Consider the following 815271-nt stretch of genomic DNA (forward strand, 5'->3'; position numbering starts at 1 on the left):
TTTCTAGTTTGGTCGAAGTAAATCCCATTATTGGCTAGAAATGCCGTTGCTTCAATAAATTCAATTGGATCCATCGGGCATAACCTACCCATTACAAATCCATTATGGCTTTCTGATCAGCTGAAAATTTTCAATGTGATCAGTCACCCTAAATTACAGTCTCCAGCAATTTTCTGACAACAGATGTACAGTTAACTGGTTTATAATTCCCTGGCTTCCTATTGCCATCTTAAGTAGCAGTTGACATGTGCAACTTTCCAATCTAAAGGAATGGTTTCCAAATCAAGAAAGCTTTGGAAGATTGTAGTCAGGGCGTCTGCAATGTTCTCAGCTACTTTCTTTAAAACATAGGCAGAACCTTGCCATATGACAGGGCTGCACGGTGCATTGGGGTTAGCACTGCTGCCTCATAGTGCCAGGGACCCTGGTTCAATTCTGGCCTTGGGTGACTCTCATAGAATCCCAACAGCACAGAAGGAGGCCTTACGGCCCATCGAGTCTGCACCGACCCTCCAAAGGTGCACTCCATCTTAGCCCAAGCCCCCACCCCAACCCCATAACCCAAGGAACCCCATCCAACCTTTTGGACACTAAGGGACAATTTAGTATGGCCAATCCACCCAACCTGCGCATCTTTGGACTGTGGATGGAAACCAGAGTACCAGGTGGAAACCCATGCAGACACGTGGAGAATATGCAAACACCACACAGTCACCCAAGGCGTGTGGTGTTTGCACTTCTCCTGTCTGCATGGGTTCCATCCGGGTGCTCTGGTTTCCACCCACAGACCAAAGATGTGCAGGTTAGGTGGATTGACCATGCTAAGAAAATGTCCCTTGGTGTCCAAAGATATGTAAGTTAGGTGGGGATAGGGGGGAGTGGGATTAGGATGAGGTAGAACGATCTTTCAGAGGGTCGGTGCAGACTTAATGGGCTGAATGACCCTCTTCTGCATTGTAGGGTTTCTATGATATCTTTTCAAGTGTCAGACTCAGACTGAAAATCAGCATGTAACTTTACAGCTGCACAGACCAGTTTTCTCTCCAGATCTTGAGCTTCTCTGGAGAGGATGGGGTTTACTTACTTCAACATACTCCACAGAGATCCGGGTGCCATCTTTAATGGGCACCCCAATCAGCACTTAAGTGGAACTCCCGGCATCTACTGGCCACGCCGTACTGCCTTTTGGGTGCAGCGAAAGAATGGTGTAAGACTCAGCCTTCCAAACTAAGAATGTCCCAAGCTCTGGTCCTCAGCCTGAATTTAGGTAGCTCCTCTCAAGCAAGGGAGAGCTTGGGGATCCTCCAATCAGTCTTTGTGCCCCAGGCTAGTAACAGGAATTTAGGTTCAGTGTTCCCACTCCTTTATTTTTCCAAAATTATACTTCCTTGATAAAATTTGTAAATGTACATTATATAATTCAAATTCAACATTACACAAAGTTCAATTTCTTTAATTTCAGTATATTGCACTCTGTGTAGTGAGGCATCTCAATTACATATTTGTATTTCATACCAAACATACAGCCCAAGGAGTATTGCACAAGTTCCAGTCTCTCCATGTACTAAAGCAGCTTCCCCAATCTTTGGTGTGTGCCTAAGCACGTACGTCTTGTGCCTTGGTGTGTGTGCCAATCTGCAATACTCGGTCATGGGCAATTCTTTGCATTGGAAGATCAATAAGTTTCAGGCGGATCAAAGAGTGTCTTTCGCTGAATTGATTGTCCTCCAGCAGCAGCTGATGTTGTCTCGGTGTGGATCCCTGGGAACAACCCATAAAGCGCAAAGTCCTGCATGACAGAGCTGCTTGGGATGAATCTTGACAAATCTGCTGCATATTTTTCCTGATTTTTTTTTTTGCAAACTAAGGCACCCACTCCTGATCCCTTCTGAGTGACCCGAGGGTAAGATGGGCTGCAATGGCTCACAATCAGATCATCTGCTCATGCCTACCGACTAAACACATGAAGAATTGCCTGGAAATTACATTTAGTTTGTGGAGTAATAATCTAATAATCTTTATTATTGTCACAAGTAGCCTTACATTAACACTGCAATGAAGTTACTATGAAAAGCCCCCCGTTGACACACTCCTGCGCCTGTTCGGGTGCACTGGGGGAGAATTCAGAATGTCCAATTCACCTAAAAAGCACGTCTTTCGGAACTTGTGGGAAGAAACTGGAGCACCGGGAGGAAACCCACGCAGACACAGGGAGAATGTGCAGACCCAAACCATAATCGAACCTAGGGACCTGGCACTGCGAAACAACAATGCTAACCACTGCGCTACTGTGCCGCCCAACACTTAGTGCCTTCAAATGAGAACTAGAGAGGACTTCCAGTGGCGCTTCCGAGCTGAGTGGCTGCGTCAGGTAGAGGCTCCTGCCGGTCCGCGATTTTTCTGACTTATTCGGGGGTTTCCCCGTGGTTCTCTCTTCCCGGTTTTCTTCGGCCTTTGGGGCTTGAGGGACATGCGTCGGGTCGGTCCGGTTTGGAGCCGGTGAGGAGCCCCATGGGAGTGTCCAGCGGCCGGAGCGGGAGGCATCGACCCAGAGGTCGGATGCGTGGGCGGAGCTTGACACGAGGTGGCAGGCCTGAGTACAGAACGTGATGTAGAGGGGGACGAGAGCACACTTGGTGGCTCCAACTGAAAAGGAGTTTGAGAAGTTTGAAGTTCGGTCCCCAGAGGAAGAGATTTCATGACTGGAAGAAAACCCGGGTTCGCCATTGAATGGGAAGACCAGCAGAAGCACTGACAAGATGGCAGATGCTGGACCGCATTGTGGGGCCACACTACTTACGGTGAAAAGATGACCGAGATGATGGCGGTGGAGCTGGAAAAGCAGTTTGCGAGGCTTATGGCGGCATTGGGGAAGGAGACGGCGGTCGTATTGAAATCGTTGGTGGAGGAGGCAATCGCCCGGTGAGGGTAGCTGTGGCAAAGACATCGGCCGAGGTGAGAGAGCTGGGTGAGAAGATGAAGGAAGTGGAGGAAGCCACGGCACAGCGACCAGCTCACCTCGATGGGGGACGAACTGTGGAGAGTGGGGGAGGCCAACAAAGGATTCCGAACAAAGCTCAAGGACTTGGAGAACCGCTCGAGGCAGCACAATCTGAGAATTATGGGCTTGCCCGAAGGGACAGAGCGCCCAAGGCCAACAGAGTACTTTGCTAAGACGGTGGCGGAGCTGATGGGGGAGGGTGAGAACTCCTCCCAGTACGATCTGGACCGAGCTCATCGGTCATTAAGGCCGAAGCCCAAGGTGAATGAGCCGCCAAGAACAGTAATTATCTGCTTCCAGAAGTACTGCATGAAGGAGAAGGTGTTAAGCTGGGTGAAGCAGAAGAGCGAGGTGCAGTGGGACGGTGCTGCAGTTTGGATTTATCAGGACTTGACTGTTGAGTTGGCAAAGAGATGAGCGGCGTTCGGGCATGTGAAGGCAGCACTGTACAAGCAGGGGGTGCGATTTGATATGGTGTACCCGGCGAAGCTGAGGGTAACGTATAACGCCAAAGACTTTTATTTCGAGACAGCGGAGGCAGCTGAGGCATTCATGAGGGCACAAGGCTTGGGACAGATGTGAGGAGCTGACCTGGAAGAGAGACTGTGGACCGTGTTTGGGGAGCTGGAAAATGTATAAATGCTACAACTTTTTTTTTACTGATGTGTATTGTAATTTTCTTCTCTTTGCATTGTAACAGAGTTCAAGTTAATGGTTGGGTTGATTGGCGTTCTGTGTTGCGACGGTTAAATCTTAGGTGAGTGAATTGTATGGGTTGGATTGTTGGTTTTGTTCTTTTTCATTCTCTGGGACTGGGTGGAAAGGGATGATGTATCTTGGCGGGGGAGCCACCCGCGCTAGCTAACTAAAGTCAGCTAGGTGAGGTGAGAGGAGGGCTGCGGACATTGGAGCCTGGATAGCAGGCTTCAATGGGCCTAGGAGGCGAGCGAGGTGGTGGTGGGGGGGGGGGGGGGGAGGATTGATGCTGGGAGATGTTTTTTCAAGGGGAAATATAGTGGGGGGTTCTTGCGAGGTGGGGTAAGGGGTTCGATGTTAACAATGGACAGGGGCGGGTCAGGCTTATGGGGCAGGGCCCGGTGGTATGATGATGGTGGATAAGAAGGGGGGGGGGGGTGTGAGAGACTGCCAGGATAGTCACGTGGAACGTGAGAGGGCAAGGAGGTCCGGTCAAGGGTGCTTGCGCATCTTAAGAATTTGAAAGCCGATGTGGCAATGCTGCAGGAGACTCACTTGAGGGTGAAGGACCAGGTGAGACTTAAAGGTCTGGGTTAGTCAAGTGTTTCACTCTGGATTTGACGGGAGGGCTCGAGGGGTAGCGGTGCTGGTCAGCAAAAGGGTATGCTTCCAGATGGAGATGGTGGTGGCAGATCAGGGGGGTAGATATGTGATTGTGACAGGGGCGCTGGAGGGGGGATTAGTGGTACTGTTAAGTGTATACGGTCCCAATTGGGAAAATGTGGGATTCGCAAAGAAGGTGTTTGGAGCCATCCCCGACTTGGACACACACAAACCGATTGTGTGGGGGGGGGGGGGGGGGGGGGGGGGGGGACTGGAACTTGGTGCAGGAGCCAAGGTTGGACAGATCATGGCCGCGCTCGTTGGTCCCATCAGGGGGTGGCGAAGGCGCTGGCTGGGCTAATGGTGGAAATGGGAGGGGTGGACCCTTGGAGGTTCCTGCACCCAAGGGAACGGGAGTACTTGTTTTTCTCAGCAGTCCATAAGGTATACTCGCGGATCGACCGCTTTGTGGTGGGGAAGGCTTTGCTGGCTGGAGTCAAGGGGTCGGAATACTCGGAAATTGCAGTGTCAGATCATGCTCCGCATTGGGTGGATATGGTACTGGAGAAGGGGTAGTGCAGAGGCCGGGGTGGAAACTGGATGTGGGGCTTTTGGGGAACCAAGTGTTCTGTGAGAAAATTGCAACGGTAATTAAGTAATATGTTGGTTTCAACTGTACGGGTGAGGTGTCGAAGGCAGTGGTCTGGGAGGCTCTAAAGGCGGTGGTGAGGAGTGAGGTAATTTTGTTTAAGGCCAGGGTGGACAAAGAGGAGAGGTTGGAGCGGCAGAGGGTAATAGATGAGATGTTGGAGGCAGATAGGAGTTATGCAGAAGATGGGGACCCAGCGAAGCTGGAAAAAAGGAAGGAACTACAGGCAAGCTTCGACCGATTGTCTACCAGGAAGGCGGTGCGCCAACTGAAACGAGCAAGGGGTGCAGTTTATGAACAAGGAGATAAGGCAGGTCAGTATGTTAGCAGGTCAGCTCCGGAGGGAAGTAGCAGAAAGGGAAATTCTTCAGGCGAGGGATAGGGCAGGGAAGTTGGTGGTGGCTCCGGAGCTGATTAACAAGGTTTTTGAGGCGTTTTATGAGAGGTTGCACAGTTCAGAGCCACCCGGGGGAGACCATGTGATGCAGGAATTTCTAGATGGGTTGGAGTACCCGAGGCTAGGGGAGGGGGACAGGGCTACATTAGAAGGAGCAATAGTGGAGCAGGAGATAAAGGATGCGATTGGGAGGATGCAATCGGGGAAGGTGGCAGGGCCGAATGGGTTTCGGGTGGAACATTGTAAAAAGTTCAAGGATAAGCTGGCACCCCTGATGGTGGGGATGTTTGGAGAGGCGATAGGGAAGGGGGTGTTGCCACAAACCTTGGGGCAGGCATCGATTTCACTGTTGCTAAAAGAAAAAGGATCCGACGGAGCATGGGTCGTATAGGCCCATATCACTTCTGAATGTGGTCGCAAAAGTATTGGCGAAGCTACTGGCAGGTAGGCTGGAGGAGTGCCTCCCGAAAGTGATAGGTGAGGATCAGACGGGGTTCGTGAGAGGGAGGCAGCTTTTTTCGAACATAAGGAGGGTTTTGAACGTGGTTATGGTACCGGCGGAAAGGAAGGAAACAGAGGTGGTTGTGGCATTGGACGCCGAGAAGGCGTTTGACCGGGTAGAATGGGGGTACTTGATGGCGGTTCGGGATTGGACCAAGATTTGTGAGCTGGGTAAAGCTATTATTTAAGGAGCCGAAGGCGAGTGTCCACACAAACAACATCAGCTCGAGATACTTTTCTCTCCACCGTGGGACGAGGCAGGGATGTCCTATGTCCGCCCTGCTGTTTGCACTTGCGATTGAACCGTTGGCATTGCATTAAGAAGTTTGAGAGCATGGAAAGGAATAGTGCGGGGGGAGGGGATAGAGCATAGGGTGTCCTTCTATGCCGACGACATGCTGTTGGAACCGAGTGTGTCGATAGGGGGAATATTGGAGCTACTGCGAGTATTTGTGTCGTTCTCGGGGTACAAGCTGAACCTGGACAAGAGTGAGTATTTTGTTGTGTCTTTGCCGTGGGTGGGGGCAGGGGTGGGGGTGGGGGAGGGGGGGGGGCTGCCATTCCGTAGGGCAGGGACTTACTTTAGGTATCTGGGGGTGCCGGTTGCCCGGGAGTGGGGAAGGCTTCGCAGGTACAACATCATAGTTTGGTGGGGAGAGTGAAAGCCGAACTGCCAAGGTGGGATGGTCTCCCTCTGTCACTGGCGGGTCGGGTGCAGGCGGTTAAAATTAATGTGTTGCCGCGATTTCTGTTTGTCTTTCAATGCCTACCGATTTTCCTGCCAAAGGCTTTTTTCAGGGAGTTTGAGGGAAGGATTACTTTGTTCATATGGGTAGGGAAGGTGGCCAGAGTGAGAAAGGTGCTGCTACAGAGGGGAAGGCAGGCAGGGGGTTTGGGTCTCCTGAACCTGATGTACTGCTACTGGGCGGCGAATGTGGAGAAAGTGCGGATCTGGGTCAGAGGGATTGATTACCAGTGGGTCAGAATTGAGGAGAGTTTGTGCAGGGGGTTGGGGCTGAAGGCACTAGCAATGGCCCCGCTCCCGATCGCTCCGGGGAAATACTCAGGAAGTCCGGTAATAATAGTTTCATTGAAAATCTGGAGGCAGTTTCGCCAACACTTCGGGTTGGGGGCAGGGTCAAGGGAAATGTCGATTCGGGGGAACCACAGATTTGAGCCGGGGCGGTGGGATGGAAGTTTTCAGAAATGGGAAGAGAAGGGGATTAAGACGCTAAAAGATTTGTTTCTTTGGGGTCGGTTTGCAGGATTGAGGGAGCTGGAAGCGAAGTACGGGCTGGAGCAGGGAGAAATGTTTAGATACATGCAGGTTCGAGATTTTGCCAGGAAGGCGATACAGAGCTTCCCGGAGGGACCGGCCTCCACGTTGCTGGAGGAGGTGCTGCCGACGAGGGGACTGGAGAAGGGGGTAGTGTCAGCGGTGTACGGAGCTATTTTGGACGAGGATAAGGCACCACTGGAAGGGATCAAAGCAAAGTGGGAGGAAGAGTTGGGAGAGGTTATAGAGGAGGGGGTCTGGTGTGAGGTACTCCGGAGAGAAAATGCCTCCACCTCATGTGCGAGGTTGGGGCTGATACAGCTGAAGGTGGTGTACAGAGCACACCTCACGAGGGCGAGGATGAGCCGATTCTTCGAAGGAGTAGAAGATGTGTGTGGGCATTGCGGCGGTGGTGGGGAGGGGGGGGGGGGGGGTTGGGGCACTAATCACTTTCATATGTTTTGGTCCTGTCCAAAGTTAGAGGATTACTGGAAGGAGGTTTTTAGGGTAATTTCCAAGGTGGTGCATGTGAAGCTGGACCCAGGTCCCCGGGAGGTGATATTCGGAGTGTCGGATCAGCCAGGGTTGGAAACGGGTGCGGAGGCAGATATCGTAGCCTTCGCCTCGTTGATCGCCCGAAGGCGGATGCTGCTGTGATGGAGAGCAGCCTCTCTACCCTGTGCCCTGGCGTGATGGGGGGACCTGTTGGAATACTTGACCCTTGAGAAGGTTAAGTTTGAACTGAGGGGAAGGACAGAGGGGTTCCACAAGTCATGGGCATTATTCATTATGCACTTTCAAGAACTGGATAACATCGAACAATAGTTTGGGGGGGGATAGGTGGGAGGGTTATGGGGGAGGGGGGCTGTATGTGTTAATAGTGGCTATGGATGATTCCTTATTCCTTTTGGTCATTTGTTTATGTAAACATGCAGGCCAATGTTTGGGGGTTGGTGGGAGGATGGGATCATTGTTATTGGGATTGGCATATTTGTTGCTCATTATTGTTTATTGTTGGTGGGTGTAAATTTGGGAGAAAATGTGAAAAAGGAGAATAAAAATATTTTTTTTTTAATGAGAACTAGAGAAAATATCGAGCACTGCAAATTACAAAAAAAGAAACTTAATTTACAAAACTTTTATTCCTCTCCACCACGTTGATTTGGAATAATTAATTATTCATGAATAAAACAGATGGTGTTACCACCGAACGCTGTCCCTCTTACACTTAAACTGAAATCCAACTCTGATAGCCTCCAGGAGCAACAATGCAGGAAATTGTGAATATCACAATTCAGCATATTTGACCTGTGAATAATCCAATGGGATTGAGTTTGCACCATTTCCTACGTACCGTTCCCAAAGGACATGAAATAACCTCTGCTCACGCTGAGATGGTGGTTGAAGTTTGACAGATTGCTTCAGAATTCTGGGAAAAAGAGGGTAAACCAACCAGAATTTTTTTCCCCCTGGTCATTATCCAGGTGAACTTACCGAGAAAATACACAGGTTGAAGTCCGGTAAGGACATGATCACTGTGAAAGCTGAGGAGCCTGCGTCACTTGCAGTCTTAAGTTTACACATGCTGAATAGTTAGCAGGCAAAGTACCAACAAATGGAGCCAACATATGACACCTGCCAAATTGAAAGCAGCTGAATTTTGGGTAAACAGCCCTGCTGCAATTTATCTTTCTTTTTCAACACTTCGAACTTGTGTTCATAACAGAAAGACTAAGTCTCTAATGAGCTGGAGCATTCCCATCACGACCTTCCATGCAAAAGGTGGGAAATATCACACCATCAAACCTTTGAATTTGAGCTAAAAATAATAGTCACTTTTATTTACAAATTAGGGAGACTGAGGCAGAAGAATGCAACAAATGTATTAGAACATAGAACAGTACAGCACAGAACAGGCCCTTCGGCCCTCAATGTTGTGCCGAGCCATGATCACCCTACTCAGACCCACGTATCCACCCTATACCCGTAACCCAACAACCCCCCCCATAACCTTACTTTTATTTGGACACTACGGGCAATTTAGCATGGCCAATCCACCTAACCCGCACATCTTTGGACTGTGGGAGGAAACCGGAGCACCCGGAGGAAACCCACGCACACAGGGGGAGGACGTGCAGACTCCACACAGACAGTGACCCAGCTGGGAATCGAACCTGGGACCCTGGAGCTGTGAAGCATTTATGCTAACCACCATGCTACCCTGCTGCCCCAAATTATTTGTTTGAAAATAATGAAACAGAACCACAGAATTGTTATGGTGCAGAAGGAGGCCATTCGGCCCATTGTGTCTGCATTGCTCTTTGAATTAGTATTGTGACTTGGTGCCATTCTCTTGCATTTCCTGCGTACCCCTGTACCGCTCCCTAAGGTCATGAGATAATTGCTGCTCATGCTGAGATGATTTTTCATAGAATTTACAGTGCAGAAGGAGGCCATTTGGCTCATCGGGTCTGCTCTGGCCCTTGGAAAGAGCACTATCCCCATAACCCCACCCAACCTTTTAGGACACTAAGGGCAATTAATCATGGCCAATCCACATAATCTGTACATCTTTGGACTGTGGGAGGAAACCGGAGCAACCTGAGGGAACCCACGCATACACGGGGAGAACGTGTGAACTCCACACAGACAGTGACCCAAGCTGGGAATCGAACCTGGGACCCTGGAGCTGTGAAGCAACTGTGCTACCCACTGTGGTACTGTGCTGCCCCTCATGATGATGGTGCTGCTGATGGTTGAAGTTTGACAGATTGCTTCAGAACTCTGGGAGAATGAGGGTAAAATCAAGCAGAATTCTTCTTTCTAGTCAAGTAAATATCTAATGCCCTCTTGAATGCCTCGATTGAACCTGCCTCCACCACACTTCCAGGAAGTGCATTCCAGGCCAGAACCACTCACTGTGTGAAAATTCTTTCTTCACATCACATTTGCTTCTTTTGCAAATCAACTTAAATCTATGCCCTCTCGTTCTCAATCCTCATATGAGTGGGAACAGTTCCTCCCAATCTAATTTGTCCAGCCCCCCCATGATTTTGAGCACCTTTATCAAATCTCTTCCTAACCTTCTTCTCTCCAAGGAGAACAGTCCCATTTTCTCCAATCTATCCCATAACTGAAGTTTCTCATCCATGGGACCATTCTTGTAAACCTCTTCTGTACTCTCTCCAAAGTGTTCAGATCCTTCCTAAAGTGTGGCACCCAGAACTGTACATAATATTGCAGCTGAGCTCTAACTAGTGTCCGATACAAGTTCAACAAAACCTTGCTCTTGTACTCTAAGGCTGATTATACCTAAGATATTGTATGCTTTATTAACTGCCCTCATTAACTGTCCTGTCTCCTTCAATGACTTATGCACATATTCGCATGGGTCCCTCTGCTCCTGCACGCACTTCAGAGGTGTAGCTTTTGTTTTATATTGTCTCTCCATGTTCTTCCTCCCAAAATTAATCACCTCACACTTTTCTGCATTGAATGTCATCTGCCCACTCCACCAATTTCTCTATGCCCTTCTAAAGTTCTGCACTGTCCTCCTCACAGTGTACAATGCTGTCTGACAAAGTCTGCTCCCTTAGGTCTTTGAGGGGGTAGAGAATGCGGGTATTGAGGTAGCTCCAGATAGAGGCTGGTAGAGGTGAGTACACATTCAGACCAGTTGTTGTACTGTTGGTCTGGTAGGTGCCTCATTACTGCATAACCCACTGAAACATGAGGTTGTCTCCTTTTTTTAAAAATTGAGAGTACCCAATTAATTTTTTCCAATTAAGGGGCAATTTAGCATGGCCAATCCACCTAACCTGCATATCTTTGGGTTGTGGAGGCAAAACCCACGCAAGCACGGGGAGAATGTGCAAACTCCACACGGACAGTGACCCGGGGCCAGGATTGAACCTGGGACCTCAGCGCCGTGAGGCAGCAGGGCTAACTACTGCGCCACCATGCTGCCCCCCCCCCCCCCCCCCCCCCCCCCCATCATAGCTGATGTCTAATTGTCTGTGTGTGTCCAAGAGAGGCAGCTGTACCACATATGGCAGGTCAACAATCTGCCTTGACAGCCTCCCCTCTGCTCGTGCCAGCTGATGGCCTTGTGGCCCATGTTATTGTTTGGCAATGGCACTCTTCTGGTGAATCTCTTCTCCACCATCCAGGCAGCAAAATAAATTGGGTTTATGATATCCATCGTGAATTTGAAAAGTGAACTGTGTGAACAGGGTACATGGCCTGCATTCATTGACCAGCTGCAACTGACCACAGGAGCCTGACGTCTTGCGGCTCATCCTGTGTCAGCAGATCAGTGGAAAAGCCCAGTGTGTCTTTGCAGCTGCAAGCCATCCACATCTAACCTCCCTCTGTCATCCTTGAGCTTCCTTCCATTGCCTTTCCTCCCAACGTCACCCTGCACCTTCCTGCAAACATACTCAAACCATTACTCTTTACCTTCCATCTCTCTCCCTAGACCCACCCTCCCTCAGCCTTGACCTGCGTGCCATCTTCCTTCAGCTTCCCTCAGACACCCTTGACCTACCATCTCCTGAAGCTGCACCAGTCCTCAATCAAGATTAATCTCCCCTCTCTGATTGTTGACCTGCCATGTGTGACACAATGGTGTCCCTTGGACAAACACAATCAGAGCTCAGCTATGATGGACCCTGGCCTGTAGGTCAGAACCTGCATGCATTAGGTCACCTCCTGGGTTTCCACCACCATCACCCTCTTACCAGCTAGGTTGTTGGACCATCCTCTTAGCCCCTCACTCCACCTGCTGCAACAGAACTATCCCACTTCTCCTGTTCCCCTCCCCTGTGCCAGTGGTTAGACTTCCACAAGAGCTCACGTCAGATCCAAAGATTGAATAACCTCACCTGATGCATTCCATCTTTAGGCTTCTCAAAAACAGGAGGTACGAGTTTCCTGTGCACTACTCACTTAATCTTAAAGTTAGGACTTAATTTTTAAAAACATTTATTTTAATGAATATTTATAGAATGCAAATACATGGAGAATAGGTTTTCACTACAGGGTTTGTGAGGCCCATTTGCAGCTGAAACTGCATTTACTTTGTTTTAACAAATCAAAAGAATGTCGTGAAACCAATAATTTGGCTCCTTATTAAGTAATTCCACCAAAAACCCTTTTTCCCATTCCCAGAAGCCCCAATAAATTCCACCCTAAGCTTCTGGATAGGTGGGATGTCATTGGAATTCTTGGCTGTGAGGCCATTTTTGAGAAGTGACCTGGCAATTTGGGTTTTTTACTATTTGCTTACAGGATGTAGGTTTCGTAGCTTAGGCCAACATTTATTTTCGATCCCAAATTGCCCTTGAGAAGGTGTTTGTGTGCTACCCTCTTGAACTGCTGCAGCATATTTCCAAGTCAGGATGGTGGGTGGCTTGGAGGGGAACTTGTAGGTGGTGATGTTCTCATGCATCTGCTACACTTGTCCTACTAGGTGATTGAGGTTGTTGGAAGATGCTGTTTAAGTAACTGGGCAATTTCTATGAAAATGAAAGCTCGATAACTCCACAAAAGGCAAATAGAAACTACTTGGGAGTATTGGGTTTCAGCCTCTTTTTTTTAATAAACATTTTATTGAGGTATTTATGGTTTTACAACAACAACAAAAATAAGAAATGTACATGAATTTATAAACATAGTGCAAAAGCCGTCTTCCTCCCTTACAGGTCCCACTTTTATTAACCCCCTACTCTAAGCTAAGCTAAGCCCCCCCCCCCCCCCCCCCCCCCCCCCCCCCCCCCCCTTCTGCTGACGATTAATTTTCCGCAAATAAGTCAACAAATGGCTGCCACCTCCGGGCAAACCCTAACATTTTTTTTTTTATAAATGTTTTTATTCAGTTTTCGTATTTTATATTGAACAAATTACAAATTGTTAGGAGAGAGAAACAACAAAAAAAAACAAACAAAAACAAACACGCAAAAATTAACATACATATTTACAGGTAAGCATCTTCGTAGTAGTAACTGCGCCCCCCCCCCCCCCCCCCCCCTCAACATGTTTATTTAGCTTGGTTTTGGGCCTTAGCTAGCCATCGAACCCCCGTAACGAACCTGTAGCCCCCCCCCCCCCCCCTCCCGCTACCTTCCCCGACTATTCTTCCTCTTGTACATTGGCCACAAATAGGTCCCGGAACAGTTGCATGAATGGCTCCCACGTTCTGTGGAAGCCGTCGTCCGACCCTCGGATGGCAAATTTGATTTTCTCCATTTGGAGAGATTCCGAGAGGTCGGACAGCCAGTCCGCAGCTCTGGGCGGTGCTGCTGACCGCCAGCCAAACAGGATTCTACGGCGGGCGATCAGGGAGGCAAAGGCAAGGGCATCCGCCCTCCTCCCCAGGAATAGATCTGGCTGTTCTGAAACCCCGAAGACCGCCACTATCGGGCATGGCTCCACCCTCACTCCCACCACTTTGGACATTACCTCGAAGAAGGCTGTCCAGTACTCCACGAGTCTGGGGCAAGACCAGAACATGTGGGCGTGGTTGGCCGGGCCTCTTTGGCACCGTTCACATCTGTCTTCCACCTCCGGGAAGAACCTACTCATACGGGTTCTTGTTAAGTGGGCTCTATGTACCACTTTTAGTTGCGTCAGGCTGAGCCTTGCGCACGTGGAGGTGGAGTTGACCCTATGCAGTGCTTCGCTCCAGAGTCCCCACCCGATCTCCATCCCCAGGTCGTCCTCCCATTTCCTCCTTGTTGCGTCCAGTACGGTGTCGTCCCTATCTACCAGTCGGTCATACATGTCACTACAGTTCCCTTTCTCTAGGATACTTGCGTCCAGTAGGTCTTCCAGTAGTGTCTGTCGTGGCGGTTGTGGGTACGTCCTTGTCTCCTTTCGTAGGAAGTTTTTGAGCTGCAGGTACCGTAGCTCGTTCCCCCCAGCTAGCTGAAATTTCTCTGTCAGTTCGTCCAGTGTTGCGATCCTGTCGTCCGTGTATAGGTCCCTGACTGTCAGTGTCCCCCCGTCCTGCCTCCACCTTTTGAAGGTGGCGTCGGTCAGTGCTGGTTTGAACCTATGGTTGTTGCAGATGGGAGCCCTGTTCGACATTTTGGTCAGGCCAAGTTGCTGCCGCAGTTGGTTCCAGGATTGGAGGGTGGCTGTCACCACTGGGCTGCTGGAGTGTTTTTTGGGTGGGGATGGGAGTGCTGCCGTGGCGAGGGCCCGGAGGGAGGTTCCCATGCAGGAGGCCTCCTCCGCACGCACCCACTCAGCTTCTGGCTCCTGGATCCATCCCCTTACTCGCTCGGCTGTTGCTGCCCAGTGGTAGAATTGTAGATTCGGGAGGGCTAACCCTCCCCTGGTTTTTGTTTTTTGTAAGACCTTCTTTGGGATCCTAGCAATTTTACCCCCCCATACGAACGCCATGATGAGTTTGTCCAGCGCTTTGAAAAAGGCCTTGGGGATGTAGATCGGAATGGATCTAAACAGGAAGAGGAACCTGGGCAGTACGTTCATTTTGATCGTCTGAACTCTCCCCGCGAGGGAGAGCGGGAGTGTGTTCCATCTTTGCAGGTCCTTTTTAACTTCCTCCGTCAGGCTGGTGAGGTTCCATTTGTGGATCCCTTTCCAGTCATGGGCTATTTGGATCCCCAGGTAGCGGAATTTATGTCGGGCTTGTTTGAACGGCAGCCCCTTTAGTGCTGCCCCCCCCCCCCCCCCCCCCCCCCCCCCCCCCCCTTGCGGGTGTAATGGGAAGATCTCACTTTTGCTCATGTTGAGTTTGTAGCCCGAGAAGGCTCCAAACTCTTTCAGGAGCGCGATGATTCCGTCCATGCTGCTTTGTGGGTCCGAGATATAGAGGAGCAGATCATCCGCATAGAGTGAGACTCTGTGCTCTCTACCTCCCCTTCGGATCCCCCTCCAATTTTTTGCTGCCCTGAGCGCGATTGCTAGCGGTTCGATTGCTAGTGCGAACAGCAGCGGGGACAGTGGGCATCCTTGTCTGGTGCCCCTGTGCAGCTGGAAGTATTGGGAGTTGGTATTGTTGGTCTGTACACTCGCCATGGGAGCGTTGTACAGGAGCTTTACCCAAGCGGTGAACCCTGTTCCAAGCCCGAACCGCTCCAGTACCTCTATGAGGTATATCCATTCGACTCTGTCGAAGGCCTTTTCTGCGTCCAGGGAGACGATCACCTCTTGTGTTCTCTCCCCGGAGGGGGTCATTATCACGTTCAGCAGGCGCCTGATGTTCGCGGTCAGCTGTCTACCTTTGACAAAGCCCGTCTGGTCCTCTGTGACCACCTCAGGTACACAGTCTTCTAGCCTTTTGGCTAGGATTTTGGCCAGTATTTTGGCGTCTGCATTCAGCAGAGATATGGGTCTGTATGACCCACATTCCGTTGGGTCTTTGTCTTTCTTAGGTATCAGCGAGATTGAGGCCTGTGCTAACGTGGGTGGCAACGTGCCCCTAGCTAGCGAGTCTGTGAACATCTCCCGCATGTGCGGGGCCAGCGCTGTCGCAAATTTTTTGTAGAAGTCCGCCGGGAATCCGTCCAGTCCCGGCGCCTTCCCCGCCTGCATGGAGCTAATGCTCTCCATGATCTCTCCCAGTGCTAGTGGTGCTTCCAGATCCCGTTTTCTGCCCTCTCCCACAACTGGTATGTTCAGTCCGTCAAGAAACCGGTTCATCCCAGCCTTCCCCGTTGGGGGCTCTGAGGTGTACAGCTCTTGGTAGAAGGCCTTGAAGGTTTTGTTAATCTTCTCTGGTTCTGTTTCCAACGTGCCTCTGGTATCTCTGATTTGCGCAATTTCTCTGCTGGCTGCCTGCTTTCTCAGCTGGTGGGCCAACAGGCGGCTGGCTTTGTCTCCGTGTTCGTATAGGGCCCCGCGTGCCTGGCGGAGTTGGTGTACTGCTTTCCTGGTGGAGAGCAGGTCAAAGTTCCTTTGTAATTCTTTTCTCTCCGCCAGGAGTTCTACAGTCGGGGCCTCGGAGTATTTATGGTCTACCTCCAGTATGGAGTCGACCAGCTTCTGCCTAGCCACCCTTTCCTCCCTATCTCTTTGCGCTTTGTAGGCTATGATTTCCCCTCTTAGTACGGCCTTAAGCGCTTCCCAGAACGTGGAGGGTGAGACCTCCCCGTTTTGGTTGATCTCAGTGTACTCCGCTATGGCCTGCGCTATCCTTTCGCTGAAGGCCTTGTCAGCTAGTAAAGCACCGTCCAACCTCCATTTGGGGCGCTGGGCCCTTCCCGTCTCTAGCCGCACATCCATGTAGTGTGGAGCGTGGTCTGATATCACAATTGCGGAGTATTCCACCTTGTCTATCTCTGGAAGCACCGTTTTCCCCACCACAAAGAAGTCAATTCTGGTGTACACGTTGTGTACTGGGGAGAAGAAAGAGAATTCTTTCTCCCCCGGGTGGGCGAATCTCCAGGGGTCTACTGCTCCCATCTGCTCCATATAGTGGCTGAGTTCCCTTGCCATGTTTGAGGTTTTCCCCGTTCTGGGGTTTGATCTGTCCGTCGTTGGGTCCTGTACACAGTTGAAGTCCCCCCCCATGATTAGTCGGTGCGTCGCTATGTCCGGGATTTCTGCCATGGTCTTTTGGATGAAGCTCGTGTCGTCCCAGTTGGGCGCGTACACGTTAACTAGAACTACCGGCGCCCCATCCAGGGCCCCGCTGACCATGACATACCGTCCCCCTGGGTCCGTAACCGTCTTTGTGCAAACCCTAACATTGACCCTCTCAGGGCGAACCTGATTTTCTCCAAACAGAGAAAGCTAGCCAGGTCTCTGACTTCGGGGGCTTTGAGTCCCTCCAAACTAATAATATCCGTCTCCGGGCTACCAGGGAAGCAAAGGCCAGAACGTCTGCCTCTTTCTCCTCCTGGATTCCCGGATCTTCTGACACCCTGAAAATCACCATGGACGTGACATCTGCAAACCCCTGCCAAAATCCCCTGAGCTTTGGGCATGTGGACATGGTTCACTGGCCCTCCCGCCGCCTTGCACACCTATTTTCTACACCAAAGAACCTGCTCATCCAGGCCACTGTCATATGAGCCCGGTGAACAACTTTAAACTGTATCAGGCTGAGCCTGGCACATGTTGTGGACGCGTTGACTCTACTCAACGCGTCTGCCCAGTGACTATCCTCTATTTCTCCGCCCAGCTCCTCTTCCCACTTGCGCTTCAGCTCCACCGTTTGCGCCCCTCTGACCCCATAAGTTCCTTGCAGATGTCAGAGACCCTCCCTTCTCCCACCTACACTCTGGAAACTACCCTGTCCTGTATCCTCCTTGGTGGTAGGAGCGGATGTAGAAATTACCGCCTGCAGGTACCTAAATGTGTTTCCCCTCGCCAATCCAAATTTCTCCTCCAGCTCCCTCAGGTTAGGAAAGCTCCCCTCTATAAACATATCCCCCATCCTCTCAATCCCTGCTCTCTGCCATCACTGAAACTCCCCATCCAACCTTCCCGGGGCAAACCGGTGAATATTACAGATTGGAGACCACACTGATGCTCCCTCCGCTCCCACATGTGTCCTCCATTGCCCTCAGGGCCGCCACCACCACGGGGCTGGTGGAGTACCGTGCCGGCGGGAACGGAAGAGGCGCCGTTATCAACGCCCCAAGCTGGTGCCCTTGCATGATGCCGCCTCCATACGCTCCCATGCCGCCCTCCCCCCACCAGCCACTTCCTGATCATGGCTATATTCGCCGCCCAATAGTAATTACTGAAGTTTGGCAGCGCCAGCCCGCCCTCTCCCCGGCTCCGCTCAAGCATCTCTTTTTTTACTCACTGGGTCTTGCCCACCCATACAAAGCCAGTGATTACTTTGTTGACCCGTTTAAAAAAGGACCGCGGAATAAAGATGGAGAGGCACTGAAACACAAACAGAAATCTCGGGAGGACCGTCACCTTCACCGTCTGCACCCTCCCAGCCAGTGACAACGGGAGCGCATCCCACCTCCTTCGTCCTTCATTTGGTCTATTAGTCGGGCCAGATTTAGTTTGTGCAGTCATTCCGATTCCCGTGCCACTTGGATGCCTAGGTACCGGAAGCTTCCCCCTACTACTCTAAACGGCAGCTCCCCCAGTGGCCTCTTCTGTTCCCTTGCCTGGACAACAAACATCTCACTTTTCTCCATATTTAGTTTATACCTCGAAAACCGGCGAAATTCCCCCAGAATCCTCATGATTTTTTTCATCCCCTCTGCTGGGTCCGATACATACAGGAGCAGGTCGTCTGCGTAAAGCGAGACTCTGTACCACTCCCCTTCGGACCAGCCTCTTGCAACTCTCAGTGCGATTGCCAGCAGCTCTATGGCTAACGTGAACAACAGTGGGGAGAGGGGGCATCCCTGTCTCGTCACCCGATGCAGCCTAAAATAGTCCGATGTTGTCCTATTTGTCCGTACGCTCGCCATGGGAGCCTGATACAGCAACCTGACCCAGTCAATAAAACCCCGCCCAAATCCGAACAGTCCCAGTGCCTCCCACAGATAGTCCCACTCTACTCGATCAAAAGCCTTCTCTGCGTCCATTAAGACCACTACCTCCACCTCCCTACCTTCTGGGGTATTTAACAACCTTCTTACATTGGCCACCAACTTCCCTTAACAAACCCCATCTGGTCCTCCCCAATAACTTCCGGCACACAATCCTCAATCCTAGAGGACAAAATTTTGGGCAGCAGTTTGGCATCCACATTCAATAGGGATATCGACTTGTAGGACCCACACAGCTCCGGGTCCTTGTCCCACTTCAGGAACAGTGAAATCGCGGCCTGTGACATTGTTGGGGGAAGCACCCCACACTCCCTTGCCTCATCGAATATCCTCAAAAATTGGCCCCAATAGCCCAGAGAACGTTTTATAGAACTCCACTGGGTACCCATCCGGCTCCGGGGCTTAACCCATCCGCATAGCCTTCAGACCCTCCACTATCTCTTCTATCTCTTCGGGGCCCCCAGCCCTTCTACCAGCCCCCCCGTCCACCTTCGGGAAATTCAGCCCTCCTAAGAAGTGCCTCATCTCCTCCGGCCCAGCTGGGGGTTCCGACTCCTTGAACGCCTTATTCACCCCTGCTGAGTCTCCAACCAGGCTCCAGTCCCCATCCTTTACTTTCCCTATCTTCCTAGCTGCCTCCCTCTTTCTAAGCTGCTTTGCAAGCATTCTGCTGGCCTTCTCTCCATGCCCATAGATCGCCCCCCTCTCCTTTCTCAGCTGCTCCACCGCCCTCCCTGTGGTTAATAAGTCGAACTCCGCCTGTAGCCTCCGCCGTTCCCTTAAAAGCCCTGCCTCTGGGGTCTCCGCATACCCCATGTCAACCTGTAATACCTCCTTTACCAGTCGGTCCGTCTCTGCCCTGTCTACCTTTTCCCTATGGGCCCGTATCGAGATCAGCTCCCCTCTAACCATAGCCTTCAATGCTTCCCAGACCACCGCAGCCGGAACTTCCCCCGTGTCATTGACATCCAGGTAGTTCTAAATACATTTCTTCAGCCGCCCGCACGCCTCTTTGTCAGCTAAAAGTCCCACGTCTAAACTCCAGTGCGGATGCTGGTTACTGTCTTTACTAACCTGCAGGTCAACCCAGTGTGGGGCATGGTCTGAGATTGTGATCGCCAAGTACCCCATGTCCATCATCCCCGTCAGTAAAGCCCTGCTCAAAATAAATAAATAAATCCGGGAGTATACTTTATGCACGTGTAAGTAGAAGGAGAACTCCTTCACTCTCGGCTGCCCAAATATCCATGAGTCCCCCCCCCCCCCCCCCCCACCCAATCTGCTCCATGAACCCTTTTAGCTCCTTTGCCATTGCGGCACCCTGCCTGTCCTTGAGCTCGACCGGTCTAAACCAGGGTCAATAACTGTTGAAGTCCCCTCCCATGACCAACTTATGCGAATCTAGGTCCGGTATCTTCCCCAGCATCCTCTTTATAAACTCCACATCATCCCAATTTGGCGCATACACATTTACTAGTACCACCTGCACCCCCTCCAATTTCCCACTGACCATGATGTACCCACCTCCCACATCCGAAACTATCCTTCACGCCTCAAACACCACTCGCTTATTAATCAGGATCACGACCCATCTAGTCTTCGAGTCCAGCCCCGAGTGAAAAATCTGTCCGACCCATCCCTTCCTTACTCTAATTTGATTAGCTACTCTCAGGTGCGTCTCCTGTAGCATTACCACGCCTGCCTTCAGTCCTCTCAAATGCGCGAATGCGCGTGCTCTCTTAACCGGCCCATTTAGCCCTCATACATTCCAGGTGATCAGCCTGGTTGGGGGGAATCATTGCCCCCCCCACCTTTGCCAATCAGCCATCATCATTCTTGGGCCAGTCTCCAGCCCCCACTGCCCCCAGGCAGCCTCCGCCCCATACCTCCTCTCTGTTCCTCAGCATAAGTCCCTCCGTCAGCAGAACATTTCCCCCTCCCCCCCGCTAGTAACAGCACAATGTAACTCGACCCCTTCGATAAGCCTAACATCTGCTCACCCCCCACTGCGCTTCAGTGAGCTAACCTGCCCAGCTGGCTTGGTGGCCCCACCCCTGGTGCCAGACATTCTCCCACCTATTGTTCCCCCCCCCCCGCTCATACACACATATTCGAATGAAAAACAATCCCAACACAATTGCCCGACCAAAAACAGAAAAACAAAGAAAAGATCAAGCAGAAGTTCCAGTATCTAACAAACACACCTCCATCCCCCATCAGTGCAAATGTAAACTTTAACTCACTCAGCTCTGCAACTGGCCCCAAATCAATATAGCAGGCATTACAAATAGCGTCCACAAAACAAAAAAACAAGGAACTTTTTTTAACGTGAACGTTGCAGCAAAGTTCAAAGTCCTCAATCCGCCACCAGTCCTTTCCTTTCGCGAAGTCCAGCGCTTCCTCGGGCGACTCGAAATAAAAATGTTGCTCCTCATATGTGGCCCAGAGACGGGCTGGATACAGCAGTCTGCACTTCACCTTTTTCTTAAAAAAGGTCGACCTTATCTGAACCCCGCTCTTCTCCTGGCCACCTCTGCACGCAGGTCCTGATAGAGCCACAGGATACTGTTCTCCCATTTACAGCTCTGTGTCTGCCTGACCCACTGTAGAATACGCTCCTTGTCCAAATACCTGTGGAATCACACCACCATTGCCCTCGGGAGGTGGGGGGGGGGGGGTCTCCCATTCGCGGCTTCCTCACGAGCGCTCTGTGAGCCCTGTCCACCTCCAAGCAAGGGTCGGTAGAATGTCCCATCCCCCAGCAGCTTCTCGAACATGCCTGCTATGTATGCCCCAGTGTCTGCTCATTCGGACCCCTCCGGGAGTACGATGATTCTCAAGTTCTGCCGGTGGGACCGATTCTCAAGGTCCTCCACCTTCTCCAGGAGCCTTTTCTGCTGGTCCCTCAGCATACCCACTTCCAACTCCACCGCAGTTTGATGTTCCACCTGCTCAGCCAGCGCCTTCTCTAATTTCTGGATCGCCCGATCTTGGGCATCCAGTCGAAGTTCCAGCCGCACGATTGATTCTTCAATCGGCTCCAAGCATTCCTGCTTCTGTTTGGCAAAGCTCTCCTGGATGAATTGCATCAGCTACTCCGTTGACCGCTGGGTCGGGTTTCAGCCTCTTGTGAAGAACACACTCAGAACTCCTGGTGTTAAGAAGAAGTAAGCACAGCTCTGTAAGGATAAGGTCAGTTTTCTGTTGAGCATAAAAGAGAACAGACAGGCTAGAGCAGGGGTGGGCAAACTTTTCCGTGCAAGGGCCACATTCAGAAATTCACAATTCACAAAGGGCCGCATAGTATATTAAGTAAAATAATTACTTCACCTGGTTATGATTCTGGGCGCCTCATATAGAACATAGAACAGTACAGCACAGAACAGGCCCTTCGGCCCTCGACGTTGTGCCGAGCAATGATCACCCTACTCAAGTCAACGTATCCACCCTATACCAGTAAGTAACACAACAGCCCCCCCCCCCCATTAACCTTAAAAAAAAAATTTTTTTTTTTAAATTAAAAAAAAAAAAATTTTTTTTTTAATGACTTGGTGGGACAAGGGAAATACCTTTGGCGGGCCGCATGCGGCCCGCGGGCCGTAGTTTGCCCACCCCTGGGCTAGAGGTATCCAGACCGTAAACCGGAGTGTTATTAGTTGATCAGTTGAAAAGCAATTCTGGGAAGCTACGTCATTGAACAGTTGTGACCCAAGGAAGAAAGGATTCTTAGAAGTGCAACATATTGATAATCAAATGCAAGCGACTAGGATGGAATAGAGCTGCTGGTGAAAATGATTCAAAAATTAAATTAAATTAGGAGGTGGAGCTCATAGTACCTTGAGATGCCATGTCATGCCCCATATGTGGCGGGAGTGATGCTCAGAATTGCATGAGAATTATCCTTGTTGTATTGGTTATTAAAAGTGAAATTGATCATTTTTATTGAAACACTGTTTGTCTGTTAACACATGATGAATTTATGTTGCTTTTTGGTTTAACTATTGCATTAAAAGTTTTTAAAAGTGAAATAATTGTTTGGTAGTGTGGAACTTGAGTATTGATACCAATATAAGGGGAAAACAACTATTTATATTGTACGAGAAGAGTGCTGATTAGTTGGCAAGTGGATTCTGGTCCGGGCATTGCTGTGGAGAATGCACCAGTTGATGGTGACTGGCAGTTAACTGCCAAGCATTGATGAATGACATTTGGTACAAGTTAGTACTGGTGCAAAATAAATGGAGTTCAATGAATCGCAACTGGGTAGGAATGTAAACCGCACAGTTTGTGAGGTGAGAGCTTGTCTTGCCGGCAGCTCGTACTATGCAGTAATAGTCATCATTATTTTACTGCTAGCGACACTTTTCTCAGAGATAGGGAAGATGTTCCCATCCATCTGAGGGTTCTGCAGTGACTTATTTTATTTCGTCTAAAATGCTGACAGCTTCCTTAGACAGTATTGTGATGCTGTGTAAACTCAGTCACTGCGATTATCCGTGTAATGTTTTTACATGTATGTACTTGTCTGGTTGCATTATAAATAAGTGTGCGTGCGCACACATACATACATGAAATACATGTCTGGGATTGTAGTGTATGTCTGATCTAAAATCTGGCCTCTTTCCAGACCATATCCTGTGGACTGAATTTGCAACAATGTCTCACAATGTTATAAGAGTGCAGCGCGTTGTGCTTTTAATATCCTGTGTATCCTCAGTTGGTGTCTGCCCTGGCAGCCCAGAGGTTAAAATGCATGTCAATTGATTTGTGCTGCTTTGTGAACTTCTTTTCATGCCTCCTGTTCTCAGCTGCCGTCTAAGAGCACTGAATTGCAGGGATGCTCCATTGATGTCTAACACCGTTCCCCACTCAGCTCTGAGCTGTGGTACTTCCCGCATTCTGCTAAGTGCTTCCCCATTATTTCTCTCGTCCGATGCAGAACCATTGTCTGCGCGATTGCTGATTAATGAAGGGGGAAGGGGTGCTGCAGGTTAGTATCTGTTTAAAAATTAATTCTCGGTTTCCAAGGAGTGGTTTATGCTTTATCCTTATCAGCTTGTTTCGTGTAACTGGATCTGTTGTTTTATCTTTGCAGCTTTCTCTCTCCCACTGTTTTTCCTCCTTCCCTCCATTGACTAAGGATGGCTGCAGCAGAGCCTCTGAGTGCCCTCTCTCGCTGGTATCTCTATGCCATCCATGGCTACTTCTGCGAAGTGATGTTTACAGCGGCATGGGATTTTGTGGTGCATTTCAACTGGAAGTTCCCCGGGGTCACCAGTGTCTGGGCCCTCTTCATTTACGGGACATCCATGCTGATTGTGGAGAGGATGTACCTCTATCTTAAGGACAAGTGCTGCACCGCCGCCCGCTGCCTCATCTACACCATCTGGACGTACATTTGGGAGTTCTCCACGGGCTACATCCTGCGCCAGTTCAATGCCTGCCCCTGGGACTACTCTCAGTTCGAATTTGACTTCATGGGTTTGATCACCCTCGAGTACGCCATCCCCTGGCTCTGCGCCTCCTTCATCATGGAGAAGCTGGTCATCAGGAACACACTGCGCCTACGTTTCGACCGCCGGCAGGACGCAGTCCCGGGGACAGCCCGGTCTCCCAGCGCCCTGTCGAACGGGCACATCAAAACCAACTGAAATCTTGGCCGTGTGTGTGTGGGGGGAGGGTGGGGAAGAGGAAGAAAGCAGACTACTACTACAAACAAACGAAAAAACTTTATCACTGCAACAGACCAAATATAGGTTGAAGCCAACGCTAAAGCAAACACAACTAAAACCCAAGCCGCCCAGCAAGCGACTGAGGGCCGCTCGCTCGCGCGCGCGCACCCGACCCAACAGGCCGCCCCACAAGTGACGTCATGCAGGGAGTACCGGATTCTGATTGGCTGAGACCGCTGTCACTCAGGGCATTTGAAGGCGTTGATTTCAGCGGCACGAGCCCGGACCGTTACTTCCCTCCGCTCGAGCCGGCGAGATTTCACGGCAAAGAGAAGTCAACACACACAGCGGCATTGCAGAGGCCAATGCCAGCCGCTGAATAACAACAAGCCACGACTCTGCAGCTTGCCCTTTAATTATTGTCAACATCTTTGTTGTTCGAATGATGCCCACATTCTCAGGTCCCCGAGTTGAAAGGATATTGCTATAAGAAAGGTCTGTCGGGTCATGTTAACGGCATTCTTCGTATGTCCATGTTACCTTTTTTTTAGTGCAAACTTTAACCATTTTAAACCCGCGTTCAGAATTACGTTGAAATCGAGGACAAATGAGTGGGACCCAAACACATTGAGCATTCATCTGACATCTGAAGCCGGATTTATTTTAAAATGTCTGGCAAAAGGGGACATGACGAACAACGTTTTGCCTCTAGTTGGTGGAGGCAGATTCAATCGTGGTTTTCAAAAGGTAATGGAATAAACATCTGAAGAGAAACACATTTCAGAGCTACTAGAAAAGACGGGGTAAGGACTAGGTGAGTTCTGCTGGCAGACAGCTGGCACAGATGCGATGGGCCGAATGGCTTTCTGTGTAGAAAACATCCCACCACTCATCAGACAGTACATCGGTTTAAACATAGTAACTTCCATTCACCTGAGTTTTTTCACAACAGTCAGGTGATATAGCAATGAAGCCTTTGAAATGGATGCTTTTTTAATGTGCCATGTCAGGTTATCAGTACTGCAGTGTTTTCATCACTTTGCCAATCTCTTCTGCACACCAAACCAAAAAAAGCTTCATCAGTGTTTACTTCTGGTCAGGCTGAGACTCTGCTGTCCAACTGAACCAAAATCCCAAAGACAGCAACCCTGGCATATCTACTTTGCGAAAATGTGCCAGTGTGACGGCCCTGCAACTGGGAATCATGAACAATTGCCTCCTGCTTGCATTACTTCCTGATTTTTAATCCAAGAGAATATATAATGTCACTTGTATATCATCCAACTGTGTCCCCATGTGGGAATGGATTTGAAGTCTAGCTTGATTTGCCTTCTTCCAAAATCAGAACACGTTCATTCCTGGGTTGGGCGGGGGGGGGGGGGGGGGGGGGGGGGGGGGGGGGAGACATGTGCTGCTTTGTCAGCTCCCTGGACTAGAGGTACTGAGACCAACCAGAGCACATCTACTACTGCCTTTCAGCTGAGATAATTCAGCACAAATCTGAATCAGAGCTGTGATCTGGTCTGTATAGTTTGATCTGATATCGGACTTTTTTTTTTACAACCAGGCTACTGTTAATCCCTTTGAAAGATGAATGTTACATGTTCATCCATGTGGTCAGTAACTTTCAGAATCAAGAGGAATTTTCAAGTCAAATGGATAGAAAAGACTTGTTCTCATTTTCGTCGCCTTCTCCATTTTGGTCAGTTTTTATTCAATCTGTGGTGGGACTCGGTCAAAGGCTTAAGTGGCCCATGAGCTAACGAGGGAAAATACTCCTAACTTGCTATCCAGTGACTTGCTGGTAAATGCACATCAAGAGTGAGGCTAACCTCAGGAAATGAGGAGTGACAAGTGGATTGTTCAAAGATGGGAATTTTCCGTGCCCTCTGTGGTGTGTTTCCTAGCGGCAGGAGGAGGCTCGCTGTTGGCTGATGGGAGACCTTCTGGTCCCGCAGCTGTCAATGGGATTTCCCATTGAATCCAACCCTGGATTCAATCCAACCCTGCCGCCGGGAAACTCGTGACATGGGTTCGCTGTCAGTGGGACTGGAAGATCCCCAAGAGTAAAAATGTTGTGAAGGGAGCATATTCAGGGAAGGGAGGAATCGTGTTTCAAAGGGTCTGAAATAAACAGACTCTTTTGAAGGAACAGTGTCTTTAAAAGAAACTGCTCATAATCTGTAATATCATGGATCGTCTTCAATTGGGCAAAAATATTTCCAAGGGAGCTGAAATAGACAGATGAAAGCCAATGGTGTTAATTAATTATTTTTTAATTATTTCAGTCAGGTGTAATTTTCAGTACATAAAGGACCACACTCACCTTGTCGTGGGAGTCCATTAGCAATGTGAGAGCCAGACTCCGACATGTATAACCCTTCCTCATACTTTACAATGCTTTCCAACTTTAATGGTTAATAACTTTACAAGTTATCAACCGTTTTCTGCAGCCTGACATAGTGCACCTTCAAGGAGTTGAGAACAATTACAAGAATGCTGGACATCAGAAATAAATGCTGGAAACATGTAGCAGGTCTGCGTGTAGTGTCTGAGAACAAGAGACTTACTTACGCTCCAGGTGGGGCTTTTCACTCCTTTTTATTGTGACAAAAATGGTAATTGCCTGCAGGACGAGTGGCGGCAATAGGAAGCAATGAGCAACAAAGTCAGAACTTTGAGGTAAATAACACCAGTCCAAATCTCTTTCTGGAGTGAGCCTATTCTAGATTGAACATTGTAGCAAAGAAACAAATGAGCTGTCTCCATCTCCATGGTTTCTCCTTTCCTCAGCTGACAGCACTGATTCTTTTCTTTATTTTTTTGATTTTTATAAATTTAGAATATCCATTTTCTTCTAATTAAGTGGTAATTTAGCATGGCCAATCCACCTACTCTGCACATCTTTTGGGTTGTGGGGGCGAAACCCATGCAAACACGGGGAGAATGTGCAAACTCCACACGGACAGTGACCCAGAGCCGGGATCGAACCTGGGACCTCGGCTCCATGAGGCCACAGTGCCAACCCACTGCTCCACCATGCTGCCCCAGACACCACTGTTCCTGCTGGGGAACTTGGGTGTTAGGTTGCCCTCAGTACATAACCCTCAGGTGCCTCATTCGTCATGTGTTGGGCAACTATTTGAATGTGTTGGGATGGTAGGGGACAAACCTGTCCATTAAATCCTTACTCTTGCACATTATTCAAAGCCAAATTTCAAAGCAGGTTCCATTAGCTAGTGAGCAGAAGCTGCCCTGGGCTGTCAAGGCCAATTGTGGTGTCACCTAAATTGAGACCAGAGGAACAGACCAACCAGCTGACTAACTGAAATCTTTTTGGACCGTGCTACTTCCAGGCAGAGAGTATCTGCCCCCCAATAGAAACGTAAAATACGGTGAATTCTGGCAATCTAGATTAAAAGCATGAATAAAAACAACTTGAGAATGGACAGAATTCTCCCAAAAATGACTACGTGACATTTTGGGCAGGAAATTCGGTGTGAATCCCACCGGCTATTCCGCCGTGATTCCGTTGTAATTCTTCCAGACTTAGTCATTTTCTTGGAGCCTGGGGTAAAACCCACTGCAAAAGTGATGTGTGGGTCCTGAAGACGCCGGCAAGCTCGGCCTTTAAACAAAATAGAACCCAACCTCAAAGTGACAGTGCAGGCCCCTCTCCCACCAAGCATCGCTGGCATTGGGGCCTTCCCAAAGTGTCTCCCTTCAGGCCTCGCCCCTTTCTAGCCAGCATCAGGTCCCTCCCTCCCCAATGAGCAGCACAACGCCTCTCCCTCCCAGGTGAGAGACACCCCACTGTTGGGTCTGCAAATTCCACCACCCTTTCAATCCCCCCCTTTCAAGACCCCACCTCCTTAATCATCCTCTTTTGTTGCCATGCCACCTTGGCCTGCTCTGTTTCTGACCTCCAGTGGCCTCCGAGCCCCCGATATGTTCATCATGGGACACCAGTAGTGGTTCCTGCTGGCCTCATGCTGTGCTGTCAAGAGCAGTGAATCCCACAAGACTTTGGCTTGAACCAGATTGCGTCCAGTGCCGCAGGCTGGGTAAATCATGTTCCATTCTGCGCCCGGCCCGAACACCGTTTAGGGGAATAACGGGATGTGTGCCAGGCGCAATGTGTAAGGAGAACACCCTAGTGTTTCTAATATTTTGGTAGGATGAAGCTTAAAGCCGATGAGAGATATCAGTGTGACTCCCCTTTAATTCACCCTTTGAGAATTCCAATATTGGAGCCTGAGAAACTGGGCTGTGGAATATTAATAATAATAATCTTTATTAGTGTCACAAGTAGGCTTACATTAACACTGCAATGAAGTTACTGTGAAAATCCCCTAGTTGCCAAACTACGCACCTGTTCAGGTACACTGAGGGAGAATTCAGAATGTCCAATTCACCTAACAAGGACGTCTTTCTGGACGTGTGGAAGTGAAGCTACCAAATCTGTTCTAATGGGTCATAGAATTTACAGTGCAGAAGGAGGTCATTCGGCCCATCAAGTCTGCACCAGCTCTTGGAAAGAGCACCCTACCCAAACCCATACCTCCACCCTATCCCCATAACCCAGCAACCCTAGCCAACACTAAGGGCAATTTTAGATACTAAGGGCAATGTAGCATGGCCAATCCACCTAACCTGCACATCGTTGGCCTTGTGGGAGGAAACTGGAGCACCCGGAGGAAACCCACGCACACACGGGGAGAACGTGCAGACTCTGCACAGACAGTGACCCAAGCCAGGAATTGAACCTGGGACCCTGGAGCTGTGAAGCAATTATGCTAACCACTGTGCTGCTCCAGACCTCAGAACTTTCCGCACAAGAGCTCTTTCCTCCAATGGCTCTGCCCCATGCTTCTGTCATGGTCTCCTGACAAACCCATCCTCATGGTAATCATTTCATAATGGTGGCTACAACACCCATATGCTCAATGCTCCAGAAATACTATTTAATGGCTAGAATGTACATGTGCCAAGGTTCCTGCTGTTAAATCTTTTGTTAAGGTCTGGTTAGATAGATGCATCCAGCTTTTTAACTGAAGTTTCCACCTTCTACACTTCTGTATTGAGTTCAGTCAGTGCTCCAGTTGATTACATTAAGCTTGGGTTAGGGAAAGTGGAAAATATGACTGACATTCTGTTCTTAAATAATGTCCAGTGATTGCGTGTGACTATGAGATGAGGACAAACTTGGGTTTAGCTGTGATGCCGCCAATAGTCGAGGAGCCTGGTGCAGCAAACAAATTAAGAATTTGTGGGTTGTTTTGATGTACTGAATCACCAACTCTGGCTACTTTAAGTAGCTTGTTGTGTAAAGAGATGCGACAATGCACCAGCTCCTCCTGGGGTGTGATTTGTTTTGCGAAGGTCCAAGAAAAGTATACCTGCAAAATGGTGTGAAAAGAATTTTGCTTAATTTTTAAAAAAACATTCTGTGACTATGGACATCACTAATGAAACCAGCATTTATTGCCCATTCCTAATTGCCCTTGAGAAGTTGGTGTGCACTGCCTTCTTGAATTGAAGTCATGTGCTACTGTATTAGGTAAGGTATTCCAGGATCTTGCTGCAATGATGATGAAGGAATGTTGATCTATGTAGGAGGTTTGTGTGGTGGGGTGGGTGGTGCACAAGTCTTTCTTCAATTCAACATTGTGCAGATACTTGTCTTGAGCAAATGAAAATGAAATGAAATGAAAATCGCTTATTGTCACGAGTAGGCTTCAATGAAGTTACTGTGAAAAGCCCCTAGTCGCCACATTCCGGCACCTGTCCGGGGAGGCTGGTACGGGAATGGACTAAGTTGCATCGGACATATGCCTGAATAAGAATGTTTAATAAGTATGAGTTCAGGCCAAAGGCTGTGAGATGTTTCCTGATGAATTTAAATAGATTTGACTGAATGCATTTTACATTCATCAGCGCTGGGCATTGACTTTCCTTCTGGATACGTATCACAAAGTATAAAGTATACTCGAAACGTTAGCTCTTTTCTCTCCCTACTGTTGCTGCCAGACCTGCTGAGATTTTCCAGCATTTTCTCTTTGGTTTCAGATACCAGCATCTGCACAAATTTGCTTTTATCACAAAGTACGTTGTTTATTTTTGCCTGAAGTATGAGTTACATTGTGACAGTTTGTTAAACTCAATAAACAAATTGCAGTGATTACAACTTAGTCAGCAGATTTTGGTTCCACTCTGAGGTAGACAAGGCAGTTTCCAATTGACTTAAATCTATGCCCTCTAGCTCTTGATCCATCCACCAATTCGAACAGTTTCTCATTATCCACTCTCCCCAATTCCATCGTGATTTTGAATATCTCTATCAAATCTCTCACAGAATTGTTACGGCGCAGAAGGAGGCTATTTGGCCTATTGTGTCTGCATTGACTCTCTGAATTAGCAACTCGCCTCGGTCCATTCTCCCGCCTTCTCCCCGTAACCCTGCACCTTCTGTCTTTTCAGATAAGTCTATTTCCCTTTTGAATGCTTCAGTTGAACTGTCTCCACTCACACTCTCAGGCAGAGCATTCCAGACCCTCACCACTTGCTGCATGACAAAGCTTGTTCTCAGACCACTTTTGCTTCTTTTCCTAATTACTTTAATTCAGTGCCCTCACATTCTTGATCTTGTCACAAGTGGGAACAGTTTCTCTCCTATCTTCTCTGTCCAGAACCCCCATGATTTTGACTACCTCAATCAAATTTCCGTTCATAATTGCAGTTCCTCATCCCATTCTCTCCTCTCAACTTTCTCTTCTCCAAGTCTCAGCTTCTCCAAGCTACCTATGTAACTGAAGTTCCTCATCCTTGGAACCATGCTCCTGAATTTTTTCTGCATCCTCTCTAATGCCTCCATACCCTTTCTAAAGTGTGGCACCCAGAACTGGACTCCAATTGAGGCCAAACCAGTGTTTCATACAGGTTTAATATCACCTCCTTGCTGGTGTACTTTGTGCCCTTATTCATAAAGCGCTGAACCTGTTTCTTTTATTAATTGTTCCCTCAACCTATACTGGCACCTTCAATGATTTGTGCGCATGTACACCTAGGTCCCTCTGTTCCTCCATTCCCTTTAGAATTGTGCCCTCCTTGCATGCAGCATTTTCATATTGTAAGCATTATCATTTAAATGGGGGTCTCTGATTAATAGTCCATTTAAAATGAGACCTTCAGACTGAAAACAAGGAGAATCACGGGGCTAGAGGCACTGAAGCCAAGGTTTGGATTCAACCATAGGAACATTACCCATGTAATTGTGCTACACTGGACACTAAAAACAAATTCATGGAGTTTAAGTGTTTTGGAAAAGCCAGCATTTATTGCACATCCATTGTTATTCCTGAAAAGGTAATGGTGAGTTATCTTCTTGATGAGCTGCAGTCTGTGTTGTGGTGGTAGTTCCACAATGTTGTTAGATAGGGAGTTCCAAGATTCTGACTCAGTGACAACTGAGGAATGACAATTATATGTTCAAATCAGGATGGTATGTAATTTGGAATTGTTGATGTTCCCTTCGAGGTGACAATGGTTAAGGGTAAGGTGCTGTTCAAGAAGCTTTGATGAATTGGTACGGTGGGTCTTGTAGATTATGCAAACTGGATTGGATTTGTTTATTGTCATGTGTACCGAGGTACAGTGAAAAGTATTTTTCTGTGAGCAGCTCAACAGATCATTAAGTACATGGGAAGAAAAGGGAATAAAAGAAAACACATAATAGGGCAGAAAATACATAATAGGGCAACACAAGGTATACAATGTAACTACATAAGCACCGGCATCGGATGAAGCATACAGGGGTGTAGTGTTAATGAGGTCAGCCCATAAGAGGGTCATTTAGGAGTCTGGTAACAGCGGCGAAGAAGCTATTTTTGAGTCTGTTTGTGCGTGTACTCAGACTTCTGTATCTCCTGCCCGATGGAAGAAGTTGGAAAAGTGAGTAAGCCGGGTGGGAGGGGTCTTTGATTATGCTGCCCACTTTCCCCAGGCAGCGTGAGGTGTAGATGGAGTCAATGGATGGGAGGCAGGTTTGTGTGATGGACTGGGCTGTGTTCACGACTCCCTGAAGTTTCTTGCGGTCCTGGGCTGAGCAGTTGCCATACCAGGCTGTGATGCAGCCAGATAGGATGCTTTCTATGGTGCATCTGTAAAAGTTGGTAAGAGTTAACGTGGACATGCCGAATTTCCTTAGTTTCCTGCGGACGTAGAGGCGCTGTTGTGTTTTCTTGGTGATAGTGTCGACGTGGGAGGACCAGGACAGATTTTTGGAGATGTGCACCCCTAGGAATTTGAAACTGCTAACCATCTCCACCTCGGCCCCGTTGATGCTGACAGAGGTGTGTACAGTACTTTGCTTCCTGATGTTAATGACCAGCTCTTTAGTTTTGCTGGCATTGAGGGAGAGATTGTTGTCGCTGCACCACTCCACTAGGTTCTCTATCTCCCTTCTGTATTCTGACTCGTCGTTATTCGAGATCTGGCCCACTATGGTGGTATCGTCAGAAAACTTGTAGATGGAGTTGGAACCAAAAATTTGCCAAGCAGTTGTGTGTACAGGGAGTAGAGTAGGGGGCTAAGTACGCAGCCTTGCGGGGGCTAGGTATTGAGGACTATTGTGGAGGAGGTGTTGTTGTTTATTTTTACTAATTGTGGTCTGTGGGTCAGAAAGTTGAGGATCCAGTTGCAGAGTGAAAGCCAAGTCCTAAGCTTTGGAGCTTTGATGTGAGCTTGGCTGGGATTATGGTGTTGAAGGCGGAGCTGTAGTCAATAAATAGTAGTCTGATGTAGGACTCCTTGTTGTCGAGATGCTCTAGGGATGAGTGTAAGGCCAAGGAAATGGCGTCTGCTGTGGACCGGTTGTGGCGGTATGCAAATTGCAGTGGATCAAGACATTCTGGGAGTGTGGAGGTGATGCGCTTCATGACTGAGGTCAGGGCCACCGGAAGGTAGTCATTGAGGCACGTTGCCTGGTTCTTCTTTGGCACCGGTATAATGGTGGTCTTCTTGAAGCAGTTGGGGACCTCGGAATGGAGTAGGGACATGTTAAAGATGTCCGCGAACACCTCTGCCAGCTGGTCCGCGCAGGCTCTGAATGTACGACCAGGGATCCTGTCCGGGCCCGTTGCCTTCCGAGGGTTCACTTTCAGGAAGGCCGATCTGACTTCGGAAGCTGTGATGGTGGGTATGGGTGAGTTATGGGCTGCTGGGGCACTCGACAGCGGATTGTTGGTTTCCTGCTCGAACCGAGCATAGAATGCATCGAGTTCATTGGGGAGGGGTGCGCTACTGCCGGAGATACTGCTCGGCTTTGCTTTGTAGCCCGTAACGTTGTTTAGTCCTTGCCACAACCGCTGAGAGTCTGTGACTCTAGCTTGGTTTGATATTCTCTCTTGGCATTTGGGATGGCTTTGCAGAGGTCGTACCTGGATTTCTTGTATAGGTCAGGGTCTTCTGACTTGAACGCCTCAGACCTGTCCTTCAGTAGGGAGTCAATCTCGTGATTGAGCCATGCTTTCCGGTTGGGGAACGTACGTACTGCTTTCTTTGGCACGCAGTCGTCCACACATTTGCTGATGAAGTCTGTGACGGTGGTGGCATACTCATTTAAGTTGGTCGCTGAGTTCTTACATATGGACAGGCAATGATGGTGGAAAGCGTGACTATTTAAGCTGTAGATGGAGTGACAATTGAGCAAAGTGCTTTGTCCTGGAATTTCGTGAGTGTTGTTTGAGCTTCACTTATCAAACCAATTGGAGAGTATTCCATCTTTCTGAAATTCCTGTCCTGTGCCTTGTAGATGGTGTCAGGAGGTGAGTCTCTGGCTGCAGAATATTTGGACTCTGACCTGCTCTTGTAGCCACAGAGTTTATGTGGCTTATCCAGTTAAGTTTCTGGGACGTCTAACACCCTGTTCTGCCTAAACAACTCCCCCAGGATGTTGATGGTGGGGGATTTGATGATGGTGAAACCATTGAATGTCACAGAGAAGTAGTAACATTCTCTCTTGCTTGGTGTGAATGTTGCTTACCACTTATCAGCCCAAGCCTCAGGATGTCAACCAATACAAAAGCAAAATACTGCAGATGTTGGAAATTTGAAATAAAAATAGAAAATACTGGAAACATTCAACAGAATATCTATATTTTATGAATTCTATTATATGAAAAAGATCAGGCAGCAGCTGTGAAGAGAAAAATAATTAATGTTTCAAGTTGATGACATTTCATCTGATGAAATGTTAATGCTGTTTCCTCTCCATAGACGCTGCCTGACCTGATTACTATTTCCAGCATTTTCTATTTTTATTACTGAAGGTTTTCTGGTCTTGCTGCAAGGACTGCTTCATTATCCGGGGATTTGCAAATAAAACAGATAACTGTGCAATTATCAGTGAAAATCCTTAATACTGATCTGAGGGAGAGAAGACTGTTGATCAAGCAGCAAACATGTTTGGGTTTAGGACGCTGTCCTGAGGAACTTTGCAGCAATGTCCTGTGGATGAGAAGATCGGTCACCAACAACCTCAACCATCTTACAGAGATGTGGCTACAGGATAATATAGATTGGGACTTGAATATTGAGGGATATGTGAGACTTAGGAAGGTCAGGAAGTTTTTAAAATTAAATTTAGAGTATCCAATTTTTTTTTCCAATTAAGGGGCAATTTAGCGTCACCAATCCACCTATCTTGCACATCTTTGGGTTGTGGGGGTTGGACCCATGCAGACACGGGGAGAATATACAAACTCCCCATGGACAGTGACCCAGGGCCGGGATAGAACCTAGGAAGGATAAGAAGTTAGGAAAAGTTGGAGGGGTGGCTCTGTTAATAAATAATGGTATTCGCACATTAGAGAGGGATGACCTAAATTCAGTAAATCAAGATGTAGAAGCAATTTGGGTTGAGTTGAAACATGATAAAGGCAAGAAATCACTATGAGTGATGTACAGGCCCCCTAATTGTAACTATATGGTGAAACAGAATGTAAAAGAAGAGATAATGGGAGCTTGTCAGAAAAGTATGGTGATAATGATGGGGAATTTAATCTACATATAGATTGGAAATTCAGATTTGGCCAAGGGAGCATAGATGAGGAGTTCATCGAATATTTTCGGGATAATTTCTTATAACAGCATGTTCTGGAGCCAACTGGAGGGCAGGTTATACTAGACCTGGTATTGTGCAATGAGATAGGATTTATTGATAACCTCATACTGAAGGCACCCGTAGGTAGCAGCGATCATAATATGATTGAATTTTACATTCAGTTTGAGGGAGAGGCAAATGTGTCCAAGACTAGTATTTTAAACTTAAATAAAGCAATTACAAGGGCATGAAAGACGAGCTAGCTGTAGTGAACTGGCAAGTGTGCTTTAGGGATAGATCAATAGAGGTTCAGTGGCAGACATTTAAAGGAGTTGATAGTCAGAGGCTTTTTCCCAGGGTAGAGGGGTCAATTACTAGGGGCATAGGTTTAAGGTGTGAGGGGCAAAGTTTAGAGGAGATGTATGAGGCAAGTTTTTTTACACAGAGGGTAGTGGGTGCCTGGAACTCTCTGCCGGAGGAGGTGGTGGAAGCAGGGATGAGTGTGACGTTTAAGGGGCATCTTGACAAATACATGAATAGGATGGGAATAGAGGGATACAGACCCAGGAAGTGTAGAAGATTTTAGTTTAGACGGGCAGCATGGTCAGCACAGGCTTGGAGGGCCGAAGGGCCTTTTCCTACGTGGTACTTTTCTTTGTTCTTTGGAATTTTTCAGAATACACAGAATAGACACATTCCAATGAGAAAGAACATTTCCATGGGGAGGACCTATCACTGGTAGTTAACTATAAACTTTAAAGGCAGTATTAAAGCTAAAGAAAAAACATATAATGCAGACAAGTGGCAGATTAGAAGATTGGACAGAATATAAAGAACATTCAAACAATGACAAAAAGATTGATAAGGAGGGGAAAACGAGAGTACAAGAGAACGTTGATGACTGGGGATCTCCTTACTGCAGCCATAATCCAACATCATAGCCATTGATACCATACGAGTATCTTCCGCCTGAACCGCCGTTGAGGACTTGTTTTGTATTGCGCTTTGTCTGATTTCTCCTTTCCGACCTTACCATCATGGGTGACCCTGCCAGGAGTTTAAAACTCCTGATGGCACTGCTCTCAGCGCCAATGGAATGTTCAAGCCTCTCCACCACGGCCAGTTGGCAATTCAAGGAAAAGGCTAGCTAGTAATATAAAAGATGGATAGTAAGATTTTGTATAGATATTTAAATAAGAAAAAAGTTAACAAAGTGAGAGTTGGTCCTATAGAAAGTGGGGAATTGATAATAGAACAAAGAACCAAGAAAATTACAACACAGGAACAGGCCGTTCGGCCCTCCCAGCCTGCGCCGATCCAGATCCTTTATCTAAACCTGTCACCTATTTTCCAAGGATCTACTTCCCTCTGTTCCCCGCCCGTTCATATATCTGTCTAGATGCATCTTAAATGATGCTATTGTGCCTGCCTTTACCACCTCCTCTGGCAAAGCGTTCCAGGCACCCACCACCCGCTGCGTAAAAAACTTTCCAAACACATCTCTAAAAGAACAAAGAAAAGTACAACACAGGAACAGGCCCTTCGGCTCTCAAAAAATAATTTTTTTAAAAAGCGGGGCAATGGCAGATGAATTGGACAGTATTTTGTATCGGTCTTCTTACAAGGGGACACAAGTAACATCTCAGAAATAGCTGTAAATCAGGGAAAGGAAGGGAGGGAGGAACTCAGGAAAATTACAATCACCAGTAAAGTAAGTAGTATTGGGAAAATCGTTGGGTCTATGGACAGACAAATCCCCTGAACTTCACCCTGACTTCTTGAAAGTGACAAATGAGGTAGTTGATGAATTGATTTTAATTTTCCCAAATTCCCTAGATTTGGGGAATGTCCCATTACATTGGAAGATAGCATGTGTTATTCCTTTATTCAAAAAGGAAGGAAGACAGAAAGCAGGAAACTACAGGCCAGTTGGCCAAACATCAGAAATAAGGAAAGTAGGCATGTGGCGCAGTAGTTAGCACTGGGACTGCGGTGCTGAGGACCCGGGTTCGAATTCCGGCCCTGGGTCACTGTCCATGTGGAGTTTACACATTCTCCCCATGTCTGCATGGATTTCACCCCCACAACCCAAAGATGTGCTGGTTAGGTGGATTAGCCACGCTAAATTGTCCCTTAATTGGAAAAAAATAAATAATTGGCTACTCCAAATTTAAAAAGAAAATTAAAGATGTTATAGCAGGGCATTTGGAAAATTCAAGGCAATCAGGCAAAATCAACATGATTTTGTGACAGGGAAACCATGGGCTGGATTCTCCATCCCCGCCGCGAAATCGCGTTCAGTGATGGAGCGGAGAATCTTTTTGGTGCTGAAACGGGAGCATCGGCAGTTTTTAAATTCTACGCCCCCCCCCCCCCCCCCCCCCGGAAATCGCCCTACTCATGGAGTACACCGCGCCTCGTATCCACTGCCTCAGGCCATTGCCTGAGGCCCGCCCCGCGTGTTCCGTCCCCGACTGGTCGAATTCCCGACGGCATGGGACTCTCATAGTTCCAGCCAACTGGGAACCTCGCAAGACGGATGCCGACTCAGTCAGCTGCCACAGTTGGAGGAGGACCGATCGGCGTGCAAGGGGGGCTTCATTCGGGGCTGGGGCAATGTGGGCGGGCGGTCCGTGACACGCGAGTGGCCGATGCGGGACACTACTTTGCCAGTCCAGGTCCGTGGGCTGAGTGCGCCATGGAGCACGGTGCAGCCGCTACAAGCTGCCGCCATGTACATGCACGGCATCTGATCTGGAAGTGCTTGGGCTGTATCGGCACCTAGAACTGCGAGCTCTACCACAGCTCCCTGCTTGCCCCCAGCAAAATGGGGAATCTGTGGCCTTTTGACGCCAGTTTTGCCTGCCGTAAAAGACCACAGTTTTCACGGTGGCGTGGGACTTAGTCTCCAAAATGACGAATCCAGCCCTAAGTTTAACCAATTTATTGGAGTTCTTTGAAGGAGTCACATATTCTGTGAGTTGTGGGGAACCGGTGGAAGTACTATACTTAGATTTCCAGAAGGCATTTGATAAGGTGCCGCATCAAAGGTTATTGCGGAAAATAAAAGCTCATGGTGTAGAGCAGTGTTTTTCAAACTTTCTTTTGGGGACACATTTTTACCAACCTTTGGGACCCATGTCACCTGAACTTCATGACCCACCATTTTTGCTTACCTTTAATGCAACAGGTGAGCCTGCTTGATCCTCAAGATCTCATTTGCTTTGTCATTCAATGTTATATTTCTGCATGGGTTGTACATTACAGGTCCTGGAGCTCACACCTGCCCTGTTTTGTCCCACGTGGACTCTCCTGCCAAGCTCCCTCCAGGAAATTCAATTGTGAGATCCTGGCGTGTTTGTGTCTCTGGCCTTCTCTTCCTTAGTCCAAAAGGTCCATCTTCAGTTCTTCACACAGTCCTGTAGCTTGCTTGCTGGCAGCTACAAAATGGAGTACAGTCTCCTTAGTAATTTCACGCTCAGAGTATGTGACATTAGTGTACCGGGCACGTGACATGCTCTCTGCTGCAGCCTCTGGCGGAAAGACTCCATCGATTTTTTAAAAAATCTGCTCCTGGGACAGAGTGCTGATGTACGGAGGAGGTGATCTGCCCCACTGGGCTTCGGGCCTGTGGATTGCTACATCAACCTGAGGGGGCAATTATGCCAGCCCGAATGGCTGGCCTTCTTGAAAGCCAGTTGCAGCCATCATTTTTAAAAGCAGTCGCAGCCTTTGGGCACTGCTTCCTGCGATGGAGAACGCTGCCACCAATCGCTCCGCGACCCTCCCGACACCTGCCCGACCCACCCCGCAGGTAATGATCCTGAGTTTGAAAATGACTGGTGTAGGGGGTAGCACATTGACATGGATTGAAGGTTGGCTATCTTAACAGGATCCAGAGAACTGGCATAATGTGACCTTTTTCTGGTTGGCAAGATGTGAGTTTTGTGAAGCAGGGATCAGTGCTGGGGTCTCAACTTTTTAAAATTCTTTCAATGACTTGGATCAAGGGACTGAAAGGATGGTTGCTAAATTTGCTGATGACACAGATAGATGGGAAAGTAAATTTGAAGAGGGTTTAAGGAGATTACAAAGGGACATAGGTTAAGTGAGTGGGCATAAATCTGGCAAATGGAGTATTGGATTGGATTTGTTTTATTGTCACGTGTATCGAGGTACAGTGAAAAGTATTGTTCTGCATACAGTCCCGACAGATCATGAGAAAGAAACATAGGGAATACATAAATATACAATGTAAATACATAGGCACAGGCAACATGTGAGCATACAGAGTTCAGTACTAAATAGAGAAGATGTGTGAAGAGATCAGATCATTGTGTTCAGGAGTATGGTAATGGGGAGAAGAAGCTGTTTTTGAACCTATCAGTGCGTGTTCTCAGGCTTTTGTATCTCCTGCCCAATGGAAAAAGTTGGAAGAGTGAATAACCCGGGTGGGAGGGGTCTTTCATTATGCTGCCCACTTTCCCAAGGCAGTGGGAGGTGCAGACAGAGTCAATAGATGGGAGGCAGGTTCGCGTGATGTACTGGGCTGTGTTCATGACTCACTGTAGTTTCTTACGGTCTTGGGCCGAGCAGTTACCATACCAGGCTGTGTTGCAGCCAGAAAGGATGCATTCTATGGTGTAAAAATTGGTATGAGTCAAGATGGACATGCCAAATTCCCTTTGTTTCTTGAGGAAGTCTAGACGTTGTAGTGCTTTCTTGGTCGTAGCGTCGATGTGGATGGACCAGGACAGATTGTTGGGGATGTGCATACCTAGGAATTTGAAGCTGTCAACCTTGGTATCATTGATACAGACAGAGGTGTGTGTGATACTTCGCTTCCTGAAGTCAATGACCAGCTCTTTAGTTTTGCTGATATTGAGGGAGAGATTGTTGTCGTTACACCCCGCTTAGGGTCTCTCTCTCCCTCCTGTACTTTGACTCATCATTGTTTGAGATCCGTCCCATTACGGACATGTCATCAACAAACGTAGATGGAGTTGGAGTCAAATTGTGCCACACAGTCATGTGTGTACAGGGAGTATAGTATGGGGCTATGTACTCAGCCTTGTGGGGCCCCGGTATTGAGGACTATCGTGGAGGCGGTGTTGTTGTTTATCCTTACTGATTGTGGTCAATGCGTCAGGAAGTCAAGGATCCAGTTGCAGTGCGAGGAGCAAAGTCCTAGGTTTTGGAGCTTTAATATGGGTTTGGCTGGGATTATGGTGTTGAAGGCGGAGCTGTAGTCAATGAATAGGAGTCTGATGTAAGAGTCCTTGTTGTCGAGATGCTCCAGGGATATGAGTGCAGAGGCAGGGAGATGGCATCTGCTGTGGACAGGTTGTGGCGGTATGCAAATGGCAGTCGATCAAGGCATTCTGGGAGTATTGAGTTGATGTGTTTCATGGTAAGAAGTCTTACAACACCAGGTTAAAGTCCAACAGGTTTATTTTGAATCACTAGCTTTTAGAGCACTGCTCTTTCCTCAGGTGAATGAAGAGGTGGGTTCCAGAAACATATATATAGAAAAATCAAAGATGCAATACAATACTTTGAATGCAAGTCTTTGCAGGTAATGAAGTCTACAGGTCCAGACGGAACAACTGGAGAGAGATAATCCTAGGTTAAAGAGGTGTGAATTGTCTCAAACCAGGACAGTTGGTAGGATTTTGCAAGCCCAGGCCATATTTGATGTGTTTCATGGTAAGAAATCTTACAACACCAGGTTAAAGTCCAACAGGTTTATTTTGAATCACTAGCTTTCGGAGCACTGCTCCTTCCTCAGGTGAATGAAGAGTTGGGTTCCAGAAACATATATATAGAAAAATCAAAGATGCAATACAATACTTTGAATGCAAGTCTTTGCAGGTAATGAAGTCTGCAGGTCCAGACGGAACAACTGGAGAGATAGATAATCCCAGGTTAAAGAGGTGTGAATTGTCTCAAACCAGGACAGTTGGTAGGATTTCGCAAGCCCAGGCCATATGGTGGGGGGTAAATGTAATGCGACATGAATCCAAGGTTCCGGTTGAGGCCGTTCTCATGTGTGCGGATCTTGGCCATAAGTTTCTGCTCGGCTAATCTGCATTGTCACGTGTCCTGAAAGCCGCCTTGGATAACGCTTACCTGAATCAGATCAGAGGTTGAATGCCCTTGACTGCTGAAGTGTTCCCCGACTGGAAGGGAAAATTCCTGCCTGGCGATTGTCGCACGATGTCCGTTCATCCGTTGCCGCAGCGTCTGCATGGTCTCCCCAATGTACCACGCTTCAGGACATCCTTTCTTGCAGCGTATGAGAAAGACAATGTTGGCTGACTTGCACGAGTATATACCATGGTACATGGTGGGTGGTGTTCTCACGTGTAATGGTGGTACTGATATCGATGATCTGGCACATCTTGCAGAGATTGCCATGGCAAGGTTGTGTCGTGTCGTGGTCGCTGTTCTGAAGGCTGGGTAGTTTGCTGCAAACAATGGTTTGTTTGAGGTTGCGCGGTTGTTTGAAGGCAAGTAGTGGGGGTGTTGGGATGATCTTGGCAAGATGTTCATCTTCATAGATGACGTGTTGAAGGCTGCAAAGAAGATGTAGTTTCTCCGCTCCGGGGAAGTACTGGACGACGAAGGGTACTCAGCTGTGTCCCATGTTTGTCTTCTGAGGAGGTCGGTGTGGTTTTTTGCAATGGCGCATTGGAACTGTCGATCGATGAGTTGAGCACCATATCCCGTTCGTTCGAGGGCATTTTTCAGTATCTGTAGATGTCTGTTACACTCCTCGGCTGAGCAGATCCTGTGTATACGGAGGGCTTGTCCATAGGGAATGACTTATTTAATGGTTAAGGTGGAAGCTGGAGAAGTGGAGCATCATGAGGTTATCCGTAGGCTTGCGGTAAAGCGAAGTGCTGAGCTGACCATTCTTGATGGAGATGAGTGTGTCCAAGAATGCAACCGATTCTGGAGAGTAGTCCATAGTGTGTCTGATGGTGGGATGGAACTTATTGATGTCATTGTGTAATCGTTTGTGATTCTTCACCGTGGGTCCAAAGGAAAAAAATGTAATTGATGTATCTGGTGTATAAAGTCGGTTGAAGGTCCTGTGCAGTGAGGAGGTCTTGTTCAAACTTGTGCATGAAGATGTTGGCATATTAAGGTGCGAATTTGGTCCCCATGGCTGTTCCGTGTGTCTGAATGAAGAACTTATTGTCGAAGGTAAAGACGCTGAAGTGGATGAGTTGCAGAATTGCGTCTGGAGATTGGCATTGGAGTTGTCGATGTTGAGTACTGAGGCAGTTGCAGCAATGCTGTTGTCATGGGGGATGCTTGTGTAGAGTGCTGAGACATCCATTGTGACGAGGAATGTTCCTGGTTCAACTGGTTCGTGGGTGCTGAGTTTCTGTAAGGAGTCTGTCGTATCGCGACAGAAGCTGGGCGTTCCTTGTACGATGGCCTCGATGTAGCAAAAGAGGTTCTCACACAGGGTCCCATTGCCTGATACAATAGGACGGCCCGGTGTATATTCAGGAGACAGTAGAGATCTCCAATGCGGAGGGTACGTGGGATGAGAGCACGTAAGGTGCTCTGAAGGTCTGGATCCAAGATCTTGATCAGTCTGCTGAGTTGGCGGGTGTGTTCCTTGGTTGGATCTGCAGGTAACTGCAGTGTTCTGGTTGTTAACTTGTCGGTACACTTCTTTGCAGTAGTCTGTTCTGTTCAGTATAACGGTGGCCCCTCCTTTGTCTGCCGGTTGGTTGTGCTTGTTGCAGTGACAATGTTGCGGTTGGTCTTGAGAGCGCAGATGGCGTTGTGTTGTGCTTGGGTGATGTTCGGGGCTGTCTTGTGATTGCGACTGATGAATCTGGCATTGATGCAACTCCTGACGGCTTGAGCATACATGTCGAGCCTAGGGAAGCAGCCTTCCGGAGGGGTCCAATTCGACTCTTTCCTCTTCAGTTGCCGCACTGCAGATCTCTTGGTCTGCTGTTCCAGTTCATTGGTTGTCTCATTGGGTTTGCTGTCGGCCTCTTGGGGTCTGTGGAAGAACTCCCGAGCCTCATTCGCCTGAATGTGTTTCATGACCAACCTCTCGAAGCACTTCATAATGATGCATGTCAAGGCCACTGAACAGCAATTGTTGAGGCACATTGCCTGGTTCTTCTTTGGCACCGGTATGATGGTGGTGTTCTTGAAGCAGATGGGAACCTCAGAACGGAGCAGGGAGAGGTTGAAGATGTCCGCGAACACATCTGCCAGTTGCTCTGTGCAGGTTCCTAGTGCACGACCAGGAACTCCGTCAGGACCCGTGGCTTTCCGAGGGTTCACTTTCAAGAAGACTGATCTGACTTCAAAAGTTGTGACGGTAGGTATGGGTGTGTCCGAGGTTGCTGGGCAGTTGACAACAGTTTGATGGTTTCCTGCTCAAACTGAGCATAGCATTGAGGTATCACCAATAATGTGGAAAAATGTGAAATTGTCCATTTTGGCAGGAAGAATAAAAAATAAACATCATCTCAATGTGAGAGATTACAGAGCTCTGAAGTGTAGAGGGATCGGGATGTCACAGTGCATGAATCACAAAAGGCTAGTATACAGGCATAGCAAGTTATTGGGAAAGCTAATAGAATGTTATTGTTCATTGTGAAGGGTATTGATTACAAACTTAGGGAGGTTATGCTCCAGTTATAGACCATGGGCATAATTTTCTCATCTTGTTGCACCCGGTGTTGATCTGGGCCCACTGGGTGAATTGCAGGAGAGGCCTATATCGAGATTTGTGCCTGGCGCGAACCATTTTGCTGGAGTGGCCCAGGTCAAGAGTCATCTCTGGGTTGTATGTGGTGGGGGCTGCTCTGCTTCCATGAGACCTTCAAACCATTTTGAAATATTGTGCAGACACAATACAGGAGTAACCACAGCTACAGCCTGAGCGTCATACTAAACTCTCCAGGACAAGCCATAATGCAGCTTTTCGCATGACAGTCAATTTCACTGCCTTTGATTGTGAGCAGCCTTTAGGTTCACAGCTGAAGGCTATTTCAAAGGAGGGATTAGCCTTGTTAGTGGGAGAGCACTTAACACTCATGAACTCTCAGGTGCTTCCTTGAAGGAACAGATGCCCTGTCTGAGAGGATGATTAGTGGACTTGATGTCCTGCAACTTTTGATGCCTCAACAGCATGCCAATACTCGAGGAGCATCAGAACCATAGAGGCAGCTGCCAACAATCAAACACTAAAGAGCAGGGCTTCACCACTGAGGACCCTCTCACGGCCAAGGAGTAAGTATCTGGATGAGCAGAGGAAATTGAGCACGAGCTCCCTAATGTTGCTGGCAGAGGACTGGGGTCTGGGGGTTCCTGGTCTGGCTGGGAGTGAGTGCAGAGTGAGGTTTGTCAGGGTAACTGGCTTGCTGGATGGCGCTCTGGGAGAAGGTGAGGCAGTCATGGTAAGAGTGGAGGAGGCCTGAGGGATTTGAGGGTCCCGGGATGGAAGCCCTCACTGATTGTTGATCTCTCTCCTCCAATTCCTTTCAGATACAGAAATGTTTGCTGGTGTAGATCCCATGGAGGCTGCCCTCACTGTGCCTGTAGCAGCCGAGATGGGCAGACGCTGAAGATGGCAACAGGTCCATTGTCGGCTGGCAGCGGCACCACATGTGTGGGGGGCCACCACAGACCCTCAAGATGTGGCCACTCATCAGGCTGATGAGGGCGTCGAAACGGGAGGTCAGCGACGTGTCAGGGTGTACAGAAGTCGTTGATCCTTCCACGAGCTGACAGACAGCATGTGACACAGAAGACTGCATCTCAACAGAGAGACACAACAGTATCACCCATGCCACCTCCTTGCAAACATGGCATCCCGTGGAGGAGGAGAGCACCCGCTCCCGGCGGCTGTAAAGGTTACTGTAATCCTAACTTTTTACACCACTGGGTCGTTCCAGGGCTCGAGCGGGAACCTGTGTGGCATTTCACAGTCAAACGGCCACCGATGCGTCCAGGAGGTGGCGGGTGCTGTGTTTCCTCAGGCATCCGACTATTATCACTTTCGACATGGGCCAGGCCCACAAGAATGCCCAGGCTGCAGGATTCTCCTCCATCGTAGGGATGCCCCAGGTTCAGAGGACCATCGATGGTACGCATGTTGTCCTGTGAGCACTGGGGCATTAGTGATCCCTATATTAATAAGAAGGGGTTCCAATTCTTGAATGTTCAGATAGTGTGAGACGAGCACCTGAGGATCATGCACGCATGTGCACGCTATCCTGGGAGCGGGCATGACATCGACATCCTGGAGCACTCGGAGATTCCCAGTATATTTGAGGACCGCCCCTGGGATGATAGGTTGGCTTGTGGGGTACAAGGTATACAAGTTGTGGTCATGGCTGCTCATGCCAGTGGGGAAACCTGAGACCATGGCGAAGACCTGATATAATGAGGCCCACATTGCCACCCATACTGTCATTGAGCAGTTCAACAGGGTGTTAGAAATGCGGTTTCGCTGCCTGGACGCCCTGGTGGTAGAGCCCCAGAGGGTGTCCCACTTTGTGGTGGTCGACTGTGCACTCCATAATCTGGGACAGCAGCGGGGCAATATGCTGGGTGAGGAGGAGGAAGAACACGCTGTCACGTCTGAGGAGGAGGACCAGGAGAGTCTGGAGGACGAGACCTAAGAGGAGCCAGAGGCGGCGGCATGGGTCCGACATGCCAGGAGGACCAGAGACGCCCTCATCATCTCCAGATTCACATGCGACGAAGCTGTGTCTGTCAGCTCAACACCTCCCCTTCCTGCCACCTCCCATCACACCATCCCCTCCCCAACCCCCAAGAAACAGGAGGTGGGGGTGCAAGCAGGCCCGCTGTGAAGATTAAAGTGACAGAGGCTTCACATGCATCAGGTGGGAAATATTTTAATGGTGAACATTTTAATATGACAGATTTCCATTCCCTCAAGCTTCGGATATTGACCTTACCAGTGCCCACTCAGTGTTCCTCACTCTTCTTGATCCTTCGCGGTCTAGTTCTGCGGCTGGGTGTGACCCAGGATGCACTATGCTACTTCCCATCCCCTGTGGCCTTTGTTGCCTTTGGCAGAAGTCCTCTGGAGAGCCTGGACCTGGAGAGCTCATGCTGACTTACTGGTGTCACAGGCATCGCCCTGCCACCGTATTCTGCCTGCTGCCCTTGAGATGCGCTGGTGTCAGGAGGGGGGAATTCAGAGAAATGGGAGACCGCCTTAGTCTCCATGGTGGAAGGCCGTGGGATGGGCTCCAGCCTTCCTCGTCCCTGGGGGTGCCCGTAGAGTCATTGGTGACTTCATGGGATGGTGGGGCAGCTGGAGTGAGCTCCAGGAGCCTCTATCATCTGGTGCTGCCAGTCCTGGAGGCTCCCCATTGTCTGCACCATGGTGGTCAAGCCCTCAATGATGGTCCTCAGTGACTGGGCCACTCTCTGGAGTGCCTCGGCAATGTCCAACTGCGTCTGGGACATGTCCCTCATTGACTGGGACATAATGTCGAGGCCCTCAGCCATGGTCGTCACAGACTGAGCAACGTCTTGGATACGACCACTCAAGGCGCGATTGTCATGCTCCAGGTTTTCCATTGCAGTCGCCACCCTAGCAGCATTGGCCTATATACCACGCAAGCTGGCACCATCTCCTGTTGCTGAAGGCTTTGAGACTCCTCCAATCGGTCCTACAGTCACTGGAATGTCGCTGACACCTCCTCCTGAATGTCACGGCTGTGTTCTATCATCTGCATCAGCTCTGGGAGAACCTTGTCCAGAGGCTCCACATCTGGCTGGGACCCAGATGAGTCCTTTGATTCAGCAGTTGTCTCCCTTGGATGTTCCTGCCTCCACCACATGTGCATCAGCAGCTGTGTGATGCTCACCAGATATTGCCCCGAAGCCTGTCCTCTAATGTCATCCACCAAGATGTGTGTCTCTGCACTGGTGGAAGGTGCGAGTGATAGCTGTGATGCATCGCCGGTGTTCTCCTTCGAGCTCTCCTCTGAGATGTTCTCTTAGGTGGCAGTGGGGTACAACTCCGGATGGCCTGGCCTCATCAGATGGTAATCGTGCAAGACAATGGACATGTGGTAAGTGAAAGGGAAGGATATTTTGTGGGACATCAACAACTCTGAGACAGATCATCTGGATGAAGGGACAGTGGATCCTCACTTATCTGGCACATGACAACCTTGCTGTCGGTCACTGCTATCTCCTTGGGTAAGCCAGCAATCTCCAACGCCCATTCCTCATCGGGGGTAAGGACTGGGATCTCTGGCATCCAGCCCCCCATTTTCGCCCGTTCACTCTTATTATGGGCTATCTTCTGCTGGGACAAAGATTAATATTGTGAGCTGCAAGCTTGATGGGTCGGAGATCTATAGCAGGTGGCATCTGTGGGCATTGCCCCACCACGTTAAGGGGTTGTGTCAGGGGGGTTCTGAGGAGCAAGCTTGAAGATCAGCTGTTGGGAGAGTGCAAGTTGTCAGCCAGTGGATTGGTGGATGGAAGGAGGGTTTGGGAAATTGAAGGGTGGCAGGGGGGACTGATGCCATGAGAGAGGTGGCAACTTACCCTTGCAGCTCCTTGGAGATCGTTCATCCTGGTCACGGTGCCTCCACTCACTGCAGCTGCCACCGCCTCCCAGGCAGGATTGCTGACCCTGCTGTCGGGGAAACAGGGTGCCCGCCAATCCCTTCCACTGCGTCGAAAAGCCTGACGAGGTCGGCACCCCCAAAGTGAGGAGCAGGTCTCTGCACTGCCATCCTCATGTCTTGACTGGTCGTGATTGCTGAGGGAGTGTTTAAAAGCAGCTCCCCCTTGTTTTTTAAAAATCTATTTTATTACAAACATGTGTCAAAACAGATTACAATACATAAAGACCCTGGGAAAAATACTTCCCAGCAATCAACTATACAGTCTGTACAAACAGCTCCTCAAACACGGTCACAAACATCCCCACCCTTTCCTCAAACCCCTCTGCAGAGGCCCTTAACTCATATTTTATCTTCTCCAACTGCAGGAAGTTGTACAGGTCACCCAACCAAGCCACTACCCCCGGTGGTGATACCGACCATCCCTCCAGTAAAATTTGCCACCGTGCAATCAGAGAGGCAAAAGGCCACGGCATCAGCCTTCCTACTGTCCATGAGCTCCGGCTTCTCTGAAACCTCAAATAACACCACCAAAGGGACAGCTCCCCCTTGTTAGCAGCGAGCAGCTAGGGCGCGAGTCGGGCAAATCAGACGGCAAGGCAGCCAAACATGTTGAGATTAACGTGAGCTCATTTTTTTGAACTAAGGATGAATACAGATCATGATCTCACCATTACACCGACATTAAACATCATGCCAAACTTGCCCAAAATGACTCTTTGTCATTTTTTGGGTGAATCGCGTCCCATATCTCAAGTATTGTGTGTAGTGTTGGTCTCCTTATTAATTAATTTATTTCTTGAAATGTTTTTATTGATGGTTTTAACACAATACAATCAGTAAGGATAAATGTGCCAATTACAATGTACATCGTTTCCCTTTGTGCCGATTCTCTCCTGCCCACTTTCCTGGGCCCTTCACGGTATAATGGGTGGTTTTTAAGAAAAATATTTTTATTCAACTCCTTTTTCACATTTTTCCCAAATTGACACCCACCAACAATAAAAAATAAGCAGTAACGATGATAATGTCAATCCCCATATCAACAACAACAATCCCATCCTCACCAACCCCCAACCCCGCATGTTAACGTAAACAAATAACAAAAAGGAATCAGAAATCATCCATAGTCACCATTAACACATACAGTTCTCCTCCCCCCAAACCCCTCCCCCCACCACAATGTCCGATGTTATCCAATTCTTGAAAGTGCATAATGAATAACGCCCATGAATTGTAGAACCCCTCCAGCCTTCCCCTCAGTTCAAACTTAACCTTCTCAAGAGTCAAGAATTCCAACAGGGGACCTCCGCACTTGTTCCCAACCCCGGCTGGCCCAACACCCCGAATATGGCCTCCCGAGGGCCTGGGTCCAGTTTCACGTGCACCACTTTAGAGATTACCCTAAGAACCGCTTTCCAGTAATCCTCCAACTTTGGACAGGACCAAAACATATGAACGTGATTCGCAGGGCCCCCCACATCTTCTACTCCCTCAAAGAGCAGGCTCATCCTCGCCCTTGTGAGGTGTGCTCTATATTCCACCTTCTGCTGTAACAGCCCAAACATTGCACACGAGGTAGAGGCGTTCACTCGGAGCACCTCACACCAGAACCCCTCCTCCATACCCTCTTCCAACTCTTCCTCCCACTTTGCTTTGATCCCTTCCTGTGGTGCCTTTTCCTTTTCCAAAATAGCCTCGTAAACCGGCAGCACTACCCCTTCTCCAGTCCCCCTGTCGTCAGTGCCTCCTCCAGCAATGTGGCCAGCTCCACTAGTAAGCTCTGTATTTCCTCCCTGGCAAAATCTCAAACCTGCATGTATCTAAACATTTCCCCTGCTCCAGCCCATACTTGAGTCCCAGCTCCTTCAATCTTGCAAACCGTCCCCCAAGAAACAAATCTTTTAATGTCTTAACCCCCTTCTCCTCCCATTTCCAAAAATTTCCATCCCACTTCCCTGGCTCAAATCTGTGGTTCCCCCGAATCGGCATTTCCCTTGGCCCTGCCCCCAACCTGAAATGTTGGCGAAACTGCCTCCAAATTCCGAATTAAGCTATTATTACCAGACTCCCTTAGTATTTCTCCGGGGCCATCGGGAGCAGTGCTGCTGCTAGCGCCTTCAATCCCGACCCATATATAAACTCTCCCCATTCTAACCCCTCTGGCCCAGATCCGCACCTTCTCCACATTCGCTGCCCAGTAATAATACATCGGGTTCGGAAGACCCAAACCCCCTGCCTGCCTTACCCTGGAGAAGCACCTTTCTAATTCTGGCCACCTTCCCTCCCCATATGAAGGAGGTAATCATTCCTTCAATCTCTATTAAAAAAGTATTTGGCAGGAAAATCGACAGGCATTGGAAAATAAACAGAAATCGTGGCAACGCGTTCATTTAACCCGCCTGTACCCGACCTGCCAGTGACAGAGGGAGACCATCCCACCTTGCCAGATCAGCTTTCACTTTCCCCACCAAACTAGAAATGTTGTACCTCGGAGTACCCCCCCTCCCCCCCCTCAATCCCGAGCAATCTGCACTCCCAGATATCTAAAGTGAGTCCCTGCCCTATGGAATGACATACAATGGGTAGTTATCCACTATTTACATATTGGCGGTACCTTCGTGTTCCCTCCCCTCCGCCTTCTGTTGTTGGGCCTCCCCCTTTTTTCCCCCCTCTCCCTGTCCTATTTCCGACATTCCCTTGGGATTCCTTTTCTTGTTGTCTTGTTCTAGGCTCCCTGGCCTCAGGGCTGGTTGTTTTCCGGTATCCCACTCCTTTTTTCCATAGCCCCCCCTTCCCTTTTCTGTCTGCTCCCTTTGGTCCCATTGGCCTCCGTGCGTCCCCCCACCTCCCCCCAGTCTGTTGGTTGTTAGCTTCAAACAGGTCCTGGAACAAGTTGTTGACTGGCCTCCATGCTTTGTTGAAGCCATCCTCTGACCCTCTGAACCTCATCTTCTCCAGGTGGAGAAATTTTGATAAGTCTGCCATCCAGTCTGCAGCTGTGGGTGGTGCTGCTGATCACAGGCCAAGCAGGATTCTCTGGCTTGCGATTAGAAAAGCATGAATAGTTCTGCCTGGTCCGATACCCCGAAAACTGCCACTCTTATGCACGGCTCCACCCTCGCCCTCACAACTTTGGACATTGCCTCGAAGAAGGCTGTCCAGTCCCCGACAAATTTGGGGCATGCGCAGAACATGTAGGTGTGGTAGGTCGGGCCTCCCTGGCACCATTCACGTTCACATTTGTTCTCCATCTCCGAGCCCAAGAAGGCTCCGAACTCTCCCAGGAGCTTCATGATTTCTTTCATGCCGCTTTGTGGGTCCGAGATGTAGAGGAGCAGGTCACCTGCCTAGAGTGAGACTCTGTGTTCTCTGACCCCTCTTCGGATTCCATTCCAACCTCTTGCTATTCTCAGGGTGCCCGCCAGTAGCTTGATTGCCAGGGCGAACAAGAGCGGGGACAGCGGGCATATCTGCCTTGTATCTCTGTAGAGCTGGAAGTATTCAGAATGGGTGGCATTGGCCGGTACGCTCGTTTTGGGGCTGTTGTATCGAAGTTTCACCCATGAGGTGAAACCTGTCCCTGGTCCAAACCGCTCTAGTACCTCAATGCGGTATTTCCACTTGACTCTGTCAAAGATCTTTTCTGCATCCAGGGAGACGATCACTGCTAATGTTCTTCCCTGGATGGAGTCATTATCACATTCAGCAGGCGCCTGATGTTCACAGTTAGCTGTCTACCCTTAACAAAGTCCATCTGATCTTCTGCGACCAACTCTGGTACGTAGTTCTCCAGCCGTTTAGTCAGGACTTTCACTAGTATTTTCACTTCCACATTGAGCTGTGAAATGGGTCTGTATGATCTGCAGTCCAATGGGTCTTTGTCCTTTTTGGATATCGACGATATGGTGGCCTGCGTTAGCATAGGCGGCAGGGTACTCCTTACTAGCGAGTCTGCAAACATTTTCCTGCCAGCGCGGTTGTAAATTCTTTGCAGCCGTCCCCCAGGAACCCGCCGGTCCCAGCGCCTTGCCCGCCTGCATGGCATTGATGCTCTTCATAACCTCTCCCAGTCCTAGTGGTACTTCCAGCCCCATCCATCTATAGTCCACCACGACTGGCATGTCCAGCCCATCGAGGAACCATTTCAGCCTGAATCCCCATTTGGAGGGTTCAGAGGTGTACGGCCCCCGGTAGAAGACCTCAAATGCTTTGTTGACTGTTTTTGGTTTGGCTACCAGTTTGCCTCTGCTATCCTTTACCTGGGTTGTTTCCCTTGTGACTGCCTGCTTTCTCAGCTGGTGAGCCAGCAGGTGGCTGGCCTTGTCTCCATTGCTCAAACTGTTCATAGCGAGGCAATGCAGTCCCGCCCAAAATTGTCCATTTCTTCCTTTCGCTTCATCTGTGTCGTCCTCACCGCTGCCTCTCTTCCTGCCTGTGCAGACCATTCTTACGGACCAACGCATCTGCCTCTGCTGGGGCAGTAAAATAATGTTCTTTGCCCTGGTATGTTACCCAGAGCCTGGCTGGGAATAACATTCTGAATCTGACCTTGCTCTTGTACAGGCCGACATTGCATGCTTAAATTCAGCCCTGTGATTTCCCAGATCTGCCCCAATGTCCTGATACACTATTATCTTATGCCACTCCCAGCTACACGTCTTCATTTGTCGAGCCCAGCAAAGGATCCTTTCTCGGTCCTGATATTTGTGCAGCTTGGCTATTATTGCTCTTGGCTGCTCCTCGGCCCTGGACTTTGGTTGTAGCGACCTGTGAGCCATATTGATCTCCGGTGGTTTGGGGAAGCTGTCCCTTCCAACCAGGTTGCGCAGCATTTGGGCCACGTAGTTGGCTGGGTCGTTACCTTTGATATCCTTTGGCAGGCTGACTATTCAAATGTTGTGCCTCCTCAACCGATTCTCCTGGTCCTCGACCTTCCCTTTCAGGCTCCTCTTGATCTCAGCCTCCATGGGAACGATTCAATTGCCTTTTCCAGCTCCCGTCTCTTCCCCATGCCGTCGAGTGCCGTCTGTATGGTGGCTAGTGCCTCCACCACTGCCATCTTGACTGTCGCCTTTATCTTAGCCTTGATGTTGTCTTTTATTGCATTTAGTTCCTTGGTTAGGAACATCTTCCATCCATTGCCTGGCAGTTGGGGCATCTTGTTTTCCGGGTGGCTGGTTTCCCTCTCTCGGGGGAGATCCAGGACCCCTCGCCTTGTGGGTCTGCCAACTCGCTTGCTTGCCACTCGTCTCCCTTGCTGCAATTCCTGCCATCCCTGTGGCCTCTTAAGCTGTGTTTCCTGGCATTTTTGTCATCCGTGCTAATGTTGAGGGTGAGGGGATGTTTAGGTCCGATTTTGTGGGCTAAATTCAGCCAGAAGAGCCTATTTTTCTGTCACACGGAGGAGAGCCACCTGATGTGCGACTACTCAACACATCCCCATCACCGGATGTCTTCCTGGTCTCCTTTTTTAAGGAAAGATGTAAATGCGTTCGAAGAAGTTCAGAGAAGGCTTTCTACACTTATACCAGGGATGAAAATGTTGTCTTATGAGGAGAAGGTTGGAGAGATTAGGTTTGTGTCTACAAGAGTTCAGAAGAGTGAAAGGCGACTTGATCGAAACCTTTGAGATCCTGAGTGGTATTGACAGGGTGGAAAAGGAGTTGATGTTTTCTCTTGTTGGAGAATATAGAACTAGGGGTCACTGTTTAAAAATAGTGTTGTGAGTCTCTCAAATCCTTTTCTTCAAAACGCAGTTGAAGTAGAATCTTTGAATATTTTTAAGGCAGAGCTAGGTATATTCTTGATTAACAAGGGATTGAAAGATTATCAAGGGTAGGCAGGAATGTGGGGTTGAGGTAAAAATCAGATCAGTCATGATCTAATTGAAAGATTGAGGGGCCAAGTGGCTTACTTCTGTTCCTAATTCGTATGTTCCTTTGTACTAAGTACGAGTATGAATGGAGATCTTTTCCCTGATCCTCATTGACTTCAGTATTACTATGGCTCCTTGTGCCACATTTAGTCAAATGCTGCTTTGACATCAAGGGCATTCACACTCACTTATGTTGTCTATAAATTATTGGACACTTTGACCAGTTTATTAGTAAAATGTTTGCCCAGATGCCCATATTTGCACGATGAACAAAGGACAATTGAACTAAATTTATTCACGACCACAATACAACAGTTATCCTCCCAAATTATACCAAATATTGTTTGCCCAAGATTCTAATATTACCTGTGCTGATGAACTTGATCAAGCTGCGGGTCCAATACTCTGAGCCTCAATCTTTTCAGGGCCCTTGTCTGCGAAGGTGGGTCTCGCACGTTTCCTCTGACTGTTCTCTGGTCAACTGTCGAGGCTTCTCCGTTGCCTCTGTGTCGAGTCTTTGCTGGGGAGGGTCTCTGGGTGTCCTGTTCTTATTCCCATCTACGCGCCCTTCCAAAAGTTTCTCTACCCCTCAGCCAATGAAGTCGCTGGGCAGGGGTTGTAACTACCAATGGAGTTGCCGATTTCAACTCTGCAGGACAACATGAACTCCCTCCAGAAGTCCATTATCAAGTACATTGTCTGCACGTAATCTTATCCCATATAAGGCGATCTAGGTGCCAGAAAGCCAGCACAGGCCCAAACTTGCTATGGCTGTCTGTCTCTGTCCAGTGTATTTGAGTTTGCCTGTTTGACTTTCCATCAGACCCGTCTGTGGTTCTGACTGTGACTTCAATTTAAAGTGCCCAATTCTTAATTTAATGTGTCCAATTCTGTATCGGGTCTAAGATTCAACCATTGGCCAACCTGGGGCTGGTTTAGCACAGCGGGCTAAACAGCTGGCTTGTAATGCAGAACAAGGCCAGCAGCGCGGGTTCAATTCCCGTACCAGCCTCCCCGAACAGGTGCCGGAATGTGGCGACTAGGGCTTTAAACAGTAACTTCATTGAAGCTTACTCGTGACAATAAGCGATTATTATTATAATAATTATTATTATACCATACCTAAATCAGAAATTTGTTTTTTTATGTGGATGTTTGGATAAAGTCTGAAACGAAGTCTGAAGTTGAATGGTCTTGACAGAAGGCAAACTGAGCATCTGTGAGCTGTTACGATTGGGCAAGGAGGGACAAACTGGCTCTCCTTCATCCTCTTCAGTCGCAACAGATGTTTGTGAAAAAAATATTTTCCCTATAGATTTCTTTTCCAATCCAAATACATTTATTTTATAACAGGGAGCCAACCAAGCCAGGTTTTCTTGAGTCAAAGAGTAAGTTTACTCGATAATACACCCAAGGGAAAAAGTACATATTCACAGAGATATCCAAAGTAAGAAAAGTTAGTGTCCAAATAAAGTTTAAAATAATATATGATTAAGTCTTTTTCTTGTCCTTGAGGTGTAGATTGTTAAACTTTGTAGCTGTTTGAAGTTAGCTGGTTTCCTTTAAAATCCTGGGGTGCATTGAAGTCCAGTTAACTACACTTTGCTGGAGACAATTTCCTTCCCTTTAATTCCGTGATGTCTCCCAGAAATTGTGATGGAAATACTGGATTCTCTGATTTTGGGGCTGTATCCGGAGGATCCGTGGTGTTTTGCATGGGAAAAATCGGCATGGCACCAGCACCGATCCTCCGACCAGTGAGGGGCTAGCAGCTGTGCCACGTAAAACACATGGCCTTCCCGATACAAACGCCTGGAGAATTACCAGGTCTGTGACCGCGCTACACGATGACGACCTGCAGCGGTCGCGCTGTACAACATGGCGCCGGCGGTGCGCGGGCCCGACTGCGCTTCGACCCGACCTGCCATACAGTGCCCCCGGACAACCCCTCGCCGCCCATGGGCCACGCCCCACCAGACCCCCAGCCCTCGCCAAAGTCAGGGCCAGCAGCACGGTCCCCCCCCCAGCTGTGGCAGCGCTGGACACAGTCCGCAGCTGCCACGCTGGGTTTCCAACTGCTGAGACCACACACCCTCCGCACGGTCGGGAACTCGGCCCATTGTGGGTGGAGGATCGGGGGAGGGCCCTCAGGTAACGTCCTGAGGCTGTGCCAACGGCGTGCGGCACGCTCCTCGATGATGCCGTTTTGGAGGGGAGGGGACATCCGAAAACAGGCACTGCCCCACAATCGGTCGCAAAAAGGGTTTCTCCACCCGATCACTGATTCCGAAATCGGCGTCAGAGAACAGAGAATCCCGCCGATTATCTTTGTGAATGATTTTTATTTTTAATTTTTAATTTAGAGTACCCAATTTGTTTTCCCCAATTTGTTTTCCCCAATTATGGGGCAATTTAGTGTGGCCAATCGACCTACCCTGCACATCTATGGGTTGTGGGGGTGAGACCCATGCAAACGCAGGGAGAATGTGCATACTCCACACAGACAGTGACCCGGAGCCAGGTCGAGACTGGGTCCTCAGTGCCATGAGGCAGCAGTGCAAACCACTGTGCCACCATGCTGCCTCTGTGAATGATTTTAAACTTTAAAAAAAAAAATTTATTCAAGGAATTTTCATATAACAAACAAAAGCAGAAGAAAAATCATGCAACATTATAAATAACCAACACCCCCCCCCCCCCCCCCCCCGCTCTTCCCTTCTCCCATCTGCCTTCCCCATTTTAACCCCCTTACTCCCCCTTCCCCCCTCTTTGATGACCCTTCAATCCTCCGGAAAGAAGTCAATAAATGGCTTCCACCTCCGAGTGAACCCATTAATCGACCCGCTCAGAACGAACTTGACCTTCTCCAGCCTCAGGAATTCCACATCCCCGATTTTGGTGGCTCTGAGTCCCACCGTCCGAGCAAGATCTGTCTCTGGGCTATCAGGGAGGCAAAGGCCAAGACATTGGCCTCTCTTGCCCACTGGACTCCCGGGTCTTCCAACACCTCAAATATTGTAACCTCTGGACTCAGGGCCACCTTCACTCCCAGCACCTCGGACATTACGTCCACAAATCCCTGCCGGAACCCCTTCAGCTTTGCACATGCCCAAAACACGTGGACGTGATTCGCGGGCCTCCCCACCCATCGCCCACACCTATCCTTCACCCCCCCCCTCAAAAACCTTCTCACCCGTGTTACTGTCATATGTGCTCTATGAGTTACTTTGAACTGAATGAGGCTTAATATCTCACACGACAAGGACGCATTCACCCTCAACAGGGCCCACGTCCCAGCCTCCATTTCTCCTCCAAACTCCTCCCACTTACAATTTATATCTCCCAACAGGGCCCTCTCCCAATTCATCAACTCCTTGTAGACCTCGGACACCTCCCCCCGCCCCATCTCCTCCTTCGACAGTACCTTATCGTGCAACTCCAAGGGTGGCAGTCCAGGAAAGGAAGACACCTCTCTCCTCACAAAATCCCGGACCTGCAGGTACCTAAAACTGTTCCCCCAAGGCCACTCGTATTCTTTCTCCAGCTTCGCGGATCTGTTCTCTATAAACAGATCGCCGAATCGCCCAATCCCTGCCTGCAGCCACCCTTGAAACCTCGCATCCAGCCATCTGGCGCAAACCTATGGTTCTCACAGATCAGTGCCCACACTGAGGCACTCTCCAGTCCCAAATGCTGCCTCCACTGCCACCACACCCTTAAGGCTGACACAACCACTGGGCTCACAGAGTGTCTGGCTAGCAAGAATGGCAGATGTGCTGTCAACAACGCCCTTAAGCCCGTTCCTCTATGTGAAACTGCCTCCATCTGTCCCACGCTGACCCCTCCCCTACCCCACTACCCATTTCCTGACCATGGCAATGTTCACCGCCCAGTAATAGTTCATCATGTTCTACAATGCCAGCACTCACCCCGCCCACCTCGCCCCCACTCCAGAAAATCTCTCCTGACCCACGGGGTCTATCCCTGCCCACACAAACTGAGAGATCAGCGCATTGACCATTTTAAAAAACGTCTTCGGGTCAAAGATTGAAAGGTTCTGAAACATGAACAGAAATTGTGGCAGCACCATCATTTTTACTGTCTGCATCCGTCCCGTCAATGACAATGGCAACACATCCCATCTTTTAAAGACCCCCTTCATCTGCTCCACCGACCGAGTCAAGTTCTGCTTGTGCAGCTGCGCCCAGCCCCCCATCACCTGGATGCCCAAGTATCTAAAGCTCGCCCCCACTACCTTGAACGGCAACTCTCCTAATTTCCTCTTCTGCCCTCTTGTCTCAATCGGGAACAGCTCGCTCTTTCCCACATTCAACTTGTACCCAGAGAAATGGCCAAGTTCCTCCAAAATCCCCATAATACCTCCAATACCGCCCAATGGGTCCAAAATGTATAACAGCAGGTTGTCCGTCTACAGCGAGACCCTATGCTTGGTGTCCCCCCCGCACAATCCCTCTCCAATCTCCCGACGCCCTGAGTGCCAATACCAACGGCTCTATCGACAAAGCAAAGAGCAACAAGGAGAGCAGGCACCCCGCCTCTTCTCCCAATGCAACCCAAAATATCCCAAACGCACTCATTTCGTCTGCACGCTTGCGACCGGTGCCTTGTATAGCAACCAGACCCAGTCAACAAACCCCTGCCCAAACCCAAACCGCCACAGCACCTCCCACAGGTATTCCCGCTCCACCCAGTCGAACGCCTTCTCCATGTCCATTGCTACTACCACCAACGTCAGGTCTCGGGGCCTTCCCTTCCCGCATCGCCCCCATGCTCTCCATCACCACCCTGCCTCAACTCCTCCTCTACCTTGGGAAACTCCAACCCATCCAGGAGCTGCCACATTCCCTCCCCCCAGCAGGCCGGGGTCTCCAACTCATATAACCTCCTGTAAAACGCCTCCAACACGTCGTTAACCCCCTCTGGGCCCAACACCACCTCACCCATTTCATCCTTTACTCTGTCAATCTCCCTCATTGCCTTTTGCTTCCTCAACTGGTGGGGCAGCATCCTACTCACCTTCAGACTGTATTCATATACTGCCACTCTGGCCCTCCGTAACAGCCCCACCGCCTCCCCCATGGACACTAACCCAAACTCCATCTCGAGCCTCTGCCTCTCCTTCAACAGCCCTGCCACCGGGGTCTCTGAATAACTTCTGTCCACCCTCAGGATCTCAACCAGCCTTGCCATCTCCGCCCGCTCCACTTTCTCCCTATGCATCCGAATTGAAATAACCTCCCCCCCCCCCCCCCCCCCCCGCAACCACTGCCTTGAGCGCCTCCCAAGGAGTGGCGGCTGGGACCTCCCCCTTAAATTTAGCTCCACGTACCCCGGGATGGCAGCCCTCACCCACTCGCACACCTCCTCGTCTGCCAACAGGCCCACATCCAACCTCCACTGCAGGCCACCACTCCATAAACCCCTTCAGCTCCTTCGCCACCGCCGACACCTTCACTGACCTCGGGCTCGACCAGTCCAAGCTTGGCTCAATAACCATATTAAAATCCCTTCCCATGATCAACCGGTGTGAGTCCAAGTGAGGAATCTTCCACAGCACCTGCCTCATAAAGTCTCCACCATCCCAGTTTGGGGCATAAACATTTACCAGGACCACCGGCACCCCCTCCAGCTTCCCACTCACCATCACGAACCTCCCCAATGAGTCTGCCAAAATATTCCCCACCTAAAACACCACCCGCTTATTCACCAGCGCTGCACCCCCCTTGTCTTCGTATCCAGTCCCGAGTGGAACACCTGCCCACTCAACCTTTCCTCAACCTTGTCTGGTCCCCTATCTTTAAATGCGTCTCCTGCAAAAGGGCCACATCTGTCTTCAGACTCCTCGGGTGCGTAAACACACATGACCATTTGACTGGCCCATTTAGCCCCTTCACGGTCCACGTAACCAGCCTGGTTGGGGGGCTCCCCGCCCCCCTCTCCTGCCGATCAGCCATACCCCTTTTTGGGCCTGTCCCTAGCCCATGTCACGCGACTCTCCAGGCCATCCTCGGATGTTCACCGTCATTGATTAATTTCCATTGTGCCACATCAACCACACCCTTGGCAGCAACCCTCCCACTTAAACGGGACATCAACTGCATCCCCTCCCCCACGCCTACCTCCTGACAACTCCCATTGCACTCCTGTTAACTAGCCCACTCAGCTACCATGGTGGCTCCCGCTCAAGGCCTCCAGCTTCTCTACCCCTCTAATTCCCCCTCCCCTGTCCATATTCCCCTAAAGAGCAGCAAAAGGTACAATCACCGTCGATGTTGCCCCATGAACAGCCTGCCCTCCAAAAACTCCGCCATCAAAACAAAGGAAACACTTCAAAGGAAACAGTTTTTCAGAAAACAAACACACACACGCACAAACTCCTCCAAAGTTCAATGTCCTCACTCTTCCAGTTCATTGTCCCTCATGAACTCCATTGCCTCTTCTGGCGTGCCAAATTAGCACTCATGCTTCTGGAAAGTCACCCAGAGGTGGGACGGGTACAGTACTCTGAACTTCACCCCCTTAAAGAGGGCAGCCTTGACCTGGTCAAACCTGGTACTCCTCTTCGTCAGTCTGCTTCCAAGTCCTGGTACACCCGCCGCTCATTCCCTTCCCAGGTGCACTTCCTCGTCTGCGTTGCCCATCAGAGGATTTTCTCCCTATTGGGAAAGCGGTGCAACCACACCACCATCGCCCTTGACGGCTCGTCCGCTTGCAGCCTCCTCATCAGTGCCCTGTGCGCTTTGTCGACCTCCAGGGGCTGGTCAAAGGCCCCCTCCCCCATCAGCTTCTGCAGCATTTTGGTCACATATGTGCCAGCCTCCACACCTTTAATACCTTCAGGCATCCCCGCAATCCTCACGTTTTGTCCTTCAGTGGAGCAGACTCGATGAGCTGAATGGCCTAATTCTGCTCCGATATCTTATGAACTTATGAGCCTCGTTTGGGTCTTCCCGCATCACTCCGGGCACCAACGAGACCAAATGCTCCTCATGCTCTCCCATATCCTCCTCCACTTTCCGGATCACCCGGCCCTGGGACTTCAGCCTCTATTCCACTTTCTCGATCCCCAATTTAATCTGTTCCACCACTTTGGCAGGTCTTCCAGGGCCTCCTTCCTCTGCTGACTGAACTTTACATTGAGGAACTCCACTAGCTGCTCCATTGGCTACTGGGCAGGCTGAACAGCCCCCTTGCCCTCCACCATCTTATCCTGTGGCGCACTACGAATACTCTCCTGTTTCAGCAGCTCTTTTCTTCTTGACCCACTCCTAGTTTGTGGATCCATCCACAGCCACACCAGAGGAGTAACATTTTCTACAGGCACTCCTGCACCTCTTTCCATCAAAGACTTTGCCTTTTGGGCAGGGAAAAGACCAAAAAATACAGCCTTGAGCAGGAGCCACCAAATGTGTGACCGCTCACTCCATGGCCAAGACCGCAAGTGGCTGATTTTTAGACTGTTAAGAGACAGCTTCAGAGAGCAGTTTCTTTCAGCAGTTTTTCCAAATGACTTCTCTCTGTTTGGTTTGGCAAATCCAGTTCTTAAAAGCCTCCTGTCTGTATACTCAAAGAAAGAAGTTTGGTTCACATGTCTTGCAATCATTGCTGTTGATCGTTTTTGATCTTTCATCTCAGAAAATGTTGACACATTTCAAGAAAGTACAGACAACAAGAGTTTGGGTTTTTCAACCTACACAGAGGCTTTTGAGTGTCTGTTGGGTGTAGCCTGGCTAGCTAACAGTTCTCCATTGCTTTCACAGAGTTACATAAGAACTAGGAGCAGGAGTAGGCCATCTGGCCCCTCGAGCCTGCTCCGCCATTCAATGAGATCATGGCTGATCTTTTGTGGACTCAGCTCCACTTTCCGGCCCGAACACCATAACCCTTAATCCCTTTATTCTTCAAAAAACTATCTATCTTTACCTTAAAAACATGTAATGAAGGAGCCTCCTACAGTTGATTAAAGTTCAGCATTTTTCACTTTTAATGCCATGCTTTCAAAAATCACATTTTTGAAGTTGACCATGACAATCACAGGTGAGAAATTTCATACAACATACCCGAGCAGGTCTGCAGTACAAAATAATCCTCACAACTTACTTTTCCACCTATATTTGTGTTGTCAACAAACATGGATGCATTATAATTGGTCCCAAGTTTTAAGTTATTGATATAAATAAATAGGCGAGGCCTGATGCTGAACCTTGTGCTATTCTGGCATCTACTTGACAAAGTGGAAAAATTCCCAGTTATATCCTGTCCACAAAAAGCAGGAGAAATTCAATCTACCAATTACGGCTCCATCAGCCCACACTGAATCATCTGTAGGCATTCCAGGAGGAAAATGAGTGACAGGCCTATTATATACACACCTGAGGGGCCTTTGGTTCTGCTGCAAAAAGGTGACTCTAGAAGTCAAGGGACTCCAGAAGTAACAGTGCGGGAGCAGGAAGAGAACTTAATGCGAGTGATTTTCTGGCTATGACTGGATGAATAAGAATAGAAGCAGGTGAGGGCAATTCCACTAAGCTGGCCACGAAAGGAGGCTGGTGTGGTCAACTACGTCAAAGGGTGCAGACAGAATGCCGGTTGGGAAGGATGATGAGGATCACTGTCACAGTCACTTAGGATATAATTTGTGATACTCCGGACGTTAATGCTCCCAAATACACTATTGATTGCTTTTCTCATATCAATTCAGCTCATCAGCTCAGCAATGGCATAACCAAAACATTCTTTCCTGACAGCACTTTTGTTACTTGCTTTGACTCTCTGGTAGCCAGATCAGGATGAACCCAATGGTCTGATGACTCCAATGTCCTTTTCACCAAGCAGCACTTCAGTCCCATGACCAGTCTGTGTTCTGCATTCTTTTATCTCCAGAATGTTACCTACTTATGTCCCTATTTCTTCCTTAACTAACGCTAAAACCCTAATTCATACTTCATCAAGTTGGTCGTTTCTAAAGTAGCCTCTTTACTGGCCTCTCTTCCTTAACAAGGTAATTCCAGATCAAGGTTTCTCCTTATTAAAGATCTTTATAAATTCTCCATTTTATTTGAAAAACCTTCTTCAAAAGCATGTCCCTGACTGAAACCTTTCCTCCTTTCCATCTGGATTAGTGCCTTTTACAAAGCTCTTCAATTCCACCATTAGTGATTGTCTTTCAGCCACCACACACCTGAATTTTGCAAATGTTTATTTTTTCCCAGGATAAAAAGCTATTCTGAAAACCTTTCTCATTGACCATGGCTTTGATCTCTTCAAATTCCTCTTCTACCATTTCTCTTATAAAGTTCTCCCAGGCAGCCTTTCACATTGGGCGCACAATATATGTGAGTGTTGTGAGAGATGGATGAGTGGGTTGCATGAGTTTCCCTCCTTGTCTCAGTGGGCTGCAAGATTTAAATCAGGCTTGTTCACTAATCATGACCCTATGAATAAGATTGAATACATTTAATACATCTGCATATTTCATTAAGAGTTATAGAAAATGCTTAATCATTCATAGATTAATAGAATGGTCATCAACTTGTGGTAAAAACAAAATAAATATTTAACTTGGATTGGACGCAGAGGGAGCGCACAGTTCTCACAGTCAATGTGTGCAATCAGCATGCACCTCACTTCACTTGCCCTTGCTTTATGTATATAAACTTCAGTCATACCGGTGGGGAAAAACCTACGCGGATGGAAATCAGTGGAATGTGGCAACCTTGCATGTGGGCAGCTGTCAACAAAATGTTTATGGGTCCCACTCAGAACCCAGATGGGCTGCATGTGGCCCTGGGCTGCAGGTTGCCCACAACTGTAACTGAGAGATATTCTGGGAAGGTGAGAGATGAGATTGATATCTGGATCAAGCAGTGTTACATTTCAGAATTTTTTGACCATTTTTCCACAGAAAATTGAAGAAAAACATTAAAATATTTTGTTTCAAATGCATTGTGTTTTATTGCAAGTTTAAAGAAAATGCCAGGTGGTCACAGGTGGTAGTTGTTTATAATGTTAATGATACTATGCACTATAAGAAAATAATAAGCAATTTGGTGTCTTGACTCCTACAGCTAATGGGTTGGAAGACTTTTAATTTCTTTCAATTGTGAACAATAAAGGAGAATGTTGGTAACCTTAAAAATAGTTTTTCTTTTGCACCAGAAGTTGTCAGTGAGGGAGAAGTGACCAAGGAACTGCCAGGCTCTTCCAACCTTGCAAAATGTCCCCCTAGGAATAGGTCTTTTAATACCCTGATCTCCATCTCCGAAACCTCCCGTCCAGCTTTCCTGGCTCAAGCTTATGGTTTCCCCGAATCGGCATCTCCCCTGACCCCGCCCACAGCTTAAATTGCTGCTTCAACTGCCTCCAAATCTTCAGCGTTACGATCACCACCGGACTCCCAGAGTATTTATTCAGGGCTATCGGGAGCAGCGCTGTTGCCAATGCCCTCAACCCTGACCCCCTGCACAGACCCGCTTCCATTGTAACCCACTAGGACTCCCCTCCACACCCCCTCCAACCCAACTCCTCACCTTTTTGGTATTCGCTGACCAATTGTACTATAATAAATTTGGGAGGCGCAGCCTCCCTGTCTGCCACCCTCTCTGTAGAACCACTTTCCTAACCCTGGCTACCTCCCCCGCCCACAGCCCCCAAATAAACAAAGTGATCAGCTTATCCACTTCCTTAAAAAAGCCATCGGCAAAAAGACTGGCAGGCACTGAAATAAAAACAAAAATCGCGGCCACACATTTTAATCGCCTGCACCTGACCTGCCAGTGACAGAGGGAGGCTATCCTTCTTTGCCAAAGCCACTTTCACCCTCCCCACCAAGCTAGTAAAATTGTACCTATGGAGCCCCCCCCCCAGTCCCAAATACCAATAGCGGGTTGCCGTCCTGTGGAATGGCAGCCCTCCCACCCTTGCCCCCACTCCGACCAGGACACCACAAAGTACTCACTCCTATCCAGGTTAAATTTATACCCTGCAAAGGACCCAAAAGTTCGGAGAAGCTCCATTATATTCTCCATCAACACACTTGGCTCTGATATGTATAATTTTTTTTAAAAAAAATAATTTTTATTAAAGTTTTCACAAAATATCAACAACAAAATATAAAAGGAACCCAATAGAATTAAATACAAAACAGAACAAAACAACTCAATGCCCCCCTCCCTCCTATACACAAATAATAAATTAACACCCATCGAAACATAGCAATATACACCCCCTCAGATCCCCCAATATAGAAAATCAAAAAATAAAATAGAACACCCCCCCCCTCCCCTGGGGTTGCTGCTGCTGCTGACCATTGTCTACCGTTCTGCCAGGAAGTCTAGGAATGGTTGCCACCGCCTGAAAAACCCTTGCAACGATCCCCTCAAAGCAAATTTCACCCGTTCCAATTTAATAAACCCCACGATGTCATTGATCCAGGCCTCCACGCTTGGGGGCCTCGCGTCCTTCCACTGAAGAAGAATCCTCCGCCGGGCTACCAGGGACACAAAGGCCAAAACACCGGCCTCTTTCGCCTCCTGGACTCCCGGCTCCTCTGCAACCCCAAATATTGCGAGCCCCCAGCCCGGTTTGACCCTGGATTCTACCACCCTCGACACCGTCCTCGCTACGCCCTTCCAAAATTCCTACAGCGCTGGGCATGCCCAGAACATATGGGTGTGGTTTGCTGGGCTCCCTGAGCACCTATCACACCTGTCCTCACCCCCAAAAACCGGCTCATCCTTGTCCCGGTCATATGTGCCCTGTGCAGCACCTTAAACTGTATGAGGCTGAGCCTCGCGCACGAGGAGGAAGAGTTTACTCTCCCCAGGGCATCTGCCCACGTCCCCTCCTCGATCTCATCCCCCAACTCCTCCTCCCACTTACCTTTCAGCTCCTCCACAGAGGCGACATCCTCATCCTGCATCCCTGGTATGTTGCCGAAATCTTCCCCTCTCCAACCCACACCCCCGAGAGCACCCTATCCTGTACCATGCTTGGCGGCAGCAGTGGGAATCCCACCACTTGCCGCCTAGCAAACGCCCTTACCTGTAGATACCTAAAGGTGTTTCCCGGGGGGGAGCCCGTACTTCTCCTCCCGCTCACCCAGGCTCGCGAACTTCCCATCCACAAACAGGTCCCCCAACCTTCTTATCCCTGCCCTGTGCCACCCCGAAAACCCTCCATCTATTCTCCCCGGGATAAACCGGTGGTTCCCCCGTATTGGGGTCCACACCGAGGCCCCCACCTCCCCCCTGCGCCGCTTCCATTGCCCCCAAATTTTGAGGGTAGCTGCAACCACCGGGCTCGTGGTATACCTCGTTGGAGGGAGCGGCAGCGGTGCCATTGCCAGCGCCTCCAGACTCGTACCCTCACAAGACGCCGTCTCCAGCCTCTTCCATGCCGCCCCCTCCCCCTCCATCACCCACTTGCGCACCATCGCCGCATTAGCGGCCCAGTAGTACCCACAGAGTTGGGCAGCGCCAGCCCCCCCCATCCCTACTCCACTCCAGGAACACCCTTCTCACGCTCGGAGTCCCTCGCGCCCACACAAACCCCGTTATGCTCCTGTTGACCCGCCTAAAGAAGGCCTTCGGGATAAGAATGGGGAGGCACTGAAACAGGAACAAAAACCTTGGGATCACCATCATCTTGACTGACTGCACCCTACCCGCCAGGGACAGAGGCAATGCGTCCCACCTCTTAAACTCCTCCTCCATTTGCTCCACCAGCCTCGTGAAATTAAGTCTATGCAGGGCACCCCAGCTCCTGGCCACCTGGACCCCCAAATACCTGAAGCTCCTCTACACCCTTTTTAGTGGGAGCTCACCAATCCCCCTCTCCTGGTCCCCTGGATGAACCACGAACAACTCGCTCTTCCCCATGTTGAGCTTGTACCCTGAGAAATCCTCGAACTCCCTGAGGATCCTCATTACCTCCGGCATCCCCCCACCGGGCCCGCCACATATAACAGCAATTCGTCCGCATAGAACAACACCCTGTGCTCCTCCACACCCCGCACCAGCCCCCTCCAGTTCCTCGACTCCCTCAGTGCCATAGCCAGGGGTTCAATCGCCAGTGCAAAGAGCAGGGGGGACAAGAGACACCCCTGCCTCGTCCCTTGATGCAACTGAAAATACTCAGACCTCCTCTTGTTCGTGGCCACACTCGCCATCGGGACCTTGTATAACAGCCTAACCCACCTGACGAACCCCTCCCCAAACCCGAACCTGTTCAGCACCTCCCACAAGTACCCCCTCTCTACCCTATCAAAGGCCTTCTCCCCCTCCCCCTCCCTCACCGGCATCATAATAACATTCAGGAACCTCCGCACATTCGCGTTCAACTGCCTCCCCTTCACGAACCCCGTCTGGTCTTCGTGGATGACCTGCGGCACACAATCCTCAATTCTCGTGGCTAAGACTTTCGCCAGCACCTTAGCATCTACATTTAACAACGGAATCGGCCTGTAAGACCCACACTGCAGGGGATCCTTGTCCCGCTTCTGGATCAAGGAGATCAGTGCCCGGGACATCATCGGGGGCAAAGCACCCCCCTCCCTTGCCTCATTAAAGGTCCTAACCAGCAGCGGGCCCAACAGGTCCACATATTTTTTATAAAATTCGACCGGGAAACCATCCAGCCCTGGTGCCTTCCCCTCCTGCATGCTACCTATCCCTTTGGCCAGCTCCTCCAGCCCAATTGGGGCCCCTAATCCCACCACCAGTCCCTCCTCCACCTTCAGGAACCTCAGTTGATCCAGAAAGCGGCCCATCCCTCCTTCCTTCAGTGGGGGCTTGGACCGATCCAGTTCCTCATAAAAGTCCCTGAAGACCCCAGTGATGCCAAAGCCACTCCGCACCACACTACCTTTCCTATCCTTAACTCCCCCAATCTCCCTAGCTGCGTCCCGCTTCCGAAGCTGATGCGCCAGCATCCGGCTTCCCCATATTCGTAAATTGCCCGCTGGGCCTTCCTCCACTGCGCCTCCGCCTTCCTGGTGGTCAACAGGTTGAATTTGGCCTGGAGGCTACGCCTCTCCCTCAACAGTCCCTCCTTGGCACCTCCGCGTACCTCTTGTCTACCCTCACCATCTCCCCCACCAGCCTCTTCCCTCTCCCTCTGTTCTCTCCTCTCCTTGTGGGCCCTAATGGAGATCAGCTCTCCCCTAACCACTGCCTTCATCGCCTCCCAGACCATCCCCACTCGGACCTCCCCGTTATCGGTGCTCCAAGGGTGCACCGTCGCGACCCTAACGATTCAGGGTGCCAGCTACCCGAACTTCCAGCTGTACGTACTCCCCGAACTCTGCGCCCCACTCTTACTGGGACTCGACTTCCAGTGTAACCTCAAAAGCGTCACACAGCTTTGGCGGACCCCTACCTCCACTCACTATCTGCAGTCTAGCGACGCTAAAAATCGACCCCCCTCCACTCTTTGCTAACCTCATTCCGGACTGCAAACCTGTAGCCACTCGCAGCAGGCGATACAGCCTGCAGGACAGGGTGTTTATCAGAACCGAGGTCCAGAGGCTCCTACGTGAGGGGGTCATAGAGGCCAGTAACAGCCCCTGGAGAGCTCAGGTGTCAAGACCGGGGAAAAATTCCGAATGGTAGTGGACTATAGCCAAACCATTAATCGGTTCATGCTACTCGATGCGTACCCACTTCCCAGGATTGCAGACATGGTGAATCAGATCACCCAGTACCGCATCTTCTCCACGGTGGATCTGAAGTCTGCATACCACCAGCTCCCAATCCACCCGGAGGACCGCCACTACACGGCATTCGAGGCAGATGGTCGCCTCTCCCATTTCCTCCGGGTTCCCTTTGGTATCACGAATGGGGTCTCGGTGTTCCAATGAGCAATGGACCGAACGGTGGACCAGTACGGGCGGCGGGCCACGTTTCTGTACTTGGATAACGTCACCATCTGCGGCCATGATCAGCAGGACCACGATGCCAACCTCCATCGATTTGTCCAAACTGCCCAGAAACTTTACCTCACGTATAACATGGAGAAATGCATTTTCCGCACGACCAGGCTAGCCATCCTCGACTATGTCGTGGAAAATGGAGTCCTGGGCCCCGACCCGGACCGAATTACAACTCCTTCTCCCTCATTGTCCCAGGGCCCTCAAGAGGTGCCTGGGATTCTTCTCGTATTATGCCCAGTGGGTCCCTCAGTATGCGGACAAAGCCAGCCCACTGTTTAAGGTCACACTCTTTCCTCTGTCAGCTGAGGCCCGCCAGGCCTTCAACTGCATTAAGGAGGACATCGCCAAAGCCGTCCCCTTCCAGGTGGAGAGCGACGCCTCAGCGGTCGCTCTCATAGCCACTCTGAATCAGGCAGGGAGACCAGTCGCCTTTTTCTCCCGAACCCTCTCCGCTTCGGAACTTCGACACTCCTCAGTCGAAAAGGAAGCACAAGCCATCGTGGAAGCTATACGACACTGGAGGCACTACCTCGCAGGTAGGAGGTTCACCCTCATCACCGACCAAAGATCGGTTGCCTTCATGTTTGACAACTCGCAAAGGGGCAAAATTAAAAATGATAAAATCCTGCGGTGGAGGATCGAACTCTCCACCTACAAGTACGATATTATGTATCGACCGGGGAAGCTCAATGAGCCCCCAGGTGCCCTGTCCCGCGGCACGTGCGCCAGCGCACAAGACGGCCGCCTGAAAGCTATCCACAATGACCTCTGCCACCCGGGGGTCACCCGGCTCGCCCACTACATCAAAGCCCGAAATCTGCCTTTCTCCACCGAGGAGGTAAAAGCCATCACCAGGGATTGCCCAATCTGCATGGAGTGCAAACCACTTCTATAGACCAGACAAGGCCCACCTTGTAAAGGCTTCTCGGCCCTTTGAACACCTGAGCATCGATTTCAAAGGGCCACTCCCCTCGACCAATCGAAATGTGTACTTTTTGAACGTCATCGATGAGTTCTCCCGCTTCCCGTTTGCCATTCCGTGCCCCGCTATGACCTCATCAGAGCCCTGCACAGTATCTTCACCCTGTTCGGTTTCCCCAGTTACGTACACAGCGACAGGGGTTCATCCTTTATGAGCGACGAGCTGCGTCAGTACCTGCTCGACAAGGGCATCGCCTCGAGCAGGACTACCAGCTACAACCCCAGTGGGAATGGGCAGGTGGAGAGGGAGAACGCGACGGTCTGGAAGACCGTCCTACTGACCCTCCGGTCCAGGAATCTCCCGACCTCCCATTGGCAGGAGGTCCTCCCCGACGCGCTCCATGCTATTAGGTCCCTCCTATGCACAGCCACCAACCAAACCCCTCACGAACGGCTATTTGTTTCTTCTAGGGGCACTACCACGGGGGTTTCGCTCCCAGCTTGGTTGAAGACACCGGGCCCGGTTCTCCTCCGGAAGCACGTCCGGGCACACAAAACTGATCTACGCATAAAAAGAGTGCTCCTACTCCACTCGAACCCCCAATACGCTTTCAACAAATACCCTGACGGCTGTCAGGACACTGTTTCCCTCCGGGACCTGGCACCTGCAGGATCCAACTCCACCACCACTACCGCTGAGGTACCCCCCACGCTACACCCCACCCAACCATCCGCGCCCTGCGCCCCCGCACCTATTGGGTAACTGCCCATGCTCCACACCCCCGCGCCTATAGGTTTCCTGCGCTCCCCATCGCCCGTCGCACCAGTCGGGTATGAAGCTCGGACCGAATCACACCCGGAGACCACCATCGTATCCTCGCCGACTGCCCCCACCCAGCCACCCGAAGAGGCTGCGACCCTGGTGCTCTGCCGATCCCAAAGGACGACTCGGTCACTGGACCGGCTCAATTTGTAGACCCATCATCCCCGCTGGACTTGATTTTCTTACGGGGGTGAATGTGGTGAATTATATACCTCGTTAATTCATACTGTATTGCCTTACGTGTATTGTGTCCTCGGCGGCTCGTTTGCCTTGGGCCTCCTCCCCAGCACTCTATGGGCCCCTTCCAGCTCCAGGGGCCCCTGGAAGGATCCCGCTCCCTGTGGTGAATTATATACCTCGTTAATTCACACTGTTGCCTTACGTGTATTGTGTCCTTGTGGGCTCTGTATACGAGCCGTTGCGCGGCTCTGCCAGTAGGGGGAGATGAGGAGTTTGTACTGGGCTCCACCCGTGGCTCCACCCATGGCTCCGCCCATGGCTCCTCCCACTAACCAGAAGTATAATGCACTGCAGTCGTAAGCTTGCTCTCAGTTCATCTCATCGCAGGCAGGCTCAGTTGTAAGACTATTAAAACCACGGTTTACTTTCAATCACGTGTCTTGTGAATTGATGGGCTCATCACTCCCATCAGCGAGTTTAACATGGTGACCACATCGGCCCCCACGTCCGACCCTTCCAGCCACTCCGGGAGGCCCAGGATCCGCAAATTCTTACGCCTCGACCGATTCTCCATCTCCTCGAACCGTTCCTGCCATTTCTTGTGGAGCGCCTCGTGCGCCTCCACCTTTACCGGTAGGCCCAAGATCTCGTCCTCGTTATCTGAGATCTTTTGCCGGACCTCACGGATCGCCACCCCCTGGGATGCCTGGGTCTCCAGCAGCTTATCAATAGAAGCCTTCATTGGCTCCAGCAGATTCGCTTTGAGCTCCCTGAAGCAGCGCCGAATAACCTCCTGCTGCACCTGCGCCTACTGCATCCACGCTGCCTGGTCTCCGCCCGCCGCCCTCTTGCTTTTCTTCCCTCGCACTTTCTTTGGCTTCACCACCACTTTTTTAGTTGCCCCGCTCCTGGTCCAAGCCATACACTGTCGGGGGAATGCTGCAGTCCCCTTCCCACACCGGGAAATGTCGAAAAAATGCCGTTGGGGGCCCTGAAAAGAGCCCAAAAGTCCGTTCCAAGCGGGAGCTGCCGAACGTGCGACTTAGCTCTGCATAGCCGCAACCAGAAGTCCCTCTGATATATAATAAATCATCCGAGGTTCGGAGAATCTCCGCCGTGTGGCGCCGGTCGCGGGCCGCCGATTCTCTGGCCCGCGTGGGCTGAGCGGAAACGGCAGAGTCTCATCGGTGCCGTTCACACCTGGTCGCTGCCGGCGGGAAGTCTCCGCGAAGGGTCGGGGGGTGGCCTGTGGGGCGGGGAAAAGCGCTCCTTCACTGGGGCGGCCCTCCGATTCAGGCCGGCGCGCTGAAGAAGTCCCCCGCGCATGCGTGGGTTGGCGCGGTGACAAGAAGGGAGGCTGGAGCGGCATGAACCGCTCCAGCGCTGTGCTGGCCCCCTGTGGGGGCAAGAGTTGGTAGTCCCCGCACCCGTTTCGCGCCGTCGTGAAACGTGACGGCGGGAACACTCTGTCTCCATTTCGGAGAATCGTGTCCCGATGTTCCACCCATCCCTGTTCTACTCCCTTCCACAATCCCGAGCTCCTTAGAGCGATGACCAAAGGCTCAGTCGCTAATGCAAATAACAGAGGGGACATAGGACACCCCTGCCTGGTCCCCCGATGCAGAACAAAGTATCCCAAACTCATATTGTTTGTGCGGACACTTACCCTTGTTTCCTTATATAATAGCCGTACCCTCTCCTTGAATCTTGGCCTGACCCCAAACCTCTCAAGAAGCGCAAATACCCCCATTCTACTCAAATGCCTTTTCCACGTCCAGCGTAACCACCACCTCTTTCACCTTTCCCTCAGCCGGTGTCATGATTACATTTAATAACCTCCTAATAATTGAGAATAGCTGCCTTCCTTTCACGAACCCTGTTTGGTCCTCCCCTATCACCTTCAGGGGGCACCCCTCCAACCTAGCTGTCAGTACCTTTGCCAATATCTTTCAGCATCCACATTCAGTAGCGATATAATCCTGTACGACCCACACTCTGTTGGGTCCTTATCATTGTTTAACAACTAGGAGATTGAGGCCTGCCCCAATGTTTGTGCTAGCACCCCCTTCCCTATTGCCTCCTTAAACATTCCCACCATCACCGGCACCAATTTATCCTTAAATTTCTTATAATACTCCACTGGGAACCCATCTGGCCGTGCCATCTTCCCCGATTGCATCCTCCCAATTACCTCCTTTACTTCCTGTTCACCTACCAACCTCTCCAGTGTGGTCCTATCTTCCTCCACTAACCTCGGCTACTCCAATCCGTCCAGGAACTCCCGCATTAACTGATCCTCCCCCGGAGGCTCCGACCTACACAAATTTTCATAGAACTTAAAAACACCTTATTATCTGGTCTGGGGCCACCACCAATTTGCCCGTCCTAACCCGCACCTGGACAATTTCCACCGCCTCCCTCTGAGGTTGCCTTCTCTCCATACTCATAAATCACTCACCTCAGTTGGCGCACCAATTTCCCCATGGACAACCGATCAAAGCTAGCCTGTAGCTAGTCTGTCCAAAGGTGCTGTATCTGCATCCCCGTGTACCTCCTGTCCACCTCCATCATCTCATCAATCAACCTTTGACGCTCTTCCCTCTCCTCTTTATCTAACTTGGTCTTAAACTATATCACCTCCCCCCCCTCACCACTGCCTTCAGGGCCTCCCATACCACCGCCTGCGATACGTCCCGCGTGCAATTAAAACCCTCGTACTCCTCAATCACCCTCCCAATCTCCTCACAAAACTTTGGTCCCCCAGCAACCCCACGTTCATTCTCTGTCCTGGTCTCTGCACTGTCCCCTTCTCCAAGACCATATCCACCCAAGGTGGTGTGATCCGAAATTGCGATTGCCAAATACGCTGATTCCTTAACCCCAGCCAAGAGCGCCTTCCCTGCTACAAAAAAGTCTATCCTCGAATAAACCTTGTGAACTAAAGAGAAAAACAAATACTCTCGCTTCCTCGGGTGCAGGAACCTCCATAGGTTCACCCCTCCCATATCCCTCATAAACTCAGTCAGCGTCTTCCCCCTCCGACTGGGCAAGCGAGCACAGCTGTGACCTATCCAGCCTTGGCTCTTGCACCAAATTCCAGTCCCCTTCCACTATTAGCTGTGCGAATCCAAGTCCAGAATGGCCCCAAACACCTTCCTCACAAGCCCTGCATCATCCTAGTTGGGGCCGTACACACTTGCCAATGCCACCAATCTCCTCTCCAACACCCCTGTTACTATCACATGTCTACCCCGATCCACCACCAGCTTCTCCACCTGGAACCTCACCCTCTTACTGACCAAAGTCGCTACCCCCCGCTACCTCAAGTGAAATTCTTGGCTTACCCAGCCCTTCTTGAGCCTCACCTGACCCTCAGATGTGTCTTCTGTAGCATAACCACATCGATCTTTAAACTTTTTTAGATGCCCAAACACCCTCAACCTCCTCACCGCCCCCCTCCCCAAACCCCTCGCGTTCTACGTGACTAACCTGACAGGGGGACTCTCCCCCTCCCCCCCAACCCTCCTATCAACGGACATCGAAACATTTTCTTTTTAAATTTAGAGTACCCAATTGATTTCTTTTTCCAATTAAGGAGCAATGTAGTGTGGCCAATCCACCTACCCTGCTCATCTTTTTGGTTGTGGGGGCAAAACCCACGCAAACACGGGGAGAATGTGCAAACTCCACACGGACAGTGACCCAGGGCTGTGATCGAACCTGGGACCTCAGCGCGGTGAGGCAGCAGTGCTAACCACTGCGTCACCATGCTGCCCTCAGACATCAAAACATAACCGGCCTGTAAATTTCAACATTCATGATAGTATCTATGGGATTGTTACACACAGTTTTTGGACCCAATGGTCTGTTGAGGTGTTACATTTATGTCACCTTGCTGCACTGCTAGCTGCAGTAGTGCTTGTAATGCTCATACAATTCAAAAAAAGGTCCTCTTTTTAGTCTCCATTTGTTGAAACAAGGGGCAGCCATTCACCTCATTGAGCCTGCTCTATCATTAAAATAGATATGTACCTCACTTATGTTTACCTGCTGGGCGGCACAGTGGTGCAGTGGTTAGCAATACTGCCTCATGGTGCTGAGGCCCCGGGTTCGATCCTGGCCCTGGGTCACTGTGTGAGTTTTCACATTCTCCCCATGTCTGTGTGGATCTCACCCCACAACCCAAAGATGTGCAGGGTAGGTGAATTGGCCATGTTAAATTGCATCTTAATTGGAAATTAAAAAAATATATAATTTTTAAAAACTTATGTTCACCTGCTTTTGCTCCATAACTCTTGATGCCTTTACCTAAGGAAAATCTCAGTTTTGAAAGTGCCAATTGTCCACGAATACACAGCCTTTTAGGAGATTGCATTCCAAAATGGTTTCTAACTTTGCTCCTGAATGATCGAGCTCTCTTATAAAGATTATTATCTTGTTCTTGATTGTTCCAGCAGACAAAATAGATTCACTGTATCTACACTGAAGCATTTTAAGTACCTTGATTCGTTCACTCCTCAATCTTCTATACTCAAGGGAATACAGGCCAGGTTTATACAATGTTCCCTCATAATTTATCCTGTAACGCTTTGCTGCACCTTCTCCAAGACCATTCTGTCTTCTAATGTGCAGTGCCTAAAACTGAACATACTACTCCAGAGGTGATCTGGTCTAGACTGAATGCAGTCCTCCAGAAAAGATCTGATCTAGACTGAATTTAGTACTCCAGAAAAAATGAAATGAAATGAAAATGAAAAAATGAAATGAAATGAAAATTGCTTATTGTCACGAGTAGGCTTCAATTAAGTTACTGTGAAAAGTCCCTAGTCGCCACATTCCGGCGCCTGTCCGGGGAGGCTGGAAGGGGTCTGATCTACACTTCCTCATAGTTTTGGGTATCAGTTATTTGAGGTATGGTTAAGGGTGCTGGGCTTGGTTTCCCCTGGATAATGCAGACAATTGTTTCCTTTGATGAGTAATGAGCTTGTGGATAGTCACCAAAATTAATATATAAGGTAATTCAATAGGCATTTGGACCTATTTCTGCAGAAAGTGAGTATCGAGAGATATGAAGAGATGTTGGGAAAATAGGCTCATCTATCAAAAGGGGAGATGCTGAAAAATCTGATGTAAAAATGCATCCATAAAAGTTGGGAACATTTGACAAAATTAACTGGGATTCAAATTAAGAAAGGAAATTAAAAATGCAGTTAGCAAATACTCATTCACCAGGCAGTAATAATGGATCTAAAAACATTTGGTATTGCAATATCTGCAGAAATAGTGAAGAAAGAATTACACTTCATGTTTTTAATAATTTTAGGCCATCTCAAAGCACTTTTTAGTCAATTATGTATTTTAGCATTCACCCTACAGTAAAAGATCAGTAATCTACTAGTTTACCATTCAGTAATAGAACAGTAACACTGTTTTATATTAATGGTAAAATAATAAATGCACAGCTACCCTGCAACACTGGAATGTCAGCAAACATTCATTTGCCACAGAGTATGTGGACAGCAAAACTCAGTTGCCTTAAAATATTGCTAGATGAGTAAATATTGCACTAATAGGACACTAAATAATCCCTTGTAATATAGTCCCAATAATAATATTAATCTAGTATATACACAGCCCCCCTCGAGTACAAAAATATCGCAGCAATAGTATGTGTGTCCAATAGATCGACATGATGCATCTAGTATGTGGGTGAAGGGAATTAGTATATTTCTCAAATTCAGCTGACATTGCACGCTAGCAGTGATGTGGAAAGGAAGGTCAAATGCGTAAGTTTCTTCCTGTCATTATACAACCCCTTCATAAGCAAATACTCTGCTGTGGTTCCTGATAGCAACACACAGAAACTAGGGGCTGGATGCTCCCATTGCTTGTCAATAGGATTTCCCATTGAAGCCACTCTACACCACCAAGAAACCTGCAGACGGGGTGCGCTGCCAGCGGGAACAGGGAATCACAACTGCTGGAGAATTCTGGCCTGGATCCCAGGTTCCAGAGCTTGGCCCCCAAACATCAAGCATGCAGGCCCATTGGCATTTGGACACACCTTGGCAGACATGAATCAAGTTCCCAGTTCTGGGAAAATGGCCCCACTGCCTTGTGGAAACCTCAGGGGGGATGAGGGCTAGGGTAGAGTCTAACTCACATCTTTCCAGCAACTCCTACAAACAAGCCAGTGCCAAACGTGGGCTTTGCATTCTTTTGTTGGACTCAACCAGGGAGGTTGTGAGGTGGGAGATGATGTTTGGGCAACCCTGGGTCCCATAAATTTTGCTCAGGCTTGGATCCTGGAAGAGGCATTCCAGTCTTGCTGAACAGCAGTTGACTACCAAAGTGCAAACCATTGTTTCAAAAGCTGAATGGCTGCCAGTGAGTTAGCCTCCAATAAAATTGTCAGTTAATACTCATCCACCATTGCACTTTTCACAGGGCAACGGTCTCCAAAGCTAAGTTCAGCATAAACATTTCTTAACCACTTTGGGTGAAGTAACATTTGAGTTTTCATAAAATGTAGCACAGGAGGAGGCTGCTGCTCTGTGCTACACCTCATTCACTCCAGATCATTTTATATTTCTATCCTATCCCATTTTAATTGATACAGACAACGCTGGGAAAACTTGGCAGGTCTGCCAAATCTATTAGGTGAGAAACAGAGTTAACATTTCTGGTCCTTAAGATACTTCCTCAGAGCTGAAGGGAGGGAAATCTGTTATAACTATAGAAATTGCAATAAAAAATAGAACTTTTAAGAATAAAAGACTGATATAAGCAGGGCGGGGGGTGTTGTTTGCATTCAGGCAATGCATGTATGGGATATTTTAAAAATGGGGGTTTAAGATGGAGGAGAAAGGTCAAAATCTAAAGTTGCCGAACTCCACGTTGAGTCCTGAGGGCTGCAACGTGCCCAACTGGAAGATGAGATGCTGCTCCTCCAGCTTGCGTTGGGCTTCACTGGAGTATTGCAGCAGGCCAAGGGCGGACCCCATTACCCTCCGCCTTCAGAGGATCATTCTCTGCTAGTTCTGCCACCTCCGGAATGATGCGACCATGAAACACATCTTCCCCTTACCCCCCACCCCCCGCACTCCCTGTCAGCATTCTGTAGAAACTGTTCCATCCGTGACACACTGATCCACTCACCCATCACACCCAACTTCCCATCCCCTTTCCATGGGACCTTCCCTTGCAATCGCATCAGGTGCAACACCTGTCGGTTTACCTCCTCCCTCCTCACCGTTCAAGGCCCCAAATATTCCTTCATGTTAAGCAGCGTTTCATTTACACTTTGTCAATTTGGTCTGTCGCATTCACAGCTCCCAAAGCCGTCTTCTCTACACTGAGAGACTGACTGCAGACTGGATAGTTACAAGCATGACCTCAATCTTCCTGTTGCATGCCATTTTAACGCAACACCTTGTTCTCATAGCCATAGGCCAATCCTCCCATCCATGTATTGCCTCAATCCAACCCCCGGGGTGGCATGGTAGCACAGTGCTGTCTCACAATGCCAGGGCCCCAGGTTCAATTCTGGCCTTGGGTGACTGTGTGGAGTTTGCACATTTTCCACATGTCTGCGTGGATTTCCTTGGGTACTCCAGTTTCCTCCCATAATCCAAAGATGTGTAAATTAGGTGGATTAACCATAATAAAATTGCCTCTTAGTGTCCAGGGATGTACATGTTAGGTGGGGTTATGGGGATAGGGCATGGAGTGGGCCTGGATGATGTTTTCTTTCAGAGGGTCTGTGCAGACTGGATGGGCTAAATAGCCTCCTTCTGCACTGCAGGAATTCTATGATTCTTCACCAGGCCATCTGTCTTTTGTTCAAGTTATTACTTTTTGAGGGCAGCACGGTGGCCTAGTGGTTAGAGGTCCCAGGTTCGATCGCGGCTCTGGGTCACTGTCCGTGTGGAGTTTGCACATTCTCCCTGTGTCTGCGTGGGTTTCGCCCCCACAACCCAAAAATGTGCAGAGTAGGTGGATTGGCCACGCTAAATTGCCCCTTAATTGGAAAAAATGATTGGGTAATTTAAATTTATAAAAAAAAAGTTATTACTTTTTGTTGCAGTTTCTGCAGTTCTAATATATTCTTTTGCACCCCCCCTCCCCGCTGCCTTCAGTTCTGCCGAAGAGTCCTAGGACTCGAAATGTTAACGCTGTTTCTCTCCTTTTTAAAAAAAAAAAATGGTTTTATTCTCCATTTTCACATTTTCCTTCAAAATTTACACCCCACCCACAGACAGTAAACGGTAACAAATACAAAATCAATCCCCTTGACAATAACAACGATCCCATCCTCCCACCACCCCAAACAATGGCCCACCTGTCAAGATATGCATCCAATAAAACAAACCCTCCCACGGTGGAAACAAAAAACAAAGGAGAAAAAGAGAAAAGGAGTCCGAGACCGCCCATGGTCACCATAGAGCCCCCCCCCCCCCCCCCCCCCCCAACGTCGTCCAACCTCTGAAAGAGTGCCATACATGATACCCAAGAGTTGTAAACCCCCCTCCCCAACTCCTCCCGTCCACTGCCTCTTGTAAAACTCCTCCCCCCCAACCTCGGTTCCTTCCCCCCAACTTTCCACCCCGGCTAGACCACCTTGCTAATGTACAGTGCCCTCTTCGCCCAGTTGAAGGCAGCTCGCCTCCTCGCCAGCTCCACCGTAAAGTCCTGGCACACGCGTATCCCAGCTCCAGCCCACTGCACCACCCGCTTCTGCTTGGCCCAGCACAGGACCTTCTCCTTCACACTGTACCTACGGAAGCACAGAGTCACTACCGTTGGTGGCTCACTCGCCTTTGGTACAGGCCTCCACGACCGATGAGTCCGATCCAGTTCATACCGGGAGGGATCCTCCCCCTCCCCCAATAGTTTCGCTAGCATCGCAGCAAAATACTCAGTCGGCCTTGGCCCTTCAACTCCTTCGGGCAGCCCCACAATCCTCAAATTCTGTCATCTGGATCTGTTTTCCAGGTCTTCCATTTTTCCTCGCAGATCCTTATTAATTTCCATCACCTTGCGCATCTCCTTCCCCATCGACATACGTTGATCACCATGCTGCAATAATGTCTCCTCCACTTCCTTCAGCGCCTCCCCTTGCTCCCGCACCTCCGCCACTGCGCTCGCCAACGCCATCATCACCGGGGAAATCGCCTCCTCCACCAGCACACTCAAAACCTCCCTCATCTCCTTCCTCATTGTCTCCATGTATTTTGTAAACTGCCTTTCGAATTCCGCAGCCATTACCGTAGTTATTTCTTCAGCCGTAAGCAATGCGGCCTCCTCTGGTGCTCCAGCCTCCATTTTCCTTGGTGACCCCGCGGTGACCTTTCTACTCCCCGACGAACTTTCAGCTGTTTTCACAGCCGTTTTCTTACTGCACCTTGACATATCCCTTCCCTGTGCTTTCTTCTGGCCTTCACCGCCTTCGCTGCCCCTAGGACCGGGCGTCAATCCCCGACAATGCCGTTCCCGAACTGGAGCCCTCCAACCCGCGGTTGCCTCCCGCCCGTCGTCACCGGAGATCCAACACTGTTTCTCTCCTAATAAATGTTGGTAGACCTGTTGAGTTTTCCAGCTCCTCTGTTCTTTTTTTCAGATTCTGGCACCAACAGTATTTTGCTTATTTTCCATTTTAACTGATGTCTAATTTCTGTGAATATCCACTTCTGGTGAAATATTCTAGAAACCTCAATGGAAGAACCTCGGTCCTCAGGGCAGCCAGGTGACAGTGGTTAGCACTGTTGTCTCCCAGCACTGAGGATCCGGGTTCGATCACGGTCCTGGGTTACTGTCTGTGTGGAGTTTGCACACTCTCCTCCTGCCTGCGTGGGTCTCATCCCCACAACCCAAAGATGTGCAGGGTAGGTGGATTGGCCATATCTTTTTATTAAAACAGTAAAAAATATATAGAAGGCCAAAGGGTACAAACACTAATTTTGTGTTGGAGAAACAGGGTACTCTTCCCTCAGTACAATGTACGGGGAGGGGGGGGGGGGGGGGGGGGATAGGATATTGCCCCTTAATTGGAAATTTAAAAAAAAACCTTTGTTTCCCATTCCCTCCAAATCCTCATTTTACCCAGCAGCAGAAACACACCATGACTATTTACCTACAGTATTAGGAATCAGGGAGTACAATCACAGAATTGGGGACAGCTGGGAGGATTTGTTCCTCTAGTAGGAAATGTAAAGCGTGAAGATCTGAGTGGAGGATGCTTGTGGGAACTGGAACTGCCAATTGTAATATTAGCCAAAATTAGGTCAAAGTGATAGGTTTTAAAGAGGGTCTTTAAAGAGAAAGGTGGGGATGCAGAGAGATGAAAAGCTAGGCTCTGTTACCGTAAAGAGAGTTGGAGGAACCAAATAAAGACGCCGCTGTTTCCTTGGTAACTGCACTGTCTGGGCAGTGCGCGTGCGTAGTAATGCTTACTTTTGGCGCAGCCGTTGAAGTTCTTCCCTCCGGAGCCAGCCTCTTGACATCCTATACCGTGATTGGCTGCGGCTGCGAGACCAGTCACCGGCCGCATTGCGCTTTCTGCTCGGCGATTGGCGAAGAAGCTGAGCCTGGGAACCAATGGAAGAGCGACCTTGTAGACATTTCCGCGCGCCCGCGTGATATCCTACACAGCGATTGGTGATACCTACTGAGGGCGGGGACCAATAGCAGGGCAGATTAGCAGGCACAGGAGCCGGATAATTCCCACGTGAGTAAATCAAGGAGGGAAAAAGTGGGGAACCGGGGACGTGGATAGCAGGCCCGCCGAGGGAGATCAGCTCAGTGACTGGGTCCGGGGCATAGATGGGAAGCTAAACGATATAGGGTTCATTTCTTTCTCCCATCCTTCCTAGGTGGCCATTGCTGCTGAGTTTTCCCAGCATTTTCTGTTTTTATTTATTTCAGATTTCCAGCATCCGCAGTATTTTGCTTTTATTTTAATCGCAATTTCGCTTTCTGCCCACCTTTGCCCTCGGTGTTTCGAGTGCAATAAATGGTGCATTACCCCAGATGAATAGTTCTGATGTTGTCCGCATGTTCAATGTATGTTATCTCAGAGGTATTCAGGGTTTGGCATAATTTATTAGTGATGCACTGAAATCAGGAGTTTAACCTGAGTTGAGTGGTGTTTCTGCAAACTCGGAGAGACTGGGACATTAGACCTGGATTTGTTCCCTGCTCCTTACCTGTGTTGAGGCAGCAGATCTGAGCTGCAGATTACTTTCAGCAACAGTGTTTTGGTATATGCAACAACTTGTACAACATCTTTAAAATGGTGAAAATATCTCAAGGCATTTGGTTTGCTGACTTTTATGCACAAACGAGTTAGGAGCAGGAGTAAGCCACTCGGCTTCTCAAACCACCACTGCCATTCAGTAAGATTATGGCTGATCTGATTGTAGCTTCACTGCCTTGTTTATCAAGACTCCATTTATCCAAGGGTGGCATGGTGGTGCAGTGGTTGGCACTGCTGCCTCATGGTGCCTAGGACCCAGGTTTGATCCTGGCACTGGGTAACTGTCCGTGGACAGTTCACACATTCTCCTTGTGTCTGTGTGGGTCTCACCCCCACAACCCAAAAAGATGTGCAGTGTATGTGGATTGGCCATGCTAAAATTGTCCCTTAATTGGAAAAAAAGAATTGGGTACTCTAAATTTTATAAAATGAAATGGGTGACACCTTATTTAGAAATAGTGACCCCTAGTTATAACTCCTGCAGGAATGTATGTGTAAGATTTGTAGGCGATCAGTACAATTTGTACAGTATTATTCACTGATGTAATAGCAGTCATTTGCATCTGGTTCAATATAATTCCATTTTCCTAAACTAGATTGCAAAACATGGCGAACAAAAAACTGAAGAGGACTGGCTTACCGTCAGAGCTGTGTGAGAGGCTTAGCAAATACCAGATTGTAAACTGTCAGGTAAGACAGTGGCTGAACTGGGGTGGTACTGTAAACAACAAAGTGCTTATAGCAAACTGTTGTATGCTGCAGAAAACTTAATTTGTGGCTCATACACTGATGCCCTTTTGGGTGTAGCATCATAGAGACAACTCCCACAAAAATATCCTAAGGGCAACAATTCCTTGAACAAAATGGCTGGAACTGGAAAAAAGAATGTTGAATGAGTGAACAATGTTAAAGTTTACATCCAAAAGGACATTCTTGACTCCAATCCTTGACAATTGGCTCCCTGAACTGCAAGTCAATTTTAAAATCCTTGTCCTAGTTTATAAATTCCCTCTCTGGTCTCTGTTGTTCAGCCCCACATTCCATCTTTTCTCTTGAGTTTGAATTATAGCTATCTATGCTTCCTCAGACTTCTATCAGGATGGGCCTGCGCTCAAACTTTCAGTTTTGGCTCAGTTGGTAGCACACTTCCCTCTGAATCAGACAGTCATGGGATCAAGTCTTCAGGGACTTGAGCACATAACCTGGATTGACCCTCCAAGGAGTGCGGCTGCTGCACTGTCAGAGATGCCATTTCTGGATGATACATTAAACCAAGGCTGCATCTGCCCTCGCGGATGGACAGAAACGATCCTATAGAGTTATTTGGAGATGAGCAGGAACATTTTTCCCAGTATTGTGGTGGATATTTATTCCCTCAACCAACATGTTTAGTCATTATCACTTTCCTAGTGTGGAACCTCCACTGTGCATGTATGTACGGCCATGTTTCCTACATTATAACAGTGGCAATGTTCTCTGTAATTTAGTTTTGACTGCAAGCCAATGTCTTCGAGTGTGCTACCCCTTTAAATCTTTTTGTGCTGCCACACACATGGAGTAATTTAAAGAGATAAGGGATAAAATTGTGCACAGCTGGCTTTTGGGTTGCTGTGCGGCCAGCTTAGTGGGTGCATTGGTAGTCTACTCTTCAAAAAGTACCTATGTGGCTATAAAATGCTTTGTGTTCTGAGGTTGTGAAAGGATGATAAAAATGTGAATATTTCCTCATTTCAAACCAATCAGGCGAGCACCATCTGTCCAGATTCTAGGCCTTCCTCTTTGACCATCTCCTTTAGCTTTCTCTGAGCTTCTTGTTCAGTGTTTAGTGGATTTATTTTGGAAATGTGGCTTTATTAAAGGCACAATTTGGTATTTACAATTTATTGTTTCCCCTGTCCCAATTTTCTTACCCACCCTGTCATTTACAATTTTTTAATCACTTGGTTTTGATTCTGTCTTTGATTTTTAACAGGACTTTCTATCCCTTTCTCCTCTGGAGCTGATGAGGTTCACGGGTCAGAGTATCCAGAAGGTTTCCGAACTAGCAAAAACTGTCAGCAGGGCTTGTGCTCCTAAAATGGTCACCGTAAGTGAAGTCTATTAATTCATTGTTGTTTGGTATTGGCTTCTAATTTTGAAATTTGTTCTTTGATTCTGCTCACTTCTGCCCTCCTTTTCTCTGCTGACCACATTTTTCCTCAGTTTTTGAGAATGGAAATCTTCACATGAGACAGATTGCTCTCTGATCCGATACATAAAGGCACTGTTGGACAATATGTGCTGTGCGACAGAACCATACAGCCCATTTGATCCATTGTACTGTCCCACATCTCTGCGATCACTGCTGTTTTAAAAAAATATATAGTTTTGTCCCTCTATAGTCCCCTACTTTCCTTTCACCGTCTCTTTTCAGTATGATTGAGATAAGAATTGTGGGCATAAACTTGCTCATTATTGCAACTTCTGCCTGAACACTCAGTTTGCTATATAAGTGACTCACTTGCTGTGTTGGTCCCTGGACACAACCACTAATTCTAACAGGAACTGAAAAGTGTAACATCAACCTAAAGATGAGTAATGATCTTGATTTGGGGGCCTCACGGTAGCATGGCGGTTAGCATCAATGCTTCACAGCTCCAGGGTCCCAGGTTCGATTCCCGGCTGGGTCACTGTCTGTGTGGAGTCTGCACGTCCTCCCCGTGTGTGCGTGGGTTTCCTCCGGGTGCTCCGGTTTCCTCCCACAGTCCAAAGATGTGCGGGTTAGGTGGATTGGCCATGCTAAATTGCCCGTAGTGTCAGGTTAATGGGGGGATTGTTGGGTTACGGGTATACGGGTTACGTGGGTTTAAGTGGGGTGATCATTGTTCGGCACAACATCGAGGGCCGAAGGGCCTGTTCTATGATCTTTGTGTCGAAAAAGCCTTTCAAGTTATAGGTATTCTTTTAAGACATTGGGTGCAATTTAATGGAAAAGTTTCGTAAGTGCCATTTCAGGCGGGTTTGGCTGGGAATTTCTCCCTGGCTCTGTCTGTGAGGCCCCCACTGCTATCTAACCACACTTCGGATGTGATTCTCCCGCCTTGTTATGCTCTCGCTCAAGCGAGAGGGCTCCAGGGTGGGAGCCACTGCTGTTTGTCAGTCTAACACCCTCTCCCAATACCTTCCAGAAATTGAATGCTCTGGCAGGGATGTTGGAGGCAGAAGTTGCTCTCGTGGTGCTGGTGCTACGAGATGTGGACAGATGCCGGAGATGATGATAGCAACAGCAGCGTCTGCAGATGCCCGAGGCAGCGGCCCATGTGCTGGGCCCCGCTCACACCCTGAGCACCCGGCCGCCCATCAAGCCCATCACCCAGAGGTGGAGTTCTGTGACGGCCCAGGGTGTACAGGCGTCGATGGTCATTTGAATAGATGACGGCAGCGCGGGCCGCAGGAGGCTCCGTCTCAATAAGGAGACGGTGCGACACCTGTGCCATGTCCTTGGGGACTTGGCAGCACGTGGAGGGGGAAGGCACCCACTCCCGGTGGCCGTCAAGTAAACTGCAGTCCTAAACGTTTACGCCTCGTGGTCATTCCTGGGCTCGAGTGGGAATCTATGTAGCATCTCACAGGCCACAGCCCACAGGTTCATCCGACAGGTCACGAATGCCCTGTGTGCCCGGGTGGAAGGCTACATCATCTTTAACATGGACCAAGCCCAACAAGATGCCTGGGCAGCAGGATTCTCCACCATTGCTGGGATGCCACAGGTCCAGGCAATCATAGATACCATGCGTGCGCCCTGTGCTCACTGGGCCATCCGATAAGGGGTATCCTCTGAGGACCTGGCTAATGACGTCATTACGGAGGCTGGAGACCAAAGTGGAGACCTGGTACAACGAGGCTCAAGTGGCCACCCGGGCTGTGATTGAGCGGTGCAACGGACTGCTCATGATGCTCTTCCGATGCCTCGATCGCTCCACTGGTGACTCCAGTACACCATTCGGAGGTCGCCCACTCTGTTGTGGTCTGCTGTATCCTCCACAACTTCGCACAGCAGCAGGGAGACGTGCTGGAGGTTGGTGATGAGGAACATGTAGCCACCTCCGAGGAGGACGAGGATGATGAGGGGCTGGGGGGCCGAGGCCAAAGAGGAACCTGAGGCCTAGCTGGAGGCTGCAGGACAGGCAGCAGCGATGAGGGTCTGGCAAGCCTGGAGGGCCAAGGAGACCCTCATACTCGCACAATTCACTTAGGATATGGCCTGGTCTGTCATCGCTACCTTGGGCTACTAGTGTCTGTATCACGTAGCTCCAGGGTGCTGGGACTGTGTCGGCCCAGTCACCAGGTCACTGTCAAGGGAAGGGGAGGGGGATGATGATAACCCGTAGAGCTGAGTGCCAGTGCTCCTCGATTTATACCATCGTCTGACCCCTGCCTGTCTGCTGAGTGCTTGCTCACACCCATCACCCGCACACGTTGAGGCATTGTTGAAGAAAGTGACAGGCATCCTACTGGTTGTGCATAAGGGTGTTTAATGTTCCATACAAGTCCCCACTATTCCGATGGTTCCACACCCCCTCACCCCCTACATCAAGGTCGAGACCCTCAGCCATGGCCATCACTGACTGTACGATGCCTTGGACACCTTCACTAATGGTGCCGACCTGGCAGTGCCAAGTACCCGGGTGCCAGGGGGAGAGCCAGGGTGTCATCCTGCCCTGTTCCTGAGCTCCCAGGAGCCTCCAATGGCCTGGCAGACTCACCCCAGCTGGGGAGGCCAGGAGCTGGTGAAATCTGGCGTCAGCACGGTTAAATGGGTTCTTACACCCACTTAGCCGAGTGAGACTGGGTTAGATCTCGCGAGGCGTCGGCCATTGGGAAGCCCGGTGGGAGGCCTCTGCCATCTACCAGTTGCGTACTGTCCGATTCCAGCAGGACGCAGATGGTAGATCGTGCCCATTAGCTCTCTTCTGTTCAAGATAACCCTTGATGGGGTAGCACTACTGATAATTTTGTCATTGGTTCTTGGAATGTGGCTTAGTGGTATTGTCACCACAGCAGCTGGTTGAATTTAAATTCAATAAACATCTGGAATTATAGGTCTAATGATAATGAGACCATTGTCGATTGTTATAAAAACCCATCTGGTTCATTAATGTCCTTTTGGAAAGGAAATTTGCCTCCTTGCCTGGTTGGCTTACATGCGATTCTTAGCTGTTTTCTGAAATGGCCAAGCAAATCACTCCGTTCAAGGGCAATTAGGAATGGGCAGCGTGGTGGCACGGTGATTAGCACTGCTGCCTCACAGCGCCGAGGTCCCAGGTTCACTCCTGCCTCTGGGTCACTGTCCGTGTGGAGTTTCCACATTCTCCTCGTGTCTGAATGGGTTTCGCCCCCACAACCCAAAGATGTGCAGGTTAGATGGATTGAATACACTAAATTGCCCCAAAAATTAGAAAAAATGAATTGGGTACTCTACATTTATAAACCAAAAAAAGGAATGGGCAACAAATGCTGGCCCAGCCAGCGATGCCTACATCCCATTTAAAAAAAAAACATGAGTATCATGGAACAAAGTATGACCCTAAGCCACCTGGTCAAAGTGTTAAGTTTAAGGAGTGTCTTAAAGATGCAAAGAGGAGGGCAGCACGGTGGCGCAATGGGTTAGTCCTGCTGCCTCACGGCGCCGAGGACCCGGGTTTGATCCTGGCTCTGGGTCACTGTCCATGTGGAGTTTGCACATTCTCCCCATGTTTGCGTGAGCTTCACCCCCACAACCCAAAGATGTAGATGGACTGGCCACGCTAAATTGCCCCTTAATTGGACAAAAAATGAATTGGGTACTCTAAACTTATATTTAAAAAAAAAAGGATGGAAAGAAAGGTGCAGGGTTTGCATTCCAGAACTAGTGGCCTTAACAACAGAAGGGGCAATTAAATGATGGAGCAAATAAAATTGGGGATGCACAAGAGGCCAGAATTAGAGTAGAGTGGATATCTTGGAGAATCGTGGATCTGGAGGAGATCACACAGATAGGGAGGGGTGAGCCTCGGAGGACCGTAAAACAAGGATTGGAATATTAAAATTTCTTTAAAAAAACAAACATTTTGAGTACTCAATTTTTTTTAAACTAAGGGGCAATTTAGCATGGCCAATCCACCTCCCCTGCACATCTTTGGGTTGTGTGGGTGAGACCCATGCAGACATGGGGAGAATATGCAAACTCCACATGGACAGTGACCCAGAGCCGGGATCGAACCTGGGACCTCGGCGCTGTGAGGCAGCGGTGCTAACTACTGCACCACCGTGCCGCCCTGGGGAATTTTAAAATTTCACAGTAAGTCAACTTAGATCAATAAAGGACACTAGGTCAGGAGTGCCAGCATACCTTAGTTTTGATAGAGGCTCCATTGTCTGGATTTCTGTATGGACAGCGCATAGCGTGAGGACAATCGGGACCTAGAGAACCATATCTCAGCAGGTGTTGACGTTTTCAGGAGATAGGAGAAAATTGAGACCACAAAATAAATAACTGAATTAAATTATCAATTTGCTGCCCAGATCCTAAAATCGATTGCATATCTGTTATAGAATCTACCTGGTTATCTGAAAATTGCCACTTGTTTTCCCAGGCGGCCTGTTTTAAACCTGATCCTGTTTTCTTGTTTTAACTCGTCGACCGATAACATTTGAAGTTATTGTGTGCTGCTCTTTTATTCAAATATTTGTTTTTGTTATTATTAGGGACTTGAAATGAAAGCCCAAAGAGGTTCCCAACCCTCCACTGCTTTCTTCCCCACATCTCTGACTGAACTCGATGAGGTCCTTCATGGTGGACTAGCCTGTGGAAATCTGACTGAGGTATGGTTCAAGAAATCTCCTAATCCACTCTTGATCGGCAACACTAAAAGCGTTCAAATGGTCATTGGATAGGCATATGGATAATAAGGGGATAATGTAAATGGGCTTTAGAGGGGTTTCACAGGTCGGCGCAACATCGAGGGCCGAAGGACCTGTACTGCGCTGTAATGTTCTATGTTCTATGATCCTGTCAGCTCCAGACATCCTTTTTATACCTAATGATTTCGCAGCACAACATGTGTTGAATTTGAATAATTCAGAGATATGTTTGATTGCTCTCGATGTTTACCCTGCCTATGCGTTAGACAAATGCAATGCTGTGCAGGACTACTGATTGACTGAGCAGCAAAACGTTTCTCTCAATGTAGATGAAGTCAAAACAGAATTAGGTTGACCCCTGGTTTCAACTCCACACATTCACTTGTTCACCCACTGGCCTTACAGACACTAATCATCATCTCCCAGTGTTGGAGCTTTGTTCAGGAACTGCAATACAGTTTAGATGAACTCACTAGGTTATCTGGCCATCTTTTCGTGACCTGTTCTTGCCCACCTGTCTTGCTGCCGGGAACAACTGTGTTGTGTTGATCTGATCAGTAAGGTGGACAAGAACCTTTGTTGCTCCAAATAATAATGATAATCTTTATTATTGTCACAAGTAGGCTTACGTTAACACTGCAATGAAGTAACTGTGAAAATCCCCGAGTCGCCACGTGCCTGCTCAGATACACAGAGAGAGATTTCAGAAAGTCCAGATTACCTAACAGCACGTCTTTTGGGACTTGTGGGAGGAAACTGGAGCATTCGGAGGAAACCCACGCAGACACGGGGAGAACTGACAGTGACCCAAGTGGGAATCAAACCCATTGGGCATTCTGTACTTTGGGAGATTGGGGCAGGTCTCAATCCTTCCCTTGCTATGTCAAATGCCTTGTCCATATTCATGAAGCTGGAGTTGAGTATGATAGGCGTGAACCGCATTGAACGGTTGATTCAAAGTGGGTCCACAAATGTGCTGTCTTCAAGGAAGCTTGTATTTCAGAAGACTATTTAATATTGATTTCCCTGTGCAGCAAATCTCTGCAGTGTCTTTGGGTAGTTATGGAGAAGAGACTGGGGACAATTAGAGAAACTTTAACATGATGGAGGATGACAAGAATATTTAATGCTGAGCTCAACATTCCCAACAAACCTCAGTTGTGGCTGGAAGCAGCATTCCTGCTTTGTCTCTTGATTTGCTGACAAATTGAAAATTCTAGATTGGGAGAATAAAGTTATTTAAGTCAGCACTGAAATCAGAATTGCGTGATTCAGTGTGCCAGATTTTCCACATAAGCTGCATTATTTTTGAACTGTGGTTAGCAGAAGGGAAATATGGCCATGGTGATTCTGATGACTATTTGTAGCAGTGTGCCTCAACATGTTGGCTCGCAATCTACCTGAAAATAACAAGCAATATAAAAGATGAGGGGCGGGATTCTCCGTTGGCCAACGGCAAAATCGTGGCAGGTGGCGATTTGCTGCCAAATCGCAATTCTCCAATGCCTTGAAAATGGCGTCAATGCGTTTCACTCCGCATGAGACACCGTTTGCATATCATTAATGGGCCCGACTCTGGATTCTCTGGGGCCTCCGCGATTCTCCGCCTATGATGGGCCGAGTTCCTGTCGGCGCAGTTCACTTGTGCTTTTAAAAATTGAGCAACTGCCGTGGTTCCCGCAGAGGGAGAGATAGAGGAGGTAGGACACAAAGAGGAGCGACTGTTGGCTGCTGGCCCTGACACTGGCCGTGTTGGTTGGGGTGGGGGGCCCACCCAGGGCCAGGGGAGGGAAGGGGGGACGGAGGGAAATGGAGCGAGTGGCCAGGGTTAAACCCCCCCCCCCCCCCCCCCCCGTGGTACTGGGTTGGTGCCCAGGCATGGACCACCGTTGCGGCAGCCATCTTGCTGTGCACCCATTGATCACCCACCTTGGCCCCTAGTTCTGCACAATGACACTGGTCGTATGGGTGCCCCCATCTACCCACTGGCTGCCACCCACTGGCGGCCCACCCAAAGCAACATCCGCAGTAGCCACTGGTGAGGGCAGTGTCAGCCAACGTACCCCTGGCATCGGGAACGGATGCCAGGGCCAGAGGCCCCCACGGTGCTGGGCACCGACGGGGCCAGGGATGAGGGGGGGGGTAAAGGGGGGGGGAAAGAAAGAGTGAGATGCGGGGGCGGATCCCGCAGTGCCAGTCGGGGCCACCGTGTAGCCCGCTGGGTAGGCACCACACTAACAACATGTAGACCTTTCACCCCCTGCAGACAATGGATATTGGAATACACCCAGCAATGGGGCCTTCCTGCTAGTCGCTGCAGCCCTGAGTGATACCCTGCGGCTGTACGAGCGGGAGTTGCCCGAGGAGGAGGAAGCTGCAGCAGAGGGGCAGTCGGCAGCCTCCCAGGTTGGAGAGCTGGCTGGCCAACAGGCCGAAGAGGAGCAGATACTAAGGAGGTGCCGCATGAGGTCTCCGACTGGCCAGGGGCACGGACACCACGTCCCAACCACCCACCCCTCACCTGCAATCACTCCATGATACATACCTGCCGCACTGCGGGGTGGGGGTCCTGGGTTGGCAGTAGCATCGGGCCTGGTCCATGGGATGGAGGATGATGACAACTACCTAAAGACTTCTGCACATAGTAGCACCATCACCTGGGTGATCCCTGCATGCAAGCTGGACATTCCATCACACGGTGCCATTGAATCCCTGGTGGGGGTCGGGATGGTCAGGGAGGAGGATGAGCAGCATAGGCCACCCACAGGGTCCGCATCTCACCCCCACCCCCCCCAAAACAATGGTAATAGGTGTTTATTGTGAACGAATATATACAGGTTTGTGCCCTAGCCTCTATAACTAAACTGACCTGCACCTGTGCCAACTTAACTGGTATCTACTTTTCTGGCCTTACGGGCCCTAATGCTATGCCTAGGTGCTTCCCCAGACAGTACAGCAGAAGTGGAGGCGGCCTGTTGTGATTCCTGCCCTGCGACCTGGGTCCCTGTTTACGGGCGTCTTCTGGGCGGCAGGGCCTGGATGGGCCCAGCTGCTGCTCTGGTGTCACAGGTAGCACTGTGCTACCCACAAGATGCGCAAGGGACAGGGGTTGAGGGTGGGTTGGGGAGGGGGGGGGGAAGAGGGAGAGTCCGAGGTTCTGCGGTGTTCTGGCACCTCCCCTACGGGCATTACCAGCAACGGCCCCATCACCTCCTCCTCCCTCGGGGTGCCCGATGACCCCCGGGCTATTCTGTGGGACGGGGGTGTGAGGGGAACTATCCCCTGAGGCTCCCCGACACCTCGTACTGCCAGCCCTGGAGGTCAGCTGTGGTCTCGACCAGGGTCTGCACGCTTGCAGTTATGGAGCACAGGGAGTGGACCATCTCCCCCTGGGACTGCCCCATATCACCCATTGACTGTGCCACGACCTTCTGGGTCTGTGTCACATCAGCCAGTGACTGCGCCATCTCCCTCTGGGACTGAGCCACGTTGGCCAGCACCTGGGCAATGCCGCCGACATTCCCAGCCAGGGCCTACTGACTGGGCCACGCTCAGGAGCGCTGCTGCGATTTCCAGGTGGCTCTGGGATGTGGCTGCCTGTGAGGCAGCAACCCTGTCCTGGGCCTCAGCCTGCACCTATACAGAATGCCCCAGCACTTGGACATGCTGATTTATAGGTGAATCCCTCGCCTCCCCAATGCCTCCACCACGGGTGTACCTACTTCCATCTGCTGTAGTGGATCAGCTGTGTGGTGTGCACCAGTGAATATTCCAGGAGCCTCTTCACTAAAGTGCCCAACCTAGGTGAGTGTCTCTGGGATGGTGGAGGGTGTTGGAGACAGCTGTGACGGCATCCTGTGACCCGAGCTCTGGGATGTCCTGAGTCTCGGATGAGGGCTGGTGTCCAAACTGCTCCCATCACTGCTCGGCTGACCGGGTGGGGGGGCTTTGTTGACATGCGTGTCATGGGGAGCTGCAACTCATCAGGGTCTCACTTTCTCGCCCGTGGTCACGACGTACGACATGGCGCTGACCGCGCGTGGACCCGACATGCCAGATAGTGCCCCCCCCCCCCCAGCTCTCGCCGAAGCCCCCACAGCTAGCAGCATGGCTTCCCCCGAACGTGGCGGTGTTGGACACAGTCCGCAGCCTCCATGCCGGGTTTCCGACCGCTGAGATGATGAGTCAATCGCGCGGTCAGGAACTCGGCCCTTCAGGGATGGAGCATTTGGGGAAGGGCCTTCAGGTAACGTCCTGAGGCCGTCTCAACGGCGTGCGGCGTACTTCTCGGTGATGATGTTTTGGACGGGGCAGAGCCTCCAAAATCAGGCGCCGCCCCTGATTTGGTCGTAAAGAGGGATTCTCCGCCCGATCACTGATTACGAAATCGCCATCGGCAAGTGGATAATCCCGTCCTTAATGTCAGAAACGGCAAATCCTGCCCGAGGCATTTATTCCCCAGAGTTTAGAAGAATGAGGGTCGATCTCATTAAAGCGTATAAAATTCTTCAGGGTCTTGACAGGGTGGATGCGGTGAGGATATTTCCCTTGGCGGAGGTGTCTAGAATTTATGGGTCATAGACTCAGAGTAAAAAAATCAGCCATTTAGTACTAAGATGAGGAGAAATACATTCGCTCACAATGTTGTTAGTTTTGGAATTTTCAATCCCAGAGAGGCACGGCCTCACTGTTAAGTATATTCAAGGCAGAGATTGATGGATTTTTGAATGATCAAGGAATTGAGGTATGTGGCCATAGTGCTGGAAGATAGATTTAAAGTAAAAGATGTGACATGATTTTTAAAAATGGCGGCAGACCATGGCTGACCATCTCTGGTTGTCCCGGCATGTTGTGTTTCTAAACTAGAGCTGCTTTTTCTCCTCTTCCTGAAGCATGCAGCTCCTGATGTGGTATCGTGTATGTGCTTCCCAGTGATATCCCTGCACACCCATCATAGGTGAGCCTCTGTGGCAACCATAACCAATTGGTTTTCTTCTCCTTCACCGACACAGGATATTTAGCGCTAATTGTAGTATAGACGAGGCAATTGAGCCCAGACCTGGAAATCAAACCTAGGACTATTCTGATCTGTTTCACTGTTCCAATCAGTATTGAAATTACATTAGTTTTTATTTAATTCTGGCCTGGTGGAGAGAAGAGTGTTGCAGAGCACCCAGTTGTGCAAGGCCTTGGTGAACTCTGCCTTTTGTATTCCAACTATATGAATCAATTTGTGGAACAAATTTTGTTTTAAGAGTGTGGCATGTGTTATTCTTTTCAAAAAAATAAATTTGGAGTACCCAATTAATTTTTTCCAATTAAGGGGCAATTTAGCGTGTCCAATCCACCGACCCTGCACATATTTGGGTTGTGGGGGCGAAACCCATGCAAACACGGGGAGAATGTGCAAACTCCACACGGACAGTGACCCAGAGCCCGGATCGAACCTGGGACCTCAGCTAACCACTGTGCCGCCGTGCTGCCCTGTGGCATGTATTACGTGACAAAGTTGTTGGTCTGGTGGTGGCTCTTGTTCACAGAACAATTCCCAATAACATTCTTTGTTTATAGGTAACTGGACCTTCGGGCTGTGGGAAGACGCAGTTCTGTATGATGCTGAGTGTGTTGGCCACCTTGCCTGTCAGTATGGGTGGCCTGGATGGAGCTGTCATTTACATAGACACTGAGTCTGCCTTTAGTGCTGAAAGGTGAGATAAATAGTTACAGTATTTAATACTAGTGTCAGTATGGTAGTCCATGGTTATAGCACTGGACTAACAATCCCAAAGAATGAGTGTTCAAATCCTGCCATGATACGTTGGAAAGTTAAATTTAAGAAATCTAGTGTTTTAGAACATAACATAAGAACTAGGAGTAGGCCATCTGGCCCCTTGAGCCTGCTCCACCATTCAATGAGAGCATGGCTGATCTTTTGTGGACTCCGCTCCACTTTCCGGCCCGAACACCATAACCCTTAATCCCTTTATTCTTCAAAAAACTATCTATCTTTACCTTAAAAACATTTAATGAAGGAGCCTCAACTGCTTCACTGGGCAAGGAATTCCATAGATTCACAACCATTTGGGTGAAGAAGTTCCTCCTAAACTCAGTCCTAAATCTACTTCCCCCTATTTTGAGGCTACGCCCCCCTAGTTCTGCTAGTTCCTATTTCATAGGATCATAGAATTTGCAGCACAGGAGGAGACCATTCGGCCCATCGATTCTGCACCACCCGTTGGAAAGAGCACCCTACCTAACCCCACACCTCCACCCGATCTCCATATCCCAGTAATCCAACTTAACCTGTTGGACATTAAGGGGTAATTTAGGAAGGTCAATCCACCTAACCTGCACATCTTTGGACTGTGGGAGGAAACCGGAGCACCAGGAGGAAACCCGTGCATTCACGGGGAGAACGTGCAGACTCCACACACAGTCACCCTAGGCTGGAATTGAACCCGTGACCCTGGAGCTGTGAAGCAGCAGTGCTAACCACCATGTCACCTTGATTTTTTGGCAAGCACTAGAAAGTGACAACTTGTTAGTGAAATCACAACTGCTTCATTCAATTCCTTTTGAGGGAAGAAAGCTGTTGACCCTTGCCTGGTCTCAGCTAAATGTGACTCCAGTCCACACCAGGTGGTTGACTCTTGGACCTGCCTGAGGAATCAGATAGGTCTATACCATCTTATTGGAATGAAGAAAGGCAATTTCAGGCTAAATAACCTCTGCAAGGCTCTCCTCACCAACATTTCTAGCTGTTATCAAAGCTGGGAGAACTGGCCCAGTGTCAAGTCAAGCCTGACTAGTTGCAGCTGAATCTTTATCAGCCTCCGTCACTGCCCTTGGGTATGCCCAGTCATATCACCATCATAAACCAATGAAAGGTACAGGGTCAATGTTATACAGTCAGTTTTAACATTGATCTCAATAAAACCTCCTGTTGATCATTATGTAGTAATTTTTTCAACTTGCTAATCAGTACTTCTCCATCACTTGAGGGAATAAGGGCAGGGAATGTACTCTGCATGAGGAATTTCAATGCCGACCACTAAGTCACTAACCAGCACCGTTCCTGGCTAATTCATGAAGGTCACAACTGCTGGAGTGAGTCTGATTCAAATGGTAAGGGAACCGACATTCTGAAGTAACTAGCTTGACCCTTCCCTCACCCTGTCGCCAATGCCCCTGAAGACAGCAGCATTAGTAGAAGGGATCCTTCCCCAGTATTGTAAAGAAAATGTAGCATTTCCACCAGTGTTATTGTCTTCATGTATTGAGGGGAAACGAAGGATACATTAACCCTTCCATGAAACTATCAATAGAATTTATCACAAAATACAACCTTGCGGCTTGACACACCCCTCATTCCTTGATCACCATCGAGCAAGGAATGAGATGCATCCTTTTTTATCCTTGTATTCTCCTTGTGTCCCCCCCCCCCCCCCCCCCCCCCCCCCCCCCCCCCCCCCCCCGCCTGATACTCCCTGGTGCACCGCAGCCCCCCCTTGCATCCATTCTTCCTAGCGCTGGCTCCCCCCCCCCCCCCCCCCCCCCCTTCTCTGCTTCGCCCTCAGTGCTGCCTTGTCTACCCCTTGTCCAGGCCGCTTGTCTGAACAAACTTGTCTGCCTCTACCAAGGTGTTGAAATAATGTTCCTTGTTTTGGAATGTGACCCAGAGCCTGGCTGGGAACAGCATTCCAAATTTCACTCCACTCCTGTACAGGCCCAATTTCTCCTAGTTGAACTCGGCCCTGCTCTTTGCCAGGCCTGCCCCGATGTCCTGGTGGACCCGGATTCCATGTCCTTCCCAGCTTGCCCATTAGTTCCTTTGTCAGGAACACCTTCCATCCATCTCCAGGTTGGGAGGGGGGGGGGGGGGGGGGTGTTCGTGACCTTTCCCTCTGCTCCTGCTGTCTCTGCGGCCTCTCAAGCTCCTGTTTGTTGGCATGGTGATTCTATCCTTTCCCTTTCTTAATTGTGGGTGAGAAAGCACTGAATTCTCAGGCTCATTTCGACTAAAAGTGCCCATTTGGCTGTGTTCTGGAGGAGAGCCACCTGATGTGCGACTGCTCAGCACATCACCGTCACCGGAATTCTCCTGATGGCATCGCAAATTTCTGTATTTTCTAAAGTTTCTTATTGTTGTGTTTTAGGTTAATCGAGATCGCGAGGTGCCGATTTCCTAATTACTTCTGTGCAGACCAGAAATTGATTACAATGACCAACAGAATTCACCTGTATCGTGAACTCACTTGCTTGGATGTACTGAAGAGGTATCTATTGTTTTGTTTTGTTTGACTTTAATTTATTCTCAGACCATCCCCCAATTCTCTGGAGAATGTGAAAGAGAAGGAAAGGCATTTGGGGGGGGGGGGGGGGGAGGCATTCTCCGTAGCCTGACACTGAAATCAGGAATGACGATCGGGCGGAGAGTAGCTACCGATGGTGAAATCGGGGCAGGCGGTGGTTTGATGCTGTCGCGATGCTCCGCTCCTCCAAATTGGCATCATCGGGCTGCGCGCAGTCGCAACCCTGTTGGAATGTCCTTGGCCGGCCCACCTGCGATGCTCTGCCTCCAATGGGCCTCCGAGTACCCGTGGTCCAGCACGGCCGGCGCCACCTTGTCCGGTGCGATCTGAGGGTGTGTGTGGTTTGTAGGCTTGCGTGCATTGCATCTTGCCAAACATGTGCATGTGCAGCATGGGACCCGGTGATTTTCCAACCGTTTTCCACGCGTTTTGCGGGTGTTTCACATGGCGCCGGTGCTAGCCTCTCACCAGTAGCAGTATTGGTGAAGGTTTCACAATGATTTTTCCATTGTGAAACTTCATGGGGCCTCCGTTGGCGTTGGCACTTAGCCTCAGGAACGGAGAATCCAGCCCATTGAGTTTGTACTTCACAATATCTGGTTGTCCCAAAATTAATTCCATTGATTAAATACTTTTTGAAGTTGGTCCTTTTTCTCTTTCTTTCTGTTCTTCTTTCTTTTCCGCAATAACTTGTAATTATATAGCATCTTTAACATAGTAAAGTGTTACAGGGCACTTCACAGGACCATTACCAAACAATGTTTGATATTGAACCATAGAACAAAAAAAGTACAGCTGACCAAAGACTTGGTGGAAGAGTTAGATTTTAAGGAACATGGTGGAAGGAGAGAGAGAAGTAGACCGAGGTGGAGATGCACTGCTATACTTGTAATCTGAATCAACTGAGTAACACTACTGTAGAGGCAGCAGTGACATAACATAAAGAAGTCAAACAACCCCTTGAGCATGCTCCACCGTTCAATAAGATCATGAATGAGCCTTGGCTCTAACTCCTCCCTACCTCTGATATCCCTGATTTCTTAAGAGCCCAAAAATCTATTCACTGTAACCTTGAGCATCCACAGCCCTTTGGTGTAGAGAATTCCAACCTAATGTCATGTGAGAGTACTTTTAAGAAACGGGTGTTTATAAATGGGTGTGTATATAAGTATCTGTAGTGAGAGTACCTTTAAGAAATGGGTGTTTATTACTGCAGTGATGTCAGAGATTGGGTGGAGCTGGGCTGACTCAGCTTTTCATTTTCGTTTTAGACTGTTTGCTGCAGGAGTGTTTTAGTTTAGTTTTCAGAGCTGGATAGCTGCAGTCACAGCCAGAAGGTGTATTAGAGCCTCTCTCTGTAATCTAGAGTGTAAATTGATCCTGGTGATTTAAAATTAATAACAGTAGTGACTTTAACCTGATGTACTTCTGGTAAAAGGTGTTTTAAGTCTCATGGATGTTTAAGGATTACTTAGTGTTGTATTCTTTGGGGGTTGTATTTGAATTAATGGTTGCTAAGATGTTCACTATGTTTTAAAAAGATTAACTTGAGTTCATAGAATAAACATTGTTTTGCTTTAAAAATTACTTTTCCATTTCTGCGGTACCACACTTGTCGAGTGGGCCGTGTGCTCCCCATACCGCAATCTATTAAAAGTTATGGGTCAGGTGAACTCTATGATACACTTTGGGGTTCTCTAAACCCTGGTCCATAACGCTACTTAGTGAAGAAATTTCTTCTCATCTCAGTCCTCAAAGGGCTGACTCCTTACCCTGGCACTGTGCTCACTAGTTCTACACTTTCCAGCCAAGGGTAAACAGTCTCTCCAAATCTAACTTGACAAGCCCTCTTAGAATTTTGTACATTTTATGAGATCACCTCTCGTTTTTCAAAACTCCACCATTCTGCTCAACCTCTCATCATAGAAAACCCCTCTCATATCCGAAACCAATCAATCATGTGAGCCTTCGTTACACCCCTTCGTTACACCCCTTCTAAGCCAAGTATATCCTTCCAGCACGGTAGCATTGTGGATAGCACAATTGCTTCACAGCTCCAGGGTCCCAGGTTCGATTCCGGCTTGGGTCACTGTCTGTGCGGAGTCTGCACATCCTCCCCGTGTGTGCGTAGGTTTCCTCCGGGTGCTCCGGTTTCCTCCTACAGTCCAAAGATGTGCAGGTTAGGTGGATTGGCCGTGATAAATTGTCCTTCGTGTCCAAAATTGCCCTTAGTGTTGGGTGGGGTTACTGGGTTATGGGGGTACGGTAGAGGTGTTGACCTTGGGTAGGGTGCTCTTTCCAGGAGCCGGTGCAGACTCGATGGGCTGAATGGCCTCCTGCACTGTAAATTCTATGATAATTCTATGATTAACTATGGAGATTAAAACTCTACACAGTACTACTCCGGGTGCAGTCTCACCAAAGTCCTGTACAACTGAAGCACATAAATAACTCTGAACATCAACATTTAATAGTTTCTCACTATTTAAAAAATATTCAATTTTCCGATTCTTCTTAATAAATTGAATGTCACAAACCTCCATTTACTCTGTCTGCCACCTTCTTGTCCACTCAAACTGTGTTCTTTTGCTTATATTCCAAATTAACTTTGCATCTGCAGTGTAGGAGTGTTTTCAAGGCCTGAGTATTGAGCCAGCCTTAACATGGGGTTCATCCCTCATTGTTAGACCTTGGCTTAGTAAACAGAGCAGACACACAAAAATCTTGGATAAGGCGGCTATTTATTATCTCAAGCTTGATTTTGTGTACACGGAGATGGATGTGGATAATGCCAAGATTGATCTACTAAAGACTGATAAAAACACATCAATTATACAATTTCCAAAAACCAATAGCCCACCCCTGTTGGACTCGATCCAATCCCTGAAGCTGTCTTGTTCAAACTTTATCCAATAAAATTGTGATCAACCCATGATTGAGCCTCATCCTGTCATCTGTTGTTTACCAAAAACTTTAAGTCAATCTTAAATTGTTTCCCCCATCCTAACACACTGTGCACCCATTGTTCATGGGACAGGATGGCAGAATGGCATCCTCTACTCCATGGATTGTTTCAGAGGGACAGGATATCATAAGTGGCTTCCTTTTCACTTCATAGATTGTTCCAGAGGATATTGGGGGCCACTGATAAAACTTGCTTACCTCCGCTATATAATCTGCTGATCACACATCTCCTGTGTCTCAAAAACATGGACAAGTTAGCTGGCCTATATCCCATCATGCATTGGGATTGTCTCTGATATCCCTGATTTCCTAAGAGCCCAAAAATCTATTCACTGTAACCTTGAGCATCCACAGCCCTTTGGTGTTGAGAATTCCAACCTACTTAGTTTAAGGATTACTTAGTGTTGTATTCTTTGGGGGTTGTATTTGAATTAATGGTTGCTAAGATGTTCACTGTATGTTTTAAAAAGGTTAACTTGAGTTCATAGAATAAACATTGTTTCGCTTTAAAAATTACTTTTCCATTTCTGCTGTACCACACCTGTAGAGTGGGCCGTGTGCTCCCCATACCGCAATCTATTAAAAGTTATGGGTCAGGTGAACTCCATGGTACACTTTAGGGTTCTCTAAACCCTGGTCCATAACACTACTTAGTGAAGAAATTTCTTCTCATCTCAGTCCTCAAAGGGCTGACTCCTTACCCTGGCATTGTGCTCACTAGTTCTACACTTTCCAGCCAAGGATAAACAGTCTAGCTACTTGTAGCTAGAGTTTACATGATTATCACTGCTATGTCCTAAAATACAGGTTTAATGGTTAATAATGATTACCCAGTACAAATTCTATAATTAATCTCAATCCTTAATAAACTAATTTATATTAAACTACTCTAGTGGCATCCTAGCTATTCAGTTTTAAGAGGTCTCATTGCTGGACATCCCCTTCACGCAGCAAACTGTTTTAAATTCATTCATGGGATGTGGGCTTCGGTGGTTAGGCCAGCATTTATTGCCCATCTCTAAATGCCTACGAGAAGCTGCCTTCTTGAACCACTGCAGTCCACGTTGTTTAGGTACACCCACAATGCTGTTGGGGAGGGAGTTCCAGGATTTTGACCCATTGACAGTGAAGCAATAACTATATGCTTCAAAGACAGGATGGTGATTGGCTTGGAGGGGAACGTCCACATGATGGTGTCCCCATGTATCTGCTGTCCTTATCCCTCTGGATAGGAGTGATCATTAGTTTGAAGTTTCTGTCGAAGGAGCCTGGGTGAGGTCTTGCAATGCATCTTGTAGATGGTGTACACTGTTCATCAGTTGTAGAGGTTGTGAATGGGGTGCCAATCAACTAGGCTGCTTTGTTTCTTAAAATTTGTTCAGGATGTGGGAGTCACTGGTTGGGCCAATATTTATTGCCCATCCCTAATTACACCTGAACTGAGTGGCTTGCTAGGCCAAGAGTCAACCACATTGCCATGGATCTGAAGTCACCTGTAGGTCAGACCAGGTATGAGTGGCAGATTTCCTAAAGGACATTGGTGAACCAGATGGATATTTATGACTATGTACAATGGTTTCATGGTCAGCATTAGACTTAATTCCAAATTTTTTCACCATCTGCTGTGGTGGGATTCGAACCTGGATCCCCAGAGCATTACCCAATGACAGTGAAGGAACGACGATATATCCAAGTCAGGATGGTGATTGGCTTGAAGAGTTTACTAGTCCAATACTGCTGTGCGACTGTCTCCTACAGTCACTGTCTTAAGAAATGTGGCAGCTAATTTGTGTGCAGCAAAGTCCCACAAAGAACAGTTAAGATAATTATCTGAGAATCTGTTGGTGATTGAGGGACAAATATTGGCTGGGACACCAGAGGGCTCTCCCTCTTTTTCCAAATTGTGCAAAAGATCTTTTCCTTCCATCTGAGAGGACATATGGGGCTTTGAATGAATGTCTCATCTGAAAGGTGGTTCCTCTGAGTGTGGCATCCTTAAGTATTGCACTGTAAGTGTCAGCCTTGATTTTGTGAGCATGTCTCGGGACATGGACAAAGAACAAAGAAAAGTACAGCACAGGAACAGTTCCTTCGGCCCTCCAAGCCCATGCCGACCAAGCTGCCCTTCTAAACTAAAATCTTCGACACTTCTGGGGTCCGTATCCCTCTATTCCCACCTTATTCATGTATTTGTCAAGATGCCCCTTAAACGTCGCTATCGTCCCTGCTTCCACCTCCTCCTCCGGCAGCGAGTTCCAGGCACCCACTACCCTCTGTGTAAGAAAACTTACCTCACACAGCTCCTCTAAACCTTGCCCCTCGCACCTTAAATCTATGCCCCCTAGTAATTGACCCCTCTACCCTGGGAAAAAGTCTCTGACTATCCACTCTGTCTATGCCCCTCATAATTTTGTAGACCTCTATCAGGTCGCCACTCAACCTCCGTCGTTCCAGTGAGAACAAACCAAGTTTATTCAACCTCTTCTCATAGCTAATGCCCTCCATATCAGGCAACATCCTGGTAAATCTCTTCTGCATCCTCTCTAAAGCCTCCACATCCTTCTGGTAGTGTGGCAACCAGGATTGAACACTATACTCCAAGTGTGGCCTAACTCTATACAGCTGCAACATGACTTGCCAATTTTTATACTCAATACCCCGGCCATTGAAGGCAAACATGCCGTATGCCTTCTTGACTACCTTCTCCTGTGTTGCCCCTTTCAGTGACCTGTGGACCTGTACACCAAGATCTCTCTGAATGTCAATACTCTTGAGGGTTCTACCAGTCACTGTATATTCCCGACATGTATTAGACCTTCCAAAATGCATTACCTCACATTTGTCAGATTAAACTCCATCTGCCATCTCGCCGCCCAAGTCTCCAAACAATCTAAATCCTGCTGTATCCTCTGACAGGCCTCATCGCTATCTGCAATTCCACCAACCTTTGTGTCGTCCGCAAACTTACTAATCAGGCCAGTTGTATTTTCCTCCAAATCATTTATATATACTACGAACAGCAAAGGTCCCAGCACTGATCCCTGCTGAACACCACTAGTCACAGCCCTCCAATCAGAAAAGCACCCTTCCATTGCTACTCTCTGCCTTCTATGACCTAGCCAGTTCTGTATCCACCTTGCAAGCTCACCTCTGATCCCGTGTGACTTCACCTTTTGTACCAGTCTGTCATGAGGGACCTTGTCAAAGGCCTTACTGAAGTCCACATAGACAACATCCACTGCCCTACCTGCATCAATCATCTTTGTGACCTCTTTGAAACACTCGAAATGAACCTGAAAGATTGATTGGAGTATGGTGCGTGGGGGACCCAAGGGGTCAAGAGATGGATAGTTGCTACTACTGGAAGGAGGCAGTAATTGCAGAGTGACACATATACAACAATAAGTTCTTGCGTTAAATGGTTCTATATAGATGCAATAAAATGTCCCAAGGCGCTCCACAGGAACGCTCCCAAACAAAGTTTGATACCGAGCCACATAATGTCACAGATAATCAAAAACTTTGTCAAAGTAGGTTTTAAGGAACATCTTAAAGGATTTTCATGTCTCTATGAGCAGAAAGAGAGCTGGGGGGGGGGGGGGGGGGGGGGGAGATTCCAGAGCTTCATATTCATGGCTGCCAGTGATTAAAATCAGAGCCCAGATGCCTCAAAGGATCGGAGGGTCAGAGGAAGTTACAGAGATGGGGAGAGTAAAGCTATAGAGTGGTTTGGAAACAAATATAAAATTTTAAATAAAAAAAGTACCTGGAAGTACCAGTTTATGGTAGTGGAGGGACAACTTGTGTTAATTTTTCATGTCTGTGACCTTTCATCAGAACTGGGAAAGATGTAAGAGATATAATAGGTTATGAGCTAAGTGTTGGGTGGGACAAGGACAACCAGAAGCCCTGTGACTCTGTGATAACCTGCCATATGCTGCTGAATATTTCCAGCAGTGTTCAACTTTTCAAGAGGAGGTATTGTTGGATTGGGAGCTGATGTCGGTCAGCAAGTTCGGGGGTGATGGTGTGAGCTAGGATGCATGCAGCAAAGCTTTGGATGATCTCAAATTTATGGAGATTGGGAGACCAGCCAAGAGAGCATTAAGACCATAAGACCAGAGACATAGGAGCAAAAGTAGGCCACTTGGCCCATCAAGCATTGGAGTAGTTGAATCTGGAATTCATAGAGGCACTAATGAGGATTTCAGCAGCAAATAGGCTTAGGCAGGAGAAGAGATGGAAGATATTATGGAGTTGGAAGTAGGTGAATTTGGAGCTCAGCTTGAGTTCAAATGTGATGCTAAGGTTGAAACAGTCTGGTTTTGCCTCTGGCAGTGGCCATGGAGAAGGGCCAGATAATGGAGTTTATTGTGGGGGCTAGAAAACAATAGCTTTGGTCTTCCTAATTTTTAACTGGAGGAAACTATTGATCCAGCATTGGCTGTGATGTAAGCAATGAAGGAGTTCAGAGAGATGATGGTGTTCAAGAGCTGGGTGTTTGTGAATGTGCTTGTGGAACCTAATGTTTTCATGTTACATTGCTGAGGTGCAGGATGTAGATGAGAGTTAGGGGGGCTGGAGCAACCCACTGATAGATCCTATGGGGCTCCAGGCACAATGGAGTGAAATACAAGCCATTGCAAGTTTATGTGGGTAATATGTATTTTAAATGTGAATGTAGGATTTTATAATGGATAAACAGGCGAACAGAAATTTTATGCAGTTGTAACATTAATAAAGAAACATGAGATAACAAAGCCTATTCTGTGCATATTTTGTACAATTAGATTCACCAGTCACACCTACATGGATTTTAAAAAGAAAGTTATATTTTGGCTTTTTCCGTGGCTTAGTTTGCCCAGTATGAGTTAGCTGATCTCTGCTGGAATGCTGATAGTGACAATGCTTTTAGATCCAGTTTCCCAGCTAGCTGGGGAGCACAGGACCCAAGGTTCCAGTTCCTGCCAGCTGCGCTGTGACCTTGAGTGTAGATTCTGCTTTGGTGGTCTAGCCTGTTGACCTCCTGACACTTTGGCATCAGGGATGGGCTTTTCCATTCCTCCAGCAATTGTGACCGACGAGAGGACAAATTTTCAGACTTCAGATTCGTGTGTCGGCTGTGGTGCACTGGGTAGCCCACTCCCTGTCCAGAAACGTGAGCATAAAGATTCAAGGTGACAATCCAGTACAGTACTGAAGGGCACTGTCAGAGGTTCTGTCTGTCAGTTAATTGAGCCTCAGCAATGCACACATTCTCCCTACTGTCCTGGCCAATAGTGATTGCTCAACCAATGTCTCTACAACAGATGATCTGGTCATGATCAAATTGCAGTTGTGGGAGTTTTTTGTGCGCAAACATTGTTACGTTTCCTCATTTCAACAACGACTAGATTTTGTGTCGGGTGGGGTAGTGTTAGTAAAGTACTTTGCTCCTCCCCCTGTATTCCACACTTCATGGTCTTTCAAGAGCAATTTTGTCCCCCTAATGCCAGGATTGAATCTTTGGAAGAGGACATTATCTTGAAGGGAGTTAAACTGATTGTGGTGGACTCGGTTGCATCAGTAGTTCGAAAGGAATTTGACCCGAGACTCCAGGGTAACCTGTCGGAGCGCAGTAACTTGCTGTCAAGTGAAGCTGCCACACTGAAGTTTTTGGCAGAAGAATTCTTCATTCCGGTAAGACCCCAGGGCTTTTTCTTCTTGTTGAACAAAATGATTGTCTTTGGTTTGTTGAAGCTTGTTGCACCTTTCGATGAAATTAGTCTGTTGTGTGTTATTAATGGTAACAGTAATATTACTGATAAAAAAATGTTACATGCTCTGTATGTTGGTGTAGCACCTTAGTGATGCATTGTGAGTGATATTACTAATTGAAGTCTTTAGCCATTCTCTCCTCAAAGTCTGGACCTCGCCCCCTACCGACTTGCTTTCCAGATCCTTGGTTATTCATAAGAGCACTTGACATGTTGAAGTTAGAGCTGTTTTATTGAGGCAGCAACTAGCACCAGATATAATGCACTTGGAATGTTAGAAATAACCCTTTACATTGAGCCATGTTTATTTACCATAATTGGCTTAATGCTGAGCTCCCTTTCCTGAAAGATGAGGCACACCGTTCTGTAAAGCCAGATGATTGGGGCAATTTTAGAAATCTGCATCGAATGCCTTAAAAAAAAAAGGTGATGGGAGTCGATAGTTATGAGGGACAGGCAGGAAAGTGGAATTAAGTGGACTTATTAATTGGTGGAGCGGGGCCGAATGGCTGACCCCGTTCCTGTTTCTTATGATCTTATTAGTACACAAAGGTTAAAAATCAGCTCCCCTTTGAGAAATTGTGTTCCAGCTTAACTTGGTACTGCTGTTGAGATTGACACACAGCACAAACTGGAAACCATGGGGCCAGGACATTCATTTAACTACAAACATCTTGTGTGATTTGTTGAAATGTGCTTGACTGGCAGTTTTTCTTAGAACATAGAACATAGAAAAATACAGCACAGAACAGGCCCTTTGGCCCATGATGTTGTGCCGAACTTTTGTCCTAGATTAAGAACAAATTAATCTACACCCCATCATTCTACCGTAATCCATGTATCTATCCAATAGCCGCTTGAAGGTCCCTAATGTTTCCGACTCTTCCACAGGCAGTGCATTCCATGCCCCCACTACTCTCTGGGTGAAGAACCTACCTCTGTCATTCCCCCCTATATCTTTCACCATTCACCTTAAATTTATGTCCCCTTGTAATGGTTTGTTCCACCCGGGGAAAAAGGTCTCTGACTGTCTATCTATTCCCCTGATCATCTTATAAACCTCTATCAAGTCGCCCCTCATCCTTCTCCGTTCTAATGAGAAAAGGCCTAGCACCCTCAACCTAGGGCTAATAAATCTTATTTGTTGATTTGGACAGTTATTGAAAGTTGCTTGATCTTGAGCACGTCTTGTCATTGTTGAAATGGGAATATTTGTCTTCAAGACTTCCCTGGAGTTCAAGAGCAGGGAGGTCATGTTGAATTTATGCAAGGCACTGGTTGGACCTCAGCTGGGATATCATGTACAGTCCTGGATGCCACGCCATAGGAAGGATGTGAACGCATTGGAGAGAGTGCAGAAGAGGTTTACGAGAATGGTTCCAGCGATGAGAAACTTCAGTTATGAGGATAGATTTGAGAGGATGGGACTGTTCGCCTTGGAGACTAGAAGGCCAAAAGGAGATTTGATAGAATGTCCAAAATCATGAGGGGGCTGGACAGAATCGCTAGGGAGGAACTGTTCCACTTGTAAAAAAAAACAAGAAGGAGAAGACACGGATTAAAATGATTTGCAAATGTGAGGTGAAAAAATACTATTTTACACAGCGAGTGGTTTGAGTCTGGAAAGCACTGCCTGGAAGTGTGGTGGAGGCCAGTTCAATCAAGGCATTCCAAGAGGGCATTTGATGATTACTGTAATGTACAGGAGAAAAGCCAGGGGAATGGCACAAAGTCATAATGCTCATTCGGAGAGCTGGTGCATACACAATGGGCCAAATGCTTTGTAACAATTCTGTGGTGCCTTCAGGCCAAAGAATGACACTATTTTTAAAAAAAATATTTTTATTCTCCTTTTTAACAATTTTTCTCCCGAATTTACACGCAACAACAATCAATAACCAACAACAAATATCTCAAACCCCACAACAGTAACAACGATCCCATCCTCCCACCATGCTCAGACATCAGCCCGCATGTTAACATAAACAAATGACAAAGAAAAAAAAAGGAATCCGGGATTACCCATAGCCATCTTCAACATACATAACCCCCACCCCCCCCACAACTAATGTTCGATGTTATCCAGTTCTTGAAAGTGCATAATAAATAGTGCCCATGACTTGTAGAACCCCTCCGAGCTTCCCCTGAGTTCAAACTTAACCTTCTCAAGGGTCAAGTATTCCAACAGGTCCCCTCAGCACGCCAGGGCATAGGGAGGAGAGGCCGCTCTCCATCCCACCAGGATCCACCTTTGGGCGATCAACGAGGCGAAGGCTATGATATCTGCCTCCGCACCCGTTTCCAACCCTGGCTGATCCGACATCCCGAATATGGCCTCCCGGGGACCCGGGTCCAGCTTCACATGCACCACCTTGGAAATTACCCTAAACACCTCCTTCCAGTACTCCAAGCTTTGGACAGGACCAAAACATGTGAACGTGATTAGCGCCCCCGGCAACGTTCACACACATCTTCTACCCCTTCAAAGAATCGGCTCATCCTCGCCCTCGTGAGGTGTGCCCTGTACACCACCTTCAGCTGTATCAGCCCCAACCTCGCACACGAGGTGGAGGCATTCACTCTCCGGAGCACCTCACACCAGACCCCCTCCTCTATAACCCCTCCCAATTCTTCCTCCCACTTCGCTTTGATCCCTTATCCTTTTCCAACATAGCTCCGTATACCGCTGACACAGTCCCCTTCTCCAGTCCACTTGCCGCCAGCACCTCCTCCAACAACGTGGAGGCCGGTTCCTCCGGGAAACTCTATCTCCTTCCTGGCAAAGTCCCGAACCTGCATGTATCTAAACACTTCTCCCTGCTCCAGCCCATACTTCGCTTCCAGTTCCCTCAATCTTGCAAATCGACCCCGAGGAAACAAATCTTTTAGAGTCTTAATCCCCTTCTCTTCCCATTTCCGAAAGCTTCCGTCCCACCTCCTTGGCTCAAATCTGTGGTTCTCCTGGATCGGCATTTCCCTCGACCCTGCCCCTAACCCGAAGTGTTGGCGAAACTGCCTCCAGATTTTCAATGAGGCTATTACTACCGGACTCCCTGAGTATTACCCCGGAGCTATCCGGAGCGGGGCGACCTGCTAGTGCCTTCAGCCCCGACCCCCTTCACGAACTCAGGCCAAAGAATGACTTTAGGTAGTGAGGGAAAAAGATGGGCCTGCTAAGTCATAATAATATTCATAATTTAAAGTAGCGATCTTCCACTGCTTATTATATTTTATACCTTGCATATGTTTTTGCTTCTGTTAGTGTGCAACGAATGTGTTGGGCAGATAAACAAATGTAATGTGGTTCTTCTGCCTACCAGACCCAACAGGATTGTTACTGATATCTGGGCAAGTGAAAAACATTTTCTGAGGCATGAGGCTCAACTCTTGATTGGTCGCGGAAACAGATGTTAAGAACTATCCACAATAAAAATAAACAAGAAACTATTAACGGAAAAATAATGCTGTGGATATTGGAAATCTAAACTAAGGGGAAATGGGAGGAGGAGCTGGGGGGGAAATGGGAGGAGGGGCTGGGGGGAAATGGGAGGAGGAGCTGGGGGGGGGCGGGGGAGATAGGATTGGCAGTGTGGAGTGAGGCAATGCGTAGGGTGAATTCGACTTCCTCGTGTGCGAGGATGATTTTGATTAAGCTTAAGGTGGTGCAGAGGGTGCATATGACTCAGGCGCGGATGAGTGGGTTCTTCCAAGGTGTGGCTGACAAGTGTGGGCGAGGACCAGCAAATCACGTGCATATGTTTTTTTGGGGGGGGGGGGGGGGGGGGGGGGGTGAGAAGTTGGAAAAATACTGGGAAGAAGTGTTTAGGACATTATCAAAGATTGTGGGGGTAGAGACTGGACCAGACCCTATGGTGGCGATTTTTGGGGTATAGGAAATTTCGGAGCGGATGGAGGTGAGGAAAGCTGACATTATGGCCTCTCTAGTTGCAAAGAAATGGCGGCTGACAACACCACCAGGGGTGGCGGCCTGGCTGGGCGACCTGCACGACTTTCTCTGGCAGAGAAGATCAAGTTTGAATTGAGGGGATCAGTGGAGGGCTTTGAGACACGGTGGGGACTATCATGACCATGTTTGAGGAATTATTGGTCGTGGGGAGGAGGCGGTAAAAAGGGGTGAAATTTGCTCAAACTGAACTGAGATGTGGAGAATGTTCTTCGATTTATTTATGCTTTTGTACTTTTGAATATGTTTGGAATAAAATACATTTTAATAAAATGTAGAATAATGGATACCCGGGAGTGAGTTACAGACTTGAATGTAATTGAGGGGGTCAGGTGGTTTCTACATAGAAACTGGATACCCGCGAAGGAGTTACAGACTTTTCTTTTGAATCCTTAAAATGTTTTTATTGAGATTTTTGTGATATACAGAACGCGGGTAAGCATGTACATACATTTGAAGACAAGAAAAAGAAAGAAAACAGGATAAAGAGAAATATTTACACAGCGGTCTGCTTCTGTTATTTACATCAGTCGTCTTGCATTATTTACAGTAGTGGTTATGGTTTCCTGTTTTTTATTTTCCAGTAGGATTTTGATTCTCGCTGGGTCCCGTAATCCCCCTCCCTCTTTTCATCCTGGCATATCTCCCCACCCCCTTCTCACTGTATCGTGACTATCCTCTCCTTTTCTTTGGCTGTTGGCTCAAAAACAGGTCTGGACAGAACCGAGTGAAAGGCTCCCACGTTTTGTGAAAGCCCTTTCCAACCCATGGATGGCAAATTTAATTTTTTTCCATTTGTAGAAATTCCGATAAGTCGGACAGCCAGTCTGCAGCTTTGGGTGGTGCTGCTGACTGCCAGCCGAGCAGGGTTGTCCTGCGGGCGATCAGGGAGGCAAGGGCATCGGCCCTCCTCCGCATGAAGTAATCTGGCTGTTCTGATACCCTGAAGACTGCTACTCTCGGGCATGGCTCCTCCCTCATCCCCACTGACGGTCATTTCCTTGAAGAAGGGCATCCAGAACCTGTCAAGTCTGGGGAAAGACCAGAACATGTGGCATGGTTGGCTGGGCCTCCTTGGCACTGTTTGCAGCTCCGGGAAGAACCTGCTCATTCAGGTCTGGTTAAGTGTGCTGTGTACCACTTTTAGCTGCATTAGACTTAGCCTTGCACATGTGGAGGTGGAATTGAGTTACAGACTGGAATCTAATCGAGGGGTTCAGAGTGTTTATATATAGAATAATGGATACCCGGGAGTGAGTTACAGACTGGAATCTAATCGAGGGGTTCAGAGCGTTTATATATAGAATAATGGATACCCGGGAGTGAGTTACAGACTGGAATCTAATCGAGGGGTTCAGAGCGTTTATATATAGAATAATGGATACCCGGGAGTGAGTTACAGACTGGAATCTAATCGAGGGGTTCAGATGGTTTATATATAGAATAATGGATACCCGGGAGTGAGTTACAGGCTGGAATTAAACCAAAGGGGTTGAGATGGCACTACAATTCTTACTGATTTAAAGCTACAGTGCTGAATTCTGGTGTGTTGGTCAGGTTATAGGAGAAGCTGGGGGGGGGGGGGGGGGGATATCTACTTTGATCACCACAGCTCTTTTGCTGTCTGTGCACTTTGTACCGTTGATGGGTGGCTAGGGAACTGAGTTTGTCGTGAGATCTGGCTTATGTGGTTTATGTTTTCTCGATTCTTGGAGGAAATTTCTATTCATCTGGTGCTGAATGTTATACAATTTGGAGAATGTGGAAGTGTTGAGAGTGTTTATGGTGTGATAGAGCTGTGCGCTGTCAGCACACATGCAGTAAGGAGTGGTAATAATCTTTTGAGCAGGAAGAGGAGCAATACAGATGATTCTCTGGTTTCAATTCAATAGATAAGAATGGAATGAGGTGAGAGTAGTCCCATGCAGCTGATAAATAGTGGAGAGCCATTGGAGGAGATGGTAAGGACGAAAGGTTGACCTTTGTTATCATCATGTGAGATGTAATTTATGGCTTTGGTAATAGTGGTGGGCATGAGGGGAGGTGAGCGAGAAGCCAAAGTTTGGGTCTATAGTTGGGTGGAGGTTAGAGTAAGGTTGGTCCCATGGGCTACGGGAGGTGGGGTAGCAACAAAGGCAGTTGAATGGATGGTCTCCATCTCGATGACATAGTAATCAGTTCTGCAGCCTGTGGAGAGTAGATTGTAGTGGATAAAATCTCAGCTGAAATGTGTTGATTTATTATCCATTTTCTTTCTGAAGAAAGGTGAGGGGGGGTAACTCTGCGATGTGGTGGAGCGCAGGACAAGCTGGAATGAGACTGCAACATAGCTTACAGTGGGCCGCGTGATTCACTGTGATAACGGATCTGGTGAATTTCAGATGTTGGTGCCGGAAAGTGGCAAAACGGGGAGTTTTGGCAGAAAGATTGTGAAGGCTGAGAATAGAACAGAGAACATAGAACTGGACAGCACAGTACAGACCCTTCGGCCCACAATGTTGTGCTCAACTAGTCTGAAGCCAAGATCAAATCAACCTACTCCCAATCATTCTAGTGCACTCCATATGCCTATCCAATAACCGCTTGAAAGTTCCTAAAGTGTCCGACTCAATTACCATAGCTGGGAGTGCGTTCCATGCCCCAACCACTCTGAGTAAAGAACCTACCTTGACATCCCTCCTATATCTTCCACCATGAATCTATAGTTATGCCGTCCATCTGTGTAGCATTGTCACGTCATTCCATGCTACTGGCTGTGTGCAAGGTCCTCTTGACCCATTATGTTAAGTCTTTTCATTCTCATTAAAGTCCTGCACCTATCAAGTAGCTAAGGACAGGATAGGCATGTGAACCAGGGATATGGCAGCACCAGTTGTGCCTCTATTTTGAAGAAGGAGGGTGTACTGCTGGGAAATCGATCTAAATCCCAGCTCTGGACATTAAAAGGGCTACCTGGAGGGAGTAGTTATATTAAATTGGGTCGTCCTGTAGTCATTGTGACTCGAGCTGCTTGGTCACCGAGGTTGTGGTGTAGTGGTATTGTCACGGATAGTAGCCAGAAGACCCAGCGTAATGCTCTACATACTTGGGTTCGAATCTCACCACGGCAGATGTAGAATTGGAATTGAATAAAAGTCCAATGATGACTACGTATATAAACATTATTGATTGTTGTAAAAAACATTTTGTTCATTCATGTCCTTTAGGGAAGGCAATCTGGTGTCTTTACCTGATCCAGACCCACAGCAATGTGGTTGACTCTTAATACCCTCTGAATAAGGGCAGTTAGGGATGGGCACTAAATACTGGCCGAGCCAGCGGTACCCACGTCCCATAAATGAATTATTGGGAAGCCTCTCATTAACGGCCTTAATGAGGCTTCAACATGTTGTCCACTGGACAGTCACATTGGATACCGGGTACTTGGGGTGACTTCAAGCCATGTAACGTCATGTGCCTGAGAATGTCATATTAGTGTTCTGTCAAGTCTGATATAAGTGGTCAGTTGTCAACTGCTGAAGAACGGCTATGGAATTATTTATGGTAATAACTCAATGCCTTCATGAGGGGAAGAAAGACGAGCTGGTCAATACAAAAGTAGACACCGCAATTTATCAATATTGTATGGATCAAATCTGATGATGGCCATGGGAAAGGGCAAGATTTAAGGGCGGAATTCTCCGCTCCCCACGTGGCGTGGGAGAATCGTGGGAGGGCCTCCCGACATTTTTTATCCCCCCCTGGCGATTCCGAGCGATTCTCCCCCCCCATAGCTCAGAAATATTACCGCTCGCCGTTTTTCATGGTGAACGCTGATTCTCCGAGCCCGACGGGCCGAGCGGCCGGCCCTTCATGCCCGTTTCACCATGGCAACAACCACACCTGGTCGCTGCCGTCGTGAAACGGGCGCCCGATGCCCGTTTGGGGCATCTAGGGGCCCGATTTGGACGGGAGCACCGCGACTGTGCTCGGGAGGGGACAGGCCCGCGATCGGTGCCCACCGATCGTCGGGCCAGCGTCCAAACGGATGCACTCTTTCCCCTCCGCCGCCCGGCAAGATCAAGCTGCCACGTCTTGCTGGGCAGCGGAGGAGAAAGACGGCACCGCGCATGCGCGGGTTCGTGCCGTCTGCGCGCTGATGTCATCTGCGCATGCGCGGGTTGGAACCGGCAACCCGTGCATGCGCGGATGACATCAGAAAAGCGCCGTTTCAAGGTCATTTCCAGCGCGACGAGGTCACGGCCGGGAACGACGGGGGCCCGCTCCTAGCCCCCCGGGTGAGGGTGAATTAGGTGCGGGGAGCGGGCCCGAGGCCGTCATGAAGCTCGGCAGATTTCACGACTGCCATCCCGATTTTTATCGGGAGCGGAGAATACCGCCCTAAGTCTCCTTCCGGAAGCCCATGTGTACTACTGGAGCAGGTGCTCTATATGTCTGCAGTTTCCTCTTGGTAGTGCGGCAAACTGATGGAGCTGCCAGTGTCATGACATAGCACACTCCCCACCTGTACCCCCAAACAACAACTTGCATTTATATAGCACCACCATTAGCCTAGTACTAAGACCCAAGGCCCTTTAGAAGAGATGTTATTAAGCATTTTGTCACTGAACCATGACCTATATTAGGGTACACGTTTCATATGCTTTCTCGAACCGGTGACCAAAGGTTTGGTCAAAGAGATGTGTTTTTTTTAATCAATATTTTTATTCACCTCCGTTTTCACATTTTCTCCTAATTTTACACCCAATAACAATAAACAATAATGGGTATCGAATACAATGTCAATCCCCATATCAATAGCAACAATCCCATCCTCCCACCAACCCTCAAACAGCAGCCCGCATGTTAACAGAAACAAATGACAAAAAGGAATCAGGAATCACCCATTGTCACAATTAACACATACAGTCTCTCTCACTCACTCGCTCGCTCCCCCTCTCCTTCTCCGTCTCCCTCTCCCTCTCTCTCTCTGACCCAGCTCAGCATCTTCTCCACATTCGCCGCCCAGTAACAGTACACCAGGTTTGGACGACCCGAACCCCGTGCCTGCCTTCCTCTCTGTAGTAGCATCATTCTAATTCTGGCCACCTTCCCTCCCCATATGAACCAAAGAGAGATGTTTGAAAGGAAAAAGAGAGGCGGCAAGGTTAAGATTGTCGAGTTCAGTTCAGGTTTCCATGCTACTGCCAAGACAACAGTAAATTGTGAGATTTCTATTTCTTGGCTCCAATGCAGGCATAATCCTTCCTTCAAAGTCCAGTTCCGTCTCTTTTACATGATCGATTTTGCAAAGAACAGTAGGTCACGTCACTTCATGAAACTTAATATGGAACAAATGTTGGCTCTGAAACCTTAATGAGCCTCTTATGTTTATGGTTGAGTGCAATAAACCCAAATGATACACATCTGTAAAAGGCCAGTCCCTCTGCAGCCCTCTCCAACTTTTTCCCTTCTTTGTACTTTGAAGCTTTATAAGCACTGAGGATGCGGAGATGTGTGACTGGACATAGATCTTGACTTTGTGCAACAGTCTCAGAAGGTCAGAATGAGCCAGCAGCCCGTTGTGTATCCCTTGTAAGATATATGGCACCGAAACAGGCCTTTACACCCAACCTGTCCATGCTGTCCTTTAAGCCCTACCTGGGGTTTCTCCCATCTTTCCTCATCTAAATCTATGACCAAAACCATCTAGTCCCATCTGCCGTACGTGCTTTTTTAGCATTCCCCTTGAATGCATCTATGTTATATGCTTCAACCACTCCCCTGTGGTAGCGAGCTCCACGTTCTCCCCATTCTTTTTTGCTAAAGCCGTTTCTTCTGAATTCCCTATTGAATTCCTTGGTGACTATCTTAAATTTATGGCCTCTTGTTAAGCTCTTCCCCACAAAAGGGGGCATTCTTACAGACTCTACTCCTATCAAAACCATTCATGATTTAAAAGACCTCTAGGACGTCACCCCTCAGCGTTTTTATTCCGGAGGGAAGAGACTCAGCCTGCCAATCGTTTCCTGATAAAAAATACCCAGACATTTCTGGTTTAATCCTTGCAAACCTTCCCTGTACCCTCTCCAGTGCCTCTATATCCTTTCTGTGATGTGGCGACCAGAACTGTACGCACCACTCCATCTGGCCAAACCAGGTACAATACAGGTTTAGCATAACCTCCCTACTTTTCACTTCTGCTCCAGAAATAAAACCTTCAGTTTGCTTTTGATAATGATTCCATTATCTCAGCCTGCTTGAATCTGCAGAAGTGATGACAGTGGTCGGAAGGAAGTGACCTGGCAAATCAAGAGGTCTCGTATAGATTAGCAGCCAACTGTGGTTGGTTGTATTTTTCCTTTAGTTTCTGTTTTAGGCTTCCTTTTCTTGTTCCAGCAAAGTGAGCAGCTTGTCCCTTGTAAGGCAGTGCACATCGGGATGTTGAGTAGGCCGATTAATTTAGGACTGAGAGGGGAAGAAATTACTTAGCTTAAAGGGTTGTGAATATTTGGAATTTTCTACCCCAGGAGGTTGTGGATACTCCATAGTTGAATACAATTAAGGCCAGGATAGACAGAACTTTGGTGTCTCGGAATTAAGAGGCATGGGGAGCAGGCGGGGGAGTTGAAGCCCAATGTTTGCTCTGATCGTATGAAGTGGCGTAGTAGGCTCTAAGGGCCATAGGGTCTACTTCTATTACGTCTTGTGACTTGACAATGATTAACCACCTTTGAGTGCAAAGGTACAGGGTTTCAAACCAGCTCGATACAGTCTCCGTGAGTGGAGACCAGCACTGCGGTTCTGAGTTAACACTCAACTAGTGGTTGCTGCTGCTGCTGGTAGCTATTCCTACCAGGAGATCTGTCATGACTTGTCACGCTTGTCTGTCTAACACCATCCTCACACATCTATTGTCATTCGCCTGCAATTGCTTTGTAATGTCCACCGTCCAGTTATGCCTAGGTAGACCCCTTTTCTGCCATCCTCTACTTTTCCCTCTTGAAGGGAATCTCGGGAGCTTTTCAGCTTTGACATAATGGTTCAAATGCTGACATTTTCTTTCCTGGATTGTGTCACGCAGGAACAAATGGATATATTTATCTATTTGGGACGAATAATAACAGCAGATGGTCATTTGCTGCCAAACTTAGAAGCATGGAGGATTCAGGTGGATTGGCCATACTAAATTACCCCTTAGTAATCAAAGATGTGTCGGTTCTGTGGGGTTATGGCGATAGGGTATGGGAGTAAGCCGAGGTAGAATGCTCTTTCAGAGGGTTGGTGCAGACTCGATGGGCCAAAAGGCCTTTCTGTGCGCTGTGGGGATTCTATGGGAATAGTCAGAAGTAATTTTGTGAAACTGAAGGATGTTAAGAAAACTCAAGCTTGTAACCAGGAAAAAAACATGCAACATTCTATCTACTTTCCTGTCTGCCTCAGAAATCTGGACAATAAACAAATGAAGGAAGAATATAGAGGGCTTGTGGTTATGGGAGCCTATGAAATCCTCGCACCGCACTGGGCTGACCATCTTACCGGCTGTTTGAAAGATAGTTATATCCATGAAAGGAGTGTTCACATTGCAGGCTGTACATTAGCCTGCGAGTCCTTCCATGTCTTCTCACTGCTCTCCGAGGAAACAGCGTGACGATACGAAAACAAACAAAGCTAACTTTGGAAAGGGATCAAAAGCAGCAATTCTGGCTGAATTTATTTTTAATGTTCCCGGAGGTACTCGGGTACACTGCAGCATCCTAAACATTGTACCAATACGAGCTAACACAGCACAAGCCAGGCATTACATTTGGGACACAGAGCAGCACCTTTACTCACTGTCATGTTCTCCATTTATATATATAATAACTACGGGCTCAGCAAATCCATTGCTTTACTTTCCATTTATACAAAATTCCTCAGACCTTGTGTTCAGTACTTTACCTCTTATCCAGTTCTCAGGTACATTAATCCCCATTGTATTGTGAGAAAACCAGAAGTTTTCTGGAGCATCAGCAAACATCCCTTGTTTACTGCCACCCCTTTTATGCTTGGATCTAAACTCTTAATCTGATGCATTTTTTATTTATTTTAGAGTACCCAATTCATTGTTTCCAATTAAGGGGAAATTTAGCATGGCCAATCCCCTACCCTGCACATCCTTTGGGTTGTGGGGGCGAAACCCACGCAAACACGGGGAGAATGTGCAAACTCCACACAGACAGTGACCCAGAGCTAGGATGGAACCTGGGACCTTGGCGCCATGAGGCAGCAATGCTAACCACTGCGGCACCGTGCTGCCCGCTGATGCATTAATTTAATCTCAGACTTCTCTCACCAGCTGGTCTTGGATTCTCTCGCTCTTTTGTTAATCTTTATCTTTCTTCTCCCAGCTCTTTAGTTGCCTATGTCTTTCTCCCAGGTTTCTCCAAGGGCGTACCCCGATGTGTCTGTGTTTAGCTCATATCCACTGTGTTTCCCTTTCCCTCAAAGCCCCAATTTGCGCCTGTCTCACTTTTGAGAAAAGGGAACTTTACAAGTGAAAAATGCAGAAGAAAATTGACAGTGTGGGCGACGTACCCACTATGTTTTCAAATCGCTTTATTTGTCCAGTGCTGGATCTCAGCTATTGGGTTACTCCTTCAAATTATTGGCTGATTTCATTTGCCGAACCAGCCAGCAGGTGGTAATGTTGAGCTGCAGTTGTATGCTCTCAGCGCTGTTTGCTCTGAGGAACTTGCGGGAATTTGAGCATTGGACTATGTTGGTTCAGAAGGTACTGTATCACCTTGGCCAGGGTGCATATTTTGCGCCATTACTTCAACTAGATTCAGTAATTACAGAGAGTTGGTCATGACATCAGATCTCATCAAAAAGCAGATTCTCATGAACTTTTAACATCTACATTTGTTCTGTATCTATTGTCATTGCGGGTTTGGGGTTTCAATTCAAACACTCATGATCTCTTTGGAAATGCTGGCTAGGAGATGTCGCACAGAGATATGAGCAGGAGAAGATCCAGAGGTCTAGCTCGGATGCTTATCCAAATTTTCTGAGTGATCTTTATACCACTAATAAAATTTAATCATGATGCATCCTCTTGAGATGCAAACAATTTGTCTCCTGTGATTAAAAGTTACTTTTTAAGTATAATTTGGGTTGATGCACCAGTGCGGTACTTCTCTGTTTAATGAGATATTGAACTGATTCTGTCTAGCTGGATGATAAAGACCCCTTGGCACTACAGTAATTGAAGATGAGCTTGGGTACTTGGTGTGCTGGCTAACATTCCTTCTCAACTAATTATATCAGATTCTCTGCTAATTTATCTCATTGCTGTGTGTGAATCTTGCTATGTATGGAATGGCTGATATTATGGGAGTACATGTCATGGGATGGTGGCATAGTGGCAATGAAACTGGACTGGTAATCCAGGGAGGGGCTGAGGCTACTGCTCTGGGTACATGGGTTCAATTTAAATCTCTGCAGCATGTGGAAATTATTTTGAACCAGTGAATCTGGATTAAAAGCTAGTTTCAGTAAATGGTCTGTGTGAAATGATCAGATTGTACTTAAAAGAAATCTGGTTCGTCAATGTCTTTCAGAGTAGGAAATCGGCCCTCCTTCTTGGTTTGGCCTAGATGTGACTCCTGATCCATAGCAGTGCAGTTGGCCCTGAACAGCCCTCTGAAATGGCCAAGTAGGCCACCCAATTATACCAAACCACAACAGAAAAATTGAAAAGGAATAAAATCAGTTAGACCACCTGACATTGACCTATAAAGGCATGCCCTGCCTGTTTGCCCCTGTAAAGTCCTCCTTACTAACATCTTGGGGCTTGTGTCACAAACTGGTCAAAAAGCAGCCTAACATAGTCATACTCACCGAGTTCTGCCAGGCCCTCACCATAATAACACATCCAGGTATACTGGTGTGGCATTATCTAATGACCACCACTTGATTTACAGAAACATCACCTATTCTTTTCAAACATTCCAAAACGTCTTACATACAGCTGCCTATGGGCGGCAGGTAGCACAGTGGTTAGCACCGGGTACTCAGGTTTCCTCCCACAAGTCCTGAAGGACGTGCTTGTTAGTTGAATTGGGCATTCTGAATTCTCCCTCTGTGTACCCGAACAGGCGCTGGAATGTGGCGACTCGGGGATTTTCACAGTAACTTCATTGCAGTGTTAATGTAAGCCTACTTGTGACACTAATAAAAGATTACTTTTTTTTCTGTCATGGTGAGTGACTGTCGCTGGAAAGGTCAGCATTTTTTGCCCATCTATAATTGCCCTCGAGAAGGTGGCAGTGAGCACCTTCCTAAACTGCTCGCTGCAGTCCATCTGTGAGGGAGAGATTCCCTGCAATTTAAATTCTATGATCTTTAGTCTCGCAAGCAGTCGGCTGTTCAACATCCAACTGGTGAACCGCTAAGAAGCTGTTTGTGTACGTGTGTGTGCACGTTTGTGGCTCTGTGTGCGTGTGCATGCTTATGTGTATGTGTGTACAAAAACATGAGTTTGGGAATATGTACTTCTTTGTTAACTCAATACGTTCAGGCTCCAGTTTAAAGCTACCCGCATGAACAATTGTCCATTCCCCAACCCATGAAACGGCTCTCTGTACGTCTAGGGAAGAATTGCTCCTATTACTTGCAGTTTTCCACAGCCTCGAGCTTGCTGCAGTGACCTTGGAGAGGGATCACAGTGCCAGGGAGGCACCATACGCCAACCACGCCATATTGATGAAAGGAACCAGATCACAATTTAATTACAAGCATATTAGTTTGGTTAGATCAATGCTATTGGGAGTGCCATCCTTTTACCCCCTACTGAAGTCTCCTTGTCTGGCTATACCTTCCACTACCTTCTCTTCCCAAGCAATCATGGGGAATTTAGATTCTCGTTAGCAATGTGCACCTTGTTTTTTCCTCTTGTTCTCCTTTTAAGTACTTTTCTTCCTCCAACTCCACTTTTAGAATGCATTGTCTGCCATTCCATCCCCAGTCTGTCAACACCTTATCCTCCCGCCTTTCCTCTCTTGACTTGTATATTGAATGATTTCTCATCCTTGCTGATTTCAATCTCCATCTCCTTTCTCCTTCTCCTCTCTTCTCTGATTTCATTGCCATCCTCCCCTCCCTGAACCCTCTCCTAACCATATAAACTCTCCCAGCTCTACTAATAGCCAAACCCTTGACCTTGTCATAACCTATAGCTCCCTTACTTCCATGGGCTTAATTACCAATAAGATTGATGATATCGCTTTTAAGGGAATATGCAAATGAGCAAATAGCCAGAGTGTGGAGCTGCAGCCAGTAATGTGAGAGCCGTGTGTGTAGTAGAATTGCAGTCCTTGTAGGTGATGGTTGCTGAATCCATAAAGTGGATCTGCCTGCTGAACCATACTGTAATGTATCTTTTCTGAGATGTGGGACATTACAACCTCTGAAATTTCTGATAGCGTTGAATCTGTCTGGTAAATCTGCTGTAAGTCATGGATGACTCCATGCAATTTATTCTTGTTGATATTATGCAATGACCATATCCGACCACTTCCTTGCAAAATTCTCTGAGTGCTACCAATCCCACTTCCTCTTTAGTCCACTGGGGGAAAAATAACTTATTCCAAGTCATTTATAAGTGAATCTCAAGTCCCAATGCCTAGCTGGTGGCCTTCCATTCACTATGTTACACCTATGCCTATGTCTGTTCAGCCCTTTTCTTCTCCCTTTTGCCATTGTCGCCCACTTATTCCATCTCTTATCCCGCTCGTTCACCGAATATGGCTGCCATGTTCCGTCAATGTCCGCGATGGCTCAGCTGGTGGCCTCTCCCCTCCAAGTCAGAAGGTTCTGGGCACAAAATCAAAGCTAACACTCCAGTGCAATACTGAGAATGTGTTGCATTGTTGGAGGTGCATCCTTCAGGTGAGACTTAGTATCGTGACCCCAACTATTGTCTCAGGTGGATGTAAAAGGACCCGTGGCACCTTTTAAAAAAATAAATGTAGAGCACACAATTCATTTTTTCCAATTAAGGGGAAATTTAGCGTGGCCAATCCACCTACCCTGCACATCTTTGGGTTGTGGGGGCGAAACCCACGCAAACACGGGGAGAATGTTCAAACTCCACACGGACAGTGACTCGGAGCCAGGATCAAACCTGGGACCTCGGCGCCATGAGACTGCAGTGCTACCACTGCGCCACCGTGCTGCCCTATCGTGGCACCATTTTTAAACAACCGGGAGAAAACCTTAACAGCAACACCTTGTTTTCCTTCCTCAAAGCCATTTTTGTGATACAGGGCATGAAACCTTTTGTGCAAGAATGATCGTTGAAAGCCTCAACTATTAGAACATAGAACATACAGTGCAGAAGGAGGCCATTCGGCCCATCGAGTCTGCACCGACCCACTTAAGCCCTCACTTCCACCCTATCCCTGTAACCCAATAACCCCTCCTAACCTTTTTGATCACGAAGGGCAATTTATCATGGCCAGTCCACCTAACCTGCACGTCTTTGGACTGTGGGAGGAAACCGGAGAACCCAGAGGAAACCCACGCAGACATGGGGAGGACGTGCAGACTCCGCACAGACAGTGACCCAGCAGGGAATCGAACCTGGGATCCTGGCGCTGTGAAGCCACAGTGCTAAGCACCTGTGCTATCGTGTTGCCCTTTTGCTGAAACTCTGGCCCTGTTGTCCCAGTATAGCAAAGGCAGCCAGCAATTGACTCGGGGTCAATGCAGCAAGTTTGAACTTGAAGCATTCTTTGCTTTTTTGGGGGGCGTTGATTGATAATACAGTGATGGTCTGGACAGATAGTGTGATTGTGGTAAGGTACAGAAACAATAAGGGTGCAAACTGTCCTTACCATTGACAGCTCGGTACCATGCTGGTATAATAGCCACAAAACTTCAGCCTGGTTCCTGTGTTCCCACCAGAGGAAAATAAACCATTCACAAAACCAAGTAGCATGAAGGGCAAGAAGCAAAGTTGGATGGTTGCCAATTTGGGAATGGAGTTGAGGTGCAGGAGGTGCATCTTGGACCAGATGAACTCAAGGGAGGGCTTGATGGGACATGGAAAAGAGTTAAAAAGTCTGGGATAGGAGGAAGCCTGAGGGATACGTTTGGCTTGGTGGGCAAAGAAATCAGAAGTGACTGTCGATGGGATGTTCTCAATCCGAGTGACAAACCAGTCCATTTAATATGATTGTAAGTAAGGGTGGCAGGGCACAAGAGATGTGTTTAAGGAGACGGCGGCAGTGGAGAAAGGAATTTGGGCTGTGATCTTTATTTGCTAGCCTGCTCCAGGTGGAGGGCGTAGCAGTGGACTGTTTTAGCAGCTGAGATTAGAGCTTCATATTGCTCCGCACGGTCCAGCCAGATCTGATGGTGAATGGCGAATGTGGCTGAGTTTAATTATACTTTGTGAAATGTGAGTATATTCAGGCAGCTGCTTTGTTTGGTAAGGAATCTCGAGGACTTGAAGACTTGTGTAAACTTGAAACGTTCTTTTCACCAGACTGTTAATGTCAGCCAACTCCACTCCATTCATAAGGGGAGTGACATGCTGTGGAAATTTTTTTATTTTAAAAAGAAAATATTGTTTACAGTATGGATTGGTGGTAAAACCAGTCCTGACAAGATTTCCTTCCTGTGTGATGCTTTGAAATATAACCACAGGCACGAATACAGCACACATAATAAACTTAATGGGCTGCACTGATTTATATTTTAGTCAAGTGAAGATGCTCATTATGTTTGAACTAAAAACCCTTGTGCCTCAAACATGTTGCAGTAAAACTCATGGGTGTCAGCCAGTTTGAGAGTTGGAATATGTTTAGTGCATATATCACTATGGAACTGTGTAGACAGACGCGTTGAAGATTTATGCACAAGGGTTGAAGGATCCTGTTACCCGGAGATGGTACAGATTTTTTTCTGGTGAGAAGCTGGCCATTTTAGGTTCACACAGCTTGCCGACCATTCCATCCCCTTGGTGCTCCTTCTCCTGGCATACAAGCAGAAACTTAAGGGGGAGAATCCGGCTAAGAAGGTCGAGCAGTGCTGGTCCAAGGAAACAGAAAAGCTCCTACATGACTGCTCAGCAACAGTGGACTGGTCCATATTTAAGAACTCAGCGACCAACCTAAATGAGTATACTACCACCGTCACAGACTTCATCAGCAAATGTGTGGACGACTGTGAGCCAAAGAAAGCAGTACGTACATTCCCCAACTGGAAACCATGGATCAATCCCGAGATTGACTCCCTACCGAAGGACAGGTCTGAGGTGTTTAAGCCAGGCGACACTGACCAAGACAAGAAATCCAGGTACGACCTCCGCTGAGCCATCCGGGATGCCAAGAGAGAATACCAGACCAAGCTACAGTCGTATACCAACGTTACAGACTCTGGCGGTTCTGACCAGGCTTAAACAACATAATGGGCTACAAAGCAAAGCCGAGCAGTATCTTCGGCAGCAGCGCACTCCTCCCCAATGAACTCCATGCATTCTATGCTTGGTTCAAGCAGGAAACCATCGATCCGCTGTCGAGTGCCCCAGCAGCCCGTAGCACACCTATACCCACCGTCACAGCTTCCGAAGTCAGATCGGCCATCCTGAAAGTGAACCCTCAGAAAGTGATGGGTCCAGATGGGATCCCGGTCATGCAGTCGGAGCCTGCGCGGATCAGCTGGCAGATGTGTTCGTGGACATCTTTAACATGTCCCTACTCTGCTCCGAGGTCCCCACCTGCTTCAAGAAGACCACCATCATACTGGTGCCAAAGAAGAACCAGGCAACATACCTCAGTGACTACCGTCCGGTGGCCCTGACATCAATTGTAATGAAGTGCTTTGGGAGGTTGGTCATGAAGCGCACCAACTCCATTCTCCCAGTACGCCTATATCCACTGCAATTCACATAGCACCGCAACTGGTCCACAGCAGACGCCATCTCCCTGGCCCTATACTCATTCCTGGAGCATCTCGACCACAAGGACTCCTACTTCAGACTCCTATTTATTGACTACAGCTCCGCCTTCAACACCATAATCCCAGCCAAGCTCGTATCAAAGCTCCAAATCCTAGGACTTGGCTCCTCACTCTGCAACTGGATCCTCGACTTTCTGACCCACAGACCACAATCAGTCAGAATAAACAACACCACCTCCATGATAGTCCTCAATACCGATGTTCCACAAGGCTGCGTACCTAGCCCCCTACTCTATTCCCTGTACACACACGATTGCATGGCAAAATTTGGCTCCAGTTCCATCTACAAGTTTGCTGACGATACCACCATAGTGGGTCGGAACTCGAACAGCGACGAGTCAGAATACTGGAGGGAGATAGAGAACCTAGTAGAGTGGTTCAACGACAACAATCTATCCTTCAATGCCAGCAAAACTAAAGAGCTGGTCATTGACTTCAGAAAGCAAAGTACTGTACACACCCCTGTCTGCATCAACGGAGTGGAGGTGGAGATGGTTGACTGCTTCAAATTCCTAGGGATGCACATCACCAAAAATTTGTCCTGGTCCACCCACATCGCCGCCACCACCAAGAAAGCACAACAGCGCTTATACTTCCTCAGGAAACTAAGGAAATTCGGCATGTCCACACTAGCTCTTACCAACTTTTACAGATGCACCAAACAAAGCATCCTATCTGGCTGTCTCACAGACTTGTATGGAGACTGCGTGGTCCAAGACCGCAAGAATTTTCAGAAAGTCGTGAATACAACCCAGTCCATCATACGAACCCGCCTCCCATCCATTGACTCCATCTATACCTCCCGCTGCCTTGGGAAAGCGGGCAGCATAATCAAAGATCCCTCCCACCCGGCTTACTCACTCTTCCAACTTCTTCCATCGGGCAGGAGATGCAAAAGTCTGAGAACACGCACAAACAGCTTCCTCCCCACTGTTACCAGGCTCTTAAATGACCCTCTTGTAGACTGACCTGATTAATACTATATTCCTGTATGCTTCACCCGATGCCAGTGTCTATGTATTTACATTGTGTACCTTGTTTTGCCCTATTGTGTATTTTCCTTTTCTTTTGGTCTGTTTGAGCTGCTCGCAGAACAATACTTTTCACTGTACCTCAGTACACGTGACATAAGAACATAAGAACTAGGAGCAGGAGTAGGCCATCTGGCCCCTCGAGCCTGCTCCGCCATTCAATGAGATCATGGCTGATCTTTTGTGGACTCAGCTCCACTTTCCGGCCCGAACACCATAACCCTGAATCCCTTTATTCTTGAAAAATCTATCTATCTTTATCTTAAAAACATTTAATGAAGGAGCCTCAACTGCTTCACTGGGCAAGGAATTCCATAGATTCACACCCCTTTGGGCGATTAGGCAATTTTCCACATTGCCAAGTTGATACCAGTGTTCTATGTATGCTCAGATAGCTTAGGGGTATGGCTGGTTCAGCACTACAATCAGGATGTTGTCAGGACCCAAAGCTCTCAGCTATTTCTGGATACCATGTGGAGTGAATCAGATTGTCTTCAGTGATGGTGAGAACCTCAAGAGGAGGCAGTGATGGATCATCCGCTCGGCAGGTTTGACTGCGTGACCGTGATTAACTACTTTCAACCTTTTGCACTCCTGTAGTATTCCAGCATAATTGAGGTTGAGGATGTTCATGGAGCTACTGTCTTGTGTTAATTGTTGACCACCATTCATGCCTGGATGTGCCAAGACTGGAGATCTTTCCTTTTTTTGTGGAATCACTTAACTCTGCAGCATGTTACCTGCACTGTTTAGCATGCATGTAGTCATGTGCTGTAGCTTCACCAGAATGACGCCTCGTTTTAGATATGCTTGTTGCTGCTCTCTTCATTTAAACAGGCTAATCCTCTATCTTGACAGTGATGATACTGAGGGATATGCTGGGCCATGAGGTTAAAGATTGTGGTGTAATACAATTCTGCTGCTGCTGATGTTCCACATTGTGTCAATGATGTCTAGTCTTGAGCTGCAAGATCCTTCTGAATCTCTCCCATTTAGAATGGTGGTATTATTGCCAGACAATGCGGTGGAGGGCATCCTCAGTGTGAAGACAGCACTTCACCTCCGTAAGAACTGCGAGATGGATCCTTCTCCCAGCCTTCCTTATCTAACTTATCAGCTGTATCATCTATTCTGTTCTCCCTCGTGCTTGTCGAACTTCCCCTTAAATGCAACGATACTATTCAAATCAATCCTCCCTGTGCAAGCATATGTTACATTATAATCCACATGCTGTGACACAGAGCATCATCTATTGGTGCTCTTTGAGAACTTGGGCAAAAGTTACAACAAGCAGACCTTTGTTTGAACTGCAGTCTGGATTGTATTTTTAATTAACCTGAACTTGTTTAGCAACTTTGGCTAGGTATTATCAAGTTGATTGTGCTACTTATACACAATGCAGACCACGGGTATGGCTGTAAGACCTGTATAGATGTTTTGCCAGTTTGCACCGATACCTAAAATCAGTCCTATGGGTATATAGGAATGTTTTTTGTTTGAATTGATACATCTGGAAAATGTATCATTAACCATTGCCAAAAGTGGTGGTTAGACATAGATACAGGAGAATAGAGTCTTTTATTATGCTCCTGTATTATCTTTGATTACACTTCTCTGTGTGTTTTGATATACTATAGAGTGTAATATGCATTACTCAAACCGTGGTTACTGATGAGTTCTTCTGAATCTCGATGAAGAAGACTCAAACTTGTCCAGTAGTAACAAAAGGTTTATTGAGCAACTATAACAATAATTGCATGAGTTCTTTACTTTGACTTTGATACTACTGATAAGGTTAACAAGATCTAACTACAGTAACTATGCTGACTACACTAACCATCTGAGCTAATCTGATACTGCTGTCCTGGTCACAGTACATCCAAAAGAGAGAGAGAGACTCAATGTGGTTTCTTTTATACCCCTGTTGGTACGGCCCTCTAGTGATCATCTGGTGCTACTGATTACACGTTAACCCCTATGTACATGTACATACAGAGATCACTACATAGAGCAGATGAATAAATGGCTGGAGAGTTATTGAACAAAGAATTAGGAAGGATAGACAGCACAAGGGTAAGAAAATAGTAAGATATTAGGTGAGTAACGTAATGCAAAAAGGCCTAAATTAGGTTAACTGGCATGTAAGTGAAAACATGGAGCATGATAAATAGGGTTTTTGAGCTGCAGGTGCAGATAGCTATCTGGGAATAAGATGTTGTGACAATAACCGAAACCTGGCTCAAAAATGCACAGGACTGCGTCCTAAATGTTCCTGGAATCAAGGTGTTCAGGAAAGATAGGGGAGGAAATAAAGGAGGAGGTTTGACAGTTTTGATTATGGACAATATTACAACGCTGGATAAAGAGGATATTCTAGAGAGATCAAGGACACTATTTAGACCACCCTCTAGTGAGCAAGATGTAGAGGAACAAATTTGCAGGGATATTTTAGACGGGTGCTTAGTTATATATCAAGGGCTATAATTATTCTAATATAAATTGGGGTAGTGAAAGGGTAGAAAGCAGGAAGGAGTTTCTGAAGTCTATTCAGGAGAATTTTCTAGATTTTGATTTTGATTTATTGTCACGTGTGACCAGGAACAGTGAAAAGTATTGTTCTGTGTACAGTCCAGATATTTCGTTCCATACATGAAAAAACAGGACATACGATACATAAACAATGTAAATACATAGACACAGATATCGAGTGAAGCAGACGGAGTGTAGTACTACTCAATAGAGAAGATATATGGAGACATCAGCTCAGTCCATAAGAGGAGTCGGGGAAGAAGCTGTTTTCGAATCTCGGTCAATATGTTTATGATAAAACGGAAAAAAAGGCATTGGATCTGGGGAATCTGGTGGGTTTTGAGTGGATAAAGTGTAAGGGCGCATTTAGGGGACAGCAATCACAGGATCATACGGTTTAGTTTAGCTGTGGAAAAGTAAAGGAAAAGGACAAGGAACAGAGTCTTAATAATTAATTGGCGGAGAACCAATTTCAATGAATTGAGAACAGATGTGGTCCAAATTGTCCAGCTGGCTGAGACCTTAAGGACGTAGCTGCTAGACTGGGCCTGTGGCAAGTGGTGCGGGAACCAATAAGAGGGAAAAGCATACCTGACCTTATCCTCAGCAACCTGCCTGCTGCAGATGCATCTATCCATGACTGTATCGGATTTTGAATAGGTCTAGCAACTCAAAACTGGGAAACCATGAGGCGCTGTGTGGCATCAACAGCAGCAGAATTGTACCTGACCACAATGTGTCACATCATGGCCCAGCATATTCCTCCATTACCGCTAAGCCTGTGGATCAATCCTCGTTCAATGAAGATTGCAGGAGGGCATGCGAGGAGCACCAGGCATAAAAATGAGGTGTCAATCTGGCAAAGCTACAACACAGGTGAAGTTGCGTGCCAAACAGCATAGATAGCGAGCGATAGACAACCAAGTTCCACAACCAATTGATCAGATCTCAGCTTTGCAGTCATGCCACAGCCAGTCGTGAATGTTGGTGGACAATTAAACAACTCACTGGAGAAGGAGACTCCATAAATATCGCCATCCTCAATAATGTCCAGTACATTAGTGCAAAAGGTAAGACTGAAGCATTTGCAACAATCTTCAACCAGAAGTACCGAGTGGATGATCCATCTCTGCCTCCTCCAGAGGGTCCTAGCATCTCAGGGCCAGCTTTCATCCAATTCGATTCACTCCACGCGATATTGTGAGATGGCTGAAGGAATTGGAGACTGCAAAGGGTCCTGACAATATTTCGGCAATAGGAATGAAGACTTGTAATGTGCTCCAGAGCTTGCGGTGCCCCGAGCCAAGCATCCACCCAGCATTGTGGAAAATTGCCCGGGCATGTCCTGTACATTAAAAGCAGGACAAATACAACCTGGCCAATTGCCACCACTCAGTTTTCTCTCAATCATCAGTAAAGTGATGAAAGAGATCATCAACAATGCTAAAAGCAGCACTTGCTGAGCACTAAACCTTTTTTTAAACATGTTTTTATTCCAGATTTTTCAATCATTTTTACAAAACACTGCAAAAGAGAAAATAATGCAAAGAAAAGAAAGCAATATGCCAACAAAAACAACTTAACCCTCTAACCAACTGAAAATTTAACAAATAAAACAAGGCAAAGTGGGGCATCCGCCCCTTACAAATGACATGAAATCACCCCCCCCCCCCCCCCCCCCCCTCGTGGTTTCTGCTGCTGCTGACCTCCACCTAGCGTTCTGCGAGACAGTCAAAGAACGGTTGCCACCGCCTGGAGAACCCCTGCACAGTCCTTCGCAAGGCAAACTTTATCTTCTTCAACCTGAGAAATCCCGCCATGTCACTGACCCAAGCCTCTACACTTGGGGGATTCGCGCCCCTCCACATTAACAAGAGCCTTCTCCAGGCTACCAAGGAGGCAAAGGCCAGAACTCCGGCCTCTTTCGACTCCTGCACTCCCGGATCTTCCGATACCCCAAATATCGCTATCCCCCAGCTCGGTTTTACCCGAGTATCCAAGACCTTGGACATAGCCTTTGTAAAGCCTCTCCAAAATCCTGTAAGTGCTGGGCATGCCCAGAACATATGGACATGGTTTGCCGGGCTCCCTGAGCACCTCACACACCTGTCCTCTACCGCCCCAAAACGTACTCATTCTCGCCCCTGTCATATGCGCCCGGTGCACCACCTTAAACTGAACCAGGCGAAGCCTGGCACAAGATGAGGAGGAATTGACCCTGCCCAGGCCGTCAGCCCACAGACTCTCATCCAGCTCCTCACCCAGCTCCTCCTCCCACTTGCCCTTCAGCTCCTCCACTGAGGCTTCCTCCGCCTCCTGCAGCTCCTGATATATTTCCGATATCTTGCCATGCCCTACCCACATGCCCGAGACCACCCTGTCCTGTGTCCTCCGGGCAGGCAGCAGCGGGAATTCCCCCACCTGCTTTTTCACGAACGCCCGAACCTGCATGTACCTAAAGGTATTCCCCGGGGATAGCCCAAATTTCTCCTCCAGTGCCCTCAGACTAGCAAAAGTCCCATCGATAAACAAGTCCCCAATCCTTTTGATTCCCGCCCTATGCCACCTTAGGAACCCACCATTTATCCTACCTGGAACGAGCCTGTGGTTGTTCTGTATTGGGATCCAGACTGAGGCCCCTGCCTCCCTCCATGCTGTCTCCACTGCCCCCAAATCCTCTGTCGTCGTCACCCTGGGCCTGTGGTATACCGTGTCAGCGGAAGCGGCAACGGTGCGTCACCAGTGTCCCCAAGCTAGTATCTATACAGGACGCTGCTTCCAGCCGTTTCCACGCCAGCCCCTCTCCCTCCATTACCCATTTCCGAATCACAGACACATTCGCTGCCCAGTAATAGCTGCACAAGTTCGGCAGTGATCACATTCAGGAGCCTCTGCACATTCGTATTCAGCTGCCTGCCCTTCACAAACCCCGTCTGATCCTCATGAATCACTCCTGGGACACAATCCTCAATCCCAGTGGCCAATATCTTGGCAACAGCTTGGCATCCACAGTGAGAAGCGAAATCGGCCTATAGGAATGTGGCGCTAACAATTATAGTCAAAGACGAGAGACAAGTTCAATCGAGGCTTTATTGCTGTGTGATGCTATTCCTCCGGCTGCAACTGAAGACTAGAGTCTGAGTGGCTCACACGCATATTTATACACCAGCTCCCTGTGGGCGGAGCTAGCCGGCAGGGGCTTACCGGAGGAACCTGTATTACAGGTACAGCCATACATCCCCCTACTGCAAGTATGCATATCTACAGTGGTTATCACCACAAGGAGCCGCATTGCAGCGGGTCCTTATCACGCTATCAAGCGAGATCAAAGCCTGCTTCACCGTCGGGGAAAGGATTCCTTTTTCCTTAGCCTCGTTAAAGGTTCTCAGCAACAGCGGGCCCAACAGCTCCGAGAACTTCCGATAGAACTCAACGGGGAACCCATCCAGCCCCGGGGCCTTGCCCGCCTGCATACTTCCCAATCCCTTAACTAGCATCTCCATCTCAATTGGGGCCCCCAATCCCTCTAACCGCCCTTCCTCCACCTTTGGAAACCTCAGTTGGTCCAGGAACTGTTGCATCCCCCCCCCCCCCCCCCCCCCCCCCCCCCCCCCGTGTTCCCCTCCGTATCCCTAATTCCCCCAATCTCCCTAGCCGCCTTCTTCTTCCGCAGCTGATGTGCCAACATCCGACTTGCCTTCTTCCCATACTCATACAGTGCTCACTGTACCTTCCTCAACTGGGCCTCAGCCTTCCCCGTGGTTAGCAAGTCAAACTCCGTTTGGAGGCACCTTCAGCAACCCCTCCAAAGCAACCCGCTTGATTGGCACCCCTTCCACAAACATTCAATCCCTCCACCAAGGACGCACAGTGACAGCAGTGTACCATCTACAAAGTTCACTGCAGAAACTCACCAAGGCTTCTTAGACAACACCTTCCAAACCAACGACCACGACCATTGGAAGGGAAAAGGCAGCAGACACATGGGACCACCACCACCTGGAATTTCTCCTCGAAGTTGCAAATTATCCTGGCTTGGAAATTTCTCTCCTTTCCTTCACTGTCGCTGGGTCAAAATCCTGGAACTCTTGCCTTAACAGCACTGTAGGTGTATCTACACCACGTGGGCTGTAGCGGTCCAAAAAGGCAGCTCACCACTGCCACTTTAAAGGGCAATTTGGAATGGACAAGAAGGGCTGACCACAACCCATTAATGTATTTTTCAAAAATTGGAATCAAGATTGGCAGGCAGAGCTGAACTTAACAGTGGGTTGTCTTTAAAGAGGAGTTGTTTGGGAACAGTGCATGAGTGGAGAAAGCTTGGACAGTCGAAGCCAAGAGCTCTCTGATGAATGTAAACGGGTCAGAGGGAATAGAAAAAGCAAATAAGAGAAGCATAGAGAGGACTTGCGGTGACGGCGGGCGGGAGGCAGCCGCGCGTTGGGAGGACTCCCATTAAGGAACGGCATTGTTGGGGGGTAACGCCCGGTCCTAAGGGCAGCGGAGGCCGCAAAAATTGGGAGACAGCACAGGGAGGGGAAATGTCAAAGATCAGCAAAAAAACAGCTGTGAAAAAAGCGGCTGGAAGTCCGTTGGGGAGTGGAAAGGTCACCACGGGGTCAGTAAAGAAAATGGAGGCTGGAGCACCAGGGGAGGCCGCATTGCTTACGGCTGAAGAAATAACTAAGGTGATGGCCGTGGAAGTCAAAAGGCAGTTTGCAAAACACTTGGAGGCAATGAGGAAGGAGATGGGGGCGGTTTTGAAAGTGCTGGTAGAGGAGGCGATTACCCCGGTGAGGACGGCGGTGGCGTGTGCAGTGGCGGAGGTGCGGGAGTGAGGCGCTGAAGGAAGTGCAAGAGGCATTACTGCAGCACAGTGATCAACTTACCTCGATGGGGAAGGAGATGCGGAAGGTGATAGAGATCAACAAGGATCTGCGAGGCAAAATGGTAGACCTGGAAAACAGATCCAGCCGACAGAATTTGAGGATCGTGGGGCTGCCCGAAGTAGTGAAAGGACCGAGGCCGACGAGTATTTTGCCACGATGTTGGCGAAACTATTGGGGGAGGGGGAGGTTCCCTCCCGATATGAGCTGGATCGGGCTCATCGGTCGTGGAGGCCTGTACCCAAGGTGAGTGAGCCGCCAAGAGTAGTGACTCTGTGCTTCCGTAGGTACAGTGTAAAGGAGATGGTCCTATACTGGGCTAAGCAGAAGCGGGTGGTGCAGTGGGCTGGAGCTGGGATACGCGTGTGCCAGGACTTTACGGTGGAGCTGGCGAGGAGGCGGGCTGCCTTCAACTGGGCGAAGAGGGCACTGTACATTAGCACGGTGCAGTGCGGCATTGTATATCCAGCGAAGCTGAGGGTGACCTACAAGTTCAAGGACTTTTGTTTTGGGATGGCGGAAGCAGCGGAGGAGTTTGCGAAGGCAGAAGGACTGTGGCAGAATTGAGAAATGTTCGTGTACCGATGTAGCCTCATGACTATATTTTTTATTTTTTTTTTATTTCACTGCGTGTATGTGCTATAGGAGACAATGTTGTATGTGTTTGGACAAGGGAAGAAATGGGACTTTCAGTCGTAATGAGGGTTCTTTGGGGTGTGGGTGTGTATGTGGGGTTTCTGTGCTAAAGGGCACTTCTGAATTTTTCCTTCGGCCGGGCAAAGGAAAGAGACCTGGGCGGGGGCCTCCACACTGGCCGATTTAAGCCAGCCAGTAAATGGGAGTGAGGTGGGGGGAGGGGCTGCGGCCATTGGGACCTGGCAGAACAGGGTCCGAGGGGTCTAGCCGGGGTGGAAAGTTGGAAGTTGGGGGGGAAGGAACCGAGGTTGGGGGGGGGGGGGGGGGGAGGATTTTTGCAAATTGAAGTGGAAGGGAGGAGTTGGGGAGGAGGGGGTTTACAACTCTTTGGTGTCATTTACGGTACTCTTTTGGAGGTTGGATGGCATTGAGTGTTGTCGGGGGGGGGGGGAACTCTCTTGGTTAATGGTGACCATGGGCGATTCCAGACTCCTTTCTCTTTTTCACCTCTTTTTTTTTTCCACCGTGGGAGGGTTTGTTTTATTTGATGCATACATTGACAGGTTGGCCGTTGGTTGGGCTGGTAGGTGGATGGGATCATTGTTGATGTTAAGGGGATTGACTTTGTATCTGTTACCGTTTACTGCTTGTTGGTGGGGTGTAAATTTTGAAGGAAAATATTAAAATGGAGAACAAAAACATTAAAAAAAAGAGAAGCATAGAGAGAGTGTGGAAAGAGACTGGCAGCTAACGTAGAAGAGAATCCAAAAGTTGCATGTGTTGGGAGGGTGCCGGAGTGGTGGTGGAGAATGTGGGGAGCCAGGAACTATTCCGTCCCAAGGAATCCACTCTGATGATTCTGTTACTTTGGCAGATCCCGCTTGTTTCATGATGCCAAAGTAATAATGTGAAGTTGAGCATTCTTTGCATAGAGTTGACTGTTAATAATCTTGTGGATCTGAGTGGAATTCAAACTGCTCATCAGAGGTTAGTGAAAGCGGAGAGGAGTTATGCGAGGTTCAGACCTAAGGTCCTGGGAAGAGAGGAGGACGTAATTTACATTCACTCACTCTGCTTGATTCGCACTCCAGGAGCTCTGTGACTGAATAGTTTATTCTCTTGACAAAATATACCTGTGTCTGATACAAACTGATGCAGGAGAAACCGATCCAATAAAAATGCTGATATGACATAATGAAAATATGGTATTTTATGGACGTGGAAATAGACTCTAACATTTACAGGAGCATATTTCTCATGGCAAGAGTTTAAAAGCTGGACGCCTCCAAGTTGTATTTGCTCCAAATTTAATTTTCCTTGACAGCTTTGGCAAGCAATTGAAAAAGTTGCCGTGTGTGCCTGAAAGGAGAGAAGCTTGATAGAAGCCATCATTTGTAGTTGATGTTTGTTCAGTCAGTGTTCTAATACAAAGTATCGTGTTGAACACATGGTGAATTGTCAAAGTTTGGGACAGTTTCAGACTTTCCCCTGTTTCTGAGGTGGTTGCTCCAGAAGCTCTTTTAAGTAAAAGAGAGGGAATGTTTATGCTACCATGAGAATTCCCTGTGCTGCCTTGATTCGGGTAGTCTGCCAAAACACCTAATGCGGTCAAACTCTTTGTAAAAGCCAAAGGTGGAAAAAGGGAAATGCAAGTCCCTCCTTTGGAGAGGTACATGTTGACTTGGTATTCCTCCTCCATTGGTCAACAAGGCTGATTCATAGCACACTCAAAAGAAGCCCTGGGTCAGACCCCTAATTTTATGGATTTATAAAAAGGTCTGATCTCTCTTCCGTTTAATCCCTGAAATTGCGCTCAAACTCTTAAAAATTCGCAAACGGTTAACTGTACTGTCTCCAAACCTAGGGGGATTGGCAATAAGCCTGAATTATGGATATGTTCCAATGACTAAAGCCATACTGGGCTTAGTCACGTGGGTCTTGTTATACTTTGTTTACCCAGAGCACTAGCTGCAGGTTCCTTTTGACTTGATAGCTGCTGCGTTTGCCTTAAACTTGACCGTTGCCTTTGGAAAGCATTATGGTAACCTCAGTATTCCAAAGTATGGGCAAGTACGCTTACTGATGATCTTGTAAGAATAATCACTGCCATTACCTGTTAGGCTGGGGTTGGTTTGCTTTGGCTGTTGGGAATGTGGTGCTGATTTGGGCACATAAACCTCTGTTGATTGGCACCAACACCAGCAATCTGACTGAAGTATGAGATTCTGCATGTTGCCTTCACTTCTCTGTTTCCTCTCTTTGTCTGTTCACTGGTGGTTTCCTGGGTTTTGGACCTCCTGGTGCAATAGTGCTGGTTGACAATGTAGCAGATCCCAGAATCAGGACATGTCTCCTTCAGTGGAAAAGGACCCCAGGATATCAAAGAACTGAGAAACCCAACAACTGGAAGTTACATCCCACTGACAGGGCTGCAGAATTAGAATCAATCCCAGGTGAGAGCGAAACAAAAAACAAGGTTAGCAATCTCTGTGGATGGAGGGTGGGGGGCAATTTAGCGTGGCCAATTCACCTATCCTGCACATCTTTGGGTTGTGGGGGCGAAACCCACGCAAACACGGGAAGAATGTGAAACTCCACACGGACAGTGATCCAGAGCCGGGATAGAACTGGGACCTCGGCGCCGTGAGGCAGCAGTGCTATCCACTGCGCCACCGTGCTGCCCTCCCTTTGATGAATATTGAGTTTAATCCTGTCTGAGTCCTGGTTGACTGTTTGTGACCGTCTGAATTTACCAGTTCTCCTCCTCCCAAAACTTTACTCTCTTACAGGCTCTGTTTTGAGATTGTTATATCCCCTGCTGAGATGGAGATTGGGCACAGTGTAAAACTCTTAGCCTTTGAAAGAGTGCAAGGTACACACAATAGGTAGAGCCTGTGCAAATTGGATCCTCTTCATTAGACTTCAGGTTGAAGTACCCCTATTGGTGCCATCTGCAGTTTCCTTCAATTTCTTGCTCCACGTTTGAGACCAAGGTGCTCAACTTGTCTCCCATTGAACAGTTGAAGCTAACAGTGCCACAAGAGGCATGTTGGCACATTTGGCCGATGCTGGATCTGTGCTTGAACAATCCCTAACTAATCTTGCGAATGGGTAGCGCCATGTCCGAATAGGTAGCGCAAACAGCAGCTCCCGCCGGGATCGGAGTTTTGGGCCTTTAAACGGAGCGGCAACGGCACTTTGGCGGTGATTCCCGGCATGGCAAAGGACGCTGGAGAGGTTCCCCCCACTGCTGCATGGAGGGAACCAGGAGCAGGGCCGTTAAAAGAGCGATTCCGGGGAAGCGAGCGGAGCGGGTTCGGGAGGACAAAATGGCGGCTGGCGCGGACCAAGCAGCGTGGACCCATTGGTCGAGAGAGCAGCAAAAGTTTTTGAGAAGCTGCTTCGCAGAGCTGAAGACGGAGATGCTGGCCCCTATGAAGGCCTCCATGGAAAAGTTGGTGCAGTCTCAGAAGGTACAAGAGAAGGCGATTAAAGAGGTGGAGAGGAAGGTATCTGACAATGAGGCTGAGATCCTGGGCCTGGCGGTCAGAGTGGAGGCGAACGAGGCCCTACACAAGAGATGGCAGGAGAGACTGGATGACCTCGAGTATAGTTCTAGGAGTCACAACCTGCGGATTCTGGGCCTCCCTGAAGGTGCGGAGGGAGCGGACGTGAGCACGTATGTGACTACAATGCTTGGGATGCTGATGGGCACAGGGGAACTGGACGGGGTGCATAGAGTCCTCGCGAGAGCTGAGGTGCGAAGGAACCACCGAGGGCGATGGTGATAAGGTTCCACCGTTTCACAGACAGGGAGCGTATCTTGCGTTGGGCAAAGAAGGAGCGGAGAAGTAAGTGGGAGAACTGCGAGATTCGCATATAGCAGGACTTGGGAGCTGAACTGGCCAAGAGGCGTGCGGGTTTCAACCAGGCTAAGGCGGTCCTCCACAACAAAGGGGTGAAATCCAGGCTCCTGCATCCGGCGAGGCTTTGGGTAACGTGCCAGGAAAAGCACCATTACTTCGATATGCCGGACGAGGCGTGAACATTTAAAAAAAAAATAAATAAAATTTAGATTACCCAATTATATTTACCAATTAAGGGGCAAATTAGTGTGGCTACTGGGGGGATTCAATCTATCTCGGCTTGTAGAACAGGCTGATCACGTGGAACATGAGGGGTCTGAATGGGCAGGTCAAGATGGTTCGCGTGTTCTCGCATTTAAAGGGATTAAAGGCGGACGTGGCCATGCTACAGGAAACTCACTTAAAACTCGCTGACCAAACGAGGTTAAGGAGGGGTGGGTGGGCCAGGTGTTCCATTCGGGGCTAGACTCCAAGACCAGAGGGGTGGCAATTCTGGTCAGTGGTGTTTGAGGCAGGGAGCATCGTGGCGGACAAGGGGGGGCAGGTACATCATGGTGAGTGGCAAGCTACAGGGGGCCCGGGTGATGTTAGTGAACGTTTATGCCCTGAACTGGGATGACGTGGAATTCATGAGATGCATGTTGGGTAAAATCCCAGACTTGGAGTCAAGTAACTTGATCATGGGGGTGGGGGGGGGATATGGGTTTTAACACTGTCCTGGATCCGGCGCTAGACTAGTCTAAGACCAGGTCGGGAAAGAGACCGGCGGCAGCCTGGGCCCTCTGGGAGTTCATGGATCAGATGGGGGGCGTGGACCCATGGAGATTCACGCGGCCAAGGGCGAAGGAGTTCTCCTTTTTCTCCCACATCCACAAAGTCTACTCACGGATTGACTTTTTTGTGCTGAGCAGGGCTTTAATCCCAAGGGTGGAAGGGTTTGAGTATTCGGCCATTGCGGTCTCGGACCATGCCCCGCACTGGGTGGACTTGCGCCTGGGGGCGGAGCGAGGGCAGCGCCCTCTCTGTAGACTGGATGTGGGACTGCTAGCGGATGAAGAGGTGTGTGGGCGGATAAGGAGGAGCATCCAAAACTATGTGACAACAAATGACACAGGGGAGGTAACAGCAACAACGGTTTGGGAGGCAATGAAGGTGGTTATTAGAGGGGAGTTAATTTCTATTAGGTCCCACAGAGAGAAGAGGGAGAGGGCAGAGAGGGAGAGGCTGGTGAGAGAGATACTTGGAGTAGACAGGAAGTATGTGGAGACCCCCGAGGAAGGGCTGCTAAAGGAGTGCTGGAGACTGCAGGCGGAGTTCGATTTGCTGACCACTTGGAAGGCGGAGGCACAGCTGAGGAAGGTGAAAGGGGCAGTCTACGAGAATGGGGAGAAAGCAGGTAGGATGCTGGTGCACCAACTTCGCAGGAGAGAGGCATAAGGCAGGTAACACTGTCTTGGGCCCAGAGAAGATCAGTGAAGTCTTCAAGAAGTTTTATTGTAAACTGTACGAGTCAGAACCCCTGAGGGGAGGGGAAGGGATGAAGCAATTTATGGATCAATTGAGGTTCCAAGGGTGGACCAAGATCTGGTGGAGGGACTGGGGGCCCCGATTGAGTTGGAGGAGATAGTTAAGGGCCTAGCAAGTATGCAGTCGGGCAAGGCCCCGGGTCCGGATGGCTTCCCTGTAGAATTTTATAAGAAATTCTCGGAGCTACTTAGTCCACTCCTGCTAAGAACCTTTAACGAGGCAAAGGAGAGAGGGATCCTTCCCCCCTCGAAGATGTCGCAGGCATTGATCTTGCTCATTTTGAAGAGGGAGAAGGATCCGCTTCACTGTGGGTCCTACAGGCCGATATTGCTCTTGAAGATGGATGCCAAACAGCTGGCAAAAATTTTGGCTACCAGAATAGAGGACTGCGTCCTGGGAGTGATTGAGGAGGACCAGACGGGTTTCGTCAAGGGCAGGCAATTGAACACAAATGTGAGGAGGCTCCTGAATATTATTATGATGCCCTCGGAGGGAGGGGATGCAGAAGTGGTGGCTGCAATGGATGCAGAGAAAGCCTTTGACAGGGTGGAATGGGAGTACCTGTGGGAGGTGTTAGGTTTGGATTTGGTGAGGGATTCATAGGGTGGATCAAGCTACTGTATCAGGCCCCCGTAGCAAATGTATCCACGAACTGGCTGAGGTCGGAGTATTTTAGGCTGCACCGAGGGACGGGGCAGTGGTGCCCCCTGTCCCCGTTGCTATTTGCCCTGGCAATTGAGCCGTTGGCCATAGCGCTGAGGACTTCAAGGAACTGGAGGGGGCTGATCGGGGGGGTGGGGGACGAGGAGGAATGCTAGGGTCAGGAGGAGAGACTGGGGGAGCTCCCGCTCAAGATGGTGGAGAGAAGCTTTCGTTATCTAGGTATACAGGTGGCTAGGAACTGGGATGCCCTCACAGGCTCAATCTATCGTGGCTTGTAGAGCAGATGGAGGGAAACTTTAAAAGGAGGGACATGCTCCCGCTTTCCCTGGCGGGTAGAGTGCAGACTGAAGATGACGGTCCTCCCCAGCTTCCTGTTCATTTTTCAGTGCCTTCCCATCTTCATCCCCAAATCCTCCTTCAAGCGGGTGAAATGGGTAATGGAGGAGGGGTCGGCGTGGGGGCGGCCAGAGGCGGCGTCATGCAAAGGCACCAGCCTTAAGGCACTAGTAACGGCACCGCTGCCGTTCTCGCCAGCACGATACACCACAAGCCCGGTGGTGACGGCGGCACTGAGGGTCTGGGGTCAGTGGAGAAGGCACAGGATGGAGGGAGGGGGCCTCAGTTTGGACGCCGATACGGAACAATCATAGATTTACTCCGGGCAGGATAGACAGGATGTTTCAAGGCTGGCATAGGGCAGGCAGTATAAGGATGGGGGACCTGTTTATAGATGGGACTTTCCCTAGCTGGAAGGCGCTGGAGGAGAAGTTCAGCCTACCCCCGGGAAATGCCTTCAGATACCTCCAAGTCAGCGACTTTCTCAAAAAACAGGTGGGGACATTTCTGTTGCTACCCCCTCGAAGGATACAGGACAGGGTGGTGTCTGACATCTGGGTAGGAGAGGGAAAAGTGTCGGACATATACCAGGAGCTGCAGGAAGCGGAGGAAGCCTCAGTGGAGGAGCTGAAGGGCAAGTGGGAGGAGGAGCTGGGTGAGGAGCTAGATGAGGGCCAGTGGGCTGATGCTCTGGGCAGGGTGAATTCTTCCTCATCATGTGCGAGGCTCAGCTGAATTCAGTTTAAGGTTGTACACCAAGCTCACATGACGAGGGCGAGAATGAGCAAGTTCTTTGGGGTGGAGGACAGGTGTGCGAGGTGTTCAGGGAGTCCGACGGACCATGTCCATATGACTGGGCATGCCCGGCGCTTAAAGAATTCTGGCAGGGCTTTGCGAGGGCTATGTCCAAGATTCTGGACGCGCGGGTGAAGCCGAGTCCAACAATAGCGATATTTGGGGTGTCGGAGGATCTGGAAGTGCAGGAAGCGAAAGAGGCAGAGGTGTTGGCCTTTGCCACCCTGGTAGCCCAGAGACGGATCTTGTTAATGTGGAGGGACTTGAAACCCCCGAGTGTGAAGACCTGGGTTAGTGACATGGCTGGGTTCCTCAGCATGGAGAAAATAAAGTGTACCTTGAGAGGATCCTTGCTGGGGTTCTCCCGGCGGTGGTTCTAGGGGAACAGTAAGTGGCAGCAGCAGCAGCAATTGGAGGGGAGGGGGGGGGGGGGGGGCCTCAGGTGGGGGAACTATCTAATTAATGTATATTTTCTTTTTGTATATTGATAACAGCCACCTAGTTTTGCTAAATATTTATTTTTTATTTTTCTGTTATTAGTTATGTGAAAATTCTGTTTGAAAAAGCTTTAATAAAAACAATTTAAAAAAAAAACTAATCTTGCGAACCTGTCATCTCCCATAGATGTCAACATCAATTGTTGACCTGATTAATCTTGTCTGTTTCAACTGCACACCCTGTTGTACACATTTCACACTGTAACAACTTACTCAGTTAAAACATCTTTTATAATCTTTAATTAAAAACAGAATGTGTTGGAAATATTCAGCAGGTCTGGCAGCATCTGTGGAGAGAGAAACAAGTTAATGTTTCCCATCAACCATGACTCTTTGGAACTGAAGGGACGTAGAATTGTGATGGGTTTTATACTGTTAAAGCCTTCCCCTTACATAGCCACAACGTTGAATTTGAATTGCACATTACTAAACCCCTGAATCAGGGGAAATAATCTTTCCTTAGCCATCCTCTCAAAAAGACTCAATACTTCTAAAAGCATTTCTACTAAATCTCCTCTTAGCCATCTCTTCTCCTTCTCTGTGGAAATAGACCCAGTATCTCAAGTCTCCTCAGAACTGGAGCTTTCTATTCCTGATGTCAGCCTGGCAAACCTACACTTTACACTCTGCTTTGTACAACATTGCCGTGTGTAGATTTTTTTTGTCGAAAATATTTCATTGAGACATTTATAACTTTAACATTTTAACATTCTAAACACCAGAGCAGTCCAACACACACAAAAAACCCACAATAACATACCCAACTTCTCCCCACCTTAACTCCTAGCTACCCATATATTAGATTTCCTGCCCTTATTCTTCACTTCCATGCCCCCCCCGCTGACGGTCAGTTTTCCTTAAAGAGATCGATGAACGGCTGCCACTTAAGGCGAACTTAATCTTCTCTAGCCAAAGAAACCCTGCCATGTCACTGACCCACACCCCAGACTTTGGAGGTTCCAAGGCCCTCCATCCCAGCAAAATCTGTCTCAGGGCTGCAGTGTAGATTTATCATAGCCTTTGCAATTGTGTCCGACGCATCTGTTTATAAAAGCCAAATTGCAGCAGACTTTATGACTTTGTCCACTCACTTTCCCATTGGCAAAGAATTCTATATTTGCTTCCTTGGGTCACTCTCTTCCTTCACACCTTTCATCATCTATTCTGTTCAGTGTAGACTTTCCTTCTGGGCCCGATCTTCTGGAAAACGTTCCAAATGTGCTAGCGAGCGAGATTTGGCGCGAGTTTCCCGGTGCTTGGCCCAGCGAGGCTGGCAGCACTATTCAACATTCATTGGTCCGCTTAACAAGGCCTCACGGGCTTAATGCCCGAATGCTGTCTCACCAGCTGATTGGCCGGGAACCATGCTTGCCAGCCCCCCCCCCACCCCCCCCCCCCCCCATCCCGCTAACAACATCGAGCAGCGCATAAAGTGCCCTTGCTCAGCCGACCCCAGCCAGCTCGCAATAATAGCGTTGAAGAGACCAGCCCCAAGATTCAGGGATGCTGACCTGGGGAGGCTCCTGGACACAGTGGAGACCAAGAGGGATGCCTTGTTGCCCCGGGGGTCCCGGAGAGTGAGCCACAAGGCAACCAGTGCTGCCTGGGACGAGGTGGCGGCAACAGTCAGCTCGGGCAGTGTGACCAGGAGGACTGGCCTCCAGTGTTGGAAGAAGGATAACGACCTACACCGGGCAGCACGAGTGAGTAGCACCAACTCCCCCCCCCCCCCCCCCCCCCCCCCCCGGGAGCATCCCCCAGGCAACCCCCAACCCTCCATCCATCCCCCTCCCCCTTCAGCACCCTCGACCCACCCTTTCAACCCTCCCTTCACAGCCTCCCCGCAAACTGTGAACCACGCGTGTGGATAACGATGCCCTCTCTGAGTCTCCTCAGGAAAAGCTCTCCCATAACTGGCGGGAGAGGGCCCAGACTGGCGGAGGGGTTCTGGACTTGAGAATCTTCACCTCCTTCGAGGGGCAAGCCCTGGAGGTGACTGGGGTGGCCGAGGACAGGGCGGTCACCCATGCTGAAGCTGGCGGACGTCGCAGAGGTGAGGAACCACCAGGCTCCACTTGGAGGACCTGTCAAACATGAGTAGTAATTCCCTTACTGACTGACCCATCCCTCCCACTGACCACCTGTCCATAGGGGCTGGTTTAGCACACTGGGATAAATCTCTGGCTTTTAGAGCAGACCAAGGCAGGCCAGCAGCACGGTTCAATTCCTGTACCAGTCTCCCCAAACAGGCGCTGGAATGTGGCGACTAGGGGCTTTTCACAGTAACTTCATTGAAGCCTACTCGTGACAATAAGCAATTTTCATTTTTTTTTTTCACTTTCATTCTCCAGCTGACGGTGCCTGCCCATCCCAGGTGCCCCCCCCCCCGACTCCGAGGATACAACCGTTATAGTCGTGGCACAGTTGCCACCCCCACCCTGCACCAGTGCAGATACACGCACCTCGGTGGGAAATGTTAATGGACAGGCTTCTCATTTTTGCAAGGATGTGGAAGCTTTGGAAAAGGTGCAAAGGAGATTTACCAGGATGTTGCCTGGAATGGAGAGTAGGTCTTATGAGGAAAGGTTGAGGGTGCTAAGCCTTTTCTCATTAGAACGGAGAAGGATGAGGGGCGATTTGATGGAGGTTTAAGATGATCAGGGGAATAGATAGAGTAGACAGTCAGAGACTTTCTGGTGAAACACACCATTACAAGGGGACATAAATTTAAGGTGAATGGTGGAAGATATAGCAGGGATGTTAGAGGTAGGTTCTGTACCCAGAGAGTAGTGGTGGCATGGAATGCACTGCCTGTGGAAGTAGTTGAGTTGGAAACATTAGGGACCTTCAAGCGGCTATTGGATAGGTAGATGGATTACGGTAAAATGATGGGGTGTAGATCAATTTGTTCTTAATCTAGGACAAATGTTCGGCACAACATCGTGGGCCGAAGGGCCTGTTGTGTGCTGTATTTTTCTATGTTCTGTGTTCTGGGGCACAATCTGGTGAGCACCACACTGCTAACGATGTATGTCTAATGGAGGCGATACAGCAGTTGGAGGTATGCTGGTTCTCAGGACCCAGCTGGGTCCCAGCCTGATGCTGAGCCTGAGGTACAGAGTTACCCGGGGCTGATGGGGATGATAGGGACCAACCTGGACATTCAGAGGCAGATGTCAGCGTCACTTCAGCAGATCCATAGCCGATTGGAGGGGTCCCAGAGGCTATGAGTGCAGGAGATGGTGCCGGCATTGAGTGCCACTGAGGCCAACACTGCCAGGGTGATGACCGTAGTGGAGAGCCTGGTGCACAACGTCAGCGCCGTGAGTGAAGGTGTCCAAGGCGTTGCGCAGTTGGTGATGGTCATGGCTGAGGGTCTCGGCATAATGTCTATCACAGTGGGAGGTGTCACCCAGTACCAGACTGACCTCGATGAAGTTCTGCGGGACATGTCCCGCTCCCAGATGGGAATGGTTGAGGCGCTGAGGAGCTTATCCCAATCGCAGGTGGTCATGGCTGAGGCACTGAAGAGTATGGCCTGGACACTGGGGGATGTGTCCCAGTCACTGAGGAGCATCACCAAGGGCGTCGACACAATGGTGTGGACTATGGAGAACCACCAGGGCTGGCAGAGCCAGATGATGCTGGGGCAGTTGGGGCTCGAGCCAACTGCCGTCTGTCCCAAGGTGAACCCCAGTGCCCACTGCGGTCTCATGGGGCTCCCGAGTTCAACCATCCTGATGAGGCTGCGCTTAGGGGTAAGCACACGGGACAGGGCGTCATGGCGGTGCATGTGCTGTCGCCAAGTGAGCCAGGGCCCTCAGGCCCCAGAGCCTCCCAGAGGATGCCCGCCCGGGGCATCGAAGGCCACGAGACAAGGTAAGCAGCTGACTGTCTCCACCTCAGATATGCATCCTCGGGAGCCAACTATACATAGTGGTATAGTGGTAGAGCTCAGAGGCCCTGCACGTTGAGCATCACTGAGGGTACCGAGGTAGGGGTTAGGTTGGGGGGGGGGGAGCACTATCAGGAATGGGGTATTCTAGAGCACATTCAAACAACTTTTTGCACAAACATTATGACGGCTCTGTCACTTTCTTCAGCAATATAGGCTGATCCCTGGACCCTGCGCCCCTGGTCTCTCTGTCAGCAAAGATGGCTACTCCCCATCTCGGCTCCCCACAGAAGGCCTTCCACTAGGTTCATGTTTTTCAAAAGGAGTACTGATCGGCACCAGCGTGAGCACTTTCTCGGGAGGATGGTGAATGACAGGAGGCCATTGAATGACGGGTGGCTCTCGTTAATAGAATGGAAATGGTGCTTAAGTGGTGATAATTGGTTTCTCGCCACGCTACATTGAAATTCCGATTTCGCCTACGGGAACATGGCCGGTTGCATCGTGAACTGGTTGGTGCCCAACGCGCCTCCCTCTATTCACCAGGGGCACGAGTGTAATGAGGCCGGAAGATCGCTCCCGTTGTCTTTTCTTTCAAAAAGCATCACTTATATATTGGGCTGCTGAACCTGCTAACCTTTCCGTATTCTGAGTCTTTTCAGTACCCTCTTGCTGTTTGCTAAACCGCTTCTTTTTGTTGTCAGCAAATTCAATTTTGTACTGTCAGTACTCAAATCCTAATCATTATGTGACTTGCAATCAATTCCAGTTTTTTCTCAATCCAAACAACATTGATTCTCTTTAACCTTTAGTTTCCTGGCCATCAACCAACTTTTTACCTGTATATTTCTTCTTGTGTGACACACACATATTTGATAAAAAGCCTCGTTTGAGACATCCTACCAAATTATTTCTGAAAATCCATTTACGCTATCTCTACTGCACCATTTCTGTCTTTAAAACAAAAAGGAAGCTCATATTTGTGATTGAAGCAGGTACTTACACTGGGTAAGGTTTGTCTCGTGGATATTCTCACAGGGGTAAAGTTGCACACATTCTTGGCTTCAGAATTCAGTTCCATCGCCAGACATCCGTTGGAGGTTTCTGGATCCTGATATGGGAAACCAGTGTTTGAAGAGCAATGACAAGACCTCATAGGTTGCAGATGGTGCAGAGGGATATTTAATCCTGAAAATGGTCCCCTGTTGATCTTGTAGACCAGGTTCTTTGTAGGGTTCTAAAAGACTGTTAAATGACATGCCAAATATCCAGATATGGGAACTGGGAGTGGTGAGGGTTGGAGTGGAAGAACAGAAACAGTAATAATCTGGTCCTGATGCTGCAGTAAGATCGCAATGACATCCACTCAGCAGACTCTACAGGGCAGCTAATGGGAGCAAAGTTCTTTCATGCGTTGAATACACTTCTGAGTAATCATCTTCAATCTGTGGGCACAAGAGAGATGGTATTGTAATGTTATTCCCTTTAAATTTGAACCCGCTTCGACACCATTTTTTCAGCAATACTCGAATAATAATTTATTTAAATGAATGGGACAGATGTTCCAAGAATGGTCAGGATTGGGGTGGCGATCACTCTCAGAACACCATGCTGATGGACAGTAACCGTGACTGTTCGTTCACTTTTCCTGACACCAAGCCACAGGTATGCCATCGCTCTCTGGAATTAACTTTAATTTCTCCTCCGTGTTCCAGCTATTCTCTGAGGACTGAATTTCATGGGGATCCTTCCATTAGCTTTTGATTAAGCACAACACAGAATTGTTATGGCACATTTGGCCTACCATGTCTGCACTGGCTCTCCAAACGAATATTATGGCTTTGCTTAAGGGCTGCTCAATGTTGTTAGTGGGGGGCTGACGAGTGCGGTCCTGGCGAATCAGCTGGCATTCCTCTGCACCAAGTATATTGCTTCCATTCAGGTGATCATATAATGCCCTCTTGAACGCCTCATTTAAAAAATTTATTGAATTTAATTTCCACAAGCTGCCGTGGTGGGATTTGAATCCTTATCCCTGGAACATTAGCCTGGGCTACTGTGTTACAACTTCAGTGACAATACCACTACACCACCGTCTTCCCCAAGCAATCCTCCAATTTCTCTTTAAAGTCTTCACGATTGTGAACTTTTCAGTTCCTTGTCCTGGCTACGATTTTCCAAAATTCCTTAGATTCAGGACTTGTCCCATTAGATTTGAAGTTGGCAAGCAATGCACCACTTTTTAAGACATGAGGCAGAGAGAAAAATGGTGAACCACAAGTCAGTTAGCCAAAGATCAGTTGTTGAGAAAATGCTGGAATCTATTATTAAGAAAGTCTTAATAATGCACTTAAAGCAGAGTATGATTACAACAAGTCAACATGGTTTTACTAAAGGGAAATCCTGTTTGATAAATTAATTATAAATTTTTGAGGATGTAAATAGTAGGGTAAATAATGGGGAACTAGTATATGTTGTACACTAGATTTCCAAAAGGCATTCGAAAAGGTTCCGCACAAATGAGCAAGATGACGGCTCATTGAGTTGGGGTTATTATTTTAGCATGGGTAGAAGATTGCTTAACAGACAGAGAGCAGAGAGTGGGCATAAACGTGCCGTTTTCAAGTTGACAGGTCGTGAATAATGCCGCAAGGATCAATGCTGGAGCCAATGACTTAGTTGAAGAAACAAAGTAATGAGAATGTCTAAGTTTGCTGATGATACCAAGCTAGGTTGGAAAGTAAGCTGTGGGGAGAATACAGACAGGCTACAAAGAGAAATAGATTGGTTAAGTGAGTGGGCAACACGGTGGCAGATTGAGTATAATGTAGGGAAATGTAAAGTTATTCACTTTGGTCGTTAGAAAAGATAAGCAGATTTTTAAAAACGGTATGAAACTTGCAAGTGTTGATATTCAAAGAGATATGGCTGTGCTTGTACAAGGAAGGCAGAAAGTTAGCATGCAGGTGCAGAAAGCAATTAGGAAGATAAAAGGCATGTTGGCCTTTTTTGCAAGAGAATTGGAGTAAAACAATAAAGATTTCTTGCATAGGATTTGGTGAGACCGCATCTGGAGTACTGTGTGAAGGTTTGGTCTCCGTATTTAAGAAAGGATATACTTACATTGGAGGCAGTAGAGTGAAGGTTCAGTAGATTGGTCCCAGGGATGAGGGGATTGTCCTAAGATTGGTGGCTAAGTAAATTGGACTCAAATTTTCTGGCGTTTAGAAGAATGAGAGGCAACTTTATTGATACCTGCAACATTTGGAGGGGGCTTGATAGGGTAGACACTGAGAGGTTGTTTCCATTGGTTGGGGAATCGAAAACAGGGGACACAGTCTGGGACTGGGGCTTGTTTCGCACAGGGCTAAATAGCTGGCTTTTAAAGCAGACCAAGGCAGGCCAGCAGCGCGGGTTCAATTCCCGTACCAGCCTCCCCGAATAGGTGCCGGAATGTGGCGACTAGGGGCGTTTCACATTAACTCCATTTGAAGCCTACTTGTGACAATAAGCGATTTTCATTTTGTTCAGTCTCAGGATAAGGGGCTGGTCATTTAGGACTGAGATGAGGAAAAATTACTTAACTTAAAAAGGGTTGCGAATCTTTGGAATTCTGTGCCCCAGAGGGTAGTGGATGCTCTGTCACTGAATATGTTTAAGGCTGGAATAGACAGGTTTTTGGTCTCACGGGGAATTAAGGGATATGGGAAACAAGCAGAAAAATGGAGTTCAAGCCCAAAGTTAGACAAGATCATATTGAATGGCGGGGTAGGCTCGACTGGCTGTGTTGCTTCACAGCACCAGGGTCCCAGGTTTGATCCCCGGCTTGGGTCACTGTCTGTGCGGAGTCTGCACATTCTGTGTCTGTGGGGGTTTTAACCGGGTGCTCCGGTTTCCTCCCCCAAGTCCCGAAAGACGTGCTGTTAAGTGATTTGGACATTCTGAATTCTCCCTCGGTGTACCCGAGTAGTCGCCGGAATGTGGCGACAGGGGGCTTTTCACAGTAACTTCATTGCAGTGTTAATGTAAACCTACTTGTGACAATAAAGATTATTATGATCTACTCCTATTTCTTGTGTTGCTGTCTCATTGTAATTAACCAAGACTTGTTCGATTTGTATTCGGTTTAGGTTGTTCATTGGGTTCTTGATCAGCTTTTCTATTTATCTTACATTTAACACTTTAATCTCCAACCTAAAAGTTATTTCTGAACACTAAAGGTGTTAATACCTCAAAGACACATGAATGATGGAATCAGATATCTACAAGACCATGCACAACAACAACAAATTCAGAGCACGTGGGTTTATTATACATTGCCCATTTTTCATGTTTCCTTTTAATCCATCTTTCACGCATGCTGTTTGGTAGATGTCTTTGAGTATCCTCTGGAACACTTCTGTGGTCTCATGCTTGTATCACTTGGTGTCTGTGCTCCACACAAGCATCCCTCCACCTTTTTTCATCAAACCCATTCCCTTATCACCACCAGACTCAGCTTTTTCTTGATGGTGTTCCTACCTTCATCTTCCACAAACTTCAACACATTCAAAGCTACCCTGCCACATCCTACCGTTTTAAAAAGTCTGGCCAACCCTTCACCCCTCTCTGCTTGCTGATCTACATAACTTGCGGTTCCCTAGAATTTAAATCTCTTCCTGTTCAGCTCCTACTCCCCACTAACCATTCCCCAAGTTATCTCAATTTCTCCAAATCTGGCCTCTTGATCATCGCCTTGCTTTCTCCCATAATGTACAGCCTTAATTATCTAAGGGGAAGTTTAATAAATGAGGGAGAAAGGAATAGAAAGGTGATAATATGAGATGCAGTAGGGAGGGAGCCTGAGAATAGATACGTTGGGCCAAAATGCCTGTTGTGCTATTAAATACGTTGTCATTCTGTGTGACCTATTAGCATAACCTTGCATTCCTTTCTCCAACATGTACGTATCTCACTTCCCCTTTGATGAATCTCCAATTCACCTCAGCTGTCCCTAGTGGTTCCACTTCCTTGGTAAAGATGTTTCTGTAGAATTCCCTTTTGATGTATTCGTGGCTATTTTATTTTCATGGCACCTAGTTTTGGAATCCTCACAAATGGAAATACATTCTCGGCAACAACCCGATCAAACCCTTTTATTACGTTGAAGATCTTCCCCATTTAACCATCTCCTGTTTTCCACTCGTGCTCTTTGGAAGTAATTTGATTTAGTTTCTGACATTTTATTTTCATCCCCTTGTCCTGTTCATTTGTAAAAGCTGTTCATTTGTCATATTTTCCAGTTGTGATGAAGGATTTTCATACTTCAGCCGTAACCTTGTTTGTTCATCCCATAGGTTAAGGTGCTTATTTGTTGAGTACGTTGAGAATTTTCTGACGTAGTTTAAAATGTTGTAGTATCAGTGAGATTCTGTAGACCTGTTAATACTGAGGAATGGATAATAACTCTGCCAGGTATTCGGATTGGGTACATCTGTAAGCTCTGCTTGTATTAAAATAATGAGTGTAGTTACTATATCCCATCTTCATCCCTGTGGATGATAACTTACTAAGCACATTGATCCTTCCAGGTGAAGAGTAGATGGGAGGTTGATTTGGGGAGGTTTTTGGTTTCTGTCACAGCTATGTTGAAACCAGCTTGAAAAAGTGTTTAATGAATAGCCTGCAGATTTCCAATATTGGATTTTATTATTCAACTTAACCTGCCATTTGGTTTTCCAACATGTGTCTGCTCCTGCAGGGATCTGTGAAGTGTGGGTGGCGCTCTGGAAAATATACCATTCTGCTATTTCTGAAGTGTTAAAAGGAATGGGTAAGAAGTGTAGGTCAGATAGGCTTCAGATGGTTTCACAGGTCGGTGCAACATCGAGGGCCGAAGGGCCTGTACTGCGCTGTAATGTTCTATGTAAAGAAATACCTCCTTCTGAATGGGTAGGGATTGCACTACATACCCAACAACTGGAGATGTTAAACTTTTCGGCATAAACGTTAGCCGTTTGAAGAAAGGTATTGTCATGTAACTATTTAGCAAGGCCTGCTAGGCAGACCATGCAACTGAAAATCTATATTGTGGCAAGCATTTTTAGGGATTATAATTTTGCTGCGACATGCGACGCGTGAATCCAGGTTTTCTTTCCTTTAAGTGTCGCGGCCGACTGTAGGCAGAGGAATCAGGTAGGGACCCTCCCACTTGGCCCCTAGGGGATCTTTTTGCACTTTTAAAAAATAGACTGCTTCGCCAGGTATCAAGTCGTGACCTCCTTCAGGTGGGTTGCCCCAGGCCGCTGAAACCTGTTGAGAAGAAGAACTCACAGCATTTGTTAGATTTTGACAATAACTAAGTAAAGCATCACTCATTAAATGGCAGTCTGCCTTTCATAAGTCAATAGTTCCTCGCAGCGACATGGATCTGCCAGTGATGACCTCAAATGGACTTAGGCCGATGGTTCTGTTTGCGGTTGCTCTGATGCTGCACAACACTAATGGCAAGGCCTGAATCCAATTCATGCCTTCTCGGTTGTATTTGGACAATTGTTCTTTTAAAGTCCGGTTCATACGTTGCCCTAGTCCTGATGATTCTGGATAATAAGGGCAGTGTAGTTTCCAATCAATGTCTGTAACCTGCACACCTCCTGGCAGACAGCACCTGGGAGGTGGGTTCCATTGTCTGAGTCAATGCTAGCTGGTACACCCCATCTGGGAATATAGTCTTTGCATAGGACTGTGGCTGTATGGGTGGCTGTAGCCTTTCTGGCTGGAGCAGCTTCTACCCATCTAGAAAATTTATCTACCATTAGAAGGACTTCAGTGTATCTTTGGCATGGAGGAAGGGTGATGTAATCGACCTGTATGTTCTGAAATGGTCCTGCAGGGACAGGAGCTTTTAGCTGAGGCATTTTTGTTAAAGGTCCTAAGTTGTTATTTTGACATGTTACACAGCGGTCCAATACCAATTGTGCATGTTTTTTGAATCCTTTACCATACCAACTTCTCTGGAATCTATCCATCATCTGTTGAGGGGCCAAATGTCCCCATGAATGGATTTGTTGCGCCAGAAATGGCATCAGTGCCTGTGGTGCCACTGGTTTATCCATCTGAACTTGTCTCCAAATGTCGTCATCATACACCTCACTACCTGAATATAGCCATGACTATTTTTCTTTTGTAGAGTTATGTTGCCTTTCACATAGATCTTGTAATAACTTGGTCACTCCCAATTTGTAGATGTGTCTTGGTTCTGCTGGAAAATGCCACTGGGAGGCAGCTTTCTTTGCTGCTTGGTCTGCAAGGGCATTTCCTTTTGATTCTATAGTGCTTTCTTGAGTATGGGCCTTACACTGTAGAATAGATACTTCTTTTGGCAAGGCTGTGGCTTCTAGGAGGTCTTGTACTTCCTTCCCATTTTGTATAGATGTCCCTGCTGTGGTGAGGAATCCTCTTTTCTTCCACAAGTGTCCAAAATCATGGGCTACTCCAAAACTGTATCTGGGATCTGTATAGATGTCAGCTGTTTGATCTTTTGCCACACAACATGCTTCTGCTAGTGCCCTCAATTTGGCTTCTGGAGCTGATGTTCCTGGGGACAAACTTCCTTTTGCCATAACTTCGTACAGGCTGGTGACTGCCCATCCAGCCTTTCTGATACCTTTGGCAATAAAGGAGGAAACATCTGTAAATAGAATCAAATCTGGGTTCTGTAGTTCTTCTACCAGGTGTGCCTCTTCCACTTCCTCTGTTACTCCCACACATTCATGTTCTTCTTCTTCTCCCTGCTTTTGCTCCTTGGGAAGCGGGAGCAAAGTTTTTAAAAAATAAATATTTTATTGAGGTATTTTTGGAATAGAAAGAACAACAAAATAGACAAGATACATGAAACCCTAAACATAGTGCAAAAACCGTTTACCTTTTGTACAGGTCCCACCCTTATTACCCCCCTACTCGAACCTAAACTACCCCCCCCCCCTACTCGAACCTAAACTACCCCCCCCCCCCCCCCCCCCGCTGACAATTAATTTTCTGCGAAGAAGTCGACGAACGGTTGCCACCTCCGGGTGACCCCTAACAATGACCCTCTCATGGCAAACTTAATTTTCTCCAAACAGAGAAAGCCGGCCATGTTCGGTAGCCAGGTCTCCGACTTCGGGGGCTTTGAGTTCCTCCAAGCTAATAGTATCCGCCTCCGGGATACCAGGGAAGCAAAGGCCAAAACATCTGGCTCTTTCTCCTCCTGGATTCCCGGATCTTCTGACACCCCAAAAATTGCCACCTCTGGACCCAGCGCCACCCTTGTTTTTAAAACCTTGGACATGACGTCCGCAAACCCCTACCAAAATCCCCAAAGCTTTGGACATGTCCAAAACATGTGGACATGGTTCGCTGGTCCACTTGCGAATTTTGTGCACCTGTCCTCCACCCCAAAGAATCTGCTCATCCGGGCCACTGTCATGTGAGCCCGGTGAACAACCTTAAATTGTATCAGGCTGAGCCTGGCACATGTTGCGGACGGGTTGACTCTAAGCTGGAGCAAAGTTGATGGGTTTACTGGACTTGCTTGGTGGAAGTAAAGATTAGGTGCTTCAAAAACTGCTGTCCATCTGGTCCACCTGACTGATGTGACTTCTTATACTCCGTTCATGGAGAGTAGAGAGTGGACTGCCATCACGGCTCGACATGTGGCCTCCATGGCTGTGAAGCAGCTGCCATATGCCAGGGCCACGTTGTCTAGTCTTACGGAGTAGTATGCTACTGGTCTAAGCTGGTTACCATGTTCTTGGGCTACTGCTGCTGTCCTGTACCCTTCTTTCTTATGAACGAACATGGTAAAAGGCCGTCCCAGATTTCTATCAGTACTGTATACAGCTCACACCAGCACTGCTTTGTGTAGCCGTGGACTCTCCTGAGCAGCTCTCTCCAGCAGATTCATTTGTGAGATCCTGGCCTCTTTGTCTCTCTAGACCTATCTTGCGTCCGTCAGCCTCTGTCCCACCCCGCCCTTCCAGGTGAGTTGACCAGCACACCGCCCAGCCTCATGCCACCCGACGACTGAAACGCCACAACCAATTGGGGAATACCCGCGACCGGCAATCTTTACAACCGGTTGCGGCCGTTGGAGACTTCTTCCCCCGATCTTGAATGGCACAACCGATCGCTCCACGGCCCTCCTGACACCCGCCTGCGACCCACCCGCGGGTCGCGACCCTGAGTTTGAAAAACCCTGATCTAAATGGTGTGAGATTGTAGAGGTCTGAAATTCAGGGGGAATCTGGAGATCCTGCTGCATGAATCACAAATGGCTAGCATTCAGATACAACAAGTAATTAGGAAAGGAAATAGAATGTTATCATTTATTGGGAGGGGAATTGATTACAAAAGTAGGGAGGTTATGCTTCATTGTAAAGGGCATTGGTGAGACCATATCTGGAGTACTGTGTAGAGTCACCTTATTTAAGGAAAGAAGCAGTTCAGAGAAGGTTAACTAACTAATGCCAGTGGGTGGTCTACCTTTGCTCCTAATTTGTATGTTCATCCAGTCTCCCAGCTGTCCAAGATCCTCCAATTCTGGTGTATCCCTGATTTTAATTAGTCTAACATTGGCAGATGTCCCAATCCCTGCTCAGGCTCTAAAGCTTTGGAATTTTCCCCAAAAGCTCTCCAATTCTTTCGCCTCCTTTGAGATGCTCCTTAAAGCCCACCTTTTTGACAAATCTTTGGTCGCTTGTCCTAATATTTCCTTATGTGACTGTGTCAAATTTTTTCTGAAGATGCTCCTTTGGATGTTTAAAAGGTGCGATATAAATGCAAGTTGTTTCCAAAAACTTAGAGCAGTTCAAACAACAGATGTCCTGAATGGGTGTGAAGTTTCTGAACTTTATTAAGCAAAGGTGCAAAGCAGCAGCCAGGATTCTGACATTCGGCCTGAGGCAAAAACAAGATTGGCGGCTTAACATTGTGAGCCTGCAAAGTCTTCAGTGAGGAGGAGGTTCCAGCCAACGGCCATCGAGGGGAGCAGCGGGGCGCACCTCGACCTCCAGGTCAAGGCTGAGGAGGGCGGGCAGGCAACCAGCCAAAAAGAACAGAGGCCACCAGGCCTGATGGTCAGCAGCAGCAGTCAGATGGCCAGCCAGGAGCACACATGGTTGTTGAGGCCCCAGGCGTGGCCATCTGAGCGAGAGTCAAAAGGTGAGCAGAGCACATGTTGGGAGGTGCGAAGAAGGCCAGGCCGGCATTGTGTCTCGGGCAATCAGGGAGCAGTGGTCAGCAATATATTTGAGAGTGTGCATCATAAACTATTAGAAATAGCTGAATTTTATATATCATAGATGTTCCACTCCTGTCACCCATGGGCTATGTTAAAAAATCATGTTTAAAAAGGTTTGTCGACGTGGTGGTCTGCAACAGCTTTTGATGACCTTCAGTGGTCCTGTAAAGGAGAATGTTGGAAACCACTAATCTAGCTGCTTGTCAGCTCGCCAAGATTTGTTGTTAGAAGTAGACAGACAGACTGGCCGGGAAGATGTCTTTGAACTCAAATGGAAGTGGCATTTGCAGTATTTGTTTGCCTGCGGTATAATGTATCTGTTGCAGTATTGTTATTAAAATAATTTAGGTTAGGGTATCCAGATTATGGGTGCGATTTAACAGAAGAAATTCGACGTGTCATTTGTGCGATGTTCCGAAAAGGGAACAAAATTCCTGAGCGCGCACATTTAGCCGCATGTTTCCCGGCACTCGCTTTGAATAAGGGGCCTAAACGGGGAATGCGCGGCCAAGACTGCACATAGCCCCGTTTTTTACAATGGGAAGCTCCACTCTCCGGAACTCTCCATTGTCCCGATCTCCGAGGCCCACAAAACAAATCCCAGAACTCACAGCCCTAACGCAACATGAGAGGGTCCCCTGGCCCCCAGGCACCCCCCAACTCCTACAATGGGCAACACTGGTCCGATCGCGCGCATGCAAAAAATGCCAACTTAGCACCTTGGTGGTGCCAACCTGGTACCATGCTCCCTGTTTGGAGCAGGCTGACCATGAAAGTGCCCCTGCCAGCTGCCGGTGCCACATAGGCACCTTGGCAGTGACAAAATGGCAGTGCTAGGGTGCCAAGCAGGCACTGCCAGGGTGCCCAGGTGGCATCATCAGTGCCAGTGCACCACTATGCACAAAGGGCATGCAGCTGGAGGCCTCCGATCCCTTTGCAGACCCCCACGAGTGCCATTCTGTCTGGCCCCCTTTTGCGGCAGGATGGCAGGGCCAAGGTGCCATTCGGCCAGTGTCAAGGTTCCTGCATTCCAGGGGGGCGGCCAGGTGACCATCTTGCACTGTCCCTGACCACCCAGGGGCCTCCGATGGGCTGGTGGCCTGAGGTACGTGTGTGTGAGCCAGTACTGAATGGGGCCCGGCTGCAGCCTCCCTGGGTAGGCCTCAAGTAGGTTTAAGGCCTACTTGCGCGAGTACGGCTTGGTCCCGCCATTGTGGGTGGGTTCCTGACCCCGGCGCCTTGTAGGACTTGGGTAAAATGGGTAAAATGACTTGAGACATTGTGGCTGTCGGGAAGCCTGCGGGAGGCTTCACCTGGGATCGACCGTCCACGCCTCCATCCGATTGGGGCGCGATGTGGCTGGTAGATCGCGCCATATCTGTCTGGAGAGATGGGCCAAGGATACGGAGGCCAGCCTGCATTGCGGAAGAAAGTGACAACGGCATCATACCAGTTGTGCACTACTTCCCCACTCGCCTGATGGTGCTGATCCCTCCCCCGGTGCCCTCGGTGATTCTCAATGTGCTTTGCCCTCCTAGCTCTACCACTACGTCCAGCTGGTTCAAGCCCCAGATGCCCCTGCATTATCTGTGTCTGCCAGCCCTGGCGGTTCCCCATGGTCCGCACCATCGTGTCGATGTCTTTGGCAATGCTCTTAAGTGAATTGGGGAAGCTGCACCGCCTCGGCAATGCCCACCTGCGACTGGGCCAAGCGCCACAGCGCCTCGGCCAAGCTCATCTGAGAGGACCCTAATGATGCCCCTCTGTGTCTCTCCCACAATCACAGGGAGAGGGCCCAGACTGGCGGTGGGGTGTACATGTCCTGTACAGCCCCATCAAGCTCAGCCTGGTACTGGGTGACATCTCCCAGCGAGGCACACATTCTGCCGAGACCCTCTGCCGTGACCACCGACGACTGCGCGACGCCTTGGACACCTTTGTTAATGGTGCTGACGTCGTGCACCAGGCTCTCCAGTGCGGTTGCCATCCTAGCAGTGTTGGCCTTGATGCCACGCATTGCCGGCAACATCTCCTGCACCTGTAGCTTCTGAGACTCCTCCAATCGACTGTGGATTTGCTGGAGTGATGCTGACATCTCCCTCTGAATGTCTCGGCCGGACCCTAATGTCTCCATCAGCTCCGGGATGACCTCTTCCACAGGCTCAGCATCAGGCTGGGACCCAGCTGGGTCCTGGGATCCAGCAGACCTCCGACTGCTGTCTCGCCTGGCGGTTCCTGCCTCCACCAGATGTACATCAGCAGCTGTGTGGTGCTCACCAGATTGTGCCCCAGAAGCCTGACCACTAACATTTCCCACCGAGGTGCGTGAATCTGCGCTGGTAGAGGGTAAGGATGCGACTATTATGGTGGCATCCTGGGAGCTCTTCTCCGAGGTGGTCTCATGGGAGACTGGAGAAGGGGCCGTCGGCTGGAGGATCGGTGGGTGAATGGACATGTGGTCAATGGGAGGGATGGGTCAGTCAGTAAGGCAATAACAACTCGCGTTTGACAAGTCCTCTGGGTGGGGCCCTGTGGTTCCTCACCTCTGCGCCGTCTGCCAGCCTCCACGTAGGTGACCGATCTGTCCTCGGCCACACCGGTCACCTCCAGGGCCCGCTCCTTGAAGGTGGTGGGGATCCTGATGTCTGGCACCCCACCGCCAGTCTGGGCCCTCTCCCTGTGATTGTGGGAGAGACACAGAGGGGCATCATTAGCCACACGCATGGTTCACAGTGGTCTGAGAGGGGGTGTGAAGGAAGCGTTGGGAGAGGGGGGGGGGGGTTGCTGGTAGGGGTGTGGAGAGGTTTGGTGTCTACTCACTTGTGCTGCCTAGCACTTGTGTCCTCCTGGTCACACTCCCCGAGTTCACTGCTGTCCACCACCAGGCGGCACTGGCTGCCCTATGACTGACCCACCTGTACCCTCGGGGGAGACCAGAGCAGGACATTGTGCTGAGAACGAAATGTCGATGTATCCTTATGGTCAGGGACCTTGCTTCCCGTCCAATTCGTTCAGAGGTTTTAGTGGAGACAGCACTTCTGTTTTGCCACAAAGATAGCTGCATATTACAGTAAACTTGATGGTTGCATTTGCTATTGTTTAATCAATTTGCTGCTATTAAATGAATAGGAACATATGAATTCGGAGCAGGAGTAGATCATTCGGCCCCTCGGGTTTTTGTTCAACCCTTGGACAAGCAATGCTTACTCATACTGAACCAGTTTTTGGTGCTGGCCCTAAGGAAAGTATCCTGGGTAAATGCCCAAAGTTTAATCCATTTATACATGGACACTGTTCAGCATGGGGTCACTGGGCAGGTGGGAAACCTGGGTATTTTCTTTACTCTTCCTAACTGTTCATTTCTGGAACCAATCTTTGGTTCCCAATGTTGTTTAAACACATTGTTGGTTTGTTAGTGCTGTTGACTGCTCTTTGCTTTTGCCTTTGCTGAAGCAGGGCCGTTAATTTATTTTGACCAAATAAATCCAATTCAATGAAAAGAAAGAACCTGCATTTATAGAGCAAAGTTCATGACTTCAGGACATCTCAAGACGCTTGACAGCCAACGAGATGCTTTTGAAATGTAACGGCTGCTGTAATGTAGTAAACACGCCAGTCAATTTGCACATGGAAACATCCCACAAACAGCAATGTGATAAGGATCAGATAATCTGGACATTAGTCGAGGGATAAATATTGGCTAGAATATTGGGGAATCCTGCCCTGCCCCTCTTTGATTTGTGCCAGGGTATTTTGTTTGCCCTCTTGAAAGGGCAAATAAGTCCTCCAGTTTCACATCCCTTTATAAGAAGAGCACCTCCAATGATGCAGCTTCCTCAGTTTTGCACGAGAGTGTTCGCCTGAATTCTGCGTCCGGCCTGTTGCGTACAACTTGAATCCCTCACTTCCTGACTGAGGCAAAGAGTGTGACCACTGAGCCACCGCTGACTAATTCATTTTTATTTAAAAGATTCTCGGAATGTTATCTGTGTTTTGGGTGTTGCATTTTGCCTTTCCATTAGGTTGCCAGCTTTTTAACGAAAATCGGGGATCGGCAATGATTGCTAGATTTGCTCGAGACACTCTCATCCCGTGAAAGAATTAAACAAAAAGGTCCCTTAGTTTACATGGTGATGCAGTGGCGTTGTAGTATTGTCACTGGACTAGTAATCCAGAGACCATGGCTAATCCTCTGGGCACCCGGGTTTGAATCCCACCATGGCAAATGGTGAAATTTGAATTTAATTTAAATCTGGAATTAAAAGTCGAATGATAACTATAATGTTCTTGTCGGATGGCCTGATTTATATTACAAGAACACTTGTAGCTGAAGCTATATACAATAGATTAGATCGAAAGTGTAAATATCCAAAGAGTAACATTTTCAATATGGATAAAATGGCAAAGTGGCATTCCAAAAGGGTAAAGGGTGCTTTAGCCTGACCTGACAATGTTGGTGTTAACCTTTTGTGGGAGCCTTTAGTCCTGATCATGTTTACCTGCCCTATCACACTGAGTGCCTGTAGTGTGAACTGTAGGCTTTGTTAAAAGTACCCCCTCCAATACAGAGCTGACAAGAAGGCAGCCAGAACGCAAATTTTGTGCCACCACTGGATCTTTTATTGCCCCCAAGAGTCCATACATCTTGTGAAATGTTTGAGAGGGGAGAACCAACATTAATAAGATTAAGCCCCTTCCTGCCCTTTGTAAATTCAAACCCATTGTGCAAATGTCAGTTTCAGGTTTCACTTCCACACAGGCATATTAACAGCCCTCTTTGTGCACATCCCTCTTCCTCACTTTGGGTCCTGGCAGAGGAATACTGAAGCCACAGCTCATCAATAACAACATTCAGTGGTATATAGACCATCGTTCCTTTTTTGTGCTTTAACTGAAAGAATTCTAAGAAAGCAAGCTGGATACAATGATATAGGTCACCTTTTACAAAGTCAGTTCCCAGTAACGTATGTTAGGACATTTGTGTAACTAAACAAGATGTTTATACTTTATGTTTGTGGGTGAAATGTTTTTGTGATGGGGCTCTGTCACATCTTATCCTTTTAACTTCTTGGGTGACACGGTGGTGCAGTGGTTAGCACTGCTGCTTCACGACGCCGAGGACCCGGGTTCGATCTTGGCCCCGGGTCACTGTCCATGTGGAGTTTGCACATTCTCCCCGTGTCTGCATGGGTCTCACCCCCATAGCCCAAAGATGTGCAGCGTAGGTGGATCGGCCATGCTAAATTGCCCCTAAGTTGGAAGAAAAATATTGTGTACTCCAAATTAATTTAAAAAAAAACCCTTTTAACTTCTTTTCCTTTATCTATCAATTCAATTTTATCTTGAGTGCTGACACAGTTGCTGTCTCAGTTGTTAACCTTGAAAATGAATTCCGCAGCCTCACAGCTGAACTAAGAAATTTCTCTTGCTCTCTGTTCTAAAGCTCTTAACGTTTCATCTTGTATCGGTATGGCCCCTTGTTTTAGATCCCTCACTTACTTCAAAAAGTCAACTTCGACCTATCCTGTCCAGTCCTTTCATCCTTTTCAACACTTCTTGAAAATTGCCTTGTTCTAATGAAAAGACCCCATTATTTCATGTCTTTCTTCAGATTTCTGTTTCCTTATACCAGACAACTTATTTAGTGAACCTGCAATGTATCTCTCTAAATCTTCAATTTCTTCCTTGCAGTGTGGAGCCTAATACTGCACACAGTACTGTAAATAAGATTTTATTAAGGTCTTATATCGGCTCACCATTATCTATTATATTCTGTACCTCTTGTGATAAAACTGCAAATTCTATTAATTTATTTTTGTGACTTTTATCAATCTGAGGTGCTGTGTTTTGATGTTCTGCAAACTATATCCCCAAACCGCTCTGCTCTCTCATACCACTTGGCTCTCTTCTATTCCGAGTAATTTAAGTTTTGCTTATTGTATCATCCCACAATGATGAACATTCAATTTCATTTGCCACTTTTTGGTCCATTCCATCATCTTATCAATCTCCCTTTGCAGCTTTCTTTATTCATTTAAAGAATTAACAATTCTCATTTTGGTAACATATGCAATTTTATTTCACCACTCTTTCTTGGCCAATGTCCAAGCCATTCATCTATCCAGTTAACAGAAGTTGCCCCGGAACTGAACCCTGTGGATCACCATGAACCCCTCCCAACCACACTGGGAAATCTGCCTAACTCCTCTTTGCTCCCCTCTAATGGGCTTTTAATCCAGTTCGCTGCTCCATACCTCTTATTCTTCTTTAATATTCTCCCATGTGGTACTTTTTCAAATGTTTTTATGTACGCTGCATTTCCGACTCCTCCCCCAAATCTGTCATCTGAATTGCCTCCTCAATGAATTCTGAGGCTTATCAATCTTCGATTGTCTCTTTTAAAATTATCTATATGTAGTTGCATGATAATTTGAAAATGAAATGAAAATCGCTTATTGTCACAAGTAGGCTTCAAATGAAGTTACTGTGAAAAGCCCCTAGTTGCCACATTCCGGCACCTGTTCGGGGAGGCCGGTACGGGAATTGAACCATGCTGCTTGCCTGCCTGGGTCTGCTTTCAAAGCCAGCGATTTAGCCCTGTGCTAAACAGTCCCTTGTGTTTGCCCCTTGAATTTCATCTATAGTTAAAGATTTTTACATAAAATATGAAATAATGTTCCATACTAAGGTAATAATCGAACTGGCCCGTAATTACAAGTTACAGATAGATGCACAAGTCACAGAACAATTTGCCTTGTGTGTTGAGAATACTTTGACTTTGATAATTCAAGTTGTTAAGTGATGAGTGAACCTTCAGTTGAGATAAGGTGCCTAGTTATTGAGCGTATCTCTACTAGTGGGTTAGTACTCTAATCGGTCAACGAAAAAATTACATACCATGTCTCGCACACGTATCTTGTCTCGCACAATGTGTTTTTGTATTTTTGAGTTCATGTTAAAATATTGCAGTGGAGATAGAACTGCAGTTCCTTCTCAAGGCCATTTGGATTGAGTCAAAATTTAATGGGGCAATAAAAATTCCTTGTGATGATATGTGATTTATAGTAAATTAAATAGTGGCTTGAGGGTTGAACTTTGTTTAATTAAATACATGGTTATGTTGATGAAATAATTTTCCACTGGAATGAAACCAAGATCCAAGTTATAGATCTTTTTCTGCATCAGTGATCATAAAACTCTTTATTAATATCCCATGAAAGGAAGTAGAAAGTTTATTTTCATGGAGTTGTAAATCTGTAGGTTTCCCCCACTGAATCAGGCGATTATTATCTCCAGTCAGGTGCTTTGTTTTTTTTTCTCTCATTAGATGTCCAATAAGATGAGAAATGTTTCCTACGGTTTGTTTGCCCGCTCCTTTTCCTCCCCTATTGAATAAACAGGGATTATGCACAGTTATTCAGTGAATAACCCTTATTCTGCTGAAGAAACAGAATACCTGTAAAATTACAGTGAGTAACCCTTGCTCTACTGAATAAACAGGAACACAGTTAAACAGTGAGTAGTAACCTTTACCTTCTGAACAGGATTCAGTGGTTAGCACTGTTGCTTCTCAGCTCCAGGGTCCCAGGTTCGATGCCCGGCCTCAGTCACTGTCTATACAGATTCTGCACATTCTCCCCATGTCTGCGTGGGTTTCCTCCGGGTGCTCCGGTTTCCTCCCACAAGCTGTTAGGTGAATTGGGCATTCTGAATTCTCCCTTTGTGTACCCGAACAGCCGCCGGAGTGTGGCGACTAGGGGGTTCACAGTAACTTCATTGCAGTGTTAATGTAAGCCTACTTGTGACAATAAAGATTATATTTTTATAAAAGTTGACAAGATCCAAAGATTTTCCGAGCTTGCCTGTTGGACAGCTGGGGTTCCACCATTCTGAGCCAAAAAGCAAGGATATGTTACCTGGTACTTTCCCAGCTGAGACTTATGCATTGAAATTAGCTTGCAAGATCATCTGATGTTTTTCTCAGTGACCGGTCTATTCATTTTAGTGCCAAAATGACTGGCTCAGGAGTGTGATGTACAGGTTTTCCATGGAGGATTGCTGTCATTCTGGTTACCCACTAGATGTGCTATTTTGGAGCCAACTGGAACCAAAAAACTCTTGTCCTAAACAGCACCACGTATCCCTGCTTCCACACCCCTCAGCAGAAGATGGTCTCCAGTTGATCATTGCAGATACCGGTTTGGTGCCGAACCGCGAATCTCCGCCTCCTCGAAAACGGTGTCATTGTGACGCATGGCGCGTGTCATTGCAACCGTGTTCGAATCTCATTAGCGGGCCCACCAAATGGGCCAAGTTCTCGACGGTACGGTCCATGTGTGCTCCCAACATTCCTGAACCTGGTGTGGTGGCTGCAGAGAGAGAGGGTGTACGGACAGTGTTCAGCAACGCCATATTTTGCCAACATTTGACCCGCTGACTGGGAGGCTTCTGCCAGGGCTTGGGGGGGGAGTAGTGGGGGGGGGGAGTAGTGGGGGGTAGCCAGGAGATGGACAGGGACGCGGTCCAGCACAACCAGTGCCATCTTTTCAGCCGTGATCGGTGTGTGGGGGGTGTATAGTCTATGCGCGGCTCCAGCTTGTCAGCCTTGTGGGTGTCCATCAAGGACCCAGAGATTCCTGCATCGTTTTTTGTGTGTTCTGCTGGAACGGCACCACAGCTAACTCCTCACCATTCGCGGAATCGGTGAAGGACTGGTGCAATTTCTTTTCTTTTTTCTTTTCTTTTTTAAATTCAGAGTACCCAATTCATTTTTTCCAATTAAGGGACAATTTAGTGTGGCCAATCCCTCTAGCTTGCACATTTTTGCGTTGTGGGGGCGAAACCCACGCAAACACAGGGAGATTGTGCAAACTTCACACGGACAGTGACCCAGATCCCGGATCGAACTGTTGGCGTCAGTACTTAGACGCAGGCACGGAGAATCCAGCCCAGTGCCCTTACTTTCATGTTGCTAAATTTATTGTTGACCACATGAGTGCCCTTGATCTATGGCCCTACTGCATCAGTTCTGATTCCATTTTGCATTTGGTCGTTTTGTTTCATGACATATCTATCTTCAGATTCTGCAGATCCTGTTCCACGCTGTATTCCAGGATAATCATTGCCTATAACATCAGAATTATTTGAGCAGAAGTGGTAACATGGACTTGAAAGGCTGGTCTGAATATTTTTAAAGTTCTCCTGGCAAGACTTAAAATCCCATGGAAGATTTGATTTAAATTTTGCCAATTATGGAATTGATGGGTGAAATTTCATAGAATTTACAGTGCAGAAGGAGGCCATTCGGCCCATCGAGTCTACACCGGTTCTTTGAAAAAGCACCCGACCCAAGCCCACACCTCCACCATATCCCCATAACCCAGTAACCCCACCCAACCCTAAGGGCAATTTTGAACACTAGGGGCAATTTAGCATGGCCAATCCACCTAACCTGCACATCTTTGGACTCTGGGAGGAAACCGGAGCACCCGGAGAAAACCCACGCACACACGGGGAGAACATGCAGACTCCGCACAGACAGTGACCCAAGCCAGGAATCGAACCTGGGACCATGGCGCTGTGAAGAATCTGCCGATATGTTATCAGAATGTCAGTTGCAGGGAGAAAACCAACGTGTAGATCTCCATCTGCACTGCCTCAGGTTCTCCACTCCACAGGTTCTCTGACATTCTGTATCTTCTGCCGTCATTCCAGTTGGGCCGACTCCACAGATCTCAGGCTCCATATTTAAAGCCCGATCTGCGTCTGAACCCCCCCCTCCCACCCCCACTGACATTGGGAACCCCCAACCAGCATTGGAATGTGGCCGTGACACAGAGGCATCGGACCTCCCACCCACCACCCACCCAATGACATCACATGGTTTGAATATTTGGTGAGGGCCAACATATTGCAGGGATGCCCTTTAATTATATTTAAATGTATTTAAATTGATTGAAATGGGAAGGGCGGGAAACTCATTACGTCTCTGGCGAGGGGTGTGTAAAACCAGAAAATGAGATCTCGCCGGCGAGATTCTCATTTCCGACTTGAAATTTTGGGGCCACGTCGCTCTTTGCTCTGACATCTAACAAGCCCTCAAAATTACCCCCAATGTGTCTGTTTCACAAGAGACTCTGGAGGTTCGGTGTTGTATCCCACGTAGCTCAGAGATAAAGCAGAGATTGGGAAAAGGCTCAGCAAAGTCACGTTCGGACACTCCGATTGGAGAACAATCCATGAAACAGCTTACGGCCTGGGTCTGGTTCATTACTTTAAGCAGGAGCCTATCCTTCATGTTTGAGGCAAGATGATGAATGCTAGCAGGCACATTGACATGAGATGATGCAACCGATTGTCCCTTACCAAATAAGTGCTCAAACGCAATATTTACAGAGTTATTAGTTTTAATTTGCTGCTAAATTGCTGATGTACCAAAGTTGACAATGAATGGGCTGGACTGGACTTTGGCTCAGCAACTCTAGTTGGACCACTTTCTGAGATGATTCATCACATGACCTCCAACACTTCTCCCCCACATCCTGCCACTGGCCAACTGTCCGATGATGGTGGCGACAATGTCCGCAATCATCTGCACTCCAGAAACTGGCCTATCCATCGCGTGGTTTTGCCATAGTGCACATGTGCAAGGGATGCATTGCATCCTTAGAATGCTATGGCCTTACTGTTGTGAGTCTGGCCAGAGTGAAATAGTAGAATGAAAATTTCCCTGTGACTCTTTTTATTTCCCTAGACACAAACATGTGTGGGAGATTGTCCTTCTGTTTCCTGGGGTGCAAGACTAATTAGGAAGAATTGCTAACTCTAGCTATACATGGGCATCACGTGGTGAAATGATAGTACTGGGACTGCGGCGCTGAGGACCCGGGTCACTGTCCGTATGGAGTTTGCACATTCTGCGTGGGTTTCACACCACAACCCAAAGATGTGCAGGCTAGGTGGATTGGCCACACTAAATTGCCCCTTAATTGGGGAAAAAAATAATTGGGTACTCTTAAATGTATATTAAAAAACTCTAGTTAGACACCAAGAGAAAGTGCAAGCTGTTGCAAATATCTGATAATTAATGTGTTAGAATGTAACTTTTAGTTTTCGTAAGTGACGCTTTAGCTGTAGGTTAATGGGGGAATCTGATTGAGAAACTGATTGGCAACTTGTATTTAGGACCTGAGGATGTCCCAAAGTGTTTACAACCAAGTAATACTACTGAAGTGCAATGTTGTGATGTAGGCAACACGACAGTCAGTTTGCACATAGAAAACTCCCACATACAGCTCTGACCAAACACACTGATTTATTTGTTTGGGTTGCGGGATAAATATTGACCAGCTCACTTGGAAGACTACCATGGACTTTTGAAATGCTTATCAACATCAGAAATAGGAGCAGGGGTAGACTGTGTGGCATGTCGAGCCTGTTCTGCCATTCAAAACAACCATGGCTGATTGGCATTAGCTCCACTTTCAGTCCACTCACCATATTGCTTGATACCCTGAGAAACCAAAATTATGGGAAATGTCTTTGCATCTTTGAAGCCCAACGGAGAGTCTCAGGAGTGGGATTTAAATCCATGACCTCCTGACTCGGTGGCAAAAATACTACCACAGATCCATTGCTGACAGTCTGTGGGTGTGTGACAAAGAGACAGTTGAGTTCAACTGTGATTCCCTCCACTGTCTAATGGTCATCCAAGTCTTACTGTCTTTGCACAAATAAAAGTGAGGAGGCTGGAACAAACCTGTACCCAGGGGCATTTTGTTCACGCCCCCTGTGGTTGTATTTCTGTCACACAGTGTGCATGATAAATAGTGTTGGGTGGGGATACATGTGGGTACGGGGAGTAAAATACTGTGACCACACGCTGATTAAGGTTCTTAATCGTTATCGACATTGTCTGTTAGATACAGAGTAAACCTCTCTGGGCACTCTTGAAAGGTGCACTTCTGAAATTGTATTTTCTGTTCATATAAATATTGAAACATATTTTGGCTCAGATATTACTTTTGGTACAGATTGGAACTTGAGATTTCTATTTGCTGACTCTGAGGCACTGCACCTGCACTCAGCTAATCTTTACTTTGAATCCAAATTTCCCCAGGGAATGGTTCAAGGGCAGAGAATACATGTGCACATTACTAATGACTTTAACCGTTTTGGCATCATTTTTGCCCTCGGGTCATTCTCTGACTTCTCTTATGTGGAATTAATTTTACCTTGAAACAGGTTGGATCTCATTATCTTCAGCAATTTCATGTTATCATAGGATGATTACAGCACAGAAGGGGACTATTCAGCCCATTGTATTAGTGCTGGCTCTCTGCAAGTGCAACTTAACAAGTCTATCTTCCCACCCTCTCACTGCAGCCCTACAAATTTTCTCTCTTCAAATGCTTATTCAATACCCGTTTGAAAACCATGATTGCATTTCTCTCTCCATTCCCCTCATCATTTTGAATATCTCTATTAATTCTCCTCTCAACCTTTTCTTTTCTCAGCGAAACAACCCCAGCTTCTCCAACCAGTGCTTTATTTTAATTTATATGTTCCTGGGATGTAAGCATCACTAGATTGGCTCGCTTTTATTGCTTATCCCCAGTTGCCTTTAAGAATGTGGTGGTGAGCTGCCGTCTTGAACCGCTGCGGTGCTTATGGTGTCAGTGCACCCACAGTGCTGTTTGGGATGCAGTTCCAAGTTTTTGACCCAGTGACAGTGAGGGATATAGTTCCAAGTCAGGATGGGGTGTAGCTTGTAGGTGGTGGTGCTCCAATGTGTCTGCTGCTTGCCCTTCCAGGTGACAGAGTTTGAGAGTTGGAAAGTACTGTCAAAGGAGTCTTGATGAATTGCTGCAGTGCATTGGTGAATGGAGCGAGTGAATTTTTAAGATGGTGAATGGGGGATGCTAATCATGTGGGCTGTTTAATCCTGGAAAGCGCAAAACACCTTGTGTGTTGTTGGAGCTGCAGTCATACAGGCAACAGGAATGTAATGGAATACACTCCTGACTCCATATGTGCCTTGGAGATGGTGGACAGGCTTCAGGTGAATTACTGTCTGGCCTGTTGTCGCCACAGTATTTATATTGTCCACTTATGTTTTTAGTCAATGGTAACCCCGAAGAGACTCAACAAGAGATTCTTGCATGGGATGTGGGTTTCACTGGTAGGATCAGCAATTGATGCCGATCCCTAATTGCCCTTGAACTGAGTGGCTTACTTGGCCACAGTCGCATCAGGACAGCAGATTTCCTTTTATAAAGGATATAAGTGAGCCATATGGGTTTGTATGATAACTGGCAGTGGTTTTATGGTCATCCTTTCAAATTCCACCATCTGCGGTGAGATTCGAACCTGGGTCCCCAGAGCATTACCCTGGATCTCTGGATTATTAGTCACTATGCCACCATCACTGCCTCCCTGCCAAATGTCATTGAATGTCAAGGACAGATTGTTGAATTATTTTATGTTGGAGATGGTCATTGCCTGGCACATGTGTGGCATTAATGTTACTAGCTTGAAGTATCACATGCTTGGAACCATATTCTGTGCCCTCTGTAAAGCCTTCACATCTTTGCAATAGCATGGTGCCTGGAATTGAACACATTACTCATGTTGAGGCTCAAATAGAGTTCTGTAACTTCCTTGTTTGCCTTTTTAACCACTTTCTTAACCTGCCATGCCAGCCTCAAGGATTTGCATGCAGGGTTCACTGCACAGTCTTTAGAATTGTTTCCTTTAATTTATATTTCTTCTCATTATTTGTCCAAAAATCTTTCAGTTAGCAAAGTGGCACAGTGGTTAGCAGTGTGTAGGTTTCCTCCCACAATCCAAGATGTGCAGGTTAGGTGAATTGGCCATTCTAAATTGCCGCTTTGTGTCTAAAGGTTGGGTGGGGTTACGGGGTTAGGGTTAGGTATTGGGCCTAGGTGAGGTGCTCTTTCAGAGGGTTGGTGCAGACTCGATGGGCCAAATGACCTCCTTCTGCACTGCAGGGATCCTCGGGATTCTATTCATTTGCCACTTGTCTGCCCTGTCCTCTTGAGGTCCATCACTATACTTCTCGCAGATCACAACATTTCCAAGTTTAGTGTCATCTGCAGCTTTTTAAATTGTGCCTGCAGACCCAACAGTAAGTTGCTGAAAGCAGGGCAAGAATTTATCTGGCTATTTTCTTGGGTCTACAAGGCCTGAAGAGTATAAATTAACGTCGTCTTCTTGTTTAATGAATATATTTGGGTGATTTGCACTATGCCTTGTGAATGAGCACTTGTCATCTTTCTGAGTTGATTTACAAGTATCTTTGCCATGGGAATGACACTGTCACATATCTTTAAATTGAGTGAGGATCTTCCCTCATCAACTTCACCTGAGTGTCTATCATCCTTCTGAATATTTTAACTGGATAGTCCAGAAAATTACAGACAGCATTGCGCGCAGTCAGTTGATGAATATAAGTTTTTGTGAAGTGCAAGATAATCTTGGAGTTGGGGAAGAGACGACCGAAACTTACTCCACCGACCACATAGCCAGAATCTGTAACTAGTGTGGCAGTTAATATCGCAGAATTCAGCAGGAAATGTTGACATCACAGTTTAAAATGTGACATATTGACATAGCATTTTAAAATGGCAAGTGTTGATGTGGAAATGTGACGAAAAATGGTGTCAACAGGAAATACATTTTGTGGACAGACAATGTCCATCAATGCGGAAGGAATGACAAAGTAGGGATAATTAGTGTTCTCCTCATGGCTGAGTTAGTAAGTACATCACCCAGCCTGAAGCTGACCTACACAGTCTACATTGTGATCTCTGGTCTACATTGTCAACGGCCAGTAGATGAGTTAGAGTTGTTATGATCGCTTCAGTATTCTTAGGGGCAGCACGGTGGCACAGTGGTTAACATTGCTGCCTCACAGCACCGAGGTTCAATCCCGGCTCTGGGACACTGTCCGTGTGGAGTTTGCACATTCGCCCCGTGTCTGCGTGGGTTTCACCCCCACAATCTAAAGATGTGCAGGGTAGGTGGATTGGTCACACTAAATTGTTCCTTAATTGGAAAAAATGAATTGGGTACTCTAAATTTATTTAAAAAAAGATTGCTTCAGTATTCTTGACTGAGGAAGGGAAAAAGATGAGTGTATATTCCAGTTATTGATGACAGTCAGATCAACCAGAAAGTGCAGGTGGAAGCAATTGTTTTGTCTTGCAGGCCTGTCCTGCTATTCAGTTAGGTCATGGCTGATCTGTATCTTAGCTCCATAGTTAAATCCATTGCACTTTCTGTAATGACCATTTTGAAATGTCTGTCATGTTCCTTTAATTCTATTGGAGCTCCTCTGAATGCAATGTGGGGCGGGATTCTCTGTTTTGCCGGCGCCCCGGGGGTTTCCCGACAGCGTGGGGCTGCCCCACAATGGGAAACCCCATTGAACGGCCGATGTAAAGGAGAATCCCGCCGACGGGTCGAGGCTGAAAAGTGGCGGGGGGGGGGGGGGGGGGGGGAGAATCCAGCCCATGATCTCTGTACAAAATGACTGCACTGTCTGTGAAGGCCATTTTGAAGTGTTTGTAATGTTCTTTCAGATACTTTATGAATAATTTGCCTTGGTATCTACTGATACCTTTGCCCAGCAAAAATCGATCAGTCTTAATTTTGAAATATTTCAATTGATTCCCAGCCTTGATAGCTTTTTGGGGTAAAAAGGTTCCAGATTTCCAGTCGACTTCTGAGTGAAGAGGTGCTTCTTGAGGGGCCGAGGTTTGGTTTAAGGTTCTGCCTCCTTGTTCTAGACTTTCCCCATGTGTGCTAACTCCCAGCTGAGACTCCTGGGCAGTTGGTCAAGGAACTGGAGAATAGTCGACATTGACAAAACTATTTCATAACACAAGCCAGTGGCGGAGGATGAAGGTGGTGTCAGAAACCTGGGAGGAGAAGAGGGATGGGAATTTTGGGAACATTCTCGATCCGTTTGTTGTCAGCTTTGAAATGTCTGATGAATCACAGAATCGTTACAGTGAAGAGGTTAGCCTTTTGGCCTATTGTTTCTGCACCAGCTCTCCAAATGAACATTGCTCTGCACATTGTCCCTATCCAAGTAATCAACTAATGCTACCTACACCAAACTTCCAGACAACTGCTTGTGTGAAAAAACTTTTTCTTTGCTTCTTTTGCAAATCACTTTAAATTTCTGCCCTCTCGTTCTTGATCGTTTTATGAACAGGAACAGTTTCTCCCTATCTACTCTGTCCAGCCCCCTCATGATTTTGAACAGTTCGATCAAATCTTCTCTTAGCCTTCTCTCCAAGCAGTACAGTCCCAATCTCTCCAATCTGTCTTCATAACTAAAGTTTCTCATCCCTGAAACCATTCCTGTAAACCTCTTCTGTGTTCTCACTAACGCATTCACATCCTTTCTTTTTTGTTATAATCTTTATTGTCACAGTAGGTTAACATTAACACTGCAATTAAGTTACTGTGAAAAGCCCCTAGTCGCCACATCCGGCGCCTGTTCGGGTACACAGAGGGAGAATTCAGAATGTCAAAATTACCTAACAGCAAGTCTTTCAGGACTTGTGGGAGGAAACCGGAGCATCCAGAGGAAACCCACGCAGACACAGAGAGAACGTGTCAACGCCGCCCAGACCCAAGCCGGAATCGAACCTGGGACCCTGGAGCTGTGAAGCAAGAGTGTTAACCTCTGTGCTACCGTGCTGCCCTGTAGAGTAACGCCCAGAACTGTATGTTGTATTCCAGCTGTGGTCTAACTAGTATAAATTCAGCATAACCTCCATGTTTTTGTACAGTTATCTCCCGATTAATGAAGCCCAGAACACTCTACGGTTTATTAACTGCTCTCTCCACCTGTCCTGCCACCTTCACTAATCTACGCGCACATACATCCAGGTCCCTCTGCTCCTGCACCTACTTAAGAATTTTACCCCTCGTATCTCTTCATGTTCTTCCTGCCAAAATACATCACCTCACTTCTCCGAATTGTCATCTGCAAACTTTGAAGTTCTCCCCTGCACACTAAGATGTAGATCATTGATGTATATATTAGGAAATGCAAGGATCCAAATACCAACCAACCCCTGGGGAACACCACTACAAACCGTCCTCCAGTTCAAAAAATATCTATTGACCATTGTGTGTTTCCTATTACTTAGCCAATTTTGTATCCACGTTGCTACTGTCCCTTCCATTCCATGAGCTATAACTTTTCTCACAAGTCTGCTGTGTATTGAATGCCTTTCAAATGTCCATGTACACCGTATAAGCAGCTTTACTTTCATTGACCCTTTCTGTTATGACCTCAAATAACTCCCGCAAGTTCGTTAAACGTGATTTCCCCATTAGAAATCCAGGCTCTTCCTAATCAGCCCACATTTTTTCCATTCAACTACTAATTCTCTCCCAAATGATTGCTTCTGGAAGCTTGCCCAACACTGAGTTAAACTGACTGGCCTGTAATTGCTCGGGCTACCTGTACAAACCATTTTTTGAACAAGGGCATAATATTTGCAATTATCCAGTCTTCTGGCACCTCCCCTGAGGTCTAGAGAAGACTGGAAGCCAAATCGATTCTGTCCTTGAACCCTCGGGGACATCCTCATCCTCCAGCACTGCAAAGCTCTCCTTAACCAATGCCGCCATGTCTCGCCCTTTCCTATCTTTTCTGGACCCTTTTGTACCCAGGAATATTTAACACCCTAGCCCTTCCCTTTGTTGAGTCAAGCCTCTGTTATTGCCACAACATCATATACCGCAACATAATCTGTGCCTGTGACTCCCCAATCTTATTTACTATATTTTGTGCATTCATATATGTGTACAGTAACCCTGATTTATAAGTTATTACTTTCTCCCTTACTCTGACTTCACCTATTATACTTACTATTCTTTATACCAGTGCTTTCTGTTCCTCTCAGTATTTTGTGCATCTTAGTGTTCCTCTCCAACATTTCCTCTTGGTTTCTCACACCTCTGCTAAGTTAGTTTAAAGCCCTCCCGACAGCACTAACAAAATGCCCCACAAGGAACTCTGTCCCAGCTCTTTTCCGGTGCAATCCATCCGGCTTGTGCAGGAACCACTGCCCCCAAAGACAGTCTCAGTGCCCCATGAATCTAAAGTCCTTCCTCCATTTTTTCAGCCGCACATTCTTTTTTTTTTTTAAATTTCGAGTACCCAATTCATTTTTTCCAATTAAGGGGCAGTTTAGCCAGGCCAAATCCACCTACCCTGCACATCTTTGGGTTGTGGAGAATATGCAAACTCCACATGGACAGTGACCCAGAGCCGGGATCGAACCTGGGACCGTGGCGCCGTGAAGCTGCAGGGCTAACCCACTGCGCCACCGTGCCGACTTCAGCCACACATTCATCTGCCTTATCCTCCTTTTTCCATACTCAGTTTCACGTGGCAGTGGAAATAATCCAGGGATGAGGTCCTGGTTGCAAGTTTTAGCTCCCTAAATTCTGATTATGGGACCTTATCCTCCTGAGAGATGATGCGATGCTGCTATAATGTTGTCCTCTCACTATTAGAATGGTCTGCAGTGATTTCTTCTTGCTTCCTTTGATCCAAGTTTCTGAGAGAAAGAACAGTTTGATTTATACATTGAATCTGGGCCTGCTTTTTGAAATGCTATTTCCTGCTTGGTCTGGCAAACGTGTCCGAGTGAGATTGCCAAATTAGTTGGTGAGTGCAGACATAAAATATAATTTGGTCTTAAAGTTTTTCTACCCTGATTTGAAAGGGATTTTTTATTTTTTGAAAGGTGTTCAAAATGTTGTTCAAAGAACCAAATCTGGGGAGACTCTAAGCTCTCCTCAGAGCATTAGCTGTGTCATGAGTTCATTTTCCTGCAGTTGAACGATCCAGAAACACAGATTATCATATTGCAATAAACTACTTGGAAGAAGCTTGATTTTCGTTATGGCTCTGTCGGACACGTGTGAGCCTGGACAGTGGGTGTTGTTATGCTATTTGACTGTGAGAAGGATTACATACAACACTGTTTAATGAGACACATAAGCACTTTAAAAAAAAAAAAACATGTTTATAGGATGTGGGCATAGATGACTGGGCCAGCATTCATTACCCATCCCTAATAGCCCTTGAACTGATTGGCTTGTTAGGTTGTTTCAGAGAGCATTTCATTGAAGAGTTAATCTCATTACTGTGGATCTGGAGTCATATGTAGGCCAAGCCAGATAAGGGTGGCAGATTTAATTCTCTAAACGACATTAGTGAACTGGATGGGTTTTCACGTCAATAGATAATGGTCTCATGGTCATTGCTTAGACTGAATATGCCATGGTGGGATTTGAACCCGGGTCCCCAGAGTATTACTGTGGGTATCTGGATTACTAGTCCAGTGACACTATCACTATGTCATTGCCTCCCTTATGGACACTTTCTAACATTTTATTCTCATTCACTTTCTGCCTTTTAATTTCTTGCATGAGACCTTCGCATGTTCATTCTCCCTCGCACACACACATTCCCTGACACTGGGAAACATACACACATACATTCCCTGACACTGGGAAAGACACACACTCATTCCCTGACACTGGGAAACACGCCACATACATTCCCTAACACTGGGAAACGCGCCACACACATTCCCTGACACTGGGAAATGCACGCACACATTCCCCGACACTGGGAAATGGACACACACACACATTCCCTGACACTGGGAAATGCGCGCACACACATTCCCAGACACTGCGAAACGGACACACAGACACATTCCCTGACACTGGGAAACACGTGTGCACACATTCCCTGACACTGGGAAATGCGCGCGCGCACACATTCCGTGACACTGGGAAACCGAAACACAGACATTCCCTGACACGTGGAAATGCACACACACATTCCCTGACATTGGGAAATGCGCGCACACACATTCCCTGACACTGGGAAATGTGCAAACACACACATTCCCTGACACTGGGAAGTGCGCATACACATCTCTTGACACTGGGAAATGCACATGCACACCCCTCCCATCACTGGGAAACGGACACACAAACATTTCCTGACACTGGGAAATGCGCGCTCACACATTCCCTGACTCTAGGAAACGCACACACACACCAATTCCCTGACACTGGGAAACACACGCACACACATTTCCTGACACTGGGAAACGCACCACACACACCCATTCCCTGATACTGGGAAACGGACACACACATTCCCTGACACTGGGAAATGCGTGCGCGCACACACATTCCCTGACACTGGGAAACACGCGCACACACATTCCCTGACACTGGGAAATGCGCGCACACACACATTCTGTGACACTGGGAAACGCACACACACACATTCCCTGACACTGGGAAATGCGCATACACATCTCCTGACACTGGGAAACGCACATGCACACCCCTCCCATCACTGGGAAACGGACACACACACATTCCCTGACACTGGGAAATGCGCGCTCACACATTCCCTGACACTGGGAAACGCGTGCGCGCACACACACATTCCCTGACACTGGGAAACACACGCACACACATTTCCTGACACTGGGAAACGCGCCACACACACATTCCCTGATACTGGGAAACGGACACTCACACATTCCCTGACACTGGGAAATGCACGCACACACACACACACATTCCCTGACACTGGGAAATGCACGCACACACATTCCCTGACACTGGCAAACGGACACACACACACATTCCCTGACACTGGGAAACACGCGCACACACATTCCCTGACACGGGGAAACACGCGCACACACATTCCCTGACACTGGGAAACACTTGCGCACACATTCCCTGACACTGGGAAATGCGCGCACACACACATTCTGTGACACTGGGAAATGGAAACACACACATTCCCTGACACTGGGAAACGCACACACACACATTCCCTGACATTGGGAAATGCGCATACACATCTCCTGACACTGGTAAACTCACACACACACACACATTCCCTAACACTGGGAAACGCACATGCACACCCCTCCCATCACTGGGAAACGGACACACACACATTCCCTGACACTGGGAAATGCACGCTCACACATTCCCTGACACTGGGAAATGCGCGCGAACACATTCCCTGACACTGGGAAACGCGCGCACACACACACACATTCCCTGACACTGGGAAACACGCGCACACACATTTCCTGACACTGGGAAACGCGCCACACACACGCCCATTCCCTGATACTGGGAAACGGACACACACACATTTCCTGACACTGGGAAACGCGCCACACATACACCCATTCCCTGATACTGGGAAACGGACACACACACATTCCCTGACACTGGGAAATGTGCATACACATCTCCTGACACTGGGAAACGCACATGCACACCCCTCCCATCACTGGGAAACGGACACACACACACATTCCCTGACACTGGGAAATGTGCACACACACACATTGCCTGACACTGGGAAACGCACGCACACACACACACACACACACACACACACACACACACACACACACACACACACACACACATTCCCTGACACTGGGAAACGCGCGCACACGCATTCCTTGACACTGGGAAACACGCACACACACATTCCCCGATACTGGGAAACGGAGACACACACATTCCCTGACACTGGGAAATGCGCGCGCACACACACATTCCCTGACACTGGGAAATGCGCGCGCACACACACATTCCCTGACACTGGGAAATGCGCGCACACACACATTCCCTGACACTGGGAAACGGGCACAGACACCATTTCCGACTGTCTGGGAACAAGCGCACACGGCCCATTTTTTCCCCCCTGGGAACAGCTGGGAAATGCACGCTCACACATTTCCCTGACACTGGGAAATGCGCGCGACACACTTCCCTGACATGCGGAACGCGCGCACACACACACCACATCCCTGACATGGGAACACGCGCACCACACATTTCTGACACTGGGAAACGCGCCACACACACGCCATTCCTGATACTGGGAAACGGACACACACACATTCCTGACCAACTGGGAAACGCGCCACACATACACCCATTCCTGATACTGGGAACGGACACACACACATTCCCTGACATTGGGAAATGTGATACACATCTCCTGACACTGGTAAACGCACATGCACCACCCTCCCATCACTGGAAACGGACACACACACACATTCCCTGACACTGCGGAAATGGTGCACACACACACATGCCTGACACTGGGAAACGGCACGCAACCACACCACACACACACACCCACAACACACACACAACACACACACACACACACATTCCCTGACACTGGGAAACGCGCGCACACGCATTCCTTGACACTGGGAAACACGCACACACACATTCCCCGATACTGGGAAACGGACACAGACACATTCCCTGACACTGGGAAACAAGCGCACACGCATTCCCTGACACTGGGAAACGCGTGCGCACACATTCTCTGACACTGGGAAACGGACACAGACACATTCCCTGACACTGGGAAACGCGTGCGCACACATTCTCTGACACTGGGAAAAGCGCACGCACACACATTCCGTGACACTGGGAAATGGAAACACACACATTCCCTGACACTTGGTGTAGTAATCCACGGGAGGCAGGAGTTCCGTCACCACACCAATATTTATTTACAATAACGATATTACAGGAGCAGCTACAAACAGTGCCGCTAGCAGTCCAGTCAACTTAAGACTGGCTCACAAAGCCTACACAGGTGATTATATGGGCCCCCTCAATGAGCTATAATTGAGGGAGCTCATACTCCAATTGGCCAACCAATAAAGCCAATTGGAGTTCATTACACTTGGAAATGTACGCACACATTCCCTGACACTGGGAAATGCGCGCGCACACATTCCCTGACACTGGGAAATGCACACATGCACACATTCCATGACACTGGGAAATGCGCATACACATCTCCTGACACTGGGAAACGCACATGTACATCCCCCCATCACTGTGAAACGGACACACTCACATCTCCTGACACTGGGAAATGCGCACACACATCTCCTGACACTGGGAAATGCACATACACAACCTTAGCTAATTTTTTACCCCGCTCCATCAGCCCTGGGATGCTGAGGCCCGTTGGCCCAGACCACCACGGCGCCATGGATGAGCTGAGTTAAGCTAGAGTACACTGGGGACTGTAACTGGGACCTCCTGACTGTAAAGCACAGGTATTAGCAACCTGACTTTAAACTGAGTCACCCACAGTACAACTTGATAAATACCTTCTAAGGAGAGAACACCAGGTAACGGCAAAATCTGACTGGCTTTAATTTTATTGCTGAACACTTTTGCTTGTGCTTCATTCATCTTTGGGTGACTTTCCAACAAAGGGGAAAAGGTGAAATCAAAAAGCTGTGGCAGAGCTGTGCTCTCCTGCACCACACTGTGTTTAGTTAGAATGGAAAGCACCTGGAACATTCATGCACTCTAGGCGTTAAAGGAACTCCTTGGTATTTGGCGGAGGTTTCTATCACAATTGACAAAGAGACTTTGACATAGAATCATCCAGACTTTGTAACATTAGCTCCGTTCTCTCTCCCCAGATGCTGTCAGGCCTGCTGAGATTGTCCAGCATTTTCTGTTTTTGTTTCAAATGTAAATGTGGACAGGAAGTTCTGAAAACACCTTGCATTTATCTAGCACCTTCAACATGGCAAATCATCCGAGTGTTTTTTACAAGAGTGTCATCAAATAAAATTTGACACCGAGTACCGAAGGAGATATTAGGACCGATGTTATTACGGCCTGTTATTAGGACCGATGTCCAAAAACAGGGACAAAGAGGATTGTCCTAAAGAGTGAGTGAGAGGTAGATAGATGGAGAAATTTAAGGAGGGAATTCCCCATCTTAGTGCAGAGTTGGGCAAGCTTTTTGACTGGAGGGCTTCATATGGGAATGGGAATTTTATTGGTGGGGGTGAGGTGGCGGAAGGGTGCTGGCCAAAAGTGCTCAAGAAATGAACAATTATAACAAAGATAAATTTTGGTATGAATAATCATAAAACTTATTTTTATGACAGTTAAACCATAATAACGATGCACTATGTACAACACTGAAACCAAAACCTGTTTCATTTAGCCAGTGGTCAGGGATGGGGGGGGGGGGAAAGAATGACAGCGAATGAGGTAGGTCAGGGCAGCATGTTGGCACAGTGGTTAGCACTGTTGCCTCACATTGGTTGATTCCGACTTTATGTGGTTGTCTGTGTGGAGTTTGCGTGTTCTTACCGTGTCTGCGTGAGTTTGTCCGGGTGCTCCGTTTCCCATGGTCCAAATATATGCAGTTGGGTGGATTGGCCAAGCTAAATTGTCCCTTAGTGTCCAAAGGCTAGGTGGGGTTACGGGTTTCCTCGGGAGTAGGCCTAAGTAGGGTGCTCTTTCAGTGACTTGGTGCAGACTTGATGGACCAAATGGCCTCCTTCTGCATTGTAGGGATTCTATGGAAAAATTCTAGGCCGGGGGATTGAGATAATACAGTGGAGGAGCCCATCCTGCAGGTTCACGTTTCTTGCAGGCTGTATGGTTGAGAGCAGGGGCTGTTGGGTGGATGAGCAAACTGACTATGGTGCAGGAAGCCATTCAAATGGTGGGGAGTAAATTGGGATGTAGTAGTAGAAATAGGAATGTAGGGGGCAATATAGTCAGGGGGCAGTATACATAGAACATACAATGCAGAAGGAGGCCATTCTGCCCATCGAGTCTGCACCGACCCACTTAAGCTCTCACTTGCACCCAATCCCCGTAACCCGAAAAACCCTCCTAACCTTTTGGACACTCAGGGCAATTTACCATGGCCAATCCACCTAACCTGCACGTCTTTTATAGTAAGGGGGATCGATACACTACTCTGCAGTTGAGAGCAAGGCTGTGTTATCTGCTTGACACCAGGGTTTGGGACATCTGCTTTGGACTGGAGAGGAACTTGGAGAGGGAAGGGGGAGGATCCAGTAGTCCTGATCCATGTGGGCACCAATGACAGATCAGGATTCCGGGGCTCAGTGGCCTGCTCTTGACCCTCGCATGTTCCTACAACATCGATAGGACGAGGAGAAAAGTTATGTTTTGGGATTATGAACAGTTTGGGGCTAAAATAAAATACAGAAACACAAAGCCACGAGAAAATTGGTGTAGGATTAATAAGATCAGAGAGTTAGATGTGTGGCTTGAAGACTGGTGTGGGGAAATGGGTTTGGATTCTGTACTGGGGAAAGTGGGGACAACACCACTGGGACGGTCTTTACCTGAACCCTGCTGGGCACAGATGTTCTCGAGTCTTATAATAAGGGCAGTTGAGAGTGCTTTAAACTAAATACTGGCAGATGGGGGTGAAAGGAAAGGACAAGGCAATAGTACAGGTAGTGGCATTTGGAATGATAACTCGAGTGTAATAGGAAGGGAAAGAGCATATAAATATGTGTGTCTGCAGCTGAGGTCAAAATTAGTAAAAATAGAAAAAAGACTGTGTCTAAACGAACATATCATCTGTACTAAAACAGCTGAATTGTCAGCTCAAATAGGAATGAATATGCATGACCTGATGGCCATTACAGAGTCATAGGTGCAAGGCGTCCAAGGCTGGGACCTGAATATTCAAGGTACTTGATATTTCAGAATACAAGAATCTAGGAAAAGATGATGGGGTAGCTCTGTTAATTAAGGTTGACATTGGTACAATAGTGAGAGATGACCTTTGTTCTAAAGTTCAAGATGTTGAATCAGTTTGGGTAGAAATTCTAAACAGAAAGGTTGGGAGTCACTTGTGTCTGTCGTATGCGGGCCCCTTACCAGTAACTACTCTGCAGGATGGGGTACACAGAAAGAAACACTGGGGTCTTGTAAAAAAAATAGATAGATTTATAGATTGGAAGAATCAGATTGCTCATCTTTATACTTCTTTCTTTCCAATTTCAGTTTCTTCTAAATGGGCTGTTCACCAGAGGCTATGTAGCCCAGTGTATAGCTCACACCAGCACTGCTTTGTCCTGCCATGGACTTTCCTGGACAGCTCTCTCCAGCAGATTCAGTTGTGAGATCCAGGCCTGTTTATGTCTCTGGCCCTCTCTTTATTACAAAATGACCATCTTCAATTCTTCACAGCCCTGTTGCCTTGCTTGCTGGGATTTACAACAGGAGGAATCTCTCCTCCATGATTTAGTACCCAAAGCATATACGTGCAGGGCACGTAATGTCAGTGTACGTGCCGGTGCTCTCTGCCACCGCTCCTGGCGGGAAGAATCCATTATTTGTACACAAATGCAGGTCTCGGCCAGCATTCTCACGTTAAAAGCTGGTTGTGGCTGGCTTTCTTTCTTTTGCTCTATGTAACAAATAATTTGCTGCTGGGACAGTTCGCTGACGTCAAGAGGAGGCTGTGCTGGGACAGCACGCTGACGTCATGAGGAGGCAGTACTGGGACAGCGCGCTGAGGTCAGGAGGAGGTGGTACTGGGACAGCACGCTGATGTCAGGAGGAGGTGGTACTGGGACAGAGCGCTGATCTCAGGAGTAGGCAGTACTGGGACAGCGTGCTGAGGTCAGGAGGAGGTGGTACTGGGACAGAGCGCTGATGTCAGGAGGAGGTGGTACTGGGTCAGCGCGCTGAGGTCAGGAGGAGGTGGTACTGGGACAGAGCGCTGATGTCAGAAGGAGGCAGTACTGGGACAGCGCGCTGATGTCAGGAGGAGGCAGTACTGGGACAGCGCGCTGATGTCAGGAGGAGGCAGTACTGGGACAGCGCGCTGATGTCAGCAGGAGGCAGTACTGGGACAGCGTGCTGATGTCAAGAGGAGGTGGAACTGGGACAGCGTGCTGATGTCAAGAGGAGGCAGTACTGGGACAGCACGCTGATGTCAGGAGGAGGTGGAACTGGGACAGCGTGCTGATGTCAAGAGGAGGTGGAACTGGGACAGCGCGCTGATGTCAGGAGGAGGCAGTACTGGGACAGCGTGCTGATGTCAAGAGGAGGTGGTACTGGGAAAGCGCGCTGATGTCAGGAGGAGGCAGTACTGGGACAGCGCGCTGATGTCAGGAGGAGGCAGTACTGGGACAGCGTGCTGATGTCAAGAGGAGGTGGTACTGGGACAGTGTGCTGATGTCAGGAGGAGGTGGTACTGGGACAGCGTGCTGATGTCAGGAGGAGGCAGTACTGGGACAGCGCGCTGATGTCAGGAGGAGGTGGTACTGGGACAGCGCGCTGATGTCAGGAGGAGGCAGTACTGGGTCAGCACACTGATGTCAGGAGGAGGTGGTACTGGGACAGCGTGCTGATGTCAGAAGGAGGCAGTACTGGGACAGCGCGCTGATGTCAGGAGGAGGTAGTACTGGGACAGCGCGCTGATGTCAGGAGGAGGCAGTACTGGGACAGCACGCTGATGTCAAGAGGACGTGGTACTGGGACAGCGTGCTGATGTCAAGAGGAGGCAGTACTGGGACAGCGTGCTGATGTCAGGAGGAGGCAGTACTGGGACAGCACGTTTATGTTAGGAGGAGGCAGTACTGGGACAGCGTGCTGATGTCAAGAGGAGGCATTACTGGGACAGCGCGCTGATGTCAGGAGGAGGCAGTACTGGACAGAGCGCTGCTGTCAGGAGGAGGTGGTACTGGGACAGCGTGCTGATGTCAGGAGGAGGTGGTACTGGGACAGCGTGCTGATGTCAAGAGGAGGTGGTACTGGGACAGCGTGCTGATGTCAGGAGGAGGCAGTACTGGGACAGAGCGCTGATGTCAGGAGGAGGCAGTACTGGGACAGCACGCTGATGTCAAGAGGAGGTGGTACTGGGACAGCGTGCTGATGTCAGGAGGAGGCAGTACTGGGACAGCGTTCTGATGTCAAGAGGAGGCAGTACTCGGAAAGAGCGCTGATGTCAGGAGGAGGCAGTACTGGGACAGAGCGCTGATGTCAGGAGGAGGCAGTACTGGGACTGAGCGCTGATGTCAGGAGGAGGTGGTACTGGGACAGAGCGCTGATGTCAGGAGGAGGCGGTACTGGGACAGCACGCTGATGTCAAGAGGACGTGGTACTGGGACAGCACGCGGATGTTAGGAGGAGGCAGTACTGGGACAGCGTGCTGATGTCAAGAGGAGGCAGTACTGGGACAGCGCGCTGATGTCAGGAGGAGGCAGTACTGGGACAGCGTGCTGATGTCAAGAGGAGGCAGTACTGGGACAGCGCGCTGATGTCAGGAGGAGGCAGTACTGGACAGAGCGCTGCTGTCAGGAGGAGGTGGTACTGGGACAGCGTGCTGATGTCAAGAGGAGGTGGTACTGGGACAGAGCGCTGATGTCAGGAGGAGACAGTACTGGGACAGCGCGCTGATGTCAGGAGGAGGCAGTACTGGGACAGCGCGCTGATGTCAGCAGGAGGCAGTACTGGACAGAGCGCTGCTGTCAGGAGGAGGTGGTACTGGGACAGCGTGCTGATGTCAAGAGGAGGTGGTATTGGGACAGTGTGCTGATGTCAAGAGGAGGTGGTACTGGGACAGCGTGCTGATGTCAGGAGGAGGCAGTACTGGGACAGCACACTGATGTCAGGAGGAGGTGGTACTGGGACAGCGTGCTGATGTCAAGAGGACGTGGTACTGGGACAGCGTGCTGATGTCAAGAGGAGGTGGTACTGGGACAGCGTGCTGATGTCAAGAGGAGGTAGTACTGGGACAGAGCGCTGCTGTCAGGAGGAGGTGGTACTGGGACAGAGCGCTGATGTCAGGAGGAGGCAGTACTGGGTCAGCGCGCTGATGTCAGGAGGAGGCAGTACTGGGACAGCGCGCTGATGTCAGGAGGAGGTGGCACTGGGACAGAGCGCTGATGTCAAGAGGAGGCAGTACCGGGACAGAGCGCTGATGTCTGGAGGAGGTGGTACTGGGACAGCACGCTGATGTCAGGAGGAGGTGGCACTGGGACAGCGCGCTGATGTCAGGAGGAGGTGGTACTGGGACAGAGCGCTGATGTCAAGAGGAGGCAGTACTGGGACAGCACGCTGATGTCAGGAGGAGGTGGCACTGGGACAGCGTGCTGATGTCAGGAAGAAGTGATCTGCCCCAGTGGGCTCTTGTCCGCTCTCCGGATTATGGAGGAATACGCTACGGCTCTGAGAGTGGAGCGGTACTGGGACAGGCTGCTGAGGAAGGCCAGCGCAATGGCCAAGTAGGTGAACAGAGACAGGAGAGGGATGTCCTCAGATCTCGGGCTTGTGAACTGCTGGAACCACATGCATAGGGCGGCCAACATTGTTAAAAGCCGATCGTTGCCATTGGGCGCTTCTTGCAATTGAGAAAGCCATGACCAATCGCTCCATGACCCTCCCAACCATTCTTCGTGACCCGGACTGCTGTAGGTAACAGTAATCATAGCATGATTGAATTTCACATTCCGTTTGAGAGTGAGAAGTGTAGATTTAAGATAAGTGTTTTAAACTTGAATATAAACAACTCTAGTACGGCTGCATTTGGAGTATTGCGTACAGTTCTGGTCGCCTCATTATAGGAAGGACGTGGACGCTTTGGAACGGGTGCAGAGGAGATTTACCAGGATGTTGCCTGGTATGGAGGGAAAATCTTATGAGGAAAGGCTGATGGACTTGAGGTTGTTTTCGTTGGAGAGAAGAAGGTTAAGGGGTGACTTAATAGAGACATATAAAATGATCAGAGGGTTAGATAGGGTGGACAGCGAGAGCCTTCTCCCGCGGATGGAGGTGGCTAGCACGAGGGGACATAGCCTTAAATTGAGGGGTAATAGATATAGGACAGAAGTCAGAGGTGGGTTTTTTACGCAAAGAGTGGTGAGGCCGTGGAATGCCCTACCTGCAACAGTAGTGAACTCGCCAACATTGAGGGCATTTAAAAGTTTATTGGATAAGCATATGGATGATAAGGGCATAGTGTAGGTTAGATGGCCTTTAGTTTTTTTCCATGTCGGTGCAACATCGAGGGCCGAAGGGCCTGTACTGCGCTGTATCGTTCTATGTTCTAGGGTATGAAGACAGACCTCACTGAAGTAACTGGGAAATTAGCTAAAGGGTTTGACAGTAGAGATGCACTGGCAGACATTTAAGGAGATATTTCATAACATTCAGCAAGGATTCATCCCAGTGAAAAAGAAGGATTCTTGGAGTTGGGTGTACCATACAAGGCTAACTATTGGAAGTTAAAGATAGTATCAAATTGAAAAAAAAAAAGAGTACAATTCTGCACAGATTAGTGGCAGGTTAGAAGATTGAACAGAATTTAAAAACTGGTTAAAATTAATAAGTAGAGGAGTATGAGAGAAAGCTAGCTAAAATGTAAATATATATAAAGGAGTTTCAACAAGTATTTAAAAAAGAAAGAGTAACTAAAGTAAGCATTGATCCTCGAGATAGAGTCTGGGGAATTAATAATGGGAAATAATGAAATGGTGGAAGCATTGAAAGACTTATATTGTGCTTCACTGTAGAAGACACAAGTAACACCCAAGAAATACTTGTAAATCAAAAGTTGAAAGAGAGGGAAGAATTTATTACAATCACCAGGAAAAGGGCACGAAAAAATCTTTCAGAACCAATGGCTCACTAGTCCCCAGGGCCATTTGGGTCTTAAAAGAAGTGGCTGTTGAAATCATAGGTGCGCTGGTTATAATAAAAGTCCCATCAGATTGGAAAATAGCAAATAAATCTTCTGATCAGAAAGGAGGGAGACAGAAAGCAGGAAGCTATAGATGAGTTAACCTAACCTCTGATATCAGAACAATGCTAGAATCTATTATTAAGGAAGTTATGCTGGGGCACTTGGAAAATCTTAATGCAATCAGGCAGAGTCAACATGGTTTTGTAAAAGGGAAATTGTATGAAGGGTTTGAAAGCATGGTTGAAAATTTTTGAATCAAGAAAAATGCGCATCCACCCACGGCTGCACACTGGCTGTCCAACTTTGCAGAATTCCTTGAATTGTAAAAAATAAAATTCACCATATGAGTATCGGAGGAAGGCTTCCACAACATGTGGATTCAATTTACCAGCCTGCTCCAAGACCTGTCTGTATCCAGCAGCCAATACGGGGGGTGGGGGGTGGTTGGGGGGGGGGGGGGGGGGGGGTAGGGGGGAGGAAACTGGAGCTGGTACCATCAATGGAATGAAAAGGGACGCAACCAGGTCACAATGCAAACAATGCAGGGGAACTGGAGGGAACAAACGGCAGCGAAGTATGCAGCTACGACCTCGCCAGAAGTACGTCCAGATGGCACAAAAGGCGTCCCTGGTATGCTCTAACACCAGGAGGTGACGCGCACAGCACAGGAATGGCACAGAGGGAGTGCCCGAAGTTGGGGGACAACAAAACCAGGACCCCAACAATAATTTCACCAGCTGTTTTGTTCCCCTCCTGGGCTTTTACATTGGTAACACATTCTCTTCCTGTACATACATAAATATATACACAGTTTGTAAAAACTTCTATGTTAATCCTTAATGTCCTGTGCAATGTAACTATAAAATGCAAACCAATAAAAATAATTACAAAAAAGAAAAATGCACATTGATGTGTTGGGTATGCTGGGTCTGTGATGACTGCGTTTACCAGAGCAGTAGAAGAGACAGGCTACCAACACATGTAGTAGTACAACTCTATTTTATTTAACTATGAGCTGTTATTAAACATACTTGCACTGTGGGTCGACACGATGTTTGGTTGACTGAAGACCTATGGCTAACCTGACCAGACTATACTGCTAGCACATGGTAGATGTTTGTGCAACTGACTGCGGGCTCTGTCTGTCTCAGAGGCTGCATCCCGAATGAGCGGGAAAACTAGTGCCCTCTGGCTTTATAGTGACCGTGCCCTAATTGGTGATTGGCTGCTGTGTTCTGTGTGTTGATTGGTCTTTCAGTGTGTCAGTCAGTGTGTGTCTATGCACCATCATATACTTGTGTGCATATTATGACATACATCAGAATTTCAAGGCACATAGGGGCTTCCATACTCCCTCATTCCTTGTACTGATGAGGCATTCAGGGGTTGAGAGAGCATCACTGTCTCTTGTAACTGACCCATGGTTCAACTGCCCTGTGAATGTTTGATTGGACATTGTGTAGGGAGGCATGACTCTGTATGTAACCCATGCTATACCTGGCCTCTGAGTGTTTGATGTTGACACCGGTTGCCTGAAATGGGAGAGTTTCTTTTCCAGCAGTAGGATTTTCTACTTGAGGATTCAAAAGTTTGCTTTCTTTCAAACAGGAGCACTGTTTTCGATTGTCGCAAACTTAGGTAACTAACTCGAAACTTCTTCTGATTGCAGAACATTGCTGAGTTTGTTTTTTCCCTGGTGATTTGTGTGATGGAGGTCAGGTCTCCTCTCTTGTCTTCGTTGTTTTGCCGGATGTACTTGAAGCAATCTGCCATCTCTGTCTGATTTATGCTGAAATGCCATCTGCTTCACTGTACGCTCTAACCTAGTGTTAATAATTCAAGTGAAGATAGGATCTGAGTGGAGCGATGGAATAATGCTCTCCCAATATCTGTTCAGCGCACTCAAGCCATATGTCAGCCATTTTGTCAGTTGTTTCAGTTTGGGAGGTGCTGAGTTCTGTCTGATGTTTGCAATCTTTTAAGCCACTTGTATCTTTTCAGCCCTTGTGGTATTCTCTGAGCCTCTTTGTTTATGGTTTTTAAACCTACATCTTTGTCCAAACTGTTTCCTTATGTGGCTCAGTGTCAAATTTTGACCCATGCCGTGGGACGTTGTATTGCATTAAAGGCATTATATAAATACATGTTAAAATCATAGAATGTTACAGAACAGGAGGCCATTCGACCCTTTGTGCTCTTTGAAAGTGCTATCCAATTAGTCTCTCATGTCAGCTTCTTCCTCATAACCAGCCACGGTGAGAGAATTTTTAGTTGTGTGAGGAGCGTTCTCGAATGGTCATAAAATGAATAATGCCTAAAGATCTCCACCACTGGGGTTTTGTCCCGTGTCATGTCTTGGTCTGTTGCAGACTAATTGCTAGGTATTTAAAGAACAAAGAAAAATTACAGCACTGGAACAGGCCCTTCGGCCCTCCAAGTCTGCGTCGATCCAGATACTCTATCTAAAACTGTCGCCTATTGATTCGTTAATAACTCCAGAATCATTGTATCTGACATGGACACAGAAAAGGTCAATGGAAACTAGACAGACCTGGGTCTTCAATGTCTTCGTTTTTTTCGAGTACCCAATTAATTTTTTCCAATTAAGGGGCAATTTAGAGTGGCCAATTCACCTATCCTGCACATCTTTGGGTTGTGGGGGCGAAACCCACGCAAACACGGGGAGAATATGCAAACTCTGCACGGACAGTGACCCTGAGCCGGGATTGAACCTGGGACCTCGGCGCCATGAGGCCACAGTGCTAACCCACTGCGCCACCGTGCTGCCCATGTCTTTGTTTTTAATTGCGATCAAATTATTATTTTCAAAAGAATTAATGTTGAAGATGAAATGGTAAGGATTCTTGAAGTGGGTGGTCACCAGAATAAGCTGTACGAAAGGGATGGGTCACCAGAATAAGCTGAAACTGAATGGACTAGTCTTTGTTGCGAACAAGGAATTTTATCTATTGCTAATTCTTGGGTGTGCATTTTGCTTGTGCAGCCTGGAAGATATCTTGCCACAGGACCTTGGGGTTGAATTTCAAATTCATAATTCCTATCAGTTGGGAATATTCTCTCCTCTGTCCGTTTCCTCGTTCTAATTGTATAGGATGATGGTCACTGTTACAACCCACATGGCACTCACCTAGCTGGGGATGATTGCTCCCTAGTGCCGATTGGGCTGTGAATTAACCAGCACTAGTATACCTTTAGAAGCTGATAGAAAGCAGTGAGGACCCTGAGATGTGTAGCCAGGTCCTGTGTAAATACTGCTGTTATGTTGAATAAATACCTTTCTTTTTTTTTCCTTTTTATAAAAAAAATTAGAGTATCCTATTAATTTCTTTCCAATTAAGGGGCAATTTAGCGTGGCTAATCCACCTACCTGCACATCGTTGGGTTGTGGGGCGAAACCCATGCAAAAATGGGGAGAATGTGTAAACTCCACATGGACAGTGACGCAGGGCCGGGATTGAATCTGGGACCGTGGCGCTGTGAGCCATCGTGCTGCCCCGAATAAATGTCTTATGAACTCTTTAGACTTCCCAGTTGCTGTTTACTTCATTGGTGACGAGGATGAATTGGAATTGTCAGCCGCCTTCCCCAAAATTGTTTTTTAAGGGTGTGGACTGAGGTACGGACTATTTGCTGCTTCGAGACCCTTTTTTGGGATCTTATTGAAACGGTAGGTGAGCGCCGGGCCGAGGATTGATGCTGGCTTGTAAAATGCGTGTGCTAGGAGAGTTCCAGGGTCTGATTTATCCGGCAGTACCGGAAGAAACATCATCAGGGCGACTTCTGGTGATGGTCGTGCAACATTTTCCGACCTTTCCATTTGCGATCATTCCGCTTGCTGTGTCAGAATGATTTACCGGGAAGTCATTACTGGAGTTGCCTGCCGCTCTTTTGGAATGCCCTTTGGATTTGTGAATGTGGCGTTCATTTTGAAAGATTGTTCCATCATAATTGGTATTGTGAAATGACCAATGCGGCATTTTACATGGGCGCTGATGTTTGCTGCGCGGCTGCAAGTTTTGTGCCTACAGACATTGGGGTGTGCGGACCCTGTATTTATTTTATGTGATTCACTTGAATGGATTGGTACAGGGGCGCTAGCTCCCTGCGCATTTGGTGAGGGTGGTAAATTCCCTCCTTTTGTATGCTGACGCTGTGATGAGCATTTTTGGGGTATCGTGTTTGGTGTTTTCTGGTGACCCCCGTGCCCTTGTGGCTGAAAGTTATGTGGTGCCAGTAAGGCCGTGGGTCGATGGGTCAGATGCTATGGTGTGTACCAGGTTCGGCTATTGGCATGTTTGCCCTCTGTGTGCTTAGTGGGGTGTACGCCGGTCCTTCCTGTTCCCCTGTTTTTGTGCCGCCTTATTGGGCCCAAAACGCTTTTTTTTGTTATTGTTGTCTGTCCATTGTGGTTTGTTGTACCGGTTTTGTGTCCTCTTTCTTCTCTTCAATTTTTATTTTCTTTGTTCTCTCCTTCATGGTTGTTTTGTTGCAGCTGACAGAAAGGAGTGAGGACCCTGACATGTGTAACTAGGTCCTGTATAAATGCTGCTGTTATGTTAAATAAATGTCTTTCTTATGAACTCTTTGGACTCCCCCTTTGCCATTTACTTCATTCACCCTCTTCCCTGTTCCCATTCTTCACGTGGGAACCTTTAGTGCAAGGCTATTTGCCATTACGGAACTGGCATCTTGGTTGTATTCCCCCAAACCTGGCCTCTTGTGCACCCCCGCTCCCTTTGCCCCACCATTGAGTCTGTGCCTCCAACTACTTCGGCCCTAAGTGCTGGAATTCCTTTATTAAACTTCTCTGACTCTCACTTCTTTAAGACGCTCCTTAAAACCTACCTCTTTGACCAAACTTTGTCACCTGTCTGAATATCGCCTTGTGTGGAGAGGTGCCCGATTTTGTTTCTTAACATTCCTTTGAAATACCGTGGGATGTTTTATTCTACAAATGTTATTGTGATGCAGTGGGAGTTGCTACAATTATTTTTCAGTATTGAAATTTAGTATCTTGCTGTTGAGAGAGAACCTCACGTGTCTGGCTGATGTTTGAAGGTAATCTCGGGTGTTTCTGTCACCTAACTGTCTAAGCATAATTTATGAGTGCAAACTACTGTGCAGGGTAGGTGTGTAATATGCTGTGTATATCAGACTCCATTCGGTCATAATGTTGGCCATTGATTTGGAGACTCTTTACACCGATAGAGTTAATTACTAAGCGTTAAGTGTACTAAAAACAGGTGTCGTACACAGCCAGATACCACTGTATTGTCTGACTTTTGTTAGACAATGCTGGATTTCCCTGAACTTCAACAACCTGTTTCTTACTCCAGGACATTCCGACACGCTCCCGGTTGACTTCCCATCTCCCATCCTATGTAAGCTTAAACTCGCCCAAAACTACAACTGATCTACATTGACTCGCAGTTCCTGAGCATTTAAGATTTCATCCTCCCGTTTAAATCCCTCCATGTCCCACCTGAGGGCAGATGGGGCCTCAGTTTAATGTCTCATTTAAAGTATATATATTTTTATTGAAGAAATTTTTCATCGTAACAAAATAAACAACAAACTAAACAACAAATTCATAAAGGTACAATGCATGAATAGTGCAATCAATGACTAATAACCTCACTAAACCCAACCCGTCAACATATAATTAAAAACAAACCCCGCCCACATAGCTGACCGTGACTAACTCTCTGAAAAAGGAACTGAATGGCTGCTATCTTGAGTAGAATCCTTCTACTGGCCCTCTAATGGTGTACTTGACCGTCTCTAGATATAGGAACTCCATCAGGTCACCCAACCAGGCCGAGACACTGGGCGGCGTCGTAGATATCCACCCCAGCAGAACTCGCCTCTGGGCTATTAACGAGGCTTAGGCGAGGATATCCGCCGTCACGCCCGTTTACAGCACTGGTGAGTCCGAAACCCTGAAAATGGCCTCCAGTGGACAAGGCTCCAAGTCTATATGAAGAATTCCTGATATGGTGTTAAAGAAGGAAACCCAGAAGCTCACAAGTTGAGGACTCGATTAGACATATGGGTATGATTTGCAGGCCCCCGAGAATAATGTTTACACTTATCCTCTACCCTAGAGAAAAAAACCACTCATCTTCGTCTGGGTCAGCTGCGCCCTGTGCCCCAATTAAGGGGCTAAATTTAGCCTGGCCAATCCACTCAATCTGCTTATCTTTGGGTTGTGGGGGTGAAACCCAGGCAGAAACAGGGAGAATGTGCAAACCCAACATGGGGCCGGGATCGAACCCTGGTCCTCAGTGCGGTAGGCAGCAGTGCTAACCACTGCACCACCATTCCGCAGGATTCTCCCCCTCCACTCTTAATGGAAGATCTTAGTGCTGTGGCCAGTGGTTCGATTGCCAAAGCAAACCAAAGCAGAGACAATGGACAACCCTGCCTCATAACCCTATTCAACTGAAAGCAACCCTAGGCGAAGGCACTTGTGCTAACACTTGAAGTGGAAGTACTATACAGAAGATGAATCCAAGATATCAGCTTTAGCCTGAAACCAAACCTCCTAAAAATCTCAAATAGATATCCCCACTCGAACCCTGGTTTCGGGGCAAATGCTTTTTGGCGTGCATTGAAACAATCACCTGTGTTTCAGGCGCTGGAGTGGGGAAAAGAACAATATTTAATAATCAGTGTACATTGGCCGACAGCTGCTGACTTTTGAAGAAACCTGTCCGTCCTTCCGAGATCGCCCCAGGAGACACGGCTCCAATCACACTGCCAGCAATTTAGCCAGCAATTTAGCATTCAACAATGAGATAGGCCGATAAGACCTACATTTAATAGGGTCCTCATCCTTCTTAAAAATCAGGCATATAGAGGCCTGTGCCAATATAACCGGCAATACCCCCTGGGACAAGGAACTATTAAACGTGTCTAATATCAGTGGGATCAACTGCCCCACAAATTTCTTATCGAACTTGATGGGAAATCCATCCAGGCCTAGAGCATTACCAGACTGCATTAAACCAATACATTCCATAATCTCCTCAGGGCCCAACGGGGATTCCAATTCCTCCCGATTCTCTCTCAAGGAAAACCCCTCTGAAAACTGTATCATGGGTGACCCCTCCTTTGGGGACTCCAATCTATACAGGCCGGGCCCGATTAGCGGCTTCAAATGCAGCATTAACTTTCAAAAACCAAACTGCTCCCCAAGTCACTTACCTGCACAATCTCCCGGGAGGCAGCCTGCTGCCTCAGCTGGTGCGCTGAAAGGCAACTGGCTTTCTTCCTGTCTTCATAGACTGTCCCTCTCGAATATCGCAGCTGGCTCACTGCCTTACCTGTTGAGAGTAGCATAAATACCGTCTGCAACTTTTTCCTACTCGCCAGCAACTCCAGTGGAGGGGCAAGCTATTACTGACGGTCCACCTCAAGGATGGAATCCACCAGTCTCTGCCGCTCCACTCTCCAAATCATTACGTTGTGTGACTTGTAGGAAATGATCTCCCCCCTAATGAGCTCCTTAAGGGTCTCCCACAATGTAGAAGGTGGGATAGACTCATTCTTACTGAACGTAATGTACTCCCCAATGGCGGAGGATATGCGCTCGCAAAAGCCTTTGTCTGCCAACAACGCCATGTCCAATCTCCATGGAGGGTGTTGAAAGTGACACCAGATCCACAAAATGTGGGGCATAATCTGAAATAACAATTGCCGAATATCCAGCCCTCATTCACCCCAAGTCAAAATAAACCTGGTGGACATCGGAGAAAAAAGAAAAGTCCTTATTGGATGCAAAAACTGGTACTGAATCATCTCAATTTGGAGCATACACATTAACTGGGAACCCGAAATGGCTGCTAAAGACCCACTGATAATCACATGTCTCCTGTTTGGTTCTGCCAAGATTTTTTTAGCAGCCGAAAAAGGAACTCTTTTATTAATCAAAACTTCATTTGATCCCCGCCCACTGCCACTCCTGGAACCTGATGTCCATCTCTCGCTCTCTTCCTCCCCCCCCCCCCCCCCCCCCCGATGAAAATCTATGATTCCCACATTAATTTTCCTGAAAAAGGCCATTGTAATAAAAATCGGAATGTTCTGAAAAACATATAAAAACCTCGGAAGCACCGTCATTTTCACTGTTTGCACCCGTCCCGCCAGCGACAGCTCGAGCACGTCCCACCTCTTAAAATCACCCTTTATCTGCGCTACCAACGGCACCAGATTCAATTTGTGTCGTTGTTCCCATCCCCGTGCCACCTGGATGCCCAAGTACCTAAAGTTCATCCCTACTATTTTAAATGGTAGCTCGCCCAACTTTCCCTCCTGTCCCCTTGCTTGGATTGCGAAGACCTCACTCTTCCCCATGTTTAATCTGTACCCGGAAAACGGGCCAAATTCCTCTAAGATGCTCATGATCGCACCGATGCCTCCCAGCTGGTCTGAAATGTGAAGCATGAGATCGTCCCTATGCTCCAACCCTCACCCGCACTATCCCGTTCCAACTCATTGACACTCTGAGCCCCATTGCAAATGGCTCTATCATCAAGGCAAAAAGCAACAGGGAAAGTGGGCATCCCTGCTTTGTCCCACGGTGCAATCCAAAGTACCCCAAACTCACCCGATGCCAGGGGCTAGCTTGGCTCACTGAGCTAAATCGCTGGCTTTTAAAGCAGACCAAGCAGGCCAGCAGCACGGTTCGATTCCCGTACCAGCCTCCCCGGACAGGCGCCGGAATGTGGCGACTAGGGGCTTTTCACAGTAACTTCATTGAAGCCTACTCGTGACAATAAGCGATTTTCATTTCATTTCATTTCATTTCATTTCTAACACCGGCGCCCTATGTAACAACGAGGCCCAATCCACAAATCCTTGCCCGAACACGAAACGTCCCAGTACATCCCACAGGTATTCCCATTCTACCCGATCAAAGGCCCTTTCTACCTCCAAAGCGACCTCCACCTCCTGTCTTTCCAGGGGCGTCATTATCACATTCAATAAGGGCAGAATGTTCGCTGACAGATGCCTCCCCTTTACAAACGCCGTCTGGTCCACCCTATCACCCCTGGCACACAGTCCTCAATCCGCGAGGCCAAGATCTTTGCCAACAGCTTGGCACCCACATTTAGCAGCGATACCGGGCGGCAAGGGCCAGGGTCCTTGTCCTTCTTCAAAATTAAGGATAGCGAAGTCTGCGATAACTGAGGGAGAAGCTCCCCCCTTCTCCCTTGCCTCATTATATGCCCTTACCAGCAGGGGCCCCAGATCCCCTCAAAATGTTTTATAAAATTCTGCCGGGAAGCCATTCTGGCGCGGGTCCTTCCCAGCCTGCATCACCCCCATACCCTCCATCATCTCCAACAGACCAATAGAACATAGAACAGTACAGCACAGAACAGGCCCTTCGGCCCTCGATGTTGTGCCGAGCAATGATCACCCGACTTAAACCCACATAACCCGTATACCCGTAACCCAACAATCCCCCCATTAACCTTACACTACGGGCAATTTAGCATGGCCAATCCACCTAACCCGCACATCTTTGGACTGTGGGAGGAAACCGGAGCACCCGGAGGAAACCCACGCACACACAGGGAGGACGTGCAGACTCCACACAGACAGTGACCCAGCCGGGAATCGAACCTGGGACCCTGGAGCTGTGAAGCATTGATGCTAACCACCATGCTACCGTGAGGCCCCCAATGGTTGCCCTTAGCTCCTCTACCAGATCCTCCTCTACTTTGGGGAACTCCTACCTGTCCAGAAATTTCCGCATTCCCTCTCGCCTGTCCGGGGGCTCCGATTCATATAGCCTCTTATAGAATTCCTCAAACGCCCCATTCATCCCCACCGGGTCCACCTCCCATCCTTCATCTTACCGATCTCCCTCGCCACCTCCTGCTTCGTAAGTTTGAGGGCCAGCATCCTGCTCGCCTTTTCCCCATATTCATACACTGCCCCCCTGTCCTCCATAACTGCTCCACTGCCTTCCCCGTGGACGCCAACCTGAACTCCATCTGGAGCTTCTGCCGCTCCTTCAAAAGCCCTGCCTCTGAGTATCTCTTATCTACCCACGGGCTTTCCTCTACCAGCGAACCATCTCTGCCCGCTTTGTCCTATGCGCCCGGATGGATATAAACTCCTGCCTGACCACTGCCTTAAGCGCCTCCCATAACAAGGCGGCCGAAATCTCATCCATGTCAGTTAGCTCCACATACCCCCGATAGGCAGCCCTCACCCGCTCACACACCACCTCGTCTGCTAGTAGCCCCACATCTAATCTCCAATGCGGGCACTGCCCCCGTCCACTTGCAAGACCTCCCAGTGCAGCGCGCGGTCAGAGACCACGATCACCAAATACCCCGAGTCAATCACCCCGTCTGCAGAGCCTTATCACCACAAAGTAATCGATCTGTGAGTACAACCTGTGCAAATGAGAAAAGAACGAAAATTATTTCGCCCTCGGCCTCCCACACCTCCAAGGCCCCCCCTCCCCAATGCGCTTCATGAACCCCTTTAGCTCCTTTGCCACCGCCGGTACCCTCCCTGATCGCGGACTCGACCGATCCAATCTCGGCTTGATAACCGTGTTAAAATCCCCTTCCCTCATCATCGCGAACGTATCAACAGCAAACTTGCAGATGGAGTTGGAACCAGATTTTGCCACCCAGTCGTGTATGTACAGGGAGTATAGTAGGGGGCTAAGTATGCAGCTTTGCAGAGCCACGCTAGTGAGGACTATCGTGGAGGAGGTGTTGTTGTATATTCTTACCGATTCTGGTCTATAGGTCAGGAAGCCGAGGATCCAGTTGCAGAGTGAGGAGCCAAGTCCTAGGTTTTGGAGCTTTGATATGAGCATATGAGCTTGACTGGGATTATGGTGTTGAAGCCGGAGATGTTGTCAATAAATAGGAGTCTGAAGTAGGAGTCCTTGTAGTCGAGACGCTCTAGGGATGAGTGTAGGGCCAAGGCGATGGCGTCGGCTGTGGACCGGTTGTGGTGGTAAGCTAATTGCAGTGGATCAAGACGTTTTGGGAGCATGGAGTTGATGTGCCTCTTAAATGAGGATGTCAGCACAGATGAGCTGAAGCAGGGACAGAGCCAGGCCATGTTATTGAGGTGGCGATAGACAGTCTAAGTGCAGATATGTGGTTGGTAGCTCATCTCCGTTTCCTTGGTCTAACAGAATGACTATTATTCTTTTGCCATCTGAGCACTAAGCGGGTGAGGGTTTCCATCTGTTCTAGTGAGCAAATGTCAGTGTTCTATTGACCCTCGGTCATACTTGACGGGAATGATTTTTTGAAAAAGTGTGTTTATTAAGGTTTCACAAACAATGCCTTAAAACCACAAGAATTATGCAGCATAGCAACAAGATACAGGCTCAGCAAACGTGAATATAGAGGGGGACAGGAGAACAGCAGTATAACTAGCTCGATACAATCATTCGGCATAGATTGATGCCTCTATAATGTTATGGGTTTGGATCAGAACCCCAATCTTTTGTTAAGATCCTGGACTAGAACCCATAATTTGCATTTGGAAAACTGTGAGGAAATGATACTTCACCACAGGAGTAGTAGCACTGACCAGCAGACAGCTTTTATGGAAAACAAACTTTAATTTAAGCACAGGATTAAACACAACAGCAACAAAGCAATAGTTTACATTTAACAGTTACATCATTTTACTTGTTTTTCAATCCTTTCTCTATGAATATATCTATATTTTCCAATTTAAGCAAACTCCTATATGTAGTAAAATACCACTAGTGAATAATGTTAACAGTCTTCCCTTGTTTATCTTGAGATAGTCTTTGGGAGGGAAGCGATTTCTTTCGAACCAAATTGAACCATTACTATCCAGGTTGGTGTTCCAGAAGCAACTCTCAAACCTTGCCCCTCTGGCAATCCAAGAGCGCCCTACATTCTTGTGTCTTGTTACAAAATGGTACATTGCCCCTGCAAAAATCAATGATTCGCTCCCTTTGTAAGCACAGCAAAACATACCAAATGCAAAATGTAAAATATGGAAATTTTCCACATTTATCACAATAAGCCCAACCAAAGAACAAGGGAGAAAAAGGTTAAGGCCTTGAAAACATGGTAAAATGGTGCACACCTTCCCACGCAGCGATTGCTTACAATTGCCATGAGAGTTCTGGACAAATTATTCATACCATGTTCGGGTGTACACCAATATACATCTCCCTCAGCTCCAGCAGTGCCAGAGACACCAATGACATACCCTAGCGTCCCCTCCTCAGATATCAGACCCATCTGAACCCATGCAGGAACCAATCATGGATTCTTTATACCCACTCCTTTTTAAAAAAAAAAGGAAACCCACAACGAAAATAAGTGAGAGCCCCAGTTTTAAAAGGGTGTTACACATATAACATAGGACGTAACTGATGGAACCAGCAATTCACTAGACACGTGCTTTAAGATATGAACAGTGGTTTTAATCTACTTACAACAGAGCCAGCCTGTTCCGCGTTGAACGCTCGATGAACTGAACGACTGGCTCTGAGCATTGGTATTTATACAGCAGTCCAGGGGGAGGAGTCGTGGGCGGAGCCAAGGGTGGAGCCCTGTACAAACTCCTAAGCATTCCCAGCGCTGCTCCTCCTAGTGGTCGGGCAACGCAACTGCGCTTACAAATGCATGGTCTCGTGTATATGCAATACAGTGTGAATGACGGAGTTACATTCACCCCCTACAAAAAAAATCAAGTCCGGCGGGGGGTGGTGGTTCATAAATTGAGTCTGTCCGGTGGTCGGATTGTCCGCTGCGAACTGCGGAGCACTGGGGTTGCAGCCTCTTGCGGTGGCTGGACGGGTGTTGTGGGTTGGGGTACGATGGCGGACTCCAGGGACGATCTCGTCCGAGCTCCATACCCGTCTGGTTCGACTGGGGACTGAGGGCGCTGGGGGTTAGCCGGTGCAGGCACGCGGAACAGGTGGAGCGAGCTAGTGGGCTCGGGAGCGCAAGGCGGCGGCTGGGTTGCGCGGAACCGATGCAGCGAGCTAGTGGGTTCGGGAGCCCGAGGGGGCGGCAGGATGGGGTGTAGGGTGAGGGGTGCATCTGTAGTGATAGAGGGGATGCTGGACCCGGCGGGTGCAAGGTCCCGGAGGGATACGGTGTCCTGACGGCCGTCGGGGAACTCGACGAAGGCGTACTGGGGGTTGGAGTGAAGCAGGCGCACCTTCTCAACAAGGGGGTCGGTTTTGTGCGCCCTGACGTGCTTCCTCAGGAGTACAGGGCCCGGTGTCTTTAGCCATGCCGGGAGAGAGACTCCCGTGGTAGTGCCCCTGGAAAAAATGAAGATCCTCTCGTGAGGAGTCTGATTGGTCGCTGTGCATAAGAGGGACCTAATAGCGTGGAGCGCGTCTGGGAGGACTTCCTGCCAATGGGAGACATGGAGGTTCCTGGACCGGAGGGTCAGTAGGACGGTCTTCCAGACCGACGCTTTCTCCCCCTCCACCTGCCCGTTCCCCCTGGGGTTGTAGCTGGTAGTCCTGCTCGAGGCGATGCCCTTGTCGAGCAGGTACTGACGCAGCTCGTCACTCATGAAGGATGCACCCCGGTCGCTGTGCACGTAGCTGGGAAAACCAAACAGGGTGAAGATACTATGCAGGACCCTAATGACTGTGTGGTTGGTCATGTTGGGACACGGAATAGGAAATGGGAAGTGGGAGAACTCATCTATGACGTTTAAGAAGTAAACGTTCCTGTTAGTTGAGGGGAGTGGCCCTTTGAAATCGATCGCGAGGCGTTCGAAGAGCCTAGAAGCCTTGACCAGGTGGGCCCTGTCTGGTCTAAAAAATTGCGGTTTGCACTCCGCACAGATCGGGCAATCCCTGGTGATGGCTTTTATCTCCTCAGTGGAGAAAGGCAGATTTCGGGCTTTGATGTAGTGGGCGAGCCGGGTGACCCCCGGGTGGCAGAGGTCGTTGTGGATGATTTTCAGGCGGTCGATCTGCGCGCTGGCGCACGTCCCGCGGGATAGGGCATCTGGGGGCTCGTTGAGCTTCCCCGGTCGATACTTAATATCGTAGCTATAGGTGGAGAGTTCGATCCTCCACCGCAGGATTTTATCGTTTTTAATCTTGCCCCTTTGCGAGTTGTCAAACATGAAGGCAACCGATCTTTGGTCGGTGATGAGGGTGAACCTCCTACCTGCGAGGTAGTGCCTCCAGTGACGAATAGCCTCCACAATGGCTTGTGCTTCTTTTTCGACTGCCGAGTGTCGGAGTTCCGAAGCGGAGAGGGTACGGGAGAAGAATGCGACTGGTCTCCCTGCCTGATTTAGTGTGGCTGCAAGAGCTACCTCTGAGGCGTCGCTCTCAACCTGGATAGGGACGGATTCATCCACCGCCCGCATGGCAGCCTTGGCAATGTCCTCCTTGATGCAGTTGAAGGCCTGGCGTGCCTCAGCTGACAGGGGAAATCGTGTGGCCTTAAAGAGTGGGCGGGCTTTGTCCGTATATTGAGGGACCCACTGGGCGTAATACGAAAAGAATCCCAAGCACCGTTTGAGGGCCTTGGGACAATGAGGGAGAGGGAGTTCTAAGAGGGGGCGCATACCATCCGGGTCGGGACCCAGGACTCCGTTTTCCACGACATAGCCGAGGATGGCTAGTCTGGTCGTGCGGAAAACGCATTTCTCCTTGTTATAGGTGAGGTTTAGTTTCTGAGTCTGGAGAAAACGGTAGAGGTTGGCGTCGTGGTCCTGCTGGTCATAGCCGCAGATGGTAACGTTATCCAAGTACGGGAACGTGGCCCGCAGCCCGTACTGGTCCACCATTCGGTCCGTTGCTCGTTGGAACACCGAAACCCCATTAGTGACGCCGAAGGGAACCCGGAGGAAATGGAAGAGGCGGCCATCGGCCTCGAAGGCCGTGTAGTGGCGGTCCTCCGGGCGGATTGGGAGCTGGTGGTATGCAGACTTCAGATCCACTGTGGAAAAAATCCGATACTGGCCGATCTGGTTAACCATGTCTGCAATTCTGGGGAGGGGGTATGCGTCGAGGAGCGTAAACCTATTAATGGTCTGACTATAGTCTACGACCATGCGGAATTTTTCCCCGGTCTTGACGACCACCACCTGAGCTCTCCAGGGGCTGTTGCTGGCCTCTATGATCCCCTCACTGAGGAGCCTTCGGACCTCCGACCGGATGAACACCCTATCCTGCAGCCTGTACCGCCTGCTGCGAGTGGCTACGGGTTTACAGTCCGGGGTGTGGTTGGCAAAGAGAGGAGGGGGGGGGGGGGGGGGGGGAGATTCGCAACGTGGCTAGGGTGCAGATAGTGAGTGGGGGTAGGGGTCCGCCGAAACTGAGGGTGAGACTCTTGAGATTACAGTGGAAATCAAGGCCTAATAAGAGTGGGGCGCAGAGTTCGGGCAGGACGTAGAGCTGGAATTTGGCATAGCTAGCGCCTTGAATTGTGAGCGTCGCGGCGGTGCGCCCTTGGATCTGGACAGAGTGGGAGCCCGATGCGAGGTAGATAGTTTGCCGCGCGGGGAAAATGGGGAGGGAACAGCGTCTTACCAGATCTGGGTGTATGAAACTCTCAGTGCTCCCGGAGTCATAAAGGCACGGCGTGCTGTACCCGTTAATTTGAACCTTCGCCATCGAGTTTCGCAGATGCTTCAGGTGCGATTGGTCCAGAGTGACTGCGCTGTGTTGCGGGTCGTCGGCAGCTCGATCTACTGTGCTGGAGTGGCCCCGTGATGACTGCCCTCTGAGTTCGTAGTCGTCGAGGTGAGTTTCAGAGTTTGAAGGGGATGGATCCCAAGATGGCCGCCCCCATGAGTCGCACATGGCCGGCCCATGGAGGAGGATTGCTAAGATGGCTGCCCCCATGAGTCGCACATGGCCGGCCGCATGGAGGAGGATTGCCAAGATGGCTGCCCCCATGAGTCGCACATGTTGGGTGGGGGCGGAGTCGGCATACAGGCTGCAGCATTTTGGGGCCTGCGGGCCTGTGAATTCAGGGAACGAGTACTTTGAGCCGTGGGAGGGTTAGAGGCTTCGCCAGACACACTCTGGCATAGTGTCCTTTTTGCCCGCAGCTGCTGCAGGTCGCGTTGCGGGCCGGGCAGTGCTGCCGCGAGTGCTGATTCTGGCTGGGGCAGCATTGTGGCTGGGCGACCGCGTGGCGCAGGCCAGGGGGAGTCGCTGGTCGGGGGCCCATGACGGCGTCGCGGGGTCCGCGGGGAACGAGGTGAGGCTGCGGAAGGAGACCTCCATAGTGGTAGCAAGTTCAACAGTTGCTTCAAGATTTAGGGCCCCCTTTTCCAGCAGTCGTTGGCGCACGTAATTTGACCTAAGGCCCGCAACAAAGGCATCGTGTACAGCAAATTCTCTATGTTCTGCCGTGGTAACCGCCTGGTAATTACAGTCACTAGATAAAGTTTTAAGCTCTCTCAGGAATTCTGCGAGCGATTCCGTAGGCCGCTGGCGGCGAGTAGTAAACACGTGTCGCGCGTAGACCTCATTTACAGGCCTTGCATACATAGCGCTAGGGCTTCAGTATACGAACCGGCGCAGTTTAGTTGAGTAGAGATTCTGTGGCTCACCCTCGCGTGTAGTAGGCTCAGTTTCTGCTCCTCTGTTGTTTCGGCTGTGCTTGCTTCCGCCAGGTAGGTTTTAAAACACCGCAGCCAATGAAAAAAAATTTATTTTGCCTCTGCATCCTGCGGGTGGAGTTCCAGTCGCTCAGGCTTGAGGGCTGATTCCATGATTGATCCTGACTGTTTCTTAAGTAGATTAAATTGATGGAACCATCAATTCACTAGACACGTGCTTTAAGATATGAACAGTGGTTTTAATCTACTTACAACAGAGCTAGCCTGTTCCGCGTTGAACTCTCGATGAACTGAACGACTGGCTCTGAGCATTGGTATTTATACAGCAGTCCAGGGGGAGGAGTCGTGGGAGGAGCCAAGGGTGGAGCCCTGTCCAAACTCCTAAGCATTCCCAGCGCTACTCCCCCTAGTGGTCGGGCAACGCAACTGCGCTTACAAATGCATGGTCTCATGTATATGCAATACAGTGTGAATTACGGAGTTACATTCACCACAGTAACAAAAGCCCAGCCTCAGGCCCAGTACATAACCAACATCGTTACACACAGAGAGGACCAGCAGCAACATGTTCGGATTATAATCAGTGCCGTCAACACCTTCCAAGAAAAACAAAAGGGAAGGAGAACTGGAATTACCAGGAGTGGATCACAGGATAACAAAGGATTAGGATCCCACCATGCGTCTGTATGCCCCCGGCGCATGCCCATCACCCAGTAATGAAGAGAACAAGCTGCTCATTCAAACAAGAAAGCGTCCAGACCATTAGGGGGGGCAACAGGGTATCAACCAAATCAACAGGACTCAGCTCAACCCCAGTCCCCCGTGCACAGAAGAAGCAAAACCCAGCCTTTCGGGATGTCCCTTATATGTGCCTTTTGAGACGGGGCATCCCGAGCTTCAGGGGGCAACAGGATACAGCACCCCAACTGGCCTAGCTCAGCACATTCTGACACACAGGAATCAGTACCCAAAATACCTCCAGCACACCCCAAAACCAACACCCCAGTCAATCCTGCACCTCATGAATCACACACAGGGCAGTGCACCACTCCCATTTACAGTGAAAAAAAAACTTACAAGCTCCAGTCAGGGAGACCCCATTACCAAAGAGAAGAAGAATCGTCATGACATCCAATAATTGGGGGCCCTGGTGCACGCAGCAGGATTCATACCACCACACTACTCACTCATATGCTGAGGACAAGAAAAAGATCCCCTAAGGGGACAACGCTCAAGCTGATCTAGAAATATTAGCCACTGTCCCACACTGCACACCATCCCATGAAGGGTATTAAGGGAATCAACAGTGCGACTTCAAGAGAGGCACAAACTCTGCTTCCACATGGAAAGCCCAACCACAATGAGGATACTCGGGAAGCGTCCATAAAAGACAACTTGGAGGAGAGAGTCTAACTCCCCATCAAACCTACCTCTACAAGAGGGAAGGGCTCCAACAATGTAGAAGTATAGCAAACAGTCTCTCTATTGAACAAATCGATCAACGATTAACCAAGCCCACTCCACTGTGTGTTGCCACTCAATTTATCCTCATCTAATAGCTTTAAAGAAAAAAGACCCAACAGAAAACACTCCAACTCCAAGCCTCAAAGATCAGATACACTGCTCCACCGAACCTGATATGCCCAGCCTCCAGATCAAGATTACTAAAGCAAGGCAGACAATGTTCAAACACAATCAGGAACTCGCCTCCCACCAGGCTTGCGGATGCTCTTTGTCTGGTTCCTACCTCAGGATAGAGGACACAGGATGCAGCAGGATCTCAATGAATCAAAGGCAGACCCTTACCAGGGAAAGTGCTCGATCGAATCCAAGGATTCTCTCCTGTTCGCCTAAGGATACCTCACAATTGAGTGAGCTGCGAAGATCTGCCCCATGGAGCAGAGATCCTTATCTACAACAACATTCTCAATGGCGGCCATCATCCCGATGCACATGGCGGTGCCGAGGTGAAGGCCCGCTCACCAACACCAACCCCATTGCAAGCTGGGCCCCACCCCAGCCAACTCTGACCGCCATGGTCAAATGCTTTTTTTGCGCTGGGCATCAAAGCAATATCTGGCGGAGTCAAACTTCCCAAATTGTTTTAGAAAAAGTCTTCCATTTATATATTGCTTTTCGCGACCTAATGAACTCTTTCGGAAGGGAAGAATCTGTTGTAATGTTGGAATTGCAGTAGTCACTTTACACTTTAATGTCACCTTGGAAACCTGAAATAAAAGCAACAAATGCTGCAAAACACTCAACAAGGCACCGAGGTAGAGAGAGAAACAGAGTCAATCTTTCAGGTCATTTACTTTATTTTGATCTGACTTTGCTTGGCAATGACGTTTAGTCGTGTCTTGGTAAATGTGCAAGCTATTCAATGCAGAAATATATGGAGAGAAATATATGGACCTTTGTTCCAATTTTTCAGGCTCCAGTCATGGATTGCAGCATTTAGATGTCATATCACAAACTGGCCCCTAGATGGTACTGGACTCACATCAAATGGCATTGCAGTGGGCTGGAAGTACTGAATATAGGACATTTAAGTATCTGCTTGAGTTCTGGGGGTCATCTAGCTCAGTTGGCTGGATGGCCGGTTCGTCATGTGGAGCGATGCCAACAGCGCAGGTTCAATTTCCTTACCGGCTGAGGTTATTCATGAAGGACCCTGCCTTCTCAACCTTGCCCCTCGCCTGAGGTGTGGTGACCCTCAGGTTGAATTGCTACCAGTCCACTCTAAAAGGGGGAGAGGAGCCTTTGGTCCCCTGGGACCTTGGCAACATTTATAACTGAATTCTACATACAGATTGGATACTCTGCCATACACTCCAAAATCATTAGGCTCTGTATTCTAAGTGCTGCACAACAAAGTACTGTAATTGTTATACTCAGCTATGGAGAACATTATTAAAACTGAGACTCACATACTGAGGGTTGTACATAGCATTATTATAACTGAGACCCATATATTGTAGGTAATATGTTTTTAAAATTCATTTACGGGATGTGGGTATCGCTGGTTAGGCCAGCATTCATTTCCCATCCCTAGTTGCCCTTCACAAAGTGGTGGTGAGCTGCCTTCTTGAACCATTGCAGTCCCTGAGGTATAGGTACATCCACTGTGCTGCTACGGAGGGAGTTCCAGGATTTTGACTCAGCGACAGTGAAGGAACAGCAATATATTTCCAAGTATGTTCTAAGTGGGATGGTGAGTGACTTGGGGGGGAATCTTCAGGCGATGTGGATCCCAGGTATCTGCTGCTCCTGTCCTAGATGGTAGTGAGTCATGGAAGGTGCTGCCTAAGGAACCGTGGCGAGTTTCTGCAGTGCATCTTGTAGATGGTACACACGGCTGCCACTGTTTGTCGGTGGTGGCGGAATTGAATGTTTGTGGAAGGAGAAGTAATCAAATGGGCTGCTTTGTCTTGGATGGCGCAAAGCTTCTTGAAGGCTGTTGGAGCTACACTCATCCAGGCAAGTGGAAGGTATTCCATTACACTCCTGACTTGTGCCTTGTATAATGTACACAGGCTTTGGGGATCAAAATAATGTAACATTATTAGAACTATGCTGAGCAATATGTTAATATTGCACCTTTTATGACTTCAGCATGAAGTCCCAAAGTGTCTTGCAACCAATGAAGTCCCACATTTTAGGAAGTATATTGAAACCCTTAGCAGAGGCGATCCTAGAATCAGAATTTACAGTGCAGAAGGAGGCCATTCGGTCCATCGAGTCTGCACCGCTCCTTCGAAAGAGCTCCCTACCCAAGCCCACACCTTCATCCTATCCCCGTAACCCCAACTAACTTTTTTGGACACGAAGGGCAATTTATCATGGCCAATCTACCTAACCTGCACATCTTTGGACTGTGGGAGGAAACCGGAGCATCCGGAGGAAACCCACGCAGACACTGGGAGAACGTGCAGACTCCGCACAGTGACCCAAGCGGAAATCGAACCTGCGACCCTGGAGCTGTGAAGCAACAGGGCTAACCACTGTGCTACCGTGCTGCCCCGGAGTTCAGTTATTTGGAGAGATTGGAGAAGCTGGGATTGTTTTCCTGGGAAGATTAACAGGAGACCTCATAGAGTTGTTCAAAATAATCAGGGATTTTGATGTAGGATGTTGGGAGAAACTGTTTTCTCTGGAAAATGGATTTTGGTTAGGATTTAAAGTAACTGGTAAAAAGAACCTGAAGAGAAATGAGAAATCTGTTCGTACAGAGTGTTGTTAATTTGGAACGCACTACCAGAAAGGGTGATCGATTCAGATCCTATGGGAACTTTCAAAAGGCAATTGAACTTATATACTTGAAAAGGAGAAAAGGCTGGGAGGTGAGACTAAATTGGATAGCTCATTCAAAGAGTCAGCAGAGGAACAGTTGGTTGAATGACCTCCTTTTGTGCTGTAAGATTTCATGATTCAAAGTATTTTTGAAATATAGAACATATAGTGCAGAAGGAAGCTATTCGGCCCATTGAGCCTGCACCGACCCACTTAAGCCGACCCGCTTTCACCCTATCCCCGTAACCCAATTACCCCTCCGAACCTTTTTGGTCACTGGCAATTTACCATGGCCAGTCCACCTAACCTGCACATCTTTGGACTGTGGGATGAAACCGGAGCACCCGGAGGAAACCCACTATGGGGAGAACATGCAGACTCCGCACAGACAGTGACCCAGTGGGGAATTGAACCTGGGACCCTGGCGCTGTGAAGCCACAGTGCTATCCACTTGTGCTGCCTGTATAGTTACTTTTGTAGGAAATGCAGCAGCCATTTAGCACACAGCAGGCTCCCACAAACAGCACTGAGGTAAGTGATTCTTGGATGAAGGATAAAGGGAGAGAGGTAAGGGAGAATATTGCAGTGGGAAAATGGTGGTGTGAGAATCTTGCAATCAGTGAATAAACTATGAATGTGTGAAATGGATGAGCAAGAAAAGACCAGCCGGTTATCAAGTTTGCTGTGCACTCACGATGGCTGGATTACCTTGCCCCCAATCATGTCATCTTGTAACAGGAGAGGCATAAAAAAGAAAATCCCAAGTTCAGTGAGGAAAATACAATGCTCTGGGAAATTCTTCTCTGTTCCCTCAAGAGATTGAAACCTGCCCATGAGATTGCAAGGGCCAAGCGTTGCCTGAAGTTCCAGCCACGAGACGCGCCACTAGCTTTTAGACTTGCCGTACCTGCTAAATTCAATATCTTCCTACTGTTCAGGTGGTGTGTTGCTGGGTGGAGGGGGAATGGGGCAGGGGAGCGAGCTCGCTTCAGGCCCTGATGATTACATAATTAACTCAGGCAGACAGATACATGCTGCGTATTTATCTCTTTCAGGGTGGGATTTGAGAGAAGTACCAGCTGCTTTCTAGAAGTTTAAGTAGGTTTCCTTATGTTTGACTTGAGGGCGTTCCGGTTTCCAGGGAGCTAAGAGAACTGGTTCAGAAACAATGCAAGGTTGGGAGTGATATAAATATAGCACACAGATCGGTAAAGATAAGTTGAGAAAATGTTTGCCTGCCCTGTGTGCTGCAGCATTTCAAACATTGGCTTTGACATATTGTGAGCAGTGGTGGACCTATTTAGCTCTCTCCTCTTGGCCCAGGACCCATTGTAAAACAAACATTCAGGTCAGGTTTTCTGACCTTCACAAGGTTGCATACTTTAATGCTGCAGTTTCTGTACTCTGCCACTTCGGGTCCTCAGTGAGGCATAGAAAGTGTTTCAGTCGTGGCAAAAAAAACTGGCACAGTATATTTTGGTTTTCTCTGCTGCTCCTATTTCTTTGTCTTGATGGTCTGAGGTCAATCTTCCACACTGCTTCTTCCACCTTTCCGACCATAACATTTCCACACTCTTGTTCCCTCTAGCACAACTTGTGTTGTAGAGTTGGTTAAAGCATTGCCTTCAGCTGCTTAGATCCAAAACGCTTGAATTCCCTCCCGAAACCAGCCCATCCCTCTCTCCTCCTTTACTTCTTTTTGAAATCTACCGTATACACTAATCTCACTTTACATTTTGTTTGATAATTGCTCCTCTGCACTCTCTTGGGATGTTTTACTATGTTGATTAATCTCCTTGATATTGCTGCAAGCAGTCATGGAAAAAAAAAAGCTTGGAGGCCTTAAAGGTCCAATAAATGCAAGTTGTTGAAAAGGAAATGGAGGATCTTAATCATGATTGTTTGATTCCAGTGGAGAATTCACAATGCTCCGCACAATGTATGGTGTGACTTGTTCCACTATTTGAAAACATGACACAGTTTGCCACCTCAGAATGTTGCTCACAGCCAATCCCTGAGGTGGTCTATCAGGAGAAGCCCAGGGAAGTTTTTTTTAATGTCTCAATAACTCGCCTCTCAACAGAGAGCTGTGTTGCAACCACAGCAAATGTTATTGCTGAGAGATTCAGACCCCAGATTGAAGTCTGTCTCACTGATAGACATAGAACATAGAACGATACAGCGCAGTACAGGCCCTTCGGCCCTCGATGTTGCACCGACATGGAAAAAATCTAAAGGCCATCTAACCTACACTATGCCCTTATCATTCATATGCTTATCCAATAAATTTTTAAATGCCCTCAATGTTGGCGAGTCCACTACTGTTGCAGGTAGGGCATTCCACGGCCTCACCACTCTTTGCGTAAAAAACCCACCTCTGACTTCTGTCCTATATCTATTACCCCTCAATTTAAGGCTATGTCCCCTCGTGCTAGCCACCTCCATCCGCGGGAGAAGGCTCTCGCTGTCCACCCTATCTAACCCTCTGATCATTTTGTATGCCTCTATTAAGTCACCTCTTAACCTTCTTCTCTCTAACGAAAACAACCTCAAGTCCATCAGCCTTTCCTCATAAGATTTTCCCTCCATACCAGGCAACATCCTGGTAAATCTCCTCTGCACCCGTTCCAAAGCTTCCACGTCCTTCCTATAATGAGGCGACCAGAACTGTACGCAATACTCCAAATGCGGCCGTACTAGAGTTTTGTACAACTGCAACATGACCTCATGGCTCCGGAACTCAATCCCTCTACCAATAAAGGCCAACACACCATAGGCCTTCTTCACAACCCTATCAACCTGGGTGGCAACTTTCAGGGATCTATGTACATGGACACCGAGATCCCTCTGCTCATCCACACTACCAAGAATTTTACCATTAGCCAAATATTCCGCATTCCTGTTATTCTTTCCAAAGTGAATCACCTCACACTTCTCCACATTAAACTCCATTTGCCACCTCTCAGCCCAGCTCTGCAGCTTATCTATGTCCCTCTGTAACCTGCAACATCCTTCCGCACTGTCTACAACTCCACCGACTTTAGTGTCGTCTGCAAATTTACTCACCCATCCTTCTGCGCCCTCCTCTAGGTCATTTATAAAAATGACAAACAGCAACGGCCCCAGAACAGATCCTTGTGGTACGCCACTCGTAACTGAACTCCATTCTGAACATTTCCCATCAACTACCACTCTCTGTCTTCTTTCAACTAGCCAATTTCTGATCCACATCTCTAAATCACCCTCAATCCCCAGCCTCCGTATTTTCTGCAATAGCCGACTGTGGGGAACCTTATCAAACGCTTTACTGAAATCCATATACACCACATCAACTGCTCTACCCTCGTCTACCTGTTCAGTCACCTTCTCAAAGAACTCGATAAGGTTTGTGAGGCATGACCTACCCTTCACAAAACCATGCTGACTATCCCTAATCATATTATTCCTATCTAGATGATTATAAATCGTATCCTTTATAATCCTCTCCAAGACCTTACCCACCACAGACGTTAGGCTCACCGGCCTATAGTTACCGGGGTTATCTCTACTCCCCTTCTTGAACAAAGGGACCACATTTGCTATCCTCCAGTCCTCTGGCACTATTCCTGTAGCCAATGATGACCTAAAAATCAAAGCCAAAGGCTCAGCAATCTCTTCCCTGGCTTCCCAGAGAATCCTAGGATAAATCCCATCCGGCCCCGGGGACTTATCTATTTTCACCTTGTCCAGAATTGCCAACACTTCCCTACGCACCTCAATGCCATCTATTCTAATAGCCTGGGTCTCAGCATTCTCCTCCACAATATTATCTTTTTCTTGAGTGAATACTGACGAAAAGTATTCATTTAGTATCTCGCTTATCTCCTCAGCCTCCACACACAACTTCCCACCACTGTCCTTGACTGGCCCTACTCTTACCCTAGTCATTCTTTTATTCCTGACATACCTATAGAAAGCTTTTGGGTTTTCCTTGATCCTACCTGCCAAAGACTTCTCATGTCCCCTCCTTGCTCGTCTCAGCTCTCTCTTTAGATCCTTCCTCGCTTCCTTGTAACTATCAAGCGCCCCAACTGAAACTTCGCGCCTCATCTTCACATAGGCCTCCTTCTTCCTCTTAACAAGAGATTCCACTTCTTTGGTAAACCACGGTTCCCTCGCTCGACCCCTTCCTCCCTGCCTGACTGGTACGTACTTATCAAGAACATGCAATAGCTGTTCCTTGAACAAGCTCCACATATCCAGTGTGCCCAACCCTTGCAGCCTACTTCTCCAACCAACACATCCTAAGTCATGTCTAATGGCATCATAATTGCCCTTCCCCCAGCTATAACTCTTGCCCTGCGGGGTATACTTATCCCTTTCCATCACTAACGTAAAGGTCACCGAATTGTGGTCACTGTTTCCAAAGTGCTCACCTACCTCCAGATCTAACACCTGGCCTGGTTCATTACCCAAAACCAAATCCAATGTGGCCTCTCCTCTTGTTGGCCTGTCAACATATTGTGTCAGGAAACCCTCCTGCACACATTGTACAAAGAATGACCCATCTAATGTACTCGAACTATATCTTTTCCAGTCAATATTTGGAAAGTTAAAGTCTCCCATAACAACTACCCTGTTACTTTCGCTCTTTTCCAGAATCATCTTCGCCATCCTTTCCTCTACATCCCTAGAACTATTAGGTGGCCTATAGAAAACTCCCAACAGGGTGACCTCTCCTTTCCTGTTTCTAACCTCAGCCCATACTACCTCAGAAGAAGAGTCCCCATCTAGCATCCTTTCCGCCACCGTAATACTATCCTTGACTAGCAGCGCCACACCTCCCCCTCTTTTGCCCCCTTCTCTGAGCTTACTAAAACACCTAAACCCCGGAACCTGCAACAACCATTCCTGTCCCTGCTCTATCCATGTCTCTGAAATGGCCACAACATCGAAGTCCCAGGTACCAACCCATGCTGCCAGTTCCCCTACCTTATTTCGTATACTCCTGGCATTGAAGTAGACACACTTCAAACCATCTACCTGAACACTGGCACCCTCCTGCGAAGTCAAATCTGTGCTCCTGACCTCTATACTCTCAATCTCCCGTACCCCAAATCTACAATCCAGGTTCCCATGCCCCTGCTGAATTAGTTTAAACCCCCCCAAAGAGCACTAACAAATCTCCCCCCCAGGGATCATAAACCTTCTTTAAAATTGTGAAAATAAGGAGAAGAGCTACTGACCCCAAAAGCACAGAACTCCAGTACTACATATAGAATTTTAAAAATTGAAAGAGTTATTAAAAATAAATAAATCTTAAGCACAGAAGATTAAAGTTACACAGTTGAAACAATCTTACAGAACATTCCCAAAAAACCCTGTTTGGTCAAAGGTACACCAGTACCCTACCTTCTTTTAAAAAAATAATCTTTATTGTCACAAGTAGGCTTACATTAACACTGCAATGAAGTTACTGTGAAAATCCCCATGTCTCCACATTCCGGCGCCTGTCCGGGTACACAGAGGGTGTATTCAGAATATCCAAATTGCCTAACAGCACGTCTTTCGGGACTTGTGGGAGGAAACTGGAGCACCCGGAGGAAACTCACGCAGACACAGGGAAAAAACGTGCAGACTCCACACAGACAGTGACCCAAGCCGCGAACTGAACCTGGGACTCTGGCAACAACTCAGTTATAGATTGTTTTTTTTAAAAAGTATTTTTATTAAGGTTTTGCAGAATTTTTCACAATAAAACAGTACGAACAATAATAACAAAACAAACTAGAGTGAATATTAACATAGCGTAAAAAGAGAATATACAATAACAATTAAATAGACATTACCCCACGCGACCCAGTCTTCCCACACCATCCCAATGAAGCACTCGCCCCCCCCGACGGATTGCTGCTGCTGCTGACATTTAAATTTTCCCCGAGAAAGTCGACGAACGGCTGCCACCTCTGAGAGAACCCTAGCGTAGACCCTCTTAAGGCAAACTTTATTTTCTAGAGGCTGAGAAACCCAGCCATGTTGTTAACCCAAGTCTCTACACTCGGGGGGGGCTTTGAGTCCCTCCACATTAATAAAATCCGTCTCTGGGCTACTCGGGAAGCAAAGGCCAAAACATAGGCCTCTTTCGCCCCCTGAACTCCCGGGTCTTCTGACACTCCAAAGATCCTTATCTCTGGACTCGGCACCACCCGTGTGTTAAGCACCTTGGACATTGCCCTCGCGAACCCTTGCCAGAACTCTCTAAGCTCCGGGCAGTTATAGATTTTAACCATTAAAATAGTACCAAACTCAAGGAATTGTTATCACTTTAATAAAGGTATATGCACGATTTCTCAAACACTTCCACTCTGATATGGAATTGCAAAAAGGAGGTTCAGAAAGAAACTTATTCAAAACGAAAGTCTCTTCTAGCTTAATACTGAGTGGCGTGCCTCCAAGTCAAAACATTCACATCTTCCCAGCACAAAGGAGCTAGTCTTCATGGCTTTTCCCCACAGCCACGACAACTGAATTAAAACATTCTTCCTCAAATATCTTTTTCCTTTTCATCTCGGGTTCTGTGTCCTGAAACACCTCTTTGAACTTAACTTCTCCAAATGTAAAAATCTTTCATGTTTATGTTCTACTTTGCTTCTACTTGCGGGTTAATAAAATTTTATATACCTTCCAGTTTACCCATGAAACCTTCGTTAGATTCCTTATTAACTGAACTCACATTTTAAATTAAACAGCTGAAGAATCAATTTCTCACTTAACTCACAATGCAAATCTCAGATCCAACTTATTTATTTGTAGCCCAAACTCACCATAATCTCTAATTAAAAATGCACAAACCTAATGCCTTTAAGCCTTTCATCTCTTAGCCCTCACAAACAACCTGTCTCCAATAACCGTCCCGTTTAATTAACCGTGCACACATACAAACACACGCACAAAATATTTAAAAAACTCGCCATAGTTGGCGGATCACTTCTGCCAGATTCAATGGGCCATTCAGTGGGACAGGAACTGAGACTAGATTCTGCTGCTGCATGACACTGCGGAACGGTGTGTTGTACAGCCACTCCTAACCACCAATCCCCGCAGTACAACAATACCACTTTTATGAGATGTCCAACTATCTCTCCAGACCTTCATGGTTCAATGTTTGGTTTGATGATCCTTCAGGAGCACAAGCATTCCTCGCTCAACATACTAGTTGTTCAAACCAAGCCTCGGTGTTGTGTCAGTGGACTATCGAACCATGGAGGGCATTCCAGCTTTGGTCTTAGCCATACGTTCCTCATTATAGGCCATTGAGTCCATGCAAGAGCCCAGGAGTTTATTTTCCGCCAAGTGTGTTGAGATAATGTGAAGGGTGCTCAATAAATACATGTTTTATTTTGCTGAGACTTAATTGTAGAATTGTACTTGTTCACTCAGCTGAAATGTGTTGATTAAGCTCTGACCGAGTGGATGAAGCTAGATTGTTTCGATGAGGATGGCTTTGTACAACCATAAGGGGATCAGGGGCTATGGGGAGAAGGCAGGAGAATGGGGATGAGAAAAATATCAGCCATGATTGAATGGCGGAGCAGACTCGATGGGCCGATTGGCCTAATTCTGCTCCTATGTTTTATGGTCTAACCGGTTGGGGAGCTTATGTCTCTTGACTGGTCTCCCAGTCCAGCCGTCACATCACAACCATAAATGATACTGTATCATGTTCTTCTGCATCGAAGAATCCTGAATTTGGTGGGTTTATTTTCTGTTTACATCTCTCTGAATGTTTGTTTGCATTAAAAACGCAGCACATTTTGATCGAGTAAATGGAAAGAAACTGTTTCCACTGAGCAGAAGGGTCAGTAACCAGAGGGCACAGATTTAAGATCAGTGAAAAAGGAACCAGGAGCAGAGGAAGGGGCTTTTTTTTTTAAACACAGTGACTAATTGTCAAGTGCAATGGGAAATTGGATATATGCTTGGAAGAGGAAAGAAATTGCAGGGCGATTGAAAAAGAGCAGGGCAGTGAGACTAATTGCAGAACCAATTAGTTCTGTTCTCAAACCAAACTGTATTCAGTCACCTTGTTGCAGTACCGAATGCCTGCCCAAAGACATCGTTGGTTCCCAAATCAAGACTGTGGGTTTATTCATGTTTACATTTGCTTTATTTTTTTGTTAATGATTTTGCAATTAATTTTTGCACATGGATAAAATCAAAAAAATCACCATTGAGCACACCCAGCATGCATAAGCATCCTTTCACACTGCCCCATTAAACTATTACAGTTCAGGTACAATACTGGTTACAGATAAAACTCCCTGTACACTGCTATATCCAACACTTGCTATTAGTACAGAATGAATTTGATAGAGAGTAAAGCTCCTCCACACTGTTCCATCATCAAACACTGCTAGGGCAGCGTCCTTTTATTTTCCAATAATCCTTACCTCTGAATAACATTCCAGTTGTAGCATTGCAGTTTAGAATAGATTAATGGAGAGTTATTGAAAATAATAAACTGAATGATAACAGATAGAAATGTTGAGTTTAACTCCTATCATTTCTTAACAAGTAGCGTGTGAGGCTAACTTTGAACTGCTGACACCTCCAGATCTTTATTGCCTGCCCCTGTAACACTCCAATTTGTAGGCACTCAGCCACCTGAATCCTCCTGTATTGGCATGCATTTACCCAGCACTCCCTGTCCTCGTTGACCTCCGTTGGCTGCCTGCTGTCAGTGCACTGAGTTCAAAATCCTCATTCACATTGACAAATCACTAAATGACCTCATCTAACTTTACCTCTGCCATCCGGTTCCAGCTTGTATATTAGCCTATGTCAATTTAACCCTTTGTAATTCTATGTAACCATCATCCACGCAATTAACACAGTAGTGAGGGAGGATATCTGCTCCGACAATGCGGAATCTGTATGGATAGAGCTGAGAAACAGCAAGGGGCAGAAAACATTCGTGGACATCACATGATATATTTGGGAATGGCATTAAACAGGAAATTAGAGACGCATGTGATCAAGGAACAACTGGGGCAGCACGGTAGCATTGTGGATAGCACAATCGCTTCACAGCTCCAGGGTCCCAGGTTCGATTCCGGCTTGGGTCACTGTCTGTGCGGAGTCTGCACATCCTCCCCGTGTGTGCGTGGGTTTCCTCCGGGTACTCCGGTTTCCTCTCTCAGTCCAAAGATGTGCCGGTTAGGTGGATTGGCCATGATAAATTGCCCTTAGTGTCCAAAATTGCCCTTAGTGTTGGGTGGGGTTACTGGGTTATGGGGATAGGGTGGAGGTGTTGACCTTGGGTAGGATGCTCTTTCCAAGAGCCGGTGCAGACTCAATGGGCCGAATGGCCTCCTTCTGCACTGTAAATTCTATGTAAACTGTAATTAGCCGTGATTTTAATCTGCATATAGATTGGGAAAATTAAATTAGCCACAATACCATGGAGGACGAATTCCTGGAGGAATTCCTAGAATGTATGTGGGATGGTTTTCTGGATCAACATGTTGAGGAGCCAACTAGAGAACAGGCCATCCTATATTGGGTACTGTGTAATGAGAATGGAATCATTGGCAATCTAGTTGTGCGCGACCCCTTGGAGATGAGTGACCATAATATGATTAATTTTTCATCAAAATGGAGAGTGTCGCTGATTCTGAGACTAGGATCCTGAATCTTAACAAAGGAAACTATGATAAAATGAGACGTGAGTTGGCTATGATCGATTGCGAAATGTTACTTAAAGCAATGGCAGTGGAGAGGCAATGGCAAACATTCAAAGAGCGCAGGGAGGAACTGCAACAATTGTTTATTCCTGTCTGGCACAAAAGTAAAATGGGATAGGTGGTCAATCCATGGCTTACAAGGGAAATTAGGAATAGTATTTGCTCCAAGGAAGTAGCATATAAATTGGCCAAGAATAACATCAGGTAGGTCTGAGGATTCGGGTCTATTAGAATTCAGCAAAGAAGGACCAAGGGAATGATTAAGAAGTGGAAAATAGAGTACTAAAGTAAGCTTATAGGAAACATAAAAACTGACTACAAAAGTTTCTATAGGTACATGATGAGAAAAACGATTGGTGAAGACAAATGTAGGTCCCTTACAGTCAGAAACAGGGGAATGCCTTATGGGGGACACAGAAATGGCTGAGCAACTAAATACATAATTTGTTTCTGTCTTCACAAATGAGGACACAAATAATATACCAGAAATGTTGGGGAACGCAGGGTTTAGTGAGAAGGAGGAACTGAAGGTGATCAATATCAGTAGGAAAATGGCGTTGGGGAAATTGATGGGATTGAAGACTGATAAATCCCCAGGGCCTGATAATCTCCATGTCAGGATACTGAAGGAGACGGCTCTAGAAATAATGGATTCATTTGTGGTCATCTTCCAGGATTCTATAGAGACTGGAACAGTCCTGCAGATTGGAGGGTGGCTAATGCAACTCCACTATTTAAAAAGAGAGGTTGACAGAAAGTAGGGAATTATAGACCAGCCTGACATCAGCAGTGGGGAAAACTCTAGAATCCATTATCCAAGATTTTGTAACAGCACTGAGAAAACAGTGGCAGGATCGGACAGAGTCAACATGGATTTATGAAGGGAAATCATGCTTGACAAATCTACTGGAATTCTTCGAGGATGTAACGAGTACAATTGATGAAGGGGAGCCAGTGGATGTGGCGTATTTGGACTTTCAGAAGGCTTTTCACATATTCCCGCATTAAAAATTGGTGCATAAAATTAAAGTGCATGAGATGAGAGATAGTGTATTGAGATGGATAGAAAACTGGTTGGCAGATAGGAAAAAAAGAGTAGGAATCAATGGGTCTTTTTCAAATTGGCAGGCAGTGTTTCGTGGAGTACTGCAGGGATCGGTGCTAGGACCCCAGCTACTTGCAATATATATTAATGATTCAAATGAAGGAACACAATGTAATATCTCCAAATTTGCAGATGACATCCAAGTTGGGTGGGAGGGTGAGCTGTGAGGAGGATGCAGAGATCCTTCAATGTGATTTGGACAAGGTGAGTGGGCAAATTAATGCAGTATAATTTGGAGAAATGCAAGGTCATCCACTTGGTAGCAAAATCAAGAAGGTAGACTATTATCTGAATGGCCATAAATTAGGAGAGGGGAACATGCAACGAGTCCTTGGTGTTCTCGTATACCAGTCACTGAAGGTAAACATGCAGGTGCAGCAGGCAGTAAAGAAGGCAAATGGTATGCTGGCCTTCATTGCAAAAAGGATTCGAGTACAGGAACACAAATTTCTTGCTGCAATTATACAGGGCCTTGGTGAGGCCACACCTAGAATACTGTGTGCAGTTGTGGTGTCCTTATCTGAGGAAGAGTGTTCTAGCTCTTGAGGGAGTGCAGCAAAGGTTTACCAGACTGATTCCTGGGATGGCCGGACTGACGTACGAGGGGAGGTTGAATTGGTTAGGGTTGTATTCACTGGAGTTCAGAAGAATGAGGGGAATCTCATAGGAACCTATAAAATTCACACGGGTCCGGGCAGGGTAAATGCTGGAAGGATGTTCCTGATGGTGGGTGTGACCAGAATCAGGGTCACAGTCTGAGGATACGGGAGCCTGTGGAATTGGTTACCACAGGAAGTAGTTGAGTCCAAAACGTTGTATGGTTTCAAGAAGCAGTTAGATATAGCACTTAGGGTGAAGGGGATCAAAGAATATGGGGGAAAGCGGGATTAGGCTATTTAGTTGGATGATCAGCCATGATCATAATGAATGGCGAGCGGGCTTGAAGGGCCGAATGGCCTCCTCCTTTTGTTTCTATGTTTCTATGCTATGCTTTGGTCCTACTCTCTGGAAACCCTCCTTAAATTGTTTTGCTCTGCTCCTTCTTACACTGCCGTTAAAATCCGCCTTAAGTCCAGGCATTTGGCCATCTCTATCCAACCACTGCTTGGCTGTCCTTCGTGTGTAGACAGATAGAGTTAACTCTGCGTATTTTGGGAAGAGTTTCTTCCTGCCATCTCATCTCTCAAAGTGCTCAAAACCTCCCTGGGTGTGGTTGCACATTGCCAGATGGCCACTATGGGTGCAATCTAACTGAATTGCAACAGTGGCCCGTGTAGAGCTCGTTTAGCTGGGTGTTTCCCAGCAGCGAGAAAGACCACGCTATCGAATGGGACTTTGTCGCAATCTGGGCCATCAGTGGGGAATGCCCTGCCGAGATCGCACTTAATCCCCTTTCCTTTTCTTCCATTTTAAATGGCTCCCCAATCTCTTGACCTCCCCCCTCTGTACATCCCAAATCTCAAACTCATCTATAAGGGGGTCCTCAGGGCCTCTCTGCAAGCGGGCAGGGAACCCCCCAGGCCTGATCCTTGGCAGTGCACCTGCCAGTCTGGAAGTGCCACTTGGGCATCTTGGCAGTGCCAGACTGGCAACAGCTGTGCCAGGGTTCCACCCTGCTGGGAGGCCAACCACTTCTGATCCCTAAGAGAACACAGATATGCTGGATTTTTACTCTCTCTCCAAAACTGCATTTTCCAGCAAGGGGTCCCAAGTTAAAGATCAGGCTTGGGGATCTTAGCTAAGAGCCTCTTCTCCACCTTGGGGGCTGACAACAGCTAGCTTAGCCCAGATAAAAATTAGAATATTGCACTTTCCTTCACAGAATCGAAGAGAAAAACTGAAATGACAAAAATATGATGCCTTGGAGAGGGGAAACCATAAATTCGACAATATGGGAGGTGAGTTCAGAAAAGGAATGATACAGCTTGATATCATCAATCTTATTAGTCTGCTCCATCATCCATCAACCCATCAGTAGTGCAGTTACAGAATAGCTCCCTGCCAGCAGCCTTGCAGGCATGTGTGGACACAACACATGCACACGTACTCACCCACTCACAACATATACATGCTCACTCAAGCACATAGACGCACACACTCATTAGCTGACTCACACTCACTTAATTGCATGCTCACTCGTGTTCGCACTCGCTTGCACGCAGACCTAATAGTGAGCTCTGAACAAAGTAAAATGGAGAGTTAATCCACCAGGAGTGATTAAAGTGGGAGTGGGTTAGCCCCAGGCTGCACTGACAATGTACGGTTAGATCTGATATGCTAAAGGCCAAGAGAAACAGATGTTCAGTACTTCAGACAAATCTGTGAGCTGGAGTTGTTGGTGTGGGTTTAAGCGGGAAGCAATGCAAGGGGGAAACTAAATTTAGGGTCAGGGATATGTGAGGAATAGAAAAGATATTACTAAAATTACAGAGGGTAGGTAAGAAGCTTAGAATCAACCTGATGAGAAAGAAAATTAAAATACTCTCCAAGGAATCGGGGAACTGGACGATAGAAGTAATTTAAGGATAATGAAAATGAACCAAGGATAGCGACCCTAAAGACTGGAAACTAGCCATGGAAATACCATCTAATTTATATCAAGTTGTCAATTAAACACTGGTTTGACCTTTTAAGGGAGACTTGAGACATTAAGCCGAGTTCCCGTCTGCTCTCTTGGGTGAACGTAGAAGATCCCATAACACTATTCAAAAAAGAAAGCAGTGCTTTCACTAAACAGATTAACTGATTGTTACTGCATTGCTGGTTGTGGGAGCTTTCTGTGCATAATTTGGCTGCTGCATGTCCTACATTACAATAGTGCAAATATTACTTCATTGGCTGTGAAGCATTTGGGACCCTTTAAGGTGTGAAAGGTCCTGCGTCAGAAGCTTGGGCTGACTCAGGGCCCCAGGTCACTGTCCATGTAGAGCAGGGGTGGGCAAACTTTTCCGTGCAAGGGCCACATTCAGAAATTCACAATTTTAAAGGGCCGCATAGTATATTAAGTAAAATAATTACTTCACCCGGTTATGATTCTGGGCGCCTCATATAGAACATAGAACACAGTACAGCACAGAACAGGCCCTTCAGCCCTCGATGTTGTGCCGAGCAATGATCACCCTACTCAAGTCAACGTATCCACCCTATACCAGTAAGTAACCCAACAGCCCCCCCCCATTAACCTTAAAAAAAAATTTTTTTTTTTAATGACTTGGTGGGCCGCATAAAGAGACCTTTGGCGGGCCGTAGTTTGCCCACCCCTGATGTAGAGTTTGCACATTCTCCCCATGTCTCTGGGTTTCACCCCCACAGCCCAAAGATGTGCTGGTTAGGTGGATTGGCCACACTAAATTGCCCCTTAATTGGAAAAAAATAATTTGGTACTCTAAATTTATTTTAATAAGACTCTTCCCCCACACCCCCCTAAGCCTGAAACTGGGAATACAGTCCATAGGTGCATCCTTGTGCCATGGTGTAAAGGTAGCTCCCTCCTATCGCTTTAGAAATAGTGACACTTCTGTGGGATTGAAGGTGTTAAAGGAGAATCTCTTTCCCCCTCCTCCACCCTCCTAAGTGAATGGGAGATTGAACAGATGTTTTCTGTGAGTCGCTGCATTATAGCCAGAAAGAGCCAGGAAGTTTCCCAAAGCCTTCATGCAGCGACACTGTCCCTTTTGTAGGCCCCAAACAATCGGATTCACACAACATCCTCTCACTCCACTTCACCTCGTTCCTCACTGTAAAACCAGCTCAGAAATATACTGGAACACACAGGAGGGGCTCTGTAAACATTTATGTCTTCACAATCTGTGAGCATTGGTGGGGAAGGATGAAAATCTGAAGCGTACTTTGAGTTTAATGATACTATCACTGACTGCACCATTCTTAACCCTTTGTGTGCTTGAACAAAATGGTCAATTGTTTGTGACACATGAGGGCATTTTGTTGCATCTATGCAGGTCCTCCGAGTTATCTACTTAATTATTTTCCCTGATTTTTCACTTTTCCTTTTTAAATCTTTCTCCATTTATTTATCCAGATCACTTTATTCAGCACTGTACATCAATTTTATCTTCCTCATCCTGACAACCCTATGCTGAACAAAACAAAAAAATCACCTAACCCCTCCTTATTTAACACCAGCATTGTCACCTTTTAAAAATTGAAGTTGCATGATCAGCTTTTTAGTAAAATATTCTTGTGTGTCCAAATTAATATAAATTTCCTTGGTCATCATGAGGCATGTCCTGGCCAACACTTAACCCTCAACCAACAGCACTAAGACGGATTTTCTGGTCATTACCTTATTGTTGCTTGTGGGAGCTTGCTGTGCGCGATTTGGCTGCATGGTTTCCTCCATTACAGCAGTGACCTTTAAAGTAAATCATGGGTTATAAAATGTTTTAGAATGTCCCGAGACTGTGAAGGGCACTATAGAAATGCAAGTCTGTCCTATTTGTAATGTATTACTGAGCCATGCATTGGCAAGATGATCTTGAATCTGATACCCAGAGAGCTAGGAGTGAAATGAGGAGAAACTTCTTTACTCAGAGAGTTGTTGGGGTTTGGACTGTGTTGGCTGGGAGATTGCTGGAGGCGGATTCCATAGTGGGTTTCAAAAGAGAGCTGGATACATACTGAAAGTGATTAATTTAGAAGGCTACGGAGATAGGGCTGGGGAATGGGACTAGCTAGGTAGCTCTTTCAGGAGCCAGTGCAGACACGATGGGCCAAATAGTCTCGTTCTGTGCTGTAACATTCTATGATTCTTTGCTACTGAGTCAATTAGTTTTAGCTGGTTGGGCAGTAGTACTAGTGGGCCTCAGTGTCTCCCAAGTCAGGGATGGTAGAGAAAGAAACTAGATGAAATACAGAAACATGGAGAGATCCACAGATAGAAATGTAGTGAGGCCTGTTGCAGACTGAGGAGTGACCCAAACCAGCAACATTGTGTGTTGACCCTATGCAGAGCAAGTCATTAAAAAACTTTTGCAACAATCAAACTAAAGTGAAAAATAACATTGGTGCATTTAAAGGGCATTTAGATAAGGATGCGAGGGTGAATAGAAGGGGCTGATGGGGATCACAAACTCCAGCATAGATCTGTTGGAGTGAATGGCCTGTTTCTGTTCAATAAATGCTGTGTAAAAACAAACAAACCAAAACAATAATATTAAGGCATATGAACACCCTAGAGGTGGTGATTTTTTTTGTTCCTCATACATAGGAGTGTGGTGTTAATTGATTGGTCTCTGGGCTGGTTGCAGAATGGTTGTATTATTGGACTAGTAAATCTGAGGACTAATGCTCTGGAGACATGTGTTCAAATCCCAACACAATGAACTAAGTAGATAATCTCAGAAATGATGACCATGAAACTACCAGATTATCTTAAAAGCCTAGCTAGTTCATTAATGTCATTTAATGAAGAAATCTGCTATTGTTACCCAGTATAGCCTCCAGGAGACTCTGGATCCTCAGCAATGTGGTTGACACTTAATAGCCTCTGAAAGGCTGAGCAAGCCACTCGCTGGTGTAAAAAATGTTGAATGCAGAAATGTTGAATAAGAATCAACCTGAGCATGAGACACAACAAAAGCACAACCTGCTCAGTCGACCATTCAAAATCCACCTCGTAAACATCAAGGGACTTGTGCCAGAATTGGAAGAGCTGTCCCATGGACTAGTCAGGCACACAGCGTGATGTAGTCATACTTATTGTGAAAAGTCCTTTGTCGTGATCGTTGGGTATGCCCTGTCCCACCAGCAGAACTAACCCAGTACAGCTGGTGGTGCAGTTGTATCAGGAAGGGGTGGTCCAGAGTTCAAATGCTGACTCCGGACCTCATGAATTCTCAAGGCATCAAGTCAAACCTGGACAATGAAAGCTCCTGCTGATTGCTGCATACTCCCCTTCCTCAGCTGATGATTCAGTGTTCCTTTATGTCGAACACCACTTGGAGGAAGCACTGAGAGTGCCAACGGCACAGAATGTGCTGCAGCTGGGGAATTTCAATGTTGAGCATGGTTTAGTAGCACTATTACTGAGTGAACTGGTCAGTTCTGAGGGACATATCTGCCACGCAGGACCTGTGGTAGGTGATGAGGGACCAACAAGAGTGTAAAACCCACTTAACCTCACTCTCACCAATCTACCTGTCTCGGGTGCAGCTATCATAAAGTAATGGTGTGGGGGACTATTGCAATGTCCTTGTGGAAATGATCTTCATACTGAGGACATTTCCTGTTGTATTGTGTCACACTTATCATTGTTCTAAATGAGATATAATTCAGAACAGATCAAAACTGCATATGCATGAGGTGCTGTGGATCATCAAAAACAACTGAAATCTATGACCACATAGTCCGGTGTACTCCTCAATCTACCATCACCGGAGGTCAGAGATCAATTCTGGTTGAATGAGGATTGCCGGAGAACGTGCCAGGAACAGCGAGCACCAGACATACCCAAGAATGAGGTCCAACCTGGTGAAGTGCAACGAAAAACAATATGATGTCGAATAGTCAGAGTAACATGCTCTCAAAAAATAAGCAATCCTGCTTCCAACTGATCAAGTCTAAGCTCTGCTGCCCACCACATCCAATTGTGAGTGGTGGTGAAAATTAAACAGTTAACTGGAGGAGGGGCTTGATGAGCACCCCCTTTGTCAATGATGGCAGAGTTCAACACATCGGGCGTCATCTTCCGGCCATGCTGTGCCGGAAAAGCATCTCGCCGAGGCGCAGCATGGCAGGTGAAAGTCGGGAGACCCCGTTCCCGGGATCCACCCGGCTCGCTACGCCTCGCGAGATTCAACGCAATCTCGCGGGATGTGGCAAGGAGAATCCCACTCACAAAATGGGCGGGGTCACGTTTTGGCAAATCTGCATATTAAAGCGAGGCAGTAAGCCTTACTCTAGTGTGCAGATTCCTGAGGTGCTGGTCCCCACAAACGGGGGCCAGACGGAACGGCATTCATGGGAGTCTCCAAGGGAATCAGAGGTCCCTAGCTGCATGCCCTTTGGACAGGGTGGTGCCCTGGCACTGCTGGTTTTCTTGTGGGCCTCGGAGATCTCTTGCTACAACGGGGAGTTCGGTGAGTGGAGCTCCCAATTGTCAAAAATGGGGCTATGTGCGACCTCGGCTGTGTGTTCCCCGTTTCGGCCCCTTATTCAACACTGGGAGCGTTGAATAGCCATGTGTTTATCGGCACTGCGAGTGCCGGGAAACATGCAGTTAAACGCGCCCACAAGGGGAGTTTGTTCCCTTTTGGGAAGATCGCGCCCATCAGTGGAAAAGGCAGACCTGAAGAATTTCAACCATTTTCGGCCAGAAATACAGGCTGGATGATCCAACTCAGTCTCCTCCTGAGATCCCCAGCATCCAGGTAACAATCTTCAGTCAATTTGATTTGTTCCACGTTAGTATTGAGAATCAGCTGAGCACATTAGATACAACAAAGGCTCTGGACCCTGACAACATCCTGACTGTAGTACCTGAGAGTTGTACCTCAGAACCAGTCGTGCCCCTTGCCAAACTGTTCCAAGACAGCTACAAAATTGGCATCTGACCAACAATGGAAAATGCCACAGGTATTTCCTGTCCACAAAAATCAGGACAAAGCTGAAGCAGGCAATTATCCGTTCAATCCCTGCCCCGGGTCACTCTGTGTGGAATTTGCTCTCTGTGTCTGCGTGGGTCTCACCCCCACAACCCAAAAAGATTTGCAGTGTTGGTGAATTGGCCACTCTAAATAATTACCCCTTAATTGGAAAAAATAATTGGGTACTCTAAAATTTATTCAGAAAAAAAGTTTGGTTCAAACATGGACAAAAGAGCTGAATTCCAGATATGAGATTAAAGTGTCTGCCTTTGACATCAAGACAGCATTTAATCGAAAGTGGCATTAAGGAGCCCTAGTAAAATTGAAGTCGATGGGAAACCAACTCACCTCCAGGACATTGCTGCAGGAGTTCCTCAGGGCAATGTCCTCTGCCTAACCATCTGCAGCTGCTTCATCAGTGACCATTATTAGGCCAGAAGTGGGGATATTTGCTGATATTCATAGAATAGAATCATAGAACCCCTATAATGCAGAAGGAGGCCATTTGGCCCATCTAGTCTGCACTGATCCTCCAAAAGAGCACCTTACCTACGCCCACTCCAGCCGTATCCCTGTAACCCCGCATAACCTGCACATCTTTGGACACTAAAGGGCAACTTAGCATGGCCAATTCACCTAACCTGCATATCTTTGAACTGTGGGAGGAAACAGGAGCTCAGGGAGGAGACACATGCAGATCGGGAGAATGGTCAAATTCCACACAGACCGTGACCTTAGGTCGGAATTGAACCCGGGTTTCTGGTGCTGTGAGGCAGCAGTGCAAACCACTGTGCCAACGTGCCACCCATGTGATCACACAATGTTCAGCACCATTTGCAATTTCTCAGATAATGAAGCAACAAAGTAATGGGGCAACATGCAGGCTTGGGCTGATAAGTGATAAGTAACATTTGCTCCAGGCAATGACCATCTCCAACAAGAGAGAATCTAACCAGCTCCCCATGACATTCAATGGCATTACCATTTCTGAATCCCCACCATTTATATCCTGGGGGTTACCATTGACCAGAAACTGAACTGGACCAGCCATATAAAAACCGTGGCTATAAAAGCTGGAGGATTCTGCAGTATCTCACTTCCTGACTCTCTCACTCCAAGTCAGGAGCTTAATGAAATACTCTCCAATTGCCAGAATGAGTCCAACAATACTCGAAAAGGTCAACACCACCAAGGACAAAGAAGCCTGCTTGATTGACATCTCATTAATTCCTTCCGCCAAAGTGCACAGTGGTAGCAGTGAACATCAGTTACAAGATGCACTGCAGCGACCCGTGGCTCCTTTGATAGCATTTTCCAAACTCTTGACCACGACCACCTCGAAGGATAAGGACAGCAGATGCAAGGGAACACCACCACATACAAGTGCCCCTCAAAGTCACACACCATCCTGACTTGGAAATATACCGCCGTTCCTTCACTGTTGCTGTGCCAAAAGCCTGGAACCCCATCTCAAACAAAATTTTGGGTGTACCTTAACTACATGTACTGCAGTGGTTCAAGACGCTCAGCACCATATTCTCGAGGGTAATTAGGGTTGATCACTGGCCTTGCCAGTGATGGCCACATCCCAGTAATGAATTTCTTAAAAGTGCTTATGACATTACAGGTAGGCTGACCTGAAAATGTCCTCTTACCCCTGCACTGTGCAGAACTCCAGGACTGGTACATCACCCCTGTAAAGTTGTTTTCATCTGACACTTCCTCATTTCTCAGACTGACCCGCTTGAAGCACAAATGTGGGTGTAAACACCCAGCCTCTCCACAGCAGCAGACGAGATTAAAGCGGCATTAGGATATCAAGTGTTCAGTGCATGCTTGGATTTCTGTCTGGCATTTTCAATTTTCCCCACCAGTCTTCGGACATTCCTATCATCTGTGTTTCAAGGACCTTCAGTTACGTTGAGAGATTGGATCAGCTGAGATTGTTCCCATTATGGAAGGGAAAGCTAACGGAAGTCTTAATGGAGGTGTATAAAATCAGGAAGGGTTTTAACAGAATAAGGCAGAGAGAAAAGGTTCCACTGGGCAGGAGGGTCAGTAACCATAGAACACATATATAAGATAATTGGCAGAAGGTGTTGAAAGATGAGTTATGAATGCATGAGTTTTGTGATCTAGATTACAGAAAGGGTGGTGGAGGCAGATTCAGTGCTAACTTTCATAAAGAAATTGGTTACATACTTGAAAATATTTGCATGGGTATGGGGGAAGAATGAGTGAGCAGGACAAATGACTAGCTCTTTTGAGAAGCTGACGCGGGTACAATGACTGAATAGTCTCCTTCTGTGCTGCATTACCCTATGGTCTTCTGATAACATGTATGAGAGAGAGAGAAAAGGTAAGCTCTTAGATCCTATAATAATACAAAGGCTCCTAGGAAGACTATTTAAAAAGTAAATAGGGCAGGCAGTCATAAATCGGAGGATTGACACCCGAGGGTATTGAGGTACAAACTGGAATTCACACACTTGCCTGGCTGTGATCATGTGGAAGTCTTTATAGCAAAATCTTGTGCAGTGCTTCAGTCTCAGCAGAAACAAAGTGGCTCCGTAGTTGCATCAGTGTGTCATCATCTAAACCTGCTGAAGACCATAAGATATAGGAGCAGAATCAGACCATGGGGCGGATTCTCCGTTGCCCGATGTCGATATTGTAATCGGCAATCGGGTGGAGAATCCCTTCCCGACAGCCAAATTGGGGGGAGGGGGTGCCGGTTTTCTATTCTCCACCCCCTCTGAAATGGCATTATCACGTCGCGCGCCACACGCCGTTGAAATGGCTTTGGCGCGTCATCGGAACGCCCTCCCCGATGCTCCACCCCTGATGGGCCGAGTTCCCGACTGCGTGGGGGATGTGTGGTCTCAGCAGTCGGGAACCCGGCGTGGCGGCAGCCATGGACTGTGTCCAGCGCCACCACAGTCGGCCGGGAGCCGTGCTGCTGACCGGGGGGGGCTTCCACGAAGGTTGTGGGGACTGATGGGGGGGTGGCCAGGGGGACAGTATTTGGCAAATCGGGTCTGTGCACGGTCGGCGCGGTCGCTGCAGGTTGTCGCCGTGCGCATGCACGGACCTGACCATACTCCGGCTGTTTTTGGCTCAGGAGCCGCGGGTTTTACCCGCCGCCGCTGCGAGCCTCGTACGATCCCTGGATCGGAAGGGTTCAGCGCCGATTTTGCCGTTGTAAACACCACAGTTCCCACGCCAACGCCAGCACTTAGCCGCAAAATCAGAGAATCCAGCCCATGGAGTCTGCTCCGTCATTTGATATGTTTCTCATCCTCATTCTCCTGCCGTCTCCCTGAAACCCCATATCCCCTTATTAATCAAGAACCTATCTATCTCCATGTCAGTATTTGAAGACTTCAAATACTGTGAGAAATGCAACTGTTTGTTCACAATCGATCACGATTGTTACCTAGATAAACATTACAAAGCCTGCCTATCAGGAGAGTTTGAACAGTGTTATATATATATATATATATATCACTCAGAAATAGGTTAGACTGGATCTCTGCTTGGAAGGAAAGATGTGCAGGGCTATGTGGAATGAGCAGGAAACACAGGGCTTATAGAACAGCTCTTGCAAAGAGCTGTCACAGGCATGATGGGCTGAACAACCTCCTTCTATGTTGTATGGTTCTGTCGATCTTGCATTCTTCCTCATCACTCGGGTTCTCCAATAACAATAACTTGTATGTACATGTTGCCTTGAATCCAGTAAAATAATCCAAGTAACTTTGCAGCTATTATCAAACAAAATTTGGCACTGCATCATGTAAGGATATATAGGGCAGAGAGGATCGGTTTTAAGGAAAGGAAGTCCATTATTGGGCCTTTGCAACTGAAACCACTGAAGACCAGTGGTGGAGCAATTTAAACCAGGGGTGCTCAAGAGTCCAGAATTGGAGGAGTGCAGACACCTCAGAGGGTTGTGGGGCTGGAGAGATGGGGGAGGAATGAGATTCTGGAGGGATTTGAATATGAGGATGAGAATTTTAAAACCATGAAGTTGCTTAACCAGAGAGACTTGTTAGCAGTTGGAGATTCTCCACCTATATCTACTCTTGAACAGTTGGCTCATATAAAATGCTCCCGTATATATTTCCTTGCTGTGCTGCTCCTGATCATTGTCCAGTGAATCTGAGCGAGCTGAGAACAGGGACAGCTGTGATGCCCTCTGTTGCCACCCATCTGCCTGGATGTTTTGATCATGTGACTTTTAAGACTGACTTGAAGACCAGTCAATTTTAAAACAATACTCCGTATGGTATATGTATATAATTCTGCTCAACATTCATTTCAAATAATTGGGTCAATAGACATGCTTAATTAACATGGGTTGAGAATTTATGGATTGTGAAACTGTACCTGGGCACCTAATCTGAGTCCTTTGGCTTTACAATCCTCAAATTGGAGAGGGGGAAATTCATAACATTTATTGTTCTTGTTCCTTGATTCCCAGCTTGGGTCACTGTCTGTGTGGAGTCTGCACTTTCACCCCGCGTCTGCGTGGGTTTCCTCCGGGTGCTCTAGTTTCCTCCTACAAGTCCCGAAAGATGTGCTTGTTAGGTGAATTGGACATTCTGAATTCTCCCTCAGTGTATCCGAATGTGGCGACTCGGGGATTTTCACAGTAACTTCATTTCAGTGTTGTAAGCCTACTTATGACAATAAAGATTATTATTCTAGCATCTTTCATGACCACAGGATGCCCTAAACACTTTCAACCAATTAAGTATCTTTTGAAGTGGAGGGTGATGAATATAAGAAATAGATATATATATTGTATTTTATATCTGTTACAATGAAGTTTTTAAAAATAAAGTTAGAGTACCCAATAATTTTTTATCCAATTAAGGGGCAATTTAATGTAACTAATCCACCGCTCCTGCACATCTTTTGGGGTTGTGTGGGTGAGACCCACGCAGACACTGGAGAATGTATAAACTCCAAACCTGGGGCGGGGATCGAACCCAGGTCCTTGGCGCTGTGAGACAGCAGTGCTAACCACTGCGCACCATGCTAAGGGTGACACAGCAACAGAGCCAGACTTATTGGTGATGCCCTGCTCATTAAAATAATTTCTGCTCATTCAACAGCCAGATTTACTCAGAAAGAATGGGCCCTTGAGTGGGACACTAAGGGCCTGTCTGCCCACCCAGGCACCTGTGGAAAGCAGCCACTGTTAAGGAGTGGAAGCCAACAGGAGAAAAGGTGCTTCACGCAGGCTTTACTGAGATCTGATCATGTCTTTTTAACTAACTGGGAACCGTGGAGGGTGGGGAATATTACGTAAGTGTGCAATCCTTACGGATTGATGGAGTTGGAAAAGCAATGAGGGCCTGTCTGTCCCTTCACGTAAATACTTCAGTCTGGTTAAGGGAGTTAGAAATAAATGAGACAATTATGTTGCAGTTTTGAAATGCTTTCAAACAAAACGAGAAAGGGCTCGTCTCTGAATTTATTAAAACCAATGTTTAGAAGCATAGCCATTTTATCAATAAAACCTTACAGATTGAGATCTGGAGTCTGAGATTTTTTAAAAAGGCTGTGTTTGGGACCTCAGTTTACCTGACACCCCGCCAGGATTTTTAAAACTCTCTTGGTATATGTTACCTCTTGCATAAAATAGATCGATCCCAATAAATAAGAAGTGTGAGGGTGGTGGAAGCAGCGACTTTACAGTGAATGACTGCAGTGAGACGGCAGCAGCTTTATAGAGAGTGACTGCAGTGAGACGGCAGCAGCTCTGTAGAGAGTGACTGCAGTGAGAAGGCAGCAGCTCTGTAGAGAGTGACTGCAGTGTGGCAGCAGCTTTGTAGAGAGTGACTGCAGTGAGACGGCAGCAGCTCTGTAGAGAGTGACTGCAGTGAGAAGGCAGCAGCTTTGTAGAGAGTGACTGCAGTGTGGCAGCAGCTTTGTAGAGAGTGACTGCAGTGTGGGGCCAGCAGCTTTGTAGAGAGTGACTGCAGTGTGGGGCCAGCAGCTTTGTAGAGAGTGACTGCAGTGAGACGGCAGCAGCTTTGTAGAGAGTGACTGCAGTGTGGGGGCAGCAGCTTTGTAGAGAGTGACTGCAGTGAGACGGCAGCAGCTTTGTAGAGAGTGACTGCAGTGTGGGGGCAGCAGCTTTGTAGAGAGTGACTGCAGTGAGACGGCAGCAGCTTTGCGAAGAGTGACTGCAGTGAGACGGCAGCAGCTTTGTAGAGAGTGACTGCAGTGTGGGGGCAGCAGCTTTGTAGAGAGTGACTGCAGTGAGACGGCAGCAGCTTTGCGAAGAGTGACTGTAGTGAGAAGGCAGCAGCTTTGTAGAGAGTGACTGCACAGAGAAGGCAGCAGCTTTGTAGAGAGTGACTGCAGTGAGAAGGCAACAGCTTTGTAGAGAGTGACTGCAGTGTGGCAGCAGCTTTGTAGAGAGTGACTGCAGTGAGAAGGCAGCAGCTTTGTAGAGAGTGACTGCACAGAGAAGGCAGCAGCTTTGTAGAGAGTGACTGCAGCGTGGCAGCAGCTTTGTAGAGAGTGACTGCAGTGAGAAGGCAGCAGCTTTGTAGAGAGTGACTGCAGTGTGGCAGCAGCTTTGTAGAGAGTGACTGCAGTGTGGCAGCAGCTTTGTAGAGAGTGACTGCAGTGAGAAGGCAGCAGCTTTGTAGAGAGTGACTGCAGTGAGAAGGCAGCAGCTTTGTAGAGAGTGACTGCAGTGAGACGGCAGCAGCTTTGTAGAGAGTGACTGCAGTGTGGCAGCAGCTTTGTAGAGAGTGACTGCAGTGTGGCGGCAGCAGCTTTGTAGAGAGTGACTGCAGTGAGAAGGCAGCAGCTTTGTAGAGAGTGACTGCAGTGTGGCAGCAGCTTTGTAGAGAGTGACTGCAGTGAGACGGCAGCAGCTTTGCGAAGAGTGACTGCAGTGAGACGGCAGCAGCTTTGTAGAGAGTGACTGTAGTGTGGCAGCATCTTTGTAGAGAGTGACTGCAGTGAGACGGCAGCAGCTTTGTAGAGAGTGACTGCAGTGAGACAGCAGCAGCTTTTTATGGAGTGCGGTTGGGGAGCAGCAAGGTCTTTGCATGGTCCAAGTATAGAAGGGAGTGCTGGTTTGTTTGACAGATGCCGTATTTGTATTGTGTTGATGTCTGTATTTATATACTAACCAATAACAGGTATCTAGTAACTGTTGCTATGCTGAACCTTAACACAGCTCTGCAACAACACGGTGTTGATTAAAAGTGCTTTGTACAAGAGGCATGAAAAGTAGTGGTGGGAGTAAATCTCTGGTCCACCGTTCTCATCAACAGGATATGATGGGATGAAATAGCTTTTCCAGAGGGTAGTATGGTCCTTGGGATGCCAAAGGTTTAACTGAACAGTGTTTCTGGATATTTGTCAACTCAAGAACAGTTTCTTCCCTGCTGCCATCAGACTTTCGAATGGACCTACCTCGTATTAAGTTGATATTTTCTTTACACCTTGCTATAACTGTAACATTATATTCTGCAGTCTCTCCTTCCTTCCCTATGTACGGTATGCATTGTTTTACTGCATGCAAGAAACAATACTTTTCACTGTCTACTAATACATGTGACAATAATAATCAAATCAAATTAATATAGAAGATCAGTTCTTCATCGTTCCTTGTAGCACAGATACACTTTTAGATTTGTGGGTCTTATCCATGTCTTTGAGTAAGGTTCTTGTTGGAGGAGTGTGAGGAATTGAACAAAGCAGTCACATGCTTGAGTGCAGCCATGGCAACAACCAGTGGAGGATCACGGAGCAAACCCTACCTATGTTCCCTTCCACAGTCTCAGGATTGCTGAGAACTCGTGCTTTTCTATTTGCAGCCAATTTAAATAGTATCTTTATTTTGTTTGCTTTTGATGGTGTGCTTTTAATCCTGTGGCCTGACCTCATTGCTTGTTCTGAACATGGCTTTTCAGCCACTACCCTCCCTCTCCCTCTCCCCCTGGACTTTTTAATAAATTCAGACTGTTGATGTAGAAACTCAATGGCAGGATCATAAAGCCTCAAAGCCCACAGTTCTTGTCAAACGACTATTTGTCTTGGAGCAGACGGAAAGCCAGTCTGTGTGGTTAGAGACATGGTGGAAGGCTGCCCAGTCTGAGCTGGTCGTGTGCTGCCTGAGGCTGTCCTTGGTGAAATGATTCATTTTCTGGTTCCCCTCATTTCCTCCCCGCTCATTTCTGGAGTGCTCAGAGAGGATGTGTGGTGAGATAACTCTACCCATGTTATGTGCAGTCTGTTCTCTGTCATAATATGCACTCATGTTCATAATGAGATACAGGCAGGCAGTGATGGACAACACTCTCACTGCAGGAACCAATCACCATACAGAACAACCAATCACCAGGCAGGACACTACAGGGTACATTACCAGTATAAAACACACGAGGCAGGAAGGCTCGGCATCTTCGTGCTGGTGATAGCTGTAGCAACAGTCAGGGTGCAATTTACAGTCGGCACCTACTACACATGGCACAGGGCAAGTTTGGGCAAGCCAGACCAGGGTTAGCAGGAATAAAAAGATTCATCCTGAGTGTCGACACACAGCGAACTGTGTACATTACTCGGCAAGTTCAAAAAAGCAGTGTTGAACCATCTACAGCGTTGGAAGCCTGTTTTCAAGTGATACTGCATCGACTTGCAGTCTGTGTTAATCCAACATATATAACACATCATTCTCCACCCCCAAAACCCTGGTAATGTTGACACAACAAATACCCAACAGGCACCAAGTACTGCAGCGGCGGCAACATTGGCACTCCTTGGAATTGGTTTGCAATCACCAAATCCCAACCTCACGGTAAAGCTCATGAGAAAAAGATATAGGGTCAGCCATGGCTCAGTGGGAGTACTCTCTCCCATCTGTGGGAAGAATGTGGGTTTAAGCCCCATTCCAGAGTTGAGCAAACAATCTCAGCTAATACTCCAGTGCATACTGAGGGAATACCACATTGCTGGAAGTGGTGTCTTTTGGTTCAGATGTTAAACTGAGACCCCTTCTGTCCTCTCGGGTGAATGTAAAGGTAGGACCCTATCTTGAAGACGAACAAGGGAAATTGGCCTGGCCTGGCCAATATTTATTGATCCACTAACATCAGAAAAACAGGTTGTGTCTTTAAAGTGATTGTGATGGGGAAGAGACATGTTGCCCAACCCTTTCTGGAATGTGCTTTTGCAAAGCTGAGGAGCACCTTAGCACAGGACTCTGCCCTCTACAGGCTGTTCCCAGGAACGCGCCGAGATAATCAACTGCTGCTGGAAGACCCATCAACTGGATGAAAGACACTCTTTGACCTCCAGGGAACCTGTTGATCTTCCAGTGCAAAGACCTGTTGATGACTGTGTTTTGCAGACTGGCACATTTCAAGGCTACGGGCAGAGTTTTCAGTTATTTTTCTAGAATTGCTGGCTCGGGTCAGAAAAGCAGTGTCTAGAATTCTAGCTGCCACCCCCACCGCCCACCCCACCCCGAGCACCCCACCCCGAGCGTGGCCTCTTTGTCTGGTACATGTTGCCCCAGACTTATAGTGAAGGGGGGGGGGGCTACAACGGGGAAGCCCATAAATGACATGGGAATGTATTTAAATGAGGTTCCCAACTGTAGTAATCCACGGGAGGCAGGAGTTCCGTCACCACACCAATATTTATTTACAATAACGATATTACAGGAGCAGCTACAAACAGTGCTGCTAGCAGTCCAGTCAACTTAAGACTGGCTCACAAAGCCTACACAGATGATTATATGGGCCCCCTCAATGAGCTATCATTGAGGGAGCTCATACTCCAATTGGCCAACCAATAAAGCCAATTGGAGTTCATTACACCAACCTTCCTGGGCGTGAACCTCATTACATAATTGGCGGGGTCGCAGACGATTGAGTCATGTGATCTAGCCCCCAATATTCTCGTTTAAAAAAAAAATCTCCTGGGGGATTGCGGCCAGTTTGCCATTGCCGCAGGCTCAAAATCCAGGCCTACATGCTGAGGAAAGCACTAAAACTTGGGGCAGCCACAGAAAAGGCTCCATGTGGAAAGAACAGTGTCTGAAGCTCTCACCGTAAAATGGCGAGGTGCTGGGAACGGTGTAAAACTGGTCGGGCTGTCTGTACCAGCCAATGTTTGGCATGAAATGTAAATGTACATTGCAAATATGACCAGCAATTGAAAGCACAGTGAGACAACTCAGCATACCGAATGTGAAAGAAACTGATCTATATTGTACTTTACATAACAGTTCAAACTTGACATTACATCGGGTGGAAGCTTACCAGAATTTGGCAAAGTTTCAGGCTCAGACAGAAAACTGGTGTGTGACTCTCCAGTTACACAGATCAGTTTTCTTATGGGATGTTGAGTGGGGGAGGGGGATTTTCTCTCCGCCGAAAATTGTGTTTCCCAATTCTCGTGAGAATTTTCTGCCCTTGCAGACGATCCCGCAGTCAGTGAGTGCGGGCTCAAGATCGCGATCACTGATGCAACTTTACAAATCTTATGAATAAAGAATACTGTGGAAAAAAATTAGTCATCTGGTTAATATCACTTTGTTGTATTTGAGAGATATTTGCACAAATTGGCTTGTGTGTTCTCTACAATACCACAGGGGCAACACCTTAAAAAGTACACTATTGCACATAAAGCACTTTGTGAGATCTCGAGGTCATGAAAGTATTTACTTTCTCACTCATCACTGCAATTCCATATAAACTGAGAGCATAGTTCAGCTTCTGTAGGAGGTAGACCCCAAGATATTGGCCGGAATTCTCTGACCCCGCCAGGTCAGAGAATCGGCGGGAGGGACGCGAGAATCGCGCCAAGCCGGCTCGCTGGTTCTCCGACGGCGATTCTCGGACGCTCACGGGATTGCCGCCGCGCCGATCGGGGGCTGTTGGAAGCCGCCCCCCCCCACACGGCGATTCTCCAGGCCACGACGGACAGAGTGCCCCCTGGCGTGGGTTACGTATGGTCCCACCCAGCTGGACCTCGCAGTTTTGTCTGTGGGAGGGGGAGGGGGGAGGGGGGGCTCCACTCCACTCCACTCCACTCCACTCCACTCCACAGCGGCTTGGCCTGTGATCGGGGCCTACCAATTGTCGGGCAGGCTAGTTCCGTGTGGGGACTATGTTCCTCCGAGCCGGCCCTTGTAGGGCTCCGCCATATTGCCCTGGGGCGGCACGGAGATGGGAACCCACACGCATGTGGAAACCCACATAGACCGTGTTGCGCATGCGCGGACTCACGGCAGCTGCTGGTTTTCGGGCGCCGGAGTTGCAGACACCACCCCAATGCTGTATAGGCCCCGAGGAAGGGGTGGATACCTGCCAGTTGAGGCCCGTTGATGCCGGAGTAGCTCGTGCCACTTTGCACGCTGGCGTCAGAACTTGGCCGCAGGATTGGAGAATCCTGGCCATTATGTGTGGCACTGGGAGATTGAAACCAAGCTAACCCAACCGGTACACAGGATTGAAAGAGCTCCATCCACGCTATAATCTTTAAGTCTATAAGCAACATGAAGCTTCCCATTGATGCTCCTGTCTTGTACCCTCTATAAACTTGAGCCCCGCCAAAACTCTAATGAAATGAAAATTGCTTATTGTCATGAGTAGGCTTCAATGAAGTTACTGTGAAAAGCCCCTAGTCGCCACATTCCGGGGAGGCTGGTACGGGAATCGAACCGTGCTGCTGGCCTGCTTAGTCTGCTTTAAAAGCCAGCGATTTAGCCGAGTGAGCTAAACCAGCCCCTGTACTACCTGTATCCTAACTCGCACCGAATCCCGCTCACCCATGAACTCTCTGCTTGCTGACCTATGTTGGTTACTGTGTTGGTATAGCAAAACCTTGATCTTAAATTTGCATCCTTGTCTTCGCAACCCTCCTCAACGACACCCCTCCCTTTCTCTATAACCTCCTACAGCACTGCGACCTTTGAAGAACTTCTGTTCCTCCAATCCTGACCTCCTTCGCACCTTCAATTTCTGTTACTCCACTATTAGTAATCGTACTGTCTACTACTTGAGTGAGAAGCTCTGGAATTCCCTCCCTAAACAAACCTGTTCGCCCCTCTATCTTTCTCTCTTTTTAAGACACTCCTTAAAACTAATCTCTTCAACCAACCTTTTGCCCACCAATCCTAACATCTCCTTCTGTGACTTGTGGCAAATTTTGTTTCATGCTGTTCCTTTGAGGCACCGTGTACATTTTACTGAAGGTGCTATATAAATACAAGTCGTTGTTTAACTGATTAAACTTCATGGACTTTTCAGAGGTCCTTAAGCCTCACTATTTGCCAATATATGCCTAAATACTGTGGCTGAGAATTGCCAGGGCGAAGAGCTAACAATACTGTGACTTGAAATTTAAATATTTGAATGTTCAGTTAGCAGCAGGTACTTGTTTAATGCAAATCTGATTTATTATTTTCGCACAACCACTTGCTGCTATCCACATATGCAAATATTTTCCATTTTTGCTGGGTTGCAATTTGAAAGTCTTGTATTAACTTGACATCTGGGGTTTGTTTCAGTGCACCAACGCAATGTGAGCCAGTGCTGCGTTCTTCATGTTGCACGTGTGAGTCACTAAGGCAGTGGCTCTGAACCTTTTCAGTGACATGGCACATTTCAATGAGACAAACGATTCCACGGTGCACCCACTTTTTTTTTTCAGCTGAACTGGTTGCTCATAAACGGCCACACTGTAGTAGCGAACCAACAGTGGCCAATCAAGGGACAGGGCATAAGGTGTACCACAATTGAGCAATGCGCTACAAACCAAGTGTTTCTTCAGTGCGTGGCCATTCATCCTGTGTGCTCAGTTTAAATCAGTGCTTGGACTGGACTGAGTGTCAGTTTAATTCAAAGCCGGTATGTTCAGTTCATCAATAATTCCAGTTAAAATGCTAATAGGAATTAGAAATGAAGATATATGAATGAAATGAAATGAAAATCGCTTATTGTCACGAGTAGGCTTCAGTGAAGTTACTGTGATAAGCCCCTAGTCGCCACATTCCAGCTCCTGTTCGGGGAGATATAGGCACGATTCAACCAAAGAAGTTCTTAGGGCGTGACTCAACTAATTGGGAACGGGCAGCACGGTGGCACAGTGGTTAGCATTGCTGCCTACGGCGCTGAGGACCCGGGTTCGAATCCCGGCCCTGGGTCACTGTCCGTGTGGAGTTTGCACATTCTCCCCGTGTCTGCGTGGGTTTCGCCCCCACAACCCAAAGATGTGCAGGTTAGGTGAATTGGCCACGTTGAACTGCCCCTTAATTGGAAAAAATAATTGGGTATTCTAAATTTATAAAAAAAAACTAATTGGGAACAAAGTCCCATAGCGAGCGGGTTTAGCCGTGTGTTTCCCGGCGCTCACTGTGCCGTGAAATACATGTCTGTATAAGGGGCCTCAGTGGGGAACACGTGGCTGAGGCTGCACAGTGATCTGTTGGGGAGAAATGGTATGTATGTCTCTCACTACGCTGGGGAGATCCACTCTCCGCAACTCCCCAGTGTAGTGAGAGACCTGCACACCATTTTAAAATTGTTTTCCAATCTCTGAGGCCCCTGGGCAGCACGGTAGCATAGTGGTTAGCACTGTTGCTTCACAGCTCCAAGATCCCAGGTTCGATTCCCGGCTTGGGTCCCTGTCTGTACGGAGTCTGCACGTTCTCCCCGTGTCTGTGTGGGTTTCCTCCCATAAGTCCCGAAAGACTTGCTGTTAGGTGCATTGGACATTCTGAATTCTCACTCTGTGTACTCGAACAGGTGCTGGAATGTGGTGACTAGGGGCTTTTCACAGTAACTTCATTGCAGTGTTACTGTGACAATAAAGATTATAATTAGCAGCGCCCTCAGCCTGAATGCACTATGGGAAGTGTGGGGTACGGTCCCACAACACCCCTCCCAACCTCCCACGCAGGACAACCCAGCCCCATCGCCCGTGCGCACAAAATGGCAGCTTGCCAGTATGGCACCTTGGAAGTGTCCATGTCATTTGGGCAGTGCCAGGCTGGCATTAACAGCACCTGGGCAATACCCTGCCTAAAGAGAATGCAGCTGGGGATTCTCTGGGAAACCCTTATGTGCCATTCCATCTGGTCTCCGTTTCTCCCAGGCAAAGGGGATGAATTCCAACACCTCAGGTGCCCGGGAAACTGCACATTCGAGTGAGACGAGCTGCCTCGCTCTAATATGCAGATTTGCCAAAAAGTGATCCCGCCCAATAACATTGCAATGTCTTGTAGATCCCGGCATTTATTGGCCACCCTGAACCGCGGCGCACTGATGTTCGGGTGCAGCGTGGCCATTGGGTTGCACCCGTAGTGTCATTTAGGGCAAGTTCGACCGGGTGTTTCTTGCCAGATTTTTGGATTAGATCCTGACTGTTATTCAACCACACTAAATATTTCTTTGAAACCTTGGGGAGTTTATCCCTGGTCAGGCCCACACTGTGACCAGGAGGACTGGCCTCAGGTGCAGGAAGAAGGTTAATGACCTACACCGGACAGCACAAGTGAGTAGACACCAACATCGCCCGGGCATCTTGTTGGTCTTGGTCCATGTCAAAGATTATGTCGTTTTCCGCCCAGGCATTTAAGGCATCCATGACCTGTCAGATGTACCTGTGGGCTGTGGCCTGAGGGATGCATGGAATGATCCCGAGGTATAAATGTTCAGGGCTGCGGTGAACTTGACGCGCAACCGGGAGCGGATATCCTCTTCCTCCATGTGGTGCCAGGTCTGCGAAGACGTGGCACAGGTGCCGCATCCTCTCCTTGTTGAGGCGGAGCCTCCTGTGGCACCGCTGTCCGCCATCAGTTCGAATGACCAGCGGTGCCTGTACACCCTGGGCCGCTGTGGGTCTTCCCCTCTGGGTCCCTCCCTGGCCTGATGGGCGGCCGGTCCTCAGGGTGTGGGGCGGGGTCTGGCACATGGGCCGCTGCCTCGAACATCTGCTGACACTGCTGCTGCGTCTTCGGCGTCTGGCCGTCAGGCCTAGCAGCAGCACCACTAGGGCAAATTCTGCGTCCAATTTCCCTGCCATAGCATTCAATATCTGTAAAGAATTGGAAGAGGGTGTTAGACTGCAAACAGCGGTGGCTCCCACCCCGGGACCCTCCATTTCCCCCCCCCCCCCCCCCCCCCCCCGGTTGTTAACATGTAGTAGATGCTGTGGTATGAAGAGGCAAGAGTTCAAGTCCTTTTTCACCAACACACCTTTAATGGTTCAAACTCACTCTGCACAGAACTCTATAGATCATCACAAGCTCCAGAGTCCACCTGAAGCCCCTTTACATATCAGTGTCAATCATTGAACACTTAACATAAATGAGACAACTAATTGCAATGTCTCTTAACCCATTATTTAACACCGGTAACCCGTAAACCCGCGCGTAATATCACCTAGAGCGGGCGCTGATCCCCTCCCCGTTGCACTCACCCACCCTCCGGCCGTGAACATGTCTCCGGAGCTATGTCCCATTCCCTGGGTGTTCGGGTGTTGGCTGCTGCGTGTGTGGTGTTGCCTCTCGCAGTGTTCAAGCATAATGTCCAGGCATCGCGGTCTGATAGGGATGCCAGGCAATGACTCCCATGTGCTACATGGTCCGCCCACCCACGAGAATCCACTTGGGTTGTGTGAAGTGCTCACTTACACACGATTGCCAATTTCCCCAATAGCCTTCAGCTGCACGGCCAGAGGCCTCGGCACTCAGTGGGGGTTCTGGGTGATCGGTGGGGCAGACAGCTAAATACGAACCAAGGGTTGGCATGGTGACGCCATAAGCGGTTCCCCCCCTGGTTTCCCCCCCCCAACTTCATGGCGGTCCACCCCAGCCGAGGGTCCCCCACCCCCACCAAGAGCATAACAAGGGCGTAGAATCATGCCTCAAGTCAATTTTTTGGGGCCCTGATGAGTTTCTCTCCGATTTAGCCCACAGAATTTTTTTTAGCACTGGGGAGCTGAACTCTGAGATGGGCCGCCATTTTGAAAGGGTGCCCCGATCTCTAGGTGAGCTTGTGGGTCCCCCACATCCCCTACCCATGGGCAATGTCACCCCCCCACACACATGGACACTACCCCACACACCCCAGATGAGGACATCGCACTAAGGAGTTCCTGGGGCCCCCCTCTTCAACCCCCCCGAAGCTCCCTTATCGTGCCCCTCTCTTACAGCCCCCCCCCCCCCCCCCCATGTCCCGGAGGCCCCTGCTTACCTGCCCTGCACTCACCCACCCTTCAAACTGCCCTCCACCTTCCTTTCATGGGCATGGCCCCCCTCAGGCCCTGACCTTGGCAGTGCCACCTTGGCACCCAGGCATTCTTCCTCTAGCACCCAAGTAGTGCTCCAGCCAGCTTTGGTGCCTGGGTGGCAGCGCCAAGGTGCCTGCTGGGTCGTGCCAAGGTGCCCAGGCTCCGGGGGTAGGGTCAGGGAGTCACCCTGCAACTAACCCTGACCACGCAGGGGTCTCCGATGGCCTGGGAGACCCCCCCTGGGTGTCATTTTGCCTGGCCCACATTTGTGTGGACCCGTGCTGATCGACGCCTGGCTGCAGCCTTCCGGGGAGGCTGGATAATTGAGGGAGGCCGGGGGATATTGAGCAGGTAGGTCTTAAGTAGATTTAAGACCTACTTCCGGGAGCGCCGTTTGTTCCTGCTTTTGGGCAGAGTTGCAACTCCGACGTCTTGCTGGACTTGGGTCTGCGAGGCGCGGAGGCTGCCGGGAGATCTGGGAGACGACTATCCCAGGATTCTCAGGGTGCATTGTGCTCTCGTTCGAGGGTAACGTGGCAAGAGAATTGCCTCCAAAACACCAAATTTAGTTTATCGAAAGGCATTGTACATGACATGAATTTAATTTCACAGTTCTTAAGACACATATCACTTATTTGGTCTCCTTTATTGACACATGGTTTGTATTGGCATCATTCTGTGTTACTCTGTAACTCTGTTACATATCCCTGCTGTGATCCAAATGATAGCAATATATTTAATACGAGATAATGACTGCGTACTTTGCAAGGATTGTTTTGGGCACTTGAGTGGGTGATAATATCAGTATAAAGTTTTACTGTCTATTAGATTGAAACATTTATTTTCTTCCATTTACGATGCCTAAATACAACATGGTCAACATGATACCACACACGATCATAATCGTGAACTGGTTAGACTGAGACTGCAATGTTAGCAGATATTTGAAATGAACAACTAAAATTAACCTTATCCGTGAGATAACTTACATCACGCAGTACAGGACATTAAAAACAAATTGATGCGTATTACATCAGATATCATGCAGAGGAGAAATGAGGCTACAAGATTGCACAAACTTGTCTTATTGTGTAGTTTTCACTGGTCGTATCCTGTAGTAAAAATAACAGACGCCTAAGAAGCAGAGGAACAGTTGCAGCTTATCGCTTAGTATTTTCTCCATTGAGGGTTTCGCCATCTCGCTCAACATCACTTTCTGATGGCAGCAAGTGGCCAACACATAAGGCCCTGTTCTTGGGCCTCTCCTAACCCCCCTTTCCCCACCTCGGGGCCGGCTCCACAGCAACAACTTCAGCTGGTCCCATTAATTCCCTGCCAGTTATCCCCGCCGCCCTCGTCCCCCTTGGTAGGGCCAAACCTAGCACCTGAGCAAAACCCCACAGCCTCACAACAACACAAACTGCAACAGTCACTCCCTTCCGACTTTCAGATACTCCTTTGGAGAGAAATTTGGTCCTGTGGCTAGAGATAACCGGCGTGACTGTGTCCCGGTTGAAGGGGTCTTGTGGTGACGGTTGGGGCTTGTTAAGTGGCTTGATGCAAGGGCACATGTGCGGGAGTTCCGGTGGCGGTGGCACACTTTCTGGTATAGGGAGAACACTTATCGCTTAGTATTTTCTCCATTGAGGGTTGAGGATGAGCAATTAGTTCATCCATTACCGCTTCACGGTACACCAGCGTGCCATGGCACAGCAGTTGAGAACCACTGCACTAAGATGTCGACCTAGGGGTTTCCAATCTGTGGCTTTCACTGGTATGCATCGGTTCAGAGCTCAGAAGTCCATTTGATGTCTGCGTTCTTATCAATTTGCGAGGTCTAGTTGCTGTTATGAACTGATCTTTGCAACAGAGGGACAGAAGTGGACCATTCAGCCTCTCAAACCTGTTCCTCCATTCACTTGCATCATGGCTGATACATTTCGTAACCATCTACCCTTTTAGTTCCATATCCCTTAATATCGCTACGCAACAAAAAATCTCTCAATTTCAGTTTGAAATTTTCAATCCATCCCCCACCTGGCATCAAAGCCTTACGGCAATGATTTCTGCTGTCGTGTGAGGAAGTACTTCCTGTCGTCACACCTGAATAAGCTGGCTCTAATTTTAAGGTTATGCCCACTTGTTCTGAACTCCTCACCAGAGGCAGTAACAATATACCGTATCAAATCTATTAATCATCTTTGATATCTCAATTAGTTCATCCATTAATCTTGGAGAATACTGAATAATGCCTCATTGTTTGTGGTGAAGTTCTGATTTATCCTCCAATAAGTTAGTTAACCCTGTCCCGCACTTTCCAAATCTCCAAGCAGCTGATAATGGAAGAGCAAAGCGGTTTCTGTTGTCTGGGTTTTGAGAATTAGACTGCGGAGGTTTCTAAAGCAATCAACCATGATCGTATCGAATGATGGTGCAGGCTCAAGGGGCCGAGTTGCCTACTCCTCCCAATTTGTATGTACATCTGTAATTAAAGACTGATTCATAGGATGCTACTGTGAGAAATTGGAGAGAAAATTCATTGGAATATTTAAAAAGTCTGAAAAAAATTTATAATGAAGACTTCTGTTTATTAAAAGTAAAAAGTTCAGACATTGAAAAGAAGGTTGTTTGACTGAGTCGAGAGTCATCCAGTTTGAGTAACAAAATATATATATATATATATATATATATTTTAAAATTTGGAGTACCCAATTATTTTTTCCAATTAAGGGGCAATTTAGCGTGGCCAATCCACCTATGCTGTACATCTTTGGGTTGTGGGGGTGAAACCCACGCAGGCACGGGGAGAATGTGCAAACTCCACATAGATAGTGACCCCGGGTCCTCAGCGCCGTGGGTAGCAGTACGTGCGCCACCATGCCGGCCCCAAGTAACAAAGTATATATTAACTTTCCAAATGGTTTGGGAATCCTCAAGATTGGTGCTCTCCCTGTACCTCAATCAACTAGTTGATAAATTGTCGGACATTTAAAGGAGCCCCAGGCGAAGACAGTGGCATAAAGGTCACTGCAGTAGTAATCCCGAGGCCCAGGCTAATGCTTGGGTCCAACTCCCATCATGGCAGTTGGTGGAATTTAAATTCAAATAATTAACTCAATTACTTATTTAAAAAATCTGGAATTGAAAGCTCATCTCATTAATGGCGACGATGAAATACTGATATAATAACTAAATACTAATGTCGTTTCTGGAAAGACATTTACCAATCTGGCCCGGTCTGGCCCACATGTGATTCCAGACCCACAGTAATTCTTAATTGCTCTCAAGAGCAGTTAGGGATCGGCAACAAATGCTGGCCTTGCCAGTGACACTCGCATCCCAGAAAAGATTGTTTTTAAATCAACCCCTCTCGCCAGGTGGAAACTGGACTGGGGATTGGGTGAGAAAGGGGGCAGGAAAAATAGATATTTCATCTGAATTAAAGTCCAGTTCATCTGAAGTTCTGCAGTGGAAACTTCCTGCCACAGGTGAGAGGCCCGGAGCGGTGAAATCATGGAAAGCTTATGGCACAGAAAGAGCCCACCGTGTCTTAGCCGCCTGAAAAACAAGGCACCCAGCCTAATCCCACTTTCCAGCATTTGATCTGTAGCCCTGCACTTGAGATGCATATCCAGGCACCTTTTAAATGATTTGAGGGTTTCTATCTCTGCTACCCTTTCAGGCATTGAGTTCCAGACCCCCACAGCCCTCTGGGCGAAAACATTTTTCCTCCTCTCCCTCTAATCTTTTTACTGATCACATTAAATCTATGCCCCCTAGCCCTTGACTTCTGCTAAACTAAATAGGCCCTTTTCATCCACTCTATCCTGACAATTTTGTACATCTCAATCAAATCTCCCTCAGCCTCCTCTGTTCCAAGGAGAACAACGCCAGCCTCTCCAATCTTTCCTCATTGCTGCAATTTTCCAGTCCCACATCCTCGTAAATCTTCTCTATATCGTCTCCAATGCAATTACATCTTTTCTGTAATGAGGTGACGAGAACTGCACACTATACTCAAGTTGCGGCCGAAGTAATGTTTTATATAGTTCCAGCATATCTTTCATCCAAAATAACATGTAGGCCACACCAGGTAAGGACAGCAGATTTACTTCCTAAAAGGACATTAGTGAGCCAGATGGGTTTTTATAACAATCGATGATGGTCGTCATTACTGAGACTGGTTTTCAATTCCAGATTTTTATTAATCGAATTGAAATTCCGCCATGGGATTTGAACCCATGTTCCCAGAGCATGAGCTTAGGCATATGGATTACTAGTTCAGTCACATTACCACTATGTCACCATCTCCCCCTAAATCCAGACTGGCGTCTCAGTGTGGCACTGAAGATCTCATCATTGTTTGTAGAACCTTGTGTTCAAAATTGGTGCTGTTTTTGCTACTTTATAACAGTAACTACAGTTCAAACGTTCTTTATTAGCTGTAAAAGGTTTTGGGATGTCCAGAGTTTGTGGAAGGTGCTACATAAATTCAAGTCTTGCTTTCCAATGAAATATTTGCAAGGTGAGTATGTGGCAAGACTGCCACACTTGGCAATGATTGCAGCTCTTGGTGCTGTACAAGCTATGCCTGATGCTGGTTTTCAACGAAAATCTTTGAAGTACAAGTCTGTTTTCTGCTGGCACAGTTCACATTTTCCACTGACCATGTCAGCCCTCCTTTGCAGTTGATTACCTTCCTGGCAAATTTGCTTTATGTTCCAAAATGCAAAGTGTAGCAAGTATTTATATTTCATTGCACTCCCACCTTTCCACCAGAACCCAGACAATCACAGACCTGAAATGTTAGGCCAGAACTTTGGGGTTCATGATGTGTGCTGGGACAGGAGACTTGACCAACCGACCTCCTTGGGAATTGCCCAGGAGGTTTCAACTTCCCTGGGACGCACCTCGAACGTCTCCGACTTTGAGCCAGTTCCGCAGTACTTGCCCTTTGAAGATTAGGGTTGTTAACTGTTTTTCTCCCCATAGATGCTGCATGACCTGAGTATTTCTAGCATTTTCTATTCTTATTTCAGATTTCCTGCATCTGCAGTACTTTGTTGTTGTAACTACATTGGAGCTCATTTAAATCTGCTTGTATTTTTATTTTTTTTTAAATAAATTTAGAGTACCCAATTATTTTTTTCCAATTAAGGGACAATTTAGCATGGCCAATCCACCTACCCTGCACATCTTTGGGTTGTGGGGGTGAAACCCACGCAGACACGGGGAGAATGTGCAAACTCCACACGGACAGTGACCCAGGGCCGGGATTCGATCCCAGGTCCTCGGTCCCTTAGGCAGCAATGCTAACCACTGTGCCACCGTGCTGCCCCCAAATCTGCATGTATTGTCAACTTCAATATGTCTTTACGATCAGATACAATTACCTTTATGGTCTTATGACTGACGTGATGCAGTGGTCATAGAATTCTAACCAGCAAGGATTTGGTATATTTGTTTAGTAGATAGCCTAGCATCTCCAGAGGGGCATTGGAAGAGATGAAGAGAAATGGAAAGCTCAGCTGGTTGAGAGGCCATTGAATCCTACACCCTCTCAGCCCTCTGTCTTCTTCTACCATGCCAGAGTGGGGCTGCTGAGTCACAACAGTGTTCGCACAGAATTGACCAACGAGGTGCAAACCGTTGTCTCATGACAGAAGGCTGCCTGCGCAGTGTTAGATATCCCAGTAGGATGAAATATTCATGCTGTAGCCAATTCCCCAGTCAAGAGAATAGGAGTAGGAGGAAGCCATTCAGCACCTCAAGCGTGTTCTGCAAATGAGTTAGAGTACAGTGATCTGTATCTTTTCTATTTATTTATTTAACATTTTATTTTAAAGAGTACCCAATTCATTTTTTCTAATTAAGGGGCAATTTAGCGTGGCCAATCCCCCTACCCTGCACATCTTTGGCTTGTGGGGGCAAAACCCATCCAAATACAGGGAGAATGTGCAAACTCCACACGGACAGTGACCCAGAGCTGGGATCGAACCTGGGACATCGGCGCCGTGAGGTGGCAGGCTACTCCACTGCGCCACCGTACTGCCCTGATCTGTATTTTAATTCCATCTCCGCCGCCTTAGTTTGCAACATTACTTAACAAAAGTCTATCAATCTCAATTTTGAAATTTTCAATTGACGTGGCCGCAGCAGCTTTTTTATTGGGAGAGTTTCAGATTTCCACTTCATTTTGGAGTGCGATGACGTGAAAAGAAATTGACACCATATCCAATAATGGTTGTATAATTTTAAGGTCGAATTGAACTGAAGTAAAATGGAGGGCGTTATATTTTCTAAAGCATCCAAAATGGTCGCCAGGTGTCCAGCTCCGTGTGAATTACTTAGGGAATCGAGATAAGTGGCTTGAAATGCTGCTGATCTTTAATAGACATTGGCAGCTGTGTTTGTTCAATGACTTCATTGTGATAATATAAAGTTCAGCTCCTCACTGCCATATCTATGGACTCAAGTCAAGGTTGCAGCTTAACAACATGCCAAATATTGCTGTTGTTTTGAAGTTACGTTCTGAGTGATTTTCAGAGCAGATATTTATTTGGGGTTCATATTCGGAGCAAGGTATCTATTATAAGGTCTGGAAAGGAGCCCACACCAAGTCAAACTGGTTGAATCAAAAGGAAAAAGGTTTAGTGCAACAACAAGAGTACGGAGCAGTTACTCTACTAAAGGAGCCACTCGCAGTTAATGGCCCTCCGGTTTTATACAAGATGTAGAAAGGGGCACCCTTCAGGGTCTGCATGGCTCGCTTGGCCAACCCGTTGGAAGCCAGATGGTAGGGGGCCGACCTGACATGGCAGATCCCATTGGAGCGCAAGAAGGCCGAGAAATCTTGGTCATGAATGAGGTCCCATTATCGGACACAAGGACCTCCAGTATCCCATGGCTGGGAGAAGGAGAGGTGGAGTTTCTCGATCATCATAGCATTCGGTGGACCTCCATCCACTTGGAGTGCGTGTCGAATAGCAGATAAAAATTGAGTCCAGAAAGGGACCGGCAAAATTGACATGGACGCGGGCCCAAGGATGGCAATGCTATTCCCACGGGTGCAGGGGCATAGCGGGGAAAGCCACTGGTGTTCCTGACAGATGTCACACTGGTGGGCCACATTCTCAATGTTTCTGTCCATACCAGAGGTAGCTCTAAGCTAAGATCTTCATCTATGGATCCCCGGGATGACCACTATGTAGGTCACTTGAAACTAGCATTCGACCCTTCTCTGGGATCCCCACCCTGTCTCCCCAGAGTAAGACCCTATCTTCCACACTTAAGTCGGTCAGCCTGGTGGCGAAGGCCTTCAGCTCACCAGATAACTGATCCCAATGAGGACAACACTTTGCAGCTTCATCAAGACGGGATCCTTTTGCGTCCATTCTCGGATGCGCGAGGCCGTGACAGGAAGAGTATCCAAATGGCATATAATCCATCGAACCGTGGGGAGGTACTGACTCCAAGGGCACGGCAGGCGACTCAGTGCGTCGGTGTGGGAAATCTGGGTTCCAGGGTGGTGGCCAAATGTATTCATAAGCCGTTAGTAGCAGCGTCCAGTATTGGATTCTAGCTGAGGCTATGGGTGGAATGGTCATATCTTCTATAAAAAGACCCAGCAGAGGTTTGTGGTAGGTGATCAATATCATCATGTGTATATCGTCCATGCAGATATTGATGACATTTCTTGACGGCTTAGATCATTGGCAAGCCTTCTTTCTCACTGTGGGCACAACAGCGCTCGGCTGCTGACAGGGCCCTGGAAGCAAAGTCAATAGGCTGCTCTGAGCCATCTGGCATTTGATGCGCCAACATCGCTCTGATCCTGTATGTGGAGGCGTCACAGGTGACAATCAAAGGTTTTTGAGGGTCATAGTGCGTCAGCAAGCCCGAGGTTGTCGGGCGTCTCTTTATTCGCTGGAAGGCTGCTTCCTGGTCGGGAAGTCTTCCCTCACAAGAGGCCCAGAATAACAGCCAGGTGTGGAATAAAGTTTCCATAATAATTTATGAGGCATAAGAATGACCTCAGAGTCGTGGCGTCAGTGGGAGCCAGAGCCATTTGGATGGCCTTCACCTTGTCCACCACGGGATGGAGGCCAGCGCTATCTACTCGGTACCCCAGGTGGACCACTTTGCACGCATAAAATACGTATTTCTCTTGACACAGTCGAAATCCAATCCAATCCAATCCAATGCCAAAGTCCGAGAAAGTGCGTAGCAATGTCTCCAGATTTTTCAGGTGTTCCTCTTCCGAGAAGCCGGTGACGAAAACATCATCCGGATAAACTACCACTTGCCGCAATCCACGTGACACGCTTTCTATGCTGAAAAATGGCACATGCGGAAGACATCCCAAAAGGCGTATATTCAAATAGGCCCTGTTGGGTGTTGATGGTGACATAAGCCACGAGGCTTCATCCAACAGCAGTTGCAGATACGCATTGCTCATGTCTAATTTTGTAAATGTACCATCGGCCAGTTTGGTGTAAAGGTCTTCTATTCATAGACGTGGATATTTGTCCAGGAAGGAAGTGGTACTCACGATTAATTTATAATCCCCACAAATGCAGACGGAGCCATCTGGCTTGAGGACGGGAACAACGGGAATGGCCCAATCGACAAAACAAACAGGCCGGATTTCATGCAATGCTTCCAGACGATCCAAATCTGCATTACTTTTGTCAACTAAGACGTACGGAACAGGCCGTCCCCATTAACCACTATTAAAGGCAATTGGGCATCCCGGGGGCCTTTGTCGTTTCGGCAATGCGTAGTTGTTCTCCAGTATAGGTGGCGAGACGTGTTGTAGTTTTAGATAGGTACAGCACCCGGGTCCCGCTTTAAATTATTTCAAAGGTTTTAAAACCTACCATCAACATCGCCGCTCTGGTGTCAAGTTCCATTTGCAACAGGTGGCCATTTACCTGGGTGGGAACAGTGATGGCGGCTACTTGAGGCACTGAGACAGTGCAAAACAAGCTCTTCCTCCTCCTCCAGATCTTCTAAACAGCTGGTCTGGGCCCCGGCTCTGGGGGAACGCGTACCATGGCCTGATCGTGGGGGCAATCTGTGCCAGTCTGTCATGGGCAACCACAAATAGGGCACCGAGATCCAACACGTGACGAGGGCAGACAGTGGCCCCGGGAGATGTGGGCGTACGCAGCCATATCTCATGGACCTGGTGTTGATCCAATGAAAAGAAGGGGTCCACACTTCCTGGTGCATGCCCCAAGGCGTTCACCTCCATAGGTTGTAGTCCCGAACTCCCTGGTCCGTGCCGAGGTGTACAGGTCCACGGGTCACTGAAAGTGGCAACACAGGAGAAGATAGTCAAGAAGGCATACGGCATGCTTGCCTTCATTGGCCGGGGCGTTGAGTATGAAAATTGGCAAGTCATGTTGCAGCTGTGTAGAACCTCAGTTAGGCCATACTTGGAGTATAGTGTTCAATTCTGGTCGTCACACTGCCAGAAGAATGTGGAGGCTTTAGAGAGGGGGCAGAAGAGATTTACCAGGATGTTGCCTGGTATGGAGGGCATTAGGTATGAAGAGAGGTTGAATAAACTTGATTTGTTCTGACTGGAACGAAGGAGGTTGAGAGGCGACCTGATAAAGGTCTACAAAATTATGAGGGGCATAGACAGAGTGGATAGTCAGAGGCTTTTCTCCAGGGTAGAGGGGTCAATTACTAGGGGCATAGGTTTAAGGTGCGAGGTTTAGAGGAGATGTACGAGGCAAGTTTTTTTGCACAGAGGGTAGTGGGTACCTGGAACTCACTGCCGGAGGAGGTGATGGAAGCAGGGACGATTTAAGGGGCATCTTGACAAATACATGAATAGGATGGGAATAGAGCGATATGGACCCCGGAAGTGTAGAAGATTTTAGTTTAGACGGGCAGCATGGTCGGCACAGGCTTGGAGGGCTGAAGGGCCTGTTCCTGTGCTGTACTTTTCTTTTTTCTTTGTTAGTTCTTCACTCGCTTGGGATATTTGGATTCCTTGTGACAATGTCAGCCCGCAAGCAGCACCTGCTGTGTCTCCGCGTCACTGATACCCCAGACGTTTCTTTTCTAAAAAATAATTTAGAATACCCAACCATTTTTTTTCCAATTAAGGGGCAATTTAGCATGGCCAATTCACCTAACCTGCACATCTTTGGGTTGTGGGGGTGAAACCCACGCAGACATGGGGAGAATGTGCAAACTCCACACGGACGGTGACCCAGGGCTGGGATTCGAACCCGGGTCCTCAGTGTCGCAGTCCCAATGCTAGCCACTGCGCCACGTGCTGCCCTGATAATCCCAGACCTAACGGTTATTAAGAGCCCCCGATAAGGACCATCCAAATGAACTGAATTTGGCCATTCGCTGCCAACGGGCCACAAAGGTGGCCACCGACACCCTTGGATAATGAACGGCATAATTAAGTCTATAGTGCTGCATTATTACCGAAGGTGGCGGGCTAAAATGGCTGCTGACCACCTTTACCAGCTGTTTGAAAGTACAGGAGTCGCGGGAGGCGGGAAAAACCAAGTCTCCGATCAAACCACAAGTCTCTGCCCCATCGCGATGAGGAACACCACCACTTGCTGCTCATTCTCAGCAATGGCATTGGCCCAAAAGAAGAAATGAATGTGCTCAGCGTAGCAGTCCCATCTCTCCCAAGCCGCATCAAATGGATCCAACCGCCCAAACAAAGGCATTCCAGGGCGCGGAAGAACCTAACCAGAACTCAGGGCTTCGGAGGCTGCGAGGCCAAAGGTTGTAGTGTCATCCAGACACCGCAGTTTACTCCTCTGGAAAGGATTCCGCACCAAGCCAAACGGGTTGAATCAAAAGGGAAAAGGTTTAATGCAACAGAACAAGAGTACAGAACAGTTAATCTACTACAGGAGCCACTCACAGTTCATGGCCCTCCGGTTTGATACTGGATGCAAAAGTGGGGAGTGCATATTCCCAATAGTCCTTTGGGAATATCAATTCCCTAGCCTCAGAAGTGTCCCATGACTTGCTTAAGGTTTCATTAGTGTCCCATTACCTGCTTAACCCCAGGTTATGACAGTATCGTTATTTAAATCTGAGATAGGTAGATTTTTGTTCAGCAAAGATATTACCGTAAGTGATATGGGTCAAAGGCAGGTATATGGAGTTAGGCCACAGATCAGCCATGATTTCATTGAATGACTTGAGTGGCTGAATGGCCTACTCCTGTTCCTATGTTCCTCGGACCTCCTAGATTCTTAAGTATCTGTAAATTTAAATATCAATTTGTGCTCAAGACTGTGCATTTAGCTGCTGATGCAGATAGGCTATCTGAGCACACCGGCTTTCAAAGGAAAAGTTCTGTTACCACGGTTTGCTGGTATTGAGCCGTGCAGAGGTCAATATTTAACACTCATCATCCAATAATGGCAGTAATTTCATAGGTAAGGATGAGGAGTTGGTGGAAGGAATATGGTGATGAGACTATTTTTTATTTTCAATAACCTTCCTCCTTTCTCTTTTATGGCTTGTCGTAACCGTGACATCTCATTCCTGGAATAAGAGTGATTGTCCTTTGATGAGAAATTTAGTCGAATGGGCATGTCTTCTCTGGGCATGTCAATGAGAAATGACATTGAGACGCACAACATTCTCAGAGGTCTTGGCAGGATAGATGCAGCGAGGGTGTTTTCCTCGGCCGGTGAGCCTGGGAGAAGGATCTGCAGTCTCGGGAAAAGGAATCGGCCACTTAGCTCTGAAATTAGCAGAAATTGCTTCACTCGGAGGGTTGTGTGTCTTTGGAATTCTTCACCCCAGAGAACTGTGGACACTCAGTTGAGTATTTTCAAGATCGAGATTGGTCAATTTTTGGAAAGTAAGGGCATCAAAAGATCTGGGGATAAGGTGGCAAAGTGGAGTTTAGGTAGAGGTTCAGCCAAATGACCACCTTCAGGTCCGACTACTAGCACCTCCCCCAGGTAGCCCTTGTTCACGTGTGAGTCCAAACTTGTGATGATCGTCAAGCTATTCAATTATAGGGGTGTGCTGCAAAACCGGATACTCTTCCCACCGGAACTTTCAATTGGCCAGGCTCTTACTGGTAGGAGTCACTAGGTGGTGATCGGGAGTGGGAACCCTGGTGATTTTATTTAACCTCTAGCCCTGTGATAATGGTATGGTGTAATCATACCCAGTAAAACTCCTTTTTATGTTGCACTCAGGCACAAGCTAATGCTTCTTGCTGCTAATCTTAGCAAATTGCAGCATGTTTACTTGCGTGTTGCACCTGCGTGTGAACTTCTCGCCAGGAGCCTGCTAGTCCTGCCATGGGTTACATGTCATATGATTGTAACCTAAAAGCTATCGCTGTCAGCGTTTTTGTACTGGGAGGGGGTGGTTGTGGGTGTTGATTCAGATGTTGGCATATCTAGCTGGAAAGTGGAGAAGGAGCAGGTGTGCGCAGGTTAAAAATAGATGGATTGTTGAATGCAATTCAAAACCTGCTAGAAAAGCAGGCTATTCCATTTTTAAACATGTTCAGCAACAGGAGTTCCTTTGTGTTCAACAAACGGCTAGTTGATGTAATGGCTGATGACTATCAGCATGCCCTCCTCGCAGACATGCCTATGCACCATTTGTTGTTCTGAACTTGCTAAGGTGGAAGGTGTGGCAGTATCCAGTAGCAGGTGAGGAGAGATATTTGGCTGATGCCGAGGGTAGCTGAGAGAGCCCAGGTTACCCCGTCAGTTGGAAACTCTGCCTGCCTTTTGACAGCCTTCTTCATTGGAGCTGTAGATGGGACTGTGGGTGTGTTGACGGTTGAAAAGGGAACTTTAGATTTTCTGATTAGATTCAATCATGGTCTCTGTGCGTTCCACTATCTTGGTGGTGTCGATGGATTTTGTTTTTTTAAATTGCTACCAATATTTCTTCTCTCTTAATTTGTCTCTTTCAGTCTGTCCAGTGGAGCAGAATGACATTCTCACACTGCTGAGCTCTTGAAGTATTGCCTTTGGTTTTTCTAAGCGATTGATTTCACACAAACCCCTCCCTCCTCACTCAAAGGTACCAGCGTTAAGTCAAACACACAAGAGTGCTCAAAATTCACAGCAGGTCAATCGAGTTGCAAGAATTAAATGTTTGGGACGCCCACTTCTGGTTTTACTTTAATTTCCAGCTGATTTCTGAGCCATTGGTATCAAAACCATTCCAGGTGAGGTGAGCATGGACAACAGTCAAGGCCTTCATAACTGAGCTTAGCAATCCTGAGCAAAGAAGAGGGGGAATCAGCCAGGCTTCTTGCTCGTGATTGGGTGTCTTTTGTTGAGACATTAAGCTGAGGCCTGCGTGTCCACACAGGTGGATGTAAACAATCTCACAAACTATTTTGAAGTGCAGGTGAGTTCCCAATGTGGTGGGCACCATTTATCCCTCAACAACATTACAGAAAATAGGATTATTTGGGTCATTATTATGTTGGGGTCTGCGGGAACTTACTGTGAGCAAATTGACTGTCATGCCTTCTATATCAGAGTCATGACAATACATGAAAACAAGCATCTAATAAGCTGGAAACACTTTGGGATGCCCTGAGGTTTTGCAGGGTCATAATAATAATCCTTCTTAGTGTCACAAGTACGTGATGTTCCTTGTATAGTTCTCCAAGATGGCTAAAAGTCGTAGTGTTAACAAAGAACATCAAGCTATGTATTTAAAACAAAGCTAGTTTATTTTACACTACTTCATATGGTTTGCATACCTCACTAAGTCATAGATAATAAAACAATAGTATGAAATCTATGTTACAGAAATCAATAATATCTTTTTAGTGCAGCTAACAATCTATCTCAACAGGACAGCACAATGGTGCACTGGCGCGCATTGCTTCCTCACGGCGCTGAGGTCCCAGGTTCAATCCTGGCTCTGGGTCACTGTCTGTGTGGAGTTTGCACATTCTCCCCGTGTTCGTGTGGGTTTCACCCCCACAACCCAAAGATGTGCAGGGTAGGTGGATTAGTCACACTAAATTGCCCCTTAATTGGAAAAAAAATGAATTGCGTACTCTAAATTTATTTTTTGAAATCTATCTCCGTATCCTTTTTCATAACCTCCTCCCAGAATACCTAGGGACGCAGCCTTTTATAAGACTACTCTGTGGTGCCATCTAGTGTTGAGATACATGAACATCATCGTGTTAACCCTTTACACTCCTTACATTATACATATCATTACAAAGTAGGCTTACATTAACACTGCAATGAAGGTACTGTGAAAATCCCCTCGTCGCCACACAACAGCGCCTGTTCAGATACACTCTGGGTGCAAGAATAGCTCTTCTGATTTCCTCGCGACTGAATGTGTCAAAAGCATTTGTACAGCTAATTGTGAGCCCAATTTCCTGGGCACCTTGTTCTGATGAGATGGCCTGAGACAGATGCAGCAAAGCTATAGTTCTACAGGGACTGTGTAAGCGTTATAAATATTTAGATATACAATAAATAACGAATCTGAAACAGATTGTATGGCGGGGCAGGGTGGACAGAAAGGTATTTGATACTTTATAACTCATTGGTTGCTGGATGAAGTGCAGTTCCATCAGAGCAACTTCTGCATAGGAGAACCCACAAGTTAAAACAAAACTCCTTCATTGCTCAGACAACTTGCAGAATGATCAGTCAGCACAGAGATACCTGTCGGCATGCTGGTTAGGCTTTCCTCAACCTGTCAAGTCACATTTGGCTGCTTTCTCCACATATGGCTGTTAAACTCTGGGGGCCTTGTCTGGCTTCTGGGCTCACTGCTCATAATGAGGGCTGGGTTTGTCTATGCTCGTTGATCACATGCCTGCATTGTCAGTGCTAAGCTGATCAGGTTGGGCATAGGTCAGCAAATTTGGGGTCATTAATAGACAGCGCTTCTCAACAGTCATTACCGAATTGGGTCAGCTGTGCTCTGCAAATTCTTTGATTGCCACTATTCAGCAATGAGTCCTATAAATACTGACACACTCCCAGGACCCCCTACAAACACTGGCCCAAACGCTGGGAGCCCCGTAAATACTCTCTCACTCCCAGGACCCCCTACAAATACTGGCTCAATCCTGGAACCCCTGTAAATGCTGACAAACTCCCAGGGACCATCTCTAAATAATGACACACTCCCAGGGACCATCTCTAAATAATGATACACTCCCAGGAACCATCTCTAAATAATGACACACTCCCAGGGACCATCTGTAAATACTGACACGCTCTTGGGAACCACCTGTAAATACTGACACACTCTTGGGTACCATCTGTAAATACTGACACAATCTGAGAGTCTATCTGTAAATACTGACACACTCCCAGGGTTCACCTGTAAATACTGACACACTCCTGGGGACCATCTGCAAATTTTAACACACTCCCAGGATCCATCTGTAAATAATGGAGGGGGATTCAGCACACTGTTGACCATTGAGAGAGTTCCTTGAACAATAATTTGTATTTATTTGAGCCTTTAATGTAATAAAAGGTCCCAAGGCAGTTAAGTGGAAAGTTATTGTTGTATTTCTATGTGGACCTGATACAATCTTGGCAATCTCACACAGGACTGGTAAACTAAATGAAGGTTTGGTTTATTTGAAGATGTTGAACAGGATTACTCAGGAGACAGATTTACTGTAAAGATTCATTAACTACTGTTAACAGTGCTGCTGTAACTCCTCCACACCACATGCTGCTAGCTAAATTGAAAGCTACTCTGAACAATGTCTGTTGATCACATGGTTTACATCTGAACATCCTGCTCTTTGGCATAATCTCTCTTAAAGCAATGTTACAACAATTATCAATCAAAGAATTGACGCTGAGCCACATAAGCACTTATTAAGACAAGTGACCACAAGCTTGGTCAAAGAGTTAGGTTTTAAAGTGCATTCACACAGGGGAGGGGGTTTAGAGAAGGAATTTCAGAGTTGAAGGCGTTATTGCTAATGTTGAGTGATGAAAATCAGGGATGTAACATTCATCCACATGAATCATAGAACTGAGAGATTGCCGTTACACCCCCTCGTCCTCGTATCTGAACATAATGGCAAGTGGCAAAGCTGACATCAGTTATTGGAGATTGGGACATTTTCCCCACAACCCTGCTTTGCCGATCAATAAGATCATGGCTCATTTGGTGTGGCCCCAATTCCACTTACCTGCCTGCCCCCCATAACGCTTGCCCCCCCCCCCCCCCCCCCCCCCCCATGTCAATTAAAAATCTCCCCAACTCTGCATTGAAGATGTGATCCAGCCTAGCTGCTCGCTGGGGGAGAGTATTCAAAACGTAACACCCCCTGAGAGAAAAACCCCTCTTCATCTCCATCTTAATTGTAAGACCCCTTAGTTTGAAACTGTGCCCCTTAGTTCTAGGTTCCCCCCATGAGATGAAACATACTCTCAGCCATTACCCTGTCAAGCCCCCTCAGAATCTTAATCTTCAAATAGCATCAATGAAAATACATTTCTGTGCTGCTTCTTTGTCAATTTTCAGTGTTCTAATGTCAGTGTTTTTTTAAATGCAGTTCCATAGTAAGCAGGACATGACTTGCTGTGAACATGTGATGGAATATTATCTCCACCTACATCCTGGCAGCGATCATACTGATGATCAAACTAGAGCATCAAAAGTGTTCATGAAACTTAGAAATACTCAGCATATCTAACTGGAATGTTAATGTTTTTTTTAATAAACATTTTATTGAGATATTTTTTGGTATTCTAACAACAACACAATAAACAATGTACATGAAACTATAAACATAGCGCAAAAACCGTCCCCCTTCCTTACAGGTCCCACCTTTACTAACCCCCTACTCTAAGCTAAACTAACCACCACCCCCTTCTGCTGACGATTAATTTTCCGCGAAGAAGTCGACGAACGGTTGCCACCCCCAGGTGAACCCTAACGGTGACCCTCTCAAGGCGAACTTGATTTTCTCCAAACAGAGGAAGCTAGTCATTTCCGGTAGCCAGGTCTCCGACTTCGGGGGCTTTGAGTCCCTCCAAGATAATAGTATCCGTCTCCGGGCTACCAGGGAAGCAAAGGCCAGAACGTCTGCCTCTTTCTCCTCCTGGATTCCTGGGTTTTCCGACACCCCGAAAATCCTTGTTTTAACACCGTGGACATGACATCTGCAAACCCCTACCAGAATCCCCTAAGCTTCGGCATGCCCAGAACATGTGGACATGGTTTGCTGGTCCTTCCGCACATTTTGCACATCTGTCTTCCACCCCAAAGAATCTGCTCATCCGGGCCACTGTCATGTGAGCCCGGTGAACAACCTTAAATTGTATCAGGCTGAGCCTGGCACATGTTGTGGACGCGTTGACTCTACACGTCCGCCCATAGACCATACTCTATCTCTCCTCCCAGCTCCTCCTCCCACTTGTGCTTCAGCTCCTCGGTCTGCGTCTCCTCTGACCCCATAAGTTCCTTGTAAATGTCAGAGACTCTCCCTTCTCCTACCCACCCTCTGGAAACTACCCTCTCCTGAATCCCCCTTAGTGGTAGGAGCTGGAAGGTTTACACCTGTTTACGTAGGAAGTCCCGCACCTGCAGATACCTGAATTTGTTTCCCCTCGCCAACCCAAACTTCTCCTCCAGCGCCCTCATACTCGGAAAGCTCCCCTCTATAAACATAACCACCATCCTCTCAATCCCTGCTCTTTGCCATATCCGGAACCGCCCATCCATACTTCTCGGGGCAAACCGGTGATTATTACAGATTGGGGATCAGACCGATGCTCCCTCTGCTCCCTCATGTCTCCTCCATTGCCCCCAGACTCTCAGGGCCGCCACCACCACAGGGCTGGTGGAGTACCGTGCTGGCAGGAATGCAGGAGACTCAGTTACCAACACCCCCCAAACTGGTGCCCTTGCATGAAGCCGCCTCCATATGCTCCCATGCCGACCCCTCCCGCACCATATTCGCCACTATGTAACTAAAATTCGGCAGTGCCAGCCCGCCCTCTCCCCGACTCCACTCAAGCATTACCTTCCTTACTCGCGGGGTCATGCCCGCCCAAACAAAGCCAGAGATCACTTTGTTGACCTGTTTAAAAAAGGACCGCGGAATAAAGATGGGGAGACATTGAAACACGAACAGGAATCTCGGGAGGACCGTCATCGTCACCGTCTGCACCCTCCCAGCTAATGACAACGGGAGCACGTCCCATCTCCGAAAATCATCCTTCATTTGGTCTACTAGCCGGGCCAGATTTAATTTATGCAGCCGGTCCCATTCCCGCGCCACTTGAGTGCCTAGGTACCGAAAGCTTCCCCCTACTTTGGGCAGCATGGATAGCATTGTGGCTTCACAGCACCAGGGTCCCAGGTTGGATTCCCCGCTGGGTCACTGTCAGTGCGGAGTCTGCACATTCTCCCCGTGTGTGCGTGGGTTTCCTCCGGGTGCTCCGGTTTCCTCCCACAGTCCAAAGATGTGCAGGTTAGGTGGTATGGCCATGCTAAATTGCACTTAGTGTCCAAAACGTTTAGGAGGGGTTATTGGATTATGAGTATGGGGTGGAAGTGAGGGCTTAAGTGGGTCGGTGCAGACTCGATGGGCCGAATGGCTTCCTTCTGCACTGTATGTTCCATGTAATGACTATGTACTAATCTAAACTGCAGCTCCCCCAATCGCCCCTCCTGTCCCCTCGCTTGGACCGCAAACATCTCACTTTTCCCCATATTTAGCTTATATCACGACAACCGGCCAAATTCCCCTAGAATCCGCATGCTTTCTTCTATCCCCTCTATTGAGTCCGATACATACAGAAGCATGTCGTCTTCAGGCGACTCAAAATAAAAGTGCCGTTCCTCGTACGTGACCCAGAGACGGGCCGGATACAACAGTCCGAACGTCACCTTTTTCTCAAAAAGGATCAACCTAATCTGGTTGAAGCCTGCTCTTCTCCTGGCCACCTCCACACTCAGGTCTTGGTAGACCCGCAGGATGCTATTGTCCCACTTACAGCTCTGTGTCTGCTTAGCCCACTGTAGAATGCGCTCTTTATGCAAGTGGAATTTCACCACCATTGCCCTCGGGGGTCTCCCGTTCACGGCTTCCTCGCGAGTGCTCTGAGAGCCCTGGCCACTTCCTAGGGTCGGGAGAATGCTCCATCCCCCAGCAGCTTCTGAAACATATCTGCGATGTATGCCCCAGCGTCCGCTCCTTTGGACCCCTCCGGGAGCCCAACGATTCTCAAGTTCTGCCGGCGGGACCTATTCTCTAGGTCCTCCACCTTCTCCAGGAGCTTCTTCTGCTGGTCTCTCAGCATCCCCATCTCCAACTCCACCACAGTTTGATGTTCCTCCTGCTCAGCCAGCGCCCAATCTTGGGCGTCCAATCAAAGCTCCAGCTGCTCAATCTTTTATTGGGTCCAAGCAGTTCCGTTTCTGCTTCGCAAAGCCTTCCTGGATAACTTGCATCAGCTGTTCCGTTGACCGCTGGGTAGACAAACCAGAGGTTCGGTCCTCCGCCATGCTGTCTCCCGCTGCAGCTTCAGCCCAAGCCTTCTGTGTCTTTCTGTTTCTGCCTTTACGAGCACGTCTCGTCCTTCTCTCCATGCATCGATGTGGGAATTCAGTACACAATTGCCTCTGTCATCAGTTTTACAGTTCAAGTCCGGTAGAAAATTGGAGGAAAAGGTCCAAAAGTCCGACCCGAGCGGGAGCCACCAAATGTGCGACTTACTCCTTCATAGTTGCTACCGGACGTCCGGAATGTTAATGTTTTAAGTTGAATTCTTCATCAGCATTGGGCCAGCAACTAAAATGTGAACCTATTCTCACTGTGCACAGATGCTGATTGACCTGTTGTGACTTCCAAATGCCTCTGCGCTTTTTGTGTTCTCATATTTGTGTGTTAATCTCCACATAAAATCCTGAATTTATTACATATTATACCAATTTCTGTATGCTGTGCATTCAATGGAATGTCACCCCACACAAGGATTTGAACACAAGGATGAAAATTTTAAATGTGAGGTAATGTTTGACCAGAACATGTGTGATGGGATTTGGTGCAAGTCTGGATATGAACAGCAGTGTTTTGGGTGTGCTTAGGTTTGTGGCAGGTGGTGGTGGTGGTGGGGGGGGGGGGGGGGGGGGGGGGGGGGGGGGGGGGGGGCGGCGGCAAGTGGCACAGTGGTTAGCACTGCTGCTTATGGCACTGAGGACCTGGGTTCGAATCCAAGCCCTGGGTCACTGTCCGTGTGGAGTTTGCACATTCTCCTGTGGGTTTCACCCCCACAACCCAAAGATGTGCAGGTTAGGTGGACTGGCCACGCTAAATTGCCCCTTAATTGGAAAAAAAATAATTGGGTACTCTAAATTTCTAAAAAAAAGGTTTGTGGCCAATGTGAGGTAGGAGGACCGTCACGAGAGCATTGGAATGAATGGAAGATGATCTCCAACTTGCTCAATGGATTTGCTTAATGATGGGTGAAAGGATATGCTACCAAGAGCAGAGGGTCTAGGTTTGATAGTTTATCAGTGCGACTGGTATTTGGGATACTCTTATTGACTTTGGCACTTCTGTGATCCTGATCCAGTGATTATGGTGGGTGAGAGAAACAAAGTGGAGCACATGACCTCCCACATCCTGAGCCATCCACCTTTGATCTCCAATCGTTGGGCACTTGCCATGAGGAATTGAACAAACAAATGTGATAGACAGTAGGATTATTAGTTAGAATAATGTAGATGATAGTGCAGGTCTGAGGGTAGTGAGCTCACAGACAGAAAACAAAGGGATTGAGCACAGCATGGCCAGGAAGGGGGGAGGGGAGCCTCGCCTCGTGCAGAGAATGGTGAAAAGGATGCTGGGTAACAAGAGGCCCAGGGTTGGGGAATGCGAAGTGAGCCAATCAGGATATATGGCCAGGTCAGGAGGTGTATAGAATGACCTATGGGAAGCTTGTATGCGAATCTTGATGCTAATTGAATTATATGTGCAGTGATCTCTTTGTTCTTGCCCTCACTCGCTTCGGGAGCCTTAGGAGACGCCTGTGTGTTCTGAGCTCCTATGGAGTGAGTCAGCCTTGCAAGTTGGTTATCAATAAATAATACTATACCTATGAATCCATCTCGCATTTTATTGAGGCCAGACTGACGGGTAAAGAATTTAATATTAACAGCCACATCTATCCATGTAATGCCCCACCTTCCCAAACTAATCATGAAGCAAACAGACTTTTTTCAATCAATTAGCTGTCATATTTTATAATTAACAAAAGTGTTCAAAGGAAACGGATGAAACATGCATTTAATTTTTTTGTGTCCCAGTGATATTCCATTCATAGCAGATGATGAATCTTTAATTCCTGAAGACTTCCGGATAACCCTGGCAGGTTGATATTGGGTTCAGCTGTAATCCACATTCTAAGCTGGATCACCATGGGGAAGGTGTTGCAGGACAGGATTCACCTGTGGAACTGAACTGCATTCACACCTATAGTGAGGAAGGCGGATATGTTGGGGAGAGGATGGGAACAGAAATGGTCTTCAGATATTATTGCTCCAAGGACAGAGCAACATCTCAGGCATCGTGCTATCGTGAACATATCAGTCGGAGCATCAGCCTTAACATTTTTTTTTTAAAACGTGTTTTATTCAAACTTGTATCAGAGTAGGTTACAGCAAATAAATACCTCGGGGATTGTGGGAATTCTTCCCAAAAATCAACTATACAGTTTGTAGCGATTTTTCTCCTTTTTCACCCCCCCCCCCTCCCCACACACACACACACACACACACACACACACACACACAGCACGCGACGAACAGCTCCTCAAACACGATCACAAACATCCCCCACCTTTTCTCAAACCCCCCTGCTGAGCCCCTAAACTCATACTTCATCTTCTCTAACCACAGGAAGTCGTACAGGTCACCCAACCATGCTGCACCAACCAGGTGGCGATGCCGACCGCCACTCCAGCAATATTTGTCGCCGTGCAATCAGAGAGGCCAAGGCCAAGACATCGGCCTTCCTCCTCTCCATGAGCTCCGGCTTCTCTTAAACCCCAAATATCACCACCAAAGGGTCTGGGTTCACTCCCTCCTCCACTATCCTGGCTAAGACCGTGAACACTCGCACCCAGAATCTTCCCAATTTTTCACAACCCTAAAACATATGCGTGTGATTCGCTGGCCCCCGCCCACACCTCTCACACTCATCTGCTACCCCCTGAAAGAACCCACTCATTCTCGCCCGAGTCATATGCACCCTGAACACCACCTTAAACTGTATCAGACTCATCCTTCCACAAGAGGAGGTCCTGTTTATCCTTCACAGTGCCTCACACCATACTCCTCAATTGATCTCCATTCCCAACTCCGCTTCCCATTTCTCCTTGATCTTCACCACCCGCTCACCTCCTTGCTACCCCAGCCACTTGTATATATCCCCAATTCTTCCCTCCCCTTCCATATCCGGAAGCAGCAGTCGCTCCAGTATCCCGGCAATCTAGGGAACCCCTTCCAGACCTTTCGTGCAAAATCCCTAACCTGTAGATACCTGAACTCACTACCCCTCGGCAGTTCTACCCTCTCCCTTAGCTCCTCCAGACTGGCGAACCCTTCCTCGAAATACAAATTCCACACCTTGACCAGCCCCACTTCCCTCCACCCCCTGTATACACTATCCATCGCCCCCGGCTCAAACCCATGATTCTTGCACAGCAGCGTTAGCACCGACATCCCTTCCACCCTAAAATGCCTCCTCAGCTGATACCATATCTTCACCGTGGACTGCACCACTGGGCTCCCTGAATACCTACTCCGAGCCATTGGCAATGCTGCCGTCACCATAGCTCTCAAACTAGACCCCTTATAAGATTCCTCCTCCATCCTAACCCACTCTACCCCTTCTCCTTCCCACCACCGCCGTGCCTTGTCCACATTCGCCGCCCAATAATAATGAAACAAGTTTGGCAAGCCAACCCCCCCCCCCCCGGCTGTCTCTGCCTCTGTAGCAGGGTCCTCCCCACCCTCGGCACCTTCCCCGCCCATACAAAGTCAGAGATGATTGTGTCCACTCTGCAAAAAAAGGCCTTTGGTATAAAGATCGGGAGAGCCTGAAAGATAAACAAGAACCTCGGCAGAATATTCATTTTCACCAGTTGGACTCTCCCTGCCAGCGTTAAGTGCAGTGTATCCCACCTCTCCAGATCCTCCCTGGCCTACTGCACCAGCTTCGTTAAGTTCCACTTATGGAGCCCCGTCCATTCCCTCACTACCTGAATACCCAGGTACCTAACCTATCCCACACTACAGCTCATTCAGCGGGAATACCTCACTTTTCCCTACATTCGGCTTGTATCACGAGAACCCCCCAAACCTCACCAACTGGCCCATAATCCTTCCCATACTCTCTAACCGAGCTGAATAATGCAGCTAGAGGTCATCGGCATAGAGCGACACCCGACACTCCCTGTCCCCATATCATCCCCTGCGACTCTGCCGACCCCCTGAGAGCCATCGCCAATGGCTCTACGGCCAGCAGCGGCGACAGCGGGCACCCCTGCCCCGCACCCCTGTGTAAGTCAAAGCTTCGTGAGCTCATATCATTCGTCCTCACCCTTGCTCTTGGCGCCACATACAGCAACCGCACCCATGCCACAAATCGCAGCCCAAACCCAAACCTTCGAACAAGTCCTGCCACTCCACCCGATCAAATGCTTTCTCCGCGTCCATGGACACCACCACCTCTGGTACCAGAGCTCTCGACGGTTTTATCACCACATTCAACAGCCGTCTTAAATTACTTGCGAGCTGCCTGCCCTTCACAAAGCCTGTTTGACCTTCTGCAACCAGCCCCGGGACATAATCCTCCATCCTCCCCGCCAACATCTTAGCCAATACTTTCACATCCGTGTTCAACAGTGATATGGGTCTATATGACCCACATGCCACTGGATCCTTTTCTTTTTTGGGATTAGCATCATCGTCTCCGGCAACTCCCCCTTCTCCAGTGCTTCATTAAACGCCCCCAACAGATGTGGTGGCAGGTCCGCCGCAAGTTCCTTATAAAATTCTGCCGTGTACCCATCCGGCCCAGGGGCCTTCCCCGACTTCATACCCCTGATACTATCCAGCACCTCCCTCAGCCCCAGGGGCTGCTCCAACACCTGCCTCTTTGCTTCCTCCACCTGGGGAAATTCCAGCTCATCCAGAAACCACCCCATGTCCCCCTCCTCTCCTCCTGGGTCTGCCTCATAAAGTCCCTGGAAATACTCTCTAAATGCCTCATTTATCTTCCCTGGCTCTGACACCACATCCCCAGCCCCAGTCCAGATCTTCAATATTTCCCTGGACGCAGCCTGCCTCCGCAGCTGGTGCGCCAGCATGCGGCTCGCCTTCTCCCCATCCTCGTATTGCACCCCTCGTGCCCTCCGATGTTGCCCTACCGCCTTCCCCGTTGTCAGCCTGTCAAATTGCCCCTGCAACCTTTTCCTCCTTGCCAATCCCTTCATGGTGGGCACCCTTGAATATTCCCTGTCCACCTCCACTATCTTTCTCACTGGACGGTCATGTTCCTCCCTCCTTTCCTTATTCGCACGAACCGTAAATTAGATAATTTCTCCCCGGACCACTGCCTTCAGTGCTTCCCAAAAATTGCCCACCGACACCTCCCCATTCTGATTGAACTCCACATAACCCCTAATTGCCAACCGCACCTTATCACAAAAACCTCCATCCGCCAACAACCTCAAGTCAAACCTCCACACCAGCCTCTGCTCTCGTCCCGTACTGAACCGAATATCCAGCCAATGGAGTGAATGGTCTGAGATAACTATCCCCGCATACTCTGCCCCCTGCACCCCAACCAAAATCTCCCGACTCACTGCAAAGTAATCAGTCCTCGAATACACCTTATAGATATGTGAAAAGAAGGAATACTCCCTTCCCCCAGGTTCTGAAAGCGCCATGGATCAACCATACCCATCCTCTCCATAAACCCCCCAGCTCCCTTGCCATTCGTACCCTACCCATCGACCTGGGGCTCGATCTATCCACCGTCGGCTCCAGGATACAGGTAAAATCTCCTCCCATGATCAACTGGTACGTGGCAAAATCCGGGATTGCTGCCAGCAACCCCCTCATAAAACCTACATCATCCCAATTTGGGGCATACACATTTATCAACATCACTGGTGCCCCTTCCAATACCCCACTCACAATCACATACCTCCCACTGGATCCACCCCCGCTTTCAAGCTCCTGAGGTGTGCGAACACCTGCGACCGTTTAACCGGCCCATTCAGTTCCCGGACGTTCCACATTACCAACCTTACCGGAAGCTTGCGCCTCCAATCCCCTCTACCGTCCATCATCTTCCCCACTTAACTCCTGTCCCTTTAATTCCACTCTGTACCTAGCCCATCCCAGATGGCCCCTTTCTTCGCCCTTGACCATGTCATCTCTCAACCCCTCCCACAGCATTTCCCCTTCCCCCTCTCTCTCTTCCCCCCCCCCCACTTCCCCTTTCCCCCCGGCCACCCCTCTTGGCCTTCTCCCCCACCACCTCACTTCCGTTCACCAGCATAACCTGCTCGCGTGGCTGCCCCTGCCCAAAGGCACATCCTAATGACCTCCCCCTTCCTAGCCCCCCCCCACTCAGCTCAAAGAAAAAGGCCTCCTGCTGGCCTTACTGTCCCCCACCCAAACAAGGACCTTCTGAACTCCAGGTAGCTTTCTCCAAAACAAACAATCAGATGTTAAACACAAACAGTTCCATAAAACAGGAGGGGGGATGGGAACATCCATCCCCACATAAACTTTTCACCCCTACAACTCCTTACAATCTCAACATTGAACAGAAACTCTTTCCCCCCCCAACAAAAAAAAAAGGCAAAAATCCCCCAATCCCTACACCCACTTCAAACATGCTCCCAACCATTACGTAGTGCCAGCACCCTGGTTCCCAAGCATTGTCCACTCAGTTCACCCCCAGTTTATGCTCCTTAATTAAGTCTTCGGTTGCTTCTGGGGTCTCGAAATAATACTCCCGCCGTCTGAACGTCACCCATAATTTCGCCGGGTACAGTACCCCAAACCTGATCTGCCGCCGGTGCAGCACCACCGTGGCCTTGTTGAAACCTGCCCGCTGTTTTGCCAACTCGGCTCCAATGTCCTGATAAATCCGGAAGTTATTTCCCTCCCAGTCGCAGCTACGCTTTTCCCTGGCCCACCGTAGAATTTTCTCTTTCTCCACAAATTTATGGAGTCTCACGATCACCGCTCTCGGCGGCTTCCCAGCTCTCGGCTTCTGCCTCAGAGACTCAGAGACCTATGTGCTCGGTCCACTTCAGGTGCCTTATCTAGCACCCCTTCTGCCACCAGTCCCGCCAGCATCCTCGCAACGTACCTCCTGGCACTTACACCTTCCACTCCTTCAGGCTGGCCCACTATTCGCAGGTTCTGTCTTCTCGAGGTATTATTCTACTCCTCAACCTTTGACCTCAGCGTTTTACAAAGGTCTCCTAGGAGCTCCGCCTCCAGAGTCACCACACGATCGCTGTGGTCCGAGATCACTCCTTCAATCTCCCGAATCTGTGACCCCTGCACCTCCAAACACCTCTCCATCAGCTCCAAAGTACTATTCAGGGGTGCCACAGCTTCTGCAATGGCCTTTGCATGATCCTCATGCATTTCTTTCCTCTGTTTTGGAATTCCTCCTTGATAAAAGTCATCAGTTCCTGTATCTGGGGCCTTACAGCTTGCCCCTCCCCTGCCTGCATGCTAGAAGAGACTGTCTGTGAAGCACAAGATTTTCCAGCCAAACCTCTCACTGTTTTCTGCCGGGTCCGGTGATCAGAAGATGTACCATTCCAGGGGTAAACTACTCCTCTCACATTCACATATGCTTTTTCATCAAAATTCCACCCGGATCTGTGTAAAAGGAGCCCTTTTCTGTGACTTTGAACGTGAACAGCCCTCTATGTGACCAATCACTCCATGATCACTAGCAGTGGCGGACTGGGTCTAAAAATATTGGTTGCCAGGAGACAAAGGGGGCCCACCCACAACTACAATGCTATCATTTAATTTTCATAACGAATAAATAAAATTTTCAAAAAATACATATGGAAAAAAGGGTACAATTAAAATTTTTGTGGAAAAAATGTGTATTTCTTAGTAATTACAGTGTACATGTACTGTACATATTACTGGCAGTAGATACCAAATGTAAATACAGAATGTTATAATTGAATTTTTTATTTATTTTTTTAAATTTTAAGTAATTGGTTGATATTTTAAAATAGTTTATTGCACAATTTACACATTAACAGATAGTTCAAAAGCACAATAGAGCATTGCATGCAGTCCACTATATTAAGAGCAATCGTTTGTGTTCGCTAGATGATTGTGCGAATCTGCCAATAATTGCTTCTGCATCCAATTCATCTAACAATTCCTTTTCAATGGATAGCAACATGTATGATTCCAAATTCTCCTCAGACAGCGAATTTCTTAACCTTGTCTTTATGATCTTTAGCTTTGAAAATGTCCTCTCACATTGGACTTGAGTAACTGATAGTGTGCAGATGACTTTATAAAGTTCATAAAGGTTATCATATGCCTTGTCATGAAGTCTGTTGGATGCCAGAATTTTTAGTACACGCGATGGGCAAGTGCTGCAAATTCTACAACTGTTGCAACTGGAATCCATATTCTCACCATCATTAAGCAATAGCTTTAATACATCAAAGTTTGAAGCAAAAGAAAACAATTCCAATATTACTTGATCTTTGCTGATTTGTGGAAACCGCTTAATAATACCTTCCAATGCTTCATCTTCAAGGCCCTTCTCTGCAATAGTTTTAAACTTTGCTGGGTCCAAGCAGGACAAATCTTTATACAACTGTTTGTGTTGTACAAAGCGTGATTCTAGTGACTGGACAATGCGATCCATTATTAGGTTAAACACATTTACTCGAAAATCAGCTAGAGAATCTGAGGAATTTCTTTCATCATCAATAAGCTCATCTGCCATTCTTTTCTTCTTCCTCTGCCTCTTAACTTGCAATGCTGTTTCCAATGCATCAATTTCCAATGTTTGATTTTCATCCATATTCATCTGTGAAATCCTGTCATTACATTTATTTACAAATTCCAACGCCTTGCTGTGAACGTTATCAAATGTTCTTGTCTGTTCCTTCAACTTTGTTGTAGCTGAATCTACCAAACTCCATGCAGTAAACATATCTAAACCACTTGTCTGTAGGTAACTTGATAACGGGGTTGTAGTTTCAAATATATACAAGTTAGTAAATGCTGTCAATATGGTTTCAAACTTTAGAAGACTTTGAAGTAAAACATTTGCTTCATGTTTTGTTTTTGCATCAAACTTTTCTGAATCTTGTATCATTGATAAGCATGTCAATAGATTTACAAAAGTACTGGCAGCGGCATCATCAAAACGTCCAAATATAGTTGTTGCTGCATTGTATTTTCCTGACCATCTGGTCTCACCAATTAGCTTTAATCGTTTCATTTTTTCTTGTCCTAGATGTTTTCCAACAACTTCTATCCATACAGCCATTCTCTTGTATGATGCTTTCACAAAAGTTGCTATATTCTGGAGCAAATTGAAAAAAGAAACTGCAGGCACACAACATTTTGTTGTTTCAGTTATCACCAAATTCAAGACATGGGCATAGCACCATATATGAACATGTTGATCAGCCACATCAGCAATTTTACTTTGTAAACCATTATACTGGCCATGGTAGCTTGCAGCGCCATCTGTGCTATCAGATAAACATTTTTGGGGGTCAATTTTAAGATGCTGTAATGTTTCAATCAATAGATCAAAAGGTTCATGTCCTGTACCATCATTACTTGGCACAACTGAAAGTAGTCGCTCACAGATAATACCTTTAAGTACATACCGAATAATAATGCTAAACTGATCGATGGATGAATTATCTTGTGTTGAATCAATCTGAATAGAATAATATTTTGCTTGAGAAACTTAATGACTAATTCTTTCTTGTATCATATTCTTCATAATTTTGATTAACATGTTTATAGTTGTTTTACTCAGGTATGTAACAAGTCCATCACGGCCTTTACTTTGAGCCTTTCCTTGTTGCTCTAATCGTTTGATTCTTTGTTTAGACTTGTTTTGCACTGCAGAAACGTGAGCTGCCATAATGGGGTCATATTTTGCCATCAACTGCACTGTAGATAAAAAATTGCCATGATTCAGAACCTCATTATCTAGAGTGTAGACTGATTCATTTCTGTGACCTCGAAAAGTAAGGGCTTGCTTGCCTAACATCTTTATGATGTCTATAATCCTCATGACAATACTTCTCTGCTTCAATACTTCTTCTTTCCTTTTAATTAGTGATGCTGCAAAAAATGTATCTAAGGTGCCATCATTAACCACAATGATAAATTGATGAGCATTTCTGACATGTGTTGTTGTCGATTCATGTAAAGTCAAGCTCTGGCTAATACGCCTGTCGTCACTAAAGCCACGTACAAAGGGTGATGGATTACAAGTGTTGGGAAACTCAAAGGCTAAGCAGTATGAACAATATAAGCATCTATTTTCTTTGTTATATGTTAGCCATTTTCTTGGGATTGAGTCATTCATAATTTTCCTCTCATACAAACGAGCATCAAATGGCAGATCATCAAGTGGCTGAAGTGGATGTTCAGCAAAAAACTGTTTTAGCTTTGCTCGTGATGGATATTGGAAGATTCCAGTAATTGATCTTTCATTTTCTTGCGTAGGTTCATTTACAGGATGTGCTTCAGAAACCAAGTCATTTATGCTTGAAGGAATATCTGATTCCCTGTCACTAGTTGAAGCTATGTGTTCAGATGTTGCAACTACAGCCAGTACAGATACCGGAACAAGGAAGCCAGAAGAAATATTGGGCCTGGGTCGATTAGTAATGGATGCACTTGTATTTGTCTCTAAATTCAAAGTAGCTCTTCTCTGTTCTTGTAACTTGCATGTCATTGCATCATCACCATGAGCATTGTTTCTTGCTTCTTGATTATTTGTTGCAGAACTGGATATTGATATGGATTGTGCTTGTGGTATTATAAACTCTGTAATAGGCCTGCATCGCTTGGCTGATTCCTTCCTTTCTGCTTCTTTTTGTTCTTTGCGTTTTAGTGACCCAGATTTATGCTTTTTCTTTTCCATGCTGGTAGGGGTAATATTCCTGAAATAAAAACTTAATTAAAATAGCCCACATTGGGAAAAGTGAATATTGATGATTGCAAGAATAACTTGAAGGAATGCCAGATAAACCCCTACTTGATAAAAAGTATAAAATAACTTACTTACACTTCAATAGGCTATGTTCATTAGTCAGTACTACTGTGGCCAATGCAGCTTCAGAAGAGGAGACAATCCACTGTCCAGTGTTCACACCAGCAAGCAACTGAGACAACTGTTGAAACTTAGAAGTTTGGTCCGACTATAGTAAGACATTAAGAATGGTCCCACGACCAAAGTTAACATGTCCAGTTTGATACCAGTGTAGTGTTACAAGTCGCAACCCTTTGAGTTTACCGATCATTTCTTATCAGTTCAATATCTTTGACCTCATGATTCACGGTCAAAGGTACCGCTTCTCCTTTTCGGTGACCTCACGACCCTATGTACTGCTTGATATCCTTTCAAGTTGCCGACCATCTCAAATCACGAACTGTAACTTTATCTTTAAATTCTCACACTCTTGCTGAAAACGTGGATTTCCAACTATGTCCGACCCGGGTGAACCAGCCCCCCCCCCCCACTCCTTTTCACATCCGTTTAACACTGCTTCGTTCCTTCATACACTGAGTGATTATTTGTTTGTTTCTTTATTGCATCTTTATTTGGTATTGCTCTTTTTAAAAACAATTATATTTTATTAAGTTAGAATACAAATCTCAGGAAAGAAGTTGGAGATTTATTTATCTAATTAATTATAATTTTTAAGGGCCCTTCAGAGATTCACGGGCCCCTTCTTGGCTCTCCGGGCCCCGGACCGATGTACCGGCTGAACCAAGACTACTGCTTGATATCCTTTGAAGTTGCCGACCATCTCAAATCACGAATTGTAACTTTATCTTTAAATTCACACACTCTTGCTGAACAGTAAGAAGTCTATTAGACTGTGCGTGGTTATTATAGTGTATTATAGTGTGCGTGGGTTTCCTCCGGGTGCTCCGGTTTCCTCCCACAGTCCAAAGATGTGCGGGTTAGGTGGATTGGCCATGCTAAATTGCCCGTAGTGTCCTAATAAAAAAAAAGTAAGGTTAAGGGGGGGGGTTGTTGGGTTACGGGTATAGGGTGGATACGTGGGTTTGAGTAGGGTGATCATGGCTCGGCACAACATTGAGGGCCGAAGGGCCTGTTCTGTGCTGTACTGTTCTATGTTCTTACAACACCAGGTTAAAGTCCAACAGGTTTGATTCAAACACGAGCTTTCGGAGCGCAGCTCCTTCCTCAGGTGAATCACCTGAGGAAGGAGCTGCGCTCCGAAAGCTCGTGCTTGAATCAAACCTGTTGGACTTTAACCTGGTGTTGTAAGACTTCTTTATGTGCTCACCCCAGTCCAACACCGGCATCTCCACATCAGTCTTGCTGAAAACATGGAATTTCCTTAATTATGCCCGACCCGGGCCCCCCTATTCCACATCCTTCCACTACCTCCCCTGCTTCGTTCCTTTTCATGCACTGCTTATTTGTGTCCTGTTCTCTTTTTTTCCTTATTCCTTTTTATTACTAAAACAGTTGTCTGTGTTTGTTTCTTTATTGCATTTTTATTTGATATAGGGGGCCCACTTCATCAGGGGCCCACTGGCCAAAGCTGACACCCTGGCCAGTCCGCCACTGAACAAGCGGAAGTGAGCTTTAACATATTTAATAGCATCGCTTCTCGGCCTTTTGGCTAAGATTGTGCGTGAGGTCAGGTGTAATGCCTGGATCATATGTCTCTTGTGGGGACCATGAATTGGATTCAATTTGAATTGTTTTTTGGAGCAGGCAAGGAGATGGATTAGTGGTTTGCCCCTGTCCACTCTGCACTTTGGCTTTATATCTCTGAGAAAGGAATTATAAAAAAAACATACTTAATAGCCTCTAAGTCACAAGGTTGTGGATTTACGTCCTGCTCCAGAGACTTGAGCACAAAAACTCTGTTGCCTCTCCATTTCAATGCTGAGAGTTTGCTGGGCTGTTGGAAGTGCTGTTTTTTTGGATGAGACATTTAAACTGAGGCCCATTTGTCCTCTCAGGTGGATGTTTCACACGGTTTCAAAGAGCAGGGGAGTTCTCTAATAGTTATTCCTCAGCAAACACTCATGAAGAGATTGCTGTTTTGGGGATTTTGTGTGCAAATTGGCTGTCATGTTTCCTACATTACAACTGTGACTACGCTTCACAAGTACTTCATTGAGTCCAACGTGTTCCCTGAGGTCATGAAAAGTGCTGTATAAATGCCAATCTTTCTTTCTGCAATCTATAGGTACTAAAGAGAGTGCTCCGTTGGGAGAGTCAGCAAAAGTTTCTTCTTAGCCCTACTCCCTCATCAGAGATGTTTCTCTCCTCTGTGACCTGATCTGAAGCCAGCTTTGGGGCTGAAAGATCAAACCCATTTCTCCATCTAAGTCACAAGTTATTTTCAGTAAATGTTTCATTTGTGCCCCACCATGTCAAACCACATTGCCGTGATTATAATAATAATAATCTTTATTGTCACAAGTCGGCTTACATTAACACTGCAATGAAGTTACTGTGAAAAAGCCTCTGATGGGAGCATCCAGTGATTCCGAGCGTCAGCCACAAAGGACTGGGTTGTGTATTGGGGCAAAGGACAGATGATGACTTTACACTTTTGGTTATTCCATAATCCAACAAATTTTAGTGTTGTTCAGCTCATCCATAAACCCATTCCGAGTGTGAACCCTGGCTTGTTTCATTTTCCCGTTCCTAACTTTGGGTATACTGAGGGTCATTGTCTGGATGAGAGCACAGACAAAAATAACAGGCGTGGGACTTTTCCTGGTGCAGTACCGGTGCAGTTACTGAATCATGAAAAGGGGACACATGTCGAACTGCTTTGAAAATTCAGTGGCTCCGATCCAAAAGCAATGTACTCATTCAAGCTTAGCAGCAATTGTAACTTGAAGTATTTAGTGATGGGGTAATGAGTTTATGAATTAGCCCACAACTCCAAAGCAGGACTAGCCATGCCAATGAAACATCAGTGGGTTCAGTAAATTTCTGTGGCTGTTGCCTACTGGGTAAGTGAATGGACAGGATGAGCCAGCACATGTCTGCAGGATCCCATGGCGAATACCACTGTGTGTCCAAGATATTGAAGCCACTCTACTGCCACTTTCCCAATCCTAGACTCAGAAAAAGCATTTGCTGAACAGTGCAGTAAACAGTCGGCAGTAAGGGTTAATGAAGGCTGACCTCTTTAGGTGGCTGCAGTTCCTGAAGCCTTAGGGTTGCTTGTTAATGATGTGTCCTTGAATGGAAGTCATGGTCAGGCCTGGGCCAGTCCCTCAGCACTGCCTTTATTGGGTATGTTTGAGTCTCAGTTAATTTTCCTTGAGGCTTTGATGGTGTCAGTAATTTTCAGCACTCCGGTGAAAGGCTCCCTATTCACAAACCTGCACTCCATCAAACTGTCTGGTTATTATTTGTTTTTGTGTGTGAGAACTTGTGCATGCTCAGTGGTGAATGATTAACACAAAAGATTGGACCCGAAAGAGGGATCACTTTGAGCATAGTTTTATTCCCTCGGTCCAAGGTACTTTGTAGATCTCCTTCCAACCCTCTTCACATCTGCATTAGAAAAGGCTGCCTGGAGTTGTCTGAAATTGCTCTGGGTGAAAGAATGGCTGTTCTGATTTCCTTTTTATTACTTTGGGACTTTGTTCTGACTTGTAAACGGTTTTCCTTTAATTTGCTGTAAAATTGATTAGAAATTTAGATTTAACTTAAAAGGAATTAACCTGTGGAAAGTTTTAAAATTGTTTGACTCAGTGGACATTTACTGATTAGGGGAGGGTTTGATGCTTTGAATTTCTAATGAAGTACACAATGAGCGATGGGACGTCCATGCAACTTCATTTGCGCATCTTAGTGTTGCTTTTAAACAATGGGAAGATCACAGGAGACTGTTAGCCCAAATGTTCATATGGTTGAGGAGCATCGCTGGCTGGCAGAGACAAATTTCTTTGATTTCAATCTATGCCAGTGGAAGATTTATATTGAGTGAATTAAATCAGAATTCACACAGCTTTGGGCAGGAATGTTTGTCCTTCCTCCACCTGAGACAGACATAGCAGACTGAGTGTGCAAATACATCCTGCTTTCGAACAGCAAAACCCATGAGCTAGTTGGCTTAAGAACAGCTGGCTTAAAATTGAGCGTTTGCCGAGAATAGTGGCAGAGGTGGAATATTATAATTTTACAAGAAGCCTGGAGAGCTAGGAATTTATTACATTTCATTGTGTATTTGGTGCATTCATGTGTTATGTGCAAAGTGATCCAGTTTATTATTACATGAAGGATGGAAAATACATGTAGTACCAACTCTAAGATGACAGTAGCTGGTATAGGCAATATCTTTCCATTTCTGGGTCATGCTATTGCTTATCTATATATTAGGCTGTAAAGATGCACTCTGGAAAATAAGGAATGTGAAGTGCGCTTCTGGGAGTGACAGTGAACATAGAGTATCTGGTGTAAAATCCACAAGGTTTTAGCTCTTCCGAAAAGACAAGCAGTCTTTGGAAAGATAAACAGTTTCATAAGACCATAAAATATGGAGCAGAATTAGGCCATTCGGCCCATCGAGTCTGCTCTGCCAATCGTGGCTGATATTTTTCTCATCCCCATTCTCCGGCCTGCTCCCCATAACCCCTGATTCCCTTATTAATCTATCTCTGTCTTAAAGACACTCAGTGATTTGACCTCCACAGCCTTCTGCAGCAAAGAGTTGCACAGATTCACCACCCTCTGGCTGAAGAAATTCCTCCTCATCTCTGTTTTAAAGGATTGTCCCTTCAGTCTGAGGCTGTGCCCCCAGGCTCCAGTTTTTCCTACTAGTGGAAATATCCTCTCCACGTCCACTCTATCCAGGCCTCGCAGTACCCTACATATTTCAATAAGATTCCCCTCACCCTTCTGAACTCCAATGAGTACAGACCCAGAGTCCTCAACTGCTCCTCATATGAAACGCTCTTCATTCCAGGGATCATTCTTGTGAACCTTCTCTGGACCCTTTCTAAGGCCAGCATATTCTTCCTTGGATATGGGCCCAGAACTCCTCACAGTACTCCAAATGGGGTCTGACTAGAGCCTTATACAGCCTCAGAAGTATATCCCTGCTCTTGTATCCTAGCTCTCTCCACATGAATGCGAGCATTGCATTTGCCTTCCTAACTGCCCACTGAACCTGCACATTAACCTTAAGAGAATCTTGAACTAGGATTACCAAGTCCCTTTGTGCTTCTGATTTCCTAAGCATCTTCCCATTTAGAAAATAGTCTATGCCTCCATTCTCCTTCCAAAGTGCATAACCTCACACTTTTCCACGTTGTATTCCATCTGCCACTTCTTTGCCCACTTTCCTCGCCTGTCCAAGTCCTTCTGCAGCCCCCTTGCTTCCTCAATATTACCTGACCCTGTGCATATCTTTGTATCATTTGCAAAGGTAGCAACAGTGCCTTCAGTTCCTTTCTCCAGATCATTAATGTATATTGTGAAAATTCCCAACACTGACCCCTGAAGCACACCACTAGTCACTGGCCATCATCCTGAAAAAGACCCCTTTCTCCCCACTCTCTGCCTTCTGCCAATCAGTCAATCCTCTGTCCGTGCCAGGATCTTGCCTGTAACACCATGGACTCTTAACTTATTTAACAGCCTCCTATTCAGCACCTTGTCAAAGACCTTCTGGAAATCTAAATAGATCATGTCCACAAGTTCTCCGTTGTCTAACGTCCTTGTTACCTCCTCAGAATTTGTTAGACATGACCTTCCCTTGATGAAGCTGTGCTGACTCAGTCCTATTTTATCACGCACTTCCAAGTTCATGGTCTGGTGCATGAGCTGTATAGAACTAGAAGACCCTTGGTCTGTCCTGAATTAGATGACCTCAGTTGAGGTGCTGATTGGAATAGTACGGTTGACCCGAGTGCCCGTTGACGAGCGGTGCATGTACATGCAGATTTCAGGTATCAACAATGTGGGATCCCCTATGTGTGTGGCAGTTAGACCACACTGCTGTTAATGTTCATATTTGAGGAATGACCACTTGAGCAAGGTATAGGAAAGTGTGGATGCCCATGCACATGTGCCCCACACAGTAGCCACGCATTCAGACAGGAAGGACGGGGGAACACGATAAGTCAACTATAAAGTGTCAGTATTTTGATGCAGTAAGAGCCAACTTTCTGTCTTTGTTCTGTTCTTTTATTTCACTTTCCCTTGAACCGTCTGTCACTGAGTGACCGGTTAATTCTCAGACCATCAGCACTTAGGTCGCCTTTTGTCAAACCTCTGTCGGTGTCCCTCTATAGCTGACGACCCAGAATTCTGGAGATCCTGCTCCACAGGGGCTAGTTTGAGGCAGGTGCTCACCCACAAGCAAGCAACTCAGCTCAAAGTAGCTCTGGTAACCGCCTTTTTTTCATAGCTCACTTTTACTGTTAGATTTTTGTCCATTTTTCCCTTTTGTCTCAGTCTGTGCAGTATACCCCTTCAAAGTGCCCCACTTCATCCTGCCCTACCTGACCCTACTGGGTCAGCCATACTCATTTGAAGGTCAGGTCTGTTGCTGGTGAATGTCATGAATCATTTCATGTAGGCTTCAAAGTTACAGTTGTGTTAAAATTTCCTTTGAAAGCTCTTGGTCTCTGTGGGCTTTTGTGACCTACCTCACTGTATAGCTTATATCCAAGCAATTTTTCAAAGTCCCAGTGCTTGGAGCTCTGTGATAACAAAATGCTTTTTTTTAACAGAGCAGGCCCCATACCAAGTGGATAGAATCCAGAGATGGGGAGAGAGTCACAGGGGATTGTTGGAAATACATTGCTGTTCCTTCACTGTCGCTGGTCCAAAAACTCCCTCCATAACAGCACTGTGGGTGTACCTACACCATAGGGACTTCAGCAGTTCAAGAAGGCAGCTCAGCATCAGCATCACTTCTCAAGGGAAATTAAGGATGGGTGTTAAATATTGGCCCAGTCGGTTTCCGATGGCGGCCATGAGTTGAGTGGTCGCACAAACGATGGCTCTTATTTAAGAACTTTGGTTGAGGCCCTTTAACCCAAACAAATGGGCACCAAAAGGACAGAAAATACCCAAATCCAATCTCCCATCAACCGCTGTGCCAGTCACAATGCCGAGGAACCTCCGAGCTCCAGAAACTCGGAGGCAATGAAGGAGGACCTCATGGCGACCGTGGTGGCGATAGTCGAAGCCGCAATAGCCCCCATGAAGGAGGTAATGGGCAAAATGGAGTGGAGGCTTGAGGCAACAACGCGTGACCTCGAAAAAGCCACCACGGACCAGGATGACCGGATGACGAGGCTGGTCCGCAGCTGAAGAAAAGATCGACGACCAAAAGAACAGATTGCAACGGAAAAACCTGTCGATCGTGGGGCTGCCAGAGGACACGGAGAGAAGGATCCCACCGATTAGAGAGCAGCAATGCTCGTCGGGGGGGGGGGGGGGGGGGGGGGCAGACAGACAGAATTCTCCCCACACCTGCACAAGCCTACTCGCACACAGACTTTTTCATTGAAGGGAAAATGGTGCTTCCAGGGGTAGTAAGGGCAAAATACTCTGCAATTGTAATCTTCGACCACATGCTACATTCCATGGATGCGAGGTTGGACAAGGGCCGGGCCTAGTGCCCCCACATTGGAGGCTGGACACAGCCTTCCCTGCCAATGAGGAACTCTGTGTAAATAAAAATCCTAAGCCATCGATTATTAGGATGGCATGATAGCACAGTGGTTAGCACTGTTACTTCACAGCACCAGAGACCCGGATTCTATTCCTGGCTTGGGTCCCTGTCTGTGTGGTGTCTGCACGTTTTTCCCATGTCTGCTTGGGTTTCCTCCGGGTGCTCCGGTTTCCTTGACCAAGTCCCAAAAGACGTATTTGTTAGGTGAATTGGACATTTCCCTGTGGACCCGAACAGGTGCCGATTGTGGCGACTAGGGGCTTTTCACAGTAACTTAATTGGAGGGTTAATGTCAGCCTACTTGTGACACTAATAAAGATTATTATAAAACCTGCAACCAGAATGGTGAGGTCTCACCCTCCACTTTCTGGCAGGCACTGAAGGGGATGATCAGAGGGGAAATAATAGCTTTCAAGGACCTTAGGGACAGGAAGGAAAGGGAAACCAGGCAGCGGCTGATCGACTCCATGCTAGAGGTGGATCGGCGGTACTCACGGCCCCAACCGTGGATCTGCTGGCGGAGAGCAAACAGCTGCAGATGGAATTTGATCTGCTGTCCATCGGGAAAGCAGTCCACCAGCTATGCCAGCCATGGGAGGGCTTTTACGAGCATGGAGACAAGACCAGCCGCTGGTGCACCAACTAAGGAAGCATGCTGCTTTGAAAGAAATAGTACAAGTCAGGGACAGGAATAATAGGATTGTTGCGGTCCCGAATGAGGTTAACAAGGCCTTCGCAAACGTTTAGCGAGGCCTGGACACCTCTGAGCCCCCCCGAGGGGCACATGGGGATGAAACAGTTCCTCCAGTGGTGGGGGAAGACGGGAAACAGTGGCTGGAAGCAGCACAAGGGCTCGATGAAATCGTGGAATGCATAAGTTCCATGCAGTTAGGGAAGGCGCTGGGACCAGATGGTTCCCGGTAGATTTTTACAATAAATTGCAACAGCACTGGCCCTGCACTTGTGTAAGGTGTTCAACGATTCACTGTCAAAGGGGATCCTGTCACCCACGCTGGCACAGGCCTCAATCTCACTGATCCCCAAAAGAGACAAAGACCCGACGGAGTGTGGAGCATATAGACCCAGCTCTCTTTTAAATACAGACGTGAAAGCACTGGCAAGGTGCCTGGAGAGTTGCTCGCCAGATGTGATTGTGGAAGATCAGACCGGGTTTGTCAAAGGAGGACAGTGAACAGCAAATATCAGATGCCTGCTGAATGTAATAATGACCCCATTTAGGGAGGAGATACCAGAAGTGATCGTCTCCCTGGATGTGATCGAGTAGATTGGAGATACTTGGAGATACTTAGAGGTGCTTGAATGGTTGGTTTGGGATCAGGGTTCACCATTGTTGCTCTCTTTTAGTGGCTATAAATATGGCGGTTAATAAAGTCGCCTTTCTTAATCTTAATTCAGAATATTTCAGTCGCCAGGTATCTCTCGATAACGCCACAAGGTTCAAAGAGCCAATACACCAGTTAGTTAGTTCAAAGTCAATGGTACTTTATTTACACACAGTATGGTTTACTCATGCACAATAACACTACAGGCTAAACTATATCTATCACTAACACCTATACTTAACTTAGGGTGCCCACTTAGGTCAGAGGAACAATGGCCGTTGTTCGGATCTGAGGCTGTTGGGTTCAAAGAGGTAACAGGAGTACAGCTAAGGCCGTCTGTCTGGTAGCGAGCGTTGAACTTGAACTTACTTGCTTCTGGTGGTGCAGGTGGAAGGGTCTCCCCGCTTGAGAGCCAAATCCAAGAGAGTGAACCTTTTGCGGGGGGTTCCTTCTTATACTTGGGGGGGGGGGCTTCGCGCGCTTTTAGGCCTTAAACTTGGTCCCAATTAATTAGGCAGCTTCTCAATCACTGCCATCAATCTGAGCCAATAAAGGGGCGGGTGCCTTGATGGCTGGGCGTGTCCTAAGTGGCCGTTGGCCGTGCTTTGTTTGTGTCTTCTTGCTGGGGTAGTGGCGCCGGAATGTTTGGGACGGTATCGGCTACCTGAGCACCAGTCTTTGTTCATCGGAGATGGTCCATCAATATGCAAATCGGCCAAGAGTTTCAGTTCCGCCTGCAGACTGTCTTCTAAATATACATTCAGGCTCTGTGCCTGCTTGTTTACTTTGCATTGTCCATTTTTCCCTGTATGCTCTGCGAGTGTCCATTTTATATACTGAAAGTGGCCATCCAAGATGGCTACACCATGTGGGTGAAACCTCTGTACAGCGCTCCCATGGCGAGAGTGCGGATGAATGCGACCAGCTCTGAGCACTTTTGACTACAATGGGGAACGAGACAGGGGTGTCTGTTATCCCCGCTCACACTGACAATTGAGCCACTGGCCATCGCTCTTAGATCGACGGGATGATGGACGGGCATTCAGAAAGGTGGCAGGGAACACAGAGTTTAACTATGTGGATGACTTGCTCCTCTTAAGTGTCAAACCCTCTGGCCACTTTGGGAAAGATAACAGGACTCCTCAGGGAGCTCAGTGCCTTCTCAGATTACAAACCCAACCTGGAGAAGAACAAAATCGTCCCGGTAAATCTCTGAGGGGGAGCAGCAAAGCTGGAAGAACTGCCGTTTAAAATGACCCAAACCAAGTTCAGGTACCTGGGATGGACTCATTCCCCCTCTCGCTGACAGGAAGATGCAAATGATTAAAATGAACATGCTGTCCAGGCTCCTCTTCATATTCAGATTGATCCCCAAATCCTCCTCCTTCGCCAGGGTTGATAAGCTAACCATGGCCTTTGTCTTGGGGATGGGGAGGGGGGGGAGGGGGGGAGGGGGGGGGGGGGGGGGGGGGGTTTTCCTCTGCAAAGAGACCAAGACATTCCCCCAACTCCCGGACAAGACGTTCCCCAAACTCCCGGACAAGACATTCCCCCAACTCCCGGACACTTTTAGACACGGTGGTAGCATTTGATTGGCTAGGGGGAGACAAATGCAGCGACATATATGGACGACTTGCAGAAAAGATTAGGACCCCGCTGGACTAAACGTAACAGATTCTGAATCGAGGCATTGCACAGGATCCTCCTCTTGTGTAGGGCTAAGCCTAATGCAACTCAAGGTGCTGCACAGAGCCCACCTAACCAAGACACGGATTCCTCCCGCAGGTGGAGAACAAGTGCGAGCAGTGTCGGGGGGCCTGGCCAGCCACACCCATATGGTCTGGTTCTGCCCCAGACTCGGTGGGTTCTTGACAGCCTTCTTTGAGGCCATGTCAAGGGTTGTGGGGTTTAAGATGAAGCCATGCCCATTTGTGGTGGTCTTCTGGGTGTCAGGGCCCCCAGCTGCCCTGGCCTTCGCCTCCATGATCGCCTCCGGAATAGATCTCAGACCTGGCTGAATTCCTGAAGCTAGAGAAAATGTAATTCTCAATCAGAGGATCTGGGGAGAGATCCTATGATATGTGGAAAAAATTTACCAACCTCTTTGAAGACCTGTTCATAACCAGCAAAGGGGGAGGGGGGAGGCAGCAGTCAGGAAAGAGGAGGGTAGGGCACGGTGGGGGAAGGAGACCAGCCGATGGGAATGCACACAACACCAAGGAGAAATGGGGAGGTATATCTTATACCTGGAGGGACCGAGGCCCCTGCCACACGTATAGGAACAAGGAGACAGAGCACCCTTCTCATCCTCTGTAATCGATGGTTCAATATGACTCTCTCCGTCACTGTAAATAATATATCCTCTTTTTTTAAGATGCACACTAATGTAAAAAAAAAAAATGCTATTACTGGGACTATTGTCACAGACGCTGTGACAACCTGTGATACTTATGTTGTTTTTGTTCTGGTTTGTAAAGTTTGATATAAAGTGCTAACATTCAATAAAAATACGTTAAAAATATATTGGCTAAGTTAGTGAAGTCCACATCCCTTGCAAAGGGAAAATTAAAAACATCTTGATTCAGAGGCCCTTCAGAATTGGGAACCATCCTGTGGGATATTCTGGAGACAACAGGACAATAATAAGTAGTTGAGGCTAATAGTATGACATGCGAGGGGAAGCTAGGTAAGCACAAAAGGGATAAAGGAATAGAAAGTTAAATGAGATGCTGTGGGAGGAATCTCAAACATAGACCGACATAGACTGGTTGGGCTGCATGTCCTGTTTCGGTGTTCTGCATTTTATATAACTATTTGATACGTTGTTTTCTACTAATGTCCATCCATACTCCATGTTAATTTCCACACTTCTCCCGAGGAGCTACTCTGTATTCAATTCAATCCCTGCTTTAGTGTTATAGAAGCATAGAATCCCTACAGTGCAGAAGGAGGCCATTCAGCCCATCGAGTCTGCACCATCCCTCCAAAAGAGCACTCCACCTAGGGCCCACTTCTCCGTTGTATCCCCGTAACCCTGTAACTCCGCACGTTTTTGGACACTAAGGGACAATTTATCCTTGCAATCCACCTAACCTGCACACCTTTGGACTGTGGGAGGAAACTGGAGCACCCGGAGGAAACCCATGCACACACGGGGAGAACATGCAAACTCCGCACAGACAGTGGCTCGTTTCAGGGCTGCACCCGTGATCTTTGCGGGATCTTCTACTTGGCCGTGCACTAAGGGAAGCCACAGATGCCCTATTTGTGAGGGCCCACACGTACATCAACTTGGACTGGGACCAGGCGAGCCTGAATGCCAGGGCCATGGGCTTTGCCAGCTTAGCAGGCATACCTCAGGTGCAGGTGTCATTGACTTCACCCATGTGACTATGAGCTCCCCATGGTGACATGCAGTGCCATTTGTGAACATCAGAATTTTCCACTCCTTCAATGTCCAGGTCACCTGAGACCACGCATTGCGCATCATGTTGGTGTATGCTCGTTTCCCGAGGAGCGCCCATGAGAGTTACATATTGGGTCGCTCGCAGATTTCAACCGTTTTTGAGCAGGAGCAACGGCTGTAAGGCTAGCTTCTCGGGATCAAGGGCCATCATGATGCCATTCCAGAGGCCAAAAACTCCTCCTGAGACTCGCTGCAACGAGGCACATGTGTCAACACATGCGCTGATCAAGCAGCTGGAAGGTGCGGGTGGCAGCTGTGACGCCTCCTCTATGCTTGTCTCCGAGATGTTTCCCTCCGAGCGGCTCAGGTCTGTGGTCTCCAGAGGGCGCGAGGATGATCCCGGCCTGTCGACTGTTCGACCTGCAAAGGAAGCAAAATGGCATTAGTGCATCACGGGCAGACTAATAGGAGAAATTAACTCGCGTGAGGCTTGCACCATGGCTGCATATGTTGAGAATTCTCATTTGTGTCTGGTGCTCTATCTTGCCCTCTGCACAGATGCGGTCCTACTCCCTGCTGATCAACTCAAGAGCTCTCTCCTCAAAGGGCGTTAGGGTTCTCAGCGTGGGCATGATTCCAGTTGACTGTACCCATTCATGCCAGTTGCGCTTGAGTTTGGCCTGTAATGAGACAGATGGGGAGAGTTTAGGTGTGAGCCCTGCCAGGTCAGATGGTGATAAAGTCTAACATGCGTGCGAGGTGAATGGGGGTGGGGATATGAGGAGCAGATTATTTACTGGAGCGACAATGGGGATTTGGGCTAGAGGGAGGGAATGGGAATAGGGCAGATTGCAGGCGGGTGGCATGACAAGTGTTGGGACCCTGTAAGGTGGCTGGGAGACGGATCACAACAGATCACTGTGGAGCTGATGGGTGTGTTGAGAGGGGCAGTAGGAGACGTGAGGAGGCAGACTAACCCTGGCTAACAGAAAAGACCTTTTGGCACTATAGCCCTGTCCTCTAACGGAGTGAGCTGGCACTCACTATCGCCGCTATAGCCTTCTGGTCAGGGTTGGTGACCTTACTTACTGGACATCTGTCTGCTGGCGGGTAGAGGATGTCACGCCTCTGCTCAACACCATCCAGAAGTATGGTGAGGGCGCCCTCCATGAAATGTGGTGCCATCTTCCTGGCAGCCACCGCTCCTGCGACTGGACATGGAATAAGTGCTGGGGAGACGTTTAAAAGGAGCACCCCACTGATTGCATAGATTAAGTTTTCCTGGGAAAATGTGGAAAAATTCCGCCCGAGGTCTCGGAAACATGCTGCATTGCTCAGTTCTTGCTCTGCTTGAGTCAGAAAGCTGGGCGAGAAAAGAGAACTTGGATTTCAAGGTAGGAGCAGAGTGGCAATTCAACTCTGATTACCACTCCATAGAAGCAATAGGCTATTAACAAAGGCGTGGCCAAATGAGTTACAGGGTGCCTGATAGGTGGAAAGTGAGTGGAGTGGCAAAGAGATGGAGGTTAGGAATTCTAGAGCTTGTGCTCTCGGCACCTGAAGGCATGGCTACCAGATGCAGTTATAATTAGGATGCTCACAAAGCCAGAATTAGATGAGCACAGATATCCTGAAGGGTTGTAGGGCTGGAGAAGATTACAGAGATTGGGAAGGGCGAGCTTTGGAGGGATTTGAAAACAAGCATGGGAATTTTAAAACAAAGATGTTGTTTGACCAGGAGTCAATGTAGGTCAGCGACTCTGGGGTGGTAGGGGAGCGGGGCATGGTGTGATTCAAGGTGTGGGCAACAGAGCTTGGGGCAAACTCAAGTTTGCAGAGGGTAGAGTGTGGGAGACTGGCTCGCAGTGCATTGGAATACTCAAGTCCAGTCGTAACAAAGACATGAATGAGGGAACCAGCAACTGATGATCTGTGACACGGGCGAAATTGAGCGTGGTGCAGAAGTGGAAATAAGCATTCTTATTGGTTGCGCATATATGTGTTCAGAAGTCCACCAGGGGATAAATTCTCACACCAAGATGGTGAATAGATTTGGATTTATTATCACATGTACGGAGGTACAGTGAAATGTATTGATCTGCGTACAGTCCAGGCAGATCGTTCCATACATGAAAACATATATGAAAACATAAAACGCATGATAGAGTTTAGAATGGTTATAAAAGAAGTAGGAAGAGGATCTGAGGGGGAGAGCTCGCAGAGAGTCGCCACGCTCTAGCGCCATCTTGGGAAATAGACTGGTTGCTAGGGAAGGGGTTGGAGTTAGTAATAGGGAGACTGGTTGCTAGGGAAGGGGTTGGAGTTAGTAATAGGGAGCAGAGTTTGGAGCAGGAGTTGAAACATGGCTACAGTCTTCCCAATATTCAATTGGAGGAGATTTCTGCTCATCCAGTTCTGGATGTCAGATGAATAGTCTGATAATTTGGCAACCGTGGAGGAGTTGAGAGAGCTGGCGGTGATGTAGAGCTGGATGTCACCAGTGTACATGTGTAAACTAACGTTGTATTTTTCGATGAGGGGCATGATGTAGAAGAGTATTAGGAACGGGGGGGCAAGGATAGTTCTCTGGTGGATGCCAAATGGTGTGGGAGCTGGAAGAAAAGCCTTTGCAAGTGATTCTCTGCCAAGATTAGATAGATAAGAATGGAACCAGATGAGAGCAGTCCCACCCAGCTGGACAACACTGGAGAGTTGTTGAAAGAGGGTCAACTGTGTCAAAGGCTGAAGAGAGGTCGAGAAGTATGAGGAGGGAAGGTTTATCTTTGTCACAATTATGTAGGATATAATTTGTAACTTTGAAAAAAGTCATTTTGGTATTGTTGCAGAGGCGGTAATAATAATCTTGATTGTCACAAGTAGGCTTACATTAACACTGCAATGACGTTACTGTGAAAAGCCCCTAGTCGACACATTCTGGCACCTGTTCGGGTACACGGAGGGAGAATTCAGGATGTCCAATTCACCTAACAGCACATCTTTTGGGACTTGTGGGAGGAAACTGGAGCACCCGGAGGAAACCCACGCAGACATGGGGAGAACGTGCAGACTCCACACAGACAGTGACCCAAGCCGGGAATGAAACCTGGGATTCTTGTGCTTGAAGCAACAGTGCTAACCACTGTGATACCGTGTCGCCCATTTGAGGGATTCCAATATGGAGTTCCATTAGAACTGTTGCAAAGGGGGGCAGCACGGTGGCGCAGTGGTTAGCATTGCAGCCTTACGGCGCTGAGGTCCCAGGTCCGATCCAAGCTCTGGGTCACTGTCCGTGTGGAGTTTGCACATCCTCCCCGTGTTTGCGTGGGTTTCGCCCCCATAACCCAAAGGATGTGCTGGTTAGGTGGATTGGCCAGGCTAAATTGCCCCTTAATCGGAAAAAAATAAATTGGGTATTCTGAATTTATAATAAAAAAAATACTGTTGCAAAGGTGTAACGGGTATATAAAACCCACTGGGATTAGATTCTGTGGGGGTGAATGAATGTCAAATTGTCCATTTTGGTAGGAAGAATTAAAAAAAGAAGCTTGTTATCGAAATGGTGAAAGATTTCAGAGCTCTGAGGTGTTGAGGGAATTTGTTGTCCTAGTGTGTGAATCGCAAAGGGTGAGTGTATGGGTACAGTAAGCAATTAGGAAAGTTAATAGAATGTCATTGTTGTGAGGGGATTTGATTGCAAAAGTAGTGATGTTATAGTTATGCTTCATTGTACAGGGCATTGGTGAGACCACATCTGGAGTATTGCATGTAATATTGGTCACCTTATTTAAGAAAAGATGTAAATGCATTAGAAGCAGTTCAGAGAAGGTTTACTGGACTAATTCCATGAATGGGTGGGTTGTTTTACGAGAAAAGATTGGAGAGATTAGGCTTGTATCCACTGGAGTTTAGAAGAGCAAGAGGCGACTTGATTGAAACGTAAGATTCTGAGGTGTATTGACAGGGTGGACGTGGAAAGGAAGTTTCCTCTTGTCAGAGAATTTAGAACTGGAGTCACTGTTTAAAAATAAGGGGTCGTTCATTTATGACAGAGATGAGAAGAATTTGTTTCTCTCAGAGGATCTTGAGTCTCTGAAACTCTTCCTGAAAAGACAGTGGAAGCAGAGTCTTTGAATATTTTTAAGGCAAAGCTCGATAGATTCTCGATTAACAAGGGGGTGAAAGGTTATTGATAGGCAGGAATGTGGGGCCATGATCAGCCTAGATCAGCCAAGTGGCCTACGCCTGCTTCTAGTTCGGCATGTTTGTCTTGGTCTGCGCTGAACTGTCACTATGCTGCAGCCCTTGGTTTGCTTTGAATTGTTCTATCTTTCATTCACCCTTTTAAAATGTATATTTAATGCAAGACAATTCAGATGGCTCAGAGTTTTGATTTCCACTACCTCGTCCCATGTGTCGACAGGGGATCATGTCCTGCATACAGTGCTGCAGTGATGTGATAACTTACAGTCTAAGACATAGCCCACTCCAGAGACAAAGAACAATACAGCACAGGAACAGGCCCTTCGGCCCTCCAAGCCTGCGCCGACCATGGTACCTGCCTAAACTAAAACTGTCTGCACTTACGGAGTCCGTATCCTTCCCACCCTATTCATATATTTGTCCAGGTGTAGCTATTGTACCTACTTCCACCACCTCCCCAGGCAGCGTATTCCATATATTTACCACCCTCTGTGTAAAACAATTGCCTTGCACATCTATTCTAAACTTTTCCTCGTGCACTTTAAACCTTTGTCCCTAGTACTTGACTCTCCTACCCTAGGAAAGAGCATCTGACTATCCACTCTATCCATGCCACTCATAATCTGCACAAAGTCTAGGCTGACACTCCAGTATGGTGCTGAGGAAGTGACTTTTGGTCAGACATTTATCCGAGACCTTGTCTACTCTTTCAGTTGGATACAAAAGATTCCTCTGGAGTATTTTGACGAAGAGCAGGAGAATTCTTCTTGTTATCTTGATCAGCATCCATTGCTCAACCAATATCACTCAAATAAATTCTCTGGTCATGGTTGTATGTAGGAGTCAGAATGGGGGCAAGCACAGGCTGAATTAACCCTGTACGGAGAGGGGGCACTGAGTGGCAGCCGAATGGACACCACCAGGTGGAAGAAGATGGGGCTGGCCAAAAAGACATGGCGGAGTACATTTGAAGAAGACTTCCAAGAGAGGGACACCACCCGAGCTGGAGATTGCGATGTACATGGGCCGATCTTGCTGTCCATTGTCCTGCACAGGACAGGGGAACTAAGGCCAAGTGTGTCCGGTGGTGAGTGGCCTTGTTGGTCTCACGCTGCTTACCACCCAAAGGCCAGAAGTTTGGTGGGAAATTGAGAAATAAAACTTCATGCAGCAGTTTGTTGGTTACACTATGTACGATGCATTCCAGTTGTAGGATGCAGTGAATAAGATGTAATGTACATGGTGCAGAGTGGCGGCAAGTGAGCCTATGTTGATGTCTGAGAGTGCAGGTTGTATTACTTACTCCACATTGTGTTGATATCTGTTTTATTTGATGCTCTGCAATAATTTGTTAAATGTCACTTGAAGATTGTGTTCATTTGTTCCTATTTATCCTTTTTTCTGCTCATTTCCCCTCCCCCTTCCTGAAGGAGTTCTTTCCTTGCTATATTGTGTATGATTCCATGACTGTAGCCTGATCCCTTCTGCATTAGCCAAGTTGGCGTTCCTTATGTGTGATTACTGGTGGCATTCCTGAGCTTGATTGTCAACAGATGATAGCAGGGATCAGATAACCATGAAGAGCATGGAAACCCAGCAATTTGTTTCTTTAGCCAAAGGGCAGTGAGACTGATTGTAACAACCTACCAATCCTGTTTAACTGCCTTAGCTGCATTGGTAGCTCGTTTGTCTTTCAGTCGGAGGATTGTTGGTTCAGTTCCCACGTCAGAAACTTGAACCTGCTCCAGGGTGGTTCTGCAGCACATACTGGAGGGAATACTGCCAGTCATAGTGTCTTTTGGGTAAGAAGTTAAACTGAGGACCCCTCTGCCCCCTCAGGCGGATGTAAAAAGATCCATTGTACTATTTTGGAGACGAGTCGGGGATTCATCCTGGTGTCCTGGTCAATATTTGTCCCTTGACCATCATCGCTAAAATCATCACCATTATCATACAATGCCTACAGTGCAGAAAGAGGCCATTTGGCCCATCGAGTCTGCACCAACATTTCGAATGAGCACTACCCATTTACACTTCCCTGTCCACCCACGCTATCCCTTAACCCCATAGCCTAACCTGCGCATCCCTGGCCACTAAGAGGTAATTTAGCGTGGCCAATCCACATAACCCACTTATCTTTGGGCTGTGGGAGGAATCCGGAGCACCCGGAGGAACCCACGTGGACATGTGGAGAATGAACAAATTCCATCCAAGGTCACCCAAGGTCAAAATTGAACCCGGGTCCCTGGTCCTATGAGGCATCAGAGCTAACCACTGTGCTAGCATGCTGCTCTATTGCTGTTTGTGAGCTAGTTGTGCACAAATTGACCACTGTGTTTCCTGCATTAAAACTGACTTCACAGAGCCCCTTATTGACTGTAAAGCACTTTGGGATATCCTGAATTTATGAAGGGTGCTGTACAAATGCAATTTTTCCTTTCTTTAACTCTACACAAGCCAGTGATCAAGGCTGGAATCTACTTGATGCCTTAACTGCAACATAAAGAGAGGCCACGTAGGCTTCTTAAAGCATGAAACCTATAGTGCTTTGAAATAGTATGAGGATATGAGCACGAGTCTGTCCCTGGAGGCCAATATGACTGGTATGTATTACAGCTCAAGTAAAGCCAACACAGAGCAGGAGTTGAATAATAATCAGCAAATATGATACCCAGCCTGAAGATTGTTGTTTTACAAATACTGTGTCTGTCCCTCCAAATGTATCTTTGCCAAAGGCCGAGCAGGAAACAATCTAGACAGCTTTCAAAATACTTAAACAGTGCCTGCTGTTGATGTTTGATATGGGAGTAGTAGACTAATATTTGGTTTACAATCAGACAGCGGTGTAGGCTCTACATTAATTAGCGCTGTGTGTGAAAAATACATTCATACATTGCTGCTGTTACTTTTGCCCAATTTTTTCCTTTCTGGGCTCACAGAAACTAACTGCGTGATTACATCTCATCTAAGTTGTCAATCTCGCTGTTGAACCTTAACAGTGAACATTATTCAACTGTAGGAGCTGAGCTTGACCGTGTGTCTATCCAATGTTTACATGAAATGAAATGAAATGAAAATCGCTTATTGTCACGAGTAGGCTTCAATGAAGTTACTGTGAAAAGCCCCTAGTCGCCACACTCCGGCGCCTGTCCGGGGAGGCTGGTACGGGTACATTACAGCAAACCTGCATCCATATTGTTCCTTTTAAAGAATGTTTCATGGCACTCCACAGGCCGAAAGGAATAACCTGAGTCTTTGTGGGGATCTTGGGCTGGTGACTGAAAACGTAGTCAAAAGGATAGGTCACGAGGGAGAGATCAAAGAGACAAAGTTTGAGGGGTTGGGATTGGGGAAGAGAAATTCCAGGGATTTGGGTTGATTTGGCTGAAGGTTCTACCATCATTATTTTTTTTTTTAAATTTAGATTACCCAATAATTTTTTCCAATTAAGGGGCAATTTAGTGTGGCCAATCCACCTACTCTGCACATTTTTTGGTTGTGGGGGCGAAACCCACGCAGACAAGGGGAGAATGTGCAAACTCCACACGGACAGTGACCCAGAGCCGGGATCGAACCTGGGACCTCAGTGCCGTGAGGCAGCTGTGCTAACCACTAGGCCATCGTGCTGCCCTCTACCACCATTACTGAGATGAAGAGGGAAAGCTGCCCAGTAAGATAGGGAATTAGAAACTGCATGAGGTAGGAAAGACTAGGGGGTCAGGTTAAAGTTACTTAGAATTATGTATAAGTTACAGCACAGAAACGACCCACTTGGCTGAACAGGGTGCTGTAGCCTCTTCCCACTCTGCTTCATCGAACTCCATTTATATAACCGTCTATTCCTCTGCTGATTTTCCTCTTGATACCGACAAAACCACTGACTTCTGTGTTCCCTTCCCTACTGTCCATAATCAGTAAGCTTTTGAATGGAAGATGTGTGCGTGTTTCTTAACCTCCGAGTGTGTGGCCCATTTGAATAACAAACAGCAAGCTTTTTCTGGGTTCAAATAAAGAGGATAGTTTATTCACACGCTCACCCCAAAACCTAATGTTACAGCACTCACACAATCACATTTAATAAAGAACAGCTGAAGAGAATAGTGCACTTTTACAAGTTATAAGCAAACGGTATAGTTCATAATTCACGTGATTATCCTATTGTGGAAAAGAAAACATGCATTACAGGCTAGATGGAAAAGATGTCTTCATTCCTGATGTGTAGTTTAAGTAAGTTTAACAAATGGAGTCACGTGCCGTAATGGTTTGCAGGATTCTCACAAAGGTCACAAAGTTAGTTGCTTGTCGTCTGGTTTCCGGGAGGTCAGCTTGTTATATTGGTGGACCCGAACTTGGAGAACTTGAATATTACAAGATCAGGCTGGTCTTGGATGGATGAAATGAAATGAAAATAGCTTATTGTCACAAGTAGGCTTCAAATGACGTTACTGTGAAAAGCCCCTAGTCGCCACATTCCGGCACCTGTTCGGGGGGGGGGGGGGCTGGTACGGGAATTGAACCCGCGCTGCTGGCCTGCCTTGGTCTGCTTTAAAAGCCAGCTATTTAGCCCGGTGCTAAACCAGCCCAGATGTTACTGCCTTTTCTGCTTCTGCTGAGTCACCTTGCAGACAGCACAGGGAGACCAACATGGCTGCCCTACTATGTGGCTTCTCAAGGTTCCCCTTTACAAATATGGTGTTGGTCTTGGGTTGATTAGCCAGAACCTAATATTGTTTGAAGACATTCATCTTGAGAGTGGGGGGGGGGGGGGGGGGGGGGGGAGAGAAGAGAGAGAGAGAGAGAGTATTAGGTTTACATCCAAACTACTCTCTGGGTAAAGACATTCCCCCTGAACCCCCTATTAGATTTATATGTCATTGTCTCATGTTTCTGGCCCCTATTTTTGGATTCTACTACGAGTGGAAACATCTTTTCTAGATCTATCCTATCAAACTCTTTCGTTCGGACCTTTATCAGGTTAGCTTTCTGGAGAACAGAACCCCTGCCTGTCCGTTCTTTCCTGATTGATATAAACTTTCATTTCTTCAGTTTATATAAAAGTTATAATATGGAAATCAACATTCTGCACAGTTCTCCAAGTATTGTCTAATTCATGTTCTGAATAAGTTTAGCATAAATTCTCTTTGTGTTTTGGAGGAATTTCTCAGTGAGGGCAAGAATATTAACTTGAGTGCTGAACGAGCATCGGTGCCCATCTTGTTGACCTCACGTTGGCGTTCACATACATACATGTGCATCCAAATTGACACCCCTGTGGGTATTTTGCTGTGGAAGGCCTGGTGTTATTGGTGCTAATTTGCGGCTCATTTGTCAGTTTGATGGAGTGCTGCTGAAACATTCGTTGATGTTTTTGTCACCTCCAGACTCAACTATGCTAAAACTCTCCTGGTGACACGCCACATAAATCTGAGCTCATCCAAAACCCTACTGCCCCTGTTGTAAATGCCCCACCTGTCACCCCCGTGCTTGCTGATCCACATTGGCTCCTGGTCCAGCATTGCCATGTTTTAAAATGCTCATCCTTTTTTACAACTTCTTCCATGTCGCCGTCTATCCCCATCTCTGTGATCTCCTCCAGCCTGGCCCACAATTGTGTGAGATATCGGAACTCATCTAGTTCTGGCATCTTGAGGTTCTGATTTTAATTGCTCCACTGTTGGTGTCCTCTCCTTCGAAACCCAAGCTCTCAAATTCCTTTCTCAAATCTCTCTGCCTGTCTACCTTGGCATTCCTCCATTACGATATTGGTTAAAATCTACTTTGCGGATCAAGATTTTGGTCATTTGTCCTCATGATTCCTTATGGGATTTGATGTTAACTTTTGCCTGAATTTGCTCATGTGTTGTTGGTACATTTTACCATAGTAAAGTTGCTGTATAATGTATTGTTCAGTATAACAAACAAATTTGGGGGATAAATTCACTTTTCTTCTATTGTTCGAGGCTGGGAGAATGGAGTATTATTCGCTGACTCAGATGATACAATTACTTCATCTGCTCTTAGATGAGAGAACTTGACCGAAGGTGGGAAGTCCAGATGGAAGATTTCCAGATGTTTAGCTGCCTTATCCACCAGGCCAGGGCTCAGGCTGCTGTGATGGGCAAGGGGAGGGAGTGTGACACAGGCAGATTGCTGGTTCCGTTTTGTGAATGCCCTTTGTCAGCCTGAGCCGAGTTCTGACAACGCTTTACAACGGATCTATACTGGGGGAAGTTAGATTTCCTTAGTCCTTCTCCCTCCTTGAAGTTAATAATAACCGTTATCAGTGTCACAAGTAGGCTTGCATTAATACTGCAATGTTACTGTGAAAATCCCCTCATCGCCACTCTCCGGCGCCTCTTCGGGCACACTGAGGGAGAATTCAGAATGTCCAATTCATCTAACAAGCACGTCTTTCAGGACTGGTGCAAGAAAACCGGAGCACCCGGAGGAACGCCACGCACATTAGAAGTCACGACTAGTTGCCCAGCTCCTCCTATTATTAAGTCTGACTTTGAGTTCAAGCCCCACTTCAGAGATTTCAATAGATAATCTAGATTGACACTTGGGTAATATGGGAGCGCTACATTGTTGGAGGTGTCAGGTGGTAAACGGAAGCCCTGACTGCCCTCTTCTCAGTGGATGTAAAAAGTACATTTTCAAACAAGAGCAGGGAAATTATCCTGTTGTTCTGGCCAATATTATTCCTCCGCCAACACCTAAAACCACCCCCATGCCGCCTCACAGACTATCTGGACATTATCACAATGTGGGAGCTTACTGTGTGTAACATGGCTGCCACTTTTTCCACATGCAACAGTGACGACACTTCAAAGGTAATTGGCTACAAAGCAATTTGGGACATTGAGGCTGTTGTATACGAGATTTGAACTTGAGGTCTCCTCTTTGTGGCTGTGCTCACTGCTTGTACAAGTTGTGCTATTGGGGTAGGGTGCTGCCTTCATAAAGCTGCAGTGCACCCCACGAAAATAAATTCCCCAAACTGGAGAGCCTTTGTGCGTGAGAGATGTATGTATAAGGCTCCTCCTGCTGTTATACTGTCTCATCCCCGGCAGTAATTAAACCCAGATGATGGTAAACGCAGCATGGAAATCAATTACAGCACATGGCTTATTTATTAACTTTCCTGGAACAAAGGCGCTAATGCTTTATTCCCTGCCATTTATTAGAGTCAACTGATAAAACGTCAAAACGTTTTACTCAGGAATGTGGTTCAAGCTAAAGCCCATTAAAAATATGTGTGCGTCTAATCTTTCCTTTACACTCAGGCTAAGTAATGTTTGCCTAATCGGATTGGCTGACCGGGTGGGCGATTGCAACAGTTGCCATGGGCAAGCTGGTTGAATAGATGTATTGATTTTTGTATGTTTTGTTACAGGGGGCAGGGTCTTCTAACATCGAGGTACTGTGGGAAAGGGGCAGTCATGTGAGGTATTACCCTTACCTTGGTAACTGAGCGGCAGAGTGGACCGTTGCGCGTTCTTGATTTGGCGTCCTGATCATTTTTGCTGGCAATTTCAGATTGTTGTTTTTGAGGGGAACAAAAAAGACGTGTCACCACTTGGCAAATTGCAATTTAACCTTGGTTTTGGGAACTAGGTTTAATTGCTGTTTCATGTTGCTTCTGTCATTTGGTGTCGGCTATGGTTCAGTTTGTAACCCTCTCCCCTGTGTGTCGTAATGTTGTGGGTTCAAGTCCCGCTCCAGGTATCTCAATTGAGGACATAATCCAGACTGACCTTCCAATGCAGCACTGTAAGAACTGCAAGGATGAATGAAATGTATCGAGTAGCCACTAGAGGGAGCGACAGTTACAACTATATAAGGCAGTGATCCCAAGCCTTGTGGGAGAGTGTGTGCAGGAGTTAGCTAGAGAGAGAGTCAGAAGCACAGACCATGTAAGTGAGTGCAGATCGTAATTTATATATCAGGTTAAAGTCCAACAGGTATGTTTGGAATCACTAGCTTTCAGAGCGCAGCTCCTTCATCTGGTGAGTGAAGAGGTGGGTTCCACAAACACATATATAGACAAAGTCAATGGTGCAAGACGATACTTTGAACGCGAGTCTTTGCAGATAATTAAGTCTTTACAGGTCCAGACGGTGTGACTGGAGAGAGGGATAATCACAGGCTAAAGAGGGGTGAATTGTCTCAAGCCAGGACAGTTTTATGCAAGCCATGGCCAGATGGTGAGGGGTGAATGTAGTGCGACATGAATCCAAAGTCCCGGTTGAGGCCGTACTCATGGATGTGGAACTTGGCTATCAGTTTCTGCTCGCCGATTCTACGTTGTCACGTGTGCTGAAGGCTGCCTTGGAGAATGCTTAACCCAAGATCAGAGGCTCAATGCCTTTGACTGCTGAGGTGTTCCCTGACTGGAAGGGAACATTCCTGCCTGGTGATTGTCGCGCGATGTCAGTCCATCCGTTGTCGCAGCATCTGCGTGGTTTCACCAATGTACCACGCTTCATGACATCCTTTCCTGCAGCGTATGAGGTAGACAACGTTGGCCGAGTCGCACGAGTATGTACCGCATACCTGGTGGGTGGTGTTCTCGCGTGTAATGGTGGTATCTATGTCGATGATCTGGCACGTCTTGCATAGGTTTCCATGACAGGGTTGTGTGGTGTCGTGGTCGCTGTTCTCCTGAAGGCTGGGTAGTTTGCTGCAAACAACGGTCTGTTTAACGTTGCGCGGTTGTTTAAGACAAGTAGTGGGGGTGTGGGGATAGCCTTGGCAAGATGTTCGTCTTCACTGATGATGTGTTGAAGGCTGTAAAGAAGATGTCATAGTTTCTCTGCTCTGGGGAAGTACTGGACGACGATGGGTACTCTGCCGGTTGTGACCTGTGTTTGTTTTCTGAGGAGGTCGGTGCGTATTATTGCTGTCGTGACATGACGGACTTCTGACTGAAACGCAGCACCCATGGACCAGTTGAGCCAGGAACATTCCTCATCACAGTGGGCATCTCGGCACTCTACACCAGCATCCCCTATGATGACGGCATTGCTGCAACAGCCTCAGTACTCAACACAGGGAACTGCCAATCTCCAGACTCAATTCTACAATTTATCCGCTTCATCTTGGATTACAACACTTGTCTGTCCAACTAAATGGTACTGATGATCGAAAACTTCCACTAACTGATGTCGGCAATCTATAATTATGAGGTATAGTTTTTGTCTGTGGCCATTGATCTGATCTGTCAGTAGATTGATTTGGTGGACCAAGCCTGGCACACATCGAGACAAATGGGATGCGCAGAGGACTGGAGTGTGTGGTGCACGGTGGCTGGCACTAGTTGGTGATGATGATGGCAATGCGATATTTGGAGGAGTGGGGGTTAAATTAGCGAAGAAAAAAAACAGTGGAATGTAAGGGCACCCGATTTACAAAACCTGAATTGGCTGGGTGGCATGGTAGGTATGTGCAGTTGTGAATGGTTGGTGGCCGGGGTGGTGCAAAAGAATAGTGGACATTAAGGGAGCCGAAAACACTAAAGGTTAGCCTGCCTGGATTAAGAAGGAAATGGGGAAATGGCATGAGAGGAAGTCAGTGCAGGGAGAATGGTCTGGAATGGCAAGGATGGGGATTTAAATAAGTACTGCTGCAGTAAATATGCAAGTTTCACTGCAAATGCTTTGCAGGTCACTGCTAGTAAATAATAATTACATTTCATCACATGCGCCTGATCACGCGGTGAAGTCTGAAAGGGCTCCATGCAATGAATCACTTTAAGATTGCAATAACTGGCCTTATAGACTGTGTATTAAGCAATCAGAGATGAGTAGTTATGTTTGCATGTTTATGGACTTCCGGTGAAGGGGATGTGCTGGGAAATCGCACCTCAGGTGGTTCTCCCACGATCCTGAAAATATTCTTTTAATAATCTTTATTGTCACAAGTAAGCTTACATTAACACTACAATGACGTTACTGTGAAAATCCCCTAGTTGGCACATTCCAGCGCCTGTTCGGGTACACGGAGGGAGAATTCAGAATGTCCAATTCAGCTTGTCTTTCGGGACCTGTGGGAGGAAACCGGAGCACCCGGAGGAAACCCACGCAGACACGTGGCGAACGTGCAGACTCCGCACAGACAGTGACTCAAGCCGGGACCCTGGCGCCATGAAGCAACAGTGCTAACCACTGTGGTAATGTGCCGCACAATAGGTTGTCAAAATAGGCTCTTTTCAACCGAAATAGTCCACTAATTCAGGGAAAAAAACATCCCCACACCTCAACCAGCAACAATAGGAAGGGAAAATGCTAAATAACAGCCATTCCAGAGGCCGTGTGGAAACTGGGAGCGGAAACAGCCCGGAGAAACAAATGACTGAGCCAGCCAATGCATGAGACAGCGAAGCTCGGGCCTCGTCAGAGCGAGAAAGACTGACCCGCCGCACGAGGAGTTCCCCCAGGGGATGGGTAGAGGATGTTTCTCTCAAGGGAACTGAGAGAACATAGGGAAGAGATGAAAACCAACATTCAAGCTGCGGTCAGGGATGTGGTCGAGGAAGATCTGGCAACCATGCAGGTGGCCCTAGACTTGGCGGAGACGCGATGGGAAGCTCAGGAAAACACTGTCAAAGAGCTGGAGAAAGCCGCAACAGATCACGGTGGCCGGATCGTCGCTTTGAAAAAGAAGTGGTAACGTTGGTCATGGTGCAGGGAAGCCTGAAGGGAAAAATCGACGACCAGGAAAACCGATCGAGGAGCCAAAACCTGTGGATTGTGGGCCTGCCGGAGGGGATTGAAGGTAAGAACCCCAAGGACTATACAGCTTCCCCAACCCACCAGAAATAGTCAGAGCCCACCAGTCGCTTTGCCCAAAGCCCAGTGCTGTGGAACGGCCGAGGGCGATAATCGCCAAAATGCTCTGGTACCAAGACTGGGAACTAATCCTGCGCTGGGCGAGGCAGACAAAGAACTGAAACTGGGAAGGTCACCGGATTAGGATCTGCCAGGACATTGGGGCTGACCTAGCCAAGCACTGGGCAGAATTCAACATGACGGTGGCCATGCTGTACAAGAGCGGCATAAAGTTTGGGATGCTATACCTAGCCAAGCTATGGGTCACATTCCAAGGCAGGGAGCTCTATTTCACAGCCCCTGTGGACGTGGACAAGTTTGTCCTGGAAAGCGGACTTGAGAAATGTCAACAGGGACAGCAATGAAGAGTTCATTGGAAAAGACTTTCACTTTGTGATTTGCTAACTGTGAACCAACATGATGAACACTGTGCGGCACTGCGCTGCCTCATTCTGGGGACGAGGGAGGAATGAGAGGAATGAAAGAGCGAGGGCAGCAGAGCGCAGGAAAAGGTAAGGGTAACGGCAGGCAAGGACCTCAGGGAGCTGGCGATGGGTGGGCACACAAACTAACCCTGGGAGGGGGCCACCACACTAGTTGGAAAGCTAGCACTGTGAAGCGTCTCCCGCAAGGGGGAAAGCGCCTGGCAAGAGGGGAGACAGACATCGGTAACATGGGGACTGCTAGGAGAAGAAGCAGGGAATGGAGAGGGGGGATGGGACAGCTACAGCGAAGGGGGGAGGAAGACGATGGGGGGGGGGGGGGGGGGTGGAGAAAGCACCACAAGGGGAACACAGGAACGTAGAGAACAAGGGCATTAGGCTGGCTACAACAGGCCACACGTGGCGACTTGGAACAAAATGGCATTGCAAGCAACCACTTTGGACGGTCCCTGAACAAAGGGAAACACTGGAGTGAAGGGGCTCACTCACATGGCGTACACACAGTTGTCGGCCATGTTGGGTGGCCCATGGACAAAGGAAAGCTGGAGTGCAGGGACCCGACCTCATGGGGAGAACGATGACCGAGGCCATCTTGGACAGCCCCCTAACACCCCCCTATCAGGATAGTCACCTGGAACGTCAGGGGACCTAATGGCCCCCATTAAAAGATCCAGAATTTTCGCCCACCTGAAAAATTTGGAAGCCGACATAGTCTTCCTCCAAGAGACACAGCTGAGGGAGAAGGACAGACTGCGGGTAAGGAATGGCTGCATTGGACAGACCTATCATTCCTGCTGCGGGACGAGGCCAGGGGGTAGCTATACTGTTAACTAAGAGGACCGTGTTTACAGCGACAAGTTACGGATCCAGGGGGACGGTATTTCATGGTCAGCGGTGTCTTGGACGGGTACCGGTAATCCTGGTAAACGTGTACGCGCCGAACTGGGAGGTTAGAAAGAAGACCACGGAGGAAATCCCCGTCAGAGATGCGCACTAATCATGGGAGGGGACTTTAACTGTGTTCAGGACCCAGGAACAGTCGGGTTGTATCTCAAAACAGGAAAGACCTCCAACATGGCGAACAAACTCGGCATATTCATGGAGCAGATGGGGGTAGTGGACCCAAGGCCGTTCACCCACCATGGGGAGAAGGAGTTCTCTTTCTTCTCCCAAGTACACAATGTATACTTACGGACCAACGTCTTTGTAGTGGGGGAATCGGTGCTTCCAGGGCTAATAAGAGCGGAATATTCCCCGATTGTAATCTCTGATCACACTCCACATTATGTGGATGTGAAGTTAGAGACGGGCCGTGCTCAACGACCTCTATGGAGCTTGGACACAGCCTTCCTGGCCGATGAGGCTTTCTGTGAGAAAATGTCACAGGCCTTGGAGGAGTATAATACTAGCAACCAGAATGGGGAGGCCTCATCCTCCATGTTCTGGGAGGCACTCAAGGTTGTGATCAGGGGTGAAATTATAGCTCACAAAGCACGGAGAAATAGGGAAATGAGGGTGGCTAGGCAACAGCTAGTCGACTCCATACTGGAAGTAGACCGGCGATACTCCGAGGTCCTGACCATAGAGCTTCTGGCGGAAAGGAAAAAGCTACAAATGGGCTTTGACCTACTCTCCATGAGGAAAACAGTGCACCAACTCTGCCAGGCATGGGGGACCCTGCACTGAGCATGGAGACAAGCTCAGCCTCCTGCTGACTCACCAGCTGAGAATGCAGGCAGCCACGAGGGAAATAGCCCAGATTAGGGATAGCAAAGGCAAACTAGAAGAGGAGCCGGAAAAGGTCAATAAAGCATTTGAGACCTTCTACCGGGGGCTGTACACCTCTGAGCCCCCAGCAGGGTACTTTAGAATAAAGCAGTTCCTCGATGGACTGGACAGTCCAGTCATGGGGGAGGATGGGAGATGGGGCCTGGAAGTACCGCTAGAACTGGGAGAAGTCATGGAAAGCATTAACTCCATGCAGGTGGGGAGGCATCGAGATCAGACGGCGAACCTGCAAGGGGAGGGCAGAGCTGGAGGGGCAGCCATTTAAACAGGCCCATCACAAATTCTGCTACCTGGGGATCCAAATCTCTCATAACTGGACAGGGATCCACAAATGGAACCTGACCAGCCTGATGGAGGAAGTGAAAAAGGATCTGCACAGATGGAAAACACTCCCACTCTCCCTGGCAGGGGGAGTGCAGATGATCAAGATGAACGCATTCCCAGGTTCCTCTTCCTGTTCAGATCCATTACGATCTACATCCACAATGCCTTCAACTCATTAGAAAAACTGATTATGGCGTGTGTGTGGGGGGTGGGGAAAGAACACAAGGATACCAAAAAAGGGTACTGCAGAGAGCGAGTACCATGGGGGGCCTCACCCTTCCAAACCTGCAGTATTACCACTCAGCTGCAATCGCGGAGAGGGTAAAGGGGGAGATAAAAGAGCCAGAAGCTGAGTGAGTGCTTATGGAGGAGGGCTCCTGTGGAGGGACCTCCCTCTGGGCCCTCGCCAGGACAGCACTTCCATCCCCACCGAACAAATACTCAACGAGCCTGGTGGTGATGGCAACACTCCGGTCGTGGAACCAGCTGTGACAGCACTTCGGGCAAACCAAAATGTCTGACAAGACCCCCATCTGCAATAACCACAGGTTCACGCCCGTGAAAATGGACATCACCATCAAAAAGTGGAGACATGACGCGGGGGCGCTGACAGTTAGGGACTTCGACACTGACAACAGACCAACAACGCTCGAGGAACTAACAGAGAAGTTCCAGCTGATAGGGGGGGATCAAACTTATATACATACAGGTAAAAACCTTCTTACACAGGGAAACGAGGACACACCCACCACAACAATCGCTGTTCAAGGACCTATTGGACACGGACATCCTAGGGAAGGGGAATTACGATGACATCTACTAAGGAGGTACCAGAGGTGGTAGCAGAAGACCAACCGGGCGTTGTCAAGGGTAGACAGCTAACATCGAACATCAGGCATCTACTAAAGTCTACTAAGGAGGACTAACACACAACTAGATGAGACGAGAAAAGTGTGAGCAGAACTTGGAGTTTGAAATAGGGTGGGGACTCTGGAGCGAAACACTGCACAGGGCCAACTCCACCTCCACATGTTCTGGTCTTGCCCTAGACTTGTTGGGTTTTGGACAGCCTTCTTTGAGGCAATGTCCAAGGTGGTGGGGATGAAGATGGAGTCTTGCCCAAAAGTGGCAGTATTCAGGGTATCAGATCAGCGAGGTCTCTTCATGGGCAAGAGGGCTGATACCCTTGCGTTGCCTCCCCAATCGCCCGCCGGAGAATCCTGCTCGACTGCCGATCAGCATCACCACCCCGAGTTGCAGACCGGCTGTCCGACCTCTCGATATTTCTCCAGATGGAGAAAATCAAATTCGCCAGCTGGGGGTCGGAAGAAGGCTTTTACAAAACATGGGAGCCATTCACTTGAAGTTTCAAGACCTGTTTGTGACCAACAGCCAATAAGCCAAAGGCAGGGAGAAGGTAGTCACGGTATAACAATGTCCGGGGGGGTGGTGCGGTGCGGTGGGGGAAACCAAACTGGAACAGGACATAAGAGCGGACGAGGGAAGAAGGCACGCCAGGCGGCCTCGGGGGAGGAATGTCAGGAAGAAAGGGAGGAGCAGGGGATGCAACCAGAGCTGAAAGCTTACCGGAAAACGAAAAACAGGAAGCTGTAATCATTGTAAATAATGTAAGATAACCAATGAAAATAACAAAAGACGATCGATTTCTCTTTAATTTCTTTTGCTTTCAATGTATGTCCACATTTACCTTTGTTCTGTATATTACAAAAAATCCTCAATAAAAACATTTTTAAAAAAGGTTTACTTTCAGGAAGTTAAAACCAGGAGTTCAGTTAATCTTTTCTGATCATATCGCAACTTGGGCAACAAAGCTTAGTAGCTGTCACCAATCCGAAATTGAGGCTTCAAATTATAAAGAGCAATTTCCATTCATGCATGACCTTTAACATGCAGAACAATTTCAAGGTGCTTCACATGTAATCAAATCAAAATGGAAGCTGTTCTAAAGTAGGAGATATCAAAAAGTTGGCAAGAGCTTTGTCAAAAAAATGTCTTGGGGAGTAGGATTTTATTCCAAAAGGATGCCTATATTTATGTTGTGCAATGAAATGTTTATTTCTCCCCTAAGCATTTTGCAGTGAACATAGTTGAACAAATTATGGTGTAGATCGTTTGTAGTAATTAACAATCTGAGTGCCTCGCATTGTTATAGGCTGTCCAGTACCTTATCTGGTGTCAGGGAGTTTACTGCACAGAAACAGGCCTAGTTGGTCTAACCCAGTGTTTAATTTATTGATAGCTATCTTATCTTTATAGGCCCTGGTTTTGGTCTCCCACTTTGCCTAATGAAAGCTCTGACCTGGCGGTATTTGGATGAAATCTAATTTACATTGCCAATCGCTGATTCTTGGTTTTAAATCGTAAACACTGTTACTGATGATACTCATGCACATGAGGGTTTCTGACTTGAAGATTTCCAACTGTTGCGACCCTGTGGAGACAGATATTTTTCAAAGGAAAAGAATTCCCACAAAGACAACTGGGAGAAAACAGATAAGAGAAGATTTCACTTTTAAAAATATTAACTGCAACAAATCATTTAAAATCAACACGACCCGTACACCAATTATCAGCTGAAGGATATTTCAGATTAAAAAGGTAAATTTCACTTCAAATAACGAATACAACAAACATATGCACTAATGCTTTATTTCTCGCACAACTGTGAGACGAAGTGCAATCTCACAGTCTTTCCCATTTGGCTTCTGCTATGTAGCTTCTATCACTTCTCGCTCAACTGTTTCGGCCCTTGGATTGCATTCACTGGCAGCCATTTTCCATCCGAAGTCACTGGACATGGGTACTACCGTCAAGACACACATCGACTCTTTCTTACTAGGGTCATGACAGTCCTGATGATGTGGAATCTCCAGAGGCTTTCTTGTCTGACCCTTTCGACATTGATGCAGCAACAATGGGTTTTGCCCAACCCATAATTCCTTTCTCTCCCTGAATTCAACTCTCTTCTCTATGTCTCACACAGTCTCTGCCCCACTCTTGAGACAAACTTCAACACCAGGATCTGGTTGCAGACTGCACAACCGAAAACTGTTCCATTCCAGAGAAACTTGCTTTTTCACTCTTCGCATGAACTCTCAATGTGCTCTAAATTGGCAGTCAGGAAACACTGGCTGATTCAACCCCAATGCAGTTAGCTTTCTCTTTACCCCTTGCTTCTTAGCTGTTCATCCCATAGAAACTCCAAACCACGGCCATTTCTTTGAACTGCATGATATCATAATCAGGCAACCAATTAACCCTCTTTAACTCCCCTGTTCACCCTGGCCTGAATTGAGACAATGCACAAAAATAAAAATACATGCTTCCCGAAGTATGTGTCTGTGGTGGTATGATTAGCATAGCTGCCTGCCATTGGTGCAGAACACCAGTTTACCATTGGCCCTGGTCAGTCATGTGCCTCTCGACCGATTGGTTGAGACCAGTCATGTGACGGCTCCTCGATTGGTCGAGAGGCTGAGTTAACCTCGCCTCCAGGGCGGGGTATAAATACCCAGCACTCCCGGCGGTCGTCCATTTACTGTAGTCGACCGCAGGGCTAACATCTAGCTGATTAAAGCCATACTTTTGTACAGCAACTCATCTCGCGTTCAATTGATGGTACATCAATTTAATCAGCTAGAATTTTGAAGATGGAGCTCCGGATCAAGCCCGAATGCCTCCGCATCAGCCCGCAAACTCAGAACGCATCGGAAATCTTCAAACATTGGCTGGCGTGTTTCGATGGCTACCTGGCGTCCGCAAGCAGCCCCCCCACCATGGCACAGAAGCTTCATATTCTCCATTCCAGCGTGGGCATGGCGGCCTACGCGATGATAGGGGAAGAAAAAGATCACGACGCGGCCATGGATAAGCTGAAAGGACAGTTTCTTAAGCCGGTAAACAGAGTGTTCGCCCGACATCTGCTGGCTACCAGACAACAGCTCCCCGGTGAGTCCTTAGACGAATTTTACCAGGCCCTCGCTGTCCTGGGGAGGAATTGCACCTGCCTCCAAGTTTCAGCCACTGAGCACATGGAACTTTTGATTAGAGATGCTTACGTGGCTGGGATGCAGTCTGCCGCTATCTGCCAGCAGATGCTGGAAAAAGACGACCTCAGCCTAACTGAGGCATGGACCCTCCACCTCCCTGGAGGTTGCCGACTTAAACGCCCGCGCCTATGTCACCAGCCGCGCTGCAGTGCCCTGGGCCTCCTGGCACGCTTCCCCACCGCCATCCGCCGCTCCCGACCCCCCTCAGGCCTGCGCCGCGGGATGCCCCGACAAGTCCGCAAGGCCCCGCTGCTATTTCTGTGGGTTCGCATAACACCCTCGCCCGCGCTGCCCGGCCCGTTCCGCCCTTTGTAAGAGCTGCGGGAAGAAGGGCCATTTTTCGTCGGTCTGCCAGGCCAAATCGGTCGCTGCTGTACCGCGCAGCGACTGGGGATCCCCCCCTCCGGGCCTTCCCAGGCCCTTCCAGCGCACCGCGCCAATCTCTTCCTCCCCCCCCCCCTGCGCCCGGCCTGCGCGCCTCTCTGCCCCCGCTCTCAGCTGCTCTGATCGGCCCGCCGGCACCGCTAACCCCGCCCCCAGCAACCACGAGGGTCCCGCGGGCGCCACCATCTTGGGCCCCGGACACCACGTGCGGGTCCTGGGTGCCGCCATCTTGGGGCGCTAATTCCACGTGCGGGTCCTGGGCGCTGCCATCTTGGGGCCCCGACTCCATGTGCGGATCCTGGGCACCGCCATCCTGGACTGGCACACAAGGTCCTGCCAGCACCTACTCAGCCGACTACGACGATGGATCTTCTCCACGGCTCACGGCCATTCAGCTCGACCAGTCACGTCCACGCACACTCGCCAAAACGACGACGCTGATCGACCTCAACGGCCACGAGACGGGCTGCCTGCTGGACTCCGGGAGCATGGAAAGCTTCGTACACCCTGACACGGTAAGACGCTGCGCGCTCCCTGTCCATCCTGTAAAACACAAAATCGGGTTAGCCTCAGGTTCGCACTCCGTCCGCATCACCGGGTGCTGCATCGCGGACCTCACGGTCCAAGGGAAGGTTTTTTAAAATTATAAACTCCTTGTCCTCCCCGACCTTTGCGCACCGGCACTCCTAGGACTCGACTACCAGTGCAACCTGCAGAGCTTGACCTTCCAATTCGGCGGCCCTATACCCCCCTCACTGTCTGCAGCCTCGCGTCCCTCAAAGTGGACCCCCCCTCCTTGTTTGCTAATCTCACCGCCGATTGCAAACCTGTCGCGACCCGGAGCAGATGGTACAGCGCCCAGGACCGGTCCTTCATCAGGTCCGAGGTCCAGAGGTTGCTGAAGGAAGGGGTCATCGAGGCCAGCAACAGTCCCTGGCGAGCCCAAGTGCTGGTGGTCCGGACTGGGGAGAAAAACCGGATGGTCATCGACTACAGCCAGACCATCAACCGGTTTACGCAACTGGACGCGTATCCTCTCCCCCGTATTTCCGCCATTGTAAACGAGATTGCGAAATACAAAGTCTTCTCCAATGTGGACCTCAAGTCCGCCTATCACCAGCTCCCCATCCGCGCGAGTGACCGCAAGTACACCGCGTTCGAGGCTGATGGGCGCCTCTACCACTTCCTCAGGGTTCCATTCGGTGTCACAAATGGGGACTCAGTCTTCCAACGGGAGATGGACCGAATGGTCGACAAGTACGGATTACGGGCTACCTTCCCGTACCTCGATAATGTCACCATCTGCGGCCACGACCAGCAAGACCATGACATCAACCTCCGACAATTTCTCCAAACCGCAAAACTCCTTAACCTCACTTGCAATAAGGATAAGTGCATGTTTAGCACCGACCGTCTAGCCATCCACGGCTACATAGTGCGTAACGGAGTGATAGGCCCCGACCCTGAACGCATGCGCTTCCTGATGGAACTCCCTCTCCCCAATACCCTCAAATCCCTCAAACGCTGCCTGGGTTTCTTCGCTTACTACGCCCAATGGGTTCCCAATTACACCGACAAGGCCCGTCCCCTCATTCAGTCCACGACCTCCCCGCCGTCGTCAGAGGCCTGCCAGGCCTTTAGCCGCATCAAAGCAGACATCGCAAAGGCCACGATGCGCGCCATCGATGAGTCCCTCCCCTTCTAGGTCGAGAGCGACGCATCAGAAGTAGTTCTGGCGGCCACCCTGAACCAAGCGGGCAGACCCGTGGCCTTCTTCTCCAGAACCCCCCAGGCTTCCGAACTCCGCCACTCCTCAGTGGAAAAGGAAGCCCAGGCCATAGTCGAAGCTGTGCGACATTGGAGGCACTATTTGGCCGGCAGGAAGTTTACCCTCCTCACAGACCAACGGTCAGTGACCTTCATGTTCGATAATGCACAGAGGAGCAAGATTAAGAACGACAAGATCTTATGGTGGCGGATCGAGTTGTCCGCGTACAACTTCGATATCTTGTATCGTCCTGGGAAGCTCAATGAGCCTTCTGATGCCCTGTCCTGCGGTACCTGCGCCAGCGCGCAGATAGACCGCCTCTGCTCCCTCCACGCGGACCTCTGCCATCCAGGGGTGACCCGTTTCTACCATTTCATAAAGGCCCGCAACCTGCCCTTCTCCATCGAGGAAGTCAGGACAGTAACCCGTGACTGCCACATCTGCGCAGAGTGCAAACCGCACTTCTATCGCCCTGAGCGCGCGCATCTGATCAAAGCATCCCGCCCCTTCGAACGTCTCAGCATTGACTTCAAGGGGCCCCTTCCCTCTAGCAACCGCAACATTTACTTCCTGACGTTAATCGATGAATACTCCCGCTTCCCCTTCGCCATTCCCTTCCCCGACATGACCACATCGACCGTCATTAAGGCCCTCCTCTCCATCTTCTCCCTGTTTGGCTACCCCGCATACATACATAGCGATCGGGGGGTCCTCATTTATGAGCGACGAGCTGCGTCAATTCCTGCTCAGCAGGGGCATTGCCTCTAGCAGGACGACGAGCTATAACCCTCGGGGTAACGGACAGGTCGAGCGGGAGAATGGTACCATCTGGAAGACCATACTACTGGCCCTCCGGTCCAGAGATCTCCCTATTTCCCGATGGCAAGAGGTTATCCCCGATGCCCTACATTCTATCCGCTCACTCCTCTGTACCACAACAAATCAGACACCTCATGAACGTCTTCTTGTTTTCCCCAGGAAATTGTCCTCCGGATCCCCTCTCCCGACGTGGCTGGCCGCCCCCGGACCCATCTTGCTCCGGAAGCATGTGCGGGTGCACAAGTCCGACCCATTGGTGGAACAAGTCCAGTTACTCCACGTTAACCCGCAGTATGTGTACGTGGAGTACCCCGACGGTCGGCAGGACACGGTCTCCCTCCGGGACCTGGCACCCGCCGGCGGCGGCCCCCCCCCCCCCCCCCCCCCCCCCCCCCCCCCCCCCCCCTGTTCTTTTTCCCCCAGCGCCCCACCCAGGCCACCCCTCCCCCATCCATGGCATCTCCACCACCAGCCCGGGTTACGGAGACTGTTCAAGGACCATCGCTCCAGGACATCAGCGGAACCACCACCATCAGCTGAACCAGCGTCACCAACCCCACTGCGGCGGTCTGCCAGGACGTCACGGGCAACAAAAAGGCTGATCCAGTCCATTTAACTTTCAACACCACCATGGACCTTGTATGGACAGTATGTACTGTTGTTAAATGTCTGGGCCAGTGGGAAGCCAAGGATACATTTTCTTTTCCTTCTCTCGCTACTACTCATACCACCAGTTCTGTGGCCCCCCCCCCCCCAGCTCTCGTTGACCCCCCCCCCCCCAGGCTTCTTTCTCCGCAAGGGGTGAATGTGGTGGTATGATTAGCATAGCTGCCTGCCATTGGTGCAGAATACTGGCTTACCATTGGCCCTGGTCGGGTCATGTGCCTCTCGACCGATTGGTTGAGACCAGTCATGTGACGGCTCCCCGATTGGTCGAGAGGCTGAGTTAACCCCGCCTCCAGGGTGGGGTATAAATACCCAGTACTCCCGGCGGTCGTCCATTTACTGTAGTCTTTTTACCAGGACAGAGGGGTCAATTACTAGGAGGCATAGGTTTAAGGTGCGAGGGGCAAGGTTTAGAGGAGATGTACGAGGCAAATTTTTTTACACAGGGTGCTTGGAACTCGCTACCGGAGGAGGTGGTGGAAGCAAGGACGATAGTGACGTTTAAGGGGCATCTTGACAAATACATGAATAGGATGGGAATAGAGGGATACGGACCCCAGAAGTGTAGAAGATTTTAGTTTAGACGGGCAGCATGGTCGGCGCAGGCTTGGAGGCCAAAGGGCCTGTTCCTGTGCTGTACTTTTCTTTGTTTTTGTTCATTATGACCCGATAATTTGCTTTTAGTAATGTTGATAGAGGGATAAATCCTGGCCAGGACACTGGGGAGAACTCCCCTGCTCTTTAACAGAGTGTCATAGGTTCTTTTACAAACATCTGAGAGGGCAGATAAGGCCTAGGGAAACATCACATCCAAATTTTGCCAATTTTGATAGTGTAGCATTCACTCTGTAATACATTGGAGTGCCAACCTAGATTATGTGCTCAGGTTTCTGTGCCTCTGACTCGGGTGAGATTACTACCGACTGAGCTATGGCTGTCACCTTCAGTTTAGTTCTAAATGCAAAAGGTTTAATTTGATGCAATATGAAAGGACACTTCAGGATTTTCTCTCATCTTCAATTGTGCATTCGTGAATTATAGGAGGTGTTTGCTCCCTCTCTGTCCTCCTGCTCGGTTGGCTGTAGGTCGGTTCCCCTGGGGCAGTCATGTCTGCAAGGCGAGGCCCACCCCTGGGATCAGTGCATTAATTTTTACAGACGGCCCCGCTGAGTGAAAAGGTGCAACTGAGAATTTGAATTGTTGACACTGCACAACTTTGTCATCTGGAGGGACTGGACTCTGGAATGATGACAAGGGGAAGGAGGGGCAGAAAGAGAGTGAATCCCTGGATTGCTCATAGCTCTAATGGTTGCTGTGTGTGATTAAGACACAGCCTGACAACACTCACCTAACTAGTGCAAATGGGCCATTCTTCAGTGTTTCATCAGCCCGGCCTTGACGCCCGATCTATCAACTCAATTGCCATGAATTCAGCAGCCTACCCTCATCCTGTCAACACTTCAAACTACTGTCAGCTTTAAAAAGTGACTTGCAGCTTTGTAGAATTGTATATCTGTTGAAATGTAATCTTGTCTTTCACCTTTTCTTGAGATAAGAGGAGGCTGAGGAGTGACTTGTTGGAGGTCTGAAGGATTACAAAACAAAGATTTGATAGGGTGGATATACAGTGGATATGTCCACTGAGGGGGAAACCAAAACTAGAGAGGGATCAATGAGATAGTCTCCAATAAATCCAAAAAGGATTTCATGAGTGGCATTTTTCCTCACTCTCAATAGCATGTGGAACTTGCTACCACAAGGAGTAGCTGAGGTAAATAGCATAGGTGTATTTAAGGGGATGCTAGATAAGTACATGATAATAATGACCTTTATTAGTATCAAAAGTAGGCTTGCATTAACACTGCAATGAAGTTACTGTGAAAATTCCCTCGTGGCCACACTCCTGCGCCTGTTCGGGTACACAGAGGGAGAATTCAGAATATCCAATTCACTGAACAGCACGTCTTTCGGGACTTGTGGGAGGAAACCGGAGCACCCGGAGGAAACCCACGCAGACACTGGGAGAACGTGCAAACTCCGCACAGACAGTGGCCCAAGCCGGAATAGAGTCTGGGACCCTGGCGCTGTGAAGCAACAGTGCTAACTACTGTGCTACCGGGCCGTACCGGGAGAAAGGAATAGAAAGATATGCTGAGAACGCAAGGTGAAGTAAGGTAGGAGGAGTTTGGATGGAGTAGAAACACTGACAGAGACCAGTTGGGTCAAGGGGACTATTTCTGTGGTGCACATAATTTGTAATTCCCACCTTGCATCTACCTTTGCTTTCATTATGGTGGAAACCTGTAACTCCTTTTCTCGTTGTCCTAAACTTTCACCATCGATTTCTCCTCAAGAAGCACCGTCTCCTTTTTAAAAATATTCAATTTTTCATCTGATAGATGTGAGGGGGCAGCACGATGGCGCAGTGGTTAGCACTGCTTCCTCAAGGCGCCGAGGACCGGGTTCGTTCCCAGCCCTGGGTCACTGCCCATGTGGAGTTTGTACATTCTTCCTGTGTCTGCGTGGGTCTCATCTCCACAACCTAAAATGATGTGCAGGTTAGGTTAATTGGACACGTTAAATTGCCCCTTAATTGGAAAAAAAATAATTGCGTACTCTAAATTTATTTCTAAAATGTTTAATCTCGTAGATAGATGCATTAATGAGCCGTACAGACCAGGGAGGGTCCAGGTTCCTTCCAATCTGGACTGTGATGATCCTTTTTCAGAACAGTCAGCAGTAAAAGGTGGTGAGTGGAGTGGCTGCTGCAGTGGCCCAGTGCCTCTGGGATAGGGGAGGTTGTTGGGGGCACAGGGTCTGGGGTGGCGGTTTGATGAGTGGCGGTCAGTACAGTAGGATTTCTGGTCCTGATTACCATGCATGCACACAAACCTTCAATATGTTGGCCACACACAAACCGTACATTGATCAAAAGGACACATACCTGTCGCTATGCACACATACACATTGATTCAGCTTTGTTACAATCGGGTGAGGAGAGGTAGTATGGATCCCCTCATTTCCCACACCTTGTTTGACCACAACAGGTGTTTTGAATGATAAGCTTTCCAATTCTGTGAGTTTAACTGTTTAAGTGATGTGGCTTTAAAAGACACACAAACAGGTTTCCTTCAGTTTTTAAAAAGAAACAAGAATATTATTTACTGTACTGAACCCAGTCTAATAACAAAACCCACAAACTTTCACACACAATTTGCACGCACAGACACTCATGCACAGATACACACATACACACGTTACATACGGTAAAGCACTTTGGAAGGCCCAGTGCACGTAGGAATTACACAGTAAATGGTAGAACTCTTGTGAGTGTTGACAACGGAGAGATCTGGGTGTGCATGTCCACCGATCACTGAAAGAGGCAACGCAGGTGGATAAGGTGGTCAAGAAGGCATGTGGCATGCTGGCCTTCATCGGTCGGGGCATTGAATATAAAAATTGGCAAGTCATAGTGCAGCTGTACAGGACCTTAGGCCTCATTTGGAATATTGTGTACAATTCTGGTCGCCACACTACCGGAAGGATGTGGGTGCTTCGGAGTGGGTACAGAAGTGGTTTGCTAGGATATTGTCTGGTACGGAGGACATTAGCTATGAGTAAAGGTTTGATAAAATCGGTCTTATCTCACTGGAACGACGGAGGTTGAGAGGCGACCTGATAAGGTCTACAAGATTATGAGTGGCATGGACAGACTGGATAGTCAGACGCTCTTTCCTAGGGTAGGAGAGTCAAGTACTCAGGGACATAGGTTTAAAGTGCATGGGGAAAAGTTTAGAACAGATGTGCGAGGCAATTCTTTTTACACAGAGGGTGGTAAATATATGGGACGCGCTGCCTGGGGAAGGAGGTACGATAGCAGCATTTAAGGGGCATCTAGACAAATATATGAATAGGGTGGTAATGGAAGGATATGGACTCCGTAAGTGCATACGGTTTTAGTTTAGGCAGGTACTATGGTCGGCACAGGTTTGGATGCTGTTTCTGTGCTGCATTGTTCTTTGTTCTTTGTTTAAAAACCCGCTGATGGGTGAGGATGAAATTCAGATCATAGAGTGAGAAGATACATCAACCAATCTTTTTAGAGTCCGTTAATAGGATCTGGGTTCTGGAGGCTGATTGCTTGGATAATTCCAACCTGAGGGTTCCTGTGGATTTAGCTTTGAGACAAACCAGATATGCTGATGGACGTTTTATCTCTGTCCTTATGGAGTTAGCAACTATTGAGTTGATTTTTTAAAAACTTTGTGTGCAACATGTGGATGGCCAAACAGCAGACAGGGCTTAAGCTCGTAGGTTTGGGTGGAGTCCACACAGGCAGTCCATTCTCCTGTTATAACCTGTGATCTGGAGAAAAATGTTTCTTAAACATAGAAGTGAGTTAGCTGGCTTTTCAGATGATCCTCTTATTTGACCAACTGTTACCCGAATATGGTCATGTGTGTGGCTTCCAGGACGTGGTTTTAACTTGATTAGATGGTTAGATGAATAACCTCTCCCAGCCCAAATCCATTTTTTGAGGTGATTGTGTGTGTAATGTGTGTTCCCCACCCAGGTGCTGTCTGTATGTTTGTTGAATGGGTCAGCAGATGATGTGGCTCATCCACTTTCCATTCAGGTGATTATACTTGGTGGGTTTCTGCAGAGACGTTGACTCCATTTTAATGGCTTCAGAATGTGTAAGGTACAGTCATGCACATGCCCAGCCAGCTTAGAAACTGCTGTTTCAAATCGCTACAGCTCCAGGGCCCCAGGTTCAATTCCAGCTTGGGTCACTGTCTGTGTGGAGTCTGCACGTCCTCCCCGTGTGTGCGTGGGTTTCCTCCGGGTGCTCCGGGGCAGCACGGTAGCATGGTGGTTAGCATAAATGCTTCACAGCTCCAGGGTCCCAGGTTCGGTTCCCGGCTGGGTCACTGTCTGTGTGGAGTCTGCACGTCCTCCCCGTGTGTGCGTGGGTTTCCTCCGGGTGCTCCGGTTTCCTCCCACAGTCCAAAGATGTGCGGGTTAGGTGGATTGGCCATGCTAAATTGCCCGTAGTGTCCTAAAAAATAGGGTTGGGGGGGGGGGGGGGGTGCGGTTTGTTGGGTTACGGGTATAGGGTGGATACGTGGGTTTGAGTAGGGTGATCATTGCTCGGCACAACATCGAGGGCCGAAGGGCCTGTTCTGTGCTGTACTGTTTTATGTTCTATGTCCTCCCCGTGTTTGCATGGATTTCCTCCAGGTGTTCCGGTTCCTCCCACAAGTCCTGAAAAACGTGCTGTTGGGTCATTTAGACATTCTGAATCCTCCCTCCATGTACCCGAACAGGCGCCGGAATGTGGCGACTTAGGGGCTTTTCACAGTAACTTCATTGCAGTGTTAATATAAGTTTACTTGTGACAATAAAGATTATTATTATAAAATATGGTTTTAGCCCTTTAAAGCTCAGCCTGTGTTTTTCAGTTAGTAAATCCATAAAGTCATTTTTAGTACAAAACATGATTTTGTAACATTTACATCAATTAAAAAGTCCTAAATCTGTCAGGACTGTGTTGACCTCGTCTGTTACAATTCCGATGCCGGACCAAATGGGAACCTGGTTCGAATTGTGTGTGCAAACATGGAAGGGTACTCTCCGTGTAGGTTACTCTTGCTCCTGGGTCAGCTATATACACCAGCTCTCTCCTTGCAGTTGCCATTCTTGTAGTTTGAGTCTCCAAGCACTCTGCACCATCATTCAGATCAACACAAGCAGAACTTGTCTTTCAGTTCATCCAAAGGATCCTGGAAATTGCTGACAAAGTTTGAAGCCGATTGAGCTCGGGTTACCTTTAATCTTGTTTCAGTGGTTTTGTCTTGAAAACAGAATGGTAATTTCATGGCCCGTGCACAGCTGTGTGTGGGAGAATTCGAGCTGACAACACAAGGCACTTTTACCACTTGTTAGTAACAGAGATACTGAAAGTTCAAGGCTCGGATGGTCGGGCAATTGAGTTAGTTCAGGGAAAATGTCAGGGGGGGAATGAAAGAATTGCTTGTTGACAGAACTGGGCAAGAAACAAACAGAATCAAATTATTTTAACTTATAATTTGGAAAGTAAAGGCGATTATAATCGGGGAAATTGTAAAAGGTAAAGAAATGAATGCAGAATTGAAGTTAGAAAGTGTTGTGTGCTGAAATTCAAATAGATTGGCAAACGCCAAGGGTGATGCGGAGCAAAGCCAGTAAACTGACTTCTGGTGTTGAAAGTCAGTTTCTCAGGGTAAACTGGAGAAACATGGGCTATTTACCCTTAAAAAGAAGAGTGTTGGGTGCCTTTATCGGGATGTGTAAGAAAGGAAGAAGGAACTAACATTTTTATCGCACCTTTCATACTCAGCAAAATTTGCTTTATAATGCTTCTGTGAAGTGCTTTGAGATGTTTCATTATGTTAAAAACGCTAACAGGTGCAAGTTGTTTTGTTGTTAATGGAAGTGTTGGACAGAGATGAATTAACCTGGACACTTCGAGAAAGTGTTACTAGTTTTGAGCGAGTGATCACCTGGAGCTGGGGCCGGAACCATCAATGGAAGATATACCACCAAAAAGCATATACAACCTGAAAACCGGGACACAGCTTGTCGAGGTGGATGTATCTCGTACTATTTGAAGAAGTACAGGGGAGTTCTCCTTGGTGTCTTGACCAATACTTATCCCTCATCCAACATCACTGAAACAAATTATCTGGTCATTGGCACATTGTTGTTTATGGGAGTTTGCTGTACACGAATGAGTTGCCACATTTCCTATCGTACAACTGTGACTTCAAAAGTCTCCATTGGTTGTAGAGCAGTTTGGAAAATTCTGTATTCCTGCAAGGTCCTATGGAAATGCAAGTCTGTCTTTCTTTAAAGAAAGAGAAACTGCGGACTGTCCAAATCACAATACCAGGGTGCAGGGATGGAGACAGTCTTAGAAACTCCAACTCTAGCTGACATGCGATGATGATTGTTGTGACGATGTGGAGATGCCGGCGTTGGACTGGGGTGAGCACAGTAAGAAGTCTTATAACACCAGGTTAAAGTCCAACAGGTTTGTTTCAAATCACTAGCTTTCGGAGCACTGCTCCTTCCTCAGGTGAATGAAAAGGTATGTTCCAGAAACATACATATAGACAAAGTCAAAGATGCAGGACAATGCTTTGAAAGCGAGCATTTGCAGGTAATTAAGTCTATACAGATCCAGAGATAGGGGTAACCCCAGGTTAAAGAGGGGTGAATTGTCTCAAGCCAGGACAGTTGGTAGGATTTTGCAAGCCCAGGCCAGATGGTGGGGGATGAATATAATGCAACATGAATCCAAGGTCCCGGTTGAGGCCGTACTCATGTGTGCGGATCTTGGCTATATGTTTCTGCTCGGCGATTCTGCGTTGTCGCGCGTCCTGAAGGCCGCCTTGGATAACGCTTACCCGGAGATCAGAGGTTGAATGCCCTTAACTGCTGAAGTGTTCCCCGACTGGAAGGGAACATTCCTGCCTGGCGATTGTCGCACGATGACCATTCATCCGTTGTGGCAGTGTCTGCATGGTCTCGCCAATGTACCACGCTTCGGGACATCCTTTCCTGCAGCGTATGAGGTAGACAACTTTGGCCGAGTCGCACGAGTATGTACCCCATACCTGGTGGGTGGTGTTCTCACGTGTAATGGTGGTACTCATGTCGATGATCTGGCACATCTTGCAGAGATTGCCATGGCACGGTTGTGTGGTGCCATGGTTGCTGTTCCGAAGGCTGGGTAGTTGTGATGCGTGGGAGAGGAATGTTGTCCAGGACTCCTTGTCTACCCTTGAATTGTGCCATGTGAACATATACTTGAGCCATCAGAGAGTGTCCCTGTTTAAGATTTTGTCTGAAGGACAGCACATCTGGCAAAGCAGCACAGTACTGTGCTTGAGATTAGGCTGAAGGTTTAATTAGGAAAATGAGTTTGCAAACGAGCATTGTGAGATGAACATGTAAAGATGCAAGTCCATGAAATTGACAGTGTATCAGTAACTGAGAAAAATCAATTAATTGAGATGAGTGTTAGCATAATGCCAACTAATGCATGCATTGAAACTAAAATGAGAAATAGATCATGAAACATGAATGGTGAAAAATGTTTTGTGTAAGAGTTGGGAAAATGTTGCCATAGTAGATGGCAGCAATTACAAAAGCATTGAAATCCTGACTGTGGCTAACAGTCATACCTTAAGGAGAGAAAAAAGTACATCCGCTTTCAAAAAAAGAAAGATCTACCTGTGACCAGTATTGAAGGAAATGAAAAATGTGTGTGTGCTGAAAGATATGACTGCTTTATTTGGGGAGGAAAATGGTGGGTATGGTATAAAGTGAAACAGCCACAAGCTAAACTTAGCATAGGAATAACACACTTCACATCAGGGGCCTTTTACTAATGGCCTGTCACCTAATGCAGTAAACATGGGTTCATTTGGAGTGCTGCCAAGACGGGTGATTTCACACACAGGCCCCATGATTTGTGGACGTGTTTTTACTGCTCACACTTTATGCAAGTAATTTGGTTCTGTGCAAAGCTGAAAATTGAATTTGTGTGCACGGTGCAAGCATTAAACAAGGTTTTTATTATTTGCCAGGATTCCAAAGGGTTTGTCAGTGATGGCATTTTTGCAGTTGAGAGCATCGAAGAGAGGGTTGCCTCATTCCTTGGGCAGTAAGGAGGAGAAGGGCTGGTTGATTGCTTTTCTTTTGCAGTGTTGTTTGTTTCCTGATTTTCTGTATTATCTAGCTGATGTATAATAGATAAAGCATATTGGGGTGCTGAATGAGCTTTAGTGAGCTGAGGGTCCTAGATCCAACGGTTAGCATTCATATTTGTCTGTACTGCTGTCTGGCGCATTGGTTTTGACAGCTGTTTGAGTGAGGCTTCAGATCATTTTGTACCAAGACTGCCTATTTACATCTCCAGAGCATTTTTTAAAAAATGTTTGATTTGTCCATGAGATGCATTGCTGGCTGGGCCAGCATATATTGCCCATCCCTGAGGGCATTTAAGAGTCAACTACATTGCTGTGGGTCTGGAGTCACATGTAGGCCAGACCAGGTAAGGATGACAGATTTCCTTCCCGAAAGGACATTAGTGAACCAGATGGGTTTTTATGACAATCGACAATGGTTTCATGGTCACCTTTGGGCTTTTTAATGGCAGGAGTACGCATCTGCCTACTCAAATCATCTGCTGATACCCTTTGCTTTGCTTTTTCATACCCTCTCCAGACTGGGCGATTCCAGCGTTCTCCTTGCCAGTCTCCCACCCTGCACCCTCTGTAATCTGAAACTCATCTAAAATTTGTGGTCTGTATGCCAACTTACACCATGTCCTATTCACCTGTGTTTGTTGACTAACATTGGCTCCCTGTCCACCACTACCTCATATTTAAAATCCTGATCCTTCTGTTCAAATTCCTCCGTGCTTCTGCTCTTCGCTATCTCTTTAACCTCACCAGCTCTTCAACCCGCTGAGAACTATGCATTCCTCCTGGCCCCTTATACGCCTCCGGTTTCCCCACTATTGACAGCCATACCATCAGTTACTGAGGCATTAAGGTCTGAAATCCCCTCACTAAACCTCTCCTCCATGAAAACCTACCTCTTAGATCATACCTTTGGTTGCCTCCCCTAATATCTGCTCATGCGTTGTGGTGTCAAATCAAGTATATTGACAGACCTGTGAAAAGCTTTGGGATGCTTTACTATGGTAAGGGCGCTGTGTAAATGCTGGCTGATGTTGATGCATTACTTGCAAGGACCTGTATTAACATGCCAGTTATATGCTGTCAGTAAAAATGAATAAACTGCATTTATAGTGTTTTGCATAGTCTGTGGAAATCCCAAACAGCTTCAAAGCCAATGAAATAGTTTTTCAAGTGCAGTCACTGTTGTGTGGATAATGCTTTCCTTCAAGTCGTTTCATGGTTTTTTAATGTTCACCTGAACAGTCAGACAGAGGCATTGATTTAACCTCTCATTCCAAAGTTGAATCACGTCTTGTACGTACAGATTGTGAAGAGTCAGAACTGAAAGCATTAATTTTCTTAGACTGGGCTATTTTTCATCATTCCACATTCTACACTGGGAGATAGAGTAATCAGGGGAGGGAGGTACCTGCTGATAATTGAGTGGAATGAACTGACTGGTTGCTACTGGGAAGACACCCAAGATTATGCTGTGCTAGAACCTGGAGGGAAGGTAGTCTCTTTGGGAATGCCCCAGGTGCAGTGTGCCAAGTCTGGTTCAATGGCTGGTGACAGATTGAATGATGAACAGAACCTGCAAGTCTTTTTCATGTACTTGTATTGGGTTTTATTCCCATTTAAATATTGGGAAAACTGAAGTCATTGCCTTTAGCTGGCATCCCGGATGGGATTCTCCCAGCCACGCGCCGGGCCGGAGAATCCCCGCGAACGGGCTATGACACCCCGACGCCGGCACGCAATTCTCCGGCCCGGATGGGCTGAGCGGCCGCAGGAAAAGAGCCAAGTCCCGCCAGTGCCGTTGTAGCCTGCTCTGGGCCGGCGGAACCTCGGCGTGTAAGGGTCGAGTGGCGGCCTGTGGGTGGGGGGGTCCGACCCCGGGGGTCCTCCGATGTGGCCTGGCCCGCGATCGGGACCCATCGATCGGTGGGCCGGCCTCTGTGGCTGGGAGCCACCTTTCCTACCCGCCGGCCCCGATAGCCCTGCGCCATGTTGCGTTGGGGCCGGTGCGTTGAAGGAGGCCACTGCGCATGTCCTCGTTGGCGGCAGCGCAACTGCGCATGTGCAGATCCCGCGATGCCCAGTTCACGCCGGGTTCTGCAGCTGGAGTGGCGCAAACCGCTCCAGCGCCGTGCTGGCCACCTGTAGGGTCCAGAATTAGACATGGGAGCGGCCCGTTCTCGCCGTCGTAAAACGCTACGGCGTTTATGCCAGCGTGGACACTCTGCCGCGGGATTGGAGAATCTCTCCCCCCCCCCCCCCAATCTTGTGTCTTCAGTAAACATGAGCTAATCTGAAACTTTGTTAGCCTGTATTATAACTCATCAATCCTGTTCACTCACCATTCTTATGCTTATGTTGATTCCTGGACCTCGAGTTTAAAAAAAATTGCATCCATTTTTTCAAACCCCTCCATGGCCTCACCTCCAGATCTTTGTATCCATCTCCAGCCCTAAAGCCCAAGCACTCGTTTAATTCTGGCCTCCTGCACATCCCTGATTGTAATCGCTCCACCAATGCCAGCCATGCCTTCATTTGCCTCGACCCTAAGTGATGTAATTCTGTCCCTAATCTCTTTTTTCCCCCCTCTGTCTTCCTTTAAGTTGTTCCTCAAAACCTTCCTCAGGCATAGTTTTTGGATATGTCCTGATATTTTTTTCTTTATTCTATCATGGAACGTGGCATAGCCTAGATTTATTGCCCATCCCTAATTGCCTTTGAACTGAGTGGCTTGCCTGGCCACTTTAGAGGGCAGTTCAGAGTCAGCCAGTTTGCTGTGGGTCTAGAGTCACTCGTGGGCCAAACCAGGTAAGGATGTCATGGACCAGATGGGTTTTTGTGACAATCAATTATAGTTTCATGATCACCATTACAGATTTATATTCCAAACTACATTCCAGATTTATTAATTGAATTCAAATTTCACTACCACAGTGGGATAAAAACCCATGTCCCCAGAGCCTTAGCCTCCGGATCACAAGTCCAGTGACATTACCACTACTCCATCATCTCTCCCTATCTCCTTATGTAGCTCAATATCAAATTATGCTCTCCTTCGGACAGGTAACTCCATTAAGGGTGTAAGTTGTTGTTGTAGGTATGTTATGTTGATTGTGGTTTCTGAAATCTTGCCACCTCAGCTGAGAGGAGAGTTGATTTCACAGTGGTCTCTTTAAGAGGGACTACGAGCTTTGCTATTGCAGTGCTATCTGATTGGGTTGTATTTAATCCCTGTTGCTTGTTTTTCTGTCCATTCAACTTCAAACTTGATTAGAAGCTGACCAAGGCCTTGGAAGAACCCCTGCAAATTGCTCGGAATCAAAGTATAGATCCCTATGTGTTTTGAAATGAAAAATGAAATGCAAATCGCTTATTGTCATGAGTAGGCTTCAATGAAGTTACTGTGAAAAGCCCCTAGTTGCCACATTCCGGCGCCTGTTCTGGGAGGCTGGTACGGGAATTGAACCGTGCTGCTGGCCTGCCTTGGTCTGCTTTAAAAGCCAGCGATTTAGCCCAGTGTGCTAAACCAGCCCCACCAAGCAGCTAGTCTCAACTGAGAAGCTTCACAAATCCCAGAAGCCTTTTGAATTGTGTATCATTGTGTCTACCAGCCTGATAACGAATTATTATTTAAATTAGAATAGAGATGAATGCTGAGGGCTGTACCTTTCATGGGACATCACTGTCACTGGCCTTAAAAAGCTGGAGCCAGGAAAGACTTGGTGACAGGGACCGAATAAGTGTTTTTTCAGAAAGTGTGCCCTCGAACGTTGTGACTATTCCTTTGCTTAACTCTTAAGTGTTGGTAGATAAGCTCACTGCAGTCTCCTGACTTTTGTTACTGACTAGAACTCGGACAGGGAATCTACACTATTCAAATCCTTGTTCTGCACAGCTGAAGTGTTCGGCTCGTTCCACTGAAAATTGGAAGAAGCTGTTCAAGCTGGTCCTCATCATCTAGATCAATATCTTTTAATCATCTTTTACCATTTGAAATATAGAGTGCGATGGCACTTTTCCATTTTTGTTTTGGCCTCAGAGTTTCTTCCTGCCAAAGCGCACTTAGATTAATTTCCTGCTGGCGAGCTACACTGCAGATTGGGTTCTCTCTCTCTCTCTTCTCTCCTCCCCCATGTTCTTTCGACCTCCAACTCCTCAATCTTGGGGAAACCCCCCTTCAGCCCCCCCTCCGACCCCTGGCAGTGCCGACATGGCACTTGGACACCCTGGCAGTGTCAGGGTGGTGATGCCCAGGTGCCAGGGTGCCACCTTGCCCTGTTGCCGACCACCTGGGGGTCTCCAATGGCCTGAGAGACCGCCCAGGTGCTGTTACAACAGGTTCATTTTAGTGTGGACCAGTACTAAACGGCACCTTGATGAGGTCTCCCAAGCACGGCCGGTGAGTCCCGGGCAGCAGGTGAATCCGACATTTGGGTATTTAAATGAGACATAAGGCTGATTTAAATAGATGAAATCCAGATCACGCAGGGCGGAGTGAGTCGTGCGAGGTTTCACCTGTCGGTCCGGATTCGCACCAGGCGCAATGGAGTCACTGAATCGCGCCCATATACTTTTGTACTACCAATCTTTACCTCAAGATCTCCCTCTCCCTCTTTATCTACCTGTTTTTCTTTCTTTCTCCTTCCAACTTCCAACTTCTAAGTCCATCCCAAACTTAATTATATTTCATACCATGTATTTTAACACCTATCCTGGATAGGAACATAAAGAAAAGCTTGAATGTGAGTGATAGAAGCTACAAGCCATATTGTGGTTCAACCCTGTTCCGCTATTTAAGTGCATGATTGATGCTCAATCTCAACTCCACTTTCCTGCCCAATCCCCATATCATTTGATTCACTTGGAGCCAAAAGATCTATTGACGTACGCTTTAAATATAGTTTTTAAAAAAAAGTAAATTACTCAATTATTTTTTTCCCCCCAATTAAGGGGCAATTTAGTGTGACCAATCCACCTACCCTGCAAATCTTTGGGTTGTGGGCATGAAACCCACGCAAACACGGGAAGAATATGCAAACTCCACATGGACAGTGATCCAGAGCCAGGATTCGAACCCGGGTCCTCAGCGTCGTAGGCAGCAGTGCTAGCCACTGTGCCACCATGCCGCCCAACTTTGAATATAGTTAATGAATGAACAACCACATTGCTCTGGTCAAGAATTCTGAAGATTCATAACTGCGCTCTCTCCTTTCTTTAATATTTTTTGTTTCTCTGTCCATTATGTTTCTGGCCAGTATGCCTGTCAATATTTATCTTACTTAACCCAAGGACAGGCTCAAAGTTTACACACTCTGGATGGAATTTGCCGGCCGTTCACGCCGGCAGGATCTTCTGGTCCCATCACCAACGCACAGCGTTGAGGGGTGCAGTTAATGGGAAATTCCGCTGACAACAGCTGGACCAGAAAATCCCACTGGCAGACCGCCTCGGCTGCCGGAAAACCCACGGCGGGCCGCTTGGTAAATCCTGCTCCCTTCCTTCTTCATTTATGCTAATTGTGTTCAGCTCCAGATTTGTGTTCAGCTTAGGACGCATCGCACATTTCCTACTCTTAATTCATTCTCTCTTCGCAACTTAAATGTTTGGACCTCCTCAGTCTTACCTTCCTCAATCAATGTATAATTAAACCTGCAATTAAAAGCCTGAACTTGAAGGCACCTAGCCTTTAGTTTGTGACTTAACACATATTCTCTCTTCCAAAATTCCATTGACTGGATTCTCTGTTTCAGCGGGTAAATGCCAGCACCAGTGTAGCATGTGTGGTCTTTTACGACCAAAAAATCGGCAGGGACCCCTCAACGACTCAGGCTAGGGGCTAGCACTGGCGCTGTCTGAAACCCACGCCGTAAACGGACGGAGATTGACCGGGCTCCAGGCCGCACATGCGCACAGCTAATGACTTGTAGCGGTCGTGCCGTACAACCTTGCGCCAGCTGGGCGTGGACCCAACCTGCCATTGGTGACCCCACAGACTACCTCCTGGCCACCCCCTACCTGTCCGCCCTAGCTGGCATGCCGGGATCACGAACGCTGAGACCACACGTGTCTCGTGCCATCAGAACTCGGCCCATCGGGGGCGGAGCATCGAGGGTGGGCTGGCTGATGAGGCACCAATGGCATTGCGACTGCGTCATGCGTCATGAAGATGCCATTTTGGAGGGAGTGGAGCATGGCGGATTGGCGTCAAATTGGCCCCGGCCCCCATTTAGGCATTGGATCCCATTCTCCGCCCGATCGCTGAACACTATTTCGGCATCAGGCTACGGAGAATCCCGCCCCATATTTTCGACCATGGTTCTTCTCCCATGACATTAAAACCTTTCCACAAATTCCCGATACAATTTTCAGAGAGGGGTTTGGGAGAGCAGTTTACCTAATAGATGATACAATGGGCGGGGGGGGCAGAAGCGGAAATCTGCTCTTGGGTTGAGCAATGCATCGACTGCAATGAAGATCTCAATGCTTGGTCTCCCTTTGGGGCCTCAGAGAAGCAATGTTTTTGAGAGGCTGAAAGCAGGAAGAGGCATGTTGAGTACAATGTGCCAATACTACATGCCAAACATTTTATTAACAATTAGAGTGCCCATGGACTCCCTCTTGTTTTTATTTGTGGCTAATTCCAAAGCAATTTAATTCTCTTGGTCTTACTCCAAATGTGTAGTATTCAATTCTAGGATTTTCCTTGTGAGCAGGTTAAATCTTGCATCGCTATTTAAAAGCATTGACTGCAGTGAGTGATTTTTCAGATGTAGCCACAGCTTTTCATGGCTTCAGAAAACCTGGTCGCTAAGTGGACAAGAAGACAGCTTTCTGGATTACCTTCGACCCTGGATCAAATGCTCAACCCCACTCTCACTAGCAGCCCCGCCCCCATAACCACCCTGGGCTGGAACCAGGCCCTTCAATTCGGTTGATTGAAGAGCTTGCGTCCTGTTAGGTAGAACAAAGAGCCTCATTCTGTGCAATCAAAACTCGAGCAGATGCTGGGGAAACTCAAAAACCCTGACCAAAACTCTCTATTCCCTCCCCCTACTCCAGGCACCCACACATCCCCCTGACCAAAATCATCTCTGTCAATATGGGGCCACATTCTTTTCTGCAGCGTCTAGTAATAATCATCAAGTGTTTCCTCACAGGAACCCGCGAAACAGGACAGCATCTTCTTGGTGAAGTATAATACAGCACAAGGATAGTAGCATTGAAAACACATAGTTGGAGGGATCAGTTCAGGAGAATGAAAGAACATCAGGGTTTGGATTCGCTTGTTCTCCAGTCACATGTTTCTTGGTGCTGCACTGTTTGCTGGCGGTGGTATTCCCTACTGCTGCCGCCTGTCAATGGGATTTCACAATTAAGCTACCTCACGCCGCTGGGAACTCAGCGGGCGGGGATGCGCTGCCGGTGGGAACCGAAAATCCCAACAGCCGGAGCATTCCAGCCCAGGTTTATTAGTAACAGAGGAATGCTATTACATGCATCTACTCTACCTAATTTCCTTCTTGCTAATTATCCATCTGAAAGTGAGAGGAGTTTTTAGATGAAAAAAGAATAAATGTCCACCTAATATGAAGAAAAATACTGCCTTGCTGCAAATCTGAAATAAAAACAAAAACCTTTGGTAAAACCCAGCAGGTCCGACAGCAAGCTGCCAGGAGGGTGTTAATTGAGGACTTGCCATTCTACCTGTCTGTCTATCTACCTATTGATATCCATATTGTTCACCATTAACATTACAAGCAGAAACAGGACTATTCTGTTGGAGATGTACATAAAGTGTATTCCTAAATAAAAGTTAATCAGTGAATATAGACTTCAGTGTTCTATCCATCACCACCTAGCTATCTTGAGTTTTGACATCTATCATCCTAACACTCTCATTATACACCAATAATGTTGATTCCTTTCTAGCAATTAGTCTGCAAAAGACCCAGACGTGACATGAGAGTGGTAGAAAGCTTTGGGAACCATAAGTCTGAAGTCACTGCCTCCTCATTTAGGTACCATGTCGTAAGGGGACATTGGCGACCATGGACTTCCATTGGGTTGGTCTATGATGATGCTTGGCAAAGTACTGCAGTGGTTTGACGTTGCCTTCTGCAGTGCAGCTGACCAGGAAGCTCTCTTGCTCTTACCGCCTGCTATCAGGCTTATTGGAAGGATTTACAGGCTGAGAATAGATCTGTTTTTCCATATTATCAATGGTTATCAATGCACCTTCCATGGCTATCAAGCCCTGATGTGTGGGACTTTAACCCAGAGCTTCTACCACTGTATCATAAGACCTATAAAATCACCTGTTCCACTCAAACCTGATGATCAGAGATCATCTAATTATCTCTTGACCCTATTGATTCTCTCAGCTTCCTTGGTATCTTATTGCACAACTGATCTTCTCTTTGAATAATGAAGCTTCAGTTGGTTGTCTTTGTATTTCTGCCCAATTTTTATCTTGCATCTTCTGTTATTTAAACCCAATTAAACCTTGAGTATCTGAATTTGCTGTGTGCTAGAAAGGTAATGTTGGCCCAGCTTTCAGCTGCTCGTTGGTAGGGTTTGTCTGTGCTTTTTGAAAGTACCTTTTTTTTAACCTCAGACTGTGAGTGATCCACAATGCAGCCTTTTAAATACCAGAAGTGGCTGGTCAGATGGCAGCCTTTTAGAGATGTGAAACCACTGACTTTATGAAACTGAAATTATAAAATCTTCAGGAGTCCCGAGAAGGTTACACAAACAAAGGTTTATTTGTTAAACAAAAGTAAAGACCACAACACTATATGCAGCACATACTACCGAGCATGCCGGTCTCAATCCTAGCCAGCTTTTAAGTACTAGATTCACGAGTCCCAGCTGCTAGGCCTCCGCCCCTCAGCAGGGGAGCTCGTATTCCACGAGCTCCGCAGGGAGATCAATTGGGTCGTCCCCATGGGTCTCGTGAGGGTTATTACCTCAGAAATAAAAACAAATGCTGGAAATGCTCGGAAAGCCAAGCAGCATCTGTGGAGAGAAACAGAGGTAATGGGCTGAATTTTATACGGGGGTGCATTACTCGGCACTGCAGTAGGAACTTATGTTGCAAGCCAACCAACTTTAAAAAGGAATTCTGTCCATGAGTGAAAGGAGACAATGGGGGTGGCCTTCATCAAGTAATTGTGCGACTTCCCCACGGGGAAAAGAAGTTCCACCAGAGAACTGCCGGCCAATCTGACTGGCTGGTAGCTGAGCAGCGCCAGAATTCAGTAGTGGCTGCTGCTGGAACTACAGTCCTGAGAAAGAAGACAACATGGATACTGGACTAAGGTGAGTCCATGTTTTTTTTGGTGGTGGAGGATTGGCGACTGGGGGGGCATTCTGGAGTTATGACCGGCTTGTATAACGGAAATTTCCCACATTTTCATCTGAGATGGTTCATGTTCTGTCTTCCCCTGCCATCCATATTATTCCAGCAGGGACAGAAATGGCCCTGAACTGGTCATTAATTGATCAGTTAAGGGCTTCAAACGGCCGAAGGACGGACAGGCTGGCTGCTGCCTTAGCCACCCACCGTATTACGGGGGACAGCTTGGGGATGGGTGGGCCATCCACCCATCCTATTTTACTTCCCCCCCCAACCTATTTTACTCCCCCCCCCCCCTCCCCCCCCCCCCCCCCCCCCCACCCACCCCCCACCACCACATACAAAGACGTTTCAGATGAATGAGAGATAGAAAGATGAGAGTTTTTAACACAATAGAAAGGCAGGAGGGCAGGAAGAACACAAGTGAAGGTCTCGGGATTGGGTGCAAGGCGGGAGCGATTAACAAAAGGTGCAAAAATCAGAGAGTGATAATGGGTATAGTAAAGAAACACAGATGTGACCAATAGTCTTTCCCTACTGACAGCAGACCCTCTAACTAGTTATCGTGGAATTGACACACTTTATGAAGGGTGTGATTCACTAGATTGTTACCATGGATGAAGTACTTCAGTTATATAGAAAGATGAGAAAAATTGGGTTGTTCTCCTTACTTCGTTCAGAGAAAATTAAGGAGCAATTTAATAGACATAATGGGTCATGAATTTGTGGAATTCACCGCCCCAGAGTGTGGTGGATGTCGGAACATTGGGCGTGATCCTCTGGCCACGCGTGCCGAAAAAACAGCTCACTGCGGCACAACTTGGCTGGTGAAAGCTGGGTTACCCGCTCCCGGGATCTACCAGCTCGCAATGCCTCGCGTGATTTAATGCAATCTTGAGAGATGTAAGGGTGAATCCTGTCCACAATGGACGGGGCCGCTTTTTAGCAAATCTGCATATTAGAGCGAGACAGTAAGCCTCACTCCATTGTGTAGATTCCAGAGTTACCCAAGGCTTTGGGATTCAATCCCTTCGCCTCGGGGACCTCGGGCAAGTGTCATTTGGAACTGGTCCTCACAAATGGGGACCAGACGGAACGGCACTTGTCTCCATCCTGCCACTGCCAAGGTGCCCAGGTGGCGCGGCTGGCAAGGGCACTGCCAACTTGAAAGGGCGATCAGGCCAAGGTTGCCCGGTGTGGGTGTTTAGGGGGAGAGGGTTGGGGGGGGGGGGGGGGGGGGGGATATGCTTTTGGGCTGTTTGGGAGGTCGGAGATTTTTTGAGGGGCCTCTGAGATTTGAAAATGTGCTCTGACCTCTCGCTACAACGGGGAGTTCCGGTAAGTGGAGCTCCCTATTGTAAAAATAATGAGGCTAGTTGGCCAAGCTAAATTGCCCCTTAATTTGAAAAAAATAATTAGGTACTCTGAATTTATACAATAAAATGGAAAACGGGCAGGCGAGTGGAGTTGAGGTCGAGATGAGATCAGCCATGATTGTATTGAATGGCTGAGCAGACTTGATGGGCTGAATTGCCTACTTCTGCTCCCAGTTCTTATGTTCTTACATATTTCCACAGCTACAAATGATGCAGACTTAAAATGATTGGTAAATGAACCAGTGGGAAGATTAGTTTTATTTTTACTTAGCAAGTTGTTATGATCTGGAAAGACTGCAGTGGTTCAAGAAGGCAACACAGCACCACCTTCTGAAAGGCTACTTGGGATGGGCAATAAATGGTGGCCTAACCAGTGATGCCCACATCCTGTAAATTAATTTTTAAAAGCACGACTTGAAAGGGTGATGGAAGCAGATTCAATAATAACTTTCAGAAAAGAATTAGATGTAGTTTTGAAAGGGAAAAATTTGCAGGCTTCTGAGGAGAGCAGAGAAATGGGACAAATTGATGAACACTTTCAAAGAGCTGCCACAGCGATAGACCAAATGATGGCCTCCTGTACGATTCTGTATTTTGTCTTGAAAAAATCAGAAGTGTATGTTCAGTATCATCAACCCTGTTTTTTTGTGATTGAAGCCAGTATAATTTGCTGTTATTGTGGCCCACTTGGTCTTGAAGGTGTCTTAGGTTTTTGCAAGGTCCGAGTGAAAGAGTGAGTTCAGCCAAAATGGTTGGTAGTTCAACACTGCAGGTATATATACTCAGGTTTCACAGAGAATGCTTGCCTGTGTTTTGAGCTTCTGTGATCAAGAGGAAGAGGTGAAGGAAGGAAGCTCTGTCAATTGTTGAGGCAGAGGCTGGTGGGTGCCAGGGCTTATTGGGCACGCTCCCTGCTTACAAAGACTGTTCCCGGCACAGCTGACGTTCGATGAAGGCCACCGTCTGCTCTCATCCCTGTGTCTCATGAGACTGCCACTGACTTTCAAAGTCATTCATTGTACTTGAAACTCTTTTAGGGGTTTTTGCACACTCCTTTCTTTTCTTTCCTGTGCTGCATTTGTGAGACTGAGTTGGACGGTGGCTAGGTGAGGCAGACAACTCATTCGCTCTCTGGGATTTTCTTTCGGGTGAAGAGAATCATAGACGGAATACATATTTCAATACAGGAGGAATATCATTTGCAAGTCTTCCTTTTCGACCTTAGTAGTGTCTCACAGCAGATTTCTGGGAATGTACATTGTACTTTTATATTATTGAAGTTTAGTAAACCAATAGTGAATTCAGGAGAAACTTACTTGCCCAGAGAGTTGTGAGAATGTGGGACTTGCTACCGTATGGACTGATTGAGATGAATAGCATAGCTGCAATTAATGGGAAGCTGGAAAAGCACATGAGGGAGGAAGGTAGGGAAGATTAGATGAAGAGGGGTGAGAGGTACCTCACTTGAAGCATAAACACTGGTACAGTTGGACCCAATGGCCTTTTTCTGTATCGTGGATTCTATGTACTGTAATTCTATGTAATGTTGCTTGGAAGCATGAGGAGACAATTGGCTGTAGACTGCTTACCAGGGGCTGGTTTAGCACAGTGGGCTAAACTGCTGAACAAGGCCAGCAGCGCGGGTTCAATTCCCATACTGGCTTCTCCGAACAGGTGCCGGAATGTGGGGCTTTTCACAGTAACTTCATTGAAGCCTACTTGTGACGATAAGCGATTATTATGATTTTTTTGTTAACATTTCCCGAGAGCAGTGTTCTTCAAACTCTTTTTCCGGGGACCAATTTTTACCAACCGGCCAACCTTCTGGACTCAACCCGGCCGACCTTCGTGACCCACGCCGGCCGACCTTCGTGACCCACGCCGGCCGACCTTCGAGACCCACGCCGGCCGACCTTCGAGACCCACGCCGGCCGACCTTCGCAACCCACGCCGGCCGACCTGCGTGACCCACCATTTTCTCTTACCTTGTTTGCTGCTGACAAAAATGAAGGAAATGGTTTTGGGTCCCTTTGGCCTCGTACACGCTCCTCCAATGGAACCGTTGGATGAAGGTGAAGCCTTCTAGTGTCGGAAAGTATGGAGTCTCCATCTGTCCGAAGTTCTGAATTTTTTTCCGATAAAATTTTATCAAATAATCCTCCCCCCCGCGAGCTTGTAAAAAAAAATAATAAAATGAGTAAAATAAATGAAAAAAATGAATAAAACCCCTCCCGAACTTGTAAAACAATAAAATGAATAAAATAAATGAAAAAAATAGAAATTAAATTAATAAAATAAATGAATAAAAACCACTACAGAACTTGTAAAACAAAAAGCTGCAACCGCTTAAAAAAATAGCGGCCGCACTGCGCATGCGTGCCCAATTTGCGCATGCGCACCGATCATCGTGCGCACATGCGCAATGCAGCCGAATTTTTTTTCGTCATGTTCCCGGCCAGTTGCAGCCGGCGTTATGAAAAGCCGGCTGCGCGGGTATTTGCGCGATCGGGAACGCCGCGAACAGCGGATCCGCGACCCTCCCGACACCTGCCCACGACCCACCCACGGGGTTGTGCCCCCCGACTTTGAAGAACACTGCCCTAGAGTGGATTTTTCTTGCTTTAGTTTAAAGTGAGTAAATGCATGCTCTTGATATGTCAGCTAGAAATCCGAATTGGACTATGAATGTGGATTTTTGATCAGAGAGCTTTGAGACCCAAAATTGAATTGGCACAGGAGTGAGTAAAAGATTGATTGAGGACAAGTACCAACCTGAACATGCCACCAAGTAGAAATCAACAATTTGCTTTTGAGCCCGAGTTCATATATGCAGTGGGGTCGATGTACTGCCTCATCAGACAATTGTTGTGTTTGTTTAAGGTGAGGAAATAAAGTCAGAGGGTCAAGGCCCATATTGGAGGACACTGCAATATGCTCAACAGAAAACCTTTCATTTCTGAACCGCTCAGTCACCTTGAAATGGTGTGCGGACAACAGTTCATTTTAAAATACTGTTATCTGGGAAGAGGGTCCAGGGCAGGGGTGGGCAAACTTTTCCGTGCAAGGGCCACATTCAGAAATTCACTATTTTAAAGGGCCGCATAGTATATTGAGTAAAATAATTAATATTTTAAATAGCCAAAATAAAAGGTCTTTAAAGAAAAAAAAGCACATTTATTTGAAAAACAAAGTAACTCAGTAAGTAACAGAACAATGTCAATGAGAATGATGCATCTGACTGCAGTCATTTACCAGTTTGTTGAAATCAGGTGTCAAGTTTTTTTAAAATTTAGATTACCCAATTATTTTTTTCCAATTAAGGGGCAATTTAGTGTGGCCAATCCACCTACTCTGCACATTTTTGGGTTGTGGGGGCGAAACCCACGCAGGCACGGGGAGAATGTGCAAACTCCACACGGACAGTGACCCAGAGCCGGGATCGAACCTGGGACCTCAGCGCCGTGAGGCTGCTATGCTAACCACTAGGCCACCGTGCTGCCCTATCAGGTGTCAAGTTGCTTGTGCTGATCCTTAACACTGACAGAAGCACAGCCTGGCCGAGTCAACGATAAAAACGCGCGTAGTGGGGTGGATGAGTGGGGCTGCCTTATTGGTCGGTTTAGTTGGGTGTGCGACCAATAGGAGTCCAGGTTACAAACAATAATAAGGCTTATCACTGCATTTTCTTGCTCTGAGCTTTGTTTGGTAAAAGGGGAGATCCGTGGATCCTCCTCAGCACAGATCAGACACTTGGCCTGTTGCCTGAGGTGTATCAAAAGGTTATTGACAGGAGAGTGCGAATTGGGAGTTGAAGTAGAGACAAGTCAGGGAAAGCTAGACTTTGCCTGAGCTGAAGGAGAATAGTCAAGAAATAGCTTGCTGAGACTTGCTGGTTGTTTTCTTGCTGTTTTATGTCTAAAAAACAAGGAGATTTGCCAAAGTTTAAAATCTGAATCTCTGTTCTCCTTGTCCGCACTTTAAAGGCTGGAGTTTACCCACTTCATAGATTATAGATTTTACAGTGCAGAAGGAGGCCATTCGGCCCACCGAGTCTGCACAGGCCCATGGAAAGATCACCCCACCTAATCCAGCACCTCCACCCTATCCCCGTAACCCAGTAACCCCATCTAAGAGCAATTTAACATGGCCAATCCACCTAACCTGCACATCTTTGGACTGTGTGAGGAAACCGGAGCATCCGGAGGAAACCCACGCAGACATGAGGACGTGCAGACCCGGCACAAGCAGTGTCCCAAGCCAGGAATCAAACTTGGGACCCTGGAGCTGTGAAGCAACTGTGCTAACCACTGTGCTACCATGCCGCCCCAGAGAAAAAAAAATAAAAGAAGCTTTGTTTGATATAAGGGGTAACCAGTAACATTACCGGTAATGTCATTGTGCAAGGTCAAAGAGAAGCCTCTCAGTTTCTCAGGTGGTCCATTGGCTAAAGGGAACAGTACTGAGCTCTTCAGGCTGGATGTTCTGTGCTTTGGTTCCTGTTTTGTGCTGAGGTAATTGATCTCAGCGCCCCAGATCTAAGAAGATTTTTTTAAATCCAGAAAATGAGCTTGGGTTCCTGTTCCTGATTTGTTGTCCAGTGGAGTAAGTATGTGAAATAAAAAGAGGGAGGTTGTGCAGTGGTGGATTTTCTGGCTAAAGCAGGATTACTAGTAAAGCCACCCATGTTCAAATAGCCTGTTAATGTTCTTTCTCTGGGTTGGCATGACATTGGGGCCAGATCCGTTGTGAATGACTGGACAGGTTTGAGGGGATGAATTAATTGTTTACTCCTATTCTGATGAGAAAAGGGGAAACCATTGGATTTAAAAACAGAAACCAGGTACCCTTGCCCTGCAAATGTCAACCATGTACCAAGCATTGGAGACTCTCTCTCTCTCTCCCCCCCCCCCCCCCCCCCCCCCAATCTATCATGGGGCATATAAAACCCACAAGACCTAATAACAGAAGGCTGAACCTTAGCAAGGCAGCACAACCATTGCCAATTGAATACGTCAAACCTGAAATGATTTCCCAACCTCCCCACAACAGTGAGGATGCAACTAACGCAGACTTAACATTTATTGAGGCGGTAGACTTTAACAAAAATCAAATCAACATATTATCTTGATTGAGGAACCAGAGGGCTGCCAACCCTCCAGGATAGGTCTGGAGCCTCCAGGCAGGGTACTACTGCAACCAACACAGAAGCAACATCACTGTGACGGTACATAAAACTTTTTTAAAAATGTACTTTGAAGATTTTCACTTAATAATTATATCAATATTAAACATGAGGTTAACGAAAAGGTGGTTTAACTAATAATCAAGGTAGAGTCAGTTTGCTTTCCAATTCACTGTGCGAAGGCACCAGGACCAATGTTGGGAGTGTAGGTGCAGTCTAATTGACACAGGAGGCCAGTGCAGTACTGAGAGATGCTGCATCGTTCGAGGTGTCGTCTTTTAGATGAGTTGTTACACTGAGACCCCCTCTGCCATCTCAGGCGGACGTTAAATTTTCCATGGCATTATTCAAAGAGGAGCAGGGGAGTTCTCCCTGAAGTCCTGGCTAATATTTATATCTCAACCAGAAACCATTCCCAGATTCTCTGTTTCTATGTTACGTTGCTGATTGTGGGACCTTTCTTCGTGCAGATTGGCTGCTAGGTTTCATTAAAGAGAGAAAAAGAAAGTACTGTGTTTATTCAGTATCTTTTACAACCTCAGAACATTCCAAAGCACTTCGCAGCTGAATTTTGAAGTGTAGTTATCCTGTAATGTAGGAAAAGAGGCAGTCAATTTGAGTACAGGAAGTTCCCACATATACAGATGAAATAATAACCAGATAGTCTGTTTTAATTACTTTTTCTTTATTTTTTTCATGGGATGTGGCGTCGCTGGGTAGGCCGGAATTTGTTACCTGGCCGAATTGACCTTGAGAAGCTGGTGGTGAGCTGCCATCTTGAACTGCTGCAGATACATCCACAGTGTTACTGGGAAGGGAGTTGGAGTATTTTGATCCCATGTCAGTAAAGGAGTAGCGATGTAGTTCCAAGTCAGGATGGTGTGCAGCTTGGAGGGGAAGTTGCAGATGGTGGTGTTCTCTGCCAGTTGTTTGAGCTGTAGATATTGGCCAGGACACCGGGGAGAAGTCTGCAGCTCTTCTTCGACAGTGCAGCAGGATTTTTTAATGCCCATCTGCAAGGTGGGATGAGGGCATCGTTCAGCAACTCATCTGACAGTGCAGCATTCCCTCAGCTCTATACTGAAATATCAGTTCAGAATCTCTGTTCAAGTCTCTGGGTTGTTGCTTAAATGCACAATCTCTGACTCAGAGGCGAGAGAGTGTGACCCACTGAACCACAGCTGAGACTAAACAGTGACTGCACTTCAAAAGTACTTCTTCGGCTATAAAGCGCTTTGGGGCAACCTGAGGTCAAGAAAGGTGCTGTATAAATGGGAGTCTTTCTTTAAATTAATGGTCTGTATTGCTGACCAGTATTTAACCTTTTTCGTTTGTGCTAAACTTTCACCTCAGGATGTCGTAATGGTGGGGTGTCATTTTGGATTTCTGAATGGCAATCAATCAATATTGATAAATTGCACACATTTGTTTTCTAATGTCTTAATTGTGTGAATGGAACTTCTCAGCCTGAGTTTAGCACTGGCTCTCTACCCTGTGGGCACTTGCACAAATGTGAACAGGTTTCTTGCCCAGTTAGCTCAGCTCTTTTCCCCAACTCCACACGCCCCCCCCCCCAACCCCCTGTGGAGACCGTCATGAGTGGGTGCAGGCATCTTGGTGTACTGGTTCTAACCTTCTGTCCCACAGGGACGGGCATAGGCTGTGAGATTAACATGCCCCTCCTTGTTAGGATAATCATGGGTTGAGTCAAACTAAAATTGGATTATTTTCTGTAAGTCTTGTTTTCAGCTTCCGTTTGCACCAATTGAGCAAACTCAATACAAGAACAGAAGGGGGCACTGGGCTGAGGTGAAGTGAGAGGAAATTATGGAAAGCAATTTGTGAATCTGCCACTAATATCACTCTTCAGTCACCTGGCATTCGAGTGAATTTACTGTACAAGCCTAGCATTGATGTAAATGTGCACCCATATTTGGAGAATCAGAGTCCGACCTGGCACCAGTATAAGAATTGGGAAGTCATGTTGCAGCTGTATAGAACCTTAGATAGGCCACACTTGGGAGTATAGTGTTCAATTCTGGTCGCCACACTACCAGAAGGATGTGGAGGCTTTAGAGAGGGTGCAGAAGAGATTTACCAGGATGTTGCCTGGTATGGAGGGCATTAGCTATGAGGAGTGGTTGAATAAACTCGGTTTTTCTCACTGGAACGACAGAGGTTGAGGGGCGACCTGATAGAGGTCTACAAAATTATGAGGGGCATTGACAGAGTGGATAGTCAGAGGCTTTTTTGCAGGGTAGAGGGGTCAATTACTAGGGGGCATAGGTTTAAGGTGCAAGGGGCAAGGTTTAGAGGAGATGTACGAGGTAAGTTTTTTACACAGAGGGTAGTGGGTGCCTGGAACTCGCTGCCGGAGGAGGTGGCAGAAGCAGGGACAATAGTGACGTTTAAGGGGCATCTTGACAAATGCATGAATAGGATAGGAATAGAGGGATACGGACCCCGGAAGTGTAGAAGATTTTAGTTTAGACGGGCAGCATGGTCGGCACAGGCTTGGAGGGTCGACGGGCCTGTTCCTGTGCTGTACTTTTCTTTATTCTTTGTTCAGAGTGCAGTGGAGTGAGACTCCCTGGAGAAGAGAGAGACTCGCTTCTCTTGGCATCAGGGTCTAATTTCTGGTATTAACAACATGGGTTCCCAGTAAGCATATTCTTGATGCATAGTTAAAACCACTTGACATGCTGCTTAACCCTGTAGCGTAAATGCCCCAAAGTTTTAGCAGCAGTTGAAATTGTAGGTTGTCTGATTCTGGCTGCATCTACAGACTGACTGACTGTATTGCTCTACAGTGAACTCGCCGGACCCAATGGGACGAATGGCCACCTGTGCCGTAAATTACTAATGATCAGGCAATTGGGTTAGGATCCTGCAACTGCATGGAATAGAAACGGCCAAGTTCTGCTTCTGATTTTACCTTCTGATTAGTTGCTGTTCCACAAATCAGGAAACAAATGCCAGCACTGCATCTACTTGGATATATAGATATAATTATATTGATTCATTATCCTGCTGTCTCCCAGGAAGTGTCTGGGGGCCCTTTCCTGCATCGCTGTGCAACCTAGTTTCCAGTAGAGTGTAACAATGGTACAGGAGAATAAGGGTGATCTAATTGAAATGTTAAAACTGTATAAATGGGAGCCTTTTTTAAAAAAAAAATTAATGGTTTGCATAAATGGCTGTATTTCAACCTTTTTATTTGTGCTAAACAGAGAGAGAAACTATTTTCTCTAGTGGGAGAGTCCAGCGCAAGAGGGGGGTTAGCACTGTTGCTTCACAGTGCCAGGATCCCAGGTTCGATTCCTGGCTTGGATCACTGTCTCTGCGGAGTCTGCACATTCTCCCCGTATTTGCATGTGTTTCCTCCGGGTGCTACAGTTTCCTCCCACAAGTCTTGAAAGACATGGACCGGGATTCTCCTATCCCCCGCTGGGTGAGAATATCGCGGGGGGGCTCCAACCCCGCCCCACCAATTCTCCGGCGCCTGCAGGATCGCCGCTGCGCCGGTCAGGGGCCGTTGAAGTGACCCCCCCCGGGCGATTCTCCGCGCTTCGACGGGCCGAGTTCGGCCGAGTCTCGCTGGCGTAGGTTACCTATGGTCCTACGGGCGGGACCTTGGAGTTCTGGTTGTCAGGGCCGATCTGGTGGGGGGGGGGGGGGTCGGGGGAATCCGACTCGGGGTGGCCTCCACGGTGGTCTGGCCCGCGATTGGGCGGGCTATTTCCATGCGGGGCCTCTGTTTCTCCGCGCTGGGCCCCTGTATGGCTCCGCTATGTTGCCCGGGGGCCGGCGTGGAGACGGAACCCATGCACATGCGTGAACTTGCACCTGCCGTGGCACGCATGCGCGTACTCGTGCCAGCCGTGGCATGCATGCGCATACCCACGCCGGCCGTGGCGCCGGCTGGAGCTGCAGACACCACTCCGGCACCGTACCAGCCCCCTGTGAAGGGGTGAATACCTGGGCCTGGAGGCCCATTGACGCCGGAGTGGTTTGCACCACTTTTGACGCTGGCATCAGAACTTGTCTGCGGGATCGGAGAATCTCGGCCATGCTGTTAGGTCATTTGGACATTCTGAATTCTCGCTCTGTACAAGTGCCGGAGTGTGGCCGACTAGGGTATTTTTACACTAACTTCATTGCTGTGTTAGTGTCAGCCTAATTGTGAAAATAATAAAGATTATTATTAGACTGTTCAGAGTTGATATCAGAAAGCTCCTATTTACACAAGGGTTGTGGAAATCTGAAACTTAGCCCTGAAAAAGCTATTGAGGCTAGTTGAAAATTTATAAACTGTTACTAATAGCTGTGTTTTATTCATGAACATTAGGACTATGGTACCAAGGTGGGTCGATGTGGATATGGGACGAGATTCTTTGGCCTCCCTGTGGTGTATTTCTCAGTGGCCGGGGGGGGGGGGGGGGAGGAGCCCGCCATTGGCTGGCAGCAGGATCTTCAGGGTCTCGCTGTTGTCAATGAGAATTCCCATTGAATCTACCCCAAGCCTGTGGGAAACCTGTGGCGAGGCTGCACCATGGGTGGGACGGCAAGACTGTTTTGAAATAATGATAGTGGGTTCCTACGTGGTTACCGGCAGATAGTGTGAAGCCTGGGGAGCAGAAGGTGGGTGCTGGCCAAGTGATTGATGGGCTTGAAGACAGGAAATAGTGAGTATTTTCACCCTGTTGGTCAGGGCTCAATGCTATTGCTTGTTTGAAAGGCTGTTATTGTCCACCGGTCAGGCAATGGGGTTGGGATCCTGCAACTGCATGGAATGGAAACTTCGAAGTTCTGCTTCTGATTTTACCTTCTGATTAGTTGCTGCTCCCACAATTAGGATATAAATGCCAGCACTGCATTTGTACTTGGATATAGATATAATTACATTGATTCATTATCCTGCTGTCTCCCAGGAACTGTTTTTGGGTCTTTGCCTGTATCACTGTGCAACCTAGTTTCCAGCAGAGTGTAACATTGGCCAAGGTTGATCTATGGCTATCCCATTACCTTCTTCCAGGGTCAAGAGTTTGCCATAGTGCTTGGTGCGAGGATCCTTCCTGTTTATTCCCTTATTTCCCCATGCTTTTATTTTTGACATATTTTTGATCCATGGATGATTAATGTACACGTGTCTTTGAGGCAACCAGCCTGTATCCTTAATTCAAGCGGAAGAATCAAGAAGTTCCAGGAGAAATCACTTTGTTAGTCTAGAAGCTGCAGATTTGTCGGCACCAGAGAGAGAGATGGGATGGGACTTGGTTTGATTGATTGACTGGAGTGCAATAAATGGCTCACAAGGCCATATTCTGCCTGGTAACAGGTAATGATTGGATCCTAACCCAGTAGAATACTTTTCACAGTTCTAAGGATGTTCAGTTTTGATTCTGGCAGTCGTGAGGCAAGAGTGCTCCTTCTCTCTCCAGAAACACTGCTGTGAGCACTGTAATTCTTTTTTTAAATTAAAAAAAAATTTAGAGTGCCCAATTCATTTTTTCCATTTAAGGGGCAATTTTAATGTGGCCAATCTGTTTGCCCTGCACATTTTTGGGTTGTGGGGTGAAACCCACGCAAACAAGGGGAGAATGTGCAAACTCCACATGGACAGCGTCCCAGAGCCAGGATCAAACCTGGGACCTCAGCGCCGTGAGGGAGCTGTGCTAAACACTGTGCCACCGTGCTGCTACTAGAGCACTGTATTTCTGAACTTACAGGGAAACCGGTAAAGGCTGCAAAACAAAGACTTGAACTTGCTATCTATCTCCAGAAAAGATGTGAGTACTACATTCTTGAAACTACAGAGAAACTGAATGAATGAATCTACAGAGAAGACCAGTACAGTCTGCACACATAAACTTTAACCTGCAAACATGCTGTGGAGAAAGGTGTGCTAAAAAAACATCATCTGAAACAAAGACTCTTTTTCCTTTTACTTGTGATTTTTACCCCTTTCTGCCCCTCTGTGTTAGTCTGTCTTATATGTATGAGTGTCGGGGGAGGGGGGGGGGTGCAGGTTAAAGTGGGGATTAGGAATTAGTTAATAGTTAACCAGTTGTATTGGCTGCAAATTTCATTATAGTTCTTATTATAACTAAACAGTAATTGTGCTTACATTTACAAACCTGGTGACTGTAATTATTTTTATTTTTTATTTTTTAAAATAAATTTAGTGTATCCAATTAATTTTTTTCCAATTAAGGGGCAATTTAGCATGGCCAATCCACCTACCCTGCACATCTTTGGGTTGTGGGGGTGAAACGCACGCAAACACGGGGAGAATGTGCAAACTCCACACGGACAGTGACCCAGAGCCGGGATCGAACCTGGGACCTCGGCGCCGTGAAGCAATAGGGCTAACCCACGGCGCCACCGTGCTGCCCGTGACTGTAATTATTGGCAGCCAAGGACCAAAGTCTTTGGGTATTTTTATAAGAATTATTGGTTAATTCACTTGTGTTGTCACTCCGGCACACATGGGGCTGGAATTGACCGCGCATTAGCCTTGAGTGTCGTAACATTGGAAACTTGAGATAAAAATAGGTGGGGTTGAAGGGATAAGGCGGGGGAGTAGGCCTAGATATGGAGCTCTTTCAGAGGGTTGGTGCAGACTCGATGAGCCAAATGGCCTCCTTCTGCGCTGTCAAGATTCTATGGATTCTAAAACAAGATTCTTGTCATGGATTTCTTCTTGAGTTAGTTCCTATAAGTGATGTGAACATCTTACTTTTCTGGAAGTTGACTCAGACTGTCCTATATCTACTTTCACAATAACATAATGTCAAGCAGTAACTATGCCGACCAATTCTGATTTGGACTGGATATCCATGACTTTTGCACAAATACTTGAGCAGATCATACTCTCCCATAGGTAGCACAGTGATTAGCACTGCAGCATCACCACGCCAGAAACCCATGTTTGATTCCTGCCTTGGGTGCCTGTCTGTGTGGACTTTGCACATTCTCCCTGTGTCTGCGGGTATTGTCTGTGTGGGCTTTGCACATTCTCCATGTGTCTGTGGGTTTCCTCCAGGTGCTCTGGTTTCCTCCTACAGCCGAAAGATGTGCAGGTTAGGTGGAGTTGCAGGGTTCCCTTTCGGTGGGTCGGTGCAGGATCAATGAGCCAAATGGGATTCTATCATTGGGTTCTTTTACTTGACTTCATCAAGAGGGCTCCTAACTGTTTGCTCGCATTGCTTTAGTGAAAGCTCTGTTTATTTCTCTGTAACAAAACTGAATATCTTCATAACATTTCTGTTTCCAAATAAAACTGTCCGCCAGGGATTAAAGAACATTGCAACACTATGGGCGGGATTCTCCAGTCTTGTCTGTGGTGGATTGGATTGAGTTTACTGTCACGTGTACTGAGGTACAGTGAAAAGTACATTTCTGCGAGCAGCTCAAACAGATCACTTAAGTACATGGGAAGAAAATGGAATAAAAGAAAATACATAATATGGCAACACAAGGTATACAATGTACCTACATAAGCACCGGCATCGGATGAAGTATACAGGGGTGTAGTGTTAATGAGGCCTGTCCATAAGAGGGTCATTTAGGAGTCTGGTAACAGCGGAGAAGAAACTGTTTTTGAGTCTGTTCGTGCGTCTTCTCAGACTTCTGTATCTCCAGCCCGATGGAAGAAGTTGGAAGGGTGAGTATGCCGGGTGGGAGGGATCCTTGATTATCCTGCCTGCTTTCCCCAGGCAGCGGGAGGTGTAGATGGAGTCAATGGATGGGAGGCAGGTTCATGTGATGGACTGGGCTGTGTTCACATCTCTCTGAAGTTTCTTGCGGTCCTGGGCCGAGCAGTTGCCATACCAGGCTGTGATGCAGCCAGATAGGATGCTTTCTATGGTGCATCTGTAAAAGTTGGTAAGAGTTAATCTGGACATGCCGAATTTCCTTAGTTTCCTGAGGCGCTGTTGTGCTTTCTTGGTGGTAGTGTCGACTTGGGTGGACCAGGACAGATTTTTGGAGATGTGCACCCCTAGGTAGCGAGCGAGAATGGAACATTTGGCATTCCAGCCAGAAGGCCTTCACTTTCAGTGGCACTGGGAAACCGTGGCTGCCAACAAGGAGGATTTCAGCCAGTGGGTCTGAAGTGTTTTTTGCTTTTTATTCAGCCTCTTAAAAAAAATTGTTTCCATGCAACTGATTTACCACATTTTGTTTAGGTAATTTTTTTTAAAAATTCTGCTGAGAATACACTTTGCTTTAAAATTATATGAACATTACAAGAGACTCCTATTTCTAAGTTTTACTGTGGAAAAATGTTAAACAATCCTGAAAAGCGATTGTATGTAAAGAGCTGGTAAGTACACGAGAGGGAAAGAAATAGAAGGCTATGCTGATGAATGGAGTGCCAACACACTACATGAACTTGCTGGGCTGAATAGCTTGTTCCTGTTTAAATTCTATTTAATTCTGTTATTTATCCTGTATTGTACTTGATCTGGGAACATTAGATAGGATTGTTGAGAGAATATAAGTGCCTTTAATGCTGTGTTCCTCAGAACTACAGTTGTGGCCTGGTTAACTATTCACACAATAGGAATTGTGAAAACAACACTGTGAACAGTGGCATAGTTTACAGCAAACATCTCTGTTTGCTACCAGTAAGATGTCTTTCCCCATTTCCCACAGGCAAACCTAGGTACACTGGCTTCATTCCAAAACTATAATCACTTGAGCTTTAAATGCAAGTTGTTGAAGTGGTGCTGTAATGAGAGGTGGCAGGTGTGCGTTTTATATTTTGCTCTGTTTGCTTCTTTCCTGAGGATTTTGGCAAATGTCTTTCATTTCAGGCAGCTTTACATGCATACAAAGACATCCTGGATACCACAGAATCCCAGCAAACTGTGTAGAAACCAGGCTGCTCTGACTCACTGAAGGTTGACTTCACTTGTTGGAGGAGGTTGAAGAGCTGTCAGCATTCCTGTCATGACTATGTTCTATTTGGCGGCTTAGAACTCTTATCCAGCTGAATAAACAGGAAGTCTGTACAGTTCCTCAGAGTAACTCTTACCTTGCTGAATAAACAGGAAGTCTGTACAGTTCCACAGAGTAACACTTACCCTGCTGAAGAACAGGGATTCTGTACTGTTACACATAAGTAATCCTCATCCTGTTGAATAAACAGGGATTCTGTACAGTTATTCAGTGAAAAGCCCTTACATTACTGAACATTACATGCTGTAACTTTCAGAGCAATATTTGGAACTCATGTCCCAGATATCCAATCCTCGGAACCCGAGCAGCTGTTTGCATCTATTTAATTTGTCCTAGATGAACTTTGTGCACCCGCAAGTCTGCTTTTAGACTTCTGTCTCATTATGGGAGAAATCCTGATACAGAATAATAATAATAACTTTAATAAATGGATACAATTCTGTGAGAGCATTGATTGAACCGTTACCGTTGCCTTTGAGATTACAGGAATTGCACCAATATGGTCCCTGAGGGTAAAAAAATGCAGACACCTGCCTTAGTATGTTTTCCTCACATTCGGATCAAGACTACAGCTCTGAATCTTGCCCAAACTGAATGGCGAGACTTCTCCTCACTGAATGAATGATCTGTAGAATGCCCTGAGCACAATACTGTTCAGCGATGTGGTGCCATTTATTCAAAAAGGCCATGTAGATTAGGAAGTGAGAAAGATTGCATTGAAGCAGCAAGGAATGAGAAAAGGTACCCGGAGTCAGTAGGGAGTGAGAAAAGCTATGCGGGAGCAGTAGATAGTGCTTTTGAGGTTGGGATTAAAGCACATAGGGGCTGGTTTAGCACAGGGCTAAAGAGCTGGCTTTGAAAGCAGACCCAGGCAGGCCAGCAGCACGGTTCAATTCCCGTATCAGCCTCCCCGAACAGGCACCGGAATGTGGCGACTAGGTGCTTTTCACAGTAACTTCATTGAAACCTACTTGTGACAATAAAGCGATTTTCATTTTTTTCATTTTTTCACATTGTTAGGCATTATGGAGGCAATCTTACCCTCTAATTGTACAACCAATGGGTGAATAATATTTAATTTCCCTGCAATTGTATCTGGCTTGGTGAGCACCCAGATAGGCCACCTGAACAAGCTATGAAGGGTTAGTCAGCAGAGTAGGATTTGCTGTGGAGTTGATTGGTGCTTGTGGAGTGGTCAAGGCTCATTGTCCAAGATTGTGGCAAGGATTTAGAGGGAGCACGAAGACCACATGCTTGAATATTCTGCCAAAATATCACAGTTTAATTGCACTCGCCATTATTAATGTTAAAATCATCAGCAGCTTGTAAAGAAGATACCCTGTGCACTGAGGATCTCCAGAAGCTGCTGGATGCTTGTGTCACTCCACCAATAACCTTGCAAAAACAGCATCACGCCCTCAACCTCTGTGGTTTTTAAGAACTTGCTGGATTTGCACATTAAACACAAATTAAACTCAGTGCAGGAAGTTAGAACTGGTACTTAAAAGCACAAGTGCACATTTAACAATGTGATAATTATTAACAGTGTCAGTAAACGTATCCAGCCCAGAAAGCAAATTATCTCAACTGTTGAGTTTCACTCCTGCATGTAGCTAATTCTTGTCAGAGATTTAAATTTTAAATATTTATTTTCCTTTCCGCCCCTTTTTTGTTCTCTCTCCAATTTTCCTTCTCTCTTTCAGATTTCCTCTGTACCTGATTTGTCTTTAATTCATTTTATTCCCTTTCTCAGTCATTCCTTCACCTTTTTCAATCTTCAAATCACATTGGTTGAGGAAGTGCATTGTTGATCCTGCCGTTCACCAAGGTTTCAGATGCCCTGTTGCTCGTTATCGGTTCGCACCACCAGGTTTGATGGCAAAATGTTTTTGAACTGAAGGGTGCAGGAAATTGGCCCTCTTCAGCAAATTCTGGGTTGATGGAACTCGGGAAATACTAGGGCGGCACAGTGGTTAGCACTGCTGCGGTTCCAGGTTCGACCCTGCCCCCGGGTCACTGTCCCGTGTGGGGTTTGCACATTCTCCCCGTGTCTGCGTGGGTTTCACCCCCACAACTCAAAGATGTGTAGGGTAGGTGGATTGGTCACGCTAAATTGCCCCTTAATTGGAAAAGAATAATTGGGTACTCTAAAATTTTTTTAAAAAATGTAATTCAGGAAATACCAATTAGGTATTGCCACACTTGAGTGACCATTGTGTACATCTTACAGGAGGCAAAGTCTGAGAGGAGGAGGTCCTGAGGAAAAAACGGTTTTGCGGTAAATTGTGATTTCCGCACGTAGGACGGTGTATTTGGAGGTGGCACGGAAAAGAACGCGGTTCCGAGGAACACTGACCAATAGTATTAACAAAACAGAGAGACGTGAGAAGAAAGTCTGTGCCAAAAAGAACAATAGAGAAAATATGTTGGAGGCTACAGGATCACCTCTCAGCAGATGCAGAGCATTTGGGGTTAAAGGTTAAAAAGTATTTTACACATATTTTATAATTCATGTTGGAGGCTTTCATTGTCCTGAGAACATGCCTCCACCGCCCCAGCCTCCCTTAACTAATCTTGCCTTTCAGCACTGATATTTGCATCTCGCTTTTTGTTTGTTGATATGAAATGTGTTGTGTCAGACTGCCCCTAGTAACAAATGTGAACTCTTTCTTTTGAACACACCTAGTATTTTTAATGCCTCCTTGTTGCAGTAAGTTGAAGACCTGGCATATTTATGCAATGATGGAAAGGAATATATTCATACAGAGAGGAGAGATACCTAACCAAAGGATCACATTGCTGAACATTACACATAACTGGCTGGAGGATATAGTGCATGGTGTAGACAAGAAGCCAGGAAGATAGAACTACTACATAACATCCATACAGAGCGGAAACCGCTGCAAATGGAACTTTATTTTGCAGCTGCTGTTGTTAGGAAAGAGTGATAGCTTTACGAATTTGTATTTGTTTTTGGATATTAGGAATAAGATATAACTTTAAGTAAGCGTTTCTGTATTTGGGTGTGAAGAGAGAGTTAGAAACCTGGGCTCTGGTTTCATTTTCTGAAACGTGACATGTAAGTCTGTGGGCCTGTTCAGGTGCTTGCATTGGAATGAGGTTTTTATAACCCCTAAAACAAACACAGGGTATATTTTTAAAAAACAGGCTTTGCTTAGCAACCAAACCCCCACACAAGAGCATTTGAGGCAGTTGAAAGAAGGTAACCCTGTTGGGAGTTTTCTATAGGCCACCGAATAGTTCTAGGGATGTAGAGGAAAGGATGGCGAAGATGATTCTGGAAAAGAGCGAAAGTAACAGGGTAGTTGTTATGGGAGACTTTAACTTTCCAAATATTGACTGGAAAAGATATAGTTCGAGTACATTAGATGGGTCGTTCTTTGTACAATGTGTGCAGGAGGGTTTCCTGACACACTATGTTGACAGGCCAACAAGAGGCGAGGCCACATTGGATTTGGTTTTGGGTAATGAATCAGGTTAGGTGTTAGATCTGGAGGTAGGTGAGCACTTTGGAAACAGTGACCATAATTCGGTGACCTTTACATTAGTGATGGAAAGGGATAAGTATACCCCGCAGAGCAAGAGTTATAGCTGGGGGAAGGGCAATTATGATGCCATTAGACATGACTTAGGATGTGTAGGTTGGAGAAGTAGGCTGCAAGGGTTGGGCACACTGGATATGTGGAGCTTGTTCAAGGAACAGCTATTGTTCTTGATAAGTACGTACCAGTCAGGCAGGGAGGAATGGGTAGAGCGAGAATGGGTAGAACCGTGGTTTACCAAAGAAGTGGAATCTCTTGTTAAGAGGAAGAAGGAGGCCTATGTGAAGATGAGGCGTGAAGTTTCAGTTGTGGCGCTTGATAGTTACAGGGAAGCAAGGAAGGATCTAAAGAGAGAGCTGAGACGAGCAAGGAGGGGACATGAGAAGTCTTTGGCTGGTAGGATCAAGGAAAACCCAAAAGCTTTCTATAGGTACATCAGGAATAAAAGAATGACTAGGGTAAGAGTAGGGCCAGTCAAGGACAGTGGTGGGAAGTTGTGTGTGGAGGCTGAGGAGATAAGCGAGATACTAAATGAATACTTTTCGTCAGTATTCACTCAGGAAAAAGATAATGTTGTGGAGGAGAATGCTGAGACCCAGGCTATTAGAATAGATGGCATTGAGGTGCGTAGGGAAGAAGTGTTGGCAATTCTGGACATGGTGAAAATAGATAAGTCCCCAGGGCCTGATGGGATTTATCCTAGGATTCTCTGGGAAGCCAGGGAAGAGATTGCTGGGCCTTTGGCTTTGATTTTTATGTCATCATTGGCTACAGGAATAGTGCCAGAGGATTGGAGGGTAGCAAATGTGGTCCCTTTGTTCAAGAAGGGGAGTAGAGATAACCCCGGTAACTATAGGCCGGTGAGCCTCACGTCTGTTGTGGGTAAAGTCTTGGAGAGGATTATAAAAGATACGATTTATAATCATCTAGATAGGAATAATATGATTAGGGATAGTCAGCATGGTTTTGTGAAGGGTAGGTCATGCCTCACAAACCTTATCGAGTTCTTTGAGAAGGTGACTGAACAGGTAGACGAGGGTAGAGCAGTTGATGTGGTGTATATGGATTTCAGTAAAGCGTTTGATAAGGTTCCCCACGGTCGGCTATTGCAGAAAATACGGAGGCTGGGGATCGAGGGTGATTTAGAGATGTGGATCAGAAATTGGCTAGTTGAAAGAAGACAGAGGGTGGTGGTTGATGGCAAATGTTCAGAATGGAGTTCAGTTACGAGTGGCGTACCACAAGGATCTGTTCTGGGGCCGTTGCTGTTTGTCATTTTTATAAATGACCTAGAGGAGGGCACAGAAGGTTGGGTGAGTAAATTTGCAGACGACACTAAAGTCGGTGGAGTTTTAGACAGCGTGGAAGGATGTTGCAGGTTACAGAGGGACATAGATAAGCTGCAGAGCTGGGCTGAGAGGTGGCAAATGGAGTTTAATGTAGAGAAGTGTGAGGTGATTCACTTTGGAAAGAAAAACAGGAATGCAGAATATTTGGCTAATGGTAAAATTCTTGGCAGTGTGGATGAGCAGAGGGATCTCGGTGTCCATGTACATAGATCCCTGAAAGTTGCCACCCAGGTTGATAGGGTTGTGAAGAAGGCCTATGGTGTGTTGGCCTTTATTGGTAGAGGGATTGAGTTCCGGAGCCATGAGGTCATGTTGCAGCTGTACAAAACTCTGGTACGGCCGCATTTGGAGTATTGCGTACAGTTCTGGTCGCCTCATTATAGGAAGGACGTGGAAGCTTTGGAACGGGTGCAGAGGAGATTTACCAGGATGTTGCCTGGTATGGAGGGAAAATCTTATGAGGAAAGGCTGATGGACTTGAGGTTGTTCTCGTTAGAGAGAAGAAGGTTAAGAGGTGACTTAATAGAGGCATACAAAATGATCAGAGGGTTAGATAGGGTGGACAGTGAGAGCCTTCTCCCGTGGATGGAGGTGGCTAGCACGAGGGGACATAGCCTTAAATTGAGGGGTAATAGATATAGGACAGACGTCAGAGGTAGGTTTTTTACGCAAAGAGTGGTGAGGCCATGGAATGCCTGCAACAGTAGTGACCTCGCCAACATTGAGGGCATTTAAAAGTTTATTGGATAAGCATATGGATGATAATGGGATAGTGTAGGTTAGATGGCCTTTAGTTTTTGACTTCCCATGTCGGTGCAACATCGTGGGCCGAAGGGCCTGTACTGCGCTGTATCGTTCTATGTTCTATGTAACCGAGGAGTATACAACTCTCATGGAAACTGCTAGAACAATCAGGACAATGCACAGGGACTGAAAGCCAGTCCCAAGCTCAAGAACAAAAAGTCCCAGAGACCAGGGAATGGAACAGAAGAGAGTTTGATGAAGACTGGGAAGTCGAAGGGGCAAATAATTAGAATCTGTGGAAGAGATTCTATTCAGTCAAGTTTAGAGTGAGGAGTAGGGAAAAGCTCCAAGTTAAAAGGAAAACCTGCAGGAAGCAGAAGTAAAGCAATAAGCTTGTGAGAGATCCAAAGAGGCCAGAAGGTTGGTGACTCCTTACTATGGGCTGGTGAACCAGTGGTGTTCTATTGACATGGATGGGTATCTGAAAATTATTTGGAAAGGAAGCTTGAATGCCCGTGGCAATCCAGGAGAGGAACATTGAACCGGAGAGGTTGAAATCCTGGAGGTGGATCCTTGGTGAAGACATTGACAGCAGAGATTGGAAACCTTTGTGTGAAAGTCAGAAGTCAAATGAGACCAGTTGCCTCAGTGTGACAAGAATCTTGAGGGAATTGAGAAATTCGCAGGAATTGTTTTGGGTGGCATCTTTCACTTGGTTTCAGAGTGAGGGATGTCTGACTACATTTCAACCTATCGATTTACATCAACTGCTGACTGACTGTGAACATTAAAGCCGAAGAGTTTTTCTGTGACCTAAGTTGTCCCTCCATACCTGTATATATCTATAAAGGTGTAGTTGGTGTGAAGGGGTAGTGTATTATCGTTCACCTTTTCTTATTTAATAAATTTTTTACTCTTTTGTTAAAGGTTTATCAGCAATCCTGTGATTCTGTTTAGTAGCCCCATTCCAAGTATCTAAACAAAAAGTAGAAGTTGGGATTCATCAAGCCAGGTTCTACTTTAGGATCTGACTTGTCCATTAGTAACATCAGCTGGGATTATAACACTGTACAGATGTGATTTCCTCGGAAGAGCGCCATCTACCATTCGAGCAATGCACAAAATTGTTGTGGAATAAAAAGGAATCATCCTTCCTCCACTCTTCATTATAACCCCAAAAATCCATGTGACTTCTCCTTGACCCTATTGCTGCATCCCCAAAAATTCCACAAACCTTTCCCTATAGTATATTCCAAAATGTTCAGCTACCTTTCTCCCTATATACTCCAAAAATCCATGTATCTGCTCCTAGCCTCCATAATATAGCCTTAAAAAATCCCAAAGACCTTCCCTTCCTTTTATATCTCAGAAAAATCTGCAAACCAATTTCCCTATTCTGTAGCTCATAAAAAAACACATACCTTTCCCTCCCATATTGCATCCGAGAAAAAGCCATAAAGCTATAATAAATGCCCCCAAAATTTGTTGCCTTCTCATTGCCATGATACTATATCCCAAAAATTCCAAATTCCTTCTCCAAAAAGATTGTAGCCCAGGAACGGGCAGCACGGTAGCACAAGTGGATAGCACTGTGGCTTCACAGTGCCAGGGTCCCAGGTTCGATTTCCTACTGGGTCACTGTCTGTGTGGAGTCTGCACGTTCTCCCGTGTGTGCGTGGGTTTCCTCCGGGTGCTCCGGTTTCCTCCCACAGTCCAAAGACGTGCAGGTTAGGTGGATTGGCCATGATAAATTGCCCTCAGTATCCAAAAAGGTTAGGAGGGGTTATTGAGTTACGGGAATAGGGTGGATGTGAGGGCTTAAGTGGGTCGGTGCAGACTCGATGGGCCAAATGGCCTCTTTTTGCACTGTATGTTCTATATTCTATTAAATTCCATATGCCATCACACCATATGAAAACCCAGAATATTCACGTTCCTGCTGCTTGCTAATATAGAATCCCAAAAGTTTACATTTCTGAAATTTCTGGATATCCATCTGCAATTTCCCTCTGCTCGGGCTTTCTTTGTGACTTTGAGACTCAAACAACATCTTCAAGGAGGATAGCAGCCATTAAAAGCAGGAGAAAATGTATGTGTTTGATTTAAAACTCTAATGACTCATTAGGATGATTGTTTACAGTTAACGAGTTGTGATGTTGACTGGTGTTTTGACTGAAACAGCTGCTGCTTTCTGTCACAGCTGATGTTCAAGTTCAAAGTGAATTTGGCTTTTGCTGGCAGTTCCCAAATTGCAGCAAGGAATTAAGTTCCGGCCCAGTTGGCATGTGACAGTCTGTTTAAAGGTGACTTAGTGATGCAACATTTTGGAACATGAATTCATGGAGCGGTGAGATATTGGACGTGATTCTCCCCAAAAGGGAATAAAGCCCCCCAGCGAACACATTTAGCTGCGTGTTTCCCGGCACTCGCAGTGCTGAGAAACACATGGCTATTCAACTCGACTCGTGTTGAATAAGGGCCTGAACGGGGAACGTGTGGCCAAGGCCACATATAGCCCCGTTTTTTGCAATGGGGAGCTCTGCTCACCAGATCTCCCCATTGTCGCAAGAGATCGGCCAAACACCCAGGCCCAGAAAAGAATCACCTTTTAAGGTAAATCACCTGATGATGGAGCTGCGCTCCGAAAGCTCTTGATTCCAAATAAACCTGTCGGACTTTAACCTGGTGTTGTAAAACTTCTTACTGTCCGGGGGATGTGGTGGGGGGAGGTGGGGGGGATGGGAGTGGATAGCATTGTCGAACTTGCAAAACTATTATTGGGCAGCCAAGATTGCAATGGTTAAGAAATGGGCGGTGGAGGAGCGGTCGGTGTGGGGGCGGATGGAGGCAGCCTCGTATAAATGGACCAGTTTGAGCGTACTATTGCTGCGTCCCTTCCGTTTGTGCCAGCCAGTCCAACACCGGCATCTTCACATCATATTGAGCCCTTGGCAGTGGCTCTTAGGACCTTAAGGGTGGAGTTTGGGGGAGGGGCTGAGGGGCGGGGGGATTTGGAGCACCGAATTTCCTTGAATACGGATGATCTGCTGTATATTTTCGACCCAGTCGGGGGTTTTGACAGGATTTTGGGGGAGTTTGGTCTTTTTTTCGGGGTATCAGCTCAACATGGAGATATTCCCAATTAATGCGCGGAGTTAAGAGGGAGGGGTGTTTGGAGGGGCTGCCGCTTTGGTTGGTAGGGGCAAGTTTTTGTTACCTTGGGATACAAGTGGCGCGGAATTGGGCTCAGCTGCATAAGTTGAATTTGGCATGGTTGGTGGAGGGAATGAAATCGGACTTTAAGAGGAGGGATGTGCTGTCATTGTCGTTAGCTGGTCTGTTCCAGACGGTAAAGATAACGGTGCTGCCGAAGTCTTTGTCTGTGTTTCAGAATCTCCTGATATTTGTGCCCAAGTTCTTTTTTAGGAAGGTTAATGGGCTGATTTTAAGTGGGGGAGGGTAAGGCTCCGTAGGCCAGGAAGGTGTTTTTGGAGAGGGATGGTTGGGGGAGGGGGGGGGTGTGGTTGTAGCATTACCGAACTTACAAAACTATTATCGGGCAGCTAAGATTGCAATGGTTAAGAAATGGGTGGTGGAGGAGCAGTCGGTGTGGAGGCAGCCTTGTATAAAGGGACCAGTTTGAGGGCACTATTGCTGCGTCCCTTCCGTTCATGCAGGTACTCCCTGAGCCTGGTGGTGGTATCATTGCTGAGGCTGTGGAACCAGTGCTGGCAGCATTTTAGAGTGGAAGGCATGCCCCTGTGGCCACTGATTTGCAACAAATATAGGTTTGCCCCAGCAGGGTTGGATGCGAGGTCCTGGGGGTGGCGGCATGTGGGAATAGAATACTTCATTTGTTGGAGGGAAGTTTGCAGACCTGGGGGAGCTGGAGGGCATATATCAGTTGCGAAGGAGAATGGGTTCAGGTATCTGCAGGTTAGGGACTTTATGATGAAGGTGGTGCCTTTGTCCCTGACGCTGCCATCCCCGGTTCTGCAGGACAAACACCTGTCCGAGGAGGAAATAGGAGAAAGCAAGGTCTCAGATGTCTTGACTCTCCCGCTTGAGGAACTGCATTCGGTTTTTGTTGTAGGGGTTCAATTGCAACTTGAATTGGAATATGCTACAGCAAGCAATAAACCACAGAGAATTTATCTTCTGAAGCCTCCAGACTCTTATCTTTCAGTGAACAAAAAAGGAACTACAGGCTTGCAACTTTTAAAGACTTCACTTCAGGGAAAAGCAAATGTGTTTTAAAAAAATATATATTAATTTGTTTTTTTTAACATTTTATGCATAAGACAAAACAATTCAAAGCCCCAAGAACAATAACCCCCCCCCCCCCCACTCCACCAACCAATAGCCCCATAACTTAAAGAAGCCTTCATCCTTATGTCCCCCAACCAACCTCACCCGTTAATAGCTGACGGTAACCAACTGACGGTAGAATAAACAGATCCCATCTCTTCTGGACCACCTCAAAGAAAACTTAACCCGTCGCCAAATACAGGAATGCCATCAAATGCCCAAGCCGCACTGAGGCACAGGGCGAGAATCTGACCTCCACGCCAACAGGACCCACCTGCCAGCAATCAAAGAGGTGAAGGGTAAAACAACTGCCCCGCTCATGTCTATAGCTCCGGTAAGTCTGACACCCCAAACATGTACCCAGGGCACAGGCCTCAAAATCGATATGCTGTATCGCCGACGTGATGCTGAAAAACACCATCACCGACAACACCCCCTCCAACAACAAGGAGAGCGATGTCACCTGAAACATCGGGGGAAACCTTTTTTGCAAAGTCCCACACTTGCATATACCTAAAGGCCTCCACTCATAGAATCCCAATCTTCTCGGTCACTCCTCCAAACTTGGACGGCACAATGGCTAGCACTGCTGCCTATGGCGCTGAGGACCTGTGTCTGCGTGGGTGTCTCCCCAACAATCCAAAGATGTGCAGGTTAGGTGTATTGACCACGCCAAATTGTCCTTTAATTGGAAAAAAAAATAATTAGGTACACCAAAAGTTAAACAAAATCTCCTCCAAACTTGCAAACCGCCCTTCCAAAAATAAGTCCTTCATTGCGATCACTCCCCACTCCCCACACTTGGCCCACGCTGTCTGGAACTCGGCCCATTGGTGGTGGAGCATCGCGTTGGGCCGGCTGATCATGCGCAAACAACCTTGCGACTGAGTGCGGCGCGCGTCCCGATGATGGCAATTTGGAAGGGACGGAGCATCGCCATCCAGCGTCAAACCGGTACCTGCCCCGAATCCGCCGTTGGAAGCCATTCTCTGCCCGATCACCGACCCCAATTTCGGCGTCGGGCTATGGAGAATCCCGCCCCGATTCTTTTGGACTTTCATCAACTTCTACCTTGTCCCCAACTTAAAATGCAGCCGAAATTACCTCCATGTCTTCAGCGTGGCCACCACCACCAGATTACCCCCGTATTTCCCTTGGGCAAACAGGAGCGGCACCAATGCCAGCACCCGTAACCCCGACCCCCTGTAAGAGCCCACCTCCATCTTCACCCACATTGCCTCCGGCTTCCTTCCCCAGCCCCACGCCTTCTCAGTGTTCACTGCCCAATAGAAATGCAATAAATTTGGAAGAGCCAAACCCCCTGACTGTGGCCCTCCCTGAAGCACTGATTTCCAAATCCTCGCTACCTTATCTGTCCAGGCAAATGACAAAATCAACATTTCCACACCTATAAAAAAACACCTTCGGCAAAAGACCGGTAAACACTGGAATAAAAATTTAAATCGCGGCAAGATATTCATATTTACCGTCTGTCCCCAGCCTGCCATTGAGGCTGTCCCATCTCAATAAATCTGCCTTGACCCGACCCACCAGGCTTGTAAAATTCAACTTATGGAGCTGAGCCCAATCTTGAGCCACCTGCACCCCAGGTACCTGAAGTGAATAGTCGCCACACAAAACGGTATGTCCGCCCCCTCCCAAGCCAGCTGCTGCCTCCGGAGAAGAAACCAAAAACACATGCTCTTTTCCAAATTCAGTTCTATCCCAAAAAAGCCCCAAACCTCTAGAGCGGCCCCATTACATTCTCCACCGTGGAACCCGGACATGGGACATCCTCGTTCCCCTATCCAGCTGAAAATATCCCAACCTCGCCTCATTCGTACGAACACTCGCGTTCCTTATACAACAATCTAACCCACGTCTCAAACTTAGGCACAGTTCCAAATACTGCAAACAAATAACTTCACTCCACTCGATCAAATGCCTTCTCCGCATCCAATGCCACCATCACCTCTCGCTCCCCCCCCCACTTCTGATGGGGAAAGCACCACATTTAACAAGTATCGTACTTTCGAGGACAACTCCCTACTCTAAACAAATCCCAAATGATCCTCCCCAATCACCTGCGGAAGGCACTCTTCCATCCTAAGCGCCAACACTTTGGCAAGAATCTTAGCATGCACATTTAGCAGGGATATTGGCCGATATGACCCTCACTCCACCGGGTCCATATCCTTTTGTAACAACAGCGAAATAGATGCATGTCCCATCATCTCCGGGAGTGCCCCCTTAGCCATTACATCCTCAAACATCTCCACCAACAGTGGCGGCAACCGATCCAAAAACTTCTTATAGAATTCCACCGAGAACCCATCCAGTCCAGGCACTTTACCTGTTTGCATCTTCCCTACCGAACCTCCTCAATCCCCACTAGCTCTGCCCTCTCCTCCTCCTTCAGGACAGTCCCCCCCCCCCCCCCCCCCCCCCCCCCGGCCACTACCCCCCTCATATCCGACTCATCCTCCGCCAGGGGCTCCGACCTGTATAACCTTTCATAAAACTCCTCAAATGCCCTGTTCACCTGCAGCAGCCCAACCACTAAACCCCTCACCCCATATCCCGAACCTGAACAATCTCTCACAAGGCCGCCTACCAGTGGAGCTGTCCTGCCAACAAGCGACTGGTCTTCTTCTGTATTTGTATGCTACCCCCTTCACCCGCCTTAACTGACGTACTGCTTTCCCTGTAGACAAAAGGCAAAAGGTCAACCTTGTCTGTAGTTCCTTTCTATTGTCCAAATGCTCTGGAGTGGGATCTTCTGCATACTTCCCATCAACCTCCAAGATTTAATGTACCAGCCGCTGCCGTTCCTCTCTTGCCTCCCTATCCACCTGCGCCTTATACGAGATGATCTCAGCCTTCACCACCGCCTTCAGCACTTCCCAAACCACCCACGGCGAGACCGCCCCATTCTTATTGAACCCCACATAATCACCAGTTACCCCTCCCATCATTGCATAAAAACTCGATTTCGCACGCAGCCCCATATCCAACTCCACACCCGCCTCTTCGCAAAGATCACGTCCACCAAATGCGGGGCATGATCTGGAATGACAATCACTGAGTATTCTGCTTTCCTCACCCCCCGACAGCAACGACCGCCCCATAATGAAGACATCAGTCTTTACGTACATCTTATGCACTGGTGAAAAAAGGTAATACACTCAACCCCTGGATGTAAGAACCACCAAGGGTTCGCTGCCCCCATCTTCTTCATAAATGCTGCCCCACCCTCCCCACCGCCTCCCGAAGGGGGTCAATGAGCACGGCAGCACGGCTTAGACTGATCCATCTTTGGATGTAACACTATTTAAATCCCCACCTAAAATTAATCGATGTATGTCCAGACATGGTATGGCAGCCAACATCCTCTCCATAAGCCCTACATCATCCCAATTCGGGGCATACACACTACCCAACACCACCAACCTCCCCTCCAACACACGTGTTACTATAACGTACCCCCGATACGCCACCTTCACCATCTGAAATTTCACTCTCTTACACCCTGGAGCCTACTATCAAAGCCCGAGTGGAACACTTGCCTCACCCAACCCTTCCGAAGCCTAACCCTGTCCTTTACCCTTAAGTGGGTCTCCTGCAACAGCACCATGTGGCTCTGAGGCTCTTCAAATGAGAGAAAGCTCTTGCCCACTTCACCAGTCCCCCAACCCCCACACGTTCCACGTTACCATTCGGACTGTGGGTCTCCCACGCCCTTGCCTCCTATCAGTCATAACCACGGCCCCCAGCCCCGCATCGCGAGGGGGACCATGTCATATCAGCACGAGTCACCATCAGCTAGCTACCCCTCCTCGTCCCAGAACCCCCCCCCCCCACTTCCTCTTGAAATCACTTCTCTGCAAACTCCCCATCTCCCCTCCCCTTTCCCATTCACACCTTCCATTGAAACTTGTCTACATAGGCTCAGCGGCCATGGCCCCCCCACCTCACTCCTGTTCACTAGCCAACTCAGGTTTGCTAGCGAGTTACTCCGCCAGAGCCCCCTCCCCCCACATAAATGGCACAAAAATCAACAAACCCACACCCAATCCTTCTAAGCAACCAAACAAGAAAAGTGGCAAACAAAAGGGGAAAAATCCCAACATTTTACCCCAGCGTCCCCAAACCATCCTCTCTCAACCACAAAACACGAAAACAAAGTCCAAACTCGGCTCAGTCCCAATCCTTGGGTCCTCACGAATGCCTCTGCCTCCTCTGCTGTCTCAATGCAATAGTCCTGGGAGCAATGCGTAACTCTCAACTTCGCCGGGTAGACCACCCTGAACAGCACATTACTCTTGCAAAGTGCTGCCTTCGCCTTGTTAAAGGCCCCCTGCCACCTTGCTAGCTCCACCGTGATGTCCTGGTATACATGAATACCACTGCCGTTCCATCTTCTTGATTCGGCTTGGCCCATCTCAGCACCTTTTCCTTCATCTGGTATCTTTGAAAGCAGACTATCACAGCTCTTGGTGCATTCGCCTTTGGCTTCGGCTGGAGTGACCGATGAGCCCTAACAAGCTCAACGAGGGAGACATCCTCCTCCTCCTCCCCCAACATCGAACATCTCCAAGAAGTACTCCGTCGAACTCCAGCCCTCCAACCCCTTGGACAGACCCACGATCCGCAAAGTCTGCCGCTGTGACCTGTTCTTCAGGTCCTCCACTTTGGCTCTCAGTCCTTTGTTACTCTCCTCCCTTCCGCAGCTTCTCTCCCATCGAGGCTGCGCCGCGACGATTCCTCTTCTGACCTCTCCACCTCTCCTTGCTCCCGCACCACCGTCCACGTCTTTCCAAGAGCCTCCTTTATTGGGGCCAACATATTGTCCATCAATTCTTTGAGCTTTCCCATCATTTCCTTTCCATGCCACTCAAAATGCTTGGCAAACTGCCACTTAAACTCCACCGCCATCACCTCAGCCAGTGTGTCCACCATAATGGCGTAGCCCTACCCATCAAGTTTGTTTCCGCTTTCTTTCCTCCCGCAGAACTCAAGCTCTCAGGCGGACTAGTGCTCATTCCTTTTTGTCTCATATTCTTCTGTTGAGTGTTCAACATCCTCTAATTACCGCCACTTTTCTGACGACTGATCATATAAAATTTCCCCCCAAATCTGGGTGAAAAGGGCAAAAAAAAATGAAAGCTCTAGCAGGAGCCACCCAACATGTGACCTCCACCTTCTTGTCACCACCGGACGTCCCCCAGGGAAAAGCAAATGTGACAAACATTTTATGTTCTTTTAAGACCCGAGTACGCGCTATCTCTTGTAATCCATCCTTTTGTTGAGAGTGGTGTGATTGTGTAAATAGTCGGGTGTTACATAGAACATAGAACAGTACAGCACAGAACAGGCCCTTCGGCCCTCGATGTTGTGCCGAGCAATGATCACCCTACTTAAACCCACGTAACCCGTATACCCGGTAACCCAACAATCCCCCCATTAACCTTACACTACGGGCAATTTATCATGGCCAATCCACCTAACCCGCACATCTTTGGACTGTTGAATAATCAACGTTCATCTTTCTTTTGAAAACTTATGATAAAACCTGACATTTTTGCCTGTTCTTGACAGTTGCAGAACTCAGGGCGAAAACACATTTTCATTTTGAAAGCACATCTGTTTTGGTCAATCAAGAGGTGGGAAAAGCTGGGGGGCGGGGGTGGTGCGGGGTGGAGGGACGAGGACTTGTGTGTATTAAAGAGTAGAATAACATGTCCGATATTGTCGGGAATAGGAAATAGCCATACCCTGTGTATATTTTCACGGACTAGAGAGACCTATACATTGTAAAGAGAATAGCACATGTTTCAGGGCTGTTGTCGAATAGTATTCCAGGTTATGTTATAGTGAATATCCTGCCCTGGTGTATACTCCATCAGAAATACTATGCACAATTGGATTCTTGTTGGGTGAAGTTAACAGGAAATATGGTGCAAAGGTGGATAGATGGAGTTAAGATGCCGATCAGCCATAATCTAATTGAATGACACAGCAGAATGGCTGACTCCTGTTTCTATGGGAACTAGGCCTGAGGCATGAAGTATAAACATTAAAGAAGACATTCAAAAACACAGCAGACAGCTTTTCACTCAGTTTAATCATGTTACTGTGGAATATGTAGCTTGTGTTATTTTTTACATTATAGCTCAATTTGGCATTTGTTAGAGAAAAGTCAGGCACATGAAAATTAATTATTTCAAGAAACGCTTATGATCAGATTGGGTTATCACCTTTCTAATGTTGCAAGTTTAAATAGCTGATCATTCAAAGTTGGATTGGATGTGATTTGTTTATTGTCACGTGGACAGTGAAAAGTATTTTTCTGCGAGCAGCTCAAACAGATCATGAAAATAAAATAAAATACATAATAGGGCAACACAAGGTACACAATGTAGGGGCTGTTTAGCACAGGGCTAAATTGCTGGCTTTGAAAGCAGACCAAGGCAGGCCAGCAGCACGGTTCAATTCCCATAACAGCCTCCCTGAACAGGCGCCGGAATGTGGCGACTAGGGGCTTTTCACAGTAACTTCATTTGAAGCCTACTCGTGACAATAAGCGATTTTCATTTCATTTCATTTTCATTTCAAATACATAGACATCGGCATCAGGTAAAACAGTGTTCTTCAAAGTCGGGGGCGCAACCCGCGGGCGGGTGTCGGGAGGGTCGCGGAGCTGTTGTCCGCGGCGCTCCCGATCGCGCAAATCTCCGCGCAGCAGCTGGCTTTTCATAACACCGGCTGCAAGCGGCCGCGAACATGTTTTTTAAAAAAAATTTGGCTGCATTGTGCATGTGCGCACGATGATCGGCGCGCATGCGCATTCCGCGAACATGTTAAAAAAATTCAGCCACATTGCGCATGCGCGCCGATCATCGTGCGCAATGCGGCCGAATTTTTTTAAACGGTTGCAGCTGTTTGTTTTACAAGTTCTGTAGTGGTTTTTATTCATTTATTCATTTATTTTATTCATTTAATTTTTATTTTTTCATTTATTTTATTCATTTTATTTATTTTACAAATTCGGGGGGTTTTATTCATTTTTATCATTTATTTTATTCATTTTATTTTACAAATTTGGGGGGTTTTATATATTTTTCATTTATTTTACTCATTTTATTATTTTCTTTACAAGTTCGGGGGGGGGGGGGGGGGGTGTGGCGTTTATTTGATAAAATTTTACAGGAAAAAATTCAGAACTTTGGACAGATGGAGACTCCATACTTTCTGACACCGGAAGGCTTCACCTTCATCCAACAGGTTCCATTGAAGGAGCGTGTATGAGGGCCAAAGGGACCCAAAACCATTTCCTCCATTTTTGTCAGCAGCAAACAAGGTAAGAGAAAATGGTGGGTCATGCAGGTCGGCTGGCGTGGATCGCGAAGGTTGGCCGGCGTGGGTCGTGAAGGTAGGCCGGCGTGGGTCGCGAAGGTTGGCCGGCGTGGGTCGCGGAGGTCGGCCGGCGTGGGTCGCGGAGGTCGGCCGGCGTGGGTCGCGGAGGTCGGCCGGCGTGGGTCACGAAGGTCGGCTGGCGTGGGTCGCGAAGGTTGGCCGGGTTGGGCCCCAAAGGTTGGCCGGTTGTTAAAAATGGGTCTCCGGAAAAAAAGTTTGAAGAACACTGGGGTAAAGCATACAGGAATGTAGTATTAATCAGGTCAGTCCATAAGAGGGTCATTTAGGAGTCTAGTAACAGCGGGTAACAAACTGTTATTGAATTTGTTCGTGCATGTTCTAAGACTTTTGTACCTCCTGCCCGATGGAAGAAGTTGGAAGAGTGAGTAAGCCGGGTGGGAGGGGTCTTTGATTATGCTGCCTGCTTTCCCCAGGCAGCGGGAGGTGTAGATGGAGTCAATGGATGGGAGGCAGGTTCGTGTGATGGACTCTGCTGTGTTCACGACTCTGAAATTTCTTGCGGTCTTGGGCCGAGCAGTTGCCATACCAGGCTGTGATGCAGCCTTTCCTTAGTTTCCTGAAGAAGTAAAGACGCTGTTTAGTTAGTTGTTTTCCTAAGTCCTTGGTTATTTTCTAGCACCATTCCTCACTATTGCTTCAGCATTTTGTTTACCAATCCTTTCAGTTATATTTGCTGTTGTTTCATTTTGGGTCCTCAGCAAAGTGTGACAGGAACGTCTGATGTGATAGGAAATGTCAGAAACAGGAAAGTGGGTGCAGATTTGAGACATGGCATGTTTTAAAGAGCCACTGGAAACACCACTGCAAAGAGTAGACACCTTGCAGCCAGAGACAAATGGAAACGATACTGTTGGCAATTTAAAATGTGTGATGAATCTTGCTGACTCCACTCAATGTTATATCAAAGCAAAGCTATCGGATGCAATCTGAGCTTATTCATGAGCTGAGCTATGCAGAGTGGAAGAACCAAGAGTAGTTTCTATTTTAAGTTGGTTATTTACTTTAGCTGTCTCCAACAGACTGAACAAAATGCTTCAGGGTCATTTGTGAGCAATTAAAAAGTATCTGTCAAAAGTTGTATGGAGCAGACAATCGACCAAAGCTGCAGCTGGGGTCTTTTTTTTAACCTTGCAATTTGCATCATGGAAATGTACTTAGCTTCTATGTATTCCAGATGTGCAACCTCTGTATAAATAAGTATTAGTCAAATCACCAGTTTGCACAGTTACATTTAAATGACCGGAGTGCTGTATTTTTTGTTATATAAGAATTGTGCTTTCTGAGCCCCCTGGTGCATAGATATGACACATCACCAGCAGCTTCTTTCCCGATGCTGCCAAACCATGACTTCCACCCTTCCTGGGCCCTTTCTTAGCCCAGAAACTGTAACCTTGGTTTGTCTAGGAGGTTCATTATTTTGATTATTCTCATGGGAAACAGCATCTCTCACTGTCTGGTGTATTTTACAAGAAGCCATTTTAAATCTTGGGCCATTTATTCCTTTAATTTGTTATGTACTAAAAGGTAGATTCTTTACTAAAAAGGTAGATTCTATCAGATGTATCTCTCATTTCCATCAGTTTTGACATTTCTCTGCTAATCTTTCTCTATCTGTTTGTTGTCTCTCACCATCTCTGTGTATCTGCCTCCATCTCCATTGTTTACTCTCTTTCTCTGTGGAATGTATGCTGAACTTGCTGTGCCTCCAAGTACACCACTGTATTCTTAATGGTGCTATTGCCTCCCGTGGGGGGGGGGGGGGGGGGGTTGGGGGAGAGCTGAGTGCACAATCCTACATGACTATGAAGCACAAACAAGATATTTAACCCCTGACTTTGCTTTCTTGCTGTCAGCATTTTTGCTCCCTCACTCGCTCTCTCTTGGCTGTGGATAACTTTATTAGTGGTAACCTGAAGCTGCCTTGCACAGAAGAAAATCCTTTATTGTCACGCCTGCAGCAGCTGTCAGTCGTATCAACAGGCAAAAATGAACTTTAAGACCTGCCTTCAATTACTTTAAAATGCTTGTCTGTTATCTATTTAAAAGCATGTGATGTTTCCTTGCAAAGCTTTAACAGATTTAGTCATGCCATTTGATAAGCTGAATGAGAAGCAGGAATGTTGGGTTTGGTGTTGATTAACACATTGGGGCTTGGGGTGACAGAATAAGAGTTGTTTAGTGTGACAGGTAACATATTTGTACAAAGAACAAAGAACAGTACAGCACAGGAACAGGCCTTCGGCCCTCCAAGCCTGCATCGATCACGATGCCTGTCTAAACTAAAACCTTGTGCACTTCTGGGGTCGATATCCCTCTATTCCCATCCTATTCATATATTTGCCAAGCTGCGTCTTCAATGCTGCTATCGTGCCTGCTCCCCAGGAAGCTCCTCCCAGACACTCACCACCCTCTGTGTAAAAACTGTTGCCTCGCACATCGCCTCTAAACTTTCCCCCTTGCACCTTAAACCTATGTCCCCATGTAATTTACTTTTCCACCCTGGGCAAAAGCTTCTGACTATCCACTGTTAGTGCCACTCATAATTTTGTAAACCGTTATCAGGTCACCCCTCAACCTCCTTCATTCCAGCGAAAACAATCCGCATTGAAACAACCTCCCCTCATAACTAATTCCCTCCAGACCCAGGCAACATCCTGGTGAACCTCTTCTGTACCCTCTCCAAAGCCTTCACATCCTCCTGGTAGTATGGCGGCTAGAATTGTATGCAATAGTCCAAATGTGGTCTAACTAAGGTTCTGTGCAGCTGCGGTATGACTCTCCAATTTTCATACTCAGTGTCCTGATCAATGAAGGCCAGCATGCCGTATGCCTTCTTGAGTACCTTCTCCACCGAAGTTGCCACTTTCAGTGATCCGTGGACCTATACGCCCAGATCTCTCTGTCTGTCAATACTCCTCTAAGTGTTGCACCATGACGCAGTGGTGAGCACTGCTGCCTGTCGACGCCGAGGACCTGGGTTCGATCCCGGCCCCAGGTCACTGTCAGTGTGGAGTTTGCACGTCCCCGCTGTGTCTGCATGGATCTCACCCCCACAACCCAAAGATGTGCAGCATAGGTGGATTGTCCTCGCTAAATTGCCCCTTAATTCGGAAAAAAAAAAATAATTGCGTACTCCAAATTTAAAAAAAAATATTTCTAAAGATTCTGTCATTTACTGTATTTGACTGTCTCCTGTTTTAGACGGTCCAAAATGTGTTCTCACATTTGTCTGGATTAAATCCCACCTGCTATTTCTCCACCCAAGTCTCCAACCAATCTATATCCTGCTGTGTCCTCTGACAATCCTCTTCACTATTTGCAATTCCACCAACCTTTGCGCCGTCCACAGACTTACTAATCAGGCCAGCTACAGTTTCCTCCAAATCATTTGCATCATCTTTTTCTTGGGCTGTCCATCAGGGTCGAGGATGACTTGCTTCCACTCCAGGGAGGTGGGTTCTGTGGTGGCTGAAATGTCCGATCCTGGATCTGCAGACTCTACCACAGGTTTTGCAAGTGGTGCTTGATGAGGTGGGTGGGTGGGATGCTCTGGATTCTGCGCTCTCCTAACGGGTTAATGCTTGGCCTGCATGCTCCATCCTACAACGGTTGACGTGAATGGCACCTTCGCGAATGTTTTTTCTCCAGCTTGTGCATTCTAAGGCAACAATTTCCACGTGTTGCTGAGGATGTAGCATTTATTTAGGGAGACTTTCAGCGTGTCCTTGTAGCGTTTCCTCTCCTAGTGATTGTTTACCATTGCAGAGGTTGAAGTAGAACACTTGTTTTGGGAGCTTTGTGTCAGCTGTGCGGGCAGTGTGGCCCACCCAATGCATCTGATCGAACTCAAAACATTCTCTACAAATTAACAGAGAATCAAACTCATTTGAGAACTGTATTAATAGTTCAATAAACATGTTGAACTCATTTCAGAGTCTGGAGCATCCTTTAGTTAAGACTGCATCAAGTAGCAGCCTATGTTATCCGAAGCAGCATAACACAACACAGGTTAGGTGGATTGGACAGGCTAAATTGCCCCTTAGTGTCCTGGGATGTGTAGGTTCAGTGAAGGGATTATTGGGATACGGCAGAGACATGGGCTTGGGTGAGGGGCTCTTTCAGGCGGTTGGTGCAGACTCAATGGGCCGAATTGCCTCCTTCTGCATTGCAGGGATTCTATGATTCTTTCCATCCCTTTATTAAATGAGCATGTGTACTTTGATTACTGAGAAAGGCAGCCAATTTGGTGGGTTTGTATCCAACTTGATGATCTGGCACGCATGCGTAGTGTGGCCGCATTTTTTTATCTGGTCGCGGCCTTTTTGAAGGCCACTCGCAGCCGGCATTGTTAAAAGCCAGCTGCTGTGGCTGTTGCCCGTGAAATTGCGCAATTGGAGACGCAGGAGATTTAAAAAAAAAAATCTGTGTAATCTTCCTGCCTGAAGGGAGGCAAAGCGCAAGTCACTCCCTCCGAACGTCGAAATCACGTGCTTTGGGCACGATTGCGATTCCTCCATTTTGTCAGCTGCAAACAAGGTAAGAGAAAATGGTGGGCTGCGAAGGTCGGCCGGCGTGGGTACCGAAGGTTGGCTGGTTGGTGAAAATATGTCCCTGGGGAAAAAAGTTTGAAAAACATGACACTATGAGGTCTGAAAACAATGTAAACATTTAGCAGGACAGACAGCATCTGTGACAGGAGGAAGAAGGTTACGTTAATGTTTCAGTTCTGTGACCCTTGATCAGAATGCGGGCTCTGATGGAGAGTTATTTCTGAAACAATCGGTTTCCCCTCCATGTGTATTCTGCCTGACCTGTTACGTATTTCCAGCATTTTCTGTGTTTGTTGGAAGGTTTCCAGCAGCTGCAGTGTTTTGCTTTCTCTCTGCCCCCCCCCCCCCCCCCCCCCCCCCCCCCCCCACAAACACCCTGAAGCCACGCACATGAAGCAACTGCATGAGGGAGAGTGTTTACTTCATCCCAAAGTGGTCAGCCCTTGCCAGGTTCTGACTGGCCAATGTCATGTTAAGTACACTGGTATAACACTAGCTGCAACTGGATGCAGCATAGATCTAAAAGATACTCCAGACCTTGAAGTTAGTTCAATCAGGTTTATTGAACTATTGGCACAGTTAGCACAGTTCCCTGTGAGTTTGATTCTGCTAACGTAAGTGTGGTTACTCTGTCTGACTGAACCAGACTAGCACTTAGCCACGTGGTGGAGGTGTGAGATTGTAACAACACCCTTGACTGACTCTCTAGATGTTCATCGGTAGAGGCGGAGTGTGAGTGCCTTGTGTCTTTTATAGTCAGATCCCACCCCTGAGTGTCCTGCCCTCTTATTGGTCATGTCCTGTTCTCTGCGTCCATTAGCTGCTTGTCTGTATATCATTATGTGTGTCTGTATATCATGACAGCCAACTCCAAGAGTCAATTGTATGTTTGGACCAGAACGTTACAAAGCTTTACACACAAATGAAGTACTTTCGAAGTGAGTCACTTGTAATGTAGAAAAAGGTACTGAGAAGATCCCCACAGAATGCCAATGCTATGATTCTTCCCGTCCCCTGCACAAGTACGGCAATGATGTTTGTCGAGTTGCTGCACAGAATTTGTGCTCCTTCTAATGTATACATCATTAAAGAATTAACTTTATCTCATTTTGGGACTCGACTTCCGGGCGGCGAGCGAGGAGGTCGCAGGGAGAGGGGCTCCCGCAAGCGCCAGGAAGGAACCCCCCCGACAGGCCGGACGGCGGAGGAGGAGCGGGCGGCAACGGCGGAGGAGGAGCGGGCGGCAACGGCGGAGGAGCGGGCGACAACGGAGGAGCAGCGGGCGGCAGCGGAGGAGAAGCGGAGGAGGAGCGGGCGGCAGCTGAGGAGGAGCGGGCGGCGGCGGAAGGCGGAGGCGAGGAGCGACGGCGACAGGGAGGCCCAGCAGCGGCAGGTCCAACCCCTCTCTCCCCCCCCCCCCCCCCCCCCCCCCCCCCCCCCCCCCAAACCAGCAGCGGGACACCACCTTCCCCCCCCCAATCAGCAGCGGGGACACCAACCCCCCCCCCCCCCCCCCAACCAGCAGCGGGGACACCAACCCCCCCCCCCCCCCCCCCCCCAACCCCCAACCAGCAGCGGGGACACCAACCCCCCCCCCCCCCCCCCCCAACCAGCAGCGGGGACACAAACCCCCCCCCCCCCCCAACCAGCAGCCCCACTCGCCCCTCCCCCTCCCCCCAACTGCAGTGACCACCACGTGGCAAGGACAAAGGGGGACTCTCTCTCTCTCTCCTGGGCGAGTGGAGAGAGAAAACAAAAGAAAAAAGAGACTTATATTTCTGTTCTTTTTTTAAAATAAAAACCCAAAAGAAAACTGGTAAAGAGAAAAGGGGTGAAATAAAGGGGTAAAGGAAAGAAGGGGGGAAATAAATTTTTCATTTAAAAAAAAAAATATATACATATATTTTTATATATATATATATATATATATATATAAATAAAATTAAAATAGGGTGCGGAAAAGGGGGAAAAGAAGAACAAGGAGAGAAGAAACGATGAAGGGGAAGGGGGAGAAAAAAATGCCAGAAGGGACCCAAGAGAAAGGGGGCACCGGAGGTGGACGGGGCAAAGGGCAAACCAGCTTGGGCGAACGAGTCAACACGCGAAGCAGCGGGAAGAATGTATCGCCGCATCCAAAAGGGCTGGACGGGCGGGCAACCTCTCCCCTGGGGTTAGAGGGGGGCGTGAATTGGAAGGAAGCCATTGCCGAGGTGGTGAGGGAGCAGCTGCAGGCAATCAAGGCAGAGTTAAAAGCAGACACAGAGGCCGCAGCACAGGCAGCAATGACCAGGGCCATGTCAGGGGTGCAGCAGGCTCTGACCAGAATGGAGGAGAAAGTGGATGCCCAAGGGAAGATACTGGAAGCCCAAGGGAAGATACTGGAAGCCCAAGGGGCAACCATTAAAGAGCTGGAGAAGGCAGCGACTGACGTGAGCGACCGGGTCATGTCCCTGGAGAGGGAAATGGCGAAACTGAGTGCAACACAGGGGAGCCTGAAGGGCAGGGTAGACGACCAGGAGATCAACTCGAGAAGGCAAAACATTAAGATAGTGGGCCTGCCAGAGGGGATAGAGGGTAGAAATCCCACAACATTCGTGGCTGCGATGCTGGGCTCCTTAGTGGGGCGGGAAACTTTTCCCACCCCACCGGAAATGGACAGAGCTCATCGGTCACTGCGCCCGAAGCCCAAGGAAGGGGAAAAACCGAGAGCAGTTATAGCCAGACTGCACCGGTACCGGGATAGGGAGACAATCCTGCGCTGGGCCAAGGAGAATAGAGCCTGCAATTGGGACGGGCACGCCATCAGAATCTACGAGGATTTTGGAGCGGACATAGCTAAGAGACGGGCGGAGTTCAACAGAGCGAAAGCAGCTCTCTATAAGAACAAAGTACGTTTTGGTATGCTGTACCCAGCAAAACTCTGGGTCACATACCAACACAAGGAATATTTCTTTACAGCCCCTGCCGAGGCGAATAGATTCGTTGAGGAGCACGGGCTGGAAAAACGCCATGGGAAGTAGGGACGAGGGGCCCATGGCAAGGAGATACGTCATGCTGACGGGGGGGTGGGGAGGGGCGAGGCAAAGCCAGCCCCCTCCCCCCTGGCAGGAGCACCCAGGAAAAACAACCCAATGCCCAAGGGCCCGCTCCAGGTGGGAGGCCAGGCCCCGGCACGAGGGAACGGGAGTACTGGAGAGGGGAGAGGGGAAGGGGGACAGCAACCTCCGAGCGGGGAGCCACCGTGCTAGCAGGAAAGCTAGCGAAGGGGGCGCGCAACAGAGCAGGGCCGCAGCGCACCCCCAACAGGGGGGAAGGCGCCAGGCAGGGGAGGGGGGGGATCACCCATCAAAGGTGGGAGAGCAAATGGGGACAGGAATGGGGGAGAGAGGGGCAATGGAGGGGTACACAGGGGTATCCCCAAAAGGGATAGAGCGGGGGGGGGGGGGGGCACTCGGGGGGGCGAGAGACCAGGGAGGGGAAATGCAGGGACGAAGGGACAAAAGAGGCCAGAAAGGGAATAGGGCCACAAAGTGCCACAGACAAGGGCTCGAAACAGGGAACTGCTGCAAACACCCACCCAGTACGGTCTGTGGGTGAAGGGGCCCCCCGGAGTGCAGGGGCTACCCGCGTGGCGGACACACAGTGGACGGCCATGGCGGGTGTCCCCGGGACAAGGGGGAACCCCGGAGCGCAGGGACCCGACCGCATGGGGAGAGCAGTGATAGTGGACATCCTGGACGGCCCCCTAACAAAGGGAAACCCCAGAGGGCAGGGGCGCGTCCACCGGACAAATATGGTTAACCCCACAGGAGCAAGGGGACAGAAGCCCCCCACCAGAATAGTCACCTGGAACGTAAGGGGACTTAATGGCCCAGTGAAGAGATCTAGAGTCCTCACCCACCTTAGAAACATGAGGGCCGACATAGTCTTCCTCCAAGAGACGCACTTGAGGGAGCAGGACCAACTGCGGGTAAGAAAGGGCTGGGTGGGACAAACCTATCATTCCTGTTATGGGGCAAGGGCCAGGGGGGGTGGCGATCCTGATTGGCAAGAGGACAATGTTTAGGGCGACAAAGACGGTTACGGACCCAGGGGGACGGTATGTCATGGTCAGCGGGGCCCTGGATGGGGCGCCGGTAGTCCTAGTTAACGTGTATGCGCCCAACTGGGACGACACGAGCTTCATCCAAAAGACCATGGCAGAAATCCCGGACATAGCGACGCACCGACTAATCATGGGGGGGGACTTCAACTGTGTACAGGACCCAACGACGGACAGATCAAACCCCAGAACGGGGAAAACCTCAAACATGGCAAGGGAACTCAGTCACTATATGGAGCAGATGGGAGCAGTAGACCCCTGGAGATTCGCCCACCCTGGGGAGAAAGAATTCTCTTTCTTCTCCCCAGTACACAACGTGTACACCAGAATTGACTTCTTTGTGGTGGGGAAAACGGTGCTTCCAGAGATAGACAAGGTGGAATACTCCGCAATTGTGATATCAGACCACGCCCCACACTACATGGATGTGCGGCTAGAGACGGGAAGGTCCCAGCGCCCCAAATGGAGGTTGGACGGTGCCTTACTAGCTGACAAGGCCTTCAGCGAAAGGATAGCGCGGGCCATAGCGGAGTACACTGAGATCAACCAAAACGGGGAGGTCTCACCCTCCACGTTCTGGGAAGCGCTTAAGGCCGTACTAAGAGGGGAAATCATAGCCTACAAAGTGCAAAGAGATAGGGAGGAAAGGGTGGCTAGGCAGAAGCTGGTCGACTCCATACTGGAGGTAGACCATAAATACTCCGAGGCCCCGACCGTAGAACTCCTGGCGGAGAGGAAAGAATTACAAAGGAACTTTGACCTGCTCTCCACCAGGAAAGCAGTACACCAACTCCGCCAGGCACGCGGGGCCCTATACGAACACGGAGACAAAGCCAGCCGCCTGTTGGCCCACCAGCTGAGAAAGCAGGCAGCCAGCAGAGAAATTGCGCAAATCAGAGATACCAGAGGCACGTTGGAAACAGAACCAGAGAGGATTAACAAAACCTTCAAGGCCTTCTACCAAGAGCTGTACACCTCAGAGCCCCCAACGGGGAAGGCTGGGATGAACCGGTTTCTTGACGGACTGGACATACCAGTTGTGGGAGAGGGCAGAAAACGGGATCTGGAAGCACCACTAGCACTGGGAGAGATCATGGACAGCATTAGCTCCATGCAGGCGGGGAAGGCGCCGGGACCGGACGGATTCCCGGCGGACTTCTACAAAAAATTTGCGACAGCGCTGGCCCCGCACCTGCGGGAGATGTTCACAGACTCGCTAGCTAGGGGCACATTGCCACCCACGTTAGCACAGGCCTCAATCTCGCTGATACCTAAGAAAGACAAAGACCCAACGGAATGTGGGTCATACAGACCCATATCTCTGCTGAATGCAGACGCCAAAATACTGGCCAAAATCCTAGCCAAGAGGCTAGAAGACTGTGTACCTGAGGTGGTCACAGAGGACCAGACGGGCTTTGTCAAAGGTAGACAGCTTACCGCGAACATCAGGCGCCTGCTGAACGTGATAATGACCCCCTCCGGGGAGAGAACACAAGAGGTGATCGTCTCCCTGGACGCAGAAAAGGCCTTCGACAGAGTCGAGTGGAAATACCTCATAGAGGTACTGGAGCGGTTCGGGCTTGGAACAGGGTTCACCGCTTGGGTAAAGCTCCTGTACAACGCACCCATGGCGAGTGTACAGACCAACAATACCAACTCCCAATACTTCCAGCTGCACAGGGGCACCAGACAAGGATGCCCACTGTCCCCGCTGCTGTTCGCACTAGCAATTGAACCGCTAGCAATCGCGCTCAGGGCAGCAAAAAATTGGAGGGGGATCCGAAGGGGAGGTAGAGAGCACAGAGTCTCACTCTATGCGGATGATCTGCTCCTCTATATCTCGGACCCACAAAGCAGCATGGACGGAATCATCGCGCTCCTGAAAGAGTTTGGAGCCTTCTCGGGCTACAAACTCAACATGAGCAAAAGTGAGATCTTCCCAGTACACCCGCAAGGGGGGGGGGGGGGGGGCAGCACTAAAGGGGCTGCCGTTCAATCAAGCCCGACATAAATTCCGCTACCTGGGGATCCAAATAGCCCATGACTGGAAAGGGATCCACAAATGGAACCTCACCAGCCTGACGGAGGAAGTTAAAAAGGACCTGCAAAGATGGAACACACTCCCGCTCTCCCTCGCGGGGAGAGTTCAGACGATCAAAATGAACGTACTGCCCAGGTTCCTCTTCCTGTTTAGATCCATTCCGATCTACATCCCCAAGGCCTTTTTCAAAGCGCTGGACAAACTCATCATGGCGTTCGTATGGGGGGGTAAAAATGCTAGGATCCCAAAGAAGGTCTTACAAAAAACAAAAACCAGGGGAGGGCTAGCCCTCCCGAATCTACAATTCTACCACTGGGCAGCAACAGCCGAGCGAGTAAGGGGATGGATCCAGGAGCCAGAGGCTGAGTGGGTGCGTGCGGAGGAGGCCTCCTGCATGGGAACCTCCCTCCGGGCCCTCGCCACGGCAGCACTCCCATCCCCACCCAAAAAACACTCCAGCAGCCCAGTGGTGACAGCCACCCTCCAATCCTGGAACCAACTGCGGCAGCAACTTGGCCTGACCAAAATGTCGAACAGGGCTCCCATCTGCAACAACCATAGGTTCACACCAGCACTGACTGACGCCACCTTCAAAAGGTGGAGGCAGGACGGGGGGACACTGACAGTCAGGGACCTATACACGGACGACAGGATCGCAACACTGGACGAACTGACAGAGAAGTTTCAGCTAGCTGGGGGGAACGAGCTACGGTACCTGCAGCTCAAAAACTTCCTACGAAAGGAGACAAGGACGTACCCACAACCGCCACGACAGACACTACTGGAAGACCTACTGGACGCAAGTATCCTAGAGAAAGGGAACTGTAGTGACATGTATGACCGACTGGTAGATAGGGACGACACCGTACTGGACGCAACAAGAAGGAAATGGGAGGACGACCTGGGGATGGAGATAGGGTGGGGACTCTGGAGCGAAGCACTGCATAGGGTCAACTCCACCTCCACGTGCGCAAGGCTCAGCCTGACGCAACTAAAAGTGGTACATAGAGCCCACTTAACAAGAACCCGTATGAGTAGGTTCTTCCCGGAGGTGGAAGACAGATGTGAACGGTGCCAAAGAGGCCCGGCCAACCACGCCCACATGTTCTGGTCTTGCCCCAGACTCGTGGAGTACTGGACAGCCTTCTTCGAGGTTATGTCCAAAGTGGTGGGAGTGAGGGTGGAGCCATGCCCGATAGTGGCGGTCTTCGGGGTTTCAGAACAGCCAGATCTATTCCTGGGGAGGAGGGCGGACGCCCTTGCCTTTGCCTCCCTGATCGCCCGCCGTAGAATCCTGTTTGGCTGGCGGTCAGCAGCACCGCCCAGAGCTGCGGACTGGCTGTCCGACCTCTCGGAATCTCTCCAAATGGAGAAAATCAAATTTGCCATCCGAGGGTCGGACGACGGCTTCCACAGAACGTGGGAGCCATTCATGCAACTGTTCCGGGACCTATTTGTGGCCAATGTACAAGAGGAAGAATAGTCGGGGGAAGGTAGCGGGAGGGGCTACAGGTTCGGTACGGGGGTTCGATGGCTAGCTAAGGCCCAAAACCAAACTAAATAAACATGTTGGGGGGGGGGGGGGGGGGCGGGCGCAGTTACTACTACGAAGATGCTTACCTGTAAATATGTATGTTAATTTTTGCGTGTTTGTTTGTTGTTTTTTTTTTTTGTTCTTTTTCTCTCCTAACAATTTGTAATTTGTTCAATATAAAATATGAAAACTGAATAAAAACATTTATAAAAAAAAAACTTAATCTCATTTTAAAAACAACACCAATCATGCTGTAACCCTGAGCGTCTGGCAGGCAGCTGGTTCTTCCCTGTGACCAGGACTGGGATCCAGCTCAGAGAAGTAAAAGGAATAACTTGTATTTATAACCTCCTTTTATAACCTCGGGATGTCCCAAAGCACTTTTCAGCCAATTATTTACTTCTAAAGTGTAGTCACTGTTGTTCTGTTGGAAACGTGATAGCCAATTTGCACTCAGTAAATCTCCACAAACAGCAATTAAATTATGGTCATACATTGGTCAGGTGTTCATACTGGCTGTGAAGCTTTTATCAGAAAGATTTGAGCCTAGTTCCTGGTCAGCACGAGTGCACAATGCTAAACCTCTCTCGATTGGCATTCAACAGCTGGCCTTCGAAATGGTGGTAAATGGGGAAATACCACATTGGTGCAGTAGGAGGTTCTGTTCTGAGGTTTGGGCAAAAACACCTTTAACCTGAATGTATCTGTTCTCCATCAGATCTGGGAATGTTTAATAATATGTCAATGAATCAAACAATTTCACCCTGAGACTGACGTCTTCTGTTGATGTACCTAAAGATTCATACAGCACAGAAGGAAGCTATTTAACCAGTCTTGACTGTGCCAGTTCTTTGTAGGAGATAGCCACTCTGCTGCTCGTTTCCCGTATCCTGCAGTTTATTTTCCTTTTCAAGTAATTGTTCAGCACCCTTTTGAAAGTTTGGAATCTATTTCCACAAACATTCCAGATCATCAAAACTTGATACTTCATAAAAATTCTCCTAACTTCCCTCTGAGTTCAATACACATTGTTGTGCTAACTTTAATAAGGAAATAGACTCTGAGTCACTTTACATTGATGGTTGGGTGTACCGGTGCATTCTTTACCATTTCAGGTTCTTTTCTGGAGCAATTTCTTCCAAACTTGACCTAGTTTTTCTATACCTTGATCTGTTCAATGGATAATGGTGCGTTCTGTTCCTTTCAAAGCTTATGAATTCAAAGCAATTCCTCAAAGAAGCCCCATGGCTATATTCAATATTCCTCCTTTATTTTTCTTCAAAACAGTTTTGTACAGTTTTGTGTGTCGTTCAGAGCCCTCTTTTGTGCTTGCCCATTGCTGCTCTCGTCTGAGAATATTATTTTAAGCCCTCAGCTGTGGCTCATGGTTGGCTCTCTCGCCTCTCAGTCAGAAGGTTCTGGGTACGAATCCCACTCCAGTGACCTGAGTGTAAAATCTAAGCTGAGAGTCCAGTGTGCAGTACTGATGGAGTGTTGCTGCTAGAGGTGCCATCTTGCACGGCATGGGAGCACAGTGGTTAACACTGTTGCTTCACAGGGACCCAGATTCGATTCCCGCTTGGGTCACTGTGCGGTGTCTGCACATTCTCCCTGTGTCTGCGTGAGTTTCCTCCAGGTGTTCCGGTTTCCTCCCACAAGTCCTGAAAGACGTGCTTGTTAGTTGAATTGGACATTCTGAATTCTCTGTCTGTTCCCGAACAGGCACAGGAATGTGGCGACTAAGGGATTTTCACATTAACTTTATTGCAGTATTAATGTAAGCCTATTTGTGACAATAAAGATAATTATTATTACACTGATGAGACATTAATCCAAGGTCCTGGATGGGATTCTCCGACCCCCCCCGCCGGGTCAGGGAATCCCGGGGGGTGGCGTGAATCCCACGCGCCGATCCAATGCCGGTTTTCGGGCGGGGATCAGGGATCATGCCACGCTGGTCGGGGGCTGTTGGCAGTGGCCCCCCTCCCCCAGACAATTCTCCGGGCCCCGATGGGCCGAGCAGCCATCGGTTTCTGGCCAGTCCCGCCGGCGTGAAATGGACATGGTCCCACACGGCGGGTCCTGGCTGGTTGGCCTGCTGGTGTGGTCCTCGGGGTGGGGGGGGGGGGGGGGATGTGTGTGCGTGGAGGGGTTCCGGCCCTGGGAGGGGCCGCCACGATCGGGGCCCACCGATCTGCAGGCGGGCCTGTGCTGTGGGGGCACTCCTTCCTTCCACGCCGGCCTCTGTAGGGCTCCGCCATGGCCAGCGCGGAGAAGACACCCCCTGCGCATGCGCAAGAATATGCAGAACAGTCTGCGCTTGTGCGAAACCACACTGGCGGTTCTGCGCATGCGCTAATTGGCGCGGCGTCAACCCTTCTGGCGCCGGCCTAGCCCCCGGAAGTGCGGAGGATTCCGCAACTTCTGGTTGGCCCGACACCGGAGTGGTTCGGGACTTTTTTTAATGCCGGCATCGGGGGATTCGGGAGAGTCCCGCCCCCTGTCTTTTCTCTCAGTTGGGTGTGAAAGAATTACATGGCACTATTTTAAAGAAGAATAGGAAGATATTCCCCAGGATCTTGATCAATGTTTATCCCTCAAACAACCTCACTAAAATGTTGGCAGGTATCACATTGTTATTTATGGGACCTTGTGGTGCACAAAGTAGCTTTTGTGTTTCTACATTACAATAAATAGACTTTAAAAAGTACCTTATTAGCAGTAAAGTGCCCTTGGGCATCATGAGGAAGTGAAATGTGCTGTAAAAATGCAGGCCATTTCTAATGTAACTTCATATTCTTATCTTTTTGTTGAGCAGGGCTTGATTTGCAGTGTGTGCTAAGATTATTACCAGCAGAACCAGTAAACAAGTTTTTTATTCAGAGTGCATAAAGGAAATACATAACCCTGATTTTAACCTGGTGTGATATTAGGGCAAGTCTTGAGCAGAGTCAAGGCGCAATTCTGTGACAGTTTGAAGTCTGAGTGATTGTATCTCCAAGGCTTAAGCAGCATAGTAGCAGTCAGGGGTCAATTACTAGGGGGCAAGGGTTTTAGGTACTAAATGAATACTTTGCATCAGTATTTACCAAAGAGAAGGACTTGGTGGATGTTGAGTCTGGCGAAGGGTGTGTAGATAGCCTGGGTCACATTGAGATCCAAAAAGACAAGGTGTTGGGCATCTTGAAAAATATTAAGGTAGATATGTCCCCAGGGCCGGATGGGATCTACCCCAGAATACTGAAGGAGGCTAGAGAGGAAATTGCTGAGGCCTTGACAAAAATCTTTGGATCCTCACTGTCTTCAGGTGATGTCCCGGAGGACTGGAGAATAGCCAATGTTGTTCCTTTGTTTGAGAAGGTTAGCAAGGATAATCCAGGGAACTACGTCAGTGGTAGGGAAATTACAGGAGAGAATTCTTCGAGACAGGATCTACTCCCATTTGGAAGCAAATGGACACATTAGCGAGAGGCAGCACGGTTTTGTGAAGGGGTGGTCGTGTCTCACTAACTTGATTGAGTTTTTCGAAGAGGTCACAAAGATGATTGATGCAGGTAGGGCAGTGGATGTTGTCTATATGGACTTCAGTAAGGCCTTTGACAAGTCCCTCATGGCAGACTGGTACAAAAGATGAAGTCACACGGGATCAGGGGTGAGCTGGCAAGTTGGATACAGAACTCGCTAGGTCATAGAAGGCAGAGAGTTGAAATGGAAGGGTGCTTTTCTGATTGGAGGGCTGTGACTAGTGGTGTTCCACAGGGATCAGTGCTGGGACCTTTGCTGTTCGTAGTATATATAAATGATTTAGAGGAAAATGTAACTGCTCTGATTAGTAAGTTTGCAGATGACACAAAGGTTGGTGGAATTGCAGATAGCGATGAGCACTGTCAGAGGATACAGCAGGATTTAGATCGTTTGGAGACTTGGGCGGAGAGATGGCAGATGGAGTTTAATCCGGACAAATGTGAGGTAATGCATTTTGGAAGGTCTAATGCAGGTAGGGAATATACAGTGAATGGTAGAACCCTCAAAAGAGTATTGAAAGTCAGAGAGATCTAGGTGTACAGGTCCACAGGTCACTGAAAGGGGCAACACAGGTGGAGAAGGTAGTCAAGAAGGCATACGGCATGCTTGCCTTCATTGGCTGGGGCATTGAGTATAAGAATTGGTAAGTCATGTTGCAGCTGTATAGAGTTAGGCCACACTTGGAGTATAGTGTTCAGTTCTGGTTGCCACACTACCAGAAGGATGTGGAGGCTTTAGAGAGGGTGCAGAAGAGATTTACCAGGATGTTGCCTAGTATAGAGGGCATTAGCTACGAGGAGCGGTTGAATAAACTCAGTTTGTTCTCACTGGAACGACGGAGGTTGAGGGGCGACTTGATTGAGGTCTACAAAATTATGAGGAGCATAGACAGAGTGGATAGTCAGAGGTTTTTTCCCAGGGTGGAGGAGTCAATTACTAGGGGGCATAGGTTTAAGGTGCGAGGGGCAAGGTTTAGAGGAGATGTACGAGGCAAGTTTTTTACAGAGAGGGTAGTGGGCGCCTGGAACTCGCTGCTGGAGGAGCTGGTGGAAACTGGGACGATAGTGACATTTAAGGTGCATCATGACAAGTACATGAATAGGATGGGAATAGAGGGATACGGACCCAGGAAATGCAGAAGATTTTATTTAGACGGGCAGCATGGTTGGCACAGGCTTGGAAGGCCGAAGGGCCTGTTGCTGTGCTGTACTTTTCTTTGTTTTTTTGTTCTTTATTCCCAAAATGGATGGAAAGTGGCAGCTGGTGATGGGCAGGATTGGAAATTTAAGTGACAGACGGTCATACTGTTGGAACTATTGGCAACACTGGCTGCCTTGTGGCTGAACCTCCTGTACTCTTGGGGGAACAGGACAGCCCTCCTGGCCTCCACGGCGTCTGGCAGCCTCCCCAGGTCAGCGTCCCAAAATCTTGGGACCGGTCCCCTCGATGCCATTATTGCCAGCTGGTCTGGGTTGGCTGGGCAAGTGCAGTTTAATTGCTGCTCGGCCTTGTTAGTGGGGGGCTGGTGAGCGCGGTCCTGGTGATGGGAATTTCTGGCGCATGCTGTGACCATTCATTCTCTTTACATTGAAGTTATAATGGCACAGTAAGTGAGTGATGAAAGCTGTGACAAATGTATGAGGTCATTTTCTAAAAACCAGTGCACAGACACAAAAGGTAATCAAAAAGGGTAAAAATGTTGACCTTTGTCTCAGGGAACTGGAATAAAAAAGGATGAAAGTAATGGTGTTCATATTTCAATTGGTCAGAGCCTTGTTCAGGCCCCATCTGGAATACTGCTTCCAGTTCTGAATACTGCACCTCGAGTAGGGTCTACTGGCCTTGTAGAATGATGATTCACCAGAATGATTCCAGTACTTAAAGAGATAGGTTGCATAAACTTGGATTTAGTTTCCTTGAGTCCAGAAGGGACGGCACGTGCCACAGTGGTTGGCAATGCTGCCTCACAGTGCCGGTGTTTGAGTCTGGATGTGGGTGATCGTGTGGAATTTTCATATTGAAATGAAAAATGAAATATTCTCCCCGTGTCTCCGTGGGTTTCCTCTCACAGTCCAAAGTTGGGCAGCTTCGGTGAATTGGCCACGTTAAATTGCCCCCGAGTGTCCAACGAAGTGCAAGTGAGGTGGATTGGCCATTGTCGATGCTCAGGGAGTCAGCCTAAGTAGAGTGATCATTCAGGTGGTCGGCGCAGTATCTTAAATGATAGGAGGATTTGATGGAATATATACAGAGAAGATACAGAAATCCACAATAAGGGGGCACAACCTTAAAGTTAGAGTTGGGTCATTCAGGAATGAAATCAGAAAGCACATTTTAACACAAAATGGATTAGAAATGTGGAATTACACCCCACAAAATACTACGGAGGTTTAATGTAACTCATTTATATTTCCAATGTGATGGTGATGCCCAGGTGAACCTGTTTTCTAAATTACCCCTGCACATTGATGGTTGAAAGTTAGGAATCCAGCAGCTGTTTCTGTTGGTGTGTTTTTGCCAAACCAGATTAGTATATTTTTATTCCTTGGTTTAATTTAGTTTTCCGGACACGTTTCAGCTATGCAGGAGGTAAGGCAGGCGATCTGCTCATGGACTGGCTGATACACATCAGGCTGTCCACCAAGAAACTAGACAGTCCACACATGAAGTTGTTTTGGCCATTATGATAGCTGGTTGATCATCCAGTTACAATCCAGACCATAATCAGTCAGAATAAACAACAACACCTCCTCCATGATAGTCCTCAATACCAGGGCCCCGCAAGGCTGCGTACTTAGCCCCCTACTATATTCCCTGTGCGCACATGACTGCATGGCAAAATTTGGTTCCGACGCCATCTGCAGGTTTGCTGACGATACGACCATAGTGGGCCGGATCTCGAATAACGACGAGTCAGAATGCAGGAGGGAAATTGAGAACCTAGTGGAGTGGTGCAGTGACAACAATCTATCCCTCAATGCCAGCAAAACTAAAGAGCTGGTCATTAACATCAGGAAGCAAATGACTGTACACACCCCTGTCAGCATCAACGGACCGAGGTGGCGAAGGTTAGCAGTTTCAAATTCCTAGGCGTCTCCAAAAATCCATGTCGACGCTACCACCAAGAAAGCACCTATACTTCCGCAGGAAACTAAGGAAATTCGGCATGTCCACATTAACTCTTGCCAACTTTTACAGATGCACCATAAAAAGCATCCTATCGGGCTGCATCACAGCCTGGTATAGCAGCTGCGCGGCCAAGACCGCAAGAAACTTCAGAGTCGTGAACACAGCCCAGTCCATCACACGAACCTGCCTCCGATGGTAGCATAGTGGTTAGCACAACTGCTTCACAGCTCCAGGGTCCCAGGTTCGATTCCCGGCTGAGGTCACTGTCTCTGCAGAGTCTGCATGTTTATAGAGAAATACAGCACAGAACAGGCCCTTCGGCCCACGATGTTGCGCCGAACTTTTGTCCTAGGTTAATCATAGAATTTTGGACAATTTGTCATGGCCAATCCACCCAACCTGCACATCTTTGGACTGTGGGAGGAAACCGGAGTACCCGGAGGAAACCCACGCAGTCACGGGGAGGATGTGCAGACTCCACACAGACAGTGACCCAAGTCGAAATCGAACTTGGGACCCTGGAGCTGTGAAGCAATTGTGCTATCCACAATGCTACCGTGCTGCCCTTAAGAAGTTAACCTACACTCCCTTATTCTACCCTAATCCAAGTACCTATCCAATAGCCGCTTGAAGGTCCATAAATTTTCCGACTCAACTACTACCACAGGCAGTGCATTCCATGCCCCCACTACTCTCTGGGTAAAGAACCTACCTCTGACATCCCCTCTATATCTTCCACCATTTATCTTAAATTTATGTCCCCTTGTAATGGTGTGTTCCACCCGGGGAAAAAGTCTCTGACTGTCTACTCTATCTATTCCCCTGATCATCTTATAAACCTCTATCAAGTCGCCCCTCGTCCTTCTCCGTTCTAATGAGAAAAGGCCTAACACCCTCAATCTTTCCTCGTATGACCTACTCTCCATTCCAGGCAACATCCTGGTAAATCTCCTTTGCACCTTTTCCAAAGCTTCCACATCCTTCCTAAAATGAGGTGACCAGAACTGCACACAGTACTCCAAATGTGGCCTGACCAAGGTTTTGTACAGCTGCATCATCACCTCACGGCTCTTAAATTCAATCCCTCTGCTAATGAACGCTAGCACACCATAGGCCTTCTTCACAGCTCTATCCACTTGAGTGGCAACTTTCAAAGAACAATGAACATAGACCCCAAGATCTCTCTGCTCCTCCACATTGCCAAGAACCCTACCATTAACCCTGTATTCCGCATTCAGATTTGTCCTTCCAAAATGGACAACCTCACACTTGTCAGGGTTAAACTCCATCTGCCACTTCTCAGCCCAGCTCTGCATTCTATCTATGTCTCTTTGAAGCCGACAACAGCCCTCCTCACTATCCACAACTCCACCAATCTTCGTATCATCTGCAAATTTACTGACCCACCCTTCAACTCCCTCATCCAAGTCGTTAATGAAAATCACAAACAGCAGAGGACCCAGAACTGATCCCTGCGGTACGCCACTGATAACTGGGCTCCAGGCTGAATATTTGCCATCCACCACAACTCTCTGTCTTCTATCGGTTAGCCAGTTTGTTATCCAACTGGCCAAATTTCCCACTATCCCATGCCTCCTTACTTTCTGCATAAGCCTACCATGGGGAACCTTATCAAGTGCCTTACTAAAATCCATGTACACTACATCCACTGCTTTACCTTCATCCACATGCTTGGTCACCTCCTCAAAGAATTCAATAAGACTTGTAAGGCAAGACCTACCCCTCACAAATCCGTGCTGACCGTGTGTGCGTGGGTTTCCTCCGAGTGCTCCGGTTTCCTCCCATAGTCCAAAGATATGCAGGTTAGGTGGATTGGCCACGCTAAATTGCCCCTTGTGTCCAAAACTGCCCTTAGTGTTGGGTGAGGTAACTGGGTTATGGGGATAGGGTGGAGGTGTGGGCTTGGGTAGGGTGATCTTTCCAAGAGCCGGTGCAGACTTTAAGGGCCGAATGGCCTCCTGCACTGTTAAGTTCTACAAAATCTATCAAAATCCATTGACTCCATCTACACCTCCCGCTACCTGGGGAAAGCAGGCAGCAGAATCAAAGACCCCTCCCACCCGGATTACTCACTCTTCCAACTTCTTCCATCAGGCAGGAGGTACAAAAGTCTGAGAACACGCACAAACAGACTAAAAAACAGCATCTCCCCCACTGTTACCAGACTCCTAAATGATCCTCTTATGGACTGACCTGATTAATACTACACTCCTGGATGCTTCACCCGATGCCAGTGTTTATGTAGTTGCATTGTGTACCTTGTGTTGCCCTATTATGTATTTTCTTTTATTTCCATTTATTTTTCATATACTTAATGATCTGTTGAGCTGCTCGCAGAAAAATACTTTTCACTGTACCTCGGTACATGTGACAATAAACAAATCCAATCCAAAGAGGTGATCAGAGGACAGCAATGTGGCTGCTCCACAGCGGTGAGAGATCAGTCAGGTCTTGAGATCGGATTTGTGATATTCGTCGGATAATTGGGGATACTCGGCATAAATCTGTTGAAGGCAAAGTATGGCTGGTCTTTCATAGAACCTTTAGAAAAAATGACTGTGAATGTGAGTGCAGTGGATGTAATGAATATGTCAATAAGAACAGAAGAAATTGGAGCAGGAGTAGGCCATTTGGCCCTTCAAGTCTGCACAATCATTCAATTGCATAATGGATGATCCTCAACCTCAATTCCACCTTGCCGCCTATCCCCTCTTGGGTTCACAGCTCCGGTTGGATACACACCTGTTGATTTCATCACATGACTTGCTGCCTCCAACCATCTCACCCCCACGCTCCCACCATTGGCTGCACAACATGTCCATCTTGACAGCACTCCACCTTACAACACCAACTGGACAGCAGACCCACTGCTCACTATCTGACTGGATGATTCTTGACTCAAATAGCCTTTTCTTCCCATGTCCAATATTTTTATAACTAGTAAACAAAGGTCCAGATTTTCGTTCTTAGGTCGGGCGTGCAGAGACAGTCCGTAATTTCAATTTTTACTTGAGGGGTTGTTGGGCGGTGCTGCGTGTGTGTGTGTGAGAGAGTCTGACCTGTCCCCGGAACAAGTACAGAGACTGTCGGTTGGACACCAGATTGACCTATCCAGTTCCTATCTTTCTATCATAGAAAATCAATAAATGGGGAGTGTGGCAAATGCATAATTGACTCTAAAGTGTGAGTGCCGGTAGGTACATAACCATTCGAAGTTTAACAGGATTTGGGGTTTTATAAATAGGAGCATAGAATCCAATAGGAAAGATGTAATAAATTTGAACAAGACAATGATTCAGCCAGAGTTTGAGTACAGTTTGCAATTTTGCTAACTCTGATTTATAGAAAAGGCATTGAAACAATAGAGATCAACAGCAACCGGTTCACCAGGGTGATTACAAAGAATTACATACGATATATTGCACAGAAACATCTGTACTGGTTATACTCTGTAGGGGTCTCATCACTACTGATCCAACTGCCATATCCTGACCTTTTCACAGTAACTTTGTTGCAGTGTTAATGTATGCCTACTTGTGACAATGATAAAGATTATTATTATTTCAGATATCTTTCTACTCACTTTTCTCTCATATTCATAGTTTCCTTTTGAAAACAGCTTGAGTTATTTGCTTCAACCACTTCCTGTGGTAGCAAGCTTCACTTTGGTGCAACCCACATATAGCTACCCTGAAGGTGTTTACTACTAGCGTCTTTGAGTCAGTCCAAGTGGTTAGCTTTTAATTTTTTTTAATGGTTTGTACCATATAAATGAAGGTTCAACAGCCAGAGGTGGGAAATTATAGTCAGGAGGAGAGACTTAAGATACTGGAACATGTTCCACTGGATCAGAGAAAGCTAATATCAATTTTCATAGCAGTTTTTCTTTAAAATCATGAAGTCTTCTTATAGAGTGAAATTGGAAAAGTCTACTTCCTGTCGCTGGGGAGTCAATGATGTGGGTCATCAGTTTAAATAAAGCAAGCACAGGGGTTGAGAATTTTTTATTCCTTTTTATAATTTTTCCAATTATGGGGCAATTTAGCGTGGCCAATCAACCTACCCTGCACATCTTTGAGTTATGGGGGTGAGACCCACGCAGACACGAGGAGAATGTGCAAACTCCACACAGGCAGTGACCCGGGGCTGGAAACGAATCCAGGTCCTAGGTGCCATGAAGCAGCAGTGCTAACCACAGTGCCACCGTGCCGTCCGGTTAAGAGAAATTACTTTAAAGACAGGACAGTTGAATGATGGAAAGATATGTTACATGAAGTGGTTGAGGCAGATTCCATTGATTATTTTAATGGAAATATGGATAGAAAGGAAGCTATGAAGCATGCAGTGTTGTAGGGAAAGAATGGGATAGTGAGATTAGTGGGCTGAATGGCTTCCTCTGTGGTGTAAATGAACAATTTGGAGTTGAAATATTTTTATATGATGGTGCCTATTTTTGACAGATGATTGTTCACATAATTTCTACAATACTGAGGAAGCTTTCCCAATGACCTGGCCAGCAGTTATCCCTCATCTTACTACTTGATGTGTTTGTGGGATCTTGCTGTGTGCAAATTGGCTATTATTTCCCAACTATGGGCGACATGGTGACACAGTGGTTAGCACTGCTGCTTGCTGCTTCACAGCTCCAGGAACCCAGGTACAATTCCGGCCTTGGGTGACTGTGTGGAGTTTGCACGTTCTCCCCGTGTCTGCATGGGTTTCCTCTGGATGCTCCAGTTTCCTCCCACAATCCAAAGATGTGCAGGTTAGGTGGATTGGCCATGATAAATTGCCCCTTCGTGTCCAAAAGGTTAGGTAGGGTTACTGGGTTGAGGGGATAGGGTAGAGGTGTGAGCTTATGTATTGTGCCCATTCCAAGGGCCGGTGCAGACTTAATAGAACATAGAACAGTACAGCACAGGACAGGCCCTTCGGCCCTCAATGTTGCGCCGAGCCATGATCACCCTACTCAAACCCACGTATCCACCCTATACCCGTAACCCAACAACTCCCCCTTAACCTTACTTTTTCTATGATGTGGAGTCCTTTTTCTAGGACACTATGGGCAATTTAGCATGGCCAATCCACCTAACCTGCACATCTTTGGACTGTGGGAGGAAACCGGAGCACCCGGAGGAAACCCACGCACACAGGGGGAGGACGTGCAGACTCCACACAGACAGTGACCCAGCCGGGAATCGAACCTGGGACCCTGGAGCTGTGAAGCATTTATGCTAACCACCATGCTACCCTGCTGCCCCTTAATGGGCTGAATGGCCTCCTTCTGCATTGTAGGGATTCTATGATTCCACGTAACACTTAAAAAGCACTTAATTGGCTGTAATGTTAATATAATTACAAGTTATTTCATCCCATAATTTCTCTTTTGGATAAATCACCGCTAGTGGGACACAATCAATGCTGCTGCTCGGCTGCTTGCTCCCGATTATCTGGTCAAACAATGTAATAGACAAATGCCTTTGCCAAATATGCTGCAGAGAGTAGCCACGCCATCCCATACTTTCTATTTAAGCGTTATGAAAGTGCTCATTAGCAAGTGAAATGTGACCAAGTCAACACCAGCAATCTATTCCATGATGACAGTCCCCATCTTGCACAGCCTCCTTTTTCAGAGTTTCCTCATTGTTGTTAGCTTTTGTTAGCACTTCCTGTTATCCTTGGGCACTTCCTGTTATCCTTGGATACTACCTTCCTTCTGTTTTCCTCTTGTTCAGTGCTGTACATCAATGCCTTTCCTACTCTTGTATTATCTGGCCAGGCCTGATTTCCCCAAGTGTTTCCTGTTGGACGAAACGACTGTGCACAACTACGTGGAACTGTTGCCCCTTAAAGCAAAACAAATGAAGGTCTCCGTGTTTCCTCCATGAGCGAAGAAACACAATCTGTATTTTAATGTGTAAATTGGGATTGAAATAAGTGAATAAACAAGCTATCGGCAACATTCCCAGTGCTCTATGGCAATAACTCAACTATTTTCCAGTACCCATCCCAACTCTAAATTAGTTCCAGCCCCGATTAATGGAGCTGAATCTGTGAAGTCATCCACTTTGGATCCAAAAAAGATAAATGAGAGTATTTTTCTAAATGGTGAGAAATAGAGGAATTATGGAGGAGCAGAGATTTGGGAGCCCAAAGCGCACAAATCATTAAATGCCAGTGAACATGCAGGTACAAAATGTGATCTGTCAAGTTAATGGAATGCTGCCCTTTATCTCTGGGACACTATCTTCAGACTGGGAACTGCACCTCAGGAAGAATATTTGGGCCTTGGAAGTGGTGCAGTGTAAATTCACCAAAATGGTGGCTGAGTGAGTTAAGTAATGAGGACAATTTGCATAGTCTTGACTTGTTTTGGGGGGGGGGGATCTGACTGAGGTGTTTATAAAAATAAGTAGATTTGATTGGGTAGGTGCTGAGGAACTATTTCCTCTGATGGGGATTCAATAACAATTAAGGAACTCAAAATTATTCTCAGTGTCTGACACAGCACTGAACTATAAGAAGGCTAAAGGAGTAACTTTGACTGATTTCTTATTCCTTTTCACTGGCCTGGTGCTTGGACGAATTGTCGCATTCTGAGTGCATTCTTAGGCGATATGCCACCTCCAAACATGCAAGGATTAAAACACAAGACCTTCCAGATCTGCATGTGACTTAGTAGAGAACAACTTAGTGCCTGTACCCACTGAGTAAGCAAAAGTGTTAATGGAGCTTCTTCACTTTTATGTGGACTGGACATTGTGAGCCTCTTGTGTCCTGAAGGATATGACATTATGGGTTTCACAGGTTCACTAAAGACTAGTGTTGGCACATTTCGACATTCCCTCGGCATAATGGCTGTGGGGAAAATAAGAGGCAACGTAACTGCCATCTCAGTATGTTCTTAATCATCGTGGTGTGCAAGTTAATGGGTAGTAACATAGGAACACGAGGAAACCAGCCAGCCCCTTGAATCTGTTCCACCATTCAATTAGGCCCTGTCTGGCCGGTATGTTAATTCCATTTCCCAGGAGGGTTCTATCGTCCTCAATTCACTTGCCCAATAAAATCTATCAATCTCTGCAATTTTCAGTTGACCTCCAGCCTTAACAGTTTTTGGGATTGAGAGTACTAGTTTTTCAACACTCTTTGTGTGAAGAAGTTCTTCCTTGCATCACCCCGAAAGGATCTCACTCTAATTTTAAAGTTAGGTTCCTTCTTTTGGATTCTCGTACTGGAGGAATTAGTTTCTCTCTCTCTATCCTGTCAACTCCATTAATCATCTTCTACATTGCAATTAGGTGAATCTTGGTCCTCCAGCTAGCCAGTGATGGACACATGTTTTATTAATGCAGTGATGGAGGCACTGTGCTTTATGTATTAGAGGGCGTGATTCGCCCGACTTAGTGTCGGGACAAGGCTGTTGAATCTTGTGAGAGGCCTCTTGCGACATTTGTGATGCTTGAAATGTCTCATGGTATTCAACGGAATCTCGTGGTGCGTAATGATCTGCATCTCGCTCTCGCTGGACGAGATCCAGGCGCGTATATTTAAATGAGCCATTCACACGCACCCCATTCATGCGGGGACCGGGATTCACCAGCCTTTCCAGTGAGGCCTCAACCAGATGCCATTTGGTTCTGGTTCCCAAAACCTCGATGGCACCTAGGGGGTGTATGTGTGGGGGTGGGGAGAGGGAGGGTGGTTTCTTACTGGGGAGATGAGACCCCCAGGTGGTCGGGGACAGGGCACCCTGGCCCTCCCCCATCACCTGCGCATCTTGGCACTGCCAGACTGGCAACTTGGCACTAAGTGACACTACCAGGCTGGCAGGGGCACTGCAGAGGTGCCAGGCTGCCCATGCTGGAGACAGGCCCTCGGGAAGCCTTGTCCATAAGAGATGGGGTGAGGGGGCGCTTGAGAACTCTGGAAGAAGTAAGTTGGGTGACGTTTGGGGGGGAATGGGTCCTGAGACCGCAGTGGAACTGAGGGGAGTTGCATGATCGGGATTGCCTTTCAAAGTGGTGACCCGACCCTCGGGTAGTCTTCCTGCACTTTAACTTGAGTCTGCTGAATCGCGCCCATAGTGTCAGCTCTGACTACGTTGTTAGCATTCACCTCTGAGTCAGAAGGTTATTTAGTCAAGCCCCACTCTGAGACCTGGGTACACAAATCTCGGCTGCCTCTCTCGTGCAGGACTGAGGGAATGCTGCTTTGTCAGAGGTGCCGTCTTTCAGATGAGTGTTAAACCGAGGCCCCACCTGCTATCTCATGGGGCGTAAACGATCCCATGGCACTATTTTGAAGAAGAGCCGGGAACATATCCTCAGTGTCCTGAGCAATATTTATTTCTCAATCAGCATTGCAAATACCAATCATCTGGCCATTATCACGTTGTTGTGTTTGGGAGTTTTGTGTGCGCAAACCTGTTGCAATTCCTATGTTGCAACAGTGATTACACTTCAGAAGTACTTCATTAACTGTAAAGTGCTTTGAGATGTCCTTTGGCATCGTTTACGGTGCTATATAAATGCAGGTTTCTATCTCTTTAATATTGTTTGGACCTTGGCAAGCCTTGGACCATGCACTTTGTCCCTGCCCCCCATATCAGACTACAAATATTACCTGACCTTTTTTGTCACTAGTTAATGATGCCTAGTCGAATGCAGGGAGCACCACCACATTCTGCTAACATCTTGAAGACATGCCCTTAGAATCTGGGAGAAAGGCATCTTGTTGCCAGCCTGATATCACTCTGTCACTGGCCAGGAACGGGATAGCGTGGGGGACTGGGTGGAAAAAACCTTCTGAAAGACCATTCCTCAAAAAAAAATCAGAACAATCGACATTTGTTATGGGGACCTAACGAGCAGTTCACCAGATGAGAGTCTTTAAGAGTCACCACCCCATTCCCACACACACAGTTTTAGTAACCTGAAGTCCTTATCATGTATTGATCTCTCAATTTTTGATGAACAACTTCCTGACATCAATGCTAAATTTGCTCTTCTTTCATCAGAGTCTGTACCCTCTTTCCTTACTGTCATGATTAATGATGAAGTAGGGTTCTGACCACCAGAAAGGCAAGGCCTTTGTTCTCCTTCTGCACACTGTGTTAATGAAGACGTGATACCTTCATGCCATCAGTGTATTGACTCCAAAGTGCCAAATTGGTTTTGGGTAGAGTAGTAACTCTTGCATGCCACAATTGACCTGAATGCTCTTTGGCTGGGCTGGGAGAAAATCAACCATATTTGCCATTCCCAGTGGCTCACTAATACGTTCCAGTGCACGGAAGCTAGATTATGATGCCCACAGTGATCAAATATCTACAAACACTTGAGCTTTGATATGAGTGTTGGAAATATTATTGGAAAGATGTCTTTGTTAATTAAGAATCCTCTTAATGTTAATGGACAGTGGAATGAGTTGAGTATTCATTCACTTGTATCTACAATGCAACCCCACTCCTGAATTATTTCATCATCTGACTCCTGCCTCTTGTGTAATCTCCACCCCTCCCCCAACCGCACCTGCTGCCTGACACACTCTTGACTTGTGTTGCTGAACCCTGTTTTGCCTCACTACCTTTAATACCATCCTTAAAGCCAACACTTCTGGCCATTCCTAATATTTCCTTTGGCATGGCATTTATTATGTTTCTTCCTTTCCTTCTGTGAAGTACTTGGAATCATACAGCAGAAAGGAGGGGCCATTTGGCCCATCATGCCTCTGTTGGCTCATTGAATGCTCGATCCAACTCTATCCAATTAGTCCCTTTGCCCTTTTCCTTCCCATAGCCTTGCAAATGTTCACCCTCGATTATGTATCTAATTTCCCTTTGAAAATTGCAACTATTGAATCTGCTTCTACTAGCCTTTTAGGCAGGGAATTCCAAATTAACAACTCACTGTGTAAAATAATGAAAATTCACCTGAGGAAGGAGCAGTGCTCCGAAAGCTAGTGTTTGAAACAAATCTGTTGGACTTTAACCTGGTGTTGTAAGACTTCTTACTGTGCTCACCCCAGTCCATCTCCACATCATTCTTTGAATTAAGGAGAGTCATCTCAGCTTCTCCAGTTTCTCTGCATAATGTTGTTAAAGGTGCTAAAGAAATTAAAAGAAATACTTCACTCGCGAAGGGTAGAAACTTGGTGGAGGTAGCTGGAGATTCGGGTTGTCGATCCACAATAAGAGGTGAGACAAACTGAAAGCGAGCATATTGGTACTGAAAGGGTTAACTGTGGCCTTGAGCCCATCGTGCTTCACAACACTATGGAGACCGAGCTTGTAACGCAGGATCTTGTTACCATGAATAAGATGCACTCTAACCAAACTCTGCAATAATTGCGGTTCAGACAGTTTGCCAGCAGCTCAAGTAATGAAATCAAAACATGTATTGAAAGAAATGTGGGCTCAAAATTGGCCTTGACTTGCGTGAGACTGTTTCCATTGGCATTTGATGAGTAAAGCAGGCTCTACTTCATACTTTTTGGAGAGTGAAATGTTTATTTTTGCTTTTTTTTCTCCTCCCCCCCCACCAGTTACTCATAAATTTTGCTTGCTCAAAGTTTTAACTTGGATTTTATTTTTCCTTCTTCCCTGGTGGGGGAGGGTACTAAACTTCATCGCATAACTTTGCTGGTCCCTTTTCTACAGGAAATGTTATCAGAGGAGAGTGAGGGCAGCCAGTGTGCTGCTGGCTTGCCAGTTAGCCTGTCCTCATCAACGACAAACAAAATATTTTGCAAGGGAAGAGAAAGGCCACCGCAATATAATGTTTGTCAGGGTAGTCATCTGTGTTTCTTTGTGTTGGCCGTCGATAGCGGATCTCATGTTTATATAAGGAAATCATTATGCTTGGCTCTCTCTAGGCCAGCAATTAACTTTTCCACTGGGACCAGAAAGGAACATTCTTTGACTCCAGGCAAGTTGTTTAGCTGCCCCTTGGGGGTCTGTCTAATCGTCCTGTATTTATTCAGCTGAGCCAAGCAGGGATTGGTTCCTGCAGGGACCAGCCTGCTCTGTTGCTAGTTTCATGCTGTTAATTAATCTCCATTCCGACAGTTTCAGCAAGTGGGTTCTGCGTCTGTACCGACAGCACAAATAGTTCTTAATTGGCCCAAAGTAGATCCTCATTATTGTCTGTGGACATTCGGGGAAAGGCAGGGGAGTCCCAGTGCTACAAGGTGGAAACCTTCAGTTGATGCGACTGGTGCCCCTGATTAAATTGGTGCCCTTCCAGCAGAAATTTGCAGCAGAAGTAACTGAATCTATTCACTGAGACTTGGGAAACCATATCCACACCCCACCATCTCCCCTCCACATCTCCTCCCCACTTGTTACCATCACATCCCCAGTCCTTGCCTACAATGTCTGTGTCCTCATTTCCTAGTCGCTGTACCCAGCTGATCGCTACCTGTGTTCCACCCACTGTTGGAGGATGCTGCTTTCCATGGCTACGTCCTTCACTTCCCATTCTATTCCCATTCATGGCATCAGGATGGCTCAAGAGTGTTTTATAGCCAATTCGGTACTGTCATACAGTTTAGTCACTGTTATAATGGTAGGAAGCTAGGTAGCCAATTTGCACACAGGAAGATCCCACATACAGTAAGATCACATATACAGCAATAGGGTAATGACCAGATCATCTATTTTAATGAGATTGTTTGAGAGATAAATATTGGCCCAGCTGCTGGGAAGAACTCCCCTGTTCTTTTTTTGTGATAATGCCATGATCTTTTATGCCCACTTGAGACTGAGCCTGAGTTTACTGCCTCCCCCAAAAGGTGGTGCAGCACTCTCTCAGTACAGCATTGAAGGTTTCTGCTCATTTCTCTGGAGTGAGACTTGAATCCAGAAACTCTGACTTAGAGGCAAGAATGGTACTCCCTGAACAAAGGTTCCTTTAAAAACCTTCAGCGGAATTCTCCATCGGCAGGATCCTCCGGTGCTCCGGCAGCGCGCCCACACCCCTGGGATTCCCAATGACATGGGGCGGCCAGGATTGGGAACACCTTGGCCGGCTGCGGGAACGGAGAATCCCACTGCCGACGGGGGGTGCGCCATGCCGGAAAACGCTGCTGGCAGACCGGAGAATCCTGCCCCTTCGTTTCAACCACACTTTTGATTTCTTCCATCGGCCCATTATTTTTGTGATAATCCAGGAGACACGAATTGGAAGGTTTATTTACAATACAAAACAAAAGGCACTGCTGTGGTGTACAGCAATAGAGTCCCAACCCGGCCCTATTAGCCTGTTGGTCCAGGTTTGGGCCAGCATTTAAAGGGCTTAGTTAATGAGTCGCAGCTGGGCGGGCCTCCGCCTGCTAGCAGGGAAACGCACACTCCACAAACCCCATGGGACGATCTATTAGTGATCCTCCGAGGTCCTCGCAATGGTTATCTCATCCTTCCCCCTCCAAGTCCGAATGTTCTCCCTCACTTGCATGATGATGGGGCCCCCTTTGCCTCTTCGCATGTGACCATGTGTCTACCATTAGTGGGGCCAGGGCGTATAGCGGATGGGAGAATTGTCTCTTCTGCTATGAATGCCAAGGACCTCTGCTGGGGGCTTTTTCTCAAAGGTGACCTCTGGCTAGCCTTCTGTCAGTTCTACTTCGATTTTAAAGCCTGCTTGCCGCTTAAGTTGGGGAACATTAAGCTGAGTCTGATTTGGAGGTGCCGACCTATTAAGAGTTCTGTTTGCACAACTCCTGTTGTGGTGTGTGGCATGGTCCTACAATTAAAGAGGAACCGTGCAAATTTTGTCCCTAGCGAATCTGTGGTTTGCGTTTTCATGCCACTCGGACCACCCATTCAGCTCGGCTGTTTGAGGATGAGTGATATGGTGCTATACGGATGTGCTTCACTTCATCAGTCTTCATAAAAGCCTGGAATCCCCTACTGGTGAAAGGGGTTTTGTTGACCTCTTGTACACCGTGGGAGCTGAATGTTGAGTCCCCCTACACTGATGCTGAAGTAGCGGAGGCCATCTGATGCTGGATGCACATCCATCCATTTGGAATATGCATCGATTAAGATTAGAAACATAGATCCCATGAATGGTCCTGCGAAATCTGCAGGCAGTCGCACCCACAGTCTCCTTGGGCATCTCCATGGGTGCTGCGAGGGTAACGGCGGGAGCCTCTGATTCTCTTGGTACGATGGGCACTGTCTCACCATGTTCTCAAAGTCTGCGTCAAGTCCGGGCCACCAAGCGTAGCTCTTTGCAAGCATCTTTATTTTTGAGACTCCTGAGTGGCCACTATGTAGCCCTTGTAACATTGGGCGTTGACCTGGTCATGAGCATAAGGACTGAAGGCAATGAGAGTGAAAGAAATCATGAACTGTGACTACTGGAATCCACTAGTTACTCAGGCAGCTTCTAGCATTTCTCATTGATTTGCCAATGCCTGTTATGGTTTAATTTCTTTTGTTGAGGGGGGGGAGCGCGGCAGGGAGAAATATCTTGAACCCATCTGCACAGGCCCTTTCTTTGAAGGCTTCACACTCCTGTTAATTGAGAGAAATAGTTGCTAAATTGCACTGAAGGTCAGGCCCTTTATTTGGCTCTTGTTTCTTTTTAAACTCTTCTCAGCTGGTTTCCAGGTGTGGGGTGCTCTGGCTGTGATGCTGGATTTCAACAGCAGGCAATTGGAAAGCGCTCCAATAAGCATTCCAAACAGAGGTATGCTGATGTCATGGAAAGAGGCACTGCTTAGATCCAACTGCAGCTGATTAACTACACAGCCTTAGTTGGCCTTAACTGGAGTTTTTTGCCTTCAATGCAGCCCTTCTGTGTTCTGGCACCTGTCAAAAGTTGAGTTGTGTTTCTCAAGGGAAGGTTTCACTGAGAATAACCAGACCCTCGCATGTGTGTTTGGGTAATAGGGGTTGGGCAGATGGGGAATGGAAATGAGTCCAGGAAGCGTGTTGTTTCTGAACATGCTTTCTTCCCTTCCCCACAAGCACCCCCACCTCATAAAATCATAGAATTTACAGTGCAGAAGGAGGCCATTCGGCCCATCGAATCTGCACCGGCCCTTGGAAAGAGCACCATACTTAAGCCCACACCTCCACCCTATCCCAGTAACCCCACCTAACATATTTGGACACTAAGGGAAATTTAGCATGGCCAATCCCCCTAACCCGCGCATCTTTGGGCTGTGGGAGGAAACCAGCGCACCCTGAGGAAACCCACGCAGACACGGGGAGAATGTGCAGACTCCGCACAGACTCGAGCCAGGAATCGAACCTGGGATCCTGGAGCTGTGAAACGACAGTGCTAACCACTGTGCTACTGTGCCGCCCCTCATAGAGGTCATAAAAGGCCCGATGGCCCATCATGTTTGCGCTGGTCAAAAACAACCAGCTAACTATTCTAATCTCCTCGGTGACCCTTTGGGCGAGCTATGGACTCACCCATGGGTCACATTCCAGCCACTATTCCTCATATCTGAGCTTGGGACAGAGAATCCAGTTCAGCCATCAGCTTGATCCTGACTTCAGCAGACGTCCAACTCTACTTGTTTACAGCAGTTGCCAGCAATCCAAAGCCAGTTAACAGCACAGCTACTATCTTGGTGGCTAACCCGCTGCAGAACAATAAACTGGGTCCTTCTGAATTGTACCATTCACTGTCACTTTGAGCCATAATGGGAGGCTCTGAACCATTGGACTCACTGCATCCGGATTCAAACTGGTAGCTGGATTGAACCCACTAGATCATTATATATCACAGTGGCGTTATCAGATCCACTTCACCGGTGTCCCTGTGACCATGTGACAGGCAGCACAGATTGGGAGTTGACAAAATTCTATTTCCCTCATTGCACATGTCAGCAGTAAAGGAAGTGGACAAGGAACCTTTCATAGAACCAACAGCACAGAAACAGGCCATTCAACACAACTAGTCTATGCTCGTGTTCATGCTCTACAGGAGCCTCCTTCATCTCCACGACCCCCCACCCCACTTCACCAAACCCTATCAACATATCTTTATCTTTATATTTTCTTGCCCCCATGTACTTACCTAGCCTTCCCTGAAATGAATTTTACGGTTCACCTCAAGAAGCAAGTTCCATATTCTGTCCCACTCAGCAGGTTGTTTCTCTTGAACTTGAATATCAGTGACTATCTTACATTTGTTATCACTAGTGTTGATGCCTCCACAAGTGGAAACATCCCCTATATGTCCACCCTATAAAATCCTTTCTTGATTTTAAAGTCACCCCATATATTGTCTCTTCTACAGAGAAGAGTTCCAGCCTGTTCAGTCTTTTCTGATAGGTGTGTATGTGTGTGTATTCATTCCTCTGACATCCAATTTATCCCTGTGTGATCATAACCACCCCACCAAACTGTGATTACCTCCTCCCTAAACCTTATTAAAACAGTGATTTATTTACAGTAAGCTGCTGAAGGAGATTTGGGCTACTTGTTAGCGGTTTTCTGGTATATTGGTTGGAAGTTAATGCTCAAGGCACATTTCTTTAAATCTATGGTGCTATACGGTGTAGTAATTTAAACATAGTCCGGTTAACGGAAGGCACGGTAGCATGGTGGTTAGCACAATTGCTTCACAGCTCCAGGGTCCCAGGTTTGATTCCCGGCTTGGGTCACTGTCTGTGCGGAGTCTGCACATCCTCCCCGTGTGTGAGTGAGTTTCCTCCGGGTGCTCCGGTTTCCTCCCACAGTCCAATGATGTGCAGGTTAGGTGGATTGGCCATGCTAAATTGCCCTTAGTGTCCAAAATTGCCCTTCGTGTTGGGTGGGGTTACCGGGTTATGGGGATAGGGTGGAGGTGTGGGCTTGGGTAGGGTGCTATTTCAAAAAAGAGCCGGTGCAGACTCGATGGGCCGAATGGCCTCCTTCTGCACTGTAAATTCTGTAAATTCTATGATTAACCTCGGATGATGTGATGGAAGTCTCCTATTTCCACTTCTCGAATGTATTTGACATGGTTAAGAATCACATGGCACTTGCCAGGAGTGTCTTCGGACATAAACTGACACTGAACCAAAGGAGATAGTACAGTGACCAAGACCTTTGGTCAAAGAGGTGGGTTTTAAGGGGGATTTGCAAAAGAAGAAAGAGAGTCAGAGAAGTTTAGGAAGGGAATTCCACAGTTTCAGCCTATACAGCTGAAGGAACAGCTGCCAGTGTTGGAAAGAAGGATGAGTACTGAGTTGGCAGAGCACAAAGATCTTCGAAGATTGTAGTGCTGGTGAGCTAAGGAAGTTTGAGACCATGGAGGGATTTTAACACATTGATGAGAATATTATATTTGAGGCATTTGCCAGACCAAGAGCCAATGTATGTCATTGAGGCCGAAGGTTGATGAGTGAACGGGGCGTGGTGTGGGCTGGAGGAGGGCAGTACAGTTTAGGATGAGCCTAAGTTTATGGACGGTGGCAGGCTGGTCAGGAGAGGGTTGGAATTGTCGAGTGTGAAGCACCCGAGGCTTGGTTGAGAGTTTCTACAGCCAATATGCCAAGGCAAGAACAGAGTGATTCTGTCTCTATGCAGTTACTTGGCATATCTTCTGACAGTAAAGGTGCTATATCAGTTGAACTTTGTTTCTGTTTGTAACAATCTTATTGATATTAGCCAGGGTTGCAGTTTACCTTAAGTTAGTGAGGGGACTACTGGCTAGCAATCCCATTCTCATTTCTGATTCCACTGGATATCATCTGAGAACAACGTTAGTTGTGATGCCCTCCAAGGTAAAATAGCCGCCTGACAAATGCTGCTCTGTGAGGAATCGTCACTGGGGATGTGTAATTGACCCCAGGAGAGGACTCCAGAAGCCCCATGTAATCTGAAAATGGGAAAATACAAGAGGGGAAATTAATTGGGTCATGCGGGGGCAGGAAAGGTGAGTGAGCCAACCATCAAACTAATGAGTGACCTTTTCTCAATGAATCAGCTAGGTCTGGGAACCTGCGCTGCAGAATTACAAAAGGTTTGCAGCAAAGAAACAGGACTTTCAACACAACTCATCTATGCCGATGTTCATGCTCCACATGAGGCTCTTCCCACTTCATACAATCCTTTCTTCCTGATGTGCTTATCTAACTTCCCCTTAAATGTATCCATGCTATTCATCTCCACCATTCCTTGTGTTCCGCATTCCACTTAATAAGTTTCACAACCTAACCATTCATTGAGTAAAGACATTTCTCCTGAAATCCTTACTGGATTTATTAGCGACTACAGCATATTTGTGAATCCTAGTTTTTGACATCCCTATAAATGGAGTCACTGACTTTACATCTACCCTGTTGATCTCTGTTTCTTGTAGGATGTACAATGAAAAGAACTAGTTCAATGGCATAATGGATCATCTTTGTGTACCATTGTGAGAGCTTCAATACACCACAATAGTGGGTGGGTAAATTTTCCATACAATATTCACCCAAACTGAGAAGGACTCCCAAAAATATAGTTACTGATTGTTTTTCTGAACTGGTCTTGAGTGTGGAGTGAGCAGTGTAAACTAGTTGACATGAAGGTAAAGACTTGGTGGGTGAGAAATTGTGACTTCAAGTTATAGTTGGAGCCATTTCAGGTGATGATTTCACCTACGTAATTCACCTGAATTACTCTTGACCTAGTTCTCCTCTCTCTCGTAACGGAAAGCATTTTCTCCGTGTCCACTCTGTCAAGTCCTCCCCTTTGTTGTCAAGTGCATCTATGTGGACATGAGTGAGTTTGTGAGAGGTAAGTACTCTTAGAAAGGAGAAATCCTCTCTAAGGGGGGGGGGGGGGGGGGGGGGGGGAGACACATCAACAAAACCCAGCATTTATATGAGCAACTTTAACATAGTCATATGTCCTCAGTGTCTTCACAGGAACACTGTTTCATAAAATTTGACTCGGAACTACATGATAAGACGGTGTGATTAAAAGTTTGATCAAGGAATTTGTTTTAAAGAAGCAAATTAAAGGAGGGGAGGTGGTCCAGATTAGGGAGGGAAGTTTGGAATTTAGGGCCCAAGCAGCAAAAAGGTTTGATTGCCAATAGTGGAGCAAAGTTTGAAGTTACTCATTTTAGCAGAAAAAAATTAAGCAAACAAAAAATATTTTTGAAATGTTAGAGATTGGAAAATGTTTGCATTTGGGGGCATCTGGTTGTCTTTGCCGATGAATCATAATGTTAGCACGCAGGTATTGTAAGGTTGCATGTTGTCTCATAAAGAGGTCCAAATAGTCACTAATTATACATAGCTGCGTACATATGTAAGTATACAGTCCTGACAGCACAATCTTCATGCTGACTTCTACTAGATTTTACACTCGTACATCATAATGTGAGTGATGCTGTCTCAGTCACACATTATCCCTTACAGTCCCAACGATGCGAACACTACACTCTGCTCCCCCCTCCCCCAAATCTTTACTTTTTTACAATTTGACCCGATCCGACCTGACCTCCACGACCTGGAAGTGGATGAGGTCCAAACCGGAAGTGAGGCCCCAGCCTTGATTTGGACCTGACCTAGACCTCAGAGCGCCCACCCGGCCTAAGAACCAATGACTGCCCCTGAACCACCCGGCTCAGTCCCCGGAGCTTCCGACCCGGCCCCCGACCACAAGACCCGTCCCAGCTCGACCTGGAGAGGCCCATCCAGCAACCCGACCTAGCTGGAGATGGAGGAAAGAAAAATCCACATGGAGGCCCAACCGGGCCTACTCCAAGACCAGACCCCAGGAGCGCCGAAGGAGGGAACAGAACACGGGAACCAGCCCAACCTACCTCAGGAAGCCCCTGCCTGTGACCCAGGATCCCCGATACAGCAGAGACCCCGCGTGAGGACCTGAACGCGCCGCAAGATATTCCCTTGCTCGCAGAATGCCGGGACCCAACTGGATCGCAAACATGCCACCCCAGCAAACCCACTACCTCAACCAGCGCCGGGACCCTGCCAGACGCGACCCCGGAAACGGAACCAGCGCCCTGGTCCCCACCAGCGCCCCGCCCCGCCAGACGCAACCACTTACCTTCCACAAGAGCAGACTTCTCCCATCGGATCCCGGGACCTCCCAGCCGCAGCCGCCGACCGAGGAAGCGAGGGAAACAGGGCGTTCTGTAGGTGAGACTGAAGCAACGCGGTTTCAAGAATCCTCTACCCAACATACTCCTGGCAAACGTACACGCGATCGAAAACAAGCTGGATGAACTTACCACCAGACGTACCTCTCAGAGAGAAGGAAGAGACTGCTGTGTGCTCTGTTTCACAGAGACATGGCTCACCCCCGTCTCACTGGACTGTGCCATACAACCTGAAGGCTTCTCAATTCATTGGCCGTACTGCACCGTGTCATCAGGCAAAGCAAAGGGTTGAGGGGTTTGCCTCCTCATCCACTAATCCTGGTGTTTGGACATGGCGACCCTAGTGACCTACTGCTCCCCGGGCCTGCAATGCCTGACCTTGAAGTGCTGGCCATACTACCTTCCATGTGAGTTCACTTCAGCCATTATTGCAGCGGTCGACATCCCACCCCAGGCAGAAGTGAAGAAGGTGCTGGACGAACTGTACACAGTTATAGACAACCACGAAACAGAACACCGGAGACGTTGTTCATCATGGTTGGGGACTTCAACACGGCCAACCTCAAGAGTGTACTGCCAAAACTTCACCAGCACATCTGCTGTCCCACTAGGGGCAATAATACTCTTGACCACTGCTACTCAAAAATCAAGGGCACCTACCGTTCCATCCACCGACCGCACGTTGGAAAATCAGACCATAAGACGATGCTCCTTCTCCCGACATACAAGCAGAAACTCAAGCGGGAGAATCCAGCTAAGAAGGTCGTGCAGTGATGGTCCGAGGAAACAGAAGAGCTCCTACGTGACTGCTTCGAAACAGTGGACGGGTCCATATTTACGAACTCAGTGACCAACTTAAATGAGTATGCCACCACCGTCACAGACTTCATCAGTAAATGTGTGGACGACTGTGTGCCAAAGAAAGCAGTACGTACATTCCCCAACCAGAAACCATGGCTTAATCGCGAGATTGACTCCCTACTGAAGGACAGATCTGAGGTGTTCAAGTCAGGCGACCCTGACCTATACAAGAAATCCAGGTACGACCTCCGCAAAGCCATCTGAGATGCCAAAAGAGAATATCAGACCAAGCTCAAGTCATAGATTAGCATTACAGACTCTCGGCAGTTGTAGAAAGGCCTAAACAACATAATGGGCTACAAAGCGAAGCCAAGCAGTATCTCCAGCTGCAGCGCACTGCTCCCCGATGAACTCAATGCGTTCTATGCTCGGTTCGAGCAGGCAACCAACGATCCGCTGTCAAGTGCCCCAGCAGCCCATAATGCACCCATACCCACCGTCGCAGCTTCAGAAGTCAGATCGGCTTTCCTGAAAGTGATCTCTCAGAGTTTGCGCGGACCAGCTGGCAGATGTGTTCATGGACATCTTTAACCTGTCCCTACTCCGCTCCGAGGTCCCCACCTGCTTCACGAAGACCACCATCATACTGGTGCCATAGAAGAACCAGGCAACGTGCCTCAATGATTACCATCCGGAGTCCCTGACTTCAGTCATCATGAAGTGCTTTGAAAAGTTGGTCATGAAGCGCATCACCTCCATATTCCCAGAATGCCTTGATCCACTGCAATTCGCATACTGCTGCAACAGGTCCACCGCTGCGCCATTTCCCTGGCCCTACACTCATCCCTAGAGCATCTCGATAACACGGACTCCTACATCAGACTCCTATTTATTGACTACAGCTCCGCCTTCATCACCATAATCCCAGCCAAGGCCATATCAAAGCTCCAAAACCTAGGTCTTGGCTCCTCACTCTGCAACTGGATCTTCGACTTTCTGACCACAATTAGGAAGAATAAACAACAACACCTCCTCCACAATAGTCCTCAATACCGCTGCGTACTTAGCCCCATACTATACTCCTTGTACACACACAACTGCGTGGCAAAATTTGGTTCCAACTCTATCTACAAGTTTGCTGACGATACGAAGATTCTGGGCCGGATCATGAATAAAGACAAGTCAGAATACAGGAGGGAGATAGAAAACCTGGTGGAGTGGTGCAACAACAACAATCTACCCCTCAATGCCAACAAAAATAAAGAGCTGGTCATTGACTTCAGAAAGCAAAGTACTGTACACATCCCTGTCAGCAGCAGGTGGAGATGGTTAGGAGTTTCAAATTTCTAGGGATACACATCTCCAAAAATCTGTCCTGGTCCACCCACGTCGATCCTACCACCAAGAAAGCACAACAGCGCCTATACTTCCTCAGGAAATTAAGGAAATTCGGCATGTCCACATTAACTCTAACCAACTTTTGCAGATCCATCATAGAAAGCATCCTATCTGGCTGCATCACAGCCTGGTATGGAAACCGCTCGGCCCAAGACCGCAAGAAACTTCAGAGAGTCGTGAACACAGCCCAGTCCATCACACAAACCTGCCTCCCATCCATCTACACCTCCCGCTGCCTGGGGAAAGCGGACAGCATAAGCAAAGACCACTCGCACCCGGCTTATTCACTCTTCAAACTTCTTCCATCGGGCAGGAGATACAAAAGTCTGCGAAGACGCACAAACAGATTCAAAAACAGCTTCTTCCCCGCTGTTACCAGACTCCTAAATGACCCTTTTATGGCCTGACCTGATTAACACTACACCCCTGTATGCTTCATCCGATGCCTGTATTATGAAGTTACATTGTGTACCTTGTGTTGCCCTATTATGTATTTTATTTTATTTTCATGTACTTAATGATCTGTTGAGCTGCTCGCGGAAAAATAATTTTCACTGTACCTCGGTACACGTGACAATAAACAAAATCCAATACATGCTGCTAATTCTCCCTCAACTCCCTGATTTCACAGATCCAGATGGTCTGGAGGCTTTACGACTCTTCCACATCTCGCCCGTTTCAGGTTTGGAGGAGTGGTGGCCTCAACTGCTTTGGACTGACTTTGTGGGTCTGGGGTTGTACTGAGTATTTCAAATACTTGGGTGAGAACATCTGGTTTATTTCTTGTGCCCCTTAGTGTTGCATTTTTCTTTGTCAACAATCTGTCTATCTTGGTAGGATACCATGAGCTTATGCCTCTCCTTCCAGGCGGAATGTTCGCTCTGTTCATTCATAGAGTGGACACGGGTTTCTTTTTCAGTGAGGTTCGCCATTTTCTTCCTGGACGTTGAAGCTTTGCCTCCCTTTTGTTTGTATGTTCATCATCCGTGATCTCAACATGCAGCTTGGTGCCTAATGCTGTGCCTGTTTCTTCCTGGTCACTCGTGTCCCGTGAGTTTTGTCTTGTTGAGTTGCCAGTCGCTTCTCTCCTGTTCCAGCAATGACTTCATGTTGTGCCTGTGAGCTTGAAGCTCCATATTCATTGTCGTAATTTTTCCTGATTCTGTGACAGCAGCTGTTTGACTCTAAAGTTCGTGCTCAACCGTCTGCTGTTGGTCCTTCTCCCCTGTTTTAAAAATGTTGGTGCTCATCTGGAGCTTTGGCTGGTCTGACCAAAGCAGAGTATTTTCTGCCATCTGCATAGGAGCTGGAATAACTGCCTCTGCAAGATCTGAGGACCATTCTGAACAAAAACCCCAGTCGAGATCATCAGCACTGGCGGACCTCTCGGGAATCTCCAGTTTAGAGTAATTGACTACAATGATTGTTTTGATGTCCTCTGCAGTTTCAAGGAGGTTGAGGGCAACACAGGCATCTCTGCTCAGGAGAGAAAAGGGTTGAATGCGGATACAGAATTTTGATTACTTGTTTGATTACTTGGTGTATGGGTGCAACTCTTGAATCATGTCCACAAACAAGAGTTGGATTGCTCCAGGACCATGAAGTGGTGTTTCTGTTACCTGCAATCAAAGGCCTTTTAGCCATGGTTTCTGATGCAACAGGACCATCACACTGGCTTCTTCCTGTGTCTGACTTGAAATTTGTGAGGTGACCATGTGCATTGTGTCAGCATTCCAAAATGTAAATCTGGGATCCTTAAATTGTCTCTCAAGAAGCCTTATTGGACTTTTTGGTTTGGCTCATCTATCTCATGGACTCATTTGGGATCCTCGGTATACCTCAAAGTTTTGGACTTGCGAAGGGGCAGCACGGTAGCATTGTGGACAGCACAATCGCTTCACAGCTCCAGGGTCCCAGGTTCGATTCCGGCTTGGGTCACTGTCTGTGCGGAGTCTGCACATCCTCCCCGTGTGTGCGTGGGTTTCCTCCGGGTGCTCCGGTTTCCTCCCACAGTCCAAAGATGTGCAGGTTAGGTGGATTGGCCATGATAAATTGCCCTCTGTGTCCAAAATTGCCCTTAGTGTTGGGTGGGGTTATTGGGTTATGGGGATAGGGTGGAGGTGTTGACCTTGGGTAGGGTGCTCTTTCCAAGAGCCGGTGCAGACTCGATGGGCCGAATGGCCTCCTTCTGCACTGTAAATTCTATGATCTATGATCTATGATCTTTCCAAAGTGTCCCAGGCAGTGGCAGTGAAAGCACTGCATAGTGATTGCTGGACACTGCTTGCACCTGCAAGGTCTTTTGCATCGACAACACTGACATGGTCTGTCACCATCTTTTGTTTTAATTGGATATTGCTTTCCCTGCCCAGGAGTGGCCTTGCCCTTTTGTTGCTTTAGGAGCTGGACTGTTGGGGTTAGCCTGTACCATGGTTTAACTTTGCCATGTAAAATGGATCAATTTTGCTGGCGGGTTTCCAATTGTCTTACAATTTGGATGGCTTCTTCCAAAGTCAGATGATCTTGAGAATGAAGTACACCAAGTATCAGCCACTCCCACCACTACCCAGTCTCTTATGAGCTCTGACTTAAGGTCACCACAGTCATTGCCTTCAGTCAATCTCCATAACTCATTTATGAAAGAGTCTACAGTTTCCCCGGACTTCTGAACTCTTTTGCTAAATTTTGTTCACTCCAGAATATTATTGTTTCTTAGGTTAAAAAGTTGTCAAAGGACTTCATGACCTCTTTAAAGTTATAAGAAGATAAGTTTATTTCTTGTCAGGCAGTAGTTCAGTGTTTTTCAAACTTTTTAGCATGGGGCCGACTTTTGCAAACCAGCCGACCTTCGGGACCAACGCCGGCCGACCTTAGCGAAGCCCGTTGGCCAACCTACGTGACACGTGCCACGTTCACTTACATTTAATGTGAAAGGGGAGCTTACTTGGTCCTACACGATCTCACTCCAATCAGCTTCAAAGGAGGAGAGGTCAGTGCATATCAGGTGCAGACGTCAGCCAGTTCCTTAGTGCTGTCTTCACCTTTGTGAGAACGGAAAATCCGATCTCGCACTTGTAGATCATCGTGAAGAGCAATAACTACAAAATGCTTGTTTTACTCAGCACTGGATAGTCCTGGGAGATGCTACTCCTGAATTCTGACAGCCTCATGGGCTTTAAGCGTGTTTTTATGTGCTGTCACACGTCGGGTACAGCAGTGCAGTCATTTTATTTGTAGTCAGCTGTAAGTTAATAACTGACTTTGGGGTCTCAACCTTGAAAGGAATTTTTCACCTACGACTTCTCTCAAAATCTGAAACTTCTCCCATTTGCCAGTACGTCCCTGCATCTCACATACATGGGCTTTGCATCCTTACTTGCATTGGCACAATTGACAAAGCCATACCACAAGAAATCATCTTTGTACTGCTTTGTTCCCAGCTAAGTTTATTTTTTGTCACTCCGCAACCTTCCTGACACCCGCCCGCGACCCATCCTTGGGCCGCGTCCCGTACTTCGAAAAACCCTGATGTAGTTGCCTATAGACCTACTGAATATTAACGTATTCACTTGCGAGATGATGTTTTTTTATTCAAGCCGGATGCTATCATATATGTTAAAAGTCTTCTCCATAGTGCATAGTTTTGTCCGGCCTAGCACTTCCAACTGCCTTAACTGGTCTGGCAGTGTTAACTTACCAGTCATGACTGTTTTCAGCACAGGAGAAAAAAGCTTTAATTTTTCTTTAAATGGCACTGTGGCAATTGATTTTTGCTGCACTGTGGCAATTGTTTTTTTCCCCTCCTTTTCCACTTGTCAGGATTTGGTGCACTCTCCTCCTGGTTATGGAGCCATTTTAAACTTAGCAATTTTGCAGAAAATTGAATCGTTTTGGCCAGCTAGTTGCTTTCCTAAGCTTGGAGAGTCAAATTGAAGCCGATTTTGTTTGCTCACACTTCTCTTTAAAAAAATCTATTTTACATTTGCATACAGTGGCCAACTGTTAATTATTAACTGTCAATGACGCACCGTGTCATCAGGCAAAGCCAAAGGTGGAGGGATTTGCCTCCTCATCAACTCCTCCTGGTGCTGGATGTGGCGAACCTGGCGACCTCCTGCTCCCCGGACTTGGAATACCTGACCGTGAAGTGCCGCCCATACTATCTTCCACGTGAGTTCACTTCAGCCATTATCACAGCAGTCTAGCTCCCACCCCAGGCAGAAGTGAGGAAGATGCTGGAAGAACCGTACACAGATATGAACAACTACGAAACAGAACACCCGGCCTTGTTAATCATGGCCAGAGACTTCAACAAGGCCAACCTCAAGAGTGTACTGCCAAGGTTCCACCAGCATATCTCCTGTCCCACCAGGGGCGACAACACTCTTGACCACTGCTACTCAAAAATCAAGGGCGCCTACCGTTCCATTCCCCGACCGGACTTTTAGAAATCAGACCATAAGACGGTGCTCCTTCTCCCGGCATACAAGCATAAACTCATGCGGGAGAATCCAGCTAAGAAGATTATGCAGTGCTGGTCCGAGGAAACAGAAGAGCTCTTACCTGACTGCTTAGAGACAGTGGACTGGTCCATATTTAAGAACTCAGCGACCAACTTAAATGAGTATGCCACCACCGTCACAGACTTCATCAGCAAATGTGTGGACGACTGTGTGCAGCACGTACGTTCCCCAACCGGAAACCATGACTAAATGATGAGATTGAACAAGGACAAAGGACAAAGAAAATTACAGCACAGGAACAGGCCCTTCGGCCCTCCCAGCCTGCGCCGATCCAGATCCTTTATCTAAACCTGTCCCCTATTTTCCAAGGTCTACTTCCCTCTGTTCCCTGCCCGTTCATATATCTGTCTAGATGCATCTTAAATTATGCTATCGTGCCCGTCTCTACCACCTCTGCTGGCAAAGCGTTCCAGGCACCCACCACCCTCTGCGTAAAAAACTTTCCACGCACATCTCCCTTAAACTTTCCCCCTCACGCCTTGAAATCGTGACCCCTTGTAATAGACACCCTTACTCTTGGAAAAAGCTTGTTGCTATCCATTGCTATCTTATTGACTCCCAACTGAAGGACAGGTCTGAGGTGTTCAAGTCAGACAACCCTGACCTATACAAGAAATCCAGGTACGGCCTCCGCAAAGCCTTCTGAGATGCCAAGAGAGAATATCAAACCGAGCTAGAGTCACAGACTTGGCGGTTGTGGCAAGGAACAAACAACATAACGGGCTACAAAGCGAAGCCGAGCAGTGTCTCCGGCAGCAGTGCACCCCTCCCCGATGAACTCTATGCATTCTGTGCTCGGTTCGACCAGGAAATCAACAATCCGCTGCCGAATGCCCCAGAAGCCCATAACTCACCCATACCCACCATCACAGCTTCCGAAGTCAGATCGGCCTTCCTGAAAGTGAACCCTCGGAAGGCGACAGGCCCGGCGGGATCCCTGGTCGTTCACTCAGAGTCTGCGTGGACCAGATGGCAGAGGTGTTCGCGGACATCTTTAACATGTCCCTACTCCACTCCGAGGTCCCCACCTGCTTCAAGAAGACCACCATCATACCGGCCAAAGAAGAACCAGGCAACGTGCCTCAATGACTACCGTACGGTGACCCTGACTTCAGTCGTAATGAAGTGCTTCGAGAGGTTGGTCATGAAGCGCATCACCCCCATGCAGCGACAACAATCTCTCCCTCAATGTCAGCAAAACTAAAGAGCTGGTCATTGACTTCAGGAAGCAAAGTACTGTACACACCCCTGTCAGCATCAACGAGGCCGAGATGGAGATGGTTACCAGTTTCAAATTCCTAGGGGTGCACATTTCAAAAAATCTGTCCTCGTCCATCAGGGGCTGGTTTGTCACAGGACTAAATCACTGGTTTTGAAAGCAGACCAAGGCAGGCCAGCAGCACGTTTCAATTCCCGTACCAGCCTCCCCGAACAGCTCCCCGACTAGGGGCTTTTCACAGTAACTTCATTTGAAGCCTACTTGTGACAAGTTATTTTCATTTCATTGGTCCACCCATGTCGACGCTACCACCAAGAAAGCACAACAGTGCCTATTCTTCCTCAGGAAACTAAGGAAATTCGGCATGTCCACATTAACTCTTGCCAACTTTTACAGATGCACCATAGAAAGCATCCTATCTGGCTCTATCACAGCCTGGTATGGCAACTGCTTGGCCCAAGACCACAAGAAACTTCAGAGAGTCGTGAACACAGCCCAGTCCATCACACAAACCTGCCTCCCATCCATTGACTCCATCTACACCTCACGCTGCCTGAGGAAAGCGGGCAGCATAATCAAAGACCCCTCCCACCTTCTTACTCACTTTTCCAACTTCTTCCCCGCTGTTACCAGACTCCTAAATGACCCTCTTATGGAGTAACCTCATTAACACTACACCCTGTATGCTTCATCCGATGCCGGAGCTTATGTAGTTACATTGAATACCTTGTGTTGCCCTATGATGTATTTTCTTTTATTCCCTTTTCTTTCCATGTACTTAGTGATCTGTTGAGCTGCTCGCAGAAAAATACTTTTCACTGTACCTTGGTACACATGACAATCCAATTGTGCCGACACTGGATCCAGGCTGCAGCATTCCAGTCGCACTCGTTAAACAAATCAGTCTGTCTGTGCTGCTTGATTATTGCGCCAAATTTAAAGCTCATTTCAGTTTTATTTTGGAGTTTGCTCACCCTTTTGCAATCTGGATGGGTCCTTTGACTTTACTTTCGATTGGGTCTCGCAATGAACCTCCACATTGTTGTTAAAAACTCACCACTATTCTTAGAAGTCCCCCGTACTAAAAAGGGCCGACATTCTAAATGGTGAACAGGGATTCTCACTCCCCGACTCCTATGCAGACTTCGGTGGGTGCTATTCAGGTCAAACTATATTTTCAAGTTATCCCCGGTATAACCCATATCTTCATCGCCACCGTGCCGCCCCATTGCTTCACTTAAAGGATTGTGAATCTTTGAATTGTCTAATCCAGCGAATTGTGGGTGCTTAGGCGCTGAGTATATTGAAGCCAGAGATTGATAGATTTTCAGGTATAAAGAGAATTAAGGGATATCGGGAGAGCGTGGGAAGGTGCAGCTGAGGTAGAAGATCAGCCATCTAGTTAAATGGTAGAGCAACCTTGAAGGGTCGAGTGACCTACTTCAGCTCCTACCTCTTATGTTCCTTTGTTCTGACTAAAAATGAGTGTGGCAGAGGTGATGTCCTCCTTCAGAAAATACCTTTTGGAAATAAGTAATATTCCCCAGTGACAACTAAATGCAAAGTTATGAACCACTGTTAAGTTCCCAACTCTAGCAGTATGACTCTTTATCAGCCAACTCGTAAGGATTATTACTCGTAAAGTAAACATTTCCTGGTTCAGGAGCTTATCTGCAATCACAAAATGGAGTGTCCCAAGGATGATCTCTGCTGTGTGTTCAGTGAGGCACTTTCAGTTGGAATAGTACAACAATGCCAGATCCATTGTAGTTGGGAATGGGATTAGGCCCAGTGATCCTGCTCCACCATTTCGTGAGCCCTGACAGCTCTTTGTCGCGATCCAATGACGATGCTGCACCGGAAAAGCAGCTCGCTGCGGCGCAGCTTGTCTGATTAAAAGCCGGGAGACTCCTCTCCTGGGATCTATCAAGCTCGCAACGCCTCGCGAGATCCAACGCAACCTCGCGAGATGTTGCGATGTAGGGATGGGATCATGTGGTGAATGTAATATATAGATGTATATATGATAATTCACACTGTCTTTGTAAGCGCAGTAGCGCTATCCTACAACTAGGGGAGTAGCACTGGGAGTACTCAGGAACTTGTACTGGGCTCCACCCTTGGCTCCGCCCACGACTCCTCCCCCTAGTGCAGCTGTATAAATACCCTTGTCCAGAGTCAGCCTGAGTTCACTAAAAGTTCATCAATGGGTAACAGGCTGGCTCTGAAGTAAGTCGATTAAAGCCTAGATTCATATCGGAAACACGTGTCTGGTGAATTGATGGTTCCATCAGATGATTTTTTTGGCAAATCTGCATATTGGAGTGAGAAAGCTAGGGTCATTCTAATGTGCAGATTCCCACGGTACCTGGGGCTTTGGGATTCATCCCCTTTGCCTCAGAGACCTTGGGTGAGCGCCGTTTGGTACTAGATCAATAAATGTGTATCTCGGTGCTGCAAGTGCTGGTAAACACGTGGCTAAACGCGCTCGCTATGGGACTTTGCTCCCAGTTAGTTGAATCACTCCTTTATCTTCACAATCCCAATTGTTTTCCCCAACTCAAATTGATCCTCCATAACACTGATTGACTCAGCTGTATATATTGGGAAATGGTGGCGCAGTGGTATTCTCACTGGACTAGTAATCCAGACACCCAGGGTAATGCTCTGGGGTCCCAAGTTTGAATCCCGCTACAGCAGATGGTGAAATTTGAATTCAATAAAAAAAAGGAATCTGGAATTAAAAGTCTAATGATGACCATGAAACCATTGTTAATTGTCGTTAATGTCCTTTCGGGAAGGAAATCTGCCATGCTCACCTGGTCTGGCCTACATGTGACTCCAGATCCACAGCAATGTGGTTGACTCTTTAAAAAAAATGCCACTCAGTTCGAGGGCAATTAGGGTCGGGCAACAAATGCTGGCCTTGCCTGCGACGCCCACATCCCATGAAAGAATAAAGAAGAAGAAAAAATTATTTCATAATGGCAAGAATGAACAGGTTCTCCCTGGAGGGGTAGGGCAAGCTTCGTCTGGAGCTTTCGATCAACAGTGGGGGCCACCATGGAGGGTTGTCTGTGGCTGCCTGTTCATCAACAGCTGTGCTGGTGACAGGCCATGCACCAGTTGGGTTGACCGGTAGCTGAACACGGTGAGGTACATGTTTTCCCCGCTGTCTAAAGCCTTCATGAGCAGCTATTTAACTATGTGAATGCCCTTCTCTGCTTTCCCATTCGACTGTGAATAGAGTGGGCTCGATGTGATGTGTTTGAAATCATACTGGCGAGCAAACGTGGTCCATTCATAATTGCTGAAGCAGGGACCATTGTCCGATATGACAATGGATGGTGTGCCATGCTGGGCAAAGATCGATTTTAGTTGCTGAATCACACAACTTGCCGTCATGTTGGACAATTGCGCCACCTCAGGGTAGTTAGAAAAGTAATCGATGACAACCAGGTAGCCTCTCCCTCGAAAATGGAACAAGTCCATACCGACTTTGTACCATGGGTTGGCAACAACGCCTTCTCCCTGCATAGCACCTTGCTTTGCCTGCAGCGGAATGTTTGACGGGTTTCATGCTGCTCCACCATTCCTGCTATACCCTGGGTGATGCCAGGCCAGTATATCGTCTCTCGGGTCCTGCGTTTGCATTTTTCAATGCCCAAATGTCCTTTGTGCAGCTTTGTTAGCATAAGCGGCCAGAGCGAGGCAGGGATGACAATCCTGTGCTGCCTTAAAAGCAAACCATCCACTTCACTGAGTTTGGCGTGAATGTTGTAAAACGCGGGAGCCTTTTGGCCAATCCTCCTTTCGACACCTGGTTACCTTTTGAAGCACCAGATCCTTGGCCGCTTCTGCCTTGATGAGCTTTGATTTCTCTTCCGATATCGGCAGTGACGCAACCACCATGTTGACATGTGCTTGAACTTTGTCCGCCTCTGGACACGCTTCATTTACGGATGCAGCTCTTCAGGGTCTATCAGCGACAGCCAGAAATGTGCCTGGTGTGTAGATTAAGTTGAGGTCATACCGCTGAAGCTTCATCATGAGCCGTTGTATCCAAGGGACATCTCGCATCGGTTCTTGTGGACTATCGCGACCAGCGGCTTGTGATCCGTCTCTACCAAAAATGTGGGAAACCCATACACGTAATCGGGAAACTTTTCAAGCCCCGTGACAAGTCACAGGCATTCTTTCTCGATTTGTGCATACCTGCGCTCTGTATACGTCATGGCCCTCGAGGCATATGCTACCCGCAGCCATTTGCACTCTGTTGCAACAGGCCCGCTCCGATTCAGTCATTGCTGCAGCGAGCATCTGTTGCCACAGCCCGGGCACAAAATGGCTGATGGGACTTGCTGCCCAAAATGGTCACCCCTAACATGACCCCACGTTTCTTGTGATGTACAAAATGGCCACCCCCATCGAGACAACATTTCGTTTGATGTGTTTTAGCGGTTCAAAATGGCCGTCCCATCACAAGCATGTTGCTTTCGCGCGTGAGGAACGGTGCGGTCAAAATGGCTACCTGCCCCGAGACCACATCGTGTGTTCGGCTGCATACCAGTGCACTCAAAATGGCTGCCCACATCGAGACCACGTTTCTTACTAACTGCGTCTCAGCATTTGTGGCGCCAGAATAAATTCTCGGATTGGTACCAGCACTGACTGTGCTGAAGGCCCTAATCCGTGACCCGGAGTGCTCACTTGCCTGGCATATCCTGATAGCAGCATCCAGCGTGAGGTTGTCTTCCTTTAACAGCAGCGCACCATCCGACATTCCATATACGATTTGGTCTCGGATCATTGAGGATTGCAACTGTCCAAAAGTGTACGACTGGGCCTTTAATCGCAGATCCGTCGCAAAACTTTGTCTTTCTTGGCACGTGATAGGAGCACATACCGCGCAAACGTTTAATTGCTTTTAGGGGAGCAGTGACAGTCGAAGTGTTGAATCACCTCCTTGTAGCTCTGCTTGCTGTACTTAAAGCTAAACAAGTTGTACAATTGAAGCGCTTGAGAACCTGCTGTCATTAGCAGCAAAGCAACACGCCTTTTCGCAGACAGTGCCTGTAGGCCATGGACCAAAAGAAAGAGTTCAAACTGCTGCTTAAAACCGTGCCAGTTTGAGTTCAGATTACCCGAGACCTGAAGCCTGTGTGATACCTTCAAACCATCTGTCTTGCACTTCACCGTCTTGCGTTGTGTAGAGTAGCACCTCCTTAAATCCTCAGGTTGGTGAAGTGGTTGTTGGTCTGGTTTCTTCTATCGTACCGTGTGGTTTGTCTTTCTGTAGTTACCTATAATTCTTCAGCACTCCTGGCACCATGTTGTGTTCAATTGCTTCCTTGATCATGAAGTTACACATAGAACATGAAGGTATGATTGCTACAAGTATTTATTCTTGATGGTAACCATGTATTTCTGTGTATAAACAATTCCGTCTCGATTAGTGTAAAGCCATGGAGGGAAATGTTTGTCCTCTTGTCCGTCCTACGACCAAGTGCCCCCCTCCTGTCTGTCCCCCAATATATATGTCTGTCGGTGTCTGTTCCACCTGCTGGCAGGAGGTCATAACTGTTCCTATATGTATTGGCCGGTGGTTATGTACAGTAATGCTATTATATACAAATATATACATTGGTACAACTATGTACAATTATACATAGATATGCCTATACACATATACTACACTGCTGTACCTACCCTGGGAGTATAAGATGGGACAGTGTAAGAGAGCTATATTCTGTATCTAACCAGTGCTGGACCTGCCCTGGGAGCGTTAGATTGGACAGTGGCCGGGATTCTCCCCTACCCGGCGGGGCGGGGGGTCCCAGCGTAGCGGAGTGGCGCCAACCACTCTGGAGTCGGGCCTCCCCAAAGGTGCAGAATTCTCCGCACCTTTAGGGGCTAGGCCTGCGCCGGAGTGGTTTCTGCCACGCCGACTGGCGGCAAAACCGGCGGCAACTGCGTTGGGGCTAGCCGAAAGGCCTTAGCCAGTCCGCGCATGTGCCAGTGCGTCAGCGGTAGGGGGGGTCTCTTCCGCCTCTGCCATCGGTGGGCCCCGATTATGGGCCAGGCCACTGTGGGGGCACCCCCTGGGGTCCGATTGCCCCGCACACCCCCTCCCCCCCACCCCAGAACCCCGGGGACCCGCTCATGCCGCTAATCCCGCCGCCACCAGAGGTGGTTGAAACCACGTTGGCGGGATTGGCCTATCAGCGGCGGGACTTCGGCCCATCGCGGGCCGGAGAATCGGGGGGGGGGGGGGCACGCCGATCGGCGGGGCGTGATTCCCATTCCTGGGTGGTGGAGAAGTCCGGCCACGGCGGGGGCGGGATTTACTCCGGCCCCGGGCGATTCTCTGACCCTGCGGGGGGTCAGAGAATTCCGCCCAGCGTAAAAGAGCTATATTCTGTATCCAACCTGTGCTGTACCTGCCCTGGGAGTGTTAGATTGGACAGTGGAGAAGGAGCTATATTCTGTATCCAACCTGTGCTGTACCTGCCCTGGGAGTGTTAGATTGGACAGTGGAGAAGGAGCTATATTCTGTATCTAACCTGTGCTGTACCTGCCCTGGGAGTGTTAGATTGGGCAATGGAGAGGGAGATATATTCTGTCTCTGACCTGTGCTGTACCTGCCCTGGGAGTGTTAGGTTGGACAGTGGAAAGGGAGCTATGTTCTGTATCTAACCTGTGCTGTACGTGCCCTGGGAGTATTAGATTGGACAGTGGAGAGGGAGATATATTCTGTATCTAACCTGTGCTGTACCTCTCCTGGCAGTGTTAGATTGGACAGTGGAGAGAGAGCTTTATTCTGTATCTAGCCAGTGCTGGACCTGCCCTGTTAGTGTCCTGGGATAGTGTAGAGGAAACTTTACACTGTACCTAACCTATCCTCAACCTGCTATGGCAATGCTTGGTGGGACAATGTACAGGAAATATGATTCTGCTATGCAGTGAAAACTCATTATATAGTCCAGGATTGCATTTTAGCACAGTACACAAAGAGTTCTCTATTGGTGGAGATGCTGTAATTCAGATGAGATGTGTAAGAAATTCCATGGCACCTTGTGGAGTCGAGCAGTGGAACTCTCCCAACATCTTGCCACTAAAATTGATTAACTGGCCATTTACCTTATTACCACTTAGCAAGACCTTATGTGCAAACTGGCTGTCATGTATACCTACATAATAGCAGTGACTACACTTTAAAAGTACTTCATTGGCTTTGAAATACTTTGAGACTTTCTGCGGTTCTGAAAGGTGCTGTATAAATTCTCCTTTATTTCTTTCCTGCATTTTATTTTGTGTCCTCTTTTCTTGTGGGCTATCACGACATCCCATTTCTCATTGGAGCAAAACTATTTCTGTCAGCTTGAGTCAGAATTTTGTATATTCTAGGGCTTGGATGCGAAATGTAGGTAGTGCAACAATCCCAGGGCGAGATTCTCCGGAATTGCGGAGAATCGTAAAAGCTGCTGTGGGACAGGCCGTGACCCACGGCAGCCTTCACGCCCACTTCCGGGGCCGATTCTCTCCCCCCCCCCCCCCCCCCCCCCCCCCCCCCCCACCCGGGCGGGGCTAGGAGTGCGGCCCCGTGCGTCACGGCAGCGCGGCCTTGACGACGGTCGTCAAGGCCGCACGTCAAGCGTCACGCCGGCTGACGCGGCCGATGACGTCAGCCGCGCATGCGCAGGTTGGACAACGCCAACCCGCGCATGCGCAGTTGCCGTCTTTTCCCTCAGCTGCCCCACAAGACGTGGCGGCTTGATCTTGCGGGGCGGCGGAGGGAAAAGAGTGCGTCCGTTACGGACGCACGGCCGTGGTACTGCCGTGCCAATCGGGCCCCCAGATGCCCCAAACGGGCATTTGGCGCCCGTTTCACGACGGCAGCAAGCAGGTGTAAAAAACGGCGAGTGGCGATTCGTGGCGTGGGCCGGGCGTGGGGGGGAGAATAGCGGGAGGGTGTGGAAAATGTCGGGAGGCCCTCCCGCTATTCTCCCACCCGGCGTGGGGGGTGGAGAACCGCGCCCCCAGAGTGCGACATTGTTCGGATGAAATGTAATTGGATCTCATTTGAAGCCTGTTCAAGTGAGTGGTATTTGAAACATGAAAAATAGAAACATGTGTCGGCCATATGGCTTCTTGGGCCAGCCCCGCCATTTAAAGATTCCGAACCATCTGAGTAAAGAAATTCTCACCTCAGTCTGAAATTGTCAACCATTTATTCTCACACTATAACTTCTAGTTCTAGGCTGACCAACCAGAAGAAAGTTCTTTTGATATGAGGTCAATTGATTGAAAGGGTTGCCTTCGCCTTAGTAGATGCTGCCGATTCCGCAACATCATTGTGCCCACAAGACTGTGTTCAATGCCACCCTGAATGCACTGAGGCGCCTGTATGCCCAGCAGAGTGTGCTGTGGCCCCTACTACAGTTTGTGGTGGTTTCTCTCTCTCTTTCCCCCCTGCACCACCAACCTTTACCATCGCAGTCACTGTGGAAGGCTCACGCTGAATGAACTTGCGTGCCCTGCGTAGAGCTATGCACTAGCACACAGCAGAAAACATTGTTCCTCTCTTGATCAAAGTCGGAGGCTGGAAAGAAAATTAATTAACTTGCTGGCCTCCAGCCCTGTGTGGGCCTCCACTCTCTCCCTCGAGGGTACAAAGATGCTTTGTATCCTACAGGGAGTCAAACTCATTAATGTCCTCTGACCGGGATAGTGACCCAGTGTACCAGCCAGCAGGTTAATAATCAATAGCACTTGGTATTTGGGTTGCATTTTAACAGAATCAGGTGAAACCAGTTCTTACCCAACACTGTTGTTTAATGCATTATGGTGCAGTTTTTTTTGTCTCGAAGGCTATTAGGATTAGTGCCAGCACAAATATTCCAGGAGGTCGTTGGATTGAGATGGCTATTGCTCTGCTGGCTCATTGCCAAATCCACACAGGATCATATTTGTCAACTCTGTCCTTATTCCATTGCTTTGGGGTGGCAGGCAGTTTGACAGGGTTGAGGATTATGTATTTTTGATTGAATGTTATTAGTGGCAGCAGCTCTGCAACTCCTTCATATGATCTTATGGGGAGCCGGGCTGACCACTGCTGCGTGCATCTTGTTCCCTTTGCCATTCCCTGCTCTTCCTCTGTTTCTCCCTTCCTTTATTTCACTCAACACTCTTTCTCCTTCTACCTCTCTCTCTTTTATTCCACATTACTCTACAATCCCATTTTGTCCACTTCTCCCTGTTCTCTACATTTCCTCTATCTCTTGCTAACGTTCTGCCCAGCTCTTGTCTGTCTCTCTCTCTCTCTCTGTCTCGCCCCAGTCTCCCCGACCACCTGTCCCTGCCGCAAAGCTGACATTGAATTGTGAAGGCCGTTGGAAAATGGTTTCTAATCTCGACATCGCTGTGTGAGTTCAGAGTGTCAGCAGGGAATTTGAGTGTGGGATGAATCAGAGCTGAATCCTGGCCTGGAGTCACTGGATAGTGGTTGAGGATCGGAATAATGGATATTTTTGCCTGCACTTACTGCCTCAACCTGCTCCTCCCCAAAGACCATCCTGAGTCAATTGTCACATCTATATCTCATTCCTGTCTGAGACCAGCTAATGGCAGAAATAGGTATGGTACTGTATAATAATAATAATAATCTTTATTGTCACAAGTAGGCTTACATTAACACTGCAAAGAAATTACCGTGAAAGCCCCCAGTCAGGGAGATAGGGAAAGTAAATGACGGAGATGGGAACCTGGTTGGTGATTCAGGAGGGGTGAATAAGGCGTTTGGGATTTCGACAGTAGGTTGTAGAGGTCGGAACCCCTGACGGGGACGGAGGGGTTGAGGAACTTATTGGGGGGGGGGGGCTGAATTTCCCAAAGGTGGACAGGGAGCTGGTAGAAGTGCTGGGGGCCCCGATCGGATTGGAAGAGATAGTGGAGGGTCGGAAGGCCATGCAGGCGGATAGATCCCCGGGGCCGGACGGGTACCCAGTGGAGTTTTATAAAAAATTCTCTGGGATATTGGGGCCGATGTTGATGAGGATCTTCAATGAGGCAAGGGAAAGAGGGGTGCTGCCCCCGACGATGTCAAAGGCCACGATTCCGATGGTTCTGAAGCAGGACAAGAACCCGGAGCTGTGTTGGTCCTACAGGCTGATATCCCTGTTGAATGTGGACGGCAAATTGCTGGCCAAAATTTTGTCTTTGAGGATTGTGTTCCGGACGTTATTGGGGCGGATCAGACGGGTTATGTTAAGGGTAGGCAGTTGGTGGCCAATGTAAGACGGTTGTTAAATATGATCATGATGCCCCCGGAAGGTAGGGAGGTGGAGGTAGTGATCGCAATGGATGCAAAAAAGGCTTTTGATCGGGTGGAATGGGATTATCTGTGGGAGGTACTGGGATGGTTCGGATTTGGGTGGGGCTTTATTGACTGGGTCAGGTTGCTGTATCAGGCTCCTGTGGCAAATGTACGGACGAATAGGACAACATCGGACTATTTTAGACTGCACCTGCTTCTGAATGTATCGGACCCATTGGATGGGATGAAATCATGAGGATTCTTGGGGAATTTGGCTGTTTTTTGGGGTATAAGCGAAATATGGGGAAAAGTGAGATATTTGCGGTCCAGGCGAGGGGACAGGAGAGGCGATTGGGGGACCTGCTGTTTAGATTAGTAGAGGGAAGCTTTAGGTACCGAGGCATTCAAGTGGCGCGGGAATGGGACCTGCTGCATAAATTGAATCTGGCCCGGCTAGTAGACCAAACGAGGGACGATTTTCAGAGATGGGATGCGCTCCCGTTGTCATTAGCTGGGAGGGTGCAGACGGTGAAGATGATGGTCCTCCCGAGATTCCTGTTCGTGTCTCAATGTCTCCCCATCTTTATTCCACGGTCCTTTTTTAAACGGGTCAACTAAGTAATCACTGGCTTTGTTTGGGTAGGCAAGACACCGCGGGTAAGGAAGGTAATGCTTGAGCGGAGTCGGGAAGAGTGCGGGCTGGCGCTGCCAAATTTTAGTCACTATTACTGGGCGGCAAATATAGCCATAATCAGGAAGTGGGTGGTGGGGGAGGGTTCGGCATGGGTGCGTATAGAAGCGGCTTTATGCAAGGGCACCAGTTTGGGGGCGTTGGTAACTGCGCCTCTGCCATTCCCGCTGGCACGGTACTCCACTAGCCCCGTGGTGGTGGCGGCCCTTAGAGCCTAGGGGCAATGGAGGAGACAGGTGGGAGCAGAGGGAGCATCGGTCTGGTCCCCAATCTGTAATAACCACCGGTTTGCCCCGGGAAGTATGGATGGGGTGTTCCGGATATGTCGGAGAGCAGGGATTGAGAGATGGGGGATATGTTTATAGAGGGGAGCTTTCCGAGTATGAGGGCGCTGGAGGAGATTTTTGGGTTGGCGAGGGGAAACAAATTCAGGTACCTGCAGGTGCGGAACTTCCTTTGTAAACAGGTGTCAACCTTCCCGCTCCTACCGCTAAGGGGGATTCAGGACAGGGTAGTTTCCAGAGGGTGGGTAGGAGAAGGGAGCGTCACGGACATTTACAAGGAACTTATGGGGTCAGAGGAGACACAGACCGAAGCGCAAGTGGGAGGAGGAGCTGGGAGGAGCGATAGAGGATGGTCTCTGGGCGGATGCGTTGAGTAGAGTCAACACGCCCGCTCAGCCTGGTACAATTTAAGGTCGTTCACCGGGTTCACATGGCAGTGGCCGGGATGAGCAGATTCTTTGGGGTGGAAGACAGGTGTGCAAAATTTGTGGGAGGACCAGCGAACCATGTCCACATGTTCTGGGCATGTCCGAAGCTTAGGGGATTTTGGCAGGGGTTTGCAGATGTCATGTCCACGGTGTTAAAAACAAGGGTGGCACTGAGTCCAGAGATGGCGATTTTTGGGGTGTCAGAAGACCCGGGAATCCAGGAGGAGAAAGAGGCAGACGTTCTGGCCTTTGCTTCCCTGGTAGCCCGGAGACGGATACTATTAGCTTGGAGGGACTCAAAGCCCCCGAAGTCGGAGACCTGGCTATCAGACATGGCTAGCTTTCTCTGTTTGGAGAAAATCAAGTTCGCCCTGAGAGGGTCACTGTTAGGGTTCGCCCGGAGGTGGCAACCGTTCGTTGACTTCTTCACGGAAAATTAATCGTCAGCAGAATGTGGGGCGGGGGGTTAATTTAGCTTAGAGTAGGGGGTTAATAAAGGTGGGACCTGTAAGGGAGGGAGACGGCTTTTGCACTATGTTTATAGTTTCATGTACATTGTTTATTGTGTTGTTGTTATAATACCAAAAAATACCTCAATAAAATGTTGATTTAAAAAAAATAGCCCCTAGTGGTCACATTCCGGCGCGAATTCAGGTACACGGAGGGAGAATCCAGAATGTCCAAATTATCCGACAGCATGTCTTTTGGGACTTGTGGGAGGAAACCGGGGCACCCGGAGGAAGCCCAAGCAGACACAGGGAGAACATGCGGATCCTGGTGTTGTGAAGCAACAGTGCTAAGCATAGTGGTTATGTTACAGGACTAATAATCCAAAGATCTGGACAATGTGGAAAAATGCCCAAGTCTGTGCTATTCACTAAAAGCAGGACGAATACAATCCGGCTGATAATTACTCCATCAGCTGTGGGTCGCCAGCAAAGTGATGAGAGGTGTCATTGACAGTGTTATTAAGTGGCAGTTGCTCACCAATAACTTATTCACCAATGTTCAGTCTGCGTTCCGCTAGTACCTCATTACAGCCTTGGTCCAAACATGGTCACAAGCTGAATTGCAGAGTGAATTGAGAGTTGTGAGAGTGACTGCTCTTGACATCAAGATAGCATTTGACCAAGTTTGCCCCAGTAAAATTGAAGATAATGGGAATAAGGGGGAAACCCTCCATGGGCTGGACTCATACCTAGTTCAAAGGAAGGTAATTGTCTTTGTTGGAGGCCAATCGTATCCACCTCCGGGTATCGCTCCAGGTGTTCAGAAGGGCAGAATCCTAGCCCCATCCATCTTTAACTGCTTCATCATGAACTTCCCTCCATCTTCTCGTTTTCTGGTGACTTCATATTGTTCAGCTCCATTTGGAATTCCTCATATAATGAAGTAGTTTGTGCCCACACACACAAAGAGTTGGACAAAGCTCAGACCATATAAATAGCAAATAATATTCATACCACACAAATGTCAGGCAATGACCATCTCCAATGAGGGAATCTAATCCCCATGATATCCAGTGGCATTACCATTGCCAAATCCCCTACTATCAATGACCTGGGGGTCACCTTTGCCCAAAAGCCAAACTGGACCAACTACATAAATATTTTAACTGCAAGGCCAGGTCAGAGGATGGGAATACATCTGTGAACAACTTATCTCCTCACTCCCCAAAGCCTGTCCACCATCCATAAGGCACAGGTCAGGAATGTGATAGAAGATTATTTACTTGCTTCGATAGGTACAGCTCCCATAACACTCGGGACATTCACCACATCCAAAACAAAGCAGCTCGCCTGATTGGTACCCCTTCTCCCACCTTAAGTTAACACTCCCTCCAACACCAATGCACGTGGCAGCACTGTGTATCATCTGCAAGATGTACTGCAGTAACTTACCAAGGTTTCTTCAACAGCACCTTCCAAACCTGTGACCTTTACTATTCTGACAACAAGGACAGCCATAACATGGGAACACCACCATCTGCAGGTTCCCCCCACATGCAAGTTCCCCCCCACACCAGACATCCTCTGATTTGGAACAATATTGCCAATTCTTCACTGTCCCTGGACTTCCCTCCTTAACAGCACTGTGGGGTATACCTACATGACAAGTACTTCTGTGATGCAAAAAGGTTGCTCTTCGTCATCTCAAGGGCAATTGGGAATGGGCAACAAAAGCTTGGCCTGCCTGTGGCACCCACATCCCATGAATAAATAAAAAGAAGCTGTGAGTCACTTCTGTGAGTGGATGGCTCACTATCAGGACTGTGCCCAAAGAACTATTGGTCAAATGTCTCTCGAGTCCAGCATGATCTGGGGAGGCATGGACACGTGTACAAGGGATGCAAACAGTGTAATTTTTGAGAAGGGGTGGGGAGGAGCGAAAAGCAAAAAGAAAGAAGGTTTACCCAAAAGCTTTCTATAGGTATGTCAGGAATAAAAGAATGACTAGGGTAAGAGTAGGGCCAGTCAAGGACAGTGGTGGGAAGTTGTGTGTGGAGGCTGAGGAGATAAGCGAGATACTAAATGAATACTTTTCGTCAGTATTCACTCAAGAAAAAGATAATATTGTGGAGGAGAATGCTGAGACCCAGCCTATTAGAATAGATGGCATTGAGGTGCGTAGGGAAGAAGTGTTGGCAATTCTGGACAAGGTGAAAATAGATAAGTCCCCGGGGCCGGATGGGATTTATCCTAGGATTCTCTGGGAAGCCAGGGAAGAGATTGCTGAACCTTTGGCTTTGATTTTTAGGTCATCATTGGCTACAGGAATAGTGCCAGAGGACTGGAGGATAGCAAATGTGGTCCCTTTGTTCAAGAAGGGGAGTAGAGATAACCCCGGTAACTATAGGCCGGTGAGCCTAACGTCTGTGGTGGGTAAGGTCTTGGAGAGGATTATAAAAGATACGATTTATAATCATCTAGATAGGAATAATATGATTAGGGATAGTCAGCATGGTTTTGTGAAGGGTAAGTCATGCCTCACAAACCTTATTGAGTTCTTTGAGAAGGTGACTGAACAGGTAGACGAGGGTAGAGCAGTTGATGTGGTGTATATGGATTTCAGTAAAGCGTTTGATAAGGTTCCCCACGGTCGGCTATTGCAGAAAATACGGAGGCTGGGGATTGAGGGTGATTTAGAGATGTGGATCAGAAATTGGCTAGTTGAAAGAAGACAAAGAGTGGTAGTTGATGGGAAATGTTCAGAATGGAGTTCAGTTACGAGTGGCGTACCACAAGGATCTGTTCTGGGGCCGTTGCTGTTTGTCATTTTTATAAATGACCTAGAGGAGGGCGCAGAAGGATGGGTGAGTAAATTTGCAGACGACACTAAAGTCGGTGGAGTTGTAGACAGTGCAGAAGGATGTTGCAGGTTACAGAGGGACATAGATAAGCTGCAGAGCTGGGCTGAGAGGTGGCAAATGGAGTTTAATGTGGAGAAGTGTGAGGTGATTCACTTTGGAAAGAATAACAGGAATGCGGAATATTTGGTTAATGGTAAAATTCTTGGTAGTGTGGATGAGCAGAGGGATCTCGGTGTCCATGTACATAGATCCCTGAAAGTTGCCACCCAGGTTGATAGGGTTGTGAAGAAGGCCTATGGTGTGTTGGCCTTTATTGGTAGAGGGATTGAGTTCCGGAGCCATGAGGTCATGTTGCAGTTGTACAAAACTCTAGTACGGCCGCATTTAGAGTATTGCGTACAGTTCTGGTCGCCTCATTATAGGAAGGACGTGGAAGCTTTGGAACAGGTGCAGAGGAGATTTACCAGGATGTTGCCTGGTATGGAGGGAAAATCTTATGAGGAAAGGCTGATGGACTTGAGGTTGTTTTCGTTAGAGAGAAGAAGGTTAAGAGGTGACTTAATAGAGGCATACAAAATGATCAGAGGGTTAGATAGGGTGGACAGCGAGAGCCTTCTCCCACGGATGGAGGTGGCTAGCACGAGGGGACATAGCCTTAAATTGAGGGGTAATAGATATAGGACAGAGGTCAGAGGTGGGTTTTTTACGCAAAGAGTGGTGAGGCCGTGGAATGCCCTACCTGCAACAGTAGTGAACTCGCCAACATTGAGGGCATTAAAAAATTTATTGGATAAGCATATGGATGATAAGGGCATAGTGTAGGTTAGATGGCCTTTAGTTTTTTTCCATGTCGGTGCAACATCGAGGGCCGAAGGGCCTGTACTGCGCTGTATCGTTCTATGTTCTATGTTCTACTCCTTGAACTCCGAATGACGCAAGACTCTCTGGCTCACGCACCATCCACAGAATTGATTGCTTCTCTTTGAAGTGGAGTTGGATGCCCAGCACTGAAGAACATTAATCAAGCAGCAGCATTCCGAGGATTAAATGGATACTGCAGGAATGAAATGGATACTCCAGGGAAAACTATGAGAATTGTCAGCCTTCATTTGTTCACCGTAAAATCTAATGCGATAACTTTTCTTTCATTATTCTCTGGTGTTCTCATCATTACCACGTTCCTGCGCTGATTCTACATGTCGTTACTACCTGATTCCCCACAGTTTGGGCTAAAACCCAACTTCATTGGCACACAGCCTGATGGTGTGCTCCCTGGTTATTATTTGCAGGGAGCATTCAGTGCCCCTTGGTTTCAATTGCAATGTAGCTTTAATTTGAAAGAGCGCAGCCTACATCCATCCTTTGGTTCTGGTACGGAATTCTGTCAATTCTGTTAAAGTAGGGGTCAGCGGACTGCATGGTGTTTACAGATTGTATTTCCTTGATGGGTACATTTATTCTTTACTGAACTAAACACTTGTCTGTCATGTCATATAGCACCTATTAACAGGCCTAACCCCTCTCGTAATCATTGAGTTTGTTTCTTTCCATAGTATACAGCCTAATGTATCATCAAAGGGAGATCTCTCCACACTGTTCCAGGGAAGACTCTTGTTTCCCAACAATGGCACACCCATTTGTGGTGAATTGTAAAATTCAGCATCAAATCGAAATCAATCTGTCTGGGCAAGATTCTCCTGCCTCGTTGCACTCTCGCTCGAGCGAAACGAGGCTGGTGAACAGCGGGAGAGGCCGAAAACAAGAACTGCGTCAAGCGCCAAACAGTTTGCGATGCAAGTGGCTGGCTCCTGTAGGCGAAATCGGGATCATGCTGGAGCGTGGCGGGAAACCAATTATCACCACTTAAGCCCTATTTTCATTCTATGAACGAGAGCCACCCCTTATCCAGCGGCCTCCCCAGCAAGTGCTCACACTGGCGCCGATTAGTTCTCCTTTTGAAACACATGAACCTAGCGGAAGAGCTTCTGTGCGGAGCCAAGGAGGTGAGTAGCCACCTTCAATCACGGGCAAAGAGCCCAAGGGTGCTGGTCTTGTCACCCCAGTGCTTGGCGAGGGGTGGGGGACTCTCGACAGGGGTGGGCTGCCATGGGAGGGTGGGGGGGGAGGAAGGTGCTGGGGCGGGCAACCCAGGGCAACCACACATGGCACCAGCATGATAACCCCTGATGTGTACCCATTCTGGGGGCAAACATTGTCCTTGCCCGTATTCCCCACCGACCAACCATAACCTCCATCGACTGCCGAGGCCTCTGGCCGTGTGTCTGTAGGCTACTGCTAATAGGGAATTGGCAATCGTTAAATGAGCACTTTATACAATCCAAGTGGATTCCCATGGGTGGGCTGGACATGTAGCATGTGGGAGTCATTGCCTAGCATCCCAATCGCACCTTGATGCCTGGACACTGTGCCTGAACACCGTGGGAGGCAACACCACACACACAGCAACCAACGTCCGAACACCCAGGGGATGGGACATAGCCCCAGGACATGTCCACAGCTGGAGGATGGGTGAGTGCCACTAGGAGGAGGAAATGCCTCAAGACATGGGCCATGTGTTCGGAGCTCGGCCTGCATTGTGGAAGAAAGTGAAAGAGGAATCATACTAGTTGTGCACAAAGGTGTTTATTGTGTGTAACAATTCTCCACTCTCCTGATGGTGCCTCCCCCCACCCCATACCTTCTCCATTCCCTTCTCCGGTGCCCTTAGTGATCCTCAATGTGCCTGGCCCTTCTAGCTCTGCCAGTATGTCTAGGTGTGTCCCCAGGATGCACATTTGAGGGGAAGGCAGCCGACCACTTACCACGGTCCCATGGACTTCGATGCTCCTGCCAGGCGTCCTCTGGGGGCTCTGGGGCTGGAAGACCCCGGCTCACTTGTTGGCAGCACGTGCACAGCCGTGCCACCCTGTCCCGGGTGCTGGCTGTAAGATGTGGCCTATCAGAGGGTGGAACTCAGGGGAGCTGGTGGCCACCGTCGCCACTCCATGGGACAGGCCCGGGTTAGCACCCAGCACCCCCTCCTCCCACTAGATGCCCAGAGGGCCCTGGGGTTCACCTTGGGACAAAGGGGCAGCTAGTTCGGGCCCGGCTGCCCCTGCATCATCTGGCTCTGCCAGCCCTGGCAGTTCCCCATTGTCCACACCATCGTGTCGACGCCCTCGGCGATGCTCCTCAGTAACTGGGACATGCTGTGCAGTTCCTCGGCCATTCTCATCTGAGAGCGGGACATGTCCTCAGACCCTCAACAAGGTTAGCCTGGTACTGGATGACATCCCCAGCGAGGCGGACATTCTGTCGAGACCCTCGGCCATGGCCGTCACCGACTGCATAACGCCTTGGACACCTTCACTAATAGTGCCGACGTCATGCACCAGGCTCTCAACTGCGGTCCTCGCCCTGGCAGTTTTGACCTCAGTGCCACTCATTGTTGGCGACATCTCCTGCGCCCATAGCCTCTGGGACACCTCCAAGCGGCTATGAACCTGCTGGAGTGTCGCTGCCATCTCCCTCTGAATGTCAGGGCCGCACCATTATGTCTCCATCATCTGCGGATGACTTCTTCCACAGGCTCAACATCAGGCTGGGACCCAGCTGACCTCCAACTGCTGACTCGCCTGGGGGTTCCTGCCTCCACCTGATGTACATCAGCAGCGATGTGTTGCTCATCAGATTGTGCCCCAGAAGCCTGACCACTAACGGTTCCCACTGACCCATCAAGGTACGTGTATCTGTGCTAGTGGAGGGTATGGATGACAGCTGTGCCGCATCGATCGTGTCTTCCTCGAAGCTATCCTCTGAAGTGCTTCCCGGGAGGCTGGAGAAGGGCTACCCGGGATGGGCCGTCACCGTCGGCTGTAGGATGTGCGGGAGAATGGACATAACGTCAGTGGGAGGGATGGGTCAGTCGGTAAGACAATAACAACTCACGTTAGGCAGGCCCTTTAGTTTGGGCATGGTGGTTCCTCATCTCTGCGGTGTCCACCAGCCTCTGCATTGGTGGCTGCTCTGTCCTCGGCCACACTAGCCACCACCAGGGCCTGCTGCTTGTGAATTAAACTCAAGAAGTTCCCAATGTGAGTGGGCATGCGGCGACCAAAGAAGCTTTTTTTTCAATCAAAGTTGTCTGAATAGAAGAAAATTCACATTGTGTTGTGAGTTGATGTTGTGAGGTTGAGGCTGAGGCACATTGTTCAGGGAGAGGACGCTGCATCTAATATGCGCTGTTTCTGCCCTTTGAATGTTTGATTCTGGCACTGAATGGTGGGAATGGGAAAATATTTTATTCATGGCACTGGTTGGGGATTGAAGAAAAGAACTCCAGATCTCACGCTCAATAAAAGATTACAATGCTCATGCTCCTCGAGTGCGATGTGGGAGTTCAGGGACACGTCCACTGTCCCTGGCTCCTTCATGTGCAAGAAATGTGTCCAGCTGCAGCTCCTGTTAGACCGCTTGGCGCCTCTGCAGCTGCGGATGGACTCACTTTGGAGCATTCACGATGCTGATGGAATCATAGATAGCACGTTTAGCAAGTTGGTCACACCAAAGATAAAGAGTACCGAGGGAGATAGGGAATGGGTGACCACCAGACAGAGCAAGAGTACGAAGGCAGTGCAGGGGTCCCCTGCGGTCATCTCACTCCAAAACAGATATACCGTTTTGGATAAGGTTGAGGGAGATGGCCCACCAGGGGAAGGCAGCAGTAGCCAGGTTCATGGCACCGTGGCTGGCTCTGCTGCGCAGGAGGGCAGGAAAAAGAGTACAGTAAGAAGTCTTACAACACCAGGTTAAAGTCCAACAGGTTTGTTTCAAACACGAGCTTTCGGAGCACGGCTCCTTCTTCAGGTGCAGCTCCTGTTAGACCGCTTGGCGCCTCTGCAGCTGCGGATGGACTCACTTTGCGGATGCACTCACCTGAAGAAGGAGCCGTGCTCCGAAAGCTCGTGTTTGAAACAAACCTGTTGGACTTTAACCTGGTGTTGTAAGACTTCTTACTGTGCTCACCCCAGTCCAACGCCGGCATCTCCACATCAGGAAAAAGAGTGGCAGAGCTATAGTGACAGGGGATTCAATTGTAAGGAGAATAGATAGACGTGTTTGCAGCCGCAAATTAGACTCCAGAAGGTATGTTGCCTCCTGGGTGCAAGGGTCCTGGATGTCTCAGAACGGCTGCAGGACATTCTAAAGGGGGAGGGTGAACAGCCAGCTGTCGTGGTTCATTTAGGCACCAAGAATGTAGGTAAAAAATGGGATGAGGTCCGACCTGAACTTAAGGAGTCAGGAGATAAACTAAGAAGTAGGACCTCAAAGGTAGTAATCTCAGGACTGCTACCAGTGCCATGTGCTAGAGTAGGAATGGCAGGATAGACAGGATGAATGCATGACTCAAGAGATGGTGCAGGGGGGAGGGATTCAGATTTTTTGGGACATTCAAACCGATTCTGCTACAGGTGGGAGCATTACAAATTGAACAGTCTACACCTGGGCAGGACTGGAACCAATGTCCTCGGGGGGAGGGGGGAGGGGTGTTTGCTAGCACTGTTGGGGAGGGTTTAAACTAGTATGGCAGGTAGATGGGAACCAATGCAGGAAGTCAGAGGGTAATAAAGAGGGGACAGAAACAAAAACTAGTAAGGAGAAAAGTAGAAGGCAGAGAAATAGATTGAACTGCCTAGTATGGCAGGACGGTGGGAACCAGAGCAGTTGGTGAGTGGGTTAGGGTTAGAAGTTTAGAACAGATGTGCGAGGCAAGTTTTTTTTTACACCGAGGGTGGTAAATATATGGAATGCGCTGCCTGGGGAGGTGGTGGGAGTAGATACGATAGTGGCATTTAAGGGGCATTTAGACAAATATATGAATAGGGTGGGAATAAAGGATACGCACTCCATAAGTGCATATGGTTTTAGTTTAGGCAGGTACCATGGTCGGTGCAGGCTTGGAGGGCCGAAGGGCCTGTCCCTGTGCTGTATTGTTCTTTGATTGCAAAATTATTTTAGTCTGCAACTTCATTGAGGCTATTACTGAGTTGCATGCTGCCCCTTGTGAGGGTTTCAACATGTCTCTTCCAAAGAGTAAGGGATGTAGAACATTGATTAATCTTCTTTGACCTCCTTATTTGTATGGAAATAGTTTTTTTGCATTTCCATCATACTGCAACTTTCATTGAGGCACAACTTCAATCGTGGTCTAACATGGTGCCCAGTAATTGTGACAGTGTTGCTATCAATCCTGTGTGGGCAGTTTTGGCTGTGTTTTAAGTGCTGAAGTTGGCCGGTCAAGTTTAGTGGAATTTCCAACAGGGTGTGCATGCTGGTGCTGTATTAGGCCAACTTTTAGAAAGCGATAGCATGAAATATTTTGCACCTCCATTTTGTTCCAGATTGATGGGAAACATGGTAATCTTCTCTCTCCAATTTTTGCCATACCTAACTCCACGTTCGTTGATGAGACACCTTCATAGAAGTCGTATGATCTAAATAGATTGACAATTGACAGAGGATGATGATAAACATTGAAGGTCTTTCTCTAGGCCCTTGCTGCTCACACTGTTTGTGAATCATGTGAAACAAGGTACCAGCAGCATATATATTTACTGATGAACACAACATTGTGTGGGGCGGATGAGCAGAAAGAAGATTCATAGTAATGGGATTTGGAGGAATCAAGCAGATGGGCTGAGAAATAGCAAATGGATTTGAACATCGACATAAGAGCCAGACAATGCATGACAAACAGCAACCATGTGTAATGTGAAATGGTGGGATTACCAAGGAAAAAGATTACAGATCATAATAATGAAAGATCTGTCATTGTGAATCAGTTGACAACAAGGTCTATCAACCATTGACATGTACTTGGAAGGAAATTAGTTATAATTATGCAAGTTACTACTTTGTATAGAACATAGAAAAGTACAGCACACTACAGACCCTTCGGCCTACGATGTTGTGCCGACCATTTATCCTAAACTAAGAACACCCGAACCTACACCCCTTCAATTTACTGCTGCCCATGTGCCTGTCCAAGAGTCGCTTAAATGTCCCTAATGACTCAGACACCATCACCTCTGCTGGCAGTGCATTCTACGCACCCACCACTCTCTGTGAAAAGAACCTACCTCTGACATCTCCCCTATACCTTCCTCCAATCACCTTAATATTATGTCCGCTCGTGACAGCCATTTCCGCTCTGGGGAAAAGTCTCTTGGCCCTCCACTCTATCCATGTCTCTCATCACCTTGCACACCTCTATCAAGTCACCTCTCTTCCTTCTTCGCTCCAATGAGAAAAGCCCTAGCTCCATCAACCTTTCTTCAGAAGACATGCCCTCCTGTCCAGGCAGCATCCTGGTAAATCTCCTCTGTACCCTCTCCAAAGCATCCACATCCTTCCTATAATGAGGCGACCAGAACTGGACACTAGGGTTTTATAATGCTGCAGCAAAACCTCACGACTCTTAAATTTAATCCCCCTATTTAATACTGGTTAATATTTATTCTTGAACTAAAATCACTAAAAAATATATCAGGTCATGATCAAGTGCTGTTTGTGGGACCTTGCTGTGCACATATTGTCTTTTGCACTTGCTTACATTATAGCAGTCGCTACGCAAAAGGTACTGCACATAGGCACAATATAGATTCAAGATCTTTCCTTGTTATCAGTCCATCGGCTATTGGTGAGCAATGTTCTTTATAAGTGGCAACACTGCAATCTGAAGACCCTCTCACAGACTTCACAGTCAGATCCTGAAAGCTAGATCATGTATGAAGCGATAACAAGCGATAACAAATAACCCAGGCATTGAAAATAAATATGAAGGGAATGTGCTGGTGAGGCCAATTGTTGGATCTTGTATACATTGTAACTGAAAAATAATGCAATATTTCCTCATTCAAGCTGCTGCCAATGCTTGTTTATTCACACCTTCCGAAAATTCAACTTCCATAAGAAACTTCACTTCTGTGCTGTATTGTTCTATGTTCTATGAATCAAAATTTGACTTTAATGAACAAAATGGATATGAAAATGAGCCACAATACTCCCATGCCACTGCAATTAGCATTGAAAATATGGATGCCATTATATGCTTCTGATCTATTTCATCTGGCAAATTTTAGTGTTGTCAAACATGTGTTGAGGCTAAAAAATGGACTCGATTTATTAGGATATATGATTATACAGGAGTGAGAAAGTATTAGAAGATTTAAAATATAACAACACTTTATTTAATTATGACTAATCTTTTGGACCTGTTTTTTTTCTCAAACAAAAATGAGAAGGGATTTCTTTGTCGTGCTTTTTATGTTGTGCCAAACCATAGGTCTAGTGGCCTGCGCATTGGATTGACCTTCATGAATTAAATGAAATGATGTGGAATGCACTTCCTGAAAGGGTAGTAGAAGCAGATCCAATGGCAACTCTCAGAATGAAATTGGAATAAATACTTGAGAATGAAACATTTGCAGGACAATGGGATAAGAGCTGGGTAGTGTGACAATTTGGGTAGCTCTTTGGAAGAATCAGCACAGACAAGAAGAGCTGAATGTCTTCTTTCTATCCTATATTCTATTAACTGGGGAAAAGCTCAGAACTCTGAATTAATGGTCAGAACAAACTGGATTTTCCTCTGAATACCGGCTAATACCTTTGGGTGATACCCTGGCAGCTGGTACAGAAAGTACCTACCACAGACCTGGAACACCTACCAGATATCGATAGGCGAGTGCATTTAAATGGTTGGTAATGTTGCTGGATAAAAGTTTCATTGCTAAACTATTGGAAGTGTGAATCACGCCTGAAACTACCAGAGCAGGCATGTTAATTCGAGCATGGGACAATGATTCGTGGCCAAAAGCTTGGTGAAAGAGGGAGGCTTTAAAGAGCGACTTAAAGGATAAGGAGAGTTGGAGACCTATAGGGAGAGAATTACAGAGCTCGGCAAAGAAAAGTGGAAAGTTCCAGCTACAGAAGCTGTTTAAAATATTTTAGTTGCTACAAACTCTACAGAATTTGGAGATTTCTTGTAAAAAGATAGAGGACAGATTCCATGTCCATCATCAATCCATTGGAAATTGTTTGAGGAGTGTGAAGAGAATGATTTCAAGCCTTCTGAGACACATATGGTGTGCTAGCCTTTATAAGCAGGGGGATTGAGTTTCGGAACCACAAGGTCATGCTGCAGCTGTACATAACTCTGGTGCGGCCACACCTGGAGTACTGCGTGCAGTTCTGGTCACCACATTATAGGAAGGATGTGGAAGCTTTGGAAAGGGTTCAGAGGAGATTTACTAGGATGTTGCCTGGTATGGAGGGAAGGTCTTACGAGGAAAGGCTCAGGGAATTGAGGTTGTTTTCGTTAGAGAGGAGAAGGCTGAGAGGTGACTTAATAGAGACATATAAGATAGTCAGAGGGTTAGATAGGGTGGACAGTGAGAGTCTTTTTCCTCGGATGGTGATGACCAACACGAGGGGACATAGCTTTAAATTGAGGGGTGAGAGATATAGGACAGATGTCAGAGGCAGTTTCTTTACTCAGAGAGTAGTAGGGGTGTGGAACGCCCTGCCTGCAATAGTAGTAGACTCGCCAACTTTAAGGGCATTTAAGTGGTCACTGGATAGACATATGGATGAAAATGGAATAGTGTAGGTCAGATAGGCTTCAGATGGTTTCACAGGTCGGCGCAACATCGAGGGCCGAAGGGCCCGTACTGCGCTGTAGTGTTCTATGTTCTACAACTGTTTGCATTATGTGAGACCCAGTGCCAGTGGCGGTACAAGGGAGAGAACCCAGGGCCCCACCGAGCCAGCAGCAACCCAATACATTTGCTGGGATTTTACTGTGGTCGTCCATAGTGAATATCGGAGTTTACATTTTTGGTTACAGCTGCTGTGGCAGACTCATGTCCCAACATGAATATCATATCACAATTTAAGCTCGGAGAAGGATTGGAAGGGGATTTAAAATCTGTGAGGAGACAGGTTATTTTCAATAAGGGAAACTATAGAATAAGGTAGGGCAGAAATGCTTTGTTTCTATCGTCTTAGACCATTTAATTACATTCTATTGACCTGAGTGGACTGTGTCTAAGTAATTACACACCTAAGACTAGATGTAAAAACATGCCCTCCCTCAAGTTAGTAACAACTTTAAATCCAGAAATATGTTTTTGTAATGAAAGCAACCTCCACCTTCAACTCCATACCAAACCCATTATTGGAGTAGGGCACCGCTGTTTGAATGCGTTTCAGGACTGGACAAAGGCTTTGTGAAGTGGGTTGTTGGAGTGCCCAGCCTGCGTGTGATCTCCAGGCTGCATTTGGACAGTTTTCGGAGGAAGGCAGGCTATTCAGCCTGACCAGTGAGCACATAACTTGAGGAGTTTTACTGTGAGATCTGATCCTACTGTCCTTTCGGGCAGTGCATTTATAATCGCAACAACTCGCAGTGCAGAAACAATCCCCCTCATCTCTCCCTTGGCACTTTTGTCAGTCTTCTTAAATCTGTGCCACCTGGTTACTAACTGTGCTGCCAATGGAAAAGGCTTCCACTTGGCCGTAATCTACCGGCCTCATCGCGCCTGACTCGGGACACGATGAGGCCGTTAAATCTCGCGAGAGGTCTCTTGTAGGGTTTAACAGTCTTGTTGCGCCTCGTAAGATCTAATGAGATCTCGATTTGTGGGCGGGATACAGATTTGCATATTCAAGTATGCAGTCAGGCTCACTTGAATACTTTTGTGCCCAAGATCTAACGCCTGCGTGTCAGAGACGCCGAGCGTGCGCCGTTTAGCGCTGGTCTCCATCAACGTGGAGCAGGCATACTGCCACGTGTGGGGGAGGACGGGGTCTCCCAGGCGATCGGGGGCCCCTGGTAGTGAGATGGAATCCTGACACCCCTGATGCCACCTGGGCACTGTGGCACCGCCAGGCTGGCAGGTGCACTGCCAGGGTGGCATCTTGCCCACAGTGGGGATCGGGCCCAACGGTGCTCTTCCCTTATGAGGTGGAGTGTGGGGTGGTTCGAGGACCCCCTCATTGATAAGTTGGGGCCTGGGGTGGGGGTCAGAGATCCCCGGCCTTGTTCTGCACTGGCGAACAGATCTCGTTAGTGCAGGAAATGGGATTAAGTGCGGCCTCAGCGGGAAGTTCCTCGCCATGCCCAGCAATGAGGCAGAGTTCCATTTAATAGCGGGGTCATTCTCAGCGCTGCTTGCTAAACGGGCCCGACACGGGACTCCGTTTCATTACCATTAAATTGCACCCCTTGTTTATCTTCTAAAATCCCCTCATAAATTCGGGAATTGTCAGAAATTGTACTTTATTCCACAATCTAATAACTGGGATCTGTTTGTCTGTAAAGGGTTTGAGCGTTTTGGAGATACTGACATCCGCTTGATTGTGGAAAGATTTACAAAATCCTTGAGCAATGTTGCATGATTAAAATAATAAAGATGCACCTCAACCAACTGCATATTCCTGAAGTATGGTTTGAGTAGGGGCTGGTTTAGCACAGTGGGCTAAACAGCTGGCTTGTAAAGCAAACCAAGACCAGCAGCGTGGGTTCAATTCCCGTACCGGCCTCCTCAAACATGCGCCGGAATGAAATAAAATGAAAATGACATGAAAATCGCTTATTGTCACGAGTAGGCTTCAATGAAGTTACTGTTAAAAGCCCCTAGTCGCCACATTCCGGCGCCTGTGCGGAGAGGCTGGTACGGGAATCGAACCGTGCTGCTGGCCTGCTTGGTCTGCTTTAAAAGCCAGCGATTTAGCCCAGTGAGCTAAACCAGCCCCTGAGATGAGCCCAGAATGAGGCAACTTGGAGGTTTTCACAGTAACTTCAGTGAAGCCTACTTGTGACAATAAGCGATTATTATATTATTATTAAATAGGTAGTGTTGACGAGGTAATGACCCATGGAAAGCATCACATTCACTGCTTTCTGTAAGCTGGATTATGATTGATTGTAGCAACCTTGGCTCATATTTCCAGTCCTGAACCCAAAGCACAGCGAACAGCAAGCACCTCGACTATGAATATAGCAGATTCTATTTTGCCAAAGATTCTGATTTGCCGCTCAGTTGATGGTGTATTTACTATTTGGCAACTGGAGGATGCATTCTGCTTCTCCGTGAAGATAATGGTCCTTTAATGTTCCGGAACCTTCCATGCCCTGTTTTTCAATTGTTCTGAATACTCTTTTATTTTTGATCACCCTAGTGAAACGAGATACTAGTGAAGCATTGCATTACTTTTTTTTATTATTGGCGGTTTTAGGAGACCTTAAGTGGATTGAACTCAAAAAGGGTTTGGATACTGATTTTTTTCCCCTGCTGTTTGACATAGTTTGCCATTGACTCATGTCAGTAAGGGGGAGGGACTTGGCTCAAAGCCCGCTAAACAAAACTGGTTTGAGGTGGTTGTGTGGGAAGATAATGTTGTAGTATTCTTATTTTTAAATACCGACTTTGTGGCTTGAGTTCACATATTGTGCCCATTACTTTTTAATACAATTCCTCTTTTTTTATGAGACATCTTCGTTGAGTTAACGAGCACACGTTCCCTGCTGCTCCCCTCAGTACCAGGCAGGCTTTCTGAGCCATTAGCTGCTGTGATCCGGTTGGCCTTATAAATGCTGTTTATCTAGGCAACGACTCTTGATCCTTTCAAAATTAAAAAGCCAGTTCACTTCAACATGTAGCACCACCAAGATAGGATGGGTGTGAAAGCCTTGGAAAGGGTTTGCAGCAGAGTTTCCAGAGTGGTACCAGGTTGATGAATTCAGTTACGTGGAGAGACTAAAGAAATTGGGAATGTTCTCCTTTGAGCAGAGATGGTTGAAGTGTTCAAAATCATATTGGGTTGGGATAGAATAGGGTAGGGAGAAGCTGTTTCTTTGGGGGGGGGGGGGGGGGGGGTCAGTGCGAGTGGTGGCTGGTGTTGGTAACCAGAGGACACAGATTTAAGATAATTGGCAAAATAGGCTGAGGGGAGATGAGAACATAAAACATACAGTGCAGAAGGAGGCCATTCAGCCCATCGAGTCTGTACCGACCCTCACTTCCACCCGATCCTCGTAACCCAATAACCCCTCCTAACCTTTTTGATCACTAAGGGCAAAATTATCATGGCCAGTCTACCTAACCTGCACGTCTTTGGACTGTGGGAGGAAACCGGAGCACCCGGAGGAAACCCATGCAGACACGGGGAGAACGTACAGACTCTGCACATACAGTGACCCAGCGGGGAATCGAACCTGGGGCCCTGGCGCTGTGAAGAAACCTTCTTACTCATTAAATTGTTGTAACTTGAAATGCACTGTCAGAAACAGCAGTACAAGCAGAATCAATAGTGATCTTCAAGAGGGAATTGGCTAAATATATGGCGTGAACCACTCCAGCGTTGGGCCACCCCGAAGGTTTGGAATCCCCCGCACCTTCAGGGGCTAGGCCGGTGCCGGAGTGGTTTGCGCTGCGCCGGCTGGCGCGGAAGGGGGTTGGCGCTAAGCCAACCGGCGCCGAAGGGTCTCTACCGACCAGCTTGACTTGGCACACGTGCGGGAATGTCAGTGTGTGCTGGGGTTATCCCAGCGCATGGGCGGTTGGGGGGGAGTTCATCTCCGTTCTGGCCATTGCGGACCGTTCCACCAGCTGGCGCGGAGGAATAGAGTGCCCCAGGCGCGGCGCGATTCCCACCCCTGCCAAATCCCCGGCGCCACAGAATTCGGCAGCCGTCGGGGGCGGGACTCGCACCGCCCCCCCCGGCGATTCTCCGACCCAGCGTGGGGTCGGAGAATCCCGCCCCAGAGCCGCGCACAATACTCCAGTTGTGACCTCACCAGTGACTTGCACAATTCCATAATTGTATCCCTAATTTTGTATTCTATACCTCTGCCAATGAAGGAGAGCATTCCATATGCCTTATTTACAACCTTTTCTACCTGTACTGCTACCTTTCAGAACCTGCGTATTTAAATGGCAAGATCTCTCACTCAGCTACCCTTTCAGTATATTCCCATTTATTGTGTATTCCCTTTTACTGTTTGACTTCTGTTATGGGCCAGAGTTTAGAGAACACCAAAGTGTATCATGGAATTCACCTGACCCACAACTTTTAATAGATTTCAGTTATGGGGAGCACAAGGGCCCTCTCTACAGGTGTGATGCAACAGAGATTTAAAGTACTTTTAAAACAAAACAATGTTTATTCATTGTTTATTCAGCTCAAAAATGAAAGTAAAGCAGACAGATAGCTCAGCTCCACCCACACTCTGACATCACTGCAGCTATTTGATGAACACCCATTTCTTAAAGGTACATCCACTACAGCTATATGATAACACTCATTTCTTAAAGGTACTCTCACATGTCACTTCCCTAAATGCATTACCTCACACTTATCAGCATTGAACACCATCTGCTACTTTCCTGCCCACTCCACCAAACCATCTCTATCATTTTGGAGCTTATAGCTACCCTCTATCCATATTTTGTATTGTCTGCAAATTTCCCAACTGTGCCCCCATGTTCATGTCCGAATCATCAATGCAGAAAACAAACAGCAAGGTTCCCTACATCGAGCCCTGTAGAACTCCACTTGAAACATTCTTCGATTTGCAAGGGCAATCTTCGACCATTACCCTTTGTTTCCTGTTACTAAGCCAACTTTGGATCCAATTTGTCACATTACCCTGTATCTCATAGGCGTTTTTTTTTTTGACCAGTCTGCTATTTGGGATCTTGTCAAATGCCTTACTAAAATCCATGTGGACAACATCCATCGCACTACCCTCATCAATCCTCCTAGTCACTTCCTCAAACAATTCAATCAAATTCACAAAGCCATGCAGACTATCCCTGACTAGTCCATGCCTTTCTAAGTGACAGTTTATATGATCTCTCCGGATTGATTCCAACAATTTGCCCACCACTGAAGTAGGACTAACCGGCCTATAATCGTTCGGCATTTCTTTCGTACCCTTTTTAAACAATGGAACCATATCTGCATTCCTCCAGTCATTCAGCACCTCCCCTGTGTCTAGTAAAGATTGGAAAATAATCCTCAGACCATCTGCTATTTCATCCCTGACCCCCTTCAACATCCTTGGAAACAATACATCTGGCCCTGTCGACTTATCCACTTTCAAGAATTCCAACTCCTCTAACACTTGTTATGACTATTTTATCCAATATTTCACACTGCTCCTCTTTTTCCTCTTGGATTACTATATCCGCATCATCCCTTTTCTTTGAGAATATGGAGACCAAAAAATTGTATGAAACTCTTCCCATATGTTCTGCATTTTCAGACTAGTTCCCTTCTTCATCTCCCATCAGTCCCACTTTGTACTTTTAAAAAATATTTTATTGAGGCATTTATATATTCACACAACAGACATAATCACAAATCAAAACACACCAACCCAAATGTCCCACTTTATCCTTAACTATCCTTTTGTTCCTCATGTACTGGTAAAACATTTTTGGATTATCCTAATCTTGCTAATATTTTTTAATGCCCTCGCTTTGATTTCCTTTTTGTTACTTGATCGCTGTACTTTCCATAATGTAGGCAATCTGCAGTGTTGAGTTTTTTTGTGACAATCATAAGCTTTCGTTTTCTGTTTAATCTGCCCCTGTATTTTTCTAGACAGCCATTGAAGTCTAGATTTGGCAGTATCATTTTTATTTTTGAAGGGGGAATGTCTGCTTTGTACTCCCAAGGTTCTCACCAAGGGGCTTTTCACAGTAACTTCGTTGAAGCCTACTTGCGACAATAAGCGATTATTATTAGTGCTTCCCACTGATTTACCCATGATTTATCCTTGAGCAGTCTTGTCCAGTCCAGCTCAGTCAAATTACATCTCAATATTGTAAAATTTGCTTTCCCCCAGTTTAAAACTTTTTCCACTCCTGATTTCTTTTCCATAATAATACTAAATCTAATTGAATTGTTGCCATTATTCCTGTTATGGTCACCCGCTGTCACATCACCCATTTATCCATCTTTATTTCCCAAGATTAAATCCAGAATTATGACGACTCTTGTCACATGTTGTTTTAAAAAAAATGCCTGGACACTGCTGGAATTTTTCAACCTCAATGTCCCTTATATTGTTTTATATCCAGGTGATATTGGGATAGTTAAAGTCTCAAACTATTATTTCCCTCTTATTCTCAGAAATCTGTCTGCAAATATCTTCTGTCTTGCTCTCACGATTTGGGATCTGTAGTACTCCCAGTAGTGTGACTATTTTTTATGCCTAAGCTCAAACCGTGAAGCCTCATTTGTTAACCCGTTTAGTATATAGCAAAATTGTCAGCTCAATATCCCTGAATATAGAGTTTTCAGGCAGAATAGAGGGAGCGACAAAAAAGTGGGGCGGGGCTAGCAGTATTGGTTCAAGAACAAAGAACAAAGAAAAGTACAGCACAGGAACAGACCCTTCGGCCCTCCAAGCCTGTGCCGACCATGCTGACCGTCTAAAATCTTCTACACTTCCTGGGTCCGTATCCCTCAATCCCCAACCTATTCATGTATTTGTCAAGATGCCCCTTAAATGTCACTATCGTCCCTGCTTCCACCACCTCCTCCGGCAGCGAATTCCGGGCACCCACTACCCTCTGTGTAAAAAAACTTGCCTCGTACATCTCCTCTAAACCTTGCCCCTCGCACCTTAAACCTATGCCCCCTATTAATTGAAGCCTCTACCCTGTGGAAAAGCCTCTGACTATCCACACTGTCTATGCCCTTCATAATTTTGTAGACCTCTATCAGGTCGCCCCTCAACCTCCGTCGTTCCAGTGAGAACAAACCGAGTTTATTCAACCGCTCCTCATAGCTAATGCCCTCCGGACCAGTTAACATCCTGGTAAATCTCTTCTGCACCCTCTCTAAAGTCTCCAAATCCTTCTGGTAGTGTGGCAACCAGAATTGAACACTATACTCCAAGTGTGGCCTAACTAAGGTTCTATACAGCTGCAACATGATTTGCCAATTCTTATGCTCAATACCCCAGCTAATGAAGGCAAGCATGCCGCATGCCTTCTTGACTACCTTCTCCACCTGTGTTGCCCCTTTCAGTGACCTGTGGACCTGTACACCTAGATCTCTCTGACGATCAATACTCTTGAGGGTTCTACCATTCACTGTATATTCCCTACCTGGTATTAAACCTTCCAAAATGCATTACCTCACATTTGTCCGGATTAAACTCCACCTGCCATCTCTCTGCCCAAGTCTCCACAGGATCTAAATCCTGCTGTATCCTCTGACAATCCTCATCGCTATCCGCAATTCCACCAACCTTTGTGTCATCTGCAAACTTGCTAATCAGACCAGTTACATTTTCCTCCAAATCATTTATACTGTATATACTACGAACAGCAAAGGTCCCAGCACTGATCCCTGCGGAACACCACTAGTCACAGCCCTCCAATTATAAAAGCACCCTTCCATTGCTACTGTCTGCCTTCTATGACCTAGCCAGTTCTGTATCCATCTTGCCAGCTCACCCTGATTCCGGGTGACTTCACCCTTTGTACCAGTCTACCATGGCCTTACAAAGTCTACAAAGACCTTACTGAAGTCGATACAGACAACATCCACTGCCCTACCTGCATCAATCATCTTTGTGACCTTTTCAAAAAACTCAATCAAGTTAGTGAGACACGACCTCCCCTTCACAAACCCGTGCTACCTCTCGCTAATACGTCCACTTGCTTCCAAATGGCAGTAGATCCTGTCTCGAAGAATTCTCTCCAGTAATTTCCTTACCACTGACGTAAAGCTCACCAGCCTGTAGTTCCCTGGATTATCCTTGCTACTCTTCTTAAACAAAGGAACAACACTGGCTATTCTCCAGTCCTCAGGGACATCACCTGAAGACAGTAAGGATCCAAAGATTTCTGTCAAGGCCTCAGCAATTTCCTCTCTAGCCTCCTTCAGTATTCTGGGGTAGATCCCATCAGGCCCTGGGGACTTATCTACCTTAATAATTTTCAAGACGCCCAACACCTCGTCTTTTTGGATCTCAATGTGACCCAGGCTATCTACACACCCTTCTCCAGACTCAACATCCACCAATTCCTTCTCTTTGGTGAATACTGATGCAAAGTATTCATTTAGTACCTCGCCCATTTCCTCTGGCTCCACACATAGATTCCCTTGCCTATCCTTCAGTGGCCCAACCCTTTCCCTGGCTACCCTCTTGCTTTTTATGTACGTGTAGAAAGCCTTGGGATTTTCCTTAACCCTATTTGCCAATGACTTTTTGTGACCCCTTCTAGCTCTCCTGATTCCTTACTTAAGTACCTTCCTACGTTCCTTATATTCCACAGAGGCTTCGTCTGTTCCCAGCCTGCTATGCCTGAGAAATGCCTCCTTTTACTTTTTGACGTGGCCGAACACTATCTCTCGTTATCCAAGGTTCCCAAAATTTGCCATATTTATCCTTCTTCCGCACAAGAACATGCCGGTCCTGAATTCCTTTCAACTGACATTTGAAAGCCTCCCACATGTCAGATGTTGATTTAGCCTCAAACATCCGCCCCCAATCTAGGTTAGTCAGTTCCCGCCTAATATTGTTATAATTAGCCTTCCCCCAATTTAGCACATTCACCTCAGGACCACTCTTATCCTTGTCCATCAGCACTTTAAAACTTACTGAATTGTGGTCACTGTTCCCGAAATGCTCCCCTGCTGAAACGTCTACCACCTGGCCTGGCTCATTCCGTAATACCAGGCCCAGTACAGCCCCTTCCCTAGTTGGACTATCTACATATTGTTTTAAGAGCCCTCCTGGATGCTCCTTACAAACTCTGCCCCTTCTAAGCCCCCAGCACTAAGTGAATAGTCAATATTGGGGAAGTTGAAGTCTCCCATCACAACAACCCTGTTGTTTTTACTTGTTTCCAAAATCTGTCTACCTATCTGCTCCTCTATCTCCCGCTGGCTGTTGGGAGGCCTGTAGTAAACTCCCAACATTGTGACTGCACCCTTCTTATTCCTGATCTCTACCCATATAGCCTCGCTGCCCTCTGAGGTGTCCTCCCAGAGTACAGCTGTGATATTCTCCCTAACCGGTAGCGCAACTCCGCCACCACTTTTAAATCCCCCTCTATCCCGCCTGAAACATCTAAATCCTGGAACGTTTAGCTGCCAATCCTGTCCTTCCCTCAACCAGGTCTCTGTAATGACAACAACATCATAGTTCCAAGTACTAATCCAAGCTCTAAGTTCATCTGCCTTACCCATAATACTTCTTGCATTAAAACATATGCACTTCAGGCAACCAGACCTGCTGTTTTCAGCAACATCTCTCTGTCTGCTCTTCCTCAGAGCCATACTGGCTCTATTCCCTAGTTCTCCCTCAATGTTTTCACCTTCTGACCTATTGCTCTGGTACCCACCTCCTGCCATACTAGTTTAAACCCTCCCGTGTGACAGTAACAAACCTCGTAGTCAGGATATTTATGCCTCTCCAGTTTAGATGCAACCCGTCCTTCTTATACAGGTCACATCTGCCCCGGAAGAGCTCCCAGTGGTCCAGATAACGGAAACCCTCCCTCCTACACCAGCTGTTTAGCCACGTGTTTAGCTGCTCTATCTTCCTATTTCTAGCCTCACTGGCACGTGGCGCAGGAAGTAATCCCAAGATTACAACCCTAGAGGCCTTGTCTTTTAACTTTCTGCCTAGCTCCCTGAACTCCTGCTGCAGGACTTCATACACCTTCCTGCCTATGTCGTTAGTACCAATATGAATGAATGAAATGAAAATCGCTTTATTGTCACGAGTAGGCTTCAATGAAGTTACTGTGAAAAGCCCCTAGTCGCCACATTCCGGCGCCTGTCCGGGGAGGCTGGTACGGGAATCGAACCGTGCTGCTGGCCTGCTTGGTCTGCTTTAAAAGCCAGCGATTTAGCTGAGTAAGCTAAACCAGCCCCACAACCTCTGCCTGTTTGCCCTCCCCTTCAGGATGCCCGCTACCTGTTCTGAAACATCCTGAACCCAGGCACCAGGGAGGCACCATACCATCCTGGAGCCTCTTTCATGTCCACAGTAGCGCCTATCTGTGCCCCTGACTATAGAGTCCCCTATGACTATTGCTCTTCTGTGCTTTGACGCTCCATGCTGACCATTAGAGCCAGCCGTGGTGCCATTGCTCTGGCTGCTGTTGTTTTCCCCTGATAGGCTATACCCCCCCCGACAGTATCCAAACGGGTATACCTGTTCGAGAGGGGGACAGCCACAGGGATTTCCGCACTGACTGCCTGCCCCTTCTGGTGGTCATCCATTTCTCTGCCTGCACCTTGGGTGTGACCACATTTATATAACTGCTATCTATGACGTTTTCTGCCACCTGCATGCTCCTAAGTGCATCCAACTGCTGCTCCAACCGAACCATACGGTCTGTCACAGTTGAAGAATCAATCACAGTTGTGAGACGGGGTGGTATACTAAACAGCTTAAGAAATGAGGCTTCCTGGGTTGAGCTTAGGAATAAAAAAGAGGGCAGCACGGTGTCGCAGTGGTTAGCATTGCTGCCTCACTGCTCTGAGGTCCCGGGTTCAATCCCGGCTCTGGGTCACTGTCTATGTGGAGTTTGCACATTCTCCTTGTGTTTGTGTGGGTTTCGCCCCCACAATCCAAAGATGTACAGGTTAGGTGGATTGATCACGCTAAATTGTCCCTTAATTGAAAAAATGAATTGGGTACTCTAAAAATTAAAAAAATAGGAATAAAAATGGGCAGTCACACTACCAGGAGTATACCACAGATCCCCAAATAGTGAGAGCGAGATAGAAGATATATGTAGACAGTTTTCTGGGAATAAGAGGGAAATAATAGTGGGAGACTTTAACTATCCAATTTTACCCTTCCTTTGACCAGGTTTCCGTTATACCAACGACATCCTGCTGCCATGTGCCTACATGTGCCCTTAGTTCATCTAACTTGTTTGTTATACTCCTTGCATTGAGTATAAACAGTTCAACCCAGTCAATTTCCTTTGCTGGATGCTTTTTAACCCGTTTCTTTTGACTTTCCGGGTTGCTGACTACATCATTACTAATGTTTCTCCTCCTGTTTCCTGATCTAAATCTGACCCATTTGAGCCTACTTTGGGTTCCCGACCCCCTGCCTTACTAGTTCAAAACCTCCCCAACAGCCGTGAGTAGCAAGCACCCTGCAGCAACACCTTTAGAGCTGGGGGTGCTGCAAAACTTAAAGAGAAACCGGCTGAGTTTGGGTTATGCCTTATTTTGGCAAGAAAGGGAGCAAGGTAATGCTAAAAATTCAATGCACATTGTGCACAAACAGGTCCTTCCATAGAGAAAAATGGTAGGAGTTTTTGGTGCCGTGGGACTGTTTGATAAGAATACAGAACTATGGAGCTTGTGCACAGAATGATTCGACTATTTTGTTCAAGATAGCAGCAGATATAAAAATCCCAACATTCCTGAGCATAGGGGGAGGGTGCGGAAATATTTAGCCTCCTTCGGAGTCTGGTACGGCCGAAAAAGCCAGGCACAAAATCATACAAAAAAATGGTGGAAATTTTGCAGGACCTTTATTCACCAAAACCTTGAGTCCTCGCAGCAAGGTTTAGGTTTCATAAGTGCAATCAAGAAGAATGTGATTCGATTACACAGTTTGTAACTACCCTGAAAATACTGGCTGGACACTGCGATTTGAAAATCGCTTATTGTCACGAGTAGGCTTCAATGAAGTTACTGTGAAAAGCCCCTAGTCGCCACATTCCGGCGCCTGTCTGGGGAGGCTGGTACGGGAATCGAACCGTGCTGCTGGCCTGCTTGGTCTGGTTTAAAAGCCAGCGATTTAGCTCAGTGAGCATGTGTTAAAAGATAGATTAGTCTGTGGCTTGAAGAGCAAAGCTATTCAAAAGTGGTTGTTAACCGAAAGCAACTTGATCTTAAAGAAAGCTTCAGAAGTTGCTGTGTCCATGGAATTAGCAGGCAAAGAAGCTCAACAGTTGAGTTCAAGCACAAGAATTCACAAGGTGTCAGCTGAAGCTCTTAACACAAACACAGACTCGCGCTTGCCATAGGTGTGCGAACTTAGCAGCCAATTGTTGGGACAAAAATATCATGTGTGGAAATTGTTGCAGAAAGGGCCACATTGCATGTTTACTGGAAAAAGAAACAAACTTCAGGCACTTGATGCAGGAAGCAAGAGCCGAATAAAACAAATGGCAAGCTGAATCAAGGAAAAAGTATCCGCATGGTACAAAAAGGACGTGAGAAGGAACTCGATTGAAAGTCTGAAGACAAACTGTCATTAAATGTATAGCTATTGCTGGTGCAACAAACCGATATTGGGACATTCCATTACTGGATGGTGAAGATGGATGAGGACACTGAGGCAGCCATCTCGCTGGTACACTGAAGCACTTTGGGATGCTCTGAAGATGTGATGCAGTACCGAATAAATGCAAGTTCTTTTTTTTGATGATTCCCTGTTTACGAGACTTCTTCAGCGCAGCACACTGGTCAGGGTTTCTGATAGTTTATTAGTTTCACTCTTCAGAAAGAATTGAAGAGCCTCATGGTAGTAACTATGTCTAAACAGTAACTTATTACTGAGTAGACAGAGGTCAGGACAATGGTTGAACAGACTACGTTCATCTTCCTGAAGTCTCCTGAATGTATAAACCTCCCTTTCCTTTATTGTTCCCAGTGTTTGACGCACTTACTGTATCTCTTTACTATATCTGTCAATGATAAATTAACATGCTGAATACAGTGCATGGAACTAAGCATGCTTCCATTCCATGACTGTTTCACTTTGTGTCCCAGCTTAACATCCTTTACTGCACATAGGTTGTAATGCTTAATTTTTCTTGGATGATATTTGCCAGGGCTCCCAGGTATGGAATAGAATTTCACTGCAGCAGTTCATGCTGTGCGTTACTATGATCATTCTCCATTCCTTCATCACAGTTTCATCCTCATTATTCATCCCACGGTTAGATCTGTTTTTCAAGGTGAAATCTTGCCATGGGCAGTTGAATTGGTCTCACCATAGAAACTTTAACTGCTTTGTCGGTGCTTGGGGCGAACTGACCGTCGGTGCTCGAGGCAAATTGACCGTCTGTGCTCGAGGCGAACTGACCATCGGTGCACGAGGCAAACTGACCGTCTGTGCTCGAGGTGAACTGACCGTCGGTGCTCGAGGTGAACTGACCGTCTGTGCTCGAGGTGAACTGACCGTCGGTGCGCGAGGTGAACTGACCGTCTGTGCTCGAGGTGAACTGACCAACGGTGCTCGAGGCCAATTGACCGTCGGTGCTCGAGGTGGACTGACTGTTGGTGCTCGAGGTGAACTGACCAACGGTGCACGAGGCGAACTGACCGTCTGTGCTCAAGGCGAACTGACCATCGGTGCACGAGGCGAACTGACCGTCGGTGCGCGAGGTGAACTGACCGTCTGTGCTCGAGGTGAACTGACCGACGGTGCTCGAGGTGGACTGACTGTTGGTGCTCGAGGTGGACTGACTGTTGGTGCTCGAGGTGGACTGACTGTTGGTGCTCGAGGTGGACTGACTGTTGGTGCTCGAGGTGGACTGACTGTTGGTGCTCAAGGTGAACTGACCATCGATGCTGGAGGTAGACTGACCGTCCGTGCTCGAGGTGGATTGACCATTGGTGCTCGAGGCAAACTGACCGTCTGTGCTCGAGATGAACTGACCATCGATGCTCGAGGCGGACTGACTGTCGGTGCTGGAGGTGGACTGACCGTTAGTGCTGGAGGTGGACTGACTGTCGGTGCTGGAGGTGGACTGACCGTTAGTGCTGGAGTTGGACTGACCGTTAGTGCTGGAGGTGGACTGACTGTCGGTGCTGGAGGTGGACTGACCGTTAGTGCTCGAGGCGGACTGACCGTTAGTGCTGGAGGTGGACTGACTGTCGGTGCTGGAGGTGGACTGACCGTTAGTGCTCGAGGCGGACTGACCGTTAGTGCTGGAGGTGGACTGACTGTCGGTGCTGGAGGTGGACTGACTGTTGGTGCTGGAGGTGGACTGACCGTTAGTGCTCGAGGCGGACTGACTGTTGATGCTCGAGGCGGACTGACTGTCGGTGCTGGAGGTGGACTGACTGTTGGTGCTGGAGGTGGACTGACCGTTAGTGCTCGAGGCGGACTGACTGTTGATGCTCGAGGCGGACTGACTGTTGGTGCTGGAGGTGGACTGACCGTTAGTGCTCGAGGCGGACTGACTGTTGATGCTCGAGGCGGACTGACCGTTGGTGCTGGAGGTGGACTGACCGTTGGTGCTGGAGATGGACTGACCGTTAGTGCTCGAGGCGGACTGACTGTTGATGCTCGAGGCGGACTGACCGTTGGTGCTGGAGGCGGACTGACCGTTGGTGCTGGAGGTGGACTGACCGTTGGTGCTGGAGGTGGACTGACCGTTGGTGCTGGAGGTGGACTGACTGTTGGTGCTGGAGGTGGACTGACCATTAGTGCTGGAGGTGGACTGACTGTTGGTGCTGGAGGTGGACTGACCATTAGTGCTGGAGGTGGACTGACTGTTGGTGCTGGAGGTGGACTGACCATTAGTGCTGGAGGTGGACTGACTGTTGGTGCTGGAGGTGGACTGACCATTGGTGCTTGGTTGAGGTGGACTAACCGTTGGTGTTCAAGGTGGACTGACCATCAGTGCTCCAGGCGGAATGACCATTGGTGCTCAAAGCAGACTGACCATCAATGCTTGAGGCTGAATCACTATCGGTGCTCGAATTGGACTGACCGTTGATGCTAGAGACGGACTGACTGTCGGTGCTCGAGGCGAACTGACCATTGGTCTTCAAGGTGAACTAAACGTCGTTCTGCGAGGTGAACTGACCGTCAATCTTCAAGGTGCCTGACCGTCGGTACTTGAGTTGGACTTGCCATTGGTGCTCGAGGCGGACACGCAGTCAGTGCTCGAGATGGCAACCTCTTTCCTGTTTGGCTAAATCCACTCCCACCCTTGCCAGCATTGAACACCTTCCCACTTCCTGTTCTGACAATTCCCTGGCACTCGCCTCGTCCTCCCTAGCTTAAGTAAGCCTTTCCCATTGCTTACTGACCTCCTCCCAATCCCAAATTTCTTGTTGGGCTGCTCACCCTCCTTTGGATCACATCCTCACTAAGGAGGTGTGGTCCAAAGATGGCGAGTAGCCTTACAAGTTATTTTGTGATTGGGACCAGGAGGGAGGCATCGGATGTCAGGAGGGCAAGCTGAGTATCAGGACAGTCGCGAACAGTAGTAGAGGCGGTGGGATGGGGGCATTGAGTACAGGGGAGGATGACAAGTATTGGGGCGAGTGCGCAGCATGGTGGCACAGTGGTCAGCACTGCTGTCTCACCGCTTCAAGGACCCAGATTCCCAGCCCCGGGTCACTGTCCCTGTGGAGTTTGCACATTCTCCTGTGTCTGCGTGGGTTTCACCCCCACAACCCAAAAAGATGTGCCGGTTAGGTGGATTGGCCACACTAAATTGCCCCTTAATTGGAAAAATTGGGTACTCTAAATATTTTCAAAAAGTATTGGGGCGAGTGTGTTGCAGCCATAATCAGTGAGAGGCAGAACAGATAGCCACCGAATGAAAGGTATTTGGGCAAAAAAGGGATGTCTTCTCCCATTGAATTTGTATGTTCATGTTCAGCACCTGTATTTGTTCATTATGTTCATTTCTTATATTTGTATTAATTTTTTGAGTTTTGTTCCACTTACGTCTGCCACTTTTCAACTCTTGTTCTTAATTGTTGTTGACATCGATTTTTACCCATTCATGGGTTATCAGAGAATGTGAGGTTATTTCCTGATCACTTTGGATGTCAGGAATGGTACGACTGAGCTATAATTGACACTGTACCATGGTAACTAAGGCACTTGGCTAATCACATCATCACATTTTCATGCTTCTTGATGAGAAAAATTCTTTTGATTTTTTTTTTCCTAACCTCAAAAGTTTTCAATATAATAGTTTGCAGCACAGTGGGTTAAACAGCTGGCTTTTAATGCAGAGCAAGGCAGCAGCGCGGGTTCAGTACCAGCCTCCCCGAACAGACGCCGGAATGTGGCGACTAGGGGCTTTTCACAGTAACTTCATTGAAGCCTAATTGTGACAATAAGCGATTATTATTATTATTATTATTATTACCTTTTGCAATTATATGGATTTGTGTGACTGTACTCAAAAATCTTGAAATGGTTAAATGCGCAGCATTAATAAGATTGTTTGTGTGACAAATTCAAATATGTGAGGTGAGGAGATGAATATCATTGTGCTCTTGGTAACACATTGCAAAGTTAATGTGCACCGACACGCCTTTTTTTGCCTTGCACATTTACTCAGGCAGTCTTTTCACTCGTCAGTCCAGTTTGCCTGACAACTTGTTCCAGCGGAGGTCAGCTGGTTGCAGTAAGATTCAACTGGTTACACTTGAAGTCAACTGGGTATATGGTTTTACAGTGTATGTCCCAGTTGTTCCAGCTGCATCTAGTTGAACCAGTAAGCAGGTTCCAGTAAGATTCCAGTGTCCCCATTAAATCCACCAGGACAACTGGGAGCACCAACTGTGCCCAGTTCTTATCTCCAGTAATTCTAATTGTATTCAGTTGGGACCAGCACCTCCCCACTCCCCCAGGCAGACGGGGGGGGCAGATACTTCCTTGAAGGTGCCAAGTTCAATTCCTGGTCTGTGTCAGCTGATTCACCCACAGTACTACAGGGGGGTTTCACTTTGGTCTGAATACAGCTAGACTAGAGTATGGCACAAACCAGACATAGTTCCTGAATCTAATTTTCTGCAGTTAATACCTCATTCAGGAATCGTTAAATGATTTCCGTGCAGTGTGTGATCAGTACAATATTCATGCAAATGTATAAATTGTTGCTTACACACTGTCAACTCATCAGTTGTGTTACCTTGTCAGTCAACATTGGCAAGTCCAAAACCATTGTCTTCAGTCCCTACCGCAGACTCCATTCCCTCTTTCCTTCCCTTTGACCACAATCTGAGGTTCAGTCAGACTTTTTAAAGCCACACTGTGTTCCATTTGACCCGGTGTTTTTTTTAAATAAATTTAGAGTACCCAATTCATTTTTTCCAATTAAGGGGCAATGTAGTGTGACCAATCCACCTAACCTGCACATCTTTGGGTTGTGGGGGCGAAACACATGCAAACACATGGAGAATGTGCAAACTCCATATGGACAGTGACCCAGAGCCGGAATCGAACCTGGGATTCGGCGCCGTGAGGCAGCAATGCCAACCACTGCGCCACTGTGCTACCCACACCCTCCATAAATTTGATCATCAAAACTCAGTGGCTGTTGTTTGGGGTTTCCATTGTCTTCCTGTTTGGGGGCTCTGAAATTCCCTCCCTGATCCTTTCCATTTCTCTTAAACCTTTCTGCCATCCTTTATGATGCTCTTAAAAGCCTAAAGCTTTGGCCAAAGCTTTGATCATCTGCCCTAATATCCCCATATGTGGCAAATTTTGTTTCATGATGCTCCTTTGAAGCACTTTGGAACATTTTTGACACTATAGAAATACAAATTGTCGTTGAATGTTCTCCTGTGCAGGGAGCTGATCCCAGTTCATGGGAAGGATGGCCTGCTTCATGTGGGTCCAGCCAGTATACAGGGAGAACATTTGCAGCATTGTTAGATGATTCTCTGCAGTGATGGGGATGCTTGTCTTCTTACTTGCGGTTTCGACGCAGTCGACATTTATTTAGTAGCGGGCCCTTGTACCTTTACTGTGAGGCAGGGCCCAAGCAGGATGTGGTAGTGTTGTGAACACTACACCCCGCTAATAGGTATCGAGCTGTGTATGCAGAGAGCAGCTGTTCCTGCAGAGGCTATCAGGGGTCTGCCTGTCTAAAACTGATATCGTCTGTTGAGATTTGCCCGCATTTCCTGTTTGCTGGGGCGCTTGTTAATTGACAATGCTAGCTCCTTCTAGAACTGACATTCTCTCTGCTTGCACAGTCGCCTTTGCTAATAGTTGCCCATGTGAACCGTTCTCTGTTTGTGCATTAGGTCAATAAATGAACAAGCTGTTACTTGATTTCCTCTGTTGGTGCTCAGTTATGCAGACAGAAAGACACCCAAGTTTGATTCCTATTTTGGGCACAGTTGGCTGATCTTGGCTTGTTGTAGTGTTACTGTTGAGGACAAAATAGCCAACCAGTATTGCCTCCTCCTGATGGTGACTCAGTGATTTGCATACAGATGTGTGTCTGGACTTCGAATCATGATATGATTAACCTTGGTTTTGTGATGACTTCCGAAGTCAAATAACACTCCATACATTTTAAACTAAAACCTAGAATTTTATTAGCTTTTTATACATTACCAAGTCTTTAATGTCCTGTATCCTCAAATTCTTCTGTTCTTCCACCATTGCGGAAGAGGTGCCAATCAAGCAGGCTGCTTTGTCTTGGATGGTGTCAAGCTTCTTGAGTGTTGTAGGAGCTGCACTCATCCAGGCAAGTGGGAAGCATCCCATCACACTCCTGACTTGTGCCTTGTAGGTGGTGGACAGGTTTTGGAGAGTAAGGAGGGGAATTATTTGCCACAGGATTCCTAGCCTCTGACCTGATCACGTAGCCACAGTATTTGTGTAGCTCGTCCAGTTCAACTTCTGGTTCATGGTAACCCCAAGATGTTGATAGTGGGGGATTCAGTGATGGTAATGCCAGTGAATGTCATGGGGCACTGGTTTGATTCTCTCCTGTTGGAGATGGTCATTGCCTGGCACTTGTATGGCGCGAATGTTACTTGCAGCTTGTCAGCCCAAGCCTGGATATTGTCGAGGTCTTGCTGCATTTACACGTGGACTGCTTCAATGTCTGAGAAGTCATGAATGGTGCTCAACATTGTGCAGTCATCAGTGAATATCCCCACATTTGACCTTATGTTGGAAAGAAGATCATTGCAGGTCATCAACTCTGGACCCCATGAAGTCTCATGGCTTCAGGTTAAATATGGGCAAGGAAACCTTGTGCTGATTACCACATACCGACCACCATTAGCTGATGAATCAGTACTCCTCCATGTTGAACACCGCTTGGAGGAAGCACTGAGGGTGGCAAGGGCGAAAAATATGCTCTGGGTGGGGGACTTTGATGTCTGTCACCAAGAGTGGCTCAGTAGCACCACCATAGACCGAGCTGGTCGACTGGGACTGCAGCAGGTAGTGAGGGAACCAACAAGAGGGAAAACATACTTGGCGTCATCCTCACCAATCTGCCAGCTGCAGATACATCTGTCCATGACAGTATCGGTAGAAGTGACCACCGCACAGTCATTGCAGTGACAAAGGCCCGTCTTCACATTGAGGATGCCCTCCATCAGGTTGTGTGGCACTACCACCATGCTAAATGGGAGAGACTTCGAACAGATCTAGCAACTCAAGACTGGGCATCCATGAGGCGCTGTGGGTCATCAGCAGCTGAATTGTATTCAACCACAATCTGCAACCTCATGGCTCGGCTTAGCCCCCCACTCTATCATCACCACCAAGCCCAGGGAATCAACCCTGGTTCAATGAAGAGTGCAGGAGAGCATGCCAGGAGCAACACCAGGCATACCGAAGAATGAGGTGTCAACCTGATGAACTACAACACAGGACTACTTGTGTGCCAAACAGCATAAGCAGTAAGTAAGACGGAGCTAAGCTATTGCACAATAAGCACATCAGATCTAACTTCTGTAGTCCTGCCACATCCAGCCACAAGGCTTAGGCATTTGCAACAATCTTGCAGTGTGGTCAGTAACAGAGTTCACAGATCTAAAGTGATTGACAAAAGAACCTTGAGGGGAGGGGGTTGAGGAATTTTTTTTAAAGTAATGAACAGTGAGAGATATCTATTTTAATTATAAATGATTTTAAAAGGACAGTGTAACGGTCAGAAATAATGGACTTTGGAATCAAAGCTGTTTAAAGTATGGAATCTGTTTCCTCATAATTGCAGGGAACAAATACAGATAGACAGAGTTGTGAAGGGGTTGTGTGCACTAACCAAGATGCCTTATCTGATCAACTTGGAGCTGAGTTTTTATTGATGGGCAATGATTGCTTCACATGCGTATCTTTTATTGAGCTATGAACTGTGCAGGTTGGTAGGGGTGTTGGTAGGAGGGGTCCCCTGGGGATTGCTGTTCCTGTTTGATGCCGAGTGCTTAGCACCTGCCCTGAACGGACGGCTTGTGGGGTCCAGCTGCACTTTGTCTGTCACTCACCGCACTACGGTTTCTAAAGATACAACATCACATTTAGATACAGAGGACTTTTTATAACTGCCAATTAGCTCTCCTCTACTGAAGATGTTCTCCAATTCTGGCCTCTTGTACATCCTCTATTATCGCTCCACCTTTGGCGGCTGTGCCTTGACCTTGAGCTCTGCAGTTGCCACCCTTAATCTCTCCGCATTTTTACTCTCCTCTCCTCCTGACCTATTTTGACTAAGCTTTTGACCCAATATCAGCTTGTGTGACTCGGTGTCACATTTGCTTAGATAGTTACTTGTGCCATGAAAGGTGGATGAGGTAATGTTTTCACTCCTGTATGTTAGCCGGTTTGTCTGTAAACATTATATCTCAAAATCTAAAGGGTTGATTTCAACAAAACCTGGTACACAGATAGGGTAATGCCTAAGAAAGAACTGTTTATGGCAACAATCCAAATTTGAATCCTGGATTATTTTGAATTATCTGTTAACATTGGGAGGTAGGGTGAACTGACATTTGTTTTGAATGTTGTGGGTTGTTTCATTTACAATGCCACTGATTGTTTCAGAATGTTGTGGATTGTCTCAGCTAATCGGGTGGAATTTGTCATGGCTATCAAAATGTGAGCAGAGTTTTCAGAGCAGGTGTTTAGCTATGGATTGGCATGGCCCCTCCTCAAACAGATGGAAGCTCTTAATGATAAGATTTCTTCTTTCAGATTTGTAGTTACAGAGCATCAAACAGATAGGGAAAAGCATGAAGGAAGATTTGTGAAGTTGTAAAAACGTTGTGTTAACACAGTATGGCAGAGGTCTGCACTCTGCTGAGTTTCCTTTCCCCTTCTTGTTGCTTCTCTGTACGTTTTACTATGCTAATGGCACTATATAAATGCAAATTGTTATTGATTAATGCCAGGGTATGCATTTATATAGAATCATAGAAACGTTACAGCACAGAAAGAGACCATTCAGCCAATTGTGGATGCGCCAGCCAAAAAATAAAATAGAAAAAAACTAGCCACCCATTCTAATTCCACCTTCCTGGTCCGTAGCCTTGCAGGTTATATAACATCTTGAGTCATCGCATAGTATGTTACAGACAATGAAGTATCTTTGAAGTGTTGGAATGTAATAATAATATAATAATCTTTATTATTGTCACAAGTAGGCTTACATTAGCACTGTAATGAAGTTACTGTGAAAATCCCCTAGTCACCACACTCTGGCACCTGTTCGGGTACACAGAGGGTGAATTCAGAATGTCCAATTCACCTAACAAGCATGCCTTACAGGACTTGTGGGAGGAAACCAGAGCACCCGGAGGAAACCCACGCAGACACAGGGAGAACGTGGAAACTCCGCACAGACAGTGACCCAAGCGGGAATCGAACCCGGGACCGTGGCACTGTGTTAACCGCTACCATGATAGTGCTGCAGTCAATTTGCACTCAGCAAGCACTCCCATACAGTGACAATGTACTGACCAGATTATCTGTTTTAATGGTGTTAGTTTAGGCACAAACCAGGGCATCATGGCCAACTCCCTTACTCTTTGGTATCCCACCCAACAACATTCCCAAATTGCTGGAAACTATGGGCGGGATTCTCCATCCCGCCAACCCCACTTTCTGGCACTGCGAGCCCCCACAGGCAGCGGGATTCTCTGTTCCCGCAACCGGACAATGGGGTTTCCCATTGTGGCCACCCCCATGCTGTCGCGAAACCCAGGGGCGTGTGCGTGCTTCTGGCGAAGCGGAGGATCCTGCCGACGGAGAATGTTGCAGATGCGAATGTTACTGCAAAGTCCTGGCGCTCATCTCTTAAACACGTCTTGATGATCAGTCACACAGTGGACCCAGAGCTAAGGAACACTTTCAGGTTTTCACAGGATTCTTGTTGTTAATTACAGTGCTATCTAGTGATTCCTCTTATAAATCAATTCAGTGTGTGTATGTGCATCTGTATGTTTTTGTGTGCGCTTGTGTGTGTACATGCTTTTTGTTTGTGTTTCTGTGTATGCTATGTTTTATGCATCTGTGCACATGCTTGCCTGTGCTTCCTTCCACTTTGTGCATGGTTATCTGAAACCAGACAAATTGCTCACTGTACAGTTTACTACGGGTTTTTTTGCGCTGAGACAAACAATTATCCAATAATTTGAATAAATTACACAGTAATGACAATAGAGAGCCAGGAATTCAAATTTAACTTGAGTAAATGGATGCAGGTTCCAGAGACAGGTATCATCATCCACAAATATTTATCGTGTTGGATCTGTTTGTCTAACCGTCTGGAATGTTCCACATGGGTTTCTGTTTACCACTAATTTCTACTTGTTCCTCTTCATCTTTTCCCCTCCTGAAGCCACTGTGGGTTCCAGAAAACCGAAAACCTCATGTGAAAGTAAGCTCCACTTTGGGAGAATTGGAGCCAAAGCAACTTTGTCCTGACCTGCCACCTGTATTTTGCAAATATACCAGCAGGGGTCACCCTGGCTGATTCTGCCTCCACCCCGGACCCAATTGCCACAATACCAAGATCAGCGAAACTGAGTTAGTGATTTGAATCTGGGCCCAGCTGGCCTGTACAACACCATGCTGCACTGAGTTTTCTTTCTCCAAGCGGTCACTGAAGAACTATTAGGGAAGAAAGGAACCAGAGTGAAGATGAAAATAATTTACACAGTGAGTTATTATGATCTGGAAATCACTGTTTGAAAAGATGTTGAAAGCAGATTCAGCCGTAGCTATCACAAGCAAATTAATTTTTAAAAATAAATTTAGAGCACCCAATTATTTTTTTGCCAACTATGAGGCAATTTAGCGTGGCCAATCCACCTAACCTGCACATCATTTTGGGTTGTGGGGGTGAAACCCACCCAGGCATGTGGAGAATGTTCAAACTCCACACGGACAGTGACCCAGAGCCAGGAACGAACCTGGGACCTCAGCGCCGTAGGCAGCAGTGCTAACCACTGCACCACCATGCCACCCTTGAAAATTAAATAATTAATTGAAAAGATTTGCAGGGTGATGGGGAGGGGAAAATGAGGGAGTGGATCAAACAGTTGGCTCAGTACGATGTGCCAAAAGGCCACCGTCTGTGCTGGACCATTCCAAGATTCCATGGTAGTTTCAGTTCCTATACATGGTCAGTGCACACTGAATTAAAAGGGAAAGATTCCTTCATATATGGTACTATTGGCCTGTATGAGTCTCGGTGTCAATTATTGTACATGTGCAGTACACATTGGGTACACACTGGGTAAATGATTTGTTCCTGACTGGTACTATACAACCCTGTGTATGTCGCACTGTCAGCTCCTGTACATGCACAATACACACTTCATAAAAGGGAAAGACTCACTCCTGTTTGGTATTGTGCAGCGCTTGTGTATGTCTCAGTGTCAACTCCTGTACATGCATAATACACACTGGGGAAAAGGGAACAATTCACTCCTGTCTGTACAATACGGCCTGTGTGTGTCAGTATCATTATTCAAGGATTACGTATTCCACAGGGGATTTGATTTTGGAACAGGGCAAGTTTTGTTCAGGGTGGTATCTCAGTTACAGAGCAATCATATAAATAATACACAGCTCCTGTATAAGGTGTACACCTCTCAAATAACATAAGTCTTAACTCATACACAGTTGGTAACAGATACTGTTTGTTAAGTGCCCGGGCATACTGCTAAGATAACCGACTCATGAAAAAAATTCCCACCCCACATAATCATACTACAGTGTTGTGGCCCCCACCCTCAAATAGAATCACTGGGACCCTTAACAATAACAATACTTCCTTTATATTGTGCCTTTTAAATCATAAAATATCTCAAGGCACTTCATAAGAGCAGTATGGAACAAAATTTGACTCTGAACCACATATTTGGATTTGTGCTCTCAAGCTAAATCAGCGTTCGGGGTGGTGGTTAAGTAGAGAGAAGCGAAGAGGTTTAGCACAGGAATTCCAGTGTTAGGGCCTAGGTAGGTGAAGACATGGCTGTCGATGGTGGGCGCGATGAAAATTGGGGATGTGCAAGAGACTACAATTTGAAGATTGCAGATATCTCAAGAGGGTTGTTAGGCCAGGAAGAAATGAAAGTTCTACTCCCACTGCCTGTGCCTGGGGAGAGGCTGTGACCCAACCCGGCCTCAGTATTATTGGTACTGAATCACCTGTTCAAAATTGCAGTATCTAATGAAGTCACAAAAATGGCTACCCCTTTCTGGTTAAGGACTACATTGTGCTTGGTGCTGCATATTTGTCAGACCAGCTTCACATGAACTACTCTCCCTCCGCCCCATTTACATGCTTAAGGTGCCTTTCTGTACAGGAGAGGCCCTTTGCAGACGTAGGTTTTCTTGTCTTCCAGTCAGTTCCTTCCTCTTTACAACTAAATTCCTGCTAAAATACACTTGCACATGCATGACTCCGGGATGCATACCTCACCAGTGAGTGCCAACAAATCTGTCTACCGCATGGGATATTGCAATCTGGACCGCTCTCGACCTGGGCCCATAGGTGGGTACTTTTCAGCAGGGATCACTGGGCTGTGGTGCACAGCGGGTACAATGGCAGATTGTTCTTCTCCTTAGCTCAGGACAATGTTACCAGCTGAGGTCAGAGAACTCTGCAGGGGTGTGAACTGAGAGAGGAATGGCGGGGTGGCTAGCTTTCTGGTACATAGAACGGCCTGGCTGTGAATGCATTAAGGAGTGGGTTGGAGAACTGCCAAAATTGTATTCTGATAACTTGCTTCTTTTTTCATTGGAGTGCTAACTGCATGAGCTGGGAGTAAGAATGTGCCAGCGTTTCAGGAGATTCAAACTGTGTAAACATTTAGATAAAGCTGGTGCTGTTGGCACTTTGCCCACCAGTAATGTAGAATGTTGTTGCGTGAACCCAGCTAGCAGCTGAGTGCCCTCATTCTGAGCTCACGCAGTGAGCCGTGTGGCTTGTGTCTTTGGGTCCCTGACCAGGAAAAATAAACCGTCTAATGCCAGTGGCATGATTTCTGTAACAACTCCGAAATTCCCAGAGTGACAAAACCGGTATTCATGGCCAGGGATATTCTGTTCTTGTCCTTGCTCGTTTTCATTTGGGCAAGGTGTTTTGCCACGGATTGTAGGTGGATTATTTTACTTGGTCTCAGGTCAAAGAAATCAACCTAATTTATTTTTTCTTCCTGCCAGTTTGACCCCCCCCCCCCCCCCCCCCCCCCCCCCCTCGCTTCTCACTCCATTCCCCATCTCTCCTGAGAATGTCAACCGTTGTAAAGCTCCATCCCTTGGTTCCTGCAGACCTTGCAATGCCTCACTTCAGGCAGACATTATTTCAATTGGAAAACAGTGTGGCCATGTTGCTTGACCGTCAAGGCCACGAGTCTGGACTTGCAGGACCCTAGCAGGGGTGACTCAATATCGGTGATTGGAACTGGGAGCCATCGCTGATTTACTCCGTCTGAGTGCAGGGTCCTGAGGCTAGTTGAGACCCCAGCAGCTGCCATGATTGAAATGAGCGAACTCAGCACAGAGTGGAGACTGAACATTGGGCCTTTTGTTTTCTGGCAATTCAGTCGGCGGTGCTTTACCTACTGAACCCAAGCAAGTGCTTAAGAGTGTTTGTTTTTTAAATCTAGTCAAGTAACCATTCTTCTTTTCATTCTCACCGTAATCTAGGCTGACACTCCAGTGGGTGTGTGCTACACTGTCGCAGGTGCTGTCTTTCAAATGAGATGTTAAATTGAGGGCCCCTCCTGTCCTGTAAATTGTCCCATGGCACTATTAAAAAGCAGGAAGTTGTGCCCTGGCCAAGATTTATTCATCAAATACGACTAAAAACTGATAATCAGGTCATTCACCTCACTTCTATTTTGTGGGGTCTTGCTGTGCTCAAATGTGTAGTTTCATTCAGAAAAAATAACAGTGACTGTATTTGGAAGGAACTAGCTTAAAAAAAAGTGAATGGCTCTATAGAAATCTTGTGCAGTGAGTTTCCTGATCTAAGAGTAGAATCATAGAATGGAAGCCATTTAACGCACTAGTCCATGGCAAGAGCAATTCAGCTGGTCCCATACCCCCACCCTTTCCCCAATCCTTATATTTTTTTTATCTTCAGGTGCTTCTCCAATTCCTTTTTGAAAACCCTCACAGGCAGTGTTCCTGATATTCACCACTCGCTGCATTTAAAAAAAAAACATTTTCCTGTGTTAACCTCTGGTTATTTTGCCAATCCCCTTAAATCTGGGTCCTCTGTTTCTCAAAGCTTCCTCCACTGGGATCAGTTCTCCCTTTCTACTCTGCATTGACATCTCACGATTTTGAACACCTTTACCAATTCCCCCTGTCAACATTCTCTCCTCTGAGGAGAACAATCTCAGCTTCAATCTGTTCACATGACCCAAGTCCCTCATTGCTGGAACCATTCTCGTACATCTTTTCTGCAGCCTCCATGCAGCCTTCACATCATTCCTAAGGTGTGGTGCTCAGTTTCAGTCACAACACTCCACATTCATCATAACTTACTTGTTTTTGAGCTATGTGGCCCTTTTTATAAAGCCCAGGATCCTTTTTTACTATCTTCTCAACTTGCCCTGCCACCTTCAATAAAAGGGCAGCCCGGTAGCACAGTGGTTAGCACAGTTGCTTCACGGCTCCAGGATCCCAGGTTCGATTCCCGGCTTGGGTCACTGTCTGTGTGGAGTCTGCACGTTCTCCCTGTGTCTGCGTGGGTTTCCTCCGGGTGCTCCGGGTGGGGTTACAGGGATAGGGTGGAGGCGTGGGCTTAAGTGCGGTGCTCTTTCTAAGGCCGGTGCAGACTTGATGGGCTGAATGGCCTCCTTCCGTACTGTAAATTCCATGAAACGTGTACATGTACACCCAGGTCTCTCTGCTCCCTTTACAATTGTACCCTTTAATGTTTGTTGCCTGTCCCTGTTGTTCCTATCAAAATGTATCACTTCACATTTCTCTACATTAAATTTAATCTGCCTTGTGCCCACCTATTCTATCAGTCTGTCCTCTTGAAGTTTATCACTATCCTCTCCACAGTTCACAGTACTTCGAAGTTCTGTGTCATCAAGACATTTTGGAAACCATTATACCCAACTCTCGGACATTAATATGTATTCAGCAATCCAGAGATTCAATGCTGACCATGGGGAATCTCTCTGTATACCTTCCACCAATCCACAAATGAACAATTTCCTGCCACTCAGCCAATTTTATATCCATCCTGCCGCTGTCCTTTTATTCCAACTGATAAACCTATTCTGTGGCACTTTCTCAGTTGTCTTTTGGAACACGGTGCACACCACATCCACCACATTGTCCTCCTCTACCTCGTCAAAGCACAAATCCATGTTGGCTTTTCTTAATTAATCCACACTTGTCCAAATGACTATTAATGTTGTCCTAGATAATCGCTTCTAAAAGCTTTCCCACCATGGAGGGACTGGCCTGTTGTCGCACACTCTTTCTTGAACAAGGGTATCATTTGGACAATTCTCCAGTCCTCTGGCATCACTCCTGGTGGGATTTGAGAATTGTGGCCAGTAGCTTTGCAATTACCACCCATACTCTTCTCAACATCCTCGATTGTAGCCCATCTGGTCCTGGAGTATTATCAATTCTAAATACAGCCAGATTTTCTAATGACTCCTCTTTATCAACATTTAGCCTATCCACTATCTCAAGTACCCACTTTTTCACAATGAATTTGGCAGCAGCTTCTTTTTTTGTAAAGACAGATGCAAAGTACTCACTTAATACCTCAGGCTCGCCCTTGGTACCCATGCATAGACTTCCTATGGTTCCCCAATAAGCCTCATTCCTCCTCTTGCTATCCTTTCTCAATATCTCTGTAGAATCATTTTGGTTTCCCTTCATGTCAGTTGCCAGCCTCTTCTCATATCCTGATACCCTGACTAAGTTTCATTCCATAACGAACATGCCTTAAGCAGATGAACAGATCATTCATCTGGTTACTAATTGTGGGTTCTTGCTGTTCACAGGTTGCCTGCCGCATTTGTGAATACTTTGTAAGCTGTGAAGAGCTTTGGGATGTGCTGATGGCTTCAAAGATAGTTGAAATGCGTTGTTGGTTATCATAGAATCCTTACAATGTAGAAAGAGTCCATTCAACCCATCGAGTGTGCACCGACCCTCTGAAAGGGTGCCCTATCCAGACCCACTCCCTAGCCCGATCCCCGTGACCCCAACCTAACCTTTAGACACTCGGGGGCAATTTATCATGGCCAATCCACCTAACCTGCACATCTTTGGACTGTGGGAGGAAACCGGAGGACCCGAAGAAAACCCACGCACACGCGGGGAGAACGTGCAAACTCCACGCACTCATCCAAGGTCGGAATCGAACCCGGGTCCCTGGCGCTGTGAGGCAGCAGCGCTAATCACTGTGCCACAGTTCCTTTACTTTGGGTTTAGTAGTATTGCTACCACTAGCTCCTTATGCACAGCGTATTTGTGGCCAGTATGGGGCTGCCAATCCTCCTGGATTGCCCTGTAGACTCCAAGAGTTTAATTCTTCCGGATACCCCGATGAGCAACCCAGGATAAAATCATAGGGACATTTTCCTCTCCTGTTTTGGACTCCTGCAGGACGCTCAAGCAGGAGGGTAGCAATGCTTCCAGAATGTAATACAGCCCAGACACATTCGCAGTTGAGCCAGTAAAACTGTATCCGGAGTGGAGAGGATTGTGGGTTATGTAGCCACCCACCATCTTGAGTGATTTGTGGTCAGGACTCAGCTTTATCTTGTTTGCTATTAAATACATCTATGCTGCTGACCTCAACTCTTGCATGTGGTGATGCATTCTACATTTTAACTACACTCTTAGAAGACATTTTCTCCTGAGTTCCTTATTGGGTTTATTAGTGGCAATCTTATTTTTACTGCCCCAATAGTTTTGGCCTAACACACAGTTGCTCACAGGTCACTGCACGGTTCCCATTCTTACAGGCTGCTTCTGAAGGTGAAACCTCCACCCAAATACAGCGTGGGCGTTGTGCATTCCTTCAAGCCTATTGAGCACCAGAAGTTGGCCATCGAATGAACTCAAAACATTTGTAGAGTCGTGTTATTCTGTGAAAAGCCCTAGAGATATTTTTTCATTCGAGAAAAGACATTGCATTGTGTCAGCAGGATTTTTATAGGCTGCTGCAATGCAGTCAGCCAGAACCTGGAGAATTTTACTGGGAGAATGTGGGAGGGGAGGGGAGCTGCACTGTGCCAAATGCATCCAAAGTTTAATCTTGGCAAGTGGGGTACCTCTCTCTGGGTCTAATTCTGCCTGTGCATTCACATATTCAGCTGGTAGTAGATTTGTTATGTATAAAATGGCACACAGGCTGGAATATGCTATCTGTAGCATAAAGCGCGGGCTGGAGACTGGATTTTGTTTATACGGGGGTGGGGAGAAGGTGACATTTTCCACTCTTGCCAGCGGTTGGAAAAGCCAGATTCCCGCCGGCGGAAATTTCATTTGGAATTTTGTTTTTCTGGCTTTGATGGTGGGCAGTTTGTTAAAACCTCATGTAAGCTATTTAAAAGGCCGCCTCGCTGAAATTCAATTTGAAATGAAATGAAATGAAAATCGCTTATTGTCACAAGTAGGCTACAAATGAAGTTACTGTAAAACGCCCCTAGTCGCCACATTCAGGCGCCTGTTCGGGGAGGCTGGTACTGGAATTGAACTGTGCTGCTGGCCTGCCTTGGTCTGCTTTCAAAGCCAGCGATTTGGCCCTGTGCTAAACCAGTTTGTCCTCCAAATTAAGTTCCCCACCAGCGAGAATTTAGAAAGTTGAGTTTTATGAGTATATTTGAGTGGTGTGCACCTGGCAAGTTCCACATCTTCCCTGACTTCAAGGTCACTAGATGTTGCTTTTGTCTTCTTAGCAACCTCATACAACTTTACTCAAGTTCCGGTAACAACTGCAGTGTCAAGACTGAGAATGGGAGGCAAGTGAAGGCTGGAGGTTGTGGGTGGGGGCGGCAGGTGGGTAGGTGGAGTGAAGGTTGGACAGAGGATATGGGCTTATTGGGGAGAGTTAAGGTGAGTATGTGGGGTGGAGGTGGGTTAGTGATTCAGAGGGTGAAGTCGATGATGCCCATTGTGGACTCCTGGGGGAGGGAATCTAGGAGACTGGTGATAGAAGGGAATAGTTAGAGTGGGGAGTGGCATGTGGTAGAGTGAAAGGTCTAAGGTGAAAGTCTGGTAAGTGAAGGCCTCACTGGGAGGAGGGGGTGCACCATTTTTCCAAACTGACCATGACCACACAGTTAGTCAGTCACTGAGATCCATCAAAATGGGAGGAAGGTCTTTTTAGGTGGGCGGAGTTGAAGGTCAGCACAAGTGGCCGACTAATGGGACATTGTAATAATTATGAGGCAACTGGATGTTGACCATGCTCACATGTGTTCTCTATATGGCGAAATCCGTATTGCAGCAGGTTTATGGATCCCATAACATGGAGATCCCAGCAAGGTGTGGAACTGCCATTCATTCTGTCCCTTTTGCCGTCAGCTGCAGTCAAAGGCAGGGAGGGAGGGAGGTGGAAGCCTCCAAGGGCCACGTTGGTGAGGAAAGACAACTCGCAAGTCCAAACCTCCATCCTCCTGAGTGAATGGTCATGGCTGATAAAGGCTCATGTAAAACGACTTTCTATGCTGCCATGGCAACGGTTTCTGTAGAGTTTGTGGGTAGTGGAGGCAAATGGAATCAGCCTGGAATCAGTGGGGAGCTTCTTGCACAAGGCTCTCACCTCCTTGGTCAAAGAGCAATGCCTCCATAGGCATTTGTCTGTGATAGGAGGAACATCCATCCCTGATCCTCCAGGATATCCTTTACCTGGAAGACTTGGGGTGGTGATGCCATGTCTCGATGGAGGCCAGATAAAGGGCACAGCACTGGCCTGCTGGCTTTGAGATGGAGGGAAATCTGGAAAGGCCAAGCTCACTTAATGTATCACTTCAATTCGTTCATTCCTCAACTGAGGTGCCGATGATGCAGGCTGCAGGCAACCCTGCCCTGGTACTGGCCCTCATTTGGCTGAGGAGAAGTGTCTGTCATTTGTTGCCGCAGACCCAGGAGAAGGAAGGGTCTGTGGCTCTAGGAGGAGAAGATGATGGTGAATATGGATCACTGCAGCAGTGAGCATTGGTCTGACCATGGTGGTGCCCTTGTCACAAGATGAGAAGGGGTGCAATGCTGGAGGATCTCTCATATGTACTGGGATGTGATTGCTCACATGTACCAGCTTCTCTGGTATGAGCTGTGACTGCAAGGACTCTGGAGGAGTAATTCAGAGCTCCTGACCTGCACTGATTGAATGTCAGTCCGGTGATCTTTAAATATGGTGCCATTCAACCCCATAAAATGACGGAATGGTGGGTGACTTCCTCCTGTCCCAGCGTATGATTTGTTGAGCTCCTCATGGATGTATTATTAATTAGCTGACCGCGATAGTGTGTTCAGCTATCCTGCCACTCAGCAGGAATCACGCCAGTTCTCCCACCCACTACCAGCCCTAGTCTCCAGAATGGAAAGTTCTGCCAATGTACCTGACTCACTCAAATTTCATATTCACAGATCAGCAACATATCATAATTAAAAAGTGAAGCCTGTATGAATAAAATGTGAAAACCATGGGTCAATAAAAGTGCAAAGCAGATAACGGCTGACTGAAGAGATTCAACTCCCTGCATGCATCTGTTCAAATTACTTCTAGAAATGTTCTCCGATGATTGACTGTGAGATTGACATGAATGTGCTCTTTGTCTGTCCTGCTACTTTCCAACGAAAAATTATAGCGTGCAAAACCCCGGGGAAAGTACTTCAAGTAACTTACGTACAAACATTAGTGTACATTGAAGCGTGAACTCTCTGGAGGTAAATTCGAAAGTTATGTAATCTCCTAAACTAGTTTTGACCGCCTTAAGACCTTGGAGAGGAATTTCCCCCCCAAATTGGCCCTTGTTTTAAAATCTGATTTTATGATGACGCATCTCCCAGAAGATGATTTAGATGGATTGGAGAGCATATATATTATGATACACAAGGCATCGCAGGTGGACAAACTGGCTGTTTTTCTGTCTCTCATTGTTCATGTAACTGTTCCCATTAGGTGATGGGGCAAAATTGTGATTTTTATCAGTGATTTGGAGGAGGGGGCTGAAGGGTGGGTCAGTAAATTTGCTGATGACACCAAGATTGGTGGAGTAGTGGATGAGGTGGAGGGCTGTTATAGGCTGCAAAGAGACATTGATAGGATGCAGAGCTGGGCCGAAAAATGGCAGATGGAGTTTAACCCTGATAAGTGCGAGGTGATTCATTTTGGTAGGAAAAATTTGAATGCGGATTACAGGGTCAACTGCAGGGTTCTGAGGAATGTGGAGGAACAGAGAGATCTTGGGGTTCATGTCCACAGATCTCTGAAGGTTGCCACTCAAGTGGATAGAGCCGTGACGAAGATCTATAGTGTGCTAGCGTTATTAACAGGGGGCTCGAGTTTAAGATCCGTCTGGTTATGCTGCAACTGTACATGACCCTGGTGAGACCACATTTGGAGTATTGTGTGCAGTTCTGGCCACCTCACTATAGGAAGGATGTGGAAGTATTGGAAAGGTGCAAAGGAGATTTACCAGGATGCTGCCTGGTTTGGAGGATAGGTCTTATGAGGAAAGGTTGAGGGAGCTAGGGCTTTTCTCTTTGGAGCGGAGGAGGATGAGAGGTGACTTAATTTAGGTTTATAAGATGATGAGGGAGATAGATAGAGTGGGCGTTCAGAGACTATTTCCTCAGGTGGATGTAGCTGTTACAAGGGGGCATAACTATAATGTTCAGGGTGGGAGATATAGGAGGGATGTCCGAGGTAGGTTCTTTACTCAGAGAGTGGTTAGTGTGTGGAATGGACTGCCTGCTGTGATAGTGGAGTCGGACATTTTCGGAACTTTCAAGCGGTTATTAGATAGGCACATTGAGCACACCAGAATTATAAGGAGTGGGATAGCTTGATCTTGGTTTCGGACAAGGCTCAGCACAACATTGAGTGCCGAAGAGCCTGTTCTGTGCTGTACTCTTCTATGTTCTATGAATATGACAGATTTTTTTTACAACGATTTTAGAAACAGTAACAGCCAATGATTTCAAGAAGAAATTGGATGGGCAATTGAGGGAAATAAACTTGCTGGGCCAAAGGTATAGTTGGCGGGAAGTTGGGAATGACTGGATTGCCCTCCAGAGAGCCGACATGAACTCAGTGGGCCGAATTACCTCTTTCTGTGTCATGAATGGCTCTATGATATGTTATGGAACTGAACTGGACGAGCTGCATTAATACTATGGCTACCAGGGCAGGTGAAAGACTAGGAATCTACAGCGAGTAACTCACCTCCTGACCTTCCAAAGCCTGTTAACCATCTACAAAGCACAAGTCAGGAGTGTGATGGAATACTCTCCACTTGCCTGGATGAGTGCAGCTCCAACAACACTCAAGAAGCGCAACACCATCCAGGACAAAGTATCCCGCTTGATTGCTCCCCCTTCCACAAACATTCAAACCTCCACCACCAACGAAAAGTGGCAGCCATGTGTACCATCTACAAGATGCACTGCAGTAACTCACCAAGGCTCCTTAGACAGCACCTTCCAAACCCACGGCCACTGCCATCCAGAAGGGACAAGAGCAGCAGATACCTGGGAAACCCACCACTTGGATGTTCCCCTCCGAGTCACTCACTCCCTGACTTGGAAATATTTTGCAATTCCTCCACTGTTGCTGGAACAAAATCCTGTGACTCCCTCCCTAACAGCACAGTGGGTGTACCTGCACCTGAAGGACTGCAGCGAGTCAAGAAAGCAATTCATTGCCACCTTCTGAAGGGATGGGCAATAAATGCTGGCCTAACCAGTGACCCCCAGATTCTGTAAATTAATAAATAAAAATATGAAACCAGTTTTTATATTTCCCTCCACCACCGAGCATGATGTGGCTGCGGTGTGTGCCACTAGATCAGGGGTGGGCAAACTTTTCCGTGCAAGGGCCACATTCAGAAATTCACAATTCACAAAGGGCCGCATAGTATATTAAGTAAAATAATTACTTCACCCGGTTATGATTCTGGGTGCCTCATATAGAACATAGAACAGTACAGCACAGAACAGGCCCTTCGGCCCTCGACGTTGTGCCGAGCAATGATCACCCTACTCAAGTCAACGTATCCACCCTATACCAGTAAGTAACCCAACAGCCCCCCCCCCATTAACCTTAAAAAAAAAATTTAAAAAAAAAAAAAAAAAAATTTTTAAAATTTTTTTTTTTTTAATGACTTGGTGGGCCGCAGAAATACCTTTGGCGGGCCGCATGCGGCCCGCGGGCCGTAGTTTGCCCACCCCTGCACTAGATGATATCTACAATAAATCGCCAAGGCTTCATCAACGGCACCTTTCAAACTTGCGAGCTCTTCCACCTAGAAGAATAAATTCAGCAGCCTCATGGGAACTCCACCACCTCTCAAGTTCCACTCCAAATTGCACACCATCCTGACTTGGAAATAGTTCCTTCATTGTCACTGGCTCAAAATCCTGGGACTCATTTCTTAAAAGCACTCAGAGTGTAGCTATACATAGAACATAGAACAGTACAGCACAGAACAGGCCCTTCGGCCCTCAATGTTGTGCCGAGCCATGATCACCCTACTCAAACCCACGTATCCACCCTATACCCGTAACCCAACAACCCCCCCCCTTAACCTTACTTTTATTAGGACACTACGGGCAATTTAGCATGGCCAATCCACCTAACCCGCACATCTTTGGACTGTGGGAGGAAACCGGAGCACCCGGAGGAAACCCACGCACACAGGGGGAGGACGTGCAGACTCCACACAGACAGTGACCCAGCCGGGAATCGAACCTGGGACCCTGGAGCTGTGAAGCATTGATGCTAACCACCATGCTACCCTGCTGCCCCATACAGACTACACTGGTTCAAGAAAGTGGCTAATCACCTCTTCAAGAGCAATAAATGCTGGGCAATAAATGCATACCTTGCCTACAGCATCCGCATCCCATAAATGAATGAATAAAAACGGGTTGACGGTCTTTCATTGGAACTGGAAGGCAGAACCAGGGAAATGAACAAATGAGATTGTATGGAGGGTAGAAATTATCAAAAAGGATGATGGTGGAAATGTAAGTAAAGAAACACAAATAGATCCAGACAGTATAACAGAACCATTACTGACATCTGTTTGAGAAAATGGAAAGGATGGTTCGAATCATAGAATCTTACAACACAGAAGTAGGTCATCCATAGACTCCTTACTGTGCAAAAGGCCATTCAGCCCATCGAGTTGGTACCGATCCTCTGATCGCTGTTCTACCTAAACTCTACCTAAGCCCAACCCCGTAATACTGTTCATTGATCATGGCCAATCTTTCTAACCTGCACATCTTTGGACGGTGTGAGGAAATCAGAGCACTCGGAAGAAACCCACGCAGACCTGGGAAGAATGTGCAAACTACCCAAAGCCAAATTGGAACCCGGGTCTCTGGCATTGTGAGACAGCAGTGCTAACCACTGTGCCACCCCTCTGAAAAAACTATCCAATTAGTTCCAACTCCTGCTTTTACTCTGTATCCCTGTAGATTTCTCGTTTGTCAATATTAATCAAATTTCCTGTGGAAAGTTACCATTGAATCTGCCTTTTTGGGCCGTGCAATCCCAATCCTAATTCGCTGTGTCAAAGAACTTTCTCTCGTCCCATCTCTGACTCCTTTGCCAACTACCTTCAATTGGTGTCCTCTGGCTACCAGAAACAGTTTCCTTTTGTTTGATAAAAACTCCCATAATTTTGAACACCTCTATTAAATTTCCCTTTAACCTTCTCTGATCCAAAGAGAACAATTCCAACTTATTCCGTTTCTCCACATAACTGAAGTTACTCATTCTTGATTTATTTCTAATTTCCACATCCAGCTTTGACATAGAATCTATAAAATCCCTACAGTGCCGAAGGTAGGGTGATTTTTTAAAGGGTCGATGCAGACTCGATGGGTAGAATGGCCTCCTTTTGCACTTGAGGAATTCTAACCCCACCTAACATCCACGCCGTTGGAAACTAAGAGACAATTTAGCATGGCCAATCCACCTAACCTGCACATCTTTAGACAGTGGGAGTAAAACGGAGTACCTGGAGGAAACCCACGCAGACACGGGGAGAAAATGAATTGGGTACTTGAAATTTTAAAAAAGAATCATAGAACTTACAGTGCAGAAATAAACCATTTGGCCCATCGAGTCTGCACCGGCCCTTGGAAAGAGCATCCCATTTTAAGCCCACACCTCCACCCTATCCCCATAACCCAGTAACCCCACCCAACCTTTTTGGACACTAAGGGCAATTTGGCAATGGCCAATGCACCTAACCTGCACATCTTTGGACTGCGGGAGGAAACCGGAGCACCCGGAGGAAATCCAAGCAGACTCAGGGAGAAAGTGCAAACTCCACATCCTCCCTAAAATGTGGTGTGCACAATCAGGAAAAATACTCCTGATGAGGCCTAACAGTGATTTATAAAGGATTAGCATAACTTCCTTCTTTTTGTACTCAATGCATCCCAAAGACAAGGATCCTGTATGTTTTGTAACCCGGCTATCGCCTAAAGTTGTTGAACCCAGCATGGAACCAGGGAATGTAGCATATTTGTACTTCTGGAAAGCATTTGATAAGGTGCCATGCAAGAGGTTATTAAACAAGCATAGAAGTCATGGCCTTGGGGGTAATATATTGGCATGGATTAAGGATTGGATAATGAATGGAAAACACAGTAGAAATAAATGACTCATTTATGGAATGCCACAAGGATCAGTGCTGAGCCTCAGCTGTTTGGAATTCACATCAATGATTTAGATATGGGGACTAAGGATAATTTATCCAAGTTTTCAGATGGTACAAAGCTAGGTGAGGAGGGTGCAAAAAAGGGCTACTTTTACAGTGTTCAGTTGTGCTTTGTTCTGTGTTTGATTATGTAAGTCTGTTAATGATTAATGTTCACTGTTTGATTGGTTAAGCCTGCCTGTGGACTCAGAGAAAAGTAAACAAACTTGGAGTTACTGGAAGCAAAAGAGACATTTTTTAAAAATTCTATTCAATTTCCTATCTCACACAAGTAAGCTAGTGAGCCATCCCTACATAGCACTGAAGCTTAAAATATACAACAGCCACAAAGGGGTATAGGCTGGATAAGTGATTGGACAAGAAAGTGTAAGGTGGACTGTAATTTTTTTGTGGGGAAGTGTAAAATGATTAATTTTCAGAGGAAAAAGAAAAAAGCAGAATATTTATAATTGGTCATTAAAATGTTAGTATTCAGTGGCACCTGAGTGTCCTTATACATGACTCACCGAAAGTTAGCATGCAGGTACAGCAATCAAATATGAAATCAAATGGTACGATGCTGTGGATCTGGGTTCGATCCCAGCCCTGAGTCACTGTCCATCTGGAGTTTGCACATTCTCCCCATGTTTGCGTGGGTCTCACCCCCACAACACAAAGATGTGCAGGTTAGGTGGATTGGCCATGCTAAATTGCCCCTTAATTGGAAAAAAATAAAAAAATACTTTATTAAAAAAAAGGAAATGAAATTGTATGTTAGCTTTATCATCAAAGGGGTAGAATATCAGAATAAAGATGTATTACTCAATTATATAGGGTGCAATTCAACGGCCTTGTCGTGTCCAACTTGATGTCGAAAAGAGGTCATTCAATCATGCAAGGTTTGCGACACTCAAAATGTCTCGCAAGATTCAGTAAAATCTCGTGATTCATCCCAATATTGTTCCTGCTATCACTGGGCGAGATCCAGATATGCATGTTTAAATGAGTCATTAAGCTAATTTAAATATGCATTTGCCGGATTGTCCCGGGCCTGTGATTCACTGGCCACAAATGTGGGCCAGTCATCACTGCACCTGGGTGGGGGTCTCCCAGGTGATTGGAGACCCCCCAGGTGATTGGACATTGGACAAGGTGGCACCCTGGCACTCCCACTGGCACCCAGGAATCCTGGCAGTGACACCTTGGCACTGCCAGGGTGCCCAGGTGAAACCGCCAGGCTGGCCATGACAAGGTGCCCGAGTGAAAGATTGGCACTGCCATGGGTTGGGGCCTAAGGAGGGAATGCCCTTGAAAAGGGGGTGAGGGTTATGAAAAGTAAGGCAGGGGGATATGAAGGGGCCTCAGATTGGGGTGGTGAAGGGGGTCCTGAAAGGAAGGGAGGAGAGCGAAAAGGGGGTTGGGGGCCCTCAACGACCTCATTGTAGGGTGTCGTCACTTAAGGGGGTAACGCCCATGTCTGCAGAGGGTTCCATTGCCTGTTGGTGGGGGGCCCTCGAGCACACTTCGACATTGGGGCACCCTTACAAAATGGCGTTCTGATATTGGAGTAGCCGGCCTCGCCGGCGAGTTCAGCTCCCCACTGCTGAAAAAATTTCTAAGTGTGGGCTAGACTGAGGAGAACCTCTCCAAGCCCCCCAAAAAATGACAAAGTGTGGGCGGATACCGGTCTGGATCGTACCCAAAAAGGCGGCAGGAAACATCCTGCCAATCCCGACCCAAATGAGACTTTGAAATTTTTGATTGAATCGCCCCCAAAGACTCATTGTGGGACCACAGAGAGATTACTGTGTACAGTTTTGTCTCCTTACCTAAGGAAAGACATATTAAAGAGAGTGCAACAAAGGTTCACTGGAATCCTTTGGAATAGTTTATTATGTTAAGGGCTCTATATGATTATTAGTTGTTGTTGGAGGGCGAACATAACCTTCTCAAATGAAGAGCGTTGCCTTCACCAGAAAGCAGACCCTACGTGAAGACATCTTGGGCTGGATTCTCCTCGCCCCGACGCCAAAATCGCGTACCGACGGGGCAGAGAATCCATTTTCCCCGCATGAAATCGGGACCGGCGCATGCAGGCCTCTGACCCGGAGGTGCGTGGGCCGTATCGGCAGCTGGAGCTGCGAGCTCCACGACAGCTGCCTGCTAGCTCCCTGCAAGGCTGTAAATCAGTGGCCTTTTGACGGCAGTTTTCCTGGCGTAAAAGACCACAGTAAAAGATCACAGCGTGCGGACATAGTCCCAAAAACCTAGAATCCAGCCCCTTGTTTGTTGTTCTTTGACAGACACATTGAATGACAATCTGGTTGCAGCCAAGTTAGTTTGGCTCAGTTTCTCTTATCTGTGTCTGTTGTGGTCACAAATGTGCTCCATTTGCAAAGCCACACTGCTTCCGCCTTTGCTCTAGCTTTGGTGCTGTTCGTAGTTTCATGCTTTGAGCGGTGAGCCTTTCAGCTCGCAATTTGCCTCGGATGATCATGTGCCCATGACATCTGGTGACTCGCGTGCAAAGAACAACTTTCATATGTCTAATTTCCTGACATTGCCAATTAGAGGTTGTTTTGCACTGCAGATTATTTGTGTTCGAATAGCTCCATGGCCTTGTCCCTCCCTATTGTTGTAATTTCCTACAACTCTTCGAGCTTTTTGTGCTCCTCCAAATCTGAGCATTGATGATTTTAATTGCTCCATTGTCAGCTGTCCAGGCCCATTTTCTGGAATTTCCTACCTAAACTTCTCAATCTCTCTATCCTCCTTTAAGATACTGCTTAAAATCTACTTTATTTATCACCAATCCTAATATCATTTTAAAGATTTGGTGTCGAATAATTGCTGATATTTGCTCCTGTGCTACTTTTGGGATATTTTTCTATGTTAAAAGTGCTGTTAGCCCCACAACCTGTATTGGCTCGCGGAAATGCCCTCCCTGCCTTTTTGCACAGCGCGGAGGGGCTTCCATTATGAGCTGCTGCAGCACACCCTTCAATTCCCCAGTGGAAGGCTCTCTACCTGGGAATCCTCCCACTTATCATCGGGAACGTGATGGAGGATATTGCATGCACCAGTCTCATACAATTGCTATTGCCTTTTTTAGTTGGTGGGCCCGTTTGCCCAATTCCTTATGGGCATATCTCCAATAATCCTCTCCTTCAGATCCCTAATCTGACTTTTGGGTGGCGCCCCACTGTACCTATCCAGAGTATTTTATACTCAAATATGCGTGGAGGACTTCCTCCCAATTGGCATGACAGGCCACAACAATTCCTTAACGTTCTGGGTTTGCAATGCGGGGTCTGGGAATCAGTTGGGATAGGGCTCTGGATTACACTAAATTCCCTCCCACAGAGTATTCCCAATGCTATTGGCTATTGTAACAAAGGGACCTTCTGGGCAGCACGGTAGCATAGTGGTTAGCACAGTTGCTTCACAGCTCCAAGGCCCCAGGTTCGATTCCCGGCTTGGGTCACTGACTGTGTGGAGTCTGCACGTTCTCCCCGTGTGTGCGTGGGTTTCCTGCGGGAGCTCCAGTTTCCTCTCACAGTCCAAAGATGTGCAGGTTAGGTGGATTAGCCATGATAAATTGCCCTTAATGTCCAAAAAGGTTGGGTGGGGTTACTGGGTTACGAGGATAGAGTGATTGTGTGGGCTTGGGTAGGGTGCTCTTTCCGAGGGCCGGTGCAGACTCGATGGGCCGAATGGTCTCCTTCTGCACTGTAAATTCTATGATTCTAGAAAAGGGTGCAGTTTGTAAACCTCGCGTTCCAGGCACCTTGCCTATGGCCCAATTTTTACAGGTTGAAATCTGTATTAGTCCTTCACTCATTTAAGACTGTCTGTCATGTGGGGCATTTTCCCTCTTAATTCAGGCTCAGACAGAGTGCTGGAGAATACGGGGATGATGGGTTTGACTTCAGAGCAACTGTCCCTTCTTATTGAAAGACTGTCTGGGGTGCACAATGTTGTATCTGTAAAATCTCCGATACTTTTGATCAGTTTGCTTACTCAAATGTTTTACCTAGGTGTGTTTAATAATGAAGAGAACAAACCAGAAACACAGTCTGGTCTGGGGGATGAATATATTTGAGAAGGAGAGAGGCAAGATGAGAAGGAGGGGAGAGTTTGTGTCTTACTCATTGCCAGTCTCAAGATTCTCATCCTTCACCCTCATCCCCACATACCAACAGGCACTCTCATCCACTGTTACAGGGGTGAGTGTGAGTGAACACCCAGAGCCTGGGATTCAGCTGGACACACACTGTCACCCTTTCACATTCTTATGGTTGTCTTTATTTATTACTTATTTTTTAAAATTAGCAATTTGTTATTGACCTTTTTTTGCTCAGTAAGTTGTTTCTTTACATATAATTTTAAAAATACATTTTTAGAAAAATTCACGTTAAATGTGTCAAACCTTATCTTTCCAAAATTTGCTTATGGGCCTACAGATTGTGGGAAAAATAAAAATGTGGCCCCTATGTGGAAAGTTTGGACAAGCCTGCTGAGGAGGGAAAATCTACTTCACATTTATGCTGCATCTGACGGGTCAATCTGGGTACTGTCACTGGGCGTGGTTAGTGGAAGTGATAGGGCGTCATCTGCCAGCTTGAGAACCTCTGCATCATCTCTTTTAGGGAATCTATAGAATCCTTACAGTACAGAAGGAGGCCATTTGGCCCATCGAGTCTGCACCAACCCTCTGAAAGAGCACTCCACCCAAGCCCACTCCCCCACTCTATCCCGTAACCTGGTACATTGATCGTGGCCAATCCACCTAACCTGCATATCTTTGGACCATGTGAGGAAACCGGAGCACCCGGAGGTAACCCATCCAGACACGGAGAATGTGCAGACTCCAGGCACAGTCCCAAGGCCGGAATCGAACCGGGGTCCCTGGCGCTCTGAGACAGCAGTGCTAACCACTGTGCTACCATGTCACATTAAGGCCCTTCCTTGAGAGCGGAAGTCCTGCTCCCTGAGAGCTGCTGGATAAACAGAAGCCGGCAACTCATTGGATGGCAGCTACCGATAATGGACCCATTGAGGCCTGGCATCGTCTCTGGATCCCAGGGCACTGAGTGATGGCAGGTTGTGAGGGAACAAGGGGATGGACAGTCATTCTAGGGCAGAAATTAGCTCTCAGCAGGTATCCACCCCTTGATGCACGGTCCCTCAATCGGTGACCCCCTCCATGGGAACCTATAAGATATCCCACTCGGATTTACTTGTTATGCTCCTACTATTTGCCTACTTAAGGGACTCAATTGGCAGAAGGCCATCCATGGGCCTTCCCATCAAGAACTTAATCAGGCTGGAGGCAGGAGGCTGGCTGGATTCTAACCTGCCATCCTCCCACTAATTGATCAAGTGCCCTTGCCACCCAACGCGCCATATGGGGGCATCAAGTTCCACTCCGTGTTCCTGAAAGGAAAGACGTGTTTTGTTTCCTAAAAATAACACCTTGATGAGCACAGGTTTCAGGAGAACAAAGAGTTGGAAGAAGTCATGATTTTTGGAGGAGCTTACTGTACAGACATGCCTGAGAGAGAAAGGGGTCGGGGGGGAGAGGTTGGGAAATTCCCCGGTGATTGACCTTCCTGTAACTCTATTATTTTCTTTCTCTGCAGGTCATTCTGACTAACCAGATCACAACAAGGCTAAGTCAAAATCGTGCTGCCTGCTCTGTGCCAGGCTCTGGTGTAGGTGATTCACTCCTGCCTGAAGGTAATGGACGCTTCCTGTGTCCTTTCCATTAACAGATTAGAGAATCCTATTGCCAAATGCCGTCAATTGCTTCACGGGTCAATTCCTTTTCATTGCCATTCCCGCACAAAAAGAAAACATTGAAATAAGAAAATGAGCTTGCTTTAATCTAATGTCCTTCACGATCTCATAATACTCGAGGTGCGGTCTCACCAAGGCTCCATCCAGCTCCTGTTTACTCCTGTACTCAAACCCTCTTGTAATTAAGGCCAACGTGCCATTTGTCCTGATAGCCTGGTGCTTGCTGCACCTGAATTTTAGCTTTCAGTGACTTATGAACAAGGACACCCAGCTTTCTTTTGACATCAACACTTTCCAATCACTCACCATTTAATAAATACTCTGTATTTCTGTTTTAACTACCAAAGTAGTTAACTTCATATTTTTCCACATTAAACGTCATCTGCCATGTTCTTGCCCACTCACTTTGCCTGAAATAAATCCCTTTGAAGCCTATTTGCATCCTTCTCAAGGCTCATTTTCCCATTTAGTTTTGTGTCAGCAGCAAATTTAGAATGTGGTCCCCACTGATACCCCACAAGTCACAACCTGAGAATGACCCATTTATTCTTTTCTCTGTTTTCTATCCGCTAACCAATTCTCAATCTATGCCAGTACATTGTGGGACCATATCGAAAGCCTGTTAAAAATCCAGATATACCACATCAACCGGTTCCCCCTTATCTATTTTGCTTCATACAATCTCAAAAAACCTCCAACATGTTTGTCAAACATGATTTCCCTTTCATAAATCCATGTTGACTCTGTCCAATCTTGCCATTATTTTCAAAGTGTCCAGTTATCACATTCTTTATAAGAGACCGACTATGATGCCAGGTTTACAGTACCCCATTTTCTTTCTCAAAACATAGGTTTATGCTTGCTCTTTTCCAATCTGCAGGAACTGTCCCAAAAGCTGTAGAATTTTGAAAGATGCCCATTAATGCTTCCACTACCTCTGGAGCCATTGATTTTAACACCCTGGGATATAGATCATCCAGTCCAGCGGATTTGTCAATTTTCAGTTCCATTTACTTTTTTAACCAATACTAATTCTTTCAGTTCCTCATTCCCACTAGTCCCTTGGTTCTCCAACACTTCTGGTTGCTTTTCTTTGTTTCTTCCTGCATGAAGACGGGCACAAAGCGTTGTTACGTTCCACTGCCATTATTCCATATTATAGATTCCCCATCTCTGCCTGGAGTGGCCCACATTTGCCTTTGTTAATATTTTCCTTTTTACGTATCTATAGAAGCTTTTATTGTCATTTTTTATGGTTGCATTTTGACCACCGCATTGCAGCCAGCGTTCATCTGGCCGCACTGGTTAAATTGGGGGAGGCCAAAATTGAGATTCGTACCATGCATGAATCAGTTTGCTATCTAACCGGCCTGCACCTGATAGCAAGTTCTGGATCACCCCCAAATATGGCGAGCATGTCATTAACCCTCATTTGCATTAATTTCCATCTCATCAGTGAGATTGAAGTGGGATGCAACGGCTTCCCGGGAACTAACCGGCTCCCCAGGGAGAGATCACACGGGTGTCATTCGGTACTCCTTTGTAAAAATGTGAAGCTGGTGCAGTGGCTGCTGAGGGGAAATGAGGAGGTGAGTGTTGTGTTCTCTGGCTCCCCTGATCATGAAGGCACACGTAGAACATGAGGAAGTGATTGTTATAAGTATTTATTCTTGACACGCAGGATGGTAACTATGCAAATCTATGTACAACAATTATGTCTACATTATTGTGAAGCTTTGGGGAGATGTGACTGTCCCATTGTCTGTCCTACTACCAAGTGGCCCTGTCTCGTCGCCCCGGTATAAATATATATATATATATGTGTGTGTGTTTATAGGTATGTATGGCTGTCTAGTTCCACCTACTGGCGGGAGGTCATGACTGTCACTACATGTAGTGATCAGTAGTTATGGACACTGGTATTGTTATATACAAATATATGCATTGGTGCAACTCTGTACAGTTATACATAGATATGCCTATGCGCATATCACCATAGTGAGTAGCCATTTCCATTTTCTGGCATGCAGTTTAAGGCCACTGGAGGGGTTTTTTGTCTGTGAGGTCTTTATGCCATCTTTCAATATTGTGGCTACCCATAACAGGGCCAACTACAGCTGCTGCCTGTCTATCCTTTCAAACACTTCCAGGACAGTGCCCTGTTCTTGATTCTATGCTGAAGGTCACTTTAACTTCCTTTGACTGTGAGTAGCTTAATAGATGAAGAGTTTGCTAATGAGAAATTGGCCTTGTTAGTTGTGTGAGTACTTCACAGCTGCAGGTTGTGTTTGCTGCTTGCTCCTGAACGTTAGGGAGACCATGCTCACATGCCCTCCCCTGGATCCACACATTTACCCCATGGTCATGAGGGTTCCTCAGTGCCGAAGCCCAGCTCTTGAGTGTTTGATTGTTGGCTGCTGCCTCTATGGTGCTGTGGCTGCTGACTCTATCGTACTAATGCTTCTAGAGTTCAGGCACACTGTTCAGGCTTCAAAGTTTGATTGAAATGCAACACAACAATCATTGTCTGAGATTTGGCACGTGTACCCACAAGAAGCCACTTGAGAATATTTTGTTTATTGAACGGTCAACAGGAACAGAGATTTGAAAATTAACTATGTAACATTCCACATATTACACTACCAAAAAACAAACACCCGGTATCATGGTTCCTCAACAGAAACAAAGGATAAGCCTGAGAATGTGCTATCACGTCCAGAACTTTGTTATAGAAATGATCTGTCCATCACTGTGTGACTTGTTCCACAGATCAGTGCCATTCTCCATCCAGGAGCCGCAGCTGTGCAGAGCCTCCCACATGGTCCAATCTCACCGGAACCAAATCCTGTCATCCACATATTCCACTGGCACTCGAGGTTCAGTTAAACATCTTTGGCTTCCAGCGTGTTTAACCCGTGGTGACATGCCTGTTACATGCAGCACTCACCACACCAGCAACGCAAACTTCAGCAATCTGCGAAAGCATTTCTTCAACAGCATTAGCAGGTGGCCCATTTGGATCAATGTCACGCACACAGCCCCGCAGCATCTTCTTGCTTCAAACCAGATTTCTTTCTAGACTTGTATTCCCCCTGAGAATCCCGCCCATGATGTCCATGAGCTCCCACATTCTGCTGCCGTCATACTTCACCTGTCCTGCAAACTTTATAGCATTTCATTGATTCATTATTTTACTTATTATATTTTCATTAATTTCTCTAATGCTGCCTGTGCTTATATTCTTATTTCAATAAATGTTCTGCTTATCCCGATTGAAATTCTCTCATTAAGACAATAGGAAACACTCACCAATCCAATAAGCTTTACTATTATTAGTAAACCTTGCTACTATTAATAAAACCTTACAATTACTAAAGGTACCTGAGTTTTGAAAGATGAATGAGAAAAATTCTCACCAACCAGTCAACTACCTGTGATTCTGTGAAGTCCCATTTTGATTTTTCTAAGAAAGCGATTGACACACTGATTGGATAGTGGTTGTCTGTCTCTGGGCCCACCTCTCTCTCACTCTTCCATGTGCTGCTCTCTGTCTCTGGGTTCCCCTTTTCCCCTCTCTTTTAAATCTGTTGTCTGTCTCTGAGTCCTCTTGTCTTCCTCTTTTAGGTATTGCAGCCTTTCTCCAACTCCACCTCTCTTGCTCTTTTTGGTACTGCTGTCTGTCTCTGGGTCTCCTCCTGCCCGTTCCACACAGGAGAGAACTCTGCCTCCTCTTCTTCCAATAATGACATGGTATCTTTTCATCTCCCCCAAAGAGTGGACAGGGACTTGGTTTAAGACCGCACCTCTGACAGCGCAGCACCTGCTAAATTTTGGAATTGACAGTCTAGATTATGTTGAGGGTAGAATTTGATCCTCAACTTTCTAACTCATATGTGAGTGTGCTACGACTGAGCCATAGCTAAGTACAGAATATTCCTGCATGGAACACATAGAAAGGAATTTTTAATATTCTTCTCTGGTTGTGAAGAGCAAGCAACATGAGTGTTGAACAGCAATCTCATCGCAACGGCAGATTCTTTAGGCTTTTCTGCTCAATGACAATAATCGCCAAAACAATTCTCCTTGCTGAATACTTTGCAGCATGAATCTCTTGCTGGGGAAAGAAAGAGAGAGACTCAAATTTTTGAACTTATCTGCCCATTTTCTCCCTTGCTTTCACAAAAAGCTCGGCACAAAAAACAAATTGAAAAGGCCAATGGGCGGGAGACTGGAGCAATTGCTGGGATTCCCGTGAAGCATTGCACTTTTCTCAGTCCGACAGTGCTGGTACAACACCACTGCTCAGTCGCACTCATTCCATCACCATTGGGGGTATAGTCTCGACAACCCAGGTGTGCAGCCATACAGAACACCTGATGTTCCATTACAATTCCAGGCTGGGCTGGGTGCATCTCAATCAAGTGGAAGTGCAGGGAGGAGCTGACACAGTGGGTAGATGGTGAACAGCAGCTGTATTCTTTGTCCCCCAGAAACATTCCCAGTGCTGTCGTCTCATGCTCCTGCCTGGTACCGTGTATGGTTCTGTGGAAATAATTGAGGATGGCTGTAACCTCTCATCTTGTGGTTGAATGGGGGTTAGTTGCTTGTGTTAAGAGCCTGTTTTCAGGAGGGCTGAAGCTGTGATACCAGTTGTAGACATCCACCACATTGGGCCAGATCCTCCATAAAGGAATGGGAGAATATTTTGGGGGAGGAATTCAAGTCGCTCCTCATCGCAGCCCCCACATAATTAAATGGGAATTGTGTGCTTTTCCAGGCGAGGAGGCAACTGAGGCTGAGTTTACCCATTTCTGCCACCCTGTATCCATCTTACCATCCTACCCACAAACTTGTCTTTGAAGCCAAACGCTGAAGGGCACTACTGCGCCAACCATGCATATGAGCGGCTAATTAGTCTGATAGGTTTGTGCACCTCCTAGGTGTCATATGGTGTCCTTTTGGAAAGTGAGAGGAGACTTTGTCTCGTTTGAATTCTGAGCTGACCTCCCCAGATCCAGAGGTGATGAGCCAGTGGTCATTTCTAACTGCTGGTTTATGTTCTAATTTGATTCATGAAAGAGTGCCGCATACTTAAATTAATGTTAATTCTTCTAACCTCACTGACACCTGTTGGTGCTTCCTTCCCTGTTACTGTCTGTATTGAGAGTCTGGCCGAAGATCTGCGATTGCACATTTGAAGGATGATCATTAAACATTTAATTACTGGGGGGGAAAAAAGGCCAATCGGCCTTAATCTCCTGGTTGGCTGCAATACAAAGAGCTGTACTCAGAGCTCTGATCCCCAGCTGGAAAACTGCATTCAGTTCCTGACACCATCACCTCAGGAGGAAGTATTGGTCTTGAAGGGGCAATTTGACAGAATGATAGTGGGCTAAAAGGGTTAAGTTATGAGGGCAGGTTCATAAAAGACTTCCATTTTGGTTTTCCTGAATATATAAGAATGAGGCATGATCGAATTGAGGTGTTTGACAATTGAAGGATTTGATAGGGTTGACAGAGAGAGGCTATTTCCTCTGATGGATGAATCCCAAAACAAAGTATTATAACCTTAAAATTAGAGTTTTTCAGGGTGATGCCAAGAAGCACCGAGAGAGCAGTGGAAATCTGGAACTCATTTCCCCCAAAATCTTTTGAAGCTAGGGATCAATTGAAAATTTCAAAACTGAGACTGATAGATTTTTGTTGGGTAAATTTATTAAAGGTGGGCAGCATGGTGGCACAGTGGTTAGCACTGCTGCCTCACGGCGCCTAGGTTCCAGGTTCGCTCTTGGCTCTGGGTCACTGTCCGTGTGGAGTTTGCACATGCTCCCTATGTTTGCGTGGGCTACACCCCCACAACTCAAAGATGTGCAGTGTAGCTGGATTGGCCACACTAAATTGCCCCTTAATAGGAGAAATGAATTATGTACTCTAAATTTATTTTTGAAAAATTTATTAAAGGTTACACAACCAAGGTATATTAATGCAGGCTAGGAATCCTACAGCGAGTAACTCACCTCCTGACTCCCCCAAAGCCTACCCAGCATCTAGAAGGCACAAGTCTGGAGTATGATGGAGTACTGCCCACTTGCCTCGATGAGTGCAGCTCTAACAACACTCAAGAAGCTTGACACCATCCAGGACAAAGCAGCCCACTTGATTGGCACCTCTTCTACAAACATTCACTCCCTTCACCACCGATGCACAGTGGGAGCAGTGTGTACCATCTGAAAGATGCACTGCAGAACTCAGCAAGGCTCCTTAGACTGTATCCCTGGGTCTAAACCCACGACCACTACCAGCTAGAAGGACAAGGGCAGCAGATACATGGGGACACCACCACCTGGACATTCCCCTGCAAGTCACTCACCATCCTGACTTGGAAATATGTCGAGTCAATTCCCGCTCAGGTGGCCATAAAAGATTGCATGACACTGTTCAAAGAAGAACCAGGAAGTTCTCCTTGGTATTCTGCTCACTATTTATCCTTCAACCCAAGGTCACTACAGATTACCTGATTATTTATCTCATTGGCATTTGTGAGAGTTTGCTGTGTTTCTTACCGTGACTATACTTCAAAAGTTGTTCTTTGGCTGTAAATTGCGTTAGGGCACCCTGAGGTCGTGAACAGACACGTTATGTGTGCAATTTCTTTATTTCTCACTTGATCATTCATCAAAAGACAACACAACTTGAGAGAGTTTCATGACCTTGTGTGTTCTTTCCGTGTGCACTTAGCTTTCAAAACTGATGAATTATCTGACAAGGCATTTGTTTGCATAAGGAGACGTGTGAATGCAGGCCTTGGGCTGGTTAGATTAGACAGGCTGAGTTTGAGACATTGCTGAGTTTCCATTTACTTAATGCTCTGTCAGTGAGCGATTTACCGGTATTCAACCCCCACAGGTTTACAGGGCAAGAGCTTTGCTGAATCACTTTTTTGCGTTTTCTCCTTCCATTTCAGAAGTTACACAGTTCATTTAATCTCAGAAACAAAAACAGAAAATACTGGACAATCTCAGCAGGTGTGACCGCATCTGTGAAGAGAGAAGGGAGCTAACGTTTCGAGTCTAGATGACTCTTTGTCAAAGCTTTAACAAAGAGTCATCCAGACTCGAAACGTTAGCTCCCGTCTCGCCCCACAGATGCTGTCAGACCTGCTGAGATTGTCAAGTATTTTCTGTTTTTGTTTCAGATTCCAGCATCCGCAGTAATTTGCTTTTATTACCATGTGTATCTCTATGTCGGCGGCTGGTACAGTACCCACTGGGTAAAGGGGAAGAATTCACTATTGTCTGGTACTGTATGCCTCCTGTGTGTCTCACTACCAGGTGCAGTACGTGTTGGGTGAAAGTGAACGATTCACTCACATCTGGTAAGACTCAATATCAGCTCTTTTACTTGCATCAGGCACACCAAAGAAACTGATTCACTTCTGTCTGCTCCTGTATATCAAGGGTCCGAGAATGGAATGTTTAGTTGCTGGTCTGGGAGCTTTATAAACCTGGTCTGTTTCAGAACTTGCAAGCGGCAACTTTTTTTAAAAATCGCAAGTTGCTTGTCAGGCTCAGAAATGCCTGCTGAAAGACAGAAATGCTCTGCTACAGGAGTTACAACACTTCCCTCTCACCAGGACCAATGTGCAGTCTGTGCAGTGCAACAAGGCCTGAGAATCGGGCCCATTGTGTGTGTGTGTTAGTATAGTTTTCAGCTCCTATATATGTATGTTGTGTGTGTGTATTTGTGCAAGTGTGTTTTTCAGTCTGTGGACATGGTGTACATCTGGACCCATGGACACTGTAATGTGTCGGCCCATGGACACTGCAATGTGTCAATCCACAGTGATAGGAGAGCCCACCAAATAGAGCCCCAGGTTTTGCAAAGTCGCACAAACTCAACTCTAAGTGAGGATTCAAGTCCTGTTTACTCTTGATTCCATATGTATGGAATTAACCTAGCAGGTCCTGTGTGACCTGAAATTCTGGTTCACATCATCAATTATCTTAAATTTAGTGACAAAAGATCAATCATCTCCTGTCAGAGGTGTTGAAAGATCTCCCAGGTATGTGACTGGAGAATTTTTGTCAATTGTGGAGGCTGATCTGATAGCTGACCTGACCATGTATGATTTGTCCATTCTCTGTCTAATCCCCAGTGCAATCCATACATTATGGTTTAACAGTTTACAGTGATTGCTGGGCAATTTGTGTTGGTGTTGTGTATTATATAGACTTAGCTGAAATGTTATCAATGAAGCTGCAATGCTTTAACTGCCTGGGTAATAATTTGAAAACTGAAAGCATTGAATTTCCACGAGGTATATGGATAGTGGGGGGGGGAAGCTGGAAGTCAGAAATCATCTGTTGCAGGGCAGGCTGATGTTTCTGGTAGATATGTTAGCTGCTAAAATCTGAGCTCCTGCCTGGGGTTATAAGACCATAAGACATGGGAGCAGAATTAGGCCACCCGGCCCATCAAGTCTGTTCCGCCATTCAATCATGGCTGATATTTTTCTCATCCCCATTCTCCTGTCTTCTCCCCTTAACCCCTGATCCTCGTATTGATCAAGAACCTATCTATCTCTGTTTTATAGACTCTCAGTAATTTGGCCTCCACAGCCTTCTGCTTCCACAGATTCACCACCTTCTGGCTAAAGAAATTCCTCCTCATCTCTGTTTTAAAGGATCGTCCCTTTAGTCTGAGATGGTGTCCTCTGGTTCTAGTTTTCCCGACAAGTGGAAACATTCTCTCCATGTCTACTCTATCCAGGCCTCTCGGTATCCTGTAAGTTTCAATAAGATCCCACCTCATCCTTCTATACATCAGTGAGTACAGACCGAGAGTCCTCAGCCATTCCTCACACGACAAGCTCTTCATTCCAGGGAGCATTCTTGTGAGCCTCCTCTGGACCCTTTCCAAAGTCAGCACATCCTTCCTTAGATATGGGGCCCAAAACTGCTCACAATCTGACACGACTGTTGGCAGAATAATCTTTCAGCTGCGACGATTGTAAACCATTCCAGAAATGTAAATTACAAATCAGCAAGCAGAGTGAAGAGATTCTCGCAGAGGAAGAATTCTGTGCCCCATCTCTGGCCTCTTGGCTCTCTCCCAGAGGATGAAATTTCATCCAGGTGAACGACATTTCCCATGGAGAATTTGATTGGGAAGGGAACTGACAGCTTTTGGGTCAAGAACTGTTTGGTTGTGGAGGGGGGGGGGGGGGGGGCGGGTGTAAAGGTGAACCAATTAAGGCAAAACATTATTTTGCCTTTGTCATGTTCCTTAACGATAGTGCGCACTGAAAGTACTGCCACAACATCCTTTTGTTTGTCAATGAAGAAATAGAATCATAGCTCTAAGAGCGACAAGGCCAGCTCTTATTAACAGTAAGAAGTCTTACAACACCAGGTTAAAGTCCAACAGGTTTGTTTCAAATCACTAGCTTTCGGAGCGCAGCTCCTTAAGCTCGTGTTTGAAACAAACCTGTTGGACTTTAACCTGGTGTTGTAAGACTTCTTATTGTGCTCACCCCAGTCCAACGCCGTCATCTCCACATCATCAGCTCTTATTAAAACATCAGATAGACCATCTTGTTGCATAAACTGGTTCAAGCCACAACAATATGAAAGAGAAAATGCTGGAAAATCTCAGCAGGTCTGGCAGCATCTGTAGGGAGAGAAAAGAGCTAACGTTTCGAGTCCAAAGCCCTTTGTCAAAGCGAGTGTGTTTATCATATTAACAATGTTGATATGTATTGAGAAAAGTAAGAGAGGGCCCAGTGAAGAATGGGGAAGAACACAACAGGCATGTGATCGTTGAATATAGTTTGACAATCACCATATATGTGACAGGCTTAATAATTGTAACGCCAAATGGAATATTCGTTGTCCCAGATTACACCCTGTGATCACCATCACCCTCCACATTTAATCACCCTCATCCCTCCACACGTAATCACCTCATCCTCCACACATCATCACACTCACTCTCCACACGTAATCACCTCACTCTCCACATCTAATCACCCTCACTCTGCATACTTAATCACCCTGCTCCAGAGACTTGAGCACAAAATCTTTTGACATTCCTGTGCAGTGCTGAGGGAATGTTGCACTTTTAAATAAGCTGGTAAAATCGAGGCCTTCCCTCAGTGTAGGTGGCATGGTAGCACAGTGGTCAGCACTGTTGCTTCATATCGCCAGGGACCAAGGTTTGATTCCGGCGTGGGTCACTGTCTGTGCAGCGTCTGCACGTTCTCCCGTGTCTGCGTGGGTTTCCTCCGGGTGCTCCTCCCACAAGTCCCGAAAGATGTGCTGTTAGGTGAATTGGACATTCTGAATTCTCCCTCCGTGTACCCGAACAGGTGCCAGAATGTTGCGCCTAGGGGATTTTCACAGTAACTTCATTGCAGTGCTAATGTAAGCCTACTTGTGACAATAATAAAGATTATTATTATTTAAAAAGATGTAAAAGGTCCCACTGTACTATTTTAAAAGAACAGTAATTTACCTGGTCTCCTGGCCAACATTTATCCAACAACAACCACTTTCAATTATAGCAAATAGTTATATAAAATAATAAAACACTGCCAGCCCACCCCGGCCAACAGTAGCATTATCAAACTAATCAACACCTGTAAAGCAGATTTTCTGGTCGTTATCACATTTCTGTATATGGAATCTTGCTGTGCACAAATTGGCTGCATTGTTTCCTACATTACAATAGTGATTACACTTCAAAAATACTCTGACTGTGAAGGTCTTTGCTGTTTCCTGAGGTGATAAAGACATGGAAATGCTTTCTTTATTCATCTGTCCCGTGCTCCAATGCTGCAGGGCCAGCCAGCGGTTTGTGTGGTGGTTGTCAGGCCACAGGGTGGCCTCTTATGTCTACCACAGAATGGCTCTCGCTGTTTGCAGGCTGTCTTCCTTGGCTTCTTTCTTAGGTCAAGCAGCATCAACGTTTTCAGCTGTTCTGACTTTTAGGGCAAGGTTTACATCAAACATGTTTATGTTGCGAACCCAAAACACTCATTGCTACATTTAACAGCTGTTTGGAAACATTTTGTTTCGCAGTTGTGTCATCAGTGGGAGACCAAGACAAGTGATAATAACCAGAACTGATCCCACTCTCCCAGTAGAGAAGAGTGAGTCAGAGCTCCGACTGGAATTTTCCCAATGTCCCAATGGAGACCAGAATGAGCTTCTCCACTTATTGCTATTCCCTCTGGTCCTCCTTTTGCCCTTGGGCCTATCACCCTGTAGCTGTACCCCTGGCTCTTGTGGTCTTGTGTGTTTTTACCCCCCCACCCCCTTTCCCCTTCCATTACTACCCATTATTCCACTCTCCCCCTCGTTCTATTGGCTGTCGGCTACAAACAGGTCCTGGAACAAGTTGGTGAATGGCCTCCATATCTTGTGGAAGTCCTCTTCCGACCCTGGGATGGCGAATTTGATGTTCCCCAGTTGGGGAAAGTCCGACAGATCAGCCAACCAGCCTGCAGTAGTGCTGCTGATCGCCAGCCAAGCAAGATTCTTCGGCGGGTGATTAGGAGGCAAAGGAAGGAATGTCGGCCCCACTCCCCATGAAGAGTTCAGGCTGGTCTGATACCCCAAAGACTGCCACTCTCAGGCTCCAGCCTCACCCCCACATTGACCATTGCCTCGGGGAAGGCTGTCCAGACCTGACATGTCTGGGCATGCCCAGAACATGTGGGTGTGGTTGGCTGGGCCTTCCTGGCATCGTTCACTTGTCCTCCACCACCAGGAAGAACCTGCTCATTCAGGTTCTGGTTAAGTGGCTCTGTGCACCACTTTCAGCTGCATTAGGCTTAGCCTTGCGCAACTGGAGATGGAGATTCCCCTGTTCAGTGCTTTGCTCCAGAGTCCCCACCCTATTTCTATCCCTAGCTCTTCCTCCCATTTTCCCGTGTCTCATTCAGCGGGGAATGTACCTTTTCTAACAGTCACCCATATAGGCTCCTGAAGTTCCCCCTTCCTAGCACACCCACGTCCAATAGTTCCTCTATCATTGAGTGTCTCTGTATCCATGGATATGATGCCATCTCCTTACGGAGGAAGTTTTTGATTTGTAAATATCGTAGTTCATTCCTTTGGGCAGCTGTAGCCTCTCCGTCAACTCCCCTAAGATCATTAGCTTGTTGTCCATGTAGAAGTCGCTAACCGTCAGTGCCCTCCCCCATCCTGTCTCCACCTCTTAAAGGTTGTGTCCATTGTAGCTGGTGCAAATCTATGATTGTTGCAGATGGGGGCTAAGTGGACATTCCGGTCAGGCCGAAGTGTTGCCTTAGCTGGTTCCATGGTCTGGAGCGTGGCTATTACTGGGTTTGTATAGTGCTTGGGGGTGGGGTGTTGTTATGGCAAGAGCCCAGAGGATCTCCGTATGGAGCAATTCTTCTCCATCCATACCTCTGTTTCTAGCTCCCTTACCCATTCCCTCAGTCTGTCCGCTGTGGCCAGTGATAGTATTGCAGGATTGGAGAGCCAGGCTTCCCATGCTTCTTTTTCTTTGCAGGACCTTCTTTACCTCCTCTACCAGACTCGTCAGGTTCCATTTGTGGATCCATGTCCAGTCGTGGGTAATTTTGATCCCCAGCTTGCAGAATTTGTTTTTGGCTTGTTTAAACGGCAGCACTTATAGCTCTGCCCCTCTCCCTTGCGGGTTCACCGGGAAGATTTCACTTTTGCTCAGGTTAAGTTTGTAGCTGAGAAGGCTTGAAACTCTTTCAGCAACTTCAGGATCTCCTCCACGCTGCTTTGGGGATCCGACTCATACAGGAGCAGGTCACCCATATAGAGTAAGATTCTGTGTTCTCTGGATCCCCTTCCAACTTTTCGCCAATCTGAGGTCGATCGCCAGAGGTTCGATTGCCAGGACGAATAGGAGCTGGCATCCCTGCCTTCTGCCCCTGTGCAGCTAGAAGTATTTCGAGCTTGTGGTGTTGGTCCGCAAGCTCACTGTGGGAGCGCTGTGCAGGAGTTCCACCAAGGCTGTGAACCCTGCTCCGAGGCGAAATCGCTCCAGTACCTTTATGGGGTAATTCCATCCTACTCTGTCAAAGGCCTTTTCTGTGTTCAGGGAGATGATAACCTCTGATGTTCTCTCCCCGGGTTGGGTCATTATCATGTTCAGCAGGCGCCTGATAGCTGTCTACCCTTAACAAAGCCCCTCGATCCTCTGTGAAAATCTCTGGCACACAGTTTTCCAGTTGTCTGGCCAGTATTTTTACCTCTACATTGAGCAGTGAATTGGGCCTATAAGACCAGCATTCATTTTGGTCTTTGTCTTTCTTGAGTATCAGCAGGATGGAGGCTTCTGCTAGTGTTAGTGGCTGTGTGCCCCTCGCTAGCGAGTCTGTGAACATCTCCCGCAAACGTGGAGCCAGTGCCGGCGCAAATGTTTTATCGAAGGAGCCGGGAATTCATCTGATCCCGGGACCTTACCCGCCTGCATGGAATTAATGCTCTCCATGACTTCCCCCTGTTCTCACCCACGTTTTTTATCTTCCACCACAACTGGCATTTCCAGTCCATCAAGGAACTGCTTCATGCCCAATTCCCCTTCGGGAGGTTGCTCGGAAGTGTAAAGCCCTCGAATGCTTTGGTGACCTTTTCCAACTCGGTTACTAGTCTACTACTCTATCCCTAATCTGAGCTATTTCCCTCGTGGCTACCTGCTTTCTCAGCGGGTGAACCAGCAGGCGGCTGGCTTTTCCTCTGTGTTTGTAGAAGGTCCCCCGTGTCTCGAGGAGCTGGTGTTGTGCCTTCCTAGTGGAGTGCAGGTCAAAGTCCATTTTTGAGCTTTTTCCTCTCCTCCCCGAGGTCGGGGCCTCGGAATATTGTACATCCACCTTCAGTATGGAATTGACCAGTTGGTTCCTGGCCGCCCTCTCCTGTCTTGTCTTTATGTGCTTTGCAGGCAATAATTTTGCCTGCCTTCAGCGTTTCCCAGAACCTCCCCATTCTGATTGTTGGTATTAAATCCGTCTGTGGCCTGTGATTTGTTTTTGCAAAATGCCTTATCGGCAAGGAGGGCTGTGTCCAACGTCCATGCGGGGTGTTGGGTACAGCCCGTCTCCAACCCCACATCCATGTAGTGTGGAGCGTGGTCGGAGATTACAATTGCGGAATATTCCGCTCCTACTATGCCTGGAAGCACCTCTTTCCCCACTACAAAGAAGTCAATGCACGAGTATACCTGGTGTACCTGGGAGAAGAAGGAGAACTTCTCCCCTGGATGTGTGAAACTCCATGGGTCCACTGCTCCCATCTGCTCCATAAATGCGTTCAGTACTTTTATCATAGAATTTACAGTGCAGAAGGAGGCCATTCGGCCCATCGAGTCTGTGCTGGCTCTTGGAAAGAGCACCCTACCCAAGGTCAACACCTCCCCCTATCCCAGTAACCCCACCCAACACTAAGGACAATTTTGGACACTAAGGGCAATTTATCATGGCCAATCCACCTAACCTGCACATCTTTGGAATGTGGGAGGAAACCAGAGCACCCGGAGGAAACCCACGCACACACGGGGAGGATGTGCAGACTCCACACAGACAGTGACCCAAGCCGGAATCGAACCTGGGACCCTGGAGCTGTGAAGCCATTGTGCTACACACAATGGTACCGTGCTGCCCACTTTTGCCATCTTTGAGATCTTACCGATTTGGGGTTTGATCTGTCTGTCCGTGAGATCTGTACACATTTAAAGTCTCCTCCGTAATTAGTCGGTGGGGATCTACGTCGGAGATTTCTGCCATGGTCTTCTTTATAAACTCCGTGTCACCCCAGACGGGAGCGTACACGTTTACCAGGCCCATTGGTGCCCAGTCCAGGACACCGCTGACCATGACATACCATCTCTCGTGTCTGTAATCATCCTCGTTGCTGTGAACATCGTCCTCTTATTTAGTAGTATATCTACCCCCGTGGCTCTCGTCTCGTAGCATGAATGGTACGCTTGTCCCACCCAGCCCTTTCTTACCCACAATTGGTCCTTCTCCCTAAGATGTGTCTCTTGGAGGAAGACTATATCGGCTTTCATATTTTTCAGGTGGGCGAAGGCTCTGGATCTTTTTACTGGGCTGTTCAGAACCCTGATGTTCCAAGTGACTATTCTGATGGGGAGTTTCTGTCTCTCCCCCTCTGCGAGATCAACCATACTTACCTTGTGGACACGCCCAAGCGCTCCTGGATTTCCATTTGTTAGGGAGCCATCTAAGATGACTGTGGTTGCCATACTTATCACGAGGTCAGGCCCCTGCCTTCCGGGTTTCCCTTTGTCCAGGGGCCACCCAACATGGCCGCCAACTGTGTGTACGCCTTGTGGGTGAGCCCCTGCACTCTGGGGTTTCCCTTTGTTTGCGGACCCTCTAAAGTGGCTGCTTGCTTGTTCCTTGTCACCGCGTATGGCCTATTATAGCCAGCCTAGAGTCCTTCCCCCCCCCCCCTTGTCCTCTTGTTTCCCTTGAGATTTAGCTTCTCCCCCTGCCTTCCTAGTGTTGCCCCCCCCCCCCCAATCCCCCTCATCCGTTTACCTGCCTAGCTATCCCTTTTCCATCGTTGCGAGATTGTCTCTCCCTTGCGGGAGATGCGCCACGGCCCTCCATCGCTTGAACCTCCTGGCGCTAGCTTTTCTGCTTGAGAGGTGGCCCTCCTTCTGGGATCGGTTTTAAGCCTTCCCTTCGCCAGCTCCATGTTTCCCCCCCCCCCCCTTTTCATCCTCCTCACCCCCTCCTGCTCTCCGCTGCCCTCACCCCTTCTTTCCTCAGTTTTGGAAAGAGCAAAGTGGCAGAGTTCCACGAAGAGCCTCTTAACTCATTCTAGTCCCTTCGGGTGATCTATTCATCGCTGCTTTTGATGCTGTCTTCCCAGCCCATTCTGGATGAATTTGTCCGGGTTTCCCAGTTGCATGTCTTTGTTTGCCTGGCCCAGTGCAGGATTCTTTCCCGATCTCCAGTTTGCACTGGAGTGCTGAGCTTGTTGCATTTGAGTGCTACAGTGAGAGTTTGGTGACTGAGGGAGTATAAGGGTTCATTTTTATTTAAAGTCTAGTATTTCTTTTATTAAGTTAATTAACTTAAAAGTTGCTGTTTGGTCGATAAGAAGGTGAATTTTGAATCAGCTGTAACAAGGTTCTACTTGTACTTATTTGCAGCTGGAGCTTGTTAATTAGTTAATTGGATTAGGCTAGTTTTCAGAGGCTAGATTCACAGTATAAATTGGAGCTAGTTATAGTGCAGACTTTGTTTGCACTGGAGTGCTGAGCATGTTGCATTTGAGTGCTACAGTGAGAGTTTGGTGACTGAGGGAGTGCTGAGCATGTTGCATTTGAGTGCTACAGTGAGAGTTTGGTGACTGAGGGAGTGCTGAGCTTGTTGCATTTGAGTGCTACAGTGAGAGTTTGGTGACTGAGGGAGTGCTGAGCTTGTTGCATTTGAGTGCTACAGTGAGAGTTTGGTGACTGAGGGAGTTAGGTGAGGAGGGAGTAAGGTGCTCCTTACATTTCATTTCCTATATTTATCAAAGAGTGTGAAGGGAGCCAGGAGTTTAGAGTACAGCTGACTGGAAGTAGAGTCGGAGGGTGGAGGTCCAGTTGGTCCACGGGGCAGCGAATTCTGTAAAGTAAGAGGGGATGGAGGCTAGGGCAGTTGCATGCTCCTCCTGTAGGATGTGGGTGGTGAGGGATACCACTGGTGTCCCCGTTGACTATACCTGCGGAAAGTGCACCCAACTCCAGCTCCTCAGACACAGTGTTAAGGAACTGGAGCTGCAGCTGGATGAACTTCGGATCATCCGGGTGGCAGATGGGGTTAGCGAGAAGAGGTACAGGGAGGTAGCCACACCCAAGGTACTGGACAAGAGTAACTGGGTTACAGTCAGGGGAAAGAATACTAACAGGCAGACAGTGCAGGGATCCCTCGTGGCCGTTCCCCTTCAAAACAAGTATACCGTTTTGGATGCTGTTGGGGGGGCCCCAGTGGCCAGGTCTCTGGCACTGAGTCTGGCTCTGGGGCTCAGAAGGGAAGGGGGGAGCATAGAAAAGCAATAGTAATAGGAGATTCAATGGTTAGGGGAATAGATAGGAGATTCTGTGGTCGCGAGCGAGACTCCCGAAAGCTATGTTGCCTCCCGGGTGCCAGGGCCAGGGATGTCTCGGATCGTGTCTTCAGAATCCTGAAGGGGGAGGGTGAGCAGCCAGAAGTCGTGGTGCACATTGGTACCACCGACGTAGGTAGGAAAAAGGGTGTGGAGGTAATAAACAAGTTTAGGGAGTTAGGCTGGAAGTTAAAGGCCAGGACAGACAGAGTTGTCATCTCTGGTTTGTTGCCGGTGCCACGTGATAGCGAGGCTAGGAATAGGGAGAGAGTGCAGTTGAACACGTGGCTGCAGGAATGGTGTAGGAGGGAGGGCTTCAGGTATTTGGATAATTGGAGCGCATTCTGGGGAAGGTGGGACCTGTACAAGCAGGACGGGTTGCATCTGAACCAGAGGGGCACCAATATCCTGGGGGGGAGGTTTTCTAGTACTCTTCGGGAGGGTTCAAACTAATTTGGCTAGGGAATGGGAACCGGATTTGTAGTCCAGCAACTAAGGAAGCCAATATTCAGGACACCAAAGCGTGTAGTGACGCAGTGGGAAGGTAACACTGACAAAGGAGAGTACTTGCAGGCAAGGAGATGGGTTGAAGTGTGTATACTTTAATGCCAGAAGCATCAGGAATAAGGTGGGTGAACTTAAGGCATGGATCGGTACTTGGGACTACGATCTGCGTGTCTTTGATATGTATGTCCCTGACAGGCAGGGACGAGATGGTCGAGTGAGGAAACCGTGGTTGACAAGAGAGGTTGAATGTCTTGTTAAGAGGAAGAAGGAGACTTACGTAAGGCTGAAGAAACAAGGTTCAGACAGGGCGCTGGAGGGATACAAGATAGCCAGGAGGGAACTGAAGAAAGGGATTAGGAGAGCTAAGAGAGGGCATGAAAAATCTTTGGCGGGTAGGATCAAGGAAAACCCCAAGGCCTTTTACACATCTGTGAGAAATAGGAGAATGACTAGAGCGAGGGTAGGTCCGATCAAGGACAGTAGCGGGAGATTGTGTATTGAGTCTGAAGAGATAGGAGAGGTCTTGAGCAAGTACTTTTCTTCAGTATTTACAAACGAGAGGGGCCATATTGTTGGAGAGGACAGTGTGAAACAGACTGATAAGCTCGAGGAGATTCTTGTTAGGAAGGAAGGTGTGTTGGGCGTTTTGAAAAACTTGAGGATAGACAAGTCCCCCGGGCCTGATGGGATATATCCAAGGGTTCTATGGGAAGCAAGAAATGAAATTGCAGAGCCGTTGGCAATGATCTTTTCGTCCTCGCTGTCAACAGGGGTGGTAACAGAGGATTGGAGAGTGGCGAATGTCGTGCCCCTGTTCAAAAAAGGGAATAGGGATAACCCTGGGAATTACAGGCCAGTTAGTCTTACTTCGGTGGTAGGCAAAGTAATGGAAAGGGTACTGAGGGATAGGATTTCTCAGCATCTGGAAAGACACTGCTTGATTAGGGATAGTCAGCACGGATTTGTGAGGGGTAGGTCTTGCCTTACAAGTCTTATTGACTTCTTTGAGGAGGTGACCAAGCATGTGGATGAAGGTAAAGCAGTGGATGTAGTGTACATGGATTTTAGTAAGGCATTTGATAAGGTTCCCCATTGTAGGCTTGTGCAGAAAGTAAGGAGGCATGGGATAATGGGAAATTTGGCCAGTTGGATAACAAACTGGCTAACCGATAGAAGTCAGAGAGTGGTGGTGGATGGCAAATATTCAGCCTGGAGCCCAGTTACCAGTGGCGTACCGCAGGGATCAGTTCTGGGTCCTCTGCTGTTTGTGATTTTCATTAACGACTTGGATGAGGGAGTTGAAGGGTGGGTCAGTAAATTTGCAGATGATACGAAGATTGGTGGAGTTGTGGATAGTGAGGGGGGCTGTTGTCGGCTTCAAAGAGACATAGATAGGATGCAGAGCTGGGCTAAGAAGTGGCAGATGGAGTTTAACCCTGACAAGTGTGAGGTTGTCCATTTTGGAAGGACAAATATGAATGCGGAATACAGGGTTAACGGTATGGTTCTTGGCAATGTGGAAGGGCAGAGAGATCTTGGGGTCCATGTTCATAGATCTTTGAAAGTTGCCACTCAAGTGGATAGAGCTGTGAAGAAGGCCTATGGTGTGCTAGCGTTCATTAGCAGAGGGATTGAATTTAAGAGCCGTGAGGGGATGATGCAGCAGTACAAAACCTTGGTCAGGCCACATTTGGAGTACTGTGTGCAGTTCTGGTCGCCTGATTTTAGGAAGGATGTGGAAGCTTTGGAAAAGGTGCAAAGGAGATTTACCAGGATGTTGCCTGGAATGGAGAGTAGGTCATACGAGGAAAGGTTGAGTGTGCTAGGCCTTTTCTCATAAGAACGGAGAAGGATGAGGGGCGACTTGATAGAGGTTTATAAGATGATCAGAGGAATAGATAGAGTAGACAGTCAGAGACTTTTTCCCCGGGTGGAACACACCATTATAAGGGGACATAAATTTAAGATAAATGGTGGAAGATATAGAGGGGATGTCAGAGGTAGGTTCTTTACCCAGAGAGTAGTGGGGGCATGGAATGCACTGCCTGTGGAAGTAGTTGAGTCGGAAACGTTAGAGACCTTCAAGCGGCTATTGGATAGGTACATGGATTAGGGTAGAATAATGGAGTGTGGATTAACTTCTTCTTAAGGGCAGCACGGTAGCATTGTGGATAGCACAATTGCTTCATAGCTCCAGGGTCCCAAGTTCGATTTCGACTTGGGTCACTGTCTGTGTGGAGTCTGCACATCCTCCCCGTGTGTGCGTGGGTTTCCTCCGGGTACTCCGGTTTCCTCCCACAGTCCAAAGATGTGCAGGTTGGGTGGATTGGCCATGATAAATTGCCCTTAGTATCCAAAATTCTATGATTAACCTAGGACAAAAGTTCGGCACAACATCGTGGGCGGAAGGGCCTGTTCTGTGCTGTATTTCTCTATCTATCCTGGTACTGGTGCATTTTTGCAATTATCGCCCTCGGCTGCTTTGGGTTTGGGCCGGAGGGTCCGGTGGGCTCTGTCTATCCCTGGCGGGTTGGAGAAGCTGTCCCTTCCCACCAGGTTTCCCAGCATCTGGGCCACATAGTCAGTGGTGTCCCTGTCTTCGGCTCCCTCCGACAGGCCCACTATTCTTAGATATTGGACAGTGACCTGGTCTCCTGCTCTGCTATTTTCCCCTTTAGACTTCCCTGCATCGCCACCAATCTCGCTATCTCCATCTCTAGGCCCACGACCCGGTCGCTCTGATCTGTTGAGGCTCTTTCCAATTCCTTGATGGTGTTTCCCTGGGCCTCCTGTTTCTCTGCCTTGTCCAGGGCCACCTGCATGGTGGCTGATGTGTTGGGTAAGCTGGGTCTGCGAGGACTGCGTTTACTGCAGTAGTGAGAGAGACAGGCTTCCAACACTTGAAGAAATGCAACTCGATTTTATTGAACTCTTAACTATCATACATACTTTAACTGTGGGTTGACACTATGCTGAATTGACTGGAGACCTGAGGCTAACCTGACCAGACTATCTTCCTACCACATGGTGTATGTTCTAGTTGCTGCTCACGAGCTCTGACTGTCTCAGAGGCTGGATCCCAAGAGAGCGGGAAAACTAGTGCCCTCTGGCTTTATAGTGATCATGTCCTGTCTGGTGATTGGCTGCTGTGTTCTGTGTGTTCACTGGACATCCTGTGTGTCAATCAATGCCTGTCTGTGCACTATCATATACTTAGGTGTGTATATTATGACAGTGGCCAGGGCCTCCCTGACCGCCACCTTGACCGCTGCTTTAATATTGGTCTTCATTTCTTCCTTGAGCTCCCTTAGCTTCTTTGTGAGACCTCCATCCACCCTCCGGTGAGGGGGTGTACGTGCGGCTTATTGGTCCGTCTCGCTCTGGGGTGACTGGCATTTCTTCGCCTCGTGCATCCTCCGTCTCGATCACTCGCTTCTGCCACTTTTTGCCTCTTTGCAGCCTCTGGAGCTCCTGTTGTTCGGCATCGTATCTTATGATGCTGTTGGATAGGGTGAAGGGCTGCTTTTTTCCGTTGTTCTAGCGAGCTATTTTGTGTAAAAGAGCCTAAGTTTGGGCTCTTCGGAGGAGAGCCACCTTTTGTATGTCCGCTCAGCGCATCTCCAACACCGGTGCAATTTCTGCTTCCAAAACCTAACACCACCTGTCGAGTGAAAAACACATTCAGAATATCAAATTTTTCTGCCTCGGTACCGCGCCCCTTGTGTGAGAGGCAGATTTAGTCATGTGTGGATGTCAAAAGCTTTGGTAAGAATGAAATGGCAGCCTGAAGTAACATTCTCACTTAATTTCACATTTTGTTTATGAAATGTAGCAGTATTTATCGGAGGGCTCTGTGTTAGTAGATTTAAGAGCTAAAATCGGCACCAATTAAATGAAACTGATCTCTGTGTTAATAATCTTTAATATTGTCACAAAAAGTGGGCTCACATTAACACTGCAATGAAGTTACTGTGAAAAGCCCCGAGTCCCCACACTCAGGCGCCTGTTCGGGTACACAGAGGGAGAATTCAGAATGTCCAATTCACCTAACCTGCACGTCTTTCAGGACTTGTGAGAGGAAACCGGAGGAAACCCACGCAGACATGGGGAGAATGCGCAGACTCCACACAGACAGTGAACCAAATCAGGAATTGAACCTGGGCCCCTGGCACTGTGAAGAAACAGTGCTAACCACTGTGCTATTTTGCAAACTCAGGAAATGTGCAATTTTGCAGTGACATTGGTGCCAAAACTGTCTACTTTCCACTAACCTTGAATACAGGGTGCAACATGCAGAGCTTTTCAACTGATCATGTTCAGTTTGAAGTACAGTCAAGTCAGCAGGGGCCCAGCCTTTAATGGGTTGAAATTACATATTAACCTAATTTATGTTTCTTGTTTTGTTTCTTGGGATTTTATTATGATTATACAAAAGGTAGCTTGTGAATTTGTTCTTTCCCTGGATTTAGTTTGAATTAAAATAGGCTCTTCCAGGAACTCCCTCCAGAACCATCTTTGGATTCCAGCACCACACACCAAACATTTTGCCAGGTGGGATGAGGTGGACAGGTAAAATTTGGATTTGATTTATTGTCACATGTACCGAAGTACAGTGAAAAGTATTGTTCTGCGTACAGTCCATACAGATTGTTCCATACATGAAAAAACATAGGACATACATAAATACACACTGTAAATACATAGACACAGACATCGGATGAAGCATACGGAGTGTAGTTCTACTCAGTAGAGAAGATGTGCGATGAGATCTGTTCAGCCCACAAGAGAGTTATTCAGGAGTCTGGTAACAGCGGGCAAGAAGCTATTTTTGGACCTGTTAGTGCGTGTTCTTAAACTAAGAGACAAGAAGGTCAAATTTGAATGGACAAGGGAAAGTTAGAAAGATAGGGCATTGAAGCAGATCGAAAATGGCAGCAAGGTGGTTGCTGCAGAAGAGCAGGGGATGTCATCACTGAAAGAACCGTTGCTGTTGTGAGTAAGGAACAAATAGAAAGAAACAAGTAGAGTTCAAGGAACAGGGAGTAGAACAAGTGGATTTCAAGTGTCAGGGAATGGAATCAAGTGGTGTTCATTGTCCAAAGTGAGGAACAAGCAGAGCTCCACTGTCCAAAGTGAGGAACAAGCAGAGTTCAAGCATCAAGAGTGAGGAACAAGTGGAGTTTTGTTGTCCAAAGTGAGGAATATGCAGCGTTTGTCTGCCCAAAATGAGGAATAAGCAGTTTGTGTGTTCAAAGTGAGGGACAAGCAGAGTTCAAACCTCCAGAGTGAGGAACAAGCAGAGTTTGTCTGTCCAAAATGAGAAACAAGCAGAGTTTGTGTGTCCAAAGTGAGGAACAAGCAGAGTTTATGTGTCCAAAAATGAGGAATAAGCAGAGTTTGTGTATCCAAAATGAGGAACAAGCCGAGTTTGTGGTCCAAAGTGAGGAACGAGCAGAGTTTGTGTCCAAAATGAGGAACAGGCAGAGTTTGTGTGTCCAAAATGAGGAACAAGCCGAGTTTGTGTGACCACAATGAGGAATAAGCAGTTTGTGTGTCCAAAAATGAGGAGAAGCCAAGTTTGTGTGTCCAAAGTTAGGAACAAGTGGAGTTTGAGTATGGGGAGTGGAAACAAGCTGGGCTCAAGAGTCCAGAGTGAAGAACAAGTGGAGCTAGAGTGTCTGGGAATGAAAAGCAAGTGGAACATGAATGTCCACAGAACATAATAAATAGAAACAGGAGTGGGTCATTCAGCCTCTCAAGCCTGATCCACCATTCAGTAAGGTTACTGGGTTACGGGGATAGGGTGGACATGTGGGCTTGGGTAGGATGATCTTTCCAAGGGCCGATGCAGACTTGATGGACCAAATGACGACCTCCTGCACTTTAAATTCAATGATTCTAATCTGACTGTGGCCTTAACTCCATTTCTAGCCTGCCAGCCATAACCCTTCACTCTGTCGTCAGATAAATCTGTTTCACTCAGCCTTGAGTATGTTCAATGTTCAATGGGGAAGAAAATTCCAAACATGAACAACCCTCTTGAGAGAAAATTCCTCTTCACCTCTGCCTTTAAATGGGAGGTCCTTTTTTTGAAACTGCCACACCCTACCCCACTTCCCACATGAGAGGAAAAATCAGAACCTTATGTGTTTCGATAAGAATACCTCTCATTCTTCTAAACTCCAATGAGACCCAACTTGCTCAACCTTTCCTCAGAAGACAACCCCGTCATCCCCGGAATCAGCCTATTGAACCTTCTTTCAGGTGTGGTCTCACTAATTCTGTATATGTTACGAGCAAGACGTCCTTACTTCTATACTTCATCCCACTTGCAATAAAGGCCTTCCTAAATACTTGCTGAACCTGCATGTAAGCTTTTTGTGATTCAAGTAAAAGGACACCCAGATCCCTCTGTCCGTCAGCATGCTGCAGTCTCACTCCTTGTAAATAGTACTCCGGTTTTCTATTTTCCTGCCAAAATGGACAATCTCACATTTTCCCACATTATATACTATCTCCTCCTTTCTCTATCCCTTTACAGACTTTTTGTACCCTTCTCAACAACTTGCTTTTCTATCTATTTGCATATCATCAGCAAATCTGCTTCAGTGCAGTCAGTCCCTTCATCCAAGTCATTAATATAGATGGTAGAACTTCCGGTGGTGGCAGTGAGCTCATTGGTCGCACACAAGGGGGCTCCCACTCGGAGGCTCAGATTTTGGCCCTTTCTATCAGGCTAATGGGAGTTTTCGGTGGCAAAGTAACTGGAGTGTGTAGGTTTCTCCTCCAAGGTGGAATGTCGGTGGGTTATAACAACTGACTTAACTTGAACAACACCTTGGCTCAAGTGGTGGATGACGCTCGTGGCGCAGCAACAGAAAGTATGTTGGAGCTTTCGATGTCGTTGGCGCCTGCTCCACTGCCTATGGATCAGTTGATGGAGTTCATCAAAGGGGAATTTAAGAAGCAATGGCAGGAGATGCAGGAGGACCTGTACAAGGTAATCGAGGAAGCAGTATCCTCTTTTCACAGGTCTTCGGAACGGTTGGAGCAGTGTGTGGAGTCGTAGGGCCTGACGATCCGAGAGGTGGAGAGGGCAGTGTCTAATCACAGTGACCGGATCGTGTCTTTGGAGGTGGAGGTGGCAATAGTGGGAGAGGCCCATAAGTTGTTGAAGGCAAGAGTGGATGACCAGGAGAATTGATCCAGGCGGCAAAATTTACAAATCGTCGGATTGCCAGCGGGGGTCGAGGGTACGAGTGCCATCACCTACGTGGAAAAGGTCCTCAACAAGCTGGTCTGTAGAAGGACTTGAAAAGCCCCCAGAGGTGGATTGGGCCCACCCGTGGTTGCTTCAGAGGCAGAGAGCTGGAGAATTGCCATGGGAGCTGATTGTCCAGATGCACAATGGGACTGTAGCTGGGAGAGTCATTGGATACGGATCTTTCAGGACATTAGGTCTGACCTGGTCAAATGGTGAGGGGACTTTAATAAGGTCAAGGTGAGTGTACTTTCGGAAGAAGGTCCAATTCGGGATGTTATACCCGACTAAACTGTGGCTAACGTACAAGGGCAAAAAACATTATCTGAACATGCCAGAGGAAGCGACTGACTTTGTCAGGAAACATGGTTTAAGGGAGGATTAATCGAGGGAATGTGTGATTTTTGATGTTAGGAAGTGCTATTGCTGCACGTGTTGGTTTTTTTGTTATGCTCGATGGTGGGATGGTTTCGAGTAATGGAGATGGGGGGGCAGGGTGCCTGGGCCAATTCTTTCTCAAAAGTGGTAGTTGGGGAGGAGGAGTGGGGGGAAGGGTAGTTCTTTTTTTTTATTTTTTATAAATGTTTTTATTCAGTTTTCATATTTTATATTGAACAAATTACAAATTGTTAGGAGAGAAAAAGAACAAAAAAAAAAAAAAAAAAAAAAAAAAAAAAGAAAAAAAACAACAAACAAACACGCAAAAATTAACATACATATTTACAGGTAAGCATCTTCGTAGTAGTAACTGCGCCCGCCCCCCCCCCCCCCCCAACATGTTTATTTAGTTTGGTTTTGGGCCTTAGCTAGCCATCGAACCCCCGTACCGAACCTGTAGCCCCTCCCGCTACCTTCCCCCGACTATTCTTCCTCTTGTACATTGGCCACAAATAGGTCCCGGAACAGTTGCATGAATGGCTCCCACGTTCTGTGGAAGCCGTCGTCCGACCCTCGGATGGCAAATTTGATTTTCTCCATTTGGAGAGATTCCGAGAGGTCGGACAGCCAATCCGCAGCTCTGGGCGGTGCTGCTGACCGCCAGCCAAACAGGATTCTACGGCGGGCGATCAGGGAGGCAAAGGCAAGGGCGTCCGCCCTCCTCCCCAGGAATAGATCTGGCTGTTCTGAAACCCCGAAGACCGCCACTATCGGGCATGGCTCCACCCTCACTCCCACCACTTTGGACATAACCTCGAAGAAGGCTGTCCAGTACTCCACGAGTCTGGGGCAAGACCAGAACATGTGGGCGTGGTTGGCCGGGCCTCTTTGGCACCGTTCACATCTGTCTTCCACCTCCGGGAAGAACCTACTCATACGGGTTCTTGTTAAGTGGGCTCTATGTACCACTTTTAGTTGCGTCAGGCTGAGCCTTGCGCACGTGGAGGTGGAGTTGACCCTATGCAGTGCTTCGCTCCAGAGTCCCCACCCTATCTCCATCCCCAGGTCGTCCTCCCATTTCCTTCTTGTTGCGTCCAGTACGGTGTCGTCCCTATCTACCAGTCGGTCATACATGTCACTACAGTTCCCTTTCTCTAGGATACTTGCGTCCAGTAGGTCTTCCAGTAGTGTCTGTCGTGGCGGTTGTGGGTACGTCCTTGTCTCCTTTCGTAGGAAGTTTTTGAGCTGCAGGTACCGTAGCTCGTTCCCCCCAGCTAGCTGAAACTTCTCTGTCAGTTCGTCCAGTGTTGCGATCCTGTCGTCCGTGTATAGGTCCCTGACTGTCAGTGTCCCCCCGTCCTGCCTCCACCTTTTGAAGGTGGCGTCAGTCAGTGCTGGTGTGAACCTATGGTTGTTGCAGATGGGAGCCCTGTTCGACATTTTGGTCAGGCCAAGTTGCTGCCGCAGTTGGTTCCAGGATTGGAGGGTGGCTGTCACCACTGGGCTGCTGGAGTGTTTTTTGGGTGGGGATGGGAGTGCTGCCGTGGCGAGGGCCCGGAGGGAGGTTCCCATGCAGGAGGCCTCCTCCGCACGCACCCACTCAGCCTCTGGCTCCTGGATCCATCCCCTTACTCGCTCGGCTGTTGCTGCCCAGTGGTAGAATTGTAGATTCGGGAGGGCTAGCCCTCCCCTGGTTTTTGTTTTTTGTAAGACCTTCTTTGGGATCCTAGCATTTTTACCCCCCCATACGAACGCCATGATGAGTTTGTCCAGCGCTTTGAAAAAGGCCTTGGGGATGTAGATCGGAATGGATCTAAACAGGAAGAGGAACCTGGGCAGTACGTTCATTTTGATCGTCTGAACTCTCCCCGCGAGGGAGAGCGGGAGTGTGTTCCATCTTTGCAGGTCCTTTTTAACTTCCTCCGTCAGGCTGGTGAGGTTCCATTTGTGGATCCCTTTCCAGTCATGGGCTATTTGGATCCCCAGGTAGCGGAATTTATGTCGGGCTTGATTGAACGGCAGCCCCTTTAGTGCTGCCCCCCCCCCCCCTTGCGGGTGTACTGGGAAGATCTCACTTTTGGGAAGGGTAGTTCTGGCATCGTGGGTGGGGCCCTTTCTGTGGATTTCCTGGTGGGGATTGCCAAACCAGCTGGGTTGCTAGTAAATGGAAGCAGTGTGGGGGAGGGGCCTGCAGCAGGTAGCCAAGGAGGCGGTATGGTTAGACGAGGTGTGGAGGGGAGCATTGGTAGGGTGGGAGGTTGGAGGGGGCGGGCGGCAGTGGGGAGGAGATCGGATGGGGAGTATGCTGGTGATGCAGGTATTTTTGTGGCTAGGTGTAGACAGAAACGGCGGGGGAGGCCATTTTGGGTGGGCCTAAGCTAATTCGGGGCCTGGAGTTAGAGGGATTTTTGTGCTAGATTGGGATGGCAGGCCTTAATAGCAGGGGGTGTCCAGAGACCCTCTGTGAGAATGGTGACACAGAATGTGCAGGGGCCGAAAAGCCCAGTAAAAGATCCTGTGTTTTTGCTCATTTGGAGCTTGAAGGCAGACGTAGTCTACCTCCAGGAGACACACTTGAGGGCAAAGGATCAGATGAGGTTAAGGAAGGCATGGATTGGACAGAAGATCCACTCGGTTCGATTCAAAGTCGAGAGGGGTTGACATTGTGTTCAACAAGAGGCAGGCTTTTGCAGTGTCCAACAAAGTGATAGATCTGAGGGGCGGGCTGTTTGTGATAGCTGGTGGCCATCCTGAACATTGATTCTCATCAATTGATCATGGGGGAGATTTTAATTGTGTTCTCAACCCGAGGATGGATAGATTGAGCCCCAAGTCATTGGTAATGTCAGGAATGGCAAATGAACTGGGGGGGGGGGTTTAAGAGGGAGGGGGTAGACCCGTGGAGGTTTAGGGATCCTCCTTCTCCAACGTCCATCTGGTATATTCCCAAATAAATTACTTTGTGGTGGGGGGTTGTTACTCCCGGGGATGTGGGGATGGAGTGCACCGCCATAGTAACATCGGACCACGCGCCACATTATGTGGATGTGAAGTTCGAAATGGGCCGGACCCAATGTCCCCCGTGGATTGGGCACTCCTGGAAGACAAGAAGTTCTGTGTGAAAGAAGCCTCGGTGTAGAGGACTACGTAGAGTTTAACTGGAACAGGGAGGTTTCTCCCTCCACATTTTGGGAAGCGTTGAAGGCAATAATTAGAAGGGGGGGGGGGGGGAGAAATATGCTATAATGCCCACAGGATACAGTTAAGAGAGTAGAGAGGCAGAGGTTGGTCTGGGCTATTATGGAAGTGGACCGGTGATATTCAGCAGCCCAAACCAGAGAGCTATTAGTGGAAAGAAAGAGGCGTTTGATCAGGTATCGATAGGGAAGATGGTGGGCAGTTCCATCGTGCAAGAGAAATTTATGAGTAACAGGCCAACTGCCCGTTAGCCCATCAGTGACACAGGCAACCACATGGGAGATAGCGCAGGTTGGGAATGTGGAGGGTGGTGTGGGGTAGAGGGCTGGTGATGACCGTGGAAAACATTAACTGGCGTGTGAGGCATTTTATCAGGGGTTGTATAGTTCAGAGCCCTGGGCAGAGGATACAGAGATGGAGCATTTGCTGGATCCACTGACTAGGAATGGGGCGAAAAGAAAAGAGCTGCTGGAACAGGAGAGTCTTCGTGGTGCACCAAAGGATAAGATGGTGGAGGGCAAGGGAGTTGGCCTGCCCGCCCAGTTGTCAAAAGAGCAGCTAATAGAGTTGCTAAATGGAAAGTTCGGTCAGCAGAGGAAAGTTGTTAGCACTGTGGTTTCACAGCGTCAGGGACCCGGGTTCGATTCCTGACTTGGGTCACTGTCTGTGCGGAGTCTGCACGTTCTCCCTGTGTCTGCGTGAGTTTCCTCCGGGTGCTCCGGTTTCCTCCCACAGTCCAAAGAGTGAGGAACAAGCGGAGATTGTGTGACAGAGCTTGATAAATTCAATTAAAGGTTTAGTTGAAATCTGCAGCTGCAAGCACCCCTCACCTAGAGTGAACTAAGACCTTGAAGAGACTAGAAGATAGGGGTCAAGAACTCGGAGATGACATATTGAAGGACAGAGTGAATTTGCATTTCTGCTCTCTATTCTCTCGAAATTTCTACAATGAATGCAATAGTCTTCATGGATGCCAATATTAGAGTGGATCAGTGAATGAGTAGGCAGGGAGATTATTACCTGGTTGGACATTGAAAAGAAATAGTGAGGATCCCAGTCCTGAAGCTAGATTTTCTAATTTGTATTATTGCAATGTAGTAATATTTATTCTGCTATCAATAGTTGAGGACTGTTAGCTAGTTAAGGGGATCGGGCAGATGCAGTCAGGGAAGGCACCGGGGCCGGATGGGTTCCCGGTGGAATTTTATAAAAAGTTTGTGGACCTAGTGGGCCCCTTGCTGGTGCGGACACTCAACGAAGCGTGGGAAGGGGAGACTTTGCCCCCGACGATGTCACGGGCGCTGATCTCGTTAATTTTAAAGAAGGACAAGGACCCCCAGCAGTGTGGGTCATACAGGCCCATATCTCTCCTCAATATGGATGCTAAGGTGCTGGCAAAAATCCTGGCCACCAGGATAGAGGACTGTGTGCCAGGGTTTGTGCATGAGGACCAGACAGGTTTTGTGAAGGGAAGGCAGCTGAACACGAATGTGCGGAGATTGCTGAATGTCATTATGATGCCGGCGATTGAGGGGGAGGCAGAGATAGTGGTGGCGCTGGATGCGGAGAAGGCCTTCGATAGAGTGGAGTGGGGTACCTATGGGAGGTGTTGGGGAGGTTTGGATTTGGTGAAGGGTTCATTAGATGGGTAAGGCTGCTATATGAGGCCCCAATGGCGTGCGTGGCCACGAATAGGAGGAGGTCGGAGTACTTCCGGCTTTACCGAGGGGCCAGGCAGGGTTGCCCCTTGTCCCCCTTGTTGTTTGCACTGGCAATCGAGCCGCTGGCGATGGCATTGAGAGATTCAGAGAGGTGGAGAGGCTTGGTGCGAGGTGGAGAGGAACATAGGGTGTCGTTGTATGCCGACGACCTGTTACTGTATGTGGCGGACCCGGTGGGAGGGATGCCGGGAGTGATGGAGTTACTAGCCGAGTTTGGGACCTTCTCAGGTTATAAATTAAACTTAGGCAAGAGCGAGGTGTTTGTGGTGCACCCTGGAGACCAGGATGAAGGAATTGGTAGGCTCCCGCTTAGGCGGGCAGGGGAGAGCTTTAGGTACCTGGGGGTGCAAGTGGCCAGGGACTGGGGGACTCTCCACAAGCATAACTTTACCAGACTGGTAGATCAGATGGAGGAGGAGTTCAGGAGATGGGACATGCTGCCATTGTCGTTGGCGGGGAGGGTGCAGTCCGTCAAAATGACAGTGCTTCCGAGGTTCTTGTTCCTTTTTCAGTGCCTGCCCATATTTATCCCCAGGGCCTTCTTTAGGAGAGTGACCGGCAGTATTCTGAGCTTTGTGTGGGCACATGGAACTCCGAGAGTGAGGAGGGTATTCCTGGAGCGAGGAAGGGATAGAGGCGGGCTGGCGCTGCCCAACCTTCTGGGGTACTATTGGGCAGCCAATGTGTCAATGGTGCGTAAATGGGTGATGGAGGGGGGAGGGGCGGCGTGGAAAAGAATGGAGATGGCGTCATGTAGAGGTACAAGCCTGGGTGCCATGGTAACGGCACCGTTGCCGCTCTCCCCCAAGAGGGTTACCACGAGCCCGGTGGTGGCGGCGACCCTAAGAATCTGGGGACAGTGGAGACGGCATCGGGGGGAAACAGGGGGCTCGATGGAGGCTCCACTGGGTGGCAACCATCGGTTCATCCCGGGGAACACGGATGGGGGATTCAGGGGATGGCAAAGGGCGGGCATCAGCAAATTGAGGGACCTGTTTATTGGCGGGAGGTTTGCGGGCCTGGGGGAACTGGAAGATAAATTCCCCAGGGGAACATGTTCAGATACCTGCAGGTAAAGGCGTTTGCTAGGCGACAGGTAGAGGGATTCCCTTTGCTGCCCTCGCAGGGGACGATGGACAGAGTGCTTTCGGGGGTGTGGGTAGGAGAGGGGAAGGTGTCTGACATCTATAAGGTAATGCAGGAGGTGGAGGAGTCGTCAGTGGAGGAACTGAAGGCTAAATGGGAGGAGGAACTCGGGGAGCAGATAGAGGATGGGACTTGGGCAGAGGCCTTGGAGAGAGTCAACTCCTCCTCCTCATGTGCGAGGCTTAGTCTCATCCAATTTAAGGTGCTGCACCGGGCCCACATGTCCGGGACTAGGATGAGTAAGTTCTTCGGGGGTGAGGACAGGTGCACCAGATGTTCGGGGAGTCCTGCGAACCACGCCCATATGTTCTGGGCATGCCCAGCACTGGAAGAATTCTGGAAGGGGGTGGCGGGGACGGTGTCGAGGGTGGTTGGATCCAGGGTCAAACCAGGGTGGGGACTCGCGATTTTTGGGGTTGGGGTGGAGCCGGGAGTGCAGGAGGCGAAAGAGGCCGGTGTCCTGGCCTTTGCGTCCCTAGTAGCCCGTCGAAGGATTCTGTTACAATGGAAGGATGCAAGGCCCCCAAGCGTGGAGACCTGGATCAGTGACATGGCGGGATTTATAAAATTGGAAAAGGTCAAATTTGCCCTGAGAGGATCAATACAAGGGTTCTATAAACGATGGCAGCCTTTTCTGGACTTCCTGGCTCAGAGATAGGTAACTGGGTCAATAGCAGCAGCAACCCGGGGGGGGGGGGTGCATTATTGTAGTGTTTATTCTGTAACTTTATAGTGTGTTAATTTGCGTTGTTGTTAAAATGCTGGGTTGTTCATGGGGATGGGGCGAATGTATATGATTGTTAATATTATTGTTATTTTCGGTATTTTACTAAGGTGCGTTATTGTTGTATAAAATCAAAATTTCTCAATAAAAATTATTTAAAAAAAAAAAAAATAGTTGAGGACTGTTTCTCCTATGTTCACATATGAAGAATGAAACTGGGGCAATGTCACTGGGGTGTGCCATCTGCCACCCTTAATGCAACCACAGTCAACACATTCGGGAGGAAATTGTGGGGGTGGGGTGAAGAGAGGAATGGGTAGCATCTAAAAAAAGTTGCATAAATACAATTTAAATTGTTTAAATACAATGGTGGGTAGCATGGTGGTTAGCATAAATGCTGCACAGCTCCAGGGTCCCAGGTTCGATTCCCGGCTGGGTCACTGTCTGTGCGGAGTCTGCACGTCCTCCCCGTGTGTGCGTGGGTTTCCTCCGGGTGCTCCGGTTTCCTCCCACAGTCCAAAGATGTGCGGGTTAGGTGGATTGGCCATGCTAAATAGCCCGTAGTGTCCTAAAAAAAAAGTAAGGTTGGGAGGGGGTGGGGGGGGGGGGGGGGGGGGGGGGGGGGTTGGATTAGGGGTATAGGGTGGATACGTGGGTTTGAATAGGGTGATCATGGCTCGGCACAACATTGAGGGCCGAAGGGCCTGTTCTGTGCTGTACTGTTCTAAAACTTCTTCTAAAACAATGTGGCATCTTCCCTCCCTCAAATTCTGCTTTCAGAGTTCCCTCATATCAGAGTAATAATGATGGCTCTTGCTGGTCTGTGTTCCTGGGTGCTTTGAGAAGAGCTGCTGGAGTCTGGTCGTTGTGACCTGTGACATTCAGATCTGTTCCTGTTTCCTCCCCCTCTCCCCAGGCTTGACCAGTCTAACGGTTCTTTTTCTAGTTCAACACCATTGTCCTCCAAGCTGATTGCCTCGCTTCAGTTGGTTTCAGGGTGTGTTCAAGCAACACAGGGGGACCACAGCCACGCTGATATATTTTTGACATTTCTGTGGTAAATGAAGCAATTTTTTTGTTTCTAACACCCTCCCCAGTGGAGGAAGTGTCACTGCAGGATATCTCAACTCTTGGGTGTCTGCAGTGGGCTGGAGTTTGGGTGTCTGCAGTGGGCTGAAGGTTACAAGCTTATTTACACTGTGTGCTGCAACAGTGCCAAGGAGAAACCTGTATATGCTGGAATTAAGCAGCGGGTCAGATTAGTGTGGGCCCTTTGCTGGCCCAGACGGTGTCTCACCCAGTCAGATTATCATCTTTGTTTGTGTTTAATAGTCTGGTATCTTTGTACCTGACTGCCACAGGAAGTTCAGCATTCAAAGTTTTGCCACTGCTTCCTCTCAGGAGAGCTGCAATGCCAACTCAACTTGGATTTATACAGTACTTGTATTTTTAAGGTGCTTCACAGAGTCATTATAAAACAAATTTGATACTGAGCCACATAAGATCAGATGAGCAAAAGTCAAAGAGGGCGATTGTGAGGAATAAGAAGAAAAATTGAGGTAGAGAAGCAGAGAGGTGTAGGAAGGAATTCCAGAGCTCAGGGGCTCAGCAGCCAAAGCCCACTCACCAATGATGAAGTGTTTGAGATCAGACAGATCCAAGAGGCCAGAATTTGGGGAGTGCAGACATCTGCATTGAGTGTCATGCACGTACATGTGAATGCTGATGTTTTTTCAGCCAATGTTGCTGGGGCAGCAGGGAGATGACTAGTTAGAAGTGACCCAGTGATAGATCCATAAGGAATATCAGATTGATGTGCGAGCAGGATGAAAATGCCGGCCACGGTTGGATAGTTAAGGATGGAACCAGACAAGAGCAGTCAGACCCAGCTGGATGATGATGGGCGAGGAGGCATTGGAAGAGGATGGTGTGCTTAACCATGCCAAAGGTGTAGATTGATTAAGAAGGACAAGGAAGGGAAGTTTCCCTTTGTCATAGTCATATAGGATGCCATTTGTGATATTGTTTAGAGCTGTTTTGGCAAGTGTGGAAACTTGATTGAAGAAATTCTAACATGGAGTTCTGGGGAGGATGCACTGGGCTTTGGGAGGTGACAATACATTCAAGGACTTTGGCAAGGAAAGGAAGGCAGAGTGAGAAATGGGGAAGTAATTTGGAACGATGGGGCTGGTGCATTGATTTCACTGAGCATAGTGCATCAACATGCACTTCATATTTTCTGGCCCATTTTAGATTTCTCCTGCTATCAGCTTAAACACTGGTCAGTCAACACAGACTTTGGCTTCTACCATTCACTAAGTAACTGCTGGAAGGCATTAGAGCCAATATTTTCCAGTTCAAAAAGCACGAGCAGCATCACGCGTAGGGATCATGGATATACTCCCATCCCATCAGGCTGGAGAATCACAGACACTAAACATCCCATCACTAAGCTATAACCTCCGTTCTCAGCCTGTACCTGTGTCTTTTATCTCCTGTCAGTACCTGTGTCTGTAATCTTCAGTTCCAGCCTGCACCTGTGTCTGAAACCTCGAGTTCCAGCCTGTATCTGAGTCTGAAACCTCCAGACCCAGCCTGAACCTGTGTCTGTGATCTCCAGTTCCAGCCTGTAGCTGTGTTTGAAACCTCCAGACCCAACCTGTACCTGTGTCTGTGATCTCCAGTTCCAGCCTGCACCTGTGTCTGAAACCTCGAGTTCCAGCCTGTATCTGAGTCTGAAACCTCCAGACCCAACCTGTACCTGTGTCTGAAACCTCCAGACCCAGTCTGAACCTGTGTCTGTAATCTCCAGTTCCAGCCTGTACCTGTGCCTATAAGCTCCAGTCCCAGCATGCACCTGTGTCTATACCCTCCAGTTCCAGCCAGTATATGTGCCTGTAAACACATGTGTCATGTGAGAGTACCTTTGAGAAATGGGTGTTTAAGAAATGTACCTTTAAGAGATAGGTGTTTATCAGTGATGTCAGTGTGTGGGTGGAGCTGGGCTGTCTGTCAGCTTTTTACTTGGTTTTAGGCTGTTTGCTGCAGAATGTGTTTTAGATTTGTTTTCAGTGTTGGAGCTGAAGCCAGACAGAGCAGGTGTACTGTTGAGATCTCTGCCATGAAAAGACTATCTCTTGATCATTTGGTGAATTCAGAATTATAAATGCTTTCAGTTAGTGAATGTAAACCTGATGTGCTTCTGGTAAAAGGTGTTTTAAGTCTTATGGATGTTAAAAGGAAGGCTTAAATGATTACTTAGTGTTGTATTCTTTGGGGGTTGTATTTGAATTAATGGTTGCTAAGATGTTAACTTTGTTTCAAAAAGGTTAACTTGAGTTCAGAGAATAAACATTGTTTTGCTTTAAAAAGTACTTTTCCATTTCTGCTGTTCCATACATGTAGGGTGGGCCATGTGCTCCCTATACCACAATCCATTAAAAGTTGTGGGTCAGGTGAACTCACTGATACACTTTGGGGTTCTCTAAATCCTGGCCCATAACACTCTGCCTGTACCTGTGTCTGTATGCTCCAGACCCAGCCTGTACCTGTGTCTGTATGCTCCAGACCCAGCCTGTACCTGTGTCTGTATGCTCCAGACCCAGCCTGTACCTGTGTCTGTATGCTCCAGACCCAGCCTGTACCTGTGTCTGTATACTCCAGACCCAGCCTGTACCTGTGTCTGTATACTCCAGACCCAGCCTGTACATGTGTCTGTATACTCCAGACCCAGCCTGTACCTGTGTCTGTATGCTCCAGACCCAGCCTGTACCTGTGTCTGTATACTCCAGACCCAGCCTGTACCTGTGTCTGCATACTCCAGACTGTACCTGTGCCTGTATGCTCCAGACCCAGCCTGTACCTGTGTCTGTATACTCCAGACCCAGACTGTACCTGTGTCTGTATGCTCCAGACCCAGACTGTACCTGTGTCTGTATACTCCAGACCCAGCCTGTACCTGTGTCTGTATACTCCAGACCCAGACTGTACCTGTGTCTGTAAACTCCAGACTGTACCTGTGTCTGTATGCTCCAGACCCAGCCTGTACCTGTGTCTGTATACTCCAGGCCCAGACTGTACCTGTGTCTGTAAACTCCAGTTCCAGCCTGTACCCCAGTTCCAGCCTGTACCTGTGTCTGGAAACTGCAGTCTCAGCCTGTACCATCCAGTCTCAGCCTGTCCTTGTAACTATGTCTATAACCTTCGGTCCTATCCTGTACTGTGCCTGTAAGCTCCAGTCCCAACCTGTATCTATGTCTATAATCCTCAGCCTGTACCTGGTCCCTATAAACTAGGTATATACGCAATGTTTGACAAATGGTGACTGTTTATCTTTTCAGTAAGCTCTGTTGAACTTCATTGCCTGTGTAGAGTATCCTCAGACAGTAGCTCCTGTGACTGTATCAGTAGAATTTACAGCCCCATTAGAAGGTATTGCAGACTCATCAAACGCGTCACTGCCGGCGCATGCGCGATGTGGGGTTCTCTTCCGCTTCCGCCATGGCGGAGGCTGTGGCGGCCGCGGAGGAAAATAGTGCACCCAGGGCACTGGCCCGGAGTCTGAGTGGGGGCCCCGATCGCGGGCCAGGCCACCGTGGGGGTTCGATTGCCCCCCCCCCCCCCCCCAGGACCCCGGGGCCCGCTCGCGCCGCTGATCCCGCCGTTCCAGAGGTGGTTCAAATCTCGGCGGCGGGAGAGGCCTCCCAGCGGCGGGACTTCGGCCCATCCGGGCCGGAGAATCACCGCAGGGGCCTCTCCGATCGGAGTGGCGAGATTCCGCCGCCGCCACTTCCCGGGTGGCGGAGAATCTCTGCCGCGGCGGGGGCGGGATTTTAGGTGGCTCCAGGCGATTCTCCGACCCTGCTGGGGGTCGGAGAATTTCGCCCCTAATCTCTGACCTACTGCAGGCCCACAATCCTCGAGGTTCTCTCTGCTGACATGATGCATTGGGGGTGATTAAGTGAGATGGTGGATGAGTAAATGGGACGAGCTCAGTTGCTGGACAGCTGGTTCGTGTTGCCGAATAAGGCCAACAGGATGGGTTCAATTTCCGTACTGGCTGAGGTTATTCAGGAATGCCCACCTTCTCAACCTTGCCACTTGTCTGAGGTGTGGTGATCCTCAGGTTAAATCACCACCAGTCAGCTCTCCCCCTCAAAGGGAAAAGCAGTCTATGGTCACCTGATTTTATGCTGACTTTTCTTAGATGGGACTGTACTCTGTGTCTAACCCATGCTGTCTTTGACGTGGGTATGTTTGATGCTGACACTGGCAACTGAATGGTCGTGGAGTCAAAATCCTGGAACTTCCCACCTCATGGCACTCTGGAAACATCTTCTCATATGGACTGCAATGGTTCAAAAATAAGGCTACCATCACTTTCCCAAGGCTAACCGCAAATGGGCAATAAATGCTGGCTTTGCCAGAAAAGCTCAGATTTTGATCATGAATATTATTAAAATGTATAAATAAAATGGGAAAAGTTGCATTTCTCAGCTCTGTTACCCCTCACCCTGATATACACAAAGAAATTTGAGAAGCAGGCCAATGATGATCTCGCACTCCTCAGCTGCAACCGTAACAAACCCTTTAGCTATGGTCTCCTGTTGCCAGCGGTGATCTCAATGTGCCCTGAACAATCGGTGCTGCCTCAACATTAAGCCGTACAAGACTTTGAAGCCTCTTCTGGTGACTTGTTGGGCACTGCAGAGTATGACAAATTAATTGAGAATAGACGGTCTCAGGATTGAAACTCTGTATTCCGGTCAGGCTCAAGGATAAACAGGGGGGAAAACATCAGTCTGAGTTCCAAATCACTATCTAGTGAATTCCTTTGCAATGTATGCATGAGGTCAGGCGATAAAGGCAGGGTGACCTTGGCTGTAAAATGCTGGATTATTTACCAGCTGATGGAATGAGTATTCTGAAAATCAAGTGTGCTTCTGTCTATTCTTTTATTTTCTGTGTGATCATGTTGTTTGTAAACACATTTTATCTTGTTCTGACTAGAACACTCCAGTCTGGAAGTGTTGTAATTTCCATATATTAGAGTGGACATGAGTGTGTGGTGGGTATCCATGTAGGCCTGTGGTATCATATTATCCTGCAACTTGCCACCCCCTTATAACAACAACAAAATGCATTATATAGCACCTTTAACTTAAGTCCCAAGGCATAATCAAGAGTACAGTAGCCTTAGACTATCAGATACAGAACTTGAGGGGAAACCCAAAGATTGAGAGTTTAAATCTCACCACAACAAATGAAGTGAAATTCAATTAAATCTTGTAGCTGGCACGGGGAGAAAAAAATGACCATTTAATAAAACCCCTAAAACTTTGTTCATTCATGTCTTTCAGGGAAGGAAACATGTCATCCTCAGTTGGTCTGTCCTGTACATGACTCCATTCTCAAACTATGTGGATGATTCTGAAAGCCCTGATCTCAACTAGGCTTAGACAATGAATACTGCCTAGTCGGTGTCACCAGCATCCGAGAATATATTTTAACAAAATTTTTTTTTTTTTTAAATAATTTTTATTGAGAAATTTTGATTTTATACAACATTGACGCACCTTAGTAAAATACCGAAAATAACAATAATATTAACAATCATATACATTTGCCCCATCCCCATGAACAACCCAGCATTTTAACAACAACGCATATTAACACACTATAAAGTTACAGAATAAACACTACAATAATGCACCCCCCCCCCCCCCCCCCCCCCCCCCGGGTTGCTGCTGCTATTGACCCAGTTACCTATCTCTGAGCCAGGAAGTCCAAAAAAGGCTGCCATCGTTTATAGAACCCTTGTATTGATCCTCTCAGGGCAAATTTGACCTTTTCCAATTTTATAAATCCCGCCATGTCACTGATCCAGGTCTCCACGCTTGGGGGCCTTGCATCCTTCCATTGTAACAGAATCCTTCGACGGGCTACTAGGGACGCAAAGGCCAGGACACCGGCCTCTTTCGCCTCCTGCACTCCCGGCTCTACCGCAACTCCAAAAATCGCGAGTCCCCACCCTGGTTTGACCCTGGATCCAACCACCCTCGACACCGTCCCCGCCACCCCCTTCCAGAATTCTTCCAGTGCTGGGCATGCCCAGAACATATGGGAGTGGTTCGCAGGACTCCCCGAACATCTGGTGCACCTGTCCTCACCCCCGAAGAACCTACTCATCCTAGTCCCGGACATGTGGGCCCGGTGCAGCACCTTAAATTGGATGAGACTAAGCCTCGCACATGAGGAGGAAGAGTTGACTCTCTCCAAGGCATCCGCCCAAGTCCCGTCCTCTATCTGCTCCCCGAGTTCCTCCTCCCATTTAGCCTTCAGCTCCTCCACTGACGACTCCTCCACCTCCTGCATTACCTTATAGATGTCAGACACCTTCCCCTCTCCTACCCACACCCCCGAAAGCACCCTGTCCATCGCCCCCTGCGAGGGCAGCAAAGGGAATCCCTCTACCTGTCGCCTAGCAAACGCCTTTACCTGCAGGTATCTGAACATGTTCCCCTGGGGAAGGCCAAATTTATCTTCCAGTTCCCCCAGGCCCGCAAACCTCCCGCCAATAAACAGGTCCCTCAATTTGCTGATGCCCGCCCTTTGCCACCCCCTGAATCCCCCATCCGTGTTCCCCGGGATGAACCGATGGTTGCCACCCAGTGGAGCCTCCATCAAGCCCCCTGTTTCCCCCCGATGCCGTCTCCATTGTTCCCAGATTCTTAGGGTCGCCGCCACCACCGGGCTCGTGGTAAACCTCTTAGGGGAGAGCGGCAACGGTGCCGTTACCATGGCACCCAGGCTTACATGACGCCATCTCCATTCTTTTCCACGCCGCCCCTCCCCCCTCCATCACCCATTTACGCACCATTGACACATTGGCTGCCCAATAGTACCCCAGAAGGTTGGGCAGTGCCAGCCCACCTTCATCCCTTCCTCGCTCCAGGAACACCCGCCTCACTCTCGGAGTCCCATGTGCCCACACAAAACTCAGAATACTGCTAGTCACTCTCCTGAAGAAGGCCCTGGGGATAAATATGGGCAGGCACTGAAAAAGGAACAAGAACCTCGGAAGCACTGTCATTTTGACGGACTGCACCCTCCCCGCCAACGACAATGGCAGCATGTCCCACCTCCTGAACTCCTCCTCCATCTGATCTACCAGCCTGGTAAAGTTATGCTTGTGGAGAGTCCCCCAGTCCCTGGCCACTTGCACCCCCAGGTACCTAAAGCTCTCCCCTGCCCGCCTAAGCGGGAGCCCACCAATTCCTTCCTCCTGGTCTCCAGGGTGCACCACAAACACCTCGCTCTTGCCTAAGTTTAATTTATAACCTGAGAAGGTCCCATACTCGGCTAGTAACTCCATCACTCCCGGCATCCCTCCCACCGGGTCCGCCACATACAGTAACAGGTCGTCGGCATACAACGACACCCTATGTTCCTCTCCACCTCGCACCAAGCCTCTCCACCTCTCTGAATCTCTCAATGCCATCGCCAGCGGCTCGATTGCCATTGCAAACAACAAGGGGGACAAGGGGCAACCCTGCCTGGTCCCTCGGTAAAGCCGGAAGTTCTCCGACCTCCTCCTATTCGTAGCCACGCACGCCATCGGGGCCTCATATAACAGCCTTACCCATCTAATGAACCCTTCACCAAATCCAAACCTCCCCAACACCTCCCATAGGTACCCCCACTCCACTCTATCGAAGGCCTTCTCCGCATCCAGTGCCACCACTATCTCTGCCTCCCCCTCAATCGCCGACATCATAATGACATTCAGCAATCTCCGCACATTCGTGTTCAGCTGCCTTCCCTTCACAAAACCTGTCTGGTCCTCGTGCACAACCCCTGGCACACAGTCCTCTATCCTGGTGGCCAGGATTTTTGCCAGCACCTTAGCGTCCACGTTGAGGAGAGATATGGGCCTGTATGAACCACACTGCTGGGGGTCCTTGTTCTTCTTTAAAATTAACGAGATCAGCGCCCGTGACATCGTCGGGGGCAAAGTCCCCCCCTCCCACGCTTCATTGAGTGTTCGCACCAGCAAGGGGCCCACTAGATCCACAAACTTTTTATAAAATTCCACCGGGAACCCATCCGGCCCCGGTGCCTTCCCTGACTGCATCTGCCCGATCCCCTTAACTAGCTCCTCCAGCTCAATCGGCGCACCCAACCCCTCCACCTTCTCCTCCTGCACCTTCGGGAAAGAAAGCCCGTCAAGGAACCTCTCCATTCCCCTCCTCTCCCCCGTTGGCTCCGACCGGTACAGTTCCCCGTAAAAATCCTTGAAGACCTCATTCACCTCTACCCCCTTCCGCACCACATTCCCACTCTTATCTCTCACTCCAGCAATCTCCTTAGCCGCATCCCGCTTACGCAGCTGATGAGCCAGCATCCTACTCGCCTTTTCGTACACTGCCCCTTGTGCCTTCCTCCACTGTGCCTCCGCCTTTCTAGTGGTCAGCAAATCAAATTTAGTCTGCAGGCTGCGCCTCTCCCCCAACAGTCCCTCCTCTGGTGCCTCTGCATACCTCCTGTCCACCTCCAGCATCTTTCCCACCAGTCTATCCCTCTCACTCCTTTCGCTCCTCTCCCTGTGTGCCCGGATGGATATCAGCTCCCCACGAATTACTGCCTTCAGGGCTTCCCAGACCATCCCCACCTGAACCTCCCCCGTATCATTCACCTCAAGGTACCCCTCAATACTTGCCCGGACCCTCCTACACACCTCCTCCTCTGCCAACAACCCCACATCCAACCGCCACAATGGACGTTGGTCTCGCACCTCTCCCATCTCCAACTCTATCCAATGCGGAGCGTGGTCGGAGATTGCAATGGCCGAATACTCGGCCTCCTCCACTCTCGGAATCAGTCCCCTACTCACCACGAAGAAATCTATCCGAGAGTAGACCCTATGTACGTGGGAGAAGAAAGAGTACTCGCGTGCCCTCGGCCTTACAAACCTCCATGGATCCACCCCACCCATCTGGTCCATAAACCCTCTCAGTACCTTGGCCGCCGCCGGCCTCCTACCCGTCCTAGAGCTGGACCGATCCAGTGAAGGATCCAACACCGTATTAAAGTCCCCCCCTATGATCAGACCTCCCGCCTCCAGATCCGGGATCCGTCCCAACATACGCCTCATAAAGCCCGCATCGTCCCAATTTGGGGCATACACACTAGCCAGTACCACCTTCTCTCCTTGTAGCCTGCCCCTAACCATCACATACCTACCCCCCTTATCCGCCACCACCTCCGATGCCTCAAACAACACATTTTTCCCCACCAGAATCGCCACTCCCCGGTTCCTCACATCCAACCCCGAGTGGAAAACCTGCCCCACCCATCCCTTCCTCAGGCGGACCTGGTCCGCCACCCTCAGGTGGGTCTCCTGAAGCATTGCCACATCCGCCTTTAGCCCCTTCAGGTGAGCCAGTACCCTCGACCGCTTCACCGGCCCATTCAACCCTCTCACATTCCAGGTGACCAACCGGATCAGAGGGCGTCCCGCCCCCCTCCCCCGTCGGCTAGCCATAGCCCGTTGACTGCCCGCCCCAGGCCAGCACCCCCTGCTCGACCCCGTCCCCATAGCGACAACCCCTCACCTCTGTCCCCCCAGCCCCCACCAGCTCCTTCTTGACCCTACCAGCAGCAACCCGGTATTCCCCTTTCCCCCCCTCCCTTCCCCCCCAGGCTAGGAACCCTCCCAGTGCGAACCGTCCTCCATTGTACTTCCGTGGGTCAGCTAACTTCTGCTGACCCCGGAAACTCCCGCCAATAGCCCGACCCCTCCCGAAGTGGGATCATCCCCCAATCTATCCCTCCTCCTGGCACCGCTCCAGCGCGGGGAAGAACCAGTTAAGGCCCCGCCTCCCCCGTCACCATCTCCACCCCCCAGCCCCGCAGCACGGGAAACCAGAGGAAAGCCCGCGCTTTTGCACTGCCCCACCACACCCTTCTGACGCAGCTCCCAAATATCAGCCCCACTCCATACCCCCACTCCGGCATAGAATACAACATACCCCCCCCCGACCCTCCCCTCAAGATACACAGCCCAGACAATGTCCCACAGCACAAAAACAAAAACATAGCAGAACAACCCCTCCGTAAATAACCATATCAAAATTGCAAAAGTACTAAAACAAGAAGAAAACAACAGAAGAAAAAGAGAACACAGCAACAGCAGAATCCAGCACTAATATCTTACAGCCGACCTCGCAACCCCCAACCCCTAGTTCAAGTCCAGTTTCTCCGTCCGCACGAAGGCCCACGCCTCCTCCGGGGAATCAAAATAATGGTGCCGGTCCAAATAAGTTACCCACAGGCGCGCGGGCGGCAACATTCCGAACTTTATCTTTTTTCTATAAAGCACCTCTTTCGTCCGATTAAATCCGGACCGCCGCTTAGCCACCTCCGCACTCCAGTCCTGGTAGATCCGCACTACCCCATTCTCCCAATTGCTGCTCTTCACCTTCTTGGCCCAGCGCAGCACGCACTCCCGATCACTGAACCGGTGGAACCTCACCAGCACCGCACGCGGGGGTTCATCTTCCTTGGGCCTCCTGGCCAGCACCCTGTGCGCTCCCTCCAGCTCCAAGGGCAGATGGAGAGATCCGGCCCCCACTAGCGAATTCAGCATTACAGCCACATAGGCTGTCAGGTCCGATCCCTCCAGCCCCTCTGCAAGGCCCAAGATCCGCAGGTTTTTCAGCCTCATGCGGTGATCCAGCTCCTCAAAGCGTTCCTGCCACTTCTTGTGGAGTGCTACGTGCCCCTCCACTTTACTCACGAGGACCACGGCCTCCTCCTCTCGTTCAATGGCCTGCGTCTGCAACTTCTTGATGGCAGCACCCTGGGTGGACTGAATCTCTGACAGCCTTCTGTTCGTTTCCTGCAGAGAGCTCAGTACTTCATCCTTGAATTCTTTAAAGCAGCGCAGGAGATCAGTTTGTTGTTCCTGGGCCCAGAGTCTCCATTCCTCTGGAGCTCTGTCGGCGGCCATCTTGGATCCCTTCCCCCGTTTTTTCTGAGGAGCTGCTGCTGTTTTTTCCCCCTTTCCACTCCGAGTTCGAGTCATGGACTGCAGGGAAAGTCGTTCAGCACACCTTCCCCCACCGGGAGACGTCGAAAAATTTCCGTTTTGGGCTCTCAAAAGAGCCGAAAAATCTCTTTAAAACGGGAGCTCCCAAATGTGTGGCTTACTGATCCATCACAGCCACCGGAAGCCATATTTTAACAAAATTACAGCTCCAGAGTTGTTCTGGTTCCATTTCCCCCCAGTTCCACACACACTCTCCCACATTTCACAGTGGCACTGCCAATTAGACAAGTTCAGGAGGAGCTGTGTCGTTTCCACAGGCAGGTACTTGTGCATCCGAGATTCTGTACAATGATTTTGTTACATTTCTCCAGAATCCTGTTTTTAATCATTTCTGTTTACGTGCTGCCCTGCCCTATAATATGGATAATTTCTGAAACTGGACCATTGAGTGCCCTTGGCTGAACATCCAACTCCACTATTTCTAGTGGATTTTCCCCACTTTATTTCTAATTTTTCTCTTTCGTGGATGTAAAAAGACTCCATGGCATTATTCTGAAAAACAGGGCAGTCCTTTCTGATGGACTGATCAATATTTACCTTGCCGGTCTGTAGCTCAGCTGTACATTACATGGTGAGGAAGTTGAGAACTGTACTTGGGTATGAATTACTTTAGTAATTTCCCCCTCTTGAATTTTTTACTGGCCACAAAGACCAGCTGCCTATGGGGACCTATTCTTCACCTCTGAGTGCCAACGAGCCATTCGCCTGTGTAATCCTGAAGAATTCCTCGCCCCATGGTTCTGGAAGTACACGTTATGCCGAGATCAGCCTGCTGATCAACAAAACCAGGCAAACACATGTCTCCACTACAGTAACCCAATGAGCCCCTGGGGTGGGTGGAGAACATGGGTGTAACTTATATTTGGTGCAGATTATTTTTCTGCTGTAGGACTTAGCTGTCAAAAGAAAAATTAAGTTACAACTTCCATGTGCATCAAAACACTTCTACTGTTTTTGCAAAGGGAGATAAAGGCCACATCAAAGAGTCTTTAGATACTCTGTGTTCAGCATAAGATGCTGAGTGAAGTTTTTGTACTCCGGCTCTGCTCAGAAGATCTGGGTGGGGGAGAGATGGAGCAAGCCTGTTGTTTACTGTACTCTAATCGAGCAGGACACAGCTGAAAGCTGCAGCTTTATGGATTTGGCCTGTGTAGATCTTGGAAAAGAAAAACATACAACAAAGACTATCCCCTTTTGCAACAACTACTTATATTTATATGGTGTGTTTAACATGGAAACACGCTCCAAGGTGCTTCAAAGGAACATTATGAAACAAAATTTGACACTGGGCGACAAAAGGAGATATTAGGAAAAGTGACAAAAAAATTAGAGGGAGATTTAGGGGAAGATGTTAGGAGAAAAGTGAGGTACATAGAGAGTTTTATCGAGGGAATTCCAAAGCTGGCTGTCAGCCTTTCTTTTCTGTATTTTATTTTTTCTGACAGATCCTAATCTAGCTGCCCGCAGTGAATTGCTGGGAACAGAGGTTGTTCCTTGGCTGCCTGCAGTTGCTGCCGGAAAGCATTTGCTTGGTTAGGAAAATGACATCTGTTGTTACAGCCTGGCTACTTATAGAATGCTTGTGTTTGGATGCATGTTAGCTGTGGGAGCATTCATATGCACGTGAGCACGTGTATTTATTTCTGTTATAACATTCATGCATGTATATGCTTATGTCTTGTGTCTATTTGTATGTAATAGCAATCACTTGTGTGGGACCTGCTGGAGCATTAATATTTGTTCACAAACGCCTATATTTGTTGTGTGTTTGCATGTGTACTTGTGAGAGAAGGAATGTGTGAGTGTGTGCGTGCATGTGTGTGACTGTCCTGTTATCTTCAGATCTGCTTATTCCACACAGGAATTTCTAGTGTTACCCGAGGACAGGAATACCTCCCCTGAACTAATATAGAATGTAAAGGCTTCTGAAGTTTCCATAAGACATTAGCTATCTCTCTGTAACATCTTACTCTGCTAAGTCTCCCTATCTTTTCCAGGCAATCCGCAGTGAATTCTAACTTTGACACTGGGCCAATGGAGGAGTGCAGGTGGGCAGCGACATCGGAATGAAGCCGATGTTGCTGGTTCATAACGGGTAACTTGTAAGATGTGTTGAGAATAAAGAATTACTGCCTTGCCCCCAGTTCTACTTGGCTTGGAATTTGAGCATTGAACGAGATAGAGCAGGTTTAAACCTAGCAAAACGTCCCCTTGAGGTTGAGCTCACTCTAAGCTTGAATGATTTGCAACAGCAACTTACATACATGTGGCACCTTTAATACAGCAAAATACCCAAAGCATAATCAGAAAATAATGCCACAAAAGGGAACATCAGGGTGCTTGCTCATCAAAGAGTAGGTTTTAAGGAGTGCCTTAAAGGAGAAGAGAGGAGAAAATTACAGAGGCTGAGCCAGAGAGCTCTAGGGAGGGAATTCCAGGACTTAGGATCTAGTCAGTTGAAGGCACAGCTGCCAGTGCTGGAGCAAAGGAAGTGGGGGATGCCACAGGAGACCAGATTTAATAGGTGTCGGTATATAAAAGATTCTTCACTGAAATTGTGTTTGCTTAAAGTTTTGTTTATCAAATGCAGCTTTCATATAAATTGTTACCTGAGAAAAATTAAAGCATTTTCTCTTGTGCATGCTTAAGTGCTTATTTTCCTTTCCTTTACTTTGTGCCTTTCTCTTTAATTGTGATTTGAGGCTTTACTTTTGAATATGAAATTTGAGCTGGAGCAGAAAAAAAAAACATCTCATGCTCTTGCACCACATTCCAAAGCCACACAGACCTGTGGAATTGATGAGGGTGATATATAAATTGCATGCAGATTCCACCCTCTATGTATGGTATTTCGGAGACATAAGAGGAGAGGAGATCCTTCAGCCCATCAAGTCTGTTCTATCATTCAGTTACGTAATGCTTGATCTGTACTGCAGCTCCATTGACCTGCCTTTGCTTCATATGCATTGATATACTTAGTGAAATAAATTGTTGACCTCAGTAAAATTTTGCTATTAGAATAGCTTAGCTCTAACTTTAATATTACCCTGCCTTGTTCTAAATTCCCTCGAGAGAAAATAGGCCCATCTTTAAAAACTTTTATTAGATTATCCCTCAACTTTCTAACCTCATAATTGAGCCTTTAATAACTTATGCAGAAAGTAAGGAGGCATGGGATAGTGGGAAATTTGGCCAGTTGGATAACAAACTGGCTAACCAATAGAAGTCAGAAAGTGGTGGTGGATGGCAAATATTCAGCCTGGAGCCCAGTTACCAGTGGCGTACCGCAGGGATCAGTTCTGGGTATCTGCTGTTTGTAATTTTCATTAATGACTTGGATGAGGGAGTTGAAGGGTGGGTCACTAAATTTGAAGACGATACGAAGATTGGTGGAGTTGTGGATAGTGAGGAGGGCTGTTGTCGGCTGCAAAGAGGCACAGATAGGATGCAGAGCTGGGCTGAGAAGTGGCAGATGGAGTTTAACCCTGAAAAGTGTGAGGTTGTCCATTTTGGAAGGACAAATATGAATGTGGAATACAGGGTTAACGGTAGGGTTCTTGGCAATGTGGAGGAGCAGAGAGATCTTGGGATCGATGTTCATAGATCTTTGAAAGTTGCCTCTCAAGTGGATAGAGCTGTGAAGAAGGCCTATGGTGCTAGCGTTCATTAGTAGAGCGATTGAATTTAAGGGCCGTGAGGTGATGATGCAGCTGTACAGAACCTTGGTAAGGCCACATTTGGAGTACTGTGTGCAGTTCTGGTCGCCTGATTTTAGGAAGGATGTGGAAGCTTTGGAAGAGGTGCAAAGGGGATTTACCTCCCCGTGTGTGCGTGGGTTTCCTCCGGGTGCTCCGGTTTCCTCCCACAGTCCAAAGATGTGCAGGTTAGGTGGATTGGCCATGATAAATTGCCCTTAGTGTCCAAAATTGCCCTTAGTGTTGGGTGGGGTTACTGGGTTATGGGGATAGTAGGGTGAAGGTGTTGACCTTGGGTAGGGTGCTCTTTCCAAGAGCCGGTACAGACTTGATGGGCCAAATGGCCTCCTTCTGTACTGTAAATTCTATGATAATCTATGATTAATCTAGGACAAAGGTTCGGCACAACATCGTGGGCCGAAGGGCCTGTTCTGTGCTGTATTTTTCTATGTTCTATGTTCTAAACCTTTAAGCTGTGTTATCAATTTGGTAAGTTTATGCTGTATCCCCTCCGAGGGTATTATCTTTCCCTGGAATCAGTGCCAGAACTGACTGCAGTTCTCCGGAAGGGGACTGATTATGGTCCAGTACAACTGAAGCATCACTTCTTAACTTTTGTGTTCTGACCAACGTGAGATCAAGGCCTACATTCCATTCGTTCGTTTGATTTGTTTTTTTATTATGGTCTAGCTTATAGCGCTTTGTACACCTGAACTCCCAAATCCCTTCTCTGCTCCACAGTTGCTAGTTTCTCACCATCAGGAAAACATTCCAATTTGTCCATTTTCTGATCCAAAGTAGATGGCCTCAAACATTTCCTCATTGATCTCCTTCTGTCACAGTTCTGCCCACTCGCTTATCTGCCTTTATGCCTTTGTAACTTTTTTCTCCCATCCACCCAACTTAACGTTCCTCCAAACTTAGTGTCATCCGCAAACTTGGGTATACAACTCTATATCCCTTCATCCATGGCATTGCTACATCTGGGGAATAACTGAGGCCCAAGTACAAACCCGTGGTATAATACCACTCGTCATATCCCGTCAATCTGAGAATATTCTCTTTATCCCCAATCTCTGAACAGCAGTATATGGGTGTCACTACCTAAGCAGGATCTCCGCTTTTAATCCTAAAACACTGGAGTTGCTGCCAGTGTACTCTAGGCTGTACAGAATGTTGAGAACATTGCATCCCGAATCTCTTCTTTCGGAAATGCTGTTATTCCTTATACATGGAAATTTACATGCAATGAAAAATAAAGACTTGCATTTATACAGTGTCTTTCATGGCCTCTGAATGTCTCAAAACATTTTACAGCCAAGGAAGTTCTGTTTTTAAATGTAGCCACCTTGGTGATATATAGAAAACATGGTACTCTATTTGCAGCAAGTCCCCACAAACAGCATAGCAATGATGACCAGATAATTTAGTCTTGATGGAGATATAAGTATTGGCGAAGACACTGTGAAATAATGCCATGGGATCTTTCATGTCAATCTAGGAGAGCAAAGCTGGACCTCATTTAATGTGCCATCTAAAAGACGCAGCACCTCAGAAAACGCTTTTCAGTGCCACACTGGAATGTCTGCCTCGGTTTTTAAGCTCAAGCCTCTGGACTGAAACTTGAATCTATATCTTTCTGACTCAAGAGGCGAGAGTGCTACTAACCCCTCAGGTGTCGAATAGCTTCCCAACGCTAACTGCATTAATTCATGCGTTGATGACGAGGCTAACTGTAGTACCTGCTACCTCTGCACCAGCATCTACCCTCTACCAGGGCAGCACGGTAGCACAAGTGGCTAGCACTGTATCTTCACAGCGCCAGGGTCCCAGGTTCGATTCCTCGCTGGGTCACTATCTGTGCGGCGTCTGCACGTTCTCCCCGTGTCTGCGTGAGTTTCCTCCGGGTGCTCTGGTTTCCTCCCACAGACCAAAGACGTGCAGGTTAGGTGGATTGGCCATGCTAAATTTCCCTTAGTGTCCAAAAAGGTCAAGGAGGGGTTATTGGGTTACTGGGATAGGGCTTAATGTGGGTAGGTGCAGACTCGATGGGCCGAATGGCCTCCTTCTGCATTGTATGTTCTATGTTCTACCCCTGTATTATTTACGTGCCAGCTCTGACTCAGCAAGTATCATTTCAGTGTCTGAGCCTGAAGGCCATAGGTTCAGGTTCCACTGCAGAGATTTAAAGAGAGTGCTGTACTGAAGGAGAACTACACTGACAGAGGTGCCATCTTTCAGATGAGGCATTTAACTAAAATCCTTACCTGCTTTGGTGGGCCTAGACAACTGATTGAATGGGGTGAAGGGGGGTTCCCTCATTTTACTGTGGTTAACAAGTCCAGTATTTTGCCTTATAGATGGTGTATTTGACATTGTGTTGAGTGGAAGACTGAGTGTAGTTCTGCAATGGGGGGGATTTCCAGTATGTGGGCTGAGTGCGATAAAGCTGTGGTCGATATGCATGCTTGGGCAGAGAGGAGATAGACGGTGTTTTGCCAGCCAGAGTGACGTTTGATGAGGGAGTAGAGGTATTCGTGCACGTTGGGTTTTTTCAATCTTTTTTGAAGTACAGTGAGGAGGAGTAGCTTATTTCTGAAAATTCCTTGTATGCAGGTGAGCATCTTATTAAAATTTAACAAACAGTCTGAATTGCTTCTGAACTGTCGTCTTTGAAAGTATTGCGACACAAAGGGAGATCTAAAAAAAGAATGAGTGTTTATGTAGTGTCATTCACAGCCTCAGGTCATTCCAAAATGCTCTACAGTAATTTTAAACGGGTTATAAATTAGGAACCATGGCATACAATTTACACATAATCAGGTCCCATAAACAGCAATGAGAAAAATCAGCTGGAATCTTTGTAAGTGTTTGATTGAATTAGTATTTCCCAAGACGCTTGGGCAATCTCTCCTCTTCTTTGAAATAGTTCCGTGGGATTTTTTACATCCATCCAAGAGGGCAGATAGAGCCTCACTTTCATCTTTCATTTAAAAGATAACACGCCCTACTCACTCCACTGGAGTGAGAGTCCAAATTTATGTTCTTAAATCTCTGGATTGAATCATAGAATCCCTACAGTGCAAAAGGAAGCCATTCGACCCATCGAGTCTGCTTCTGGGCCACTTACTCCGTGGGGCTTCTGCCCTCGGTATCCTTTGGTAGGCCCACAATGTGGAGGTTTTGACGGCGCAACCGGTTTTCCTGGTCCTTGATCTTATCTATCAGCGTACCTTGCTTCGCCACCAACCTTGCCATCTCCGCTTCTAGTGAGGCGATCTGGTCGGTCACAGTCTTCTCCACTCCCTGATTGTCACCTCCAGCATCTCCAGTCGCCGCTCCGCGTTTTCGAGCATCACTTGAAAGGGGACCAGTGCCTCCGTTACCACTGCCTTCACAGTCACCATCATTTCTAATTTGATGACGTCTCTGTGCAACTGGAGTTCCTGTGTTAGGAGTTTCATCCATTCGTTTATTGAGGGGCGGGCATAAGGTAGGGCAGCAGGGTAGCATAAGTGGATAGCACTGTGGCTTCACAGCGCCAGGATCCCAGGTTCAATTCCCCGCTGGGTCACTGTCTGTGCAGAGTCTGCACGTTCTCCCGTGTCCACGTGGGTTTCCTCCGGGTACTCCGGTTTCCTCCCACAGTCCAAAGACGTGCAGGTTAGGTGGATTGGCCATGTTAAATTGCCCTTGGTGTCCAAAAGGTTTAGGAGGGGTTATTGGGTTACGGGGATAGGATGGAAGTGAGGGCTTAAGTGGGTCGGTGCAGACTCGAAATGCCTCCTTCTGCACTGTATGTTCTATGCCCTGGTGGCCCATCCCGTTCGGGTGCGGCCTATTCCTTGTCGCCCCGTGTGTTCATCGTCACCTCATTCTTCCTCTCCAGGCTTTTACTGATGCTGCTGTCCTTTTGGCCCCTCAAATTGTTGCGTGGCATGTCTCATTCACTGTTGTAGTGTTGGAGGACGGTGGAGTTTTTTTTCCCTGGTTTAGCGACCTATTTTTTGAGCTAAAAGTGCCTCATTTGAAGTTTTCAGGAGGAGAGCCACCTATCACACGTCCGCTCAGCACATCCCTGTCACCGGAACGAGAGCGACAGTTATTTATGAAGCAGCTGAAGATGGTTAGATCTAGAACACTGCCCTAAGGAGTTCCTGCAGCGATGTCCTGAGGTTGAGATGATCAGGCTTGTGTCAGAGACCTGAGACCTTTGTCATTATTTCCCTCTTTTTAAAAATAAATTTAGAGTACCCAATTCATTTTTTCCAATTAAGGGGCAATTTAGTGTGGCCAATCCACCTATCCTGCACATCTTTGGGTTGTGGGGGCGAAACCCACGCAAACACGGGGAGAATGTGCAAACTCCACACGGAAAGTGACCCAGAGCCGGGAGCGAACCTGGGACCTCAGCGCCGTGAGGCAGCAGGGCTAACCCACTGTGCCACTGCGCTGCCGTTATTTCCCTCTCTTGAGGTGCTAAGCAATGAGCTGGTGCAACAGGTTCACTGTACAGCCCACGAGTGAAATGTAGATGGCAAACTCACGCACTTTGAACAGAAACTAGAGCTAATACAAAAGTGTAAAATACTGCAGACACTGGAAATCCGAAATGTCAGCAAAATGCTGGAAATACTCAGCAAGTTATGCAGCATCTGTAGAGTGAGGAACAGTTAATGCTGCCTGAAACATGAACCCTGTTCCTTTATGGACAGATCCTGCCAGATCTGGTGAATAGTTCTAGAATTTCCTGTTAAACTCAGACTAATACTTCATTGGGACTCTCGGTATTGGCAGGGTGGATCTGGCAGAGCCTCTGACAGGATTGGCCAAAGCAACGTGGTAAAGGAACAACAGTCATGGTCAAGAGTTTAAACAAACCAAATACGACATCAGCACATAATTTATTTGGCCTTTAATGTAATAAATGCCCAAAGGAGCATTCTCAAAATTTCACATCAAGTCATATAAGGAGATATGAGGAGAGGTGATCAAGAGATATGTTTTCAGGGGAATGGGAAGACAAAGAGGTCAGCTCCAAATTGCCAGAAAATGTATTAAATAAAGAACTGAAATGCATTTTTTTCAGTGAGAGAGACATCCATGAGGTGAACCACAGCCAGTTGGCATGTACAGACATGGCCAGGCTAGAAATTGGAACCTCGAGCCGTCTATTTGATTCAGTCGAGCTCCAAGAGGTTGAGATCTAGGCTCTTAATTCAGCTCCTTCCCATCAGTTGCAACGTGAACAGAAGTATTGACCTAAAAGGGTGTGTGTGCATATGCGCATGCATGTGTGGGCGGCCTTGGTGGAGTGATCCTCAACGCCCGCTTCTGCGGGATCACTGCCCATATTCATCGGTCTAGGTCCACAAATGAGCCCCCCCACAGGACTCTCACCATTGCTGGCTGTCTCACCGGACTTGCGCCGCAACATCTCGCCGCTAACGAGGGGGAGTTGCTTTTAAACGCTCCCTCACCACTCACTCTCAGTCAACGCACAAAATGGGCAGTGCGCAGACCTGCTCCTCGCTTTGGCGATGCCCGACCTGGTCAGGCTGCTTCTCGCCACTGTAAATGAGAGGCGGGATGTTATGTTCCCCCAAAGGGCGAGGAGGACGAGCAGCAGGGTCAGCAATGCCGCCTGGGAGGCAGTAGCAGCTACTGTCAGTATGGGCAGCATGACCAGGAGGACAGCCGCCAATTTGGAAGAATACCAACCACCAAGCTGCAAGGGTAAGTTACCACCTCTCTCCTGGCACCATTTCCACCTGCCACCCCTCAAATTCCCAAAGCCCCCCCCCCCACACAAATCACTGACTGACACCTTACACCCTCCCCAAATTAATCTACGGGCTTTTTCATCCGGATTTCCTGGCACCCACCAGGACAACCCCATGTCCAGGTGTGGAGCTCACATATGCCCCCTGCTTTAGATCCCCCGCCCCCAACCCATTAAGCACATGGCCCACAATGTCCTCTTTTTGTCCCGCAGGAGAAGGTGGCCCATAGTAAGCAGGAAAGGGGCAAGCAAGGGGCAGATCCCAGAGATCCCCACCCCCTATGAGGTACGGGCTCAGGAGATCTCGGGCTTGACGGAGGAGAGAGCAGTCACCGACAGCAAGGTTGGTCTGCGTCACAGACGTGAGGATCCACTGCCCCTTCACTCAGGTGACCTGTCTCAAGTCAGTTCATGTCAGACAAAATGATGATCCTTCCCTCTCACTGATCACATGTCCATTGTCTCGTAGGATCTCCATTTCATGATGCCAGGCCATCCGGAGTCATCGTCCCCACCCAAGAGACCACCTTCTACCAGCGCCGAGAACAGGCTTCTTGGGCACAATCTGATGAGAACCACACGGTTGCTGAGGCACATCAGGTGGAGGCAGGGACATCCGAGGGTGACAGCAGCCAGAGGTCTGCTCAATCCCAGGATTCAGCTGGTCCCAGTGAGATTCCGAGGCTCTGGAAACGGTTATCTCGGACTTGATGCGGATGATAAGACACAGCCGTGAGATTCAGGAGGGGATGTCGGGTACATTCCAATGACTGCAAAACCAAAACCGATTGGTGGAGTCCCAAAAGGCTTCAGTCACAGGAGATGTTGCCAAACATGTGTGGCACCAAGGCTGGTGACCGCAATGGAAAACCTGGAGCACAACGTCCGCGTCTTGAGTGGTGGTGCACAAAGCATGACGCAGTCCTTCATGACCATGGCTGAGGGCCTCAGTCGGCATGATGTTCCAGTGGCTGAGGGATGTCTCCCAGAAACAGATCAACATTGCCGAGGCACTCCAGAACATGGCCCAGTCACAGAGGGGCATTGCTGAGGGCGTCAACATCAGGGTGCAGACAATGGGGAACCACCAGGGCTGGCAAAGCCAGAAAGGCCTCTGGAGCTCATTCCAGCTGCCCCTTCGTCCTGTGGAGACCCTAAATGCCCTACAGGCACTGACAGGTAGGAGGAAGCGCTGGAGGCCAATCCGGGGCCTGCCACCAAGGAGGCAATGGCGGTCTCCAATTCTCCCAAATTCCCCCCAACCCCCTTCCCTCCGGCGCATCTCAAGGGCAGAACAGGATGGCAGAGCGATGCCAATAACACCAGTAAGTCAGCCGAGGTTCCCTGGCTCCAGGCCCTCCAGAGAACGTCCACCAAGAGCATCGAAGGCCACATGGCCCAGAAAGCAGCAGGCTGCCTCCACATCTGATGTGTACCCTGGGGATGTAGCAGTAGACCACAAAAGATCAAGAAGATTGAGGAGCACTGAGTGGGCATTAGGGGTGAGGAGGAAACGTATAACACCTGATACATGTGAAGCCTCTGTCAAGTTATATCGGGTCTCTGCCTAGGTCTCAGGCCTCCATACCGGCATCATCAGCCAGGACGTCAGTGGGAACCCCTTATCCCCCAAAAGCCAACCTGTCATCCTGGGATGGTACTCAAAGACACCAGAGATCTCAGAGTGCCCCAGGATCTAGCGGTCATGCATGCACCCAGGGTAGCGGGCACACACATGCATGATGCGGAGGCAATGGTCTCACACAATCTGAACATTCAGGGAGTGGAACCCCTCCCTGTTAATAAAGGGTGATGTCCTGGTGCATGCAGGGTGACATGCGTGTACCTATTTCCCCCTGGACCTGGGGCATCCCGGCGATGGCGGAGAATCCTGCAGTCCGGGCATCCTGGTGGGCTTAGTCCAGGTTGAAGGTGATGAAGTTGGAGTTCCGGGCTTACAGTGCACCCGTTACCTCCTGGATGCCCCTGTGGGCAGTAGCTTGAGTAATTCCGCACAGGCCTCCCCTCGAGCCCTGCAATGATCCGGTTGCATAAATGTTCAGGGCTCCGGTGATCTTCACAGCCACTGGAAGCCTGTGTGCTCCTCCTCCACGGGTGCCATGTCCACATGGATGTAGCACAGGTTTCGTACTTTCTCTTTGTTGAGACGTAGTCTCTTGCAGTACATGCTGTCTGTCATCTCAAAGAAACACCAATGATGCCTGTACGCCTTGGGCCGTCGCTGGCCTCCCCCTCTGGGTTTCTCCTGATAGGCGGCCGGGTCTTCAGGATGCACATGGATTTCTCTACTCCAGCCTGCGCCGTCACTGCCTTCTCCTCGGCTGCAACAGCAATGTGACACATCCTCTGCGAGATCCACACTAGCAAACATTTTTTAATCTGGAGAAGGAGAGAGGCCGACAATCCATCAGGGCTTCCATCCTGGGACCCTCAAATCCCACAAGCCACATCCCCCCCCCCAACCCTCTTACCATGACTCTCCCGCCTTCTTTCAGAGTGCCGTCCAATGAGCCAGTTGTGCTGGCAAACCTTGCTCTGCACACACACCTCGGCCACATGCCTCTATGGTGCTGACGCTCCCGAGAGTTCAGGCACACTGTTCAGGCTTCAAAGTTTTCTTGAGATGCAATGCATTAATCATTTCCTGAGACATGGCATGTGTACCCTGGAGTAAGATTGAGAATAGAGAATATTTTGTTTCTTAAATGGTCAACAGTAGCAAAGATTTGAAAAACAACAACCTAACATTCCAACTATCACACTAACCATTAAACAACAAGGAAATGTCACCGTTCCATACTGGCACCAATACAAAGTTACTTCAGCACATTTTCACAAACAAAACAAATACGTGGGGCCGGATTCTCCATTGGCCGACGTGGAAATCGGGAAATGCGATTGGGTGAGAATAAGTTCTGATGCCAAAATCGCAGTGGGCGCCGATTGGACGCCAAATCACAATTCTCCATCACCTCGATAGCACCGTCAGTGTGTTCCGGAATGCACGTTCAATAAACACCATTTGCACAACATTAGGGGGCCCGACCCTCTCCGGGTCCTCTGCGATTCTCCGCCTCCTATGGGCCGAGTTCCCGAAAGCGCGGTTCACTTGTGCTTTTAAAAATTGTGAAAACCAGCGTTGTGGCTGCTGAGGGGGGGGGGGGGGGGGTGGAAATAGTCCAACATTGCCATAGTTTGCTGATAGTTGTTCTGCTGGCCGGGGGACGTCTGCCAGGGCTGGGGGAGAGTAGCGGGGGTTGGCCAGGAGGTGGGCTGTGGGATAGGGGTGGACGGGCATGGATCACCATTGCAGCAGCTGGCAAGGCAGCCATGCAGTTGCACACGCCACTGACTGCCCACTGTGAATTTAGTGCCACAGGTCGTATAGGTGACCCCAGGGCATCCCCCTAATTGCCCTCTGGCCCCAGCCGACCCATCAGCGGGATGGGCGCGCTACAGCACAACCAGTGCAACCTTGTGGGCTGGGATGGTGTGTGTGGGGATTGTAATGTGTATATGCGGCTGCAGCTTGTCAGCCTCCCAAGTGTCAATCACGGACCTGGCGAACCCCGCAACGTTTTTCATTGGAATCGATTGTGTTTCGCGTGGCGCTGGTGCGAGCCCCTCCACGGTCCCTGAATCGGTCCAGGTGCGGCACCAGTTTTTCTGTTGTGAAAGGCCCAGGGGTGATTCTTGACCTGGAACACTTAAACCCCCCCCCCCCCCCCCGCCGACTTAAACCCCCCCCCCCGCCGACCAAGCCCAACCCTCCCTGAGGAGTTTCCCCCACCCGGCCTGAGCACTGAGCCAGCAGCTCTAGTGCCCTTGAGCTGCGTGTCAGAAAATGGAAATGGCGACTCACTTCCCCTCAGCAGTCATTGCGCCAGGTTCAAGTTTTTAAAAAGGAGTACTAAACGACGCCACCGTGATTTCTCACTGGCGAGTTGGCTAATTCCCAGGAGGCCGCTGTGTTCGACTTCAATCTTGTTAATGAAATTGAAAAAATGCAAATGAGGGCTAATTGTATGCTCACCATTTTCTGACGCGATCCGGAATGCGCCATTGTGAGCGGTCTGGGTGAATTGCAAACTGGTGCGTGCTGGCCGCGAATCTCGATTTTGGACTTTCCTGCTATTTAACCTGTGCGCCCAGGTCCGCGCCCAGTTCAAAATGGTGGTTGAATCACGCCCATAGTTTCACAATGGGATACAATTTAAACCAGTAGATTTTATGGATTCCAATATTCAAAATTTGGAAATGCTTGCTACCCAGTAAGGTCACCATTGATTTGAAGATATTTCTGGAGGATGGGGTTGGGCCCTACCTAGTTAAAGGGAGCTGAGGCCACTCAGAGGGTTGGAAATCAGAGGCTCAACAAGAGGACTGTTTCAGTCTGGAGGCTGGAGTCACTGCATTTCCAGCTCAGACTGTGATGCTCACCAGAGAGAAAGAATTGTACAAAGGCAGTATCAGAATTGCATGGATATACATTGCCAGGAGAGGGTGAACAAGCTGGATTTCTTTCGTCTTGTTAAGAGAAGACTGACATGTGATGTAATGGACAACTTTAAATTGATCAACGGTTTTGATATTGCAGAATATTTCCACTTGTGGGAAAGAACAAAACTAAGGTCGTCACCTCAAAATCAAATAGGGAATTCAGAAGAAACACAGTGTTGAGAACGTGGGACTCACTATCACAGGAAGTGGTTGAGGCACATAGTATCGATGCACTAAAGAAAGCTAGAAAGCATACGAGGGAGAAAGTGGAGGATTATTCTGATAGTTGAATAATGAGGGTTAGAAGAAGGTCTGAGTGGAGCATAAACACTAGCATGGACTGGTTCAGCAAGATATCCTGTATATTCTTTGCAAGAGCACAAGACCACTTTTGAGACTGCTTTCAAAGCATCTCCTCCCCGATTTTAAAAAGTCCAAATTTATCTGGTCGCTCTTTATAACTCTAACTCCTGAAATTAGGAATGTGCTTTGTGATGCTTCTCTGCACTGTCTGAATGCCCGTCTGGATTATTGATGACCAGAATTTGACAGTGTTGAAGTCATGGGGCTGGATTCTCTGATTGTGAGGTGATGTCCTCAGGCCAACGTGGGGATGGTGGCGTTTCACAGCCACAGATTTGCGCAAAACGGCCACTGATCCTTCGTGTAGCTGAGGGCTAGAATGCTGGCAGCATCGAGCAGCCAATATGGCCCGGAGAATTGCTGGGTCCATGGCCGCGCATGCACACAACGGCGGCCTGCAGTGCCGCGCCGTGCAACATGGCGTCAGTTGCTGGTGCACCCTGGACCAACATCCACAGTGCCTCCAGCCCCTGGTAAAGACCCCCCCTGCCCGTGTATCGGTCCTCCCCCGACTGTGGCGGCGCTGGACTGAGTCCGCAGCCGCCACGCCGAGTTACCGACGGATGAGACTATGAGAGACCCACGCCGGCGGGTACTCAGCTGGTCGGGGTGGAGCGTTGGGGGGGGCCTCAGGGAATGTCCTGAGGCCGTCAATACACTGCACGGCATACTCAGAGAGTAGCCCGCTTTGGAGGGGAGGAGCATCGCAAAAGGTCGGGAACTTTGATTCTCCGGCTGATCGTCAAACACGATTTTGCCATCAGCGACCGGAGAATCCCGCCCTTGGTCTTACTGAGCAATATACAGTTTGATTACACCCTCCTCTTACCTAAATCTACATTGACAAAGCAGTTCAGCATCCTGTTTACTTTGACGGTTGCTGCTCTGTATTGATTGGAAACATTTAGCATTGAGTCAACAAGGCTCCCAAGTCTTTCAGCTCCTATTAAAGAATATGAGTGTCGTCTATTTTTACTTCCTGGTAACACAACCCTTATTTTTGTGCATTAAATTCCATCTGCCATTATTCTGCTCCCTTGCATCCAATCATCCTTATACCTCTTCCAATTCCAGTGATCTTCTATGTCACCTTTGAATTTGACCATTTTGCATTGAGTTTCTCAATCCAGATCCTTGGTGTAAATTAGAAACAGTATTTGTGCCAGACTGCCCCGAGACACCCCCGTCAGTATCAAGCCCATTCCGTCCCACACACAGTTACTTTTTACTTCCCTCAGTTATTATCGAACTTGATTCATGTTGCAAGGACCCATTTTATCATCTGCTTCACAAGTGTTGTCTCTTTCATCTTAGTTCTCCGTCACTGCGCTCTTAACTTCTTTCATATCTGCTTTTGACTATGCTCCACTTTAAGAAAATACCTGGATTCATCTGCCTTACCTAATGCCCTGTCATGTTCGTTGATTTACCAAAAGGCAAGAGAAAAGGTCAGAGAAAAACTTGTATGTTTGAAATGATGCTGTGGTTATAGGTGAGGGGTGATTTAAACATCCCCCTGCCCCAGATAATGTGTTCACACTACTCACTGGGGCCTTGTTTGAAGCAGTAATTTACTCTCTATAATTAGGTCCACCACTTCCTGCTTGGGTTGTCTGATGCAAATGGAAACAGTCATAGGACAGGAACCCACAGGGGCCCAAAGGACCTCGTTCATTTCAAAATGATGCCCAAACATAGTGTCCTGCAGATACTTATTTTATTTGCACAATACTATTCTGGTCAGTTGTTTTTAATAGAACATAATGCGCCCAAGTTTCCCCATGGGTACAAATGTACACGTGGTATGTGGCGTCACTTTCTATTCCTCAGTACTTTCTTTCGCTGCCACATATATTTTTTCCATTATCTGTCCTGTGCCAAATCACCAGTCATCTATACTTGGCCGCGGTAAATAATATTTCCAAAGCGTCTTTAAATTTAAGGTGATTTTTAACTTATTTCTTTCTCCCAATTATTATCTGGTCATTATCACATTGCTGGTTTTCAGGGCTTGCTGTGTTTCCTACTTTACCACAGTGACTACACTTCAGAAAAGCATTTCATTGGCTGTAAAGTCTTTTTTTTTAATTTAGATTACCCAATTATTTTTTCCAATTAAGGGGCAATTTAGCGTGGCCAATCCACCTACTCTGCACATTTTTGGGTTGTGGGGTCGAAACCCACGCAGACACGGGGAGAATGTGCAAACTCCACACGGACAGTGACCCAGAGCCGGGATCGAACCTGGGACCTCAGCGCCGTGAGGCGGTTGTGCTAACCACTAGGCCACCGTGCTGCCCGGCTGTAAAGTCAAGTGGTCATGAAAGACCCTGGCCGGATTCCCCGAGCCTTCATGTCAAAATTGTGCTCGGCGCGGGGGCGGAGAATGGGGTCTCAGTCCAGCGGCGCCGGGACACGATTCTCCGTTGACCTGGGAATCGCCGCCAGCCAACGAGGTGCCGGTCGGGGGCCGTTGTAAGAGGCCCTCGCGCCGATTCTCCGCGATCGACCGGCCGAGTTCCCGCCAAGTTCCGCCGCCGTGGTTCCAGCCTGGTTCCACCCGGCGGGAGCTCGGACTCATGGCCGCGCTGGCCATCCTGGTGGAAGGGTGGGGGAAATCAGACTCCGGAGCAGGCCTCCATAACGGACAGGCCCGCGATCAGGGGTTACCGATCGGCGGCCGCGTGCAATCCGGTGGGAGCCTATGTTCTTCCGCACTGGCCCGCTGTGTGGCTCCACCATGTTGTGCGGGGTCTGGCGTGAAAACAGCCGCCGCTCGCATGCGGGGACCCATAGCCGGAAGTGCAAGGCCCCATATTGTCAGCAGGAGCTGCGTGCACACGGCGGGACCCTGCCAACCCTCTTAAAACCGTAGAATCACTCCGGACTTTTTTCAAAAAGTCCGGAGTGATTTGCACCCGTTTTCCGGCGGGCATGGGGACATAGCCCCATTTTCGGAGAATCCGGGACCCTGTATAAGTGCAAATTGATATTTATTTTTATATTTTCCTCAACATTGTTGCATTGCCTTTATGTAGCCCCTTTAGCTTAGTAAAGCATCGCTATGGTGCTTCACAGGAGCATTGGCTTTCAAACCTTTACAATGGGATGAAAACCTGCTGAACTTACAACCTTCATGATGCCACAGGTTTCACTCAGGTTCAGTCCAGTAGGTGGGAATCACCATACTTCTGATCTGTTCCTGCGAACACGCAGTAAAATTTGTTTACAAGTAATGTGATTACACAGAGATTGTCGGAGCACATACAACAACTCACATCTATAATAGTTAAAGCTGCTTCAAAAAAAATCAAATGCAAATCTTATTGTTCTCTTCAGACTCTTTGAGCTGAGTTCTTAGTTAATACAGCATTGATGGAGGCCATTCCTCCCATTGCACCTGTGCTGGCTCTTTGGATTAGTGATTCAAGTAGTTCCATTCCCTAGTTTTTTGAAGATTGCTTTGCCAAGCTTAAGAAGGACACGCTGGACCCAATCAAGGCGTCGATTGATGAGGTGGTGCAGAATCAAGAAACCCACGGACGAGCGATCCAGGAGGTGGAGAAAAAGGTGTCCGAGCACGTGGAATACTTAACCGTGCTGGAGACCAAGATGGAGGTGATGAATGACCGACAGAAAAGAATGCAGGAGAAGCTGGAGAACAGGTCCAGGAGCCAGAACCTGAGAATCGTCAGCCTACCTGAAGGCAGTGAGGGATCGGATGCGAGGGCCTATGTGACGAACATGCTGGAGAAGTTTATGGGGGCTGAGACGTTCCCTCGGCCCCTGGAAGTGGATAGAGCGCACAGAGCCCTCGCGAATAAGCCCCGAGCGAACGAGCCGCCGAGGGCGATGGTGGTACGTTTGCACCGATTCCTGGACAAGGAATCTATCCTCTAGCTATCCTCACATCTATCCTCTTCACTGTCAACTACAACTTTTGTGTTATCTGCCTCCCACATTAATATCATTTTGGAGATAACATCTGTCTTCTTCACTATCAACTACAACTTTTGTGTTATCTACCTCCCACATTTAAGTCCAAATCATTGATAGATACAACAAACAGCAAGAACCCCAACACTGAGCCCAGTGGAATGTTATTGGAAACTCCATTAACCATTACCTTTTGTTTCCTGTTGCTGTGCTAATTATGGGTACAATTTGCCACCTTCGCCTGTAGCCCAAGGAATTAAACAATTTAGCCCAGTCTGCCATGTGAGACCTTGTCAAATGCCATACTAAAATCCATGTCGACAACATCAATTCCACAAATCTTCATCAGTCCTTATTGTTGCTTTCTCAAAGCAGTCAATGAGGTTAGCAAGACCCTAGCAAAACCATGTTGACTATCCATGAGCAATCTGTGCCTTTCTAAGTGAAATTTATCCTGTCTCTCTGAATTGATTCTAATAATTTACTCACCACCAAAGTCAGACTGACCGTCCTATAATTATCTGGCTTATCCCTTGGGCTCTTTTTGAATAACATTTGCCAACCTCAAATCCTCCAGAGAGAATGGGAAAATGAACCTCAAAGCATCTGTTATTTCCTCCCTGGTTTTCTTTAACAGCCTGGGATACAATACATCTGGCCATGATGATTTATCCACCTTCAAGGAAGTGAGTCCCTCCAGTAATTCCTCTCTCATTTACTTATTGTATCAAAAATCTCACACTCCTTTTCTTTACTTGAATGTCTGCATCATCCCTCTCCTCAGTGAAGACAGAGGCATATTAGTCATTGGGAACCATGCCCATAATTTCTGCATCAACCCACAAGTTACCATCTACATCTCTGATAGACCCTACCCTTTCCTTCGTTATTCTTTTGCTCTTAATGTAATGGTAAAACACCGTCGGATTTTCTTTGAGTTTCCCTGTGTTATGATCACAGCAGATGAGCAAGCCAAATCCTGGAGGGAAATTTGTCTTATTGACCATAACCTTTTATCTCTGTTCTGACAATTGGGAGAAAAAGCCACTGAACACAGAAACATAGAACTCCAGTGTCATGGGAGTGTCGCTTTGGGACTTCCGGTTGCGGCTATGACCAGCTAAGTCGCACGTTTGGCTGCTCCTGCTACAAAGGTGTTTTCGGGCCGATTGGAGGGCCCCAACGGCGCTGTAAGGACAAATCCCGGTGGGGGAAGGCTCCCTGAAGAGAACCAGACCAACTTTATGGTCGGTACCCGGAGTGGGGTGGTAAAGAAAGCAACAGCAGCTCCCAAAAAAAAGCGGGGGAAGAAGACCAAAATGGCGGCCGGTGGCGCACCCGAGGAATGGAGGAAATGGGCGGAGGAGCAGCAGGCCGCTCTCCTGCGCTTCTTTACGGAGCTGAAAATGGAGCTCTTGGAGTCAATGAATGCGACGACCACCAGGCTGATGGGAGCCCAGGCGACCCAAGAGGCGTCGATTCGGGAGCTGCAGCAGGAGATGACTGCGAGGGAGGAGGAGGCCACGGTCCTCGTGGGAAAGGTGGAGGTGCACGAGGCACTCCACCTGAAATGGCAGAGCCGTTTTGAGGAGCTGGATACCCGAATGAGGCGGAAGAACCTGAGGATCTTGGGCCTGGCAGAAGGCCTGGAGGGGTCAGACCTCCCGGGATATGTAGCAGAAATGCTGAGCTCCCTGATGGGGGCAGGGGCCGTCCCTTCGCCCCTGGAGCTGGAAGAGGCCTACAGGGTCATGGCTAGGAGGCCAAGAGCAAATGAGCCCCCGAGGGCGGTGCTGGTGCGGTTCCAGCGACTCAGCGACCGTGAGAGAGTGCTGGAGTGGGCCAAGAGGGAAAGGAGCAGCAAGTGGGAGAATTCGACGGTGAGGGTCTACCAGGACTGGAGTGCGGAGGTGGCAAAGCGGCGGGCCCGGTACAACCGGACGAAGGCGGTGCTACATGCAAAACGGATCAGGTTCGGAATGCTGCAGCCAGCGCGCTTGTGGGTCACCTACAGGAACCAACACCACTATTTTGAGTCCCCAGAGGAGGCGTGGGCCTTTGTACAGGAAGAGAAACTGGACTCGAATTAGACCCAGGGGATACTTGGCGGCCGTAGCCACTCGGGTACTTTCAGCTGAATTCTTTGTTTGGATTTTGAACTCTTGCTGTGGTTTTTCTTCTGATGTTTTTTCCCCCCTTTGCCAACTTCCCTTAGTTATTGTTATTGTGGTTATTCATGGTTATTTATGGTTATTTATGCTGTTTGGTAGAGGGCGACTGCTAAGTACATTGTTATTTGTTATCTATCTGTTATTTATAATGTTAAGTTGGGGAGGCGGGACGGGGGGGAGAGCAGATCGGGGATATGGGCTCCTAGGGGGGGTTCTTTACAGGCATGGACGGGGACGGGGGTGGAACTGAAGATGGCGGGGTGGGGTGTGGCAGGGCGAAAGCGCGGGCTTTCCTCTGTTTTCCCGCGCGCGGGGCAGAGGAGGGGGGAGGGGAGGAGTGCGGGGCGTGGCTAGCAATGGCGACCTTTCCCGCGCTGGAGCGGGGCCAGGGAGGAGTGGCAAGGGGGGGGAGGCCCCCCCCCCGAGCCGGGGGGAGTCGGAGTGTGGCAGGAGCAGCCGGGTCAGCGTGAACCAGCTGACTTACGGGAGTACGATGGAGGGTACATCGCGGCTAGGAGGGGTCCTAGCCTGGGGGGGGGGGGGGGGGGGGGGGGGGTTAGGGAGGGACACCGGGTTGCTGCTGAAAAGACCAGAAACGGGAAGTGGAGGACTGGAGAGGTAGGGGGAGGGGGACATCGCCATGGGGAGCGGGTCAGAAGGGGAGGGTCGACCCAGGGCGAGCAGGGAACAGGACATGGCTAATCGGCAGGGGAAGGGGGCGGGTCGCCCCGCGACCCGGCTGATCACTTGGAACGTGAGGGGGCTGAATGGGCCGGTCAAGAGATCAAGGGTATTCTCACACCTGAAGGGACTGAAGGCTGATGTAGCAATGTTACAGGAGACCCATTTGAAGGTAGTGGACCAGGTTCGCCTGAGAAGGGGGTGGGTGGGACAGGTGTTCCACTCTGGATTGGACGCAAAGAACCGGGGAGTGGCGATTCTGGTGGGAAAGAGGGTGTCGTTCGTGGCGGAGGAGGTGGTGGCGGATAAGGAGGGTAGGTATGTGATGGTGAAGGGTAAGCTGCAGGGGGAGAAAGTGGTGATGGTCAACGTATATGCCCCGAACTGGGATGACGCGGGTTTTATGAGGCGCCTATTGGGCCTCATTCCGGGACTGGAGGCAGGGGGCTTGATCATGGGGGGGGACTTTAACACAGTGTTGGACCCCGGGCTAGACAGATCGAGCTCAAGGACCAATAGGAGGCTGGCAGCGGCAGAAGTGCTGAGGGGGTACATGGAGCAGATGGGAGGAGTAGACCCATGGAGGTTTGGTAGGCCGAGGGCGAGGGAGTATTCCTTTTTCTCCCACGTCCATAGAGTGTACTCCAGAATCGATTTCTTCGTGTTGAGCAGGGGGCTGATCCCGAGGGTACGGGAAGCTGAGTACTCGGCCATTGCGATCTCTGATCATGCACCACATTGGGTGGATGTGGAAATGGGGGAGGCGCGGGACCAGCGCCCGCTGTGGCGGCTGGATGTGGGGCTGTTAGCGGACGACGAGGTGTGTAAAAGGGCCTGGAAGAGCATTGAGAGCTATCTGGACTTGAATGACACGGGTAAGGTGCAGGTGGGGATGGTCTGGGAGGCCCTGAAGGCAGTGATCAGGGGAGAGCTGATCTCCATAAGGGCGCACAGAGAAAGAAAGGAGAGGCAGGAGAGGGAGAGGCTGGTGGGGGAGCTATTGGAAGTGGATAGGAGATATGCGGAGGCACCAGAGGAGGGGCTGCTGGGAGAACGGCGCAGCCTGCAGGTCAAGTTCGACCTGCTGACCACCAGGAAGGCAGAGACGCAGTGGAGAAGGGCACAGGGCACGGTCTATGAGTATGGGGAAAAGGCGAGCAGGATGCTGGCACACCAGCTTCGCAAACGAGATGCGGCTAGGGAGATTGGGGGAGTGAAGGAGAGGGGCGGGAAGGTTGTGCAGAAGGGGCAAGAAGTGAATGGGGTCTTCAGGGATTTTTACAAGGAGTTGTATCGGTCTGAGCCGCCGACGAGGAGAGGGGGAATGGAGGACTTCCTAAACAAATTGAGGTTCCCAAGGGTCCAGGAGGGGCTGGTAGAAGGGCTGGGGGCGCCAATAGGGCTAGAGGAGCTAGTCAAGGGAATAGGTCAGATGCAAGCGGGGAAGGCGCCGGGGCCAGATGGGTTCCCGGTGGAATTCTACAAGAAAAATGTGGACTTGGTGGGACCGGTACTGGTACGAGCCTTTAATGAGGCGCGAGAGGGGGGGGTTCTGCCCCCGACAATGTCGCAGGCTCTGATCTCCCTGATATTGAAGCGGGATAAAGACCCCGTGCAGTGCGGGTCCTACAGGCCTATCTCGCTTCTGAACGTGGATGCCAAGTTGCTGGCAAAGATCCTGGCAGCTAGAATAGAGGATTGTGTGCCAGGGGTAATCCATGAGGACCAGACAGGGTTCGTGAAGGGGCGGCAGCTCAACACGAACGTGCGGAGATTGCTGAATGTAATTATGATGCCGGCAGTGGAGGGGGAGGCTGAGATAGTGGTAGCGCTGGACGCGGAGAAGGCATTCGATAGGGTGGAGTGGGAGTACCTGTGGGAGATGTTGGAACGGTTTGGGTTTGGGGAAGGGTTTATTAAGTGGGTGAAGTTGCTCTACTCGGCCCCGACGGCGAGTGTAGTGACAAACGGGAGGAGGTCGGAGTATTTCGGGCTCCACCGAGGGACCAGGCAGGGATGTCCCCTATCCCCCTTACTTTTCGCACTGGCGATTGAACCGTTGGCGATGGCACTGAGGGGTTCAGGGGGGTGGAGAGGACTGACTAGGGGAGGGGAGGAACATCGAGTATCGCTGTATGCGGATGATCTACTGCTGTACGTGGCAGACCCAGAAGGGGGAATGCCGGAGATAATGGAACTATTAGCAGAGTTTGGGGACTTTTCGGGGTACAAACTAAATTTGGGCAAAAGCGAGGTTTTTGTGATACACCCGGGGGATCAGGGAGAGGGTATTGGGAGACTCCCCTTCAAGCGAGCAGGAAAGAGCTTTAGGTACTTAGGGGTGCAGGTGGCAAGGAACTGGGGGACCCTCCACAAGTTGAACTTTTCCAGGCTGGTGGAACAGATGGAGGAGGAATTTAAGAGGTGGGACATGGTACCGTTGTCGCTGGCGGGGAGGGTGCAGTCAATCAAAATGACGGTCCTCCCAAGGTTCTTGTTTTTATTTCAGTGCTTGCCCATCTTCCTCCCTAGGGCCTTCTTCAAAAAGGTGACGAGTAGCATCATGAGCTACGTGTGGGCGCATGGCACCCCAAGGGTGAGAAGGGTCTTTTTGGAGCGGAGTAGGGACAGTGGAGGGCTGGCACTACCCAATCTCTCGGGGTATTACTGGGCGGCAAATGTGTCAATGGTGCGCAAGTGGATGATGGAAGGGGAGGGGGCAGCTTGGAAACGAATGGAGAGGGCGTCCTGTGGCAACACAAGCCTGGGGGCCCTAGTAACGGCACCATGGCCGCTCCCCCCCACGAGGTACACCACGAGCCCGGTGGTGGCGGCCACCCTCAAGATATGGGGGCAGTGGAGGCGACACAGGGGGGAAATGGGAGGTCTGTTGGCGGCGCCAATAAGAGGGAACCATAGATTCATCCCGGGGAACATCGACGGGGGATTTCAGAGCTGGTACAGGGTGGGCATACGGCAGCTGAAGGACTTGTTCATAGAGGGGAGGTTTGCGAGCCTGGGAGGGCTGGAGGAGAAGTTTGAGCTCCCCCCGGGAAACATGTTCAGATATTTACAAGTGAAGGCATTTGCTAGGCGGCAGGTGGAGGGGTTCCCCCTGCTCCCCAGTAAGGGGGCGAGTGATAGGGTGCTCTCGGGGGTCTGGGTCGGAGGGGGGAGGATATCGGACATCTACAAGATAATGCAGGAGGCGGAGGAAACATCAGGGGAGGAGCTGAAAGCCAAGTGGGAAGGGGAGCTGGGAGAGCAGATAGAAGACGGGACGTGGGCGGATGCACTTGAGAAGGTCAATTCTTCCTCCTCGTGTGCGAGGCTGAGCCTCATTCAATTTAAGGTGCTGCATCGAGCTCACATGACGGGGACAAGGATGAGCCGGTTCTTTGGGGGTGAGGACAGGTGTGTCAGATGTCTGGGAAGCCCAGCGAACCATGTGCATATGTTCTGGGCATGTCCGGTGCTGGAAGGGGGTGGCAAGGACGGTGTCGAAGGTGGTGGGGTCCAGGGTCAAACCAGGATGGGGGCTTGCGATCTTTGGGGTCGGGGTAGAACCGGGGGTACAGGAGGCTAGGGAGGCCGGAATACTGGCCTTTGCGTCCCTAGTGGCTCGACGAAGGATATTAATCCAATGGAAGGACGCGAGGCCTCCAAGCGTTGAAACTTGGATTAACGATATGGCTAGCTATATTCAGCTAGAAAGGATCAAATTTGCCCTGAGAGGGTCGGTACAGGGATTCTCCAGGCGGTGGCAACCTTTCCTTGACTTTTTAGATCAGAGATAGGCGTACGGGGTCGTGGCAGCAGCAACCCGGGGGGGGGGGGGAGGGGAGGGGAAGGGGGGGGCAGCAATGGTCGTGGGGGGACATGCACGACTGTAACGCGGGCAAGTCTGCTCGCTGCTCATGTCTGAAACTGTAGGCTGCCTTGTTTGTTAAGTTGTTGCTTGGGGGGGGGGGGGGGAAGGACTGGTGCGCGCGAGAGGGCGGGCGAGGGAGGGATATTTGCCTAGAGGGATTGTGTTGTAAATAATTTAAAAATTAGTAGGGGTAAATGTCTGTATGGAAAAACTCTTTCAATAAAAATTATTTTTAAAAAAAGGGTAAATTGTTACACTTCTGGATTGCAAATTATATGTTAACCAGTTTTGCAGCTTGTTTTAATGAAGAAGTTTCATTTCATAATAAATCAATTCTTCTGGGGTTATTGAAAAAAAAAAATTTAAAAAAATAAAAAAAAATGGGAGTGTCGCTTTAAGAAATGTTTTTGTCTTATCAAGTAGCTTCAGTGATGTCATTGTGTGGGTGGAGCTGGGCTGTGGCTCTGAGTTTTACTTTTGCTTTTGAATTTTAACTGGTTTGTACAGCACAGGTTGAAAAGGAAGGTTTTTTCCCTCCTCTATCTGCATTTGAAAAGCTGTTTCCACACTGCTTGGTAACTTGAAAATAAATAATTGTTTTCTGGAAGAAATTCAAACCAGCTGCTTTGGAAAGGACACAGGAGCAGCCAAACCAGGCCTTGAGTGCTGTGTGCTGGGCCACAGCTTTGCCCTCCAAAAAAAACACTTAAATCAGAACACACAAGTAAACTGCTTAGCCTTATCGATTTTTAACTATAAAAATCCAGTAATATTACCCAAGGCAAGAACTGCTGTTACTTTCGTAAAGACTCCTCAGACACTTTCACTTTGCTGTGGAAATCCAAGAAAGTTCAGAAACAAAACTGCTTTCTGAAACAAAGAATGTTCTGGTCTGACTGGATGGCTGTTTCAGATTTCACACATTCTCTCATCACAGAGCTGGTATCAGGACATCTCCCCACAAGCCACCTAAACTCAGCTCAGCATCTCTCCTTAAACATCCTTATCCCCTTTCATCTCAAATTCCATTGTCCTTCATATCTCTTTGAACTCAACGTTTCCAAAATACAAAATTCGTTCATGTTTTCCTATTGCCTCCACTTTCAGGTCAAATAAAATTGAATAACCTCCACTTATTTACTTATGAAATTGTTGTAAGTTGTAAAAGTCCTCCTCTTGGAAATTCAATAAGAAGTCTTACAACACCAGGTTAAAGTCCAACAGGTTTGTTTCAAACACGAGCTTTCGGAGCACGGCTCCTTCTTCACCTGAAGAAGGAGCCGTGCTCCGAAAGCTCGTGTTTGAAACAAACCTGTTGGACTTTAACCTGGTGTTGTAAGACTTCTTACTGTGCTCACCCCAGTCCAACGCCGGCATCTCCACATCTTGGAAATTCAATGGCTGATAAGCCTAGTCCCTGTCTATCTCCTAATGAAAATTTTAAAAACCAAACCAATGTACTTGCATATGAAATATCCCCATAGTCTCTTATTACAAACCCTTGCCTGTAGCACCTTTACCCTTTTATCTTTCAACTCTCCCATCCAAGCTGTCTCTATTAACCTTCCCCACCTAATTAGATCATGTACACACATAGACACACAGGGCGCGATTCCCCGCTCCCCATGCCGGGTGGGAGAATCGCGGGAGGGCTGGGTGACTCACGACACGCCCCCCTGGCCCCCCCTGCGATTCTCCCACCCCCAGCTCGGATGAATCGCCGCTCGCCGTTTTTCACAGCGACCGGGGATTCTCCGGCCCGGATGGGCCAAGCGGCCTGACGTTCCCGACCGGTTCACGACGGCGGCAACCACACCTGGTCGCTGCCGTCGTGAACATGGGCGGCAAATGCTCATTTGTGGCTTGTGGGGGGGCGGAGAGGGGAATGAGCACCACGGCCGTGCTCGGGAGAGGACTGGCCCGCGATCGGTGCCCACTGATTGTCAGGCCGGCGTCTCCAAGCGACGCACTCTTTCCCCTCCGCCACCCCGCAAGATCAAGCCGCCATGTCTTGCGGGGCAGCGGAGGGGAAGACGGCAACCGCGCAGGCGCGGGATGGAGCCATCAGCCATCGTGACGCAGCCACGCATGCGCGGGTTGGAGCCGGCCAACATGCGCATGCGTGGCTGATGTCACTTAGACGCCGCCGTCGCGTCATTCTCGGCGCGCCGCCTTGACGCAAGCGTCAACCGAGATTTACGGAGCACCACTCCTAGCCACCCGGGTGGGGGTGAATAAGGTGAGAGGAGCGGCCTCCGAGGCTGTCGTGAAACTCGGCCGAGTTCACGACGGCCTTCCCGATTCCGCGTGGGAGCGGAGAATTCCACCCACAGCCTTCTTTACAGAATACCATCATATTCCCAAAAATATTATTTTAAAAATCCATCTTCACACTTGCTAATATTTTTTCATATCCTCTCTTTGCTTTCCTAATTTCCTTTCTTACTTCACCCCTGTGAAGTATACTCCTGTAGACTTTCTTTCTTTGTATTAAGCTTTTCATGACTGCTATAGGTTTGCTTTTTCTGCTTTATCTTACCCTATATGTTTCTGGATAACCAGGGGGCTCGATATTTGGCAGTACCATCCTTTTTCTTTGTGAGGACATGTTTACACAGTTTTCCCTTCCAGTAGCTGTAACCAATCTACTTTCGCCAGTTCACCTCTCATCTTTGTAAAATTTGTATTTGCCAAATTTTGAGCTTTTATTTCTGTTCTACCTTTGACCTTTTCCATAATGATGTGAAACCCACGTAGGCACGGGGAGAATGTGCAAACTCCACACAGACAGTGACCCGGGGTTGGTATAAAACCTGGGTCCTCAGTACTATATTTGAGGTAAGATTGTTCTGCCATTCAAAGCAATCATGGTTGATTCAACTCACATCCCTCGCTGTCTGCTTCCCATATTCCTTGATTCTCTGAGAGACCAAATACCTTCTGTCTTAGCCTCAAATATATTCAACGATAGAGCACGTGGGTTGGAGAATTCAAAAGATCCACAGCTCTTTAAGTTAAGTAATTTCCCCCTTAAGTCCTGAGTGATTGGTCTCTTATCCTGAGACTGTGCTCCTGTGTTTAGATTCTCCAGCCAGAGGTGACACCCTGTCATGTCTACCCTGTCAAAATCAGAATCTTAAAATCGATGCAAATTACTGCGGATGCTGGATGTGGTGCTTGACAAAGAATTGTCCAGACTTGGAAATTTAGCTCCGCTCTCTCTCCACAGATGCTGTCAGACCTGCTGAGATTGTCCAACATTTTCTGTTTTTGCTTCAGAATCTTGTATGTTTCAATGAGATCGCCTTTCGTTCCTCCAAACTCCGGAGAATACAGGCCCAATGTACTCAGCCTCTCATCAAAGGACAACTCTCACAGCTCCGGGACCAGTCTTGTGAACCTTTGCTGTACTAACTCCAATGCAATTATATCCTTCCCAAATATGGAGACCAAGGATGGAATTTAATGCGGTCCCCCATGGCAGGTTTGGTGTGGAGAGGACATTTAATCCGATGGGAGGGGACCCTGCTACATTCCCACCTCCACCCCAATTAAGTCCATGGCAGGAGGCCCCTTGGACAACCTGTCAAGTGCCTGAGTGGCACTCAATTCACCGTGCCTTTCCTAAAAGAGGCTATGTAAGTCCCTCGCCGGCTTTCCAGCCGACAGTGGAGACCCCATCGCATCCATCACCTAGACCACTGTTTCAAAATTTGTGGATGAAATGAAACTTGGAAGTATTGTGAACTGTGAGGAGGATGGTGTAGAACTTAAAGGGACATAAACAACTTGGTGAAATAGGAGGACAAATGCCGTAAGAACTTCAATGTGGAAAAATGTGAAGAGATTCTTTTGGTAGGAGGAACATTGAGAGACAATATAGAATATAAAATAAAGGGTACAGCTCTAAAGGGGATGCAGGAGCAGAGAGGCCTGGGTGTGTATGTCCATAAGGTATTGAAGGTGGAGTACTGCATCAAGTTCTGGGTGCCGCAATTTAGGCAAGATGTGAAGTCGTTGGAGATTGTGCGGAATAGATTCACAAGAATGGTTCCAGTGATGAGGAACTTCAGTTATAAAGATAGATTGGAGAGGTTGGGACTGTTTTCCCTCGGGACGAGAAAGCTGAGAGGAGATTTCATAAGAGGTATTCAGGATCATGCGTTCCCACTCGTGAAATGTTAACCTTTATTGCGAGAGAATTTGGGTCCAGGAGTAGCGAAGTCTTGTTTCAATTGTATAGAACCTTGGCTAGGCTGCACCTTGAGTACTGTGTGCAGTTTTGGTCCCCTTATAGGAATGATATTTTTCCCATAGAGGGAATGCAACGAAGGTTCACCAAACGTGTTCCCGGGATGGCGGGAACTATGGGGAAACTGAGCTTGTATTCTGTAGAGTTTCAAGGAATGAGAGGTGATCTCATTGAAAGCTACAAAATAACTAAAGGGACGGAAAGGATGAATGCAGCTAAAACATTTTCCTGGTTGGGGTGTCTAGAACCAGGGGACACAGTTTCAAAGTAAGGGGGAAGCCATTTTGGACCAAGATGAGAAGGTTTTTTACTCGGAGGGTTTGGAATTGTCTGCCCCAGAGGTCCGTGGAAGCTGAGTCATTGAGTCGGCCTAGATTTTGGGCAGCACGGTGGCGCAGTGGTTAATGTTGTTGCTTCATGGCGCCAAGGTCCCAGGTTCGATCCCAGCTCTGGGTCACTGTCCGTGTGGAGTTTGCACATTCTCCCCATGTCTGCGTGGGTTTCACCCCCACAACCCAAAGATGTGCAGAGCAGGTGGATTGGCCACGCTAAATTGCCCTTAATTGGAAAAATGAATTGGGTGCTCTAAAATTTAAAAAAAGAGTCTGCCTAGATTTCTAAATATCAATTACATAAAGGGATATGGGATAGTGTGTGAAAAAGGCATCGAAGTGGATGATCAGCCATGATCTTATCGAATGGCTGAGCAGGTTCGATGGACTGAATGGCCTATTCCTGTTCAGCTCTGTTCTCTCTCTACAGATGCTGTCAGACCTGCTGAGATTGTCTCGCATTTTCTGTTTTTGCTCCTGTTCCTCTGTTCCTCGCTCTGTATTGTCACCAAACAGATATGTTAACTCTATTTCTTCGTCCAAGTTGTTAATTTGTAAATAGCTGAGGCCCGAGCACAAATCCTTGTGGCACTCCACTAGACACTTCCTGCCAACCATAAAATGCTCCATCTATACCATCCTGTCCATTAACCAATCCTGTAGCCATGCTGATGTATTACCCTAACTCCATGAGCCTTAATCTTGCTTATTAACCTATTGGAATGGCACCTTATTGAGAGCCTAATGGAAATCCAAGTATACTGCAGCTACTGGTTCTGATTCATATACCTACTAGATACATCCTCACCACTACCTTCTCGAGAATAATTAGGGATAGGCAACAATTGCCTGTCAGCAACACTCGCATCCCATGAAAGCATAAACAAAAATTCTAATAGATTTGTCAAACACGAGTCTGACCTACTAACCCGTCAAGCAGATTGGAGCACCAATGGGGGCTGGCGAGTGCCAAGGCTGGGCATGTTAGAAGACCAGCATCAGTTCTCTAGGACTCTGTTCCATTTATTTTTTTAAATTGTTAGATCCTCTGGCTACTTCGCCCCCAAGCCACTTCTACGTCACCTCATACCCCCATGATCCTCCATGCCATCATTTACCCTCCTCCCACCCATGTAATCTACATAGCCACTCATGAGATACCTACTATGGCAAACCTCAGGAACCATGTGAAGATGAAAAAATAAATAAACAAGCTTCTAAAAATTTGTAGAGTTCTCACTCATACATATTTAATACAGAAAAAAACTGTAATTCAAAGAGTTCAAATCCCCCGAAGTGGAGAATCTATTACAGAAACAAGCTAGGCTCTAATCAGTAACAGCAAAAAAATCATTTAATAGCTTTGTAAAACTGTCAATCCAAAATGTGAACTCAGCCAAAGGTGAACTACTGAGATAAATATTTTTGGACCTTTTGAAAGCCAGTCAAGGGCAGCACGGTGACGCAGTGGTTAGCACTGCTGCCTCATGGTGCCGAGGACCCAGGTTCGATCCTGGTCTCTAGTCACTGTCCGTGTGGAATGTGCACATTCGCCCCCACAACCCAAAAAAATGAGCAGAGTAGGTCAATTGGCCACGCTAAGTTGCCCCAAAATTGGAAAAACAAATTGGGTACTCTAAATTTATATATAAAAAATGAAAGACAGTCAAGCATTTATGCTGGGTTCAGCTGTAATGGCAGAATCTTGGGAAATTTAAACAGTGAATATTTTTGAAACTGCAGGAACAGATGGTAATTTAGTTTTCCTAAGCTTCACCAGGTAGCCCGTCAACAAAGCATTCTCGCTAAATTTTGTTTTACCGCTGCTGTTGTAGCTTAGGTTTTTATAAGGCATGGGGTTTAAATAAGCTCAGATCATTACAGTTAAATAGACCGCATCTGCACTTCAAGAGCGTTTAAGTCTCCTCCAGCAGTTTGTGACTCCAGACTACAGGTTAAGGCTCTTAGAACAGCAATAATGGGGTGTGCTTAAACTCAGCGCTATTTTCAAATGGCCATGTTGTGTTTGAGTTTTCTCCCTGTGAGAATCATGTTCCACCCCTTTCCCCTACCAGCAAAATGATATTGGTCAGAAATGAGGATGATATTTTTAAGTCCAGGTCCCACTTGCAATTTATAAAGATCTCTGGAATTGTCCCAATTCCATGAAAGATTGAATATCTGCCATTTCTTCAATGCACATGATAATTCCTTCTGTCTCTGCTTATAAGGGACCAACATTTACATTAGCTATTCTCTTCCTTTCTAAATGCTTGTAAAAGCTCTTACAATCTGTGTACATTTCAGGATCCTTTGCTCTCGTATAAAAGATTTTCCCTTTTTTAATCATCCTTTTAGATATCCTTTGTAGATTTCTAAAACACAACCAATCCTCAGACTTATTACTGTTGTCTGCAACCCCGTTGGTCTCTTATTTTATATCCTTTGGAGATTAATCTCTGTCTTGGAGATTAGGTCTAAACCATTTGAGCCACTAATTCACCGACCTGAGTGCAAATGTTTCACACATTTAGATAAAGAACCTTTAATTTAATCTTTTTGCCATTATTCCTTGCACAGGTTTTAGTCGCTGTTGCACGATTACGATTGGACTCTTTTCATGTCCCACTACGCTTTTCTTTACCCACATCACCATGCTGCTCTGGTGCCTCAACCTTTCTCTTTGGAGTTCTAAATCTCCCTGTCTCCCACCACCCCTTTTACAATCAAGCCCTGTAAACAGCCCTGGTTGTATGATTTGGCAGGACACTAGCCCTGACCCAGTTTAAGTGGAGCCCATTTCAGCAGAACAGCTCCTTCTTTCCTGGTGCCAGTCCCAAAGTTTAAAACCCCTTCTTCTACAACCTTATTTGAGCCACTCATTTAATTCTCTAATCTGCTTGACCGTTTGTGAATCTGCATGTTGCTCATGTAACAATCTAGAGATTATCAATGTGGGAGGGCTTTGCATTTTTATTTGGATCGTAACTCCTCAAAGCCTCTCTGCAGAACATCATCCCTGGTTCTACCTATGTTGTTGGTTCCTATGTGGATCATGGCAAATGGATCCTGCTTCTCCCACTCCAAGTTCGTATCTAATCGCGTAGAGATATTCTTCATCCTGGCATGGGGAGGCACCACAACCTTCAGGGCTCCCGGCCATGGCTGTGGAGAACAGTATATATTCCCCGACTATACTGTCAGCTATCACAACCACATGCCTTTTCGCTCTCCCCACTTGAATGACATCCTACATCATGACCAGCTTGCTCATGTACTTTGCAGCCCGTGCTCTCATCCACACATATGGCAAGAACCATAGAATCCTGACAGCGCAGAAGGAGGCCATTCGGCCCATCGAGTCTGCACCGACCCTCTGAAAGAGCACCATACCTAGGCCTACTCCTCCGCCTTATCCCTATTTTTATCTCAAGTTTCCAATGTTACGACACCCGGGGCTAGTGCGCGGTCAATTCAAGCCCCATGTGTGCCGGAGTCACACCACAAGTGAATTAGCCAATAATTCTTATAAAAATACCCAAAGACTTTGGCCCTTGGCTGCCCAATAATTACAGTAACCACATACCTGTTGGTCAGAGTCAAGGTCCGAGGCTCCTCCATTATTACTTGATGGTTTCCCTTCACACCTGCCTGACTTGCACCACACACTCATGTCCAGCTCTGGAGTTCTACTTAATCTTAGGTGTGTGACTACCTCCTGGAACAAAGTGGCCAGGTGACTGTCCTCCTCCCTGGTGCCCCACAATGAATGCAATTCAGATTCCAGCTCAGCAACTCTGAGCAAAAGTTTCTCAAGCTGTAGACACCGGCTACAGATACGTTTCCCCAGGACTGCAGTGCATGCCACAGAATCAGTTGCAGTTACAGCACACCATCCGCCCTGCCCTATCTGTCTTAACTTACTCATTTAATTAGTCAATACTTTAGTGAGCTAAGGTAATAACAAATTTCAGTCTCCTAGCGTCCAGGCAAAAAATGAACACTCAACAACAAGAGGGTAGGGCGGATGTGGGGGAGCCTGGTCGAGGGCAATAAAACTGGCCGGGTCAGTGACATGGAGCCCTGATGATTGTAACCATTGGGCTTCATTTAAATCAATCATCCCTGAGTTATGCCTGACCCCTGAACAGATTTGCTCCCTGGCCAGCAGCTGGGAGTAGAAACATTTGTGCCAGCTGGCTGCAGTCGGGGACTGATGGGACTGGTCCCCAGGAGTCAGTGGAAGAAGGGTTTTGAAGGAGATGAGGGCAGCGATAGTGAGTTGACACTGAGGCTGGAGGACTGAAGTCCAAGAACTCCTTGAGGGATTAATGGGGAGCACTCCTGCCCCTCCTCCCCAGAAGTTCTGAAAGGAACATACCTTTAATATTTACCCTGGTCAGTCACCACCTCGTACCATAGACCTACTTCCAGATAGCCAAGATTGAGGACTCTTCCTGACACTCGGGCCTTGTTGTGCTCCCGCTCAAGCGAAACGAGGCCGGTGAATAGCGGGAGAGGTCGAAAACGAGAACCGTGCCAGGCGGCAAACAGTTTGTGATGCAACCTGCCCTCTCCCGTAGGCAAAATCGGGATCATGCCGTAGCGAGGTGAGAAACCAATTATCACCACTTAAGCCCTATTTCAATACAATTAACGAGAGCTACCCCAGATCCAAAGGTCTGCCATGATTCATCGGCCTTCCCAGCAAGTGGTCATGCTGGCATCGATTAGTGCTCCTTTTGAAAAACGTGAACATTGCGGAAGGGCTTCTGCAGAGAGCCGAGGAGATGAGTAGCCATCTTTGCTCACAGGCAAGAGCCCGGGGGCACTGGGCTTGTCATCCCAGCGCTCGGAGGAGGGTGGGGCGCCGAGGTCCCAGGTTCAATCCCGGCTCTGGGTCACTGTCCGTGTGGAGTTTGCACATTCTCCCCGTGTTTGCTTGGGTTTCACCCCCACAACCCAAAGATGTTGAGGATAGGTGGAATGGTCATGCTAAATTGCCCCTCACTTGGAAAAAAATAATTAGGTACTTTAAACATTTTTTAAAATAGTGAGTACTTCACACCAAGGGGGTCCCCATGGGTGGGCGGGTCATGTAGCATGTGGGAGTCATTGCCTAGCGTTCCAATCACACCTTGTTGCCTGGGCACTGTGTTTGAACATTGCGGGAGGCAACATCACGCATGCAGCAGCCAAGATCTGAACACCCAAAGGATGGGTCACAGCTCTGGGGCTGGAGGGTAAGTGAGTGCTACGGGGGAGGGGTGGGGGAGAGATGCCTGGAGAGATGGGCCAAGGGTTCGGAAATCAGTCCACATTGCTGAAGAAACTGACAGAGGTGTCAGACTGCTTATGGTCAAAAGTTTTTAATGTGTCACAGGCGTCCAACAATGCCCCACTTTCCCAATGGTGCCGCTCCACTCTCCCCACCATGCCCTCACCCCATCTACCCCTCCCCCAGTGTCCTCAGTGATCCTCAACGTGCTTAACCTTCCTTGCTTCACTGCTATGTCTAGCTATGTTCCCAGGATGCACATCTGAGGTGGAGGTAGCCAGTTGCTTACCACATCCCATGGCCTTTGATGCCCGAGCGGGCATCCTCTGGGGCCAGATACCTCAGTGCACTTGTTGGCTAGACATGCACAGCCCTGCCGCCCTGTCCCATGTGCTGATCACGAGACGCTGCCTCATCAGAGGGGTGGAACCCGAGGGAGCTGATGGCCACCATAGCCCTGGCGGTTCCCTGATGTCTGCACCATCGTGACGACGATACTCCTCAGAGACTGGGCTATGCTCTGCAGCGCCATGCTCTGCAGCGCCTCGGCAATGCTCACCTGCGACTGAGACAAGCTCTGTAGCGCCTCGGCCATTCCAATCTGAGAACGGGACACATCCCACAGAACTTCATCAAGGTCAGTCTGGTACTAGGTCACATACCCCAGGACATTCTGCCAAAGCCCTCAGCCATGGCCGTCACAGACTGCACCACACCCGGGACACCTGCACTAATGGTGACAAAGTCATTCACCAGATTCTCCACTGCGGTCGCCACCCCAGCATTGTTGGCCTCTGTACCACTCATTGCCGGCGACATCTCCCGCACCTGTAGCCTCTGGCACTCCTCCAATTCACCGTGGACCTGCTGGAGTAATGCTGACATCTCCCTCTGAATGCCCCGGCCTCTTCCTATCATCTCCATCAGCTCCGGGTAATCCTGTTCCAGAGGCTCGGCATCAAGCTGGGATCCAGCTGGGTCCTGGGATCCAGCAGACCTCTGACTGCTATCTCACTTGGGGGTTCCTGCCTCCGTCTGATGTACATCAGCAGCAGTGTGGTGCTCACCAGATTGTGCCCCAGAAGCCTGGCCACTAATATTTCCCACTGAGGTGCTTGTATCTGCGCTGGTGGAGGGTGGGGATAACAGCTGTGGAACGTCCGAGGTGTTCTCCTGGGAGGGAGGGGAGGGGGCCAGCCGGGATGGCCGGTGCCATTGGCTGGGGGACCTACGGGACAATGGACGTGTGGTCAGTGGGAGGGATGGGTCAGTCAGTATGGCAATAACAACTCACGTGTGTCCGGTCCTGTGGGTGGGGCCTGGCGAATCCTCACCTCTGTGGCATCAGCCAACCTCCACATTGGTGACCGCTCTGTCCTCGGACAACCCCGTAACCTCCAAGACCTGTTCCTCAAAGTTTTCATTGTCTGACCTAATATCTCCTTAGGTGGCTCGGTGTTTATTTTGTTTTATATTGCTCCTGTGAAATGCCACGGGACATCTCTTTGCATAAAAGGTAGTATATAAATATAAGTTGTTGTATATGATGAAAAGCAGGAGGGTTCTCCCTGATCACCTTGCCAATATTTATTGCTCAATCAACACCCCAAAAGACAGATTAGCTGGCCATTATCACATTGCCTTTGTGGGATCTTGCTGTGAGCATATTGACTGTTATTTTGCTACATTCTTGCAGTTTATAGAAGTGTTTAATTGCCTGTGAAGTACCGATATCATGAAAGGCGAGATGTGAATTAAAGTTTTTTCCTCCTTTATTCTGCACGTAACCTTTTCTTATGCCTGACCTAGGAAGTGCTTGATGTTGACACTAGGTGTCGGATATGCATAAAATAAAAGAAGAAATGAGGAGCTAAAATACCAAAACGTAAAGCTTGTTCGCATGGCTTCTGTTGATTGCTTTCTGTGTTTTGTCTTTGCAGATTGTGGGGTAAGCCCTGATGGGGAAACAAGCTATGCAACAGCAGCCTTGGGGAACACATGGAGCCATAGTGTCAACACCAGGCTTATCATGCAGTATCTGGACTACCACAGCAGGCAGGTGAGGTTTGCAGAAACTGAGAGCCTGGGTGGGGGCGGAGGAAGCAAAGCCTCTTGTCATTGTGGGTTGCCACAAGAGTATCAAGAAGTCAACCACAGGGGGAGATAGGCGGGCAGAGCGTGGCGAGCTGTCAGGAGTTAGAACGAAGAAATGTTCTCGAATGCAGATTGAGATAAGCTGTAAGGGTGTACTACTTCTCAATCAGACTGGTTCCTGTTTATCCACCGATTTTGCAACTCACAAAGGCACATTAATCAGGTGTAAATAAGTGTCACAAACCCATTCTTTGCCCTTAAAGACACCATATCTTGCGATAACAGTACATGCATAATCACGGGATTGCAGTCTTATAGATTTCAGAGTAGAAGGTCTCTCGTGCATGGGCAGTGTCAAAACTACATTGACGATAGCCTTGCCTCTGAATCAAAAGATCATGGGTTGTTCAAGCTCCACTCCAGAGATTTTAGGGCACAATCGAAGATGACACTCAAGGGCATTACTGAGCGAGTACTTCACTGCCGTAAGTGCCATCTTTCGAATGAGATTCCCCGCTGGGTCACTGTCTGTGTGGAGTCTGCACGTTCTCCCCGTGTCTGCGTGGGTTTCCTCTGGGTGCTCTAGTTTCCTCCCACTGTCCAAAGATGTGCAGGTTAGGTGGATTGGCCATGCTAAATTGCTCTTAGTGTCCAAAAAGGTTAAGAGGGGTTATTGGGTTACGGGGATAGGGTGGAAGTGAGCGCTTAAGTGGGTCGGTACAGACTCGATGGGCCGAATGGCCTCCTTCTGCACTGTTATGTTCTATGTTAAACCGAGGCCCCTTCTGCCCTCTCAATTAAAAATCGAGACATAAAAATATTCCAAGGAAGAGCGAAAGAGTCGCTGGTGTCTTGCCAATATTTATTCTTCATCAGCATTAATAAATACTTTCTGGTCATTATCACATTGCTGTTTTGTGGGACCTTGCTGTACACAAATTCTATAATAATCACTGCGCTACTATGGTGTCTGGGGACCCTCGGCTGGGAATGGGGGACTCTCCGCAGGGATGGACCGCCATAGGAGGGGGGGGGGGGGGGGGGGGCTGGATGGTAACTGCTCCCGCTCCAGGAGCAACTCTTGTCCCTGCCTGTCTTCCCCAACAACCACTCATAACCCCCGCCGACTGCCAAAGCCTCTGGCCGTATGGCTGACGCTATTGCTAATAGGGAATTGGAAATTGTGGTTCAGTGAGCACTTCACACAACCCAAGTGGATTCCCATGGGTGGGTGGGCCATGCAGCATGTTGGGGACATTGCCTCGCATTCCAATCACCCTTGATGTCTGGACATTGTCTCTGAATACTGCAGGGGGCAACACCACACATGCAGCAACCAGCATCCGAAAATCCAGGGGATGGGACACAGCTCCTGGGACATGTCCACAGCTGGAGGGTGGGTGGGTGCCACGGAGAGGGGGAGATGCCTGGAGAGATGGGCCAACGCTTTGAAGGTCAGCCCGCATTGCTGAAGAAAGTAGCAGAGGTGTCATAATGGTTGTACACATGGGTGTTTAATGTGTAATATAATTCCTTACTCTCCCAATGGTGTTGCTCCCCCTGTCCACTCAACCCTCACCCCATTCCCCCCACTTCCCAAACCCCCCCCCCCTCACCCACTACCTACCCACCCCCAGTGCCCTCAGTGATCATTGATGTGCTTTGCCCTCCTAGCTCGACCACTACATTGTGGTGTCTCCCCAGGATACACATCAGAGTTGGAGGCAGCTAGCTGCTTACCTTGTCCCGTGGCCTTCCATGCCACTGGCGGGTGTCCTCTGCGGGCTCTGAGACTGGAGGGCCCTGGCTCCCTTGTCGATGGCACATGCGCAGCTGTGCCGCCCTGCCCCGTGTACTGACTGAGACTTTCTGTCTTGCCAGGGGCTTCCTGTCTCCACCTGATGTACATCAGCAGCAGTGTGTTGCTCACTAGATTATGCACCCAAAGCCTTCCACTCACGTTTCCCACCGAGGTGTGTTTATCTGCGCTGGTGGAGGGCGGGGATGACAGCTGTCCTGCGACTATTACGGAAGCATCCTCGGAGCTCTCCTCCGAGGTGGTCCCCTGAGAGGCTGGAGAGGGGGCCACACGGGATAGGCCGACGCCATCGACTGGTGGACCTGTGGGAGAATTTACATGTGGTCAGTGGGAGGGATGGGCCAGTCAGTAAGGCAATAACAACTCATGTTTGACAGGTGTCCTGGATGGAGCCCGGTGGTTCCTCACCTCTGCGGCGTCCGCCAGCCTCAGCGTGGGTGACCGCCCTGTCCTCAGCCACCTCAGTCACCACGTCATGCTCCTCGAAGCTGGGGAGGATTCTTAGGCCTGGCAGTTTGGGCCCTCTCATGGGGATTATGGGAGAGCTTATCCTCAGGAAACACAGAGAGGGCATTGTTAGCCACACATGTGGTGGTTGGGGGGGGGGGGGGGGGGGTTTGGGGGGGGGGGGGGGTTTGGAGGTGGAGGGGGGATTGGAGGTGGAGGGAGGGTTGGGGGGGTTGGAGGTGGAGGGGGGGTTGATGGTGGAGGGGGGGTTGGGTGGGGGTCACATGGTTAGTTGGGGGGTGGATGCTCCCTTGGGGATGTACAGGTCTCGAGTGGGGGGGGGGGGGGGGGGGGGGGGGGGGGTGGAACGTTGGTGTCTCCTCACTCGTGCTGCCCGATGCAGGCCGCTGACCCTTTTTCGGCACTGGAGGCCAGTCTACCTGGTCACACTCCCGGTGCTCACAGCTGTCGCCACCTCATCCCAGGCACTGGCTACCCTATGGCTGACCCTCCGTGACCCTCGGGGGAAACAGGACCCCTTTCCTGGCCTCCACAGTGTCTGGGAGCCTTCCCAGGTCAGCGCCCCCGAATCGTGGGGCTGGTCTCCTGGGCGCTATTGTTGCGAGCTGACTGGGGTTGGCTGAGCAAGTGCAGTTTAAATGCTGATCGACCTTGTTAGCGGGGTCCTGGCAAGCGCAGTGCCGATGAACTGGCTGGCAAGTCTGCATTTGCAGTGAGAATCCCGTGTGACCTTGTTAAGTGGACCAATTAACGTTGAATAACGTTGCCGGTCTTACTGGGCCGTGCGCCGGGAAGCTTGCGGCAATTCCCGCTCACTGCGGCAATTCCCTGCATCAAGTGAATCAAATATCAGGCAGGGAATATTTGACAACAATAATAATAACCTTTTATTGTCACAAATATGAAGTTACTGTGAAAAGCCCCTAGTCGCCACATTTCGGCGCTCGTTTGGGTAAGCAGGTTCGGGAATTGAACCTGCGCTGCTGGCCTTGTCCTGCATCACAAACCAGCTGTTTAGCCAATTGAGCTATACCAGCCCTTCAGGGAACTGTGATGTTTAGATTTGCGATGGAAAAGGCCAAGGTGCAATCTAGAGCAAAAATATTTATTTGGAGGCGGGCCAATATCAGTGGGGTATGGTCAGACCTGTCCCAGGTAATTACAATCAAAGTTTGACAGGCAAAACTGTAATGAAACAATTGGCTTTCAAGAGGAGGTGGTTTGGGTACAATCGAAGTATTTTCCCACGAGGGGGGAAAATTAGGACAGGCAAAGCCAGAGCTGTCTGCGTGACACAAGAAGTGGAGGGTAAGACGAAGCAGAAAGTATGACCAGTATGACAATTGAGAACCAGGCTGAATATATAAAGTTCAAAGGGGAAGTTCAAAAAGAAATGAGGGCAAAGAGAGTTTTAGAAGAGACTGGCAGCTGACATAAGAGGGAATCCACAAATCTTCTTTCGACATTAAAAAGTTAAAGGAGTAGTAAGCTGAGGGTGGGGGGGGGGGGGGTGTCCATCAGGGATCAAAAATGGGAACGTCATGGAGACAGGGGGCATGGATGAGATACTAAATATAATCTTTATTGTCACAAGTAGGCTTACATTAACACTACAATGAAGTTACTGTGAAAAGCCCCTAAACGCCACATTCCGCCTCCTGTTCGGGTACACGGAGGGAGAATTCAGAATGTCCAAATTACCTAAGAGCCGACCTATGGACTTGTGGGAGGAAACCGGAGGAAACCCACGCAGACACTGGGAGAACGTGCAGACTACGCACAGACAGTGACCCAAGCTGGGAATCAAACCTGGGACCCTGGCGCTGTGAAACAACTGTGCTGCCGTGCTGCCTATGATTAGAACATAGAACAGTACAGCACAGAACAGGCCCTTCGGCCCTCGATGTTGTGCCGAGCAATGATCACCCTACTTAACCCACGTAACCGGTATACCCGTAACCCAACAATCCCCCCATTAACCTTACACTACGGGCAATTTATCATGGCCAATCCACCTAACCCGTACATCTTTGGACTGTGGGAGGAAACCGGAGCACCCGGAGGAAACCCACGCGCACACGGGGAGGACGTGCAGACTCCGCACAGACAGTGACCCAGCCGGGAATCGAACCTGGGACCCTGGAGCTGTGAAGCATTGATGCTAACCACCATGCTACCGTGAGGCCCCATCCCCGTGTCTGCGTGGGTTTCGCCACCACAACCCAAAAATGTGCAGAGTAGGTGTATTGGCCACGCTAAATTGCCCCTTAATTGGAAAAAATAATTGGGTAATCTAAATTTATAAAAAAAAATGATTACTTTGCATCAATCTTTACCAAGGAAGAAAATACTCCCAAAGTCAGAGTGAAAGAACAAATAGTTGAAACACAGGGTGGGCTTAAAATTGATGAAAAGGTATTAGAAGGTCACCAAAACTGATGGGATACATCCAAGGATACTGTAAGCAAAAGCAGGAATTGGGGAAGCATTGAACATCGAATCCTTCGATTCAGGGATGGTGCCAGAAAACTGAGGAATTATAGATTTTCACCCTTGTTCAACAAAGGCAATAAGAGTAAGCCCTGAAACTGCATTCAAGTCAAGCTAAACTCAATGATGGGACAGCTTTTAGAAACGATAATCCAAGCCACAATTAAGTCACTTGGACAAGTGTGCATCAATTAAGGGAAGCCAGGCAAATCACTTTTGGCTAACTTGTTGCTTTTTTTGATGAGGCAGCAGAGAAGGTTGATGAGGACAATACAGTTGCGGCACTTTATCAAACGTCTTTTGGAAGCGCAAGACCATCAAGTTGAAGCCAATGGAATAAAAGGGAAAGTGGTTGCACAGATAGGAAGTTAGCTAAGTGGCAGGAAGCAGAGAATAGTGATGAAAAGGTTGTTCCTAGACTCCAGGAAAGTATACAATGATGTTCCCCAATGATTAGCACTAGGAATACTGTTTTCTTGATGTACAACAATGTGCAGGGGACAATTTAAAAATGTGTTGATGATGCAGAGCTTGGAAGTATTGTGTACTGAAAGGAGGATAGTGAAAGAGTTGAGGACAGACTGGTGGAATGGGTGGATACCTGGCATTTAATGCAGAGACGTGTGAAGCGATTGATTTTGGTGGGAAAGACAAGGGGAGGTAATATAAAATAAACGGCGCAATTCAAAAGAGACTGCAGGAACAGGGAGATCTGAGACTATATGTGCACAAATTGCTGGAGTTGCAGGGCAGATTCATTTCATTCATTTCATTTCATTTAGATTGAGGAAGTCATTGAAGAGGAACACCATCTTCATGAATAGAAGCTTAGAGTACTAAAGCAAGGATGTTATGATGGATCAATACAAAAACATTGATTCGGCCTCAATTTCTGGGCACCATTCTTTTGTAAGGGTTTGAAGCCTTGAGAGAGAGTGCAGAAAAGTTTCATGAGACTAGTTCCGGGATGAGGGACTTCAGTTGTGTGGATAGATTAAAGAAGCTGGGGTTGTTCTCATTGCAGAAGAGAAAGTTGAGAGGAGATTTGATGGAGGTGTTCAAATCATGAGGGATATAAACAGTAGATAATGAGAAAGTTCCCATTGGTTAAGAACTTAAAACTGATTTAAGGTGATTGACAAAAGGACCAATGGTGACATGAGGAAAAGCTTTTTTTTAGGCAGCGAGCAGTTAGGATCTAGAATGTACTGCCTGTGTTGGGTGGAGGAAGATTCAATCATGGTTTTCAAAAGAGAATTGGATAATTATCGGACAAGTGCTTATTTGCAAGCTTATAAGGCTTATAAACTGATAAAGATTAGGTGGATTGGCCATGCTAAATTGCCCTTAGTGTCCAAAAAGGTGAGGTGGGGTTACTGGGTTACGGGGATAGGATGGAAGTGTGGACTTAGTTAGGGTGCTCTTTCCAAAGGCCGGTGCAGGCTCGATGGGCTGATTGGACTTCTTCTGCACTGTAAATTCAATGATTCTATGAAGGAAGGAAGTGGGACTAACAGAGTTGCTCTGACAGAGAGCCAGCACAGCCAATGGGCTCCACTATGCTGTAACCATGCTATGAGTCTAGGGCTTGATTGTGGGGCCACCATTGTATATGTCCTCGAAGCTTCTGCTAGATCTATGGTGGGCTTCATTGATGTCATATGCTCCATTCTGCATATTGTTGGTGCATTTTTTACTCAAGCTGTTGTTTGGTCCACTATTTTGTGAATGTTTGTACTAAAGCTTGAAGATCGACAAATATTGGGCGGGATCTACTGGCCGCATTGTGCCTGAAAAGTGGTACTACCTGACCGGGAGACCGCACTTCTGGGATCTACCCGGCTCACCATACCTCGCTAACTCCAGCGCGATCTCGCGAGAAGTTGCAATGTGAATTGGGATCACTTTCTGGCAAACCTGCATATTACACTGAGACAGCAACCCTCACTCTAACATGCGTTCCTGAGATCTAACCAAGGTATGGGATCTAACTCCTTCGCCTTAGAGACCTCGAGCGAGCGCCGTTCAGTACTGGTCTCCACGAACAGAACAGCACTCGTGGGGGTCTCCCAAGAGATTGGAAGCCCCTAGGTGCATGCCCTCTGGGCAGAGTGGTACCCTGACACTTCTGGCACCATCTGGGAACCCCGACACTGCCAGTCTGGCACCCTGGCAGTATCACCTGGATGCCAGCCGAGCATTGCCAAGGTGCCCAGGTGGCACTGGCAGGTGTACTGCTAAGGTGGCAATTTTTGTGTGGCGGTGTGATCAAGCTGAGGTGTACCCTGTGCAGGTGTGGGGGCATGCGGGGGGGGGGGGGGGGGGGGGGGGGGGGGGGTCCGGGGAGCTCCTGAAAGTGTGTTATGGTCGGTGGGGGGGATGTCGTGTTGGGGTCTCAAGAGATCAGAAAGCCATTTAAAAGTGTCATCCAATCTCTGGCTGCACTAAGGAGTTCATGCGAGGGAAAACACCCGGCTAATCTCGTATGCTATGGGACTCTGTCCCCATTCAGGTAGATCGCACACAAGCCCCTGGCACCAAGCCGCGTCCCGCACACCCGTATCAAACCCCCCTACACCTGGAGGGCGGCCGAACTCTCACCCTGCCCCACATGTTGGCACCAATACCACCCGGCATCACCGGATGCCGTGGCCACTGAGGCCACCAACTGTCCACCCCCTGGGTTGCATGAGTTGGACCGTGTAACACTGTCGTTTCCTTTTCCAACCTCCCCCCCCCCCCCCCCGCCACCCCAGGAAAGGCCGCTCACAACCGCCAGGAGCAGGAGAAGACAGGAGAGGGACCTCTGGACCTGCGGCCCCTCACCATTGCCGAGCAGGAGGCCCTGGACGTGATTGGCGGCCCGGGCGAAAGGGAGGTTGCCAATGTGGATCTCAGCTGCAGGCGAGGAAGTGAGACCCCTTTTAGTTGCGGTTCCCCATGACACGTGTGCCAACCCCCCCAACGTCACCCTCACACCGAAACCCCCCCACCCCCCTCAGCCTACAGTACGCTGACTCCCACACCACCACGCTCCAGCCCACCCACGGGCCCGCCCCCACTACCCCCGGCCTGTGGTCTAATCGTGTGTCTTGTGTCTAATAGGACCTGCTGGGGATGGGGCGGGTCCATCTGGCATCCCCTGTCCCCCACCAGTGCTACAGCGGATAGGCCCCCCTCCCCCCCATGATCTGGGCACCAACGCTAAAATGCAGCTCGGTTACCAGCTCTCCACCCAAGACTCCGTAGACCCCGGAGCTCGGGTTGTAGAATGACAGTGATTTTCCACTACAGCTGCCTCCAACACCCTCCACCATCCCAGAGATACTCACCTTAGTTGAAGAGGATCATGGGACATTAGCTGGTGCGCACCACACAGTTGACCTGGTACAGAGGTGGAGGTAGGAGCAACCAAGTGGGTGGATGGTCAGAGGGAGGCCAACCCAAGGAATCAGCTGCCGTCCAGACAGGTCTCCAGGTTCTGGAACAAACACTCCAATCTAGCCAGGGACTACATGAGGGATTGTCAGCGAGCGTCTAGCACCTGCAAGTGCAATTGGAGGAGTTCAACCACTTGCAGCAGGAGCAGTAGGTAGTGCCGACAATGTGTGCCATTCAGGCCAACACCGCACGAGTGGCGTCCCCGGTGGAGGCATTGGGGGCGACGGTTTCGGCTATAGGTCAGCTTGTCCAAGGCCTGGGCCTTTCTGCAGGCAGTGGCTGAGGCTAAGGAAAAGGTTGCCGCCTCACATGTCCAAGAGCCACCTGGGAATTGCAGCGGTGCTCCTGAGCATGGCCAGTCACAGCAGGCCATAGCTGGGAACGTCGGCGGCATTGCCCAGGCACTGGATGATGTGGCACAGATGCATAGCGAGATGGCTCAGCCATTGGCTGATGTGACAGAAACCCAGGTGGTGGCACAGTCACAGTGTGATGTAGATGCCAGATGGAGATGGTCCACTCCTGTGCTCAATGGCTGCATGCAGACCCTGGTTGAGACCAGGAGATGGAACCCATGCCGGTGATTCCCGCAGGGGAGTTGCCAGAACCCTGCAGCACCTCGCACTCTCTCCCCCCAGGAATCACAGCAGGCCGCTTCCAGTCCTGCTGTATTGCCTGGGAAACCACCTAGAAATAGCTTAAGGGCCCGTAAGGCCAGGAAGTTAGACACCAGTTAAGTTGGCATGGGTGCTGAGCACAGTTAGTTATAGAGGCGAGGGCACAAATATGTATATACTTGTTCACATTAAACACCTGTTTCCACCATTACAACCTCCCTCAGTGCTCTGTCTGATGAGTCTGAGGGGTGGGATGGGGTGGTGGTGGGGGAGGGGGTAATGGGTGGATGTTGCAGGGGGAATGGGTGGACCCTGTGGGTGGGCTGGGCTTTACACCCCTCCGACCGTCCCCACCACCGCCACCCCAGGGATTTGGTGGGACCGTGTGATGGAAGGCCAGCTCGCATGCAGGGATCACCCAGTTGGTCAGTGGAAAGTGCCACCGTGGGCATGAGTCAGACGTTGTCAAACGATGTGGAGCACCGGAGCTCATCACAGAGCGGGTTGTCATCATCCTCCATCCTGTAGATCAGGCCCAGTGTTACTGCCAACTCAGGGCCCGCACCCCGTAGGGCGACAGGTATGTGTCATGGAGGGAGTTTGCAGGCGGGGGGTGGCTGGCGGAGGAGGAGTGAGGGGGTGGGATGCAGTGTCCATGGCCCGGGATTATTAGTTATTTACAATAACTTTCATATTCATCACACGGTAGATCCCAACTGGATGTGCCTTGCCAGTGCCTAACTGGCCGGCTTTATACTATACATTTTTTGGACGTCCCCCGCCCCCTTAATGGGGGAGCTCATATTCTGTAAGGTTGACGGGGAAGTTGATTGTTTTCACCAAGGAAGATACTTGCGGGTTATAACACTAGGTGACGGTGTTTGCTGCACAGAGGGTCCACATAGTTAAAGTTGAGGCAATCCTGGAAAATGACAGCAGTGTTTGTGTAAAATACATGGGCCAGACATCCCACCTGTTGTAACTCTAGCATTGATCACATACTTGGCAATGATCCTAACTTGAGATTGTCACAGCTAAACCGAAACTTGCAGTAGTTTTCTCCACGTCATCTAAAACGATGGTGTACATTTTGCACACACCACGCTTTCAGGTAAATTGCTGGTTTCTGAGAGATACGATTACTCTTTACAAGATGAAGTACTCTTTCCAGTGTGCTACCGAGCTGCTACATGTTGTGCAATTGAGAGCAGAATATAAGTTTAATTGATCATAGACCAATTCACCTCTCATTGACCTAAAAACATTTCTAATTTTTTATTGTGTATAGAAAGCCAGGGTGACCTCTCATTGCCAAGGTTGATTTGTCTTTAACTAACCTGAGCAAAGTATGTCGATAGAGGCTTGAAGAGGAAGAGTGCACATTGCACACAACTGCACATGTTGCACAATGGTAAACTCCCTCCTATGTTACTGCACCAGTACTGAACCTCATTTTCTACCTCTTGGGTGATGCATGTTGGCAAGCTGCAGAACTGGGGCAATTGCCGTTAGTCCTTCTTACATAGACATAGTAATGGGATGATGACCAGATCATCTTGTTTCAGTGGCGTTGATTGAGGGTTAGATATTCGTCAGGGCATTGAGGAAAATTCCCCTCTTCTGTAGTGTCGTGGAATCTTTTCTCTGCACCTTCGAGAGCCGATTGTACTTTAGTTTAACATCTCATCTGATTGTGCCATGCTCCTTCTGTACTACACTAGATTGTTACCTTAGGTTATATTATCAAGTCTCTGGAATGGTACTTGACCGTCACAACCTGATTCAGAGGTGTGAGAGCTACTGCTTTATGGGTGGTGGGGGATTTTAGAAAAGAAAAATTGGCTGGGGAGTGCTCTTTAGATGTTTACTGCAATTACAGAAGGCGGTCTCTGGTTGTGATCTCTGTATTTGTGCAGCAGAGCTTTGTAATGAGCCCACATTGCTGGTAAACGCATTTAATCAATGTAATTTCATACTTGCGGCTTTACTGATTTGCAGACAATATAATGTACTGCAAAGTGTTTTGTTTTAACTTCTTTGTCTGAGAGCAATGCCACGGGAAATGAGTTATAATCAAGGTAATTTTATACCAAAGCGCCCTTGGGGAAAGATCCCAGGCAAGGAGAAAATTGCACTCTAATCTGTTAAAGAATACAAACTGTAGCATGAGTTGTACCAAGATATTACTTAACTCCGGGAGGGCACAAAAAAATACCCCAGCGACAGAGGATAATGGAAAGAAAAAGTACAAATGCTGCCGATCTGAAATAAAAACCGATCCTGCTAAAAATAAACCGCCAACTTCCTGATATCTTAAAGGAAACGTTTGGTATGGGACTGACCTCTGGATTACAGGCCCAGTAACATAACTGCTTCGCTACTGCGTGCTGATGTAGTACTCATGTTACAGGACAAATACTCTGGATAACGTGAGTTCCAATCTCACTCCATGACAGTTTGAGAATTTGAACCCATTTTTTAAAAAATTCTGCAAATGAAAGGCACTACCATTAAAAGTGATTGTTATTTTTAAAATATGAACTGGCTCACGGATGTCCTACAGGAAGGAACCTGCTGTCCTTACTCGGTTTGACCAATAGGTGACTCCAGTCCTACACCAACCTCTTAATTGCTGTCTGGGCTAGTCCAGCAAACCACTCGGGTGAATCAATCATCGGTTCAGGGAGAAGCCCCATATCAGTTAGTCAAAGCCTGTCTTACCATGATCCCATATCCTGAGAATGAATTACAACAGATAGATCTGGAGAGATCACCAGTGTGACACGATTGACACAATGGGCGCAATTCTGCCAAAAAATTTCTACATTAATCTGTGGCGGGTTTTACAGTGAGTTTCCCACTGGTTCTGCCGGCGAGTTCCCCACCGTTATTCAATGACACTTTTGTCACTTTTTCGGGCCTTGGGGAGTTTCTCACCGGTTTAGCCCACACTTAGAATTTGTTTTAGCACTGGGGAGCTGAACTCGAGATTGGGTGCCCCGATATGTAAGTGAGCTTATGGGTGTCCCCCCCCCACCCATGGGCAATGTAAACCCCCCCCCCACAACATGGACATTACCCCACACACCGCCAATGTGAGGACACGCCACTATGGTGTCCCAGGGGTGCCCCCTCTTCAGGCCCCCCAAGCCTCTTTATAGCATCCCCTCCCTTCCGACACCCCACCCATCACCTCTCCAACCTCCCAGTGACCCCTACTTACCTGTCCTGCACTCCTCCACCCTTCAAATCCCATCTCCACCCTCATTTCATGGACATGGCCTTCCTCAGCCCCTGACCCTTGTGAGTGCCACCCTGACATTCTGGCACCCTTACCCTGGCACTCAGGCACTACTCCTGCTGGCTTGGCAGTGCCATCCGGGCACCTTGGCAGTGCCAGGGTGGCAGTGCCAAGGTTCCAAAGTTCCAATGGGTGGAATCTTTGCCTCAGTGCACAGAGTGCTGACTGAGATGAGAAAACCGGTGTGCAGCTCTCTAGCTGCACAGCCGTGTTTTCTCTCCAGATGTTAGTGCACTCTGCAAAACAAACTCTGGGGGAGCATTTTCGCTATTAGTCTGGCACGGCATGGCCTGATACACAGAGATCGGGACGCCATATTTAAAGGACGCCTTGATCTGCGATACAAAATAACCCCACCCACAGACACAGGGGACCCCCACACAAGCATTGGGGTGCCACCGCAGCCCCACAAACATCAAGGCACACCACCCATACAAGTATTGCAAGAATCCACCCAAATAGTGAGTATCAGCAAGCTGTTCAACAACAGGGTGCATCATATCTCACCCCGGTCATACCCTCACCTGATACCCATGGTAAACTGTGCTCGTTAATCTACAGTGACTCCCGATCAAGCAATGTCTTGATTCTAAAATTCTCATGCTTGTTTTCAAATCTCTCCATGGTCTTGCCCATACTTACGTCAGCAATCTCGAGGCCACAATCCCCTGAGATATCTCCGCTCCTCTAATTCTAGTTTCTTCACCATCTTTGATTTTAGTCACTCCACCATTGGTGGACATAATGCTTTCATTTGCCTCAACCCTAAACTCCGGAATTCCCCACCTACACCACTCTGCTTCTCTATCTCCCTTTTTCCTTTAAAGCATTCTTTAAAACCTATCTCTGTGATTAAGATTTGATCATCTGACTTAATATCTCCTTATGTGATTGAGTGGCCTACTTTTTTTTAATACTGCCCCTCTGAAGTACCCTGGGAAGTTATATTATGTCGAAGGTGCAAAATATACGTTGCTGTGTTATAAAACTGAACAAAACTGAAGGTGGAAAACATTCAAATATCTATACTTCTCTCCCAAGATAATAGCATATCTTGTATCTCACTTCTGGATATGGTCAGGTTGGTGAACTGAAAAATCACTGGAAGTTTAAGGGCAGCTACCAAAGTTCTCACAAAGTGCAGGAACATAATCAGCCACACTCTAGGAACCAAAGTATTTCCTTCCTAAGCTGGAGTCAGGAAACACAACTGTTGCTTAAGTGCTCAGGTTTTTCAAAGATGTTTGCAATTAGATATGTTGCAGCAAGGAAACCACAACATCACACTATTATTTTTAAATTAATCCAAGCTTTTTTGCCTCCACTACCCGGTAAGTTGATGCCATTATGTTTTGCTACATTAAAGGTGCTGTATAAGTATGTTGCTATATTTATCTGGTTATAAATATGGCAGTCAGTATGGTCGCCATCCTTAATCCTAATTACGTTTGCTCTAGAGTCGCCAGATATCTTTCGATACGCCACAAGGTTCAAACCCGAAGAGCCAATACACCAGTTAGTTAGTTCAAAGTCAATACTATTTATTTACACACACAGTAATATCTACTCATGCACAAAATATTACAAGCTAAACTATCTCTAACGCTAACGCCTATACTTAACTTCAGGTGCCCACTCAGTCAGAGGAACAACGGCCGTTGTTTGGATCTGAGGTTGTCGGGTTCCAAGGGGTACAGGAGAACAGCTAAGGTCATCCATCTGGTAGCGAGCGTTGACCTTGGACTTACTTGCTTCTGATGCAGCTGGTGGACGGGTCTCTCCGCTTTGAGAGCCGTGTCCAAGAGAGCGATTCTCTCTCGGGGCTTTCTTCCTATACCCGAAGGGGCTTCGCGTGCTTTTGGGCGGGCCTTGAACTTGGCCCCGCTTAATTGGGCCGCATCTTGATCACTGGTATTGATCTTGACCAATAAAGGGGTGGATGCCCTGATGATGTCCTTGGTGGCCGTTGGCCTTGCTTTGTTTACGCTTTCAGTTTGGGGAACTGGTGCCGGGATGTCTGGAGCTAGATCAGTGGGCGGAATACTCCGCTCCCAACGCGGCCTGGGAGAATCGTGGGAGGGCCTCTTGACATTTTTTACGTCCCCCTGGCGCCCCCAGCGATTCTCCCCCCGAGCCCGATGGGCCGAGCGGCCGGCCCTTCACGCCCGTTTCACCACGGCAGCAACCACACCTGGTCGCAGCATTCGTGAAACGGGCGCCAGATGCCCGTTTGGGGCATCTAGGGGCCCGATTTAGACGGGAGCACCGCGACTGTGCTCGGGAGGGGACAGGCCCGCGATCGGTGCCCACCAGAGTTGAGACTCTTTCTAGTTCTCTAATGGTGTTCCCCTGCGCCTCTAGTTGCCTCTCTGCCTTATCCAAGGCCACCTGATGGTTGCCAGAGGCTCTGCCACCGACATCCTGACCACAGCCTGGATATTGGTTTTCTTAGTTCCCTGGAGAGGATCATCCTCAATCCGCTCTCTGGTGAGGGGCCTCCGTGTGCGTTTTTCCGGCTTTCCGTTCCTTCTTGCTCTGAAGTGGCTAGCTCTTCTTCGCCTCATGTGACTGCCTTCTCTGCCGCTTGTTTCTCCTGGTTGCTCCGGTTTCTTGTCTCCTTACAGCCTTTGGAGATGTTGTTGTTTGGTATCCTCTTTTGTATTATTATTAGTTAGGGTGAGGAAATACTTTTTTTTTTCCTGTTTTAGCTGGCTGTTTTTGGTAAAAGAGCCTGTTTTCAGGTTCGTAGGAGGAGAGCCACCTGACGTGCGACTACTCAACACATCCCTGTCACCGGTAGTTCAAAATATTCTCCAGATCTTTCGGAATTTGCACATGGACTGCTTCAGTGTCTGAGGAGTCGTGAATGTGGCTGAACATTGTGCAATCATCAGCGAACATCTCCACATCTGACCTTGGGCTGGATTCTCCGCAGCCCCATTTGGCGCAGGGGCGGAGAATCGACGCTCCCGACCGGATCACGACCGGCAGCGCTCCAGCGATTCTCCAGGCCCCAGAGAATCACTTGTCCGTAAATTACGCCACGCGGCTGGGGGGCCATTGCCAGAGGCCGTCCCAGCAATACTCCGATCCCAACCGGCCGAGTTCCCGACGTGGTTCTAACCACATCTGGCCGGTCTGGACTCTCGCGCATCGGCTGCACCAGGGGGAGGGGGCCTTATGGGCGGCCGGAGCAGCGATCAGGCCAGTCCACTGCAGGGGCGCAGGCCCGATCGGGTGGGACCTTGTTTCTTGGTGATGGTCTGCGGTCTGAGTTCGCCAAGGCGCTCGGTGCGCCTACTGGAGGCCACCGCTGTGCGCAGACTTGGAACCGGAAATGCGGGGTCCCATATACGCAGCCAAAGCTGTGTGAAGCTCCCCGAGTCCCCGCTGGCCCCCTGCAGGAAAGTGAATAGCTCTTTATTTTTTTCAAGAAACTGGGCAGTGAAACACCAGCGTTTTTATGCCAACGTGGGGACATAGCCCCATTTTTGGAGAATCCAGCCCCTTATGTTGGAAGGAAGGTCATTGATGAAGCAGCTGAAGATGGTTAGGCCTCGTACACTACGCTGAAGAACTCCTGCAGTGTTGTCCTGGAACTGAGATGACTGACCTCAAGTACAACCATCTTCCTTTGTGCTAGGTTTGACTCCAACCAGTGGAAAATTTTCCCCCTGATTTCCATTGTCTCCAGTTTAGCTAGGGCTCCTTGATGCCATACTCGGTCAAATGCTGCCTTGGTGTCAAGGGCAGTCACTCTCACCTCACCTCTCGAGTTCAGCTCTTTTGTCCATGTTTGATCTAAGGCTGTATGAGGTCAGGAGCTGAGTGACCCTGACGGAACCCAATCTGAGTGTCCGTGAGCAGGTTATTGCTCAGTAAGTGCCCCTTGATAGCACTGGTGATGACCCCTTCCATCACTTTGCTGATTACGGAGAGGAGACTGATAGGGTGATAATTAGCGAGGTTGGATTTGTCCTGCTTTTTTGTGTGCAGGACACACCAGGGCAATTTTCCACATTGCCGGGTAGATGCAATGTTATAGTTGTACTGAAATAGCTTGGCTAGGGGTGTGGCAAGTTCTGGAGCACAAGTCTTCAGTATTATTGACAGAATATTATCAGGACCCATAGCCTTTCTTAGGTGTGCCTGGAGCTGCTGCTGACATGCCTTCCTGCACTCTTCATTGAACCAGGGTTGATCCTCTGGATTGGTGGCAATGGTAGAGTGGGAGATATGCCAGGCCATGTGATTACAGATTGTGGGCAGGATTCTGCAGAAATCGATGGGGCGGGCAACTCTGGCGCCGAGGAGTGGCGAGAACCACTCTGGCGTCGGGCAGCCCCAAAGGTGCGGAATCCTCAGCACCTTCAAGGGCTAGGCCGGCGCTGGAGTGGTTTGCGCCGCACTGGCCGGCGGGGAAGGGGCTTGGCGCCACGCCAACCGGCGCTGAAGGACCTCCGCCGGCTGACGCAAGTTGGCGAATGCGCGGGAGCGCCAGCATGTGCTGGCGTCATCCCCAGCCCATGCGCCGGGGGGGGGGGGGGAGATCATCTCCGCGTCGGCCATTGCGGAGGACCACAGCGGCCGACACGGAAGAATAGAGTACCCCCATGGCACAGGCCCGCCCACGGATCGGTGGGTCCCGATCGCGGGCCACCGTGGGGGCACCTCCCGGGGCCAGACCGGGGTCCTCCCCGAGGACCGGCCGAAAATGGATGGCCACTCGGCCCAATGCGGGCCAGAGAATCGCCGGGGGGGGGGCACTGCCAATGGCAACGACCGGCGCAGCGTGATACCCGCCCCCGCCAGATCCCCGGTGCCGGAGAATTCGGCAGCTGGCGGGGGCGGGATTCACGACGCCCGAATCCCGCCCTGTGACTGTGTACAATTCTGCTGCTGCTGATGGCCCACAGCGTCTCATGGGTGCCCAGGCTTGACTTTCTGGATCTGTTCTGAATCTATCCCATTTAGCACGGTGGTATTGCCACACAACATGATGGAGGGTTTCCTCAATGTGAAGACAGGATTTTGTCTCCACAAGGACGGTGTGGTTGTCACTCCTGTGTCATCTACTGCAGGCAGGTTGATGAGGGTGTGGTCTAGTATGTTTTTCTCTCTTGTTGGTTCCCTCACCATCTGTCGCAAACAAAGTCTAGCAGCTGTGCCCTTTAGGATTCGGCCAGCTTGGCTACTCGTGGTGCTACCGAGCCACTCTTGGTGATGGACATTGAAGCCGCCACCCAGAGTACATTCTGTGCCCTGACCATCCTCAGTGCTTCCTCCAAGTGGTTCAACATGGAGGACTGAAACATCACTCATCATGGTAATCAGCAGGAAGTTTCCTTGCCCATGTTAACCTGAAACCATTAGACTTCATGGGATCCAGAGTCGATGTTGAGGACTCACAGGGCAACTCTCTCCTGACTGTATACCACTGTGTCGCCACCTCTGCTGGATCTGCCCTGCCTGTGAGACAGGACATACCCAGGAATGGTAAAGATGGTGTCTGGGACGTTAACGTACGGTTTGATTCAATGAGTATGACTATGTCAGGCTGTTGTTTGACTAGTCTGTGAGCCAGCTGTCACAATTTGGGCACAAGCCCCAGATGTTAGTCAGGAGGACTGTACAGGGGGGTTTGTTGGTTATATTGTTTTTTCTTTTTGTTGAAAATTTGATGTGTAAAATTGTTAAAATTATAAATGCCTCAATAAAATATTTGCTTAAAAAAATCTCTGGTGTAGAGAATTCCAAACATTTACAACCCTTTGAGTGATGTTTCTCCACATCTCAGTCCTAAATGATTGCCCCCTTATCTGGAGACTATGCCTCCATTTCCTAGATTCACCAGCCACATCTTGTCTACCGTCAAGTTCCTTCAGAATCTTGCAGGTTTCAATGAGATCATCTCTCATCCTTCTGAACTCCAGGAATTATAGGTCCCATTTACTGAGCCTCTCGAGTTATATTTGCGCCACATAAGTGCCATCGCTGAATCCTCCACTGATACGAGCAGAGGGGACTCAAGTCAAGGAGTAAAGGACCTGTCTGACATACCTCTGTGCCTGTATATAGTTAAGCCTAATTATTGTTTCCAATAAACCGCTTTGTTACATAAGAAGCATCCTCAGTGATTACTGGTGCTATTACAGCATATAAATACTGTGGCTATAAACGAAGGCCAGAACTTCACATTCTGACTCTGCAAAGCCTATCCACCACCTTCAAGGTACAAGTCAGGGTGTGATGGAATATTCTCCACTTGTCTGGATGGGTATTACTAATGCTACCAGAATGCACTGTCCAACCCTAATCGCCTTCGAGAAGGACTGTGCACAATTATGTTTGCTATACTATAAAGAGAATTTAGAGGCACTGGAGAAGTTGCATAAAAAGTTAGGGTATTAGCAGAATTGAGTGATCATACCTATTGGGAAAGATTGAACAGGCCATAAAAGAGAAATCTGAGGTGGAGACCTAACAGGTTTTTGTGATTATAAAGGTGTTTATAGAACCAATGTTTCCAGCTGCAAAGCAGGGCAGAACTCAGAGAATTGAAGTTTACAACGTGTTGCGGAAACCAGATTGTTCATGTAAGTCGTCATTATCACATTGCTGTGTGTGTGTGGGAGGGGGGGGGGGGCTTGCTGTGCAAACATTTGTTGCTGTGTGTCCTACATTACAACAGTGACTACACGTAAAAGCACTTCATTCATTGTAAAGTGCATTGGAGCGTCTTGATGTCATCAAAGATGCTATATAAATGTACGTCTTTCACTCAGTAACAGAGGGATTCCTAACAAAACCATAGTCTCGCTTATTATCTGCATGACTGGCCAGTTACTTCAGATAACATTACAGCATACCAGAAATGTAAGTTCTGATAAAGGCATTCTTCATCTCCATGTAACATTCTTGTGTCCCACAGCAAGTTCACTCCAACAACATACAGAACCCAATCCAAGCATAAAATCTCCAAGCAGAACTGTGCCTGTGTATGTAGCTCTGCACTTTGTCATTTATACCAAACTCTGACTCTAATATTTATGCACTAGTGGGAACTGCACACTGTGCTCGTCCAAATTCTTTCAGATGCCTGCATGCATTGCTATCTGGGAGATAGATGTCAGTCCAAAATGACCTCAACCAATATTTTTATTTGGTATTTTTTACGTAATAAAGATTAATGTAATAATGGTACCGAGGGAATGCTGCACTGTTGAATATGCAGTCTTTTGAATGAGATGTTAAGTCGAGGGCATGTCTGCTGTCTCGGATCTCATTCTCTGCAGTGCTTGGCATCGAAACTTCAAACTTGCCATGCCACAATTCTGCTGACACGCTGTGCATTTCTTCCAATTTTTTTCTCTTTCAATTTCTTTCAGATGAGATGCAGCTCAGAAAGCCAGGTAGAATTGGGGTTAGTCTTTGTACATAAAAAATTGTTAAGTGTACTGAGACATACATTACATTCATGCACCTCCAAACCCAACCACCACAGTTCAACCGGCTCAGTGGCTACGCGTACATCTAAACGCTGTGACCATTTTAATATTGTGGCTACAGGAGCAGATCCGTGACTAGGAGTCCTGCGGCAAGCAACTCACCTCATGACTCCCCAAAACCCATCCATCATCCGCAAAACAAGTCAGGAATATTATGGAATACCCTCCACTTGCCTGGGTGAGTGCAGCTCCAACAACAATCAAAAGCTCAACACCAGGACAATGCAGCCCACTTGATGGACACCCTATCCACCACCTTAAACATTCACGGCCTCTACCACCAGCCTATAGTGGCAACAATGTGCACCATCTGCAAGATACATAGCAGCAACTTGCCAAGTGTTCTCTCGCTCTCTCTCTCTCTCTTCTCTTCTCCCCCACCCCCCATGCTTGCAGTAGCTGAAGAGGTCAGCTCACCATCATGTTCTCAAGAACAATTGGGAATTAATAATACATTTTTGTCTGGCCAGCAATATCCATATTCCCAAAAAACGCACATGAACCCCCTGTTAATGCCTATCACCTGAATACAATTAAACACAGTAAGAAGTCTTACAACACCAGGTAAAGTCCAACAGGTTTGTTTCGAATCACTAGCTTTCGGAGCACAGCTTCGTCCTCAGGTGAATGTTAATCTCCGAAAGCTAGTGATTTGAAACAAACCTGTTGGACTTTAACCTGGTGTTGTAAGACTTCTTACTGTGCCCACCTCAGTCCAGCGCCGGCATCTCCACATCACAATTAAACACCCAATTGGAATACAATTAACAAGGCATTCATAATAGATTCCATGTCATTGTTTACAGAAGAGCAGGAAAGTTCCCCCCTTCCCCCTTCATCTCCAATTAATCCAACAATCCAATGCTTTTTTTAAAATTTAGATTACCCAATTATTTTTTCCAATTAAGGGGCAATTTAGCGTGGCCAATCCACCTAGCCTGCACATTTTTTTGGGTTGTGGGGGCGAAACCCACGCAGACACGGGGAGAATGTGCAAACTCCACACGGACAGTGATCCAGAGCCGGGATTCGAACCTGGGACCTCAGCCCCGAGAGACAGCTGTGCTAACCACTAGGCCACCGTGCTGCCCTAACAATCCAATGCTTAACAGACACGAGCCAGTCTTTAAGCATGTGGAACCCCCACCCTCGGAGCACAATAATACCATCAATCTTCATTTTCTGACACTGAATGCTGACAGGCTATCCGACCTGTGGATACAGACCACAATTGGGCCTGACCCTTTCCTCGTCCAGCACCCACACATATTCCATCCAGGTCACTGGGTGGTGTCCAGCGAAGAAGTCAATTATGGCACCCCAACTAAGCCCAGATGATTCAACCTTGGAGCAGAGGTCACTCTGCTCTGTACGTGAAGAAAAGATTCTCATTCCGTTTCTTGCTTCTCTGTGGGAATTCACTAAATGAAAACAAACATTAATCACAAATGGGGGAAGCATGGGCACCGGTGGGACACCCTAGATGGCGTGAATAACACAGGAATGTTCTGGTGCTTTAAATGAAGGAATAATACACAATGGAAAACTCAATACGTAATAATGACAGCTCCACCGAAGGGGCTTCAGTACATCATCAATCCCTAGATACATTTGCAAGGAGGTCTTGTGGTGCAGTGGGTACCGTCGCTGCCTCAATCTCCGGGTTCAAGTACCACTCCAGGACTTGATGGCCAACATATTTTCATAGCATAGCCAAACAAACGGAGCATCAACTTGTAATCCTTTTAACATATATCTGTGGCAGGCAGTAAGAGTCATATGATGGGAGAGAAAATTGGATCATCTACCATCACTATTCATAGCTGCGGACCGCAACATACACCTAAAAGTGCGTGTTGCTGCAGGAACACGCTTTCTTTGGGGCACCAATTGGCTGGTGTGGATTAGACTGGTGCCAACAGCACAGGATTTGATCCCCATTGCTTGCCCTAACTGGATCGGAACAGCCTTCGGACAGAGAACTGAAAAAGATTATTCATTTCTGTCAATGAATCTTCTTGTCCTTGTCTTTGGCATGACCAGTATTTATTACCCAATTGTGGCTGCCCTGAGAAGGTGGTGGTGGGCAGTGCGTTGAATCACTGCAGTTTGTGTGGTGAAGTTACATCCAAAGATAGGAAGTCCCAGGACTTGTCGAAAAGCCTTCTGAAAGTTCAAATAAGCCATATCCCTGGCCCACCCTTGTAAACTCAACTCGTTACATCCTCAAAGAATTCCAGTAGATTTGTGAAGCATGCTTTCCCTTTTATGAATCTATGTTGACTTTGTCTGATCCTGCCACTGTTTCCAAGTGCTCTGCTATTAAATCTCTTATGAATAACTCTTGCGTTTTCCCTACTACTGATGTCAGGCTGACTCATCTCTAATTCCCTGTTTTCTCACTACCTTCCTTTTTAAATAGTGGGATTACATTAGTTACTCTCAATCTGTAGGATCTGTTCCAGAGTCTATAGAACCTTGGAAGTTGACCACCAATGAATCCACTATTTCTAGCGCCACTACCTTAAGTAATTTGAAATATAGATTATCAGGCTCTGGGGATTTATCAGCCTTCAATCCCACTGATTTCCCCAATACTATTTCCCTACTAATACTAATTTCCTTCAGTTCTGCCCTCTCGCTAAACCCTGTGTTCCCCAACATATCTGATACATTAATTGTGTCCTCCTTTGTGAAGACAGAACCAAAGTATGTACTTATTTGATGAGTCATTTCTTTGTTCCCCATAATAAATTCTCCTTTTTTCTGACTGTAAGGGACCTACATTTGTCTTCATCAATCGTTTTGTCTTCATATGTGTATTGAAGCTTTTACGGTCAGTTTTTATGTTCCCCCGCAAGCATTTCTAAATTGTTCCAAAATCTTAGGTTTGCAATTTTTTCTGGTCAATTTGTATGCCTTTTCCTTGGATCTAATATTACCTTTAATTCCCCTTGTAATGGTTTGGCCATCTTTCCCGTTCTATTTTTGCACCAGACAGGAATGAACAATTATTGCAGTTCACCCATGCACTCTTTGAATGTTTGCCATTGCTTATCCACCGTCATCCCTTTAAGTGACATATACGCACATACATAGAATTGTGCATTGAGGATGGGTCTTTAATACCCTCTGTTGTTGAATAGTGCGCTGATCAATACCTGGACTCAGACGTGCCAAATTGCTACTTTGATATCAGCGAGTTATGCAGAGTAGAATCTATAGGAGCCAACACCTTGGTGATGAAAGGAAAAGCTCACTGGAACAATGGAGAACAGACAGTAAGAATCCGTATATCTCATCACTGTGTAGCTGTGCTTACCCATTAAAGAGAAGGAAGCTGTACCTTGTGGGCTGCAGCAATCTGACTTGACCTTATTAATGCAATGGGAGCTATAAAATCCCCACGGAAACAGACTTTCCAAGGCTTTTTGTTTTTCCATTTAAAGTATAAATGGCTTTGTACCTGCAGAGATGTGTGTATTTTATGCATGGCAGGTCAAGCAGCTAATCCTTCCTCTGTTGTATATGTGGGAACTGGATGATGCCATGACCTGCCGCCCCCCCCCCCCCCCCCCCCCCCCCCCCACCACCACCACCACCCACTACCACCGCCAAAGAACAATAAAAAGGTCTGGAATTGCATCTCACTGACAGATGGGCTGCATTTGACAGTCAACCACTTAAAGAGCAAGAGAGTGAGAGGGCAAAAGAACAAAATAAGATAGGTTTGTCAACGCCTCGAGTGCAGCAAAGATATCTTAGCCACATTTACTCTGCACTGAGATTACAATTAGGAATCGCAGTCCATTATTAAAAAGCTGGTCCTCCCCTCCCGTCCCTATGGCTGAGTTGACAAACTCCCTATGGCTCAGTTGACAAAGCAAGTGTGTCACCCAAACTTGTGCTGATCAGTCAGCACCCCTAAAAGTAAGAGAAAAAATTGAAAGGAATGCACAACCTGTCAGCAGAACTGTGGCAGGGCAAGTTTGCATTTTCGATGTCAAACACTGAAGAGAATGAGATCTGAGTCAGCAGACATGCCCTCGACTTAACATCTCATTCAAAAGAATGCACTTTCAACAGTGCAGCACTCCCTTGGTACTACTATTACATTTAGTCTAAAATTGCAATAAATGCCTGATAAAAAAATGTCACTTGAGGTCATTTTGGACTGACATCTATCTCCCAGATAGATGCGTGCAGGCATCTGAAAGAATTTGGAAGAGCACAGTGTGCAGTTCCTACTTATGCACAATCAGTCAAAGTGTTCACTCTCGATCACTATTGGGTGGATTTTTGGAGCTGAGTGTTGAGTGTACACAGGATTAGGCTCTTCGATGCCACTCCTAGTTTATTAATCTGTTCACGCACATTGTTTGGTAGGGGTTGGCTGTATTCCGCTCCAAATGCTATGCTGAAGTTAGCTGTTGATTGAGGTTTACACATGAATTAATGACCATTTGGGGTAATATCTAGATTTGTGTCCCTCAAGAATAGAACATTAAAGGATTGATTTAATTGAGGTTCTTGAGATGATTAAAGGATTTGATAGAATAAACAAAAAATATATGTTGAGCGGAGTAGTGGGCATTCAGGAGTGATATCAGAAAGTACTTGTTCTCACAAAGGGTGGTAAAAAAAAACTGGGAGGCTGGGGGTAAATTGAAAATTTCAGAATAAATTATTATTAGACTATCTATTAAGGGTTGCACGCACTACCTGAATTATCTCGTGACAGAAGGCAGGCTGAATAAACACTGGATCACGATGAGAAACAGACTTCAAACTAATAAGAGGTTTATTTAAGAAATATCTGTGAACAACAGTGTATAATTGTACAGAACAATATGTTTTCCTCTGTTCTGGTTAATGGTAAAACAGCAACTTATCTCTCTAAACATCTCTCTAAAGGTTGAAGACCTCGAAAATAATCCTCTTTATCCTAACCTTTTGACTTTAAAGATGCTGATACTCTTTTCTTGTGCTGTGCAAAATTAACAGACACTCAGTGACTCAAAGAGAGAAAGAGACTGCCCTGACTCCCAGTATCTTGAAGAAGTGGACTTGTTCCAAAGAGCTGGGGAGCATAGTTATTATCCCGAAATAGGATTTTTCTCATTAGGTACGAGAGAAAGACACCCTCCTACATCTGCACAGCTAAGCTCCTATTCCCACTGGCTGAATGGAGTAGAATCACACTGTAGACATTCTGGTATTCCCAGGCATTACCTTCTCCAAACAGAATGAGCTGTTTGACACTGTACATAAATACTATACAACTGGTATGACTATAATTAGCCTAAGTATAACTAATACTTCAGGGCACTTTGTGCTGCTGGCTTACAGCTAAGAAGAGAATGTTGTGTGCAACCTTAGCAGTTAACCCTTACATGCAGAATCCAGGAAGGCAGAAATATTATAAATGAAAAGTAGTTCTAACAGGCAATAACACCTGTTTTGCCACATTTGTGCCCTAAACATGAACCTGGAATCAAAGCTGTAACTTATTCTGGAAAACACAGTGTGCAAATTAGGAAATTTACTAAGACCAGAACCATGCAGACGGCACGGTGGCACAGTGGTTAGTACTGCTGCCTCACAAGCCAGGGACCCAGGTTTGATTCCCGGCTTGGTGTCTGTGAGGTTTGCACTTTCTCCCCGTGCCTGTGTGGGTCTCCTCCCACAATCCAAAAAGATGTGCAGGTTAGATGGATTAGCCATGCTAAATTGCCCCTTAGTGTCTAAAGATGAGTTGGTTAGATGGGGTTGCGGTGGGGGAGTGGGCCTAGGTAAGGTGCTCTTTCAGAGGGTCGGTGCGGACATATTGGGCCGAATGGCCCCCTCCTGCACTATAAGCATTCTATGGCTGATGCGAGGAATAAAAATTAATCAGATTGAATTGTGAGGCGGTCTTTTGGGGTTGGGTTCAGGAATTGTACTGGCTTTGCGGATGTCATGACAGTAATTGATTGTGGTTGTGGATTCCAGTATTAGATACAATGCGGTCGGATAGCATATATCCCCCCCCCCCCCCCCCCCCCCCCCCCCCCCCCCCCCCCCCCCCCCCGGGAGAGGGGACATGCTCCAGCACTGCCCCAGGCACAGATCAGGACTGCCAGGGTTGGGAGCTCCATGGGTGGGTGGTTTCCATTAATATGTGATGGGACTCAGGGGTGAGGGGAGAAGTGGGTTCTGAAGTGGCAGCTTGGAGGTACTGGGTCGGGCTCAGAGGGGTGGTTAACTTCAGCGATTCTATTGTGGTGGTGGGGCGGGGTGGGCTGGAGAGCCCCTGATGTTTGCCCAGGAGTGGGTATGGAGCCCCTGATGGCCCAGGCGTGGGGACTGGAGGCCGTTCAGCATCAGTTCTGATCAAGGTGCCCTTTAAAGATGGTGCCTCGATCTCTGTGGAGCCGGCTCTAAGTTCCTGCCCCTCCAGAATGACAGCGTAAACCATGTCCGCAATTTTTTTCTTTAAAGGGGCTCACGATCTGGAGAGAAAACTGGACTGTGCAACTGGAGAGTTACAAGCCAGTTTTCAGTCTGACCCTGACACTGCCAAATTCTTGTGAGATTCCGGCCATGGTATTGGAATTAAACTAAATGCTAAATAACAGTTCTAAACCACCAACAGAGGTCAATTCACAGTGACGGGCAGTGATAAGAAAGACCTGCAAGTACCCTCTTCCATCTTTCTTCACGTTGAAGGGGAATAAGCCCTCGAAGTTTATAACACATTCATATTTGAAAATGATAAAAGAAATAATCAAAAATTTGAAGCTTACTGCCACCTGGTTTACGCTGTCACTCTGGAGGGGCAGGAACTTAGAGCCGGCTCCACGGAGATCATGAATGAAAGGTACAAATTCTTATGAACACGTAAGACAGTAACAACATTAGTCAGTACGTAACTGAGCTGAGAAAATGAACTAAATTGTGTGGATTTGGAGAACTTGAAGAATCACTCATTCCAGATAGAATAATTTGCGGTATTGCAAATGTTTTTCTGAGAGAATGTCTTTTGAGAGAAGCGGATCTCACTTTGTGTTAGAGAAAGCAGTAAACATCTGTAGAGCGGCAGAGACAACAAAATGCCCGATTAAACAGATGATGGAAGGTGATGAGCTCCACATGGTCAAGCAGTTAAACAGAAACAACACTGGGGGGAAACAAATAGACAGCCTGAGGTAAAAAGAACAAAACTGCAATTAAAACATTTGAATAGAGCACCTCCCAGGTAGTTGTCCAGCCTACAGGAACTGTGATCAACTAAATCACTTCGCTAAAATGTGTACCTCAAAGAAAGTGCACATGATTGCAGATGACGACGCAAACAATCTAACTAAACTTTTCATTGGTGCAGTAATAGCAAATTCTAAAGAACCTGAATGGAAGGTTGGTTTAAAAATGATCAGTATGATGGTGAATTTCAAGCTTCACACTTGCACACAAGAAAATGTCATTCCCATAAACCCGTAAAAGAAAACAACGAACCAGAACAAAAGTGAAGATGTCTACGTACACAGGTGAAAAGATTACTGTAGAAAGCTAATGCACACTTAAAGTGAACTACAAAAAAAACAGTCTTAAATGCTTCCATTATAGTGGTGAAAAATGATGCAACACCCATTTCTGGAATCAAAGCTTGTGAAAACCTGATGCTAATCAGGTTAAAGAGAGTAATCATATCCCTGAGTGAATACAAAAATGTGTTCAAGGGGATTGGTTGTCTAAAGGGAGAACACACCATCAAGATTGACAAAACTGACACCCAAAATACACCCACCCAGAAAGTACCAACAATGCTGAGTTGGACAGAATGGAGAAACTTCATGCCATCAGGATAATTGAAGAACCAACAAAGTAGATTAGTCCAAGTGTAATTGTAGAAAAATCAGATGGGAACCATTCACGTGTGGCTGGATTCCAGGGACCTAAACCAGGCAGTACAAAGTATTATCAGTTGTCCACAGTGGAAGGGAATAACATATAAGCTAGTTGATGTTAAATACTATTCAGTCTTGAATGCGAGTTCAGGCTTCTGTCAGGTGAACCTGGATGAAGGCAATTCCTATCTCCTTGCTCTGAACCAGAAAGTGTAGCTGAAGAGTAAGAACCAGAATCCACCAGTGAAGCAATAGATAACCAAACAAAGCCTGAGGGCCCAGAAAACTATTTAAGGAGTGAAAGTGACACACAGCAAGGGAAAGCCTATTGTCCTTCAAAATCATCTCTGTCACCATTCAGAACATCCAGTCGAATGATTGTGGGGGAAAAAGAAAGATCAGTAAATGCAAAACAGGCTGATCAAAACCAAATGTGAAAGAATAGGTCAGAGATTTTGTGTGCTTGAGCAGGTTGTACTCGAGTTTATTTTGTTCCAACAGCAACTAGTCTGAAATGTTTTATTACAAAAAGGGGGAAAAGTTATGATAGTCATAGTGGCTGTGGACTCCAGGAAGAGAGAGAATATGATAAACTCTGTATTACATGAGGTCACCCGATCTGCGGTTTGAAGATCAGATAGAAAAGGTTGTAACAAGGCTGCAGATGCCTTGCAATTGTATGTTCACGTTAGGAAAAAGTGCTATTAATAAAGATATTTTACATCAATGATGTTGGTTATCCTGAAACATAAAAACAAGACAGGGGAGACAGTTTTATTTAGCCTCTAACCCTTTTTAAAATTCTTTCTTTGTTCCAATTAAGGGGCAATTTAGCGTGGCCAATCCACTTACCCTGCACATCTTTTTGGGTTGTGGGGTGAAACCCACGCAGACACGCGGAGAATGTGCAAAATCCGTATGGACAGTGACCCAGGGCCGGGATTGAACCTGGTCCTCGGCACCGTGAGACAGCAGTGCTAACCACTGCGTCACCGTACTGCCCTGACTTAGTCTCTACCCAAATGCTATACTTGCCCTAGGATGGGACGGCACGTGGCACAGTGATTAGCACGGGGACTGCGGCGCTGAGGACCCGGGTTCGAATCCCGGCCCTGGGTCACTGTCGTGTGGAGTTTTCACATTCTCCCCGTATCTGTGTGGGTTTCACCCCCACAATCCAAAGATGTGCATGTTAGGTGGATTGGCCACATAAATTGCCCCTTAATTGGAAAAAAAAATAATTGGGTACTCTAAATTTATTTAAAAGAATATTTGCCCTGGGATATGTATAATGGGGCAATGTAGAGACAGTTTCATTCTAACCTGTGCTGTACATTTTCCTTGAGCTGTGCAAGCCCTAATTTTGAAGTACTCTGCAGAGAGTGCTTTAACAGTTTGTGCCAAATACATGGAAGGTCTGCAGTGTGGACAACCTCACAGTGAAGAGCACATAAACTAAGTAACATACTTCCACACTCTCCTCAGAAAATAGATGAGTCTTCAATATTGTATTTACTCTGGGCTACAGAACAGTACGGATTGGTAAATTGTGATACTGCTTTAAACAGGCAGAAATAGTACGAGAGGCAGCTATTGTAAAATATTTTCTGTAGATTTGTATTTCTGAAGTCTCTTCACCTCCAACTCAGCACCTCTTCTACACTGTTTTGTTGCAGATAATCATTGCAAAGTCTCCGCTCGCACCATTTTCTCTGTTTGTTTTCACCATTCAGGATGCAGGTCTTGCTCTGCAAGGTAGGAATCTTTTAATAATTAACACTTTTTAAAAAAATGTTGAGTTCTCTATTTTTTTTCAATTAAGAGGCAATTTAGCGTGGCCAATCATCCTACCCTGCACATCTTTGGGTTGTGCGGTGAGACTCACGCAGACACGGGGAGAATGTGCAAACTCCACGCGACTGACCCAGGGCCGGGATTAAACCCGGGTCCTCAGTGCCGTGAGGCAGCAGTGCTAACCACTGCGCCACCTTGCTTCTCTTACAATTAACACTCTTAACAACATGTGAGATTTGCAATGGGAAAGTATGCTTTCATAATCAATTGTAAAATATCTGAGCAGCATTATCAAAAGTAAAGGGTTAATATAGTCCTTACTATGCACTGTACAGGAACAATCAAATCAGGAATAAATGGGGTAATATACACTCTATTCTGTATTATACAAGGGCAGCATTATCAGAAGTAAGTTGCAATATACTCTGTTGTAAATAAGTTTTATGTTATTCTAATTATACTCGCAGAATTATTCGCTGATGAAAGCATTTTGTTATTGTTTTGTGCGTTATGGCAAATACTAGTCACTATTGCATGGATCATTCAACTAATTTTGTTGGTTATTCTTATTGGGTTACAGGAGCCTGGGTGAATTGAAAAGGGCTCCTTGTACACTTGTGATCACGTAATGCTCCTGGTTCTGGGCCTATTACAGAAGATTTGAGTACCTTTTCCCTGACCGTTTGGTCTGCTATAATCAACTTGATGGCAGGAGGTGTGGTGGGACCTTTTCGGCTGAATTTACAGTTATTACAACACAGAAACTGGCCATTCAACCAGATGTTTATGCTTCAGATAAGCCTTGGCCCACCCTCATTCTTCTTCACCTGATCAGGAAATCTTTCTACTCATGCTTATTTAGCTTCTCCTTAAATACATCTATCCTAGTCACTTCAATAACTTGCTGTGGTAGCATTCTAACCATTCTATGGGTAAATAAGTTTCTCCTGAATTCCCTACTGGATTTATTAATGCTTATCTTATAGATCTGGTCGCATTTACAACTGGAAACATTTTCTCTGTGTCGACCCCATCATGTTCATGATTACCTCTGACAGAACACCCCTCGGTCTTCTTAATTCTAGAGAAAAGAGCTCCAGCCTTTGCAATCTTTTTTGGTGGATATAACGTCTTGATTTTGGAATCATCCTCATTTTTGCACCTTCTCCACCTCCTCCCACAGCCCAAAGACGTGCAGGGTAGGTGGATTGGCCATGATAAATTGCCCTTAGTGACCAAAAATGTTAGGAGGGGTTATTGGGTTACGGGGATAGGGTGGAATGAGGGCTTAAGTGGGTCGGTGCAGACTCGATGGGCCGAATGGCCTCCTTCTGCACTGTATGTTCTATGTTCCATAATAGGAGAGAGGGAGTGGGGTAGGCACCAAAAGCGGCAGCCTGCCCACTATATTTAAATAAATAATCACGGGTCAATTGAGCTTTTTAACAAGCTAATTGAATCCCAGTTATGCACTGCCCAGGCCATAACAAGGTTCGGGTGGGAGGATCTAATTATTAAAAACTTTCTGGAAGGGTGGGAAGGGACCCTTTGCACATTGGGAGGCCATCCCCTCTAAGACAGTACCCCTTCTTCCTACTGCACCTGCTCGGTAAAATAAAACCCAAACTGCTCAAACCCTTCCTGCTCAATACCCCAGACTTAACTTGCTCCAGGCGGGCTGCCTTCTTCAGCCTGCCTGCAGTCCCGGCAGCGCCCACAAATGCACTGTCAGCGCTGGCAGCAGTACTGGAGATTCAAGCCAATCCAGTTGGCCGGCAGCTCATGAGGGCAAGACTTGCTCCTCATTGAGGGCAGACGTCTCACTGGCTGTCTGTTTAGTTCACCCGCAACACATTATGGCTGTGAGGTGGGCTGGCACCAAGTGAGTCGGCTCCACTCCAACTTTGCTTTTTGATAGGGGGTGTGGAGATGACATCTGGACTGCTGCTAAGTGTTTGTTTACAACAGGGGTGGGCAAACTACGGCCCGCGGGCCGCATGCGGCCCGCCAAAGGTCTTTATGCGGCCCACCAAGATCAAGTCATAAAAAAAAATGTTTTTAAATTTTAAAAAAAATGTAAACATTTTTTTTTAAATTAAGGTTAATGGGGGGGGGGGCTGTTGGGTTACTGGTATAGGATGGATACGTTGACTTGAGTAGGGTGATCATTGCTCGGCACAACATGTGTTTCATGTGAAGTTTCTACTTTAAAATATTAATTAATAAAAATTAATTGCTTTTTTTTCTTTAAACTGAGTTACTTTGTTTTTCAAATAAATGTGTTTCATGTAAAGTTTCTACTTTAAAATATTAATTAATAAAAATTAATTGCTTTTTTTTTCTTTAAAAACCTTTTATTTTGGCTATTTTAAATATTAATTATTTTACTTAATATACTATGCGGCCCTTTAAAATTGTGAATTTCTGAATGTGGCCCTTGCACAGAAAAGTTTGCCCACCCCTGGTTTACAATATGGGGACCAGAACTGTGTACACAGTACATGTAGCGTGATCTAACCAGGGTTCTGCCCAAGTTTAAATTTTCAATTCTGTCCCTCCAGAAATGAACCCTGGTGCTTTTTATTTTTTAGTGTGGCCTTATAGAGCTGCATTTCCACTTTTAGTGATTTGTGTAGCTATACCCTCATATCGCTCTGTTCTTCACTTCATTTAGACACTTATTTTCCAAGGCCTCCTTATTCTTCCCACCCAAATGTGTTACCTTCCCTCAATTTATTCAAATTACACACCCATGTTTCGACTTTATTAATGTAATCCTACATTTTGACACAGTCCTCTTACGTTTTAACTACCTCCCCAAATTTGGTGTCATCCGCAAATTTTATAATAATTATCTTGATTGTCACAAGTAGGCTTCCATTAACACTGCAATGAAGTTACTGTGAAAAGCCCCTAGTCGCCACATTCCAGCACCTGTTCAGGTACACAGAGGGAGAATTCAGAATGTCCAAATTACCTAACAGCACGCCTTTCAGGACTTGTGGGAGGAAACCAGAGGAAACCCACACAGACACAGGGAGAACATGCAGACTCCATACAGACAGTGACCCAAGCCGAGAATCGAATCTGGGACCCTGGAGCTGTGAAGCAACAGTGCCACGCACTGTGCTATGATTCCCAAGCTCATGACATTTTTGTAAATCATTGCAGCCAAGGTTCCAGCACCGCTCCTTATGGAACACCAGTCTGAATAATTACCTTGGACTGTTCCTCTGTTTTCTGGTTTGTAAGTAGCTTGTTCCCAACCCCATGTGCTCTGGCTTTATCATGAGGTTGTTATGTGATACTTAGCGAAGAATGACCGAGTTCTGAGTAGAGATGTTGCTTCACAAGTCTGACTTTAGGCATAAGAACAATGTGTCCTACTCACTGGCAGAGCTGATTTTGAGTGATTAGCACCTTGATGTGGGCAAGTTGGTTTGGAAGAGGACTTTGCTGTTAGACCAGCTTTCTTGATACCGGAATTGGAGAATCTTACAACGACACTGCTGGTTGTACTTCTCCAGTGTTTTGAGGTGCCTAATTTTGGTCGTCCAAATTTCTGAGCACGTAGGAGTGTAGTGATCACTGAGCCATGACCGTAGTCCCAGATTTAAGATCTTGGTCCTCAAATACTCTTTTCTTCAGTTGGCTGAAGGCTGAGCTGGTACGTTTGAAACAATGATGAATTTGGTCATTATATCTGCCTTCGTCAAGTGGTGGTTCCCAAGATGCAGAAAATTGTCTGCATTTGCCGGGATCTTGCTGTTCATCTTAATTGACGGGGTGTTTTGTTGTGGGAGCAGGTTGGCCGAGGATCTTGATCTTCCAGTTATTTAGTGGAAGATGCATTTTCTCATATGCTCGGAGAAGTAGTTGACCAGCACTCCCGGACACGTGCCCTTTCATCAAGCCACACGAAAAGCCTCAGTCAAGTTGACTAGGCCTCTGTGTTTCCCAGGAATCTCACTTGAAATTATCTCTAGTTTGCTATTCAAGACCAATCTCTGCTGATTCTAATGTGATCACTCACACCAGCTCTTTCACATTCACACACCCTCACATCTCTCTCTCTCACATTCATGATGTGGAGGTGCCGGCGTTGGACTGGGGTGAGCACAGTAAGAAGTCTTACAACACCTGGTTAAAGTCCAGTAGGTTTGTTTTAAATCACGAGCTTTCGGAGCACTGCTCCATCAGGTGAATGAAGAGGTATGTTCCAGAAACATATATATCGACAAAGTCAAAGATGCAAGACGATACTTTGAATGCGTGCATTTGCAGGTAATTAAGTCTTTACAGATCCAGAGATATGGGTAACCCCAGGTTAAAGAGGTGTGAATTGTCTCGAGCCAGGACAGTTGGAAGGATTTTGCAAGCCCAGGCCAGATGGTGGGGGGTGAATGTAATGCGACATGAATCCCAGGTCCCGGTTGAGGCCGCACTCATGTGTCCGGAACTTGGCTATAAGTTTCTGCTCCGCGATTCGGCGTTGTCACGCGTCCTGAAGGCTGCCTTGGAGAACGCTTACTACTCTCTCACATTCATACAAACACACACACCCTCACACCCACAAACACGCTCACATCCTCATAACATACAAACACACGCACGAGGCCCGAAACCCACCCACCCCTATTACTTTCCCAAGGCCAAGACCTCCTCTCTGGCTCCTTTCCCGAGGCCAGAACTCACTCACCCACCCACTCCTTTCCTGAGGCACGAACTGCACTGCTCCATTCACGAGGGCCGAATCGCATCACTCCTTTCCCAAAGCCCAAACCCCACCAGCTCCTTTCCCGAGGTCCCTCCGCAATCTGTAGGCCACACACAGCCTTTCCTCACCGCCGCCACCAAGCCTCTGGCCAATTTGATTCTTGCCTCACCCCGGCCTTATTATTGGTTGTGGGCTATTTGCCCTAGCAACAGCAAGATGGAATAAATCGAATGGGCCAATCAGAGCAGGACCTTTTAGAGCACTGGATTCCGAAGGCTGACTCCAACAGGTCTTTCTCTGATTGGTCCATTTGATTTCACGGCACGCCAGAACTTAATGAAGGAGGGAGGGCAGGAAAGGATATAGGGGGCGAGATTCTCCGCAAATGCGGAGAGTCGTAAAGGCTGCCGTGAAACTGGCCGTGTTTCACGGCATCTTCACGCCCGTTCCCGGGACCGATTCTCCCCCCACATCGGGGCTAGGAGCGGGACCCCGGGAATAACAGCGTCGCGGCCTTAACAACCATCGTTAAGGCCGCGCACCAAGATGACGCGTGGCTGGCGTCTGTATGACGTCAGCCGCGCATGCGCAGGTTGGAGCTGGCTCGGGTGACGTCATCACGCCATTGACGGAACCCGTGCATGCGCGGTTCCGCATTTCTCCACCGCCGCCCGACAAGATGTGGCGGCTTGATCTTGTCGGGCGGCGGAGGGGAAATAGTGCGTCCCTTTTGGACGCAGGCCCGACAATCGGTGGGCACCGAATGCGGGCCTGTCCCCTCCCGAGCACAACGGTGGTGCTCCCGCCCCAAACGGGCCTCTGGATGCCCCACACGGCAAGCAGGTGTGTTTGTTGCCGTGGAAAAACGGGCGTAAAGGCCCGGCCCATCGGCCGCGGAGAATCGCCGCTCGACGTGGGTCGAGCGAGGGGGGGGGGAGAATAGCAGGAGGCCACAAAAAATGTTGGGAGGCCCTCCCGCTATTCTCCCAACTGGCGTGGGCAGTGGAGAATCCCGCCCAGGATTCTCAAATATGCATTTCTATTCACTTAGAAGGAAATAGCAGCGACGTCTCTCGGCATGCTGCAGAATCCCAATCATGGTGGTCTCCACACACAAAACCCGATGTTAGACAGCAAACTGCAGGAACTATTCATAGAGCTTCATAGAGTTTGAAGGCACTGGACTTGGAAAAACATAAGGCGCGTGATTCTCCGAGCCACGCGCCGGGCCGGAGAATCGGCGTAACCGCGCCACGTCGGCCCGGCGCGCGATTCTCCAAGGTGTGGAGAATCGGCGCCATTTGCGCCGCTCGTTTGACGCAGCGCTGGCCGCAGGACGCTGGAATCTCCGGCCTGGATGGGCTGAGCGGCCATACGGATACAACAGAGTCCCATCGGCACCGTTCACCCCTGGTTGCTGCCGGCGGGAACTCTGCGCGAAGGGCTGTGGGGCGGTGAAAAGCGATCCTTCACTGGGAGGGGGGCCTCTGATGGGGTCTGGCCCGCGATCGGGGCCCACCGATCGGCGGGCCGGCCTCTTCCCCCCCTGGGCCTACATTGTTCCGCGGCTGGCCCCGGAACAGAAGAAGTCCCCCCGCATGCAGAGGTTGGCGTGGCACGGCCCAACTGTGCATGCGCGGGTTGGCTTGGCGCCGGGAAGGGAGGCTGGACCGACGTGAACCACTCTAGCGCCGTGCTGGCCACCTGTGAGGGACAGAATCGGTTTTACCCGGGCCCGGTTCGCGACGGCGTTCACGACGGCACGAACACTTGGTCTCCATTTTGGAGAATCTCCCCCAAGGTTATTTTGAAGAAGAACAGGGGAGTTCTTCCCAATTTCCTTGTCAATATTTATCCCTCAAAAAACATCACTAAAAATCATTTCACTGTTTGTGAGATCATCCTATACACAAATTGGCTGCTGCATTTCTACATTACAACAGTGACCACATACCAAATGTAACTCTTTGATTGCAAAGTCTTTGGTTGTGAAAGGTGTTAAGTAAATGAAAATGTTTTTAATTGAGAAGCTTTAACATACATTCAAAGAGTCTGCCATTTCTGCCGCACTTCTGTGGTCCTTAATGCAACTGGGAGTGGTTCTGACTGTATTGACTGTTCCTCCGATGCATGCTGATGGCAACAATCACAATGGCGTGAAACCACTGGGACTGGTGCAAATCCCTGATGATATTAGGTCATCGCAATAGCGATTGTCGTTTATTACACGTAACTAATGCAGCATCTTCAAGCGGACGAACAGATAAATACAGACCTGCAAAAGTTGCTGTCCGACTTCTGTTGCTCCACATTTAGCTTTTAAAAATGGCATCTTGTTGCCTGCCTCGCTATTCAAATGTAATGAATGGTGTGAAGTTGCTGTATTTGTGCAGAAGATACGAACTAAACTCATCAAAGAAAGTCAAGCCTTATCCATTGCAATCTGAATAGATTGTGTTTCCTCCCAACGCCATGCATGTGCAGTTGTATGTGTGTCTGCCATGTTAATAGGGGTAATGTGCATCAGCATACATGTATGGCGGCCATTTTTAGGGGGCAATCTGCAACATGCACCCAGCTTATTTTACTTTTGAAGAATTATTTACTATGCTTCAAAATAAACTGGTTGTCAGGACTTCAAAATCATATTTAGTTCTGCAAGTCATTAATTTATCAATCCTCTTTAAACTAGAGAGATTTTAGAGCATGATAGAAGGTGCAGACAATTTCAGCCGGGACTCTGCCTCTTCGCTAAAGCGTTAGAATTAGTGAGCTCAGGGCAGCACGGTGGCCTAGTGGTTAGCACAACCGCCTCACGGCGCTGAGGTCCCAGGTTCGATCCCGGCTCTGGGTCACTGTCTGTGTGGAGTTTGCACATTCTCCCCGTGTCTGCGTGGGTTTCGCCCCCACAACCCAAAAATGTGCAGAGTAGGTGGATTGGCTACGCTAAATTGCCCCTTAATAGAAAAAATAATTGGGTAATCTAAATTTATTTTAAAAAAAAGAATTAGTGAGCTCAATGCAACGTTACCAGTTTTTTTCCCTGTCTTGACTGAATCTTTCAGATCGCTGAATAGTTAGCAACGTATGTTCACAGTGCTCATAAATTGCGAGACAATCAATAATATTGAAATGAATTGAACCATCAGCGCTTCTAGATTGTCCCTGTCACTCCTCGTACAGTACTTTCATACTTTGTCAATAAAATGCTCATGAACTAAATATTCCGAGCAACCCGCCGACTAAGTAATATTCAAGGATGTGCAGGTTAGGTGGAATGGCCATACTAAATTGCCCCTTAGTATCCAAAGATGTGCAGGTTAGGTGGAATGGCCATACTAAATTGTCCCTTAGTATCCAAAGATGTGCAGGTTAGGTGGAATGGCCATACTAAATTGCCCCTTAGTATCCAAAGATGTGCAGGTTAGGTGGGGTTACGGAGATAGGGTGGGGGAATGGGCCTCGGTAGGATGCTCTTTTGCAGGATCACTGCTGACTCAATGGACCGATCAGCCTCCTTCTCCACTGTAGGGATTTGGTGGAATCCACATACTAATAGCAAATTACAATAACCAGGTAGAAAGCAAAATGAGTTGGTTGCGTGGTGGGTACATTGGTGTATGCACGGATTAGTATGCGTGCACACAATGCACAGGCGGACACGACCAGCCATATTGCTATGGCAAGTGGTCAAAATAACCTTGTCACAATGTGAAAGATGTTCAACACTGCCAAACAGCCTCTCTATCATTGGAATTAACTATTACAAGCGTGGAGTCTCATTCTTTCAGGTATTCTTGTTAGAGATTTTTAAAAACAGAAAATTCAAATAAAATCATGTTTGCTTTCTATCTCTTTTTCTTTCTGCCTGTATGTAATTTGTCTTTCCCTCTCCTTACTTTTCTTTCTGTACCTGATTTGATATTGGTTTCGCGACTCATATTTACGCACCCTTGTGCTGTTAATTTCAGAATTCTTCAATCTGATTGGGTGAGGAAATACTCTGTTGCTCGCTGTGTTCACTTAGGTTCCAAGTGTCCTGTTTTCATTCACTGCTGATATCAACTGTGCCTTTAGCAACTTGCCACATAAAAACATTAATATAGAACATAGAACATATAGTGCAGAAGGAGTCCATTTGGCCCATCATGTCTGCACCGACCCACTTAAGCCCTCACTTCCACCCTATCCCCATAACCCAATAACCCCTCCTAACCTTTTTGGACCCTGAGGGCAATTTAGCAGGGCCAATCCCCCCTAACCTGCACATCTTTGGACTGTGGAAGGAAACCGGAGCACCCGTAGGAAACCCACGCAAACACGGGGAGAACGTGCAGACTCCGCACAGACAGTGACCCAGCAGGGAATCGAACCTGGGACCCTAGCGCTGTGAAGCCACAGTGCTAACCACTATGCTACCGTGCTGCCCTATAGCTATGTAGCTCAATGTGCAAGGGCAGCTTGAACCAGTGGCAGACTCCGCACAGTGCTCTGCCACAGAAAACTCTGGCCCAGAAAATCTGACTCATAGTTCCGTAGATGATAACAGGCATCCAACAGCGCCCCACAAGTAACTGGTCTCTTGCGATGGAATGTATTCCTAGAGGTTTCATCACTGGTCCTCCTACCCAACCAAACAGTTTCTTTTTCTCATCTTTGATATTTTTATGATTAATAAACAAAAGTCTTCAAAGAGCACACAAACTTTTTTTAATATCGCTGTTATTTTTCTCAGGCTGTCTCCCAAAAATGTCTGGGTATTAAATCCTTAATTCCTGCAGACTCCTGGACAATCCAGGAGGTTTGCGACCCTAGTCTTCATGTGCAAGCCTATACAAATGAGTGCTGAAAGGGTCCTCCACCTTGTCATGCATCCTGGCTCCTCCCATCTCTGCCTTCACTTTGGAATCCACACACTCGCATTTGCTAACAAGAGTCATTAGATGGAAGCAACGTTATATCTGGGGCCTTTGCACATTTGCATCTGTGTGTGCATGTATGTGTGCACGTGTGTGTAATGCACCAGCATAAAGCTTCATAAAGTCACCCCAGTTAATGTGGAGCCCACACTGCTGGTTAAGCAAGCAGCAGTTCTGATTGAGCATATGGCTTGCCTTTATTTTGTTTGCTTTTAAAAGAGATTTGTCGAGATAAACTGGAAACAGTCTATGGGGAGTGATTTAATGCAGTTCCCTCTTTGATTGCTCTTTCCGTTTAAGTTGAAACATTTCCCTTTCAGTTCAAATGTGGGGGGGTAAACAAGGTTTAATGACCAACTCTCTATTCTTCACTTTGATGGGTTCTTTGTGGAAATAGATGATCAGCCTTCATTCAGCCGCCGATTACAGGGCTGTCGTGTTTTGGATTCGAAAGACGTAGCAGGTTAAACTTCAACCTTCTGAGATTTTTGGTTAGACTTCTGTATGGCTTGCATCCAAAGAATTAACCTGAGTGATCTGCTGTACATTTGCATGTTTTTATTTAAGATTTCTAACATTTCTCTATTTACCTCTTAAGACTCTGGATATTCAGAGTTCTCATCATCGGTCTAGGGATTTCTTTCCAAGTAAAAAGAAAAGAGGAGTAACATTTCAAGAGATCCCGAAGCACTTCTGAATTGCAGTCACTGTTGTAACGTAGGAAACATGGCAGACAGTTTATACACAGCAAGCCCCTGCAAACAGCAATATGATGATGACCGTATCATCTATTTTATTTGTGTTGGTTGTGGGATACTTATTGGCTTCCCCTGCTTCTTCTGCAGACAAAAAAAAAAATCTTGATCCTTCTATCCTTGCAAACTGCCATCTCATCTGGAATCTCCCTTTTCTCACCAGGGTCCTTGAACGCGTTGTCATCTCCTAAATCCAGCAGCATCTTTCTCAGAATTTCATGTTTCAATCCTTCCACCCTGCCACTATACTTAAACTGCTCTTATCAAAATGTTTTTAAATTCTTTAATAGGGTGCGGGCATGGCTGGCAAGGCCAGCAATTGTTGCTCATCCCTAATTGCCCTTGAACTATTTCAAAGAGTCCACATTACTGTGTATCTAGAGTCTCACGGAGGCCAAACCAGGTAAGGGTGGCAGATTTCCTTCCCTAAAGGACATTAATGAACCAGATGAGTTTTTACAACAATTGACGATAGTCACCATTTACCAAGATTAGCTTTCAATTCCAGATTTTTTATGAATTGAATTTAACTTCTATCAGCTCCCATGGTAGGATTTGAACCCATGTTTCCAGAGCATTAGCCTGGGTCTCTGAATTACGAGTACAGTGACATAACGGCAATACCACGTGACTGTGACTATCCCTCCTTGTCCTTCTCGACCAGTCTGCAGCCTTTGACATGATTGACCAAACCTTCCTCCTTCAACCCCACTTCTACCCTGTCCAGCTGAATGAGATTGCACTTAACTGGTTCCATTGAATTTATCCAGCTGTAGCCAGAGAATGTCTGCAGTAACTTCTCTTGCTGCTCCCACATTGAGACCTCTAATGTTCCTTGCACTCCTCACATTTCTGCTGCCCCTCGGTGACATCATCCAAAGCACAAGATCAGGTTCCATCAGTACTCTGATTATACCCAGCTCTACGTCACGCCTCTCTTGACCCCTCCACTCTCTCTAATTTGTTACATTGCTTGTCCAATATTCCATACTGGATCCCAGAATTGTTCCCCAACTAAATATTGGGAGGCCATTGTCTTTCATCCCCAGCTACTCCATGTCAACTTTCTTGGGCTGAACTAGATTGTTCACAACTTTGATGCCATACTTGATCCTGAAGTGAGCTTCCGAACAGGTGTCCATTTCCATTATCATAATGGGGGCGATTCTCCGCTCCGCGGACCAAGTGCCTGCGCCCTCGTGAACGCCGCCGCGTTTCACAACGGCGCGAATAGGGCCCGGGCACGACCTATTCTGGCCCCCATAGGGGGCTAGCACGGCGCTGGAGTGGTTCACGCCACCCCAGCGTCCCTGCGCGGCGCCAAAAGGGCGCCGTGCCAACCCACGCATGCGAAGTTGGGGCAGCTCAATCCTGCGCATGCGCAGTTGGGCTGCGCCATCCTGCACATATTCGGTCAACTTACCAGCATAGTGGGTGTTCAGGGGCCGGCTGCGGCGGAATGTAGGCCCGGGGGGGGGGGGGGGGGGGAGGCAGCCCGCCCGCCCGCCGATTGGTGGGCCCCAATCGTGGACCAGACCCATTCAGAGCCCTCCCCCCCCCCCCCCCCCACACACACACACACACACACACACACACACACACACACACAGGCCACCTCCCCCGAGCGTTCCCACCGGCAGCGACCAAGGGTAGACGGCGCCGGCAGGACTGTGTCGTGTCAGAGCGGCCGCTCGGCCCATCCGGGCGGGAGAATCGCCACTCGCTGTTTGCGCGGCGCTGGTTTTGAGGGGGTGGGAGAATCGCATGTGGGGGTCGGGGAGGCGGGCACGATTCGCGCCGCGCCCCGGCGATTCTCCCACTCGGCGTGGAGGGGGGATAATACCGCCCAATATCTTTCAACTTGCCCCTACTCATCAGCTGCTGAAACCCTCATCCATGCCTTTATTTACCTATTAGCCTGACTATTCCAATGCAGTCTCGACTGGTTTCCCACATTCTATCCTCTGTAAATTTATTGACCATGTTCTAATTCACACCAAGAACGTTCACCTACCACATCTGGACTCGCTAACCTATATTGACTCCTGGTCAAGCAACGTCTTGATATTACAATTCGCATCCTTGTTTTCAACTCCATCCATGGCCTCCATCTCGCTAACTATAATCCTCTCCAGCCCCATATGCCTCCAATATATATTTTCTTAAATTTACACTATTTTTTCATGAATGTGAACATAACTGACAAAGCCAGCTCCTCCCTAGTTACCCTCGAAAATATGATAATGAGCTACCACCTTGAGCAACTGTGGACTATGTAGGTTCCCCCACAGTTATTGAGTGATTTTCCGGATAGTGGCGCAGGGCCAGTGAAGGGACGGTGATATATTTACAATTCAGGATGGTGTGTGGTTTGGAGGAAATCTTGCTGGTGGTCAGGTTCCTGTGCACCTGCTGCCCTTGTTCTTCTAGCTGGTAAAGAATGTTAGTTTGGAAGGTGCTGCTAAAGTGCTCGGCAAGTTGCTGGAGTATGTCTTGTAGATGGTACACAGCTGCCACTGTGCCAGTGGTGGATGGAGTAAATGATTAAGATGGAGAATAGAGGGCAGCACGGTGGCACAGTGGGTTAGCCCTGCTGCCTCACGGGGCCGAGGTCCCAGGTTCAATCCCGGCTCTGGGGGACTGTCCGTGTGCACATTCTAATAAATTTAAGCTGTAAGAGTAGGCAAGAGGGTCCACTTGGATGATACTTTGAACTAGAAGCACATTTTCTTTTAAAAAACACCTTGAGAGTTTTGATTTCTGGTGTATTGCCTGAGTCACGTGCAAATTGGCATTGGGATAAGCGGAATAGGGAGTTGAACATACGGTTGAACAATGATGTTGAAAAAGAGGGCTCCATTCCACGGAACACTGACCCCACAGTGGGACATGAAGGAGCTGTATCATTGGGTTGGGCACCACCTGTACCAGGGTCCTAGCGGAAAGGATAAATAGGACAGTTAAAACTAATAAATGGGAGAGAGGGCTCTGCTGGTAGTGCAGATAATAGTTCAAAAACAGGAGAAAGGTAAGACAATAGAATAACACTCAGAAGTTGTGCTTTAGATACCACAAGTAAAGGGATAATGAAAAGATGTAGGGCCAGATTATCTGGCCTCCTCGTATGTTTCTTGGCAGCGGGAGGCAGCCTGCTGTTGGCCAGCGGCGGAACCTTCTAGCTGCGCTGCTGTCAATGGGATTTCCCATTACATCCATTCCACACCATCCGGAAAACTGAGGTGGGGGAGTGCCATTGGCAGGACCGGAAGAACCTGCTGGTGTGAACAGCCAGAAGATCGTGCTCATAAAGTAATTGAAGCGTGAGAGAGAAATAAGAAATATATCAGAACAGAAGCACAGGTTAGCGTGTGCCAAATAAACATTTTGCATATAAACACATGGGGCTGGATTTTACAGATTTTGGCAGGGTGAGAAAGGCAGAATGGAAAGTGAGTGGACCGCTCACTACTGCTCCAGCAATTTACTGCCTGCCTGGCAATAAGGCAATCAATTAGCGGGATGAAGGGGAGGCTGCCCAAGCCAACATCCAGGCCAGAACGCCATGCAGGAACGAGATTATGCTGTGAACAGGAAGTCAGCCTCGGCAACCAATTTAATGACATCCTTTCCTCTTAACCTATATATATAGTTATCGATTGTACCTCCAACTAGTAGGTGGTGATAGAGACCTACCATGTGGTTCAAGATATCCTGCAGTTGGTAGTAAGTCGTAGTAGAGGAAGTAGCTCCAGGAGAATTCACTGAATTCAATTAATTACATTTGTATTATAGTTTGTTAGTTATCTTTTCACGTGCTCATCTTGTTTTTTTTTATAAATGTTTTTATTCAGTTTTCATATTTTATATTGAACAAATTACAAATTGTTAGGAGAGAGAAAAAAAAACAAACACGCAAAAATTAACATACATATTTACAGGTAAGCATCTTCGTAGTAGTAACTGCGCCCCCCCCCCCCCCCCCCCCCCAACATGTTTATTTAGTTTGGTTTTGGGCCTTAGCTAGCCATCGAACCCCCGTAACGAACCTGTAGCCCCCCCCCCCTCCCGCTACCTTCCCCCGACTATTCTTCCTCTTGTACATTGGCCACAAATAGGTCCCGGAACAGTTGCATGAATGGCTCCCACGTTCTGTGGAAGCCGTCGTCCGACCCTCGGATGGCAAATTTGATTTTCTCCATTTGGAGAGATTCCGAGAGGTCGGACAGCCAGTCCGCAGCTCTGGGCGGTGCTGCTGACCGCCAGTCAAACAGGATTCTACGGCGGGCGAACAGGGAGGCAAAGGCAAGGGCGTCCGCCCTCCTCCCCAGGAATAGATCTGGCTGTTCTGAAACCCCGAAGACCGCCACTATCGGGCATGGCTCCACCCTCACTCTCACCACTTTGGACATAACCTCGAAGAAGGCTGTCCAGTACTCCACGAGTCTGGGGCAAGACCAGAACATGTGGGCGTGGTTGGCCGGGCCTCTTTGGCACCGTTCACATCTGTCTTCCACCTCCGGGAAGAACCTACTCATACGGGTTCTTGTTAAGTGGGCTCTATGTACCACTTTTAGTTGCGTCAGGCTGAGCCTTGCGCACGTGGAGGTGGAGTTGACCCTATGCAGTGCTTCGCTCCAGAGTCCCCACCCTATCTCCATCCCCAGGTCGTCCTCCCATTTCCTCCTTGTTGCGTCCAGTACGGTGTCGTCCCTATCTACCAGTCGGTCATACATGTCACTACAGTTCCCTTTCTCTAGGATACTTGCGTCCAGTAGGTCTTCCAGTAGTGTCTGTCGTGGCGGTTGTGGGTACGTCCTTGTCTCCTTTTGTAGGAAGTTTTTGAGCTGCAGGTACCGTAGCTCGTTCCCCCCAGCTAGCTGAAATTTCTCTGTCAGTTCGTCCAGTGTTGCGATCCTGTCGTCCGTGTATAGGTCCCTGACTGTCAGTGTCCCCCCGTCCTGCCTCCACCTTTTGAAGGTGGCGTCGGTCAGTGCCGGTTTGAACCTATGGTTGTTGCAGATGGGAGCCCTGTTCGACATTTTGGTCAGGCCAAGTTGCTGCCGCAGTTGGTTCCAGGATTGGAGGGTGGCTGTCACCACTGGGCTGCTGGAGTGTTTTTTGGGTGGGGATGGGAGTGCTGCCGTGGCGAGGGCCCGGAGGGAGGTTCCCATGCAGGAGGCCTCCTCCGCACGCACCCACTCAGCTTCTGGCTCCTGGATCCATCCCCTTACTCGCTCGGCTGTTGCTGCCCAGTGGTAGAATTGTAGATTCGGGAGGGCTAACCCTCCCCTGGTTTTTGTTTTTTGTAAGACCTTCTTTGGGATCCTAGCATTTTTACCCCCCCATACGAACGCCATGATGAGTTTGTCCAGCGCTTTGAAAAAGGCCTTGGGGATGTAGATCGGAATGGATCTAAACAGGAAGAGGAACCTGGGCAGTACGTTCATTTTGATCGTCTGAACTCTCCCCGCGAGGGAGAGCGGGAGTGTGTTCCATCTTTGCAGGTCCTTTTTAACTTCCTCCGTCAGGCTGGTGAGGTTCCATTTGTGGATCCCTTTCCAGTCATGGGCTATTTGGTGCTCATCTTGTTGATAAACTATCTTACTCATCAAAGAACTAGATGTTCTGTGTGCATCTGTATTACGGCCACAACACAGAACATAATGTGGTACTAAGAGTGCCGAACAATTGAAGATAACAGTGGAGAAGACGGGACAAAACAGACCGAAAAAAGAAAAGAAGAAAATTCTTCCACCTACATGATAAACTACGGGCAACTGAAACTCAACGCACGGAAAGACTGTGCAGATTGAAATGGAAGGTCTGAAGGCACCTCACTAGCTTCAAGTCACTGGTAATGTAGATGAGAATTGGCATGTTTTTAAGCAGCAATTCAGACTCTATGTTACAGCCCTTGGCCTGCAGGCACAGCCTGACGAGAGGCGTATTGCATTGCTGCTCACGGTAACAGGCTCTCAAGCCATCAAAATTTATAATACCTTCACGTTCAACAGCAGAGGAAAGCAAGAGCTTCGATGAAGAATAAAGTACTTTGATCGGCATTTATCTCTGAAGAAAAATGAACATTTGAACGTTATATAATTCGGACACGTACCCAGAAAGCAGGTGAATCTTTTGATGATTTTTATGTCCGATTTGTGGTTGAAGGCACAGTCATGCAATTTTAGAGCGTCAAAGTCGTCGATGATCCACGATCAGATAATGTTCAGTATATCGAATGATAAGGTATGTGAGAGGCTATTGAGGGAAGAAGAGCTTCAATTAAAAAATGCTATCAAGTTTTGTCATACAAGTGAGCTGGCTGCACAGCAGATTAGTACACTCAACCTAAAGAAATTTGACGCCAATCTGGAAGAAGACACCAACGCCATAAGCACTGCGGCGCAGTTGAATAGGAAACGTGGTGCCAGTGCGGGTGGCCATTTTAAGCGGCCCATCGAATCCGCCATTTTATGCCAGCAATGTGGCAATCGACATGGGCCACGCCAATGTCCAGCATTTGGGAAGGTGCGTTCCAAGTGTGGCAGAACAAATCACTTTGCGAAGCAATGCTTTTCACATCCAACAGTGGACCAAACAGGATCAGTCAACGCGATTGATGAGATGTCCGTTGAAGACCTATTTTTCGTTGATCTGATTTTGACTAAGGACACGATGAGTCCGAATATGCAGAGTGAAGAAGCCTTACTGACCAGTTGCGGAAATAGTGATGGTGATGCTGATACCATCGAAGGCAGATGGACAATTCCAGTGACATGAATGCCACATTGATCAAATGCAAGCTCGACACAAGTGCAAGGGCCAACCTTTTCAGTTTGTCCAATTTGAATAGACTGGGGGTTAAACCGAAAGTCGTCAATCAAACGAGACGACTGAAAGACTACAATGGGAATGAGATTGTGACACTGGGAGCATGTGAACTCGAAGCATGGGTAAGCAACAGAAGTCACAGCATATAATTTTCCATTGTGGACATGGAACTCGAGTCCATCATAGGACCGGACATGTGTGAGGCCTTGAACCAAGTTGAGGGCTGTACAGTCCAGACAGTGCAAGGAGAGAGGTTCATTGCGACTGGCAACGAGAAATAATAGCACAGTTATCCGATGAGATAAAAGCAGAAGTCAAAGTGGAGGACGATAAACCAGATGAAGAGATGGAGGAGCCAAAGGGAATTCCAGAAGTCTGGTTAAAAATCTTCAGAAATGTGGAGTTGCTCAGTGACATGATTCAGGAGCATGATGAGCCAATCTTAAAGCATCTACAAGATGTAAATGTAAAATTTTCGGAGCCTTGACAGCCAATGGGCTTCACTCGGGAATTTAAGTTTGAGCCAAATGAGTATTTCATAAATGAGGTAGTCACAAAAACATACCAGGTGGAGTCGCGGCCTGACAAGTTAGACTTTTTCTTCTTTGATGAACCAAAAATCACGGGATACACAGGGTTCGAGATCGACTGGGAGAAAGAAAAACACGTCACACTGAAAACTATTGAAGCGAATCATAAGGGTCGGGGCACTGGTAGAACAGTTACAAAAACGGCACCAAATGACTCTTTCTTCAATTTCTTCAGTCCTCCTGACGTTCCAGAGCCTGGAGAGTTCGATGAAGGTTCTGCAGCAAGACTTGCTGCCTCCATTCCTTTGGACCCCAATCAGTCCTAAACTTTTGGATTAATTTGGAATCCTTTTTATATTAGCTTTCAGTCTTTTTATACCGTCTCTTTGCTTCTTTTATATGGTTTTTCCCCCCACTTTCTCCAAACCTTCAATATTGAGCCTGGTTCATGGTTGTATTCTCCACCTGACACTTTTCTTCTTCATCTTAATCTCTATCTCTTTTGTCATCCAGGGAGCTCTGGATTTGTTTGCTCTGCCTTTCCACTTCATGGGAATACATCCTCTGTGCCCAAACTGTCTTTTCTTTAAAGGCAAGCCATTGTTCAGATACCATCTTGCCTGCCCACCTTTGATTCCAATTACCTGGGATAGATGCATTCTCAGCCCATTGAAGTTGGCGTTTCCCAGTTATTTATTCTTGCTCTAGATTGTTTCTTGTCCTTTTTCATAACTAACCTAAACCTTGTGATACAATGATGTCTGTCTCCTAAATGTTTCCCTACTGACATTTGATCCACTTGGCCAACCTCATTCCTATGAACCAGGTCTAGCAGTGTCACCTTTCTCGTTGGACTGGAAATATACTGCTGTAGAACATCTTCCTGAACACACTCTTGCTCCTCTCTGCCCTTTACACCATTACTAACCTAGTCTACATTCGGATTTTAAAATTTCCCATTATAACTACCCTATAATTCTTGCATCTCTGTAATTTCTTGCAGATTTGTTGCTCTCTGTCTTTCTCACTGATTGGCCTAAGCACTACACTAGTCATATAATTGCTCTTGTTTGTTCCTCAGCTCTAGCCAAATCAATTGTTTAACTCCTCTGGGACATCCCCTCATTCCACAACTGCAGTGCTGTCCTTAATACTGCCACCCCTCCTTGTTCGCTTCCTTTCCTATCTGTCCTGATGTCTTGCATCCAGGAATGTTTAATATCCAGGCTAACCCTTGTTTAAAATAAGCAAAATTGCTGTCATGCCCACATGTCCGTCCTTGACCTTCTGCAATGCTGCAGTGAAGCCCAGCACAAGCTGCAGGGGCAGCAGCATCTCATCTTCCCAGTGGCACATTGAGGCCCTCGGGACTTAACATTGAGTCCCGCAACTTTAGATTTTAACCTTTCTTCTCCATCTTAAACCCCCTTTTCTAAATATCCCATAGATGTATTACCTCAATGAAAACCATCCCGCCAACCACCCTCCCCACCTCCCCTCTCTCACCAGGCCACTTGTCAGTCGTTTTTAAAGTTGCTACTTTTTGTTGTAGTTTCTACAGTTATAACACATTCTTCAGTTCTGATGAAGAGTCAAGGGACTCAAAATTTTGGACAGAATTTACACAAAATTTGGCTAAGTATAAGTTTCGCCATGAAAACGGTACGAATCCCGCCGGCTCGGGCAGCGTCATCCGGACAGCAACTTTTAGGCACATTGTGAAAAAAATTCCCCACATGACAAATGCCGTGCCAATGCCATGCATTGTCTGATTCGCCCGCCCCGGGGGCCATCCAAGCAGTTCCATCAAGGGGTCTCTGCATTTAAATGGCTCAAAAGCAGGAGGATGACCGCGAAGAACCCTGTTCTCCACTTCACGGAGGGGACCCTTACCCGTCAGCTTGATGCCGCAGGATAAAGATTTTTTTTAATTGAAAAAAAATCTTTAATGCTCTTTATTGGCGTCATAAGTAGGCTTACATTAACGCTGCAAAGAAGTTACTGTGAAAATCCACTAGTCGCCGCATTCCGGCACCTGTTCAGGTACACAGAGGGAGAATTCAGAATGTCCAAATTACCTAACAGCACGTCTTTCGGGACTTGTGGGAGGAAACCGGAGCACCCGGAGGAAACCCACACTGACATGGGGAGAATGTGCAAACACCGCACAGACAGTGACCAAACCGGGAATCGAACCTGGATCCCTGAAGGACAGTAATCCACCATCAGGCTGGCGAGAGATTCTCCAACAAGATCGTGAACCCCATCTGGGAGACAGTGTCAGCACTGGTCAGTATTAGCACCCTCCACAAGAGGGCAGGGGTGCAATGAACTAACCACAATCACCATTTGCCTCAATACCCTGTACTAAATACAGTCACCATTTGCCTCAATACCCTGTACTAAATACAGTCCCCATTTTCCCATTACTTTGTACTAACAACAGTCCCCATTTACCCCAATGCCCTGTACTAACTACAGTCACCATTTACCTCAATACCCTGTACTAACGACAATCACCATTTACCCCAATACCTTGTACTAACTACAGTCACCATTTACCTCAATACCCTGTTCTAATTACAGTCACCATTTACCCCAATACCCTGTACTAACTACAGTCACCATTTACCCCAATACCCTGTACTAATTACAGTCACCATTTACCCCAATACCCTGTACTAACTACAGTCACCATTTACCCCAATACCCTGTACTAATTACAGTTACCATTTACCTCAATACCCTGTACTAACTACAGTCACCATTTACCTCAATACCCTGTACTAATTACAGTCACCATTTACCCCAATCCCTGTACTAACTACAATCACCATTTACCCCAATACCCTGTACTAACTACAGTCACCATTTACCCCAATCCCTGTACTAACTACAGTCACCATTTACCCCAATACCCAGTACTAACTACAGTCACCATTTACCCCAATCCCTGTACTAACTACAGTCCCCAATTACCCCAATACCCTGTACTAACTACAGTCACCATTTACCCCAATACCCAGTACTAACTACAGTCACCATTTACCCCAATCCCTGTACTAACTACAGTCACCATTTACCCCAATACCCTGTACTAACTACAGTCACCATTTACCCCAATACCCAGTACTAACTACAGTCACCATTTACCCCAATCCCTGTACTAACTACAGTCCCCAATTACCCCAATACCCTGTACTAATTACAGTCACCATTTACCCCAATGCCCTGTACTAATTACAGACACCATTTACCACAATTCCCTCTACTAACATCAGTCACCATTTACCCCAATACCCTGTACTAACTACAGTCACCATTTACCCCAATACCCAGTACTAACTACAGTCACCATTTACCCCAATACCCTGTACTAATTACAGTCACCATTTACCCCAATACCCTGTACTAATTACAGTCACCATTTACCACAATTCCCTGTGCTAATTACAGACACCATTTACCACAATTCCCTCTACTAACTACAGTCACCATTTACCCCAATACCCTGTACTAACTACAGTCACCATTTACCCCAATACCCAGTACTAACTACAGTCACTATTTACCCCAATACCCTGTACTAATTACAGACACCATTTACCCCAATACCCTGTACTAGCTACAGTCACCATTTACCCCAATACCCTGTACTAACTACAGTCACCATTTACCACAATACCCTGTACTAACTACAGTCACCATTTACCCCAATACCCTGTACTAATTACAGACACCATTTACCCCAATACCCTGTACTAACTACAGTCACCATTTACCCCAATACCCTGTACTAATTACAGACACCATTTACCCCAATACCCTGTACGAACTACAGTCACCATTTACCCCAATACCTTGTACTAACTACAGTCACCATTTACCCCAATACCCTGTACTAATTACAGACACCATTTACCCCAATACCCTGTACGAACTACAGTCACCATTTACCCCAATACCTTGTACTAACTACAGTCACCATTTACCTCAATACCCTGTTCTAATTACAGTCACCATTTACCCCAATACCCTGTACTAACTACAGTCACCATTTACCTCAATACCCTGTACTAATTACAGTCACTATTTACCCCAATCCCTGTACTAACTACAGTCACCATTTACCCCAATACCCTGTACTAACTACAGTCACCATTTACCTCAATACCTTGTACTAACTACAGTCACCATTTACCTCAATACCCTGTACTAACTACAGTCACCATTTATCCCAATACCCTGTACTAACTACAGTCACCATTTACCCCAATACCCTGTACTAACTACAGTCACCATTTACCCCAATACCCTGTACTAACTACAGTCACCATTTACCCCAATGCCCTGTACTAACTACAGTCACCATTTACCTCAATACCCTGTACTAATTACAGTCACCATTTACCCCAATACCCTGTACTAACGACAATCACCATTTAACCCAATACCTTGTACTAACTACAGTCACCATTTACCTCAATACCCTGTTCTAATTACAGTCACCATTTACCCCAATACCCTGTACTAACTACAGTCACCATTTACCCCAATACCCTGTACTAATTACAGTCACCATTTACCCCAATACCCTGTACTAACTACAGTCACCATTTACCCCAATACCCTGTACTAATTACAGTTACCATTTACCTCAATACCCTGTACTAACTACAGTCACCATTTACCTCAATACCCTGTACTAATTACAGTCACCATTTACCCCAATCCCTGTACTAACTACAGTCACCATTTACCTCAATACCCTGTTCTAATTACAGTCACCATTTACCCCAATACCCTGTACTAACGACAATCACCATTTACCCCAATACCTTGTACTAACTACAGTCACCATTTACCTCAATACCCTGTTCTAATTACAGTCACCATTTACCCCAATACCCTGTACTAACTACAGTCACCATTTACCCCAATACCCTGTACTAATTACAGTCACCATTTACCCCAATACCCTGTACTAACTACAGTCACCATTTACCCCAATACCCTGTACTAATTACAGTTACCATTTACCTCAATACCCTGTACTAACTACAGTCACCATTTACCTCAATATCCTGTACTAACTACAGTCACCATTTACCTCAATACCCTGTACTAATTACAGTCACCATTTACCCCAATACCCTGTACTAACTAGTCACCATTTACCCCAATACCCTGTACTAACTACAGTCACCATTTACCCCAATCCCTGTACTAACTACAGTCACCATTTACCCCAATATCCTGTACTAACTACAGTCACCATTTACCCCAATACCCTGTACTAACTACAGTCACCATTTACTCCAATACCCTGTACTAACTACAGTCACCATTTACCCCAATACCCTGTACTAATTACAGTCACCATTTACCCCAATACCCTGTACCAACTACAGTCACCATTTACCCCAATACCCTGCACTAACTAGTCACCATTTACCCCAATACCCTGTACTAACTACAGTTACCATTTACCTCAATACCCTGCACTAACTAGTCACCATTGACCCCAATCCCTGTACTAACTACAGTCACCATTTACCCCAATACCCTGTACTAACTACAGTCACCATTTACCCCAATACCCAGTACTAACTACAGTCACCATTTACCCCAATCCCTGTACTAACTACAGTCCCCAATTAACCCAATACCCTGTACTAATTACAGTCACCATTTACCCCAATGCCCTGTACTAATTACAGACACCATTTACCACAATTCCCTCTACTAACATCAGTCACCATTTACCCCAATACCCTGTACTAACTACAGTCACCATTTACCCCAATACCCTGTACTAATTACAGTCACCATTTACCACAATTCCCTGTGCTAATTACAGACACCATTTACCACAATTCCCTCTACTAACTACAGTCACCATTTACCCCAATACCCTGTACTAACTACAGTCACCATTTACCCCAATACCCAGTACTAACTACAGTCACTATTTACCCCAATACCCTGTACTAATTACAGTCACCATTTACCCCAATACCCTGTACTAGCTACAGTCACCATTTACCCCAATACCCTGTACTAACTACAGTCACCATTTACCCCAATACCCTGTACTAACTACAGTCACCATTTACCCCAATACCCTGTACTAATTACAGTCACCATTTACCCCAATACCCTGTACTAATTACAGTCACCATATACCCCAATACCCTGTACTAGCTACAGTCACCATTTACCCCAATACCCTGTACTAACTACAGTCACCATTTACCCCAATACCCTGTACTAACTACAGTCACCATTTACCCCAATACCCTGTACTAACTACAGTCACCATTTACCTCAATACCCTGTACTAATTACAGTCACTATTTACCCCAATCCCTGTACTAACTACAGTCACCATTTACCCCAATACCCTGTACTAACTACAGTCACCATTTACCTCAATACCTTGTACTAACTACAGTCACCATTTACCTCAATACCCTGTACTAACTACAGTCACCATTTATCCCAATACCCTGTACTAACTACAGTCACCATTTACCCCAATACCCTGTACTAACTACAGTCACCATTTACCCCAATACCCTGTACTAACTACAGTCACCATTTACCCCAATGCCCTGTACTAACTACAGTCACCATTTACCTCAATACCCTGTACTAATTACAGTCACCATTTACCCCAATACCCTGTACTAACGACAATCACCATTTACCCCAATACCTTGTACTAACTACAGTCACCATTTACCTCAATACCCTGTTCTAATTACAGTCACCATTTACCCCAATACCCTGTACTAACTACAGTCACCATTTACCCCAATACCCTGTACTAATTACAGTCACCATTTACCCCAATACCCTGTACTAACTACAGTCACCATTTACCCCAATACCCTGTACTAATTACAGTTACCATTTACCTCAATACCCTGTACTAACTACAGTCACCATTTACCTCAATACCCTGTACTAATTACAGTCACCATTTACCCCAATCCCTGTACTAACTACTGTCACCATTTACCTCAATACCCTGTTCTAATTACAGTCACCATTTACCCCAATACCCTGTACTAACGACAATCACCATTTACCCCAATACCTTGTACTAACTACAGTCACCATTTACCTCAATACCCTGTTCTAATTACAGTCACCATTTACCCCAATACCCTGTACTAACTACAGTCACCATTTACCCCAATACCCTGTACTAATTACAGTCACCATTTACCCCAATACCCTGTACTAACTACAGTCACCATTTACCCCAATACCCTGTACTAATTACAGTTACCATTTACCTCAATACCCTGTACTAACTACAGTCACCATTTACCTCAATACCCTGTACTAACTACAGTCACCATTTACCTCAATACCCTGTACTAATTACAGTTACTATTTACCTCAATACCCTGCACTAACTATAGTCATCATTTACCCCAATACCCTGTACTAACTACAGTCACCATTTACCCCAATCCCTGTACTAACTACAGTCACCATTTGCCCCAATATCCTGTATTAACTACAGTCACCATTTACCCCAATACCCTGTACTAACTACAGTCACCATTTACTCCAATACCCTGTACTAACTACAGTCACCATTTACCCCAATACCCTGTACTAATTACAGTCACCATTTACCCCAATACCCTGTAATAATTACAGTCACCATTTACCCCAATACCCTGCACTAACGAGTCACCATTTACCCCAATACCCTGTACTAACTACAGTTACCATTTACCTCAATACCCTGCACTAACTAGTCACCATTGACCCCAATCCCTGTACTAACTACAGTCACCATTTACCCCAATACCCTGTACTAACTACAGTCACCATTTACCCCAATACCCAGTACTAACTACAGTCACCATTTACCCCAATCCCTGTACTAACTACAGTCCCCAATTAACCCAATACCCTGTACTAATTACAGTCACCATTTACCCCAATGCCCTGTACTAATTACAGACACCATTTACCACAATTCCCTCTACTAACATCAGTCACCATTTACCCCAATACCCTGTACTAACTACAGTCACCATTTACCCCAATACCCTGTACTAATTACAGTCACCATTTACCACAATTCCCTGTGCTAATTACAGACACCATTTACCACAATTCCCTCTACTAACTACAGTCACCATTTACCCCAATACCCTGTACTAACTACAGTCACCATTTACCCCAATACCCAGTACTAACTACAGTCACTATTTACCCCAATACCCTGTACTAATTACAGTCACCATTTACCCCAATACCCTGTACTAGCTACAGTCACCATTTACCCCAATACCCTGTACTAACTACAGTCACCATTTACCCCAATACCCTGTACTAACTACAGTCACCATTTACCCCAATACCCTGTACTAATTACAGTCACCATTTACCCCAATACCCTGTACTAACTACAGTCACCATTTACCCCAATACCTTGTACTAACTACAGTCACCATTTACCTCAATACCCTGTACTAACTACAGTCACCATTTATCCCAATACCCTGTACTAATTACAGTCACCATTTACCACAATTCCCTGTACTAACTACAGTCACCATTTACCCCAATACCCTGTACTAACTACAGTCACCATTTACCTCAATACCCTGTACTAATTACAGTCACCATTTACCCCAATACCCTGTACTAACTACAGTCACCATTTATCCCAATACCCTGTACTAATTACAGTCACCATTTACCACAATTCCCTGTACTAACTACAGTCACCATTTACCCCAATACCCTGTACTAACTACAGTCACCATTTACCTCAATACCCTGTACTAATTACAGTCACCATTTACCCCAATACCCTGTACTAACTACAGTCACCATTTATCCCAATACCCTGTACTAATTACAGTCACCATTTACCACAATTCCCTGTACTAACTACAGTCACCATTTACCCCAATACCCTGTACTAACTACAGTCACCATTTACCCCAATACCCTGTACTAACTACAGTCACCATTTACCTCAATACCCTGTACTAATTACAGTCACCATTTACCCCAATACCCTGTATTAACTACAGTCACCATTTACCCAGTACCCTGTACTAACTACAGTCACCATTTACCCCAATACCCTGTACTAACTACAGTCACCATTTATCCCAATACCCTGTACTAATTACAGTCACCATTTACCACAATTCCCTGTACTAACTACAGTCACCATTTACCCCAATACCCTGTACTAACTACAGTCACCATTTACCTCAATACCCTGTACTAATTACAGTCACCATTTACCCCAATACCCTGTACTAACTACAGTCACCATTTATCCCAATACCCTGTACTAATTACAGTCACCATTTACCACAATTCCCTGTACTAACTACAGTCACCATTTACCCCAATACCCTGTACTAACTACAGTCACCATTTACCCCAATACCCTGTACTAACTACAGTCACCATTTACCTCAATACCCTGTACTAATTACAGTCACCATTTACCCCAATACCCTGTATTAACTACAGTCACCATTTACCCAGTACCCTGTACTAACTACAGTCACCATTTACCCCAATACCCTGTACTAACTACAGTCACCATTTACCCCAATACCCTGTACTAATTACAGTTACCATTTACCTCAATACCCTGCGCTGACTATAGTCATCATTTACCCCAATACCCTGTACTAACTAAAGTAACCATTTACCCCAATACCCTGTACTAATTACAGTCACCATTTGCCCCAATATCCTGTACTAACTACAGTCACCATTTACCTCAATACCCTGTACTAATTACAGTCACCATTTACCGCAATCCCTGTGCTAACTACAGTCACCATTTACCCCAATACACTGTACTAGCTACAGTCACCATTTACCTCAATACCCTGTACTAACTACAGTCACCATTTATCCCAATACCCTGTACTAACTACAGTCACCATTTACCCCAATACCCTGTACTAATTACAGTCACCATTTACCCCAATACCTTGTACTAACTACAGTCACCATTTACCTCAATACCCTGTTCTAATTACAGTCACCATTTACCCCAATACCCTGTACTAACTACAGTCACCATTTACCTCAATACCCTGTACTAATTACAGTCACCATTTACCCCAATCCCTGTACTAACTACAGTCACCATTTACCCCAATACCCTGTACTAACTACAGTCACCATTTACCTCAATAACTTGTACTAACTACAGTCACCATTTACCTCAATACCCTGTACTAACTACAGTCACCATTTATCCCAATACCCTGTACTAACTACAGTCACCATTTACCCCAATACCCTGTACTAACTACAGTCACCATTTACCCCAATACCCTGTACTAACTACAGTCACCATTTACCCCAATGCCCTGTACTAACTACAGTCACCATTTACCTCAATACCCTGTACTAATTACAGTCACCATTTACCCCAATACCCTGTACTAACTACAGTCACCATTTACCCCAATACCCTGTACTAACTACAGTCACCATTTACCCCAATACCCTGTACTAACTACAGTCACCATTTACCCCAATACCCTGTACTAACTACAGTCACCATTTACCCCAATACCCTGTACTAATTACAGTCACCATTTACCCCAATACCCTGTACTAACTACAGTCACCATTTACCCCAATACCCTGTACTAACTACAGTCACCATTTACCACAATACCCTGTACTAACTACAGTCACCATTTACCCCAATACCCTGTACTAACTACAGTCACCTATTTACCCCAATACCCTGTACTAACTACAGTCACCATTTACCCCAATACCCTGTACTAACTACAGTCACCATTTACCTCAATACCCTGTACTAACTACAGTCACCATTTATCCCAATACCCTGTACTAACTACAGTCACCATTTACCCCAATACCCTGTACTAACTACAGTCACCATTTACCCCAATACCCTTGTACTAACTACAGTCACCATTTACCTCAATACCCTGTTCTAATTACAGTCACCATTTACCCCAATACCCTGTACTAACTACAGTCACCATTTACCTCAATCCCTGTACTAATTACAGTCACTATTTACCCCAATCCTTGTACTAACTACAGTCACCATTTACCCCAATACCCTGTACTAACTACAGTCACCATTTACCTCAATACCTTGTACTAACTACAGTCACCATTTACCTCAATACCCTGTACTAACTACAGTCACCATTTATCCCAATACCCTGTACTAACTACAGTCACCATTTACCCCAATACCCTGTACTAACTACAGTTACCATTTACCCCAATACCCTGTACTAACTACAGTCACCATTTACCCCAATGCCCTGTACTAACTACAGTCACCATTTACCTCAATACCCTGTACTAATTACAGTCACCATTTACCCCAATACCCTGTACTAACTACAATCACCATTTACCCCAATACCTTGTACTAACTACAGTCACCATTTACCTCAATACCCTGTTCTAATTACAGTCACCATTTACCCCAATACCCTGTACTAACTACAGTCACCATTTACCCCAATACCCTGTACTAATTACAGTCACCATTTACCCCAATACCCTGTACTAACTACAGTCACCATTTACCCCAATACCCTGTACTAATTACAGTTACCATTTACCTCAATACCCTGTACTAACTACAGTCACCATTTACCTCAATACCCTGTACTAACTACAGTCACCATTTACCCCAATCCCTGTACTAACTACAGTCACCATTTACCCCAATACCCTGTACTAATTACAGTTACTATTTACCTCAATACCCTGCACTAACTATAGTCATCATTTACCCCAATACCCTGTACTAACTACAGTCACCATTTACCCCAATCCCTGTACTAACTACAGTCACCATTTGCCCCAATATCCTGTATTAACTACAGTCACCATTTACCCCAATACCCTGTACTAACTACAGTCACCATTTACCCCAATACCCTGTACTAACTACAGTCACCATTTACCCCAATACCCTGTACTAATTACAGTCACCATTTACCCCAATACCCTGTACTAATTACAGTCACCATTTACCTCAATACCCTGTACTAACTACAGTCACCATTTACCCCAATACCCTGTACTAACTACAGTCACCATTTACCCCAATACCCTGTACTAACTACAGTCACCATTTACCTCAATACCCTGTACTAACTACAGTCACCATTTACCCCAATACCTGTACTAACTACAGTCACCATTTACCCAATACCCTGTACTAACTACAGTCACCATTTACCCCAATACCCTGTACTAACTACAGTCACCATTTACCTCAATACCCTGTACTAATTACAGTCACCATTTACCTCAATACCCTGTACTAACTACAGTCACCATTTACCCCAATACCCTGTACTAACTACAGTCACCATTTACCCCAATACCCTGTACTAACTACAGTCACCATTTACCCCAATACCCTGTACTAACTACAGTCACCATTTACCCCAATACCCTGTACTAACTACAGTCACCATTTACCCTCAATACCCTGTACTAATTACAGTCACCATTTACCCCAATACCCTGTACTAACTACAGTCACCATTTACCCCAATACCCTGTACTAACTACAGTCACCATTTACCTCAATACCCTGTACTAACTACAGTCACCATTTACCCCAATACCCTGTACTAACTACAGTCACCATTTACCCCAATACCCTGTACTAATTACAGTCACCATTTACCCCAATACCCTGTACTAACTACAGTCACCATTTACCCCAATACCCTGTACTAATTACAGTCACCATTTACCCCAATACCCTGTACTAACTACAGTCACCATTTACCTCAATACCCTGTACTAATTACAGTCACCATTTACCCCAATACCCTGTACTAACTACAGTCACCATTTACCCCAATACCCTGTACTAATTACAGTCACCATTTACCTCAATACCCTGTACTAACTAGTCACCATTTACCCCAATACCCTGTACTAACTACAGTCACCATTTACCCCAATACCCTGTACTAATTACAGTCACCATTTACCCCAATACCCTGTACTAACTACAGTCACCATTACCCCAATACCCTGTACTAACTACAGTCACCATTTACCCCAATACCCTGTACTAACTACAGTCACCATTTACCTCAATACCCTGTACTAACTACAGTCAACCATTTACCCCAATACCCTGTACTAACTACAGTCACCATTTACCCTCAATACCCTGTACTAACTACAGTCACCATTTACCCCATACCCTGTACTAACTACAGTCACCATTTACCCCAATACCCTGTACTAACTACAGTCACCATTTACCCCAATACCCTGTACTAACTACAGTCACCATTTACCCCAATACCCTGTACTAACTACAGTCACCATTTACCTCCAATACCCTGTACTAACTACAGTCACCATGGTTACCGTCATACCCTTACTAACTAGTCACCACTACAGTATCCCATTTAACACAGTTCCCTGTACTAACTAGTCTTCCTTTTACCTCAATACCTTGTACTAACTACAGCCTTCCATTTACTACAATGCCCTGTACTAATTTTCGTCTCCATTTCCTCCGGGTGCTCCGGTTTCCTCCCACAAGGTAGACCTTGGAAAATAGGAGACAGGTTTAGATAAAGGATCTGGATCGGCGCAGGCTGGGATGGCCGAAGGGCCTGTTCCTGTGCTGTAATTTTCTTTGTTCTTGTTCACAAGTCCCGAAAGACGTGCTTGTTTGGTGAATTGGACATTCTGAATTCTCCCTCTGTGTACCCGAGAAGGCGTCGCAATGTGGCGACTCGGGGATTTTCACAGTAACTTTATTGCGCCGTTAATGTAAGCCTACTTGTGACACTAATAAAGATTATTATTATTTGCTACACTGCGCTACACTAACTGTACTCGTAATATAGTTTGCATAATTTATTGAATTTCTCCATACCAGCCAATTTTTCTGTTAGTTACACTTGACATTAGTGAGTTATCCATCCCAACAACTTTCTTTGCTGTCCAGAACTATTCCTGACACTCAATCCAGCCCCATTATGACTGCTGCACCCTATTTTAAGATTTGCACAAACCTTTTGTTAGCAGTCATTCCCAATGGCAAAGGATTATGATATAACAAGGGTTAAGATATTTTTGCGATTTATGACTGTTGTTTGTAGGTTGTGGAGGTCTCTAATTTTCCTCTGGTTTGGAAACAAAGGCAGCAGCTGTTGGCTGTGATCCTACAATGATCACTGGTCCAAATTCACTCAGAACCCCAATGTTAGGCAACGGTCAGACTGTGCATACAGGAGATTTAATGGCTCTGATCATTTTCATACACTGCCGCTATTCAGCAACAAAAGAGGTCGCTGTTAATGCTGAGATCCGATTCGAGACGGCCCCCTCTTGAAGGGTTTAAAGTGTTACAAGCGCTCCAGTGCCTTGTCGGGTAGTGAACGTCCTTTTTGATCACTGTGCGCCAAACTACCGTTTTACAGACTTAATGACATAGATGAACCCCCCCCCCCCGTCAGTGCTGCGCATTGAGCAGGTCGGCAGGGGTGACAGCAGAGAAGGTGGGACAAAATAACTTTGGGCGTGAGAGACTTTTTACGCTTCACTGACCACAGAAGCCAGAGAGCTTGCTTCCTGTACACACAGCCATTGCTAGCAGCTTTTCTTTACCTCATTCAGCCAAGTGTACTCACAGGGAAAGGGAGCACGCAGAGGAAACACTGCACTGGTTGTTATTAAAGAAACAAAATGCCGACCTTTGAAACTGCAGCCTGTCACGTTCAATAGTATGGTTCTGTCTGAAATCTTCTTCATACAATGTGTCACTGTCAGCCATCCCATCATTCTCACACAGGATTTGTATTGATAGTCCATGTTTTGCTGGCTCTGCCATTCCTACTCCGGCAGTATTGTGAAACACACCTCAGTACCAGAGCGGCTGATCGCTTCCTTCCAGCTCATGTGACTGCAGGTATCTTGCATTTATATAGCAACTTATATAGCAACTTTCACAATCTCAAAGCAAATCCAAAGGGAGTTTCAGCCAATTAAGTACTTTTTGAAGTGTCATCACTATTGTAATGTGGAAAAGGAGGCAGCCAATTTGCACATAAGCATGGTATCAATGCAATAATGATCAAATGATCCATTTTTGTGATATTGATTGAGGGATAATATTGGCCAGACAGCAGGGAAAACTGGCCCTGCTTATCTTTGAAATAGTGCCATCTTTGAAATATATACCACCTTGCAGAGGAGACAGGGCCTCGGTTTACCGGCCCACTCAAAAGAGGGCCAACAGTGCAGCGCTCTCGGTGCTGAAATAAAAACAGAAAATGCTTGAAACACTCCGTATTCTGTGCAGTAATAGTTCTGATGACAGGTCACTGACCTGAAATGCTGTTTCTCTCTCCACAGATGCTGCTAGATCTGCTGAGTATTTCCAGCATCAGATTTCATTTCCGATTCCCAACATCCACAGTATTTTTCTCCCTCAGTACTGCACCGGACATCACCCTATATTTTTGTACTCATGACTCTGGACTGGTTCTTGAACCCACAACCTTCTGATTCAAGAGGTGAGATTGCTACTCAGACACAGCTGGTAGCAAGATCCCATAACAGTGAGATTATTAGGTAACTTGTTTTTGTGGTTTTAGACTTGTTGAACTACATTGGCCCCTGGTTGAGCCATACGTCAATCTTAACTTTTCATCCTTGTTTTCAAATGTCCCTCACCTCTCAGTTTAATGTCTCATCTGACAGATGGCTCCTCCAACAGTGCAGCCTCTCTCAGTACTGCACCGGTGTGTCTGCCTGGACCTTTGTGCTTGGAGGGCGTACTTGAAATCACAGCCTTCCAACTCTGAGGTCTGACTGCTGCCACTGTGCCACTGCTGACAGCTTACTGGTACAGAGTAAGTAGGGTCAGCCCAAATTCTCTCAGGGTGGCACGGTGGTTAGCACTGCTGTCTCACAGCTCCAGGTGACCCGGATTCAATTCTAACCTTGGGTGACTGTCTGTGTGGAGTTTGCACGTTCTCCCCGTGTCTGCTTGGGTTTCCTCTGGGTGCCCTGGTTTCCTTCCACAGTCCAAAGATAGAACATAGAACAGTACAGCACAGAACAGGCCCTTCGGCCCTCAATGTTGTGCCGAGCCATGATCGCCCTACTCAAACCCACGTATCCACCCTATACCCGTAACCCAACAACCCCCCCTTACCTTACTTTTATTAGGACACTACGGGCAATTTAGCATGTCCAATCCACCTAACCCGCACATCTTTGGACTGTGGGAGGAAACCGGAGCACCCGGAGGAAACCCACGCACACAGGTGGAGGACGTGCAGACTCCACACAGACAATGACCCAGCCGGGAATCAAACCTGGGACCCTGGAGCTGTGAAGCATTTATGCTAACCACCATGCTACCCTGCTGGTGCAGGTTAGGTGGATTGGCCATTCTAAATTGTCCCTTTGTGTCTAAACGTTAGGTAGGGTTACAGGGATGGGACTGGGAATGAGCCTAGGAAAATGAAATGAAAATCGCTTATTGTCACAAGTAGGCTTCAATGAAGTTACTGTGAAACGCCCCTAGTCGCCACATTCCGGCACCTGTTCGGGGAGGCTGGTGCGGGAATTGAACCGTGCTGCTGGCCTGCCTTGGTCTACTTTCGAAGCCAGCGATTTAGCCCAGTGTGCTAAACCAGCCCCAGGGAGGGTAGTCTTTCAGAGGGTCGGTGTAGACTCGATGGACTGAATGGCCTCCTTCTGCACTGTACGGATTCTTTTCTATGATACTTTCCATTGGATTCAGGCGCCATATAGTTCAGTATTGAGCTTTTTGGATGTTCCAAGGTTGCCAATCTTTGGTGTGTGCCGATCTCGACTGGGACGCTACACTTGTCTTGCAGTTAGCAAGGCCGGGGAGAAAAATTAGTCCGGTTGCCTGTTTCTGAGACATTGCATGTGAGAGAAACTGGGTGCAGTTTTTGTCGTGATGTACTCAATGGTCAAAAGCAAAGATCACACCCTGCCCAAATATGTAAAGAACGGCTACTGTTGAATGGAATAGGTGGAACTGTAAACCAGTGAGAAGTTAGTTCAGTGTGGGAAGACAACAACAATGTATATTAAATATAATCAAACATCCCAAGGTGCTTTACAGGAGCTTTATAAAGCAATATATGACACCGAGCCAGCAGAGGAAATATTAGCTCAGATGACCAAAGGCTTGGTCAAAGAGGCTTGTTTGAAAGGAGGAAAGAAATATAGAGGAGTGGTGAGGGAATTCCAGAGCTTGGGGCCCAGGTGTGGTGACCTGACACATCCACTGGAGGCTTCCAATAGTTAGCAAAGGGGTTTATTGGTAACAGGCAAAGGCAATTAGAGAAACAGGCAAGAACACAATGGGCGGTACCGTGGCACAGTGGTTAGCACTGCTGCCGCGCAGCTCCAGGGACCTGGGTTCAATCCCGGCCTCGGGTGACTGTGTGGAGTTTGCACTTTCTCCCCGTATCTGTATGGGATTCCTCCTGGTGCTCCGGTTTCCACCCACAAACCAAATATGTGCAAGTTAGGTGGATTGGCCATGCTAAATTGTCCCTTAGTGTCCAAAAATGTGGGGTTATGGGGATAGGGTGGAGGCGATAACGTAAGCTTCCGTGGGCTGCTCTTTCCAAAGGCCGGTGTAGACTCGATGGGCCGAATGGCCTTCTTCTGCACTGTAGGGATTCTATGACAACTGGCTTTACTCTTCAGCTCCCTGGTCCACAGCCTGAGGTCCTGTTCCTTAACGGGGCCATGCTACCGCACTAAGCAACTGAAGGCACGGTCACCAATGGTGGAATTATTACAATTGACGCAGGTTAAGACACGGGCAGCAGAGTTTTGGATGGGCTGAAGTTTACAGAGGGTGAAATGTGGGAGACTGATCAGGAAGGGAGTCTAGAGGAAACATAGGCGTGGATGAGCTATGATGGGCAAAGCTGAGTGATGTTATGGAGGTAGAAATAGGCAGTCCTAGTGAGGGTGTAAATATGAGATCTAGACCCATCTCCGGATCAGATGTGAAACCATGGTTGTGAACAGTTTGGCTTAATCTCAGGAAAAGGCGTGGAGTCAGCAGCTGAGGAATGGAGTTTGGAAAGGCACTGAAAATAAATGCTTCAGCCTTCCCAATATTTAATAGGTGGAATGTTTTGCTCATCGAGTATTGGATGTCGGACAAGCAGTCCGATAGTTAACAACGGTGACTTGGGAGGTGGTACAGTGAATAAGAGCTGGCATCATTAGAATACATGTGAAAACTATACTGTGCCTTTGCATGATGTGGCTCGGGGTAGATGGGAAATAGGAGGGGCCAAACTTAGATTCTCTGGGGGGAACATTAGAGGTAACATTAGAGGAGGAGAAGTGGCTCTCTGAGTATGATTAGATCAATAAGAATGGAACCAGGTGAGAGCAGTCCCATCCAGCTGTCCAACACTGGAGAGGCATTTGAGGATTGGATGGTGTTGGCAACTGTGTCAAAATCTGTAGGCAGGCCATGAACAGTGAGGAGAGAAAGTTTACCTTTGTCACAGTCACACAGAACGCAGTTGTCATTAATCAGTGAGAAGTCTTACAACACCAGGTTAAAGTCCAACAGGTTTGTTTCAAACACTAGCTTTCGGAGCACTGCTCCTTCCTCAGGTGAATGAAGAGGTATTCATTCACCTAAGGAAGGAGCAGTGCTCCGAAAGCTAGTGTTTAAAACAAACCTGTTGGACTTTAACCTGGTGTTGTAAGACTTCTCACTGTGCCCACACCAGTCCAACGCCGGCATCTCCACATCGTCATTAATCAGAGCTGTTTCAGTACTGCACCAGCGGTAGAAGCCTGATTGGAGGGATTCAAACATGGAGTTTCAAGGTAGATTGGAAAGGATTTAGGAGGGAACAACATGTTCAACTGTAAACAATATATCACTATCCCTCCACCTAAAATGCAAGGAGAGGAGAGCTGAAAGCATATAAATCTCTTGAGACAAGTGATCAGATGCAGCCCTGTATCACTTCAATCAGGTGCAATAAAGAGCACAAACATGAAATGCTTGTCCTCTCTGCAGATCCCGTATCATTTGCTGAGTGCTTGCAGCCTTTCCCGTGTTTTATCTCACTTCAGTTGAAGGCAAGTCCTCCAGATCCAGGCACCGACCATCAGTTACTGGTCACCGAGGTCGTCCCAGCCGGCAGAAAACATCCCCCCCCTGCTCCATGTCTTGAAGAACCTGCTTCACTCCCTGGATCTTGGAGATTTGTACAGATTAAATGCCACAGAGGGGGCAGAGTGCACTCTGCATTGAGAGGCCAAACAACAGGGCGATTAACCGGTGATGGGAAGCTCCGGGAGCAGCAGCTATTGGACCCCTCCTGTTGTATGTCTTCCCTCACTGCGCTAAGGAGCATGACAATACATCACAGAAACCAATGCAGGAACAAAAGGTCAAAGCAAGTGCAGGGAGGGAGGTTGGTGGGCTCCAGGGCAGTAAAATGAAACCCCCTTTCATAGGGAAATCACCCTCAGCTTGTCTTCGCTGATCTGATTGCCAATTAGGTTTCCATAGAGACCATTCAGAGCCTACACTCAAACTCATTTAATCAACAACATTTGTAGTAGTGTCCCTCAACCACAGTCAAAGTAATAGGTCCTTTGTTTGTTCCTTAAATGCTCCTGATTTTCACCCCCTCCAACATAGCGTCGTTCAAGGAGATTAAGCATAAGCAGGTAGACAGGAGATCTTCGATTCAAATGCTTCCATTTCCTGTAGTGCTCTTTCTTTTCCTCCCTCCTGCTCTTCATATCTACTCTTTCTCTTCAGAATGTGCCCTGTACCATTATGCAGGTATTTCTATTCACTGGCAGGGCCTGACTGACATCTGAGTGTGGGCATTCAAGCTATAAGGCAGGCATATGCTGCCTCCTTGTCTCTCATATGCTTCCTGTATTGATTGGTTTAATCTCGGGCTGATGGGGGTGGGTTGCAGGCTGAGGAACAAAGCTGAACAACAGGGGCCCAACACATCTGCCTCCTGGGGGAAAGACCGTGACCGCAGACACCGTGAGAAGACGGGCGGACAGGTCATCGCATCATGTGAACTCTCCCTCCCCCACTTACCCCAGCAGAGAACTGAATGGGACAGTGCAGCAGGTTTGGAGGCTGAAGCGTGCGAGAGTGGGAGAGAGGCCGGGTTATTTTCCACTGCAACAAGGAGCAGGTGCATGGAGGAAGCACAACATGAATGAGGCTAGACAATGGTGATGTTCATTATGAAGTGGGAAGGTGCCAGTAATTCCTCTCAGAGTTAGGGAACTTGCTAATCACTGGACAGAGCAAAACAAACTGAGGCTGCGAAATCGCAAGACTGAGACGCTGTAAGGGCAGCACAGTGGCGCAGTAGTTAGCACTGCTCCTACGGCGCTGAGGCCCCGGGTTTGAATCCCAGCCCTGGGTCACTGTCCGTGTCTGCGTGGGTTTCACCCCAAAACCCAATAGATGTGCAGGATAGGAGGATTGGCCACGCTAAATTGCTCCTTAATTGGAAAAAAAAATAATTGGGTACTCTAAAATTTAAAAAAATAAGACTGAGACGCTGTAACTGGACGCCTTTCGGTATTTTGCCCACTCTGCCACACTCTATAACAATTGGAATACGACCTTCTCAGCACTGCAACCTAGTCACACACTTCTTTTTTGATAGTTCATCTGTGTGTGTCTATCTGTGTGCATGTGTTTCTGCATATTGTTATTCGACAAAGTGCTTATGATATCTGTATGTAGTTTTTCTGTCTTTGTGAGGCTAGGTGTGTCCATGTGTGGGAGTATTTGTGTCTGTATCGGTATCTGTGAGTGTGTGTGTCTGTGGGGGTGTGCGTGGGTGTATGTGTACATAGATATCTATTCCTGTGTGCGTGCTTGTGTACCTGTCTGTGTGTGTGTGTCTATGTGTGTATCTATCTGTGAGTGTACATGTGTGTGAGGGGCAAGGCAGAATAGTGGTTAGCACTGTTGCTTCACTGTTGCCAAGGACCCAGGTTTGATCCCGGCTTGGGTCACTCTCTGTGCAGAGTGTGCACGTTCTCCCCGTGTCTGCGTGGGTTTCCTCCGGGTGCTCCGGTTTCCTCCCACAAGTCCCGAAAGACATGCTGTTAGGTGAATTGGACATTCTGAATTCTCCCTCAGTGGAGCAGAACAGGCACTGGATTGTGGCTTTTCACAGTAACTTCACTGCAGTGTTAATGTAAGCCTACTTGTGACACTAACAAAGATTATTATTACTATCTGCCTGTGTGTATCTGTGTGTGTACCTGGTGTGTGTTGTCATGCAGTTCATTGATAATTCATTGTAGTCGTGCTGCATTGTCTTTTGGATCAGATGTGAAACCAAGGTCCCAGCAACCTCCTTTGGCAGATGTGAAATATCCTCTAACACTATTTTGAAGGCAAAGAGCAAAGGAGACAGTGAGAGTCTATATCTGAGTGAAGCAGACAGCGAGAGTCTGGATGTGAGTGAAGCAGACACTGAGAGTCAGGATGTGGGTGAAGCAGACAGCGAGAGTCTGGATGTGAGTGAAGCAGACAGTGAGAGTCTGGATGTGAGTGAAGCAGACGGTGAGAGTCTGGATGTGAGTGAAGCAGACAGTGAGAGACTGGATGTGACTAAAAGAGACAGTGAGAGTCTGGATGTGAGTGAAGCAGACAGTGCGAGTCTGGATGAGAGTGAAGCAGACAGTGCGAGTCTGGATGTGAGTGAAGCAGACAGTGATAGTCTGGATGTGAGTGAAGCAGACAGTGAGAGTCTGGATGTGAATAAAGGAGACAGTGAGAGTCTGGATGTGACTAAAGGAGACAGTGAGAGTCTGGATGTGAGTGAAGCAGACAGTGAGAGTCTGGATGTGAGTGAAGCAGACAGTGAGAGTCTGGATGTGAGTGAAGCAGACAGTGAGAGTCTGGATGTGAGTGAAGCAGCCAGTGAGAGTCTGGATGTGAGTGAAGCAGACAGTGAGAGTGTGGATGTGAGTGAAGCAGACAGCGAGAGTCTGGATGTGAGTGAAGCAGCCAGTGAGAGTCTGGATGTGAGTGAAGCAGACAGTGAGAGTCTGGATGTGAGTGAAGCAGACAGTGGGAGTCTGGATGTGAGTGAAGCAGACGGTGAGAGTCTGGATGTGAGTGAAGCAGACAGTGAGAGACTGGATGTGAGTAAAGCAGACAGAATCTGGATGTGAGTGAAGCAGACAGTGAGAGTCTGGATGTGAGTGAAGCAGACAGTGAGAGTCTGGATGTGAGTAAAGGAGACAGTGAGAGTCTGGATGTGAGTGAAGCAGACAGTGCGAGTCTGGATGTGAGTGAAGCAGACAGTGAGAGTCTGGATGTGAGTGAAGCAGACAGTGAGAGTGTGGATGTGAGTGAAGCAGACAGTGAGAGTCTGGATGTGAGTGAAGCAGACAGCGAGAGTCTGGATGTGAGTGAATCAGACAGGGAGAGTCTGGATGTGAGTGAAGAGGACAGCGAGAGTCTGGATGTGAGTGAAGGAGACAGCGAGAGTCTGGATGTGAGTGAAGCAGACAGTGAGAGTCTGGATGTGAGTGAAGCAGACAGTGAGAGTCTGGATGTGAGTGAAGCAGACAGTGGGAGTCTGGATGCGAGTGAAGCAGACAGCGAGAGTCTGGATGTGAGTAAAGCAGACAGTGAGAGTCTGGATGTGAGTGAAGCAGACAGTGAGAGTGTGGATGTGCGTGAAGCAGACAGTGAGAGTCTGGATGTGAGTGAAGCAGACAGTGAGAGTCTGGATGTGAGTGAAGCAGACAGTGAGAGTCTGGATGTGCGTGAAGCAGACAGTGAGAGTCTGGATGTGAGTGAAGCAGACAGTGAGAGTCTGGATGTGAGTGAAGCAGACAGTGAGAGTCTGGATGTGACTAAAGGAGACAGTGAGAGTCTGGATGTGAGTGAAGCAGACAGTGAGAGTCTGGATGTGAGTGAAGCAGACAGTGAGTGTCTGGATGTGAGTAAAGGAGACAGTGAGAGTCTGGATGTGAGTGAAGCAGACAGTGAGAGTCTGGATGTGAGTGAAGCAGACAGCGAGAGTCTGGATGTGAGTGAAGCAGACAGTGAGAGTCTGGATGTGAGTAAAGCAGACAGCGAGAGTCTGGATGTGAGTAAAGGAGACAGCGAGAGTCTGGATGTGAGTAAAGGAGACAGCAAGAGTCTGGATGTGAGTGAAGCAGACAGTGAGAGTCTGGATGTGAGTGAAGCAGACAGTGAGAGTCTGGATGTGAGTAAAGCAGATCGTGAGAGTCTGGATGTGAGTGAAGCCGACAGTGAGAGTCTGGATGTGAGTAAAGCAGACAGAATCTGGATGTGAGTGAAGCAGACAGCGAGAGTCTGGATGTGAGTAAAGGAGACAGCGAGAGTCTGGATGTGAGTAAAGGAGACAGTGAGAGTCTTGATGTGAGTGAAGCAGACAGTGAGAGTCTGGATGTGCGTGAAGCAGACAGTGAGAGTCTGGATGTGAGTGAAGCAGACAGTGAGAGTCTGGATGTGACTAAAAGAGACAGTGAGAGTCTGGATGTGAGTGAAGCAGACAGTGCGAGTCTGGATGTGAGTGAAGCAGACAGTGAGAGTGTGGATGTGAGTGAAGCAGACAGTGAGAGTGTGGATGTGAGTGAAGGAGACAGTGAGAGTCTGGATGTGAGTGAAGCAGACAGTGAGAGTCTGGATGTGAGTGAAGCAGACAGTGAGTGTCTGGATGTGACTAAAGGAGACAGTGAGAGCCTGGATGTGAGTGAAGCAGACAGTGCGAGTCTGGATGTGAGTGAAGCAGACAGCGAGAGTCTGGATGTGAGTGAATCAGACAGGGAGAGTCTGGATGTGAGTGAAGAGGACAGCGAGAGTCTGGATGTGAGTGAGGGAGACAGCGAGAGTCTGGATGTGAGTGAAGCAGACAGTGAGAGTCTGGATGTGAGTGAAGCAGACAGTGAGAGTCTGGATGTGAGTGAAGCAGACAGTGAGAGTCTGGATGTGAGTGAAGCAGACAGTGAGAGTCTGGATGTGACTAAAAGAGACAGTGAGAGTCTGGATGTGAGTGAAGCAGACAGTGCGAGTCTGGATGTGAGTGAAGCAGACAGTGAGAGTCTGGATGTGAGTGAAGCAGACAGTGAGAGTGTGGATGTGAGTGAAGCAGACAGTGAGAGTGTGGATGTGAGTGAAGGAGACAGTGAGAGTCTGGATGTGAGTGAAGCAGACAGTGAGAGTCTGGATGTGAGTGAAGCAGACAGTGAGAGTCTGGATGTGAGTAAAGCAGACAGAATCTGGATGCGAGAGAAGGAGACAGTGAGAGTGTGGATGTGAGTGAAGCAGACAGTGAGAGTCTGGATGTGAGTAAAGGAGACAGTGAGAGTCTGGATGTGATTGAAGCAGACAGTGAGAGTCTGGATGTGAGTAAAGCAGACAGAATCTGGATGTGAGTGAAGCAGACAGCGAGAGTCTGGATGTGAGTAAAGGAGACAGTGTGAGTCTGGATGTGAGTGAAGCAGACAGTGAGAGTCTGGATGTGAGTAAAGGAGACAGTGAGAGTCTGGATGTGAGTGAAGCAGACAGTGAGAGTCTGGATGTGACTAAAGGAGACAGTGAGAGTCTGGATGTGAGTGAAGCTGACAGTGCGAGTCTGGATGTGAGTGAATCAGACAGGGAGAGTCTGGATGTGACTAAAGGAGACAGTGAGAGTCTGGATGTGAGTGAAGCTGACAGTGCGAGTCTGGATGTGAGTGAAGCAGACAGTGAGAGTGTGGATGTGAGTGAAGCTGACAGTGCGAGTCTGGATGTGAGTGAAGCAGACAGGAAGAGTCTGGATGTGAGTGAAGCAGACAGTGAGAGTCTGGATGTGAGTGAAGCAGGCAGTGAGAGTCTGGATGTGAGTGAAGCAGACAGTGAGAGTCTGGATGTGAGTGAAGCAGACAGTGCGAGTCTGGATGTGAGTGAAGCAGACAGTGAGAGTCTGTATGAGAGTGAAGCAGACAGCGAGAGTGTGGATGTGAGTGAAGCAGACAGCGAGAGTCTGGGTGTGGGTGAAGCAGACAGTGAGAGTCTGTATGTGAGTGAAGCAGACAGTGAGAGTCTGGATTTGAGTGAAGCAGACAGTGAGAGTGTGGGTGACGCCGACAGTGAGAGTCTGGATGTGCGTGAAGCAGACAGTGAAAGCCTGGATGTGCGTGAAGCAGACAGTGAGAGTGTGGATGCGAGTGAAGCAGACAGTGAGAGTCTGGATGTGAGTGAAGCAGACAGCGAGAGTCTGGATGTGAGTAAAGCAGACATAATCTGGGTGTGAGTGAAGCAGACATCGAGAGTCTGGATGTGAGTGAAGCAGGCTGTGAGAGTCTGGATGTGAGTGAAGCAGACAGTGAGAGTGTGGATGTGAGTGAAGCAGACAGTGAGAGTCTGGATGTGAGTGAAGCAGACAGCGAGAGTCTGGATGTGAGTGAAGCAGACAGAATCTGGATGTGGGCGAAGCAGACAGTGAGAGTCTCGGTGTGGGTGAAGCAGACAGTGGGAGTCTGTATGTGAGTGAAGCAGACCGTGAGAGTCTGGATCTGAGTGAAACAGACAGTGAGAGTCTGGATCTGAGTGAAGCAGACAGAATCTGGATGTGAGTGAAGCAGACAGTGAGAGTCTGGATGTGAGTGAAGCAGACAGAATCTGGATGTGGGCGAAGCAGACAGAGAGAGTCTGGATGTGAGTAAAGCAGACAGAATCTGGATGTGAGTGAAGCAGACAGTGAGAGTCTGGGTGTGGGTGAAGCAGACAGTGGGAGTCTGTATGTGAGTGAAGCAGACAGTGAGAGTCTGGATTTGAGTGAAGCAGACAGTGAGAGTGTGGGTGAAGCCGACAGTGAGAGTCTGGATGTGAGTGAAGCAGACAGTGAGAGTCTGGATGTGCGTGAAGCAGACAGTGAAAGTCTGGATGTGCGTGAAGCAGACAGTGAGAGTCTGGATGTGATTTGAGCTACTCTAAAAACTTTTTGGACCCAATCTCCATTGAGAAAGGGAAATTACTGGAGAGAATTCTTCGAGACAGGATCTGCTCCCATTTGGAAGCAAATGGGCGTATTAGTGAGAGGCAGCACGGTTTTGTGAAGGGGAGGTCGTGCCTCACTAACTTGATAGAGTTTTTCGAAGAGCTCACTAAGATGATGTATGCAGGTAGGGCAGTGGATGTTGTCTATATGGACTTCAGTAAGGCCTTTGACAAGGTCCCTCATGGTAGACTGATACAAAAGGTGAAGTCACACTGGATCAGGGGTGAGCTGCCATGGTGGATACAGACTGGCTAGATCATGGAAGGCAGAGAGTGGCAATGGACGGGTGCTTTTCTAATTGGAGGGCTCTGACTAGTGGTGTTCCGCAGAGATCCTTTGCTGTTTGTAGTATATATAAATGATTTGGAGGAAAATGTAACTGGTCTGATTAGTAAGTTTGCAGACGACACAAAAGTTGGTGGAATTGCGGATAGCGATGAGGATTGTCAAAGGATACAGCAGGATTTAGATCGTTTGGAGACTTGGGCGGAGAGATGGCAGATGGAGTTTAATCCGGACAAATGTGAGGTAATGCATTTTGGAAGGTCTAATGCAGGTAGGGAATATACAGTGAATGGTAGAACCCTCAAGAGTATTGAAAGTCAGAGAGATCTAGGTGTACAGGTCCACAGGTCACTGAAAGGGGCAACACAGGTTGAGAAGGTAGTCAAGAAGGCATACGGCATGCTTGCCTTCATTGGCCGGGGCATTGAGTATAAGAATTAGCAAGTCATGTTGCAGCTGTGTAGAGTCTTAGTTAGACCACACTTGGAGTATTGTGTTCAATTCTGGTCGCCACACTACCAGAAGGATTTGGAGGCGTTAGAGAGGGTGCAGAAGAGATTTACCAGGATGTTGCCTGGTATGGAGGGCATTAGCTATGAGAAGCGGTTGAATAAACTCGGTTTGTTCTCACTGGAACGACGGAGGTTGAGGGGTGACCTGATAGAGTTCTACAAAATTATGAGGGGCATAGACAGAGTGGATAATCAGAGGCTTTTCCCCAGGGTAGAGGGGACAATTACTAGGGGGCATAGGTTTATGGTGCGAGGGGCAAGGTTTAGAGTAGATGTACGAGGCAAGTTTTTTTACACAGAGGGTAGTGGGTGCCTGGAACTTGCTGCCGGAGGAGGTGGTGGAAGCAGGGACGATAGTGACATTTAAGGGGCATCTTGACAAATACATGAATAGGATGGGAATAGAGGGATATGGACCCAGGAAGTGTAGAAGATTGTAGTTTAGTCGGGCAGCATAGTCGGCACGGGCTTGGAGGGCTGAAGGGCCTGTTCCTTTGCTGTACTTTTCTTTGTTCCTTTTTGTTCTTATTAGCCATTATTTACTTGATACATGGGTTAAATTGAGCTTGTGGTGAAGTGTACACTTCCATCAATTCTCAGTACAGAACCATATTGTGAGTACAAACAGAACAGGAATTAAAGGATTTAGAGGTGACTATCAGAGATATTTAATAGCTGCTGACGAGCTTATGTAATTTCACTCATCTGGAAATATTTGGGAGATGCTCTGCTTTATTCTCTGAGCTGCTGTGTAAATTGAGGTCCACCGACTCCTTCACAATTTCAACTGCATACATGACTTTTAGTGCGAAACAGGCCTTTGTGCTAAACATTCCAATCTGAGCTCAGGAGCTAGTTTACATTGAAACCATATTGCACTTCCTCTCCCTCCCACACCAGGCAATATATTTTCTTTGAATTTTTTACAAAAAATGATTTTGTGTGTTTCCTTTGCCACTTTCCCCACTGCTCTTAAATGCATTGATTCAAGGCAGAATCTTACCAGCCACACACAAGTGATTTTGGTGGTGGGTAGGAGTGGGACATTCTGACAAGGGTGCCTCTGGTCAGCTGCCTGTGCTCAATCTTGCCAGAGGCAAGTGAGGAATGGGAGAGGCTAATACTTGCCTGGCAGCAGCAGGTTTCTAATTATTGCTAATTAGCTGGCCATTTGGTTACCAGGTCTGCTGCTGGGATCTCATCAGTGGCAGATGGACCTCAAACGGTGGGCGAAGCTCGCAGGGCGCTGGAGACAGCTGACAGCCTGCCAGCTGTGGCCACACAATTGTCAAACCTCAAAGAATTCCTCCATCTTGAGATTCTCTCGCGTTCTCCTATCTGCCTCAGCATTTCCAAAGGCTGGTGTAGACTCGATGGGCCAAATGGCCTCCTTCTGCACTGTAGGGATTCTGTGATAATGCCCAACTTTTCCCAGTGGGCCCACTGGCAAAACACCGCTGTGGGCCCTTTGATAGGCACAGCCAGCTATCTGTCCTGTTCATCGTCCTTAATTGGACTGCACTCCCAGTAGAAGCCTTTTCTTTGGCCTTCTCTAGTAAGACCTTACAGGAGGGCCACCAGGCCTCACTAGTGGGGTTGGGACCAAAAGCAAGTCTTTAGGAAATCTTTAAAGACTGGAAGATTCCACCTTGTGGGTGCCACTCCATGGCAACTGTCCAGCTCCGGTTCCTCACCATCCGTCAGAGTGACTAGCTGTTCAGCTTTGGTCTACTGACCTCAGTCAAAATGACTGAATTTGTTGCAAAGCACTTTGTGACATCCTGAGATTATGAAAGGTGCTTTAGCAATGCAATTTTATTTTATATCTGTTTGCTCCAGCTAAGTGTCTTACTCGACCACTTCAGAGGACACTTCACAGGACAGTTAACAGGCAACCAGTTTTTGTACCTAAATTAAGCAAGATTGCCCATAAAGATCTGCAGTGCCAGTGTAACCTCCTGGGATTCTCAATGGTCTGTTTGTAAAGCCTTCCATATTATTTGCGTTGCCACTTGCTGCTACACAATGTGCTATCACTTTCAATGTCTGGGTTAATTTGCACACCCAAACATACTTCCTGTTGCACTTTATTTAGGGATTTCCCCTTCTTTATAATGAATCGTGTTCTTATTTTAGGCACCAGCCTCTATTGCGTTATAATTTTGAATGTTAAATGTTACTTGTCATTTACATGCTCAGCTGTTTAGTGACTTGGAGCAGCAGTGACAATTCCTCTCAGAATATCCTGCTCAATGTCATCCACAGGTGAACCTGTTTATACGGTTCTCAAGTGAACATCATTACTCAGTAGGTAAATGCACCATGGGCTTTGGTCAGAAGCTATGGATGTTCCAAGACCACTTCCTGAGACAGGTGATCACGGACAGGGCTGCAGGAGGAGTGGGAATAATAAATCATGCTGCCCCGATTGTCAGAGGGAAAGAGCTTGCATTTATATAGCACCTTTAAGGATGTCCCACTGTGCTTTATAGCCACTCTGGTCACTCTTGCAATGTAGCAGAGGTGGAAACCAATTTGTGCACAGCAAGCTCCCACAAATGGCAATGAGATTCAAACAAGATAATCTGTTTTAGTGAGGTTAGTTAAGGGATAAATACAAATCTGGACATTGTGCAGAACTCCCTTGCTCTTTTTTGAATCATTGAATCCTTTCCGTTGAGCTGAGAGGCCTCAGTTTAGTGTCTCATCTGAAAGATGGCATCTCCGTTAGCACATTCCTCCCACTGCACTGCATTGGAATGTCAGCCGAGATTTTGAGCTCAAGTATCTAGCGTTGGGCTCAAAGCCATGACCTTCTGACTTCAAGGCAAGAGTACGACCCACTGAGCCTTGGTTGACACTTTAAATCAATATGAAGTAATGCCTAATGAAGCAGAAAGGTGGCCAAGTGGAGTTCAATCATTGAAATTGTAAAATAAAAGATATGAGTTGCTGGGTTGATGCGTGTATTTTAAAATGGTGAAGGGGGTTAGTCAGTTTGAGACCTACTGGCTAGACATGGAATCTTTTCACTCCTGAGACTTGATCTCAAACCTGATTGAGAGATGAAAGATTTTTGCTCTCTGCTTCCTGTGAGAGTCTCAAAAACGATTAACTAGGGCATTCTCATCCCTGGCTCCTTGCGTGCAGCAACATCCATAATCCAGCACTAATTGGTTCCAAACCGCCAATTTCACTCTAATTCTGTTGAAGTTGCTGTTGTGAGAAATAGAATTCTCACACTGCTACACCAGAGGGTGCTCTTCCTACACTGGCCTGGGAATTTACTCAGAATCAAACCTGTGCAGTACCGTGTGGCACAGCGTGATGCAGCCAGCTAGGCAGGAAGGGAACCCAAATTGGGAACTTGGGAATGCCAACTTGCCAAGTCGAACAGTCCAGCTTCGAGCAAGCACAAACTCGGAAACTACAACTAGAAGCTGAGAGTCCTGGGAGTGAAATGGTGACAGCCCTGTGAGGGTTGCATGTCTTCAGAACATAGAACATACAGTGCAGAAGGAGGCCATTCGGCCCATCGAGTCTACACCGACCCACAAGCCTACACTTCCACCCTATCCCCGTAACCCAATAACCCCTCCTAACCTTTTTTGCTCACGAAAAGCAATTTATCATGGCCAATCCCCCTAACCTGCACAGCTTTGGACTGTGGGAGGAAACCGGAGTACCCGGAGGAAACCAACGTACACTCGGGGAGAACGTGCAGACTCCACACAGACAGTGACCCAGCGGGGAATCGAACCTGGGACCCTGGCGCTGTGAAGCCACAGTGCTAATAGCTTGTGCTACCGTGTTGCCCAGAGGGGGCAATGGGTGTGGTCACTAGCATACAGTGTAAAGGGAGCTTTATTCTGATTCTCACCCATGCCAAGATGACCATAGACTGCTTTCCCTCTTGAGCGGGGAGCTGACTGGTGATGATTTAACCTGAGGATCACCACACCTTAGGCGAGGGGCAAGGTTGAGAATAACCTCAGCCAGTACTGGAATTGAACACACGCTGTTAGCCTCGCACTGCATCACAAATCAGCTACTCAGCCAACTGAGCTTGTGTAACTCGAGGTTCACAAAAGGTAAAAGTCTTGATTCCATCCTTTTTTTTAAAAAATGTATTTATTCAAAGTTTTTCAATAAGTTTACAAAACACTCCAAAAAGGAAAATAATACAAAGGAAGAAGGGCAACATGCCAACAAACCAGAACCACTTTACCCTCTAAACGATAAACAGTTTAGCAAATTAACACCCAATTCAAAACAGGATAGAGCATGCGCCCCTTATAAAAAGGAAAATAAATCAGCCCCCCCCCCCCCCCCCCCCCCCCCCCCCCCCGGTTGGTGCTGCTGTTTTTTTTTTTTTTGCAAAATTTTTCATATTAAATAATCTTAACACAGCAAATTAGTGAACATTATCATAGTGCAGGAAGAGAATATACATCAGCAATCCACTAGACGTTACGCCACGCACCTCAGTCTTCCCACGCCCTCCCATCGGGGCACTCACCACCACCCCACCCCCCCCCCACACACACACCCCCCCCCCCCCCCCCCCCCCCCCCCAATGGATCACTGCTGCTGCTGACGTTTTAATTTTCCCCGCGAAGTCAGCGGACGGTATTGTGACCCCGCTCAACAGCAGCAGCTCTGTACACTTGGCAAAGTTGTTTACACACAGATGTAGGCATCCGTTCGTGGTGTTGTCCCTTGCTTCTCCTGGACGGAGTTTGCTGACGTTGTCGTCTCGTGCGCACTTCCGCTTCTGCGGCCCTCCAGTCTTCCCCATTTTCTCTGTTCCTGTGGATGCCAAGTTTGTTAACGTTTCCCTGCCTCCCCCCTCCCCTTCCCTGGCTTTGATTCCATCCTTAGGCACTAACATTGTCTTACCTCACACAGCACAAAAGTTTTTTTTAAAAATGAAACTTATGAGATCAAACAGGCTAAGATTAAAAAGAGGACGAATGGGATTAATCTTTCAGTAATATATTTCTGCCACTTAGTAACTGAGTGAAGAACAACATCAATCTATACAATCTACAAAAGTTTCAACTTCAATTTCTGATCTGTGCTGAGCCAGTAGATCTTAGCTGGGCAATGGTGAAGAGTAATGGCGCAGGGACTATAAAAGGGGGGAAATCAGCAGGGTTCAAACAGGGCGGCTTGCTGAGGTATGGGGCTGGATTCTCCAGTCGCCGATGCCAAAATTGCGTTCAGCGATTGGCCGGAGAATCACAGCTCCCCACCAAATCGGGGGCAGTGCCGCTTTCGCGATGCTCCATCCCCTCCAAAGCTTCGTGCGCATATCGATGGCCTCAGGACATTGCCTGAGGCCCGCTCCCCAATACTCCACCCCCAACTGGCCGAGTTCCCGATGGCGTCGGTTGTGTGTGGTCTAATCTGTCGGGTCTCAGTCCAGTCGGGAGAGGGCCAATCCGCGGGCAGGGGGCAACTTTATTAGGGACTGGGGGCACGGTGGGGGGGGGCGCGAGCCGACCAAAGGGAGGCGCTATTTTGTGGGCCGGGTCGTCGAGCGGCTCCATCATGCAGCACGGCCCAGCCACTGTAGGCCGCCGTCGTGCGCATGTGCCGCCGCGGACCCGGCAATTCTCAGGGTCGTATCAGCAGCTAGAGCCGGGTGCTCTACGCTGCCATCATGTTAGTCCCCAGCAAAACAGGGAATCGGTGGCCGTTTTACACCATTTTGTCCGGTGTAAACCGCCGCCGTTCCCATTGCCCCAGAATCGGAGAACCCAGCCCATGGTTCCAGAAGGACAGTCACTTTAGCATATTTTGCCAAAGTGACCACGTGCGAGAGCCTTTTGCTCGAATGCCAGTGTTAAGCCAGTTGTAAACAAGGTGCCAGGATAGCAAAGCTGATCAAACCATCGAGGTTAGTGAATGACAGCAGCCAAGGTGCACGTGACGTCCACATTTTCCATCATTAATCAGTGGCCGATAATTTCTCTTGCTTAATGAGGGAGTTTTAAGGGTTGAGCACCCTCGAAAAGGTGATCACAGTCTTCGTCAGTGATAAACCAGCTCATTGCTAGAGGCAGCTGTAGTTAGTTAATTTGATAGCTAGATAGAACTGGTACCCTAGTCTGCATTGGCTGACACAGCTCACTGGAATTTGAGGTAATATAAATACAGGAGGTTCAGCAGATGCACAAAATAAGTTGCATGAAGGTGCAGCTTGACACTGTGTGCAGTGAAACCAGTGCTTAACTCTGGGATTTTGGTAAGTGAGGGAATTTGATGCATTGAGGGAGGAGTTCCTTTCCTGGCCTTTTACAAAAAGCAGTGGTCATAGCCGGATACAGCAGGATCTGAGCGCTGAAGCCCGAAGGCATTACATAGGTGAGCAGGTAGTTGATTGGTGAGTGTTAAGGTTTTTCTCTCAACTGGGGCAGTGGTTTAAAACTGGTAGAGATATAAATATTACATTAAATTTATAACGTAACCAGTTAAATGCCGTAACGTAACTGTGCTTAATCATTGAGTGATAATTCTAAACTTGAAATCTAATTAGTTGAATAAAACACAATAGAGATGGGAGGACAGGTGATATGCAGCAGCTGTATTAACTAGATCTGTAAGAAGTGCCTTCAACTTGAGGAACCTTTGTTTCAGAGCTGATTGGCTGGAGTATGAGCTTCAGACACTGTAATGAATCAGGGAGGGGGAAAGTTACCCTCTACTTTTCCCAGCAGACACTCTCTTCGGCTAGGTACTTCAGACTTGCTCTGTGGTCAGGGACAGCAGGGTCTGACTGTGAGAGAGGCAGATATAGGGATCCAGAAGATCGCACTGGAGGAGCCTCAGCCATTGCAATTGTCCCAAGATTGATGTTCTTGAAGTTTGGATGAGGGTCGGGACTGCAGGGAGGATGAGTCAACTCTCCACAGCATCGTGATGCAGGGGTCTTTTAACTGGCGGGGACTAGCTGTTGTCAGGGACAGTATAGTTAGAGGGAGAGATACAGTGCTCTGTGCCAGAAGGATGAGTCTTGTACATGGTGTTACCTGCCTTGTGCCAGGGTTAAGGACATCACCTTAGGTCTGGAGCGGTACTTGGAGTGGGAGGAGAAGGATCCAGTTGTCATGGCCCACATAGGTACCAATGACACAGGTAGGACTAAGAAACAGGTTTTGCTGCGTGAGTATGAGCAGCGCGGGGTTTAATTACGCAGCCAGAGCACATGGAAATTATTACCTGACCAATGAACAAATTAAGAAGTCTTACAACACCAGGTTAAAGTCCAACAGGTTTGTTTCAAATCACTAGCTGTGCTCCGAAAGCTAGTGTTTGAAACAAATCTGTAGGACTTTAACCTGGTGTTGTAAGACTTCTTACTGTGCTCACCCCAGTCCAACGCCGGCATCGCCAAATCAATGAACAAATTGGCATGGGATAAATAGGATCAGAGAGCTTCCAAAAAACAAGCAAGAGGGGCTGGTTTACCTCACTCGGCTAAATCGCTGGCTTTTAAAGCAGGCCAGCAGCACGGTTCGATTCCCGTACCAGCCTTGCCGGACAGGCGCCAGAAAGTGGCGACTAGGGGCTTTTCACAGTAACTTCATTGAAGCCTACTCGTGACAATAAAGCGATTTTCATTTTCATAAAGGGGAAACGATGGATATAGTGGCCGTGATTTTGTGCCCGCATTGGCCGTGTCCAGAAAGGTTGGGAACTTTGTTTAAGTAACTTATAATAACAGTAAAGTTCTTCCCCAATGTATTGCCTAACCCGAAATTGGGATATGCCCCCTCGCTAACGTGATGTCACAGCAATGAGGTTTACAACAGGTTTTTAAAAATGTAACCCGGTGAAGGGATCCTGCCAGGGATGTACAGATAAAAACAGCCCCCGGGAGGATAAGGAGCTGTGCACTGCCCTGGCACTGCCCCCTGCTGCCCTGGAACTTCCTTTTGGCACTGCTTGCTGGCATCGCTCACTGGGAGTAGTGCCACGGGGCAATGCTGTGGGTGCCATCTAGAGCTCCTGGGGGGGGGGGGGGGGGGGGGAGTTGCCCGTATGCTAGTGGGGGGGGGGTTTCTTCAAGTGCGTGGGGGGTTCCTGTTTTTTTTATTGCCGATCAGGGTGTCATTTAAAATGGACATCCTGATCTCGGGATTTGCAGGGTTGCTGGACTTTTCCCAGTGTGATAGTGTAGGCTACGCCACCATTTGTTTTTGCACAGAGTGCTACACGATGTGGCAAGAATTGCTGGCTGGCTGTGCAGCCGGCATTCTCCGTGTGGATTTCTATCCTCCGCCGGTACTGGAAATGGAAAAGTTCTGTCCATTACATCTGCATTTTCAAAAGTCATCTGATAAGATACCACATAAAAGGTCACTGTACAAGATAAGAGCTCATGTTGTTGGAGGTGATATATTAGCATGGACAGAGGATAGGCTAACGAACAGGACATAGAGAGCAGAGATAAATGCGTCATTTTCAAGCTGGCAATCTGTTACTCGTGGAGTGCCACAGGAATCAGTGCTGGGGCATCAACTATGCATGATATACATTAATGATTTTAATGAAGTGACTGATTGCATTGTCGCCAGGTTTGCTGATGATACAAAGAGATACAGGAGAGCAAGATGTGAGGAGAATATGAAGTGCCTGCAAAGGGAGAGAAGTAGGTTACACAAGTGGACAAAATATTGGCAGATGGAGTATAATGTGGGAAAGTGCACTTTGGCAGGACAAATATAAAAGCTGGCTATTATTTAAATTGAGAAAAATTGCAGCATGCTGCAGTACAGAGGATCTGGGGGTCTGGTACATGAATCAAATAAAATTGGAACAGAAAATTTTTTTTTTAATTTAGCGTACCCAATTCATTTTTTTTCCAGTTAAGGGGCAATTTAGCATGTTTAATCCACCTAGCCTGCACATCTTTTTACGTTGTGGGGACGAAACCCACGCAAACACTGGGAGAATGTGCAAACTCCACCCAGACAGTGACCCAGAGCCGGGATCGAACCTGGGACCTCAGAGCCGTGAGGCCACAGGGCTAACCCACTGCGCTACCGTGCTGCCCGGTACAGAAGAAATTAAGAAGTCAAATAAAATGTTGGTCTTTATTGTAAGAGAGATGGAATATCAAGGTGACAATAAGCGATTATGATGATTATTACAACTCTACTGGGCATGGGTGCGATCACATCCAGATAACTGCGTACAGTAATTCCCTTTCCCAAACAGCAATGGAGGCTAGATCATTGAAATTATTCATGACTGAGTTAAAAAAAATTTGATCTACTGGGGAGTCATGGTTTATGTGGGGACAGGCAGGAAAGTGGAGTTAGGCCACAAATGGATTAGCCATGATTAAATTAAATGGTGAAGTAGGCTTGATAGGCCAAATCTCCTACTCCTTTATCTTCTGAAGGCTGCAGTGGCACCCAAGGTTGACTAACCGGCTACCACGCACCTCCCCAGTGCCACAGATAAGGAACATTGCCAGCAGTTTTGAAGCCACCATCAAGCAGGAGCCATGAGTGTAGGAATCAGGAAATAGAACTGTGGTTTATTGCCTTTCAGAGTTTGAGCCTAGAAAGAATCCTGAGGGACAGATTGCAGTGTAATTTTTTTGAAATCAATTTAGAGTACCCAATTCGTTTTTCCCAATTAAGGGGCAATGTAGCATGTATCTGGTCTCTCCATCTCAAAGTTTAGTGCGTGGGGCAGCATGATGCCGCAGTGGGTTAGCCCTTCTGCCTCACGGCGCCGAGATCCCATGTTCAATCCCGGCTCTGGGTCACTGTCCGTGTGGAGTTTGCACATTCTCCCCGTGTTTGCGTGGGCTTCGCCCCCACAACCCAAAGATGTGCAGGCTAGGTTGTTTGAACACACTAAATTTTCACTTAATTGGAAAATAATGAATTGGGTACACTAAATTTAGAAAAAAAAGTTTAGTGCGTGTACTGTTTTTTTTTTCTACAACTGTGTTGTGAACTGTTTTAATAATCAGAGTATCCTACGTTGGTACTGAGGGGAGGGTACCCTGTTTCTCCAACACAAAATTAGTGTTTGTACCGTTGGCCATATTAATAATTTTTACTGTTTTAATAAAAAGATATGGCCAATCCACCGATCCTGCATCTTTGCATTGTGGGGCGAAACCCACGCAAACACACGGAGAATGTGCAAACTCCACACGAACAGTGACTCAGAGCCGGGACCTCAGCGCAGTGAGACAGCGGTGCTAACCACTGCACCACCGTGCTGCCCGCAGTGTAACTTGATGGTGAAAATCAGAGTCCTAAATACGGTCAACTTGAGCTGAACTCTGGGAAGTTCATAAGGGCCACAGCAAAGGTTTTTTTTGATCAGAATTTGTATTGCCAGCAGCCAAACGTCATTACAGAGCAGGACAGAAGGAGCAATTCACATTGCCGACTCTCAGTATGACATGAATATTTGGGTAGGTTGCATTAAATACACACTCACTGTTTTGCAGGCCTGCTTTAAATTAACATCGCTTAGCAATGCATCCCTTCCCCTACATATCTCATTGGCTCCTGCAAGCCTTTTGGAGGTATTTTAATGTTTCAATGTTCAATATACTGTAATTTTCTTCCCCACCCCCACTTCCTCCAAAACTATGGACAAATGGCCCATTTTGTGTCTAATCTCTCCTCGATATGAGCACCACCGTCAACTGGTTGGCTGTGAGTGTGCCTAAAGGATGATTCTCACTGATAGATTACAGCTGCCCATGGACAGGGACAAGGTCATCAATATTTTCCAGCTTTCTCCACGAGAGACTGAGAGGAATGGGAAAATCTGATTGCACGAACCATGCAGAAACTTCAGAGAAACCCGGCCTCTCTCTACATCTTGCCTTTGATAACCCAATGCAAATTCACACAATAATGGCCTCCTGTAGAATTTAATTATCCCCAAACACTAATTAACTTAATTTTCTCTCCTTGAGCAAGGCCAGTTCATGGAATCCCAGAATGAAACAGCACAGAAGGAAGCCCTTTGGGCCATCACACCTGTGTTGTCTCTTCGAAGGAGCTATCCAATTAATCCCACTCACTTGCTCTTTTCTGCAGAATTGTGAACGTTTTAAAGATTTATCCTTTCATGTATTCCAGATCATAACCACTCGCTGTACAGAAAATGTCTCCTCATATCACCTCTGGTTCTTTTGCTAATTACCTTAAATCTGAGCCCTCTAGTTACTGATCTTCCTGTCATAGTTTCTGTTTATGTACTCTTGACAAAACTTCTCAAATTTCTTCCAATAGTCCCCTCCCAGATCTTGGTGAGATATGTGGCTGGATTCTCCGCTGCCGGTAACAGATTCCCGATGTGATAGAGAATCCAGCGTTGGGGTTAAAACACCCGCTGATCCTGTCCCCCAGCTGGCAGCGACATCGAGGTTCCCACCCCGCGCTAGCTGGAGGATGCAAATAGGTCAAAGTAGGTTCCCTATTAACAAGCTGGACACCAAATTCTCCATGCCTCCGTGATTCTCTAGGTCTAGATTCACGTGGCCGTGGATTAGTATTTGCCAGGGTGGCCCTGACGCAGTGGACCTCGGTGATCAAAGAAAGTAAGTACTTAAGTTAGGTGCTCCCAAAGTCCATCAGAGGGCCCCCTCCTCCCACAATGCAAATCCTTCCCACTTTAGCTCCCCACTAGACCCCCCACCAGATCCTATACCAGAGACCCCCATTAGAGGCCCCACCAGAGACCCCTCACCAGAGTTTGGGCAGCATAGTAGCACAAGTGGATAGCACTGTGGCTTCACAGCACCAAAGTCCCAGGTTCGATTTTCCTGCTGGGTCAGAGTCTGCACGTTCTCCCCGTGTCTACATGGATTTCCTCCGGGTGCTCCGGTTTCCTCCCACTGTCCAAAGACGTGCAGGTTAGGTAGATTGACCATGATAAATTGCCCTTAGTGACCAAAAAGGTTAGGAGGAGTTACTGGGTTATGGGGATAGGGTGGAAGTGAGGGCTTACGTGGGTCGGTGCAGACTCGATGGGCCGAATGTCCTCCTGCTGCTCTATGTTCTAGATGCCCCATCAGTGACCCCCCTCACAACAGAGAATCCGCCAAAACAAGGGACCCCCCCCCCCCCCCCATAGCAGAGAACTCCACAGAGCAGGGAACCCCCCCCCCCCCTTAACAGGGAACACCACACAGCAGAGAACCCATCCTCCCCCTCCATCAGACACCCCTGCCTGAAAGCTAAAGAGCAGTCCAGGAAGAAACAGTGGACAAAATCACTGATTTTCACTCATCTGTGCATCACACCTGTTGCCTCAGACCTGATGTCTGGAAAGCAGCAGCCCTATCTTATTAGACAGCCAAAACCACATCACAGGGCTTTAAACCCCTTCAGATTCTATGATCTCCAAGGCTTCTATTCACTTCAAAGAGAAATAGCTTTTAGTACGTTGTAATTGACAGTTTCCAGACAGCCAGATGTCTGGATTGTTTATTTTCATTTCCCTTCATGCTTGTATGGATCTCCAGTAGCCTGCTGTGAAACTAACTGCAATGTTTATAAATATCTAGGTGTTAAGTGCTTTCAGTTCCTCTTTTTCTCAGCAGAAAGCACTGAACTGCTTTTGATGTGGCCGTGGGCTGTCAATCATAGCTAGATGTTTGGGGGTTACATTTCCCGGGTGGGGAATGGAGAGGATGCCCCTACTTGTTGGGAGGGTCAGCATTTGCTTTGCATGGTGGGAGGGGGCCTGCTGCTGGACCTGGCTCACAATGGCGGCCCAACAGTGCAATTTGCGACGGAATTCCATGCGCCCCCCACCATGCATACATTTGCATAGCAAGGGACATTGAATCGCTTCTGGCCTCTAATCTCAGCATTAGTCTCCCAAACAGTGGTTAGCATCGCTGCCTCGCAGCGCCAGGCTCCCAGGTTCAATTCCGGCCTCGGGTGACTGTGTGGAGTTTATACGTTCTCCCTGTGTCTGTGTGGGTTTCTTCCGGGTGCTCCGGTTCCCTCCCACAGTACAAAGATGTGCAGGTTAGGTGGGTTGGCCATGCTAAATTGCCTCTTAGTGTCCAAAAGGTTAGGTGGGGTTCCTGGGTTACCGGGATAGGATGGAGGTGTGGGCCTAGGTAAGGTGCTCTTCCAGATAGTCGGTGCAGACTAAATGGGCTGAATGGCCTCTTTCTGCACTGTAGGGATTCTAAGAATGAATGAACTATGTAAATGAACGGAGACTCCAGCCCATGGTGTCAGCCATTGCCCAATGGGCAGTACTCTCGCTTTTGACTCAAGCGGTTGGGAGCTTAAGTCCTACTCCAGAGACGAGCCCATAAACTAGGCGCTCATTCCAATGCAGAGTACTATGGGAATGCTACACTGATTTAAGTGCAGTCTTTCAGATGAGGTGTTATTCTGAGGTCCCAGCTGGCCTTTCAGATAGACATATTACCCTGTGGTTATCTCCCCAGTTTTCTCACCAATATTAGCACAGGGCTAAATCGCTGGCTTTTAAAGCAGACCAAGGCAGGCCAGCAGCTCGGGTTCAATTCCCGTACCAGCCTCCCCGAACAGGTGCCGGAATGTGGCGACTAGGGGCTTTTCACAGTAACTTCATTTGAAGCCTACTTGTGACAATAAGCGATTTTCATTTCATTTTTTATTTACCCTGTAACCAACACCTCAGCAATAAAAAAAAACAGTAATCTGTTCACTATCACATTGCTATTTGTGGGACCATGCAGTACATAAATTGGCTGCATCATTTCCCACATTACAACACTGACTACCCTGCCAAGGACCGCACAAAGCACTTCCTGGGCAACGGAGCACTCCCTCAATACTGCAGTGAAGCACCTACTCAGCACTACACTGTAGTGTCAGCTTCAAGGTGAGACTTGAGCCCACAAGCTTGTGACTTGAAGGTGAACGTACTGTCCACAGGAATCATGGCTGACACCTTGTCCTATACCGGGCTCTCCGCATTATGAGTTGTATCCCTGTAGTCCCATGGAGGTTTTAGTTAATCATTTACTTGGCAGTTATAATACGGGACAATAATTTCCTGTTTTGTAAAGGAGGCAGATAATATTTGGCAGCTCATACACCCTGAGTAAATCCATGCATGATCCCGAGTATAAAATTCCAGCATCTCCTTCTTATTAACTCTTGCTTCACAGGCGCCTCTTTCCAAGAATAATATTTTCTGGCAAATCAGTAATGAATATATATGGCATCATCTAGAAATTACCATAAAATCCAGACCAGAACTCGCATCTTAACCTTTCTGGTTGCAGCATATTGATTACTGCAACTCATAAAGGGAAAATCACAACCAGAATATGGGTGATTCCCTTCAAATATGGGTGTTTCTCTTGGGGTGGCATGGTGGCACAATGCTGAGCATTTCTGGGTTTCTTCCGGGTGCTCCAGTTTCCTCCCACAGTCCAAAGATGTGTAGGTTCGGTGGGTTGGCCATGATAAAATTGCCCCAGGGATATGCGGGTTAGGTGGGGTTACAGGAATGAGGTGGGGGTGTGGGCCTAGATAGAGTAGCTCCTTCATATGGCCAGTGCAGACCCGATGGCCTGAATTGTCTCCTTCTGCACTGCAGGAATTCTATTCTATTTTATGACAAACAAACTCACACTAGTTAACCCCGATATTTAATACACCCCAAGCGCGTTTTCTTCTGAAAGAACAGGGACTGGATTCTCTGCCCCGCCGTGCCACATTTCTGTTTCAGCACACCAGCGGGATGCTCCGTTATGCCGACTGGTGAATGGGGTTGCCCATTGTGGAGCAGTCCCACGCCATCGGGAAGCCCCCGGGCTGCTGGCAAAACGGAGATTCCCAACGGCGGAGAATCCAGCCCCAGATTCTTATTGGTTTACATTTTCACAATGCCCTTCACACTCTACCTTCCATTTCTTCTCTCAAGCAGCCACTCTTAATGAGCCCAGACAATGAATGTCACTAGGCTATCAGTAATAGAATGCAAATCTTCGCCTCACCTACAGTGCAGACATACAAATCTTCTCGCATGCTTTACTACATAGGCAATCCCCTTTGCTCTTCCAGCTACATATACTACATACAACTACATACAGCTACATACACTGATTTACTACATAGGAAATCCCCTTTGCTCGTCCAGCTACATACACTACATACAACTACATACAGCTACATACAGCTGTACACTGATTTACTACATAGGCAATCCCCTTTGCTTGTACAGCTACATGCCCTCTGCTTCCTGATTCGCGGTACTAAAACATTAGCTGAGATTCTCCATGGTGGAGTGGCCTGCTGACATTTCATGGCCCGGATTCTCCCGCTTGTAGTGGGGATCCCAATGCGGCGGAGAATCGGGCATCAGGGATAAAAACCGACGCCGATCTGTTTCCGATGCTCCGGCCGCCTGCTGGCAACGGGATTGGGGTTCACACCGGGGAGAATGCAAATGGATGCAAGATGTCTTAATGACCCATTTGCATCTACCTAGTGTGCCGAGCATCATAATCTCCAGGCACCCGCGATTTTCCAGGCCCTCGGGGCTGGACATCATGTGGGCGTGGAATACAACAGGTATGGGTAAACGTGGTCCTGACGTGGGGGACCTCGCCGTGGGGGTATCCCTTAAAAGGGTTGCCCCCAAGGTCCACCCTCACCCCCACAATGCCAGACATGCCCACCCCATCCCCAGCAGATCCCCAAGCCCACATGAGATCCCCTAAATATAGAGAGCCCCCCAAGACACTCCTGAATAGGGAGCCCCCACAGAGACCCTCTAAATAGGGAGACCCCCCACAGCGATCCCCTGGGACCAACCCCTGAGATCCCCAGAATAGGAGGATCGCCACAAAGCTCCCAAATTAAAGGAACCCCCGAGGGACACCCTAACTAAAGGACCCCCCCCCCCCCCCCAACACGTGCACACACACACGTGCGCACGCACACATCCCAGAAAAGAGACCCATGTCTGGAAGCTACAGAGCAGTCCAGACAGGAGCAGTGAAAACAATTGCTGTTGTAACAATCACCTAGAAATCCGCCTGCTGCCTCAGACAGAGGAAGCATCACATGTCCATTCCTGGAAGGAGAAAAGCAGTGGCCTGTGTATTAACCCTTCAGATCCTTTAACTGCAAACCATTTATTTATTTCTCATAGTGGCCTGTGATTAACAGCTTCCACACACACAGGTATGAGCCTTGCTTCATTCATCTTCCTACACAGATGAATAACTCTGAAGTACTGTAACTACAATGTTTATAAACATCAGCCACTTCAAAGAGAGTTAAATACATTCCAATCACCCCCTTTCATGCTCAAGTGATTTTGAAGTGCTGCACTGGAAATTGACAGCACTTAACTCCATCTCTGTCGCGTAGAAGTTCAGGGCAATTGTCACCTTGATGGCCACTGGGAGCAGGTGTCCTTCCCCCATACCCCCCATGGTGCCAGGTCCGTCATGATCTGGCAGGTATGTCTCACTGTTTCCCTGCTCAGCCGGTGTCTTTGGCATGACCAGACCGGCAGGTCCTTGAATAACAGGTGGTGCCAGTCCACACGAGGCTTCATGCGGCGCCTCCTTGGCATCTCCTCCTCCTCGGCCTGTAGGGCGGCTGGCTCTCCATCCTGGGTGGTTGCCTCCTGTCCATCTGCCAAGGGTACTGTCGGTTAGTGCTGCCCTGCCAGCGGTGCACTCCACGGCCCCCACACTGTGGGCCCGTAGGGGCTACAGTGGGTGTTGCCCTGCCAGGGTGGGCCGTCTGATGCCCCGCTGGCAGGTGGTGGATGGGTGGGGGGAGGTTATAGTGGAGGATGGGGTGCCGGGGTGGAGACACCAATACGGCCGGTGTCACTCCGCAGACCCAGGGGCCAAGGTTGGTGATCAGTGGGATGTGCAGCAAGATGACTGCCTTGCATGGTCTGTAATTGTTGGATTTTAGAAGGATGAAGGGGGATCTTATTGAAACTTACAGGATACTGTGAGGCCTGGATAGAGTGGACGTGTAAAGGATGTTTCTACGCGTAGGAAAAACTAGAAGCAGAGGACACAATGTCAAGCTGAAGGCATGATCCTTTAAAACAAGATGAGGAGGAATTTCGTCAGCCAGAGAGTGGTGAATATGTGGAACACTTTGCCGCAGATTTTGAATGATTTAGTTGAACCTGCCTCCAGCACATTCTTAGGCAGAGCATTCCAGACTTTAAAATAAAAGCAAAACACTGCAAATGCTGGAAATCTGAAATAAAAACAAAAAATGCTGGAAAAACTCAACATGCCTGACAGCATCTGTGGAGAGAGAAACAGAGTTTAAGGGCCAGAGTTTTCTGGTCATTCTGGCCAGCGAGATCTTCTGGTCTCACCAACAGCAAACCTCTGCCAGGGGTTTCACAGCGGCGAGGGGTGCATAGAATAGGAATTTCCATTGATAACGGTGAGATGAGACGATCCCGCCACCGGCCAATGGTGGGTTGCCTCCACCACTGCAATATACACTGCAGGGGCCCTGCCCAAAAATTTGAGTCCAACATGACTCTTCTTTGGAACTCACCGTAATCATTTGTTGCATGGGAAAGATTTCCCTCATGTTGATTTTGCAAAGAGCTCCGGTTTATACCCATTCTCCCAAACACATAATTTGCTTGTAGGAATGGCAGATGGAGACAAGTGACCTCTGCCGCAGCTCCTCGGAACTTAGGACGAGGAGTAGGCCATTTAGCTCCTCGAGCCTGTCCTGTCATTCAGTGAGATCATGGCTGACCTATAGCTTAACTCCATAAACTGTCTGGAATCCTTATTTCTTAATACTCTTGCCGAACAAAAATCTACTGATCTCAGACCTAAAGTTATTCATGGAGCTAGCATATGCTGCTTTTTGTGGGTGAGAGTTCCATATTTCTTAACCACCCTTAATTTGGAGATGTGACTTTCCTGAAAAGCATGGCTCTTTTAACATTATGCTCTCTTGGCCTTGGATCCCCAACCAGCAGAAAGGATCTCTCTCTATCTACCCTAGCAATTCCTTTCAAAAACTCCTCAAATCAATTTCAGGGAATAGAAATCTATTTTATGTGATGCCTCATCATAATTTAACACTTATAGCCAGGTTTACATTCTGGTCTATCTGGGCCTTCACATCTAATATATCCTCTCTAAGGTACAGTGCTCAATACTGTGCACAATACTCCAGATGTGATTCAGCCAAGGCTTTGTATAGCTGCAGCAAAGCATCTTCACCTTTCCATTCCAGCCATTGAGTTATAAAGGCTAATATTCCAATAACACTCTAGCCTTGCTGTCTCCATCTCTTTAACCGAGACTGGTGATCTGTGATCCCCACTGTTAACTGAGCCTATGTAGTTCCCCATGAATGTGGATCTTGGATGGTTGAAAGAGTAATGGCCCTCAGCTAATTGTCAATTTGTGTCTGCTTGAAACTGCACTGAAAGGGAAAAGGGACCTAGCAGCAAAATTTCAAATGAGAGAGCGAGGCTTGATTATAACTCGGCTGAGCCCTGTCAAAGTAGTGAAAAATGAAATGCAGCTTTCATTGTTAAGCGGTGCAGAAGAATGCGGGGGCCTAATGGAACTGGGAACCAACACTGCTACAGAAGTAGAGGGAACAATGACCTCCCTGTTTGCCTCTTGGAGCAGGGTCCCTGAAGAGAAAGCTGCAGGGTGCAGGAAGCCGTGAGCCTATGGGAAAGTTTCGGCACTTCGAAACTGAAAACAGTCTTTGGCCTTTGGTCTGCCCTCTTTCTTTCACCCTCTCCGTGTCCTTGTTTTACATCTTGTTGCCTCTGAACCAGTGGCCGCTGGCAAGGTTCACTGTCTTATCAAGAGGCAGCACAGATTAGAAAGCGAACAGGGACGGGGGAGGGGGAAGAATTGGAGGCACCCTTCTTAATTCTTTCTCTTCATCACGGGACTGGCAATTGCGAGCCATGTTTCAGCATGCTGTTTCCCAAAAGATTCAGCAGGAACAAAAAGGTTCAGGACAACAGAATGGGTTCAAAAGAAAAGCAGAGCACGGGGATCAAGAGAGAACTTCAGAGTCATTTTAACAGAAATATTAACAAAAATTCAATCAAATAAGGAATTGAAAGGACCTCTGAACCTCCCCAATAATAAATGGTGAACAGAAGCCCCCTTTAACATCCAGCCTTTACTCCAAACTTTCCCTCACTCCCCCAACTATCCCTTGGCTTTTCCTCCAACTGCTTTGTCCGCCACCTGTTCCTGGCAAGACATTTCTATACTTCTACCCCTGCTCCTTCATCAAGTGCTGTGTAATGCCAAGAGTCAATCCCCCAATAGAGCTTAGACACCAAAGAAATAAATCCCCATTTTCACCTAAACTGGCCTCGGCTTTATCGTTTGGCACTTTAAACATCGCCGTTGTGTTGTTGAGCACAGTGGGACAGTGTGGCAGGTAGCCCAGCCTGTCAGAACCAGTTACTTTACTGGATTTCTGGGCTAATAACTAGAGTTGCCAACACTCCAGGATTGGCCCAGAGTCTCCAGGAATTGAAGGTTACACAGCTCTGTGCAACCCTGGAAAAAAAATCATAGGGACATTGAAAAAGATTGTTTCTTTTTTTTTCATTTTCTTTGAACATTTCTCTTTACTGAATATTAAAAATATGCTGGGGGGCGGGGGGGGCTGTGTGGCTGTCATCGAGCATCATCCAATTGGGTCTTAGGCTTTTTTCCTTTCCAATTGGTATCAGGAGGTAGTGCATCACAAGGATGGATGTGTTGACCAACAGAAGGCCTGAGCTTGGGTCAATTCATGTGGTGAAACCTCCAGGAATACATTTAATCATAATCGCAATCTTACTACTAACCCAGAAAATTTAAGTTCAAATCCCATCATTCCCACTTCAGAAATTGAATGGACTTTAAAAAGAATCTCGAGATGAACTTTATGCTTCGAAGAGAACATGAACAGCCTTGAAATTTTGTATTTGTTCTCCAAATATGGGCATGGCTGGCATTTGTTGCTCTGAGGAGGAGGTGATGATGGTGACTTCCCTCTTGAAGAACTATAATTTGTCACTTGCTAGACCTCTTCTAGATGGCAGTTAAAAGCCATCCATGTACTTCATACATAAGTCAGACTGCGTAAGGATGGCAACTTTCCTTCCCCAAAGGACATTATTCAACCAGTTGAGCTTTATGATATAACACCAATCCGGGGCCTCACGGTAGCATGGTGGTTAGCATCAATGCTTCACAGCTCCAGGGTCCCAGGTTCGATTCCCGGCTGGGTCACTGTCTGTGTGGAGTCTGCACGTCCTCCCCGTGTGTGCGTGGGTTTCCTCCGGGTGCTCCGGTTTCCTCCCACAGTCCAAAGATGTGCGGGTTAGGTGGATTGGCCATGCTAAATTGCCCGTAGTGTAAGGTTAATGGGGATTGTTGGGTTACGGGTATACGGGTTTCGTGGGTTTAAGTAGGGTGATCATTGCTCGGCACAACATCGAGGGCCGAAGGGCCTGTTCTGTGCTGTACTGTTCTATGTTCTATGTTCTATGACTGTTTTATGTTTTGTTGATGCCAGCTTTTCATAAACAGATTAGTTTTATAAATCTGAATTCAATTTTTCAAACTGGCCAGGATTTGAACTTGCATTTTACTGGATCAGTAATCCTGTAACAGAAATGCTACACTACCACAGCCTCCACCTCAGCCCTTCCAGCTGGTCTTCCAGGAAACACTGGGATCTTGTTATGTTGTATATGTTCAGGCAGCCCCAGTACACACACACACATCTAGGAGGCCCAGTTGAGTGGCGGCACGAAGATCAACAGCAGTCAGGAAGGGCCTATTTAAAATAAATAATGCAAAGTCCACACTGGCATTCTCCAAACTAAACCCAGCAGTTTGATTTAAATGTATTCATCAGCTACACGAGATTAGGGCAAAAGTTGGCCATCTTAGCAAGTGTACTACAACACAGAAGACCTCCTGCAAGCACAAAGTACATTTGAGCTTTGATAAAAGCAACACCTATAGCAAGGAGGTTCCCGGGACTAGGATGGGGGACATGAATGAAAGTTAAAAAGGTGAGTCAAAGAATCGTGCAGGAGAGATCGAGGTTACTTGGATATCATTTTTTGCCAGCTCTTTACGATCTAATTAGTCCCCTTCTCTGCTTTTTCCCATCATCCTCCAAATTTTTCCTTCATAGTGCTTATCCAATTTCCTTTTGAAAGTTACTGAACAATCTGCTTCCGTCACCTTTCCAGACAGGACATTCAGGTGATAATCTTTTGCTGCATTGAAAAAAAAATCCTCACATCCCCCATCTGCTTCTTATGGGCTTTTCACAGTAACTTCATTGAAGCCTACTTGTGACAATAAGCGATTATTATTATGCTTCTGTTGCCAATTACAGGATACCTTCAATCTGTGTCCTCTAGTTACTGACCCTCCTGCCATAGCTTCTCCCTATTTACTCTCGCAAAAGTGTTTCTTACAGTATTCTCCTCTATGCTGAAGATGCTGCCTCTTGCAAGGATATGGTGGCTCAGTGGATATCACTCTCTCTCATGTGTCAGAAGGTCGTGTGTTCCAAACTCCACTCCAAAATCCTAAGTGCAAAAATCTGTTCTCACACTCCAATTTAGCACTGAGGGTGTGCTGCATTGTCTTTCGAATGAGATGTTAATCTGATGGTTTTTCGGTCCATGACAGCCAGAGAAAATCACAGGGCACTATTTAGAAGAAGAGCCAAATCTTTCTCCACATGTCCTGGTCACTATTTACCCCTCAACTAATATCACTGACAGAAAACACATTGGACGCGATTCTCTTGCTGCGTTGTGTTCGGGAGAATCCCAGAAGAGCCTTCCCGCGGGCCTCCCGATAGGCTCCATGCCTCACAGGATTTACCCAAGTCCTGTGAGACGTCGGAACACAGCCCAAAAGGGGGGGACCAAATAACATTTGCGGAAGTAGGTCTTAAACCTACTTAAGACCTACCTGCCTCCCACGATTCTCCGGCCTCCCCAGGGAGGCTGCTGCCAGGCTCCTTTCAGCACTGGTCCACAAAAACATGGACCAGGTGGAATGACACCCGCGGGGTCTCCCAGGCCATTGGAGACCCCTGGGTGGTCAGGGTCAGTGCAGGGTGGACCCCTGTGTTATGTTCTTGTCGGATAGCCTGATTTATATCACAAGAACAGTTGTAGCGAAAGCTATAAATGATGTATTAACATTAACTGTGGGTCAAATATATATAAAACAACAGATGAATAGCAGTGTGAACATACACAGCAACCTCACTCCCAACTCCCTTGTCAGTCTGAGGTCAGCTGACTCTGACATTCACACGTATACTAATGAGACTCCTAGTAGTCAGTCGGTGAATTACAACACAAGCATGATATCACTACATCCCCTTTCCTTTGAAGGAATAAGTTAATACATTATCATCAGTATATTTACATGTGATGCCATTAGCCTCTGATGTCATTAGCCTCTGAGTCTAACAGTATTAACGTTTTTCTTTAACATTTTTAAAACTGGTTAACAAATATATATATATTTATACATATAAACAGCAAGCATATTATGTACAAATAATCCAAATCTACAAATTGAGTCGATCAGCTTTTCTTCTGACTCTGGTTGATCTTCTCAAAGTTTGACCTTGCTACTCAGAACCTGTAGATTTAATGTTCTCCATGACATTCTCATGCTCAGGAACTGCTGAACTGTCTGACACTGCAACTGACATCAGATTCGTCATCCATCACGTTGTTGAGAAAGTGGTCTCTGGTTTTCAAGAGCACGTAACAATTTTTTCTTAAAACCAAACCTTTCTCTGTCTGTACTTCGAGAAACGAGGTGCTACTTCTTCAAGTACAATGGCTTTTCTCAACCAATTGCCTGAATCTTCTATTCTCACAATGTCATCACTACTCATAGGTGGTAAAGTTCTAGACACTCTATCACAGAACTGCTTTTATTTCGCTTTAACGTTTTGTATTTCCTGCAATACCACTGCATTCTCCTCCTGGAAGTGTGGTACGCAACCTTCTATTCATGAGTAATTCTGCTGGCGATCTACCATGTGACAGTGGTAAAGGTCTGTAACTCAATAGTGCAAAATATGGATCAGATTGGCTGTCCATTGCCTTCTTCAACAATTACTTGATGATACGTACACCTTTTCGGCTTTTCCATTGGCTTGTGGGTACAATGGACTTGATGTTTAGGGGCTGTTTAGCACACTGGGCTAAATCGGTGGCTTTGAAAGCAGACCAAGCAGGCCAGCAGCACGGTTCGATTCCCGTAACAGCCTCCCCGAACAGGCGCCGGAATGTGGCGACTAGGGGCTTTTCACAGTAACTTCATTTGAAGCCTACTCGTGACAATAAGCGATTTTCATTTCATTTCATTTCATGTGACATGATTGAAATCATGCGTGACTGCGAAGTGTTTCCACACTTTACGGCTAAAACAAGGACCGTTGTCATTCACGATGACTTGAGGAATTCCGTGTCTAGCAAAAATTTACTTGGTATGCAGTATTTCACTGCTTGCAGTTATGCTTGACAGTGGTGCCACTTCAGGACAGTTTGTAAAATAGCCCATTATAATTAAGTCATCTTTCCCTCATAGGTGAAAGAGATCCATAGCTACTTTTTGCCATGGTGCATTAGGTAAATCAGATATTTTTATAGGTTCTCCTGTTTGCTAGCAACAATGTGTCTGGCATGTGTCACAACAACTGTCCATCCTGTCAATATCCTGGTTTATACCTGGCCAGTAAACAGAGTCACGAGCTCTCCGTTTACACTTCTCAATCCCGAGATGTCCGTCATGTATCCTCTTAAGTATATCCTTGCAAAGAGATTGAGGTATAACTATAGTGTTCAAATGAAGTACCACTCCATTAATGATACTGAGTTCAGATCTTGTACTGTAGAACTCCATATATTGACCTCTGGGCCAGTGTGAGTTGATGTTCCTTACTGCCTCTTGAAGAGTTTGATCCTTCCTGATCACTTTTTGGATCTCACGTAGTTTTGTATCTAATACTGGTAGTAGTGTGGAAATAATATTGACATGCAGATCTACGATCGGCACAGGCTTGGATGCCGAAGGCCCTGCTGTTCCTGCGCTGTACTTCTTTGTTCTTAATTTATCTTCAGCAATTTCACTACTAATATTTTGTAACGCCGTTCTCGATAATGCATCTGCTAAGAACAAATATTTGCCTGGTGTGTAGATGAGATTGAAATCATAGCATTGTAACTTCATCATCCATTCTGAATGCACGGAGACATTAGGTTGAGATTCTTGTTGATGATGTTAACCAAAGGACGATGATCTGTCTCAACTGTGAATGTTGGAAGCCCATACACGTAGCCGTGGAATTTCTCCAAGCCTACAACTAAATCCAGGCATTCTTTTTCGATTTGAGCGGACCTCTACTCTGTTGTCGTCATGGATCGTGACGCATATGCGACTAGTTTCCATTCGTCAAGAAAAACTGTTCCTGGACAATCTTTTGACGCATCTGTTGACACTTTTAATCCGCTTGGATGGGTCAAAAAAATGTGAGAACTGGCCTGGTGGTTAGTGAAGTCTTGAGCTTCTTCCACTCTTGCTCATATTGCTCAGTCCAAGTGAAATCCGTTGTCTTGTGCAGGAGATCATGTAGATGTGTTGTTTTTGCTGACAGGCTTGGACTGAATTTCCCTATAAAATTGATCATGCCCATCATTCTTAAGATGGCTTTCTTGTTGTGTGGTTTTGGCACGTTGAGAATTGCTTGGATTTTGCCCTTGTCAGGTTCAATGCCACGCGATGAGAGCTTGTCCCTAGGAATGTGACTTCAGTTACTCAAATTGTCACTTTTGCTTCTTGAGCTTCAGCCCATTTCTCCAGAAGCTTGTTAAAACTTTAAGCAACCACATATTGTGCTCTTCTATGGTTGAACCACAAACGATTATATCATCCATGCACTCACATACACCTTTGCCGCCTTTGATTTTGTGCTCCATGGCACAGTGAAAAATTTCTGATGTTGAAAATATGGCAAACGACATTCTCAGAAAGCAATACAGTCCAAATTTAATGCATATTAAAAGTGCAGTAGTTTGTAATTTGTTCCTCTAGCTTTAGCTAGGTAGCATTGTAGCATTGTGGATAGCACAATGGCTTCACAGCTCCAGGGTCCCAGGTTTGATTCCGGCTTGGGTCACTGTCTGTGCGGAGTCTGCACATCCTCCCCGTGTGTGCGTGGGTTTACTCCGGGTGCTCCGGTTTCCTCCCACAGTCCAAAGACGTGCAGGTTAGGTGGATTGGCCATGATAAATTGCCCTTAGTGTCCAAAATTGCCCTTGGTGTTGGGTGGGGTTATTGGGATAGGGTGGAGGTGTTGACCTTGGCTACGGTGCTCTTTCCAAGAGCCGGTGCAGACTCGATGGGCCGAATGGCCTCCTCCTGCACTGTAAATTCTATGATCTATGATTAGCTGCCAGAAACCTTGAGATGCGTGAAGTTTCATAAAGAACTGTACACCAGCCATGTCAGATGTGATTTCCTCACGCTTTGGTATTTGGTAGTGTTCTCTTTTGATATTCCTGTTAAGATCTTTAGGATCCATGCGTATGCGAATATCGCCATTCTTTTTCTTTACACAAACCATGGAGTTTACCCAATCGGTAGGTTCTTCTATCTTTCTGATTTAATTTTGTCATTCTGTCTAGCTCCTTTTTGAGGTGATCCCGAAGAGGTGCAGGTACCCTTCTTGGTGCATCACAGGTTTTGCATCCTCTTTGAGTTGTATATTGCAGATGAATGGTAGTTCACCAAAACCTGCGAGGCAGCGTGGTAGCATAGTGGTTAGCACTACCGCTCCAGGGTCCCAGTTTCGATTCCCGGCTTGGGTCACTGTCTGAGCGGAGTCTGCACGTTCTCCCCGTGTGTGCGTGGGTTTCCTCCGGGTGCTCCGGTTTCCTCCCACAGTCCAAAGATGTGCAGGTTAGGTGGATTGGCCATGCTAAATTGCCCTTAGTGTCCAAAATTGCCCTTAGTGTTGGGTGGGGTTACTGGGTTATGGGGATAGGGTGGAGGTGTGGGCTTGGATAGGGTGCTCTTTCCAAGAGCCGGTGCAGACTTGATGGGCCGAATGGCTTCCTTCTGCACTGTAACTTCTATGACATCACTGAAAGTGCAGACAATTTTCTCAGAATTGGGGTACTGCTCGTGTGTGGATGCTATATTCCAACTGTACTAGACCTAATTCCTCACAGGCCTGGTCACCTAAAAAATAAATCCAAGCCCTCGGAAACAATACAGAATGGGACGGAATAAACTGTGTTCTTCACCACTACCCTCAGGTCACAAGCACTATAACATTTAATGCTTGAACCATTATAAATTCTCAAGAGATATTTTGTGATATCTTCTAATTTGCTGAATTTGAGATTTTAAAAAAATCAGCCATGCTGATTAAATTGGCTTTGGCACCAGTGTCTAACTTCAATTGGACCACTGTCCCGTTCACCTCAAGTGATAGCAGCCATTTTTCCTCACCAACCCTATTTATTTTAAATGGAGCATCAGTTTTGCATTTTTTTAAGTGCTGGAGAATTTTTGATGTCTCCAAAAAATTATTCTTTGCTGTTATTACTCCAACAAACAATGATGTTTCATCACTGGAGACTGTCTTCCACTGTGCTGACTGATCTGCAGTTGAGCTTAGAGTAACAATTCTGAGCAAAGTGGTTTGTCCCTTTGCACCTGGAACAAAATTTGTCAAATGCTAGACACTGCCTTAATTTGTGCCTTTGACCACATCTTTGACACAGAAATACTTTGTCCTGATCTTTAACCTGTTTGTTGTTGTGCGAGGAGCTGCAGGAACTTTCCCGCCTTTTTTTGGGAAAAGGGTGACAACCAGGAGTGCTTTCCTCCAAGAAGACGCCGCCATTACTGAGAAACATTTTAGAATGCTGTGCTGCTTGACAAATCTTAACTGTTTGTTCCAAGGACATCTCCGATTCCCTTAGCAATCATTCCCTCAGCTTATTTTTATTCACACCAAACACAATTTGGTCCTGAATCATGGAAGATTCCACCGTAAAAAAATTACAGTAGCTTTTAACTTTAAATCAGTGATGAAATGATCTATGGACTCTTCTGTAAACGTGATCTAAACACATAGCTTTCATAAATTTCATCCTTTCTGGGGGTGCAATGTTCATCAAATCTTCAAATTACTTTGTTGAAATTTCTACTATCTTCATTGTTTGCAAATTTAAACGTATTAAACACAGCAATTGCTTTGGGCCCTGCCACTGTTAGGAGCATTGCTACCTTATACAAATCTGATTCATCTTCTAAACACACGCCAGTTGCTGTCCACATTACCATGACATCTGAGACTCATTGGTGGCTTCAATGACTCAATGTTATTTATTCTTGCAATCTGCAAAATCTTCAAATCTCTGTGGACCTCATGGCAGGCTTACTCAGTGTTAATACCATCCAGCCCTGGTACCATGTTATGTTCTTGTCAGGTGGCCTATTTCTATTACAAGAACACTTGTAGCTAAAGTTATAAACAATTTATTAACATTATCTGTGGGTGAAATATATGCAAAACAACAGATGAATAGCAGTATGAGCATGCACAAGCCACTGTCTCTCTCACAGCTCCCTAGTCAGTCTAGGTTCACCGACTCTGACATGCACTTGTATGCTAATGGGACTCCTAGTGGCCAGTCAGTGAATTACAGCACATCCATGATAGCACTACACCCAGGCTTCCCCCGGAATGCAGGCACCTTGTCACTGCCACCTTAGCATTGCCAAGGTGCCTGGATGGCACTGCCAAGCTGGCAGGAGCAATGCCTGGCAATGCAAGGGTGCTTGTGTACCAGGGTGGCACAGTCACGGGTCAGAGGCCGAGGGGGGCCATGCCCATGAAATAAGGGTGGAGGGGGTTTGAAGGGTGGGAGTGTGCGGGGCAGGTAAGTAGGGGCCTCTGGGAGGTTGGGGGTGACAGGTGGGGGTCCTGGAAGGGAGGTGGTGCTGAAAAGTGGCTTGGGGAGGCCTGAAGAGGGGGACCCCACAGCAGGGTATCCTCACTTGGGGGGTGAGGTAGAGTGCCCATATATGTGTGGGGGACCCACAAGCTCACTTAGAGATCGGGCACCCTTTCAAAATGGTGGCCCGATCTCTGAGTTCAGCTCCCAGTGCCAAAAATATTCGAAGTGTGGGCTCAACGAATGAGAAACTCCCCAGGGCCCAGGAAAATGACTCTGGGCACAACACGGCCAGAGAATTCCGGGAAAGGCCTTCAGTGGACCTCCCTACAGGCTCTGTGCCTCGCGAAATTCACTGAAATCCCACAAGACGTCAGAGTCAGAACTCAACCCAAAATGGGCGGGACTGAATGACACTCGTGGATGTAGATTGTAAACCTACTTACTATCTACCTGCCCGAGATCCACCGGCCTCCCTCGATATTCCGGCCTCTCTTGGAGGCTGCAGCTGGGAAGCAATCAGTGCTGGTCCACACAATGTGGAACAGGCGGAACGCCACTCTGGGGGGCCTCCCATGCCATCAGATACCCCTGGATGGTAAGGATAACTGTAGGGTGGCTCCCTGGCCCAACCCCTGGAACATGGGCACCATGGGTCTGAAGGGTGGGGGAGTGCAGGGCAGATAAGTAGGGACCTTGGGGGGGATGAGGGTGGGGGTCCTGGAAGGACAAGGTGCTGTAAGGAGGCTTGGGGGGGGGCCTGAAGAGGGGTTCCCCCAGGACCCCATAGCGGGGTGTCCCCATTTGGGCTGTGTGGGGTAGTGTCCACGTGTGTGGCGGTTGACATTGCCCACGGGTGGGAGGTGTGGGGGACCCACAAGCTCACTGAGATCGGGGCACCCGTTCAAAATGGCAGCCCGATCTCTGAGTTCTGCTCCCTAGAGCTGAAAAAAATTCTAAGGGTGTGATCTTCCAGCCACGCTGCGCCGCAAAAGCAATTCGCCACGGCGCAGTGTGGCCGGTGAAAGCCGGGAGACCCCACTCCTGGGATCCACCTGGCTCAAAATGCGTTGAATCTTGTGAGATGTTACAAGGAGATTCCCTCCCAAAATGGGATTCCCGAGGTACCTAAGGCTTTGGGATTCAACCCCTTTGCTTTGGGGTGTCGGAGGAGCGCCATTTGGTACTGGTCCCCGCAAACGGAGACCAGACAGAACAGCACTCGTGGGGGGTCTGCAAGTGGAACGGAGGCCTCCTGCTGCATGCCCTTTGGGCAGGGTGGTGCCCTGGCACTGCTGGTGCCACCTGGATAGCCTGGCAGTGCCATCGTGCCATTTTTTGCACACGTGCGATTGGGCCGGGGTTGCCCACCATGGGTGTTGGGGGGGGGTGCGGGGGAGGGGGGGGGGGGGGGGGGGGGTGCGGGGGAGGTTGGTGCATTCGGGCTGGGAGGAGGGCGGGGATCGGGACACCATTTAAAAATGGCGTCTCGATCTCTCACTACAACGGGAAGTTCCGATGAGCGGAGCTCCCCGGTGTAAAAAAACAGGGCTATGTGTCGCCTTGGCCGTGGGTTCCCCGTTTTGGCCCCTTATTCATCTGCGAGTGCCAGGAAACACGCAGCTAAACGCGCTTGCTTGGCGACTTTTTTCCCTTTTGGGAAGATCACGCCCCAAGTGTAGGCTAAACCAGTGAGAAACTCCCCAGGGCACAGAAAAGTGACTGTCATTGAATAGTAGTGGGGAACTCGCTGAAAACCCGCCACAAATTAACTTAGAAATCTTTGGGGAGAATGGTGCCCTTATGTGTCATTGAATAGCGGTGGGGAACTTGCCAGCAGAGCTGGCGGGAAACTTCCTGAAAAACCTTCCGCAAATGAACTTAGAAATGTTTTCCGAGCATCGCGCCCATTATCTACTCCTTATCACATTGCTGCTGTTTGTGGCATCTTGCTGCCCATAAATTAGCTGTGGCAAATCATACAACACAGAACGAGGCATTTACCCCATTGTGCCTGTGATAGCTCTTTGAAAGAGTTATCCAATTAGTTGCCACTCGTTTACTCTTTCCAAATAGCTCTACAATGATCTCGTTTTCAAATATTTGAGTTAAATCCCAGCTTTGGAAATAGTTAACAAAATAGTTGAAGAGCTTTTGAGGAGTGGAATGGACGGGAGGTAAAGAGAACAGAGGTGCAATTCAGACTTTGCTTGTTAATCACAATTTAGGAGTGTGGTTAAAGCAGGGTTGCAGACCAGAAGGTGTCAGCTGTCATTGTGTGTTGTGTGGATACAGCTGAGATGCTCTTTACTGTTACCTGATCCAAAGGGTAGAATGTGTTTTTGAGCTCCAGCAGCCATGGAACATGAGAAGAGGAGGCTTGTGTGAAAGTAGCTTTCCCATATGGGGCACATTACTTTGATACTAATTACAGGGCCTGCTAGTCCACAGGCTTAAAGCAGGTTGAAATTGCCCATTATCCCAATTAGTGTAATGAACAGTCAAAAATGGCCCAGCAAGACTGTTTACATCCTTCCAAATGCCTTTAATTGACTCCAGTCATCTACTGAGCCCCTAAAGCTTCCTTAAGATGGGCCTAAGATCTAGAATTTCCTCCCTTAACATTTCCCTCCTCCTTTTGAGATGCATCTTAAAGCCAAGTTTCTAAACTAAGAGTTTGGTCATCTGTCCTGATATCTCTTTGTGTGACTTGGTGCCAAATTATATTTGATAATGCAAGGTGCCATGGGACATTTTACTTTATGAAAAGTGCTATATAAATGCCAATTTTTTTGTTTTGTGATAGCTAAGGGTCTGAAGTATGGGATTCTTCAGAGTAAAATACGTTTTTGTGTGACGTGGACAGGGATTGTTAGTCCGCTTGAAATTGTTACCTTCCTTTAACTGAAGACATTGATTCTCGCTGACATTCCACTCAACAGTTGCTGCCGTCGGTCAAATCTTGGGCGCGATGCTCCGAAATGGAGACAAAGTCCCGACGCCAGAGTGAAAACCGGAGTTCGCTCCCAGCCCCCAATTCTCCCGCCCCCGGGGGGCTAGGAGCGGCGTTGCGTATCTTACGTGCGCTGGGCCTTGGCGCCACGTAAAAAGCGGCACCGCGTACATGAAGTCACCCACGCATACGCGGTTGCCGTCCTCCCCGAAGCCGCCCCGCAAGAAGATGGCGGATGGATCTTGCGGGGCGGTGGAGGAAAGGAGGTCCTCCTTTAGAGAGGTCGGCCCGCCGATCGGTGGGCCCCGATCGCGGGCCAGACCCCATCGGAGGCCCCCCTCCGGTGCAGGAACCCCCCCCCCTCCACCCCACAGTCCGCCCCCCAGCGTTCCTGCGCAGTTCCCGCCGGCAGTGAGCAATGTCAACAGTGCTGGCAGAAACCTGTTGTGTTGGGGCGGCCACTCGGCCCATCCGGGCCGGAGAATCGCCGCTCGCCTTTTGCACTGGTTTGGGGGGGCTGGGGCGGCGTGGCGGGACTCGCATGGTGCCCCGGCGACTTTCCCACCCGGTGTGGGGGAGGGGGGGGGGGGGCGGGGAGAATTCCGCCTCTTGGCTCTCACTGCAATCCTGAGGCCTGTTCCAGAAAATGAACTGTTCAACTCTGATCTCTTCCACAGTCAAACCGCTTGCGGACACTCATAGAACATAGATAGAACATAGAACGATACAGCGCAGTACAGGCCCTTCGGCCCACGATGTTGCACCGACATGGGAAGTCAAAAACTAAAGGCCATCTAACCTACACTATGCCATTATCATCCATATGCTTATCCAATAAACTTTTAAATGCCCTCAATGTTGGCGAGTTCACTACTGTTGCAGGTAGGGCATTCCACGGCCTCACCACTCTTTGCGTAAAAAACGTACCTCTGACATCTGTCCTATATCTATTACCCCTCAATTTAAGGCTATGTCCCCTCGTGCTAGCCACCTCCATCCGCGGGAGAAGGCTCTCACTGTCCACCCTATCTAACCCTCTGATCATTTTGTATGCCTCTATTAAGTCACCTCTTAACCTTCTTCTCTCTAACGAGAACAACCTCAAGTCCATCAGCCTTTCCGCATAAGATTTTCCCTCCATACCAGGCAACATCCTGGTAAATCTCCTCTGCACCCGTTCCGAAGCTTCCACGTCCTTCCTATAATGAGGCGACCAGAACTGTACGCAATACTCCAAATGCGGCTGTACCAGAGTTTTGTACAGCTGCAACATGACCTCATGGCTCCGGTACTCAATCCCTCTACCAATAAAGGCCAACACACCATAGGCCTTCTTCACAACCCTATCAACCTGGGTGGCAACTTTCAGGGATCTATGTACATGGACACCGAGATCCCTCTGCTCATCCACACTGCCAAGAATTTTACCATTAGCCAAATATTCCGCATTCCTGTTTTTCTTTCCAAAGTGAATCACCTCACACTTCTCTACATTAAACTCCATTTGCCACCTCTCAGCTCAGCTCTGCAGCTTATCTATGTCCCTCTGTAACCTGCAACATCCTTCCACACTGTCTACAACTCCACCAACTTTAGTGTCGTCTGCAAATTTACTCACCCAACCTTCTGTGCCCTCCCCTAGGTCATTTATAAAAATGACAAACAGCAACGGCCCCAGAACAGATCCTTGTGGTACGCCACTCGTAACTGAACTCCATTCTGAACATTTGCCATCAACTACCACTCTCTGTCTTCTTTCAACTAGCCAATTTCTGATCCACATCTCTAAATCACCCTCAATCCCCAGCCTCCGTATTTTCTGCAATAGCCGACCGTGGGGAACCTTATCAAACGCTTTACTGAAATCCATATACACCACATCAACTGCTCTAACCTCATCTACCTGTTCAGTCACCTTCTCAAAGAACTCGATAAGGTTTGTGAGGCATGACCTACCCTTCACAAAACCATGCTGACTATCCCTAATCATATTATTCCTATCTAGATGATTATAAATCGTATCTCTTATAATCCTCTCCAAGACTTTACCCACAACAGACGTGAGGCTCACCGGCCTATAGTTACCGGGGTTATCTCTACTCCCCTTCTTGAACAAAGGGACCACATTTGCTACCCTCCAGTCCTCTGGCACTATTCCTGTAGCCAATGATGACATAAAAATCAAAGCCAAAGGCTCAGCAATCTCTTCCCTGGCTTCCCAGAGAATCCTAGGATAAATCCCATCAGGCCCCGGGGACTTATCTATTTTCACCTTGTCATTATCCATTAGATCATAAAAGGGAGGAGCAGAAGTAGACCATTCAGCCCATCAAGTCTGCTCTGCCATTCAATGAGATCATGACTGATCTGATATGATAATCCCCAACTCCATTGCCCTATTTTGACCCCATATCCCATGGTTTCCTGACTGATTAAAAATCTATCTCAGCCTTGAACATACTTAATAACCCAGCCTCTATAGCGCTGCAGTAAATAATTCCACAGATTCACTACCTTCTGAGAGAAGAAATCCCTCCTAATCTGTGTCTTAAATGGGTGACCCCTTACTTTGAGATTATGCCCTCTGGTCCTAGACTCTCCTACACTGTCAAGCCCACTGAGAATCCAACATGGCTCAGTAAGATTGTCTCTCATTCTTCTAAACTCCAATAAGTACTGGCCCAACCTTCTCAACCTCTCATAAGAAAATCTCCTCCATACCCAGGATCAGCTGAGTGAACCTTCTCTGGACTGCACTCAATGCCAGTATATCTCCCCTTAGTTAACTGTTCACAGTATTCCAGGTGTGGCCAAATTGGTGCCTTGCATAGTTTTAGCAAGACTTCCCTATTTTTATACGCCATTCGCTTCGAAATAAAGGCCAACATTCCATTTGCATTCCCAATTACCTCCTAAACTTGCATGCTAACTACCCTGACATTGCCCATCAAGAATGGTCATTTGTACATGATATTGGAGGATGACCTGTGCCTCTTGAACCACACCCCAGCAAGAGGCTGGCATGAGTACAGACAAATAAGGGTGGTCTAATAGAGCTGTTTGATGATTAAATCGAATTCCCAGAATCACAGCATTGTTATGGCGCAGAAGGAAGTCATTTGGCACCAGTTCTCCAAATGAGCATTGTGGCTCAGTGCCATTCCCCTGCCTTTTCCCAATGCTGCTTTGTTTCAGGGGTCAGTTGGCTGGACAGCTGGTTTGTGACGCGGATCGATGCCAACAGTGTTGGTTCAATTGCCGCACCGGCTGAGGTTATTCATGAAGGCCTCGCCTTCACAACCTTGCCCCTCACCTGAGGTTTGGTGACCCACAAGTTTAAACACCATGAGTCAGTTATCAAAGGGGAGAGCAACCTATAGTCCTCTGGGACTGTGGTGACTTTTTTTGCACATTGTTTCGATTCAAGTAACTGCCCCCTCAAGGGCAATAAATGCTGGCACAGCCTGCGAAGCCCATGTCCCGTGAACGAATAAATAAATAATGACGGACAGCGTGTGCCGCAGAAGGCTCTGCCTTAATAAAGAGATGGAAGTGGAGACAGCTGCTCCCGGTGCCCGTCAAAGTCACTGCAGCCCTGAACTTTCCAAAGCCTTGGGATCATTTCAGAGCTCGAGCGGGGACCTGTGTGGCATCTCGCAGGCCACAACCCACAGGTGTATCTGACAAGTCACGGATACCCTGTTTTCCTATGGGATAACTACATCAAATTTAACATGGACCAAACCCGACGTGATGCACGGGCAGCAGGATTCTCTGCCATTGTTGGGATGCCACAGGTCCAGGGGGTGGTGGATGGCACGCATGTAGCCCTGCGTTCATCGGGCCATTTGGAGTGCCCTACGTTAACAGAAAGGGGTTCCACTTCCTCAACATACAACTCACCCGATTCACTTAGGACGTGGCCTGGTCCATCGCCCCCCCACCCCCATCTTGCACCCTCATCTCCCAATCCCCCACGGTATGTGTTACATCATTCCAGGGTGCTGTGATTGTGTCGGCACTGCCAGTAGGTCATTGCCGAGGGTAGGGGGGTGCTGATAACCCACAGAGAGCTGAGTGCCAATGCTCCTCAATCCATGCCATAGTCTGACCGCTGCCTGTCTGCTGAGTGCTTGCTATTGAGATTAAAATGAATGCAAATTAGCTGTGATCGGTTTCTAGCCCTTCCTGGGTGAGATCTTCATCACACCAGCTGGAGCGGGCCGGGAGAATCAGAAACTGTGTTGTACCCACCGCAAATCCCTTTTTGGGCTGTCTGCAATTCTCCCAACATAGCGGGATTTGCGCCGGGTCCAACGTGGCCAGAGAATCACCCCCGATGTCTCCTCTTTTGGGCTTTGCTTGACTAAGAGAGAAGGCTATATTGTGGAAGTGCAGAGAGGTCTCAAAAAAAGTGACAGAGTTTGAATACACAAGTTGGATGCACGGGGGCGGGGGGGGGGGGGGGGGGGGGGGGGGGGGGCGGCACGGTAACAGTGGTTAGCACAGTTGCTTCATAGCTCCAGGGCCCCAGGTTCGATTCCCGGCTTGAGTCACTGTCTGTGCGGAGTTTGCACTTTCTCCCTGTGTCTGCGTGGGTTTCTTCCGGGTGCTCCGGTTTCCTCCCACAAGTCCAAAAATGTGCAGGTTAGATGGATTGGAGATGCTCAATTGCCCTCTGTGTCCAAAAAGGTTGGGTTGGGTGGGGCTACGGGGCTAGGGTGGGAGTGTGGGCTCAGGCAGGGTGCTCTTTCCAAGGGCCAGTGCAGAATCAATGGGCAGAATGGCCTCCTTCTGCACTGTAAATTCTATGATACTCTATGATGTGCCTTGTCTGAGGCTTTTAATAGGTAGCAGATGAGCTGCGGTATAGGACAGAGTGTGAGATGTTTGCTTTGTGAAGCACTGCAGTCATTTAAAAGTTTGCAGTTCCTTCATTTAATGGGCAAAAACAAAGTGGGAATGAATCACAGAATGGTATTCACACAAACTCAGAAACCGCACAGATGCTCTGACCTATATTACTAAATCAACTACAGTCCTCATCGTTTTCCAATTTATTTTTCAATCCAAGTGGCTTTTTCCCTTTTAAGCAAATCACAACCTCCATGCTTGACAAACACAGCTGCCAACTCTTTGTCTCTTTCCAGGCAGGATTTTGAGAACTTCCCTTTTATATTTCCCATCAGTTCTTCCTTAAGGGCAGCAGCAACCTTTTCTTCCCCTCCTCCTGCCCCTCCTCCACTCGCTGCTCCACTTCCACATTCAGGGCTTACGTCCCTTGTCCAACAGACCACTGATGTGGAGGTGCCGGCGTTGGACTTGGGTGAGCACAGTAAGAAGTCTTACAACACCAGGTTAAAGTCCAACAGGTTTGTTTCAAACACTAGCTTTCGGAGCACTGCTCCTTCAGCTCGGCATCAGCACCAGGAGCAACCAAGCCTCCCCCGGTACCACAGTAGAAAATAATACAGGGAAATCTATTGTCAACTTGTCGGACTACACCCTTCAACCAGACAAAATCAGCAGAGGGCTCAATTTCTGCACCACCACCAAAATGGACCCCATCAGTCTCGCGGCAGACACGGAGGAATTCATCAGGCAAATGAGGCTCCGAGAATTCTTCCACAGACCCCAAGAGGCCGACAGCGAACCCAAGGAGACGACCAATGAACCGGAACAGCAGACCGAGAGATCTGCAGTGCGGCAACCAAAAAGGAAAGAGTCGAATTGGACCCCTCCGGAAGGCCGCTGCCCTCGACTCAACATGTTTGCTCAAGTCGTCAGGAGTCACGTCAATGCCAGATTCATCATTCACCTGAGGAAGGAGCAGTGCTCCGAAAGCTAGTGTTTGAAACAAACCTGTTGAACTTCAACCTGGTGTTGTAAGACTTCTTACTGAACAGACCACTGTTCACTTTATTTATTTAGCAAATGCAAATTCCTGAAGCCAATTGATAGCTTCCCCATTTGATGAGATTAAAGTGATTTGCCTGCCACTTTGTCTGTAAGGTGGACACTTGGTAACGTGCAGCATTGTTTGTGTCTTTCCGCAGTTGCATAAGGGGTTTGTACTGAGGCCCCAGCAGTGGAGGTTGGCCGCACAGGGGCCCTGCTCTGTCCTGAACCTATTTAGCAAGGATCATGTTGCTGGGGCAGTTGAAAGTCTGCCTTTCAACAATATGGTTTGTCACAAGGAATTTGTTAGTGACTTCCTGTGCTTCTCATTCCTTGATCCAAAGGATATTTACTGGTGGATCTTGCTCAGGAAGGATACTCCATATAGGACAATAAATGTATCGGATGTTTTTTAAAAATGATGGAGGAGAAAGGTCATAGTTGAAGTTGTTGCACTCAACGTTAGGTCCTGAGGGCTGTAAAGTGACCAACTGGAAGATGAGATGCTGCTCCTCCAGGTTGTGTCAGAGCGTTGCAGTAGGCCAAGGACTGTGGGCATGAGAGCAAGATGCTGAGTTAAAATAGCACACAACAAGTATTTGTTTTTGTCCCCAGTACACAAGGTGTATTTGGGGATTGACTTTATTGTGCTGGGGAAGGCGCTGTTGGCTGGGGCTAAGAGGTGGGAGTAGTCGGCAGTTGTGATCTCGGATCACGCCCCGCATTGGATGGATGTGGTTTTGGAGAAGGGGGCAACCCAGAGGCCAGGGTGGAGAATGGATGTGGGGTTATTGGCGGACCAGAGCTTCTGTGACAAGATAGGGAAGGTGATTGAGGAGTGTGTGGGGTTTAATTACATTGGGGAGGTCTCATGGTTGGTGGTCTCGGAAGTTCTGAAGGCGATGATGAGGAGGAGGTGATCCTGTTTAAGGCTAAGGTGGAGAGGGAGGAACACCAACGACTGAAAGAAGTGATTTTGGAGGTGGATGAGAGTTGGCGGGGGCCCCTTACAAAGAGGAAGGAATTGCAGGTGAGGTTTGACCTATTGTCCATAGGGAAAGCGGTACATCAGTTGAGAAGGGCGAGGGGGAGGCTCTAAGAGTAAGGGAGAAGGCAGGGCATATGTGGCAGGTCAGCTCCACAGGGAGGCTGCAGTGAGGGAGATAGTTTGGGTGCGGGACAAGTCGGGGGATTTGGTGGTGGCTCCGGGGGAGGGGGGGGGGGGGGGGGGGGTGTTGGAGAGGGCAGGGTTGGAGGAGTTGGGGGCGGGGGGGGGGGTGAAGATGGTGATTGGGAGGATGTAGGTAGGGAAGGCAGTGGGGCCTGACGGGTTTCCGGTCAAATTTTATAAAGGATTTAAGGATAGGCTGGCGGTGTTAATTGTGGGAATATTGAGGGCACGATGGTTAGGGGTTATCTTGTTGCAAACAATGGGGCAGGCCTCCATCTCCCTGTTGCTAAAGAAGGACAAGGATCCAGTGGAGTGTGGGTCATATAGGCCCATATCTCTGCTGAATGTAGACACCAAGGTACTGGCATATGTGTTGCCGTTTAAGGTTGGAAGGGTGCCTCCCAGAGGTGAATTGGAGGACCAGACAGGGTTCGTAAAGGGAAGACAGTTATCCTTGAATGTCATGATGTGGAGATGCCGGCGTTGGACTGGGGTGAGCACAGTAAGAAGTCTTACAACACCAGGTTAAAGTCCAACAGGTTTGAATCAAACCTGTTGGACTTTAACCTGGTGTTGTAAGACTTCTTACTATCCTTGAATGTGAGGAGGTTGTTGAATGTGGTGCTTTCTCCGCAGAGGAGAGGGAGACTGAGGTGGTGGCGGCGTTGGATGCGGAGAAGACATTCGACCCACGTCCCCTTTCTGTTTGCATTGGCTATAGAACCTTTGGCCATTGTGCTAAGGATCTCGGGCTTGTGGAAGGGGATAGTGAGGGGGGGGGAGGGGGGGGGGACACATAGGGGTGTCCTTATATGCAGATGACTTGTTTCTGTATATTTCAGAGCTGAGCTCTTTGAGTACAATGGGGTTGCTCCAGAGATTTGGGACGTTTTCAGGGTACAAATTGAATTTAGGGAAAAGTGAGTATTTTGTGGTCTTCCCTCGGGGGGGGGGGGGCTGCCATTTCGCCTGGCGGTGGCTCATTTTAGTTATTTGGGGGTGCAGGTGTCGCGGGGTTGGGCAGGACTTCGGAAGTTTATCTTCACTAGCTTGGTGGGGACGCAGAAGGCTGATTTGCTGAGTTGGGATCATCTCCCTCTGTTGTTGGCAGGCACGGTGCAGGCAGTCACGATGAATGTTTTGTCACGATTCCTGGTTTTGTTTCAATGTCAGCAGGTCTTTTTGCCCAAGGCATTTTGTAGAGTGGTGGATAGGCTGATGTCTTTGTTTGGGTGGGGAAAGTGGCTAGGATTGGGAAGGTGGCACTGCAGGGAGGGCTGGAGGGGGGTAGGCCTTCCGAATTTGTTGTGTTATTATTGAGCGGCAAATGCAGAGAAGGTACGGGTTGGAACAGGGAGCAGGGGCTTTGCGGGTGAGGTTGGAGTTGGGCTGTTGCAGGGGGTTGGGGTTGGGCAACGACGCCGCTCCCAATGGCCCCAGGGAAGTATACAGTTAGTCCAGTGGTGGTAGTGGTAGCCACATTAAAGATCTGGAGGCAGTTTAAACAGCATTTTAGTTTGGCAACCGGGTTGGGGCGATGTCAATCGCGGGAAATCATGGGTTCAAGCCGGGAGGATGGATGCCAGGTTTTGGGATTGGGAAGAGAGGGGAATGAAGGATTTGTTTCCAGGAGAGCGATTTGCGAATTTGGAGGAGTTGGGCGAGAAGTTTGGGCTGGTGCAGGACGGAAGCTTTTGGTTTCTGCAGGTGTGTCACTTTGCGAGGAACGTCATCCCGACCTTCCCAATAGCGCCTGCCTCATCGTTGCTCGAGGCAGTGCTGTCAGTGGGGGGATTTGGAGAGGGCGGGTTGTCAGGAAGATCTTGGAGGAGGATGGGATTCCATGGAGGAGGTTAAGGCGAAGTGGGAGGAAGAGTTGGGGGCGGTGCTGAAGGAGGGTCTGTGGTGCAAGGTGCTGCGGAGGGTAAATGCCTCGACTTTGTGTGCGAGGCTGGAGGTGATACAGCTGGAGGTACTGTACAGGGTACACCTGACAAAGTCTAGGATGAGCCCGCTGTTCAAAAGGGTGGAGGATGTCTGTGAGCGATATGGGAGGGGCCCTGCCAACCATGTTTTGGTCCTGCCCGCAGCTGGAAAGGTTTTGGACGATGGTGTTGAGCATGGTTTTGGGAGTTTTACATGTGGATGTGGAGTCCGGTCCCCTAGAACCCCTATTCAGTGTGGCGGAGCAGCCGGAACTGTCGGCGGGTGCAGAAGCTGATGTTTTAGACTTTGCCTTGCTGATCGATCGCAGGAGGGTCTTATTGGGGTGGAGGTCAGCTTCTCCACCCTATCCTTGATGTGGCGGGGGGACCTGCTGGAGCTTCTGACCTGGAAAAGGTGACGTTTGCTCTGGGGGGGGGGGGGGGCGAATGATGGGTTCTACAGTTGGGGTTTGGTCATCATGCATTTTCAGTAGTGGGGGGGGGGCTGTGTTCAGGTAGGCTGGAGGTTACTGTGAGGTTTTTTTGTATTGTAAAACTGTCAAAAATGTATTGAATAAAAATAATCTTTAAAAAGGGCATGCAACAGGAAGGTTGCAGTCAAGCTTGCGGCTGAGGTTGTTTCTAGTTTTGACCTTTGCTGCTGTTTTCATCAGGTGTTCCCAGAAGGACAGAGCCCTTTCAAGTATAAATCCCAGGTAAGTTGGGTTAGGATCGCGCTTTAGTCTTTAGCATCCGTGCAGATATACAATTCTTTTTTGGCATAATGGAGGTGGAATACATTTAGTCTGGTTTCACAGGGATTCAATGTGAGAGGCCATGTGTTACAGTACTCCGTCAACTTGGTAATGTCTTAATTTATGACCTGGCCCAGAGTGTAGAAGATGGAGCTTGGATGGCTCCTCACTGAGAGACTGCGGTTCAATAGCTTGTCCGGCTCATTCATTTAATTGTTGTACAAGGGAGACATAGGCAGCATGTTAGCACAGTTGCTTCACAGCTCCAGGGTCCCAGGTTCGATTCCCGGCTGGGTCACTGTTTGTGCGGAGTCTGCACGTTCTCCCCGTGTCTGCGTGGGTTTCCTCTGGGTGCTCCGGTTTCCTCCCACAGTCCAAAGATCTGCAGGTCAGGTGGATTGGCCATGCTAAATTGCCCTTAGTCGGGGTTACTAGATTACGGGGATAGGGTAGATATGTGGGCTTGAGTAGGGTGCTCTTTGAAAAATGAAAATCGCTTATTGTCACGAGTAGGCTTCAATGAAGTTACTGTGAAAAGCCCCTAGTCGCCACATTCCGGCGCCTGTCCGGGGAGGCTGGTACGGGAATCGAACCGTGTTGCTGGCCTGCTTGGTCTGCTTTAAAGGCCAGCGGTTTAGCCTTGTGAGCTAAACCAGCCCCTTGTAAGGGGCAGTGCAGACTCGATGGGCCGAATGGCCTCCTTCTGCACTGTAAATTCTATGATAAATTCTATGGTAGGCCTTTTCTTATGGATGAATGAGCTGCAGTGGCCCCTCTCATCTGTACCTATTCCTTGCTGATAAGCCATTCAATAAGTGCACCACAGCTGAGCCCAATTCGCTCTGACCTGTGGGCGCAATTAGGGGTTGTTTTTATATAGCACTTTTAAGCATGGAAAAATTGCACAAAGCTATTTTTAGAAGATAGATAGAAGATAGAAAGAAATATGCTGACCCAATGGTTGGAGAGTTGAATGAAAAGGGGGTATTCTAGACAGCAAGGCCTGTCTGTCGGGAAGGGGCCACTGGGGAGGAGCAACAATCCGTAACTGAAGTGGTTTTCCCCAATCAAGGGATACTGAAGCTAATTGTATCACTTTAGATAAAAAGAGACTTGGTTTTTCATCGTTCCTATTTGACCAACTGACACCTTAAGTCACTTTACAGCCAATGAGGTACTTTTGATGTATAATTACTGATGTAATGTAGAATCCCGTCAACCAATTTGTGTTCACCAAATCTCACAAGGATCAGTGTGAAAAAGACCAAATAATTGTGATGCAGTCAAGGGGTAAATATTGGCCAGGATAACATAGAACATTACAGCGCAGTACATGTCCTTCGGCCCTCGATGTTGCGCCGACCTGTGAAACCACTCTAAAGCCCATCTACACTATTCCCTTATCATCCATATGTCTATCCAATGACCATTTGAATGCATTTAGTGTTGGCGAGTCCACTACTGTTGCAGGCAGGGCATTCCACGCCCTTACTACTCTCCGAGTAAAGAACCTACCTCTGACATCTGTCCTATATCTATCTCCCCTCAATTTAAAGCTATGCCCCCTCGTGCTAGACATCACCATCCGAGGAAAAAGGCTCTCACTGTCCACCCTATCTAATCCTCTGATCATCTTGTATGCCTCAATTAAGTCACCTCTTAACCTTCTTCTCTCTAACGAAAGCAGCCTCAAGTCCCTCAGCCTTCCCTCATAAGATCTTCCCTCCATACCAGGCAACATCCTGGTAAATCTCCTCTGCACCGTTTCCAATGCTTCCACATCCTTCCTGTAATGCGGCGACCAGAATTGCACGCAATACTCCAAATGCGGCCGCACCAGAGTTTTGTACAGCTGCAACATGACCTCATTGTTCCGAAACTCAATCCCTCTACCAATAAAAGCTAACACATTGGACGCCTTCTTAACAACCCTCTCAAACTGGGTGGCAACTTTCAGGGATCTATGTACATGGACACCGAGATCTCTCTGCTCATCCACACTATCAAGAATCTTACCATTAGCCAGTACTCTGTCTTCCTGTTATTCCTTCCAAAATGAATCACCTCACACTTTTCTGCATTAAACTCCATTTGCCACTTCTCAGCCCAGGTCTGCAGCTCATCTATGTCCTCTGTAACTTTTAACATCTTTCCGTACTGTCCACAACTCCACCGATTTTCATGTCATCTGCAAATTTACTCACCCATCCTTCTACGCCCCCCTCCAGGTTATTTATAAAAATGACAAACAACAGTGGCCCCAAAACAGATCCTTGTGGTACACCACTAGTAACTGGACTCCAGGCTGAACATTTCCCATCAACCACCACCCTTTGTCTTCTTCCAGCTCGCCAATTTTTGATCCAAACTGCTAAATCACCCTGAATCCCATGCCTCCGTATTTTCTGCAATAGCCTACCGTGGGGAACCTTATCAAACGCTTTACTGAAATCCATAAACACCACATCAACTGCTTTACCCTCGTCCACCTGTTTATTCACCTTCTCAAAGAACTCAATAAGGTTTGTGAGGCACGACCTACCCTTCACAAAACTGTGTTTGACTATCTCTAATCAAATTATTCCTTTCCCGATGATTATACATCCTATCTCTTACAAATCTTTCCAAGACTTTGAGTACAAGAGTCAGCAGGTCATGTTACAGTTGTATCGAACTTTGGTTAGGCCACATTTGGAATACTGCGTGCAGTTCTGTTTGCCACATTACCAGAAGGATGTGGATGCTTTAGAGAGGGTGCAGAGGAGGTTCACCAGGAAGTTGCCTGGTATGGAGGGTGCTAGCTATGAAGAAAGGTTGAGTAGATTAGGATTGTTTTCATTGGAAAGACGGAGGTTGAGGGGAGACCTGATTGAGGTCTACAAAATTATAAGAGGTATGGACAGGGTGGATAGCAACAAGCTTTTTCCAAGAGTGGGGGTGTCAATTACAAGGGGTCATGATTTCAAGGTGAGAGGCGAAAAGTTTACGGGAGATGTGCGTGGAAAGTTTTTTACGCAGAGGGTGGTGGGTGCCTGGAATGCTTTGCCAGCGGAGGTGGTAGAGGCGGGTACGATAGCATCATTTAAGATGCACCTGGACAGATATATGAACAGGTGGGGAACAGAGAGAAGTAGACCTTGGAAAATAGGCAACAGGTTTAGATAAAGGATCTGGATCGGCGCAGGCTGGGAGAGCCGAAGGGCCTGTTCCTGTGCTGTAATTTTCTTTGTTCACAGCAGAAGTATGGCTCACTGGTCTATAGTTACCGGGGTTGTCTCTACTCCTCTTCTTGAACAAGGGGACAACATTTGCGAGCCTCCAGTCTTCTGGCACTATTCCTGTAGACAATTATGACATAAAGATCAAAGCCAAAGGCTCAGCAATCTCCTCCCTAGCTTCCCAGAGAATCTTAGGTAAATCCCATCCGGCCCAGGGGACCTATCTATTTTCACACTTTCCAGAATTGCTAACACCTCCTCCTTATGAACCTCAAGCCCTTCTAGTCTCGTAGCCTGTATCTCACTATTCTCGTCGACAACATTGTCTTTTTCTTGTGTGAATACTGACGAAAAATATTCATTTAGCACCACTCCTATCTCCCTGGACTCCACGTACAACTTCCCACTACTGTCCTTGACTGGCCCCACTCTTACCCTAGTCATTCTTTATTCCTGACATATCTGTAGAAAGCTTTAGGATTATCCTTGATCCTACCTGCCAAAGACTTCTCATGTCCCCTCCTGGCTCTTCTTAGCTCTCTCTTTAGGTCCTTCATAGCTAACTTGTAACTCTCGAGCGCCCTAACTGAATCTTCACGTCTCATCTTTACATAAGCCTCCTTCTTCCTCTTGACAAGTGTTTCAACTGCTTTAGTAACAGTTCCCTCGCTCGACCATTTCCTCCCTGCCTGACAGGTACATACGTATCAAGGAAACGCAGTAGCTGTTCCTTGAACAAGCTCCACATTTCAATTGTGCCCATCCCCTGCAGTTTCCCTCCCCATCCGATGCATCCTAAGTCTTGCCTCATCGCCTTTCCCCCAGATATAACTCATAATTGCCTTTCCCCAGATATAACTCTTGCCCTGCGGTATATACCTATCCCTTTCCATCACTAAAGTAAACGTAATCGAATTGTGGTCACTATCACCAAAATGCTCACCTAACTCCAAATCTAACACTTGCCCTGGTTCATTACCCAGTACCAAATCCAATATGGCCTCGCCTCTCGTTGGCCTATCTACATATTATGTCAGGAAACCCTCCTACACACATTGGACAAAAACGGACCCATCTAAAGTACTGGAACTATAGCGTTTCCAGTCCATATTTGGAAAGTTAAAGTCCCCCATAAGAACTACCCTGTTACTTTCGCTCCTATCCAGAATCATCTTTGCAATCCTTTCCTCTACATCTCTGGAACTTTTCGGAGGCCTATAGAAAACCTCTAACAGGGTGACCATTCCTTTCCTGTTCCTAACCTCAGCCCATACTACCTCAGTAGACGGGTCCTCATCAAACGTCCTTTCTGCCACTGTAATACTGTCCTTGACTAACAATGCCACCCCTCCTTTCCACCTTCCCTGAGCTAACTGAAATATCTAAACCCCGGAACCTGCAACAACCATTCCTGTCCCTGCTCTAGCCATGTCTCCGAAATGGCCACAACGTCGAAGTCCCAGGTACCAACCCATGCCGCAAGCTAATTTCACTGGTAAGACTTTTTTCAACATTTTCTGTTGTTATGGACCAGAGTTCAGAAAATTCCGAAGTATGTTATGGAGTTCACCTGACCCACAACTGTTTCTTGATTTTGGTTATGATGAGCACAAGAGCCTGCCTTTCAGGTATTACTCAACAGAGTTCTTGGATGCTTTTAATCAAAAAAAACAAGCTTTATCCTAAGAATTTAGTTAAAATTTGTATGAACACACACAGTAAGAATTTTTATCACCTACAAACATAAAGACCCCACACAGCTACAGGAATCTATGTATAACCCTAAATGAATTCCCCTTTAACTGTTCCAATTCAATAACAAAATCCAAGTAAATCCAGAAACCCCTAGCTCACAGCATTCTCACTGGTTTAAGATTTTTTAGTGATACTCTGTTCCCCTTTTCAAAGAGCAGATTTGAATTCCTTCCAGAAAACAATTATCTCTTTTAAGTTATCAAGCAGTCTGGAAATAGCTTTTAAAATGAAGACAGAGACACTTCTTTCAACCTGCGCAGTTCGAAACCAGTCTAAACTCAAAGTAAAAGTCACAGCCCAGCTCCACCCACACAATGACATCACTGAAGCCATGTGATAAGACAAAAACATTTCTTAAGGGACAGTCCCATGACATTATGTTTGTTTCAGAGTCCAGCATCCACAGTATCTTGCTTTTAATTAACTTAATTCCCCTGTTCAAAATACATATTTGAGAGGGCTGAAGGGGCCTTGGCTTAACATCTCACCTGAAAGAGTGTCAGCCTTGAGTTTGGTGCTCAAGTCCTGGAGTGAAACTTGAGTCCAGAACCTCGCAGCTCAGAGGTACAAGTGTCATCAACAGAGCTCAGCTGACAAAGACAGAGATCAGCAAAATTCCATACGGATAGGCCATTAAACCCGGGATCCTTGTTTGTCTGGTTCAACTACACTGGGGGCGATTCTCCGGGCCGCAACCGTGCCACTACGCCCCGACGCCGGCACGCGATTCTCCGAGGTGCGGAGAATAGGTGCCATTTGCGCCGGCGCGTTTTGCGCGGTGCTGACCGCGGGCTACTGGAATTGGCGGGGCCACCGATTCTCCGGACCGGATGGGCCGCGCGGCTGTTCCGATACGACAGAGTCCCACCAGCACCGTTCATCCCTGGTCGCTGCTGGCGGGAACTCTGTGGGAACAGTCGGGGGGCGGCCTGTGAGGGGGTGGGAGGGGGGCTCCTTCACCCAAGAGGAGGGTGGGATGGGTGGGGCCTCCGATGGTGTCTGGCCCGTGATCGGGGCCCACCAATTGGCGGGCCGCACCCCCCACCCAGGCCTACTTCCTGGTACGGCTAGCCCCTGAACACCGACCCCATGTTGGTTGGGGCCAGCGTGTAAAAGAAATCCCCCGCGCATGCGCAGGTTGGTGCGGCCCAACTGCACATGCGCGGGTTGGCACGGCGCCCATTGGTGCCACGTAAGGAGGCTGGAGCGGTGTGAACCACTCCAGCGCCGTGCTGGCCCCCTGTGAGGGCCAGAATAGTATGGAACCGGACCTGGTTCGCCCCGTCGTGAAACGCGACGGCGTTCACGATGTCGCAAAGTCTTGGGCCCAATATTGGAGAATCGCCCCCACTGTGTCTTGACCAATTTGAGATTTCAGGGCCAGTTTCACCAAAAGATTTAAAATGGAGGCTGATTGAAGCAAGATGATCCTGTCCTGGCTCCAGTCAGGGTTGCAATATCAAGACTGCCTGTCAAAAAACATTTACTGAAACGGTTCCAGACTCCACAAGCTATGAGAGACAGAAAGAAAATGTCTTTATACTCTAATCAGGAAGCAATATTTACCATATGTCCTAACCTCTGCTGTATATCATGTCCCTAACATTGTCTCAGGGCAAATGTAGCCCAGTAATCAGGGTTTGCAGCAAGGGGGCTGGCTGTAAGAGTGGCATTTTACCGCCTTTCTGTGCACCATAACAACTGGCAGCAGAGCACAGTAATAGTATCAGTGGTGAGAGAACTCAGACCTCGGAGGTAGGCCAAGCCACGACAGCCTGGGAGGTCGGCTGTGCCAGTGGAGTGGCCTACTTCCCAGGCTGTTACTAGCTGCCAGCTCTCCCGGATTTTGTCCTGGAGTCTCCAGAAATTAATAAGCAATTTCTAAGCACTGTTGTGAGTAGCCCGAGAGAAAAATCTAAGGGCCATAAAAATAATTGTGTTTTTTTAATTCTCTTTGGACACTGATGTTATTAGTTAGAAAAATATTGGAGCTGGGATAAAAGGCTGTTTAACTTGGTTGGACAGCTGGCGCTGGGAGATCTTATGATGAAACCACCAGAAATGCGTCCAACCAGAGTTGACAATCCTCCACGCCACAGAGGTCTGGAATGTTGACCGCATCATAGTGTGAGTCTCAGAATGGGAAATAGGGAAGTGTCCATTAATAGATGCAGATAGGATGGCTATACTGTTAACAACCTCTGCTCCTCCAACTAAGGTAACCAGGATTGATTGTAATGGGAATTTTCACTGTATGTCGGACACTCTGGACGAATTGTAAATAAATTGCTTTTCTTTGCAATTGCTTCTTGCAGTAGCTCAATCTAATCCAGCCATCACCCACAATCTGCACTAAGCAGACAATCCCTGCGTTACCTTCCCTCTGCTGACTCCACAAGGCTGGAGTTCCCACGTTCAGTGCAGACCGTGACGCGCACAGCACAATGGAAGCACAGCGCACGCTCCATTAGAAACCTGTATTTGCATAAAAGGTTTAGCACCAAACACAGCCTCACAAGAGATCCTTCTGGTATTTTTTTTCCTCTTTAAAAAAAAGTTACTTGGCAGTAATTAGTTGTGTCCTGACATGCGCTTTTGTACTAGTTAATGTGCAGAGGCACTCTCAGCAACAGGACCACACAAACTGGATGCTCCACCATTGTTCACTGTGACCTTTCCCTCTCTCACCTTTGACCTGTGACCAGAACATGATTGTCTGGTTGCAGTTTGTAGGATAACGCTAGACTGGCTGGTGTCACATCATTTCACCACATAAATGGTAGACTTCTAAGAGAAAACAATCAATAATCAAAAGAGGCAGAATGCAGACAACAAAGGGAGCCAAGTTTAGGATCACGTGCCCAGGAGCAATAGCTACACAGACAATCGGGCCTTGTAATTAGCATCCTATGCACACAGGGCCAGGTGCTTCTTCAGAGTACATAGCCGTCAGACTCAATTACTCCAGACTATAATCCATCCCGTGTAAACTCAGTTTATCCGAAACTCTGCTGCCCACATCAAGCCCCACTCATTCATCACCCCTCTCCTAACCTTACTTTTAGGAGATGGCACCTAGTCCTATCAGTGCCTCAAATCTCAAATTTTCATTCTCACATTCAAATCTCTCCATGACCTCTGCTCCCCCCCGCCCCACTCCCTAACTCCACCCAGCCCTACAATCCTTCCCCATCCCGTGGGGACCTCTCCCATCCTCTGACTCCAGTGATTTCCTCAACATTGAACTTTGACAGCCCTGCCTTCTTCCGTGTGGTTAGTTTTCCTGAAATTCCTTTTATGCACACTCCCAGCACCTCATCTAAAACCATCCGTCAATCACACACCCCGCCCCCTTGGCCAAGCATTTGGTCAATCAGATAGCAGTGAAAGAGAGATTTGCATTTCTATAGTGCCTTTCACAATTTCAGAGTTCCCAAAGTGCCTTACAGCCAATGAAATAGTAATTACAGTATTGTAATAACTATATAGTACTTCAGAGATCACAAAATGTCAGTGGCGAGTGGATAAAGTGAAACTAGTTTTATTACAAAGTAATAAGATGTAGAACACTCTTCAGATCCCAGCCGGGTCTGAGGTGTCGGTTCCAAACCTTTTTTTAAAAAAGATTTTATTTCAAACATGTGGGAAAAAAACGGTAGCGTATACAATTTATTTTAATATTTATTTATTTTTAATAAATTTAGCGTACCAATTAATTTTTTTTCCAATTGAGGGGCAATTTATTGTGGCCAATCCACTTACCCTGCACATCTTTGGGTTGTGAGGGTGAGATCCACACAGACGGGGAGAATGTGCAAACTCCACACGGACAGTGACCCGGGGCCAGATCGAACCCGGGTCCTCGGCAGCATAGGCAGCAAGCAACACAAACAAAAACGCACTCCACAAGCTCAGTTTGTACAATTCCTCCCTTTTTTACCCCGTCCAATTCCGCCCCACCGCGACGAACTGTTCCTCAAACATCGTCATGAACAACCCCGCCATATCTCGAAGCCCTATACCGACCCCCTCAACTGAAATCTAACCTTTTCTAACTGGAGGAAACCGCACCAGTTCCCCAGCCAGGCCGCCATCCCCAGCAGCGTATCCGACCTCCAATTTAGTAAGATCCTTCACTGGGCAATTTAGAGGCGAAGGCCACAACATCGGCCCCCTTCCCTTCCAGCAGCTCCGGCACTTCCGACAGCCCAAAGATCACCAGCTTCCCAGTATCTCTCCAACTTCCCGCAGCCCCAGAACATGTGGACATGATTCGGTGGCCCTTCCCAAACTTCTCTCACTCATCAGCCACCCCCTTGGAAGAACCCACTCATCCTCGCCTGGGCCATATGTACCGTATGTAACACCTTGAACTGAATCAAGCTCATCCTCGCGCATGAGGAGATTGAATTCACCCTACGCATCGCCTCGTACCACACTCCCCAGCCTATCTCCCCCAACTCCTCCTCCCACTTGTTCTTGATCCTCAACACCTGCACACACCCCCCCCCCCCCCCCCCCCCCCCCCCCCCCCCCCCCCCCCACACACACTTCCCCAACCACCCATATATATCCGCAATCCTACCCTCCTGAACTGATCCGGGAGCAGCAATTGCTCTGATAAGGTGGACTCCAGAAACCTGGGATACGCCCTCCACTCAAAGTCCCTCATCTGCATATATCTACTAAATTAGGGCAGCACGGTAGCGCAAGTGGATAGCACTATGGCTTCACAGCTCCAGGGTCCCAGGTTCAATTCCCACTGGGTCACTGTCTGTGCGGAGTCTGCACTGCACGTTCTCCCCATGTCTGCGTGGGTTTCCTCCGGGTGCTTCGGTTTCCTCCTACAGTCCAAAGACGTACAGGTTAGGTGGATTGGCCACGATAAAATTGCCTTGGTAACCAAATAAAAAAGGTTAGGAGGGGTTCTTGGGTTACGGGGATAGAACATAGAACAGCACAGAACAGGACTTTCGGCCCTCGATGTTGTGCCGAGCATTGTACGAAACCAAGATCAAGCTATCCCACTCCCTGTCATTCTGGTGTGCTCCATGTGCCTCTCCAATAACCACTTAAAAGTTCCTAAAGTGTCCGACTCCATTATCACAGCAGGCAGTCCATTCCACACCCTAAACACTCACTGAGTAAAGAACCTACCTCGGACATCCCTCCTATATCTCCCACCGTGAATCTTATAGTTATGCCCCCTTGTAACAGCTACATCCACCCGAGGAAATAGTCTCTGATCGTCCACTCTATTTATCCCCCTCATCATCTTATAAATCTCTATTAAGTCGCGTCTCATCCTCCTCCGCTCCAAAGAGAAAAGCCCTAGCTCCCTCAACCTTTCCTCATAAGACCTATCCTGCAAACCAGGCAGCATCCTGGTAAATCTCCTTTGCACCCTTTCCAATGCTTCCACATCCTTCCTATAATGAGGCGACCAGAACTGCACACAATATTCCAAATGTGGTCTCACCAGTGTCATGTACAGTTGCAGCATAAACCCACAGCTCTTAAACTCAAGCCCCCTGTTAATAAACGCTAACACACTATAGGCCTTCTTCACGGCTCTATCCACTTGAGTGGCAACTTTCAGAGAAGTGTGGACATGAACCCCAAGATCTCTCTGTTCCTCCACATTCCTCAGAACCCTGCCGTTGACCCTGTAATCCGCATTCAAATTTTTTCCACCAAAATGAATCACCTCGCACTTATCAGGGTTAAACTCCATCTGCCATTTTTCAGCCAAGCTCTGCATCCTATCAATGTCTCATGGCAGCCTGCAACAGCCCTCCACCTTATCCACTACTCCACCAATCTTGGTGTCATCAGCAAATTTACTGACCCACCCTTCAGCCCCCTCCTCCATGTCATTGATAAAAATCACAAATAGCAGAGGACCCAGCACTGATCCCTGTGGTACACCGCCGGTAACTGGTCTCCAGTCTGAAAATTTTACATCCACCACCACCCTCTGTCTTCTGTGTGATAGCCAGTTACTTATCCAATTGGCCAAATTTCCCTCTACCCCACGCCTCCTTACTTTCTTCATGAGCCGACCATGGGGAACCTTATCAAACGCCTTACTAAAATCCATGTATACGACATCAACTGCTCTACCTTCATCTACACACTTAGTTACCTCCTCAAAGAATTCAATCAAATTTGTGAGGCAAGAATCCGTGTTGACTATCCCGGATTAAGCTGCATCTTTCCAAATGGTCATAAATCCTATCCTTCAGGACCTTTTCCATTAACTTACCGACCACTGAAGTAAAACTAACTGGCCTATAATTACCAGGATCACTCCTATTTACTTTCTTGAACAGAGGAACAACATTCGCCACTCTCCAGTCCTCTGGCACTATCCCTGAGGACAGTGAGGACCCAAATATCAAAGCCAAAGGCTCTGCAATCTCATCCCTTGCTTCCCAAAGAATCCTTGGATATATCCCATCTGGCCCAGGGGACTTGTCGACCCTCAGGTTTTTCAAAATTGCTAATACATCCTTCCTCAGAACATCTACCTCCTCCAGCCTACCCGCCTGTGTCACACTCTCATCCTCAAAAACATGGCCCATCTCCTTGGTGAACACCGAAGAAAAGTATTCATTCAATGCCTCTCCTATTCTGACTCCATGCACAAGTTCTAGGGTGGAAGTGAGGGCTTAAGTGGGTCGGTGCAGGCTCGATGGGCCGAATGGCCTCCTTCTGCATGGTATGTTCTATGTTGTGTTCTAAATTCACTCCCCCTCGGCAACTTAAACCCTCCTGCAACTCATCCAGACCTGCAAACTTCCCTTCCAAGTAAAAGTCCCTCGCCCTCACCAGCCTCCATTTCCTACACATCCCCATCCATATCCTCCGGTTTAAACCTGTGGTTCCTGCACAGTGGTGTCAACACCGACATCCCCTCCAACTTAAAGTTAAATTATTATTGTGTCTCCGCAGCTGATTCCACAGCCTGACCGTAGACTGTACCATCGGGCTCCCCGTATACTTCCCCGGAACTAGTGGCAGCGGAGCCGTCACCAAAGCCCTCAAACTAGAATCCCTACAGGACTCCTCCTCCAATTTGACCCACTCCACCCTCTCCCTCCTTCGCCTCACCTTCTCCACATTCGCTGCTGAATAATAGTGCAGCAGGTTTGGGAGCATCCACCGTTTCTGCCTCTGTCTCTGTAACAGGGCCCACTTTACCCTGGGCACCTTTCCTGCCCATGTAAACTCCAAAATCACTGTCTCCAACTTTTGGAAGAAGGCGTTACGGAGAATGATCGGGAGGGTCTGGAAAACAAGCATAACCTTGGCATTCATCTTTATCACCTGCACCCTCCCTGCCAGTGTCAGGTGCAATGGGCGGATTTCTATGCACCCGCGAAAAATCGGTAAGGCCGTCGTGAACTTGGCCGAGTTTCACAACGGCCTCGGAGGCCGCTCCTCTCACCTTATTCACCCCCACCCGGGGGGCTAGGAGCGGCGCTCCGTAACTCTCGGCCGCCGGGCCTTGACGCTTGCGTCAAGGCAGCGCGCCAAGAATGACGCGGCCGCACTTCCGGTGGCGGCGATGTCCGAGTGAGCCGCACATTCGGTGGGCTCTCACTCCGGCGGGGCGGAACAGCTGATTCCCCGCGATAGCGGGACCACGGGGGCGGCAGAAAAGCTGCCGTGAAAGAAGAGGAGAGCGAGCTGCAGCAAATGGAAGTGTGGGAGGCCAGCAGGTGAGGAAGAAAGAGAGAGAGACGGAGGCAAGGAGGAAGCTGACCTGAAGGGTAAGATGGCGGACCCACGGACCTTCCTTCCTCCAAGACAAAGGGGGAAAAAAAGTTTGGAGTTGCTGAGGAGGGACAGCTTGGACCCGCTTCAGATGCCCAGGAGGGGAAAAATTTAAGGAGCTGGGCAAAGGAAAGCGGCAGCGAAGGTGCTGAGGAGCGGGCTGCGGCATATGGATCAGCGGGATTCCAGAAGGCAGAAGAAGAAGGAGAAAAAGGGACAGAGACAAGGACCTGAAGAAAATTACCTGGGACCTAAGATGGCGGACACACGGACCTCGGACTCAGCAATCCAGCTGGCGCTGGATAACATGCTCCAGGTAATGAAGTCCAGTTTTGAAGCGCTGAAGCGGGACAGCTTGGACCCAATCCAGAAAGCGGTGGATCAGCTGAACCAGAGGCTGGACGCCCAGGATGTTAAAGTTAAGGAGCTGGGAGAGGCGGTGGAGGAGCAGGCGGATGCGCAAACGGTTGCAGCGATAGAAGTGGACGGCCTGAAAGAGCGGCAGAGAAGACTGCTGGACAGAGTGGAGGAGCTGGAGAATAGAGTCCGCAGGAACAATCTGAGAATGGTCGGCCTCCCGGAGGGGGCTGAGGGAGCTGATGCTGCAGTGTTTGTAGCAGACCTGCTGAAGCAGCTGATGGGGGCCGAAGCTTTTCCACGACCGCTGGAGCTGGAGGGGGCACACAGAGTGCAGGCAAGGCAGGGGCGGCCAAGCGGACCCCCCCCCCCCCCGCCCGATGGTGATTAGGTTCCACAGGTTCGTGGACAAGGAGCGGGTGCTGCAGTGGGCAAAGAGCGCCAGGAGCAGCACGTTGAACAACAGTGTTCTCCGCATTTATCAGGACCTAAGCCAGGAGGTGGCTCGGCGGCGAGCAGCCTTTAAGAATGTCAAGGAGGTGCTGTTCAAGAAGCACGTGAAGTTTGGTCTGCTGTTCCCAGCCCGGCTATGGGTCACGCACCAGGGTCAACACCACTACTTCTCCGAGCCCGAAGAAGCGATGGATTTTGTGAGGGACCTGGGGCTGGTCCCGAAAGGAGGCCCCAAGGACGCGAGTTAGGGCCCGAGGATTTTTGTGGGAAGGAACGCCGAATGTGCCTGGACTGCTGTTCAACGGTTTGCTGGGCCAAAGGGGCCAAGCGGAACATTTGAGACTCTTTCCTTTGTTCATGGACATTTATGTGCTTTTTCTCTTTTTTCTGTGGTTTTTTCCCTTTTTTTTGTTGTTTTTTTTTCCCCTGTTTGGGCTTTTTGTGCAGCTCGCGGAAGACACTGGAGCCGGCTTGCCCCAGTGGGTGGGGAGGAGGACGGGGGAACAAGGGGAATGGGACAGGAAGGCGGCGGAGTGTTGAGTCACCGGGCTAGCAGATTGGCTAGTCAAGGAAGTCAGATGGGGGGGGGAAGATACAGCCAGTAGATGGCGGGGGTGGGGGTATCGGGGGATGGGGTTAGGGGAGGGGGGGTTGTTCTGCTGATGGGAGAGGGACTTGAAATAGGCACTGGAAAGGAGGTCGAGGGTGGAGGCAGCCAAAGGACGGGCCAGGAATGGCGCGCCGCACGGGTCAGGGGCCGGCCGAGAAAGGCTATGGCTGACCGGCGGGGTGGGGGGGGTGGGATGTGCCCCCCGACCAGGCTGATCACCTGGAACGTCAAGGGACTGAATGGGCCGGTTAAGAGGGCGTGGGTGTTCGCGCACTTGCGGGCCCTGAGGGCGGACGTAATTATGTTGCAGGAGACACATCTGAAAGTGTCAGACCAGACCAGGCTAAGGAAGGGCTGGATTAGCCAGGTCTTCCACTCGGACTTGGACTCGAAGTCCAGAGGGGTGGCAATCATGGTCAACAAGCGCGTGCAATTTGAGGCAGAGGGCATATCCGCAGACAGGGGGGGCAGATACCTGATGGTACGGGGCAGATTGGAGGGGAGAAGAGTAGTGCTGGTGAATATATATGCCCCGAACTGGGATGACGTGGACTTCATTAAAAGAGTGCTGGGGAAGATCACGGACTTGGATTCTCGCAGGCTAATAATGGGAGGGGACTTTAACATGGTCCTTGACCCGACTTTGGATCGGTCGTGTCCCAGAACGGGTAGACTCTCAGCAATGGCAAGGGAGCTGAAAGGGTTTATGGAGCAAATGGGGGCAGTGGACCCCTGGAGAGAGGGACAGCCAACAGGAAGGGGCTACTCGTTTTACTCGCACGTCCATAAAGTATATTCCAGGATAGATTTCTTTGTACTAAGCAGGGACTGTATGGGGGAGGTAAAGAACACGGAATACTCAGCAATTACCATTTCAGACCATGCCCCGCATTGGGTGGACCTGCAGTTCGGGGGAGCGAGTTATCAACGCCCGCAATGGAGGGACAGCTGTCGGAGGAGGGGATCTGCGAGAGGCTTCGGAAATGTATAAAAAATTACCTGCAGGTGAATGACACTGGGGAGGTCTCAGCAGCGACCGTGTGGGAGGCGCTAAAGGCAGTAGTGCGGGGGGAGCTGATTTCAATTGGGGCCCACAGAGCCAAGGCAGACCGGGCAGAGATGGATAGATTGGTCAGGGAAATGGGCCGGATAGATGAAGAGCACGCGGAGTCCCCGGGGGAGGTTTTACTCGGGGAGAGGCGGCGGCTACAGGCGGAACTGGGGGCACTATCCACGAGCAGGGCCGTGGAACAGCTTAGGAAGGCGAGGGGAGTGGTGTACGAGTATGGGGAAAAGGCTAGCAGACTGTTAGCGCAGCAACTCAGGAGGAGGGAGGCGGCCAGGGAAATAGGTAGAGTGAGGGACGAGGGGGGGGCAAAGTGGAGGATCCAGCAGAATTGAATAGGGTATTCCGGGACTTCTATCGTAAGCTGTATACTTTGGAGCCGCCGGAAGAACCGGAGGGGATGAAAAGGTTTCTGGACGGGTTAACATTCCCAACAGTTGGGGGGGGGGGGGGGCGAGTGGAAGAGCTGGGCGCCCCGATTAGAGTAGAGGAGGTATTGGGGGGCCTAAAGGCCATGCAGTCGGGGAAGTCCCCGGGGCCGGATGGATACCCAGTAGAGTTTTATAGGAAGTTCTCTGAGCTGGTGGGCCCGGTCTTGGCGAGGGTTTTCAATGAGGCAAGGGGCAGAGGGACCCTGCCGCCGACAATGTCACAAGCCACCATATCTCTGATATTGAAGCGGGGTAAAGACCCGGAGGTGTGCGGGTCCTACAGGCCAATCTCCCTGATTAATGTAGACGCCAAGCTCCTGGCAAAGGTACTGGCGGGTAGAATGGAGGACTGTGTACCGGAGGTGATTGGAGAGGATCAAACGGGGTTCGTGAAAGGTCGGCAGCTGGCGGCCAATCTGAGGAGATTGCTCAACGTGATAATGATGCCCCCGGCGGGTAGAGAGGTGGAGGTAGTGGTGGCAATGGACGCCGAGAAGGCCTTTGACCGGGTGGAGTGGGACTATCTATGGGAGGTGCTCGGACGGTTTGGGTTCGGGGAGGGATTGGTGGATTGGATCAAATTATTATATCAGGCCCCGAGGGCCAGCGTCAGGACCAACAGAGAAGTGTCGGAGTACTTTAGGTTGTACCGAGGGACCAGGCAGGGCTGCCCGCTCTCCCCGCTGCTGTTTGCGCTGGCCATAGAGCCGCTGGCGATGGCGCTGAGAGCCGCAGAGGGTTGGAAGGGGATGGTGAGGGGCGGGGTTGAACACAGGGTTTCTCTTTATGCAGACGACCTGCTCCTGTACGTGTCGGACCCAGTGGCCGGGATGGGAACTATACTGGGAATGCTGAGGGAGTTCGGCCAGTTCTCAGGATACAAATTAAATACGGTCAAGAGTGAAATGTTTGTGGTCCAGGCAAGGGGCCAGGAGAACAGATTGAGAGGGCTACCGTTTAGGCTGGTTGAGGAAAATTTCCGGTATTTGGGAATCCAGGTGGCACGAGACTGGGGCAGGCTGCATAAGTTAAATTTGGCCAGGGTGGTGGAGCAAATGAAAGGAGAGTTTCGGAGATGGGATGCACTCCCGCTGTCGCTGGCAGGGAGGGTGCAGACTGTAAAGATGACAATCCTCCCTCGATTTTTGTTTATTTTTCAGTGCCTCCCGATCTTTATCCCACAGTCCTTCTTCAAAAGAGTTAACGGGCTGATCATGAGCTTTGTCTGGGCGGGAAAGTCTCCGCGGGTGAAGAAGGCGATGTTGGAGAGTAACCGCAGCGAGGGAGGGCTGGCTTTGCCGAGTCTGGTCAATTATTACTGGGCAGCCAACATCGCTATGATAAGGAAGTGGATGGTGGGTACGGGGTCTATTTGGGAGCGGGTGGAGGCGGCTTCGTGCAGGGGCTCCAGTTTGGAAGCCCTGGTCACGGCTCCTCTACCGCTGCCGCCGGCCAAGTACACCACCAGCCCGGTAGTGGTGGCGACCCTGCGGATATGGGGCCAGTGGAGGAGGCATGTGGGGGAGATGGGGGCGTCTGTCTGGGCGCCAATCTGCGACAACCATCGGTTTGCCCCCGGCAGAATGGATGGGGGGTTCCGAGTATGGCGGCGAGCAGGGGCGGGAAGGGTGGGTGATATGTTCCTGGAAGGGAGCTTCGCGAGTTTGAGGAGCTTGGAGGAGAAATTTGGGTTGGTAAGGGGAAATGATTTTAGATACCTACAGTTGCGGGACTTTGTTCGTAGACAGGTCCCATCTTTCCCGCGCCTCCCGCCAATGGGGATCCTAGACAGAATAGTCTCTGGGAGGGATGAAGGGGAGGGTAGAGTCTCGGGTATTTATAAGGTGCTCATGAGGGAGGAAGGTTCCCAGACAGAGGAACTGAAACTTAAATGGGAGAAGGAGATAGGCGGGGAAATGGAGGATGGGCTGTGGGCAGAGGCCCTGAGTAGGGTAAACTCGACCGCGGCATGTGCTCGGCTCGGGCTGATCCAATTTAAGGTCGTTCACCGGGCCCATATGACGGTGGCTCGGATGAGCAAATTTTTCGGGATAGAGGACAAATGCGCTAGGTGCGCGGGAGGACCAGCGAACCATGTTCACATGTTCTGGGCATGCCCTGAGCTGAGGGGGTACTGGGAGGGATTTGCGGGGGTCATGTCCCAGGTGCTAAAAACAAGGGTGGTGATGAGCCCAGGGGTGGCAATTTTTGGGGTTTCGGAAGACCCGGGCGTCCAGGGGGAGAAAGAGGCCGATGTGTTGGCCTTTGCTTCCCTGATAGCCCGGCGACGAATATTATTGGCGTGGAGGGACTCAAAGCCCCCGAAGACTGAGTGGTGGCTTTCGGACATGTCGAGTTTCCTGGGGATGGAAAAAATTAAGTTCGCCTTGAGGGGATCTGTGCAGGGGTTCACCCGGAGGTGGCAACCATTTATTGACTTCTTTGCGGGAGAGTGAGCGTCAGCAGGGGGGTGGGGGGAGGGGGGGGGGTAGAGTAGAGTAGGAGGGAAAATATGGCGGGTAGTACCGGTGGGAGGGGAGCGGGCTTGTGCAATAAGTTACGGTGGAAGTATTGAAAGTACGTGGATGTTTGCACATTTTTGCCTTTTTTGCTTCCTTTCTGATGATGTCTGTAACTGTTTATAAAGCCAAAAACTACCTCAATAAAATTGTTTATTAAAAAAAAAGAATGACGCGGCCGGCGCACCTAAGTGACGTCAGCCGTGCATGCGCAGGTTGGCCGGCTCCAACCCGCGCATGCGCGGCTGACATCACGACAACTGACGGCTCAAACCCGCGCATGCGCGGTTGCCGTCTTCCCCTCTGCTGCCCCGCAAGACGTGGCGGCTTGATCTTGCGGGGCGGCGGAGGGGAAAGAGTGCGCCCCTTTGAGACGCCGGCCCCTCCCGAGCACGTCCGTGGTGCTCAGCCCCCCACAAGCTTCAAACCAGCTTTTGGCGCCATGTTCACGACGGGAGCGACCAGGTGTGGTTGCCGCCGTCGCGAACGGCAGGCCGCTCGGCCCTTCCGGGTCGGAAATCGGCGGTCGCCGTGAAAAACGGCAAGCGCCGATTCTTCTAAGTGGGGGATGGGAGAATAGCGGGGGACGCCGGGGGGGGGGGGCATGTCGTGAGTCGCTCGGCCCTCCCGCGATTCTCCCACCCGGCGTGGGGAGTGGAGAATCGCGCCCAATGTATCCCATCTCTTAAAATCTCCTCCACCTGTGCATCATTGCCCATTCCCACATCACCTAAATGCCCAAATACCTGAACCTTTCCCTAGCTACCTTAAAGGGCAACACCCCCAATATGGCCCCCAGCCCTGCCAACTTCACCGGAAACACCTCACTCTTCCTGACATTTAATTTATACACAGAGAAGGCCCCAAATTTCTCCAATATTCCCATAATCCTACCCATACTCTCCAGCGGGTCCGACACAAACAACAACAGGTCTTTCATGTACAATGACACCCTGTGCTCCTTCATACTCCCCGATCACGCCACTGACTTGCTAAGAGCTCTCGCCAAGGGCTCTATTGCCAGTGGTAACAACAGCGACAGCGGTCATCACTGTCTCGTTCCTCTGTGCGGTCATTTGTACGTATACTTTCCACTGGGCTGACAGACAACGGGCGCACCCATGCCGCAATCTTCAGGCCAAACCCAAACCTACCTAAGATCTTAAATAAATACCTCCACCCGATCAAAAACCTTCTCTGCATCTATAGAGACAATAACCTCCGGCATCCACCCCACTGATAGGGTCACAGCTTCCTGATGTTTTGGGAGAGCTGCCTGCCCTTCACAAAACCCATTTGATCATCAGCAACCATCTTTGGCACACATCCCTCCATCTTCCCCTCCACTAACCTAGCCAGCACTTTCACGTCTCTGTTCAATAATAAAATGGGTCTATAGGACCCACACTCAAATGGATCCTTCCCCTTCTTCGGGATTAGCGTGATTGACGCCTGTGTCCGTGTCTCTGGCAGCTCCCCCTTCTCCAACGCCTCATTAAACATTCCCAACAAATGCGGTGCCAACTCTGCCACAAACGTCTTGTAACACTCCGGTGGAAAGCCATCCGGGCCTGGAGCCTTGCCCGACTTCATCCCCCTAATGCTGTCAATCACCTCTCTCAGCCCCAGCGGCTCCTCCAATGTCTGCCTCCTCTCTTCCTCCAACCTTGGAAACTCCAATCCATCTAAAAACCATCCCATATCCCCTTCCTCTCCACCCGACTCGGCCCTGTACAGCTTCTCATAGTACCCCCTGAACACAGTTACCCTCTCCGGCTCTGGCACCACCTCCCCCTTCTCTGTTTGCAGCCTTAAAATTTCCTTGGACGCAGCCTGCCTACGCAGCTGATGGGCCATCATACGGCTCGCCTTCGCTCCATATAAATGTTGCACCCCCTCACCCTCCGTAGCTGCTACACCGCCTTTCCCGTCGTCAACCTATCAAACCGCCCCAACAATCTCTTCCACTCCGCCAACAACTCCTTAGTTCCTGAGTATCTCCTGTCAACCTCGACTATCTTGCCCAACAACCATCCATGCTCCTCCCTCCTCCTCCTATCCCTGTGCTCCTTAACCGAGATAATCTCCCCTCGGACCACCGTCTTCAATGCATCCCTAAACGTGGCCGCCAGCACCGTCCCGGTCTGATCCAGCTCAACATACTTCCCGATCGCCCGACCTCATCTTTTCACAAAGCCCCTTGGGTGGGATTCACCGAAAGCGGTGTAAGTACGTTCCAGAATGGTACAGCAGACACCGTTTGCATATCATTAGCGGGCCCGACCCAGTATTGTCCAGGCCCTCCGCGATTCTCCGCCTCCTATGGGCCGCGTTTGCGACGGCGGAGTTCACTTGTGCTTTTAAAAATCGTGAAACCGGCATGGTGGCTGCTAAGGGAGAGAGGGGGGGTACGGAAGGTGTCCACATCGCCGTAGGTTGCTGGCAGTTGTGCCGCTGGCCAGGAGGCTTCTACCAGGGCCGGAAGGAGTAGACCAGGAGGTGGGCTGTGAGGTCGGGGTGGACAGACATGGAATACCATTGCCGCAACCGGCAAGGCAGCCATACAGCTACCCACGCCGCTGACAGCTCACTGTGAACTTAGGGCAATGGGTCGTATAGGTGTCCCCCCCAGGGCACCCCCCTGTAGGTGCCTTCTGTCCCCAGCTGACCCCTCAGCTTTACGGGTGCGCTCCAGCACAATCAGTTCCATTTTGTTGACAGGGTGACTGTGTGTGGGGAGTGTAATAAGTTTGTGTGGCTGCAGCTTGTCAGCCTCCCGAGTGTCAATCACGGACCCGGCGAATCCCGTACAGTATTCTATTGGAATCAATTGTGTTCCACGCGGCACCAGTGCTAGCTCCTCCATAGTAGCGGAATCGGTCCAGATATGGCGCCAGTTTTTCTGTCGTGAAAGTCCACGAATTCTGCCCGGTGTCAACATGTCATCTCAGAAATGGAGAATCCTACCCAATATCTGCCAAAAGAATCCAGCTTCTATTCCGGCCTCCGCACTTGTCCCGAACTAAGCCTCAACTCCAGGCAATGCGGCGCATGGTCCAAAATCATGATTCACGCATACTCCCACCCCCATCAACACCGCTTGACTCACCACAAAGAAGAAGTACAACCCCCCCCAAAAAACTCGGTTTCTAAACCTCCATGGATCAACCATTCCAGTAAGTTCCACTAACCTTCACCCGGAAGTGCTTCTCCTGTAAACTCCTCTGGTGTGCAAAAACCCAGGGCCTCTTATTCAGCCTGTTTAACCCACAGACATTCCACATTACGATTCTCACACCTCCACTCCTCTCTACCGCCTACCATCATCCCCCTCCGTTCTACATCCTTTTAACCATCCTAAATCGGGCCCACCCAAGATCCAAGTTGGTCCCCCTCTCCACCCGTGACCACACTCAGTCTCCAACTCTGCCATGTCATAATCTTCCCCCCCACCCTCACCCCCAGGTCACCTCTCGCAGTCTCCTCCTCCATCTCGCCTCCATTTGCCAGCATTACCTACCAGCTCCTGCTCTGCACAGCCCTCTAATTCTCCCCTCACCAGCCCCCCCTTAGCCTGTGAAAATGGCCCCCCTATCCATCTGAATTCCTCTCAGCCGGCAACCCCACCCAGCGGGCCCCACCATACACACCCCTTACCGTAAAGGGGAAAAAACACACCAATATTGCAAATCGCCCCCTCCAAAAAGAAAAACATCACAAACGGCGGGAGGGGGGTAGTTACCCCCTTACGAACTTAGAACTCCCCAAAGAAAAAAAAAACACCCTCCGGCAACACACAATATTCATAGCATCCAACTTTACAGGTATAGCTCCTCCATCTCACACCAACTCTATGTTCTCCCCCAGTTCATGGTCCCGTATAAAGTCATTGGCCTCTTCTGGAGTTTTGAAATAATACTCCCGACCTTCAAACGTGACCCAGTTTCACTGGGTACAGCACCACAAACTGAATCTTCCTTCGGTGCAACACCGCCTTGGCCCTGTTGGGCCTCTTCGCCAGTTCCACACCAATGTTCTGGTATTTTCAGATACGATTCCCCTCCCATTCACAGTCTCGCTTCTCCCTGGCCCACCACAGGGTCTTCTCCTTTTCCACGAATTTGTGCCCCCGCGCAATCACCGCCCGCGGCGGCTCCCCTGCTCTCGGCTTCTGCCTTAAAGACCTGTGGACCCTGTTCACCTCTGGGCCTTCTCCAGCACCCCCTCCTCCACCAGCCTGGCCAACATCTTCAACACCATATTTTGTGGCACTTGTTCCTCTCACACCTTCTGGCAGACCCACAATTCGCAGGTTCTGCCGCCTAGACCTGTTCTCCTGCTCCTCGACCTTCACTCGCAGCGAATTGCATATGTCCCCCAGGATCCCCACCTCGCATACCATCGCCTCATGTACCTCAAGACACTTTGCAACACTGTCCATTGATCCTCACAGAGGTTCTACTGCTCCCTCAGTGACATTCGACCAGTCGCCATGCCTCTCCTTCCTTTGCTGGTGAAATTTGTCTTTGATAAAGGCCATCAACTGCTCCATCTGGGCCTTTCCCACCGGCGATCACCCTTCCACCTCCGCCATTCTTTTAATAGTTGCTGCGCCACAGGTCCCCTCCAATTCCTAGGTCTTGAACTGTTTATTGCCGGGTCTGGACATGCCAATCTTGGGGAGAACCTCTCTACACCTTCTGCACCGCTTTCCTACCGGAGCCACCCACTAATGGGTATAAAGTGCCCAAACCAAAGCCTTTGAGCTGCCCTTTGTGTGACCACTCGCTCCATGGCTGCCACCGGAAGTCGTTGGTTCCAAATCTGCCCGACTTTTATAACCAAGGTTATAAGAAAGTCCATGTGCTCCCCGCCCCTCAGTGGGAAGCTCGTACTCAAGGAGGCTTGTGGGGAAACTAATTGCTTCTACCCTGTAGTTATAACAAGTATAACCCCTGGAGGTGGACACTTGTCCCCTAAATGGGCAGGAACCTCAACAGCAAATAACTAGCTGCCAGATGCTGAAACATGCAGTCAGTGGTCCTACAGACGGATGAGGCATGGTTGCCTGGCTTTAGGGTCAATAATCAGGACCCATGCTGTTCTCAGAGTTCAGGCCTGTGGGCCACTATTTACAGGGGATAGCTGATAAAACTCAGTATGTACAGAAAGAACCAGACTTGTGTCTGTATTTACAAGCCCCTGGTTGTGTGACGTGATTTCCAGTTTGTCCCTAGGAGTGTTTACAGAGTAACTCCAAAGAGAGTGTCTGTATTTTCTGGGGGTTCCTGGGAGTGTGTCATTATTTAGAGAGTGTTACCAGAGTGTGTAAGTAATTATACAGGGGATCCCTTGCAAGTGTGTCAGTATTTACAATTGGTTCCTTAGGATTGGGTCAGTATTTACAGGGGAATAATGTGACTGTGTCAGTATTTACACAGGATCGCTTGGGAGTGTGTCGGTATTTACACAGGATCGCTTGGGAGTGTGTCGGTATTTACACAGGATCGCTTGGGAGTGTGTCAGTATTTACACAGGATCGCTTGGGAGTGTGTCGGTATTTACACAGGATCGCTTGGGAGTATGTCAGTATTTACAGGGGGTCCCTGGGAGTGTGTCAGTATTTAGAGGCTGTTCATGGGAGTGTGTCAGTAATTTTAGAGCGCGGGATTTAACTAAATGGGAACAAAGTCCCACAGCGAGCGTGTTTAGCTGCATGCTTCCCGGCGTTCATAGCGCTGAGGCCGCACATAGCCCCATTTTGTGCATTGACGACCTCCGCTCACTGGAACTCCTCAGTGTAGCGAGAGATTGGGATGCCATTTGTAAATGACATCCCAATCTCTGGAACCCCCGAACCAACCCCTCCCCCCTCCAAAGCCCCAACGCCCTACGGGACGGTGCCCAGTCCCCGCCCCTAACAACCGCAGAGGGCACCCCTGGTCGGATCGCCATCATGCAGTGGGATGAGATGGCCCAGCCAGCTTGGAAGAGCCACCTTGGCAGTGCCAGGCTGGCACCACGATGACACTTCCAGGGTACTGGGCAGGCACTGCCAGGGTGCCCGGGCTGCACCAGCAGTGTCAGGATACCACCCTGCTCCAAGGGCATACACTTGGGGGAAGCAGGTGAATTGGCCACGCTAAATTGCCCCATTCATTGGAAAACAGAAAAGAATTGGGCACTTTAAATTTTTTTTTTAATCTATCAACACAAGGGGTGGGATTTACCGACCAATCCGGCGCGTATTTTTCGGCGGTGGAGGCGGCCCGCCAGCGGGATTTACTGGTCTCGCCGTTATCAACTGGATTTCCTGTTGACTGCACCCTCCGTCGCCAGGAAACCCGTGTGTCGGCGTAGGACCAGATATTCCATCAGCCTGAACAGTTGGTTAATCCTGTCCAAGTTCCTTCTTTTCTAAGACGGCATGAGAGGTTGAGGCAAATGGCAAAAACAAAGAAATGCAAATTGAGACATTTTGGTAGGAAAAATGAAAACAGATAGTATATAGAATATAGAACATACAGTGCAGAAAAAGGCCATTCGGCCCATCGAGTCTGCACGACCCACTTAAGCCCTCACTTCCACCCTATCTGCGTAACCCAATAACCCCTCCTAAACTTTTTGGTCACTAAGGGCAATTTAGCATGGCCAATCCACCTAACCTGCACGTCTTTGGACTGTGGGAGGAAACCGGAGCACCCAGAGGAAACCCACACAGACACAGGGAGAACGTGCACACTCCGCACAGACAGTGACCCAGTGGAGAATCGAACCTGGGACCCTGGAGCTGTGAAGCCACTGTGCTAACCACTTGTGCTACCGTGCTGCCATAAACCATATGGTACAATTTTAAATGAGGTGCAGGAACAGAGAGATCTGGTTGTGCATGTGTACAAATCTTTAAAGCAGGCAAGGCAAATTGAGAACCCTGTGAAAAAGCATATGGAAACCTTGGCTTTATAAAAACAGGCACAAGAGTGCAAAAGTATACTGAATGTTTAGGCCCCAGCTGGAGTATAGTATTCCATTCTGGGCACCACATTTAAGGAAGAATGTCAAGGCATGAGGGAGGACTCACAGAGATTTCTTAGTATGATACCAGGATATGGGGCTTCAGTGTTGTGGCGGAGCTAGGACAACTTGGGGGAGTTTTTTTATTCTTTTGCAGGATGTGGGCGTCGCTGGTTAGGCCAGCATTTATTGCCCATCCCTAATTGCCTTATGAAGATGGTGGTGGACCGCTTTCTTGAACCGCTGCAGTCCATGTGGTGTAGGTATACCCACTGTGCTATTAGAGAGGGAGTTCCAGCATTTTGACCCAGCGACAGTGAAGAGATGACGATATATTTCCAAGTCAGGATGATGCGTAACTTGGAGGGGAACTTGCAAGTGGCTGTGTTCCTATGCATCTGCTAGCCTTGTCCTACGTGGCAGAGGCCATGGGTTTGGAAACTGCTGCTGAAGGAGCCTTGGTGAGTTGCTGCAGTGCATCTTGTAGATGGTACATATCATAATATCCACTCATGTGTATAATGAGATGCAGACTGGCAGTGATTGACACATAGGATGACCAGTAAGCATACAACACAGTGCAGCCAATCACCAGACAGGACACTACCACTAGAAAGCCAGAGGGCACTAGGTTTCCCGCTCTCTCGGGACACAGCTACTGAGACAGAGCCCACGAGCCAGCAAGTGCAAACACCTAGTAAGTGTGGTCAGGCTACTAAAAGGTCTCCAGTCAGTTCAGTATAGTGTCGACCCACAGCTGAATATGTATAGCAGTTCTATAGTTGAATAAAACAATGTTGGATCTTCTCCAGTGTTAGACGTCTGTTTCTAACTTCCCTGAATCGAGTGCAGTCCACATCGAACCAACCTGCCTAACACATCAGTACACAGGGCTGCCACTGTGGTGAATTGGGTACCAATCAAGCAAGCTGCTTTGTCCTGGATGGTCAAACCTATTGCGTGTTGTTGGATCTTTATTTATCCAGGCACTGAATTGGAATATTTATTTGAAGTTTTATTTATTTTTCAGTATTTATACGGTTAGTCCAATTTAGTTTCTGGTCAATGGTAACCCTCCAAGATGTTCATAGTGGAGGATTCAACAAGGGTAATGCCACTGAATGTCAAGGGGAGAAGTTTGGATCCTTTCTTGTTGGAGTCTAGTAGAGGCGTTCAAAATAAAGAATGAGAGGGCATATAAAGAGAAACTGTTTCCAGTGGCAGGAGGGTCAGTATATCTGAAGGTCACTGATTTATGGAGATTTTCAAAGCAATCGAGATGACACAAGGAGTATGTATTTTTCACAGTGAGCTGTTATGGTGAGGAATGCACTGATTCGGGGGGGGGGGGGTTTATGGAGAAAGGGATAATTCTGTCTAGGAACCAGCACAAGCAAAATCGTTTCACTGACTTCCCATCCTGTGCAGTAGGATTCTTTGTTCAGGAGCAAGTACGGGCAGTATTGGGAGGAAGAAGGCCGGAGGTTGAGCCCAGGATGGTGGAGGAGAATGTAAGATTGTTTGTTTGGTTTAGCTTAAGTTTCGTCTGTGTTTAGCCAGAGAAAGTTTTTTTTAAAAAGAAGAGTTTGGTTTTCATGCAAATGGAAGAAAACAAACAGAGTTCATCGCAACCTGAGCAGGGGATTCAAATCTGCAAGAGCAACAAATCTGACATTTTAACAGAATCCAGCACGGCAGGACATCCGGTGCGGCAGCATGAAGTTGCGACCGTATCTTGGGTGGCTCCCATGCAGGGTCCGGCACTTCGGTCTTTTCTGTTAGTTGTGTGAAGAATTTTTACGATCCGATCGACGGCCCATCAGAGCAATCAGCTGGGAATTGGGGAATGTCGAAATTGACATCTAAGAGGGGCAGAGGGGTGAAATTGCAAGTGCCGAGTCCGAACAAGGACTCATTAAAGATGGCGGGGGGTCCGTCATGCCCATCACCCTCGACATGAGGGCAGGGATGGTAACAAGAGGATTTAAAAAGTTTGGAGGAGAGATGGATGAACGCTTCCAGGAACATGACCAGGAATTAAAGGCTCCATTTAAAACTGCTGTGGAGGAAGCTTTGGCCCAGTCAGGGAGCAACTGCACAAGATAACTAAGGTGGTAGACGCACAGGCAGAGAAATTGAAAGGCGTAAATCATAGATTTCATAGATCTACAGGAAGCCTTATCCCAACACAAAGACAGACTTGCATCTTTGGAGGCTGAAATGCGATCATCGGGGACAGGAATAAGGGCCCAGAGGCGAAGCTGGATGATTTGGAAAATAGATCCAGATACATGAACCTGAGGCTGATGGGTCTACCCGAGGGAGTTGAGGGCTCAAAGCCGACAGAATACTTTGCTGTGAAGTTCTCCCAGTGATGAGCAGTGATGGGGTATTTGCTGCATCACAGCTCGACAGAGCCTTGAGGCAGAAACCGTGACTGAGTGAGCCACCTGGAGCAATGCTCATTCGGTTTCATAGTTTCAAGAGAAAGGAGCGGATCCTGAAATGGGCCAAGAAAGCTCAGAACATTAACTGGGATGGTAAAATTTTTTTAAATATAAATTTAGAGTACCCAATTATTATTTTTTCCAATTAAGGGTCAATTTAGCGTGGCCAATCCACCTAACCTGCACATCTTTGGGTTGTGGGGGTGAAACCCACGCAGACATGGGGAGAATGTGCAAACTCCACACATATAGTGACCCAGAGTCGGGATTCGAACCCGGGTCCTCGGCTCCGCAGTCCCAGTGCTAACCACTGCGCCACATGCTGCCCTAACTGGGATGGTAACATGGTAAGGATTTATCAGGACATTGGCACAGACCTGGCGAAACGACGTGCGGCCTTCAATAAGATGAAGACGGTCCTGTTCAATCGGAGTGCGATTTGGGGTTATGCACCAAGGGAAGAGTCACGTTTGACTCGAAAAATTTCTATTTAGGAACTCCAGAGCAGGCTGAGGACTTTATCAGGGGTCATGGTCCAGGCAAGGCGTGAGGGATGCGGGCGGGCAGGCGGCTGGATAGTTGGGATGTTACTATTTTACTGTTCATGTTGTTACGAGTTGATTTGGGGGAATGGTGGAGTTTCTTCCTCTGTTCTGTTTTTTACGATTATCCTTCTTTACGGGCTTAGTAGTTGCTGGGACAGCCGGGGTCTTTCCTTAGTTTCGGGCTTTTGTTTATTATGGGCAGGAAAGAAACCATCATGGCATTTTCAAACATCCGACATCAGCACAAGTTGGTAATTCTGCACCCTTGCTGTCGCAGTAACCAGATAAGCAGACAGAATCTGTGGCAGGTCACTGATCAAACATCGGCAAGAACGGCTGGAACACTAATATTAACCCTTCCCTGCCCAGCCACAGCAACTGTAACACCAATAACCCTTTCTCCTCCACCTGAAATGTCTCTGAATAATAACCCCATTCCTGACCTTTAATAGTAGCGCTGTCCCATCCTGGCATCTACAGTGCTGCCAAGGATCCTGCTGTTGTTCTCATCCCTCCTTTGCTTTCAGATGTGTTGTTCCCTTGGATGAATAAGAGTGGGGTGGGTGTTGAGAGAAGAAGCCTGTCAGCTCCTAGCACCTCACCATTTTCTGGGATTCTTTACATGTGAACCCGTCACATGAATGTCAGCAAGCTATTTGACTATGGAAGGCATGTTGTTTGATTTTTATTTGGTGAGCTGAGCATCTGGCTACATTTAGCTGTCTCCAAATGAGCATATCCCACTAACCCAAGTTCAGATAGTTTCGGAGCAGGTTTCGAGACCACACCCTTCGTATTAGCAGCTAGTGTCGACCAACTAAGACCTCACACTACCCATTGGGACATTGGCTAGCAGGAACTTTCTGGAGCTGAATGGGAATTATTGGTTGCCCATCAGATCGCAACGGTAAGCATGGCTGGCAAATCAGCAACATCCTGGGTCCCCCGGATTTGGGTGTCAGATGACCAGGCCGAAGTTAAACTCCATCATCAAGCAAGTCATTTTGGGATCACCTCAAATCGCCTTCTTTCTCAACACCCTCCTCACTCTCCCCACTTTCATTCATCCAAGGGGTCATAACAATCGAGCCTAATGTTGCTCAGCTCACGTGAGAGCACGGGTTACCGTGTAGCGACCCAAAGCAAGAATCTTGGCCACCCTTCTGTGGCACGGATCTGGTTGTACCTCTACCAACTGTTGAGATGCCCTACCAGCTCCGATTGGGGATTGAACTCCATCTGTGCGATTCAGTCACAAACTCAAGCCATGCCCCTCGGGATGCAGCAGCTATCAGAGTAAAGGAGAAAGAAAGAACTGTCATTTCTCTAGCGCCTTTCATGTTCTCACAGCCAACAGCCAATGAAGTACTTCTAAAGTGTAATAAGATCGGAAACATGGCACCCAATTTTAACAAAGCAAGCTCCCACAAATAGCAACATAGTAATGACCAGATTATCAATTTTAGTGTCTGTTAGACAATAAATATTGGCCAGGAGACCAGGGAGCCCGTCTTCACCCTTTACCTAAATAGCACCATGAAGTTGTTTTTCAACTTTGAGGGTGGTGGAGCCTTGGTTTGATATCAAATCTGTAAAATGGCAACTCCAGCAGTGCAGTAGCACTCCCTCAGTGCTGTGTAGTGTAATTCTCCCAAAACGTGACGATGGGCACAATTCAGTGGAAAGGTTTCTCAGTGTGGTAGCGAGCGGGAACTGCTACGAGCTTCCCTGCGCTCAGTCACCGAGGACGTCACTGCAATCAAATGTTCATTGGTCCACTTGAGGAAGCCCCACGTGCTTCATGCTGCAAATTAAGGCTTGCCAGCCAAATCGACGGCACCGTGCTCGCCAGCTCCCCGCTAACAAGGTAGCGCAGCACATAAACTGCTCCTGCACAACCTACCCCACACAGCTCGCAGCCATGATTCGGGATGAAGACTTGGGGAAGCTCCTAGAGACGGTGAAGGCCAGGAGGAATGCTCTGTTCCCCCGAGGGTCCCGGAGAGTAAGCCACAGAGCAGCCAGTGCCATCTGGGAGGAAATGGCAGCGGCCAACAGCTCAGGCAATGTCACCAGGAGGACCAGCACCTATTGCCACAAGAAGGTAAACGACCCTACACCGGAACGCAGAGGTGAGCTGGCACTGTCCCTCCCACCAGCCCTCACGGGAATGCGGCTGAGGTGAGCTGGCACTGAACCCTCCCACCAGCCCTCACGGGAATGCGGCAGGTACCGCCCCCGTCCAGCACCATGCCATGCCTTGGGCCATCCATGCCGCCTCCCCCCTAGTCCCCTTCCCTGAAGTTTCCCCCTCACCACGAGATCCACGTAAGTTTGTTAATGCCATTCGGACTGACCCGAATGACTGATCCCTCCCACTGACCATATGCCCATTCTCCTGCATGGCCTCCAGCCAACGGCCCCATCCGAGAGGCCTCGCGCAAGATTTATTGGCCACATCGCATCCCGAGTCGGGCTCAACGCGGCCATCATATCGAGCCCTTCGAATTTTTTTCTGCAGCGGGATCTGAAGATGTCAGCAAGACCGGCTCCTCAGAAATTGAGGCATAATTTTTAAAGGGTGCGCAGATCTCAAAGCGAGGTTGAGAGTTACCTCCCACCACAGACATCATGGCCCCCGCTGACATGGGCAACACTCGCCCTGGAGGGGTAACCTCACCCCATCACTAAAAGTGCATGTGAACCCAACCCCCACCCCACACCACCCAAACGTGAGGTGACCTGGTCCCACATCCATCCATCTTCGCAGACATCGGGGCATCGCCCCATCAAGTGAGCATGCCCTACTATGGGGTCGCTGGGGAACCCCCCACCTTTAAGGTCGTCCCTTTCAGTCACCCACCTTCAAACCCCTCCTTCACCCCCCACCCCTTATTACCCCCCCCCTTCACACCCCTTTCATGGGCATGTCCCTCTCCAGCCCCGCCCCTTGACAGTGAGAACCTGGCACTTGGGCACTTACCCTTGTCCTGGAATGGCAACCTTGCATCACTGAAATGCTAGGATGACACTACCAGTGTCCCATGTTGGCACTGCCAGGTTGGCACTGCCAGGTGTCTGCGGCACTGCCCTGACTTTGACCACCCGAGTTAATGGCCTCCAATTCCACCCCCTCCCGCCTGGCGTGGCCATCATGTCTGGTCTTTGTTTTTGGAGACCAGTACTAATTTCTGCTGGCGTGAGGCCTGCCCGGCGTGAGGCTTAGCCGTTGTGGCTGGAATACCGGGAGCTGGGAGACTGCGGCCTCAAACAGGCTGCGCATATTTAAATGAGCCTAATGACTATTTTAAAACTGCTTATCTGGATCACGCCCTCACTGGATCATGGAAGGGGGTAGCGGGTCGGGTGCAATGCACGCGGCCCGACGCGAAGCTCGATTTTAGCTTCTCCCACAATGCACCGGCTGTAACGGGATCGGCGCTGGGTACAACGTGGTGGGAAAATCGCACTCATAATCTTTGTGCTCCTGTCTATGGAATGGTACTTGAGCCACAACCTTCTGACTCAGGCAGGAGTGCTCCCAGCAGGCCGTGGCTGATACAGTGAGTGAAGCAATCGGAAGGTATGATGTTTTGTCCTTCACTGGTGCTGTGTAAATGTTACACCACTCCCTTTGAAAAATCGCTGCGCTCTCCTGTCACTCCCACGTTGTACAAAGGCCTGCTTCTGCCTCTATCAGCTTTTGTTTGTCCACTGTCTGCAGAATGGTAACACTGCGGCCAAGTTACCTAACCCTGTTTGGAGGCTAAAAATTCAAAGCTGCCGTGTTAACAGAAGTGAAGTATCTAATCTTTCCTTAGATTTTTTTTTCTGGGCAGCAGATCCAATCCATTTGCTTCCCCCCCCCCCCCAATCATCACTCACCTCTCTCCCCCGCCCCCTCCAGGCAACACAGAATTTACCAACAATAACTTACATTTATGTCATGCCTTTAAAGTGCTTCATCCAAACAATTATCAAACAAAGTTTGACTCCAAGTGGCTTAAGTTAGATATTAGGACAGGTAGCCAATGCTTAGTTAAAGATTTAGGTTTTAAGGAGCGTTCCAAAGGAGGAAAGAGAGGTAGAGAGGGTTAAGGAGGAAATTCCAGAACTAAGGGCCAAGGCAATGGAAAGCATGGCTGCCGAGGGAAGAACAGTTAAATCCAGGGATGCACAATAAGCCAGAACCAGAGGAGCACAGATACTGTATCTAGGAGGGCTGTCAAGCTGGAGGAGATTATAGAGATAGGAAGGGGCATGAAATGGAGAGGCTTGAACCCAAGAGTACTAGTTTTAAAATAGGGGCTTTGCTGGAGCAGGAGCCAGTGTAGATGAGTGAGCACAAGGTTGAATGGGACTGGGTGTGATTTAAGATACAGCCAGCAGAAGTTTGGATGACCTCCGGTTTATGTAGACTGGAAGGCGAGGGGCCAGGAGGCTTTCAGAGTGATAGTCATTGGTTTCCCACAATGCGAGCCACTTGACTAATTATCACCAACCACCTCCCAACCAAAAAAATATTTTGTTTGGTGTCGGCTGTAGCCTGATTTTGGTCATTGGTAAGATTTTAGAGTCCATTATTGAAGATAAGATTGCGGAGTACTTAGAAGTGCATGATAAAATAGGACTCAGTCAGCGTGGCTTTGTCAAGGGGAGGTCGTGTCTGACAAATTTGTTAGGAGTCCTTTGAGAAGGACTAGGACTACGGCGCTGAGGACCTGGATTCGAATCCCAGCCCTGGGCCATTGTCCATATAGAATTTGCATATTTTCCCCATGTCTGCGTGGGTTTCACCCCCACAACCCAATGATGTGCAGGTTCGGTGGATTGGCCACACTAAATTGCCCCTTAATTGGAAAAAAAAATAATTGGGTACTCTAAATTTATTTAAAAAAAGAGTTCTTTGAGGAGGTAAAAGGAAGTTGGACAAAGGAGAACCAGTGGACGTGATCTATTAAGATTTCCAGTAGGCCTTTGACAATGTGCAACATTGGAGACTGCTAAATATGTTAAAAGCCCATGGTGTTAAGGGTAAAATACTGGCACGGTTAGAGGATTGGCTGGCAGAAGACCTCTAGAGAATGGAGATAATGGGGTCTTTTTCAGGATGGCAGCCGGTGACTAGTGGTGTGCCTCAGGGGTCTGTGTTGGGACACCTTTTCACAATATGATATATGAATGATCGGAAGAAGGAACTGAGGGCACTGTTGCTAAGTTTGCAGATGATACAAAGACATGCAGAGGTACAGGTAGTAATGAGGAAGTAGGGGGGCTGCACAAGGACTTGGACAGGCTAAGAGAGTGGACAAAGAAGTGGTAGATGGAATACAATGTGGAAAAGTGTGAGGTTATACAATTTGGGAGGAAGAATGGAGGCACAGTGTATTTTCTAAATGTGGAAATGCTTAGGAAACCTGATGCGCAAAGGGATTTAGGAATCTTAGTTCAAGATTCTCTTAAGGTTAACGTGCAAGTTCAGTCGGTAGTTAGGGAGGCAAATGCGGGCAGCACGGTGGCACAGTGGGTTAGCCCTGCAGCTTCACGACGCTGAGGTCCCAGGTTCGATCCCGGCTCTGGGTCACTGTCTGTGTGGAGTTTGCACATTCTCCCCGTGTTTGCGTAGGTTTCACCCCCACAACCCAAAGATGTGCAGGGTAGGTGGATTGGCCATGCTAAATTGCCCCTTAATTAGAAAAATGAATTGGGTACTCTAAATTTATTTTTTAAAAACGGAAGGCAAATGCAATTTTAACATTCATGTTGAAATGGCTAGAATACTTCAGAGGCTATAAAGGCTCTGGTTAGACCCCATTTTGGATATTATGAGCAGTTTTGGGTCCTGTATCTCAGGAAGGAAACACTGGCCTTGGAAAGGGTCCAGAGGAAGTTCACAAGAATGATCCCTGGAATGAGGAGCTTGTAACATGAGGAGCAGTTGAGGACTCTGGGTCTGTACTTGTTGAAGTTTAGAAGGATGAGGGGGGATCTTATTGAAACTTACACGATAGTGCAATGTCTGGATAGAGTGGAAGTGGAGAAGATGTTTCCACTAGTAGGAAAAACTAGAACCAGCGGGCACAATCTCAGACTGAAGGGATAATCTTTTAAAACAGAGATGAGGAGGAATTTCTTCAGCCAGAGGGTGGTGAATCTGTGGAACTTTTTCCGCAGAAGGCTGTGGAGGCCAAATCACTGAGTGTCTTTAAGACAGAGATTGATAGGCTCTTGATTACATAGAACATACAGTGCAGAAGGAGGCCATTAGGCCCATCGAGTCTGCACCGACCCACTTAAGACCTCACTTTCACCCTATCCCCATAACCCAATAACCCCTCCTAACCTTTTTGGACACAAAGGGCGATTTAGCATGGCCAATCCATCTAACCTGCACATCTTTGGACTGTGGGAGGAAACCGGAGCACCCGGAGGAAACTCACGCAGACACTGGGAGAACGTGCAGACTCCGCACATACGGTGACCCAAGCCGGGAATCGAACCTGGGACCCTGGCGCTGTGAAGCCACAGTGCTGGGCACGTGTGCTACCGTGCTGCCCAGGGGATCAGGGGTTATGGTGAGAACGCAGGAAAATGGGGATGAGAAAAATATCAGCCATGATTGATTGGCAGAGCAAACATGATGGGCCGAGTGGCCTCATTCTGCTTTTATATCTTATGGTCATGAAATGTTTGAACTGAAGAACTGCCACCTACATAAATAGCCAATGGTGTCATGAAGGTAATGCCCGGAGGTATGATAATGGAATCCTTTATTGGGAACTGTCATCAAAGGCCAATTAACTAATCCTTGGATTAAGCAACAGCCTCCACAGCAACCCACAACCATTTGGGAGGATTTTCTGCTCCCGTTTCTGGGGGTGGGATCGGTGGCGCATGGGAGTCCCAAAACGCCATTTACGCCGGTGGGATTTCCAGCTAACCACTGTGCCCCCATGCCACCCCCATGTATCGCAGTGTAAGGTGAATTGAAGGCACTCTGATCAGTTTCATAGTCTGCAATATACAGTTACAGTTTCACAGATTATAATACGGCCAGTTTCTCCCACTAACATAGTCAGTTTCACAGGCTCTGTAACATCATTAGTTTCAGTCTATATCGAGTCAGTTTCACAGACAATATCACACTCATCACTACTATATGATCAATACAATATAGTCATAGTTTTAAGAATTAAAAATTTAATTGCAGACAGACTTCTTTCCTCAGGTACTAAAAATATTTGGTCTTGTGTGAGATTGACCAACGGGGAACCAAACGGGCAGCTCAACATGGTGTTCTCAGGGCCATTATCTACAGCTGACTGAAGTCCAAGCTGTGCCACTCAGTCTCAGTCAACAGGATTGATTTAACCTCCCAGAATAGAGCACAAAGATCGCTCTGTGTGCCTGCTATCAGCTGCTTTCCCCTCACAGCTGCTTGTGAAATCGCCAGTGCTCTGAATCCTGAAGGACACAGACCCTTCGCCAAAGATTGGAGAAAGCAGCCTAGAGTGTTGTGAACCATTAAACCCAACTTGAGATTCAAATGGAGATCTAATAACTCTGATTGCTATCCAATTCTGGGCTAGCCTCCTATCTTCTGGGGTTGATGAAGGTTCGGTTAGTGTAGCGTTTCCATTTTATACCAGTTTGAAATCAGGCATGATGTTAGATTGGCCAGGGTGGAAAGAGAATGGAACCGCACTCTAGTTCTGAGCTTAAATAATGTTTCAACATCAGAACACTTTTTTCAATAAAAGGAAAGCATTTAAAATTTCAGAAAGCTTTAGAGAAGTCAATTGTAAAAAAATATATGGGTGACAACCCCAAGAGATTATCCCACTTATGCCAATGAATATTGTCCCTGATGCATATTCCTGTGTGGATATGTGTCCTTCCCTTGCCCTAGTTGTGCCGACCCTCAACGCTTATCCAGGAGTCTTCAGGGATGACAGATTAATCTCCTGGACCCTCCTGCATGCAACAAGGGAGGAAAATTGAGCTTTATTTCATTATCCCTTAAATTATTCATTTAATTGAAAGTGATAGCATCCCCTGGAATGCACTGTATCAAACCAGTGTTGCCAGCTTTACCTTGCCCCTCTCCTCCCTGCTGTTTTTTATTTTACTCCAGCAAAGGCGAACACAGGAACGCTATCACTATTGGTAAAGGAAAGGGCAGGTTAATGCTTTGGTGTCTTCCCTTGTTCAGCGCTGAGAACCACAGTTAATGACAATGAAGCAATTTAACCCATTGCAGGTGCAACACACACCTAGGAGTCATCCTCCTTGGGGTGAGGTGCATCGAAGGCAAATATGCCAAACAATAGAGGATCAGAGCCAAGGTAAACCACTCTGGCAGGCTGGGTAATCTGAAAATGCAGAAGACAGTTCACGGGCTTTTCACAGTAACTTCATACTTGTGACAATAAAAGATTATTATTATTATTACACTGCTATTGGCCCCAAAACTCCGGAATTCCCTCCATAAATCTCTCTACCTCTCTTCTCAACTTTAAGGCACTCCTTAAAACAGATCCTGTCTGCCCTAATATCCCCATATGTGACTCAATGTCAAATTTTGTTGATTATCACTCCTGTGAAGAACCTGGGAACAGTATATTTGGTTAAAGGTACTATATAAATACAAGTAATTGCTGTTGATTGTCCAGTCAATCTGACTTATTCATGACTGCAGGAGGATTTACTTTGACCTGTTGCTGGGATTCTTCCTACTTGTCTTCAGATAGCCTTAGACGTCAATGTCCACTGGGTGGGGTAGGCTTGACTGGACCAGGGTTTTTCAAAGTGGGTCACTGCACGATAGGTCGTGGCAGTCCTTTTCACGGGAGATGTGCCCAATGGCCGCTACCAGCATTTACATTGAGAATGGCGACTGCTATCAGCTTTTAAATGAGAACAAAATGAGGCTGTATACAATTTTCCGGCCATAAGTGGCAACAGTGAGTAGGTCACGCGCCCTGCATGTACACTCGACATCAAGCGTTCTGTACATGTTTTTGGTACCAAATCGTAGAGGAGAGCCCCTTCCATTTTCTAACTACTAGCAAGCAAAGCAAGAGGACTGTGAAGGGGAATAATTTTGTTACAGCCAAAGACCCAAATGGGCAGTGTACCTACTGGCCAAGATCTCACATTTGAACCTGCTGGAGAGAGCTGCTCAGGAAAATCCATGGCAGGACAGAGTGCTAGTGTTAGCTCTGTACAGAGCTTCAAGGCCTCTGGTGATTAACCTACAAAGAAGAAACGTAACTCGGGAACAAAGCAGTATAAAGATGATTTCTTGAGGTATGGTTTTGTCAATTGTGCCAATGAAAATAATGATGCAAAGCCCATGTGTGTAATATGCATGGCAGTACTGGCAAATGAGAGAAGTTTCATATTTTGAAAGCAAAGTGGTGCGTGAAAAATTCCTTTTGAGATTGAGACCTCAGAGTCAGTTATTCACTTACAGCTAACTCCAAATGAAAAGACTATGCTGCTGTACCTGACCTGTGACAGCACATTAAAAACACACCAAATGTCCATGAGGCTGTCAGCATTCTGGTGTATCATCTCCCAGGAGTATCCAGTGCAGAGTAAAACAAATATTTTGTTCCATAGAATTTACAGTGCAGAAGGAGGCCATTCGGCCCATCGAGTCTGCACCGGCTCCTGGAAAGAGCACCCTACCCAAGGTTAACACTTCCACCCTATCCCCATAACCCAGTAACCCCACCCAACACTAAGGGCAATTTTGGACACTAAGGGCAATTTATCATGGCCAATCCACCTAACCTGCACATCTTTGGACTGTGGGAGGAAACCGGAACACCCGGAGGAAACCCACGTACACACGGGGAGGATGCCCTTCACAACGACCTACATGTGTGAGATTGGATTTTCCATTCTAACAAAGGTGAAGACGGCACAAAGGAACTGGCTGAACTCTACACCTGATATGCGCATTGCCGTCCTACTTTGAACCGAATTAGAGTGAGATTGTGAGGACCAAGCATGAAAGGTAAGCAAATATGGGTCGTTACGCTCGGTCAGTTGGCAGAAGTGGACCCCGAGGAAAAATGTTTGAAAAACACTCAGCTGGACCAACTGGAGGAAACTTACTCCCCCTGCACAGTTTTAGTTTGGTAAACTCTGGGAAAATCTGGGTGCCCCTCAACCTTGGCTATGGTCACTCAATCAGTGGAATGCGATTCCAGAAGGAGAGTGTGTAGAGTGGCATGGTGGTTGGCACGGGTACTTATTTTGACAAGAGGCAAAAAACCTCTTTCCCAACAATGGGATAAACTGTGACTTTCAAGTCAGGTTTAAAGACGGGTCATGTTTGCTGGTGAACTATGTCGGGAACCCCATTTGGATCCCTCAGCATCTCATGAATGTTCATTGAAAAGCCAGTTCCCTGGAATTGAAATCCTCGTCCAAATAAAGTTCCTTGCCAGTGTGAATTTAGAATGTTCAGTTTTACGATTGTATTTAAGTGTCGTGCATCTGGATAGCTTCACCTCATCCATGACTTTGAGGGCTGTAGATGTTGCTTTCTCCTTCTTGGAGACCTCACATAACTTCATTCATAGTGAATGCCATTAGCAAACGTTGTGCCAAGACTAGACACGGGATGCAGGTGAAGAGGGATGGGTGTGGGGATGGTTGGTGAATGCCATTAGCAAACGTTGTGCCAAGACTAGACAAGGGATGCAGGTGAAGAGGGATGGGTGTGGGGATGGTTGGGTGGACCGGAGGCTGGACAGGGGAGCAGGCCTTTGGGGGAAGGTTGGGGAAAGTGCCTGAGAAGTTGGTGGCTGGGGGAAACGTCAAGGAAAAGAGAGGCGAGAATATCTGGGGAGGGTGGGAATGGGGTGAGAGTGTCTACGGAAGGGTGGGGAATTGCCTTAGAGGACAGGGTCAGTGGTGTTAATGGGGCCCTGGGAGGAAAACTCGGGCTACTGCTGATAGGAGTGAACAGTCACAGTCAGGACAGGGGGAGCAATGCAGTAGGGTGACGGGTTCAGGGTGAGAATGTGGAAAGTGAAGGTCTGATTGGGTGGTTACAGATGGCTGATAATGGAGGGTCAGATGCAGGGTCAGATTAGATATGGGAACTATGATGAGTTTAGGCTCTGAGAGGCAGGATGGTATGTGGAGGTGGATCGCGATGGGGTCCAGGGAAACGGGGGAGGTTCAAGGGTGACAGAGGGGAGAGGAACGGTGCTTTAGGTGGGTCTATGGTGATGGGGAGAGTTGGTGGGTGACAGGGAGAGGGTAAAGGGTGATGTGCACTGTTTTGACAAACTGACCTTGACCACACAGTCAGTCGGTGAGATCCCTCAAGGTGGACGGAGGGTTCTTTTGAGTTGGTGAAGTTCAGGGTCAACATATGTGGCCAACTAAAGGACACCCTATTAATTGAGACAACTAGATATCAAAGATGCTCACTTGTGTTCCCCTCTCAGTGATTAAGCCCACATTGCAGTTGGTTTGCCCCTGACTCATGGCCCTCATAACATCACAATTCCAGCAAGGTGTGGAGCGGCCATTTACTCCTATCAGCAGTAGTGCCATTTGCCATCAGCTACAGTCAGAGGCAAGGATGATGGTGGAGAGGGAGGTGGAATGCTTCCAAGGGACATGGCCAATTCTCAATTCCAAACCTCCACAGTGTATGGTCATGGCTGACAAGGGATCATGTGGTTATTCTTTCTATGCTGCCATGGCAATAATCTCTTTCGAGACTAGATTTTGAGGATAGTGGAGACAAGTGGAAAAGTGGCTGCTTGGAAACTTCTTGCTCATGGCTTTCATTACCCTGGTCAAAGAGCAATGTCTCCATAGACATTAGTGTATGAATGGGCGGAACACTCATCCGTGGTTCTTCAGGGGGTCCTTTATCTGGGTGGGTGGGCGGGGATGCCATGTCCGGGTGGAGGCCAAGTGAACGATTTGGTACTTACCTGCTGTCTTGAAGATGGAGGGAAACCTGGAAAGGACAAGTTCACTTAATGTATCACTTCAATTTGTTCACTCATCAACTGAGGCGTCAATGAAACAGGCTGCAGACAACCCAGCCCTGCTGTTGGCTCTCCTGGACGAGAAGGAGGGCCCATCGCAGAGCCAGGAGGAGCAAGGGTCTGAGCAGCAAGAGATACCTATGAGGCCAAGGGGATGGGAAACATGGACCGACAAGTATTGGCCCAACCATAGGTGTATAACTGGCGGTGTCCATAGCTAGAGATGAGTGAAACGCAGTGCCGGAGGCACCCTCCTTATGACCTAAGATGTGGTTGTTCACATCTGCCAGCTTCTCCAGTACAAGGACTCTGGAGGTGTAACATGAGCTCCTGGCCAACAATGAGTGGCTGTCTGCCTGGGTAGCCTGTAAATATGGTGTCAGGACCTTGGACCCTGTGTGGTAATGGCAGGGCAGGGGACTTCCTGCCCTCCCCCACCGCATGATTTGTCAAGTTCCTCTTGCATGCACAATTAATGAGCTGCAAACTAGAAGATCATTCGTGTTTACCCGCCCAGCGGGTATCACTCTGACTTTCCTGCCCGGTGTCTTTAGAATGGAAAATTCCGCTCATTCTTTGATTTACAGCCTGATCTGAAGGTGCAGCCTACATAATGTTCTCAAGCCCTGGAGCAGGGCTTGAACTCACTACCTTCTGTCTCAGCAACGAGCACTCCCACTAAGTCAAAAAAAAACCACCAGTTATTGGACTATATTGCTTTACAACATTTTCTCTTGTGTTTCCTACTAAGCTATGGCTCAGGAGACACTAACCACCCTCTAACGAATTTCCATGATCATATATGAGCATTAACAATATGTGTCACAGTTTGTTGATTACAGAAAGCATGGCGCCTAATCTTGATTCTTTCCTCACCTGATATACTTTCTGGTAAGGGTCATTGGTTAGCTGTAAGTAGATGAGCCCTGGCTAAGTTTTCTTCATCTTTCTATTCCTTATCCAGAGTTGGCGAAGCCAATTATCGTATCCATGTGGGATCAAAGATTCCAGACAGGGAGTTGAGACTTGCTATCTGTCTGGATCAGAATAGGCCCCTCAAGCCTGTTCTACCATTCAGAGAGGTCCGATCGTGGCCTTAACTTAACTTTCCTGCCTGCCACTCAGAAACTTTGACCCTCTTGTCGATCAAAAATCTATCTTGACTCAGCCTTGAATATATTAAATGAACTAACCTCAAAGGCTCTCTGGTGAAGAGAATTTTAAAGATTAATGACCCTTTAGGAAAATAAATTCCTCCTCATCTCCATCTTAAATGGAAGATTCCAGATTTTTAGTTTTATAAAGACAGGCATTTGTAAAAGCAATTGCTTCCTCTACAGGGGCCTGTGGGAAAGAGCTGTCTGTCAATTTGCCCATCTTCATCCAAGCTCCCTTCCCCTTTGTCCTCTTAGTGGGAGGGAATGGCCTTCAGTTCTTCTGAAGAAAAACAACAAAATAACAAAAAAGAATTCTCGGATTCCAAATTAGATGTGCAGCCTGCACTGTTCTTAGTGATCAGGCTGGCGTGATTAGGTGTTTAATCAGATCTTCAAGGACATTCTGTAGCTGTTAGTAATCTCAAACTGATAGGACTTTGAAGAACATTACTATTGGGAATTGAATTGTCGACAGTACTTGACAGCTTTTGTTACCTTTAACCTGGTCCCAGTCCAGCAGAGGGACCATAGTGATCAGCTGACCAGCTCTGGACTGAGTAGTCCAGTTTGGGGCCTTCTGTCTCCTATTTTGGTGAATTGAAAACTGAACAAGAGTATTTCTGCCCATGAATAAGCACATTTTAAAATATATCCCAGTGTGAATCATTCTCTTTCAACCAATATGCACTGTACATTTACAAGAATTAACGCTGAAATGCTGCACATGGTTCTTACAATACGAGACAGGAGTGAAAGGCAAAGAAGATAAACACAATGGAGCTGGACCAGCAGTTTTACCCTCTGTCGGTTCTTTCATTAATTGCACTCACTCTGAAGTTGGACAATTGTGACCCCACACAGGGATTGCACCCAAAACTGATTCTGTTTGACATGGGTCCAACTGAGGACATTGATGTGATGGATTGAGGGCAGTAGTGTGTCAGAACAATGAATGCTGCAATCTGGGGGAGGAGGCAGAATAGGGCTTGCACTCAGGAAGGCAGAGGTAGGGTAGGTGCTGCACTCTTGGGCAGGGCAGGGGGATAGGTGCTGTATTTGGGGGAGGGCGGGGAAGGAGGGTTAAGGAGAGAAGGGAGGTGCTGCAATCCGGGATGGGTAAGGGGGTAGGTGCTGTATTCTGGGGGTGGAGGGAAAGGAGATGTTGCAATGCGGTGGGTGCAGGAGGGGTTGCAGATGTTATAATCTGGAAGGCAGGAGGGCAGAGGTGTGGTAGGTGTTGCAGTCTAGGGAATGGAAAGTGCAATCCGGGGTTGGGGGGGATATGCGCTGCAATCCAGGGTGGGAGCTGGTAATGCAATCTGGGAGATGGGAGGGGTTCTGCACTTTTAATGTCAACTGAATGAATTCTGAGCAATTAAATGAAGCTAGATGATCGCTAAAGATATTGTCTGATCTTTGTGTGATTTTACTTCATGCCAGTTGATCGATGTTGATGCAATTTGATCACTGTCGTCAAATGATGACTAAATGATCGCTTTGGAATGTAAATGATTGCTAATGAGGGCATATGAACTCTGTTAAATGAACAAAGAACAAAGAAAAGTACAGCACAGGAACAGGCCCTTCGGCCCGCCAAGCCTGCACCGACCATGCTGCTCGTCTAAACTAAAATCTTCTACACTTTTGGGGTCCATATCACTCTATTCCCAATCTATTCATGTATTTGTAGAATGTCAATTTTTACTAGTAGAGGCAAGAGTGGTTAAGAAAGGGCTTAGCTTTGGCAATTTAATACTTTTGTGGTGAGTAGGGAGAGGCTAGAATTCTTTAGAGTTCCACAAATGAATGGGAAGCGACTTTCATATAATGGGAGTAAATGGAAGGGCTTTAATTGTATTTCAGTTCTATATCATTGAATTGGATGATTTTCCCACTTAATTCAAAACTGTTTGGCTGAGACTCGGATCAGACCTAAATCAAATCAGGTGTGGGCCATTGAGCCTTCAAGACTCTCATGTCATTCAGTTAGATGATGACATCTGTATCTTAACCCCATCTACCCACCTGATTCAGTAACCTTTAATTCCCTTAGCTCTCAAAAATCTATTAATCTTAATATGGAACTTAGTTGGGAGCAATTGCATATATGTGTGGCATTTTGTGAATGCAGAGCAGATGTTAGGCTGTAACTGAATGATTTTTGTAATTGTGCCAATGCACAGGGACATTAAAAGAGCATCTCACAGCAGTGAGTACCGTAATCAGAGCTGTTCCATAAACACGGCGAGTTAGGGGAATGAACGTGATGTTTTTCTTTCAGAAGTAAGGAAGGATACTTCAATCGGAAGGTGGCCTCTTACTTCTAAAGTCATATCCTGAATCTTAAGTAGAAACTCACATGATAGGAGCCTCAGTGTTGTCTTGTTTCTTGAAGTGGCTTATCTCAGCTGGATAAGACAGTGTACATGTGGATTCAGAGCAGGCTGACCATTTGGCTTCCTGCAGACATTGTATACCGTAGGCTGATATGCTTGTCAAAATCATGTTTCTCAGTTGGGTGAGTTTTCTTTGCTCTCAATGAGACCATTATCTGTAGTGACACAAGAGAAGAAAGGCTGTTCCACGTCGTGAGGATGGGACGGGAACCACACTGAGGACCGTTCCGTCGGTGACCTGGCAGATGAAGGTATCACCCTGTGTGCTCTAAACCATGCAAAATTGAAGGTCCGACCACCAATTCCAAGCATCAACCAACACAGAAGCTTGGATGCGAGAGCTGCCTGCAGCATCCCTGCAGTATGGAATGTAAGGAAATCAGATTGCATCTCTAATTAACATCAAGCCAGTCACCCTACTTAGGAAGTATTCACGTGGGCGGAATGCAGGATAGCACAGGAATGGGTTTGACTCTGAAACTTTACTTCATGATTCAGTAGTTAATTAACATTCATACAGCCAGGCTGACCTGTAGCCACCTGGCAAAGGTGTCGATGGGCTTTGTGGAACTGTTGCTCAGCAAGAGTCAGTGCCTCAAGAAGAGTACAAAAAAGAAGGAAATAAATAATATTTATATTTATTTAGTGCCTTTCACAATCTCAGGATATCCTAAAGTGATTTTAAACCAATGAAGTACTTTTGAAGCCTAGACACTGTAGTAATGTAGGGGATGCGGCAGCCAATTTGGGCACAGCAAGCTCCCAAAAAAACAGCAGTCCAATTTTAAACAACGTTAAACATTGCGCAGGATACCAAGGAGACCACCCCTTGCTCTTCTTCAAAGTAGTGCGATGGGATCTCTTACATCTACTTGTTAAAGCTGATGGGGTCTCGCTTTAACATTCGGGACTTCTAACAATGCAGTATTTACTCAGTACTGAACTGGAATATCAGCGTAGATTGTGCTCACATTTCTGGAATAATATTTGAATCCACAAGATTCACCTTTTTGGTTCCTTATCAGCCACACCTATTTTAATATCTATACATTCTACAAAATATTTTTATATTAGTTGCTAATCTGTTCTCATGTTCTTTGCCTCTCTTATCCACATTTTTTAGATCTCTATTTTCGGTATTCAACATAGTTACCTACCATATAATCAATCTTACATTTATGTGACAACCTTTGACCTGGAAGCAATACAGTAAAGAAAGCTTGTAATTTCTTTTTAAGGTGTGTGGTGTCTGTAATTGTTTGAAAGAATGTTTGAAAATGATATTTAGGAGTTTTGCATCAATTGTAAAGGATCAATTGCAACTACTTGGATAATAAGAAAAACTAGCCCATTTGGTCCTGACCTGGAAGCAGTGTCAACAGAAAGGAAGTTAAGAAAGCTGCTATGTTACTGGCAGATACAAAAGGAGAGCAACAAGCAGAAGTGCAGGAGGGTCAAGGTGAGCAGTGTATAGATGTAGACATGAAAGCAGACAGACACAGAAAGAGGAACACAGAGAATGCTTGTGAGGAGGAGAAGCAAATCACTCTCAGGAAGAGATCAGTTTTTCTGTTATGCAGAAAGGAAGACAGAAGCTCATGGATCCAGCTCATTATCAGCCCCAGCCAAGTGCACAAAGTCGAGGTGTTTACCCTCCGCAGCACCTCGCACCACAGTTCCTCCTCCAGCAAACCCCCAACTCTTCCTCCTACTTTGCCTTAACCCCCTCCATGGACACCCCCTTCTCCTCCAAAATCCTCCCGTAAATTGCCAAGATGACCCCCCTCTCCAACCACCCCGCTTGTCAGCACTGCCTCCAGCAACAAGGAGGCAAGCGCTATCGGGAAGGTTGGGAAGACCTTCCTCCCAAAGTCCCACACCTGCAAATACTTCTCACTTTAATCCCTTTCTCTGCCCATCCCTGGAACCTTGCATCCATCCTCCCCGGCTCAAACCCATGATTTCTCCTAATCGGCATCCCCCCTGACCCAACTCCCAACTTAAAATGCTGCTAAACTGCCTTCAGATCTTCAGCATGGCCACCACCACTGGACTCACTGAATTCCATACTCCACTGAATCTGTGCATGGTGCTAGGAGTAATTCGGGGATTAGTATCTTGTGAAGTCCTCTAATTTCTTCACAAACTCCTAAACTCTACCTGAACAAACTCAAATCATTTTCCTTTCCATGTCAATGAATCCCAAATAGGCCAGGACATCTGGCTGTTACCCTTTCCCCCCCCACAAATTGCAATGCATCCTCCCAGTGATGTTGTCATTCATGCTGACACCAGGAAGGAAAAACACCACACAGATGGCTATTAAAACGCCTCTCTGCCCCCTGATTGTTGGACTCCCCTGTGACCACTGCACCTCTATGCTTCAATGTGTCCCTGTGTCGTATTTTCCTCTCCAGTGCCTTGAATGTGCTCTCGACTATACTCTAAGGCCACTGAGCCTTGGCCAGCTCAGAAAACTAGCAAACCAAAAGGCATATCTGGTCTTTTGGTTTCCTCCATTTATAAACTTGCAATTTGAAAAGAATGAATCCCCATGGACAGCTCTGGGATTATTCAGTGTCCTTGGGGAGTCGAATTCCTGATTACTGCTCATTATTGTTAGCAATTGAAACGAGTTGTGAACATGAAGTGATTGACATGCATGGCTGGGTAAATGATGGACCGTAATCCAAATGGCACCTTCAGTACTCACTTTATTTCCAGGATGCCAAAGGTGTAATTGGATTGGATACAGACAGACCATTGAGAGGCTTTAATGCACTTGCCAGTTTTGTGCAATACATAGAATCATAATGACCTTACGCATCGCACAATGAACAATGCAAACTATGTCCTTTCCCAGCTAGCAAGGGGAGAGCAACAGCAATCATATGCAAATATTGAACATGTCTTTCGTGATGTGATTTATGTGGGCAAGCTTGTTACGTAACAAGGAGCCAAGAACAGGCTGGCCCTGAGACTAGCTCGGGTAGTTAATGGATAATGTTGGGGGAAATAAAAATATAAACTCCTGATGGCTGAGCGCAAAAAGACCTTATCCAAGAGTACTGAACTGTCAAAGAACACGTTTGATTTCCTACCTATGTTGAATTGGCTGATCACAGCCAGACCAATAGTTGGGGTGTACAGTTGGCATCATTGACCCATGGCCAAGTTTGTTTGCCCTAACTCCTTCACAGTCACTCCTGATTGGAAAGTGCACAGTGGTAACTGTCGGGTGAGATTAGAATGGTTTTACAGCCTCCTTTCCAAGATCAAATAGGCTGTGTTCCCCACTTTATAATCCCAGAAACAAAGAACATGAGGTTCCACAGGGCCACTGGAAGCCAGAGAGACTACCCTAAAGTCAGAAAGCTGAGGAGAGATAGGGACAAAATTAAGAGAAACCTTATTTAGGGCTCATTGGGCTAAATCGCTGGCCTTTGAAGCAAACCAAGCAGGCCAGCAGCACGGTTCGATTCCCGTATCAGCCTCCCCGGACAGGCGCCGGAATGTGGCGACTAGGGGCTTTTCACAGTAACTTCATTGAAGCCTACTCGTGACAATAAGCGATTTTCATTTTTCATTTCATTTTAAAGAAAATATAAAGGAATCTGGTGAGAAGCCCAAGCAACCCACACATTGCCAGTATGTTAAATAGGTCATGTATCTGATCAAAGGTGGAGCTGGGCTAATTTGTACTTAATTTATTGATTCTCTGCCTTACCCTCACCCCCGCACCCCGCATTACGATTGGTTGGAGGCTGGTGCACAAGGTTGTACCATCGGATGGGCGGCAACAATATTGGTGGGCCTGGTGGACATTCCTCACCTTTTCTGTCTAGGATTTAAAGAATCCAACCAGTGGAGTGTGAACGGGGACACACATTGAGATAGGAGGGGAACGAGGCTGGGCATGGTACAAATGTGTTGTGGCTGGGGATAGCCAGGTCAGACAAGACCCAGGTCAGATAAGGGGGTATAGTCCAAGTCAGACAGGGTATCGGAAATGGGGCTAGCCCAGGTCAGAAAGGGTTGTGTGGCAACAGTTTAAAAGCCAAGATATTCTCCATTAGAAGGGGGACTCGCACGTGCTGCACAGACATCTGTGTTTGCTTTGTTTTTGTAGGTTTAAGTAGAATAGATGGTGCCAACAGCAAGCAATGTTTGGGAAATCCAATGAAATTATATTTATGTGGATTCTATAATGGGTGGGGGATTCAATCTTAAAGACCTCTATTGATCACCCCCCAACCTGTTCTCGTCTAGAGAAAAGAGACCACTCTGTTCAGTCTTTCCTGATAGTTATGGCCTTGTAGTTTCAGGATCATTCTTGTAAATCCTTCTTGTACCAGCTGGAGCAGCTCTATACACTTTTTATAATATGTAGTCTTGAATTGTGCTCGGTTCTCCAAGTGTGGTCTGAAGAAGATTAGCACTGCCCCTCTACCTTTCAATTCTATTTCTCTGGAAATGGATCCCAGTGCTTTGTTTGTATATTTTATGACCTTGTTAATCTGCATTGCCAGTTTTAATGATTTGTGAATCTGAAGTAGAAGGGAAACATCTGTAAGCTGCACTTAAACACTTCCCTGCATCTGGAAAGATTTCACAGAGGCCTAGAGGCAGAGGGGTTCCCATATGGATATGGTGGCTTTTCGGAGTTCACATTTTCTTCATACAGTAGTCCCCCGTTATACCGCGTAGTAGGGACGCTTTTTTAAAAATATATTTTTTTATTGAGTTTTTAACATTTTATATGTAACAGTCAAACAATAAAGCAAGTATCATCCACCTCAACTAACCATAACAGCCAAAAGCAAACCTCCCTGAACAATGATAACCTCCACCTCCCCAACAGAACACCTCCTCGCTAACAGCTAACGGTGGCCAGATCCTTGAAATGCAATATAAACGGATGCCATCTGTAATAGAACCTGTCACTGTGAACTTAACCTTCTCGAGATGCAAAAACTCCATTACGTCACCCAGCCATCCTGCGGCACTGGGTGGTGACGCCTGCCTCCAACTCAGCAGGATCTGCCGCCAAGCCAGCAAGGAGGCAAAAGCCAATGCATCTGCCATCATACCTGTTCTCAATTCCGGCCCGATACCCGAGTATTGTAATTCATGGGGAGTGCTCCAAATTCACATTAAAATCACCGATATGGTGTCAAAGAAAGGCCCCAAAAACCCACAAACTTGGGGCAGGATCAGGCCATATGCACATGGTTCGCAGGCCCTCTCAAGCACTACTCACACCTATCCTCAACCCCCTCAAAAAAACAACTCATTATGACTTTGGTGAGATGTGCCCTGAACACCAACTTGAGTTGTAGCAAACTTAACCTCGCGCAGGATGACGTAGCATTCACTCTACGGAGAGACTCACTGCACACACACTTCCTCCTCCAAAATGGGATTCAGCTCCTCTTCCCACCTAGCTTTCACCTTCTCCACCAAGACCCACATCCAACCGTCACCCCGTACGCTGCGCCCGACCCGCCTCCAGTTTCAGATCCATCCAATGCAGTGCATGGTCTGAGATGACCACTGCCGAATACCTTTTACCTCAGGGAGCAAAGTCTTACCCATAATGAAGAAGTCAATCCTTGAGTATACCTTGTGCACCGGCGAAAAAACTGAAAACTCTTTACCACCCGGGTTCACAAACTGCCACGAATCCGCCCCCCCTGCCTCGCCCATAAATGCAGACAACACCTTCGCCATCCCCAAAAGAGACAGTAACCTTGTCTTGGAGCAGTCTAACTTTGGATTTAAACATAGTTAAAATCCTCCCCTAAAATCAACTGGTGCATAACCAACTTCAGAATGGCAGCCAACAGCCATTTCATAAATGTAACATCGTCCCAGTTCGGACAATACACGTTCATTAGCATCAGTGCCTTCCCCTCCAGTGTACCCAGTACCATCACATAACCCTCCCGGTGTGCCACCACCATCACTGCCTGAAACTGAACCCTCTTACTAACCAAAATCACCACCCCCCTGGTCAAGGTCATACTATCGAACCCTGAGTGAAAAATCTGTCTCACCCGAGCCTTACGCAACCTGATCTGGTCCCGCACCTGAAGATAATTCTGTTGCAGGAACACCAAATCTATGGTGAGACAAATAAAAAACCTTGGACACTGTTCGCACTCCCTGTGCCTCCGGCCAGGCCCGCAGACTGCCTGGCACCCCATTCCCCCCACCACATAAACATCTAGGTCCACTGTAGCCCCCACAAACAGGCCCAACAGACCGCAGCCACCACCCCTCCCCCCTCCCCCACTCAACTCCCATTCGCTAACCTGCCCTCTCCTCATCGCTAGCAAAGTGACCCCCAGCCAAGGTTCTCCTCCAATATCCCTTCAAAAACAACAACCTCCCCATCCCCTCTGGCCCAAACTCCCCACCAACGCATTCAAACCCCACCATCATTAATCAGCCCCTTTCCCCTCGAAAGCACACAAAACCATCCCCTCAACTCGTCAAAACCCTCCCTCCAAACTAGGTCAAAAACACATAACCCCACAAAGGCGTAAGTACAGAACACAGGCATCCCCCCTTCAGACGTAGAATCCCAAATAAGCCATCTCACAATGGCCCAACTTCTTCTCCCTGATGAAGGCCTCTGTCTGTTCCGGCATATCACAAGAATTATCCTTCGAATCCATGGTGACCCGAAACCTCACCGGGTGCACCATCCCGAATCGCACACCCTTACAGAAAACAGCCATCACCCTGTTGAAGGCTGCCCATTTCTTAGTCAGCTCAGTCCCAATGCCCTGATAGGTGCACACCTTGTGCCCGCTCCAGTCGATATTCCGGATCCTCTTTGCCCACTCCAAGATCTGCTCCTTCCGTTGGTCATTATGAAAACAGACAATCACCGGGAATGATTCGGATTTGGCTTTTGCCCAAGCACCCGGTGAACTGTCCAATTCCGGAGAGGCGAACACCTCATCCCTGCCCACCAACCGAGAAAACATCATCGCAAAGTACTGAGTCCGCTTCAATTCCTCTGGCAGCCCCACCAACCTGAGGTTTAACTGCCTTGGCCTGTTCTCTAGATCCTCCACTTTCAACCTTTATTGCTATCCGCCACTATCAGCAACTCAGCCTCTAATGAGGCAAGCTGATCCTCGTGCTGCAGCAGGGCCTCCTCCACACCTTTCAAAGTCTCATCCTGCACTTTAACAATGTTCAAAGTGTTTACCAGCTGCTCCCGAATCAGGCCCAAATCCTCCACGACAGTGGCCTTAAAGAATTCTTTTATCTCCTTGCCCTGCCGCTTAAACTGCCGATCCACTTGTTTGCTGAATTTCCCCAGTTCCTGCGCCATCACTACAGCTAACATGTTTAAAGTAATAGGCGTGGCAGTCATCTTCCCTCCTTCACCTTCCTTCGATAGGCTACCTTCCTGGGCTTTCTTCAAGTTGCACCCCTTTGATCATGTTTTTGATATGGCTCCATCGAGGAACAGTTCACTCACCCCATAACAAGCGTGTGGCCTATCAAAATCCCCCGAAAAGAATGGTAAAAGGGATCAAAAACAAGGAACCACTTTTCGGGCATCTTGCTCTTACGTGATATCACTGGAAGACATCAGCACACAATTTCTAGTCCTGGTACTGAATACTGTTAAAGTTAGAAGTAGAGAGGTGGATGGAAAAGCTTTGTGTATTCTCAGAATGAAGTTTTTATCTGAATCGTGTTATTACTTCAACATTATTCTAACACATTGTCCTACCTCCTAATCAAGAAAATCCGTTAAAAGTGCCCAACAACTTCAGAAAAGCTAACAATGCAAGAATGGTCTTGACATGAGAAACCCAGATATTTCCCACAAACAGCATGTATACCTGCCATCCCTTCATTCATACTGAAGGAAACAGGAATAAGACTCAGAGTTACACAGCGCTTTTCATGAACACCAAATGCCTCAAAGCACTTGCTAGTCAATTTAGTACTTTTTGAAATGCAGTCACTGTTTGTCGTGTAGGAAACACAGCAGCCAATATGTGCACAGCAAGTTTCCACAAACAGCAATGTGATAATGACCATGATCAGTATTGTGATATTGATTGGAGGATAAATATTGGTCAATATACCAGGGCTAACTGCCCTGCTCTTCGTTAAAGAGGCCAAAAGGGAAATCCAAATATGGAAAATTGGTGGTGTGCTTTTTCAGAGGCCCCAGACCAAGCATACCGGAACATTTTGAATTTTAATTGCATTAGCCATTAATGACATATTCTGGTTCATTTTAAGCATGGATGTTTTTTAAAGTGACATTTCGTCACTTCCCCAAGGTTTTATTTTTAAATTTGAGAGTACCCAATTTTTTTTTTTCACAATTAAGGGGCAATTTAGCATGGCCAATCCACCTAACCTGCACACCTTTGGGTTGTGGGGGTGAAACTCCACACGGACAGTGACCCAGGGCCGGGATTCGAACCCGGGTCCTCAGAGCCCTAGGCAGCAACGCTAACCACTGTGCCACGTGCCGCCCCTTCCCCAAGGTTAACAATAGTTATTACCCAATCCTCCTAATGCCCCTGTTCACAATACCCCATTTAATTCCCCATATTTTCACATATATACACTTCTCCTATCTTCCCAGTTCATGTGGCAAATCTCTACCTCTCGCTGCTGAGTTTAGTCTGGCATGCTCCTCTCCCTCTTTAGCCAGTTACATCACAGTTTTCTTCCACTTTTCCCACCATTTAAACTGGTACTAATCCCTCGTCCCCGAAGATTTCATGCTGGCACTCTTTGCCTCAAGCCCTGACCCTCTGTATTAATGCTAGTACTCTCCATCACCCTTCACCCACCCCAATCCAAATGTCTTCCCCAGTTTCACCACCACCTTCTCAAGGACAACTGGGGCTGGACAATAAATGTTTCATCCAGAGCTCAACTCCTCCAATCTCACTGTGATTCATAGTTATTCTTTCTTCCCCCCTCACTTTCTACTGTCATGCCCTTCTGTCGCCCTCCTTGCCATCTATGTCTCCACTATCTATGCTTGTGTAAATGTATCTCACCCTGCAGTGTGCTACGACTGGGACTGCTGTCCCTCTATACTGTCAGCAAGAGGTCTGTTCTCACAACACCTCATAACTGCAGACAGCAACCCTGGCCATCCGTGCTGGGAGCATTTCAAGTTGATTAGCCACCAAACTCTGGTAGAGTGGGATAGGCAGACAGAAGGGACATCCAGCTATGTTGACTTTTGACAGCAGACTGATTATATGGGCTACACTCTAAAAATGCTGACTGCTTAAGTGGGACTCCTGTGGTCAGTCGGTGTAAATTCCAATGGATCAGACTCTGTGTCTATCTCAGTTGTATTGTGTAGTATTCCAATAGATCAAACGCATTCAAAATGTTTCCCTCTGCTTTTGTTTACGCTGGATGATCAATTAATTGGGCTTCTCAGCAAAGGTTTTGCAGATTCTAAGGTTTTAATGTTGACCCAGACCCAAATATAAAATGCTCTGACTGGGGCGGCACAGTGGGTTAGCACTGCTGCCTCACTACGCCAAGGTCCTGGGTTCAATCCCGGCCCCGGGTCACTGTCCATGTGGAGTTTGCACATTCTCCCCGTGTCTGCGTGAGTCTCACCCTCACAACCCAAAGATGCTAAATTGGCCCTTAATTGAAAAATAAGATTTGGGTACTCTAAAGTTATTTTTTTGAATGCTCTGACTGGCTGATTGCATATGCATCACCTATAAACCACTTGTGGATTGTGTGAAGCCTTCTATACCAAACAGACCTTTGCTTCACAACCTGTCACTCTGACATTTGAACCCATTGTTTATAGGTTCCTCTCTGGCTGGTGTAGGGAATGGGAAAACAATTCTTCATTATTGAGTGCTATTGTGTGGTTGGAAGGATTATTCCGCAGTGTCAGAGAGCCCTGTTGTTGTCACCTTTTAGAGTCATTGTGCATTATCCTGTGTCCGATGGACATGTTTAACTAAGCTACAATTAAGATGAATCGTTGGGGGCTAATTTCTGTGCAGTATGCTAAATCACTTCATCTGCCAATAGTCCATGTCATATATTTTACATACAGAACAGAAGATCATTTGGCCCATCATGTCTTTTTTTCAAGTGTTTATCCAATCCCCTTGTAAGTTATTATTAACTTTGCTTCCTCTACCCTTTCAGATGGTGCATTTCAGATCATAATTACTGCATAAAACAAAAATCATTCCTCACCTCACTTATGGTTTTTTGCCCATTATTTTCTCACTGTGTCCTCTGGTTAACAATCCTTCGATAAACTGTCCAAACCATTTAACATCTCTTTCAAATATCCCCTGAGCCATTTCTGATTAAAACAATCTCAGCTTCCCTTGCCTCTCCTACATAACAATAAGTCCCCAAGCCCAGTACTATTCTAATACATCTCCTTCAAGACCTTGAGGTCTTCCTTAAGTATGGTATCCAGCATTGGACACGACGCTCCAGCCGAGGCCACACCATCAAAAGGTTCAGCGTAGCTTTCTTACTTTTGTACCTATTTTGAACTCTATGATTCTAAGCCAAGGATCTCAAAGGCGTTTCTAACAGCTTGTGCTGCCATCTTCAAAGAATTGTGTACATACATTCCCAGTCTCTTTGCTGTTGTACCCACTTTAAAATTGTATAAAATTGTCATCTGTGCGCTAGACATCTATTCATTTAGGTTCCCAGCAAAGAAACCCTGGCTAGTCCTTGGGGCTAGGGAGCTTGCTAGTTCTTCTCCAGTACAAGAGCACTGGACTGCAAAATAAGTATTTTTCAGCACCTTTCCTGACCTCGGGATGTCTCCAAACGCTTTGCAGCAATGAAGCGTTTGCGATGTGTCACAATATGTGGATATTGTAGAGTACATAAAGGGTTAATGTAATGTTCCTACTCTAGTCACTAGATGGTGCTAAAGAGCAACCATACAAATAGCAAATTCCTCCTTGACGTCTGGGAGAGAATGGAAGGGAGCCAGACAGAGTAGGTGTAAGATAGCTTAGCTGGTAGAATAACTTAAGTATTGTAGAATTGTAGTGTAATCTTTACTTATCTAATTCCTTAGTAATACGTTCAAATCTAATTCAGTGCAGTGTAATAAATTAGCTTTGTTTGTTAAACACTGCTTGCTGTTCTTTGTTAACACTGCAACCTTCTCCATCCTGAAGAACAAAAACAAAGAACACAACAAGGTGCAGTTGCCGTTGCAATGTAGGAAGATGCAGCAGCCCAATTGCAGGCTCACTGTAGTAACTCTGCATAGTCAGTGAATTGAATGTGTGAGCTTTCTGCTACAGAGCTCCTGCTGAGTGCTTTTCATTTATCCACCAGGCTGTCAAAGGAATTGTGCAACTCGCGCTCCAGTAAGATACAGCTGCAGCTTACAGTGATAAATAACTGCTGCTGGGGGGAAACTCATGATTTTCCCACAAGGCTCATCCATCCATTTTTTTGTCTCCTGAAACATCATACCAAAAGAGAAATGCAGGCAACCTGTATATCTATTGGCCAACCACTGGAGTGGAAGTCAATTACACGGTGATATCTGTCATTGCTCCAGAACTGTCATTGCTCTGGATAATCCACTTTTTGACCACTGCGCCTGGCAATGTCTGAAATGAGCCTCTGACAAGAGTGATTTCTAACAAAGAGGTCCATTGTCATATTTTTCAAGTAACTACTGTGTCTCCTGCCTGTAGAGACATCATTAATTAAGGTTCCTACGGTTTGAAAGGAATTTTCATTTAAATTAATCAAACGTCAGAACTCTAGCCATTGACCTGTCACTTCTCTCACCTTGTCTGATTTGCATCTTGGCAGCTTTCTGCTAACTAATCTCTTCATTACTGATGCTGTTGGAGGGATAAATATTGACCAGGACGCCAGGGAGATTTCGCCTGTTCTTCTGCAAAACAGTGCAGCCGCTTGAGAGGGAAGACAGACCTTGGGTGCGATTCAACAGGACAAAAACAGAGTTCAGGTGCATTTAGGGGGTGGTGCTCGGTGCTGTGGCCTGGAACGCCCCGTCAAGGCTGCACTTACGTCATTTGTCTCCCAGACGCTGCTGTTTAGTCCCGGGCGTCGAGGGAATCTGGCGCAGACATATTTAAATAAGTCTAATGGTTCATTTAAATATGCCAATCTGATTGATTGACATTTATTGTCACATGTACTGAAGTACAGTGAAAAGTATTTTTCTGAGGCCAGGGGAACGTACGCAGTACGTACATAGTTGACAAAAGAATAATTGACAGAGAACATTGACAAATGGTACATCAACAAACAGTGATTGGTTACAGTGCGGAACAAAGGCCAAACAAGCAATACATGAGCAAGAGCAGCATAGGGCATCGTGAATAGTGTTCTTACAGTGAATAGATCAGTCCGAGGGGGAGTCGTTGAGGAGTCTAGTAGCTGTGGGGAAGAAGCTGTTCCTATGTCTGGATGTGCGGGTCTTAAGACTTCTGTATCTTCTGCCTGATAGAAGGGTCTGGCAGAGGGCAAAGCCTGGGTGGGAGGGGTCTCTGATAATGCTGTTTCCCTTCCTGAGGCAGCGGGAGATGCAGACAGAATCAATGGGAGGATGGGAAGCTTGACTGTTGCATCAATGTGAGTGGTCCAGGACAGAGTGTTGGTGATGGTGACCCCCAGGAACTTAAATCTATCGACCATCTCCACTTCGGAGCCATTGATGTAGATTGGGGAGGTCATACTACGCTTCCTGAAGTTGATGATCAGTTCCTTGGCCTTTCCAACATTTAGAGAGAGGTTGTTTTCGGTACACCATGCAACTAAATGATCTATCTCCTTTCTGCAGTCTGATTTGTCGTTGTTTGAGATACGACCCATCACAGTCGTATCATCTGCAAACTTTCGATTGAGTTGGAGTTAAATCTTTCCACACAGTCATGTTGTATAGCGAGTACAGTAGAGGGCTGAGCACACATCCTTGCGGGGCCCCGGTGTTGAGGACTATTTTGGAGGAGGTGCTTTTTCCTATCCTGACAGATTGCGGTCTGTTGGTGAGAAAGCCAAGAATCCAGCAGCACAGGGAGGGGTCAAGTCCAAGATTGCAGAGTTTGGTTATTAGTCTTGTCAGGATGATGGTGTTGAAGGCAGAGCTGTAGTCTAGGAACAGCAGTCTGACGTAGGTGTCCTTGTTGTCGAGAGGTTCGAGTGTTGCTTGTAGGGCCGGATGGATTGGTTGCCGCAGTAGGCGAACTGCAACGGATCGAGACCATCTGGGAGGCTGGCATTGATCCGTCTCATGACTAGCCACTCGAAGCCTTTCATGATAACAGATGTCAGGGCCACCGGTCGGTAGTCATTCAGGCACACTATCTTGTTCTTCTTCGGTACTGGTATTATGGTGGTCTTCTTGAAACAGGTGGAGACCTCGGAGCGGAGAAGTGAGGTGTTGAAGATATCTGTGAATACACTGGTCAGCGCAGGCTCTGAGTCCTCACCCAGGGACTCCATCGGGGCCCGTCACTTTCCGCGGGTTTATTTTCAAGATGGCAGCTCTTACTTCCGAGGCTATAATAGTGGGTATGGGTGTGTCCAGGGCAGTTGGGGGCGGGTGGCACTGATGTATTGGCTGACTGTTCAAAGCGGGCATAGAACTTGTTCAGTTCATCGGGGAGGGATGCTCCAGCCCCAGAGGTTCCACCTGGCCTTGCTTTGTAACCTGTAGTCTCGTGTAAGCCCTGCCACAGACGTCATGGGTTAGTGTCGTTGGCCTGGGACTCCAGTTTGATATGGTATTGTCTTTTGGCATTCCTGATGGCTTTCCGTACGTCGTACATGGATTTCTTATATAGGTCAGGGTCGTCAGACTTGAACGCCTCTGTCCGGGACTTCAGCAGGTAGTGGACCCTTTAGTTGAGCCAGGAACACCCGGATTGTTTTCTTTGGTACACAGTCCTCGACACACTTACCGATGAAGTCTGTGAAGGTGGTTGCGTACTCGTTCAGGTTAGCTGCCGCAGCCTTGAATATGGACTGGTCCACAGACTCCAAGCAATCGCGGAGAATGTCGTCTGATGCTTTGGACCAGCACTGCACAGTTTTCTTGACTGGTTTAGCACGCTTGAGCTGCTTTTTGTAAGCGGAAGTAGGAGTTCCGACTTGTGGTCGGATTTGCCAAACTGTGGTTGGGGAATGGAGCGGTAGGCACCTTGGATGCTCGAGTACTAGTGGTCCAGGGTGTTTGCACCTCTGGTAGGGCAGAAGATATGTTGATGGAAGTTGGCTTGTTTGAAGTCTCCAGCCACAATTGTCAGGGCCTCAGGGTGATTTGTTTCTTGGTTGTTCATGGTGGAGTGTAGTCCATCAAGTGCTTTCTTCACTTCCGCCTGGAGTGGGATGTAGACTGCTGTGATGAGTACACAGGTGAATTCACGTGGGAGGTAGAAAGGGCAACACTTCACGGTCAGGTCTGGGGAGCAGTAGCATGCTAAGGACACCACATCCGAGCACCAGGAGGTGTTGATGAGGCAAACACCCCCGTCCTTCGGCTTGCCTGAGTCCATCATGCGGTCCATCCGGTGGATTGTGAAGCCTTCAGGTTGGATGGCGCAGTCTGGTGTGGCCAGAGTAAGCCATGTCTCGGCGAAGCAGAACGCACAGCAGTTCCTCACTTCTTTCTGGGAGGTAAGTCTAGCATTGATGTCATCCAGCTTGTTCTCAATCAGTTGGACGTTTGCCAGGAGTACGCTGGGAGAGGGGTCTTGAAGCTGTGCAATTAAGTCTCACCTTTAGACCAGCGCATTTTCCCCGCTTCCTGGGTCGGCGACGGCTCTTGGATTGGAAGGCTGGATTTCCGTAAGTAAGTGGAGGGATTGTGGATGATGGTGATGGTGTCAGGTTCACTGGAGGGGTTTGTACGTGGGTTGGTCTCGTCTTTTGGGGCGGCGAGGTCGGGTTCACCTTCCGGTGTGATCAGGTGGGTATCTGTCGCTCCGGGGTTGGCTCGGGCATTCCCGCTTCGCTGGGGAGGCCTCGCGCCCCCGTGGTGAAGTCATGCTGAGATTGGCCTTGGTGGTGGTGGTACTTCAGGACGATGGATAGGCTGAAAACCACGTGATAGGGTCAGGTCACGTGGTCGGAGACTGGAGGGAGCAGGAACTGGATCACAACCAGTGGAGACGAGTCCTCTTACGAGATTCAACGGCCTTGTCACGTCAGCAAGTCGGGCGCGACGGAGCCGGTGAATCACGCGCTCTTGTTTCAACGTCCCACCTGAAAGGCAGCATTTGCAATACGGCAGCACTCCCTCAGAACTGCACTGAAATGTCAGCCTGGCTTTTTATGCTCAAGTCTCTAGGTGGCACTTGAACCTACAGCCTTCCATCTCAGAGGCAGGAGTGCTGTGCACTAAGCCACTGTTTACACTTGGAGGCATCCTCCTGTCAATGAGGGTCATCGTAAAATGAAAGTTGTGGCACCTCACCCCGGCTAAGAGTTATAACTCCGTATAGGCAGCGGGCTGAATCTGTGAGCTTTGTGCTGCAGAGCTCCTATTGCGTGGTTAATTTATCCTCCAGGCTGTCAGAGGAATTTTACAGCTCGTGCCCCAGTCAGATACAATTGGAGCTTACAGCAATAAATTGTTGCTGCTGTGGTGGGATATTTTTCCCACAAAGCTCGTCATTTTTGGTCTCTCCTGAAACATAATACCAAAAGAGAAATGCAGGCAACCTCCTGATGGGTAACAACCAGTATATTGCTTGGCCAGTGGAAGGCAATTACATGGTGATGTCTTTCATGCTCCAGAATTGTCACTGCTCTCGATAATCCACTTTTTTGACTGCTGCACCTGGAAGTGTCTCAAATGGCCCCGGATAAGAGCTTGATTTCGAACAAAAGTCCATTCTTCTGTTTTTCAACTCACTGCTGCATCTCCTGCTGTAGAGACATCATTGATTAAGGTTCCTAAGGTTTGAAAGGAATTTTCATTGTCAGCAAATCAAACGTCAGAATTCAAGCCATCATCCTGCCACTTTTCTGACCTTGTCTGATTTGCATCTTGGCAGAATCTGAGGGGAGATATTTGGCACCACACCACTGTCCTGTAAGTAAATTCAATTTAAAACCACTCCAGCAATTTGCCATCATGGGAATGAAAACTCAATGGACAGACGGTTTAGAATATGAAGACGGAACATTAAGCCCAAGAATCTAAATATCCTTTGTTATATAACTTAAAGGACTCTCCTGCTAGGTTATTGGTAAAGCCAATGTACAATACAAACCGCAAGACGGCATTTAGTTTTTTTAAATGTATTTTATTACAAATACATTAATGGTATCAAACCAGTTCCAACACACAAACATCCCGGGAAACATGCTTCCCAGTAGTCAACTATACAGCTTGTACAACTTTTCCCCCATTTTCAGCCCCCCCACCCCGCGCGATGAACAGCTCCTCAAACGCGGTCATGAACATTCCCCCATCTTGTCTCAAACCCCTCTGCTGAGCCCCTTGGCTCATATTTTATCTTTTCCAGCAGCAGGAAGTCATACAGGTCGCCCAAACAGGCAGCTACCCCCGGTGGCGTTGCTGAGCGCCACTCCTCTAGGAGTTGCCGCTGCGCAGTCAGAGAGGCGAAAGCCACGACATCGGCCTCCCTCCTCTCCATGAGCTCGGGGATCTCCAAAACCCCAAGTATTGCCACCAAAGGATCTGTTCCCCCCCCCCCCCCCCACACTATCCTTGCTAGCGCTGCGAACACTCCCAGCCAGAATCTCTCCAACTTTTCACAGCCCCAGAACATATGCGTGATTCGCTGGCCCCCGCCCACACCTCTCACACTCTTCTGCCATCCCCTGGAAGAACCCACTCATTCTTGCCCGAGTCATGTTGTTATGGGCCAGGGTTTAGAGAACCCTAAAGTGTACCATGGAGTTCACCTGACCCACAACTTTTAATAGATTGTGGTATGGGGAGCACACGGCCCACTCTACAGGTGTAGTACAGCAGAAATGGAAAAGTATTTTTTAAAAGCAAAACAATGTTTATTCGATGAACTCAAGTTAACCTTTTTAAAACATACAGTGAGCATCTTAGCAACCATTAATTCAAATACAACCCCCAAAGAATACAACACTAAGTAATCCTTAAGCTGTCGTTTTAACATCCAGAAGATTTAAAAAAGAAATTTTAACAGAAGCACATCAGGTTAAAGTCACTACTGAGAGCAGTTATTAGTTTTAAATCACCAAAGGATCGATTTACATTCTTTAGATTACAGAGAGAGAGACTAATACCCCTTCGGGCTGTGACTGCAGCTATCCAGCTCTGGAAACGAAACTAAAACGCACCCTGCAGCAAACAGCCTAAAACAAAAGTAAAAAGCTGACAGACAGCCCAGCCCCACCCACACTCTGACATCACTGATAAACACCCATTTCTTAAAGGTACATTTTTAAAACACCCATTTCTTAAAGGTACTCTCACATGACAGTGTGTACAACCTTGAACTGTATCAGGCTCATCCTTGCGCACGAGGATGTCGCGTTTACCCTGCACAGTGCCTCACTACATACTCCTCAGTTGACCTCCCCACCCAACTCCCATTCTCATTTTTCCTTGATCTTCACTACCTGCTCGCCTCCTTGCTCTCCCAGCCATCTGTATATATCTCCAATTCTACCCTCCCCTTCCACATCCAGAAGCAGCAGTTCCACTTGTGGAGCATCGTCCATTCCCTCGCTACCTGAATCCCCAAATACCTGAACCTATCCCTGGCCACCTTAAATGGTATCCCCCCTAAATTGGCTCGCTGTCCCAACTCATTCACTGGGAACACTTCACATTTCCCTACATTCAACTTATACCCCGTGAACTCCCCAAACCTTACCAACAGGCCCATGATCCTTCCCATACTCCCCGGCGGGTCCGAAACGAACAACAGTAGGTCGTCGGCATAGAGCGCCACCCGATGCTCCTTCTGTCCCCTTATAATCCACCATTACTCCGCTGACCCCCTAAGAGCCATCGCCAAAGGCTCATATACCAACGCAAACAGTAGCGGCGACAGCGGGCACCGGATACTATCCTGCACCTCCCTCGGTCCCAGGGGCTCCACTAGCGCCTGCCTCTTTACTTCCTCCAGCTGAGGAAACTCCAGCTCATCCAAAAACTTTCCCTTGTTCACCTCTTCTCCTCCCAGGTCCGCCTTGTACAATCCCGGTAATACTCCCTAAATATCTCATTTATCTTCCTCGGTTCCAATACCATATCCCCAGCTCCAGTCCGCATCCTCAATTTTTCCTTGGACATGGCCTGCCTCTGCAGCTGGTGTGCTAGCAAACCACTCGCCTTCTCCCCATATTAATATTGCACCCCTCTTGCCCTACTTAACTGTCCTACTGCCCTTCCCATTGTGAACCTATCAAATTGCCCCTGTAACCTTTCCTCCTTGCCAATCCCTCCATAGTGGGCACCCTCGAATTCTCGCTATCCACCTCCACTATCTTGCTCATTAGACTGTCATATTCCTCCCTCCTTTCCCCATCCATGTGAAGAGATAACAAGATAATCTCCCCCCAGACCAAGCGACTGCGCAATGCTTTGGACACCTTTACTAATGGTGCCAGCATTGTGCACCAGGCTCTCCACTGCGGTCGCCACCCCAGCATTGTTGGTCTCGATGCCATTCATTGCTGCTGACATCTCCTGCGCCCGTAGCCTCTGGGACTCCTCCAAGCGGTTTTGGATCTGCTGGAGTGATGCTGACATCTCCCTCTGAACGTCTCGGCTGCACCCTAACGTCTCCATCAGCTCAGGCATGATCTCTTCCACAGGCTTAGCATTAGGCTGGGACCCAGCTGGGTCCTGCAATCCAGCAGACCTCTGACTGCTGTCTAACTTGGGGGTTCCTGCCTCCTCCAGATGTACATCAGCAGCAGTGTGGTGCTCACCAGATTGTGCCCCAGAAGCCTGACCACTAACATTTCCCACCGAGGTGTGTGTAACTCCGCCGGTGAAGGGTGGGGATGACAGCTGTGACGCGACTATAACAGTTGCATCCTCGGAGCTCTCTTCTGAGGTTTCTCCTTGGAGTCAGGAGAGGGTGATGCCCAGGATGAGCCGACGGGTGAATGGACATGTGGTCAGTGGGAGGGATGGGTCAGTCAGTAAGGCAATAACAACACATGTTTGGCAGCTCCTCCGTGTGGAGCCTGGTGGTTCCCCACCTCTGCGGCGTCCGCCAGCCACCGCATTGGTGACAGCCCTGTCCTCGGCCACCCCAGTCACCTCCAGGGCCCAATCCCCAAAGGAGGTGAGGATTCTCAAGTCCGGCACCCCACCGCCAGTCTGGGCCCTCTCCCATCGATTGTGGGTTTTTCCTGAGGAGACACAGAGAGGGCATTGATAGCCACACACATGGTTCACAGGTGTGGGGGATGAAAAGAGGGTGGGGTGGAGGGAGGGTTGAAGGGGTGGGTGGAGGTAGAGGGGGATGAAGAGGGGGTTGGGGGCTGCCTGGGGGGATGCTCCCTTGAAAATGAAAATTGCTTATTGTCACAAGTTGGCTTCAAATGAAGTTACTGTGAAAAGCCCCTAGTTGCCACATTCCGGCGCCTTTTTGGGGAGGCTGGTACGGGAAGAAGCTTGGAGGGGTTGACCGACGTTGGTGTCCACCCACCTTGCTGCCCGGTGTCGGTCATTGACCTTCCGACACTGGAGGCCAGTCCTCCTGGTCATACTGCCCGAGCTGACTGCTGCCACCATCTGGTCCCAGGCAGCACTGGCTGCCTTGTGGCTCACTCTCCGGGACCCCCGGGGCAACAAGACATCCCTCCTGGCCTCCACTGTGTCCAGGAGCCTCCCCAGGTCAGCATCCACGAATCTGGGGGTCAGTCTCCTGGGCACCATTGTTGTGCACTGGCTGGGGTTGGCTGAACAAGTGCAGCTGAAATGCTGCTCGACCTTGTTAGCGGGGTGCTGGCGAGCACGGTGCTGGCGAGCCAGCATTTTGGGCGAGAACCTGTGAGGCCTCTTTATTGTGGACCAATTAACGTTGAATAGCGTTGCCGGCCTCGCTGGGTCGAGCGCTGGGGAGCTCGCAGCAATTCCCGCTCGCTACCACACTGAGATATCTTTCCGGAGAATCGCACCCATACAAATCATTACAGGAGAGAAGCTAAGAGAAACTTGTCCATGCAAAGGGTGGTAAAAATGTGGGACTGTCTCTCACAGAAAGCAGTATATATTAATAATGTTAAATCTAAGATTGATATATTTTTGCATGTTCGATGGAGAAAAGATACAAATCAGCAATGATCTCATTGAATGGTGGAACAGACTTCAGCATCTGGATGGTCCATTACTGTACCTATGATCCTAGATGCAGAGAGCTAGAGAGGGATTTCTATAGCATGGGACCTGGCGAGTTGAAGGTGCACCTTCCAATAATGGGGCTAGGGAGTGGAGCGGCATAAGAGGCTAGAGACAGAGGAGCAGAGATTTTGGGTAGGATTTGTAGAGTTGGAGGAGGCTGCAGAGATTGGGTGGTGGGGATGTTGCAAACTGCCTGGGATGGAGTGGGAGCAGATAATGGAGGTGGATATAGGCGGTTGCAGTGGAAGCCAGAATATAGCTCAGGGTCAAATAGGAAAGCAAATCTGGGAACAGACATGTTTAACCTGATACTGTGGTTGGGAAAAGGGTAGAATCAATTCAAGGGTAGAACGGAATTGTGGTGAGGGAGCAAAGACGCTGGATGGGATTCTCCGTTGGCTAACGCCGAAATCATGAAATACGATTCGGTAGAATCGGTTCCGATGCTAAAATCATGGTGGAAGCCGATTTGATGCTAAATCGTTATTCTCTGTCACCTCGACAGCGGCGTCGATGCGTTCCGGAACGTATGTACTTTAGACACCATTTGCATATCATTTGCGGGCCTGACCGGTAGACTCCACGGCATCGGCGATGCTCCGCCTCTAATGGGCCTAGTTCCCGATGGTGTGGTTCACTTGTGCTTTTAAAAAACGTGAAACCAGCGTCATGGCTGCTGAAGGAGAGAGAGGGGGTATGGAAAGTGTCCAACATCACCATAGTGGGGGATGGGGGGGGTAGCAGGAGGTGGGCAGTGGGGTCGTGGTGGACGGACACTGAACATTGTTGCCACAGTTGGAAAAGCAGCCATGAAGCTGCGAACGCCGCTGACAGCCCACTGTGAACTTAGGGCCCCCCTAGGTGTCCTCTGGCCCCAGCCGTCTCATCAGCTTTATGGGCTCGCCCCAGCACAACCAATGTCATTTTGTTCTCAGGGATGAGTGTGTGTGGGGATCATAATGTGCATCTGCAGTTGCAGCTTATCAGCCTCCCGAGTGTCAATCACGGACCTGGCAAATCCCGCACCGGTTTTCATTGGAATAGATTGTGTTGCACGTGGCGCTGGTGCTAGCCCCTTAACAGTAGCGGAATCGGTCCAGCTGTGGCCGCAGATTTGCTGTCGTGAAAGTCCACAAATTCTGCGTTGGCGTCAACACTTAGTCTCAGAAATGGAGAATCCCGCCGAATGGCTTTGGTCTTCCTAGCGTTTAACTGGAGGGAATTGCAGCTCATTGCAGCAGTGTGATAAAATCGAGGCAACGGAGAGGATGGTGGAGCGTTACAGTTGGGTGTCATCAGTGTACGTGTGCATGCTCGTTCCATATCTGCATTTTGGATATCACCAACGAACAGCTTGTTGATGAGGAAGGAGAGATAACAAAAACTGATCCTTGAAGCATTCTGGAAGTAACATTGCCGAATCAGGCAAGGGTACTTCCAGATTTGGAAGCTTAAGGAGAGGCAGATGATGAAAAGATGTTGTGAAAGACTGCGTTAAAGGCTGCAGGCGAAAGATGAAGGCAATCTCACAAGATATAATTTGCTCTTTGGATAAGGGTTCTTTCAGTATTTGACAGGGTAAAAACACAATAGAAGATATTTAGACCAGGGGTTACAGGAAATGGTCTAGATTTAGAGACAGCAGGAGACCACGGATATTGGAGCAGAAAAGATGTTTGCAGTTTGGGCATTAGTTTGCAACGGCAAAAGGATTGAGAGTGGATTGTTTGATCAGAGGAGTGAAGACAAATTTAAATAAGGTTGAGGAAAAAATCCTCAGGAGAGGGAACCATTCACAATATTAGCTAGCAGGGGTCAAAGGTAGAAAGATTGACAGTCAGCAGTTTAATAAGAATATGAGTAAGAGGGGAGCCTCATGGACAAGATGAGCTCTGAGATGGCACAGAGAGAGATATGGGCCTGAATTTTCACAGCTTTGAGATGGTGGGCTTGGAGGCAAGGAAGGGGCCGGGGGGAGCCACAGCGGGACAACGCAGTCCCACCACCAGGGAACTTACCCAAAGGTTGGCACAGAGTAGAATCAGCTTCCAGCTCCACGGAGGCAAGTAGCCAATTGAGAAGAGTAAGGCCCCAAATAGGGCAATTGAAAAGGTTCATCGCATGTGTGGGCCCATATCCCAATGGAGGCAGCCTCCCTGTGGCAGGTCGAGGGGGGGGGCGGGGGGGGGGGGGGGGGGGGGGGGGGGTTTGGAGGGACAGCGGTGGTAGTTGCAACTGCAAGTTCCAATGACAGGTCTGCAGAAAAAAAAGGCTGTCCTCACAGCCCAAATGATTCACCTGGAGGGGTTCCCCTCCACTGCAAGGGGCTTAATAGCTATGACCCTCATAATTTCTCTGAGGAATACTCCACGTTGAAACATCCTCATGGAGCCTGACCTGCCTCAACAGCACCCAATACCCTGGTGGGGAATCAGGGGGACTCCAGAGCTGCTGGGCCTGTGAAGGCGAAAGAGGCAGCCAGTGAGGAGGCCAGCTCTAAGATCATCGTGCCGGAGCGGGAGCTGCTGGAATATGTGGGATTAGGCCCAGGGCCCAGACATAGGGATCCCAAAACACGAGTTTGTATCCCCAGCTCATGGGTTTGGGAATACAACAACAACTTCTATTTATATAGTGCCTTTAATATTATAAAATGTCCCGAGGCCTGGGCAGTGCTGAAGCTAGGTTTGGCTTCATGTGTGAGGATCGAGGGAAGCATCAGTGACCACTGAACAAATGCTCGTAATCTTTGGAACAGCGAAGCTGAAGTGCTCCTCACTTGCTGCAGGTCAGGATGAAGGGGAGGAGGCATTGAAACTAAGAGCCAGAGGACTTTCTTTGCGACCCAAGATGATCCATGACATGGTTTTGGCAATGGAAGTGAAGCCCTATGGTCCACAATGTGGTAATATCAGTTGTGATGATGGATAGCTAATCCAGCCTTAGGTACAGTCAAACCTGCCCTTGGGGAAAATACCAGGTGGAATAATGGCGAATAAGAGTTTTGCAGGGGCAGAGAGAATCAAAAGCCGTTAATTTAGCAAACTCTGGAATAGCAGACTCCGATAAATAGACTCATACTGCCATATCTTAGAGTGACCTCAGGATCCACTGAGTCAGCACCCCATAGGATGAGACACCTCATGGATCCACTGTCACTGTGAGTCAGCACCCTATAGGGTGAGATACCTTAGGATCCACTGCCAATGTGAGTCAGCACCCTATAGGGTGAGAGACCTTAGGATCCACTGCCAATGTGAGTCAGCACCCTATAGGGTGAGAAACCTTAGGATCCACTGTCAATGTGAGAGACCTTAGGATCCACTGTCAATGTGAGAGACCTTAGGATCCACTGTCAATGTGAGTCAGCACCCTATAGGGTGAGAAACCTTAGGATCCACTGTCAATGTGAGTCAGCACCCTATAGGGTGAGAAACCTTAGGGACCACTGTCAATGTGAGTCAGCACCCTATAGGGTGAGAAACCTTAGGGACCACTGTCAATGTGAGTCAGCACCCTATAGGGTGAGAAACCTTAGGGACCACTGTCAATGTGAGTCAGCACCCTATAGGGTGAGAAACCTTAGGATCCACTGTCAATGTGAGTCAGCACCCTATAGGGTGAGAAACCTTAGGGACCACTGTCAATGTGAGTCAGCACCCTATAGGGTGAGAAACCTTAGGGACCACTGTCAATGTGAGTCAGCACCCTATAGGGTGAGAAACCTTAGGATCCACTGTCAATGTGAGTCAGCACCCTATAGGGTGAGAGACGTCAGGATCCACTGTTACTGTAAATCAGCACCCTATAGGATGAGAGACCTCAGAAATTCACTAAATGAGTACGGATGACAGATTCAGAAGATTGCAGAGTTACCTCGAGGAATGTCTTTCCTAAATGATGGTCATCTGATGGAGGCATAATCCAGAATAGGGGAGACAGTGGCATCATGGTATTGTCACTGGACTAGTAATCCAGAGACCCAGTGTAGTGACCTGGGTTCGAATCCCACCATGGCAGATGGTGATAAAATTCAATAGAAATCTGGAATTAGAAGTCTAATGATGATCATGAAACTATTGTTGAAAGAAACCATCTGAGTCACTCACGTCATTTAGGGAAGGAAATCAGTCATCCTTACTTGATCTGGCCTACATGTGACTCCAGATCCAATGCTTAAATGCCCTCATGGATAGGCAATAAATGTAGACCCAGCCAACGACACCCACGTCCCATGAACGAATAAAACAAAATCACCCTTTCATCCCATCCAACTACCATAAAGCCAACATTCATGGGAGTGTTTATCAGGACACTGAGTGAAGAGTGTCTGTTTCCCCCTGCATGCAAACACAGTGATGAGATTTCATATTCATTCCAAATCCCAGCACACTGGATAGGCTGACTAATTTCTGTCTGCAGGTTTGGCTCTATAGCAACGTTACACATTGAAGAATGCTGTCAATTCAAACCCTCTCTCTTTTACTGGCTGAGATAGGTATGAGTCAGAGAATGCTTGCACAAAGGAAAACAATGCATTTCAAATCCAGCCTGCGTGTATTCTCCAGATGGCACATTTTGGGCTTATTCTAAAAAACACGCTGGCCAGAAGATACTGGAAATCTGTTTGGAAAATGTATTAACAATTCCAGAGTGAAGAGATAAAGTCTTTGGCACTTTCTCAAATGGTGTTGGGAATGCAAGATGTGTAGAATATTGAGAAAACATGATGTGGAACAGAGGAAGAACCTGTACCTCCGTTCTCAGCTCAACACCGTAGACCACACTGCACCAATATCTAATACTGATTCAGACTGCCCTTCATCAAACACAGGTAAACTTCCAGTATCCTATCCCAAAACGCTGTGCCTGAAGTGGCAACATCAAAACTAGTCTGATACCTCTATCCCATCACCAATACAGGTTAATATTCCTATGCCAAAATTAAGACTGGTCTCGTAAACAGCAAAAATAGAGGTCCTTTGCTTTCTCTGAATGATATTAATAATAAACTGTGCGTCTCATGTAACTTTAGATACAGGGCGAAGCATTGGTCCACTCAAGAATGAGTAAGTAGACTTGTCTAAAATTTAGGACATGCTGTTTGGCGAGGTAGACAGTAGCTCGTTACGGCACAGCTTGGCCGGTGAAAATCGGGAGACCCCACTCCCGGGATCTATCCACCTCTCAACACCTTGCAAAACTCAACGTAATCTCGCGAAATGTTGCAAGGTGAATCCCGTGGGTGGGATCACTTTTTGGCAAATCTCCATATTAGAGTGAGGCAGCAAGCCTTACTCTAATGTGCAGATCCCCGGGCTACCTGAGGCTTTGGGATTCAATCCCCTCGGAGACCTGGGGCGAGCGTCATTTGGTACTGGTCCCCACAAATAGGAACGAGACGAAACAGCACTCATGGATATCTTCAAGGGGATCGGAGACCTCCCCAGCTGCATGCCCTTTGTGTTGGGTGGTGCCCTGGCACTGGTGCCATCTGGACATCCTGGCAGTGCCAGCCTGGCAGGGGACCCTGCCATATTGCATTCGGGCTGGGGGGGGAGGTGGGGCATTCTTTTGGGGGCTCCGGCGTGGCGTCCCGATCTACAATGGGGAGTTCCAGCAAGCGGAGCTCCACGTTGTTAAAAAACAGGGCTATGTGCCTCCTTGTTCAGGCCCATTATTCAAAGCGAGTCGCGTTGAATAGTCATGTTGAATAGCAAGTGCCGCGAAACACGCAGCTAAACGCGCTCACTAGGGACTTTGTTCCCTTTTGGAAAGATCACACCCATGGGTGATTTGCTCTTCTCCATTAATTTGCCTCAGTTTTCTCCAGTTTATGTTCCGACACCAATGACTTCTATTTAAGTGAATAGTAGATAGGTGAACAATGATTTCTCTGCTTGCAAGCCATTATATCTAGGTGTGTTTTGGAAAAAACACCAACATGGGAAGACCACAGTGAAACTGTCGATTGATGAACAAGCGTACCCTTTTTTACCCTCTTGCAACCTTCTCTCCTTTCCTGAAGACATTGACACCTAATTGGGGTCTAGTTGAAATGAAATGAAATGAAAATCGCTTATTGTCACGAGTAGGCTTCAATGAAGTTACTGTGAAAAGCCCCTAGTCGCCACATTCCGGCGCCTGTCCGGGGAGGCTGGTACGGGAATTGAACCGTGCTGCTGGCCTGCCTTGGTCTGCTTTAAAAGCCAGCGATTTAGCCCAGTGAGCTAAACCGGTAGTGATAAGCTCGAGCATCTTTCCCAGAGGCCATTCTTCAGCTTCGATCCTAGACATTGAGCACCAGCACGCTAATTGTTTCTGGGGGGTGTCACCTTGAGCCTAAATCCTGATCGCAACTCCCGTCATTATGTGTACCATTCCATCGGGATCATTGGTTAGTGGCACAATGGTGCCTCCATTAGGTCTATCCTCTTCTCTCCCGCAGAGGCTATCGGTTCAATTGTTGATGGACCAAAGGCTGATTGAGATCAGCTAACTCAGAACCTGGGACCTTCCTCATGTGTATTGTTGCTCGTTTTACTGGAGTGTGATTAACACGCCTCCGTTTAAAGGCCGTGTGCTTAACACTACTATGGCTCTGTATGTGTAATTATGCTCGGAGTCGCCAGGTGCCGTATTGAGACACCATCACAAGTATATCAAGGTCAGGTTCAAAGTAATAAATCTGTACACCGATTAGTAAGTCCAAACGATTGGTGTTTATTATAACAAATATAATAAATACACATGCATACGAGACTAAAGAGACTAACTTACTTCTAATACTAAACAACTAAATACTTATCTAAACAGGAACAGGCAAGGTCAAGGAACAAGGCCTTCGTCCCGTTCTTGGTCTGCAACTCTCTGAATCGTAAAGTTGTCAAGATCTAGCAAGGTCTGGATCACGTAGCGATCGTTGTATTGGCACTTACAGTTCGATGGCTGATGGCTCAACGGCTGGTGATGAAACTGGAGTCAGGATGCGATGTAACAAACAACAAACTCGGGTCGGAGTAAGCAAGCAGTCCTGAGCCGGAGCAAAAGCAGACCGAACCATGTGCTGCTTTTATAGGTCCTAGAAGTCCGTGCCCCCTTGGGGCGGTTCTTTTACCTGCCATGTATCGATTGGGCCTTTCCCAATCGATATCTTCCAAACCCCCCAATCTGAGGGTCGTTCCTCGATGGGTGGGGCGGTCCCTACGGTTCTTTGTGTTGGTTGCTGTGGCGCCATTCTGTCTGGGCGTCTACGGAAAAGTATCCATTGATACTGAAATGTTTCTATTGTGCGGGATCTGGATCACCTCATTACTATGCAGATCTGTTTTCATTTGCACCTTTGGCTGAAACTCTGCACCTGGCCAAAAACTGGTTTCTGTACATGCAGAATGCAAATTAGTCTTCTGCAAGCTGCTTGTCCTCACTAAGACTGTTTTTCCCTGCAGCCTTAGCAGTTCTCCATTTTGTAGCCCAGTGTCCATCTTAGATGGCTACAGTATGATGGAATAGTCAGTGCCCACCTGCTAGATGGGGAGAGTATCTCTGTGACTAGATGTTAGTAGAAGATGGTCTCTCCATGAATGGAGCTGTTCGGGGCCCCCAAATTTTCATCAGATTTGTTTAAAGGAATAGGCAATTGCACATCCATGTTTGCCAATTGCACTAAATTAGGAGGGACAGTGCAACTGGAAGCAGCAAATTACAAAGAGACATTGATAGTAAAAATGGGGGGAAAAAACAATGGCAAATGGAGTTTGGTTTGTAAAAGTGTGAGGTCATCCATTTGGGACCCAAGAAAGCTACATTGGAGTATTTTCAAAGTGGTAAGAAACTTGGAATTGTAATGGGGCAAATAATTTTTTGGAATCAGACTACAAACATCACTTGGAGCTAGTAGACCACTACAAAAAGCAACAATTCAAAACATTAATGGAAGATACACAAACCAAAAAAATTGGACAGTCTCAGCAGGCCTGGCAGCGTTTGCGGAAAGAGAAGAGAGCGAACGTTTCGAGTCTGGATGACAAAAGAGCTTTGGCAAAGAGTCATCCAGACTTGAAACGTTAGCTCCCTTCTCTCTCCACAGATGCTGTCAGACCTGCTGAGATTGTCCAGGATTTTCTGTTTTGGTTTCGGATTCCAGTATCCGCAGTAATTTGCTTTATCCATAATGGACGATGCACATTTATCTCCAGGGGGTTAGTATGTGGGTGAGCAAGTTATGCATTAGTCATGAAATAGCAATAAATTGCAGGCGGTTAAGATGAATATTTTGCTGCGGTTTTTATTTTTATTTCAATGCTTGCTGGTCTTTTTCCTCATTTGTGTGGCCAGGTAAGGTGGCAAGGATTAGGAGGTTGGTACTTCAGAGAAGGCGAAAGTTGGGAGGGCTTTGCCCTAACGAACCTGTCATACTGTTATTGGGTGGCGAACGTTGAGAAGGTGTGGGGTTGGAGCAAGGAATCAGAAGCTTTGTGGGTGAGGATGGCGGCAGGCTCTTGCAACGGGTTGGGGTTGCGGGCGCTGGCAATGGCTGCGCTCCTGTTTGCCCCAAGGAAGTTCTTGGGGAGTCCTTTGGTGGTGGTTATGCTGAAAATATGGAGGCAATTTTGGTAGCACCGCAGGTTGGGGGCGGGGTCGAAGTTGATGCTGATCCGAAGGAACCACAGGTTTGAACCAAGGAGGATGAATGTGAGGTTTTGGGGATGGGAGGAACGAGGGATGATGGAGATGAAGGACTTGTTTTTGGGGGGTGGTTTTCATGTTTGGAAGAGTTGAGGGAGAGGTTTGGGGTCCCACTTGGGGTGGTTCAGGTACATGCAGGTGCGGGATTTTGCGGAAAAGGTTTTTACGACTTTTCCGCTGGCACCACTCTCCTTGTTGGAGAGGGTGTTGATGGTGATGGGGTTCGAGGGGGGGGGGTCATCTCGACGATCCATGGGAGGATTTTGGAGGAAGATAAGGCGTCTCTGGAGGGGGTGAAGGCCAAGTGGGAGGAGGAGCTGGGGATGGTGCTGGAGGAGGGGTTGTGTTGTGAGGTGTTGCGGAGGGTGAATGCCTCAACCTCATGTGCGAGGCTGGGGTTGATACAGCTAAAGGTGGTACACCGAGCACACCTGACAAAGTCGAGGATGAACCTACTGTTCGTGGGGTGGAGGATATTTGTGAACGGTGTGGGTGGGGCCCAGCCAATCATGTCCACATGTTCTGATCCTGTTTGAATTTGGAAACATTTTGAGGTTGTTTTCGGCACCATGTCGGTAATTTTACATGTGGAATTAGAGCCCAGTCCCTTGGGGACCATATTCAGGGTGTCGGACTTGCAGACGGGAGTGGGGCAGATGTTTTAGCCTTCGCCTCGTTGATACGCAGGCGGGTCCTGTTGGGGTGATGGTCAGCTTCTCCACCCTATGCCTTGGTGTGGCTGGGGGATTTAATGGAATTCTTGCACTTAGAAAAGGTGAAATTCGCTTTAAGAGGGGTGATCAGCGGTTGGTGCTGGATTTATTTTGTTTTGTAATATTATGTGTGTCGAATGTAAAATGTTAAAATTTGAATCAAAATACCTTTTTTTTAAAAAGCCAGAAATCCCAAAGCATGACAGAAGGACTGAACTGTTACGGGCATCTCGAGCTTAGTGTCTTATTCTGCTAGTCAGTTACGGCCATACTAAACCTTGTTCCATGTCTTTAAGAAATTAATTGATAGGAGCGGCACGGTGGCGCAGTGGTTAGCATTGATCCCGGCCCCGGGTCATTTTCCGTATGGAATTTGCACATTGTCCCCGTATCTGCGTGGGTCTCACCCCCACAACCTAAAGATGTGCAGGTTAGGTGGATTGGCCACGCTAAATTGCCCCTTAATTGAAAATAAATTATTGGGTGCTCTAATTTTTTTTTATTATTTACAAAAAAAGAGCAATTGATACCACTTGGAACTACATTTGAGGGTAATCAACGGTTAAGGTGTTAAAGATGAGGAACCACGGCTGGAGGTCAAATACCATTTAGCCACGGCCTGAGTGGCGGGACAGGTTCGAGGGGCAAATATCCTACTCCCCCTGCCGGAGTCATACATTTCTTAGTTAAACTAGAGGCTGGTCATTGTTCTTCAGCAAAGCACAGCTCAGTGAAAGAATTATAAAATCAAGCTCAGAGAGAAGAAAAATAGGATGCTGAGGGTCAGAAAGGACAGACAAATAGACTCTGTTAATATAATAAATCCACTCAGGAATTCAGGAAAAACTTCTTTAAACAGAGAGTGGTTAGAATGTGGAAATTACTACCACCAGGAATGTTTGAGGTGATTAGCGTCAAGACATTCTAAAGAGTGCCGAAAACAACCTCAAAATGTTTCCAAATTCAATGAGGCATTGGGTTAGAAGGGTATATTGATGGAATTAGATGGGAGTAGATTCATGTGGAGCATATGTATCTGCAAAGAATGGTTGGCCGAATGGCCTCTTTTTGGAGCCATAAGATTCGATGTAACCCTGTGTAATTCAATGTGGGACATCCTGAAGATGTGAAAGGTTCTACATAAATGCAAGTCTTTTTTTTTCTTTGCATCCATTGTCCATCCTTAATTTATTTTGTGAAAGTGGTGGTGAGCTGCTATCATGACCTGCTGCAGTCCATGTCGTGTAGGTACTCCTCCAATTGTGGTTAGGTGGGACATTCCAGGATTTTCCCCGGTAACGATGAAGCAATGGTGAGATATGTGCAAGATGCAAGAAGGTCTTGAAGGTGTCTGCGTTTCCAAGGCATTGTTGCTGTTGGCTTTTTAGATGATTATCATAGAGGAGAGATGTGCTGTTAAAGCACCCTTACAGAGTTGCTGCAATGCATACTGGAGATTGTACATGCTGCAGCAATGCACCGCTAACTGAGGCAATGTATGAAGCATCCAGGGACATCAATTTGTTCTGTGCAGGATGATGTTGAACTTCGGTGTTGTTTGAGCTCCCGTCGTCCAGGCGTGTGGGGAGTATTCCATCACAGACTTGACGAAAGCCTATTGCCGATGGTTAGCAGGGTAGTTCCAGGACTTTGACCCAGAAACCATTAACCATGGCTCAATGGCAGGGATGCCGCCAATCATTAGCACAGTGTACCACAGCTGTTATTTCCTGGCCCTTGGCACAGTAAGTCAACAATTGAAGCAGCATTTGGTTAACTCACTTGACCACCAGAGAGTGCTTCATTTTGATTGTTGGACTTTAAAGAAAAGTGGATTGATATCACCCTGACTGAGAAACTTATTCATCATTCAACCTTTCTGTCTGATGTGAAGGGAGCTTTTTTTTTCAAAATACCGGTGCCATGAGCAAAGTCCTTGCTAAAAATAATCTGCATTCTGCATTAAAGCCTCCATAAAGCTTAGCACCACAGTGGCTCAGAATCCATCTGAGAGCCAGCTGACAACTGTGAGGGCTAAAATGGTTGGAATTTCTCAGAGAGAACGAGTGGGAATGTCTGGCCAACATATGTGTGTTTATGGAACTCAAACAGGTAAAGAAGGGCCTGTGTGCCGGAATTGGGAGCGGGAAACCTAACGGGGCAGTTTCGAAGCTGCTCGTACTGTTAATAGAAGCTCTGTGGGATTTATGGCTCAAGCTGTTTAGTGACTTTTGAAAAATTGCTGTATGATCTTTTTTTTCCAGAGGTGTAAACAAGAAGCAGGGGAATGGAAGCCAGGCGTAAGTTACCATTAGTCACGCAACTGGCTGCTGTCAAAGGATCCAAGTTGGGCAATCACCAAAAATATGCCTGTTTAATTTATGATGACTTCCAAAAGAAGCATTGCAGTTGCTTTGAAATGACTTTCAGTCAGCTGTTTCCCACCCACCCTCCCCATGCCAATATTCCCCTTGAACTCAATGATTCCTCACCATGGTGCTGTTTCAGTGATGCCTCATCCAATTGGCCATTCTTTATGTGATGAGACTCAGCAATTTGCTCAGTCTTGAGTTGACTCATGGTCCAGCAGCGCTTCAACTTGGCATTTTTGTTCTTCTTTTTGAATCTCTCAGTTACCCTGCACACCCCTCTCTCGCCGCCCCCCATTTGTATTTTCCTTCAATCCTATAACCCTCTGAGATCGCTTCGCTCCTCCAATTCTGGCACCTTGGGGATCCATGATAATATAATAATCTTTATTGTCACAAGTAGGCTTACTTTAACACTGCAATGAAGTTACTGCGACAAGCCCCTAGTTGCCACACACCGGTGCCTGTTCGGGTACACAGAGGGAGAATTCAGAATGTCCAAATAACAGCACGTTTTTCGGGACATGTTGGAGTAAACCGGAGCATCCGGAGGAAAACCACACAGACACGGGGAGAACATGCAAACTCCACACAGACAGTGACCCAAGCCGGGAATCGAACCTGGGACCCTGGTACTGTGAAGCAACAGTTCTAACCACTGTGCTCCCGTGATGTCCAACATTTGAACGTTGGTGGCTGTGCCTTCAGCTCCCAAGACCCTCAGCTTTGGAATTCCTTCTCAAATTCCTCTGCCTCTCTACCTCTCTCTTCCTTTAACACGCTTTTTAAACCTACCTCTGTGACCAAGCCACCATTCTTTTTGTCTCCTTATGTAGCCCAGGGTCACATTTTGTTTGAAAATCATTGCTGTGAAATGCCTTGGGACGTTTTACTATGTTAAAGGCACAATATAAATCCAAGTGCTTGTTTCTGTTGAACAGCTCCCCACTCCTCTTCACATCCAACATCTGGATCTGAGAGCATCACAAGACAAGAAGAAGAAGCAGGAAACCTGGCTGATCCATTTTACCCTACTTACATCCCTTCACTTGATCCATGGCATTGAGGTCAGTCGTAGGGCCTTGGCTGCCCCTCCCCTCAACCCACTCCCCAGGCGTTCCTCCCAGCTTTGATCAAATTCAACACAGACAAAAAAATCTAGGATAGTCATGGTCAGTGCTCCTAAGCCAGTCCCAGGAGTTCTGTTGGTTGTTGTGAGCCACCCCCGGACCATCCCCCAGCCCCCACCAAAGCTCGCCCTGCACGTGGAACGGCTCCCACTCGACTGTGGCGGCGCTGGACTCGGTCCGCAGCCGCCACGCCGGGTTCACGGTAATAAATAGCATGAGTGAGCCATGCCGTCGGGAAGTCAGCCCATCGGGGGCAGAGCATCGGGGGAGGGCCTCAGGTGATGTCATGAGGCTGTCCATACGGCATGCAGTGTAGTCTGCGGGTCCGCCGTTTTGGAGGGGGTGGAGCATCGCAGAAGCAGCGCTGCCCTCGATTTCGGTGCAAACAGGGGCTCTCCGGCCGATCGTCGAAAGCGATTTCGGTGTTGGGGACTGGTGAACCCCGTCCCTGATTTTAACTGTCAGGAAAGAACAATTTCAAACAAAAGATCAGTCACACCCCGACCACATCTGCACAAAATACACTTAAATTGTAGCAAATTTGTGGGTTTACAGTAGTGAGGTCTGTTAATAATTCAGTCTAATATCAAGTTGAGAGACATTTAACTCAAGGTGCAGTGTGACAAATTTAAAGGTGGGCACTTGCACTTTTTCTCTTGTATGTCATTTTACAACACTATTTTCTGCCTTTGTATCTTAATTTCCTGCGATTGCAAAACTCATGTTTTGTCTATATATACCATAAATAAATATCTATATGCTGTGTAGATAGGCCTTTATGGCATCCACCTGTTTGTGCATTTGAATGTTCCTGCAACATTTTAAAATGCAAACCATGTGTCTCGACTTTAATCCTGGCTATCGGACCATGTTCACGTTGAGATTGCAGTTGCTAATCCTGAATGCAGCCGAGGGTCTGCAATTTTGTGGTTGTTTGGGTATTCATATTGCTTTTCCAGAGAGTAATTTTGCCACAGACTTATTGTATTGTTCCCCATTTAATAAACTCTTAATTTTTCAAGTGACCAGTATAATCGTCAATGTATAGGTCATACTAATATAAAACTGGATTGCTGCAGACCATTTTGAATTGTGAGGCTTGGGAAATTGAGAGCTATTTTGAAGTTTTGTTTGATGATCTTGAGAGTTTGGGTCCTCGTCGATGGATCCACTCTGTGGCTAAGAGAACAAGTTCCTGCTGCAGCTGATGAATGTGTAGGCACGTATTTTTTTTTTCTTTTTAATGAATTTAGAGTACCCAATTCATTGTTTCCAATTAAGGGGCAATTTGGCGTGGCCAATCCACCTACCCTGCACATCTTTTGGGTTGTGGGGCCGAAACCCACGCAAACACGGAGAGAATGTGCAAACTCCACACGGACAGTGACCCAGAGCCGGGATTGAACCTGGGACCTCGGTGCCATGAGGCAACAGGGCTAACCCACTGTGCACCGTTCTGCACCGGCACATATTTTTAAACTCAGTCAGTCACATAGGCCTTTGCTTTGCCACTCACCACAAGATGCAGGCCATTGTTTAGTCTTTATGACATCTTGTGTTTGTCTTCATAGAATCCCTACAGTGCAGAGGGAGGCCATTTGACCCATCGGGTCTGCACCGACCCGCTGAAAGAGCTCCCTACCTAGGATCACTCCCCCGCCCTTCCTTGTAACCCCATCTAACCTGCACATTCTTGGACACCCAGGGGCAATTTAGCATGGCCAATCCACCTAACCTGCATATCTTTGGATTGTGGGAGGAAACCAGAGCACCCGGAGGAAACCCACACAGACACGGCGAGGAAGTGCAAACTCCACACAGACAGCCAATCAAGGCCAGAGTTGAACTTTGATTATGCTATGGGTAAGTGGTGGATGGGCCATGCCTTTCTATAAAACCAAGACTAATCATATTCACACAAACTTTCAGTACTTCAGACTGTGACAAGTGCCAACTCTGCAGTAGAGAAACTTCAGGGCTGAGAAGGCAGAGCACTGCCCCTGTGGAGAGGGATTTGGAATCAGGCAGTGCCACTGGGTTGTATCAAGGTGCTTCGTAACACACTGCCAGTCGTGGCTCAGTAAATAGCAGTCTTACCTCTGAGTCAGAAGATTGTGTGTCGCAAGGCCCACTCAAGAGGCTTGAGGACATAATCCTGGCTAACACTCAAAGGCAATACTGAGGGAGCACTACATTGTCAGAAGTACCATCTTTCGAAAGAGACCGAGGCGCTGTCTGCCCTTTCAGGTGGAAGAAAATGGTACGATGACACTTTTTCAACGAAGAGCAAGGACGTTCTTCCTGGTGTTCTGGCCTACTCTTACTCAACTAACTAACAAATGATCATGTCATTTGTCTCATTGCTGTTGCTGGAGCTTGCTACACTTCCCTGCAACACTGACCACATTTCAACGGTGCTTTATTTGTTCTCCAGTGCTTTTGAACACCCTGAGGCACTCGAGAAATGCAAGTATTTTTCATCCTTTTAAGATAAAGCAAGGACTGGGTTGCACAGTGACAGCTCTGAAGCACATGGTCAGAAGTTCAGCCATGTTGTCTACTGAGCTGTCAACCAAAGTGTAGGCGATTCCGCACATCGAAGGGGAGGAAAACATAGAACAGAGAGGGATGCTGTGGCAATGCTTTTGTGAATGGTTAAATAAAGCATAGGCATAATGTAACTGCCGAGTCCCAGTTTATTCAGCAAGGCAAGAGTTACTGAAGATAATTCTGGTTTCTCCAGCAGGGCAAGGGTTACTCGTGTAACTGAGAGTTCCTGTTTCTCCAGGGTAAGGGTTAGTTGTACTAAATATACAGAGTATCTGTTTCTTCATCAAAATAAGACTTAGTCACTGTAAATGTACAGACTTCTCCAACAAAGCTTAAATACAATTTTGGAGAGGGTCCAAATATGAGGTCATGCTTTTAACATTGGTCGCAAACAAAATTTGAGGCCCTTATGTTAATTGACTTTTAAAGCTATGAATAGCATTCAGTAAACACTTAATTAATTCAAAGCACAGATAAGGAATTGATTGAAAATTTAACCTTCACATTTCTGAAGGCCAGTCATTAAATAATTATGCAACATCTGCACAATGAGTTAGAGACCATGTGAAAAGAGATCTGGCATCATCCAGGCCTTCACTGAAGCATATAATAAAGACTTGCATTTTATCTGCTGCCATGGTCTTATGGTGACCCTGCACAGCATGGGAATTTAAACAAAAGGCTATGCATATGTACGAAGTGGCCCTTCGTTCGATCAAATTTCAACATAATGGGCGAGGGACGATCTCCCAAACCTCAAAGGTGTGCATCACACACACATCAGACCAGAATGGGATACCATCACCCACACATCAGACCAGAATGGGGTTTGATCACCCACACATCAAACCACAATGGGGTTTGATCACCCACACATCAAACCACAATGGGGTTTGATCACCCACACATCAAACCACAATGGGGTTCGATCACCCACACATCAAACCACAATGGGGTTTGATCACCCACACATCAAACCACAATGGGGTTTGATCACCCACACATCAAACCACAATGGGGTTTGATCACCCACACATCAAACCACAATGGGGTTCGATCACCCACACAGCAAACCACAATGGGATTTAAACAGACAATATCCATCAGTTTGCCAGGTGTCCTGGCCAATGTTTATCCTACAACCAACATCACTAATACAAATTATCTGGACATTTATTACGTTGCTGTCTGGGGAAGTTTGCTCTCCACAAATTGGCTGCACTTGTTTCTGCATAAGAGTGAGTACTCTTTAAATGTACTGAATTGACTGTATAGCACAATGTAATACCCTGAGGTCATGAAAAACGCTAATAAATGCAAGTACTTTATTTCCTTTTCTTTCCTTTACGGGGAAGGGATGGTGAGAATCTAGAGACAGTTTCTGCTCCTATTCATTACATGTGTTTGGCACAGCTCTGCAGCGATGCACACTGCAGCAGATTACCCCGCCAACACTTGAGGCAGAATCTTGTGCCACCAGTGATGTCTTGGTCACTGACTGAAGGGCCATGTTGCCTCTCCAAGAAGGGCCAACGGTATTCCCTACCAATCAGGCACTTGTTAAGGCACAGTCAGGCCTTTTCCCAGGATCAGGGATAGGGCCGAGATTTCCCCCTCCCATATCAGAGCTGTCCAGCCACATACAGGCCAGCAACTGTTTTGAATGGCTGCACCACTGGAGAGGAGGTGACTGCTGCCAGTGCAAGACCCACCCAGGCCCCAGGTTAAAGATGGCAGGAGGAGGTACACAGGCTGCGTGTAACGGGGGACTGGAGGGGAGTCAGCAGCAAGGGCAGGGATTGGATCATTGGGGCTCCCCTCCTTTCCTGATGGGAGCCGGTATGCAAACATGTCAGGTTTTGCTTTGTGCATGTCCCAAGGCAAGCTCCACGCCTCCGCTGGGTTAATATCAACATACCAATGGCAGTGAGATGAGACCCTTAATTTTTCACTGGAGAGGGCACATGATTTCACCCTTGCTGTCCAAACTCCGATACAGATTAACCATTTGGTGAGATTGCCTGGAATGGAGTGTTGGGGCCTGTGCCCGTCAAATTGAACCCCTCCGCAAGGAGCCAGGGGAGAGGGATAAATGAGAGAAAGTGGGCGGAAATGCGAAGGTTAAGGAAGTGCAGTTGAGACAGTTGTCTCAATAGTGACTTCATACTGGGAAGCCTGTCGAGTGCTAACACTGTGAACCAGTCGCTGCGTGTGGTTTCACTGTTCTTCTAATCTGTCGCTGAGATGCTTTAATTGAACTTTGCTTAATGTAATCGGCATAAATCGTTATCTGGCTGAGCAGGAAGTGGGTGCAAACAGCAGGCTATATCAACATTTTATATTGTGCTACGAGACCTGGGTAGCTGCCGTCAGACAGAGCCTAGTGCCCTCTCTCTAGTTCAGAGAGCATTCTGTGCCCCCCCCAAATCGAGATTAGTCAAAAGAAACACCATGCGCTCTCTTGACTGGGTCAGTCTAACAGAACCCTTTGCGCTCTCTGTCTGGGTCAGCCATATGGAATTCTGTACCCTCTCTGCCTGGATCAGTCAGACAGAAGGAACCCTGTGTTCTCTGTCTGGATATGTCAGAGAGAACCCGTGCCCTCTCAGCAACACACTGCAGTTTAATTTACCTGGTCCACCCCATTGAAGGTCTGTCATTCTCATTCTTTCAATCTGGGGAACCTGACTCCTATCCCTGGTTGAGATGCCATTTGGATTAATGGGGATGTGCATTACACTGTGTTGCTCATAGACTGTAATAGCCACATTAACTATATCAAAGGTTGTGGGTTTAAGCCCACTCCACAACTTGAGGACACCACCTTCAATGCCACACTGAGGGAGGACGGCATTGTTGGAGGCCCTATTTTCTTGTCAAAATGTCTTGCTTGTCTTGTTCAATCACATGGACCATAAAGCTCCCATTGCTCTATTCAAGAGGCTGGAGTTCTTCCGGACAACATTCCTTCTCACATCCAACACCACCAAAAACAGATTCACTAGTTTTTCACCCCATTGCTATTGCGAGACCTCACTGTGTACAAAATTGGCTGTCACATTGACCTAGAAAACAATGAGTGAACTTCACGGTATGTAAAGTACACAATGAAATGCTGTGAAACATTTCTCAGCAATGCAATGACTCTATCACTCTTTATCATGAGTTTCAGTCCATATTGCGGCTTGTACTCTGTGGTTTTTTAGATGCTAATTTTCTTCATAAACCATTAGTCTTTCAGGTTATTGTTATGAACAGAAAGGGAGTTATTTTACACAGCATTAATTTCTCCTCTCATCCCCCAACCACAAACGGAAAGTTGTTTTTGATTTGCTTCCCCCTTTATAAGCAGTGGTATATTTCCCAACCCCTCTGTTTTGGTGCGATCAAATCTTCTATTAACAACCCTGCAGTAAACTCAAGATGAGATGAACTCTTTTTCTAACAAATTTAGAGAACCCAATGCATTTTTTCCAATTAAGGAGCAATTTAGCGTGGCCAATCCACCTAGCGTGCACATATTTTTGGGTTGCGGGGGCGAAACCCACGCAAACACGGGAAGAATGTGCAAACTCCACACGGCCAGTGACCCAGAGCTGGGATTGAACCTGGGACCTTGGTGCCGTGAGGCAGCAGTGTTAACCACTGCGCCACCGTGTTGCCCCTAAGATAGGATGAACTCAGAGTTAGTTTTTTTTGTGCACACTCAAACGCAGGAGGATAGTCGCAATGTTCCTTTGCATTCATGCAGTAAAGGAGAGATAGAGAAAAGAAAGATTTACAATGCAGAGACCACAGGGGAAGGAGATAGTGGGCGCGTTCTAACCGAATGGGAACAGAATCCCGTAATGAACGCGTTTACCCGGGGGTTTCTCAGTGCTTGCAGCGTCGAGAAACGCCACGCTATCTACCAGCACTCTGGTTCCATTCGGGGCTTCAGTGGGGAGTGCTCTGCCGAACCTACATTTAGTCCTGTTTCCAGCACCGAGAAGCACCCCTCGTCCCTGCCATCTGGCAGTGCCACGCTGGCACGGCTCGGGTTCCAGGGTCAAGGTGTCCAGATGTGCCAGTAGTACCAGGGTGCCACCCGGCCAGAAGACTGGAGGGCCTCCGATCCCCTGGGAGGACACCCCCCTCCCAATGCATGCCGTTCCATCTGATCCCCGTTTGTGGAGGCAGGCACTGAAAGATCTCACCCGACGTCTCTGAAGCGAAGGGGTTAGATCCCAATGCTTCAGGTAAATCAGGGGAATGGACTAGAGTGAGACTAGCTGTCTCACTATAATATGCAGATTTACAAAATAGTGATCCTGCCACAATGGGCGGGATTCATATCGCGATTCTCATGAGATCATATTAGATCTCATGAGGCGTGGCAAGCCAGGTAGATCCCGGAAGAGGAATCTACCGGCCACACTGCCTTTCAGAAGCAACTTAGCTGGTAAATCACGCTGAGTGTTTCCATGGGTTCCAGAGTCCAGAAACACAGTCCAATGGAGTATTCCTTTCCATAGATCAGTGGGTTGAAAACCAATGCTGTAAAATGCACTTTTCCAGTGGTGCTGACTTCACATGGTAAGATTGGCATGCAGAGGTAAATCAGTCTTATAAGTGATGATGCGGGTTGCGGCTATGACCAGCTAAGTCGCACGTTTGGCTGCTCCTGTTAGGAAGGTGTTTTCGGGCCGATTGGAGGGCCCCTAACGGCGCTGGAACGGCAATTCCCGGTGGGGGAAGGTTCCCAGAGGAGAACCCCGTCAAATTTATGGTCGTCACCCGAAGTGGGGCAGGAAAAAAAGCGGCAGCAGCTCCCCGAAAAAAACGGGGGAAGAAATCCAAAATGGCGGCCGGCGGCGCACCCGAGGACTGGAGGAAATGGGCGGAGGAGCAGCAGGCCGCTCTCCTGCGCGTCTTCACGGAGCTGAAAGTGGAGCTGCTGGAGTCGATGAACGCGACGACCACCAGGCTGATGGGGGCACAGGCGACCCAAGAGGCGTCAATTCGGGAGCTGCAGCAGGAGATGACTGTGAGGGAGGAGGAGGCCACGGTCCTCGTGGGAAAGGTGGAGGTGCACGAGGCACTCCACCTGAGATGGCAAAACCGATTGGAGGAGATGGATACCCGCATGAGGCGGAAAAACCTGAGGATCCTGGGCCTGGCAGAAGGGCTGGAGGGGTCGGACCTCCAGGGGTATGTGGCAGAAATGCTGGGCTCACTGATGGGGGCAGGGGCCGTCCCTTCGCCCCTGGAATTGGAGGAGGCCTACAGAGTAATGGCCAGGAAGCCAAGAGCAAACGAACCCCCGAGGGCGGTGCTGGTTCGGTTCCAGCGATTCAGTGACCGGGAGAGGGTGCTGAGGTGGGCCAAGAGAGAGAGGAGCAGCAAATGGGAGAACTCGACGGTGAGGATCTTTCAGGACTGGAGTGCGGAGGTGGCAAAGCGGCGGGCCCGGTTCAACCGGACGAAGGCGGTGCTGCATGCCAAGAGAATTAGATTCGGGATGCTGCAGCCAGCGCTTGTGGGTGACCTACAAGGACCAGCACCACTATTTCGAGTCCCCGGAGGAGGCGTGGGCCTTTGTCCAGGAAGAAAAGCTGGACTCGAACTAGAACCAGGGGATACTTGGCGGTCGTTGCCGCTCTGGTACTTTAAGCTGGACACGTGGCTTTCTGTTGGTTGGATTTTCACTTGGCCGTATTTTTGGACCCTTTTTGTTCTCTATACCAGTTTTTTCTCTCTTTTTCCTGTTATTTATAATGTTATGGTGGGAGGGCGGGGTGGGGGGGGAGTGCCGGGGGTATGTGTTTCTTGTGGGGTTTTTGGTTGTTTTGTATTTATCGGTGGGAGATCGGGGACGGGGGTGGAACTGAAGATGGAGGGGCGGGGAGGGGCAGGGCGAAAGCGTGGGCTTTCCTCTGGTTTCCCGCGCACGGGGCAGAGGAGGGAGGGGGGTGGGAGTAAGGGGCGTGGTCAGCAATGGCTCCCTTTCCCGCGCTGGAGCGGGGTCAAGGAGGGGTGGTAAGGGGGGGGACGTCCCCCCATGCCGGGAGGAGCCGGAGTGTGGCAGGGGCAGCCGGGTCAGCGTAAACCAGCTGACTCACGGAAGTACTATGGAGGGTGCGTCGCGGCTAGGAAGGGTCCTAGCCTGGGGGGGGGGGGGGAGGGGGGAGGGGGGAAGGGGGGGCCACCGGGTTGCTGCTGAAAAGGCCAGGGAGGAGAAGTTGAGGACTGGAGGGGGGGGGGGGGGGCGTCATCGCCATGGGGAGCGGGTCAGAAAGGGAGGGCTGACTCGGGGCGAGCAGGTGACAGGATATGGCTAGTCGGCGGGGGAAAGGGGCGGGCTGCCCTTCGACCCGGCTGATCACTTGGAATGTGAGGGGGCTGAATGGGCCGGTCAAGAGAACGAGAGTAATCTCGCATTTGAAGGGGCTGAAGGCGGATGTAGCAATGCTACAAGAGACCCATTTGAAGGTGGCGGACCAGGTCCGCCTGAGAAGGGGGTGGGTGGGACAAGTGTTCCACTCAGGACTGGACGTAAAGAACCGAGGGGTGGCGATCCTGGTAGGGAAGAGGGTGTCGTTCGTGGCGGCGGAGGTGGTGGCGGATAAAGAGGGTAGATATGTCATGGTGAAGGGTAGGCTGCAGGGGGAGAAAGTGGTGATGGTTAACGTGTATGCCCCGAACTGGGACGACGCTGGCTTCATGAGGCGCCTACTGGGCCTCATTCCGGACCTGGAGGCAGGGGGCCTGATCATGGGGGGGACTTCAACACAGTGCTGGACCCCGTGTTGGACAGATCGAGTTCAAGGACGAGTAGGAGGCCGGCAGCGGCAGAAGTGTTAAAGGGGTTTATGGAGCAGATGGGAGGGGTGGACCCCTGGAGGTTTGGGAGGCCGAGGGCGAGGGAGTATTCCTTTTTCTCCCATGTCCACAGAGTCTATTCTAGAATTGACTTTTTTGTATTAAGCAGGGGACTGATCCCGAAAGTACGGGAAGTGGAGTACTCGGCCATAGCGGTCTCAGACCACGCACCACACTGGGTAGATTTGGAAATGGGAGAGGTGCGAGACCAGCGTCCGCTGTGGCGTCTGGATGTGGGGTTGCTGGCGGATGAGGAGGTGTATAAGAGTATTGAGAGATATCTGGACATTAATGACACGGGGGAGGTGCAGGTGGGGATGGTATGGGAGGCCCTGAAGGCGGTGATCCGGGGGGAGCTGATCTCCATACGGGCACATAGGGAAAGGAGGGAGAGACAGGAGAGGGAGAGGCTGGTGGGGGAGCTTCTGGACGTGGATAGGAAATATGCGGAGGCACCAGAGGAGGGGCTGCTGGGGGAACGGCGTAGTTTGCAGGCTAAGTTTGACCTGTTGACCACCAGAAAGGCGGAGACACAGTGGAGAAGGGCGCAGGGCGCGATTTATGAGTATGGGGATAAGGCGAGTAGGATGCTGGCGCATCAGCTCCGCAAGCGAGATGCGGCTAGAGAAATTGGGGGAGTGAGGGAGAGGGGTGGGAACATAGTGCAGAAGGGGCCAGAAGTAAATGGGGTTTTCAGAGACTTCTATAAGGAGCTGTATCGGTCAGAGCCGTCGACGAGGGAAGGGGGGATGGAGGGCTTCTTGAACAAACTGAGGTTCCCCAAGGTCCAAGAGGAGCTGGTAGAGGGGCTGGGGGCGCAGATAGGGCTAGAGGAGCTAGTCAAGGGGATTGGGCATATGCAGTCGGGGAAGGCGCCGGGGCCAGACGGGTTCCCGGTGGAATTTTACAAAAAATATGCGGATCTGGTGGGCCCTGTGCTGGTGCGAGCCTTCAACGAGGCATGGGAGGGGGGGGCTCTGCCCCCGACAATGTCGCAGGCACTGATCTCTCTGATCTTGAAGCGGGATAAGGACCCCGTGCAGTGTGGGTCATATAGGCCTATCTCGCTCCTGAATGTGGACGCCAAGCTGCTGGCAAAGATCCTGGCTACCAGGATAGAGGATTGTGTGCCAGGGGTGATACACGAGGACCAGACGGGTTTTGTGAAAGGGCGGCAGCTTAATACGAACGTGCGGAGACTGCTAAACGTCATCATGATGCCGGCAGTGGAGGGGGAGGCGGAGATAGTGGTGGCATTGGGCGCGGAGAAAGCATTTGATAGGGTGGAGTGGAAGTACCTGTGGGAGACGCTGGAGCGGTTTGGATTTGGGGAGGGATTTATTAAATGGGTGAAGCTGCTCTATTCGGCCCCGACGGCAAGTGTAGTGACGAATGGTAGGAGATCGGAGTATTTTGGGCTCCACCGGGGGACCAGACAGGGGTGCCCCTTGTCCCCCCTGCTCTTCGCACTGGCAATTGAACCGTTGGCGATGGCACTGAGGGGCTCAGGGGGGTGGAGAGGGCTGACAAGGGGCGGGGAGGAGCACCGGGTATCGCTATACGCGGACGACCTGCTGCTATACGTGGCAGACCCAGAAGGGGGAATGCCGGAGGTGATGGAACTGCTAGCAGAATTCGGGGACTTTTTGGGGTACAAGCTAAACTTGGGTAAGAGTGAGGTATTTGTGATACACCCAGGGGACCAGGAAGAGGGAATCGGGAGACTCCCGTTGAAGAGAGCAGGAAAGAGTTTTAGATATTTAGGGGTGCAGGTGGCAAGGAACTGGGGGACTCTCCACAAGTTGAACTTCTCTAGGCTAGTGGAACAGATGGAGGAGGAATTTAAAAGGTGGGACATGGTGCCGCTGTCGCTGGCGGGCAGAGTGCAGTCCGTTAAAATGACGGTCCTCCCAAGGTTTTTGTTTTTATTTCAGTGCTTGCCCATCTTCCTCCCTAGGGCCTTCTTCAAAAAGGTGACGAGCAGCATCATGAGCTACGTGTGGGCGCATGGCACCCCAAGGGTGAGGAGGGTCTTCTTGGAGCGGAGTAGGGAGAGTGGAGGGCTGGCATTACCCAACCTTTCGGGGTATTACTGGGCGGCTAATGTGTCGATGGTGCGCAAGTGGATGATGGAAGGGGAGGGGGCAGCTTGGAAACGAATGGAGAGGGCGTCCTGTGGCAACATAAGCCTGGGGGCCCTAGTAACGGCGCCATGGGCCGCTCCCTCCCACGAGGTACACCACGAGCCCGGTGGTGGCGGCCACCCTCAAGATCTGGGGGCAGTGGAGGCGACACAGGGGGGAAGTGGGAGGTCTGATGGAGGCACCGTTAAGAGGGAACCATAGATTCATCCCGGGGAACATGGACGGGGGATTTCAGAGCTGGCACAGGGTGGGCATCAGGCAGCTGAAGGATCTGTTTGTAGATGGGAGGTTTGCGAGCCTGAGAGAGCTGGAGGAGAAATTCGGGCTCCCCCCGGGAAACGTGTTTCGACATTTGCAGGTGAAGGCATTTGCTAGCCGCCAGGTGGAAGGGTTCCCCTTGCTCCCCAGCAGGGGGGCGAGCGATAGGGTGCTCTCGGGGGTCTGGGTCGGAGGGGGGAGGATATCGGACATATACAAAGTAATGCAGGAGGCTGAGGAGGCATCAGTAGAGGAGCTGAAAGCCAAGTGGGAGGGGGAGCTGGGAGAGCAGATAGAGGATGGGACATGGGCTGATGCCCTGCAGAGGGTTCATTCTTCCTCCTCGTGTGCGAGGCTTAGCCTCATTCAATTTAAGGTGCTACATAGAGCCCATATGACGGGGACAAGGATGAGTCGGTTCTTTGGGGGTGAGGACAGATGTGTCAGGTGTTCGGGAAGTCCAGCGAACCATGTCCATATGTTTTGGGCATGTCCGGCACTGGAGGAGTTCTGGAAGGGGGTGGCAAGGACGGTGTCGAGGGTGGTGGGATCCAGGGTCAAACCAGGATGGGGACTAGCGATCTTTGGGGTTGGGGTGGAGCCGGGGGTACAGGAGGCGAGAGAGGCCGGAATACTGGCCTTTGCGTCCCTAGTTGCGCGAAGAAGGATACTGATACAGTGGAAGGACGCGAGGCCTCCAAGCGTGGAAACTTGGATTAATGACATGGCAAGCTTTATCCAGTTGGAAAGGGTCAAATTCGCCCTGAGAGGGTCGGTACAAGGGTTCTTCAGGCGGTGGCAGCCTTTCCTCGACTTTTTGGCTCAAAGATAGGGTGCAGAGGTCGCAGCAGCAGCAACCCGGGGGGGGGGGGGGGAAGGGGGGGGTGGCAACAACGGGTGTGGTGGGTTATTTAAGGTTGTAATGCGGACAAATTTGTTCGCAGTTCATGTTTGATGTTAATTGTTGCTTTGTTTGTTTTTTGGGGGGGGGGGAGGGGGGGGGAGGGACAGCGGGCGGGGGGGGGGATATCTGTTAAGAGGGAATATTGTGTAATAGTCTATGGTTAGGGGGGGTAAATATTTTCATGTAAAAAATCTCTTCAATAAAAATTATTTAAAAAAAATAAAAATAAAAAAAATAAGTGATGATGCAGAAGTTTCAGCAGAAATAATATAAATGGGGGTCAGGTATTCAGCCTGGCAGAGATCCTTTTCTATGAGGCTGCTTGTCGGATGGTAAACAGCAGACTAACTTTGCAGTCCAGCAAGGCAATATTACTAGTTACATACGGTCGAGGTCCATGTCACACATCTCCCACCTTTCTTTCTTCCTTTTTTTTTTAAGCGCATTTTATTCAAACTTGTGTCAAAGTAGGTTACAGCAAATAAACACCCGGGAAACATTCTTTCCAACAATCAACTATATAGTTTGTACATTTTTTCCTCCTTTTTCACCCCTCCCCGCAGCGAACAGCTCCTCAAACACGGTCACAAACATCCCCCACCTTTTCTCAAACTCCCCTGCTGAGCCCCTTAACTCATACTTTATCTGGGCAGCACGGTGGCCTAGTGGTTAGCACAGCTGCCTCACGGCGCTGAGGTCCCAGGTTCAATCCCGGCTCTGGGTCACTGTCCGTGTGGAGTTTCCACATTCTCCCCGTGTCTGCGTGTGTTTCACCCCCACAACCCAAAAATGTGCAGAGTAGGTGGATTGGCCACACTAAATTGCCCCTTAATTGGAAAAAATAATTGGGTAATCCAAATTTTTTTAAAAACAAAGAAACTCATACTTTATCTTCTCTAACCGCAGGAAGTCGTACAGGTCACCCAACCAAGCTGCTGCCCCCGGTGGCGATGGCGACTGCCACTCCAGCAAAATTTGTCGCTGTGCGATCAGAAAGGCGAAGGCCATGACATAGGCCTTCCTCCTCTCCATGAGCTCCAGCTTCTCTGAAACCCCAAATATCGCCACGAAAGGGTCCGGGTCCACTCCCTCCTCCACTATCCTGGCTAAGACCACGAACACTCCCGCCCAGAATCTTCCCAACTTTTCACAACCCCAAAACATGTGCGCATGATTCGCTGGCCCCCGCCCACACCTCTCACACTCATCTGCTACCCCCTGAAAGAACCTACTCATTTTTGCCCGAGTCATATGCACCCTGTGCACCACCTTGAACTGTGCTCATCCTTGCACAAGATGAGGTCCCGTTTACCCTTCTCAGTGCCTCACTCCATACTCCCCAATTGATCTCCATTCCCAACTCAGCTTCCCATTTCTCCTTGATCTTCATCACCCACTCGCCTCCCTGTTCCCCCAGCCACTTTTATATGTCCCCAATTCTTCCCTCCCCTTCCACATCCGGAAGCAGCAGTCGCTCCAGCAGGGTGTATCCCGGCAATCTAGGGAACCCCCTCTAGACCATTCGTACAAAGTCCCTAACCTGTAGATACCTGAAATCACTCCCCCTCAGCAGCTCTACCCTCTCCCTTAGCTCCTCCAGACTGATGAACCCTTCCTCAAATACAAATCCCTCACCTTGACCAGCCCCACTTCCCTCAACCTCCTGTATACACTATCTCTCCTTTCTACATTGGTTTTAACGAAGGTTGTGTATCGCTCGTCTTGGACCCTGAGATGGTTAAACGTCTCAACCATTAAGAATTGAAAGAATAGTTGCACTCGTCCTTTTTCCAGCAAGCATGCAGACTCCAATTGGCCAACCACAGTTATGAAATGCAGATGGCTTTTGAATAGTTCCCTTTGAATTTGGTCTGTGCCACCCAAAGTTAGTGCCTCTTCAGGGGTAACAAGGTGCAGGTTTCTTCAGTACTGCCAGGTAAACTCCTTTAGTTTGAGGGTCACAGACAGACATAGATTCAGCCATTTTAAATTGTCTTTGTCCAGTTTTTAAATTTTATAAAGAGCCTTGAGGATATCTGATATATTTTAGAAAAGATATACAGGGTGAGGTCTTAGTCCCCTCTTTAACTTCAGTTGGTAGCACTCTCACCTCGAAGTCCAAAGATCACAAGTTCAAGTCCCACTCCAGAAATTTGAACACAGATTTCTGGGCAAACACTCCAATGCAGCGCTGAAAGTGTGATGCACAGGCGGAGGTGCTGCCTTTTGGATGAGATATTAAAATGGAGGCCTCGCCTGACCTCACAGGTGAGCATAAAAGATCCCATGGCTCCCCATTGTTTACTCCAGAGAGCAGTGAACATAGAACATAGAACAGTACAGCACAGAACAGGCCCTTCGGCCCTCAATGTTGTGCCGAGCCATGATCACCCCACTCAAACCCACGTATCCACCCTATACCCGTAACCCAACAACCCCCCCCTTAACCTTACTTTTATTAGGACACTACGGGCAATTTAGCATGGCCAATCCACCTAACCCACACATCTTTGGACTGTGGGAGGAAACCGGAGCACCCGGAGGAAACCCACGCACACAGCACTGCACAGCAACACCATGCACTGTATTTTCAAGACATCGATTATTGAACTCCAGAGAAATCAAGGGATATGTGGACCAGAAAAGAAAGTGGGATTGAGATCAATGATCTGCCATCGTCTTATTGAATGGTGGAACAGACTTGAGGGGCCGTATTTGTGAGCCCTGGCCATTAATTGCACTTCAGTTGATGTCATTAAAATGGACTATGTGATCTTTATCATACTGTATTGCAGTTTATGGGAGGTTGCAATGTGCAATTTGGCTGTAATGATTCCAACATCATACGTGACCACACTTCAGAAGCCCTTCTTTGGTTATAAAGCACTTTGAGATGTCCTAAAGTTGTGAACTGTGGTATAGAGATGCAAGTTCATTAGGTTAATTAGCCCAAGTCTGTTACTCAGACACAGTTGAATCCTTATTCACAGATTTTCTTCTCTCTCCTGCTGAATCTAAGGTATTTGGGTGAAAGTCACTTTATCAAGCAGTGGACTCCAGCCTTCCCCTAGACCTTATACTCAGTGCATTAGTACACATTTGAATTGTCCCCAGCTCCTGGAATAGCACCAGGGATTAAATCAGCCAGGAATCTCACTCCTAGACATCAACCGTCAAGCATTGCTGGAAAGCCTAGCACCTGATGAAGGTGAGAGTGGGCTCATCCATGACACTGTAAGGAAAGGGTTAATCAGATTGATTAGAATAAACACACTTCCAAAATATTTATTTGACTGCAAGGTACTGTAGGGCAAGTAGAGGCTGTGGAAGGCATTATATCTAATGTAGTAAAAACAGAAAATACTGGGAATAGTCAGCAGGACTGGCAGCATGTGTGGAGAGAGAGAGACAGAGTTAACATTTTAGGTTGATGACCTTCCTTCAGAACTTTATTAATGCAAGTTTTTTCTTTATTAATCAAGATGTTAGATGAAGCAAGGTGGGAAGAGCCTGTGTGGTGCAGACAGGGCCGGCTCAAGGCACCGGCAACTCGGGCTGTTGCCCGGGGCGCCATGTGCTAGGGGGCGCCAGACTCGGGTCCCGCGCGGTGGCCGCACTCCCCCAGTGTGGCCGCACTCCCCCAGGGCGGCCCCCCACCCCCCCCGTCCGCCCGCCCCGCTCGCCCGCCTCGGGTCCATCCCCCCGCCCCCCCCCCCCCTCGGGTCCGCCCGCCCCGCCCCCCCCCCCCCCCCCCCCCCCTCGGGTCCGCCCGCCCCCCCCCCCCCCCCCCCCCCCCTCGGGTCCGCCCGCCCCCCCCTCGGGTCCGCCCGCCCCCCCCCCTCGGGTCCGCCCCCCCTCGGGTCCGCCCGCCCCGCCCCCCCCTCGGGTCCGCTCCCCCCGCCCTCCCCCGGGTCCGCCCCCTCTCGGCCCCGCCCCCCCCCTCGGCCCCGCCCCCCTCTCGGCCCCGCCCCGCCCCAAGGGCGCCGAAGTTCAGCTTGCCCGGGGCGCCAGCAACCCTAGGGCCGGCGCTGGGTGCAGAAACCGGTTTAGTTCAAATGACCAAGCCGGGCAGCACGGTAGCATTGTGGTTAGCACAATTGCTTCACAGATCCAGGGTCCCAGGTTCGATTCCCGGCTTGGGTCACTGTCTCTGCGGAGTCTGCACATTCTCCCTGTGTGTGCGTGGGTTTCCTCCGGGTGCTCCGGTTTCCTCCCACAGTTCAAAGATGTGCAGGTTAGGTGGATTGGCCATGACAAATTGCCCTTAGTGTCCAAAATTGCCCTTAGTGTTGGGTGGGGTTACTGGATTATGGGGATAGGGTGGAGGTGTGGACCTTGGGTAGGGTGCTCTTTCAAGGAGTCGGTGCAGTCTCGATGGGCCGAATGGCCTCCTCTTGCATTGTAGATTCTATGACCTTTTTCTGTGTTCTCAGTAATTTCATGAAATGCTACCAATGATTTTTCGCCACACTACAATAGTGTTAGCTTTTAACCTTTGCTTGTTCAGTCACAAAGTTTGCTTTTGAAATTTGTGCTATTTTAAAACGGTTAAAGGTAGACAAATTATAGGTTTGTAACTACCTGCTTAATGAAAGAGGTTATTAGGTGCCATCGGTAGGAAAGGGTTATTAACTTCAGCTGTACAGGCACGGGACAGGCAGTAACTTGCTTTCCAACAAAGTAGGAAGGAAAGATTTATTTCATTAGAAGGGAGGCCTTGAAGCCTCACTTAAGACAAACACATACCTGAGAAATACCACAGCATGGAGTTGGAAAGGCAGCAAGTGTGATTCTCGTCATCAAGGAAAGGGAGTTAGAAACAGATGGCCTGAAGAACAGAAAATGCTGGACAAATATAGCAGGTCAGGCAGTTTCTGGAAATAGAGTTGATGTTTCAGTCTGTGTCCTCTCACCAGAGCACGGTTTGAAGGGTAAAAACAAAATCTTGCGGATGCTGGACATCTGAGCTAGAAACAGAAAGTGCTGGGAAAACTCGGCAGGTCTGGAAGCATTTGCGGAGAAAGAAAAACAAGAGTTAATGTTTCCAGTTCAATGTGACGTCTTTGGACCTTGAAAGAAAGATTTGAAGGATGTTCTTTTCAGCCATGTCAATTATTTAACACCAATTTGGAGATGCAAAGACACCATGTCATCAAATCAATGCTGAATTGATGAAAGGGGCTGATGGGCACACACACGGCACCAGCAGTGTGAAAGGCCATGTCATTGAACCTTGCAAGGCATTGCAAGCCGGGTGGATCCCGGGAGTGGGGGTCTCCTGGCTTTCACCAGCCATGGTGCGCTGCAGCGAGATGCTTTTCCGGCGCAGTGTGGCTGGAAGATTACGCGCTCTCTCCAAAAAGCCATAGAGGCTTTTGGAATTGTGATAGATGTTCATTAGGCGGGAATATTAAGGGTTACAGAACAGAGCCGGGTAGATGGGGCTGAGATACACATAATCTATGACCTAATTGAATGTTGGTATAGGCACGAGGGACTGAATGGCCTCCTCTTGTTCCCAGGCCACTCTGAATGAAACATAATGAAAACCATCTTTCTATGTAATTCTATGTAAAAAACATGCAAATTGTCACATAAAGAGGGGCAATAAAAAGGTGCAAAACGTGGTTATTGGAACAGATAAATTGGAATTTGATTCAGATGATCACGGTATATTCTATGGCCTAAATTATGAATGTGTTGTAAATGTTTGAATTTTTTGGCTAAAACTCATAAGATTATATCGTGAATACTGCCGTTAGTGCTTGTTTAATTATTGGACACTTAATAATCTGGGACATGCAACAAAACCCTACTGATTGGAGGGGTAAATAATAGTAAAACCATGCATATTTACCCTTCCCCCCACACGACATCCATGAGCATGTGCAAAGATACACCCACACAAAAGCCTCATCTGTCCTTTGCCCAAAGACCACACAGCACATGAAAGGGGAATCACTGGATTGTAATCAGGGGTGGAAACTTCTGCCGACTTTTGATGCACTCCTTCCAACCCCCTTGCTACCCCACCACTGGACCCCCACTCACCACTACCCCAGCTTAAGGATGATGAGGCCAGCCGTAGCATTGTCACTGACTGGCATAAAGTGTACATTTGAGAAACAGACAATCTGCCCAATAGGTCTGTGCGGTATTTATGTTGTGTACAAGTCTCCTCCCACCTGACTTCATGTAATGCCTATCAGCATATCCTACTGTTCCTTTCTCCCTTAAATACTGACCCACCTTACGCTGAAGATCTGTAGGCAGTTTCAGCAGCATTATAGGTTGGGGGCGGGGGAGGCCGATTAGGAAGAATCGTGGGTTTAAGCCAGGGAGGATAGATGCGAGGTTCCGGGAATGGGAAGAGAAGGGGATTAAGGAGATAAAGGACCTGTTTCTGGGAGGGCGGTTTGTGAGCTCGGACTGGCTGAGTGAGAAGTTTGGGTTGGCGCTGATGTTTTAGGTGAATGCAGGTGCGGGACTTTGTGAGGATGGTCTTCCTGACCTTCCCGATAGCATCTGCCTCCTCGTTGTTGGAGGCGGTGATGTTAGTAAAGGGAGGGGGGGGGGGGGGGGGGGGGGGGGGGAGAGGGGGGGTCATCTCTGTGATTTATGGGAGGTTTTGGAGGAGGATGAGTCGATGGAGGGGGTTAAGGCGAAGTGAAAGGAAGAGCGGGGAGCGGCTCTGGAGGAAGGACTGTGGTGTGAGGTGCTGCAGAGAATAAATGCCTCAAATTTGTATGCAAGGCTGGGGCTGATACAGCTGATGGTAGTGTACAGGGTGCACCTTACCATGTCTAGGATGAGCCAGCTATTCAAAGGGATGGAGGATATCTGTGAGCGATGTGAGAGGGGCCCTGCAAACCATGTGTATATATTTTGGGCCTTCCCGAAGCTGGAAAGGTTTTGGAGGATGGTGTTCAGCACCATTTCAGAGGTTTTCCATGTGGATGTGGAGCCATGGGCTGGATTCTCCGCCCCGCCGCACCATATTTCTGCCCCGACCCGCTGGCTGGTTCAATGGACACCGCCAGGAAACCCCGGGCCATGGCAAAACGGAGAACCCCGCCGACAGAGAATCCCGCTCCATATTCAGGGTGTCTGACTGGCCTGAGATGCAGGCGGGAGCAGGGCAGATGTTTTAGCCTTCGCCTTGCTGATCGCTCGTAAGCGGGTCCTGTTGGGGTGGGAGGTCAGATTCTCCACCCTGTGCCTCGGTGTGGTGGGGGGACCTGCTGGAGACTTGGGCCCGGGAGGGTCCCTGTGATGATGGATTCTACAATAGTTGGGGTTTGTTCATTTTGGAGAGTTGGTTACCATTGGGGGATGGGGGGTGGGGTGCTTAATGTGTTTGGGGGGGGGGGGGGGGGGGGGGGTTGTTTTGATTGTAAATTGTAAAAACGTTGAAAATGTGGAATAAAATACTTACTTACCCACCTTCCCCTTAAAGGTACCATGCTCTCCATCTCGACTCATTCATGATGATGGGTTCCATATTCTGGGTAAAGAATTTTCTCCTGAATTCCTGGTTGGGTTTACTAATGATGATCCTATATCTGTGACTTTTCTTTGGTCTTCCTGACAAATGGAAACATCACTGCATCTACCTATCAAACCTCTTCCTGATTTTAAAGACCTCTATTTTGTTAACCTTGTGAAAGAGCCCTAGCGTTTACTGACTCCTGTGAGGTATAAGGTTTCTGTTATCATCCTTATAAATCTTCTTCCACCTTTTCTAGCGTCACTATTGTTTCTAATATAGAGCTCCGAACGGTGTGCGGTGCTCCATGTGTGAGATCAGCTAACTCAGTACAGGTTAGAAATTAGCCTGGCTGAATCTTGGGCTATACGGCAGAAAACTACATTAGGCCAAGTAAACAGCTCTTCAAATAATATGATTAGGTGGCGGTGGAAACCGCCTAGAACTTCACATTTTGGAAAATGAAATACCCAATTTAATTCCTCTGTCTGTCTCTCTTCTCCAGGTAAAGACAGCCGACTCAGTTTGACAACCGAGGGTACAGATCCTGGACTCCAGCCAATCGGAGTCCGGAGTTCATTTGCTTACTGCTCAAACCGGGACCTGCCTGGCTTAACCCAGACCAAGCCCTGACCAACCCAGGACTGAGTGTCAGATCAAAACGAACCAAGCTTACTCTACTCTCAATGTATCATCTGCACTGATGGCCTGGATCAGAGAACATTGATCCTCTCCTGATGATATCGAGACAGGGATTGCCAGCTGAATGGAAAAACATTTGGAACATGAAGACATGATGCACTTGGACACCGTGGCCCTTGAGTTATTCACTTGGGAAGCCATGGGCTGTTGGCACAGAGTATGGAAGCTGGGAGCCATGGGTGTTGGATTAAAACATGAAGTAAAGTGAATGCGTCGGGGAGATGTCACCAAAGAACATCCACGCACTGTCCATAAACTAAGGCAAGCCCTTCAGCTGAGTTTTAACCAAGGTTCACACTATTTGACAGTTTAAATAAACCAGAAGAAGGCTGCACCCTAAATGCTCAATTTGTGAATCTGCTGCACTGAGATTAGGAAATTCCCAGGTTGAATTCCCAGCCTGCCTGGAGTACTGTTAGGGCTGCTACACACGCCCAGCTTCCCAGATTCCAGATTAACAGAATGCAAACTATTTAGCCAGGGCTTTCAGCTCTGATCACAGGTCAGTAATCCTCATTGGAAATAGCGAGAGAGGTTTGGGCCACACTGTGATAAATTCATCGTGGACTAATCTGCTCACATTCTGCATCACATACAAATAATGACCACATGGATTGGGGGGAATGTGGGAGATGGGAGTATCTGTACCTGGCAGTTAGAGAGGACGGGGTAAATGCTTGTGGGATGGGTGACTGGCGGAGGATACACAATCAGGAGGGAGGATTGGATGGGAGCTGTCAGCAGCCCAATGTTTGATGGTGAAGCTGGAATTAGCATTGCTGATCTTCCTGGCTTCACGGTAATGTGAGTAAAATTGCTTCTAATAGCCTTTCGGGAGGGGGAGGTGTGGGACATGATCAGCAGTGGTCCCTTTTAGGAACACAAGTTCAGCTGCTGAGCATCTGACAACACCGAACATACTTCACACACAACGTACAATGGTCAATACAGTAGCATAGACAAAAATATATCAGGACCCCGGATTGAGAAGCAGGTCTGATCAACATACCTCTGGCATGGCATGTCTTACTGGACCTTTCGACGTGTCCATTTACCCCTGTAAAATTGCTTCCACACAAAACAAGCACTTGGGGGTAGAGGGACTCTCCAGCACGAGTTACAGCGGATGTGTTAGACCAGAAAGGTCCTGACAAGTGATGGTGAGGGCAAGGAATTGTATCCATTCTGAGGGCTATGGTTCAACCTGCCGTTGAGCCGGTCTAGACAATGGGAGACCATGCAGCAGCCACTGTGGCTTTGTTACAATATGCCACTGTCAAGTGTGATACTTAGCGGGAAGGCTTTGTTCTTTGGATGTGCTTCGATGCTTGCTCCTGATGGTTTCACCACACCATGTTCCACCTCCAAAGCCTCACCTGGTCAAATAGCCATTTAATCCCATCTCCAACGTCCCATCTAAAACCACATTCATGTGAAAGGAGGGGGTGGAGTTATTGTTTTACCCAGAATGCACAGGGACTCGAGAGCAAACCTGAATGTTTGGCAACCCTAAAGCAAAATAGCACATGGGCCAAGCTCCTAATCATTCTCCTGGAACTCCCAATGCTCACAAACCTGTCTCTGAGAGCCAGTCCTTCTGCCTTGGAAACAGCAAAAGCTCTCTAATTAACAAGGTTGATCAGTGATATTCCATAACTGTGGTGTTTCTGTCCAACAGACTTGTGCCAATAAATCGTTCAATTAAATCTAATGTGTGGTATCATTTAATTCTCTGTCTATTGTACATACCCTGACCTCTCTCTATTCACAGCAGCTGTGTACAGTGTACACCACACAGATGATCAAACAATGTATACACAGACCTGGTAGTCAATGTTCAGATGGTGCATGAACAGACCTATGATAGTGGAGTCTGTATTTACACTGCATGTACAGACCCGGGACCCTGTTTACACTGCATGTACAGATCTGGGAGTCTGTGTTTACACTGTGCAGAGACCCGGGAGTCTGCATTTACACTGCATGCAGAGACCCGGGAGTCTGTGTTTACACTGTGCACAGACCCGGGAGTCTGTGTTTACACTGCATGCACAGGTCCAGGAGTCTGTGTTTACACTGCGTGCAGAGACCTGGAAGTCTGTGTTTACACTGTGTGCAGAGACCCAGGACTCTGTTTGCACTGTGTGCACAGACCAGGGAGTCTGTGTTTACACTGCGTGCAGAGACCCGGGAGTCTGTGTTTATGCTGTGCAGAGACCCGGGAGTCTGTGTTTACACTGCGTGCACAGACCCGGGAGTCTGTGTTTACACTGCGTGCAGAGACCTGGGAGTCTGTTTAAACTGCGTGCACAGACCCGGGAGTCTGTGTTTACACTGCGTACACAGACCCGGGAGTCTGTTCACACTGCGTGCAGAGACCTGGGAGTCTGTTTACACTGTGTGCAGAGACCCGGGAGTCTGTGTTTACACTGCATGTACAGACCCAGGAGTATGTGTTTACACTGCGTGCACAGACCCGGGAGTCTGTGTTTACACTGCGTGCACAGACCCGGGAGTCTGTGTTTACACTGTGTGCACAGACCCGGGAGTCTGTGTTTACACTGCATGTACAGACCCAGGAGTATGTGTTTACACTACGTGCAGAGACCCGGGAGTCTGTGTTTACACTGCGTGTACAAACCCGGGAGTCTGTGTTTACACTGCGTGCAGAGACCTGGGTGTCTGTGTTTAAACTGCGTGCACAGACCCGGGAGTCTGTGTTTACACTGTGCACAGACCCGGGAGTCTGTCGACACTGCGTGCAGAGACCTGGGAGTCTGTGTTTACACTGTTCAGAGACCCGGGAGTCTGTGTTTACACTGCATGTACAGACCCAGGAGTATGTGTTTACACTGCGTGTACAGTCCCGGGAGTCTGTGTTTACACTGCGTGCACAGACCCGGGAGTCTGTGTTTACACTGTGCACAGACCCGGGAGTCTGTGTTTACACTGCGTGCAGAGACCTGGGAGTCTGTGTTTACACTGCGTGCAGAGACCCGGGAGTCTGTGTTTACACTGTGCACAGACCCGGGAGTCTGTGTTTACACTGTGTGCACCGATCTGGGAGACTGTGTTTACACTGTGTGCACAGACCCAGGAGTCTGTTTACAGTGTGTGCACAGACCCAGGAGTCTGTGTTTATAGTGTGTGCACAGACCTGGGAATCTGTGTTTACGCTGCGTGCAGAGACGCGGGAGTCTGTGTTTACACTGCGTGCACAGACCCGGGAGTCTGTGTTTACACTGCGTGCAGAGACCCGGGAGTCTGTGTTTACACTGTGCACAGACCCGGGAGTCTGTGTTTACACTGTGTGCACCGATCCGGGAAACACTGTTTACACTGTGTGCACAGACCCACGAGTCTGTGTTTACAGTGTGTGCACAGATCTGGGAATCTGTGTTTACACTGCGTGCAGAGACCCGGGAGTCTGTGTTTACACTGCATGTACACACCCGGGAGTCTGTGTCTACATTGCGTGCACGGACCCTGGAGTCTGTTTACACTGCGTGCTGGGAGTCTGTCTACACTGCGTACACAGACCCTGGAGTCTGTGTTTACACTGCGCGCACAGACCCGGGAGTCTGTATTTACACTGCGCGCACAGACCCGGGAGTCTGTATTTACAATGTATGCACAGACCCTGGGAGTCTGTGTGTACACTGCGTGCACAGCCCCGGGAGTCTGTGTCTACACTGCGTGCACAGACCCGGGAGTCTGTCTACAGGCTTGTACTGTGTTATCTACAAACGCAAAATATTGCAGATGCTGTAAATCTGTGCACAGACCCGGGAGTCTGTGTTTACACTGCGTGCAGAGACCTGGGAGTCTGTGTTTACACTGCGTGCAGGGACCCGGGAGTCTGTGTTTACACTGTGCACAGACCCGGGAGTCTGTGTTTACACTGTGTGCACCGATACGGGAGACTGTGTTTACACTGTGTGCACAGACCCAGGAGTCTGTTTACAGTGTGTGCACAGACCCAGGAGTCTGTGTTTATAGTGTGTGCACAGACCTGGGAATCTATGTTTACGCTGCGTGCAGAGACGCGGGAGTCTGTGTTTACACTGCGTGCACAGACCCGGGAGTCTGTGTTTACACTGCGTGCAGAGACCCGGGAGTCTGTGTTTACACTGTGCACAGACCCGGGAGTCTGTGTTTACACTGTGTGCACCGATCCGGGAAACACTGTTTACACTGTGTGCACAGACCCACGAGTCTGTATTTACAATGTATGCACAGACCCTGGGAGTCTGTGTGTACACTGCGTGCACAGTCCCGGGAGTCTGTGTCTACACTGCGTGCACAGACCCGGGAGTCTGTCTACAGGCTTGTACTGTGTTATCTACAAACGCAAAATATTGCAGATGCTGTAAATCTAAAGTAAATTGGGAATATTCAGCAGGTCAGACAGGATCTGCAGAGAAAGAAACAAAGTTAATGCTTGAGATCAATCAGTTCTAATGAAGGTTCACTGACCTGAAACATTAACTTTGTTTCTCTGTCCAGAGATGCTGCCTGACCTGCTGAGCATTTCCAGCATTTTTTAACCTTGTGCTTGATGCACAATCAATGGACAGGAAACGTAGGTGAAGTCCGAACGAAAGGCTTTAATTAGCAAGAAGTGAACCCGGCAGCAGACGTACAGGAGAATGGCTGGCTGCCGGGGAACACGGGTTCTTATACTCTGCCTCGTAGGTGGAGCTACCTTCCTCTTAGCCAATCGGGCTAAGAGGCACACAATACCTGGGCCAATGGGCAGTGAGTCCTCTGCACCAATGGCAGCTCATGCTCCCAGGTACCGTAATACCCTTGTTGAGAAAGGAACCGGGGGGGGGGGGGGGGGGGGGTAGGGTACGGGGAATGCGGACAGGGAGGGGGGGGGGGTGTCCCGTGCGAGTATATAAGAGACTGGTAGTATGACTAGAGATGTTGGATCGTACCATTTCACTGATGGCTGCCCACTGGCCCGCAACTATTTACAGGGTTGAGTCAAAACACAGTAACTATGTACCGTTTGGACAATGGAAAAAAAATAGAGAACAAGCAAAAACAAGAGTCCATCAACAGTTCACATGGATTCAATCAGCCGATCGGCTGCCTTGGACATCCTGTGTGACCTGCGGAGCTGTGCCGGTGACGTTGGAGTGGTGGTCGTCCGTGACTCCGGGAGCGATGATCCTGTTCTTGCGGCTGCGTCCGTAGCCCTAGCTAGAAGTTAGCGGGGGCCAGGCTGGGGGAGGGTTGTCCTGTCTACTAGGCAACGCGTGTAAAGGTGTCGGTGGGGCAGGCAGGGGATGCCTGCCGTGGGGTTGGGGGGGTTTGGGGGGGGTAGCGCCAGGGTAGGGGGAGGGGTGGCCGGGATCGGCGGGTGCCAGGTCCCGTAGGGAGACCGTGTCCTGTCGGCCGTCAGGATACTCCACATATGCGTACTGCGGGTTCGCGTGGAGAAGCTGGACTCTCGACCAACACATCCGACTTGTGCGCCCACACGTGCTTCCGGAGCAGAATGGGCCCGGGGGTAGCCAGCCAGGTCGGGAGCGGGGTCCCTGAGGAAGACTTCCTGAGGAAAACAAGAAGGCGTTCGTGAGGCATTTGGTTAGTGGATGTACAGAGAAGTGACCGGAGGGCGTCTGGGAGGAGCTCTTGCCAGCGGGAGACTGGGGGATTTCTGGACCGTAGGGCCAGCAGGACGGTCTTCCAGACCGTACCGTTCTCCCTCTCGACCTGTCCGTTACCCCTGGGGTTGTAACTGGTCGTCCTGCTGGAGGTGATGCCCCTGCTGAGCAGGAATTGACGCAGCTCGTCACTCATAACGGAGGACCCAACTTCCGGTGGCGGCGATGCGGAACTAAGCCGCACGTTCGGCAGCTCCCGCTTTTTTTGGACTTTCGGGCTTTTTTAAGAGCCCGCAACGGTGCTTTTTTTAACTTTTCCCCGGGGGGGGGAAACACAGCCAATGTGCCCAGCGACTGGTGGATGGACTGGACTCGCAGTGGAGCGGTCCAAAAGTTGGCTCTACAGCAGAGGAAGGCGAGAGGCAGAAAAGGCAAGATGGCGGCGGGCAGGGAAGTAGCTGCAGCGTGGCAGCTGTGGGTGTGGGACCAGCAGGAGCTGCTTCAGCGCTCCTTCAAGGAGCTCAAAGCTGAGATCTTGGAGCCGTTTAAGGCCTTGCTGAACAAGCTGGTGGCGGCTCAGACGGCCCAGGCCGTGGAGATTCGGGAGCTACAGCAAAAGGCTTCGGACAACGAGGATGAGCTTTTGGGCCTGGCAGTGAAAGTGGAGTCGCAAGAGGCGCTGCACAAGAAATGGCTGGCGAGGATGGAGGAGATGGAGAACCGCTCCCGCCGGAAGAATCTGCGGATTTTGGGCCTCTCGGAGGGGCTGGAAGGCTCGGATTTGGGGGCCTATGTGGTCCTAATGTTGAACTCGCTGATGGGTGCGGGGTCGTTTCGTGGTCCCCTGGAGCTGGAGAGCGCCCATCGAGTGCTGCAGCGGAAGCTGAGGCCGAACGAGCCGCCCAGGGCGGTACTGGTCCGTTTTCACTGCTTGGTTGACCGGGAGTGCGTGTTGAGATGGGTGAAGAAGGCGAGGAGCAGCAGGTGGGAGAACATGGACGTTAGGATTTATCAGGATTGGAGCGCGGAGGTGGCGAAGAGAAGGGCTGGCTTCAATCGAGCGAAGGGAGTGTTTCATAGGAAGGGGGTGAAGTTTGGCCTTCTACAGCTGGCTCGCCTCTGGGTCACTTACAAGGACCGCCAGCTCTATTTTGACTCTCCGGAGGAGGCCTGGGCTTTTGTCCAGGCTGAGAACTTGGATGAGGACTGGGGGGCTGGGGGAAAATCTACTTTGTTTGGAGGCTTTGCACTCCTGGGTATCCTGTCGTTTATATTGGCTGTGTTTGCTGATTGATGTTGCCTGTTCGTTTTCGTTATTTTGGTTTTTTCGGGGTTGTTTTCTGGGCTGTTGTTTATTTACTGTGGTGTTTTTTTTGTTTTGTCCACTGGTGGGTTGGGGAGTAGTTTGGGGTCCCGATGGGTCATGTGTCCGTCTTTTTCCCGCGTATTGGGTTGAGGGGCGGAGATCGGGTTGGAAGTGCGGGCTTTCCCGCGCCGGAGGAATTGGGGGCGAGGCTGGCGCTGGTAGGGAGGGATTGGTGGCTGTGTTGCATCGGGGGGGGGGGGGGTGGTTATGACGGGAGTAGCCGGGGTCAGCAGAAGTCAGCTGACTCACGGAAGCACAATGTTAGGGGTAACGCAGCTAGGGGGGGCCCTAGCTTTGGGGGGGGGGGGGGGGGGGGGGGGGGAGGAAGAAGGGGGGGGGGTGCCGGGTTGTTGCTGCAGGGACTGTGAGGGAATGGATGGTGAAGGGGGGGGTTGGGAGGGGGGGTCTGCCGCCGTGGGGAGCGGGCCTGGGGGGATTCCCTGGGCGCGTGGTGGGTTGAGGAAGAGCTATGGCTGATCGGCGTAGGGGGATGGCCCCCCAGGTTCAGCTGGTCACATGGAACGTGAGGGGGCTGAACGGTCCGGTGAAGCGACCCCGGGTCTTGGCTCACTTGAGGGGGTTGGGAGCGGATGTGGCTATGCTCCAGGAGACGCACCTCAGGGTTACGGATCAGGTGAGGCTAAGAAAAAGTTGGGTGGGACAGGTGCTTCACTCGGGGCTTGATGCGAAGAACCGTGGGGTGGTAATTTTGGTGGGTAAGAGCCTGTCGTTCATTGCGTCCAAAGTGGTGGCGGATAGTGCAGGTCGATATGTGATGGTGAGTGGGAGACTTCAGGGGGAGCGGGTGGTCTTGGTTAATGTTTATGCTCCGAGCTGGGACGATACGGGCTTCATGTGGCGAATGCTGGGCCTGATTCCGGACCTGGAGACAGGGGGATTGATCCTGGGTGGGGACTTTAACATGGTGCTGGATCCGGCTCTGGACCGCTCGAAGTCTAGGACAGGCAGGAGGCCGGCAGCGGCCTTGGTGCTGAGGGGGTTCATGGATCAGATGGGAGGGTGGGGGGGGGACCCTTGGAGGTTTTTGGAGCCGGGGGGTAGGGAGTTCTCCTTTTTCTCCCATGTTCATAAGGCGTACTCCCGGATTGACTTTTACGTGCTTAGCAGGGCGCTGATCCCGAGAGTAGTGGGGGCGGAGTACTTGGCGATAGCCATTTCTGATCATGCCCCACATTTAGTGGATCTGGAGCTGGGGAGGGGAAGGATCAGCGCCCGCTGTGGGGCTTTTGGCAGAGGAGGAAGTGTGCGGGCGGATCTGTAGGGGCATAGAGGAGTATCTAGAAACCAATGATAATGGGGAAGTGCAAGCCGGGGTGGTTTGGGAAGTGCTAAAGACAGTAGTCAGAGGGGAGCTGATATCTATTCGGGCGCACAGGGAGAGGGGGGAGAGGGCCGAGAGGGAGAGGCTGGTGGAGGAAATGGTAAAGGTGGATAGGAGATATGCAAACACCCCGGAGGAGGGGCTTTTGAGTAAGCGGCGCAATCTCCAAGCGGAGTTTGACATTTTAACCACCCGGAAAGCGGAGGCGCAGTGGAGGAGGGCGCAGGGGGCGGTGTATGAGTACGGGGAGAAGGCAAGTCGGATGTTGGCTCACCAGCTCCGGAAGCGGGAGGCAGCTAGAGAAATTGGGGGAGCCACGGATGCAGGAGGGAACTTGGTGCGGGGTGGAAAGGACATCAATGGGGTGTTCAGATCCTTTTACGAGGGGCTGTACTGGGCGGTGCCCCCCAGGGAAGCAGGCGGGATGGACCGCTTTTTGGATAGGCTGGAGTTCCCAAGAGTAGGGGACGAGCGGGGTGGAGGGTTTGGGGGCCCCAATCGAGTTGGAGGAGCTGGTGGAGGCGTTGGGAAGTATGCAGACAGGGAAAGCACTGGGACCTGACGGGTTCCCGGTGGAAATTTACAAGAAATGTTCAGATTTGCTGGGCCCTCTGCTTGTGAGGACCCTGAATGAGGCTAGGGAGGGGGTGGGGGGGGGGGGCTCTGCCCCCAACGATGTTCAGGGCAATTATCTCTTTGCTCCTGAAGCGGGACAAGGACTCCCTTCAGTGTGGGTCTTACAGGCCGATCTCGCTCCTGTGGTGAATGTGATTCACACCGGATTATAATCTGTATATACATGTGTCTATATTGTAAGTGCAGTTGCACTACCTGTCCTCCAGGGGGAGTAGCTCTGGGAATGCTCGAGTTGTACGGGGCTTCTCCCTTGGCTCTGCCCAGGACTCCTCCCCGGAAGCTGCTGTATAAAGATCAGTGCCACATGGTCAGCCGGCCAGTTCACCGAAAGTTCAATGGCTAATAGGCTGGCTCTGTTGTGAGTATATTAAAACCGCTATTCTAATCCTACAAGCACGTGTCCGTAGAATTGTTGGTTCCAACAGCTCCTTAATGTAGATGTCAAGTTGTTGGCAAAGGTGCTGTCCAGGAGGGTGGAGGATGTGGTCCCAACGGTGATTCATGAGGACCAAACGGGGTTTGTAAAGGGGAGACAACTGAATGCTAACGTGCGGAAGCTCCTTAATGTCATGATGATGGCGCCGGCAGCTGGGGAGTCAGAAATAGTGGCGTCCATGGATGCAGAGAAAGCTTTTGATAGGGTGGAGTGGAGTTACCTGTGGGAGGTGTTGCGGAGGTTTCGGTTTGGTGAGGGGTTCATCAGCTGGGTGAGGTTGCTGTACAGCTCCCCAGTGGCGAATGTGGTGACGAATGGGAGGAGGTTGGTGGACTTTCGGATTTCCAGGGGGACGAGGCAGGGGTGCCCCCTGTCTCCCCTGCTTCTTCGCCTTAGCGATTGAGCCCCTGCCCATGGTGCTGAGGGACTCGAAGAGTTGGAGGGGGATTGTGCGGGGGGGAGGAACACCGGTTGTCGCTGTACGCAGATGATCTGCTGCTGTATGTCGCGGACCCGGCTGAGGGGATGCCAGAGGTGCTGAAGATACTTGAGGAGTTTGGGGACTTTTTGGGCTATAAGCTCAATGTGGGGAAAAGTGAGCCGTTTGTCCTGCACCCGGGGGGTCAGGAGAGGGAGATAGGGGAACTGCCGTTGAGAAGGGCTGAGGGGAGCTTTAGGTATCTTGGGGTCCACGTGGCTAGGACCTGGGGGGCCATGCCTAGGCTTAACTTTTCGAGGCTGGCGGGGCAGTAGGAGGAGGAGTTTAGGAGGTGGGACGCGCTACCGCTTTCGTTGGGGGGCAGGGTCCAGTCGATTAAGATGACGGTGCTCCCGAGGTTTTTGTTTCTTTTCCAGTGCCTCCCCATATTGATCCCAAAGGCTTTTTTCAGAAGGGTGAATAAGTTGAAGGCCCCGAGAGTAAGGAGGGTATTTGGAGCGAAGAAGGGAGGTAGGGGGCCTGGCGCTGCCCAAGCTGTGTGGATATTATTGGGCGGCGAACGTGGCGATGATTCACAGGTGGGTGACGGAAGGAGAGGGTGGCGCATGGAAGAGATTGGAGGTGGCATCCTGTGCGGGTACGAGTCTGGAGGCTTTGGTGACGGCCCCACTTCCACTCCCCCCGGCAAAGTACTCTACGGGTCCGGTGGTGGTTGCGTCCCTTAAAATCTGGGGACAGTGGAGGCGGCATAGGGGGGAAGTGAAGACCTCAGTTTGGGCCCCGATACGGGGCAATCACTGTTTTGCGCCAGGGAGAACGGGTGGGGGATTTGGGAGCTGGCACAGGGCAGGCATCAGACAGTTTGGGGACCTCTTCCTGGATGGGAAGTTCGTGACTCTGGAGGAGCTGGTGGGGAAGTGGAACCTTCCCCCTGGGAAAGCTTTTAGGTATATGCAGGTCAGGGCATTTGTTAAGAGGCAGGTGGAGGAGTTTCCGCGGCTGCCGCCAAGGGGGGTGCAAGATAGGGTGCTTTCGGGGGCATGGATCGGTGAAGGAAAGATCTCGGCTATTTACCAACTGATGCAGGAGGAGGCCTCAGTAGAAGAGCTCAAAGCGAAGTGGGAGGAAGAGCTAGGGGAAGAGATTGAAGATGGAACGTGGTCGGACGCCCTGGGGAGGGTGAATTCCTCCTCCTCTTCTGCACAGCTCAGCCTAATTCAGCTGAAGGTGCTGCATGGGGCTCACATGACAGGGGCAAGGATGAGCCGGTTCTTCGGAGGGGAAGACAGGTGCGGGAGGCCCGGCGAACCACACCCATATGTTTTGGGCTTGTCTGGCCTTGGAGAGGTTTTGGAAGGGGATGGCGGGGACTTTGTCGGAAGTAGTTGGGTCTAGGGTCAAGCCGGGCTGGGGCCTCGCGGTCTTTGGGGTAGCTTCGGAGCCGGGAGTACAGGAGGCGAGAGAGGCCGGCATTCTGGCCTTTGCGTCTCTAGTAGCCCGGCGCAGGATTCTGTTACAGTGGACGGATACGCGGTCCCCGAGTTCGGAGGCCTGGATCAACGACATGGCTGGGTTCATCAAGTTGGAGGGGATGAAGTTTGCCCTGAGGGGGTCGGTACAGGGGTTCTTTCGGAGGTGGCAGCCCTTTCTCGACTTCCTGGCGAAGGGTTAGAGAGTGGTTGGTCTCAGCAGCAACTTGTGGGGGGGGGAGTTTGGGGGTTTGTTTTTGCGGCGGTGGGTTTGCTATGTTGTTATTTTCTTCTTTCTTGTATTGCTGTTCGTTTTTTGTTATTATTTATTTTGGGGGGGTGAGTTCTTTTCTTGTGTTGGTGTGGAAACACGCCTTGTTTGTTTTAAATTGTGGGGAGAAAATTTGTTATTGAAAAACTTGAACAAAAATTATTTTAAAAATTGTCAAAAAAAAATAAAAATAAAGGAGGACCCCCTATCGCTATGAATGTAAGCGGGGAATCCGAACAGGGAGAAAATGGTGTGTAGGGCTTTAATGATGGTCGTTGTGGTCGTGTCGGGGCAGGGGATGGCGAACGGGAAGCGGGGGTACTCGGCAATCACGTTGAGGAAGTATGTGTTGCAGTTGGTAGAGGGGAGGGGACCTTTGAAGTCCATGCCGAGACGTTCGAAGGGGCGGGAAGCCTTTATCAGATGCGCTTGTTCGGGGCGGTAGAAGTGCGGTTTGCACTCCGTGCAGATGCGGCAGTCCCTAGTTACTGTCCTGACCTTCTCGATGGAGTAGGGCAGGTTGCGATCTTTATAAAGTGGAAGAAGCGGGTGACCCCCAGGTGGCAGAAGTCCGCGTGGAGGGTTCGAAGGCGGTCCACTTGTGCGTTGGCACAGGTGCCGCGGGACAGGGCATCGGGAGGCTCGTTTAGCTTCCCAGTACGATACAAGATGTCGTAGTTGTAGGTGGACAGTTCGATCCTCCATCGCAAGATCTTGTCGTTCTTTATCTTGCCCCTCTGTGCGTTGTCGAACACGAAGGCCACTGACCGTTGGTCTGTGATGGGGGTGAACCTCCTGCCAGCCAGATAGTGCCTCCAGTGTCGCACAGCTTCTACTATGGCCTGTTCTTCCTTCTCGACCGAAGAGTGGCGGATTTCGGAAGCGTGGAGGGTACAGGAGAAGAAGGCCATGGGTCTGCCCACTTGGTTGAGGGTGGCCGCCAGAGCTACATCGGACGCGTCGCTCTCGACCTGGAATGGGAGGGACTCGTCAATAGCACGCATCGTGGCCTTTGTGATACCCGCTTTGATACAGCTAAAGGCTTGGCGGGCCTCCATCGACAGGGGGAATGTGGCTGATTGGATGAGGGGACGGGCTTTGTCTGCGTAATTGGGGACCCACTGGGTGTAATATGAAAAGAAGCCCAAACACGCTTGAGGGTTTTGGGGGAGTGGGGAAGGGGGAGCTCCAACAGGGGGCGCATGCGTTCCGGGTCGGGGCCTATCACTCCGTTACGCACTACGTAGCCAAGGATGGCTAGACGATCAGTGCTAAACACGCATTTGTCCTTGTCGTAGATCTGGTTCAGGAGTTTTGCGGTTCTGAGGAATTTTCGGAGGTTGGTGTCATGGCCGCAGATGGTGATGTTATCGAGATACGGGAAGATGGCCCGTAAACCGTATTGGTCGACCATTCGGTCCATCTCTCGTTGGAAGACCGAGATCCAGTTTGTGACACCGAAGGGAACCCTTAAAACGTGGTAGAGCCGCCCATCCGCCTCGAACGCTGTGTACTTTTGGTCACTCGTGCGGATGGGGAGCTGATGGTAGGCGGACTTGAGGTCCACCATGGAGAAGACCTTGTACTGCGCGATCCTGTTGACCAGGTCGGAGATACGTGGGAGAGGGTATGCGTCTAGCTGCGTAAACCTGTTGATGGTCTGACTGTAGTCTATGACCATCCTATTCTTCTCCCCGGTCTTTACCACCAGCACTTGTGCTCGCCAGGGGCTGTTACTAGCCTCGATGACCCCTTCCTTCAGAAGCCGCTGAACCTCGGACCTGATGAAAGTCCTGTCCTGGGCACTGTTCTGTCTGCTATGGTGGCGACAGGTTTGCAATCCGGGGTGAGGTTTGCAAACAAGAACGGGGGGATCAACCTTGAGGGACGCGAGGCTGCAGACAGTGAGGGGGGGCATAGGGCCGCCAAATTTAAACGTTAGGCTCTGGAGGTTACACTGGAAGTCTAACCCCAGGAGTGCGGCCGCGTAGAGGTGAGGGAGGACGTAGAGTCTGTAGTTTTTAAACTCCCTCCCCTGGACCGTGAGGACCGCTATGCAGCACCCTGTGATCTGTACCGAATGAGAACCGGAGGCCAGAGCGATTTTTTGTTTAACCGGGTAAACAGGAAGAGCACAGCGTCTTACCGTGGCGGGGTGGACAAAACTCTCTGTGCTCCCAGAGTCCAGCAGGCAGCTTGTCTCGTGGCCGTTGAGCAGAATCTTCGTGGTCGCTGTGGAGAGGGTACGAGGCCACGATTGGTCCAATGTGACTGAGGCGAGTCGTGGCAGATATTCAGAGTCGTCATCAGGCAGGGAGTAGTCACCTGCGGGGTCCTCGGTGCTGATCCAAGATGGTGGCGCCCGTCAGCCGCACATGGTGGGGGGTGGACAAAATGGCGACGCCCGTTCCCCGCACGTGGAGTCGGGGGTCCAAAATGGCGGCGCCCAGGGATTGTACGTGGCGGCGGGGGATGGGGGCAGCGTGGTCCGCGGGCCTCACGGGGCCCCTGAGGAGAGCGGGGGGGGAGGACCCGCGGTCGCTGCTTGGGACCGCAGCGACCGCTTTAGACTGGCAAACAGCCACAAAGTGGCACTTCTTACCACAGCCCGTGCAGTTTGCAGAACGGGCCGAGCAGCGGCTTTGCCTGGCCGCAGAAACAGCAGCGGGGACCTGCGGGTTTTTCGGGGCACCCTGCGGCGCAGGCCTGGGGGGGGTCCGAGTCCGTGGGGGTGAGAGAGGTCGCGTTCCACGCTGCCCAGGGGGGCTCCGCGCTTGGGGGCGTACGCGCGAGTGTTAACAATTCGCAACGTCTAGGGAGGAGGCGAGGGCCCGTGCCTCCATGATGCTTAAGGTTTCTCTCTCCAACAGTGTTTGGCGGATCTACGAGGACTGCATGCCTGCAACGAAGGCGTCTCGGATCAGAAGTTCGGTATGCTCAGCAGCACACACCTGTGGGCAGCCGCAGTTCCTCCCCAGCACGAGGGGGGCCCGGTAAAATTCGTCCAGGGACTCAACAGGTATCTGCTGCCTCGTGGCTAGTAAGTGCCGAGCGGTTCAGCGGCCGTATGAAATGTCCTTTAAGTAAGTCCATAGCCGCGTCGTAGTCTGTCGTGTCCTCTGTGAGCGTGTACACGGCGGTGCTGACGCACGAGTGGAAGATGTGTAATTCCTGTTCCCTCGTCGGGACGTTTTCGGCTGTGCTCAGGTAACTGTTGCATTTGCTGCGTGCGGGCTGACTTGAAGACACTCCGGCTTGACGCGAAGCTCCATCCTTTAAAATCTTGCTAATTAAATTGATGCACAATCAATGGACAGGAAACGTAGGTGAAGTCCGAACGAAAGTCTTTAAATAGCAAGAAGTGAACCCGGCAGCAGACGTACAGGAGAATGGCTGGCTGCCGGGGACACAGGTTTTTATACCCTGCCTCGTAGGTGGAGCTACCTTCCTCTTAGCCAATCGGGCTAAGAAGCACACGATACCTGGGCCAATGGGCAGCGAGTCCTCTGCACCAATGGCAGCTCACACTCCCAGGTACCGTAATACCCCGAGTCATACTGCCACAATGCTATCTGTGTTGTCATGTATGATGTTGTGCAACTTCTAAACAACCACTTATCTCCAACCTCCCTATCCACTCCCAATCCTTTCTAAATCTGTCGCCTCCCAAAACTTTATACACTCTGGGAAATCCATGCATGTTTGAACTCCTCCAATCAAGTTTCCACCCCGCCAAAATACAGAAATGGCTTTCAGTAAAGGTCACAAATTACATCCTATGTGACTGAGACAAAGGTACACCAACCCTCCTCGTCTTTATCAATCTGTTTGCTGCCTTTGACATAAGTTGACAACACCATCCTCCACTAACACTTCTCCGCTGTCACCAGCTGGGTGTGACTGCACTGACCTGGTTGAATTCTTCCAGTTGTAGCCAGAGAATAGCTTCCAGTTGTTTCTCTTCACACTTCCACACTTACCTCTGGATTTGGGTTGGCACGGTGACACAGTGGCTAGCACTGTTGCCTCACAGCGCCAGGGACCTGGGTTTGATTCCGACCTCAGGTGACTGTGTAAAGTTTGCATGTTCTCCCCGTGTGTGCGTGGGTTTCCTTTCGGTGCTCTGGTTTCCTCCCACTGTCCAAAGATGTGCAGGTTAGGTGGATTGGCCATGCTAAATTGCCCCTTAGGATGGGTTTGAAGGAATAGGAAGGGGATTGGACCTAGATAGAGTGCTCTCGATAGGCCGAATGGCCTTCTTCTGCACTGTAGGGATTCTATGATTCTATTCTATGATTTTACCTTACCCATCATCTATATGCTACCCTTCATTCAAAAAACACAGCATCATCATCCACACCTATGCTAGCAATACCTAACTCTACTTCATCACCACCTCTCTCAATCCCTCCACTGTCTCCAAATTGTTTAGCTGGCATCCAGGACTGGGTGAGAAATGATTTTGTCCAACTAATTATTCAGAAGATTGAAGTCATTGTGCGGGATTCTCCCGTACCCGGCGGGGCGGGGGGTCTCGGCGGCACGGAGTGGCGTGACCTACTTTGGTGTCGGGCCGCACCTTCAGGGGCTAGGCCCGCCCCGGAGTGGTTGGCGCCCCGCCGGCCGGCAGGATATGGGCCTGGCGCCACGCCAACCGGTGCCGAAGGGCCTCCGCTGGCCGGCGCGAGTCTCATGCTGGCCTCATCCCTGCACATGCACAGAGGGATTCACTTAAAGACCGGGAATGGCAGATGACCACGCCCTCCGGTGCGGAAGGAATAGAGTGCCCCCACATCACAGGCCCACCCGCGGATCGATGGGCCCCGACCACGGGCCAGGCCACCGTGGGGGCACCTCCCGGTGCCAGATCCCCCCGCGACCCCCCCAAGAACCCCGGAGCCCGCCCACGCCACCAGGTCCCTCTGGTCAGGGACGAACTCTAATTTACGCCGGCGGGACCGGCATAGAACGGGCGGGATTTCGGCCTATCGCGGGCCGGAGAATCCGGACTGCCCTGGGGCCCATTGAGTCGCGCCGGTCTCTGCCATTCTCAAAGGCGGGCGACGCGGCTCATCCCGGGCCGGTTTTTGGGGGGGGCGGGAGAATTGGGAGGGGGGCGGGGGCGGGATTCACGCCGACCCCCGGCAATTCTCCCATCTGCCGGAGGGGGTCGGAGAATCCCGCCCATTATCTTCAGTCCCTGTCATAACCTTCATTCCCTCGGCGTAAACGCCATCCTTGAGCTTGACCTCGAGATGAACTTTAGACCACATATTCATTCCATCACTAAGATCACCTATTTCCACCTCCGTAACAACACCTCTACCTTAGCCCATCTGCTGACACTCTCATCCTTGCCCTTGTTACCTCTAGACTTGGCTATTCTAATGTCCTCCTGGCTGGACTCCCACGTTCTACCCGCCATAAATTCTGCTGCCCATAACCCAACTCGCGCCAAGTCCCTTTCACTGTTCACACCTGTACTCTCTCACCTACCTGAGCACCCAGTTAGGCAACTCCTTGACTTTGAAATTCTCCTCCTTGCTTTCAAATTCCTCCGTGCCTCCATCCTCCAATTCTCTGTAACATTTTCCAGTCCTACAACCCAAGCTACCTGCACTCTTCCCACATTCCCAATTTTAATTGCTCCAGCATTGGTGGTGATGCGACCATCAATTCACTCAAGACACGAGTAGAAGTAAACTGGCTTTAATCGACTTACAACTGAGCCTGCCTGCGACCAGAAGAACTGAGGGCAGGCTCACAAGGCCGCAGCACTTTATACTTCCGGTAGTGGGAGGGGCCATGGGCAGAGCCAAGGGTGGTGCCCTGTACATGCTCCTCATCTCCCCCTGTGGGCAGAGCCACGCAACAGCTCACAGATGGAGCCCACAAGGACACAATGATACACAGTGTGAATTATACGTATTATACATTCACGACAGGTGGTTGTGCCTCAGTTGCCCAGACCCCAAATGCCCAGACCCCAAACGCTGGAATTTCCTCCCTAAATTTCTCTGCTCCTCTACCTCTGTTTCCTACATTAAAACTCACATCACCAAATATCTCCTTATGTGGCTTAAATTTTGATTCATAATGCTCCTGTGTGTTAACTTATCAAAGGAGCTGTATAATTGCAGCTGTTATCACCTGCACAGTAAAGGAGGGGATGGCCAATTTGCTCTGATGTCCCACAATTTCTGACTGACACAGTGCTCCCAGTTACTGAGGCATTGATACCGAAGGCCCATCCAAGCAATGTTCCCTCTAAACTGGGCAGTAACCCCCCAAAGCGCCTGCACAAGCCAAGTACAAGTTGGCCCCTTTAAATTACCAGGCATAGGTGCACCAAACAATTGAAAGGGGCCGGGCATCTGAATAAATCACCCGCACATCATCCAAAAACACAATTGAAAGGTATATTGCTTTCAAGCCCACTCCCAAAGGCAGAGTCAAAATGGACAGTTGCTTCAAATGCTTCGGCAGTGTGCTGACTGGTGTTTCTGTCAACATTCTGTTGGCCAGCAGAGGGAGCCCGCTTGCCAGCTATGTTTCAGATCAGCACACTGAAGGGATCATTGGGAAAAGGGTGCAAGGGGCAAAATCGTTTGATTTTTCGGAATCGTTAGCCCTCTGAGAGAAACATTCTACTCTGTTGTATGCTACAAACAGCCTGATGGCTGCTTGGGCTTGTGGCTGGAAGAAGCCTTTCTTCTGTGTTATAACCAGTGTCTGCACAGTGTTGCCATCTCTGACTGGGCATATTCCTAGAGGTTTCACTGCATGACATTCCCAACTGTAAAACTGTCCTGCCCGGTTGACTGGACTCCCTGTCTATGCCAAATATCTCTAACTAAAGGCGTTTAAGGAAAATAATAAACATTCTTTAATCTCTCTATGGTTTTTATTCCAGTGGTTTAGTCTTGGTGATTAATCCTTAATTCCTGAACACTCCAGGGCAATCCTGAAGGGTTGGTAAAATTCCCGGCTGAGGAGGAAGCTGTGAGTCAGTACGATCCCATTCCTGGCTTGATGCACAATCAATTACCACAAAGACGAGAGTAGCGGAATAATCGAGGCTTTATTGAGCAAAGATGTTGTGCCTCCTGTAGCTGGAACCAGAATGGCTGCAGCACCGGCGAGCACACACATTTATACGCCACCTACTGGGCGGAGCCAGCAGGCAGGGATTTACTCATGTACCTCTAGTATACATGCCTTACCGTAATACATGTAATACTGCTAGTGGTGACTGCCACATTCACTCCCTGTTAAAAAAAGAGTCCGGCGGGGGGGGGGTGGAAACAAAATTTACAAGTTCAGTCTGTGGGGGGGGGCCTTGATCCTCCTCTGCGATCGCCTCAGTCCTGGTGCAGACCTGGTCACCTGTGACTCCGGGAGCGTGTTGTCCTTGTCTTCGTCACCCCTGAGTGGAACCAGTGGGAGGACGGATCCTCCTGGGGCGGGGGCTGTGGTGAGGTTCACTGGGGGGAGGGTGAGTGGCGCACGGGTGAATGAGGCAACCGGAGGGAGGGTTGGGGGGGGGGGGAGTCAGGTCGGGGGCCATGGCCGGGGATCCAGCGGGTGCCAGGTCCCAGAGGGAGACTGTGTCCTGGCGCCCGTCGGGGTGCGCCACGTAGGCGTACTGCGGGTTCGCGTGTAGGAGGTGGACACGCCTTTCAACCAAAGGGTCCGACTTATGGGTCCGCACATGCTTCCGAAGCAGGACGGGTCCAGGAACTGTCAGCCATGTTGGGAGCGAGACCCCGGAGGTGGACTTCCTGGGGAAGGCAAACACACGTTCGTGAGGGGTCTCATTAGTTGCGGTGCAGAAGAGCGATCGGATGGAGTGGAGCGTGTCGGGGAGGACCTCCTGCCAGCGGGAGACCGGGGGTTTTTAGACCACAGGACCAGCAGGACGGCCTTCCAGACTGCCCCGTTCTCCCTCTCCATCTACCCGTTTCCCCGGGGGTTGTAGCTGGTCATCCTGCTCGAGGCAATGCCCTTGCTGAGCAGCAACTGACGCAGCTCATCGCTCATAAAAGAGGATCCCAGATCGCTGTCGACATAGGTGGGGAAACCGAACAGAGTGAAGATACTGTGGGGGCTTTGATGACCGTGGCAGAAGTCATATCGGGGCATGGGATAGCGAAAGGGAATCAGGAGTACTCATCGACCACGTTCAGAAAGTACGTGTTGCGGTCGGTGGAGCGGAGGGGCCCTTTGAAGTCCATGCTGAGGCGTTCAAAGGGGTGGGAGGCCTTCACCAGGTGCGCTCGATCTGGCCGGTAGAAGTGCGGCTTGCACTCTGCGCAGAACTGGCAGTCTCCGGTGACAGTCCTGACCTCGTCAATGGAGTAGGGCAGATTGCGGGCCTTGATGAAATGGAAAAAACGTGTGACCCCCGGGTGGCAGAGGCCATCGTGGAGAGCCCGGAGTTGGTCCACTTGTGCGCTGGCACATGTACCGCGGGATAGAGCGTCAGGGGGCACGTTGAACTTCCCGGGGCAATACAAAATCTCGTAATTATTGGTGGAGAACTCGATCCTCCACCTCAAGATCTTATCGTTTTTGATCTTGCCCCGCTGTGTATTACAGTAGTCCCCCATTATAACGCGGGTGTTGGGGTCCAAGACAGCCACCCACGTTGCATTCCGAGCCGCGGATATCCACGATGGGGGTTTTTTGGCTCTGCAACTTTTTTTTTGGACCGGAAGCATTGGATAAAACCTTCGATCAGAGTTCTGATAAGTACTTACTTTAGTTGACTGCAGAATTATTACATTATGCTACCATAAGTCAAATATAAGTTAAAGTAAGAAAGTAGCACTTCTAAATTTATTTAAAAATCTATGCATGCGCTTCCCATTGTGAGTCTACGGGGGGCGGGGGGAGAGATCAGACCCCCGTAGACTCACAATGGGAAGCGCATGCATAGATTTTTAAATAAATTTAGAAGTGCTACTTTCTTACTTTAACTTATATTTAACTTATGGTAGCATAATGTATTAATTATGCAGTCAACTAAAGTAAGTTCTTATCAGAACTCTGATCGAAGGTTTTATCCAATGCTTCCGGTCCAAAAAAAAAGTTGCAGAGCCAATATGCAGCAGTGGCTGCATGTTTGATTGCTATAATAAACTGACAGCATCAATTTCTCCTGGTCCTTGAAACTATATGAATAGAATCTGCATAACCCACCACCTAGTTCCCTTACTTCATATTAGGAAACCCACAGAAACTTACCAGGAACGCTGCTCCTCTCTCACTGAATCTCCCTCCAATCAGCCGGCAGTGTCAATTTCAGCGGCCGGCTCACTTTGATCCGGAGAGGGAAGCTGACAGTTGGGGTCCATAAGCCCCCCCCACCGTATATCGCGAACCGCAGTATTGGGGGACTACTGTATTGAACATGAAAGCAACCGACCATTGGTCAATGAGGAGAGTGAATCTCCTGCTGGCCAGGTAATGCCTCCAATGCTGCACAGCTTCCACAATGGTTTGGGCCTCCTTTTCGACAGAGGAGCGCCGGATTTTGGAGGCATGGAGGGTGCGGGAAAAGAAGGCCACAGGCCTGCCTGCCTGGTTGAGGGTGGCGGCCAGAGCTACGTCCGATGCATCACTCTCGATCTGGAAGGGGAGGGACTTGTCGACCGCGTACATCATGGCCTTGGCTGCCTAAGTGCGGTCGAAGGCCTGGCAGGTCTCAGCCGTCAGGGGAAAAACTGTGGACTGAATGAGTGGGTGGGCCTTGTCCGCATAGTTAGGGACCCACTGGGCATTGTAGGAGAAAATCTCCAGGGATCATTACAGGGCCTTGGGGCAGTGGGGGAGGGGGAGTTCCATGAGGGGGCGCATGCGGTCGGGGTCAGGCCCTAGAACTCCATTTTCCACGACACAGCCAAGGATGGCTAAGCAGTTGGTGCGGAGCATGCATTTCTCTATATTGTACGTGAGATTAAGGAGTTGGCAGTCTGGAGAAATTTTAGTAGGTTACCGTCGTGGTCCTGCTGATCGTGGCCGCAGATGGTGATGTTACCTCGGTACGGGAAGGTGGCCCGCAGTCCGTACCGATCAACTGTTCAGTACACCTCACGTTGGAAGACCGAGACTCCATTAGTGACGCCGAAGGGAACCCTAAGGAAGTGATAGAGGCGGCCATCTGCTTTGAACGCAGTGTATTGGCGTTCCTCCGGGCGGATGGGGAGCTGGTGGTAGGCAGATTTCAGGTCCACCGTGGAAAAGACTCGATACTGCGCAATCTGACTGACCATGTCAGATATGCGTGGGAGCGGGTACGCGTTGAGCTGCGTCTACCGATTGATGGTCTGACTGTAGTCAATGACCATCCTGTGCTTCTCCAGTCTTTACTACGACCACTTGGGCTCTCCAGGGCTGTTGCTAATCTCAATGATGCCTTCCCGCAGAAGCCGTTGGACCTCCGACCTGATGAAGGTCCTGTCCTGGGCATTGTACCGTCTGCTCCTAGTGGCGACGGGTTTGCAATCTGGGGTGAGGTCCGCAAACAAGGAAGGTGGATCGACCTTAAGGGTCGTGAGGCCGCAGACAGTGAAGGGGGGGGGGGGGGGGGTCCGCCGAATTTTAAGGTTAAGCTTTGGAGGTGACACTGGAAGTCCAGGCCGAGTAACAGGGCAGCGCAGAGGTGGGGGAGGACGTAGAGCCAGAAGTTGCTAAACTCTATGCCTTGGATGGTGAGGGTCACGATGCAGTAACCCCGGATTTCGACGGAATGGGATCCAGAGGCCAGGGAGATTTTCTGGGTAACGGGGTGTACCGCGAGGGAGCAACGCTTTACCGTCGTGGGGTGGATGAAGCTCTCTGTGCTCCCGGAGTCAAAAAGGTAGAACATCTTTTGCCCATCGATTTTCACAGTTGTCATTGCTGTCGCGAGGCTGCGGGGCCGGGACTGGTCCAGGGTGATCGAGGTGAGCTGCAGCAGATGCTGGGAGGCCTGGGGCTGGTCAGTGGTGGTGGAGATAGCGGCAGGCGATGAATAGCCAGACGAGCTTCCAGACGAGCAGGGGTCCTGAGGCACTGTCCAAAATGGCGCCGAAGATGGCGTCGCCCACGGGGTGCACATGGCGGGCGGCATTAAAGATGGCGGCGCCCACGGGCCGCATGTGGCCTGCGGAGAAGAAGATGGCGGCACCCACGGGCCGCACGAGGGTTGCAAGGAGGAAAATGGTGCTGCCCCTGGGTCACACGTGGGGGTTGTAGGAACGCCGGGCCTAGAAACAATGGCGAATGACCAGGCCTGGCAAACGGAAACAAAGTGTCCCTTTTATCCACATCCACTGCAGGTTACGCTCCGCGCCGGGCAGCGCTGCCGGTGTTTATTCTGCCCGCAAAAATAGCATTTGGGCCTCCCGGGATTGGCTGGCTGCCGCATGGCGCAGACTTGCGGTGAGCTGGAGTCGGCAGCTGGTGGGGCCCACGATGCCCATGAGGGTGCCGAGCGGTCGGGGGCGTACGACTGGACGTTACGGGAGGCCACTGTTAACGTGTTCACGAGCTGTCTGATTTCCGCAAGATCAAGAGTACCCCCTTCCTGTAGGCGCTGGCGGACGTACGCAGACCTCATGCCCATAACGATGGCGTCTCGGATTAAAAGTTCTGTGTGCTGGACTGCCGAAACTGCCTGGCAGTCGCAGTTCCTCCCCAGGATATGCAGGGCACGCCAGAAATTGTCCAGAGACTCCCCGGGGAGTTGCTGTCTCATGGACAGGAGGTGCCTGGCGTATAGTTGATTGACTGGCCCAACGTAATATCCCTTCAGGAGCTCCATTGCTTCGGAGTAAGTGGGCACATCCCAGATGAGAGGAAAAATGTCAGGGCTCGCCCGTGAATAAAGGATTTGGAGCTTCTGTGCATCCGAGGGTTCCGCAGCGGATATTCGGAGGTAGCTTTCGAAGCAGGCTAGCCAGTGGTCAAAAGCGAACGTAGCGTTGGCTGCTTCAGGGCTCAGCTGCAGGTGATCAGGCTTGATGCGAAGATCCATCGTTTTAAAAATCTTTGCTCAATAAATTCATGCACTATCAATTACCACAAAGATGAGAGTAGTGGAATAATCGAGGCTTTATTGCGCAAGGATGTCGTGCCTCCTGTAGCTGGAACCAGAATGGCTGCAGCACCGGCAAGCACACACATTTATACGCTGCCTACTGGGCGAAGCCAGCAGGCAGGGATTTACCCATGTACCTCTACTATACATGACTTACCGTAATACATGTAATACTGCTAGTGGTGACTACCACATAGCTGCAACGCACACTTAGAGTTCAGTACTAACCAGGGAGCAGAGATATCAAACAATAGTTCAACAAGCAAAAGTATGTCTTCGGGAGTGAGGGGGGTCCCTCCCGTGACAGTGTGAGGGAGCTGGATTAACATCAGTATAAATACAGTCAGTAACACAGGGTGCTGGGGGAGGGGTTACTGAGTGACAGTGTGAGGGAGCTGGATTAACATCAATAGAGATACAGTCAGTAACACAGGGTGCTGGGGGAGGGGTTACAGAGTGACAGTGTGAGGGAGCTGGATTAACATCAGTATAAATACAGTCAGTAACACAGGGTGCTGGGGGAGGGGTTACTGAGTGACAGTGTGAGGGAGCTGGATTAACATCAATAGAGATACAGTCAGTAACACAGGGTGCTGGGGGAGGGATTACTGAGTGACAGCATGAGGGAGCTGGAATAACATCAGTATAGATACAGTCAGTAACACAGGGTGCTGGGGGAGGGGCTACTGAGTGACAGTGTGAGGGAGCTGGATTAACATCAATAGAGATAGTCAGTAACACAGGGTGCTGGGGTTACTGAGTGACAGTGTGAGGGAGCTGGATTAACATCAATAGAGATACAGTCAGTAACACAGGGTGCTGGGGGAGGGGTTACTGAGTGACAGTGTGAGGGAGCTGGATTAACATCAATAGAGATACAGTCAGTAACACAAGGTGCTGGGGGAGGGATTACTGAGTGACAGCGTGAGGGAGCTGGAATAACATCAGTATAGATACAGTCAGTAACACAGGGTGCTGGGGGAGGGGTTACTGCGTGACAGTGTGAGGGAGCTGGATTAACATCAATAGAGATACAGTCAGTAACACAGGGTGCTGGGGGAGGGGTTACTGAGTGACAGTGTGAGGGAGCTGGATTAACATCAATAGAGATACAGTCAGTAACACGGGGTGCTGGGGGAGGGGTTACTGAGTGACAGTGTGAGGGAGCTGGATTAACATCAATAGAGATACAGTCAGTAACACAGGGTGCTGGGGAGGGGTTACTGAGTGACAGTGTGAGGGAGCTGGATTAACATCAGTAGAGATACAGTCAGTAACACAGGGTGCTGGGGAGGGGTTACTGAGTGACAGTGTGAGGGAGCTGGATTAACATCAATAGAGATACAGTCAGTAACACAGGGGGCTGGGGGAGGGGTTACTGAGTGACAGTGTGAGGGAGCTGGATTAACATCAATGGATATACAGTCAGTAACATGCTGTTGGGGGAAAAGAATTAGCGAGGGCAGTATTCTAACCATGACATGCCACTTGTGCTCTCTTGCTTTTTGCAGCTTTCACGCAACTCCAATTAAAACATAAAGGGCGGGATTCTCCGTTGCCCGACGTCGATATCGTAAACGGCGATCGGGCGGAGAATCCCTGTTTACGACCGAATCGGGGGCGGCGCCTGTTTTCGGGTGCCCTGTCCCCTCCAAAATGGCATGTTCGAGGATTACGGTGCACGCCGTTGGGACCGCCTCGGGACGTTACCCGAAGGCCCTCTTCCCATGGGCCGAGTTCCTGACCGCGTTTTCTCTCAGCTTTCGTGAACCCCGCACGGCGGCTGCGGACTGTATCCAGCTCGGGGGGGGGGGGGGGGGGGGGCGGTGACGGCGCTGTGCTGCTGGCTGGGGGAGATTCAGAGAGGGCTGGTAGGGAGTTGCCTGGTGGTGTCCAGAGGGCACTATCTGGCAGGTAGTGTCCACCCGTGGCCGCGCCATGTTGTACGCTGCGACCGCTGCAGGTCGTCGCCATGCGCATGCACTGCCACAGACTCGGCAATTCCCCGCCCATTGATTTTGTGAAGGCCGTGTGTTTTACGTGGCGCTGTTGCTAGTCCCTCACTGGTTGGAGAGTCGGTGCTGGGGCCTCGCCGATTTTTCCATTGTAAACTAGACACTTCTTCCGGACATAGCCTCAAAATCAGAGAATCTAACCCAAAGTGTTTTGGTGCCATGTCTGGGAGACAATGCAGCAAGTACGATAGGACAATGAAAGGGCCTCCTGGAAATACAGGATGGCTCAGCATCGCAGCAGTATCTTTGCTGGCCAACCCCATTACCATTAACACAAGTCTGATTTAGAAGATGTTTTTCAAATTTAAATTTCACTTCCAAATATTTCACGTTTCATTAGTTTCCCTTTATACATTTGTACATCATCGCTATTTGTTGAGGGTAGGTCAGTCAGGAAGCTAAATGTACTGACATGCCTCATGGTTGCCATGCGTTGATGGTTAAAGGGAGTTAGGGAAATTTCTTTATTGTGAAAGAAACAATGCGTTTGCGTTCTCTCTTTATTGAATATTCATGTTAGTGTCAATGTTGTACTGACCACTCTGTGGGACATGGCTGAACTTGCAGACTCTGTTGGCCCTCCCTTCTACGCATTGTAAAGGAGATTGTGAATTGAAAGAATTAACTCACAAAATTTAATGTTTGAAACAAAAACCTTTACTGCAGAAACGTTCACCAAAACAATTGCAAATCAAACTTAACATATTTCGCAAGCACAAATATTTTAAAGTGGAAATTTCAACAGGACACTCCCCATTCTACTTTTATTTTTACCTAAGAGTTCCTCCATATTTGACAGGTTCTTGAGGGGTTCCTGAGTGACAATGTGAGGGGAACTGGATTAACATCAGTAGAGATACAGTCAGCTCACTTGTCCTGGGATCAAATCAAGGTGTGCCAAAACTCTCCAGAATTCACTTTGATTATCCCCAGTGTTCCGTTATTCTCTGAGTTATGAAAGTTATTGGGGGTCTTTCCACCTGCAGCCGGATTGATCAGTGTTTTCCAAACTTATTTGCCCGGGACCCATGTTTACAAACCGGCCATCCTTCAGAACCCACGCTGGTCAACCTTCACGACCCACACTGGCCAACCTTTGTGACCCACGATTTTCTTTTTTTTAAATAAATTTAGAGTGCCCAATTATTTTTTTTCCAATTAAGGGGCCATTTAGCGTGGCCAATCCACCTAACCTGCACATCTTTTGAGTTGTGAAACCCATGCAGGCACGGGGAGAATGTGCAAACTCCACATGGACAGTGACCCAGGGACGGGATTCGAACCCGGGTCCTCAGTGCCGCAGTCCCAGTGCTAACCACTGTGCCACTGTGCTGCCCTCTCGACCCAACGTTTTCACTTACCGTTAATGTGACAGGTGAGCCTGCTTGGTCCTCATGATCTCACTTGCTTTGTTATTCAAAATTGCATTTCTGATAATGACATCAGCTGATGATTTAAGATCACACTGCATCTGTTGAAAAGAATGAAAAAGTTTGTCCTTGAACATGCCATGTTTTGCCTTCAAATGTCTTTGAAGTTTTGAGGGTTTTAAACCTTATTTTGCCAGTGTTTCCCTGCATATAACACACATGCAGTGGCACAATTAATAGCGCATACCTCACGTAATCATCTTTATGCTGCTTTGTTCCTGGATTTCAGCTTCTTCTTCTTCATGTGTTGTTCACCAGAGGCCCTGGAGCTCACACCAGCACTGCTGGCAACTGCAAAGTGGAGGAATATCTCTTGTGCACAGAATACGTGACATCAGTGTGAGCTGCTCTCAGCCGCCGCTTCCAGTGGGCGGACTCTGTTGTTTCCTGAACAAGACTGGCCCTGGACAGCGTGCTGATGTCATGAGGAGGCGGTCCACCTTGATTGGCTCTGGGCCTGTGCACTCTTTGGTCCGTCACACATGCGCGGGATGTCCAACAATCTCAAAAGTCCGTCGCGGCCGGCATTTTTAGAAGTTGGTCACGGCCATTGGGCGTTCCTCCCGCGATCGGGAATGCCGAAACCAGCCTGCGACCCACCTGCGGATCATGGTCCTGAGTTTGAAAACCCCTGGGCGAGATAACTTTCAAACTCCCTTTCAGAACCTCACAACTTGTGGTCTCCCCCCCCCCCCCCGCCCCCCCCTCTCCCCCCTGATCAAGCATGGGTGTCACTTGCAATCCCTGTGCAGTGGCTTTAAATCAGAAAACACCTTTGATTTCTGATAACCCTCGGCTACTGGTCCCAGTTCCTTTCATCTCTTAGCAGACCCCCTTTCTGCCCGTCACAAAACCTCTCCCAAATTAACTCAGTTTAAAGCCAACTTGTTCTGTGAGAAATCACAAAGGTAGACCCCTCGAAAAATACCTGCCTGCAACCTTTCCCCACGGCAACCGTGGCATCCCTGGAATGTCTCAGATAGAGATTTAAGGGGTGGGATTCTCCGTCTTGCTAGCCCCGGTTTCCAGCGCGGTGCGCCCCCGGCCGGCAGCGGGTTTGGAGTTTCCCATTGTGGGCCACCCTGTACCATCAGGAAACACGCAGGCCACGCTTCGAATTGAATTATTTTAGCTCTTTTTTGCCAGCTTCTGAAACCAGGTGCTATCATTTATCCTACATCCATGCAATCCACAAACTAAAAATTATACCTGAAAAAGAAACAAACCCTGATGTGAGCGGCTGGATTCTCTGTGCCTGAGACTAAGTGTTGACACCTGCACAGGATTCGTGGAGTTCCACGATAGCAAAACTGGCGCCATACCTGGACCGATTCAGCGGTCGTTGAGGGGCTAGCACCGGCGCCACATGGAAAACAATCGATTCCAATGAGAAACGGTGCTGGATTTGCGATTGACATTCAGGAGGCTGACAAGCTGCAGCTACATATACACACTACACTCCCCACACACACCATCCCAGCCAACAAGATGGCAGCAAGACGCACGACCCCACGTTTCACGGATGCCGAGCTGGAGACCCTTCTGGACGCGGTGGAGGAGAGGCGGTTGACCCTGTACTCCGGCTCGGGAAGGAGGCTGCCAGCAGCTGCCATTCACCGTGCCTGGGCACAGGTGGCAGAGGCGGTGAGCGTCACCAGTAACACCATCCGGTGTGGTCAACAGTGCCGGAGAAAACTGGACTCGGAGCCACTTTCACCCCCAGCCCTCGGACATTACGTTCGTGAACCCCTGCCAGAACCCCCTCAATTTTGGACACGTCCAGAACATGTGGACGTGATTCACAGGTCTCCTCGTGCACCACACACCTATCCTGATGTGGGGAGAAGGTCAAGAGAGGTGGCCATTTTGTTGCGGCAGTCTCCCCGAACAGGTGCCGGAATGTGGCGACTAGGGGCTTTTCACAGTAACTTCATTGAAGCCTACTCGTGACAATAAGCGATTTTCATTTCATTTCATTCATTTTGATGAGTAAAAGAGCAGGGTTTGTGAGTGCAAAGGAAGTGAGCAACCTGGGTGGGAGGTATATGATTATGAGTGGGGTGTTAGAAGGGATGCCGGTTGTGTTTGTGAATGTATATGCACCGAATTGTGACAATGTAGATTTTATGAGGGGGTTGCTGGCAGCAATCCCAGACTTTGCCACGCGCCAGTTGATTATGGGAGGAGATTTTAATTGTGTCCTAGAGCCCAGGGTAGATATATCGAGCCCCAGACCAATGGGTAGAATATGAATGGCAAAGGAGCTGGGCGGGTTTATGGAAAAGATGGGTATGGTGGACCCGTGTTGCTTCAAGAACCCAGGGGGAAGGGAGTATTCCTTTTTCTCACATGTTTATAGGGTGTATTCAAGAATGGACATTTTTGTGGTGAGCCAGGAGATTTTGGTCAGGGTTGAGGGGGCAGAGTGCGCGGGGACAGTTATCTCAGACCATGTGCCCCACTGGCTGGAGATTCGGCTTAGATTGGGATGGGAGCAGAGGTTGGGGTGGAGGCTCGTTTCGGGGATGTTGGCAGATAGAGGGTTTTGCGATAAAGTGCAGGCTGCGATTAAAGATTGTGTAGAATTGAAGCAAAATGGGGAGGTGTCAGCGGCCACATTTTGGGAAGCACGAAAAGCAATGGTCCGGGGGGAGATTATCTCGTTCAAGGCACATGCGGATAGGCAAAGGAGGGAGGAATATGAACGGCTAACGAACGAGATACTGGATGTAGGTAGAGAGTGCTCGAGGGCACCCATCACAAAGGGTTTGGTGAGGAGGAAACAATTACAGGGGCAATTTGATAGGCTGATGACGGGGCGGGCGGTAGGACAGCTGCGTAGGGCAAGAGGGGTGCAGTACACATACGGGAAGAAGGCGAGTCAAATGTTAGTGCATCAGCTACGAATGCGGCCACATCCAGGGAAATACTGAAGATACGGACTGGGTCAGGGGATGTGGTGTCGGAATCGGGGAAGATAAATGAGGCGTTTAGGGATTATTACAATGAGCTGTACAGGGCAGACCCGGGAAGGGGGGGGGGGGGGGGGGGGGGGTGAAGAGGGGAACGTGGGACAGTACTTAGATGAACTGGTGTTTCTACAGTTGGAGGAAGAGAAGAGGCCGGCGTTAGAAGAGCCCTTGGGGCTTAGGAAGATATTGGACAGTATAAGGGGTATGATGTGGAAGGCCCCGGTACCCGATGGTTACCCGGCAGAATTCTATAAGGAGTCCGTGACGGATCTAGTGCCACATCTCTTGGAGGCATTTATTGAGGCATTGGACAAGAGGGAGGTGGGACATGCTGCACTTGACTTCGGCAGGGAGGATCCAAGTGGTGAAGTAGAACATGCTGCCAAGGTTCCTGTTCAGATTCCAGACACTCACGATCTTTGTACCGAAGGCCTTCTTTCAAAAACTGGATATGATTATTTCAGATTTTGCATGGGTGGGGAAGGTGCCAAGGGTTAAGAGGACCCTGTTACAGAGTCAGAGGCAGAAGGGAAGGTTGGCGTTTGCCGAGCCTGTTGCACTATTATTGGGCGGCGAACGTGGAGAAGGTGAGGCGGTGGTGGAAAGGAGAGGCAGCAGAATGGGTTAGGACGGAGGAAGAATTCTGTGGGGGGGGTCCAGCTTGAGGGCTATGGGGATGGCAGCATTGTCAATGGCGCCAAGGAAACACTCAGAGAGCCTGGTGGTGCAGTCCACGGTGAAGGTCTGGAACCAGCTGAGGAGACATTTCAGGATAGAAGGGATGTCAGCGCTGGTGCCGCTGTGCAAAAACCGCGGTTTCGAGCCGGGGAGGGATAGATAGTATGTATAGGAAGTGAAGAGAAGTGGACCTTTAAGCCACGAGGTCCTTCCAGGCGGCGAGTGAGAACCTGTCCGGGATTTCACCGAGCTTGGTGCACAGGTGCATGCACGTCATTATGGAGGCCCTGTATGGCCAGTCAGCGCAATACATCCATTTCAATGTGGACTGAGCCCACCTGATGCCCGGGCAGCGAGGTTCGCTGACACACCCTGGGTCCAGGGGGCGATCGACAGATGTATGTCGCCTACGAGCACTTGCAGATGACAGGCCACTCTACATCAATCGAAAGTGATTCCACTCTATGAACATGCTGATATGTGACCATCAGCTGCGCATCATGCACATCTATGCCCAGTACCAGGCAGTGTGCACTGCGCCTTCATCCTGGCACACTCGTTGATTTCCGGTCTCTTTGAGATGCTCCCCTCGCTGGGGGGGGGGGGGGGGGGGGGGGGTTGGTTACTGGGTGACAGGGGTTATCCACTGTGGTCATGGCTGATGATGCCTATCCGGAGGCCATAGACCGGTACAGAGACCCACTACAACAAAACCCATGAAGTGACTGGAACGTGATCGAGCGGTGTTTGGCATCCTGAAGATTTTCTTTTATAAATATAGAGTATCCAATTATTTTTTTCCAATTAAGGGGCAATTTAGCGTGGCAAATCCACCTACTCTGCACATCTTTGGGTTGTGGGGGTGAAACCCAGGCAGACACGGGGAGAATGTGCAAATTCCACATGGACAGTGACCCGGGACTGGGATTAAACCCGGGTCCTCAGCGCCATAGGCAGCAGTGCTAACCACTGTGCTGCCCGGCATCCTGAAAATACGGTTCAAGTGCTGGGATTGCACTGGGGGGTGGGCCTCCAGTATGACGCTGAGAGGGTCACCCACATCGTGGCGGCCTGCTGCGTCCTGCACAACATCGCACAGCAGAGGGGCAACATGCTGGAGGAGGAGGGTGAACGTCAGACTTTCTACAATGAGGAGGATGGGGAGGAGGGCGTGGATGGACACGACATGCGGCCGAGGCAGGACATGTGCACCAGGACCAACGCGCACGGGACGCTCTGATCACCTCCAGGTCCACCAACTGTGGAGATGGGGGGGGGTAACTGGCCAGGGGCTCGGACACTTCAAGACACGTGGTAAACTATGCCAGAACTGGGCTTTCTTTAAGCAACAATTCAAAGTCTTTATTTTAGCTTCCGCGCTAGGAAATGCATCAGACCAACGTAAGATAGCTCTCGTGCTAAATTTGGCTGGGCTACAAACATTGGAGTTATTCAATTTGTTTGAATTCAGTGCAGATGGGGACAAAAATAAATACAGCGTGTGCTCCAGAAGTTTGACAATCACTGTAAGAAACAGGTGAATGAAACTTATGAGCGCTACATGTTTCGGGAAAGGCTGCAGCTTAGGGGAGAGTCAGTGGGCTCCTTTGTCACAGCTGTCAATCTCCAAGCGCAGTCCAGTAATTTTGCGACGCCTCCGAGTCTATGCTGCGGGACCAAGGTGTGTTCAGTATTAACGATGAATGGCTGCGTGAGGAAATGTTGAGAAAACTGGTGTAGTTGATTGAAGACGCTATAAGTATGTGTAAAGCCAGCGAGCAGGCATCCAGCGAATATGCTGAATTCGTGGCTAAGGAAAAGAGGGCGAAATAGATAAACGTTGCTGACGCCATTAATGCTGTGTCGCAGCAAAGCAAATTGCGTACAATGGCGGGCAGCCATTTTGATTGTGACATCACGAGAGTGATGACGTGCACAGGCTGTGGACACGCCCACAGTAAAAAAACCGGCAAGAGGGAAACATTCTAATTGTGATAGATTGAATCACGTCACAGAACAGTGCCGTTTTGAACCAACTGATCAAGTAACCAAATTTAAACAGCAATATAAGGATAGCAGAAGGATCCAAAGTGCAATGTGTTGAGAACAAATCCCAAATCATAGAATATGCAGAGGATTGCTCACCTTATGCATTGTCAGATACCTTCATGATTGAAGACATTACCAAGATTGATTTATTGGATTGGGAAGAAAGGCCAATAAACACACTCTCTGTAATGAACTCCAATTGGCTTTATTGGTTGGCCAATTGGAGTATGAGCTCCCTCAATGATAGCTCATTGAGGGGGCCCATATAATCACCTGTGTCGGCTTTGTGAGCAGTCTTAAGTTGACTGGACTGCTAGCAGCACTGTTTGTAGCTGCTCCTGTAATATCGTTATTGTAAATAAATATTGGTGTGGTGACGGAACTCCTGCCTCCCGTGGATTACTACAGTGGCGACGAGGTAAACTACGAATTTTGCGGAGACCAGCTGCCGCAGAGGGTAAGCCTTGCCATTTTAAAAATGCCGTTTTTTGGGAGGTTAGAGGCATTCGACCCGGCTATTGAGGACTGGTCCCAGTATGTGGCGAGAATGTGTTACTTCTTCCGGGCAAATTATATACTGACGGATGAAAGGAGACGGCTTATCCTGCTGTCGGCGTGCGGACCCTCCGCTTTCACCATTATACGTAGTCTGACTTATCCCGATGTGCCGGACACGAAAACTTTCCAAGAAGTAACGGAATTGGTGAAAGAGCACTACAACCCAAAACCACCCCTCATTTTGCGTAGGTACAGATTCTACACAGCGAAGCGGGAAGACAGGGAGTCAGTCACGAATTTCTTGACCCGCCTGAGAAGGCTGGCGGAAAAATGTGAGTTCGGCCCAACGCTAAATGAAATGCTTCGGGACCGGTTAGTGTGTGGTAATAAACGACCTCACAATACAGAAACGCCTGTTGGCGGAAACGGAGCTAGACTGCAGGCAGGCATTACAGCTCGCACTGTCCCTAGAAAAGGCAGCAAGTGGGGCGCAGGAACTACAGGGCACGCCAATGGAGGTAGATACCTGTGAGAGGGACTACCACAACGGGTCCTGCTACTAGATAGCCGCTCTCAGGAAAAACCTGAGGAATAGACAGAAAAAGGAAAACCCCAGAACTGCCCCCAAGTCTGCCAGGACTAACTGGAGACAGAGGGAAGTACCGGCTGAGGCTCCCCCAACAGAGAAGGACCGTTTCTGGCACCAGACAGAGTGGGATAACAACGACAGAAACCCTAGAAGGAGGTGGCAAAAGAGGAATAGCAGGTGGGGACGCAGGGAAGTACACAACCTAGACGCCCCATCCTCCTCCGAAGGGGAACAATTATATAATATTACAACGAAGAAAGCAGAACCCATTAGGATTACCCCACGGGTGAACGGGCGGCCGACAATAATGGAAATAGACACGGGTGCAGCCGTATCAGTAATGGGAGTGGCAGCATTTAGAAAAATCAAAGATGGACTCCAGCCACTAACCCTAACAAAAACATCGACGAAACTTAAAACCTACACGGGGGAACCCCTGGAAGTTCTAGGCACGACTCATGTACCTGTGGAATATGAGAAACAATTGCTCAGATTACCGTTGACGATAGTAGAGGGCTCCGGACCGAGCTTAATTGGACGGAACTGGCTGAAAGACCTAAAATTAGATTGGATGAAAATTTTCCAGTGTGGAAGCGGGCAGTTGAGAGGAGTACTCCAAAAATACCCGGAGATCTTCCAGGAAGGTTTGGGGGAAATCATAGGTGCCAAAGCAACTTTGCACGTGCATCCAGAATCCCTTCCGAAATTTTGTAAGGCCAGGCCGGTACCTTTTGCATTAAGGAAGAAAGTAGATGACGAAATAGAAAGGTTACGGCGCGACGGCATTATCAGACCAGTACAGTTCTCGGAATGGGCAGCGCCAGTGGTACCAATTTTGAAGCCAGATGGCTCGATACGTCTCTGTGGAGATTTCAAACAGACAGTAAACAAATACGCACTGCTGGACAAATACCCAATCCCGAAAATAGACGACCTATATGCCAAATTGGTAGGTGGGCTTTTGTTCACGAAACTAGACATGAGCCACGCCTACCTGCAGTTAAAACTGGACAAGGGCTCCCAGAAATTCGCTACGATCAACACCCTGAAAGGCCTTTTTCGTTATACTAGGCTACCTTTTGGAGTGTCATCAGCCTGTGCTATATTCCAGCGTACGATGGAAAATATTCTGCAGGGACTACCGCAGGTGGCGATTTATTTGGACAATGTCTTAATCACGGGTAGGACAAACAGGGAACACTTAAGGAACCTGGAGGAAGTGCTCAGGTGTTTCACAAAGGCAGGCGTACGGCTAAAAAGGGGAAAATGTGTTTTTCTGGCCCCACAAGTCACGTACCTGGGATATAAAGTAGACGAGTCAGGCTTACATCCATTAAAAGACAGAGTAAGGGCAATAAAAGAAGCCCCAGCTCCCACCACGGTCCAGGAGTTACGATCATTTCTAGGGTTGGTAACCTATTATGGAAAATTTATTGAAAATAGGGCATCCATCCTAGAACCCCTCCACCAGCTACTAAAAAAGGGGCAAGAATGGAAATGGTCCACCCGCCAAAACCGAGCATTTAGGGACATTAAGGAATAGCTGTCATCCGAAAATGTCCTAGAGCATTATGACCCAAGGTAGGAGTTAGTGGTCACTTGTGATGCATCCCCCTACGGGGTAGGAGCCGTCTTAGCCCATAGAGGAAGGAATGGGGAAGAACGGCCAATAGCCTATGCTTCAAGGACCTTGGCGATGGCTGAGAGGAAGTACGCCCAAATCGAGAAGGAAGGACTGGCGGTGATATTCGCAGTAAAAGAATTTCACCAGTATCTGTACAGGCGGAAATTCACCATAGTGACGGACCATAAGCCGTTATTAGGGTTATTAAAAGAAGACAAGTCAATACCCCCGATTGCATCAGCTAGAATCCAACGCTGGGCGTTGCTACTGGCGGCGTATAGATACGTTCTGGAGCACAGACCGGGAACGCGAGTAGCACATGCAGATGCCTTGAGCAGACTTCCCCTCCCGGACACTCTGCCGCAAATACCAAAAGTAGAGGAGACAGTAATGACTCTAAATTTTTTGGACACCCTACCAGTAGACGCACAACATATTCGGTTGTGGACGCAAAAAGTCCCAGTTTTAGCCAAGATGAAGCATTTACTGCTAACGGGGGAACTGGAAAGACCAGTGGAGCCCCAGATGCACCCATACTGGAGCAGAAGGGACCAAATAACCGTAGAAGACGGTATCCTATTATGGGGAGCCCGGGTAATCGTCCCAGCTCAGGGCCATCAGGCAATCTTAACTGAGTTACATCACGGACACCAGGGGTGTCTAAAATGAAGATGTTAGCTCGAAGCTACGTTTGGTGGCCAGGTTTGGACACAGACATAGCAGCCTTGGTACGTCGGTGCCAGGAGTGCCAACAGGGGCAAAGAGTGCCACCAGCAGCGCCATTGCACCCGTGGGAATGGCCAGTCAGACCGTGGACCCGCCTGCATATTGACCAAGCCGGCCCTTTCATGGGTTCAATGTTTTTGGTGATAGTGGACGCCCACTCCGAATGGTTGGATGTCCACCGGGTAAACACGGCAAGCACAGCATCGACAATTGAAAGCTCAGGGCCTCGTTTGCAACACATGGACTTCCGGAGGTATTGGTGTTGGACAACGGAACGGCATTCACAAGTGGGGAATTTGGAAAATTCCTGAAGGAAAACGGAGTCCTTCACATCAAAACAGCCCTTACCATCCAGCGACCAATGGCCTGGCAGAGAGAGCGGTCCAGACACTTAAAGTGGGACTCAAGAAGCAGCCGGCGGCGTCAATAGACACAAAGCTCTCCCGCTGGCTGTTTGATTACAGGACCACACCACATTCCACAACGGGCATACTGCCAGCTGAACTCTTAATGGGAAGATGGCTGCGAACGAGGCTGAGTCTCCTTTTCCCAAATTTAACGGGGAAAGTGGAGAAACAACAGGAGGCCCAACGCAGGGGGCATGATAATAGTCGGCAGCAGAGACATTTCCAGGTGGGGGCACCGGTTTGGGTCAAGAATTATGGGAATGGACCAACGTGGGTCAAAGGCACGGTAAAGTCCCAAACAGGGCCCATATCCTATGAGATTTCACTAGGAGGTAAGGTGCTGAAGAAACACCTAGACCAAATAAGGGCAGCGGAACCACACCTGGAGGCAGGTGAAGCAGGACCGCCTCAAGCTGGGATAGCCCAGACGGAAAGGATGCCCACACCCCGGCCCCGAGCAATTTCTCCAGACTCCATCATCCAGTAATCAGAGTCGGAGATGGACACACTCGACGAGGCCGCCGCGACACCTCTCCCCGAGGAGGAGGAGAAGGAACAACTTCCAAGGAGGTCATCAAGGAAAAGACGGACATCTATAAGGTACACCCCGCCCACTTCGGAGAACGACCCGGCGGACGACACAGAGGTGACAGACCCAGACATGAGGAGCAGGAAGAAGCTCAGAGGAATGCCAGCTGGCAGGAATTCCTCGGACCTTGGAGGGGAGGGATGTAATGAACTCCAATTGGCTTTATTGGTTGGCCAATTGGAATATGAGCTCCCTCAATGATGGCTCATTGAGGGGGCCCATATAATCACCTGTGTAGGCTTTGTGAGCAGCCTTAAGTTGACTGGACTGCTAGCAGCACTGTTTGTAGCTGCTCCTGTAATATCGTTATTGTAAATAAATATTAGTGTGGTGACGGAACTCCTGCCTTCCGTGGATTACTACACTGTCAAAGATAATAAAGGAGTGGACTGTATCACTTGAAATAAATGGTGCATTGATCCCATTCAAGATTGACACAGGAGCGCACGCAAATATTATTACATTCTGCTCTTTACAGCAAGCAATCGGAAAGCCTCAGATAAAGCTGTCCCCCTGTGAGCTCAGAGATTACAATAGTAACATAATAGCTACAAAGGAGTCATGTTGTCTCATTGTGAAGAATGGGAAAACAGAGATACCCATTGACTTTGAGGTTGTAGAGGGTCAGAAATCTTAATTGACTGGTGTTGCTGCTTGTGAAAGATTGCAGCGAGTGGAAAGGATTCACTCAAACGGTACTTCAAGTGACACAGATGCAGAGTCCAGGGAAGACCGGGGTGATGTGAATGGGTTCTTAAGGCTGAAACATCAGAAAACATTGACTGATGCTGAAACATCAAAAAACAGGGCAATTGCTGATGCTGAAACATTAGAACCTGAGTTAGTCCGAAAAGCGGAATCGCAAGCTTGCTTAATATTACCAGTAATTTGATCGCAAGCTACAGACCATAGAGGCCGAAACCGAAAAGGACTTGATGCTCCAGAAGGTAAAACAATACCTCAGAAGGATGGCCTGCTGGATGCATATCACCCTTTCAAGACATAAAAGATGATCTGACTATAATTGATGGTGTCCTGCTAAAAGGAGACAGGATAGTGACACCTGTCAGTTTACATCTAGGGATTCTGCAGCAGATTCACAGGCTCATCAAGGCATCGAGAAGTGTCGTAGGCAAGCCAGACAATCGGTGTATTGGCCAGGAATAAACAGAGAGATCGATCAGTATGTGCAAGCATGTCCTACTTGTCAGATGCATCATCAGAGCAAGGAAACCATACAACAAAGGGAAATTGGGGCCAGTCCGGGTCTGTCGCCACCACAAATGCTGCTGGGGAGAAGACTACAAACCACTTTGCGGACCACGCTCCCACATGGTTACCAGCCGTGGAAATCTTTAAATAGCAAGGTACCACAGATCATCAGTCCAGAAACTGAAAACAAGAAGATAAGTTTAAAAACTCACTAAGGCAAAGAAGAAGCAACAAGAGGTATACAACAGACATACCAGGCCTTTACCTGAGCTTCACGAAGAGGACTTTGTGAGGATTCAAGATCCAGATGGTGGTTGGCCAAATATTGCCACAGTTCTGAAACAGGTAGCACCCAGATCCTACCTGGTGCGAACAGAATGAGGAGCGCTGTTCAGAAGGAATAGATGAGCATTACTTTGTGTCAAGCACAAGGTTCAAGCTCAACAGGAAAAGATTGTTCCACGAGACAACATATGTAAGGACATTGCCTTACCAGATCCAAGTTTAGCACTAACACAGCTAGAGGATGGACTAGAGCAATCTCATGCCTTGAATATTCCATTGAGATGTTCGACCAGAAGAAGACGACCTTCAGAGAGACTGAACTTATGATTGTAATTTAACCATTCTCATCTAAGTGTTGTAACTGTAATAATGCAAACAAATACTGTATTGTATGATAAGATAGTGATAGTTATGAGTAATTTAGATAGCAATACTGTTAGGTTAGTTATAAAAGAAAACATCACACCCACTGTAATAATATTTATTTCACAAAGGAAGGTGATGAGGTATCATAACTATCAGCATTACAAGGGTTAATGTAGTACCATGAATAGCCACTAGAGGGAGCTTCAGATACTACTGTATAAAGCAGTGATGTAAGACCTTGGGGGATCGGTAAGCAGGAGACAGCTAGAGTAAGGTTATCAGAGCAGTTAGTGTGAGAAGGTTAGATTAAAGTTATACCAGTGAGTGAGATTAGCAGTAGGTAAGTGTCGTTAGATGTTATTGATCAATTTTGTATTCTAATACGGACTAAGTGTCGAAACCCAGTTTCGTAGTGGAAATAAAATCAAAGCTTTGTTTTAGTAAAAGCTATAATGTGATCTTTGTGGATCACTACGCCAACCATCCAGAATAAGCAACACAAAGAACAACACTCGGGGGAGGGTCCAATGTCCCTACACCTGACTGTAAAATACAGCTCATGAAACCAGTAAGTACTCAATTCATCAAATCAAAATCTGCCTTTATGTCTTTTCATCCTTGCACTCAAAGTGATCAGATGAGTGCACTTCCAGTTTGAATTCTAACAATCCCTCTGGACTGGAGAAGGGGGTAGCGCAGAGGCCAGGGTGGAAACTGGATGTGGGACTTTTGGGGAAGTGTTCTGTGAAAAAATTGAAAAGGTAATTAAGGAATATGTAGGTTTCAACTGTACGGGTGAGGTGTCGAAGGCAGTTGTCTGGGAGGCTCGAAAGGCGGTGATGAAGGGTGAGGTAATTTCATTTAAGGCCAGGGTGGACAAAGAGGAGAGGTTGGTACGGCGGAGGATAATAGACGAGATGTTGGAGGCAGACAGGAGTTATGCAGAAGATGGGGACCCAGTGAAGCTGGAAAAGAGGAAGGAACTACAGGCGAGCTTCGACCGACTGTCCACCAGGAAGGCGATGCGCCAACTGAGACGAGCAAGGGGTGCAGTTTATGAATGGAGGAGAGTTTGTGCAGGGGGTCGGGACTGAAAGCACTAGCAACAGCACCACTCCCGGGGAAATACTCAGGGAGTCCGGTAATAATAGCTTCATTGAAAATTCAGGTTGGGGGCAGGGTCAAGGGAAATGCTGATTTGGGGGAACCACAGATTTGAGCCAGGGAGGTGGGATGGAAATTTTCGGAAATGAGAAGGGGATGAACGCTAAAAGATTTGTTTCTTAGGGGTCGGTTTGCAGGATTGAAGGAGCTGGAAGCGAAGTATGGGCTGGAGCAGGGGGAAATGTTTAGATACATGCAGGTTCGAGATTTTGCTGAAAGGAGATACAGAGCTTCCCAGAGAGCCGGCCTCCCATTGCTGGAGGAGGTGCTGACGACAGGGGGACTGGAGAAGGGGTTGTCAGCGGTGTACGGAGCTATTTTGGAAGAGGAGAAGACACCACTGAAGGGATCAAAGCAAAGTGGGAGGAGGAATTGGGAGAGGAGGGGGGGGGGGTGGGGGGGGGGGGGGGGGGGGGGTGGGGGGGGGGGGGGGGGGGGGGGGGGGGGGTGGGGGCTGGTGTAGGTGCTCCGGAGAGTAAATGCCTCCACCTCATGTGCGAGGTTGGGCTGATACAGCTGAAGGTAGTATACCGACGCACACCTCACAAGGGCGAGGAGTCGAAGATGTGTGTGAGCATTGCGGGGGAGGGGGGGGGGGGGGCGCTAATCACATATGTTTTGATCCTGTCCAAAGCTAGAGGATTACTGGAAGGAGTTTTTTTAGGGTAATTTCCAAGGTGGTGCATGTGAAACTGGACCCGGGTCCCCTGGAGGCCATATTCGGGGTGTCGGACCAGTCAGGGTTGGAAACGGGTGCGGAGGCAGATATCGTAGCCTTCGCCTCGCTGATCGCCCGAAGGCGGATCCTGTTGGGATGGAGAGCGGCCTCTCTACCCTGCGCCCTGGCGTGATGGGGGGACCTGTTGGAATACTTGACCCTTGAGAAGGTTAAGTTTGAACTGAGGGGAAGGACGGACGGGTTCTACAAGTCATGGGCATTATTCATTATGCACTTTCAAGAACGGGATAACATCGAACATTAGTTGGGGGGATGGGTTGGAGGGTTGGGGGGAGGGGGACTGTGTGTCTTAATGGTGACTATGGGTGATCCTAATTCCTTTTTCTCATTTGTTTATGTAATATGCCGCGCTGAGTTTGGGGGTTGGGTGGGAGGATGGGATAGTTGTTATTGTTTTGGGGATTGACATATTTGTTGCTAATTATTGTTTATTGTTCGTGGGTGTAAATTCAGGAGGAAATGTGAAAAAGCAGGAGAATAAAAATATTTTTTTTTTAAATCCCTCTTCACTTTAAGGCTAATTCCTTCTCACATTGGGCGTATTCAGTGCTGTTTTTATCTGTTAGGGATTTATTTTGGAGGCCGTAGGAGTTGGGCAGCATTCGCTAGCTTTCCAAGTTTTATGTATTTTATATCAGGATGAGAAGTCAGCAGACCTTCTGACGGGAAGGGTTTTAACTCTGTGTTTGAAAACAATATGCAGTTATGAAGGAGAGCCAAATGTTGCTTTGAAATGAAAGGAGAGCCTGTATGTAATCATGCATCTCATTGACCTTTGCCTAACCTCCACCTCAGGAATGTTTCCAGAAGATTGCTGGAACTGGATCTACTCTGCCATACGCGAGTCAAAATGTGAATTTCATTTTTCAAACAGATTTGCCAACAGTTAAAAAATACAAGGACACGCAGACCATTATAAATCTCAAACTAAGTGGTTTATCCACAGCAGTGGGTGGCTGCTCTGTTAACGGTTGTTTACTCTCTCTCCTGGTTTCCAGAACATTAAATGTGGCGACTGGCTATTCAGCCTGCAGAGCTTTCTCTGCCAGTTCACTTAGATCGTGGCTGACATGCATCTCAACTCCATTTACTCGCTTTTGCTCTATACTCTCATAGAATTTACAGTGCAGAAGGAGGCCATTCGGCCCATCAAGTCTGCACCGGCTCTTGGAAAGAGCACCCTACCCAAGGTCACACCACCCTACCCCCATAACCCAGTAACCCCACTCAACCAACACTAAGGGCAATTTTGGACACCAAGGGCAATTTAGCCTGGCCAATCCACCTAACCTGCACATCTTTGGGCTGTGGGAGGAAACCGGAGCACCCGGAGGAAACCCACACAGACACAGAGGGAACGTGCAGACTCCGCACAGACAGTGACCCAGCCGGGAATCGAACCTGGGACCCTGGAGCTGGTAAGCAATTGTGCTAACCACTATGCTACCGTGCTGCCCTATGCTACCGTGCTGCCCGCTTAACAAAAGCCATTGGATGGGTTTTAGAAATTGTGGGTGATCAGCAGTTGACTCAACCAACATGTTTTCGTCTTGGTAATTAAGTAAACATCCCTAGTCCAGACATTTCAGTACACATATTTAAGTTAAGGTACAATGGTACTGTTATTTAATAACATGTATTTCAGTTCAAATATCTTAGTTCAGATATTCTAGTTCAGGTATTCTCAAAAAGGTACTCTAGTTCTGGTATTCTTGTTTAGGTATTCCACTTCAGATATTCTAATTGTAGTGCACTAATAATAATCTTCATTAGTGTCACAAATAGGCTAACATTAACACTGCAATGAAGTTACTGTGAAAATACCCTAGTCACCACATTCCGGCGCCTGTTCGGATAGGCAGAGGGAGAATTCAGAATGTCCACGGGGAGAACGTGCAAACTCCACACAAACAATGACCCAAGCCGGGAATCGAACCTGGGACCCTGCGCTGTGAAGCAACAGTGCTAACCACTGTGCTACTCTATTTCAGATGTGCGAGTTCAGGTATTGTAATTCAGGTATTCCAGCTCAGGTATTCCAGTACATGTACACCAATCCAGGTATTCTAATTCAGTTATTCTCATGCAGGCATTCCAGTTCAGGTATTCTGGTTCAAGTATTCTTGTACATATAAAAAAATTAAAAATAAAAATCACTTATTGTCACGAGTAGGCTTCAATGAAGTTACTGTGAAAAGCCCCTAGTCGCCACATTCCGGCGCCTGTCCGGACAGGCTGGTACGGGAATCGAACCGTGCTGCTGGCCTGCTTGGTCTGCTTTAAAAGCCAGCGATTTAGCCCATGAGCAAAACCAAGCCCCTGTTAGCCATGTAGACAATTCCAGGTATTCTAATTGAGGAATTCTCATTCAGGTGGCGTTAGTTTAGGTATTCTACTTGAGATATTCTAGTGCCATATTCTAGTTGAGATATTGCAATTCGGTATTCTAATTCAAGGTTTTCTAGTACAAAGATGAAAATCCAGGTATTCTCTTCAGATGTGATAGTTGAGATATTCTACTTGTGATAGCTAGTGTAGCTATTCTAGCCAGGTATTCTGGGCGGGATTACTCTGATCCTGAGGCTAAGTGTTGATGCCATCGTAAACACCGTCCGTGTTTTACGATGGCAATCAACAGACCCCCAGGATCAGCGATCCTGAGCCTTAAAGGAGGCCAGCACAGCACTGGAGCGACTCACGCCTGCTTCCAGCAGCCGATACTGGGTGCCGCGGGTCTGCGCATGCGCGCTGTGACCGGCTTGAACTCGCGCATGCACGGTAGCTTCCTTCTCTGCGCCGACCCCCACGCAACACAGCGGAGAGCTACAGGGGCCGGCGCGGAGTAAAAAGGCCGCCACCAGGAGAAGCCGGCCCGCCGATCGGTAGGCCCCGATCGCGGGCCAGGCCACGGTGGATGCCCCCCCCCCCGGGTTGGATCCCCCCCAGGCCTACCCCCACAGGATGGACACCGAGATCCTGTCGGGTAAGATCAAATGTGAATGGAGCCGGCGGGACTTGGGCTATCTCGGCGCCACTCGGACCGGCGTCGGGACGTCGTCGCGTGAATCGCGCCCGGCCTGGCGATTCTCCGACCCAGCCCCGGGGTCAGGGAATCCCGCCCTCTATCTCCGGTATTCTACTTTAGATATTCAAGTTGAGATATTCTAGTGCAGGTATTCTAATTCAGGTATTCTGGTTGAGATATTCCAGTGAATACTTCAGGTATTCTAATTAAGGTATTCCAATTCAGATAATCTGGTTGAGACATTATTGTTCAGGAATTCTAATTCAGGTGTTCAAATTCAGGTATTCTAGTTGAGATATTCAAGTTCCGATATTCTCATACAGGTATTCTAGTTCAGGTATTCCCCTCAAATGTTCTAGTTGATATATTCTAATCCAGGTATACTAATTAATTAATTTTAGTTCAAGTATGCTAATTCAGGTATTCTGTTGGAAGTATTCTAATTCAGAAATTCTCATTCTAATTCAGGTATTCTAATCGGGATATCCGAGTTCTGGTGTTCTAATTCAGATATTCTCGTTGAAATATTCTCGAGCACATATTCTAGTTCTGCTATTCTATTGAGGTATTCTAGATGAGGTATTCTAGTGCAGTTATTCTGATTCAGGTATTCTAATGAGGTATTCTAGTTCAAGAATTCAATTCAGGTACACTATTTCAGGTATTCTAATGCCGTTCTAGTTGATTCACTATAGTTCAGGTATCCTAGCTCAGGTATTCTAATTCAGATCCTCTACTTGAGCTATTCTAATCAAGATATTCAAGGTCAGATATTCTAGTTGAGGTTATACTAATCTAGATGGGTTATATTAATTTATATGTTCTAGTTCATGTATTCGAATTCAGATATTCGAGTTCAGTTGTACTAATTTAGTATGTGAGCTCAGGTATTCTAATTCAGATCTTCTCGATGAGATATTCTAGTTGAGGTATTGTAGTTCAGGTGTTTGAATTCGGATTTTCTGGTTGAAATATTGCAATTCTAGTTCAGGTATCCTTGTTCAGGTATGCTGGTTTAGCACAGTGGGCTTGTAATGCAGAACAAGACCAGCAGCACGGTTCGATTCCCGTAACAGCCGCCCCAGACAGGTGCCGGAATGTGGCGACTAGGGGCTTTTCACAGTAACTTCATTGAAGCCTACTTGTGACAATAAGCAATTATTATAGTTCAGGTAGTTTAGTTAGAAAATCAAGGTCAGACATTCTAGTGTAGGTATTCTACCTGAGATATTCCAGTGCAGGTATTCTAGTTCAGGAATTCTAATTCAGCTATCCTAATTGAGATATTCAAGATCTGATATTTTAGTGCAGATATACAAATTCAGATATTGCAGTGTAGGTACTCTGATTGGGATATTCTAGTCCAAATATTCGATTTGAGATATTTGAGTTCAGGTATTCTAGGTCAGATAATCTAGTCCAGGTATACTAATTCAAGTATTCTAGGTCAGATAATCTAGTCCAGGTATACTAATTCAGGTATTCCAGCTCGGGTATTCTAATTGAGAAATTGAAGTTCAGATATTCTAGTTCAAGTATTCTAGTTCTAGACTATTCTAGACCCTACTCAAAGCATCCGCCAGAGACCATCCTCTATCTCTCCACCTAACTCCTCTTCCCATTTGTGTTTCAGCTCCTCCGTCTGCATCCCCTATGACCACATAAGCTCCTTATAAATGTCTGAAACCCTCCCTTCTCCTACCCACACTCTGGAAACTACCCTGTCCTGTATGCCCCTTGGTGGTATGAGCAGGAAGGTTGAGATCTGCCTGCATAGGAAGTCTCGCGTCTGCAGGTACCTAAATTCATTCCCTCCCATCAGTTTAAATTTCAACTCTAGCTCCCTCAAGCTGGGAAAGCTCCCCTCTATAAAATATCACCCATCCTCTCGATCCCTGCTCTCTGCCACCTCCGAAACCCTCCATCTACAACCTCCCCGGGGCAAATTGCAAATTGGGGACCAGACCGATGCTCCCTCTGCTCCCACATGTCTCCTCCATTGCCCCCCAGATTCCCAGGGCAGCCCCCACCACGGGGCTGGTGAAGTAGCGTGCTGGCGGGAACGGCAGAGGCGCCGTTACCAATGCCCCCAAACTAGTGCCCTGACAAGATGCTGCCTTGACTCGCTCCCACAGCCGACCGCCCCCCCCACCCTCCTTCCACTTCCTTATCATGGCTATATTCGCCGCCCAGTAATAATTACTAAAGTTCGGAAGTGCCAGCCCGCCCTCTCCCCGGCAGCACTCCAACATCCCCTCTTTAACTCGCAGGGTCTTACCCGCCCATACAAAGCCCTAGATTACCTTGGAGGAATAAAGATGGGGAGACAGTGAAACACAAACAGGAATCTCAGGAGAACCGTCATTTTCACTGTCTGTACCCTCCCAGCCAGTGACAACAGGAGCACGTCCCACCTCTGAAAATCCTCCTTCATTTGGTCTACTAGCCGG

The 815271-nt window shown here is 48.0% G+C and overlaps 2 protein-coding genes and 2 long non-coding RNA genes across 11 annotated transcripts; 2 read left to right on the top strand and 2 right to left on the bottom strand.

Moving 5' to 3' along the window:
• Positions 1–23425: 23425 nt before the first annotated feature.
• On the top strand, positions 23426–24367 carry LOC119956459 (transmembrane protein 229B-like). Its single transcript, XM_038783727.1, has 2 exons — positions 23426–23602; positions 23708–24367. Exon 2 carries the CDS (start codon positions 23754–23756, stop codon positions 24261–24263), a length of 510 nt encoding a protein of 169 aa, XP_038639655.1. The 5' UTR covers positions 23426–23602; positions 23708–23753; the 3' UTR covers positions 24264–24367.
• Positions 24368–24552: 185 nt separating this feature from the next.
• Positions 24553–770503, top strand: rad51b (RAD51 paralog B). 8 transcript variants are annotated; one of them, XM_038783679.1, is made up of 11 exons: positions 24553–25098; positions 82647–82740; positions 84023–84136; positions 88777–88893; positions 94504–94640; positions 97089–97208; positions 105704–105887; positions 474861–474957; positions 556004–556122; positions 585364–585442; positions 768601–770503. In XM_038783679.1, the coding sequence occupies exons 2-11, from the start codon at positions 82657–82659 to the stop codon at positions 768726–768728; spliced, it is 1179 nt and encodes a 392-aa protein (XP_038639607.1). In that variant the 5' UTR covers positions 24553–25098; positions 82647–82656; the 3' UTR covers positions 768729–770503. The 8 variants fall into 8 exon arrangements, with proteins under 8 accessions (XP_038639607.1, XP_038639618.1, XP_038639637.1 ...); XM_038783690.1 differs by having other exon boundaries at positions 24553–25031; XM_038783709.1 differs by having other exon boundaries at positions 24553–24779.
• LOC119956481 lies at positions 334630–343844 on the bottom strand. The gene is made up of 2 exons (XR_005458642.1): positions 343787–343844; positions 334630–335333 (listed from the first exon to the last, which is right to left on the bottom strand). It is a non-coding gene; the product is annotated as an uncharacterized LOC119956481 (long non-coding RNA).
• LOC119956474 lies at positions 601995–618191 on the bottom strand. Its single transcript, XR_005458641.1, has 2 exons — positions 617987–618191; positions 601995–602130 (listed from the first exon to the last, which is right to left on the bottom strand). It is a non-coding gene; the product is annotated as an uncharacterized LOC119956474 (long non-coding RNA).
• Positions 770504–815271: the final 44768 nt, after the last annotated feature.

The sequence above is a fragment of the Scyliorhinus canicula genome, chromosome 2, assembly GCF_902713615.1.
Source record: "Scyliorhinus canicula chromosome 2, sScyCan1.1, whole genome shotgun sequence".
In the NCBI taxonomy this organism is placed as follows: Eukaryota; Metazoa; Chordata; class Chondrichthyes; order Carcharhiniformes; family Scyliorhinidae; genus Scyliorhinus; species Scyliorhinus canicula.

Bases quoted from the DNA above. Each gene is read 5' to 3' on its own strand.
- rad51b (XM_038783663.1), top strand. From the start codon at position 81,838: ATGTTGTCCGCATGTTCAAT. The intron at 556,123-585,363 runs GTGAGGTTTGCA...GTTTTGTTGCAG, and splicing joins TGGACTACCACAGCAGGCAG to ATAATCATTGCAAAGTCTCC. The intron at 585,443-768,600 runs GTAGGAATCTTT...TCTCTTCTCCAG, and splicing joins TGCAGGTCTTGCTCTGCAAG to GTAAAGACAGCCGACTCAGT.
- LOC119956459 (XM_038783727.1), top strand. From the start codon at position 23,754: ATGGCTGCAGCAGAGCCTCTGAGTGCCCTCTCTCGCTGGTATCTCTAT.